A 1,153,433-nucleotide genomic window follows, 5' to 3' on the forward strand; every position below is an offset into this window, starting at 1 on the left:
CTGCCCGCTGGGAGAACTGCCACTCGCCGTTTGTCATGGGTGAGCGGCGATTCTACAGCCCGGATGGGCCGAGCGGCCTGCCCAACATGACAGGTTCCCGCCGGCGCCGTCCAGACCTGGTCACTGCCGGCGGGAACAGCGCGGGAATGCTGGGGGGGGGGGGGGGGGGGCGGCCTGTGGGGGGGGAGGGGGGTTCTTGCACTGGGGGGGTCCTCAAAAGGGGTCTGGCCCGTGATCGGTGCCACCGATCGGCGGGCCGGCCCCTCTGAAAGAGGACCTCCTTTCCTCCGCTGCCCTGCAAGATCCATTCGACATCTTCTTGCGGGGCAGCCGCGGGGAGGACGGCAACCGCGCATGTGTGGGTTGGCACCGGCCAACCTGCGCATGCGCGGGCGACGTCATTTACGCGCGCCGTCCGCGTCAGTTACGCGGCGCCGCTTTTATGTGGCGCCAAGGCCCGGCGCGCGTAAATGATGTGGCGCCGCTCTTAGCCCCCCGGGGGCGGGAGAATAGGGGGCTGGGAGCAGCCTCTGACGCCGGAGTGAAACACTCTGGTTTTCACTCCGGCGTCGGAACTTAGGGCGGAATTCTCCGCAGGGGGCCGAATTCGTGAAGGCCGTCGTGAACTCGTTCCAACCCGCGCATGCGCGGATGACTTCATCGCGCAGACGGCACGAACCCCCGCATGCGTGGTGGCCGTCTTTCTCCTCAGCCGCCCGGCAAGACGTGGTGGCTTGATCTTGCCGGGCGGCGGAGGGGAAAGAGTGCGTCCGTTTTGGATGCTGGCCCAATAATCAGTGGGCACCGATCGCGGGCCTGTCCCCTCCCGAGCACAGTCGTGGTGCTCCTGTCCCAATCGGGCCCCTAGATGCCCCAAAAGGGAATCTGGCGCACGTTTCACGAATGCAGCGACCAGGTGTGTTTTCCGCTGTTGTGAAACGGGCGTGAAGGGCCGGCCGCTCGGCCCATCGGGCTCGGACAATCGCCGTTCGCCGTGAAAAACGGCGAGCGGCGATTTTTCTGGGCGGGTGTGGGAGAATCGCAGGGGGCGCCAGGGGGGCGTAAAAAATGTCGGGGGGCCCTCCCGCGATTCTTCCAGGCCGCGTGGGGAGTGGAGAATCGCGCCCTTAGTCTCCCAATGGGAGAATTGCGCCCCTTGTTTTGGAATGTTTAAAAATCAAGATTTAAAAATTTGACAACTCTTGGTTGAAGTTACAGCTGCGGTGAAACCATCGTTGGATCACTCACCATTCTTGGAGTAAGAGACTTCCACTTCATCTGCATCAAAGTTCAGAAAGCAACCAATCACATCAATCTCCCCAAACGTTTTGCAGCCAGCTTTTAACAATGCCGGCTGCGAACGGCCTTCAAAAACACTGGGACCAGATTTTAGAAAACTCTGCGCATGCGTACCGATGAGTGGGCATGTGCAGTGCGGCCACATTTTAAAAATATGTTCATGTCCATTTTGAAGGCCGCTTGCAGCCGGCTGCTGCCCGCGGATTTGTGTGATCAGGAGCGCCGCTACGGATAGCTCCGAGACTCTCCCGAACCTGCCCGCGACCTACCCGCGGGTCGTGCCCCCGACTTTAACAACGCCTGGCACAAATGTTACATCAATTTCTACATGTTGTTAAGTGCATACGTAATGTGGTGATATGATTTGCATGGCTGTCTGCCATTGGTGCAGAACACCAGCTTACCATTGGCCCTGGTCGGTCATGTGCCTCTCGACCGATTGGTTGATACCAGTCATGTGACAGCTCTCCGATTGGTCGAGAGGCTGAGTTAAAAACACCTCCTTACCGAGGTATAAATAGTCAAAGCGCCCGGCGGTCGTCCATTTTATTGTAGACAACCGCAGGGCTAAGTTCTAGCTTATTAAAGCCTAACTTTTGTATAGCAACTCGTCTCTCGTGCAATTGATGGCTCATCAATTTAATAAGCTATATTTTTGAAGATGGAGTTCCGGATCAAGCCCGAATGCCTCCGCATCAGCCTGCAAACTCCGAACTCTGCAGAACTTTTTCAACATTGACTGGCATGTCTCGAAGGATACCTGGAATCTGCAACCAGCCCCCCCACCATGGCACAGAAGCTTCACATCCTCCACTCCAGCGTGGGTATAGCAGCCTACGTGATAATCAAGGAGGAGAAAGATTATGAGGCCGCCATGCTAAAGCTGAATGGACAATTCCTTAAACCAGTCAACAGAGTATTCGCCCGACATCTGTTGGCCACCAGACAACAGCTCCCCGGTGAGTCATTAGACCAATTTTACCAGGCCCTCGTCATCCTGGGGAGGAACTGCTCCTGCCTCCCAGTTTCAGCTACGGAGCACATGGAACTGCTGATCAGAGACGCTTACATGGCTGGGATGCAGTCCCCCGCTATCCACCAGCGGATGCTGGAGAAAGAAGACCTCAGCTTAACTGAGGCACGGACTCTCTCCACCTCCCTGGAGGTCGCCGATCTAAACGCCCGCGCCTATGTCCCCAGCCGCGCTGCACCATCCTGGGCCTCCTGGCACGCTTCCCCATCGCCATCCACCGCTCCCAACCTCCCTCAGGGCTGTGCCGCGGGACGCCCCGACAAGTCCATGGGGCCCCGCTGCTACTTTTGCGGGTTCGCGAAACACCCTCGCCCGCACTGCCCAGCCCGCTCCGCCCTCTGTAAGAGCTGCGGGAAGAAGGGCCATTTCTCCACTGTCTGCCAGGCCAAAATGGTCGCTGCGGTTCTGTGCAGCGACCAGGGATCCCCACCTCCGGGCCCTTGCTGGCCCCTCCTGGACGCCGCGCAACACTCTCCCCCGCGCCCCCGGCGCCCGGCCTGCGCGCCTCTCTCTCTCCTCCGGGCCCTCCCGGTCCCCTCCTAGACGCCGCGCAACTCACTCCCCCCCGCCCCCGGGCCCCCTCGCCTGGCCTGCGCTCCTCTCTCTCTCCTCCGGGGCCCCTCCAGTGCACCGCGCTACTCTCAGCTCGCCGCCCCCGGGCCCCCACGCCTGGCCTGTGCGCCTCTCTGCCTACGCTCCCAGCCGCTCCGATCGGCCCGCCGGCACCGCTAACCTTTCCCCCAGCAACCACGAGGGCCCCACGGGCGCCGCCATCTTGGGGCGCCAACTCCACGTACAGGCCCTGGACGTCGCCATCTTGGGGCGCCGACCCCACATGCGGATCCTGGGCGCTGCCATCTTGGGGCCCTGACTCCACGTGCGGGTCCTGGGCGCCGCCATCTTGGGGCACCGACTCCACGTGCGGGTCTTGGGCGCCGCCATCTTGGGGCCCGACTCCACGTGCGGATCCTGGGCACCACCTTCCGGGACTGGCACGCAAGGTTCTTCCAGCATCTACTCGGACGACGACGACGAATACGGATTTTCTCCACGGCTCGCGTCCATTCAGCTCGACCAGTCATGTCCACGCACGCTCGCCAAAACGACAACTCTCATCTACCTAAACGGCCATGAGATGGGCTGCCTGCTGGACTCCGGGAGCACGGAAAGCTTCGTTCACCCTGCCACGGTAAGACGCTGCGTGCTCCCTGTCCATCCTGTAAAACAAAATCGGGTTAGCCTCAGGTTCGCACTCCGTCCGCATCACCGGGTGCTGCATCGCGGACCTCACGGTCCAAGGGAAGGTTTTTAAAAATTATAAACTCCTTGCCCTCCCTGACCTTTGCGCACCGGCACTCTTAGGACTGGACTTCCAGTGCAACCTGCAGAGCTTGACCTTCCAATTCGGCGGCCCTATAACCCCCCTCACTGTCTGCAGCCTCACGTCCCTCAAAGTGGACCCCCCCTCCTTGTTTGCTAATCTCACCCCCGATTGCAAACCCGTCGTGACACGGAGCAGACGGTACAGCGCCCAGGACCGGTCCTTCATCAGGTCCGAGGTCCAGAGGTTGCTGACGGAAGGGGTCATCGAGGGCAGCAACAGTCCCTGGCGAGCCCAAGTGCTGGTGGTCCGGACTGGGGAGAAAAACCGGATGGTCATCGACTATAGCCAGACCATCAACCGGTTTACGCAACTGGACGCGTATCCTCTCCCCCGTATTTCCGCCATGATAAACGATATCGCGAAATACAAGGTCTTCTCCACTGTGGACCTTAAGTCCGCTTACCACCAGCTCCCCCTCCGCGTGAGTGACCGCAAATACACCGCGTTTGAGGCAGATGGGCGCCTCTACCACTTCCTTAGGGTTCCATTTGGTGTCACAAATGGGGTCTCGGTCTTCCAACGGGAGACGGACCGAATGGTCGACATCTGCGGCCACGATCAGCAGGACCATGACGCCATCCTCCAGAAATTCCTCCAAACCGCAAAACTCCTTAACCTCACATACAATAAGGATAAATGCGTGTTTAACACCGACCGTCTAGCCATCCTTGGCTATGTAGTGCGTAAAGGAGTGATAGGCCCCGACCCAGAACGCATGCGCCCCCTGATGGAACTCCCTCTCCCCAATACCCTCAAATCCCTCAAACGCTGCCTGGGTTTCTTCGCTTACTACGCCCAATGGGTTCCCAACTATGCTGACAAGGCCCATCCCCTCATACAAACCACGACCTTCCCGCCGTCGACAGAAGCCTGCCAGGCCTTTAGCCGCATCAAAGCGGACATCGCAAAGGCCACAATGCGCGCCATTGACGAAACCCTCCCCTTCCAGGTCGAGAGCGACGCATCAGAAGTTGCTCTGGTGGCCACCCTGAACCAAGCGGGCAGATCCGTGGCCTTCTTCTCCAGAACTCTCCAGGCTTCCGAACGCCGCCACCCCTCTGTGGAAAAGGAAGCCCAGGCCATAGTCGAAGCGTTGCGACATTGGAGGCACTATTTGGCCGGCAGGAGGTTTACCCTCCTCACAGACCAACGGTCAGTAGCCTTCATGTTTGATAATGCACAAAGGGGCAAGATCAAGAATGACAAGATCTTACGGTGGCGGATCGAGTTGTCCACGTACAACTATGAGACCTTGTATCGTCCTGGGAAGCTCAATGAGCCTCCTGATGCCCTGTCCCGCGGTACCTGCGCCAGCGCGCAGATAGACCGCCTCCACTCCCTCCACGTGGACCCCTGCCATCCAGGGGTGACCCGTCTCTACCATTTCATTAAGGCCCGCAACCTGCCTTTCTCCATCGCGTAAGTCAGGACAGTAACCCGTGACTGCCACATCTGCGCCGAGTGCAAACCGCACTTCTACCGCCCCGAGCGCGCACACCTGATCAAAGCATCCCGCCCCTTCGAACGTCTCAGCATTGACTTCAGGGGCCCCTTCCCTCTAACAACTGCAACATTTACTTCCTGGCGGTAATTGACAAATTCTCCCGCTTTGCCTTCGCCATTCCCTGCCCCAACATGACCACATCGAACGTCATTAAGGCTCTCCTCTCCATCTTCTCCCTGTTCGGCTACCCCGCGTACATACACAGCGATCGGGGGTCCTCCTTTATGAGCGAAGAGCTGCGTCAATTCCTGCTCAACAGGGGCATTGCCTCTAGCAGGACGACCAGCTATAACCCCCGGGGTAACGGACAGGTTGAGTGGGAGAATGGTACCATCTGGAAGACCATGGGCGAAATTCTCCGCGGACCGACGTGACGCCCATTTCCGGCGGGAAAAAGCGGTGTGCATGACTCCGGCGTCCGGGCCGGTCAACAAAGATGTAAGGATAAAGCCAAAATGGAAGAGAAACACAGTCACAAAATATGACAGCAATAAAAGGCAGGAAGACAAAGAAGAATATGATAAGCTCAGGGAAGTGGTTTGCATGGTAATTAAGAAGGCAAAGAGGATTAAGCTGGCAATCTCCATTCCCGGAAGGGCCAGCAGCGGACTGACGCGATAGGCGTCAGTTTCTCCAGCTGCGGAAGTGGCGAGTCCCGGCGTTTGTGTGGTGGGGAGAGAGAGAGACCCAGTGGGGTGGGGGGAGAAGAGCGACCCGGCATGGGGGGGGGGGGGGGGGGGGGAGAAGAGCGACCCGGCATTGGGGGGAGGGGAGAAGAGTGTCCCGGCATTGGGGGGGGGGGGGGAGAAGAGCGACCCGGCATTGGGGGGGGGGAGAAAAGCGACCCGGCATCGGGGGGGGGGGGGGGGTTGCGGCATCGGGGGGGGGGGGGGGTTGGGGGCCAGCGGCGTGCAGAGAGGGGGGGCGACGGATGCCCGGGGCCAACGCACCGTCGCCCCCCCCCCTCTGTACGCCGCTACCCCCTACCCCAACCACCCCCCCCTCACCACCCCTACCTCCCTCCAACGCCCCTACCCCCCTCCCCACCACCCCTACCCCCCTCCAACGCCGCCCCCCCCTACCCCCCTCCAACACCGCCCCCCCTACCCCCATCCAACGCCGCCCCCCCATCTCTCGCAACGCCGCAACCCCCCTTCTCAACGCCGGGTCCCCCCCCTCAACGCCGGTACCCACACCCCGTCCCCCTCCCTCTGAAGGCCGGTACCCACACCCCCCTCCCTCTGAAGGCCGGTACCCACACCCCCCCCCCCCCTCCTTCCTCCTCCCCCCTTCCTTCTCCTCCCCCCCTTCCTTCCTCATTAGTGGGGGGGGGGTGCGGCGTTAGTGGGGGGTGGGGGGGTGCGGCGTTGGAGGGGGGTAGGGGTGGTGAAGGGGGGGGTTGGGGTAGGGGCAGCGGCGTGCAGAGAGGGGGGGCGACGGATGCCCGGGGCCAATGCACCTTCGCCCCCCCTCTGCACGCCGCTGCCCCTACCCCAACCCCCTCCCCTCACCACCCCTACCCCCTTCACCACCCCTACCCCACTCCAACGCCGCACCCCCCCCACTAACGGAGGAAGGAAGGGGGGGAGGAGGAAGGAAGGGGGGAGGAGGAAGGAGGGGGGGGGAGGAAGGAAGGGGGGAGGAGGAGAGAGGGGGGGTGTGTGGGTACCGGCATTGAGGGGGGGGGACCCGGCGATGAGGGGGGGTTGCGGCGTTGAGGGTGGGGGGTTGCGGCGTTGTGAGAGATGGGGGGGCGGCGTTGGAGGGGGGATGGGGGGGCGGCGTTGGAGGGGGGTAGAGGTGGTGGGGAGGGGGGTAGGGGTGGTGGGGAGGGAGGTAGGGGTGGTGGGGAGGGGGGTAGGGGTGGTGGGGAGGGGGGTAGGGGCGTTGGAGGGAGGTAGGGGTGGTGAGGGGGGGTGGTTGGGGTAGGGGCAGCGGCGTACAGAGGGGGGGGCGACGGTGCGTTGGCCCTGGGCATCCGTCGCCCCCCCTCTCTGCACTCCGCTACCCCCAAACCCCCCCCGATGCCGCAACCCACCCCCCCGATGCCGCAACCCCCCCCGATGCCGCAAACCCCCCCCCCCCAATGCCACAACCCTCCCCGATGCCGCAACCCCCCTCCGATGCCGCAACCCACCCCCCCCGTGCCGCAAACCCCCCCCCCCGGTGCCGCAACCCCCCCCCGATGCCGCAACCCCCCCCATGCCGCAACCCCCCCCGATACCGCAACCCACCCCCCCCCGATGCCGCAACCCACCCCCCTCCGATGCCGCAACCCACCCCCCCCCCCCGATGCCGCAACCCAGCCCCCCCGACACTGAACGGCGTCAACCATCATCAATGGTTGACGACGTTTTAAAGCAACTGTGATTTTCGCCGACATGACCCGTGGCCACGTCGGCGGGACTTCGGCCCATTCGGGCCGGAGATTTGTGGAAACTAAAAATATAATGACATCCCGCCGGCGCCAGCTGTTTTCAGAGGCTGCCGGCGGGATTTGCACAACGCCGGTTTTTGGCCGGTCAGAGATTTAAAAACCCTGCGGGAGCGGGAATAACGCCGCTGCCGGCCGATTCTCCGACCCTGCGTGGGGTCGGAGAATCCCGCCCCCTACTACTGGCCCTCCGGTCCAGGGATCTCCCTATTTCCCGATGGCAAGAGGTTATCCCTGATGCCCTACATTCTATCCGCTCACTCCTCTGTACCGCAACAAATCAGACACCTCATGAACGTCTTCTTGTCTTCCCCAGGAAGTCGTCCTCCGGATCCCCTCTCCCGACGTGGCTGGTCACCCCCGGACCCATCTTGCTCCAGAAGCATGTGCGGGTGCACAAGTCCGACCCGTTGGTGGAACAAGTCCAGTTACTCCACGCTAACCCGCAGTATGCGTATGTGGAGTACCCCGACGGTCGGCAGTACACGGTCTCGCTCCGGGACCTGGCACCCGCCGGCGTGCGTCCTTCCTCCCCGTCACCACAGACCCCCCCTGTTTTTTTCCCCCCATTGCCCCACTCAGGTCACCCCTTCCCCATCCATGTCGTCTCCACAGCCAGCTCGGGTGACGGAGACTATTCAAGGACCATCGCTCTCGGACTCCAGGACGTCAGCGGAACCATCACCATCGGCTGAACCGACGTCACCTACTCCACTGCAGCGGTCTGCCAGAACGTCACGGGCCACGAAAAGACTGATCGAATCGATCTAAATTTCAACAGCTCCATGGACTTTGTTGGGACTTTGTGTAATATTGCTAATTGTCTGGGCCAGTGGGAAGCCCAAAATGGAATAAAAGAAAGGAGAGAAAATTTTTGTCCTCCCGGCTGCTACTCATATCACCAGTTCTCTCCCCCCCCCCCCCCTCCCGCCCCCGGCTCTTGTTGATACCCCACCCCACCCCCCCGGCTTCTTTCTCCGCAAGGGGTGAATGTGGTGATATGATTTTCATAGCTGTCTGCCATTGGTGCAGAACACCAGCTTACCATTGGCCCTGGTCGGTCATGTGCCTCTCGACCGATTGGTTGAGACCAGTCATGTGACAGCTCTCCGATTGGTCAAGAGGCTGAGTTAACCGCGCCTCCTTACCGAGGTATAAATAGTCAAAGCGCCCGGCAGTCTTCCATTTTATTGTAGACAACCGCAGGGCTAAGTTCTAGCTTATTAAAGCCTAACTTTTGTATAGCAACTCGTCTCTTGTGCAATTGATGGCTCATCACGTGCAGTATTAGAATCCAGAGGGATTATTTGATTCATTTGCCGTTCTATTTATAATGGGTCCTGTTTAAAGTTTTCATGGTGGGAAATTGAATGCTGGTCTTTCTGAGCATTAGCTATTGGGTGGTAGATTGCACTAAGCCCAGAGCTATTTGCTCAACTCACAAAATGAATATTTATTTTCATTAGAGGATAATGGTGATGTTTCACTCATCTTGAAATATAATCAGTTTCCCATGAAATCATTTTACCAGTTGAATTTGTCAAATGCACTCGATAAAACTCGGTTGTGACTGGAAAAAATAACTGCATTTAAATAGTTACGTCATACTGTAACTGAGTTTGATTGTACGCTGACCGCTGCCAGAATAGATAAAATGCTGGTACACAAGCAATGAAACATGAAATAAACAGAACATCTTGGAAATATTCAACAGGTCAGACAGTATCTGTGCAGAAAGAAAAGGTCATCAACTTGAAATGTTGGCTGGGATTTTCCAGTCCTGTCCAAGGCAGGGATCGGCACAGCTTGTACCAGGAAATGAGGAGAGCGCCAAACATCCATTGACTTTGGGTGGGAATTTGGAACCAGCAAATCCGACCAGTTAACTCTGTTTCTCTCTCCACAGCTGCTGCCTAATCTGCTGTATATTTCCAGCATTTTCTGTCATTGCTGCAATACTTTGTACTTCCAGTCATATCTACGCTTTATAGAGTTTTACAAATTTAACTGGAAACTGAATATCTGCTTATATTTTAGATAAAGTACTAAGCTATATGTCCATCCAACTACAATAAAGGCAAAACCCTTTGCACTCTGACATCATAACCCAATCTTAGTCACTTTTCTTGTATGCTTTGATATTTTCCTTGTTTTCCAATCTCTTTTCTCCCTGTGTGTCTTTTGGCATACACTTAGATGCAGATATGTTAAGAGACTCTTGGAGATAATGGAACTATTTCTGTGGTTTTCTTCCAGTATTCCCATTGCTAAATGTAGATGCATATTTAGATTACAGTTAATCTTTATTGGCAGATTTTCTTCTGCGTCTGATGATTGTTTTGACCTTGAGGTAGACCAATAACTTTTAAAATGAAATTTGAACTCCCAGCTGTTAATTAAAAGAACACGCCAGAAGATTTCATATTTCAAGCAAAAACATTTACCAAACAAAGCAAGTACTATTAACCTAACGCTATATATTTCATAAACACTTTTGAACACAACAATCTTAACAGACCTGTTTTTAATTCCACCAAAGTGTTCCCCTATACATTACAGGATCTTGAGGGTTCCTTCACTTCTCCTGCGAGCAAACCAGGATGTGCCACAGTTTCCAGGAATTCACTTTGTTTCCTTTGTGGCCCTACTAATCTCCACATTACCAAATTTCTTGGGGTCATCCAATAGCATTTGGTTTGACAACGCCTAACTCTCCTTAAGCACCTCAGATTTGTAGACATGAAAACTGAAGTATGGGCTTTACTTCCTTCTTGTTGAGAAGTCTAGAGCTGCAGGCAGATTTATCACTGTGACTGTTTCCATATTGTTCCAGTTCCAGACTTAAATTGGGGCTGGATTCTCCATCCCGCCGTGCCAGATTTCTGGTTCAGCACGGCGGTGGGATGCTTCATTTCGCCAGCTGATCAATGGGGTTTCCCATTGTGGGGCAGCCCCACGCCGTCAGGAAACCCCTGGGCTGCTGGCAAAATGGAGCATTCCGACGGCGGAGAATCCAGTTTCAAAGCTGCTCCCAAACTGATTAGCAGGTTCTGTGAGAAAAGCACACAGGCAGACCCAAAATAATAGGGAACTGCCTCCCTGCTATTCTATTTATATAGCAGCACGGCGTACCTGGAACGCTTAAGAGAGAAATTTAAACCAATTACCTACAACATTAAACCTGTCTTTGATGTAAAAAGTCTGTGGATACTGACCAATGATATAAGGTCTGTCCCGTAGCAAAGACACTTTGCGGGTAGCAAGAACAAGGCAAGAGGGGAACATTCACCTCTCACTGGGAGGAAGTCTCATCCTCGGGAGTTTCCCACCAATATGATTGCAGCTCTTGCAGTCCCAGCAGCATTAGAGCTCAGTAATGAACACTGCCAACTCTGCAAGCGGGCCCAGGATGAAGACCTCAATGGTTCCCTGACTCATAAATCAGAGGTATTAGATAGGACACCTTTGGGAGGTGGGGGGACGGGGACGGTGGGGCTGATGGAGGTGGGTTTTGCCGGAGGAAGGAAGAGGGGGACTATATTCACTGGGTGCCTAGGATGAGCAAAATACACCCTGATGGAAGATGGTAACCCTCTTCTTCCTGTCCTTTTAAAAGCTTTATTGAAAGAACGGACTGGCCACTTCTGCCAGGGGGCGGATGGTGTGAGCGTGCTGGCAGCTGACAGACACGAGTCATTCTTTGGCACAGACTGAGGAGGACCAGAGCTCACTTCACTGCAGGTTATTTTCACTCTCCTGCCTTGTATATTGACCTGCTTACAGTGCCAACTGTGGGCCATCACCCTGGACTGATGTTGCACATACCCTGGGAGGGTGGAACAGGATGGGATGGGGTGGTGGGGGGGGGGGGGGGGGGTGAGGGTCGGTGAATGAGGAGGGGGATAGGTTGGGCTCATGTGGGTGCGGGTATTGGATGGTCAGTGATGGGTGCGGGTAATGGAGGGATGTGGGAGGGGTGCAGTATAGGCGGGTCCAGGGATGGGGTGAGGGGTGCAATGATGGACGAAGCCCCGTCCTATGAGAAGCTTGCAAGACTGAGGGCCTCCCCCACAGTCTGGGCATGCCGGACCCTTGCCATCGTCATTGCCACCTGTCCTCCCTCCCCGTCGTCCTCCATCCCTTCCTGCTCATCCTCATGAGGCTGCATGCCCGTCCTTCTCCTTCCCCTCCAACGCGTCGCCCCGCTGTGTGCCAGGTTGTGAAGGGCACAGCAGACCACCACAAAGTGGGAGACCCTCTGTGGGGTGTATGGCAGTGCACACCAGAGCGGTCTTGGCATCAGAACCGCATTTTGAGCAGTCCGATGCCCCATTCAATCACAGCACAGATGGCAGTGTAGGACTCCTTATGTCAGGTTTCCGCATCAGTTTCCGACCTCCGTGCTGGCATCATTAGCCAGGATCTCAGCAGGTATCCCTTGTCCCCCAAGTCCCAACTGGTCATCCTGGGGTGTCCTTCTTCCCCAGGATGTAGCTGTTGTGCACACGTACTGGGAAATGTGCACACACGTGCATGATCTTGAGCTGGTAGTCATACACAAGTTGGACATTCAGGGAGTGGAACCCCTTCCTGGTAATGTAGGGTGCTCCCTATTGTCCCTGTGTGCGCAAGGAGGCATGCCTGCCATCTCTTGCCCCCTGGACATGGGGCATCCTGGTGATGGTGCAAAATCCTGCTGCCAGGGAATCTTGTTGGGCCTGATCAAGGTCAAAGTTTATATAGTCAGCTGCCTGGGCATACAGGGCATCTGTGACTTCACTGATGTACTTGTAGGCTGTGGCTTTGGAAATACTGCACAAGTCCCACTCAAGTCCTGGAATGAGGCCGAAGCAGAAAGGTTCAGGATTGCAATGACCTTCAAGGTTACCAGGAGCGAGTGTCCCACTTCTCCATGTGGTGCCAAGTACGGTAGCACAGTGGTTAGCACAGTTGCTTCACAGCTCCAGGGTCCCAGGTTCGATTCCGGCTTGGGTCACTGTCTGTGCGGAGTCTGCACGTTCTCCCCGTGTCTGCGTGGGTTTCCTCCGGGGGCTCCGGTTTCCTCCCGCAGTCCAAAGTTGTGCAGGTTAGGTGGTTTGGCGATGCTAAATTGCCCTTCGTGTCCAAAAAAAGTTAGGTAGTGTTGCTGGGTTAAGGGAATGGGGTGGAGGTGTGGGCTTTGTAAGGGTGCTCTTTCCAAGGGCCGGTGCAGACTCGATGGGCCAAATGGCCTCCTTCTGCACTGTAAATTCTATGGTAATTTTATGGTTTGCAAGGACATTGCAGAGGTGCCGCACCGTCTCCTTGTTGAGGTGGCAACATCTGTTCATCATCTGTTCAAAGGACCCCAATGGCTGTACACATTGGGTTGTGGCTGGCATCCTCCTCTGCGTTTCCCCCTGACCTGATGGGCACTGGACTGCTGGGTGTGGAGTGGGCCCCTGCACATGGGCTGCCTCCATGAGCCTGTGTTGATGATGCTGCCGCCTTCTTCGCTGTCTGGCCATCTGGGCTTCCACCAGGATCATGAGGGCAGCTACTGTGGGGTCGATAGCTCCATCCATCGTGGTATCTTTGTGGAATTGGAGAAGGGGAGAGACCACTGGACCCTCAACACCCTGTGCCCCTCTCCTCAGCACCCCTCCACCGAGCCAGTTTTGCTGGGGGGCCCTGTTCTGCATTTCCGTCTTCGACACACCAGGGCCCCCTAGCCTTCGACCCCTGCTGGGAACATTAGATTGCAGCAGCCGTAATTGCCCGGTGATGGGGGTGCACATTTCTGGGGGGGGGGGGGGGAACCCTTGGGACCTGAAAGTACTGAGCCCCCCTCCCAGCCCAGGAGTGGCACCCGCCGGTGCTGACCTGCCCCTCCACCAGCCCTGTACCCCTGGGAGCTCCTCCTCCCCCCTGACCACTCAGGCAACAGCTCCAGTGCCCCTGGTCGCATGCCTGAACGCGGGAGATGGCTACTCACCTCCTCTGATCCCCTCTGCAGCCACTGCGCTAGCTTCATATTTGTGAAAAGGAGCACCAATTGTTGCTCTCATGACCTCTGGCTGGCCAGCCAGTTCAGTCCCAGGAGGCAGTTGGATATGGCGACCATCTCATTAATGAGATTGGGCCTAAGTGGTGATTAGTGGGTCCCCGCCATGTCTAGGCGAGTTCCAGAATTCACCAACAAGAGACAGCCTGTTCGATTGCAAATCGCTTGGCGCCTGGCAGAGTTCCCCATTTAGGGAGAAATGCTATGGGCCAGGTGAAAGAAAATTGGATTTTGAGATATTCTTGTCATCGTCTGCTACGCTAAAAAGTCAAATTAATTGCTTTCAGAAAGCATTTTTACCCCTTTCTTTGGAGGAATACGCACCTGAGAAGGCTATTGGTCTGCCTGATTAACCAGTAGCTCTGCTGCCTCAGCAGCGCGTCAGTGGTGGCCACTGTTGCGACTACAGCCAGTCCCCAACGTTGAGTGAGGGGCCCAGGTAATCCAGGGTTTGGGGGGGGTCAGGGGCGGTCTCTGTAAGGGCTGTGGGTTCAAGAAGACAGACTGGAGGATGTGGAACGACCTTGGGTGGTGTGCCTCCGATGGGTCCGACCCAGGGTATTCCTCATAACACCCCCCTCCCCCCCAACCTTGCCTGAAACCAGCATGTGAAGCTAAAGCTTCCAGGCGTCCATCATGGTGTGGGTGTCCCACTACCGTGTATAAAATATTGGCACCGGCGAGATAAGGACCAAAGATGGGTAGGTGGTCCTCCCAATGCCTTTGCCGCCTCATGTAAAATTTCAGACAGGTCGGCGGGTAGATGAGTGGACAGCGGGGCAGCATCTTGCTGGATTTTACGTGCAGCCTCACCTTCAAACCTGCCAGCTGGGGAACATAAACTTCTGCCCACAAACACAAATCAAAGAACCACAGGACTCCATAGTTAGAGGAACAGACAGGAGGTTCTGTGGGAACGAAAGAGACTCACGGTTGGTGTGTTGCCTCCCAGGTGCCAGGGTTCATGATGTTTCTGATCGTGTTTTTGGGATCCTTAAGGGGGAGGGGGAGCAGCCCCAAGTCGTGGTCCACATAGGTACCAACGACATAGGTAGGAAGAGAGATGGGGATTTGAGACAGAAATTCAGGGAGCTAGGGTGGAAGCTGAGAGCTAGAACAAACAGTTGTTATCTGGGTTGTTACCCGTGCCACGTGCTAGCGAAGTGAGAAATAAGGAGAGAGAGGAGTTGAAAACGTGGCTACAGGGATGGTGCAGGAGGGAGGGTTTTGGTTTCCTGGATAATTGGGGCTCATTCTGGGGTAGGTGGGACCTCTACAAACAGGATAGTCTTCACCTGAACCAGAGGGGTACCAATATCCTGGGGGGAAGATTTGCTAGTGCTCTTCGGGGGGGTTTAAACTAATTCAGCAGGGGGGTGGGAACCTAAATTGTAGTCCCAGTGTACAGGATGTTGAGAGTAGTGAGGTCAGGGATAGGGTTAAAAGTTCGAAAGAGGGCATTGGCAAGCAAGACGCTGGTTTGAAGTGTGTCTACTTCAACGGCAGGAGCATCCGGAATAAGGTGGGTGAACTTGCAGCATGGGTTGGTACATGGGATCTCGATGTTGTGGCGATTTCGGAGACATGGGTAGAGCAGGGACAGGAATGGTTGTTGCAGGTTCCAGGATTTAGATGTTTCTGTAAGAACAGAGAAGATGGTAAAAGAGGGGGGGGGTGTGGCATTGTTAATCAAGGAAAGTATTACGGCGGTAGAAAGGATGTTTGAGGACTTGTCTACTGAGGTAGTATGGGCCGAGGTTAGGAACAGGAGAGGAGAGGTCACCCTGTTGGGAGTTGTCTATAGACCTCCGAATAGTTCCAGAGATGTAGAGGAAAGGATTGCAAAGATGATTCTCGACAGGAGCGAGAGTAACAGGGTAGTTGTTATGGGGGACTTTAACTTTCCAAATATTGACTGGAAATACTATAGTTCGAGTACTATAGATGGGTCAGTTTTTGTGGAGTGTGTGCAGGAGGGTTTTCTGACACAGTATGTAGACAGGCCAACAAGGGGCGAGGCCACATTGGATTTGGTACTGGGTAATGAACCCGGCCAGATGTTAGATTTAGATGTAGGTGAGCACTTTGTTGATAGTGATCACAATTCGGTTATGTTTACTTTAGCAATGGGCAGGGATAGGTATATACCGCAACGCAAGAATTATAGCTGGGGGAAAGGCAATTATGATGCTATTCGGCAAGATTTAGGATGTATAGGATGGGGAAGGAAACTGCAGGGGATGGGTACAATCGAAATGTGGAGCTTTTTCAAGGAACAGCTACTGCGTGTCCTTGATAAGTATGTACCTGTCAGGCAGGGAAGAAGTTGTCGAGCAAGGGAACCGTGGTTTACTAAGGAAGTTGAAGCACTTGTCAAGAGGAAGAAGAAGGCTTATGTTAGGATGAGACATGAAGGCTCAGTTAGGGCACTTGAGAGTTACAAGTTAGCCAGGAAGGACCTAAAGGGAGAGTTAAGAAGAGCAAGGAGAGAACACGAAAAGTCGTTGGCGGATAGGATCAAGGAAAACCCTAAGGCTTTCTATAGGTATATCAGGAACAAAAGAAAGACTAGAGTAAGATTAGGGCCAATCAAGGATAGTAGTGGAAAGTTGTGTGTGGAATCAGAGGAGATAGGGGAAGCGTTAAATGGATATTTTTCGTCAGTGTTTACACTGGAGAAAGACAATGTTGTCGAGGAGAATACTCAGCTTCAGTCGACCAGGCTAGATGGAATTGAGGTTCACAAGGAGGAGGTGTCAGCAATTTTGGAAAATGTAAAAATAGATAAGTCCCCTGGGCCAGATGGGATTTATCCTAGGATTCTCTGGGAAGCCAGGGAGGAGATTGCAGAGCCTTTGTCCTTGATCTTTATGTCGTCTTTGTCGACAGGAATAGTGCCGGAAGACTGGAGGATAGCAAATGTTGTCCCCTTGTTAAAGAAGGGAAGTAGAGACAACCCTGGTAATTATAGACCTGTGAGCCTTACTTCGGTTGTGGGTAAAATGTTGGAAAAGGTTATAAGAAATACGGTTCATAAACATCTTGAAAAGAACAAGTTGATTAGCGATAGTCAACACGGTTTTGTGAAGGGTAGGTCATGCCTCACAAACCTTATTGAGTTTTTTGAGAAGGTGACCAAACAGGTGGATGAGGGTAAAGCGGTTGATGTGGTGTATATGGATTTCAGTAAGGCGTTTGATAAGGTTCCACACGGCAGGCTATTGCAGAAAATAAGGAAGTATGGGATTGAAGGTGATTTAGCGGTTTGGATCAGTAATTGGCTAGCTGAAAGAAGACAGAGGGTGGTGGTTGATGGCAAATGTTCATCCTGGAGTTCAGTTACTAGTGGTGTACAGCAAGGATCTGTTTTGGGCCCACTGCTGTTTGTCATTTTTATAAATGACCTGGAAGAGGGTGTAGAAGGATGGGTTAGTAAATTTGCAGATGACACGAAGGTCGGTGGAGTTGTGGATAGTGCTGAAGGATGTTATAGGATACAGAGGGACATAGATAAGCTGCAGAGCTGGGCTGAGAGGTGGCAGATGGAGTTTAATGCGGAAATGTGTGAGGTGGTTCACTTTGGAATGAGTAACAGGAATGCAGAGTACTGGGCTAATGGCAAGATTCCTGGCAGTGTAGATGAACAGAAAGATCTCGGCATCCAGGTACATAAATCCCTGATAGGGCTGTTAAGAAAGCATATGGTGTGCTAGCCTTTATCAGTAGGGGGATTGAGTTTCGGAGCCACAAGGTCATGCTGCAGCTGTACATAACTCTGGTGCGGCCGCTCCTGGAGTACTGTGTGCAGTTCTGGTCACCACATTATAGGAAGGATGTGGAAGCTTTGGAAAGGGTTCAGAGGAGATTTACTAGGATGTTGCCTGGTATGGAGGGAAGGTCTTACGAGGAAAGGCTCAGGGACTTGAGGTTGTTTTCGTTAGAGAGGAGAAGGCTGAGAGGTGACTTAATAGAGACATATAAGATAGTCAGAGGGTTAGATAGGGTGGACAGTGAGAGTCTTTTTCCTTGGATGGTGATGACCAACACGAGGGGACATAGCTTTAAATTGATGGGTGGTAGATATAGGACAGATGTCAAAGGCAGTTTCTTTACTCAGAGAGTAGTAGGGGTGTGGAACGCCCTGCCTGCAACAGTAGTAGACTCGCCAACTTTAAGGGCATTTAAGTGGTCACTGGATAGACATATGGATGAAAATGGAATAGTGTAGGTCAGATAGGCTTCAGATGGTTTCACAGGTCGGCGCAACATCGAGGGCCGAAGGGCCCGTACTGCGCTGTAATGTTCTATGTTCTATGTTCTATAAAAGGATGTCCGGTGTGCCACTATGCACTAGATGTTGAAAGTGCAGGTCACAGAGCCACTTTCAGCATCCCAATAGGAAAAAACAGTTCACACCATGGTTCTTATTTCCCTGTTTCCACTGGTGTTCCATTTTAAGGTATACATGACCAGTTTGGAACAGTTATTCTTATTTTTCCACTTTGACTTTAAAAATAAAATTAGCAGTAACTCCAACGAAGGACAGGTATATAGTTATAAAGGATAGAAAATACCTTTATGAGGGGAGGAGAGACAATTGGCAATGGAAGTCAGGGGATAGAAAGAAAGAAAAGACCTAATATGCATGTTCATCATGAAACTATAACTAAATGAAAAGATAGCAGGTCAACCACAAGAGTGCACTGTTACATTACAGTATAAATTATTTTTGGCTCTATCTAGCTCCATCTGGTAGAAGCGACAGGAATTACAACCATTTTTATCATAAACAACCTTCCGGTTCTTATCACTATTAATGGCAATCTATGCTTCTTTTTTTGAAACACCATTCACATTTACGCAAAAGGTATTTTTAACTGTTGCCATAACTTGAATGGTCCAATAATTACTGTGACACAAAGTAGTTAAAAGTCCATGGCCTGAATTTTTAAGATGGTGGGGGCTCGACTCTCGCCATCAGAAGAGTCAGCAATGTATGACCGACTGGTAGATAGGGACGACACCGTACTGGACGCAACAAGAAGGAAATGGGAGGACGACCTGGGGATGGAGATAGGGTGGGGACTCTGGAGCGAAGCACTGCATAGGGTCAACTCCACCTCCACGTGCGCAAGGCTCAGCCTGACGCAACTAAAAGTGGTACATAGAGCCCACTTAACGAGAAACCGTATGAGTAGGTTCTTCCCGGAGGTGGAGGACAAATGTGAGCGGTGCCAGAGAGGCCCGGCCAACCACGCCCACATGTTCTGGTCTTGCCCCAGACTTGTGGAGTACTGGACAGCCTTCTTCGAGGCTATGTCCAAAGTGGTGGGGGTGAGGGTGGAGCCATGCCCGATAGTGGCGGTCTTCGGGGTTTCAGACCAGCCAGATCTATTCCTGGGGAGGAGGGCGGACGCCCTTGCCTTTGCCTCCCTGATTGCCCGCCGTGTGGCCCATCAACGAGGTCTACGCGTGCCCCGCGGAGTCGCTGGAAGACTTTCTGCGTGATTTAAAAGCCCTAGCTCGGGACTGCAATTATCAGGCTGTAACAGCCGCCCAACATATGGAACTCGCTGTCCGTGATGTATACGTGGCAGGGCTCAGGTCCACTATGTGCGCCAGCGATTACTTGAGATAGGGGCCCAGAACTTGGAGAACACTGTAGAGTTAGCTACAACCATGGAGGTCTCGTTCCGTAGCCTCACCTCGTTCCCCGCGGACCAAGCGACCCCATCATGGGCCCCTGACCAGCGACTGCCCCAGGCCTGCGCCACGTGGCCACCCACCCACTATGCAGCACCAGCGTGCCATTTTTGTGGGCAGCCCCAACACCCACGGCAGCACTGCCCAGCCCGCACCGCGACCTGCAGCAACTGCAGTCGCAAAGGACACTATGCCCGTGTATGCCTGGCGAAGAAAACTCCAAACTCTCCCGCAGCCCAGAGCTATTGCATCCCAAACTCACAGGCCCGCAGGTCCCGTAATGCTGCAGCCTGTACGCCGACTCCGCCCCCACCCGACTCGTGCGACTCATGGGGGCCGCCATCTTGGATGTCATCTTCCTCGCCGCCCGCCAGGTGCGATCCACGGGGGCGGCCATCTTGGGCTCCATCCTCTTCAACCTCTGAAACTCATCTCAAGACTACGACCTCAGCGGACAGTCATCACAGGGCCACTCCAGCACAGCTGATCGAGTCGCCGACTACCCGCAACTCAGCGCGGTCACGTTGGACCAGTCGTGTCCGAAACTCCTCCGGAACTCTATGATGACCGTTAAAATCAACAGGTACAGGACACCGGGAGCACCGAGAACTTTGCACACCCAGAACTGGTAAGATGCTGTTCGCTCCCTATCTTCCCTGCACGGCAAACTATCTCCCTCGCCTCGGGCTCACACTCTGTTCACATCCAAGAGTGCACCGTCGCGACCCTAACGATTCAGGGCGCCAGCTACTCGAACTTCCAGCTGTACCTACTCCTCGACCTCTGCGCCCCACTCTTACTGGGACTCGACTTCGAGTGTAACCTCAAAAGCCTCACACTCAGCTTCGGCGGACCCTTACCTCCACTCACTATCTGCAGTCTAGCGACGCTAAAAATCGACCCCCCTCCACTCTTTGCTAACCTCAATCCGGACTGCAAACCCGTAGCCACTCGCAGCAGGTGGTATAGCCCGCAGGACAGGGTGTTTATCAGAACCGAGGTCCAGAGGCTCCTACGTGAGGGGGTCATAGAGGCCAGTAACAGCCCCTGGAGAGCACAGGTGGTGGCTGTTAAGACCGGGGATAAATTCCGAATGGTAGTGGACTATAGCCAAACCATTAAACGGTTCACGCTCCTCGATGCAGACCCCCTCCCCAGGATTGCAGACATAGTGAATCAGATCGCCCAGTACCACATCTTCACAACGGGGGATCTGAAGTCTGCATACCACCAGCTCCCAATCCGCCCGGAGGACCGCCACTACACGGCATTCGAGGCAGATGGTCGCCTCTTCCATTTCCTCCGGGTGCCCTTTGGCGTCACAAATGGGGTCTCGGTGTTCCAACGAGCAATGGACCGAATGGTGGACCAGTACGGGCTGCGGGCCACGTTTCCATACTTGGACAACGTCACCATCTGCGGCCCTGATCAGCAGGACCACGACGCTAACCTCCAAACTGCCCAGAAACTTAACCTCACGTATAACATGGAGAAATGTGTTTTCCGCACGATCAGGCTAGCCATCCTTGGCTATGTCGTAGAAAACGGAGTCCTGGGCCCCGACCCGGACCTTTCCCCCCCCCCCCGCTCTTACAACTCCCTCTCCCTCATTGTCCCAGGGCCCTCAAAAGGTGCCTGGGATTCTTCTCGTATTATGCCCAGTGGGTCCCTCAGTATGCGGACAAAGCCCGCCCACTATTTAAGGCCACACTCTTTCCTCTGTCAGTTGAGGCTCGCCAGGCCTTCACCTGCATCAAGGAGGACATCGCCAAAGCGGCCATGCGGGCGGTGGATGAATCCGTCCCCTCCCAGGTGGAGAGCAACGCCTCAGAGGTCGCTCTTGCAGCCACACTAAATCAGGCAGGGAGACCAGTCGCCTTTTTCTCCCGAACCCTCTCTGCTTCCGGACTTCGACACTCCTTGGTCGAAAAGGAAGCACATGCCTTCGTGGAAGCTATACGACACTGGAGGCATTACCTCGCAGGTAGGAGGTTCACCCTCATCACCGACCAAAGATCGCTTGCCTTCATGTTTGACAACTCACAAAGGGGCAAAATTAAAAATGATGAAATCCTGCGATGGAGGATCGAACTCTCCACCTACAATTATGATATTATGTATCGACCGGGGAAGCTCAACGAACCCCCAGATGCCCTGTCCCGCGGCATGTCCACATTCCAACCTAACCGTTTACCTCCCCCACCTTACCTACTTACCCACTTACACCACCCAGCCTCTCCATTCATTCATTTATCGACTTACCCATTCATTGACATTCGCACTGGACTTTCCATACAGCAGCTAATGTTGTTAAAAGAAAGGGTGAAAGGGGGGCTAGTCTTCCTCACAATGCAGTGTTGAGATTAAGTTCTCTGAAGAATGCTGTACTCTGCATTGTTGGGAAAGCCAGACTCCAGAGATTTGGAAAGAAATATGGAGCAGCATTGAGACTTGGAAAAGTTTGAGCGAAGTGGTGATCCGATGATGGTTGCCGCTCTGCTGCAGATCTAGGCCTTTATTTCTGAAGCATCCAATACTCTAGAGAACTTTTTTTTAAATCAGTGACCTCCTTGCGACATATTATTTTCCAACAGTCATTATGGGAAGTTAAATTGTTGCAGAACAATTTCAAAAGAAAATGCAGAAACATCTTCCAGCACAAAAGAGATTACATATTAGGTGCTTCTTTTTGGTCGTGGCATAGAAACATTTGTTACTGCTCTTCAAGAAGGACAGGGTGACATTTCTCTGATGGTGTGTGCAATGGAAGGACAAGAGGTAGCTTCCCGTGAGATCTTTGCCTCATCCAATCATCTTCTGCAAGTGTGTTGATTAGGAAAATGCAGTCAGTCTTTTGATAGAAAAGGAAGGAAAACTAAAGGGCAAATCCATGTGAATTAGTCTCCTGCCTATCTTCCCAGTCGCTTAAAGGCACCTTGTCAGAGAATAAAATTGGCACCGGTGATAAAGATATGCTTTTGCATTACTGCTGGCACTAATCTAGTTCCACTCAAACTGAGTTGGTGCAACCACCCTTTTCACGGTTTATCTGAAACTTCAACTTCATCGTTACCCCCCCCCCCCCCTTCCTCCCCCCCAACAGCGCCCCCTCCCCCACCTCTTCCATCCAACACAAGTCAAAACATTAAGCTTTAGTAGCTTTTAATTGAATTGCTTCTTAGGACAGCCTTGCAAGAATTAATCATCCTTAGAAAACACTCCCAGTTGGCTACTTTAATTATGGTTTTGTTTAAGTATATTACATTTTAATTACCATTTTGGCTGTCCCAAACATGTCCTGTTGGCAAAGGTAGGAAGGTGGATACTTTTTATGTCTGGCAGATATTTATATATATTTCCACATTCATTTGGCTACAAAGCAGGATCCTTAAACAAAAAACCGTATTTGTGTTCAACAACAAAAAACACATTCCTCAGCAGATGCCCCTAATTATTCAGACTTCCACATTCTGTGTTCACTTTGCAACATGAATTATTCACTGTTCCATTACAGAATTGATTCTCTTCCAAACAAGCGTTTGCCTATTTTCACTACTAAAGCAGGCGCAGATTTTAGGGTCTCCAGGAAACTAGAGAAGCAGGAATGAAAGATGGTGTTGCCAGCTGGAATAATCAATGATATCTCAGTTGATTGATTGATTTTATTCTCTGAAGTACAATTTGTTATATTGCTTCTAGTTAAGTAAATTGTTTTACTTTAGAATTTCAGACTCTCGGTACCTTGGTTTTTCTTTCAGGACCAGCAGATGCTTGTCATCTTTCACCTGTAATTCCCGTTGCCTGCCTATACACACTGTCAAAGCTGTAAACCCATCAAATTCTTGCAGCCCAATAGCAGTGGGGCATTTTTCTTCCCTGTCACTTATCGCTGCTCTCACTTGCTTCAGGTGCAAGAAAGGTGTGCATGTGGATAGAACCTATTCTTCAAACCTGTCATATCCTGTGGAGCAAAGATAAGAATCATTCAAAAGCAATTTTCCACACTCTTCTCAATTGTAGCAAGGAGTCAGGTGTACAACAGACTGCTGGGAAAAACTGAGGAGTGCGACAATGGGATTTAATATCTTCATGACATTTTTCCTTCGGCTTGTTTTTTGTTTGTGAAGCTGGCTTTGCTGTGGCTGTTTACCTCAGCCATCCCACTGACAGAGCGCAGATGGAATGATGCCCCATGTCCGTCAATGGAAGGAATTCTATGGGACCCTGCCCTGACTGGGGTCAGAATGATTACATTCTCCAGAGGTTGTAAAGGCTTTGGAAAGCAGCAGATGTGAGAAGTTTTCCTCTCAGTTCTCTGACTTCTCACTGGAGGTCCTGCTGCAGGCTGTGAGGGCCAGGACAGAAGTGTTGTTTTCTGCAGACAGGAGGAAGAGGCCTCTCAAACCCAGCTGGAAGTAGCTGAGGCCGTGAGCAGCAGGAGTTGCCCCCTGGAACCTGGATTCAATGCATCAAGAGGCTTAATGACCACTGGCAGGGGTTGGGGGGGAGATGTTGGGGGAGGGGAGTGCCGGTGGGCGTATGTGGTAGGAAAGCTGTGTGGCATATCATTTTCAGTTGCAATCCCCCATGTACTGACTCCGTCAGCATTCTCCTACATGCACTCCTCACACTAAAACTCCTTGCAGCTCCACTCATTCCTCCCTCTCCATACCCATCTGGATCACCACAATATTCACTCTCATCTTATTGCCTCACAGTTATCCTTCACAAATGTTGTTATTCTATCCTTTCTGGATATTTCATCCTTTTTCTTATTCTTTCTTAGAATGTGTGTGTTGGTGGCAAGGATTTGGGGAGAGATCTACCGGCTGTGTTGCACTCGACCGGGAGTGCAATTGTAGCAAGGAGTCAGATGTACAACAGACTGCTGGGAAAAACTGAGGAGTGCGACAATGGGATTTAATATCTTCATGACATTTTTCCTTCGGCTTGTTTTTTGTTTGTGAAGCTGGCTTTGCTGTGGCTGTTTACCTCAGCCATCCCACTGACAGAGCGCAGATGGAATGATGCCCCATGTCCGTCAATGGAAGGAATTCTATGGGAATTCCATCCTGGTAGATGTTGGGTTAAGTCTCCTGCAAGCTTCTCGGCAGCCAGTACGCCTTTACCCAGATCGCGCGAGGAATCGAGATCAGGGTACCACCCACAATGGGCGTGACCAAACCACACTGGCTTAGGTTGGTCTCAAACCTACTTAGGCGTACTCACTCCGCAGGGAGTCCCCAGTTGGGCGCCGTTCAGTACTGGTCCACACAAATGGGGACCAGATGGAATGGCAACTGGGGGAGTCTCCCAGGCCATCAGAGGCCCCTGGGTGGTCAGCAATAGGACAGAGTGGCTTCTTGCCTCTCCCCCTTGAACATGGGCACCTTGGCACTGCCACCTTGGCCCCCAACACTCATGTCAGGCAACCCCAACTCCATCGCACGTGCAACAAAATGCCAGCTTGGCAGTGCCAGCCTGGCACCCTGGCAGTGCCCATGCCAGCTGGAAGTGCCATCTGGGCACCTTGGCAGTGCCAGGGTGCCAGGCTGGCACTGTCAGGGTACTCAGGTGGCTCCAGTAGTACCAGGTTACCACACTGCCCAAAGGGCATGCAGCAGGGGGGGTGGGTGCTTCTGATCCCCTGAGATACCTCCATGAGTGCCATTCCATCTGGTCCCCATTTGTGGGGACCAAGGCTGAATGGCGCTCGCCTGAGGTCTCTGAGGCAAAGGGATTGAATCCCAAAGCCTCAGGTACCTTGGGAATCTGCACATTAGGGTGAGGCTTACTGCCTCGCTCTAACATGCAGATTTGTCAAAAAGTGACCCTGCCCATTGTGGGCGGGCTTCACATTGCATTTAATATCGTGATACATTGCTAGCTGGGTAGATCCCGGGAGCAGGGTTCTTCCGGCTTTCAACGGCCACGCTGTGGCGCGTTCCCTTTCGGGTGTAGCATGGCCATTGGATCGCATCCAAAGTGTGGGCTAAATCGGTGAGCAACTCCCCAGGGCCCCCAAAAAATGACCACGTGTAGTTAGACGGCAGTGGGGAACTCGCCGGCAGAACCGGCAGGAAACTCCCAGCAAAACCCGCCACAAATGACACGAAGAAAAATTTCCGTTAGATTGCGTCCTTAATGTCCATTCCTCATTGCCCTTGACTTGAGTAGCCTGTTCAGCCATTTCAGAGGGCAGATAAGAGTCAACCACATGTAGGCCAAACCAGGTAAAGACACCAGATTGCCTTCCTTGAAGGGCATTAAAGAACCAAATGATTTTCAGAACAATCAAATAGTTTCATGATTATTATTAATGAGACTAGCATTTTATTCCAGATCCAATTAATTACATTTGAATTTAATCTCAAACCTCACCATGGTGAGAATTGAACTCACGTCCCCAGAGCATTAGTCTGGGCCTCTGGATTACTATTTCTGTAGTCTAACCAGTATGCACTGATTCACACTTGCTCCCTCTACTTGTGGGGGAGCGGCTATCCAGGGTTAGGCACTCTGAACTCTGACCGCTGTGGAGGAGGTGGCCTTGGATATTGCAGGGTGGCAAAGTACATGTCCATTGGGGATGGAGAGATAGGGGTTTTCCACATTCCTGCTGACAAAACTGGTATCACACGGACAAATGGCACATAACAATCATAGTTACAGTTACATAGAATTTACAGTGCAGAAGGAGGCCATTCAGCCCACACTAATGTTGATTTCCTGTCACGTATAACTGAAATGTGATCATTTGCAAAGGGGGATTTTTAAATTTATCCTCCCCATGCAATTTCTAATTCATGGATTTCATCTCCCACGGACCCACAAGTGACACAATAGCTGGAGCGGGATGTGGCAAAGGAGTCCTCAGAAGAAGAGGACATGCAATCACAGGAAACAGTCACATGATTCTTGCGCACCCTTTACCAGTTTAGATACACGCATCTCTGTGAGGGCTCCAAGGAGTTGTCTCATGTTGAGGTGAATGTCACAAGTGAGCAGGACAGTTGTTGGAGGCAGGGACAGTGATGGAGAATCCCTGTTGGACAGCATAGGACACTCAAGTTCTACCCAGCTGGGCTCAGATGCTCAGCTTTGGAGGTCATCTGCAAAGGGAACTATTCTGGAGCAGTGACAGAAAATGTAAGTGACTGTTTCTGCATTCCCACAGGCTAGTTGCACCCTTGAACTGAGGGTGGAGGAGTTCACCTTAAACATGAGCGTCATGATTCCTCAGACTTTTGCATTGATGTCCACCTCCTTGGAAAGAGAGACCACTTGCAAGGAGAATCAGAAGTGGCAGGTAACTGAGTGCATACTTGCCTTGAATAATAGCCTGCACACTAAATTTGTCACTTTAGGTGGGAGGGAGGAAAGCCTCGTCCCTGAAGTGCAGCAATTTTACTCCAGCTATTGGCCAGCAGGGAAGTATGGATGAGCCATGAGAGGGAAGATGGAGAAAGGTCACAAAGAAGTGAGGATTCTGCTAAAGGCAGATCATATCCTTGACTCCATTTCCCTCCAGTTCGGTCAGAGTCCCAGATACTGGCTCCTGCCCTGATGTTTGAGTCTGCCTCTGCACACATCCAGGTGGTGCAGCCATTGGTGTGGCTCTCACTAGCTCCAAAACCCAGAGGACATTGGTCATAAGTACCTCAGCTGTCAGAGCAAAGAGAAAGCAGCCAGCCTCTAATTCTGCTGAAGCTACATGTTTTGTGCCATGTAAAAGAAATTGGAAAAGGAAAAAAAAAGACTTATTTTTAGTTGTAATTATATTGTGGACAGTATGTGAATCATACACATTATTTTAAGTTTCCGTTGCCCGTTCATCTCTATTTTTGCCTCCTGCCCTCCAAATGGACATTAGCCGTGGGGATCAGAGTGGAGTATAAGCTTTCAGGTTATCTGAACCATGTGTGGAGACATCTATTAGTTAGCTGAGTGACACAGGCATCCCAGTGACACCAGGCTCCTTCAGATCCTCCACTGACCCCTCCTCTAAGGATGCAGAGTGGTCCTCACATTGCTCCTCCTGCAGCTCCATTCCTGTCTACAGTGCAAGGCACAGCACTTCACCACCAAGTTCCAGGATATCTTACACAGATGTACATGAAAACTTACTGATCACAAATGAGTTCAATACTCACGGAGTGAAAAGAAGATTTAAGAATTTTTCATATTTGGAAGTTTGGTTCATAAGACATTATTCTGGTTCGGAAGACTGTGATTTTAAATGTGGGATAGATGAAAGAAAGCTCAGATATCTTATCAGATAGGACAAGAGTTACAGTTCAAAGGGGAAGTCTTACTGTGTTGCTAGGATGGTGACAAGAGATATTCACACCAAGGATTATTGTGGTCTCTCTGAATTTCTCCTGAGATGTCTGGAAGAGGATTTGAAATTAAGATAGAAACTGGGGTTGGTGGGGGGTGGGGACACTTAAAATATTCATGGCATTTTTTCAGATCAAAGGAAGATTGGAAGGCACCATATAAACCAAACGAAGATTTATTTTAAATTATCCTTATAATTTTCAGATCAAAGCATAGGGTTAAAGTTCAAGATAATTAATTTTAATTTCTATCTGTGAACAGGCCATATGTGTCACTCGACAAGCAGACAGGCTCTGGCGATTAGGAAGTGATTTTTTTGTTTTGGTACACCTCAACTGTGTGCATCAATCTGCGTTTGGAGAAGCTCGGAGAAGGAAAATAGAGAATCTTCCAACAGTACAGAAAAGGAGCAGAATGTCATCAGGAACTGGGGCGTTTTTGATTTGGAGTCATCTGAGAGTACCTTTAAGAAATGGGTGTTTATAAATGGATATGTATATAAGTATCTGTAGTGCGAGTACCTTCAAGAAATGGGTGTTTATTACTGCAGTGATGTCAGAGAGTGGGTGGAGCTGGGCTGTCTGTCAGCTATTTACTTTCGTTTTAGGCTGTTTGCTGCAGGGTGTGTTTTAGTTTTGTTTTCAGAGCTGGATAGCTGCAGACACAGCCAGGAGGTGTATCAGAGTCTCTCTCTGTAATCTAAAGAATGTAAATCGATCCTTTGGTGATTTAAAACTAATAACTGCTCTTAGTAGTGACTTTAACCTGATGTGCTTCTGCTGAAAGGTTTTTTTAAAAGTCTTCTGGATGTTAAAAGGACAGTTTAAGAATTACTTAGTGTTGAATTCTTTGGGGGTTGTATTTGAATTAATGGTTGCTAAGATGTTCACTGTATGTTTTAAAAAAGGTTAACTTGAGTTCATAGAATAAACATTGTCTTGCTCAAAAAAATACTTTTACATTTCTGCCGTACCACACCTGTAGAGTGGGCCATGTGCTCCCCATACCACAATTTAGTAAAAGTTGTGGGTCAGGTGAACTCCATGGCACACTTTGGGGTTTTCTAAACCCTGGCCCATAACAAACTGGGGGCTCGAGGGGGATAAAAGTCTATCTATTGACTTGGCTTAGTGAATTTAAAGACAGTGAGGGGTGAGCATATTGTGGGTGCTTTTCAGGTGTGGTATTTTAGTTTAAGTAGGGAGTGTGTTGTGGACAATGGCTCTTTCAGAGGCTCTGAAGTTTTTAGGGGTGGAGACGGTCACACGCAGTACCTTATGGACAGAGATTAAAAACAGACTGTTAAATTTGGCAAAAACATTGCAGTTAACATTACCTGACAAAATGCGAAAAGATGTGGTCATTATGGCGGTGGTTAAGCATTTAAAGTTCCCTGAGATACAGTTTGATTCATTGGAAATGGCAAAAATTCAGTTACAAATCAAACAAATGGAACATGAGAAGGAATTAAAGCAGCTTGAATATGAAAGAGGGAGAGAGGTAAAAGAAAGAGAAAGCGAGAGAGAGGAATAAGAGAGAGAAGAAAGGAAAACAGAAAGAATAGCCCGAGCAGAACAAAAAGAAAGAGAAAGGGAGATACAGATCAGGGAAAAAGATAAAGAGAGAGAGTTTGAACTTCAGAAAATTGCCATGAAACATGACTATCAGTTAAAATTTACAGACGTAAAGAGAAACGTACAGTTGGAGGGTAGTGATCAGGATAGTGAGAAAGAGCGTCATAGTCAAAGGCTTCGTGGGGATCTATTTAAATATGTCCAAGCATTGCCAAGGTTTGATGAGAAGGAGGTGGAAGCCTTTTTCATTTAATTTGAGAAGGTAGCTAAACAAATGAAATGGCCACAGGACATGAGGGTATTACTGATTCAAACAAAGCTCATATGTAGGGCTAGTGAAGAGGAGGTATATGGGACATATGAGGAGGTGAAAAAATCCATCTCAGGTGCATATGAACTAGTGCCTGAAGCTTACAGACAAAGGTTTAGGAATTTAAGGAAAGAATTTGGTCAAACATACATGGAGTTTGAAAGGATCAAACAGAGTAATTTTGATAGGTGGATAAGGGCTTTGAAAATAGACCAAACGTATAAAGTTTTCAGAGAAATTATACTTTTGGAGGAGTTTAAAAATTAAATTCCTGATGTAGTGAGAACTCATGTGGAAGAGCAGATGGTTAAAACTGCCAGGTTTGCAGCAGAAATGACAGATGATTATGAATTAGTTCACAAATCAAAGCTTGGTTTCCAACATCAGTTTCAGCCTGTGAGGGACAGAAACTGGGGACATGAGAAATACTCAAGTGGTAAAGGTAAAGGTGATCTGATGGGAGATAATAAGGAGAGTGTACCTCAGATTAAAAAAGAAATCCAGGAGGGTGGAAAAGAAATGAAAAATTTCAAATGTTTTCACTGTCATAAACTAGGCCATGTAAAGCCACAGTGTGCTCTCACCTTATTGATCTTGGCAATTTTCATTCAGCTTGAGAAACCTGTTTACTGGCTGCTAAAACCAGAATTCTGTGCTCAAAGCTGAATTAGTTGGCTCTTAATATATTTAAATTGCAGAACTCTCATTTCCATGAATGTTCCCACCTGCCTCATAGCGCTTCCTGGTAAAAGCTGGGAGTTCGTGGGATAATGTTTTTTGGTGATTTAATTCCTGCCTACTCCTGAACCCACCTTCTGGCCACTTAAAATTCTGTCTGAACTTTAATTTTCATTCCGGGTTTATTTAAAACAATTAAAATTGTTCATTCTGAGAAGCAGTATGATAAACATCTCTTGCCGAATGCGTTTAAAAAAATCTCTGGTGCCTGATAGGTAGGCAGATGAAAAGTTCACAGTCAAATTCCTCAAAAGGCAGGAGTGATTTAATTGGCATGACAGACCCAAGGGAAATGCCTTCTACATCTTCGTTAAGTAAGATTATTCTGATCTGAATCATGCGTAGGATCTTGATTACGCTATTTAGCACTTATCAAAATTTATTTGTTAACTGTCTTTCAAATAAATGGCATTCAGAAGCTGAATGAATATGAAACTCATTGTCAGGACTTTCATTTATGATACCAGCTGAAAGGCAGCAGAAAATGACACATGTTGGCAGTGAGGGCTATGACTGGCTCACTTCCCACATCATATTTCTGCTGACCACAACATAAAAATGGTCCTAGAGCAGGGTTGAGCCCCAGTCTTTCACCTTATAGGGTTGCTGAGTTTAAGGTGCCATCGAAACACCATGAAGTGGTCCTCATCTCTTTCAATGCCGGGAAAGGGCCTTGTTGCATCCTTCTCTCACTCCAATCTGACTCCAGTGACCTAACATTTGTTACGTCACCCTGGGCAAATGCACGGTAAATTCCAACCCCACCGATCCCGGAGTCCCCAAATAAGTGAATTAACCAATAATTCACATTTTCCGAAGATCTTTAACCCTTGACTGCTCAAATGAGTTACAGACATCAGGGGCGGGATTCTCTGACCCCCCGCCGGGTCAGAGAATCGCCGGGGAGCGGTGTGAAACCCGCCCCGCCGCTCCGACGCCTGCTGCCGAATTCTCCGGCGCTGGTTTTTGGGCGGGGGCGGGTATCGCGCCGCGCCGGTTGGGGGCCGTTGGCAGTGCCACCCCTGGCAATTCTCCGGTCCCCGATGGGCCAAGCGGCCGCCCGTTTCCGGACAGTCCCGCCGGCGTGAAATGAACATGGGCCATACTGGTGAGATCTGGCTTGTCGGCAGTCTAGCGGGGTCCTCGGAGTGGCGCAGGGGGATCCGGCCCCGGGGAGGGGGACCCACGGTGGCCTGGCCCGCGATCGGGGCCCACCGATCTGCGGGCGGGCCTGTGCCATGGGGGCATTCTTTTCCTCCTCGCCAGCCTCTGTAAGGCTCCGCCATGGCCGGCCCGGAGAAGAAACCCCCTGCGCATGTGTAGGAAACACACTGGCGGTTCTGTGCATGCGCTAGAACACGACGGCAGTCCTGCACATGCGCCAACTCACGCTGGCTGCAGCAGCCCTTCGGTGATGGTTGGCGCGGCGCCAATCCCTCCAGCGCCGGCCTAGCCCCCGGAAGTGCGGAGGATTCCGCAACTTCCGGACGACCCGATGACGGAATGGTTCGAATCCCGCCCCAGATTTATAAGTAAAGCATTAACAAATTGTTTATTAATAAAAAGAGGAAAAGGTGAATATATATAAAGAAATAACACAACAATGGTCTATCAGTTTACTTAATCCCAGACACACACAAGGCAGACACAAGGTAAGGGTTGGTAAGGAAAAAATAAATGGGGATTAAAGGGTAGGATGAGATGAGTCTTCATTGCTGTGGTTGTGGCCTCTGGGAAATATATTTACTCAAGTGGTTCAGGTTGGCGCAATTCCGACCTTTGACCACCTTCTCCAGCCGTATCCGCAGGTAAAGCCAGGGGCTTTAAGCTGCATGCCTGCTAGACCTCCACCAGACAGAGGATCAGTTTTTTATCCAACAGCTCCAGGTTGGTGCAAATCTACCTTTCTGCCACCAGATGGTGTGAGGTACAGGGTGTTCAGATCAATGCAATTCTCGTTGCCGGCCATCAGATGGTGCTGGACACAGGATGCTCAGATTGGGGCAGTTTTGCTTTTCTGTCACCATATGGAGCTTTCGCCTCCCTGTAGGATTAATGCAGCTTTGACCCTGGAATTAGCAGTTTTTACTGGCCTGAATCCTGTACAAGACGCTGGTTGTTTTATCACAAATGATCACACCAAAAGCTTCAATTTTGAGCTCTTCCCAGCCCTTCAGAAACCCAGTTAAAAGGTTACAGACCTGGTGAATGACTGCTTGTTTTCTTACTCCAGAAGCCTTCCACAAACGTAGGTGCTGTCTACCTCCTACCTATTAGAGCCTTCGCAAAACTGGCTTGGAGGTTTTAAATATCAGGCCGAGAGAAAAAGTGCCACAGAGAGAAAGAAGGGGCGAGTGATTTCTGAAGGTCTCTACTAGCAGAATCTACACAAGACCCGCCTTCTTTCCTGAAAGTTTCCTGCTGGCTTCACCAACCATAAGCAACAACAGAAGCTGGCTGAAAATTCTACATCCATCGAATTGCCAAGTCTATCAAACAACATCACAGGTTCTGCCACAGAACCTAGAGGGGACGTTATGCCCTGGCCCAATGGGACAGAGGTGTTCCAGCTTTGCCTAATCTGTAGTTTAACAGAAATCTCAAAGGGTGCAGTAATGTTGTTGCAGCTAACCAGAAGACTGTAGATCAAAGTAGGAAGCAGGATGGGGATCAAAAAAAAAGAACACAGGGCAGAAAAAAGGTTTTACAACAACATCCTAACACAGTATGGGCGCTGGTATCTGGAAGAGTAATTCTTCTTTAACTCTGTCGTCTCATCTTTGGGTGACCTAGTAGTGACTCTGCTACATGATCAGCAAACCTCCTTTGGAGTCAATGGCAGGTAACATCCTGGTGGTGAGCATGCCACACGAAGTCCATCATGTATATCCGATGAATACAAATCCAAAGAGATGGGTTGGAGTTAGAGTGGAATCAGAGGCATGAATGGAAGTCCTGACCCACTAGAGCAGGGGTGGGCAAACTACGGCCCGCGGGCCGCATGCGGCCCGCCAAAGATCTTTATGCGGACCACCAAGATCAAGTCATTAAAAAAAAAACATTTAAAAAAAAAAAAATTTTTTTTTAATTTAAAAAAAACATTTTTAAAAAAAATAAGGTTAATTGGGGGGGGAGGGGCTGTTGGGTTACTGGTATAGGGTGGATACGTTTACTTGAGTAGGGTGATCATTGCTCGGCACAACATCGAGGGCCGAAGGGCCTGTTCTGTGCTGTACTGTTCTATGTTCTATATGAGGCGCCCAGAATCATAACCGGGTGAAGCGGCATTTTTGAAAAGTAGAGAAAAAGAGGGCTAAAGGCAGGATGCCGCCGGGGGAAGCGCTGAGGTATATGCCGCACGCTAATTGGTTACAACCGGGACTATTAATTAAAATACTATGCGGCCCTTTAAAATTGTGAATTACTGAATGTGGCCCTTGCATGGAAAAGTTTGCCCACCCCTGCACTAGAGGTTCATCTTTCAGTATAGTATGTTGACCTTTAGTTTTCGAAGAGCCATTATTCTTGATTCCTGGCTACTCAATAGAAATTCACCGTACCAACAGAGATAAATAAGTGAAAGGATTGAGAGCATTAAATTGTCTACATACAAAAAGATTTTCTGTGCTGATCTATACCAGTGTTGGCATTTTTAAGGAACAGGCACACACAAAATAATGCTAATTGGGAAAAATTTAGGTATGAGGAAATTCATCTGACATATCACATTATTCAAGTCACTTCAAGTTATGAACTGGATTGACTCATAGTTCCACTAAATAATCTTTAAGAATGTCCAAAATATTATTATTATAACAGTTTCCTACTATTAAAATATTGGTTGTTATGGTAATTTTCACTCTAAGACACATTTATTGTGCAAATTTAAAAAAATGTTTATTAAGCTTTACTGGTTTACTAAAGCAGTTGAAACACTTGTCAAGAGGAAGAAGGAGGCTTATGTAAAGATGAGACGTGATGGTTCAGTTAGGGCGCTTGAGAGTTACAAGTTAGCTAGGAAGGCTCTAAAGAGAGAGCTAAGAAGAGCCAAGCGAGGACATGAGAAGTCTTTGGCAGGTAGGATCAAGGATAACCCTAAAGCTTTCTATAGATATGTCAGGAATAAAAGAATGACTAAGGTAAGAGTAGGGCCAGTCAAGGACAGTAGTGGGAACTTGTGCATGGAGTCTGAGGAGGTAGGAGAGGTGCTAAATGAGTATTTTTCGTCAGTATTCACACAGGAAAAAGACAAAGTTGTCGAGGAGAATACTGAGATACAGGCTACTAGACTAGAAGGGATTGAGGTTCACAAGGAGGAGGTGTTAGCGATTCTGGAAAGTGTGAAAATAGATAAGTCCCCTGGGCCGGATGGGATTTATCCTAGGATTCTCTGGGAAGCTAGGGAGGAGATTGCTGAGCCTTTGGCTTTGATCTTTAAATCATCTTTGTCTACAGGACTAGTGCCAGAAGACTGGAGGATAGCAAATGTTGTCCCCTTGTTCAAGAGGGGGAGTAGAGATAACCCTGGTAACAATAGACCAGTGAGCCTTACTTCTGTTGTGGGCAAAGTATTGGAAAGGTTTATAAGAGATAGGATGTATAATCATCTGGAAAGGAATAATTTGATAGAGACAGTCAACATGGTTTTGTGAAGGGTAGGTCATGCCTCACAAACCTCATTGAGTTCTTCGAGAAGGTGACCCAACAGGTGGATGAGGGTAAAGCAGTTGATGTGGTGTATATGGATTTCAGTAAAGCGTTTGATAAGGTTCCCATGGTAGGCTATTGCAGAAAATACAGAGGCATGGGATTCAGGGTGATTTAGCAGTTTGGATCAGAAATTGGCTAGTTGATAGAAGACAAAGGGTGGTGGTTGATGGGAAATGTTCAGACTGGTGTCCAGTTACTAGTGGTATACCACAAGGATCTGTTTTGGGGCTGCTGCCGTTTGTCAATTTTTATAAATAGAACGATACAGCGCAGTACAGGCCCTTCGGCCCACTATGTTGCACCGACATGGGAAGTCAAAAACTAAAGGCCATCTAACCTACACTATGCCATTATCATCCATATGCTTATCCAATAAACTTTTAAATGCCCTCAATGTTGGCGAGTTCACTTCTGTTGCAGGTAGGGCATTCCACGGCCTCACCACTCTTTGCGTAAAAAACCTACCTCTGACGTCTGTCCTATATCTATTACCCTCAATTTAAGGCTATGTCCCCTCGTGCTAGCCACCTCCATCCGCGGGAGAAGGCTCTCACTGTCCACCCTATCTAACCCTCTGATCATTTTGTATGCCTCTATTAAGTCACCTCTTAACCTTCTTCTCTCTAACGAAAACAACCTCAAGTCCATCAGCCTTTCCTCATAAGATTTTCCCTCCATACCAGGCAACATCCTGGTAAATCTCCTCTGCACCCGTTCCAAAGCTTCCACGTCCTTCCTATAATGAGGCGACCAGAACTGTACGCAATACTCCAAATGCGGCCGTACCAGAGTTTTGTACAGCTGCAACATGACCTCATGGCTCCGGAACTCAATCCCTCTACCAATAAAGGCCAACACACCATAGGCCTTCTTCACAACCCTATCAACCTGGGTGACAACTTTCAGGGATCTATGTACATGGACACCGAGATCCCTCTGCTCATCCACACTGCTAAGAATTTTACCATTAGCCAAATATTCCGTATTCCTGTTATTCTTTCCAAAGTGAATCACCTCACACTTCTCTACATTAAACTCCATTTGCCACCTCTCAGCCCAGCTCTGCAGCTTATCTATGTCCCTCTGTAACCTGCAACATCCTTCCACACTGTTTACAACTCCACCGACTTTAGTGTCGTCTGCAAATTTACTCACCCAACCTTCTGTGCCCTCCTCTAGGTCATTTATAAAAATGACAAACAGCAACGGCCCCAGAACAGATCCTTGTGGTACGCCACTTGTAACTGAACTCCATTCTGAACATTTCCCATCAACCACCACCCTCTGTCTTCTTTCAACTAGCCAATTTCTGATCCACATCTCTAAATCACCCTCAATCCCCAGCCTCCGTATTTTCTGCAATAGACGACCGTGGGGAACCTTATCAAACGCTTTACTGAAATCCATATACACCACATCAACTGCTCTACCCTCGTCTACCTGTTCAGTCACCTTCTCAAAGAACTCGATAAGGTTTGTGAGGCATGACCTACCCTTCACAAAACCATGCTGACTATCCCTAATCATATTATTCCTATCTAGATGATTATAAATCGTATCTCTTATAATCCTCTCCAAGACTTTACCCACAACAGACGTGAGGCTCACCGGCCTATAGTTACCGGGGTTATCTCTACTCCCCTTCTTGAACAAAGGGACCACATTTGCTATCCTCCAGTCCTCTGGCACTATTCCTGTAGCCAATGATGACATACAAATCAAAGCCAAAGGCTCAGCAATCTCTTCCCTGGCTTCCCAGAGAATCCTAGGATAAATCCCATCAAGCCCCGGGGACTTATCTATTTTCACCTTGTCCAGAATTGCCAACACTTCTTCCCTACGCACATCAATGCCATCTATTCTAATAGCCTGGGTCTCAGCATTCTCCTCCACAACATTATCTTTTTCCTGAGTGAATACTGACGAAAAGTATTCATTTAGTATCTCGCTTATCTCCTCAGCCTCCACACACAACTTCCCACCACTGTCCTTGACTGGCCCTACTCTTACCCTAGTCATTCTTTTATTCCTGACATACCTATAGAAAGCTTTTGGGTTTTCCTTGATCCTACCTGCCAAAGACTTCTCATGTCCCCTCCTTGCTCGTCTTAGCTCTCTCTTTAGATCCTTCCTCGCTTCCTTGTAACTATCAAGCGCCCCAACTGAAACTTCACGCCTCATCTTCACATAGGCCTCCTTCTTTCTCTTAACAAGAGATTCCACTTCTTTGGTAAACCACGGTTCCCTCGCTCGACCCCTTCCTCCCTGCCTGACTGGTACGTACTTATCAAGAACATGCAATAGCTGTTCCTTGAACAAGTTCCACATATCCAGTGTGCCCAACCCTTGCAGCCTACTTCTCCAACCTACACATCCTAAGTCATGTCTAATGGCATCATAATTGCCCTTCCCCCAGCTATAATTCTTGCCCTGCGGGGTATACTTATCCCTTTCCATCACTAACGTAAAGGTCACCAAATTGTGGTCACTGTTTCCAAAGTGCTCACCTACCTCCAGATCTAACACCTGGCCTGGTTCATTACCCAAAACCAAATCCAATGTGGCCTCGCCTCTTGTTGGCCTGTCAACATATTGTGTCAGGAAACCCTCCTGCACACATTGTACAAAGAACGACCCACCTAATGTACTCGAACTATATCTTTTCCAGTCAATATTTGGAAAGTTAAAGTCTCCCATAACAACTACCCTGTTACTTTCGCTCTTTTCCAGAATCATCTTCGCCATCCTTTCCTCTACATCCCTAGAACTATTAGGTGGCCTATAGAAAACTCCCAACAGGGTGACCTCTCCTTTCCTGTTTCTAACCTCAGCCCATACTACCTTGGAAGAAGAGTCCCCATCTAGCATCCTTTCTGCCACCGTAATACTGTCCTTGACTAGCAGCGCCACACTTACCCCTCTTTTGCCCCCTTCTCTGAGCTTACTAAAACACCTAAACCCTGGAACCTGCAACAACCATTCCTGTCCCTGATCTATCCATGTCTCTGAAATGGCCACAACATCGAAGTCCCAGGTACCAACCCATGCTGCCAGTTCCCCTACCATATTTCGTATACTCCTGGCATTGAAGTAGACACACTTCAAACCACCTACCTGAACACTGGCACCCTCCTGCGAAGTCAAACCTGTGCTCCTGACCTGGAGGAGGGTGTAAAAGGATGGGTGAGTAAATTTTCAGATGACACTTAAGTCAGTGGAGTTGTGGACAGTGCAGAAGGATGTTACAAGTTACAGAGGGACATAGATAAGCTGCAGAGCTGGGCTGACAGGTGGCAAATGGAGTTTAATGCAGAAAAGTGTGAGGTGATTCATTTTGGAAGGAATAACAGGAAGATAGAGTACTGGGCTAATGGTAAGATTCTTGGTAGTGTGGCCGAGCAGAGAGATCTCGGTGTCCATGTCCATAGATCCCTGAAAGTTGCCACCCAGGTTGAGAGGGTTGTTAAGAAGGCCTACGGTGTGTTAGTTTTTATTGGTAGAGGGATTGAGTTTCGGAGCCATGAGGTCATGTTGCAATTGTACAAAACTCTGGTGCGGCCGCATTTGGAGTATTGTGTGCAGTTCTGGTCGCCGCATTATAGGAAGGATGTGGAAGCATTGGAAAGGGTACAGAGGAGATTTACAGGATGTTGCCTGGTATGGAGGGAAGATCTTATGAGAAAGGGCTGAAGGACTTGAGGCTGTTTTCGTCAGAGAGAAAAAGGTTAAAAGGTGACTTAATTGAGGCATACAAGATGATCAGAGGATTAGATAGGGTGGACATTGAGAGCCTTATTCCTTGGATGGTGATGTCCAGTACGAGGGGACATAGCTTTAAATTGAGGGGAGATAGATATAGGACAGATGTCAGAGGTAGATTCTTTACTCAGAGAGTAGTAAGGGCGTGGAATGCCCTGCCTGCAACAGTAGTGGACTCGCCAACACTAAATGCATTCAAATGGTCATTGGATATAGTATAGAGGGACTTTAGAGGGGTCACAGGACGGCGCAACATTGAGGGCCGAAGGGCCTGTACTGCGCTGTAATGTTCTATGTTCTATGTTTTACATTTTAGAAAATAATGCAACCAAATTACAAAATAATACATCGCCATAAGCAAGGAACAATAAAAAAGGTCAGCATACATGAAAGAGAAACCGGAGAGTAACAACACAACTGGCTGGGTACAATCATTTGACATAACTAGGTATCTATATAGACCCACCAGAGACTGAGGGAGAAATGCTGTGAGGCCATGGGGTGGATTTTCCATTCAACGCCACTCTGATCGGGATTCTCGACGTCAAAATCATTACGATGCTTCGATCCGCGCTGGCAGCTTCAGCGCGCTACCTGCCCCACGCTGCCAGAGGATGCAAAGCAAGTATTTGAATAAATATTAATCTCATTAGCAACTCGAACCCCAAGTCCCCACTCTTCCCCCCGCCCTCCCTCCCATTATGCTCCAATCTCGACAGCGGGAAATCCACTGGGCGGTCTTTGGCGTGAGTTTGCCCAAGCGTGGGGCTGACATGATGGAGCCTGAGGTGGGTAGAATCATAGAATTTACAGTGCAGAAGTAGGCTATTCGGCCCATTGAGTCTACACCGGCCCTTGAAAGAACACCCTACTTAGAACACCCTACATAAGCCATAAACTCCACCTAACCTTTGGACGCTATGGGGTCATTGAGCATAGTCAATCCACCGAACCTGCACATCTTTGGACTGTGTGAGGAAACTGGAGCACCCGAAGGAGACCCACGCAGTCACGGGGAGAAAGTGCAAACTCCACACAGACAGTCACCAAAGGCCGGAATTTAACCCGGAACCCTGGAGCTGTGAGGCAGCAGTGCTGACCACTGTGCCACTGTGCCACTCCAAGGGGGTCAGAGCATAACTGTGGTGCCCGTCAATGTCCATCGGAAAGCATTCCTCCCCGCACAACACAAATCCCCCACTGACAAATAGGGCATCCTCCCCCACACCACAGGAATAACTTGTCACTCTCCCACAGTATGCATGATTGAGGGCTACCTGTCCCCTGCCCCCAGCCCCTCCATTAGACTCGCCCTATTAGAGACCCTATCAGAGACCCCCCCTATTAGAGACCCCTACCCTCACTATCATGGACCCTCATCAGTCCTCCTGACTGAAAGCTGAAGAACATTTCAGGCAATAGAGTGAAAACCATTGCTACTTTATGTACCCTTCCCTAACATCTGCTGCCTCAGACAAAAGCCTTTAAGCAGCAGCTGTTACAAGTGTCAGAGGCTTCCTCAAAAACCAAGGACACTTCAAACGGCTTCAAATCCCTTGACAGCCTTTGAAATACAAATCTTCCATTCAATTTCACAGAACAATACATTTCACTAGTATTATTACTATTCCATGTAATGTCAATAGGACATCTTACAGACCTTTGGAAAAAAAAACCTCATCTTCATATTGAAATGGAAAAGTAGACATATTCTCTCATATTAAAAAATGTGTAACACTCGTATTCCTATTAACTAGTGTCAACAAACTAGAAACCACAGTAAAGGAACAATCTGTTATTCACATTGAGCATACTCTCCATCGTGTTGTGTGGCTCGACCACCGTGCTAAATGGGATAGACTTCGAACGGATCTAGCAGCTCAAAACTCTGCACCCATGAGGCGCCGTGGGCCACCAGCAGCAGCAGAATTGTATTCAACCACAATCTGCAATCTCATGGCCGGCAAATCCCCCACCATACCATTACCACCAAGCCAGGGGATCAACCCTGTGTAAATGAAGAGGGCAGTAGAGCATGCCAGGAGCAACATCACGAATACCTAAAAATGAAATGTCAATCGAGTGAAGCTTCAACACAGGACTACTTGTGTGCCAATCAGCATAAGCAGCAAGTAATGGACAGACCCAAGCGATTCCACAATGAACGCATCAGATCCTGCCTCATCCAGCCATGAACGATGGTGGACAATTAATCAATTCACCGGAGGAGGAGGCTCCACAAATATCCCCCATCCTCTTTTTTAAAAAAAACATTTTATTGAAGGCATTTTTTATATGTACAAAATCACAAAAATATAAAAGTCAAACGCGGAGGCAGGCACCCTCCAAACCCACCAGCCCTGTGTCCACCCCCATCTTCCAAACCCACCCTCCCTGTGTTCCCCCATCCTCCAAACCCACCCTCCCTGCGCCCCCCATCCTCCAACCCCACCAAACCCCCTGCATCCCCCCCACCCTCCAAACCCACCCTCCCTGTGTCCCCCCACCCTCCAAACCCACCCTCCCTGCGTCCCCACACCCTCCAAACCCACCCTCCCTGCACCCCCCCACCGTCCAAACCCACCCTCCCTGTGTTCCCCCATCCTCCAAACCCACCCTCCCTGCGCCCCCCATCCTCCAACCCCACCAAACCCCCTGCATCCCCCCCACCCTCCAAACCCACCCTCCCTGTGTCCCCCCACCCTCCAAACCCACCCTCCCTGCGTCCCCACACCCTCCAAACCCACCCTCCCTGCACCCCCCCACCGTCCAAACCCACCCTCCCTGTGTTCCCCCATCCTCCAACCCCACCCTCCCTGCGTCCCCACACCCTCCAAACCCACCCTCCCTGCACCCCCCCACCGTCCAAACCCACCCTCCCTGTGTTCCCCCATCCTCCAACCCCACCAAACCCCCTGCATCCCCCCCACCCTCCAAACACACCCTCCCTGCGTTCCCCCCATCCTCCAAACCCACCCTTCCTGTGTCCCCCCACCCTCCAAACCCACCCTCCCTGCGTCCCCACACCCTCCAAACCCACCCTCCCTGCGTCCCCACACCCTCCAAACCCACCCTCCCTGCGTCCCCACACCCCCCAAACCCACCCTCCCTGCACCCCCCACCGTCCAAACCCACCCTCCCTGCGTTCCCCCCATCCTCCAAACCCACCCTCCCTGCGTTCCCCCCATCCTCCAAACCCACCCTCCCTGCGTCCCAACATCCTCCAGACCCACCCTCCCTGCGTCCCCACACCCTCCAAACCCACCCTCCCTGCACCCCCCAACCATCCAAACCCACCCTCCCTGCGTCCCCACATCCTCCAAACCCACCCTCCCTGCGTCCCCCCACCCTCCAAACCCATCCTCCCTGCGTCCCCACACCCTCCAAACCCACCCTCCCTGCACCCCCCAACCATCCAAACCCACCCTCCCTGCGTCCCCACATCCTCCAAACCCATCCTCCCTGCGTCCCCCCCCACCCTCCAAACCCACCCTCCCTGTGTCCCCCCCACCCTCCAAACCCATCCTCCCTGCGTCCCCACACCCTCCAAACCCACCCTCCCTGCGTCCCCACACCCTCCAAACCCACCCTCCCTCCACCCCCCCACTGTCCAAACCCACCCTCCCTGTGACCCCCCCACCTTCCAAGCCCACCCTCCCTGTGCCCCCCCATCCTCCAAACCCACCCACCCTGCGTCCCCCCCACCTTCCAAACCCACCAAACCCCCTGCCACCCCAGAACGTGCCTCCCTTTTTCAGCCTATCCTGCCCAAACAAATCAAAACAAAATAAATAACCCACCACCGCTGATGACTCAATACTCCTTAAAGAAGTCAATAAACGCTTCTACCTCAAAGTGAACCCCTCTTCCCCCCGACAAATGGCAAACTTAACTTTTTCCAATGCAGACATTCTGCCAGATCACTCACGCATTCCCTCACCTTAGGTGGGCTCTGAGTCCCACCAACCCAACAGAATCCGTCTCCGGACTATCAGGGAGGCAAAGGCCGAGATGTCAGCCTCCTACTCCTCCTCCCACTTGTGCCGAACCTCCCCCACAGAACCCCCTCCCTCGTCATTAGCTCCCCATTAATATCCACCACTCTACCCTTCCCAATGTCATCCTTGAACAATAACATATCCTATAGCACCGGGGCCGGCAACGGTGAGAAAGGATCAGGTCTCCTTCTTCACAAAGTCCCGAACCTGCAGATAGCTCAACCTGTTCCCATTTGGTAGCTGATACGTCACCTTGAGTTCCTCGAAGCCCGCGAACCTTTCTCCCACAAACAAATCCCTGAGGTACTCTATCCCCAACCACTGACACCCCCAGAGCCTTGCAACCAATCCCGCCGGCGCAAACCTATGATTGTCGTAAATTGGCACCCAGAGTGACATACCTTCCAATCTCTTTTAAAAAAAAAAAAATTTTTATTCAAATTTTCTCCCAACAATAAAATAAACAGAAAAAACACACCCCCCAATACAAAGCAATAAATTAATAACAATACAAAAAGCAAAAACGTAACAGACAAACAGTCGCAAAAACAACCCCCCTTAACAAATCCCTAACCACCCCCCCGGGTTGCTGCTGAAGTTGACCACCCTGTAACGCTCCGCCAGAAAATCGAGAAAGGGTTGCCACCGCCGGAAGAACCCTTGCACCGATCCCCTCAGGGCAAACTTGACCTTCTCCAGTCTGATGAACCCGGCCATGTCGTTGACCCAGGCCTCCGGGCTCGGGAGCTTCGCGTCCCTCCACTGCAAAAGAATCCTACGCCGGGCTACTAGAGACGCAAAGGCCAGAATGCCGGCCTCTCTCGCCTCCTGCACTCCCGGCTCCGATGCTACCCCAAAGATCGCGAGCCCCCAGCCCGGTTCCACTGTGGAACCGACAACCCTGGACAAGGTCCCCGCCACCCCCTTCCAGAACCCCTCCAACGCCGGACACGCCCAGAACATGTGGGTGTGGTTCGCCAGGCCCCCCGAGTACCTCCCACATCTGTCCTCTCCCCCAAAGAACCGGCTCATCCTGGCCCCAGTCATGTGCACCCTATGCAGCACTTTCAGCTGAATCAAGCTGAGTCGTGCGCAAGAAGAGGAGGAATTAACCCTCGCCCACGTCCCCTCGTCGATCTCCTCCCCCAGCTCCACCTCCCACTTCGCTTTCAGTTCTTCCACAGAGGCCTCTTCCTCCTCCTGCATCACTTGATAAATTGCCGAGATCCTACCCTCACCGACCCACGTCCCAGAGAGCACCCTATCCAGTACCCCTCTAGGCGGCAGTAGTGGGAACTCCGCCACCTGCCGCTTAACAAACGCCCTGATTTGCATATATCTAAAATTGTTCCCAGGGGGGAGACCCCGCTTCCCCACCAACTCCTCTAAAGTCGCAAACTTTCCATCGAGGAAAAGGTCCCCCATCCGCCTGATGCCTGCCCTGTGCCAACTCAAAAACCCACCATCCATTCTCCCTGGTGCAAACCGGTGATTGCCCCGTATCGGGGTCCAAACTGAGGCCTTCACCTCCCCCCTGTGCCATCTCCACTGTCCCCAAATTTTGAGGGAAGCCGCCACTACTGGACTCGTAGAATACCTTGCCGGGGGGAGTGGGAGCGGGGCCATCACCAGCGCCTCCAAAGTCGTTCCCACACAGGATGCCGCCTTCACCCTCTTCCATGCGGCACCCTCCCCCTCCATCACCCACCTACGGATCATTGCCACATTTGCAGCCCAGTAATACCCACACAGTTTGGGCAACGCCAACCCGCCTACCTCCCTGCCTCGTTCCAGGAATACCCTCCTCACCCTCGGGGTCTTGCGCGCCCACACGAACCCCAGAATACTCCTGTTAACCCTCCTAAAAAAAGCCTTCGGGATCAATATGGGGAGGCACTGGAAGAGAAACAAGAACCTCGGGAGCACCGTCATGTTAACTGACTGGACTCTCCCCGCCAATGAGAGTGGCAGCGCATCCCACCTCTTAAACTCCTCCTCCATCTGCTCCACTAACCTCGAAAAATTTAGCCTATGCAGGGCCCCCCAGCTCCTAGCTATCTGGACCCCAAGATATCTAAAGTTCCTCTCCGCCCTCTTCAACGGGAGCTCTCCTATCTCCCTCTCCTGACCCCCCGGGTACAGCACGAACAGCTCACTCTTTCCTCACGTTGAGCTTATAGCCCGAAAAATCCCCAAACTCCCTAAGTATCTTCAGCACCTCTGGCATCCCCCCCGCTGGATCCGCAACGTACAGCAGCAAATCATCCGCGTACAGCGACAATCGGTGCTCCTCCCCACCCCCCCCCGCACAATTCCCCTCCAGTTCTTCCAACCCCTCAGCGCCATGGCCAAGGGCTCAATCGCTAACACGAAGTGCAGGGGAGACAAGGGGCACCCCTGCCTCGTCCCCCGGGACAGCCGAAAGTCCTCCGACCTCCTCCCATTCATCAGCACGCTCGCTACCGGGGCACTATACAGCAGCCTCACCCAACTAATGAATCCCTCACCAAACCCAAATCTCCTCAATGCTTCCCACAGGTAGCTCCACTACACTCTATCAAAAGCTTTCTCCGCATCCATCGATGCTACTATATCTGCCTCCCCATCCGCCGACGCCATCATCATAACATTGAGCAGCCGCCGCACATTAACATTCAGCTGTCTCCCCTTCACAAACCCCATTTGGTCCTCGTGTATAACCATCGGGACCACATCTTCCACCCTGCTGGACAGTATCTTGGCCAACAACTTTGCATCCACGTTGAGGAGCGCGATCGGCCTATAAGACCCACATTGGAGGGGGTCCTTGTCCCGCTTCAGGATTAGTGAGATTATTGCTGTAGACATCGTCGGGGGCAAAGCCCCCCCTCCCTTGCCTCATTCAGGGTCCTCACAAGCAGCGGGCCCAGCAGATCTGAGAATTTCTGGTAAAACTCCACCGGGAACCCATCAGGCCCCGGTGCTTTCCCGGTCTGCATGCTCCCCAGCGCCTCTATCAGCTCCTCCACCTCGATTGGGGCCCCCAGACCCTCCACCCGCTCATCCTCCACTCTTGGGAACTCCAGCTTACCCAGAAAGCGGTCCATCCCGCCCACCTCCCTAGGGGGCACCAACCGGTACAGCCCCTCATAAAAGGATCTGAACACCCCATTAATATTCCTACCGCTCCGCACCAGGTTCCCTACTGCATCTGTGGCTCCCCCTATCTCTCTCGCTGCCTCCCGCTTCTGGAGCTGGTGGGCCAACATCCGGCTTGCCTTCTCTCCGTACTCGTACACCGCCCCCTGCGCCCTCCTCCACTGCGCCTCCGCCTTCTGGATGGTCAGTATGTCGAACTCCGCTTGGAGACTGCGACGTTTCCTTAAGAGCCCCTCTTCCGGGACATCCGCATACCTCCTGTCCACCCTTACCATTTCTTCCACAAACCTCTCACTCTCAGCTGTCTCTGCCCTCTCCCAGTGCGCCTGAATAGATATCAGCTCCCCTCTGACCACCGCCTTCAACGCTTCCCAGACCACCCCAACTTGCACCTCCCCGTTGTCATTGGCTTCCAAATACCCCTCTACGCCCACATACTTCCTCCTCTGCCAGCAGCCCCACATCTAACCTCCATAGCGGGCGCTGATCCTTCCCCTTTCCCAACTCCAGGTCCACCGAGTGTGGGGCATGGTCAGATATAGCTATCGCCGAATACTCCGCCCCCATCACTCTCAAGATTAGCACCCTGCTGAGGACAAAAAAGTCAATCCGGGAATAGGCCTTGTGGACATGGGAGAAAAAGGAAAACTCCCGACTCCCCGGCCTCAAAATCCTCCAGGGGTTCCACCCCTCCCATCTGATCCATGAACCCCCTCATCACTGAGGCCGCCGCCGGCCTCTTACCCATCCTTGACCTCGAACGATCCAGGACTGGGTCCAACACGGTGCTAAAATCCCCTCCCAAGATCAACGCCCCCCGTCTCCAGGTCCGGGATCCGGCTCAACATACGCCGCATGAAGGCCGCGTCGTCCCAGTTGGGGGCGTACACATTAACCAGAACCACCCGTTCCCGTTGACGCCTACCACTCACCATTACATATCTCCCTGCTCTGTCCGCCACCACACTCGATGCCACAAACGACAAGCTCTTGCCAACTAAAATCGCCACCCCTCGATTCTTCGCATCTAGCCCCGAGTGAAATACCTGTCCAACCCAGCCTCGTCTCAGTCTCACCTGATCCGGCACCTTAAGGTGCGTCTCCTGGAGCATGGCCACGTCCGCACCCAGCCCCTTCAGATGCGCCAGGACCCGGGACCGCTTCACCGATCCATTCAGCCCCCTCACATTCCACGTGAATAGCCGAATCTGGGGGGTCTTCCCCCTTCCTCTGCACCTGTCAGCCATAGCTCTCCCTCGGCTCACCACGTGCCCGCAGAACTCCCCAGGCCCGTTCCCCACGGTGGCAGACCCCCCTCCCAACCCCCCCCCCCCCATCACCAGCAGTTCCCTTTCAGCCCCTGCAGCAGCGACCCGGTATCCCCCCCCTATTCCCCCCCCCCCAAACCCTCCCACCTCCCCCCAAGCTAGGGCCCCCCTAGCTGCGTAACTCCCTTCATTGTACTTCCGTAAGTCAGCCGACTCCTGCTGACCCCGGCTGCTCCCGCCATCCCAATGACCCCCCCCCGATTCAACATAACCACCACTCCCCCCCACCCAGTGCCGGCCCCGCCTACTGGTCCTCCCGCGCGGGAAGAAAGTCCAAACCCCGACCCAATACGCGGGAAAAGATGGGCACATGACCCCACAGGACCGCGAAACCGCTCCCCAACCCTCCACCCGTGAAACAAGAACAAAAAAGCACCCAAGTAAACCAAAAACAGTCCCAAAAATCGAAAAAGCCAAACAGCAAAAAGGCATCATCAAGTACAATCAATAAAAGCAAAAGGATCATACCTTCCAATCTCAAGTGTTACCTGAACTGGTTCCAAGCTCTCAATTCCGATACCACCACTGGGCTTGTGGAGTGCCGAACCGGCTAGACTGGAAGGGGCGCTAACAACAATGCCCTCAAGCTGGTCCCCCTACACGAGGCCGCCTCCATCTGCCCTCAAACCGACCCCTCCTCCACTGCCCATTTCCTAACCAGTCCGATGTTTGCTGCCCAGTAGTAATTCAACAAGCTCGGCAAAGCCAGCTCCCCCTCTCGCCAATTCCTTTAAAGAAACAACCTCCCCACCCGTGGAGCCTTCCCCGCCCACACAAACCTTGAGATCACTTGGACCGTCCCTGCCAACACCACTGCAGTGTATCCCAAATCTTAAGATCCTCCTTGGCTTCCTCAACCAGCTTCATTAAGTTCCACTAATGGAGCCCTGCCCATTCCCTTGCTACCTGAATCCCCAAATATCTAAACCTATTCTTCGCTACAGTAAATGACATCCCCCCTAAATTTGGCCGCCATCCCTGCTCATTCTTCGCTTTTCCCTACATTCAGTTTATGTCCCAAGAACCCTCCAAACCTGCCCAGTGGGCCCATAATTCTTCCCGAAAAATACAGCAACAGGTCATCAGCATAGAACGACACCCGATACTCCCTCTGTCATGTCATAATCCTCTACCATCCCACCGACCCCCTGAGAGCCATGGCCAATGGCTCGATGGCCAGCGCAAACAGTAACACCGGCAGCGAGCACCCCTACCTCCTATCCCTGTGTAAGTCAAAGCTCCGCAAACTCATATTATTCGTCCTCACAGTCGCCTTTGGTGCCACATACAGCAATTGCATCCATGCCACAAATCTCGGCCCAAACCCAAACCTTCCCAAAACCTCGAACAAGTACTGCCACTCCATCTGATCAAATGCCTTCTCCTCGTCCATGGACACCACCCCCTCTGGTACCAGAGCCCCCGACAGATTTATCACTACATTCTTATATTCCTCGCGATCTGCCTGACCTTTCCGAAGCCTGTTTAATCTTCTGCAGCCACCCCCGGGACACAGTCCTCTATGCACCCTGCCAACAACTTAGCCAATAAATTCACATCCGTATTCAATAGTGATATGGGCCTATACGACCCACATTCCACCGGGTCCTTCCCCTTTTTTGGGTTTGCGTGATTACTACCTGCGTCATTGTCTCTGGCAGCTCTCCCTTCTCCAGCGCTTCAATAAACACCCCCAACAGATGTGATGCTAGGTCCATCGCAAATTCCTCATAAAATTCCGCCGGGTACCCATCCAGCCCTGGGGCCTTCCCCGACTTCATGCCCCGATACTATCCAGCACCTCCCTCAGACCCAGGGGCTCCTCCAACACCCGCCTCCTTGCTTCCTCCACCTGGGAAAATTCCAGCTTGTCCAGAATCCGCCCCCTGTCCCCCTCCTCTACACTCATGTCCACCTCATACAGTCCCTGGTAGTACTCCCTAAATGCCTCGTTTATCTTCCCCGGCTCCGACACCCCCAGCCCTAGTCCTCACCAATCCCTCCGCAGTGGGCACCCTCGAATATTCCCTGTCCACCTCCACTACCTCACTCATTAGACGGTCATGTTCCCCCCCTCCTTTCCCTATCCGCATGAGCCTTAAACAAAATAATTTCCCCCTGGACCACTGCCTTCAGTGCTTCCCAAAAAATGGCTGCCGACACCTCCCCATTCTGATTCAACTCCACATGCTCCTTAATCACTGCCCACACCTTATCACAAAACCTCCATCTACCAACAACCCCAAATCATACCTCCACCCTGGCCTCTGCTCTGGTCCTGATCTAAACCGAATCTCCAGCCAATGAGGTGCATGGTCCGAGATAACTAGCCCACATACTCTGCCCCCTCCACCCCAACCAAAATCTCCGAATTCACTACAATGTAATCAATCCTCAAATACACTTTATAGATGTGTGAAAAGAAGAATACTCCCTTCCCCCTGGGTTCTGAAAGCATGATAGATCTACCATACACATTCTCTCCATAAACCTCCCCAGCTCCCTTGCCATTCGTATCCTACCCGTTGACCTGGGGCTCGATCTAACCACCCTCGACTGTAGGACACAATTGAAATCTCCTCTCATGATCAACTGGTGCGTGGTCAAATCAGGGATCGCTGCCAGCAACCCCCTCATAAAACCCACATCATCCCAATTTGGGGTATGCAGATTTACCAACACCACCAGCTCCCCTTCCAATACCCTACTCACCATCAACCCCATCCCCCTTTTTTCATACCCCATCCCTCCGTACTCCCCATCTCCCCCATACACCCCATCTCCCCAATACTTCCGATCGCTCCCATACTCCCACCCTCTTCTCCCAATTCCAGTTATTAGAACCAATAAATTGATTGAATTGTGTACCAGTGCAACATTGGATAGTAGTAACCTGACAGATGGTGATGCAGATACCATTGAAGACAAATGGACAATTCCAGTGATGCTGAATACAACATTAATCAACTGCAAGCTAGTCACGGGAGTGAGTGCAAATCTCCTCAACCTCTCCGATTTGAACCGCCTGAGATTTCAACCGAGTTTTTGATCAACCGAAATGGCTGATCGCCGACAGTGAGAATGTGATTGAAATGCTCGGGGTTTGTCACCTAGAAGCATGGGTTTCATGACCAGAGTGTGGCTATCACCACTGGGCATGTTGAGTGATTTTTCAGTGGGGATTGGAGCGCAGCCATGGCCAGGGCCTGGAAGGAGGAGCTCCCCGTGCAGGAGCTCTCCACCATTCTCACCCACTTGGCTTCTGGCTCCTTTATCCACCCCTTTACTCTCTCCGCATTTGCTGCTCAGTGGTAATATTGGAAGTTTGGAGGTCTGGGCCCCTCATGGTTCTCGTTATCTCCAAACTCTCCATGTTTGGGTATCCTCGGGTCCCTTCCCCCCCCCCCCCCCCCACCTATTATGTGCCCTATTATGTATTCTCATGTATTTTCTTGAATTCTGTTTAATTCCCTTTTCTTCCCATGTACTGAATGATCTGTTGAGCTGCTTGCAGAAAAATACTTTTCACTGTACCTCGGTACACGTGACAATAAACAAATCCAATCCAATCCAACCCTACACACACACAAACGCCATGATCAGTTTTTTTAATGAGTTGAAGAAGGCCTTGGGGATGTAGATCGGTATGGATATGAACAGGAAGAGGAACCTGGGCAGTACGTTCATCTTGATCGTCTTCACTCTCCTTGCCAGGGAGAGTGGGAGTGTGGCTTACCTATACAAGTCCTTTTTAACTTCCTCCATCTGGCTGGTGAGGTTCCATTTGTGGATCCCTGTCCAGTCATGGGCGATTTGGATCCCCAGGTGGCGGAATTTGTGTCGGGCCTGTTTAAATGGCAGTCCATCCAGCTCTGCCTACCCCTTGCGGGTTCACCGGGAAGACCTCATTTTTACTCAGGTTGAGTTTGTGGCCCGAGAAGGCTCCAAACTCTTTCAAGACTGTTATGATTCCCCCCATGCTGCTTTGCGGATCTGAGATGTGAAGGAGCAGGTCATCCGCATAGATCGAGACTGTGCTCTCTGTCTCCTCTCTAGAGGCAATTCTTTGCCACCCTGAGCCCGATTGCTAGTGGTGCGACCGCTAGGGTAAACAGCAGTGGGACAGTGGGCAACGCTGCCTTGTGTCTGTGTGCAGCTGGAAGTACTTAGAGCTGGGGCTATTTGTCTGTGGGAGTGCTGTCCAGGAGTTTCACACAGGCAGTGAACCCTGCTTCAAGCCCAAACCATTCCACTCAACTCTGTCGAAGGCCTTTTCTGCGTCCAGGGAGATGATCACCTCTGGTGTTCTCTCCCTGGATGGGGTCATTATGATGTTCAGCAGGTGCTTAATATTTGATGTCAGCTGTCAACCTTTGACAAAGCCCGTTTGGTTTTCTGCTCCCACCTCGGATAAGAGGTCCTCCAATCTCCTGGCTAGGATCTTGGCCAGTATTTTCATTTCCATGTTTAGCAGTGAGATGGGTCTGTAGGAACCACATTCTGTTGGGTTTTTTACCTTTTTAGGTATCAGCGAGATTGCGGCTTGTGCTTGTGTAGGCGGCAGAATGCCCCTCGCCAGCGAGTCTGTGCGGGGCCAATGCTGTCGCAAATCTTTGTAGATATCCGCTGGGAATCCATCTGCTCACGGCGCCTTCCCTGCCTGTACTCTCCATGACTACTAATACTCTCCATGACTACACCCAATTCTAATAGTGCTTCCAGCTCCCATGTTCTATCTTCCCTCACGACTGCATGTCCAGTCCATCGAGGAACAGTTTCATCACCAACCCCTGCTGGGGACTCAGAAGTGCAAAGCCCCCGATGACCTTTTCCAGCTCCGCTACAGTTTGCCTTTGTTATCTCTAACCTAAACTATTTCCCTCGAGGCTGCCTGTTAACTCAGCTGGTGAGCCAACAGGCGTCTGGCTTTGACTCTGTGTTTATATAGGGTCCCCCGTGCCTGGTGGAGTTGGTGCACCTCTTTCCTCGTGGAGAGTAGGTCAAAGTCTATTTGTAACTTTTTCCTCTTCACCAGAAGCTCTACGGTTGGGGCCTTGGAGGATCGCTGGTCTACCTCCAGTATGGAGTCGACTAGCTGTTGGCCAGCCACCCTTTCTTCCGTGTCTCTATGTGCCTTGTAGGCAATAATTTCACCCTTGAGCACAGCCTTCAGCGCCTCCCAGAACGTGGAGGGTGAGACCTCCCCATTCTAGTTACTCGTGATATACTTGTCTGTGGCCTGTGATATTATCTCGCAGAAAGCCTTATTGGCCAGGAGATCCGTGTCAACCACCACGTGGGGTACTTTGTATGATCTGACTCCAACCTCACATCCATGCAATATAGAAAGTGGTTGGAGATTATAATCACGGAATATTACTAGCCCTGGAAGCACCGATTTTCCGTCGATCCGTTTATATATATTGTGTACCAGGGAGAAGAAGGAGAACTCCTCCTCTCATGGGTGGGTGAATCGCGATGGGTCGACTGGCCCCATCTGCTCCATGAATATGCTGAATTCTTTTGCCATGTTGAGGGTCTTCCTCATTTTGGGATTCGACCTGTCTCAGTGTATAGAGATAATGTCCCCCCCCCCCCCCCCCCCCCCCACACCATGATAAGTCGGTGCGTGTCGACGTTGGGGATTTCCACCATGATCTTTTGATAAACTGTGTCACTCCAATTGGGAGTGCTCCAGGGCACTGCTGACCACAACGTACCGTCCCCCTAGGTTCATAACCGTCCTCGTCGCAGCAAACATCGTCCTCTTATTTAACAGTATGGCTACCAGCCCCTCCCCCCCGGCTCTCGTCCCGTAGCACAAGTGGTAGCTCTGTCCCCTCCAGCTCTTCCTTACCCGCAGCCAGTCCTTCTCCCTCAGGTGCAGCTCTTGGAGGAAGACTGTGTGAGCTTTTATACTTTCCAGGTGGGCAAAAACACTGAATCTTTTCACTGGGCCGTTAAGTCCCCTGACGTTCCAGGTGACCGGTTTGATGGTTTTTTTCTTCCCCCACTCCTGAGGGATCAACCATCCTTACCTGGTGGATGCGCCCTTGCGCTCTGGAGTTTCCCTTTGTCTAAGGGCCACCAACAAGTCCGCCAATTTTGTGTACGTCATGTGGATGAACCCATGCACTCCAGGGTTTCCCCTATATTCAGGGACCCTCCAAGGTGATTGCTTGAGGAGCCTTTGTGTTCCAAATCGGCAGGTGTGGCTTGTTGCAGCCAGCATAATGCCGTTATTATCCTTGTTCCAATGTTTCCCCTGTGGTACTTTCTCCTCCCTCCTGTCCTCCTATCTCCCCTCCTGTTGCTGTTCACCCCCCATGTTCCCTTTCCTCCGTTACTTCCCCTAGTTGTCCCCTGTTATTATGTGTATCCCCCCCTTTGCTAGGTGCTCACTACCTTGCTCTAGCTTTTCCGCTAGTCTGGTGGCCCCCTTCCCGGTGTTGGTTATGTATCCATCCGTTGCTGCTATCTCTTCTCCTTACCTGCCATTCTCCTTACCCTTTCCTGTGCTCTGCTGCCCTCGCTCTTTCCTTCCTCTGCTTCAACTCCCATTCTGAGAACAAGGCAATGCAGTCCCGCGCATGCAGTCCTTCAAGTAGGGTAAATAAATTAATGAAGTCTCTTTGGGAGCTCTTTTTACCACTATCCCTGCTGCCATTTCTCCAGCCAGTTCTCCAGGACGAATTTGTCCACGCCACAGGGGCTGTGAAGGAATTCTCCCTGCCCTGGAATGTGACCCAGAGTTTGGCCGCGCACAGCAACCCAAATTTTTTTCTAATCAACTCCCTGTTTTACTTTGATTCTTAATTTCTCCCCATTCATAACAGTTGGCAGACTGTACCAACGCAGTAGACAATCTACACTTACGTGAGTCTGAGGTCGGAAACCTGGGGCGGAATTCTCCGACTCCCTGCAGGGTCGGGGAATCGCCCGGGGCCGGCGTAAATCCTGCCCCCACCGTGGCCGGAATTCTCCGCCACCCGGAAATCGGCGGGAGCGGGAATCACGTCCCGCCGGTCGGCGTGCCCCCTGCGGCGATTCTCCGCCCCGCGATGGGCCGAAGTCCCGCCGCTGACAGGCCTCTCCCGCCGGCGGGAATTGGAGCATCTCTGGTGCCGGCAGGATTGGCGGCGCGAGCGGGCCCCCGGGGTCCTGGGGGGGGGGCGCGGGGCGATCGGACCTCGGGGGGTGCCCCCACGGTGGCCTGGCCTGCGATCGGGGCCCACCGATCGGCGGGCGGGCCAGTGCCGGGGGGGGGGGGGGCACTCTTTTTCTTCCGCCGCCGCCACGGCCTCCACCATGGCGGAGGCAGAAGAGACCCCCCCTACCGCGCATGCGCCAGTGGTGACGTCAGCGGCCGCTGACGCACCGACGCATACGTGGACCGGCGAAGGCCTTTCAGCCAGCCCCGACGCCGGAGTGGAGAATTCCGTACCTTTGGGGAGGCCTGACGCCAGAGTGGTTGGCGCCACTCCGCTACACCGGGACCACCCGCCCCGCCGGGTACGGGAGAATCCTGGCCTGGTGCCCCAAGATAGTCCACTGGTGTTTGGCTAAAGGATGACAGGAGGAAAAATGCAGGGAGGTCGATCTGTGGAAAACTCCTTCTCCTCTCAGCGCCTAAAAATCAGTAGGAACACACCATAAAATTACAAGTTACGTCAGTTAATCCAAAAACCCAGATTTGTATTTTAAACAGGCCTGACTCGAGTGGTTATCCCATTAAACCTATAGTAGGAGCAACATTGCCAGAACACAATGATGACAGCAATAGATTATTAGTTGACATCAACCTTTTACCAATCCCCTCCCAATTTCTACCGGTAATGACAATTGACCCTATTGTCTTTAATTGACTTACCTGCAATAAAACTCCAGGATTGTGAACAGCAACAAGCGTTTATTCCTGTCTGGTGCATAAGTAAAACGGGAAAGATGGCCAAACCATGGCTTACAAGAAAAATTAGAGATAGTATTTGATCCAAGGAAGGATATAAATTTTTTTTTAATATAATTTTTATTGGAATTTTTTACAGAAAATATAAAACATAACGACAAACAATGAAATGCAACAAAATAACCCATAATAACTGTAACACCCCCAGACCGTATCGACGCATGTATCACATCCCCCACCCCCCCCAACTCCAATGAACAACAAAAGAACTTCAAAATAAATTTAAATTAAATAAACAAACATAGTCATCGTCCGCCCCCCCCCCACCTTTTCCCTCCCCCTCCCCCCCTCCCCCCCAGGTTGCTGCTGCTGCTGACCCCGTACCCTATCGTTGAGCCAGAAAGTCGAGAAAAGGTTACCACCGTCTAAAGAACCCTTGTACCGACCCTCTCAGGGCGAATTTGACCTTCTCTAGCTTAATGAAACCCGCCATGTCATTGATCCAGGTCTCCACGCTTGGGGGCCTCGCATCCTTCCATTGTTGCAAGATCCTTCGCCGGGCTACTAGGGACGCAAAGGCCAGCACACCGGCCTCTTTCGCCTCCTGCACTCCCGGCTCCACCCCAACCCCAAAAATCGCGAGTCCCCATCCTGGCTTGACCCTGGATCCCACCACCCTCGACACCGTCCTCGCCACCCCCTTCCAGAACTCCTCCAATGCCGGGCATGCCCAGAACATATGGGCATGGTTCGCTGGACTCCCCGAGCACCTGACACACCTGTCTTCACCCCCAAAGAACCTACTCATCCTCGTCCCAGTCATGTGGGCCCGGTGCAGCACCTTGAATTGGATGAGGCTAAGCCACGCACACGAGGAGGAAGAATTAACCCTCTCCAGGGCATCAGCCCATGTCCCGTCTTTGATCTGTTCCCCCAGTTCCCCCTCCCACTTAGCTTTCAGCTCCTCTACTGACGCCTCCTCCGCCTCCTGCATAACCTTGTAGATATCAGATACCTTCCCCTCTCCGACCCAGACCCCCGAAAGCACCCTGTCGCTCACCCCCCTCGTGGGAAGCGAAGGGAATCCCTCCACCTGCCGCCTAGCAAATGCCTTTACCTGCAGATACCTGAACATGTTCCCCAGGGGGAGCCCAAATTTCTCCTCCAACTCCCCCAGGCTCGCAAACTTCCCATCAATAAACAGCTCCCTCAGCTGTCTGATGCCCGCTCTGTGCCAACCCTGAAATCCCCCATCAATGTTTGCTGGGACGAACCTATGGTTCCCCCTTAACGGAGCCTCCATCGAGTCCCCCACTTCTCCCCTATGTCGTCTCCACTGCCCCGAAATCTTGAGGGTAGCTGCCACCACCGGACTCGTGGTATACCTCGTAGGAGGGAGTGGCCACGGCGCCGTTACCAGGGCCCCCAGGCTTGTATCGCCACAAGTCGCCCTCTCCATCCGTTTCCATGCTGCCCCCTCCCTCCATTACCCACTTGCGCACCATCGATACATTGGCCGCCCAATAATACCCCGAGAGATTGGGTAACGCCAGCCCCCCCCCCCATCTCTACCCCGCTCCAAGAAGACCCTCTTCACCCTCGGGGTCCCATGCGCCCAAACAAAGCTCATGATGCTGCTCGTCACCCTTCTAAAAAAGGCCCTAGGGATAAAGATGGGCAAACACTGAAAAAGGAACAAGAACCTCGGGAGAACCGTCATTTTGACAGACTGCACTCTACCCGCCAACGATAGCGGCACCATGTCCCACCTTTTAAATTCCTCCTCCATCTGTTCCACCAGCCTGGTAAAATTAAGCTTATGGAGAGTCCCCCAACTCCTGGCCACCTGCACCCCCAGGTATCTGAAATTCTTCACTGCCCTCTTAAACGGGAGTCTCCCAATTCCCTCCTCCTGATCACCCGGGTGTACTACAAATACCTCACTCTTGCCTAAATTTAACTTATAGCCCGAGAAGCCCCCAAATTCCGCTAACAGCTCCATCACCCCCGGCATTCCCCCTTCTGGATCCGCCACATACAACAGCAGGTCGTCCGCATACAGCGATACACGATGTTCCTCCCCACCCCGCACCAGACCCCTCCATCTCCCTGACTCCCTCAACGCCATAGCCAAAGGTTCAATCGCCAGTGCAAAGAGCAAGGGGGACAGGGGGCACCCCTGCCTGGTCCCACGGTAGAGCCTAAAGTACTCCGATCTCCTTCCATTGGTAACTACACTTGCCATCGGAGCCGCGTAGAGCAGCCTCACCCATTTGATGAATCCCTCCCCGAATCCGAACCGCTCCAGCACCTCCCACAGGTACCCCCACTTAACTCTATCAAATGCTTTCTCTGCATCCAGCGCCACCACTATCTTCGCCTCCCCCTCCACTGCCGGCATCATAATAACATTTGGCAGTCTCCGCACATTCGTGTTGAGCTGCCGTCCCTTGACAAATCCTGTCTGATCCTCGTGTATCACCCCTGGCACACAGTCCTCTATCCTGGTGGCCAGGATCTTCGCCAGCAACTTAGCGTCAACATTGAGGAGCGAGATAGGCCTGTATGATCCACACTGCAAGGGGTCCTTATCCCGCTTCAGGATCAGAGAGATCAGCGCCCGTGACATCGTCGGGGGCAAAGCCCCCCCCCCCTCCCATGCCTCATTGAAGGCTCGCACCAACAGGGGGCCCACCAGATCCGCATACTTTTTATAAAATTCCACCGGGAACCCGTCCGGCCCCGGCGCCTTACCTGACTGCATTTGTCCAATCCCCCTGACTAGCTCCTCCAACTCTATCGGCGGCCCCAGCCCCTCTACCAGCTCCTCTTGAACCCTTGGGAACCATAGCCTGTTCATAAAGCTCTCCATCCCCCCTCTCCCTATCGGAGGTTCTGACCGGTACAGTTCCTCGTAGAAGTCCCTAAAGACCCCATTTACTTCTGTCCCCTTCTGCACTACATTCCCACCCCTATCCGTCACTCCACCAATTTCCCTGGCAGCATTTCGCCTGCGGAGCTGATGCGCCAACATCCTGCTCGCCTTCTCCCCATACTCATATACTGCGCCCTGCGACCTCCTCCACTGTGTCTCCGCCTTTCTGGTGGTCAACAAGTCAAATTTGGCCTGCAAACTACGCCGTTCCCCCAGCAACCCCTCCTCCGGTGCCTCCGCGTATCTCCTGTCCACATCCAGGAGCTCCCCCACCAGTCTCTCCCTCTTCTTCCTCTCCCTCCTTGCCCTATGGGCCCGGATGGAGATCAGCTCCCCCCGGATCACTGCTTTCAGAGCCTCCCAGACCATCCCCACCCGGACCTCCCCCGTGTCGTTGGTATCAAGATACCCCTCAATACTTCCCCGGACCCTCCTACACACCTCCTCATCAACCAGCATCCCCACATCCAGGCGCCAGAGCGGGCGCTGGTCCCGCGCCTCCCCCATCTCCAGATCAACCCAGTGCGGAGCATGGTCTGAAATCGCTATGGCCGAATACTTGGCATCCTGCACCTTCGGGATCAATCCCCTGCTCAGGATGAAAAAATCTATTCGGGAATAGACCCTATGGACATGGGAGAAAAAAGAATACTCCCGTGCTCTCGGCCTCCCAAACCTCCAGGGATCCACCCCTCCCATCTGGTCCATAAACCCCCTCAGCACTTTGGCCGCCGCCGATCTCCTACCCGTCCTTGAACTGGACCGGTCCAGTGGGGGATCCAGCACTGTGTTAAAGTCTCCCCCCATGATCAGGCCCCCTGCCTCCAGGTCCGGAATGCGGCCCAACAAGCGCCTCATGAAGCCGGCATCATCCCAATTCGGGGCATATACATTAACCAGCACCACCTTCTCTCCCTGCAGCCTACCCTTCACCATAATATATCTGCCCTCCTTGTCCGACACCACCTCAGCCGCCTCGAACGCTACCCTCTTACCCACCAGATTCGCCACCCCCCGGTTCTTCGCGTCCAATCCTGAGTGAAAAACCTGCCCCACCCACCCCTTCCTCAGACGAACCTGGTCCGCCACCTTCAAGTGGGTCTCCTGGAGCATAGCCACGTCCGCCTTCAACCCCTTCAGATGAGAAAATACCCTAGTTCTCTTAACCGGCCCATTCAGCCCCCTCACGTTCCAGGTAATCAGCCGGATCAGAGGGCAACCTGCCCCTCTCCCCCGCCGGCTAGCCATAGCTTATCGACTGCTCGTCCCAGGCCAGCTCGCCCCGCCTGACCCGTTCCCCATGGCGATAACGCCTCTCCTCTACCCCCCCAGCCCACACCAGCTCCTTCCTGGCCATTCCAGCAGCAACCCGGTATCCCCCCACCCCCCCAGGCTAGGACCCCTCCTAGCCGTGACGTACCCTCCATGGTACTTCCGTGAGTCAGCTGACTTCTGCTGACCCGGCAGCTCCCGCCAAAACCCATCTCCTCCCGGCATGGGGTCATCCCCCTCTTGCCACACCTCCTTGGCACTGCTTAGCGCGGGAAAGAAAACCAGTAGAGGCCACGCCCCCACCTCCAGCTCCGCCCCCCCGCCCCGCAGCGCGGACAACCAGAGGAAAGCCCGCGCTTTCACACTGCCACATCCCACCCTTCTGACGCAGCTCCTCAAAATCCAGTTTCACCCCAACCCCCAGCCCCGTACAGAAGAGAACATATAAAGCACATACCCCCAACGTTCCCCACATACCCCACACCCATACCCAACAGACAAACCCACCCGGAAACAGAGCAAAAAGAAAACCAGCATAAAAAAAACACGTGTCAAAATTGAAGAACAGCAACAGCGAAAACAGCAACGGACATAGTGTCTCCCCAGACCCTAGTTCGAGTCCAGCTTCTCGCCTGTACAAAGGCCCATGCCTCCTCTGGGGACTCAAAGTAGTGGTGCCGGTCCTTATATGTCACCCACAGACGCGCAGGCTGCAGCATTCCAAATTTGACCTGCCTGGCATGCATCACCGCCTTCGTCCGGTTGAACTCGGCCCGCCGCTTTGCCACCTCCGCACTCCAGTCCTGGTAGATACGGACTACCGAATTCTCCCACTTGCTGCTCCTCTCTTTCTTGGCCCAGCGCAGCACACACTCCCGGTCACTAAATCGATGGAACCGCACCAGCACCGCCCGCGGGGGTTCATTTGCCTTAGGCCTCCTGGCCAGCACTCTGTGAGCTCCCTCAAGCTCCAGGGGCAAATGGAAGGACCCCGCTCCCATCAACGAGCTCAACATCGTGGTCACGTACGATGGGAGATCCGACCCCTCCAGCCCCTCCGCCAGGCCCAGGATCCTCAAATTCTTTCGCCTCGTGCGAATGTCCAGTTCCTCCAAGCGGTCTTGCCACTTTTTGTGAAGTGCCTCATGCAACTCCACTTTCCCCACGAGGACCACGGCCTCCTCCTCCCGCTCAGCGGCCTGCTGCTGCAACTCCCGAATGGACACCTCCTGGGCCGCCTGGGCCCCAAGCAGCTTGTTGTTAGTCGCATTCAGGGAGTCCAGCAACTCAGCCTTCAGCTCCACAAAACAGCGCAGAAGAGAGGCTTGCTGCTCCTGCGCCCACTTCCACCAGTCCTCTGGTGTTCCGCCGGCCGCCATTTTGTCCTTCTTCCCCCGCTTTTCTTGGGGAGCTGCTGCAGCTTTTTCCTTTGTCCCACTCCGGGTGAGCACCATAAATTATGGGGAATGCTCCTCTAGACACCCTCCCCCACCGGGATTCGTCGAGACAGCGCAGTTTGGGGCCCTCAAATCGGCCCGAAAGTCCTTAAGTAGCGGGAGCTGCGGTGCGGCTTAGCTCCGCATAGCTGCAACTGGAAGTCTCCAAAGCCGATTTTCTGACCGCTCCACTCCTAGTCCAGGCCATCCACCGGTGGAGAATCTGAGAAGGAGTGTTCCCACACGGGGAAAAGTCCAAACAGCACCACTACGAGCCCTTAAAAGAGCCCCAAAGTCCGAAAATAGTGGGAGCCACTGAACGTGTGGCTTAGCTCCGCATCACCGCTACTGGAAGTCCGTCTCCGCTTCTTCAATGGCCTTGGTGAGATCTTTTCACAGTTCTTCCCTCTGCTGCTAGAATTCAGCTTTCATAAAGGCCCTCAAGTCAGCTTGAGACCTCTAAGCTGGCCCTTCCCCCGCTTGCATGCTTGCAGAGGCTTTTGTTTGCTGCTGCTTCATAAAAATCTTGCACTGTTTCTGAGGGTCTGATTGATTTGGCCATGTGTGGAGGGTTTGTATAGAGGGAGTGCAGAGAAGTTTACTGTGTGTCCTGGTACACTAGTCATTGACGGTAAGCACGCAGATGCAGCAGGTGGTAAAGAAGGCAAGTGATATGTTGGTCTCCATAACCAGCCTATTTGAGTACAGGAGCAGGGATGTCTTGCTGCAATTATACAGGGTCTTGGTGAGGCCACACCTGTAATATTGTGCACAGTTTTAGTTTCCTTATCTGAGGAAGGATGTTCTTAATATAGAGGGAGTGCAGAGAAGTTTACTATAGAGGGAGTGCAGAGAAGTTTACTATAGAGGGAGTGCAGAGAAGTTTACTAGCCTAATTCCTGTGATGGCAGGACTGACCTATGAGGTGAAATTGAGTCGGTTAGGATTGTATTTGTTGGAGTTCAGAAGAATGAGGGGAGATCTCATAGAAACATGTCAAATTCTAACAAGACATAGATGGAGTAGATGCAAGAAGAATGTTTCCGATAGTGGGGGTGTCCAGAACCAGGGGTCACAATCGGAGGATACGGGTTAGTTTATTTAGGACTGAGATGAGGAGAAATTTCTTCACCCAGAGAGTGGTGAGCCTGTGGAATTCACTGCTGTTGTGTTCGGTGTTGTTGACTAGCAAGGAATCCACAGAACTGCTTGTGACTTGTTCAACCCAAGATTTTTATTAATGCACACGTGGTACGGTAATGATCCGACACAGAGCAAGTTATCATGGAGTTTCTTTACAGTCCCCTGGAACTATCTTTGTGTCCAGCTGTACGTCTTACAACCTTCTCCGGATCACCGGATCCGCCCAGGCTTATAGCTGAGTGCCTTGTCACATGACCACTGCCTTGAGACCACATGGTGGATCTGTACCGCCACCTGCTGGTCGAAGGTCGCACCATTGCACCACCAACTATAAACAATATTATTTAAAGGCATATCACCACAACTACCACAGAAAGCATTTGAGGCCAAAACCTTGCATGTTTTCAAGAAGCAATAAGATTGCTTGAGGCGAAGGGGATCAAAGGGAGGCTATTGAGTTGGATTATCAGCCATGAGCTTACTGAATGGTGGAGCAGACTCGAAGAGCTTAATGGCCTCCTCCTCCTCCTATTTTCTATGTTTCTGTGGTTGATAAGCAGTGGAAAATAGAATAATTATCTTCAACTTAATTTGATAAACTTCAAGTTATATCTTCATGGTTATCTTGAAAAACTCGATCGATCTTTCACAGCCATTTTAACTTGTCATGCCTGATGATAATGGGGCGGTATATTACCTCCCTGTTAACACTAGCTTTCCGCCTTATTGTGGTAGTATGGCTAGAGGGATCATATTACCGGAGAACCAAGTTGCCATTGGTACAGCAGCCTTGCTGCCCATTGGCCCAGGCAAGTCATGTGCCTCTCTGCCAATTGGTTGTGGATGGTCATGTGACTCCCTGCCGATTGGCTGAGAGGTTGGTAGCTCCGCCTACAAGGCAGGGTATAAGAGCTCGTACTGGCTGGCAGTCGGCCTTTCTCTGTATGACCACTGCCGGGCTCACATCTAGCGTATTAAAGCCTGTTGTTTGGAACTTCACTACGACTTGAGTCCAATTGATGGCGCATCAATTTAATACGCTAGACTTTGAAAATGGAACTACGGATTAAGCCAGAATGCCTCCGGATCAGCCCACATGCAGCAAACGCGTCAGCAACTTTTAAACATTGGCTGGCGTGCTTCAACAGCTACCTCACTACTACAGACAATCAACTAACAAAGGAGCAGAAGCTCCACATCCTCCACTAGTGCGTGGGCCGTGCCGCTTACTCGATGATAGAGGACGAACTGGACTATGATGTCGCCTTGGATGTACTAAAAGGACACTTCTTCAGGCGAGTAAACCAGGTCTACGCGCGGCACCTCCTGGCAACAAGGCAACAATTCCCCGGTGAGTCTCTCGATGAATTCTATCGGGCCCTCATTGTCCTGGGGAGAAATTGTGCCTGCCCGCAGTTCACTGCTGCGGAGCACACCGAACTCTTGATCAGGGACGCCTTCGTGGCAGGCATGCAGTCACCCCAAATATGACAGAGACTTTTAGAAAAGGACACTCTCAGCCTCACTGAGGCACGGACCCTTGCATCCTCCTTGGAGGTCGCTGACCGCAATGCGCGCGCATATGCCCCCGGCCGCACGGTAGCCCCGTGGGCAGCGTGGCACACCCCACTCGCCCCCGCCGACTCAGACCCCCAGACCTGTGCTGCAGGATGCCCAGGCAAGCCTGCGGGCCCCCGTTGCTATTTCTGCGGGCAGGCCAAGCACCCCCACCCGCGCTGCCCGGCCCGCACTGCAGTCTGCAAGAGCTGCGACAAAAAGGGCCATTTCATGGCCGTCTGCCTCTCCAAGTCGGTCGCGGCTGTTCCAGACAGCGACCGCGGGGCCCCCCTTGCACTCCTCTAGGGCCCCGTGCGGCCCACAGACCTCGCTGCCTCCACCCCCCGCTGCCACGAGTGATCCCCGGACGCCGCCATCTTGGGCCCCTGATGCCACGTGCGGCCCGCGGGTGCCACCATTTTGGATTGGCACGGAGGAACCCGCAAGCGATTACTCCATATTGGATGACGATTCTGAGTTCCTGCCACGACTCGCCTCGGTGACACTGGTTCAGTCACGGCACCGCACTTTCCATGGCGACCACACAGATCCACCTCAACGGTCGCGAGATGAGCTGCCTACTGGACTCCGGGAGCACAGAGAGCTTCATCCACCCCGTCACGGTAAGACGCTGCGGGCTCCCCGTTCACCCAGTATAGCACAAAATCGCTCTGGCATCTGGTTTGCACTCAGTCCAAATCACCGGGTGCTGTGTGGCGGACCTCACGGTCCAGGGGAGGGTTTTTTAAAAGTATAAATTCCTCATCCTTCCCTGCCTCTGCGCACCGGCACTTCTTGGACTGGACTTTCCGTGCAACCTGCAGAGCTTAACTTTTAAATTCAGCGGCCCTATTCCCCCTCTTACTGTCTGCAGCCTCGTGTCCCTCAAGGTCGACCCCCCTTCCTTGTTTGCAAACCTCACCCCGGATTGCAAACCCGTCGTCACCAGGAGCAGACAGTACAGTGCCCAGTCCCGGACCTTCATCAGGTCCGAGGTCCAAAGGCTTCTGAAGGAGGGGGTCATAGAGGCTAGCAACAGTCCCTGGCGAGCACAAGTGCTGGTGGTTAAGCCTGGGGAGAAAAACCGTATGGTCATCGATTACAGTCAGACCATCAACAGGTTTACGCAACTGGACGCGTATCCTCTCCCCCGTATCTCCGACCTGGTCAACAGGATCGGGCAGTACAAAGTTTTTTCCACGGTAGACCTTAAGTCCGCCTATCACCAGCTCCCCATCCGCACGAGTGACCGAAAGTACACTGCGTTCGAGGCGGATGGGCGACTCTACCTTTTGGTGTCACGAATGGGGTTTCGGTCTTCCAAAGGGAGATGGACCGAATGGTTGACCAATACGATTTGCGAGCCACCTTCCCGTATCTCGACAATGTCACCATCTGCGGCCATGACCAGCAGGACCACGACACCAACCTCTCCAAATTCCTCCGAACCGCAAAACTCCTTAACCTCACGTATAATAAGGATAAGTGTGTGTTTAGCACCGACTGTCTAGCCATCCTCGGCTACGTAGTGCATAAAGGAGTGATAGGCCCCGATCCCGAACGCATGCGCCCCCTGATGGAACTCCCTCTCCCCAACTCCCTCAAATCCCTCAAACGATGTCTGGGCTTCTTTTCTTATTATGCCCAGTGGGTCCCTAACTACGGCGACAAAGCCCGCCCCCTCATCCAATCCAAAATGTTCCCCCTGTCGATGGAGGCCCGCCAGGCCTTTAGCCGCATCAAAACTGACATTGCGAAGGCCACGATGCGCGCTGTCGACGAGTCCCTCCCATTCCAGGTCGAGAGCGACGCGTCCGATGTAGCTTTGGCGGCCACCCTCAACCAAGCGGGCAGACCCGTGGCCTTTTTCTCCCGGACCCTCCACGCTTCCGAAGTCCGCCATTCCTCGGTGGAAAATGAGGCACAGGCAATTGTTGAAGCTGTGCGACATTGGAGGCACTATCTGGCCGGCAGGAGGTTTACCCTCCTCACAGACCAACGGTCAGTAGCCTTCATGTTCGATAATGCACAGAGGGGCAAGATCAAGAATGACAAGAGCTTGTAGTAGCGGATCGAGTTGTCCACGTACAACTACGATATCTTGTGTCGTCCTGGGAATCTCAATGAGCCTCCTGATGCCCTGTCCCGTGGTACCTGTGCCAACGCACAGATGGACCGCCTCCGCTCCCTCCACGCGGACCTCTGCCTTCCAGGGGTTTCCCGTTTTTTTCATTTAACAAGACCCGCAACCTGCCCTACTCCATCGAGGAGGTCAGGACTGTAACCAGGGAATGCCACATTTGCGCGGAGTGCAAGCCGCACTACTACCGCCCCGAGCAGGCGCATCTGATAAAGGCTTCTCACCCTTTCGAACGTCTTAGTATGGACTTCAAGGGTCCCCTCCCCTCCAACAACCGCAACACATATTTCTTTAATGTGATTGACGTGTACTCCCGCTTCCCTTTCACCATCCCCTGCCCCGACATGACCACTTCAACTATCATCAAAGCCCTGCACTCTATCTTCTCCCTGTTCGGTTATCCTGCGTACATCCACAGCAATAGGGGGTCCTCCTTTATGAGTGACAAACTGCGTCAATTCCTGCTCAGCAGGGGCATCGCCTCTAGCAGGACGACCAGTTATAACCCACGGGGTAACGGTCAATTCGAGAGGGAGAACGGTACGGTTTGGAAGACCGTCCTACTGGCCCTGCGGTCCAGGTGTCTCCCAGTCTCCCACTGGCAAGAGGTTCTCCCAGACGCCCTCCACTCAATCCGGTCACTTCTCTGTACCGCCACTAACCAAATGCCTCATGAATGTCTTCATGTTTTCCCCAGGAAGTCTTCCTCTGGGACCCCACTCCCGACCTGGCTGACCCATCCTGCTCCGGAAGCATGTGTGGGTGCACAAGTCCGACCCGTTGGTTGAAAGAGTCCAGTTACTCCACGCGAAACCGCAGTATGCGTCCGTGGAGTATCCCGACGGACGACAGGACACAGTCTCCCTTCGGGACCAGGCACCCGCCGGAGTGCGGCCACACCCCCCAACACCAACACCCTCCCCCCAGTCCCGACCGCCCCCAGCGCCCCGAGTGCCCCCGCAACCCAGCGCACAGGAACCCCTTCCCCCGGCCCGGCTACCACCAACTCTGACCAGGGGTACGGACACAGGTCCACAACCACAGCTCCCGGAGTGACAGACGACCACCGCTCCAACGTCACCGGCGCCGCTGCGCAGGTCCGGCAGAACACCGAAGGCACACATCCGGCTGATCGAGTCAATTTGATGGACCTTATGGACTTTCATGTTCTGCACATGTTCCTTGTCTGTGTGTTTTATTATTATTACTATGGTTATTGTTTTTTTTCTCTTGTACACTGTATATAGCATGGTTTTCTTACACGTTCGTCGCGGGCCAGTGGGCAGCCATAGTTATCTCGGTACTACCCGAGAAGGTCTCTAGTCATACTAACAATTTTATGGGCCATACACCCCCCCCCCCCCCCGCCCGTCTCTCCCGCCACTCCTTCCAACCCCCCCCCGCTTCTTTCTCAACAAGGGGTGAATGTGGTAGTATGGCTAGAGAGATCATATTACCGGAGAACCAAGCTGCCATTGGTACAGCAGCCTCGCTGCCCATTGTCCCAGGAAAGTCATGTGCCTCTCTGCCAATTGGTTGTGGCTGGTCATGTGACTCCCCGCCAATTGGCTGAGAGGTTGGTAGCTCCGCCTACAAGGCGGGGCATAAGAGCTCGTACTGGCTGGCAGTCGGCCTTTCTCTGTATGACCACAGCCGGGCTCACATCTAGCGTATTAAAGCCTGTTGTTTGGAGCTTCACTACGACTCAAGTCCAATTGATCGTGCATCACTTATGTCAATTTAATTCCAGAAGTTTGGAAAATATGTGACATGCTTACTGCAGGCACGTGAGGATGTTGTTCCTTTTCACAAACTGGGGTCAGATATGTCTTCAGGCCCAACATAATTTTAATCACAGGGCCGTGGTGCAAAAAATGCTGGGGTGACATCCAGTAGATGGATCCTGGATCAGAAGGAACTCAGGAAAAGTTCAGCAAATAAATTATTTTTGACTCCTCTGAGAATAATAGTGGCTCCTCCAGACTTCACAGTGAAACATTAGGACTTCCCATGATAGGTTTTCTCCTGCTACCTGACCGTAATTAACTCTTGACACCAACCCCCTCTCAACCCACGCCGACAGCTTACTTTAGTAGAGTGATTGTGTTCCTGATGTCTCTGGTTTGAGATCTGCTGCCTGAAATCCTGGCTGATCATTCCCAGCACGTTTAGGCAGAGTCTTTTCACAATTTGGCTTTGGTGAGACCACATCTGGAGGACTATGCACAGTTTTGGTCTCCTTAATAAGGAAAGATATATGTGCACTGGTCCCAGTACAGCAAAAGTGCACTTGATTGGTTCCTGGAGTGAGAGGGTTGTCATATGATAAGAGGCTGAGGAAATTGGGTCTGTACTTACTGGAGCTCAGAAGAATGAGAGATCATAGAATCATAGAATTTACAGTGCAAAAGGAGGCCACTGGGCCAATCAAGTCAGCACAGGCCCTTGGAAAGAGCACCTCATCCAAGCCCACACCTCAACCCTCTCCCCGGAACCCAGGAACTTCAACCAACCTTTTTTGGACACTAAGGGCAATTTAGCATGGCCAATCCACCTAACCTGCACATCTTTGTACTGTGGGAGGAAACTGGAGCACCCGGGGGAAACCCACGCAGACACGGGGAGAACGTACAGACTCCACACAGATAGTCACCCAAGCCAAGATTTGTACCTGGGGCCCTGGAGCTGTGAAGAAACTGTGGTAACCACTGTGCTATTGTGCTGCCCATGTCATTGACGAATGCATGATTCTGAAGTTGCTTGATAGGATAGATACCAAGCGGGCATCTCCACCGGCTGAGGAATGTAGAACATAGAGACACTGGTCGGAATTCTCCGGTCATTGCGATACACTTTTCCTGCTGGCAGCGCAAGGGTTTCCTGGCAGCATGGGATGGCTTCAATGGGAAATTCCATTGACAAGTAGTGGGAAGCCAGAATCCCTCTGCCAGCGAACGGCACACCGCAGAGGAACACGCACCTGGGGAACCAGAGAATCCAGCCCACTGTCTCAGAATTATGAACTGATCATTTAGGACCAAGATGAGGAAGTATTTCTTCACTTACAGAGTCATGAATCTTTGGAATTCTCTACCCCAGAGAGTTGTGGATGCTCCATCATTTAAGGCTGGGATAGACAGATCTTTGGCCTTTCAGTGAATCGAGGCATATGAGGAATGGGCTGAGAAAGTGGAGTTGAGGTATAAGTTCTGCCATGCTTTTACTGAATGATGTGCAAGCTTGAGGGGCCAAATGACTGACTACTGCATCTTCTTCCTTCTTAAATATATATGAAAAACAGCAATGGTCCTCATACCGACCCCTCAGGAATACCACTATATAGTACCCTCCATTCTGAAAAATAACCATTCACCACCAGTTTTAATTTGAAGAAAAATCTATGCTGTTAATTTGAACATTTTCCCCTGAACAAAGATTCCAATATTTTTCCTCAATAAACAAAGCTACTATCAAAATCTGTAAATACCATTTTCCATTTCAAATTTCCTCTCAAACAATATTTATCCATCTGTCAATGTCAGTTAATAATTGGAAAAGAAAAATAGAATTGAAAATGCTGTCCACCATGGTTATATAATTCATATTTAATACATCAATTGGTTGTGAACTTCTTTCTCAAGTTTAAACATGACAAAATAGATATTGCTCAGTCCGTTGCCCTTCACTGGGTTGGAATTTATACTCCCCTAGCTGGATGTGTTTTTGGTGGGGGAGGGGAGGGGGAGTGTGGGGGGGGGGGGGGGGGGGGGGGGGGGGTTGTGGGCGGGGTGCAAGGATGTAAATTATGATGGGTGGCTCGCATGCTGCCTTCCCGCCCACCCCAAATCCGATCCCCTTAAAAGGTTAGGCAGGCAGGTGACAAAATCGGCAGCCTCCCTGCCACATTTTGGAAAAATAATGAATGGCCAATTAAGCTTGTTAACAAGCCACTTAACACAGCCGACACTGTAATATGGTAAGAGTTGGCACATTGTTTTTTTTAACAAAACTGGTTAAAAGGCAGGAAGGAGCGAGGTTGTATCAGGGCTGCCAGGAGCACATTGGGGGGACCCCCCCCCCCCCCCCCCCCACTCCAAAATGTTACCCTCCTTTGTCACTTCCTGCTTAGATGCCAAAACCTACCCCTTCCTCCCTTGACGCCTCAATCATTTCCTGTCCAATAACCTGGGCTAACCTTTCTTCAGCATCCATTTTGTCTCCAGTGCAGGGTCTACTTGCCCAGTAGTGCCCACGACTGAGTTGTGGTGCTGCTGGGACTGCTAGAGCTGCCAGTCAATCTGACTGGCTGGTAGCTTTTGACACCGGGACATTCTCCCACTGACTGGGCAGAAGTCCCGCTGCGTGTTTCTTTCGGACACCACCAGCATTGTTATCTCTGTGGGGTGGCCTGTTTTAAAGGGGCTTGTATACAAGGCCAGATGCTCCTTCAATAGAATTCCACCCAATATCACAAAAAGGATTATGATTGTTTCAAATTCTCGACCCCAGAAGGCTGTGGTTATTCAATACTGGTGCTTGGATGTGGTGACCCTGGCAACCTACTGCTCCCCAGACCTGGAATACCTGACCGTAAAGTGCCGCCCATACTATCTTCCACGTGAGTTCACTTCAGCCGTTATCACAGCGGTCTACATCCCACCCCAGGCAAAAGTGAGGAAGGCGCTGGATGAACTGTACACAGTCATAAACAACCATGAAACAGAACACCCGGAGGCCCTGTTCATTGTGGCCGGAGACTTCAACAAAGCCAACCTCAAGAGTGTACTGCCAAAATCCCACCAGCACATCTCCTGTACCACCCGGGGCGACAACACTCTTGACCACTGCTACTCAAAAATCAAGGGCGCCTACCGTTCCATCCCCCGACCGCACTTTGGGAAATCAGACCATAAGACTGTGCTCCTTCTCCCGGCTTACAAGCAGAAACTCAAGCGGGAGAATCCAGCTAAGAAGGTTGTGCAGTGCTGGTCTGAGGAGACAGAAGAGCTCTTACGTGACTGCTTGGAGACAGTGGACTGGTCCATATTTAAGAACTCAGCGACTAACTTAAATGAGTATGTCACCACCGTCACAGACTTCATCAGCAAATGTGTGGACGACTGCGTGCCAAAGAAAGCAGTACGTACGTTCCCCAACCGGAAACCATGGCTCAACCGCGAGATTGACTCCCTACTGAAGGACAGAGCTGAAGCGTTCAAGGCAGACGACCCTGTCCTATACAAGAAATCCAGTTACGACCTCCGCAAAGCCATCCGAGATGCCAAGAGAGAATATCAAACTAAGCTAGAGTCACAGACAGACTCTCGGCGGTTGTGGCAAGGACTAAGCAACATAACGGGCTACAAAGCGAAGCCGAGCAGTATCTCTGGCAGCAGTGCACCCCTCCCCGATGAACTTAACGCATTCTATGCTCGGTTTGAGCAGGTAACCAACAACCCGCTATCGAGTGCCCCAGCAACCCATAATTCACCCATACCCACCATCACAGTTTCCGAAGTCAGATCGGCCTTCCTGAAAGTGAACCCACGGAAGGCGATGGGCCCGGACGGGATCCCTGGTCGTGCACTCAGAACCTGCGCGGACCAGCTGGCAGAGGTTTTCACAGACATCTTTAACCTATCCCTACTCCACTCCGAGGTCCCCACCTGCTTCAAGAAGACCACCATCATACCGGTACCAAAGAAGAACCAGGCAACGTGCCTCAATGACTACAGCCCGGTGGCCCTGACGTCAGTTGTAATGAAGTGCTTTGAGAGGCTGATCATGAAGCGCATCACCTCCATACTCCCGGAATGCCTTGACCCACTTCAATTCGCATACCGTCGCAACCGGTCCACATCAGATGCCATTTCCCTGGCCTTACACTCATCCCTAGAGCATCTCGAAAACAAGGACTCCTACATCAGACTGCTATTTATTGACTACAGCTCCGCCTTCAACACCATAATCCCAGCCAAGCTCATATCAAAGCTCCAAAACTTAGGACTTGGCTCTCCACTCTGCAACTGGATCCTTGACTTTCTGACCAACAGACCACAGTCAGTAAGAATGAACACCAACACCTCCTCCACAATAGTCCTCAACACCGGTGCCCCGCAAGGCTGCGTACTTAGCCCCCTACTCTACTCCCTGTACACACACGACTGCATGGCAAAACTTGGTTCCAACTCCATCTACAAGTTTGCTGACGATACGACCATAGTGGGCCGGATCTCGAACAACGACGAGTCTGAATACAGGAGGGAGATAGAGAACCTAGTGGAGTGGTGCAATGACAACAATCTCTCCCTTAATGCCAGCAAAACTAAAGAGCTGGTCATCGACTTCAGGAAGCATAGTACTGTACACACCCCTGTCAGCATCAACGGAGCTGAGGTAGAGATGGTGAGCAGCTTCAAATTCCTTGGGGTGCACATCACCAAAAATCTATCCTGGTCCACTCATGTCGACGCTATCACCAAGAAAGCACAACAGCGCCTTTACTTCCTCAGGAAACTAAGGAAATTTGGCATGTCCACATTAACCCTTACCAACTTTTACAGATGCACTATAGAGAGCATCCTCTCGGGCTGCATCACAGCCTGGTATGGCAACTGCTCGGCCCAGGACCGCAAGGAACTTCAGAGAGTCGTGAATACCGCCCAGTCCATCACACGAACCTGCCTCCCATCCATCGATTCCATCTACACCTCCCGCTGCCGGGGGAAAGCAGGCAGCATAATCAAGGATCCCTCCCACCCGGCTTACTCACTTTTCCAACTTCTTCCATCGGGCAGGAGATTCAGAAGTCTGAGAACACGGACGAACAGACTCAAAAACAGCTTCTTCCCCACTGTCACCAGACTCCTAAACGACCCTTTTATGGACTGTCCTCATTAATACTACACCCTGTCTGCTTCATCCGATGCCAATGCTTATGTAGTTACATTGTATATATTGTGTAGCCCTATTATGTATTCTCATGTACTTTCTTGAATTCTGTTCAATTCCCTTTCTTCCAATGTACTGAATGATCTGTTGAGCTGCTTGCAGAAAAATACTTTTCACTGTACCTCGGTACACGTGACAATAAACAAATCCAATCCAATACTATAAACAGTAGACTTTTGGTTACTAAAGGAATTAAGGGATAGATATTATGGGAATGTGGAGCTGAGGTAGACGATCAACCATGATTTTGTTCAATGGCTGAGTAGCCTTAAGGAGCCAACTCATCTATTCCTCTTCCTATTCCTAAATCCTTATTGATACACCATCAATAATAGACGACAAGTGATAAACGTAATTGAGGCTTTTATACACTAAACAGCAAGCCTCCTGCTTCTGGACCCGAACTGGGTCCGGAGGCGGAGACTTGCCTCTTTTATACAGAAGTCTGAGGGGAGGAGCCACAGGCAGAGCCAGCCTGGACAAGCCCAGGCATGTACAATACAGCACAGTGAATATAATACAATAACAGGGCACAGTGAGGGTCGCGACACAGTACCCCCGGATTTCTACCGCGTGGGATCCTGAAGCCAGGGAGATTTTCTGGGTCGCGGGTCGGATGGGGAGCAGCGCCTTACCTTATCTGGGTGTGCTGTCTGTGCTCCCGGAGTCGAAAAGGCAGGTCGTCTCGTTCCCGTTGATCCAGACGGTCATTGTGGACTTCGTGAGGTGGTGCAACCGGGACTGGTTGAGGTGATGGAGGCGAGTGTCGGAAGGCGGTCGGTAGGCCGACCGGAGGTGGCAGCGGCCAGCGTACGGTCGGGTGAGCAGGACTCCTGGGAGGCCACGTCGCACGTGGCTGGTTAGGTGCAAGATGGTGTCCAAGATGGCGGCACCCGTGGGTCGCACGTGGCGGGTGGGGTGTAAGATGGCGTCCAAGATGGCGGCCCCCTTTGGTCGCACGTGGCAGGTGTGGTGTAAGATGGCATCCAAGATGGCGGCCCTCGTGGGTCGCACGTGTCGGTCAAAATTAAAGATGGTGGCACCTACGGGATGCACATGGCGGGGGACGCGGCAGCTGGGGGTGGCCCCGACAGGCAGCAAGCAGCGCTGCTGGGCTGAGGAGATTTGGGGGGGTGGGGGGGGTCAGACCTGGCAGGCTTTTGCGAAGTGTCCCTTCTTCCCACAGCCGTTACAGGTCGCGTTCTGTGCCGGGCACGTTGTCAGGGGCGATTACTCTGGATGCACTTCAGGCCTCTGGCATTGGCGGGCCGCTGGGCGGCGCAGGCATGCGTCGCAACTGGGTCAGTTGATGGCTGCACCCATGAGGCCCATGAGGGTGCCGCTCGGTTGGAGGTGTAGGCCCCCATGTTCTGGGAGGCCACTTCCAGTGAGTTGGAGAGTTGTACTGTCTCTGGGAGGCCGAGTGTCCCCCCGTCTAATAATCGCTGCCAGATTTAGTTCGAGTGCATGCCCGCGACATAGGCATCCCTGATCATCAGCTCCGCGTGCTGGGTAGCCGATATCACCCGGCAGTCACAGTTCCGACAGAGGATGCACAAGGCGCACAGGAATTTTGTGAGTGATTCCCCAGGGTGTTGGTGTCTTGTGGCGAGGAGGTGCCTAGCATATACCTGGTTAACGGATTTCACGTAATGTCCTTTGAGCAGCGTTATTGCCTCCGCGTACGTGTGGGCGTCCCTGATGAGGTTAAAGACCCTTGGACTCACCCGTGCATGGAGGACCTGCTTCTTCTGGAGGTCTGTGAAGTCTTCGTTGAAAGATGCGAGGTACGCTTCGAAGCAGCTTAGCCAGAGTTCGAACGTCTCTGTAGTGTCGGCTGTTTGTGGGTCCAGTTGCAAGCAATCATGCTTGAGTGAGGAGTTCATCTTGAGTGAAGAGTCCATCTTTAGAAGTTTAGTGTATTAAATTGATACACCATCAATAATAGACGACAAGTGATAAACGTAACTGAGGCTTTAATACATTAAACAGCAAGCCTCCTGCCTCTGGACCCGAACTGGGTCCGGAGGTGGAGACTTGCCACTTTTATACAGAAGCCTGAGGGGAGGAGCCACAGGCAGAGCCAGCCTGGACAAGCCCAGGCATGTACAATACAGCACAGTGAATATAATACAATGACGTGGTTTACCACACTTACGGTCTTAGAAAGTGATGGCCCATAACTTCCTCAGACTAGCAACCTTGGTGGATTGCCACTCTGGAGGGACTTCCCCACTTTGAAATTCCAAAGCCTCTGTCCCACCCAACCTTCCTCTCTCAGGCTGGGTGAGACAGGAGCAATGAGTTGCGGCTCCAGAGTAAGGGAGGCACAGAGAGGACAGACATACTCCCTTTTTAGGACACTAGCTGGGGGATTGTACCAGGAAAGGGAGAGGGTACTTACCGGGAGAGATGGAGGTGGGGGGGGAGGGGGGGGGGTCAGGCCGGCAGAAGGGGAGGCGGGTCGGATTGACTGGGGGGGGGTTGGTATAGCAGAAGCTGGGGGGCGGGGAGGGGTGTGTGGGTGGTTAGTCCAACATTGTGGGGTGGGGGGGGCAGGTTGGAGTTGGCGTGGGAGAAGAGGGGGGGATATGACTGGAGGGGGGGTTGGCATTTGGACCAGAATGGGGGTGGTGGGGGGAGAGGTAAGACTGGCAAGTGGGGGTAGTGAGGGGACGTTGGATTGGGAGAGGAGGGTCGGACTGGGAGAGAGGAGGGTTGTGTTGAACCAGGATGGTTAGATTGGGAGAGAGGGGATTTGGGTCAGGTTGGTAGAGTCGGACCGGTGAACAGGGTGGTTGGGTCGGACCAAGAGAGAGGGTGGACTGTTGGGCTGGGATAGTTGTCTGGGGAGAGGAGGTTGGGTCGGTGTAAAAAGTCCACGGACGCGGAAGTCCCGTCACCAGAATTCCTTTTATTTACAAACCTAACAGCTGAACAAGCATGACCATTCAGTCTGCTGTCTACACTGGGAGAGCAGAGGATCTGACACTCCCTCTTATATACACAGAAAGGGGTTCCCTGATTGGGCCACTAATCAGGGAACTGATATTCTAGTTGGCCAATCTCAAAGGCCTGGCCAAAGTCATTACACCCCTCCTCCCCCAAAGTCCGAGGAGCCCCCATGGTCCCCTGTCTCATGTGTCCCCTGCTTCGTTTTTGCACCGGGTCCCACTCCTCCACTTTGGCCTCCGACGTGGGGGGGGGGGGGGGGGGGGGGGGGGTTGTGTGTGTGTGTGTGTGTGTGTGTGTGTGTGTGTGTGTAACGGTTAGGCGCCCGTCTTTTCCGATGTGAGCACCTAAGAGGCGGTTCTCCCTTTTCCTCCGGCGGCAATGGTACAGCTGCAGCATCATCCAGGGTGTCCATATCCAAGTCCGATGCCCTCACCAGTGGTGTCGGAGGGGCGTGAATAGTTTGTCGGGGAGGACTCTCCACAGTCCTTGGTATGCTGGTCTGAGTCAGCTCCGGGGAAGGAAACAAATCTGAGGCCCGCGCCTGGTCCAGGTGTTTCTTTAATACATCTTTTCCCACACGGATCTCATACGACACAGGTCCTGTCCTGGCCTTGACTGTTTTTTCTACCCATGTGGGGTCATTCGCATAATTTCGGACCCATACATTTTCACCCGTGTTGAACTGCCTTTCTCGCCGAGTGTTGTCGTGGCCCCTCCATTGGGCCTCTTGGTGTCGCTCTATTCTGTCAGTTAAATTCGGGAATAGTAGACTCAGCCAGGTTCAGAGTCATCTACCCATGAGTAGATCCGCCGGTGCTATTCCCGTTGTGGCGTGTGGGGTTGTTCTGTAGTCAAATAGCCAGTGCGACAGTTTGGTGTCCAATGATGCTGCTGACTGTTTCTTCAACCCGACTTTTAAGGTCTGGACAGCTCTCTCCGCCAAACCATTCTATGCCAGGTGGTATGGTGCCGTCCTTATGTGCCGAATGCCATTCAACTTCATAAATTTTGTGAAGTCGTGGCTGGTGAATCCATTATCCAAAACTAACACCTCCAGGAGACCATGAGTTGCGAACGAGGTGCAGAGATTTTCCAATGGTAGTTACTGAATTTGCAGAGTTCATTTTGTAGACGTCCAGCTATTTGGAAAGGGCGTCTACTATTACAAAAAACATTGAACCCATAAACGGGCCTGCAAAATCGACATGAAGTCGCGACCATTGTCTACCTGGCCATTCCCAGGGGTGCAGTGGGGCTCCCGGTTGCTCCTTCTGCCCTTGTTGGCATTCTTGGCACCGACCTACCAATGCCGCTATGCCTGTGTCCAGGCCCGGCTGCCAGACACAGCTTCTGGCCAGCATCTTCATTTTTGAGACTCCAGAGTGCCCATGATGTAGTTCAGCCAGTATAGCTCGACGGCCTTGACTTGGAACTATTACTCGAGCTCCCCCATAGCAATATCCCATTTTCCACAGTGATCTGCTCTCTTCTGCTCCAGTAAGGGTGGAATTCTGCCTGGACTGGTCTTTCTATCTCCCTCATTAGCACCATATGTTTTATTTTTTATAAAACCGGGTCCCTTTGGGTCCATAAACTAATATTTTATGCGGCCACTGGAAGAGTGTCCAGGAGATGTAACGTCATTACCGTTTCCTCTATTTTGGGTACTAATGGCGGGGCGTCCGGTAATGGCAGCCTGCTTAGTGTATCGCCGTTTGCCACCTGGGTTCCTGGTACGCTGCCAGTAGTAGGGCCCAGCGTTGGATCCGGGCCGAAGCTATTGGTGGTATTGCTTTGTCTTCTTTCAACAAACCCAGCAATGGCTTGTGGTCTGTAATTATAGTGAATTTCCGCCCGTACAACTACTGGCGAAATTTCTTCACCGCGAAAATCACAGCCAGTCCTTCCCTTTTCGATTTTGGCGTACTTTCGTTCTGCTGCTGCCAGCGTCCTGGAAGCAAATGCTATGGTCATTCCTGTCCATTTTGCCCTCTGTGTGCCAAAACTGCACCGATGCCATATGGAGACGCATCGCACGTGAGCACCAACTCTTTCCTGGGGTCGTAGTGCGCCAAGACGTTTTCTGAGGAAAGCTGTTCTTTTATCTTCTTGAAAGCCCTTTCTTGGCGGGCGGACCACTCCCAGGCTTGCCCCTTTTTTAGTAATTGGTATAGGGGGTTCAAGATGGAAGCTCTGTTCTGGGTGAACTTTCCTTAATATGTCACCAGTCCTAAAAAAGACTTTAACTCCTGGATTATGGTGCGGGGCATCTTTAATAACCCTCACCCGGTCCTCCAAAGGGTGTAGCCCTAATTTGTTAACCTTGTACCCCAGATAGTTTACTTTTGGTGCTAGGAAAACACATTTCTCCCTCTTTAGGCGCAAGCCTGCTGCTGAAAACCTCCTAAGGACTTTCTCCAGGTTTTGCAGGTGTTCTGCCTTTGTTTTTCCTGTAATGAGGTCGTCGTCCAGGTAAATGGCGACTTGTGGTAGCCCTTGCAATATATTCTCCATTGTACTCTGGAACATCGCACAAGCTGACGATACCCCGAGGGTAATCTTGTATACTGGAAAAGGCCCTTCAGGGTGTTTACCGTTGAGAATTTGGGGGACTCTTAATAATAATAATAATAGTAATAATAATTGCTTATTGTCACAAGTAGGCTTCAATGAAGTTACTGTGAAAAGCTCTTCGTCCAACTTCAGCTGTAGATATGCGTGGCTCATATCCAGCTTTGAGAATAAGAGTCCTCCATCCAGCTTTGCATACAAATCCTCAATCCGGGGAATTGGGTATTTGTCCAGTTGTGAATAACGATTAATCATTTGTTTGAAATCTCTACAAAGGCGGACTGAGCCATCCAGCTTAAGGAGAGGCACTACGGGTGCCATCCACTCTGCAAACTGGACCGGTTTTATTATTCGCTCACTCTCTAATCGTTTTATTTCCATATTGACGTTCTGCCTTAATGCGAAGGGTACTGGTCGGGCCTTGTAGAATTTTGGGACTGCCTCTGGACCTAATTTTCCCTTGCTTCTGCGAGTGGGCCTGGTTAACTTAGTATCCAAGTTGTTCCTGAGGGTGGCTATGCAGTTGCCCATTGCGTTAGTCCATTAACTCAGTTTCACTGGTATGGGCGTCTACCTCCATCGGAGTACCATCGGAGTACCATGTAACTCATGCACACCGTTTGCCGCTTTTTATAAGGACAAATCCAGCTCGGCCTCTGCTAACAGACGTTTCTGTATTGCTAAATTATTTATTCCACATACCAAACGGTCTCGGAGCATCTCATTTAGCATCAGGCCAAATTCGCAAGCCTCTGCTTGTCGCCTTAATCTTGTTTAAAAAGTTTGTAACTGACTCTCCAATGTTTCGGAATGCTGAGTAAAACTGGTGCCTTCCCAGGATCAGAGGTGGTTTGGGGTCATAGCATTCTTTTACTAAGTCCGTCAATTGCTGGAGAGTTTTTGTAATGGTGCCTCCGGAAAAGTGAGACTGTGCATAATGGCAAAGGCAAAGGCCCACACGCAGTCAGCAGAATGACCTGTTGCTTTTCATCCAGAATTATATTGTTTGCTCTAAAGAAGTACTTCATCCGCTCTACATATTGGGCCCAGTCTTCCACTGCAGGGCCAACAGAGTCCAACTTTCCGCATAAAAGCATTTTGCCTGTCAGTGGCTTACCCTCAATATGCGGCGGCTGCTGACGAGCAGGTTTCTTCGAGTCATTCCGTTTTCCTCGTCGCCTCTGTAATAGGTTCACGGAGGCAGAAATCCCATCACCAGAATTCCTTTTATTTACAAACCCAACAGCTGAACAATCAGGTGCATTCAGTCTGCTGTCTACACCGGGATTGCAGAGGATCTGACACTCCCTGTTATATGTATAAAGAAAGGGGTTCCCTGATTGGGACACTAATCAGCGAACTCGTATTCTAATTGGCCAATCTCAAAGGCCTGGCCTCAGTCATTACAGTCGGATCGGTAGAGAGGGCGGGCTCTCGGACAGGGAGGGTCGGACCGGGAGAGAAGAAAGTTGGGTCGAATTGGGAGTGTCGGATCAGGAGAGGTTGGGACTAGGAGTTGGTCAGACAAGAAGGGAGGGGTGGGCCGGAGAGGTCACACTACTGGGGAGGGTGTGTCCAGTGTCACGTCGGGCTGGGGTGTGTGATTGGTTGTGACGGTGTGGGAGTCACCTGGGGAGGTCATGGGTCTGTGGGTTGTCCTGTGCCAGGCCAGTCTATGTTTTTTAAATAGTTACCCTGCAATTGGAAGTGCTTTTATTCATACTACCACTTTCAGGATAAAACTGACAGAACCATCCGAAGTTAATGATTTAAATCGCTTTGTCGGGTGGTTCCGAGCCCAGCGCAATTGTCCTGGAGAAGTTAGTGCTTCTGGACAATTGCCTGGTGATCCCTCATGTGGGAAATTCTGAGAGGGGCTTCCCAGTGCATCACTGGGGTAACCCCCAATTGCGAACCTGGGGAGCCAGGAAGTTATGGGCCAAAGTATGTTTCCCCACAGTAAGCAGAAACAGCCAGGTCAGGAGAAGCTTTGGGTTAGAGACAAAACACCTTACATGGAGGTCTTTAAGATTGTGAAGCGTTTGATAGGGTAGATAAGGAAGATACTTCCAATGTGGGGGAGGCCAGAATGAGGGGCCATCAATATGAGTCAAAGTAAATCCAATAGGGAATTCTGGAGAAGCTTCATTATGCAGAGTATGGTCAGAATTTGGAACTTGTTACCACAGGGAATGCTTGTGGCAAATAGAATTGATGTATTTAAAGGGAATTTGAAAGAGAAAGTGACAGAAGGATATGTTGATAGGGTGAAATAAATAAGGATGGGAGGTGGCTCTTGAACACCATCATTGGCTGGATGGGCTGAATGTCCTATAAACATCTGTAAGGTTGTAAAGAGTCAGTCCTGGACTGGTGATCAGGCCTAAGTCACTAAAGAAATGAAATGAAAATGAAAATTGCTTATTGTCACAAGTAGGCTTCAAATGAAGTTACTGTGAAAAGCCCCTAGTCGCCACATTCCGGCGCCTGTTCGGGGAGGCTGGTACAGGAATTGAACCCTGCTGCTGGCTTGCCTTGGTCTTGGCAGCAGGGTAGCATGGTGGTTAGCATAAATGCTTCACAGCTCCAGGGTCCCAGGTTCAATTCCCGGCTGGGTCACTGTCTGTGTGGAGTCTGCACGTCCTCCCCGTGTGTGCGTGGGTTTCCTCCGGGTGCTCCGGTTTCCTCCCACAGTCCAAAGATGTGCGGGTTAGGTGGATTGGCCATGCTAAATTGCCCGTAGTGTCCTAATAAAAGTAAGGTTAAGGGGGGGATTGTTGGGTTACGGGTATAGGGTGGATACGTGGGTTTGAGTAGGGTGATCATGGCTCGGCACAACATTGAGGGCCGAAGGGCCTGTTCTGTGCTGTACTGTTCTATGTTCTATGTTCTTTCAAAGCCAGCGATTTAGCCCTGTGCTAAAATGGCCTTGGTCTCAGATGGACATGGCCATACATATTTATCACTCACCCTATTCTACCCTAAACCGTCCTGAAATAAAAATGAAAGCTTCAGTGTTTAGCAACGTTTCTCAATTTAATTTGACAGTTTTATGCACTTTTTAGTTTAATTGCCTACTTATATCCCTCTGCTTCCATTTTGGCATGAATGCATTATCCTCTCAAGTATGAAGATAGCTGAGTGTAACACAATGCATTTTCTTACAGTGCATCTCTGCGGTTCAAATATTATAGATGAAACAAAATTGTTGGAAATCCACTTTTCCCAGGGGTATAATGTGTTGTTTGACTGTTTTTTGAGAAAGGTAATCCATGGTGACTATCACCTCCAACTCTGGAGATCAGTATCCCCATGATATGGGACCAGTAAACCATTCCAAGGAGAGTGCCAACTCCGGTCCCAGAGATCAGTATCGTTCTGATCCGGGACCATTAAACAATTCCAAGGAGTGTCACCTCCAGCCCCGGAGATCAGCAACCCCTGATGCGGGTCCTGCAAACCGTTCCCACTGTTGGAAAACATCCAAAATGGCGCTGGAGTGTGATGACTCACTGCGAGCTCTCTCTCACAGATCCTCTTCCAACGTCGCTTATTTTCATTTTTGGAACAATCTGCCTGGACTGTACGCAGAACAATATTTTTCACTGTACCTCGGTACACGTGGCAATAAATCTAAATCTAAATATGAAATGACACACAATTTGTGACTGGTATCATGTTAATCCCTTATCTGGAGAGTTTTGGGCTGAAATGATTGAAACAATGGTGTTTGTTATAACCTGCCTGCTTACCACTGGCTGGAGACTAATGGCAATCCCACAATCCTTCGAGAGTATGAGATTCCCCAATGAGGGGGGCGGAGAAATTATGAGCAGATTCCCTGCATAAATTAAGCTGGCCAGTTTGGAACCAGCCAGAGAGGAGTGAGGAGCAAGGGAGTTGCCGTTGCCGCATATAGATATTTTATTGTGAATAAATGTTATTTCTTTCTATCCTTCAATACGTGCTGGATTCTTCATGGCCCTCAAAAAACTGGCGACGAGGGTTAAAGTGAATAGCTGTCTACACTGCTCAAGCCACCTCCCTGGATTTTTGTTGGATACAGGTTGGAAGTTTTTTTCTGTTACTCCATGCCTCTGTATGGACGTTTGGATGTTTTTGATGCTGTGCTGGAAAGTTGGAACCAGTATGCACAACGGATGCGTTACTATTTCCGGGCAAACAGAATCACTGAAAATGAGCGGCAGGTGGTCATATTGCTCACCGCCTGTGGCCCGCATATTATGGGGTGATTAGGAGCCTTGCGTACCCAGCTGCGCCAGACACCAAGACATTTGATGAACTTGTGAACTTAGTGGGGCAACATTTTAACCTAACCCCGTCCATGGTAGTCCAGAGTTACCAGTTTATTACCGCTGAGAGGACCCCAGGAGATCCCTTGCTGAGTTTCTATCCAGGCTATGCAGGATTGCGGAGTAGTGTGACTATGGTGAGACTTTGTCAGAAATATTACGAGACCTTTTGGTTTATTGGTATTAACAATGCGGCCACCCCGAGAAAGTAGTTAGCTGAGCCAACATTGACTTTTCAACAGGCCATTCAAATCGTATTGTCCCGAGAGCGCAGAATGGGGAGTGCAGGAGCTACAGGGAATGGAGTTGCAAGCCTTGGGGCGCAACCCCTTCCATCGAAAAGCGGCTCCCCGCACCCCTGCGGTACCTTGGGCGGGGTGGGCATCCTGATTGACGCCAGTGGCCGCCGCACGTTCCCCCCCGAAGGGAGCTTTTCCAGAACCAATGAATGAGGAGCCATGTCAGTGTCGGACTTGTAGGCACCGATCCCGTCGCGGACGCCGGTTCTGGGGGCGCCAGAGGAGCCGTTATTCCGACAGTAACTGGGGCCAGCCCAGGGGCTGTACCTTCCATTTGGATGAACCTGCGATGACTACTCCCGAGGATGTGGAGATGGAGTACGACTGCCTGCACCTGCATTGTGTGGCAGCTCCCCGTGTGGCCCCCATTAAAGTGACAGTACGGGTCAATGGTCACCCGCTTGAGATGGAGTTGGACACTGGCGCAGCGGTCTCCGTGATCACCCAGAGGTCATTCGATCGCATCAAGCAGGGTATACAGACCCTTACATTCACTGACACACAGGCCAGGTTGGCCACCTACACGGGGGAACCATTGGACAGTGCAGGAACTACAATGACCCCTGTTGTTTATGGACGCCAGGAGGCGTGTTTCCCACTTATTGTGGTGCGCGGCCATGGACCCAGCCTGTTGGGTTGGGACTGGTTGCGCTATTTGCGGCTGCACATCCTCCAAACAGGTTCTGGAGGGCTGACGGAGGTACTAGGACGGTACCCAGATGTATTCCAGCCCGGTTTGGGGAAAATAAAAGGGGCCTTAGCCCGTATCCAAGTCGAACCAGGAGCTACGCCACGCTATTTCCAGGCACGCCCAGTGCCTTACGCCTTGCTTGAGAAGGTAGAAGGGGAGCTCACTCGTTTGGAGTCCTTGGGTATTATCAGGCCTGTCTGTTTTGCTGATTGGGCAGCACCAATTGTGCCTGTAATGAAGCCAGATGCCACAGTTTGCTTGTGTGGCGACTATAAACTGACAGCGAATACGGCTTCCCGGCTCGACTGATATCCAATGCCTCGCATAGAGGATCTCTACGCGAAGCTTGCAGGCGGACTCTCATTCACGAAATTAGATATGAGTCACGCCTACCTACAGTTGGAGCTGGACCCTGCCTCCCGGCCATATGTAACGATTAATACACACTGGGGCCTGTATGAATACACACAGTTGCCCTTTGGGGGATCCGCTGCCTGCGCTATTTTTCAACCCGTCATGGAGGGCATCCTGAGAGCTTACCGCGTGTCGCTGTCTACTTAGACGACGTTTTGATTACAGGGACGTCGGAGCAGGAACATTTGGAAAATTTGGAGGCTGTCCTTAGAGGCTTTTCAGAGTCTGGAGTCCGTTTATGCCGTACAGAGTGCGTCTTTCAGGCGAAGAAAGTAGTCTACCTGGGTTATCGGGTGGACTGCGAAGGTTTGCACCCCGTCGCAGAGAAGGTGCACGCAATTCAATAGGCCCACGCCCCGACTGACACTTCGCATCTTCTTTCTTTTCTCGGCCTCGTAAACTATTACGGAAAGTTCCCCCCCAATCTGGCAACTACGCTGGCCCCGTTGCACCTTCTGCTAAAGAAGAATCACACCTGGGTTTGTGGTCAGCCGCAGGAAACCGGCTTTCCGGCGGTAAAAACAACAATTGTCGTTGTCTGGGTTACTAACCCACTATGATCCTGGAAAGCCTTTGCTCATCATGTGTGACGCATCCCCAAATGGTACTGGGACCGTCCTGTCCCACAAGATGGAGAACGGGGCCGAGCGGCCGATAGCTTTCGCCTCCCTCACATTGACTGCAGCGGAAAAGAAGTACGCGTAGATCAATAAGGAGGGCCTGGCGATGGTCTTTGCGGGAAAACGCTTCCACCAGTATGTGTATGGCCGCCACTTCACTGTCGTGACTGATCATAAGCCTCTGCTGGGACTTTTCTGAGAGGATAAGCCAATACCGCCCATTGCTTTCGCACGGATCCAGCGCTGGACTTTGTTGCTCGCTGTCTACGAGTATTCTCTGGAGCACAAACCAGGAACCCAGATAGCGAATGCCGATGCACTGAGCCGATTGCCTTTATCGACCGGCCCCATGTCGACCCCCACGACCAGTGAGGTGGTTGAAACCCTAAACGTTATGGACACCTTGCCTGTCACGGCATCACAGATCCGTGAGTGGACCCAGTCTGAGCCTGTCCTGTCAAAGGTTCAGCACATAGTCCTGTATGGTGGACAGCATAGACAGCTCCCAGGCGAGTTGCGGGCATTTTCTTGCAAGCTGTCAGAATTTAGCGTGGAAGATGGCATCCTCTTGTGGGGGATGCATGTGATTGCCCCGGGAAAAAGGATAGGAGCTGATACTGAGAGACTTGCACAATGGGCATCCGGGTGCGACCAAAATGAAAATGTTGGCCCGGAGTTATGTCTGGTGGCCAGGCCTCGACACCGACATTGAGAAGGTGGCCCAAAACTGCTCCATCTGCCAGGAGCATCAGAAGCTTCCGCCGGCCGCGCCCCTACATCACTGGGAATGGCCAGGCAGTCTTGGGCGCGATTGCATACGGATTTCACCAGCCCTTTTCAAGGATACATGTTCCTTCTATTAATCGTGCCCAGTCTAAATGGTTAGAGGTGCATAAGATGGGAGGCACAACGTCCTGCGCAACAATCGAGAAGATGTGTTTGTCTTTCAGTACATATGGCCACCCCGAGGTGCTGGTCACGGACAACGACACTCCGTTCACAGGTGAGGAGTTTGCGAGGTTCATGAAGATGAATGGCATATCCGCACTGCTCCGTACCACCCGGCTTCCAATGGGTTGGCGGAGCGCACACTGCAGACATTCAAACGGGGCCGAAAGAAGCAGTCTTCCGGGTCTATGGACACAAGACTGGCTTGTTTTTGTTTTCATACAGGGCCACTCCAAAGGCTACTAGGGTAGCTCCCGCAGAACTCCTAATGGGCCGGAGACTTCGTACCCGCCTTAGCATGATTTTCCCGGACATTGGCGCAAAAGTATGCCGCACTCAAGAATGACAGGGACATGGTTTTTCTCGCAATCGGCCGATTCAGCAGTTTGTGCCCGGTGACCCAGTGTTCGTTTGAAATTTTGCTGGTGGTGCCCAGTGGGTCCCTGGCGTTATCCTTCGCTGAACGGGCCATATCTCTTACCATACGCAAGCATGTAGACCTCGTTCGGTCCAGAAGACCATCCCTTCCAAAGATTCCCTGCCCACGGAGCTCATTTCTACAGCCACAGAGACCAGACACAGTGGAGAGTGTTCCTCACAATCTTCCTTTGGTGCCGCACTCAGAGCCTGTGCAGGTCGTTGCAGAACCGCGTGGAGATCGAGACGCCGAGAAGACGGAGGCAGCGGACTCCGACTCCGAGATGGAGACACAGGACGCCTCAGAGGGGGAGTCCTCGGGCCCACGGGCTGTGGATGTACAACCGTTACGCCGTTCATCACGGAAGCGCCGTTCTCCGTCTAGTTACATGCCGTCCAATCCAGCGCCTCGTGCAAATGGTGTCCGGCCTGCGACAAAATGAGTCTGACGCCCTCTTCGCCAGGGTCTTCAGTGGATTCCTTGGACTTTGTGGGGAGGGAAGTTATAACCTGTCTGCTTACGACTGGGTGGGGACTAATGGCAATCCCACAATCCTTTGGGAGTATGAGCTTCCCCAATTGGGGGGGGGTGCGGAGAAATCATTAGCAGATACCCTGCATAAATAGAGCTGGCCAGTTTGGAACCAGCCAGAGAGGAGTGAGCAGCAAGGGAGTTGCTGTTGCTGTTGTATATAGATATGTTATTGTGAATAAATGTTATTTCTTTCTATCCTTCAACTTGTGCTGGATTCTTCGTGGCCCTCACAAAAGTGTTCTTCGTAAAATGTGTCACTGTTTGCACTTGGTTAAAAAAACATGGGTCCTCTGTGGTATATTCAGACTTTCAAACATGGACACCCATTTGAAAAGGTTGCAAAGATTGAATAGCATTGGTATTTGGTGATTGACAGGTGAACTGCTTAAACAACATGAAGCTCTCGGGATCAAATTCTACAACATTTTAAATAATTTTGAGGTCTGGATTTTCTCCTCCACGTTCTTTGTGCTTTAGTTAGCTGGAGCGAGTAAATGGTTCTATCTGAGTTTCAATGATTTTTTTGAAAGATGTATTGAGACCTTTTGGCCTCTGGGAAGTTTGGTAAATGAATGTTGCTGGGATAACACTTTAGAGCGATTGATTCATCTTAACCTTTCCTAGATTCTGACTCTTTATCAAATAAGAAGGGAAAAAAATAAAATGACTCTGTGAAAACTCTCACGATGATCACGATGGATTACTCATTGATCTCCTTGTGGGGTTCATTGAGTATGAGATCCCATGCAACAGACGGGACTCGTCCAGCTGGGGCTTATTATCGAGCCTTTTAAATACTGTCCCAGACCTGGACTGGGAGTTACTGTTAGTCCCGCACTGGGACACCAGGGGCAGGATTCTCCCGCAATCGGCGGGGTGGCCCGTACCGGTGCCAAGAGTGGCGTGAACCACTCGGGCATCGGGCCGCCCGGAAGTTGCGGAATCCTCCCGAAGACCTCGTTAACTGCCCTCCAAGCCACGTCCCGCCGGGATGGAACATGTCATTTCACGTCAGCGGGACTGGCCGAAAACAGGTGGCCGCTCGGCCCATCGGGGACCAGAGAATTGCCGGGGGTTGCTGCCATTTGGCCCATTGAGTCTGCAACGGCCCTTGGAAAGAGCACCCCACCCAAACACCCACCTCCACCCAATCCCCGTAACCCAATAACCCCACCACCCTTTTTGGACATGAAGGGCAATTTAGCATGGCTAATCCACCTAACCTGCACATCTTTGGACTGTGGGAAGAAACTGGAGCACCCGGAGGAAACCCAGGCACACATGGGGAGAATGTGCAGACTCCACACAGAGACTGACCCAAGCCCGAAATCGAACTTGGGACCCTGGAGCTGTGAAACAACAGTGCTAACCACTGTGCTGTCATGCCGCCCATCAATTTTAATCTCATTAGTGAGCTGTCCTGCCATCACTTCCGCACTCATTGAATATTCAAACCTTGTCGGCGCCATACTGGTACGGTTTACAACAGCTCTATAAAAATGTGACACTGGTGACCACACCTCCCAAGCGGATATTGGAAGTGAGCGTGCAGGTCATCACTACCTGCCGGGGACTCTAGTAGAGATGGGGCATTGGGGAGGACGTGAAGTAATTCCTGGGGATGGGGGGTTAAATCCTGGCAGTTGTGGGAGAGGGATTGCTGCTGACAGGCCTTTGCGGGCCTCCGTTATTGTGGTGCTCTTGGTCTCCAAGGGGTCTGATGGTTGGGGGGTGGACTTATTGCGGACGTCGCACAACTGAGTGCCTTGCTAGGCCATTTCAGAGGGCATTTAAGAGTCAACCACATTGCTGTGGGTCTGGAATCACTTGCAGGCCTGACTAGGAAAAGATGGCAGATTTCCTTCCCTGAAGGAATTAGTGAATCAGATGGGTTTTGACGACAATTGACAATGCTTTCATGGTTATCATTAGACTTTTAATTCCAGATTTTTAAAATTGAGTTTAAATTTCACCACCTGCCGTGGTGGAATTCGAACCCGGGGCCTCAGATCATTATCCTGCCTCTCTGGATTACCAATCCAGTGACAATACCACTAAGCCACCGCCTCCCCCACAACCCAAAGATGTGCAGTGTAGGTGGATTTGCCATGCTATATTGCCCCTTAATAGGAAAAAATAGAATTGGGTACTCCAAATTTATTTTAAAAAGAGGATCGAAAATGCACCCCAATCTCCGTGGTACCCATCGGGACTCAACGGTGCCCCTCAACTCCGCCTGCTCCCTCTACAGGGACAGCTGGCTGTGAAGGTAACCGTGGTAGATGGGCAGACAATCAGGCAGACGACCCCCTTGGTCGCATGGTGCCTGAACCTGTTGAGGGTGAGTTTGGCTCAATCCAGGAGGTCACGCGGATGTTCTCTTCCTTCCCCGCCTCCCCTTCCTACCAGGGGCCCATTGACCAGGAGCGTGGGACTGAAGTGCCTTGCTAAATTGCAACAAAGGGCGTAATCTAACCGAATTGCAACAGAGCGCGTTTAGCCGGGTGTTTCCTTGTGCTTGCTGAGAAAGACCACACTATCGAATGGGACTTTGTTTCAATCTGGAGCCTCAGCAGGAAACGCTTCGCCAAGGCCGCACTTTGACTCATTTCCTGCACTTAGGAGCTCTGCTTGCCAAAACTCGTCAGTGCAGGAGGAGATCGGGAAGCCAGTGAAAAATGGCAGCCCGATCTCTCGATCACCCCCCACCCCCCCCCCCCCCCCCCCCCCCCCCCCATGCGAATATAGGACACTCCCAAAGCCCCAACTCACCGATAAAGGGTTCCTCGAGATCCCCGTACGCCACCTCACACGGGAAGGGCACACTCCGGCCTAATCTCTGGCACCTTGACACTGCCAGCCTGATGGTGCGCCGCCAGTGCCACCTGGCCCATTGGCAGAGCCAGGCTGGCCTAGATGGGATTCAGTGGGCCGAATTCAGATTGTGACATCTCCCAAGATTCTGTTAGATCTCGCGAGGCATGGAAAGCCATGTAAATCCCAGAAGAGACCTCTCCGGGCATCTATTGGTCATGTTGAGCCCCCGTGACATGGCAGTATAATGTGCCCAGAGGTTCTGTCAGAAACTAAAAAGGGGGAGCATTCTAAAATAATCTATCTAAGCTTGATGCACAGACCGTTCAAGGTCACATAAAGAGCAGGTATCTTTGGTGTTCATAAACTGATGAAATCTACAGTTGTTTGGAACTGTTGCATGCATTTTCCAGCATTTTGCCGATACCCTTGTATGCCTTGGCATTGCAAGTGCACATCCAAAGACTTCATAAATATTATGAGGGTCTCTTTCAGGCAGCGATTTCCAGACTCCCACCACCCTCTGGGTGAAAATGGTTTTCCTCACATCCCCTCTAAACTTCCTGCCTCACTTTAAATCAATGCCTTTTTTTGTTTATCACTGCCTGTCCCATGGTCCTCCTCTCACCCTCTCCTCTAAGTAAACTAAATCAAACAAACTGAGGAACAAATTAAAGGGGAAGCCTCTTAAAGGGATACTGCCCGAAACAGGAACAAATTACAAATGTAAGTTAAAGCATCAAAGTAAACAGATTTTTCAGCTCACCCATGCCTGCCACAGTATGATTTTAATTGAAAGCATCAACTGTGATGGGATGCCAGCCAGGCAACCCAGAGCATTGCTGAGGTTTGTGGATATTAGATTAATGACCCATACCACAAGCTTCACTTCCCTAAAACATCCCTAACCCTTCCTTGATGAGTCAATTGTGCCCATGAAGTCGCTATTGTAATGGATGATTCTGCCACTGATTAGTGGCAGAATCATCGCAAACCCTTTGGGAGCTGAGCCCCCACGCATTCAACTCCATGGCTTACACACCCCTTTCTATAAGAGAGAGGTGACACAGGTTTAGCCCACAATGCAAAGGGCAAAGGTAACAGAGCTAATCAAGCAGCACTGATACAAGTGTTCTGGCTAGGTGGCTCCCATCACCTAGGTTGTCAGCACATAGGTCAAGTCAAGGTACGCATGTGCCCTCAGTCCTCAAACTTGGCAGCGGGGGTTGGGGGAGGGGGGGTTGGGATTCTGCGGGCCACGTAGGCTATCCAAGGTACATGCCCATCTGTCATGTGGAGTTCGGAGAAGCCCGTGTAACACATGGCCATTGTGTGTGAGGGAAAGGGATTGAAGCTCAGTGGAAAGGCACTGGCCGAGGGGAACGTGCACAGGTAGGTGTCACATCTCTTGACATGTTCAGGGCACTGACCGAGCTCCTCATTGCTCACAGGTTGGTCTCCTCCTATTCAGTTCTTAGATGATGGAGCCAGTGGAGTTGCTGTGCTTCTGATTGCCGTGGACCAAGTGAGAGAACTTCAACATGAGGCTGCGCATTGACAGGACCAGCGCCCTGCTGAGGAGGGGGTGGCAGGATCCGCCGAGTTACTGGAGGCAGGGCCACACATTTCAGGTGGCTCAGAGGAGACGATACTGGGCATCGGTGTACTGGAGAATGACATACTTCCAGATGAAGATGAACCAGTGCCGGTGACGACTGCGTTATGGTCCATCTGTGTCAGGTCATGCAGGAGCTGTTGGCACATGGGCTGGTAGGCCACCCATTGTTTGCAACCCTGAATGTAACAGCCATGAATTTATTTTTAAGTGGCTAAGATATGGTGGTTTCCTCACCGACTGGATTCTCTCCAGTTTGCTTGCTAAAACTGACATTTTGAAAAAATATTGGAAGATTTTGCCTCTATATTTATGTAACCTTGTTTTAGACTCACCGATAAGTGAAAACGGTTTTCCCACATTCACCCTATCAAATTCCTCAATAATTTTCAAGACCATATGACCATAAGACATAGGAGCAGAATTAGGCCACTCGGCCCATCGAGTCTGCTCCGCCATTCAATCATGGCTGATATTTTTCTCATCCCCATTCTCCTGCCTTCTCCCCATAACCCCAGATCCCCTTATTAATCAAAAACTTATTTATCTCTGTCTTAAAGACACTCAGTAATTTGGCCTCCACAGCCTTCTGCGGCAAAGTGTTCCACAGATTCACAACCGTCTGGCTGAAGAAATTCCCCCTCATCTCCGTTTTAAAGGATTGTCCCTTTAGTCTGAGATGGTGTCCTCTGGTTCTAGTTTTTCCTACAAGTGGAAACATCCTCTCCACGTCTATTCTATCCAGGCCTCGCAATATCCTGTAAGTTTCAATAAGATCCCCCTCATCCTTCTAAACTCAGAGTTCTCAACTGTTCCTCATACGACAAGCTCTTCATTCCAGGGATCATTCTTGTGAACCTCCTCTGGACCCTTTCCAAGTCCAGCACATCCTTCCTTAGATATGGGGCCCAAAACTGCTCACAATACTCCAAATGAAGTCTGACCAGAGCCTCATACAGCCTCAGATGTACATCCTTGCTCTTGTATTCTAGCCCTCTTGACATGAAGGCTAACATTGCATTTGCCTTCTTAATTGCCGACTGAACCTGCACGTTTATCTTAAGACTCCCAAGTCCCTTTGTGTTTCTGATTTCCTATGTTGTGGAGATGCAGGCGTTGGACTGGGGTAAGCACAATAAAAAGTCTTACAACACCAGGTTAAAGTCCAACAGGTTTGTTTCAAATCACTAGCTTTCGGAACACTGCTCCTTCCTCAGGTGAATGAAGAGGTATGCCTCTTCACACATATCTCTTCATTCACCTGAGGAAGGAGCAGTACTTCAAAAGCTAGTGATTTGAAACAAACCTGTTGGACTTTAACCTGGTGTTGTAAGACTTCTGACTCTGATTTCCTAAGCATTTCCCCATATAGAAAATAGTCTGTACCTAAATTCCTCCTTCCAAAGTGCATAACCTCCCATTTTTCCACATTGTATTTAATTTGCCACTTCATTGCCCACTCTCCTAGCCTGTCCAAATCCTTCTGCAGCCCCCTTGCTTCCTCAATGCTACCTGTCCCTCTATAGATCTTTGTAACATCTGCAAACTTAGCAACAGTGTCTTCAGTTCCTTCTTCCAGATTATGAATGTATATTGTGAAAAGTTGTGGTCCCAGCACAGACCCCTGAGGAACACCACTAGTCACCGGCTGCCATCGTGAAAAAGACCCTTTATCCCAACTCTCTGCCTTCTGTCGATGCCAGGATCTTACACTTAACACCTTGGGCTCTGAACTTAATATGCGGCACCTTGTCCCGTACCAGTCTCCCCGAACAGGTGCTGGATTGTGGTGACTAGGGGCTTTTCACAGTAACTCACTGAAGTCCACTTGTGACAATAAGTGATTATTATTATTATTATTGTCAAAGGCTTTCTGAAAATCTGAATAAATCATATTGAGTGGTTCTCCTTTGCCTAACTTCCTTGTTACCTCTCCTTTGCCTAACTTTCTTATTACCTTCTCAAAGAACTCTAACAGATTTGTCAGACATGACCTCCCTTTGACAAAGCCATGCTGACTTAGTCCTACTTTATCATGTACTTCCAAGTACTCTGCAATCTCATCTTTAATAACGGACTCTAAAAGCTTTCCCGAAGCCAAGACCTTTTTCAAGAACGCATAGACCATATCACTTTTGAAATTCCAGCATGCCTCTTCAAAGCAGCTGACACCACTGTTGTTGGTCAGATGTAACAGGAGCATGATCAAAATTTTCACATCCTAATGGAAGCAGCACGTCGAGAGAGACTTGTGTTCAATAGTCAAAAATACAGCATTAATGTCCAACAGATCAACTTTTTCAGGTCAGTACACTTAGCCACTGACATCTATCCTGATCCATCAACCTGGTGGACATCAGCATAATAGCATTCCCTCATGGTGATTTGTGTATGTATATAAATCAAACTGAATCAAACCAGTTTTCACTTCAATAGCGGACTCCATGCAGTGCGCATTGTTCTTATTCTGCTCAACATTTTGCTCTCTCCTGCTCAGCCAAAATACTTGCCACTGTCAGACATTTTGAGGAAGCTAGAGTAGCACAACAATTCTAAACCATTGGAGCGTGCAGAACGGTTTGGGACAAGGAATCAGTTGCCCAGTGAGGGCATTGGAGAGCTTATCATGACCTTGAATAAGTTGCCCATTCCTTGTCAATTGCAAGTCATTTGCTGAAGTAAATAAACTGCAGCAGAGTAGGCAGAAGTACCCAATAACGACAGTTAGTAGCAGAGGTACAACAAAGCCCCATTATCAGTGCATAGACCAACACTGGGCACAGAATTGTCCATTTGGGAAGGCAGAGTTCTACAGCTGCAACGAGAAGACTCACCTTGCCAAGGCTTTTCAGAAGAAAGTAAAGTGAGGCGACACTGGCTGGAGTAAATGGCAGCCGCTGCATACATTTGTTGAATAGCAGCAGGTCGATGAGAGGTCTTTTGAGATCCTGATGATTTAAAGCACAAGCATTTCGAATGGAAATTTACAGGGCACTGTAGCCCAAGTAGCATTGAGTGAGCTCTGGTAAACCTGGAGGTCAATGTGGTGCATCAGTTAGCGTGATTCCTGAATCACTATAGTGTGAAAAGTTGAGTTAACATCAGCTGGAGAAATCATGAGCAGGAGAGAAAATTCCCATTATTGGAAGTCTGTTGATTCCAGTCACATACAATGAGCAATGTTCAAAATTGCCCATCATTGTGGTGAAGTGTGAAAATCTAGCCTGAGAGGAAGAAACTGGTTAGCAGCACTTAAGTTATATTGAAACAAGCTTTCTCATGTCAAAGTGAGGTTCATAATTCAAAATGATGTGATTGACAAATGCTCTTGGGTGCTTAGTGGAACAAGCAAAACAATTCCGGCATACAAGGCTAATGTAGAGGTTGAGAGTAATGTAAGATCAGTTCATTGCAGGCCTTGCCCAATACCTTAAGCTCTGAGAGAGCAGGTACAGCAAGAATTGAAAAGACGGGTCTGAGACTATTGGGTGGAATTCTCCATTGGCTGAAGCTGAATTCGCGAAATGCGATTGGGTGGAGAATAGGTTCCAATGCCAAAATCACAGCGGGCGCTAAATTGATGTCAAATCACAATTCTCCGTCACCTCGACAGCGGCGTCAATGTGTTCAGGACTGCACGTACAGTAAGCACCGTTTGCATGTCATTAGCGGGCCTAACCTGGTATTCTCCGAGGCCTCTGCAATTCTCCGCCTCCGATGGGTCAACTTCTCAATGGTGTGGTTCACTTGTGCTTTTAAAAAGGTGAAACCAGATCGTGGCTGATGAGGGAGAGAGAGAGGGGGTAAGACATGGAGAGGCGTGACTGTGGGCTGCTGGGCCGGACACTAGCCGGGCTGGCGAGGTGGAGGGGCCCTGCCAGGGCTGGGGGAAGGGGGGTGACAGGGGAATGGGCAGAGTGGCCAGAGTTACCCCCTATGGCACTGGGACGGTGTCCAGTCACGGACCGCCATTACCACGGCCTGCAAGGCAGCCATCTTGCTGCGCACTCCACTGATCATCCATCTTGGCGTCATGTCCAGGACCCTCTGGTGAAGGGCCACAAGTCTGGCGGTCCCCCTCCAGTCTTCTCCCGGCGGTTTTGCGTGGCCTTCTCTGGGTGGGAGCAAATAGAAAATGACGTGTTAAACATTCGGACGCATGTAGCCGAGGGGGTGGGTAGCTGGTTGCCTCAGTGACCAGGGCACCCGGCTATGACTGGCAGTATGGGTGCCGGAATGTGGTGTTGGGTGGGGTTTCTGATGCCATCCGGGTTGGGTGGGGTAGGGTTATGGGTGTGTGGGATGGAGGTTAGTGCCAGGGGCACAGTGCTGCTTACTCACACTGGCCGCCTTGAGGAGATTGTGCAGTTTTTTCCGGCACTGCTGGCTGGTCCGGATGGTGTTGTCCATGGCGCTCATCGCCTCTACACCTGTGCCCGGGCACAGCGAATGGCGGCGGCTGGCAGCCTCCTTCCTATGCCAGGGAACAGCATCATCCGCCTCTCCTGCACTGCATCCAGGAAGGTCTCCAGCTCGGCATCCATAAAGCGTGTGGCTGCACATCTTGCTGCCATCTTTTTGGCTGGGATGGTATGTGTGAGGAGTGAAATGTGTATGTATGGCTGCAGCTTGTCAGCCTCCTGAGTGTCAATCGCGAAACCGGTGAATCCCTCACTGTTTCTCATTGGAATCGATTGTGTTCCATGTGGCCCTGGTGCTAGCCCTTTAGCAGAATCGGTCCAGATGCGGCACCAGTTGTGCTGTCGTGGAATTCCACGAATTCTGCGTTGGCATCAATGCTTAATCTCAGAAATGGAGAATCCAGCCCATTATCTCTAAGGTAGGACAGAATAATTGGGCACCTCCCATCGTGGTAGTACCAAAATTAAATAGTAGATTAAGGACATGTGGTGAATATAAGATATTTGCTAAATGTGGAAGATTCAGTTCACAATGTTGTCAGCAGGCCTGATTTTTTTAAAAGCTAGATCTAACACATGTCTATTTGCAAGTTGAGTTAGATGATGAGTCTAAACTATATTTGACTAATAATACACACATGGCCTATTTTAGTGTCATAGGCAGCCATTTGATGTTTTCTTAAGCACCAGGGGTTTTTTAAGGGATGTTAAAATAAATTGTTCAAGGAATTGTGTGCTATTTAGATGAAATACTTATTTCACCTCCAATCACGCAGACCCATGATGACAGACAAAAGGTGCTCCAACGCTTGAAAAACATGGAGTTCAGGCGGAGGCACACGAATGTGAAATGTTTCAAAACTGTGTCGCGTATTTGGGTAAAAGGGTCGATAAAGATGGGCTACTTCCTACCAAGAGGAAGGTTTGAGCAATAAGAAGTGCACCACGCCCTCAAAATATCTCTGAGCGCAAATCATTTTTGAGTCCAGTGAATTTCCAAGATAAATTCATGCCAAATTTGGCAACCTTCTTTCATCCAAAAGCATTCAAGTTGTGTAAAATCAACTGTAATAGTTGGTACAATTACGATGAATCCAAAGAGGTTGGCTAGCATATGATACCTCTTCATATGGAACAGGTGCTGTGATTGCTTACATGTTGGATAACGACGAGGAGAGACTGACTGTATTTACCTCATGCACATCCAGTGCCAGTGAGCTAAATTATGCTCCGATACAAAGTCTTTGATTTTTTGAAGACTTCATAATTACTTGTTTGGTCATAGTTTCAAAATCGAAAATTGATCATAAACCATTGCAGGCTACTTCAAATCCAAAGTCTCCTGTACCCGGTTTGGTTGTCACCTGAAAGCACAGGTGTGCTTTGGCTTTGCCTATATATGAATAGGACATGAAGTGCAGATCAGAAGATCATTGTAATGCCGATGTGGTGCAAAGATGACCATCCCCATCTGAGGTGGAGGCCATTTGGTGAGATATTTATTGTGGAAAATAAAAGTTCATGGTATCAGGGGTAACATATTGGCATGGACAGAAGATTGGTTAGCCAACAGGAAATGGAGAGTAGGCTGAAATGGGTCATTTCCTGGTCAGCAGGATGAGCTGAGTGATGTGCCACTGGGGTCAGTACTGGAGCCTCAATGTTTTACAGTTTATATTAAATGAATTGGATGAAGGGATGTTTGCCAACTTTTCTGATGACACAAAGAAAGGTAGAAAAGTAAGTTGTGAAGGAGACATAAGGAGGGTATAAAAATATATAGATAGGTTAACTGACTGGGCAAAGAACTGGCCAATGAAGAACAAAAGAGAAGTATATTAATTAAATAGTAAGAGATTGAAGAGTTCTGAGATGCACAGCGATCTGGGTATCTTAGTGCATGAATTGCAAAATGTACAGCAATTAATTAGGAAAGTTAATATAATGTTATAATTTATTGAATTTGAATTGAATTCAAAAGTAGGGAGGTTAAGCTTTATTTCAGTGGTGGCGGCATGTTGGCACAGTGGTGAACACTGCTGCCTCACAGAGCCAGGAACAAAGGTTCGATTCCGACCTTGGGTGACTGTGTGGAGTTTGCACATTCTCCCTGTGTCTGCTTGGGTTTCCTTCGGGTGCTTTGGTTTCCTCCAACAACCCAAGGATGTACAGGTTAGGTGGATTGACCATATTCAATTGCCCCTCAGTGCCTAAAAGGTTAGGTGGGGTTATAGGGTTATGGGGATAGGGTGGGGGCTTGGGCCTAGTTAGAGTGCTCTTTGAGTGGGTCGGTGCAGGCTCGATGGGCTGAATGGCCTTCTTCTGCGTTGTAGTGATAGTGATTGTATGATTTGGGGTACTGTGTACAGTATTACTCACCTTATTTAAGGAAGGATGGAAAGGCATTGGAAGTAGTTCAGAGAAGGTTGACCAGACTAATATCTGGAAAGGGTGGGTTTTCTTATCAGGCAAGGTGGGACAGGTTAAGGTTGTATCCACTGTTGTATAGAAGTTGTATAGAACAGTAGGAGGTGCCTTGACTGAAACATATAAGGTCCTAAGTGGTCTTGACAGGGTGGATGTGGAGAGGATGGGAGAAATTTACTGTTTGGAAGATTATGGGCGGGATTCTTCAGCTGCCCCCATTATCAAACTGTGAACTCAGAGCTAATTATAGGTTGTGGAAAATATCCAATTATTCATACTGACATAATGAAAGCCCTTGAAAGAATGTCAGCAAACAGCTATTATAACTGCTGGAACAGATATTTTCAACTCTCTGCAACTATTTTATAACAAATTTAAAGGGCTGGAAATTTAAATAACTTCACAGTTGAGTAATTTTAATCTTTCATTAGCATAGGCAGAATTTGTTTTAATTTTTAAAAGGTGGGGGGATAACTTCACAGCTTGACAGTTGTATAGATCTTATCCAAGAGCATTTATACCTAATTCAAAATATCATGGGCCGGATTTTCCGTTCCTGAGATTAAGAGCTGGATTCTCTGATTGCCGACGCTGAAATTGTGTTCGGCGATTGGCCGTAAAATCGTTTTTTACGCCGAAATCGGGGGTGGCGCCATTTTAGGATGCTCCGCCCCCTCAAAAACAGCATAATCACTGAGTACGCCGCATGCTGTTGGGACGCCTCAGAATGTCACCTGAGGCCCTCCCCGATGCTCCGCCCCCGATGGGCCGATTTTCCGACAGCGTCGGTCACAGGTGATCACTGTTTTGGGGACCTCGCGTGGGGCTGCGGACTCTGTCCAGCACTGCCACAGTCGGGAGGGGGAAGAGCCTTTCTGCTGGCCTGGGGCTGCCGCCGCAGGTCACTGCCATGCGCATGCGTGGCGATGTACCCGGCAATTCTTCATCCGTATCTGCAAGTAAAGCCAGGGACTTTCCGTGGTGCGTCTGCTGGCCCCCCGCCGGATGGAGCATCGGTGTGGGGGCGCCGCCGACTTTCTGGCTGTAAGACTAGACATATGCTCTGGACATAGCCTCAAAATCGCAGAATTTAGCCCTAATTGTTGATGCTGGGGCAGCATTGGTGGAGTTCTATGACATCAAAACTAGCGCTGCACCTTGACCAACTCACTGACCGTTAGGTGGTAGCACCGGCATCACATGGAACATGATCGATTCCAATGAGAAATGGTGCCAGATACGCAGGGTTCGGGAATGACACTCAAGAGACTGATAAGCTTCAGCTGCTATGCACACTGCACTTCCCACACACACTCGTCCCTGCCAACAAGATGGCAGCAAGACAAGCAGCACCAAAGTCCATGAATGCTGAACTGGAGACCTTTCTGGACGCTGTGGAGGGGAGGTGGGCGACCTTATACTCTGGGTACAGATGGCAGAGGGCGCCAGCTCCGTGGGCAACACTGTCAGGACCAGCCAGCAGTGCAGGAAGAAACTGCACAACCTCCTCAGGGCAGCCAGGGTGAGGAGGTAGCACTATGCACAGCACCAACCCCCGTCATCCCCCCCCTTCCCCCCCCCACCCAAGCTAACCTGGCTTGTGTCAGGATCGACAGCCCAAGGTCGTGCCTCCGCATCTCCTAACTCCTCTTTCCCTCATTAGCCACGCCGCCTGTTTCCCGATTTTTGAAAGCACAAGTGAACATCGCCATCAAGAATTTCCCCCGGTGGTAGTGAAAGATTGCAGAGGCCTTGGCGAATACCGGGTCAGGCCCGCTAATGATATGCAAATGGAGTTTACGGTACGCGGGGAGTGTAATGCATTGATGCCGCTGTCGAAACACCGGTGAATTCTGATTCAGCATGAACCTGGCACCTACCATGATTTCGGTGTCAAGACTGATTCTCTGCCAGATTTTGACGTTGGCGAACGGAGAATCCCGCCCCATAACTCCCATGCTGCGGTTAAGGCCCTTGGTTTTGCAGAAATGGGGTCTGTTTACATTCAGTACTAAGTTCAAATGGCGCTGCTGAGATCACGTTTCTTTCATTGGTGGGGCACACCCCACTCCCTTTCACCTACTAATGAAAATGGGTTCGGTCAGAAATGAGGTTGAGACTTCTGGACCTGTGTCCAGTCCACCATGCTGGAGTATCTGTGGAGTCTCTGTGATTCTGTTGAAAATCTAAATTATTATTTTAAGGTGAAGCACTCAAAGAATTTCTGGAATAAATTTTGCTCTGTGTTGATGAGGTGTTGGTAAAGTGCCCCAGAAAGTTTCCTCAGGTTCATCAGAGGACCTCTTCACATTTATAGCAGTAAATTGACATGACATATTGAGTACCTCTTGAAGTAAAACTTGAAATCTAAATCAGTCACATTTACTCCCAGCAGCTGTTGCTATGACGAGAAACCATTAGAACAAGCATAATCTAAGTGCAATGCAGCCTCGTTAATGAATGCTACTATGGAAGTGGATTGGAAACGTTCCGGCATCTTCATGATGCACGTAGATGATTTTTTTGTGGAGTGGTAGGAGCAAATTTGAAAATAATTTTATTAATAGGCTTAGAACCGATTTCAAGATTGGAAGTCAGGCCTCAGGTGCAATGAAATATATTGGGTTAGAAATTGGGCAGAGTGGTTCACATGTCACTCAACAGCCTTACTTGGAGAATATTAACCCCATAGCAATTATTCGTGGTAGGGCCTCACAAAAGGATACTGCAGCCTTTGAAAGAGGAACTCCGAAGTTTAATTGGGCAACTGAATTGGCAAGCTAGATTTAAAAAATAGACGCCAGTTCTGATGTTTTGGAACGAAGTACTAAAATGCAGGTCCTAAAATTGAAGAAAGTGTTTGAGAAAACAAAATATTGGTGGAATTAAAACTGGAGAATCGTGTTTGGAAATTTCTATCTTTAGGTGATGTTAGACAGCTGAGATTTGATTGTTTATCATGATGCATCTTATACTAATCTCTGTGATGGCTTTTCGAGTGCAGGAGGATTTATCATTTTTCTCCTGGGGGAGAAAGGTAAATGTTGCACTTTGGGAAACTAAATGATACAAAGAGTGATAAAAAAGTACATTGGCAGTGGAGACAATTGGCCTATTGGAGACAGTAGATACGGTATTCTTTACGTCTAGGATTCTCACTAAAATTTTAAGTGGAACAAGGTATTCGGGAACAGGTCAGACTAGCCCCTGAAAAATCTAAACGTACCGAATTGGCCACCAGCAATATGAGGCAGGACTTCCTTCTGGAGACGTACCAAAGTCCTGCCTCATACCAATTAAAGGGCCATTGTCCGAATAATTAAAGCTTGGCAAACCGGCTAAGCAGAGGTAGGCTAACCTCCAACATTTACGCTGGGGTGAAGAAAGCTATCCCCCAGCGTATAATCTAGCCCATAACTTCGGTTCAAAAATAAAACATTTGATTTGCCACTTTATATATGTGTGTGAATAAATTTGTCGAGATATACATTGTTCAAAGGTTATCTACCTGCTCTTCTACCTATGCAGTGACAATGATGTTTCAGGGCAAAATATATTGGGTGGGATTCTCCATTGCTCGGCCCCAATACCATAATCGGTGATTGGGCGGAGAATCCCTACCGACGCCCAAATCGGGGGCGGCGCCGGTTTGACGCCAGTTTTTGAGTCTCCGCCCCCTCTGAAATGGCATCATTGCGTTGCACGCTGCATGCCGTTGAAACGGCATTATCACATCATCAGAAGGCCCTCCCTCAATGCTCCGCCCCTATGGGCCGGGTTCCCAACCGCGCGGTTGACGCGTGGTCTGAGTGGTCTGGAATCTGGCGTGGCGGCCGGGGACTGTGTTTCCGCAAGGGCTGTGGGGATTTGTGGGGGCTGGCCAGGAGGTGGCCAGGGGTTGTCCTGTGAGGCTGTATTTGGCAGGCATGGTCCGCACATGACGGCGCCATGTTGTATGGCGCGACCGCTGCAGGTTGCTGCCCTGTGCATGTGCGGCAATGGATCCGGCAATTCTCCTGCCGATTTTGGTGCGGAATCCAGGAGTCTTACCCAGCGCTGCTGCTGGCGCCTCACCGGTCCCGGAATCAGTGAGCATTCGCCACCAATTTTAGCATCATAAAACATCACAGTTCCCACGCCGGCGTTGACACTTAGCCGCAGAAACGGAGAATCCAGCCCTATATATTTGAACAATATTGGCACTGTTCCATCTCATGTTTTGGAAATGGTATTTTTCAGAATTTTTAGTTGTTCCTGACAAGTGGTGATTAGCTGTCAAGATGGTGGATTATTTTGAAAGCTGGAGCTAAATTGCCCTAGCTGTTTTAAACCCTGCAAAATACAGTGATGCATGTAGAAATTGTTATATTTTATATCTGTTGTCGTCATGTTTTAGTCATGTTTTTAAAAGCCTGGATTATGGTATATATTTGTTGCAGTATTATTATTAAAGAACCTAGGTTAAGGTACCCAAATTGTGTCTGCTAAAGGAGTCATAAACTAGTTCGGTAATTATTGATTTTGACCACTTGGTAACAGATAAATGGCTGTTGGGACTGTGCTTTGATTGCTGGAGATTCCCTGGAGTGTAGATAATTTATGGGAGGAGAGGTGTTTAGTCCTAGCTAAACAGATTAGGGAACAGAGTGGGATACAGATTATGTAATTAATGGGAGGAGTCAGGTCTGTCTGTAGTTTTGTAGTCTGTTATTGGATTTTAAATTGAACAGCAGTTTTGCAAAAGCTGTTAGGTTGAGCAGAAGTGTACTGAATCTTCTCTTGCAAGGGCATCTCTTCAAATGTTTGCACAGTTAAGCAAGTAACCTGTTTTGTTAACTTTAGTTAGAAGTGGGATTTGAACTTTATTGGGTTGTTTGATTGGAATTAGCGGCAGGTGTAGACAGTAAGTTAAAGTTTCTCCTTTTATTTAAGTACTGTTTCACTGATAATTGTAAAGCTATTTCTTTGATGTTAATGTGGTTAATTCTGAGTTTAAATTAAAGTTTGTTTTAACATACCCATTGGTCAGAGTCATCACTCCTGGTGAAGTATCCTTTTCTTACAGTTTTACAAATTAAAAACAATTATTTGGGGTTATCATGGTATCCTAACTATTTCTGTGTGCATGATTTTCTCTTTTAAAAAAATTTATTCATGGGCGTCGTAGGCTGTGTCAGCATTCATTGCCCGTCCCTAATTGCTCTTGCAGTTAAGAGTCAACCACAATGCTCTAGATATGGAGTCACATCTCGGCCAGACAAGGTTGACAGATTTCCTTCCCTAAAGGACATTAATGAACCAGATCATCTTTTACAACAATGGTTTCATGGTCACTATGATACTTTAAATTTTTATTGAATTCATATTTCACCATCTGCAGTGGCGAGATTTGAACCTGGGAACCCAGAGCAGTACTCTGGGTCTGCGGATTACTAGTCCAGTGACAATACCTCTACGCCACCACCTCTTACTGACTTTATGCTACAGTTACTTATTTATTTTGTCATCTGGACCAATGAATGGGCCAGAAAATATATACCTGTAGGGCATAATATAATTATAGTAAGGATACCGAGATAAAAAAAATTGTTCCAATAAATATATGGTGAAATGTTAAACTTGGACAATATATAAATAGTTTGTGTGCGCTGATTCAATAAACGGCCAGAGATTTTTATTTTTAGAAGTATATTTTAAAAAGCTCTTTCCATTACTGTGCTGTAACAAAGAATATCTTCTGTAGAATTATGATTTAATTCCTGTGGTATCTCGAGAAACTTTAGCTCGAGAGGCTTCCAGTAGTAACAAAGGGGTTTATTAACAAAAGGCAAAGGCTGGTATATATAAGGCTAAATCGCTGGCTTTGAAAGCAGACCAAGGCAGGCCAGCAGCACGGTTCAATTCCCGTACCAGCCTCCCTGAACAGGCGCCAGAATGTGGCGACTAGGGGCTTTTCACAGTAACTTCATTTGAAACCTACTTGTGACAATAAGCGATTTTCATTTCATTTCATATATATAGGTACAGAACACAATAAGATGGGTCTTGTCTTTGTCAGATTATTTCAGACTACATCGCGGGACCAGACAGGGATGCCCACTCTCCCCGTTGCTGATTGCGCTGGCCACAGAGCTGACAAAGACAAGACCCATCTTATTGTGTTCTGTACCTATATATATGAAATGAAATCAAAATCGCTTATGGTTGTTGATTATGACAATCGGCATCCATACACACATTGGTGGAATTTCTTCACACCATATATGGCTAAATTCTCTTTCTCGATTTGAGCATAATTCTGCTTCTCTTCTGAAAGGGTTCTTCTCAAGGGGATGCAACCGTGTTGCAACAATGCAAAAACTTTAAAAGTCACTTCTGAGATCTGGAATGTATATTTCCATGCTTAAGGAGGACATCCATCTGCTGAAACCTTCTTGACACTTCTCCAGGCTAGACATGTGTTGCACTAGAGTGCTGAGCTTGTGGCATTTGAGTGCTACAGTGAGAGTTTGGTGACTGAGGGAGTTTAAGGGGTCATTTTTATCTAAAGTCTAGTATTTCTTTTATTTAGTTAATTAACTTAAAAGTTGCTGTTTGGTCTATAAGAAGGTGAATTTTGAATCAGCTTTAAACAAGGTTCTACTTGGACTTACTTGCAGCTGGAGCTTGTTAATTAGTTAATTGCATTAGGCCAGTTTTCAGAAGCTAGAGTCACAGTATAAATAGGAGCTAGTTACAGTGCAGACTTTGTTTGCACTAGAGCGCTGAGCTTGTGGCATTTGAGTGCTACAGTGAGAGTTTGGTGACTGAGGGAGTGCTGAGCTTGTGGCATTTGAGTGCTACAGTGAGAGTTTGGTGACTGAGGGAGTGCTGAGCTTGTGGCATTTGAGTGCTACAGTGAGAGTTTGGTGACTGAGGGAGTGCTGAGCTTGTGGCATTTGAGTGCTACAGTGAGAGTTTGGTGACTGAGGGAGTTAGGTGAGGAGGGAGTAAGGTGCTCCTTACATTTCATTTCCTATATTTATCAAAGAGCGTGAAGGGAGCCAGGAGTTTAGAGTACAGCTGACTGGAAGTAGAGTCGGAGGGCGGAGGTCCAGTTGGTCCAAGGGGCAGCTAATTCTGTAAAGTAAGAGGGGATGGAGGCTAGGGCAGTTGCATGCTCCTCCTGTAGGATGTGGGTGGTGAGGGATACCACTGGTGTCCCCGCTGACTATACCTGCGGGAAGTGCACCCAACTCCAGCTCCTCAGAGACCGTGTTAAGGTACTGGAGCTGGAGCTGGATGAACTTCGGATCATCCGGGAGGCAGAGGGGGTCATAGAGAAGAGTTACAGGGAGGTAGCCACACCAAAGGTACTGGACAAGAGTAGCTGGGTTACAGTCAGGGGAAAGAAAACTAACAGGCAGACAGTGCAGGGATCCCTCGTGGCCGTTCCCCTTCAAAACAAGTATACCGTTTTGGATGCTGTTGGGGGGGATGACCTACCAGGGGAAGGCCCCAGCGGCCAGGTCTCTGGCACTGAGTCTGGATCTGGGGATCAGAAGGGAAGGGGGGAGCATAGAAAAGCAATAGTAATAGGAGATTCAATGGTTAGGGGAATAGATAGGAGATTCTGTGGTCGCGAGCGAGACTCCTGAAAGGTATGTTGCCTCCCGGGTGCCAGGGCCAGGGATGTCTCTGATCGTGTCTTCAGGATCCTGAAGGGGGAGGGTGAGCAGCCAGAAGTCGTGGTGCACATTGGTACCAACGATGTAGGTAGGAAAAAGGGTGTGGAGGTAATAAACAAGTTTAGGGAGTTAGGCTGGAAGTTAAAGGCCAGGACAGACAGAGTTGTCATCTCTGGTTTGTTGCCGGTGCCACGTGATAGCGAGGCTAGGAATAGGGAGAGAGTGCAGTTGAACACGTGGCTGCAGGAATGGTGTAGGAGGGAGGGCTTCAGGTATTTGGATAATTGGAGCACATTCTGGGGAAGGTGGGACCTGTACAAGCAGGACGGGTTGCATCTGAACCAGAGGGGCACCAATATCCTGGGAGGGAGGTTTTCTAGTACTCTTCGGGAGGGTTTAAACTAATTTGGCAGGGGAATGGGAACCGGATCTGTAGTCCAGCAACTAAGGTAGACGATAGTCAGGACGCCAAAGCACGTAGTGATGCAGTGGGGAAGGTAACAATGACAAAGGAGAGTACTTGCAGGCAAGGAGATGGGTTGAAGTGTGTATACTTTAATGCAAGAAGCATCAGGAATAAGGTGGGTGAACTTAAGGCATGGATCTGTACTTGGGACTACGATGTGGTGGCCATCACGGAAACTTGGATAGAAGAGGGGCAGAAATGGTTGTTGGAGGTCCCTGGTTATAGATGTTTCAACAAGATTAGGGAGGATGGTAAAAGAGGTGGGGGGGTGGCATTGTTAATTAGAGATAGTATAACAGCTGCAGAAAGGCAGTTCGAGGGGGATCTGCCTACTGAGGTAATATGGGTTGAAGTTAGAAATAGGAAAGGAGCAGTCACCTTGTTGGGAGTTTTCTATAGGCCCCCCAATAGCAGCAGAGATGTGGAGAAACAGATTGGGAAACAGATTTTGGAAAGGTGCAGAAGTCACAGGGTAGTAGTCATGGGCGACTTCAACTTCCCAAACATTGAGTGGAAACTCTTTAGATCAAATAGTTTGGATGGGGTAGTGTTTGTGCAGTGTGTCCAGGAAGCTTTTCTAACACAGTATGTAGATTGTCCGACCAGAGGGGAGGCCATATTGGATTTAGTACTTGGTAATGAACCAGGGCAGGTGATAGATTTGTTAGTGGGGGAGCATTTTGGAGGTAGTGACCACAATTCTGTGACTTTCACTTTAGTAATGGAGAGGGATAGGTGCGAGCAACAGGGCAAGGTTTATAATTGGGGGAAGGGTAAATACAATGCTGTCAGACAAGAATTGAAGTGCAGAAGTTGGGAACATAGGCTGTCAGGGAAGGACACAAGTGAAATGTGGAACTTGTTCAAGGAACAGGTACTGCGTGTCTTTGATATGTATGTCCCTGTCAGGCAGGGAAGAGATGGTCGAGTGAGGGAACCATGGTTGACAAGAGAGGTTGAATGTCTTGTTAAGAGGAAGAAGGAGACTTATGTAAGGCTGAAGAAACAAGGTTCAGACAGGGCGCTGGAGGGATACAAGATAGCCAGGAGGGAACTGAAGAAAGGGATTAGGAGAGCTAAGAGAGGGCATGAAAAATCTTTGGCGGGTAGGATCAAGGAAAACCCCAAGGCCTTTTACACATATGTGAGAAATATGAGAATGACTAGAGCGAGGGTAGGTCCGATTAAGGACAGTAGCGGGAGATTGTGTATTGAGTCTGAAGAGATAGGAGAGGTCTTGAACAAGTATTTTTCTTCAGTATTTACAAACGAGAGGGGCCATATTGTTGGAGAGGACAGCGTGAAGCAGACTGATAAGCTTGAGGAGATACTTGTCAGGAAGGAAGATGTGTTGCGCGTTTTGAAAAACTTGAGGATAGACAAGTCCCCCGGGCCTGACGGGATATATCCAAGGATTCTATGGGAAGCAAGAAATGAAATTGCAGAGCCGTTGGCAATGATCTTTTCGTCCTCGCTGTCAACAGGGGTGGTACCAGAGGATTGGAGAGTGGGGAATGTCGTGCCCCTGTTCAAAAAAGGGAATAGGGATAACCCTGGGAATTACAGGCCAGTTAGTCTTACTTCGGTGGTAGGCAAAGTAATGGAAAGGGTACTGAGGGATAGGATTTCTGAGCATCTGGAAAGGCATTGCTTGATTAGGGATAGTCAGCACGGATTTGTGAGGGGTAGGTCTTGCCTTACAAGTCTTATTGAATTCTTTGAGGAGGTGACCAAGCATGTGGATGAAGGTAAAGCAGTGGATGTAGTGTACATGGATTTTAGTAAGGCATTTGATAAGGTTCCCCATGGTAGGCTTATGCAGAAAGTAAGGAGGCATGGGATAGTGGGAAATTTGGCCAGTTGGATAACAAACTGGCTAACCGATAGAAAACAGAGAGTGGTGGTAGATGGCAAATATTCAGCCTGGAGCCCAGTTATCAGTGGCGTACCGCAGGGGTCAGTTCTGGGTCCTCTGCTGTTTGTGATTTTCATTAACGACTTGGATGAGGGAGTTGAAGGGTGGGTCAGTAAATTTGCAGATGATACGAAGATTGGTGGAGTTGTGGATAGTGAGGAGGGCTGTTGTCGGCTTCAAAGAGACATAGATAGAATGCAGAGCTGGGCTGAGAAGTGGCAGATGGAGTTTAACCCTGACAAGTGTGAGGTTGTCCATTTTGGAAGTCAAATATGAATGCGGAATACAGGGTTAATGGTAGGGTTCTTGGCAATGTGGAGGAGCAGAGAGATCTTGGGGTCTATGTTCATAGTTCTTTGAAAGTTGCCACTCAAGTGGATAGAGCTGTGAAGAAGGCCTATGGTGTGCTAGCGTTCATTAGCAGAGGGATTGAATTTAAGAGCCGTGAGGTGATGATGCAGCTGTACAAAACCTTGGTCAGGCCACATTTGGAGTACTGTGTGCAGTTCTGGTCACCTCATTTTAGGAAGGATGTGGAAGCTTTGGAAAAGGTGCAAAGGAGATTTACCAGGATGTTGCCTGGAATGGAGAGTAGGTCATACGAGGAAAGGTTGAGGGTGCTAGGCCTTTTCTCATTAGAACGGAGAAGGATGAGGGGCGACTTGATAGAGGTTTATAAGATGATCAGGGGAATAGATAGAGTAGACAGTCAGAGACTTTTTCCCCGGGTGGAACACACCATTACAAGGGGACATAAATTTAAGATAAATGGTGGAAGATATAGAGGGGATGTCAGAGGTAGGTTCTTTACCCAGAGAGTAGTGGGGGCATGGAATGCACTGCCTGTGGTAGTAGTTGAGTCGGAAAAGTTAGGGACCTTCAAGCGGCTATTGGATAGGTACTTGGATTAGGGTAGAATAATGGAGTGTAGGTTAACTTCTTAAGGGCAGCACGGTAGCATTGTGGATAGCACAATTGCTTCACAGCTCCAGGGTCCCAAGTTCGATTTCGACTTGGGTCACTGTCTGTGTGGAGTCTGCACATCCTCCCCGTGACTGCGTGGGTTTCCTCCGGGTACTCCGGTTTCCTCCCACAGTCCAAAGATGTGCAGGTTGGGTGGATTGGCCATGAAAAATTGTCCAAAATTCTATGATTAACCTAGGACAAAAGTTCAGCGCAACATCGTGGGCCGAAGGGCCTGTTCTGTGCTGTATTTCTCTATCTATCTATCAGGAGTGATGCTGGTGACTAAAATGTTGTCAAGTGAGCATCATCTTGAGAATCCCTTGAAGGAGATTTTCCATCATACACTGGAAAATAGTGCAAGCTGACGTTATGCCAAATGGCTGCCTCATATATTGAAATAGGCCCTGATGTGTATTTGTCATGGTAAACCTCTGGGACTCTGTCCAATTTTATGTATGCATGGCTGAGATCTAATTTGGAGTAGATGAAGCTAGATTGGCATAGAAGTCTTCGATCCTGGAGGTGGGGTATCTATCCACCTGGAAGACCTGATTTATGGTAAATTTTTTGTCCACACAGATTCTTATAGAATGATCCGGCTTGAGAATGGGGACTGAGGAGCTGCCCACAATGAAAACAGTCTTATTATGCGCAGCTCTTCTAATCTCTGAGGCTCAGCTTCAACCTTCTGAGGCATAGGGAATTGGTCTAGCTCTGCAGAACATGGGTATCAATACTGGATTGACATAAATTGTGACTTTGACCCAATTTGTTGTGAAAAATCGTCCTCGTACCTTCATTCACCGGAGGAAGGAGCTGCGCTCCAAAAGTTAGTGTTTCGAAACAAACCTGTTGGACTTTAACCTGGTGTTGTACGACTTCCTAATGTGTCAAATTTTAAGGCAAGGCACAATTGGGTGATACTACTGTTTCTGAGGAGAGCAGGAGCTGCCAGGCCTCCTGATTTCCCCCTTCAATTATATAGCAGTGCACCAATGTCCAGGAGTGAATTACCACATGGGGAGGACAACTTCACTCCCAGAATGCTGCGGTAGAACATGGGAAGCCAATCACCTCTTGCGATACTGGTCCTCAGGTTGTACTGAGACAAAAGGCATGTGCAGCTTCCTCAGTGTTAGTAAAGAGTAGTCAGTATTAATTCACTTTCCACATTGAAACAGAATGTGCACCAGTGTCATGCTACGTTATTCATGGGGGTTAGAGCCATACAATCTGACATATTCAAGCAGGAGCTTCTTATTGACTTGATCATGTAGGAGCAAATAGGGCTGTTATTGCTTCCCTTATCGCCCGCCGAAGTTACTGCTCAGTGACTCCTGCTCAGCTGGCGATCAGCAGCGCCACCCAAGGCCGCGGACTGGCTGCTCGACTTGGCAGACTTTCTCATATTGTAAAAAATAAAATACGTCATTTGACGATTGGTTACTACATCACGTGGAGGCTATTCACCAGCCTGTGCCAAAATCAGATTGTGACCAGCAACCAATAAGGAACATTTGTGGGATGGTGGGGGGGGGGGGGGGGGAGGGGGAGGGAGGTAGGGAGGGAAACCAGGGAGAGATGAAAAGGGGGGAGGAGAAAGAGAGGGTAAGAGGATAGTGATGTGACCATCAATTCACAAGACACATGGTTGGAAGTGAACAGTGGTTTTAATAATCTCACAACGGAACCAGCCTGCGATGAAATGAACTGGCAGGTAGGCTCAGACTGCCAAGCTTTATACAACCAGTTGGTGGGAGGAGCCATGGGCGGAGCCAAGGGTGGAGCCCAGTACAAGCTCCCGTACACTCCCAGTACATCTCCCCCTAGGGGCAGAGCCGCCAACTGCTCGTGTGCCGAGCTTACACAGACATAGTACATCATATGTAATAACAGTGTGAATTACGCTACTGTGATTCACCACAGATAGGGAGGGGGATAGAAGTGGGAGGGAGGATGCCAAGACAAAAGCAGGGCAAGCAGGACAGGAGAACCAGAATGGGCAAACGGCGAGGGCACACATGGGGGTGACCACAGCGACCTCAACAATAAAGCCGAACACGCAAGGCCGATGCCAAACATGCCCCTTGGTATGTTCTAGTACCAGGGGGCACAAGGACATAAGAAAAAAGGTAGGGTTGTGGCAACCGATTCCCGGGGACTCACAAACAGAGCTCCCCACACCTGGACATAGATCCCTTTTCTTGAATGTAAGAAGGTTTGTTTGTCCTTCATTATCTCCTTTCGTGTACCCATTTTGTCGATTCCCTTCTTTTCTTCTTTTTCCTTTATTATGTGATATCCATGGCAAGTGTTACTGTAAATAATTGTAAAACCAATAAAAACTTTTTAAAAAGCCTGTTTTGATGCTGAGTGATATAATTGTTGGATTCCGATTGGTTGTTTCGCAAATACCAACATTGCATTGGAGATATCAACTCAATGATATGTTTCAACAATTATAAATATGGTAGATATTTTATGCAGGAAAAGTATTGCTGCATATTAGAACAACAGTGGGTTACGCTGGAGCAGTATTTCTAGGATGGCGGATACTCGAACACATCCCTGATGACTCCAGCAGCTCCAATGCCATATTATGCTCTAATGAGCATTGGTTGGAATAAGGCGAGACTTCCACCCTCACTTAGCTGGAAGTCCCACCTCGGAGGATTTCCAGACAATCAGATTGGCCGGCAGCTCTCCAATCCCTACCAGGCACAGCGCTGGAGTGGCCAGAAGAGGCACACCAGGGAGGTGCCTGGAACCAAATCCCGGGACACAGAGGCCAGGTAAGTGGCAGGGGTCCCAGGGCAGGGAGGATAGGGAACATCTATGGTATGCCAGCGACAATCGGGTCATGGGAAAATGACCAGGGCAGCGGCAGTTAATGAATCTCTGTGTCTATTCAGAACCCTGGATATTTGTTATCCCTTCTCAGTTCCCAAATAACAGGGGTCAAGTCTGTGCTTTTTGGCAAAGTCCACTTGTACTTTGTCAGCTCTGCCACTGGTAACTTTATTTTTGATACAACATTTCGGAAGTACGGACTAGACCTTTAGTAAGCTAGTCAGGTTGATTGTCTTGAGCAAATACAGTAGTTGAGATTTCATTCAATTACAGATCGTGGTAATTCTTCAAATCATTATACACAGGATAACATAACTAAGTGATTTAAGCAAAATAAAAATGGCGATTAACAAAAGCATGCAGGAAAGAAATACGTTTCAGAAATTTAGATAGGGTGATTCCGGAATGAGTTTTTCCATCCCGGTAAGTGATTCTTAAGGAGATTATCATCTTAAGGTCTGGCCTTTTTACTTATGATTGGCTTTAACTAATTTATAATTCACTCAATTTGGCCAAACTGTCTGTGACTTGAGAGATGAACAGACACTTCCAATACTGATGAAGGTTCAACTCAATTTTATTAACTACTTCTAACTAACTAACACACGATGACTGTGGGTCTAAATGATGCTAACTTAAACTAGAGACCTAGGGCGGAATTCTCCGCTCCCCACGCCGGGTGGGAGAATCGCGGGAGGCCCCCCCAACATTTTTCACGCCCCCCTGGTGCCCCCCACGATTCTCCCCCCCATTTTGGAAAATCGGCGCTCGCCGTTTTTCACAGCGAACGGCGATTCTCCGAGCCTGATGGGCCAAGCAGCCGGCCCTTCATGCCCGTTTCAACATGGCAGCAACCACACCTGGTCGCTACATTCATGAAATGGGCGCCAGATGTCCGTTTGGGGCATCTAGGGGCCCGATTGGGACGGGAGCACCACGACTGTGCTCGGGAGGGGACAGGTCCGTGATCGTTGCCCACCGATCGTCGGGCCAGCATCCAAAACGGACGCACTCTTTCCCCTCCACCGCCTGGCAAGATCAAGCTGCCACATCTTGCCGGGCGTCTGAGGAGAAAGACGGCCACCGCGCATGCGCGGGTTCGTGCCGTGTTCGCGATGAAGTCATTCGCGCATGCGCGTGTTGGAACCGGCAACCCGCGCATGCACAGATGACTTCACAAATGCGCCGGACGCGCGTCATTCTCGGCGCGATGAGGTCACTGCCGAGAAAGATGGAGGCCCGCTCCTAGCCCCCCGGGTGGAGGTGAATTAGGTGCGGGGAGCGGGCTCTGAGGCCGTCGTGAACCTCGGCCGAGTTCACGACGGCCTTCACGAATTCGGCCCCCTGCGGAGAATTCCACCCCTAAGCCTTGCCGGAACCAAGTGAGTGGCGAGTGAGCACTTAAAAGCAGTTCCCCATGTTAGCGGCGAGATGCTGAGGTGCAAGTCTGGCGATTTAGATGGCAAGGCAGCCAGTAATGGCGAGAAGCCCATGGGCGCTCATATCCGGTACTAAGTACTGTTAAATACGGGCTGCGATCTCGCCACTGCGGACATCGAGAAATACCCCGTCACTCACGCCCAAAATGACACTTCGAAAGGTTTCCGTTAAATCCCCCCCCCATATCTTTCATATATCAGACCTTCACCAATTCACATTTCTGTATTCAATTGACACAGAAAGACACGCTGTTAGGTGAATTGGACATTCTGAATTCTCCCTCAGTGTCCCCGAACCAGCGCCGGAATGTGGCGACTAGGGGATTTTCAGAGTAACTTCATTGCAGTGTTAATGTAAGCCTACTTGTGACAATAAAGATTATTATTATCAAAGCTTTTAATAAACTCTTCATTCCAAGAGCCTTATCCATTGAAACAGTGATAAAAGATACTACACTGGCTAACTCCTAATTAGAAAATGAACCAGCTACACACTGTGTCTTGAGACATAATGATAGAATTGACAAATGTTTAATACGCATTTCAGAAATAACACGTATGTTCGGAAAACTAAATGGCACAGCAGCTTGCGCACAATGAATATTCCTGATTTTATTTTTAAATACTTTAAAAGAGAAACGTTCAAATGATTGAAGATATTTTGCAGGAGTGCCAAACATAAATCTTGAATCTCCATTGTTAAATTAATTCTGATGCAAGAATGCAGTTGATGAATGAATAGAAATAAGATTACCATACAGTGAACATTCATGTGTAAAATGACATTTCTATTACTGTGCATTGCTTCAATAAAATAGGCTTTTATGCTCTCTCTGGGGAGATGCTTGCTGGTTTCTGACACTACCTGCTGAAAGCTACATTTTCTAATTATATATTTGTGTACATCATTAGAGAAGTCACGTGCTGATTTAAAAAAATTACTGCTGTAATAAAGATTACACCTGCCTGTTAAATCACTTCTGCTTTCCTTGTGTAAGTTTGCAAAGAATAGGAAGTGGCCGAGAAAAATAAATGGTTCTGAGTATGAGTGGATGCAGCATGGGGGAAACATTGCTGGTTTTTGTTTACTAACGGGAAAACTAAAAGACTTTCTTTATAAGATTTGGAGGTGATGCTCATTTCCCGAAAAAAATGAGCTGATGAATTAATCGTCTTCAAAAGGTATATGTAAATACGCCAATAAGAAAAACAGCATCGCTCTTAATGTTTTAAAACTGAGCAATGGTTTGAGAATTATGATAAATGCTAATTATAATAAAAGGGACAATATATTTTCCAAGTGTTTCTTAATTTGCATATGCAGATTAGATTGATTATAAAACAGAGTTTTCACTGTAACTCCTAAGTTTAAGTGTCTCTTGCTCAGATAAATGAGTGGGAGTTTTATTTTTTTCAAGGAGTGATCAACCTATAGGAAAGCATTCTGGAAATAGTAGTGAGAACTGACTCTTGCCTTATTCCTTTAAAAAATCATTAGATTAATTTGTGGAAAATTATTAGATTACAACAGAAGACTGTTTTGAGGAATCAGTGGGTTGGTTTGTGTGGGGGCTTTGGAGAACATTCTTTGATGAGGCTTTCCGAATAGTATGTGGGTCTCTCCCAGGAAGTTGGTTTATTTTCACATAGGAGTGTTTAGGGGATTTAAATGGAATTTCATGAATGGGATTATTTTAATATAGTGAAGGATGTAATAGATATTTCAAACTTGATTCTATTTCTTCTCAGCATAGAACATGAGGTTTGCCCATGATGTACCTGGATGAGTTGATGTGGACGATGCAAGGATCAAAGCTGATGGGTCGGTTGCATGAGTTGGCATTAAGTTGGCATGTGGACCATAAGGCTCCATGTGGGTAGGTAGGTATATGGGTTGGCATGAAGCTCGCATGGGGCATAGAGGAGACATGGGAAGTGGGTGATGAGGTGATGGGTTGTGTGATGAGCGATGGCTAGAGGGCCTAAAGTTTAATGAAATATCCAAGGCAAAGTTCCCGAGAACTGAGGCAGATCTTTTGAAACAGCCCATCTTGGCATTTGGCTGACCCTGTGACCACATCTGATTTGCATCTAAGGGCAATTGGCCCAATGCTATCCTGCATCAGCTCCACACAACCCAACCCCCCCCCCCCCCCCACACCACACCACACACCTGGAATGACGATTCCACCAATTGGCGGAGTTGCATCCGACGCAGGTGAGCGAGCTGGAAAAGCTCCCGACCAGGAACATAAACCTGGGCCATCATCCTCGAATCGAGGGGCAGATGATGACGAATGGCCAGATAATTTTTGTTTTGTGCTGTTGCTTCAGGGGTGAGTATTGGCCAGGACATTGAAAGCAGAAGTGCCATGCAATTTGGAAGTGCAGATGGAGCCTTGGTTGAAAGCCTAATCAAAAGACAGCAGCACCTTGAACCTTTTCTCGGTATTGCTCTGGAATGTCAGCCTCAAATTTGGAGTGGATTTTGAATCCGCAACTTCCTAATGCAGAAGTGAAAAGGATACCATTGAGCCAAGGCCGTTATTGTCAAGTAGATTGTGGATGGTTCCTTATTGTATCAGCTCGTGTAATGTAGGATCAATAAAAAAGGCTAAAAATGCTGATTATACAGAATGGTTATGCTCCAAAGTCAGAGAATTATGTGTTAGATAGCAATGTGAAATTGATTCTCTTCCATGTTTCCAGCCTTGACTCACTGGTTAAATCCTTAGTAGACGGGGCCTGAGGCAAAGTAAATCCCTGTGCACTCATACAATTCAGGCAGACGGCAAGAAGGAGTACAGGTATTTACATCTGTCCAGTTGTGAATTTCATGGGACAATATTAAGTGTTCAGACACCAGAATTTGCTTAGTGCCAAGTCACATAGAACATTGCAGCAGTCCCCTGTGAAGTGATTGCAGAACCTTTATTAAATCCCGAAGCTGAGCTATTAAAGATAAAAGGCCTGTCCAATGCATCATACCATGTTTGAACCAATTCCGTTGTCTATTCATGCAGATGTATTGTTCCTGTGAATGTTATATTCTGTGTCTGCGTGGGTTTCCTCTGGGTGCTCCGGTTTCCTTCCACAAGTCCCAAAAGAAGTGCTAGTTAGGTGAAGTGGAAATTCTAAATTCTCCCTCTGTGTACCTGAACAGATGCTGGAATGTGGCAACTAGAGGCTTTTCACAGTAACTTCATTGTCGTGTTAATGTACGCCTACTTGTGACAATGAAGATTATTAAAGATTATTATTCGGAATGAACCACATGTTAATCCAAGATTTTGATACATTGAGATCTGCATGGATTGTTATATAGGACATAGTGAAAGCAAAATACACCTTCTGCTAACATTTTATTTCATACTTGTATTACTGTTGATTTTCCCCAGAACCATAGAATTAGAATCCTGACAGTGCTGAAGGACGCCATTCGGCCCAGCGAGTCTGCATCGACCCTCTGAAAGAGCACCCTACCTAGGCCAACTCACTCACCATATCTCCGTAACTCGAATAAGCTGACACATCCTTGGATACAGTACTAAGAGGCAATTTAATATGGCCAATCCACACAATGTGCACATCTTTGGGCTGTGGGAGGAAACCGGAGCACCCGGAGGAAACCCACGCAGACACAGGGAGAATGTGTAAACTTCACAGTCACCCAAGTCCATGGTCCCTAGGTCCCTGGCACTGTGAAGCAGCAGTGCTACCCACTGTGCCATTGTGCTACCCCAGAAGCAAGGTGAACTCAAAGAGATGCAGACGGCTTGGTCAGGTCGCAAGAATGTGGCGCAGGCGTGGCTGGTTTAGAGCAAAATCCAGGCTACATGGAAAAAAGGAGCAAAATACTGGAGGTGCTGGAAATCTGAAGTGAAGCAGAGAATGCTGGAAAAACCCAGCAGGTCTGGCAGCCTCTGTGGAGAGTGAAACAGAGTTAACATTTCAGGCTGATGACCTTTATCAGAACTGGGAAGTGTTAGAGAGTTTTAAGCAAATGCAGAGACTGGGAAAGGTGGGAAGAGCGGGGAAAGAAAAAAAAGGATAGTCTGTCTAGAGTGGAAGGCAAGAGAGATTAAATGGCAAAATGGATGATGGGTGCCGGGCAAAAGGAGATGAAAATGAGAAGGAAAAAAATATGGGTCAAGAGAAGGTGTAAATGTGAATAACAGAATCCTCATCAATGGCTGAAGTTCAACAAAATGATCGGAGGCTTTGATCTGAAATGGTAGAACTCAGTGTTGAATCCTGAAGATTGTGAAGTACCTAATCAAGGACAAGGAACTCTTCCTTTTGCCCTTCACCATCATCACTCATTACAGATCTTGGGCAAGATTCTCCATGGGCTGATGCCGAAATCTGGAAAGGTCATTGGGCGGAGAATCGGTTGTGAAGCCAAAATTGTGGCGGGTGCTGGGCACACACCAATTTTCAATGCTCCTGCGCTTCGACAGTAGCATAAATGCATTCTACTCAGCATGTACAGTAAACACCATTTGCATACCGTTAGCAGGCCTGACCTGGTATTCTCCTGGGCCTTCGCGATTATCCGTTACCACCAGGGGGGCATTCCCAATAACGAGTGTCACTATGCTTTCAAAAATTGGGAAACAGGTGCCTTGGTCTATGAGGGAGTGAGAGAGGTAGGACATGCAGAAGCTGTCGGTCCTGCCGCTGGCGGGGCTGATGGTCCTGCCGTGGTGGGTCGCGCTAAGCTTGGGGGGATGGGCCCTGGGGTCGGGGTGACCCCCCCCCTCCCCTCCTCATAGGATCTGGGTATCCAGGAATGGACCCCCATTGCCTCAGCCTGTGAGGCAGCCATCTTGCTGCACACCTCACTGACCGCCCACCGTGGCCCCTGGTCGTGTAGAGTGACAGTGGTCATATGGGTGCCCCCACCCCCGCACCCCAGCTTCCACCACCTTCACCGCCCCACACCAACACCCAGAAACCCCCCCCCAGATTGACCACCACCCACCAGCAGAGCAGCATGCGGCCCACCCAGGTATCCCCTGCAGAAGGGTGCCAGACTGGGGGCCGTTGAGTGTACCTCTGGCATGGGTAGCGCCAGCCATTGGTATCCCTGGCAGCAGGGATGGATGCCAGGGCCAGAGGCCCCCACGAATCCGGGTGCTGACAGAGCCAGGCGTCCAGTGGGCACAGTGCCAGAGGGAACGGTCGGGATTGGGTTTTGCGATGGGGGAGAAGCGGTGGGAGAATGTGGCCCCGGTGGACCTTCTTGCACATGGGGATACGTACCATGCTAATGTGTCTGCCTTACACCCCCTGCAGACAATAGACTTCGGAATACAACCAGGAATGGTGACCTTCATCCTAATCCCTGCTACCCTGTGAGATGCTCAGAGGCTGTACGAGCTAGACTACTCGATGAGGATGCTACAGCAGTGGAGCCTACTCCAGGAGAACAGGAGGCAGACAGTGAGAATGCGGCGGCACAGTAGCACAGTGGTTACCACTAATGCTTCACAGTGCCAGGGTTTGATTCCCGGTTTGGGTCACTTTCTGTGAGGAGTCTGAAGGTTCTCCCTGCGTCTGTGTGGGTTTCTTCCGGGTGCTCCGGTTTCCTCGTACAAGTCCTGAAACACGTGTTTGTTAGGTGAATTGGTCATTAGGCAGCACAGGTGGCTAGCACTGTGGCTTCACAGCGCCAGGGACCCAGGTTCGATTCCCTGCAGGGTCACTGTCTGTGCGGAGTCTGCACGTTCTCCCCGTGTCTGCGTGGGTTTTCTCCGGGTGCTCCGGTTTCCTCCCACAGTCCAAAGATGTGCAGGTTAGGTGGATTGGCCATGTTAAATTGCCCTGCGTGTCCAAAAAGGTTAGGGAGGGTTATTGGGTTACGGGGATTGGGTGGAAGTGAAGGGTAAAGTGGGTCGGTGCAACTCGATGGACCGAATGGCCTCCTTCTGCACTGTATGTTCTATGTTCTATTCTGCCTGAAATCTCACAGAACTCGGTGCCCAGATGCATCCGTGCCATCATGGTGGCCCTATATGCCCGGTTGCCACGATATATCAAATTCAATGTGGACTGCCTACCAGGATCCCGGACATCAGGGTTCTCTGCCATCGCCGAGATGCCCTGGGTCCATGGGATGATGGACGGGATGCATGTCACCCTCCGAGCATCGGCCCATGACAGGTTGGTATGGTGAACGTATGCTATTACAATTCACCACTGTACTGTGTTATATTATGTTGATGCCCTTGTGGGCTCCGCCTGTGGCTCCGCCCCCTCGGGGGTGGTATATAAACCTGTAAGCCTGTAGCGGCACTCAGTACAGAGCAGTCGCAGGCAGGCACAGATCTAGTGTATTAAAACCACTGTTCATTTCTACTAATCATCTCGTGTGAATTGATGGTTGCATCAGCTGGTCTTCACAAACCAAAAAGGGGTTCCACTTGATGAACGTGCAGCTAGTGTGTGACCATGAGCTGCGGATCATGCACGGCTACACCTGATGCACAGGTAGTGTGCACGATGCCTTCATCCTGGCACACTCGATGGTTCCTGACATCTTTGAGGTGCTCCCCCCGGCGTGTTTGGCTCCTGGGCGACAGGGATAATCCGTTGTGGTCGTGGCTGATGGCGCATAAATGGAGACCACAGACCGACGCAGAGACCCGCTACAGCGACGCCCATGCAGCGACCAGGGGTGTGATTGTGCGGTGTTTTGACATCCTGAAGATGTGGTTCAGGTGCCTGGACCACCCTGGAGGGCCCTCCAGTATAGCACTAGGACTGTCTCCCACATTGTGGTGGCCTGCTGCGTCCTCCACAATATCGCGCGGCAGTGGGACGATGTGCTGGTGGAGGAAGATCAATGCCAGTTGTAGTTTTTGCCTCATCACTATTCTTAGAATTCCCCCTATACCAAAAAAGGCTGGTTTATTCTAAATAGTGAGCAGGGATTCTCACTCCCCAACTCCTACGCAGACTTAAGGGGGTGCTATTCAGTTCAAACTAATATTTCAAGTTATCCCCGGTATAACCCCTATCTTCGCAGAAGACTTTTATTTACTTACCACTCAGTAACTTACACACGGGTCCAGTTTGCTAAGAGAAGTAAAGTAAACTTTAAAGAAAATACTAATAACTACTTTTTCAGGTTATAAATTCAACTTAACTTTATTTTCAAACTAAAAGAGAATAACTACTTTTACAGAAAGGTAAAAAGGTCTTTTCCTGTTCGGACCAGTTGCAGACTTTCAAGTCTATCTTGACAATCAGTGTTCTTTAACTTTTGGTCTTCTGTTCGCTTCTCTGGGCTGCTCGGTCTGTAGATGTTGCTCGTCCCATCACTGAGGAAGAATCTGAATTCTCTGCTCATCTCCCCCAATTTTTATAGGAATCACTGCACCTGGCATCCTGTTGCCTGTCTGCTTGACAGTTTGAACATTAAGTTTTAGCGATTCAGAAGCATGGTGCTGCTTTGTGCAGTTATCTCCTCAGCAGCTCGCCTTTCCGGATTGTAACTTTCTCACTTTTCTTGACATGTAATTAATCTGCTTGTGTCTTAGTTAGCATTTCTTTTGGAGTTATGTGTCTTTTAATGAGTTTTCTTAGATTTGACTCGGGTCACTTTTAGGTTAAGCTAATGCCATATTAGGATTATCACTTCCGCCTCTAACTTTATCTGCCTTGTTCATTTTCTACAAGGTTTTAACTTCAAAAATAATGTAAGCTATAGTGTGGCCTTATCACCTTTTAGTTTTCTTAATTTGTAAATCAGTTGTTTCACTTTATTACCGGTATCAGTAACTTTTCGTACTTGGCGGTTCTTCCTTATCTTTACACTTTTTAAATTCTAGCTGTCTTTCTTAATTGCTTAATAAATTCCATTGCTTCAAGATTTGTGAAATACTGTTTCCTTTCATATAACTTGTAAGAGTTTAAGTCAATCCAAGGACTTTTCTAATTTGCAAATTATCATGAAGTTCTTATCTGTTCTCTTCCCTGCTTGTGAAGTTGGCTGCTTTCAAAACGGCTGCTACGGTGAAGTTGTCTGCTTTCAAAAACAGGTTGCTGCTGTTAACCCCTTGTGGGACTTCTGTCTTTGGTTCATATAGCCTCAGGCACTCTTATTGTTACTTTCATGTTTCAAATGTCATATTCTTCTGATTTTTCACAACACAGTTCTTGTCCGATGAGAAGGATGCAGAGGAGGCTGAGGATGGGCAGGACATGGAGCCCGGGAAGGCACGGAGGCCACACAAACTGGGCATCTGGGTCGACGCGCATGCGACGCTCTAATCGTTTCCAGGTTCACCGACTATGGGGACTTGCCAGTGGCACGGGCATCCCATTCCACACACCCCCCATCACATGGTCCTATCGAATCCCTAGGGTGGCAAATGTGAGGATGGTGTGAGGGGGGTTGGGGGGGGGGGGGGGGGGGGGGGGGGGGACTGGGATGGAGGTGGGATACCAAAGCGGTTTGCACTGGCTCAACTGCAGTCACCCACAATGTCCGTCAATCCCTCCAATCTCCCCGCCCCCTGCGGCCAGCCCAGAGCAGCCTATCCCACACATTCTTCTGACCAAACACCGAGGCAGGTTGTAACATTGTGCACACGTGTTTAATGTGAACAAATATATACAGGCTTGTGCCCTAGCCCCTATTGCTATACTGTGCCTGCACCCATGCCAACTTAACTGGTGTCTACTTTTCTGGCCTTATGGGCCCTATGACCTGGGTCTCCTTTGGCGGCAGTCTTCTGGGATGACTGGGCCTTGATGGGCCTGGCTGCTGCTTGGGTGTCCCAGGTGGCATGGGGCCACCCTGTCCTTATTAAGAACAAGGAAGTTATAATGGAGGTGGAAAAAACATTTGTTAGGCCACAACTAGAGTACTGTGTGTAGTTCTGGTCAACACCTATAGGAAGGATGTGATTCCACCAAATAAAAAAGGGTGCAGAGGAGATTCACCGTGATTTTGCCTGGGCTGGAGCATTTCAGCTATGAAGAGAAGCTGGTAAAGCTGGGATTGGTTTCCTTAGAGCAGAGATGGTTGAGATTGAGGTGTACAAAATTATAAGGACATATATCGGGTAGATAGGAAGAAACAGTTCTCGTTAGTAGAGACGTTAATAACCAAGGGGCATAAATTTAAGGGGGCAGGAGATTTAGATAGGGTTTGAGGAAAATCTTTTTCACCCAGAGGGTAGTACGAATCTGAAACTCACTGCCTGAAAGGGTGGTCGAGGTGGGAACCTTCAGAACATTTAAGAAACATTCAGATGAGCAATTGAATATCATATCATACAAGGCAACAAGTGCTGAAAAATAGGATTAGAATAGATGGGTGTTTGATGGCCAGTACAGACACGATGGGCCGAAGAACCTCTTTCTGTGCGGTAGAGCACTATGACTCAATAACTGTAATTTTCCTACCAAAGTAGATAATTTTACACTTCTCCACATTATGTTCCACCTGCCACATTCTTGGCCACTCACTCAACCTGACTGTATCCCTCTCCAGCCTGTTTGAATCCGCCTCACCAATTGCTTTCCTGTTAGGTATGGCTCAGTTAGCAGCACGATTGCTTTTCAGTCAGGTTCTAGTTTCAAGGCCTACTCTAGGGCTTGAACGCTAAAATAAAGTCTGATACTGAGGGAGTGCTGCACTGTTAGAGGTGCTCTCTTTTGGGTGAGATGTCAACCTGAGGCCTCGTCTGACTGCTCTAGCACTCTTTCCCCTTGTTTTCTGTGGCTATAAGCACCCCATTTCCCTGGGTTTCTGTGGCTATGACTCATCTTTCATTCTCACTCCACAGTATAAATATTTCCCACTTTGTCTGTCTTTAACTTTGACAAAGGGTCATCTGGACTCGAAACGTTGGCTCTTTTCTCTCCCAGATCTGCTGAGATTTTCCAGCATTTTCTTTTTGGGTTCAGATTCCGCAATAATTCGCTTTTATCTGATGCTTGGTTAGGTATAAAAATGCCATGGGACTATTTTGAAGAAGAGCAGGGGAGTTATCCCTCCTCTTAACTCCAACATTTATCCCTCAATCAACATCACAAAAAGAAATTATCTGGCTAACTATCATATTGCTGTGAGTTTATTGTGCACAAATTGGTGATCATGTTTTCTACATTATAATAGCAACTGAAGTTCAGAAGTACTTCATTGGCTGTAAAATGCTTTGAGACGGATGGTGATTGTGAAAAGCTGCTATATAACTGCAAGTCTTCCTTTATCATCGGTGAACTTGGATATCTTACATTCGATCCCTTGATTCAATATAGATTGTGAATAGCTGAGGCTGAAGAAGAGATCCTTGTGACACCCCATTACTTGCAGACTGCCAACCTGAAATTACCTATTCATTCCTGCTCTATGTTTTCTGATCGTAAAGCAATTTTCAATCTATGCTGATATCTTCAATCTTGCATGAACTTAAATTTAGCATAATAATCTCTTATGCGGCAATTCATTGAATGCTTTTTGAAAGTCCAAATACATTGGCTCCTTCTTATCCATTTTACCAATAGAATTCTCAAAAAACTCTAACAGGTTTGGTTCGGCCCAAACACATTATGATTTCCTAAGTGCTCTGTTATCACATCCCTAATAATATTTTGAGCACTTTCCCTACTGTTGATGTCAGGCTAAACTGGCCTATGCTACCGTTTTCTCTCTCTCCCTCTTTTCTTGAATAGCAGGGTTATGTTTCCCATCACCAATCCACTGGGACCATTCTAAAATTTAGGAATTCTGGAAGATAAAAACAATGCATCCATTGGGCAGAACTTCATGCTGGCGGGATTTTACGGTCCTGCCAAGGTCAATGGATTTCCAAATGGCTCACTGCATTTTCCGGCCTTGCCTCCAAGGGCACTGGTGTTAAAAGTTGGTGCAGCCACCTTAGAACATAGAACATAGAACAGTACAGCACAGAACAGGCCCTTCGGCCCTCGATGTTGTGCCGAGCAATGATCACCCCACTTAAACCCACATACCCCTAACCCAACAATCCCCCCCATTAACCTTTACACTACGGGCAATTTAGCATGGCCAATCCACCTAACTTGCACATCTTTGGACTGTGGGAGGAAACCGGAGCACCCGGAGGAAACCCACGCACACACGGGGAGGACGTGCAGACTCCACACAGACAGTGACCCAGCTGGGAATCGAACCTGGGACCCTGGAGCTGTGAAGCATTTATGCTAACCACCATGCTACCCTGCTGCCCCCCCTGCTACCCTGCTGCCCTTCTTGAGACTGCTAACCTTTCTTCGCTATGTTGCTGACATCCTGCTTAGTCTGGTAAGCAGGGGCTGGTTTAGCACACTGGGCTAAATCGCTGGCTTTTAAAGCAGACCATGGCAGGCCAACAGCATGGTTCGATTCCCGTACCAGCCTCCCCGGACAGGCGCCGGAATGTGGCGACTAGGGGCTTTTCACAGTAACTTCATTGAAGCCTACTTGTGACAATAAGCGATTTTCTATTTCTATTTCTAAAGACAGGTTGACTGAAGCGATTGATACAAATGTGCTTGACTGGTGTTTAAATGTGGTGCTGGGTCCTTCAAATCCGGCAGCTGACCACAGACGGGCAAATCAGCTGCTGGCACGCCAAAAGATTCGGAAGGGAATGCACCTGTCCAGAATTAAGGAAGTTCCAAGCGACTGACCTAGATAAAGTATCAGCAATTACTAATGCTTTATCTGGTGTATACTTCAGTGTGAAATCGTATCTTCTCAATTTCATCATTAAACGTTGAAGTCTGGGAGTCATGCCATTTAAGTTTTGTTCCATGATGTACTCGTGGAAGATGGTCAGTTTCCACTGTGAATTTGGGCAGACCATATATGTAATCATGGAATTTAGAAATCCCCATGACTAACCCTAGACACTCTTTTTCAATTTGGGCATACCTACACTCAGTGCCAGTTATTGATCTTGACGCATAGGCAATAGGAACTCAATTATCAAAACAGTTTTGTTGCAGTAAAACAGCACCAATGCCATTTTTACACGCATCAGCTAAAACTTTGATTGGTTCTATAGGATCAAAGAATGATAAGCATGGAGCTTGTACCAATTGTTGTTTCAAATCAGTCCATTCTGCAGTATGTTTGTCAGTCCAAATGAATTCTGTGTTCTTTCTGATCAATTGACGTAGCACAGTTGTTCTCACGGATAGATTTGAAATGAACTTTCCCAGAAAGTTGACAAATCCGAGAAAGCGTAAGACAGCCTTCTTATCTTTGGGAATTTGCATTGCCTTGATAGCTTGCACTTTGTTTTGATCTGGTTTAATGCCTTCAGCCATTATGTTGTCACCTAGGAATGTTAAAGATGAGGCAGCAAACATGCACTTGGCCTTGTTTAACTTTAAACCATAGTTGTCAATTCTCTTGAAAACCTCCCAAAGACGCTTGATATGCTCTTCAGGCGTTGTTGACCAGACGAGTATGTCGTCAACATACATCTGAACTCCTTTGTTCTCAATCATCTGTTCCATTGTTCTGTGAAAAATTTCAGAAGCAGATATGATACCAAAAGGCATCCTATTGAAACAGTACCTTCCAAAAGGTGTATTAAAAGTACAAGGAAGTTCACTGGAGTCTTCTAACTGCATCTGCCAAAATACTTGAGATGCATCAAGCTTGGTAAATATTTTAGCATTTGCCATCTCAGCAGAAATGGCTTCTTTCTTTGGTGTTGGATAATGTTCTCTCTTGATACATTTATTGAGATCTTTTGGGTCCATGCAGATTCTTATTTCACCTCTAGGTTTCTTTACACAGACTAGGGAGTTTACCAAGTCAGTAGGTTGAGTAACCTTAGAGATTATTCCTTGAGTTTGAAGTCTAGGGCAGCACGGTGGCGCAGTGGTTAGTGCTGCTGCCTCACGGCGCTGAGGTCCCAGGTTCGATCCTGGCTCTGGGTCACTGTCCGTGTGGAGTTTGCACATTCTCCCCGTGTTTGCGTGGGTTTCACCCTCACAACCCAAAGATGTGCAGGGTAGGTGGATTGGCCACGCTAAATTGCCCTTAATTGGAAAAAAATTAATTGTGTACTCTAAATTTAGAAAAAAAAAAGTTTGAAGTCTTGACAATTCAGCTTTCAGTCGATCTTTAAGTGGAGCAGGACCACGTCTAGGTGGATGGATCACCGATTTGGCATCCTTTTTCAGTTGGATTTTGTACTGAAAAGGTAACCTGCCCATACCTTGAAAAACATTTGGGTATTGCTGTAAGAGTTGCTGAACATCATCATTGCGTGGATTTGATTGACAGGTATTCATGAAGATTCTCTGTATGAGTTGCAAATCTTTGCATGCTTGTGCTTCAAGTAATGATGAATGAGTATCATTGACAATCTTGTTGTTGAATGTCTCTGTGACACTTAGGTAGCAGGATCCATGTGAAAAAATGGGGTTGCCATTGTAATCATGCAATGAGCATTCTGGAGGAATCATTTCATAATGACTCTTGATCTTGGACAGGTCCTTGGAATTCAAAAGATTCACCGAGGCACCGGTATCCAATTTCAAAGTGATTGGAATTGTGTTAACATACACAGTAGTCATCCATTCGTTGCTTACTATGTTGACTTTTTGTTCTTCCGTTGCTTGAAGATTTTTCTCATACTCTCGATGATTTAACTTCATTGTTTTAAGATGATCCTTGCTTGCTTGCAGATCATGCTTGATAGACGAATCAACTACACCAACGAAGAAAGTATTTTCTAATGAGAAAATGTCATCATCTTCTGTGAAATCTTCTTGAGTGTTGATTTCTTCTGTTTTGTCCACAGCTCATATTTTGTGATACTTTTTATGTTTAGGAGGAATGTATGTAGCAGTTGATTGACACTGTGAAGCATAATGGTTGTGTTTCTGACATTTTAAACATTGTTTGCCAAAAGCTAGACAATTCCCCTTTAAGTGGGTGTTACCACATCTGTGACACATAATTACGTTGTCATCATTGTAATTGTGATGTAAACGCATGCACAGACTTCTTCTTGAACGTCTCGCATTTTGGTGCGTAGTACGTATGTGCAGAGCTCGAAAATGCTTGCAGAGGATTGCTTCCGTTCCTTACAGATTTCTGCTTTGCTTGCGACACCATTTGAAGCCTACTCATGACAATAAGCGATTTTCATTTCATTTTCATTTCTGAGCGGCAGCCATCTTGCGCATGTGCAGTCTGACCAGTCTGCACATGCGCACTTCCCTAAAAGATGCAAACGCATGCACAGACTTCTTCTTGAACGCCTCGCATTTTGGTGCGTAGTACGTATGTGCAGAGCTCGAAAATGCTTGCAGAGGATTGCTTCCGTTCCTTACAGATTTCTGCTTTGCTTGCGACACCATTTGATGCCTACTCGTGACAATAAGCGATTTTCATTTCATTTTCATTTCTGAGCGGCAGCCATCTTGTGCATGTGCAGTCTGACCAGTCTGCACATGCGCACTTCCCTAAAAGATGCAAACCAGCAAAATGTGGCTCTGTGCATGCGCAAGAAGCCGCACATGCGCAGTTGAAAAAAGAGCGCACAGTAATGGAAATTCGATTTGCGCATGTGCGATTGATTCCAACGTTTACGCCATGAGCGTCATGACGTCAGAAGACTCAGACCACGCCCACTTAAAGGGGAAATGCCCGAAAATCACAAATAAAACTCTTAAAGGTACAAACCCCACAAATGTAATGTCAAAAGGCCTCAACTTCACCAGCAGTTGAAAATAACTTCTGCAGCACCCTGGAACAAGCAGTTTGCAGCTTCCAAAGTGAAGAGCACATTAACAATTCCAAAACTAAAGAAGATGATTTGATAATTAAAAGTGAAGAGCACAAAAACAAATCCAAAGCCAAGGAAGATGATTTGTTTTTCAAAGAATACTATTCAGACATGGCTGAGTTATTTTCATATGATCATCATAACATCAGCAACACGGTTGCAAAGCCTGCTACGATTCTACTCATGGTCGATGAATCCAATACCATGATGCAATGGCAGATCGTTGATACATTAGATGACAGCAACCTGTCAAACAGCCAAGAAGAAAACAACGCCACACAGAGAATACTGACCGACTCTGTTGAGAGAGCACAGATCGACTCCACAGAGAGAACACTGCATGACTCCACACAGAGAGCGATGAAAGACTTCACAAAGAGAGCGACGCAAGCCTCCACAGGGTGCTCATTGGCAGACTCCAGAATGGAAGCAATTAAAGATTCCAGAGCGACAACCATACATGAAGAAGACTATGAAGGTCTATCCACCTTATTTGAGTAACCAGAAGCAGACTGTGAAAGTCTACACAGCTCATTTGAACAAAAAAAGACGACTATGAAGGTCTATCTACCTTATTTAATGAACAGCAAGAAGACAATGAATGTCTAAACACTGTATGTATGAATAGTGACACAGTGTCACAATCAGCATACACGATGTGCAAGATCACAGCGAGACTGACAGATCTCAGCTCGTCTGTACGGAAGCACACAACAATCAAAGTTAAACTACTCTTGAGTCCAGTGAGACCACGTCAATTAAAACCTCATCTACTCTTGACAGCCTACAAGAAACTGAAATCTTGACGACGCTGACTCCAGAAGAGGAGCACCAAGAGATCAAAGATGAAGCAAATCAATCTGAAATGACACCAGAAGAGGATCACCAAGAGATCAAAGGTGAAGCACATCAACCTGAAATGACTCCAGAAGAGGAGCATCAAGACATCAAAGATAAAGCAAATCAACCTGAAATAACTCCAGAAGAGGAGCACCAAGGAATCAAAGAGGAATCAAATCAACCTGAAATGACTGATGTCATCAAGATCAATGCAACATCAGATCATTCTCACAAACCTCAAGTCGAAACACTCAGTGAAACATCAGAAACCTCAAAGGACACTGATACCAATAACTTTGAGAATGACTCAAATTATCCACAAGGAACAGTCATTGAGCACAACAAGAACAACAAAAGCTACAACACGAAGCACAGCAAAACCAACAACAAGAAGCACAACAAAGACAACAGAAACAAAAAGCACAACAAAAACAACAAGAACAACGAAAACAGCAAAAACAACAACAAGCACAATGAAGACAACAACAGAAACAACACGCACGACAAAAACAACAAGAACAACAACGAAAACAACGAAAACAGGAACAACAAAAACAACAACAATGAAACAACAATCTGTACAACATGGTACAACTCTGCACATGAAGGACAATGTAGCAGCACAGTCCAAAACAATGGCAAGAGTACAAACATAACATGGCATAACAACGAATCTCACTAATTCATAAATGCTCCACAACAACCAAGCAAACCAGTTTTCAAGGCAGGTGACATATAGAATCAATACTGTAAGCACAGGAAAAAGTCCAGGTCAGACAACAAAGCTGACATACAGAATCAATACCACAAACACAGGAAAAATTCCAGGTCAGACAAGGCAGATAACATACAGAATCAATACCGCAAGCACAGGAAAAAGTCCAGGTCAGACAGAAAAAGTGATTTGACCAGTTAAACACCTCATGATGACTTGTTGGTTGTTTAAACACAAGAACACTGATGACATCCACAAAGACATTACAATATCAACATCACCACTTCAACAACAAAAGAATACACTCAACCAACTAAATTTATAACGTTTGAAATGAAATGAAAATGAAAATCGCTTATTGTCATGGGTAGGCTTCAATGAAGTTACTGTGAAAAGCCCCTAGTCACCACATTCCGGCGCCTGTCCGGGGAGGCCGATACAGGAATCGAACCGTGCTGCTGGCCTGCTTGGTCTGCTTTAAAAGCCAGCGATTTAGCCCAGTGAGCTAAATCAGCCCCTATGAGTTTGGACTCATAGAATTTTTTAAAATAATGATTGGACTCATACATATTAATTGGGTTTGTTTTATTATCAATATAATCACAACTTGTACAGATATACATATCATCATTTATCTACCTGTTTTGTACAATTTTCTTTAACACTGTACAGAAAATATGTAAAAAGAAAAAAGGGGGGATGTAGTGATCTGCATATCTGTATGTACACAAGGTGTTAATGTAAATGCACTAAAACTAAGTAATCACTAGAGGGAGCACTAGAGATGTATAAGTAAGCAGATGAAAGCCGGGATCACTCTCTTCACAGGAACAGCAGCTAGTGACAAGGCACAGGCAGACAGCTCAGCACAGGTATCCTTCTTAATCAATCATGTTCATGTAGTGTCTAGTTTAAGCTCTGGAGAGAGAATGAACTTACTCAATAAAACATTTATTTCAACTGGAAGACTACGAGCATTATTCGGGCATAAGAAATAATATATGCACAATGCTCAATTCAAAATAACCTGCTCTCTGGTTGGTTCCTTGGCAAGCTGATCTGGAAAATTATCTTGCACACGTTCCATGAATTTTTCCTTCAGCCAATTGTGGCAAACCTGCTTTACCGAGGCTGCATGGAGAATAAAGTCCCCTATGATTACTGTATAACTATTATTACATACACCTTTAATTTCCTGATGTATACCCTGCTCAACCCCAGAACTATGATAAGGAGCCTATAATCTACTCCCACCATGGATTTCTGCTCCTTGCTATTTCCAACTTCCATCCAAGCTGATTCTACATTTTGATTTTCTGAGTTAAGATGCTTTCTCTTTACTCCCTTGATCTCATCCTTCATCATCAGGTCTAACTTTCACCCTTTTCTATTTTGTTATCTCTTCTGAAAGTTGAGTAACCTATCTTTGTGATTTTGCATTCATCCATACACACAGCAAGACCTCAAAGCATCAGGTAGAGGGAAGGGTGAGGCTTACAGCACCCCAGCTGGAGTCCCCTTACCTGTCCAACTTGCAGTCATACTCTCCTTTCCGTGAAGACCAACCAAACATACATCACTATCTCGATTAAGGTCTGTGATCGTCACTAATGCCCCATATGTCTGTACTTTGGACTCCAGCTCAACAACTCTGAACTGAAGTTCCTTGAGCTGTAGATACTTACCACAGATATGTTTGTCCAAGATGGCAATGCCCTTCATGAATTCTCACGTGCTGGAGTTGATTGGGCAGCATAGTAGCACAGTGGTTAAGCACTGTTGCTTCACAGCGCCAGTGTCCCAGGTTTGATTCCCGGCTTGGGTCAATGTCTGTACAGAGTCTGCACGTTCTCCCTGTGTCTACGTGGGTTTCCTCCGGGTGCTCCGGTTTCCTCCCACAAGTCGTGAAAGGGGTGCTGTTAGGTAATTTGGTCATTCTATATTCTCCCTCAGTGTACCCAAACAGGTGCTGGAATATGGCGACTAGGGACTTTTCTCAGTAACTTCATTGCAGTGTTAATGTAAGCCTACTTATGACAATAAAGTTTATTATTAATTAAGGGCACAGCACCTGCACACATTTCCATCCCTATACAATCTTCTTCTATTTATTTAATTCCTACACCAAGGAGCCCATTCAAAATGGGGTCAATAGAAACATTTCAAAGGCAAGCTCAAAGCCTCCCTGAAACTCTACTCTGTTGACATTAATTCATGGAAAGCCAATGTCCAATTGCAACCAAAATGGCGATCCATCATTCAAAATGGCGTGAAGAACATTCAATCAGCAAGACCAGCTACTAAGAGAGAATGGAAAAAGGTATGGAAAGAGGGAGCAGCCATTCATGCCAACGATGTGCCACCACCTCTACCCATCAACCCACGTTGTCACTGTGGGAGAGTCTGTGAGGCTAAGATAGGGCTCTATCGTAAACCATCCACAAACTTAAAACCGATGCTGTCTCCTCCACCACTTCATACTCAGGGACTGCTCTTTCTCCTCTGTTATTTTACATCCTTACTGCCTCATTCTTTTTCTTGCTTCTGTATTTGCATTAAACCTGTTATATCTCTAACATTTTATAGTTGTAATGAAAGGTCACCAACCATTCTGCTTCTCTCTCTGCAAATTCTGTCTGACCTGCTGAGCATTTCCAACATTTTCTATTTTTAGTTCCGCCTAGATAGATTCAGTTTACTATGTATTATTTGTCAGTGCAGTGTCTCAAGAATATTTTCAGATGTCCTTATTGTCAATGGGCCTCTTTGACTGTTGCTTCCTGTGTTATAGTTGGATTGTGCCTAGATATCATGGATGATTAGGTGGCATGTTATTTACTTAAGAATCTCAAGCAAAGCGCCCACAACTTGGTCCATCACAGAACTCTGAAAGGAACTTAGAAAATTCCTTGAGATGGAGGCCTCCAGCATTGTGTGACAGTAATATTAGTTTTCTTTTCTCAGCTGAATACAAGAATATAACTGATAAATCATATTGCTTAGTTATTACTATGTTGTGAAAGTTACATTCAAAGAAATCATTTATTTTTGAGGTAATGATTACCTTGCTGCTGACAAATAGCAGACTTCTAACTACATGACCTTTAAGAGGTTGTTCTGGGACCAACCAGAGGTTGTTTCTGTGGAAATAAAAAGTACAAACCTACTTATCAACCTATATTGGATTATGAAAAATGGGGCAGATGAAGTAATACTGGAATGCAGTTTACCCCTGGCATTCCAGACTTAGAATTTCATACCAGTCCGCAACATACTTCAGACGTGAATGGCTGATTCCACCAAACAAAATCACCTAAAAAATTGGACAAAACCAATGTGGGAAGAGCAATGTGGAAGACATTTTGGAAAATTCACATAAAGGTAAACATTGTTCCCTTCACTGGATAGTTCATTTGGGTAAAAGAATTTTTATTGTTGTTCAAAATGTTCAAACTGGTATTGCCAGCAATTCTATAAATGGTAGGAAAAGTGAATGGTTCCTTCATGATTACAATAAATATGCACCATTTCCATTACTGTTTCACCATTTGAACTAGATTTCCACGACGAGCATGAGATAGATGTAAAATATCTTCAGGATTCTCTGGAGTAAAATCCGGAAAAAAAAATCACAGTAAATAGTTTAAGCTTTTTAAAGTGTGCTTGGTGTATCAGCATCAAATATCCGGGGCTCAGATATAGTGCCAGTGGAGACAAAGCAACATTATTTCTACCCATTCAGGCTCCATTTCTGGGCCTCCTCTTGTTGCCAGGTGTCCTCGAAGAATTGTGTCCCTTCAATCAGGAGGTTCCTCCAGGTTTTTGAATAAAAATAAATTAGATCTGAGCAAAGAGTGATTTGATAACAGTGGAATGTTTTAGTTAAATGTTTATTTTTGGTCCATTATCTTTTTAGGATCTATTTCCAAACAATATTAGTCAGGGTCCTGTTTTTTTTTACACTTTGAGGTATTATAAAGGACATTAATGTAAAAATCATGCAGCACTCCACTGTTGCACTGTTGAACCCACTTTGGGTGAAAAGTAAAACGGACACTATCAACTGGGCCACCTGTTAAAAATCTCTCCTGGTTTCCATGTGCATTAGAATCGTTGAACAAAAGAGCTTGAGGGGAGTAGAAATGAATGAAGTTGCGGGCCTCAGCTAAGCTCACGGCTAGTGATCTTGACATGTTTTATAGATTTAACAAGAGTGAGACAAACACTGAACAACGAAAATATCAAGCACTTTGGGAGGGAAGTTTCAGCCCTGCCTGCTGCTGGGAACATCCGGTCCCAACAGAAGTCAGTGGACTTTTTTGCTTGCTCCCATTCTAGCCACAGCATGGCTAGAAAATCCTGGACAATATAATACAATGTAAGACTGTTTCAAGGGATTTCTTTGAGGTTGCGATTTTTCCTCACCTCTTTTTTAGAGTTGGGAGAAGAGAATGTCAGCACAGCCACTGTCTTTCAGCAAGCTAGCACTTCACAACATCCAGCATCGCTGTGGCTACCTTTGTAAGCACCAGTCCAGGATTATAGGCAGTGAGCATGTGGTGATAGCAGGAGTGAATTCCTAGTCCACGAGGAAGGAGCAGCACATGGATGAGACAGCAAATGACAGGCAACAGTTTACCAGACGGCGAGCACCGTTTTTTCCGGAGGCCTCATTCCTGAGCGATTCTGTCCTCACAGAGCATGACTAATCGAGCATGATCATTTATAAGAATTATTTATTTAGTTAAAGGCAATATATGAATATAAATTATTCTTTTTACTTTACCAGTGCAGAATAGCCTGCAAGGGATAATCCAAAGGTTATTTATGGAGGAGCTCATTAACAGGTCTGTACAGACATAAATGAATGCATATATGCACTAAGTCTACCTTGGAATCTGTGGCAATGGACGCTCCAGTGCCACATGCATAGTGGTAACATTTGTTTAGAAAGTTCAGCATTCTACAAAGAGTCCTTGGACTCCAATGCTTATAAAGTTAATTTGTCTGGATTCAGCATTGTGCGTCATCAAATAATAGAACCTTATGTCAAGGATAATCAGACCATATTGCTACCCTGAGGTCTATTCCAACACAGATCAGCGAGGGCCCAGAAGTAGGAGCATGGCTTCTTGGATGATGATGACACAACTGCCTATTCAGCGTCTCATGTGCATCTGACAGTAGATCCGTAGGCTGGACTAACCAGCTACAGAAATACATGCATGGAGCTGGATCAGTCTCTCATGAACCTACCCAAGAATACACAAGCCTGAAACAAGGCTAGAGTAGGATATAATGCCTGAAATTAGGAATCAACAAGAAATGCCAATTGGTTCCCACCGGCACCCAGCCAGTCAACCAGAATGCTTTCTCCACCCAGCACAAAATCTCTCAAAAGGCGTTAGTCAGGGATTGAGTGACAGACTGCCACTGTGGAAAAACTCATTGATATCACTCAAGCTTACACTGATTTCTGATTGTGCAGAACAAGGGAACAACACAACCAAAGTGACATTTGAGGAAGTGGAGATGTCTTTTGGCCACTTTATGGAATTCAATAAACAAAGGGCATCATAAAGAATCAGTTCAGGCAATTAGTTAAATGTAACTTGTTTCTTGTTGATTCCGAATTTCAGGAATTATATCCTACTCTAGCCTTGTTTCAGGCTTGGCTTTCTCTAAGGTGAGACTTTTATATGGTGAGGTTCTAGGGCATGGAGCTGTATTTGTTTAATTATCACTTGTACCGAGGGATGGCGAAAAGTATTATTCTGTGTACAGTCCGGACAATCATTCTGTACATGGAAAAAAACATAGGACATACATAAATACACAATGTAAATACATAGGCACAGGCATCGGGTGAAGCATACAGGAGTGTAGTACTACTCAGTGGAGAAGATGTGTGAAGAGATCAGACCATAAGAGGGTAATTCAGGAGTTTGATAACAGCGGCGAAAAAGCTGATATTGAATCTGTTAGTGCATGTTCTCAGACTTTTGTATCTTCTGCCCGATGGAAGATGTTGGAAGAGTTAATAATCCAAGTGGGAGGGGTCTTTGATTATACTGCCTGCTTTCCCCAGGCAGTGGGAGGTGTAGACAGAGTCAATGGATGGGAGGCAGGTTGGTGTGATGGACTGGGCTGTGTTCACGACTTTCTGTAGTTTCTTACGGTCTTGGGCCGAGTAGTTACCATACCAGGATATGATGCAACCAGATAGGATGCTTTCTATGGTGCATCTGCAAAAATTGGTAAGAGTCAATGTGGACATGCCAAATTTCTTTAGTTTCCTGAGAAAGTATAGGCGATGTTGTGCTTTTTGGTCGTAGCGTTGACGTGGGTGGACCATGCCAGATTGTTGGTGATGTGCACACATAGGAATTTGAAGCTGTCAACTAGCTCCACCTCGGAAACATTGATGCAGACAGGGGTGTGTATGATACTTCACTTCCTGAAGTTAATGACCAGCTCTTTAGTTTTGCTGATATTGAGGGAGATATTGTTGTCGTTACACCACTCCTCTAGGTTTTCTATCTCGCTCCTGTATTCTGACTTACCTTTGTTCTATGTCCGACCCATTATGGTCATGTCATCAGCAAACTTGCAGATGGAGTTGGAGCCAAATTTTGTCCCACAGTCATGTGTGTATAGGGAGTATAGTAGGGGGCTAGGTACACAGTCCTGGTATTGAGGACTATCGTGGAGGAGGTGTTATTGTTTATCCTTACTGATTGTGGTCTACGGGTCAGGAAGTCGAGGATCCAGTTGTAGAAGGAGGAGCCAAGACCTAGGTTTTGGAGATTTGATATGAACTTGGCTGTGATTATGGTGTTGAAGGCTGAGCTGTAGTCAATGAATAGGAGTCAGACAGAGGAGTCCTTGCTGTCGAGATGCTCCAGGGATGAGTGTAGGGCCAGGGAGATGATGTCTGTTGTGGCTTGGTTGTGGCAGTAAGCGAATTACAGTGGATCTAGGCATTCCAGGAGTATGGAATTGATATGTCTCATGACTGACCTTTCAAAGAACTTCATAATGATCGATGTCAAGGCAGCCGGATGGTAGTCATTGAGGCATGTTGCCTGGTTCTTCTTTGGCACTGGTATGATGGTGATCTTCTTGAATCAGATGGGAACCTCAGAATGGACTATTGTCCACGAATACATCCACCAGTTGGTCCGCTCCGGATCTGAGTGCATGACCAGGGACCTGGTCAGAACCCATCGCTTTCCGAGTGTTCACTTTCTTTTTTTTTAACAAACATTATTAATGGTTTTATAACAACAAAAGATACTTGGAGCCACCCTCGTTTTTAGTACCGTGCACATGACATCCGCAAATCCCTGCCAGAATCCCCTTAGCTTCGGACATGCCCAAAAATGTGGAAATGATTTACGGGCCCTCCTGCACACCTCACACACCTGTCCTACATCCCAAAAAACCTGCTCATCCGGGCCACCATCATGTGTGCCCGATGAACCACCTTGAATTGTATCAGGCTGAGCCTGGCACATGATGAGGACGTGTTGACTCTACTCCGAGCACCCTCCCACAAATTATGCCACCTCCACCCGAGGGTTCACTTTCAAGAAGGCCGATCTGATTTTGGACGTTGTGATGGTAGGTATAGGTGTGTCTGTGGCTACTGGGGCAAATGCCAACGGTTTGATGGTTTCCTGCTAGAACCGAGTGCATTGAGTTCATCGGGGAGGGGTGCGCTGCTGCCGGAGATTCTACTCTACTTTGCTTTGCAGCCCGTTATGTTGTTTAAGCCTTACGACAACTGACGTGCATCTGTGATGTTGTTCTGTGACTATAGCTTGGTCTGGTATTGTCTCAAGGCATCCCTGATGAGTTTGCGGAAGTCGTACCTGGATTTCATGAATAGGTCAGGGTCATTTGTCTTGAACGTCTCAGACCTGGCCTTCAGTAGGGAGTGAATCTCTCGATTAAACCAAGATTTCCGGTTGGGGAATGTACGTACTACCTTCTTTGGCATGCAGTCTTCTACACACTTGCTGATGAAGTCTGTGACGGTGGTGGCATACTCGTTTAGGTTGGTTGTTGAGTTCTTGAATATGGACCAGTCCACTAACTCCAAGCAGTCACATAGGAACTCTTCTGTGGCCTCGGACAGCATTGCACGACCTTCTTAATCGGATTCTCCTTCCAAAGTTTCTGCTTGTATGCTGGGAGAAGTTGCACCATCTTATGGTCCTATTTTACGAAGTGCGGTCGGGGGATGGATCAGTAGGCACCTTGATTTTTGTGTCACAGTTGTTGAGAATGTTGGCACCCCTAGTGGGACAGGAGAGGTGTTGGTGGAATTTTGGCAGTGCACTCTTGAGCTTGGCCTGGTTGAAGTCCCTGGCCACGATGAAAAAGGCATCCAGGTATTCTGTTTCATTGTTATTTATAGCGGTGTACAATTCGCAAAGCACTTTCTTCACTTCCACGTGGGATGGGATGCCGACTGCCATGATAATGGCAGAAGGGCAGCACGGTGGCGCAGTGGTAGCACTGCAGTTTCACGGCGCCAAGGTCCAAGGTTCAATCCTGGCTCTGGGTCACTGTCCGTGTGGAGTTTGCACATTCTCCCCGTGTTTGCGTGGGTTTCGCCCCCACAACCCAAATATGTGCAAGGTAGGTGGATTGAACATGCTAAATTGCCCCTTAATTGGAAAAATGAATTGGGTATTCTAAATTTATTTAAAAAAAATGATAATGGCAGAAGTGAACTCCCTTTATAGTTAAGTATTCCAGGTCCGGGGAGCAATAGTTAGCCAGGGTCGCCAGTCTGAGCATTAGGAGGAGTTGATGAGGAGGCAAACCCCTCCACCCTTTGATGACACTGTGCTGTATTGTACCGCAATCCCTAATTTGTTCAGACTTCTGAAGTGTTGCATATATTTTCATTTTTCATATTTTCCATGGTATAATCAATAATTATCCGAATAGTTCCATGGACTATATAAGCCTCGCATGACCCATAGAATCTCCACAGTGCAGAAGGAGGCCATTTGGCACAGGGAGTCTGCATCAACCCTCCAAAAGAGTATGCCATCTCGGCCCACTCACCCGCCCTTTCCCCGCAACCTCATAACCCCACCCAACCTGCACCGTTGAACAGTAAGGGGAAATTTAGCATGCCCAATCCACCTGCACATCTTTGGACTGTGGAAGGAAATTAGAGCACCTGGAGGAAACCCACACAGACACGGGGAGAACATGCAAACTTCACACAGGCAATAACCCAAGGCCGGAATCGAACCCAGGTTCCTGGCGCTATGAAGCAGCTTGCTAACCATTATGGGAGAGGCTGAGGTGCTGTTAAATATTTGAACCATAACCTTAATACACTATGCATGCACTCATTGTTATTTTTACAGTGGACATTATGGTGATGTGAAAGGAACCTGCTGTGGTGAAGCAATATGCTTCATTTAGATATTTAAATCAGGTTTCCACAATACAATTGGGAGACCGAGTTGAAATTCATTGCTGCTATTATGTCTTCTGGTTCTCAGAGTTCAAAATAATAACACTTTTAGATGTAAAATGATGGAACTTTCTATAGTGTATTTCTTACAGCTCTCCACATGGCTAGTGGATTATTACACTGTTGTTCAGCACCTGACTGCAGTGCAGCATTAAATGTGGCACCGCGGGTGTATATTCTCATAACAATTAGTTCCTAGCTTTTTATTAATAATATGACAATGTAACACCCATCTTTCTTTAAGAAACTGCTTCCGTATTAATATAACTGTTCCAACCTCAAAACGAAAGATGGTAAACAGTTGACTTTATCATGAAGGGAACTGCTTTAGAGTCTGTTATAGCTTGTTTTCTCAGTAAACATTCACATTATCACTTAGGTGGTCAAATATTGTGCGCCTTCTGAGCTAACGTAACTTGGCCTTTGGCTTGGCAATATGATTCTGCAGCTGGTTTGTCTTCCAATAACTCTACGTGCTTGTCTTCCACTAGTTTTTCAGCTTTCTTCTGTTCTTGCTCTGCTTGGCATCTTTTATTTTATATTTTCTTTTTTAAGCTCTCAACATTTCTCTCAGGAACTTGTGTCAATTAAAGGATGTGTAAAATGTTGTTAACAGTGAAGGTTCCTCGTCAGGCTTTTTATTCCATCTGGCATCAAGTTTGCTGAAAGGTTTTGGTCCTGCCAGTGGAGAGGTGACCTTTTCCCGTTTTGAAATAGGATAGTGATTCCTCTTTATTGCTGCTAAACAGCTGGCTTGTAATGCAGAACAATGCCAGTAGCGCGGGATCAAATCCCGTACCGGCCTCTCCGAACAGGCACCGGAATGTGGCGACTTGGGGCTTTTCACAATAACTTCATTGAAGCATACTTGTGACAATAAGCGATTATTATTATTATTATTATTTTCTCTCTGACCACGATGGATTTACCCAATCTACAAGTTCTGCTACTCTTGAGATCACCCCCTTTCTTTCCATCTCTTGGAGCCCTCCTTCAAGCATTCCTTTTAGGTTTATTTGTGCTTCACGTGGGGGATAACTAGTTTCTTAGGGCGGAATTCTCCAATTCTGGGACTAATTCCCGCGGCGGGGATGGGAATGTGGAGTGTTTCTTCCTGCAGAGGCCGGCTGGAAAACCTGCCAAATCCTCCGGCACTGACCTAATTAATTATGCACCTGGGTGTTATGTATTGCAATCTGTGGCGGGACGGGCCTCATGGCGCGTGGTCTGCCATCCTATTCAGGTGCCATATTGAAAAAGCATCCAACATCATCGACTCACTATTGAAGATGAACTGCCTAAAAATTAACTTAGATCTCCTGGAGTACTCTGAGGCCTGAAGATGGGCCAGGAACATTCTGAGGCTGGAAGGTGGTCCCTTCCAGAACACCTAATCCTAAACGTCCACTTAAAAATCTCCCCTTACCCTTTGCTGTGATGTTCCGAGGTCCAGGGCTGCATGCGGCCTGCATCCTGAATTCTGGAGGCAGCCACACTCATTGTTCAGTTGAGTCCTAACATCTGCACAGCATGTTTTCCCACTGGCATGATGGAGAATGTGATGTGGGTGGTCAGACTTCATTTTCATCCTGTTAGTGGGATGGAAATTAATTTCTTACCGGCCTTCAGCAAGTTTCCCAACCTGCCATGGCGGGCAGCAGCAGAAGTTCCTGCTGGAACTCCTCACTGGTGTTAAACCAAATTTTGTACCGCCTGCTGAATTCTCCCTTGCCATCCGTCACTGAACCTGTCAATGGGGCTTGGGAGAATTCCGGCCCTTTTTGGATCAATAGTGATGTGACATTGGGCGGGATTCTCCGACCCCACGCAGGGTCGGAGAATTGGCGGGAAGCGGCGTGATTTCCGCTCCCGCAGGTCTCCTAATTCTCCCGCCGGTAAAAAACCGGCGTTGTGCAAATCCCGCCGGCAGCCTGTGAAAACAGCTGGCGCCGGCGGGATTTCATTTTTTTAAAACTCACCTTTAAATCTCCGGCCCGGATGGGCCGAAGTCCCGCCGCTGGGAGGCCTTCTCCCGCCGCCGAGGTGTACACCACCTCAGAAACGGCGGACTCAGCGGCGCGAGCGGGCCCCCGGGGTCCTGGGGGGGGCGGGGGGCGATCGGACCCAGGGGGGTGCCCCCACGGAAGCCTGGCCCGCGATCAGGGCCCCCCGCTCACTCCGCGGGGCAGTGCCGTGGGGGCACTCTTTCTCCTTCCGCGCCGCCACGGCCTCCGCCATGGCGGACGCGGAGGAGAACCCCGCATCGCGCATGCGCCGGCAGTGAGGTCAGCGGCCAGCTGCCGCTGACGTCACTGCCGGCGCATGCGCCGACCGCCGAAAGCCTTTCGGCCAGCCCCGCTACCGACTGCGCCGGGTGTTTGCGCCAGTCTACCGGTGCAAACTGCTCCGGCGCGGGGCTGGCCCCCAAAGGTGGGGAGAATTCCCTACCTTTGGAGGAGGCGCGACCCCTGAGTGGTTGGCGCCACTCCCCTACGCCGGCACCCTCCGTCACGCCGGGTAGGGGAGAATCCCGCCCATTGATTTAATACTCAAAATCGTCCAAGCACCCAACTGTCCCATAAAATACTCTGGGTACATTTGTGCTGGATCTTCCGTGTTTCTGGATCAAAGGGTGCTTTTCAGTGGGTGTACTACCTTCACCCTTCAGTGTCACCACCTTCATCTCATGGTTCAATGAAAAATGCTGCAGCACTTGACAACTGTTTAACCCAGGACATCAGGATTATTTGTTTTAGTGACATAGAACATGCAGTTAACATTTTATTCTTGAGTGTCTCTTTGAATTGTTTTGTTCCTAGTTGCTGAATCTCAGTTCCTCCTTATGCCATTAACATGACATTCTTCAATTTCAGAGCATCCTCCATGGGGTACTTTCAAATTTTCAGGTGAGATTTTCTGGTATAGTCTGAGCAACATGATGCATTCCTGTATTCTGATATCAATCTTTAAATTCTGATATCTGTGGGCCTGTTTCTTAAAACTTTCTGATCTGAAAGGTTGTTTGTACCTGTTTTTTCTGGAAACTGCCACATCTTACAGTTGTTTAGTTCCTATGTTGATCGTGTTCTCGAACTTATCGGTGACTGTCAAGGCATAAATGTCTTGGTTCCTTTTCCTTTTCATTTGCTCTGTTACTCTCTCTCGCTGATATTTCATTTAGCACCTTCTTTCTTTAATACACACACCTTGTTTCAGCGCTTGGGCTTTCCACAAGCTCCACAATTTTGTCCAATTGTGGGACACTTCCTTCTGTCTGTGAAATCACCTGGTCATCCACAAATATTTTTCTCTCTGTCTGATGTGTATTTCTGTGCTACTTTTTCACTGCACCAAACCTGCTGCCTTTCTCTTCACTTAACTAAAGGGGAACTATTTGGGTAGTCAGCCTCTTATTTGTCTACTCGTGGCTTCATGTGCTCTGGCAATGTCCACAGCCTGAGATATTGTGAGCTTCTCCTTCCCAATCAAATATTTTCATAATTCAGGATGTGCAGAGCTCTAAATGAGCTAATCTAACATTTTTTCATCTATTTCCTTGAATTTACATTTTCTGGCTGCCCTTTGCAATCTTTCAAAGTAATTGTCAACAGGCTCAGCTGATTCCTGCTTCAGGCTTGAAACGTATTGTTAAAGGATCCAATAATTTTTCGTTGGTTGGAGATTTTTTTTCAGAAACTTTGTCTGGATTTTTATTGTCCTTCTTGCTCATCTCCCGGCTTGAAAAACAAATTTAACTCTTTCTTTCCGGCCCATAAAATAATGTAACCCTTTCCTCTTCACCAGTGCCTTTCAGAAAGCTACTGACTATTAATCTGCACTTCCTAAACTTCCCAAATGCCTCTGCCACCTTACCAGCTTCATCCGTTGGACATCGCATGACAATCACCAGGCAGGAATGTTTCCTTCCAGTCGGGGAACCCTTCAGCGGTCAAGGGCATTCAGCCTCTGATCTTCGGGTAAGCATTCTCCAAAGCGGCCTTCAGGACGCGCGACAATGCAGAATCAGAGAGCATAAACTTATAACCAAGTTCCGCACACATGAGTACGGCCTCAACCGGGACCTTGGATTCATGTCGCATTACATTCACCCCCTTCCCCCCCCCCAACCACCACCACCATCTGGCCTGGGCTTGCAAAGTCCTATCAACTGTCCTGGTTTGAGACAATTCACACCTCTTTTCAGACCTGTGATTATCCTCTCTCCAGTTGCTCAATTTGGACCTGTAAAGGCTTAATTACCTGCAAAGACTCGCATTCAAAGTATTGTGTTGCATCATTGACTTTGTCTATATATGTGTTTCTGGAACCCACCTCTTCATTCACCTGAGGAAGGAGCTGCGCTCCAAAAGCTAGCGAACCGAAACAAATATTTTGGACTTTAATCTGGTGTTGTCAGACGTCTTGTGCCCACTCCAGTCCAATGCCGGCATCTGCACATCATTCCTCATTGTGATCATTGAGCCTCCCTCATTGTGATTACTGACTTTCTCTCATTGTGACCTTCGACTTTCCGTCATTGTGATCATTGACCTTCCCTCATTGTGATCGTTGAGCTACACTCATTGTGAACATTGATCTTCCTCATTGTGATCATCGACATTCCTCATTCTGATCATCGAGCTTTCTTCATTGTGAACATTGATTTTCTTCATTGTGATCATCGACCTTCCCTCATTGTGATCATCGACTTCCCTCATTGTGATTACTGACTCTTCCTCATTGTGATCATTATGTTATTCCTTGTGTCTGAATAAAGCTCGTAGTCTTGCAGTTGAAGTAGATGCATTATTTTGAGTTTGTTCTCTCTCCAGTGTTTATACTATGTACATCTGAGCTGCCTGTCTGTGTCCTGCTCACCAGCTGCCATCCCTGTGAAGTGTGGCTGACTTCCTGTTTGTCTCTATTTATACCCGTGCTCCCTCAAGTGCTTGTTCAGTTGTATTGCATCTACATTGACCCCCTTGCGTAAATACACAAATATACAGATCACTACATCCCCCCTTTTTTCTTTACATATTTTCTGTACAGTGTTAAAGAAAATTGTATAAAACAGTTAGATTACTTATGATATGTATAACTGTACAAGTGGTGATGATATTGGTTATTATACAAAGCCAATTAATATTTATGAGTCCAATCTTAATAAAACATGTATGAGTTCAAACTTTATGAATTTGTTCAGTTGATTTGTTTTCTGTTGTTGACGTGGTGATATTGATATTGTAACTTCTTTGTGAATGTCGTCAGTATTCTTGTGTTTTAAGTAACCAACACGTCATCATGAAGTATTCGAATGGTCGAACCACTGATGTTGACTGACGTGGACTTTTTTCTGTGCTTGTGGTATTGATTTTGTGTGTCATCTGCCTTGAAAGCTGGTGTGCTTGCTTGTTCTGGTGTAGTTGGGAATTTGTGAGATCCGTTGTCATGGCTTGGCATGTTTGTAGTCTTGTCATTGTTTTGCAGTGTGCTGTGGCATTGTCCTTCATGTGCAGAGTTGTACCATGGTGTACAGGACGTTGTTTCACTGTGTTTCTGTCGTTTCTGTCTTTGTTGTTTTCATTGTCGTTCTTGTTGTTGTCATTCTTGTTGTTGTTTTTGTCGTGCTTGTTGTTTCTGTTTTTGTTATTTTCGTCTTTGTTTTTGTTGTGCTTGTTGTTGTCTTTGTTATGCTTCTTGTTCTTTTTGTTGTTGTTCTTGTAGTATTTGTTGTTGTGCTTGTAGTTTTTGTTGTTGCTGTTGTTATTCTAGTTTCTGCTGTGCTTCTTGTGGTTTTTGTTGTTCTTGTTTCACTTCATGTTGTTTTTGTTGTTGCCATTGTTGTTCTTGTTTCTGCTGTGCTTCTTGCGGTCCTTGTTGTGCTCAATGAGTGTTTCGTGTAGATAATTTGAGTAATTGCCTCCGTTATTGGTGTGGGTGTCCTCTGTGGTATCTGCTGTTTCATTGAGCGTTTCTTTTTTAGGATTGTGAGAATAATCTGATGTTGCATTGATGTTGGTGACATCAGTCATTTGTGGTGGATTTGATTCCTCTTCTTTGCTCCCTTGGTGTTCCTCTTCTGGAGTCATTTGTGGTGGATTTTATTCCTCTTCTTTGCTTTCTTGGTGCTCCTCTTCTTAGACATAGAATTAGACATAGAATTTACAGTGCAGAAGGAGGCCATTCGGCCCATCGAGTCTGCACCGGCTCCTGGAAAGAGCACCCTACCCAAGGTTAACACCTCCACCCTATCCCCATAACCCAGTAACCCCACCCAACACTAAGGGCAAATTTGGGACACTAAGGGCAATTTATCATGGCCAATCCACCTAACCTGCACATCTTTGGACTGTGGGAGGAAACCGGAGCACCCGGAGGAAACCCACGCACACACGGGGAGGATGTGCAGACTCCGCACAGACAGTGACCCAAGCCAGAATTGAACCTGGGACCCTGGAGCTGTGAAGCGATTGTGCTATCCACAATGCTACCGTGCTGCCCTCTTCTGGAGACATTTCCGGTACAGTTAAATCATCTGTGATATCTTTGTGCTCCTCTTCTGGAGTTATTTCTGGTTCATTTGAATCACCTTTGGTTTTTTGGTGCTCCTCTTCTGGAGTCAAAATCTTCACGATTCCATTTTCTTGTGGATCTTGTGGATCTTGGTGCTCCTCTTCTGGAGTCAAAATCTTCAAGATTTCATTTTGTTGTAGGTCTTGGTGCTCCTCTTCTGGAGTCATAATCTTCAAGATTTCATTTTGTTGTGGTTTGTGGTGCTCTTCTTCTGGAGTCAAAATCGTCACGATTTCATTTTGTCGTGGGTCGTGGTGCTCCTCTTCTGGAGTCAAAATCTTCACAATTTCATTTTCTGTGGGTCGTAGTGCTCCTCTTCTGGAGTCAAAATCTTCACAATTTCATTTTCTTGTGGGTAGTTTAGAGTGGATGAGGTTTCAATTGGCGTGGCCTCTCTGGACTCATGAGTAGCCTTACTCTGTGATTCTGTACAGACAAGCTGAGATCTGTCAGTCTCGCTGTGATCCTGCACATCCTGTATGTCGATTGTGATCACATTGTCACTGTTTTCACATACAGTGAGTAGACTTACATTGTCTTCTTCTGGTTGCTGAGATACGGTGGGTAGACCTTCATGGTCTTGATCATGCATGGCATTCGCTATGGTGTGTTTGCTTGCTTCCATTTTGAAATCTGTCAACGAGCTGTCTGTGGAGGCTTGCGCCACTCTCTCTGTGGGGTCTTTCATCGCTCTCTCTGTGGAGTCATGCAGTGTTCTTTCTGTGGAGTCGATCTGTGCTCTCCCAATGGAATTGTTCTGTGCTCTCTGTGTGGCGTCATCTTCTTCTTGGGTATTTGACAGGTTGCTGTCATCCAATGTATTGATGATCTGCCATGTCATCACAGTATTAGATTAATCTACCATGAGTAGAGTCGTGTTGAGCTTTGCAACCGTGTTGCTGATGCTGTGATCAGCATATCTGAATAACTCAGCCATGTCTGAGTAGTATTTTGTGTATTGTTTGATAGACAAATCATCTCTTTTTGTTTCAGAGTTGTTATCGTTCTCTTCACTTTGGGTGGTGCAAACTGCTTGTTCCAGGGTTTTGTGGCAGTTATTTTTAACTGCTGGTATAAGTTCAGGCATTGTTCTGTCTTTTGAGGTAAGAAAATTGGGTTTTGCAGCTTTAAAATTATTTTTTTTGATTTTTGGGCATTTCCCTTTTAAGTGGGCGTGGTCCAGGTCTTCTGACGTCATGACGCTCATGACATAAAGTGTAGGAATCGATTGCGCATGTGCAATTCGATTTTCCTTTACTGTGCGCTTTTTTTTCATGCGCATGCATGGAACCATCTTCGAATGGTGTGCTCTTTTTGTTCAACTGCACATGCGTGGCTTCTGTTTCCTGCGCATGCACAGATGCAGAATTTCGTCTTTTGTTCCCCGGAGACAGTAAAATGTACTCAGACGCCATTTAAAAGTGTATTTCAGCATTTTATCTTCGTAAAAAGTTAAACCTACTTTTTACTTTTGATCTGGACTTTTAAATCGCTATTTCTAGAGTTAACCCTTTCTGTTCTGGTAATGATTGTTTGAGTTTTGCAGCACTCATTCCATGTGCAATTTGGTCTCCAAGCATTGAATGTTTTAAAGCAGCATTATTACTTGTGTTACAGTACTGTTATTTTTTTTTAGTATTACTTCAAATTTGGTGCTGTCTTCACCTTTCAAGTATCTAAAGCAATTAGACATTTCTCCAGCTTCATGACCCGCTGTTGTGAGTAGCAGCGCTATTTTCGTTGTGTCAGAGACTGCGTTCAAATCATTTGCTCCGATACATATTTGGAACATCTGTTCAAACCTTTTCCAGTTGTTACTTAAATTACCGATTGTTTTCAACTGCGCTGGGTTTCCAACCAATTTCATTGAATTAGCGAAGTCTTCCTACGTCAGATGTCCAGTGCGAGTTTTCTTGCCATTTTGGTCTTTCTTTGTCTGCATCTTGTGTAATCTTATTGTAAGCGTTCTGAAGTGTCCTGGTACCATGTGTTATCCCTTGTGTCTGAATAATGCTCGTAGTCTTGCAGTTGAAGATAGATGTTTATTTTGACTTTGTTCTCTCTCCAGCGCTTATACTATGTTACATCTGAGCTGCATGTCTGTGCCCTGCTCACCAGCTGCCATCCCTGTGGAGTGTGGCTGACTTCCTGTTTGTCTCTATTTATACCTCTCCCGTGCTCCCTCTAGTGCTTGCTGAGTTGTATTGCATCTACATTGACCCCTTGTGTAAATACACAGATATATAGTCATCGACCTTTACTTATTGTGGTCATAATATAATAATAATCTTTATTATTGTCACAGGTAGGCTTACATTAGCACTGCAATGAAGTTACTGTGAAAATCTCCTAGTCACCACATTCCTGCGCCTGTTCCGGTACACTGAGGGAGAATTCAGAATGTCCAATTAATCTAACAGCACATTTTTCGGGACTTGTGGGAAGAAACCGGAGCACCCAGAGGAAACCAACACAGACATGGGGAGAATGTGCAACTCCGCACAGACAGTGACCTAAGTCGGGAATCGAACCTGGGACCCTGATGCTGTGAAACAACAGTGCTAACCACTGCCATCGACATTCCTCATTGTGATCATCGATCTTTACTCATTGTGGTCATCGAATTTCCTCATTTTAATCATCGACCTTCCTCATTGTGATCATCACCACCCTCATTGTGATCATTGCGATTTACTCATTGTGGTTGGATTCTCCTTCCTAGGAGATTATTCGGCAATAGCTATTTTAGACCATGCTTTGCATTTTGTGACATGGTGTTGGGGCTGGGACTTGCTCAGTGCCCCCCGAGGAGGCTGGATATGATGTTTCTAGCGGACAAGGGTTTCAGTAAGAGGGTATCCTTTGACATTGGGAAGTACATTGATTTTAAAAGGAGTGAGACAATCTCACCTTTTACATTGTGGAACGCTCTGAAGGCAATCATTAGCGGGGAGATAATCTCCAAAAAGGCAGATAAAGTGAAGAGTGAAAGGGTGGAGAGAAAGAGGTTGGTGGATTCCATCCTGGAGATGGACCACCAGTACTCGCTTACCCCAACCCCGGAGTTGTTGCTGAGCAGGAAGAAATTATGGATGGAGTTTCGGCTGCACCAGCTGCGACGTTTGAGGGGGGCATTTTATGAATATGGGGAGAAGGCCAGCCACCTGTTAGCACACCAGCTGAGCGACAGGCTGCCTCACGGGAACTAGTGCAGGTGAACTCCCTGGGGAGTGGTGCTGATTTGTGGCTGTTGCCTTTTCGCTTGTCCAGAGCTCACTTTTGTTATCTGGGAATCCAGGTAGCCCATGTCTGGGCCTCGCTGAATAAACTTAATTTTACTAGATATACTGAATGGGGTTAAGCCCAACTTGAAGAAGTGAAACAACCCCACTCTGACCTTAGCAAGCAGGGTCCAGACAGTAAAAATGAACGTCCTTCCTAGGGTTTTGTTTTTGTTTCAGTGTCTCCCAGTTTTCCTTTCTAAATCTTTCTTTGTGAAGGTGAATAAATTTGATTTCTTCCTTTATTTGGGTGGGCAAGACTTCACGGATTCGTAGGATGTTTCTGCGGAGGGGGAAGCAGTCAGGGACTGGGCACTGCCTAAACTGTTATTTTATTATTGGGCTGAGAACATTGAGAAAGTAGGGGGATGGCTTAAAGACTCTGATTCCATAAGGGGGCAGATTGAGGCGAGCTCTTGTAGGGGTATTAGTTTGAGGTCCTTGGTTATGGCTCTGTTTGTGTTTCCACCGCAAAGATTATTTCAAACCCGGTGATGGTGGCCACTCTGCAGATATGGAGCCAATTCATGCAACATTTTAAGTGGGTGCCAATTCAATGTTAGCCCAAATGTGCAGAAATCATCACTTTGTTCTGGCGGTTTTACATTCATCATTCGGGTCATGGGGGAGGGAGGGGTTGGACCAGTTTGGGGACATGTTTATACAGGAGAAGTTCACCATTTTTGAAAATTTGTTGGGTAAATTCCAACTTCTGAAGTTTAATCTATTTAGCTTTTTGCAGGCGCGTGGTGTTTTGTGAAAAGTGACTCCTTCCTTCCCCTTGGTACCCTCACCCTCTCTGTTGGACAGGGTCCTTTCACTGGCTGAACTGGGGGCGGCAAAGATATCGGATATTTATGGTCGGATTTTGTCAGTAGTGCAAGTTCCATTAGATGAGGTAAAAAGGAAGTGGGAGAGGGAGCTGGATCTGGTATTTAATGAGGTTATGCAGAGTGAGGCTCTTCACAGGGTCAATTCCACCTCCTCATGTGCAAGGTTCAGCTCAATTCAGTTTATGGTGGTACATAGGGTACATCTGACCAGGGCACGGATGATTGTTTTTTCTTCTGGTAGTGGAAGATAAGTATGCACGCTGTTCTTGGAGGCCAACAAATCAGACACATTGTGTGCTTTTGGTTCTCCTTCTTCAACATCATATCAGGGATTTTTGGGACTAAGCTCGAGCCTTGCCCGGTGGTGGCTTTTTTTGGGGTCTCGGACTTGCTGGAGCAGCAAACAGGAGCAAAGGTGAATGCTATTGCCTTTGCCTCATTAATAGACTGGAGCCGATTTCTGCTTGGGTGGAGGATTCCAGTTCTGTCAAGTGCTTTGTCCTGGTGGCAGAGGGGAGGGAGGGTAAGTTTGAGATTGTATTTGTTTTGTGTTTCTGCACAGCTGCAGAAGGCTGTGGAGGCCAAATCACTGTGTGCCTTTCAGACAGGGATATTAATTTTTGGTTAATAAGGGGATCAGGGATTGTGGGGAAAAGGCAGGAGAATGGGGATGAGAAACATATCAGCCATGATTGAATGGTGGAGCAGACGTGATTGGCCAAATGGCCTAATTCTGTTGCAATGTCTTCTGGTCACATGCTCTTATAATGAAAGATTTTCTCAATTAAAAATATTTAAAGACAAATCTTTGTCTGCCCTAGGTGGGCACTATGTAACTCTTGAAGATGGGACCCCTGACAAAATGCGGGACGACCACTCGTGACCATCTTCAGATGTCAACTCATCTTGACCACTGAAGTAGGGCCTCAGTTGTTCAGACTTCTTGTAATGCCAGACAGAGTGTATCATTCATTTGATCTTTAAAATAATAGTGTCTTTTAGGGTCCAGCTTCGTATGTGCCCCGAGGACACTGGCAGAGTGCCAAGGACTTTTAGGGCGAGAATTATCTCCTCGGGTATCTGTGGTGATGGAATATTCTTGGATAGGGGTAGGTGACTTAATGCATCTGTGTTAGCAATTTGCACCTCAGGCCAGTACTGAAAAGAATAGTTGTAAGATGCCAAGAGCAAGGCCCAATGTTGCACCCTCGATTCCTTTGACAGGCCCAGTAATGGCTTGTGGTCAATCACTATGTCTAACAGTCGACCGTACACATACAAGTGAAATTTCTTCACGCCAAATTTAACCACTAAACCCTCCTACTTAATCTGTGTGTGGTTTCATTTTGTTTCAGAAAGGGTCTTTGAGGCAAAGGCAATAGGGTGTTCCGAATCATCCACCATTTTGTGGGATAAAATGGCCTCATAACATAAGGGAATGCATCACATGTCAGCATGATTAATTAAATAAATAAATTAAATTAATCTAGAATAAAAAGCTGGTATCAGTGATGATTGGGATTGAAATGTTAAAAACTCAGCAGCGTCACTAATGTCCTTTTGTGATGGAAATTTGCTATCCTTACTTGGTATGACCTGTGTGTGAATCCAGACCCACAGCAATGTGGTTGACTCCAAACTGCCCTCTAAAATGGGCTAGGAGAACCATTTGGTTCTGTTCAAAAAGATAGCTCACTACCACCTTCTTAAGGGTGTCTTACTGTGTCTTACAATACTGTCTTACTGGTGATGCCCACATGGTAGAATCAAATAGAAAAAAACATTCATGAACATTGGACTAAGGTGGAAGAGTCAAACAAAAAGCAATATTCAAATTGTTATTGTGTCTTATCCAAAAACTAATGCAACAAAGAGAGAAAAGAACAAAGTTGATTGAGTTAGCAGGAGCACAAAGGATTGTTTTCTCTTACTACTTATAAGCACATAAAGCAATGTCATAATTCACATCTTCAGGATAATATTTTATTGATTGATTTATTTATTTTTAAATAAATGTCGAGTACCCAATTAATTTTTTCCAATGAAGGAGCAATTTAGCATGTCCAATCCACCTATCCTGCACACCTTTGGGTTGTGGGGGTGAAACCCACGCAAACACAAGGAGAATGTGCAAACTCCACATGGACAGTGACCCAGGGCCATGATCGAACCTGGGACCTTGGTGCTGTGATTTTTGAGAAGTTGCACAATATCCAGAATTAATTAGCATGTTGTTGCTTAGATAGGAAAGCGGACATTCTCTCAGATTCCATTAAAAAAGATTAAATAGGCACCCCGCATTAAATGTTTTTTTCTATGTTCTGTCGGTAAAAGGGAAAATGTACATGTTGGACTGGATTTGCCCATCCCCCAGCCATGTGTTTTTCCACTCGCGCTGTTTGTCAATGGGATTTCCCATTGAAGCCATCCCACACCGCCGGGAAATGCTGCCAGAACCAGAGAGGGAACAACGAATCCCAATGGCCGGAAAATTCCCGCCATTAATAAAATCTAAAGTTATTAACAGTAATTTCAAGCCTTTTGGTTTTTCTGACTTGAAATTATTTCTAATTTTCAGCAGCATTTTTTGCATAATTCAACTTATTCCAATATTTATGTATCCTTTATATAACCAGCTAAGTCAATTGTGAACCAATTCTCGCTTGCAATAACGATCTGGCCAAGAGGCTAAAGTTGCAGCAACAGAAATTACACAATAATGTAATTCATTCAAACACTCAAAACACTGAAATACAAATTTGTAGAGAAAGAGAACTGACTGTTTAGCAAGTATCAGTCAACAGACCTTAACCTTCCAGCAAATAGCATCCACGGTAATAAAGTTAGTTAACTTCAGTTTTCATTGTACCTCGTTCCAATCCATATGTGTAATAGCAAGATGAAAGGTGGAGGCTTAAACACAGCAGAAGGATTATACTAAAGCCCTTCTCTGAGGAACAAAACTCATCTTTAATATTGCCAATTCTTGATCTGATCATGAGTGTTTCGACGAAAGCCATATCTGAAATCCGATTACTAATTCCAGAAAGAGATAATGGCTACAGTTATTTTAAGCCATCGGATTTTAAATTCTATGAAAATATGCTGTTGTTAATAGATTAATTCTTTGATGTAAGTTTTATTCCTGCATTGATCTTTTGAAACCAATTGTCAGCCAGTTTTGTTGTTAAAACAGCTTTAATCACTTTACTGGTGGGGCAAAAGGGAAGTAAATTACAAACACTTTGCGTTAATACTGAAGGCTTGGAGATCTCAGCAAGCAACGTGAGAAGAAACCCCAAAAATTAGCCATTTGTAAAACAGTGAGGAAAGGATACTTCACCCAGGAGTGATTCCACTGACAAATAGGTATCTTTTAGGTTAAAAAAAACTTAATTTTTAATACAGTATTAACCACATAAACATCGCAGAAATAGCTCTAGAATTAACAGGTGAACAATTTTTAAATAAAAGGGCTGCACGGTGGCACAGTGGTTAGCATTGTTACCTCACAGCATCAGCGGCCCAGGTTTAATTCCAGCTTTAGGTCACTGTTTGCGTGGAGTTTGCACTTTTTCCCTCTGTCTGCGTGGGTTTCCTACGGGTGCTCCGGTTTCCTCCCACAGCCCAAAGATGTGCAGCATAGGTGGATTGGCGATGATAAATTGCCCCTTGTTACCCAGGAATGTGTAGGTTAGGTTATGGGGTTACAAGGATATGGCAGAGTGGAGAAGGGAGTGGATATGATAGGGTGCTCAATGGGCTAAGTGGCCTCCTTCTGCACTTTAGGAATTCTATGATTCTATGAAAGGAAAAACTTTAACCTATGCCCTACAGCTTCACTATAAATATTCCAACCAAGCAACCCCAATACAGTTCAAATCTCACTTATAAATAAAGTTACTAAAACAGGTTTACTTGAGGTCTGTACAGAGGCTTTTGGAGAGAGACCCTTTCAAGGCCCTTCTGCTCAACCTAACAGCAATTGGCAAAACTGCAAACAATAGACATAACTGGCTCCTCGCATCATCTGTATCCCACTAAGGTATCCCATGACCTGCTTAGCTCGCACTAAATATAATCCCTGAAATTATTTATTCCTCAGGGAACCATCCAAAATATGAACACTATTCCATTAGCCGTTATCTGTGACCAAGTAAGTGGTTGGAATGGATGATTACCTCACTCTTACGACACCTTACTTAGAGCTTTAGCAGGCACACAGTCTGGTACTTTAACCTAGGGTCTTTAATAATATTTCTGCAACCAATATATACCTTAATCTAGGCTTTTAATAACATTACTAAAATACACTATATAATAATTTTTTACATTAATCACACTTATTACATACACTCCAAATGCAAATTATATATGAAACTATTTTTAATGGAATTAACAGCCTCATGACAAACCAAAGTTTAAATGAAAATATAATTATATCTGTGGTAGCTCAAGCCAATATACTGTAGATTTCCAGTGACAACATGTGGTGGTATGATTAGCATAGCTGCCTGCCATTGGTGCAGAACACCGGCTTACCATTGGCCCTAGTCGGTCATGTGCCTCTCGACAGTTTGGTTGAGACCAGTCATGTGACGGCTCCCCGATTGGTCGAGTGGCTGAGTTAACCCCGCCTCCAGGGCGGGGTATAAATACCCAGTACTCCCGGCGGTCGTCCTTCTACTGTAATCGACCGCAGGGCTTAACATCTAGTATATTAAAGCCATACTTTTGTTCAGCAACTCGTCTCGCGTTCAATTGATGGTACATCAATTTAATATACTAGAAATTTGAAGGTGGAGCTCCGGATCAAGCCCGACTGCCTCCGCATCAGCCCGCAAACTCCGAACGCATCGGCAATCTTCAAGCATTGGCTGGCGTGTTTCGATAGCTATCTGGCAACTGCAAGCAGCCCCCCCACCATGGCACAGAAACTTCATATTCTCCATTCCAGCGTGGGCATGGCGGCCTACGCGATGATAGAGGAAGAAAAGGAATATGACGCGGCCATGGATACGCTAAAAGGACAATTTCTTAAGCCGGTAAACCGAGTGTACGCCCGACATCTGCTGGCTACCAGACAACAGTTCCCCGGTGAGTCCTTAGATGATTTTTACCGGGCCCTCACTGTCCTGGGGAGGAATTGTGCCTGCCTCCAAGTTTCAGCCACTGAGCACATGGAACTTTTAATCAGAGATGCTTACCTGGCTGGGATGCAGTCTGCCGCTGTCCGCCAGCTTAAAGGTCGGCGACTTAAACGCCCGTGCCTATGTCCCCAGCCGCGCTGCAGCACCTTGGGCCTCCTGGCATGCTTCCCCACCGCCATCTGCCGCTCCCGACCCCCCTCAGGCCTGCGTCGCGGGACCCCCCGACAAGTCCACGGGGCCCCGCTGCTATTTCTGTCGGCTTGCCAAACACCCCCGCCCATGCTGCCCGGCCCGCTCTGCCCTTTGTAAGAGCTGCGGGAAGAAAGGCCATTTTTCGACGGTCTGCCAGGCCAAATCGGTCGCTGCTGTGCCGCACAGCGACCGGGGATCTCCTCCTCCGGGCCCTTTCGGGCCCTTCCAGCGCACCGCGTCAATCTCCCCCCCCCCCCGCCCCCGGGCCCCTGCGTCTGGTGCAATAGCCAGTCTGATTGCTTTCTCATAGCATTTTTAAATGTCTGTTTGGTCTTTTGCACCAACCCATTGGATGCATGATGACATGGGACCGTCCTGGTATGCTGGATTCCATTCGTCTGAATGAAGTGTTGGAAATTGTCCCAGGTAAAAGGGGTGCCGCTATCAGCAGAATAGTTTCTGGTAGGCTGTATACGGCGAATGGCCTGCATAATAATAATAATCTTTATTATTGTCATAAGTACGCTTTAATGAACACTGCAATGAAGTTTTTGTGAAAATACCAAAGTCGCCATACTCTGGTGCCTGTTCGGGTACACAGAGGGAGAATTCAGCATGTCCAATTCACCTAACAGCACGTCTTTCATGACTTGTGGGAGGAAACCAGAGCACCTGGAGGAAACCCATGCTGACATGGGAAGAATGTGTAGTCTCCGCACAGACAGTGACCCAAGCGGGAATTGAACCTGGGACCCTGGCGCTGTGAAGCAACAGTGCTACCCACTGTGCTGCAGTGCCGCCCGCAGTACCTGCCACAGTAACTGCTGAGGTCATAGCCGCCATTATTTGTTTGGATAGCCACTTGGAATGAGTGTCTACCAACACAAGAAACATACTGTCCAGGAAAGGGCCTGCATAGTCGACTTGTACTCTGCCTTATTGGCAACCCAGCCACTCCCAGGAATGGTGATTGGCCGAAGGAGGTAATAATTCTTAAGTCTAGCAGTGAATGCATTTCCCCACCACTTCCTCAATAGCTTTATTGATTCCCAGCCACCAGATATAACTGCGAGCCAGCATCTTCACCTTTGCTTGGCCATGATGGGTGCTGTGTAATTCTTGTAAGAGAGGTTTCTTTGGTAGGGGTGAAACGATGACTCGAGACCCCATCCTCGCAGGTTAGTTCATCCCTGCCGGTTAAGTAGGGCCTCAACTGTTTGCATATCTTGTGGTACCATCTTGTTCATAGATATTTTGTGGTACCATCCTGTTTGTATCATCCATTTCACCTTGGATAATACCGGATTTCAGTGCAGTACAATTTTGTATATGTCCGAACAATACCAGCAAGGTGTATAAGAAGTTCAGCGCCAAGATGATTTCTTGGGGTACTGGCAGTGGCACCACATGCTTTGGTAAGGGGAGTTAGCTCAATGCATCCACATTAGAGATTTGGATGCCTGGCCTCTGTGGAAGATGTAGCTGCAGACGCCTAACAGCAAGGACCAATGTTGCACCTTGGCGGAGGTAATTGCGGATATTGGCTTTTCCTCTTGCAAAAGACCGAATAACGGTTTATGGTTGGTTATTATGATGAATCGTCGTCATAAACATATTGGTGGAACTTTGCAACACCACAGATGAAGGCTAGTCCCCCCCTTTTCAATTTGGACATAATTACACTCTGCTTCTGAGGGTCTTGAGGCAAAGGCAATTAGCCATTCTGATCCGTCCTTCATCTTATGGGATAGAATGGCCCAATATGGTGCTGCATTGCATGTGAGAACAATTGGCTTCCCCAGTCAAAATGAACAAAATGGTTTGAAGACCACAGAGCGTGTTTTACCAAGAAAAAATGGGCAGCACGGTAGCACAAGTGATTAGCACTGTGGCTTCACAGCGCCAGGGTCCTAGGTTCGAGTCCCCGCTGGGTCACTGTCTGTGCGGAGTCTGCACGTTCTCCCCGTGTCTGTGTGGGTTTCCTCCGGGTGCTCAAGGTTTCTTCCCACAGTCCAAAGACGTGCAGGTTAGGTGGATTGACCATGCTAAATTGCCCTTAGTATCCAAAAAAGGTTAGGAGGGGTTATTGGGTTATGGGGATGAGGCTTAAGAGGGTCATGCAGGCTCGATGGGCCGAATGGCCTCCTTCAGCACTGTATGTTCTGAAAGCTTCCTTTTGCTGCTACTTCCATTGCCAACATTATTGTTTCCTTAGCAACTGATGCAGTGGCGCCAATGTCGTGGCAGGTTTGAAATGAACGTGCCATAATATCTTTCTTTCACTTTCTGTGCATTTTAAACATCTTTTAATCACTCTCACAAAAGATTAGCCCACCTAAAAAATCCTCTCCGATATGTCTCTTGCCTCTGCTTGCTACAGCTGGAAATTAGGGCTGTCCCATTAATTTCCATTCAGCTGCTTCAGCGCAGTACTTCCATAACAACATTTTAAAAAAGATAGATGGGGAGTTTGAACGTGGCGCGTTTTCAGACTGCATGTCCGTGCATCAGGACATCCACATAGTCCCGAAACGGATGCGCGGTGTACGATCTTTGCATGCCAGATTAAGTTAGGGAAGTTATGGATATTGCTTAAAACTAACATTGTTCGTCATCAGCTGTGTATTATCAGTCTTTTTCACTCATTTACTCTTAGTGCAGTCACCTGAACTCATTTCAGAGGTAACATTCCCAAAAGATTTACATCATGAATGTGAAGCGCTCCTCCCCCTTCAAAGAATTGGTTAACTAAATTCCCAAACTTCAAAGGGAAACATGTGCAAAATAGTATGACAAATGCAAAATCCTAGAAGGAAAGTCACACATTTCGCTGAAGAAGAGGATCTGATCACAATGAAACTATCTTTGGACTTTATGATCGGTTAACTTTTATGTTTCAGTTTACGTCGGTCAGAGCGAAATTCAAGAATCTGGTAAAAATTTCAAATCAAACAAAGGTCTCTTGCCATGCCAGTAATTGCATCACTGGGCATGTTTAGCACAGGGCTGGTTTAGCACAGTGGGCTAAACAGCCGGCTTGCAAAGCAGAACAAAGCCAGCAGCGCGGGTTAATTCCCGTACCAGCCTCCCCGAACAGGCGCCGGAATGTGGCGACTCGGGGCTTTTCACAGTAACTTCATTTGAAGGCTACTTGTGACAATAAGCAATTTACATTTTCATTCATGTTCTCAAATTTATCAGGCTGAGGCCAGGTTTCAGAGATGAGCGGATTCAATGTCTTGATTTATTTTTGTTGAAGATTGATTTTCAGAGAATAAAGAAATCTGACTGCTGAAAAATATGGTAAAGATCTTTAACACATATTTATAGTCTCCTCCCAGATGCCAAGAGACAAGTTTTAATTACGAGGATTGAATCATTGATCATAAAGTGATTAAATGCAGTGATATACGAACAGATTTATGGTTAGAGTTAAAGGGAAAAGTTCTATTATGTGTGTAGCATTCCTCCTCTTAGGGCTTTCTTCTGCTGGGTCCATGTCTTGAGATCCTTAAAATTGACCATGTTAAATTAGCCATGATGTGGAGATGCCGGCGTTGGACTGGGGTGAGCACAGTAAGAAGTCTTACAACACCAGGTTAAAGTCCAACAGGTTTGTTTCAAAAACGAGCTTTCGGAGCACTGCTCCTTCCTCAGGTGAATGAAGAGGTATGTTCCAGAAACATACTATGTTAAATTAGGATCATATAATCCTTTCTTGTACTACCACTGTCACACATTGTACTGCATCAAAATTTCCATGGCAACCAATGGCACCTTCTAGCATTGTTTCTGCTTTGCTACAGACAGTTGGATCTCTCTCTCTCTCTCTCTCTCTCTCTCTCTCTCTTATATATGTCAGTTCTGATTTGCCAAATAAAGTGATGCAGAATTTAAGGCACATCGGATGGAATTAGTATGTGATTTGCCCATTTTCTAAAATTAAAAGGGCACAATGATTACCAATTTCTGGGTGTTAAGTTCTGTGCCAGCAGTACGGCCAGTATTGCCAAAGAACTGTCAAGCTCTCTAAGAACTGTCAAAGCTGTCAAAGAACCCCCGAAACTCGTTAGAAATATAAAAGCTGTCAAGGGATATAACTCTGTTGACCTTTTTTAAAATATCTGTGTAGTTTTAAAAAATCATTTCTTGCTACTACACTCTGTCCACTGACATGAGCCAGGTTGTCATTATAGTATTTGTGCTTCTTGACTGATTTTACAACATGACATTATTACAGTAGAGCACCTGCTAAACGAGCAGTTTGACTGACAGCTCTAAGTGGTTTTGGAACAGAAATGTTTGTTTTCAGAAGAGCTAACTGAGGGAATTTGAATGTACTGAATGTTTTTTCATCAATGTGACTGTATTTTAAAATAATAATATCATCAATAGGTACATAACTTTATTTTCGGTCAGCATAGCTCCTGAGGTTTGACCATTGTGGATACTAGATGAGTTGGCATGGAGGGGATAAGGATAAATAGTGTTGGGTCTGGATTGGCATTTAGACACTGAGTTGGCATAGGGCTGTAATGGGTGGTGAGTGAGAGAAATAGGTAGGCACAGGAGTTAAGGGAGCCATTGGGGGTGGGGGTAGATTGGCATAGAGTGGCAAAGAGGATATGAGGAGCCATGAGATAGGTAGAACGGCATTGAATAGTACAGAGGGAATGAGGGACCACGAGGTCTCCAAAGAGAGGAATAGGGTGGCGTGAGAATATGAGGAGATACGGCTGTGGAGGGGGGAATAGAAGGGATAAGATGTATGAGGGGCCATAAATGACGAGTGGAGGCATGATTTGACATATGTTGGCAAGGATGGAAGTGTGTGAGAGGTGAGGAGGTGTGAGGGATGAGGGCTGAAGAGTTGTCTTTTGTTTTATTAATTGTTAAAAACTGTCACAACAAAGTGCTGGGACAGCTTCTGCACTCGTTCCAGGGGTAGTGACCCTGACATTTAATCCAGCAACCCCCCCTCCAAGGATGAAAATCCAACCTTCCAGGCCTCATTTTAGCCAGTCGTGATTGCAGGCCCGGGAAGTATCCCAACTCTGCGCACCTGACCTGGGAGCTCTCCGCTCAATATCTATACTCAGATTTGTGCATAGTATCAGGAATGCTGAAAATCACTATACCTTTCTTTTTATTGTTAAATGAAAAAATGGAATCCTATTTAGAAATAGACTGGATTTAAGCATCTAAAATAAAGTTGACAAGTCTAATATCTGTTAAATGAAACAGTACAGCAAGTCCATACATGTGGGTACCGGCTTCTAAAGATGTAGTTCGTTATACAAAATTATAATAACAAGGACAATCTGAAGTCAATAGAATGCAGTAAAATCACTAGGGTTCTTCACAGAATTATAGAAACCTTTGAATAATAGACATGTACAGAATTGAAGGTGACTGTACAGCTCATTGTGTCAGGAGTGGCTGATAGGATGGAGGTGTGGGCTTAAGTGGGGTACTCTTTCCAAAGGCTGGTGCAGACTCCATGGGCAAAATGGTCTCCTGCACTGGAAATTCTATGATTCTATGATTCTACTAATGCAAATGGCCATTGACTTCAACTGTGTTGGAAGATCCCACTGGCAGCCAATGGCAAGCCACCTCCTTCACTTGAAAACGCACTGTGGGAAGGCAGGAAATCTTAGCTGTAACCTTCAATTGTGTCTTCCCTCAGCTTCCTCTGTTGTTAGAAAAACACACTAGTCTATCCAATCTTTCCTCATTGTTATAACCCTACATGGGACTCACCCAGCTGGGATAGTTGTTCTCTACTGCTTATTGGGTTGTGAGTTAACCAGCACCACTATAACAGGTCAGCTGGGCAGCAAGGTGGAACAGTGGTTAGCACTGCTGCCTACGGCGCTAAGGACTCGGGTTCGATCCCAACCCTAGGTCACTGGTCGTGTGGAGTTTGCACGTTTTCCCCGTGTCTGTGACGGCTTCACACCCACAACCCAAAGATGCGCAAGATAGCTGGATTAGCCACGCTAAATTGCCCCTTAATTGGAAAAAAAATATTGGGTACTCTAAATTTATTCAAAAAAATAAATAAATAACAGGTCAGCTGCTGTAGTAGCTAGCACCAAGGAGTGATGACCTGGAGATGTATAACTGGGTCCTGTGGAAATACTGCTGTTATGCTGAATAAACGTCTTTCTTAGGAACTCTTGGGGCTCCCATTTGCCGTTTATTTCACTCATAATCATTACTAAAATTCTCCAGTCCAGGCAACATTCTCATAAACCATCTTACAAATGGCACAAAATGATTCATTTAAAAGGGGGAAAAAAAAAACTTCAGTACTATTAATTGTAGCAATGGAAATCTTGTTCCATATTACCTGTAGGACTGTTGTGAAATGTGTGCGAGGTCAGTTCCACCCACAATGTCTCATCTAGTCATTTGCACATGGTTGGATGTTGACTTCAAATCTGCAATTAATATAAATTGACCCTTAACAACCCAAATTACACCTTCCGCGGAATATGCACGAATCTTCCTGTCAATGTTTCCGTCTTTTAATAATAAACCTAGTGGTTGAAAAATTGATCAGGATCTGCGCTGAGTGTAACCATATAGCAGAGATTCTCTTATGCTCAATCTCCTGGAGGTACTGGCAAGTTGTGCGACATTCCTGAGGCAAATGTGTCTTCACATTTATCTTCCAATATTACTTTAGTTACGGGGTTGCTGATTTTGTTGCTCTGCAGTGCACTTAAGTTCAAAATTAACTTTGAACTTGCAGATTGTATCATTCTCCGAGGACTTTGTTTAAAGTGTGAAGGTTGCAATCATAAATAAACTCGACAGTAATATATCTCAGCAAAGCTTCTGATAAAGAGGTGTATGGTATATAGGGTATGGTCATATCGGTGATGGTGAAGGACACCATGATTAACAGTGAAACAAAATATATCAATATCAAAGGTTATTAAAATTAGGGCAAGTTAAACAGAAAAGATTAGAAAAATTGTTTCTTCACAGATAGAGAAGGGAATTTATAAATGTTGGGCGGGATTCACAGTTACCCGACATCGATATCGTAATCGGGAGGAGAATCCCTTCCGACGCCCAAATCAGGAACAGCGCTGGTTTGACACTGGCTTTCTATCCTCCGCCCCATCCGAAATGGCATAATTGCATCGTGCACCGCAAGCATTTGGAACGCCGTTAACGCATCACCTGAAGGCCCTCCCCCGATGTTCTGTCCCCAATGGGCCGAGTTCCCGATCACGCGGTTGATGTGTGGTCTCAGCGGTCGGTAATATCACAATATACATCCATGTATATAATGGAGTGCAGACAGGCAGTGATTGACACACAGGAGCCAATCACCACAGAACACAGCAGCCAATCACCAGACAGGACACGACCACTATAAAGCCAGTTTTCCCGCTCTCTCGGGATCCAGCCTCTGAGACAGTCAGAGCTCGTGAGCATAGCCAGTGCAAACACCATGTGGTAGTCAGTTAGTCTGGTCAGGCTAGCCTCAGGTCTCCAGTCAAGTCAGCATAGTGTCAACCCACAGTTGAACATGTAAAATAATTAGATGTTAAATAAAATTGTGTTGCATCTCATCAAGTGTTGGAAGTCTGTCTCTCGCTACACTGCATCAAACGCAGTCCACATAGACCCAGCCTGCCCAACACATCATGGTACCAGGTTTGGATGCTGAAAATTCACGGACCTACTCTGAGTGAATCAGCGTTGACCATCAAACCGGCATCCGGTGACATGGACAACGTCCGCCCTCCTCCGCAGTTCCGCATTGCCGGCACCCTCGGTGCAAATTGGAAGATCTTCAAACAGAAGTTCCAACTCTATCTCAAAGCCACTGAACACGAGGCCGCATCGGAAGATCGCACTGTTCCTCTCCACAGCCGGGGACCACGCCATGCACATCTACAACTCCTTCACATTCGCTGAAGGCGAAGACAAGACGAAATTTAAAACAGTCCTGCTGAAGTTCGACAGCCACTGCGACATTGAGGTGAATGAGAGCTTTGAATGGTGCATTTTCCAGCAGAGGCTTCAGGGTAAGGATGAACTTTTTCAATCCTTTTTGACCCATCTCCGCATCCTCGCGCAATCATGTAACTATGACTCGACAACTGATTGCATGATTCGGGATCAGATCATTTTCGGGGTCCACTCCGATTCCCTTTGCCAGCTGCTCCTGAAAGTCAAGCAGCTCACCCTCACCATTGCCATCGAAACGTGCGTTCTCCACGAGCATGCTAACAATCGGTACTCCCACATCAGGGTGGCAGAAACGGCAAAGCTAACCCCCCAAGAGGCAGAACGGGTGCAGGCCATCGCACAAATGCAGGGCCTGAGTCTTGATGAGAGTGGCCATTTCACGCGCTTTCCCTGGGCTCCAGTGCATGCGCGACACGACCAAGGGGACGGCGAGACTGACGACCAGCCTGCGCAGGTGCATACGTCATTCGACCGCACTGCACATGCGCGTTGGCGCACGGAACGTTGGCGTCATGACGTGTCCGACTTGTGGCTCCGCCCATTGAAAGCAGCAATGTCCAGCAAAATCACGACGGTGTCTGCAGTGTGGCAAGCTTGGCCACTACACAGACCTTTGCAGATCTGCTCCACTGCCCAGCATCCAGCGATCCCAGCCACGGCGCAGAAGCGTCCATTTGATACAGCAGGCCGTGCCAGACTCCGACCCCGACAGCCCAACAGATCCTGACGCCGAGTGCCACAAATCCCCATTCCAGATGGGCATCATTACTAAGCATGCGCTGCCTTTCTCAAAGGTGGTGAAACACCTCCCAATCCTAAGCGTGGATCCTGACGATGAGTGGTGTGCTGTCCTCACAATTAACAAGGCTTGCATCCGTTTCAAGCTGGACACCAGCGCATCAGCGAACCTCATTTCGAAATCCGATCTCGACACCATCCGCTTCAGACTAAGCATTCTTCCACCAGCCTGCCAGCTCCTTGACTATAATGGCAATGCCATTGCTGCCAGTGGCTCATGCCAACTTGGGGTATCCAATAGGTCACTTAAAGCGACGCTGCGATTTGAGATCGTAGGACCTGACAGAGCTTCCCTGCTCGGTGCTCGGGCCTGCAAACTCCTGAACCTGGTTCAGCGAATCCACACCATGTCATCCTCACAGGCGTAGGCCTCACCTGATGAAAACTTCCAGGCTCAAATTGATGACATCATAGCGTAATACCATAGCATGTTCGAAGGTATGGGCACACTCCCATACCGATACAAAATCCTGCTGAAACCAAACGCTACCCCTGTGGTTCCCGCACCGCGTCGTGTGCTGGCACCCCTCAAGGACCGCCTCAAGCAGCAGTTGCAAGACCTCCAGGATCAGGGCGTCATATCGAAGGTCACAGAACCCACGGACTGGGTTAGCTCCATGGTCTGCGTGAAGAAGCTGTCAGGGGAGCTTCAAATCTGTATCGACCCCAAAGTTTTAAACTGCAACATCATGAGGGAACATTACCCGATACCAAAACGAGAAGAGTGTGGTAGTATGACTAGAGGTACTATGGTACCTGGGAGTGTGAGCTACCATTGGTGGAGAAGGCTCGCTGCTCATTGGCCCAAGTGTTTGCATTTCATTGGTCGGAATGTAAGGTAGCTCCGCCCAGTCAGGCGGAGTATAAGAACCCGTGTTTCCCAGCAGCCAGCCTCTTTCTGTACTCGAGCTGCTGGGGAAACATCATGTTGATTATAGCCTTCAATTCGGATTACATCCTCGTTTCAGTAGTTATTGATTGCGCATCAAAGAGTTAACCAGCGAGATGGCTCATGCCAAATTCTTTACAAAGCTGGACGCCTCCAAGGGGTTCTGGCAAATACAGCTGGACGCATGCAGTCGCAAGTTGTGCACATTCAATACCCCGTTCGGTCGCTACTGCTATAACAGAATGCCTTTTGGCATCATCTCTGCCTCAGAGTTATTTCACCGCATAATGGAACAAATGATGGAGGGCATCGAGGTGGTGTGAGTGTACGTTGACGATGTCATAATCTGGTCCACAACTCCTCAAGAACACATCGATCTCCTCAAGCGGGTATTCCACAGGATCTACGAGCATGGCCTCCGACTCAACGGGGCCAAATGCTCATTCGGTCAATCAGAAATCAAATTCCTTGGCGACCACATCTCGCAGCAAGTCGTGCAGCCAGATGCTGAAAAGGTTTCGGCGATCAACGCCTTGAAGACCCCAGAGGACAAGAAGGCGGTCCTCCGTTTTCTAGGGATGGTCAACTTCCTTGGGAAGTTCATTCCCAACATGGCGTCCCACACCACAGCCCTCCGCCATCTCATCAGAAAGTTGACGGAATTCCAGTAGCTGCCCGCTCATGAGAAAGAATGGCGTGAGCTGAGGGCCCAACTCACCAAAGCCCCAGTGCTAGCGTTTTTCGACCCCACCAAGGAGACAAAAATATCCACTGACGCGAGCCAGGATGGCATTGGGGTGGTGCTCCTCCAATGGGATGACTATTCCTCCTGGGCCCCAGTTGCGTATGCCTCCAGAGCCATGAGGCCCACTGAGCAACAGTACACTCAGATTGAGAAGGAATGGCTGGGCCTCCTGACGGGAATCGACAAGTTCCATGACTATGTACATGGCCTCCCTAAATTCACGGTTGAGACGGACCACAGGCCATTGGTCCACATCAACCAAAAAGACCTCAATGACATGACGCCAAGGTTACAATGCATCATTCTCAAGCTACACGGCTACGATTTTGAACTGGTCTACACCCCAGGCAAAGAACTAATTGTTGCAGATGCCCTTTCCAGGTCTATCACCACATCGTGTGAGCAGACCGACATTGTCTGTCAAATCGAGGCACAGGTGCAATTCTGTGCCTCCAACTTTCCGGCCTCTGATGAGAGGGTCATTCAAAGTCGTGAAGAAACGGCCAGGGATCCTCTACTCGAGCGGGTGATGCAGCACCTCACGAATGGCTGGCAGAAGGGCCAGTGTCCCCAGTTTTACAACATCAAGGACGATCTGACGGTGGTAGACGGCATGCTCATGAAGCTTGACAGAATCGTGATCCCACAGAGCATGCAAGCTATGGTACTTGGCCAAATCCACGAGAGTCACCTGGGGGTCGAGAAATGTCGCCGTCGAGCTCGAGAGGCAGTCTACTGGCCGGGCATCAGCCAGGATGTTGCCAACATGGTCCTCAACTGCACTACATGTCAAAAAATTTCAGCCAGCTCAACCTAAAGAAACTCTGCAACAACATGAGATAACGACCTCCCCATGGTCCAAAATCGGTGTCGACCTTTTCCACACCAAAGAGCGTGACTATGTCCTCCTGGTCAACTACTTTTCCAATTACCCCAAAGTGGTGAGACTGCCCAACCTCATGTCGGCGGCGGTGATTAAGACATGCAAACAAACATTTGCCAGACATGGGATACCACTCACGGTGATGAGTGACAACGGCCCCTGTTTTTACAGCCAGGAGTGGTCTGATTTTGAAAAGAATGAAAATCGCTTATTATAACAAGTAGTCTTCAATGAAGTTACTGTGAAAAGCCCCTAGTCGCCACATTCTGGCGCCTGTTCAGGGAGGCTGTTACGGGAATCGAACTGTGCTGCTGGCCTGCCTTGGTCTGCTTTAAAAGCCAGCGATTTAGCTCTGTGCTAAACAGCCCCTATTTTCCCGACTATACAACTTTCGTCACGTCATATCCAGCCCCCACTACCCGCAGTCAAATGGGAAGGCAGAAAAAGGGGTCCACATCATCAAAAGATTACTATGTAAGGCTGCAGAATCAGGCTCCAACTTCAACCTGGCGCTGTTGGCATACAGAGCGACCCTGCTGTCCACTGGGTTGTCTCCAGCGCAGATGCTCATGAACCGCACTCGGCGAACAACTCTTCCAGCCATCCACATTCCAGACAACTTCCCGGTCATACAGAAGATGCAGCAGTCTCGGGCCCAAAAGAAATCAGCATACGACGCTCATGCCACAGATCTCCCCGAGCTGGTCCCATCTGATCGAGTTTGTGTTCAGCTGCCTGACGGTGGCTGGTCCGCCACAGCTGTGGTGGTCAAGCAAGTGGCCCTGACATCGTTCCTCATTCGCATGGATGATGGCTCTTTCCTCTGACACAACAGGTGGGCGCTGCGCTGACTTCCACGCACGCCACCCAACCCACCTCACATACTGCTTCCTCCAGACGCGACCTGCCACAAGGCCACCGATCTACCAGCAATCCTGCCGACCTCTGTGACCACCGCATTGGCGGCAATCCCGCCTATCCAAGTGCAGGCGTCCCCTGATCCACCCTTGAGGCGGTCAACCAGAAATTGTCGCCCGCCACAGAGACTAAATGTATAGACTGAATGTTTGCACAACTTTGTTACCTCATCGTTTTGACATCTGTAAATATCGTTTTTTTTACTATTTCATCTGCCCCATATCTGCACTAGGGTCATCTTCCTATATATATAAGTCAATTTTAGCATATTCTGTATATAGTCACGTACATATACTCATCTTCACACACATGCACCTTAATATTTATTATCTGAACACAAACTTCAAAGAAAAAGGGGGGGGGAGATGTCATAATATACATCCATGTATATAATGGAGAGCAGACAGGCAGTAATTGACACACAGGCTGACCATTAAGCACACAGAACACAGCAGCCAATCACCAGACAGGACATGACCACTCTAATGCCAGAGGGCACCAGTTTTCCCGCTCTCTCGGGATCCAGCCTCTGAGACAGTCAGAGCTCATGAGCATTAGCCAGTGCAAACACCATGTGGTAGTCAGTTAGTCTGGTCAGGCTAGCCTCAGGTCTCCAGTCAAGTCAGCATAATGTCAACCCACAGTTGACCATGTAAAATAGTTAGATGTTAAATAAAATCGTGTTAGAGCAGCACGGTTGCCTAGTGGTTCGCACTGCTGCCACACGGCACTGAGGTCCCAGGTTTGATCCCGGCTCTGGGTCACCATCCGTGTGGAGTTTGCACATTCTCCCCGTGTCTGCGTGGGTTTCGCCCCCACAACCCAAAAATGCAGAGTCGGTGGATTGGCCACGCTAAATTGCCCCTTAATTGGAAAAAATAATTGGGTAATCTAAATTTATTTTAAAAAATAAAATCGTGTTGCATCTCATCAAGTGTTGGAAGTCTGTTACTCGACTCGCTACACTGCATCAAACGCAGTCCACATAGACCCAGCCTGCCCAACACATCAGGTAACCCGGCGTGGCGGCTGGGGACCGGGGCCAGCACATATACAGTAAGCCGGGAGCCATTCTGCTGGCTGGACCGGGGGATGGGGGTGGGGGGAGGCGGGGGGGGTGGGCTTCCGCTCGGGTTGGGGGACTGGTGGGTGTGGCCTGCGGGTGGCCAGAAGGGCAGTATTTGGCAGGACGGGTCCACGCACGGCCGGTGCCATGTTTTATGGCGCGACCGCTGCAGGTCATCGCCGTGCACATGCGTTGCTGTGGACCCGCCCGTTCCCCAGCCGTTTGTGTCGTGGGAGACCGGAGTGTTACCAAGCACGGCTGCTAGCCCCTCACCGGTCACAGGAGGGTTCGGCGCTGATTCTGCCGTCGTAAAACACCACAGTTCCCACGCCAGCATCGGCACTTAGCCTCCAAATCGGTGAATCCAGCCTATTGAGTTTAAAACAGAACATGTAATTTTGAACTTCTCACAGCAACTTTGAGTAAAATCCTGGAATAAAGTTTGTGTAAGGATGCTCAAGGTGTAGCTAAATTATACAAAAACTGAAGTCTGAACTATCTGGTAAACTCTATTAGTATATATTCAGTGCACTGAATGATCAACCGGTTTAAAAAGAGGAATCAATCATTTCAGTAAATAGATTTCAACCAGCTATTTTGGGTAGACCATGAAGTGAGCGGGTGGGATAAACACACTTTCAAGCCTGAAATTAAGCACTGTGTTATCCGTGCCCTGGTCAATTGTCTATCTGAAGTAAGTGGAAAGTGGCATTGGGCTCATTTGTAACCAACTAAGTTGCTGAGAGGATGGAGCGAGGAGTGCAAGGGGATGCAGGTTTGTGTGCTGAAGACTTCCGGTGACGGGGATATGCTGACGACCAACGATTTGAATGACGACCCGGACAACAGACTCTCCCCACCTGGAGAGGGATGGAAGGCATTCCTAACCAAGGAGATGACTGCAATGAAGGAAGAGATCAAAGTGGAGATCCAGCTGGTGGTTAGGTGGTGGTGGCAGAGGCACTGGTCACCATGCAGACAGCGCTCAATGGGATGGGGAAGAAGTTTGAGGCTCAGGGAAGAACAATCCAAGAGCTCGAAAAGGCATCGAACGACCAGAGAAACAGGATCATTGCCCTGGAACAGGGATTAAAAAGTTGGTGGTGACCCAAGGGAGCCTGAAGGGGAAGGTCGAGGACCAGGAGAACTGGTCGGGACAACAGAATATTTCAATAGTGAGCCTGCCAGAGGGGCTCAAGGGCAGAGACCCGACTGGCTATGTGGCACAGATGCTGGACAAATTGATTGGAAGGGACAGCCTCCCCAAGCCACCAGAGATTGACAGGGTCCACAGATCACTCTGACCGAAGCCCAAGGTCGGGGAGTAGTCAGGGGCGATAATCGATAGTCGGGAGCGGATCCTGCCTTGGGTTCGGCAGACCAAAGCGAGCAGTCGGGAAAGACACAGAATAAGGGTGTTTCAGGACATTGAGGCAGACCTGGCCAAGTGCAGAGTTTAACCACGCGAAGTCGGCCCTATAAAAAAACAATGTAGAATTTGGGATGTTATTTCCAGCTAGGCTCTGGGTGACCAGAATGTGGGGAAAGATACGGGGGCAAATAGGGAGGAGGCACAGGGGGGAGGAAGGGTAGGGGGGTAGATAGGGGAGTCAGTAAAATGGGGGGAGCATAATGATCAGGAAAGGAATGGTTTTAGACTGGCTTCAGCAGGTCAGGTATGGGATGATGGAACAAGATGGCACCATAAGAAGTCACTTTGGAGCTCCCGAAACATAGGGAAACCTCAGAGTGCAGGGGTTCACCCACATGGCATACACACAGTTGGTGGCCATGTTGGGTGCCCCCTGGATAAAGGGAAACCCCGCATCCACCAAGTAAGTATGGTTGATCCCGCAAGAAAGGGGGGGGGGGGGGAACAGAAGCCCCTCACCAGAATAATTACCTGGAATAGTAAACGGTGAAAAGATCCAGAGTCTCCGTCCACCTGAGAAGTTTGACAGCCGACATAGTCTTCCTCCAAGAGACGCACCTGAGGGAGAAAGACCAACTGTGGGTAAGGAAGGGCTGAGTGGAACAGACCTACCATTCCTACTATGGGACGAGGGATAGGGGGCTAGCCATACTGATAAGTAAGAGGTCGGTGTTTACGGCAACAAAGATGGTTTGTCATGGTCCCCAAGGGGGATGGTATGTCATGGTCAGCGGTGTCCTGGACGGGGCACTGATAGTCCTGAAAAAACATGTACTCGCCCAACTGGGACGGCATGGAGATTGTAAAAGAAAACCCACGGCGGAACTCCCCAAAATAGATACACCCTGACTGATCATGGAAGGGGGTGGGAGGGGTAGGGGGAGAGACTTTAAACTGTGTGAAGCATCCAGTGATGGATAGATCAAACTCCAGAATCAGGAAAACGACAGGCATGACTCGGGAACTGGGAACTTTCATGGAGCAGATATGGGACCCATGGCGGTCCTGCATCCAGCAATTCAAATTCTTCTTACCAATACATAATGTCCACACCCACATCTTCTTCTTTATCGTGGGGAAATCAGTGCTTCCAGAAATAGTAAGGGTAAATTCTCCGCGATCGTAATCTCCGACTACGGTCCACATTAAATGTGAGGCTGGGACTGACATATAAGGAGAGATTGACTAAGTTAAGATCACTGGAGTTCATAAGAATAAGGGGGGATCTCATAGAGACTTATAAAATTCTAACAGGACTAGACAGAGTAGATGCAGAGAATTGTCCTGCACCAGAGTAGATGCAGAGAATTGTCCTGCACCACTGGCATGTCCAGTTTGTTGAGGAACTGTTTCATCCCCAACTCCTTGTCGGGGGCACAGAGGTCTGCAGTCCCTGGTAGAAGGCCTTGAATGCTTCACTGACCTTTTTTGGTTCGGCTGCCAGTCTGCCTCTGCCAGAGGCAGACTGGCACCTGGGCTATTTCCCTCATGGCTGCCTGCTTTCTCAGTTGGTGAGCCAGCTGGCAGCTAGCCTTCACTCCGTGTTCATAAAAAGGTCCCCTGTGCCTAACGGAGTTGGTGCACTGCTTTCGTGGTGGATAGCAGTGAGACTGGGACTGACATATAAGGAATAATTGACGGGTGTGTCCAGAACCAGGGGTCACAGTCTGAGGATTCAGGGTAAACCATTTCGGACAGATCTAAGGAGACATTACTTCACATACAGAGAGGTGAGCCTGTAGAATTAATTACCACAGGAAGTAGTTGATGCTAAAACATTGAATATATTCAAGAGGTGGCTAGATATAAGAGGTGGGGGTGAATGGGATCAAAGGTTATGGGGAGAAAGCAGGATTGGTCTATTGAGTAGGATGATCGTGATGAATGGCAGAGGAGGCTCGAAGGGCCAAAAGGCCTCCTCCTGTTAATATCTTCTATGTATCTATGTATTTATAAGACCGGCCATGCCCAACGCCCACAAGGAGGTTGGACACAACCCTCTTGGCCATCAAGGTCTTCTGCCAGAAAACATCACAGGCCATAGGCGAGTACGTTACTAAGAACCAGAATGGGAAATCACATCTTCCACGTTCTGGGAGGCACTGAAGGCAGTGATTAGGGGAGAAATAGTAGGCTACAAGACTTGTAGATAGGGAGGAGACGTCATTTAGGCGACAACTAATTGACTCCATTCTGGAGGTAGACAGAAAGTACTCCGAGGCCCCGACTGTAGAGTTTCTGGCAGAGAGGAAAAAGCTACAAAGGGACTTTAACCTGCTATCCACCACGAAAGCAGTGCACCAACTTCGTTAGGCACAGGGGACCTTTTATGAACACGGAGTGAAGGCTAGCTGCCAGCTGGCTCACCAACTGAGAAAGCAGGCAGCCATGAGGGAAATAGCCCAGCTGAACCAAAAAAGGTCAGTGAAGCATTCAAGGCCTTCTACCAGGGACTGCAGACCTCTGTGCCCCCGACAAGGAGTTGGGGATGAAACAGTTCCTCAACAAACTGGACATGCCAGTGGTGCAGGACAATAGACGGAGGGAGCTGGAAGCACCAATAGAACTGGGAACTGGGCAGCACGGTAGCACAGCGGTTAGCACACTTGCTTCACAGCTCCAGGGTCCTAGCTTTGATTCCCGGCTTGGGTCACTATCTGTGTGGAGTCTGCACGTTCTCCCTGTGTCTGCGTGGGTTTCTTCCGGGTGTTCCGGTTTCCTCCCACAGTCCAAAGATGTGCAGGTTAGGTCGATTGGCCATACTAAATTTCCCTTAGTGACCAAAAAAAGGTTAGGTGGGGTTATTGGTTAACGAGGATAGGTTGGAAGTGTGGGTTAAGTGAGGTGCTCTTTTCAAGGGCCGGTGCAGACTCAATGGGCTGAATGGCCTCTTTCTGCACTTTACATTCTCTGATTCTATGAGGTCATGGAGAACATCAACTCCATGCAGGCGGAGAAGGTGCCGGGACTCGATGCTAACACAGGCCACCATATTGCAGATACCCAAAAAAGACAAAGACCTGACAGAATGTGGATCATACAGTCCCATTTCACTGCTCAATCTGGATGTGAAAATACTCACAAAAGGCCTGGCCAGGAGACTCCAGAACTGCGTACCAGAGGTGGTCGCAGAGGATCAGACCGGCTTTGTTGAGGGTAAACAGCTAACTGTGAACATCAGACAGTTCCTGAATGTGATACTGACCTCATCTGGGGAGAGAACACCTGAGGTGATCGTCTCCCTGGATGCAGAAAAAGCCTTCGACAGAGTCGAGTGGAAGTACCTCATTGAGGTACTGGAGTGGTTTGGGCTAGGGACTGGGTTCACCTCATGGGTGAAACTTCTGTACGACACCCTGGCAATTCAACCTGTGCCTATGAAATGCTAGAGGCAGTAAGGGAATCCAAAGAGGAGGCAGAGAGCACAGAGTCTCCCTCTGTGCAGATGATCTGCTCCTCCAAATCTCGGACCTGCAAAATGGCAAGAATGAAATCCTGAAGCTTCTGGAATAGTTCAGAGCCTTACGGGGTACAAGCCTAATCTGGGAAAAAGTGAGGTTTTCCCAGTGAGCCCGAGAGGGGGAGGAGCAGTGCTGGAAGGTCTCCCATTTAAATTGAGGAGTCAGCACATTCACTTGGCTGTTGAAAACATTTGTTAAACATTGCTCACTCATTAAGTACTTAAATTAAAATACATGTGAAATGACATTAAAAAATTGTCAAATTTTGCCGAGGATTCATTGAACCCTTGTCTAGCTATTTATTGTCAGCTATTGTACCTACTGAATAAAGCAGTGTTTTAAACAGTTCAGCTTCTGCCTTTTTAGCTCGACTTGAAGCAATCATGTATCTGAGGAATCTTGGGCGCGATTCTCCGACCCCCACGCCGTTGGGAGAATCGTGGGAGTGCTGGGCGATTCCCGCCACGCCGCCCTGGCACCCGCACGCGATTCTCCCACCCCCCCCCAAAACTGCGTGCCGCATTTCACGACAGGCCTTATGGAGAATCGCTGCTCGCCGTTTCTAACAGGCGAGCAGCGATTCTCCGGCCCAGATGGGCCGATCGGGTTCACGCCAGCACCAACCACACCTGGTCGCTGCCGGCGTGAACAACGCGCGAACGCTGCGTATGCGGCCTGTGGATTGGGGGGGAGGGAGGATCGAGCACCAGGGGGGTGCTCAGTAGGGGGTCTGGCCTGCGATCGGTGCCCACCGATCGGCGAGCCGGCGTCTCTAAAGGAGAGTCGTGAAAGCTGCCGTGAAACCGCCGTGTTTCCCGGCAGCCTCCGCGCCCCCTCCCGGGACCCGATTCTGCTCCCCGGTCGGGGCTAGCAGCGGGGCCCCGTGAACCACGGCATCGCAGGCTTAGCGAAATTCACTAAGCCCGCGCGCCAAAGTTAACGGCGGCTGACGCGCACAATGACGTCAGCCGCGTATGTGCGGATTGGACGGCTCCAACCCGCGCATGCGCGGATGATGTCATCACGCATATTCGTGAAACCCGCGCATGCACGGGCCGGTATGCCCCTCAGCCGCCCCGCGGACTGATCCAGCGGGGCGGCGGAGGAACAAAGAGTGCGCGGGGTTCGGACCCGCTGCCCGCGATCGGTGCCCACCGATCGCGGGCCCATGGCACCCTTGGCACGGCCGTGGTGTGGCCGTGCCAATCGGTGCCATGGTTACCCAGAACGGCACTTTGCGGCCGTTTTCACAAACGGTGAGAGCAGGTGTGTTGTCGTTCGTGAAAACGGCCGTTAAGGCCTGGGAAATCGGCCCATCGGCTAAGGGAGAATTGCTGCTCGGCGTAAAAAAACGGCGAGCAGCGATTCATGTCGGGGGGCGGGCATGGGGGGGGGGGGGGGGAGAATAGCGGGAGGTCGGGAAAAATGTCGGGAAGGCCCTCCCATTATTCTTCGACCCGTAGTGGGGGGCGGAGAATCGCGCCCTTAGTCTCCCGTTGGGAGAATTGTGCCCCTTATTCCCCCAAAGTACCTAACTTTGTGACTTGTCTAGTAAGGTCAATTTTTGACCCATGGTTGTAACGCTTTAAAAGTAGTAAGGAAATCCAAGATGGAGCTGCAGTACACTTCTTCTCAATGCAGTTTTTCACACTGGTTGGCTCTGGCAAGCTCCTAAAGCAATGGCGTTCATGATTTCTGTGATTTAAACTTTTCTGCAGTGACTCCCTGGATCAGCCTTTCTGTGTCTTCCTCACAGTATCTAAGTATTTTCGGGCCATGAAACCTTTGATTCTTGGATTTTGCTGGATCTGTGATTGTAACTGATGATTATTTGTTATTTATTTATTTGTTCAATTGTAGTGAACTCGGCCACAGCATGGTCAGGCACCAACTGGGCTGTTCACAAGTTTTTTAAAATACTCATTCTAACTAAAAACCTTTTTTAGTTCACCCTTCTAGGTCTTCTGACTGCATTCTGAGGATTGAAGCTGGACGTCCAAGAGAATCAATGGAGTCTTCAGTGTGGAGTTTTATTTCTGCCTTCTGCTACAAAATCCTGCTTTGGATCTTTTCTCAGATAATCGACTTCTTCTTTTCGTCAGGTCAAAATGCTTCACTTTCTTTTCAATTTTCCAAGCTTTAAGTTTCTTCTCCAGTTTCTGTGAGGTCCTGAGCTATTCCGGTTGCTGCCACCATGTTGCAAGGTGTTGTGTACAGTTAGGTAGGTCTCTCAAAGAGGTTTATGTCGTGTATTGTTTTATGATAGCGGTTTATTAACCACTCTAAACTATGTGCAAATATACAGTATAACGTCTAAGACAAGAGCTGGCCCCATGGTTGCCTTTACACACAACTCTGGCTAGGCCAAGGCAGCTCTCTAAACTCGGGTCATGTGTTACTTTACATCACAGTGTGCGGTATTGTAGTTTGTCAATTCTGTGCCAGATTCCTAGACTACAGATACCACTCCTTGAATTCCCGTACCAGCCTCCCCGGACAGGCGCCGGAATGTGGCGACTAGGGGTTTTCACAGTAACTTCATTGAAGCCTACTCGTGACAATAAGCGATTTTTATTTCATTTCATTTTCATTTGCAGATCACTTGCAACCACAAAAAGAGCATTATATGCTTGGTTTCCTGAGAATAGTCATGATTCATTCATCCCACCCCAACCCTCTATGTCACCTTTATTCTAACCAGGCCATCAGGTCACACATTAGCTACAGGGCCATGGTTTGTTTACTTAACATGGAAATTTGACCTTCATGTGCTGTTTATGTGGACTTTCTGTCCTAAAGCTACTCTATGGCTATGTAGTTAATGTGCAGCAAGTGGAAATTGAAATGCTAAACAACAATAGTATAAAATGAGTGCGATAAAATTCTAGCTTTTATCTATGTTCAATTTTTATCTTGCCTTTTGTATTGTTGGAAACTGTATGCAAGTAGTAAACTTCCAATCACAGGCTATTGTCAAAGATTACTGATATTGTTCCATAGAGGTACTTTGAAACACCATGCTGTTTAAGATGCCATTTTATTCAATTCACCCAGCATGATACAGAGGCAGTCAGGCTACAAAAAGTATCTTTCTTCACTAATATATTCCTAATAATTGAGAACCGGTTAAAGACTGCTGATCTAAGAAACATTGTTATTTACTGCTTTCTTCACAAGTCAGCCAGTCTCAGTGAAGTCTCGGATCAAACAAGGCTGTGACATTGCACCAATTCTCTTCTCCATTTCCCTCACTGCAACTCTGCAGCTCACCCCCAGCAAATTGCCCACAGGAGTGGACATAATCTAGAGAATAGATGGTAAATGGTTCAACCTACACTGCCTTTGGTCCAAAACCAAAACCACTCAGTCACTAAGCTCCAGTATGCAGTTGACTCACCTAGAAACTCAGTTCCACGTCATTATCAATTCTTTGCCCAAATCATTTATGAAAATGGGCCTTTCAGAATTCACAGGTCCCCATCCAACCAATTCCAACTACACAATGCTTACCCCAATCAGATCAACGGCAAGATCCTGGAAACAAGGCCCATTTTCCATCTCATTAGATCTTTCTCCTGATGAAGGCAGACATGAAATACAAAATTCAGCATCACCTCCAGTGTTCCACCTCAATTTTTGGCCAATTGAGAAGAGTATTTAAGGATCAGGATCTTAAACCAGAGACTAAGGTCATGGCTTACCAGGCAGCAGTGATCACCATGCTCCTGCAGGAGTAATGCCGGGGCCCTCTGGCACCCATAAGGAGGATATGCGTCAGGTGGACACCCCGAGGCCCTCAACTCAGGACACGCCAAGGGTGTGCAGCCAATTACGGTCCCCCTGCCCCGCACCAACGCCACAAGCACAAACCACCAAGGGTGCTTCTGCCACTGAGTAGAAGACCCTTATGAGGCCAGCCACTCCTGGGTCTTCCAAGGTCACCACAGGTATCAGGATGTAGCAGTTATCAGGCCGCCTCGACCCCTGCTCCAGAGATCGGGGCTGTACCAGGGCATAATGATGGGGTTAGGTAAGTTATAAGTTTTGATGTCATCTCAGGGTCACGGGTGTTCGATCACTGTGAATAAATTGGACTTTTTGAAAACCATTCCATAGTTATGTGAATGCAATGGTCAGATGAACGTATTTTGGTACGGGTCTTTGAAATCCTCTTATTCTGAAGCTCAGTATTTCTCACACTCAAGAGTGTCACCTTTTGATATTAACATTTATATGATGTCAACCCCAGTGCAACTTCTTACCAGACCCATTGTGTGTTGCCAGGAAGATGTGTGTAATTCTTTATTAGGAGTGTACGATTAGTGAGTTCTTGTAATAGGTTCACGGAGGCAGAAATCCCTTCACCAGAATTCCTTTTATTTACAAAACCAACAGCCGAACAATCAGGTGCATTCAGCTTGCTGTCTACACAGGGAGTGCAGACGATCTGACACTCCCTGTTATATACAGAGAAAGGGGCTTCCTGATTGGGCCACTAATCAGGGAACTCATATTCTAATTGGCCAGTCTCAAAGGCCTGGCCAAAGTCATTACTCTCCACCCCCCAAAGTCCGAGGAACCCCTGTGGTCCTCGTAACCCACGGGTCTCCTGCTTCGTTTCTGCGCCAGGTCCGGATCCTCCACTTCGGCCTCCAACGTACGGGGGGTATAACGGCTTTTCCGATGTAAGCGCCTGAGGGGCGGTTCACCCTTTCCTCCAGCGGCAGGGGGACAGCTGCAGCATCATCCACGGTGTCCATATCTGGGTCCGCTGTCCTCACCAGATAGCCAGCGCGACAGTTTGGTGTCTAATGATGCGGCTGACTGTTTGTTCAACCTGACCTTTAGGTCTGGACAGCTCTCTCCGCCGACCCATTTGATGCCGGGTGGTATGGTGCCATCCTTATGTGCCGAATGTCATTTGACTTCATGAATTTTGTGAAGTCCTGGCTGGTAAAAACCAATCCACTATCCAAAACTAACACATCCGGGATACCATGTGTTGCAAATGACGTGCAAAGTTTTTCAATGATAGCTGTTGAATTTGCAGAGTTCATTTTGTAGACATCCAGCCATTTGGAATGGGCGTCTACTATTGTGGTGAATTATAAACACTACTAATCCACACTGTATTGTACAACATGCGTTGAGCCTGTACCTTGTACTAGATCATGTGTAGGTGCGCGGCTCTACCCATAGGGGGAGATGAGGAGCTTGTACTGGGCTCCACCCTTGGCTTCGCCCGTGGCTCCGCCCATGGCTCCTCCCCCTAACCGGAAGTATAAAGGTACTGTTGTGAGCCTCCCTGCAGTTCACCTAGAGTTCATCTCGTCACAGGCAGGCTCTGTTGTAAGACGATTAAAACCACTGTTCACTTCTAACCAGTGCCGCGTGAATTGATGGTCTCATCAACTATTACAAAAAACATTGAACCCATAAACAGGCCTGCAAAATCGACATGAAGTCGCGACCATGGTCTACCTGGCGATTCCCATAGGTGCAGTGGGGCTGCCGATGGCACCTTCTGCCCTTGGTGGCATTCTTGGCACCGACCTACCAATGCCACTATGTCTGTGTCCAGGCCCGGCTGCCAGACAAAGCTTCTGGCCAGCATCTTCATTTTTGTATGCTCGACGGCCTTGACTTGGAACTATTTCTCGAGCCCCCCCCCATAGCAATATCTCATCTTCCACAGTGATCTGATCTCTTGTGCTCCAGTAAGGGTGGAATTCTGCCTGGACTGGTCTTTCCGTCTCCCCCGTAAGCACCATATGTTTTATTTTTGATAAAACCGGGTCCCTTTGAATCCACAAATGAATGTTTTGTGTGGCCACTGGAAGGATGTCCAGGAAATGTAATGTCATTACCGTTTCCTCTATTTTGGGTACAAATGGCGGGGTGTCCGGTAATGGCAGCCTGCTTAGTGCATTGACGTTTGCCACCCGGGTTCCCGGCCAATGCTCCTGTTGATACTGGTACGCCGCCAGTAGTCGGGCCCAGCGTTGGGTCCGGGCCGAAGCTATTGGTGGCACCGCTTTGTCTTCTTTCAGCAAACCCAGCAATGGTCTGTGGTTATAGTGAATTTGCACCCGTACAAATACTGGTGAAATTTCTTCACCGCGAAGATCACAGCCAGTCCTTCCTTTCAATTTGGGCGTACTTTCGTTCTGCTGCTGCTAACACCCTGGAAGCAAATGCTGTAGGCCATTCCTGTCCGTTTTGCCCTCTGTATGCCAGAACTGCACCAACGCCATATGGAGACGCGTCGCACGAGAGCACCAACTCTTTCCTGGGGTTGTAGTGTGCCAAGACGTTTTCTGAGGAGAACTGTTCTTTGATCTTCTTGAAAGCCCTGTCTTGGTGGGTGGACCACTCCCAGGCTTTCCTCTTTTTCAGTAATTAGTGTTGGGAGTCCAGGATGGAAGCCCTGTTCTGGGTGAACTTTCCATAGTATGTCACCAGTCCTAAAAAAGATCTTAACTCCTGGAATATGGTGAGGGCCGGGACATCTTTAATCACCCTCACCTGATCCTCCAAAGGGTGTAACCATGTCTTGTCAATCTTGTACCCCAGATAAGTTACTTGAGGTGCTAGAAAAACACATTTCTCCCTCGATATGCATGCCTGCTGATAAAAACCTCTTAAAGACTTCCTCCAGGTTTTGCAGGTGTTCTGCCTTTGTTTCTCCCGTAATGAGGGCGTTGTCCAGGTAAATGGTGACCTGTGGTATATTCTCCATTGTTCTCTGGAATATTGCACAGGCTGACGATACCCCAAAGGGCAATCTTGTATACTGAAAAAGGCCCTTCAGCGTATTTGTCGTTGAGAATTTTTGCGACTCTTCGTCCAGCTTCAGCTGTAGATATGCGTGGCTCATATCCAGCTTTGAGAATAAGAGTCCTCCAGCCAGCTTTGCGCCCAAATCCTCAATCCGGGGAATTGGGTTTTTGGCCAGTTGTGAGTAACGATTAATCGTTTGTTTGAAATCTCCACAAAGGCGGACCGAGCTTAAGGATAGGCACCATGGGTGCCGCCCATTCTGCAAACTGGGCCGGTTTTATTATTCCCTCACGCTCTAATCTTTTGATTTCCGTATCGACTTTCTGCCTTAACGCGAAGGGCCTTGAAGAATTTTGGGACTGCCTTTGGATCTACATGTAATGTTGCTTTTGCTCCCTTTATTGTTCCGAGACCTTCTCGGAAAACCTCTTGGTATCTACATAGGAGTTCGCTCAGGCAACTATTTTCCAGGTGGAAAATGTTTACCCAATCCAGCTGGATCTCTTTTAGTCAGCTTCATCCCAATAAGCCAGGTCCCGCACCTTTCACTACCATTAAAGTCAGTGTAACCAGTTGCTCTCCATAAGCCACAGTTACATGTGTTGTTCCCAACACTCTCAGTGGTTCCCCTGTGTATGTCCTCAGTTTTGACGAGGTCCTGGTTAGGGATAAGGGTTGGAGTCCAGTGCAAATTTTTAAAATACTGTTTCCCCTATCACTGATACGGCTGCTCCCATGTCGACTTCCATTAGTGTGGGACGTCCATTCAACCTGGTGGATAATTTAATGGGTTTTGATTTAACCATGGTTACACAGTTTAGTTGTTCCTTGTTGGAGGTAGGTGGGACTTCTACAGTATGCATTCTCCTGTACCCCGGCTTACGTGTCCTTCTCCAAGATGTTGGTTTTGGGCTTCTGTTTCTCCTCTCTGGCTCCGATCTCTGGCAACAACTGCAATATTTTGCTGGGCGAAAAGCTGCAGGGGCTGCTGTCTGTCTGGACCTAATTTTCCCTTGCTTGGGAGCGGTTCTGCGAGTGCGCTTGGGTAACTTAGTATCTGAGTCGTTCCTTAGGTGGCTATGCAGTTGCCTACCCCCCAGCGGTAGTCTCTTAACTCAGTTTCACTGGTGTGGGCGTCTACCTCCATCGGACTATCCTGTAACTCGTGCTCCGCTTGCCGCTTTTTCTAAGGACAAAGCCAGCTGCAATGCTTGTTTGCAATCCAGCTTGGCCTCTGCCAACAGATGTTTCTGGATTGCTATATTGTTTATTCTGCATACCAACCGGTCTTGGAGCATCTCATTTAGCATCAGGCCAAATTCGCAAGCCTCTGCTAATTGCCTTAATCTTGGTTAAAAGTTTGTAACTGACTCCCTAGTGTCTCAGAATGCAGAGTAAAACCTTCCCAGGATCAGAGGTGGTTTGGGGTCATAGTACTCTTCTGCTAAGTCTGTCAATTGCTGGAAAGTTTTCGTGCCTCCGGAAAAGTGAGACTGTGCATAATGGCAAAGGCAAAGGCCCACAAGCGGTCAGCAGAATGACCCGTTGCTTTTCATCCAGAATTATATTGTTTGCTCTAAAGAAGTACTTCATCCGCTCTACATATTGGGCCCAGTCTTCCACTGCAGGACCAAAAGAGTCCAACTTTCCGCATAAAAGCATTTTGCCTGTCAGTGGCTTACCCTCAATGTGCAGCAATTAGCAGCTGCTATTGAGCAGGTTTCTTTGGGTCACTCCGTTTCCTCGTCGCCACTATAATAAGCTCACGGAGGCAGAAGTCCCTTCACCAGAATTTCTTTTATTTACAAAACCAACAGCCGAGCAACCAGGTGCATTCAGCTTGCTGTCTACACCAGGACTGCAGAGGATCTGACACTCCCTGTTATATACACTGAAAAGGGGCTCCCTGATTGGACCACTAATCAGGGAACTCATATTCTAATTGGCCAATCTCAAAGGCCTGGCCAAATCATTACAGTTCTCTACCCTTCGTCCTCAAAGGATAGTAATGGTTGAAGAGGGATCATCAGATATGTGACTCTCTGCACACCTGTGTTTCCGATCTGATAGTGTCCCAAACCAAGACATACACTTTAGGATGAGAGCTCTTTGCTGGCCTGCATTTCCTTCCTGGCTGTGGTTGCCTCCTAACATGGCATAGGACACATCTAGCATTGACTCATATCACTGTTCTTCCGTGATGGGACTTTAAGTTGAGAGACTAAGTGCATTAGCAGGACACCAATGACCAGCTAAGGTCTGATCCAAGTAAGTTGTGATCTCTTAAGGCCCAGGTTTCCTGTCCAATCAGCAATTTTTCATATTTTCATAGATGTTTACAGGTCATTCAACCCATTGTCTCCACACTAGATCTGAGCACACTAATTCCTACTTTCAGCACTTGGCCCATAGCCCTGGAGGATAAGGTAGCATGAGTATCTAAATACTTCTTGGACATCTGGTGACGGTGATGTGCTGAGTAGCCGCACATCAGGTGCCTCTCCTCCAGAATACAATCAAATAGGCACTTTTAAATGAAATTAACCTGAAATTTGACATTTTTCACCCACAAGAAAGAAAGGGCGAGACTAGGTACAACATGCCAGCGAATGGGAGATCGTGAGGTCACAGAGAAGGCAGAAGAGTAGGAAAAGGTCACGGGTAGCGGGTGAGCTAGTCAGCTGACCCACGAGGCGAGGGGATGCCGGCCACCCTGGAGAGAGGCAGACCGACGATCCAAACAATGGCCTCCCCCCACGGCCCCACCTGGAGATGGATGGAAGAAGTTCCTAACAAAGGAATTGATGGTGATGAGGGAGACGATAAAAGTGTAAATCCAGGTGGCGGTCAAGGTGGCAGTGACGGAGGCATTGGTCACCATGCAGACGGTGATAGACGGAATGGGAAAGAAACTGGAGGCTCAGGGGAAGACGATCCTACAGCTGGAAAAGGCGTCGACTGACCAGAGCGACAGGTTGATGGTGACCCAGGAGTCTGAAGGGGAAGGTCGAGGATCAGGAGAATCGTTTTCGGCGCCAAAATATCCGAATTGCGGGCCTGCCAGAGGGGATCGAGGACAGGGACCTGATGGATTATGTGGCCCAGATGATGGGAATCCTGGTCGGGATGGACAGCTTCCTCAATCTGCCAGATGTCGATAGAGCACACAGATCGTTCCGACCGAAGCCCAAGGCGGGGGAACAGCCAAGGGCAATAATTGCCAAATTACATAGTTTCCAGGATTGGGAGAATATCCTGAAGTGGGCAAGGCAGATGTTGCTGATCAGCTGGCAAGGACATAGAATACGAGTGTGCCAGGACATTGGGGCAGAACTGGCAAAGCGCATTGTCAAGTTCACCAGGCAAAATATGCCCTGTACAAAAGTGGAGCAAAATTTGGAATGCTGTTCCCAGCCAGGCTGTGGGTTACATCCAAACAAGGAACATTATTTCAACACTCAGGTTCCACACTTCCCCCCTTTTGTCCATCAAGAACAACTCAGATTCTTACTCGAGATCTATCTCCCCTAAGCGCTGGGTTCCTTGTCCATAAGGGTGTGATCATTGAGAAGGAGCTGGACTGCAGTATTGTTGGCTGGGGCTTTAAGAGTCCTTAACCTGCAGCCAGAGCGAATGCAACAAAGGAGGAGCTGTATGACTATGTACAGTACGATAAGTAGGGCAAGACCTACCATGAGATAGTTGAGGAGGGTCTTAAGGAATCCTCCAAACCAACCTCCTTTGACGTTGTGAACCGCGCCATTGTGAACTCGGCCCGTCGGGGGCAGAGTATCAGTGAGAGCCTTCAGGTAACTTCCTGAAGCCGTCCCAACGGCGTGTGGCGTACTACCCGATGACGCCGTTTTGGAGGGGGCGGAGTATCCGAAAACAGGCGCCGTCCCCGATTTGGTCGTAAAAAGGGATTCTACGCCCGATCACTGATTATGAAATCAGCGTCAGCAAGCGGAGAAGCCCTCCCTTTACGTTTATCACAAATACCCTGAGAACCATTGTAAACATAACTGTTGAAAAGAAAGATTTGTTAATTATATTTCAGTTAATACTGGGGTGGGTAAGTTACCATTAAGTTCTTGTGCCTACCTTGCTGATTATAATTATCGGGAAGGCCGATTCCGCTTCTGCAACCAGTCAGGCCCAATGACATCCTTTGGGAATGCAAAGGGAATGAGTCGACATGCCTACCCCAGGCCCCTTTCTCCAAGACTAGTCTCACATACTAACCAGGTTGGGTGTGACTGTCAGCGGGCATATAATCAGACCCTGGGCAATTCCGAAATTTCAGTTTGTTAGCTGTTTGACTCAAACCACTTAAACTGTGATTGTAAAATCACAATATCATATGACACACAAATATCACCATACTCACAAACAAAGGAACCTAGCACTTCAGTGCTTCGACCAAAATTAATTAGGTAAACATCCTTGTGGTTCCTGTTCTAAACTTGAAAATTATAAACTCAAGGTTACTTCCCAGAAGATAAACCTTTGAACATCCACATAAAACAAACGAAACACACAGATTCTAACAGCTCGCAAATATCACAGTTAACTGTTAGCCTTCTCTCACAGCTACAGATTCTTAAAGAGACAGTAACTTCATAATCACTTGATTAAAATACTAAACAAGATCTTCCATTCACCTTCATCATAAAGCTTTTATTTATTTTATTCCATTTCAGTCAATTTCCAATGATTGATTTTATGGGCATTAGCTATTCTTCGTGGATTAAAAACCATTCCTGCATTTGTACTAATTGCCTTTTTGATTTGATTTATTATTGTCACATGTATTATTAAACAGTGAAAAATATTGTTTCTTGCATGCTGTACAAACAATGCATACCGTACATAAGGAAGGAAGGAGAGACTGCAGAATATAATATTACAGTCATAGCTAGGTTGTAGAGAAAAGATCAACTTAATACGAGGTAGGTCCAGTCAAAAGTCTGATGGCAGCAGGGAAGAAGCTGTTCTTGAGATGACATTTAAAATTTCCGCATTAACTGGTCTTGTTGAGCTCCCATAAACTCATAATTAAACCGACATAAATGAATCATAATCCTGTACTTAATCATAGAGATGAACTTTTTGGGGGGCAATTTAGAACAAGTCAACTGTCTGCTGAAATCACTAATTTTCCTACAAAACAAAAAGGGGCGGAGAGTGGGCGGACAAACTTGGAATGCCATTGCGTCCCTTCGCATATTCTAAAAACATATTGTTCTATTACTTTTATTCTGCTTGAGTTTCTTTCTTTTAAAATCATTTCAATTTCCGATGTTTCATTGCTTGAGAGAAAGGACAATAATTCTAGCCAATTCTAGAAAACAGGGCAAACGGACCAATAGAAAAATGAGCACTTCAATCTTTTGTATGCATAATTATATCCCCTGATGCCCTAGCAAACGTCCTGGCCAAGAGACTGGAGAACTGCATACTAGAGGTGGTCGTGGAGGACCAGTCGGGCTTCGTCAAGGGTAGACAGCTAACTGCGAACATCAGATGACTGCTGAATGTGATAATGACCCCCTCCGGGGAGAGAACACCAGAGGTGATTGTCTCCTTTGTCGCAAAAAAGGCCTTCGACAAAGTTGAATGGAAGTACCTCATTGAGGTATTGGACTGGTTTGGGCTGGGGACGGGGTTTACCTCATAGGTGAAACTCCTGTACAACGCCCCCAAGGCGAGTGTTTGAACTAACACCACCAGCTCTGAATACTTCCAGCTACACAGAGGCACAAGGCAGAGATGCATCGACTGGTTAGGATAGGCATATGTCTTTAGTTTAATCTAACATAGCGTCAACGCACAGTGAAAGTATGTTCAACAGTTTCTAGCTTAATAAAATAATGTTGTACTATTTTAAGTGTTGGTAGCCTGTATGTGTTACTGCTGAGGTAAACGCAGTCTCCATGGATCCAGAGTACCTGACACATCATGGATGACCTGCTCCTCTACAACTCGGACCTACAGAATGGCTTGAAGGAAATCATGAAGCCCCTGGAAGAGTTCGGGCCTTCTCGGGCTACAAACTCAACCTGGGAAAAAGTGAGATTTTCTCAGTGAACCCGAATGGAGGAGGAGCAGAGCCGAGGGTCTACTATTTAATCTAGCCCAAAACAAATTCCCCTGCCTGGATTCAGATAGCCCATGACTGTACACGGATTCACAAGTGGAATCTGACCAGTCTGGTGGAGGAAGTTAAAAAAGACCTACAGAGATGGGATGCACTCCCAGTTTCCCCGGCAGGGAGGGTGCTGACGATCAAGATGAACACACTGCCTAGGTTCTTCTTCCTGTTCAGATCCATACTGATATTCACCCCCAAGGCCTTTTCCCAAAGAATAGATAAAATGATTATGGCATTTGTATGGGGGTGAGGGGTGGGTTAGAATCCAAGAATCCCTCAGACAACACTGCAGAGGAGTAGAAGTATGGGCATGCGCGGCTGAAGGCATGACGGCTGACGGCTCAAACCCGCGCATGCACGGTGGCCGTCTTCCCCTCCGCTGCCCCGCAAGACGTGGCAGCTTGATCTTGCGGGCGGCAGAGGGGAAAGAGTGCGTTGCTTTGAGACGCTGGCCTGACGATCGGTGGGCACCGATTCCGGGCCAGTCCCCCCCCCCCCCCCCGAGCATGGCTGTGGTACTCACTCCCCTCTCCGCCCCCACAAGCTTCAAACAGGCCTTTGCCGCCCATGTTCACGACGGCAGTGACCAGGTGTGGTTGCCGCCGTCGTGAAACGGACATGAACGTCAGGCCGCTCGGCCCATCCGGGTCAGAGAATCGCCGGTCGCCGTGAAAAACGGCGAGCGCCGATTCTTCCGTGCGGGGGGTGGGAGAATCGCGGGGGGCGCAAGGGGGGCATGAAATGAGTCGCCCGGCCCTCCCGCGATTCTCCCACCCAGCATGGGGAGCGGAGAATTGCGCCCTAGATGTCTCACTATCAGATGGTATGAGAAGGACTCCAATTCTTTCTGAGAGAGTGTGTTTCAGGAAAGTGAGCAGACAAGACATAGAATGGCTAGAGAGAGGGAATTTGTAAGTTATTTCATTATTACATTGTATAGTTAGTTAGTTATGTTTATCGTATTTTATTTATTTTACCAGTTGAGTATTAAGCACAAAGGACTCACAAATATTATTTATATTACTCAATAAATTAGTGCATCTTTACAAGAAGACTATTGTTCACTTAATCAACTTGGCTGGTTCAACGAGTAATATATATATTACGTAAGGTATTATAACACTGCCCATTTCTCATCTTTCTGAATATGTCAAGGTTTTCACTTTCTCATTGATACATTATTTCTAAGGTATACACTCAGATTTTATTTTTGTCTAGGCTTTCTGGTACAACTGTTTCATCTCTGAATCCTTCTGTTGTAACTCTACCAACTTCCTTGAACTAAAGATATCAGTTTCATACTCCACCTGCTCTTGTTCCTTATCAACACACTGGCCAAAGATTGTATCTGATAACTGACCCTTATCTTCCCTGTCTTTATTTTTTGATTTCTCCTCTTCCTGTCTTAACCTGTGGTTTTGTGATCTTGTTACCTCACACTCTGGAAGCACCCCAGGATATGCTTCCTGGAACACCTCAGTTATTTGTCTTTCCATTGGCTTTTCCACCACAGTAGGCATCACTGCTACCTGTGATCCAGCTATATCATTGCTCAGGGTAAACTGTATCCCTGAAAATGGTAATTTCACTATTATTCCTAACAGCACTTCATCACTTTTCACCGGGCTTTATAACATTACTTTACATAATGGAATACTACTCACTTCACCATTAATTCCACATATTACCTTTTTTGGCTATATTTCTTCTGAACTACATATCTCCTTATCTATCAGCGTTAAAGATTGACTTGCTCCTGGATCTCTTAAGATTTTAACCTCCTTACCTCACAAATAAAATCCTTAAAAAGATAATACCTGTTTATCAACCAACCTCTGAACACCTGTACACACTTTTGTACCTCCCCAGTTGCAACCATAGTTTCTTTTGCCGCTTTAATAAACTCCATTAGCTTATCTTGTTTGAAAGAGTCTATATACTCAGAACTTTTCTTAAACCAACACTGTGGGCGCGATTCTCCGCTCCCCACGCCGGGTGGGAGAATCGCGGGAGGGCCGGGCGACTCACTGGCGCCCCCCGCGATTCTCCCACCCCCCGCTTGGAAGAATCGCCGCTTGCCGTTTTTCACGGCGACCGGCGATTCTCTGGCCCGGATGGGCGGCCTGCCATTCGCGACCGGTTCACAACGGCGGCAACCACACCTGGTCGCTGCCGTCATGAACATGGGCTCCAAATGCTCGTTTGAAGCTTGTGGGGGGCGGAGAGGGGAGTGAGCACCACGGCCGTGCTTGGGAGGGGACTTGCCCGCGATTGGTGCCCACCGATCGATGGGCCGGCGTCTCAAAGCGATGCACCCTTTCCCCTCTGCCGCCCGCAAGATCAAGCCGCCACGTCTTGCGGGGAAGCAGAGGGGAAGACGGCAACCACGCATGCGCGGGTTTGAACCGTCAGCCATCGTGACATCAGCCGCGCATGCGCGGGTTGGAGCCGGCCAACCTGCGCATGCACGGCTGACGTCACTTAGGCGCCGCCGTTGCGTCATTCTCGGCGCGCCGCCTTAGGCCTGGCGGCCGAGAGTTACAGAGCGCCGCTCCTAGCCCCCCGGGTGGGGGTGAATAAGGTGAGAGGAGCGGCCTCCGAGGCCGTCGTGAAACTCGGCTGAGTTCACGATGGCCTTCCCGATTTTTCGCCGGAGCGGAGAATTCCGCCCTGTGACTTTGTGTGTCCAACTTTTTTACCATTAAAATATCCGAGTTTTCGTATCTCTCTTTTGTTCTCATAAGTTTCATTTTTAACCTGAGGCAAAATCTCTGTAATATCGCCAACTACACCTGTTTTTCCTTGACCAACTGTGGAGTTTTCATTTCCCCAGCTTCTATCCTTCACAGACTGAAAATGATGTTGAAAACCAAACCTTGATTTTTGAACTATTTCAAAAGCAAGTGCCATTTCTGCTGCCTCTCTAGCAGTTTTATCCCTTTGCTCTTCCACATGAGTTCTCACTACTGCATGAAGTGAATCTTTAAATTCCTCCAGAATGATCATGTCTCCAAGAGCTTCATTGATCCAATCTATTTTTGATGCTCTTCTCCACATATCAAAATTATTTTGTTTGATTCTTTCAAATTCTATATATGTCTGACCTGGTTCTTTCCTCATAATTCTAAACTTCTGTCTATAGACTTTTGGTGCCAGTTCATATTTACTTAACATGGTTTTTCTCACCTCATCATAATCCCCATATATCTCCTCTGAGAGTGATGAAAACACTTCACTAGCTTATTAATTTTGATTGAACAAGCAATACCCACATTGCTTTTCGCTAATTCGATTATTTAGCTACTTTCTCAAAATTGATTTAAAAAAACACTTCCATGTTCTTCTTGTTACACCTTGGCAGTGCTTCAACATATTTGAACATATCCACAATAGGATTCGGACTGGGAAAGGTTACTCCTTCCTCTTGACTTTCCTCAACTTCTGCCTTTAACTCCAACCTTTTAATTTGATATTTTCTCTCTCCCTCCCCCCCTTTTCCTGTTCTTCCCTCGCTAATATTTCCATTTTTACATTAGGTTTCCTCATTTCAATTTCCTATCGAAAAGCTCTTTCTCTTTGCTGCATTTCTAATTAATAATAATAATAATAATTGCTTATTGTCACAAATAGGCTTCAATAAAGTTACTGTGAAAAGCCCCTAATTGTTTCCTTTGTAATTCAATTTTAGCTAATTCCATTGATTCTTGCCACAATCCAGGCTGTGTTTTTGGCATCCCTTCCAAATTTAAATGCTGAGCGATCAATTCAATTATCTCCATCTTCCTCGTCCTTTCAGGTAAACTTAACTGCAGCTTAATTGCCAATCAATTCCAAAAGTTTTGTTTAACCATCTTTTATAAACCACCTGGAGTTATTTCTTCAACACGCAGGAAACTCGTAGCCTTTGAAAGAGACATTTTAGAAGTCACTCCCTACTGAAAGCAACAGCTCCTCACATTCACTGTCTTTAATTTCAATAATCCCAAACCAAACAAGGAATTATAATTTTTAAATCCTGCCAAAGAACTCCCAATTATCATAGGTCTTGGCCAGAACCCCAATTTTGGTTAGGATCCCGGATGAGCCCCTCATTGTTATCGGTCCGGACCAGAACCCCATTTAATAATAATAATCTTTATTGTCACAAGTATGCTTACATTAACACTGCAATGAAGTTTCTGGGAAAATCCCCTAGTCGCCACACTCCGGCGCCTGTTCAGGTAAACTGAGGGAGAATTCAGAATGTCCAAATTACCTAACAGCACATCTTTTGAGACTTGTGGGTGGAAACTGGAGTACCGGAGGAAACCCATGCAGACACGGGGAGAACGTGCAGACTCCTCACAGACAGTGACCCAATTCAGGAATCGAACCTGGGACCCTGGCGCTGTGAAGCAACAGTGTTAACCGCTGTGCTACCATGTCTGGATTTTAACCAAAGTGGGGTTCTGGACCAGACCCAAAACACCATCTGTACAAACTTTCTACCCCTCAAAGATCCTAGGCACCTGGGAGTGACCTAGGATGTAGGAGTTGTGACAACTCCCAGGGAACCGTGCACAAACATGCATTATCAGCTTTCGCTGGTCGCACACCAACTGCATGTTGATGGAATGGAAGCCCTTGCGGTTACTGAATATCAAGGGCTGCTGCCGGGGAGCCCATTTACCACATGGGTGCAGTCTATTGCTCGCTGCGCTTCTGAATGCCACACAGGTCCCCTGATGCTTCCTGGAAAGGTCCAGAGGCAAAGAAATGAATGCTGCCGCCACCTTCAGAGCCACTGGCAGGGGAGAGGTTCCAAACCCAAATGGCAACAGGTCTTTTCGGAGTATGTAGCATACATGGCAGACCAGATGCCTGCACAATTGGAGCCTAGATTGCTCGTGGACAATGGACCCTTGGTGTTTCCAATCGTCTCCACTGTCTGGGTCTCTGCTCCTCAACCTCATTTTGATGCTTAGTCTCCTCCTGGCCATGTCCCCCATGAGTGCCTCCTGCTTGAGCTTTATGAATAAACACCTTGCCCTCCTTCACATCTTGCCTCAAATAATAATTCATGGAAAATCTCCCTGGGCCATTGGATTCATAATTACTTTTGGCTCCTTTCTAAATAGAGATATTGAAGACCAGAATTGTTAAAGGCTGCTGAGTACAAGGGTGTGAAGGATAGATTGATGGGGGAAATTAGGCAGCTAAGTTTTGGCAGCTTAGAACAAAGAACAAAAGAACAAAGAAAATTACAGCACAGGAACAGGCCCTTCGGCCCTCCCAGCCTGCGCCGATCTAGATCCTTTATCTAAACCTGTTGCCTATTTTCCAAGGTCTACTTCTCTCTGTTCCCCACCCGTTCATATATCTGTCCAGATGCATCTTAAATGATGCTATCATGCCCGCCTCTACCACCTCTGCTGGCACACATCACCCTCTGCGTAAAAACCTTTCCACGCACATCTCCCCTAAACTTTTCCCCTCTGACCTTGAAATCGTGACCCCTTGTAATTGACACCCCCACTCTTGGAAAAAGCTTGTTGCTATCCACCCTGTCCATACCTCTCATAATTTTGTAGACCTCAATCAGGTCTCCCCTCAACCTTCGTCTTTCCAATGAAAACAATCCTAATCTACTCAACCTTTCTTCACAGCTAGCACCCTCCATACCAGGCAACATCCTGGTGAACCTCCTCTGCACCCTCTCTAAAGCATCCACATCCTTCTGGTAATGTGGCGACCAGAACTGCACGCAGTATTCCAAATGTGGCCTAACCAAAGTCCAATACAACTGTAACATGACCTGCCGACTCTTTTACGCAATACCCCATCCGATGAAGGCAAGCATGCTGTATGCCTTCTTGACCACTCTATCGACCTGCATTGCCACCTTCAAGGTACAATGGACCTGAACTCCCAGATCTCTCTGTACATCAATTTTCCCCAGGACTCTTCCATTGACCATATAGTCTGCTCTTGAGTTAGATCTTCCAAAATGCATCACCTCGCATTTGGCTGGATTGAACTCCATCTGCCATTTCTCAGCCCAACTCTCCAATCTATCTATATTTTGCTGTATTCTCTGACAGTCCGCCTCGCTATCTGCAACTCCACCAATAGAACATAGAACATAGAACGATACAGCGCAGTACAGGCCCTTCGGCCCTCGATGTTGCACCGACATGGAAAAAATCTAAAGGCCATCTAACCTACACTATGCCCTTATCATCCATATGCTTATCCAATAAATTTTTAAATGCCCTCAATGTTGGCATGTTCACTACTGTTGCAGGTAGGGCATTCCACGGCCTCACCACTCTTTGCGTAAAAAACCCACCTCTGACCTCTGTCCTATATCTATTACCCCTCAATTTAAGGCTATGTCCCCTCGTGCTAGCCACCTCCATCCGCGGGAGAAGGCTCTCGCTGTCCACCCTATCTAACCCTCTGATCATTTTGTATGCCTCTATTAAGTCACCTCTTAACCTTCTTCTCTCTAACGAAAACAACCTCAAGTCCATCAGCCTTTCCTCATAAGATTTTCCCTCCATACCAGGCAACATCCTGGTAAATCTCCTCTGCAACCCGTTCCAAAGCTTCCACGTCCTTCCTATAATGAGGCGACCAGAACTGTACGCAATACTCCAAATGCGGCCGTACTAGAGTTTTGTACAACTGCAACATGACCTCATGGCTCCGGAACTCAATCCCTCTACCAATAAAGGCCAACACACCATAGGCCTTCTTCACAACCCTATCAACCTGGGTGGCAACTTTCAGGGATCTATGTACATGGACACCGAGATCCCTCTGCTCATCCACACTACCAAGAATTTTACCATTAGCCAAATATTCCGCATTTCTGTTATTCTTTCCAAAGTGAATCACCTCACACTTCTCCACATTAAACTCCATTTGCCACCTCTCAGCCCAGCTCTGCAGCCTATCTATGTCCCTCTGTAACCTGCAACATCCTTCCGCACTGTCTACAACTCCACCGACTTTAGTGTCGTCTGCAAATTTACTCACCCATCCTTCTGCGCCCTCCTCTAGGTCATTTATAAAATGACAAACAGCAACGGCCCCAGAACAGATCCTTGTGGTACGCCACTCGTAACTGAACTCCATTCTGAACATTTCCCATCAACTACCACTCTCTGTCTTCTTTCAACTAGCCAATTTCTGATCCACATCTCTAAATCACCCTCAATCCCCAGCCTCCGTATTTTCTGCAATAGACGACCGTGGGGAACCTTATCAAACGCTTTACTGAAATCCATATACACCACATCAACTGCTCTACCCTCGTCTACCTGTTCAGTCACCTTCTCAAAGAACTCGATAAGGTTTGTGAGGCATGACCTACCCTTCACAAAACCATGCTGACTGTCCCTAATCATATTATTCCTATCTAGATGATTATAAATCGTATCTTTTATAATCCTCTCCAAGACTTTACCCACCACAGACGTTAGGCTCACCGGCCTATAGTTACCGGGGTTATCTCTACTCCCCTTCTTGAACAAAGGGACCACATTTGCTATCCTCCAGTCCTCTGGCACTATTCCTGTAGCCAATGATGACCTAAAAATCAAAGCCAAAGGCTCAGCAATCTCTTCCCTGGCTTCCCAGAGAATCCTAGGATAAATCCCATCCGGCCCCGGGGACTTATCTATTTTCACCTTGTCCAGAATTGCCAACACTTCTTCCCTACGCACCTCAATGCCATCTATTCTATTAGCCTGGGTCTCAGCATTCTCCTCCACAATATTATCTTTTTCTTGAGTGAATACTGACGAAAAGTATTCATTTAGTATCTCGCTTATCTCCTCAGCCTCCACACACAACTTCCCACCACTGTCCTTGACTGGCCCTACTCTTACCCTAGTCATTCTTTTATTCCTGACATACCTATAGAAAGCTTTTGGGTTTTCCTTGATCCTACCTGCCAAAGACTTCTCATGTCCCCTCCTTGCTCGTCTCAGCTCTCTCTTTAGATCCTTCCTCGCTTCCTTGTAAATATCAAGCGCCCCAACTGAAACTTCACGCCTCATCTTTACATAGGCCTCCTTCTTCCTCTTAACAAGAGATTCCAGTTCTTTGGTAAACCACGGTTCCCTCGCTCGACCCCTTCCTCCCTGCCTGACTGGTACGTACTTATCAAGAACATGCAATAGCTGTTCCTTGAACAAACTCCACATATCCAGTGTGCCCAACCCTTGCAGCCTACTTCTCCAACCAACACATCCTAAGTCATGTCTAATGGCATCATAATTGCCCTTCCCCCAGCTATAACTCTTGCCCTGCGGGGTATACTTATCCCTTTCCATCACTAACGTAAAGGTCACCGAATTGTGGTCACTGTTTCCAAAGTGCTCACCTACCTCCAGATCTAACACCTGGCCTGGTTCATTACCCAAAACCAAATCCAATGTGGCCTCGCCTCTTGTTGGCCTGTCAACATATTGTGTCAGGAAACCCTCCTGCACACATTGTACAAAGAATGACCCATCTAATGTACTCGAACTATATCTTTTCCAGTCAATATTTGGAAAGTTAAAGTCTCCCATAACAACTACCCTGTTACTTTCGCTCTTTTCCAGAATCATCTTCGCCATCCTTTCCTCTACATCCCTAGAACTATTAGGTGGCCTATAGAAAACTCCCAACAGGGTGACCTCTCCTTTCCTGTTTCTAACCTCAGCCCATACTACCTCAGAAGAAGAGTCCCCATCTAGCATCCTTTCCGCCACCGTAATACTGTCCTTGACTAGCAGCGCCACACCTCCCCCTCTTTTGCCCCCTTCTCTGAACTTACTAAAACACCTAAACCCCGGAACCTGCAACAACCATTCCTGTCCCTGCTCTATCCATGTCTCTGAAATGGCCACAACATCGAAGTCCCAGGTACCAACCCATGCTGCCAGTTCCCCTACCTTATTTCGTATACTCCTGGCATTGAAGTAGACACACTTCAAACCACCTACCTGAACACTGGCACCCTCCTGCGAAGTCAAATCTGTGCTCCTGACCTCTATACTCTCAATCTCCCGTACCCTAAAACTACAATCCAGGTTCCCATGCCCCTGCTGAATTAGTTTAAACCCCCCCAAAGAGCACTAACAAATCTCCCCCCCAGGATATTGGTGCCCCTCAGGTTCAGATGTAGACCATCCTGTCTATAGAGGTCCCACCTTCCCCAGAAAGAGCCCCAGTTATCCAGAAATCTGAATCCCTCCCGCCTGCACCATCCCTGTAGCCACGTGTTTAATTGCTCTCTCTCCCTATTCCTCATCTCACTATCACGTGGCACGGGCAACAACCCAGAGATAACAACTCTGTTTGTTCTCGCTCTGAGCTTCCATCCTAGCTCCCTAAAGGCCTGCCTGACATCCTTGTCCCCTTTCCTACCTATGTCGTTAGTGCCAATGTGGACTACGAGTTGGGGCTGCTCCCCCTCCCCCTTAAGGACCCGGAAAACACGATCCGAGACATCACGTACCCTTGCACCTGGGAGGCAACATACCAAACGTGAGTCTCTGTCGCTCCCACAAAATCTCCTATCTGTGCCCCTGACTATTGAGTCCCCAATTACTAATGTTCTACTCCTTTCCCCCCTTCCCTTCTGAGCAACAGGGACAGACACCGTGCCAGAGGCCCGTACCCCATGGCTTACCCCTGGTAAGTCGTCCCCCCCACAAGTATCCAAAACGGTATACTTGTTACTCAGGGGAACGACCGCAGGGGGTCCCTGCACTGACTGCTTCTTCCCAGTCCCTCTTACAGTTACCCATCTATCTCCAGTCTCTGGTGTAACTATTTCCCTGAAGCTCCTATCTATGACCCCCTCTGCCTCCCGAATGATCCGAAGTTCATCCAGCTCAAGCTCCAGGTCCCTAACACGGTTTTTGAGGAGCTGGAGTTGGGTGCACTTCCCACAGATGAAATCAGCAGGGACACTGACGGCGTCCCTCACCTCAAACATTCTGCAGGAGGAGCATTGTACTGCCTTCCCTGACATCACCTCTAGATTTAAAAAATAACAAGAAAAAGAAAAAGAAAGGAAGAGCTTACCTGATATTAACTGTCACTTGCCAACAGCCTCTCCACAAACCACCTTCAACTTAGGCTGACCGCACTGCACGTATGCAAATTTCCCCAGAACAGCTGATCAGTAGCTCTGCTCTGCTGCCCTCTGCTGGATCTTAGTATCATCTGCAAACTTGCTCATCAGACCACTTATACCTTCGTCCAGATCATTTATGTATATCACAAACAACAATGGTCCGAGCACGGATCCCTGTGGAACACCACTAGTCACCTTTCTCCACTTTGAGACACTCCCTTCCACCTCTGCTCTCTGTCTCCTGTTGCCCAGCCAGTTCTTTATCCATCTAGCTAGTACATCCTGAACCCCATACGACTTCACTTTCTCCATCAACCTGCCATGGGAAACTTTATCAAATGCTTTACTGAAGTCCATGTATATGACATCTACAGCCCTTCCATCATCAATTAACTTTGTCACTTCCTCAAAGAATTCTATTAGGTTTGTAAGACATGACCTTCCCTGCACAAAACCATGCTGCCTATCACTGATAAGTCTATTTTCTTCCAAATGTGAATAGATCCCATCCCTCAGTATCTTCTCCAACAGTTTGCCTACCACTGACGTCAAGGTCACAGGTCTATAATTCCCTGGATTATCCCTGCTACCCTTAGGTTTCATTGTTCCTCAGGCCACCTTATCCCTGGGGCTTTAGCACACATGTACAGATGAGCAGCATTCCATTCCATAGGTGTTACATTAGGAGCCCTGTTGGAGTAAGAACGTGTGAATTACATCATTGAACCAATGTGGCTCTGAACTCCACTCAATAACATCGCTTCACACTTATCCAGATTGAATTTCATTTGCCACTGGGCAACCCATCTGATGAGCCCAACTATATCCTCCTGCAACCTAAGGCTACCCTCCTCACTATTTACTACCCCACCCATTTTTGTATCATCCACAAACTTACTGATCAACCATCCTACATTCATTTTTAAATCATTTATACAAAGCACAAATAGCAAGGGCCCCAACACTGATCCCTTTAGAACCCCACTGGACACAGGCTTCCTGTCAGAAAATCACATGTCAACAATCACCCTCTGCTTCCTGCCACTCAGCCAACTCTGGATCCTTTTGCCAAATTTCCTTGGATCCCATGAGCTCTTAACTTCGCTGTCAATCTCCCATGTGGGACCTTATCAAAAGCCTTGCTGAAATCCAAGGAGACTACTCAAATGCATTGCCCTCATCTACACACTTGGTAAACTTGCCATTAACAGGTCCAGGCAGCGGACGACCGAGGGGGGTCATCCGACCGGACTGTCTGCCCCTCTTCCGCGGCTTCATTTGTGGGTAGGTGTCCCTGGAGAGGGAGCATGCAGTGTCCACGGGCATACCAGAGGCCTTCCGTGCTCGATGAGTACCGCAGGGCTTGGATTATTTTATCGACCCTGCTTTGCACATTTTAATTGATGCTTTCAAGTTTCCATTTCTCTTTTGTTATTTTTGGGTTATGCTCCAAATAGGAGCGGCCCCTTTTAATTTGTCCCTCGTTGAGTTCTGTTAATCTATTCAGTTGTGCAACCCTGAAACATTCTATGCACCTGGTCACCTCTTTAAAAACTTCAATCAAATTGGTCAGACATGACCTCCCCTAAACAAAACCATGCTGACTATTCTTGATTGATCCCTGCGTCTCCAAATGCAGATTAATTCTGTCTCTCAGAATTGCTTCCTGACCACTGAGGTTAGACTGACTTGCCTGCAGTATCCTGATTCATCTCTTCCTCCTTTCTTGAACTTGTACCTAGACTGTCGATCATCTGTGACTCCTTTCCATTTCGCAGCAGGAATGTCTGCACTCTCTAACTCCTGTCTGCCAGCCACTGAATTTAAACGGGAACCTTCAATATTCAGATATTAATGATACTTGGATATGAGCAACAACTAGATGATGTCTTCTGGATGTAGGCAAGTGTGGAGTTTAGATTTCAGTTATCTCTTTGAATTGATCTCAGATGAGCTCACAATTATCAGAGCAGCTGGTTATGCAGTCTCCCTAATGCTTCTCTATGTCTTGGAATATTGTATTGAATCTGCAAGAATTTTGAGTGAAGCCAAATGATATGTCTGAGGTTTGTTTTGGGATCGGTCGGACAGTCGGATGATTAACTTAAATTGTCTTCAAAGCTGGTAGAAGCGGAGATTATGAATGCTTAAAAGAGGAAATTGTATTCCAATACATCTTTTAAATATGTCTCAAATATTCAGATTTAATAATAACTACAATGCTAAAAGAGCCACTTTGGTCAGAGCTTCCAATTTTAACCTGTCCCAGTTCAGGTTAGCTTCTTCAAGGAAAGCATAAACAGACATAAGTCCATAAGACATAGGAACAGAATTAGGCCATTCGGCCCATCACGTCTGCTCCACCATTCAATCATGACTTATGTTTCTCATCTCATAGTCAATGTGAAGTTTAGCACACTGGGCTAAAAATCTAGCTTGTAATGCAGAACAAGGCAGCAGCGCAAGTTCAATTCCCGTACCTGCCTTCCATAACAGGCGCCGGAATGTGGCGACTAGGGGCTTTTCACAGTAACTTCATTGAAGCCTACTTGTGACAATAAGCGATTATTATAAGGGCAGCATAGTGGTTAGCACAATTGCATCACAGCTCCAGGGCCCCAGGTTCAATTCCCAGCTTGGCTCACTATCTGTGCAGAGTCTGCACGTTCTCCCCGTGTGTGCGTGGGTTTCCTCCGGGTGCTCCGGTTTCCTCCCACAGTCCAAAAGATGTGCCGGTTAGGTGGATTGGCCATGCTAAATTGCCGTCAGTGTCCAAAATTGCCCTTTATGTTGGGTGGGGTTACTGGGTTGTGGGGATAGGATGAAGGTGTGGGCTTGGGTAGGGTGCTCTTTCCAAGAGCCGGGGCAGACTCGATGGGCTGAATGGCCTCCTTCTGCACTGTAAATTCTATGATTCTATGACCCCATTGTCCTGCTTTCTCCCCATAACCCTTGATTCCCTTTTAATCAAGAACCTATCTATCTTTGTCTTAAAGACACTCAGTGACTTGGCCTCCACAGCCTTCAGCGGCAAAGAGTTCCACAGATTCACCACACGCTGACTGAAGAAATTCCTCCTCATCTCTGTTTTAAAGGGTCGTCCCTTCAGTCTGAGACTGCCTTCAGGTTCTAGTTTCTCCTATTTGTGAGAACGCCCTCTCCACATTCACTATCTAGGCCTCTCAGTTAAACTAGTTAAACCGGCTGAAAAATGGGTGTGAAATGTGTTCTGGTTGGTCTCTGGTTGGTTTCTGGTTGTTTGGGTTGATCCCAGGTACTTGCTGGTTATTCCGGTTAGGATCTGACCTGGATACAATGGTTTTTTCCTTCTGGAAATTCACAAGTTCCCATTTTAAAATAGGACGACGGACAACAATATCCTTCACAAAGTACTGCAACCTCACCCTCTTTGGTGTTGATATGAACCATCCCTAAAGTGCCACACTAACAGACACCAACTCTGCAGTCTATGTGCATCCCCTTCCATTAATACATGTGTTATCCCTTCAACCCCCTTGTTTTCCTGTGTGCCATGCAGCCTTGTCGGGATCCAGCTCAACTGTTCATTCTCTCCATCCACCTTCTTGCCCCTCTGCCTGCCAACGTGAGCCGTCGGCCTTTCCCAATCCCCTCCTCCTTCACCCCTCCTTCCTAATTGCCCCCTCGTGTTTATCCTTCCCCCAACCCCCTCCTTGCACAGCTCTCCTTCCACATTTTGCCCTCCTCTTTGTCAGCCCACCCCAGCCTCGCCTCGCACTCCATCCCTGGTCGTACTTCGGACCGTTGTTGCGGTGGCTGCAGGAGTCTCCTAGCACAGTGCCGTTGAGATAGATATTTGTGTGTGACATCAGGGGAAGGAGACTCCTGGTGTGGAATTCTCCCCCCCCCCCCCATGCAGGATGGGAGAATCGCCGGGGTGCCACGCGAGTCCCGCCACGCCGCCCTGGCACCTGCACGTGATTATCCCACCCCCCCCCCCCCCCAAATCTAGCGCGGCGAGATTCATGGCTGGCCACTGGGGGAATCGGCGCTCGCCATTTATAACAAGCGAGCGCCGATTCTCCGGCCCGGATGGGCTGAGCAGCGTGCCCAACACGACAGGTTCCCGCTGGCGCCGTCCACACCTGGTTGCTGCCAGCAGGAACAGCGCGGGAACGCTGGGGGGAGGCCTGTGTGGGGGAGAGGGGGGTTCTTGCATCGGGGGGGTCCTCAAAGGGGGTCTGGCCCGCGATGAGTGCCCACCAATCGGCGGGCTGGCCTCTCTGAAGGAGGACCTCCTTTCCTCCACCGCCCCGCAAGGTCCATCCAACATCTTCTTGTGGGGCGGCTGCGGGGAGGACGGCAAACGCGCATGCGCCGGTCGGTGCCGGCCAACCTGCTCATGCACGGGTGACGTCATTTACGCGGCGCCGTGTAAATGATGCGGCGCTACTCCTAGCCCTCCGGGGTTGGGAGAATAGGGGGCTGGGAGCAGCCTACGACGCCGGAGTGAAACACTCCGGTTATCACTCCGGTGTCAGGAATTAGTCTCCCGATGGGAGAAATGCGCCCCTGTACTCCCCAACTCCAGGCACTGTACTGGTCCAAGTGGGTGACACAGGAGGGTCCATGGCTCGAGCAGCATGGTGCTGTCTATGAAGACCAGCTTGGAATGGAGAAGGGGGACAGGAACTGGTCTGCCCTGCCAGAGTGGTGAAAGGTACATCAGGGGCAGCCCAACACTAAGGCAGATAGGCTTTGTTGCACTCACCTCGAAGTCTCTTGTGAATTGAGGACTTCCTTGTGCCACCACTCTTTATCAATCAGCTTTCAGACGGTGCAATTTCACACTGGCGTGATGTCAGGTTGGAAGGCCTGATGGGATTTGAAAGGCAACTGTTTTAATGAGCATTCATGCGATACAAATGGTGCCTTCCAGAATCTGGCACAGCAGTGGGGAGAAATCCCGAATGAGGATGAGAAGGCAGAGCACATGCAGCCTCATCTGAGGAGGAGGAGTAGGCGGACTAGGAGGGGCTGGAGGATAAGTGCGAGGAGGAGCCGGAGGATGCAGGATAGGCTGCTGCGAGGGTCCGTCATGCCATAAGGCAAGGAAGTCCTTTGTCATCTCCAGATTCTCCTAGGATGAGACTGTGTCCATCAGCTCAGCAGCCCCCTTCCCCCCCCCCCTCAATCAAAACGCCCCCGACCCAACAACCCTGTTCCCTCCTCCGAGTGTCTGTGTAACATCACTCCAGGGTGATGGGCCTTTATTGGCAATATCAGCTGCTCACTATACAAGACAGGAGAGTGATGATTACTCACTGTGAGGAAAGATCTGGTGCTCCTCACGATCTGAAAGTCCGACTCCTGTCTTTCTGCTAACAGTTATCTCACATCCATCCTCAGGATGGACTCTGCAAAGGAGGCTTTTGATCTTGGACCACTGTGCGGGCGGTGGGGAGGGGGTTGAGTGGGTGGTTGGTATTAGTTGCAGAGGTGCAGCCTGGCCAACTGTGAAGATTAACATGACAGAGGTTTTGCATGTATCATGTGTGACATGTTTTAATAGTGAACATTTTAATATTAGAGTTCGAATCCCCCGAGCTACAGATACTGACCTCACCAGTGCCCACTCAGTGCTCCTCACTCTTCTTCTGTGATCTACTGCTAAGTCTAGGTGTTCTGAGGATACTCATAGAGGGGGAGGCCACCTGCTGTTTTCCACACCCTGTGGCCTTTGATGCCCATGGCGAATGTCCTCTGGTGTCACAGTATTACCCTGTTCTGCCCGCTGCCCTCGAGATGCGCTGGTGTCAGGAGGGGTAGATTCAGAAGAACTGGAGACCACCGTAATCTCCTTGGTGACAGGCCCCTGATTGGGTTCAAGCTCTTCCTCTTCCCAGAGGGTACCTGTAGGGCCCTGGGTGACTCCATGGGATGGAGGGGCAGCAAGAGTGAGCTCCAGAGCCCTCTGAGTCATCTGGCTCTGCCAGTCCCGGAGGATCCCCATTGTCTGTACCATGGTGCCAACGTCCTCAGCAATGGTCCTCAGTGACTGGGCCATGCTCTGGAATGACTCAGTAATATCCACCTTCATCTGGGACATGTCCGTCACTGACTGGGGCATAATGTCGAGGCCCTCAGCCATGGTGGTCACAGAATGAGCCAAGCCATGGACATCACCACTCAAGGCATGGATGTCGTGCTCCAGGTTTTCTGTTGCGTTTGCCACCCTAGCAGTGGTGTCCTGGGTTTCACACATAGCTGGAACCATCTCTTGTGCCTGAAGGCTTTGAGATTTATTCCATCGGCCTGCAGTCGATGGAATGTCGCTGACACCCCGCTCCTTAATCTCATGGTTTTAACCTACCATCTGCACCAGGTGGCATTGTTGACCCTGCTGCTGGTTTTCTGACACCCTTTGGGAACAGGAGGCCCCATCTCTCATTCACAGCATCGAGAAGCCTGGCCAGGTCGACATCCCTAATTTGAGGAGTAGGCCTGCGTCTTGTCATGCTTATGTGTTGACTGTGAGTGAGTGGGGAGGGAGCATTTAAAAGCAGCTCCCCCTTGTTCGCAGTAAGCAGCTGAGTCGGGTGAATCAGACAGTGAGGGAGCCAGGCATGTCAAGATTCATGTGGAGACTCATTTTTGGGACCAAGTGTGGTTGAATATAGGCTGCAATCTCGCCAATGTGTTCGATGCGAAACACCCCACCAAACTCACCCAAAATTACTCTTTGAAATATTTCAGCCGAATTGCGGGCAAGGTTTTTTTTCTCAGTCCGCACCCCCTTCAGGCATGAACCTTGCTCGGATGTCCGGTTTTCTTGGGCAGCAGCACAGCCTGGACTTTGGGCAAGGCCCCTCCTAGCAGCTTTCATAGAATCCACACACTGCAGAAGGAGGCCATTCAGCCCATCGAGTCTGCACCTTTGGAAAGAGCACCCTACCTGGACCCATGCTCCCACCCTATCCGGACCCACGCTCTCATCCTATCCATGTAACCCAATAACCCCACCTAACCTGGACACTGGACCCGTACCAGCCTCCCCGGACAGGCGCCGGAATGTGGCGACTCGGGGCTTTTCACAGTAACTTCATTGAAGCCTACTCGTGACAATAAGCGATTTTCATTTTCAATTTCGCATGGCTAGTCCACCTAGCCTACACATTTTTGGACTGTGGGAATAAACCGGAGCACCCGGATGAAACCCACTCAGACACGGGGAGAAAGTGCAAACTTCACACCTGAGGCCAGAATTGAACCTGGGCCCCTAGCGCTGTGAGGCTAACCACTATGCTGCCGTGCCACCCTTGCACCTTGTTGAGCACCTCGTTGTTGTGGATGGCAAGCTGCAGGTAGTGGGGGTTGATACGGGTTTTCTTGTTGGCCCAGGCCCGATTACCTGCCATCTTGAGGATCTCATGGTCAGGTACTTGTCTAACACTATGCTGAAGACAGAACTAAAGTGCTTCCACAATGGCCCATGATAAAATTCAATTACAGCAAATTAAAGCCGGACATATAACAAAAGACCTCTTTGATTAGAACTGGTCACCAGTGAAAGCAGAAATGGAGATCACCGGATGCTTACAAGGAACATTGTTCAATCTTTGTTTTTATAGTTTCAAATATAGACATATTAGATAGCCCAATTGAAAGGTGCAGTGCCTTGCTCTAATGATCACTTGTCTATTCTATCAATGTGCCTTGAGAGTGCTCTCATTTGAAGAGAGAGTCGTTGTATTCCACTTAAGAATCAGTTATGGAGAAGTTTAATTAATTCCTTTCTTTCCATCTCTGTTGATTGAACGAATATTCTAAATTGTACAATAAGTGCTGATTACATCATTGGGGAACCGGCTGAACCTGACTGTAATGAGTTCAGTCAAAATGATAAGACTACTGAAGCATTTTGGATTTAATTGTTTTCTCTGTTAATCCATTTCCTTAAAACTGTACGCCGACATAATGCATTCCTGCCATTTTACAGTGACAATTTGTGGTTATGTAGAGGTGCCCAGAAAATAAATCTCTTAGGCTGCTTCGCAAAGAGGAGAATTGGCCATTGAAAGGGGACCAGAGGAATATGAGGCTGGAACAGGCAGCATGGTCGTAGAAATAAAAGCAATTCAAAGCTTTAACTAAGAGTCATCCAAGCTCGAAACGTTAGCTCCCTTCTCTCTCCACAGATTCTGCCTGACCTGCTGAATATTTCCAGAATATTCTATTTTTATATCAGATTGCCAACTTCTGCAGCATTCTGCTTTTCCAGCAGGTACAATAAATCAGTTTCAAAGGTGGGAAGGAAGGCAGTAGGCTAAGGCTGCCATTGTACCACCTCACCCACTGCCACTCTACCCATTTTCCAACCTACTAATGGCCACCTCACCTTCCAATAGGGTTGGATTCTTTGGCCGCGCCTGCCCGCCGCAAGGTCACCACGGGCGGAGGGGATGCAGACCATGTAAAGGTCCACTGACGTCGGGTCGGAATTTCTGGTTGGCGTGGCTGAAGAATTCCGCTCATAGTGTTGCGCCTTCAAAGGTTTGTGTGTGAATTTCTGCGCTGAGGGGGTTTTGAAGGCAGCATGGTGGGACATTGGTTAGCACTGTTGCTTCACAGTGTCAGGGACCCAGGTTTGATTCCCGGTGTCTGTGTGGCAGAATCTGTGGAGAGAGATGGGAGCTAACGTTTCGAGCTTGGATGACTCTTTGTCAAAGCTTTGAATTGCTTTTATTTCTAGGACCATGCTGCTTGTTCCAGCCCCATATTCCTCTGGGTCCTCCGATTCCCTCCAAGTCCCGGAAGACATGGGGCGGGATTCTCCACAGCCCGACGCCAAAATCATGTTTGCCGATCGGGCGGAGAATAGATTTTTGTGAAGAAATCAGGGCCCACGCTGGTTTGACGCCAGTCTGCCATGCTCCGCCCCCTCCAAAACAAGGTCATCACGACACGCGCCGTGCATTGTTTCAACGGCGTTGGCGCGTCATCGGCCAGCTCACCCACAATGTTCCGCCCCCAATGGGCGCTGGACACGTGCGGTCCCAGTGGACGGGAACCCGGTGTGCTGGCTGCGGACTGCGTCCAGCACCACCACACTTGGCCGGGATTCATGCCATTGGCCGGGGGGGGGGCTTCTGCTAGTAGAAGACTGGTGGGTGGTAGCCAGGGGGTGGGTTGTGGGGTCGCGGATGGTGGGTTGGGTTTGCACATGTCCGGCGCCATGTTGTATGGTCAACTGCCGCAGGCCATCAACTGTGCGCATGCGCGGCCTGGGACCCGCCCGTTCTCCAGCCATTTACGGCGCGGGAGGCGGGAGTTTCAGTTGGTGCCTCGGCTAACCCCTCATCTGTACCAGAATCTTTGAGGTTTCACGCTGAGTTTTTGGTCGTGAAAGACCACACATTAGCACTTAGTCTCAGAAACGGAGAATCCAGCCCAGGCTTGTTAGGCGAATTGGACATTCTGAATTCTCCCTCCATGTACCCAAACAGGCGCCAGAGTGAGGCGACTAGGGGATTTTCCCAGGAATTCAATGTAGTGTTTTTATTTTTAAATTTTAGAATACCCAATTATTTTTTCCAATTAAGGGGCAATTTAGCGTGGCCAATCCACCTACCCTGCACATCATTTGGGTTGTGGGGGTGAAACCCATGCAGGCACGGGGAGAATGTGCAAACTCCACACGGACAATGGACCAGGGCTGGGATTCGAACCCGGGTCTTTGTAGGTGACAATGCTAACCACTGTGCCACCGTGCTGCCCTAATTCACTGTAGTGTTAATGTAAGCCTACTTGTGACACTAATAAAGATTATTATTATTATTTCTGCAATGTGGACCAGAAATCTGACTTTTTTTAACATGACCAAGTGAGTGGATAGTTTTCAGTCTGATCACCATCAGACACAAAGGGCGCAATTCTCCGGCTGCGTTGCGCTCGGCTAACCTCCCACTATTCTCGGGTGTTGATCTGATAGTCATGCTGCCGATCCGCGACACTTGAAGTGATTTGGTTCATGCCTTCGCTGAGACTTAAAACTAATTTAAATGTGCACAGCCCGTTCAAGACCGGAGGCCATTGGAGCCCCGAAGCAGTGCAAACATGGCAGTGCCAATAAAGCACCCTGGCAGTGTGAACCTGGCACCCAGGTAGTGTGAACCTGGCATCTGGGTAGTCCCCTGGTAGTGCCAAACTGCTACCCAGGCAGTGCCAACCTGCTAAGGGCAGGCCTGAGGGGAGTCATGACCATGAATGGAGGTTGAAGGGGGTATGGAGGGGGTGCATAAAGGGATGGCCTGAAGGGAGGAGCCCTGAAGGGGCGTAAGTAAGGTGGGGGTTTGACGAGGGGTTATGAGGGGAGTATGAAGGGTGCGGGTTATGAATGTTGAGAGGATATATCGGGGGATGAGTGAATGGGGTTTGAAGGGTGAGGTCTGAAGCGGGCGCATGGGTCAGGGCCTGAAAGGGGTGTCGCGGCTGAAAGGGGGTGGCCTAAAATATGTGGAGGGCCCTCTGCGACAGTGGCGAGGGGCTGGCGGGGACAATGTCTCGATGCCAACGAGGATAGATAGGGGTGGGGCCACTTCACCTCAATGCCTGGGTGTTGTGGAGGGGTTGCACGAACACTTAGTGATGAGGGGTGGGTGCGGAAGGTTTGCCCCTCCGGGGTCGAGTGCGAGGGGTGCTGCCCATGTCTGCGGGGGTCTCAAAATCCATGGGTGAAGGAATGAGGGAACCTTTAACTTAACTTTAACATCTGGGCACCCTTTTCAAAGGGTGCTATGATCTCTGAGGAACTGGGCTTGTAGGCATCTTTAGTTTCCCACACCTGGAAAAATAATAAGCGTGGGATATTTCAGTGAGAATCTCTCCAAACTCCATAACTAAGTGTGGGTCTATAAACGCAGTGGAATTCATCCCGCAATTCCCACCCAAAATGACACTTAGGGCGATTCTCCGGAAAGGTTTCTCCCGAAAATGTGGGAGCGAGCAGGAACTGCCGCGAGCTTCCCGGCGCTCAACCTGGTGAGGCCGGCAATGCTATACATCGTTCATTGATCCACTTAATGAGACGTCACGAGCATCATGCCGCAAAGTAAGGCTCGCCAACTGCTTTTCCGGGACCGCGCTCGCCAGCGCCCCCCCCCCCCGCTAACAAGGTCGAGCAGCACTTAAACAGTACTTTCACAACCCCATTCAGCTCACAACAATGGTGCCGTGGTGACCGGCCACAAGGTTTGGAGCCTGGGGAGGCTCCTAGATGTGGTGGAGGCAAGGAGGGACGTCCTGTTTCCCCGAGGGTCCCAGAGGGTGAGCCACAGAGCAGCCACTTCCGCCTGAGATGAAGTGCCTGCGGTCTTTAGCTCGGGAAGCGTAACCAGGAGGACTGGCCTCCAGTGCCGCGGGGAGGTCAACGATCTACACCGGGCAGCACATGTGAGTTGACACCAACCCCCTCGTCCCTGAGACTTTGCCATCCCCTAAAGGGACCACGGCCCCAACCTTCCATCTGCCCCCCCCCCAAACCACCCTTCCTCACCCCTTCATCCCAACCATGCATTTACCACACCCCCTCCCCCACCAATGTGAACCACAAGTGTGGCTAACGATGCGATCTCCACCAGCGCAGATACACACACCTTGGTGGGCAACGTTAGTGGACAGGCGTCTGGGGCACAATCTGGTGAGGATCACACAGTCGCTGATGCACATCAGGTGGAGGCAGGAATATCCAGGCGAGACATCAGTCAGAGGGCTGCTGGATCCCAGGACCAAGCTGAGTCCCAGTCAGATGCTGAACCTCTGGAACAGGTTTACCCAGAGCTGATGGAGACGTAAGGGAGTGGTCGGGAAATACAGCGGGAGATGTCAGCAATACTCCAGCATGTCTATTGGATAATTGGAGGAGTCCCAGAGACTATGGCCGCAGGAGATACAGGCAGCAATGTGTGCGTGGCACTGAGGCCAACACTGCAAGGGTGGCGATCGCAGTAGCGAGCCTGGTGCACAAAGTCAGCAGCATGAGTGAAGGTGTCCAAGGTGTCTCACAGTCGATGACGGCCATGACTGAGGGACTCGGCAGAATATCCGACTCTCTGGGGGGGTGTGACCCAGTACCAGGCTGACCTTGATGAGGTGTTGCGGGACATGTCCATGTTCGGATGTGCATGACCAGGGCGCTCTGAAGTTTGTCCCAGTCACAGGTGGGCATTGCCGAGTCACTGCAGAGCATGGCCCAGTCACTGAGGAGCATCGCTGAGCATCGACACCATGGTGCAAATATTGGGGAGCTACCAGGGCTGGCAGAGCCAGATGATACAGGGGCATCCGGGGCTTGAACCAGCTGCAAAGCACATTGAGGATCACCTGAGGGCACAAGGGGAGGTGAAAGTGGGGAATTATTAACCATAATAAATACCCTTGTGCACAACCAGAATGATGCCTCTGTTACTTCCTTCCATAATCCAGGCTGACCTCTAAACCTTTGGCCTATCTCTACAGGCACCCCCCTCCCCTCCCCCCCCCCCCCCCCCCCCCCCCCCAATGGCATTCATCCATCCTCCAGCTGTGGATACGTCCCCGGAGCTGCATCCCATCCTCTGGCTGTTCGGATGTTGGCTGCTGCGTGTGTGGTGTTGCCTCCCGCAGTGTCCAAGCACAGTGTCCAGGCATCGTGGTCTGATTAGGATGCTAGGCAATGACTCCCACATGCTACATGGCAAACCCACCCATGGGAATCCAGCTGGGTGTGTGGAGTGCTCATTTAACCATGATTGCCAATTCCCTATTAGCAATAGCCTACAGCCACAAGGTCAGAGGCCACGGCAGTCGGTGGGTGTTATGGGTGATCGGTGGGGCAGATGGGCAGGGATAAGGGTTGCAGCTGTAATGGGCACACATGATCTAGGGATTGGTACGGTGGTGCCGCGAGCAGTTGTTACCCCCGGTTGCCCCCAGAGCCACCCTCCCATAGTGGCCCACCCCTGCGGAATGTTCCCCATCCCCTACCGAGCACAGAGGCAGCAAGCCGAGTGCCCCCTGGGCTCTTTGTCTGTGAGCACAGATGGCTACTCACCTCCATGGCTCCCCACAGAAGCCCTTCCGCCAAGTTCACGTTTCTCAAAAGTAGTACTAATCAGCACCAGCGTGAACACTTGCTAGGGAAGCTGCTGAATGACAAGAGACCGTTGGATATGGGGTGGCTCTTGTTAATTGTATGGAAATAGGGCTTCAGTGGTGATAACAAGTTTCTGGGCATGCTGTGGCGATTTCCTGATTTCTCCTACTGGAGCGGGCCGGTTGCGTCACAAACTGTTTGGCACTTGGCGCGGTTCTCGTTTTTGACGTCCATCGCTATTCACCTACCTCATTCTGCTCGAGCGAGAGCACAACGAGGATGGAAAATCACACCACTAGTTCAAGTTCCACCAGATCTACTCAGCTCCTGACCTAATTGCAGCCTCAATTCAAACACGGACAAAGAGCTAAACTCCAGAGATGAGACGAGAGTCGTTGCCCTTAATGTCAAAGCCACATTTGACCGAGTATGGCATCAAGGAGCCCTAGCAAAACTGGCATCAATCAGAATCTGAGGGGGAAATCTCCTCTGGTTGAAGTCGTACTTGACATAAAGGAAAATGTTGTGGTTATTGTAGGTTAGCCATCTCAGCTCCAGGACATCACTGCAAGAATTCCACAAGGGAGTGTCCGAGGCCTAACCATCTTCAGCTGCTTCCTTCCATCATAAGGTTAGAAGTAGGAATGTTCACTGATGATTACACTATGTTCAGCATCATTCATTACTCCTCAGATATTGAAGCAGTGCCTTGCCAAATGCAACAAAACCTGGACAATATCCAAGCTTGAGCTGGCAAATAGCAAGTAACATTTGCACCACATGAGAGCCAGGCAATGACCATCTGTAACAAGACAAAATCTAATCATCGCCCCTTGACATTCATTGGCATTTACCAAACCCCCCTTGGGGGGTTTCCATTGACCAGAAACTGAACTGGACAAGCTATATAAATACACTGGCTACCAGAGCAGGTAGAGGCTAGGAATCCTGTGGTGAGTAATTCGCCTCCTGACTCCCCAAAGCCTATCCACTATGGAATATTCTCCAATGCCTGAATGAGTACAGCTCCAAAAACGCTCAAGAACCTCAACATCATCCAGTACAAAGCTGCCTGCCTGATTGGCACCCCTTCCACAAACATTCTCTTCTTAAGAGGGAACAAAATTCCCGAGCGAGCGCGTTTAGTTGCGTGCCTAACAGTACTCGCAGTGCCGCAAAACACATGGCTATTCAAATGGCTATTTAAATGGTGTACCAATTTCTGTACAAAAATCCCCAACCTCCCCCCAGCCTTAACAAAACATGGTAGGTTCCTCCAGCCCCCCACAGTGAAGTGGGAAAAGATTCAAGGTAAATCCCAGTATTCTATGGAGCCGGACAAAGGAGGACTCTCATATTTGTCAGGCTCTCACTCACTTTGGGTGGAGCAAGCCTGTAAGGAGAAACAAAATTATCCACCAGTTACTGGCTGCTTGAAACATTACGCAGCAGGAAAAAAACAATTCGGATCAGTATTTTTATTTCCCTGCTTTATTGTTTTTTTCTATGTAGTCATTGAACAGAATCAGGAATTGGTGTTTAAGGTGGCCTTTAAGGATGAAAGACTTGAGGGTTGTTCATTTAACTATTTGTTGTGTTTGGTTACAGCGCATTTTTGTGAGGTTTGACCTTCAGAATATATCTGCAGTCCAAATTACCCTTCTCCTGTCAGTGAAAACCATCTGGTGTAATTCATGGGTAGTGCCACCAGGAGAGACATCAGGAGAATTAGGGAGAACACAAATAAGAATCAGACTCTCTTGGATACATTTATTTCATTTTGAAAAACTACCAAACCACAGAATCGGAGAACAAGTAGGCACCCTTCGAATTTGGATGTTGACCAGGCATAAAACCTCATGTGGTGGAGCTTGACATTCTCAGCCAGAATAAAATTGATTAATAATAATCTGACAGGTCAAGTTATTGCTCAGTAATAAGATCCCAAACCTGGTGAGGAACTGTGTTGGGAAAAAAAATGCTCTATTATAATCGTATGCCTATCTTATGAGGGAAAAGAGAGGACTGTGCCAATTAACAATATCGGGACACTAGGGAGAGTAGATAAAGGAGACCCAAAACAGAGACAAGACTGGAACTGAGTTAACTACTTCTGGATCTTGTATGTCTTGTAGGAATCTAACATTCAATTCCAGAATCAGGTTGCATCCCAGGCTCTGAATACCCGAGTATTCCAAACTTGAGATGGAAGCTTGTAGCAAAGTCCATAAAAGGCAACCTTTTACCAACAAAAAATATGTCAGCAGATGAACAATGAACACCTGTAAACAAAAGGCATGAGGGACCAGTGCTGAAGTAAAATGATGGAATATATCTATAATAAGTTGTTATAAAGATTGTACTTTGTGTGAGATATTTATGTTTTGGAAATATCCCTTCAAATCCAAAGTGAAAGAAAATTCCGGGTAAACACCTCAGTTTGTGAACTGACCATATGACTCAGGTTGTCATGGGGATGGTAGCTGAGAAGGGCTAGAAACTGAAATAAAAATCCATTGAGGTGTTGAGTTGCAGTTTACAGCACCTCACACAGTAGCTTACAGAACAAAGGAAAAACTGCTCGTGAAAAGCAAGAGAATTGGCACTCTCCCAGCTACAAGTTTTCTCTGTTCTGTTAGAAATGATGAGGGAATCTGTTAGGGAATAGAAGTAAAACTCTCGATGGGGAAAAACTGTTTTACCAGAGCAGACTAAACAGTTTTAAGGGGTTGTCAGGTTTATCATGGTCTGAAAGAGAGGAAAATTCATTGAAGTGTGCCTTGATTAGCACAGTGGGCTAAACAGCTGGCTTGTAATGCAGAACAAGGCCATCAGCGTGGGTTCAATTCCCATACCGGCCTCCCCGAACTGGCGCTGGAATGTGGCGACTAGGGGCCTTTCACAGTAACTTCATTGAAGCCTACTTGTGACAATAAGCGATTATAATAATTATTATTAATCATATCTGGGAATATCGGGTGGAGTGGAATGGTTATTGAAGGGCATTGGAAGGGTCACCCTGGCACAGTGGAGTGTGGTGAACCTCTACTTGAGAGCAAGGAATGACCTTGAAACTGCAGGTCCGTGGCACAGAGTAAAACCATCATAAGACACATTGACATTGTATTAATTAGATAATGCAAAATGTACCTTTTTCTTTAGTTTGATGCTTAAGCTGCCTGATTGGACTACGGTTTAAATTTTACAGTAAAAAAATGTAAAAGTGGAAACTTCTCCATCAGTTCCTTTCTGTTGGCATTGTGAGGATTATTTTCTTTTGAAATGTTATCGGCCTCTGCAGGGATCGTAACAAAGCCCAAACTGAACATATTACAGCAAAAACCACTGACACAAGGAGTATTTATATGGTCATTATTTGTCTGTTCCGGCAGTAGTTTGGCACTATCTTGTTGCATTCGACATTGCAAGTAAACAGCAATTTAAATTATTCTTTATTGACAGAACCACCCACAATCCTATCCAAAGAAATACTGATTCCTGTGGCATCATTGTGATATTACAGACAATAAAATGTTGGTGAATGTTTTCCCCTTGTTATATTAACCATGCATTAAATATAACCATTTTAGTTCAACTGGGAAACATTCACTTTAAATCCTATCTTGTTGCTCTGGAGAATTGGCCACATGGCAAAGTCCATTTAACCCATCAAAAACAATTCATGTTTGTAAGTATGTGCTTCTCATACCCATATAATAGGCACATTGTTTTTTTTCAGTTCTCAAAAAACATGGTCCAGCATTTTATTTTGTTGCACAACATAGAATTATTTATTTCTGCCTTTTCAGCTCAAGCATCTATAATTTCAAATATGTTCGAAATACAAAGTAATGATGTACCATGAATTTATCTGTGACATTCGCAGAGAGCTGCTGTGTCCATATCTGGGCTAAATTTAAATTCAGCTCTCCTGGGAAGATATGCTGACCACAGCACCATTTATCCCAACCCTAATACCTATTGCACAAATTAACCATATAAAGAGCTGAGCTCTGTGAAGGCTTAATATGTTGTAAAGTAGCTTTCTTTCCATGTCACTGGTGATAGAAAATTGCAGTCAGCAATATACTGAACAAAATTCTCGCTTCGCTACTTCAGTGGAGACACAAGTCTTTTACTTTAAGTAGGTTAATACCTCTGCTCAAATAGCACATTGGGAAATTTGATATGAAGGCTTACAATAACACCGCACAGTAATTTTGAGGCATGTATTCCCAATTAAATTGATCCACTTGGACCTTTGCTGGTAACTTTTTATATGCTACATATCTTTACTTTCCAAAACCGTTCTTCTCGATTATGGTTTAATATTGTTACAGTGAAGAGATAGAACAAAAGTGGCCTTTGTTACATTCCTTTGCAAAGTATTTGAGGCAGTGAGCTAATTCGTGTTTCTTCACTTTCATAAGAAAAAACAAATGTATAATAATGTTACTGAATAACCACTATTAGACCATGTTCCACACTGGCATTCTTACAGCAACGTTTAAATATACAGCTCAAATATAATGAGAAAATCACTTTCCATACATAAAAATGCATTTACAGAAAGGTCATGAAGCCGAAAATACAATTTCACTCCCAGCTAAAGGCGGTGTGCAGTTACATGCAGCTAATTTCATTCACAGCTTATAACTCAGCAACTTTAATCACTTTTCAAATAATATAAAAATATAATTATCAACTTAATTTTAATGCTTAATGCTATACAAAGAATGCAGTGAAGATCAGAAGGGAAATTTGGTTAATAAGTAGAATACTTTTGGAATTTAAAAAGTTGAACTTTAAAATTTTTGAATTATTTACATTAGGTATAGTTAGCTATATTCAATCTTACTTATTTTTAGATTGTTTGACGACAGAGATATTTGGTAAGTTGAACTTGTCAAAATTGGAAGCCACCACATTTATCATTTTGATTTGCACGACACAAATTAAGCTCTGGCCCTCAGATCAATGATCGTTGCATTAATTGGTGAGAACTTGTGAAGGCCCTACTGCAATGTCTGCAGAGTCGAACCGTGTGATATTAAATTGGCCTGATGGCTATGATTGAGTACTGTGCTGGTACTTCTCCCTGTCCCTGTTAGTCACGCATTACCTGCAAGCATATCCATCATTGCACTGCATCCCACAATTTCTCTGCTAATGGGACCCACTATGGCATCAGGATTGGGAAATGAGACTTCTAACAAGGCCAGTCAATAAGTTTAGTAAGCTCACTTCCAGGACTGCACACACCACAAGAAGCATAGAGCACTTATTTGATTAATCACTTGAGAACAAAAAGGAAAGGAAAAGCAGCAATGAACAGTAATAGAGCTAAAAAAAACCCTTCAGAAAATCAAAAGTTCAGCAAAGCTTAATAATGTACAACCACATGTTTCATGTGACAGATGGACCATGTTACACCTATACAGGTTCCCCACTGTCTCTTGTCACACACTTGGCTGAGCCAGCCCTGCCTCATTTATAAGGGATGGTGTGCTCTGTGGAGACTTTGGGACCTGGTCCTTTTCACTGAATAACTGAACAGTCTAATTAACAGCTACTGCTTGATTGATTTACATTTGTGGAAACATCTGGCTACTTTTAAAAAAGTACATCAAAGTACACTTTGCTGCAGGTCCGGTGCACAGAAGATTACAGGCTGCAGAAACGGGCCACATGTGAGAAGTTTGGCAGTGTGTGCAGCTAATTTTCAAATTGTGCCAACTTTTTAAACTCTAGAGGGAGCCAAAGTTGAAAAGCAATCTGACGGTTCTGCTCCTGTGCACAGAAACATGCTGACAATTCGAGCACAATTCACTGAATTGATTTAGGAGCTGACGTCTCATGCAGATTCAGTTTTCCAGTGCAATGCCACCAATACAACACAAACTAAATCATATTAGCAGAATGCAGAGCAATAACCACACCAATGAAATATTCAAATCAGAGGACAGGCTACCGATTTAATCTCCTCACCTCTTTGAGTCACGTTTTGGCCACAGCTCCTGATAGCTCCTTCTTTGTGTACACATCAATTTTGTTTGATTGTTCTGTAGGTTGGGATGATTTTCTGTGCTAAAGGTGCTATATAAATGCAAGTTGTTATTTCTTCAGTTTCCCACCTCACCAGTAGATGGGGTAATCAGCTTAAAGAAAGAAAGGCATGCATTTATATAGTGGGAGGGATTCTCTCAAAACGGGGCTATGTCCCCACGCTGGTGGAAAAAACGGTGCCAACGACTCCAGCGTCAACGGTCCCCAAATGTGAGGAACTTTCACCTTTCTAGGTTGCCGCCGGAGTGGTTCCCACAGCTCCAGTGCGCCAAAGGGCCGCGCAAGTTCACGCATGCGTAGAACGGCCGGTGTGACCTCACGCACGCGCGGACTGGCTGGCGTATTTCCGCGCATGTGCGGGGGTTCCCTTCTCCGTGTGGGTCCCGGGCAATATGGCGGAGCCCTACAGGAGTCTGGCATGGAGGAAAGAAGGCCCCCACGGAACCAGCCCGCCTGCAGATCGGTAGGCCCCGAGCACGGGCCAGGCCATCGTGGGGGCCCCCGGGGTCGAATCTCCCCCCTACCCAGGACAACCCCCGCACACTTACCTGGCAGGTCTCGCCATGTGTGAGGTGAGTAATTCACGCATGCGGGACTGGGCAAAACTTGACAGCCACTCGGCCCATCGGGGCCCGGAAAACCGCCGGATGTCAACGGCCCAAGACCGACATGGCGGGAATCCCACTGGCCCCCGAAAAACGGTGCTGGAGAATAGGGAAGCCAGGCTGAACCCTGGATCCTTTGCCAATCTCTCCAGGCATCCCCCTCCCCTCCCCTTGGCACTCACCCACCCTCTGGCTGTGTCCCATTCCCTGGGTGTTTGGATGTTGCGTGTGTGGTTCTGCCTCCCCCATTGTTCAAGCAGTGTCCTGGCATCAAGGTTTGATTAGGATGCTGGGCAATGACTCCCACATGCTACATGGCCTGCCCACCCACGGGAATCCACTTGGCATGTGTGAAGTGCTCACTTAACCATGATCGCCAATTCCCTATCAGCAATAGCCTTCTGCCGCGCAGCCAGAGGCCTCAGCAGTTGGTGGGGGTTATGGGTAATCGTCGGGGTGGCTAGGCAGGGACAAGGGTTGCCCCCAGAATGGGAACACACGATCCAGGGTTGGCATGATGGTGCGCTGAGTGCATGCCCCTTCAGTGCCGCCCCCACCCCTCCATGGTGACCCACCCCTGCAGAAGGTCCCCCAGCCGAGGGTCCTCTACCCTCCGCTGAGCAGTGGGGCGGCAAGCCCCGTGCCTCCAGGCTCTTTACCTGTGAGCAAAGTTTGCTACTCACCTCTTCAGCTCCCCATAGAAGCCATTCCGTTAGGTTCACGTTTTTCCAAAAGAACTACTAATGGGTGCCAGTGTGAGCAATTGTTGGGGATGCCGCAGAATGATGGGAGGCCGTTGGATATGTGGTCGCTCTCGTTAGTTGTATGGAAATGGGGCTTGAGTGGTGATAATTGGTTTCTCACCACGCTACGGCAAGAATTCACCTACGGGAGCGGGCCGGATGCATCTCAAACTGTTTGGCGCCTGCCGCGGTTCCCATTTTTGTCCTCTCTCGCTATTCATCGACCTTATGCACCTGGGCAGCAGGGTAGCATGGTGGTTAGCATAAATGCTTCACAGCTCCAGGGTCCCAGGTTCGATTCCCGGCTGGGTCACTGTCTGTGTGGAGTCTGCACGTCCTCCCCCTGTGTGCGTGGGTTTCCTCCGGGTGCTCCGGTTTCCTCCCACAGTCCAAAGATGTGCGGGTTAGGTGGATTGGCCATGCTAAATTGCCCGTAGTGTTCGAATAAAAGTAAGGTTAAGGGGGGGTTGTTGGGTTACGGTTTATAGGGTGGATACGTGGGTTTGAGTAGGGTGATCATGGGTCGGCACAACATTGAGGGCCGAAGGGCCTGTTCTGTGCTGTACTGTTCTATGTCCTATGTTCTATTACACTTGCGCATGAGTGTAACAAAGCTGGAATATCGAGCCCTTAGAATTTGTTTTAGCACTGGGGAAATGAACTCCGAGATTGGGCCCCGACCTCTCTGAGTTTGTGGGTCCCCCACACCCCCACCCATGGGCAATGTCGCCCCTCACACACATGGACACTACCCCACACCCCTCTAGGTGAGGACACCCTGCTATGGGGTCCCTAGGTGCTCCCTCTTCAGGCCCCTTTACAGGCCCCCTTACACCACCCCCTCCCTTCCAGGAATCGTTCCCGTCATCCCCCCAACCTCACAGACGCCCCTAGGCACAGATGCCTTGCACACCCCTGTGGTGTTCTTTGTGCTGTTAAATTCAGGATGGTTGGCACAGTGTTCACAAAGGCCACAAAATAGCTTTGACTTGGACAAAGCTATAAATTTATTAACACTGCTAATTTGGATTTGACGCGTACTCCTAAATAATACACAGTTGATAATTAACATATAATCTGCACTCACCTACAACTAATCTCGACACTTTTATAAACTATGATCTGCTCTTAGTCACACTATCTTTTCTTCAGTTTGTACTCCAGGTAACTCCTTCACTTCTCTCCCCCACTAGGCTTTGCATCAATGTCTTATATAATTGTAACTCTAGCTCCCTCTTGTGGCTGATTTTGACATTTTCTTGATGCTTGCAGTTCTTATTTTTATGATAATACCACAACACCCACCCTTCAAACTCTCCCTCCACCCTCCCTTTCATGGGCATGGCCCCCCATGCTCCTGGCCCTTGGCAATGCCATCCTGGCACCCAGGCAGTGCTCCAGCCAGTTTGGCAGTGCAATCCAGGCATCTTGGCAGTGATAGGGTGACAGTGGCAAGGTGGCAGCTGTGCCAAGGTGCCCATATTCCAGGGGGAGGCCCAGGGGGGCACCCTGCACTGACCCTGACCACCCAGGGGTCTCTGCAGCCTGGGTGACCCGCCTGGGTGCGGTTCTGCCTGGCCCACGTTTGTGTGGGCCAGTACTGAACGGCGCCCGACTGCGTCTCACTGCAAAGGCCGGAGAATCGAGGGTGGCCAGTGGATATCAAGTAAGTTTGCCAAAGCCAGTTTAAAGCCTTTTGGTCTCTCGGCATTCACCGGCCGCACCGCCCTCAAGGGAGAGCACAATGCGGCTGATGGATCATGCCCTTAGAATTTATTTAATCACTGGGGAGCAGAACTCAGAGATCGGGCTGCCATTTTGAAAGGGTGCCTCAATCTCTAAATGAATGTCTGGGTCCCCCACCAATAGGCAATTTAACTCCCGGCACACAGGGCATTACCCCGCACCCCCCGCTAAGGGGTCCCTGGGGGCCCTCCCTCTTCAGCCCCCCCCCCCCCCCCCCTCCACCCGCTTACAGGCCCTCTCCTTCCAGGATTCACACCCCTCAATCTCCCAGAGGCCCCTTCTTATCTGCCCTGCACCCTTCACCCTCTATATCCGCCCCCCCCCCCCCCCATCCTCCTTTCATGACCCTTGGCACTGCCACCCTGGCACCTGGGCACCCTTGTACCACTGCCATAGTACCCTGGCAGTGCTCCTGTCATCTTGGCAGTGCCATCCTCCAGGTCAGGAGTCCGAGTGGACCAATAGCTCCATGACAATGAGGAGCGGAGAAACACCTTCTTCCCCAGGGTGGGCCGCAGACTCAAGCGGCTCTCCTGAACACTGCGTGGGGCGTGGTGGCAGAGACAGTCAGTGCTGCCAGTCTCACCAGGAAGAGACAGTTGGTGATCCGGAGTGTGATGAGTCCTCTGTCCTGAAAGGAGCAGCGAACCAGAGAGTGTTCCAAAGGCTCCGGTGCAGGTGTCCTTTGGTGGGGATGAGCTCTACTGATCTCCAGCTTCCCTTGCAATGGGGCAATGCTTCTGAAGAGTGCCAACACATGGTGGGCTCCTGATTGAGCTTGGCCGTTGATGTTACAGCAGGGTATGAGGGTGTCTAAAGGGGCGGCCTGGGTGGACTCACAAATGACCAGAGGCCTTTGGAGCATTTAAGGGACAGAGGCAGCACTCAGCAATGTGAGCAGCCAGGAGCCTGTCAGTAGCAACAAAGAGGTGCATTTAAAAGAAAGACTGCAGCAATGGTGGTTTGAGCCAGGCCACCCTGAACACTAAGGGGACATCCCAGTCCGTGGACCTGGTACCAAGTCACTACCCTCCGGGCAGCCAACCCCCAGCAAGACAGCAGTTTGCAACGGTTTTTCCGTGTTTTTTTTAGCCTCTCACTCTCATGAGGAGAGGTTGGATAAACTCGGTTTGCTCTCACTGGAACGACGGAGGTGAAAGGCGACCTGATAGAGGTCTACAAAATTTTGAGGTGCATTAACAGAGTGGATAGTCAGAGGCTTTTTCTCAGGTAGAGGGGTCAATTACTGGGGGACATAGGTTTAAGGTGTGAGGGGCAAGGTTTAGAGGAGATGTACGAGGCAAGTTTTTTACACAGAGAGTAGTGGGTGCCTGGAACTCGCTGCCGGAGGAGGTGGTGGAAACAGGGACAATAGTGACATTTAAGGGGCGTCTTGACAAATACATGAATAGGATGGGAATAGAGGGATATGGACCCCGGAAGTGTAGAAGATTTTAGTTTAGATGGACAGCATGGTCGGCGCAGGCTTGGAGGGGCCGAAGGGCCTGTTCCTGTGCTGTACTTTTCTTTGTTCTTTGTTCTTTGTTCTCTCCCTCTGCAACCATGGTGCCCAGTCCACGTTTGTAAACACTTGTAGTATTTCACACTCGTGAGACTTCATCCTGAGAGGAGTGGAACATTGCAGAAGTGCGGAGCATACTGAATCCAACCTTCTAATCACATTTAAACACGTGAAAATGACAGTGTTGCATGTCACCACAAACATCGTTATTGCCAGCAGGGAAGGGCCGGTTGCGGACCTCGATTTTGGCTGGACTCCCAATTCTCCGCCCAATTGCGGTTTGCATTTATGGCATCGTGTGATGGAGAATTTTGGCCGTAATTTGAAAATCGAAGATGGGAAGACAACACACTACTCTTTGGCCAAAGCTCAAAACACCTGTTTTTGGATTACATATTATGCCAGCTATGAGCAAGTAAAAATTCACTCTAATATTTGACATTTCCATGAAGAAATTTATGGACCAATGTTTTCATGAACTTTAGAAGCAAAATTTTGCAGGTTACAGGATTGTGCCCAGATCAAATTGTTTTGGCTTTGTTAGGATAGTAATGATGAGCTGTGGGTGTCAGTCGTGGCCCCAGGGGAGCTTGCGCTTCGCAGGGGAGGGGATAAAATTGCCTAGGACCAATTTTGAGGCAGCTGCGATGGTGACACTACGGAGCCTGAGCCACTATTTGTTCAGGCATTTTCCCATGTTGCTGATGGATAGCAGTTTGGTCTCTTAAATTGGATTTGTTTGCACAGCTGCAAAATGGGCTCAACAGGGTCCCACCCCCTCCCCCCTCCACCATGGCAAATTGTCACTCAATCTACCATCATCAACATTCATTCCCTCCATTACAAGTGGACAGTGGCAATAGAATGTACCATTTACGAGATGCACTGCAGCAATTGACAAAGACTTCTTCAACAGTGCCTTCCAAACCTGTGACCTCAACCATCTGGAAGGACAAGGGAAGCAAATACATGGGAACACCACCACCTCCAAGTCACTCACCATTGTGGCTTGGAAATGTATGGCTGATCCCTTACTGAATCACAATTTCAGAACTCACTCCCTCACAGCACCATGCCTGTACCTGCACCACAAAGACTGCAGCAACAGGGTGTGGTTAGCTCAGTTGGCTGGACGGTTGGTTTGTGATGCGGAGTAACACTAACCGTGTGCCTTGTGATGTTATTCATAAAGACCCCATCTTCTCAACCTTGCCTCTCACCTGAGCTGTGGTGACCCTCGGGTTAAATCACCTCCCAAAGGGGAGAGCAGCATATGGTCCTCTGGGACTGGCGACTTTTACATTTTGGGCTGCAGCAGCTCAAGATAAATTAGTGGTGGGCAAAAATGCTGGCCTTTCCAGTGACACCCACTTCCCAAGAAGACATTTAAAAAACTAATGGCAAGTTCAAATTTTTGTTACAATATCAATAAAAACGTCATGCCTTTATAATGTCTTCCCCACACAATTAAAATTCTACCTGGTCATAAAAAGGATTGTTCCCATTAATCAGTACCGGGATATACTGCAATGGTGAAAGCAGATGCAGGCTTGAATGCCTAAATGTCAGGCTACAAATTGATGGAATTAATGTATTTGACAATTCAAATTTCCCTTAATCTAGTTACAGATTTTCTTTAGAATAGTACTTATGTCCAACACCCTTGTTGACACTACTGCAACATTTTAATTATTTATTAAAATCTGATTCTATATATATTTCGCAGGGAACCTTTCAGAGGTATCTTCTGCATCTTTTAAATTAACAAACACTAAGTTTTCAGTTCAACAAATTATACCATATGTCATCATTATAAAGGAAAAAGGATTGTGTATTCTTCCACAATCATTGTGGAGACCCCTTGACTCTGCTAACAAAGTGTTCAATAATAGGATTCACACTGGAAATTGGTTTACCCTGAGGGGTATTGAACCTGCTGTATTCATAATTGCCAGGGCTCCCCTATGGTTATTCAATGATTACTCTTAACAAAATTAGCATTTTCTAGAGTTTATCTCTTTTGATGCCAAGTGTGCCTTACCATTCTTTGGTAATATTTCACACATGCATCCACTCTCTCAATGTGCATACTTTTTTGCTGCTGCACCGTCATCACTTGCTGTTTGTTGATCGTCCTTGCCTCTCTAATCTCCGACCCCCTGCTGTGAATATTTCGGCTGAAATGTATGGTAAAAAGATAGTTCACCCAACATACTCATCGAGCACTCAATTTGGGAACTATGTTTTCAGGACAACAGACCTTAAGTGAAAGGAATCAAATATAATCAGTTATTTTTAATGATATTTTGCTTCACTCTACATGCAACATCAACACACTTGCAATAATATATTTTTTCAGAAGTAATTTCCCTTGTTCACTTTTATGAATAAGTGAGTATTCAATCTGGCTGCCATAATACCTTCAGTTATAAATAAACTCAAATTGCAGCTCCACTTTGTCATCACTCAGGGCACAGTAAGCAAATACAGACCAATTGCAATTCTATTCAAGGATTATACTAGATTTAATGGACTCAAAAGTCAAGAGTATTGACAAGACATTCCCCACAATGTAGTAATATTGGCATATTGTGTGTGACCTATAAAGTCAGGTGCATTCAGCAAGCATCTAGGTTGAGTGCAGTAAATTGAAACTGTTGAATTTTGATGTCCAATTTTAACTTGGAGCGGGAGTGCAGTGTGAGGAGAAGATGGGGGGGGGGGGGGGGAGAATGAAGGTCACATGGCCGCAGCCATATGAGAACTATTTTAACCCTGAACCATTTCAAGGACTGACGCAGTGTGGGGTTAAAATCAGGGCTTTGGTGATTTGTTTTGAACAGCTGCTATGTTATTTTTTTGACAGTGATTTGCAATTTGTCTTTATTTTGGATTTGGAATTGGGTTTATTGTCATGTGTACTGAGGTACAGTGAAAAATATTGTTCTGCCTACAGTCCAGGCAGATTGTTCCATACATGAAAAACATAGGACATACAATAAATATACAAAGTAAATACATAGACATCGGGTGAAAAGACCATTGTTAGAGATTATTTTAGTTTTAGAATTGATGGCAAGGAGGCTATGGCAGGTGAGGATCTAAAAACAATCATTATCACTAAGGAGAGGGTGTTGGGCAAGCTAATGGGGCTAAAGGTAGACAGGTCTCCTGGCCCTGATGGAATGCATCCCAGGGTACTAAAAGAGATGATGGGGAAATAGGAAATGCATTTGTGGCAATTTACCAAAATTCACTGGGCGGTTCCGGCAGATTGGAAACAGCAAATGTGAAGCCAATGTTTTAAAAGGAGGTAGACAAAAGTTGGGTAACTATAGGCCAGTTAGCTTAACTTATGTTCTGGGGAAAATGCTTGAATCTACCATCAAAGAAGAAATAGCGAAACATCTGGATAGAAACTATCCCATTGGGCAGACGCAACATGGGTACATGAGAAACAGGTCATGTTTAACTAATTTATTGGAATTCTTTCCCAGGTTCAAACCAGACCCTGTGTCACTGTCCATGTGGAGTTTGCACATTTTCCCCGTGTCTGCGTGGGTCTCACTCCCACAACCCAAAGATGTGCAGTGTAGGTGGATTGGCCACACTAAAATTGCCCCTCAATTGGACAAAAATAATTGGGTACTCCAAATTTAAAAAAAGATTTATTGGAATTCTTTGTGGACATTACAAGCGTGGTGGACAATGGGGAACCAGGGGATGTAGCATATAGGATTTCCAGAAGGCATTCGACAAAGTGCCGCAAAAAAGGCTGTTGCATAACATAAGAGTTGTCTATAGACCTCCGAATAGTTCCAGAGATGTAGAGGAAAGGATTGCAAAGATGATTCTTGACAGGAGCGAGAGTAACAGGGTAGTTGTTATGGGGGACTTTAACTTTCCAAATATTGACTGGAAATACTATAGTTCGAGTACTATAGATGGGTCAGTTTTTGTGCACTGTGTGCAGGAGGGTTTTCTGACACAGTATGTAGACAGGCCAACAAGGGGCAAGGCCACATTGGATTTGGTACTGGGTAATGAACCCGGCCAGGTGTTAGATTTAGATGTAGGTGAGCACTTTGGTGATAGTGATCACAACTCGGTTATGTTTACTTTAGCAATGGGCAGGATAGGTATGTACTGCAAGGCAAGAATTATAGCTGGGGGAAAGGCAATTATGATGCTATTCGGCAAGATTTAGGATGTATAGGATGGGGAAGGAAACTGCAGGGGATGGGTACAATCGAAATGTGGAGCTTTTTCAAGGAACAGCTACTGCGTGTCCTTGATAAGTATGTACCTGTCAGGCAGGGAGGAAGTTGTCGAGCAAGGGAACCGTGGTTTACTAAGGAAGTTGAAGCACTTGTCAAGAGGAAGAAGAAGGCTTATGTTAGGATGAGACATGAAGGCTCAGTTAGGGCACTTGAGAGTTACAAGTTAGCCAGGAAGGACCTAAAGGGAGAGTTAAGAAGAGCGAGGAGAGGACACGAAAAGTCGTTGGCGGATAGGATCAAGGAAAACCCTAAGGCTTTCTATAGGTATATCAGGAACAAAAGAATGACTAGAGTAAGATTAGGGCCAATCAAGGATAGTAGTGGAAAGTTGTGTGTGGAATCAGAGGAGATAGGGGAAGCGTTAAATGGATATTTTTCGTCAGTGTTTACACTGGAGAAAGACAATGTTGTTGAGGAAAACACTCAGGTTCAGTCGACCAGGCTAGATGGAATTGAGGTTCAAAAGGAGGAGGTGTTAGCAATTTTAGAAAATGTCAAAATAGATAAGTCCCCTGGGCCAGATGGGATTTATCCTAGGATTCTCTGGGAAGCCAGGGAGGAGATTGCAGAGCCTTTGTCCTTGATCTTTATGTCGTCTTTGTCGACAGGAATTGTGCCGGAAGACTGGAGGATAGCAAATGTTGTCCCCTTGTTCAAGAAGGGGAGTAGAGACAACCCTGGTAATTATAGACCTGTGAGCCTTACTTCGGTTGTGGGTAAAATGTTGGAAAAGGTTATAAGAGATAGGGTTTATAATCATCTTGAAAAGTACAAGTTGATTAGCGATACTCAACACGGTTTTGTGAAGGGTAGGTCATGTCTCACAAACCTTATTGAGTTTTTTGAGAAGGTGACCAAACAGGTGGATCAGGGTAAAGCTGTTGATGTGGTGTATATGGATTTCAGTAAGGCGTTTGATAAGGTTCCCCACGGTAGGCTATTGCAGAAAATAAGGAAGTATGGGATTGAAGGTGATTTAGCGGTTTGGATCAGTAATTGGCTAGCTGAAAGAAGACAGAGGGTGGTGGTTGATGGCAAATGTTCATCCTGGAGTTCAGTTACTAGTGGTGTACTGCAAGGATCTGTTTTGGGGCCACTGCTGTTTGTCATTTTTATAAATGACCTGGAAGAGTGTGTAGAAGGATGGGTTAGTAAATTTGCAGATGACACGAAGGTCGGTGGAGTTGTGGATAGTGCTGAAGGATGTTATAGGATACAGAGGGACATAGATAAGCTGCAGAGCTGGGCTGAGAGGTGGCAGATGGAGTTTAATGCGGAAAAGTGTGAGGTGGTTCACTTTGGAAGGAGTAACAGGAATGCAGAGTACTGGGCTAATGGCAAGATTCTTGGTAGTGTAGATGAACAGAGAGATCTCGGCATCCAGGTACATAAATCCCTGAAAGTTGCCACCCAGGTTAATAGGGCTGTTAAGAAGGCATATGGTGTGCTAGCCTTTATAAGCAGGGGGATTGAGTTTCGGAACCACAAGGTCATGCTGCAGCTGTACATAACTCTGGTGCGGCCGCACCTGGAGTACTGCGTGCAGTTCTGGTCACCACATTATAGGAAGGATGTGGAAGCTTTGGAAAGGGTTCAGAGGAGATTTACTAGGATGTTGCCTGGTATGGAGGGAAGGTCTTCCGAGGAAAGGCTCAGGGAATTGAGGTTGTTTTCGTTAGAGAGGAGAAGGCTGAGAGGTGACTTAATAGAGACATATATAAGATATTCAGAGGGTTAGATAGGGTGGACAGTGAGAGTCTTTTTCCTCGGATGGTGTGATAGATATAGGACAGATGTCAGAGGCAGTTTCTTTACTCAGAGAGTAGTAGGGGTGTGGAACGCCCTGCCTGCAATAGTAGTAAACTCGCCAACTTTAAGGGCATTTAAGTGGTCACTGGATAGACATATGGATGAAAATGGAATAGTGTAGGTCAGATAGGCTTCAGATGGTTTCACAGGTCGGCGCAACATCGACGGCCGAAGGGCCCGTACTGCGCTGTAGTGTTCTATGTTCTATGTTCTAAGAGCGCACGACATTACGGGTAATGGATTTGCATGGATAGAGGATTGGTTGAGTGACAGAAAGCAAAGAATGGAGATAAATGGATGTTTTTCTGGTTGACGATCAGCAGCTAGTGGTGTGCCTCAGGGATAAGTTTGGCACCCCAGTTGTTTACAATTTACATAGGTAATTTGGAGTTGGAGACCAAGTGTAATGTGTCAAAGTTCGCAGATGAAGCTCTCAGAGCGAAATGTGCAGAGGACTCTGAAAGTTTGCAGCGGAATATGCGTGAATATTAATAGTTTAATATTAATAGTTCAAATGAGTGGGCAAGGGTCTGGCAGATGGAGTACAATGTTGGTAAATGTGAGGTCATCCATTTTGGTAGGAATAACAGCAAAATGGACTATTATTTAAATGGTAGAAATTGCAGCATGCTGCTGTGCAGAGGAACTTGGGCATCCTTGTGCATGAACTGAGTAGTAGTACTACACTCTTGTATGCTTCATCCGATGCCTGTATCTATGTATTTACATTGTGTATTTATGTTTGCACTATTACGTATTTTCTTTCCATGTATGGAATGATCTGTTTGAGCTCCACGCAGAACAATACTTTTCACGGTACACGTGAGAATAAACCACACCAAACCAACCCAAAAGATTTGTTTGCAGGTGCAGCAGGTAATTAAGAAGGCAAATTGAATTTTGTCCATCATTGCTAGAGGGATGGAATTTAAAAACAGGGAGATGATGTTGCAGCTGTATAGGCCACACTTGGAGTTGTGTGACAGTGTTGGCCTCTTTCCTTGAGAAAAAATGTACTGGCACTGGAGAATGTGCAGAGGTGATTCACTAGATTGATTCCGAAGTTGAGAGGATTGGCTTATGAGGAGAGACTGAGTAGACTGGGACTATACTCATTGGAATTTAGAAGAGTGAGGGGGGAATCTTCTAAAAACATAACATTATGAAGGGAATAGATAAGATCAAATCAGGTTGTTTCCACTGGTGGGAGAAACTAGAACTAGGGAGCATAAAAAGGGGAGCAAATTTGAGACTGATTTGAGGAGGAACTTCTTCACTCAAAGGGTTGTAAATCTGTGGAATTCCCTGCACAGTGATGCAGTTGAAGCTACCTCGTTGAATGTTTTTAAGGCAAAGATAGATTTTTGAACAGTAAAGGAATTAAGGGTTATGGTGAGCGGGTGGGCAAGTGGAGCTGAGTCCACAAAAAGATCAGCCATGATCTTATTCAATGACAAAGCAGGCTCGAGGAGCCAGCTTGCCTACTCCTGCTCTTATGCTCTTATGTAAAAGGTTAGTACTGTTATAAAAGATGTAGGAAGAGGATCTATGGGGGAGAGCTAGCAAAGAGTTGCCATGCTCTGGCGCCACCTTGCTTGGGGTTATTGCAGTTATACGCCTGTTATCCAATGTAACCAGAGTACTCATTTTGTAATGCAGAATAGGTTGTGCTATCACATGAACCCGGGACACTTGGATTCTGATTTCTGCAACATTTTTGCATGCAAAATGGTGCAATTTGTTTTGTATACCACACAATTTGTCAATGTGAATGCTGTGGGATAAGTCAAAGAAGTTCAATTTAGGGTGCTTGAGCTCAGCATTGTAATTTACATCCATCCAATATCATTGAATATTTTTTAATAAACCACCTTTTGGGAAACCACCTTTTGAGAGATGGACATTCTCCTAATGCTGAATGCTGTGGCTAACATCATTTTCTTGTCTGAAACTTTCAGTAATTGCAGTGGGACTATTTATTGTTGCTTATAGTTTTCCAACGTGTGATAATCTGACAGTACTGATCCTGACTGCTGGTCTAATTGACAGCCATATAAAACTTTAAAGAATGGATGTTGTGGAGGTAAACATGTCACCCATTGCAATATTTATGATGGTTTTTAGACCAAAACTAAACAGTGCCATCTCACAGTGATGCATAAAAGGGATCATAAGCCAATTATAGTATTCCCATAGACAGCTAGCACTGCTGTAGAAGTTGGGAACAGGCAGCAGTATTCCCCCATTTTTACTTTCACAGAGGTTGCATGAATTGTCCACCTTCCCTCCCACAGAAAGACATGCTTGAGGCATTTCTCAGGAGACAAGTCCTGACTGACCTATGTCATCACTTGCAGAACAACGTTGAAGTTCACGTTTTGATTCTTCGATACCACCCAAAGTGACTATAGCTGTCAATGTTTATGTTCGTGGCTCATGGTTGGCACCTTCAGGCATTTAGGCAGGTGTCAGCTTGTCTTGAAATGAATGCAGCAGGACATGGAAACATTGATAACACAGCACCGCAGGCCACACAGCTCTCTGAATCTCAGCAGCAGAGATGCCTAGCAACAGGATCGCATGCACAGAGACCTCCACCATTACAGCTCAGTTAATAGGGCAAAGCAATTAGGGACTAGATGGATTTTGCTAACAAATTATTTATTAGAGACAAAATAATCTAGGCTTATGTAAAAACATAAAATGCTGGAATTGCTCAGAGGGTCAGGCAGCAGCTTTGGAGGGAAAAACAAAAAAATTATGTTTCAAGTCAATGATCTTTCCTCAATACAATTGAAGATAATTGAAGTCGAAAAGAATTGAAAGGCAAGACTCAAGATTTCAAAAATGTCAATTATTTTGGCACTTGATAATAAAAGAAACAATATTTGATGACGTGCAGTTAAATAAACAGCCTTCCTTGTCAGTGCGTGTTCAGTCGGGTGAACAGGCTTATCCCATACAGCTACACAATCTTTGTCTTTTTCATTTTCAAGTAGCTATGATAATTTGTAATTAGAGTCTCGTTCAATATCCTGATAATCAGCTTGGCAATCCTTCCACCACTTCCCCACTTTTCCCCAAAGTGTAAAATAACACAGCACACGTGTGTGAAGATATGCCACGAACTAGGGATGCGATTTAATTACCGCGTTGTGCCAGGTGCGGATCGGCGAGTGCCAGGTAAATAGCGGGAAAGGCTAAAATCAAGATTCGCACTCGACACAATTCAGTTTGCCATCTAACCGGTCCGCTCCCAATGGTGAGTTCTGGATCTCACCAAAAATAGCAAGCACATCATAAACCCTCATTTGCATTCATTTCCACCTCATTATTGAGGTTGGAGTCGAATATAACAGCCTCCCAGGAATTAACCGACTTCCCAGCGAGAAATCACGCGAGCGTCGTTTAGTAATCCTTTTAAAGCTGGTGCAATGGCTGCTGAGGAGAACTGAGGAGGTGAGTAGCCATTTCCATTTTCAGCCATGTAGCTCAAGGGCACCGATGTTGCTGCCCCAGTGCTCGGGAGTGGGCATCATTCAGGAGGGTTGACCTCAGTCAGGGGGCTGAAACATTCCAAGTCAGGGGTTGCCCCTGGGCTGGGGGGGGGGGGGGGGGGGGGTGGTTTTAGGGGCTTTCCGTCTGTGAGGCCTTCAAGCTATCTTTCAATATTGCAGAGACCCTTAATAGGGGCAACTACAGCTGCTGGCTGTCTGTCTTACTGAACGCTTCCAGGACAGAGCCCTGTTCTTCGTTATATTCTGCCGCTCACTTTAACTCTCCTTGACCGTGAGAAGCCTCTTACTTCAGAGATGAAGGCCAATGTTAATAAGGAACTGGCATTGTTAGTTGTGAGAACAGCAGGTTGTGTTTGCTGCTTGCTCCTGCTGGTGGCTGCAGATGCCTCGAAGCTACGGTTCCTTCCTTGTCTAAAGCCAGAAAGAAGGACAACTTTTTCTGGGTCCTGGAATACCGAGCACCGGGGGACATTAGAGTCCAGCAGGCAATCTGGTTTGAAGCAAGAAGATGCTGTGGGACTAGGTGCGTGACAATGATCCAAATGGGCCACCTGATGACTTTGTTGAAGAAATGCTTTCGCAGATTGCTGATGCTTTTGTTGCTGGTGTGGGGCTGCATGTAACTGGCATATTACCGTGGGTTAAATACGCTGGAAGTCAAGGATGTCCCGCTGAGATTGGACCGGGTGGGAGAGCCTGCACAGCTTGGCTCCTGGATGGAAAATGGCATTGATAAGTGGAACAAGTAACACATTGATGGACAGATTGTTTCTACGACAAAGCTCGGAACATGATAACACATTCTCAGGCTTATCCTTGGTTTCTGTGAGGAACCTGCGATGGGTGCTACTGTGTTTTCTTTCGTGAAAATGAGCTGGTTTGGCTTTGTTACATTACCAATATGGATCGGTGACCTTTCCTTGTTGTTTAATGGTTAGTGTGATATGTGGAATGTTACATAGTTGATTTTCAAATCTTTGTTACTGTTGACCATTTAATAAACAAAATATTCTCAAGTGGTGCTGAAGGTTGTGTTTGCTGATTGCTCCTGCTGGTAGCTGCAAATGCCTGACAGCCGTCTGTTTGTTTACTGCCACCTCTTTTGCTTCTGTGGCCTGGAGTAAGGAAAGGGAGGATGTAAGATGACCTGCTGCCAGTACGGAGAAGGGGAAGGGGTGCTCTTTCTCTCTTCTGGCATATTCTGCGTGATGTGATATTCTATTGAGTCTCCTGCTGAGAGCTATGGGAGGGGGGTAGAGAGGCAGACCAAGAGGGTGGTGGGTGCCTGGAATGCTTTACCAGCGGAGGTGATAGAGGCAGGCACGATAGCATAATTTAAGATACATCTAGACCAGGGGTGGGCAAACTTTTCCGTGCAAGGGCCACATTCAGAAATTCACAATTCACAAAGGGCCGCATAGTATATTAAGTAAAATAATTACTTCACCCGGTTATGATTCTGGGCGCCTCATATAGAACAGTACAGCACAGAACAGGCCCTTCGGCCCTCGACGTTGTGCCGAGCAATGATCACCCTACTCAAGCCAACGTATCCACCCTATACCAGTAAGTAACCCAACAGCCCCCCCATTAACGTTAAAAAAAATTAAAAAAAAAAAAAAAAAAATTAAAAAAAAAAAAGCCGCAGAAATACCTTTGGCGGGCCGCATGCGGCCCGCGGGCCGTAGTTTGCCCACCCCTGATCTAGACAGATATATGAACGGGCGGGGAACAGAGGGAAGTTGATCCTTGGAAAATAGGAGACAGATTTAGATAAAGTATCTGGATCAGCGCAGGCTGCGAGGGCCGAAGGGCCTGTTCCTGTGCTGTAATTTTCTTTGTTCTTTGTAATTCCACTGAGCAACTTGATTAAGGTGTTGCAGAAATGCTTTTGTAGGTCGCTGGTGACTTTATTACACTGTTGGTTGTTTAATGTTTAATGCCTGGAGGATGTAAGTTTTCTTACTGCTGGGGCCTGGAATACAGAAAGGGAGAGTATAAGATAACCTGCTGCCAGTGCTGTAGAAGGGAGAGGGAGCTCCATCGCTCTTGTGGTGTGCTCTGCATCAGTGTGACTTTCCAGTGATAGTTATGTGACCCCCGAGCGACTTTACACTGTTGAGAATTGATGTGACCATCAATTCACTAGACACACGATTGGAAGTAAACTGTGGTTTTAATAGTCTTGCAACTAAGCCAGCCTGCGACCAGAGGAACTAAGAACAGGCTTACGGCTGCAGTACTTTATACTTCCGGTTAGTGGGAGGAGCCATGGGCGGAGCCAAGGGTGGATCCCAGTACAAACTCCTCATCTCCCCCTATGGGTAGAGCCGCGCAACGACTCACATACAGAGTCCACAAGTACACAATACATGCAAGGCAATACAGTGTGAATTACGAGGCATATAATTCACCACATTCACCCCCTGTAAAAAAATCAAGTCCGGCGGGGGTGACGGGTCTACAAATTGAGCTGGTCCAGTGGTCGAGTCATCCTTTGGGATCGGCGGAGCACCGGGGTTGCAGCCTCTTCGGGGGGCTGGGCTTTGGCGGTCGGTGAGGGTACGATGGTGGACTCTGGGGGTGATTCGGTCCGAGCTTCATACCTGACCGGTGCGACGGGCGACGGGGAGCACAGGAAACCTATAGACACTGGGGCACGGAGCATGGGCAGTGAACCTATAGGTGCGGGGACGCAGGGCGTGGAGGGTTGGGTGGGGTGTAGCGTGGGGGGTACCTCGGCGGTAGCGGTGGTGGAGTTGGATCCTGCAGGCGCCAGGTCCCGGAGGGAAACAGTGTCCTGATGGCCATCGGGGTATTCAATGAAAGCGTATTGGGGGTTCGAGTGGAGTAGGAGCACTCTTTCTACGAGTGGATCAGTTTTGTGTGCCTGGATGTGCTTCCGGAGGAGAACCGGGCCCAGTGTCGTCAACCAGGCTGGGTGCGAAATCCCCGTGGTAGTGCCCCTAGAAAAAAAAAATAATCGTTCGTGAGGGGTCTGGTTGGTGGCGGTGCATAGGAGGGACCTAATAGCATGGAGCGTGTCGGGGAGGACCTCCTGCCAGTGGGAGGTAGGGAGATTCCTGGACCGGAGGGTCAGTAGGACTGGCTTCCAGACCATCGCGTTCTCCCTCTTCACCTGCCCGTTCCCCCTGGGGTTTAGCTGGTAGTCCTGCTTGAGGCGATGCCTTTGTCGAGCAGGTACTGATGCAGCTCATCGCTCATGAAGAACGAACCCCTGTCGCTGTGTACATAGCTGGGGAACCCGAACAGGGTGAAGATACTGTGCAGGGCTCTGATGACTGTGTGTCATATCAGGGCACGGGATGGCAAACGGGAAGTGGGAAGCGGGAGAACTCATCGATGACGTTCAGAAAGTACACATTTTGGTTGACTGCACTCCGCGCAGATCGCGCAATCCCTGGTGATGGCTTTTACCTCCTCGGTGGAGAAAGGCAGATTTCGGGCTTTGGCGTAGTGGGCGTGCCGGGTGACCCCCGGGTGGCAGAGGTAATTGTGGATAGCTTTCAGGCGGTCGTCCTGCGCGCTGGCGCACGTGCCGCGGGACAGGGCATCTGGGGGGTCGTTGAGCTTCCCTGGTCGATACATAATATCACAATTGTAGGTGGAGAGTTCGATCCTCCACCGCAGGATTTTATCATTTTAAATTTTGCCCCTTTGTGAGTTGTCAAACATGAAGGCAACCGATCTTTGGTCGGTGATGAGGATAAACCTCCTACCTGCGAGGTAGTGCCTCCAGTGTCGTATGGCTTCCACGATGGCTTGGGCTTCTTTTCCGACCGACGAGTGTCGAAGTTCCAAAGCGCAGAGGGCTCGGGAGAAGAAGGCGACTGGTCTCCCTGCCTGATTTAGTGTGGCTGCAAGAGAAACCGCTGAGACGTCGCTTTCCACCTGGAAGGGGACGGATTCATCTACCGCCCGCATGGCCGCTTTGGCGATGTCCTCCTTGATGCAGTTGAAGGCCTGGCGGGCCTCAGCTGACAGATGAAAGAGTGTGGCCTTAAATAGTGGACGGGCTTTGGCTGCAAACTGGGGGATCCCACTGGGCATAATAAGAGAAAAATCCCAGGCACTTGAGGGCCCTGGGACAATGAGGGAGAGGGAGTTGTAAGAGGATACGCATACGGTCCGGGTCGGGGCCCAGGACTCCGTTTCCCACGACATAGCCGAGGATGGCAATGGTTATAAGTGAGGTTAAGTTTCTGGGCAGTTTGGAGAAATCAGTGGAGGTTGGCGTCGTGGTCCTGCTGATCATGGCCGCAGATGGTGACGTTATCCAAGTACGGAAATGTGGTCCGCAGCCCGTACTGGTCCACCATTCGGTCCATCGCCCATTGGAATACAGAGGCCCCATTCGTGACGCCAAACGGAACCCGGAGGAAATGGAAGAGGTGGCCTTCTGCCTCGAACGCCGTGTAATGGCGGTCCTCCAGGCGGATTGGGAGCTGGTGGTATGCAGACTTCAGATCCACCGTGATGACTGTCCGCTGAGGTCGTAGTCTTCGAGATGAGGTTCGGAGACTGGAGAGGATGGAGCCCAAGATGGCCGCCCCTGTGGATCGCACGTGGCGGGCGGCGAGGAAGATGGCATCCAAGATGGCCACCCCCATGAGTCGCACGTTGCCGGCCGCGTGGAGGAGGGTTGCCAAGATAGCGGCCCCCATGAGTAGCACATGTTGGGTGGGGGCGGAGTCGGCATACACGCTGTAGCATTACGGGGCCTGCAGGCCTGTGAGTTTGGGAGGCGAGTGCTCTGGACTGCGGGGGAGTTTGGAGTTTTCAACTTTGCTAGGCATACCTGGGCATAGTGTCCTTTGCGACCGCAGCTGCTGCAGGTCGCGTTGCGGGCCGGGCAGTGCTGCCGTGGGTGTTGGGGCTGCCCACAAAAATGGCACTCTGGTGCTGCATAGTGAGTGGGTGGTCGCGCGGCACAGGCCTGGGGAAGTCGCTGGTCGAGGGCCCATGATAGGGTCGCTTGGTCCGCGGGGAACGAGGTCAGACTGCGGAACGAGACCTCCATGGTTGTAGCTAACTCTACAGTGTCCTCCAAGTTCTGGGCCCCTTTCTCAAGCAATCGCTGGCGCACATAATTGGACCTGAGCCCTGCCATGTATACATCACGGACAGCAAGTTCCATATGTTGGGAGGCTGTTACAGCCTGATAATTGCAGTCCCGAGCAAGGGCTTTTAAATCGCGCAGAAAGTCTTCCAGAGACTCCGCGGGGCGCTGGCGGCGGGTCGTGAAAATGTGCCGCGCGTAGACCTCGTTGATGGGCCGCACGTACATTCGGTCGAGCATGGCCAGGGCCTCTGTATATGAGGTGGTACAATTAAGTTGCGTAGAGATACGATGGCTCACCCTTGCGTGCAGTAGGCTGAGTTTCTGCTCCTCTGTAGTTTCGGAAGTGCTTGATTCAGCCAGGTAGGCCTTGAAACATCTGAGCCAGTGTAGAAAGATTTCCTTCGCCTCTGCAGCCTGCGGGTTGAGTTCTAGTCGATCAGGTTTGAGGGCTGATTCCATAGTAGTTTTCTTCAAGGTTTTTAAGACTATTAAATTGATGTAACCATCAATTCACTAGACACACGATTGGAAGTAAACTGTGGTTTTAATAGTCTTACAACTAAGCCAGCCTGCGACCAGAGGAACTGAGAGCAGGCTTACGGCTGCAGTACTTTATACTTCTGGTTAGTGGGAGGAGCCATGGGCGGAGCCATGGGTGGAGCCCAGTACAAACTCCTCATCTCCCCCTATGGGCAGAGCCGTGCAACGGCTCACATACAGAGCCCACAAGGACACAATACATGCAAGGCAATACAGTGTGAATTATGAGGCATATAATTCACCACAAGAATCTATTGCATTGTGCACCTAGAGGGGGAGAGAGAGGCGGATTGATCTGAATATACTATGCTGTTGATTGTTTAATGTTCAATGTCTGAAGGATGTGCGTTTGTTTGCTGCCGCCCCTTTGCTTTTGTGGCCTGGAATAAGGAAAGGGAGGATGTCAGATGACCTGCTGCTAGTGGAAGGGAAGGGGGATCTCTTTCTCTCTTATGGCGTGCTCTGCATCGGTGTGACTTTCCAGTGTTAGTTACGCACCCCCAACCGACTTTCCACTGTAGAGAGTCTACTGCTAGCAACGGAAAGAGGGGGAGAGAGAGGCGGATTTTTCCGAATTAGTAATTTAATAAAGGTGTTGAAGAAATGATTTTCCAGATTACTGGTGACTATTGTACTCTGAACTGCTTAATGTCTGGAGGATGGGTGTTTCCTTACTGCCACCCCTTTGCTTTTGTGGCCTGGAGTAAGGAAAGGGAAGATGTAAGATAACCTGCTGCCAGTGCTGGAGAAGGGGGAGGGGAGCTCTTTCTCTTTTGTGGTGTGCTCTGCATTGGTGTGTTAATTATGCAGCCCCAAGCGACTATCCACTGTTGACAGTCTACTGCTAGGAGCTGCGGGAGGGGGTAATTGTAAGGGAGAGGATGGAGGGAGAGGTAAATTGATCTAAAAGAGCAACTTGATGGAGGTATTGAAGAAATACTTTTGCAGATTGCTGGTGACTCTACTGTACTGTTGATTGTTTAATGTTCATATGAACTGCTGTACCTTTATGTTTGTTCTGATATTCTGTAGGAAAAAGGTGTTTGCGTGTATGGCACATGCCGTTTCCCTGTTGGTTAATGGTTAGTGTGATGTATGGACTATTAAGTAGTTTGTTTTCATCTTTTTGTCTGAAGATAATTTGACCATTTAATAAACAACTAATCTCGTGGGCACATGTGCCATGTCGCAGACAGTGATTATTGCATCATATTTCAATCAAACTTTGAAACCTGAACTCTTCGCCTGACATCGCGAAGCATCAGCACCATATAGGCAGCAGCCAACAACCAAAAATTCCCATTACCATTTCCCTCCTTCATTCCCCTATTCCTCTCCTTCTTCCACCCCCTCCCCCCCCCCACAACTACACTGTTCCTCCCTCCCAGGATCTGTGTAATGTCAGCGGGACACTTTACAAGACAGGAGATTGTTGCTAACTCGCTCGGAGGTTAACTCTGTTGTTCCTCAGTTTATATCAAAATCTGACTCCTATCTGTTGACATCACGCTCACACCCTTCCTCTGAATGGGGGCTGTATCTGGAGCATTTGATCTTGGACCACTTTGCCCGGGGGGGGGGGGGGAAGGGAGATCAAAGGTCAACATTGTGTGGGGGGTGCAGGCAAGCCTGCTGTGAAGATTTATGTGGCAGAGGCTTCACGTGTATTAAGTAAAACATGTTTTAATTTTGAACATTTGACATTTCCATTCCCTCTAGCTACAGATAGTGACCCCCCCACAATTCCATCCTCCTACTCCTGTGTCCAATGATCCTTACTCTTCTTGATCATTCGTGATCTTTTGCTACATCTAGGTCTGTCCCCAGGATGCACGTCAGAGGTGCAGATAGCCTGCTGCTTTTCACACGCTAAGGTCTTTGATGCACGGCGGTGTCTTCTGGAGAGCCTGGAATCGGCGGGCGCTGCCTGACTTACCAGTGTCATTGGCGTCCCATGCCACCCTTTCTGCCTGTTTCCCCTGAGATGCGCCGGTGTCAGGAGCGAAGGTTTCAAAAGAACTGGAGACTACTGTCGTCTCCTTGGTGGCAGGCCACAAGTTGGCCACCAGCGATTCTTCCTTCTGTATGGTGCCACTCGGAACCTGGAGATCTCCACGGGAAGGAGAGTCAGCTGGAGTGAGCTCCAGAGGCCTCTGCATCAAATGACTCTGCTTGTCCTGCTGCCTCCCCACCTTCTGCACCATGGTGTTGATTCCCTCAGCGATGGTCCTCAATGACTGGGCCATGCTCTGGAGTGCCTTTGCAATGTCCACCTGTGTCTGGGATATGTCCCTCAGTGACTGGGACATGATGTTGAGGTCCTCAGCCATGGTTGTCATGGACTGAGCCATCCATGCCTTGAACATGACCACTCAAGGTCTGGACCTTGTGTTCCACACTTTCCACTGCGGCCGCCACCCTAGCAGTGTTGGCCTCGGTGCCTTGCATTGTCGGCATCATCTCCTGCGCTTGTAGCCTTTGGGACTCCTCCAATTGGCTATGCACTCGCTGGAATGTGCTGACATCCCCTCCTGAATCTCATGGCCATGTCCCAGCATCTGCATCAGCTCTGGGAGAATCTCGTTCAGAGGCTCGGCATCTGACCTGGACTGAGTCCTGAGATCCAGCAGACCTCTGACTGCTGACTGCCTTTGACGTTCCTGCCTCCACCTGATGTGCATCAGCAACTGTGTGGTGCCCACCAGATTGTGCCCCAGAAGCTTGTCCATTACTGTCACGCACCTAGGTGTGTGTCTCTGTGCTGGGGGAAGATGTAGGTGATACCTGCGATGCCTTGATGGTGGCCTCCTTAGAGCTCTCCTCTGAGGTGGTCTGTTGGTTGGCAGGAGGCGGGGGAGGAGCGGGGATAACTCCCAGTGGCCCGGCTCCATCAGATGGAAATCTTGTGCGAGAATGGGCATGTGGTCAGTTTGAGGGAAAGATCATTTTGTCTGGCATGAACAACTCATTTGAGACAGGTCATCTGGGTGAAGGGGCAATGGATCCCCATCTTTGCAGTGCAGACCAGCTCACTGTCAGTTACTGTTCTCTCCTCAGTCAACCCCGCAATCTCCAGAGCCTGTTCCTCATAGAGGGTGAGGACTCAGATCAAGAGTCAAAAGGGTGATGGAGAGATTGTCGGGGATGATGTTTGGCAGGTCAAGGGTGATGGGGCGGACAGCTCAATAGTGACCGTGGGGGTGGGGGGGGGGGGGGGGGGGTGGGGGTGGGGGGAGGTGGGGGGAGGTGGGTGAGTGGTGTTGCATGAGGATGCAGCTTAAAGTGAGGGCAGCTAAATGGTGATGGGAGAAGCTCTCGGTAGACAGGTGATTGATCAATGGTGATGCTGAGTGACCCTAGAGTCACTGTAGGCAGGGCAAGAGTGATGGAGGGAGGTTTGAGGGAGATGGAGGGAAGGTCAAAGGTGATGGAAGGCGGGTACAGGTTGATGCGTTGTAATTCCAGTGTCCAGAGACATAGCTATGATGAAAGGAAGAAGTTCTTTAGATAGGTTCAAGGAGGGAGATGGCTATAGTGGGATGGGTGGAGACCAGAGGGATCAGTGTCACATTCAAGTTTGAGTCCGTCACCCTTGAAATTCCAAACATCACTGTGTGCCTTTCCTCTGTTACTCTCAAACCTCCCATATCTCCCTTGACCGTGTGACAGTGATGGTCGACATGCTATCTCTCCAACTTGACTCGACCACCCCTGATCCTATACAGTCCTCCCATCAAGCTTGACATATTGAGCTGGATTCTCCGGTCCCACAGCCATGTGTCTCTCGGTGGCGTGCCGTTTTCTGGCAGTAGGATTATGCCCCTTGTCATATTGGGGTTTCCCATTGAAGTCACCCTACGTTGCCAGGAAACCCGCGATCAGGGGTGTGCTGCTGGCAAGAAAAGTGAATCGCAATGGCCGGAGACGTCCAGCCATTGTTACAGATAAGGTGAACTCCCTGTTTCCTTCCCAATGGCTCACAATCAGTCAACATTTGAGAGGAAGGCGTGTGTATTTTTAAAAAACTGATTGCTCTGTCCTTGGCCACTATCAAGGGGCGAAATTCTCCGACGCCCAGCAGGGTCGGAGAATCGCCTGGGGCCGCCGAATATCCCGCCCCCACCGTGGCAGAGATTCTCCGCCACCCGGGAAGTGGCGGCGGCGGGAATCACGCCACTCCGATCGGCGAAAGCCTTTCGGCCAGCCCCGCTGCGGGGGGCGCCGGTTTTTTGCGCCAGTCTTCTGGTGCCAACCGCTCCGGCGCGGGGCTAGCCCCCAATGGTGCGGAGAATTCCCCATCTTTGGGGAGGCCCGACCCTGGAGTGGTTGGCGCCACTCCCCTACGCCGGGAACCCCCGTCACGCCGGGTAGGGGAGAATCCCGCCCAAGATACCAGGCCCATCATATTGGACAATTCTTTGTCACAACCCAACTCAGTCACCTTCCTTGAAGCCCTCTGGTACCGAAAGAAGGATGCCCCTGACTTAGCGCCCTCTCACCCTCGATTCGCCTTTGTCCATCTGACTCCCCCACCCAAGAGCCCTGCTTCCCTCCCAAGTGCCACAGATTTTCACAAAACCAACTACTCACCTCAGATCAAAATGGACAATTTGTCTCGTACATCATATTTAAATGACAGTGAAACAGGAGTCATGTGTTTTCCAAATGTAACTGACTTAATCATGAAGGTAGGACTTAATTGAGAAGTTTGAAGATAATGAATATTCATGGTCTGGAAGTGCATTTCAAATAGGAACTCATTACCTGCCCAGCGTGAAGTCCGATCTACCAATTTGCATCTCAACCTTCGGGAAACCGAGATTTTGGTGCCTGCCTAATTAAGACCCTTTGTCATATTCCTTTCCTTATAGGCTCCATTGCATACCAGCCCATGTGTACCCTAAATATTAAAATCCCATTCGGAAGTGTGGGCCTGCAAATTTTAAATTACCGTGCAAGATGTATCCATGAAACCCACAGAGGGAAATGTTTAGGGTACTAGACAAAGGAAGCATTAATGGCAGTGTTAAGGACTAAAGTGCTGATCATGTCATTCTGTTAGCTTACCTTTATGTCACTCAGTCCCACACATTAACCCTTTCAACCCTACACCCTAATACTACGTACTCAGAAATCGGAGGAGCTGTTTGTTTTTCATAATGAATGACGGATGCAATTGATAAAAGGTGTGATTTCAAAATGTGCAATGGTGATTAATTGTGAATTCATTAACTAGTGCTTCTAAAATCACTAAAAGAGATCTATTAACCTAGCCTCAGTTTTGTCTTTTTGAATAACAACATAAAAACTTTGAGTTGCAGGAAAGGTGGTTAATCTGAATTAAACTCATTAAATCCCACCCTTGGTCTCTGGATTTCTCCGTGTAGTTTTCTCCAAAAGTGCTCCAGAAAGCTCCTCAGCAAGGAGGCAGAAACATTTTCTGTTCAAGTTAGTAAGGGCTTCACGTGAAAAATCCTGATCCAGCAGTTGGGTTAGAAAATGTAGCGATAAGTGAGAAACCTCTGAAAAAGGGTCACAACAGGCAGGCAGCATGAGGCAATTTCCATTTTTGTGGTTTTGATAAACCTGCAGTCTGGTTCAGTGGTCAGTGCCACACTACATGTGGCAACCGCAAAATAGCAATCAAAAAAAAAATCTGTTGCTTAAATACGATTCCCCAGCGGGAGGAAAACAGGAAACCGAACTTAACGGTAGCCCCCAGCAATTAGTTTAAAAAACTGTGAAGTTCAAGAACGAATACCACAAAGGGTCAGCAACTACAGTAGGTATCAGTGAAAAGCTGGTCAGCGCAGGAGAATCACATTACTGCAAGAGGCGTTTTCAATGAAAATGAAAATCACTTATTGTCACAAGTAGGCTTCAAATGAAGTTACTGTGAAAAGCCCCAACTCGCCATATTCCGGCGCCTGTTCGGGGAGGCTGGTACGGGAATTGAACCCGCGCTGCTGGCCTGCCTTGGCCTGCTTTAAAAGCCAGCTATTTAGCCCTGTGCTAAACCAGCCCCTGTCAAATTAAGACAATCCTGTTCAAGGGAATGGATTCCAAATTCGCAGTACCGGAGATATTTGGGCCTATGGAAGGGCCAAATCAAACACAGAACTGGACACTATGGAGGGAAAGATATTTAAAATTCTGAATTGCTTGAGGATTGGATAATAGATTTCAGGCTGAACAAGTCAACACATTGCTGGACTCTATTGGAGCAATTGCCGATGCTGTTACAGCAAAACAAGGCATTAATGGAACATCTGACGAATTCAAAGACGTCTTAAAGGTCTTTGATAATTATTTCACTTGACGAAGTAACAAGATTTTAGGAAGGGCCAAGTCGAGTCAAGAAGGCAGGTAAACTAATAGTTTCCTTTATCAATGACCCGTATATACTGGCTGCAAGTTTTCAATGTGGTGATCTTAAACCATTGCATTATACTTGGTATTACTGTTGACATCTAACCTACTGGGAACTGTTTGAGCCTGTGAGGCTTTTGGGCACCACAGTGCTGGCATGGTTTGATATTCCATTGATGTCTTCTTCCCTGGAGTATTTTTGCCATTCTTTTATTTAATAAACTGTACTGCCACTGTGGATTTCCTGAGCCAAGGTTTTTCTTCACCTCTGTGTATGGTTTTTTTCTGTACACAGGCATCTGTTTGTCTCACCGACAATAATGTCTTCTCCTAGGTAAAGTCTTTTTTCGATTTCAGTTGTGATCATTACAGAATGCTTTAGTAAAAGATTTGAACACTTCGGGAAGATGTGTGAAAGTAAAACCTCTAGATTTATAGAAGGTAACGAGAGAATCTCCACACACAAGATCATTAATGAAATTGAGGAATCTCAACAAGAAGAGGAACAAAACAGTTTCTTGGGTGAGATTAAAGACTTCAGGTTCTGGAATGCAGATATCTGTGTCAATGGACTTATCACCAATTTGAAATTGGATACAGGAACACGTGCAACAGTTTTACCACACAAAGTACTATAGCTAGCTAGTAACATAATGCCTGAAGCCAACTACAACCTAGTTGTCGGGAGGGATCAACCTCCAGTTTAGGGAACATTGCACGCAATGCTGCAAAGAAGGGAAAACAGATACTGAAAACATTACGGGCTGGATTCTCCAACTCTGACACTGTGTTGACGCCGGCGCAGGACTTTCACAACAGCACAACTGCGCTGAACCTGGACCGATTCAGCGACTGTGGAGGGGCTAGCACTGGCATGGAACACAATCGATTCTAATGAAAACGATGCAGGATTCGCTGGGTCTATGATTGACACTCAGGAGGCTGCAGCACGGTAGCATTGTGGATGGCACAATTGCTTCACAGCTCCAGGGTCCCAGGTTCGATTTCGGCTTGGGTCACTGTCTGTGTGGAGTCTGCACATCCTCCCCGTGTGTGCGTGGGTTTCCATCGGGTACTCCGGTTTCCTCCCACAATCCATAGATGTGCAGGTTGGGTGGATTGGCCATGATAAATTGCCCTTAGTGTCCAAAATTCTATGATCTATGATTAACCTAGGACAAAAGTTCGGCACAACATCGTGGGCCGAAAGGCCTGTTCTGTGCTGTATTTCTCTCTGGGTATCATCTCCTCCTTCACTAAGCTGGCAAAGTGGTGCTCCATAATGATTCCAATTCCGAAACCAAACGGTTCTCTTTGTACTTGTGTGGACTTAACTTTTAGAGACTGCGACAAGGAAAATTTACTCAATGTCCTCAGTGGATGACAGATTATCCACTATGGACTATGTCCATAAGACTATGCTATAAGAGCATAATGTTCTCAAAACGGGATGCCAATAGCATCTTTTGGCAAGTGCACTTTGATTAAAAATCTAAATTATTAATGGCCTCTATTACTCTATTTAGCAGATTTTACTTTAATCATTATGCGTTTGAAATAACCTTGGTGCTCAAACATTTGTCAGTGAACAATGTCTACCATCTTGCAGAGCCTTATGGCATAATCTCTCACATGGATTACATCCTTGTCGATAGAGCAACCACTGAAGAGCATGACCTGAGAGTGAAAGCAGTTTTGGACTGTCTGCCGGAAGAAGGCCAGTTGCTTTCTGACAAGTGTGAGTTCTCCAAAACACCCATTCAATTTATAGGCCATATTGTAAGCAGTATGGATGTCATGACACAACCATAGAGAACAAGGGTCATCAGTGAATTTCAAACCCCAGCATCCATTCTGGATCTTCAACGATTCCTTGGTATGGTTAATCAGCTGTCGAACTAGCAGAAGTTTGGGCGGCACATGACACAGTGGTTAGCACTGGGACTACGGCACTGAGGACTCGGGTTCGAATCCCGGCCCCGGGTCCTGTCCATGTGGAGTTTGCACATTCTCCCTTTGTCTGCATGGGTTTCACCCCCACAACCCAAAGATGTGCTGGTTAGGTGGATTGGCCACGTTAAATTGTCCCTTAATTGGAAAAGGAAAAAATAATTGGGCACTCTAAATTTAAAAAAAAGAAATAGTGCAAGCTACTGAGCCCTTGTGACAACTACTGAATTTTGGACAAGCATGGTGCTGGGACACTCTTTAAGAGCAAGCATTCCCCCAGATTGAAGACGTGCTGCTGTAACCACAAACCTTAGCTCATTCCAACCCATCCCTCTGTTCACAATTACAGCTGACAGATTATCTGTATGTTTTAGAACATAGGACATAGGCCCTCGATGTTGCGCTGTCCTGTGAAACCACTCTAAAGCCCATCTGCACTATTCCCTTATCATCCATATGTTTATCCAATGACCATTTGAATGCCCTTAGTGTTGGCGAGTCCACTACTGTTGCAGGCAGGGCATTCCACGCCCTTACTACTCCCTGAGTAAAGAACCTACCTCTGACATCTGTCCTATATCTACCTCCCCTCAATTTAAAGCTATATCCCCTCGTGCTAGACATCACCATCTGAGGAAAAAGGCTCTCACTGTCCACCCTATCTAATCCTCTGATCATCTTGTATGCCTCAATTAAGTCACCTCTTGACCTTCTTCTCTCTAACGAAAACAGCCTCAAGTCCCTCAGCCTTCCCTCATAAGATCTTCCCTCCATACCAGGCAACATCCTGGTAAATCTCCTCTGCACCCTTTCCAATGCTTCCACATCCTTCCTATAATGCGGCGACCAGAATTGCACGCAGTACTCCAAATGCGGCCGCACCAGAGTTTTGTACAGCTGCAACATGACCTCATGGCTCCTAAACTCAATCCCTCTACCAATAAAAGCTAACACACCGTACGCCTTCTTAACAACCCTCTCAACCTGGGTGGCAACTTTTAGGAATCTATGTAGATGGACACCGAGATCTCTCTGCTCATCCACACTACCAAGAATCTTACCATTAGCCCAGTACTCTGTCTTCCTGTTATTCTTTCCAAAATGAATCACCTCACATTTTTCTGCATTAAACTCCATTTGCCACCTGTCAGCCCAGCTCTGCAGCTTATCTATGTCCCTCTGTAACTTGTAACATCCTTCCGCACTGTCCACAATTCCATCGACTTTAGTGTCATCTGCAAATTTACTCACCCATCCTTCTACGCCCTCCTCCAGGTCATTTGTAAAAATGACAAACAGCAGTGGCCCCAAAACATATCCTTGTGGTACACCACTAGTAACTGGACACCAGGCTGAACATTTCCCATCAACCACCACCTTTTGTCTTCTTCCAGCTAGCCAATTTCTGAACCAAACTGCTAAATCACCCTGAATCCCATGCCTCCGTATATTCTGCAATAGCCTACCGTGGGGAACCTTATCAAACGCTTTACTGAAATCCATATACACCACATCAACTGCTTTACCCTCATCCACCTGTTTGGTCACCTTCTCAAAGAACTCAATAAAGTTTGTGAGGCACGACCTACCCTTCACAAAACCGTGTTAACTATCTCTAATCAAATTATTCCTTTCCGACCCCCACGTCGGGTGGGAGAATCACGGGAGTGCCGGGCGATTCACACCACGGCACCCTGGCACCTGCACGCGATTCTCCCACCCCTCCCAAAACGGCGTGTCGCGTTTTGCGACAGGCCGCTCAGAGAATCGCCGCTCCAGTCGAGCGGTAATTCTCCGACCCGGATGGGCCAAGGGGCCTGCCTAATCCGACCGGTTCACGCTGGCGCTAACCACACCTGGTCGCTGCCAGCGTGAACACCGCACGACCGCTGCGTGTGGGGACTGTGGGGGGTGGGAGGGAAGGATCGAGCACCAGGGGGGTGCTCAGGAGGGGTCCGGCCCACGATCGGTGCCCACCGATCGTCGGGCCGGCATCTCTGAAAGACGCACTCTTTTCCCTCTGCCGCCCCGCAAGATCACTCCTCCATGTCTTGCGGGGCAGCGGAGGGGAGGACGGCAACCGCGCATGTGCATGGGAAATTCTTCCTTATAGAACATACAGTGCAGAAGGAGGCCATTCAGCCCATCGAGTGTGCACCGACCCACTTAAGCCCTCACTTCCACCCTATCCTCCCCAACCCAATAACCCCTCCTAACCTTTTTTTTTGGACACAAAGGGCTATTTAAGCATGTCCAACCCACCTAACGTCCACGTCTTTGGACTGAGGGAGGAAACCGGAGCACCCTGAAGAACTCACGCAGACACGGGGAGAACGTGCAGACTCTGCACAGGTAGCGACCCAGCAGGGAAATGAACCTGGAACCCTGGCGCTGTAAAGCCACAGTGCTAACCACTATGCTAGCGTGCTGCCCATGATGGTATACTTCTAAGGTTGATTATGGTGAAACATTGATGTGCTACAACCACTGAATCGCTTATTTGGGTTTTGAAAAAAGTCTTCACAACACATGGAATTACGGACCAGGGGTGTCCGATATTGGCCCACAATTCACCAACGCCTACTTCAACCATTTCGCTGAAAATTATAGATCATACATCTCACCAGTTCCCCGTGGTATCCCCAATCCAATGGCAGAAAGGGCATTCACACTATTAAAACCCTCTGAAAGAAGAGCGAGGCTTTTCCAATGGTACTACTAACCTTAAGTCTTCTCCACTGTCGTGAGGTTTGGCACCGTCGGAACTGCTGACGGGCAGAATAATTGAACAGAGCTTCCCAAATTAATCTTTGGACTAGGTGTCTGAGTGTGTCAGAGAGTTCAGGACCGAGAGCAGCCCCACAGAAAATAACAGGTTTGCAACTACAACTGGATGTACCAATCCAGGAACCTGTTCAGGCTGAAGGAAGGAGGCAAGATATGAATAAGACAGAAGGGTACATTGTCCAAAGGGATGACAATCAACCGAGATCCGAATTCATACACAGTGCAGAAGGCAATATAGAAAGGAACAGGAAAAATCTTATCCTCATTCTTCAAAGAGAATCATCTGTCATACATTTGGAAGAACCAGATGTGGAGTTATAAAGTGGCAAGGCAATAGATACTACAACTCTCGCCAAAGACAATCCAAGTCAAAGAACAATCCAAAAAGAGATAACAGATCTTCCAAATCAGACACTAACACGGTCAGGAAGAGTCATGAAACTTCCTGAATGATTGGGAAGCTGTGAAGACAGAAAACTGGTGGAGATCATAGAATCCCTACACTCCAGAAGGAAGCCAGTTGGCCCATCGAGTCTGCATTGACCCTCCGAAAGAGCACTTTACCTCGGCCCACTCACCCGCACTATCCCCATAACCCTGTGCATTGATCATGGTCAATCCACCTAAATGGTTTGGAGATGGGATAGTGTCATGTGAGAGTATCTTTAAGAAATGGGTGTTTTTTTTTATAGAATAACTGTAGTGGATATACCTTTAAGAAATGACTTTTTGTTTCAATTTGAGAAAAGCTTGGGTGTGTCTGTGTTTTTTTGGTATCATTTCAGTGTTGGAGCTGCAGTCAGCCACAGAAGGTGCAATGTTGGTCTCAATGCCATGTAAAGACTTTCTCTTGATCATTTGGTGAATTCAGAGTGATAACTGTTCTCAGTAGTGAATTTAAACCTGATGTGCTTCTGTTGAAAGGTTTTCTTTAAGTCTTATGGATGTTAAAAGGAAAGTTTAAGGATTACTTAGTGTTGTATTCTTTGGGAGTTGTATTTGAATTGATGGTTGCTAAGATGTTCACTGTATGTTTTTAAAAAGGTTAACTTGAGTTCATAGAATAAACATTGTTTTGCTTAAAAAATACTTTTCGATTTCTGCTGTACCACACCTGTAGAGTGGGCCGTGTGCTCCCAATACCACAATCTAGTAAAAGACGTGGGTCAGGTGAACTCCATGATACACTTTGGGGTTCTCTAAACCCTGGCACATAACAAATTGGGAGCTCTTCCAGGAAAAAAGTCTATCTATTGGATTGGCTTAGTGAACTTAAAGACAGTGAGGGGTGAGCATATTGTGGTTGCTTTTCAGGTGTAGTATTCTGGGTTAAGTAGGGAGTGTGTTGTGGACAATGGCTCTTTCAGGGTCTCAGAAGTTTTTGGGGGTGGAGACAGTCACACGCAGTACCTTACGGACAGAGACTAAAAGCAGACTGTTAGATTTGGCAAAAACTTTGCAGTTAACATTAACTGACAAAATGCGAAAAGGTGAGGTAATTATGGTGATGGCTAAGCATTCAAAGTTGCCTGAGATACTGTTTGACTCATTGAGAATGGCAAAAATTCAGTTACAACTTAAACAAATGAAACATGAGAAAGAATTAAAGCAGCTTGAATATGAAAGAAAGAGAGAGAGAGGAAAAAGAAAGAGAGAGAGAGGAAAAGAAAGAGAGAGAGAGGAAAAAGAAAGAGAGAGGCAGGAAAAAGAAAGAGAGAGCATTTGAACTTTGGAAAATGGCCATGAAACACGACTGTCAGTTACAATTGGCGGATTTGAAGGGAAATGTACAGTTTGAGGATAGTGATGAGGATAGTGAGAAAGAGTGTCAAAGTCGAAGGCTTGGTGGGGATTTCTTTAAATATGTCCAAGCATTGCCAAGGTTTGATGAGAAGGAGGTAGAAGCCTTTTTCATTTCATTTGAGAAGGTGGCTAAGCAAATGAAATGGCCACAGGACATGTGGGTATCACTGATTCAAACAAAGCTGGTAGGTGGGGCGAGTGAAGTGTTTGCATCACTATCGGAGGAGGTAACTGGGATGTATGAGGAGGTAAAAAAATCCATCTTGGGTGCAGATTAATTAGTGCCTGAAGCTTACAGACAAAGGTTTAGAAATTTAAGTAAAGAATTTAGTCAAACATACATGGAGTTTGAAAGGATCAAACAAAGTAATTTTGAAAGGTGGATAAGGGCTTTTGAAATAGACCAAACGTATGAAGCTCTCAGAGAGATTATACTTTTGGAGGAGTTTAAAAATTCAGTTCCTGATGTAGTGAGAACCCATGTGGAAGAGCAGAGGGTTAAAACTGCGAGGTTAGCAGCAGAAATAGCAGATGATTATGAATTAGTTCATAAATCAAAGCTTGGTTTCCAAAATCAGTTTCAGTGAGGGATAGAAACTGGGGACATGAGAAATACTCAAGTGGTAGAGGCAAAGGTGATCAGATGGGAGATAATAAGGAGAGTATACATCAGATTAAAAAATAAATCCAGGAGGGTGGAAAAAATGAAAAGTTTCAAATGTTTTCACTGTAATAAACTAGGCCATGTAAAGTCACTGTGTTGGTGGTTGAAGAAAAGCACTGGGAAGGCTGATGTGGGTAAAACAGGATAAGACAGTGGGGTTTGTTAAAGTGGTAAAGGAAAGCCCAAGTGAAGCGAAGGAGGTGCAAAAGATTGTACAGCCTGATCAAGAGGTGATAGATAAGAAGGTGCCAGATGTATTTAAAGAATTTACTTGTGTGGGTGAAGTTTACTCATGTGTATCAGGAGGAGTAGGTACAGAAGTCACAATTTTAAGAGACATGGGAGCAAGTCAATCTTTAAAGGTAAGAGATGAGGAGTTATGTAGTTGGGGAAGAATATTGCCAGAAAATATGGTAAGAGATGAGGAGTTATGTAGTTTGGGAAGAATATTGCCAGAAAAGGTGGTAATATATGGTATTCAGGGTGAGAAGAGTAGTGTTCCATTATATAAGGTAAGGTTGGAAAGTTCAGTGAAAAGTGGTGAAGTGGTACTAGGAATAAATCTTGAAACTAGAAACTATCTTGTCCAGGAATACAGTTTATCTTGGGTAATGATATAGCTGAATCGCAGGTGGGAGTGATGCCTACTGTGGCTCATAAGCCAGTGGAAAATCAGACAACTAAAGTGAAGGATGAATATCCTGGGATCTTTCCAGAGTGTGTAGTAACAAGGTCGCAAAGTCACAGGTTAAGACAACAGGAGAAATCAAAGAGTGAAGATGAAGTGGAAGTTCAATTACCAGAAACTATTTTGATCAGATGGTTGAAAAAGAACATGAACAGGTGGAGGATGAGGCGGAAATTTTTAGTTCATGAAAATTGGTGAAGTTACAACAGAAAGATGTAGAAATAAAACGGATGTATCAGAAAGCATACAAGGAAGAGGAATCTGAGTGTACACCAGAGTGTTATTACCATAAAAGTGATGTATTGAGCCCTTTACATATGCAGGTGGATGAAAAGTGGGCAGAAGTTCATCAAGTAGTATTGCTGGTAGGGTATAGAAAGGAGGTGTTGCGAGTTATCATAGAATTATCATAGAATTTACAGTGCAGAAGGAGGCCATTCGGCCCATCGAGTCTGCACCGGCTCTTGGAAAGAGCACCCTACCCAAGGTCAACACCTCCACCTTATCCCCATAACCCAGTAACCCCACCCAACACTGAGGGCAATTTTGGACACTAAGGGCAATTTATCATGGCCAATCCACCTAGCCTGCACATCTTTGGACTGTGGGAGGAAACCGGAGCACCCGGAGGAAACCCACGCACACACGGGGAGGATGTGCAGACTCCACACAGAAAGTGACCCAAGCCGGAATCGAACCTGGGACCCTGGAGCTGTGAAGCAATTGTGCTATCCACAAGGCTACCGTGCTGCACATGAGGTACCAGTGGGAGGTCTTTTGGGAATAAGGAAAACTCAAGCTAAAATCCAAAAACATTTTTATTGGCCTGGACTACATAACGATGTAGTTAAATTTTGTCAATCATGTCGCACATGTCAAATGATAGGGAAACCTCAAGAAGTGATAAAGCCAGCTCCTTTAATACCCATTCCAGCATTTGAAGAACCTTTTACAAGGGTCTTAATTGATTGCGTAGGACCGCTTCCTAAAACAAAAAGTGGGAATCAATATCTTTTGACGATAATGGATGTGTCTAGTAGGTTTACGGAGGCCATTCCAGTACGTAATATTACAGCGAAAATGATTGTGGAGGAGTTACTTTCATTCTTTACTAGATATGGACTACCCACAGGAATACACTTGGATCAAGGATCGAATTTTACCTCAAAGTTATTCAAAGAAGTTATGGATAGCTTAGGAATAAAACAGTTTAAATCAACTGTGTATCATCCAGAATCACAGGGAGCGTTAGAAAGGTGGTATCAGACATTAAAGGCAATGTTGAGGGCTTATTGTCAAGATTATCCAGAGGATTGGGATAAAGGAATTCCATTCGTACTGTTTGCAATTAGGAATGCGCCCAATGAGTCAACCAAATTATGTCCTTTCGAACTAAGTTTTGGTCATGAGGTAAGAGGACCACTTAAATTGTGTGAGGAAAAATTGGTGAATGAAAAATTGGAAGTTACATTATTGGATTCTGTGTCAAATTTTAGGGAATGATTTAAATAGAACAGGTAAATTGGCAAGACAATATTTAAAAGTTGCACAAAATGTGATGAAGTGGGTAGCGGACAAGAAATCGAAAGTTCATAGTTTTGTCAGTGGAGATAAAGTTTTAGTATTGTAACCAGTGGTAGGTGAACCTTTAAAAGCAAGGTTTTGTGGACCTTATCAGATTGAAAGGAAATTAAGTGAGGTGAATTATGTGGTTAAAAACCCCAGATAGAAGGAAAACTCACCGCTTAAAAGATACTTTGAAAGGGGAGGAGAGGAAAAGGAGGAGGTTTTAATGATTCTAACTCAAAGTAATGAACCAAATCCAGATGACTGTGAATTTGACATACCTCAAATTAAATTGGAAAGGAGGATGTTCTTAAAAATTGGGATAAATTTTTGAGTTACCTTCCAGAGGAAAAACGGACTGACCTGAAAGAGTTATTGATATCACATGGGCAAGTTTGTAGAGATAAATTGGGAAGTACTAAAATGGTTATACATGATGTAGATGTGGGAAACGCTGTTCCAATCAAACATCATCCATATAGACTTAACCCTTTAAAATTGGCACAGGTTAACAAAGAGATTGAGAGTATGCTTAAAAATTGCATAATTGAAGTGGGTTGCAGCCAATGGAGCTCACCCATAGTGAGGGTACCCAACGTTGTGTGTGGACTATAAAAAGGTTAATGCAGTTACAAGGGCGGACTCTTATCCTACCCCACGTTTGGAGGATTGCATTGAGAAAGTCAGACAATCAGTTTTTATTTCCAAACTGGATTTACTTAACGGTTACTGGCAGGTACCTTTATATGACAGGGCAAAGGAGATTTCAGGTTTTGTGACTCCAGACGGTATATACCGATTCAAAGTTATGCCATTTGGCATGAAAAATGCTCCAGCCACATTTCAACGGTTAACTAACAAAGTTGTTTCAGGATTACCCAATTGTGCGGAATACATCGACGATCTGGTAATATTCAGCCAGACATGGAAAGAACATTTGAAACATCTGAGGGAGTTATTCGATCGACTTCAGGAGGCGGGTTTGGTGATAAACCTAGCCAAAAGTGAATTTGGAAAAGCCCAAATCACTTTCCTTGGCCATACAATTGGACAGGGCTGAATGGTCACACGGGATGTGCAAACAAATGTTATTGGGGAGTTTCCGATACTATCAACACGAAGGGAAATAATGCGATTTCTTGGGATAAGTGGATTTGATCGAACATTTGTGCCAAGTTTTTGTAGCGTGGTTGCTCTACTGATGGACTTGCTGAAGAAACGTCAAACATTTCAGTAGACAGCGGAGTTTCAACTGCCTGAAAGCTGTGATAACCAATGCTCCTGTGTTGGAGAATTACAAGGAACTCTGTGATCAGATTGAATTAAAGTATCTGACTTTAAAGAGACATGCTGAGGCATAGAGAAATGGATGGATCGTGCAGAGACCTTCTTGTTCAAAGAGTCAATCAAGAGGAATTCCAGTTGGAGGAAGAAGAACATTAAAAAATGGACTATATTATTATACCTGTTTGCGTGTGTTGTTTTTTGAACGAAAAATAATATTTACCATGTGTATTTCTTAAAGGATAGTGCAAATGTGAAAAAATGAAACCATCTTGAAGTTGATGGGGTTTTTTTTTCTTGGGGGAAGGTGTCATGTGAGAGTACCTTTAAGAAATGGGTGTTTATTACTGCAGTGATGTCAGAGTGTGGGTGGACCTAGACTGTCTGTCAGCTTTTCGTTTCAATTTGAGAAAAGCTTGGGTGTGTGTTTTTTTGGTATCGTTTCAGTGTTGGAGCTGCAGTCAGCCACAGAACGTGCAATGTTGGTCTCTCTGCCATGTAAAGACTATCTCTTGATCATTTGGTGAATTCAGAGTGACAACTGTTCTCAGTAGTGAATTTAAACCTGATGTGCTTCTGTTGAAAGGTTTTCTTTAAGTCTTATGGATGTTAAAAGGAAAGTTTAAGGATTACTTAGTGTTGTATTCTTTGGGAGTTGTATTTGAATTGATGGTTGCTAAGATGTTCACTGTATGTTTTTAAAAAGGTTAACTTGAGTTCATAGAATAAACATTGTTTTGCTTAAAAAATACTTTTCGATTTCTGCTGTACCACACCTGTAGAGTGGGCCGTGTGCTCCCAATACCACAATCTAGTAAAAGTCGTGGGTCAGGTGAACTCCATGATACACTTTGGGGTTCTCTAAACCCTGAACAATAACAATTGTATGTAAATATAAATATATATGAACAAAGACTTGGGGGAGAAGGGTTAATGTGTAGGACTGAAGAAATAATACCTTCCGCATGGTGATGTAAGACACCAAGAATCGAGGGGGAAGAATGCTCATGTCTTAGACTGAGTCATGTATATCCCTTTATAGTTAAACCAATTATAGTTCAGCCATCCCCATGTCTCCATAATTGTCCCTTAGCTGATCACACCCAACATGTAATAGATTAAAAGTGAGATTTTGTCCTTCCCTCTGATTATTTGTCAGAATATTCCCTTTTTATCAATTAACATTCAACAATCTAACTAAATTTTTCTCGTATTTCTGTGACCAAAATGATTCCAACCAGGTTCATTCTTCAAATTAAATTACGCCTTAGAAAGTGGATATGAACTTGCCCTGATAGAGTGCTGAGCAAATAAGGATGCTGGTCAATATTCCTGAGACCAGCAACGGCATTAAAGGGATTTCCCCCTGGGACAATGGGGCACACTTGTGGAACAAGGTGAGCCCCTGCAGTGAGAAGGTCTGCATATTTGTTCACTGTTAAACTGTTATGCAAATTTCTTCTGATCTAAAAATCTTTAGAAGCGTTACCTTGGCCCTCTAGGATTATTTACTGAGAAAATGTTGATGTAGGTTAAACTCTCTGCAGTGCACCCCAAATGATTGCTGTAAGGCATGTGGAATTTCAATTGCCCAGAAAATTAACACAGTTGTAATCAGTGGTAATTCTGATACACTGGGACATTCTAATAGAATGTTACTCACCAAGGATACCACAAGCATCAAGCATTCTCAGGATGAAGCATTGTAGGGAGGGGGGGGGGGGGGGGGGGGGGTGAAAGCAGGCCTAATTATTGCCACTTGTTAAAGCTTCTTCCCATTCACATTATACTGATGGATGAAATCATTATGATGACAATCCAGTTTTAATTTAGTTGTTCTGTTGAGTAAGTCTTTGAGATTCATTTTATTTTATCATGTAATTGAATTTCTCTCACATTTTGAGCATATAAAGCAGCTTAAATCTTCCATTTATCATTCTGCCATAGTTCTTCATGGAAGTGATGAATTCATAGGTACAGCCTTTGTACACAGCAAACCACGCTACAGAGCAGGACTGCAAAATGCTCTCTCAAACCAATTAAGGGCCTTTTTGATGTCTCCTTTTCAATCCATGCTTGAAGGCACTGGTGGCATTTTGGTTGAGCTCGAGATTTAACATCCTGTGCTTTTCAGACCCCTTCCTTTAATTTAAGTTGACGGATGTGTGCCCAGGATTTATCTCACAGTCAGGTTCAAAATAACTGTGCCAGAATGCTTATTTTCTGCTATAGTTCGAGGACGAAAATATGCACCCTCAAGCACAGCACTGAAGTAACACACTGATAACACAAGTACAGCACAGGGCTGCACAGAAAAAAACTACTTTAGTGCTGTTATGTTTTCTGATGAATACAAAAAGGTCTGGTTTATTCTTGTGTGTCACGGGTTGTTGCCTGTTAATAGACTATCAGTTCTGGTATTAAATTTCCATCCAAAATGCACCATAGGTATACAAGTCAATTCATTTTCAACAAATATCCCAATTAGTATGAGGTGCTATTTGCTTAACAAGAATTCAGAAAGAAATTATAATAGCATTTGTTCATTGCATTATTCACTCAGTATTTTTAGGTTTTAATGAAAAATCTTAATCGGCAGCCGATTACCTGGATATGGGTGTAAAACTGATCTAGACACGGAGAGGAGGACAGGAGAGGGAGGAGGGCAGGGCAAAGGCACAGAATTTCAGCCTTTGAGATTGGTATCATATTGCTGACATGAAGAAAAAGCCTTAAACATCTTACTGATTCTAAAAGGTACAGATTTCAGAAATTCGGTACTTGTTATGCTTGAGATGTAAGCAATAAAATCATTCTCCTGAAATATTTGATCCCATTATTTAAATTCTAAAATGTTTACTTTTTTTGTACTATAGATTTGCAAGTCCTTTCTTTGTATTTGTTTGTTCTCACCATCTCCTACCCAAAGCTTCCTGTTTGAAATTTACTTCTCCGATTGCAAAGCAATATTTTGTTTCTGCGATTTTCCAGAACATGTATAGTAGCTTTTGTTGAAACTGCTACCCTGTATTGATATTACACTGCCAGGGAATAGAAAATGGATGGAAAATGTTTTTCACTTGTGCAGGAAGTGATGATTCTTTGCAGAAGAGAGATTAGCTCTGCTCCTGTCTGGGCTGGAGAACATGTTGTACAAAATGTAGATACAACACACGGTCAATATAAATTTCTGGACTGACTTAATCATCTAAGGGGGTTGAAGAAAAAATTTCCAGATTGTTTCCGGAAAATTGGCCTTTGGTTTTTTTATCAGTATTTTCATGTTCATGAGCTAGATGGACATTGCTGTAACTGTGAAGCATAAAGCACTGTATTGGCCAACAAGAGTGAGCGGGTTCTTCCCAGAGGTGTGAACGGTCCCAGGGTTTGAGACCACGTGCCGGGCTGTGGCGATGAGGGTGGAGTCTTTCCCGTTAGTGGTGGTCTTTGGAGTATCAGAACAGCCAGAGATCTTCATGGAGAGAGGGGCAGACGCCCTATCCTTTGCATCCCTGATCACTTGCTGGAGACCCCTGCCCGGCTGGAGGTCGGCAACGCCACCCAAAGCTGGCTTTCCGACCTGGCATAATTCCTCAAACTAGAGAAAATAAAATACCCATCAAAGGATTGGAGGAGCAGGTGGTGGTTGTTCATTGACATGTTCTAAAGCAGCAATCAATAAGCTAAGGGGGGGGGGGGGTGCCAGAACAGACCACGAAACAAAGGGAGGAAAGTAGGGCGGGGGGGGGGGGGGTGGAGTAGGAAGGGGGGAGGAGTGGGGAAGGCAGACAGGAAGCCGGGAAGGGTGGACAGGTCAGGAGGACAGGAAGGGAGGAGGGTGGAATACACCGAGGGAAACGCAGGGCAAATAGAGGGAACGATCTGGAAGGGACAAAGGACAGTAAGTGAAAGCAACCATAGCGGCGAGCACACCCAGTGGACAGCTCCCCCCCCCCCCCCCCCCCCCCCCCCCGCCCCTGGCATGGTTCAGCATCAGAAGCAGCCACCCAAGATGGGGGGGGGGGGGCGCAAGGCCGCACAGGGTAACCACCAGGGGTTTTCAGGCAGGGCCTCGCCCATAACAGCGCAAAAAGCCCTCTCTCAGGGAACAGAGGCACCTAACAGCTCCACACAAACTAGTGGGCTTACCTTGGACCCCTCTCTGACCCACATAGCCTTCAGCTGTCTTTCTTTCTGTATTTTGTCTTTTTGCATCTTTTCTCGGCTTCCTTTTGGCCTTAACAGGTGCAAGCTCCACATGCCAAGACTGTGTACTCTGCATATGATAATTGAAACTACGGATGGTGTTGTAATATCTTGATACATGTATTTAGTTTGCCTTTGTATTGTTCTGTAACTGATGATATAAAATGCCAAAAGTCCAAGAAAAATACTTTAAAAAAACACTGTATTGACTGGGCTAAATGCATCTTTTTTTTTCCTGATGTTTTCAGATGTCCATAGCTTTCCACATTGTCAAGTGTCCAATGACAAGCATTGGAATTGATGATTTTTTACTATTATTTAATTCAAGGTTTTTCAAAGTGCATGTCATGGAGTGATTGGTTGAAGTGTTCCTTTGGTGGTCCCGATTGCGGGAAAAGCACCCAACAACTATTACTGGCTACTAAAATGAGAATGGCAGCCACTGGCGCCTTTTAAATGAAAATAAATTAGGCTGTCTGCAGTCTTCCGGCCAGAAGCAGCAGCAGAACACATCATGCACCCTGCACGTACACTTGACATCAAGTGCCCTGTACATGCTTTTCGCACAAAATTACAGAGCAGAGCTCCATGTTCTACCTTCCAGCAAGAGCACTGTGAAGATAGATCATAAAAGTAAGAGATGGCATTGATTCAAATAGGCAGTGTACCTCCTGGACATGATCTTACAACAGATTCTGCTGGAGGGAGCTGCTACGGAGAGTCTAGAGCAGGTCAGGGCAGTGCTAGTGTTAGCCATGTACAGAGCTCCTGGGCCTCTGGGTAACAGTTTACAAAGATAAAATTTAATTCGGGTGCAAAGTAGTCTAAAAATGATTTCCTGAGGTATGGTTTTGTCAATAGTGCCAATGCAAATAAGGATGCAAAGCAGATGTATGTTATATGCAGGGGAGTACTGTAAAATTAGAGAAGTTTCAGATTTTGAGGAGAAGTGGGGGGGGGGGGTGGAAAACCCTTTTTGAGATTGAGACCCCAGAGTCAGTTATTAATTTACAATTGAATCCAAATTAAAAGACTACACTGCTTTAGCTGACCTGTAATACCACATCAAAAACACAACAAAATCCATGAGGCTGTCAGCATTTCGGAGTAACATCTCCCAGGAATATCTAATGCTGAGTAAAATAAGCATTTTGTTGCTATTGCCCTTCACAACAACCTTCACGTGTGAGGTTGGACGTTCCGTTTTCATAAAGGTGAATACAGCACAAAGGAACTGGATGAAGTCTGCACCTGATATGTGCATTGCCCTCAACTCCTTTCAACCTGATTCAAGTAGATCATAAGGACCAAGCAGGCTACTGTTTCGCATTAAAGGTAAGCGAACGTGGCTTGTGTCATGATAGTCAGCTGGCATGGGTTGCAAAGGTCAGCTGGCTTGGGTGCCGAAAGTCGGCAAAAGTGGGATGGGGGAAAAAAGGTTGAAAAACATTGGTTTCGTGAGTTCCACCCTGACCAGAAATTTAAAAAATAAATTTAGAGTACCCAATTCATTTTTTTCAATTAAGGGGCAATTTAATGTGGTCAATTCACCTACCCTGCACATCTTTGCGTGTGCGGGTGAAATCCATGCAAACATGGGGAGAATGTACAAACTCCACAGTGACCCAGAGCCGGGATTGAACCGGGGACATTGGCGCTGTGAGGCAGCAGTGCTAACCACTGTCAAACGTGCTGCCCCCCCCCCCTTGACCAGAAACGTAACACTATATGATTACAAGAGCAGGTCAAAGGTTGAAAATTCTATGACAAGTGACTTTCCTGACATCCGACAGCTTTAATACAATTTATAAAACTCTGAACTCTCTTAGATGAGTGCAGCTCCGACACTTTAAAAAAATGTATTCCTTTATCAGAGTTCCAAAGCCAATGCGCAGAGTGGACAAGGCAAGCCCTTAATCCATTTCCTTGCTTGCTCGAAAAACCAATTCAAATTTAAATTGAATCCAATTCATGGTGCCCACAAAGTGGTCATACTAGATCCAAGCTGACAAGAACAGGCATTACACCTGATCTTGGGCTTGATCTACGTTTGATCTTAGCCCAAAGGCTGGGAAACTATAACACTTAAGAAACCAAGCACCAACCAAAACAAAGCAACCCACTGGCTCAGCATTCCATCCACCATCTTAAATATCCACTCCCTTCGCCACTGGTGCCGCCTGCCTGTGGTGTGCACCACTCTCAAGGTCACACCACATCACCTTACCAAGGTTTATTTGATAGCACCGCAACCTGGAAAGATATTAATGTTCTTTTGTCGTCACTGGGTTAAAATCCTGGAACTCTGCCTAACAGTGTTTGAAGGAAATCAACTATTTCTGTTAGGTAAAATGCTATTTTAATGTAAATATTAAAGCCCAGTCTTTAATACCCATTTTAAAATAAGGATTTCAGTATTCATAAGCTTAGGTCATGACAGAACAGATAACTTAAGTCATATACATGGACTTCAGTAAGGCATTTGATAAGGTTCCCCATGGTAGGCTGATGGAGAAAGTGAAGTCTCATGGGGTCCAGGGTGTACTAGCTAGATGGATAAAGAACTGGCTGGGTAACAGGAGACAGAGAGTAGTCGTGGAAGGGAGTTTCTCAAAATGGAGAACTGTGACCAGTGGTGTTCCAAAGGGATTCGTGCTGGGACCACTGTTGTTTGTGATATACATAAATGATCTGGAGGAAGGTATAGGTGGTCTGATTAGCAAGTTTGCAGGTGACACTAAGATTGGTGGAGTAGCAGATAATGAAGGGGACTGTCTGAGAATACAGCAGAATATAGATAGATTGGAGAGTTGGGCGGAGAAATGGCAGATTGAGTTCAATCCGGGCAAATGCGAGGTGATGCATTTTGGAAGATCCAATTTAAGAGCGAACTATATGTTAAATGAAAATGGAAAAGGGAAAATTGATGTACAGAGAGATCTGGGTGTTCAGGTTATTGATACCCTGAAGGTGGCTGCGCCTGCTTTCCTTCATTGGACGAGGTATTGAGTACAAGAGTTGGCAGGTCATGACACAGTTGTATAAGACTTTGGTTTGGCCACATTTGGAATACTGCGTACAGTTCTGGTCGCCACATTTCCAAAAGGATGTGGATGCTTTGGAGAGGGTGCAGAGGAGGTTCACCAGGATGTTGCCTGGTATGGAGGGTGCTAGCTATGAAGAGAGGTTGAGTAGATTAGGATTATTTTCATTAGAAAGACGGAGGTTGTGGGGGGGCCTCACTGAGGCCTACAAAATCATGAGAGGTATAGACAGGGTAGATAACAAGAAGCTTTTTCCCAGAATGGGGGACTCAATTACTAGGGGTCACGAGTTCAAGGCGAGAGGGGAAAAGTTTAAGGGAGATATGCGTGGAAAGTTCTTTACGCAGATACATGAATGGGCAGGGAGGGGGTGGTTTAGCTCATTCGGCGAAATGGCTGGCTTTTAAAGCAGACCAAGCAGGCCAGCAGCACGGTTCGATTCCCGTACCAGCCTCCCCGGACAGGCGGCGGAATGTGGCGACTAGAGGCTTTTCACAGTAACTTTATTGAAGCCTACTCGTGACAATAAGTGATTTTCATTTCATTTTCAAAATAGGCGACAGTTTTAGATAGAGGATCTGGATCGGTGCAGGCTTGGAGGGCCGAAGGGCCTGTTCCTGTGCTGTAATTTTTCTTTGTTCTTTGTTCTTAAACAGAGGTACAAAGCCTGACACATCTACAAACTAATTGGAGATAAAAACAAAATTTTTACTGACAATATGCACAGACTATTGTTCTAATGAACAGATTTCAAAGTTAGTTTCATATTAAGTTTCATATTAAGAAATGAGCTGTACCAGTAATCAAGATCAAGGTCGAAATAAGCACCATTGCAATATGAAGCCACTATTGTTCAGAATATGGATAAAGTGAAGTCAGCAGAAAACCAGTAAAAACCAGGCTTCATTACAGCACAAAATCACATTCCATAGCACACACAAACATTTAAAACTTATGTTGCATATTGACAATTGACAGTTAACCATCAAATCAAATGTATTTGAAACTCACCCAAACTAATTCGGACAACATAGAGGTATAGACAGATGGCTTCAGACTGATAACATTCTCTTTAAACATGAGGGTCCGCACAGACATTTTCTACCCAGGATTACTCTATACTTTGATCTAACTACTTGCTATCCTTATTTTCGTGTTTTCACTTTTCCACTCTAAATCTTGAAGTTCGCGCAAGCTGTTTTGCTTTAAGCAAGAAACCATTTCTGTATTATTTTGAGTTAAATTGTTTGATAAATTACTTCTCTTTAAGTCTTTTGCTAGCAAGACTTTATTGAGAATAGATTTAAGTTTCTCTCAATTGTAATCAGTAGAGACAATAAAAGATTCTTATTTGTATCCGAGAAATGTAACTCAAATTTCTACTGAGTTCAATAGTGTTGCGAGACTTTACTTGAACCACATGGTAGATCTCTACAGTGTTGTACAGCTTTCGAGGCACTGCTTCTTCCTGAGATTTCACCTGAGGAAGGAACAGTGCCCCGAAAGCTAGGGATTTGAAACAAACCTCTTGGACTTTAACCTGGTGTTATAGGACTTTTTACTGTGCACACCCCAGTTCAACGGCGGCATCTCCACAACAGTGTTGTGCGAGCATATTCACCTTACACGGTACGGCAGTTAAAGAACACAGCTCACCACCACCTTTTTCGAGGCAAGTGGAAATGGGCAATGAATATGAGCCTTGCCAGCGATACCCAGATCCCATGAATGTATTTTTTTAAAGTTTAAAGACGGCATTGAAATACTTCATAAACATCATTTGTGGGCCCTGTCCAAATATTACTTGCCTTCGTACAAAACATACCACATTAAGAAGCCAATTACTATTATTTCTTCTATGAAGGAGAATGGTGGTTAAAGATGGATGTGATTAAATTAGTTAAGCTATTTGATTGGTCAACTTTGCAGTTATTTCTAGCTTGTGAATGGTAACCTTGAAAAAAAAGGAGCAATTTGATTTCTTAGCTTTTAGCTAGTCCCCCTTTGTCTGATTGATTTGTTCTCATTTGGACAATTAGTTGATTTGATTTGTATTGTAACAGATAGTGTGTTATTTAAGCCAATTGTTTGTTCTACCAATGTGAGGTATGATGCCTTGAAGAATGAATCTCTAAGGCCACAGGCAATTATAAGAAAGAAAATGTGAGCAGCAGACTGTATATTAAAACATAATAGACTGAAACATATAAGAAATTGTAAGATTCCCAGAGGTCGTAAGGAACAAACTGAAGAGAAGGAAAACAGAACCAAGGGGTTTTACCCAAGGGAAGAGGGGGGGAGCAGCTGTCAGCGACAGACCAACAGCAATATCAAGGTAAAGTGTGAGAGGCATGTATGGACATATAGAAAGAGCAATAGACAAGACATGCTGTCGCACATTTGCTGCAAGAGATAAAATTAAAGGCAAAATCTCCCTCAGTAACATGACAAGTTTTTAATAATTCCAGTGTCATTTGTAAGGAAAATATCAAAATGTTTGCTGTGGTTGTCAATTTTAGGAGCACATTAATAACAGCAAATGTGCAATCTGTGATGCAGACAGTCAATCAGAACTTGCAAGGCTCATAAAATGCGTGCGCTGTACATCAGAATTCTGCTTGGCAGAAATTCAGTCCACTATGTAGGTTGTTATAACTGACACAGAGCTGCATTGCAGTCTTTGTGCAGCTTCTTGCTGCTCACCTTAGCTCACTTGAATCATCTGACCTCAACCTCTTGTGACTAAAAATATCTTCTCCTCACCTCAATAAATTCAGCTCCACTCTATTATTCTCCTAACCTTGATAACTCCCCAGAACACTTCAACTTTTTGTCAAAACAATTAAAATTTGTCACCACGCCACATATCCTGTTCAGACCACCTTCGTTATTCACCATCAGTCGGGGCTTCACTTCTTTTCCGCAATTCTGATTGGCACAAATGCTACGTCCTTTAATATCTTAATTGATCTTTCTAATTTCTTCAGGAGTCCTGAAAAAGTTACACAAACAAACATTTAGCTGGTAAACAAAAGAAAAGGCCTCAATGCGGCATAAAACATAAGCTGGGCCAAATGATCAGACTGGCCCCAATCCAGGCCGGTTTTTAAATCCAAGATTCACAAGCCCCAGTTGCTAGGCCGCCACTCCTCAGTGGGGGAGCTCTTATTCTATGGGCCCCACAGGATGATCAATTGGATCATTCCCGTGGGATTTGTGAGGGCTATTACACCCATCCTCCCCAAGGTCTGTACGTCCCTCTGTCATTGGAGGCAGAGGAGGTCTTCTTCGTCGCTTTGCCTGTGGCTGTTTTCCAACAGTTGTCAGGTTGGGTCATGGTGTGTTTAATGTGTTGGGGAGTATCACCTTTGCGCTGATTGTTTGTGGGATCCTGTCGGCAGTCTCCCCCTGACGAAACTATCATCTGAGATTATAGCAGATTCAGGGCGTGATCTAACCAAAATAAAAGAGCGCCGCTCTGGATGGGTCGTTCCCAGTACTTGTAGTGCCAGGAGTGACCACGCATTCTATCGGCACTCTATTTGTTTTCATGCCCTGGCAGGAACGCCGCAGTTAGCCCCATTCGCTACAGAGGAGCTCCGACGTGCGGATATCCTCAGTGCACGAAGGAGTCAGTACACCATTTTTAAATGGTGCTCCGATCTCATGACCCTCCGACCCCTGACCCCCCCCCCCCCCCCCCCACGCCCCACCCGACGCAACGCCTATATCTCCCCAATGCCCCAAATCACCTGTCAGGGGATACTGGGACCCCAGGTACCGTTCCGCCTGGTCCTCATTTGTGGGGCAAAGTACTGAACAATGCCCAGCTGGGTAGATGCCAGGTGACCATTCAATCCTGCGAAGATGGAGGTAAGTCAGCTTCTAGGCTGACTTCACTCTGCAGGACTGGATCCTGCCCAAATCATGACGTCTCGTGAGATCTGGTTAAATCTCACGAGGGGTAACAGCTGCCTGGAAGCCCAGGGGAGGCCTCTCCTGGCACCTACCGGCCATGTCAGACCCTGTTCAGACGCAAGGAGCCGGTAGATCACAACCTCTGTCTCCATGTCTGACTCAGAGTCCTCCATCTCACACATATCTGTGTTCTGCCCTTGAGGAGTATTGCTCCCTGGCTTATTGATGATGGGCAAGAGGTATGAAGGACTAATTTATCTGGCAACGCTGTTCTGTTGCAGGTTTCCTGTCATTAAGATGGTCCACGTGTTTGCATACTGTCTGCTCCTTGGGTTTGACCATATAAGAGACTAGTCCAGTCTTCTCTACTGCAGTCCCCAGTATCCATGAGGCACCATCCGCAAAATTCCAGATGTACACAGTGTCCCCTGGCTTGCACCCTGCATCTGGTGTTCATGGTACTTTTTCTGGAGATTTTCTATCTTTTCCATCTTCCCACCAAGGTTGGCAAACGTTAGGCTTCGACGGGTTTGTATTCTTTAGTCCATCATTAATTCTGCCGGTGCTACCCCTGTCATCATATGTGGTGTGGTCCGACAATTGAACAGGAAACGTGCCAGTTTTGTCTCAGTTGCCCCTGTGGATTGTTTCCTTGTGCCCCTTTTAAAGGTCTCTGCACCTGCTCAGCCAAGCCATTTGAAGAAGGGCGGTACAGGGCAGTCCGAACGAGTTTCACTTCATTCTCCTGCATGAACTTTGAGAATTCCTTGCTGAACAAAGCAGTTCCATTATCACCTCCTGGATTCCATGGACACTGAATGACTGGCTTGGATTCTCTACGGTGACCCGTGAAGTCGGGGACAGCATCTGATAAACATCCATGCATTTTGAGAGTGTTGATGAGCAGTAGCAACATTGACCGTAAGAAAGGCCCGGCGAAATGGGCATGTAACTGCACCTAGGGCCAGCCTGGCCACTATCAGAGGTGAAGTGAAACTGATGCTCTTGTCATGCCTTACACTGCTGCACCAACCTCTCGATGTCACCATCGAGCCGCAGCTACCACATGTACCTCCTGGCGAGCATCTTAATTTTGGACAGCCCCAGATGTCCATTGTGCAGGGCCTGCAGGATGGCTTTCTTGCCTTGCCTCTAGACTAACACATGGGCTCCACACAGGAGAATGCCGTCTTCAATGCTATGCTCATGTCGCTTGGTTGTGAAATTCTCTTCAGGCAGTTTCCCCTGTAGTCCCCCATTGAGGAAGATATGACGCAAACTTGCCAACGTAGGGTCCTTTTACGTCCACACACGAATCAGACAATGGGTCCATAAAATTTAGTGTAAGCACGACTTCATCCGCTACTGGCAAAGGGCGGAATTCTCCTCTCCCGGGAAAAATCGGGAGGGCCGTCGTGAGGCCTCGGAGGCCACTCCTCGCCTCCTATTCTCCCCTCCCGGCGGGGCTAGGAGCGGCGCTCTGTAACTCTCGGCCGCCAGGCGGGGGACCAAGAGTGACACGATGGTGGCTCCTATGTGACGTCAGCCGCGCATGCGCATGTTGGCCGTCTCCAACCCGCGCATGCGCGGCTGACATCACGACGGCTGACAGCTCGAACCCACGCATGCGCGGTGGCTGTCTTACCCCTCAGCCGCCCCGCAAGACGTGGCGGCTTGATCTTGCGGAGCGGTGGAGGGGAAATAGTGCGTCCGATTGAGATGCCGGCCCGACGATCGGTGGGCACCGATCGCGGGCCTGTCCCCTCCCGAGCACAGTCATGGTGCTCATTCCCCACCAGGCCCCCGACAAGCCCCAAAACGGGCATCTCACGGCGATTTCACGATGGCAGCGACCAGGTGTGGTTGCCGCCATCGTGAAACGGTTACGAACAGCAGGCCGCTCGGCGCCCCCGGGGGGTGGGAGAATCGCTAGGGGGCGCCAGGGGGTCGTGAAATTAGTCGGGGGGCCCTCCCGCGATTCTCCCACCCGGCGTGGGGAGCAGAGAATCGCGCCCAGGGCATGGCAGAAATGGGAGTTCAGGGTATCTGTGAACGCAATCTGCCACCCGTACTTGAAGGCATACTGAGATGCTACCAACAATAGTTCCCATCAATGGATCCTGGCTGATGCTATCAATGGTAGCATCTTGTCTTCTTTAAAGAGGCCGAGTGATGGTTTGTGGTCCATGATGGTTGAGAAGTACCACCCATAAACATATTGATGGGACCTTTTGACTGCAAAGATCACGGCCAGTCCTTCGTTTTAAATCTGAGCGTACCTGTGCTCTGTGTCAGCCAAGGATTTTGGCGCATAGGCTATTGGCCTCTCCGTCCCGTCGGCCATTCAATGGGACAACACTGTCCCAATGCTCTATGGGGAGGCATCACACGTGATTAGGAGGGGTCTGGAAGGGACGTAATGCATTAGCAGCTCAGAGGACAACAGTTGGCATTTTACTTTTGCAAATGCCTCCTCTTGTGGTGCCCTCCATACCATTTCTGATGTTTCTTTAAGAGTGCACATAATACTGCCAGATTTGGAATGAACTTTCCATAATAATTTATGAGCCCCAGGAATGACCGTAGTTCCATTGTATTTTCTGGCGTGGGACCTGCTTGATAGCTGAAAACTTCTCCTCCTCCCTGGGTGTAAACCATCCTTGTCCACCTGGTACCCCAGTATATGACCTCTTTCAGCTGGAAGGTGCACTTGCTCCTTTTCAGGCGGACTCCTGCCTCTGAGAAATAGTGGAGTACTTCTTCAGAATTATCTAGATGTACCTTCTCGGTGGCTCCAGTGATCAATATGTCATCCAGGTAAACTTCCACCCTTGGGAGCCATTGAAGGATGCTCTTCATATCCCGCTGGAAGATCACACAGGCGGATGATACTCCAAACGTGAGCCTGGCGTATCCTTATAGTCGCCTGTGGGTATTGGTGGAGACTGGATCCAACTCCAACTGAAGGTATGTGTGGCTCATGTCTAAATTGGAGACAGAATAACCCCCCCCCCCCAGTCAACTTCACATAAAGGTCCTCCACACACTGCATTGGGTACCCGTCCAACCAGGAGGCCTTGTTCACCGTCATTTTACAATTGCTGCACATGCGGACAGTTTTAACAATGGGACCACTGATGCTGCCCACTCCACGAACTGTACTGGACGTATAATCCCCAAGTTCTCCAGTAGCTGAGCTCATCCACTTTCGACAGTAGGGCTTATGGAACTGGGCGGTCCCTAAAATACTTGGGTTGGGCTTCTGAGTCCATGTAAACTTTGGTCATGGCTCCCTTTATTTTCCCCAACCCATCTTGGGAAATGTTTGGGTATTTTCCCAGGACCTTGTTTCACCCTTGTGTACCCATTTAAAAACATTTGCTGCCAGTCCAGACGGAACCTCTCTGACCTGTCACGACCCAACAGACTGGGTCCGCACCGTTGAACCATTATCAGTGGCAGGCGAACTTGCTTCCTGTAGGCAACCGGAGTTGTTGTTATACTAATGATAGACAATGCTCTCCTGTTTAGGTCACCAATCGTGCCTTAGTATCTTTTAGGCGCAGATGTTGGATTCCTGAACAGACTTTCTGGTATGTTTTTTGTCCAATGACCAAGATAGCAGCTCGTGTGTCTATTTCAATCTCTGGGTGGTCATTAACCTGGATAGTGGGGGCTACTTTTGGTGCTGTCATGTAATTTAGTTGAATGCAATCAAATTTATTGGGTTGTGCTAAGTGAAAACCCTGGCTCTGGGTAGATGTGTCACTTGACCAGGGCGACATGCGTGCTGACGGTTCTGACATTTCCGGCTCTTACGATTCGTCCGACCAGAGATGCAGCACGCCTGTAAGTCTTCCTCCTGGAGCTCAGGACAGATGTCTCGTTGAGCTGCACTGGCTCTTGGCCAATGGGTCTGACCAAGACATTGCTCGGGTGGTGACTGGGTCCCATAGGCTCTGCTTTTGGGGGGCATTACTCACCGGAATGGTGGGTGTCCATATTCATGGAGCCCTGGAATCCCTGGACTCCATATCTATGTTTTCACATGAGAGGGATAATTCTATGGCCCTTTTTAAGTCCAAAGAAGGTTCTGCCAACAACTTAGGATGGGTCACCACACACGAGGCAGTCCCGCAGCATCTCTTGAAAGGATAGCCCACAGTGACAATGCTCGACCAGCTTGCATCGGCGTGTCAGGATTTCTGTGACCAAATCCCCTGGGTTTGCCCGGCCATGTTGCATCTGTACTCCTGTACTATCGCCAAAGGTTTGGGGTTGTAATGGCCTGTTACAAGTGCTACCAGCTCATCAAAGGTCTTGGAATCTGGGGCTGCCAGGTAAGTACTGCTTTCAATCACACTAAAGGTTGGGGCTCCGCAGGCAATCAGGAGTATTACCTTTTGTTGGTCATCTCCTGTAATTGCATTTGCCTGAAAGAAATACCGCATCCATTCACCATCCTGGGCCCAATCTTCTACCCCTGCATTGAAAGCCTCAAGTCTGCCAAAAAGCGGCATTTTAAAACTTGCTCTGACCTGCTCTTGTACTGAGGAATTCAAACGCGATCTGGATGTCCAGAAGCGCAGCTGCAGTTTTTCCACATTGCCAGTATAATATCTTCAGGAGTTCCGAGAAGGTTACACAAATGAAAGTTTATTTGGCAAACAAAAGAAAAGGCATACAACACGGCATACAGCACGTAAGTCCCAGTCAGAACTACCGATCATCCAACATCACAATCTGGGGCGGCTTTTAAGTCCAAGATTCACCAACCCCAGTTGGTAGGCCTCCACCCCTCAGTGACGGGAGCTGGGATACCTCGAGCCCCATGGGGAGATCAATTGGGTAATCCCTGTGGGTCACGTGAGGGTTATCCTGAACAATTAATCAGTTTACCCATGCCTGACACGTCAGTTAATCTCCTGGACTTTTTCCTCATCTCCAGATCCCTTACACTTTCAATGAGCTGAATCACAACTGCTAAAATAAGGATAGGCTGGGGTCAGGCCAGAGGGTAACATTTTAAACATTCTAAAACAGGAACCCTGTCCACCTAACACACTCGCTTCCATTTTAACAGAGGTGGAACAAAAAAGTGGGTGACGCATCCACTCACAGAAGGTTGGTTGGTCATTGAGTAATATTATGAGGCAGCATATGCCTCCATGTTAACAGTCATTCAAATTTTAATTCAGATTGGCAGAGTTTTCTAGACCTTAGGAAACACATCAAGTGAAAAGAGTCCATGGGAGATGCCCCTTCACAGGACTGATAATGGGACAGATGGGGTACCATCCCCATGACCCCTTTGCTGTCCCCGTAGCCACCATTGGACTGGCCCCAAACAGCATGCACCATCTTCAGATCAGCATCAAACATTCCCACATGATTGGAGACCCCTGGTGGCGTGGTGGCGCAGTGGTCAGCACTGCTGCTTAACAGCGCTGAGGTCCCAGGTTCGATCACGGCCCCCAGATCACTGTGCATGTGGAGTTTGCACACTCTCCCCGTGTTTGCGTGGGTCTCACTCCCACAACCCAAAAGATGTGCAGGCTAGGTGGATTGGCCACGTTAAATTGCCCCTTAGTTGGGAAAAATTATTGGGTACTTTAAATTTATTTAAAAAAATCAACGATTGGAGTCCCCCGTCACAGATGGAATGGTCCACGTGATCAGACCCCTCCCCAGCCTATGATTGGACCTCATCCCCCCACCCCATGTAGGAACCCATGATTCACGGTTTTCCTGTCTGTCTCTGATGTTAGTGATCAGTTTACCACCCAGAGGCCCCTAACAACAGGACCTTTGGGTGGGGGACAAGAGCCAGACAGTGGTGGACACAGCAGCCAAAGGATTGACCGGGGTGTGGAGCCGAATGGGGGTGGGGGTGTAATTAATTAGAGATAGGAGGTGTTCAGCCCGGTTTAGGGGAGGGGGCATTCAATCAGGGCGAGGAATCCATTGTTGAGAAGTTGATTATAGGGATCGGTGATAAGGTTGGGGGTTGGTGTTGGAAGAGGGTCAACTGGAGAGGGGGGGTTGATTGGGTGGGCTGTCGGTCCCATAAGGAGATCGGGGTTTCATGGTGGAGGGATTAGAATCCTGGCAGGAGGAAAATTGGGTCCTGGTGTTGGTGGAGCAACTGAGGCCGAGGGTGGATGAATATGAAAGGCTGTGTTTGTATATTGTGGTTAGAAATAAAAAGTTTCACCCATGTTCAACCTGGTGACTGGGTTTGTAACATAGACGTCATTAATAAAAATTTGATGAACAATAGAACCCAGCGAAAATAATTTCAAAATTGTAGAGTAATGTTAAATGATGAATTTGTAGATTTTTAAAAAGTTTTAAAAAACTTTTTTAAAATAGTTTTTAAAAAAATGTTTTAGCTTCTCCCTTTAGCCCATAATATAAGTATATCACAATGCCTAATTGATATAAATTTTCAGAAGTGATTTTAATTGAGTGCTTTTGTTTCCTGCTTGGGTGCCTATCTTCTTTCGTATGGCTGGGTATTGAGCAAGGTGGTCAAGTCAAGCTATTACATCAGGCGTGGTGGTGTATATCACTGTAATACCTCCTGGGTGAGCGACAAGAGCCAGTAAGTGATGGCTGGTTTGTGATGCACAGTGAGGCCACCAGTGTGGGTTCAATTCCCGGACCTGCTGAGGTCATTCATGAAGGCCCCCCAAACAAGCCCCTCACCTGAGGTGTGGTGATCCTCGGGTTAAATCACCACCAGTCAGCTCTCCCTCTCAAAGAGGAAAGCAGCTTATGGTCATCTGGGACTACGGCAAATTTACCTTTTACCTCCTTTATATTTATGAGTTGGACATTGCGTTATTTGTTCTGGATGACCACAGTTGTGCACAGGAGAGTTTTTAATTTTTATTAATCACATTTGTACATCAGGTATCCGTATCTGTCAGGGTTTGTATGGATGTGGCTCAGGAATATTTATGAGGTTCATGGAAGGTCAAAACCAGGGACCTTCTGTGTTTGGTCTTTCTCAAGATGTTTATTTGTGACTTCTTGAGAAAATTATTCATTTTTACAAGCTTCTTCAGGGTTGAAGGGGAGTTGGGGTTGCTGGGGGTGATGCGTTGATGTGTGCCAGCATGGGTACCAGGTTGTTGGGGTCAATTTGAGGGTTCCAGTGATGCACCTCATTGCAGTGTTGAGTTGAATATCAGCAGGTCTAGTGTGGCTACCTCTGGTTCATACCAGTGCACAGAACATGATACACAGAGGGCATTGCTGCAATCCATAGTACTGGTGCTGAGGCTCCCCTTTTCCAGTTTCTGGATCAAGTTGACTCTTGACTTCATCTTAGTGGGACCTTGTCCAGGTAGTCCAGCATGTGGTCCAACTCCATTCTTGTGGTAAGTCAGACCAGGGTCATGTGGTACAAGGTTGCTGAAGAAGGTCACATTCAGGATAAGTTTGGCATTCCTGTTCTCAAGATGAAATGCAGTAACTGTCGTTTTGTGGAGGTTTAGTTGGAAGTATTCAGATATGGGGTGAGATTCTCTGTCCATTCACGACAGCAGGATTTTCTGGTCCCACTACAGTGAATGGAAGATTTGGCTGAATGCCAGATTCTCCATCCTCGCTATCAGCGGTAGCAGGGCTGACTCATAATGAAGAATCCCGGCCATGATGTTGAAATCCCTGTTTAAAGTGTGCTCAATGTCGTTGACGTTGGCTGCTTGCAAAGCCAGAACACGATTGTCCGCAAGTGCAAACTTACATGAGTTTGTTGGTGGCATGTTGCTCTTGTGGGCATTGAAAAATGTCAGTGCCAGTGCTGATCCTTGTGGCAGTCCTTTGTTGAGGGATAACGGTGAGCTAACTTTAGCACCGAGGTGGGCATGTGGCTTTCTATTGCCCAAAGCAGGCAGGGTGTTTTGGAGCAGGGGATGATCCTACCGAGTTTCAGCACCAGGCCTTTAATCCAGGCCCTGTCATAGACAGGTCTACAAGGGCTGCACTGGAAACCAGCCTCAACGTGCGTTGTGAGAGCAAAAGCTTGGTTGCAGCAACTACGATGTCTGTGAAAATCCTTCAATATAATTAGCAGCTTGGATAACTTTGTGACATCGCTGCAGTTCCATGCTGTGAATGCCTGGCAAAGAACACGACAATCTGTTAGAGTGTCACTGCACAGTGCTAGAGGTGGAATACTCAGCAAAGAGATTGTTCAATCTCTCAGAGAGACTTACTTCATGGTCAGCGGTGAGCACCCTTGCTTTTCTGCTGACTACAAAATTCAGACTGTTAACTATGTTTATCTCTTCACAGATGCTGTGAGAAAGATATCAAAGGCATACTGTAGTTGCAGGATATTCAGGAAACCCAACTTCCCTCTCCTTTGCCTGGAAAGCCTCTGGACTATAATCTAGGCTGTTGCCTCAGTTTTTAAAAAAGCTTGCATTGACCACTACTTCATATCTGTGACAATCACACTGAAAATGAGAACTGCCTCATTTTGCACTATAAGCCAGACACTTGGGGTGAAATACTCTGTTCCGGAATCTAAGAGCGCGGACGGGATTCTCCCCTACCCAGTGGGGCGTGGGGTCTCCGCACCTTTAGGGGCTAGGCCCTCGCTGGAGTGGTTGGCGCCACGCCGACTGGCGCCAGAACTGGCGCCAACGGCCTTTGACGCCCGCCGCCCAGCGTCGGGGCTGGCCGAAAGACCTTCGCCGGTTAGCGCATGCGCTGGTGTGTCAGCGGCCGCTGACGTCACCACCGGCGCATGCGCGGTAGGGGGGTTCTCTTCCGCCTCTGCCATGATGGAGGCCGTAGCGGCGGCGGAAGAAATAGAGTGGCCCCACGGCACTGGCCGGCCGGCCAATCGGTGGGTCCCGATCGCGGGCCAGGCCACCGTGGGGGCACCCCCTGGGGTCCTATCGGCCCACACCACCCCTAGGACCCCGGGGGCCCGCACGCGCCGCCAATCCCGCCGCCACCAGAGGTGGTTGAAACAACGTCGGTGCGATTGGCCTCTCAGCGGCGGGACTTTGGCCCATTGCGCAGCGCGATTCCCGCCCCTGCCAATTCCCGGGTGGCGGAGAATTCTGGCCACGGCGGGGGGTGGATTTACGCCGGCCTCGGGCGGGGGGTGGGAGAATTTCGGCCCTCATGCCAGCATGGAAACCAGAGTGATCCTGGGGTTGTTGATGTGCCATTCAATGGTACTTATCACAGAATCAGAATAAAAATGCAGTGCACAAAAGGACCTTCGGCCCATCGAGTTTACACCAGCGCATGGCAACTGTACTTGGAAAATGATTTGGTGAAATTGCCTTTTCTGTGCCATTTAATGGGCCACTGTTGGAACTGAGAGAGCCAGAACCTAATCTCTTGGACAGGTCCTGCGCCTTTGAAATTGGAGCGCCGTTTTTAAAAGGCGCTCTGATCTCAATTAGCTGCTGCAGCCACCCCCCACAGCAGATCACAGACAGTGCATCACCCCACCCTAATCACTAGCAAGCCCCCGCCACCTCTAAACTCCCCTTCAGCCCCGCCTTCCCCCATTCAGCCTCCTTCCCCCCTCAGCATCCTTCATTCCACAATTTCACCTCTCAGGCCCCCCCTTCAGCCACCGCTATTCCCCAACATCACCCTCCCAGATCCCCCTTTTGTTGCCCACCACATGGCAGTTCAAACCTTGCGTTTTTTAATGAGTCTGCCTCTTTGTCCTCAAGGAAAAGAATAGCTGTAGGGGCTGCCCCTTCATTTTCCATGAATCCCTTGAGAACAAAGAGGTAGACTCATAAAAAAAATTATGTTTAGAGAAAGACCTGCTACCCTGATTTCAAAGATTCATCACTTTCAAGTTCCAGCGAGCTGTCAATCACGAGGTGTTTAGCCGGCAATTGAGTGTGAATTTCAATGTAAACACTCCAGTTCAAAGCATTCAGACTCCTAGCCATACACCTGCCTTCAGTACTTTGAAAGGCAATGAAATTGACTGAGTGAAAACCACTTCAAAGGTTCCCATTACTTTAAAGGCATAACTTTCGCCATCATCTCACAGGCGTTTAACCTTGACAGACTTTTTAAGAGGTTTAGAGGTGCATATGAGAACATTTTCATTTTATTATTAGGGCTGTGTGTTTATGAGATAATGTGTGGCCGCCTAAATGGTATAGGGTCACAGATGAGCACATTTGCACTTTATTATGAAAAGCTATTACTGTTGCATACTGACCAACTGCTTAATGAGTTTAAAGGCTGCAGATGGGAAGAGAAGCCAAAGGGAAGCCTCATCCAAGGGAATACCCCTGATCTGAGCCCCTACAGCCCAGCACAAGCCCCCCCCCCCCCCCCCCCCCCCCCCCCCCCACTGATCCTCACCTCACAGTAAGAACCCCTCTCGGCACCCTGGAGACTATTGTTGGGATTGCACTTACTTGCCTTGCCACCCCTCGGACTGCAGCCACCAGGTCCACACTCTTCACTGCTTGCACCAATTCAGGTCAATGGGACTCTCAGCTGGAGGGGAGGTGGAGGGGGACGGTGGGCGGGGAGCATCCCACCGGCTTGCGAATGGTGCGTCCTGCCCACCAATGACATGCAAAATAGCTCTAATGAGTTATTTGCTTGGTCCCACTGATGTAATTTGATTTGATTTGTTTTCACATGTACCGAAGTACCGTGAAAAGTATTTTTCTGCGGCCGAGGGAATGTACACAGTATGTACATAGTAGACAAAAAAGAATAATTGACAGAGTACATTGACAAATGGTACATCGACAAACAGTGATTTGAACAAGGGGCCAAAAAAAGCAAACACATGAGCAAAAGTAGCATAGGGCGTTGTGAATAGTGTCCTTACAGGGAACAGATCAGTCCGAGGGGAAGTCGTTAAGGAGTAGCTGTGGGGAAGAAGCTGTTCCTATATCTGGATGTGTGCGGGTCTTCAGACTTCTGTACCTTCTGCCTGATGGAAGGGTCTAGAAGAAGGTAATGCCTGGGTGGGAGGGGTCTCTGATAATGCTGTCTGCCTTCCTGAGGCAGCAGGAGGTGTGTACAGAATCAATGTGAAGGTGGCAAGCTTGTGTGATGCGTTGGGCTGAGTTCCCTTCACTCTGCAATTTCTTATGATCTTGGGCCGAGCAGTTGCTGTACCAAGGGGTGATGCAACCGGACCTGTGTCATGTTACACTTACTGAAGTCGATGATCAGTTCCTTGGTCTTTCCGATATTTAGAGAGAGGCATTTAGATTTGGGGCGGAAAACCGGCTATGGTTGGCAGGGTGGCCATGGAGACCCTCAACCCGTTTGTAGCCTGCCACAAATCACGATTTTGCCCCACCACAGGATTTCCGACCAGATTGGGATTCCTGGGGCGGGATTTTCTCACCCCGGGGCCAGGTCGGAGAATCACCGGGACAGGCGTGAATCGCGCCACGCCGCCGTGACGCCGGTCTGCCAATTCTTTTGAGAGCGGAGAATTGGCGCCATTGCCACCGACGCGTTCAGCACGGCACCAGTCGGGGGCCGCTCTATGGGGCCCCGCCCGGGATGGGCCGAGCGGCCACGCAAAAACAACCGAGTCCTGCTGCCGCTGTTCACACCTGCTCTTACCCGGCGGGACTTCGGCGTGGATGCATCCGGGGGCGGCCTGGTGCGGGGGAGGGGGGTCCGACCGCTGGGGTGGCCTCCGCTATGGCCTGGCCCACGATCGGGCCCTACCGATCGATGGACCGGCCTCTCAGGCTGGGGGCCTCTTTTGTTCTGTGCTGGCCCCTGTGGCCCTACGCCATGTTGAAATGAGATGAAATGAAAATCGCTTATTGTCACAAGTAGGCTTCAATGAAGCTACTGTGAAAAGAACCTAGTCGCCACATTCCGGCGCTTATTCGGGGAGGCTGGTACGGGAATCGAACCGTGCTGCTGGCCTGCTTGGTATGCTTTAAAAGTCATCGATTTAGCTCAGTGAGCTAAACCAGCCCCATGTTGTGTCGGAGCCAGCGTGGAGAAGGGAGCCATTGCGCATGCGCGCATTGGCGCCTGTCCCATTGCGCATGCACAGATCTGCGGTGCCCATCTGGCGCCGGGGATCGGCAGCTGGAGCGGCGTGGGTCACTCCAGTGCCATTCTGGCCCTCTGTCGGGGTCAGAATTGCTGTTCCTGAGGCGATGTTGACGCCATCGAGAAACACAACAGCGCTTACGACAGTGTCGACACTTAGCCTCAGGATCAGAGAATCCTGCCTCCGATCTTAGCTGCAGGATAGGGAGAATCCAGGCCTTGGGCTGGTCTTAGCTGATTTCCCTCCGTGCAGCTGCAAATTGTATTGTTCCAGTTGCTCTGGCTGAAGTATAATGAGGTAACTTTAGCTGGCATTGAAGATATCATACCTTATGCTTCACCTTTCATCCCTGTCCCTGACTATGCCTGAGGCCAAAACCAACTGTCTCCAACTTTAATGTCACGTTTGACCTCAAGCGAAGCTTCTGGAATACAAATCGACTTTGACGCCAAGACAGCCTACCTCTGCAAAACAGCCTTCTTTAGCTCATCTGCTGTTGAATCTTTATCAATGTCTTTGTCACCTCTAGGCCTGATATTCCAACACAATCCTGGCCAGCCATCCATCTTGCAAGTTGTTGTTGTTGTCCAATTTCTCATGAACCCCTGTCATGCCTAACACTGTGTACACTCTGAAGAACCCTGGCCGATATTATTTTTGCTCATACTGTCATATATTTAGTACGGGAGCTGCTAAGTACAACCTCAATTAAATCAAGGCATTCATGCCTGTTTTTCTTCTCTGCTGCAGCCACCACAAGTTGGATTTTCTAGTGCCTTTATCCTAGGAAAATGTTACAAGCTGCTTCACAGGTAATTTGACAGAATTTTTTACCCAGCCACAAAATACATTCTCAGTACAGGTAATGCACAGCTTGGTTAAAAGATCCATTTTTAAGAAGCAACTGTTCCTTCTGATTCTTTACTCTGGCTTGCCTCTTGACATGTTGATTTTTTTCTTCCTATCTTCTATGTTAGCAGTAAAGCTGTTCTGATCAGAAATCGAACCCAAAAGTGTTCACTTACTCCTCCAACTCCAATCCAGATGACCTTGACAAAGACTTTTATTCTAGTCTATTCTATTTAGTACAGCTACTTGTTTCTCTGTACAATAATTTAAGGCTTTATGGTCGATAAAACCAAAGGCCTTCTCAAAATCACCAAATGCTGTAAAACATGGTCTGCTGTACTCTGGTTGTTGTTCCGCCAGTATTTGACTATAAATGTAAGGCCGTTGGTATAGCTCTACACAATGCCGAATTGTTGTTGGTGCCAGAGGAATCAGAGGTGATATATTTTGTTACTGATCAAAACTGTGTTGAAAGTTCAATTTCTATTTGTATAAAAAATATTTGCTTATTGCATACCTGAATTGGTATGTATTGTCCTTTGCAGAGATAGCATTGTTACCATTTTAAAATAATTCTGAATAGTTTTTTTTTAGAACAGTACAGCACAGAACAGGCCCTTCGGCCCTCGATGTTGTGCCGAGCAATGATCACCCTACTCAAACCCACTTATCCACCCTATACGCGTAACCCAACAACCCCCCCTTTAACCTTACTTTTTAGGACACTACGGGCAATTTAGCATGGCCAATCCACCTAACCCGCACATCTTTGGACTGTGGGAGGAAACCGGAGCACCCGGAGGAAACCCACGCACACACGGGGAGGACGTGCAGACTCCGCACAGACAGTGACCCAGCCTGGAATCGAACCTGGGACCCTGGAGCTGTGAAGCATTTATGCTAACCACCATGCTACCGTGCTGCCCCGAGTGGATCTTTTACAGTGGATCCAAAACATATACTAAACATTGTAACTGATACATTTGTAAATGTTTTTTGACAAATTGTATCCAGATGTTTGTAGATCTCAACCGCAAGACCCTAATCACACATGAAAATAATTGTAAATAATTGACCACAGAGGTACCTTGTTGCAGAACAGGTCAATACTTTGTAACAATGCTTCAGTAGAGACCACTTTTAGTGTCTGTGCGAAGAATGCTATTTTTTTTCTGACTCGTTCTTGGGATGTGGGCATCGCTGGCTTGGCCAGCATTTGTTATCCACCCCTAATTGCCCTTGAACTGAGTGGCTTGCTCGGCCATTTCAGACGGGGGCATTTAAGAGTCAACCACATCACTGTTTGGGTCTGGAGTCACATGTAAGCCAGGCCGGGTAAGGATGGCAGATGTCCTTCCCCGAAGGACATTAGCGAAGCAGATGGCTTTTTATGACAAGGGTCATCATTATACTTTTAATTACAGATTCATGTTGAATTCAAATGTTGCCATCTGCTGTGTTGTGATTCAAACCCAGGACCCCAGAGCATTACCTTGGGTCTCTAGCTGACTAGTCTAATGATAATAGAACTATACCGCCGCCCACCATTTTTGTAACTTTATTCAGAATCACCTACTTTGTTTCTCATTAATTCTCAGTGTGTTATCACAACACTATGAGATGCAATCATTAGACTTTAATGTATTGCTGGCATAAATCAGCTTTTGCACAATTTGAATGTTGTGGAAAAATGCTGTTCGACCTCATATTCCTGAAGACCTCATTGACAGTAAAGAGCCAATGTTCATATGGTTGCATATAACATTTTAATGGAAAATTCTTTGAGTGTCTGAAAATCTGTGTGATTAACAAGAAAAACTCACATTCCCTTATAAATTGCTCAAAGAAAGAAAAGCTGGATCTCAATGCTGCCCCAGCTTGTCCATGTAAACTGAGTCCCTGACCACACTCAGAAGTGTATCTTTAGCCAAGCTGTTATTATTAATTGAATGTTGAATTCTAGTTGTCTTGGTAATATGCATTTCTCAGCTGAAAATATTGCATACTTTAGTTCCCTCTTTGTTCAGCTACATTTCTCACCGTAGTACAATTTGCAGCTAACAAGATGGATGGATGAGAATCTCTTTACATGTTCATGTAGCAGAGCATGAATTAGATAAGGGGCGGTGATTCATGGACTACAACATCTTCGGGTCCAATAACATCCCGAATGGTATGTTTGTCCCCGTCAAATGTAAAATCTCATTTTTATAAGTCATACCATTCTTGGTTCAATGTCATCAGTTAGTTTTGTAGGACTTGACTAAACCCTTGCATACATTTATAATGTAACTTGTGAATGCAATTGTAACATCCCACTTTGACCTAGACCCCAAATGTCTGTTTTCCGCAAATTAATCTCTTCAATCTCTCTCACAGCAGACCACGTTATCATTAGGTGAGGTGAAATTTGATTTAAGCTGCTTTATTCCTCAGAAGCTGATGCATATAGAATAACAGCTCTGCTCAGTCTCACTTAGTTTAATTGGTACAGGGTGCATTTGCATCTTGATGCAAAATACTGTGAAGAACATACAATTCTACCTCCAAGTGAGTGGTTCATACAGCTTGACTTAAGCAGAGCAACCCAATTCTGCATTATGCCCTCCAGCCCAATGCAGATTTCTGTGATTCATTCTAACAGCCTGCAATATCAGCATTTTCTCAAAACTGACAACTTCACAACTCAAAATCAAACTTTCCCAGCTTAACTTTGCAGTGATCCCTGCTGAGTTCAAATAAATAGCACTGTCACAGCAGAAATTAGTCGCTGAACTATCATATTATCTTTCATTGTACCCATTGAAACCCATTCCAGCCATGCTGTCCAATGAATTGAATTGGAAATTCTGCTGTTTCCTCAATTTGCATCAACTGTTGCAGGATAGCCATGATGGACACAGAGGATGTTGCCAAAACTTTTTGTTTCTGCATCATTCTCATTTGAAAGCTTTTCCGGAATACCAATCCTCTGCCTGTACAGTTGATCTGTAGTATGTACGTAAAGCTTGGTCAAATGTTTCTTCTTCCACTCCATTCACTTCCACTTGTTACTCCCCTTCAAATCCACTGACTATAAGTGCCAGGGTGCTAATGAGTATGTTGGTACATAGGATATGTTTCTGCAACTCGGTGTAAAGTGCATACGTCAGTGGTACCTCTTCCTTTAGTCATTGCCAGACAACAGCCGGAATCTTCCAGGCCCGTTTGCAGCTGAAAGTTTGGCTGGCAGGGGAAATTAATTTGGCATGAATTCAAAAATCAATTTACTGAAAGCGGTATTGACTTTTGCAATTGAGCTCTTAGGTGGCTTTAACTTGCCAATGGACAGTGTCAGGACACTCTTTTGCATGCATTGGCATGTCATGCATGTTCATTGAAACAAACAGCTCACCAGAATCAAGTGTCCCATCCAAATGAAGTTCTTCGCAGTGAGAAATTAGGACAATCACATTTAAGATTGCACCAAAGTGGCATGCAATGAATGAAGTAAGCTTCTTTCTGGAAATTGCAGTGAGTAGCTGCTGCTTCAGCATTTTTGGGAATCACTCAGATGTATCAGCCTCTAGATTGAGAATGGGTGCTGCAGACCAAGATGCAGAAAGGCTGGACAGGGGAGGCAGGGCCAGGAGGAAGGGAGGGTGGAGCAAGTAGACTAAACAAGGAAGGAAGGGTGGAGAAAAGGCTGGATAGTGGAGGCAGACTAAACAAGGAAGGCTGGCTGGGTAGGAGGGTGTCCGGAGAAGAGAGACTGACGGACCGGGACTTATTTACTAGGGTGTGTGACCAGTTTAGGTAATCCGTATCCAAAGGAACTATCTTACTAACCTGGGCCGGGATTCTCCCCTACCCGGCGGGGCGAGGTCCTGGCGTAGCGGAGTGGCGCCAACCACTCCGGCGTTGGGACTCCCCAAAGGTGCGGAATTCTCCGCAACTTTAGGGGCTAGGCCCGCGGCGGAGTGGTTGGCGCCACGCTGACTGGCGCCAAAACCGGAGCCAATGGCCTTTGATGCCTGGCGCCCGGTGTCGGGGCTGGCCTTCGCCGGTTCGTGCATGCACCGGTGCATCAGCGGCCGCTGACATCACCACCGGCGCATGTGCGGTAGGGGGGGGTCTCTTCCGCCTCCGCCATGGTGAAGGCTGTGGCGGCAGCGAAAGAAAAAGAGTGCCCCCACGGCACTGGCCGGCTGCCGATCGGGGGCCCTGATCGCAGGCCAGGCCACTGTGGGGGCACCCCCTGGGGTCCGATCGCCCTGCGCCCCCCACAGGACCCCGGGAGCCCGCTCCCGCCGCCAATCCCACCGGCACCATAGGTGCTCCAATTCCCACCGGCGGGAAAGGCCTGTCAGCGGCGGGACTTCGGCCCATCGCGGGCTGGAGAATCGCCACGGGGGCCCCGCTGATCAGCGCGGCGTGATTCCCGCTCCTGCCAATTCCCGGGTGCAGAGTTAAAAATATAAATTGATTAACAGTCCTTTGTTACCTGTTAAAAGTATAAATCAATTAACAATCCTTGATTATCTGCTAACAAACTAACTTCTGTAAGAGAAGGATATCTAAACATGGAAGATCCTAAAGTATCTCATATCAATTTCTAATACATTTTTAAGAGGTTTACTAGAAACATACTTACAAAAACCATGATGGTCTTTGTTAGATGAAGCAGGCGGAAGAACACTCTTAGCAGGAGAGAGTGAGTACCAGTTCTGCAAAACTATTTAGTGAAAGGCTTTTCCTGTATCTTATGTTTGATAAAGGGCAATTTCCTATAGCCAAATGGTCAGCTTTGAGGCTTATCAACAATATGTGATTTAATCATCTTAGTGTCTGCTTGAATGTCAGGTGTCTAAGATATATGGTCGGACAGGGAGTTGTTTAAGACACATTTTTACTTCTGTCTATTTTCAATGTGTCAAGTTTCTTAGATATATAGATGTTCAGATAGCCACTATTCCAAATGGTGTTATCTTATGTGTCAAAAGTTATATAGCTAAGAAAGAAGTTTGTTAATTTATTCTAATTTCTATCTTCTAGTATACCTTCCTGCGGTCATGTTTCTGGTTATAATTGCAGGAAGGTAATTTAAAGAATTTATGGGCTGTCAATTCAAGGATCTTCCTTGTCCCACATTTGTCTGGGATGACTTAATGATCCTAGAGGTCAGCTAAAGTTTTTGCAACTGATGGTGACTTTTGAAAGACCCTTCTGCTGAAGTTGTTTTATTCCACTTTAAATTAAAACACTTGATGTATTGATTTCTGCTGCTTATACATTTCCTTATTTTAAACCGAATTCTGCGGACAGTGTGATCTCCATCACTGGTGCCCGGGGCACAAAGCCGGCCTGCCTGGAGTTGTGTTTAAGAGGGTGTCTAGGGAATAAAACCAGAATGTACAGGGCTTCTTTAGAATGGTAAGCATGTCATGCATGTCTTGGAGCCATTGTAGAGTGGCCTCTCTGGGTGAGAGTGAGTGTTAAAGAAATTGGTCTAAATGGAATGGTCTTTGAGATCAGAAATTTGGTCATTACGGTTAGAATTAATGTTTTAGGAGGTTGAGCATGTAGCATAAGGGTCTAATATAGATGGCAGTGATGGACAATTTGATGCCTGTGGGCCAAATAAGGCCCATTCAGGTTCTGAGTGTGGCCTGTGAGTCATTTTATTGAGAGAGTGAGAGCAAAATCTGCATAACTGAGCTGGGAGATAAATGAACATGGAAAAGTGCAAATCTGAAAGTGGAGACTGGAAATATAAGTGCACGAGAAAAAGTGAGACCACGATCGGAGCGATTAGTTGGTGAGTATTTTATTTGTTATCTCCATTTATCTTTAAATACTTTTACAATGGATCAGTAGCTGTTAAGTTTTCTTCGTAATAAAGTTTTTATAACAGCAGTAATAAAGTTCACTGGGAGCAGTAAGGTGTATTAATTAGAATAAATAAAGGTAAGCAAATATGAATGAATATCTTCAGCACATTTCAGTGTAATTAATGTTTAACTTCTGCTTGTAGCTGGTTTTAGCTTTGATAAGCTGAATAAATTGTTATGTACGTAAAGTATGCACAGATATTTATTTTGTTCTTTCCAATTGAAATTGATAGTTCTGTTAAAATATGAATGATTTAGCATTTTCTGCAACTCAGTGATAAATATTCAGTGTCTTAAATATATTTACTTTTGAATGGGTCCTCGTTAGTGTATATGCCGGATTTCAAACTTGCGGCCTACTAAGTTAAAGGAGGATCACTCGTGTGGCCCACTTATTAGCAGAGGTTGCCCACCACCGATATGTAGGATTGGTGTCGGACATTACTGCACACACAGTGATGTAAGGTCAGTGTAGAGTTGGGTAGAGTCGTGTGAATATCTAAGTATGGAGTCTGATCCTAGCTTGTAGCCTTTAGGGTATATTTGTAAATAGTTCCAGTAGATAATAAATACAGTTAACCTGCTAAAGACTATGAAGAGTTCAACAAACCTACTGAACTGGAACAATATCCGAGAACATGGTGGCAGCTTTTGGAAAAACCCAAAACCTCACCAAAAATGCTTTGAAGGCTGAGAAAAATTCAGCAAAGCAGTCCAACCTTAAACAAAGTTTAAGAAGCAGAGGTGAAAAGGAAAGATTGGAAAAAGCGCCGAAGAAAAGCTTGGAAATTGAAGATGGATATTTAAAATTTCTTACTGCAGCAGAAGACTTAATTTCAGTTCCTCTGGAAGTCTGAGAAACTATGTCAAAGAGACATAGATAGGATGCAGAGCTGGGATGAGAAGTGGCAGATGGGGTTTAACCCTGAAAAGTGTGAGGTTGTCCATTTTGGAAGGACAAATATAAATGCGGAATACAGGGTTAACGGTAGGATTCTTGGCAATATGGAGGAGCAGAGAGATCTTGGGGTCTATGTTCATAGATCTGTGAAGAAGGCCTATGGTGTGCTAGCGTTCATTAGCCGAGGGATTGAATTTAAGAGCCGTGAGGTGATGATGCAGCTGTACAAAACCTTGGTAAGGCCACATTTGGAGTACTGTGTGCAGTTCTGGTCACCTCATTTTAGGAAGGATGTGGAAACTTTGGAAGAGGTGCAAAGGAGATTTACCAGGATGTTGCCCGGAATGGAGAGTAGGTTTACGGGGCAGCACGGTAGCATGGTGGTTAGCATAAATGCTTCACAGCTCCAGGGTCCCAGGTTCGATTCCAGGCTGGGTCACTGTCTGTGCGGAGTCTGCACGTCCTCTCCGTGTGTGCGTGGGTTTCCTCCGGGTGCTCCGGTTTCCTCCCAGAGTCCAAAGATGTGCGGGTTAGGTGGATTGGCCATGCTAAATTGCCCGTAGTGTAAGGTTAATGGGGGGATTGTTGGGTTACGGGTATAGGGTGGATACGTGGGTTTGAGTAGGGTGATCATTGCTCGGCACAACATCGAGGGCCGAAGGGCCTGTTCTGTGCTGTACTGTTCTATGTTCTATGAATGGTTGAGGGTGTTCGGCCGTTTCTCATTAGAATGGAGAAGGATGAGGGGCGACTTGATAGAGTAGACAGTCAGAGACTTTTTCCCCGGGTGGAACAACCATTACAAGGGGACATAAATTTAAGATGAATGGTGGAAGATATAGAGGGGATGTCAGAGGTAGGTTCTTTACCCAGAGAGTAGTGGGGGCATGGGATGCACTGCCTGTGGAAGTAGTTGAGTCGGAAACATTAGGGACCTTCAAGCGGCTATTGGATAGGTACATGGATTACGGTAGAATTATGGGGTGTGGATTAATTTATTCTTAATCTAGGACAAAAGTTCGGCACAACATTGTGGACCGAAGGGCCTGTTCTGTGCTGTATTTTTCTATGTTCTATGTTCTGATTTTAAATCTGAGGGTGCAGAGGGGCAGCACGGTAGCATTGTGGTTAGCACAATTGCTTCACAGCTCCAGGGTCCCAGGTTCGATTCCGGCTTGGGTCACTGTCTGTGCGGAGTCTGCACATCCTCCCCGTGTGTGTGTGGGTTTCCTCCGGGTGCTACGGTTTCCTCCCACAATCCAAAGATGTGCAGGTTAGGTGGATTGGCCATGATAAATTGCCCTTAGTGTCCAAAATTGCCCTTAATGTTGGGTGGGGTTACTGGGTTATGGGGATAGGGTGGAGGTGTTGACCTTGGATAGGGTGCTCTTTCCAAGAGCCGGTGCAGACTCGATGGGCTGAATGGCCTCCTTCTACACTGTAAATTCTATGATTCTATGATTCAACAGGGTGAGCTAAAGCTTTCAAAATTTCAGGATGCAGCAAATCCTTAATGTAATTTGGTGTTAGGATTGCTGTTTGAAAGAAAGCCATCGCTAAAACCCAACCCCCTCCCCGTTCCAGCTTGAAAAACTCATGTGGAAAAGAAAGCGAATTAATTAAATACTTCGGGAACATGGCAGCTGTACAACACAGACAAAAGTAACATAAACTTGAATTCAATGGACTTGTTCGTCAAAAAATAAAATAAAGTGCTGAACAAGAGAAGTCTACAGGCAGCCAATGTTAAAATATTTTTCAAAACTCAGACAGCTCTTAAAACTGAATATACACTTTTAAAATTAGGTCATGGATCAAAAATTCAAACTTCCAAGTTAATTTGGACTCATCCACGGACCAGGTCAATCACAAAATTTCTGGACTTTGGAGGAAAAGATTCTTCAGATACAGCCATCACTTTAGGCTTAAATAAAAAGTCAGAAATTGAACTGGTGAACATGCTGTTATACTCAATAGGCCTGATGTGAGACAACATTATTGCAAGGCAGGCAGCAAATGAATCATCTGCAAAATTTAAAGAGATACTAAATTCATTCAACATTTATTTTACTCGAAGAAGTAATAAAATATTCAAAAGAGCCAAATTCAATAAGTGTGCCCAACAGCCAGGAGAACCTATTGATTCATTCATCAATGATCTGTACAGGATGGGAGAAGGTTGCCAATGTGGAGACTTCAAATTGGATTTCACCAGATACGGAATAATGTTAGGAGTAGTGGATGATCCACTCTCTCTGATCTCCTGGAAGCAAAGGAAGATCTATCCCTGGAAAAGGAAGTCTACCTTTCATACCTTTTGTTCTCTCTGGGGACTGCCATTAGCACTCTTTCCCTTGGTTTCTGTGGCTATGACTCATCTTTCATTCTCTCACTCCAAAGTATAAATATTTTCCACTTTCTATGTCCTTTAGCTTTGACACAGGGTCTCCCTATAGATACTGCCAGACCTGCTGAGATTTTTCAGCATTTTCTCTTTGGTTTCAGATTCCAGCGTCTGCAGTAATTTGCTTTTATTCAAAAGGAAATATAGACAGCTAGACAGTCAGAACTCCATGAGCAGCACAGGACCTTTTTAAGGGGCATTGTCCAACCCACATTTCAGCCATGTAAGCAACAAAGATATGGGGACACTCCAGACTAGGGAAAGCAGTACCCAAACTCACCAGCAGAGGGACAATGCCAAAGCTGTGCAGCACAACATTCGTACACCACTGCAAGGAATGAGATAGAGTAGCAGCAACCAGCGACAAACAGAAGAGTTCAACTGTTCAAATGTGGCTCAACATGAAGGAATGGAAGAAAAGGATGAACAGGTACCCAGATGGCAGCTCAAACTAACAGAAAGAAGTAGCACCAACAGGCCTGCAACCTTCCAACAGCAGTGTGAATGAGATAGGAAAGGGCTATAAAGCATCTAGGCTACCTGAGTCTTCAAAATCAAGGATTTGAAGGTAATACTAATAATACAGTATTAACAATGTAAGAGATGAAGTAAGCCAGTATAACATTAAATACATTGGATGAAGATTTGGGTGAGGTGCAACATAAGGGTCTGGCATCTTTAGGGTCAATATGGGACTGAGTATAGTACTACCTACTCATGACCCTCACCTAAGGGAATATGGTTGCTCACGTTTACCTACTTCTCCATGAAGACCTTCGTCCACATAAACTTGAAGACAATCCCAAGCCAATGGGACAATCCCAAGCCAATGAGAGCCAATCCACTGGAACCTCACTAGCAGGGATGAGTTTGATAGAAAGGAGGTTGGCAAAATTAGCTTCCAGTGGGGCATGTTATCTGGGTGAGACAACTGAGGTTGCTACTTGAGGAGGCAGCGATGAGTGTCTCAATACACCCTTTGCCCGATGCCAAAATAGGCTATAAGATTAGCAAAGAGGCAGTTAAGCCTAAAATGGGAGCAGGAGAGCAACAAGTTTGCAGAGTACTAAAGAGTCAGTATAAGGACAAGGAAACTTGGAGTATCGAAGAGGGAAAAAATAAAAGGAGAGGGATAATGAACGCCCAGGAGAGGTAAAGAGAAAGGAGTTAATAATGGGGATTGTAGTACATAGGTTTAACATGAGAAACATACATCATGCTGACACTATCCACTTTGGCGGGAAAAGGAGAATGACAGCCTATTATTTAAATGGTGATAGATTGAGAAACCTTGATGAAGAAAGGTGTTCTTGTATACAAGTCACTGAAAGCAAGCATGCAGGTGCAGCAAACAGTTAGGAAGGCAAATGGTATGTTGGCCTCCATTGCAAGAGAATTTTAGCACTGGAGCAAAGATATCTCGCCACGGCTGTACAGGGCCTTGGTGACATCACACCTGGAATGCATGCAGTTTTGAACTCTTTTTTAAAAATTTATTTTTTTAAAAGAATTTAGACTGACCAATTCTTTTTTTCAACAAAGGGACATTGAGTGTGACCAATCCATCTACCATGACCATCTTTCGGTTGTGGTGGCTCAGACCCACGCAGACATGGGGAGAATGCGCTAATTCCACACGGACAGTGACCTGGGGCCGGGATCGAACCCGGGTCCTCAGCACTGTGAGGCAGCAGTGCTAACCACTGTGCCACCATGTCGCCCAGGCATTTTTGAACTCCTCACCTAAGAAAGGATACTTGTCATAGAGGGATTGCAGCGAAGGTTCATCAGACTGATTCCTGGGTTGGCAGGATTGTCCTTTGAGGAGGGATTCTGTTGACTAGCCCTGTGTTCACTGGAGTTTAGAAGAATGAGAGGGAACCTTGTTGAAACGCATACAGTTCTGACAGGGCTGGACAGACTGGATGCAGGGATGGTGTTCCCTCAGGCTTGGGGATCAAGGACAAGAGGTCGCAGTCTCAGAATACCGAGGGGGCCATTCAGGACTGAGGTGAGGAGTAATTTCTTCTCTCAGCGGGTAGTGAACCTGTGGGAATCTCTACAACAGAAGTCTGTGGACGACAAGTCACTGAATATATTTAAGAAGGAAATAGATGAATTTCTAGATACTAAAGGCCTCAAGGGACATGGAAAGAAAGTAAGAGTATGGTGTTGAGATAGAGGATCAGCCATCATCATATTGCTAGACGGAGCAAGCTCGAGGGCCAAATGGCCTACTCCTGCTCCTATCGTTTTTGTTTCTTGGTAATAATGATGTCAAATCACATGACTGAGAAGTCAGAGAAATCTGGAAGGAGAACTCCAACCTTGTGTAAAGATCCAATTGTGTAAATATTTGTTATAAATAAAGAGTAATGGTTTTGAAAAACTACAGACATGAACAACATGCTTTGGCCAGATGACACACCATGACAATGCAGCAATCTTTCTGCATTGCACTGATCTGTCAGCCAAAATCATGGGCGACATTTAACGGAAAAAAAAGAGTCCAGTTGTGGGTGCCTCTAGTAAGGTGTTTCTGGACGCGTGCAGCGCCAAGAAGACCCCGCTATTAAATGGGGAGAGGTGAGGGGTGGCATGGTAGCACAGTCATTAGCACTGTTGCTTCACATTTCTAGGGTCCCAGGTTCAATTCCTGGCTTGGGTCACTGTCTGTGCGGAGTTTGCATGTTCTCCCCGTGTCCTCCGGGTACTCCGGTTTCCTCCCACAGTCCAAAGATGTGCAGGTTAGGTGGATTGGGTGGATGCTAAATTGTCCTCAGTGTCCAAAAAGGTTAGTTAGGGTTACGGGGATAGGGTGAAGGTGTGGACATAAGTAGGGTGCTCTTTCTAAGGGCTGGTCAGGCTCGATAGGCAAAATGGCATCCTTCTGCACTGTAAATTCTATGATTCTATGAGATGATGCAGGGGCAGCCAGGCTGGAACCAGCTGCCCCTCCATTCAAAGGTGAACCCCAGAGCCCTAACGGCACCAATCAGGAGGAGGGGGTGCTGAGTGCCAACCCGGACCCGCCCCATGGAGTGGCGACGGTGGCCTCTAGCTCCCCCGAGTTCCACCCCTCTGATGAGGCCATGCCTCAAGGTCAGCACATGGCACAAGGCGACACTGTGCTGGCAACAAGTGAGTTGGGGCCCTCTGGCCCCAGAGGACGCTGCCAGGGGCCTTGACGGCCATGGGATGAGTTAGGCAGCTTGCAGCCTCCACCTCTGATGTGCATCCTGGGAAATTCCAAGATGTGGTGGGAGAGCTAAGGGAGCCAGGCACATTGAGGATTGCTGCGGGCACAGGGGGAGGGGGGTGGGGTGGAGTGTGATGGGTAGGGGGTGGGGAGGACGTTGGGGATTGGATGGTTGGGGTGGGGCACTACCGGGATTGGGGTATTGTACAGCATGTTAAACACCTTTTTGCGCAACCATTATCTTGCCTCTGTAACTTTTGCAATGCACACCGACCAATGGATCAGTTGCCCATCTCTTGGGGCATCCTCCTCCCAATGGCGCTCACCCACCTCCGGCCATGCACATGGCCCCAGAGCTGTGTCCGATCACCTGGGTGTTCGGATATTGCTGCGTCTGCAGTGCTCAAGCACAGTGTCCAGGCATCAACGTTTGATTGGGATGCTCGGCAATGACTCCCACATGCTACATGGACCTCCCACCCACAGGAATCCACCTGGCAATTGTGAAGTACTCACTTAATCACGGTTGCCAATTCCCTACCAGAGGCCTCGGCAGTCGGTGGGGGGGTTTGGGTGATTGGCGGGGCAGACGGTCAGGGACAAGGATTGCCCCTGGAACAGTTGCGCCCCACTCCCAGCATACCCCCCCCCCCCCCCCAACATGGCCACCCACCCCTGCGGAGGCTCTCCCACCAGCCGAGCTTCATCCGCCCCGCCGAGCACTGGGGTGGCAAGCCCTGTGGGTAGGGGGTGGGGAGGACGTTGGGGATTGGATTGTTGCCAGGTTCATGTTTTTCAAAAGGAGTACCAATTGGCGCCGGAGTGTGCACTTGCAAGGCAGGCCGCTGACTGACGGGAGGCCGTTGGATTTCGGGTGGCTCCCTTTAATTGTATGGAAACGGGACTTAAGTGGTGACAACTGGTTTCTCACTATGTTATGGCGTGATCCCGATTTCGCCTACGGGACTGGGCTGGTTGTATCGCAAACTGTTTGGCGCCCGACACGGATCTCGTTTTTGGCCTCTCCCGCTATTCACCGATCTCGTTGCGCTTGAGCTCACTTACCTGCCACTGAAGAATCTTCTTTGCTTTCAATTTTTCAGCCTGCGGGGTAATCAGGGACATGGCAAACAGCCTGGCAGCATCTTGTGCTTGGGTTCCTGGTAGGCTGCAAAAAGGGGAGTACCACCTTTGAGGACTCCCTAGTGCCCATCAGGATCACCCACCATGACCTTTGTCCCACCCACCCTTGGCCTCTTTAACCTGAGACCCCACTCCGCCCCCTCCCTCACTGAGTTCTCCCAAGCGTGTGCACCCGTAATCTCTGGACTTACCTGAAATCGAGGAGGTGTCTTCTCTTCTTCCTCGGGACTGTTCATAGTCTCAACAGTGGCCACCTCTGTAATCTGGCAGAATTGCTGACCAATCAGTTTAGCCAGCAGCTTCCTCAGGTGGATATTCCTGTGACTGTGGGGCGTACGTCTGACATAGACATAACCAATTAAGGGTGACCCCAGCATATTATCGCTGTGAGGTGGCCAGATTCTACATAGATGAGACGTCGACCAAGCTTTATCTCGGATAAGGGTGGGTAATCCGTCCCCATCCCCTGATAAAATCCATCCTATTTGGCAGAAATGGAGGCCCATGGTGTCTATGCCAGCCACCAAAGAGCCTTTCAGCCAACTTCCACTTCCCAGCTCTTGTTCCCTGGCCCCTAGGCGACATCAAGCTCGAGGATGATATTGGCATAGTGGTAATGTCACTGGACTAGTAATCCAGAGGCCCAGAATAATGCTCTGGCAGAATTTTAATTCAATTCAAAAACTCCAGACACAAAACAATGTAGTTGGTTGACTCTTAAATGCCCTCTCAAATGGCCCAGCAACATATTCAGTCCAAGGGCAATTAGGGATAGGCAACAAATACTGGCCTTGCCAATGACACCCACATCCCATGAAACAATGAAAAAAAATGTCCTTTTGAAATATAATGCTTATTTCTGCCATTATCATCTTAACCGGCAGTGAGTTTCAGGCTCCTGTCAGCCGCCCTCCGAGTGAAAAAAATTCTCCTCGGCTCCCCTCTTATCCTAAAATTCTAATCGACAGCTGGCGCATCTGAAAGGAAAGGATGAAGAAAAAATAAAGTGTGATTGCTTTTAAAGGACCACAGCTCAAAATTAAGATGGGAAATCATTAAGCACTGACACCATATCAAAGATTCGACTTACTGGAAGGGCTTTAAATGATAGGAAGCAAATTACAGTTTTAGTAACGTGCATCACACAGCATCTGTTATAGATCCTTGTCGAGGTTTTAGTTCCTTTTATATTTAGCACATTGTGCATTAGAGAGATTGTTTCAGGACAAGATCTGACTCTGCAGAATGAAAAAAAAAAGCATACATTTTGCTGATTTCAATCATACATTGAAGTTATCTGGTTAGATTATAGCCAGTGCTATACTGCTTCTGCAATTTCATTCTTGAGATGTTGATAGCGCTGCCGTGAAATACTGCACTAATTGCAGGCGAGACATGATTAGACAATGGACCATAACGTCTTTGTAAACATTCATGTAAATTATTCTGGTTATTTGCGACTGATCTTCACCGTAGAAGCACAAAACAACATTTTCAACGGACTGAATTAATATAAATTCATTTGCTTCACGTTTCCATTTTAATACATAATTTCTTTCCACCCATGGAATGTCATCTCCAGGATGAACGGCACTTATATTTAGGGATTTCCATTACCTGTAATGAAATATTAAAGTCGGATTGGTGGCTTACTATAATTAAAAATGGCAACAGAAATGTCGCTGCTCATTTGAATTTGTAATGAGAATGCTTTTGAATGAATAAATAAATGCTTTTATGTAATAGTGAAGTCTTTCAGATGTGCATATCTTCTGATGAGCTGCACTCACTTGAAATGTTAACCTGTCCTTCTTTCAGTTACTGCAGGATCTGTTGCATATTTCTGACATTTCCAAAAGCATTCTTTTCATGAAAATCACAATAGAGACACATTACTATTGCTGGCAATCTGAATAGCTCTTTGGAAATAGAACTTCGAAGCTCGAAATTCAGATGTACCTTACAACAGCAGATAAATACCCACAAGTAATAGACAGACAAGGGAAATGATTGTGATAAAAGAATGTTCACACTATGGTCTGATGGAAGACTGTTGCATTTCTTAGGTATTTTCTAACCTTTTTACCATAGATTATTTTGGCTCCTATATCTTAAATTGGAGAATAGATGGCCTGTGGGCCAAATTTAGCATCTGAATTTCTTTCATCTGACCATTGCTTCTACTCATGTTAAGTGCATGAAGCATGATTCAAGTGTAGCGAGCTCGTTCCTAGGTTTAATTCTTCCAAGTCAAATCATGATCTGGTCGATATCGACCAATCAGGCTTCAAACTCTGAAGTTTAAAGGCTTGAGCCTAAAGCTAAGTTTTCAAGTTTCAGAAGAATGGAAGGATTGTGAAGGGGCATGAAAAACATGCAGATGTGGCAGGAGTGGGGACGGATTAGATTGGAGACAATGGGGCACTTGAATATTTTGTGTTCAGTGCATTGGAACTTTGGTTTAGGGATCTTGGTTTTTGTTCAGAGAGGTTATTTGTGTCTTTGCAAATCTTGATTTTTATGTGTTCATAGAATAGAATTTACAGTGCAGAAGGAGGCCATTCGGCCCATCAAGTCTGCATCGGCCCCTGGAAAGAGCACCCCAGTTAAGCCCACACCTCCACCCTATCCCTGTAATCCAGTATCACCATCTAACTTTTTTGGACACTACAGATTATTTAGCATAGCCAACCCACCTAACCTTTGGACTATGGGAGAAACCAGAGCACCCGGAGGAAACCCACGCAGACATGGGGACAACATGTAGACTCTGCACAGACAGTGACCCAAGTCGGGAATCCAACTGGGAACCCTGGCGCTGTGAAGCAACTGTGCTAACTACTGTGCTACCATACCGCCTGTGTTCAAGGAATCACTTTTTGATGTACTTTTGAGCATTGGGCTTAAATGTTTGTGTGTGGGTTTGCTTTAATTCAATGTTTACGCTTCTTAAAATTATGTGACACACTTTCTGGTTTTGAAAGAAGCCATTTGTCCCATCCAACTCCAGAAAGTTCGGCATCACAATCTTAGACCATTCCCATAGATGAGTCCCAAAGCCCTTGACCTTTGAACCCATAGAGTTGTTTTGGTTTGCAGTCAAAGTATAGTAAGTACACGCAACAATGCCCCTTCAATGACCACTGGAGTGGTCTGGGGAGGAAATTTGAATTGGCAGATTACCACTGAGGTCAGATTTTTTTTTCAAGTTAAGGAGTATCTTTAATAAATATATAACCCATGTTGATTCTCATTATATATTTGAGTGTATGAACTACTGTTGCTTTTGCTTCTTCCACCAAATCTCTCCTCTCTATTGCTTAACAGCCCTTTTGCCTTCCAAGTTTTCTCCATAAGCTATTCTGTTTATCTCTCTCTGTCTCCCATGTCTTTGCTTTTAGTGTTCATTTTTATAGAATAAGGGTGCTCAGCTTAGCAAGGGTTAATGTCAGTTGACAGGAGACAGAGTTGGATGGAGATAATCAAGGAGAGGTCAGCATAAAGTTAGCTCCCAGTTCGGCTAATGTTTGTACATATGTAAATAATTATTTGTTACCAATAAATACCATCGCTCAACCTCTGAACCTCTTTGTGAGACCAACTGAACAAACTCTTATAACATGAAAGCAACTCATGAACAAATCCCAAACTGGAGAAGGTGGTATGGAGTCCTCAAAACTAAAGGGTCAACATCCTGACCTGACCAAGTGCACCTGAACCCAAGAAGCAGCTGGAGACCGGCTGGGCAGAAGAAAAATACAGTATCCGACTGAAGGACTCCAAAAGAACAAATGGAGGTCCATTGTGAATCCCCATTGGTTGCAGGTCAAAGGATCCAGCATGGGTAAGCAAACATTCAGTTCTAAGACTGAACTAGCCTTTTAAAGGCCTTCTGGCCAGCAAGCAGCCAGACCAATCCGCTTTGTTAATCACCGTAGCCAGCTAGGGTTCAGAGTCCATACTATACCATGTGACAGATCAGCTTTATAAAATATGAACTTTTAAAGACTTAGTCAAATCCGGGAATTGCCTTTAAATCGCCTTAAACATGTGTTGAAAACATTCTAAAAGGCCAAATCTTTGCTTAAAAAATTTACTGCAAGATATTGATCCCTCTGTGTTCACGTTTGCAGCGGCCGTGAGAGTTCGTCGAAACCTGACAAGAACGGGAAGAAACGTTGAAAAGACTCTTACTGTAGCGACAAGTTTGAAAGTGAAACAGCTTTTCAAACTGTGCAATTAAAACAAATTACTGCGGATGCTGGAATCTGAACCAAAAATGGAAGATGCTGGACAATCTCAATGACAGCATCTCTGGAGAGAGAACAGAGCTAATGTTTTCAGTCTGAATTACTCTTTGTCAAAGATTTACTCTCCTGAGCTGAAAAGCAGCCGTGGGTAACAAATAAATCCTACCAAATCAATTTGGGCTGATAAAAGGACCAGATCAGGTGCCGAAGTGGGGATATGAAAAAGATTTTTAAGTACATGGTAGCTTGAGGATCAGAAGAGAAGACAGAGGCTAAACAAATGAATACACTGCTGTACTCGATAGGTCCAATAGTTGATGGTATAATTGCAATGCAATGAATAAATGAATCTTCAGATAAGTTTGAAGACTTTTTGAAATCCTTTGCTATCTACTTTAATTTAAGAGTGGGAGTCCATCAAGTGAGTCCAACAGCCTGGAGAACCCATGTACTCTTTCACAAATCATATAGATTACTGAAGCCTGTGACTAAGGTGACCTCATGCCAGAGTTCATACAAGACTGATTTGTAGTTGGAGTGGCCCTTTTAGATATGCCATAGGCAAAAGAAGCTCTAACTCTAGAAAAGGCAATCCAAATATTCAGGCAGTCTGAAATTCGCCAACAACACTGGTCCATTTTAAAAAGCAAGGTTAATCTATGGTATAGAGCAGGCGTTCCCAAACTAGGGCCCGTGGGAGCCTCCTGGGGGCCATGGCAAGGCAGGCATATTTATAAAATTTGAAAAATACTGTAGAGCTGCTTGGCCCATCACAGTGGAGTGATGGGACGAGACTGCCTCAAAATGGAAGTCGTAGCGCATGCGCTGGAGCATGGATAGATGCCCGGTGGCATGGGGGGGGGGGGCAGGGTGTGGGGGTTAAGCGTGGGGAGTGGGGGTGATTCAGAGCAAGCCTCGGAATGGAGTGTTGGAGTGCGCCTCAGAGCAAGGGGATGGAAGGGATACCCGTCTGCACATCAGAGTGGGTGCCAGAGAGGGTCTCAGAGCGGGCCTTGAAACAGGGACCCAGAACAGGCCCAGAGTGTGTGAGAGAAGGGTGAGTGTGTGAGAGAGGGAGTGAATGTGTGAGATATGGGGTGAGTGTATGTTGGAATGAGGTTGAGTGTGTGAGAGAGGGGGTGATTGTGTGTGAGAGGGGGGAGATTGTATGAGAGAGGGGGTGAGTTTGAGTGAGGAGAGTAGAGTGTATAAGAGAGGAGTATACAGTGTGTGTGCGTATGTGAGAGAGGGTATGTGTGTGTGTGAGAGATGGGGTGAGAGGAGGGTAAGTGTGTGAGAGAGGAGGGTGAACATGTGAGAGAGGGAGGTGAGTGTGTGAGGGGATGATTGTATGTGGTGGTGAGTGTGTATGTGTTTGGGAGAGGGGGAACTGTCTGTGTGAGAGAGATGTGTGTGTGTACGTGTGTGTGAGAGAGAGAGAGAGGGAGATGTGTGTGTGGGAGTGAGAGAGAGTGGGGGATGTGTGTGTGTGGGAGGTAGAGAGTGGGTTGTGTCTCAAAAATGCTTTTCACCTTTCAACCATCACTTTTCCCATTAAAAATGACAAAAGGCTTGACTTAAATTTCTTTCAAATAAGAAAACATTTTAGATTACCCACTCCTAAAGTGGGTACTACTTCCAGCAGTTAATGTAAGAGATGCCATGTAACTAGCGAATGTATTTGTGACTGTGTGTCTCTTCCTAATTCCTAACGTTTGCATTGATATAGCTCATTAAATTGCCCGCTAATTAAAAAAAATCCCAGATTCTCGATTTGGAACACTGACCTCTCTGTAAACAGTCACCTAACCAATTTGAAATCAGACATGGGAGCCAGTGTTACCATCATCTCGGATAAGGAACTTATGGTTGAAAGGTCTCTGGTTATGGACGACTCTACGTCCCTGGATAAATCTGACTCTGGTCATAGGCACCAACCTCAAACAACTCTGGCATGGTGACAAGCAAATCTTCGAAACTTTACACATAATTCAAAACCACTTCTTTTCTCATGAATCAGGGATGCTTGTGTTGTCCTTAACCTCCTCAAAAAGACAGAAGATGCCAAAACAATCTCTGACATCACCTACATGGAACTACAAGTTCCCGAGACATTTGCCAGTGAGGGGAATCTCGAATTCAGCGCTGAATTGTCTTTGCTGTTTGCAGAGCCAGTTTGTCCAACTTTCTTGCAGGCAATAGAAGCTCCTGCTTTGTCTGGCCAGCCAAACCGTCAGATAATTACCACCATACTTCGAGGGGAAGACACACATCAGAATGACCAGCAATCAGAATGATGAGCCTCAATTTCAGGTTTCAAATGTTGCTGTCACAAAATCTGGTTATACTGTGGCAACAAAATGTAATCTCCAACAGAAGCGCATAGCTGCAAGGCGATGTGGCAGCAAGAGAGCAGCCACAGTGAGGTACAAGAGTGCAGGAAAGAACACAGTGTGGCAATGAAACCAAAGCTGCAGGTCGAACCTATGGATGAGGAACATTCAAAAGGAATGCAGATACCCATCAACTCCCAGAGCCTTGTGGGCTCTGTCTGTGAGCCGTTGCGCGGCTCTGCCCGCAGGGGGAGATGAGGAGCTTGTACAGGGCTTCACCCTTGGCTCCGCCCATGGCTCTGCCAATTGCCCCTCCCACTACCGGAAGTATAAAGTGCTGCAGCCTTGTGAGCCTTCCCTCAGTTCTTCTGGTCGCAGGCAGGCTCAGTTGTAAGTCTATTAAAACCACAGTTTACTTCCTATCGTGTCTCGAGTGAATTGATGGTCACATCAATTTAATAGACTTAAGAAAACTACTATGGAATCAGCCCTCAAACCTGATCGACTAGAAATCGACCCACAGGCTGCAGAGGCGAAGGAAATCTTTCTGCACTGGCTTCGGTGTTTCAAGGCCTACCTGGCTGCATCACATCACTCTGCACAGACAATGACCCAAGCCTGGAATCAAACCCGGATTACTGGCACTGTGAAGCAACAGTGCTACCACTGTGCTACCGTGCCGCCCATCTGTGATGCTGGAGATCTCTGGAAGCGACTGAGATAGATCATTCACTTGGCACTTCTGGCTGAAGATTGTTACGAATGCCTCAAGCCTCATCTTTTTCAGGCAGCACGGTGGCGCAGTGGTTAGCATTGCTGCCTCACGGCGCCGAGGTCCCAGGTTCGATCCCGACTCTGGGTCACTGTCCGTGTGGAGTTTGCTCATTCTCCCCATGTTTGCATGGGTTTTGCCCCCACAACCCAAAGATGTGCAGGGTAGGTGGATTGGCCATGCTAAATTGCCTCTTAATTCGAAAAAATTACTTAGGTACTCTAAATGAAAAGAAAAAGCCTTATTTTTTTCACATATGTGCTAGGCTCCTCCATCATTGAGGATGGGGATATTTGTGGAACCGCCTCCTCCAGTGAGTTGTTTAACTGTCCACCACTCTTCACGGCTGGATGTGGCAGGACTACAGATCTGATGCGTTTGTTTTGGAATCGCTTGGCTCTGTCTACTAGCTGCTATTTCTGATGTTCGGCACACAAGTAGTCCTGTGTTGTAGCTTCACCAGGTTGACACCGAATTTTCCGGTATGCATGATGTTGCTCCTGGCATGCTCTACTGCACTCTTCATTGAACCAGGGTTGATCCCCTGGCTTGGTGGTAACAGTAGAGAGGGGAATATGCCAGGCCATGAGATTACAGATTGTGGCTGAATACAATTCTGCTGCTGCTGATGGCCCGCAGCGCATCATGGATGCCTAGTCTTGAATTGCTCGATTTGTTCGAAGTCAATCCTATTTAGCTCGGTAGTCGTGCCACACAACACGATGGAGGGTATTCTCAATGTGAAGACGGTGTCAACGAACAAAGAACAGTACAGCACAGGAACAGGTCCTTTGGCCCTCCAAGCCTGCGCCGATCATGATACCTGTCTAAAGCCACGTTTCATGAACAAATGTTAAGAAATAATTCTCCCCGTGTCTGCGGGGGTCTCATCCCCACAACCCAAAGATGTTGCAAGGTAGGTGGATTGGCCACCCTAAACTGCTCCTTAATTGGTACAATTTACAAAAAAATGTATTTTGTGAATAAACAATACCAATAAAATTAATTAACCAAGGAAATTAAAATATTCATTGGGGAATCCATTGCCATATATTAGTTTTTTCAATGATATTTACCTCGGATTATTTAAGACTATTTTAAAATGTGTCTAGTCTGGCTGAAAAATGTCTTTCTGCGTTGTTTCTTTCTGCAGACAAACAGGAAGGAAAATCCTTTCAGCAAATCAGATGACCCACCATCTAGTGGCCAAAATCAATAACTGCAGTGCTCAATGCAAAGATACCTGTAGTCAGGTATATGCTTACATAGACGCTGGTGTCGTACTTTGAACAAAACAGTTACTCTTTAAGGCTTTCTTTTTAATACAGGATAAACAGCTAATGTTTAAGATGCGTGGGCTGTACTTATTTGTAACTGATTGGTGATTGATATCCTTCCATATGCGAGGGATGATGGCAAAGCAGCCTCCGAATATTGTTGAGGTCAATCTGCCACAAGTGTTGCACATGAAGCTGCCCCCTTGCTAGTGGTGTGGGATGATCCCTGTTGACACCTTGATTGCAGGACTGGCACCTGTTTTGGAGCTTCTGAAATGTCATGGCAGTGTGGTGATGAATTCCTGACCACGGCTGGTGTTACCATTTTCATTGGTGGTCAGTCAGAGTTTCCCACTTGTTGTAATTGATTTTGCGAGTGGTTCTGTCCCTTTGGGCAACCTGTTTGGATCGGAGCTTTGGTCTCTTGGCACATGCTACCACCCCTTTTATTAGCATATCTTTGGGGATTTCGTTTTCTTGGTCCATGAGACATGGGCATTGCAGGCTGTGCCAGTATTTATTGTCCATTCCTAATACCCTCAAGGGGGCAGTTAAGAGTAAACCACATTGCTGTGGATCTGGAGTCACATGTAGGCCAGACCAGGTAAGGATGGCAGATTTCCTTCCCTAAAGGGCAAACGTGAACCAGATGGTTTTTTCCGACAATCGACAATGGTTTCATGGTCATCATTAGACTTTTTAATTCCAGACATTTTACTGAATTTAAATTCCATCACCTGCCATGGTGGGATTCGCACCTGGGTCCTCAGATCATTATCTTGAGTCACAGGATTAGTAGTCCAGCGACAATACCTCCATGCCATCGCTTCCCCGGTGTGGACATCTTCCATCCTGTGCATATGCCGCAAAGTTTTCTTTGCTTGATTAAAGCAAACAAGCTTGGCATATTTGCTCTAGAAAGGACTGCCTTCTTGGTGACTTTGGCCGATATTTTCACTCCTGAGTCAGGTGTGCAGAGTCAAGACATTTCCCAATTCCCCTGCTGGAGTCAGGCCCAACACCCCCAGAAACAGCGGGGAGCCAGCCACAGGGGCTGCCAAATGCTGAGGCAGGCTATTTAAATTGCCCACCTCTCTAGGTGCCCACCACTCTAGGACTTGGTGTCAGTTGTAATGAAAGTAGTTAGGCTCTCTAGCCAACAAGCCTCCCACCCCATCACTTCCACACACTCCCCATGCCCACATCATACCAACACATACTCCATGCTCCCACCCACCTCCATGCCTTCACATACCCTTACTGCCAACCTATGAACCCTAACTACCCATAGTTCCTCATCCTTATATGCCAGCCGGTGCCACTGTACTCACCTTCTATTCCCCACGCTCTTGAGCCAACGTATGACCCTCTACCCACCCTCCATGACCCCTTACAATTCTGTGCTAATTTAATGCTAGCTCAAACTAACCCGCATCACCACTCATCCCTGTGGCCCCATTTAACCTTTATGCCAATTTAGTAATAACTCACCATGCCTCCACCACTGCCCTTTAACCCTTACATCCACCATGGGTAGACCTCAGGACTCATCCTGAGATGAAATGGAGTAAACTTTGAAATATCTTTTACAGATTTCACAATTAAGTGTAATAAAAACACTCATGAAAGGACAGTCAATACATTCAAAAACCTTCAAGTACGTAATTGCACACAAAAACAAACATTTATTCATAATCCAACATTAGAGAGCTAATCCCTTGATAAACCCTCTGAGTTGTCAAAGTGTGAATTTATAGACTCCATTATATTAATGCTAATTTGTGGAAGCTGTCAAGCAGTATTCTCCTAATACTGAAGATAGTCCTCAAACTTATGTCAAGAAACAAACTTTTGATTTGTTTTTCACCTGAGCGACACAGCAGGCTGTTTCTCATCTGACAATTTAAAGACCAGGAGATTTAAATAACTTAACTGCTTGACAGTTCCACAGGCCTTATCCACCTTTTCACACTCATTAATGCCTATTCTTAAAAGTCCCAAAGGAGTACCTGACCTCTGCAAAGAACTGCAGTAGGATAACTCATGAAGACAGCTTTCTTGACACTGATGTTGAAGTGAGACATGGCACAGGCAGAGGACAGATAATCCACAAGACTTTGGAACAGGTGTTCTGTCTGGACAGCTCGTGCAGCATCATCAGCATGCAGTAGTTCCTTGATCAGGACATGCTGCACTTTTAGTCTTGGCTTTCACTCCTTTTTTTTTTTTTTTTTTTTCTTTTTTTTTATAAATTTAGAGTACCCAATTATTTTTTCCAATTAAGGGGCAATTTAGAATGGTCAATCCACCTATCCTGCACATCTTTTGGGTTGTGGGGGTGAAACCCACGCAGACACGGGGATTGGCTTTCACTCCTGATAGTTGGAGAGTTACCCCTCAAACTATCAGTGAAGTTACACTCCTTCCATGTCCGCAGGGAAAACATGGGTTAGGAGGGCAGAGAAAAAGATACAAAACAAAGTTGGGTTTTGTATTTTTTGCCTTGGAGATGTGCAGAGATGGTACACTCCAGCTTATATATGTGCAGCAGGACTGCTTTTAAAATGTCTGTTCTCATGCTGACAGCAACAAGCCTCATTTCCCTCTTTCTCTCTCTCATCGTGCACTTGCATAATCCTACTCAGGTTTACATAACCAAACACAGTGAACAGTGAACAGACACACATAATCAAACAGCAAAAGACTGAACAATTGAACAGTTAAGTAATGAGCTGAGCACCATTTTAAGTTACCTGCAATAAAAGGGGAGGTGCTTTCTAGCTGAAGCAGGCGCTGGATGGCGTTCATGGTTATTAGCTATCATTTAAATAGATAAATAATTGCTTTATTGAAAAATCATCATGTTGGTAGGTGCCAAACTGAGTTGACAATGCATACACAACTGGTAATCATAATTCATAACATCATTATAGACAATTGTTAAAATAAACAGAAAATATAAAATAACAAAAAATTGCACATTATGAACATTTAATCATATAAATAATTAAAATGTGTTGCAAAATGCAGATGTCCTTAATTTACAGAATAAAAATGCAATGTTTACTGCAGTCTATATTTGATATTAAAGTCCAATGATCAGAGATTGTCTGGTCCGGTTCATTAAGTTATCAACCATTTGCAATTCATGAGTTTTATAAAGTAAGGGATCGGGCTGTGTTTTAGTTATTCGTTCTATAGCTTATTTACCTTTGTGTAGCTTTGGCAAGAGGTAGTGGTAATGGGAGGTGGGATTCCAGGGTTTTCTAATGAAGTCCAGACAGAGCTTTTTCTGCTTTTCAACAAGGGAACACATATTCAGTTGTTCGTGTCAGAGTGACTTTGGTATTCATTACCTTGGATCAGTTTCAATGCTTGTTTCTGAACACTTTCAAGCTTGTTCCTATTCTCTTTGGTAAACATAGCTTTCCAAACTGGCACTGAGTATTCATCAAGCAAATCTTACATAACTACTAAACACAGTGAATAGATTAGTTTGAGATATGATGTGACGTTTGACCAGGCGCAACATGTGGAGTCTTCAATTTGCTCTCTTAAGCATTTTACGTACATCATAATGCCATGAGGACCACAGGGACCAATGAAGGAGATGGTGTACGAGCTCCCCAGGTAGGGGGTGGAGGCCTATCACCTAGGGCTCATTATGAGCAAAGATTAAAAGCAGACCCAAATCAGGGCCTGGTGAGATATACCCTCCTAGCGAGGATTGCATTGGGACTGCAATGCTGCGCGAAGCAGACCATTATAAATATTTGTAAATAAACCTGTTTTACATTTACCGTCAGCCTCCTCTGCGATGAGGATTCTGGACTCACCCATCAGTTCGTCTAGCCGCTGGAGGTTCATTGTGCTGAACGTCTCGTCAAACTGAATGAAATGCCATTATTCAGGAAATTGGAGGCTTTCGATCCAGATCTGGAGGATTGGAATCAGTATGTGGAAAGCATCAGGTACTTCTTCCAGGCAAATGGAATATTGGCCGAAGACTGGCAGAAAGTTTTCCTCCTGACTGCCTACGGGGCCCAGATGTTTGGGATCAGGAAGAGTTTGATGCACCTGGCTGCACTGGACTCCAGGTCTTTTGGTAGCTATGGTTTCTAACCACTATGACTTCCATAATTATGCTAAGGTATCAATTTAACATGGCAATATTCTTTCCTGGTGAATCAGAGTGAGGTTGGCAACCTATATGGGGGAGAGCCATTGAAGATCATGGGGACCACTGTGACTCCAGTGACGTACGACAGCAGTCGGTCTGCCTTCCTTTCATGTTGATGCAAAGACAGGCGGAATTCTCCGCAAGGCCCAACGCCGTCGTGAAACCTGGAGAGATTCACGACGGCGTCGGAAGCCTCTCCCGGCCCCCTATTCTCCCCTACCTGGGAGGATAGGCGGGTCGTACCGGGAAACTCGGCGGCCGGGCCTTGTCCCTGGCTTCAAGGCCCGGCGCGCCAAGAATGACGCCGCGGCGGTGCCTAATGACGTCAGCCGCGCATGCGCGGGTTGGATAGCTCAAACCGGCGCATGCGCGGTTGCCATCTTTCCCCTCAGCCGCCCCGCAAGATGTGGCGGCTTGATCTTGTGGGGCGGCGGAGGGGAAAGAGCGCGTCCCCTTGAGGCGCTGGCCCGACGATCGGTGGGCACCGATCGCGGGCCAGTCCCCTCCCGAGCACGGTCGTGGTGCTCGATCCCCGATCCGCCCCACCTAGGCCCCACACTTACCTGGCGCGCCATGTTCACGACGTCTGTGACCAGGTGTGGTTGCCGCCGTTGTGAACAGGTCGGGAACGGCAGGCCGCTCGCCCCATCCGGGTCGGAGAATCGCGGGCCGCCGTGAAAAACGGCGGCCTGCGTTTCTCTGAGCGGCGTGTCGGAAATCCGGACACGCCATTTTGGAGTGGGGGGGTGGGAGAATAGCGGGAGGTGCGGGAGCGGACCTCCCGCTATTCTTCCACCCATCGTGGTTGCGGAGAATCGCGGCCCAAGTCCAAACTTGTTAGGTGGAGAGTGACTGAATGTCCTCGCGTTCGACTGGCAAAGGGTCTTTCAAATGGACACCGGGAATCTCGGTGGTGTGCTGGGTAAATATCCTGAGGTGTTCCAGGAGGATTCTTTACAGAAAAAAGGCTGTCAGCATCCATATCTATGTGAATCCTGCTGATCTGCCCCGTTACTTCAGGGTGAGGCCTGTCCCTCACCCACTGCTCCCGAAAGTCAATGTAGATGTGCGACGCCTGCAGGATCTGAGGGTTATCTGCCCTGTTCTATTTGCAAAATGGGCTGCGCCTGTGGTGCTGGTGCTAAAGTCCAAGAAAACCGTCCAGATTTGTGGGGATTTTAAGTTTACCTTCAACAGTGCCTCGGGTCTGGACCAGTACCTGATGCCCTGGGAACGAAGCAAGTTTGACTGGAGGATGCTCCTTCACGAAGCTGGACATGAGCCACGTTTACTTGCGGGTGGAGCTCGACCAGGAGTCCAGAAAGCATGCCACAATCAATAAACATCAGGGATTGTTTGAATACGGTCGCCTTCCATTTGGGGTTTTCATCGGCCCCCACAATTATTCAGCGAGAAAACATCTTCAGGGCTTGCCGAAAGTGGTCGTCTATTTGGACAATGTACTGGTCACTGGGTCCACAGAGCAGGAGCATATGTGGAATCTTCAGAAAGTGCTCCGGCATTCTTCCCATGTGTGCGCCAGACTGAAGTGCAATAAGGGTGTTTTCTGGGCTAAACTAGGTGGACAGTGATGGTCTGCACCCGGTAGACGATAAGGTTCATGCCATAAAGGCTCAGGTCCTTTTTGGGCCTAGTCAATTATTGCAGGATGTTTATCGTCACCTTGGTCACTAGCTCCACTCTATGTGTTGTTGAGGTAGGGCAGGCACTTTTCAGGACAAGGCATTCGTTGCCATTAAGTGGCGACTCTCTTCACAAAAACCTGTTACACACTAAGATCCGACTAGACCTCTCATTTTAATATGTGATGCTTCCTCTTATGACATTGGGTCGGTGATGACCCATGAATGGGACGATGGCACGGAACACAACATTGCATTTGCTTTGAGGACCCTGGCGGACGGCGAGCGCCATTGTGCACAGATCAAGAGGGAGGGTTTGGGTGGGATTTTCGGCGTTAAAAGGTTCCATCAGTATGTGTACGGGCGACATTTCTTCACCATAATGGACCATAAGCTGTTTCTTGGCCTCTTCAGGAAGGATAAGATCACTCTGCCAATTGCATCGACCAGGATCCAGCATTGGGCATTTCTCCTGGTTGCATACGAATACTCTTTTCAACACCGCCCGAGAACCAAGATTCCCCATGCCAACACCCTCTGAGGCCATGAGCACGCCATCCCCGTCTGTGGCGGATGAACTGATTGTGATGCTCAATTTTAGAGTCACCTTGCAGGTGACGGCTGCTCGGGTGCGTGCATAGACCCAGCGAGACCCGGAGTTGGCAAAGCTTCGGTGCAGGCTAATGAGTGGAGGTAGAAAGGAGGCCCTCCCAGTGACTCATTAGCCTTTCAGTCAGAAATTCTCTGAGCTCAGTTTGGAGGATGGAATTATAATAATAATAATCTTAATTCATGTCACAAGTAGACTTACATTAACACTGCGCAAAGTTACTGTGAAAATCCCCTAGTCGCCACATTCCGTCTGTTTGGGTACAAGAGGTAGAATTCAGAATATCCAATTCACCTAATAAGCACGTCTTTCGGGACTTGTGGGAGGAAACCGAAGCACCCGGAGGAAACCTACGCAGACACAGGGAGAACGTGTAGGCTCCGCACAGACAGTGACTCAAGCCGGGGTCGACCCGGGACCGTGGCACTGTGAAGCCACAGTGCTAACCGCTGTGCTACCATGTCACTCACAAAAATGTGGGGCACTCAGGTAGTCATCGCTCTGCAGGGTCGGGAGCCCTGCTTCTGGACCTACATAATAGCCATCAATAGTTGTCAAAAATGAAGGTCCTGGATTACTGTTCGTGGGATGCTCCATTTTGCCAGCAGCCCGGGGATTTCCTGACAGCGTGGGGCTGCCCCACAATAGGAAACCCCATTGACTAGCTGGCGTAACGGAGCATCCCGCCGGCGGGGTAAAACAAAAATATGGCGCGGTGGGGCGTGTCATAATATCCATTCATGTATATAATGAGATGCAGACAGGCAGTGATTGACACACAGGATAACCAATGAACACACAACACTGAACAACCAATCACCAGACAGGACACCGCCACTATAAAGCCCACAGGGCATTCAGACTCCCGCTCTTTCAGGACCCAGATACTGAGACAGTCAGAGTGCACAAGATAGTGGGCACTATTGCCATGTGGTAGCTAGTAAGTCTGGTCGAACCAGTAAGAGGTCATCAGTAGGATTAGTAGAGTGTCAACCCTGAGCTGAACATGTACAGCAGTTCATAGTTAAATAAAACAGTGTTGGATCATCTCCGGTGTCAGACGTTTGTTTCTAGCTTCCCTGCATCCAGTTGCAGTCGACGTCGAACCAACAATTCTGGGTGGAAAAACCAGCTCCAGATGTTTGGTGGCCGGGTATTGCTGGGGGCCTCTAGAGAGTGGTGAAATGCTGTCAGGCATGCCGGGACCTTCAGAAACCCCCACAGGCGGCCGGCCCCCCCTGCACCCATGATCGGGCCATCCATCTTTGCCTCCAAGCGGACCTTGTGGAACTGTTTATGTGATCCATATTTCTGGTGCTCGCGAATTTCCACTCCAAATGTCTGGAGGTGTGCAGGCTGACCTCCATGACATCCAGGGCCACAATGGAGAATCTAAGGGGGATTTTCAGTACCCATGTCCTGGTGTCCTGGTGATAGACAATGGCATGTCTTTCACCAATGAGAAGTTCATTGTCTTTATGCAGCGGAACAGCATTTGGCATGTTCGGACCACTCCATACCATCCTTCGTCCAATGGATTTGCAGAGAGGGCAGTCCAGACTTTTAAATGGAGATTGAAGAAGCAGTCGGCACGGTTCATGGGCACACAACAGATACATTTCCTGTTCGCTTATCATGTGACCTTGCATGTGACAACTGGGAGCACACCTGCAGAGCTCTTGATGGGTTGAAGACTCCTGACTCGGATGAGTCTGCCTTTTCCGCATCTTGGTACCAAGGTCGAGCAGTAACAGGAGTCACAGAAGAGCCACCATCATTTGAGGGCGCGGAATGGGCGATTTCTGCCGGCGACATCATATACGCTTGAAACTTTGCCGATGGTGCTTCATAGCTTCGGGGGGGGTGGTCCTGGAACAGATGGGCTCAGTTTCTTACAACGTCTGAGTTCAAGGAAAGGTGCTCAAGAAACACTTGGACCACTTAACCAGGTGTGAGCCTGCCAGTCAGGATGCCTGAACGACTGTGGTCCCATCTTCGCCGCACCAGGAGCCAGTCCTCGGATTGAGGGCCAGGCCGTCCGAGGCACTGCACCCGGTCCAGCATGAGGATGAAGGCTCGGGCTCCAACGTTTTAAAAATAATTTTAGAGTACTCAATTAATTTTTTCCAATTAAGGGGCAATTTAGTGTGGCCAATCCACCTACCCTGCACATCTTTGGGTTGTGGGGGTGAAACCCACGCAAAGAGGGGAGCATGAAAAGTCCACATGGATAGTGACCCAGAGCCGGGATCAAATCTGGGACCTTGGCGCTGTGAGGCAGCAGTGCTAACCACTGCACCACCATGCTGCCCACTCGGGTTCCAACATTGACACAGATGTGTTGCCGCTGGTGGGGGACAGTGTGGCTGGCGTTGAGGTCCCAGCTGTTGCCCTTCGGCGATAGACCAGGAAGCGGCTCTCGGCGACTCGATACATTCCACCCAATATAGAGCCACATAGGTGAAGATGAAGCCATGGGCGAAGTGGCACTGGAAGCCCGCTCCATTGGCGGATGAACGGGAACTTTCGGATTTTGGGGGAGGGGTGTCATAATCCCCATGAAGACCATGAAGAAACCTTTATTGATCTACCTGTGGGACTCATGGAGTATGAGCTCCCCAGATAGGGGATGGAGACCTACCAAATGGTGCTTTTTATGAGCAAAGGTTGAAAGCATGCCCAGATCAGAGCCTGGTGAGATATGTCCTCCCAGCTAAGATTGCACTGGGCGTGAGATGCTGCGTATGTAGACCCTTGTAAATACTTGTAAATAAATCTATTTTACTTTTACCGTCAGCCTCCTCTGGGTCATGTACTTGGTAATCCCATTGGAATTCACTTTGAATGTTGACTCTTAATAGTTATGACAATCTCAGCATTGTCACAGTTGATGAGGAGAGTGAGAAGGGTTGTGCAGGAAACGCAATTCCATTGCGTTGAACTTTTGGGGGTTCAGTCTCATGTGATTCACTGTTGTTCATTCACTCAATAAAGTGATTGCCCCTTGAAGTGAGATTCGCCTTGACCCTCTCTGAGAGGGTCAGATCATCCAATTATTTATAGCAATAACTAGGTATGGTGACTAGGTTATGTTTATGATGACTAAAAATACAATAGTGCCTGTTAAATTAGCGTATGTTAAAGTTAGCATGCTCTCTGCATTGAAGGCAATGGACTTGGGTTAACTGAACATTACTAACTTGTTCCCACTTTCCTGGGTTACTGAACTTTGTTCCTCAATAAGTGTTAGGTCACTATGCCCTAAATGCTGAATTTTAAAAAGAGTGATGCATCAACATGAAGCTGAGCTATGCACTTTCCATTTCATTATGTATATAAAATGAACAATCCTTCATTAGAAATTTCTACTTAGAGTTACAAAGTGGTGAGGGGAGGGGGGGGGGGGGGGTTCAACCCTAAAAACAATTTGGTAGTGTTCGGTGGATAGTTAAAGTAAGTTTTTGTTAGATCACGATTGCAACTTGGTTCCAAGGTGCTTGCCATAATATCCACTCATGTATATAATGAGGTGCAGACAGGCAGTGATTGATACACAGGATGACCAGTAAGCACACAGCACAGAGCAGCCAATCACCAGACAGGACACTACCACTATAAAGCCAGAGGGCACTCGGTTTCCCGCTCTCTCTGGACCCAGCCACTGAGACAGTCAGAGTCCACGAGCTAGCAAGTGCAAACACCATGCGGTTGCCAGTAAGTCTGGTCAGGCTACTACTAGGTCTCCAGTAAGTTCAGTATAGTGTCGACCCACAGCTGAATATGTTTATCAGTTTTATCGTTGAATAAAACTGTTTGATCTTCTCCCGTGTTAGACGTCTGTTTCTAGCTTCCCTGCATCGAGTGCAGTCCACATCGAACCAACCTGTCTAACACATCAGTGCTGACCTCCAGGTTTAATGGAGGCAGGTTTGGATGCCTGCAAGAAATCTACTTGCTGACGTCAGGAACTTAATTAGTGCAGCCGCACGGGTACTTATTGCAGCAATTAACATCCTTAGGAGATGTTAATTAGATCTTTTCAAATTGAATTTGACTGACCTTTAAATTTAACGTCTGCAGCACACGGATCGTGAATCATGTTACTGAAATGGAGGTGAGATTGAGCCTCAGCTCATGTGGGTATTTAAAGTTGTGATTGCTCCATTTGAATAAATACTCAGATTTTACAGCTGGTATCTCACTTGTCTCCAGCAAACACTAGCCAGAGAGTTGCTTCTGTTGAATATTTCCAAAACGTTGGAGCCTTTCGCTGTGACCAAGATCAGGACATGCTTGACAGCACTTCAGAATAGGAAGACCATCAATGGCAATGACAGGGGCACAGGAGAGGGGCTGAGGTCGCAGTGGGCCCCACATACGTAACACGTATAAGCAAGACGTCTGGAGTACTGCTAGGTTGCTCTACTATTTTATTCAGCATAATTCACCGAAATAGAACCCAATCAAGCCAGCACAAAAGACCGGAATTTTAAACACACCCAATGCAAATCGAATCTTTGCGATCTTTTGTGGTATTTAAAAAGACACTGCATTAGAATCAGAGCCAGCCAGAAAACTGGTCAAATCCATGATTGAATTAATCAGGTGCCAAGTTTCTGCTAATTAAACCTAATTGCGGACCTTCAATTAGGCTTTAAAAATGAATTGATTTGTTTCAGGCATGAAAACAAGTTTTAAATTAAATGAAAATCGTTTATTGTCACGAGTAGGCTTCAATGAAGTTACTGTGAAAAGTCCCTAGTCGCCACATTCCGGCGCCTATCCAGGGAGGCTGGTACGGGAATCGAACCGTGCTGCTGCCCTGCTTTAAAAGCCAGCGATTTAGCCCATTGAGCTAAATCAGCCCCTGACTAATGCATGCCAATTTAACTCATAAATTATTCCGTGTAATTTTCTAAAGTCATTTTTCAGAAATTTAAAATCAGGTTACTCATTGATAGTTGAATAAACACTGACTAAAATATGGTAATTCCATATTTAGCTGTATTAATCAAACTGCACTGGGTTACCATGTGTGACGATTTGTGGTTATTGTCCCTTTAAGGGCAAGACAGCAGAGTAAGGGTCACCTGGTGTGGCAGGCCAATTTGGAATGAATGTCTGTGATCACTCCCGAAGTGGAGTCCTTTCTGAGGCAGAAGACATGTAGAGAACTAAGGACAGCCATGTGGCTGCTGTACTGCTGTACAGTTTTTCGTATTAAAAAATACTTTTTATGTTTCTAATGACGTCTGTGAATATGCATCATTACATCTGGCAATGAGAATAAAATTATCATGCCACTGCTTGTGCCCAACACCTGTGAGTAACCTGTTCAAAGTCTGAAGAAAATTACTCACCCGAGTGCTTTTCATTGAGTGAATAGACCCATTTGAGATATTGCCAGGCCCTGCGAGACAGCTGGAGAAGAAACCTGAATTGGCCGGCAGAGTCAAAAAGTTTAGAAATGTACAGAGAAAGGAAAGCAAGAGAAAATAACCCTGTGATGCACGATCAATCACTACTGTAGTGAGATTGTAGTCCAATTGAAGGCTTTAATGAACAAGTATTTACCCCAGCAGCTCCGGCACAGAATGACTGCTGTGGGTGAAACAGAGACTCTTATGCTCCGCCTGCTGGGCAGAACCAGCAGGCAGGTTCTACCACTCATACTACAGGATAAGGTACATCCCACCTAGGTACCGCGATACCTTTAATATAGCCTACCACATTCACCCCCTGTTTAAAAAAAGAGTCCGGCGGGGGTGTTGGCCATGCTTTTACAGTGGTAGAGGTTATAGCGGTACCCTTCGGTGCCTTTACAAGATAATGAAACTTACAAGATAATGAATGGCTTGGATAGGATGGACGTAGGGAAGTTGTTTCCATTAGGAGACTAGGATGCGGGGGCACAGCCTTAGAATAAAAGAGAGTCATTTTAGAACAGAGATGAGGAGAAATTTCTTCAGCCAGAGAGTGGTAGGTCTGTGGAATTCATTGCCACAGAGGGCGGTGGAGGCCGGGACATTGAGTGCCTTTAAGACAGAAATTGATAAATTCTTGATTTCTCGAGGAATTAAGGGCTATGGGGAGAGAGCGGGTAAATGGAGTTGAAATCAACCATGATTGAATGGTGGAGTGGACTCGATGGGCCGAATGGCCTTACTTCCGCTCCTATGTCTTATGGTCTTATGGTCTTTACATGCAATACACATATTTACAGACAATTATTTACAAGTTCATTTTACAATGAAACTATCAGCCGGTAGGGGGCCCTGGTCGTCCTCTGCGATCGTCGCAGTCCCAGCAGTGATGCCGGCGTCAGCTCGGGCATCCGTGGCTCTGGGAGCGTGTCGTCTTCAGCTTCATCGCATCCGGATGGGGCCAGTGGGAGGACGGATCCTCCTGGGAAGGAGGCTGTTGTGTGCGTCGGTGAAAAAATGGTTCGGGGGGGGGGGGGGGGGGGATCCAGCAGGGGCCAGATCCCAGAGGGAGACCATCTCTTGTCAGCCGTCGGGGTGCGCCACAGAGGCGTACTGGGGGTTAGCATGGAGGAGATGTACCCTCTTGACCAGTGGGTCCGACTTGTGGGCCCGTATGTGTTTGCGGAGTAGGACGGTCCGGGGGCTACCAGCCATGTTGGGAGCGAGGTCCCTGAGGAGGATTTCCTAGGGAAGGCAAGGAGACGTTCATGAGGTGTTTCGTTGGCAGCACTGCACAGTAGTGATCGGATGGAATGAAGTGCATTGGGGAGGACCTCCTGCCATCGGGACACTGGGAGATTCTTGGACCGTAGGGGCAGTAGGAGTCTGTGTTTGCCTACCACACCCTGTAAAGCTAGAGCTGTGACTTTAAGTTTAAAAAAAACTTATGTTAAAAAAAGTTGCTGCAAAGGTTTTTTATATCAAAATAGAACGCAGAAAGCAGTGCTTTAAGCAAACAAAATTCTAAAGTGAATCTCAGCAAGGTCTTCAGAAGCATGAGAAATCAAGAGGCTGAAATGGATAAGCTCCTGATTTTGGAGGAGAGCTTGCGGGGTTCAGTGACAGCAATTGCTGCACTGATGGGCTTTTGGAAAGTCCTCAACTTGTTTACAAAAAGTTAAAAAGTTGTAAAAATAAAAGCCCTTTGGACCTCGAGAGAGCTGGGTTTCCCAGTGACATTGACAAAAAAAACGGTACATCAAAAAGAAAAAAAGGACTCTCTGAATGACCAGAAAAAACTCCACAAATCTCTAAAAGGGCATTCTTTCACGAAAAGTAGAAGCTTTAAAAAGTAAGAAAAAAGAGCAGCCAAGTTTGTGCCAAAATTTCAAAAGCACAGGAAAAACACAGAGAGAATGTTGCTGCTGACAGGTCAATGAAAAAATGATGACAGTCTTAAAGTGGTAATGCATTTAAAGAGGTAACACATTTAAAGCGGCAACCACAAGAAGAAACAAATGGCGATGGAGAGGAAAATCCAAGAGGACTTCAGAGGAGGCAATGGAGACCTCAAGAAAGTGGCAACGGAAGACCTCAGAGGAGGCAATTCAAGTCTTCAAGGGAGAAGCAATGGAAGACCTCAGAGCAGGCAATAAAGACCTCAGAGAGGGCAAAAGGAGAGCTCAGAAAAGAGGCAATAGAAGATGCTAGAAAGTGGGCAAAAGAAGACCCTAGGAGGGCAATGAAAGACTCCAGAAGGAGGGCTATGAAAGACCCCAGAAAGAGGGCACGGTAAAGCCTCGGACGAAGGGCAATGAAAGACCTCACAAGAAGGGCAATGAGAAAATTGCAGAATGGAAAAAAGTTAAGACTTCATCAGAGACAGACCTGACCAAGGGCTGTACGATGGCACAGTGGTTAGCACTGCTGCTTACACCGCTGAGGACCCGGGTTCGATCCCGGCTCTGGGTCACTGCCTGGTTGCAGTTTGCACATTCTCCCCATGTCTGCGTGGGTTTCATCCCCACAACCCAAAGATGTGCAGGTTAGGTGGATTGGCCACGCTAAATTACCCCTTAATTGGAAAAGAATAATTGCGTACTCTAAACTTATTAAAAAAAAAGACCTGACCAACAGTGAAGCCAAAAGGCTTGAAGTTAAGATAAGTGGAAATGAAGGTTCCATTTGTGAAATGTATATGCCCAGTAAGAACATGATGGATTCCTTTTGGAAGAAACGCAAAAATTAACAACTTCAAAAGAAGCTGGGAACTATTGAACATAAAGAGGAATCAGCAAAAAGAATTAACGCTCTCGAGAAGAAATTAAAGCAGCAAGATTGTGTCGGAAAATCCGACGGCTGACAAGAGACGGTCTCTCTCTGGGATCTGGCCCCTGCTGGATCCCCCCCCCCCCCCAACCATAAAGAATTCAATTGCATTTCAAAGTGCTAACTGCGTTGGTTCACAATATGGTGGCAAATAACCCGAGGATTAGCAATCACTGTTAGATTGCCACTCCACTCCTATTTTCGATACTAAGGTGGAGTCCTGCATTTCTGGCCAGGACTTCTGAACTGGGTCACTTTAGAAATGCGACACTTACCTGTTCTGAGAATTGTCATTTTTCCTAGTGCAGGATTATTGGGGGAGCACAAGCCACAACACCTTCTTCCAACACTAGCTGCTATATTCCAGTCAATCTTCATTCATTAATGTAGTGAAAAGCTTTGGGACATTTATATAGCTTTTCAGTGTGTGAGTGAATGAGCGTGACTGAGGTAAGTGGTAACGGTGGCACGGTGGTGAGATGGTAGGTGCCATTGTATAATTACCCAGGAGTTAGACTTTTTTTTGAGTCTAATATTTCCTCGGAACGGAGGTTTTACTCAACGCCTCCCCTCCCAGACAATCATCAGGCCCCCCCCACCCTGAATAATAATCGGGGGGTCCTTCCAACAATGCTGGACAACCTTCGGGTTCTCCGCCAAGACAATCAATGGGGGCTTCCCCCCCTCACTGCCAGGGAAGTATCGGCAGAGTTCCCCCCGTGCCATTAAGTTCTCCCTCATTGCCCCCTCTCCCCCTGCCACGCGCCCCCCCCCCCCCCCCCCCACACCCACCCCACCACCACATGGAAATTACCACTCACAGTAAGGCTCACACAAGGGTCCACTTCTGGCCATGCCAACCTGCCAGTGCCAACTGGTGCCAGGGACAGTGCAGGGCCATTATCAGGGCACTGCTCGGGCATGTCCCTCTGGCCCCTGGGGCTCTTCTTACCTTTGCGGCCCCAGAGGGATCTCTTCAACTGTTTCTCATTTTAAAAAAGCTGTTGCAAACCACATTGGCGATTTATGAATATGAAATGAAAATGAAATGAAAATCGCTTATTGTCACGAGTAGGCTTCAATGAAGTTACTGTGAAAAGCCCCTAGTCGCCACATTCCGGCGCCTGTCCGGGGAGGCTGGTACGGGAATCGAACCGTGCTGCTGGCCTGCTTGGTCTGCTTTAAAAGCCAGCGATTTAGCGAGTGGTGGGAAAAATTTCCCCAGAGATCTCTCCTTGGTTTGCCGATTCTCTCCAGATTTTCCACCTGTGTCGTTGCTCTCTCTGACGGTGATTGTGGGCTCAAAATCACCCCCATTATCTTTTCAGGAGGTATAATGCCAAATCATAATCCCCAACATGCTGTGTTAAAACAAAATGTTTCCTCTTGTCTGGTTATTGACCATTTCTGTTACTGGAAACAGATTCACCGTTTTACTCTATTAAAAAAAATATTCATGCTGTTGAATATCTTTATCAAATTTCCTTTCAACTTTCTCTATTCTAAGGAGAAGAACCTTGGGCTGGATTTCACAAGGCTCTGTCGTCCCTGGCGATAAAGTTAGCGAGGAACCTTTCAGTGCTTGGGACAGCTGTCCCACATCAATTAAATAGCTGGTTGGTCATTAGGTAAATTCAAAGGGTACCTCTATGCCTCTGGAACAGCCTTAGTGAGCTGCTGGCCGATCAGAGGCAAGCCCCTCTCGAGTAGTGACAGCACTACCAGGAGTGATGGCCACTGCCGGTATTGCAACCGAGGCATCAGGAAGCATTCAATGCTGGATCAGGGCTTGGTAACTTTTGGCAGTTATGGTAAGGTGGGGTGAGGGGTTTGAGAGACTGGGTAGGAGGAACCTGAGGCTGGGAAATGTTGCACGTTTTACTTGAGTGTAATACGCGTTTATTGGAGTGTATTAACATGCCTCCGTTTAAAGGCCGTGTGCTTAACACTACTACAGCTCTGTGTATGTAATTTCAGCTCGGAGTCGCCAGGTGCCGTATTTAGACACCTCACAAGTATGTCAAGGTCAGGTTCAAAGTAATAAAACTATACACCGATTAGTAAGTTCAAACGATTGATATTTATTATACAAATATAATAAATACGCATGCATACGCTAAAGACTAATACCTATTTCTACTATTTAAAACGACTAAATACTTATCTAAGTAGGAACCAGCAAGGTCAGGGGACAAGGCCTTTGTTCCTTTCCGGACTGCACCTTCTGTTCTCTAATAGTCGGCTAGAGTATAGGTAATGCCGGGGTCACGTAGCGAGCGTCGTTTGGCACTTACTGAACGATGGCTGGTGCTCAACGGCCGGTGATGAAAGACAGGATCTGGAGGCTGGAGTCGGAGTCAAAACAGCAGTCCAAGCCGGAGCACAAAAACAGCAACGGAGCCGGAGCACAACAGACAGAACCATGTGCGGGGTCTACCTTTATAGGTCCCCCAATGTCCGTGCCTCTTCGGGGCGGGCCTCTACCTGCAATGTATCGATTGGGTCATTTCCCAATCGATATCTTACAAATCCCCCAATCTGAGGGTCTCTTCTCGATGGGTGGGGCGGTCTCTAGGGTTTTTTGTGATGGGTACTTCTGGTGCCGTTTCGTCTGGGCGTCCACTCAAAGTATCCATTCAAACTCAAATGTTGCTATTGTGTGGGCCCAGATCTGGATCGCCTCATTACTATGCAAAGCGTTTTGCTATTTACACCTTTGGTTGAGATCTTGCACCTGGCCATAAACTGGTTTCGATACGTGCAGAATGCTAATTAGCCTTTGCAAACTGCTTGTCCTGGCTAAGACTGTTTTCTCCCTACAGCCTTAGCAGTTCTCCATTTTCTTAGCCCAGTGCCCATCTTAGGTGGCTACAGAAACACTTGGTAGGGAATGAGCTCAGGGATATCCCAACACCCATCATTACTTGGCCACTTAAGGATGGGCGGGACACCTGGCACCTTTGCTGCCCCTCGTAAAATGGGAGACAGGACAAGGGAGGGTGGATAGACAGTGGGCAGCCTGTGTACTGCATTTTATAAGCATCACTACCTTTATACCCGCTGACAGGGGTTTGTAAGATTCTGCTCCATATCTCTGGACACTGCACAGGCCTCTGGATTACTAATTCAGTAACATTACAACTTTCCTACCACCAAGCCGTATCCCCTTATGTTTTCCCCCATGTCTATTTGAACTCTACGGTCGTTGCCTGACTCCAGGGTAAGTGTAACACACTCCAAGGAATCCAAACCAATAGGACTGACCTCATTAACATCAAAGACTTATTTTGATCTTTTGTCTCCATCTATTACTTTTGCTGTCTGTCTGTGTGCAGATGTTTCTTTTCCATGGCATCATACTGTAAAAGGGTTGCTCGTTCCACACTTGTTGAACATTTTCCCAAAGGCTGATCAAAGCTCTCTTATGTAGGACCCGCATTTGTTCCCACAGTTCCGAACAGCCATTGGGGATTCTTGGAGAATCGCTGCAGTGCAGAAGGAGACCATTCAGCTCATCAAATCTGCACCGACCTTTGAAGAACATTGTGCAGTCATCCGCAAACATCCCCAATCCTGACCTTATGATGGAAGGGAGGTCATTGATGAACCAGCTGAAGATAATTGGGCCTGAAGTCTACCCTGAAGAGCTCCTGTGATGTCCTAGAGTTGAGATGATTTACCTCAAACTACCGCAACCACCCTCCTTCATGCCAGGTATGACTCCAAACAGAGGAAGGTTCTCATTGAACGCAATTTTGCTCAGGTTCAATCTTCATACCAACTGGGGTTATTCATGAAGACATCACCTTCTCAACCTTGCTGCTTGCCTGAGGTGTGGTGATCCTCAGGTTAAACCACTACCCGTCAGCTCTCCCCCTCAAAGGAGAAATAAGCCAATGGTGGTCTAGGACTATGGCGCCATTACTGACTTTATTTTTATGTACTTACTTTATTGCTGAGAAAGTATTGCTTGATAGTACTGTTGATAACCCCTTCCATCACTTTACTGATGACTGAGAGTAGACTTATGTGGACTAATTGGCTGGGTTGGATTGGCCTGTTTCTTGTGTACATGACATACCTCTATGTTCCACATTGCTGGGTAGATGCCAGTGTTGTAGTTGTACTGGAACAGCTGGGCTAGGGGCGCGGCAGGTTTTGGAGTACAAATTGTGAGTACTATTGCCGGGATATTGTCAGGGCCCAAAGCCTTTGCAGTATCCAGTGTGGTTTAAAGTGGATACCTTGGGCGGGATACTCCGTTTCAGCAACTAAGTGTTGATGTCAACGGAGGATCCATGCACTTTCACGACAGGAAAACCGACGCCACACCTGCACCGATTTCGCAGCCAGCATCACGACTGTTGACGAAGTATGGCAGTGCTGGGGACTATCTGTATGCCCTCTCTCTCTCATCAGTCACCACGCCAGGTTCACAATATTTTAGAGCATACGTGGACCACGCTGTCGGGAACTCAGCCCATCGGAGGCAGAGCATCGCGGGTGAGCCCAGTAATAAAATGCAAACAGTGTTTAAAGTACATGTGGCAGGCATCGCATTGACTCCATTTTTGAGGTGACGGAGTATCATGATTTTGCATCAAACTGGCGCCTGCTGCGATTTTGGCGTCGGAAGCTATTCTCTGCCCGATTGCACACCCCGATTTTGGTGTTGGTTAATGGCCCTTGTCTTTGAAGAGCCAGTAGTAAATTCACTCACAGATGTGACGCTATTAAAGAGGGTGCACTGCGGTAGGATGAAATCAGCATTGTCCAGTCATCTTGCACACTCTTGATTGCACATTGGCTGTACATGGAGCGGAGGCTGTAGGGCTCACAAACACTCCTGCGAGCGTTTTCTTTTAATAAACAATTTTATTGAGGTAGGTTTTGGCTTTGTAAACAGTTACAGACATCAACAGAAAGAAAGCAAAAAAGGCAAAAATGTGCAAACATCCATGTACTTTCAATACTTCAATCGTAACATACTGCACAAGCCCGCTCCACTCCCACCGGTACTACCCGCCATTTTATCCCTCCTACTCTCCTACTCTACTCTATTCAACCCCCCCCCCCCCCCTCCCCCCCACCCTCTGCTGATGCTCACTCTCCCGCAAATAAGTCAATAAATGGTTGCCACCTCCGGGCGAACCCCTGTACAGATCCCCTCAAGGCGAACTTAATTTTTTCCATACCCAGGAAACTCGACATTTCCGCAAGCCACAACTCAGTCTTCGGGGGCTTTGAGTCCCTCCACGCCAATAGTATTCGTCGCCGGGCTATCAGGGAAGCAAAGGCCAAAACATCGGCCTCTTTCTCCCCCTGGACTCCCGGGTCTTCCGAAACCCCAAAACTTGCCACCCCTGGACCTATCGCCACCCTTGTTTTTAGCACCCGGGACATGACGTCCGCAAATCCCTCCCAGTACCCCCTCAGCTTAGGGCATGCCAAAACATGTGAACGTGGTTCGCTGGTCCTCCCGCGCACCTAGCGCATTTGTCCTCTATCCCAAAGAATTTGCTCATCCGAGCCACCGTCATATGGGCCCGGTGAATGACCTTGAATTGAATCAGCCCGAGCCTGGCACATGTCTCGGTCGAATTTACCCTAATCAGGGCCTCTGCCCACAGCCCGTCCTCCATTTCCCCGCCTAGCTCCTCCTCCCATTTAAGTTTCAGTTCCTCCGTTTGGGACCCTTCCTCCCTCATGAGCACCTTATAAATACCAGAGACTCTACCCTCCCCTTCTTCCCCCCCTAGAGACTATTCTGTCTAGGATCCCCATTGGCGGGAGGCGTGGGAAAAATGGGACCTGTCTACGAACAAAGTCCCGCAACTGTAGGTACCTAAAATAATTTCCCTTTACCAGCCCAAATTTCTCCTCCAAGCTCCTCAAACTCGCAAAGCTCCCTTCCAGGAACATATCGCCCACCCTTCCCACCCCCGCCCGCCGCCATACTCGAAACCCGCCATCCATACTCCCGGGGGCAAACCGATGGTTGTCGCAGATTGGCGCCCAAACCGACGCCCCCGTCTCCCCTACATGCCTCCTCCACTGGCCCAATATCCGCAGGGTCGCCACCACTACCGGGCTGGTGGAGTACTTGGCCGGCGGCAGCGGTAGAGGAGCCGTGACCAGGGCTGCCAAGCTGGAGCCCCTGCACAAAGCCGCCTCCACCCGCTCCCAGATAGACCCCGTACCCACCATCCATTTCATTATCATAGTGATTTTGGCCGCCCAGTAATAATTAATCAGACTCGGCAAAGCCAGCCCTCCCTCGCTGCGGTTCCTCTCCAACATCGCCTTCTTCACCCGCGGGGATTTTCCCGCCCAGACAAAGCTCATGATCATCCTGTTAACTCTTTTGAAGAAGGACTGTGGAACAAAGATCGGGATGCACTGAAAAACAAACAGAAATCTAGGGAGGATTGTCATCTTTACAGTCTGCACCCTCCCTGCCAGCGACAGCGGGAGTGCATCCCATCTCCGAAACTCTCCCTTCATTTGCTCCACCACCCTGGCCAAATTTAACTTGTGCAGCCTGCCCCAGTCTCGTGCCACCTGGATTCCCAAATACCGGAAATTTTCCTCAACCAGCCTAAACGGTAGCCCTCTCAATCTGTTCTCCTGGCCCCTTGCCTGTACCACAAACATTTCACTCTTGGCCGTATTTAATTTGTATCCTGAAAACTGGCCGAACTTCCTCAACATTCCCAGTATACTTCTCATCCCGGCCACTGGGTCCAACACGTACAGGAGCAGGTCGTCTGCATAAAGAGAGACCCTATGTTCTACCCCGCCCCTCACCATCCCCTTCCAACCCTCTGCGGCTCTCAGCGCAATCGCCAGCAGCTCTATGGCCAGCGCAAACAGCAGCGGGGAGAGCGGGCAGCCCTGTCTGGTCCCTCGGTACAACCTAAAGTACTCCGACACTTCTCTGTTAGTCCTGACGCTGGCCCTCGGGGCCTGATATAATAATTTGATCCAATCCACCAATCCCTCCCCGAACCCAAACCGTCCGAGCACCTCCCATAGATAGTCCCACTCCACCCGGTCAAAGGCCTTCTCGGCGTCCATCGCCACCACTACCTCCACCTCCCTGCCCGCCGGGGCCATCATTATCACATTAAGTAATCTTCTCAGGTTGGCCGCCAGCTGCCTACCTTTCATGAACCCAGTTTGGTCGTCCCCAATCACCTCCGGTACGCAGTCCTCCATTCTAACCGCCAGTACCTTTGCCAGGAGCTTGCCGTCAACATTAATCCGGAAGATTGGCCTGTAGGACCCGCACGCCTCCAGGTCTTTACCCCGCTTCAATATCAGTGATATAGTGGCTTGCGACATTGTCGGCAGCAGGGTCCCTCTGTCCCTTGCCTCATTGAAAACCCTCGCCAAGACCGGGCCCACCAGCTCAGAAAACTTACTATAGAACTCTACTGGGTATCCATCCGGCCCCGGGGACTTCCCCGACTGCATGGCCTTTAGGCCCCCAATACCTCCTCCACTCTAATCGGGGCCCCCAGCTCATCCACTCGCCCCCCCCCCCCCCCCCCCCCCCCCCCCCACCTACTGTTGGGAAGGTTAACCCGTCCAGAAACGTTTTCATCTCCTCCGGTTCTTCCGGCGGCTCCGAAGTATACAGCTTGCGATAGAAGTCCCGGAATACCTTATTCAATCCTGCCGGGTCCTCCACTTTGCACCCCTCCCCATCCCTCACTCTACCTATTTCCCTGGCCGCCTCCCTCCTCCTGAGTTGCTGCTCTAACAGTCTGCTAGCCTTTTCCCCATGCTCGTACACCACTCCCCTCGCCTTCCTAAGCTGTTCCACGGCCCTGCTCGTGGATAGTGCCCCCAGTTCCGCCTGTAGCCTCTGCCTCTCCCTGAGTAAAACCTCCCCCGGGGACTCCGCGTGCTCTTCATCTATCCAACCCATTTCCCTGGCCAATCTATCCATCTCTGCCCTGTCTGCCTTGGCTCTGTGGGCCCCAATTGAAATCAGCTCCCCCTGCACTACTGCCTTTAGCGCCTCCCACAGGGTCGCCGCTGAGACCTCCCCCGTGTCATTCACCTGCAAATAATTTTGCATACACCTCCGAAGCCTCTCACAGATCCCCTCCTCTGACAGCAGTCCCACGCCTAGCCTCCATTGCGGGCGTTGGAAGCTCGCTCCCCCGATCTGCAGGTCTACCCAGTGCGGGGCATGGTCTGAGATAGTAATGGCTGAATATTCAGTGTTCTTTACCTCCCCTATACAATCCCTGCTTAGTACGAAGAAATCTATCCTAGAATATACTTTATGGACGTGCGAGTAAAATGAATAGCCCCTTCCTGTCGGCTGTCTATCTCTCCAGGGGTCCACTGCCCCCATTTGCTCCATAAACCCTTTCAGCTCCCTTGCCATTGCTGGGAGTCTACCCGTTCTGGGACACGACCGATCCAAAGCCGGGTCAAGGACCATGTTAAAGTCCCCCCCCCATTATTAGGGTCCAGGTCCGGGATCTTCCCCAGCACTCTTTTAATGAAGTTCACGTCATCCCAGTTCGGGGCATATATATTCACCAGCACCACTCTTCTCCCCTCCAGTCTGCCCCGTACCATCAGGTATCTGCCCCCCCTGTCTGCGGCTATGCCCTCTGCCTCAAATTGTACCCGCTTGTTGATCATGATTGCCACCCCCCTGGACTTCGAGTCCAAGTCCGAGTGGAAGACCTAGCTAATCCAGCTCTTCCTTAGCCTGGTCTGGTCAGACATTTTCAGATGTGTCTCCTGCAACATAATTACGTCCGCCCTCAGAGCCCGCAAGTGCGCGAACACCCGCGCCCTCTTAACCGGCCCATTCAGTCCCCTGATGTTCCAGGTGATCAGCCTGGTCGGGGGGCACAACCCACCCCCCCCACCACGCCGGTCAGCCATAGCCTTTCTCGGGCCGGCTCCTGGCCCGTGCGTCGCGCCATTCCTGGCCCGCCCGTTGGCTGCCTCCACCCTCGACCTCCTTTCCAGTGCCTATTTTAAGTCCCTCCCACGTCAGCAGAACAACCCCCCCCCCCCCCAACCACATCCCCCGATACCCCCACCCCTGCCATCCACTGGCTGTGATCTCCCCCCCCACCTGACTCCCTTGACTAGCCAATCTACTAGCCGGTGACTCAACACTCCGGCACCTTCCTGTCTCATTCCCATTGTTTCCCCGTCCTCCTGCACACTCCCCGGTGCCCCATCCCCCTCTCCAACCCACTGGAGCAACCTCACTGGCACAGGAAGGCATGGACATCAACAAAACAAAAAAAACAAAACACAAACCAAAAAAAAACCCCCCCAACCCACGTCCTTGGCCCCCCCTTGCTGACCGGCCCCACTTCGTTACCGTGCCGGCTCCAGTGTCCTCCGTGAGCTGCACAAAAAGTACAAATCCGCCCAAAAAGGAAAAAAGAGGAAAAACCAAAAACATGAGAAAAAAACCCAAAAAAAAACAAAAACCCCAAACCAATGTCCATGAACAAAGGAAAGAGTCCCAAATGTTCCGCTTGGCACCTTTGACCCAGCTAACCGTTGAACAGCAGTCCAGGCCCATTCGGCGTACCTTCCCACGGTAATCCTCGGGCCTTAATTCGCGTCCGTGGGGCCTCTTTTCGGGACCAGCCCCTGACCCCTTGCAAAATCCATCGCTTCTTCAGGCTCGAAGAAGTAGTGGTGTTGACCCTGGTGCGTGACCCATAGGCGAGCCGGGAACAGCAGACCAAACTTCACGTGCTTCTTGAACAGCACCTCCTTGACATTCTTAAAGGCCGCTCGCCGCCGAGCCACACCCTGGCTTAGGTCCTGGTAAATGCGGAGAACACTGTTGTTCCACGTGCTGCTCCTGGCGCTCTTTGCCCACCGCAGCACCCGCTCCTTGTCCACGAACCTGTGGAACCTAATTCCTGCGAGCGTTTTAAATAGCAAGTGTTGTGTTATGCTTCTTCATGTAGCATAAGCTGCTTCCTTGATGTATGCTCTGACAAAGGAAGGTTCAGACTTGTAGATAGGTTTAATACATTTATTGAACAGTTAACAATTCTCCTACTTGAGTTCGACCCTCCTGCTAATCTTGCTATTGTAACTCAGTCTAATAAGAACATAAGAATTAGGAGCAGGAGTAGGCCATCTGGCCCCTTGTGCCTGCTGGGCCACTCAATGAGATATAGGCTGATCTTTTGTGGACTCAGCTCCACTTTCCGACCCGAACACCATAATCCCTTTATTCTTCAAAAAACTATCTATCTTTACCTTAAAAACATTTAATGAAGGGGCTCAACTGCTTCATTGGGCAAGGAATTCCATAGATTCACAGCCCTTTGGGTGAAGAAGTTCCTCCTAAACTCAGTCCTAAATCTACTTCCCCTTATTTTGAGGCTAGGCCCCCTAGTTCTGCTTTCACCCACCAGTGGAAACAACCTGCCCACATCTATCCTATCTATTCCCTTCATAATTTTATATGTATCTATAAGATCCCCCCTCATCCTTCTAAATTCCAACGAGTACAGTCCCAGTCAACTCAACCTCTCCTCGTAATCCAACCCCTTCAGCTCTGGGATTAACCTCGTGAATCTCCTCTGCACACCCTCCAGCGCTAGTACGTCCTTTCTCAGGTAAGGAGACCAAAACTGAACACAATACTCCAGGTGTGGCCTCACTAACACCTTATACAATTGCAGCATAACCTCCTTAGTCTTAGATTCCATCCCTCAATCAATGAAGGACAAAAAATTCCATTTGCCTTCTTAATCACCTGTTGCACCTGTAAACCAACATTTTGCGACTCATGCACTAGCACACCCAGGTCTCTCTGCACAGCAGCATGTTTTTAATATTTTGCCTTTTAAATAATAATCACTTTTGCTGTTAAATGGATAACCTCACATTTGTCGACATTGTATTCCATCTGCCAGACCCTAGCCCATTCACTTAACCTATCCAAATCCCTCTGCCGACTTCCAGTATCCTCTGCACTTTTTGCTTTACCATTCTTCTTAGTGTCGTCTGCAAACTTGGACACATTGCCCTTGGTCCCCAACTCCAAATCATCTATGTAAATTGTGAACAATTGTGGGCCCAACACTGATCCCTGAGGGACACCACTAGCTACTGATTGCCAACCAGAGCAACACCCATTAATCCCACTCTTTGCTTTCTATTAATTAACCAATCCTCCATCCATGCTACTACTTTACCCTTAATGCCATGCTCCTTTATCTTATGCAGCAACCTTTTGTGTGTCACCTTGTCAAAGGCTTTCTGGAAATCCATATATACCACATCCATTGGCTCCCAGTTATCTACCGCACTGGTAATGTCCTCAAAAAATTCCACTAAATTAGTTAGGCACAACCAGCCCTTTATGAACCCATGCTGCATCTGCCCAATAGGACAATTTCCATCCAGATGCCTCACTATTTGAAAAATGAAATGAAATGAAATGAAATTAGATGAAATGAAAAGAAAATCACTTATTGTCACGAGTAGGCTTCAATGAAGTTACTGTGAAAAGCCCCTAGTCGCCACATTCCGGCGACTGTCCAGGGAGGCTGGTATGGGAATTGAACCGTGCTGCTGGCCTGCTTGGTCTGCTTTAAAAGCCAGCGATTTAGCCAAATGAGCTAAACCAGCCCCTATTTCTTCCTTGATGATAGATTACAGCATCTTCCCTACTACCGAAGTTAAGCTCACTGGCCTATAATTACCCGCTTTCTGCCTACCTCCTTTTTTAAACAGTGGTGTCACGTTTGCTAATTTGCAATCTGCCGGGACCACCACAGAGTCTCGTGAATTTTGGTAAATTATCACTAGTGCATTTGCAATTTCACTAGCCATCTCTTTTAGCACTCTTCCATCAGGGCCAGGAGACTTGTCTACCTTTAGCCCCGTTAGCTTGCCCATCACTACCTCCTTAGTGATAACAATCATTTCAAGTTCCTCACCTGTCATAGCCTCATTTCTATCAGTCACTAGTGTGTTATTTTTGTCTAACTAACCAGTCTGCTCTAAGGTGGGTGTGATGCTTCTGATCTGCCCCTGTCCTTACTCTTGAAGTTTCGCCGGTGGAAAGAGAAAGAGCATGTGTGCCCTGTCCTTTTATATGGGTTGCTCCCTTGAGGTAATGTCACCTCTGGGTGTCTTGACTGCCCATTGGCCGTGTCCAATTCTGTGTGTTCATTAGCGGTGTGTCTGCATGTCATGATGTCTCTGGTGCTCCCTCTAGTGTTTACTTAATTGTAGTGTATTTACATTAACCCCTTGTGAATTTACAGTGATGCATATCACCATAGCAAGTGCATGCAAGCAATGACATCCTGAATCTGTGACAAGCCGATCTGAGCTATAAACCTGACTATTTGTTCAATCTGACTGGCAAAGTTGTTATATTGTGTCCCTCCCTCCCCGCCGTCAAACATGGCACCATTCACCTGTGTAATGTATTTGTGGGTGGCTGACTGTGCCATTCTGTAAATATTGCCAGCAGATTCCTGGATGGTACCTGAGGCAACAAAATTGATGGCAATGGTGACTTTGACAGCAACCACTAATAAGGCATGGCCACCAGGCCCAATTGGCAGCAGCCCTTGTTGCAACAGACTGCAAATGTCTGCCCCCATTATGAGGGGAGTCTGATGAGTTTCTTAAAAGTCTTTTTATTCAGCAACATTACCTACACCTCACTGGGTCCTCTCCCCTTTCTAATGGGCTCTACCATGGCCAAGCCTTTATACCAGTGTTGGGTAAGCTACCCCACCCACAGCAGGGGAGCTCACAGTATCACTGCACACGGGGAAGCAATGGTCCCCAGCTGGATGAGTCCCGTGCAGTTTATTACACCCACTTCACGCGAGATCCTGAGACTCTTGAGAGCACTGGTGTTCTAACATGGCCAGGAAGTTGATCCTCTACCTACATACTCCATGCTGTGGGCATTACCTTCTGTGAACTTAGTCCCTCTAGTCATCCACACTCCAGTGTTGCTGCAGGCTTCTGACCAAAAGGCTGCTCCTGGCAGTCAGCGACTGCTAATCTTCCTGCTGATGCCAGAACTGTTGGTCCCAGCTACAGCAGGAAAAGAGGCATGACATTGATCTGACCCACACACCCACAAAGTGGCAAAAATAACCTTGCAGAACAAATAAAATGAGGAAAAGCATCCTGCACAATTATAGGCAAGAAAAAAGATGTGAGGTTCCAGTGAAAAATGGAATTTCTGCCTGCCGTTGCTACAGCCACCTCAACTGTCACCTTGCTTTCAGTGGTGAATTCTAGGAAGCTGGGAAACTGGTCAGCCCAAAGTTAGTTCCCAAACCCCTGGTAATATCACTCTTAATCAACGATTAACATCTTGAAATTGCCAACCGGCTTCCTCTGGTGTGGTTGTCCCCATACAGACCAACGTTCTGCAGTTAAATACGAAAGTTGATGGGTTGGAGTTAACTTCCCGATATGCTGTCAATTTCTCTATGGCATCCATGTGCAGATGTTCAGTTCAAATTTATTTGATAATGTATTAATAAAGTTGTAGAAATGTCACAGTGGGGTCTGAGCTATTATTCAAATCACAGGAATAACAGTGTAATAATGTTTGAATTGTTGTCTCATTTAATTAAAAGATCAGTCAGTGTCTTTTGATGAAATAACCACCTGCTTCAGTCCCAACCTCAGTCCATCTGCCACTAAAGCCCTCATCTACTCATTAGTGATGAGTAATGAACTATAATTAGTTAACAATCTGACAGGGGAGGAATATCTTGGGAATAGTGACCATTATATCATTGCATTTGAAATTAGATTTGAAAGGGAGAAGGGAGAGTCATAAGCCAAGGTTTTAAATTTAAATAATGCAATATTCAAAGTAATGTGAAATGATTTGACAACAGTAAACTAGGCGGAACTACACGTAGATAAACTGACAAATGGTCTACAATAAAATGGAGTATCTGTCAGTAGCCCGAAAAGACCAAGGTTCCATTTGGACAGTCAAGAAAATGTGATAACACATGATGTGCAAAGGTGCCAAACTAAAAGAACAGTCTGGAATGTGAGAATAGTCTATTCTGTTCCCGATCCAAGAGCATTGTGGCTAATTGTACCGCAGCCTCTGCTGAGATCAGTTAACTCAGCTGACATCTGCGATCACACCTGATCAAACTAACTCAAAAATGATTTATACACAATTCATGTGATTTTCAATCATAAGCATTATGTGGAATTTCAACACCCAGTCAATTACAATGGATTTTTAAGTTAAATAAAATATAATATCCTGCTCTGTTCTGGCATGCTTCTATTTTTGTTAACTGCCACCAGGCTGCTGCTAATGGTCAGCTACTGCTGTTATGGAAACTGTTGAGGTACCTTGGTCCACAGTGGTCCCAGCTGAAAAAGCAAAAGAGGCATCATGCTGATCTGACCCACAAAGCTCCAGTGGTGAAAATAACCTCACAGAACAAACAGACTGGGGAAAAGAACTTTGCATAATTATAGGCAAGAAAGAAGATGCGAGGTTCCAGTGCGAATGGGAATTTTTGCCTGCCATTTCTTGTTCTTTTATTGACGATGATCCAGACTTTTAGCCTGGGCTGATCGCTCTGATTTCTCCCCGAATATTTCACAAAATGATCTTATTCAAAACGGAAATTTAAAGATTTATCAAGATATCACCTTCAGTGTGCAACACCATTAATCATGCACCAATGTCTCTAAATCAAACTCCTCAAGCTCGATGTGCCAAACTCATTTTCTTTGTGATGTGGAGGTGCCGACGTTGGACTGGGTGCTGAAGTGTTTCCCGACTGGAAGGGAACATTCCTGCCTGGTGATTGTCACGCGATGTCCGTTCATTCGTTGTCGCAGTGTCTGCATGGTCTCGCCAATGTACCATGCTTCGGGACATCCTTTCCTGCAGTGTATGAGGTAGACAACGTTGGCCGAGTCGCACGAGTATGTACCGCGTACCCGGTGGGGGGTGTTCTCACGTGTAATGGTGGTGTCCATGTCGATGATCTGGCACGTCTTGCAGAGATTGCCATGGCAGGGTTGCGTGGTGTCGTGGTCGCTGTTCTGAAGGCTGGGTAGTTTGCTGCAAACAATGGTTTGTTTGAGGTTGCGCGGTTGTTTTCTTTTTCTTTGTGTTGATATTTTGCGATTTCAGGGAAATATTAAACAAATGAGAGGTTTGAAATATTGTTTAGGCAGGTATTTTATCAATCCAGATCCCTTTAAACATCATTTTGTGCAGCCACTGTTAAATTGCTGTTCATGACACAGGCTGGCTTTATTCTGCTTATTCCTAGTTTTCAATTGAGTTATGCCTTCTTTATTAGGAGGATAAACATTTTCTGCAGTGTCAGCATATGTGTGTGTACATGCTATTATAAAAGATAATAAACTTCCCTCAAGTTTTTGAGATGGGGCGCACGATGAGGTCACAACTGCAAATATTAGTGCCTTATATGAAGCAATCTTGTAATTAAATCATACAATCCCGTAAGCCCTTCGCAGCTGTGATAGCAGGTTTGAAGGAAACAGACTTCATGGTGTAAAAACCCAATAAAACTCAGCTCAAATAAAATATTTTGCCATTGTATGTATACTTTAGTTGATACTGCGGGAGCTCACGATGCACTATTTTGACAGAAAGCCTTTCTGCTTTAGCCTTGCCCTTGATAGAACATAGAACATACAGTGCAGAAGGAGGCATTCAGCCCATCGGATCTGCACCGACCCACTTAAGCCCTCAGTTCCACCCTATCCCGTAACCCAATAACCCATCTTAACCTTTTTTTGGTCACTCAGGGCAATTTATAATGGTCAATCCATCTAACCTGCTCATCTTTGTACCGTGGGAGGAAACCGGAGTACCCGGAGGAAACCCACTCAGACACGGGAAGAACATGCAGACTCCGCACAGACAGTGACCCAGCAGGGAATCGAACCTGGGACCCTGGCGCTGTGAAGGCACAGTGCTATCCACTTGTGCTACTGTGCTCCCCTAATCTGGAAAAAAATCCCAAAACAATTACCTTTAATGCCTTTGATAAAGAGTCATCGGACTCGAAACGTTCGCTCTTTTCGCTCCCTACAGATGCTGCCAGACTTGCTGAGATTTTCCAGCATTTTTTCTTTCGTACCTTTAATGTCATTCATTTAATATATAAAACATGGAATGATGAATGCAAACATAATCGCTTCAAAGTATAAATTAAATATATCTATTTTTAATTACACGTGAAATGTTAGATGTTTACAGGATAATTTTAGGCATCGTGCACAGAAAATAATTTCCTCCTGAGGAAATGATTGCAATGCTGATGAACATTTGCCGTATTTGAAGGATTTTTACCCATGCATGTGACAGCTGCTTCAATTCTGGATCTCTGCCTCTCTGAATGCCTCCTGTAAAATTTTTATTTTGTAAAATGCCTTGTATTCATATATTCCATCCAGATTTACAAATACTCTGTCAGAGAAACTGGAACTCAGGGCATGGAGTACAGCAAGGGTTGTGACTAATGAAGCAAAGATCAAAATACAGCGAAACATCGACTTCAATTAAACTAACTTCATCAGTTAATGTTGCATATTGCATATATTGGACAACTGAAGGGCAATGTCAGCTCACAGTACTGACAATGCTAGGGCGTTTCAACAGATGAGTGCCTGAAGGGAAAAGGTTCAAAATGCACAGGAGACTTCTTGTGCCTGACTCACAAGGGTCCTGGTAAAGATCCTTCCCTCCTGCACATGTATGATTCTGGGATACATATACCCAGCAAAGGGTGTCTCCCTAAAGTGGAGGGAATGAGGGGTGTGACAAACAGGTTTAAAGATTATGGGCAGGATTCTCCGATGCTGAAATGGTGTTTGGCGATCGGCCGGAGAATCCACGTTGGCGCCAAAATTGGGGGTGGCGCTGCTTTTGTAATATTCCGCACCGTCCAAAATGGCATACTCTAAAGCACGGCGTGTGGATAGTCTCTGGACATTACCTGAGGCCCTCCCCACAATGCTCCATCCCCGACCGACTACCTTCCCTACAGCGTGGGTCTCTCATGCTTTTGTTTATTGGGAACGTGGCGTGGCGGTTGCGGACTGAGTCCAGCACTGCCACATTTGGGGGACAGACGATCTGCAGCAGGGGGGGCTTTGGTGGGGTCTGGGGACAGTGGTGGGGGGTGGTCCAGGGATGGAGAACCTGACCAGAGCTGTGCACTATTTGGCAGGCCGGGTCAGCGCATGGCCGGTGCCATGTTGAATGGCACAGCCGCTGCAGGCCGTCGCAGTGTGTATGTTTGGCCACGGACTCGGCAATTCTCCGACCGTATCCGCAGCTAGAGCCGGGGGCTGTACGCTCCGTGCCCGCTAGCCCCCCCCCCGCCCCCCCTCCAGACAGAGGATCGGTGGCTGGTTTGTTCCGATTTTTCGATTGTAAAATGCCACCGAACCCATGCCGGTATCAGGACACAGTCTCAAAATCGGAGAATCCAGCCCTTTGAGTTGCATTAAGCCACATCATGGCATAGTTTAATGGGAGGCAGTGGTGCAGTGGTGTTGTCGCTGGCCTAATCATCCAGAGACCCAGGATAATGCTCAGTGGACCTGGGTTTGAATCACAGCAGATGTTGAAATTTGAGTTTAAAAAAATCTGGAATTAAAAGTCTAATGATGACCATGAAACCATTTTCAATTGTTGTAAAAACCCATCTGGTTCACGAATGTCCTTTGGGGAAGAAATTTGCTGCCCTTACATGGTCTGGCCTACATGTGACTACATGTGGTCTACTTTTAACTGCCCTCTGTAATGACATAGTAAGCCATTTAATTCAACAGCAGTTAAGGATGACAATAAATGCTGGCCCAGACAATAATGGCCACATCCACTGAATGAATATTTTTAAAAACCTGACCTCAGGAAGGTTCAAGAATCATCCAAATGCAAATGCACTAAGACCTGAACAATAGCCAAGCTTGGACTGACAAGTGGTAAGTTACATTCACCTCAAGAAGTGCAATGACCACCTCCAATAAGAGAGAATCAAACCATTGTTCCTTGACATTCAATGGCATTACCATCACTGAATGCTCCACTAAAGCATCCTGGGGATTACCGTTGACCAGAAACTGAACTGGAAACCATATTAATACTGTGGCTACAACAGCAGGTCAGAAGCTAGGAATCCTGCAGCGGGCTACTCACCTCATGACTCCCCAATGCTTGTCCACCACCTGCAAGGCACAAGTCAGGAGTGTAATGGAACACTTCCCACTTACCTTGGATGAGTGCAGCTCCAATAACGCTCAAGAATCTCGAAACCATTCAGGACAAAGCAACCTTCTTGATTGGTACCCCTTCCACAAACATTCACTCCCCCAACACCGATACACAGTAGCAGCAGTGTGTACCATCTACAAGATGTACCGCAGGAACTTCACCAAGGTTCCTTAGGTAGCACCTTCCAAACCCACGACCACTCCCATCTGGCAGGACAAATCGTCAGCTGAAGTCCTTAGCAGAAATGTAGCATTGAATGATGAAAGAAGAGAGGTCATGACGACCAAGTAGGCTCAGCTGTCGCATTAAAGATAAGCAATAATGGTATGCCACGAAGGTCAGCTACCGAGGGTCGCTAACGTCGGCCAGCATGGGTCTCGAATATCAGCCGCCGTGGGTCCCGAAGGTCTGCATGTTGGTAAAAGTGGGTCTCGGGGGGGAAAAAAAGTTTGAAAAATACTGCTGTAGATCAATAAAGTCACCTCTCATTCTTTTAAACTCCATTGAGTACAGGCCCAGCCTACTCAACCTCTCCTCAGAAGAAAATCCCTCCATACTCGGGAGCATCCTAGTGAACCTGCTCTGGACTGCCCCCAATGCCTTAGATAAGAGGATCAAAACTGTTCACAGCATTCCAGGTGTGGTCTAACTCGTGCCTCGTATTGTTTTAGCAAGACTTTTTTTGTACTCCATTCCTTTTGAAATAAAGGTCAACATTCCGTTTCATCCCTGCAAATCCCTCTGTGCTGCACTTTTCTGCAGTCTTTATCCATTTAAATAATATTCAGCTCGTTTATTCTTCCTACCAAAGTACATAATTTCTCATTTTCCTACATTATATTCCGTCTGTCAAGTTTTTGTCCATTCACCTAACCTGTCTCTATTCCTCTGTAGAGTCGTGCCATCCTCACCACTTGCTTTCCCACCTATTTTTACATTACTTGGCAATAGTACATTCACTTCACTTGTCCAAGTAATAAATAATATTGTAAATAATTGTGGGCCCAGCACCGAACACTGTGGCCACTCCACCAGTTATAAGTTGCCATCCTGAAAAAGTCCCTCTTTTCGCAATTCTCTCTCATCCAATCCTCTCTCCATTCTAATATACTACCCTCAACACCATGGCTCTTATCCTATGAAGTAGCCTTTTGTGTGGTACCTTATTGAATGCTTTTTAAAAATTCAAAATTATCTACCCTGTGAAGTAGAGGCCATAAGGACAGTTATCCTTTGGCATGCCAAGCTATGTGTTTTTGCGGGATGTCTATCACTGATCCAATTTGATCCACCTTGCATCGCGATTTCATCCTCTGCTTCATCTTATAAATGATGTCAAGGGGATTCTTCGGACCGCCAGCCGTGTTTTCCAGCGCAGGACACCCCTGCCGGCAGCGGGACTCTCCTTTCCTGCAGCCAGCCAATGGGGTTTCCCATTGTGGCTACCTCACGCCATCGGGAAAACTGTAGATATGCTGCCGGAGGAGCGGAGGATCCTGCTGACTGAGAATTCCGCAACAGAAATTTCCATTGGGAGTTCTTTCCTTCAAAATTATCATTCTATCAACTATAAATTACAATAACAATCAGGACAAAAGAAATGGTGTTGATTTTTTTGGTAAATGTTGCACACCCACTTTAAATGTTGATTTGCCATCAGTCCAGACAGATACACTCTGGCTGCATGTTTTCTGTGAGTGAACTCAATATGTAGCGCATTCCCATTTGAATGACATGGCTAATAAATATTCGAAGTCATTATATTAATAAATAACACTCCACTCATGTAGATGAATGTAAATATCCCTTGACACTATTCCAAAAAGTACATCTGTCCAGGTTTTGTGTGGTAGCAGAGCTTTCATACACATGTTATGTTTTCATTGATAACACGCAGACTCAGGAGCCAGGTGGTCAGTGGATAGCCCTTATTGCCTAAGAGCCACATTTTAGCTTGACATGTTGGCTCAACTGTTGATGATACAGCAGACTGCATCAGAATGACGGTAATATTACTGTTGCCAGGATACTGAAACTCGACCTGCATAATGCGCTGAGTATGAAATGATATCCCTTGGGGTTGTAGTGTAGCTCAGAAATTATGGGCGGAATTCTCCGCTCCTGCGAAAAATCGGGGAGGCCGTCGTGACCTCGGCCAAGTTTCATGACGGCCTTGGAGGCCGCTCCTCTCACCTTATTCACCCCCACCCGGGGGCTAGGAGCGGCGCTCCGTTATTCTCGGCTGCCGGGCCTTGACGCCGGCGCGCCGAGAGTGACGCGACGGTGGCGCCTAAGTGATGTCAGCCGCGCATGCGCAGGTTGGCTGGCTCCAACCTGCGCATGCGCGGCTGACGTCACGACGGCTGATGGCTCAAACCCACGCATGCACGGTTGCCGTCTTCCCCTCCGCTGCCCCGCAAGACGTGATGGCTTGATCTTGCGGGGCGGCGGAGGGGAAAGAGTGCGTCCCTTTGAGACGCCGGCCCAACGATCGGTGGGCACCGATCGCGGGCCAGTCCCCTCCCGAGCACGGCCGTGGTGCTCACTCCCCTCACCGCCCCCACAAGCTTCAATCCAGCTTTTGGCGCCATGTTCACGACGGCAGCGACCAGGTTGCCGCCGTTGTGAACCGGTCGCGAACGGCAGGCCGCTCGGCCCGTCCGGGTCGGAGAATCGCCGGTTTCCGTGAAAAATGACGAGCGGCGATTCTTCCGAGCAGTGGGTGGGAGAATCGCGGGTGGCGCCAGGGGGGGCGTGTCGTTAGTCGCCCGGCCCTCCCGCGATTCTCCCACCCGGCGTGGGGAGTGGAGAATCGAGCCCTATGTGCTCCACCCACTAAGTGACAAAAGTGCAGCTGATAGCATCCTGCACCATAGGAAACTTGGAATCTTTACAAACCAATGTGCTCACTCGCCTGCTGTCTTTTGTTGCATTGGGAGATCTCCTTCTCTAGCCTAGACGGAGTTGGCACAGAAAGATTAATTGACATGGCCGCCTTCATAGTCACTAGTGATGCTGTCCTTGCCTTGGGGTTGCAGTTTAGGTGGAAACAGGTGGAAGATTTCAGTGAGGAACTCCTGAGTGAAGCTGTGATGTCTGACACACTGTGAGGGATTCTCCCTTCTGACGGCAGAGTGGTGAGTCGTCGTAAAAACTGGAGAATTTAGCGACGGCGTCATCGGACCGCTAAGCGAAATGATCCTCTGCCCTAGAGGAGGCCAGCATGGTAGTGGAGCGGCCATGCCACTCCAGCTGCTGATACCAGCATCAAATAGGCGCCGTGGGTTTGCACATGCATGCTGCGACTGGCATGAATGCACGCATGCACAGCAGTTTCATTCTCCGCACCGGCCCCAACGCAACATGGCGTCGGGCTACAGGGACCGGCGCGGAGTAAAAGATGCCCCCACAAGGGGCGGCCAGCCCGGCGATCGATAGGCCCCGATCGTGGGCCAGGCCACGGTGGAGGCCCCCCCCCCCCCGATGTCGGACCCCCTCTCCCCCCACCAGGCCACGCCTGACAGGATGGACGCTGAGGTCCCACCGGGTAAGACCAGATGTGAATGGCGGCGGTGGGGCTCGAGCTTTTTTGGCGACCACTCGGCCCATCCTGGGCGGAGAATCGCCGGGGAGGCCGCATAGAGCTGCCCTCGCGTAGAGTGGTCACCGGAGAATCGATGGACCGCCGTTGGGGGCGGAGTCGCGCGAATTACACCCGGTCCGGTGATTCTCCGAACCGGAGTGGGCTGAGAGAATCCCGCCCACTGTTCCTCACTTAGGTTCAGGTAGAATGATTGAAGACCTTGGGAGGATGTAGTCTCTTGTTGAGAACTTTTGTGCCCTTTTCGAGCAGCATGCCCTGTGCAAATTCACCTGTGCTCATTCTCCCTGTCATGCTGCATCCCTGAAGGGGATGAAAATGACCACACACAAGCCTGGGAGCAAGAATTTTGTTCAGAGCCCTTGAAATCTGAAGCAAAACCTTCAGCAACTGCAATGCACTCCCTGTAGCTTTCAGCAACGTGAAATAACCCACAAATTTCTAAACACTGCTCCAACCATTAGAAAGCAATGGTAAATATTTTTATTTCTATACTACCTTAAATGTGATAAAATATCCCAATATTTTATCCCAGTGTTTCACTGGAGCATTACAGAACAAAATATGAGGCCAAGCCACGTAAAGGTCAGGTGACAAGGTGCTTGGTCAAGGAAGTAAGTTATAGGAATGAATGTGAGGCAGAAAGAGACAGCAAGGTAAAGGGAATATTAGAGCTTAGGGCCTTGTGGTGAATGTAACTTAGTAATTCACACTGTATTTACCAATACCATTGTAAGCGCAGTAGCGTTATCCGACCACTAGGGGGAGTAGCTCTGGGAATGCTCAGGAGTTTGTACGGGGCTCCACCCATGGCTCTGCCCACGACTCCTCCCCCTGGACTTGCTGTATAAATACCCTTGTCCAGAGCCAGCCTGCAGTTCATCGAGAGTTCAACGGGTAACAGGCTGGCTCTAGTAAGTAGATTAAAACCACTGTTCATATATTAAAGCACGTGTCTAGTGAATTGATGGTTCCATCAGGCCTATAGGAAACTGAAGGCACGGCCACCAGTGATGGAGTAATTAAAATTGTGGATGCTCAAAGAGGACAGAATTAGAAAAGTGCAGATATCTTGGAGAGTTGTGGGGCTGGAGGTGATTACAAAGATCGGGAAACTATAGAGGGATCTGAAAACAAGGTTGCGAGCTTTAAAGTCAAGCAGCTGGATTCTCTGTTCCTGAGAGCATTGAAGCCGGGGCAGGAATCATGGACTTCCACGGTCGCAAAATTGCCACCGCACCGGGACCGATTGAGCATCCGTTGAGAGGTTAGCACCGGCGTGACATGGAACACAATCAATTCCAATGAGAAACAGTGCAGGAATCGCCAGATTTGCATTTGACACTAAGGAGGCTAACAATCTGCAGCCTCATATCCACACGATACTCCCCACATGCACTCATCCAAGCCAACAAAATGGCACTGGTTGCATTGGAGCACGTCAATCCTGCTGATGGGCTGACTGGGGGCAGAGGGTACCCAGTGGGGTGCCCTGGGGGGAAAAGCATACGACCTGTGGCCCTAAGTTCACAGTGGGCAGTCAGCGGTGTCAACAGCTGCATGGGTAATGATGTATCATGCCCATCCACCCAAACCCCACAGCCCATCTCCTGGCTACCCCCCCTTCCCCCCCCCCCCCCCCCCCCCCCCCGCTACTCCCCCCAGCCATGGCAGAAACCCTCCAGCGAGCCGCACGACCGTCAGCAAACTATGACGATGTTGGACACCTTCCATACCCCTCTCTTCCTCATAGCAGCCACGGAGCCTGTTTCACAATTTTTAAAGGTAGAAGTAAACCTTGCCGTCTTGGACACAGCAAGTTAGAGTGGAGATGGAGATTCAAGGAGGCTCCGGAGAATCCCGGGTCGATGGTATGCCAACGGCGTTTACTGTACGTGAATTCTGGAATGCATTGACGCCGCTGTCGAGGCAATGGAGAATTGAGGATTTGGCATCAAATCAGCGCCCGCCACGATTTCGACCTCGGAATCGATTCGCCGCCCAATTGCGTTTCCCGATTCCGGCGTCAGCCAGCGGAGGATTCCGCCAAAGGGATTTAAAAACGAGGATGAGGATTTTAAAGTTGAGACATTGCTTGACCAGGAGCAAATGCAGATCATTGAGGATAGGGTTGTTTGGTAGCAGAGACTTGGAATGAGTAAGGGCTAAGGCAATAGTGTTTTAGTTGACTCCAACTTTACATCGGGTAAAATGGGGGGAAAGCCAGCCAGGAGTGCATTGCAATAGTCTGATCTAGAGGTAACAAAGGAATGAATGTGGGTTTCAGCAGCAGAGAAATTGAGGTAGCGGTGGAATCAGTTGATGTTTACAGAGGTGAAAACAGGAGGTCTTAGTTATGGTATGGATATGTGGTTGGTAGCTCACCTCAGGAGAATTTCTGACATGGAGTTTGTGGACACTCTAGATTAGCATCAGATAGTAACCAGGGAGAGGGTTGGAATTGGTGGGGAAGGAGCTTTTAGTGCAGACCAAAAACTATGTGGGAAAATATTGTTGAGGTGTTTGGGATGGATGGGTGGGAAAAAAGGATGGCAGGCCAGTATCTCAACATCTTGCCGCCTCCTTCCATTTTCCCAGGAGTTTTGTTGGCATCCTATGTGGCAGCAGCAGGGAGCCGATTGAAGTAATTAAGGAACCAATTAAGAATAATTTTCCCATGGCAATGCCTCTTCACCAACAGCACTCAGATTAATGCGTAGCATCTGGGACACAGTAAGTTGGAGGAGGCAAGTGCGCAGTGATAAGTCATTGAGGCCCGAAGCTGACAAGCTCTCAGAACTAAGAGTGGAGAAAGCAGCTAGAGGCAGACTCTTGTCATTACAGCAGTAGCTCATTGAGACTGCTGTTACTGAGAGTGTTTTGGGAAAAAAAAACAGTTGAAGCCTTCTTTCGCAACATTTGATGCCTCAACAGGGCTACATACCACTTAGCCTGAAGCTGATCACTGAGAAGGAGCTGCAGCATAATTTAACTGAGCAGCCCACAAAGGGAGGGCTAGTCACAGGAAAAGGAGTAGCAGCTGCAGCATTCAATGTACCCATATTCAGCTGGATGCAGCAGAGTGGTTGGGTAAAAGCCAGGAGATAGAAGAAGGCTCAGGGTTTCCAGGCAAAAACTCAGCTTCTTTATCTCTTGGAGAAGCAGAAAATGTGAAGGCTGCAACTCACACAGCAGATCACCGTGAACCTCTGCAGTCAATAGAGGGGGATCTGAGGCCGAAAGGAAGCACTGACATCCATTCCTCAAGGCAAAGTGACCATGCCAATGGATTTCACTCTGCATCATTCAGGTGACAGGTACCTTGCATGGGAGAATATTACAATACATCAAGTTCAAATGGGTCCGCTCTGCCTCCATGAGAATTTGGTTAGGTCTGAAGACCTGTGAGAGACTGCACCCATGGAGCCATCAAGACTCCGTCATGCCAGCCAGATATATTTGTAAATGATAAGGATTCCACTCCTCTCATGTACAGCTGGAATGTGACCATCACAAAAGGATCCTGCAAATCTGTGGAAAGTTCTGCTGTGACAAATGCAGGATTTTAGATTTGACTCGGGGTGTCCCTGGGGAGTTAATTTGTTTTTCATCTTGGTGCGATGATGTCATTGCTGGGCGGAGCTAAGGTATTCAGACATTTTGAGAAAACTTTTAAATTGAATTCTGCTCTGGCTGACACTGAGTCCACAAGTGAGGTATTTTTCTCTCACAGTGGAATAGTTAAAAAAAGATCAGTCATATTTAAAGCAGTGCCAACTTGTCTGAGGACAAATTGGGAAACTGAAACAAAACAGATCAAACAGCTTTTTGAAGACACCCAGGCCAGAATCTGCAGGGTTTCTAACAGAAGCCAAATCTGTTCTGGAAAGCAAATATTACTCTGTACCTTTGGGATGTAGGATTGATTGAGAGCTATATGTTGTTTTTCTTGTTTAATTGGGAATTGAGTAGTATTGTCTAAGGAGTAATTGGAAGCTATTTCCGGGTGTGTTGATAAAGAGTTTAACATTGTATTAATAATAGTTTTATTTTCAAGTACCAAATCCCTATTTCTTTGTGCAATCACTCCAGGAGCAAAGTATTCTTTCTGCATAGTCTTACAAAATGAATTCAAATATTGAGGTTTTGGTCCAGCATCCGAGCCACTTTTGTGGTCTGGTCTGGAATTGTAATACTGCTAAGGCACATTTTCACTCAGGTGACCACAACTCTTTTCCCACCGCCCTGCCTCCATGTCTAAGATTATTGGTGATAGGTGTTATCCATGAGAGGCATGGCTGATAGCACCAGTGTGCAAACCCACCACAATACATAACAGCTATTTGATGATCAGGACAACCATAGAGTAGGCCATTGGTTTACTGAAAATGCAGATCTGTTGGCTTAACCAGGCTAGGGGCATCCTCCGATGCAGACCTTCAAGGGTATGAGTATACATGGTACTGTGCTGACATCTGAACAATCTTGTGCTACACAGAGGAGTGGAACTGGATCCTTGGAAGGATCCTATGCCAGTGGGTATGCATGCCAGGGAAGCCCCCAATGCTCTCATCCAAGCAGAATTCAACTGAATGCGGTGCATATAACACTTAAATTTTGACACCTATGCCCCTGTGGCTGCAGCTATGGGCACAGTCAAAACCCCACCACAACATATAGATTTCATTGCCTCACCAAAATTCAAGAAGTTACCCTTCCGCTCTAAAACTGACTCACTGAGCTCACATCCGCTAATTGCAGGGCACTCAGCATGCCAGCCCTCAAGAGGGCACTGAAGTGGCTCTTGCTAATTGACCTAATGGTCATTGTGCAATGGGGAACTATGAACTACAAGAGACTAATCTGATCAGAAGGCAAAGAGGAACAGCTTCATTATTCACTGTGTCGTTGACATTAATGAAGGTATGCAGGTGAATCCCATTGTGCGACTAAGAGTGCCCCTACATGATGCTAACTCTGTGGCTGGAGCAGATGTGGGGGTAGCTGCATGTTTCTCTGCTTCAGCAAATGTGATGTCCTTGGCACATGTCTGGATGACTGTACCCGTGAAGACCCCAGAATAGATTGCATAATATGTAGGCTGCCTATGTGCTTCCCAATCTACTCGTTTCCTTGCTGCATATGACAGTCCATGGGGGTAGCCACTATTTCAAAGGAGGATGTCTGAGTCATTGCAACACTCATGGCATGGGTGAACCCCTCCATTCTCTGCAAAAGTGACAGAGACCAACACACCTCCCATTGCTTCTCCACAAACACCCACTGCATTGAAGACCCTCGGGGCTCAGCAGCTGTGTGGAGCTGAGCTCAGCTAGTGCTGTCCTCAGCTCACCAGTGGAGACTACCCACAGCTGTCACTGCCTTCATTGACTGCTCCTGTTCACATATGACAGCTTCCCTACCTTGTGCCAGCCGCTTGCCCTTGACTGAGGCCCCACTGAGGCTAGTGGATCTGCATTGGTGGAGGATGTGACTTGTGGCAGTGTTCCCTCAGAAGCTGATCTACCTTTGACGTCTGCCCTGCCCCCACAAGTGGCTCCTGCTTTGGCTCCAGCATCCCTCTGTGGATGAGATAAGACTTCAGGTAGTGAATCTTGTTGGTGATTGTGGTCTCACATGCTCACTCCCTGCTGAGCATGAAATGATTACTTCAGGATACAAAGCCCAACTGGAGAAGCTGTTCAAATCCATTTCCATGATGACAACATAATGCTTTCACTCACGCTCTGCCACCCCCACACCTCTCCTTATCGACAGCCTGGCCTGCTGGCACAACTGGGTCTTCCTCCTCCATTGATGCCAGGTTTGCCAATAATGGGACTTTGACACCTCTCCTGATGAGAAAAATACTGTTAGAGATATGAGGGAGATAAGATGCAAAAGGTCATTGCTTTGTGGTTGGGTGTGAGTGCTGTCTGTGTATATGAAGGGGGCTGAGTGAACCTTGTGAATCATTCAACTGTGTTGCTGAAAATAGTGAACCTTGTTGCTTTCCCATGAAAGGGACTGCTAAGGATGTGAGATGGCTACCAACTGAGAGTTGCAGGGCACTCAGCGTGCCAGCCCTCAAGAGGGCACTGAAGTGGCTCTTGCATTGTGTCCAGGTCCTGTTCATGACATTGTGACTACTGAACAGCTCTACAACCTCCAGTGATACCTGTTTGGCTTTACTGCCTGTGCCGCGTCTTCCCTCCGCCAGAAAAATCACTTGCTTCAGCAGGCTCATCACTTCCAGCATACCCTCCAGGGAGATGGCAGTGAAACATGGTGCAACCCTTTCCTGGCTTAGTTCCACATCCTGTGGAATTTTCTTCTCCAATTTAACTCAGCATTTGTCTCAGTGCAGCCAATGTGAGAACTGTGGGCGGCCCTCTCAATCTTGTGCGCTCACTGGCATTCCTGACGCTTCGTGCCACCTGCCACACCCCATTGGATGGCAACCCGAGAAGGAGGTCCCTAATTGGACACCTGCCACTGGATCACACTGAAAATCCTGAAAATCATGTCAATGGCATGTACGAGTTACTGAACTGGAAATAACCCACCACCCATGAACAAAATAGGTTGACAAGATTCAAGCCAATGGCTTCAGTCTTCCTAATATTAATTTGAGGAAATTTCAGTTCTCTGGTACAGGATGTCAGAAAAGCCATCTAATAGTATAGCGACCGTGGAGTCAAGAGAAGTGGTGTTCAGAGATTTGCACGCACAGTGCAGATGCCCCTTTGGAACAAGAATGGGACCAAACAAAATGGGTTTTACACAACAAATATTGAAGCACTTGGACGGGATTTACCGTTTGGGAGACTATGGGTTGGATTCTCCGATTCTGCGGCTAAGTGCCGAAGCTGGCATGGGAACAATGGCGCCGAACCGTCACCAATTCCGGGACCGGCGAGGGGCTAGCAGTGGCGCCGGGTACAATTCTTGAATCCCCCTTTCCCCAAGTATGGGGGTGTCGCGACCCACCATAAGACATAGGAGCCGAATTAGGCCACTCGGCCCATCGAGTCTGCCCCGCCATTCAATCATGGCTGATAGTTTTGCATCCCCATTCTCCTGCCTTCTCCCCATACCCCCTATCCCCTTATAAATCAAGAACCTATCTATCTCTGTCTTAAAGACACTCAGTGATTTGGTCTCCACAGCCTTCTGCGGCAAAGAGTTCCACAGATTCACCACCCTCTGGCTGAAGGAATTCTCCTCATCTCTGTTTTAAAGGATCGTCCCTTTTGCCTGAGATGGTGTCCTCTGGTTCTAGGTTTTCCTACAAGTGGAAACATCCTCTCCACATCCACTCTATCCAGGCCTCGCAGTATCCTGTAAGTTTCAATAAGATCCCCCCTCATCCTTCTAAACTCCAACGAGACAGACCATCAACTGTTCTTCATACGACAAGATCTTCATTCCGGGGATCATTCTTGTGAACCTCCACTGGACCCTTTCCAAGACCAGCACATCTTTTCTTAGATACGGGGCCCAAAACCGCTCTTAATGCTCCAAATGGGGTCTGACCAGAGCCTTATACAGCCTCAGAAGTATATCCATGGTCTTGTATTACAGCCCTCTTGACATGAATGCTAACATTGCATTTGCCTTCTTGCCGACTGAACAAACACTTTAACCTTAAGCGAATTGTGAAAAAGGACTCCCAAGTCCCTTTGCGCTTCTGATTTCCGAAGCATTTCCCCATTTAGAAAATAGTCTACGCCTAAATTCCTCCTTCCAAAGTGCATAACCTCACACTTTTCCATATTGTATTTCATTTGCCACTTCTTTTCCCACTCTCCTAGCTTGTCCAAATCCTTCTGCAGCCCCCTTGCTTCCTCAATACGATCTGTCCCTCTACAGATCTTTGTATCATCTGCAAACATAGCAACAGTGCCTTCAGTTCCTTCCTCCAGATCATTAATGTATATTGTGAAAAGTTGTGGTCCCAGCACCGACCCCTGAGGCGCACCACTAGTCACCGGCTGCCATCCTGAAAAAGACCCCGTTAACCCCCCACTCTCTGCCTTCTGCCAGTCAGCCAATTCTCTATCCATGCCAGGATCTTACCCTGAACACCATGGGCTCTTAGCTTATTTAACAGACTCCTATGCGGCACCTTGTCAAAGGCCTTCTGGAAATCTAAATAAATCATGTCCACTGGTTCTCCTTTGTCTAACTTCCTTGTTACTTCTTCAAAGAACTCTAACAGATTTGACAGACATGACCTGCCTTTGACAAAGCCGTGTTGACTCAGTCCTATTTTACCATGCACTTCCAAGTACTTTGCGATCTTGTCTTTAATAATGGACTCTAAAATCTTACAATTCAGGCTAACCGGCCTCTAATTTCCCGTCTTCTGCCTCCCTCCCTACTCCCCAGGAGATCCTAAATACGGGGACACCCCCCAGAGACCCTTTGAATAGGAGGACCCCCCCAGAGACCCCCTGAATGGGAGGACCCTCAAAGAGTCCCCAAAAAAGACACCCTATCTGGAAGCCTGAGAGGAGTCCAGACAGGGAACAAGTGAAACAAATTACTATTGCAACATTCACCTGGGCATACAGCTGCTGGCTCAGACAGAGGAAGCACCACGGGTCAGTTCCTGGAAGGAGTAAACCAGGAACCTGTTTTTAAACCCCTCAGATACTTGATCTGCAAGCCATTCATTCATTTCCCTTCGTGGACTGTGATTGACAGCTTCCACAAACACAACTGTCAGCCTTCCATCATTCATCTTTCTCATGGTTCAGCAACGCTGAAGTGCTCTGACTACAATGTTTACAAACAAAGTGTCTTGTGGAGCAGCAGGAGCTTCTCCTGTGTTCACACAAGGATACCTTGGACAAGGCTCTGTCAAACTTGGGAGTGCGACCCGCGGATGCGTCGTGGGCGGGTGTCGGGAGGGTCGCAGAGCCGTCCGTCATGGCGTTGCTGATCGCACAAATCCGCGCGCAACAGCCGCAGCAGTCTTAAGTCCGGCACCCCGCTGGCAGTCTGGGCCCTCTCTCGGTGATTGTAGGGGAGCTTTTCCTGCAGTGACATTGTTAGCCACGTGCATGGTTCACAGTGGTGGGAGGAGGTGTGTGAGGGGAGAGGGGGCTGAAGGGAGGTTTGGGGGTCGCATGGAGAGTTGAGGGGGTGGATGCTCACATGGTAGCGGAAAGGTCCTGGGGGGAGGGGGTGGGGGAGGGGGGACGGGGGGGTGCGGCATTGGTGTCTACTCACTTGTGCTGCCCGGTGTAGGTCATTGACCTTTTTTTGGTACAGGAGGTCAGTCCTCCTGGACACACACCCGGAGCTTACAGCTGCCACCACCTAATTCCAGACAGCACCAGTGTGTCTGGAATGATGTCCTGTTCCTCGGGGAACAGGACATCTCTCCTGGCCTCTACTGTGTCTCGGACCCTCCCCAGGTATGCATCCCCAAATCTTGGGGCCGGTTTCCTGGGCGCTATTTTTGCGAGCTGACTGGGGTTTGCTAAGTAGGTGCTGTCCAAGCCCTGCTCGATCTTGTTTGGGGGGGGGGGGGGGGGGGGGGAGGGCTGGTGCGTGCGGTGTTGGCGAATTGGCTGGCGAGCCTTCTATTGCGGCGAGAAGCCCGTGAAGCCTCGTTTACTGGACCAATTAACGTTGAATTAACATTGCCAGCCTCAGTTTGCCGAGTGCCGGGAAGCTGGCGGCAGTTCCCGCTCACTACCACACGCAGAAATCTTTCCGGAGAATCGCGCCCTTTGTATCTAAACTCTGAAACTTTGGGTACGATTTCAGCCTTCATTGTGCCCGCCGCACCTCCCACTATCCCCGGAGAATGGAAGAGCCCCTAAATGGGGTTTGTGCCGAGCAGCGAAGGGAGCGTGATGCACCCGAACCACTGCACCCAACACAGTTTGCTTCACGCCCTCGCTGGATGTGAACCAGCTGAGCATGTCCAAATCAGTCTTTGAACTCATTTAAATATGATCAGCCATTTCTAGGCAGAGTCTCTCAGTCCCTGGAATTCTCTGCCCCTGCTGCTGTAGCCTGAGATCGATATGAATCACCATTGCTCTCCATCAACAGAGACAAGTGATGATCACACTGCAGGCAGGGGTACTCGGAGACCATTGGAGCCCCCCGGGTGATCGGGACATGCAGCACTACCCTCTGGCCTCCTGGCAGTAGAAATATGACATATTGGCACTGCCATTGTACCAGGGACATTGCCAGGGTGAAAGGCTGACACAGCCAGGTTGCCAGGGGGCAATGCCAGCATGACAGGTTGGTACTGCGTGCGGGTCAAGGGTGCTCCCAATGTGCCAGTTTGGCTCTGCCCAGGTGCCAATAGGCATTTCCAGGGTGCCAAGGGGTATTGCCAAGGGGCGAGGCCTGAGAGGGGCATGGCCATGATGGGAAGGAGAGTGGACGGAGGAGGGCTGAAGGGGAGCATGAAGGCGGGTCATGGAGAGAGGGGGACTGAAAGGGTGGGGATGCTGACAGGTGGGGGGGTGCCTAAAATGAACGAGGGCCTTTAAGGAACTGGGGGCATTCAGTGACCCCATAGCAGTGTGTTGGTCAATTGGGGGGGAAAATACCAGTGATGAGGAGAAGGTCTGATGCGTGTGTAAGTGGGTGGCCTCAGCTGGTGAGGGTTGCCTGGAGATCGCGATGCCCTTTCAAAAGGGCACCCTGATCTCCAAACAGACGGGGTTGGATTCTCTGCAGCCCCGCATCGAAATTGCGTTCGGCGCGGGGGCGGAGAATCCAGTTTCACGCCAAAATCGGGCCCTGTGCTGGTCCAGCGATTCTGCGGGACCCGAGAATCAGTGTTATCGCGGAGTGCTCTGCGCGGTTGGGGGCCCATTGACAGCGGCCTTCCCAGAGATCCTCCGCTTCCGACCGGCCGAGTTCTAACCACCTATTGCTGTTCGGGATGCTCGTGTGGCGGCTGCGGTTTCAGTCCGCTGCCGCCCTGGTGGGGGGGCGGGAGGATCGGACACCAGGGGGAGCCTTTTCGGCTGCCGGGGGACAGATCCACACAGCAGATGCTCAGGCGCGCGGCTGATCGGGGGGTCTATTTTTTATGTGTGGCTGTGCGGTCCGAGTCCGCCATGGCGCTCGGCACGGCCGCAGGAGGCCACCGCCATGCGCATGCGCGGACTCCAAACCGGAAGTGCAGGGGCCCTTATCCGCAGCTAAAGCTGCGTGAATTACTCAGGGTTCCTGCTAGCTCCCTGCAGGTCATTGAATCAGCTCATCTTTTCTGCTGTAATCTCCAAAGTATAACTCCAGTGTTTTTACGCCAGCGTGGGGACATAGTCCCATTTTGGGAGAATCCAGCCCACGGCCTTGCCGGCATCTTTAGGTCCCCACGCCAAAGAACATTCGAAGTATAGGAGAATTCCGTAAGAATTCGCTTCAGCTTTAGAAAATTGACTGGGGGATTCTCTGCTGCCGCCGCTGATTGTGGAGTTCCTGTTGAGGCGGAGAATCCCATGTGAGGGGAAAAAAATGGGATTGGCGCACCAGCAACAATCCATTTGCAATGCTCTGCTCCCCCGCTGGCAGCTGCATCGAGGTTTGCACCCCATGCCGGCAAGAGGATGCAAATGTTTCAAAATGACCCATTCGCATCCCATTAACAGGCTAGACACTGGATTCTCTGCCCCTCCGTGATGCTCTGGCCCTCTCTCCCGTAATTCATGTGGGCGTGGATTAGTGCAAGTATTTGCCACCTAATGTGATGGATATCGCAGTGGGCCAAGGGGGTAAGCTATGTGCCCCCCAAGTACATCAGAGGCCCCTACACTGCAAATCCTGCCCAAACCCCTACTCCCTCTACCAGAGAGCCCAATCAGAGATCCCCATCAGAAACCCGCCATATCACATAGCTCCCCCCCTATATCAGGGAACCCCAAAACAGTGAACTCCTCCCTCAAAACAAATAACTCCCCATAGCAGAACCCCCCCCCCCACTCCCCCTGATGCCAGTCACCCCCTATGGAAGCTACAGAGCAGTCCCGGCAGAAACAGTGAAAGAAAACATTGCTTTTTCATTCACCAGTGTCTTACAGCTGCTGCCTCAGACAGATATTTAGAAAGCAGCAGCTGTAATTGAAGGCCTAAAACACATCATAAGGCTTTGAACCCATTCAGGTCCTTTGATTTGCAAGGCTGCTTTTCATCTCAAAGAGAGATAGCTTTTAGTATCCTCTAATTGACAGCTTGTTTGTTTTCATCTCCCTTCATGCTTGAATGCATCTCAAGTAGCCTGCCTTAAACCTAACTGCAATGTTTACATACATCTAGGAGTTAAGTGCTTTCATTTACTCTTTTTCTTAGCAGAAAGCACTGAACTTATTTTATTTGGTGATGATCTGTCAATCAGAGGGGGTGTTCTCTGCTTTGGTGGGTTCTCTGATATGGTTGCGATCTCTGGTGGGGGTTTCTGTTGAGGCATCTCATGGAGGTCTCTGGTTGGGAGGGTTATGATGGGGGTCTCAGGTGGGGGGGTCTGATGGGGGTCTCTGTTGTTGTCTCTGGTGGAGGGTTGGTGGGTGGGTCGGGTCACCCACATGCGTGTGTTCTGTGGTGGGGAAGGGGTTGACCCAGCAATTCCTGTGGTGGGGGGTGCTCCTACGTGTAAGTGGGGAAGGGCAGGATTTTAAATTCGGGGGAGGAGGGGGCTAGTTATGGACATCGCTATCGAGCCCTATAGCGTGATTTGTGATGGATGTCTTGCAATCCCTGCCATGCATAAATTTGCAAGGCTGGAGAGAATGAATCGGTTGTGAGCGCTGAACCCAGCGCCAGCATGAACCAGAATTGATTCAGCTCTGATGGGAGAGCATAGGACGGGAGTCTCCATTCCTGAGACTAGGGGCTGGATTCTCTGATTTTGAGGCTATGTCCTGACACCGGCGTGGGAATGGCGGCATTTTTTGACCGAAAATTCAGTGCAAAATGGCCACCGATCCTGTGTTTGGCTTGGGGCCAGCATGAAGACAGCATAGTGCACCCGGCTCTAGCTGCCAAAACAGCCTGGAGAATTGCCTGCAGCGGCTGCACCCTGCAACATGGTGCCAGCTGTGCGCGGGCCCAGCCTGCAAAATAGTGCCCCCCCTAGGTTGGCTCGCGAGCCCCGGGCCATCTCCCAACAGTGCCCCCAGCCCCCGCCAAAGTCCCCCCTGCCCGTGGATCAGCTCTCCCCCCGACTGTGGTGGTGTTGGACTGAGTCCAGCTTCAGCAATGGACCATACACTATGGATGAGCCCAGTGCAGAAATAATCTACTGTCTTCATTAACAGCTTAATGGAAGTAAATCATATATATTTATAATGGAATTGTAATTAGTATTGAGATAATTACATAAGGGGTGAGAGCCATTCACTATTGATAAATGATAGGGAATGGGTACCATAACCATGTCCTGGAGTATTACATGATGAGAGATTGTCTAACTTGGACTAGGAAACTGGAACCATCAGACGAGTTCAACTGGTAATAACTTGGGTAATATCTGATTTGTGATCTTGGGTAAGGTCTACTGTTTTTTTCTGGTAACAGATGTGTTATGCTCCCAAGAGATAGAAAAACAGAGGATTGCCTTGTCCTGGCTTTTATGTTCATTGCCCAGAATATGATCAAGATCTTTGCCTTCTACATTTTTCCTGTGAATGATTCCTCCCTCCGGCCATTCAAGTGCAGGAGCTAAATCATTGACTAATAAATTCAAAAATGGAAATCACAATTTACATACATGTGGCCTAGCAACATAGGCATGTGTTTGTGATTAACAAATCATTTGGTTCCTGTGTTGTATGAGGAGGTCTTGTGGTGCAGTGGTAGTACCCCCACCTTTGGGCCAGATGTCGCAGGTTCAAGTCCCAATTAAGAACTTTATGCCCATGGAAGATGCATTCATGCAATGCCAAAGAGATTGATTATCAGCATGTAAATCCTTCCAGGATACCTGTTGACAGATGATAAGAATTGGAGACTTTCTTGGTCAACCCTGCTGCAGAAGGCAACAGCAAACCACGATAGTACTTTGCCATGAGTAACCATGGACCAATCCAATGGAAGTTTATGCTTCTCAATGCCCTCTTAAGGCACATAGGCCATTGTGACTGAGTGAGCTCTACCTGACTGGCTAATCAAAAGTATAGTGACCTGTTTAAACAATGCCTTTTTTTAAAAAGGCACTGACTGAAGATGGCTGCTACAAGTCACCTGATATATGGAATTGTACGTGGACTACTTCTGAATTGTTACTATTTAAATTATACTGCAGATATGCCCTGACATGATGCTCATGTAATTTCACACCTTGGGATGTCAAGATCCACTTCAAAAGGACTATTGAAAGGAATGGGCATGTCATTTGTATCTTTATCAGTTTACCTCTCCAGCAGAGAACAAGAGTCCATCAAGACAATGGAGAACAGCTAGCCAGCCAGGATGTACAACCAATAGACACTCAACCACCCTGTGGAGAATGAAAAACTCCATCTCATGTTGGTTTCTACTTTCTTGATGCGTGTCCAAGGTTTCTGGGATGAACTATCAAAATGTGATTACTTGTTCTGCAACAATGGCTACAGTACATATGGTAATTGAATTCCTTTGGAATACACAGTGAGTCGGTCTTTAAGAATTATGTTTTGCCAAACAGAATCTAAGGAGCAGCTGCTAATGGAGCAGGAAGGAATGTTTCTCTCTCTTAAGTAAAGCCCTATCTCGACATGTTAAAATCTAGCCCAAGAGATAGTGAATGACAATCAGAAAGAACATCAGGAGAAATTCAGCGATTTCTGTCAAACGGATTACATATTTAAGAAAAGGAAATAATCTCCAGAAAATACAGTTATTATGGGCTGGATTGGGCAGCACGGTGGCGCAGTGGGTTAGCCCTGCAGCCTCACGGCGCCGAGGTCCCAGGTTCGATCCCGGCTCTGGGTCACTGTCCGTGTGGAGTTTGCACATTCTCCCTATGTTTGCGTGGGTTTCACCCCCACAACCCAATGATGTGCAGGTTAGGTGGATTGGCCACGCTAAATTGTCCCTTAATTGGAAAAAATTAATTGGGTACACCAAATTTATAAAAATAAATAAAAAAATTATGGGCTGGATTTTCCGCACCACCGCGCCGGGTCGGAGAATCCAATTTCACGCCGACATTGGGCCCGGCGCTGGTCCGACGCTTCTCCGGGACCTGAGAATCAGCGTGTTCAAGGAATACTCCACACGGCTGGGGGCCCATTGCCAAAGGCTCGCCCAGAGATCCTGCGCTCCCGTCCGGTCGAGTTCCCGACGGCGTGATTCTAGCCATCTATCGTGTTCGGGAAGCTCGCGTGGCGGCTGCGGTCTCAGTCCGCAGCCGCTTTGGTGGGGGGCAGGGGGACACCGGGGTGGGACGGGGGGTCACCTTATAGGCGACCGGGGGAAAGATCCAGGCGGTTGGATCCTCGGGCGCGCTGCCGATTGGGTGGTGTCTACATCTGAATCTCTGTGTCCATCCCAATTGGCCTGCCCAGTTTGTCAGCTTCATTGAAGCTCTTCTTGCCGTGCACGCACCTCCATGATTCCTGACCCCAAGCTGACAGCTTGTGAAAAAGTGCCCTGTCCATTTAATCCGGAATTATGTGTTCAACATTGTTTAATTTTTTAAATTTAGTTTAAATGCTTTCCCGACAGATCCAAACGGTTTTCCCATCCATTTAGGAAGCCACCCCAGTGAAACCTGGGAGAGGGCAGGGGAATGTCAGGATTCTGACTCGTTGCCAGTTTTCGGGATCTTAACTCCATGCACATACACCCAAACCCACCTTCCCTTGTCTGACAACATCCCACTCATACAAATTGTATTTTTTGGCTCTTTGCTAAACCTCTGAAAAAACTATATTGACAAACTTTTCAACATTTATGCTGGCTAAATGGTTTGAGAAGTATTAAAATGGCCCTCAGTGTGGAAAGCAAGGGTGTTGGTTTGTCAATTTTACAGTTGTTCTACTTTTTGGATCAGGCACATTTCAGACATTTGAAGAGGCATTGGGCTTCTGTTGAGTGGCCTAACACCTGCTTAGAACCCTCTGAAAAAATGGCTGACCCTGAGCTGAGCTCACTCTAAATCTGCTCTGTTCATGTTTTCCTGGTGCCAGTACAGTAGCTCAGGAACTAGTACAACTGAAAAGTTAATTAAAACAAAAGACTCAATGTAAAGTCAGGAAGTAACGGAATGAGGCCCTCCTCCCAGCTCCACAGGTACTCAGCAGGCCGTGACCTGCCCTTCTTTCTGCTGTTGCCACCGACAGCTCTTCTGGGATTGTGGGAGCCGGCACACACAGTCATAATCCATCTTCTAAAATAGGCTAGCTATCTTTAGAGTTTCATTGGCCAGTACGGGGATCAAACCCACAACCTTGGTGTGATTAGCACCACATCTAATCATCCGAGCTAACCGGTGAATGGCTCCTTTGGAGACTGGACAGGCCCTCACAGCTCATCTAAATGACTGAAATGAGGGCCAGGGCTCAACTTTAGACCAGCCTTGGGGAACATGCTGATCGGACCAAGACACATTTCTGCCCCCATTATTAAAATGATCTGACATTGCTTCATTCCATGGATTGTATTCTCCATGCTTGCATGTTTTAAAACTGTGCCATCTTGTAATTTTGAGAATGGCTCATTGCAATGTAAATCTGCTAATTATCCCTGTTTTTCTTGTGAAAAGAGAGTAATACAGGGCACTGAACATTTAACATAACCTACTTATGAACCTCTACTATAATAGTAGTATGCTTTGGAATGAAATGTCCCTTGGTAATTAGGTTAATGCCTAAAGGTTGAAGAATCATTTGGTTCTCAGCTGGGATTTGATTTCAAGTGGTAGCTTTTCTGTTTCCCACATGAAAGGCACTTTTATCACCTTAGGAGATATGAAAAATATCTTAAAAGTATCCAATGGAGAAAGTCGCTATTTTGTGCATCTGTCTGACACCAAATTGCCTTTAAAATAAGTCCCAGCTTCATAAATGTTTTAGACATGTACTTGATTTCCTTATGCTGTACATCATTCATTGACAATAACATAGACCTATGATCTGTCGTCAAGTTATTAACAAAAAGCTAGTGTTGCTAATAAAAATTAATCTAATCTAACCTGGCAAAATTTGCAAAAAAGCAAAAAAAATCTAAATTATTCTAAATTGTACTCAGATTCACAAAGACTCAGTCTCATTCCCAGAATATAATCCATTATATAGCATTTACCTAAAAAGCTACATCACGATTCATCGATGCGCTTGGATCTACTGGGATTAATGGAAACACATGTCCACTAAGGCCACAGTAGGAACTAAGAAAAACTCACTGAATTAATTGGGATGTAAAGAATAGCGACAAAATAAATTACCAAAACAATGCAAACAGGAAATTGTTTGAAATAGCACTACCTTGAATGCTGCTACAGAGGCCAAACATCATAAGGCCAGGGCAGAATGGACTTCTGGCTGCTTTCTGCATGGCCTGTTTGTTGGAGGTGTCACCAACCTGCATCGGACTACCTCAAACTCATCTATCCTGACATTACAGAGCCCAACTGGCTGATGTAATTCCAGGATTCCAAATTTGGGCAGAACATGTGCAGGTTGACTGTTCATTGTTCACTTTGCCATGTTATCCAGCGATATCAGATGCCATGGAATGTGTCACTTCTGCATCCATGGTCTAGAGCACCGTGTCCTTGAGCGGATTTGGGGATGGGGGTCATGCAGACCTCCTTTCCGCTCTTTGGCTCTCCCTCTCTGGCATGGCCTCCTCTGGCAACAGCCTGTCAGTGATTGTGTGGCATCAAGCATGGGTGATGTGCCTGCTGTGGTTGAATAGCTACAGGCCTGTGGAGGCAGCAAGCGATAGGTTTGGGGCTGGCAGCATTGGATGTTGTGTGACAGTAAGATGTAAATGTTCGGCATTGCTAGACTTGCCTTGGTCAGTGATGGGGTGTGGTGCATTGAACAGAGTGAAAGGTTGGTGGTGCGGTAGGCATCAGATATAACATGTGGCTGAGTTCACTTGCCTTGAACAGCCACGTGGGGACATTGTACTTTGTCTGATACTGCAGCCATATCCTGCGGGACCAGATTCTGGACATCGGTTACAGTGTTCCCGCTGCCCTCCTCAGGCTAGCATGTGAGGGATTCCTCCACACCTGGGCAAACAAAGTCTCTCTTCTGGACTCCAGTTCAACTGCTAGTGTGTCCAGAGAAGTGTCAGTAAACCTGTGCGGGCACTGCATTGTATGCTCAACCAACCTGTTTCCTGAAATTTTCCAAGTTAATTTTCACTTTACTTCAGTTGTACGATCTTCCTTTATTAGGGAGTCTGTGTTTAAGAAGCGCATGCTGGCTGAACCATGAAGGTTTGCTAACAATGCAGCCCAGCTTCCTACAGAGTGTGGAGGCTGCAGGCTGCGCTTTGAAGACAATGTCACATAATAGACTGATGCACTATCAATTACTACGAAGACGAGAGTAGTGAATAATCGAGGCTTTATTGAGTAAAGATGTGTGGCCTCCTGTAGCTGCTACCAGAATGGGAGCAGCATCGGCGAGCACCACATTTTTACGCCGCCTACTGGGCGGAGCCAGCAGGCAGGGATTTACCCATGTACCTCTAGTACAGGAGTCTTACCGTACTACATCTAATATACATCTAATACAGTTAGTGGTGACTACCACATAGACTTGCCAGAAAAGTTGAACCCCTGGAATAAAAGTGAAGGTGGCTGCATGGATATGAAGTTGGTTGAGTAACAGGCAACAGAGTAGTGGCGAATAGCTGTTTTCTGAACTGGAGGAAGGTATATAGGAGGGTTTCTCCAGGAGTCAGTTTTTGGCCACTGCGTCTCTTGATCTGCTTGTATTTGGATGTCAGAGCTGTAATGCTCAATTATGTGTTTGATTGTGAGTCTGTTTACTATTGATGCTACCTGTACTTGATTGGTTAAGCCTGGGTGTGGACTCCAAGAAAAATAAACAACTGTAGAAACTGTTCATTGTTCACTTTGCCATGTCATCCAGTGATATCAGATGCCATGGAATGTGTCACTTCTGCATCCATGGTCTCGAGCACCATGTCCTTGAGCGGATTCGGGGATGGGGGTCATGCAGACCTCCTTTCCGCTAGATCTAGAAGCATGGAATAAAGAGTTTAAAGCCATTGTGAATAAAACCTATTACACACTCTGCATAAATCCAAGATATAAAGTGTACAACAATTGCATGCAAGGATTTGGACTCTAAACTGAACCCCAGAGTGTGAAAATTCTTGTCAAGGAATAATCATATTGTCAAAATTGCAACCACAAATTTAGAACTAAAACTAAAATCACAGTGGGTGTACCTACACCTCAAGGACTGCAGCGGTTCAAGAAGGCAACTCACCATCACCTTGTGAAGGGCAACTAGGGATGGACAATAACCAGCGATGCCCACATCCCGTAAATGAATTTAAAAAAGAAAGTTTGGTACTTACCATTTCATCAGTCACTGTGGTGGCATAGTGGCACAGTGGTTAGCACTGCTGCCTCACAGCACCGAGGTCCCGGGTTCGATCCCGGCCCCAGGTCACTGTCCATGTGGAGTTTGCACATTCTCCCCTCGGTTGCGTGGGTTTCGCCGCCACAACCCAAAGATACGCAGGCTAGGTGGATTGGCCACTCTTGTGAGGTCCATCAACAAAACAGAAGAAAGGAAACAAACTTAGGGACAAAGCAAAAAAGGGCCGCTGCCGTTAGGGGCACTACCCGCACAGAACAAAGATCAACGGAAACTTAAAAACGTCAAATAAGAGCGCAATTAAAAGGGTCAATAAAGCACCCCAACCCCTGTGGTGCCACACTAAATTGCCTTTAATTGGAAAAGTAATTAGGTACCCTAAATTTATCTGAAAAAAACATTTCATCGGGCAGCACGGTGGTGCAGCGAATTACCCCTGCGGCCTCCCAGGTTCGATCCCAACTCTGGGTCACTGTCCGTGTGGAGTTTGCACATTCTCCCCGTGTTTGCGTGGGTTTCGCCCCCACAACCCAAAGATGTGCAGTGTAGGTGGATTAGCCACACTAAACTTGCCCCTTAATTGGATAATGTATAACATTTTATAAAACAAAATTCATTAAACAAAATATTTCATCAATCGAGGCATGGAATGATATGCACATTTTTTGCATGTTGGACTGTTTATCCCATGGATCCTGGAATGTCTGGGGACTTCTCTTCATGATTCCTTCAACGTGCTCTCATGACTCACACTGTCCTCGAGATTTCAGCTTAGCCAATTTAACTCTAACATTCATGCAAATCCTATTGCAGCTTTCGGATTTACATCTCGTGAACACTTTTCCAATCCATACTTTTCAGCTGTCTGCTGAGGGTTTTTTTTCTCTCTCTCTCTCGCTGGTAGAAACAACTTCCTTACAAAAACTGCAGCCTTCCCAAAATGACTAAGACTGTCGTATACTACTGATTCCTCCAAGCTCGACTTTAAATGACAGCTAAGTGGTTATACATTTTCTATTCACTCCCTCTGAAAGCAATTACTTTAGTCCTGGCAATCCTGTCTACACTGGACCCACTGATCCCGAATACGAGAGGTTCTTCTGGCAATCCTCAGCCCTGTGACAGTTAATCTATTAGTAACAAAGTCTAATGCTGGCAATCCATCAGCCCATGACAAATATCCATCATCCAATGTCTGAGGCAAAATGTTAACTTCTGAGCAAGTGCCTTACTTTTGGCAAGTGCTTGCCCAGCAAATGCCCTCCAGTGAGCGTACCGTGACAAATGCTAGCCCTTGGCAAGTCAAAGATCTCAATAATACATCCCATTTTTATACTGAAATGTACGTTTAAAAAAGAACACATGGGTGCTTTAAGAGTGAACTGAAGTTATAACTGGGACATAGCAGACGTGATGGGACAAATGGCCTAATTCTGCTCCTATCTCTTATTGTCTTATGGTCTAAAATGTAATTGCCGGCCACAGCAATGAAAACATCGATCCAGCCAATGATGATTTGGGAAATGGATGGTACTGTTGTGGCATTTGAGAAACTTCAACAAAATTGTGGACAGACATTTGGTGGCTTTTAAAAAGTCATGAATGAAGAGGCAAGGATCAGCTACATCTTTTTCCAAGCAGGAGAGATACGGTTAGTTGAGTGAAGACAACAACATAAGACTAGACATGATTTGGGAAAATTAAGCACACACATCCAACCGAAAATCTAATTGATATCAATTTCAAGGCCTGAAGCAGGAACCACTTGAGCCTGTTGACAATTTCTGCACAAGGTTCAATTCCAGCCTTGGGTAGCTGTCTGTGTGGAGTTTGCATATTCTCCCTGTGTCTGCGTGGGTTTCCTCCGGGTGCTCCGGTTTCCTCCCATGGTCCAAAGATGTGCTAGCTGGGTGGATTGGTCATGATAAAAATTGCTCCTTATTGTCCAGGGAGATGCAGGTTGGGTGGGGTTCCGGAGATATGGCAGGGGATTGGGTTAAAGTAGGATGCTCCTTCAGAGGGTCGGTGCAGACCCTATGGGCTGAATGGCTTCCTTCTGCTCTGTAGGGATTCTGGGTGGGATTCACTCAGCCTACGCCGGGTCGGAGAATTGCCGAGCCGGGTGCGAATCGCGCGCCGCCGCCCCGATGTTGGACCACTGATTCTCCGGTGAGCGGAGTATTACATAGAACGATACAGCGCAGTACAGGCCCTTCGGCCCTCGATGTTGCACCGACATGGAAAAAAAAAAACTAAAGGCCATCTAACCTACACTATGCCCTTATCATCCATATGCTTGTCCAATAAATTTTTAAATGCCCTCAATGTTGGCGAGTTCACTACTGTTGCAGGTAGGGCATTCCACGGCCTCACCACTCTTTGCGTAAAAAACCCACCTCTGACCTCTGTCCTATATCTATTACCCCTCAATTTAAGGCTATGTCCCCTCGTGCTAGCCACCTCCATCCGCGGGAGAAGGCTCTCGCTGTCCACCCTATCTAACCCTCTGATCATTTTGTATGCCTCTATTAAGTCACCTCTTAACCTTCTTCTCTCTAACGAAAACAACCTCAAGTCCATCAGCCTTTCCTCATAAGATTTTCCCTCCATACCAGGCAACATCCTGGTAAATCTCCTCTGCACCCGTTCCAAAGCTTCCACGTCCTTCCTATAATGAGGCGACCAGAACTGTACGCAATACTCCAAATGCGGCCGTACCAGAGTTTGGTACAGCTGCATCATGACCTCATGGCTCCGGAACTCAATCCCTCTACCAATAAAGGCCAACACACCATAGGCCTTCTTCACAACCCTATCAACCTGGGTGGCAACTTTCAGGGATCTATGTACATGGACACCGAGATCCCTCTGCTCATCCACACTACCAAGAATTTTACCATTAGCCAAATATTCCGCATTCCTGTTATTCTTTCCAAAGTGAATCACCTCACACTTCTCCACATTAAACTCCATTTGCCACCTCTCAGCCCAGCTCTGCAGCTTATCTATGTCCCTCTGTAACCTGCAACATCCTTCCGCACTGTCTACAACTCCACCGACTTTAGTGTCGTCTGCAAATTTACTCACCCATCCTTCTGCGCCCTCCTCTAGGTCATTTATAAAAATGACAAACAGCAACGGCCCCAGAACAGATCCTTGTGGTACGCCACTCGTAACTGCACTCCATTCTGAACATTTCCCATCAACTACCACTCTCTGTCTTCTTTCAACTAGCCAATTTCTGATCCACATCTCTAAATCACCCTCAATCCCCAGCCTCCGTATTTTCTGCAATAGCCTTATTGGCGCCATTGGTGCCGGCGCGGTCGGCGTGGTGCCGGTCGGGGGTCGCTCTACGCGGCCCACCCAGTGATTCTCCGCCCGGGATGGACCGAGTGGCCGCAAAAAATCCGAGTCCCGCCGGCGCTGTCCACTTGTGGTCTTACCCGGTGGGACCTCGGCGTGCATCCTTTCAGGGGCGGCCTGGTGAGGCTGGAGGGGGGGGCCTCCACTGTGGCCTGGCCCGTGATCGGGGCCTACTGACCGGCGGGCCTGCCTCTTTGGCTGGGGGCCTCTTGTGCTCCGCGCTGGCTCCTGTAGCCCTACGCCATATTGCGTCGGGGCCGGCATGGAGAAGGAAGCCACTGCGCATGCGCGCAATCCCGCCAATCGCAGCACGCATGCGCAGACCCGCGGCGTGCATTTGAGGCTTGTATTGGCAGCTTGAGCGGCGTCGGTCGCTCCAGTGCCATGGTGGACTCCTGTAGGGTCAGAATCGCTGCTCCTGGGGGCCCGTTGACGGCATCGTAAAACGCGATGGTGTTTACGACGGCATCAAGACTTAACCTCAGGGTCAGAGAATCCCACCCTATTCTATGAAAAGGGCTGATGAGTAGCAAAAATAACTAAAACTTCCATACCCTGGAAGATGACGATGAATTTGTGGACAAAGTTGGCACCATACAACTGCATGAAATGTTGGGGTGTGACAGCTTTCAAAGAAAAGAAATTCACAAAACCATTCAGAGACCAGGAAGAGGGTGAGAAATATGGGCAAAATTATGGACAGGATTCTCCGTTGGCTGACGCCAAAATTGGGAAATGTGATTGGGCGGAGAATAGTCTCCGATGCCAAAACCGCGGCGTGCGCTGATTCACACCAGATCGCAATTCTTCATCACCTCAACAGGGGCGCCAATGTGTTCCGGAATGCAAATACAGTTATTCTCTGGGGCGTCTGCAATTCTCCGCCTCCGATAGGCCAAGTCTCTGATGGCGCAGTGAAACACGCTGTGAACATAGGGCCATGGATCGTATAGGTGTCCCCCAGGGTACTGCCCTAGGTGCCCTCTGGCTCCAGCTGACCCATCAGCGGGATGGGTGTGCTCCAGCGCAACCAGTGCCACCTTGTTGCCTGGGATGAGTGTGTGTGTGGATTGTAATGTAGATATGTGGCTGCAGCTTGTAAGCCTCCTAAGTGTCAATCACAGACCCGGCAAATTCCACACGTTTTCATTGGAATCGATTGTACTCCACGCGGTGCTGGTGCAAGCCTCTCCACAATTGCTGAATTGGTCCTGGTCTGGCACCAGTTTTGTTGTCGTGAAAGTACATGAATCGTGCCCCAGTGTCAACACTTTGGGTGGGATTCTCCGATTTCCAATGCCGAAATCGTGTTTGGCAATCGGCCGGAGAACCCATTTATATGGCAAAATCGGGGGCCATGCTGTTTTTCGGATGCTCCGCCCCCTCAAAACAGAGTTATCGCTGAGTACGCCGCACGCCGTTGGGCTGGCCTCTGGTCATCACCTGAGGCCCTCCCCCGATGCTCCGCCCTCGATGGGCTGACTTCCTGATGGCGTTGGTAGCGTGTCCTCTCAGTTTTCAGCAACCTCGCGTGGTGGCTGCAGACTGCATCCAGTGCCGCCACAGCCTGGGGGTGGGGGGGGGGAGCTGCTCCACTGGCAGGGGGGGGCTTCGGCAGGGTATTTGGGGATTTGTGGGGGCGTCAAGGGGTGTTAGAGGGGGGCACTATCTGGCAGGCCCGGTCCGCACGCGGCCGGCGCCTTGTTGTCCGGCGCGGCCGCCCTCGTGCGCCTGCGTGGCCACGGACCCAGCCATTGTCCATCTGTATTTGCAGGTAAAGCCACTTTACGTGGTGTAGCTGCTAGCCCCCCCCCCCCAATGGGCGGAGCATCGGTGGGGGGAGCGCCGCCGACATTTTGGTTGTAAGACCAGATGCTTCCTCCGGACACAGCCACAAAATCGGAGAATCCAGCCCCAGAAATCTGAAGTAAAAGTTTGATTCTGGAGCACAGAGTAACATCATCCTGCTCAGATTATACTAGAAAATCTTTCCTGAAAATTTGAAAGTAAATGGGTACTTAAGCAATGGCACTGGGAAGCTGAGCAATGTCATGTTAGCGACATATGGAGGAACTGAGATTTGACAGCTAGGAACGATCCAAATCAGAGGAACACACAAAGGCGAAGCTATTAACTGCATGTTCCACGTCACTAGAACAGATGGTCCTGCTATTGGGGTTGAGCAGTTGTGAAGAGCTGCAGCTTATCTCAGTAAACCATGAGGTGAAGGAGACGGCGCTGAAGGTATAACATCCATTCAAAAGTAACCTCTGATCAAAAGCAAGGAAGACCAGGTGCAAATATACCCAGAGTATTTTGATAGGGCAGTTGAATTTTTGAAGATTTTTAATATCACGTCACTTGTGACCCAGAGATGAAACTAATGAATCATCCCCCAAGTAAAGTAACAATAAATTTCAAAGGAAACCTTGAAAGAGAGCTCCTTGAAATGGAAGAAGGAGATCGCTACAGTCATAGAGCCTACAGGCTGGGTAAGTTCCATCTTGGTGAGAGAGAAGACTCAAAAGCTACAAATTTGCCTGGATCCCAAAGATCTTAATTATGTCACAAAGAGGAATCACTATCCTGTTCCAACACTGGATGAGATCACGTCTGCACTGATAGCAGCAAAGGATTTCAGCAAGCTTGATACCAGAAATAACTACTGGAACATGAAGCTTAATGAGAAATCTTCGCTATTGACAATATTCAACACATTCTTTGGATGGTACAAATTCCTGTGTCAACCTTTTGATCTTAAAGTGAGCCAGGATGTCTTCCAGCAGAAAGTAGGGGAGACTCCCCGATGATGTACAGGAGGAGCAGTTGGCACAGTTGATGACATCCAGATCTAAGGTGTGGATGAAAAAGAACATGACCACCGACAACATGAAGCCACAAGAAGAACCAGGGAAGCTGGAATCAAATTAAATGCAGAGAGATGCATTGTGACAGTGACAGAATGGCAGCTCTTCAGGATTGTGTCCACATCAGAAGGAGTTGAACAGAGTCCAGAGAAAGTCACACCATTCTCTGAGATGGAAGCTCCGAGAGGTATGAAAGAGCTGAGGGGTTCATTTGGTTACATCCAGTACATAGGTTCTTTCATTCCTCACATGCCAGAACACACAGCAAAACTACAGGAGCTGAGTGCCCATGGTCAGAGTCACATAAAAGGTGTTTCATAAAATGCAAGGAAGTAGTCCGCAAGGAGACAAATCTGTCACACTACAATGGAGAGAAACCCATCACTCTGCAAGTAGATGCTTCCACAATAAATTGGGAACAGCCCTCATACAAGATGGAAAGCCAATAGCATTCACGCCCAAAGCTCTAACATCAGTTGAGACTAGATATACTAACATAGAAAGAGAGCTATTGGTAGTTGTGTACAAATGTAAAAATTCCAAGGGCAGGAACTCCCAGGGGCATGTATCTCGGCAGAGCGCCGTTCACTGGCAGCGGGACCCTCTCCTCCCACCGCTGCAGTGGGATTTCCCGTTGAAGCCGCTTCTGGTCCATATTTAAGAACTCCCCAACCAACTTAAATGAGCATGCCACCACCGTCACAGACTTCATCAGCAAATGTGTGGATGACTGCGTGCCAAAGAAAGCAGGACATACGTTCCCCAACCGGAAACAATGGTTCAAGCGCGATGTTGACTCCCGACTGAAGGACAGGTCTGAGGCGTTCAGGTCAGACGACCCTGACCTATGCAAGAAATCCAGATCCGACCTCCGCAAAGCCATCCGAGAGGCCAAGAGAGAATATCAAACTAAGCTAGAGTCACAGACAGATTCTCGGCGGTTGAGGCAAGGACTAAACAACATAATGGGCTACAAAGCAAAGCCGAGCAGTATCTCTGGCAGCGGCGTACCCCTCCCCGATGAACTCAATGCATTCTATGCTCGGTTCAAGCAGGTAACCAACAATCCGCTGTCAAGTGCCCCAGCAGCCCATTGCTCACTCACACCCACCAACACAGCTTCCGAAGTCAGGGTCTTCCTGAAAGTGAACCCTTGGAGGGCGACGGGCCCGGACGGGATCCCTGGTCGTGCACTCAGAGCCTGCGCCGACCAGGTGGCAGAGGTGTTTGCAGACATCTTTAACCTATGCCTACTCCACTCCAAGGTCCCCACCTGCTTCAAGAAGACCACCACCATACCAGTGCCAAAGAAGAACCAGGCAACGTGCCTCAATTACGTCAGTCGTAATGAAGTGCTTCGAGAGGTTGGTTATGAAGAGCATCACCTCCATACTCCCAGAACGCCTTGATCCACTGCAATTCGCATACCGCCGCAACCGGTCTACAGCAGACGCTATTTCCCTGGCCCTACACCCTTCGCTGGAGCATCGCGACAACAAGGACTCCTAAATTAGGCTCCTATTTATTGACTACAGCTCCGCCTTCAACACTATAATCTCAGCCAAGCTCATATCAAAGCTCCAAAACCTAGGACTTGACTCTCCACTCTGCGACTGGATCCTCGACTTTCTGACCCACAGACCATAATCAGTAAGAATAAACAACAACACCTTCTCCACAATAGTCCTCAATACCGGGGCCCGCAAGGCCGAGTACTTAGTCCCCTAAACTACTTCCTGTACACACACGACTGCGTGGCAAAATTTGGTTCCAACTCCATCTACACATTTGCTGACGATACAACCATAGTGGGCCGCATCTCGAATAACGACGAGTCTGAATACAGAAGGGAGATAGAGAACCTAGTGGAGTGGTGCAGCGACAACAATCTCTCCCTCAATGCTAACAAAACTAAAGAGCTGGTCATCGACTTCAGGAAGCAAAGTACTGTACACACCCCTGTCAGCATCAACGGGGCCTAGGTGGAGATGGTTAGCAGTTTCAAATTCCTAGGAGTGCACATCTCCAAAAATCTGTCCTGGTCCACCAACGTCGACGCTATCACCAAGAAAGACAACAGCGCCTATACTTCTTCAGGAAACTAAGGAAATTTGGCATGTCCACATTAACTCTTATCACCTTTTACAGATGCACCACAGAAAGCATCTTATCTGGCAGCGTCACAACCTGGTATGGCAACTGCTCGGCCCAGGACCGCAAGAAACTTCAGAGAGTCGTGAACATAGCCCAGTCCATCACACAAACCTGCCTCCCATCCATTGACTCCATCTACACCTCCCGCTGCCTGGGGAAAGCGGGCAGCATAATCAAAGATCCCTCCCACCCGGCTTACTCACGCTTCCAACTTCTTCCATCGGGCAGGAGATACAGAAGTCTGACAACACGCATGAACAGACTCAAAAACAGCTTCTTCCCCGCTGTTACCAGACTGCTAAATGACCCTCTTATGGACTGACCTCATTAACACTACACCCCTGCATGCTTCATCCGATGCTGGTGCTTATGTAGTTACATTGTGTACCTTGTGTTGCCCTATTATGTATTTTCTTTTATTCCCTTTTCTTCCAATGTACTTAATGATCTGTTGAGCTGCTCGCAGAAAAATACTTTTCGCTGTACCTCGGTACACATGACAATAAACAAATCCAATCCTCTAGCCACAGGGAAACTAGCAGGACCGAAGAATCCCACCACCGGCAAATGGCCTGAGAATTCCAGCCCATACGTATCTTTATGGGAAAAAGTTCATCGTGGAGAGTGATTATTGCCCACTGCAGCAGATCTACTAAAAGAAAATCTCTCTCCAGCTCCAGGAAGCCTACAGCGGTTACTCTTGGAGGCTTCAGAGTTACCATTTCACTCTAAAATACAAAACAGAAACCAAACTGATGCCGGTAGAAGCCTTATCTCAGTTGTCAGCACAGGCGAAACATGAGATAAACAATCTTGTTGTAAAGATCCACCTCGAGTGAATCTAACATCCCAAAACTATGTCAGATTAGAGGTGAAACAAGCAAAGATGAAGTTACAGATATCCTTTCAGTGAGTAATCCATGAATGTCCTGATATGATGCAGCAATGCAATTAGCAATATGGCAGTATTGGTCTATTGGAGATCAGGGGCTGGATTCTCAGGTCGCTGACGCCAAAATCGCATTCGTCAATCGGCCGGAGAATCAAAGTTGCCGACCAAATCACAGGTGGTGTCGCTTTTGCGATGCTCCGTCTCCTCCAAAGCGGCGTAATCTGCAAGTCCCACACCACGTATCAATGGCCTCAGGACATTGCCTCAGGCCCACTATGGTTGTGTCATTGGCAAACTTGTAGATGGAGTTGGAGCCACATTTTGCCACAAAGTCGTCAGGAGTATAGTGGGGGGGCTAAGTATGCAGCGTTGTGGGGTCCGGTATTGAACACTATTGTGGAGGAGGTGTTATTTATCCTTACTGATTGTGGCCAATGGGTCAGAAAGTCGAGGATCCAGTTGCAGTGTGAGGGAGCCAAGTCCTAGGTTGTGGAGCTTTCACAGAATCTGATTATAGAATTTACAGCGCAGAAGGAGGACATTCGGCCCATCGGGTCTGCACAGGCCCTTGGAAAGAGCACGCCATGCTTGCACCCTATCCCCAAAACTCAGTATCCCCACCTCACCTTTCGGACACCAAGGAGCAATTTAGCATGGCCAATCCACCTAACCTACATATCATGGGACTGTGGAAGGATACCGGAGCGCCCGGAGGGAACCCACGCAAACACGGGAAGAAAATGAAACTCCACACACTCACCCAAGGTCGGAATTGAACCTGGGAACATGGAACTGTGAGGCATCAGTGCTAACCACTGTGCCACCATGCCGCCTCGGCTAGGACTACAATCAACGAGAGTCCGTGACGTTAGTCTGTGACTCTCGCTTGGTCCGAATTTTGTCTCTTGGCATCTCTGATGACTTTGCGGAGGTTGTACCTGGATTTCTTGAATAGGTCAGGGTTGCCTGTCTTGAACACCTCAAACCTGGCCTTCAGAAGGGAGTCAATCTCCCGATTCAGCCACGGTTTTTGGTTGGGGAATGTATGTACTACTTTCTTTGGCTCGCAGTCTTCTAAACACTCGCTGATAAAACCTGTGACGGTGGTGGCATACTCGTTTAGGTTGGTCGCTGAGTTCTTAAGTATGGACCAGTCCACTGACTCGAAGCAGTCACGTAGGAGCTCTTCTGTTGCCTCAGACTAGCATTGTACAATCCTCTTAATGGGATTCTCCCGCTTAAGATTCTACTTATATGCCGGGAGAAGGAGCATCGTCTTATTGTCCAATTGTCCAAAGCGTGGTCAGGGAATGGATCGGTAGGCACCCTTGATTTTTGTGTAGCAGTGGATAAACCAGGGGCTGGTTTAGCTCACCAGGCTAAATCGCTGGCTTTTAAAGCAGACCAAGCAGGCCAGCAGTACTGTTCAATTCCCATACCAGCCTCCCCGGACAGGCACCGGAATGTGGCAACTAGGGGCTTTTCACAGTAACTTCATTGAAGCCTACTTGTGACAATAAGCGATTTTCATTTCATTTAATTTTTCATGTGAGTATTGGCTCCCCTGGTGGGACAGGAGATGTGTTCGTGAAATTTTGGCAGTACACTCTTGGGATTGGCCTTGTTGAAGTCCTGGCCAGGATGAGCAAGGCCTCCGGGTCTCCGGGTGTTCTGTTTTGTTGTTATTTATAACTGTGTTAAACCCGTCCAGTACCTTCTTCACTTCTACCAGGGATGGGATGTACATATCACATGGGATGTGATAACAGCTGAAGGGTGACCTGTGTGCCCTGTCGATCTCCGGCAGCTTGCGGAAGCTGTCCCTTCCAACCAAATTGCCCAACATCTGGGCCGCATAGTCAGTTGGGTCTCTGCTCTTGATTCCCTCTGGCAGGCCCACTATTTGATTATTATGTCACCTGGGCTGATTCTCCCAATCCTCATCCTTTCCCTTCAGGCTCTCTTGGGTCACCACCAATCTCTTTACCTCTGCCTCCAGGGCAATGATCCTGTTGTTCTGGTCGGTCGATGCCTTTTTGAGCTCCTGGATTATTCTTCCCTGAGCCACCAGCTTCTTTCCCATCCCTTTGAGTGCCATCTGCATAGCGGCCAGCTTCTCTGCTGCCGCCGCCATGATCGCCACCTGAATCTCCATATTTACCTCATCCTTCATCGCGGTCAGCTTCTTAGTCAGGAATTTCTTCCATCCCCCTCCAGTTGGGGGGAGCCCGTCATCTGGGTCGGCAGTCTCCCTCACTCGGGGGTGGCCGGTCCCCTCGCCTTGTGTGTCCGCTGCTCTTGCCTTTTTTTTAACCATTTCTGGCTTTCCTGCAGTCTCTCAAGCTATTGTTTGCTGGCATTCTATTCTTTTTCTTTGCCTTTTTAATTGAGGAGCTGAATGAGTCCGTATTTTGGGGCTAAATTCAGCCAAAAGTGCCTATTTTGTTGTGCTATGGAGGAGAGCCACCTGATGTGCGACTACTCAGCACATCCCCGTCACCGGAAGCCTATTTTCTCTGGATTTTTAAGTCAGCCATCATATAGGCCTGACGTGTTCAATCAATAGAGGCCGTCATTGCCTATAACAATTTAAGTTGTTATTGCTTGTTTATCTAGTTCAGAAATGTTGAGGTCCAGAAAACAGCCTGACATATTGTTGGAAGAAATCAAATTAAAATAGGAGATCCATTGTTCACTGTTGGAAATTTTGTGGTGATCATTTAGCATTCAGCGGGATATTTACTGGGCAGGATTCTCCGGTCTCTGATGGCGAAATCGCGTTTGCCAATCGTCCAGAGAATCCCCGCTGGCGTCGAAATTGGGGACGGTGCCGCTTTTGCGATGCTCCGCCCCCTCCAAAACGGCAAACTCTTGGATGTGCCGCACGCCGTATGGACGGCCTCAGGACCTTACCTGAGGCCCTCCCCGCGATGCACCACTCCCAATAGGCCGGGCTCCCCACAGCGTGAGTCTCCCATGCTATTTTTTCTCCAGCTTTTTCTTTTAGTTCTTCCAGTTAATTTAGCTATGAGTTACAGTACTTTTAGAGATTGCTCCCTTAGCTGGTCATAGGTAACTGCTTGATTGCAATAGTGGTGTTGTTGAGTTCATTCTGATTTTTACCAGATTGACTTTAAGCTCTGCTCACAAAGCTGTAATTTAGGTGGGAAAATGGCTGCAGGAATTCAAATGTAAAAAAACAATGGAAAAAATATTTTTTGTAGGCTTCTTTTTGCTTTTAGGAGCTATTATTGGATATTTTGCAGGTTTCAGTGCTTTTAAGGGGCTGGTTTAGCACAGGGCTAAATCGCTGGCTTTGAAAGCAGACCAGCAGCACCCTTCAATTCCCGTACCAGCCTCCCCGAACAGGCGCCGGAATGTGGCGACTAGGGGCTTTTCACAGTTACTTCATTTGAAGCCTACTTGTGACAATAAGCGATTTTCATTTCATTTTAGTTATTGGTTGTGCTTAGTTTTGTGGGCATCTGGTGTTTCTTGGTGTTTTGCGGTATTTGGTGATTTGGGATCTGGTGCGTTTAGTTATTTTGGGGGATTTGGTAGCTTTCAGTTTGTATGCGTTGTGAATATGTTTCGGTTTGTATGGTCATTTAGAAGGATTTGTTCAAGCAAGAAATAAACCAGAATAATCTGGAAAATCATATTTAATTTTCTACATCATATTTCACTTGTCATGCCATCAAACATAGCACTGGATGGTTTGAGTCTAAGAATTGTACACTAGTATGACTATTACCCTTGTGGCTAGTGTTCATATTTATCACAAAAGTGCTTGGCTCGATTAAACAGGTCTTCCCTTTCTCATTTTATAGAAGTCACTTGTCAGATTTATTTTATATTTATTGCTAATAAATTAGTTTGTTTAGATTTCTCTTTAGTCAAACCATGCTTTATTTTTCATTATATCCACAATTTTTCTTATTATATTCCTCCACCAGCATTCTTGTGAGCATTTGTCTCATTAATAGGGTGCAGGTTCAAAAGCTACAATCCTCCTTTGGTACCTGGCCAAGCTGTCATTTTTAAGTGTGAACCATGGCAATAAATGTCAGTCAGCTATTTGATTTCAGAGGAATCACAGTCAAGTCTGACTCTTGCCTCATTCAATACAGTATCTACTTCAACACTTTCAAACATGGGCCCCAGAATAACTATCAGGCTAGATTTAGAGTCCCTGGCTAGAAGTCCCTGAGTGGGACGGCACTCCACCCAGGGCAGTAAGGTCTGCTCTGCAGCTATTTTTTGTCCCATTAGCTGTTCATGGAATGAAAGTGCACATCTACCCCTCAGGAATGGTATGTATTGCCTCAAGTCAAACAGAAGCCATCATAAGCGGCGGCAACTGACGGTATTACACTGAGGCCTTCACCAGCGATCGGGCTGGATTTATCATGCACTTGTGCCTTCAAACCCTGTAAAGATGCACTTGCACAGACTTCATTAAAGAGCACAAAAGGTATTTATTAATAAGAACTGTTCAGTAGCTGCAGATAGCTCCCTACATGTCTCCTGCCTAAGACAGCTCCATCCTCTGGTGCGGTTCCCACTCTGTGCCCCAATTGGTGACCCAAGCCAGGTGACCTTTTTCCACTGTGTTACCCTCAGAGGGACAATCACCAAGTCCCCCCCCCCCCCCCTTTTAATTCCTTTGTACAACTCATGAGAAGGGGGTCCTCAGGTCCCCCCCACAACCCCCTGCAAATGCACAGGGTACCCCTGGGCCCGATGTGTAGCATGGGGAAAATGCCAGCTTGGCATCTTGGCACTGCCAGTCTGGCACCATGGCAGTGCCCCTGCCATCTTCCAGTGCCTCCTTGTCAGTGCCAGGCTGGCACCCAGGTGGCACTGCCAGGATCCAGGCTGACAGTATCAAAATTGCTGGCTTTTAAAGCAGACCAAGGCAGCCAGAAGCACGGTTCAATTCCCGTATCAGCCTCCCCGAACAGGCGCCAGAATGTGGTGACTAGGGGCTTTGCACAGTAACTTCTTTGAAGCCTACTCATGACAATAAGCGATTTTCATTTCATTTCATTTCAAGTTGCCAAGCTGGCACATTCCAGGGTGCCACCCTGCCCACATGGCAAGCACCTGGGGGCCTCTGAACCCCTGGAAGACACCATGAGTGCCTTTTCGTCTGGTCCCCATTTGTGGAGACCAGCACGGAACGGTGTTTGCCCAGGGTCTTCATTGCTTCCTCTGAGGTCTTTCATTGTCTTTTCCTGAGGTCTTCATTGCCTCCTCTGATGTCTTCCATTGCCTCTTCCTTGAGATCTTCATTGCCTTCTCTGAGGTCGTCCATTGTCTCTTTCTTTGGTCTTCATTGCCTCCTCTGAGGTCTTCCATTGCCTCTTCCTTGAGATCTTCATTGCCTCCTCTGAGGTCTTCTGTTTGATGTGTTGGGTAAGCTGGGTCTACGAGGACTGTGTTTACTGCAGTGGTGAGATAGACAGGCTTCTAACACTTGAAGAAATGCAACTCGATTTTATTGAACACTTAACTATAATACACGCTTTAACTGTGGGTTGACACTATGCTGACTTGACTGGAGACTTGAGGCTAACCCGACCAGACTATCTTACTACCACATGGTGTTTGTTCTAGTTGTTGCTCACGAGCTCTGACTGTCTCAGAGGCTGGATCCCAAGAGAGCGGGACAAATAGTGCCCTCTAGCTTTATAGTTTGTTAAAAAATGTATTCAGGTCAATAAATAGTGAGTGTGTGTGTACAGGAGCCTTACTGTATGCAAAATATGTTAACGTATTTACATGGGAAGGTGTCTAGTGCAGATAGAGGGCAGATAACACATGAGAAAAAAACAATATGTACAGATGTGTAAACGATGAGATAACAAGGCAATGCAACATTCAGTCTATAAATTCAGTCTCTGTGGCGGGCGACGAATTCTGGTTGATCGCCTCAAGGGTGGGTCAGTGGCCGCCTGCACTTGAATGGGCGGAACTGCCTCCAATGCAGAGGTCGGTAGAATAACTGGCAGATCGGTGGCCTCGTGGAAGGGCGCGTCCTGAGGAACCAGCGTGCGAGGCGGGACATCACGGTGAGGTGGCGGGTGCGGAGGTCGACGCAGTGCCCGCCTATTACGCTGAAGAAAGGAGCCATCAGGCAGGCGAACGAGGAACGATCGCGGGGCCACTTGCTTGACCACCACAGCTGTGGCAGACCAGCCACCGTCAGGTAGCTGAACACAAACTAGGTCTGCAGGGACCAGGTCAGGGAGATCTGTGGCATGGGCGTCGTACGCCAACTTGCATCCTCTGTAGGACCGGCTATGTGGATAGCCGGCACCGTCGTTCGCAGTGTGCGGTTCATTAGGAGCTGCACTGGGGACAGGTCAGTGGACAAAGGAGTCGCCCTGTAGGCTAACAGCGCCAGGTTGAAATCCGAACCTGAGTCAGCAGCTTTGCACAACAGTCTTTTAATGATGTGGACCCCCTTTTCAGCCTTCCCATTCGACTGGGGGTAGTGGGGGCTTGATGTGACGTGCCGAAAATTGTACAGCCGGGCAAAATCTGTCCACTCCTGGCTGAAGAAGCAGGGGCCGTTGTCACTCATAACTGTGAGTGGGATGCCATGCTGGGCAAATGTCTCCTTGCATGCCTTGATTATTGTTGCTGAGGTGAGGTCAGTCAGTTTGACCACCTCTGGGTAGTTGGAAAAGTAGTCCACTAGGAGGACAAAGAGGCACGGAACAGGTCAACACCAACTTTGGACCATAGGGAGGTCACCATTTCATGCGGCTGTAGAGTCTCTTTAGGCTGAGCCGGCTGGAACTTTTGATACATTGGGCAATTGAGGACCGTGTTGGTGATATCTTGGCTGATGCCTGGTCAATATATTGCCTCTCGGGCTCGACGGCGTCACTTTACGACTCCCAGGTGACCCTCATGGGTTTGGCCGAGGACCAACTCTTGCATGCTCTGTGGGATCACAATTCTGTCCAGCTTCATTAGTCTGCTGTCTACCACCGCTAGATCGCCCTTTACATTATAAAACTGGGGGCACTGCCCCTTTTGCCAACCATCCATGAGATGTCGCATGACCCGCTGGAGTAGAGGATCCCTGGCCATCTCCTGATGAATTTGCACGACCCTTTCATCAGTGGCCGGAAAGTTGGAGGCACAGAATTGCACCTGCGCGTCTATTTGACAAACAAAGTCAGTCTGCTCACATGGTGTGGTGATAGATCTAGAGAGTGTATCAGCCACAATGAGCTCTTTGCCCGGGGTGTACACCAGGTCGAAATCATAACGGCGGAGTTTGAGGAGGATACGTTGTAGCTGTGGCGTCATGTCACTGAGGTCTTTTTGGATGATGTGAACCAATGGCCTGTGGTCCGTCACAACCGTGAATTTTGGGAGGCCATACACATAATCATGGAACTTGTCGATCCCTGTGAGGAGGCCTGATGTGTTGGGTGCTCTAGATCTGTGAAACACATACAGGCCACCAGCACTTAAAATAGTATGACACTATTTCATTAAACTATAAACTGCTGAACATACTATTACTGTGGGTTACACGATGTTAGATGAACTAAAAACCTGTGCCTGTCCTAACCAGTCTAGTCACTCAGCACGTGGTGAGAATCTGTGCTTTAAACTATAAGCTCTTGTGCTTCTGAAGGGCTGCATCTCGAATGAGCGGGAAAAGTGATGCCCTCTGTCTTTATAGTGAGTGTGCTCTAACTGGTGATTGGCTGCGGTGTTTGTGCATGTTGATTGGTCCTATGTATGTCCATCAGTGTGTGTGTCTGCACCATGATATACTGGTGTATATTATGACAAGGCCCAGGCATTCATTTTCAATCTGAGCGTATCGTTGCTCAGTGGGTGTCATGGCTCTAGAGGCATATGCGATTGGGGCCCAGGAGGAGGAGGAGTCATCCCGCTGGAGAAGCACTGCCCCAATGCCAGCCTGGCTCGCATCGGTGGATATTTTTGCCTCCTTGTCGGGGTCGAAAAATGCCAGCCTTGGTGAGTTTCGCCCTGAGCTCACGCCACTCTTGCTCATGAGTGGGTAGCCACTGAAAGTCCGTAGTTTTTTTAACGCAATGATGGAGAGCTGTGGTGTGTGATGCAAGGTTGGGGATAAACTTCCCAAGGAAGTTGACCATCCCTAGGAAGCGGAGGACTGCCTTCTTGTCCTCCGAGGTCTTCATGAAAATGAAATGAAATGAAAATTGCTTATTGTCACGAGTAGGCTTCAAATGAAGTTACTGTGAAAAGCCCCTAGTCGCCACATTCTGTCGCCTGTTCGGGGAGGCTGTTACGGGAATCGAACCGTACTGCTGGCCTGCTTAGTCTGCCAACGATTTAGCCCTGTGCTAAACAGCCCCAGAGCTAAACGGCGTTGATCGCCGACACCTTGTCTGCATCTGGCTGCACGCCGAACTGTGAAACATGGTCGCCAAGGAGTTTGATTTCTGATTGACCAAACGAGAATTTGGCTCTGTTGAGTCGGAGGCCATGCTCATGGATCCTGTGGAACACCTTCTTGAGGTGATCGATGTGCTCCTGAGGAGCTGTGGACCAGATAATGATATCATCAACGTACAATTGCTCCCCCTCGATGCCCTCCATCATTTGTTCCATTATGCGGTGGAACACCTCTGAGGCGGAGATGATGCCAAAGGGCATTCGGTTGTAACAGTAGCGGCCGAATGGGGTGTTAAATGTGCACAGCTTTTGACTGGATGCGTCCAGCTGTATTTGCCAAAACCCCTTGGAGGCATCCAGCTTCATGAAGAACTTGGCATGAGGCATCTCGCTGGTTAGCTCTTCTCGTTTAGGTATTGGGTAGTGTTCCCTCATGATGTTACGGTTCAAATCTTTGGGGTCGATACAGATTCAAAGTTCCCCTGACGGCTTTTGGACACAAACCATGGAGATAACCCAGTCTGTGGGTTCCGTGACCTTAGAAATGACGCCCTGGTCCTGAAGGTCTTGAAGCTGCTGCTTGAGGCGGTCCTTAAGGGGTGCCGGCACCCGACGCGGTGCGTGGACCACAGGGGTGGCATTTGGCTTCAACAGGATTTTGTAACGGTAAGGGAGTGTGCCCATACCTTCGAACACGCTATGGTATTGCGCTATGATGTCATCAAGTTGGGCTTGGAAGTTAACATCTGGCGAGGCCGTTGCCTTTGCGGACAACATGGCGTGAACCTGCTGCACAAGTTCAGGAGTTTGCAGGCCCCTGAGCAGGGAAGCTTTGTTGGTTCCTACAATTTCAAAACACAGCGTTGCTTTTGAAGAAAACCAAGAGAACACCGCAAGCTGGCATGAGCCACTGGCAGCAATGGCATTGCCATTATAGTCGAGGAGCTGGCAGACCAATGGAAGATGCTTGGCTTGACACGGATGGTGTCAAGGTCAGACTTTGAAATGAGGTTTGCTGAAGCGCCGATGTCCAGCTTGAAGCGTATGCGAGCCTTGTGGACCATAAGGGTGGCACACCACTCGTCGTCCGGATCAATGCTCATTATTTGGAGTTGTTTCACCATCATTGATAAAGGCAGCTTGGTGATGATGCCCACCCGGAATGGGGATGTGAGGCCCTCAGTGTCGGGATCTGGAAGAATGGCGGGGTCGGAATCTGTGATGGGTTGTTGTGCTGACCGGACGCTCCTGCGCTGTGGCTGGGATCGCTGTGTGTTGGGCAGTGGAGCAGTTCTGCAAAGGGCTGTGTAGTGGCCAAGCTTGCCACACTAGAGACAGCATCAAGATTTTGCGGGACATTGCCGCTTTAAATGGGTGGAGCCACAGTTGGTGCACGTCGTGGTGACGCCGTCAGGACATTCTGTGCGCCACCGCGCATGCGCAGTGCGGTCAAACGACAAGCGCACTTGCGCGGTTCCGTCGTCGGCCTCGCCGTCCCCTTGGTCGTGGCGTGCATGCGCAGGAACCCGGGAAAAGCCCACAAAATGGCCGCCCTCATCCAGACTCAGGCCCTGCATTTGTTTGATGGCCTGTACCCGTTCCGCATCGTTGGGGTTTTGCCGTGCTGTTTCTGCCGCCTTGATATGGTAGTTCCGGTTGTCAGTGTTCTCGTTGAGGACGCAGGTTTTGATGGTGATGGTAAGGGTGAGCTGTTTAACTTTTAGAAGCTGCTGGCGAAGGGGATCGGAGTGGAGCCCAGAAAACGATCTGATCCCGGATCATGGAATCGGAAGTGGAGCCATAGTTGCAGGACTGCGCGAGGATGCGAGATGGGTTAAAAAGGACTGAAAAGGTTCATCCTTACCCTGAAGCCTCTGCTGGAACACATAGCATTGAAAGCTCTCATTGACTTCGATGTCACAGTGGCTGTCGAACTTCAGCAGGACTGTTTTAAACTTCGTCTTGTCCTCGCCTTCAGCAAAGGTGAGGGAGTTGAAGATGTGGATAGCGTGGTCCCCGGCTGTAGAAAGGAAGAGAGCAATCTTCCTGGCATCCGATGTGGCTTCGAAGTTGGTGGCTTCAAGATATAGCTGGAACTTCTGCTTGAAAATCTTCCAGTTTTCACCGAGGTAGCCGGCGATGCGGAGCTGCGGGGGAGGGAGGACGCTGTCCACGTTATCGGATGACTGATCGCTGGGCAAAGGCAGATTATCTCAAGGTATGTCCGTCAAACCCAAGCATAACTCACTGGTACCATGATGTGTGGGATAAGCTGGGTCTACGAGGACTGCGTTTACTGCAGTAGTGAGAGAGACAGGCTTCCAACGCTTGAAGAAATGCAACTTGATTTTATTGAACACTCAACTATAATACATGCTTTAACTGTGGGTTGACACTATGCTGACTTGACTGGTGACCTGAGGCTAATCTGACCAGACTATCTTACTACCACATGGTGTTTGTTGTACTTGCTGCTCACGAGCTCTGACTGTCTCAGAGGCTGGATCCCAAGAGAGCGGGAAAACCTGTGCCCTCTGGCTTTATAGTGGTCGTGTCCTGTCTGGTGATTGGCTGCTGTGTTCTGTGTGTTCACTGGTCATCCTGAGTGTCAATCACTGCCTGTCTGCACACCATTATATACCTAGATGTATATTATGAAACCCTTATCTCTTCCTTCGGTCTTCATTGCCTCCTTTGAAGTTTTCTGTTACCTCTTCTTAAAGGTCTTCATTACTGATGGGCCTTTTTTGTGAGTTGCCCTCTTCTCTAATTATCCTCCATAGCCATTTGTTCTTTCGTGTGGTTGCCACATTAATTGCCCTGTGATTCTAAATGTATTACCTCTTTTAGAGTATTACTTCTTCAAGATTTACTTTGTTTACACTCAGACGTCAGCAGCTGTCGGGTTTCTTTTGGAGTTTTTGCTTTCAGAGTTTGGCATGAATGTGGCTGCTCTTTTTCGAATTTTAAAAACTTCCATTTTTATTACTGGAAGGTCACTTCAGTGATCTCTGGAGTGTTTTCTTCTTTAGGTCAGTTGGAGAGTCCATGGGCTGGATTCTTCCTTGGTGAGACTATGTGCTGATGCATGCCTGGGAAGTGGCGTTTTATGCCCGAAGAAACAAGGCAACAGCTGCACCAATCCTCCATCTGGTGGGTGGCTAGCAGGCACACAGTGTAGAGCCCTTGGCTTTAGCTGCAGATACAACCATAGAATTGCCGTGTCCATGGCCATGAATGCGCACGGCAGTGGCCTACATCAGCTACGCAATGCAACATGGCGCTGACTGCGCGTGGACCTGAACTGCCACATAATGTTGCTCTTTCTGGTGAGTGTGCTTTACACTTAATTGGCTCTGTTTTATTCCTTAGCTCTAGAGTCGCCAGGTATCTTTATGATACCGCCACGAGGTTCAAGTTCAAGTTCAGATCAATGACTCAATGCACCAGTTAGTAAGGTTCAATCAAACACATTTATTATTTACACAGTAAATCGATACTCATGCAACTAATACTAACGGACTAAACTATTCCTACCACTATAAGCCAATACTTATCTTCGATAAGGGAACACACTGGATCAGGGAACAATGGCCTCTGGTTCTGTCCTGAGACTGCAGGCTTCCCAGTGGGTACGGGCTAAGGGTTCAGGAGTGTCTATTCTTGTAGCGAGCATTGGTTAGAAACTTACTTGTCGGTGTAGCTGTTGGCCAGGCCTGTCCTTTTCTTTTTTCCTTCTCACGTTCAAGTTCTTAGAGAGCTGCTGCAAAGGTGTTCTGCTGGGAGGGCCGGCTAAGAGAGCGAACTATACTTGGGACCTGACTTTTATAGGTCACAGGGGCTTCGCGCCCATCTGGGCAGTCCCTATACCTGCTTGCAATCGATTGGACCTCATACCAATCAATTGGTTTGAATTCCCCAATACTGGGGCTGTTTCACGATCGCTGGGCGGTTCTTGGCGCCGAAGAGTCTGGCTTGACCTTTGTCATTCTCGATTGTGTCCATTGTGCCCGGGAATCACCGGGAATCGCTCAATTAATATGCGCAACTGTTAGTTTCAGTGCTGTCTGGTTTCTTTGCAGACAGAATACACAGGTAGATTCTGCAGCCTGCCTGTTTTCCTTACATTGTCCTGTTTTTCCTGCATGCATTTCAATTCTCCATTTTGTGTCGGGCAGTGGCCAACTTCGGTGGCTACAATAATGCTCCCCTTGGACCAGGCTAGCCTAGCCCCCTGACCAACCCCCACTAGTGCCCCCAGCCCCACCAAAGCCCCTCCTGCCCACGGAACGGCTCCCACCTGACTGGCGCAGCTGGACTCAGTCCGCAGCCGCCACACATTCCTGGAAAAAATAGGTCACGTGTCCCACGCCGGCGAGAACTCGGCCCTTCGGGGGCGGACCATTGGGGGAGAGCTTCAAGTAACGTCCTGAGGCTGCCCTGATGGCGTGCGCCGTACTTTGCCAGTGTGCCATTTTGTAGAGGGCGGAGCATCGCAAAGGGGGCGCCCTTCCCCGATTTCGGCGCAAACGGGGTTTCTCTGTCCGATCGGCGAATGCAATTTCGGCGTCGGAGACTGGAGAATCCCGCCCCATTTCATTCCTTTGTTTATTTTTCTTTGATGTGCTGATTTTTTCTTCTTCACTTGGAGACCCAACGCTTTAATGGTCTGACTGGGCCTTTCTATTTAAAAACTTGTTAACTTTCCTTTTTTTAAAAAGAATTAGATATCTGCTTGATTAAAAGTTAACCAGTGCAGGGATTACTGACCCCACAGGCTCTCCTCTAATCCTGCACATTGGAAGCCTGTCACTTAGCTTCAGCTTCTTGATTTTTCCATGCTTCAGGACACATCACTGCAGCTCACTTGGGGTTTTATTTTTTTAATTTGAAGCACTGCTTCCTGTGTACTCTTTCTTTATTTTTAAAAATAAATTTAGAGTACCCAATTCATTTTTTTAAATTAAGGGGTAGTTCAGCGTGGCCAATTGACCTAGCCTGCACATCTTTGGGCTGTGGGGGCAAAACCCACACAAACACGGGAAGAATGTGCAAACTCCAGACGGACAGTGACCCAGAGTCGGGATCGAACCTGGGACCTCGGCGCTGTGAGGCAGCAATGCTAACCACTGTGCCATGTGCTGCCCCCTTGTACTCTTTCAGAAAAAAACTTTGCCGCAACTCTACTTTTATTTAACAAAATTATTTTTTTTTAAACCTAGAGCCACAGCTCTAGCTTCACAAGGTAACTTTGCTTTCTAAACTTTTGACTCTGCCAGCAAATTCAGGTTTCTCCTGCACCTGTCCCTCAGCCTCTCCAATGCAGCAAGCCTCCCAGACCACCTATTAATCTACAATATAAGTAGAGGTATGTTTCTGTATTTCTTGTTTGTTCTGACTCAAGGATCTTGCTATGTTTTCTTCATTGCTCACCCACCTTGTAGCTGTCCAACATTCTAATTCTACATTACTCAGGGTTTGCCAAAGTGCCTATTCGCCCAAAAAGATGCACTTTCACAGACTTCATTAATGAACACGAAATATATTTATTATTAACAATTGTTCAGCAGCTGCAGCTTTCTCCCTACATGTCTCCTGCCTCAGAGAGCTCCACCCCCTGGTGTGAGCCCCAATTGGTCATCCAAGCCAAGTGACCTTTTTCTGCCGTGTTGTCCTTAAAGTGACAATCACCACAAACTTGCTGCGGGAGGGAACATCCAGACCCAGGAGTAGGAACCTGAGTTCATTCACCCTGAGGTCATGGTGCTGAGGCCAATTACAGCTTTCCTGAAATGAACTGAGTAAAAACAATCTGAAGATCAAACTGCAATTTTACTGGTTCGTATGGTCCAACTACTCAATGGATAGTCTTATCAGACCATCAGGAGACTCTTTCATTTGTTGCATTTCAGCTCATGGCACAGTATCAAATGTATTTCCAGTTTAAAATAATCGAAAAGTACAACAGTTTCTCAGGTCTCTTAAATTAAGAAACAAAGAGAACATTTTGTTGACATTATTGTGCCAAATACTATCTATGTGACCTTTATGTCTCCAGTTGCCTTGGATAAGGTTATTCTGTGTGTAAAAAAAATTACCCTGGACACAAAGGTTCAGGGTTATCAGTAATTATATTGTATCTTGGTCTCCTGTGGCCATGGTAACCAATGGCAATTTATATTGATGTCGCAGGATTAGTATGTTTTTACCAATGCTGGAATGAGAGCTATTTTTCAAGTCATGAACCTCTCTGGAAAAAACTCCTGATCAGTTTTAGTTAATTAACAAGTCCTGTTCAGAGGGCCTTCATTTTGGAGTTCTCCGGGTTGAGGATGATAAGCACAGCTCTTTAATTCATACTTTGCATTTAAAAAAGATGTACTTACTTTGGCTTAAAAAACAAAAAAATCTCCATTGATGTTTCTTCTATCCCCCAGGGCTGGATTTTCAATCACCCATGAGGGTGAAGTTGGGTGTGGTCATACTCTGAAAATCATGCACATGGATGGCGTTCCAGTCCATCACGCGAACCCGCTTTCCATCCATTGACTCTGTCTACACCTCCCGCTGCCTTGGGAAAGCGGGCAACATAATCCAAGACCCCTCCCACCCGGGTTATTCTCTCTTCCAACCTCTTCCATTGGGAAGAAGATGCAAAAGTCTGAGAACGGCCACTAACAGATTCAAAAACAGTTTGTACCCCGCTGTTACCAGATGCCTGAATGGCCTTCTTATGGCTGAACTCATCTCTCTGCGCATCTTGTCTACTGAATAGCACTACACTCCTGTATGCTTTACCCGATGCCTGTGACTATGTATTTACATTGTGCATTTATCATATGTCCAATGTTTTTCATGTATGGAACGATCTGCCTGGACTGTACGCAGAACAATATTTTTCACTGTAAACTCGGTACACAAGACAATAAATCTCAGTCTAGATCTAAAATCTAAATCTAAATCTTCAGGTTCCTCTGTTATATGCTGGATTTTTAAAGGGACGGGGGCAACAGAGGACCCAGCAAGCTGCACAGTTCCAATGAGTTATTGCTCAGTTCATTGATGAGCTTGTTAATTGGCTGCAAAGGGACAGAACCAGATTTTCCATGTTAACAACAGGAATGGCGGGGCATCATGGTGGCACAGTGGTTAGCACTGTCACGGCGCTGATGACCTGGTTTGATCCCGGCTCTGGATCACTGTCCACGTGGAGTTTGGACATTCTCCCCATGTCTGCATGGGTCTCAGCCCACAGCCCAAAGATGTGCAGGCTAGGTGGATTGGCCACGCTAAATTGCCCTTTAATTAGAAAAATAAAAAAAATAATAACGGGAATGATGATCGGTCTGGGGTACATGAGTGCAAAGTTTTCAGGAGCATGGATGGAGTCATTATTGATTGTGGCTGCTGATGAAGTACCTTGGGCTGGATTCTCCGATTCTGGGGTTATGCCCCACGCCGACGTGGGAACGGTGGTGTTTTATGCCAGACGAAATGGCGCAAAATGGCCACCGATTCCCCGTTTGCTGGGGGCTAGCAGGACGGCAGCATAGAGCATTCGGCTCTAGCTGCTGATACGCCCCAGCGAATTGCCGATCGATGACCATGCATGCACATGGCAGCAGCCTGCAATGGCCGCACTGTGGTACATGGCGCCGGCCGCTCGCGGACCCGGTCAGTGAAACAGCCTCCCCCTTCGGACGGCTCGCACGTCCCAGACCACCCCCCCACAGTGCCCCCAGCCCCGAATAATGTCCCCCCCCCCCTGCCAGCGGATCGGCCCTACTGTGGAGGCGCTGGACTGAGTTTGCAGCCGTCACACAGAGTTCCTGAGGGGTGAGACCATGAGTGACCCACGCCGTCGGGAACTCTGCCGGTCGGGGGTGGAGCATCGGGGGGCCGTCCTGAGGCCGTCGATACAGGGCGCAGCATACTCCTGTAGCTGAGCCGCCCCCGATTTGGTTGGGAGCTTGGATTCCCCGGCCGGTCGCGATTTTGCCATCGGCGACTGGAGAATCCAACCCCTTGTACTCAATAGGATAGTCAAACTGAGGTGCCCATGAAGTACCATAATGTGGTCATCGCTTGAACAGAGCTGCGTGAGTACCAGAGGAGTGAGCTCTGGGGTACTTTGGTGCACCCCATACTGCCCCCACCCAGATGACCCTGTCAACCCCCCAGCACAAGACTGCCCCTGTGTACCAGAATACCCTGGCACCCACCAGTACACCCTACCCATTACCAGCAGAGGTGTCCATGCCTGTCTCCACCATAGCTCTCTCTCTGCCCCTACCATGCTGCATTAAGCATGTGGCTCGCAATGCTCTCCCTTTGTCCTGCAGGAGAAGTGGGCCCATAACAGATGGGAAAGGGCCCAGACAGGTAGAGTGGTGCCGGACATCACAGTTCTCACCTACAAGAGGAATGTGCTCTGGAGGTCATGTGGGTGGCCGAGGACACAGACATTGGCCTGCACCACAGCAGTGAGTATCCACCAGTTCCCACACAAATGACCTGTCACACATGTGTTGTTCATGCCAGACACAATGATTCTTCCCTCTCACTGACAATAATAATAATCTATATTCGTATCACAAGTAGGCTTACATTAACGCTGCAATGAAGTTACTGTAAAAAATCTCTAGTCGCCTCACTCTGGCATCTGTTCGGGTGCACTGAGGGAGAATTCAGAATGTCCAATTCACCCAACAAGCACACCTTTCAGGACTTGTGGGAGGAAACCGGAGCATCCAGAGGAAACCCACGCAGAGTCGGGGAGAACGTGCAGACTCCACACAGAGAGTAACCCAAGCCGAGAATCGATCCCGGGTCCCTGGCGCTGTGAAGCAACTGTGGTAATCATAGTGCTACGGTGCCGCCCGCCCACGTCCATTCTCCTGCAGGATCTCCATCTGATGGCTCCCCATTGCCACACTTCCAATAGATCACCTTAGAGGAGAGCTCCGAGGCTGCCACCATCATTGCGTCACAGCTGTCATCTCCACCCTCCACCAGCACAGAGACACACACCTCGGTGGGCGAAAGTAGTGGTCAGGCTTCTGAAGCTCAAGCTGGTGAACACCACACAGTTGCTGCTGCACATCCATGGAGGCGAGAACATCCAGGGGATCAGCAGTCGGAGGTCTGCCGCATCCCTGGACCAAGGTGGGACCCTTTCAGGTTCCTAGGCTCGGGACCAGGCTATCCCAGAGCTGATGCATATGATAGGGTGCGGCCATAAGGTTCAGAGGGGGATGTCAGTGACCCTCCAGCAGGTCCATAGCCAATTGGAGGAGTCTCAAAGCATATGGGTGCAGGAGATAGCACCGGCAATGCATAACACCGAGGCCAACACTGCTGGGGTGGCAAACTCAGTGGAGAGCCTGGAGCATGACTTCAGCAGCATGAGTGGGATGTCCAAAGCATTGCTCAGTCAGTGATAACCATGGCTGAGCGCCTCAACAGCATGTCTCGGTTGCTGGGGGTCTTCCCTTGATGCAGATTGTGGTCGTCACCACTGTTTGTATATATTACGTATATGAGAAGTAATACGGTAAGGCTCCTTTACTACAGGTACGGGGGTAGATCCCTGCCTGCAGGCTCCGCCCTGTAAGCGGAGTATAAATGTGTGGGCTCACCGAGCTGCAGCCATTTCGGCAACAGCTGCAGGAGGCTACACATCTCTGCTTAATAAAGCCTCGATTACTCTCTACTCTCGTCTTGTCGTAATTGATAGTGTATCAATTTATTAAGCTGAGATGTTACAGCGATGGACCTCCGCTTCAAGCCAGATCGCCTGCAGCTGTACCCTCAAGCAAACAATGCCACGTCGGCCTTTGCCCACTGGCTAGCTTGTTTTGAAGCCTGTATCGGATCAGCGACAGAATAACCCTCCGAAGCACAGAAACACCAGATCCTGTACATACGGTTGAGCTCCAATATTTTCCCCCTTATCTAGGACGCACCCACCTACGCTGCGGCCATGGTGCTTCTGAAAGAGAACTACACCCGGCCGATCAACAAACTCTACACCAAGGCACCTCCTGTCCACACGACAACAACTCCCCGGTGAGTCATTGGAAGATTTCTGGCGTGCCCTGCATGCCCTGGCGAGGAACTGTGATTGCCGGGCAGTTTCGGCCGTTGAACATTCTGAACTCCTAATCAGGGGCGCTTTCGTTACGGGCATAGGGTCGGCGTACATCCACCAGCGCCTCTTAAAAGGTGGTACGCTCGACCTTGTGGCGACCACGAAACTCGCGTTCTCACTAACGGTAGCCTCCCATAATGTACAAGCGTACCCCCCGACCGCATGGCGTCCCCCTCCTGGACATTGTGAACCCTACCAGTGACCGCCCCCAGCCAACCCCAAGCCTGTGCTGCGCGGCAGCCAGCCAACCACAGGTGGCCCAGGCGCTATTTCTGCAGGCAGCCAAAGCATCCCCGGCAGCGCTGCCGGGCGCGGAGCGCACTCTGCAAGGCCTGCGGGAAGAAGGGACATTTCGCTGCTGTGTGCCAGGCCCGGGATCACAACTGTAAACAGGCCCGTAGTTCCTGCACCCCCCATGTGTGACCCGTGGGCGCCGCCATTTGTGTCCACGCAATCCACTTGCGGCGCATGGGTGCCTCCATATTCCTCGCATCAGAACACGTGCGGCCCGTGGGCGCTGCCATCTTCCTCGCATCAGAACACGTGCGGCCCGTGGGCGCTGCCAGCTTCCTCGCATCAGAACACGTGCGGCCCGTGGGCGCTGCTATCTTCCCCCCCATCAGACCTCGTGCAGCCCGTGGGCGCTGCCACCTTTAACGCTGCCTGCCACGTGCACCCCATGGGCTCGTCGGGCACCTCATCGGGCCACTCATCGCCTGTAACCACCGCCGACCAGCCCGGGGCCCACCAACACCAGCCGCAGCTCACCTCCATCACGCTCGACCAGTCCCGGCCACACAACCTTGCAACCGCGACAACGGCGGTGAAAGTCAATGGCCAAAAGACACCTTGCCTTCTCGACTCCGGAAGCATGGAGAGCTTCATTCACCCCGATATGGTAAGGCGCTGCTCCCTCGCGGTACACCCCATTACCCAACGAATCTCCCTGGCCTCCGGATCCCACTCCGTGGAGATCCGGGGGTACTGCACCGCCACCCTCACCGCCCAGGGCGTAGAGTTCAGCAACTTCCGGCTCTACATCCTCCCCAACCTCTGCGCTGCCTTGCTACTCGGCCTGGACTTCCAGTGCAACCTCCAAAGTCTAACACTGAAATTCGGCAGGTCCTTACCACCCCTTACTGTATGCGGCCTCACGACCCTTAAGGTCGACCCACCTTCCTTGTTTCAAACCTCACCCCAGATTGCAAACCCGTCGCCACCAGGAGCAGACAGTACAGTACCCAGGACAGGGCCTTCATCAGGTCTGAGGTCCACCGGCTACTGCGGGAAGGCATCATTGAGGCCAGCAATAGCCCCTGGAGAGCCCAAGTGGTAGCTGTAAAGACTGGGGAGAAACACAGGATGGTCATTGCCTACAGTCAGACCATCAATATGTACACGCAGCTCGACGCATACCCCCTCCCATGCATATCTGATATGGTCAATCAGATTGCACAGTACCGGGTCTTCTCTACAGTGGACCTGAAATCTGCCTACCACCAGCTCCCCATCCGCAAGGCGGACCGCCAATGCACTGCGTTCGAAGCTGACGGCGGCCTTTACTACTTCCTTAGGGTTCCCTTCGGCGTCACTAACAGGGTCTGGAGATGGACCAAATGGTTGACCGGTACGGACTGTGGGCCACCTTCCCATACCTGGATAATGTCACCATCTGCGGCCATGACCAGCAGGATCATGACGCTAACCTTTCCAAATTTCTCCACACCGCCAAACTCCTGAACCCAACGTATAACAAAGAGAAATGCGTGTTCAGCACCAACCGCTTAGCCATCCTTGGCTATGTGGTGCAAAATGGAGTTCTAGGGCCCGACACCAACCGCATGCGCCCCCTCATGGAACTTCCCCTCCCCCACTGCCCCAAGGCCCTCAAACAATGCCCAAGGTTCTTCTCATAGTATGCCCAGTGGGTCCCTAACTATGTGGACAAGGCCCGTCCACTCATTCACTCCACCGTTTTCCCCCTGATGGCCGAAGCTCACCAGGTCAAGTTGTCAGAAGGAAGAGGGAAGTTTTAGGTATTCTAAAAGACATTAAGGTGAACAAGTCCCCAGGACCGGATGGGATCTATCCCAGGTTTTGAGGGAAGCGAGGGTCGAAATAGCTGGGGCCTTAACAGATATCTTTGCAGCATCCTTGAGCATGGGTGAGGTCCCGGAGGACTGGAGAATTGCTAATGTTGTCCCTTTGTTTAAGAAGGGTAGCAGGGATAATCCAGGGAATTATAGACCTGTGAGCTTGACGTCAGTGGTAGGCAAACTGTTGGAGAAGATACTGAGGGATAGGATCTATTCACATCTGGAAGAAAATAGACTTATCAGTGATAGGCAGCATGGTTTTGTGCAGGGAAGGTCATGTCTTACAAACCTAATAGAATTCTTTGAGGAAGTGACAAAGTTAATTGATGAGGGAAGGGCTGTAGATGTCATATACATGGACTTTAGTAAGGTGTTTGATAAAGTTTCCCATGGCAGGTTGATGGAAAAAGTGAAATTGTATGGGGTTCAGGGTGTACTAGCAAGATGGATAAAGAACTGACTGGGCAACAGGAGACAGAGAGTAGTGGTGGAAGAGAGTGTCTCAAAATGGAGAAGGATGACTAGTGGTGTTCCACAGGGATCCGTGCTCGGACCACTGTTGTTTGTGATCTACATAAATGACCTGGAGGAAGGTACAGGTGGTCTGATTAGCACGTTTGCAGATGATACTAAGATTGGTGGAGTTGCAGATAGCGAGGAGGACTGTCAGAGAATACAGCAAAATATAGATAGATTGGAGAGTTGGGCTGAGAAATGGCAGATGGAGTTCAATCCAGGCAAATGCGAGGTGATGCATTTTGGAAGATCAAATTCAAGAGCGGTCTATATGGTCAATGGAAGAGTCCTGGGGAAAATTGATGTACAGAGAGATCTGGGAGTTCAGGTCCATTGTACCCTAAAGGTGGCAACGCAGGTTGATAGAGTGGTCAAGAAGGCATACAGCATGCTTGCCTTCATCGGACGGGGTATTGAGTACAAGAGTTGGCAGGTCATGTTACAGTTGTATAGGACTTTGGTTAGGTCACATTTGGAATACTGCGTGCAGTTCTGGTCGCCACATTACCAGAAGGATGTGGATGCTTTAGAGAGGGTGTAGAGGAGGTTCACCAGGATATTGCCTGGTATGGAGGGTGCTAGCTATGAAGAAAGGTTGAGTAGATTAGGATTGTTTTCGTTGGGAAGACAGAGGTTGAGGGGAGACCTGATTGAGGTCTACAAAATTATGAGAGGTATGGACAGGGTGGATAGCAACAAGCTTTTTCCAAGATTGGGGGTGTCAATTACAAGGGGTCACGATTTCAAGGTGAGAGGGGGAAAGTTTAAAGGAGATGTGCGTGGAAAGTTCTTTACGTAGAGGGTGGCGGGTGCCTGGAATGCTTTGTCAGCGGAGGTGGTAGAGGCGGGCATGATAGCATAATTTAAGATGCATTGAGACAGATTTATGGACGGGCAGGGAACAGAGGGAAGTAGACCTTGGAAAATAGGAGACAGGTTTAGATAAAGGGGGCGGGATTCTCCGCAGACCGTCGTAACGCCGATTTCCGGCGAGAAAAATCGGTGTACATGACTCCGGCGTCGGGGCCTTCTTTTAGGCCGCTATTCTCCGTTCCCAGAGGGGCCAGCAGCTGACTGACGCGATACGCGTCAGTTTCACCAGCTGCGGAAGTGGTGAGACCCGGCGTTTTTTGGAGGAGGAGGAGGAAGAGACAGACCCGGCATTTGGGGGGGGGGGGGGGGGGGGTGGGGGGGGGGTTCCGGCATTTGGGGGGGGTTCCGGCATTTGGGGGGGGGGGTTCCGGCATTTGGGGGGGGGGGGGTTTCCGGCATTTGGGGGGGGGTTGCGGCATGGGGGGGGGGGTTCCGGCATTGGGGGGGGGGGGGTTCCGGCATTTGGGGGGGGGTTGCGCATCGGGGGGGGGGGTTGCGGGCAGCGGCGTGCAGAGAGAGGGGGGCGACGGATGCCCGGGGGCCAACGCACCATCGCCCCCCCCCTCTGTACGCCGCTGCCCGCAACCCCCCCCCCCCCCGATGCCGCAAACCCCCCCGATGCCGCAACCCCCCCCCAAATGCCGGAACCACCCCCCCCCATGCCGCAACCCCCCTCCCAAATGCCGGAACCCCAACCCCCCCCCCCCTCACCACCCCTACCTCCCTCCCCACCACTCCTACTCCCCTCCCCACCACCCCTACCTCCCTCCCCACCACACCTACCCCCCTCCAACGCCGCCCCCCATCTCTCGCAACGCCGCAACCCCCCCCCCCTCAACGCCGGGTCCCCCCCCTCAACGCCGGTACCCACACCCCGTCCCCCTCCCTCTGAAGGCCGATACCCACACCCCCCCCTCTCTCCTCCTCCCCCCTTCCTTCCTCCTCCCCCCCCTTCCTTCCTCCGCCCCCCCCTTCTTCCTCCTCCCCCCCTTCCTTCCTCCGTCCCCCCCTTCCTCCGTCCCCCCCTTCCTTCCTCCCCCCCTTCCTTCCTCCCCCCCTTCCTTCCTCCCCCCCTTCCTTCCTCCCCCCCCTTCCTTCCTCCCCCCCTTCCTTCCTCCCCCCTTCCTTCCTCCCCCCCTTCCTTCCTCCCCCCCCTTCCTTCCTCCCCCCCCTTCCTTCCTCCCCCCCTTCCTTCCTCCCCCCTTCCTTCCTCCGTCCCCCCCCTTCCTTCCTCCCCCACCTTCCTTCCTCCCCCCCTTCCTTCCTCCCCCCCTTCCTTCCTCCCCCCCCTTCCTTCCTCCCCCCCCTTCCTTCCTCCCCCCCCTTCCTTCCTCCCCCCCTTCCTTTCTCCGTTAGTGGGGGGGGGGGTGCGGCGTTGGAGGGGGGTAGGGGTGGTGAAGGGGGTGGGGTGGTGAGGGGGGGTTGGGGTAGGGGCAGCGGCGTGCAGAGGAGGGGGGCGACTGATGCCCGGGGCCAACGCACCGTCGCCCCCCCTCTGCACGCAGCTGCCCCTACCCCAACCCCCTTCCCTCACCACCCCTACCCCCTTCACCACCCCTACCCCCCTCCAACGCCGCACCCCCCCCACCCCCCACTAACGCCGCACCCCCCCCCCACTAACAGAGGAAGGAAGGGGGGGAGGAGGAAGAAGGGGGGAGGAGGAAGGAAGGGGGGAGGAGGAAGGAAGGGGGGAGGAGGAAGGAGGGGGGGAGGAGGAAGGAAGGGGGGAGGAGGAAGGAAGGGGGGAGGAGGAAGGAAGGGGGGAGGAGGATGGAGGGGGGAGGAGGAAGGAGGGGGGAGGAGGAAGGAGGGGGGAGGAGGAAGGAGGGGGGAGGAGGAAGGAAGGGGGGAGGAGGAAGGAGGGGGGAGGAGGAAGGAGTGGGGGAGGAGGAAGGAAGGGGGGGAGGAGGAGAGAGGGGGGGGGTGTGTGGGTACCGGCCTTCAGAGGGAGGGGGATGGGGTGTGGGTACCGGCGTTGAGGGGGGGGACCCGGCGTTGAGAGGGGGGGGTTGCGGCGATGAGTGGGGGTTGCGGCGTTGAGGGTGGGGGGTTGCGGCGTTGCGAGAGATGGGGGGCGGCGTTGGAGGGGGGTAGGGGTGGTGAGGGGGGGTGGTTGGGGTAGGGGGCAGCGCGTACAGAGGGGGGGGCGATGGTGCGTTGGCCCAGGGCATCCGTAGCCCCCCCTCTCTGCACGCCGCTGCCCCCAAACCCCCCCCCCCCCGATGCCGCAACCCCCCCCGGATGCCGCAACCCCCCCCGGATGCCGCAACCCCCCCCGGATGCCGCAACCCCCCGGATGCCGCAACCCACCCCCCGATGCCGCAACCCACCCCCCGATGCCGCAACCCACCCCCCGATGCCGCAACCCCCCAGATGCCGCAACCCCCCGGATTCCGCAACCCACCCCCCGATGCCGCAACCCACCCCCCGATGCCGCAACCCACCCCCCGATGCCGCAACCCCCCGGATGCCGCAATCCCCCCCCGGATGCCGCAACCCCCCCGGATGCTGCGACCCCCCGATGCCGCAACCCACCCCCCGATGCCGCAACCCCCCGGATGCCGCAACCCACCCCCCGATGCCGCAACCCACCCCCCGATGCTGCAACCCCCCGGATGCCGCAACCCACCCCCCGATGCCGCAACCCACCCCCCGATGCCGCAACCCACCCCCCGATGCCGCAACCCACCCCCCGATGCCACAACCCCCCAGATGCCGCAACCCACCCCTCGATGCCGCAACCCACCCCCCCCCGATGCCGCAACCCACCCCCCCCCGATGCCGCAACCCACCCCCCCCCCGATGCCGCAACCCCCCCCCCCCCACCCCCCGACACTGAACGGCGTCAACCATCATCAATGGTTGACGCCGTTTTAAAGCAACTGTGATTTTCGCCGACGTGACCCGTGGCCACGTTGGCGGGACTTCGGCCCATCCGGGCCGGAGATTTGTGGAATCTAAAAATATAATGACATCCCGCCGGTGCCAGCTGTTTTCAGAGGCTGCCGGCGGGATTTGCACAACGCCGGTTTTTGGCCGGTCTGAGATTTTAAAACCCTGCGGGAGCGGGATTAACGCCACTGCCGGCCGATTCTCCGACCCTGCGTGGGGTCGGAGAATCCCGCCCAGGATCTGGATCGGCGCAGGCTGGGAGGGCCGAAGGGCCTGTTAGTGTGCTGTAATTATCTTTGTTCTTTGTTCTCTCGGCCTTCAACCGTATCAAGGCCGACATCGCCAAGGCCGCTATGCATGTGGTCAACGAGACCCTCCGCTTTCAAGTCGAGAGCGATGCATCAGACATTACTCTGGCCGCCACCCTCAACCAGGCCGGCAGACCCGTGGCATTCTTTTCCCTCATCCCCCATGCCTCCGAAATTTGGCACTCCTCTGTCGAAAAGGAGGCCCAGGCTATCGTAGAAGCCGTGCTGCATTGGAGGCATTACCTGGCCGGCAGGAGATTCACCCTCCTCACTGACCAACGGTCAGTTGCCTTCATGTTCAATAACACACAGCTGGGCAAGGTCAAAAATGATAACATCTTGAGGTGGAGGATCGAGCTCTCCACCTACAATTACGAGATTTTGTATCGCCCCGGTAAGCTCAACGAGCCCCCCCGATGCCCTATCCCGAGGTACATGTGCCAGTGCACAAGTGGACCTACTCCGGGCCCTACACGATGGTCTCTGTTACCCAGGGGTCACCTGGTTCTTTAACTTGGTAAAGGCCCGCAACCTACCCTACACCATTGCAGAAATCAGGGTGGTCACCAAAGACTGCCAGGTCTGCGCGACGTGTAAACCGCACTTCTACCAGCCAGACCGAGCGCACCTGGTGAAGGCCTCCCGTCCCTTAGCACCTCAGCATGGATTTCAGAGGGCCCCTCCCCTCCTCCGACCGAAACACGTACTTCCTTAACGTGGTCGATGAATACTCCAGTTTCCCCTTCGCTATCCCATGCCCCGATATGACATCTGCCACAGTCATCAAAGCCCTCAATAGCATCTTCACTCTCTTCGGTTTCCCCACTTACGTCCACAGAGACCGGGGATCCGCCTTTATGAGCGATGAGCTGCGTCAATTCCTGCTCACCAAGGGCATTTCCTCGAGCAGGATGACCAGCTACAACCACCGGGGAAACGGGCAGGTGGAGAGTGAGAACGGGACGGTCTGGAAGCCGTCCTGCTGGCCCTACGGTCTAAAGATCTCCCGGTCTCCCACTGGGAGGAGGTCCTCCCCGATGCCCTCCACTCCACCCAATCGCTATTTGCACTGCGACTAATGCAACCCTCCATGAACGTCTCCTTGCCTTCCCCAGGAAGGCCACCTCCGGGGTTTCGCTCCCAACGTGGCTGGCAGCTCCATGACCCATTCTCCTCCACAAGCACGTGCGGCTCCACAAAGTTGGTCGAGAGGGTACAGCTACTCCATGCTAACCTGCAGTACGCCTATGCGGCGTACCCCGACGGCCGCCAAGATAGTCTCCCTCAGGGACCTGGCACCAGCTGGGTCCTCACACCCCGCTCTCTGCCCCGGTGCCATCCTTCCTCCCCCCCAGTGCACTTCACCACAGCCCCCACTCCAGGGCGATCCGTCCTCCCCTTGGTCCCACTCGGAGATGAAGATGAGGACTACACGCTCCCGGAGTTACCAGCAACCAAGCCGGCATCTGCATCGCCACCGGGATTGCAGCGCTCACAACGGAGGATCAAGGCACCCGATCGGCTGAATTTGTGAACTTTCCCCAAACTGTACAATTTAAAAATGCTCACATACATGTCAATTGTTTTTCCACAACCCCCGCTGGACTCTTTTTTAACAGGGGGTGAAGGTGGTCGTCACCACTGTTTGTATATATTACGTAAATGAGATGTAATACGGTAAGGCTCCTGTACTACAGGAGTCAGCCCTGCCTGCTGACTCCACCCAGTAGGCGGAGTATAAATGTGTGTGCTCACCGAGCTGCAGCCATTTCGGCAGCAGCTGCAGGAGGCAACACATCTCTGCTTAATAAAGCCTCGATTACTCTCTACTCTCGTCTCGTCGTAATTGGTAGTGCATTACAGGTGTGCATTGCCAAGACTCTGCGGAGCAGCTCCCAGTCTCAGGAGGGCATTGGTGAGGCACTACAGAGCATGGCCCAGTCACAGATGGGCATAGCTGAGTGCATCAACACCATGGTGGAGACAACGGGGAGTCATCAGGCCTGTCAGAGCCAGATGATGCAGGGGCCTCTGGAGTTCACTCCAGTCACAATTCCACCCCAAGATAACCCCCAGGGCCCTTTGGGCACTGACCAGGGAAGCACTGGAGGCTACCTTGCAGCCTTCTTACATGGAGACGGCAGTGGTCACCTGCTCTCCTGGATCCCCAACTCTTCCAACGGCGATCGGGGTCAGCGGGCAGAACAGATTGACATGGTGAGGCATGTGCCACTGGCATGTTGACCCAGGGCTCTCTGGGTCCAAACCCTCCACAGGAAACCCACCAGGGGTAACAGAGACCACAGGGCAAGGAACACAGCAGGCAGCCTCCAATCTGAGCCTCAAGCCTTGGTGTTATGCATTGCCGGTGCTATCTTGTGTGCCCGTAGACTTTGGGACTCCTCCAATCGGCTGTGGACCTGCTGGAGGGTCACTGACATCCTCCTCTGAATCTTATGGCTGCACCCTACCGTATACATCAGCTCTGGGATAACCTGGTCCCAAATCTCGGCACCTGAAAGGGACCCAATCTGGGAACACACCCAGACATAGCAGCAGAGCCTGGAGGGCTAAGCAGTTACAGGATCATTGAGGGGTGGGGGGGGGGGGGGGGGGTGGGGGCGTGGGGGGGGGGGGGGGGAGGGGTTGATGTGTTGGGTGCTCCGGATCCGTGGAACACATACAGGCCACCAACACTCAAAATAGTACAACATTATTTTATTAAACTATAAACTGTTGAACATACTTTTACTGTGGGTTAACACGATGTTAGATTAAACTAAAGACCTATGCCTATCCTAACCAGTCTATTCACTCAGCACATGGTGAGGATCTGAGCTGTAAGGTATAAACTCTGTACTTCTGAAAGGCTGCATCCCGAATGAGCGGGAAAACTGATGCCCTCTGTCTTTCTAGTGAGTGTGCTCTAACTGGTGATTGGCTGCGGTGTTGTGCATGTTGATTGGTCCTACTGTATGTCCATCAGTGTGTGTGTCTGCACCATGATATACTGGTGTATATTATGATATCCTCCCTTTTTAAAAAAAAAATGTATGTGTGTGGTAATAAATAATGTGTGGTGATAATGTTCCTAACTACGTGTGGGGTCGAAGACATATTTACAGGACTATGTACATAAGAAATAAGCTATTTACATGGGAAAGTGTCTGGTGCAGATAAACAGTATGCAACAAGAGTAACGAGAGCAACATTATATACAAACCAGGAAAACAATCAAACAAAGCAAAAAAACAATTCAGAGAGTTCATAAATTTGAAAAGTTCATAAATTTAGTCTCTGAGGTGGACAGCGAATTCTGGTTGACTACCTCAAGGGTGGGTCGAGAGCCGCCGGTTCAGGAGCGGACTGGACTGCCTCAGAGTTGGGGGTGGCAGAGCGACAGGGAGCTCTGCATAGTCCGTGGCAGGGTCAGCAGGAGGGTGAGGCAACACCGGAGGATCACGTGGCGAGCGCGGAACGAGGCAAAGGGCGTGTTGATTGCGGCACAGAATAGAGCCATCTGGAAGCCGAACCAGGAACGAGCGGGGGGCCACTTGCCTAAGGGCAACAGCGGTTGCAGACCAGCCACCATCCGGGAGATGGACGCGACCATTGTCATCTGGAGCAAGAGCGGGGAGATCAGCAGCGCGGGAGTCATGAGCCGCCTTGTGCTGCGCACGAGACAGCTGCATCCGGCGAAGAGCCGGAACGTGGTCGAGGTCTGGGACATGGATGGACAGCACCGTCGTTCTCAGGGTGCGATTCATGAGTATTTGGGCTGGCGACAGGCCAGTGGACAGTGGGGCGGAGCGATAGGCCAGCAAGGCAAGGTAGAAGTCAGACCCAGCATCGGCAGCCTTGCATAGGAGCCTCTTGACGATGTGTACTCCCTTCTCCGCTTTGACGTTGGATTGGGGGTACAGGGGACTGGATGTCACATGGGCAAAATTGTACCGCCTGACAAAGCTGGACCATTCCTGGCTGGTGAAGCAGGGGCCATTGTCTGACATTACCGTGAGCGGGATGCCGTGTCGAGCAAAGATTTCTTTACATGCACGAATGACTGCGGACAAAGTGAGGTCGGGCAACAGTATCACCTCCGGATAATTTGAAAAGTAGTCCACGATCAGGACATAGTCTCCACCCAGCGCATGGAACAGATTGATGCCCACCTTTTTCCAAGGTGACATGACCAACTCATGGGGCTGCAGGGTCTCTCGTGGTTGGGCCGGCTGGAAGCGCTGACAAGGGGGGCAGTTGAGGACTGTGTTGGCTATGTCCTCATTAATGCCGGGCCAGTACACTGCCTCTCGGGCCCATCGGCAGCACTTTCCACGCCCAGGTGGCCCTCGTGTAATTGTTCCAGGACAAGCTGGCGCATGCTATGCAGGATGAAAATGCTGTTCAATTTTAGAAGAACCCCGTCTACCATCCCAGATCGTCTCTGACATTATAGAATTGAGGGCATTGGCCCTTGAGCCACGCGTCCATCAAGTGGCGCATGACATGCTGTAGCAGGGGGTCAGTCGCCGTTTTGCGGCGAATTTGGACAAGGTGTTCATCCGAGGTAGGTAGATTGGAGGCCGCAAATGGCACATGGGTGTCAACCTGGCAGACAAATCCCACTGGGTCACATGGATTGGTGACTGACCTGGAGAGAGCGTCAGCAAAGATGAGGTCCTTGCCTGGGGTGTACACCACCTGGAATTCGTATCGCCAGAGCTTGAGAATAATACGCTGAAGGCGAGGTGTCATGTCGTTCAAGTCTTTCTGTATTATATTGACCAGCGGGCGATGGTCAGTCTCGACGGTGAATTGAGGAAGCCCGCAGACATGATCGTGAAATTTAACAACACTGGTCAGAAGGCCCAGGCGCTCCTTTTCTATCTGCGCGTAGCGCTGCTCCGTGGGGGTCATCGCACGCGACGCGTATGCAACGGGGGCCCATGATGAGGCCTCATCACGGTGAAGGAGCACTGCTCCAATGCCGGATTGACTGGCATCTGTCGAAATTTTGGTCTCCTTTGCTGGATCAAAGAAAGCTAAGACCGGGGCCGTCGTTAGTTTAGCCTTGAGTTCCCTCCATTCACGCTCGTTGGCAGGGAGCCATTGGAAGTCTGTCGTCTTCCTGACCAGGTTCCTGAGAGCCGTGTTATGACAGGCAAGGTTAGGGATGAATTTCCCTAAAAAATGTACCATACCCAAAAATCGGAGGACCGCCTTCTTGTCCTCCGTTGTCTTCTGGTGTTCTCATAGCTGTGATGGCAGCTACCTTGTCCGCATCCGGTTGCACACCCAATTGGGAGATGTGGTCGCCGAGGAACTTGATATCTGTCTGACCAAAAGAGCACTTGGCCTTGTTGAGGCGGAGTCCATGCTCATGTATACGTCTGAATACGTGCTGGAGGCGATTAACATGCTCCTGCGGGGTGGTGGACCAGATGATTATGTCATCGATATAGACGCAAACACCTTCAATCCCTTCCATCATTTGTTCCATGATTCTATGGAACATTTCTGACGCAGACATGATTTCAAACGGCATCCTGTTGTAGCAATATCTTCCAAAGGGGGTATTGAATGTGCAGAGTTTCCTGCTAGATTCATCAAGCTGGATTTGCCAGAATCATTTTGAGGCGTCAAGTTTGGTAAAGAGCTTGGCGTGAGCCATCTCACATGTGAGCTCTTCGCGCTTGGGAATTGGATAGTGCTCTCTCATAATATTGCAAATGAGATCCTTGGGATCAATGCAAATTCTCAATTCGCCAGAAGGCTTTTTTACACTTACCATGGAACTGACCCAGTCGATTGGTTCTGTGACCCTGGAAATCACTCCTTGGTCCTGGAGGTCTTGCAGCTGCTGCTTGAGGTGGTCCTTAAAGGGTGCTGGGACCCTGCGAGGTGCATGCACCACAGGCGTGGCATTCAGCTTTAATAAAATCTTGTAGGTGTACGGGAGTGTGCCCATGCCCTCGAAGATGTCAAGGTACTGGTTGATAATGGCGTTGAGATGCGCCCTGAAGTCAGTGTCCGGAAAGGCAGACGCGTCAGCAGGAGAGAAAGAGTGAACTCTCTGAACTAGGTTCAACAGCTTGCATGCCTGCGCGCCAAGCAAGGAAGCTTTCGAGGAGCCCATGATTTCAAACAGCAAGATGGCTTTGCATGACCGGTGCGTCACTTCAAGCTGGCATGAGCCGCTGGCAGCAATGGTATTGCCATTGTAATCTAATAGTTGGCTGATGGCAGGATGGCTGGTTTGACACGAAGGCTTTGGAGGTCAGACCGCGCAATGAGATTGGCGGAGGCACCAGTGTCCAGGCGGAATCGTATTTGGGACCGGCTGACCGTAAGGGTGGCACACCACTCATCGTCTGGATCGATGCTGTGTACCGGTAGAGGCTGGATTCTGTGCTTCGGGGACACCCTGTTTTTTGTTATGATGCCGACTCGAAAAGGCACCTTTGGGTCCTCGAGGCAATATCAGGTAACAGGTCTGAGTCGGGCTCGGTGACCATGGGTTAAATGGCCCGGACATTCCTGCGAGGCTGGCTGGAGCAACAAAAGTTGGCAGGTTGAGCTGATCTGCATAAGGCAGCATAGTGGCCAAGTTTGCCACATTGCAGGCATCGTCGGGATTTGGCAGGACATTGCCATTTTAAATGGGCAGAGACACAGTTGCCACATGTTGTAGCGTCAGTTCGCTCGCTGCACCACCGCGCATGCGCGGTGCGATCGTACATGGTGCGCGCCTGCGCAGGACGTTCGTCGACATCGCCGTCCCCTCGTTCGGTGCGCCCAAGCGCGGAAGTCCGCGAAAAGCACGCAAAATGGCCACCCTCATCCAGGCTGAGGCCCTGGAGTTGTTTGATTGCTTGGACCCGTTCTGCCTCGTGGGGACCTTGCCGCGCCGTTTCAGTCACTTGGATGTGGGAATGCCAACTAGTGGCGTGTTCATGTACCACACAGGCCTTGATGGCAATCGCTAGGGTGAGCTGCTTTACCTTGAGGAGCTGCTGGCGTAGGGGGTCCGACTGAACACCGAAAACGATCTGGTCGCGTATCATGGAGTCGGAGGTGGACCCGTAATTACAGGACTGCGCAAGTATGCGGAGGTGGGTGAGAAAGGATTGGAAAGGTTCATCCTTACCCTGCAAGCGCTGTTGGAAGACATAGCGCTCGAAACTTTCATTCACCTCGATGTCGCAGTGACTGTCAAACTTGAGGAGGACCGTCTTGAATTTTGATTTATCTTCACCATCAGCAAAGGTGAGAGAATTGAAGATGTGGATGGCGTGGTCCCCAGCCGTGGAGAGGAAGAGAGCAATCTCCCTGGCGTCTGAAGCAGCTTCCAGGTCTGTGGCTTCAAGGTAGAGCTGGAAGCGTTGTTTGAAGATCTTCCAGTTGGACCCTAGGTTACCGGTGATGCGGAGCGGCGACGGCAGGCGGACACTGTCCATGTTGCAGGATGGCTGTATGCTGGTGGAAGGCAGATCACTTGCAGGCAGGTCTAAGAAATTCTGACATCCCTCAACTACTGGTACTATGATGTGTTGGGTGCTCTGGATCCGTGGAACACATACAGGCCACCAACACTCAAAATAGTACAACAATATTTTATTAAACTATAAACTGTTGAACATACTTTTACTGTGGGTTAACACGATGTTAGATTAAACTAAAGACCTGTGCCTATCCTAACCAGTCTATTCACTCAGCACATGGTGAGGATCTGTGCTGTAAGCTAAAAACTCCGTACTTCTGAAAGGCTGCATCCCGAATCAACGGGAAAACTGATGCCCTCTGTCTTTCTAGTGAGTGTGCTCTAACTGGTGATTGGCTGCGGTGTTATGCATGTTGATTAGTCTTGCTGTATGTCAATCAGTGTGTGTGTGTCTGCACCATGATATACTGGTGTATATTATGACAGGGGCACCGACACAATCGCTAGCTCGGGACAGTTAGGGTCACCGTTGTGTACCATTAAAACACATTACTTCCGAGACGTTTGAAGCCTCTGTCACATTATTCCGCACTGCGGGCAGGCCTGCACCCCAATCCTCCAGTTGCTCTTCGCCTTTCCCCAGTCCCAGCCCCTTGGACACGGTGGCCCTAAATCTGGGGGCCCAGCCCCCCCCCCCCCACAAGGCATACCACGTGCATGTGACGGGTAATGAACATGCTGTCAGCCAACAGACAGGAGTCAGACTATGGCATAGATTGAGGAGCAGGAGAGCTCCGCCCACATTGGATTATCATCACCCACCTGCCTTGTATATTGACCCGCTGACAGTGCTGACACAGGCCCATCACCATGGAGTGATGTAACACAGACACTGGGAGGGTGTAACAGGATGACTGGGGAGGTTGGGTAGGAAATGGGTGGGTGGGGGAATGGTTGGGGGGAGGGAGAGGCAGATAGGGTCAGGGGCGGGACGTTGAGTAGGAAGGGGGGACTGGTTGAGATGACGAACAAAGCTACATCCTATGTGGTGGACAAGGATGAGGGTCTTCCTTGGCCTCCGGGCATGCCAGATCCTCACCACCGTCACCTGTCCTTCATCCTCTGGCTGTCCCCCAAGGCTCACCTTCCAGCCCCTCCTGGTTCAGCTCCTCCTCAGCCTCTTCCTCTGGTTAGGCCGCATGTTACTCGTTCTCCACCTCCAATACATCGCCCCGCTGCTGTGCCATGTTGTGGAGCGCACAGCAGACCACCAAAAAGTGGGTGACCCTCAGTGGGTGTACTGCAGTGTACCACCAGAGCGGTCGAGACATCAGGACCACATTTTGAGCACTCCGAGGCATCGCTCAATGACAGCCCAGGTGGTCACATGAGATCATAAGACATAAGAGCAGAATTAGGCCATTCAGCCCATCGAGTCTGCACCACCATTCAATCACGGCTGAGATGTTTCTCATTTTCATTCTCCTGCCTTCTCCCCATAATCCCTGATCCCCTTATTAATCAAAAACCTATCTTTCTCTGTCTTAAAGACACTCAGTGACTTGGCCTCCACAGCCTTCAGCGGCAAAGAGTTCCACAAATTCACCAACCACTGGCTGAAGAAATTTCTCCTCATGTCTGTGTTTGGGGCTGGTTTAGCACAGGGCGAAATAGCTGGCTTTTAAAGCAGATGAAGGCAGGCCAGCAGCACGGTTCAATTCCCGTACCAGCCCCCCACCGAATAGGCGCCAGAATGTATCGATTAGGGGCTTTTCACAGAAACTTCATTTGAAGCCTACTTGTGACAATAAGCGATTTTCATTTCATTTCATTTCATAAAGGCTTGTCCCTTCAGTCTGAGGCTGTGCCCTCGGGTTCTAGTTTCTCCGACTGGTAGAAACACCCTCTCCACGTTCACTCTATCCAGGATGTGGAGATGCCGGCGTTGGACTGGGGTGAGCACAGTAAGAAGTCTTACAACACCAGGTTAAAGTCCAACAGGTTTGTTTCAAACACGAGCTTTCGGAGCACGGCTCCTTCTTCAGGTGAATGGAAAGGCTTGTTCCAGAAATGTTTATATAGACACAGTCAGAGATGCCCCGGAATGCGAGCACCTGCAGGCAATCAAATCATCAAAGATGCACTATCCCAGTGCTCTATCCAGGACACTCACTTACCTGTATGTTTCAATCAGATCCCCCCTCATCCTTCTAAGCTCTATTGAGTGTAGACCCAGAGTCCTCAGCCCTGCTCATATGATAAGTCATTCATTCCAGGGATCATTCTTGTGAACCTCCTCTTGACCCTTTCCAAGGCCAGCATATCCTTCCTTAGATGTGGGATACAAAACTGCTCACAATATTCCAAATGGGGTCTGACCAGAGCCTTCTACAGCCTCAAAAGTATATCTCTGCTCTTCTATTCTAGCCCTCTTCACATGAATGCTAACATTGCATTTGCCTTCCTAACTGCCAAATGAACCTACATGTGAACCTTAAGAGAATCCTGAACAAGGGTTCCTAAGTCCCTTTGTGCTTCTGATTTCCGAAGCCTTTTCCCATTTAGAAAATATGCCTCTATTCTTCCAACCTAAGGGCACAACCTCACACTTTTCCACATTGTATTCCATCTGCCACTTCTTTGTCTGCTCACCTAACCTGTCCAGGACCTTCTGCAGCCTCTCTACTTCCTCAACACAACCTCTCTCTCTACATATCTTTGTGTCATCGCAAATCTAGTAACAATGTATATTGTGAATATCTGTGGTCCCAACACTGACCCCTGTGGAATGTCACTAGTCACTGGCTGCCATCCCGAAAAGGGCCCCTTTATCCCCACTCTTTGTCTTCTGCCAATCAGCCAATCCTCTATCCATGACAGTACCTTTCCCCTAACACCATGGACTCTTAATTATTCAGCAGCCTCCCGTATGGCACCTTGTCAAATGCCTCTGGAAATCCAAATAGATCACATCCGGGCAACAGTAAGGGATGACATCGGTGCTATGGAGGATAAGGTTGAATCCATTTGGGTGGAAATCAGGAATAGTAAGGCGAAAAAGTCACTGATAGGAGTAGTCTATCAGCCACCAAATAGTAACGAGATAATGGGGCAGGCAATAAACAAAGAAATAACTGATGCATGTAGAAATGGTACAGCAGTTATCATGGGGGATTTTAATCTACATGTTGATTGGTTTAACCAGGTCGGTCAAGGCAACCGTGAGGAGGAGTTTATAGAATGTATCCGCGATAGTTTCCTAGAACAGTATGTAATGGAACCTACGAGGGAACAAGCGGTCCTAGATCTTGTCCTGTGTAATGAGACAGGATTGATTCATGATCTCATAGTTAGGGATCCTCTCGGAAGGAGCGATCACAATATGGTGGAATTTAAAATACAGATGGAGGGTGAGAAAGTGAAATCAAATACTAGTGTTTTGTGTTTAAACAAAGGAGATTACAAGGGGATGAGAGAAGAACTAGCTAAGGTAGACTGGGAGCTAAGACTTTATGGTGGAACAGTTGAGGAACAGTGGAGAACCTTCCAAGCGATTTTTCACAGTGCTCAGCAAAGGTTTATACCAACAAAAAGGAAGGACGGAAGAAAGAGGGAAAATCGACCGTGGATATCTAAGGAAATAAGGGAGAGTATCAAATTGAAGGAAAAAGCATATAAAGTGGCAAAGAGTGCTGGGAGATTAGAGGACTGGGAAATCTTTAGGGGGCAACAGAAAGCTACTAAAAAAGCTATAAAGAAGAGTAAGATAGAGTATGAGAGTAAACTTGCTCAGAATATAAAAACAGACAGTAAAAGTTTTTACAAATATATAAGACAAAAAAGAGTGGCTAAGGTAAATATTGGTCCTTTAGAGGATGAGAAGGGAGTTTTAATAATGGGAGATGAGGAAATGGCTGAGGAACTGAACAGGTTTTTTGGGTCGGTCTTCACAGTGGAAGACACAAATAACATGCCAGCGACTGATAGAAATGAGGCTATGACAGGTGAGGACCTTGAGAGGATTGTTATCACTAAGGAGGGAGTGATGGGCAAGCTAATGGGGCTAAAGGTAGACAAGTCTCCTGGCCCTGATGGAATGCATCCCAGAGTGCTAAAAGAGATGGCTAGGGAAATTGCAGATGCACTAGTGATAATTTACCGAAATTCACTAGACTCTGGGGTGGTCCCGGTGGATTGGAAATTAGCAAACGTGACGCCACTGTTTAAAAAAGGAGGTAGGCAGAAAGCAGGAAATTATAGGCCAGTGAGTTTAACTTCGGTAATAGGGAAGATGCTGGAATCTATCATCAAGGGAGAAATTGCAAGGCATCTGGATAGAAATTGTCCCATTGGGCAGACGCAGCATGGGTTTGTTAAAGGCAGGTCATGCCTAACTAATTTAGTGGAATTTTTTGAGGACATTACCAGTGCAGTAGATAACGGGGAGCCGATGGATGTGGTATATCTGGATTTCCAGAAAGCCTTTGACAAGGTGCCACACAAAAGGTTGCTGCATAAGATAAAGATGCATGGCATTAAGGGTAAAGTAGTAGCATGGATAGAGGATTGGTTAATTAATAGAAAGCAAAGAGTTGGGATAAATGGGTGTTTCTCTGGTTGGCAATCAGTAGCTAGTGGTGTCCCTCAGGGATCCGTGTTGGGCCCACAATTGTTCACAATTTACATAGATGATTTGGAGTTGGGGACCAAGGGCAATGTGTCCAAGTTTGCAGATGACACTAAGATGAGTGGTAAAGCGAAAAGTGCAGAGGATACTGGAAGTCTGCAGAGGGATTTGGATAGGTTAAGTGAATGGGCTCGGGTCTGGCAGATGGAATACAATGTTGACAAATGTGAGGTTATCCATTTTGGTAGGAATAACAGCAAACGGGATTATTATTTAAACGATAAAATATTAAAGCATGCCGCTGTTCAGAGAGACTTGGGTGTGCTAGTGCATGAGTCACAGAAGGTTGGTTTACAAGTGCAACAGGTGATTAAGAAGGCAAATGGAATTTTGTCCTTCATTGCTAGAGGGATGGAGTTTAAGACTAGGGAGGTTATGTTGTAATTGTATAAGGTGTTAGTGCGGCCACACCTGGAGTATTGTGTTCAGTTTTGGTCTCCTTACTTGAGAAAGGACGTACTGGCACTGGAGGGTGTGCAGAGGAGATTCACTAGGTTAATCCCAGAGCTGAAGGGGTTGGATTATGAGGAGAGGTTGAGTAGACTGGGACTGCACTCGTTGGAATTTAGAAGGATGAGGGGGGATCTTATAGAAACATTTAAAATTATGAAGGGAATAGATAGGATAGATGCGGGCAGGTTGTTTCCACTGGCGGGTGACAGCAGAACTAGGGGGCATAGCCTCAAAATAAGGGGAAGTAGATTTAGGACTGAGTTTAGGAGGAACTTCTTCACCCAAAGGGTTGTGAATCTATGGAATTCCTTGCCCAGTGAAGCAGTTGAGGCTCCTTCATTACATGTTTTTAAGGTAAAGATAGATAGTTTTTTGAAGAATAAAGGGATTAAGGGTTATGGTGTTCGGGACGGAAAGTGGAGCTGAGTCCACAAAAGATCAGCCATGATCTAATTGAATGGCGGAGCAGGCTCGAGGGGCCAGATGGCCTACTCCTGCTCCTAGTTCTTATGTTCTTATGTTCTTACATCCACAGGTTCTCCTTTGTCTAACTTCCTCATTACCTCCTCAAAGAATTCTAACAGATTTGTTAGGTATGACCTCCCCTTGACGAAGACATGCTGACTCAGTCCTATTTTACCATGTACTTCTAAGTATCCTCAATCCTGTCCTTAGTGATAGACTCTAATAATAGACGTGGGCCTCATTATATTGGGCCTCCTCATCAGTTTCCGGCCTCTGCACTGGCATCATTAGCCAGGGCCTCAGCGGGCACCCCTTAACCCCCAAGAGCTAATCAGTCATCCTGGGGTCTCTCGGATATGTCAAGCATCTCCAACTGCCCCAGGATGTAGCTGTTGTGCACGCTCTCTGGGAAATGTACGCACATGTGCATGATCTTGAGGTTGTGGTCGCACATAAATTGGACATTCAGGGAGTAGAACCCCACCTTGTTAATGAAGGGGGCTCCCGGAGTGCACACCTGGACTGCCACTGTCACTGCAAGAGAAGCTGTTGTGGGGTCCACAATGTCATCCATCGTATCATATCTGTAAGGAGTTGGAAAGGATGAGAGTCTGACATTCAGTTGTGGCTTCCACCCTGGGATGCTCAAGACCCCCTTGTCGCCCAGCCTTATGTTTCCTGCCTTCTCTCAGTGTGCTATCCAACGAGCCGGTTGTGCTGGTGACACCACCCTCCCCTGAGCAGGGGCCCCTGGTCACCAGACCCCGTCTCCTGTTGGGAGCATTACTTGGAGCAGGTGCAGGTCCCCTCCCCGATCCACACACCCACCCTCTGGTCGCAGGCATGTCCCAGTGCTGAGGCTTTGCCCAGCTCTTGGATTTTTGATTGTTGGCTGCTGCCTCTGTGGTGTTGATGCCTCCAGTGTTCAGGCCTCACAGTCTGATTGGGATGCCAGGCAGTAACACCCACCTGCGACATGACACGTTTACCCACGGGAATCCACTTGAGAATATTTTTATTGGCAAAAACAATCAACAGTAGCAAAGATTTTAAAATCAACCACGTAACATTCCACATATCACACTAAGCAGTAAACATCAAGGAAACATCATTCCATATTGGTACTAATACAAAGCAATATCATCTCATTTTCACAAAAAAAAACACGGTATCATGTTACTTAACAGAAACAAAGGATAAGCCTGAGAATGTGTTATTAGGTCCAGAACTTTGTCGTAGAAATCATCTGTCCCTCAATTTGTTACTTGTTCTATGTATCAGTGTCATTCTCCATCCAGGAGCCGCAGCTGTGCAGGCCCTCCCACACGGCCCAATCTCATCGGATCAATATCTTGGCATCCACATATTCCATTGGCGCTCAAGGTGCAGTTGAACATCCTTGACTTCCAGCATGTTTAACCCCCAGTGACGTGCCTGTTACATGCAACACCCACCACATCAGCAGCAAAAGCATCAGCAATCTGTGAAAGCATTTCTTCAATGTCTGCAGCAGATTACTTGTATCAATGTCGCACACCAGCACCCGAAGCACCTTCTTGCTTCAAACCGGATTGCCTTCTGGACTCATATGTCCTCCGGAGTCCAGTGTTCCAGGATTCGGAAAAAAAATTGTCCTTCTTTCCGGCTACAGAAAAAGAAGGAAACAGCAACAGCTGCCTCCAGGCACTTGCAGCCACAAGCAGGAGCAAGCAGTAAACACAACCTGCAGCTGTGAAATGCCCATATAACTAACATTACCAATTCCCTATTAGCGATAACCTTCATTTAGCTATGCATCCAAAGACCACCATAGTTAGAGGGAATTAAATTGACCATCACCATATTATCACGGGCAGATCTCTGTCCTGGAGTGTTTGGTGGGACAGACAGGCAGCCCTGATGTGGGTATGCACGGTCCATGAGGTGGCATGTTGGACTCGAAGATGCTGAGACCCTCACCCCCCCAGCCCAGGGGCGGCCCCCCACCGATGACGGTCGACTCCCCCGTCCAGGCCCCCACCCACCCCGAGTACTGGGGCAACAGTCCCAATGCCCCCTGGCTGATTGCTTGATTTTGAAGATGGCCACTCGCCTCCTCCGATCTCCTCAGCGACCATTGCGCTAGCTTCACATTTTTAAATTGGTGTGCTAAAGGGCGGCCGCATGACCACTCGCTGGGGAGGCAGTTAGATCACGGAAGACTTTACGACACAGGATGTTGATGAGATAGAGATTGGCCTTAATTGGTGATTATTTGTTTCTTCCCACATCGTGGCGGGATCTGGATCTCGCAAACGGGGGCGGGTCACTTAGATCAGAAACCCACCGACGTCCAGCGCAGGTCCCGATTTTGGCCTCTCCTGCAATCTATCAGGTTTGGGCGCTACGTCACCCTTAGATCGCACCGGTGGAAAAATAAAATTACACTTTCAGTTTATTTATAAGTAACCTGAATCTGGCTCGGTTTGAAAAAACGTATATTTGTTTGAAACAAAGGGTGGGATTCTCCGGCCACATTCGCCCGGCAATCAGAAAATCTCGCCCGAGGTCAATGGATTTTTCTATTGTCGGCGTCTCATCCATGGCGTTCTTGCGGCGCGCGGAACGGAAGAATCCAACCCAAAGGTAATCGACATTCTTAAAGAATAGCTTACCTGACTGGTCATGTAGACAGGCAATATTGTAATGGCCAATAATCACATGCAAAGGAATCAATCATATGTATGAACAATGTCATTCATTTACATGTCTTGCCAAAATCTTCCATCATCATTACATCTCAAGTGAATGGTCTAGCACAATGTTACATTCACTGTGGTTTTAAGAAGGGGATTCATAATTTGAGGGAAACTTATGAATGTTAAAGTTTGTTGAAATTTTATTTTGACTTTGCAAATACTTAAACGTCTTCGCCTGTAAAGTTAAAATGAGATCCCTCATCGGAAGCGATTTTATGTACCTAACTTTTATTTCTAGTGAGGCATTAAACAGGAATTTTTCACTGTGGTTTTAGAACAGACAGCGCGTGATTGGCAACACATACACATATTATTCACAATTTTTAATATTGAGTGGATGGCATCACTTCAGCAGCTATTTCCAAACAAATTGCTTCTCTCTACTGTTATCCGAGGCAAGCCATGAATAAAATGTATTCCCTTAGAAAATGTGATTACTGCATTCTCTGTCACCAGTTTCAGTTCAATAGTGTAATGCAGGCACATAATCAACTTGGTATCCATATATTTGATGCTCCACTAGAGATGGTGAAAGAAGCCATGTTAAATTGTTGAGTTTGCACTGCAAGGTTGTTGAAGTGTGAAAACAACTCTCACTTTTGCTCATGGGCTAGTAGTCACCCATGTTCTGTCCTCCTGTATTTTCATTATTTTGGACAAGTCAAAGGTTGGTTGATTTTCATGGTTCAATTAATCAAACTCAATTTCAAGAGCATTTGTGCTTAAAAAAAAACCTCCAAGAATAAAAATATCTTGGTATTACTTCTCCATAAAATTTGAATGGCACGGATATTCCCCCTTGGACTGTTCATTATACACCGGTTTAACTTTAACACTTCATCAAATGGCTTAACTGAAAAAAGTCCCATTGAGTCTCAACAGTGCAGAAGGAGGCCATTTGGCCCATGGAGTCTGCACCGAACTCTCGGAAGGAGAACCCTACCTCGGGCTGTTCCCCCTCTCCCTATCCCCGTAATCCCAACTAAGCTGCACATCTTTGGACACTAAGGTGTAATTTAGCATGGCCAATTCATCTAATATGCACATCTTTGGATTGTGGGAGGAAACCGGAGCACCTGGAGGAAAAACACACAGATACAGGGAGAATGTACAAACTCTACACAGACAATCACCCAAGGCCAGTAGCGACCCCAGGTCCCTGACACTGTGAGGCAGCAGTGCTACCATTGTGCCACCGTGCCATGCCAAGTATCTGACGAGATTTAGAAAAACCCATCAAGAAACAACATCAGCCCTCAACTGATGCCCATTTCTTTCCTCACTAAAGTATATGGAATAATTTTGTGGCACAATGCCACATTTCAGAAAATTAGAAAAATTAACACAAAAATCCTGCCAATGAACTAGATTTTAGATTAGTGGATTTTGTCCCAGCCCCCACATATGAAAATGGAGTGGTTGGGGCATTGGTTGGGGGGGGGGGGGGGGAGGGGGTACACGCGTTGTGCGAGGGGAGGCAGGTGGCAGGCTCACCATGCAGACATTTAATGGCCAATTGGCTGTTACTCTGCTTGAGGGAGGCCTTTTACCCCTTGGCAACATGACGTCCTGCCTCAGAGAGCTGCCAATCAGAAGCCGGCAGCAGCACGAGCAGCGCCACCAGGAGCTGTGGCCACTACTGATACTACAGAGAGACTTGCAGGAAGGCATGCGGCACTGAGGCTGGGACCAGGCTGGACGATCCAAGTGTTGGGGGTAAGGGGGTTAAAGGGAATGGGAAAGGCAGGACAGGCGTGTGTGAAGGGAGGGAACTGAGGTGAGGCGGAAAGACCTAGAAGCCTTTCAATGGGGCCAGGGTTCCCAGAAAGGAGGCAACACCTGTGCCTCGTACTTAAATCAGATTGAGGCAGGTGAGCCACTCATCAGCTCTGGTAAAGCTGCAGTGGCAGTGGGAGCAGGTGGGAAGGCAGCAGGCAAGGTGCTCATAGCATTTTACAGCCCCCTGCCTGCCCACCCGCCACCAGAAGGGCTGTGATTGTAACCCGATATTGGGGGGGGGGTTTCCACCCTCATTTTTGGCAGACTGGAATTACGGCAGGGGCAGAGAATTGAGAGGGAACCCCAAAGCACGGTTCACATCGGTGGCATTTCCCACTTGATAGTCCCCGACCCTCCACAAATGACATGATGGGTCCCACCATGAAAGGTTAGGAACCCCATTATTATAAATTATACACTTAATATTATTAGCAGGCTCCCCGCTGTTTTATCCCCACGTTACGATTTCTCACCTTCCCCTCTATCCCGCCAAGTGTAGCATGCTCTATGGTGCATGGAGTCGAAAATCTCTCCATATCTTTCATATTAAATTCCTTCTATTGATTGTCTTCACATTCTGCCAGCGTATCTGTCCTATTGGAGCCAATTATGTTCTTATAAGATAGATAGTTTTTTGAAGAATAAAGGGATTAAGGGTTATGGTTATGGTGTTCAGGCCGGAAAGTGGAGCTGAGTCCACAAAAGATCAGCCATGATCTCATTGAATGGCGGAGCAGGCTCGAGGGGCCAGATGGCCTACTCCTGCTCCTAGTTCTTATATTCTTATATTCTTATCCTCACTTAAGACACTCCTAAGTGTGGGATCATCGACAAACTTCGACATTTTATTCTGTATTCCAATATTCATGCCATTTACATATATAATATACATAGATATAAAGCAGTTGTCCTAACAATGAACCTTCCTGTCTACCATCCTCCAATCTAAAAACACCCATTTATCATGACTCACTGTTTTCTATCTCAAGCTAATTTTTTATCCAAGCCATCACTGATCCTCCTACTCCATGAGAAGTATGAAGTGATACGTTTTGGCAACTGGGAATAGGGAGAAGCAATATAGACTTTAGTGGCACAGTCCTAAAGAGTGTGCAGGGATAGAGGGACCTGGAGGTTCATTTGGGTATATCTTTGAAGGTGACTGGATATATTGGTCTGTCAAATTTTCCAGTTCCGTCCGCGATGATTCCTGCTGCAGGTGGTGCTGGAATATTTACCCCATTGACTGCAAAAGCATGAAAGTTGTGCAAAATCTTTTCAAAGCTCTGCTTAGGCCACAAGAAGAGTATTGCGTCCAGTTCGGGTCAAACTTTAAGAAGAATGTGAGAGTCCTTAAAATAGTTCAACGGAGATTTACTAGAATAGGATTGGGGTTTCAGCGACAAGGTTATTTGGAGAAGCTGGGGTTTTTCTCTTCAGAACAAAGGAGATTGAGGGGAGATTTCATAGAGGTGAACAAGATTACGGCAGGTTTCGATAAAGGGAACAAAATAAAGTTGTTTCCATTAGCTGATGGTCGACAAATTAGGCGGCACATGTTGAAGGTTTAGAGGAAAAGAGGTAGAGAGTTATGAGGAAAAGCTTTTCTACATAATGAGGTATAATGACCTGGATCTCATTGCCTATGAGGGTGGTGCGAGCAGAGAAGATGGATGATTGCAATAGCAAATTGGATGGACACTTGAGGGAAATAAATAGTCCGCACCCACCACATTGGGTTCCTGCACATCCGAGACCACAAGTGAACCACACCGTCGGGAACTCGGCTCATCTGGGCCGGAGCATCGAGGGAGGGCCTTCAGGTGATCCGCTGAGTCAATGGCGTGCGGCGTGTGCTGACCGATGCACGTTTGCGCTGCGATTCAGCCGTTTTGGAGGGGGTGGAGCATACAAAGCCTGGTCAAACAGGTGCCGTCCCCAATTACAACATCAAAAGGGATTCTCGCCCAATCGTCAATTACGAAATCGCCATCGGGGAACGGAAAATCCCGCCCAGGAGCTTTCCAGTTTGAGAATAGTTGACAGTGAATCCTGACACAGTTTGCATGGTCGAGTGAAATCACTTATATTTTATGAGGACTTGATCAACTTAGCAAGTACTATTTAGGGATTTAGTGACAATGGTTTAACTGTCTGACCAATTTTGGGCCAGATGGGTGCAGTGAAATTCTCCTTTTTCTCTCTTGCTTCTTCATTCTCCTTGTTAGTTTTACTGAACGGTTCCAAAGCACTACATAATGGGCATTGTTCCAGGTCACTTAACAGCTAATCAATTGAAACAAATTATCACTAAAGTGGCCAGTTAGAGATACCAACAGATTAGCTCATTTTGCAACTCGGCACACTGAAGATATTCATCTAAATTGTGGGTTTAAACATGTCGTTGGGGAAAAATACAGGGGGCGCGATTCTTCGCACTCACGCCGGCTCGGAGAATAGCGGGCCGCGATATTTTCACGGCGACTCCGGTCCGACGCCCTCCCGCTATTCTCCGAATCCCACACAAACTACACGTCGGCATTCCCGGCAAAGGCCTCGAAAGACCCCCCGACACGACCAGAAGCCCGCCTTATTGGCCCCCCGCTATTCTCCGGCCCGGATGGGCCGAAGTCCCGACGTCATCACGCAATGTTTTCACGCTGGCCAACACACCTGCTTTTTAAGTTCGTCAACCAGTCGTGCTGGCTGACGAGAGCTTCGAGTAGGTGAGCGCACCGCTCAGCGCACTGCTGGAGTCTGGCCACAACGGGGAAGGCATCCCCGAGAACGGGAGGGGGGTCCAGAGTGGGGGGGGGGAGTGGGGGAGACTGAGGGGGGAGAGGGGGAGACTGAGGGGGGGAGTGGGGGAGACTGAGGGAGGGAGTGGGGGAGACTGAGGGGGGAGTGGGGGAGACTGAGGGGGGGAGTGGGGGAGACTGAGGGGGAAGTGGGGGAGGCTGAGGGGGGAGACTGAGGGGGGGAGTGGGGGAGACAGAGGGGTGAGTGGGGAGACGGAGGGGGGAGTGGGGGAGACGGAGGGGGGGAGTGGGGGTGACGGAGGGGGGCGTGGGGGAGACTGAGGGGGGAGTGGGGGAGACGGAGGGGGGAGTGGGGGGAGACTGAGGGGGGAGTGGGGGAGACGGAGGGGGGAGTGGGGGAGACGGAGGGGGGAGTGGGGGAGACGGAGGGGGGAGTGGGGGAGACGGAGGGGGGAGTGGGGGAGACGGAGGGGGGAGACTGAGGGGGGAGTGGGGGAGACTGAGGGGGGAGTGGGGGAGACTGAGGGGGGAGTGGGGGAGACTGAGGGGGGAGTGGGGGAGATGGAGGGGGGAGTGGGGGAGATGGAGGGGGGGGAGTGGGGGAGACGGAGGGGGGAGTGGGGGCGACGGAGGGGGGAGTGGGGGAGATGGAGTGTGGGAGATGGAGGGGGGAGTGGGGGAGATGGAGGGGGGGAGTGGGGGAGACGGAGGGGGGAGTGGGGGAGATGGAAGGGGGAGTGGGGGAGACGGGGGAGTGGGAGTGGGGGAGACTGAGGGGGGAGTGGGGGAGACGGAGGGGGGAGTAGGGGAGGGGGGAGACGGAGGGGGAGTGGGGGAGACGGAGGGGGGGAGTGGAGGAGACGGAGGGGGAGTGGGGGAGTTGGAGGGGGGAGTGGGGGAGACGGGGGGGGAGTGGGAGTGGGGGAGACTGAGGGTGGGAGTGGGGGAGACAGAGGGGGGAGTGGGGGAGACGGAGGGGGGAGTGCGGGAGACTGAGGGGGGAGTGGGAGTGGGGGGGTAGGGAGAGAGTGAGCGAGTGACTCGTCCAACCCCAGTTACAAAATGTCTGCCACCATGCCATGGCGTGCCGGTCACGAGGACACGGCCGCTGGTTCCCCTGTGGCTTACGGCCACAGGCCACTGACGCACCGGTGAGGAGGACGTAGTTAACTGCCCGTTGGATGCAGAAAGTGACCAGGGGTTAGGCTGCCCGCGTGTCAGCAGCGCGACCAGGCCACTGGGACACACAGGTATCCCGTGGCAGGCGGCTGCCGAGGTATCGACTAACCTCCGTCTAACATGTCCCGTTTCTCTGCCCCCCACCACCCTTCTGTAGGTTAGCACAATGTCTGTGAACAGAACGGCTATGTTCTGCGCAGTGGTTGGGGCCGCTGCACTGCATTTGGCGATGCAGCAGCATCCACAGCCACAACCTGCAGTGGATGCAGGGCCAGCTGCAGCAGCAGAGGGAAGGGCCGAGGAGTTGCCAGTCGTCGAGCAGCATGGAGAGGAGGAGGAGGAAGAGGAGAGAGTGAGGGTGCAGCCACGGCGCCAGAGGAGATGACCGAGGCCGAGGGTGTACCGTGTCCGGGTCTCTTTCCTAACAATGACGGACATCACCTGCAGGAGGAGACTCCGGCTGAGTAGGCGGACGGTGATACATATCTGTCACCTCGTGGCGCACCTCGCCCCACGTGGAATGGGGGAGGACACGCGATCCCGGTTGCCATCAAGGTGACGGTCGCTCTTAACTTCTATGCGACCGGCTCCTTCCAGTCTCCGAGCGGGGACCTCTCCGGGATCTCCCAGTCATCGGTCCACAGGTGTATCCGGGATGCGACCGACGCCCTCTATGCCATCGCCGATCGCTACATCACCTTTCCCGAGGACCGAGCAACTCAAGACTCACAAGCTCGTGGATTTGCTAGCATGGCCGGGATACCGATGGTGCAGGGGGCAATCGATTGTGTTCACGTCCCCATGCGCCTGCCTGCAAGGGACAGGGAGGTGTTCACAAACAGGAGGGGGACATACTCCATGAATATCCAGGTGGTATGCGACCCCTACATGACGTTCATGAACGTCTGTGCAAGGTTCCCAGGGAGTGTGCATGACTCCTACATACTGGCGCAGTCGTACATCCCTGCGATGTTTGAGGGACGTCCCCCCCCCCCCAGCTGAGGGGCTGGTTGCTAGGCGGCAGGGGTTATCCGCTGAGGTCTTGGTTGATGACACCTATACGGAGGCCTCAGACCAATGCGGAAACCCGATACAACGAGGCCCATGCAGCAACCAGGGGTGTGGTGGAGCGCTGCCTTGGCCTCCTGAAGATGAGATTCAGGTGCCTGGATCGCTCCGGAGGGGCCCTGCAGTACCAGCCTGACAGGGTCGCTCACATTGTTGTGGTCTGTTGTGCGCTGCACTACATTGTGATGCAGAGGGGAGGTGACCTGCTGCAGGAGGCGGAGGGAGACCCAGTGGCAGTGGTGCCAGCACAGAGGAGGAGGAGGAGGAGGAGAGGGATGTGGAGGAGGAGGAGGAGGCTGGCGGAGTGGCGGGCGCAGCACGCAGACACGACCCAGGTGCTGGTGATGTCCAGGAGGCGGCACGACGGACCCGGCGAGGACGGCGGGCACGCGACGCCTTGGTGGCAGCACGGTTCACGCGTCGTATGCGACGTCCCCGCTGAACACCAAACCACCACCTGCATCGCTAGTCGTGCAGAGGGTCAACACACAACTGCCACCACCACAGACCGCCCCCCCCCCCCCCCCCCCCCCTCTCAGTGTACACTGCTCCACTTCGACATCGCCCTTACCACTGGGTCCAGACGGTATGGCACAACATCGATGGCTGTGTCAGCGGGTATGATCAGAGGGGCAGCACGGTAGCATTGTGGATAGCACAATCGCTTAACAGCTCCAGGGTCCCAGGTTCGATTCCGGCTTGGGTCACTGTCTGTTCGGAGTCTGCACATCCTCCCCGTGTGTGCGTGGGTTTCCTCCGGGTGCTCCGGTTTCCTCCCACAGTCCAAAGATGTGCGGGTTAGGTGGATTGGCCATGATAAATTGCCCTTAGTGTCCAAAACTGCCCTTAGTGTTGGGTGGGGTTACTGGGTTATAGGGGATAGGGTGGAGGTGTTAACCTTGGGTACGGTGCTCTTTCCAAGAGCCGGTGCAGACTCGATGGGCCGAATGGCCTTCTTCTGCACTGTAAATTTTATGATCTATGATCTATGTGGAATGATGACAGCCCGCTCTGCGAAGACCTGTGAGCTCAGAATCGTTAGAGAGAGTCTGACCCATGGCAATAGCTGAACCATCCACCTTGGTGGCCGCTGAGATCGCCACGGACACTCCATCACGTGCCCGTGTGGGCTAGCTGTGGGAGGGGGTGGGGGGGGAAGGGACTGCCACCCGGCATTTAAGTTTCACCGCTCGGCAACCCCAGCGTCACTCGGTCACCATCACGATTCCTGTGGCTGTGGAACAATCACACGGTTTTACAAGTAAGGTGGAACAGTGCGTTTAATTTTAACAATAATGTACAGGTGCCCTGGCCCCTACAACTAAACTGTGCCCTTCACCCGTGCCAACTTACTCAGTGTCTCTCTTTGTTGCCTTACGGGCCCTACCACTACGTCTAAGTGATTCCCCAGATGATACAGCAGGAGTGGAGGAGGATTTCTGCGAATCGCCCCCTTCGACTCGTTTCTCCTTCGGCAAGCGTTTCCTGGGGTGACCCGGCCTTGATGGGCCAGGCTGCTCTGCGGGCGTCTCGGGTGACGTTGTGCCACCCTGCTCTGCCTGCTGCCCACCCGATGCACCAGGGATGGGATGGGGGGAGGCCGAGAATTCCGGGACGTCCCTTGATGGAGTTAATGGGACGGGCCCCGAAACCTCCTCCTCCCTCAGGGAGCCCGGTGGCCCCCGGGCCTCACTTTGGGACAGAGGTGCGAGCGGGGAGGTGCCCCGTCGCGCCACCAACACCTGGCTATGCCAGTCCTGGAGGCCTGCAACGGTATCCACCAGGATCCGAAGGTTTGCAGAGACAGAGTCCAGGGAGTTAGACATTCCCGCCAGGGACTGTGTGATCTCAACCTGTGAGTGCACGACGCCATCCAGCACATGTGTCAGGCGGTTGATGCTCTCCGCGACTGACTGCTGGGACTGTGCCAGCGACTTCTGTGATTGTGCCATGGCGTGCTGCGACTGGGCCATGACCTGCTGAGACTCGGGCAAGGCCCGCAGCGCACCGGCAATGTCGTGTTGGCTCTGGCGCATTGCTGCCTGTGAGAGGGCAACCCTGTCCAGGGCCGAGGATGACGCGTGCACATTAAGCCCAACGCCTTGCATAACCTGACCCATTGCCTCCACCGCGGATGCCACCCGTGCGGTGTCGGCCTGGGTTGCTGCCATGAGCGGCACCACTCCTTGCTCCTGGACGCGGTTCAACTCCTCTAACAGCGTCTGCAGAGTCTGGAAGACAGCCCTCATTCCCGTCATTGTTACCCTGGGTTTCTTGAGGCATCGGCTGTGCGGGTGGGTTGAGAAAGCCCATGAACTCGGAAAACGTCTGGGAGCCAGCTGCATGCTGGGCCTGGCCTGGCCTCCGCCAGTCCGGGCCCTCGGCTGCTCCGACCTCCACCTGCTGTACCTGCTCAGCTGTGATGTGCGACCTAGACTGTGACCCAGGAGCATCATCACTAAATAGGCCAACCAGGGAGTGTCTCTGGGATGGTGGATGATGTGGGAGATAGCTGTGCCGCAAGCTCGAGGTCGTCTTGGGTTGACGCCTCCTCTATGTCATCGGCCCGCTGAGAGGCCGCAGGGCGTTCGCGGGCCATTTCTCTCTCTTGCTCTGTTGCCGCCCCCTGGGCGTCCTGCTCCACAGATTCGGTTGGGGAGGATGGGAGTCCCCGCTGAGTGACGCGGAGAATCGCTATAACGATGCCCATGGAGCGACAAGGGGTGTGAAAGAGAGGTGCTTTGGGCTGCTGAAGATGCATTTCAGGTGCCTCACCCACCCAACACCAACACCCTAACCCCCCCCTCACCCACCCAGCACCAACACCCTAATCCCCCCCACTCACCACCAACCACCCCCATCCCACCGGCATGCACACCACCCCTCCATTGCGCATCCACCTGCGGCACAACGTCGCCTGTGGAAGCATGTATATTGCAGGCCATGGAGGATGATGACGGCCCGCTCTGCGATGAGCTCCTGGCTCCACATCGTTGGACAATGTCTGACCCATGGCCACAGTACCACCATCCACCCGGACCATCCCTGCATGCGGCCGTGACACTGCAGCGCACGGTCCCACCCTCTGCCTGGGGGATGGAGAGGGCGGCCGAGGTGGAGGGGGGGAACACCCACCTGGGGCCGACGTAAGACCACCCCTCACACACTCACACAGGCGCTCAATGTACATGACACCCCCGCATGCTTCCAACAGAGCACAAAGACAGCTTCTGTAGGTGTGAAAGTGATTTTAATTTCAAACTGCCCATACACGTGCCCTAGGCCCTAAAACTCATCTGTGTCCTGCACACGTGCCCACTTACTCAGTGCCTGATTGTTTGGTCTTACGGGCCCTTTGACTACGCCTATGTGGTTCCCCAGACGGTACAGCAGAACTGGAGGTGGACTCCTGTGATTCTTGCCCTGTGACTCGGGATCCCTTTGGCGTCCGTTTCCTTGGGCGGCCCGGCCTAGATGGGCCAGGCTGCGGTTCGGGTGACTGGGATGGCGAGCTGCCAGCCTGTCCTGCCCGCTGCCCACCAGATGCACCTGGGACGGAAGGGGGGGGGGGGGGGAGTCCGAGGTGCCGCGGTGTTCCGGGGCCTCCCCTACAGGGGGACCCGGGACGGGCCCCAGAACCTCCTTCTCCCTTGGGTGCCCGATGGCTCCCGGGCCTCTACATGGGTTGGGGGTGCGAACGGACTGGCTATCCGATGCCCCTCTGGCACCTGGCGCTGCCAGTCCTGGAGGCCCGTGCTGGTATCGACAAAGGTCTGCAGGTTTGCAGCCATGGTGCTCAGAGAGTTGACCATCCCTGTCTGTGTCTGGCCGATGCCAGTCAGCACCTGGGCAATGGCGCCGATGCCCTCTGCCATGGCCTGCAGAGACTGGGCCATGGCCTGCAGAGACTGGGCCATTGCCTGCTGAGACTGGGCCATGGCGTGCTGGGACTGGGCCATGGCCTGCTGAGACTGGGCCATTGCCTGCTGGGACTGCGCCATGGCCTGCTGAGACAGGGCCATTGCCTGCTGAGACTGGGCCATTGCCTGCTGGGACTGGGCCATGGCCTGCTGAGACTGGGCTATTGCCTGCTGAGACTGGGCCATTGCCTGCTGGGACTGCGCCATGGTCTGCTGAGACTGGGCCATGGCATGCAGAGACTGGGCCATTGCCTGCTGAGACTGGGCCATTGCCTGCTGGGACTGGGCCATGGCCTGCTGAGACTGGGCCATTGTCTGCTGGGACTGCGCCATGACCTGCTGAGACTAGGCCATGGCCGGCTGAGACTGGGCCATGTCCTGCTGAGACTGGGCCATTGTCTGCTGGGACTGCGCCATGGCCTGCTGAGACTAGGCCATGGCCGGCTGAGACTGCGCCATGGCCTGTTGAGACTGGGCCACGGTGTTGAGCGCCTCTGCCATCTGCCGCTGGCTCTGGCTCATGGCTTCCTGTGAGAGGGAAGCCATGTCCTCGGCCACACACGCCGCCCTCACGGAACGCCCTGCTCCCCATTTCTGACACCGTCGCACCCATTGCCTCCACCGTGGACGCCACCCCTGCGGTTTCGGCCTGGGTGGCACACATGACTGGCACCACTCCCAGATCCTGGATGCGGGTGGACTCCTCCACCTGCGTCTGCAGCTGCTGCAAGCCAGCCATCATCCTCTTCCTTCGTCCCAGGTTTGGTGGCTGCATCGGGTCTATGGGTCGGTGTGGTAACTTCAGGAAACCGGGACCTGTCTGGACGGCAGGTGTTTGCTTGCACCAGGATGCCCTCCGACCTCCCGGCCCCTCTGCTGCTCCTGCCTCCACCTGCTGTACCGGTACGGCAGTGTTGTGCGCACCAGTGAGTGCACCAGATACCTCATTGCTAAAGTGCCCAACCGAGGTGAGTGTCTCTGCGATGGTGAAGGGTGTAGGAGACAGCAGTGGCGTTGTGGCGTGCACATCATCAGACTCCGAGTCCACGGTCCCCTGGGGTGGCGCCTCGTCTCCACCCGTCCGCTGTGTGTCACTGTCCTGTCGTCCAGTGTCATGTGGGTCAGTGTCCTGGGTAGGAGTTTCCTGGGTAGGGCTGTCCTGGGTGGGGCTGTCCTGGGTAGGGCTCTCCTGGGTAGGGCTGTCCTGGGTAGGGCTGTCCTGGGTAGGGCTGTCCTGGGTAGGGCTGTCCTGGGTAGGGCTGTCCTGGGTAGGGCTCTCCTGGGTAGGAGTGTCCTGGGTGGGGCTGTCCTGGGTAGGGCTGTCCTGGGTAGGGCTCTCCTGGGTAGGGCTCTCCTGGGTAGGAGTGTCCTGGGTAGGGCTGTCCTGGGTGGGGCTGTCCTAGGTAGGAGTGTCCTGGGTAGGGCTGTCCTGGGTAGGAGTGTCCTGGGTAGGGCTGTCCTGGGTAGGAGTGTCCTGCGTAGTAATGTCCTGGGTATGGCTGTCCTGGGTAGGTCTGTCCTGGGTAGGGGTGTCCTGGGTAGGGGTGTCCTGGGTAGGAGTGTCCTGGGTATGGCTGTCCTGGGTAGGTCTGTCCTGGGTAGGGGTGTCCTGGGTAGGGCTGTCCTGGGTAGGGCTGTCCTGGGCAGGGCTGTCCTGGGTAGAGCTGTCCTGGGTAGAGGTGTCCTGGGCAGGGCTGTCCTGGGTAGAGCTGTCCTGGGTAGAGGTGTCCTGGGTAGGAGTGTCCTGGGTAGGAGTGTCCTGGGTAGGGCTGTCCTGGCTCGGCTGCGACGGGGGCCTGTTGCTGCTCCCCTCGACGCTGGGTGTCACAAGCCCGCGTCGCCGCACCCGCACGAGACAAGGGCATCGTCTCCGTGTTGCTCCAGGTCTCTCCCTCTCTCGTGGCCGCCCTGAGGGGGCCTGCGGGCATCGCACGCCAGAGGGGCCGGGTCTCTACCTCGCTTGTGGTCACGCTGAGGGGGCCTGGGGGCATCGCACGCCAGAGGGGCCGGGTCTCTCCTTCGCTTGTGGTCACCCTGGGGCATCCTGCAGGCGTCGCATGCCACAGCGGCCGGATCTCTCCCTCTCTCGTGGCCGCCCTGAGGGGGCCTGGGGGTGTCGCACGCCAGAGGGGCCGGGTCTCTCCCTCTCTCGTGTCCGCTCTGGGGCATCCTGCGGGCGGTCGGCATCCGCGGGGACGGGTGCCTCGACGTTTGGTCCTGCAATACACAATACAGCAGCATGGTTAGACACACGGGCGGTGATCGGGGGATATGGGGGATATGGGGGAGGGGGAGGGGGGATATGGGGGATATGGGGGAGGGAGGATATGGGGATATGGGGAGGGGGATATGGGGGAGGGGGTATATGAGGGATATGGGGCAGGGGGATATGGGGGATATGGAGGAGGGGCGATATGGGAGGAATATGGGGGATATGGGGAGGGGGGCTATGGGAGGGGAGATATGGGGAGAGGAATATGGGGGATATGGGGGAGGGGGTATATGGGGGAGGGGGGATATGGGGGAATATGGGGGAAGGGGGATATGGGGAGGGGGATATGGGGAGGGAGGCTATGGGGATATGATGGATATGGGGGAGGGGGGATATGGGGAGGGGAGATATGGGGAGGGGGATATGGGGGATATGGTGGAGGGGGATATGGAGGAGGGGGATATGGGGATATGGGGGAGGGGGATATAGGGGAGGGGGATATGGGGATATGGGGGAGGGGATATATGGAGAGGGGGATATGGGGGATATGGAGGGGGGATATGGGGGAAGTGGATATGGGGGATATGGGGGAGGGGGGACATGGGGAAGTGGATATGGGGGATATGGGGGAGGGGGGTTATGGGGAGGGGGTATATGGGGGAAGGGGATATGGGGATATGGGGGAGGGGGGATATGGGGAGGGGGTATATGGGGGAGGGAGAATATGGGGATACAGGGGAGGGGGATATGGGTGATATGGGGGAGGGGGGATACGGGGATATGGGGGAGGGGGATATAGGGGAGGGGGATATGGGGGAGGGGGGATATGGGGGAGGGGGAAGGGCCGTGGGTGGCTCACTTTCTGGCGGGCCCCCGACCTCTGCATCGGCAACCTCCCAGTCCTCAGGTCCACCTGCCGGTTCCAGGGCCCTTTCCTCATGGTCGGTGAGTGGTCTCTCATCAGCTGGGCCCCCTCCAGTCCTCTGACGCTCCCTGTTGTTGTGTGAACGCTTCTCCTGTGGGTTGGCAAGGGTAAAGGGCAACAGTGTTAGACAGGTATATGACTGCACGACAGCGGTTGCGCGTATATTGGCAGACGTGCGCAGCACATTAGGGTTAGGGTTGGGTTAACGTTAGGGTTGGTTGCACCTGGGGGTGTGCCGCACATCGGCGGGGGGGCCCCCCGGACTCACCCTGGCTGCCCTGATGAGGTCGTTGACCTTCTTGTGGCACTGGGTGCCTGTCCTCGGTGTCACAGTCACAGCGTTGACGGCCTCTGTCACCTCTCTCCACAGGCGCCAGTTGAGGCGTGGGGCAACCCTGCGGCCGTGTCCGGGGTACAGGGCCTCCCGCCTCTCCTGTACTGCATCCAGGAGTGCCTCGATGTCGTGTTTATGGAACCTCGGGGCTACGTGGCGGCCGGCCATCTTTGCGGGTCTTCCGGGGGGAGTGGGGGGGACTGTCTTTTGTGCAGCGTTGATTACGCCGCGCGGCATCAAATGACGGGGTGTGTCCACGGCGGGTGACGCCGTCGCGAATGGCGTCATGCCGCTGCTAGCCCATTCGGGCCCGGAGACTTTGTGACCTTTGAGGGGGCCCGACATCGGAGTGATCCGCGCCGCTTTTGGCGCCGGGTCCCTGCCATCGCGCCGGTTTTCGGAGAATCCCGCCACAGGAGTTTTTGGATGAATTGTAGTTGCAAAGCTTCATTTCCAGATGAATCTCTCATAATTACAACCCTATCTTGTAACTGAATGAGGGCAATTTTAACTTCCACCGAAGGTTTAAAGGGGCACTCGCAAAGTTTCTGCCGCAGTCAATACTCGTTTCCACAGAAGTCAATGGAAGGGAAATGAGTGAGCTATTGCAATCTCACCCATTTCAAACTATTCTCGAAAGGAAACGCCGGAATTCTCCGGTCGTTGGCATTCTCTGTTCCCACCGGCAGCGCATTACCCACCCTTTGGTTTCCTGGTCGTGTGGGGTGGCTTCAATGGGAAATGCCAGTGAAAAGTGGTGGGATTATAGAATCCCACTGCGCCGCTGAGAAACATGTGGCTGGGAAACCGGAGAATTCAACCCACAATTTCCTCCAATTAATTAACATCTCATTGCAGAAAGTAATTGACATTGTCAATATGAAATGCGGTTGTGTTCCTTAGTGTTACCCAGGGTGTTTGTGTGCAAAACCTTTTTTACCCCAGACGTGATTTTGGAAAAAAACTTGATGAAATTCCCCAATAAAGTACTTTCAGTTTTTTGTGATGTTAAAAGGAATGAAACCTGTAGTGAGGTTGAAAGACCTTGAAATAGCGCTGTTCTTCATATTTTCTTTAATTGCTTGTACAGCTACTTCATGTCTCTCTGTTTTGCCAGCAGGAATACTTTTCTGGATTTGTGGTCCTTGTTAAATTATCATCGGTTGCCATGTACTGTTAAGCTACTTAAGAACATGTGATCATGTACAACTCTTGTGTGGAAGCCAATTGCCCATTGCTAATCTCTGAAGATTCTGGTACAGGATTTGCCATTTCCTCATGATGTGATGGAATAGTAAAACTGCCTAAGAACAAAATAATTTCTGTGGTACCTTAAAATGGGCAGAGATTGTTGTTTTCTCATAATACAACATTTTGCTAAACTTAGTCAAAGTCATTAAAGCCTCTTGCAAAGCAGTTTCTTTGAAATATCTCATTTGCATTTATGTTCAATGGTAGTCTGGATGACCAAAGTGGATGAACCCAGGGGCAAGATTTTACGCTCCCCCACCTGTGGGTCTGCAGATAGGGTGTGAGCAGAAAATTCCTTAGATGGACTTCTCGTTTGGTTCCTGCTGGTCCTGGCCTCTGTGCAATTTTACACTGAGGAAAGTGAGGCCTTGATTGGCCCATTTACCCTTTCCCCAATTGAGGCCCTTAAGTGGCCAATTATTGACCACTGAAGAGCCATTTCCCACCCAGTCTCAATTTTACGCCTGGTTGGAGGGGTTCTGGTGTATAGGGAAGCCAAAAATAAATCGAGTTCAGGCCTTTAGTGGGGAGTGGCAGGAGGCATCTCCATCAGCAATGCTCTTTTCACCTTGGATGCTCCACAGTTAAGGTCTCATAACCGCAGGATCTCCCTTCCCCACCCACCGGACCTCAATCTCCATTGACAAGATGGTCCTCCTCTGTCCGCTATCCCAGGTTTCCCCTACCCTCCCCAACCTGAGATCCCCAAAGCATACCTGGATCGGAAATCCCCTGACTTCAATCCCAGCTCTTGCCACTACAGCTGCAGATGCTGCAGGGATTAAAGAGCTGACGGCCAATCAGACTGACCAGCAGCTCTCTGAGGTAGAACTGCCTCCTGAGTGAGAGCAGTGGTCCTGGCTCCAGCCAATAAACACTCTTTGGGGTGTGAAATCGCGGCAAGGCAGGCAATGTTGGCGGAGGTGAGTGAAACCTGGCCATCTTCAAAATCCTGGCCCAGAGCCTCCAGATAATTAGGCTGCCATTAATTTTGTAGGGAAGGTAAAGATGTTGGGTTGGCAGCTGAAATTTTGCTACCTCTTGGCACTTACTGTTACGTTTTTAGAGATGTACGAGGCAAGTTTTTTACACAGAGGGTAGTGGGCGCCTGGAACTCGCTGCCGGAGGAGGTAGTGGAAGCAGGGACGACAGTGACATTTAAGGGGCATCTTGACAAATACATGAATAGGATGCGAATAGAGGGATACGGACCCAGGAAGTGTAGAAGATTTTAGTTTTAAACAAGCAGCATGGTTGGCACAGGCTTGGAGGGCTGAAGGGCCTGTTCCTGTGCTTTACTTTTCTTTATTAATAATAATAATAATAATAATAATGTTCTTTGTTCTTTTTTTAAATCTCTGTAGGAGATAATGGATTCTCTGCTGCTCAATACCGGCAATGAGAATCACGAAGGGGAGGAGAATATCTGGCCAAGGAAAAATTGGAATTTGCGCCTGGTGCCGATTCTGACGTGATGCAGTGGTCCCCCACTAGCAGCGGCAGTACGGCTCACGCCCTTCAGGAAGCCCTCAGACCCTCGCAGTATCATTAAGGGGATGGGCGTGACCATGCTCAATCTCCAACCAGTCACAATATACACACAAGTATATGATGGTGCATAGACAGGCACTGACTGACACACTGAATGACCAGTGAACACACAGAACACAGCAGCCAATCACCAGACAGGACACAGCCACTATAAAGCCAGAGGGCACTAGTTTTCCCGCTCTATTGGGATGCAGCCTCTGAGACAGCCAGAGCCATGATCAGCAACATGAACATCTACCATGTGCTGGCAGTATAGTCTGGTCAGGTTAGCCTCAGGTCTCCAGTCAACTTAACATAGTGTCAACCCACAGTAAGTATGTTTAACAGCTCATAGTTAAATAAAATAGAGCTGTACTTCTACAAGTGTTGGTTGCCTGTCTCTCTCACTGCTATGGTAAACGCAATCCTTGCAGACCCAGCATACCCAACACATCACAGCCCACCAGGGGTTGGCACTCCTCAGAAGCCAGCCCCACAGCAGAGGCTGCAGGGGATTAGCAGAGCTCACCCCAAGCAATGGACACATACACCCCTTTGAGGGTGGCTGTTGGCACCCTCCCTGGCACACAGCAACTCTCAGAGCAGAAACTTCATTGGTGACTCTATCAGCTAGCCCATCCCTCAGGACCACAAACTTTCTCCAAGCACTGCCTGCCCCCAGTGTTCCTGCCCCCATCCATTCTGCCCACCCCCGGCCACGAAACCTGACTAGCTCTCTGTCACAAATTGTGTGTTACACCCCGGCCGCACATCATGCACCAGCTCAGATCCCAGCAAATGGACACTTGCCTCGCTCACCCTCAACTGTAGGACCTGTCCACACACAAGCCTCTAAGCATGGAGGCAGCTTATATTCACTGTCCCCACCACAAATAGAACATAGAGCATAGAACATACAGTGCAGAAGGAGGCCACTTGGACCATCGAGTCTGCACCGACCCACTTAAGCCCTCACTTCCACCCTATCCTCGGAACTCAATAACCCCTCCTAACCTTCTTGGACACGAAAGGGCAATTTATCATGGCTAATCCACCTAACCTGCACGTCTTTGGAATGTGGGAGGAAACCGGAGCATCCGGAGGAAACCCACGCAGACACGGGGAGAACGTGCAGACTCCGCACAGACAGTGACCCAGCGGGGAATCGAACCTGGGACCCTGGCGCTGTGAAGCCACAGTGCTAACGATTGTGCTACCGTGCTGCCCCTTCCCTCCAGTTGTTACCCTGCTGGTGGGATAGCAGATGGCCCACCCAATGAGGACACCCACAATAGAACCAATGGGGGAAACAGAACAGGGGCCACAGAGCCTATCGTTGACACGGGTTGCGGCAGCTACCGGTATCCCCGATGACAGGGATAGGTGATGAAGATGGAGCACCCTCCCTGGCACACAGCAACTCTCAGAGCAGAAGCTTCATTGGTGACACTATCAGCTAGCCCACCCCTCAGGACCACAAACTTTCTCCAGGCCAACCAGAATGCTTAGCCTAAGGAGGTTATTTACCTTCTTTTGGCATTTCGAGCTGGTCCTCTTGGTGATGCTGGAAGCATTAATTGCCTCTGCCACCTCCTCCCAGCCACTATTCAGGAGGGCGGGTTTGAGTCTCCGACCCACCTGGGGAAGAGGGTTTTCATCCTCTCCTCAATGGCATCAAGTCCACTTCAGACTCCCTAAATCGGGGACCAAGTCTTCTCTGAGTCATCTCCTTGGCTGGAATGAGAGTTTGTTGTGAGTGGAGCGCTTATAAGCAGCTCCTGCTTGTCAGGCTCTTCGACGCAAATTCTGGCCTCAGTGAATCCGAAGCCAGTGGGTTTGGAAGTCTGCAGAGCTGGTCCATTTGCATCTCCTGAATGTTGTCATACATTGCCCCCGTGCAGAAATGTGAATTGCACACGATTCAGTTCTGGTGGGAGTACTTCATCCACCAAACGGAGAATGCAGTCCAACATTATGTATTAGCCTAGCTATGTTGTTAGATGATGAGGAACAAAGGGTAAATGATAGTATTTATAGTGACTCAGGCAAATTAATTAAATAACCTGAAAAGTGGCAGATGGAATTTGAAGTGGAAAAATCTTTGATAATGTTCATAGGGGCAGGAAAAATGAAATGACGGACTGATGCAATTTTTGGCTTGCGTTATCTGAGCAGTGGCAATGATAGTTGGATTGCCACTGAGCTCAAACATTTCCCTGACTTGACGCTGTTATGCATTTCTTCTTGGACCTTCTGGTTCCACAGAAATGTGCAGTGCCGTGTCAATCAGGCAACTCCATGGGAAAGGTGTAGAGTCAGGGGAAGGTAGGATGTGCACCCTTTCTTATGAAACTGGCTGCCACATGGTATTTTGTAAGGTCCAATCTGAATATTGGAGAATCAGTAGGTGAGTGGGTGGATGGGTGAGGCGGATAGAAGATAGAACATAAAACCTACAGTGCAGAAGGAGGCCATTCGGCCCATCAGGTCTGCACCAACCAATTTAAGACCTCATTCCCTATACCCATAACCCAATAACCCCTCCTAACCTGTTTGTACACTGAGGGCAATTTAGCAAGGCCAATCTACCTAACCTGCACATTATTGGACTATGGGAGGAAACCGGAGCACCCGGAAGAAACCCACACAGACACGGGGACAACATGCAGACTCCGCACAGACAGTGACCCAGCAGGGAATCAAACCTGGGACCTTGGCGTTGTGAAGCCTCAGTGCTAACCACTATGCTACTGTGCTGCCCTCTAGTCCACTAGGTCGCCTGTTTGAGTACACTGAAGGAGAACTTAGAATGTCCAATTCACCTAACAAGCACGTCTTTCGGGACTTGTGGGAGGAAACCGGAGCTCCTGGAGGAAACACACGCAGACACGAGGAGAACGTGCAGACTCCGCACAGATAGTGACCCAAGCCATGAATCGAATGCGGGTCCCTGGTGCTGTGAAGCAACAGTGTGAACCATTGTGCTCTAATTAAGGATGATGTGGAGATGCTGGTGTTGGATTGGGGTGAGCACAGTAAGAAGTCTTACAGCACCAGGTTAAAGTCCAACAGGTTTGTTTCAAACACTAGCGTTCGGAGCACTGCTCCTTCCTCAGGTGAATGAAGAGGTAGGTTCCAGAAACATATATAGAGACAAATTCAAAGATGCTAGACAATGCTTAGAATGCGAGCATTTGCAGGTAATCAAGTCTTTACAGATCCAGAGATAGGGGTAACCCCAGGTTAAAGAGGTGTGAATTGTCTCTAGCCAGGACAGTTGGTAGGATTTTGCAAGCCCAGGCCAGATGGTGGGGGGGTGGATGTAATGCGACATGAATCCCAGGTCCCGGTTGAGGCCGCACTCATGTGTGCAGAACTTGGCTATAAGTTTCTGCTCGGCAATTCTGCGTTGTCGCGCGTCCTGAAGGCCGCCTTGGAGGACGCTTACCCGGAGATCAGAGGCTGTTGTAAGACTTCTTACTAATTAATGGATAGCATGGTTGAAACACCTTAAACATTTTCCACTGCTCAGAGAAATGATTGACAAAACCGATTCAATCTTTAAGGAAGTGACTAAAGAAGTGGACACGGGAATGGTCTAAGGACGTGATTTATTGTATTTCCAGAAGATATTTGACAGGTGGGTGAATGGGTAAGTGGATAGGTTCTGAGGGTGGTAGTAGGTGAGTGAGGTGGTCGGCGGGTCTCCAACAATCCGTTGACCAGAAGATTTGGCCCATTGTGATTGGCCAGTGATGGATGAGTAAACCCTAACATTTTATATACATTCTCTGGGGCCTTCAGCAATAACTTATACTTATGTAGCACCTTTAATGTAATGAAACACCCGAAAGTGTTTCACGGGAAAATTAGAAAACTAAGGTCTGGATTTTCCCGCCCCACCCGCCGCAAGAACACCAAAGGTGAGACGCCGACAATGGAAAAACCCATTGGCCTCGGGCGGGATTCTCTGGTGGCCGGGGAACGTGGCCAGAGAATCCTAACCTAAGTTTTATACTGAGCCACATGAGAAGAATTAGGTCAGATGTCCAAAAGCTTGGTCTAGAAACCCACGGAGATACGGCGACAATGTTCAGACTCCGTACAGACAGTGACCCAAGCCAGAAATTGAACCTGGGACCCTGGAGCTGTGAAGCAACAGTGCTAACCACTGTGCTACCGTGCCGCCCAATCGGCAGCTTACCACTCAAAGGACTGGGTTCAGACAATCATCTCACCTCACTGTACGGCAGCGTCTTCACACTGGGGAGAGGCCATTCACCCGCTCCCAGTGTGGGAGGGGATTCACTCAGATTCCAACCTACTGATGCACCAGTAAGTTCACAAGTAACTTCAGTGATTGGATTGTTTTGGGAATCACAGCCTGGACTGAACCATATGCATTGGGGTCTGCTTCTCCCACAAGTCCCAAGGGACGTGCTTGTTAGGTGAATTGGACATTCTGAATTCTCCCTCTGTATACCCGAACAGGGGCTGGAATGTGGCGACGAGTAGATTTTCACAGTAACTTCATTGCAGTGTTAATATAAGCCTACTTGTGACAATAATAAAGATTATTATTATTATGATGTTCATAAACTCCAACCCTGTTGTAAGAAATTAAATTCTGAATAAAAATCAAGTCAAATCAAAAAAAAAAAAGCTTGGTCTAAGAGGTAGGTGAAGTATTTTGAAGGAGAAAAATGAGGGAGAGAAGAAGAGAGATCTAAGGACGGTATTCCTGAGCTTGGGGCCTCGGCAACTGAGGGCACAGCCACCAATGGTAGAATGATGAAAATTGGGGACGTACAAGAGGCCAAGATTAGTGGAGCACAATTATGTCGGAGGGCAGTAAACGCATTACCAGATATTCAGAATGGGATTGACATGAGCACAAAATAAACAAAAATAACTAAAATGAAAATAACATTACAGTGAGAGGTAATCAAACTATAAGTTATTTGCAGTGGCCACAGATCATGGACGATATATAGTAACCTGGCAAATATGATGAATAGTGCCCATGGCAAACGAGAAATGACGTGCATGCAATGAATGAGCATTTATTGAATTTATTCTGTCACATCTAGATTATTGTCATACAGTAAATCCGGTCCTGGAATATGTCTCAAGGACGATCAACTATAAGTCAAGGCAATTGATATTAACCTCGTATAATTTATCACTAAGGCAATATTTGAAATCTGTGAACAGTTTGGGTATTTTATCTTTAAATGAATATTGGTGCATTGAAGAGGATTTTGAGAAAAATTAGAAAGGCGATCCCAGCTTTCAAACTATTAACTTTTGAAGATAAGCTAATAAATTTATTCCTGCTCAAAGGGAAAATTTGGAGAGAAAATGTTCCAGGTTTTTATACATAGTAGAAGCTGGGATAATGCGGATACAACAAGATTATTTAACATACTACAGCACTAGAGGGCATAAATACTGTCATAGTAATTGACATGCATCAACTATATATAGACTTTTGATTTTTTTGTCAATTAATAGTTACATCAATGGATCTTTCTTTCTACATCCTATAGATAAGTAAAATGGCATGCCATGACTGCAAAAATACATAGATACCTTTTCAATTAGGAGAAAGAGCGACAAGAAGAGAAATGGAGGCTCTTTAAAAGCTGACATTGGTGATATTGTGAATGGAAATAAGGAAATTAATTAAATCGTAATTTGTTATGGCAGATCTTGATATTGATGAAAAAAGATACATGCTGTCAAAACGTTTTGTCTTGTACTCCTCAGTTTGGAAGAATACCATTAATAAGGGGAACAACAATTAAAACGGCATTAGAAGAGAGTTCTGGTTGGTCAGCAAGTGGACTCTGATTGACTAGGTGTTGCCATAGAGAATTCAACAGGAATCGGTTAACTGCCATGTTTTTGCTCAAATTCTAATTAAGTACGCTAACTCTGATTGGTCAAGGCATTGCTATGGGGAATGAACAGGCTTTTTTCTTTCAGCAATACATTTTAATTATTTATGTTACATCAGATTTTTCTGTAGAAGAAGAAGATTGCTGATCAGGGGCGAAATTCTCCGACCCCCAGCAGGGTCGGAGAATCGCCTGGGGCCGCCAAAAATCCGGCCCCCGCCGTGGCAGAGGTTCTTCGCCACCCGGGAAGTGGCGGTGGCGGGAATCTCGCCACTCCGATCGGCGAGGCCCCTACGGCGATTCTCTGGCCCACGATGGGCCAAAGTCCCGCCGCTGGGAGGCCTCTCCCGCCGCCGAGGTTTGAACCACCTCTGGTGGCGGCGGGATCGGCGGCGCGAGCGCGCCCCCGGGGTCCTGGAGGGGGCGGGGGGCGATCGGACCCCAGGGGGTGCCCCCACAGTGGCCTGGCCCGCGATCGGGGCCCCCTGCTCAGATTCCGGGCCAGTGCCCTGGGTGCACTATTTCTCTTCTGCGGCCGCCACAGCCTCCGCCATGGCGGAAGCGGAAGAGAAACCCACATCGCGCGTGCGCCGACCAGCGAAAGCCTTTCGGCCAGCCCCGCTGCTGGAGGCGCCAGTTTTTTGCGCCAGTCTTCTGGTGCCAAACGCTCCGGCTCGGGGCTAGCCCCCAAAGATGCATAGAATTCCCCACCTTTTTGTGGAGGCCCGACCCCGGAGTGGGTGGCGCCACTCCCCTACATCGGGACCCCCCGTCACGCCGGGTAGGGGAGAATCCCGCCCCTGATAACTCAAGGAAACTGATTTAGAATTAAGATTGGGGATTCATCACAAATCATGTAAGCAATGAAGATAATAATGGCACTAAAGAATGATCAACTTCCAGAACCAGATGGTTTCCATCCCAACAGTCTGAAGAAAGTAGGTGAGAAAATTGCAGCTACCCTAACTAGAATCATGTAACATTTCCTCAGTTCAGGTACTATTCCTCGAGATTGGAAAATTACATGTTATTATTTTAAAAAGGTGAGAGATGGAAAACAGGGCCTTATAAATCAATTAGTCTAACATCTGTTGTCAGAAAATTACTACTACTAATAATAATCTTTATTAGTGTCACAAGAGGCTTACATTAACACTGCAATGAAGTTACTGTGACCATCCTCTATTTGCCTGTTTGGGTACGCTGAAGGAGAATTCAGAATGTTCAATTCACCTAACAAGCACGTCTTTCGGGACTTGTGGGAGGAAACCGGAGCACCCAGAGGAAACACATGCAGCCACAGGGAGAACGCGCAGACTCCGAAAAGACAGTGACCCAAACCGGGAATTGAACCCGGGTCCCTGGCGCTGTAAAGCAACAGAGCTAACCACTGTGCTCTAATTAAGGATAGCCTGGCTGAAACAACTTAAACATTTTCCACTGCTCAGAGAAATGCTTGACAAAATTGATTCAATCTTTCACGAAGTGACTGAAGAAGTGGACACGGGAATGTCTAAGGACGTTGTTTATAATCTTTCCAGAAGATATTTGATAAGGTCCTTCATAATTATTTACCAAGTTGGAAACAAGCTGAGTGGCAGGAGAGTAAGGATGTTGGGTAGGTTATGAGTACTGATGTCCCACAAAGATCTGTTTGGGAGCCTAAGTTATTCACCATATTTTTGAATGCCTTAGATGATGGGATAGAAAGCCACATATTTTAAGTTTTCTAATAACATAAAGAAAGATGACACAATGAATAGTTTTGATGGAAGCATAAAATGACAGAGGTATTAATAGACTAATTGAAAAGGCGAGGCTGTGGCAAGTGCATTTCAAAGTAGGCAAGTGTAGGTAGCAACTTTCGACCCTTAAAAAAAAGAGCACTTTATAATTGGTGAAATGCTATAAATAGTGGAGGCCCAAAGAGACTTACAGGTCTGATAATTAAAATGTCATGAGCACTAACAGAAGATAATCCAAAAAGATTAATAGAATTCGGGCTTTTAAGGAATAGAATAGAAAGAAAATCGAAGCCCCAGCAAAGTTATACAAAGGCCTAGTGAGGCCTGGAACCCGTTGCCTCAGACGGCCGTGGTAACAGGATATTTTTAAGGCAGAGGTAGAGCGATTCTTGTTGGGCAAGTGAATCAAAGAGGAGTAGATGGGGAATGTGGAGCTCAGTACCTTCAGTACAACAATGATTTTATTAAATGGCAGAGCAGGCTTGAGGGATCAAATAGCATACTTCTTTATGGCTCCTATTTTGTATGTTTGTATGACCAAGACTGGAAAAATGTGTTCAGTTCTGGGCACCACACCTGAGGAAGGAGACATTGGCCTTGCAGGAAGTGCTGTGTTGATTTATTGGAATGGCCCGTAAACTCAAAGGGTTAAATTATGGTTGTGTTCCTTGGAATTTAGAAGAGTAAGGGGTGATTTTATCTACATGTTCAGGATATTAAGGGGAATTAATAGGGTGGTGATAAACTAATTCCACTCATTGGGAATCTAGGGGACAATTCCTTAAAACTAAAGCTAGACTTTCCAGGTTTAATGTCAAGAAATGCTTCTCCACACTTGGTAGAAATGGCAATTTATATTAGTCCAATTGTTAATTTTAAAATTAAGATTGGCAGACTTTTGTCAATCAAAGGTGCATAGTGATATGGGGAACAGGTGGGTGTCTGAAAGGGCCTCGTGCTTTGATGTTCCTTTAGAAACCAGTTATGCAAGAAAGGGATCGGAAATCGTAGACCCAGGGAAAGTTTACCAAATAGCTTAAGGAATAACTGGTATACATATTTATAGTGTCAGGCATAAAGATATTCCAAGCAATTCTCTGGCAGGGACTATATATGTCATCAATGACTTGCTACTTTGCATGTTCTGATTTATTACATTTAATTTGCTGTCAGCATTTGAGATTCAACAGGAATCAAGTTAAAATTATTTTGTATGTCCCAGTTTAATAAGTATAATTGAGACTGTTTACTTTGCACATAAATGTGACTTGTCCTTTCTCTTTAGTAAATAAAATAAATTGGTGGCAAAGCAAGCAGAGGCATTGCCCAGTCCAGTGATGTCCAGCATTATTTCCTCTACATGGGGTTAAAACATGTAGGCCCATTTGTCCCCCTCCAGCTCTTTCATGCTGTTACATTCCTGAAAGAGGGAAATGAGTCACTGATTGTCATGTGATATGGTTGGATGATCTGGTTGTCATGTTTGAATAGCTGCCATGGTGTGTGAGCTATGAGCTGGGCAGCATGGCTTGCAACAATGTTAAGTGTGAGGGTGAGGTGAAATATATGAATTTTAAGGATGACTACTCATTGATGGAGGTTTTGTGTTGCAGCGGGTAGTATTGAAGTCTCTGAACCACTCGGACATGATGGCCAAGGAAGGTGCATTCATAATGGAACCAAGCAGGTTGAGTAGCATCCGCCAAATACTCTCAACATATGCCAATGGAAGACGATAAGAGCAGGAGAGATTGCTGGCCAGCCATGTAATGCAAGAAAATTGGATCCTCTACTAGCTCTGGACTGCGACATGCATTTAAAAGCATATATTGCCTCAGCAACTCAGTCTCATAGAATCTACATTGTAGAAGGAGGCCATTCAGCCCATCAAGTCTGCACCGGCCCTTGGAAAGAGCACCCCACCCAAGCCCACGTCTCCACCCTGTGCCCGTCACCCAGTAACCCCATCTGACCTATTTGGACCCAAGGGCAATTTATTATGGCCAATCTACCTAACCTGCACATCTTTGGACTGTGGGAGAAAACCAGAGCACCCGGAGGAAACCCATGCAGACATGTGGAGAACGTGCAGACTCCGCACAGACACTGACCCAAGCCGGCAATCGTACCTGGGACCCTGGAGCTGTGAAGCAAATGTACTAACCACTGTGTTACCGTGCTGCCCATGGAGGGATGGTGTGGATCAGGTTGGTGGCAACAGCATGGCGATCAGCCCCTGTTCCTGCTGGATAGATTTGGGACCTGCTTCTACACCTGATCTATGGTGGAGATCACGACATTGAGGGTCGGACCTACCTTTGAACAGAGAACTGAAGAAGAAGATGAATTATTGATAGGGATTTTTGGTAGCTTGGTGACAGGAATTTAGAGAATTGCAAAGCAACTGTGAGTATGCCATATGGAGATAAGGGCCAGAATTCTTTGTCAGTTCTGATTCACTTTTCCTGCCGGCAGCGCACCCCTGCCCTACGTTTTTCCGGGGGTATCGGGTGGCTTCAATGGGAAATTCCATTGACAATGGGAATAGAGAATCCTGTCACCAGGAATGGCGCGCCACTGAGAAATACCCAGCTGGGGGACCAGAGAATCCATATAAAGCTCTTTAATGTTGGCAACTTGTATCAGATTATTGAATTTCTCCCTGGCAGCAGCCACACAACTTGTTCCCACTGACTCCTGAGCATATATTTGATGGACCTCTGCTCCCCACTGTGGATATAGGGTGTTGCTCCTTCATTCCATCATTTCCACCAAAATCTCCAGTGCATTGGCTGAGAAACCTTGGCGCTCTGTTCCTTGCATTATGGGAAATATAAGAACCCAGACTGTCTTTGGAAATCACAATGCATCTTCTCTTTAAGAAATACAAACTGCAACTATTAGCATTAGCCCTTGATGATGTCAGACACCCTGCTGACAATGTACAGATAGTGACCAGCACAGGTACAGCTGCTGCATGCAAAAGTCATTTGAAAGAAAAGACAGCATGAATTAAATTCTATACTGCAATCCCCATACCCCATTTTTGGGGGATATCAAAGTTCTTCACAGTGTGAGGCTCAATGGCATAATTCAGTCATTTGAATTTAATTTGGCTTTGGCACAATATGCTTAAAATTAAAGGAAGGATTAGTTATCATCATGTCTCAGTTCTATTAAATGGATAGTTTTGACATGGTTTCAAACTTTGCGCTATATCAAGAGTTCAAAAATGCAAACACGATTTTTATTTGATTTGATTTATTGTCACATGTACTGAAGTATAGTGAAATATATTTTTATGCGGCCGAGGGACTGTACCCAATATATACATAGTAGACAAAAGAATAATCAACAGAGAACATTGTCAAATGGTATATCGACAAACAGTGATTGGTTACAGTGCGGAACAAGGAGCCAAACAAAGCAAATACATGAGCAAGAGCAGCATAGGGCATTGTGAATAGTGTTCCTACAAGGAACAGATCAGTTTGAGGAGGAGTTGTTGAGAAGTCTTGCAGCTGTGGGGAAGAAGCTGCTCCTATGTCTGGATGTGCGAGTCTTCAGACTTCTGTACCTTCTGTCTGATGGAAGGGTCTGGAACGAGGAAATGCCTGGATGGGAGGGGTCTCTGATAATGCTGTCTGCTTTCCTGAGGCAGCGGGAGGTGTACAATGTGGAGGTGGCAAGCTTGCATGATGTGTTGGGCTGAGTTCACCACACTCTGCAGTTTCTTGCGATCTTGGGCCGAGCAGTTGCCATACCAGGCTGTGATGCAGCTGGATAGGATGCTCTCCTATAGGATGCTCTCTATCGCACTTCTGTAGAAGTTTGTGAGAGTTGATGCAGACATGCCAAATTTCTTTAGCTTCCATAGGAAGGAGAGACGATGTTGGGCATTCTTGACTGTTGCATCAACGTGAGTGGTCCAGGACAGACTGTTGGTGATGGTGACCCCCTGGAACTTAAAGCTATCGACCACCTCTACTTCAGAGCCATTGATGCAGAGAGGAGTGTATGTCATGCTACGCTTCGTGAAGTCGATGATCAGTTCCTTGATCTTTCCAACATTTACAGAGAGGACTGAGCACACATCCTTGTGGGGCCCCGGTGTTGAGGACTATCGTGGAGGAGGTGCTGTTGCCTATCCTGACACATTGCGGTCTGTTGGTGAGGAAGTCGAGGATCCAGCTGGACAGGGAGGGGTCAAGTCCAAGATTGCGGAGTTTGGTCATTAGTCTTGTTGGGATAATGGTGTTGAAGGCGGAACTGTCGTCTATGAATAGCAGTCTTCCATAGGTGTCCTTGTTGTCAAGGTGCTCGAGTGTTGGTTGTCGAGCCAGGGAGATAGCATCTGCTATGAACCAGTTGATAGGCAAACTGCAGTGGATCGAGACAGTCTGGGAGGCTGGCAGTGATCTGTCTCATAATTAGCCGCTTGAAGCATTTCATGACAACAGACGTCAGGGCCACCGGTCGGTAGTCGTTGAGTTTGGCAACCTTGTTCTTCTTTGGTACTGGTATTATGGTGGTCTTCTTGAAGGAGATGGGGACCTCAGAGCAGAGGAGTGAGGTGTTGAAGATGTCTGCAAATACACTCGCCAGCTGGTCTGCGCAGGCTCTGAGTGCTCGCTCAGAAACTCCGTTGAGGCCCCTCGCTTTCCACGGATTCACTTTCAAGACGGCAGCTCTTACCTCTGAGGCTGTAATAGTGGGTATGGGTGTGTCCAGGGCTGTTGGAGTGGGTGGCACTGATACATTGTCTGACTGCTCAAAGCGGGCATAGAACTTGTTCAGATCATCGGGAAAGACATTAATTTATGTAAAGTGAGAGATCTGTGCTCTAATCTGAACTGGAAAACTTTTACTATTTCCAGCATTCTAGTCAGGCTATTCTACTGCGTTTACTGTTTTACCTATTAATAATAGGGCCAGCTAGGTAAAGATAGTTATACATGGCTACACTGTTCATCAAATACATGCACCATGAATGATTATTGCACTGAAATATTTCACTTTCTATACAGACAGACAGCTCAACAACAACAGAAAAAATGAAATTGGGTTTGCTGTCACTGGTTGAAAATTGCAATGGAAAAGTTACCAAGGGAGATGTAATTACTTTTTGTAAATTGCTATGACTGCAGTAGGCAGGAACTGAATTCACCTGATGGCTATAAATTTATTTTTTAATGGATTAAAGGCAAATAATTTCAATGCACTATAAAGCCTCCTGATATCAGTAATTGGTAAGATTGTAATGGTAGTAGATAATTAATTCTGGTGCTCCTTAATATTTTAGCTTTTTTCTGTTATTGCAGCCCCATTAGATAATCTATTCCAATAAAAAAAAAACAGTGATTAATTTCATGTTTTAATCACTCCTTGGGAATATTATGCTTTCTATTATGTAACATGAATTACTTCATGTTTACCTTAATTTTCTCATTTTACAAACACATCTTTTAGTTGTAATTTTTGTGTCCATTAGTATAAATAGAAAACATTGTGAGGAGTGAAAGGATGAGACACTAATTCAATGGGTGAATCTGACCTATTGACAGGTGATATTGTTGGGTTTATTCAGTTGTGACCTGGTAGCTGAATATGTATTCATTGCCAATGGTGTTTTGAGGCATCTGCAACTGAATTTAGATCTAATAGTGTGATGTGTATCTGTCAACCTAACTGAAATCTTTGAGGAAATGATTAAGGTAGTAGACACGGGTATATTTGGAATGTAGTTTACATGGACTTTCAGAAGGCATTTGGTGAGATTCCACATAAGAGAGTGTTAGCTAAAATTATAGAGTACGCTCTAATCAAATTGGAACAGAGTCCCCTGACAAGCACGTTTAGCCGGGTGTTTCCTGGTGCCTGTGGCATTAAGAAACACCACACGATCTATCGGGACTCTGTTTTTATTCGGGGCTTCTGCAGGGAATTCCCTGCCGAGGCTGCACTTAGTTGTTTCCTGGTACTGAGGAGCTCCACTCGCCTGATGGCATCCTGAAATCTCGACGCCCCCCGACGCGACCCCCCAAACCCCCATCTTACCTATAAGGGGGCCCTCGGGTCCCCACTGCACCCCACCTCACACAGACAGGGCACCCCAGAGCCTGATCCCCGCTGTGGAAAAAATGACAGCCTGGCATCTTGGCATTGCCATCCTGGCAATGGGCGGGAATCAGATTGCGACATCTCACGAGATCACATTAGATCTCGTGAGGCATGGTGAGCCGGGTAATCCCAGAAGAGGGATCTCCCAGCATCTAGCTGCCCTGCCAGCTTTCGGGCGCATCGAGGCCGGTAGATCGTGCCCAAAGATTGTGAAATTGAAGGCAATTTATTGACCTGGCTATGAGATTGGTTAAGTGGTAAATGAGAGAGTGTAGGGGATATCCTCAAATTGGAAGGAAATGACCAGTGGCATCCCATAAGGATTTGCTCTTGGGCTTCAACTGTTCACACTATGTATTGATGAAAGTAGAGAGCCATGAATGCAATTTTGGGGATTATTTAAAGATTGGTGACATAGGAGTAATCTATAGGGCATATAAAATTACAAAGAGATATTGTTAAATTAAGTGAGTGGGCAAAGAAAGGATGATTGACAATATGTGTATTGTAAGCATAATGAAGGGTTAACAATTTACTGTGGCTACATCCAACCACTAGATGGCGATCAAACGCATACACGTGGATCACATGATACACTTGATTCTGGAGGTAGATTGTTCGCCAAGATAGTGAATAGTCGTGTGATCAGGACCTCTGCAGTTAGAATCATGGTTTTAGTTAATCTGTAATCTTTTATATTTTACCAAGCAAGTCAACTCTATTTAGTTGTAGTGTAAGTAAATTTGCTTTGTTCAAACATGGATTAATGTTCTTTGTGAGACACTACACTTCGAAGCCATCCTCATTGAGAAATCAAAGAACATCATACTGATGAGGCACCAGAGCATAGCATTCTGTCTGGCGCTCGGCATCAGCCACAATTTTCGCCTCAAGCATGATTCTCCGCACAATCGTGTTTCCCAATTCCGACATCGGCCGACAGAGAATCCCACCCCTCATCTCTGCACCATACTCACTCTGTGTATGTAAATTGGTTGTTATTTATAGTAATTCATTGGCAGCAAAGTGTTTTGAAGATGTACAAAATTAGGTACTTTCTTTTCTTCATTCTTCAACCTTCCCTTAAATGATACAGTAGCCTCTTGTCAACCATCTCTGTTGCAAACATTTCATGCTTCAAAAGCTCTCTGTCTGAAGACATTTTTCCTAAGCTTTCGTGTCACTGTTGTCAGGAAGTTTATAATGACTCTTCATTACTGACTTACTGCTCAATCTATCAAACTCTTCTCATTTTAAAACCTCTGGTAAATCTTTTTTGATCCAGTGAAAATATTCCTAGTATCCCAATTCTCCACTCATAATTGTACTTTTTGATTTTTGGTGTCATCCCAGTGAATCTAGACTGTATGTTCTATATGGCTTTAATACCCTTTCTATGACACTCAAACTAACTAATAATAATAATCTTTATTGTCACAAGTAGGTTCACATTAGCACTGCAATGAAGTTACTGTGAAAATCCCCTAGTCGCCACATTCTGGCACCTGTTCGGGTACACAGAGGGAGGATTCAGAATGACCAATTCACCCAACAAGTACGTCTTTCAGGACTTGTGGGAGGAAACCAGAGCACCCGGAGGAAAGTCACGCAGATACGGAAATATGACTCCGATCAGACAGTGACCCAAGCGGGGAATCAAACCCAGGTCCCTGGCATTGTGAAGCAACAGTGCTAACCACTGTGCTATGTACTATAGTACTATGTCCTATATACTAGGGGCGATTCTCCAAAATAGAGTCCAAGTGTTCGCGCCGTCGTGAACGCCGTTGTTTTTCACAAAGGCGCGAAACGGGCACGGGGACGACCGATTCTGGCCCCCACAGGGGGCCAGCACGGCGCTAGAGCGGTTCACGCCGCTCCAGCCCTCCGTCCCGGCACAAAATGGGCGCCGCGCATGCGCAGTTGGGCCGCGCCAACCTGCACATGCGCAGGGGACTTCTTTAGCGTGCCGGCCCCGACTCAACATGGCGTCGGTGTTCAGGGGCCGGCCCGCAGGAAAGTAGGCCCGGGGGGAGAAAAGGCCAGCCCGCCGATCGGTGGGCCCCGATCACGGGCCAGACCCCATTGGAGCACACCCCACCCCCCCCACCCCAGGGAAGGAGCCCTCTTCCCCCCCCCAAAGGCTTCCCCCCGACCGTTCACGCAGAGTTCCCGCCGGCAGTGACCAGGGGTGAAACGGCACCGGCGGGACTCTGTCGTATCCGCGCGGCTGCTCGGTCGGAGAATTGATTCCAGTTGCCCGCGGCCGACGCTGCGTCAACTGTGCCGGTGCAAATGGCGACAATTCTCAGCACCTCGGAGAATCGCGCACCGCGTCAGGGCGTCGTGGCGCGGTTGCGGCGATTCTCCGGCCCGGCGCGGGGCTCGAAGAATCATAAGAACATAAGAACATAAGAATTAGGAGCAGGAGTAGGCCATCTGGCCCCTCGAGCGTGCTCCGCCATTCAATTAGATCATGGCTGATCTTTTGTGGACTCAGCTCCACTTTCCGGCCCGAACACCATAACCCTTAATCCCTTTATTCTTCAAAAAACTATCTATCTCTCCCTTAAAAACATTTAATGAAGGAGCCTCAACTGCTTCACTGGGCAAGGAATTCCATAGATTCACAACCCTTTGAGTGAAGAAGTTCTTCCTAAACTCAGTCCTAAATCTACTTCCCCTTATTTTGAGGCTATGCCCCCTAGTTCTGCTTTCACCCACCAGTGGAAACAACCTGCCCGCATCTATCCTATCTATTCCCTTCATAATTTTAAATGTTTCTATAAGATCCCCTCTCATCCTTCTAAATTCCAACGAGTACAGTCCCAGTCTACTCAACCTCTCCTCATAATCCAACCCCTTCAGCTCTGGGATTAACCTAGTGAATATCCTCTGCACACCCTCCAGTGCCAGTATGTCCTTTCTCAAGTAAGGAGACCAAAACTGAGCACAATACTCCAGGCGTGGCCTCACTAATAACTTACACAATTGCAGCATAACCTCCATAGTCTTAAACTCCATCCCTCTAGCAATGAAGGACAAAATTCCATTTGCCTTCTTAATCACCTGTTGCACCTGTAAACCAACTTTCTGTGACTCATGCACTAGCACACCCAAGTCTCTCTGAACAGCGGCATGCTTTAATATTTTATTGTTTAAATAATAATCCCGTTTCCTGTTATTCCTACCAAAATGGATAACCTCACATTTGTCAACATTGTATTCCATCTGCCAGATCCTAGCCCATTCACTTAACCTGTCCAAATCCCTCTGGAGACTTCCAGTATCCTCTGCACTTTTCGCTTTACCACTCATCTTAGTGTCATCTGCAAACTTGGACACATTGCCCTTGGTCCCCAACTCCGAATCATCTATGTAAATTGTGAACAATTGTGGGCCCAACACGGATCCCTGAGGGACACCACTAGCTACTGATTGCCAACCAGAGAAACAACCATTAATCCCCACTCTTTGCTTTCTATTAAGTAACCAATCCTCTATCCATGCTACTACTTTACCCTTAATGCCATGCATCTTTATCTTATGCAGCAACCTTTTGTGTGGCACCTTGTCAAAGACTTTCTGGAAATCCAGATATATCACATTCATTGGCTCCCCGTTATCTACCGCACTGGTAATGTCCTCAAAAAATTCCACTAAATTAGTTAGGCATGACCTGACCTTTATGAACCCATGCTGCGTCTGCCCAATGGGACAGTTTCTATCCAGATGCCTCGCTATTTCTTCCTTGATGATAGATTCCAGCATCTTCCCTATTACCGAAGTTAAGCTCACTGGCCTATAATTTCCTGCTCTCTGTCTACCTCCTTTTTTAAACAGTGGTGTCACGTTTGCTAATTTCCAATCCACTGGGACCACCCCAGAGTCTAGTGAATTTTGGTAAATCATCATTAGTGAATCTGCAATTTCCCTAGCCATCTCTTTTAGCACTCTGGGATGCATTCCATCAGGGCCAGGAGACTTGTCTACCTTTAGCCCCATTAGCTTGCCCATCATTACCTCCTTAGTGATAACAATCCTCTCAAGATCCTCACCTGTCATAGCCTCATTTCTATCAGTCGCTGGCATGTTATTTGTGTCTTCCACTGTGAAGACTGACCCAAAAAACCTGTTCAGTTCCTCAGCCATTTCCTCATCTCCCATTATTAAAACTCCCTTCTCATCCTCTAAAGGACCAATATTTACCTTAGCCACTCTTTTTTGTCTTATATATTTGTAAAAACTTTTACTGTCTGTTTTTATATTCTGAGCATACTCTATCTTACTCTTCTTTATAGCTTTTTTAGTAGCTTTCTGTTGCCCCCTAAAGATTTCCCAGTCCTCTAGTCTCCCACCAATCTTTGCCACTTTATATGCTTTTTCCTTCAATTTGATACTCTCCCTTATTTCCTTAGATATCCACGGTCGATTTTCTCTCTTTCTACCGTTCTTCCTTTTTGTTGGCGTAAACCTTTGCTGAGCACTGTGAAAAATCGCTTGGAAGGTTCTCCACTGTTCCTCAACTGTTCCACCATAAAGTCTTTGCTCCTAGTCTACCTTAGCTAGTTCTTCTCTCATTCCATTGTAATCTCCTTTGTTTAAACACAAAACACTAGTATTTGATTTTACTTTCTCACCCTCCATCTGTATTTTAAATTCCACCATATTGTGATTGCTCCTTCCGAGAGGATCCCTAACTATGAGATCATGAATCAATCCTGTCTCATTACACAGGACAAGATCTAGGACCGCTTGTTCCCTCGTAGGTTCCATTACATACTGTTCTAGGAAACTATCGCGGTTACATTCTATAAACTCCTCCTCAAGGTTGCCTTGACCGACCTGGTTAAACCAATCGACATGTAGATTAAAATCCCCCATGATAACTGCTGTACCATTTCTACATGCATCAGTTATTTCTTTGTTTATTGCCTGCCCCACCATAACGTTACTATTTGGTGGCTGATAGACTACTCCTATCAGTGACTTTTTCACCTTACTATTCCTGATTTCCACCCAAATGGATTCAACCTTATCCTCCATAGCACCGATGTCATCCCTTACTATTGCCCGGGTGCCATCCTTAAATAACAGAGCAACACCACCTCCCTTACCATCCACTCTGTCCTTCCGAATAGTTTGATACCCTCGGATATTTAGCTCCCAGTCGTGACCATCCTTTAACCATGTTTCAGTAATGGCCACTAAATCATAGTCATTCACGATGATTTATGCCATCAACTCATTTACTTTATTCCGAATACTATGAGCATTCTGGTAAAGTACATTTATGTTGTTTTTTTTACCTCTGTTTTGAATCTTAACATCACCAGTTTAATTCCTTTTAATATTACTGGGCCTATTCACTTAGCTCCCCTCAGTCACTGTACCTTGTACTGTCGCCCTTTTTGATTTTTGACTATGTCTTCTCTGCCTTGCACTTTTCCCCTTACTTCCTTTTGCTTCCGTCCCTGTTTTACTACCTTCCAACTTCCTGCATCGGTTCCCATCCCCCTGCCACATTAGTTTAAACCCTCCCCAACAGCTCTAGAAAACACCCCTCCTATGAAATCGGTTCCAGTCCTGCCCAGGTGCAGACCGTATGGTTTGTACTGGTCCCACCTCCCCCAGAACCGGTCCCAATGCCCCAGGAATTTGAATCCCTCCGTCTTGCACCATCTCTCGAGCCACGCATTCATCCTATCTATCCTGACATTCCTACTCTGACTAGCTCGTGGCACTGGTAGCAATCCTAAGATTACTACCTTTGCGGTCCAACTTTTTAGTTTAACTCATAACTCCCTGAATTCCGCTTGTAGGACCTCATCCCGTTTTTTACCTATATCGTTGGTGCCTATGTGCACCACGACAGCTGGCTTTTCACCCTCCCCCCACAGAATGTCCGGCAGCTGCTCCGAGATATCCTTGACCCTTGCACCAGGGAGGCAACATACCATCCTGGAGTCTCAATTGCGTCCACAGAACCGCCTGTCTATTCCCCTTACGATCGAGTCCCCTATCACTATAGCCCTGCCATTTTTCTTCCTGCCCTGCTGTGCAACAGAGCCAGCCACGGTGCCATGAACCTTGCTGCTGCCTTCCCCTGGTGAGCCATCTCCCCCAACAGTATCCAAAGCGGTATATCTGTTTTGCAGGGAGATGACCGCAGGGACACCTGTACTGCCTTCCTACTCTTGCTCTGTCTTTTGGTCACCCATTTGCTATCTCCCTCAGTAACTTTGACCTGCGGTGTGACCAACTCGCTAAACGTGCTATCCGCGACCTCCTCAGCATCGCGGATGCTCCAAAGTGAGTCCATCCGCAGCTCCAGAGCCGTCAAGCAGTCTAACAGGAGCTGCAACTGAACACACTTCTTGCACGTGAAGGAGCCAGGGACAGTGGACGTGTCCCTGAGCTCCCACATCGCACACGAGGAGCATGACACGGGTCTGGGATCTCCTGCCATGTCTTAAACCCTAGGTAACTTATACAACTACAACTTCAAAATAAAAATGAATAAATTAGACAATGAAAAGAAAAACTACTTACCAGTCACTTATCAGGGTTAAAAAACGCCCCCACTATGTGTGTGGCAGCATGGTAGCATCTCACCAGCAGGTTCAAACCCTTCAGAAAGCAAACTATATCTTTCAAGTTACCAAAACAGCAGGTAGCTATAATCAATTTCTTTTTACTGGAACAGATATTTAAAATGTAAATAGAGAGGCAGGACAAAACACTTCTTCTTCCTTGAGTCCACAGCAGCGAAATGTGAAAGCGAAACCAAAAAATAGCTCATTGAGCCACAGCCCAACTCCACCCACACTGAAGCCATGTGATCAGACAAAAAATCTTCTTAAAGGGACATACGCATGACAGCAGGAGTCAAAATTTTAATTTCCCGATGTTGGGTTGAGCTCTTGAAATAAAGTCAGCGACAGAGGGGGGAATTACCATTCTTGTTAAATGAGATATTTTCAGAATTAAGTCCCACCGTCTAGTTTAAGTTAGCAACGCAGTGGGAAACCATGTTTCCTGTTTCCCAACAGCTTAAAGGTGGCAGGCAACAGGTGAGGTTGTTCAATTTTTGAATCTGAGGTGATGTTTTCTTAGTCTAACTCAGTGACAGAGAGAAAGAGAGCAGGCGAAGCTGAATGGTCCAGCAATGGCAAAGCCATCTTGGGGAAGGGTACAGAGTGATGGTGGTCGGTGTCTTGAACGACAGTGCAGCAATGCACATGCAGGTTTAGTGTCAGTGGGGTGGAGGAGGTGTCCAAAAGGAGCCATGTTCTGGCCTATATTGCGGACCTGTCTTTGTTAAGCTGTTCCTGTGAGCCTCAGAGGGCCATCTGAGCGACACATGGCAGCTCAACAGCGAAGAGAAGAAAGATCAACCTTGACCGAGGGTCTGTGCAGCTGGAGGAAAGGTAGGTCAAAGATTTCTGAGGGAAGGTTGAGGGATATCGAGGGCAGGTCAAGGATGATGGAAGGAGATTTCATGATTACAGCAGGGAGGTTGAGGTTGAGGATTGAAGGGAGAGGGTGAGAAATAGATAGCCGAGGGTCCCTGACACTGGGCCAAGGATGACAGTTGGAAGCTTGAGGATGATGGAGAGAGGGCACAGGGTAATGTTAGGAGGGCAAAGAGTGAGGGGAGGAAGCTCAAGGGTACAGAGGGAGGGTGGAGGTGGATAACTTGCAGCTGCAGAGTTCCACTGTGCATTTCCATTGACAGGGCTGCTTACATAGTTTGAACTGGTGGATGAAATTCTTCTGATTGGAAGCCACTGTGGGATGGGAGGAGTTATGTGGCCCATGGGAGGGTCATGCATTCTCATTGACAAATTTCAGCTGCTCTAGCGATGAATGCCATGCACACAGATCTTTACCCAACCTTTTCACACAGTTCATTTTGTGATTTTCCAATGGGTCTCTTAACCCTATTTTCATATAACCTTGGGTGGTGGAGGAGAGGATTTCCCAGAGGAATACCATGGTGGCACCACAAGAACATAGGCACAAGACCATCAGCTGGTACCAGCAGATGGGGAGGTCAGAAGTTGTCTTCATTGCTGAAGAGTATTGACATGTCAACTAATGTTCAGAATATGCACCAATCCTCCAAATGTTTGAGAGGCAATGTCAGAGGCTAAGGCTTTCTTGGGACCTGGTTACTGTCTTGTGTGCAATCCTAAAGGACCTGTTGCCCTTTGGCTTTGGATGAATCCCAATGCCAGTCACCCTCAATGTGAATGTGGTGCTGAGTTCCTATCCAACAGATCATTGCAGGGGTCCACGGGGGACATGTGTGACATATTCCAGGCTGCGGTACATGGATGCATTAGAGAGGTGACTAAGTCTCTGGTTAGAAAGGTCAACAAATTCATTCAGTTCACAGATGATGAAATAGCTAGGCCACAAGAACAGTGGAATTCAGGGACATTGCATGGTTCCCATAAGCACAGGAGGTAATTGACTGCACTCGTGTGGCCATTAGAGCTCCCTAGGAACAGCCAGCTGCATTTGTCAATCAAAAGGGGATTCACTCCCTTAATGGACAACTAGTCGGCGACCATACAAAACAAATTATGAAGGTATGTGCTTGTTTTCCTCTCAAGGCTCAGACATTTTATGTAAGTCCCAGCTGCCACGGCTATTTGAGACTCATATCCAAGTGCAAAGTTAGATTTAGGGTGACAAAGGCTGGATATGGCTCATGATACCAGTGCGTCAGCCCCACAACTCAGGGAGGAATGTTACAATACAGTCCATGGATCGATCAGGACAATCATAGAGCTTGCTGGAAATGCCTTTCATTGCTTTCACTGGTCCGCTTGAATATTACAACACTGACCAAGAGGGTATCCAGGCTTGTTGTGACCTGCTGCACATTGCACAATGTGGCATTGCAAATGGGAAAGGATTTTCTATATGAGGATACTGAGAAACTGCTCAACTCCTCAGAATACAATGACAGAGAGGCATATGGGGGAGAGGCCAGAGGAATTGAGGTACCTTTCCAAGATGCCAGGGTCATGGAAGATGTACCAGAGCTATCAGGGACAACCTCAACTTTAATGGTTTGCAACTGGTATGTGAGAATACACAATGTATTCTGCAGTTCAATGTCCAGTCTTCTGGCAGCAGTCATGATGCCTCCATTGTTCCATCTGCATTTGAGCATCCAGGCCAAATCAAATGGATGCTTCTAGGTGGTAAGGGATATCCAATGATAATGTGGCTGATAATAAAGCCATGCTGCCACACAAAACGTGATAGAGCAGACAATTGTGTTGCTTTACAAACACTTCCACTGCTTGGACCACTCTGGAGGAGATGGTCTGCTGTCCACCACATGGCCTTGAGATGGTGAGGGCATACTTACCACCAGCTACACAGTGATCAGCTGAGGAGGTGGAGGAGGGAGGAAGGAGACAATTATTATGGTCCCTTTCTGGCTAGACTGTCTGTGACTGACTTAATTGACTGTGATATCAGTAACCACATCCCCAATGCTCCATTCACCATCAATCCAAAACACATGGGGTGAGATTCTACATTGGCTGATGCCAAAATCATGATTTGCGATTGGGCAGAGAATCGGTTCCAGTGCCAGATGTGTTTGGGAGGCAAGGGGGAGTGGGAAGGGTGCCGATTTGAAGCCAAAGTGCAATTCTTGACAGCGGCATCAATGCGGTTCAGAACGCACGTACAGCAAACACCACTTGCATGTCATTAGAGGACCTGACCCGATATTCTACAGGGCCTCCGCGATTCTCATCCTCCAATGGGCCGAGTTCCTAATTGCACGGTTCACTTGTGCTTTTAAAAATCGTGGTTGATGAGGGAGAGAGATTACGTAGGACATGGAGAGCCCTGACTGTGGGCTGCCGTGGTCACTGGCCAGGCTGGCGGGGGGGGGGGGGGGGGGGGGGGGGGTGGTGGTGGGGGGGGGGGGGGGGGGGGGGGGGGGGGGGGGGGGGGGGGGCCTGCCAGAGCCGGTTGAGGGGGGGCGGTGACAGGGGAACAGCTCGAGTCACCGGGGTGACTCACCCCCCCATGGGACCGGAGCGGTGTCCAATTACGGGCCGCCATTACCGCGGCCTGCAAGATCTTGCTGCACATTCTACTGACCACCTATCTTAGCCCCTGGCTCTGCAAAGTGACATCTGCCATATCAGTGCCCCCACCCCTCCCACCACTGCACCCTACCCTCTGCCAGACTCCCCCACCTGGCCTCCACCCTCCAGCGGCCCACCCAGGACAACAGCCCTAATGGGGGTGCCGGACGTGTGCCACGGAGCATACCACAGGCAAAGGCAGTGCGAGCTGACGGTACCCATACATTCAGGGATTGGCGGTAGGCCCAGAAGCCCCCACAGTGCCGGGCATCGACGGGGCTAGGTTGCGGGGATGGGGGAGGGGGGGTGGGGGCAGGAGACATGCTGGGTTAGAGGCCGCAGTTCCAATCATGGCCAACTGTAGCCCAGAGGACCTGGTTGGACCCGGGGATACGCACCATGCTAACATGTCAGCCTTTCACCCCCTACAGGCAATGGATGCTGGAATTCAAGCAGCAATCGTAGCTTTCCTCCTAGTCACCGCAGCTCTGGGGGATGCCCAGCGGTTTTTCAAGCGCAAGCTGCTCAAGGAGGATGAAGCTGCAGCAGCGGAGTGTGCCACAGAGGGACAGGTGACAGCGATGGAGAGCCGGCTGCCCAACAAGCCAAGGAGGAGAGGAGCTGCAAAGGAGGCGCCGCATGAGGCCTCTTGTGTACCGGCAACACCTGTCATTCGAGGACCTGCTGGACTAGGCATGCCATCGAAGACTCCAGCTAAGTTAAGAGACAGTCCAACATATCTGCCAAATGATGGCACACCTGGCAATTCGGGGGTATGGGGGAGGTCACCAGCTCCTGGTGACAGTCAAGGTGACAGTAGCCCTGAACCTTTGCGCCATGGGGTCCTTCCAGGCACCACATGGGGATCTGTCTGGGATCTAACAGAGCTCTGTTCTCAGGTACATCGTGCCATCATGGTGGTACTACATGCCCAGGCAGCTCAATACATCCACTTCAATGTGGACTGAGCCCACTAGAGTATCTGGGCACGGGGGTTTCACCGCCATCGACTGGATGCCCCTGGTCCAGGGGATGATCGACGGGATACATATCCCCCTATGAGCACCCGCAGATGACAAGCCGCTCTGCACAAACTGAAAAGGGTACCACTGAATGAATGCACAGCTGATAGAACATAGAACATAGAACATAGAACAGTACAGCACAGAACAGGCCCTTCGGCCCTCGATGTTGTGCCGAGCCATGATCACCCTACTCAAACCCACGTATCCACCCTATACCCGTAACCCAACAACCCCCCCTTAACCTTACTTTTTTTAGGACACTACGGGCAATTTAGCATGGCCAATCCACCTAACCTGCACGTCTTTGGACTGTGGGAGGAAACCGGAGCACCCGGAGGAAACCCACGCACACAGGGGGAGGACGTGCAGACTCCACACAGACAGTGACCCAACCGGGAATCGAACCTGGGACCCTGGAGCTGTGAAGCATTGATGCTAACCACCATGCTACCCTGCTGCACATCAACTGCACATCACACATGTCTGCACCCGATACCCAGGAAGTGTGCACATCACTTTCATCCTGGTACACTCAATGATTTCTGACATGTTCGATACTTGCCCCCCCTCCCCGGGCTGGGCCTTTGGCTCCTGAGTAACAGGGGTTATTCACTGCAGTCATAGCCGATCCAGAGATCTGTGGTGATATGATTTGCATACCTGTCTGCCATTGGGGCAGAACACCGGCTTACCATTGGCCCTGGTCGGTCATGTGTCTCTCGACCGATTGGTCGAGAGGCTGAGTTAACCTCCTTGCCGAGGTATAAATAGTCAAACGCCCGGCGGTCGTCCATTTTATTGTAGACGACCGCAGGGCTACGTTCTATTTTATTAAAGCCTGACTTTTGTAAAGCAACTTGTCTCTCGTACAATTGATGGCACATCAAGGTCACAGATAGACGCGGAGACCCACTACAACAACGTCCATACAGCAACCAGGGTGTGATCGAACGGTGCTTCGGCCTCCTGAAGTTGTGGTTCAGGTGCCTGGACCACTCTGGAGGGGCCTTCCAGTACGATGCTGAGAGGGTCGCCCGAATCGTGGCGGCCTGCTGCATCCTCTACAACGTCAGGCCCGAACGCTACATCTGGGTGGGTCCCCAGACGGTACAGCAGGAGTGGAGGTGGCAACTGTGATTCTTGCCCTGTGACCTGGGTTCCCGATGGCGGGGGTCTTCTGGGTTGACCGGGCCTCGATGTGCCCGGCTGCTGGTCAGGTGTCCCAGGTGGCGAGGTGCCGCCATGATCCGCCTGCTGCCCTCCAGATGTACCAGGAACGGGGGGGTGTCCAAGATGCTGCGGTGTTCTGGCACCTCCCTTGCTGGAGTCACCAGCACGTGCCCCATCAACACCTCCTCCCTCAGGGTGCCTGATGTCCCATGGGCTACTCCATGGAATGAGGGTACAAGCAGAGCTACCCCCTGAGGCTCCCCCGCCACCTGGCACTTCCAGTCCTGGAGGCCCACTCTGGCTCGACCAGGATCCACGCGCTCACGGCCGTGGAGCACAGAGAGTGGACCATCTTCGTTTGGGACTGCGCCACATCACCCATTGACTGTGCCATCACCTTTTGGGTTGTGTCACATCAGCCAGTGACTGCACCATCTCCCTCTGGGACTGGACCACCTGCCTCTGTGTCTGTGCCACGACAGGCAGCGCTTGGGCAATGCCGCCAATATTCACAGCCATGACCTGTTGTGATTGGACCACGCTCAGAAGTGCCACTGCGATGTCCAGGTGGCTCTGGCACATGGTTGCCTGCGAGGCGGCAACACTGTCCTGGGCCTCAGTCAGCACCCACCCAGAATGCCCCAGGCCTTGGACATGCTGATCCATAGACAAAACCGGCCCCCCCCAATGTCTCCACCGCGGATGCCACACATGCGATGTTGGCCTGGGTGGCAGGCATTGTTGGCATCACCTCTTGCTGCATGCGGTTGGACTCCAACTATCGACAACCCCTCATGTATTCCTGGCTCTGTGACAGCAGCACCATGATTGATGGGACTGTCTGTTCCAGAAGGTCTCAACCTGTTCGGACGGCAGCTAGTTCCTGGGGTCGGCCTGCCCTCTGACCGTCCGGCCCCTCAGGTGTTCCTACCTCTACCTGCTGTACCAGATCAGCTGTGTGGTGCGCAACAGAGAGAGTGTCCCAGGAGCCTCTTCACTAAAGTGCCCAACCGAGGTGATTGTCTCTGGGATGGTGAGGGTGTTGGAGATAGCTGTAACGGGAAATCAGTGTCATCCTCCAACTCGGGCTCAGGGGTCTCCTAAGCCTCGGTGGAGGGATGCTATCCGAGCTAATCTCGTCGCTGCTCGGCTCATAGAGGAGAGCTCCGGCGGTGGCACTGGCTGGGGGCGGGGGACGGCAGATGGACCCGTCGCATCCCCTGTAGCTCCTGCATGACACAAGACAAGACGCATGATTAGACTGTGGGCCGGGGGGGGGGGGGGGGGGGGGGGGGGTGCTGAGGGTGGTGGGGGTGAGCCTGAGGGTGGGGGGTAGTGAGGGTCGGGGTGATGTAGGGTCAGGGGTTGGGGGTGGTGTAAGGTGAGGGTGGTGCGGGGTGGTGTGGGGGTGAAGGTGGTATGGGGGTGATGTTGGGAGGGGGGGGTTTGACATATACGTGTCACGGGAAACCGTAACTAAGCGGGGTCTCATTTCCTCGTCTGCAGCGAAGATCCACCTCAGGGACTTCTCTTTCCTTCGGGCCGCCGACCACATCCAGGATCATCTACTCTGCCATGGTTAGGGGTCGCAGGCCTAGTGGTTCCCCTCCTGTCTTCTCCCGCTCCCATCAGTTGTGGGAGGCCTTTCCTTTGGGGGGGGGGGGGGAGAACAGGAAACGTGGTGCAGGGAGGGGATTCTGCCATCTACCGGGTGGGGGAGGGGTGTCGGGTTATGGGTGTGTGCCAGGGGCTGCTCAACCTGGCCGCCCTGAGGAGATTGTGCAGTTTTTTCGGCACTGCTGGCCGCTTCGGACAGTGTTGCCCACGGCGCTGACCACCTCTGCCACCTGTGCCCAGGCACAATGAATGGCAGCGACTGGCATCCTCCTTCCTTGGTCGGGGTACAATGTCATCTGCCTCTCCTCCATGTCCAGGAGGGTCTCCAGCTTGGCATCTGTGAAGCGTGGGGCCGCACATCTTGCTGCCATCTTGTTGGCTGGGATGTTGTGCATGGGGAGTGTGGTGTGTATATGTGACTGCAGCTTGGCAGCCTCCTGAGTGTCAATTGCGAAACCAGCGAATCTGGCACCGTTTCTCATTGGAATCGATTGTGTTCCATGTGGTGTTCGTGCCAGCCCCTTTACAGTAGCAAAATTGGTCCAGGTGCGGTGCCAGTTTTGCTGTCATGGAACTCTGAATTCTGCATTGGCGTCAACACTTAGGGCTGGATTCTCCGATTGCCGACATTGAAATCATGCCCGCTGATTGTCCGGAGAATGTGTTTTTACACCCCCTCAAAAATGGCGTCATTGCTGAGTACACCGCATGCCGTTAGGACGGCCTCAGGACGTTACCTGAGTCCCTCCCCCGATGCTCTGCCCCCCGATGAGCCGACTTCCTGATGGCGTGCGGCGCGTGCGCTCTGGGTTTTCGGGGACCTCGCGTGGCGGCTGCGGACTGTGTCCACCGCCACCACAGCTGGAGGGGAGCCATTCCACTGGCCGGGCGGGGGGGGGGAGAGGAGTGGCTTCGGCGGGGGCTGGGGAGACTGGTGGAGGGTGGTCCGAGGGTGGTGAGGGGGCTTACAGAGAACGCTATCTGACAGTCCGGGTCTGTCTGTGGCCGGCGCCATGTTGTACAGCGCAGCCATGCAGGTCACCGCCGTGCGCATGTGCGGCCACGGACCCGGCCATTCTGCATCCATATCTGCAGGTTACGTGGCACGGCTGCTAGCCCCAGACCGGGCGGAGCATCTGTGTGGGGGCAGCGCCGACTTTTTGGTCGTAAGACCAGACACTTCCTCTGGACATAGCCGCAAAATCAGAGAATCCAGCCCCAGGTCTCAGAAACGGAGAATCCCGCCCCTCACCTTTCTCTGTTACTGACTAGCTCAATCTTTGCACGGTCACTGCACAAAAATAATAACACCACAGGATAAACATCCCAAACCAAATGTATGAATGAAGTCATGCCATTACGAGTGACAACTAATCACCCCTGTGCTTTCCCTTAGTTCCTATCTTCTGTGTACGTTTGCCTGGCCTAGTGCTCCTGCATACTGGTGATGGCAGCATGTTTGTGTGTGAGAATGAGGTGAAACTAAGCACGTTGGGTGTGAGTTGTGAGTGATAGCGATTGTTCGTCGGTGTGCAATGAAGATGTTGTGCATTGAGCAGTGTGTGAGCTTATCAAGTGACTTGGTGAGATGTGGCATTTGAAGTTTGATGCACGGATCTTGGCCACTCATGTGAGGTAATTAAAGCTTTTGCAGCCAGGTCCTTGGGACTACACTGCTGCTATTAATGGCCCAAACTACCTGAAGCGCTCCTGGCATAGCATAAGCGGCTTCCTTGATGTGCACTTGACAAAGGAAGGTTCAGACGTGGAGATAACTTCAACACGTTTATTAAACTATTTACACTTCTCCTACTCTGATTCGCCACTATTGTTAATATTTCTATAGCTACTCAGACTGACGAACCAGTCTGCTACAATCCACGTGGTGGGTGTGATATTGAATCAACCCTGTGTCTGAACTCACTGAGTGTCTCCACTGGAAAGAGGCAGATCATGTGTGCTGTGTCCTTTATATATGGGTTGGTGTAATGCCCTCCTGTGGTAGTGTCACCTCTGTGTGTATCGTGAATGCCCATTGGTCATGTCCTATCTAACTGATCTATTGGTTGAGTGTCTGTGTGTCATATCTCTGGTGCTCCCTCTAGTGTCAAGCTAGTCTACATGTATTTACATTAACCCCTTGTGTATTTACAGTGATGCATATCACCACAAGCTTATCAATTGACTTGGTGAGATGTGGCATTTGAAGTTTGATGCACGGATTTTGACCACTCATGTAAGGTAATTAAAGCTTTTGCAGCCAGGCCCTTGGGACTACACTGCTGCTATTAATGGCCAAAACTACCTGGAGCAAATGTCTTTGCATAGTTTGTCTTGGGAGATTTTTAGAAAATGTATTTATTCACTGTATTTCGGTGTTGCCGGCTCGGCCGGTATTTATTGTCCATTACTGAGAAGACGATGGTGAGCTACCATCTTGAACTCTGCCAATCCATGTGGTGTAGGTACACCCACAGTGCTATTTTGAAGGGATTTCCAGGATTTGGCCCAGTGACAGTGAAGGAACAATGTTATAACTCCAAGTTAGGATGGGGTGTGGCTAGGAGGAGAACTTGCAGATGTTGGTGTTTCCATGTATCTGCTGCCTTTGCCCTTCTCGGTGGTAGGGGTCGAGGCTTTGGAAGATGCCTTTGAAAGAGTCTGTGTGAGTTACTGCAGTGCATTCATGTAGATGGTGCAGATGCCTGCCCCTGTGCATCTGTGGTGGAGAGAGTGAATATTGAAGGTGATGGGTCAGATTCAAATCATGTGGCTGCTTTGTTCTCAATAGTGTTGAATTTCCTGAATGTTGTTGGAGCTGCACTCAACCAACCAAGGAGAGCATTCCATGACTCCTGACTTGTGCCTCGTAGATGGTGGAAAAGCTTTGGGGATACAGTGGGTGTGTTACCTGCCACAGGATTTCCAGCCTTTGACCTCTCTTGTAGCCACACTATTTATATAACTAACTTGTCCGGTTTTGTTTCTAGTCAATGGTAACCGCCAGGGTGTTGATGGTGGGAGATTCAGTGATGGTAATGCCAATGAATATCAAGAGGCAATGGTTAGATTCTATTTTGTTGGGAAAGATCATTTTCTGACACTTACATAGCACAAATGTTACTTATTGCATGGCAGCCCAAGCCTAGATATTGTCCAGATCTTTCTCTATATGGGCATGGACTGCTTCAGTACCTGGAGTCACGAATGGTGCTGAACATTGTGCAGTCATCAGTGAACATTTGTGCAATCATCAGCGAATATCCCCAGTTCTTTCCTCATGATAGGAGAAAGTTCGTTAATGAACAGTTGAAAATGGTTGGACCAGGACACTACCCTGAGGAGCTCCTCAGGACCCAGGCGATTGACCTCCAATAACCACAACCATCTTCCCTTGTGCTCGATATGATTCCAAGCAGCGGAGACTATTCTCCCTGATTTCCATTGACTTCAGTTTTTCTAGGGCTCCTGGATGCCACATCCAGTCAAGTGTGGCCTTGATGTCAGGGATGTCACTCACACCTCACTTCTGGGATGTTCAGCTCGTTTGTCCATGTTTGGGCCAATGCTGTGATGAGGTTAGAAACTGACTGGCTCTGATGGAACCCAAACTGAGCATCTGTGAGTAGCTTATTGCTGTGTAAATTCTGCTTGATTGCACTGCTCATAACTCCTTCTATCACTTTGCTGAAGATCAAAAGTAGACAGATGGGACGATAATTGGCTGGGTTGGATTTGTCCTCCTTTTTGTGGGCAGGACATACCTGGGCAATTTTCCACATTGTGTTGTAGCTGTACCGGAACAGCTTGGCTGCGGCACGACACGTTCTGAAGCACAAGCCTTCGGTACTATTGCTAGAATGTTGTCGAGGACCACAGCCTTTGCAGCATCCAGTGCCTTCAACCATTTCTCGATATCAAGTGGAGTGAATTGAATTGGCTGAAGACTGGCACCTGTGATGTTTGGAACCTCAGAGGGAGGTTGAGATGGATGATTCACTCAGCACATCTGGCTGAAGATGGCTGCAAATGCTTCAGCATGGTCCTTTGCATTGATGTGCTGGGTTCCTCCATTATTGAGGGTGCACATATTTGTGGAGCTTCCTCCTCCAGTTAGATGTTGTCTGCCACCTTTCACGGCTGAATGTGGTAGGATTTCAGAGTTTTCATTTCATCCATTGGTTTGATCCATTTGATCTGTTTATCGCATACTGCTTCTGTTGTGTGGCACGTAAATAGTCCTGGTTGTTGTAGCTTCATCAGGTTGACACCTAACTTTTAATGATGCCTAGTGCTGTTCCTGGCATGCCCTCCTGCATTGTTCATACAATTGGGCTGATTTCCTGGTTTGATATTAGTGGTAGAGTGAGGTGTATGCCAGGCCATGAGGTTACAGATGGTTGGATGCAATCCTGCTGCTGATAGTCCAAAACGCCTCATGGATTCCTAGTTTGAGTTTCTCGATATTTTTGAAATCTATCCCATTTAGCACGGTAGTAGTGCCACACAACACAATGGAGAATATCCTCAATGTGAAGATGGGATTTTGCCTTCTTTGCAACACAGATCAAATAAGAAATTCACATTATTGTAACTACTCCTAAATTGCTGAGGTTAGTTACAAAGCACATTTAAGCTCCAGGTAAATAGTGTCCTTTTATTCATGGATTATTTTGTACATGTAGTATGCACAATATAATTTACATCACATTCAGGTATAATTCACTTCTTATTCAAGGGAAAGAATGATTGTTTTAACTAAGAATGTTTATTACAAAGTATTTCAGTAATTAAACTGAAGTAAATTATTATTTCAACAAATAGTAAGACTATGTCGTAAATAGGGCTTGTGCCTTTGTTTTATAATGGGGTAATTACTAACTGAACTAAAGTCATCAGCCAAAACTCTGTTTTCATCTCTCCACAGGCCTGACCTGCTGAGTAACTCCTACATTTCTTTTTATTGCAGCTATCCAGCATCTGCCTTATTTTGCTTTTGTGCTTTATTTTAAAAGAAGTTATTGTAAAACTGGGCAGAATATATTCCGTATCAAAATTGGACTGAATATTGTAATCCAACATTTTGCTATTGTGTTGAACAGTTTGGTTTGCGAGCATTTCCCACATACATCATCTGCCTTGGCCCTGGTCTCTGAAACACAAATTTAATAAATGTGAATGACTGCTGGATTAGGGGCTTATGCCAATAATGATTTTATTGGAATGTTCCAGATCATACAATAGTTGTTATGGTGACTCACATATTGGACTTTGTAAGAAGCACGTACAGTAATCCTTCAATAAATTTGCAAGCATGTCATTATATTAACTGACGTATAAATTGAATTTGTACCGTATGTTTTTTGTTGTGCACCAGAGGTTAAATAAATGGATGGAGTGAACAAAACTAACACATTAAATACAAAGTAGCACACAATGAATTTGATGGGTTTTGATTAAAGCATTTGGGTCTTTCTGAGAAACAGCTTCTGCTTATCACAGAGAGGTGCGAGCCTTGAGGCTGAATTTAATTAATAATGAAACGTTGATAGCACACAGATTGCACATGATACACATGACCTAATTTTATTTTGTTGCTTGAACCTGTCGATGGAGAAGGCGAATGGTTGTCTTCCCTTGTAAAGGAGCAGTTATGATTTTCAAAATTGCAGCATCAAGATATATGATCGTAAATTTTCCTGAGCAGCTTGTATATTTGAGTGTTTTAAAGTGTGGGTGTGTTTGGACCTCATTATCTCATCGCAGACTGCTAACATTAAATGGATTTGAATTTGAATCAAACCTAATAATGTTTATTGTGTACTTTCAGGGCTTGTAAAAGGACGTTTGATTCAGACAGAACTGATTATTTCAGAGGGATGCAGTGACTTTCTAATGAACCACTCCAGTTCATAAATCCCAGATGCGGTAACATTCTCTAGCAGCTAGATTTGAAACCTGAAAATGCCTGTACAGCACTTACATTATTCAAGCTCAGAAGCAGATTCATTTCTGCCTGCTTCTGAGGAATGTCACTTGCAGGGTGCACATGACCATCATTATAAGTTTCACAGTGGCTACAGGAACCTGCATGTGACATTGTCGATATTGAAAAAGAATAACTGGTGGGGTTGCAGCAGATATTCATCAAATTATGACATTCGCTTGCCAGTCAATGTGGAATACCAATGCAAAATGCAACTTTTTACTACTGAAACCCACATTGATAGCGAGCTGAACTTGCAACATTATATTGCCTAAGCACAGATCTCACATTTAAAAAATAAACATTCCAATTAACTTCTGAATTGAAATGACTAATGGGGAATCGTGTTATTGGTGAGGACCTGAGGACAAGCTGGTCATATTTTCAGTTTCAATTTAAATTCCCTACAGCTAATCAAAACTTTAGAGTATAACAATATTTTCCCTTTAAATATTCGTAACCATTAAAAAAAGTTACAATGAAGAAAGAGTAGCTTGTGTGGTGATATGCCAATGGGCTATATCGTAGTTGGAAGGTGTGCAACCGCCTACCCGCAGGTGGCGGTACAGACACGGGCAGCATGGTAGCACTGATGCTTCACAGCTCTAGGGTCCCAGGTTCAATTCCCGGCTTGGGTAACTGTCTGTGCAGAGTCTGCACATTCTCCCCGTGTCTGCGTGGGTTTCCTCCGGATGCTCCAGTTTCCTCCCACGAGGCCCGAAAGACATGGGGTGCGATTCTCCGCTGCCCACGACGGGTCAGAGAATAGCGGGAGGGCCTTCCCGACAATTTTCACGGCCTCCCGCTATTCTCCCCCCCCTCCAGCCGCCCCCCGACACGAATCGCTGCTCGCCGTTTTTTGCGGCGAACAGCGATTCTCCGCAAGCCAATGGGCCGAATACCGCAGAGTTTACGGCCGTTTTCACGGCCGCGATCACACCTGCTTTCAGCGTTCGTGAAAACGGCCGCAAAGTGCCCATCCCGGACAACCATGGCACCGATTGGCACGGCCGCCAAGGGTGGCATGGGCCTGCGATCGGTGGGCACCGATCGCGGGCAGCGGGTCCGATACCCGCGCACTACTTGTTCTTCCGCTGCCCCGCAGGATCAGTCCACGGGGCAGCTGAGGGGCATGACGGCCCACGCATGCGTGTGTTTGACGTATCTGCGTGATGACGTCATCCGCGCATGCGCGGGTTGGAGCCGTCCAACCCGCGCATGCGCGGCTGACGTCATCGTGCGCGTCAGCCACCGTGACTCTTGGTGGGCGGAGTTAGCGACGTTCGCTAACTCCGCATCGCCGTGATTCCCCGGGCCCCGATACTAGCCCCGCCCGGGGGGGGAGAATCGGGTCCCGGATGGAGCTCCGAGGCTGGCATGAAACACGGCCAGTTTCACGCCAGCCTTCACGGCACGCCGGATTTGCGGAGAATCGCGCCCACGCTGTTAGGTAATTTGGACATTCTGAATTCTCCTTCTGTGTACCCAAACAGGCGCCAGAATGTGGCGACTAGGAGATTTTCACACTATCTTCATTGCAGTGTTAATGTAAGCCTACTTGTGACAATAAAGATTACTACTACTTAGACACACCATGCGCTCTCTAGACTAAGATCACTTGACCTGTGACTCAGATATAAAGGGAGACACATCCAGCCATCTTCAGAAGAAGATTGAGAGAGTAATAAGGCATACATGTGAATGGTCAGTGTTAGGTGCAAGTTTCAGAGGAGTAGTTGTTGACTCCATGATAAGGTGCTCTGTATCAGATTGGTATCTTACCACACGAGATTCCATAAAATATTCTGGCTTGGACAAGTCAAAGTGTTTGGTGAATTCCTTTGTGAAGTATAAAGGACCAAACATAACAGCTTGTACTTTATGAAATGCCTCATTAAAAATATTGCCGCAAAGGTGGCAGTGGTTAGCACTGCTGCTTCATGGTGTCGAGGATCCGGGTTCGATCCGAGTCCTGGGTCACTGGACATGTGGAGTTTGCACATTCTTCCCGTGTTTGCGTGGGTCTTACCACCATAATCCAAAGATGTGCCGAGTAAGTGATTGGCCACGCTAAATTACCCCTCAATTGGAAAACAAATGAATTGGGTACTCTACATTACAAAAATACATTGAAAATGTTTTTTTTTAAATACAGCCGCAACATTTGGTTCTACAAGTGGCATGGTGACATAGTAGTTAGTACTGCTGTCTCACAGCTCCAGGGTACCAGGTTCATTCCTACCTTGTGTGACTGTCTGTGTGGAGTTTGCACTTTCTCCCCGTGTCTGCATGGGTTTCCTCCGGGTGCTCCATTTCCCTCCCACAGTCCAAAACATGTGCAGGTTAGGTGGATTGTCCAAAAGGTTTGGTCAGGTTACTGGGTTATGGGGATAGGGTGGAGGCACGGGCTTATGTAGGGTGCTCTTTCCAGGGGCCGTTGCAGACTCGATGGGTCAAATGGCCTCCTTCTGCATTGTAAATTCTATGATTCTATGATAATGTCCCATATTATTGCCGCTTATAGGTGCTATTTCGGGTTAAAAATGATATCCGCATCACGCATGTACAACTTTGGTGTGGGCTCCATTTTGAATGGGTTGCTAGTTTGGGTGCAGGGACCGTGAGTCGGTAGAGTGCACACTTCAGAAGAGTAGGAAGATTGTTAATCAGTCTGCGTACAACGCTGATTTGACTCCAGTGGTGCCATGTTTTGACCTCAAACTCTCAGTTAACAACCTTTCTTAACCTGACACAGCAAGAAAGATTCTCCCAGCAAAGCTATTTAAAGAGATGATCAACCACCTTCAGATTAACTGCACATTGATATCTACTGGCTGTTTCTGAGTTAGCCGACTAACTATTAGGGACTGCAGAGATTCAAGAACATGGCTATCTCCAAGCGGAGTCTTCAGGGAACAATTCTCTTACCAAAGCCAAAGGAGGCAGAGAGTGCCTGGTGTCCCTGTTTTATTAAGGAAGTGTTCACTGAATTATGCAACTCATTACACACTGACCTACAGTTCCAGAGGAGGGTGAGGATGGATTAGTGGCTGAAAAAGTGATTATAGCTTTTGATTTCTTCAGGTTGGGCTCCTTCCACTATGGACAGCTGACATCTCCAACATCTCGCAGTACGCCAGCCACTGTTGTATAAGTGGCCAGATCTTACATGGCAACCAGCTAAGCTTGCATGGCTGTAGTCAAAGCTTCCATTGCAGTACTCATGCATTGTGAAGCTTCTATTCGTAGTGCAATGGAAATTGCAACATTGACCATCATTGGGTCCACAAGTATTTCCATGAAGTTCACCATGATTTATCAAAGTTGATGTCTGCCAGGACTGCCAGTATTTGCACTGTTCCTATTGGCCAATTTCCTATTGGCCACCGCATTGACTCCTCGTCTGTATTCTCTGAGGCAGAACAGTGTATAACTTCGCCCTCTGGTGAGCTGATACCTATGCGAGTTTTTCCCCTGCCCTGGGTGCAGGTCACTCATGCCATGTGTGGAACCCACTCACTTTTAAGCTACCCTCTAAATTAAGCACAGTGTCAGCATGTGGTGATATGATTTGCATAGCTGTCTGCCATTGGTGCAGAACACCGGCTTACCATTGGCCCTGGTCGGTCATGTTGCCTCTCGACCGATTGGTTGAGACCAGTCATGTGACAGCTCTCCGATTGGTCGAGAGGCTGAGTTAACCACGCCTCCATACCGAGGTATAAATAGTCGGAACGCCAGGCGGTCGTTCATTTTATTGTAGACAACCGCAGGGCTAAGTTCTAGCTTATTAAAGCCTAACTTTTGTACAGCAACTCGTCTCTCATGCAATTGATGGCTCATCAATTTAATAAGCTAGATTTTTGAAGATGGAGTTCCGGATCAAGCCCGAATACTTCCGCATCAGCCTGCAAACTCCGAACTCTGCAGAACTTTTTCAACATTGGCTGGCATGTCTCGAAGGATACCTGGAGTCTGCAACCAGCCCCCCCACCATGGCACAGAAGCTTCACGTCCTCCACTCCAGCGTGGGTATAGCAGCCTACGTGATAATCAAGGGGGAAAAAGATTACGATGCCGCCATGCTGAAGCTGAATGGACAATTCCTTAAACGAGTCAACAAAGTATTCGCCTGACATCTGCTAGCCACCAGACAACAGCTCCCCGGTGAGTCATTAGACCAATTTTACCAGGCCCTCGTCATCCTGGGGAGGAACTGCTCCTGCCTCGCGTCCCTCAAAGTGGACCCCCCCTCCTTGTTTGCTAATCTCACCCCCGATTGCAAACCCGTCGCGACACGGAGCAGACGGTACAGCGCCCTGGACCGGTCCTTCATCAGGTCCGAGGTCCAGAGGCTGCTGACGGAAGGGGTCATCGAGGGCAGCAACAGTCCCTGGCGAGCCCAAGTGCTGGTGGTCCGGACTGGGGAGAAAAACCGGATGGTCATCGACTATAGCCAGACCACCAACCGGTTTACGCAACTGGACGCATATCCTCTCCCCCGTATTTCCGCCATGGTAAACGATATCGCGAAATACAAAGTCTTCTCCATTGTGGACCTTAAGTCCGCTTACCACCAGCTTCCCCTCCGCGCGAGTGACCGCAAATACACCGTGTTTGAGGCAGATGGGCGCCTCTACCACTTCCTTAGGGTTCCATTTGGTGTCACAAATGGGGTCTCGGTCTTCCAACGTGAGATGGACCGAATGGTCGACAAGTATGGATTACGGGCTACCTTCCCGTATCTTGATAATGTCACCATCTGCGGCCACGATCAGCAGGACCATGACGCCAACCTCCAGAAATTCCTCCAAACTGCAAAACTCCTTAACCTCACGTACAATAAGGATAAGTGCGTGTTCAGCACCGACCGCCTAGCCATCCTCGGCTACGTAGTGCGTAACGGAGTGATAGGCCCCGATCCCGAACGCATGCGCCTCCTGATGGAACTCCCTCTCCCCAATACCCTCAAATCCCTCAAACGCTGCATGGGTTTCTTCATGTACTACGCCCAAAGGGTTCCCAACTACGCTGACAAGGGCCGTCCCCTCATTCAAACCACGACCTTCCCGCCGTCGACAGAGGCCTGCCAGGCCTTTAGCCGCATCAAAGCGGACATCGCAAAGGCCACGATGCTCGCCATCGACGAGTCCCTCCCCTTCCAGGTCGAGAGTGACGCATCAGAAGTAGCTCTGGCGGCCACCCTGAACCAAGCGGGCAGACCCGTGGCCTTCTTCTCCAGAACTCCCCAGGCTTCCGAACTCCGCCACCCCTCTGTGGAAAAGGAAGCCCAGGCCATAGTCGAAGCAGTGCGACATTGGAGGCACTATTTGGCCGGCAGGAGGTTTACCCTCCTCACAGACCAGTACGGTCAGTAGCCTTCATGTTTGATAATGCACAAAGGGGCAAGATTAAGAACGACAAGATCTTACGGTGGCGGATCGCGTTGTCCACGTACAACTATGAGATCTTGTATCGTCCTGGGAAGCTCAATGAGCCTCCTGATGCCCTGTCCCGCGGTACCTGCGCCATCGCGCAGATAGACCGCCTCCGCTCCCTCCACGCAGACCTCTGCCATCCAGGGGTGACCCGTCTCTACCATTTCATTAAGGACCGCAACCTGCCTTTCTCCATCGCAGAAGTCAGGACAGTAACCCGTGACTGCCACATCTGCGCAGAGTGCAAACCGCACTTCTACCGCCCCTAGCGCGCACACCTGATCAAAGCACCCGCCCCTTCGAACGTCCCAGCATTGACTTCAAGGGGCCCCCCTTCCCTCTAACAACCGCAACATTTACTTCCTGGCGGTAATCGACGAATTCTCCCGCTTCCCCTTCGCCATTCCCTGCGCCGACATGACCACATCGACCGTCATTAAGGCCCTCCTCTCCATCTTCTCCCTATTCGGCTACCCCAAGTACATACACAGCGATCGGGGGTCCTCATTTATGGGCGACGAGCTGCGTCAATTCCTGCTCGACAGGGGCATCGCTTCTAGCAGGACGACCAGCTATAACCCCCAGGGTAACGGACAGGTCGAGCGGGAGAATGGTACCATCTGGAAGACCATACTACTGGCCCTCCGGTCCAGAGATCTCCCTATTTCCCGATGGCAAGAGGTTATCCCCGATGCCCTACATTCTATCCGCTCCCTCCTCTGTACCGCAACAAATCAAACACCTCATGAACGTCTTCTTGTTTTCCCAAGGAAGTCGTCCTCCGGATCCCCTCTCCCGACGTGGCTGGCCACCCCCGGACCCATCTTGCTCCGGAAGCATGTGCGGGTGCACAAGTCCGACCCGTTGGTGGAACAAGTCCAGTTACTCCACGTTAACCCGCAGTATGCGTATGTGGAGTACCCCGACGGTCGGCAGGACACGGTCACCCTCCGGGACCTGGCACCCGCCGGCGTGCGGCCTTCCCCCCCTTCACCACAGACCCCCCCCCCCTGTTTTTTTCCCCCCAGCGCCCCACTCAGGTCACCCCTTCCCCATCCATGGCGCCTCCACAGCCAGCTCGGGTGATGGAGACTATTCAAGGACCATCGCTCCCGGACTCCAGGGCGTCAGCGGAACCACCACCATCGGCTGAACCGACGTTACCTACTCCACTGCGGCGGTCTGCCAGAACGTCACGGGCCACGAAAAGACTGATCGAATCGATCTAAATTTCAACAGCTCCATGGACTTTGTTGGGACCTTGTGTAATATTGCTAATTATGTGGGCCAGTGGGAAGCCAAAAATGTAATAAAAGAAAAGGAGAGAACATTTTTGTTCTCCCGGCTGCTACTCATCTCACCAGTTCTCTCCCCCCCTCCCCCCCCCCCCCCGCCCCCGGCTCTCGTTGATACCACCCCCCCCCCCCCCCCCCCCCCCCGGCTTCTTTCTCCGCAAGGGGTGAATGTAGTGATATGATTTGCATAGCTGTCTGGCATTGGTGCAGAACACCGGCTTATCATTGGCCCTGGTCGGTCATGTGCCTCTCGACCGATTGGTTGAGACCAGCCATGTGACATCTCTCCGATTGGTCGAGAGGCTGAGTTAACCACGCCTCCATACCGAGGAATAAATAGTCGGAACGCCAGGCGGTCGTCCTTTTTATTGTAGACAACCGCAGGGCTAAGTTCTAGCTTATTAAAGCCTAACTTTTGTATAGCAACTCGTCTCTCGTGCAATTGAGGGCTCATCACAGCATCTGAGATAGTTGTTGGAATTATCAAAGTGAGTGACAGTGGGCGCGATTCTCCGGACTCACGACGGTTCGGAGAATAGCGGGCGTCGGACATTTTTACGGCGACGCTGTTCCGACGCCCTCCCGCTATTCTCCGAACCCCGCAAATTGTCGGAGTTGCGTTTCCCGACAAACGCCTCCTTCCCGCCCCTGACACGACCAGAATCGCCACTGAGAGCCCCCCCGCTATTCACCGGCCCGGATGGGCCGAAGTCCCGACGTCATGGCGCCCTGTTTGGACGTCGTGAAACACACCTGCTTTTTAAATTCGTCAACCAGTCGGCCTGGCTGACGACTGCTTGGAGGAGGTCAGGGCACCACTCAGCGCACCGCTCAGCGCACCGTTCAGCGCACCGCTCGAGACTGGCCACAACGGGGAAGGCATCCCTGGGAACGGGAGGGGGTCCAGAACGGGGGCAGTGGGGGGGACGGAGGGGGCAGTGGGGGGGACGGAGGGGGCAGTGGGGGGGGACGGAGGGGGCAGTGGGGGAGACGGAGGGGGCAGTGGGGGGCGACGGAGGGGGCAGTGGGAGAGACGGAGGGGGCAGTGGGGGAGACGGAGGGGGCAGTGGGGGGCGACGGAGGGGGGGGGCGGTTAGATAGAGAGTGAGCCGTCCAACCCCGTAACAATATGTCTGCCAGCATGCCATGGTGTGCAGGTGACGAGGACACGGCCGCTGGTTCCCCTGTGGCTTCCGGCCACAGGCCACTGACGCACCCGTGAGGAGGCCATAGTTTACTGGCCGTTGGATGCAGAAAGTGACCAGGGGTTAGGCTGACCGCGTGTCAGCAGCGCGACCAGGCCACCGGGACACACTGGTATCCCATGGCTGGCGGCTGCCGAGGTGTCGACTAACGTCCGTCTAACATGTTCCGTTTCTCTGCCTCCCACCACCCTTCTGTAGGTTAGCACAATGTCTGTGAACAGAACGCCTATGTTCTGCGCAGTGGTTGGGGCCGCTCTACTGGATTTGGAGATGCAGCAGCATCCACACCCACAACCCGCAGTGGCTGCAGGGCCAGCTGCAGCAGCAGAGGGAAGGGTCGAGGAGTTGCCAGTCGTCCAGCAGCATGGGGAGGAGGAGGAGGGGGAGGAGGAGGAGGAGGAAGAGGAAGAGGAGAGAGTGAGGGTGCAGCCACGGCGTCAGAGGCGACGACCAAAGCCGAGGGTGTACCGTGTCCGGGTCTCTTTCCTAACAATGCCGGACATCACCTGCAGGAGAAGACTCCGGCTGAGTAGGCAGACGGTGATACATATCTGCGAACTCCTGTCGCACCTCGCCCCACGTGGAACGGGGGGAGGACACGCGATCCCGGTTGCCATCAAGGTGACGGTCGCTCTGAACTTCTATGCTACCGGCTCCTTCCAGTCTCTGAGCGGGGACATCTCTGGGATCTCCCAGTCATCGGTGCACAGGTGCATCCGGGATGTGACCGACGCCCTCTATGCCATCGCGGACCGCTACATCACCTTTCCCGAGGACCAAGCAAGTCAAGACTCACAAGCCCGTGGATTTGCCAGTGTGGCCGGGATACCGAGGGTTCAGGGGTCAATCGACTGTGTTCACGTCCCCATGCGCCCGCCTGCTGTGGACAAGGAAGTGTTCACAAACAGGAGGGGGACATACTCCATTAATGTCCAGGCGGTATGCGACCCCCACATGAGTTTCATGAACGTCTGTGCAAGGTTCCCAGGGAGTGTGCATGACTCCTACATACTAGCGCAGTTGTTCATCCCTGCGATGTTTGAGGGACGTCCCCCCGGCTGAGGGCTGGTTGCTAGGTGACAGGGGCTATCCGCTGAGGTCTTGGCTGATGACGCCTATACGGAGGCCTCAGACCAATGCGGAAACACGATACAACGAGGCCCATGCAGCAACCAGGGGTGTGGTGGAGGGCTGCCTTGGCCTCCTGAAGATGAGATTCAGGTGCCTGGACCGCTCCGGAGGGGCCCTGCAGTACCAGGCCGACAGGGTCGCTCGCATTGTAGTGGTCTGCTGTGCGCTGCACAACATCGCGATGCAGAGGGGAGATGACCTGTTGCAGGAGGCGGAGGGAGAAGCTCGTGGCAGTGGTGCCAGCACAGAGGAGGAGGAGGAGGAGGAGGAGGAGGAGGAGGAGGAGGAGGAGGAGGAGAAGGAGGAGGAGGACGCTGGCGGAGTGGCGGGCGCAGCACGCAGACACGACCCAGGTGCTGGTGATGTCCAGGAGGCGGCACGACGGACCCGGCAAGGACGGCGGGCACGCGACGCCCCTGGTGGCAGCACGGTTCACGCATCGCATGTGACGTCCCCGATGAACACCAAACCACCACCTGCATCGCTAGTCATGCAGAGGGTCACCACACAACTGCCACCACCACAACCCCCCCCCCCCCCCCCCTCCCCCCCCCCCCCCCCCTCAGTGTACACTGCTCCACTTCGACATGACGCTTATCACTGGGTACATACGGAATGGCACAACAGTGATGGCTGTGTCAGCGGGTGTGATCAGTGCCATGTGGAATGATGACAGCCCGCTCTGCGAAGAGCTGTGAGCTCAGAATCGTTAGAGAGAGTCTGACCCATGGCAATAGCTGAACCATCCACCTTGGTGGCCGCTGAGTTCGTCACTGACACTCCATCACGTGCCCGCGTGGGCTAGCTGTGGGAGGGGGGGTAGGGGCAGGGACTGCACACCCGGCACCGAGGTTTCACCACCCGTCACCCCAGCGACACTCGGTCACCATCACGATTCCTGTGCCTGTGGAACAATCACACGGTATTACAAGTAAGGTGGAACAGTGCGTTTAATATTAACAATTATTTACAGGTGCCCTAGCCCCTACAACTAAACTGTGCCCTTCACCCGTGCCAACGTACTCAGTGTCTATCTTAGTTGCCTTACGGCCCTACCACTACGTCTAAGTGAATCCCCAGATGATACAGCAGGAGTGGAGGAGGTTTGCTGCGAATCGCCCCCCTCGACTCGTTTCTCCTTGGCTATGCGTTTCCTGAGGCGACCCGGCCTGGATGGGCCAGGCTGCTCTGCGGGCGTCTCGGGTGACATTGTGCCACCCTGCTCTGCCTGCTGCCCACCCGATGCACCAGGGATGGGACGGGGGAGGCCGAGAATTCCGGGACGTCCCGTGATGGAGTTAATGGGACGGACCCCGAAACCTCCTCCTCCCTCGGGGAGCCCGGTGGCCCCCGGGCCTCACTTTGGGACAGAGGTGCGAGCGGGGAGGTTCCCCGTCGCACCACCGACACCTGGCGCTGCCAGTCCTGGAGGCCTGCAACGGTATCCACCAGGATCCGAAGGTTTGCAGAGACGGAGTCCAGGGAGTTAGACATTCCCGCCAGGGACTGTGCGATCTCAACCTGTGTGTGCACGACGCCATCCAGCACATGTGTCAGGCGGTTGATGGTCTCCGCGACCGACTGCTGGGACTGTGCTATCAACTGCTGGGACTGTGCCATGGCGTGCTGCGACTGGCCAATGACCTGCTGAGACTCGGCCATGGCCCGCAGGGCGCCGGCAATGTCGTTTTGGCTCTGGCACATTGCTGCCTGTGAGAGGGCCACCCTGTCTAGGGCCGAGGATGACGCGTGCACATTAACCCCAATATCTTGCATAACCTGACCCATTGCCTCCACCGCGGATGCCACCCGTGCGGTGTCGGACTGGGTCTCTGCCATGAGCGGCACCACTCCCTGCTCTTGGACGCGGTTCGACTCCTCTAACAGCGTCTGCAGTCTGGAAGGAAGCCCTCATCCCGTCATTGTTTCCCTGGGTTTCCTGAGGCATCGGCTGTGCGGGTGGGTTGATAAACTCCAGGAACTCAGAAAACGTCTGGGAGCCAGCTGCATCCTGGGCCTGGTCTGGCCTCCGCGAGTCCGGGCCCTCTGTTGCTCCGACCTCCACCTGCTGTACCTGCTCAGCTGTGATGTGCCAACCAGACTGTGCCCCAGGAGACTCATCACTAAATAGGCCCGCCGGGTGTGTGTCTCTGGGATGATGGATGTGGTGGGAAGAAAGCAGTGCCGCAAGCCCGACGTTCTCAATGCTTAGGGCCTCGTCCATGGTGTGGGGCTGCTCAGCGACAGGAGGGTTGTCCCTGGCCATTTCTGGTGGTGGTGGTGGACTTCGAACCCTCTGTGCGTCCTGGTCCGCAGATTGGGTTGGGGCGGATAGGGCTGCCCGCTGATCGGGCACCCTCTGTTGTGAGGCCCCGGGTGAGGTGGCGGCAGATTCCTGTCTCCGTCTGGAGGCAGACGGCCCTGGTCGTTCGGCATCACGTCCTAGGGAAGAGAATGAGACGGGTTATTTCGATTTGCTCGGCAGGCCGCTGGACGGTCCCAGTGGGCAGGGTTTGTGAAGGGACAGAGGATGGGGGAGGTGTCCCAGTGGGCAGGGTTTGTGAAGGGACAGAGGATGGGGGAGGTGTCCCAGTGGGCAGGGTTTGTGAAGGGACAGAGGATGGGGGAGGTGTCCCAGTGGGCAGGGTTTGTGAAGGGACAGAGGATGGGGGAGGGGGGGGGGGGTGTTTGTCAGGGAGGGTTGTCTCACTTGCTGCAGTTCCGCCAACCTCGCATTGTGCGATATCGCGGGAGGCAGACCCCCCAACAAGGTCCAGTGCCCTCTGTTCAAAGGTGCTGAGGGGGTGCATGTTGGGCGAACCCCCTCCAGTCTTGTGCCGCTCACGGTGGTTATGACCGGCCTTGGCCTGTTGGGGGAGGGAACATAGGTAGATCATTACAAAACGGTAGGTATCAGCAGTCCGTTCAGATACTGGGCACAGTTTGGGGGGGCAAGTTGTCGTCAGACGATTGCATCTCTCCTCGGGGCCAGAGCGCAGGGTCTGTGACAACTTTGTGAACCACCCTCAAATAACTCTGCCCCAATCCCTCTCCCCCCCCCCCGGGCAGTTAAGGGGGAGGGATGGTTGTGACTAGGGGGCACCCTCATGGCACTTACCCTGGCAGACCTGGTGAGGTCCGTGTAGCTTCTTCCGACATTGCTCTGCTGAGCGAGGGGTCTGCCCCACAGCACTGACGGCAGCAGCCACGTCAACGCCAGGCCTGGCGTACCGTGCTGGCAGGTTGGCGATGCCCTCTCCGCGGGCGGATGATGCCCCTCCTCTGCTCCACGGCATCGAGCAGCGCCTCGACGTCTGCATCTGCAAAGCGAGGAGCAGCTCTCCTCGGCTCCGACATCCTGCCCGACAGATTCTGTGGTCGCCCGCGCCTTTTTACGGCGTCGGGCGGCGTCACATGGGCGGGTTCGTGTCGTCGTCGCGTTCCGTCGTCATCCCGCACGTAATTGACGCGGCCGCGCTACTAGCCCATTTCCAGGAAGTGAATCCGTCGGGAAATGAAGCCTTCGCGACCGTCGTAAAACGGTCCCGATTTTTTACGATGGTTTGCCGACTTTCCGCGGGTGCGGAGAATTTCGCCCCACTGTTTCTTCTTTATCATAGAATTTCTACAGAAGGAGGCCATTTAGCCTATCGAGTCTGTACCAATCCTCTGAAAGAGCACCCTAATTTGGTCTACTCTCCTTCCCTATCCCAAAAACCCTACCTAACCTGCACACCTTTGGTCTGTGAGAGGAAACCAGAGAACCTGGAGGAAACCCAAGCAGACATGGGGAGAAGATGCTAACTCCACACAGTCACCCAAGGCCACAATTGAACCTTCCTCCCTGGTGCTGTCAGGCAGCAGTGCTGTCCACTTTCCCACTGTGCTGCTGTCTTCTTCCCCTTCCAATTCTTGCTCCTGCCATGTTTCTTGAAGCAATGGCAGGTCTTGATTATCTGAATGGAGAAAGACACAAGGCTAGTAGTGTTGCAGTGACAAGAGACTGCGGGGGGAGGGAACCAAATGTAAATCAGAAGACATTGTGGTGTGAGGGGGAAGTGGGACATGAGAAGCAGGATTAGACATCAATATCCTTTCACCTTTGATGATTTCAGTCCCATTGTTGGCCACATCCTCAGTCATGATTGCTGAACAGTAAGAAGTCTTACAACACCAGGTTAAAGTCCAACAGGTTTGTTTCAAACACGAGCTTTCGGAGCACGGCTCCTTCTTCAGGTGAATGGAAAGGCTTGTTCCAGAAATGTTATATAGACACAGTCAGAGATGCCCCGGAATGCGAGCACCTGCAGGCAATCAAATCATCAAAGATGCAGAGAGAGAGGTTAACTCCAGGTTAAAGAGGTGTGAATTGTCCCAAGCCAGTTCAGTCGGTAGGCCTCTGCAAGTCCAGGCTTGTTGGTGGGGGCCGAATGTAATGCGACATGAATCCCAGATCCCGGTTGAGTCCGCATTCATGCGTGCGGAACTTAGCTATAAGTTTTTGCTCAGCAATTTGCGTTGTCGCGTCTCCTGAAGGCCTCCTTGTAGAATGCTGACCCGGAGATCAGAGGCTGAATGTCCTTGACTGCTGAAGTGTTCCCCAACTGGAAGGGAACAGTCCTGCCTGTGATAGTCGCACGATGCCCGTTTATTCGTTGTCGCAGTGTCTGCATGGTCTCGCCAATGTACCACGCTTCGGGACATCCTTTCCTGCAGCGTATGAGGTAGACTACATTGGTCGAGTCGCACGAGTATGCGCTGCGTACCTGGTGGGTGGTGTTTCCACGTGTAATGGTGGTGTCCATGTCGATGATCTGGCATGTCTTGCAGAGATTACCCTGGCAGGGTTTTGTGGTGTTGTGGTTGCTGTTCTGAAGGCTGGGTATTTGCTGCAAACAATGGTTTGTTTGAGGTTGCGCGGTTGTTTGAAGGCCAGTAGTGGGGGTGTGGGGATGACCTTGGCAAGATGTCCATCCTCGCTGATGATGTGTTGGAGGCTGCGAAGAAGATGTCGTAGTTTCTCCGCCCCAGGAAAGTACTGGACGACGAAGGGTACTCTGTCAGTGGTGTCCCGTGTTTGTCTTCTGAGGAGGTCGGTGCGGTTTTTTGCTGTGGCGCGGTGGAACTGTCGATCAATGAGTCGAGCGCCATATCCCGTTCGTACGAGGGTACGAGAACACATCATCAGCGAGGATGGACATCTTGCCAAGGTCATCCCCACACCCCACTACTGGCCTTCAAACAACCGCGCAACCTCAAACAAACCATTGTTTGCAGCAAATTACCCAGCCTTCAGAACAGCAACCACAACACCACAAAACCCTGCCAGGGTAATCTCTGCAAGACATGCCAGATCATCGACATGGACACCACCATTACACGTGGAAACACCACCCACCAGGTACGCGGCGCATACTCGTGCGACTCGACCAATGTAGTCTACCTCATACGCTGCAGGAAAGGATGTCCCGAAGCGTGGTACATTGGCGAGACCATGCAGACACTGCGACAACGAATAACGGGCATCGTGCGACTATCAACAGGCAGGACTGTTCCCTTCCAGTTGGGGAACACTTCAGCAGTCAAGGACATTCAGCCTCTGATCTCCGGGTCAGCATTCTACAAGGAGGCCTTCAGGAGACGCGACAACGCAAAATTGCTGAGCAAAAACTTATAGCTAAGTTCCGCACGCATGAATGCGGACTCAACCGGGATCTGGGATTCATGTCGCATTACATTCGGCCCCCACCAACAAGCCTGGACTTGCAGAGGCCTACCGACTGAACTGGCTTGGGACAATTCACACCTCTTTAACCTGGAGTTACCTCTCTCTCTGCATCTTTGATGATCTGATTGCCTGCAGGTGCTCGCATTCCGGGGCATCTCTGACTGTGTCTATATAAACATTTCTGGAACAAGCCTTTCCATTCACCTGAAGAAGGAGCCGTGCTCCGAAAGCTCGTGTTTGAAACAAACCTGTTGGACTTTAACCTGGTGTTGTAAGACTTCTTACTGTGCTCACCCCAGTCCAACGCCGGCATCTCCACATCATGATTGCTGAAGTGGATGGTGCTCAGTAGCTCCACAATCGAGGTGAAGTCACGCAGCCAAGCTTGGCCCTGCCCATTCGCTGCTACTGCCTGTGGCTCTGTGCCACTTTGCCTTGCATGAAAAAAGGAAGTGTAGGGTGCAATGTGATGTGTGTCTCGTGTTGAATAGCTGGCAGTGCTTGAAAGTTCTAAGGTATCGAGGCGTGTTGCGGTGCTAAGAAAGTGAGGGTTGTAAGTTACAGCAATTCATCAGCGGAACAAAATGAACTGGACAAAGTTGGAAAGGATATATTCTATTTTAAAAGTACATGTGGTACAGGAAAACAAAATCCATGTCTACAAGCAGACAGCAGAATATACATCCCAAAGACTCATCTCAGACCAACAGAAAATTATGCGGGAAGATTAAATGGCCCAAACTCACTCCAAGAGAAACAATGCAATGTAAATCCGTTGTTGCCCTGGACAGACAAAATCACATTACACTAATGGGAAAATAATCAAAGTTGTCCCCAGCACCCACCTTTTTCAAGAGATCAGCAGTCTCCGGAGACATTATGGAACCTTTTGTGGGGACACTGATCAAATAAATTTCATCCTGTCAGCAATTAGTAGGCCTTTGTCCTGGAACTTGCCTGTGGGAGGGGTCAGGTAGCTCCATTCAGGATTTTGCCCTTAAAACTACGAGACTAAGGGACCCTTGCTCTGCCCTGCTTGGCGCACTCTTCACTTGCTGCGAGCAGACCATGAAGAACGGAGGGACACCAGGCTCACAGCCCAGCAGCCACACGGACCAGTCAGTTTTGAGGAAAAGCCAGGGAGATCCGTGTCAGTTTAACTATTCTTCCTGAGAACGGTGAGTCTACTCCCTCAGCCCACAGAAACTTCCAATTGGTGTAGATTGTTGAGGTTGGGATGGGTATATATGTTTGCGGGCGTTTAAGTAAATTTGTGTAAAAGTTAGAATTTTCGATATGCCATTTAGTCTCTTGCTTTACACGTAGTATTTTTAGACGTAGTATACACATAGTAACTGGTGCGGCATAAGAACAATCTCACTGGTCAGGCATAAACAGTGAGACTTGTTCCCTCTCCCTTGCGAAGCTCTCCCAGTGCAACACTTCTGGGTTGTGGTTTCAACACCTGCAGGAGAGAAACACCCACAGTTATGTGTGACACCCAATACCAGCCTGTTGTGGAGTAAAGGAAACCCTTTGGTTTACAGGGTCCTTCACAGTGCCTAAGTCCCAGGTTCGATTCTCAGCTTGGGTAACTGTGTGGAGTTTGCATGTTCTCCCCGTGTCTGTGTGGGTGTCTTCCAGGTGCTCCAGTTTCCTCCCACAAGTCCCACATGTACCCAAACAGGCGCCGGAGTGTGGCGACTGGGGGCTTTTCACAGTAACTTCATTGCAATGTTAATGTAAACCTACTTGTGACAATAAAGATTATTATTTTTATATATTGTATAAGGAGGCAAAGCAGCAAAGCTAAGGATGTCAAATATGACTCATGGCTGATAAAAATCTTTGTGTGAGATCATTAAACCTTGAGGTCTCTTTATCCAGTCATCGGATCCTACACTGCTGGCTTCAAATGAGATCGCCATGTCTCCCTGGAGTGCGTTCTAGCTCACTGTGCATAGATTTCTCGCCTCCTGTCCATTTCTTTCGTCAAGGCTTCCAGTGCTGTGTTGGAGAACCTTGGAGCCCACTCACTGTAAGGTTGCACCATTCTCGTCTTTAACAGGTCAAACTTATGGTTAGAATGACCTCCAACACTTGCTCCAGTTGAAATGCACCTTGTTTCCAAGCAATGCAGGCTGGCTTTAGGTAGCGCAAGCTCATTTGACTTTATGCTCTCTTCACAGAATTTTGCTTCCCTGGTCAGGCATGCAGTCATTCAATAGTGGCCTGTGGTGAATCACAGTAACGTAATTCACACTGTATTACACATGTTGTACTATGTCTCTGTAAGCTTGGCACATGAGCAGTTGTACTGGGCTCCACTCCTGGCTCCACCCACGACTCCTCCCCCTAACCTGAAGTATAAAGGTTGATGCTGAGAGCCTGCCTACCAGTTCATCTGGAGTTCATCGTGTCACAGGCAGGCTCTGTTGTAAGACGATTAAAACCACTGTTCACTTCTAACCACGTGTCGCGTAAATTGATGGTCTCATCATGGCCTTAGTGTTATCTGCATGCTCCATTAATTGATATGAGCATTCAGCATAAAGTCTGTGTGCTACCTACATTGGAATGAGCAGGAATGGGTTAATCACGCATCGCATTCCTTGCACCCATTTTCGGTCGCTCCACTTTTTTGTCCTCTCCCCCCATGTTTTTACTTTACCCTTGCTTTCCCTTCATTGTTCAGTAATCCATTTTTGTGGAATGGAATTAGAATTGTGCACATCAAAGAGTAAATGCCAATGATGAGGATGGGCCATTTTTCCTTTTATTCCCAACTTCCAGTATCAAGATCTTTTCAACTGGTTAAATTACTTCGACACAACCCATTTACTTTTATCTCCAGCTCTTGAACAATATAATATACTGATCACGAGTATAATTGTGCAGTGGCTATATTGCTAGAGTTGTAAAACCGAGTCCAACTTCTCGCAGAGTGAGTTAAAATCCCCCAAAGGCAGTTGAAAAATTCGAATTCAGTTCAAAAATCTGACATCAGTAAACTTGACAATGAAGCTGTTGGGTTGTCATGTGACTCCAACGTGTTCATTAATGACTGTAGCCAGGTCGTTGTCAGGGACTACCAATTCCTAAAAAACATTTTTTTCAAAAACTGTATCTGTTTGTCGAAATAATTCTTATAGTCTTGCTGATGGAATCTGTGCAGATACAATGGGGCCAAAATTGGTTGGCCCCCAAAATGGGCAAGGGAATCGCGATACATGATTAACACACACCTGTTACTTTGGATGCAAGCAACATGCAAACTGCATGCTGCTTGCTAACTTAAATGACTGTATTGTGCAGCTCAGCACTGCTGTTGGGTTCGGTGGCTGCATACCTCAGCAGGCATCCCAGGTTTGTGTGTGACAAACATCCCTCAAAACTTGGCTGCACGACTTAAAGCTGTCTCTACAGGGGGAGGTGCATGGAGTCGATGTTGGAGATGGCTGGGGAAATGGATTTGACCAGAACAAAGACAAATTAATGCTTCAGAGTTTTCAGATGCTGCTTTGGAGATCCTTGTGTAGAAGGTGCAGAGGAGGAGGGAGGCCCTCTACTCACAGGTGACCCACAGATGCCCCCAGAAAGACATTGTGAAGGTTATAATAACAATAATAATCACTTATTGTCACAAGTAGGCTTCAATGAAGTTACTGTGAAAAGCCCCTAGTCGCCACATTCCGACGCCTGTTCGGGGAGGCTGGTACGGGAATTGAATCCACGCTGCTTGCATTGTTCTGCATTGCAAGCCAGCTATTTAGCTCACTGTGCTAAACCAGCCAGTTGTGAGACGAGATAGCCATTGCAGCTAATGCCATTGGTCTAGCCCCAGGAAGCTGCTTGTAATGCTGAAAGAAATCCAATGATCACACATGAGTGGTCAAGGTCAGTGAATGCCAAATCCTATCAACTGTACACCTGTGGACCTCCATCATTCACCTTCCAACAACTCCACAATCATGACTCATAGCTCATAAATGTGGCTTCACCTCACCCTCACACACTCAGCACTGCTTTAAGGCTGATAGCCACATCTCACAGCTTTCAAAAACAGTTAACTATTCAACCTCTACAAGCATATCAACCAAATACCCTCATTGACACACCTCCCTTTCATTTTCAGGACAAGGGGTTACTATCCGTGTGGAGTTTGCATGTTCTCACCGTGTCTGCATTGGTTTCACCCCCACAACCCAAAGATGTGCAGGGTAGGTGGATTGGCCATGCTCAATTGCCCCTTAATTGGAAAAAAATAATTGGGTACTCTGCATTTATAAAAAAAATGTTTGCTATCATTGGAGCGACAGACACCATGACCAAATTAAAGGTGATAGTGAGTGCAAGGTGGAGAATTAGAATGTCAGGGACAATGAAAGGTCGTTGACCTGAAATGTTGGGCGTGATTTACTGGCCTCGTCGCGCTTGTTGATGCGATCTGGTTCTCACCTCTGCTGGGCAAGATCCAGAATGACATATTTAAATGAGTCGTGCAGATCATTTAAATATGAATGTGTTGGATTCACTCGGCACCTGGGAACTAACTAACTAGCAAGGGCTGGTCCAGGCACCAATTAGTATTGGTTCACACAAACGTAAACCAGGCCTAATGGCACCTGGGGGTTTCCTAAGCCATTGGAGACTCCTGAGTGGCCAGGGACTGGGCAGGATGATCCCGTGGCTCTCCCTCTGGTGCCCGAGCACCTTGACACTGCCATCCTGAAACGTTGGCACTGCCACACTGGCATTGGCAAAGTGCCTGGGATTTCATAATGTTTTGGGGAGTTAAGGGTGGGGGTTTTGAAAATCTTGAAAGTGGGGGGTCTTAAAGGGGAAGAGGGAAGGCCTGCAAAAGGGGGGCCATCAGCGACCCCATAGTGGTTTGTTCTCACTTGTCTATGGTTGGAGGGTGTGGGGGACCCTCAAGCTCACTTAGTGACAAAGGTATCCTTTTAAAATGGTGGCCCAATCTCTGAGGAGCCGGTCTCGCCGGTGGGTTCAGCTCCCCAGTGGTGAAAACATTTCTAACCGTGGGCTTGACGTGGAAGAAACTCCCCAAGACTCAAAAAATGACTACGGGCGGAATTTACCGGCTGTTCATGCCATTGGGGCTTTCCGGTCCCACCAGCGGTGCATCCTCGTCTCGGGTTTCATGGCGACGAGGGATGAATTCAGCAGGAAATCCTGTTGACAATGGCGGGACCAGAAAATGCCGCTGGTGGGCCGCCTCTGCTGCCAAAAAACACGTGGCTGGTTGCTCGGTAAATCTCGGCCTTTGTGTGATTGAATACCAGTGCAAATCTCACCCAAAATGTCGGCGAGAGACATCCCACCAAACCTGCCCAAAATTACATTTAGATTTATGGTTGAGTCACACCCTTAATTCTGTTCTGCTGGGAATTGGAATCTGAAGTGCGATTAGAAAATGCTGGATGGGCGGCACGGTGGTGCAGTGGTTAGCACTGTTGCCTCATGCCGCCGAGTACCCGGGTTTGACCCCAGCCCCGGGTCACTGTCCGTGTGGAGTTTGCACATTCTCCCCGTGTCAGCCTGGGTCTCACCCCCACAACCCAAAGATGTGCAGGGTAGGTGGATTGGTCACGCTAAATGCCCCTTAATTGGGAAAAAATAATTGGGTACTCTAAATTTATATAAAAGAAAGAAAATGCTGGAAATACACAACTGCATCTGTAGAGAGAGGAACAGAATTAATGTTTCAGGTCGATGATCTTTAATCATAAATGGGAAAAGTTATGGGATAATAACTTGTTTTTTTGCTTGGGCAGCACGGTAGCCTTGTGGATAGCACAATTGCTTCACAGCTCCAGGGTTCAGGTTTGATTCCAGCTTGGGTCACTATCTGTGCGGAGTCTGCACATCCTCCCCGTGTGTGCGTGGGTTTCCTCCGGGTGCTCCGGTTTCCTCCCACTGTCCGAAGATGTGCAGGTTAGGTGGATTGGCCATGCTAAATTGCCCTTAGTATCCACAATTGCCCTTAGTGTTGGGTGGAGTTACTGGGTTATGGGGATAGGGTGGAGGTGTTGACCTTGGGTAGGGTGCTCTTTCCAAGAGCCGGTGCAGACTTGATGGGCCGAAAGGCCTTCTTCTGCAAGTAAATTCTATGATAATCTATGATTTTCAGCAAGTAAAAGAGGGAAGGGGGAAAATAAAAACAAAATGGAAGGCTGTGATAGATCGGAAGCTAGGACAGTTTAAATGACAAAAACGTTGGTGGTGGGGGACAAAGGGAGTAATAATAGTGTGGTGAATTCTAATCCTAGTAATTCACACTGTGTTGTATTATATGTATTGTGTCTTTGTGAGCTCTGTATACGTGCAGTTGCGCGGCTCTGCCCATAGGGGGAGATGAGGAGTTTTTACTGGGCTCCAACCTTGGCTCCGCCCATGGCTCCTCCCACTAACCGGAAGTATAAAGATCTGCAGTTGTGAATCTGCTGCCAGTTCATCTCGTCGCAGGCAGGCTCAGTTGTAAGACTATTAAAACCACTGTTCACTTCCAATCTCGTGTTTTGTGAATTGATAGTCACATCAATTTAATAGTCTTCGGAAACTTGAAGAAAACGACTATGGAATCAGCCCTCAAACCTGATCAACTAGAACTCGACCCGCAGGCTGCAGAGGCAAAATAAATCTTTCTACACTGGCTTAGATGTTTCAAGGCCTACCTGGCTGAATCAAGAACATCAGAACCTACAGAGGAGCAGAAACTCAGCCTACTCCACGCAAGGGTGAGCCACCGTATCTCTACTCAACTTAACAGTACTACCACGTATACGGAGGCCCTAGCCATGCTAGATCGAATGTACGTGAGGCCCACCAACGAGGTTTACGCGTGCCACATTTTTACGACCCGCCGCCAGCACCCGCGGAGTCGTTGGATGAATTCCGGCGCGATTTAAAAGCCTTAGCTCGGGACTGTAATTATCAAGCTGTATCAGCCGAACAGCACATGGAGCTCGCTGTCTGAGATGTGTACGTGGCAGGGCTCAGGTCAAACTATGTGCGCCAGCGGTTACTTGAAAAAGGGGACCAGAACTTGGAGGACAATGTAGAATTGGTTACCACCATGGAGGTCTCCTTCTGCAGCCTCACCTCGTTCCCTGCGGACTAAGCGACCCCATGCTGGCCCCCGACCAGCGACTGCCCCAGGCCTGCGCCGCACGGCCACCCACCCACTACACAGCTCCAGTGTGCCACTTTTGTGGGCAGCCCCAAAACCCATGGCAGCACTGCCCGGCTCGCAACGCGACCTGCAGCAGTTGCGGTCGCAAAGGACACTATGCCCGGGTCTGCCTGATGAAGAAATCCCCCTCTCCAAACTCTCCCGCAGCCCAGAGCACTCGCTTCCAAAACTCACAGGCCCGCATGCCCCGAAATGCTGCAGCCTGTATGCCGACTCCGCCCCCACCTGACATGTGTGACTCATGGGGGCCGCCATCTTGACAATCCTCCTCCATGCGGCCGGCCATGTGCGACTCATGGGGGCGGCCATCTTGGCAATCCTCCTCCATGCGGCCGGCCATGTGCGACTCATGGGGGTGGCCATCTTGGAAATCCTCATCCATGCGGCTGGCCATGTGCGACTCATGGGGCGGCCATCTTGGCAATCCTCCTCCATGTGGCTGGCCATGTGCGACTCATGGGGGCGGCCATCTTGGGTTCCATCCTCTTCAACCTCTAATACTCACCTCGAAGACTACGACCTCAGCGGACAGTCATCACGGGGCCACTCCAGCATAGCTGATCGAGCCGCCGACTACCCGCAACTCAACGCAGTCACGTTGGATCAGTCGCGTCCGAAGCGCGGACAGTCATCACGGGGCTACTCCAGCACAGCTGATCGAGCCACCGGCTACCCGCAACTCAACGCAGTCACGTTGGACCAGTCGTGCCCCAAGCACCTCCAGAGTTCGATGATGTCCATTAAAATCAATGGGTACAGTACACCGTGTCTCTTCGACTCCGGGAGCACCGAGAGCTTCATACTTCCTGATCTGGTAAGACGCTGTTCGCTCCCTATCTTCCCTGCACGGCAAACTGTCTCCCTTGCCTAGGCCTCACACTTAGTTTCGGTGGACCCCTACCTCCACTCCTTACTCACCTCACTTGGCGTCCCCTCCCGCTCTCTCGGGCCCGCTCCCTCGCACTCGCGCCCTCGCTCGCTCGGACCCGCGCTCTCGGACACCCGCTCTCTTGGACCCGCTCCCTCTCGCCCTCGGTGTCGCCCTCTTTTGCCCTTGGTGACGCCTTCTCTCGCCCTCGGTGCTCTCCCACACTCGCTCTCCTGCACTCGTTCTCTCGCACTCTCTCTCTCGCCCTTGGTATCGCTCTCTCGCCCCCGTTGTCGCTCTCTCGCCTTCGGTGTTGCCCTCTCGCGCCCTCGGTGTCACTCTCTCGCCCTCGGTGTCGCCCTCTCTCGCCCTCGGTGTCGCCCCCTCTCGCCCTCGGTGTCGCCCCCTCTCGCCCTCGGTGTCGCCCTCTCTCGCCTTCGGTGTCGCCCCTCTCGCCCTCGGTGTCGCCCTCTCTCGCCTTCGGTGTCGCCCCTCTCTCGCCCTCGGTGTCGCCCTCTCTCGCCCTCGGTGTCGCCCTCTCTCGCCCTCGGTGTCGCCCCCTCTCGCCCTCGGTGTCGCTCCCTCTCGCCCTCGGTGTCGCCACCTCTCGCCCTCTGTGTCGCCCTCTCTCGCCCTTGGTGGCTCCCTCCCTCGCCCTCGGCGTCGCCCTCTCTCGCCCTCGGCCCTCACCCTCTTTCGCCCTAATCTGTTTTGCCCTTGTGGGCTCTGTATCCGGGCACTCATAACTGACCCGCTCGTGGAAAGAGTGCGACTATTCCATTCGAACCTCCAATACGCTTTCATCGAATACCCTGACGGCCGTCAGGACACTGTTTCCCTCCGGGACCCAGCGCCTGCAGGATCCAACTACCTCCACTACTGCCGAGGTACCCCTCACACTACACCCCACCCAACCCTCCGCACCCTGTGCCCCCGCACCCACAGGTTCACTGCCCGTGCCCTGCGCACCCGCGCCTATGGGCTCCCGGCGCTCCCCGTCGCCAGTGAACCAGTCGGGTATAAAGCTAGGACCGTATCACCCCTAGAGTCCGCCATCGTACCCTCACCGTCCGCCACCACCCAGCCACCAGAAGAGGCTGCAAACCTGGTGCTTTGCCGATCCCAGAGGACGACTCGGCCGCCGGACTGGCTCAATTTGTAGACCCATCACCCACGCCGGACTTGATTTTTTTACAGGGGGGTGAATGTGATGAATTTTAATCCTAGTAATTCACACTGTGTTGTATTATGTGTATTGTGCCTTTGTGAGCTCTGTATACGTGCAGTTGCGTGGCTCTGCCCATAGGGGGAGATGTGGAGTTTGTACTGGGCTCCACCCTTGGCTCCGCCCATGGCTCCTCCCACTAACCAGAAGTATAAAGATCTGCAGTTGTGAACCTGCTGACAGTTCATCTCGTCGCAGGCAGGCTCAGTTGTAAGACTATTAAAACCACTGTTCACTTCCAATCTCGTGTCTTGTAAATTGATGGTCACATCAAATAGGACAAGTGAAGAAACAAAGAAAAGATACGTCTCGTGGAGGTGTGAGCAGCAGAATGATGAACAACTGCCATTCCAAAGCAAAAACAAGATTGAGACCAAAACACGCAATAAAATGGAACCAAAATTGTGGTAGAGTTTACAGTCTAAAATCATTGAAATCAGTGTTGATTCTGGAAGGCAATGAAGCGCCAGATTCTCCATCCAGCGACGCCGGAATAGCGGAATGCGATTGGGTGGAGAATCGCACGTGAGCCGAAAATCGTGGGCGGCGCCAGGCAGCCGATGGAATGCCTCAACAGCGGCGTCAATGCATTCAATGCACCAACAGGGCCAGGGGTGCGGTGCGGAGTACAGAATGCCAGGGGAATGGCCGGGGGTGGGTATAGGGATGGGGGGAGAGGAGGGCAACACAAGACCATGAGACATACAAGCAGAATTTGGCCACTCAGCCCATTGGGTCTGCTCCGCCATTCAATCATGGCTCATCCTCATTCCCCTGCCTTTTCCCCATAACCCCTGATCCCCTTATTATGTCTCTGTCTTAAATACACTCAGTGATTTGGCTTCCATAGCCTTCTGCAGCAAAGAGTTCCAAAGATTCACCACCCACAGGCTGAAGAAATTCCTCCTCATCTCTGTTTTAAAGGATTGTCACTTTAGTCTGAGATTGTGCCCTTTGGTTCTATTTTTATCTACTAGTAGGAACATCCTCTCCAATTCCACTCTATCCAGGTCTCGCAGTATCCTGTAAGTTTCAATAAGATCCCCACTCATCCTTCTAAACTCCAACGAGTCCAGACCCAGTGTCCTCAACCATCCCTCATGCGACAAGTTCTTCATTCCAGGGATCATTCTTGTGAATCTCCTCTGGACCCTTTCCAAGGCCAGCACATCCTTCCTTAGATATGGGGCCCAAAACTGCTCACAATACTCCAAATGGGGTCTGACCAGAGCCTTATACAGCCTCAGAAGTACATCCCTGGTCTTCTATTCTAGCCCTCTCAACATGAATGCTAACATTGCATTTGCTTTCCTAACTGCCGACTGAACCTCCACGTTAACCTGAAGAGAATCGTGAACAAGGACTCCCAAGTCCCTTTGTGCTTCTGATTTCCTAAGCATTGTCCCATTTAGGAAATAGTCTATGCCTCCATTTCTCCTTCCAAAATGCATAACCTCACACTTTTCCACATTGTATTCCATTTGCCACTTCTTTGCCCACTCTCCTAGCCTGTCCATGTCCTTCTGCAGCCCGCCTGCTTCCTCAATACTACCTGCCCCTCTACAGATCTTTGTATCATCTGCAAACTTAGCAACAGTGCCTTCAGTTCCTTCCTCCAGATCATTAATGTATATTCTGAAAAGTTGTGGTCCCAGCACCGACCCCTGAGGTGCACTACTGGCTGGCATCCTGAAAAAGATCCCTTTATCCCCAATCTCTGTCTTGTGCCAGTTAGCCAATCCTCTATCCATGCCATGATCTTATCCTTAACACCATGGGCTCTTAACTTATTTAACAGTCTCCGATGCTGCATCTTGTCAAAGGCCTTCTGGAAATCTAAATAAATCACATCCACTGGTTCTCCTTTGTCTAACTTTCTTGTTACTTCCTCAAAGAACTCTAACAGATTTGTCAGACATGACCTCCCCTTGACGAAGCCGTGTTGACTCAGTCCTATTTTCTCATGCACTTCCAAGTACTCCGTGATCCAATCTTTAATAATGGACTTACCAATGATCGAAGTCAGGCTAACCGGTCGATAATTTCCCGTCTTTTGCCTCCCTCCTTTGTTAAACAGGCAGAGGCATGGGCTGCAGTGCAGGCCGTAGCCACCGTATAGTCCGTTGGACCTGGTTAGACCCGGGGGTACACACCATACTAACATGTCTCCCTTTCACCCCCACCCCTCAGAATCCAACCAGGAATGGTGGCCTTCACCCGAGCCGTGCTGCCCTGGGGGATGCAGAGGCTGTATGAGCAGGGGTTTCTCAGGGAGGATGCTGCAGCGGCAGAGTCTGCCCTAGAAGAACGGGAAGAGATTGGAGAACTGCCCGCCCAACAGGCTGAGGAGGAGGGTGGGAAGGAGGCACTGCATCAGGTCTCGAGAGTACCAGCATCGCCTGTCATTCAAGGACCTGCCGGACCGGGCCTGCCATCAAAGACATCAGCTGAGCAGGGGGACAGTGCAACATATCTGCTGGATCATGGTGCACCTGGCACTGTGAGGGTATGGGGGAGGATACCGCGGGGGTATGGGGGAGGACACCCTCCCCCGGTGGCCATCAAGGTGACGGTTGCCCTGAAAGTTTATACCATGGGGTCCTTCCAGGTGCCAAGTGGGGACCTCTTGGGCATCTCACAGGTCTCACTGCACATGTACATCCGTGCCATCACCGAGACCCAATATGCGCACTTTGCACAATATATCAACGTCAATGTGGACCGCGCCTACCAGGATGCCTGGGCAGCGGGGTTCGGCACTATCTCCGGAATGCTGCAGGTCCAGGAGATGATCAATGGAATACATGTTCCCCTATGAGCACTGGCCTATGATGGGCTGGTCTTCACAAACCGAAAGGGGTTCCACTCGATGAACGTGCAGCTGGTGTGTGACAATGAGATGCACATCATGCACGTCTGCACCTGATAACCAGGCAGTGTGCATGATGCCTTAATCCTGGCACACCCAATGGTTCCTGACACCTTCGAGGTGAGGGGTTGACTTTTGGGATCCAGGGGTTATCTGCTGCATTCATGGCTGATGGCACCTATCTGGAGGCTGGCCAGGATGGGCAGGACATGGGGCCCAGGCAGGCAAAGGAGGCCGTACAATGTCCACGCCAGGGCTGGCATGCACAGGACACTCTAATCATCTCCAGGTTCATTGACTACAGGGCCAGGCCAATGGCACCATACTACCCTAACACCCCCATCCCCTCGCAAACCAACCCCTCCCATGACCACTCTCCCTGCAACACCCCACCCCCGTCCCCTGCAACCCCCTCCGTGATTCCTACCTGCCTCACTACAGGGTGTGAGCCCGGGGTTGGCAGTAACATTGGATCTGGTCCAAGGGATGGAGGATGGTGACCACCCACTCTGCGATGAGCTCTGATGCTCCACATCGGTTGACGGTGTGCACTCAATGGGCCGTTAGCCTCCTTCTTATTCTTGGGGTGTGGGTACAACTGTCAAGCCTGCACATACACTGGGCGGGATCCTCCCCACACCCCCCGCAATGTATTTTCCACTGGAGGCGGCCCACGTTTGATCAACGGGGGGTCTTCCAGTATCACCGATATCGATGGGGTTTTATGTGTCCCTCACCCTCTGTCACCAGGGAATGCACTGCTGGTGGGAGTCACCATTAGCGAGACCAGAAGATCCCGCTGGCGGAAAGGGCCTGAAAATGTCACCATTATTTCTATATTAATAATCAACCAATGCTTTCCACTTATCATTGTTCAACAATAAAATATTATGAGGGATGAATTATTTTGGCTGCTGTGCAACAAATGCATTTACAGATAGAAACCTGAGCTATTTCTCCTCATTTTATATTCTCATTGCAAGTATGAAAAGTTCAAAAATGTATTTTTGCAGGATTCTTTTCAATTGATAATATATTCTATAAAAAGAATAGTTAATTTATTATGCTCCTATTAAAGCAGGACTGCCAAATGTTTTGTATTAAAATATACTATCTCCACATTCTCCCCGTGTCTGCGTGGGTTTCGCCCCCACAACCCAAAAATGTGCAGAGTAGGTGGATTGGCCACGCTAAATTTCCCCTTAATTTGGAAAAAGTAATTGGGTAACCTAAATTTAAAAAAAAAAAATATATACTATCTCTAGATTATTAGTGGTTTTACCTATATGCTCAAAGTCTCAAAGATAACTTTGATCAGTTTTCAGGTAATAGGGTAATCGCTTTTAGCATTAATCTTTTGTGTATGAAAATTAGATCTAATTAACACATTGAATACGTTCTTTATTTCCTATACCATGATGATTATACTATCCAATATTCATAAAGATGAGAAGTACATTTATGACTAATTGTCATGATTCCAAATTCAATCATCCCAAATAACCTAATGATCAATTCTACCTAAGGTCTGTGGGACGGAACTTTTGCATTTCAGCTTGTAAAAAATGTATTTTTCCTATGGCATTGACCAGCTAAAATAAGAAAAGGGTTCAACCCTCATTAGGAGATTATATTTCTTTCCATGCAGATTACAGACAGTTTTAATTTCTGACTCTCTGAATGATGGAGTTGGTATGGTGAGATCACACTCAGGAGCATGAGCTATTGCAGATTTTGTCTCTTCCCTGGCCTGCATTCATTTGGTTATTGAAATTCATAGAGCCTGTAACGGTTTCCGAGGTTGTCTCAGAATCTGTTCTGTATCACAATCTCCTAGGTGTATTAATAAAATCCCAGCTTCATTTGCTACTCGAGCTAATCAACTACACAGCCTAGAAATAGGAGTGTATCAAGCTCCTTTGAGCTACAGTTATAGTGCTTATACATTAGAGGGCAATAGGCCATTGGACCCAGTAGATATTTGATTTTTTTTTACCCATTTCCTGAAAGCTGCACAGCTCTATTTTTATGTAATGGACAATAGTGTAGATTGTTTAATATTGTGCATGTAATATTATTTTAGAAAGGTGTGTTTCTAATATAGTTGGAGCAATAAATTCATCTATATTCATGTAAAACATGCAATAGTATAAGTATGATATTAAATATCATTACATTCTTTATTATCTTGCATTAGAAACAATTGATTACATTACCAAAGGGATCAATACAAATTCAATGCCTCTGGCTGACAAAAGCTGTCGGCCAGGAATTCAGTTTCCAATGTTATTCTAATATATGCATTCATACTTACTTGAATTCTCTGGAGAATGACAGTAGATTGTGCACAGTTCACTGAGTATTTATTGAATGGAATTATGCTCTCCAATTTGTTTATATTACTTTTTTTAGACAGGCCTTTATGATTTGAGATTATGATAATTTGCAGAACTTTACTCTGCCTTTCAAAACCTTGAGTGAACCATTAAAATAACAAAATAGTTTTACTGTCTGTCATTTTTTAATGTGCCATTCCTTGATGTAAATCATTATGATCCGGACCCTTGAAAGTGCTGACAAGGCAACACAGTTGAAAAGTCACTTGGTATGTTTGTGCAGTGCCATTAAACTGTCTCATTATTATGGAAATAAATGCTAAGGAATTGTACAGATGTGATATATTTTGCTGAAGCATGTCAAAGATGCGCATTTAAATTTATGCATTGTTCAATCGATGATGTAGATGTGAGCCATGAGCACTGAACCGGACGAGGTAAGTTTAAAATCAGCAAAACGTAAATGTGACTCAGTTAGTTCCCTCTTGAGCCAATAAAAGTGTTCCAGTAAGCAAAACACTGAAGCTTGGATAATTTGCACTTCAAAAGGAGTTGGGTACATATGTAGATGATGAGAAATAGAATGATGTCCCCAGTTACAAGGCAGGAAATGTGCAGGATGGATGGTTCATCATTATAATCCATTCCCAATTCACGGTAGGGGCAGCACGGTAGCATGGTGGTTAGCATAAATGCTTCACAGTTCCAGGGTCCCAGGTTCGATTCCCGGCTGGGTCACTGTCTGTGCGGAGTCTGCATGTCCTCCCCGTGTGTGCGTGGGTTTCCTCCGGGTGCTCCGGTTTCCTCCCACAGTCCAAAGATGTGCGGGTTAGGTGGATTGGCCATGCTAAATTGCCCGTAGTGTCCTAAAAAGTAAGGTTAAGGGGGGGGTTGTTGGGGGTATAGGGTGGATACGTGGGTTTGAGTAGGGTGATCATGGCTCGGCACAACATCGAGGGCCGAAGGGCCTGTTCTGTGCTGTACTGTTCTATGTTCTATACCTCTTTTAACCACCATAAGGATTCCCCCAGGAATTCCAGACAATTCATCCTGACTCACATTCTTATGATTCAACTTTGGTCTTCTGTGCTTCAGGTAAGAATCCCAAGAGGTTAAAGAGAAGGTCTTGAGCCCATAATACGGCATACTACAGAGGTCTCTCATCAGTTGTGGCAATGCTTAAACAATATAATGGGCTACAAAGCAAAGCCGAGTAGAATCTCCGGCAACAGAGCACCCTCCCCGATGAACTCAATGCATTCTATGTTCGTTTTGAGCAGGAAACCAACAACCGTTGTCAACTGCCCCACTAACAAACCGTTGTCAACTGCCCCAAAAGCCTCGGACACACTCATAAACGCCATCACAGCCTCCAAAGTCAGTTTGACCTTCTTGAAAGAGAACTCTCAGAAAGCAACGGGTCCTGACAAAGTCGCTGGCCGTGCGTTCAGATCCTGCACGGATCAACAGGCGGGTGTGTTCATGGACATCTTCAACCTCTCCCTACTCCGTTCCCAGGTTCCCACCTGCTTCAAGACGACCACCACCATACCAGTGACAAAGAAGAACCAGGCACCGTGCCTCAATGACTACCGTCCAGTGGCCTTGACATCTATCATTACGAAGTGCTTCAACTCTATACTCCCAGAATGCCTTAATCCACTACAATTCGCATACTGCCAAAACCGATCCACAGCAGATGCTATCTCCCTGGCCCTACATTCATCCCTGAAGCACCTCAACATAATGACTCCTATGTCAGACTCCTATTCATTGACTACAGCTCTGCCTTCAAAACCTAGGACTTAGCTCCTCCCTCTGTGACTGGATCCTCGACGTCCTCACCCATAAAGACCACAATCAGTAAGGAAAAACAACAACACCTCCACCATGATAGTCCTCAATACCGAGGCCCCGCAGGGATGCTTACGTAGCCCCCTACTATATTCCCTAAACACATACGACTGTGTGGCATAATTCAGCTCCAACTCCATCTACAAGCTTGTTGATGACAATTTATTTTTTAAATTTAGAGTACCCAATTATTTTTTCCAATTAAAGGGCAATTTAGCGTGGCCAATCCACCTATCCTGCACATCTTTGGGTTGTGGGGGTGAAACTAAAGCAAACACGGGAGAACGTGCAAACTCCACACGGACAGTGACCCAGGGCCGGGATTCGAACCCGGGTCCTCAGCGCCATAGGCAGCAATGCTAACCACTATGCCACCGTGATGCCCCTAATGACATAACCATAGTGGGTCGGATCTCGAACAATTACGAGTCAGTGTACAGGAGGGAGATAGAGAACCTAGTTTCAATGTCAGCAAAACTAAAGAGCTGGTCATTGACTTCAGGAAGCAAAGGATCGTACACACCTCTCTCTGCATTAATGGTGCTGAGGTGGAGATGGTTGACAGCTTCAAATTCCTAGGTGTACACATCACCAACAATCTCTCCTGGTCCACCCATGTCAACTCTACGACCAAGTAAGCATAACAGTACCTGGAACTAAGGAAATTCAGCGTGGCGATATTGACTCTTACTAATTTTACAGATGCACCATAGAAAACATCCCACCTGGCTGTATTACAGCTTGGTATGGCCCAAGACCGTAAGAAACTACAGAGAGTCATGAACACAGCCCAGCCCTTCACGCGAACCTGCCTCCCATCCATTGACTCTGTCTACACCTCCTGCTGCTTTGGAAAAGCGGGCAGCATAATCAAAGACTCCTCCCACCAAGGTTATTCTCTCTTTCAATCTCTTCTATTGGGCAGAAGGTACAAAAGTCTGAGAACACGCACGGACAGATTCAAAAACAGCTTCTTCCCTGCTGTTACCAGACTCCTGAATGACCCTCTTATGGACAGAACTGATCTCTCCACGCATCTGCTCTACTGTGTAGCCCTGCACTCTGTATGCTTTACCCGATGTCCATGCATTTACATTGTGTATTTATCATATGTCCTATGTTTTTCATGTATGGAACGATCTGCCTGGACTGTCCGCAGAACAATACTTTTCACTTTACCTGGGCACACGTGACAATAAATCTAAATCTAAATCTCATTAGGTGAGAGTGACTACCCTTGACATCAAGGTGGCATTTGACCAAGTATGGCGTCAAGGAGCCCGAGCAAAACTGGAGTCAATGGGAATCAGCGGGAAATACATCATTGGTTAAAATCAGATAGTTGTGGTGGTTGGAGGTCAATAATTTCAGCTCCAGGATATCACTGCAGGAATTCCTCAGGATAGTGTCCTAGACACTACCATCATCAGCTGCTTCATCAATGACCTTCCTTCCATCATAAGGTCAGAAGTGGGGATGTTTGCAGATGACTGCACAATGTTCAGCACCATTCACGGCTCCTCAGATAATGAAGCCATCAATGTCCAAATGCAACAAGACCTGGCCAATATTCAGGCTTGGGGTGAGAAATGGCAAGTTACATTCACGCCACACAAGTGCCTAGCAAACACCACCACCAATAGGAGAAAATCTAACCATCGCCCCTTGAAATCCAATGGCATTACCATCACTGAATCCCCTGTTATCAACATCCTGGGGGTTACCATTGGTCAGAAATTGAAGTGAACTAGTCATAAATGCTGTAGCTACCAGGGCAAATCAGAGGCTAGGATCCAGTCGCAAGTAACTCACCTCCTGACCCCCTAAAGTCTGTCCATTGTCTACAAGGCACAAGTGAGGAGTTTAATGGAATATTCTTCACATGCCTGGATGAGTGCAGCTCCAACAACACTTAAGAAGTTCACCGCCATCCAGAACAAAGCAGTCTGCTTGACTGCTACCCCTTCCACAAACATTCAATCCCCCCACCACCGATGAACAGAGGTAGCTGTGTATACCACCTACAAGATGCATTGCAGGAACTCATTAAGGTGCCTTCGGCAACGCCTTCCAAACCACGATCATCTAGAAGGAAGAGAGCAGCAGATATCTGGGAATACCACTACCTGGAGGTTACCCTCCAACTCACTCACCAACCTGACTTGGAAAAATCGCCGTTTTTTTCACTGTCGCCACGCCAGAATCCTGAAATTCCCTCCATAACAGCACAGTGGCTGCACCCAAAGCTCAAGGATGCAGCGATTCAAGAAGGTAACTCACCACCACCTTCTGAAGCGCAACTAGGGGTGGGCACGAAATGCAGGCCTAGTCAGCGATGGCCACATCCCATAAAATTAATTTTAAAAAAGAGCAGCTGGCTTTTGTTTACTGATGCGTCCTGATGTTTTAAAAACACATGATTCATTAAAAGTTTTAAAAATCTGCACACAAACCTTCCAAATTTAAATTTAAATTAAACAAAATGGTGGTTTAACTTAGCACATGTTATGAAACAAACTCAGAGAATCATTATTGAATTTGATGTTAATTGCATGCTTTTTTGGGGGGATGATTGTACAAGAGAAACTTTGGTAGCAATTCTCTGGCTGTTCACACCAGTCTGATTATCTCGTTCACTTGTGGATTTCCCGGCAGCGTGGGGTGGCTTCAATGGCAATACCCACTGACAGCAGCTGGAAGGTCGGAGTCCAGTGGCGTGCAGAGGTCTGGTGATGCCCGGGGCAAATCTTGATTGTATGCCCCAAAGACTCAAGTATAAGGCCTAATATACTGAGAAATATTATGAGAAAGGAAAACATTTTGAATATATAAACACAGATGAAACATGAAATAAACGCTTTATTCGATTTTAATATAAATCAATCAAATTTATTAAGTTATTTTCCCCAAATGATACCTCCTGTCACAAAACACCTGAACTACTTCACTTTTTACATCAGCTGTGAGAAATTCTTTTTCAATGCTTATTAAAGTCAGTTTGGTCAGTCGCCCCTGTGACATAGAAGACCTCAGATATGTTTTTAATAATTTCAGTTTTGAAAATGACCTTTCACAGCTTGCGACTGAAAATGCGATTGTAAGCAGTAATCTGTATGAAACACACAGCGTCGGAAAGACATCCCTCCCATACTGCAGTAAAGACTCCAGAGCATCTTTAGGATCAGGGGGAACTCTATTCCCTCCAGCTCGAAGGTGCATCACAAATCAATAATTTTGTCATATAACTGAATTGCAACCACATCATTGTCATAATAATTTGCAAAGTCTGAACATTCCTTTTTTAATTTCTCTCTTTCTTGTTCATCTTCAATCACTACTGAATTCAAGTTCAGAAGAAAAGAAAATCGGTCACTGAGTCTTTGAAGACGGACACTGCGGTCTTCAATTTCAGTTTTTAATCTGTTCACAATCTCTACCATTACTCTATTCATTTCTTCTTGTGCCGTCAGTCCACTATCTCTTGCTGACTCTCCAGGCATTATTCTTCTTCTCCTTGTTCATGCAATTGGTATTCCCCAATTTTCACAATATTCATTGGCTAAATATATTGCATTGTGGATAATTTCGTCATTCTTCAAATTCAAGATATGAATAAGTCCTCTCAGATCACAAGAAGCTTCATGGAACCCCATTTTCGGATCCTGCAAACGTTTTGAGACTTTCTCCACTGATGATAAAACTGAGTACCAAAAATTTAATAAAGCTATAAACGGGAACTGTTGAATAGAGTTCAGTAGCGATCCTGCATCAGATTTAGTTTCCCTTGAAAATTCTCCTTCCAGCAGGTGTTGAAGGCTTGCAATAACGTTGTCACACTCTTCGTGGATTACTTGCACAGCATCATGGCTGGAACTCCATCTTGTGTCACACTGTCTTTTCACAGTCCGAGTGACAAATGATTTTAACACTTCCCAACGAGAAGTAGATGAAAAAAAAGTAAAGAGTTTTTCTAGAATGCCAAAAAATGTAACAACAACAGGTTGCGCCTCACTTGCATGGACACAGGCCAAATTGAGGCTGTGGTTCTCGCAGTTCACAAACACAGCTTTTGGGTTAACTTCAAGAATTTTTTGTTGAACACCTCCTCTCACTCCAGCCATAACTGCTGCGTTATCATTTGCTTGACCACGACAGTCATTCATGGAAATTTTGTCTTCTTCCAAATTTTCCTGAATTTTATTTACCAGGCTGACTGCATCTTTCTTGTTGACTTGAAAAAATCCCAGAAATGTCTCCTTTATTTCTACTTTTCTGTTTTCATCAATATGAACGTAACGCAGAATTTCAGAAACCTGATCTTCATGGGCAATATCTGGAGTTGAATCCAGCATTATGCTAAAATATTTTGCGTCCTTAATTTCGGAAATTATATTTTTCTTGACAGTTTCACCAAGAAGATTGATTATTTCGTTTTGAATTCTGTTGGACAAGTAGGTGACACTTTTTGGTTTCTCTTTCCCTCTCTGCAAGTGTTTTGATAAGATGTCATCATATTTGGCCAAAAGTCTGATTGTTGCTAGAAAGTTTCCTGTATTTTCACTGACTGTCTCCCCTGGCTCTGATAACCCAGATATTCCTTCTCCTCGATGTCCACGATAGGCCAGATTCTGTTTTGCCAGAAAGGATATAACCTCGACAATCCGTCAGTTATAGCTTTCCATCTTTTCTTTTCAGCAGACATTTGCTGTTGAAGTTCAGCATCTATCGTAGTTGAATGATGGAGTCGAACTACGAGGTTCAGGTATTCCCTCATGTGAGCTCTATGAGAAGGGCTTTTCTCATGGTCAGGTATTCTTGGATTTAATTTTCTCCAAGTGGAGAAACCGTCTTCCTTTCCAAAGTTTGACACAGACGACAAATGCTCCTTTGAAAACAAAAAGCAAACAAAACAGTAGCATGCTTTCCGATATGGAGAGTATAACAACCATTTTCTCTCCACAATTTCTCCGTTTTTGTAAACTTTATCAAACCACTGTTTGGAAAATGATCTCCCATCCTTCTCAGCAAATGGACCACTTTTATTCTGATATCTTTCAGGGCCATGTTGTAATATTGTCATCTTCAAATGATCTGGAATCGGTTTCTTCAAACAGCCAAAATCGCTTCTTTGCAAAAATATGCTAAAATCTTCTTTATTTTCTTCACATGGATCATCATCCTGACAACGAGACTGAGGAGAGAGAGTATTATGTTCTGACCGAGCTGAATCCGTATCAGAAAAATCCTTCTCTGCACCCACATCATCTTTTACTTCTCCAGGTTCTCCTACTTCTTCATTCTTCTTTTTATCCATGCATCTAATGCCCCTCTTTGATGGGACTCTTCTTCGACTCTGGCCCTCTTTTTTTTCCTGTTCTGTGCTCCACTCGGTTGTACACGAAATACTCGTAACATTTCATTTTCTATCTCAAAACCGTAAGACGCATGAGAAAATGGGAAGAAAATGGTAAACAATCGGTCAGTTGCAGACGGATAAACCATATTTCATTTCTTTGTTCCTTCGTATCAAATTATTTCACACTGATTCTCCACTGATAATTTTGTGCAATTTATATCATAGACTTGCAAATTAGTGGTATCTGTATTCGAATATTAGCATGTTAAGGAATAAATGTCTCCTATTCCGAGATTAAATGCCACAGCAGTCCTCTGATCATCCAGGCTTCACTCTTACTACATCCCACGTAAATATTTCATTAAATATCACCAAAAAACCTATAAAAAACGTAGTTGCACCCGTTCTAGAGCTATTCACTGACCTGAGTAGGTAAAAGAACTAATCTAGGTGCACAAAAAGCTGAAGAAAAGACGAGTTATGACTCGAGGAAACGCAGGAACGAACAGCCACGTCTGCTTGTTGCTTTTGATGGTTGCACCACGTACATCATGCGCATGCGTGTGAGGGGATGGGGAGAAGCACCATTTTCTCTAGACAGAAAGGGTACACCATGTTAAAGGAATAAAGGGCTAACAACTGCCTCTGCAGTGCGGTGAGCCTCCAAAAATTGATTTATCACCGCTGAAATTTTAAAATTACTATCTTATTTCCTTCTCTGGGGCAGCACGGTGGCCTAGTGGTTAGCACAACCGCCTCACGGAAATGAGGTCCCAGGTTCGATCCCGGCTCTGGGTCACTGTCCGTGTGGAGTTTGCACATTCTCCCCGTGTCTGCGTGGGTTTCGCCCCCACAACCCAAAAAATGTGCAGAGTAGGTGGATTGGCCACGCTAAATTGCCCCTTAATTGAAAAAAATAATTGGATAATCTAAATAAAAATAAAAAATAAATAAAATTATTTCCTTCTCTGATTGAATGCCCCCATCTAATGGATGCCCGGGGCCAATGCACCACCCCCCTCCCCCCCCCCCCCCCCCCCCCCCCCCCCCCCCCCTCCCTCTGCACGCCACTGGCCGGAGAATCCCGCCCTTCTCAGCTAAAAGCTCATAGGTTCAAGTCACTTAGACCTGATTTCTTCATTGGATGATTCCCATTGATTCTTAGCCAGAACATATTTCTGTGGGATAAGCACTCAAGAATTTGATCATAAACAGCATCTGCTGTCAGAGATGCTTTACGTTTCAGTGGCAAATGGCTGTTTAAATCAAAATAAATTAATCTTGGACTTTGCTTGCATGTGTTGTGTGTTATATCAGAGCTGCGTGGGAGAAATTAGTTCGATCAAATTGATTTATTGACAAAGGTATAAAAGATAATTTTGATGAGCTCTCTTTTTCTCCCTTGACACAAAGCACCTTGACTTGCTTGCATGGAGATTTTGCTGCATCTTTAACTTACAATTATGTTTGTCTTATCTATAAAAAAGTTTGCATCTTGGCTAAGATATAGGAAAGCTGTTCCCCATTGGCATTAATTAACACCTTTTCTTATTTTTCAAATATTGCGCTGGACCTCACATTTATATGCCGTTATTCAGATGCTGGTGTACCTTTACCTGGTTTTGTCTCCAATTAATATGCCCTAGAGAAACTGATTTTCTTGGAAATGAAATTAACGAGATATTTGGTTTTCTTCCGACAGCTGAAACATGTGCAGATATTTAAAACAGTCTATGAGCATTAGAAATTGGAATTGCGATCAATAAGAGATTGCCGTTCACTAACATGAAGTTTAGTTCTTTTGGATTATTAGCTGGAATACTTCCATTAATTTTTTAAAAATTCATTATGCTATCAAACATTGTTCTCTATTACTATTAGACCAGTGAGCCTTACTTCTGTTGTGGGCAAAGTCTTGGAAAGGATTATAAGAGATAGGATTTATAATCATCCAGAAAGGAATAATTTGATTAGGGATAGTCAACACGGTTTTGTGAAGGGTAGGTCGTGCCTCACAAACCTTATTGAGTTCTTTGAGAAGGTGACCAAACAGGTGGACGAGGGTAAAGCAGTTGATGTGGTGTATATGGATTTCAGTAAAGTGTTTGATAAGATTCCCCATGGTAGGCTATTGCAGAAAATGCGGAGGCATGGGATTGAGGGTGATTTAGCGGTTTGGATCAGAACTTGGCTAGCTGTAAGAAGACAGAGGGTGGTCGTTGATGGGAAATGTTCAGCCTGGAGTTCAGTTACTAGTGGTGTACCACAACGATCAGTTTTGGGACAACTGCTGTTTGCTATTTTTATAAATGACCTGGAGGAGGGCATAGAAAGATGGGTGAGTAAATTTGCAGATGACACTAAAGTCGGTGGAGTTGTGGACAGTGCAGAAGGATGTTGCAGGTTACAGAGGAACATCGATAAGCTGCAGAGCTGGGCTGAGAAGTGGCAAATGGAGTTTAATGCAGAAAAGTGTGAGGTGATTCATTTTGGAAGGAGTAACAGGAATACAGAGTACTGGGCTAATGGTAAGAGTCTTGGTAGTATGGATGAGCAGAGAGATCTCGGTGTCCATGTACATAGATATGATGTCAGAGGTAGGTTCTTTACTGAGAGAGTAATAGGGGCGTGGAATGCCCTGCCTGCAACAGTAGTGGACTCGCCAACATTAAGGGCACTTAAATGGTTATTGGACAAACATATGGATGATAATGGAAGAGTGTAGACGGGCTTTAGATTGGTTTCACAGGTCGGCGCAACATCGAGGGCCGAAGGGCCTGTACTGCGCTGTAATGTTCTATTGTCTATTGTCTGGTTAATTTTTGCTGACCATTTAATTTACTATACAACACTATGGCTTAAAATACACAGTTACCAAAACCGTACTTAATGCTTTACGCAACAGATGCTTGTAATTGAACATGAAACTCCATGTACAAGGTACCAACATGGCATGTATTCACACTTTAATCATTTGGGTGTGATTGCATCATTTCCTGCAACAGATTTTGTCCTTTGGTTGGTGAAGCTGAAAGTATTTTAGAAGTTACAACTTGAAGAACCGGAGGCTGTTTTAAAAAATAAATCTCACTTCAAGTTTACTTTTCCATCTGTCAAAATGTTACATGAACTTTAGACAAAGAAAATGAGTCCTAAAAAAAAGGAATAAAAATGCATAGGCCTAAAGTCAATCAGTCAGGATAATTGGAGCAAGCCACACAGTAAACAAACAGAAAAGGAGACCATGAGGTGGGATGATGAACAGACCAATGTTTCTTGCATCCTGAGGGACAAGGCTTTGTTTATCATCTGTCCAGAGCTGGCAAGTAACTCATTCCACCCCCCAACCCCCCTCCCCGGCATATCTCGCTCATTGCTGTCTCCTATTCTGCTCACTTGCAATAGTGGAGCAACGGAAATTATTCACAGATTCTGTCAACACTGATTGGCAGGCAGTATGGTTCAGGAGGGACAAATGATATTTCTTCCCCTTCTGCAGCCCAGCAGAGAACTGAGAAAACTCACTAAACTGAAGATGGTAGGTTTGAGTGAGAGTAGGTCATGCAACTAAAAGCTGAACCTGTTTGGGTGGGAAAGCTTCTAAGGTACACAGCCCTCAAACCCAAATATATTCACAATAAAAAAAAATTCAGTTTCTTTCAACCTGTGTATGTTTTTCTTGTTTTTTTCTCCTGTCTTCCTGAAAACTGCCCATTGACATTAATGGTTTTGTCTTCAGTTGGGAAGGGGCAGTTTGACCGAGCAATATCTGACTATTAATTAACAATCAAAGAAAACCAAATGAACTGAGGGACAAATTAAAGGGACAGTCTCTTAAAGGGAAACTGCCTTAAACAAAAAGCGAATCACAAATGAGATGTCGAACATTAAACCAAAACATGAATAACAAGATCAAAAAGGTACCCTACCCCTGTGGTGCCCAATGGTCGTGGAAGGTCTCAAGGGTGCCAATGGACACCATATTCTCCCTCTCCAGGGACAACCAGCTGCGAATGTAGCTACAGTAGAGGGGCAAATAGTCGGGTCAGACAACCCCCTCGATTGCCTGCTGCCTGGATCTGTTGATGGCACGTTTGGCCAAGACCAGGAGCAGGTCCCGTAACTACACCTACTTCAGTCAATCAATCATGTGGTGTGCTGTTGTAAGATGGGAGTGGTTTACCCAGCTGTTCCTTCCTCTCCTGCTGCTCCAATCAACCGGTGTCGCCGGTGATGTCGCTCAGATTAATGAGTCTCTGAGGTCATAGTGGGGTGGGCGAATCAGAGGCCGCCCCTGCAGCGATAGGATTTTTTTTGCACTAAGCGTCGCAGAAAACAGTGGGCAAATCAATTCTGCTTTCGCCGTTCAGCATCAGAAATTGTCGATATTCGAGTTCCATCCTGAACCTTTTGCCAGCAAGCATTCAGAAATTGCTGGGTCACATTTGCTAACACATCCGTCTGACTTTGGAAGGTGCATGGGGAGATAGCAAGTTGAAAAAGTGAAATGAATACATGCAATGCCAAGAAAGTCTCTTCGGAAGTAATGTTCTAGTGCATGGGCAATGATTGAGTCAGTGCACCAAAGAACATCTAGTTCTAGACCAGTCAAATTTATTATTGCGTAACAAGCTATGGGTTGGAAACTAATACTCATAAACTGGAACAATCACAACCACAACTAACCATAACGACTTCTTCTACAGAGGTCCCTGAGGTTGCAGTGTCACATGGTATAACTTGCCTGCCACCTAATGGTCAGAGGTCAAACATATTTACCTGTACAATTGCTTATGCATATGGCTACATAAAACAGAATTATTCTAGTTTGTGTGTACATACATGTCAGGAAAGTAAAATGTGACGATGAAATTTTCTGGACTTTCCAGCAAACTCTTAATGTAAATTCAGCCTGGGAGTCAGGACATGACCTTGAAGACTGAGATTGCGGGATAATTGTTTTCAACATTTGAAGTTTTCTTGTGATGTCAATAGATTCTGGAGTCACTCCCAGCAATTTTCTGCCAGCTCGGTAGCTGACCTCCACTGGTTTATTCCAGCATGTTTGGCCTATAGTGAGTCGAAGGGATGGAGGGAGGATTGCTGACAGAGCCCAATGCAGAGGTGCTTCCAAACTGCCACAGACCTGTACCTGGAGGCTCCTCTTTCCATCTTGTTGTAGCTCATGCAAAGTTCCTTTGTGCACATTTCCCCAGTGTAATTTATAGGATTGTAATGGTGTGAAATTTCACAGGCTCCATGTTTTACCCGAACTCTAAAAGCACGTAATTGGGTTTTATAAAACACACAAGGAATATGATAGCTCAACTTTAAATGTATTTCAAAAATAGACTGTGTTTGGAAGATTGGTTTGACTGCACAACATTCAGGATTAATGTGCGAGGAGGAAAGTTGATAGAGTCTGAACAGTTGTCTGTGACAGTAGAGCATGCAAACATTGAGAAATGTGGAAGCCAAGTGTCTGCACAAAGAAAGGAAGATTAACTTCCCTATAATTCCTATCATTAACTTAATACCAGATTAGAGTTGGATGCAGTATAGCTAAATGTGTTAATCCCAACTCTGGAAGACTGTGATGTTCCAATGTAACTTTCACTCCCACCTCTTCAATCCGTTGAGTAGAACTGTTTTATCAATCCAGCCTCTTCACAAATTTTTTTTAGTTCCAGTCTAACGCTCAAATGCACACTTTAATATTAATGCTTCTGAAGCTAGAACTATGTGAACAAAAGCCTGGTGTAAATGTAAATGAGTCGCATTATGAGCTCAACTGATGATCTCAAATTGGTTATTTGTGTAGTTATTGGCGCACTCAGAATTGTTCATCAAGTGCTGTCCAATCGCAGAATCACATCTAACTGTTGATGTTACGTTTACAAGCATAGACTCATAGAATTATAGAATTTACAGTGCAGAAGGAGGCCATTTGGCCCATCGTGTCTGCACCGGCTTTTGGAAAGAGCACCCACTTAAACCCAAACCTCCACCCCATCCCCATAACCCAGTAACCCCACCTAACTAACTGTAATTTAGCATGGCCAATCCACCTCACCTGCACATCTTTGGACGTGGGAGGAATCCGGAGCACCCAGAGGAAACCCACGCAGACATGGGGAGAATGTGCAGACTCCGCACAGACAGTGCCTCAAGCCAGGAATCGAACCTGGGACCCTGGAGCTGTGCAGCAACTGTGCTAACCAGTGTGATACCGAATCGCCCTTTACTGGTTCAGTGTAGTCCATTCTCTGTTTATTATAAAGGAACATGCTGTGTGATTCGATCAGTAAATCGCTGGGAAGGATGGTCTATGTACCTGACATTACACTGGCTCTGAAATTCATATACAACATTCCTCAAATGCAGACTACCATTTGGACTGCTGGCAGCATCTGTTCGTGGAAACTACCACTAATGTAGAAGCAGGTGAAACAAGCTATTTCCCGCTGCTACTACGCAATGGATTTGCGGGTGGTCATGTAGAAGCAGGTGGAACAAGCCATTTAATGCTGCTGCTATGCAATGGATTTGCGAGTGGTATTTAAATACACTCAACGATGGAGTAATCACATCCCTCGGGGGGGGTGGGGGGAGAATTCCAAAGATTCACAGCCCTCTGAGTGCGGAAATTTCTACTCATCTCAGGCTTAAATGATCGATGCCTTATGGGGGTTGCACGTTAGCACAGTGGTTAGCACAGGTGTTTCACAGCTCCAACGTCCCAGGTTCGATTCCGGCTTGGGTCTTGTCAATGCGGAGTCCGCACGTTCTCCCCATGTCTGCGTGGGTTTCTTCCGGGTGCTCCCGTTTCCTCCCAAAGTCCAAAAGTTCAAAGATATGCAGGTTAGATGGATTGGCCAAGCTAAATTGCCCTTAGTGTCCAAAAAAAGTTAGGTGGGGTTACGGGGATTGGGTGAAGGTGTGCGGAAAGGATGGAGGCAGGGAATAGGGTGGAGGTCTGGGCTTAGGTGGGGTGCTCTATCCAAGGGGCCAGTGCAGACTCGATGGGCCGACTGGCCTTCCTCTGCATGGTAAATTCTATTATTCTATGATCCTGAGGCTCTGCCCTCATTTTCTAGATTCCCCAGCCAGGGAAATAGCTCCCAGCGTCTACCCTGTCAAGACCCTTCACAATCTGTATTTTCAAAAGAAAATACCTCTCATTCTTTTAAACTACAGAGAACATGGGCCAATTTACATCATTAGGACAAATCTTTCATCCCATGGACCAATCTAGTGAACCTTGACTGTATTACCTCCAAAGCAAATATACCCTTCAGGCAGAAGCAACATGGTTTTGTGAAAGGGAAATTATGCTCAACCAAGGGGATGTACTGTACTTAGATTTCCAGAAAACATTTCATAAAGTGTCACATCAAAGGTTATTGTGTAAAGTAAAAGTGTATGGTATGGCAGGTATAGCATGGATAGAAGATTAGCTGGCTAACAGGAAGTAGAGAGAAGGTATAAAAGGATCTTTTACATTGGCAAGATATAATGATTGGTGCGCCTCACCACATGGAGCAGTGCTGGGGACTCAACTGTTTACAATTTATATTAACAACTTGAAGGAAGTGATTGAAGGGATGTGTGCCAAATATGCTGATGATGCAAAGTTGGTGGTAAATTAAGGTGCGAAGAGGACATAAGGAGACTACAAAAAGATGTAGGGCACAATTCTCCCAAAAAATGACGAAGGTGCAATTAGGCGGATTTCAAATTAAGGCCGGTCCTGGCCACATTTGATCAGGCATTTCTCGACGGCTGCAATGCCGAGATTTACCCTGCTATTCACCAGCATATTGCCAGTTTTTGGACCTCGTGGAGTTTCTCCCCATCGAGGCCATACTTTTGTTGATTTCCTGCTGCCGAGCTCAGTTTGCCAACAGGAACGGTTTGTCGCAGATCGAGGCGCCATTTTGACAGGCAGTACCCCCCCTGTTTTCAGACCCACCCCTTTTTTCCCTAACTTTCTTGAGGCCTCTGGAACCCCTGCCTCACTCCTCTCTCGAAAGGGCAAGGCTTCCGAGGCCCCACCCTGGTAGTGCCAACCTGGCACCTTGGCATTGCCAGACTGGAACCCTGGCAACCGGGCAGGTGCCTGGGAGACACCGCCAGGGAGTCATACTGATAGTCCAAGATACCCAGTTGCACTTATTAGGACCCCTAAAAATTTGACCTGCCGTTGGCCTTGATGAACTCTAGCGGGCGGGATCACATATCCCCACGAATGGAGACGGATGAGCAGGTAAACGGTGTCACGCTGGTTAGCGATGAAATCAGGGCTGGCAAGGAGTAAGTCATCAACATATTGGATGATGGTGGAGCCACCAAGAGGTGCTAATGTCGCTAACTGGGAGTGCAATGCCTGTGAGAAAAGGGTTGGAGAATGAATGAAGCCCTGTGGGAGCCTAGTCCAAGTGTATTGGTTGCCCTTAAATGTAAAGGCAAACAAATATTGCGATTCAGGGGCAAGGGGTATGGCAAAAAAGGCATGTTGTAAATCAGCAAGGGTGAAAATGGTCATTTCCGGTGGGACATTACTAAGGATTGTCGCCGGGTTTGGGACAATAGGATGTAAGGGTTCCACTATCTGATTAATACGCCGGAGGTCTTGGACTAAACGCCATTTGGATGGTCTTCCTATCTTAGGAACTGGAAGAATCGGGGTATTACAGGGCGATTGGCATGGTATCAAAATTCCCTGCTGAAGGAACGATTGAATCATGACCGAGACTCCTTCTTCAGCCTCGGGGTGCAAAGGGTACTGTGAAATCGAGGGCAAGGGCATGTGAGGTTTAACTTTAATAACAACGGGAGGGACATTAGTGAGACCAACTTTGTGTTTGGAAGCTGCCCATAAATCTGTGGGTAGTTCAGAAGTCGTAGATTGGACTGAACGATGGTGGTGCAGTGTGCCAATGAGGACAAATGGGCGTTGAAAATATTCTAAAGTGCCTGCGGGTAGGATTTGACTTCCATTAAGGAAAGGATCAGCTTGTCCTTGTAGTGCAGCTGCCAGAAATCCCAAGGACTTGGCACTGTAGCCTTCGTTGACAGAAAGGGTCACGTGGGGTGACCCAAGTCTCGACTGACGCCAGAGGCCGTGGGGTAAATCAACAAGAAAGGCAGACCCTTCTTTTCCCTTAGCGAGGCCAACAAAGGAAACGGATTATAGAGAACCGAGGGCGTCTTGGTAAATGCTCACCAAATCAGGCGAGCATCCTGTATGATCGCAGCAAAGAGTAACATGTGGACCGGGAATATCTAAGGGAGGTGAAAAGTGTGAGGGATCAAAATCAATCGACCACCACTGTGGAGTAGTGAATAGGGGGAAGTTCAGAAGCTGGGCTTGTGGGATAGGTGATATAGTAATGCCATTATCAAGGCAAACAATTTCCACCTGTAAAGGACACAGCAAATCACGTCCGTGCAGGTTGACACCGAGGACGCGGGTAACCGTGTCAATCAAAAAGGAGATGGGCACGCCTTCTATGTAAATCGTAGCTGTGGGCTCGTCAGAGTGGTCTGTTGAGAGGACCGGAAAGTTCGATTGGGCTAGTCAGTAGGGGTTAGAGGGAGTGAAGGGTGTCTGCCGATGGGTTGAAATCTACCTTGTCGTCGGGTTGCTGGACAATCCCTTGCGTAGTGGCCTATACGTTGACAGTTGAAGCAAGTGACATTGTATTTATAAATTGTATGCGTGCTCATCCCCATGAGCATACCAAGCTGTGCGATGGGTCACTATATTCTCTCATCTGGACTCTATCAGGTGTTTTAATAGCTGTGCCCAAGGATCATTAATCTTTTGTTAGACTTCCTGCAGTTTTTAGATTTTTTTTTAACAGTGGTACTCTAAGGGTTAACGTTCAGCTGCCAGCATAGAACAGAGACGCAGAGCGATCGGGCGCAGGCTCAGAAGTTATTAAATTTTGCAGCTGGTGACCTCGTATCTGAAACAGTTCTATAAACATTCCATTATCAATGCGATGTATTACCGCTCCTAATTTGCAGAGTGTCTGTCTGCCTAATAGGGTCAGGTGTCGCTAGTTGCGGTACATCCTTCCTGGGAGGGGGCTATGAATAGCACACATTTTAAGTCAATTTCCAATGATTGATTTTATAGGCATTGGCTATTCTTAGAGACGTATATTTTTTCTTTGTCAATTCAGAAAAGGTCAACTGTCTGCTGAAATGGTTAATATTTCCTGCAGAATCTAAGGGGCGGAGAACTTGGCATGATGCCATTTACGTCTTTTCACGTAATCTAAAAACTTATTCATATTCAATTACTTTTATTCATAAAGGCACTGTGGAAGGCACTTTCTTTTAAACTGATATAGTGGGAACTAAACAACTTTGAAGAGATAAAGCTTGGGAACATTCGCATGAGGAAATATGAATGTTTTACCCTTGGTTCAAAAACAATTCGAGTATGCATTTTGTTGTCCTTCAGAAGAACCGCTTATTATAATAAGGCCAGTACAACATACCAAGCAGTATTTAGTTTACATTATCTGACCTACTAAATTTCACTCAAAAGCAGTGTTAAAATATAGTCAATATTCCCAGCATGCTTTTAAATTGGTAACTCATTAAATTCCCTTCCACAATTCCCTTCTTGTGGATCTTTTGATCAACACCTTTTAGTAAATTATCATGTCCTCCATAGAGAAGGGTGGGTTATAATGTATGGAGAACGGGCGTATGACAGTTCCCTGTGTGTTATGAGCTTGGCAGCAAGGAGGCAAGGTCAAGGTGGATAGGGCTGTTCCCCCGTGTCAGTATAACATCCCAAGGTGGAGGCTGGACTTGGGGCGGTTGCACTAACAGAGCGGGGAGTGCAGGACATAGGGGAGGTCTAGGGGTCAACTTCTCCTCTTCCTCAGTGTCGCCTGAAAAGGGAAACATCGGCATGCCAGAGCAACTGGGAGGATCCTCCTTTCATTTAATCTTATGGGCTAGCCCTACGTGCCTGCTGATAGGAGGTTTCTTATTGCCAAATTGCTTTTTATCGTTTTGATATTTCCTATCCCAAAGCTCACATTCCAATTTTAAAGTTTCCCAATCTTTTACTTTACCGTCCACGCTATCATTAATCCCTTTTCTGTGGACGTTACCTCTCCAACTCATTAATAGTGATTGTTCGTTGCGTTAAGTGCACTGTTTTTTCCACTGTGAAATTAAAGATTTCCATTTGAAGCCGGCGTTTCTCTGCCAAATTGTTTTTTCTGCAGCAATGCAGTTGTCAAAGTTCCAAGTTCCCCCTCGTAGCCAAATGTCGTTACCCAATTTATTGTTCAGCGCTGCAGATAATCTCCGGAAATTACGTTCTTGAGAAGGGTTTTCGGAACACATGAAAAATAGAGGGGAATTGCCCCCGGTTTTGTCTAAACTCTGTCCCATAATGCCAGTTAAATGTGACCCTGGCAAAAAATGTTCAAAAAAAAATCCCTGGTACCAAATCAAATTGCAGGGTCCCTGACCCAAACTTAATCACAGGGTCCCTGAACCAAACTTAATCACAGGGTCCCTGACCCAAAGTTAATTACAGGGTCCCTGAGCCAAAGTTAATCACAGGGTCCCTGAGCCAAACTTAAGCCTGTATAAACCTGATCCAGGTTAAAAACGAGAGCAAGAGGTCCCTGACCTGAGGCTAATCACAATCGGGTCCCTGACCCTAAACACTCTACTCACAGTCAAATTTAGATTCGAGCACCGTCACCTGTTTAGTTACTTCCGTCAGGGATGAGGGGTCGAGCCACCAATCCGAGAGAGAGACCAAGGTTAATCTTACCTTGTGCCGGCATCTGTCTCCTCCCTCCGGTCGTGGTTCGAGCACTTCTTCAGTCCCCCACGGAATTCACTCAAGGTATTGGTTTTTACTCGCAGCGCCAAATGTCGAAGTCAATGTTTTTCCCGCTTCTGGACTGTGATAGAAATATTCAACAACGCTAGTTAAGAAAACAAAACAAAGCTTTATTTACGAATTACAGCTGAATGCAGAAATGGCTGAAACTTGAAGTCAGGGAGCAGTCAACAAGACTGCTATTTCCTTCTCAAGTTTTGTGCTTTCACAGTGAATCAGCTCAGCATTTATACATTATCAGAATCAAGATTACGTAACTACAGCTTGGTCAGGAATTCGATCAGAAGGACAAACATAAACAATATCATAAAACAGGCGTCACCTTGCTGACCCTTCAGGACGCTGGGCCTCATATCATTATCTTGTCTTTTGATCACATGTTTAAGAATCGGTGGAGACTTGTCCTGGCCCTATCTTGTCGCATTTAGACTGCTTTGGGTTATGACGAGTTAGTCTTATCAGAATTTACAGAGCCCAGGCACTTCGGAACAACTTGACCTTCTCTGATTGTATTTGTGCTTTAGGTCATGCGAAGTCAGTTTTTATTTCATTGTACCCAGTAATTGACCAGTTTTCCCATCATGCCATTATTTACTTCGTACAACATCACAGGGGGAGTGCCAGGATATTACCCTGTTGTGTCCCCGACCTCTGGGGGTTTCTAATAGCCTGCGAGATCCCCCGAGGTGTCGTCATGCCTGGTCCACATTTGTGGAAACCGGTGCTAAATGACGCCCTGTCGAGGTCTCACTAGTGCAGTCGTTGACTCCTGGGTGCCAGGTGAAAGCGGCGTCCGCGTTTTTAAATGAGCATGTTTAGCCTCATGTTTCCCGGCGCTCGCAGTGCCGAGAAACGCAGCGCTATCGAAAGGCACTCTTGTTCGATAGGCGATCCCTATGGGGAATGCGCTGCCAAGGCCATACATAGCCCTGTTTTTTGCAGTGAGGAACTCCAATCGCTGGAACTCCTCAGTGTAGCTAGAAATCAGGCCGCCAGTTTTAAATGGCATCCCGATCTCTGGAGCCCCCGACATGACCTCTCGACCCGCCCCAAGCCCCAACTCACCTTGGCAGGGCAACCTGGTAACCTAGCAGTGGCCCTGCCAGGTATCAGTGCCACCTGGGCACCTTGGCAGTGGAAGGCTGACATCCAGGTGGCACAGCCAGTCTGCCAGGCTGGCACTACCAAGGTGTCAGTCTGACAATGCCAGGGTGTCCAGGTGGCATCAGCAGTGCCAGGGTACCACCCTTCCCAAAGAGCATGCACCTGGGCGCCTCCGATCCCCTGGGAGACTCCCATGAGTGCCGTTCCCTCTAGCCCCCATTTGTGGAGACCAGTGCTAAATAGCACTCGCCTGTGTTCTCCAAGGTGAAGGGTATATATCCCAATGACTCAGTTGCCTCGGTAAACTATATATTAGAGTGAGGCTATCTGACTCGCTCTAATATGCAGCTTTACCAAAAGGTGATCCCACCTACAGGGGCTGGTTTAGCTCACCAGGCTAAATCGCTGGCTTTTAAAGCAGACCAAGCAGGCCAGCAGCACGGTTCAATTCCCGTACCAGCCTCCCCGGACAGGCGCCGGAATGTGGCGACTAGGGGCTTTTCACAGTAACTTCATTGAAGCCTACTCGTGACAATAAGCGATTTTCATTTCATACAAGGAGGTGAATGTACTTCTCTTCAAGGGTTTGGAACTCTCTTTCTCCAAAGTTGGAAGCAGAGTCTTTGAATATTTGTAAAGGAGGTGGATAAATTCTAGGTAAGCACAGGGGTGATAGGTTATCAGGGGAGGCAGGATGCAGATTTGAGGTTCCTATCAGATCCGCCATGATCTTAGTGAATGACAGTGCAGATTCATGGGGTTGGATGACCTATTTCTGCTCCTTGTTTATATGTTCCTCAAACAAGGAGACCGAAATTGTGCACTGTACTGCAGATGTGACCTCACCACAGCCCCGTAGAATTGTAGCAAGGCTTCATTGTTCATCCTATCCCCTTGCAATAAAGGCCAGCATGCCTCTGAATTACTAGCTGTACTTTCTTGCTAATTTTGGGCACAATTCAACGACCTTATCGTGCCCAACTTGGTCGTAGAATCTCACGGGAGGCATCATTATCTGGATCTGGCTCTCGCTGGGCGAGATCCATTACGCTCATTTAAATATATGAAATGAAATGAAATGAAATGAAAATCGCTTATTGTCACGAGTAGACTTCAATGAAGTTACTGTGAAAAGCCCCTAGTCGCCACATTCCGGCGCCTGTTCGGGGAGGCTGTTACGGGATTCACCGGATTCACCCGGGGCCCGGGAGCCACCAGACCCACCTGGAAGATCTCGCCAGGGCGCCATTAGTACCGCTCCACACAAACATGGACCAGTCGTTTTGGCACCTGAGGGGTGGTCTCCCCCTGGTGGTTGAGCTTGCCAGTGGAGGAAATAACTCAAGTTCGGCCTCGACGCTGAATTCCTTGCCGAATAGTGGGGTCTTTCTCAGTGCTGCAGCCATTAAGAAACACTCTGCTCAATGCGCATGAAAGCGCACACAGAAATGTATTGGTTGAATCGCGACCTAAATGTTCCTTGTACAAATACATCCAAGCCTCTCTGACCAGCAACATTTAAAAGTTTCACGCCTTTTTAAGAACATTCTTATTTTCTATTATTGCTTTCATCATGATTTACCCCACACTTCCCGCACATTGTACTTCGTCTAGAATAATAATAATCATCATCTTTATTGTCACAAGTATGCTCACATTAACACTGCAGTGAAGTTACTGTGAAAAGCCCCTCGTCGCCACATTCCGGCACCTGTACGGGTACACAGAGGGAAAATTCAGAATGTCCAATTCACCTAACATTGGCACTCATTTTAAATGTCTGCCTCTCTTTGAAGCCGCATTGTATCCTCCTCACATGTAAACTACTGTTAAGGCGCCTATAAATTACTCCCGCCAGTGTTCTCTGACCCTTTTTATTTATACCCTCCACTCATACTTATTCTATTTCCAGCTTGCCTGAGCCAGGATCTTTTATTTATTCCATCCTTTATTAGTGGGCTCTTCCTCCTCTTCTATTCTGCCTAGCTTTCTGAAATGTCAAGTAAACTGGAATATTTATTTGCCAACCTCTATGATTTTGCAACCACAGGCTGAATTTTTCCAGTGCCGGGGTGGGAGGCTTGTAGATGGGTGTGTCAGGAAAACAGAGCAAAGCTATGTCAGGACGGCTGCTGGAGAAAGTGGATCAGTTCCCTGCGCCTTGGAGCAGGGCAGCCAATTAACATACCCGAGATACCAGTGAGGAGTGGTTTTCCAGCCTTGCTGACATTTTTCTGGCAGCAGATCGATCCCTCACCACACGCTTCATGGAGGTGGCCACAGATGCTTGCAGGCAGACCTCATCCAACTGCTTTGGGGCCACGCAGGATTAGAGCAATGAAGTGTTGAGGGACCATGGTAATGCTCCTGCTGAAGGCTCTGGCTGTGATGTAATGGATGGCCATGACACTAGAAATGCCTGAATATGGTAAAGGTTTCTATCGTGTGTCTTGGCACTGTAACAGGAAGGATTTGGGGAACTCTTGCCCCTCCTTTTCCCACTTGTTATGAGAGTCCTGTAGTCTTTCCATCCACACATTCTCCATCATCCCACATGACAACACGATTCCTCCTGCCCTCCCTCAATCTTTTATTGTTCCCTCCATCGCCAGACGCCAGTTACACAGCCACAGTAAGAACATCAGCATAAGGGGATGTGAGATTTGTGTTTATCCACAAAAAGGCCAAACAACATCAATAAATAATAACCTCGCCCATGTGCCCCTCTTTCTGACTAATATGGATATTTGGTAACATGTTCCTAAGTGCTCCAGCACAGTGCCTTCATCTCGCGTGTGAATTCCACAAGACTGATTCTCTTAAACTGTGCATACATGTGAATGCTTCTACTCCCCTCTAAGTACCACAATGAGTTTACAAGCATAGACTTTAACTTTTTTTTATTCGTTTATGGGGCGTCAGCATCACTGGCTGGGCCAGCATTTATTGCCCATCCCTAATTGCCCTTGAGGGGGCAGTTAAGAGTCAACCACATTGCTGTGGGTCATGGTGTCACATGGAGGTCAGACCAGGTAAGGATGGCAGATTTCCTTCCTTAAAGGATATTAGTGAAGCAGATGGGTTTTTGCGACAATCAGTAATGGTTTCTCTGGCATCATTAGACTTTTAATTCCAGAATTTTGCATAATTCGGGATTGGTACTCATAAGGCATATTAGCACTCCACTCCCCACATAGACACATCCCAGCCAACAAGATGGCACTGGTTATACTGGAGCATGGCCATCCTATTTATGACTCGGCTGGGGCCAGAGGATACCTAGATGGGTGGACGAGAGGACACCCATACAACCCATGGCACTAAGTTCACGGTGGGTAGTCAGTGGCAGACTGCGGCAATGGTGTTCCATGCCGGTCCATCCCAACCCCCGGCCCACTGTTTACTGTATGTGCGGAATAGAGCACATTAACGCCACTGTTGAGGCAGCAGAGCGTGGAATTCTGGTGGGCATCCAGCGGCGGTCACGATATTGACTTGACGATCAATTCTCCGCCCAATCGCCTTTCCCTCTTTTGGCGTTGGTCGATGGCGAATCTCGCCTTTGTTCTTTCATATACCCTTTGTTGAAATCACATTCTATAAAGCCGAAACAATTTTCACTCCACCTTACATGAAATGTTACATGGAAATAGCTGCAGGACATGGGCACCTTTCTCATGAAGTGAAATATTTCAAGCCTCAAACACTAAGGGCGAAATTCTCTGACCCCCACGACGGGTCGGAGAATAGCGGGAGGGCCTTCCCGACATTTTTCCCGCCCTCCCGCTATTCTCCCCCCCCCCCCCCCGCCCAACTCCCGACACGAATCGCTGCCGCCGTTTTTTTAGGGCCGGCAGCGATTCACAGCTGTTCGATGGGCCGAAGTCCCAGCCCTTTACGCTGTTTTTACGAACGGCAAACAGACCTGGGGCGCGATTCTCCCAAAACTGGAGAAATCGTAAGGCTGGCGTCAAACCCGGGCGGGTTTGACGCCAGCGCGTCCCTTCCCGACCGGGAACCGATCCTGGTCCCCGGTCGGGGCTAGCAGCCCGACGCCGCAAGCTCTGGCATCACGGGTTTAACGAATTTCGTTAAGCCCGCTTGCCGGAGTTAGCGCCGGCTGACGCGTCATATGACGTCAGCCGCGCATGCGCGGATTGGAAGACTCCAACCCGCGCATGCGCGGATGACGTCACCGCGTATTTGCGCGAAACCCGCGCATGCGCGGGCCGGGATGCCCCTCAGCCGCCCCGCGAATGGATACTGCGGGGCGGCGGAAGGACAAATAGTGCGCGGACATCGGGCCCGCTGCCCGCGATCGGTGCCCACCGATCGCGGGCCCATGGCACCCTTGGCACGGCCGTGGTACTGCCGTGCCAATCGGTGCCATGGTTATAAAAAGCGAGTTGTTCCCGCCGTTTTTACGAACGGCCAGACCAGGTGTGTTTGCCGATCGTAAAAACAGCGTAAAGGGCTGGGACTTCGGCCCATCGAACAGCTGTGAATCGCTGCCGGCCGTAAAAAAAAGGGGGCAGCGATTCGTGTCGGGAGTTGGGCGAGGGGGGGGGGGAGAATAGCGGGAGGGCGGGAAAAATGTCGGGAAGGCCCTCCCGCTATTCTCCGGCCCGTCGTGGGGGTCGGAGAATGTCGCCCCTGGTCTGGCCGTTCGTAAAAACGGCGGGAACAACTCGCTTTTTATAACCATGGTACCGATTGGCACGGCAGTACCACGGCCGTGCCAAGGGTGCCATGGGCCCGCGATCGGTGCCCACCGATCGCGGGCAGCGGGCCCGATGCCCGCACACTATTTGTCCTTCCGCCGCCCCGCAGTATCCATTCGCGGGGCGGCTGAGGGGCATCCCGGCCCGCGCATGCGCGGGTTTCGCGCAAATACGCGATGACTTCATCCGCGCATGCGCGGGTTGGAGTCTTCCAATCCGCGCATGCGCGGCTGACGACATATGACGCGTCAGCCGGCGCTAACTCCGGCAAGCGGGCTTAACGAAATTCGTTAAGCCCGTGATGCCGGAGCTTGCGACGTCGGGCTGCTAGCCCCGACCAGGGACCAGAATCGGTTCCCGGTCGGGAAGGGGCGCGCTGGCGTCAAACCCGCCCGGGTTTGACGCCAGCCTTACGATTTCTCCCGTTTTGGGAGAATCGCGCCCTAAACTTTTCCAAAGTCTGTTTTTGGAGATGTAATTTATGTTAATACAAATCAAAAAATGGAACAATTCAACTTTTTTAAAATAGGGATTGATGAGAGGCATTTATTCGACTGTTACGTTTACACAGGACACCACTTTGTAAGAACATCTCTCAACCATAATAGAAGGTGATGTCACTATTCTCGATATTTCAGTGCTGATAATTACTTTTCAGCTGAGTTTTAAAATCGGAATATTATTCACAAGACACTAGCGTGGCCGTTTTCTGTAAATGCTGCTGCTTTTGTGTTTTGTATGCTGAAACCCAGTTAATGTTCTCAGTTCTTTGTGTCGGAAAATCAATCAAACATTGTTCAGAGCTGGAGCATTTTCTTCTCCTGCTGCCTTCATGTTTCTCGATTTACTCTTGAATAGGGCAGGGATTGATTTGTAAAAGAAAGCACCCACAATGAACTGTCCATCAAATAATCACGGCCACCATTCAGCATTTCACATATAATTAGCTGGAATATGATTTCTACAGCGGTAGAAATTTCAAGGACAACTTTGTGCAGGAGGGATTTAATATACATTCTGTGAAACTAGTACTGTCAAGTTCTAATGACTACAGTGGGTCTGAATGATAGGACACCATTAGTCAACGAAGTAGGTCAAGGTTAGCTGACAATCTGACCCAGCCCTTGGCTACTTGAGATATCCCATGTTATTTATGCTGTGTATCAACAACTAAGTACATTCAAACAAATAACTGTAAGGAGTAGCTAGGCTTAGTTTTAATTAGTTCATAAGATGAATTGTTGGTGATGTCTGATGACATTTTTCTTGGTTCAATTATTTCAAATACAGTTGTTGGAAATAAGGGCCTGGCTCAATTGTCAGAGTTTTAGAAGAATATAAATAATTCAGATGTTCGTTAACCAAAAATAAAATTACACTTCTTATTTACTTAATGAGGTTCAAAGTTTGCTTCTCATTTTCCGGTACGATCTATGCTGCATTTTATCGAAAGCCTCAGCTGAATTAAAAAAAGGTCTGATACATATTGCATTGGGAATGAATGTGGATGACATTTCTTCTTGCCCTGCCCGTAGCTTAGTGATGTATTTTCTGGTTACCCTGTTGAATAAAACATATGTCAGCTGCGCTGTGAGTTAAAGACATTTAATTGACATTCAGTCAGACAGAAATTCTTGAGAAGTATTGCACTTATTGGCTCAGAGTTGTCACTGTATCCAATAGTAAGTAGGTTTTTGCCTCTATTTTACTTGAGTTTATTTTGCTAGGCATAAATCAAACCTGGCAAGTTAAATCTCTTGAGAATTCCCCATTGTTTGCTTTTACCTGCCAAATAGAATTTTTTTGTCAGTTGAAAGTTTTTTTTGAGGGGGGGGGGGGGGGGGAGGGGGGGGGGGGGTGGTGAAGGGTGACAGAGTATACTTGTGTGAGGCAATGTCTGTCATGAAATAATGGCACTTGGATTAACAGATTTGATTCCCTGAATCACAAATTTTCAATTGTGACTGTGACAATGGAGGGAGTGCAGATTGGAAGCTGAATATTTCCTCACAGGGAACAGACTATGGGGATAAAGGTTGAAGTTAGGGTAACCCTGATCATTATGATACACCTGGGGATATTCAATTGTGCACTGGAGGAGTGGCTTGCTCATTGTGTTTTCCTGAACAGGAGATGAGGATGAAGAGAAAGAAAAAGAATAAAATAACTTACTTTGGAAAGAAACTTCTTACTTGGCTGAGTGGGTTACTTTCCAGTGGTACAGTGGGATATTTTGAGGTGCATGAGCTTTAAGACACTATGTTGGCCATAATTCTTTTTATTCGTTCAGGGGATGTGGGCAACACTGGCTGGACCAGCATGTATTGCCCATCCCTAATTGTGCTTGAACAGAGTGCTACACCCTTTCAAACAGCATTTAAGCGTCATTCCTATGGGTTTGAAGTTACATGTTGACCAGACTAGGTGAGGATGGCAGATTATTTCCCTAATTAGGGCATCAGGGTTTTTATGACAAATGGTTTCATGGTCACCTTTAGACTTCTAATTCCAGATTTTTATTGAATTCAAATTTCACCATCTACCATGGTGGGATTTGAACCCGGGTCCACAGGACATAGGTCTCTGGATTACTAGTCCAGTGACAATATCGCTATGCCACTGCCTCCCCTAATTTTTAAATCTACCGTTACATTGGGCATGATCTTCTGGCCAGGCTGCGCTGGAAAAGCAGCTCATCACGGTGCAGCATGAAAGCTGGGAGACCCTGCTCCGAGGATCTACCCAGCTCGCAACGCCTCAGATCTACCCAGCTCGCAACGCCTCAAGATTCAACGTAATCTCGCGAAACGTTGCAAGGGGAATCAGTTTTTGGCAGATCTGCATATTAGAGCGAGCTCAGATTTCCAAGGTACCTGAGGCCTTGGGATTCAATCCCGTCGCCTCAGGGGCCTCGGGCGAGCGCCATTTGGTACTGCGCCCCACAAACGGGCGTCCAATCTCTTGCTACAAAGGGGAGTTCCGGCGAGCGGGATTATATACAGCCTCGGTCCCACGTTCCCCATTTAGGCCCCTTATTCAAAGCGAGTCACGTTGAATAGCCATGTGTTTCTCGGCACTGCACTTGGGGACTTTGTTTTTGGGAAGATTCTGCCCGATGTTTTCTGTTATGTAATGTAGTACATTTTCAGGGTGCTTCAGGCTTTGTTGGGAACAAGAAGGTATTTATTAATAAAGAGTAACTTGATTCAGGAGGGTTGCGACAGTAGGCTGCTTTGAAGGACAACTCCGAGTCCTTACATGCTTAGTAACTAACTGTTGCATGTATTCTGCCCAAGAGAGGACTCAACCCTCTGGAGTGATCTCGGTTACCGTTGGTCCCTAAATTCAGGTGACCCTCTTTTGTTGAACTGTCTTAAAGTGACAATTGCCACAATCACTAAATTCCTCTCCTTTACTCTTTTTATTTACAATCTTCAAAATCAATTTACTCAAACCCACATTCTAAATAAACATTATACACACAACTTAGACAATTGTAAATTGATGTAACGTTTATTCAATTATGAGATTGTGAGGCTTGAAGTTTAACATCGCACTTCTACCAGTAGGCTTCAACTATACACAGTTCCAATAGTCTTGTACAGGCTTCTGATTTCTGAGTCCTGTCCTAGACTCTGCACTGACCAAGGATTACATACTTCACTCTGCACATGGCGTCACCCTCCAATATTTTTTTGACCCTTTTCTCCACCATGCACCTTACTCTATTATGCATGCAGGTACCATCATCACACTACAACGCAACCATATGTCTTGACAGCTCATTCACAAACCCGATCTGTTCCTTGTGAAAGAATGCTCATGGTATTCTGCTCCTGGTACCGAGGTCATATGATAAAGCTCCTTCTCTTACTCGCATTTTTATTCGGCATCTTTTCCATTGACCATGTTAGATTAGTTCTTGAGCTTTTCTATTAGTGTGGCCACTTTAGCAATCTTGTTCTGCCATGTAATCTCAGTTTCCGTCCCTGTGAATTGTTGCTTTGTCTATTTCTCTCCGGCACAACTTCCTTCAAATGGGTGGCTTCATTTACCAATCTCTTCCTTTCGTGTTCTGCATCAACCAATCTTCTGCTTGGACTTGAGCAGTTCTTCATTTAATACATCCGATTCCACCACCGCCTGTATTTTGCACTCAGCCTCCATCAATTGCAATTTGGTCTAAACCAGTTCCAGCGCAATTTACTTTATCTTGATAGTCATCTGAAGTATCCTTGGATGAACTGACAATTTTAAATGGCCCATCTTTGTTAAAAGGGTTCTCTGCAGCGATCACAGTCATCAACCTGTTTCTGAATGTGATCCAACTCAACTTTATTTCCCAACTGCTGCCTTCCTAATCTCTCACTCAATTGAGAGCTGATTTGTTTGTATCCGATGTTTAAAATCCGCATGTTTTAATCTTAGTCCATTTGTCTCCTGTAAACATTGCTCCATCAGCATTCCAACCTTGATTTCCAGCTCTTTGCAAGAAGTTTACAGTGGACTGACATTTTTTGCCAGCTTAACGCTCTGTTATCGATCACATCGGAGTCCTTCCTCAAACCACTGCCGTTTTTCCCTCTGTCAGAATAACTTTCTCTTGTCCAAGAGAATCATAATCATTCTTCAGTCCTTTGCTCTGCTTTTGCAATCCATTCAGTTTATCTGTTTCTGAGTTTCTGTGAATCCATCATTCTCTTCTAACTGTCATGATATGCAGACATGAAGATAATTATATACAGACAGGCACAGACAGGCAGCTAATGAACACAGAGAACAGGACATGACCAATGAGCAGGCAGGACACTCAGGGGTGGTATCTCTCTATAAAGGGCACGAGGCACTCACACTCTGCCTCTTTCCACTGATGAACATCTACAGAGTAAGTCAGGTGTATATACAGTATCACACCTCCAACATGTGGCTAAGAGCTAGTCTGGTTCAGTCAGACAGTAACCACACTTAGGTTAGCAGAGAGTCGAACTCATAGAGGACTGTGCTAACTGTGCTACTGTTCAATAAATCAGATTGAACTAACTTCAAGGTCTGGAGTATCTTTTGGTTAAAGCTGCATCCAGTTGCAACCTGTGTTATCCCACAGTACATAACACAACACTAACAACGTTTGAGAATGATCTCTCTCTCTTATGCATGTTTTCCGAGAACTGACACATTCCTTTTGTTGTAGTTGCAACAAACTCTCCTTCTACATTCATCATTCCTTCCTTTTTCGTATTATATTTATTAGACAATTCTCTTGAATTGCTAACTTGTTCCAACAGTTGTGTTCTCTCTTTGGATTTGTCTATTGTTACATCCTCCTCAGCACCCTCAACCACCAGACAGTTTCTGCCTCTCTGCTGAATGCCAATTTTTCCAGCTCATTTGTATTTTCCACATGACTAGCAGTTTGATTGTTCGATTGGATTGCTAGAAAATTCCCAATAATGGATGGTAAATCATACCTCTGCTCTGGTTTGTACTTCAACAGCACAGTGACCCTTGCAGTAGATGATACAGGATGTCCTATATGAGCGCCATGGATCAAATGTGATGGGTTTCACTCGGAGACTAGTAGTTCTCTTACCCATCACAAAACTGATAGCATCCATTACATGGGAGTTCCATGCTGTTCTTGACTTCTGCTTGTGCTTTATCTCACAACTCTTTTTACATTCTATTCACATCCTCATGCTCTAAATCCAGTTCCTCCACCACTTGCTGGTGAATTGTTTTTACTGACCTTAATAGATTTCCTAGCTACTTGCACCTTTTTCATAGTGCTTTTTTTCTTCTTCTTAGCTTTGAAATTGATGGGCTGCTTCTCATTTAGTTTAGGGTCACAAACTTTTAACTCATTTTCCATTTTCTGTAGTTCTTGGTGAAGTTTATACACTCTTTTTTTCTTCACTCTCACTTCATCTTCTCCTGTGGCTTGTCTAACTTTCTGATTGATTCCAAGTTTATCTCTTGTTTGTAAATTATTGCTAGACATCTCAAGGAATTTCTTATTACAATGCAAAAGGATGGGATGCCACTCAACTTTGCTCCCTTTCAACTCTTCATTTAGTCATGTGAGGTCTTTCTGTGCCCTCCTCTGAGCTCCAAATTTGCCTATTCCTTGAGGTCTTCATTGCTACCCGTGATGAATATGTTGCTTACAGACCCCCTTTTGAGAATTGCCCTCTATCTGGGGCAGCTAAGAAACATTAATAAAGCAGCAGAAATTGCTGACAAAGTCTTCTCGCAGACAAAAAGAGGATTGGCAGTCTAAAAAGAGCACAGAAAGGAGGAGTTAAAGTTTCCTGCCAAATTTCCAAAAGCGCGGGAAAAGCCAGAGAGAGATTGCAGCTGAGGCAGTTATAAATAAGTGGACAGTCTTAAAACGGTTATGCATATAAAATTGCACAACATTTAATACAACAACTTCATAGAATTTACAGTGCAGAAGGAGGCCATTCGGCCCATCGCATCTGCAGCGGCCCTTGGAAAGAGCACCCCACTTAAGACCATGCCTCCACCCTAACCCCACCTAACCTTTTTGGACACTAAGGGCAATTTATCTTGGCCAATCCAACTAACGTGTAAAATGCAAAAGGATGGGATGCCACTCAACTTTGCTCCCTTTCAACGCTTCATTTAGTCATGTGAGGTCTTTCTGTGCCCTCCTCTGAGACTGTGAGAGGAAACCGGAGCACCCGGAGGAAATTCATGCAGACATGGGAAGAACGTGCAGACTTAGCACAGACAGTGACCCAAGCCGGGAATCGAACCTGGGACCATGGAGCTATGATGCAACTGTGCTAACCAATGTGCTTCCGTGCTGCCCACTAAGACAGCAACAAGAAGCAACAGAGGACAAGGGACAGGAAAATCAGGGCAGAGCCCATAAAGAGAACCAATTCTAAAAAGGGGTCTGTAAGTAACGCAAGACATCAAAGGTGCCAATGAAGACCTCAAAAAATGCAATGAAGACCTCAAGGAATAAGCAAAGCTGGAGGTTAGAGGAAGGCACCGATGGGACCTATAAGGAGGATTTGCAGCACAAGGCTGCCATATTCTCCGGCACCGGTTTTCAGGCGGGGTGGTTTAAGCCGCGCTGGTCGGGGGCCATTGACAGTGCCCCCCCCCCCCCCGGCAATTCTCCGAGCCCCGATGGGCTGCGCGGCCGTCATTTCCTGGCCAGTCCTGCCGGTGTGAAATGGACATGGTCCATCACCTGGCTTGGAGGCCGGCTAGGTGAGTCCTCGGGGGGGGGGGGGTGATCCGGCCCCGGGGTGGCCCCCACGGTGGCCTGGCCTGCGTTCGGGGCCCACCGATCTGCGAACGGGCCTGTGCTGTGGGGGCACTCCTTTCTTCCGCGCCGGCCTCTGTAGGGCTGCGCCATGGCTGGCGCAGAGAAGAACCCCCTGTGCATGTGCAGGAAACACGCCGGCCGGTCTGCGCATGCGCGGAACCACGTTGGCGGTTCTGCGCATGCGGCAACTCGTGCCGGCCCTTTGCCGGCAGTTGGCACGGCGCCAACCCCTCCGGCGCCGGCTTAGCCCCCGGACGTGCAGAGGATTCCGCAACTTCCGGTTGGCCCGACGCCGGAGTGGTTTGCGCCATTCCTGCCGCCGGCGTTGGGCCATCCCGCCAATTGTGGGAAAATCCCGCCCGGGGAGTCCATACTGAGTAAAATAAAGAACTTTGATATATTTACAATATGATACATGCACTTCATGGTAGATCCCTTCCAGTGCCTTACTGATCGATCTTTTATACTATGCTAAATGGAGTTCCCCCGCCCATCAGCAGCAGAGCTCAAACTCCGCGAGAACCACGGGGAATATAATCATACCCACCCCGTAAGTCCCATGGGTGATATTACACTTAATACATGGCTGCTGGATGTATTCTGCCCAAAAGAGGTCTTGACCCTCTGGGATGATCACATTCCCATTGGTCCCTCACGTTAGGTGACCCTCTTCTGCTGTACTGTCTTAAAAAGACAGTCACCCCAATCACTACATTTTTCTCTGTGCTAATCATTTGTGGCCTCAAAAATCAGGAAATTAAGCTTTTTTAAAAATAAATTTAGAGTACCCAATTATTTTTTCCAATTAAGGGGCAATTTAGCATGGCCAATCCACCACCCCTGCACATCTTTGGGTTGTGGGGGCGAGACCCACGCAGACACGGGGAGAATGTGCAAACTCCACACAGACAGTGACCCAGGGCCGGGATTCGAACCCGGGTCCTCAGCGCCGTAGGCAGCAATGCTAACCACTGTGCCATGAAATGCTGCCCGAAATTAAGATTTTTAAGTGAAAAATATTAATGCCAGTAGCTGGTGGGCATTTTCTTTTGAACTGTGTGGTATTTTGAATCAGTCGTCTTTAGAGTAGCAACATTTCACAGGTGAAGTATACATATCCAAAATCCAAAATCCTCGGGACAGGTCACGTTTCCGATTTCACATCATTTTGGTTTTCGGATATGGCATGTAGGACTGGACCTACTTGTATTATAATAGCCTACACCTAGACTAGCCTTAGTCCAAAGTCAATAAATGGCTAGAAAAGAAACATGTATCACTCAATAATAAATATTGGCTACCTGTAATATGTTGCCACCTTTAGCATCATCTTTGATTCTGTTTGTAGGAGAGTATTTAGAGGGTTGGTGTATTTGCTGAGAGACAGTCTTAAATAGGTCTTCCAGCTTCATCTGCCTCATCAACATTGTTTTTTATTTCATAGGTTTGTCTTTTATTTCATAGGTTGACATTATTTCTTGCTCACTTAGAAATACATGTTGCTTGAGTGCATTTGTCAACCCATCACATGCAATAATATCATCTGTGGGCATTTTTATTGCCGGATTCTTTGGGCGGGATTTTCCAGTCTTGCACATGCAGAGACCGGAAATTTAAGCAAAATGGATCTTTAGCTGGTCCATCAAGTTGTCTATCCCACGTACGATGATTCTCACGGTTGGTAGGACCAAATATTTACCCCATTATGCTATCATCACTGTGACGAGGGGGGGAGGAGTAACCAGCGAAAACAGTGTTCTTCACCAAGAGTTGGGCAGGGGATGTGCTTAACAATTACCCAGGAGCAACAGGATTTTACATGTTTTTACACTTTTCTTCAAGTCTAGCTACCTGACAATTCTAGCTACCTGACAATGTGCACATGCCTCTGGTACAAAGTGGCTGTGAACTCAAGCAGAAAACATGTCCCTGGTTGGCTCTCTTATTGGTGTAATAGCGAAAAGGTAATATCCGTAAACCTTTGAAGCTCCTGGGACATTTGCTTTTCCCAATTGTAGCCAATTTACATTTGAGTGCCAGCCATTGGCACAACCAAGGACAGTCAACCGCCCCTCAGCATCTAACAGCCGTTGATGCACTGCGCTCACTTGCATGTACTCTCAAGCTCACCTTCCAAGCACTTTCAGATCTCCGGCCATGTCAAGCAGAACACCGCTGCTCCAAAGTCACCAACCTTTGGCTGCCTCCTCAGCACTTCACATCTTGTTTCAAGCGCTCTATGCTTCAAATCTTCTCCCTTTGCAGTTGTGTCTTTAATTTGGAGCTTTTGTTAACTTTACTTCTGGAAAATGTGGGAGCTTCTTCCTGTCCCACTTGCTGTGTCCTACTCAGTGGGCCACCTCCTCTGCTATGGCATTCTTTCTTAGAACACCTGACCTGTAGCTTTGAGCCATTTGGCTGTGGTTTGCACCCTTTAAGGCCTTTTCCTCTGTGCATGAGCACAGGACCATTCCCTGGCTCAAGGAACTATAGAAGGCAAACTGCTCATATGCCATCTGGCTGCCAAATGTACAAAATGCTTCAGAGAGGCTGCAGACAGCCGGGAACTGTAGTGTCATGTAGTTCTACGGTAGCAGCGGCAGCAAGTTCAAAAGGGTCAGGGGGTTTGGGGCTGTTCGGGAGGAACCAGGCCATTTGGGGGTGTCACGGGGCAGTTCAGAGTTGTTGGGGCTGTTCCTGGGGAAGTCACAGGGCTGTTTGGAGGAAGCGAAGGCTGTTAAAGTGGAGCCAGGATATTTGGAAGAAGTCGGGGCTGTCACTGGTTAGAGCAGGTGCCAGAGCAGTGATCTAGTCTATTCTGGCAGTACAATACCACTGTTACTTTCTATGTTCCACTTAATTATCTTTGACAGAGCAGCAACAATATCAATATTAATTTTTGAAAGCCTAAACAAAAATCAGAAATTACTTTAAACTTAATGTAAGTAAAGGCCATAAATTCATATCAAAGGTAGTGGAACTTTATTGAATATCAGAGTATGATGCTTAGAATACATAGAATCCCTACAATTCAGAAGGAGGCCTTTGGGTCCATCGGGTCTTCACAGACCCTCTGAAAGAGCACCCTACTAGACCCACTCCCTGACCACATCCCCAAAACCTAATAACCCCACCTAACCTGCACATCTTTTGGACACTAAGGGGCAATTTAGACTGGCCAATCTATCTAGCCTGCATGTCTTTGGACTGTGGGAGGAAACAGTAGCACCCAGAAGAAACCCATGCAGATACTGGGAGAATGTGCAAACTCCACACAGTCACCCAAGATTGGAATGGAACCTGGGTCCATGGCACTGTGAAGGAGCAGTGCTAACCACTGTGCCACCGCACCATCCATGCTGAGGCAGAGACGTAAAATTCCTCAATTTTTGCAGAGGCATTAAACAAAAAGACTAACACCCCGTTAAAATAAATGTTGGCACAATGTAATTCCAATACGATAAATCATATTTTAATTCTAATGTAATCCTGGCACTTTGCTTGCGATATTCTCCTGCTATTATGCAAATACTGAGTAAGTCACCATTTTCATTGTGCATTAACATAGTTTTCTAGTTGCATATTTTGATTATTTGTAATATTTTGGCCCATTTGAAACCATTATGTTCATAAGTTGATCAGTCTGTAATTTTAAACACAAAGACGACACTGTTGTTTCGCCACACGAATACATAATGCATATATTTGAGAATTTCTGTGCTTTGTGGATGTGGGGAAGCATGCTTTCAACTCTGTTGCCATGGTGAATAATCTTTACAGTATAGGTACCTGTGCCCACAAAGAAGGGAGCTTTTCCTTTCATAAATTGGTATTTTTAACCTGCAATTTCAGCTTCCTAGGTGGATAATGGCGTGTCCTTCCTGGATATATTTGTTCAGAGAAAGAAAACTTTCATTTTTATAGCAATGAGTCAGGTTAAGGATTTTTATCTTTGTGTGGGAGCAGAAGGAGGTGCCTGCCTGTCAGAGAGTACAGCACGCTAACCTTTTCCAGCATTAGGCTCTGAATGTCAGCCTCATTGCTCATTGAATGTTTATCTTTATTCTGTTATCTACTTTACTTTCCAGTCGCCAGAAAGCAGAATGTTACCTGTCCTTTTCCACAAAGTGTCAATAGGAGGTATTCCCTAATATGGGCTTCTTTAAAACTAATGAAGGAGAGATGGGCTGTTGCTGATATCAATGACGGGCAACACAACAGCTACACAGGTGTTGTGGTTCCCGGTGCTTCCTTCCCTCAGGGAATCAATAACTGCCAACAACATGTGAACAAATTTCTCCCCCAGTGACTCCAGTGCTTTTATACCATGATCCTGGGAGATGGTGGCGTATTGTCAGTCGACTAGTAACCCAGCCATCCAGGGTAATGCGCCAGGGTCCCAGGTTGAATCCCACCATGACAGATGGTGAAATTTGAATTCAATGAAAATCTGGAATTAAAAAGTCTAACAATGACCATGAAGCTATTGCCGATTCTCGTAAGAAGCTACAGGGGCGGGATTCTCCGCCCCCCCCCCACCGGGTTGGAGAATCGCCGGGGGCCGGCGTCAATTCCGCCCCCGCCGTGTCCTGAATTCTCCAGCACCGGAGATTTGATAGAGGCGAGAATCGCTCCTGCCCCCCCCCCCCCCCCCCCCCCCCCCCCGGTGATTCTCCGGCCCGCGATGGGCCAAAGTCCCGCTGCTGTCAAGCCTCTCCCGCCGACATGGATCCAACCACCTACCTTACTGGCTGGAACAGGCGGCGCGGGCGAGTTCCAGGGTCCTGGGGGGGGGCGGGGCGATCTGGCCCTGGGGGGGTGCCCCCTCGGTGGCCTGGCCCGCAATCGGGGCCCACCAATCGGCGGGCCAGCCTATGCCGTGGGGGCACTCTTTTCCTTCTGCCTTCGCCAAAGTCTTCACCATGGGGGAGGCGGAAGTGGCCCCCTCCCCTTCGCAAGCGTGGGGATGACGTCGTCGATCCGGCGCATGCGCAGACCTCCGCTGGCCGGCGAAGTCCCTTCGGCCCCGACTGGCGTGGCGCCAAAGGCCATCCACACCAGCCGGCGGAGCGTCAACCACTCCGGTGCGGGCCTAGCCCCTCAATGTTAGGGCTTGGCCCCTAAAGGTGCGGAGACTTCCGCACCTTTGGGGTGGCCCGATGCCGGAGTGGTTCACGCCACTCCATCATGCCGGGACCCCCCGCCCTGCCGGGAATCCCGTCCCAGAGTTGTGAACACAGCCTAGACCATCACGCCAACCCACCTCCCATCCATTGATTCTGTCAGCATGATTCTTATGTATTCTAGAGTCGTCAATAAATTGAAATATTTGTAGGAGTGTAATTGGATGCAGTACAAGTCTGTCCCCTTAGAGGATCGTAACAATTACCATAGAGGGATGTGCATTGAAGGTTCACCAGATTTGTTCCCGGGATGGCGGGACTGTCTTATGAAGAGAGGTTGCGCAAATTTTGCCTGTATTCACTAGTGTTTTGAAGAATGAGAGGTGAGCTCATTGAAACCTACAAAATACTTAAAGTGATAGACAGAGTGAATGCAGGTAAGATGTTTTCCTGGTTGAAGAGTCTAGAACCAGGGGACACAATTTCAAAATAAGGAAGAAGCCATTTAGGACTGAGCCCCATGCTCCACTCCCAGCCGATAAGCAGAAAGGTAGACAACAACAAGTGTGAGTTTCAGGCGTGGCAACTGCAGGCAGGCATGCTCTCTCCTCTATCTCCCCTGCATGCAACTGGCAGCAGCAACAGGCTCCTCTTCCCCTTCATCCAACCGGTCGGAGCACTTGCCGTGGTTCAGGCTTCAAAGTCCGAAAAAAAGGCAGCCAGCATACAGTTCAATACACCAGCTCCGGAAGCAGGGTCCATGAAGCCTCTCCTCACTCACCTGGGGGAGGGGGAGAATGGGCATAGTCATTAGTTACTGCCTCTGTTATCTCCCTCTATGTGTCTATACAGTGCTCACATTGTGCTACCTGTACTATGTGCACAATAAATCCCTTCGATGGGAATGTATTTACGCTGGTTGAATGTGCACTAGATGAAGTGGTGCAGTGTTCTGTGATGCCATTGAATACCATGGGTGCGATCGAACGGCCTCAGTGCATCTGACTTGGGACGTGACGAGGCCGCGCTCGCTAGATTTGCAATGCTCAGGACGTCTTGCGAGATCTTACAAGATCTCGGGAGAACGTCGCAATCTCGATCTCGTCCCCACTGGGCGGGATCAAGATTTCCATATTTAAGTGAGTAGTTAGGCTCACTTAAATATGCCGGCGCCGGATACTCCCAAGGCCCGGGACCGAACGCCCACACCTGGGAGACCTCGCCATGGCGTGGTTTAACACTAGTTCACACAACTGTGGACCAGGCGTAACAGCACCTGGGGGGTCTCCCAGGCCATCGGAGGCCCTTGTATGGTCTGCTCTGGGAAGGGTAGTAGCCAGCACTCCTGCTGGTGCCTGAGCACCTTGGCACTGTCACTTGTGCACCCTGGCAGTGCCACCAGATTGTCATAGCCAGGCCTGGGGGTTCCCTGCCCTTATGAGGTGGGATGAGGGAGGGAGGGTGTGGAGGCCCCTGTAACAGGTAAATTGGGGCATTGGAGGGGTCTAAAGGCCGTGGTGGGGAGTTCGAGGCGGTCCAGAAATCAGAGAGATCACACACTTGAGTGATTGGAATTCACTTTGTGATGGGAATGCACTTACCTCTCCTTGATGCGGTTGATGTTTGTAAATACTGGAGTTTCAGCACCGACAGTCACTCGCCGATGAAAGGAGATGAATGAATCATGGCTGCAGCTGCTTTTTGGAAGCTGTCAATCACAGCCCACGCCCAGAAATGAATGAATGGCTTGCAGCTAATGGATCTGAGGAGTTTAAACACAGGTCACAGCTGTTCTCTTTCCAGGAATAGACACGTGGTGCTTCAAGGAAAGAGTTACACCTGTAATATCTGTCATTGCCCTGCCTGGACTGCTCTCGAGATTCCAGAAAGGGGATTTTTTCTGGGGGATCTGTGGGAGGTCCCTCTCGTTACTGCTGTGGGGGGTTCCTATAGTTAGGAGGTTCCAGTGGGAGGTTCTTATAATTAGGAAGCCTCCGTATTAAGGGTTCCCTGTGGGGGCCCCCTCAAGTTAGAGGGTCCTGGGAGGGTCCCCCTATTATGGGAGTCCCTGTGGGAGGGATCCTTCTAGTTAGGTGCTGGAGAAATGCTTCGTCATTATTTTTTTCTTTCTTTACTTACGTAAGTAGATGAAGGGAATCCCATCCCCAACACTTCCCCCACCTCCCCCCACCCACAGCTTCCTCTCTGCTGCTAAACTGTTCAGTTGGGTCAGTGGCAGATATTGCAAGACCTGTAGATTTTTAAGGCATATTTCAGAGGTGCTATATACAAAGAACAAAGAACAATGCAGCACAGGAACAGGCCCTTCAGCCCTCCAAGCCTGTACCGGTCAAGATACCAATTTTTGCCAAAACCCTCAGCACTTCCTTGGGCCATATCCCTCTATGCCTATCCTATCCATGAGTCAGTGAAAGTTTTAGTCATAGCCGAAAAAGGCCACTTCACAGCCGAAAAGTGGCAGAATTACCATCAAATCTGTTTCCATGTTGTAGGACCTATTTGTTTTTCCAGTGGAAGTTTGATTGAAGTTACCAAATCCTGAGGGATACCATTGGATCCAGCACCTGACTTGTTCCCACCCCCATTTGTCAGGCCAACTGGAATATGCTTTTCACGCTGGGCGGGTCTTAATTGGTGACCTGGCATGAAGCACATTGAGAATGCAATCTAACCCAAGGGCAGATTCCACATCCTTTCCCAGGCCCACCAACTTCACTCACACACTAAGTGTGAAATTCAGGCCATAGTGTAGGGAAATATTGTACACAACCATCACTTTACCCTTTACCACCACTACTACTCTTTACTAGCTTTGACAAAGGGTCATCCAGACTTGAAAGGTCAACCACCCTTTTTTTCCACAGATGCTATCAGACCTGCTGAGATTGTCCAATATTTTCTGTTTTTGCATCTCTTTACTCAGTGTCCATGATTTGCATTCAGCCACAGGCTGCCCTGCTGTAACTGTCTGATCTCCATGGCCTCCTCCTCCATTGGCATCACGTGGCGTTAAAAGGCAATCCACCTTTTGTTTCTCCTGTGAATGTAGGGATTCCAATGTTACTCCTGATTCATGACCCCTCAGCACTGGCCACTCTGAGGCAGGGTAAATGTGCAGCACCACACATCTGGAATGGGATAGGGCGGTGACCATTCAGCCACTTCAATGCAGAATTCACCCATGAAGGAGCATGGGGTTCAGGTGCATGTTGAATGGATATTTCCATGTTGATGCCTGCAGTTGCCTTAATGCTGATGCCTGCTGTCGCCCATGCAATGGGTCTAGCACCTGGCCTCGTATTTCATGGTGCCTTTTAATTCAGTCTGGTTCTCCAGTTTTAAACATTAAATGTCACTCACCTTCCAAGACCACATCAGGTTGTCAAATCTCTTCCTACACTTGATCCAAGGTCTTCCAATGGCCCCTCAGAACCTTATTGTATATGTACCTCCAGAAATGCCTTTTGGGTGAGCCTTGAAAACTCCTCCTGCTGTCTGCAGGAAACTGGACCTTTCTCCTTTCTCTGATACTTCACGGAGGCATTGCTGAATCTTTGAGCGGCCCTTCTTCATTCTGATGCTATTCTTCCGATGCTTCCTTTGCAGTGTAGCCACCGAAGCTGGCCACTTCCCGACATAAAATTGAACATTGAGTTGCATGCAGGGAAAATTGGACAATGATAGAGAGGCAAGCAGGTTGCAGAACCTCTCTGTGGATTCTGTCTGTGAAGAAACCAGACAGCATAGAAACTAACAAGCAGTGCATATTAATCGAGCGATTCCCGGTGATTCCCAGGCACAATGGACACAACAATTAGAAGAGATTGAAACATTCTATAGAAGGTCAGACATCCCGGCGCCAGTGGAGTCTGAAACAAAAGGACACAAATAAGGTGGAAAGAACCGCCCAGTGATCGAGGAACAGCCCCATTATTGGGGAAATTCAAATCAATCGATTGGGAAGAGACCCAAACGATTGCAAGTTTATAGAGGGTCCGCCCAGATGGGCGCGAAACCCAAAACAGTATAAGACAGAGACCACGACCCCAGCTCACTCTCTTAGCCAGCCTCTCTCAGCCAGCACTCCGCTCTCTCAGCCAGCCCTCCCAGCAGAACACCTGTGCAGCAACTCTCCAGGACCGTGAACGTGAGACAGAGAGGCCAGGCCAATTGCTACACAATTGATACAACGCACGCTACGAGAGTAGACACTCCTGACCCCTTTAGTCCACACCAACTGGAAGCCTGCGGATCCAGGCCAAAGCAAGAGGCCATTGTTCCCTGATCCGGCAGTTCCCCTATTTCAGATAAGTATTGGCCTAAGTAGTTGTAGGAACAGTTTAGTCTTAGTTTATATGCATGAGTAGCAAATAACTGTGTAATAATAAACGTGTCTTATTTGAACTTACTAACTGGTGTATTGAGTCATTGATCTGAACTTGAACTTGAATCTTGTGGTGGTATCATAAGGATACCTGGAACTCTAGAGCTAAGGAATAAAACAGAGCCAATTGAGTGTTAAGCACACTCACCCAGAACGAGCAACAGCTGTTAATCCCTTCCTTTCTGCTTCTGTATTCCACCTGCTGGAATGCTTCACATGTTCTTTCACAAAAGGCAGCTGTTCTTAAGCTGCCCATACTAAGCCCCACCAGTCACTGTTGATTAGCTAGTTATTCCTCAATCTGCCTGTTCTTAATTGGCTCTTACTGATAAAATATCGTTGGAATTCCCGCCGTCCACTCACATGTGCACCAACCCATATTTCCACCTCATGCCGGGCCATACACTGACCAGTAAAATTCCAGCTAATGTTTTCGCGTCAATGCAAAGTTGCTGCAAGTTTACCCTCTTTAATACCATATTCACTTTGGGGGTATGGTTCAAAATTAAGTTTAAGTCTTTTTCCAAATTTTTTCTGGAAACAAATGTGAAAACATCCACAAATATGACACCAATCTCTTTGGGTTTTTTGTGGAAAGCCCACAGTCTCCATACTCCAGCAAGGTTCCCAATTCAAATACCTGTAGACTGAACTCGGGAACGTTATCAAAGGACAGTAAGAAGTCTTACAACACCAGGTGAAAGTCCAACAGGCTTGTTTCAAACACTGCTCCTTCTGGAACATGTTTCTGGAACATACCTCTTCATTCACCTGAGGAAGGAGCAGTGCCCTGAAAGCTAGTGTTTGAAACAAACCTGTTGGACTTTAACCTGGTGTTGTAAGACTTCTTACTGTGCTCACCCCAGTCCAACGCCGGCATCTCCACATCATTATCAAAGGAGCAAAGGATGTTCGTTGATGTCGCCTAGCTCAACGTAACTGAATTGTGAACCATGCTGGATGATCACAAAACATCATTACTGCAGAAGTTCAGTGCTCAAGTTGCTTCAAGTTCGTAACCAAAGATGTTCTGAAATAGGAACTATGTGCATAAATGATTCAAAAGTGACTTTCGAGTTACGTGTAGATGCATGTAGATTTTGTCCCACATAGACATAGAACATAGAACAGTACAGCACAGAACAGGCCCTTCGGCCCTCGATGTTGTGCCGAGCAATGATCACCCTACTCAAACCCACGTATCCACCCTGTACCCGTAACCCAACAACCCCCCCTTAACCTTACTTTTTAGGACACTACGGGCAATTTAGCATGGCCAATCCACCTAACCCGCACATCTTTGGACTGTGGGAGGAAACCGGAGCACCCGGAGGAAACCCACGCACACACGGGGAGGATGTGCAGACTCCGCACAGATAGTGACCCAGCCGGGAATCGAACCTGGGACCCTGGAGCTGTGAAGCATTTATGCTAACCACCATGCTACCGTGCTGCCCTTCTGAATATTGTTTGAAAAATGATTGTTCGTTGCAGTAAAGCAAGGAGTCTTAATTAGTGGATCAATGCTTAGCAACTTTAATTTACTTCCTCTGTTCTCTTAAACAGGTTGATGTCTGTGCTAAAACATCAAAGGAATTTAATGCAAAGCATCAAGTGTCCATCTGCCAATCTTAGCAACAGAAATCTCTATGCTTTTGTGTTTATTCTACAGTGCTATTCATAGCCACTCATTTTATATAATGGGTTCTTCATTTTAAGAGTCACGTTTCAAATTGAAAATGAAGAAGTAATTTTAATTATTTGATTGATTTGCAAGTAGGGTTCAAAGTAATTATTTGTGGAGATCTGTCTGTAATTTGCAAGTTTATATTGCCAAAATATATGTATGCATTGGTGTGGAGATGTCCTAGATACAGTATTATATTTTAGATTGACATAATTTACAGACAATGAATTATGCTAATGTGTTAGAAGGTTGTTGTGCTGGTGTGAACAAATGACATCCGTCTTGGGTAGATTTACTATTAATGGAACTGAGATGTAAACGATGGGTGATTGGCACTGATTGTGGCTAAACTTCCTGTTACAATAGTGAATGTGTCTTGTTACGATCATTCAAATGTTGTCACATCATCGCACTAATGTCATGTGGGTGCTGCATAAACCAGAACCATGTAGTTTTATTTGAAAAGGTAGGTCCATATCTGCAGTGTGTTAGGTAGGTGCCTTACAAAGGATTAATGTTGAATCTTTTCCTTAGATAGCCACCTTGCCATGGTGGAGATGCTCAAACATTCTGTTGATTCTGACAGAAATGCTGATGGGAGGCTTAAGTTCCTGATAGGCTCATCCATTTTTTAAAAATTGGATTTATTGGATTTTCACACCTTATTATTTACAATTCATAAGTTATACATTACAAAACCGCGCCCAAAAGGAAGATGAAAAAGAAAAACGAAAAACAAATCAACACATCTTTTTCACAGGCAATTGTCTTTCCTCCCGTTGTGCCCATGACTCCCCTTTAGCCGGCATACTTACGTTACAACCCCCAGTATGGCCAGAGCATGTATTCACAAGTATCTGTTTACAGTTTGGCTTGGGCTTCAGCTTGCCGTCAGTCCAGTCCCCTGAGGCTTTGTCCCTTGAACCTCTCCTTCACGTTGCGTGCCATGACCTGCTCTTCCTCCACTGCCCCCCCACCCCCCGTTTCCCCCCTTCCCTCCCCCACTTTCCTTTTTCTCTTTGTCCTGTGTTTCATTCGGGAGGGTGGGCAGGCATCCCACGTTTCTTTTCCTAGGCAGGATCTTCTTTTGGATTCTCGGGCTCTCCACCACGCCCACCTCCCCCCCCCACACACACATCCCCCACACAAACACCATGATTAATTTGTTGACTGTATTGTAAAAGGCATTGGGGATGGAGATCGGGAGGGATCTAAACAGAGAGGGGAACCTGGGCAGCACGTTCATTTTGATCATTTGCACTCTCCCTGCGAGGGAGCGTGGAAGTGGGCCCCACCTCTGCAGGTCCCCTTTTGACTTCCTCCACCAGACACATCAGGTTCCATTTGTGGATCCATGTCCAGTCGTGAGCTATTTGGATCCACAGGTAGCGAAATTTGGTCTGGGCTTGCTTGAACAGCAGTCCCCCCAGCTCTGTCCCTCTCCCCTGCGGATTCACCGGGAAGATCTTGCTCTTGCTCAGGTTAAGCTTGTACCTCGACCGGGGATGGACCCTGAGCTGGGCAAGAAACACATGGCCATGAAAACATTAAATTTCTTTAATGGTTTGATTTTTTTTCCACGACTTGTTGTTTGATCCGTGGGCCATGTACACAGTGGAAGTCCCCCTCCATGGTGAGTTGTTTTGTGTGTATGTCGGGGATTTCCACCATTGTTTTCTTCTTGAATTCCGCGTTCCCCCAGTTTGGAGCGTAAACGTTTACAAAGATCACTGGTGCCCCTTCCAGGGCCCCACTAACCACTCCTTGGTTCGGAACAGTCCTGTCACTGTAAATGCTATCCTCTTATCAGGCAGTTTGGGCAACGCACCCCCCCCCCCCCCCCCCACCCCTCCCCAAGCATTCATCCCATAGCATGATTGGTAAATTTGCCCAATCCAGCACCTCCACTACCGCCATCTTAATTTCTAGCTTGATGGCATCTCTGAGCACTAGGAGCTCCTGTGTTAGGAGGTCCCTCCGTTCACTGATCGGGGGGGGGGGGATTGGGGTAGGCCTTCATATGTCCTGGCCGCTGATCCCATTTGGGTGTGGCCAAACCCTCGTTGCCTGCGTGTTCGCCTTCACCTCAATCTTCCTCTTCAGTCGTTTGCTGATTCTGCTGTCATTTTGGCTCGTCAGATTGTTGCCTGGCATGCCTCATTTATTGTGGTGGTGTTGGGGGAGGATTTATTTTTTCTCCCGGGTTTAGAGGACTATTTTTCGACTAAAGTGCCGAACTTCAAATTTCCAGGAGGAGAGCCACCTGTCATGCGTCCACTCAGCTCATTCCCCATCACTGAAAATCCTGGATGGGTCACCCATGACAGTAAGGTCTGAGGGAATGAACCAGACAAAGCACAATCCAAAACAAGTCCTCAGTGGTGGAACAGGTGGAAGATACTCATATGGTACCAACAGCTGCGATGGCTGATGAAGGCTGCAGCAGCAGGGAGAGCCCCAATCATCAAAGTTCCCTTGCCACTGGAAATGGGCCTACCCTCTAGTGCTGGGCTACGGCATACCCATGTTAAATGGTGTCTCGTACCAGGCGTCTACCAAGAGAAAATCAGCACACCCACCACACCGAAAAGTCCTTTGGCGATCGGCAAGAGGTGATGGGAACAGGACTGTAAAATCCGGATGTCCCCAGCTTCGAACCGGCGCAAAGGTTGTGGAGTTTAAATCAGTTTTTCTCGCTCTTGGAATAGGAACTGGAGAATATTTTGGCAGCTTTCTCCACAACTAAGCAGCCCTCTTCAGGATACAGTGTGCTCACCCTGCATGGGGAGGGGCACACATTCCAGGTTCCAAAACTCAGTTTTAACTTAGATTTTTTGACTGTAGGAAGAAGAGCTGCTGGATGCGGTTTTGCAGCCAGGTTGGGGACGGAACAGACTATTTTTTAGGATACCTTTTCTGGCCCATTCCTGGATTAATGAGCAAAGCAATCGACTGGAACGGAGAACTGCCCAAATAAAACTGCCCTTGTTGCCCGTGAACCCAGGCACTTCAACATTGAAGCCGCTGCCCTGCAAGAGACCCTAAGATCAGGCGAAGGGCAGCTGGGGAATGATAGTGGGGCGGCACGGTGGTGCAGTGGTTAGCACTGCTACCTCACAGCGCTGAGGTCCCAGGTTTGATCCCGGCCCTGGGTCACTGCCTGTGTGGAGTTTGCACATTCTCCCCGTGTTCGAGTGGGTTTCGTCCCCACAACCCAAAAGATGTGCAGGGTAGGTGCATTGGCCACACTAAATTGCCCCTTAATTGGAAAAAAATTAATTTGGTACTCTAAATTTATACAAAGAGAAAAAAAAGGTTATGTTGGTGGTAGTTACACCTTCTACTGGAGAGGAAAATCCGAGCAACAGCCCAGGGAACGTGTAATTGGATTCGCCATCAAGAACAAACTTGTCAGCCAACACGATCTCTGAAGGCGAGTGCCTCATGACCCTTTGGCTACAACTTGCCAAGAACCAGCAAGCAACAGTCAGGAGTGCCGAGGCCACAACCCTTGATGCCAAGGATGAATCGAGAGAAGGTTGGACATCACTCTGGACACCATACCCTCCTACATTCCTACGAAACATAAGTTCATCCTCCTTGGATTTAACGCCAGGATTGAAAAGGACTCTTAAATCTGGAAAGGAACCATCGGAAAGGAAGGGGCACTCCTGCTCGCCAAATGTGTGGAACACCAGCTTGTCATCACTAATGCACTGTTCCGCCAAAAAGACAAGTTCAAGATTTCTTGGAGTCATCCACGTTCAAAGAGCTGGCACATGATCGACTTTGTCATCATCCAATCCCGAGACCAAAAGGATCTCCTCATCACCAAATTGATGACCAGTACAGATGGCTGCCGGGCAGATAACCGGCTCATCTGCTCCTCTATGTCTATCAAAGTCCATGAAAAGGAGTGGAATCTGAAGAAACAGCTCAGAAAAAAGATCAATGTAATAGTAATAATCTTTATTGTCACAAATACTGCTTACACTGCAATGAAGTTACTGTGAAAAGCTCCTAGTTGCCACATTCTGGTGCCTGTTCGGGTACACGGAGGGAGAACTCGGAATGTCCAAATTACCGAACAAGCACGCCTTTCAGGGCTTGTGGGAGGAAACTGGAGCTCCCGGAGGAAACCCACGCAGTCACTTGGAGAATGCCCAGACTCCAAACAGACAGTGACCCAGCTGGGAATCGAACCTGGGATCCTGGAGCTGTGAAGCAACAGTGCTAACCACTGTGCTACCGTGCTGACCATGTTGAGCGGCTTCAAGAGCCAAGCATGTTAGTGAATTTCCAACTTGTGGTGAATGTGATTCACACGGGATTATAATCTGTATATATATGTGTCTATATTGTAAGTGCAGTTGCACTACCTGACCACCAGGGGAGTAGCTCTGGGAATACTCGAGAGTTGTACTGGGCTTCTCCCTTGGCTCCGCCCAGGACTCCTCTCCCGGGAGCTGCTGTATAAAGATCAGTGCCACAGGGTCAGCCGGCCAGTTCAACGAAAGTTCAACGGCTAACAGGCTGGCTCTGTTGCAAGTATATTAAAACCGCTATTATAATCCTACAAGCACGTGTCCGTAGAATTGTTGGTTCCAACAATTTAATATACTTAGGAAACAGTCGAAGAAAATCATGGAAGCAGCCCTCAAGCCCGGACGCCTAGAACTCGACCCACCGGATGCAGAGGCTAAGGAAATTTTTTCCCACTGGCTGAGATGTTTTAAAGCCTACCTGGCAGAAGCCAGCACCGCCGGAACAACGAAGGAACAAAATCTCAGCCTACTGCACGCGAGGGTAAGCCACAGAATCTCCACACAGCTAAATCCGGCCGGTTCTTACACCGCAGCGCTGCCGATATTGGAGAAAATGTAAGTTAGGCCCATTAACGAGGTTTATGCACGCCACGTGTTTACGACTCGCCGTCAGCGGCCTACAGAAACACTTGCTGAGTTTGTACGGGAACTGAACAATCTTTCCAATGACTGTAATTATCAAGCCGTTACCGCGGCTAAACATAGGGAACTTGCTGTGCAGGATGTTTTTGTAGCAGGCCTTAGATCTAACTATGTGCGCCAAAGACTGCTAGAAAAGGGGGCCCAGGACTTAGACACTACTGTGGAGGCTGCTACCACTATGGAAGTCTCCTTCCGCAGCCTCACCTCGTTTCCCACGGACCCCGCGACCTCATCGTGGGCCCCCGACCAACAATCCCCCCAAGCCTGTGCCGCACGGCCCCCCAGCTACCGCGCTGCCAAAGCCAGTTACTCTGCTGCCCCAGCCAACTACTCAGCTGCCCCAGTCAGCTACTCAGCTGCTCCAGCCTGCCATTTCTGTGGCCAAAGCCAGCACCCGCGGCAGCACTTCCCAGCCCGATCTGCGACCTGCAGCAGCTGCGGGAAGAAAGGCCACTATGCCAGAGTGTGCCTCGCGAAAAGGGCCCCAGTTTTTAACTCCCCTGCAGAGAGAACAAATTGCTCCCAACACCAGCGGGCCCGCGGGGCCCGAAACTCTGCGGCCTACACCCCGACTCCGCCCCCTCCCGCCACGTGCGATCCATGGGGGCTGCCATCTTGGCAAACCCCCACCATGCGGCCGGCCACGTGAGACTCATGGGGGCGCCATCTTTCTCGCCGCTCACCACGTGCGATCCACGGGCCCCATCTGCATCGGCATGCTCAAAAAGCTCAGCTGAAGAATACGACTTCCCCGGGCACTCACCACGCGGCCCGCAACTCAACGCGGTCACCCTAGATCAATCCCGCCCCAAGCACCTACGAAGTTCGATGGCAGAGGTCCAGATCAACGGGTACAGCACACCATGCCTCTTTGACTCCGGGAGCACCGAGAGCTTTATACATCCAGAGCTGGGGCACTACCACGGGAGTCTCACTTCCGGCGTGGCTGAGGACACCAGGCCCTGTCCTCCTGAGGAAGCACGTCAGGGGGCACAAAACTGACCCCCTTGTTGAAAAGGTGCGCCTCCTCCATTCCAACCCCCAGTACGCATTTGTGGAGTTCCCGGACGGTCGCCAGGACACAGTATCCCTTCGCGACTTGGCACCCGCTGGATCCAGCCCCCCCTACCCCCACTGAGAAACCCCTTACCCCATTCCCTATGTTGCCATCCCCTCGTGCCCCCGATTCCGCAAGCTCACCCCACCGGTTCCACGCGCCAGAACCAGCCCGCCCTCAGCGCCCCCAGTCTCCGGTCGAGCCAGAGGCGTATAAAGTTCGGACGAGACCCGCCCCGGAGTCTGCCATCGTACCCCAGCTCTCAACACCCACCCAGCCACCGCAAGAGGCTGCAACCCCGGTGCTCCGCAGATCGAAAAGAACAATTCGTCCACTGGACAGACTAACTCTGTGAGCCACCACCCCCGCTGGACTCGATTTTTTTCACAGGGGGTGAATGTGGTGAATGTGATTCACACGGGATTATAATCTGTATATATATGTGTCTATATTGTAAGTGCAGTTGCACTACCTGACCACCAAGGGGAGTAGCTCTGGGAATACTCGAGAGTTGTACTGGGCTTCTCCCTTGGCTCTGTCCAGGACTCCTCCCCCTGGAGCTGCTGTATAAAGATCAGTGCCACAGGGTCAGCCGGCCAGTTCAACGAAAGTTCAACGACTAACAGGCTGGCTCTGTTGTAAGTATATTAAAACCGCTATTATAATCCTACAAGCACGTGTCCGTAGAATTGTTGGTTTCAACACAACTATGTCTTCCGAAAAATCTCCAGTGTAAATTCGAATGGCGTGGAGGAAAACTGGAAAGAGCTGAAGACAGCCATCATCTCAAACTGTGAAGAAGCCATTGCCAAAAGACCAGGAAATACCAAGACTGGTTTGACAGGAATGACCACATTATCCAAGACCTCATCAACAAGAAAAGGAAGCTCTTCACGCCTGGAAAAACATAACCAGCAAGGCAAAGAGGAGAGCTCAACAATTAGCCAAAGTGAAGGTAACAAAGAAGAACTAGGGAAATCAAGAACCAATGATGGACTGAGAAAGCTAAGGAGCTGCAACTCCCCGCTGACAAGCACGACACCCAGGGGAGAACGTGCAGACTCCGCACAGAGAGTGACCCAGCGGGGCATCGCATTTGGGACCCTGGCGCTGTGAAGCCACAGCGCTAATCACTTGTGCTGCCGTGCTGCCCAATATGAGAGAGAGAAGAAATTCCTTCTGACTCCACGGATGCTGTAATCACCACCATCTTTCAGAAAGGAGATAAAGCGGGTGTGGGAACTACTGCGGAATCTCCTTACTCTCTATCACCAGGAAGATCATCACCTGAATTCCCGCTAATCGCATTCTCCAAGTCTCTGCTGAAATCCTCCCGGAAAGCCACTGTAGCTTCCCACCAAACTGGAACAGTGGACATGATTTTCACTGCTGGACAACTTCAAGAGAAATGCCAGGTGTAACATCAACCACTCTATATGGCCTCTATCGATCTGACCAAGATTTTGACAAAGTAAATCGCTAAGTGCTATGGAAGACCCTGTCAAAGGCTAGGGGTGGGATTCTCCGATTCCCCCCCCCCCCCCCCCCCCCCCCCCCTCGCTGGATCGGAGCAACCCCGGGGACCAGCGCGAATCCCGCACGATGCCGACTGCCATACTCTCCGGCGCCGTTTTGCGAGCGGAATTCATGCCATGCTGGTCGGAGGCCGTTGGCAGTGGCACCCCCTGGCAATTATCCGGGTCTCGATGGGCCGAGTGGAGTCCGTTTTTGGCCAGTCCTGCCGGCATGGGTTATGCATGGTTCCACAAGGTGGGACCTGGCAGGTAAGTTGGCTGAGGTGGTCCTCGGGGGGGACACGGGGGGATCCGACCCCAGGGGAGGCCCCCACAGTGACCTGGCCCGCAATCGGTGCCCACCGATCTGCGGGCGGGCCTGTGCCTTCTGCGCCGGCCCCTGTAGGGCTCCACCATGGCCGGCGCGGGGAAGAGAACCCCCCGCACATGCACCAAAACACGGCAATGTTTCCGCGCATGCATGAGATCACGCCGGCCCTTTGGCGCATGCGCAAATCCATGCAGTCCCTTTGCCACTGACTGGAGCAGCGCCAACCCCTTTGCCGTCCCCCTTGCCTCCGAGACAGGTGAGAATTCCTCACCTTGGAGGCCCGTTGACGCTGGAATGGTTGGCGCCGGTTTTCCCGCCTGCGTGGGGAAAGGAGAATCCCGCTGCAGCTATCCAGAGAAATTAATCAACATCGTCCGACTCCTCCATGACAATGTGTTGGCGATAGTCCTGACTGAAGGAAATAAGACAGAAACCTTCAAGACTGGAGTCAAAGAGGGATGTGTCATCACCCCCACCCTTTCCTCCATCTTTATCAACCCTTCACCTTGTCAAGAACAAGCTTCCCAGTGGACTGGACATCGTCTACAGGATGGACGGAAATCTTTTCAACTGTACCCAGTTGAAGTCCAAGAAGAAAGCAACACTGACATTTCTTGTGCAGCTTGGCAGTCTCCAAGCCATCTTGACATCGTCACAGAAGCATACACAGTTCTTACTGTGCAATACTGACAATTTTCTGATGCCCTTAATATACTTATACAACACCTTTCGGATTTTCCTTTATTTTGCCCACCACTTTTTTCATGCCCCCTCTTTGCTCTCCTAATTTCTTTTTTAAGTACTCCCCTCTACTTTCCCTATACCTCTCGGGCTTCCACTGTCTTGAGCCCTCTGTATCTGCCATAAGCCTCCCTATTTTTCCTTATCCAATCCTGTATATCACTTGACATCCAGACTCGTAATATTTAAGAAGCATTTAGATGGGCACTTGAAATGTCATACCTTTCAAGCCGCTGAACAAGTGCTGGAAAGTGGGTTTAGAATAGATAAGTGCTTGATGGCTGACGCAGACACAATAGGGTGAAGAGCCTCTTTTTGTGCTGTAGACTTATGACTCTAAATTGAGATACAGGGCTGGATTCTCCATTTCAGCGGCTAAGTGTCGGCTGAAACGGAGAACTCACAGGCGTTTTACCATGCCAGAATCGGCACCGAATCCTCACCGATTCCGGGGCCGATGAGGGGGCTAATAGCGGCGCGCGGTGAAACTCCCGCCTCCCGCACTGAAAGTGGCTGGGTCCGTGGCCGCGCATGTGTCGACCTGCAGTGGTTGCTCCATACAACATGGCACCGGCCATGCGCAGACCTGACCCACCATCCGCAAACCCACAGGCACCCCCTGGCCAATCCCCACCAGTCCCCTCAGCCCTCGCGAAAGTCCCTCCGGCCAGCGGCACGGATCCCGGCCGAGTGTGGCGGCGCTGGACATAATCCGCAGCCACCATAAGACCCGAAGACATAGGAGCAGAATTAGGCCACTCAGCCCATCGAGTCTGCTCCGCTATTCAATCATTGCTGATATTTTTCTCATTCCCATTCTCCTGCCTTCTCCCCATATCTCTGATCTCCTTATTAATCAAGAATCTATCTATCTTTGTCTTAAAGACACTCAGTGATTTGACCTCCACAGGTTTCTGCGTCAAAAAGTTCCACAGATTCACGACCCTCTGGCTGAAGAAATTCCTCCTCATCTCTGTTTTAAAGGATCGTCCTTTCAATCTGAGATTGTGTCCTCTGCTTCTAATTTTTCCGATGAGTGGAAATATTCTCTCCATGTCCACTCTATCCAGGCCTTGCAGTATCCTGTAAATTTCAATACGATCCCCCCTCATCCTTCTAAACTCAAAACCAGTACAGACCCAGAGTCCTCAACCGTTCTTCATACGACAAGCTCTTCATTCCAGGGATCATTCTTGTGAACTTCTTCTGGACCCTTTCCCAGGCCAGCACATCCTTCCTTAGATACGAGCTCCAAAACTGGTCACAATACTCTAAATGGGGTCTGACCAGAGCCTTATATCGCCTCAGAAGTACATCCCTGGTCTTGTATTCTAGTCCTCTCGACATGAATGCTAACATTGCATTTGCCTTCGTAACTGCTGACTGAACCTGCACGTTAATCTTAAGAGAATCGTGAACAAGGACACCCAAATCCCTTTGTGCTTCTGATTTCCTAAACATCTCCCCATTTAGAAAATAGTCTGTGCCTCCATTTCTCCTTCCAAAGTGCATAACCGCACACTTTTCCACATTATATTCCATTTGCCACTTCATTGCCCACTATCCTAGCCTGTCCAAATCCTTCTGCAGCCCACCTGCTTCCTCAATACTACCTGCCCCTCTACAGATCTTTGTATCATCTGTAAACTTAGCAACAGTGCCTTCAGTTCCTTCTTCCAGATCATTAATGTATATTGTGAAAAGTTGTGGTCCCAGCATCGACCCCTGAGGCACACCACTAGTCTGCCTTCTTGAAAAAGACCCCTTTATCCCCACTCTCTGCCTTCTGCCAGTCAGCCAATCCTCTATCCATGTCAAGATCTTACCCTTAACACAATGGGCTCTTCACTTATTTAACAGTCTCCTATGCGGCACCTTGTCAAAGGCCTTCTAGAAATCGAAATAAATCATGTCTACTGGTTCCTTGTTAACTTCATTGTTACCTCCTCAAAGAACTCTAACATATTTCTCAGTCATGACCTCCCCTTGACGAAGCCGTGCTGACTCAGTCCTGTTTTACCATGCACTTCCAAGTACTCCACGATCTTATCTTTAATAACGGACTCTAAAATCTTACCAATAACCGAAGTCAGGCTAACCGGCCTATAATTTCCCATCTTCTGCCTTCCTCCCTTCTTAAACAGCGGAGTTACAATAGCCACTTTCCAGGCCTCTGGGACCCTTCCTGTCTCCAGTGATTCCTGAAAGATCACCATCAATACCTCTATAATCTCCTCAGCTATCTCTTTTAGAACCCTGGGGTGTAGTCCATCCGTCCAGGTGATTTATCCACCTTCAGACCTTTCAGTTTCCCCAGAACCTTTTCCTTATTGATGGTCACTACACTCACCTCTGCTCCCTGCTTCTCCTGGAGCTCTGGCATCTGACTGGTGTCTTCCACCATGAAGACTGATGTAAAGTAACTATTCAGTTCCTCTGTTATTTCTTTGTTTCCTATTATTACTTCTCCAGCCACATTTTCCAGTGGTCCAATGTCTATTTTTGCCTCTCTGGGTTCCTGACTGCTCAGACCACACTCAACCTTTTGGTTGAGAACTCAGCCCATCGGGGCAGAGCATCGCGGGAGTACCTTCTGATGACACACCAATGCCGTTGCAACGGTGTACAGCGTGCGATGTGATTACGCCACTTCAAGGGGGTGAAGCATAGCTGACTGGTGTCTAACCGGTGCCAGCCCTTATTTGGGCGCCGGAATGGATTCTGTGCCCGACTGCAGATTATGGTATCTGTGTCGGGCAACGGAGAAGCCGCCCATAACCGGTGCTTTGTGGCTTGCCCTCTGTGAGAATCATTCATTTTGATATGACAGACTGCTCAGCATGTTGGATGATGCCAGTGTTGCTGGATGCCACGCATCCCCTTTGGATGACGGCAGATTAAAAGTTGCCATGAAATGAAGGTCAATCTTCTCGAACCCGCTGTATCTTTGAGGCCAGCTTTTCTATAGGTCAACGACGAGTACCATTCCTTCACCACTAGCTGCCAAGTATGAGGCATTATATTCCAGTTTACGTGAACAGTTAACCGACAGCAATAGCACTCACAATATAGCCTTGAGAACATTTGTGCCTTGATTCCTTGAAATCAGTAGCTTTCCACCTTCTTGCTGCTACTCCCTGTATCTCTAGCTCTTCAGGTCAGTGAAGTAACATCCTTTTGGCAATGACCTGACCCATTATGGTTTTGAACATGATTTTGAGAATCTGGAATTGTTCTGAAAGAAAAGAAAATAAAGTGGAGATTCGATGGAGATGTTGAAAATCCTGAGGGGTCGGGGCAGAGTATTGCACTACTTTCCCAATTAGGAACAGGATTAACACCAATTTAAGGTGATTGACACAAGAAACAATAGCAACACGAGGCTCTCCATTCACAGCCTCCGAGGAAACAGGATGTTACTCAGCTGGTGTTCAGTCATTCTCCCTTTTTATTCCTGAGCAAAAGAAGGCAATGGAATGTTATTAGGGAGTCAGGGGTATCCCCAGCAACCATCCATTATAGAAAAGGTCCTGTTAAAATAGATCACTTTAATGGAACAATAGTTTGTTTTTCTCTTTCTGTGGTGAGGCAGGCGACTTTCCACAGTGGTATGATTTAAATTAGGAGGTCACCTTTGTGTGGGGAATGTAATCCTTCACTCTATAGCTCAGAATGTTGCAGTGTTCTGGGAAAAAATTACCCTCTGAGCAAGGCATCAATTGGCTTTGTGGTTTCGAAAAAAGTTAGTGAGCAATATTACTTTACTTCCAACCTCCCTGCACACTGAAATCATACCTATTAGAAATATGTTCAACAAAATAAATTGGATTTATATAGCACATTTAGATTGGAACCTGCACCAAGCAGCCTGTCAGAGGAGATGTAAAAACATGGACTCGACAAGGAGACATCAGCTATGAGGAGAGCAATATGAAGGATCAGAGATTGCAGATGAAATTTAATGCAGAGAAGTGTGAAGCAATTCATTTTCGTAGGAATAACAAGGTGAGACAATATGAAATGCACCCTACAATTCTAAAGAGGGTGCAGGAGCAAAGGCAACTTGGAGTGTATGTACAGGCTGGGTGGCCAGGGTGACCCCCCCCCCCCCCCCCCACCCCACAGGACTGGGGCGGTGTCCAGTCACAGACCGCCACTACTGGGGCCTGCAAGGCAGCCATCTTGCTGTGCACCCACTGACCACCCACCGTGGCCATTGGTTCAGCAGAGTGACACTAGCCGTATGGGTGTCCCCACCGTCCCACCCCACCCACCGGCGGCCCTCCCAGGGCAATGCCCACATTAACCCCTATGTGGGCACAGGGCAGGGGCCGTAGAGTGAACCGCTGGCAAGGGCAGTGCCAGCCAATGGCACCGCTGGCATCAAGGGAAGGCGCCAGGACCAGAGGCCCCCATGGTGCCGGACAGCAACCAACCCCCAGACACGCCCCCCTCACCTCCCCGCCTGCATGTCTCTCCGTGATAAACCTGCCGTACTATGTGGCATGGACCCTGTGTTGGCAGTATCAGTGGGATGGAGGATTATGACAACCCGCTCTGCGATGAGCTTTGGTGCTCCACATCATATGCCAACGGCACCACCAACGTCCGCCCATTCCTCCCCACCCCCTCTCTGGCCAGCCCAGACCAGCCCACCCCTCACAACTATCTGACAGAGCACCGAGGCAGGATGTAACAGTGGTAAGAGGTGTTTAATGTAAACAAATATATACACATACGTGCCCAAGCCCCTATAACTAAACTGTGCCCTGCACCCGTGCCACCTTAACTGGTGTCTAACTTTCTGGCCTTACAGGCCCTAATGCTATGTCTCGGTGGTTACCCAGACGGTACAGCAGGAGTGGGGGGTTGCCTCCTGTGATTCCTGCCCTGTGATCTGGGTCCCCGTTGGCAGTCATCATATGGGGCGACCTGGCCTGGATGGGCCTGGTGCTGCTCGTGCATCCCTGGTGGCGTGGTGCTGCACTGTTGAATCCACTACCCACCAGATGCACCAGTGACAGGACTGGGGGGGGGGGGGGGGCAGTCCAAGGTGCTGGGGTTTTCCAGCACCTCCCCTGCAGGAGTCACAGGCAAGGGCTCCATCACCTGCTCCTTCCTCAGGGTGCCCAATGGCACCCAGGCTACTCTATGGTACAGGAGTGAGCCCAGATCTATCCACTGAGGCTACCCCGCCTCCTTGCGCTGTCAGTTCTGGAGTCCCGATCTTGTCTCGACCAGGATCCACACGCTCGTGGCCACGGAGCACCTCCATCTGGGACTGCACCACATCACCCATTGACTGTGCCACCACCTTCTGGTTCTATGTCACATCAGCCAGTGACTGCGCCATCTCCCTCTGGGACTGGGTCACCTCCCTCTGTGACTGATCCATGTCAGCCAGCACGTGGGTAATGTCGCCAATGTTGCCAGCCATGGCCTACTGTGACTGGGCCACGCTCAGAAGCTCTGGCACATGGTTGTCTGTGACGCGGCAACCCTGCCCTGGGCCACGGTCAGTTCCTTCGCAGAATGCCCCAGGCCTTGGACATGCTGATCCATAGCCAAAACCATCGCTCCCAATGCCTCCACCGTGGACGCCACCCATATGGTTTTGGCCTGGGTAGCACGCATTGTCAGCACCACCTTCTGCTGCTGCACACAGTTGGACTCCTCCACCTGCACCTGCAAGTAATGGATGCTCGCCGACAACCCCTCATGTAGTCCTTGGCTCTGCGACTGCATCTCCACAAACAATGGGAGTGTCCTTTCCAGAAGCCCAAAACCTGCCTTGACGGCAGCTAATACCTGGGGTCAGCCTGCTCCCCTGACTGTCTGCCGCCTCTCATGTTCCTACCTCCACCTGCTGCACCAGATCAGCTGTGTGGTGCGCACCAGAGAGCATCCCAGGAGCCTCGTCACTGAAGTGCCCAACCGAGGTGAGTGTCTCTGGAATGGTGGAGGGTGTTGGAGACAGCTGTGATGGAAAATCACTGTCATCCTCGGACCCAAGCTCAGGGGTCTCTTTGAGTCTCGGGCAAGGGCTGCCATTCAGCTGCTCTCGCGCTGCTCTGCTCACGGGGTCTCCGGCTGTGGCACTGGCTGGGGGTGGGGGACGCCAGATGGGCCCGTCCTGTCTCCAACTATTCGTGTAAGACACAAGGCAATATGCCCGATTAGACCGCGGGCTGGGAGGGTGGGTGTGAGCATGTGGAGGTGGTGTGGGGGTGAGGGTGTTGTGGGGGTGAGGTTGGGGTGAGGGTGGTGTGAGAGTGGTGTGAGAGTGAGGGAGGTGTGGGGTGAGGGTGGTGTGGGGGTGAGGGTGGTATGGGGGTGAGGATGAGGCTGGTGTGGGGGTGGTGTTGGAGGGGTGATGTTCACATACGTGTCATGGGGAACCACAACTAAGTGGCGTCTCACTACCTCGCTCGCGTTAGAACTCCACTTTGGCGACCTCCCTTTCCTCCGGACCGCCAACCACAACCAGGGCCCTTTGCTCTGCAATGGTGAGGGGCTGCAGGTCTGGCGGTCCCCTTCCTGTCTTCCCTTGTTCCCAGCGCTGTGTGTGGCCTTCTCTTTGGGGGGGGGGGGGGGGGGGGGGGGAACAGAAAACGGCAGTGTTTGACAGTCCGATGCATGCCCAGGGGGTGAGTAGCTGGTGGCCTCAGTGGCCAGGTCAACGGCCATGATGGCCGGTATGGGTGCCGGTATGTATTGCAGGGTGGGGGTTCGCCCGCCCTCCAGGTGGGGCAGGGGTGTTAGGGTTACGGTGTGTGGAAGGGGGGTTGGTACCAGGTGCACAGTGTTCTCTACTCACTCTGGTCACCCTCGGGAGGTTGTGGAGTATTTTACAGCACTGCTGGCCGGTCCAGACGATGTTGCCCATGGCACTGACCACCTCTGCCACTTGCGCCCAGGCATGGCCAAGCCTCCTTCCCGGGTTGGGGTGCAGAGTCATCCGCATCTCCTCCACCATGTCCAGCCGGGTCTCCAAGCGGTATCCGTCAATCTTGGGTCCACTCTCCTTGCTGCCATCTTGTTGGCTGGCATGGGTGTGTGGGGAGTGAAGTGTGTATATGCAACTGCAGCTTGTCAGCCTCCCGAGTGTCAATCGCGAAACTGGCTAATCCGGCGAATCTGGCACATCCGGCACCTTTTCTCTTTAGAATTGATTGTGTTCCACATGGCCCCGGTTCTAGCCCCTTCACAGAAGTGGAATAGATCCAGGTACGGTGCCAGTTTTGCTGTCGTGGAACTGCATGAATCCTGCCCCGACGTCAACACTTAGGGCTGGATTCACCATTTTGTAGCCTGTGTGTCGAATAAATTTGCAAACTACAACCCAGACCAGCACAGTCAACAAACATAGGGCGGGATTCTCCATTAGCAGATGCCGAAATCGGGAAATGCGATTGTATGGCGAATAGCTTCCTACGCCAAAATCACGGGAGGTGCCAATTTGACGCCAAATCGCAATTCTTTGTCACCTCATAAACAGCTTCAATGCATTAGTCACCGTTTGCATTTAATTAGCAGGCCTGACCCGATACTCTCCAGGGCCTACGCGATTCTCTGCCTCCAATGAGCCGCGTTCCCAACGGCGTGGTTTACTTGAGCTTTTAAAAATTGTGAAACGGGTGTGACGGCTGCTGAGGGAGAGAGAAGGGGTACGGAAGGTGTCCAACCTCGCCCTAGTGTGCTGACAGTTGTGCCACGGGCTGAGGACTTCTGCCAGGGCTGGGGGGAGTAGTGGGGGCTGGCCAGAAGGTGGGCTGTGGGGTGTGAGGTTGGGGTGAACGGGCACAGAGCTCCATTGATGCAGCCGGCAAGGCAGCCAGTCAACTGCGCACATCGCTAACAGCCCACTTTGAACTTGGTGTCACGGGTCGCATAGGTGTCCCCCCAGTGCCGTCTGGCCCCAAACGACCCATCAGCTGTACGGGCCGCTCCAGCACAACCAGTGCCATCTTTTTGGCTGGGATAAATGTCTGTAGGGAATGTAATGTGTATGTGCAGCTGCAGCTTGTCAGCCTCCCGAGTGTCGATCACAGACCCGGCGAATCCCGCACCGATTTTCATTGGCATCAATTGTGTTCCACATGGCACCGATGCTTGGCCCTCAATGGTAGCATAATCGGTCCAGGTACGGCAGCAGTTTTTCTGTCATAAAAGTCTACAGATTCTCCGTTGGCATCAACACCTAGGGCGGGATTCTCTGATTGCCGACACTGAAATCGCATTCGGCAATTGGCCAGAGAATCCCTTTGACGCCCAAATCGGGGGCGGGGCCTGTTTTCAGTTGCTCCGTCCCCTCCAAAACAGCGTAATTGCTGAGTATGCCGCACGCCGTTGGGACGGCCTCAGGAAGTCACCTGAAGGTGCTCCCCCAATGCTATGCCCTCAATGGGCCGACTGCCTAGACGGCGTGGATCACATATGGCCTGAGGTTTCGTCAACCTCGCGTGGTGGCTGCGGACTGTGTTCAGCGCCACCACAGTCGGGGGGGGGAGCTGCTCCGTTGGCCAGGGGGGCTTCGGCGGGGACTGAGGGGACTGATGGTGGGGTGGTCAGCGGCCAGTGGCCAGTGCCATGTTGTACGGGGCGAACGCTCCAGGTTGCCACCATGCACATGCGCGATAACGGACCCGGCAATTCTCCGTCGTATCTGCAGGGAAAGCTGGGGGTTTTACATGGCTCGGCTTCTAGGCCCCAATGGTAGAGTATCGGTGTGGGGGCGCCGCCTACTTTTTGGTTGTAATACTAGACACATGCTCCAGACATACCTCAGAATCGGAAAATCCAGCCCTCAGTCTCAGAAACTGTGATTCCCACCCAACGACTCTGATTCCACTTTCGCTATTTGGTTTGTTTTTTGGAAAAATAATTTTCCTTTTGATATATTATTTATTGCTGCTGAGAATATTTTAATTGTCAAGAAAAGTAATTGCTTTCTGAATGGCAAGATAGTGGTTTGTTTTCAATAAAATCAAGCAAACCCTTTAGATGGAAAAAAAAAGGATACAATGCCCATGATTGTTGTAGACGCCAAAATATTGGGAAAATATCATAAAGTGTCAAAATTAAGTATCTCTGGAAAAGAGTGTTTTGAGATTTCCCTTGAAAATGAATTATATGTTTGAAGACTTCAGACTTTCATGTCCTTATATTTTTGTTCAATACAAGCGAAGGAACACTTAAAACATATGTGTCTGTGTCTCACTGCACCTTTAGTATAAATGCTTGTTTTGAGTTTTCAAGATTGATAAGTCCGCTTGTATCTGGAGCACGAATGCAACATTCATTCTTGAATGACAATCAATCAACTGGGAAGATTTTCTTTTAATAATATTGAACCATCGTTTACTGATTCCTGTGTGCTGTATAACATCTGAATGCTGTGAGATTTATCAAGGCTAGATATTAAATGGGGAATCTGGATTGAGTGGAGACTGCAGGTTGTGCCTTTTTTTTAGAATACATCCTGCTGGGTTATGCATGACAGAGGTATGAATTTCCTGACAGAGGTATGAATTTCCATCATTGCCTCCTGCCTCAAACCTAATGAAAAAGCACAGAGATCATAAGCTTGGTCATGTTTGCTTTTGCTGCTTATCAAAGGTAGATTGGTTTTCATCGCCATATTTCAAGGGGCAACCATTTCTAATTAATTTTAAATGTCAGCGTCTTTCCATAATGTCACAATGCTCTGATATTTAACCACAAAAGTAAAGTTACATTATTTCTACTGTTGTGAATCAAACACGAGAAAGTGATAGTGCTTTTCTGACCAAGGAAATCAAGCAGGGTTTTAGTTTCATGCACTTTAATTATCCAGCAATCAGAAAATTACATCTGATTTTTAATTATACTTACTGTTACATTCATTAATCCATTCTCTTTTAAGACGGACAGTCAATATTCATATTTTTAAATTTGTAATTTTAAATTCTAATAATTGCAACTGAAAGTTACAATGTGGTGTGAAGTATTAAGAACAAGATTTCCTGACCTCCCACTCCACTGGTTGATGTATGGTCAGACGGGACTTTTAATAATCCACGGCAACACACACTGACCCCATCACGAAGTAGCTTAATTGAACATCAGTGGGTGGAACACAAACTGAGAGTCCCGCCAGCAATCACAGAATGGTTACAGACAAAGTAGGCCATTTGGCCCATCAAGTCTATCTTGGTTCTCTGCAAGTGCAATACATCTGTTTCTCCAGTAGCCCTGTTGCTCTTTAAAATCGCCAATATGATGTTGCCAAGAATGTGATGAGGCTCTATTTATGATATGATGTTATGTTCCAACAATGTTGCCAATACTGTGGGTGTTTCTGTTTCTCTTACTGAACCACAAGGCTTTCCCGTATATCGGTCAAATGACAACACAACCAGTAAGTCAGTTCAAGTTCAAAGATGGTTTATTTACACATAAGGGTTACTTCGACATGCAAGCACAATATACTACAAGTTAAACTACACCTATCAGCTACATTAACCTATACTTAACTTCAGGGCGACTGGTGCTGTGCAGATTGATAAGGCCTTTATCTTGATCCCACGTGGCTGGTTTGAAGAAGTGGCTCTGTCTCTGCTGGGGTCATCCGTCAGGTAGCGATCGTTGGTCTTGAACATGGCTGTCTGGTCATTATGCTGCAGTTGGGCTGGCACAGGCCGGATCCAAAAAAGGCTGGCACAGGCCGGGTCCAAAAGAGGCTGAACACATGGCTGTGTCTTTTTTTATCCCTCTAGGGTTTCATGCTCTTTGGGGCGGTCCTTAATCTTGGACCCAGTAATTCGACAGGCTTTGATGACTGCCTTCGATTTCGGCTAATAAAGGGGCGGGTGCCTTGGTGGCTGGGTGGGTCCTTAGCGGTCATTGACCTTGGCAGTTGGGCTCTCTGAGTAAAGGGAGTGGCACTGATCAGTCTGTGGCTGTACCGGTTTCTTGATTAGACTCCTATTGTTCTGGGGAAATGGGCCATTAGAATGCAAACGAGCGGGGGATCCCTCTCTCTGGATCTGTAATGATTTGATTACCTGCAAATGCTCGCATTCCAAGCATTGTCCGGCATCGCTGACTTTGTCTATCTAAATGTTTCTGGATCATACCTCTCCAGTCACCTGAAGAAGGAGCTGCGCTCGGAAAGCTCGTGTTTGAAACAAACCTGTTGGACTTTAACCTGGTGTTGTAAGACTTCTTACTGTATATATCAGGGACCGGGAGGCTTTTGCTCACCATTTACGGAGTCCAAGTGTTTGAATGACACTGCAGATTATTGCAATTACTAGAAGGGCCTCTACTGTGTATGAAAGGGGGTTCCAATTGGCAATGTTTTTGCACCAAGTGGGGGTGTCAGTGTCTATCTCTATGTCTGGTGTAGTGTCCGGGCTAGGGGTGTCATGTTGTGTGGTGGTATTCGGGGTTGGTGCAGTGTGCATTAAAATAGTTTGTTGCGCGCGCAGTTGCAGAAGTCCAGCGATGATAAAAAACATATGTCAGCGGTCCTTGCATCATCTTGTCTTCTTCCGTGTTCCATGTGATCCTATTTCTTGATTAGACTCCTATTGTTCTGGGGAAATGGGCCATTAGAATGCAAACGAGTGGGGGATCCCTCTCTCTGGATCTGCAAGCATAATATCTGTTATTATCTTCGGTTAATATCTCGTTTTACTTGTCTTTCTCTCCTTAATCCACTATCCCATTATGATTGTCACTATGTGTGACTCCCTCATTTTTTTAAAAAATAAAATTTTGAGAGACAAGGGGCGGAATTCTCCGCTCCCCAAGTGGCGTGGGAGAATCGTGGGAGGGCCTCCCGTCATTTTTTACACCCCGCTGGCGCCCCCAGCGATTCTCCCCCCCCCCACTCGAAAAAATTGCCGCTCGCCGTTTTTCACGGCGCGCGATTCTCCGAGCCCGATGGGCCGAACGGCCGGCCCTTCACGCCCGTTTCACCACGGCAGCAACCACACCTGGTTGCTGCATTCGTGAAATGGGTGCCAGATGCCCGTTTGGGGCATCCAAGGGCCTGATTTGGACGGGAGCACCGCGACTGTGCTCAGGAGGGGACAGGCCCACGATCGGTGCCAAAACGGACGCACTCTTTCCCCTCTGCCGCCCGGCAAGATCAAGCCGCCACGTCTTGCCGGGCGGCGGAGGAGAAAGACGGCACCACGCATGCGCGGATTTGTGCCGTCTGCTCGCTGATGTCATCCGCGCATTCGCGGGTTGGAACCGGCAACCCACGTATGCGTGGATGACATCAGAAAAGCGCCGTTTGCGCGTCATTTCCGGCGCGACGAGGTCGCGGCCGGGAACAACGGGGGCCGCTCCTAGCCGCCCGGGTGGGGGTGAATTAGGTGCGGGGAGTGGGCCCCAAGGCCGTCGTGAAGCTCGGCCAATTTCACGACGGCCATCCCAATTTTTTTCGGGAGCGGAGAATACCGCCCAAGGCATTCCAAAAAAAAATTATTTTTAAGTGCAGAGATTCTCACAACTGGTGGTTGATGCGGGGAGTGGGTGGACAATTTCTCTGTCCAGTCTTCTCTTTACTACAACCAGTGGTGGTTGAGGCACATCTTAACTAACCCCGAATTTTAGGGCAGCCAGTTTTATAAAGTTTCTTCGTCCCAGGGACCAGAAGTAGTTCGCGTGTAGCAGCAGATGTGGCAACCAGGTGTGTCAAATGTGTAAATAGCAAGTGAGGAACGACCAGAAGAAAGAGCATGGAAGGGAAAACTAAGACCTGCCAAAGACAGTGAAAAGTGTAAAGAACCATTTCCGAGTACTCGAAGTGACGGGAACATGAGGTGCGTGTAGGCAGCGGCAGGGGAAGAATGGGTGGAATCCCCGGGTAGGGCGGTGATCAGTGCCCACTACCCGAGCTTAACTGACCGGATGCATTTGGGGTCCTCAGGCAGGGTGGGGATTAGTGCCATTACTCCCTACCTGGGTGACCGAAATGAGTGGAAAGAATTTGTAGTCATATGAGATCCAACAATTGTACCTTTAACGGCCATTGGTTAGTAAATTGTGTCTGTGTCTCTGTGAGAAGAGTAACTATGAGCGTATCAAGAAATTGGGTGTCAGGCTGACATCAATTAAAACCATGTGGCAAGAAGAAAAGAAGAAGGAAAAAGGCGGGCAGGCTCCATCAGAAATTAGGACACCTTAATACTTAGACAGTGTCTCTTTCTCATCATCTGGACAACTCAGGGTTCTGTACCAAACAGCGTTGTAAAAGCATTACCGAAACCAGAGTCAGTATCTAAATCATCACCACCTCCCGGTTGCCAGACTCGTGTCTGCCGTTTCTGTGCCATGGCCGCGTGGGCCGTCGTAGGATCTGAATTGTCATGTCTTACCAGTCTACGAGTTGTCGCGTTGCCAAAGGGCTGTTCGTTTGTCATGTGGCGTACGGGCGGTGGCAGTGAAGGGCACGTTACTGTCATCGGGCGGTGGCTGTGGAAGGGGAGGTAGAGGGGCGAAGATATCCTTTTGTGGTTCCAGGGCCTGTGTGACTGGGGGCAGAGAGATCGTACCATTGGTCAGGGATTGCAATCAATTCAGGAAGGCTGTTGCTGTCATCGGCGTCAAGCTCAAGGTGGAAGGTCGCACATGTGGGCGGAGACAAGATCGGGTCTGTGGACGTGGATGTGCTGGCATGGCTGGGGGAGGGCTGGACGAGGTTGTCGATGGGCGGGACAGAATTGTCTCCTATTGCCAGAGGGATGTGGTGGGAGTGGCTACATTGGGTTACATAGACTTTGAGTTGGTTGATGTGGAACCAACCAGTTTTACCATTGGGGTACGTTATCTTGTACACTGAGGGGCTCACTTTGTCCGAGATGGAATAGGGTCCTGCAGATTTGGGGGAGAGGAAAGAACTGAGGTTGTAGAGGGAAACCATTACTTGCTGACCGACTGTATACTCTACGGGGTGGACGGATTTGTCAAAGCAGGCTTTACTGTGCTTCCTTCTGGAGCCCCATCTCACAGCTGCAGCAAGCTGTGCTGCATTAACATTATCTGTGACCCGTTGGACTGCTTTTTCGTCGGTGAGGGCGGTTACTGTGGGGCTTGCCAAATCGAGACCTAATAAATATTCAATTTCCTTCATGGGCCATCCGGTCATGAGAGTTTGGGGGGTGAAACCTGTGGAACTAGAAACGGTGTACCGAATAAACATGAGGGCGAATGGGAGAACTGTGTCCCATGTTGGATTGGATTTGTTTATTGTCACGTGTACCGAGGTACAGTGAAAAGTATTTTTCTGCAAGCAGCTCAACAGATCATTCAGTATATGGGAAGAAAAGGGAATTGAACAGAATTCAAGAAAATACATGAGAATACATAATAGGGCAACACAAGATATACAATGTAACTACATAAGCATTGGCATCGGATGAAGCAGACAGGGTGTAGTGTTAATGAGGACAGTCCATAAAAGGGTCATTTAGGAGTCTGGTGACAGTGGGGAAGAAGCTGTTTTTGAGTCTGTTCGTCCGTGTTCTCAGACTTCTGAATCTCCTGCCCGATGGAAGAAGTTGGAAAAGTGAGTAAGCCGGGTGGGAGGGATCCTTGATTATGCTGCCTGCTTTCCCCCGGCAGCGGGAGGTGTAGATGGAATCAATGGATGGGAGGCAGGTTTGTGTGATGGACTGGGCGGTATTCACGACTCTCTGAAGTTCCTTGCGGTCCTGGGCCGAGCAGTTGCCATACCAGGCTGTGATGCAGCCCGAGAGGATGCTCTCTATAGTGCATCTGTAAAAGTTGGTAAGAGTTAATGTGGACATGCCAAATTTCCTTAGTTTCCTGAGGAAGTAAAGGCGCTGTTGTGCTTTCTTGGTGATAGCGTCGACATGAGTGGACCAGGATAGATTTTTGGTGATGTGCACCCCTAGGAATTTGAAACTGCTCACCATCTCTACCTCGGCTCCGTTGATGCTGACAGGGGTGTGTACAGTACTATGCTTCCTGAAGTCGATGACCAGCTCTTTAGTTTTGCTGGCATTAAGGGAGAGATTGTTGTCGTTGCACCACTCCACTAAGTTCTCTATCTCCCTCCTGTATTCAGACTCGTCGTTGTTCGAGATCCGGCCCACTATGGTCGTATCGTCAGCAAACTTGTAGATGGAGTTGGAACCAAGTTTTGCCATGCAGTCGTGTGTGTACAGGGAGTAGAGTAGGGGGCTAAGTACGCAGCCTTGCGGGGCACCGGTGTTGAGGACTATTGTGGAGGAGGTGTTGGTGTTCATTCTTACTGACTGTGGTCTGTTGGTCAGAAAGTCAAGGATCCAGTTGCAGAGCGGAGAGCCAAGTCCTAGGTTTTGGAGCTTTGATATGAGCTTGGCTGGGATTATGGTGTTGAAGGCGGAGCTGTAGTCAATAAATAAGAGTCTGATGTAGGAGTCCTTGTTTTCGAGATGCTCTAGGGATGAGTGTAGGGCCAGGGAAATGGCGTCTGATGTGGACCGGTTGCGACGGTATGCGAATTGAAGTGGGTCAAGGCGTTCCGGGAGTATGGAGGTGATGCGCTTCATGATCAGCCTCTCAAAGCACTTCATTACAACTGACGTCAGGGCCACCGGGCGGTAGTCATTGAGGCACGTTGCCTGGTTCTTCTTTGGTACCGGTATGATGGTGGTCTTCTTGAAGCAGGTGGGGACCTCGGAGTGGAGTAGGGATAGGTTAAAGATGTCTGTGAAAACCTCTGCCAGCTGGTCCGCGCAGGTTCTGAGTGCACGACCAGGGATCCCGTCCGGGCCCATCGCCTTCCGTGGGTTCACTTTCAGGAAGGCCGATCTGACTTCGGAAACGGTGATGGTGGGTATGGGTGAATTATGGGTTGCTGGGGCACTCGATAGCGGGTTGTTGGTTACCTGCTCAAACCGAGCATAGAATGCGTTAAGTTCATCGGGGAGGGGTGCACTGCTGCCAGAGATACTGCTCGGCTTCGCTTTGTAGCCCGTTATATGTGGTGTTATTGTAGCCATGCTGGCCACGCAAAATGGACACTGAGCCAAACTAAAATGGAAGGCTGCTGAGAAACAGACAGTTCAGCCAGAACAGCAGTCTGCAAAGAGCAGTTTGCATTCTGCAGCAGCAGGAACCAGTTTGGGCTCAGGTGAAAAGACCTTAGCTAGGTGCAAATGGCAAAACGCTTTGCATGCTAATGAGGCCATCAGACTTGAACACCCACACAATAGATACATTTGGTTCTGAATGGACACATTCCAATCAAGACCCAGACATCGAGGCACCAGAAACCTCCAAACAAAAGGACATAAGAAACGCCCCCTCCATCACGGAGACCCCCTCGCATTGGGGAATTAATCCAGTATCGATAAGAAATTGATCCAATAGGTAGAGCCCGCCCGAGAAGAGGGAAGGACAACGGAACCCCTATAAAAGATAGGGACCTCGTGTTGTCCGGTCTGTTAAACCTGTGCTCCGGCCCCGACTGACACCTGGTATCCTGACTCCAGCCGTTGAGCACCAGCCGCCGAAACCGTAAGTTCAACGCTCGCTACGCGATCCAAGCCCACTAGACTCCCAAGTGCCAGAACGCTTGCTGAAGGCTGCAGACAAAACCAGGACGAAGGCCTCGTTCTCTGACCTTGCCTGTTCCTGTTAGATAAGTATTCTGTTTGCTTATGTTTAGTTGTAGCTTAGTCTCTTAGTGTGTGTATGAGTATTTATTATTAACTGTATAATAAATATTGATCGTTTGAACTTGACTAATCGGTGTATCGTCTTTATTACTTTGAATTTGACCTTGGAATACTTGTGACGTTGCCTATACGGCAGCTGGCGACTCCAGAGCTAAATAATTACATAGAACAGAGCCTAGCAGTGTTAAGCACACGTCGAACTCGGAGGCGTGTTAATACACTCCAATAAACGCGTTTTACGCCCATAGTAAAACGTGCAACATTTAGTGGCGACTTCCGCCGGGACCCTGTTGTAAGTGGAAACACCACAGTGTCCAGGACCCTGAAATTTGAATTAGAACTCCAAATTGCAGAGAAAGAAAGAGATCACAAGTATTCAAGGTGTTCAAAATAATAAGCGAAATTCGGAAGTGTGTTTAGTGCATGCGTACTAACAGGGCTGTAAGGTAAAACTGGAAGCTTTTTGTTGCGACAAACTTTCGGTAGTTTTGTAATCGGAAAATAGCGTAAGCCGTACCCTTTTCATGAAACACCACCCCAGCAACCCCCTGTTCCAAATTATAAAAAGAGAGTCAGAGGAAATGGCCATGCAGGCAATGGAACGTCTGATGGACCCAGAAAAGTTTGTGGTCGCAGCGACCAGCAGCAGTAGCAGAGTAGGCCAGTGTCCCACGTGGGAGCTGGAACTCCGCAAATATCTGCAGGGAAAGGGATGGCCCCTTTGGAAAGAGTTTTGTGCAAATGAGGAGACAGGTCCCGGAAGTATAGGTCATACTTGGTGGGAGAACCTCTCTCAGATACACAAAAAGAGTTTAAGTAAAGCACGCAAGCCGATGGCGATTGTGTCCTGCTTGGCACAGTTGCGAGGCGCAGAGGAGGTCATCAGGACGCTCCGGGCAGATTTAGAGGAAAGGAACCGAATGAGTAAGGTCGATGTCAGGGACATCGAGAAAGAAAACCTGGATCTAAAAGGGAAGTTGGCAGAGAAGGGTAGAGAGGTGGATGATGCCAAGAGGGCTCACCAGTCTTGTCTAGCTCATCTGAACAGTTCCGAAACCCAGTATGAGAAAGCCTATCAGGACGTGCAACGTGCCGTTCTGATAAGACAGGAATCGGAAAAGCAGGTGGAGGCATTGCAGAGGCAATGTTCCGATCTCAAAGCAGCTTTGAGAGCACTCCATGCTGCAACAACCGAACAAAGACAAAGCACAGTTGACCACGCGAAATGCAGGAAACAGATTGCGGAACTGCAATCTCTGCTTTCGGTGCAGAATGGCTTCCAAAGCACCTTTGGAGCACAGTTAGATGGGGAAAACGCCCCAGATTGGCAGGAATTAAGCGAGACAGCGCAGCGTTATGTTCAGGGAACATGTGCGCCCGCAGCTCAGCAGAAACGACAGGCACCCCAACCCCCCACAGCTCAGATCATAACCGCACCCATGAATCCCGTAACCACACAGAGGAAAGCCGAATCAGAAGGCGCCCCAGACATAACTTACACCACCCCTTTAACAGTAACCCAGCTAAGGGACGCTTGTGAAAAGATCACTCCGTTCCTCCCCACCGCAGACCCCCACCAGTTCTTTGCAAAAGTAAAACAGCAGGCTACCATGTACGGCCTGGATGAGAGAGAGCAGGTTAAGCTCACCGTGCTGAGCTTAGACCAGAGTGTAGTGGCAGCCCTCCCCGACCCACAGAACGTGGCAGGAGGCAGCCTAGAGGAGATGCACACTGCCATTTTAGATGCCATCGGGTACAATAGAGGTGACCCCGTAGAAGGCTTGAATAAGTGCAGGCAGAAGAGATCCGAACACCCCACAGCATTCGCAGGAAGGCTGTGGATTCACTTCAGCGCAGTTTTCGGACAGCTAGATAGAGCGCATTTAACCCGCGAAAACATGGTTAAGTGGACGCGCACAATTATCTCACACGCAACAGAGGCAGGACAGAGCGCTTGCAATAATTACGACCCCTCAGAAGAGGCCCATAACGAAAAATGGGTCCTCAAAAGATTGTCCCGCGCTTGGGAGCAATCGCTTCAGGCAAAAGGAAAGGTTAGATCCCCAGAAGAGGCTCAGGCTGCTGCAGACATCCAAGCAGTCAGAGAGCACCAGAAGCCCGCATGGGTAAATGAAGGCAAGAGCAGCCCTCAACAGAAAGGACAGGAGTGCTATAACTGTGGACAGTTAGGGCATTGGGCTAAAGAGTGTAATGCACCCCAGCGATCTCAGAGAGGCCAGCAGACAGGCACTCTGAACCGCAACAAGGCAAAACCCATCCACAATGTAGCAGTACAGTCAGGACCCACCAATGTGGACGAGACGAACTGACGGTGTTCGGGCTCCCCCACTTGGGTCTGTGACACACTATGGGACTCATCAGGGAGGCCCGTAGTCACGGCAAAAGTCAAAGGGAAGCCCATAGAGTTACTGTGGGACACAGGAGGATCCCGCACCACCATTAACTCCACAACCACGGCACACGCAGACACGTGGCCGACCACCTCCACCATCACACTTAGCGGGTTCACCGGACACTCGCAGCAGGGACATATCACAGCACCCGTAGCAATTCAGCTAGGGAACATTAGCACAAGGCACCCCGTAGTTTTAGTAAATCTTCCCCGGACAGCAGAGCACATCCTGGGGATAGATTTTATGAACGCTCACAGCTTGTCGTTCGACCCAGTGAACCAGTGTGTCTGGCGAATGGCGAGATCAGACAGAGCCCCAGCCACCCTCACAGTAGGAGACTACGCTAATCGGATTAGCGCAGTGGGAGAGTACTCATTCGACCTGACTACACTCCACACCGACAGACAAATTAAGGCCCTACTAAACAAACACAGGACAGCATTTGCAAGTCACCGTCATGACTGTGGCAGAATGAATGGACAAGTTCATGTTACCGGACAGGACCCCCGACCGCAAAAGCAGTATAGATTTCCCCTCGAGGCAGAGGTGGAAATAGAAAAAGTTATAGGCAGCTTGTTGGACCAAGGTGTACTGAGAACGGTAGCCTCCACCAACAATGCCCCTATTTGGCCAGTGAGGAAGCCCGATGGATCATGGCGTCTGACCATCGATTATCGGGAACTCAACAAAGTAACCCCCGCAGTAGCCCCAACGGTAGCTACTAGTCCCGAGACCATGCTCAAACAGGGTCTCAACGCCAAGTACTTCACGGTATTGGACATCAGTAATGGATTCTGGTCAATACCATTGGCAAAAGCGTGCCAATACAAATTCGCATTCACTTTTAAAACGCAGCAGTACACGTGGACATGCCTCCCACAGGGATTCCACAATTCACCCTCCATTTTCCACCGACAGCTGGCAAGTGGATTAGAAAAATTTTCCCGACCCGAATGTCTGGTACAGTATGTAGACGACCTACTACTGCAGACAGACACAAAGGCAGAGCACATTTCGCTTCTGGCCGAACTCCTGGAACTCTTAACTGAAATTGGCTGTAAAGTTAACCCGAAAAAGGCCCAAATATTGGAAAGTAAAGTGATGTATTTGGGAACAGTCATCACGCACGGCAAACGCGAGATCGAATTCAAAAGAATTGATTCGATCGTCAAATTGCCCCTTCCCCAGAATGTTTCAGCCCTCCGGTCGTTTTTAGGACTGGTTGGCTATTGTCGGAACCACATCGACGGATTCGCGACAAAAGCCGCCCCACTTTCAGACCTCCTTAAGAAAGGAGCCCCCTGGGAATGGCTTCCGCAGCATACAGGCGCTGTGGAAGAGTTGAAACGAGCCCTTAGTGCAGCACCCGCGCTGCTAGTCCCCGACCAACTTTCACCGTACGCAATCGAGGTAGCGAGCACCGATCTGACCCTCTCGGCCGTGTTGCTTCAGGAACGGCACGAGCAGCTAAGACCAGTGGCTTATGCCTCCCGACTGTTAGACCCGGTAGAACAAGGATTTTCAGCCTGTGAGAGGCACCTCCTTGCTGTCTTCTGGGCAGTGCAGTATTTCTCATACATCACCGGACTAAACCCCATCACCATTCTAACCGAACATACACCCACACAGCTACTACTAGACGGTCGACTGAAGGACGGTTCAGTTAGCCAGATTAGGGCAGCTAGGTGGACCCTACTTTTACAAGGACGGGACATTACAGTGAAACGGACACGCACACACACATACTTAGCCGACAACCTCCAATACCCAGGACAGCCCCATGACTGTGAAATTGTAGCTCCCCTGCATAACACAGGACCCTTTTTAGCAAAAACACCCCCCAGGAAGATAGGGAACCCGAAACAAAGCCCCCAGCCCACAGACACGTGTGGACCCTTGAGGATTTATGTAGACGGTTCCTCCACAGTTTTAAATGGTGAGCGTATCACAGGATGCGGCATCTATGTAGAGGACGCGCAGGGGCGCGCTCTCGAAGAGATAGCTCTTAAGTTACCAGGTCACTTAGGCGCGCAGGCAGCAGAGCTAGCAGCCATAGCGTACATAGTGGACCACCCCGATTCTTTCCCCAGCCCAGCAGACATATATTCAGACAGCTTATATGTCTGTAACAGTTTGACCGATTTTCTGCCCCTGTGGAGGACACGAGGTTTTGTCTCCGCAGACGGAAAACCCCTTCCATCAGCCCCTCTACTCCAGCATATTTTAGCAAAAGCGAAGGACAGGACCTTCGGCATAATAAAAGTTCGAAGCCACCATAGGTCATCACCCCCTGGGAATGTAAAGGCCGACGCATTGGCTAAGGCAGGTTCCAGGAGAGGACACTTATGGACCCCCCCAGCTAGCGCACCAGCTAGCGCCCCTGTGAGCGCAGTCCAAGTCTCACAGACTGATATTAAAGATCTCGTGGCAGCGCAAAAAACAGGACGGAGACCTCAGGGAGGTTTTCAAGGGAAACTTTGTGCCTGCTTACGAGCACTTTAAACACGCACTGACCACACATGAGGGTGTGATCATTAAGGACCGACTTTATGTGGTCCCACAGCAGGACAGGAATCAGATGATTGCCTTGTTCCATGACGGACACGGGCATCAGGGAATTGATGCAACAACGAGGCACCTCAGGCAACTCTGTTGGTGGCCTAATCTCAGGAATGATGTAACGCACTACATAGAGAATTGCCTGATTTGTGCTCAGAATAACCCGGAGAGGTATTCTAAGAAGGCACAACTTCGGCATACTCGCCCAGTTAACGGCCCTTGGACAAACCTCCAGATCGACTTTATAGGTCCATTGCCCCCTTGTCGGAATGGCTATAAATACGTTCTGGTGGTGATAGATACCTTTACCAAATGGGTAGAGGCATTTCCCTCACGAACAAACACAGCTAAGACAGCTGCAAAGATCCTGACCCACCACATCTTCACGAGATGGGGTTTACCCCGAAGTATCGATTCGGACCAGGGATCTCACTTTACAGGACGGGTCATGAGGAACGTCCTGACAATATTCGGAATCAAACAGAACTTCCACATTGCGTATCATCCACAGTCCAGCGGGATTGTGGAGCGCATGAATCGGACCCTAAAAACGACCCTTAGGAAAATGGTTCAACAGAACAATTCCACATGGGATTCAGTGCTCCCATTTGCACTCATGTTCATAAGGAACACTGTCTCCACATCTACAGGATACACACCACACACACTCATGACCGGACGCCCTATGAAAGGTACAGAATTCCTTTTAGGACTGGACATGACAAGCCCCGAAGTGACGGCCCTCACACATGAAAAGGCAGTTAAAGATCTAGTTGAGACTGTGAGGTCTGCACAGCTCGCAGCCGCAGTCCAGCTAGGGAAACGCCGACAGCAACGTACTGCCTGTTTCAATAAGACCGTACACACCACAGAATTCCAGGTTGGGCAACAGGTAATGTTATCTGTTTATAACCCCAGCAGTTTTTTGGCTCCAAAATATTCCGGTCCCTACTCAATTTCGGACAAAATTAGCCCCTCCGTTTACAGGATAAAGTATCCTAATGGGAAGACCGCGTGGTTCCATATAAACCAGTTAAAGGCATATGGAACACAGGCCAACCATGCTCACCATGTCCTGCTGGATGCAGCAGAACACTCCACCCAGCCCACCAGAGACACTTTTCCACCATCCCCCTCACAGACCAGTTCATCAACGGACTCGCCCACGACTCCGCCCACAGACCACTACAGACCACGCCCCGACACGCCCACAAGCTGCCACAGCAGAGACAGTAGGACAGACACTGACTCTGAAGACAGCGACAGCACACAGCCATACAGCCCACACTGCACCAACTACGACCCCGACTCCAGTGACCCCATGGAAGTCACTTACCTCAAAAACCCCGAACCACCACCCGACCCCGACTACCCCGACAACACACTCGACGCTACACAATGGCACAGGGACAATTCCTACAGACTTGTCCGCAATGATGAAAGTGACCCCCGGTCACACAACTCCAAAATATCATGCCTGATCCACACAAGGGTGTGGGATCCGGGAGAGCAGGACGACACGGTGTCTGACTCCCGACACGGCAACCCCTTTGTGACCCTGTTCACAGAGGCAGAATCAAAGTGAGGTGTCCAGATGATGTAAGATAGGAATCGTTTGAGGGAAACGATGTCCTTTCTGATGGAACCTGCACGTTTGTTTGTCTTCGTTTTATGTTTGTTTGTCTCAGGATTGTACATTGTTCAGCTGGAGGATGGACATCTTCTTTTCAGCTGAAAAGATTGTGACCACCTCACATACACGTTAGCTTGTCTGCCGAAACTTCTGAGAACTTCGGTTTGATTGGAGATCTTTTCCAAAGTTGTAAGGCCACACGCCAAATAGTTTATCTGCAGATATCTCTGAGAACTTCAGTGATGTCCTCAGTTGGAGCATCTTGGCTCCCTTGGTTTTTTTAGGTGCCCCTCTATTCGGCGAAATAGAGGCTGCAAGTCATGGTAAACACATTCGTACCCGTTTTTCCAGGTTACTCAGGCAGTGGACAAACGGGACTGAGGACCCGCCCTGTCTGAGAACCAACCCTTGGTCAGCCAAGCTCGGGTATGGCACAGCACGCCCTACCCGGGGATCCCATCCAACTCGTACCCGTAGCGGCCCATACGCAACTCATTCGGATGTTTGTTTCCAAGTTTGTTTTCATTTTACGTTAGGTAGCCCTTCGGCCACCATCCCACATGCTATTTACATCCGGGAACATTCGGATGGTAAATCAGCAAAGCCTGCGAGACGGCTCGCAGAAGGAAGGATTGTTAGGTGTATGCTGGTCTTTAAATTCGCTTTTTGAAAAAAAAATGAGGGGAGTCACAGGGTGTGACTTAGCCAGTCATTTTAAAGGGTCAATTGGGTTTTGAAAGACAGATGCACTAACAAGTAAAGGTCTTAAACTGTGTATTGACAGATACTGTGCTTGATCCCAAAGGTTTCAAAGGACGAGACAGGGGTCGAAGCCAGGATTGTCAATACCGGAGGAAGAAGGAAGAGAAAGAAGAAGAACAGCAAAATGATGGAAGCCCACTTATTACTATTTAATGTCATATGTATATGTGTGGAAACAAGACACGTTTCCCCCACAACCCCCACCGTAAATGTTAGTACAACAAACCCCCAGTGCTCAGCTCTGATCAGCGAGGTTCAGACCTGGTGTACTAAATTCATGACGTGGTACTCCATGTCCTACATAATCGAATCACTGTTGGTGATCGCGATCCTCACCATCCTAGTGCAGACCCTCAGGTTGAGGAAATGGAAGAGGAGAGCCTCTCGTTCCAGCACCTCACCCATCTATAGAGTGCAATCCCCCATCTTCGGATTCCACCAAACCCCTCAACCCCTCACTGATTACAACACTCTGTAAATAAAATTCAGCCATGTATTATATTGTTCCATACTCGACTGCCGAGTTGGGAAGTGTGATGTTGTGGTGTGAATGGTTAAGGTTTAGAGTGATTAAATGTTTAAGTTAAGGTTAAGGTTAATAGTGATAGGTAGAGGTTCCCAATGGTAGTAATGCATGTCCCTTTTGACATAGGGCCAAGTAGAGATGTTAGTTAAAATTTTTTTTCTCTTCTTCCCATAGTTTAGAACAGAGTAGAACAGGAACTGGCAAGAGGTCAGAACACAAGGAGGCAAAGCACATAGGTGATCCTTCACAATAGTATGATTGTGAGGATCACAAGGAGGGAATGTAGCCATGCTGGCCACGCAAAATGGACACTGAGCCAAACTAAAATGGAAGGCTGCTGAGAAACAGACAGTTCAGCCAGAACAGCAGTCTGCAAAGAGCAGTTTGCATTCTGCAGCAGCAGGAACCAGTTTGGGCTCAGGTGAAAAGACCTTAGCTAGGTGCAAATGGCAAAACGCTTTGCATGCTAATGAGGCCATCAGACTTGAACACCCACACAATAGATACATTTGGTTCTGAATGGACACATTCCAATCAAGACCCAGACATCGAGGCACCAGAAACCTTCAAACAAAAGGACATAAGAAACGCCCCCTCCATCACGGAGACCCCCTCGCATTGGGGAATTAATCCAGTATCGATAAGAAATTGATCCAATAGGTAGAGCCCGCCCGAGAAGAGGGAAGGACAACGGAACCCCTATAAAAGATAGGGACCTCGTGTTGTCCGGTCTGTTAAACCTGTGCTCCGGCCCCGACTGACACCTGGTATCCTGACTCCAGCCGTTGAGCACCAGCCGCCGAAACCGTAAGTTCAACGCTCGCTACGCGATCCAAGCCCGCTAGACTCCCAAGTGCCAGAACGCTTGCTGAAGGCTGCAGACAAAACCAGGACGAAGGCCTCGTTCTCTGACCTTGCCTGTTCCTGTTAGATAAGTATTCTGTTTGCTTATGTTTAGTTGTAGCTTAGTCTCTTAGTGTGTGTATGAGTATTTATTATTAACTGTATAATAAATATTGATCGTTTGAACTTGACTAATCGGTGTATCGTCTTTATTACTTTGAATTTGACCTTGGAATACTTGTGACGTTGCCTATACGGCAGCTGGCGACTCCAGAGCTAAATAATTACATAGAACAGAGCCTAGCAGTGTTAAGCACACGTCGAACTCGGAGGCGTGTTAATACACTCCAATAAACGCGTTTTACGCCCATAGTAAAACGTGCAACATTATTCTGCTGCACCATCTTTCTCATCGTCGCTTTTAAAGTGCGATTCATTCGTTCAACAATGCCGCTGGATTGGGGGGTGATACGCTGTGTGAAATTTTTGCTTCATTCGAAAAATTATTGGAAAATTTTTCATGACTCTGCCAATGAAGCGGGAACATTAGTCTGACCCCGGAGACCCCAGCGTGTAAATATCTGTTGGGTCAAAATCTTAGCTGTGGCTTTTTCTGTGTTTGTCTGTTAGGAAAGTACTTCTACCCATTTTGTAAAGGTTTCTCTAACAACTAAGACGTATTTGAGACCATTTCTGCAAGGGGGGGGGCAATGTAGTTGAGTTGCATATTTGTCCAAGGTTAACAGGTTGCGTGTGGCATAATTGTCCTTACTTTGTGTACCGTGCGTGATTGTTTTGTGCGCAGATAAGACAATTCTCTACATAATGTGTTACATCGGTTTTTAAATCGGGCCACCAACACAATGGTCTTAAATGGGCAATGGTATTGTCTGTCCCCTGGTGTCCGTCATGAAACTGGTAACTTATCTGGATAATGTCCTGGGTGGGGACCACATAAATTCCATTTTTCAAAACTATGCCGTCCTGTACCGTCAGTTAGTCCTTCCATTTATCATAGGGGGCTGGGAAGTTGCCGTCTAAAATCTGTTTGAGAGTGTCATCTGCCTTTTAGGCCTGGGCTAGATCCCCAATATTGGTCTGGTAAACCTGGACTGCGAGTATCGGTTCACTTTTGGGCAGCAGCCAAAAGTGACCATGGCGTGATCCTGCCTTGGCTAAGGCGTCTGCCGTTACATTAGTGGGTGGGGACGAACGATGTTGGCTTCTCACTTTAATTATACCATATGTGCAGCCTGAGGCTGTCCGAAGAATGTATTTCAACAACAGGAAAGCAGAGGGAAGGGGTTTTCCATCGGCTGAAACAAATCCTCTAGATTCCCACAGGGGCAGGAATTCTGTCAAGCTATTGCATACATATAGACTGTCCGAATGCATGTCTGCGGGGGTTGGGAAAAATTCTGGGTGTTGCATACATATGCTATAGCTGTGAGTTCTGCTGCTTGTCAACCTAGGTGGCCGGGCAATTTTAAAGAGATTTCTTCTAATGCGCGTCCCTGCGCGTCTTCTACATAAATTCCACAACCAGTTATTCTCTTTCCATTTTCTATCGTGAAGGAACCGTCTACATAAATCTTTAAGGTGTTGCCTGTGCTCTGGGAATCCTGTGTTTTACTGCCTGTACGTGGGTGTAATGACTTTGAAATAAAGGGTCCTGTGTGGTGTTGGGCTGCAATGATCTGGCACTCATGTGGGGTCCCTGCATACTGAATATTTCGGCCCGAAATGTGTGGGTCTTGATATGTTTGACAGTGTGGGTCTGGAACTTGCAAAGGGGGGGCTGGTCCTAGGGCGCGTTTTAATTCATCAATGGCGTCTGTGTGCAGCGGAAGCCATTCCCATGTGCGTCCTTTTTAAGAGACTGTGAATGGGACTGCTTTTGTGGCTAAACCATCTATACAGTTCCTACAATATCCTACCAACCCTTGGAATGACCGGAGTGCAATGACATTGTGGGACAGGGGCAATTCAATGATTGATTTAATTAATTTGTGTTCAATTTCTCTCTACCCGTGGGTGATAATGGCGCCTAAATAAAGAACCTTTTCTTTTAAGATCTGGGCTTTTTTGGGGTTGACTTTGCATCCAATGAATTGCAAAAGACCTAGTAATTCCGAAAGAAGCCTTACATGCTCTTCTTTTGTGTCCGTCTGTAGGAGTAAGTCGTCCACATACTGTATAAGGCATTCGGGTCGGGATAATTTAGAAAGTCCGCTGGCCAATTGTCAGTGGAAAATGGATGGGGTGTTGCGGAATCCTTGTGTGAGGCATCTCCATGTGAACTGCTGCCCTTGAAATGTAAACACGAACTTATATTGAGAGGCCTTGTCTAACGGGATGGACCAAAAGCCATTGCTGATATCCAGCACTGTGAAGTACTTTCCCTGTACTCCCTGCTTGAGCATGGTCTTGGGACTCGTGGCAATGGTGGGGGTTGCTAAAGGAGTTACTTCCTCAATTCTTCCTCGCATATGGGGCATTGCTCTGCTCTGTTGGTCGCTGCGAACTCGGGTTCCTGTGGGTTCATTAAACATTCCATCGCTTTTGTGGCCATTGCTTCTAATATCTCTTTTCCTACCTCTAATCTCTCGCTACCTATCATTAATCATTGTTTCCTATCGTTAATTTGGGACAGGGGGATAAGGCGGTGATTTGAACTGCGGGTACAGCCTGAGCTATTTTCTGATTCACAATTCCCTCAAGAGTTTTGACACAACCTAACAAGTTTACCTTATATCCCTGTTAGTATGCATGCAGGTTAGTACACACTTCTGAAATTCTGTTATTTGGTCAATATGGGACATGTACTTGAGGTTCTTTCTCTTTCTCGCAATTGGATTCAAAGTTTGTGGGTTCTCTCGGAGTGACAAAATCACTTCTAAATCGAGTCCCACCAGAGTTGCCAATAACATTTCTCTTTAAAGTCGCCAATATGATGTTGCCAATAATGTGGTGAGGCCCTATTTATGATGTGATGTTATGTCCCAACAGCGTTGCCAATACTGTGGGTGTTTCTATTTCTCTTACTGAACCACAAGGCTTTCCCGTATATCGGTCAAATTACCACACAACCAGTTAGTCAGTTCAAGCTCAAAGACGGTTTATTTACACAGAAGGGTTACTTCGACATGCAAGCACAATATACTGCAAGTTAAACTACACCTATCAGCTACAATAACCTATACTTAACTTCAGGGCAACCGGCACTGTGCAAATGGATAAGGCCTTTATCTTGATCCCACGTGGCTGGTTTGAAGAAGTGGCTCTGTCTCTGCTGGGCTCATCCATCAGGTAGCGATCGTTGGTCTTGAACTCGGCTGTCTGGTCGTTATGCTGCAGTTGGGCTGGCACAGGCCGGATCAAAAAAAAGCTGGCACAGGCCGGGTCCAAAAGAGGCTGAACACATGGCTGTGTCTCTTTTTATACCTCTAGGGTTTTGCATCTTCGGGGGCGGTCCTTAATCTTGGACCCAATAATTCAATCACTGCCTTTGATTTCGGCCAAGAAAGGGGCAGGTGCCTTCGTGGCTGGGTGGGTCCTTAGCGGGCATTGAGCTTGGCAGTTGGGCACTCTGAGTAAAGGGAGTGGCGCCGATCAGTCTGTGGCTGTACTGGTTTCTTGATTGGAGTCCTATTGTTCTGGGAAAATGGGCCATTAGAATGCAAACGAGCGGGGGTTTCGATCAGGTCCAGCTATCTGGGTTGCAAATTCATACGAGGTCTGTATCTGTCTGAGTCCTGGGTTGGCCACAATTCCCATGGTCCTTTGCAGGTGGCCATCTCAGATGGCTACATCCCTATGCTTCTTTCCTCTTCAGGTAATTATCCAATTTCCTAAGGAAAGCCATGATTGAATCTGCCTCCACCACACTCCCAGGCATTGCATATCATAAACACTCACTCTGTAAACTGTTTTTCCTCATGTTTTTGTTACTTCTCCCACCAAAAACATTAATTCAGTGTCCTTTGGTTCTCTACCCATCCACCAGTGTCAATAATTTCTTCCTATCTACACTGTCCAGGCCCTAGGTTTTGAAGACCTCAATAAGATTTCCTCTTAATTTTCACTTTTCTAAGATGTGCAGCTGCGGCTTCTCCGATCCATGCTAACTGAAGTTCCTCGTCATTGAAATTATTCTCATGAATATTTTCTGCACTCTCGCTAATGTCTTCACATCTTTCCTTAATTGTGTTGCCCAGAATTGAACACATTACTCTAATAGGACAACAATGTCCAGGGATTCCTGGCAACATCAGGGATTGGGACAGGGATCACATTTAAAAGTGTGTGGCTCATATGGCAGGGGCTGAAGCTCTGCAAGAAATGCAGAATCATGGCCAAAAAGACACATTGGTATCTCCTCTTGATGGTACAACTGCTTTGGTATCACAGAATTGTTAGGTTGCAGAAAGAGGCCAGTTGGCCCATTGTGTCACAGTGTTTAGAAGTGCTGTCTTACAGCTCCAGGGACCCGGGTTCAATTCTGGCCTCGGGACACTGTCTGTGTGAAGTTTGTACTTTCTCCCCGTGTCTGCGTGGGTTTCCTCCGGGTACTCCAGTTTCCTCCCACAGTCCAAAGATATGTAGATTAGGTGGATTGGCCATGCTAAATTGCCCCTTAGTTTCCAAAAGGCTTGGTAGGGTTACCGAGTTAGAGTGGAGGTGTGGACTTAAGACGGATGTTCTTTCCAAGGTCTGGTGGAGACTCGATGGGCCGAATGGCCTCCTTCTGCATTGTAGGGATCCTATGTGTCTGCACCAGCTCTCCAAACAAACATTATGACCAGGTGCCATTCCCCTACTTTTTCCCAATCCCCCTGCATAACTGGTCCACTGCCATCCCTATCCTCTCTCACCATCTCTGTGTTGTCTGTAGGCAATATACGCTTAGGAAGAAGTCAGCAACTGACTGAATATCTTAAAGGGTTTTGCCCTGCTCATTTCCATTCTATGACAGGCTATTGCAAAGGAACATTCATGCTGTTTCTGCTAGCAGTATTTGTACAAGCTGGATTTTGAATTGTATTGTTGTGTGCCCCATTGCAATTCTGCCCGAGAGCGGCTGTTGCTTGGAAGCATGATGTGAAAGGAGCTGTTTAGCACACTGGGCTAAATCGCTGGCTTTGAAAGCAGACCAAGGCAGGCCAGCAGCATGGTTCGATTCCTGTAACAGCCTCCCTGAACAGGCGCTGGAATGTCACGACTAGGGGCTTTTCACAGTAACTTAATTGAAGCCTACTTGTGACAATAAGTGATTTTTGTTTCATTTCATTTCATTTTCAAATGGGGCAAAAGTTCTCCATGTGCTTACACCTTTTTGCGGTGTGAGGGTGATACCTATGCAGAGACAGGGAGAACTCCACAAGTACAGTGACCTGGGTCCAGGATCAAACCCGGGTCCTCGGTGCCATACGACAGCAGTTCTAACCACTGCACCACTGTGTTGCCCTCTGGTGCCAATTCTCTTGATGCCAACTAAGCAGTTTATGCATTTTCTCCCAGGTATATGTATCTTGAAGATTGCAATCACTTAGCTGTCACCTTCACCCAAACGTCTTGCACCTTTGTGTCAAAATGTGGTTAATCTTTGGTTCCATCGCAAAGCAGATCCATTGTGTTTTGTAGGGAAACTCCTTCGAACTTTCTACTAGGTAAGAGAACCTTTCCAAAACCTTCATCGCTTACTCTTATTGGACACTTTCTCACAGCTAGTACACACCTCCAGAACTGATTAATATGAAGTCCTGGTTTCCTGTTCTTATTCAGCATGCTCAGGGGGTACATCAAAATTAAGAGGAGGGCCCAGCTTGTTGTATTTATGACACCAGTGCTCTGCGCTGTCAGCACATGCATTAACACAGCAAGCAAGCAAAGTCCCAGATTTAGTGTTCCTGCTTGGCCTCAGATAGGTTTCCAATGCACTTTCAGACTCTTGCTGAATATTAAATGAACTGGGTTCAGTTTAATTCTGTCAATCATATTTCTTGACCATAACAGTATTTAATACAGATATCCCAATATGACATTGAAACTCCTGCTGCAAGGTTTGCATGTGTGAGAATTGAATTGAGATCAGTCGTGTTATCATATATATCATATCATATAATTTACAGTGCAGAAGGAGGCTATTAGGGCCTGTGAGTCTGTACCGGCCCTTGGAAAGAGCACCCTACTTAAGCCCACACCTCCACCCTATCCCCGTAATCCCACCTACCCTTGTTGGACACTGACATCAATTTAGCATGGCCAATCCACTTAAGTAGCAAATCTTTGGACCACCTTCATAGTTAAATGGACAGGTTGCTTCAAGTCATTTCTAGGCTCACTCCTCCCAATATCACATCACCATTGTTGGTTACAGAGAAGGTACTCGAGCACTGCTGGCACTTATAAACTGCTTTACAATAAAACGTGGAAAATGGAAGAAAAACTGGAGGGTGGGAGAAGAGGAACTTGTTTGAAGTTATAAAAGTGGCATTGTACATGAGGAGGCTCCGTGCAGCTTCAAACATTTGCACATTTGCAGTTGGTCAGGGATTTGAAAAATAAAAATCTTAGCTCGGCTGTCAAAATCCCAACACTCCTGCTATGGCCACGTGAGTCTAGTTGATATTTTTAAGCAGCATGAGCAAATAGCTATGAAATCCTTGAAGTACATTAAAAGTGACAACAGCCATAATGCTCTCACATCAGGTCACAGCAGGGCCCATCTTCCCAAACAGTGCTGAATTTGAAGAAGACAGCAATTACAAGACTAAAAGTTCAAGTGATTAGTTTAATTGGCAGTAAAAGGACCCCTGGAAACCATATGCGATTTTTCGATTTTTCACTTCAGCAGCTCTTTGGCTGGCTCCCCAATCTCTTGTTTTCCTGTTGCAAGTGAGGAGACAGACATCAGTTACAGGTGTTCAGACTAATCTCACAAGAGGAGGACAGGATTTCACAGTCCCTGGTGAGGTTTAAAAAATCAGCGGAACTTTCAGCATTGAGCTAATAATGTTGTTGCAAGCCCATGTGCATTTTAATAACCCAGCGATGAATGTTGATGAGTTGTGGATCGTAGTCAGTTCACAGCAGTCTCTGTCTGTCATCCTGTCTCAAAGGATGTGAGAGGAGGCACTCCTGGGAGTCTAAGTCACCAAGCTGTAAATTATTATCCTTTATCTCCCACTTAGTAAGCTCATTTCTTGTGGCTAACATTTAATAGGGAGTCTTTATCACAGCCATTACATGAACATTTTAGCAACCATCTGTCATTTACATATTCAGAAACCTAGGTTATAAGAACATGTTATAGGGTGAAAATGCTCGCATTGTTTTTCTTCGCTTGTGAATAGGCATCAAGGTGAAAAATGCTTTCCCATGCCAATAGAATTATTAATGTGTATAGTAATGAATTACACTGCTCTGGCTTCCTTTTGATGTTAAGACTGGATTGCAAAGTTAATTTGAACCATTGTGGAATGTATGATTGAACATGAATCTCTTGAGAAAGCTGATGCCTGAGGTTGATACCTGCCATGCTTGCTTTTCCTTGCTGACTCACTTTTACACTACAAACTTGATCCAATCATTTCTACTTAATTAGAAGATGGCATGGATGTGTCAATGCTATTCAAAGTACACACAGAAGGGAGTGAGTGGAGCCAAGGTTCGTTATGAAAGAACGGTAATTGTGGTGGCTCAAGAAGCACTCTGAAGGCTTCTATTAGTAACAAAGGGGTTTATTAACGAAAGGTAAAGGCTGTTAATTGTTCAGGTATAGGACACAATAGGATGGGTCTTCGCTCTCCGTCTCTGGAGTCCACGCTGCACTAACTTGCAATTGGCGAGAGTTTGCAAGCTCCCACGCAATTGGCCCCGAGCCGGTCACGTGTTCCACCCCCTTAAAAGGGCCGCGCTGCCACAGAATGACATAAGGTTTGCATGAAGATGATTGACAGTTGAAGGCTTACTCATGGGAACGTGTAAATGAAAGCAGGAATTATGTAAGAAAATGCTTTGAATCCCATCAAGCCCATTCCTTGCATGGTTTACAAACGTTTGCCCTTCAGGAAAAAATAACATTTTGGAAGCTTCTTTCTATATACCAGTAACTAAGTATACCAATGATAGTTTTCACTAACGACAAATATGTCTTATTCTTGGGCAGTTCCTCAGGGTCGAGGATGACTTGCTTTCACTCCGGGGAGATGGGTTGTGCGATGGCTTAAATGTCTGATCTGGATCCGCAGACTCTGCCACAGGTTTGGCAGGTGGTGCTTGATGAGGTGGGTGGGTGGAACATTCCGGATTCTGAACTCTCCTTCCACTGTTTACACTTGGCCTCCGTGTGCTCCACCTTACGTTGCTGAAGGTGATTGGCGCCTTCGTGGATGCTTCTTCTCCAGTTTGTGTGCTCTTAGAAAGATTTGGAATCAGGCCGAGGTTCGTAGCGTGGGGACAACTGCTGTACAAGGAGCTGATGGCACTAATAATATGAATTTGCTGTACTTTCCTCTGCATGGAGTATGAGGCAGGGGTGTCCTATGTCCCCCCTACTGTTTGCACTGGCCATTGTGCTAAGGAGCTTGGGGTTGTGGAAAGGTATAGTGGGGAGGGGGTAGAGCATAGGATAACCTTATATGCTGATGATCTGTTACTGTATATTTCAGAACTGAGTACGTGGATGGGGAATATAATGGGGCTGCTCCAGAGATTTGGGTCATTCTCAGGGTATAAATTGAATCTAGGCAAGAGGGAGTAATTTAAGGTCTCCCAGCTGGGAGTGGGTGCGGGGGTAGTGGGGGTTGTCTTTTTGTCTGGCAGCAACCCGCTTTAGGTACTTGGGGGTGCTGGTGGGTGCAGGTTTTGTGTGGACTCCGAAGGTAGAACTCTTGTACTCAATGGCCCAGCTGATGAATGCAAGCATGCCATATGTCTTCTTAATCACCTTGGCCACCTGTGTTGCCACTTTTAAGGAACTGTGGACCTGCACGGCCAGATCTCTCAGTATGTTAATGTTCCTAAGAGTTCTGCCATTTACAATATAATTCATATCTAGATTTGATCCTCCAAAATGCATCACCTCGCATTTGTCTGGATTAAACTCCATCTGCCATTTCTGTGCCCATTTTCCAATCTATCTATACCCTGTTGTATCCTCTGACAATCCTTGGCACTATCAGCTCTGCCAATCTTCGTTTCATTTGCAAACTTACTAATCAGACCATGCACATTTTCCTTCAGATCGTTTCTATATATTACAATCAACAGAGGTCCCAACACTGATCCCTGTGGAACTCCACTAGCTACAGATCCGAAAAACATCCTTCCACCGCGACTCTGTGTCTTTTATAACTAAGCCAGTTCTGTATCCATCTAGCCAGCCCACCCTGAATCCCATGTGATTTTGGTTTTTGTACCAATCTGCCATGTGGGACCTTGTCAAACACCTATCTAAGATCCATGTAAACTACATCCACAGCCCTTCCCTCATCAATTTTATTTGTCACCTCTTCAAAAAACCCAATCAAGTTGGTGAGACATGACCTCCCCGTACAAAACCATGCAGCTTGTCATCAACTGGTCCATTTTCCTCAAATGTGCAGATATCCTGTCCCTCAGTATCTTTTCCATAAGCTTCCCCACCACTGTTGTCAGGATCACTGGCCTATAATTTGCTGGATTGTCCTTGCTTCTACCGCTGCAAGTCATCGCCATGAGCATGGTCCCAGCCATTCTCTGGCCGTTGTTGACATGGGAGCTGGGAGTTTTACCCAGCCCCATTGCTAGCCACTCACCAGTCCTAGAATCGGTGAGGATTGGGCGACAATTTTTGTGTCGTAAAACGCCACAGTTCCCACGCCAGTGTCGGCACTTAGCCGCAAAATGGGAGAATCCAACCCTAAGTGTTGAAACTGATGCAGAATTCTTGGACTTTAACAACAGCAAAACTGGTGACACACTTGGGCCGATTCTGCTACTGTTAAGGAGCTAGCACCGGCACCACGTGAATCACAATTGATTCTAATGGCAAACAGCACCGGATTTGCCGGTTTCGCAACTATCACTCAGGAGGCTGACAAGCTGCAGCCGCATTTACACACTTCACTCCCCACACACACCATCCCAGCCACCATGATGGCAGCCAGGAGAGCGGCATCAAGGTTCCAGGCGGAGAGCTCAAGATCCTCCTGGTGGAGAGGAGAATTACCCTGTACCCTGGCCCAGGAAGGAGGCTGCCAGCCGGCGCCATTCACCATGCCTGGGCAGAGGTGGCAGAGGCAGCCAGCGCCATGGGCAACGTCGTCCAGACCGTCCAGCACTGCCGCAAAAAACTTCACAACCTCCTCAGGGTGGCCAGGGTGAGTAAGCAGCACTGTACCCCTGGCATAACCCCCGTCCCACACACCCATAACCTGACAAGCCCCCCTTCCCTCCCCCCCTCCCAGAGGGGCGGGCGAACCCTACCCTGCAACACCCGTCGGCATGGCCGGGTGCTCTGACCGATGAGGCCACCAGCTGCCCACCTCCTGCACAACAGCCAGTACCAGGAGAAGCTAGGAGGGGGACTGTCGGATCTGTGGTTCTTCACAATGGCTGAGCAGAGAGTCCTGGTCGACGGCCCAGAGGAAAGGGAGGTCACTGATGTGGAATTCGGCCCGGGGTGAGGAACTAAGACGCTGCTGAGTTACGGTTCCCCATGACACGTGTATCCATCCGCCCCAAACACCCCCTCCCCACACCACCCTGACCCTATAACCACCCCCACCCTCACCACCCCCACCCACACACTCACCACCCCCCACCCTAATTAGACCATTAGTCCATTGTCTAATCATATGTCTTGTCTTGTGTCTTGCAGTAGCAGTTAGAGATAGGGTGGGTCCATCTGATGCCCCCTGCCCCCAGCCAGTACCATAGTTGGAGCCCCCGTGAGCCGAGCAGTGATGAGACCAGCTTGCACACCAGCCCTCTACCTGAGACTCAGGAGACCCCGTCGGAGGGTGACATTGATTTCCCGTCACAGCTGTCTCCAACACCCTCCACCACCCCAGAGATAGTCACCTCGGTTGGGCATATTAGTGAAAAGGCTCCTGGGACACTATCTGGTGTACACCATACAGCTGCTCCGGTACAACAGGTGGGGGTAGGACCACTCAAGTGGGCAGACGGTCGGTGCGGATGCTGGCCAAGGCCCAGGACAGGGCTGGCCTCTCGCAGGCAACCATATGCCAGGGCCACCTTGAAATCGCAGCAACACTTCTGAGCGTGGCCCAGTCGCAGCGGGCTATAGTTGGGAACGTTGGTGGCATTGCCCAGGCGCTGGCTGACGTGGCACAGATGCAGAGGGAGGTGGCCCAGTCCCAGAGGGAGATGGCACAGTCACTGCTGATGTCCCACAAACCCAGAAGGTGGTGGCGCAGCCACAAAGGTAGGTGGCCCAGACCCAGAGGGACGTGGTCCAGTCACTGGCTGATGTGGCACAGTGTAATGCCGTGCAGTTCCAGAAGGAGATGGCCCACTCCCTGTGCTCCATGGCCATGAAAATGCGGACCCTGGTCGAGACCAAAGCGGGCCTCCAGGACTGTCAGTGCCAGGTGGCGGGGGAGCCTCAGGGGATGTCTCCGCTTGCACCCCCGTCCCATGGAGTAGACCGGGGGGGGGGGGGGGGGGGGGGGGGGGCGGGTGGCTATCGGACATTCCCAGGGAGGAGAAGGTGATGGGGCCCGTGCCGGTGACTCCCACAGGGGAAGTGCCGAAACACCGCAGAACTCAGAATCTGACCCCCTCCAGTCCCCCGGTGCATCAGGTGGGCAGTGGGTGGCACAGGGCAGCACCACACCAACTGGCACCCAGGCTGCAGGGCGGGAATCACAGCAGGCCGCCTCCACGTCTGATGTACCATCTGGGGAACCACGTAGACATAGCGTTAGAGCCTGTAAGGCCAGAAAGTTAGACAATAGTTAAGTTGGCACAGGTCCAGGGCACAGTTTAGTTGCAGGAGCTAGGGCACATATCTTAAATGTAAATATTTGTTCACATTAAACACCTGTTACCACGTTACAATATGTGTCGGTGCTGTGTCCGATGGGTGTGAGGGATGGGCTGGTCTGGACTGGCCAGAGGAGGGGGTGGGAATGAGCGGACATGGGTGGCCAGGCTCCCCACCCCCCAGGTACCCTGCCACCCCAGGGATTCAATGGGACCATGTGATGGAATGGCCAGCTTGCATATAGGGATCACCCAGGTGGACGGTGGAAAGTACTACCATGGGCAGGAGCCAAACATTGTCAGACAATGTGGGGCACCAGAGCTCATCGTAGAGCGGGTTGTCATCATCCCCCATCCCATTGACCACACCCACTGTTACTGCGGACCCAGAGCCCACATCCCTTAGTGCGGCAGGTATGTATCACGGAGCGAGTTGCAGGCTAGGGGTGGCCGGGTGGGGGGAGTGAGGGGAAGTGGGGGTGGGATGCCGTGTTCATGTGCCTGTCCAGTTCCCCCCCTAGTCGGAGAACCTAGAGGCGATCAAAGCGTCCCGTGTGCTTTGGCCCTGGCGCCTGAATCGTGAGGCTTTCCTTGCCTGCCTGGGCCCCATGTCCTGCCAATCCTCTCCCTCCCCCGCATCTCCTTTGTTGGAGGAGGCCTGTTGTTCATCCTCATCCTCCAGCACATCATCGCTCTGCTGCGCGATGTGGTGGAGATGCAGCAGGCTGCCAGGATGCAGGCCACTCTCTCAGCATCATACTAGAGGGGCCCTCCAGAGAGATCCAGGCACCTGAACTGCATCTTTAGGAGAGGGAAGCACTGCTCGATCGTGCTGCTGCTTGCTGCATTGGCTTTGTTGTAGCGGGTCTCTGCATCGGTCTGTGTCCTCCGGATAGTTGTCATCAGCCACGACTGCACCGGATAATCCCTGTCGCGAAGGAGCCAACCCCTCAGCGTCTTGAACATATTAGGAATCATTGAGTGTGCCAGGATGAAGGCGTTGTGCACACTGCCTGGGTATCGGATGCCCAGCTGATGTTCACATATCAGCTGCTCGTTCATCGAGTTACCCCTTTTGATTTGTGTAGAGCGGCCTGTCATGTGCAGGTGCCCTTCGGGGGACATGCATCCCATCGATCGCCCCCTGGACCCGATATATCCCGTCGATGGCAGGGGGCCCTGCTGCCCGGGCACACTGGTGGGCTCGGTCTACATTGAAGTGGATGTATTGTGCCACCTGGGAATATCGGGACTCTGTGGCGGCATGAATGCACCTGTGCAGCGAGGTCTGTAGTGATTCTGGACAGGTTCCCCACTCGGGCCTGAAAGTGGAGTAAAGGTTCAGGGCGCGTTCACCTTTATGGTCTCTGAAAACGGGTGTCCTTGCCCATACTCCCGCGGTGCCAGGTTTGTCTTAATCTGGCAGATGTGTCGCACTGTCTGCCTGCTCAGCCGGAGTATTCGATGACTATGCCTGATCCGGCAGGTCTTCGAATGACAGGTGGTGCCGGTACACACGATGGCTCATGCGGCATCTCCTTGGCAACTCCTCCTTTTTGGCCTGTTGGGCGGCTGCTTCCTGTTCCCCTGCTGCCCGCTTCACTGCTGCCCGATCCGTTGCTGCAGCTTCCTCGAGTAGCTCCAGCTCGCACCTTCCCTAGGACTGCAGGGCGTAAAAGGCTGACATGTTAGCATGGTGCATACCCCCGTGCCCAACCAGGTCTACTGGGCTATATGGTGGCCCTGGTTGACACTGCAGACTTTGCCCCCACATGACACCGCCCCCCCCCCCCTCCCCCCGTCCCCGCACCCCTGGCCCCGTTAATGGCCAACACCATGGGGGCTTCTGGCCCTGATGCCTGCCGTCTATCCCGAATGCCAGGGGTATCGGCTGGCACTGTCCTTGACAAGGGTATGCTCAATGGCCCCCGCCCGCACCCGTATGTGCCACTGTCACTGCAGAACCAGGCACCAAGGTAGATGGTCAGTGGGTGTGCAGCAAGACGGCCGCCTTGCAGGCCGCAGTAATGGCGGTCCTTGCCCGGACGCCGCCCCAGGCCCACTAGGTCTGTTCCCCCGTCAACCCCCCTCCCGCCACCGCCCCTGCCAGGACCACCCCCACCCCATCCAGCCGGGCCAATGTCCGGTCCGGTAGCCCACAGTTGCTCCTCTCCCTCCTCTCTCTCCCTCATTAGCCACAATGCCGGTTTCATGATTTTTAAAAGCACAAGTGAACCATGCTGCCAGGAACTCAGCCCATTGGAGGAGGAGAATCACAGAGGCCCCAGAGAATACTGGGTCAGGCCCGTTAATGATATACAATTGGTGTTTACTGTACTTGCATTCTGGAACGCTGTCCAGGTGACAGAGAATTGCGATTTGGCATCAAATCAGCGCCAGGCAAACTTTTGGTGTGTGAACCTATTCTCCGCCAATTTGCGTTTCCCGATTCCTGCATCAGCCAATGGAGAATACCACCCCTGGGGTCCACTCTCTGAAATATTAGCCTATTCTTGCACCTTTGTCAGGTCAAAAGCATTTTTACAATGACTTCTAGATACTGCACCAGTCAAAATGCACCTCCACTTTAAGAGGTGCAAGCTGGCTTTATATAAAGCTGGATGGACTGACCTTGTACTGACTGTCGTGTTAAGCACAGTGAGATAACACGGTCTGCAACTGGATGCAGCTATAACTGAAAGATACTCCAGACCTTGAAGTTAGTTCAGTTTGATTTATTGAACCTGTCACACAGTTAGCTCAGTTCTCTGTGAATTCGACTCTCTGCTAACCTAAGTGTGATTACTCTGTTTGACTGAACCAGACTAGCTCTCAGCCACGTGCTGTAGGTGTTATGTGATATATACATCTGACTCACTCTGTTGATGTCCCCAGTGGAAAGAGGCTGAGTGTGAGTGTCTTGTGCATTTTATAGTGGTAAACCACCCCCAAGTGTTATGCCTGCTGATTGGTTATGTCCTGTTCTCTGTGTTCATTAGCTGCCTGTCTGTATCTCATTATGTGCATGTCTGCATATCATGACACTGACCTTTCATGATTTTGCACCCCTACACCCTGCTGGGATGTGTGGGCACTCAACAGTGTGCTTCACGCTGGCTGCATCCCACAATTATTTAAATTAGCAGGCCGCAGAATGTTTGCATTCTGCTTGCTTTGGAAGCAATAGGCATCGGTTAGTTGCACATCACGGTGCCCCTTCCCATATTTGAGAGCTAATTTTGTGGCTAACATTTTTGACAACATAGACTTAAATAGACAATTACACAATTTATTGAGAGTTTAAAAATTTGGTAATGTAGTCAGTTATCTATGTGTCACTTGTTTTTCTTTGTTGAATTCTTTCCTTTCCCCTTGAAATCAGTAACTCATGCAAAGGTTTTATTCTGCTGGCGCTCGTAGCCCTCCAGTGCTTCACCTCTGCGCCCTTTCATTTTTCATTAGTCCGGATAGTGAGTGTGGGCGGTTATTCAACCATAAAGGGACATCACAACAGAAACTCAAATATGTCTTCACCTGCTCTCCATTCACATGACTTTTAATTGGGTTGCTGCCTGATTTAGTTTTCAAATCCTCTTCCATAGCCTTACAATGTCAGAACGAATTACCACTGCCTTGACTAATTTACCACAAACTATGGATCCAATATGGAGGGTGCGATTTAACCAAATTAATTCTAAGTGTGTTAGCGAGCGGGAGTTTCCTGACAGCCAAACCGGCGAGGCCGTCATTGGTATCTAACATTAATTAGGCCACTTAGACCATAAGACATATGAGCAGAATTAGGCCACTCAGCCAATCGAGTCTGCTCCGCTATTCAATCATGGTGATATTTGTGGTGGTATGCAAAACTGTAGATACACAAGGGGTTAATGTAAATACACGTAGACTAGGTAGACACTAGAGGGAGCACCAGAGACATGACACACAGACATTCAACCAATGGGTCAGTAAGATAGGACACGACCAATGGGCATTCACGATAAACACAGAGGTGACACCACCACAGGAGGGCATTACACCAACCCATATAAAAAGGTCACAGCACACATGATCTTCCTCTTTCCAGTGGAGACACTCAGTGAGTACAGACACAGGGTTGATTGAACATCACACCCACCACGTGGATTGTAGCAGGCTGGTTTATTAGTCTGAGTAGCTATAGAAGGATTAACAGTAGAGTCGAATCCAAGTAGGAGCATTGTTAATTGTTTAATAAAAATGTTAAAGCTATCTCCAAGTCTGTACCTTCCTTTGTCAGAGTGCACATCAAGGAAGCAGCTTATGCAATGCCAAGACCATAACAAGACAATATTTTCTCATCCCCATTCTCCTGCCTCCTCCCCATAACCCCTGATCTCCTTATTAATCAAGAACCTATTTATCTCTGTCTTAAAGACACTCAGTGATTTGGCCTCCACAGCCTTCTGCGGTAAAGAGTTCCACAGATTCACCACCCTCTGGCTGAAGAAATTCCTTCTCATTTCACTTAATGGAGCCCCACGGGCTTCACGGCGCAAATGATTATCCAGCTGGCTGATTTTCCGGGACACGCTCGGTAGCTCCCCGCTAATGAGGGGGAGCAACACTTAAACCAATCCCGCACAGCAAACTCCAGACAGCCACAGTGTAGACCTCCGCCAAATTCAGGGATGCCGGCCTGGCCAAGCCGAGTCAAGACGGGACACATGTTCCCCTGAAAGGGCCGAAGGGTCAGCCACAGGTCAGCCAGTGCCACCTGAGCGTCAGTGGCAGGGGCCATCAGCATGGGGAGTGTGACAAGGACCGCCACTCAGTGGCACGAGAAGCTCAACAACGTTCACCGGGCCGCATAGGTAAATTAGCATCGACCCCCTTGCACTGGTGACGCCTCCTACCATGTAACGCCGCCTCCGCCATGGCCGGCGCGGAGAAGAACCACTCTGCGCATGTGCTGGGATGACGCCAGCACACGCTGGTGCTCCCGCGCATGCGTCAACTTGCGCCGGCTGGCAGAGGCCCTTCGGCACCGGTTGGCTTGGCGCCGGCGCCAGCCTAGCCCCTGAAGGTGTGGAGGATTCCGCACCTTCTGGGCGGCCTGACGCCGGAGTGGTTCACGCCACTCCTCAACGCCAGTATGGCCCACCCCGCAGGGTAGGGAAGAATCCTGCCCTCTGTGTCTGTCCCCCCAGCACAATACAATGACATGCCCCAGCACACCCTGGCATCCACCAGCACAATCCACCAATGATCAGCGTCGGTGCCCACTTCTGTCCCCGCCATAGCCCCGCCCGCCTCACTCTCCGTTGCTTCACAGCTCCAGGGTCCCAGGTTCGTTTCCCAGCTTGGGTCACTGTCTGTGTGGAGTCTGCACGTTTTCCCCGTGTCTGCGTGGGTTTCCTCTGGGTGTTCCAGTTTTCTCCCACAAGTCGCGAAAGACATGCTGTTAGGTGAATTGGACATTCTGAATTCTCCCTTTGTTTACCCGAACAGGAGTGTGGCGACTAGCAGATTTTCACAGTAACTTCATTGTAGCGTTAATGTAAGCCTACTTGTGACAATAAAGATTTTAAAAAAGGATTGTACACCATCAAACATATGTTGCACCCGAGACATGTTAAACCTCTCACATTATTCGGTATTGCGGGCCGATCTGCGCCCAATCCCCCATTTGCCCTCCCCCAGCCCCAGTCCCCGGACACTCTGCCATGGGCCCTATCTCACGCCCCCCCCCCCCCCATCCCATCAAAGATTACAAAGTGCAGGTAACGGGTGTGAACGTGCACTCAGCAGACAGACAGAAGTCAGACTATGGCACAGGTTGAGGAGCACGAGAGGTCAGCTCACAGTGGGTTATCGTCACCCTCCTGCCTTGTATAGTGACCCGCTGACAGTGCTAACACAGGCCTATCGCCCTGGTGCTGACGCTCAGGTGGCACTGGCTGCCCTGTGGCTGACCCTTCGGCCCTTTCAGGGAAACATAATGTCCCGTCTTGACTCGACTTGGCCAGGCCAGCATCCCCGAATTTGGCGGAGGTCTACACTGTGGCTGTCTGGAGTTTGCTGTGCGGGATTGGTTTAAGTGTTGCTTCCCCTCATTAGCGGGGAGCTACCGAGCGTGTCCCGGAAAATCACAGAGCTAGGTAGGGTGGAATAGAGTGAATGGGGAGAGGTGGTGAGGAGGATGGGGGAGGGAGATGGATGGTTGGGTGGGGGAATTGCCAGGTGTGGGAGGGGGGATGGGCGGGATGGTGTAAGTTGAGGTGGACAAGTTTGGGGGGGGGTGCTACACAGTGGTGGGAAGGGGAGAGATGATGGACGAAGCCACGTCCTATGTGACTTGGGCGAAGTTGAGTTCCTCCCTGATCCTTTGGGCTTGCCGGCTCTTCTACACCGCTGCCTGTGCTCCAGTCTCCGGCTGGTTACGCGGGTCCTCCCTACGTTCGCCCTCCAACCCTTCCTAGACCGGCTTCTCCTAGGAGGTGGCTGCATGTTCTGTCTCCTCCATTTCTAGCACGTCATTGCACTGCTGTGCCAGATTGTGGAGGGCAGAAGACCACCACAAAGCGGTGACCTCCGGGAGGTTTACCGCAGTGCACCACCACATTCTGAGCAGCCCGGGTGGTCAAATGGGCCTCATTATATCGGTTCTCCGCATCAGTCACCGGCTTCCGTACTGGCGTCACTAGCCAGGACCTAAGCGGGTACCCCTTATCCCCAAGAGCCAACCGGTCACCTATGGTGTCCCTCGAAGATGCTGGGGATCTCCGACTGTGGTTCAGACCTTTTAGTATCTACCTTCAATTAGACCTCGAGAGCTGCAGGAGTTCTTCTGGAGAGTCATTTAATTTGCATGATCCCCACCAGCTTGACACTCAGTCTCACTGGGACAATCTTGGAATCCCCTGCCTAAGAGTTCAAAAGAGGGTTTTCCATCCACTCAACCCCTCAAATGCTAATTTGCTCTTTCTTTAGGCAGTGTTCTAGCTGTGGTATGGAGAGAGGAAGAGAAAAGGGTCTGGTCCTAAGGACCTTTTTTGGGTTCTCAGGAGAGAAATATCAGCCTGGGATTTTCCCAACCTTTCACACAGAGGTTGAACTTTGCACAGGCCTGGTTGGAGGGAATGCTTGCAGCATTTAAATCAGGAGTTAAACCATCACAGACCTAGTTGGAGAGTGTTTTGAAAAAGATGCCAACCTCAGCTGTGCGAACTGGGGCCGGATTCTCCGCCCCGCCGCGCCATATTTCTATTTCACCCCGCCGGTGGGATGTTCCATTACGCCGGCCGGTCAATGGCATTTCCCATTGTAGGGCGCCCCACGCCTTCAGGAAACCTCTGGGCAGCCGGCAAAAGAGAGCATCCTGCCGGGGGAGAATCCAGCCCTCTGTTCTTCTTGGTGTGTAAGTAGCACTGAATTAAAATTGAGTCATACGTCTTCCCAGAAATCTCGGGGGTGCTCCACTAATCGCAGGAGACAGTAGTGTCCCGGTGTAGTAATCCACGGGAGGCAGGAGTTCCGTCACCACACCAATATTTATTTACAATAACGATATTACAGGAGCAGCTACAAACAGTGCTACTAGCAGTCCAGTCAACTTAAGACTGGCTCACAAAGCCTACACAGGTGCTTATATGGGCCCCCTCAATCAGAGCAGAGCTTCTGATTGGCTGTTCCGGGGAGATTGGCATACGTCCAGTACGGTCAGCGTAAGTTGAAGGTGTACCTGCGCAAGTGACCCGAGGAGTTCGAGTGAAGGCAAGCATCCAGCAGAGGGCAGCAGAGCAGAGCTTCTGATTGGCTGTTCTGGGGAGATTTGCATACATGCAGTACGGTCAGCGTAAGTTGAAGGTGTGCCTGCGCAAGTGACCCGAGGAGTTCGAGTGAAGGCAAGCATCCAGCAGAGGGCAGCAGAGCAGAGCTTCTGATTGGCTGTTCCGGGGAGATTGGCATACGTGCAGTACGGTCAGCGTAAGTTGAAGGTGGTTTGTGAAGGGGCTGTTCTCGAGTGACAGCTTTACCCGAAACACTACTTACATAGTGTCTCCCACCCATCCTCCTCCTCTAACCAAAAAAAAGTTCTGTCCGTCGGATTGCTAAACTAACAAATTTTTAAAAAAGTTTTCAGTAGTTGGGAAGTTAGTTCAGTGGGAATGGAGGCTAGGGCAGTTGAATGTTCCTCTTGCAGAATGTGGGAGGAAAGGGTCACCTCGAGTGTCCCTGCTGACTACATCTGCGGGAAGTGCACCCAACTCCAGCTCCTCGAGAACCGCATTAGGGAACTGGAGCTGGAGCTGGATGAACTTCGGATCATTCGGGAGGCGGAGGGGGTTATTGAGAGGAGTTATAGGGAGGTAGTCACACCTCAGGTAAAAGAAGAAGGTTGCCGTCAGGGGAGGGAGAGGGAACCGGCAGGCAGTGCAGGGATCCCCTGTGGTCGTTCCCCTCAATAAAAAGTATACCGTTTTGGATACTGTTGCGGGGAACGACTTACCAGGGGTAAGCAATGGGTCACAGGTCTCTGGCACAGAGTCTGTCCCTGTTGCTCAGAAGGGAAGGGAGAAGAAGAACAGAGCACTTGGCATTGGGGACTCCATAGTTAGAGGAACAGACAGGAGGTTCTGTGGGAACGAAAGAGACTCACGGTTGGTGTGTTGCATCCCAGGTACCAGGGTTCGTGATGTCTCTGATCGTGTTTTTGGGATCCTTAAGGGGGAGGGGGAGCAGCCCCAAGTCGTGGTCCACATAGGTACCAACGACATAGGTAGGAAGAGAGATGGGGATTTGAGACAGAAATTCAGGGAGCTAGGGTGGAAGCTGAGAGCTAGAACAAACAGAGTTGTTATCTCTGGGTTGTTACCCGTGCCACGTGCTAGCGAAGTGAGAAATAAGGAGAGAGAGGATTAGAACACGTGGCTACAGGGATGGTGAAGGAGGGAGGGTTTTTGGTTTCCTGGATAATTGGGGCTCATTCTGGGGTAGGTGGGACCTCTACAAACAGGGTGGTCTTCACCTGAACCAGAGAGGTACCAATATTCTGGGGGGGAGATTTGCTAGTGCTCTTCGGGAGGGTTTAAACTAATTCAGCAGGGGGATGGGAACCTAAATTGTAGTCCCAGTGTACAGGATGTTGAGAGTAGTGAGGTCAGGGATGTGGTTAAAAGTTCGAAAGAGGGCACCGTCAAGCAAGACGCTGGTTTGAAGTGTGTCTACTTCAACGCCAGGAGCATCCGGAATAAGGTGGGTGAGCTTGCAGCATGGGTTGGTACCTGGGATCTCGATGTTGTGGCGATTTCGGAGACATGGGTAGCAGGGACAGGAATGGTTGTTGCAGGTTCCAGGATTTAGATGTTTCTGTAAGAACAGAAAAGATGGTAAAAGAGGAGGGGGGGGGGTGTGGCATTGTTAATCAAGGAAAGTGTTACGGCGGTAGAAAGGACGTTTGAGGACTCGTCTACTGAGGTAGTATGGGCCGAGGTTAGGAACAGGAGAGGAGAGGTCACCCTGTTGGGAGTTGTCTATAGACCTCCGGATAGTTCCAGAGATGTAGAGGAAAGGATTGCAAAGATGATTCTCGACAGGAGCGAGAGTAACAGGGTAGATGTTATGGGGGACTTTAACTTTCCAAATATTGACTGGAAATACTATAGTTCGAGTACTATAGATGGGTCAGTTTTTGTGCAGTGTGTGCAGGAGGGTTTTCTGACACAGTATGTAGATAGGCCAACAAGGGGCGAGGCCACATTGGATTTGGTACTGGGTAATGAATCCGGCCAGGTGTTAGATTTAGATGTAGGTGTGCACTTTGGTGATAGTGATCACAATTCGGTTATGTTTACTTTAGCAATGGGCAGGGATAGGTATATACCGCAAGGTAAGAATTATAGCTGGGGGAAAGGCAATTATGATGCTATTCAGCAAGATTTAGGATGTATAGGATGGGGAAGGAAACTGCAGGGGATGGGTACAATCGAAATGTGGAGCTTTTTCAAGGAACAGCTACTGCGTATCCTTGATAAATATGTACCTGTCAGGCAGGGAGGAAGTTGTCGAGCAAGGGAACCGTGATTTACAAAGGACGTTGAAGCACTTGTCAAGAGGAAGAAGAAGGCTTATGTTAGGATGAGACACGAAGGCTCAGTTAGGGCACTTGAGAGCTACAAGTTAGCCAGGAAGGACCTAAAGGGAGAGTTAAGAAGAGCGAGGAGAGGACACGGAAAGTCGTTGGCGGATAGGATCAAGGAAAACCCTAAGGCTTTCTATAGGTATATCAGGAACAAAAGAATGACTAGAGTAAGATTAGGGCCAATCAAGGATAGTAGTGGAAAGTTGTGTGTGGAATCAGAGGAGATAGGGGAAGCGTTAAATGGATATTTTTCATCAGTGTTTACACTGGAGAAAGACAATGTTGTCGAGGAGAATACTCAGGTTCAGTCGACCAGGCTAGATGGATTTGAGGTTCACAAGGAGGAGGTGTTAGCAATTTTGGAAAATGTAAAAATAGATAAGTCCCCTGGGCCAGATGGGATTTATCCCAGGATTCTCTGGAAAGCCAGGGAGGAGATTGCAGAGCCTTTGTCCTTGATCTTTATGTCGTCTTTGTCGACAGGAATAGTGCCGGAAGACTGGAGGATAGCAAATGTTGTCCCCTTGTTCAAGAAGGGGAGTAGAGACAACCCTGGTAATTATAGACCTGTGAGCCTTACTTCGGTTGTGGGTAAAATGTTGGAAAAGGTTATAAGAGATAGGGTTTATAATCATCTTGAAAAGAACAAGTTGATTAGCGATAGTCAACACGGTTTTGTGAAGGTTAGGTCATGCCTCACAAACCTTATTGAGTTTTTTGAGAAGGTGACCAAACAGGTGGATGAGGGTAAAGCGGTTGATGTGGTGTATATGGATTTCAGTAAGGCGTTTGATAAGGTTCCCCACGGTAGGCTACTGCAGAAAATAAGGAAGTATGGGATTGAAGGTGATTTAGCGGTTTGGATCAGTAATTGGCTAGTTGAAAGAAGACAGAGGGTGGTGGTTGATGGCAAATGTTCATCCTGGAGTTCAGTTACTAGTGGTGTACCGCAAGGATCTGTTTTGGGGCCACTGCTGTGTGTCATTTTTATAAATGACCTGGAAGAGGGTGTAGAAGGATGGGTTAGTAAATTTGCAGATGACACGAAGGTCGGTGGAGTTGTGGATAGTGCTGAAGGATGTTATAGGATACAGAAGGACATAGATAAGCTGCAGAGCTGGGCTGAGAGGTGGCCGATGGAGTTTAATGCGGAAAAGTGTGAGGGGGTTCACTTTGGAAGGAGTAACAGGAATGCAGAGTACTGGGCTAATGGCAAGATTCTTGGTAGTGTAGATGAACAGAGAGATCTCAGCATCCAGGTACATAAATCCCTGAAAGTTGCCACCCAGGTTAACAGGGCTGTTAAGAAGGCATATGGTGTGCTAGCCTTTATCAGTAGGGGGATTGAGTTTCGGAGCCACAATGTCATGCTGCAGCTGTACATAACTCTGGTGCGGTCACTCCTGGAGTACTGCGTGCAGTTCTGGTCACCACATTATAGGAAGGATGTGGAAGCTTTGGAAAGGGTTCAGAGGAGATTTACTAGGATGTTGCCTGGTATGGAGGGAAGGTCTTACGAGGAAAGGCTCAGGGAATTGAGGTTGTTTTCGTTAGAAAGGAGAAGGCTGAGAGGTGACTTAATAGAGACATACAAGATAGTCAGAGGGTTAGATAGGGTGGACAGTGAGAGTCTTTTTCCTCGGATGGTGATGACCAATACAAGGGGACATAGCTTTAAATTGAGGGGTGGTAGATATAGGACAGATGTCAGAGGCAGTTTCTTTACTCAGAGAGTAGTAGGGGTGTGGAACGCCCTGCCTGCAACAGAACTGGACTCGCCAACTTTAAGGGCATATAAGTGGTCACTGGATAGACATATGGATGAAAATGGAATAGTGTAGGTCAGATAGGCTTCAGATGGTTTCACAGGTCGGCGCAACATCGAGGGCCGAAGGGCCCGTACTGCGCTGTAATGTTCTATGTTCTATGTTCTATGTTCTACTCCAATTGGCCAACCAATAAAGCCAATTGGAGTTCATTACACCCGGAATCCCAGAAGAGTTGATTGGCTGCTGGCAATGTCCATCAAAATGACATCACAGGACCCTACCACCTTGCACACTGCCCTCAGGGGACTGCCTGGCCCAGTCGCAATAGCAGCTTGCAGCAGCGGGGCGGAGCTGGTTCAAATCTACAGTCTGTAGTCTAAATCCAAAATCTCCAATGTTCCATCAAACAGCAAGTCAGTAATTAAAAGGGGAACAAGGATCGGACAAGGATTTAAAAGTGGTTCCTTACAAAAGTTAGAATTTGTTTCTATAACGATTCTGGACTAGACTCGAGCGCTTACTCGGGTACTGGGCAGAAAGCCCAATATTTTTTAATTTATAAAGCTCTGAGGAAAGGATATTCACTCCAGGAGTGACTCCACACACAAATAAGGACATGGTATATTAAAACAAACTTTATTATTAACACGGTATTAAACTAATTTCAACAGCATAGAAAATATAGCTTACAATTACCAGTTAAGTAATGCTTAAAAATAAAATGAAACTCCGAACTGCTATCTTCTAACTCCAAACACGCAAAACCCATCACAGGTCAAAACCCACTTTTAAATACAGTTAGCAAATAAAGGAATACTTGATGTACAGCAATGTCTTGGAGAGAGAGAGAGATTGAGAGAGAGAGAGAGCGAGATCCTTCAGGAAACAGCCTATAAATGTTTGTCTGTGTCAAATCACTGTTTACCTTGACAACCCTTTCTAGAAGCTGCTGTTCTGGTCACAGTCAAATCTAAATGGATTGACTCAAAATCTGATTGCTTCAGCCCTGGCTACTCCCATTAAGTATATCATCCTTATTCTACTCAAATCCCATGACCTGATTACTTAATATTTTTGTATGCTCTTGACCGGTTAAAAGTGCCTGGTAAGAAGTTCCTAAGAGAGAGTCACCTTCCATTTGACCACTCAGCTCATGGCCACCACTGGAAGTCATTTTAACCAATGTTTGATAACGTGTTGTCACCAGGTTTCTCAGGTTGAACCAAACTTCAAGTTTAGTTTCCAATTGTTCAAAGAAAAGCAAGGACCTGAATGTCTTCTGAAATTTTATTGGCTGGTATATAATAATAGAATCTCTCTGCATATCATAGAATTTACAGTGCAGAAGGAGGCCACTCGGCCCATCGAGTCTGCACCGGCTCTTGGAAAGAGCACCCTACCCGAGGTCAACACCTCCACCGTATCCTCATAACCCAGTAACCCCACCCAACACTAAGGGCAATTTTGGACACTAAGGGCAATTTAGCATGGCCAATCCACCTAACCTGCACATCTTTGGACTGTGGGAGGAAACCGGAGCACCCGGAGGAAACCCACGCACACACGGGAAGGATGTGCAGACTCCGCACAGATAGTGACCCAAGCTGGAATCGAACCTGAACCCTGGAACTGTGAAGCAATTGTGCGATCCACAATGCTACCGTGCTGCCCTAATGATTTCTAGGATTCTGAGTCTTCCTTAAATGGACCCGTGACTCCAATTGTTCCTGCCATTTTTCAGTGATATCAGACGCTCTCGCAACCTCCCTGATATCAATGGTCTATTTTAAATATGGTGAATAAGCCAATTGCATCAGCTACCAATGCCAGAATTAGTTTGTTTGTCCCCTCTACATTTGTGGCTTACTTGACTACACGTGGTGGGCTCTGCAGCTGAACTCCTTGGGCTGTTGAATATTAACATTGAGGTACATAAGCTTTTCTTTTTTTAAATTTGCCCAAAGACCCAACTGGTCCAATGCCAGGCGTGGGGTGCAATCGCTGACCTGCTATTAATCTGCCTCAACGCCGATTTTCTTTTCACTTCAAATTTTTTTCCCCCGATATGTTTTTCGTCGCCACTTTTCTTTTTTATTATGTTATGCATTGTTCTTGCAGGATAAACGAATGGAAATGTCACATTTCATGGGTTGAAAGCATTAATCGACAGAGGTTTATGAGATGGTTTTTAATTGTACAAAGGATTGGTCTAGACTGACTCACAGCCAGCGAAGTAGCCGTTGTCATCATGAATTATCACGTGACTCAACTCTTAAAGTGACCATGCAGCAGCACAACAGTAACAACACACACATAAAACAAACACGGATTCTGTGATCTCAAAATGCACTGGCTTGTAAAGTATGGCAAACTAAACAAACATGAGTACCAAATACTTCACCCCTTATTGGAAATGTCAATTTAAAAAAAAGTTTTCAGAATTAGGGAGAGTGTAGACTGCCTCAAAAAAACCCCACAGGGGTTTACCTTAGCTATAATTTAGCAGCTTTGAAAGACCATCCACATTGCCATGCAAAATAGATTTTCGATATTTGATGTCTTTCGTTTAAAATATGGAACATTTTATGAATTTGCGTGTCTTCCTTGCATATGGGCCATGCAAATCTTCTCTGTATGATTCTAATTTTAGTATATGTGCTGCTGAAGCGAACACGATATTTGATGTGATATGTGTGAACAGAGAACATCAATGCAATGCCCAATGTTTCATTCTGCTTGTAGCTATAGAGTTGATGCCTGTATGTGAACCGAATATTGAGGTGTGTGGTTGATGATCAGTCGGAAGAGCAAATCTTCACCCAAACTGGTGAAATATCTGGATTATCAAAATGGTCCTTGTGCTTCGTGTTCTATTTGAGAGTCTTGGGTCTCTGTCTTGTTTAAAGTCTGTGAAGCAAATACTATGAGCCTCTCTGCTACTGAGGGTGGTACGTGTGAAACAATGGCCCTCAAATCTAGGAGGCGATACATCACACGTAAGTTGCAGAGGTAAGGAGGGGTCAATGTGTGTCAGTATCTCTTAGTGTTGATTTAGCCTTCTTGAGCGCAGCGTTGCAGGCCTTTGTCCATTTCTAGGTTTTGTTCTGACACAGAGGTTCATGCAGGAGTTTCAGCAGGATTGCCAGCTGTGGAATAGATCTTCTGTAATAATTCAGTAGCCTTAAGAAAGAGCAAAGCTGGCTGATATTCTGAGGAGCTGGAGCATCTACAATAGCCATGACCTTGGAATGTGCTTTGTGAAGCCCAACAGTGTCAATGACATGCGCCAAATGTTCCACAGAGGGCTGAAAAAACTCACATTTGTCTTTATGAACTTATGGACTTTGCTCCTCTAGACTTTGTAGGATGGCTTCCAAGTTCTTGAGATGATCCTCATCAATTTTGCCCAAGATATCATCAAGGTAGCATTGAACTCTAGGTAAGCTACTCAGGATCTGGTCCATGGGCCTTTAAAACAGGGAGGGAGCTGACGTTATTCTAAAAGGCAAGTAGAAATATCTGTACAGTCCCTTGTGTGTTGTAATGGTAAAATAGTCTTGTGACTTCTTAATAAAGTGCATTTGTAAGTAGGCATGTCATATGTCAATTTTACTAAATTTCTTTTTATCAGCCTGGCCAGCAGAAAAGTTCTCAATCCAAGGAAGTGAATATTGCTCAGCACACAACAAGGGTTTAACAGTAATCCTGAACTCCCCAAAGATACATTAGGAGCTGTCTTTGTTGAGCACTAGAATGTTGGATATGCCCATTCACCATGAGGGACAGGTATCTGGACTCCTATCTTGACCAGGCCCTTCAATGTTTGGTCGTAAGGGATAAGGCACGGTTTTGGCCTTCTGGTTGAGAGCTAGCTTTGATATTCAATTTTCTGGTAATTCACTTCATGCTTCCCAAATCTCCTTTGGAAACAACAGTATGTTTTTATATAACAGCTGTCGGACCAGTCTCTTCTGTCACATTCCTGAGTACCTCTGTCCGGTTTAACCAGATCTTCTGAAGTCATGACCATTCAACTAAAGCTGGGTGGTTGCCCTTCACCACTAACAGTGATAACTTAGCAGTCTGTCCACTTTAATTTCTGTCCTGCCCATCATAGGAACAGAAACTGCTGTATATGTTTTCAGAATTACTTTTGCAGGCGTCAAGGGAAGATGTTAAGCTTCTCTTTATTCGCATCATCTGGGACCAGAGAAACTGCTGCCCCTGTATCCAGTTCCATAAGTATTGGTTGGTCCTCCAGCAGCAGTAGCCCAGTGAACCAGCCAATGGTGACAAGATATAGAGGGAGACTTCTTTGAACTTGGTGTCACGGTGGACCTTCCATTCCTGCTGTTTAATATGCAGATTTTTCTTCTCGTTATGCTACACTGCAAATTTCTTTCTCTCTGGTTTGCTTTTCTGAGTTAATACTCCTATTTTGTTTTTGCGTGCATGTTCAGCGTGACTCTTCTTGCTGCATTGATGGTATTCGAGGTCTCAGCACCAGCATTCAGATGGACAGAGACCAGGCTTTCCACAATGATAACATTCTCAGCCGGCTTGTATGATCAGCAGCCGTGTTATGCACTCGTGTTCATGCACTCAGCTGCTATGCTTCTTTTGCCAGCTAGCTCCATGGAGACTGCAATCTCTCTGATGTTCTGCATTTTGTGATACGAAGGCCACAGGCCAACCTGTCACAGAGGATATCTTTCAGTATTTCATTGAATTCACAATGTTTAGTGAACTTTTTAAGTACTGCAACATACTGCAAAATTGTTTCCCTTTCTTCTTGGTTTCTTTTGCGAAACCTAAATCTTTCTGCACTGACAAGTGGCCAAGGGGATATATGCATTCAAGGACTTTTATAATGTTCTCATACAATTATGTGCCAGGTTTGTCAGGCAACCCCATGATTCTTAATAAGCCAAAGGTTTTAGCACCCATCACACCCAAGAACATCACCACTTTTCCATTATCCAGTGGTTAGCACTGCTGCCTCACAGTGCCAGCGACCCGCGTACAATTCAGGCCTTGGGTGACTGTCTGTGTAGAGTTTTATTCAAAATTTTCATAAAATATCAACAACAAAAAGTTACAATTTTTTTTTTTACAAAGAACAGAAAAAAACCCACAATACCCCCCCCCCGCGCATACACAAAGGAAGAGGTAAATTAACACCCGCCATCCGCACAAAACACGCGCCCGCCCCTTCGAAACCCCCCCCCCCCCCCCCCCCCCCACCCCCACGTGTACACATAGAGAAAGAAATAAATCAACGCCCGCCATTAGCATAGAACAACTATGCCAGTCCCTTCGGTCCAAAACAACCCCCCCCCCCCCCCCCCCCCCCCGGGCTGCTGCTGCTGCTGCTACTGGCCTTTTCCTATCGTTCTGCCAGGAAGTCCAGAAATGGCTGCCACCTCCTGAAAAGCCCCTACACTGATCCCCTCTGGGCAAATTTCACCTTCTCTAATTTAAGAAACCCTGCCATATTGTTGACCCAGGCCTCCACGCTTGGGGGCCTCGCATCCTTCCACTGAAGAAGAATCCTCCGCCGGGCTACTAGGGACGCAAAGGCCAGAACACTGGCCTCTTTCGCCTCCTGCACACCCGGCTCCACTGCAACCCCAAAAATTGCGAGCCCCCAGCCCGGATTGACCCTGGATCCTACCACCCTCGACACCATCCTTGCTACGCCCTTCCAAAATTCCCCCAGCGCTGGGCATGCCCAGAACATATGGGCATGATTTGCTTGACTCCCTGAGCACCTGATACACCTGTCCTCACTCCCAAAGAACCGACTCATCCTTGTCCCAGTCATGTGAGGCCTATGCAGCACCTTAAACTGTATGAGGCCAAGCCTCGCACAAGAAGAGGAGGAGTTCACCCTCCCCAGGACATCCGCCCACGTCCCCTCCTCTATCTCCTCACCCAGCTCCTCCTCCCATTTACACTTCAGCTCCTCGACTGAGGCCTCATCCATCTCCTGCATCACCTGGTACGCTGCCGAGATCCTCCCCTCACCAACCCACACCCCCGAGAGCACCCTGTCCTGGATCCCACGCGGCGGCAGCAGAGGAAACTCCGCCACCTGCCGATGAAAAACGCCCTTACCTGCATGTACCTAAAGGAACTCCCCGGGAGGAGCCCGAACTTCCCCTCCAGCGCACCTAGGCTCGCAAACTTCCCTTCTACAAACAGGACCCTCAACCTCCTGATACCTGTCCTGTGCCAACTCAAGAACCCGCCATCAATTCTCCCCGGGACAAACCGGTGGTTTCCCTGTATCGGGGCCCCCATCGAGGCCCCCACCTCCCCCCTGTGCCGTCTCCATTGCCCCCAAATTTTGAGGGTAGCCGCCACCACCGGGCTCGTGGTATACCTCATTGGAGGGAGCGGCAGCGGCGCCGTTACCAGTGCCTCTAGGCTCGTGCCCACACAGGACGCCATCTCCAACCTCTTCCATGCTGCCCCCTCCCCGTCCATCACCCATTTACGCACCATCGCTGCATTGGCAGCACAATAGTACCCACAGAGGTTGGGCATCGCCAGCCCCCCCTATCTCTGCCCCGCTCCAAGAACACGCTTCTCACCCTCGGGGTCCCGTGCGCCCACACAAACCCCGTAATGCTCTTGTTAACCCGCCTGAAAAAGGCCTTCGGGATAAGGATGGGGAGGCACTGGAACTGGAACAGAAACCTCAGGAGCACGGTCATTTTGACTGACTGTACCCTACCCACCAGAGACAGCGGCAACATGTCCCACCTCTTAAACTCGTCCTCCATTTGCTCCACCAGCCTTGTGAGGTTAAGCTTATGCAAGGCCCCCCAGCTCCTGGCCACCTGAACCCCCAAGTACCTGAAGCTCCTCTCCGCCCTTATCAGTGGGAGCCTGCCAATCCCCCCCTCCTGATCCACTGGGTGTACCACAAACAGCTCGCTCTTCCCCAAGTTGATCTTGTATCCTGAGAAATCCCCAAATTCCCGGAGAATCCCCATCACCTCCGGCATTCCCCCCACCGGGTCCGCCACATATAGAGCGACACTCGGTGCTCCTCTCCACCCCGGACCAGCCCCCTCCAACACCCCGACTCCCTCAGCGCCACAGCCAGGGGTTCAATTGCCAGCGCAAAGAGCAGGGGGGACAAGGGACACCCCGGCCTTGTCCCTCGGAATAGCCGAAAATACTCCGACCTCCTCCTATTCGTGGCCACACTCGCCATCGGGGCCTCATACAACAGCCTCACCCAACTAACAAACCCCTCCCCAAACCCGAAACTTTCCAACACCTCCCACAAGTACTCCCACTCAACCCTGTCAAAGGCCTTCTCCGCGTCCAGCGCCACCACAATCTCCGCCTCCCCTTCTACCGCCGGCATCATTATAGCGTTCAAGAGCCTCCTTTTGTTGGTGTTCAGCTGCCTCTCCCTCACAAACCCCGTTTGATTCTCGTGGATAACCTGCGGCACACAGTCCTCTATCCTCACGGCTAAGATCTTTGCCAACAGCTTGGCGTCCACATTCAAAAGTGAGATCGGCCTGTATGACCCACACTGCATCATGGAGATCAGCGCCCGAGACATCGTTGGGGGCAAAGCCCCCCCTTCCCTTGCCTCGTTAAAGGTCCTAACCAACAGGGGACCCAGCAGGTCTGCATACTTCTTGTAAAATTCAGCCGGGAACCCATCCGGCCCCGGCTCTTTCCCCGACTGCATGCTCCCTATCCCTTTGACCAGCTTCTCCAGCTCAACCAACGCCTCCAGTCCCTCCACCTGTCGCTCCTCCACCTGTCCCTCCTCCACCCTTGGGAATCTCAGCCTGTCCAAAAAGTGCCCCATCCCCCCCTCCTCCGCCGGGGGTTCGGACCGATACAGTTTCTCATAAAAGTCCCTGAAGACCTCATTAATGTCTACCCCTCTTCGCACCACATTTCCTCCCCGATCCTTAACTCCACCAATCTCCCTAGCTGCATCCCGCTTACGGAGCTGGTGTGCCAGCATCCTGCTCGCCTTCTCCCCATATTCATACACCGCACCCTGTGCCTTCCTCCACTGAGCTTCCGCCTTTCTGGTGGTCAGCAAGTCGAACTCAGCCTGGAGGCTGCGCCGCTCCCTCAGCAATCCTTCCTCCGGGGCCTCAGCGTATCTCCTGTCCACCCTCACCGTCTCCCTTACCAATCTCTCCCTCTCTCTCTGCTCCCTTCTCTCCCTGTGGGCTCGAATGGAGATCAACTCCCCCCTAACCACCGCCTTCAGCGCCTCCCAGGCCGTCCCCATTCGGACCTCCCCATTGTCATTGGCCTGCCAGCAGCCCCACCTCCAAGCGCCAAAGCGGGCACTGGTCTCTCTCCTCCCTCAGCTCAAGGTCCACCCAGTGCGGGGCATGGTCGGAAATGGCTATCGCCGAATACTCAGCATCCTCCACCCTCGCAATCAGTGCCCTACTCATAACAAAGAAGTCGATCCGGGAATAGGCCTTATGCACATGGGAGAAATATCAAAATTCCCTGGCCCTCGGCCTCGCAAACCTCCATGGATCCACCCCTCCCATCAGGTCCATAAACCCCCTCAACACCTTAGCCACCGCAGGGCTCCTACCCGTCCTGGAACTGGATCGATCCCCCCGCCTCCAAATCTGGAATCCGGCCCAACATGCGCCGCATGAAACCCGCATCGTCCCAATTCGGGGCGTATACATTAACCAGCACCACCCGCTCCCCTTGCAGCTTGCCACTCACCGTCACATACCACCCGCCAGTGTCTGCCACCACATTCAACGCCTCAAACGACACCCTCTTCCCCACCAGAATCGCCACCCGCCAATTTGTTGCATCCAGCCCCGAATGAAACACTTGGCTCACCAATCCCTTCCTCAATCTAACCTGATCCGCCACCTTCAGGTGCGTCTCCTGAAGCATGGCCACATCCGCCTTCAGCCCCTTCAGGTGCGCAAACACTCGGGCCCGTTTGACCGGCCCATTCAGTCCCCTCACATTCCAGGTGATCAGCCGGATCAGGGGACCGCCTACTGTTGCTCGTTCTGGGTGAGTGTGTTTTACACTCAATTTGGCTCTATTTCGTTCCTTAGCTGTGGAGTCGCCAGGTATCGTTAAGATACCGCCACAAGTTTCAAGTTCAAGTTCAAAGCAATAAATCCATACACCAGTTAGTAAGTTCAAACAAGACACGTTTATTATATTACAGTAATCTACTAATCATGCATATAAAACTATAAGACTAGGCTAATCCTACCACTAATAGGCCAAATACTTATCTGGATAAGGGGACTGCCGGATCAGGGAACAACGGCCTTTAGCTTTATCCTGGGTCTGCAGGCTTCCAGTAGTTATGGACTAAAGGGGGTCAGGAGTGTCTACTCTCGTAGCATGCGGTGTGACACTTATTTGTTGGCGGCTACTGTCCAGACCTCTCCTCCTCAAGGTTCTTCTGCTGCAACGGTGTTCTGCTGGGAGGGCTGGCTGGTCAAGGAGAGACTGGGAGAGAGAGAGAGCTGGGGTCGCGGTCTCTGTCTTATACCCCCTCAGGGTCTCGCGCCCACCTGGGCGGACCCTCTATACTCTCGCAATCGATTGGTTCTCTTCCTAATCGATTGATTTGAATTCCCCAATAACGGGGCAGTGCCTCGATCATTGGGGTGGTTGTTGGGACTTCTTTGGCGCCAAGAAGTCTGGCCTTCCATTCAATGTATCGATTTGTGTTTAACTTGTTTCCATTGTATCTGGGGATCACCCGGTATCGCCTCATTAGTATGCTAACTGTTTTTTTTTCATAGTGCTGTCTGGCTTCTGCAGCAGTCAGAACTGGTTTCTGCAGTAGTCAGAATACACAAGCACTTTGCAAGCTGCTTGCTTTTGCAACATGTCCATTTTCCCTGCATTCCTTGCAATCTTCCATTTTGTGTTGGGCAGTGGTCACCCCAGGTGGCTACACTCCCTCCTTGTGATCCTCATGAGAAATCATGAAGGATCACCCAAGGTCGGTGTCTTTGTGTTCCCTGATCTCACTTTCCTCAATTATGACACAAAATCTTTATCTAACAGTCTCTGGTTGGTGCTATGTCAAAGGGGACATGCATTACTAGGGAACCTCTAACTATCCTTTGTAAGCTACACTCCCTTACACATTTAAACATTCTATCTTCCTATCCTTAAAACATTATCATTATATTCTATTTCTGGCTCGGCAGTCGAACTCAGAATATTACAAAACATCAGAAAAGGTCTTTATTTACAACATCAAATCAAAGTGAAATCCTTCATTACACATCAAGGGGTTGAGGGGACTTGTGGAAGCCGATAATAGGGGATTGTATTCTGTATATGGTCGAGGCGCAAGAGCAGGAGGCTCTCCTTCTCCATTTTCTTAACCGAAGTGTCTGCACTACGATGCAGAGAGCTGCTATCACCAAAAGTGATTCAATAACATACGAAAGGGAATACCAATTCATAAATTTTGTGCACCAGGTCTGGTCATCGCTGTTCCTTACTGGGCTTTGAGAAGTCGGTGTGTGGGAACCATTAACAGCGGGGGTCATAGGGGAAAAAGGGTTTGCATCCGCGCGCAAAAATACAAAAACAATAACTGAAAACATATAGTTCTTCATCGCGCTCGTCTTTCTTCTCTTCCTTCTGTCCTTTTGTATTGCTGATCTTGCTCTGATCTCTCCTTCGAACATCCGACAGCTATGGGATCAAGCATAGTATCTGTCAATAATTTGTTTAATACCTGTAATGTTAGTGTATCTGTCCTCACATTCCAATTGTCCCTTAAATGAATGGCCAAGTCACACCCTGTGACTCCCCTCATTTTCTTTTTCAAAAGCGAATTTAGGACCAGTCATACACTTAACAACTTTGCCACTGCGAGCTGTCTCGCAGGTTTTGTGATTTACCATCCCAATGTTCCTGGATGTAAATAGCATAAGGAATGGCAGCCGAAGGGCTACCTTAAACAAAAATGAAACCAAACTTTAGAAATTAGGTATCCAAATGAGTTGCGTATGGGCCGCGATGGGTAAGATTTGAATGGGATCCGCAGGTAGGGCGTGCTGTGCTGTACCCGACCTTAGCTGACCAGAGGGGGGTCCTCAGACAAGGTGGGTCCTCAATGCCGTTTCTCCACTGCCTGAGCGACCTGGAACGAACGGGAATGAATGTGTTCATGTGACTTTGCAGCCTCTATTCCCAGAATAGAGGGGCACCTAAAAAAAAGGGGGGGAGCCAAGATGCTCCTAGTGGGGTGAAGGGTGAAGCCTTAAGTTGGGCTCCAGACATTGCAGCTGAGTCAAGTTCTCAGAATTATCTGCGGACAAACTTAACGTGCATGTGAGGTGGTCACAAGCTTTTCAGCTGAAAACCGAGTGGCCAATCTCCAAATCAAACATTTAACATACAAACAAGCATCATCAACATGCATGAAGGTTCCATCAGAAAGGACACCGTTTATCTCTCAAGCGGTTCCTCTTTTTACATCATCTGGACACCTCACTTCTCTTCATTCTCTGCAAACAGGGTCGCAAAGGGGTTGCCGTGTCGGGAGTCAGACTCAGTGCCATCCTCTTCTCCTGGATCCCATACCCTTGTATGGATCAGACATGCAATTTTAGCGTTGTGTGACCGGGGGTCACTTTCGTCATTTCGGAAAAGTCTCCAAGAATTGTCCCTGTGCCAAATTGTGGGGGTCTAAATTTGAATGAACGTTTTCGGGGTCGTCATAGTTGGGCGGTGGGTTTGGGTGTGGGTCTGGAGTTTTAATGTAAGTGATCTCTAAATCACTGTAGTCAGGGTCGTAGTTGGTGTGTGTGGGGTCTGTGGTATCAGGGCAGTAGAGAGGCGTGCTGTGGCTGTCGTCAAAGTCACAGTCGCTGTCTCTGCTGTGGCAGCTTGTGGGCGTATCGGGGCGTGGTCTGAAGTCTCAGCCTCTGTATACTGTGGAAGCCATTCCCAAGGGGCTCCTTTCTTAAGGAGGTCTGATAGTGGGGCTGCCTTGGTCGCAAAACCATTGATATGGTTCCAACAATACCCAACCAGTCCTAAAAATGACCGGAGGGCTGAAACATTTTGGGGAAGGGGCAATTTGACGATCGGGTCAATTCTTTTGAACTCGATCTCGCATTTGCCGTGCGTGATGACTGTACCCAAATACATCACTTTATTTTCCAATAGTTGGGCCTTTCTGGGGTTAACTTTACATCCGATTGAGTTCAGAAGTTCCAGGAGTTCAGACAGAAGCGTGCTGTGCTCTGCCTTGGTGTCTGTCTGCAGTAATAGGTCGTCCACGTACTGTTCCAGATAGTCGGGTCGGGAAAAGTTTGCTAGTCCATTTGCCAGCTGTCGGTGGAAAATGGAGGGGGAATTGTGGAATCCATGTGGGAGACATATCCACGTGTACTGCTGTACTTTGAATGTGAAGGCAAATTTGTACTGGCACACCTTTGCCAATGGGATTGACCAAAAGCCGTTGCTAATGTCCAATACCGTGAAATATTTGGAGTTGAGACCCTGCTTGAGCATGGTCTCGGGACTTGCTGCTACCGTGGGGGCTACTGCTAGGGTAACTTTGTTGAGTTCCCGATAATCAATGGTCAGACGCCATGATCCGTCGGGCTTCTTCACTGGCCAAATAGGGGCATTATTAGTCGAGGCTACTGTCCTAAGTACACCCTGCTCTAATAAGCTCTCTACAGTAGTCCCCCGTTATACCGCGCTCCGCAATACCGCGGTTCGCGATATACCGCGGGGGGGCTTATGGACCCCAACTGTCAGTTGTGTCAATTTCAGCGGCCGGCTGATTATTTCAGTGAGAGCAGCTTCCCTCTCTGGATCAAAGTGAGCCGGCCGCTGAAATTGACACTGCCGGCTGCTCTCTCCCTCCAATCAGAAACATTAAAACTTAAAAGTTGGATTGGAGGGAGAGAGCAGCGGGCAGTGTCAATTTCAGCGGCCGGCTCACTTTGATCCAGAGAGGGAAGCTGCTCTCTCACTGAAACAATCAGCCGGCCGCTGAAATTGACACTGCCGAGGGGGGGGCGGGTGTTGGGGGGGAGGAGAAGAGGGGGGGCGGGTGTTGGGGGGGGGGGAGAAGAGGGGGGGCCGGTGTTGGGGGGGGGGAGAAGAGGGGGGGCGGGTGTTGGGGGGGGGGGAGAAGAGGGGGGGCGAGTGTTGGGGGGGAGAGGAGGGGGGCGGGTGTTGGGGGGGAGAGGAGGGGGGCGGGTGTTGGGGGTGAGAGGAGGGGGGCGGGTGTTGGGGGGGAGAGGAGGGGGGCGGGTGTGGGGGAGAGGAGGGGGGCGGGGTGTGGGGGAGACCCCCCTGGGGGTGTGGGGGAGAGAGGGTGGACCTGCGGGTGTTGGGGGAGAGAGGAGGGCCCTGCGGGTGTTGGGGGAGAGAGGGGGGCCCTGCGGGTGTTGGGGGAGAGAGGGGGGCCCTGCGGGTGTTGGGGGGGAGAGGAGGGGGGCGGGTGTGGGGGAGAGGAGGGGGGCGGGTGTGGGGGAGAGGAGGGGGCGGGTGTGGGGGAGAGGAGGGGGGCGGGTGTGGGGGAGACCCCCCTGTGGGTGTGGGGGAGACCCCCCTGGGGGTGTGGGGGAGAGAGGGTGGACCTGCGGGTGTTGGGGGAGAGAGGAGGGCCCTGCGGGTGTTGGGGGAGAGAGGGGGGCCCTGCGGGTGTTGGGGGATGGGGGAGGAGAGGGGGGGGGAGGGGGCGAGCCGGAGGGTGTGGGGGGACAGGGGGCGAGCTGGACGCTGTGGGGGAGAGCAGGAGGGTGTGGGGGAGAGGGAGCGAGCCGGAAGGTGTGGGGGGAGAGGGGGCGAGCTGGACGCTGTGGGGAAGAGCAGGAGGGTGTGGGGGAGAGGGGGAGAGGGAGCGAACCGGAGGGTGTGGGGGGAGAGGGGTCTAGTTGGAGGATGTGGGGGGAGAGGGGGCGAACCGGAGGGTGTGGGGGGGAGAGGGGTCTAGTTGGAGGATGTGGGGGGAGAGGGGGCGAGCCGGAGGGTGTGGGGGGGAGAGGGGGCGAGTCGGAGGGTGTGGGGGGAGAGGGGTCTAGTTGGAGGATGTGGGGGGAGAGGGGGCGAGCCGGAGGGTGTTGGGGGGGAGAGGGGGCGAGTCGGAGGGTGTGGGGGGAGAGGGGGCGAGTCGGAGGATGTGGGGGGAGAGGGGGCGAGCCGGAGGAAAAAAAAAGAAATTGACACTGCCGGCTGCTCTCTCCCTCCAATCAGAAACATTAAAACTTAAAAGTTGGATTGGAGGGAGAGAGCAGCGGGCAGTGTCAATTTCAGCGGCCGGCTGATTTCAGTGAGAGCAGCATCCCTCTCCGGATCAAAGTGAGCCGGCCGCTGAAATTTTAATTGGATCCACGATGGGGGTTTTAAATTTATTTAAAAATCTATGCTAGCGCTTCCCATTGTGAGTCTACGGGGGTCTGACCTCTTCCCCCGCCCCCCCGTAGACTCACACTGGGAAGCGCTAGCATAGATTTTTAAATAAATTTAAAACCCCCATCATGGATATCAGCGGCTCGGATACAACGCGGGTGGCTGTCTTGGACCCCAACACCCGCGTTATAAAGGGGGACTACTGTATAACCTTTCCAATTTCTCCCTCTGCTTCTTGATGAAATCTGTACTGTCTCCGTGGTCTCGGGTCAGGTCCTGTAATCTGAACTTGTCCAGTCATTCTGCCGCAGTCGTGCCGGTGACTGGCAAATGCTGTCCTGTGTGTGTTCAAAACTGCCCTAACCTGTTTGTCCGTGCTAAGTGTGGTCGGGTCAAAACAATAGTCGCCTACTGCGCTAATCCTGTTTGCGTACTCGCCTACTGTGAGAGTTGCGGGTGCTCTGTCAGATTTTGCCATTCGCCAGACACACTGATTGACTGGGTCGAACGACAGGCTGTGGGCATTCATAAAGTCAATGCCCAGTATGTGTTCTGCTGTGCGGGGCAGATTAACTAAAACAACGGGGTGTCTGGTGGAGATATTCCCTAGTTGGATTGCTACAGGGGCTGTAATGTGTCCCTGCTGTGAGTAGCCTGTAAAGCTGCTCAGTGTTATTGTGGCTGTAGTGGGCCACGTGTTTGCCTGTGGTGTAGTGGAGGAATTAATGGTCGTGCGGGACCCTCCTGTGTCCCAGAGTAATTCTATGGGCTTTCCCCGAATTTTCGCTGTGACTACCGGTCGTCCGGATTGGTCCCAGAGGGTGTCACAGACCCAAGTGGACGAGCCCGAACACCGTCAGTCCGTTCCGTCCACATTGGTCTGTCCTGACTGCGTCCCTATACTGTGGATAGGCTTAGCTTTGTTCCTGTTCAGATTGCCTGTCTGCTGGCCTCTCTGAGATTTTTGCGGGTGTGGTGAGATAACCACTGTAGTTATGTGTACTGCAGTAGGGGGATGTATGCCTGTACCTGTAATACAGGTTCCTCCGGTCAGCCCCTGCCGGCTAGCTCCGCCCACAGGGAGCTTATGTATAAATGTATGAGAGCTGCTCAGACCCTCAGTCTACAGTTGCGGATGGAGGGACAACATCGTACAGCAATAAAGCCTCTATTGTACTAGTCTCTCGGCTTTGAGTATAATTGTTAGCGCCACAATTTATTGCTGTACGATTTCCCAGTCACCATGGACATCAGAGTCAAGCCTGACCGTCTGCAGCTGGATCCACATTCGCCTCACGCCAGAAAAGACTTTGATCACTGGCTCGCAGTCTTCGAGGCCTACATCTCTTCAGCACACCCTCCCCCGACGGAGGCTCAGAAAAAGCAACTCCTGTACTCCAGACTTAGCTCCAGCGTCTTTCCGCTCATTCGAGATGCGACCGACTACACCGCAGCTATGGAACTGCTCAAGGAGAATTATGCACCATCGACGAACACCCTGTTTGCGAGGCATCAACTTTCTACTCGCATCCAGCAGCCGGGTGAGTCGATTGAGGACTTCTGGAGGGCCCTTATACCTCTGGTACGAGACTGCGACTGCCGGGCCCTCACAGCCGCGGAACATTCGGACTTACTCATGCGCGATGCCTTCGTTACAGGCATTGCATCGGACCCAATCCGGCAACGACTGCTGGAAGGGGTCGCCCCCGACCTCGCGGCCGCAAAGGCCCTGGCGCTCTCCATGACGGCCGCCTCCCGTAGTGCGCACACTTACTCCGCTAGCCACTCGGCCCACCCGTCCTACCCCTCGTGGACCCCGCAAACGGCTCCCCAGGCCCATCCGTCCCACCCCTCGTGGACCCCGCAAACGGCCCCCCCAGCAGCCGCCCCCGCGCACTATGCCTGCGCTGCCCGCCGCACCGCACCCCCTGGGGGTCCCCACTGTTACTTCTGCGGCCAACAGAAGCACCCTCGCCAACGCTGCCCGGCCCGCACAGCGACCTGCAAAGCTTGTGGAAAGAAAGGCCACTTTGCAGCGGTGTGTCAGTCCCGGACGGTCGCCGCTATCGCGCCGCCGGTCCCCACGCCTCAGCCGCTCCCTCAATGGGCCCCGCCGTCCGCTTCCCCCGACCCCACGTGCAATCAGTGGGCGCCGCCATCTTTTGCCGCCCCCGCCACGTGCGCCCCATGGGCGCCGCCATCTTCATCCACCACAGCCATGTGCGTTCCATGGGCACCGCCATTTTGTTCCGACCCCATAACGTGCGCTCCATGGACGCCGCCATTTTACCCACAGGTACTGCGGATGCCGCCATCTCGTCTCCAGGGGCCGCCATCACGGGACACGGGTCGCTACCGCTCCTCGTCGGACTCATCTGACTCAACCGCCGACCAACCACTGCTCGCCTCCGTTACGCTCGACCAGTCCCGTCCTCGCAACCTGGCACCCTCTTCCACATCGGTGCTGGTCAACGGCCATGTGACCTCCTGCCTCATCGACTCCGGGAGCACCGAGAGCTTCGTCCACCCGGACACGGTAAGGCGCTATTCCCTTGCGATCCATCCCGCCGACCGGCAGATCTCCCTTGCCTCCGGTTCCCACTCTGTCCCGATCCGGGGTTTCTGCCTGGTTAAACTCACTGTACAGGGTGTGGAATTCGACCGTTTCCGTCTGTACATTCTCCCCGACCTCTGCACTTCACTCCTAATAGGCCTGGATTTCCAGTGCAATCTCCAGAGCCTCACCCTCAAATTCGGTGGACCCCTACCTCCCCTCACCGTTTGCGGCCTCGCGACCCTCAAGGTCGAGCCCCCCTCCCTCTTTGCCAATCTGACTGTGGATTGCAAGCCCATCGCCACCAGGAGCAGACGGTACAGCACCCAGGACAAGGCCTTCATCAGGTCCGAAGTCCAGCGGCTGCTTCGGGAGGGTATCATCGAGGCCAGCAACAGCCCTTGGAGAGCCCAGGTGGTAGTGGTTAAGACCGGGGAGAAGCACAGGATGGTCGTGGACTACAGCCAGACCATCAACCGGTACACGCAGCTCGACGCGTACCCCCTCCCCCGCATTTCTGATATGGTCAATCAGATTGCACAGTACCGGGTCTTCTCTACTATTGACCTGAAATCCGCCTACCACCAGCTCCCCATCCGTAAATCGGACCGTCCCTACACTGCCTTTGAGGCGGACGGTCGTCTGTACCAATTTCTGAGGGTTCCCTTCGGCGTCACGAATGGGGTCTCGGTCTTTCAGCGAGAAATGGACCGAATGGTTGACCGGTACGAATTGCAGGCCACCTTCCCGTACCTCGACAATGTCACCATCTGCGGCCATGACCAGCAGGACCATGATGCCAACCTTTATAAATTCCTCCACACCGCATCTCTCCTTAATCTCACGTACAACAAGGAGAAATGCGTGTTCCGCACAGACCGCTTAGCCATCCTTGGCTACGTAGTCCAAAACGGACTACTGGGGCCCGATCCCGACCGCATGCACCCCCTCATGGAGCTCCCAATTCCCCACTGCCCCAAGGCCCTCAAACGCTGCCTTGGGTTTTTCTCTTATTACGCCCAGTGGGTCCCGCAATACGCAGACAAGGCCCGGCCACTTATCCAGTCCACACATTTTCCCCTCTCGGCCGAGGCACAACAGGCCTTCGCCTGCATTCGATCTGACATAGCCAGGGCGGGGATGCACGCCATAGACGAGACTCTGCCTTTCCAAGTAGAGAGCGACGCTTCAGATGTCGCCCTTGCCGCCACGCTGAATCAGGCCGGCAGACCCGTGGCATTCTTTTCACGCACCCTCCACGCCTCCGAAATTCGGCATTCCTCTGTCGAAAAGGAAGCCCAGGCAATCGTTGAAGCGGTGCGGCACTGGAGGCATTACCTGGCCGGCAGGAGATTCACTCTCCTCACTGACCAACGGTCGGTAGCCTTCATGTTCAACAACACGCAGCAGGGCAAGATCAAGAATGACAAAATCTTGCGGTGGAGAATCGAGCTCTCCACCTTTAACTACGAGATCTTGTATCGCCCCGGCAAGCTCAACGAGCCCCCAGACGCCCTCTCCCGAGGTACATGCGCCAGTGCACAAGTGAACCAGCTCCGTGCCTTGCACGACAGCCTTTGCCATCCGGGGGTCACCCGCTTGTACCATCTGATCAAAGCCCGCAATCTGCCCTACTCCGTCGAGGAAGTACGGACAGTCACCAGAGACTGCCAGATCTGTGCGGAGTGCAAGCCGCACTTCTACCGGCCAGATCGCGCGCGCCTGGTGAAAGCATCCCGCCCCTTTGAACGCCTCAGCGTGGACTTCAAAGGGCCCCTTCCCTCTACCGACCGCAACACCTACATCCTTAGTGTGGTCGATGAATTTTCTAGGTTCCCCTTTGCCATCCCATGCCCAGATATGACGTCTGCCACCGTCATCAAGGCCCTGGATTCCATTTTCGCCCTGTTCGGTTTCCCCGACTATATCCACAGTGACAGGGGATCCTCATTCATGAGCGATGAGCTGCGTCAGTTCCTGATCAGCAGGGGTATCGCCTCCAGCAGGACGACCAGCTACAACCCCGGGGAAACGGGCAGGTAGAAAGCGAGAACGGGACGGTATGGAGGGCCGTCCAGCTGGCCCTATGGTCCAGGAACCTCCCAGCCGCTCGCTGGCAGCAGGTCCTCCCTGACGCGCTCCATTCCATTCGGTCGCTACTGTGCACCGCAACTAACAGTACACCCCATGAACGTGTTTTTGCCTTCCCTAGGAAGTCCACATCCGGAGTGTCGCTCCCGACTTGGCTCACGACTCCGGGCCCAGTCCTTCTCCGTAGGCATGTACGGCACCACAAGGCGGAACCCCTGGTGGACAAAGTACGCCTTCTCCACGCCAACCCTCAGTATGCCTACGTGGAGTTCCCCGACGGCCGCCAGGACACAGTCTCGCTCCGGGACCTGGCTCCCTCAGGTGCCGATCCCATGCCCACACCCCTTCCTGCGCCAACCCCAGCGCCCCCCTATTCGTCCCCATCAGGTCCATCCCTCATCCCCCTGCCCACCCTGGAGGACATGGAAGATTTCGGCTTGCTCTCGGAGTCATCCCGCCAGCAGCCAGCACCAACACCGCCAGCACCTGCACCATCGTTGCCATCACCGCCTGTGCCGACATCACCACCACAGCTACGCCGATCACAGCGGAACGTCCGACCACCGATTCGGCTCAACCTGTAACCTGCTAACCGGATGACTCTTGATTTTCTTTGTTGGACCCTCTTGTAAATAGCATCCTTTGTATTAGAGTTACATGTCACCCCCGCCGGACTCATTTTTACAGGGGGTGAATGTGGTGAGATAACCACTGTAGTTATGTGTACTGCAGTAGGGGGATGTATGCCTGTACCTGTAATACAGGTTCCTCCGGTCAGCCCCTGCCGGCTAGCTCCGCCCACAGGGAGCTTATGTATAAATGTATGAGAGCTGCTCAGACCCTCAGTCTACAGTTGCGGATGGAGGGACAACATCGTACAGCAAAGCCTCTATTGTACTAGTCTCTCGGCTTTGAGTATAATTGTTAGCGCCACAGCGGGGCGTTGCATTTCCTAGCAAAATGCCCTAACAGTCCGCAGTTAAAACATTCCTGTGACTTCTGTGGGGGGCTGTTCTTTCCCTCATTTACCCATGCGGGGTTTTGGTGCGCTCTCACTGCCTGAATATCTGCTGCAGCCTGAGCTTCTTCGGGGTTCTTTACTGTTACTTTGCCATGTACAGATTTCTCCCAAGCGCGGGACAATCTTTTCAATACCCATTTTTCATTATGGGCCTCTTCTGAGGGGTCATAATTGGAGCAGACATTCTGTCCTGCATCTGTGGCGTGGGAGATGATTGTGCGGGTCCATTTAACCATATTATCTCGGGTTAAATGTGCGCAGTCTAAATCACCAAAAACTGCAGTGAAGTGAATCCACAGCCTTCCTGCGAATGTTGTGGGGTGCTCGGTCCTTTTCTGCCTACACTTATTTAGGCCTTCGACTGGGTCTCCTCCGTTGTACCCTATCGCATCTAAAATTGCTGTATGCATCTCTTCGAGGGTGCCTCCTCCAACGTTCTGTGGGTCGGGGAGGGCTACTACAACTGATGAGTCTAAACTCAAAACTGTGAGCTTAACCTGCTCTCGCTCATCCAGGCCGTACATGGTCACCTGCTGTTTCACTCGTGTGAAGAATTGGTGGGGGTCTGCAGTGGGGAGGAACGGGGTGATTTTCTCACATGCGTCCCTTAGTTGTGACACTGTTAAGGTGGTGTACGTGATCTCGGGTGCGCCTTCTGCGGTTGCTTTTCGTTGGGTGGTGACTGGGTTCATTGGTGCTGGTGCTATCTGATCTGTGGGGGGTTGGGGCGCTTTCCTTTTCTTCTGCGCTGCTGGCGCACATGTTCCCTGAACATAGCGCTGCGTTGTTTCACTTAATTCCTGCCAATCTGGGGCATTTTCTTCTTCTAACTGTGTCCCAAATGTCTTTTGGAAGCCATTTTGCACAGAAAGCAGAGATTGCAGCTGCGCAATCTGCTTCCTACATTTAGCGTGGTCCACTGTGCTTTGCCTTTGCTCAGTGGTGGCAGCATGGAGTGCTCTTAAAGCTGCCTTTAGGTCGCTACACTGCTTCTTCAGTGTCTCTACCTGCTTTTCTGACACTTCTCTTATCAAGACTGCACGCTGCACGTCTTGATAGGCTTTTTCATACTGAACTTGAGAGCTGCTCAGATGGGCTAGACAAGACTGATGTGCCCTCTTGGCATCATCCACCTCTCTATCCTTATCTGCCAGCCGTTGTCTTAATCCTATATTCTCCTTTTCGATGTCCCTGACATCCACTTTGCTCATTCTGTTCTTCTCCTCTAAATCTGCACGGAGCGTCCTGACGACCTCCTCTGTGCCTCGCAATTGTGCCAAGCTTCCATCCTAAGCCCCGCCCTCCGACCAAAACACGTTAAAAGACGGGCACATGACCCCACAGGACCGCGATCCCAGCCCAAACTCTCAACCAGTGAACAAAATACAGACCCCAAACATGACGAAACACCCAAATATACAGATAACAGTCCCAAACAAGCAAAAGAAAAGGGCAGAACAGCAAAAAAAAAAATCATCCAATAGAACCGATAAAGCGAAAGGGTACCAAGGAGGACAAAGCCTCTGGGTTGTATACAACATTCCCCAACCCTCAGTCCTCTGTTCAAGTCCAGCTTCTCTGCTTGAACAAAAATCCAGGCCTCCTCCGGGGAGTCAAAATATAGCTGGCGATCTTTATACGTGACCCACAGGCGTGCCGGCTGTAACAAGCCAAACTTGACCCCCTTCTTGTGGAGCACTGCCTTCGCCCGGTTAAAGCCAGCCCTTCTCTTCGCCAGTCCGCACTCCAGTCCTGGTAGATCCTGACCTTCACTTTCTCCCACTTGCTACTCATCTCCTTCTTCGCCCAACGCAGCGCACACTCGCGGTCGACAAAGCGGTGAAAACGGACCACCACCGCCTGAGGCGGCTCGTTTGGCCTGGGTTTCCTCAGCAGCACCCGATGGGCATCCTCCAACTCTAAGGGTCCCTGGAACGACCTCGCACCCATTAGCGTGTTCAGCATCATGGCCACATAGGCCCCAAAATCCGAACCTTCCAGCCACTCTGGGAGGACCAGGATCCGCAGGTTCTTCCGACGGGCCCGGTTCTCCATCTCCTCCAGCCTCGCTGACCACTTCTTATGGAGCGCCTCGTGCGACTCCACCTTCACTGCCAGGCCCAGGAGCTCGTCCTCGTTCTCCGAGGCCTTTTGCCGAAGCTCTCGGATCTCCGCACCCTGAGCCGTCTGGGTTGCCATGAGCTTGTCCAGGGAGGCCTTAAACAGCTCCAGAATCTCTGTCTTCAGCTCCTTAAAGGAGCGCTGAAGCAGCTCCTGCTGCTCCCGCGCCCACTGCTGCCACGCTGCTGCTTCCCCGCCCGCCGCCATCTTGCTTCTTCTGCCTCGCACCTTTCTCTGCTGCAAAGCCGATTTTTTGACCGCTCCACTCCTAGTCCAGGCCATCCACCGGCGGAGAATCTTAGAGAGAGTGTTCCCACACGGGGAAAAGTCCAACCAGCACCGCTACGGGCCCTTAAAAGAGCCCAAAAGACCGAAAAAAGCGGGAGCTACCAAACGTGCGGCTTAGCTCCGCATCACCGCAACCGGAAGTCCTCGTCTGTGTAGAGTTTGCACGTTCTCCCAGTATCTGCCTGAGACTCCTCCGGGTGCTCTGGTTTCCTTCCCCAATCCGAGGATGTGCAGGTTAGGTGGATTGTCCATGCTAGATTACCCCTTGGTGTCCATGGATGTGCGGATTAAGTATGGTTGCAGGAAAAGTTCGGGAGCCTGGTTAGGGTGCTCTTTCAGAGGGTAGCTGCAGACTCAATGGGCCGAATGGCTTTGTTCTGCACTGTAGTTATTCTATGATTTATAAGAACAAAAATTCAAAGTGTTCAGTCTGGGAACTCCACTGTTCAACACTTCCATTGAAATGTCCCATAGATTGGGTAAGTGCAGTCATTTTCAGCCTTTTTATTTTCTCTTCTTGCAAAGATACTTTCTGTTTGCTGCCATTTTCCATTGTTTTTCCTGGTAATTTCCTTTTGCTAGCTCTTTTCTTTATTTTTCCTGCATCTCCACCCTATTCGCTGTCAAGGAAAATTGCCCGTGCTAAGAATGCATGTGGATTTAAGGACTTGGTGGATGATGAATCTGGGGAAGAGTATGTCGATAGTCTCGGTCACATTGAGATCAAAAAGGAGGAAGTGTGAGGCTTCTTGAAAAACATTAAGGTAGATAAGTCCCCGGGGCCTGATGAGATCTACCCCAGAATACTGAGGGAGGCAAGAGAGGAAATTACTGGGGCCTTGACAGAAATCTTTGTATCTTCACTGGCTACAGGTGAGGTCCCAGAGGACAGGAGAATAGCTATTGTTGTTCCTTTGTTTAAGAAGGGTAGCAAGGATAATCAAGGAAATTATAGGCCGGTGAGCCTTACGTCAGTGGTAGGGAAATTATTGGAGGGGATTCTTTGAGACAGGATTTACTCCCATTTGGAAGCAAGTGGACACATTAGTGAGAGGCAGCACGGTTTTGTGGATAGGAGGTCATGTGTTGTAAGGGAATTTGTACTGGATATTGTATGAGTTAGGTACCAAGTTTAGAATCATAGGTTTTAGTGAAATGATAAAGTAGATTTAGGTGAGTATTGAGATGAGTGTGTAACCCAGGGTAACTTTGTGTGACCTAATGTAATCAAGTATAGCTAATGTAATCAAGTATAGCTAAGGTAATCAAGTATAGCTAATGTAATCAAGTATAGTTAATATGATTAAAGCAGAAGACCCAGAAAAAGAGTATAGCTTTACTTAACATTTAAAATACAACAGTCACTTGGGAAAACAATGAACACGGCTCAGGGCTTAACTAAAATGGTTGGCCATAAATAAGGGCCATAAAAAGACAGGAATGAAGGAAGCCTGTTTTTGTATACATTCGGCCTTGGTCAGCAAAAACCACGACACAAGCAGGAAAGTTTACAGAGACAAGATAAGGACTGACTTATGGCTACCATGGTTGACGAAGCAGAGAGAGAAACGACCAGTCTTGACTGAGACAGATAGAGGCTCACTATAAACAGTGGTGGCCAAAGTAAGGAAAGCAAGATAAGAGGGCTGTAAATTAAGATAAGAGTTTGAATCATGGAGTTAAAATGTATATAAAAGGCGGTAAGCCCTGAAGCTTCTTTAGATTGCTCCGGACAATCTCAGCTCTGTTTTTCTCATGCTAAGAAAAATAAAGTTCACTGCTTGGAAGATCGCTCCTCAGACTCTCTGTGTTTTAATATTTGAATAGGTACAAACAAATTGTCGTCCTGGGGAACCACGACAAAATTGGCGCTGCGAAGCAGGGTTGGTGAGAGATCGCCCAGAAAAGCATCTGGAAGGAGTGGCGGAGGCGAAGGTCCGACCGGGGCTGGACATCCCAAAGCCGGCATTCTGACAGCAAGGTAAGCAGATTTGTATTGCACGTAAATCCTTGTTGTCAGAAAAGGGATCTCGAGGCCCGGCGCACTCAGCTCTTTGCTGGTCTTGAATCTCCCCAACCACAAAGATATCCTGCATAACTAAAACCAAATTGGGTAAAATAGTTTTGAGAGACTGAGTCTGATCTGAAGAGTAGAGTTTTGCATGCAAAGCGCACTGTGAATACTGTATTGTCTGTGAGTGGGTAAAAAGGGAGACGAGAAAAAGGCCGAACGCTAAGGTAATGCAATTAGGTTAAGTCAACCGGTTTGGAGCGGGTTTTTTCCAGGATACGACTTGCCCAGAAGAGAGTAAGTGTGGGAAAAATCTGCCAGTCCAAACCTACCCAGGACCTCGGGTAACGGACGTCAGCCGAGAGGGAGAGAGATCAGTGAGAGATCACTCTCTGACCTAATACGGTAGTCAAAAGCATAGGAGGGGAACCTAACCCCGGAGGGGGGGATTAACAGCTAGAATAGAGAAAGTAAAAGACCAATTTGAACAAACTGGTCTGAGACAGCAGCGTGGAGGACAGAAATAAGAAGGAGAGTCGGAACACAGGTAGGGTAATAACTAACAACGTGGAAAGGTCACACTGACAAAACCGCCTAGCGGAAAGAGTGGTATAATCGATTGGGAAGGAAGATTAGTCAGGGAATTAAGAAAGGAAGATAACAAAAACGGAAGCAACACTGGATTGGGGAGAAATTACACATATAACTAACTTAAAAGAGGTAGAGAACGAGTGGCCGTATGTAAAGTGGGAAAGAATAGCTGATAGGAATTGGATAGACGAAATAAACTTGGAAACTCTAGGGAAATTAATAAAGGAATCTGATCGATATAGGGTTTCTATAGACATAGACAAGCACGTAAAAACCTACTACCCTCTAGCCCGGGAAAGGAAGATAGAGCCGGGACAGGGGACTACGGGGAAGTGGATATCGAGACCCCGGTTAGAATTACAGATATTGTCAAGGGACACCCAAGAGAAAGGTAAACAGGGGACTGAACACGGAAAAACGACACAGCAAGTAATAATCACTGTAACACCCAACTCTGACGGATTAAGTGATAAAAATTGTGACAGTAATCCGAAAAGACAAGTAATGGCACACCAAGTTAAAACACCAGTGGAAACATTAGGGGATAAATTCCCAGCCCTCAGGGGAGACATAAAACACGTTTCTAAAAAATGGGCCAAAAGAACAAGTAAAACTAATACACCGTGGCCGGAGGAAGGCACATGGTGCGTAGAGAGATGTGAGGACCAGAAGGGAATGATAAAGAACTACAAAATAAAAGATAAATCTAAGAAAAGAAAGGAGAAGCGAGAAAAAGAACTAGAGATACTGGCATTGTTTGAAAAGGAAGGGAAAGAAAGGAGAAGGGCATGGAGGGAAATATGGATGCAAATGCCAGTGCAACTTCAGGAAAAAGCAAAATTAGAAGATCCAAATGTAGTCCCGCCCCCATACTCAGAGGAACAGGGTTCCACGGGACTATATCCAGTTATATCAGGCACGATGAATTTTGAGGGAGCATTTGACACAAAACCGATGACGATGGAGGATTGGGAACGAAGGGAGCTAGAAAAGAAAAAAGGTGTAGAGGAAGAGACGAGGAAAACAGAAGAGGAGTTGGATGAGTTAAGCCCGGTGATTCTGAAAGGTGGCAGAGCACAGTATAAGTGATAGGCCACCCTTTCAGAATCAGAGAGGACAGGGACAGGTTAATTATCAAACTCCGAGACAGGGACCACTGCCTGGCCCTCCAGGTGTGTGCTGGGGGTGCGGGGAGACAGGTCACATAAAAAGGAATTGCCTGCGGAATTCCACCAGACAGGGAGAAAACCAGCAACAGGCAGGCCAACAGCTGATCCAAGGGTCGCCGAACAGCGTCCCGATGTTTCAAGGGCCGGGGAACCATCAGAGTTTCGCATAGAGAGGCCCAGAGAACCCCGAAATGGTAGGACAGTACGTACAAATAACAGAAACCGCAGAGCAGGAACCTATAGTTAATGCTAGAGTAGGCGGGATCGAGGTCCCCATGATGATAGACACCGGTGCCACCTGTACGTGCATACAAACGAAATATGCGGATCACCTACCATTGTCAAACCGGTTTGTAAAAACTGTGGGGTTCTCGGGGAAAATAACACTAGCTCAAATGACGATGCCGGTGCCTATTACCATTGGAAATAAAACTACCCATGTACCTATTTTAGTATATGATAAACTCCTTTAAATCTATTGGGAAGGGACGCAATCCTAGGTCTGGGACTGAAATTAGAATGTACCGAACAAGGAATTGATTTGATGGGAATGTATTCACTTGAGGTACCAGGAAAGGAAGGGGTTAATGTATATTGGCTGGGAGATATAGAGGAACAAATTAAAAGACAGATCTGGACAGTCTGGGGAAAACTTATAGACACTTGGGTTCCACAAGCCAAGTGGCCGAGAACAGAATTACACAGTACAATGATATTTGATGAAGGACAGGCACCTGAAATACAAGAGAAATGGGAAAAGGAGGCAGGACGAGAACAGGAAATAAAGTCAGGAAGTATTTTAATTGGACTAGAGGGAGTGGCCCTCGCAATCGTTAGGAATGAATGGATTGACAAATGGTTCTCTGTACCTGGGGCGGAGCCACATGTCACATTGAAAGTTAATCCGGGATATAGATCAAAGGACCTAGGACCCATGGTGTTAAGAGCGCAAGACTTAGAATTTGTACAGACAGACAGTGCGGATATTTGGACGTCCAGCGATGGACAAATGACGAAAATAATTTTGGATGTTAGGATGCTTGGGACACCAAAGCAGATAACAATAGGAGTGCAAAGTGAGAAACAGGAGCGGGAATGGAGAGAGAGCTTAGAGCAGGATTTGAACTCCCTCCCACAGGAGTTGTGGTCCAGACAGGACACGGATGTAGGGAGGGTTAAAAACGCTAATCCAGTTGAAGTCAGATTAAAGACAGGACGCCAGGGGCCCTATAGACCACAATACCCAATCAAGACAGAAGCAATTGAAGGAATTAGAGAAACGATTAAGGGATTGATAGAAGCAGGGGTATTAAAGGAAACCCGGAGTAGGTGTAATACCCCGCTCCTACCAGTAAAGAAGGCGGACGGAGAAAAATGGAGATTGGTGCATGACCTAAGGGCAATTAATGAGGTAGTGGAAGATATGCCCGTAGAAGTTCCAAACCCTTACACCTTGCTGACAAATATACCACCTGAAAGTAGATGGTTTACGGTAATCGACCTATGTTCAGCATTTTTTAGTGTGCCACTAGCTCCAGAAAGTCAGTATCTCTTTGCATTTACGTACGAGGGGAAACAATACACATACAATAGAATGCCCCAAGGATTTAAACATTCCCCACATGTATTCAATCAGGTGTTGAAAGCAGATTTAGAAGGAATACAGTTGGAAGGAACACTGCTACAGTATGTGGATGATTTACTATTATGCACAGAGACACAAGAACAATGCAGGAAGGATAGTTTAAAACTTTTGAAAAGACTAGCAGAGGGGGGTCATAAAGTATCCTGGAAGAAGCTGCAGCTGTGCCAGAGACAGGTAGAATACTTGGGGAGAGAAATATCAGCAGGACAGAAGGGGATAGCTCCACAGCAAATAGAAGCAGTACTGAAAATTCCGAAACCACAGACGGTGGGACAAATGATGACATTTTTGGGAATGACAGGCTTCAGTTCAGACTGGGTGGAAAACTATGCAGAAAAAACGCAGGCACTACGAAAGATAATGAAGGAGAAAGGGTGTGACGAATTAAAAGCCAAACTAAAATGGGACAAAGATGCGCTAGAAGCATTTGAGAATATAAAGAGTGAAATGGCACAGGCACCAGCATTGGCTTTACCGACCTATGACAAGCCCTTTGATTTATTTGTGAGTAACAGAGAAGCAGGATTTGCTACAGCAGTGTTAACACAGGAAAGTTGCAAGGGAAGGCGAAGGCAGACTGTAGCATATTATAGTACCAAGCTAGATGACGTAGCAATGGGATACCCGCCGTGTTATCAAGGCCTGGCAGCAGCTTGGTGGGCGTACGAAAAGGCAGCTACGGTCACAATGGGATATCCGATAAACATACATGTATACCATAAAATAGCTGAATTGATTGAAAAAGGGAAGTTTGTTCTGACGCCGGCTAGAATTCATCATTTTCAAATGCTGACCACATTCCCGGACATTACGATAGTAAAGTGCAATAGGGCCAACCCAGCTGACTATATGCCATTGCCACATGAGGGAGAGGAGCATGAGTGTGTGAGAGAGACAAGAGCGTTTATGAAACTGAGGAAAGATCTGAAGGCAGATAGGTTAAACACAGAAGAAAAGAGAACGTTGTATGTTGACGGCTCGTGCCATAGGGATCATAGGGGAAATCATGCTGGCTATGCAGTAGTTGAACAGAAAGGGAAAACATTTGAGGTAGTGGAGGCAAAAGAATGTGAGCAGCCATGCTCAGCCCAGTTAGCGGAGCTTGAAGCACTGACAAGAGCATGTGAGTTAGCAAACGGGGAAGCAGTGGAAATTTATACTGATTCGGCCTATGCCCACGGGGTTTGTCACCTGTTTGGGGCAATATGGAAGCAAAGGGGATTTATGAAAAGCGGAGGAGGACCAATTCAACACGAAGTTCAAATCAGGGCTTTAATAAGGGCTATGATGGGCCCAAGGGAATTAGCCATAATTAAGTGTCAGGCGCATAAAAAGGGAACAGATAACATCACACAGGGAAATACCAAAGCTGACAAGGCAGCTAAAGAAGCATCAGGGTACATTGAGGCTACGATAGCCCCAGTAGAAATAGCAAGGCCGCACCCAGGGCCAGGTGTGGGGAATATCGAACCTCAAATCACATTAGAAGATGTGGCACAATTACAGGAAGCAGCCCCTGTAGCAGAAAAAACAATGTGGAGAGAGAGAGGAGCATTACAGGGACAACATGACAAAATATGGAGAAATGGGGAAGGATTGATCATAGCACCCACATCGTTACTAACCGTACTAATTAGTGAAGCACATGGGGTGGATCACTGTGCGAGAGGAGAAGTGGCTAGGAAGATTAAGAAAGAAGGATTCTGGTCACCATACCTGCAGAACTCAATTGACTACATACTGGGTCTGTGTGAGGTGTGTGCTCAGAATAATATCAGGAAAGGCATTACTGCCCCAAAAGGGCACATACCCATTCCTGAAGGGCCGTTTAAACATCTATGCATGGACTATGTGGATATGGGAAAGGTGGTAAGAGGAAAAAGATACATGCTAGTGATTATTGATAGATTCAGCAGATGGATAGAAGCAACGCCATCCAAAGATCAAGGATCTGGAACGGTAATTAACTTCCTGTCAAAAGAAATTATCCCAAGATTTGGCATACCCATGCAATTAAGTTCAGACAATGGATCTGCTTTTATAGGGAGGGCACTGAGAGAGACACTCTCAGCACTCCGTATAAAGCAGAGGTTTGGATGTGTGTATCATCCTCAATCCCAAGGAATGGTGGAGAGAGCAAACGGAACCCTCAAGGCGAAAATAAGCAAAATTTGTAGTGAGACAGGAAAAAACTGGATAGATGCTCTGCCATTGGCTTTAATGCAGTACAGGAGTCAGGAAAACAGAATCACACATTTAAGCCCGCATGAGATGATGACAGGAAGAGTAATGCCGGTGCCAAAGATCGGGGGAACAGGGGGCCCCACATTGGAGTGTTTAGATCAGGATGCAAGAGAGTATGTACGACAATTAACTTTTATACATAGAACTATTTTTGAACAGGAAAAGGCCAAGGAGGAGGAGAGCCCTGCCACGGAACACCAGATCACACCGGGAGATCAAGTATACATCAGAAAGTTCCGGAGACGTTGGCATGAACCCAGACGAGAAGGGCCGTTTGAAGTCACCAGAGTATCTCCCACGGCGTTGCAAGTAGAAGGCAGTACACTGTGGTATCACTTGAACCATTGTACCAGAACGGTACCTGGGGTAGGGGAGAGAAGGGAGACTGAAGTTAGAGGTAGGGCGGATAGAAGTAGCAGCGAGGAAGAGATAGAACTACACGAGGAGAATCGTGAGGAGGAGGAGCAGAGCCAAAGTACAGCAGAAATAATAAATGATGATGAGAGTGGTTCTGTGCATGAGCTGGCTGATGATACAAATGCCCAGCCTGAGCCTGTTAGTCACGGTGCCGAGGGAGGTGAGGACGGGGAAAGGGCCTCGTTCCCCACATGGGACTTGGAAACTGTTTCCCTGGGGGACTTCCTTGACCCGTAACAAGGGAAAGCGGGATGCAGATGATATAGGGGTGCGGAATCAGGAAGGTAGAGTATTAAGACAAACAAGACGTAGGCGATCAGTGAGTACGGATACTATTTGGGAGAAAGGAGGGGTCTGTGTTATGTTTGGAGATCAGTGTTGCACATTTATCCCTAACAACACTGATCCAGAGGGGTCATTTACACGGGCCATGAATAAGTTGAAGAATCTTAGGGCAGAAGTGAAAGAAAATGCTGGGTTTGGGCATGAAGCATGGAATTGGTTGGATAGGATGTTTGGAAGATGGGGGGCATGGTTCGCCAAAGCTGGAGCTGTAGCAATCATAATCATAACCGTTATAGGACTCATATTTTGTTGTTTTTTACCCGCCCTGAGATCCTTCCTTACCAGAGTTGCAACACGGCAGATGATGGTTACAAGCAGCTCACGCTCGCGAGGAAAAACAGAGGAACGGGAAAACCTTGAGCTGCCTCCGATGAGCGGATTCACCATGACCCTGGTCGAGATGGAAACTCGTCACTCTGTGAAAGGACTATAATAATGGACGATTGCTTTGTACCAACAACAGCACCTGACTGAAATTCGCAAAAGACTTGGAGAACTTAGTCTGTACACAGGAATCAGTCTTTTTTCCTTCCCTTGACAAGGGTGGGAAGGTTTTTGGCTGATGGCTGTTAGGAGCAAGCAATCTGGGGGAGCGACCCGAGAATTCGAATCTGGATAGATGAATTATGATAAAGAAGAATTAGGGGCGTTGTTCCCTGACCAAAGTATTCGGCTCCTCCACATTGCCTGCAAAAAGTGTTTAAAATAAATTGTAAATGGGATCCAGTAAGGGGATTATTTGAGCTTGGTAATTTGTGTGAGGCTAGGGAATAGCCTCAAAGGGGGGACATGTAAGGGAATTTGTACTGGATATTGTATGAGTTAGGTACCAAGTTTAGAATCATAGGTTTTAGTGAAATGATAAAGTAGATTTAGGTGAGTATTGAGATGAGTGTGTAACCCAGGGTAACTTTGTGTGACCTAATGTAATCAAGTATAGCTAATGTAATCAAGTATAGCTAAGGTAATCAAGTATAGCTAATGTAATCAAGTATAGTTAATATGATTAAAGCAGAAGACCCAGAAAAAGAGTATAGCTTTACTTAACATTTAAAATACAACAGTCACTTGGGAAAACAATGAACACGGCTCAGGGCTTAACTAAAATGGTTGGCCATAAATAAGGGCCATAAAAAGACAGGAATGAAGGAAGCCTGTTTTTGTATACATTCGGCCTTGGTCAGCAAAAACCACGACACAAGCAGGAAAGTTTACAGAGACAAGATAAGGACTGACTTATGGCTACCATGGTTGACGAAGCAGAGAGAGAAACGACCAGTCTTGACTGAGACAGATAGAGGCTCACTATAAACAGTGGTGGCCAAAGTAAGGAAAGCAAGATAAGAGGGCTGTAAATTAAGATAAGAGTTTGAATCATGGAGTTAAAATGTATATAAAAGGCGGTAAGCCCTGAAGCTTCTTTAGATTGCTCCGGACAATCTCAGCTCTGTTTTTCTCATGCTAAGAAAAATAAAGTTCACTGCTTGGAAGATCGCTCCTCAGACTCTCTGTGTTTTAATATTTGAATAGGTACAAACAAATTGTCGTCCTGGGGAACCACGACAGTGTCACTAACTTGATCAAGTTTTTCAAGGATGTGACGAAGATGATTGATGAAGATCGGCAGTGGATGTTGGCTACATGGACTTCAGTAAGGCCTTTGACAAGGTCCCTCATGGCAGACTGGTACAGAAGGTGAAGTCACACAGGATCAGAGGTGAGCTGGCAAGATGGATAGAGAACTGGCTCGGTCATAGAAGGCAGAGGGTAGCAGTGGAAGGGTGCGTTTCTGAATGGAGGCTGTGACTAGGTGTGTTGCGCAGTGATCAGTGGTGGAACCTCTGCTGTTTGTTCTATATATAAATGATTTGGAGGAAAATATAACTGGTCTGAATTGTAAGTTTGTGGATGACACAAATTTGGTGGAATTGTGGATAGCGATGAGGACTGTCAGAGTATGCAGCAGGATCAAGATCAGTAGGAGACTTGGGAAGAGAGACGGCAGATGGAGTTTAATCCAAAAAAATGTGAGGTAATGCATTTTGTAAGGTCTAATACAGGTGGGAAATCTACAGTAAATGGCAGAACCCTTAAGAGTATTGACAGGCAGAGGGATCTGGTTGTACATGTCCACAGGTCACTGAAAATGACACCGCAGGTGTAGAAGGTAGTCAAGAAGGCATACGACATGTTTGGCTTCATTGGCTTGTGCATTGAATATAAAAATGGTGAAGTTCCAGAGGACTGGAGAGTAGCCAATGTTGTTCCATTGTTTAAGGAGGGCAGCAGGGATAATCCAGGAAATTATAGGCCGGTGAGCCTTACATCAGTGGTAGGGAAATTAATGGAAAAGATTATTTGAGTCAAGATTTACTCACATTTGGAAACAAATTGACTTATTAGAGATGGACAGCATGGTTTTTTGAAGGGGAGGTCATGCCTCACTAATTTGATTGAGTTTTTTGAGGAAGTGACAAAGATGATAGATGAGGGAAAGACGGTAGATGTTGTATGGACTTCAATAAAGTCTTTGACAAGTCCACTCATGGTGGACTGATACAAAAAGTGAAGTCACATGGGATCAGAGGAGAGCTGACAAGTTGGATACAGAACTGGCTTGGGCACAGAAGACAGAGGGTAGCAGTAGAAGGGTGCTTTTCTGAATGGAAGGCTGTGACTAGCGTTGTTCCACAGGGATCAATTCTGGGTCCTTTGTTGTTCTGTGGTGAATCACAATCCTAGTAATTAATACTGTGTTATATTGTATGTGTTGTGTCTCTGTAAGCTCAGTATACGAGCAGTTGCGCGGCTCTGCCCACAGGGGGAGATGAGGAGTTTGTACTGGGCTCCACCCTTGGCTCCGCCCATGGTTCCGCCCATGGCTCCTCCCACTAACTGGAAGTATAAAGATCTGCAGTTGTGAGCCTGCTGCCAGTTCATTTCGTCGCAGACAGGCTCAGTTGTCAGACTATTAAAACCACTGTTCACTTCCAACCACGTGTCTTGTGAATTGATGGTCACATCAATTTAATAGTCTTAGGAAACTTGAAGAAAATGACTATGGAATCAGCCCTCAAACCTGATCGACTAGAACACGACCCGCAGGCTGCAGAGGCGAAAGAAATCTTTCAACACTGGCTCCGATGTTTCAAGGCCTACCTGGCTGAATCAAGCACAGCAGAAACTACAGAGGAGCAGAAACTCAGTCTACTGCACGCAAGGATGAGCCACCGTATCTCTACTCAACTTAACAGTATTACCTTGTATATGGAGGCCCTAGCCATGCTAGATTGAATGTACGTGAGGCCCATCAACGAGGTCTACGCGCGCCACATTTTTACGACCCATCGCCAGCGCCCCGCGGAGTCGTTGGATGGATTCCTGCGGGATTTAAAAGCTTTAGCTCGGGACTGTAATTACCAAGCTGTGTCAGCCAAACAGCATATGGAGCTCGCTGTCAGAGATGTGTACGTGGCAGGGCTAAGATCAAACTATGTGCACCAGCCGTTGCTTGAAAAAGGGGCCCAGAACTTGGAGGACACTGTAGAATTGGCTACCACCATGGAGGTCTCGTTCCGCAGCCTCACCTCGTTCCCCGCGGACCAAGCGACCCCATCCTGGGCCCCCGACCAGTGACTGCCCCAGGCCTGCGCCGCGCGGCCACCCACCCACTACGCAGCCCCAGCGTGCCATTTTAGCGGACAGCCCCAGCACCGACGGCAGTACTGCCCGGCCCGCAACGCAACCTGCAGCAGCTGCGGTCGCAAAGGACACTATGCCCGGGTCTGCCTGGCGAGGAAAACGGAGTACTGGGTCCCGACCCGGACCATATGCGCCCTCTCTTACAACTCCCTCTCCCTCATTGTCCCAGGGCCCTCAAAAGGTGCCTGGGGCTTTTCTCATATTATGCCCAGTGGGTCCCTCAGTATGCGGACAAAGCCCGCCCACTATTTAAGGCCACACTCTTTCCTCTATCAGATGAGGCTCGCCAGGCCTTCACCTGCATCGAGGAGGACATCGCCAAAGCTGCCATGCGGACGGTGGATGAATCCGTCCCTTTCCAGGTAGAGAGCGATGCCTCAGAGCTCACCCTCGCAGCCACACTAAATCAGGCATGGAGACCAGTCGCCTTTTTCTCCCGAACCCTCTCCGCTTTGGAACTTCAACACTCCTCGGTCGAAAAGGAAGCACAAGCCATCATGGAAGCTATATGTCGCTGGAGGCACTACCTCGCAGGTAGGAGGTTCACCCTCATTACCGACCAAAGATCGGTTGCCTTTATGTTTGACAACTCACAAAGGGGCAAAATTAAAAACGATAAGATCCTACGGTGGAGGATCGAACTCTCCACCTACAAGTACGATATCATGTACTGACCGGGGAAGCTCAACGGGCCCCCAGATGCCCTGTCCCCGGGCACGTGCGCCAGCGCACAGGACGACCGCCTGAAAGCTATCCACAATGACCTCTGCCACCCGGGGGTCACCCGGCTCGCCCTCTACATCAAAGCCCGAAATCTGCCTTTATCCACCGAGGAGGTAAAAGCCATCACCAGGGATTGCTCGATCTGTGCGGAGTGCAAACCGCACTTCTATAGACAAGACAGAGCCCACCTGGTAAAGACCTCCTGGCCCTTTGAACGCCTGAGTATCGATTTCAAAGGGCCACTCCCCTCGACCAATCGGAATGTGCACTTCCTAAATGTCATAGACGAGTTCTCCCGCTTCCCCTTTGCCATCCGTGCCCCGATATGACCTCCCACACAGTCATCAGAGCCCTACACAGCATCTTCACCCTGTTCGGTTTCCCTAGCTACGTACACAGCGACAGGGGTTCGTCCTTTATGAGCGATGAGCTGCGTCAGTACCTGCTCGACAAGGGCATTTCCTCGAGCAGGACTACCAGCTACAACCCCAGGGGGAACGGGCAGGTGGAGAGGGAGAACGCGATGGTCTGGAAGGCAGTCCTACTGACCCTCCGGTCCAGGAAGCTCCCGACCTCCCATTGGCAGGAGGTCCTCCCTGACGCGCTCCATGCTATTAGGTCCCTCCTATGTACTGCCACCAATCAGACCCCTCACGAGCAGCTATTTGTTTTTCCCAGGGGCACTACCACGGGGGTTTCGCTCCTAGCATGGTTGAAGACACCGGGCCTGGTTCTCCTCTGGAAGCACGTCCGGACCCACAAAACTGATCCACTCGTGGAGAGAGTGCTCCTACTCCACTCGAACCCCCAATACGCGTTCATCGAATACCCTGACAGCCGTCAGGACACTGTTTCCCTCCGGGACCTGGCGCCTGCAGGATCCAACTCCAACACCGCCGAGGTGCCCCTCACACTACACCCCACCCAACCCCCCACGCCCGGCACCCCCACGCCTGCAGGTTCACTGCCCGTGCTCTGCGCCCCCGCGCCTATGGGTTTCCGGCGCTCCCCGCCACCAGTCGAACCAGTCAGGTACGAAGCTCGGACCGAATCACCCCCGGAGTCTGCTATAGTACCCTCGCCGACCGCCACCACCCAGCTACCAGAAGAGGCTGTAACCCTGGTGCTTCGTAGATCTCAGAGGACGACTCGAGCGCCAGACCGACTCAATTTGTAAACCAATCACCCCCGCTGGACTTGATTTTCTTACAGGGGGTGAATGTGGTGAATCACAATCCTAGTAATTCACACTGTGTTATATTGTATGTGTTGTGTCTCTGTAAGCTCAGTATACGAGCAGTTGCGCGGTTCTGCCCATAGGGGGAGATGAGGAGTTTGTACTGGGCTCCACCCTTGGCTCCGCCCATGGTTCCGCACATGGCTCCTCCCACTTACTGGAAGTATAAAGATCTGCAGTTGTAAGCCTGCTGCCAGTTCATCTCGTCGCAGGCAGGCTCAGTTGTAAGACTATTAAAACCACTGTTCACTTCCAACCACGTGTCTTGTGAATTGATGGTCACATCATGTTCTTAGTGTATATAAATGATTTGGAATAAAATATAGCTGGTCTGATTGGTCAGTTCACCGACGACACAAAAACTGGTGGAGAAGCGGATAGTGAAGAGGATTGTCAGAGGATACAGCAAGATGTAAACTGGCTGAAGCCTTAGGCGGAGAAATGGCAGATGGAGTTCAATCCAGACAAGTGTGAGGTAATGGAATTTGGAAGGTCCAGTGCATGTAGGAATTACACAGTAAATGATAGAACTCTTGCGAGTATTGACAGGCAGAGAGATTTGGGTGTGCATGTCCACCAATCACTGAAAGCGGCAATGCATGTGAATAAGGTGGTCAAGAAAGCAAACGGCATTCTGGCCTCGGTCGGGGCATGGAATAATATTATCAATCTTTATTGTCACAAGTAGGCTTACATTAACACTGCAATTAAGTTACTGTGAAAAGCCCCTAATCGCCACATTAAGGCGCCTGTTCAGGTACACAGAGCGAGAATTCAGAATGTCCAAGTTACCTAACAGCACGTCTCTTGGGACTTGTGTGAGGAAACCGGAGACCCGGAGGAAACCCATGCAGACAACGGGAGAACGTGCAGATTCCACACAGACAGTGACCCAAACCAGGAATCGGACCTGGAACCCTGGAGCTGAGAAGCAACAGTGCTACCGTGCTGGTTATGTTGCAGCCATACAGAACCTTAGTTCGGCCTTATTTGGAATATTGTGTACAATTCTGGTCGCCACACTACCAGAAGAATGTAGATGCTTTGGAAAGGGTACAGAAGCAGTTTACTAGGATGTTGCCTGGTATGGAGGACATTAGCTATGAGGAGAGGTTAGATAAACTCGGTCTGTTCTCGCTGGAACGACGGATGTCGAGAAGCGACCTGATAGTGGTCTCCAAGATTATGAGTGGCATGGACAGAATGGATAGTCTGATGCTCTTTCCTAGGGTAGGAGTCAAGTAGTAGGGGGACATACGTTTAAAGTACATGGGGAAAAGTTTAGAACAGATGTGCGAGGCAGGATTTTTACACAGCGGGTGGTAAATATATGGAATGTGCTGCCTGGGGAGGTGGTGGGAGCAGGTACGATAGCGGCATTTAAGGGGCACCTAGACAAATATATGAATAGAGTGGGAATGGAAGGATACAGACTCCGTAAGTGCAAACAGTTTTAATTTAGGCAGGTACTCTAGTCAGCGCAGGCTTGGAAGGCTGAAGGGCCTGTTCCTGTGCGATATTGTTCTTTTCTCTTTGTTCTTTGAAACTGGAGCACCCGGAGGAAACCCACACAGACATGGAGAGAACGTGCAGACTCCGCACAGACAGTGACCCAAGCCAGGAATCAAACTTGGGACTCTGGCACTGTGAACTGACAGTGCTAACCACTGTGCTACCATGCCACTTATATGGTTCATTGTTGGGAAAAAAAAAGTTCTCTTTAGTTTTGCTTTTCGAGGGGCACTACTGCAAAAGTTTATCGTCCTCTTCGCCAATTTGTTATGTTTTAATACTGACACTGTCGATAACCTTTCAAAGATTGGCCAATACACACATGGAGGTGATCTTGATTTGATTTGATTTATTATTGTCACATGTATTAGTATACAGTGAAAGGTATTGTTTCTTGCATGCTGTATAAACAATGCATACTGTACATAAGGAAGGAAGGAGAGACTGCAGAATATAATGTTACAGTTATAGCAAGGTGTAGAGAAAAGATCAACTTAATACGAGGTAGGTCCATTCAAAAGTCTGATGGCAGTAGGGAAGAAGCTGTTCTTGAGTCGGTTGGTACGTGACCTCAAACTTTGGTATCTTTTTCCTGACGGAAGGAGGTGGAAGAGAGCATGTCCGGGGTGCGTGGGGCCCTTAATTATGCTGGCTGCCTTTCTGAGGCAGCGGAAATTATACATTTAACATTGCAACTTCCATTTATTTCACTTCAAGGACTGAACTAACCAACAACGTGGATTCTGCGATCCCATAATGCACCAGCTTGCAAAATAGGGCAAGCTAAACAAGGCATGCAGAACATAACTTGTACAATCCAACTTTCAATGTGTCTCCCAAATTACTTAGGGAGGTGCTCTGTATCTGCATGATAATGTATGCTGTTACATTATGAGAATAGCCCGATTCCTCTGTACAACTGCATTGTGTAGTCTCCATTTTTAAAATCTTTTGCATTTCTTTCCTGCCAAGTTGGATAACCTCACCTTTTTCCAAATTACACTCCATCTGCCAAATTTCTGCCCACTCACTTAACCTATCTATGTCCCTTTGCACACTCTTTGTAACCTCCCGACAACGTGCTCCCCCACTATCTTAATATCGCCAGAAAATTTGGTTACAGTGCACTCAGTATGTGGGGAAAAGTATAAGTGGAAAGATGATTATGTTGCAGCTCTACTCAGTGCACTCAGCCCCTTCATTCAGCTCATAATAGTGGTGGCTAAGAATTGGACCCAGCAATTGTCCCTGTAGCATCTCATTACTTCCAGTTTAACCCATTTATCCTGACTCTCTTGTGTTATGTTCTGTGTTGTGGGCGTGGTGATGATGCACACAGAATATCTCGTTCTTTGATCAGTAATATAGTTTATTAAGTGAGCACGTGGAAAGATAACTGACAAACTATCATACAGACGGTAACAAATAATTGAACTCTCCTGGAACGATTTCTGATGCGACTGTCCTCTAGTACAACTTACTGCCCACTGCCTTATCTCTGGTGCCACATGATGTATCTCTATTGCCACTTGCTGGTCGGAGGTCATATAGATAACTATATACATTAATGTGTATATGCATATCACCACATCTTGAAACTAACTTCTCTCCAGTGTAGATGTGCTTTGACATCCTTTTACTCTTTGCCAAGCTCCCAAATGTCAACATCACTACATCCAGTGAGAGAGATTTAATTCAGGGTAGATATAGAAAACATTTTTCCACTTATATGTGAGGCCAGAACTAGGGGGCATAAAGATGGGCTTGTCTCTAATAAATCCCATTAGGAATTCAGAAACTTCTTTACACAGAGAGTGGTTACAGTTTGAAATTAGTTACCGCAAGGCATAATTGAAGTGAATAGAATGATATATTTGAGGAGAAGCTCGATCAACAGGAGGAAAAGAAGAGAGGCAAGTGGGTGTGGATGAAATCACATGTTACAGAAACAAAAACAGAAAATACTGGACAATCTCAGCAGGTCTGACAGCATCTGAGGAGAGAAAAGGGAGCTAATGTTTTGAGTCTGAATGACTCTTTGTCAAATACATAAACAGTGACATCACTCTGCTGGGTTGAATGGTCTGTTGCTATTCTTTAAATATAATGCAAGACCACAGTGTAAATGTTTTAAATCTTTTCCTACATGTGTCTCTCTTCTGGTGCCTTTTCTTTTTTTTAATATAAATTTAGAGTACTCAATTATTGTTTTTCAATTAAGGGGCAATTTAGCTTGGCCAATCCACTTAACGTGCACATCTTTGGGTTGTGGGGGTGAAACCCATGCAGACATGGGGAGAATGTACAAACTCCACACGGACAATGAGCCAGGGCCGGGATTTGAACCCGGGTCCTCAATGCCGCAGTACCATGCCGGCCTCTGAAGCCTTTTCTAATAAAGCATGCAGCTCCATTTATGCATTTATGTAAAAGGCAGGCTGCAAGACAGTTTAGTTATATTTACTTTGAAAATGTTTCCGAGCTGTTAAACGTCTCAATGCAAAACATACTGCTTATAAACATATTACTTAAGTCCTTTCGTCCTTTAGCCTCACAACTATTATTCATGCAGCATCGCTCGTTCACCCACAAGACTACAGATGTCTCTGGGGATTTTCTTAATATATTGTCGAGCACCTTCAAGCTTGGCTCAAACATTAATAGACACTGAAAGCTGCGTTGACACATGAAATAGGAAATCTGGTCCGTTAATTTGTAAGAGAAATGCATATTTGTTGCAGTTTTTTTTCCAGCTTTCAAACTCACTGTGCATATATAAAACTGTGAACAAAAACAGTTTTTTTAGCCTCCTATTTAAACTACTAAATAATTTATTATGACAAGAAAAGGCAATATAAATACCTTATCAGTTGATGCAATTTCTGTCCTGAGATGTGAAGAAAGAATGAGTGGAATTTAATCAAAGTGACAGGGGTCTTGTCTGCCTACTGGAGAGCTGGGTGAGCCCTATGTTGCCTCCTTCGGGGCAGGTTTGCCATATTAAGCACCATTGCACATAAGTGACCAGTAGCAGGCTTTCCCTGGAATCAAGAACCAGGGGCAGAACTCCACTACCGAGAGCTGCTGACTAGCCAGAGATTGGCAGCTTTTCACTGCAGGCAATGACATCGGGGGAGCAGTGGTAGCTCCCAGCAGCGCACCCACCAGAGACCAGCATCAGTGAGGGGACAAGGACACAGGTGTGTGAGGATGGCGGGGTTGCTGGGTTGGGATCACGGGAAAAGATGGAGGGAGGGTAAAGGCGGTAAGGACAAGGGGTGGCACTGAATGCCCTACAATGATAGGCCAACACTTCCTCCACCCAAGGAGCTGACAACTAAATATGCTCGGCTTTACTTTTTGGGTTCATCAGGTGATGACCTCCTCCCCTGCTGCTGGGGTCCCAATTGTGGTGGGGGGTAGGGGTCTGTGGAAGGCCTTCCTTGCGTCATCCTGCCTTGGACGTCACACACGACTGTGTGGCAAGATTGAACTCTAATTCAGTCTCCAGGTTTGGAGATGATATAACTGTGGTCTGAAACAACGACGAATCAGACTACAGAAGGGAGATAGATCACTTGGTTGATGGTGTACTGAAAAAACCTCTTTCTAATTGTCAGCAAGACCAAGGAACTGATCAGCGACTTCAGGAAGTGTAAAATGACACCTCCCCCCTGTCTACATTAATGGCTCCGAAGTGGAGATGGTCGATAGCTTTTAGTTCTTGGGGGTCACCATCACCAACAGTCTGTCCTGGTCCACTCACGTTGATGCAACAGTCAAGAAAGCCCAACAACGTCTCTACTTCCTACAGAAGCTAAAGAAATTTGGCATGTCTGCATCGACTCTCACAAACCTTTACAGATGTGCGATAGAGAGCATCTTATCTGCCTGCATTACAGCCTGGTATGGCAACTGCTCAGTAGTCCAAGATTGCAAGAAACTCAGCCCAATGCATCACAGAAGCTTGCTACCCTCCCATTGATTCTGTCTACACCTTCCGCTGCCTCAGGAAGGCAGACATTATTGTCGGAGCCCCCCCCCCTCCCCCACCACCAAGGCTTTGCTTTCTTCCAGACCCTTCCATCAGGCAGAAGATGCAGAAATCTCAAGGTCCTCACATCCAGGCATAGGAACAGCTTCTCCCCACGGCTATTAGCCTCCTCAACGACTCCCCCTCGCACTGATCTGTTCCCTGTAAGAACACTATTCACGACGCCCTATGCTGCTCTTGCTCATGTATTTGCTTTGGTTGGTCCTTGTTCTGCACTGTAACCAATCGCTATTTGTTGATGTACTATTTGTCAATGTAGTTTGTCGATTATTCTTTTTTGTCTACTATGTACGCACTGTGTACTTTCTCTTGGCCGCAGAAAAATATTTTTCACTGTACTTCTGTACAGATGACAATAAATCAATCAATCAATCAATCAATCATTGGTGCAAAGGTGGAGAGGCAATCGATTCCTCAGCTGGCATCCTCCCACTTGCTTAAGTACCTCCTCCTGCCACCAAATCTGCCTCAGGATGGCATTAAGTTCCACACAATATTTCTCTCATTGAAAAGTTACAGAAATATAAAAGTTCCAATAGAGGAAGGAAGAATTAACAAAGTTATTTATTGCAGGTCATGCAGAGCGTGTTTGCATATCGCAAATCAAGATCAGACATTGTTTAGCTGTGATTTTCAAACTTTTTACAGTAATTAAGCCATAATATTTGAATTAGTCAACATAGATTGATTTAGTGTGGGATTTGCATGTATAATTATGCATGACATTTTACTATTTAAGAAAGGTGGTAATGTAAATTTTAATTAAGAATCTTTCATTACTTTATTGCAAGCAAAATGTCTGTGGTCCCATTAAATGGTAGATATATTTTGCAGTTTACACAACATAAATGTAATTTCTGACATATTATTACTTGAAAACATGTCACAAAAAGAGCAACCAAAAACAAATTTAGGGAAGGAAAATGAAATGAGATTCAGTATTTGGGCTGGATTTTTGCTCCCGAGGCAAGTAACATGAGTTGGAGAATATTCCAACTTGGAAGACTCAGCTGGGATTAATAGATCCTATTACACCCACTTTTCGCTCGAGGGAAGCGGAACCCAGATAAAATAGGGTCCATCAATCTGGGAGGCACATTGTAAGTGGGTACAGTGACTGGGCGAGCGCCAAGTCAGCTTAGTTAGATAGCCTGCCTTGATTTTCAAGGACTTTGGTCTAGTTGTATAAAAGGTTATTAGGCCCTCGACCTTCACCCCACACACCCCCTGAACTCCCTACCCACTATCCATGTGTTTCTCTGTCAACTCATGCACCCCACTCACTCCACATGCCCACTCATACCTAGCTGTCACCTCAATGTCAGCTCATGCCCCATTCCCTCCATACCACCACATACTACCTTCATAGTCACTCACTGGTATCCAGATAAATTTAATGCAGCTCTTTCTCATGCACACTTGATGCTGAAAAGAAAACTTCTATTCAAGAAACAAATTTAAAGCTTTTAAATCCCCTCAAGTGTTCAATCTGTTATAAAAACAAAGTGAGTGCTCTAATTGACATGTTTAAAGAGCTGAAGATTTTAAAAACATCAGATCTTGACACTCATTAATTTGGGCACTGAAATCTTTGCAGCATTATAGGCTTCTCATATGTAATCAAGGGCAAGGGAGTGAGTTAGTGCTCATCCCTTTCAGCTTGATAATTTTGTGTTAACTCCTTTGCAAACGGCTAAGATGGAAGTTCATTGTACCTGCGGACTTTACATGAAATACTGTCTAGCACGAGTGGTAGAAAGCTTGAATCACAAAGTGATAAATATATTTTTTTCTTTATAACATGGTCCAGGAATGTACATGCTTTGTGCGGGCATGCAGCCAACCCAATAGCAGGTGAAACACATGAGAAGACATCAGTTGTGCGTCCTAACATCGCCGTGCGATTTTTACTTGGCACATACGGAAATGGGAAGTCCACCTGCCGATAATTAAGCAGCCAATTCATCCTATTAAGGATACAATTTTAAATGATTTTACGTTGCGCCTTCAGTTTTATGATTGGCGGGCTGGACAAATAGCCAGGCAGTCTTGTTTCACGTTTTGACTACAACCTTGGTCCAGGGAGGGATGACATGTCGGGGGTGAAAGATAATTTTACAAATGGCTGGGGACTGAGATTTTCTACGTTTTGTGGACAGGATATTAAATGTGCATAGACACAGGTTGCTGCATTTCTTTTTCATCACATTTAATTTCTAAAGGTCTGCAGCTCCCTCAGGCAGCTCCACAGCAGCTGGCCACCTTGAGAGAGCATCAGCCCACATCCCCTCTGTTCACGTGCCCACCCTCTTCCCGCCGCCCCTGGCAGCGGTGTCCCTCTCTGAGCACGTGTTTCACGCTGGCTTCCCGTTAATTGGCCTGCTAGTGTGAAATCATGTTTGGGGGCGATCAAGCACATTTTGCACCCATGTCTGGAACCGCTGATTGTGCAAAATTCAGGACATGATTTTCTTGTAGAATTTTAATAATTACCTGTGCCTGAGTACAATTCTTCTGAGGGTAATTTAGCAAAGTCAAACTAATAAAAGATGAATCATAATACATGGGGTTGGTTTAGCTCACTGGGCTAAATTGCTGGCTTTTAAAGCATACAAAGCAGGCCAGCAGCACGGTTCGATTCCCCTACCAGCCTCCCCGGACAGGTGCTAGAATGTGGCGACTAGGGGCTTTTCACAGTAACTTCATTGAAGCCTACTCATAACAATAAGTGATTTTCATTTTCATTTTTCATTTCATTTCATTTTCAATACACCAAAAATAGAGGGAAATGTTGGTGTTGTGGAAATTCGTTGGATTAGTAATCCAGAGCCGAGGATATGGGTTCAAATCCCACTACAGAAGTGGCAGAATTCAATGAATAAGTTTTAAAAAATCTAAAACTGAAATCTAGGGCTAAATTTTCCATCGCTCTGTGCTGGGATTCTGATCGGGCAGAGAATAATGGCGTCTGATGGAAACTGAGGTTCACGCAGGTGCCAACCGACTGCTCTGCTCCAGTCCCCCGCTGGCGGTGGGATCGGGGTTCAAGCCCACAGGCTAGCAGGAGGCTGCTAGTAGGCCAGGCACCGTATTCTCTGGCCCTGCATGGTTCTCCCAATCCTTTGGACCGGGAATCACTTGGGCGGCATTTACAACAGGTCTCACCAAACATGAGCCTGACATGTGGACTTCATCTTGGGCAAAGGGGGTAACTCCTTAAGAGAATTGCCCCCAAAGTCCATCCAAGTTCCCCCCCCCAAATGCACACCATGCCCACCGTTCACCTACCAGAACCTCCCCACAACTCTCCCCCCCCCCACCCCCACACACACAGAGACTTGGGAGTCCACCCTGAGGGACCTCATTAATAGGGCGACCACTCCCAGGGACCCCCTAACTAGGGAGACACCCCCACATGTCCATTCCTGGAAATAAAACAGGTGAGATCTCTAGTTAAACCCCTCAGATTAATTAGCTGCAAGCCATTCATTCATTTATGCTCCTAGGCTGTGAATGACAGCTTCCACAAATCAGCTGCTAGCCTTTCTTCATTCATCTTCTTCATGGATGGGTATGTTTAAGTGCTGAAACCACAATGTTTACAAACATCTGCCACATCAAAGGGAGTTGAGTGTATTCCAACCACTCCCCTTCATGCCTGAGTGATGTTGAAGTGCTGAGCTGGAAATTGAATGCACTTAAATCTCTTTGGTGTGTTAGGGGGTCTCTGTGTGGGGTTCCTTTGATTAGGGGGTTTCTGTGGGGGTTTTCCTATTAAGAGGGTTCCTGAGGGGTGTCTCCCTATTAAGGGGGTCCCTGGTGGGGTGTCTTCCTATTTAGGGGGTCCTGGTGGGGTTTGCGCGTCGGGTCACCCCCCCCCCCCCCCCACCTGCATTTGGGGAAGGAGGGTCACCCCGAATATCCAGGTGTGGGGGACTCCTTTGTGGTAGGCGTGGGGGGCTGATTTGTGATATGGGGTGGGGGGCGTCTGGCCGCGGGACCTGGCTTTCGGGCCGCCCACTCAAATTGGCATCCCGATAGTGGAATTCCCTCAGGAGTCTCTTTCATTCCTTGCTATGCATAAATTTGGCAAGGGATTAAGAATTGCTTGGTGATTGGGCAGCTCAAATCACATGCAAGTAATCTCTGGCGGGAGAAGATAGGTTTCCCGGAGGTGTGGCGTGGCTTCAATGGGAAATCCCATTGACAAATGACAGGAAGAGAGATCCCGCCGTCAGCGAATGGCGTGCCACCAAGCAACATGCAGCTGGGGGACCAAAGAATCCCGCCCTTTATCATTGCAGTTTAAAAGAAAACAATTCGGCAATCTAACTGGGGAGTGCCATGATTCTTTAGCATACTGGATCCACAAACAAAGAGAACTTACCGATTTCCCCCAAACTCCAACATGCAGTAAGAAGTCTATCGCATCTTATCACTAGTGCTCTTCCCACTGGCTCAAGCTAATTTCGCTCTTCTTGTCTGTGCATACGCTGCATTGAAGACATGTAAGCTTTACAGACACTTAATCACAGTTTCGATCAATTTGTGTTAGATTTTAACTGCTTGTGATTCCAACGTCAATTTGGCTGAAAAAGCTCAAGGCCATTACACAAATATAGCCTGTGGAAATTAACGCCATGTTCAATCAATGTGTGTAGAAATGATGCAGAAATGTTATTGTGTGCATCCAAAGAATTCTCAGGTGCATGTGAGTACATAAAGGAATGAGAGCTAGCCTGTGATAATGAGGCAGTTTGATTTGATTCTGAACCTGAGAGGATTGTATTTAGCCTTGGTTCATGGTTAATGGATAGAAAGGTGTCAGCAGATCAGAATTTATAGCAGCTTGGAAATTTTTGTGTGTAAAACAATACAGCTACTTGAAATGTACCTTTTATATACAAGTGGCACTGATGAAAATTAATATAGGGGTAATTCTGGCTTGGAAAAGTACATATTTTAATGTTGCTTGTCAATCATGAAGCATTGTGTGCAGGAAGAATAGAAGCAAAAAGTGATTTATTAACAGAAAAGCATTTGTTAGCTTTTGAATTGGAATAATTTTAAGTATCTCGACAGCTGGGGTTTGACAGGATTTCTGTCCTTTTGAATGGCTGTGCAATAAAGTTATCCTGGATGGAGTTCCAGCCTTTGGGATTCTCTGCTCCCATCGGCGGTGCACCCCAGTTGTGGGTGTCCCGGTGGTGTGAGACAGCGTCAATGGGAAATCCCATTAACAAGGGGCGGAACAAGAGAATCCTGCTGCCAGTGAACTACAGAATCCAGCCCCATAGCTCTGGAAATTGCATTTTTGTTTCAATATTATTTCATGGGATGCAGCAAGGCCAACATTTGTTGCCCACCCAATTGCCCTTGAACTGACTCAGGGGCTGGTTTTGCACACTGGGCTAAATCGCTGTCTTTGAAAGCAGACCAATGCAGGCCAGCAGTACGGTTTAATTCCCGTACCAGCCTCCCCGAACGGGCGCCGGAATGTGGTGACTCGGGAATTTTCACAGTAACTTCATTTGAAACCTACTTGTGACAATAAGCGATTCTCATTTTCATTTCATCCATTATCCGAGAGCAGTAAAGAGTCAACCACATTGCTGTGGATCTGGAAGCACAGGTAGGCCATCCAGGTAAGGGCAGCAGATTTCCTTCCCTAAAGGACATTAGTGAATCAGATTTTTTTTTATAACAATTGATCATAGTTTCATGGTCACCATTAAGGAGAGTGGTTTACAATTGCAGATTAATTTATTAATCCAGCTGTTGTGATGGTGGGAGTTAAACCCTGTCCCCAGAGCATTAACTTGTGCCTCTGGATTAATAGCCCAGTGACAACACCACTACTCCACCATCTCCCCCAAGTATGAAATTCGTGTACAATTCCATTAGCATAGCTGAGCTCAGTAAATTATGGCTGGGGAACTGATTCTTACTGCAGAGCTGAAAAGCATTTCCTCGATCCAGGAGTAATAAGCCTGCATGGCACAATTTTTCTTCACTTTCTTCAGTAAATGCATTTGTAGAATCTTCATGCTGGACACTGAGGGGATAATTTCCACTTCCACTGCAAGGTCTGAACAGGGGACACGGCTTAACTAAAAGGGAAAAAGGTCCCATAGCGAGCACATTTAGCAGCGTGATTTCTGGTGCTCGCAGTGCCGAGAAACACATGACTATAAAACCCCCCTTGTGTTAGTTAAGGAGCCTCAGCTGGGAACACAGGGCCGATGCCGCACATAGCCCCATTTTGTGCTCTGAGGAGCTCTGCTCGCCGAAACTCCTCAGTATACCGATCAGGGTGCCATTTTTAAATGGCGTTTCAAGCTCCGAGGCCCCCAACGTGACCCCTGACCCTCCCAGCCCCAAAGCACTATGGGAGGGTCCCCGGTCCACAAACTGCCCAAAGGGCATGCATCTGGGTGTCTCCAATCCCCTGGGAAACCCCCATGAATGCCGTTCCGTCTAGTCCTCCTTTCTGAAGACCAGTAGTGAACAGCACTTACCCTAGGTCTCTGAGGCAAAGGAAAATGATCCCACGCCTCGGGTAAACTTGGGAATCTGCACATTAAACTGAGAGTAACTGTCTTGTTTTAATATGGAGATTTGTTAAAAGATTATCCTTCCCACAATGGCGGGATTTACATTGGAACATCTCGCAAGATCGTGTTAGATCCTGGGAGGGGTCCCCTGGCTTCTATTGGTCACGCTACACCACTGCGAGCTGATTTTTGGGTGCAACATGGCCATTCAATCACTCTCATAATTATGATTCGTTGTATGTTACACAGAATGTGCAGAAGATATCGAAAGTACTGAGCCCTACACACCAGAGGAAGTGCTATGTTCAAATTATGATCTGTGCTGACTTTGCCGATCCATGGCAGGCAATGTATCATGGCACACATATAGACACTGGGCTAGTGGAGGCTCCTCTCCCTGATGTTAGAAAATGTACTGTTGTGTGTGCGTTAGGAGAAGCTAATTTCTAATGTGCTGGTGAGTCTCCCCCAGTCAAGCACATTGCAGGTATCCATTGTGTAGGCTCACACATGGAGAATGTCCATTTAGGTGAAATATCAATAGCCTGTAAGTACCTGTACAACTGTATTTCAACATAACTCAGAATCTCAAGGAGGAGGTGGGAGGAGAGCAAAGTGGGAGAAAACTTGGAGAAAAGCATACAATGTGGGTTAATTAAGTTCTACATATGCATTCAAAACTAAACTGTGATAACTATGTTGTGCTGCATCTTTGAAAAACTACAAAAATACATAAAAACAACATGACTGATTATATCACTCTTGCGATTTGACGTAATTAGGGTGTTCATTAAATATTCATTAAACTGCAAACAGTTGAGACAGGTATGAGAACAACTCAATTAGCAAATAGAACATAGAACATAGAACATAGAACAGTACAGCACAGAACAGGCCCTTCGGCCCTCGATGTTGTGCCGAGCAATGATCACCCTACTCAAACCCACGTATCCACCCTATACCGGTAACCCAACAACACCCCCCCCCCCCCCCCCACCTTACTTTTTTTTAGGACACTACGGGCAATTTAGCATGGCCAATCCACCTAACCCGCACATCTTTGGACTGTGGGAGGAAACCGGAGCACCCGGAGGAAACCCACGCACATACGGGGAGGACGTGTAGACTCCGCACAGACAGTGACCCAGCCGGGAATCGAACCTGGGACCCAGGTGATAAATTGCCCTTAGTGTCCAAAATTGCCCTTAGTGTTGGGTGGGGTTACTGGGTTATGGGGATAGGGTGGAGGTGTTGACTTTGGGTAGGGTGCTCTTTCCAAGAGCCGGTGCAGACTCGATGGGTTGAATGGCCTCCTTCTGCACTGTAAATTCTATGAAATCTATGTGTTATGGTTCTAAAAGACAGCAACCTCACCTGTACATGTACCTAAAGCAGCCATACCCAGATTACTGAACACACCTTCAGTATGTCCACTGATTTGCAAGTGAATACCACTCCTAATGGCTGTGAGAGCATTAATGATCAGAGTTTTAATACAACAGACTCTTTCACAGTTGGAATCTGAGTTTGCAGAACACATCAGCTAGATCGGCTTCCAACACGAGGAAGGTCACTTAGATGGTGGGGATGCTAAAACACCTGTGAGCTACAATAAACAATCAGCCCAGCAGTTGTACTTGGATGCTGCTTCGAGAAGCTATGAATCTATTAACACCCATAAAGGATTATATCACTACACAGGCTTGCCTTTTGGCGTTTCAACAGCTTGCGCCATATTTCAAAGAGCCTTGGAAAGATTATTACAGGGCTTTCTGCGCGTCGTTGTGTATTTGGATGATGTATTGATTACTGGTGCAATTGAAGAAGAACACTTGGCTAATGTAGAAAAAGTACTGAGACGATTTTAGGAGGCGTGAGTTTGCTTAAAAAGGGAAAAATGCACTTTTCCAGTTCAGCTGAAGTGGCTGAACCTCGATTACTATGTGAATGTCCAAAGATTGCATCCTACGGAGGACAAAGTAAGGGCAATAAAAGAGACTTCAGCCCTGAAACACCTCGGAGCTTAATTCTTTCCTGGGGATAGTTAATTATTACGGGCATTTCTTTCCAAATCTGTCAACACTATTGGCTCCTTTACACTGTTACTGAAGAAACACCAGAGATGGTTCTGGAAAACACCACAGAGGGAATAAGGTCAAGTAACTATTACATTTATCTTGCCTATTGATACATTTTGACTCATCAAAGGAGTTTGTGCTAACATGTGATGCCTCCCCATATGGTGCTAGGGGAGTTTTATCTCACAGAATGGATGATGGGTCTGAGAGACCTATTGCATACCTGTCAAGAATGCTTTCAGAAATTGAGAAAGGTTATTCATAGACAGAAAAAGAAAGGCTTTCTGGTGTGTACAGAGTGAGAAAATTCCATCAGTATGTCTATGGAAAGCATTTTACTCTTATAACGGATCACAAGCCACTTTTGGGTCTTTTCGAGGAGGACAATTCTGCCAATTGCATCGGCCTGGGTTCAGTACTGGGCATTGACTTTATCAGCCAATGAATGCCTGATTGAACATTGACCAGCCAATGCTGATACCTGTAGTCGCCTTCCACTGCCAGAGACACCACCCCACCCCCTGTACCGCAAGAAATCATGATGGTAATGAATTTCTGAGACACTTTTCTAGTGTCAGCATAGCAAATAAAATTTTGGACCAGTAGAGACCTGCTTTTATCAAAGATAAGTCACAAAATATTGGTTGGTTGGCAAAATAAGATGATTTCCATAGACATGAAACCATGCCACATTAGGCAAGACAAGCGAAGCTGTGAAGCTGGCATCATCCTATGGGGAGTGAGAGTAATCGGGAGGGATTCTCCGTTGCCCGACGCCCGACGCCCGATGTTTGGCGATCAGGCAGAGAAAGGGGTCCAATGCCAGTCAGCCATGCTCCGTTGTGACGCGTGACGCATGCCATTGCCACGACGTTGGCGCGTCATCAGCCGGCTTACCTGCGATGCTCTGCCACTGATGCGCCGAGTTTCTGACAGCACGGACCACGTGTGGTCACACAAATCGTGAACCCCGGAGTGGCGGCTGCGGACTATGTCCAGCATCGCTACACTCGGCCAGGATCCGTGCCACTGGCCTGGATGGTTTCTGTGAGGGCTGGGGAGACTTGTCAAGGCGGGCCAGGTGGTGGGCTGGGGGGCCGCGGATGGCGGGTTGGGTCTGTGAGGGCTGGGGAGACTGGTCAGGGCGGGCCAGGTGGTGGGCTGGGGGGCCGCGGATGGCGGGTTGGGTCTGTGAGGGCTGGGGAGACTGGTCAGGGTGGGCCAGGTGGTGGGCTGGTGGGCCGCGGATGGCGGGTTGGGTCTGTGAGGGCTGGGGAGACTGGTCAGGGCGGGCCAGGTGGTGGGCTGGGGGGCCGCGGATGGCGGGTTGGGTCTGTGCACAGTCAGTGCCATGTTGTATGGTGCAACCGCTACAGGTCATCTGCCATGTGCATGCACGGCCCGGGGCCCGTGCAGGACTGTGCAACCAAAAGAGGAACCAAGATTCGACTAATGATGGGCAGCATGGTGGTGCAGTGGTTAGCAATGCTGAGGACCCGGGTTCGATCCCGGCCCCGAGTCACTGTCTGTGTGGAGTTTGCATATTCTCCCTGTGTCTGCATGAGTCTCACTCCCATAACCCAAAGATGTGCAGGTCAGGTGGATTGGCCACACTAAATTGTCCCTGAATTGGAAAAAAGTAATTGAGCACTCTAAATTTATTTTTTTAAATGATTCGACTAAAAATGCAAGATTGTTCACAGTTTATGTGAGAAATTTCTGGAGTGGCCCAAGCTGGGTTCCATGATATGTTGTGACCAAGACAGGACCATTATTTTATGAAGTGAGTGTACAAGACAGGAATTTGAGGAAACATGTGGACTTCTGCGTGGACAAAAGTCATCCCAAGATTTAGTATTACACCCTGATTTATTGTCATCAGCTGGAAGTGCTGTGGGCTTCTCAAGAAGTGAAATATCCAATCAGCCTGCGACAAATGGGAATATTGTTGCAACTGAGATAGAGGTGGTTGAAGCATCTGTACCAGAAGAGCGACCCAGTGTGACAGTTCTACAGAAAGTACCCCAACAGAAGCACCCCGGTCGGGGAAAGTTGCTTGCTCTATAAGGAAGTGGAAGCCACCAAAGATTGAATTTTTGATAGACTTACTAAAAACGTTCATTGCTGTAAATTATGGCGAACTGTATATGTTAACTATCATTCTGTATCGTAAGGAACTCAGAGGTGGAGGGATGTAGTAGCTAGCCCCTTTTAAGGGGTGATCTACTGAAGGGTCATGTGACATATTCGTCCAGTTGGTAATTAATGAACAGATTTCCCCGAGCAGAGAGCGGGCTTTTGCTCTGTTAGATCCTAGCACCATGACTGAAAGCATTGAAACTGAATTACCCTGTGTCATGGGCCAGGGTTTGGAAAACTCCAAAGTATGTCATGGAGTTTACCTGACCTAAAACTTTTAATAGATTTTGGTTATGAGGAGCCCAAGGGCCTATTTTCCAGGTATTACACTTAAATACCTTAAGCATTGTTAAACAAAACAATGTTAATTCTATGAATTCAGTTAATATTTTATAAACACACAGTAAACATTTTATCAACTACCAACACAAATACCCCCACAGATACAGTACTCTATATGTAACCCTTAATAACTTCCCAGAAAACATCCATAAGCCAATCACCCTTTTTAACACAGCAGTAGGTATAAATTTTTACACAAAACAGTTATTACTTTTAAAGTATCAAGTGATCTGGACACTTTTTAACATACAGAGAGAGACAAAATTAACCTTCCTTGTCTGAATTCAGCTTTCAACTGCCTAAAACGAAAGTAAAACACAAAGCTACAAACAGCTTCTTGCTCAAAACGAAAGTAAAAGCCAGAGACACAACCCAGCTCCACCCACACAATGACATCACTGCAGTTATTTGATAAACACCCATTTCTTAAAGGTACACTCTCATGACACCTGTAAATAGTTGTGTTAATAAACGTTAAACTTTGTTCATAATTGGTAGAACCAAGTTACTACTGTCTCTGATATTTTTCTGTAAGCACTTTTAAGAAACCACCTCTCTTGTATTTTCTGTAACTGGGAAGATGCAATTTTTGAAGAGAGACCCCTTATAATGTCCAAGTCATTATAACCTGGCCTATAAATTATTTTACAGGCTATGTGGAAGAAACTAATATCTCTTCATAGTCTATTTTCTTGGGTGAGGAGGAGTTTATGTTCCCAGATCAAAACTAAGTGTCTTTGGAAAGTGGCTATTTTGAACTCGAGTTTTAATTCAGGTGCCAAGGAGGGCTGGGCAGAGGGTCTGACTCAGCGCCTCACTTTAATGAAAAAGTTAACAAGACAAAAACTAGCCCTTCAACCCTCACCACTCACCCCTCTCCACCCCCACACACTCCCCATACCTCATCCATACCAATCCATGCCGTAACATGTATTCACACCCATCCTCATGGTCTCGCATGCTCCCAATGTCATCCTATGTCCCTCTACCTACCCCTTATAGCTCGGCATACCCCCAATTTTGCCATAAGCCCCTTCATCCAGCCCATCATGGCCTCATTCCTCCAATGTTACCCTATTTCCCCTCTACTCACCTCCATGCTCCCCCCCACACAACTTTATGCCACCATTTCATGCCTCCAGCCAATCCCCATTGCCCTTTATAGCCCCAATGTCAAGTTAGTGCCAACGTATGCCAACCAATGCCCCTACCCACCACCCTTTGCCAATTCCATGCCAACTCACGTAGTATCCACCATGGCTAAACTTCAGAAGCCATGCTGACATCAAATGTGTCAATCATGAAATCATCACTAAATAAAGATAGATTTTTAAAAATTCAACACATTGAAATTCCTACAATTAATCTTCTATGAAAACATCTCTAATCGATAACCACATAGAGCCATCAGTCAAGCTGATAATTTAACAGGTGCACTATTATAATAATGTTAGGTTGTAAAACCTGTCATACAATACAAACCCTATAATGCTAACCCCCTGTCAATGAGTTTATGCACTTTTTCTGCACAATCATGTCTACTTTTAACAATCCCAAAGAATTCCTGACCTCTCCAAAAACTGCCCTTGAGCATAGACAAAGGTAACGAATACTTTACCTCGCCAAAATGGTACCCTGGCTACCCAAACAAATCCACAAGGTTCAGGCCTGTTCCTAGAAGGTATAATCTGCACACTTTGGATTTCATCACCTACCTCATAAAATAACACAAGTGGAGGAAACTGCTGATCCATATGGGTAAGCTGCCTCTGTGAAACATGAATGTGCTATTATGAATGCGTCCCCCAGTACCCACAACATCCTCCGCCCATTGCAAAAATGTTGAAGGCCCAGTCAGAGGTGGGACTTCAGAATACAGGCCCAATTCAGGCCTCTCTGTCCTGAGGAATGGTTTGTGGATCAGGAAGAAGGCAGCAGTTGGTGCTGATGTAGCTCCTGCTGCTGTTGGTTCATGTTCCTCATCAGAGGTTCATGTTGTAGCTGAAGATATTCCCATGTTGCAGTGAAGCAGAGAATCATGGAATCCCTACAGCATTGAAGGAGGCTATTTGGTGCATTGAGTCTGCACGACCCTCAAAAGAGCACCCTACTTAGACCCAATACCTTGCCTTATCCATGTAACCCCACGTTGTCATAATATCCACTCATGTATATTATGAGATGCAGACAGGCAGTGATTGACACACCGGATAACCAATGAACACACACAACGCAGAACAACCAATCACTAGACAGGAGACCACCACTATAAAGCCCACAGGGCATTAAGGCTCAGTCTCTGTCACAGGACACGGCTAGGGAGATAGTCGCAATTCACAGGCCAATGAACATCATCACCATGTGATAGAGAGCTTGTCTGGTCAAGCCAGTAGGAGGTTATCAGTTAGGTTAATAGAGTGTCAACCCACAGCAGATTATGTACAGCAATCAACAGGTTCAATAAAGCAGTGTTGGACCATCTCCTGTGTCAGAAGCCTGTTTCTCGTTTTACTGCATCCAGTTGCAGTGGATGTTAGACCAACACAGATAACACATCACACGTAACCTTAAGGGGCAATTGATGATGGGCAATCCACCTAGCCTGACTATCTTTAGACTGTGGGAGGAAATTGGAGCACCCAGAGGAAATCCACACAGACAGGGTGACAGTATGCAAACTCCACATAAGCATGCACCTGAGGTTGGAATCAATGTGAGGCAGCAGTGCTAACCACTGTGCCACCGTGCCGCTCAGACCAACAGCATGTGGGTAAAGTCCCAGATAGATGAGGTAACTGCCCAAAAGATTCAAATCACTTATAAGCATTGAACCCGCATTCTCATGAGAAATGCTGTGTGTGACAGCTTTTCACAAAGCCAGCCTAGCATCTATGCAGCTTTTCTTTTGAAAGGCTTTCAAGTTTGTCGGAATCGTTGATCAATGGATCCCTTCTTATAAATGCTGGCAAGTTCCGCACAGCTCAGGAAACCTGTGCATTGGCTGTTAAGATTATAATTTAGAGTTAAAGACTCTATCAATTGATTATTTAAATAAACAACTGCTCCATGGGGTTTTCTGCTGGCCTCAGTACATGCTCTGGTAAAAGTGGCAAGTGGGCGAAACAATGTTAGAATCCGAGAATCTTTACAGTGCAGAATGAGACCATTTGGCCTATTGAGACTGCACTGACCCTCAATGCTAGCCTCTACCCAAGTCTACTCCTTGGCCACATTGCCCTATCCCCGTAACTCCACCTAATGCACATGTTTGGACCCTAAGGGCAATTTTAGCATGGCCAATCCACCTAACCTGCACATCTTTGGACTATGGGGGAGGAAACCAGAGCACCCGAAAGAAACCCACACAGACAAGGGGAGAACATACAAACTCCACGCAGACAGTCACCCAAAGCCGGAATTGAACCCAGGTCTCTGGTGCGGCAAGGAAACAGTGCTAACCACTGTGCCATTGTACAGCTCATGTTGGGTTTCCAATCTGCTGCAATCCCAGGGATGTTACCACCCGACTTGACCCAATCACCCCCTCCTCTCCCTATTTTGACCTTCAAAGTTATATCCAATGTCTCTTACTTTATGATCCCACCACCGTGTTGAAGCTTTACAGGAATTCTTCTTGTAGTTTGGATCCATGGCCTCAGTAGCAGAAATTTGAGCATACATTAGGTAGAGTCTTATAGGCCTTAGCATTGCTGTGATTAGGGTTTGGCTACAGTTTATCTTCGGGCACTACTTGTAATGTGGTCCATTAAACATTCATGGACAATTTGTGAGTTGGCAAATGGTCAAAACTTCCTATGAGCCTTGCAAACTCTTAATTAGCAACAAAAACATTGTTACCCAAGCCCCAGCCCTTTCCCTGTGTGGAAGCTGCAAGGTGCAGATCTCTGCACTTAGCAGCTAAGGAAGGACGTTAGCTGTCTATCTGGCCTGTGCTGGTGCTTGCAGTGAATGATGTGTGAGGAGATGGATTCTTGCAGATACTGAAACCGAGGCCTGATTTTCATAGGATGCCATCCCTTCAAATATATAACTCACATGTCAAATGCGTTGTAACATCATAGATCTGTCAGAGTGTCTGCGTGCCAGCTAATGAGTGATTAAGCCAGGGTAAGGAAACATGGGGTGGATGGCATTAGGCCTAAGGCCTAGGCCTAGATGGCATTAGGATGGCATTAGGCCTAGACTTAGATAAGCTTGCAACTTTTTCCTCTTCTCCTTTGATGATCTGAAGTTACATAACCCTCCTCCCCCTTTCCTCAGTCCCACCGTGCAAGCAGAGAAGCAGTATCAAATTTTAGAGAAGCCAGCAGCACATCAAATGAGTACTAATAAAGTCAGCATGCAGCTAGGGTTTGAAGGAAATTCTCTAAACGGTTCCATATGCAGTGAGCTTCTGGCAAAGACACAGCTACAACTTCTGCTACCCTGCAGTGTGAGCTTTGCACAGTAAGCAATCGGAAGCTGCAGTCTGAGTGGGGCGGGGGGAGGGGGGGGGAACTGTGACATATCCCAAAGTACTTAACAACCAAGAAAGTGCTTTTAAAGTGTAGACTTGGCTGTAATGTTGGTTGATATGTGCATAGACATGTCCTATAAGTGAGAAAAAGACTAGGCAATCTGTGTTCCTGATGTTGCTTGAGAAAAAAAGATTGACCTGCACATGGGGGAATTTCTCTGTGCTTCTCAAGACTCTCGGCAAATATGCTATCACAAAGTCAAGGTTGCTCCCTATCAAGCCACAACTCTATAATCCTTCATCGAAGTGATTTTTATATGTGCTAAAAAAGACTAAGGCCTCACTCTTGGAAATCTAGGTATAACTTGACTTTTAATTTTAAACAAGAAATGAACAATTAACAGTGAATAATAGATACTCAAATTCATTAATTCAATTTGTAACAGGTAATCATTGCGCCGGATCCCCAAACCATGCATGATGGTTTTATACACCACAATAAATAGGAAAGCACATTTTGGCAGAATTTGCTGCCACCAGATGGGCCGGGATTCTCCCCTACCCGGCGCTGCAGGGGTTCCCGGCGGGACGGAGTGGCGTGAACCACTCCGGCGTTGGGCCTCCCCAAAGGTGCGGAATTCTCTGCATCTTTAGAGGCTAGGCCCGCGCAGGAGTGGCTCCCGCTCCGCCGGCCGGCGCGAATGGCCTTTGGCGCCCTGCTAGCCGGGACCGAAAGGCCTTCGTCGGCCGGCGTAAGTCCGCGCATGCGCCGGTGCATCAGCGGCTGCTGACGTCATCCCCGCGCATGCGCAGGAGAGGGGGTCTCTTCCGCCCCCGCCATGGTGAAGGTCATGGCGGGGCGGAAGAAAAAGAGTGCACCCACGACACAGGCCCGCTCGCTGATCAGTGGGCCCTGATCACGGGCCAGGCCACCGTGGGGGCATCCCCCAGGGTTAGATGGCCCGTGCCCCACCCCCCAGGACCCCGGAGCCCGCCCGCGCCGCCAATCCCGCCGGTACCAGAGGTGGTTTAAACCACGCCGGCGGGAAAGCCTGTTAGTGGCGGGACTTCGGCCCATCACGGGCCGGAGAATCTCCGCGGGGGTCCCGCCGACCGGCGCGGCACAATTCCCGCCCCCGCCGAATTCCGGGGGTCACAGAATTCCACCCCTGGTCTAGATGATCCCATGGTCAGTAAGAGAGTTCAAATCCTAAATTTGCTCTAAAACATTTTGAAACAAAAATAAATTACTTTTCCTCAATGATAGATTATTTGCTGAAATGAGGAGAAAATGTTTTCAAAATGTCAAGAATATAACTCATTCCCATATGGAGAGTAGATTTTAATAACATTTATTCAGTTATCCTTTTCTGATAAACAGTTATAATTCCCAAGTTCATTGTAGATTCTAAATATTGCAAAGTGCACCAATAAAATATCAAAGGTCAACATTTTCTGCAGACCCAACAGGTGGCAACAGAAGGAGCTCTGTCTGGGTAAATTGCCTGGCCTTCATCAACAGTTAACTACTGAAACGTTGGAACTGGTGCCTTCAGGGCTAATTCAACTCTACGTGTTTTCTCCCCTTGTGGAATTCTCACTTCTGGAAAGACCTGGCACCCTTCAACAATTAACCAACTTACCCTCTGAAGAACCCATCCATTAGATTTTTCATTCTGGACTCATGTAAATCCATAACTTATATTTTTATTGTCGTCTGGTCCTATACCCCTTTCTTTCCCTTACTCTCCCTTTCTCCTCTTTTATTGTATGAGTGCAATAAGGGGCAGATTTTGCAAAACCCCATTCCTATTGTGTGTTATCTCGCGTTTACTGTGAAAGTTAGTCATAGAGAATTGAAACACTCCAAATTTAAAGGTTGTAGAAAATATACCACCAGTTATAAAGGGCGGGGAAATTCAAAAATCAATAAAACACCTTTTTTGTTTACGTCCAGGTGTGAGAGGAGAAATCAGGATTGTTTTAATTAACCCACCTCCTGTTCGCAGCACCCAAAACATTCAAACAGGGTTTCAGTTTAATGAATGATAGCATTAAGAACAATTCACAGCACTCCATTAATACATGACAGAAGCATCAGCAGAGATTATGACCCCTGACCCAGAAGCAATGCCATAGAATCCCAGCAGTGCAGAAGGCTGCCATTTGCACATCGAGTCTGCACCAACTCTCTAAAAGACCACCCTACCTAGGCCCACTCCCCCACCCTAACCTGCACATCTTTGGACTTATGATCTCACTAGTTGGTCATGTTAACTTTACCGACATGGCACAAATGGATTAATATCGTTGTTCAAATGTGCAAAGGAATGTGGTTTGATTGTGTTCTTCAGCATGAAAGCACCATAACCAAAAATTGTGACCCAGTCTGTTAGTTTACATATTGATACGTTATAGTTTGGTTTCTGGGTGACCAAGATCTGAGAGCAAGCTCCTGGTGTATACACTACAAAATATGAATCCTTTACCTCAATGACATTAGAGTCATAGGGGTTTACAGCACAGAAATGGCCATTTGGCCTATCACGTCTGTGCCAGTAAAAAACAACCACCTAACTTTGTTAATCCCATTTTCCAGCACTTGGCCCATTGCCTTCTATATCTTAGCATCGCAAGTGCACATCAAACTACTTCTTAAACATTATGAGGGTCTCTGCCTTCACCAACCTTTCAGGCAGCAGGTTTCAGACTCCCAAAGGATTTTACTCATATTCTCTCTAAACGTCGTGGCCCTTATGTTAAATCTAAGCCCCTCTGGGCATTGATCCCTCCACCAAAGGGAAAAGTTTCTTCATATCTACTCTATCTCTGCCCCTCATAATGTTATACATCTCAATCATGTCACCCCTCAGTCTACTCTGCTCCAAAGAAAACAATCCCGGTCTATCCAATTTTTCTTCATAACAAAACTTGTCCAGTCCAGGCAACATCCTGGTCAATCTCCTCTGCACCCTTTCCAGTGCCATCACATCCCTCCTATAATGTGGGTTCCTGAACTGCACACAATACTTTAGCTATGGCCTAGTCAACGTTTTACACAGTTCCAGCATAACCTCCCTGCTCTTAAGCTCTATGCTCGGCTAACAAAGGCAAGAATACATATGCCTACTTAACAGCTTCATCCACCTGCCCTGCTACCTTATGGGACCTGAATACATGCACATCAAGGTCCCTCTGATCCTCAGTGATTCCCAGGGTCCTGCTGTTCATCATATATTTCCTTGCCTTGTTTGTCTTGCCTAAGTACATCACCTCACACTTCTTGATTGATCCCTGCCTCTCCAAATGAAGATTAATTCTTGCAGACATATTTTTTGATGAGTCATGAGCCTACCGTAGAATAACAGAGCTGGATTCAGCAGTATAAATGAGCGAACTAGTCTCCTGAAAGATGAACTAAAACAATGTATAAAAGTACTTCATGTTAAAGGATCATGATACCTGTAATATGTTAAAAACAAAAATACAGGTAGAGTAACCAGTAGCACCCCAAAAGATTTTTTAAAAATTTGTTTGTGGAAGATGTTTATAATGCAATTGGTGGCACGGTGGCACAGTGGTTAGCACTGCTGCCTCACAGCACCAGGGACACGGGTCCAATTCCAGCCTTGGGTCACTGTCTTTGGGGAGTTTGCACTTTCTCCCAGTGTCTGCGTGGGTTTCCTCCTGGTGCTCCGGTTTCCTCTCACAGTCCAAAGATGTGCAGGTTAGATGGATGGGCCATGCAAACATTGCCCCTTTGTGCCCAAAGGTTAGGTGAGGTTTCGGGTTTGCAGGGGAGCGGACCTAGGTAGGGTGCCCTTTCCAAGAGTTGGTGCAGATTTGATAGGCTGAATGGCCTCTTTCTGCACAGTAGAGATTCCATGAATCTATGATACACTATTTGCTGCTTCTCACAAGGTTTTTACCTGATAAATAGTGAGCAATTGTTGAAAGTTGGCCTTTTTGGCCAGCAGGGCAGCATGGTAGCATGGTGGTTAGCATAAATGCTTCACAGCTCCAGGGTCCCAGGTTCGGTTTCCGGCTGGGTCACTGTCTGTGCGGAGTCTGCACGTTCTCCCCGTGTGTGCGTGGGTTTCCTCCAGGTGCTCCGGTTTCCTCCCACAGTCCAAAGATGTGCGGGTTAGGTGGATTGGCCATGCTAAATTGCCCGTAGTGTCCTAAAAAAAGTAAGGTTAGGGGGCGGGGGTTGTTGGGTTACGGGTATAGGGTGGATACGTGGGTTTGAGTAGGGTGATTGCTCGGCACAACATCGAGGGCTGAAGGGCCTGTTCTGTGCTGTACTGTTCTATGTTCTATGTTCTAATACTAACAGCCACTGCATAAAACTGAAATAAAAAGGCCTTGCCTGATCAGTGAGCATTCATATGCTTCATGAACGACAATTACAATCTAGTATTATCGTTATTAGCTGAGAGCCGGCTCAGACAACCTGGCACCATGAGTGTCTGAGCATTTGGATGAGATTTTGTTTGGGGTTTGGGAGAGGGATACATTTGGCCCTTTATAGTCATCAGTTCTTTTACTCCACCAATGTAACCACATTTTTAGACTAATTGTAAGTATTAAATATTAATAGGAGATTAAAGAAAATCCCTTGACATTTTCTTTAAATAGTTATTCTATGTTTGCTCAATAGGGTTGTTTTCAGTCTCTGTCGCTTTTATCAAATTCAGGAAAAGGGTTCATAATTGAAAGAAACACTCCAATCTGAAAAATGTGGCAGAAAGAATATTTTAGTAGAAACAGCAAGATCATACTTAAAATAAGACACTAAAATTGAACTTGAAAAGAATTTGCGACAGCCCTGGCCCCGCACCTGCGGGAGATGTTCACAGACTCGCTAGCTAGGGGCACACTGCCACCTACGCTAGCACAGGCCTCAATCTTGCTGATACCCAAGAAAGAAAGATCCAATGGAATGTGGATCATACAGACCCATCTCACTGCTGAACGCAGATGCCACAATACTGGCCAGAGTCCTAGCCAAAAGGCGAGAAGACTGCTTACCTGGGGCGGGATTCTCCGACCCCACGCAGGGTCGGAGAATTGGCGGGAAGCGGCGTGATTTCCGCTCCCGCAGGTCTCCTAATTCTCCCGCCGGTAAAAAACCGGCGTTGTGCAAATCCCGCCGGCAGCCTGTGAAAACAGCTGGCGCCGGCGGTATTTCATTTTTTTAAAACTCACCTTTAAATCTCCGGCCCGGATGGGCCGAAGTCCCGCCGCTGGGAGGCCTTCTCCCGCCGCCGAGGTGTACACCACCTCAGAAACGGCGGACTCAGCGGCGCGAGCGGGCCCCCGGGGTCCTGGGGGGGGCGGGGGGCGATCGGACCCGGGGGGGTGCCCCCACGGAAGCCTGGCCCGCGATCGGGGCCCCCCGCTCACTCCGCGGGGCAGTGCCGTGGGGGCACTCTTTCTCCTTCCGCGCCGCCACGGCCTCCGCCATGGCGGACGCGGAGGAGAACCCCGCATCGCGCATGCGCCGGCAGTGAGGTCAGCGGCCAGCTGCCGCTGACGTCACTGCCGGCGCATGCGCCGACCGCCGAAAGCCTTTCGGCCAGCCCCGCTACCGACTGCGCCGGGTGTTTGCGCCAGTCTACCGGTGCAAACTGCTCCGGCGCGGGGCTGGCCCCCAAAGGTGGGGAGAATTCCCCACCTTTGGAGGAGGCGCGACCCCTGAGTGGTTGGCGCCACTCCCCTACGCCGGCACCCTCCGTCACACCGGGTAGGGGACAATCCTGCCCCAGAAGTGGTCACAGAGGACCAGACAGGTTTCCTCAAAGGTAGGCAGTAACCTTGAACATCAGGTGCCTGCTAAACGTGTTAATGACTCCATCTGGGGAGAGAACACCAGAGGTGATTGTCTCCCTAGATGCAGAAAAGGCCTGTGACAGGGTCGAATGGAAATACCTCATAGAGGTACTGGAGCGGTTTGGGCTTGGAACAGGGTTCACCTCCTGTGTAAAATTCCTATACAACGCTCCCATGGCGAGCGTACGGACCAATAATGCCAACTCCCGATACTTCCAGCTGCACAGGGGCACTAGACAAGGATGCCCACTGTCCCCGCTGCTCTTCGCTCTAGCGATCGAACTATTAGCAATTGCTCTCAGAGCAGGAAAAAGCTGGAGGGGGATCCAAAGGGGAGGCAGAGAGCACAGAGTCTCACTCTGTGCAGATGACCTGCTGCTCTACATTTCGGACCCACAAAGCAGCATGGACGGAATCATCGCGCTCCTGAAAGAGTTTGGTGCCTTCTTGGGCTACAATCTCAACATGAGCAAAAGCGAGATCTTCCCTGTACGCCCACAAGGAGGTGGGGGTGAGGGGGGGGGGGGGGGGGGTAGCACTAACGGCACAGCCGTTTAAACAAGCCCGACACAAGTACGCTACCTGGGGATCCAAATAGCCCATGACTGGAAAGAGATCCACAAATGGAACCTCACCAGTCTGACAGAGGAAGTATAAAAGGACCTGCAAAGATGGAACACACTCCCACTCTCTCTCGCGGGGAGAGTCCAGACGATCAAAATGAATGTCCTGCCCAGGTACCTCTTCCTACTAAGATCCATCCTGGCCTACATCCCCAAGGCCTTTTTCAAAGCACTAGACAAACCAATCATGGCGTTCGTATTGGGGGGGGGGGGGAAGAATGGTAGGACCCCAAAGAAGGTCCTACAAAAAACAAAATCCGGGGGGGGGGGGGGGGGGGGGGAGGGGGGGGGGGAGGGGGGGGGGGGGGCTAGCCCTCCCAAACCTACAATTCTATTACTGGGCGGTGACGGCCAAGCAAATAAGGGGATGGATCAAGGAGCCAGAAGCCGAGTGGGTGCGCGCGGAAGAGGCCTCCTGCAAAGGGACCTCGCTCCGGGCCCTCGCCACTTTGGCACTCCCATCCCCACCCAAAAAATCCTCCAGCAGCCCGGTGGTGATAGCCACCCTCCAGTACTGGAACCAACTACGGCAGCAATTTGACCTGACCGAAATGTCGGACAAAGCTCCCATCTGCAACAACCATAGGTTCGCACCAATGCTGGGGCGTGGTCTCTTGAGAGGGGGCAGGGTCTTACAAAAGGAGACAAGGAAGTATCCACAACCGCCACGACAGACACTACTGGAAGAGTTACTGGACGCAAGTATCCTCGATAAAGGGAACTGTAGTGACATGTATGACCGACTGGTAGAAAGGGCCGACACCGTACTGGATGCAACAAGAAAGAAATGGGAGGAGGACCTGGGGATTGAAATAGGGTGGGGACTGTGGAGCGAGGCACTGCATAAGGTCAACTCCACCTCCACATGCGTAAGGCTCAGCCTGATGCAACTAAAAGTTGTATATAGAGCCCACTTAACAAGAACCCGTATGAGTAGGTTCTTCCCGGAGGTGGAGGATAGATGTGAACGGTGCCAAGGAGGCTCGGCCAACCACGCCCACATTACTCCAGACTTGCGGCAATGTCCAAAGTAGTGGGGATGAGGGTGGATCCATGCCCCAAAGTGGCGGGCTTCGGGGACTTGGACCAGCCAGATCTATTCCTGAGGAGGAGAGCGGACGCCCTTGCCTTTGTCACCCTGATCGGCCGCCGTAAAATCCTGTTTGGCTGGCGGTCAGCAGCACCACCAAAAGCTGCAGACTGGCTGTCCGACCTCTCAGAATCTCTCCAAATTGAAAAAATTCGCCATCCGAGGGGTAGACGACGGATTCCACAGAACGTGGGAGCCATTCACCCAATTGTTCCGGGACCTGTTTGTGGCCAACGAACAAGCAGAAGAATAGCCAGGTCGCCGGGGGGGGGGGGGGGGGGGGGGGGGGGGGGGGGGGGGGGGGGGTTAGCAGCTAAACCTAAGAGAAAAGAAAGGTGAACCACAGGAGAAGGGTAGGGGAGGGGCTGGAAGAGAGAGGAGACAGGGAGGTGGGGGGGGAGACAAGGGAATGACAGCCGGAAGGAGGGCACGGGAAACAATAACGCACTTGGCATCTAATGGAGCAGAGGACAAGGAAAATCCGGATTAAAGACAGGACGAATGGCTGAAGCGGAGGTGATCGCGTGACGACAATGGCAGGGAAAACAGTCCGGGAGAAGCAAGCGACAACATCAACACCAGATCCATTCGCTTATTACCCTCTGTAATTGTTCTGTCTCTGTTTCTCTGGCGCCCACATGTATATGTACCCTCCCCCCCCCCCCACAAACAGATGCTTACTTACGTGCTAAAAACAATACTGCCAATTGTACAGAGCTGCTGTTGTTGAGCTAGCACATAATACTCCACCTGTTATTTTATTCTAACTTTTTTTGTTGCTGTTTGTTTTGTTTTATGTGCGTGTTCCCTTCTCTTCTATGTGTATATATATGTATTCGATTTTCTGTACATAACGGTAAATATACTTTATTCAAAAACCCAATAAAAAACATTTATTAAAAAAATTGACACGACGCCGCTCCAAGCCCCCTGGGGGTGGGAGAATAAGGGGCGACGAGCGGCCTCCGATGCCGGAGTGAACCACTGTGGTTTTCACTCCGTTGTCGCCACTTAGAGTGGAATTCTCCGCTCCCCACGCCGGGTGGGAGAATCGCGGGAGGGCTGGGCGACTCACGACATGCCGCCCTGGCACCCCCCACTCGCAGAATCGCCGCTCGCAATTTTTCACGGCGACCGGCGATTCTCCGGCCCGGATGGGCCGAGTGGCCTGACGTTCCCGACCTGTTCATGCCGGCGGCAACCACACCTGGTCGCTGCCGTCGTGAACATGGCGCCAAATCTTCGTTTGTGGCTTGTGGGGGGCGGAGAGGGGAGTGAGCACCACGGCCGTGCTCGGGAGGGGACTGACCCGCGATCGGTGCCCACCAATCATCGGGCCGGCGTCTCCAAGTGACGCACTCTTTCCCCTCCGCCGCCCCACAAGATCAAGCCGCCATGTCTTCCGGGGCAGCGGAGGCAAAGACGGCAACCGCGCATGCGCGGGCTGGAGCTGGCAGCCGTCGTGACGTCAGCCGCGCATGCGCGGGTTAGAGCCGGCCAACCTGCGCATGCAAAAGCGTCAAGGCCCGGCGGCCGAGATTTACGGAGCGCCGCTCCTAGCCCCCTGGGGTGGGGGGGAGGGGTGAATAGGGTGCGAGGAGCGCCCTCCGAGGCCGTCATGAAACTCTGCCGAGTTCACGACGGCCTTCCCGATGCCGCGCGGGAGCCGAGAATTCCGCCCTTATCTCCCTTTGGGAGAATTGCGCCCAAGATGTTAAAACCACACCAAGACTTTTTGCTGTCACTGTCGTTGGAACATCTGATATTTTTTGATGAGTGTTTATAGAGTCACTACAGTGCAGAAGAAAGCGATTTAGCCTGTCAAGTCTGCACCGCCCCCCAGAACAGCACCCTACCCAGGCCCTATCCCGATAACCCCACCTAATCTTTGGACACTATGTAGCAATTTAGCAACGCCAATCCACCTAACCTGCACATCCTTGGTGTATGAGAGGAAACCAAAGCACCCAGAAGAAACAGCGGTGGCGTGATGATACAGTGGTTAGTGTTATACTACATTGTGTCATATCTTGTCACTCATTTGCTTTCTGCCAGAATGGTCATATGCATGATGTTCAATAACACAATAATGGGGCTGTTTAGCACAGAGCTAAATCGCTGGCTTTGAAAGCAGACTAAGGCAGGCTAGCAGCATGGTTCGGTTCCCATAACAGCTTCCCCAAATAGGCGCCGGAATGTGGCGACAAGGGGCTTTTCACAGTAACTTCATTTGAAGCCTACTTGTGACAATAAGCGATTTTCATTTTTTTCATTTCAACACTTGAAGTCTTCAAATAAAGCAAAAACTGTTTATTGAGTGATGGTAATAAAATAACTATGAGTTTGTTCACTCTTTAATAACTAAAACAATAGATTAGATTAACAAGGTTTCAGGGATAGGGAGGGAGAGTGGACCCAGGTAGGGTACACTTTCAGAGGGTCGGTGTACACTTGATGGGCCAAATAGCTTCCTTCTGTACCGTAGGAATTCTATAGTTCTATTCCATAGTTCTAGGAAAACCATGTAGACATAGGAAGAATGTACAAACATCACGAATTGAACACGGATCCCTGATGTTGTGAGGCAGCAGTGTTAATCAGCGTGTCACTGTGCTAAATATGTTTCTGTGTTGTTTACTTCAATTATCTTATTCATGTATTATTATCTCAATCAAATGATGTGTTCTGATGTTTCAATAAGACATTTAAATTTTAATGCAAAACATTTATTGAAGAAAATTTTATAAATACAAATCTTTGAAACCAGTTAACATTTAACTTAATATTTAATTTTATCAGCTGAACAATGACATTAAACTGCCTCAACTTTTACAAGTTTCTTTCAATATAGTATATTTTCTCACTTAAACACAGCGGTCCCGTCTATTTGTAAGTGCGAGAGAGGGAAGAGGGTAGGGAGGGAGGGAAGGGAGTGGGGAGTGGAGAAGAGGGGAGAGGGAAGAGGGGGGTTTTGACAGTTGTTCATTGACAAGCTCAATGTCCGAAAGCAGCAGCTGCTGAAGTGTAGTGTCCTGGCACACATCTCCTCTGATATCATTTCAGGATGTACACTCTTTGGGGTGGATGATTGGTTTGCTGCAATACCTGTCAGAACAAATAGTTCACATTAGCTTTCAGGAGGCTTGCATATATATCAACTAAAGCACTAAACTTTTTTAAAGCTTTTGACGTAATCACTGGGGCTTCTGAGGATGATCAGGGAGACTCGGAAACAACTCAGCTTAAAATACATTGCAAAATTCAAATGCGCTTTAGCTCTCAATCAGCTTGGACCTCCTGACTGAAGGGTCACAATTGTTAGAGAACACCCAACGGCAAGAGGAGGCCCCGAAAGGAGCCTGAGAATGGAATATCAGCAACTTAACGTCCAAGGACCAATTCCACCTTTTGGAAGCTCCTGCAAAGTGAGTGATTGAAGATGTTGATCTAGGATCAAGCTCATCAGCCATGCGAGGACCTACAGAACCCGTGGCCAGTAACACTGAGTACCTTAGTTGGACAATTATATTGTTTCCCAATTATGGGGAAATTTAGTTTGGCCAATTCATCTACCCTGCACATCTTAGGATTGTGGGGGTGAGACCTACGTAGACACAGAGAGAATGTGCAAACTCCACACGGGCAGTGACCTGGGGCCGGGTTCGAACCCAGGTCCTCGGCGCCGTGAGACAGCATTGCTAACCACTGTACCACCTATGATGACAATCATACTCGTTCGCGAGTGGTCACCATATTCAATCCATTATAGTTCCTTTATTGGAATTAGCATCCTCATGACAAACCAAAATTATGAAAAAAATTATTTCACCTTCTGTGACTTCAAACTCATTTTATACAGTTAAGTACCCTTTAAATAGAATTAACAGCCTCATGACAAACCAATGTTATAAAAAATATATATCTTCCTTTCATTTTATTGGCATTTTTAAAATATTTATAAATGCTAGGCACTAATAATATAAAACTTTAACCAAACAAAAAATGGTTTCCTGATGTCTCCAGGGTCTGCTAGACAGAAAATGTTCTGTGTAAGTAAAAGGTGTAAAAACTCATCAAATATCCAGGTAAGTGGCCCAAGTTAGCACTGCAACTGGATTTTTCATTAAGCCATGCAGGGCTTCAAACAGGGGGATCAAAACAGCTGGGAGCTTAAACGGCACATGCTTTTAGCACGCATGTCTGAACGCCCGTACTTCCAGGTCGTCACTCTGCTCGTGTGGAGCACCACTAACTTAAAGTTATGAATCCTGCAGGAAGTTGTGGGCCATCTTTGCTCTTTAGTAAATTAGTATATATAACGAGGAGGGCAGGGAGATGTACATGGTGTCCTTGAGAAAAGTGCCACAAATCTGAATTGGTCAAAAGTACAGTGGATTGTTTTGGTGGAGTTTTGTTGCTTCAGCAATATTCACTCCAATCTTTGCACTTTTCCAGCTGAAACAATGGGCAGAATCTTGTGAAGGCAACAGAGATCTTGGCCGATGGTTGGAAAACTAGCAAGTCACCCGTGTTGCCTTCCTTCAAGAGACCTGTTGCATCGTAATTAATTAATTAATGGATTAATCAAAGAGAAACTCGTATCTGATACATTTGATTGAATTTTTTGAGAAAGTCACAAGAAGGATTGTTGAAGGTGGTCAATTGATGTGGTCTACATGGATTTCAGCAAGGTTTTTATCACGGTCTCACAGGGCAGATTGGTTAAAAAAATAAAGGCCCATGAGATCCAGGGGAACGTAGCAAGTTAGATGCAAAATTGGCTCGGTAGCAGGAAACAAAAGCTAATTGTTGATGGGTGTTCTTATGACTGGTTGGCTGTTTCCAATGGGATTCCACAGGGCTCAGTACCCATCTTTTTATGGTATGTATCAATGCTATGAGCATCAATGTAGGAAGAATGACCAAGTTGTTTGCAGACAACACAAAAATTGGCTGCATGGTTGATAGCGAGGAGGATTGCTGTAGACTGCAGGCTGATATTAATGGATCGGTCAGGTGGGCAGAAAAGTGGCAAATGAATTTCAACTCAGAGAAGTGTGAGTTGATGCATTTGGGGAGATCAAACAAAGCAGAGGATTACACAAAGCAGATGATTACACAGAGGATAAGGAGAGGCTTAGAGTGAATGTCCACCAGTCCCTATTTTGTAATGTTTGATTTATTTGTAAATTTATTTTTGAACTTCATCTTTTTATTCATTCATGGGATATGGGCATCATATTCCACCATCTGCATCGAACCTGGAGGATTCGAACCGAGGTCCCCAGAACATTGACCTGAGTCTCTGGATTACTAGTCCAGTGACAATACCACTATGCCACTATCTCCCCAAAACTGATGTATTAAGCTGACATACTTGACATATTATGAAGAGTACTATCTTGCTTGAAGGGATTCTTACCCAGCTCTTAGTTCAGCCCTTGTTTGTGTTGATATTGTGGATACGATTATGTCAATCTTTTCTGCTTTGTCGTTCTAATATCACCCACCCTTGTTTTTTGCTGGGAATTTGGCTTTTTGCTTTTTATCCATTATGACTTTTTCATGGATGAGCCACATAAAGAGTCAAAATATATATTTGATAATTTTACAATGCTTCAGCTGGCAGGACATGTGGATAAAGTGGTTAAGAAGACAAATAGAATAATTTAATTTATTAGCTGAGGCATAGAATAATTTAATAGTAATCTTTATTAGTGTCACAAGTAGGCTGACATTAACACTGCAATGAAGTTACTATGAAAATCCCCTAGTTGTCACACTATGGGGTTTCTCTGGGTACATTATAACAACAGGGAGGTTTTGCTGGAATTGTATTAAACATTAGTTAAACCATAACTTGTGTACTGTGTGGAGTTCTGGTCAGTTCCTGACAGAAAGAATGTAATTGAACTAGACATGGTAGAGAGGAGGTTTACAAGGATATTACCAGGACAGGAAAAGTGTCGCTATGAGGAAAGATTATTTAGGCTGGGCATGTTCCTCTTGGAACAGAGGAGACTGAGGGAACATTTGATTGAGAAGTATAAAATTGTGAGGGGCCTGGATAGAGAGGATGGGAAGGGCCTTTTTACTTGCAGTGCAGTCAGTGACTTTATAGCCCCTATGAGAATTTAGTGCCAAACCAAGCTTCCCCATCCACCACCTTTTGCCCTTACATCTAACATGCCAAATCACCTAGTATCCACCATGGGCAGACCATAGAACCCAAGCAGAGATTAGAGAAAACAAACTTCCAGAAAATAAATTCTCCGTGTCCATTGCAGACTTCACTATATTGGAAAAAATACACTCATTCATAAAAAAACTCTTTTATTGCATTTACGTACCTTCAAATAAATAAAGCCGAATAACAACAAACATCTCATTCAAGTACAATTATTTGTAACAACAGCCATTGGTATTCATAGTCCCACTTCAAAGAGTCTCTAATCACTTGCAGTTGTCAATCAAACTGAACTGGTAGGCACCCTACTGTGATAATCAATGGTTGTGCAACATTAATCCAGTAATGGAATTCTTCAAGATTATGTGATCAGACAGAGTGAAATAACATTTTTATACACTCTCTACAATTTTTCCAAAGACTTAATGGGAAGAAACCTTGACACTTCCTTTGGTAGGTGCTGTTGACAGATCTTGTAGTCACTTTTGACAGATCTTCTTTACTGCCCCCTTTGACAGGACTTCTTCATAGCTCCTTTTGATAAGCTCTCTTCACACTTTTGACAGGTGCCTTTGAGAGGTCCTCTTGACAAGTACTTTTGACAAGTACTTTTAACAGTTGATTTTGACAGCTCAGTTAACAGTTCTAATGAGGTTGTCTGTAATGGTTTAACATACTTTTTCAACATATGCATGCTTACCTGTAACAATTCTAAATAATTATACATTTTAAACTCGAAATGCATCTGATCTAGCCGAAAGGACACCTGGCCTCCACCAAAGATGTCCTGGTACTAAATCCAAAGGTGTACCTTGCCACTCCAAAGGGGTACTTTGGCTATTCAAAGAATCCACAAAGTTCAGACCTGCTCTTTCCAGGCCAAACCTGCACACGTGGGTTTCACCCTCCAACATTACCAAAATCCCACTCAAGGCAGGCAGCTGATGATTTAAACAGCCAATTCCCTCTGTGAAATACACACGGACAAAACTCACTTAATTCCTGTCCCTCCCCTGTGGAAATAGAAAGTGGTGTGTTTGGGGGAGCTGCAGGACTTGCAATTTTCAGGCACTTCGCCAGAATGAAGGAGCTCTCCATTTTGGTGAAAATCTTGACCTATGTGTGTGTAATGAAACTTCTTTTGTAAGTATGATGGGCTGGATTCCCAGTTCCTGAGTCTAAGTGCTATCGCCAACAGAGGATCCGTGGAGTTCCACATCAGAAAAATTGGTGCTACACCCACACCGATTCGTTTCCGGTGAGGGGCTAGAACCGGTGCTGTATAGAACACCAGCAGAACACATAGAAAATGGTGCAGGGAATTGCCAGATCCATGATGGACACTCTGTGGTAGTATGACTAGAGGTACTATGGTACCTGGGAGTGTGAGCTGCTATTGGTGTAGAAGGCTCGCTGCCCATTGGCCCAATTGTTGTCTTCTCATTGGTCGAGAGGTGGAGTATAAGAACCCGTGTTTCCCAGCAGCCATCATTCTTTCTGTACTCAAGCTGCTGGGCACACGTCTTGTAGATTAAAGCCTTTGATTCGGACTACTCCTTCGTTTCTGTGTTCATTGATCGCGCATCAATTTAATCTATAAGATTTTAAAGGATGGAGCTCCGCATCAAGCCGCAGTATCTACGACTCAGCCCCCACGCAGCGATGGCCACATTTAAGCACTGGCTGGCTTGTTTTTAACAGCTACCTTAGTACGGCGGAAAACATACCGATGAAGGAGCAGAAGCTACACATCCTCCACTCGTGCGTCGGCACCGCCATCTACACACTCATCAAGGACACGACCGACTACGACGCGGCCATGGACCTGCTCAAAGAACACTTCATCCGGCCGGTAAATGAAGTCTACGCTCGGCACTTGCTGGCCACAAGGCAGCAGATCCCTGGTGAATCACTGGACGATTTTTACCGTGCCCTCCTTGTACTGGGGAGGAACTGCGGCTGCCCACAAGTGTCTGCTAATGAGCACACGGAACTCCTCATCCGAGATGCCTTTGTTGCTGGCTTGCAGTGATAGGCCCCGATCCCGAACGCATGCGCCCCCTGATGGAGCTCCCCTCCCCCACTGCCCCAAGGCCCTCAAGCGCTGCCTCTGCTTTTTCTCATATTATGCCCAGTGGGTTCCCAACTACGCCGACAAAGCCCATCCCCTCATCCAAACAGCCATGTTCCCCCTGTCGATGGAGGCCCGCCAGGCCTTCAGCCGCATCAAAGCGTATATCGCAAGGGCCACGATGGGTGCTATCGACGAATCTCTCTCCTTCCAGGTCGAGAGCGAGGCGTCCGATGTAGCTCTGGCAGCCACCCTCAACCAAACGGGCAGACCCGTGGCCTTCTTCTCCTGTACCCTCCATACTTCCGAAATCCGCCACTCCTCGGTCGAGAAGAAAGCACAGGCCATAGTAGAAGCTGTGCGACATTGGAGGCACTATCTGGCCGGCAGGAGGTTCACCCTCCTCACAGACTAACGGTCGGTGGACTTCATGTTTGACAATGCACAGAGAGGCAAGATAAAGAATGACAAGATCTTGCGGTGAAGGATTGAATTGTCCACCTACAACTACGACATCTTTTATCATCCTGGGAAGCTGAACAAGCCTCCCGACGCCCTGTCCTGCGGCACCTGTACCAACGCACAAGTGGACCGCCTTCGAACCCTCCACACGGACCTCTGCCACCCGGGGGTCACCTGCTTCTTTTACTTTGTAAAGACCCGCAACCTGCCCTACTCCATCGAGGAGGTCAGGACAGTCACTAGGAACTGCCACATCTGCGCGGAGTGCAAGCCGCACTTCTACTCCCCTGAAAAAGCACATCTGATAAAGGCGTCCCGTCCCTTTGAACTCCTGAGCATGGACTTCAAGGGTCCCCTCCCCTCTACCAACCGCAACACATTCTTCCTCAACGTGATTGACGAGTACTCACGCTTCCCGTTCGCCATCCCCTGCCCCGACATGACCACACCCACCATCATTAAAGCCCTCCACACCATTTTCTCCCTGTTCGGATTCCCCGCTTACATTCACAGCGATAGGGGGTCCTCCTTTATGAATGACGAACTGCACCAATTCCTGCTCAGCAAGGACATTGCCTCAAGCAGGACGACCAGTTAACCCTAACCCTAACCCTAACCCCCGGGGTAACGGACAGGTCGGGAGTGGAGAACGGAGCGGTCTGGAAGACCGTGCTGCTGGCCCTATGGTCCAGGAATCTCCCAGTCTCCCGCTGGCAAGAGGTCCTCCCGGATGCCCTCCACTCAATCCGGTCACTACTTTGCACATCTACCAACCAAACGCCTCATGAACGCCTTCTTGTCTTCCCCAGGCAGTCTTCATCAGGGACCCCGCTCCCGACCTGGCTGGCTACCCCCGGGACCATCCTGCTCCAGAAACCTGTGCGGGCGCACAAGTCGGACCAGCTGCTCCACGTAAACCCACAATACGCGTGTGTGGAGTACCCCGACGGCCAACAGGACACGGTCTCCCTACGGGACCTGGTGCCCGCCGGATCCTCGCCATCACCCCCGGCACCAGCCCCACCCCCCACCCCAACCGCAACTGCTCCCCGCAGGTGCTCCCCTCCCTGGCCCGCCAACCCCCTCACCCACCTAGAGGACCAGACACTCCCCCCACGGCCCGGCCCTCACCAGCTCCATCTAGGGGTATGGAATCCTCCACGAGGACCGGATCATCGCTCCCGGAGTCATGGACAGCCGCATCTCCAACGTCTCCGATGAAGCTGCGCAGGTCGCAGAGGATGTCCAAGGCCCCCAATTGTCTGATCGAGTCAATATGAACTGTTAATGGACTTCTTTTGTTCTCTCGTTTTCCAACTCTGTAAATAATTACCGTGTGCTAGCACGCCCTGTATATAGTTACGGGCCAGTGGGCAGCCGCCGTTGGAGAGGTATAATCCCATATCACTAGTCATACTACCAGTATCTTGTCCCACCCGCACTGGACGCCCCCCTCCGCCAGCTTCTCAACAAGCACACGCCCCCCCCCCCCCCCCTCCCCCCCCCCGGTTCCTTTCTCAACAAAAGGTGAATGTGGTAGTATGACCAGAGGTACTATGGTACCTGGGAGTGTGAGCTGCTGTTGGTGTAGAAGGCTCGCTGCCCATTGGCCCAAATGTTGTATTCTCATTGGTCGAGAGGAAGGTAGCTCCACCTACGAGGCAGAGTATCGGAGCCCGTGTTTCCCAGCAGCCATCGTTCCTTCTGTACTCAAGCTGCTGGGCACACTTGTAGATTAAAGCCTTCACAGCCCAGAGCACCCGTTTCCAGAATCCACAGGCCTGCAGGCCGCGAAATGCTGTGGCCTGTACTCCGACTCCGCCCCCAAATGACACGTGCGACTCATGGGGCCGCCACCTTGGCAACCCCCCTCCACGCGACCGGCCACATGCGACTCATGGGGGCCGCCATCTTGGACACCATCTTCCTCGCCGCCCGCCACCTGCGATCCAAGGGGGTGGCCATCTTCTTCCAAATCAGAAATTCGACTAGAAGATTACGAACTCAGAGGGCAGTCATCACAGGGCCACTCCAGCACAGCTGATCGAGCCGCTGACAACCCGCAACTCAGCACAGTGACACTGGACCAGTCGCGTCCAAAGCACCTCCGCAACTCCATGATGACCGTTGAAATCGTGCCTCTTCGACTCCGGGAGCACCGAGAGCTTCATACACCCAGAACTGGTAAGACGCTGTTCACTCCCTATTTTCCATGCACGGCAGACGATCACCCTCGCTTTGGGCTCCCACTCGGTTCACCTCCAAGGGCGCACCGTCGCGACCCTAATGATCCAGGGCACTAGCTACTCAAACTTCCAGCTGTACGTGCTCCCTGAACTCTGCGCCCCACTCCTACTGGGACTCGATTTCCAGTGCAACCTCAAAAGCCTCACACTCAGCTTTGGCGGGCCCCTGCCCCCACTCACTATTTGCAGCCTCGCCACCCTAAGAATTGACCCCCCTCCACTCTTTGCAAATCTCACGCTGGACTGCAAACCCGTAGCCACTCGCAGCTTGCGATACAGCCTGCAGGACAGGGTATTTATCAGAACCGAGGTCCATAGGCTCCTACGTGAGGGGATCATAGAGGCCAGTAACAGTCCCTGGAGAGCTCAGGTGGTGGTCGTCAAGACCGGGGAAAAATTCCGAATGGTAGTGGACTATAGCCAGACCATTAATCGGTTCACGCTCCTTGAGGCGTATCCCCTCCCCAGAATTGCAGACATGGTGAATCAGATCGCCCACTATAAAGTCTTTTCCATGGTGGATCTGAAGTCTGCATACCATCAGCTCCCAATCCGCCCGGAGGACCGCCACTTCACGGCGTTTGAGGCCGACGGCCGCCTCTTCCACTTCCTCCGGGTTCCCTTTGGCGTCACTAATGGGGTCTCGGTGTTCCAACGAGCAATGGACCGAATGGTGGACCAGTACGGTCTGCGGGCCACGTTTCCATAGCTGGATAACGTCACCATCTGCGGACACAACCAGCAGGACCACGACGCTAACCTCCATCGATTTCTCCAGACTGCCCAGAAACTCAAACTCACGTATAACATAGAGACATGCGTTTTCCGCACGACCAGGCTAGCCATCCTCGGCTATGTCGTGGAGAACGGAGTCCTGGACCCCGAGCCGGACTGGACCGTCTTAGAACTCCCTCTCCCTCATTGTCCCAGGGCCCTCAAAAGGTGCCTAGGATTCTTCTCGTATTATGCCCAGTGGGTCTCTCAATATGCGGACAAAGCCCGCCCACTATTTAAGGCCACACTCTTCCCTCTATCGGATGAGGCTCGTCAGGCCTTCACTCGTATCAAGGAGGACATCGCCAAAGCGGTCATGCGGGCGGTGGATGAATCCGTCCCTTTCCAGGTAGAGAGCGATGCCTCAGAGGTCGCTCTCGCAGCCACACTAAATCAGGCTGGGAGACCAGTCGCCTTTTTCTCCCAAACCCTCTCCGCTTTGGAACTTCGACACTCCTCGGACGAAAAGGAAGCACAAGCCATCGTGGAAGCTATATGTCGCTGGAGGCACTACCTCGCAGGTAGGAGGTTCACCCTCATCACCGACCAAAGATCGGTTGCCTTTATGTTTGACAACTCACAAAGGGGCAAGATCAAAAATGATTAGATCTTACGGTGGAGGATCGAACTCTCCACCTACAAGTACGATATTATGTACCGACCTGGGAAGCACAACGAGCCCCCAGGTGCCCTGTCCCGCAGCACGTGCGCCAGCGTGCAAGACGACCGCCTGAAAGCTATTCACGATGACCTCTGCCACCCAGGGGTCACCCGGCACGCCCACTACGTCAAAGCCCGAAATCTGCCTTTCTCCACAGAGGAGGTGAAAGCCATCACCAGGGACTGCCCGATCTGTGCGGAGTGCAAACCGCACTTCTATAGACCAGACAGTGCCCACCTGGTCAAGGCTCCTCGGCCCTTTGAATGTCTTGCTATCGATTTCAAAGGGCCACTCCCCTCGACCAATAGGAATGTGTACTTCCTGAACGTCATCGACGAGTTCTCTCATTTTCCCTTTGCTATCCCGTGCCCCGATATGACCTCCCACATAGTCATTACGGCCCTGCATAGTATCTTCACCCTGTTTGGTTTCCCCAGCTACGTACACAGCAACAGGGGTTCGTCCAATATGAGCGACGAGCTGCGTCAGTACCTGCTCGAAAAGGGCATTGCCTCGAGCAGGACTACCAGCTATAACCCCAGGGGGACCGGGCAGGTGGCGAGGGAGAACGCGACGGTCTGGAAGACCGTCCTACTGACCCTCCGGTCCAGGAAGCTCCCGACCTCCCATTGGCAGGAAGTTCTCCCCGACACGCTCCATGCTATTAGGTCCCTCCTATATCCGGCCACCAACCAGACCCCTCACGAGCTATTTGTTATTTCCAGGGGCACTACCACGGGGGTTTCGCTCCCAGCATGGTTAAAGACACCGGGCCCGGTTCTCCTCCAGAAGCACGTCCGGACTCACAAGACTGACCCACTCGTAGAGAGAGTGCTCCTGCTTCATTCAAACACACACTACGCATTTATAGAGTAGAGTACCCTGGCGGCCATCAGGACACTGTTTCCCTCCGGGACCTGGCACCTGCAGGATCCAACTCCGACACCACTGCCGCCGAGGTACCCCTCACACTATACCCCTCCCAACCCCCCCGCGCCCGGCGCCCCCACACCTGCAGTTCTGCTGCCCGTGCTCCGCGCCCCCGCGCCATTGGGTTTACGGCGCTCCCCGTCACCAGTCGAACCAGTCAGGTACGAAGCTCGGACCGAATCACCCCCGGTGTCCACCATGGTTCCCTTGCTCCGCCCACCACCATCCAGCCACCAGAAGAGGCTGCAACCCCAATGCTTCATCGATCCCAGAGGACGACTCGGCCGCCAGATAGACTTAACCTGTAATTTATAATCTGTAAATTATAACTTGTAACTTGTAACTTGTAATTCGCAATTGGGAATTGGTAGACACATCACCCCCGCTGGACTCAATTTTTACAGGGGGTGAATGTGGTGAATCACAGTCCGTGTTATTCACACTGTTATTATATATGATGTACTGTGTCTGTGTAAGCTCGGTATACGAGCAGTCGCGCGGCTCTGCCCCTATGGGGAGCTGAGGAGTTTGTACTGGGCTCCACCCTTGGCTCCGCCCATGGCTCCTCCCACTAACCGGAAGTATAAAGCCTGGCAGTCTGAGCCTGCCTGCCAGTTCATCGCGTCGCAGGCAGGCTCCGTTGTAAGATCATTAAAACCACTGTTCACTTCCAACTACGCGTCGTGTGAATTGATGGTCACATCACCCGGCCAGCGGCATGACTACCTGTAAAGTATGGCGGTGCTGAACATTGTCTGTATGCCCTCTCTCTTTCTCAGCAGCCACCACGCCAGGTTCACGATTGTTGAGAGCACAGTGGACCGTGCTGTTGCGTACAAAGAATAAAGTGAAGTACAGCACAGGAAGAGGCCCTTCGGCCCTCCAAGCATGTGCCAACCATGCTGCCCTTCTAAACTAAAATCATCTACACTTCCAGGGTCCGTATCCCTCTATTCCCATCCTATTCATGTATTTGTCAAGATGGTGAGCACTGAGTGAATACATTGACTGGACCTGAGTGCTTGGCATTTGTAAGCTGTAATCAATAAAATAAAATAAAAGCAACATTTCCAGTATCCGCAGTATTTTTGCTTACTTTAATGTTTAATTTGCTGCCACTTCTCTTCCAAGAATACCTGCCTTGAAGATGTACTTCTATTTTCTTTGATGGGTTTTCCATTTGTCTCTTGTACCATGGTCACCTGCTCCATCTCTTCTTAAATAGTATGAAATCCATCACATATCTTCCTCCTTTAACTCTGAGGAAGAGTCAGACAGACCTGAAACATTTACAGTGTTACTCGCTCCACAGGTGATGCCAGACCCCCTGAGGTTTTCTTGCATTTTATGTTTTTATATCAATTCAGCTGGGAGGGCTAACTGATGTTAGCCAGTGTAGGCCAGCACCAGTTCAGAGGCTTTTAGCTAGAGAGGCGCTGTGTGAGCACCTTTCCCTGCATGAGCACTATCATAATATACACCAGTATATCATGGTGCAGACACACACTGATGGACACACACAGGGACCAATCAACATGTACAAACACCGCAGCCAATCACCAGTTAGAATACACACACTATAAAGGCAGATGGCACCACGGTTCCCGCTCATTCTGGGTGCTGCCTCTCAGTGTAACAAGAACTCATCCAGCCCAGCACAGACTCACACCACGTGCTGAGAGAATCAACTGGTTCGGACAAGGCTTAGGTCTCTAGTTTAAGTTAGCATCATATAGACCCACAGTCATCGTGTATTAGTTAGTTAGAAGTAGTTAATAAAATTGAGTTGAACCTTCATCAGTGTTGGAAGTGTCTGTTCATCTCTCAAGTCTACACTAGCCAACACTTCAAGCACCATGCAGGCCACACCAGAAGTGGCTAGAGGTGCAGTGGGAACCACTAGGAGGGCCTCTGGCCTCTGCCCAGAGACAGCACTAAGAATCTGAATTTGGTTCCCTAATATTTAAAAGGTCCGTGCAGGTTACTGAACTCTACACGATGGATGATCATTCTAAACTGTGGCTTCAGTTTAATTACCATTCTGTGTGGCACTGAGTGATTGCAGTGATGGACAGCTTAATCTGATTAAAAACAAATCACTACAACAGTCCATGATCTGTGACATTTTGTGGAATTGGGAAATTGGATTTCCTGGCATTCAGAAATATTGCAACAAAATGAGTGCTCGATATCTATTAGAGAGTTACAGTTCTAAATTACTATGATGAACATTTTGTAAACCTGTTGGACTCTGCATCAGCATAGCTTAAATGAACTACCTATGATTTGACTTGAAGATCGCATCCCATGCCTACTCAATTCCCATGTGACTGCTGTACACATAGAAACCAACTATTTTTGGATTGTACAAAGCACCTTCTCCAACAGCATTCATCCTGTGTGTTATTCTCAGGGCTGAAAGTGTAATCACATAATACTAGCTTGGATACAGTCAGTTGATTTGCTTTAGAATTAAAAGTGAAGTTTAACACACATTTCCTTGAGAAGTGTATTAACCAATTCAATAGTTTTAGATGGCTGTCGTCTAATAAAATAGAACTTATGGCCAGGAAATGGATAAACCATTTGCTGGGTTTGATCTTTAACTTTGAATTAATTGATAACACAATTATAATTTCTAACAATCGCTCCAGACTGGATCTGGGAACAATAAATGCTTTAGCTGTTTGAGTGTTTTCCATTATGTGTGAAATCAATTATACTCAGCCCCATTTCTTTTGCATAAATCAATTGGTTTAATGTATTCATTACAGCCATCGGATTAGTAAGTAAATGTCAGCACTCATCGTACATGCTTTGTTTTTGAGTTGTAGTTGCCATTTTAATCCGTTGTTGTGATTTGTTTAAAATTTACTAAGTTGGGCTTTGAGGGGGAATTGATGCCTTGACAGTCAGAATAGCTGTCTTGTTTGTTTTACGAAAGCGACGTTGATACATTCAGGTCATGCTCTCTTAAAAATCGTTTCCAATTCTAAAGTGAAATGACTCTCAGCGCACAAATGTTTGTTTCAACAAATTATGGGGTAGAAATTCATTGCATTAACGGATTTAAATATGAGTTGCTGTCTCCAATAGGCAACTGGGCAGTCATTGCCTGTTTGTGCCACTGTGCATGATACATTTCCTCCTTTGCATCACAGCAAGTTTTCATCTGCAAACAATATAGTGCCTTCATATAAAATTTCAATTCTGAAACTTGACCCTGGATACATGAATAAATATAACAGCTACTCGTTTGGCCTTGAGAGCGCGGGTGGCGTTGCGTTGTGCTTGGGCGACATTTGTGGCTGTCTTGTGAATGTGACTGATGAATCTGGCATTGACGCGACTCCTGACGGCTTGAGCATACATGTCGAGTCTAAGCCAGCGGCCTTCCGGAGGGGTCCAATTCGACTATTTCCTCTTCGGTTGCCGCATCGCAGATCTCTTGGAGCCGCATACTGTTGCTACATCAGATAGCAGCAACTGGACAAATGACCAACCAAGACTCCACATGAAGAACACTGAAAGACTCCAGAGAGAGAGAGCAATGAAAGACTCATTGAAATACTCCAGAAACAGAGCATAGAAAGAAGAAGACTACGAAGGTCGATCTAGTTGTGGGGAAGGGGCTCGGCGTCACGCCGAAGGGCCTCTGCGGCCGGCGCGAGTTGGTGCATGCGCGGGAGCGCCAGCGTGCGCTGGCATCATCCCAGTGCATGCGCAGGGGGTATCTTCTTCGCGTCGGCCATTGCAGAGGACCACAGCAACTGCGCGGAGGAATAGAGTGCCCCCACAGCACAGGCCGGCCCGCGGATCAGTGGGTTTCCCATTGTGGGTACCCTACGCCGTCTGGAATTTCGCGGGTGTGAGTGCACTGCCGATGAAACGGATGATCCCACCAACAGAGAATCCAACCCTCTATGTTTCATTCTCTCCACATTATTTCACACTAGCATTATCCTGATGGACTGGTTCCGCTTGTTCAGTTTATGACTTTAAGTTCAGGAATTAAATGAAATAAAAATCGCTTATTATCACAAGTAGGCTTCAAATGAAGTTACTGTGAAAAGTCCCTAGTCGCCACATTCTGGCGCCTGTTCAGGGAGGCTGGTACGGGAATTGAACCGCGCTGCTGGCCTGCCTTGGTTTGCTTTAAAAGCCAACGATTTAGCCCAGTGTGCTAAACCAGCCCCAATGAGCATGATTATAAGAATTCCGTGATATGTAGTAGCTGATTGAGTATTGGGGGATCATAGCTATGTCTCGTTAGTGAGTTCCATTTCTTATACAGAGACTTGCTCAAATTGTGGCCACTTACAGCAACTGCCATTACCCTAGAGATGATTGTACTGCGTAGCAGTCTGTAAATTTATTCTTGTTGATCGGTAACTGGTGTCAATATCAGTGTCTCCACTCTGATAACAAGGGAGAGCAACATCAGTATGCTACAAGCTACAGCTTGTAATATAACTATGTGGCAATTGTTCCCAAAGGTGGAAAACAACCCAATTATTTACAAAGGTTGTTGGTAGGTGCTGCACTAGTAAGAATATAAATAGACCACATGGTCCTGAAATTAAATGAAATTTTGGCAAGTGGCTACAGCATAATTTCTTCTGTTAATGAGGAGAAAATTATGAGAGTGTGAAATAAGTACGAAGACAGAAAAAAGTAGAAAAGTGGGATTAAGTAAATTCACTAATATATCATGACCTTCCATAACATCACTAAAAAAGTTGCATTATCTGGTCATTGATACATTGCTCTTTATGGGACCTTGTTCAACATAGGTTGACTGCCTTGCTCCCTATAACAAAAACAGCAGGTGCGATTTAACGCAAAAAAACCAGAGTCCCGTTTTGGGCCTGCAGCACCGAAAATGACCCCACTATCTAACGGGATTGTGCTGTTTTTTGGCCACAGCAGCCAATGCCCCATCGAGGCCACATTTACTTATTTTCCTACACTGATGAGAAAGAGTATTCACAGATCGGGACACCATTTTTAAATGCTGCCCCAATCTTTTGACCCTCCCCTGCTCCCCCACCGCAGCCTCTGGACCCCCCCTCCCGTCCTCACTGCCCCAAGTAACCTCTTAGAAGGTCCTTGAGCCCCCCTCACCCCACATCTTAAAGGCAGAGCACCCCCAGAAACGATCCCTGGTATGGGCAACCTGGCACCCACTTACCTTGGCACTGCCAGCCTGGCAGAGACCCTGCCTTCATGGCAATGCAACTCAGGCATCCTGGCAGTGCCATGGTGGCACTGCCAGTGTCAGGATGGCAGTGCCAAGGTCCAGGTTGGCAATGCCTAGGTGCCCGGGTACCAGCAGGAGTGCCCGGCAGGTACCACTTGGCCCGAGCCCAACAACCCGAGGGTCTCCAATGACCTGGGGGATCATCCAGGTGCTGTCACACCTGGTCCACGTTTGTGTGGGCGAGTACTAAACGTCACCATGGCGAGGTCTCCCATGTGAGGTCATTAGTGCGCGGGCCTCGTGAGAATATAGCGTAGGCATACTTAAATGTCTTAAATACTTAAATAAAGGGGCTGGTTTAGCTCAACAAGCTAAATTGCTGGCTTTTAAAGCAGACCAAGCAGGCCAGCAGCACGGTTCAATTCCCGTACCAGCCTCCCCGGACAGGCGCCGGAATGTGGCTACTAGGGGCTTTTCACAGTAACTTCATTGAAGCCTACTCGTGACAATAAGCGAATTTCATTTTTTCATTTTCATGTGCCAAATCGCTCATTTAAATATGTTCGTCTATTTCATGCCCAGTGAGGGCGGAATCCAGATTGCAATGTCTCGCATGTATTCGTTAAAACTCGTGAGGCATTCTAAGAGTTGTGACTTCCGCAAGAGGTGTCTCGCGAGATTAAACAACTCAGCCGCATCATCAAGTCGGGCATGACATAGCCACCAAATCATGCCCAACAACACTTCAAATGCAATTACTAGGCTGAAAAGTGCTGTTAGATAGCATGAGGTTGCAAGTCCATTTTTATATATGTACTGAACTTACGTACTGATACTTACATCTGAATCCACATTAAGAAATTAATAATATTTGGGCCTATTCTACACTACTACCAATAATAATAATAATTGCTTATTGTCACAAGTAGGCTTCAATTAAGTTACTGTGAAAAGCTCTTAGTCACCACATTCCGGCGCCCGTTCTGGGAGGCTGGTATGGGACATCAGTTATTTCATAATGGGGAACAAAGAATTTGTACTTTGCTTCTGTCTTCACAAAGGAAGACATGAATAATGTATCAGAAGTTCTGAGTAACACAAGTTTTAGTGAGGATCTGAAGAAAATTAGGATTAGTAGAGAAATTGTTTTGGGGAAATTTATGGGATTGAAGGCGGATAAATCTCCAGGGCCTGATCCTTTTCATCCCAGAGTTTTTAAGGAAGTGGCTCAAGAAATAGTAATCCATTGGTGGACATTTTCCAAAATTCTTTGGATCCTGGAATGGTTCCTTTGGATTGGAGGGTAGCGAGTATAACCACGCTACTGAAAAAGGGAGGTAGAGAGAAAACAGGGAACTATAGAACAGTGAGCCTAACGTCAGTAGTAGGGAAGTTGCTGGGGTCCATTAGCAAGGATTTCATAGCACGGCATTTGGAAATCAGTGGTGTAATCAGACAAAGTCAGCATGCATTTATGAAAGAAAAATCATGCTTGATAAATCTTCCAGAATTCTTTGAAGATGTAACTAGTAGAGTTCACCAGGGAGCACCAGTGGATATGGTTTATTTCGACTTTCACAAGGCTTTCGACAAGGTCTTACATAGCAGATTGATATGTAAAGTTAAATCCCATGGGATTATGGTTAGTGTCTTGAGATGGATAGGAAACTGGTTAGCAGACAGGATGAAAAAAGTTGGAATAAGTATTTTTTTTTCCGATTGAGAGGCATTGACTTGTGGGGTACAGCAGGGAGCTGGGGCGGGATTCTCTGATCCTGAGGCTAAGTGTTGGCGCTGTCGTAAATGCCGTTGCGTTTCCCGACGGCATCAACATGGCGTCAGGAGCAGCAATTCTAACTCCTTTAGAAGGCCAGCATGGCATTGGAGCGATCCACACACCGCTCCAGCTGCCGAATCCAGCATCAGAGGGGCGCCGCAGGTCTGCGCATGCGCAGTAGCCCACGCCAATGTGTGCATGTGCAGTGGGATCAGCGTCATTGCCGCGCATATGCAGTGGCTCCATTCTCCGTGATGGCCCTGACGCAACATGGCGTAGGGCTACAGGTGCCGGCGTGGAACAAAGGAGGCCCCCAGCCCGAGAGGCTGGCCTGCCGATCAGTAGGCCCCGATTGCGGGCCAGGCAACAGCGGAGGTACTCCCCGGGGTCAGACCCCCTCCCCCCCCCCCTCCCCCCAATCAGGCCGCCCCCGGATCCATTCACGCCGGGTAAAACCAGGTGTGAACGGCGCTGGCAGGACTCGGAGTTTTTTTGTACGGCCGCTCAGCCCATCCCGGGCCAAGAATCGGCAGGAGTGCCACGTAGAGTGGCTCCCGACTGGCGCCATGCCGACCGTGCCGGCGCCGATTCTCCGCTCCTCGGAGAATTGTGTCCTGGCGCCGGAGCAGCGTGGCGGGATTCATGCGGCCCCCCGGGGATTCTCCAACCCGGCGTGGGTTCGGAGAATCCCACCCCTGAGCTAGGACCCCAACTGCTTACATTATATATTAATGTTTTGGACAAGAGAACTAAATGTATTATCTCCAAATTTGCAGATGACACAAAGTTGGTTGGGAGGGTGAGCTGTGTGGAGGATGCAGAAATACTTCAGCGAGATTTGGACAGGGTGAGTGAGTGGGCGCATGCATGGCAGATGCAGTATAATGTTGTGAATGTGGGATTATCTGCTTCCGTAGGAAAAATAAGAAGGCATATTATTATTTGAATGGGTGTAAATTGAGAGATGTGATGGATACTCAGCCAGACCTTTGTGTCCTTGTGCATCAATCGCTGAAAGTAAGCACGCAGGTACAACAGGCAATAAAGAAAGCAAATGGTATGTTGGCCCTCATAGCTAGAGGATTTGAGTGTAGGAATAAGGATGTTTTATTGCAATTGTCTAGGGCATTGGTGAGGCCAAACCTGGAGCATTTTGTGCAGTTTTGGTGTCCTTATCTGAGAAAGGATGTTCTTTCTATGGAGGGAGTGCAGCAAAGGTTTACCAGGTTGATTCCTCGGATGGCAGGACTGTTTTATGAAGAAAAACTAAGTCGTTAGGATTATATTCATTGGAGGTTAGAAGAGTGAGAAGGGGTCTCATAAAAAGGAGTAGTCAGGGTAGATTCAGAAAGAATGTTTCCAATGATGGAGGAGTGTGGAACTAGGGGTCATAGTTTGAGGAGAACCTTTTATGATAGAGGTGAGGAGAAATTTCTTCACCCAGAGAGTGGTGAATCTGTGGAATTCACCACCACAAAAAGTAGTTGAGGCCGAAACGTTGTATAATTTCAAGAAGCAGTAAGATGTAGTCCTTGGGACTAAAGGGATCAAGGAATATGAGGGGAAGGCTGGATCAGGGTGTTGAACTTGATGATGAGCCATGATCAGAATGAATGATGGAGCAGGCTCAAAGGGCCAAATGACCTCATCCTGCTTCTATTTGCTATCTATGTTTCTATGTTATACTGGTTAGTGACAGTGCTGCTACCCACAGCTTGGACAAACTACAACATATTCACTGATAGTTAATATCGATGCAATATTTGACATCAGATATTGGATGATGATATAGGGTGCGATTCAGCAGAAAAGTGTTAAATTCCGCTTTCGGGCACGTTTGATGGGGTGTTTCTCGGTGGCTGCAGCGCCAAGAATAACCCTGCTATTCAACAGCACTTTGCTGTTTAATTTAGCCTCAAGGAATTTCTCCACGTCGAGGCCACACTTAGGCAACCATGTTGCACTGGAAGGCTGGCCCGATCTCTAGCCCCCCCCCCCCCCCCACATTCAGCACCACCCCGCCCCACCCCGCCCCCAGTTTTCAGGATCCCCTCAACCTTTCTACAGCTCTTGGAACACCCCCCCCTCCACCCCTCCACGCCCCTCTAATGGACAAGGCACTTCCCAGGCCTGGGCCCTGACAATGCCAACCTGATACCTGGGCAGCATGGCACTGCCAGCCTGGCATCCTGTCAGTGCCCCTGGAACTGTGGCAGTGCCACCAGGAACCACGGTCCAGGTAGCACTGCCAGGGTGCAAAGCTGGCAGTGCCAATATGCCCTGGTTCCAGGGGAACAGCCCGGGAACTACCCTGCCCTGTCCCACACCACCTGGGTGAGTCTCTATTGGCCTTTGGGACACACCAAGGTGTGGTCACGCCTAGTCCATGTTTGTGGAAATGAGTGCTAAACGGCACTCTGACGAGGTCTCGCAGGCGCAGCTGTTAACTCCTTGGTGCTGGGTGAAAGCAGCATCTGGGTATTTAAATTTGCGGCTCTCGATCACACGCAGCGATCCAGATCATGGCGAGCGGAGTTAGTCGGATGACTCGTGATCGGCCCAACACCGACGCGAAGACCGATTTGGGACTCTTGCGGGATTCACCCGTTACATCCATTCCGCGCCGGGAGTATCGCAGCCATTGTATTGACATGCTGTTGAAGGAACATTAAAGATTAAGCAAAAAGACAATTCAAAATTAACAAAATTAACTCAGTGAATTGAATTGACAGTGAATAGGTTTGCAAATATAGTCGCGAGGTGGTACTTAGAGTACTCTTGCTAATGCTATAATTTAGTTAGTGAGGAACAGCATATGTTACTTGTTGGCTGGTTTGTGATGTGGAGCGGTGCCAACAGTGTGGGTTCAATTCCTGCACCTGCTGAGTTTATCCATGATGGCCCTGCCTTCTCAATCTTGCTTGAGATGTGGTGTCCTTCATGACAAATCATCACCAGTCAGCTCTCTGTGAAAAGGGGAGAGCAGCCTCTGGTCCCCGTACTATGGTGACTTTCATTTCATTTTATTTGCTGGAGTTTAACGTGTTACTGGGGATTTTAGAGAGCGTCAGAAGAAACAGGAAAGTGCAGAACCTTTTACTGATGAAGAGTCATTCAGACTCAAACGCTATCTCTGTTCTCTCTCTACAGATGCTGTCATACCTGCTGAGATTTTCTAAAATTTTTTGTTTTTGTTTCGGAATTCCAATATCCGCAGTAATTTGCTTTAGTCTTTTTCTGGTGATTGTTGTGACTTTTACTGGGGACACAGCTTTTCATTGCATCAATGACTTAGATGAAGCAATGCAGAACAGTATATCTAGGTTTGCTGATGACACTAAGTTAATTTGCATAGTGGGCAATGGATAGGAACGGGAATCTACAAAGGGACATTAATATTTGAAGTCATTAGGCAAAGCTAGTAGATGGAGTTCAATGTAGGAAAAGCGTGAGGTCATCCAAAGATGAGGCAGAACATTTTCTAAATGGCGAGGATCTCAGAACTGTGGACAAGCACCAATATTCGGGGGTCCAAATTGAGAAATCACTAAAATCTAGTGGGGAAGAAGAAAACATAATTTAAAAGGTTAAGGAGATGTCGATGTAATGTTTTCTGCCTTACACAAACAGACCAACTGAAGTTGTTGGGGCAGCATGGTAACACAGTGGGTAGCACTGTTGCTTCACAGCTCCAGGTTCCCAGGTTCGATTGCCGGCTGGGTCACTGTCTGTGCGGAGTCTGCACGTTCTCCCCATGTCTGCGTGGGTTTCCTCCAGGTGCTCCGGTTTCCTCCCACAAATCCCGAAAGACGTGCAGTTAGGTAATTTGAACATTCTGAATTCTCCTTCCGTGTACCCGAACAGGCGCCAAAGTGTGGCGACTAGGGGCTTTTCACAGTAAATTCATTGCAGTGTTAATGTAAGCCTACTTGTGACAATAAAGATTTTTTTTTAAAAAATTAATAAAGATTTGCTGTTAACATACTCAAGACTACATAGCCTAATTCATGGTGTCTGAAGCTGGATTCTTCACGAACCAGACAAAGGCGATTGATATCTCAGATGTGTGAGTTCTTTGGGAGGCTAGTTCACATGTCTGGTCTCCAGGAGTGTTCCCATCATCTGCTCGATGATTACATGAGTATATCATGCACACAGTTTTAGATACACCCCTTGAAGCTATACCACAACAATTGAAAGCAGCTATATATCACAGTTTTGCCCCCCTTTGACTGGAGAAAATATTTGTCTTGCTAGTGAGAAAATGAGAGGAAGCATTGCATATATTGTAGTCTGGGAGTATTAACCACTAGATATTTGTTAGTGCTCCTGTTCTCCCATTTAAATCACTCACTAGCTTCAGGCATGACTATGGCAACACCATTCGAGCTACTCATATTCATTTTTTAAAAAAAATTTAGATTACCCAATTATTTTTTCCAATTAAGGGGCAATTTAGCGTGGCCAATCCACCTACTCTGCACATTTTTGGGTTGTGGGGGCGAAACCCACGCAGACACGGGGAGAATGTGCAAACTCCACACGGACAGTGACCCAGAGCCGGGATCGAACCTGGGACCTCAGCGCCGTGAGACGGTTGTGCTAACCACTAGGCCACCATGCTGCCCTACTCATATTAATTTTAACAGAAAGTGCCGAACATACAATACTGACAAATGTACTTCACATGTATATTTACTTAAACATCGAACACTATTCAGTGTGGAACTTTGCAGTCTTTGACTTTCAGCAAAGTTTGGAATTCTTGTTATGAACAGGATTAGAGTAACAATACATTTAGGAAAATATGAGCTGCCCAGGTGGACTCAGCATGCATTTGTAAAGGGCCAATCACGTCAAATTAACCAAGTTGAATTTTTTTGAGGAAACAACAAGCGTGATAGATGAGGGAATACTTTATGGAGGATTTAAACTAGTATGGCAGAGGGTTGGGAACCAGAATAATAATAATAATAATCACTTATTGTCACAAGTAGCTTCGAGGTGTAAATGTGAGCTTAGAAAGTGTAATAACTGAAGAGGAAATACAGAACCAAAATAAAAGAACAACATTCCCCTCAGGCAGAGCGAAAAAAGTGACAAGTGTGAAAAGGGAGGTGGTCAATGTACGATTGAGGGTGTTGTACCTAAATGAGCGCAGTGTATGGAACAAGGTAAATTAGCTTGTTCCGCACGTTGAAAATGGCCGGTACGATGTTGCAGGCATCACAGAGACGTGGCTGCAAGGGGATCAGGGCTGGGATCTAAATATACAAGGATATGTGTCCTATCGAAAGGACAGTCAGATGGGCAAAGGGGACGGGGTTGCATTGTTAGTAAAGAATGAAGTTAAATCGACAGCAAGGAGCGATGTAGGATCAGAAGGTATAGAATCTCTGTGGGTAGAGTTGAGGGATCGCAAAGGTAAAAAGACCCCGATGGGAGTTATGCCGAGCAGTAGTCAGGATGTGGTGCAGAAAATAAATCAGGAGATAGAAAAGGCATGTAAAAAAGGTAATATTACAAGAATAAATAAAAGGCAATATTACAATAATCATGGGGGACTTCAATATGCAGGTGGACTGGGAAAATCAGGTTGGTAGTGGATCCCAAGAAAAGGAATTTGTGGAATGTCTAAGAGATGTTTTTTTGGAGCAGCTTGTGACAGAGCCCACTAGGGAACAGGCAATTCTGGATTTGGTGATGTGTAATGAGGCAGACTTGATTAGGGAATTTAAGGTAAATTAACCCTTAGGGAGCAGTGACCACAATATGATAGAATTTACCCCGCAGATTGAGAGGGAGAAGCTGCAATCAGATGTAACGGTATTACAATTAAATAAGGGTAACTACAAAGACATGAGGGAGGAGCTGGCCAGAGTTGATTGTAAAAGGAGAGGAGCAGGGAAGACAGTGGAACAGCAATGGCAGGAGCTTTTGGGGGTTATTCGGGAGGCAGAACAGAAATTCTTCCCAAGGAGGAGGAAACTTGCTAAGGGGAGGACAAGGTATCCATGGTTGACGAGGGAAGTCAAGGACAGCATAAAAGCTAAAGAAAAAGCATACAAAGTGGCGAGGCTTAGTTGGAAGCCAGAGGACTGGGAAGCCTTTAAAAGCGAGCAGAGGACAACTAAAAAAGCAATAAGGGGGGAGAAGATGAAGTACACGTGCAAGCTAGCTAGTAATATAAAGGAAGATAGGAAGAGTTTTTTTCAATATATAAAAGGTAAGAGAGAGGCAAAAATAGATATTGGACCACTGAAAAATATGGCTGGAGAAAAAATAATAGGAAACAACGAAATGGCAGACAAACTGAATAGTTACTTTGCATCAGTCTTCATGGTGGATGACACCAGTGGGAAACCAGAGCTCCAGGAGAACCAGGGGGCAGAGGTGAGTGCAGTGACCATTACTAGGAGAAGGTTCTGGGGAAACTGAAAGGTCTGAAGGTGGATAAATCACCTAGACCGGATGGACTACACCCCAGGGTTCTAAAATAGATAGCTGAGGAGATTGTGGAGGCATTGGTGATGATCTTTCAGGAATCACTGGAGGCAGGAAGGGTTCCAGAGGCCTGGAAAGTGTCTAATGTAACACCACTGTTTAAGAAGGGAGGGAGGCAGAAGACGGGAAATTATAGGCCGGTTAGCCTGACTTTGGTCATTGGTAAGATTTTAGAGTCCATTATTAAAGATGAGATCGCAGAGTACTTGGAAGTGCATGATAAAATAGGGCTGAGTTAGCACAGCTTCGTCAAGGGGAGGTCATGTCTAACAAATCTGTTAGAGTTCTTTGAGGAAGTAACAAGGAAGTTAGACAAAAGAGAAACAGTGGACGTGATTTATTTAGATTTCCAGAAGGCCTTTGACAAGGTGCCACACAGGAAACTGTTAAATAAGTTAAGAGCCCATGGTGTTCAGGGTAAGATCCTGGCATGGATAGAGGATTGGCGGACTGGCAGAAGGCAGAGAGTGAGGATCAAGGGGTCTTTTTCAGAATGGCAGCCGGTGACTAGTGGTGTACCTCAGGGGTCGGTGCTGGGACCACAACCTTTCACAATATACATTAATGACCTGGAGGAAGGAACTGAAGGCACTGGTGCTAAGTTTGCAGATGATGCAAAGATTTGTAGAGGGGCAGATAGTATTGCGAGAGCAGGCAGGCTTCCGAAGGACTTGGACAGACTAGGAGAGTGGGCAAAGAACTGGCAGATGGAATACAATGTGGAAAAGTGTGAGGTTATACACTATGGAAGGAGAAATGGAGGCATAGACTATTTTCTAAATGGGAAGATGTTTAGGAAATCAGAAGCACAAAGGGACTTGGGAGTCCTTGTTCACGATTCCCTTAAGGTTAACATGCAGGTTCAGTCGGCAGTTCGGAGGCCAGCAATGTCAGCATTCATGTCAAGAGGGCTAGAATACAAGACCAGGGATGTACTTCTGAGGCTGTATAAGGCTCTGGTCAGACCCCATTTGGAGTATTGTGACCGGTTTTGGGCCCCTTATCTAAGGAAGGATGTGCTGGCCTTGGAAAGGGTCCAGAGGAGATTCACAAGAATGATCCCTGGAATGAAGAACTTGTTGTGTGAGGAACGGTTGAGGACTCTGGATCTGTACTCGTTGGAGTTTAAAAGGATGAGGGGGGATTTTATTGAAACTTACAAGATACTGTGTGGCCTGGATAGAGTGGACGTGGAGAGAATGTTTCCACTTATAGGAAGACCTAGAAGCAGAGGACAACATCTCAGAGTAAAGGAACGATCCTTTAAAACAGAGATGAGGAGGAATTTCTTCAGCCAGAGGGTGGAGAATATGTGGAACTCTTTGCCGCAGAAGGCTGCGGAGGCCAAATCACTGAGTGTCTTTAAAAGAGAGATGGATACATTTTTGATCAATACGAGGATCAGGGATTATGGGGAGAAGGCAGGAGAATGGGAATGATAAAAATATCAGCCATGATTTAATGGCAGAGCAGACCCGATGGGCCGAGTGGCCTAATTCAGCTCCTATGTCTTATGGTCTTATTATATTTTTCTGAAGTTTCAGAAGGCACTCACATATTCCACATCAGAGATGTTTAACAAAAATGAGAACACATTTAACTGCAGGCTTGAATAATGATTGGTTAGGAGGTAGGTGAGAAAGAGCAAGGATAATCAGCATGTACATAAATTGATAGGATGCAATGAGTAGTGTCCCCCAGGGATCTTTACTGGGGTCACACCTTTTTGCTGTATCAAAGACTTGAACGAAGCAACAAAGAGACATATTTCTAAGTTTGTTGACGGCAGTAAGTGGCTGTAAGGCTCCTTCCTGTAGATTCCCTCATTTCCCCTTCCTTTATTTTTGCTGTTATCATTTTGATCCATTGATGCTGAATGGACACATTTCTTTAAGTCGAACAAGGGAAATGAGAAAATTGAAAGTTACAACACAGTACACTGCTTGCTTTGGACAGCAGAATTCAGACCTTTCAGCATCTGAGTGATCGGTGGGACTCGGTTTGATTGGTTAGCTTGTGGCCAATGAATTGGCCGAAAGACCGTATTTTGCTTGGTAACAGGGGTGGTTATTGGATCCTGCCTGAGTGGGATGATTTTCAGAAAGTCAGGGAAAGTCAGTTGGAGACCTGGGCACTCAGAGGAAACGATTTGCTCACTCTTTCTCCCTTGTTTTTTCTCCCTTCTAGCAAAGCTGCTGTATTCCTGAAACTGCCGAGACCTGAATGAATCTATGGTGAAAACCATGGCAGACTTGGAAACAGAAATCTCGAGCTGAGAGCCTAGATTGAAGAAATGTGCTGGAAACAACTTCTGAAACAAAGACTCCTATCTTCTTATTTTCATTATTATTTTTACACCTCTCTTCTCCTCTCTGTGTTTGTGTACCTTCTGTGTGTGTAGAGGGTGGGGCCAGTTTAAGTGAAGAGTTAAGAATTAGATAATAGTTAACCTGTTGTATTTTCTGTATATTTCCTGTTCTAAATAAACTTAATCATGTTTAAATTTACAACCTTGGTGCCTGTAGTTATTGGGCAAATAAGGGCCAAAGATTTGGGGTGTTTTTCTAAGAATTATTTATTAATTTCATAGAATTTACAGTGCAGAAGGAAGTCATTTGGCCCATCAAGTCTGCACTGGCTCTTGGAAAGAGCACCCTACCCAAGCCTACACCTCCACCCTATTGTCATAACCCAGTAACCCCACCCAACATGAAGGGAAATTTTGGACACCAAGGGCAACTTATCATAGCCAATCCACCTAACCTGCACATGTGGGAGGAAACCAGAGCACCGGAGGAACCCCACACATACAGTGGGAGAACATGCAAACTCCGCACAGACAGTGACTCAAGCCGGGAATCGAACCTGGGACCCTGGAGCAGTGAAGCAACTGTGTTAACCTCTATGCTACCGAGCTGCCCAGTGTGTTCAATTGTGTTGAAACTCTGAGTCAAGTGGGGCTGGAATTGACTGCACCCAATTTTACCAACCCTCTCACCTCCTTGTTCATCTCTGGAGAGCCGCTAAAAGCCAGCCCAGAGCTCATGTTCCCTGTCAATGGCCTTCCTGTTTCTCTCCCCACATATAATACCTGACCTGGGGAGTATTTCCAACACTTTCTGTTTATAATGTAATGCTGACCATTATCTCTAGGTGGTCAGAGAACAATCGGGTGGAATTTGTGTTCCAGCTGTATCAAAACTAATTTTTAAAGGCTAATGTAAATTTTAAAAAAATATTTTTATTTGTTTTTTAATATTTAATATATAAAACAAAATAACACAATGTAGAAAGGAAATTGAAGAACCCCTTTGCCACACTAATACATATAAGACATGGAAACTAACCCCCCCTTTTACCAGCTGATGGTGACCAACTCTTCAAAGTGCAGAATAAACAGACTCCATCTCTAAGAGAGAACCCCTCAATCGCCCCCCTCAAGGTGAACTTAACCTTCTCAAGATACAGGAACTCCATCAGGTCCCCAGCCACACTGAGACACAGGGCAGAGAAGTTGACCTCCGCCCCAACAGGACCTGCCTGCGAGCAATCAGCGAGGCGAAGGCTAAAACATCTGTCCCCGCCCCTGTGTGCAGCGCTGGCAAGTCCGACACCCCAAATATGGCCACCAGGAGACGGGACTCCAGGTCAAAGTCCAAGATCGCCGACATGGTGAAAAAAGAACCTCAAAACCTCTCCAACTTCGGACAGGACCAGAACATACGCACATGGTTGACCGGGCCCCTCCCACTCCGCTCAAACGTGTCCTCCACCCCTCTCAAACAAACGGCTCAAACTTGACCTCGTCAGGTGCACCTGTTCACCATTGTCAATTGTGTCAGCCCCTGTCTCATGCATGAGGTTGAGGGGTTCACCCTCCACAGTACCTCACACACACAACCCCTCCTCCAGGGCCCCCAGGTCCTCCCCCCCACGTGGCCTTAACCCCCTCCAACGATGCCGTGTTCTATTCCAGAATCCTTCCATAGATTGCCGAAATGACCCCCCTCCCCCAACCCCATCACCAACAACATTCTCTACAACAATGAGAAGGGCGGTGTCACCAAAAACGTCGGGCAAGCCTTCATTGCAAAATCCCGCACCTGCATATACCTCCCTCCATGGAATCGCAAACTTCTCCACCAATTACTCCAAACTCATGCACCACCTCCTAGTCCTGAAATCTAGCATCAAATTAATTATTTTCTCGAATCGACATCAACTTTGACCCTGCCCCTAACCTAAAATGCTGCAGAATTTGTCTCCATATCTTCAGTGTTGTCACCACCACCAGACTACCCAAATATTTCCCTGAGGCAAATGGGAGTGGTGCCGTTGCCAGCGCCTGCAACTCCGATCCCCTGCAAGAACCTGCCTCCATCCTCATCCACATTGCCTCCGGCTCACTACCCCACCCCACAGCAGCTCGGCGTTCACCACCCAATAATAAAGTAATGTCCTTGTCGGATGACCTGATTTATATTCCAAGAACACTTGTAGTAAAGCTATAAAAAAATTATTAACATTAACTGTGGGTCAAATATTTTCAAACAACAGATAGTAAAAGTATACTCATGCACACGCAACCTCTCTCCCTGCTCCCTAGTTAATCTGAGGTCACCTGACTCTTACATTTACTTATATACTAATGAAACTCCTAGTGGTCAGTCGGTGAATTACAACACATCCATTATATCACGACAAATAATACATCAGATTTGGCACATCCAAAGCCCCTGACTGTCGCCTTCTCTGAAGCACCATTTTCCGAATCCTCGCTACCTTTCCTGCCCAGACAAAGGACAAAATCAAACGTTTAATCCCCATAAAAAATGCTTCTGGCAAGTCGACCGGTAAACACTGGAATAAGAATAAAAACCGGGCAAAACGTTCATCTTTATCGGCTGTACCCAGCCCACACTCCACTGGGTCCTTATCTTTTTCAACAAAAGCAAAATAGATGCCTGTCCCATCGCTTCTGGCAGTGCCCCCCTAGCTATCGCATCCTCAACATCTCCACCAACAGCTGTGCCAATTTGTCCGAAAACGTCTTATAAAATTCCACTAGGAACCCATTCGGCCCTGGTGCTTTACCTGTTTGTATTTTCCGTGTCATCGTTTGAACCTCCTCGATTCCACTGGCTCCTCTAATCCTGCCCGATCCTCCTCTTCCACTGTGGGACAATCCAGCCCCTCCAACAACTCCCTCATATCTGACTCATCCCCCAGGGGCTCTGACCTATGCAGCCTCCTCTAAAATTCTTCAAATGACCGATTCAACAGCTTCAGCGTCACCACCAGTCCCCTAACCCTATCCTAGACCTGGACAATCTCCTGGGAGACTGCCTGCCAGCGGAGCTGTCCTGGCAGCAAGCAACTAGCCTTCTCCCCGTACTGGTACACCAAACCCTTCACCCGCTTCAATTTGCCTACCGCTTTCCCTGTGGACAAAAGGTCAAACTGCATCTGATTTTCCTTTCTACTGACCAAATGTCCCGGAGTGAGATCTTCCGCATACTTCCCATCCTTCAAAATGTTGTCTACCAGCTGCTGCTGCTCCTCTCTTGCCTCCCTATCCACTTGAACTTTATAGGAGATGATCTAGCTCCCCTTAGCACCGTCTTTAGCGCCTCCTCATCCACCAATGGTGAGACCTCCCCATTCATATTAAACCCCACATAATCGTCAATCACCTTTGCCACCCTCCCACAAAAACACAAATTCGCGAGCAGACCCACATCCAACCTCCACGCCTTCTCCTGTGCCGGCCCTTTCTCCAACACCACATGCACCAGGTGAGGAGCATGATCCAAAATAACGATCACCAAATACTCCACTTTCCTCACCCCCGACATCAACGACCTCCCCATAATCAGGAAATCAATCTTTGAATATACATTATGCACTTACACACCTCTATTACATCCCCCTGGATGTAAGAACCTCCATGGGTCCGCTCCCCCATCTCCTTCATGAACACTGCCAACACCTTCGCTCCCCAGAAGGGGTCAACGAGTGCGAGTTACATCGATCCATTTTTCGATGAAAGTGTGTTTAAGTCCCCACCTAAATCCCCCCCCCCCCCCAAAAAACACCCTTCTAAACAACCCAAATGTGATAAACACAAAACAAAGGGAAAACCTAACACATGACCCCACTGTCCCCAAACCATCCTCTCCCAACTATAACATGAGAGATAAGATTCCAAGTTCAGTTCATTCCCAACCCTTCAGCCCTCATGAATGCCTCCACCTCTTCCGTTGTTTCAAAGAAATGGTCCTTGGAGGTATACGTAATGTTCACCTTCGCCTGGCAGACCACACCGAACCACTGCGCTGCCTTTGCTCTGTTAAAGGCTGCAACCTCCTTGCCAGCTCCACGTGACATCCTGGTATATACAAATACCACTGCCTTCCCACCTGACCTCCCGATTCTGCTTGGTCCATCTCAAGACCTTCTCCTTCATCTGATAGCTGTGAAAACAGACTATCACAGCTCTTGGTCGATCAATCGTCTTTGGCTGTGGACGGAGCAACCGATGAACCCTATCCGGCTCAAAGAGAGAGGTGTTCTCCTCCTCCCCCAACAACTTGATGAACATCCCCAAAAAGAAGTCCGCGGACCCCGGCCCCTCGAGCCCCTCAGGCAATCCCACAAGCCGAAGATTCTACCACCGTGACCTGTTCACCTGGTGCTCACTTTGGCTCTCAGCCCTTTATTACTGTCCTCCAACTTCAGCAGCTCCTCTTCCAGTGAGACAAGCTGGTCGCTGTGGTGTGACAATGCCTCCCCCACCCCCTTCAACACTTCAGCAGCTCACGCAACAAATCCAATGTCTTTCCAAGAGCCTCCTTCATCGGGGCCCCCCAGTATATCTTCCACCGACTGTTTGAGCAATCCCATCATCTCCTTCCCATGCTGCTCAAACTCAACCTCCATTACCTCAGCCAGCTTATCCACTGTAATGGTGCAGCCCCACCCAGTGAGTATGCTTCTGCAATCATTCCTCCCACAGAACTCTGCACCATGCTTGGGCCCGCTGGTGGACTAGCGCTCAATCTTTTTCATGCTGTATTCTTTCATTGAGTTTTCAGCATCTCAGACCTATAACTTTATTGGAGTTCACATCAAAGTTCTCTCCAAAACTGGATGAAAAGGGCCAAAGAACGTTATTGATCCCTCGACTAATGGAAAAAGTGTCTTCCTATCCACCCTATCTATGCCCCCCATAATCTTACACACCTCTAATAAGTCGCCTCTCAAACTTTGCTGCTGCAATGAAAACAACCCTAGCCTATCTAGCTCAGACCTTCCAGCCCAGGAACCATCCTGGTAAATCTCATCTATCCCCTCTCCAGTGCAATCACATCCTTCCTATAATATTGAACAGAACTGCAAGCAGTACTCCAGTTATGGCCGAACCAACGTTTTATACAATTCCTGCGCTTGTATTGTTTGCCTTGGCTAATAAAGGCACATATCTCATATGCTTTCAGAACCACCTCATCTACCGGCCCTGCCACCTTCAGGGATCTGTGAATATTCACTCCAAGATCCCTCTAATCTTCTATACTTTCCAGGGTCCTACTATTTAAGTGTAATCCCTTGCCTTGTTAGCCCTCCCCAGGTGCATTAACTCACACTTTTCTGGGTTGAATTCCATTTGCCACTATCTTTCCCACCTGACCAGCCCATTGATATCCTCCTGCAGTCTACATCTATCCTCCTCAGTCTTTACCACACTACCAACTTCGGTATCAACTGAAAACGTCTTGATCAAATCCCTTGTATTTATCAACAACTCATTAATGTACACCATAAATACGTCTGGGGTCCTCAGGGGGACACGGGGGGATCAGGCCCTGGGAGGTGCCCCCACAGTGGCCTGGCCCGCAATCGGGGCCCACCAATCCGCAGGCGGGCCTGTGCCGTGGGGGTACTCTATTCTTCCACGTTGGTCGCTGTGGTCCTCCGCCATGGCCGAAGCGGAGATGAACTCCCCTGCACATGCGCTGGGATGACGCCAGCACACGCTGGCGCTCCCGCGCATGCACCAACTTGCACTGGCCGGCTGGGGTCCTTCGGCGGAGGTCCTTCGGCGCCGGTTGGCATGGTGCCAAGCCCCTTTCCCGCCAGCCGGCGCAAACCACTCTGGCGCCAGCCTAGCACCTGAAGGTGCGGAGGATTCCGACGCTGGAGTGGTTCACGGCACTCCTTGGCGCCGGAGTTGCCTGTCCCGCTGATTCCAGCCCCTTATGTGTTAATTCATCCTTAAACAAAGGGATGGGTGAACTGCTTGAAAAGTTGTGACTGTCCATATTTAATTAGATATTCGCTTGAAACTTAGGAGCAAAGTAAGGTCGAGAATTGTATCTTGCGGGTGGTCACAGTCATTGTTGGTGCAATCTGTTGCCAGTTCTTTTGGCCTGCCCCCAAAGAGAAGTAAATGATCTGCAACTTCCTCTTGTGTTCCTAGGGATGATGTTTCTTCAATAAAGACTGGCTCACTGTGCAACGAGTCGACTTCAATTTCTGCTGATGCTGGGAATTCGATTCAAAGGTTACACAAGCATGTCTGTTTACTAAAGAACTTTGCTGATTTGGAAGGACAGAGAGTATATCAATTATTTCTCTTCTATTACAGTGAAGGATTGCCTGCACCAGCCTTCATGCTGTCATTGAGGTACCTCCTGAACCCTGAAGTTGATTAAAGCAAGGTTGCAAAGTTACACTATTCAGCTGTATAACAGAGATACACCAGGACATGTGTCTAGCTTGAATGCAGTCAGATATCAATTTACCTCCAAGTCAGCACTCCAATACTGACTGTCATTATCCCTGATTTCTGTTATTCCTCTAAAGAGAGTGCTTTCCTGGTCATCAAGGTCTTACATTTCTTTCATGGAGATTCTTATAAGAGGTTTCATGTGTTTTTTTTTTTTGCAGATGTAGATTTCTTGGAATTTGCCACCACCATGGCACTGCGCAATTCAGGCGGGGCAGTCTTCCCTCCCATCGATCTTCAAACACCATCGCGGGGTCACTGGAAAATGGTGGTTGGCACTTTTTCAGGGCGTTTCTTTGCCTTGCTCTTCTTTTGGTTTTATAACCCATAAATTGAGCAACTTCATCAGACTGTTCTTGGAAAATTTTGCTCGCATCTCTAACAAAAACCTTATTCTGTATCTGCTTTCTGCATCCAATTTTCAGCCTGTCTGATCAGTTGTACAACTTTGCTTAAATTTGAATCTTCCTGAGAAGTTAGGGAGACTGTCATTTAAAATGCCAATGATTATTATATCTCTGAACATATTGTCTTTTAGTGTTTCATCAAATTTCAGCTGGGCACTACAATTCACTGATGAACGAGTCAATCCCTTCACCATATTTTTTAAAGTACCCAATTCATTTTTCCAAATAAGAGGGCAATTTAGCATGGCCAATCCACCTACCCTGCACATCTTTGGGTTGTGGGGGCGAACACAAACACGGGGAGAATGTGCAAACTCCACACGGACAGGGACCCAGAGCCGGGATCGAACCTGGGACCTCGGTGCCATGGGGCAGCAATTCTAACCACTGCGCCACTGTGCTGCCTCCGTTCATTATATTTTTGACTGCACCAACTGAACATCACCCTCTCAATGACAATGGGCATGATTCAGCAGACTTAAAATGAAGCCCGCTCGCTGTTGGGCGCATTTAACGGGCTGTTTCTCAGTGGCTGTAGTGCCAATAAACATCCCGCTCTCCAGCTGCACCATGTCTTTTTTTTGGCCTTGGTGAGTTTTTCTCTGCTCAGGTTGCACTCAGAGTGATTTCCTGCTGGCGAGCTGAATTCGTAACCTGCAGATTGGGGCAACATTTTGATCAGCAACCCCGATATTCCCTTATCAACTTCCCCCCTCACCCCTCCCACCTTCTCCAGGCCATTGAGAATCCCTCCTCTCTCCCTCTCCAAGAGGCAAACACAGCGGCCCGACCCCTGGCAGTGCGAACCTTCCACCCTGGCACCACCAGCCTGCCACCCTTTTCTGTCTGCGACCGCCCGGGGGTCTCCAATGGCCGGAGAGATTCTTTGAGGTGGTGCTGTTGCGAGAATAGGATGGGGTTGGGGGGGAATTGACCTCGGAAGGGTGCTCTTTCCGAGGGCGGTGTAGACTTGATGGGCCAAGTGACCTCCTTCCCCACTATAGAAATTCTATGATTCTATGAAAAGTAGAAGGATGAGAGGGGATCTTATAGAAACATATAAAATTATGAAGGGAATAGATAGGATAGATGCAGGCAGGTTGTTTCCACTGGCGGGTGAAAGCAGAATTAGGGGGCATAGCCTCAAAATAAGGGGAAGTAGATTTAGGACTGAGTGTAGGAGGAACTTCTTCACCCAAAGGGTTGTGAATCTATGGAATTCCTTGCCCAGTGAAGAAGTTGAGGCTCCTTCATTAAATATTTTTAAGATAAAGATAGATAGTGTTTTGAAGAATAAAGGGATTCAGGGTTATGGTGTTTGGGCCGGAAAGTAGAGCTGAGTCCACAAAAGATCAGCCATGATCCCATTGAATGGCGGAGCAGGCTCGAGCAGCCAGATGGCCTACTCCTGCTCCAAGTTCTTATGTTCTTTTGTTCTTATGGGATGCAGTCGAGGGGATAATCCGGGGCACAGAGTCATGTATAGCCCCTGGAGGGAGGGGAATATGTCTGGGCAGTGACCTGGTGCTGCCCTGGTAGAGGTTGACACTGCCAGATTGGCACAGTGCCAAACTGTCCTCGGGGGCAGTGGCGGGACATGCCCTTGTGGAAGCCCCTTTTGGGGGAATTTCCATTTATGTGTGGTGGGGAGGGGAGAGGGGTAGTGAGGTGTCGGCTCCATCACGCCAGAGTGACAACGTAAACCATGCCCATTCATTTTTTTCTTCTTAGATATGGAGAAGTCGTATTGTGATGCAAGTGATGGGGCAGTGTTGAATCTAAGAAGAACTTTATAGACAGAACAATACAACTTCTACACATGTCTAGTCTCCTCGAATCCCAAGCTTATTCTGACCAACCACAACAGCCAGGTCCATGGCTAAGCACTTGATAGGCTAATATTCACCTGCTCAGTTCCATAGGCTCTGGGCTGGTCACATGGCCTGCGAAGGATCGCCCCTTAAAGAGGCCAGGCTACCACATTCCTCCTCATTTAAGTTCACTTATAGATCCCTGAAATACAAAAATAGAAAAACCCTTGCCTACCCTCATATAAAGACAAAGAGAGTTACAGTCAGAGAGTTTAAAGCAAAGTTCATAGGTCTATCAGGTGACTTCTTAACTCTTGTCGAAAGTCTCAACTTGGCAACTGGCTTTACCAGCCTGGAGTTATCTGAGTCTGAAGGGCAGCACGGTAGCATTGTGGATAGCACAATCGCTTCATTCTAACACCACAGCCTCAGCAAGTGTTGTACTGGTAGCTGGGATTGCCCTTTTGCGAGGACAACAGTTTCTCTCCTTCTCAAATGATCAACATGTTTTCTCACTTCATAGCCCTGTTGGACTACGAGATAGGACACTGTCCCAGTCCTCACAATAACTCTTCCATTCTCTTCCGCACCTAATCTACCAAAATGCTAAGTCTTCTGTTTGAAAGTACCTGTCCATCTTGGCTGTTTCGTGATGTCCTTTCTGTGAGGCTTGTTTAGCCTCCACCCTCCCCGACAAATTTGGAAAAATTAGATCAAATCAGGTCCTGAGGTGGCTGCCCATTAACAACTGAGCACGGTGATCACAATGGTGGTAGGCAGAGTTAAATTGTACGAGAGCAAGATGTCCGCTCAATGAAGCAGTAGTGGCCGATTATTTTCATTGATGCTTTGAAAGTTTAGTCAGATCTTTCGGCCAGCTGTTTGGTGTGGGGTGGTAGCGAGTTGTCCTTATGTGCTGGATGCCAGTCACCTTAACAAAAATTTGAAACCTTTTGGTCTGAGACAATGGGGGAGGTGGTGGCATAGTGGTATTGTCATTGGACTAGTAATCCCGGGTTCAAATCCCACCACTCAATAAAATATCTGGAATTAAAGTCTAATGATGACCGTGAAAACATTGTCAATTGTTGTAAAAGCCTACTGGTTCACTAATGTCCGTTAGGGAAGAAAATCCGCTTTCCTTACCTGGTCTGTCCTACATGCGACTCCAGACCCTCAGCAATGTGATTGACTCTTAAATGCCCTCTTAAATGGCCCAGCAAGCCACTCAGTTGTATTCAACCGCTATGAAAACTCAAATTAGGAATGAAACCGGAGGGATCACCCGGCATTGAACCAGGCACCGGAAACAACAACGGCAAACGCAGCCCTGCCGACCCTACAGAGTCCTCCTCTACTATCATCTGAGTGCTTGTGCCAAAGTTGTCGAACTCACAGAATCATACCTGACAGACAATGGGCGGGATTCTCTGCAAGCCGATGCCAATTTCATAATCGGCGATCGGACTTCTGAGCAACTTCTTCTGAATACTTAATTGTTGATCCCACAGACCAACCAGTTACACAACATGTCACTGAGAGAACCACCAAATTCACAAAGTTTCGAACATTTGCCGAAGTCTGGCTACAAAATTGGATACTGTTTCTCCAGATCTCGAATGGCTGTATGAAATGTATAATGCTGCTAACACTGCAATGAAGTTACTGTGAAAAGCCCCAAGTCACCACATTCCGGCGCCTGTTCAGGTACACAGAGGGAGAATTTAGAACGTCCAAATAGATAATGAATTGGAGAATACTGATGTGAAATTGACCTTATTTGTTTCTGCAAATGCGCTGGTGTGTTCGCAAGTTGGATGAGGTGATGAATCCCTCCCACATTCAGTGCAGGTGAACGTCCTATCCCCAATGTGGACTTGTGGTGTATGCGCTGTGTGGATGACTGAGTAAATCCTTTCCCACAGTCGGTGCAGTTGAAAGGTCTCTCCCCAGTGTGAATTCGCTGGTGTGTCCGCAGTGTGGATGACTGAGTGAATCCCTTGCCGCACACAGAGCAACTGAATGGCCTCCCCCCAGTGGAATTCGCTGGTGTGTCCGCAGTGTGGATGACTGAGTGAATCCCTTGCCGCACACAGAACAAGTGAATGGCCTCTCCCCAGTGTGAATTCGCTGGTTTTCAGTGCGCAGTCCTGATCCCCTAAACGCATTCCCAAAGTGGGAGTATCTGAAAGGTTTCTCATCAGTGTGAACCCATTGATGATGCACCAGTTTTGCAGATATTTTATAGCCTTTCCCACAGTCTGGGCATTTAAATGGTCTCTTGTCAGTGCGAACCCGCTGGTGTTGCAGCAGCCCTGAACATAGAACATACAGTGCAGAAGGAGGCCATTCGGCCCATCACGTCTACACCGACACACTTAAGCCCTCACTTCCACCCTATCACCGTAACCCAATAACCCTTCCTGACCTTTTGGGTCACCTAGGGCAATTTATCATTGCCAATCCACCTAACCTGCACATCTTTGGACTGTGGGATGAAACCGGAGCACCCGGAGGAAACACAGGGAGAATGTGCAGACTTCGCACAGACAGTGACCCAGCGGGGAATCGAACCTGGGACCCTGACGCTGTGAAGCCACAGTGCTAGCTACTTGTGCTACCATGCTGCCCAAGACCAAGTAAGTACCTTCCCGCACTGGGAGCATGTGAACGGCCTCTCCCCAGATTGAATTCGCTGGTGTGTCAACAGCCCAGATGATTGAGTGAATCCCTTCCCACACTTGGGGCAGGTAACCGGCCATTCCCCATTGTGAACTCCCCGATGAGTTTCCAGTTCAGACGGGGATCTGAATCTCTCCTCACAATTCCCACATTTCCACGTTTTCTCCCCTCTGTGAACGGTGTTTTTTCCTTCCATGTTCAATTTAACCAATATTGAGGCTACAATAAAAAAATTTTTTTTTAAATTTTAGAGTATCCAATTATTTTTCCAATTAAGGGGCAATTTAGAGTGGTCAATCTACCTATCCTGCACATCTTTGGGTTGTGGGGGGAAACCCACGCAGACACGGGGAGAATGTGCAAACTCCACACGGACAGTGACCCAGGGCCGGGACTCGAACCCAGGTCCTCAGCGCCATAGGCAGCAATGCTAACCACTGTGCCACCGTGCTGTCCCCGAGGCTACAATAAATTGGGAGATTCCGTCTGATCTTGATGAGCTGTTTGGTTTTTGTTTCCCGACTGAAAATACCCACTGTCTCCAATCAGCGGAGCTCTTCCTGCGGCTCACCCCGTCCGGCCACTGCCAAACTGAAGTAATATTACTGTTTATCTTCTGCCGGGATTTCATTGGCAATGAAAAGTATCTAAGCCCTTCGACATATTGGCTCTAACTTCCAACCGTGCGATCAAATGGGTCAATTTTCCTGAATAGTGGCATAGCTATTCAACTGCTGACGTATGCTTACCTATTCAGGACTCTGAAAGGCCTCCCCCTGCGCATCCCCCCCCCCCCCCCCCCCACCTCCTTTTCAATTTTCAACAAGTTTCCTTTGGCTGTTATCGTAAATGTATTGCGAGGCAAGCAATGAGGTAGTGTTATATCAGAACAGTGATTTATTTAACTGAGAAGAACTTTATGTGCAGAACAGTACAACTACTACACAGGTCTAGTTCCCTCGACTCTCAAGCTGACTCTGACGAAACACTGACCGCCAGGTCCACGCCCAAACAACTGATAGGTTAACATTCACCCACTCCTTCCCCATTGGCTCCAGGCTGGTCACATGGCCTGTGAAGGATCACCTCCGAAAGAGGCCATACTACCACAGGAGGCAAAACTGGTCAGTGCAACTGCAGAGCTACATGTCACTTTTCTGTCTGCAACTGACACTGAAAAATATGGTCAGAGTCGACCCTCTTACTTCCTCTCTCCACAGATGTTGTCAGATGTGCTGAGATCTTCAAGCGCTTCTTTCTGAGAGATGCATTGGGCCCATCCCCACTCTCTACCCAGAGTGTGGTTGAGTGCTGCTTGTATTTGGCCATGTCATTCCCTGTTGGAAAACAAAAACAGAAAATGCTGAACCATCTCAGCAGGTCCGAGAGAACCGAGCTAATGTTTCGAGTCTGGATTGACAAAGAGACATCCAGACTCGAAACGTTAGCTCCGTTCACTCTCCACAGATGCTGGCAGACCTGCTGAGATTGTCCAGCACGCTGTGTTTTTGTCTTGGATTGCAGCACACATCGTCATTTACTTTCATCATTCCCTGTTGGAGTGGCATGCTATTGGGTGAGTTTGCTTTCTTCTGCTGGCCTTGAGTGGTAATTCCAATAGGTGTTGTGGATTATGATCACAGTTCTGTTTTCCAGAAAACACTGCTGCTGTTTCCATGGTGTTGAAATCTGCCATTTTCACCTCGGTAAGCTTCATCACTAAGCTCACTATATTTTAGCTACTTGCACTAATTTTCATAGAAACCTGCTTACACACAGCACAGGGAAATGTTGCTGCTGTTTCCAAGCTGCAGAGGTTTTGTGTATATGTTATGAACCATTTTGTGGATAACCTATACATAGCAACCAAGGAAGTAAAGCACACATGACATTCAAAAAACATTTGACATCTTACTATGTTACCAACAAATGCACACAAGTTTAAAGTACTCAAGGATACGTTACGTGAATATTAGTATTGAGATGATTTGTGCAATGGTGGTATCTATTATATTACCACTTTTGGTTATCTTTTATCTTTTGGTTACTAATCAGGAATGCAATCAGTCAAAATCTGGATTCCCAATCAGCCACAATCATAGAATCTCTACAGTGTAGAAGGAGGCTTTTCAGCCCATCTAGTCTGCGCCAACCCTCTGAAAGAGCACCCTACCTAGGTCCACTACTCTGCCCTATCCCTGTAACCTCACCTTACATTTTGTCACTTGGGGCAATTTAGAATGGCCAATCCACATAACCTGCACATCTTTGGACTGTGGGAGGAAGCCGGAGCACCCGGAGGAAACCCACTCAGACACGGGGAGAACTATACAAATGCCACAAAGTCACCCAAGGTCGTAATCGAATCCGGGTCGCTGGTGCTGTGAGAATTGATGCTAACCACTTTGCCACTGTGCTGTGGCTAATGGCTAACTTGTTGAATAATGCTACTCTAAGCCTGCTTTGTAAATGATTGATAAGATGTACATACTGTGATTATCAATGTACCCCAACCTGCTACTAATGCACAAATACTAATAGGAGAAAAACTTCACGTGATTGTTGTTGGTTTGGTGGAGAAATGTTTTATTTTTGGATTCACTATGTGCAATCTTCCTATCAGTAATCATGTGTACAACAATGCCATAGAATTTCAGTTACCATTATGCAGGTGGTTACATATGACTAGTACTGTTGCTCTGTTACAAGTGTTAATTGTCAAGGCAAGATCAACAAGTATGTGTGCTTAGCAACCTTTTATGCAAAATTAATAGGGGCTTGTCAACTGACATGAACGGCATTGCAGTTCATTGAACCCACGGTATTATCTAAACACATTTTGTATGTGAATTACTACTGTTCTAATTTGTGCATCGGTTGTTAATTTTTTAAAATGATTTAAATCACACTTAAAAATTCTCAGTGAAATATTTATTTACAAACACCAAAAAATGTTTTCCTGCTTAGAGTTAAAATGTATCTAAATGTTGCCAATCTGCCCCAAACAGACTTAAAAGCTTCCAGCAGATAAATATTAGGTTGCCCTAGGTATCCTGACAATGATTATTATGATTCTCCCTCCCTTCAACTGAGGAGGCTGTGGCGTAGTAGTATCGTCACTGGACTGGTGATCCAGAGTCAGATGGTAATGCACTGGGGATCCAGGTTCAAATCCTGCCACAGCAGATATGGAAATTGAATCCCCAAATGAATCCATTTAATATCTGGAATTAAAATTCAAATGATGATCATAAAATGATTGTTGGGAAAAAAAACTCTGGTTCACTAATGTGCTTTAGGGAAGGATATCCTCACCTGGTCTGGCCTACATGTGACTCCAAATCCACAGCAATGTGGTTGACTTTTTATAACCCTCTGAAATGGCCTAGAAAGCCACCTGACATCGACCTAGGGGCGCTGGAAACAACACTGGCAAACACAGCCCTGTCAACCCTGCAAAATCCTCCTTACTAACACCATGGCTTGTGGAAATACTACAGACACACAGGCTGGGAATTCTGCAACGAGTAACTCATCTCCTGACTCCCCAAATCCTGTCCACCACCTACAAAGCAGAAATTAGGAGTGTGATGCAATACTCTCCACTTGCCTGGGTGAGTGCTGCACCAACAACACTCAAGAAGCTCAACCCCATCCAGGACAAAGCAGCCCGCTTGATTGACACCCATTACACAAACATTCACTCCCTCCACCACCGACGCACAGTGGCAGCCACGTGTACCATCTACAAGATGCACAGAAGGGACACACCAAGGTTCCTTAGGCACCACCACTACCATCTAGAAGGACAAGTGCAGCAGATACATGGGAACACCATCACCTGCAATTTCTCCTCCAAGTCGCTCACCATCCTGACTTGGAAATATATTCCTTCATTGTTGCTGGGTCAAAATCCTGGAACTCCTTCCCTCATAGCATGGTGGGTTTACCTGTAGCACATGGACTGTAGTGGTTCAAGAAGGCTGCTCACTGCCACCTTGTCAAGGACAATTAGGAATGGGCATCAACTGCTGGCCGAACCAGAAAAGCCCTTATCCTATAAAAAATGAATTCAAACAAATATCATCTCAGCAAGTGGCAAATTGTTAAAAATTAATTTTGTCGGATGTGGGCGCCACTGGTTAGTCGAGGAGCTTTCCTTTGTTTGGCCCTGGTTGGAATTGCATCATCATAAAAAGCATGAGCTCACAATGAATCTCACAGCCCTGGCAACTTGAATTGCTTCATCTATGCAGAAGTACACATAATGGTGAGCTTATCGAAAGGTGCATTGGCATATCGCATTTTATGAGATTCGACAAAAGTCCCCAGTGGAGCCCTGGAAGGATCTGCAGGCAAAATAGTTCAGTGTGGAGGTACTGGTATTGAAGCCCACCAAGCTTATGTGGCAATGGTTCCTCACGGAGAAAATCTAGCTATGAATGGATGGCAGATCAAAGAATCAATGGCCACATCTATTGCGTTTGGGCTCTACCATACTCCGCACGACCACTACTTCCCAGAAAAACATTCCCTCATTGAAGACCAGGACCAAGAACTGGGTGCCATTCAGAACCCTCCAACTTGATCCCCTCAGTCCAAGGACAGTCTCTTCAATATTTTTCCGACAGCATTGCCCATCCCCAGGACAGTCTCTTCATATGCACCCGACAGAATGGTCTAAGCCCCAGGACAATCTCTTACTCTTCTTTGGACTATATTCAATTCTTATTCCAGGACAGTCTCAGTAATCATTGATCACCCCCGAGTCCTGCCTTTTTCTTCCCATGTTCCAGATCGTTCCCAGTCCTGACTCCAACACAGCCCTCCCCTCCTGTGTTCCACCATCACCACCCCACACGTGTCCCCGCCTCCCACAAGCCCAGCCTCGGACTTCACTTTACCCCTTCACCCCGTCACAGTTCTGCCTTTCCCTTCTCCTCCCATGCTCCACCCCCCCCCCTCCCCCACCCCCTAGTCTATAGATATTCTATAGAACACACAGTGCAGAAGGAGGCCATTCGGCCCATCGAGTCTGCACCGACCCATTTAAGCCCTCACTTCCACCCTATCCCCGTAACCCAATAACCACTCCTAACCTCTTGGACACAGAGGCCAATCCACCTAACCTGCACATCTTTGGACTGTAGGAGGAAACCGGAGCACCCAGAGGAAATCCATGCAGACACGAGGAGAACTCCGCACAGACAGTGACCCAACCTGGGACCCTGGCACTGTGAAGCCACAGTGCTAGCCACTTGTGCTACTGTGCTCCCTTGATTTTTCCTGCCATGATTTTTCCCTCCCTTCCCATGTTCTCCTGCACCCTGGCAGTCATGCCTCCATCTCCCCCCTCCAAGCTGATATTGTCTCCTATGCCCTGTCTTGGCACAGCTTGTGATCCAGGCATGTGAAAACTCACAACAATACTCTCAAAGCTAAGTGAAAGCAGCATTTACACACCTAAAAATCTAGAATACTATGAGGCCATAAGACATAGGAACAGAAGTAGTCCATTTGGCCCATCAAGACATCAATTCATTGTTGAAGTTAAGCTTGCCAGGTGCAAGCCACCTATATACAGTCGGGAAACAGACTGTTCTAATTATCTGATAGTGGAGCACTTAGTTTGGATGGGGAACATGATTCTGCTGAGCTAACCTTTTAATGAAGATCCATGAGATGCAAATGTGGTTCCTGACATAGATTAGCGGGAAACTCAACCACCCTTTACCTGCCATCAAAGTAGGGATAATAAAAATTCCAAAGTTAACCAACACCAGGAAACTGCCATTATGCCAAATTTAGTGCCCCTGGCCATCACGATTGCCGCTGTTGGTAAGAGTGGATAATTCCCCCTGCAGAATCCACAGATTTAAACCAAAGAGAAATTGGATGCGATTTAACCACCACATTTCACCCGGCGTAGATCTGGTCGTTAAATGGCAGGAAAGGCCAATATCAAGATTTGTGCCCAGCGCGATTCAATTTGCCATCTAACTAGTCCACTCCCGATGGCAAATTCCAGATCTCACCCAAATATGGCGAGCATATCATTAACCCCAATTTGCATTAATTTCAATCTCATTACCGAGATTGATGCAAATGTAACGCCCTCCGGGAATTAACTGATTCCTCAGCGAGAAATCACACGAGCACGATTTAGTACTCCTTTTTAAAAATGTGAAACTGGCACAATGGCTGTTGAGGGTGTCATAATATGCAGCCATACACATCATGAGGTAATAGCAGGCAGTGACAGACACCCAGTACAGCCAATCAACACACAGGACAGAATACAACCAATCACCAGACAGAACACTGGAAGGGGGCTTCCAACTGTAAAACACACGAGGCATCAACACTCTGCCTCTTTCCACTGGTGACAACTGTAGTGACAGTCAGAGTGTACAAATCATTCAACACATTCTACACGTGGATCAGAGCTAGCCTGGTCTAGGTAGTTAGAGTTAGTTTACTTAAAGTAGTAGAGAGTCAATCCACAGGCAGCTGTGTGGTTCGTTATTCAATAAATCTTATTGAACCAACCCCTACGTTTGGTGTATGCTTTATCGTTTAACTGCATCGTGTTGCAGTCCGTGTTACCCCAGGGTGAATAACACGACAGAGGGGAACAGAGGAGGTGAGTAGCCACTTTCATTTTCTGGCTTGCATCTCAAGGGCACCGGAGCTGCTGCCCAGTGCTCACGGCGGGAGTTCGGGGTGGGAGACCCCCTCGGGGGAGTTGGGCTTGGTTGGTGGGCTGAAGCGTTCCAGGTCGGGAATCAGACCTGGGCTGGCGGGGTTGGGGGGCTTCGAGAGGCTATTCGCCTGTGAGGCCTTCAAGCCAACTTTAAATACTGTTGATACCTGTAACAGGGGCAACTACAGCTGCTGCCTGTCTGTCCTATCAAACACTTCCAGGAGAGAATTCTGTTCTTGGTTATATGCTGAAGGTCATCTGGGTGAAGGAGCAGTGGATCCTCACCTCTGAGGCACAGGCCAACCTCGCTCTTGGTGACTGCTCCCTCCTTCGACAACTCCGCAATTTCCAGGGCTCATTCCTCATAGTTAAGGACTTGGATCTAAGGAACTCTGCCCCTCATCTTGGCACTTTCCAGCTTACTATGGGCTATGTTCTCCTGCAGGAACAAAGAAAGGGCTTGGTGAGTGTGCAATTCATGGATTAGGAGCTGGCATGTGTGGGCACTGCCACTGGACATGAAGGGGTTGTGCTGGTGGGTGAAGCGGGTGCTGAGGAACAAACATGAAGATTGGATGTGGGGAGGGTGCGAACTGTCAGCCAATGATTTGTGGGGCAGGGGATGGTTGGTAATTTCAGGGGTTGCAGACCAAATTGATGCCAGTAGAGAGGTGCTGGCAAAACGGAGAATCCCGCTCCTCATTACTGAAACCCGAGTATTCTTAAAGGAGAATTCCAAATCAATACCCCTGATAGCAAGAGAAAAGAGAATCTACCAGCCATGACTGCAGACTAATGGCTTCAGTGAAAAACCAGGGCCAGGATTCTCCCCGACCCGGTGGGGCGGGGAGTCCCGGCGTGATGGAGTGGCGTGAACCACTCTGGCGTCGGGCCGCCCTAAAGGTGCGGAATTCTTCACACCTTTAGGGGCCAAGCCCTCACATTGAGGGGCTAGGCCCGCGCCGGAGTGGTTCCCACTCCGCCGACTGGCGTGAACGGCCTTTGGCGCCACGCCAACAGGGGCCGAAAGGACTTCGCCGGCCGGTGTATGCGTCTGTGCATCAGCAGCTGCTGACGTCATACCGGCGCATGCGCAGGGGAGGGGGTCTCTTCTGCCTCCGCCATGGTGTAGGCCACGGCGGGGGTGGAAGAAAAAGTGTGCCCCCACGGCACAGGCCCGCCCGTCGATCGGTGGGCCCCGAGCGCGGGCCAGGCTGCCGTGCGGGCAACCCCCAGGGTCAGATCGCCGCGCGCTCCCCCCCCAGGACCCCGGAGCTCGCCCGTGCCACCAATCCCGCCAGTCAGGTAGGTAGTTTAAACCACGCCGGCGGGAGAGGCCTGTCAGCAACGGGACTTCGGCCCATTGCGGGCCGGAAAATCGCCAGGGGGGGGGCCCGCCGACCGGCGCAGCGCGATTCCCGCCCCCGCCGAATCTCGGGGGCGGAGAATTCAGGACACGGCTGGGGCGGGATTGACGCCGGCCCTGGGAGATTCTCTGGCCCCCTGGGGGGCAGGCGAATTCCGCCCCAAGCACCAGCAGCTACTCAGCAAATGACCCTTTAGTTGTTAAAAAAAGTATCCAGACAACCTGTGACTATCTTTTATCTGACTAATTTTTACTTTGTCTAGTTTTTGTGATCTCATACTCTCCAGAGTTTCATTTCTTTTCAGCAGGCTTGTGACGGTTGAAAGGGTGCTTGTTGCCGGTGTTGCTTTTTGCATTTGTAGTTGACTGCACACTTTAGTTTTATTTATTGTTGGGATGTAGGTGTAACTGGCTAAGCCAGCATTTATTACCCATCCCTAATTGCCCTTGAGGAGGTAGTGGTGGACTACCTTCTTGAACTACTGCAGTCCCTGTGGTGCGGGTAAACCCGCAGTGCTGTTAAGGAGGGAGTTCCAGGATTTTGACCCAGCGGCAGTGAAGGAACAGCAATATATTTCCAAGTCACGGTGAATGGCTTGGAGGGAAACCTCCGGCTAGTGGGGTTCCCAGGTATCTGCTGCTGTTATCCTTCTAGATGGTAGTGGTCGTGGGTTCAGAATGTGCTGCCTAAGGAACCTTGGTGAGTTCCTGCAGTGCATCATGTAGATGGTACACACGGTTGCCATTGTTCGTTGGTGGTGGATGGAGTGAATGTGGATAGGCTGCCAATCAGACAAGTTGCTTTGTCTTGGATGGTATCATGCTTTTTGAGTGTAGTTGAAGCTGCACTCATCCATACAAATGAAGAATATTGAATCAAACTTCTTACTTGTGCCTTGTAAATGATGGACAGACTTTGGGGAGTCAGTCGGTGAGTTACTCACCGCAGGATTCCCAGTCTCTGATCTGCTCTTGTAGCCACTGTAGTTTTATGGCTAGTCCAGGTCACTTTCTGGTCAATGGTAACTCCCAGGATGTTAATAGTGGGAGACTCAGTGATGGTAATGTCATTGAATGTCATGGGGAGATAGTTAGAATCTCTCTTGTTGGAGAAGGTTATGTCTGTGTTATGGGCCAGGGTTTAGCGGACCCCAAAGTGTATCATGGAGTTCATCTGACTCACAACTTTTAATAGATTGTGGTATGGGGAGCACACGGCCCACTCTACAGGTGTGGTACAGCAGAAATGGAAAAGTAATGTTTAAAGCAAAATAATGTTTATTCTATGAACTCAAGTTAACATTTTTGAAACATACAGTGAACATCTTAGAAACCATTAATTTAAATACAACCCCCAAAGAATACCCTTAAGTAACCCTTTAAGCTTTTCTTTTAACATCCATAAGACTTAAAACACCTTTTACCAGAAGCACATCAGGTTAAAGTCACTACTGTTATTAGTTTTAAATCACCAGGATCGATTTACAGTCTTTAGATTACAGAGAGAGACTCTAATACACCTTCTGGCTGTGACTGAAGCTATCCAACTCTGAAACGAAACTAAAACACACCCTGCAGCAAATAGCCTATAACAAAAGTTTAAAAGCTGACAGACAGCCCAGCTCCACCCACACTCTGACATCACTGCAGTAGTAAACACCCATTTCTTAAAGGTACTTTCACTACAGATACCTCCCCCAAGAAAAAAAAAAGAAACCATCAACTTCAAGATGGTTTCATTTTTCAACATTTCACTATCCTTTAAGAAATGCACACAGGAAATATACTTTTTTGTGTCAAAAAAAAATACACACAAACAGGTATAATAATATAGTCCATTTTTGTTCTTCTTCCTCAACTGAAATCCTTCCTGATTGACAGTCTCTTTGAACAAGAACGTCTCTGCACGATCTGTCCATTTCTCAACGCCTCGGCATGTCTCTTTAAAGTCAGATACTATAGTTCAATCTGATCACAGAGTCTCTTGTAATTCTCCAACACAGGAGCAGTGGTTATCACAACTCTCAGGCAGTCAAATGCGTGTTGACACTCCGCTATCCACTGGAATTTGGTACGCTTCTTCAGCAAGTCCATCAGTGGAGCAATCACGCTGCAAAACTTTTGCACAAATGTTCGATCAAATCCACTCATGCCAAGAAACTGCATTATTTCCCTTCGTCCTGAGGGTATGGAAAACTCGTCAATAACTGTTGGTTCCACATCCCATGTGACCATTCGATTGTATGGACAAGGAAAGTGACTTGCGCTTTTCCAAATACACTTTTTGCTAGGTTTATCACAAAACCTGCCTCCTGAAGTCGATGAAATAACTCCATCAGATGTTGTAAATGTTCTGTCCATATCTGGCTGAAAATTACCAGATCGGCAATGTATACCGTACAATTGGGTAATCCTGAAACAAATTTGTTAGTTAACTGTTGAAGTGTGGCTGGGGCATTTTTCATGCCAAATGGCATAACTTTGAATTGGTATTTCCCTCTGGAGTCACAAAAGCTGAAATCTCCTTTGCCCTTTCGGATAAAGGTACCTGCCAGTAACCTTTGAGTAAATTCAGTTTGGAAATAAAAGCTGATTGTACCACTGTCTCAATGCAATCCTCCAAACGTGGGATAGGATAAGAGTCTGTTCTTGTAACTGCATTAACCTTTCTATAGTCCACACACAACCATTAGGTAATGTTTGGTTTTGGTAACATCACTCTGGGTGAGCTCAAATGGCTGCAACCCACTTCAATTATGCCATTTTTAAGCATACTCTCAATCTCTTTGTTAACCTGTGCCAATTTTAAAGGGTTAAGTCTATATGAATGTTGTTTGATTGGAACAGCATTTCCCACATCTACATCATGTATAGCCATTTTAGTATTTTCTAAGTTATCTCTACAAACTTGTCCATGTGATATCAATAACTCTTTCAGGTCAGTTCGTTTTTCCTCTGGAAGGAAACTCAAAAATATATCCCAATATTTAAGAATATCCTCGTTTTCAAATTTAATTTGAGGTGTGTCAAATTTCAAGTCATCTGAATTTGGTTCATCACTTTGAGTTAGAATCATTAAAACCTCCTCCTTTTTCTCTCCTTCCCTTTCAAAGTACCTTTTAAGCATATTCACATGACGCACTCGATAAGTCTTCCTTCTATCTGGTGTTCTTACCACATAATTCACTTCACTTAATTTCATTTCAATTTGATAAGGTCCACAAAACCTTGCGTTTAAAGATTCACCTGCCACTGGTAACAATACTAAAACTTTATCTCCACTGGCAAAACTACGAACTTTGGATTTCTTGTCCGGTACCCGTTTCACCAAATTTTGTATAACTTTCAACTGTTGTCTCGCCTACTCACCTGCTCTATTTAATCGTTCCCTAAATTTGACATGTAATCCAATAATATAATTTCTGATTTCTCACTCACCAATTTTTCCTCAATCAATTTAAGTGGTCCTCTAATCTCATGACCAAAAATTAGTTCAAAAAGACTAAATTAGGTTGACTCATTAGATGCATCCCTAATTGCAAACAGTACGAATGGAATTCTGTTATCCCAATCCTCTGGATAATCATGACAATAAGCCCTCAACATTGTCTTTAATATCTGATGCCACCTTTCTAACGCTACCTGCAATTCTGGATAGCAACAGTTGATTTAAATTGTTTTATTCCTTTTTTTTTTTATAAATTTAGATTAGCCAATTATTTTTTCCAATTAAGGGGCAATTTAGTGTGGCCAATCCACCTACTCTGCACATCTTTGGGTTGTGGGGGCGAAACCCACGCGGACACGGGGAGAATGTGCAAACTCCACACGGACAGTGACCCAGAGCCGGGATCGAACCTGGGACCTCAGCGCCGTGAGGCGGTTGTGCTAACCACTAGGCCACCGTGCTGCCCCAAATTGTTTTATTCCTAAGCTATCCATAACTTTTTTGAATAACCTTCAGGTAAAATTTGATCCTTGATCTGATTGTATTTCTGTGGGTAGTCCATATCTAGTAAAGAATTTGAGTAACTCCTCCACAATCTTTATAGCTGTAATATTATGTACTGGAATGGCCTCTGGAAACCTAGTAGACACATCCATTATCATTAAAAGATATTGATTCCCACTTTTAGTTTTAAGAAGCGGTCCTACGCAATTAATTAGGACCCTTGTAAAAGGTTCCTCAAGTGCTGGAATGGGTATTAATGGCGCTGGTTTCATCACTGCTTGAGGTTTCCTTATCACTTGACATATGTGACGTGATTGACAAAATTTAACTACATCTTTATGTAGCGCAGGCCAATAAAAATGTTTTTTTTAATTTTAGCTTGAGTTTTCCTTATTCCCAAATGGCCTCCCACTAGTACCTCATGTGCAACTTGCAGCACCTCCTTTCTATACCCTACCAGCAATACTACTTGATGAACTTCTGCCCACTTTTCATCCTCCTGCATATGTAAAGGTCTCCATTTTCTCATCAAAACATCGCTTTTATGGTAATAACACTCTGGTATACACTCAGATTCCTCTTCCGCATATGCTTTCCAATACATCAGTTTTATATCTGTATCTTTTTGTTGTAACTTCGCCAATTTTCCTGAACTAAAAATATTCCCTTGATCCGCCACCTGTTCTTTTTCAACCATCTGATCAAAACTCGGTTCTGATAATTGCACTTCAACTTCATCTTCACTCTTTGATTTCTCCTCTTGTCTGAACCTGTGACTTTGCGACCTTGTTACTACACAGTCTGGAAAAATCCCAAGAGATTCGCCCTTCAACACTTCAGTTGTCTGATTTTCCACTGGCTTATCAACTACAGCAGGCATCACTCCCACCTGCGATGCAGCTATATCATTACCCAAGATAAACTGTATTCCTGGACAAGATCGTTTCTCTATTACTCCTACTACCACTTCACCACTCTTCACTGGACTTTCCAACCTTACCTTATATATGGAATACTACTCCTCTCACCCTGAATTCCACATATACCACCTTTTCTGCCAATATTCTTCCCAAACTATATAACTCCTCGGTTCTTACCATTAAAGATTGACTAGCTCCCATATCTCTTAAAATTGTTACTTTACCTGCTCCTCCTCATACACGAGTAAACTTTAGCCACACAAGTAAATTCTTTAAAGAGATCTGACACCTTCTTATCAATCACCACTTGATCGGGCTGTACAATCTTTTACACCTCCTTCGCTTCACTTGGGCTTTCCTTTACCACTTTAACAAACCCCACTGTCTTATCCTGTTTTACCATATCAGCCTTCCCAGTGCTTTTCTTCAACCACCAACACTGTGGCTTTACATGGCCTAGTTTATTACAGTGAAAACATTTTAAACTTTTCATTTCTTTTCCACCTCCTGGATTTCTTTTTTAATCAGAGGTACACTCTCCTTATTATCTCCCATCAGATCACCTTTACCTTTACCGCTTGAGTATTTCTCATGTCCCCAGATTCTATCCCTCACAGGCTGAAACTGATGTTGGAAACCAAGCTTTGATTTGTGAACTAATTCATAATTATCTGCCATTTCCGCTGCTAATCTCACAGTTTTAACCCTCTGCTTTTCCACATGAGTTCTCACTACATCAGGAATTGAATTTTTAAACTCCTCCAAAAGTATAATTTCTCTGAGAGCTTCATACGTTTGGTCTATTTTCAAAGCCCTTAACCACCTATCAAAATTACTCTGTTTGATCCTTTCAAACTCCTTGTATGTTTGACCAGGTTCTTTCCTTAAACTTCTAAACCTTTGTCTGTAAGCTTCAGGCACTAGTTCATATGCACCTAAGATGGATTTTTTCACCTCCTCATATGTGCCAGAAACCTCCTCCGGTAGTAATGCAAACACTTCACTAGCCCTACCTATCAGCTTTGTTTGAATCAGTAATACCCACATGTCCTGTGGCCATTTCATTTGTTTAGCTACCTTCTCAAAGGAAATGAAAAAGGCATCAACTTCCTTCTCATCAAACCTTGGCAATGCTTGGACATATTTAAATAGATCCCCATGAAGCCTTCGACTATGACGCTCTTTCTCAGTATCCTCCAACTGTACATTTCCCTTTATATCTGTCAATTTTAACTGACTTATCTTTTATAGTCATTTTCTGAAGTTCAAACTCTCTCTCTTTTTCCCTTTCCTCTCTATCTCTTTCCTTTTCCTCTCTATCTCTTTCATTGTTTCTTTACTCTCCTTTTCTTTTTCCCTGATCTGATCTCCCTTTCTCTTTCTTTTTCTCTCATTGCATGTTCAAGCTGCTTTAATTCTTTTTCATCTTCAAGTTGCTTAATCTGCAACTGGATCTTTGTCATTTCTTTTGAGTGAAACTGTATCTTAGTCAACTTTAAATGTTTAGCCACCGCCTAAGATGGTGCATAATTACCTCATCTTTTCGCATTTTGTCAGGTTATGTTAACTGCAATGTTTTTCCAAATCTAATAGTCTCTGTCCATAAGGTACTGCGTGTGACTGTCTCCATCCCCAAAAACTTCAAAGCCTCTGAAAGAGCCATTTCCACAACACACTCCCTACTTAACCCAGAATACCACACCTGAAAAGCACCCACAATATGCTCACCCCTCACAATCTTTAAGTTCACTAAGCCAATCCAATAGATAGACTTTTTTCCCGGACGAGCCCTCAATGTGTTATGTGCCAGGGTTTAGAGAACCCCAAAGTGGATCATGGAGATCACCTGACTCACAACTTTTAATAGACTGTGGTATTGGGAGCACATGGCCCACTCTACAGGTGTGGTACAGCAGAAATGGAAAAGTAATATTTAAAGCAAAACAATGTTTATCCTATGAACTCAAGTTAACATTTTTGAAACATACAGTGAACATATTAGAAACCATTAGTTCATATACAACCCCCAAAGAATACAACACTAAGTAATCCTTTAAGCTTTCCTTTTAACATCCATAAGACTTAAAACACCTTTTACCAGAAGCACATCAGGTTAAAGTCACTATTGTTATTAGTTTTAAATCACCAGGATCGATTTACAGTCTTTAGATTACAGAGAGAGACTCTAATACACCTTCTGGCTGTGACTGCAGCTATCCAACTCTGAAACGAAACTAAAACACATCCTGCAGCAAACAGCCTAAAAAAAAGTAAAAAGCTGACAGACAGCCCAGCTCCACCCACACTCTGACATCACTGCAGTAGTAAACACCCATTTCTTAAAGGTACTCTCTCTACAGATATTTATATACACACCCATTTATAAACACCCATTTCTTAAAGGTACTCTGACATAACATCTGGCACCAGTGTTACTTGCCATTTGTCAGCCCAGGCCTGTATATTGTCTAGGTTTTGCTTCAGTATCTGAGAAGTCACAAACAGTGCTAATAATTATAATAATCTTTCTTCGTGTCACAAGTCGGCTTACATTAACATGGCATTAAGTTACTGTGAAAATTCTGCAGTCACCACACTCCAACACCTATTCGGAACCATTGAGAGAGAATTCAGAATGTTCATTTTACCTTCCCATACAATGACATCCACCATTGTTTGTTAAAGTAGCAGCAATGGGATTATATGAACATTGTGCTAGATTTCCTTGATGCCACATATGGCCAAATGTTGCCTTGATGTCAAGCACAGTCACCCTCCACTTACCTCTTGAAGTCAGCTTTAAACCAAATCTGTAAAGACGTCAGCAGCCGAGTGGCCCTCACACACTATTTGTAAATTAATAATTTCTGCATCTGTACCTGAGTGAATTTTGTCAATAAAACTAACTCTTGACTTGTTAACTCAAGTAACCTGGTGGAGTTTGCTCATTCTCCCCGTGTTTGCATAGGTTTCACCCCCACAACCCCATGATATGCAGGGTAGGTGGATTGGCCATGCTAAATAGCCCTTTAATTGGAAAAAATTAATTGAGTACTCTAAATTTTTTAAAAAGTACATATTAACTTGGTCTTATCACCTTTCTTAAAATTAAAATTTCAGGAATGGGACAAAGGGAGGAGTCGGTGCACCCTTCCTAATATGGTCGTAACAACATATTATTGAAAAGTATTTTTCACTCTCTGCTATCCTAACAGCAATCTAAGTTCCCAGTGCTTTAAATAGAAAATGAACATTCAGCTTGCACTGATTCAAGCACAGATGCTTGAGAGAAAGTATTCACTGTGTGAATTATTATGTGACTTTGTTGGTGATAACATCCCTCAGCTCGCTAAAACAATTCATGTGCCTCCCACGCACAAAGCTGTTTCAAAGTTGTTTTGTATTTATCATTCCTATCCCTCTTCCTCAAACTACTAAGAATATTGCCTCTGTTCATTCATGCCAAACCACCAAGCATGCTGAGGGGTGGGGAATGAATTAATCTTTGCCTTTGCGGTTTTTATTTTCCCATTTTCACTTAAGGTCACTGTAATGGGAGGCGTAATTATAATTTTAATGAGATGAAAATGTACCAGGACTGGTTGCTGGGAGGACAGCATATTAAAAAGAAATGTCTTAATTAATCACCCAAGTTCAGTGCTGAATTCTGGAGTGTAATATGTTATCCTGCACCATTCTTCACTGCTGTAATATTCTGACGATCATTGTAAGGAGACTTCAATAGGCCCACACATTTTGATATGTGGAGCAGGTGTTTCGGAAGCGAAATAATAATCCTAGGTGAAAGTGTAATGAGAGAACGGATATTGATAACATTTAGCCTCGCAAGTAATTTTGTGAAACTTTCCTCCAACTTTTCTGAAATAAGATAGAACGGCAGAGAACCAGATTGCCCAGGTGATTTCCACTCTTCACAGCACCCCGGTGATGGCATTAAGAAAGACTTGCTCCATGAACTTACTTTCCTTTGGAAAGGCTGTCACTATCCAACTTAACTCCAGATAATGGCTGTCACTGAACAATGGATTGGATAAGGTTATGGAATATCAAAAAGCATTTACGATGGCATAGAGCCCAGCTGTCAATGTCCAGTTGAACTGTACAGTTTTTGATCTATATAGGTTGCTGCTCCGGATGAATTTTTGTTGAATTTATGGGCAGCACGGTAGCACAACTTGATAGCACTGTGTCTTCACAGTGCCAGGGTCCCAGGTTCGATTCCTCGCTGGGTCACTATCTGTGTGGAGTCTGCACGTTCTCCCATGTGTGCGTGTGTTTCCTTCGGGTGCTCCGGTTTCCTCCCACAATCCAAAGACATGCAGGTTAGGTGGATTGGCCATGCTAAATTGCCCTTAGTGACCAAAAAGGTTAGGAGGAGTTATTGGGTTACGGGGATAGAGTGGAAGTGAGGGCTTAAGTGGGTCGGTGCAGACTCGATGGGCCGAATGGCCTCCTGCACTGTTATTGATATTATCAATAAATTAATCCTTGAGAAATTCTCAAATCAACAGACACTACAAGCATATTGTTTACCACATACCTTAGATTGGTAAGGACATGTTTGCTTTGCTTTTTTACATACAAAGTCTTTCCATTCACTTTTTAACTTCCTTAATTCACTTGTAGCCAAGTCACTGCTGATTATCTTGGTAGGAAGAGAGGAATGGCTCAGCCTCATCGCCAGATGATACGAGGGAGGATGGATTGGATTTTGGGCCCACTGAAAGTCTTTGCAATTGTAGCTGGCAGAAGGAGGACAGCTAAAATGCATTGGGTAAACTACTGGGCTTAATTTCTGGAAGCTTGATTCAAATCCAGCCCAGTCTGGTGGGATGGAAGACTCATCTGCCCATTACTGTAATTGATCCTACAAAATATCAATTGGTGTCGTGTTGACCCTATTTGTAGTCAACAGAGGTTCGCACCGTGTTACATTGACTTCCTACTTTGTTCAAAGTTATTAAAAGGTGCCTTATGTGAGTGTGGAAAATGCACATTGTCACAGTAGAAGTAGCTTAATTCTGTATCTAATGCTGTACCTGTCCTTGGGGTATTAGGTGTTGACCTAGAAAATATTCCATTCTGCAAAGCTTTTTATTCCTCATCAAGTTATAATCCTGCAGATGCATGGAGCATTTTATATTTACTGATATCCTTCACATTAATGAGCACCAAGACAAAAACATCATGCTTTTCTTTAAATGATGTGGAGATGCCGGCGTTGGAATGGGGTGAGCATAATAAGAAGTCTTATAGCACCAGGTTAAAGTCCAACAGGTTTGTTTTAAATCACTAGCTTTCGGAGAACTGCTCCTTCCCCAGGTTAATGAAGAGGTGGGTTCCAGAAATATATATATATATATAGACAAAGTCAAATCTGCATGATGATACTGCGAGTCTTTGCAGGTAATTAAGTCTTTGCAGATCCAGACGGAGCAACTGGAGAGATCGGTAACCCAAGGTTAAAGAGGTGTGAATTGTCTCAAGCCAGGACAGTTGGTAGGATTTCGCAAACCCAGGCCAGATGGTGGGAGGTGAATGTAATGTGACATGAATCCAAGGTTTGAGGCCGTACTCATGTGTGCGGAACTTTATAAGTTTCTGCTTGGCGATTCTGCGTTGTCGCGCGTCCTGAAGGCGGCCTTGGAGAACGCTAACCTGAAGATCAGAGGATGAGTGCCCTTGTCTGCTGAAGTGTTCCCCGACTGGAAGGGAACATTCCTGCCCGAACGGACATTGCATGACAATCACCAGGCAGGAATGCTCCCTTCCAGTCGAGGAACACTTCAGCAGTCAAGGGCATTCAGCATCTAATCTTCAGTTAAGCATTCTCCACAGTTGAATTCTAAACAAAGACTCGTATTCAAAATATTGTCTTGCATCTTTGACTTTGTCCATATATATATGTTTCTGGAACCCACCACTTCATTCACCTGAGGAAGGAGCAGTGCTCCAAAAGCTAGTGATTCGAAACAAACCTGTTGGACTTTAACCTGGTGTTGTGAAACTTCTTACCATTCGTTAAATGAAAATACATTTGCATTTGCACAGCACCTTTCATGACATCAGGATGTTTGAACATAGGTTATTGTTCTTAAGGACTAATGTCAGGAAACAGGTAGTTTTAAATAATCTATATTTATTAGAAACAGGGTAGCTTTAAGTAATTTTAATTTTGTGTTTCTATATTTGAAAGGGTTTATGACTTCAGTTTGGTTTAGATGCATGCATGGTAATGAGGGTTTACAACGTGAAAGCAAACAGGGTTTAAAGGAAAACCAGCCAGTTGCTTAGTAGGGGCCACCTCAGGACAGAAAGAACTTTTGAGTTAGTTGTAAGCTAGTGCAAGGAGAAGCTGGGCAGGACAAGGATGCTGAAGGAAGCAGACTTCCCAAAGAACAAAAGAAAGTCCCCAAAACAGGAAGTGGGGACACAAAAGAAATCAGGAAGACAGTTCAATTATCGAGACAAAGAACAAGAAGTTGAACACGGGCCTGTTCAGAAGAATTCAAGTAAAAAGCAGAGAACGTGCTCTGAGTTAAAGAGACAGCTGCAAGAAACAGATTTAAAGAGACGCCAGTGATCCGAGGTAAATCAATAGTTTGGTGGCATCTTAATCTGTGAAGCAGTAGTTTTCTCTTTTTTTATTGTCCATCCCTAATTGCTCTCGAGGGGGCAGTTAAGAGTCAACCACATTGCTGTGGCTCTGGAGTCACATGTAGGCCAGACCAGGTAAGGATGGCAGCTTTCCTCCCCTAAAGGACATTAGTGAACCAGATTGGTTTTTACACCAATCAACAATGGTTTTATGGTCATTATTAGGCCTTTAGTTCCAGATGTCTATTGAATTGTGGTTGGATTTGAATCTGGGTCCCCAGAGCATTACTCCGGATCTATGGTTTACAAGTCCAGTGACAATATCACTATGCCGCCATCTCCCCAATGGCTACCTGAGAGATTGTGTGGAAGCTTGAATTCATGTGGCATTCCAAGGCAGAGGAATACTGAAAGGAGAGATTGAGGTGGGCTCTTGGTGAAGGCATCCGAACGAAGGCTTTGTTTTGGGGAAGATTCCAAGCATGTTCTTGAAGAGTGGAGTTTGGAAATACTTGTGTGGAAGTCAAAGTTCCAGTGAGACCAGATGGTTCACAGAGTGACAAACATCTCGAGGGATTGGATGAGAAATCCACAGAAGTTGTATTGGGTGACATATGTCAATTGGTGCCAGAGAATGTCTGACCAAATTTGGCCTGCCAGTTAACATGGTCTGTCTACTCACTGAAAACATCAGAGTATAAGATATAGTATGATATCCTTACAATTTGGGTATGTCTGTAAACATAAAGATGGAGCGAATGGTGAATAGGTAGTGTGTTATCGTTAATCTTTACTTGTAATAAAGGTTTTATTAATTTGTTAAAAGTCAATTGGCAGTCCTGCAACTCTGTTCATCCATGCCTCTAAACAGAAAAATAAATGTTACGATCTATCAATCTGCGGTTATGCTCTGGGACTTGACTGCCCAACAGTAATACCAGCTGAGATCGTAACACAGTTGAATTCTAACCAGAGTCACAATGTAGAATTTCACATAGAGAGTTGCACATAGCTACATCCTTCAAAGAACATTGAGATAAATAACCAGATGGTTTTTGTTTTTAGGGATGACCATTGAAGGATGAATATTGGCCAGGATATTAGGATCCCTATTCTTTCAAAAGTGCCTTGGGATCTTTTATGTCGACCTCGGAAGGCAGGTGTTGCCTCAGTTGAATGACTCCTCTGAAGGATGGCAGCTCTGATAGCACGGTATTTCCTTAGGACTTTTCTGAAGTGTCAGCCAAAATAATCATGAAAATTAATTAACACCGACAGGAACTTCACCTTACAAACCAAGTCAAGGATACAGTCTCTTTAGGATTTCAGTGCTGAGTAGCAACTCAACTCTCTGCTCCTGAGTTTTCACACAGCAGTATGAGGGCTCAGAAATGTTCATTCAGTCATTTAAAATTTCACTATTTAGTAAACATGTTAGCCCATTTAATTTTAGTGTGACGATCTCCAATAAAACACCAAAGAAAGCAATCTCAGACATGCTTTTCCATCATTTGTAAAATATTATCCAATTGTACAATTTCATGGCTTATGATGGGGTGACTGAACACCCGCAATAGATTACTGCCTTATAAGCATTCCCAGATACTCCATGCTTATTAAATTACAATACTCTCACAAAGTCTAAAACACAGATTTAACCTCCAAGGTAGGATGTGCTCACACACACTGAATTAAACTTCTTGGCTGACTTATTCATCAGCAGAAATTAATTCTCCCTGCAGCTGTAGACCAGGCCTCTGCTTAGACTGGATGGGAGTAACACTGTGGCTGGGATTTAGACAACCCATTCTCCGTGGGTGGACAGCCCATTTTGACCACTAAATCGTACGATAGAGCCTTAATGGAATTTGGGCTAGTTAGATCTTACTTACTCACCGGACATCATGCCGTAAAGTCCACCCATACCTTATGCTCCAACCCAGTAGGCAAGAGGTTACGCTGGCACGAATCACTACTAGTTTTCGAAAACGAGAACAAGTTGTGATGACAATGCTGGGGACGCAGAGGTGAGTATAGCCCCTGGGCCGTGAGAGACTTTGCTGGGTAGTACCTGTGGAAGGGAAGCAGGCTAGTGCCAGTGAGGGGGCTACAATGCTAGTTAGCAGAGGTACCCCGATTACTGGCCGTAACAGAGTTGAGCCACCTCACTGCTTGTGTGGTATTAAGGGTGGATAGGATTGTGTGTGGTGGTGGGGAGGGGGGATGTAGTGATTGCCCCTCTGCATGTGGGAGTTAGAGGGTGTTCCCCTTGTTCGCTTGGGGGGGAGGGGGGGGGTGATCCTGATCACCTTGGGGGTTTTCCCAATCTCTGTGGTGTGGTGATATGCCATTGGGCTAGATCATGGTTGGGTAGTGTGCGACTTCCAACCAGTAGGTGGCGGTACAGACTCACCATGCAGTCTCCAGACTAAGGTCATGTGACCTGGGACCTGGATATAAAGGCAGACACATCCGGCCATCTTCAGAAGATGATTGAGAGGATAATACGATGTGCATGTAATTGGTCAGTGCTAGGTGTAATTTCCAGAGGAGTAGCAAGATTCCATGGTAACGTGCTGTGTATCAGATTGTCATCCTGCCACACAAGACACAGTAAAGGGATCGAAGCGTTTGGTGAGTTACTTCATAAAGTACAAGAGACCAAACACAACATGTGGGAGGGCCCCGATCTACTTTGGATCCTGATCGCTATTAATGTATCTTTGCAATTGAAAGGGCACCATGATCTCAGATTCCTGGTTTTGCCGGTGTGTTCGGCCACCCCGCCCCCCTCTCCTCCAAAGCTGGCTGTGTTACCCTCACCAGTGCCTTGTGTAATTTCAGAATACTGTTTAATCAGGCACGAAAAGGCATCTGTGAAGACAGCAAGTTTCACACAGCTTTTCTCGCCTGATCCAGCACTCTGTAATTTTTTTTTTTTTTTTAATAAATTTAGATTACCCAATTATTTTTTCCAATTAAGGGGCAATTTAGCATGGCCAATCCACCTACTCTGCACATTTTTGGGTTGTGGGGGCGAAACCCATGCCGACACGGGGAGAATGTGCAAACTCCACACGGACATAGAACATAGAACAGTACAGCACAGAACAGGCCCTTCGGCCCTCGATGCTGTGCCGAGCAACGATCACTCCACTCAAACCCACGTATCCACCCTATACCCGTAATCCAACAACCCCCCCCTAACCTTACTATTACACTACGGGCAATTTAGCATGGCCAATCCACCTAACCCGCACATCTTTGGACTGTGGGAGGAAACCGGAGCACCCGGAGGAAACCCACGCACACACGGGGAGGACGTGCAGACTCAACACAGACAGTGACCCAGCCGGGAATCGAACCTGAGACCCTGGAGCTGTGAAGCATTTATGCTAACCACCATGCTACCGTGCTGCCATTGCTACCGTGCTGCCGTACGGTACCGTGCCGTGCCGTCACTGGGACAGTGACCCAGAGCCGGGATCGAACCTGGGACCTCAACGCCATGAGGCGGTTGTGCTAACCACTAGGCCACCGTGCTGCCCTGCACTCTGTAATTTTGAGCAAACTCTGCCCATTGTACATTTTTCAAAGAGAGAGGAAAAATTGCAAATTTTGGAGTTCAAATGACAGCAAAGAAGATGAGCTTCACTTCGTTTATTGTAATCACTACCATCTATTTTCTGTAAAAGTGCAGATTGATGCATGATTGGGCAGCACGGTAGCATAGTGGTTAGCATAATTGCTTCACAGCTCCAGGGTCCCAGGTTCGATTCCCGGCTTGAGTCACTGTCTGTGCGGAGTCCGCATGTTCTCCCCGTGCGTGCGTGGGTTTCCTCCAGGTGCTCCGGTTTCCTCCCACAGTCCAAAGATGTGCGGGTTAGGTGGATTGACCAAGGTAAATTGCCCCTTAGTGTCCAAAATTGCCCTCAGTGTTGGGTGTGGTTACTGGGTTAGGGGGATAGGGTGGAGGTCTGGGCTTGGGTAGGGTGCTCTTTCCAAGAGCTGGTGCAGACTCGATGGGCCGAATGGCCTCCCTCTGCACTGTAAATTCTATGATAATGCTGTTGCACTTCTCAGGGAATATTGTAGCCATGCTGGCCACGCAAAATGGACACTGAGCCAAAGTAAAATGGAAGACAGAAGGAAAAGCCTGTTTAGTGAGAACAGACAGTCTGCTCTCAACTAATTAGCATTTTGCAAGCAGCAAACCAGTTTCTGGCCAGGTGCAAGATCTCCAAGCCAAAGGTGTTAATGGCAAAGCGCTTAGCATTCTGATGAGGCAGCCCAGATCCAGGCACAAACAATGGCAACATTTCCATCTCAATGTAACACTTAATTGGTTGCGCAGACAGGATGGCACCAGAGTAAAGAATATCGGAACCACCCCCCAACATCGAGGAAAGCCCCCGCATTGGAGGATTTCGAAGGTAACCGTTTGGAAACGCTCCAATCGGTACCGAAAGGTAGAGCCCGCCTAGAAGGGGGCAAGGACATTAGAGAGGGGTATAAAGGCAAATTCCCCACATAGCCCGGTCTGTTAAACCCGTGCTCCGGCCCTGACTGACATCTTGCATCCTGACTCCAGCCGTTGAGCACCAGCCGCCGAAACCGTAAGTTCAACGCTCGCTACGCGATCCAAGCCCACTAGACCCCCAGTACCAGAACGCTTGCTGAAGGCTGCAGTACAAGACCAGGACGAAGGCCTCGTTCTCTGACCTTGCCTGTTCCTGTTAGATAAGTATTCTGTTCACTTAAGTTTAGTTATAGCTTAGTCTCTTAGTGTGTGCATGAGTATTTATTATAACTGTATAATAAATATTGATCGTTTGAACCTTACTAATCGGTGTATCGTCTTTATTACTTTGAACTTGACCTTGGAATACTTGTGACGTTGTCTATACGGCAACTTAATACACTCCAATAAACGCGTTTTACGCCCACAGTAAAACGTGCAACAATATATAAGAGCCTGAAAATCATGCTGAATTTTTACCTATTCCTATTTTAGGAATTTTGGTGAAACATGTTCCAGTGTGCAAAGAGTCAAGACTAAATTAACACACAAGGCACACAGCTACAGTTTTTCTTCTTCTTTATGAGAATTTTTCCTTTCAATCTCTCAAGACTGCTGATATTCTTTGGTGTTAGGAAGCTAACATGGCTGCCACTTTTGACCAAAAAAAATCTTGCATTCCATTTGTTTACTGCACGGTTGATTGATGCTCTCCAGAGTGCTGTGTTTGGCGCGGGAGCTTTGGAAGAACGCTGTTTTGCCAAAACAGGACCAGCATTGACTGACAGGCATTGCAAATTAGTTATGAGATTCCCGCAGGCAGCAAACCTAAATGTCAGTCTTGAGTCTTTATTCATAGTCCTCCAAACACATTAACTGTGAAGGCAAATAAATGACAAATAATCCCAGATGGGAAATGGAGCCCAGGTGTTTGGCAGACTGTGGAATCGAGGAACAAGAACCTGAAATAGAATGGGGCAAATATCAACTTAAACTGCGCTTCAAACATAACAATCCCAAATGAAATAGAATTCTGCCCTAAATGCTTTCTGTTAACAAGTCATGTATCATCTTGGAAGAAGAAGGAGAGGCAGCTCATCGTAGTAAGTAGTTTGTCTTTCAGCACTACATTGCATTAACATTGTTTTCGATCTGGTCGAGCCCCGAAGGCTGAAGGCATTTTTCATCTGAATCCTTCAAGGTCTGGTTAGACACGTTCACATCTCGGTGAGGGAATATGGGTCAGCAGGATCATTAAAAGTCTGAGTCTAAAACAAGGATACAAGATGGTAAACCTGTTCACATATTTGGAGGTGGTATGTGGTACATATTATTGATATTTAGAAATTCCAAATTATGAAGAAGCTCCACATGGCGGCACCATGGCACAGTGATTAGCACTGCTGCCTCAAAGCGCCTGGGACCCGGGTTCAATTCCAGCCTCAGGTGTGGAGTTTGCACTTTCTCCCCATGTCTGCGTGGGTTTCCTCCGAGTGCCCCTGCTTCTTCCCACAGTCGAAAGACGGGCAGGTTAGGTGGATTGGCCACTCCAAAACGTTAGGTCGGGTTACTGGGTTATGGGGATAGGGTGGAGATGTGGGCTTAAGTAGGGTGCTCTTTCCAAGGGTCAGTGCAAACCCGAATGGCCTCCTTCTGCACCTTAGGGATTCTATGATTCACGGTAGCATGGTGGTTAGCATCAATGCTTCACAGCTCCAGGGTCCCAGGTTCAATTCCCGGCTGGGTCACTGTCTGTGTGGAGTCTGCACGTCCTCCCCGTGTGTGCGTGGGTTTCCTCCGGGTGCTCCGGTTTCCTCCCACAGTCCAAAGATGTGCGGGTTAGGTGGATTGGCCATGCTAAATTGCCCGTAGTGTAAGGTTAATGGGGGGATTGTTGGGTTACGGGTATACGGGTTACGTGGGTTTAAGTAGGGTGATCATTGCTCGGCACAACATCGAGGGCCGAAGGGCCTGTTCTGTGCTGTACTGTTCTATGTAAGAAAATGGCATTAGTGCAAGCTTTTTACAATACCCTAATTTCTGGTTTAGCACACTGGGCTAAATCACTGGCTTTTAAAGCAGACCAAGGCAGGCCAGCAGCATGGTTCAATTCCCGTACCAGCCTCCCCGAACAGGCGCCAGAATGTGGCGACTAGGGGCTTTTCACAGTAACTTAATTGAAGCCTACTCGTGACAATAAACGATTTTCATTTCATTTCACGCCTGGCTCCCAAAACCTTTCAAACCAGGATTATTTTCAAACATTTTGCCTTTGACAAAGGCTTTGTCTTTGACAAAGAGTCATTGGACTCGAAACGTTAGCTCTTTTCTTTCCCCACAGATGCTGCCAGACCTGCTGCGATTTTCCAGCATTTTCTCCTTCGTTATTTTAAAACATTACTGCAGCAGTTACAGACACATTAACACAGGTGTTTAACCCTTACTGCACCAAACACCTATGATAATGTCTGAAATTCCTACATTCATCGCACATAGCTGGTTACTTAGACCCACAGATTCTGAAAAATAATCAAACTTTTATTAAAGCCTAAGAAACAAGAAAGCAAAGGTCTGTTGAATATCAATATGATGCATGATAATTAATGGATACATGTTAAAGTGGAAGTGTAATGTTTCCATTTTAATAGTGTTCAAAGGAATCTTTTGCAACTGTGCTGTGTTCATGCGTTGATCTTCATGTGTCATCATTTCAATGCCATTCTAATCATCTGCCAGTTTCCCGTTCCCCAACCCTCTGGAAACTTCAACTGCTTTAAAATGTTGCTGCTCCAGCCTATTCAACACCAAGTTCTGCTCACCCATCACCTTTGCCCTTGCTGACCAGCACCATGAGGTCAGGGGCCTCATTTGGTCTCAATGCTTCAACACCTGAGATTTACAATTCTCACCCTCTTGTTGAAATCTTCATATGTTTCACTGGGACATCTGTGGTGTAGATAGGAAGCTCCTGTCAAAAGCAGATGGGAGAGTTTAGGTATTATGGCCAGGGTTTGCTGGACTGGAGCATACTGCATCTTTCCGATAGAACATTCAAAAGAGTTCAAGTCAGAGATACCTCAGTTTGCTGATTTTGTTTAACTGGATTGAATTTAAGAGAGTTCAAAGACAAGGATATGGTTGAAAACCATGTTTCAAGGATAAAAGGTTGGGTGCAGGGGATTGAGAAGATATATGTCAGCATAATTGCTGCTGGACCACAATACCTGCACAAAGGATCCATTAGCCCTCAAGGTATACACAAATATTCAGTTCATCCTGTCAGGTGATGAAGTGGGACGGGCATCAGATATGTGAGTGCTAGCTGCTGGATAAGGTGTAGGAATGGGTGCTTGCAGGGTTGGGAGGACACAGGGTCTGAAGGTAACCAGATAGGACACCAACCACACTGTTTTTATTTCTCTCTCTGTCTCTCCAGTGGAGCTGAAAATTCTGCTTACAATACTGCTGGAGGAGCATAGACTGCAGCAGCAATGAGTGACCGCACCCAGGGGAAACCCAGCACCATGAGGTCAGGGGCCCGCGGGGCAGGCTCAAAGGCCAGATACAGCACAAGTCAAAAGGGGGCTTGAAGGAAAAGAAGGCCGCGGGTTTACAGGACCAGGTGTCCTTCATGGAGTTGCCGGACAGCATGTGTTGTAGGAGACTCTGCATCAACAGGGAGACAGTGCAGCACCTATGCAACTTTTTTGCCAACTTGGTGCCACGTGGAGCAGGAGAGAGCCCACTGCCTGTGGCCGCAAAAGGTCACGGCAACCTTCAACGTCTATGCCACTGGATCGTCCCAGGGCTCAATGGTTGACCTGTGTGGCATTTCAAAATCATCCACCTACAAATGCATCCGTGAGGTCATGGATTCATTCTATGCCGGAGCATTGGACTACATGACTTTCGAACTGGACCAGGCCTATCAGGACGAGATGGCTGTGGGATTCGTCACCAAAGTTGGCCTGCCACAGGTGCAGGGTGTTGTGTTCTGTGGTTCCACCAATGATGAAGATGCACACAGAACATTTGTGTTCAACCAGAACGATGATTTATTATAAAGCACGTGGAAAGATAACCAACAGTTCTATATACAGATAAAGTTACTCAAACTCCTAGGGAACTACTCTAAATGCGACTGTCCTATTGTATGTTCTACCACCAAACTGCCCGTTGCTTCAGTCATGTGATGTTTGTCTGATGCCACCCGCTGGCCGGAGGTCATACCTATGATAACATGCACTGATATACAACTTTATACATTTATACAACTATATATATTTATGTGTATATGCATATCACCACAGAAGGGGCCATAGATGGCACTCATGTGGCTCTCACACCCCATGGCATTGGGGAGTCCCGTTCATCAACAGGAAGGGATTTATTACAATCCTGGACCAGACCCCGAATAGTGGCTGTAATATTGGACAGAAATCTCAATATTTTATTTTAATTTTGTAAATCTATGAGGAAAGGTTATCTTGCTCCAGGAGTGATTTAATAAACAGCGGGGCTGTTTAGCACAGGGCTAAATCGCTGGCTTTGAAAGCAGACCGAGGCAGGCCAGCAGCACGGTTCGATTCCCGTAACAGCCTTTCCGAACAGGCGCCGGAATGTGGCGACTAGGGGCTTTTCACAGTAATTTCCTTTGAAGCCTACTTGTGACAATAGGAGATTTTCATTTGAAATGAAATGAAATGAAAATCGCTTATTGTCACGAGTAGGCTTCAATGAAGTTACTGTGAAAAGCCCCTAGTCGCCACATTCCGGCGCCTGTCCGGGGAGGCTGGTACGGGAATCGAACCGTGCTGCTGGCCTGCTTGGTCTGCTTTAAAAGCCAGCGGTTTAGCCTGGTGAGCTAAACCAGCCCCTTTCAATACAAAATAGGAATATGGTGTGTTAAAATAAACTTTATTACTAACATAGTCTCAAAATGTCTTCAACACCACACAAGAAAAATAGTTTATAATTACCCCTTAACAATGCTAATCAATACAGCAACACAATAACCCTTAACTGCTATCTTTATTTCCACTCAAAAAACTTTATTTCAAATAGAGCTAGCAAACAAACATATCAGCTGTACCGAGTTGTCTCGATACTCTACTTGGATAAAGAGGAATATTTTGACATCTGTTTTAAAGAGAGAAACCTGACCCTGCCAGAACAATGCAGGATCTCAAACTGAAATCTTCCAAAACTGTCTTTATAGTTGAACTTCCATCTCCAGAAATAAAACTGCCTCTCTGCAAAATGCACGGTCCTCAAACTCCTACTATCAATTTCATCATCGAACCAAGCTGAAACAGAATGTATCTAATTAACTCCACAGGAACCCCCTTAATTTAAACAAAACTCATTAGCCCAAGCTTTTACAATGCCATAATTGCACTCCTGGATCCCCAAAACATAGTTGACTATTAAACCACAATTTTTAAAAACACGACTACAGCAGACACGTACATTTAACCCAGTCTTTTAACCCTTACTGCACATACCTATAATACAATATATCTGAAATCCCCATATTCATCACAGGTTCCACACCCTTAATATCCATGTGGTCTGTAACCATCAGATGAGGATCATGCACATGTGTGCACGTTTTCCAGGGAGTGTGCATGATAACTTCATCCTTGAGGAATCTCAAATCCCTGGGATATTCGAGGGTCACCCCAGGCTGTAGGGTTGACTCGTTGGGACATGGGATAGCCGCAGAGGTCTTGGCTGATGACACCAGTGTGGATGAGGTTACAATGAGGCTCACAGTGCCACCTTGTCTGTGATTGAACAGTGCATTGGGCTGCTTAGGATGTACTTCTGGTGGGGTCCTTCAGTACAGTCCCTAGAGGGTCACCCGGATCCTTGTGATCTGCTGTGTCCTACATAGCATGGCACAGCAGCGGCGCGGCACCCTTGATGATGCCAACCAAGAGGAGTCGTATGTCTCCTCTGATGAAACGGACATCTGAGAGAGAGTGGAGGGAGAAGTTGAAGAGGAGCCGGAGCATGGAGGCCAAGAAGGGAAAGGGTTCACATGGGCTGAAGGACGAGAGTTTTCGTCATCGCTTCCTGCTTTGCATATTAGGTAAATCATGTTGTCTACAGCTCTACAACATTACCCCCCCCCCCCCCAAGAGTACCATAACCCCTCCACAACTGAGGGAGGTGAAGCACATAAAAAGCAGGTCTTCAGGTGCTTGGTCTGGGGGGTCCTTGTGCCTGCTTAGCCTGTCAATTCAGGATGGTGATGACGACTCACAGAGAGGAAAGTCTCTGATGCTCTTCAATTTTTGTTATGTCTGATTCGTGTCTGTCTGCTGCCGACACATGTTCAGGCCTACATCCTGGCTCATGTTCAGGCCCACATCCCTTTGTCTTATAACAAGAGAGGGCGATTAGGGGTGAGGGTTTAGGTTCACTGATTAATGCTTGAGTTCTTCCAGGCTGTATGTTACTCTCGGTTTGAGTGGGCTCAGCCATTTCCCTTACATTGAGGGCCTGTTTGCAAAGCTGTGCGCAGATGGGTTGAAGACCTATCCCAGTGGGAAGAGGGTCAAATAGAGTGAGGCCTAACGTTGTGAATGACAGTAGATTTTAATAAGGTCACAAGTGCAATTGTGATATTTCATTATGACCTCGAACAACCGTGCCTTACTTCGCCCATGCCTATTCTGTGCCTCTACAATCTTTGCCTTGTGAACCCTCACACTCAATCTCGGTGCATTCCCAGGGCTGATTTAGCTCACTGGGCTAAATCGCTGGCTTTTAAAGCAGACCAAGCAGGCGCTTCAATTCCTGTATCAGCCTCCCTTGACAGGCGCCGGAATGTGGCGACAAGGGGCTTTTCACAGTAACTTCATTGAAGCCTACTCGTGACAATAAGCGATTTTCATTTCATTTCATTTCCTATCAGAAGTGGAGGTAGCCTGTTACCTTCCATGCCCTTTTGCCTGAGGTGCCCTTGATGGGCATCCTCTGGAGGACCAGGAACTCAGGTGTCCCAGCCTTCCTTTGGGTGGCAACGATGTTACCACATCACCCTGTTCTGCCCGTTGCCAATGGGATGCACTGGTACCAGGAAGGGGGGGATTCACTCCCAAACTCTCCTCGTGGAAGGTTCTGGGAAGGTGCTCCAGTGCCTCCTCCTCCTTCCAGATGCTCATGGCCCCCTGGGTTACTCGATGGGATGTAGAGGCAGCTGGAGTGAGTTGCAGAAGCCTCAACATCATCTGGTGTTGCCAGTTCTGGAGGCCCGCCAATGTCTGCACAATGGAGTCAAAACCCTCAGCTGTTGTCCTCAGAGACTGAGCCACGCTTTAGAGTTCTCCAGTTATGGCTCTGACATCTTGCTCCAGTGTGGTGCTCACCAGATAGTGACACAGAAACCTGTCTGTTAAGTTCACCCAACAAGCTGCTTGTCTCTATGATGGTGTATGGCGGGGTTAATAGCGGTGAGTCATCATCTCCTCTGGGGTGCTGTCATGGGTAGTGGGGGGGGGCGGGGGGGGGGGGGGGGGCGAGAGGGGGCACTGCTGGTTGGTGGTTGAGGCTCATTTGATGATGTTCCTGCAAGGCAAGGGACATGGCTTTAGTACATTTCCAAATCACGGGTTTGGACAACAGTCACTCGAGACTGGTCATCTGGATGAACGGGCATTGTCTCTCACTATTCTGTTGCAGGCCAACCTCACTCCCTGTGCCAGTCCACTCCTGATCTTCCCCTGTGAGCGCCATGGTCCTCTCCTCAAAAGGAGTCAATATCCTTAGGTCAGGCTTTCAACTGTCCATCTACTCTCTCTCTCTGCGGTTGCGGGCTATCTTCTCCTGCAGGGCTACAAAAGAGGATAATGTGAACCGCACACATCGTGGGTCATGGCCGAGGACAACTGGCATGTGCGGGCGCTGCGCTTAAGCAAACAGGGCTTCTGATGAGGAGTGCCAGGATTGGGATTTTAAGATGATGCTGGGAGATCGGGTGTTAGGAACCTGTGAGGAGCTGGCATGTGGGCATAAGGTGACATTATGGGAGTTGACAAAGGGTGAAGTGCCAAAGGGAGACAGGGAGCATTTACCCTTCCATATCATAGTAGGTAATTCATTTTTTTCCTACATTGAACCCCCGTCCTCTTGGTCAGGCTGCTGGCACTGACCAGCGCTGCCATCATCTCCCAGGTGGGATTGGTGGCCTTGCTGGAAGGCCTCCTGCCAACATGTGGGTAAATTATGGCCTGCCTCTCCCTCACGGCATTCAGCAATCCAGTGAGGGCGTTCTCCAAATGTCTGAGGGTTGGCCTTCTAGCTGCCATCCTCCTGGCTTGAATGAGATCAAGTGCTGTGGAGCCGTAGAAATGCAACGCCCCCTTGATTGAAGTGCTCTGATGATCCCCAGAGTGGGCGTATCCAATGCTTCGTGCCTCAGGCATAGCATTTTTCATATGGGGGAAAGAAAATTTCTATGTGACTAAAGATTGTGATCTGAAACATGCCGTCCAGGACAACGGGATTCACACCCACCTATGCACCTTGTTTTTCGGAGATTTCCGCCCATTAACTCTGTTTCGATCCAGAGATGCTGCCTGACCTGCTGAATATTTCCAGCACTTCTTTATCTTTCATTTTAAATTTTTCCTATTCTGGGCCAGGGAGATTGATTGGCCTGGCATTAACAATTAACATGTCATTAACAATTAAGGTACTTACCTTATTAATTATGAACCTGAAATTTCTTGGTGAGTTTAATAGGAAATTAATGTGCAAATCCATACTTTCTTATAAATAGCAGTGGGTGGAGAGGGGGAGGGGTATTCCAAAGGGAGCTGAAGGTTTTTTTGAAGCAAGTGGTGGAGCAGCATGAATAAACCAGAAAGTTCTCGAATCTGCAATCATTTCATAATTGAAATATGAAATGAAATATGAAAATCGCTTATTGTCACGAGTAGGCTTTAATGAAGTTACTATGAAAAGCCCCTAGTCACCACATTCCAGCGCCTGTTCGGGGAGGCTGGTACGGGAATTGAACCGTGCTGCTGGCCTGCTTTAAAAGCCAGCGATTTAGCCCAGTGTGCAAAACGAGTCCCTCTGATTCCTAATCCTCTGATTTTCATATTGGTAATGGTATGCGTTGTTTAATTTACCATTATTTTTCCAGGAAGATGAGGGCCATTATAACCTATCCCAATGTGCTTCCAATAGATTTCTCAACGTGTGTGTCTTGGCCAAATTTGACTCAAGTGAAGTCTTTGTGAAGTGAGGGGCTGGCATTTTGATCAAAAGATCCACAGTGATAATGCCCAGTTGGATGTGTTCCACAACAAACTAATATTATTAGATTGGAACTAACGAGAGCCAAAAATGTTAAATACCAAGATTGTTGACATTTTGCTCAGACCCTATTCTGAAATGGGCAAGGGAACCACATACATGACAGGCAAAAAGCTGTCTCTGTTTGAAGTTACTGAATTTAGAATGTTACAAAAAAGCAATCAGGGTTATTGTGCAGACCTTAGTGAGTGAAACATTGTTTGCTTAATTGTTAAATATATAGGTCACCAAATCTGCAGGCATAAAATCTGAAGAAAAATGAGTCTGTTCCATGCATCATTGCTTTTAATGCACAATGCAATCAGTTTGTATGTCAGAGGAAGAATAGCTGATATTGGGTTGAAGCCTTTTTGAATGACTTGGATAGCATCAGACCAATTGTTTTTGCTTCAACTACACCTTTGCTTATTGCAAGTTATGCTAATATTCCTGAAAATATAATGGTGTTGTTTTGTTCAGCATTGTTGTGCAGCATGTACTGTAATACAAATTAAATGCGTGTTTTCATTAGACAGTGAACATTTTTTATTCTTGATGTGGGAATCACTGAATAGCTCAGCATTTGTTGCCCATCCCTAATTGCCCTTGAGAAGGTGCTGGTGAGTTACCTTCTTTGGCCATGGCAGCCCATATATTGTAGCTACTATTATGGGCCAGGGTTTGGAGAACACCAAAGTATATCATGGAGTTCACCTGACCCACAACTTTTCATAGATTTTGGTCATGGGGGGCACAAGGGCCCACTTTACAGGTGTGATGCAACAGAGATCTAAAGTATTTTTAAAACAAAAACAATGTTTATTCTATGAACCCGGTTAACATTTTATAAACACACAGTAAACATCTTTTTAGAATTAGAATTAGAATTAGAACTAGAACAGTACAGCACAGAACAGGTCCTTCGGCCCTCAATGTTGTGCCGAGCAATGATCACCCTACTCAAGCCCACGTATCCACCCTATACCAGTAACCCAACAACCCCCATTAACATTATTTTTTAGGACACTAAGGGCAATTTAGCCTGGTCAATCCACCTAACCCGCACATCTTTGGACTGTGGGAGGAAACCGGAGCACCCGGAGGAAACCCACGCACACACGGGGAGGACGTGCAGACTCCGCACAGACAGTGCCCCAGCCGGGAATCGAACCTGGGACCCTGGAGCTGTGAAGCATTTATGCTAACCACCATGCTACCATGCTGCCCGTATCAACTTATCAACTACCAACACTGATACTTCCTCCAAAACGTACAATACTCTATAGGTTCCCTTAGTAACTTTCCCAACAACATCCATAAGTCAAAAACCCTTTTTAACAAAGACAATGTGTTTGCATTCCTTACAGAAACAGGTATCACTTTGAAATCATCAAGTGATCTGGAGACATTCTTTAGCATGCAGAGAGATCCAAAATACACCTCCTTGGTTTGAATGCAGCTCTCCAACTGAAAACGAAACTAAAACTCAGAGCCAAAAACAACTTCCAGCTCAAAACTAAAGTAAAAAGCAGAGCCAGAGCTCAGCTCCACCCACAGACTGCCATCACTGCAGCCACTTGAGAAGACAAACAGTTCTTAAAGTGACATTCCTATGACACTACTCTCATAGAATTGTGAATTGGGAGTTCCAGGATTTAGACCCAGTGAAAGTGAAGGAACGGCGATATAGTTCCAAGTCAGGATGGTGTGTGGCATGGAGGGGAACCTGCAAGTGGTGGTGTTCCCGTGCACCTGCTGCCTTGCCCTTCTAAGTGTTAGGGATGGATGATTTGCAAGGGGCTGTTGAAGAATTCTTCATGAGTTCCTGCAGTGCATCTTGTATATTACACAATACTGCCACCATGTGTCAGTGGTGGAGAGAGTGAATGTTAAGGTTGGTGGATTGAATGTCAATCAAGTGGGTTGCTTTGTCCTGGATGATGTTGAGCTTCTTGAGTGTTGGAGCCACGCTCATCCAGACAAGTGGAGGGTATTCCATTACTTCTGTCTTGTGCCTTCAAGATGATGGATAATCTTTGGGGAGTTAGGAGATGAGTTACTTGCACTAGATTCCCTGCCTGTGACCTGCTATTGTAGCTATAATACTTATTTGGCTGTTCTAGTTATTTCTAGTCAGTGGTAAGATCCCAGGGTGTTGATGGTGAGGAGGTCAGTGATGGTATGTGTGACACAGTGGAGCAGTGGTTAGCACTGCTGCCTCACAGTGCCAGGGACCCAGGTTCAATTCTGGTCTTGGGTCACTGTCTGTGTAGAGTTTGTATATTCTCCCTGTGTCTGCATGGGTTTCCTCCGCATCCTCCAGTTTCTTCCCACAGTCCAAAGATATACAGGTTATGTTGATTGCCTATGCCCCTTAGTGTCCAAAAGATTAGGTAGGGTTACTGGGTTATGGGGATAGAGTGGGGCATGGGCCTAGGTACGATGCTCTTTCAGAGGGTCGGTGCAGACCTGATGGGCCGAATGGCCACCTTCTACACTGTAGTGATTCTGTAATGCTATTCAATGTGAAAGATAGAGCGTTAGATTCTCACTTGTTGGAGATAGTCATTGTCTGGCACTTCTGTATTGCGAATGATACCTGTCATCCCAAGCCTGGACATTGTTCAGGTCTTGTTGCATTTGGACATAGATTGCTTCTGTATCTGAGGAGTTGTAAATGGTGCTGAACATTGTGCAGTTATCAGTGAACATCCCCATAACGCATCTTATGATAGAGGGAAGGTTGTTGAGGAAGCAGTTGAAAATGGCTAGGTCTACAAAACTACCCTGAGGAACTCCTGCAGCAAAGTGGACCGAGATGCTTAACCTTGAACAACCACAATATCTTCATTTGTGCTAGGTATGACTCCAAACGGGGGGCACGGTAGCGCAGTGGTTAGCATTGCTGCCTAATGGCACCGAGGACCTGGGTTTGACCCTGACTCGGGTCACTGTCCATATGAAGTTTGCACATTCTCCCCATGTCTGCATGGGTCTCACCCCCACAACCCAAAGATGTGCAGGGTAGGTGGATTGGCCACACTAAATTGCCCCTTAATTGGAAAAATTTAATAAAAAGGTCTGACTCCAACCAGAGGAGAGTTTTCCTCCTGACTTCCATTAACTCCAGTTTTGTTAAATCTCCTTGATGGCATACTCAGTCAAATTCTGCTTTGATTTCAAGTGCAGTCACTCTTACCTCACTCCTTGGGTTCTGCTCTCTTGTCCATGTTTGGTCCAAGGCTATAATGAGGTCAGAAGCTCAGTGGCCCTGATGGAATCCAAACTGAGCATGAACAAGTCGATTATTGCTGTGCAAGTGCTGCTTGCTAACACCTTTGATGACAACTTCCATTACTTTGCTGACGAGTGAGAGGAGGCTAATGGGGCAGTAATTGGCTGACTAGATTTGTTCTGCTTTTTGTCACCAGGATATAACACATTGTCTGGTAGATGTCAGTGTTATTGCTTTTCAGGAACAGCTTGGCTGGTTGCACTCCTAGTTCTGGAGTACAAATCTTCAATATTATTGCTGGGATGTTGTCAGGGCCTATAGCCTTTGCAGTATCGAGTGCCTTCAGCCATTTCTTTATGCATAGCACAAATAAAATTGGCTGAAGACTGGCACCTGTGAAACTAGGACCTCAGGAGGAGGTTGAGATGAATCACCCAGTCAACACTTCTAGCTGAAGATTCAGTTTTACCTTTTGCACTGATGTGCTCGGCTCCAACATCACTCTGGGTGAGGGGATTTGTGGAGCCTCCTCCTCTTGTTAGCTGTTTAATTATGCACTACCATCCATGACAGGATATGACAGTATTGCAGTACTTTGATCAGAATTGTTGGCTGTGGGGTTGCTTAGCTTTGCTTCAATTGCTTGGCATGCAAGTTTTCCCATAGATCTAATCATAGAATTTACAGTGCAGAAAGAGGCCATTCAGCCCATCGAGTCTGCACCGGCTCCAGGAAAGAGCATCCCACCCATGGTCAACACCTCTACCCTATCCCCATAACCCAGTAAGGGCAATTGTGGACACTAAGGACAATTTATCATGGCCAATCCACCTAACCTGCACATCTTTGGACTGTGGGAGGAAACCGGAGCACCCGGAGGAAACCCATGCACACACGGGGAAGACGTGCAGACTCCGCACAGACAGTGACCCAAGCCGGAATCGAACCTGGGACCCTGGAGCTGTGAAGCAATTGCGCTATCCGCAATGCTACCGTGCTGCCCCTTGTTATTTTTTTTTGCACTTGGGACTTCACAACATTGCTGAATCTCCCTCCCGGCGATTAGTTTTCAAAATATAACGATTCCTGGCAGACCATAGTGTCTGCGCTCGCTTTCTAGAAGGACTATCCAATATGACCCATTTCCCATTTCAATGTCCCTTTTGTAAAGATGGGCCGGGGCAGCACGGTGGCACAGTGGTTAGCACTGCTGCCTCACAGCGCCAGGTTCGATTTCGGTCTTGGGTGACTGTGTGGAGTTTCCTCCCACCTTCCAACGATGTGCAGGTTAGGTGGATTGGCCATGCTAAATTGCCCCTTACTCTTGTTGTAGCTTCATCAGGTATTTAGGTATGCTTAATGCTGATCCTAGCATGCCCTTCTGGACTCTTAATTGAAGCATGGTTGGTCCTCTGGCTTGATGGTAACACAATTCCACTGCTGGTGGTGGCCCACAACATCTCATGGATCCCATTTGAACTGCTAGATCTGTTGCAGTTAGCATTGTAGTCGAGTCACACAACAGGATGCTCACTGTGAAGGTGGGACTTTGTCTTCACAAGGACTGTGCGGTAGTCACTCCTGCCTATACTGCCATGGATAGGTACATTGGTGAGGACCAAATCTAGTATGTTTGTCCTCCTTGTTGGTTCCCTCAGCACCTTCCGCAGGCCCAGTCTGGGCCTTCAGGACTCACTGGCTCTGTCAGTAGTGGTGCTCTCAAGCTATTCTTGTTTATGGACATTGACATTTCCAACTAGAATGCATTCTATGCCCCCATCACCCTCAGTGGTTCCTCCAAGTGGTGGAGGAGTGCTGATTCTTCAGCTGAAGGAAGGAGGTAGGTTGTAATCAACATAAAATTTCCATGTCAATGATGTCATGAGAGCTCATGGGGTCTGGAATCAATGGTGACACCATTTGGGTCAACTTCTTCCCGACTGTTGGGACCACTTCAGCTGGGTCTGACTGGCCATTAGGATGGTGATGCCAGGAACATTAACTGATTCATGTTTCGGTTCAGCAAAAAAGTCAGATAAATTCTGGGCGGGAGTGTTCGCAGCACCAGTAAGTGTGGAGGAGGTTGAGCCGAACCCTTTGGTGGTGATATTTGGGATATCGGAGAAGCCAGAGTGATGGAGGAGAGGAAGGGCGATGCTGTGGTCTTCGTCTCTCTGATTGCCCAGAGTGGCGGTCAGTTTTATTGGAGCGGCGGTCGGCAATGCCACCTGGGTAGCGTCCTGGCTGGGGACTGATATGCCATTCATGTGGCTGGAAAAGATCCAATATGAGTTAAGACGTTCAGCGGAGGGTTTCGAGGCAAGGTGGGGGGATGTTTGTGACTGTGTTTGAAGAGTTGTACATCGCCGGGAGGGGGAAGGGGGTGGCAGAGGGAGGGAGAAAAAGGGAATAATTAGTTCAAACTATATAGTTGTGTGTTGGGAAGATTGTTTCCCGAATTGTTTATATGTTGTAACTTTTCAAATACGTTTGTAGTAAAATACATTTCTTTAAAAATTATTCCACGAGTATGCCGATGTTGGACTGTTGTTTGACTCGTCTCTGGGACAGCTCTCCCAATTTTGACATAACTCCTCAGTTGTTAGTAAAGAGAGTTTAGCAAGGTCAACAGGTCTGGGTTTGCTGTAGTTGTTTCCATTGCCTAAGTTAATGCCAGATGGTCCTTCTGGTTTCATTTCTTTTTTGACCTTTCTGTAGTGACTTGGTACAACTGAGTGGCTTGCCATTTTATTTCTCAAGTCGTCATTGGGTGTGGGAATTACTAGCTAAGTCAGCATTTATTGCCCATCTGTAGTTTCCCTTGAGAAGGCGGTGGTGAGCTGCCTTCTTGAACTGTTGCAATCCATGTGGTGTAGACAAACCCCCAGTGCTGTTAGGGAGGGAGTTCCAGGATTTTGATCAAGTGACAGTGAAGGAACGGCGATATATTTCCAACTCAGGATGGTGAGAGGCTTGGAGGGGAATTTGAAATGAAATGAAATGAAAATCACTTGTTGTCACAAGTCGGCTTCAAATGAAGTTACTGTGAAAAGCCCCTAGTCGCCACATTCCGGCTTGCTGTGTGTCTGCAGTCACGTGTAGTCCAGACCAGGTAAATGCATCAGATTTCCTTCCCAAAAGGACATCAGTGAACTAAATGAGGTTTTTGGCAGTGTGACAATTTCAGTGCTGAATCACAGGTTTTGTTTACAGTACATCTGGAGGCCATGTGTCCTGTCATGTCTGTGCCAGCTCTCCAAATGAGCAATATGCTAGTGGTGCCGCAATGCTTAGCACTGCTGCCTCAAAGAGCCAGGGACTTGGTTCGAATCCAGGATTCTGTGGCTATCTGTGTAGCGTTTGCACGTTCTCCTGTCTGGGTTTTTACCGGGTGCTCTGGTTTCTAGGGGGTGGTTTAGCACGGTGGGCCAAACAGCTGGCTTGTAATGCAGAACAAGGCCAGCAGTGTGGGTTCAATTCCCGTACCGGCCTCCCCGTACAGGAGCCAGAATATGACGACTGGGGCTTTTCACAGTAATTTCATTGAAGCCTACTTGTGACAATAAGTGATTATCATTGGGGACTGGTTTAGCACAGTGGGCTAAACAGCTGGCTTATAATGCAGAACAAGGCCAACAGCGTGGGTTCAATTCCCGTACCGGCCTCCCTGTACAGGCGCCGGAATGTGGCGACTCGGGGCTTTTCACTGTAACTTCATTGAAGCCTACTTATGACAGACAGTAAGCGATTATTATTATTATTCCTCCCACAGTCCAAAGATGGGTGAATTGGCCATGCTAAATTTCCCCTTATTGCCCAAAAATATTCAGGTTAGGTGGAGTCATGGGGATAGGATGGGAGACTGAGTTTAGGTATTGTGCTCTTTTGTAGGGTCAGTGCTGACCCGATGGGCCAAATGGCCTCCTTCTGCACTGTAGTGATTCTATGGATCCTTCTGACATTCCTCGGTCTTCCCTTTGTTATCCTGCATGTTCTTCCTTTTCAGATAATAATCTAATTCCCTCTTAAATGTCTTGATTGAACCTGCCTCCATCACACTTTCAGGCAGTGCATCCCAGATCTGAACCACTCTCTCATGTCTCCACTGCTTCTCTAGTCCATTATGTTAAATATGTATCCTCTCGTTCTCAATTCGTCCACCAATGGGAACAGTTTTTCTCTATCTTTTCTTCCAGATCCCTCATGATTTTCAATACTCATAGCAAGTGTAGCCCTACCTTTTCCAATCTAGCCACAGCATTGATGTTCCTCATCCCGAGACTCGCATTCAATTCCAATTCTTTAATTAACTGATTTAATTTAAATTCTATATGCTACTTTTGTGGGATTTGAACCTGTGTCTCCGAGTCATTCAGATTACTAGTCCAGCGACATTACTGTTATGCCATCTCGTTACAAAACAAAACGATGAGACTATTTTTTGCTTTAAAAAAAAACAATGGAAGTTCAAAGAAAATGGCCTCTCAACATTTGTTGTGATGAAATTGCATCATAATTTATCTAATTTGATTTCTATACACTTTTTAAAAATAGAGGCAGAATTTTCCTGTCGTCGGGATCTCATGACGGGTTTCCCGGTGGCGGGGAGGTGCATGCAATGGGAATATCCCGCCGCTGGCCAATAGCAGGCCACCTTTGCCATTGCGAATCACAGGGCGCAGAAAATCCTACCCAGTCATTCTTGTTGCCTAGTCAACGAGTGGGGATCATTATGGTGGTGGCATCTAATTTATCATTAAGGAGCATGTCCACGCAACTCACGCACAAGTACTGCTATGTACCCCACCTGAAACACACTTGTAATACACCTCACAGGTGCATAATGCCAGAACCGCATGGCAGCTTCCTTTGTGAACAGAGACATGAGTCTCCTTCAGCATGCCCAGAAAAGGTGGTCTAGTCAGAAAATGCTTGTCTCATCTCTTCTAGTCTCTCAGCAAATTTGTATATACATGTGGGTTTCCATTTCAGGAATTGCTTTTCTATCTGTAATTGTAAGATTATCTTTGGAACTCTTAAAAGTATTCCCACCTTGCCCACTTCCATTGCCAGGATCCTAACAGCTGGCCAATGGCTGGAAGAAATAAATTTGGAAACGCAAAAGCCCTGCAATGTCAAAGAATCAGGCCTAAATAGCAAAGCTAAATCGCAAAAGTTCCCGAGCTTTAGATTAGTTTCCCAATCCCATTCTCCTGTAATACTCTATCATATGTAACACAACTCATGTCATGGCCGGGGGGAGGGAGAGGGGGAGCTCATTTTTCGGGTCACCTGTCTCCCTTTCGGGTGTGGCTGAGGACCCCTCGCCTCGTGGGTCTGCTGACCTACTTGCTCGCCGCTCTTGTTCCTTGCCACAGTTTTAAGTGTCTCTGCGGCTTTCTGACATACTTGCTGTGTTTCATGTTGCTAAGGGTGAGGGGATGTTTTAGTTGGATTTTAAAATAATAATAATATAATAATATAATAATCTTTATTGCCATAGTAGGCTTACATTAACACGGCAATGAAGTTACTGTGAAAAGCCCCTAGTCACCACATTCCAGCGCCTGTTCGGGTACGCAGTGGGAGAATTCAGAATTCAGAATAGGTAATTTGGACTAAATTCAGCTAAAAGTACCTATTATTCTGTCTTTTGGAGGAGAGCCACCTGGTGTGTGACTGCTCAGCACACCCCCCTCACCTGAAGTCACTTCATGTCATTTTTTACCTTTTGACTTCCAATTGCTTATAATAATTTGAGCAAAATAGAGCAGCCATTACAGGGTAGATATTCAAAATGTCATTCATGTTACACCCTTTTTTTGAAATGAATGAAATGAAAATCGCTTATTGTCACGGGTAGGCTTCAAATGAAGTTACTGTGAAAAGCCCCTAGTCGCCACATTCCGGCACCTGTTCGGGGAGGCTGGTAGGGGAATACTGAAAGAAACAAAAATGGTGGAAATACAGAAAATCCAACAGCATCTGAAAAAATATCTATTGGCAACAGTTTGTTGACAAAGTTTTCATCAAAATAGTTCCTGACAAGGAACCTTAACAAACTATACTGAAAATGTTATCTGAGCTTTTTTCTTCTTTGCAGATACTGACAGACTTGAAGTTTATTTCCATATTTTCAATTCATTTTAGAGTTTTGTTATTTGCATTTTATTTTTACCTGCATTGTATCTGGAGTTTCAGATAGTTTTGTGGAAAGCACAAAATTGCTTCAATTGTCTTGTGTGCATTATTTTTTTTACCTATTAACCTGTTTGTAATATTTTGGCCTGGATTATGTGGTCAGCAATGACCTGGCTCAATGGCTGCCAGCCATTCATTATAATATACTTGCCCACGGTCTTTCTCTGGGGTTTTATGGAGCTTATTGTAATTAGAATGCATTTTGGCATAGCTCCCTCCACAGACAAGCAACTAGGGGTGGAAATTCCTGAAAAAATGGCTGTGTCAGGTTCTGCCTGAAAACCCAGTGACACAGAGATCCCAACAACCAGCCCCCCCCCCCCCCCCCGCCCCTACACCCAACGGCCATGGATGATGCCCTTCAACAAGCTTAAGGGTGAATACCCCCAAACCGGAAGTATAGGGGAAATCTGCCCCCTCCCTGCATGTTCTGCGGCGTGCACCCATCTCCACCCCCATCTCCACCAATGTGGTTGATCCACATTGCAAACACTGACAAAAGAAGTGCAGAAGCCCGGTGGAGTAAGAAAAATTGTCGATCCACACTGCAGCCATCCAAAAAAGATTAAGAAGATAGAAACATCGCTACACCAAACGTAATAATAGCAGCAATCATCAAGGGGATCAAAATTTAAACATAGCTTTAGGTGAAAGCAGCATCTAAAGGAGCTTGTCACATGCTCTGCCGGGAAAGTTCCGGAACAGTCTCCCTCTACTGTGAGTAGCAAGTAAAGTAACAAATACCCTGCAACAATTAATTGAGAGCTAAGAGATTTTGCAACACCTCTTGCAAAACTCAGAAAGGAACAGACTGAGCTCAGGGTTACCTTGTTTGAAAAAAAAAGTGAAGTAGTGCTAAGAACTTTGTGGCACATTGTGCTTCACATTGAGCCTTCCCATAGTAAAAATGGCAAGATTTTCTGGCACCATGGGACCAAATGATGAAATGTCAACTGAGACCCGGACACAGTCGTGGGTTTGAAATTGCGATTGATGTGCAAAAACAGGGCACACAGCAACTGCCTGCTGGAGAAAAGTTGCAATTATGCAAGAATTGTGGTAAAAAGGGGTACATTGAATTTGCGTGTTGGAGGAAGAAACATCAAGCTTCAACAAGAATCATAAAAGCAAGAATCAAATACATCAAGTGAAAAATTGAATAGAGGGAAGAGTATCCAGCTAACACAAAAAGGGCACGAGAAGTGACCAGAGTCACAGGCAGATAACGAACTTTTGTTGAACCAACTGGCCATTTCGGACCCAGCAAGCTGTTACTTTACTGCTTCTTTACTGCACGAAAAAACACCGGAAAATGGAAGTTGACAATGGCACAGCAGTTTCATTGGTACCAGAAACTGTTTACCAAGAGAAACTGCGATATATCGCCTGGAAAACCTCAAAGATAATATTCAAGACCTATACCGGGGAAATTGTTCAGTTGAGGGGTCACCTCGACATAAATGTGCAGTGAAACGTACAGACTGCAGACTTGTCCCTGCACGTCAAACCGAGTACAATCGCTAATTCCACAAAATTCAACAAAAGCCCGCGAATCACTCTGATGATGTCATTGCGAGCACGTGACATTACACGAGCCAATGGGGTTACTCTGATACATAACAGTTGCTCACCACTTTAATGCCTCAGAATGTGCTCAGAATGTGCTCAGAATTTGGGCAGCACGGTAGCATGGTGGTTAGCATAAATGCTTCACAGCTCCAGGGTCCCAGGTTCGGTTCCCGGCTGGGTCACTGTCTGTGCGGAGTCTGCACGTCCTCCCCGTGTGTGCGTGGGTTTCCTCCGGGTGCTCCGGTTTCCTTCCATAGTCCAAAGATGTGCGGGTTAGGTGGATTGGCCATGATAAATTGCCCGTAGTGTCCTAAAAAGTAGGGTTAAGGGGGGGGCGGTTGTTGGGTTACGGGTATAGGGTGGATACGTGGGTTTGAGTCGGGTGATCATTGCTCGGCACAACATCGAGGGCCGAAGGGCCTGTTCTGTGCTGTACTGTTCTATGTTCTAATGTGTAACCCACCTCCCAGTGGCATGGCACTTCTCTCCATCGGGATACAGTTATTCTCACTGGGTCCCCATACTCGCCAGACGGTTGGGCCCTCTCAGTGCAAATGTTTCAATTGCAGTGATAGGATTCAGGCATGATTCAGTGAACCCTAGACCCTGGCCCCTAATTCTCTTTGAGAGCAAAGGGGCAAAGAAAAGTAGCACAGAACCTCATTCAGACTTTAACCGGGGAGTCTGCATGCTGGCAGCAAATAGATAGGAGTCAGACATAAGTAGTGTTTCTGAGGGGCATCACAAACCATTCCTCACTGCGAGGTGTCATAGAATCATAGAATACCTACAGTGCAGAAGGTGACCATTCAGCCCATCGAGTCTGCACTGACCCTCCAAAAGAGCACTCTACCTAGGCCCTTGCCCTCACCCTCACCCTATTCCTGTAGCCCTACCTAACCTTTGGATACTAAGGAGCAATTTAGGATCGCCAATCCACCTAACCTGCACATCTTTGGATGGTGGGAGGAAACCGGAGCACCCGGCGGAAACCCACGCAGACACAAAGAGGACATGCCAACTCCAGACAGACTCGAGGCTGAAGTTGAACCCGGTCTCTGGTGCTGTGAGGCAGCTGTGTTAACTACTATGCCACCATGCTACCCAATTACATCCCAGCCCTAACACCCCGATGAACCACATATCACCACCTTCATTCCCTGGTTGCAGAGGGATCCTAATGTCCTGGGATGGGATGGATGGGGATGAGGTCATGCTGTTGGACAGTGAGCTTGTCTCATCTGTGAAGTGGGAGGTGATGAGGGTGTCTCTAGCCCTTCTACTCTTGCCCATCCCTGCCTGGCCACCATCCTCAAACTCCTCAGTGACTTCTTCCTCAACGTCCCCATGCTGTTTAGCACACTGGGCTAAATCACTGGTTTTGAAAGCAGGCCAGCAGCACGGTTCAATTCCCATAACAGCCTCCCCGAACAGGCGCCGGAATGTGGCGACTAGGGGCTTTTCACAGTAACTTCATTGAAGTCTACTCGTGACAATAAGCGATTTTCATTTCATTTTCATGCATGTCCTCCTCATCCGAGGACACATTCTGCACTCCAAGTCGACCTCAGTAAGCTCCTCGCCCACTACACGGCAGACCTTAAGAATGTGGGAGATCCTTTGGAGCTGTATTGAAGGGCACCACCGAATCTGTCAAGACATCAGAACCACATCTTTAACAAGCTGACCAAGGCAGGCCAGCAGCACGTTTCAATTCCCGTACCAGCCTCCCCGAACAGGCGCCGGAATGTGGCGACTAGGGGCTTTTCACAGTAACTTCATTTGAAGCCTACTTGTCACAGTAAGCGATTTTCGTTTCATTTCATTTTCAATTCGCGCCAGCGTGATGTCACGGCTGCCGGGAAGATTCCATGAGGGCTGAAGATGCCACGTTAACCCTGCTAAGTAGCTGCGAATGGCTTCAAATTAATTTCAGTCAGGTTCGCTCCCTTCCTGGGCGTGAACCTGATTGCATCATCCGGTAGGGCCCGTACCAGAATCTCGCCGATGCAAATCCCATTTTTGGCCACTCATCATGTTTAGCGTCAAGTACGGAATTTGCACCCGCGACTATCAGACCTGCTAAACCGCACTCCTGAGTCTATTGTGAAATAAAGTTTAGAAATCTTGAATTACATTTAAATAGCTGTGTTCATTGTATTTTGATGAGTTGATATTGGCATTTTTTCACAGTAACTTCATTGCAGTGTTAATGTAAGCCTGCCTACTTGTGGCAATAAAGATTATTATTATTATTATTAATCTGCCCTTTTGTGTCATCATTAAATGCACTTATTTTCATTCAGTGCATTACCTTCACATGCCCTTGAAATCCATTTCTCCACTTGGAGATAAAATATTCATTGTGCCATTACGGTGAGCCAACTTGGTAACTATAAGTGAATGACTTTTATTATGGATGTGCTCCAAACATTGCAGAATGACCACTGAGTCAGCACTTCTTCGGTGGCTTAATGTGTGTAAGCTTATAGACTTCAACCTAAGTTACTTCCAATCTAAGAGGTGTAAGACCAACTGTTGGGCATTTTTATGAAAGTCATTTGCACCATAACGTCATCTGTGTCACACCAAAGGCACTTATTTTATTTTGTGCCTTCTTCTGACCATAGAACGGCGATAATTGCTAGATAGCACTGTCTGCATTCAGAATAACATTAAACTGCTACGCTGAGTGTTTTATCTAATTCTGTGGGGAATTATGTTTGAATACCCAGTTTTTTTTCTTTAACTAGGCTCACAAATATATTGATAGTGGTTAATTGCTTTCATTGTATGTTCATCCTTTCTCAATTTTGTAAATTTGTAAAGATCATGGGTGGCTCTGGTTTGTTTATGGAGATTGATGTTATTTGTGTGGCAATTATATGTATTCTGTAACCCTCGACAACCAGAAAACATTTGTTCAATTTTTTTGCCCAATAATTGACTGTCAGTAGTAATGAAAATATGCTCCCACTTCAATAACTAATTTAATAGGCAAAAATGCCAGAAGTACAATGTGGGATTGACTTTATAGTTTCAGCACGTAACTAATGAGATTCTCTTTCTCTTCACAACCTGCCCTGGCGGTGGTAGAAAAGCAAGAACTGAAAAACCAGGAAGAAAGTGGTGAAAAAGATACACCATCACTCATTCTCGCACTCAGAGTAAACTTCAGAGGATGGCTTTGAGGGAGTGTCTGCAGGTGGCAAGACACTATGTCGGGTGCATAAATGGCTTCTGTTGCAGGGCACTCTGGTAAGAACTTCAAAGGGGCAGGCCATAGTCTGACCCCTGCCTGTCTGCTGACTGCTCGCTCACACCCATCACCTGCATGTGGTGTGTTTGAGGGGCAGTGCTGGAGGAGGCAAGGGGGGGAACGAGGCATCCAGGATCTCCATGTTGGGGAAGCTGGGGCAGGATTGGTGCTCGACCCGCATTGGAGAAGAAAGTGCCAGAGGCGTCATATTGATCGAGGTCAAATTTTTTTCATGCTATACATGTGTCCCCAACTGCACCAATCCCCACTCTCCCAAACCCTCCACCAAAGTACTCTCCCCTTCCAGTGCCCTCTCAATGATCCTCGACCAGCTTAGCTTTCCAGGCACTACCGTTGTGTCTAGATATGTCCCCAGGATGCACATCTGAGGTGGAGTTAGCCTTCTGCCCCGGCAGGCATTCTCATGGGGCCCTGGGGCCAAAAGGCCCCGGCGCACTTGCTGGTGACATATGCCCTGCTGTGCCACCCTGTTCCTGGTGCTGGCTCCAAGCGATGCTGTATTCAGGGGGATGGGTCTCGAAGGAGCTGGTGGGCGCCTTCGGGTAGCACCGGGTTGGCGCCCACCTCAACAAGGAGACCTTGCAGACTTGGCACCATGTGGAGGAGGAGAGGTATCTGCTCCCGGTGGCTGTCAAGGTCACTGCAGCCCTGTACCTCTATGCCTCAGGATCATTCCAGGGCTCAAGCAAGGAGTGTGTGACTTTTCACAAGCTACAGCCCACTAGTACATCCATGCTGTCACGGATGCCAGGTTTGCTTGAGCAGCGAACTATATAAATTTTGACATGGACTAAGTCCAACAAGGTGCCCGAGCTGCAGGATTCCCAACCATCGACGGGATGCCCCAGATTCAGGGACAAAGTGATGGCGCTCATGCTGCCTTGCGCTCACTGGGCTGTCTGAGAATGCCGTACATCAACAGGAAGGCATTCCACTCCCTGAACATCCAGCGCGAGTGCTATAACCACATAAAGATCATGCACATGTGTGCACGCTTCCCAGGGAGTGTGCACGTCAGCTACATCCTGGGGCAGTCAGACATGCCCAGCATCTCGAGGAGCACCCCAGGATGGCCGGTAGGCTCTTGAGGGATAAAGAGTACCTGCTGAGGACCTGTCTAATGATGCCAGTAAGGAGGCTTGTGACTGATGCGGAGCCCCGATATTACGAGGTTCATGCGGCCACCTGACTGTCATTGAGCGGTGCATTGGACTCAAGATGTGGTTCCAATTCCTCAACTGCTCCGGTAGGTCGCCTGCTTTGTGGTTGTCTGCTGTCCTCCACAACCTGGCACAGAAGTGGTTGGACGTGCTGGAGGTGGAGGGGGAGGAACATGTGGCCACCTCTGAGGAGGACAAGGATGTGCTGGACTTGGAGGGGCTAGAGGACATGAGCCGGGAAGACCCATAGGAACAGTCAGTGGATGAACGACAGAAAGCAGTGGCAAAGGACCGGCAAGCCTGGAGGGCCAGGGAGGTCCTTACCCTCACCTATTTCACATGGAACCTGGCCTCGTACATCATTCCTCCCATCCTCACCACCCTCTCCCCATCCCTCAGTCTTCCCCCTCCCCTCTCAGCCCATCCCGTTCCCTAGCCCCCCTTTTCCCTTCCCCACCCAACCCTCGCCCTGTCCCACCCTCACATGGTCTATGCACCGTCACTCCAGGGTGATGGGAATATGTTGGCACTGTCAGCGGGTCATTGTCGAGGATAGGATGGGTAATGATAACCTGCTGGGAGCTGAGCATTGGTGCTCCTCAATCTACACCACATTCATATCCCTACCTGCCTGCTGAGTGCTCACTCAGACCCATCACCTGCACGTGGCGTGCTGGGCGGAGGGTGTGGCGGGGGAGGGGGGTAGGGTGTTTCTGTGGGGGCGGGGGTCGGGCTGGGGGGGCAAGGAAGAAGAGGCATCCAGGACCACCATGTCTGGGGAGCTGGCGAATGAGATTGGTGCTCAGCCTGCATTGCGGAAGAAAGTGCCAGAGGCACCATATTGATCGAGGTCAATTTTTTTAATGCTGTGGCATGTGTCCCCAACTGCCCCAATACCCATATGGTACCACCCCATTCTTCCAACCCCTCCCCCCAACGCACCCTGTCCCACTTACCCCTTACCACCCTACCCCCCATGTGCCCTCCCCCCCCACTCCCACCGTGCCCTCTCAATGACCCTCGACCTGCTTAGCTTCCGTGCTTTACCGCTGTGCCCTAGGTGTGTCCCCAGTATGTACATCAGAGATGTAGGCAGCCTGCTATTCCTGGCAGCCATCCTCAGGGGGCCCTGGAGTCAAAAGGCACTGGCACACTTGCCAGCGACACACGCCCAGCTGTGCCCCCTGTTCTGGATGCTGACTTTGAGATGTGCTATTGTTGTCGTGGGGTGGGTCTTGGAGGAGCTGGTGGATGCTTGGCACTCAGTACCTTTCCTCCTGGTCGATGCTCATAGGGCCCTGGAGTTCACCTCGGGAGGGAAGGGTAGCCGGATCGAACTCCAGCTGCCCCTGCATTGTCTCGCTCTGCCAGCCCTGGCAACTCCCCAATGTCTGCACCAGTATCAATGCCATCGGCGATGCTCCTTAGTGACTGGTACATACTCTGGAGTGCCTCGGCTATGCCCACCTGCCTCTGGGTCATGCCCCACAGCGCCTCATCAAGGTCCACCTGGTACTGGGTCACATTCCCCCAGCGACTAGGACATGCTGTTGATGCACTCAGCTGTGGCCATCACTGACTGAGCCACACCTTGGACACCACCACTCATGATGCCATGTCGTGCAACAGGCTCTCCACTGCAGTCACCACTCTAGCAGTGTTGGTCTCGGTGCCATGCATTTCCTGCGCCCATAGCCTCTGGGGCTGATCCAATTGGCTGTGGATCTGCTTGAGTGTCGCTGACAATCCCATCTGAATTTCTGCATGGACTGACGGAGACCGTATCCTTCCATTCACACCCTATTCATATATTTGTCTCGATGTCCCTCAAATGCCGCTATTGTACCTGCTCCCACCACCTCCCCAGGCATCGCATTCTATATATTTACTACCCTCTGTGTAAAAAACTTGCCTCACACATCAGTTCCAAACTTTTCCCCACGCACTTTAAACTATGCCCCTAGTACCTGACTCTCCTACCCCAGGAAAGACCATCTGACTATCACTCTGTCCATGCCACCCATAATCTTGCAGAACTCTATCAGGTCGCGTTTCTCATTGCAGTGAGAACATACCGAGTTTATCTAACCTCTCCTCATAGCTAATGCTCTCCATACCAGGCAACATCCGAGTAAATCACTTCTGTACCACGTCCTTGTGGTAGTGTGGTGACCAGAATTGTACACAATATTCCAAATGAGGCCTAACTAAGATATTGTACAGCTGCAACATGACTTGCCAATTTTTATATTCAATGGCCCGATTGATGAAAGCCAGCATGCTATATGCCTTCTTGACCACCTTATCCACATGCGTTGCCACTTTCAATGATCGGTGGACATGCACGCCCAGATCTCTCTACCTGTCAGTACTTCTAAGAGTTCTACCATTTATTGTGTAATTCCTGCATGCATTGGACCTTCCAAAGTGCATTACCTCACACTTGTCCAGATTAAACTCCATCTGCCATTTCTCTGCCCAAGACTCCAACCAGTTAATATCCTACTGTATCCTCATCACTACCTGCAACTCCACAAATGTTTGTGTCGTCTGCGAATTTACAAATCAGACCAGCTTCATTTTCTTCCAAATCATTTATATACACCACGAATAACAAAGGCCCCAGAACTTATCCCTGTGGAATGTCGCTATTCACAGCCTTCCATTCAGAAAAACACCCTTTTATTACTACCCTCTGTCTTCTGTGCCCAAGCCAGGTCTGTATTCAATTTGCCATCTCTCCTCTGATCCCATGTGACTTCACCTTTTGTAGCAGTCCACCATGAGGTACCTTGTCAAAGGCTTTACTGAAGTCCATGTGCACAATATCTACTGCCTTTCTCTCATCTCCCATCTTTGTCACTTCCTCAAAAAACTCAATCAAATTAGTGAGGCATGACCTCCCTTTCATAAAACCATGCTGTCCATCTCTAATAAGTTCATTGGGAGTATGGGGATGATGGGAAGTATGGGAGGGGGTGGGGTGTATGGAGGTTGTACAGCATGGGTGACATGGGTAGGCTGGGGCACAGAACGGTGCCAGGCGCATTCTCGGGAAGGGGGTGTCAGGAGTCTGGTGCCAACCCACTCTTGCGGCCCGATTGAGATCCTTGATCTTCTTGCGACATTGGGTGCCAGTCCTCATAGTGAGATTTCCCAAGCTGACTGCCGCTGCCACTTCCTCCCAGGCAGCACTGGCTGCCCTGTGGCTGACCCTTTGAGATCCCTCAAGAGCACGACATTCTGTCTGACCTCTATCATGTCCAACAATATGGCCTGGTCAGCATCCCCAGATCATGGAGCTGGTCTCCTCGGTGGCATGACTGCGAGCTGAGTGGGGTTGACAGTGCAGGAGTGGATTAAGTCCTGCTCTCCTTTGTTAGCAGTGGACTGGCGAGCGCGGTCCCGGCCAATCAGTCGGCGGGACCATCATTTGTGGCGTGAACCCCGTGAGGCTTCATTAAGTGAACCAATTAATGTTTTATAGCGGTGATGGGCTTGCCAGTCTGAGCATCAGGAAGCTTGCGGCAGTTCCCACTTGCTATCGCACTTAGTAATATTTTGGTTAAATCGCGCCCAGAATATCCTTCTTTATCCTGTCAAAATTGTTCATAATTTTGAACATCTCAATAAGATCACCTTGTAATCTTCTCTGCTCCAAGGAGAACAAGTCCAATTTCTCTAATCTTTTCTTCCATCTAAAGTTCTTCATTCCTGGTGTCATTCTAGTAAATCTCCTCTGCACTTTTCCTACTGCTTTAGCATCCTTCCTTAAGTAAGGTGCCCAGTACTGAACACAATATTCCAAATGTGGTCTGACCAATGGTTTGTAGAGGTGTAGCATCACTTACTTGCTTTTATACTCTATGCTCTATTGACAGACCTAATGATTCTATAAACCTTCTTAACAACTGTTTCAAGTTGCCTGGCCATCTTCAGAAACTTATGCACTTGAACCCCGAGGTCCCTCTTCTCCTGTTCTACCATTGAGCCTATATTGTCTCCCCATATTTTTTCTCCCAAAATGCATTACCTCACATCACTGCATTGAAATTCACCTGCCAGATCTCTGCCCGTTTGGCCAACTTGTCAATGTCCCTGTGAAGTCACTCAGCATCATCCTCAGAATTCACTATTCCCCACATCTGAAAATGTGGAGATTTTGCCCTCAACACCAACCTCTAAATCATTTATATAAATCAGAAAAAGCAAGGGTCCCAATACTGAGCACTGGGGGACACCTCTTTCAACTTGTCTCCAGTATTAAAAATGCCCATCTATATCTACCCTCTGTTTCCTATCACTTAGCCAACTTCCAGCCCATGCTGCCAAGGATCCATAAATCCAAAATATTTCTAATTCGCTAATCAACCTGCCATGTGGAACAGTATCAAATGCTTTCTGAAAGTACAAATATACAACATCCACAGCATTACACTCAGGTTTGATTCCCCGCTGGGTCACTGTTTGTGCGGAGTCTGCACGTTGTCCCCGTGTCTGCATGGGTTTCCTCCGGGTGCTCTGGTTTACTCCCACAGTCCAAAGATGTGCAGGTTAAGTGGACTGGCCATGATAAATTGTCCCTTAGTGTCCAAAAGGTTAGGAGGGGTCATTGGGTTATGGGGATAGGGTGGAAGTGAGGGCTTAAGTGGGTCGGTGCAGACTCGATGGGCCGAATGGGCTCCTGCACTGTATGTTCTATTACACTCATCTACTGCCTGTGTCACCTTGTCAAAGAACTCATTCAAATTTGTCAGACATGACCTGCTAGTGTTAACTTTTTTCTCTCTAAGTGTAGATTTATCTCATCCTGTATTATGGCCTCCATTAGTTTCCCCACTGTTGGTGTCAAGCTGACAGGTCTGTGGTTTCCTACATTATTCCTTGGCTCTTTCTTAAAAATGGCATTACATTTGCAATCCTCTAGTCCCCAGGACTGATCCTGTGTTCAGAGAGGCCTAAAACGTTTCTGACAAACAGTTATGCAATTTGCTCCCTGACCTCTCTCGAAAATTTATGATGCCTCCCATCCGGGCCTGGCGACCTCTCTACCTTAAGTGCTCCAACCTTTTTAGCTCCTCTTTTTTATCTATCATTCTACAGATCAATTGCTCAACACCCACATTTTCAACTGGGCTTCGGCACCATCTTCTATTTTGGTAAAGACAGAAGAAAAGTGCTCATTAGTATCTCTGCCATACCTTCCTCTTCAGGGAGCAGCTTACCCTGCTTATCACTTATGGGCCCCACTCAATCCTTCACTAATATTTTACTATTAATATGTTTGAAGAACATTTTGCTATTTGTTTCAGCACAGCCTGCCATCTTTTCCTCATACTCCCTCATAGCCTTCCTTATTCCAGCCTTAGCCTCTCCCCTGTATTTGAGATACTCCTGGGCAAAGTTCTCCCCTACCCGGCGGGGCGGGAGGTCCCGGCAGGACGGAGTGGCGTGAACCGCTCCGGTGTCAGGCCTCCCCAAAGATGCAGAATTCTCCACACCTGTAGGGGCCAAGCCCTCACATTGAGGGGCTAGGCCCACGCCGGAGTGGCTTCCGCTCCGCCGGCCGGTGCGAACGGCCTTTAGCCGAAAGGCCTTCACCGGCCGGCGGAAGTCCCGGTTCGTCAGCGGCTGCTGATGTCATACCAGCGCATGCGCAGGGGCGGGGGTCTCTTCCGCCCCCGCCATGGTGAAGGCCATGGCGGGGCGGCCGAAGAAGTGTGCCCCCATGGCACAGGCCAGCCCGCCGATCGGTGGGCCCCGATCACGGGCAAGGCCATCGTGGGGGCACCACCCAGGGTCAGATCACCCTGCGCACCCCCCCCCCCCCCCCGCCAGGACCCCGGAGCCCGCCCGCACCGCCAATCACACCAGAGGTGGTTTAAACCACGCTGGCGGAAAAGGCCTGTCAGCGGCGGGACTTCGGCCCATCGCGGGCCGGAGAATCGCCGCGGGGGGCCCGCCGACTGGCACGGTGCAATTCCCGCCCCCGCCGAATATCGGGAGGGCGGAGAATTCGGGACACAGCGGGGGCAGGGATTGACGCCGGCCCCGGGGGGTCGGAGAATTCCGCCACTAATTTCTATTGCAATTATTAATCTAACATGAATCATATGCCTCTTTTTTTCTTCCTTATTTTCTCCTCAATAACCTCAGTCATCTAGGGTACTCTTGCTTTGGATATCCCATCTTTTATTTCTCATGGATATGTACCTAGCTTGAAGCCTATTCATCACTCTATCGGTAGCACAGTAGTTAGCACTGTTGCTTCTCAGCTCCAGGATCCCAGATTCGATGCCCAGCTTTGGTGACTGTCTTTGTGGAGTCTGCACATTCTCCCCATGTCTGCGTGGGTTTCCTCTGGGTGCTCCGGTTTCCTCCCACAGTCCAAGATATGCAGATTAGGTGGATTGGCCATACTAAATTGCCCTTAGTGCCCAAAACAAAAAGATTAGGTGGGGTTACCAGGATAGGGTGGAGGTGTGGGTTTGAGTGGTGTGCTCTTTCCAAGAGCCAATGCAGACTCAATGGGCCAAATGGCCTCCCTCTGCACTGTAAATTCTATAATTCTATGATCCTATGAAAGTCTGCCACTTTCCATCCACTGTTTTCTCCAGAAAATTGCATTTCCAATCAACCTGTTGCAGTTCAACTTTTAGACCATTAAAACTGCCCCTTTCCAGTCTGGGATCTCAATCTGTGACTGATTTTTATCCTTTTCCAACTTAAAATTGAACCTTTATATTATGATCAATATTTCCCAACTGCTCCTCCACTCTGTCGTTCTTCACCTGGCCTGCCTCATTTCCTAGGACCAGATCCAGCACAGCTTCCTTCCTCGTAGGACTGGAAATGGACTGTTCCAAAAAGTTCTCCTGCACACAATATAGACATTTCTCCCCTTCCATGCCCCATACTCTACCTTCTCCCAGTCTACCTTAGGGTAATTGAAATCCCCAACTATCACAACCCGACTTATCCTGCAGAGTTCCATAATCTTCCTACAAATTCCCTCTCCTACTTACTCCCTACCTAATCTGCATATCTTGGATAATAAATACCCAACAAGGTAATCTCTGTTTCTCACCTCCAACCAAATAGATTCTAATTCAGGAACTACATCTCGTTCAAGGGCTACAATACTATCTTTGACCAAGACTGCTACAACTCCTCCTTTTCTGCCCACCCTGTTCCAATTAAAAACCTTATAATCCGGGATGTTAAGTATCCAGTCCTGTTCTGGCTTGAGCCACGTTTCTGTCTATGTTGCTATGTTATATCCCCCCGAGAGCAATTTCTGTTTCCAGTTCCCCAATTTTGTTCACCATACTCCGTGCATTTACATGTATACAATTTGACCTTGCCCTTATCTCTTTCTTGCCCTTTGGGCATTTGCAGGATGTGTCACTTGTAAGGTTAGCATTTGTTGTCAATTCCTAATTTCCCTTGGGAAGCTGGTTGTGCACTGCCTCTGAGTGGTTTCATAGCCCATTTCAGACAGCAGTTAAGGATCAACCACATTGCTGTGGGTTTGGTGTCATATGGGCACCAGAACAGATTTTGTTCCTGAAAAAACATTGATGAGCCAGATGAATTTTACAACGGTCAATTATAGTTTCATGGTCCAGATTTTCAGCTAGATACGAGCTTTTCAATGCACATTTATTTCATAAACTGAACTTAAATCCCCCAATTGCCATAATGGGCTTGGATCTCTTTGTACAAATGTTAACCAATTCATAACCCATCCAGATGCACAGGGATAAAGTGTGGCCCCATATTATTAGCCCAGTAACATAACACAATGCTATCCTCCAGAATTCTCCACACCTTTAGGGGCCAAGCCCTCACATTGAGGGGCTAGGCCCACGCCGGAGTGGCTTCCGCTCCGCCGATCGGTGCGAACGGCCTTTAGCCGAAAGGCCTTCACCGGCCGGCGGAAGTCCGCGCATGCACCGGTTCGTCAGCGGCTGCTGATGTCATACAAGCGCATGCGCAGGGACGGGGGTCTCTTCCGCCCCCGCCATGGTGAAGGCCATAGCGGGGCGGCCGAAGAAGTGTGCCCCCACGGCACAGGCCAGCCCGCCGATCGGTGGGCCCCGATCACGGGCCAGGCCACCGTGGGGGCACCATCCAGGGTCAGATCGCCCTGTGCACCCCCCCCCCCCCACCAGGACCCCGGAGCCCGCCCGCACCGCCAATCACACCACAGGTGGTTTAAACCACGCCGGCGGAAAAGGCCTGTCAGCGGCGGGACTTCGGCCCATCGCGGGCCGGAGAATCGCCGCGGGGGGCCCGCCGACTGGCACGGCGCAATTCCCGCCCCCGCCGAATATCGGGGGGGCGGAGAATTCGGGACACAGCGGGGGCGGGATTGACGCCGGCCCCGGGGAGTCGGAGAATTCCGCCCCTGATTTCTATTGCTATTATTAATCTAACATGAATCATATGCCTCTTTTTTTCTTCCTTATTTTCTCCTCAATAACCTCAGTCATCTAGGGTATTCTTGCTTTGGATATCCCATCTTTTATTTCTCATGGATATGTACCTAGCTTGAAGCCTATTCATCTCTCTATCAGTAGCACAGTAGTTAGCACTGTTGCCTCTCAGCTCCAGGATCCCAGATTCGATGCCCAGCTTTGGTGACTGTCTTTGTGGAGTCTGCACATTCTCCCCATGTCTGCGTGGGTTTCCTCTGGGTGCTCCGGTTTCCTCCCACAGTCCAAGATATGCAGATTAGGTGGATTGGCCATGCTAAATTGCCCTTAGTGCCCAAAACAAAAAGATTAGGTGGGGTTACCAGGATAGGGTGCAGGTGTGGGTTTGAGTGGTGTGCTCTTTCCAAGAGCCAATGCAGACACAGCGGGGGCGGGATCCTTTCGATGAGGCATTAGGTTGGGCTCAGTACCTGGGTAAATAAAAAACAGAAAGTGCTGGAAATATGCAGCAGGTCCGGCAGCATCACTTGAATATGTCTGTTCTACAGAAGTGTTGGATGAGATGACGGATGAAATGAAACTGTGGAGCAGGACAGCTTTGAGACAGGGTGTGTCGGTGCTGCTGGAGACAGACAGAGAGAGAGGAGAAGTACACACATGTGGCAACACATGGCAGCAAATGTGGATCTCAGGAGGTGCTGAGAACAGTAGTCCGAGGAATGTTGTATGTCTGGGAAATAACTGTAACTATGTATGGATTCAAAACATAAAGGATGGAACTTCAGTTGGAATTCATAAGACCAGAATTAGGCCACTCAGCCCATCGAGTCTGCTCCGCCATTCAATCATGGTTGATATTTTCTCATCCTCATTCTCCTGCCTTCTCCCCATCACCCCTGATCCCCTCATTGATCAAGAACCTATCTATCCCTGTCTTAAAGACACTCAGTGATTTGGCCTCCACAGCCTTCTGCGGCAAAGAGTGCCACAGATTCACCACCCTCTGGCTGAAAAAATCCCTCCACATCTCTGTTTTAAAGGATCGTCCCTTTAGTCTGAGATGGTGCCCCCGATCTGTTAGAAGCTACCAGAGTGACAGTGTTAACTGCGCCCACTCACTTTTATATCTAAGAGCTCAAGATTCCATGAGAAATCCTGCCAATAAGCCAACAGGATTCAATCTGTTTCTTTCACTGGGACTGACACTTGCCAATTTTTGGTAAGTTCTGCCTATAGAATCTAAAATAGTGCATATCCACATTTTGGTAGTGGTATCAAATAACTTTTTTTTCCCAAAAAGGGAGGAAAATATCAGCCTCAGATTTGTGTTGAACACGAACCATTAAAAGTAAAAACATCCATCATTTTAGGTCAATAGAATTTTACCTGTACTACATCTTAGTCATAGCACCTGCTTAATCACTCCAAGGTGGTAAATATAGCCTGTAATTTGTTATAACTGGGACAAAATTGTACATTTAACATTGGTATATTTTTTCAGCAATGCACAATATATCGTGTTATATAAATCTCAATCTTTCTATGTGAGCTATTTAAACTGTGTCTGAGCTTCCTATTAAATGAGCGGCGTAAATTGACCAGATCTCAAGCTTTCCTATTTTTAATCAATTCTTTGTTCAAAGAATAAAATTCCAGTTTTGAATTTAAAGAGGTAAAGCATCCAAGGCAAATGTGCCCTGGTGAGCATAAGCAAATGAAAGTTAAAATAAATTAGGGAAAGGACAAATGCCAGGAGCAAGATTCAGTTAATAACCAGAAATATTATAGAAAGTACAAGAGAATTGAAAAAATATATAGAAGGCTAAATACACAGGAGATTGTGAAGAAGGTTAACAGGTAACATTGAATTGAATCCAAAATATTTTCAGCAGCTAAGGATATTTGTTCACAGAGCTTGGTCTTAGCAGCATTATGGCGGCCAACTGCTGGCCATTTCCTGTTTCTTGCATAATGTGACTGCAGTAAAAAGGCACATGCAGGTGTGACCCTGCATGTGCTAGAAGACCATGAATGGGTGTTATCCTGGGGCAGGATTCTCTGCCTCGTGCTGCTGGTAGTGGAGTTATCGATGAGGTGGAGAATCAAGCGTCAGAAAGAAAATGGGGTCGGCGCCGGCACTGATCCATTTCCAATGCTTCGACAGCCCCCAGCGTCAGAATCGAGGTTCGCCAGTAGGCAGATGCAAATGGGTCATTAAGACCCATTTACATCCCACTTACCAGACCATATTCTCTGGGCCTGTGTGATTCTCCAGTTCTCTGGGCCGGGAAACACGTGGGTGAGAATTACTACTGGTCCTGACAAACGTGACCCTGACGCAGTGGACCTCGTGGTGGGCCAAGAGTGGAACTCTTTGAGGTAGTTTCCCCCAAAGTGCATCAGAGGGCCATCCTGCCCCACACCAATGCAAGATCTGCCCACCCCACACCCACCAGACCCCCCCTTACTACCTTCCTCCCAACCAGAGACCCCCTAAATAAAGAGAACCACCACAGACCCACTGGAAGAGAGGCCCTTTTCAGGGTAGCCTGAGAAGAGAGACCCCTATCGGAAAGCCTCCCTAGAAGATAAACCTCTTTCTGGAAGCTAGAGAGAAGTCCAGATAGAGGCAATGAAAATAAATCATTGTTTTAGCACTCACCTGGGCAATATGCCTGCTAGCTCAGACACAGGAAGTAGCAGCTGTCAATTCCTGGAAAGAGGAAACCAGTCAGCTGGGTTTAAACCCCCTCGATCTTTGATCTACAAGCCATTCATTCATTTCTCTTTGATATTGATTTTACTAAGCTGCGCTTGACAGTTTCCACACACACCCAGCTGTCAGAATTGTTCTATTTATCTCCCTTCACAATTGAATAACTTTGAAGTGGTCAGCTGAGAAGCTAACTGCAATGTTTATAAACATCAAGATTTGATATACAGCTCCTGGACCATTTAAAACAGAATTAAGTGCTTTCCAATAATCTCCCTTCACGGTTCAGTGACTTGGAAGTGATCAACTTGAAACTGACAACACTTTAACTCTGGAATCCTCAGATGCCTCTGCATTTTGAGCGCCCAATATCAGGCTCCCATCATCACGGTGTGGTTGCAGCACCCTGGACTGATGAGTCAAGAGGCTATAGCAAGGGTATTGGTAGATTGGTAGTAGTAGGAGTCAAATGCCATCATCCATGCGAGAGAGCAGCAGGTTAGTGCAACATGTAGTCACTGCCATTCCCCTGGGGTGGCCCCTCAGTAATCTGTTGGAGGATAGATTGCTGGACTGTTGGGAGATCTGCATGTTCCTTTGTGCACCGAGATTAATACCCTCGAAGGCAGCATTCTGAGTCTGCACTGCAACAAGAAAATATTTACGGGGCGGCACGGTGGCGCAGTGGTTAGTACTGCTGCCTTACGCTGCTGAGGACCCAGTTTCAATCCCAAATCTGGGTCACTGTCCATGTGGAGTTTGCACATTCTCCCGCTGTCTGTGTGAGTCTCACCTCACAAACCAAAGATGTGCAGGGTAGGTAGATTGGCCATGTTAAAATTCCCCTTAATTGGAAAAAATGTAATTTAAAAAAAACAAGCGATTATTTAATGCCTTCTGACTGGGATTCCACTGCAGCACTGTGATGTTGGGGTTGGGGGGGTGGGGTCTGCCAGTGGGACAATGGGAGCTGAGACAGTGGCCATCAGTTATTCCAACATGGGATGGTCTGCCAGTGCTGCCATAGAATTGCCATCTCTTTCATGCTGAACGAATTGGCTTCAAACTCTGCATGATGCCCTCTACCACTGTGGAGCCAGACTCCTCCATGCTCCTAGACAGTGACAGGAGGTTGCCCGACAGGCCTGCTAATGCATCAAGAATATCAGTGTGCATGTTCATCACATTCTCCTGTCAATCATCCTATCAATGTCTTCAACCGAGCCCCCGACAGCAGATGTTGCCTGTAACGCCACCCCCCAGAGAGTTGGCAGATTATCTGCCATTCTGTCCCTGGCTCGATTGTAGCCCATTCACAAGCCCATGGGTTCACTGTGCAGATCCCAATTCCATACTGGTCTCTAAAGGCTTTGTATCTCATTATTATTCAGCTTTTCAACTTTACCTCTGGTTGTCTGGGTTTCTTGAACCTTGAGGGACACAAAGGTTTCTTCCAGGTGAAGACTTGATGGATCCAGGAGGTAAAGGCATTTAACCTGCCCCCTAGGGGGCAAGATTGCACAGTAGTTAGCACTGTTTCTTCACAGCTCCAGGGTACCAGGTTCGATTCCTGGTTTCGGTCACTGTCTGTGCGGAGTCTGTACGTTCTCTCTGGGTCTGCGTCAGTTTCCTCCAGGCTCCGGTTTCCTCCCACAGTCCAAAGACGTGCAGGTTAGGTGGGTTGGCCATGCTAAATTTCCCTTTGTGTCCAAAAAGGATTAGGCGGGGTTACCAGGTTGCGGGGATAGGGTGGAGGTGTGGGCTTAAATAGGGTGCTCTTTCCAAGGGCCAGTGCAGACTCATTGGGCCAAATGGCCTCCTTCTGCACTGTAAATTCTATGATTCGAAATCCAGCATGCTTGCCCTGGCAACTTCTGCAATTCAGCACCTCCCATGCCCAACCTCCTACAATACCTCAGATCCCATTCCCCTCCACAGGCTCTGATCCACCCAATGTCGCTGAACATCTGTCCAAACCCCCTCGTCAGTCCTCGGATTTCCCCTCACCAGGCCTCCCTCCCTCCCAACACCCAGGCCTCCAGCTTCACCAGATGTACAATTCGCCTTTCTCCAAGACTCCCATTCCGCCCCAAAGGTTCCAATCACTACTCCAAAGCTGCCAAGCATCCACCTCTGGCCTCTGATCCCACACTCAGGGCCCTGACTTCACCTCCTTGAGTCGAAGAGTGGCAGGCCAGCCAATCCATCCCTTCCCGCTGTCCCAAATTGACCCCGTCTTCCCTGGATCAGCCTCTAACTCCCACAATCAACCAATTTCACCCCTCATTGGCTGTGGATCAACCCAAGTCCCCTCCCTCATTGGTCCCACTCTCTACCTGCAGGCATGATAACCGTCCACCCCACGCCTGAGCTGTTCCTGCAGCCTTCACTGACCAGCTACTCACCCATAGAACCGGAGAATTCCTACAGTGCAAAGGGAGGCCTTCAGCCCATCAGGTCTGCACCAACCCTTTGAAAGAGCACCCTACATAGGCCCATACTCCACCCCATCCTCGTAACCTCACCTAATCTACACATCTTTTGACACTAAGGGGCAACTTAGCATGGCCAATCCACCTAACCTGCCCATGTTTGGACTGAGGGAGAAAACAGGAACACCAGGAGGAAACCCACGCAGATACGGAGAGAACGGACAAACTCCATACAAACTCCACACAGAAAGTCACCCAAGGCCGGAAATGAACCTGGGCCCTTGGTGCGGTGAGGCAGCAGTGCCAACCACTGTGCCACGGTGCCACCTTGATTGGAAAACAAGCCTGTCAATGTGGTTAGATGTTGGGGTGGTGTGGATTGTTAGCCCAAACTAATCAGTAACTTAATGAAAGTGCTCGGAGAATTAAAATAAAATATGCAGTGGAATCAGGTTCTCCTAGCAACTACAGGCCAGTTAGTGTAATATCAATAGAGGGAAAGATTTTAGAAGAAATAACCAGGAGAAAAGAAACCAACAGTGGAAAAGCTTTAAGTTAATTACGAAAAGCAAGCATGGATTTGTAAAAGGTAGATCGTGTTTAACTCAGCTGATTGAATTTTCTGACAATGAAGTAAAAGCAATGTTTCGACTTGTGGGAGAGAATAGCACTGGGAGGCAGTTTGAGAGTAAGAGGTCCACTATTTACGACGAAGACAAGGAAAATTAGTTTTTACTTCAGAGGGTGGTTAGCATGTGGAATTCTCTTCACCAGGAGTGCAACAGAGGCTGGGTCATTGAATTTATTCAAGGCAGAGTTCGACAGAATTTTGATAAACAATGTAGTCAAGGGTCATGGGGGACAAAAACTTTGACACAGTACCACATAAAAGGTTAGTTTAAAAATTTACGGCTGATGAAAGAGAATGATCAATGTAAATCTGGTTTTAAAAAATGGTTTAAGGACAGAAAATAGTAAGTAGTAGCAAATGATTATTTATCAGACTGTAGAATAGTGGACAGTGATGATCCCAAAAGTCAGTGCTAGGATCGCTACGTTTTGAAAAATGTACAAATTGTAGTGATATCATGGTTGTGTTGTAATTCACTGGCTGACCACAAGGAGTCTCACTAGTGTAATAGTAATAATTAATAATATAAGTGAATATTAGATTTAGGTGACCCCCCAAACTGGCTGGAGGAAGCTGAAGAGAGAGGTTGTTTGTGCTTGATCTTACTGTTATTCATCTGTTGTTTTGTATATAGTTTACCCACAGTTAATGTAAATAAATCATTTATAGATTTAGCTGCAAGTGTTCTTGTAATATAAATCAGGCCATCCGACAAGAACATTACACAAATGACTCACATAGTCACATGTACATAGGTCTTTGAAGGTGACAGGACATATCGAGAGAGTGTTTAGAAAAGCAGATGAGATCTTAGGCTTCATGCATAGTGACTTAGAGTACAAAATAGGGAAGCTGTGCTGAATCTTTGGTTCAACCACAACTAGAATATTATGTCCAATTCCGATCATCATTTTAGGAAGGATGTGAATGACCTTGAAGGGATGCAGAGAAGATTTACTAGAAGTAGTGTTCCAGGAATGGGGGATTTTAGCTTCAAAGTTAGGGTGGAGACGCTGGGGCCACTCTCCTTGGAGCAAAGGAAATTGAGAGGCGACCTGAGAGAGATGTACAAGATTATGACAGGTTTGGATAGGATAAGCAAGGAAAAGCTGTCCTTATTAGCTGTGATAAAAGTTCTAGGGACATAAATGGAATGTTTTAGGAAAGAGATGTGGCAATGAGAGATGTGCCGGCGGGGGAGGGATGTGAGGAAGAACATTTTTGCCCAGCAAATAATAATGACCAAGTAGAACTCACTGCCTACGAGACTGGTGGAAACCGAGATGATCACTGAATTTTAAAAGGAAACTGGATAAGCACTTAGCGAATAAACCTGCAGGGCTATAAAGATACAACAGGGGAATGGGGCTGACTAGATTGCTTCAGGGAGAGCTGGCAAAGGCGTTGATAGACTGACTGACCTCCTTCCTGCCATAAATTCCCCCCTAGTTGTGAGGAGATGTTGGAAAAGTTAGGAGTTTTTTTATGAGAAAGATGACCTAATGGAAATGTTCAAGATGAGAGGGTTTTGATAGAGCAGTTTGAGAAAAACAGTTCCCTCCGACTAGTGCATCAACAAACAGAGGTTATGGATTCAAAATCATTGGTGACATTTCTAGTGGGGATTGAGGAAATATGTTTTTACTCAGAGTTGTTGGGATTTGGAACACTCGACCTGAAAAAGGTGGTAGAATAGATTCATAGGGCTGGATTATCCATTTTGAAGACTAAGTCCCCACGCCGGAGTGAAAATGGTGGTGTTTGATGCCAAGAAAACTGAGTCCGCAGCTGCCACACCGAGTTCATGAATGGTAACCCACGCAATCGAGAACACGGCCGGTCGGGGATGCAGCATCGCGGGAAAGGCCTCAGGCAACGGCCTGAGGCGGTGGATAATCGGCGCGGCGTACTCTTTGAGTACAAGCTTTTCAGGGGGTTGGAGAATTCAAAAACCGCTGGCGACCCCGATTTTGGCGCAAAAATGGATTCCCCCCCCATCACCGAACACGATTTTCGAGTCGGGGAGCAGAGAATCCACCCCCTGAAGACTTTTAAGGGCAGCTGGTATTTACTCCAGAATGAGAAACGTATCAGCACTCCAGGCACAAACCCGAGGTGTGAGAATTCCGGGATGTGAGAATAAGTGTGCTGTTTGAGAGCCAGCAGCGGTACCATAGGTCGAATGGCCCATTTCTGTACTGTAAGTTTCTCTGATACTTTTCAAGTACAAAACTTCACCCGAATGGTTTTCATGTTGATGGTATTGTTGCGAAACAGGTGAAAGGTTTCGGTCTATTTTAAGACATTTCACAATACCTTATGAAAAGTCTCCCAGATCTAGACCCAAAAGCCACAACTGAACAAAATGTTTGCGTGTTCCATTGTGTCTTTTTTTGAAAACAGGTCCAACCTTTGCCAGATAATTTTCTTCTAACCAAAAAAAAGTGACATTCATATGTACTGGATAATTAATCTCAGTGGTACAAATCCTCAACCTGAGCAAGTAAATCAATTTTTCTTTTATTTGACTGGATCAGCAAGGCAATGAATTTGTTAATATTTTAATGAAAGTGTCTTTTTGATCTGTGCTCCCCGAATGGTTCATAAATGTAATAAGGCAGAGGGCAGTAAGCCACATGCATAGGTTTCATACTTCCCAAGGGCATTTTTTTCAAGTGTAGATATAGATCTGTGTCAGTGAAAAGTATGACCTCGGCTTGTTCTCATCGTTACCGGTTTACCAGTCTTTGTTTTTTTTCCTCGACTCTCTGACAATTTGTTGAATATATTATTGGAACAAAATAATCCTGCACCTGTCTATAATGAACTGCATAGGTCTTTTGTTTCTCCTTTTGCCCTTTTTCAGTGGAGACATTAAACTGAGGCTCCCATAGCCTCATGTGGAGGTTGAAGGTCCCGCGGCAGGAGAGGCATCCCAGTGGTCTGGTCAAAAGTTATCCTTCAAGAAACACAAAAGGAAACAAATTATCCCATCTCTTTGCCTCTTGTGGGACTTTGCTGTGCTTAAACTGGATGCCATTATTCCTAAAATCAAACAGTGCACTTATACTTCAGTAGCTGTAAAATGCATTAGTGGAATGTCACATTTCTTCTCTACGATAAGAAAAATCATGGGCGGGATTCTCCTATCCTGAGGCTAAGTGTTGACGCCGTCGTAAACGCCGGAGCGTTTTACGATGGCGTCATCTGGCCCCGAGGATCAGCGATCCTGCGTCGCACAGGGGGCCAACATGGCACTGGAGAGCCTCACGCTGCTCCAGCTGCCGATACGGGCGTCAGCACGGCCAGCGCGAGTTCGTGGATGCGTGCCACAGCCAGCATGTGTTTGCGCATGCGCATGGGTTGCCGTCTCCGAGCCGGCCCCGACTCAACATGGCAGAGACCTACAGGGGCCCGGAGCAGAGGAACATAGGCCCCCACTGGGATAAGCCCGCCGGCCGATCGGTAGGCCCCGATTGCGGGCCAGGCCACCGTGGAGGCCCTGCTGGAGTCGGATCCCCCCTCCCCCCACCAGGTCACCCCCCACAGCATGAACGCTGAAGTCCTGCCGGGTAGGACCACACGAGAACAACGCCAGAGGGACTCAGCCTAACTCGGCAGGCACTCACGCCATTGCGCGGGGAGAATCGCCGGGGGAGCCGCATTGAGCGGCCCCGACCAGCGCCGACCACGCCTGCACCAATGGCGCTGATTCTCCATGTCAGAGCGGCATTGCGTGATTCACGCCTCCCCAGCGATTCTCCGACCCGGCGCGGGGTTGGAGAATCCCGCCGCATAGTTTTAATACTTTTTAAGTTTCTTCATGATACTTCAGCTTATACCGTAATCCTCAGTGTTTGCTCTAACCTTTATTTCATTAAAACCTGAATAATAATCAATGCATTTGACTTTCTGATCAGCTGTCTGTGAGAATGCTTCAATATGATTGGCTGTTTACTCTACTTGGATGACGTCATGAATTATGGATGCCTGGAGATCCCTCTTGACTAGGTGCCACATTCAACCTGACATGGGGAAAGAGGAAATCCATGCCACAGAGATAGATAGATCTTTCTGGGCAGCTTTCTGCAAGGTCAGCATCACTTACATCAGCAGCAGCAGAATTGTGCTCAACCATGGTCTGTAACCACGTAGCCCAACATATTCCCCACACTACCAATACCACCAAGCTAGTGGATAAAACCTGGTTCAATGAAGAGTGCGGGAGGGCATGCCATGAGCAACACCAGGCATAGCTAAAAAAAATGACTTGATGCTTGAAGCTACAACACATGACTACTTCCATGCTAAACAGCAAAAACAGCAAGTAATGAGAGTTAAGCAATTCCACACCCAACAGATCAGACCTAGGTTCTGCAGTTCTGCCACATCCTGCCGTGAATGCTGGTGGACAATTAAACAACTCACTGGAGGAGAAGGCGCCACAAATATCCTCATCCTCAATGATGAAGGAGCCAGCGTATCTGTACAAAAGATAAGGCCCTGCAGATGCAAAGGCTATGGTCCCTGACAATATTCCAGCATTAGTCCTGAAGAACTGTGCTCCAGGACCTGCTGCGCCCATAGCCAAGTTGTTCCAGTACAACTACAACCCTAGCATCTACCTGGCAATGTGAAAAATTGCCCAGGTATATCCTGTACATAGGAAATAGGACAAATCCAACCCATCCAATTACCACGCCATCATTTCTACACTTGATCGTCAGCAAAGTGATGGAAGGGGACATCAACTGCACTATCAAATGGCACTTACTCAGCAATAACCTTCTCACGGATGATCAGTTTGTGTTCTGCCAGCATCGCTCAGCTCTTGACCTCATTACAGCCTTGATTCAAACTTGGACAAAAGAGCTGAAATGCAGAGGTGAGGTGAGAGCAACTGCCCTTGATATCAAGGCAGAATTTGACTGAATATGGCACCAAGGAGTCCTAGCAAAACTGGAGTCCATAGGAATTGGGGGTGGGGGGAAGATTATCCACAGGTTGGAGTCATATCTTGCACAAATGAAGATGGCTGTGGTGGTTGGAGGTCAATCATCTTAGTCCCGAGATATCATTGCAGGAGTTCCTCAGGATAGTGTCCTAGGCCAAACCATCTTCAGCTGCTTCATCAATGACCTCTCTTCCATCATAAGGTCAGAAGTCGGGATGTTTGCAAATGCATGCATAATATCCAACACCATTCACAACTTTCAGATAATGCAGAAGTTCATGTTCAAGTGCAGCAGGACCTGGACAATATCAGGCTTGGGCTGACAAGTGGCAAGTAACATTTGCATCACACAATACCAATGACCATCTCCAAACAAGAGAGAATCTAATCATCACCCCTTAACATTCAATGACATTAACATAGCTGAATCTCTCACTATTGTTGCTCTGTTTACTTGCTACAAATATAGCAATCAATATATCGCCTTTCTTAATCCTAATTATGTGTATACTTTCAGAGTGACCAGGTAGCTCTTGATACCGCCACAAGGTTCAACCCGAATACCGATCAAAGAGCCAATACACCAGTTAGTTAGTTCAAAGTCAATACTATTTATTTACACACAGTAAGATCTACTCATGCACGATAATACTACAAACTAAACTATCTCTATCGCTAACGCCTATACTTAACTTCGGGTGCCCACTTAGTCAGAGGAACAATGACCGTTGTTCGGATCTGAAGCTGTTGGGTTCAAAGAGGTTACAGGAGAACAGCTAAGGTCGTCCGTCTGGTAGCGAACGTTGACCTTGAACTTACTTGCTTCTGGTGATGCTGGTGGATGGGTCTCTCCACTTGAGAACCGAATCCAAGAGACTGAATCTTTGTCGGGGGTTCCTTCTTATACTTGGAGGGGCTTTGCGTGCTTTTAGGCGGGCCTAAACTTGGCCCCAATTAATTGGGCAGATTCTTGATCATTGTCATTGATGTAAACCAATAAAGGGGCCGGTGCCCTGATGGCTGGGCATGTCTTACGTGGCCATTGGCCTTGCTTTGTTTGTGTCTTTTGGTTGGGGTAGTGGCGCCGGGCTGTCTGGAACAGCATCGGCTACCTGAGTATTAGTCCTTTGTTCCCCGGAGATGGGCCAATATGTTAATTGACCCAGAGTTTCGATTCCGTCTGCTGACTGCTTTCCAAATGTACATTCAGGCTCTGTGCCTGCTTGTTGCTTAGTATTGTCCACATTTCCCTAGAATCTCTGTGAGCGTCCATTTTGTATACCAAAAGTGGCCATCCCAGATGGCTACACTATCAACATCCAGGGAGTTGCCATTTAGCAGAAAATGAACTGGACTTGCCACATAAATACTGTGGCTACTAGAGCAGGTCAAAGGTTAGCAAGGCACTGAGTAACTCACCTTCCAACCCCAAAGCCTGTCCACCATCTGCAAATCAGAAGTCAGGAGTATGGTTCTCCACTTGCCTGGATGAGTGCAGCTTAAACAACACTCAAGAAGCTCAAAACTATCCAGAACAAAGTAGCCCACTGAATTGTTACCACTTGCACAAACCTTCAATCCCACCACCACCGATGAACTTTGTAAACTGTGTGTACCATCTGCAGGATGCACTGCAGGAAATCACCAATGTTCCTTCGGCAGTGCCTTCCAAACACACAAATATTACCATCTAGATGGACAAGAGCAGCAGGTACCTGGGAACAACAAGTTCCACTCCAAGCCACTCACCATCCTGACTTGGAAATATATCTCCATTCCTTCATTGTTGCTGGGTCGAAATCCTGGCTTTCCCACATAGCAGCACAGTGGGTGTACCTATACCTCAGTGACGGCAGCGGTTCAAGAAGGCAGCACACCACCACCTTCTGAAGGGCAATTAGGGATGGGCAATGATTGCTGTCCTAGCCAGTGAAGCCCACATCCCGTACATGAATTAAAAATAACAAAAAGCAGCTCAACGTCACTGGAGGGAATCTAGTGCCAGAATGATATTGGGTTAAAAGGGTTAAATGATGAGGACAAGTTGTCTGGTTTGTATTCCATAGAGCTGACAAGGTTGAAGATTGATCCAAGCAAGATGATCAAATGTTAAATGGGGCCGAGATAGAGAATCAATTTCCTCTAGTGGGGCAATCCGAACAAGAGGCTAAATTCTTGTAAATATACTTGGCCAAGACTGAAACAGAAAGTCATTTTTCACAAATGGTTAGTGCAAATATGGAAGTCTCTCCCCAAAATGCTGTTCATGTTGCATCCAATATTTCTGAGACTGAGATCGCTGTATTTTCTTCAGACAGGGTTATCAACGGAAAAGAGCAAAGTCAGATAATTTGTACCTCAAGTTGAATCGTCTTATTGAATGGTGGAACGGGCTCTGGAAGCTGAATGATCAACTTCTGTCCCTGTGGGGTTAATTAGGTGATAGAGTAAAATGGATGGAACTGATGACTTCCATGTAAAGAAAAATCAGACTTTATTGTAAAATGGGCGAGCAATTCACTGTCATCCATTTTACAATATCGCTCCAAGTTAAAATTAATTCCTATGTTCCCTATTTTGCCAAATACATTGCTTGTTGCTTTTTTTTCAAGGACAATCTTGTTACATGTTGCAAAGTGCCTAATGGAATGTATCTGACAGTAGTCTGTCAGGGTGAAGTAATGGTGATGGTTGTAAATTTTGTATGAAGCTGTAGTCTGATGATAAATTATTGCCCATCAGCTGCGATACAATTCTGCCCATCCAATGGTCCCTATTAGCAGCTTATTCAGCAGGTTTATGAAACACTGCAACTCCTGTTTTGCCGGGCTGAGTCAGTGTTGCGAGATTAGCTGAAGGTTCCAGTAACATCTGTGTTTCCAGTATAGATTAAAAATGATGAGTGGGTCCTACCTTTCCATACAAGAATAAGTTGAGATACTGATGGCAGGCTGTGTCAATGGGAAAATTAATTTTAGAAGTGTCAGCATTTACCTGCAGTTAGTTAGACTTGTAAGCAACACTGATGTTCAATTCTAATATTTGGAGACTTGGTCACATAATCTTGGCTCCAAACCCAATTGGAATTGCATTTTCATCTTTTCATCATAGTGTCTGCATAAATCTGAGCATGTATCTCCAATTCATATCCACTGAGTGGCAGTGTGGAATAATGTATTCATGGGAGAAAAAAAATCCACCTTTATGGATCAGCAGCTGGTCAAAACCACTTCGTCCTGAAAAAGAAAGGAAGGACAGACATCAAAGCATCACCTTGGCTCTGATGCTGACTTTATACTTCAGGTATCTGCTACATTCTCCTGAAAAGAAGTTGAGTATTTCCCCAATTTAACAGAACACCAAATTATGAAACAGTAAGTATTTTGACTCATGGTCTGAGACCATTGGTTGTGCACCCATAAAACCACAAGACATAGGATCAGAATTAGGCCACTCGGCCCATCGAGTCTGCTCTGCAATTCAATCATGGCTGATATTTTTCTCATCCCCATTCTCCTGCCTTCTCCCCATAACCCCTGATCCCCTTATTAATCAAGAACCTATCTATCCCTGTCTTAAAGACACTCAGTGATTTCGCCTTCACAGACTTCTGCAGCAAAGAGTTCCACAGATTCACCACTCTCTGGCTGAAAAAATTCCACCTCATCTCTGTTTTAAAGGATCTTTCATTTAGACTGAGTTTGTGTCTTCAGTTTCTAGTTTTTCCGACAAGTGGAAACATCCTCTCCATGTCCACTCTATCCAGGCCTTGCAGTATCCTGTAAGTTTCAATAAGATCACCACGACAAACGCACACCTTTTTTCGCCTCCCTGCCCTGACTTGTTCACGTCCATTTTGGCTAAATACCAAATCAGAAATTGGGAGCAGGTTAAAAGGAAGATTACCTGAGAATGATTCCCCTCCATAGCAACCAAGATTGTGACCTAGGTGCGGGGAGGATGATTGCTCACTGTGCATTGTGACAGTTCTGAGTGGGTGGAAGGTCTTAGCTTCCTTGCCCATGAGAAAACATGTAGGGTGGGGCAAGGAGGAAGGGGAGATGGCAGAGAAGATTCAGCTCACAACACCTGAATCTTTCTCCCTGCCACCACTGAGAATTGAGGAGCTGGAAGGGAGGGAAGGGTAGTTCATAACACTACCATAAATCACCAGACAGAATTGTGGCTCACCCCTCCCAGCTTGTAGAATTCCCTTGCCTTTTAGTACCTCCGCCAACTTTTTATGCTTCCCTTTTTAGTATTAGGGTGTTTGGGACAATAAGGGTTAATATGGGATTGTAAAGAACCATACTACCACATGATGGTGGAGAGAGTCACATGGGAGTAGTAGAGCATAGCAGTGAGTCTGGTAGAAGTCTGCATGAAGATAGCACCTGTATGTATGTATATAGCAAAGTTATTAACACATGGTTATTCAACCATACAAACCAGAACTCTTTGTAAGACAAATACAACTTTACAACATGGTGGAAGCATGAAATGGATCTCCAAATCCCTCAGAATGATGTAAACAAACTACAGTCTGACCGGAGAAGAGTGCACCTAACTTGAAGACCTCGAACACACAGCTGGAGATTGCTAAAGAAATGAAATGAAATGAATGAAAATTGCTTATTGTCACAAGTAGGCTTCAATGAAGTTACTGTGAAAAGCCCCTAGTCGCCACATTCCGGCGTCTGTCCGGGGAGGCTGGTACGGGAATCGAACCGTGCTGCTGGCCTGCTTGGCCTGCTTTAAAAGCCAGCGATTTAGCTCAGTGAGCTAAACCAGCCCCAGAAACTCCATTGTAATCATGGAGGCTGTAAGAAACATAGAAACACCGAAAATAAGTGCAGGAGGAGGCCATTTAGTCCTTCCAGCCTGCATCACCATTCAATATGATCATGGCTGCTGAAGGAATCGGAGGAGGTTAGTAGCCATCTTGGAAATCAGGCAATCTGCCCCAGTGCTTGCGGCGGCAATCCCCAGGGTAGGACAGGCCAGGCGGGGGGTTCGGCCACCATCAACAGGGTTGCCCCTGTGCTGGGTCTGACATGCCACCCTCCAGATCGTGTACACCCATAACGGGGGCAACTTCAGCTGCTGCTTATTCGTCCCACCAGATGCCCGTACTACACGATGGGAATGGGGGTGGCTTACTTCAACTTAGCAACTTGAAGGTCATGAAGAAATGCATTTGAAGATTGTTGGTGGCTTATTGTGTTGGTGACTGTTTACTGTTTCAGCTTTGGAGATCGCTTATGTAATTACTGGTGCATTTTCGTACTGTTGAGTGTTTATGTTTAATGTTCAGAAGCCGTCTGCTTGCTATTGTACTGTTGCTGTTTGCTGTTTAATGCCTGGAGGCTGTGGGCTTGTTCGCTGCAGCTCTCTTTGCTTCTGTAGCCTGGAATCTGGAACCACTGCCAGTGCTGGAGAGGGGGGGGGGGGGGGGGGGGGGGGGGGGGGGGGGGTGTGCTCTCTTGCTCTTCCGCCATGCTCTGTGTTGGTGTGTCTTTTCTGTTGCATTGTTCTGCTCACCCTGGGCAACTTTGTACTGATGCGGGTCTACTGCTGGAGCAGCTGGTGGGGCGGGGGAGGGGAGAGATTTCGTACTGTTGACTGTTTGTTGTTTGATGTCTGGAAGCTGTGTGTGTATATGCTGCTGCCCTCTTTGTCTAAGGTCTAGAATCTGGAAAGGAGTGCTCTCTCGCTCTTCCGCCATGCTCTGTACAGTGTGACTTTCCAGCACATTGTTGCACTACCCCTAAGCGACTTTCCACTGATGCGAGTCTGTTGCTGGGAGCTGCGGGAGGGGGAGAGAGCGTCGGGTTAATTTGGATGCTGGTAACTTCCTCATATTGCTGACTGTTCAATGAAATGTGTGTTTGGTTTTCTTTGTATAAATCCACTGTTGTGGCTTTGTGCTTATACCAATACTATGCAGTGAACAGCTGCCTGTGTCTATAGCACAATGCTTTTCCTTGTCTGTTACTGGTTAATGCACTGTGTGGACTCTTACATAGTTTGTTTTTACCTTTTTTTCAACAAGATATTGTTAACTGTTAATGAACAAAATATTCCCAAGTGGAATCCCATGGGTAGGTGTGTCATGTCGCAGGTGCGTGTTATTGCTTAGTACCCCAATCAGACTGTGAAGCCTGGACACTTTACCTGAACACTGCAGGCTTCAACAGCACAGAGGCAGCAGCCAACAATCAAACACTGAAGAGATGGGCTGCAGCACTGGTGATATCCCCGTGACCAGAGTGTGGTCTATGGATCACGGAGGTGACCTACACCTGTCCAAGTATGCTCTCAGGGTGGGTCTGAGGTCTGAGCTCCAATGTCCAGGGGCCCCTGCTGTGGCTGGGGGTGCATGTGCAGGGCAGGTCCCCCAGCACAACTGGCTAGTAAGATGGCATCGAGAGAGAAGGTGGGAAGCATAAGGGTGGAGGAGGCTTTGGGAATGTGAGTACACCGGGGTGGAAGCATTAACCGATTGTTGGTCTCTCAACCTCACCAATTCCTTACAGATATCACATTATGGATGATATTTTGGATACTTCAGCAGCTTCCCGCAGACCAGGTTGGTTCTTGGGGGATAACAGGTACCCATTTAGGTCCTAGTTAATGACGCCAGTGTGGAGGTCAGTGACTGGTGCAGAGACCCGATATAACGAGGCTCGTATTATTGACTGGTGCACGGACTGCTTAAAATGCAGTTCCATTGCCTTAACCGCTCTGACAGTACACCTTGGACCGTTACCCACTTTGTGGTGGTCTTCTGTACCCTCCGCAACCTGACACAGCAACGGGGCGAAATGCTGGAGGTGGAGGAGGGGAAATATGCGGCCTCGTCAGAGGAGGACAACAAGGAGGAGCAGGACCAGGAGGGGCTGGAGGACAAGCCCAAAATGGACCCGAGGGAGCAGCCGGAGGATGGAGGACTTGCGGGAGGCAACGGTCCTGCATGCCCGGAGGATTTTCATAGAACATGACTTTGTCCGCCATCTCACCCCCTACCCCATTCCACCTACCGTCCCTCCCTTCCCCCACCCAAGCTGCCTTGTGGGGGGCTGGTGCCAGGAGGAGGGCAACTGGGACAGGAGGGTGCTGGACAGCCCAAAGTGCAGAATAACATGACAGAGACTTCAATCATGACCCGAACTGTCCCTAGCTACTTATGGTCCCCCCCTCCCCCAGTGATCGTCAATCTGATGCCGCTATGTCTAGGTATGTATCCAGAATGCACATCAAAGGAGGCAGCCTGCTGCTTACCGTGCCCTGTGGCCTTTGATGCCACTGGTGGGTGTTCGCTGGAGGGCTTGGGGCAGGAGGGCCCTGGCCGACCTGCTGATTGCCTCTGACACGCTGCACCGTGTTCCACCAGCTGACCCTAAGGTGTATCATTGTCGGGGGGGGGGGGGGGGGGGGGGGGGGGGGGGGGGGGAAGACTCGGGAGAGCTGGTGGCCACCACCATCTCCCTGTAGGGAGGCTCTAGGTTGGCCTCAAGTGCTCCCTTCTCTTGGTGGGTGACCATAGGGCCCTGAGGGCCACCTTGGGATGGAGGGGCAGCTGGATTGAGCGGCAGAGGCCATTGCATCTTCTGGCTCTGCCAGCCCTGGTGTCTTTCCATTGTCTGCACCATGGTATTGATGCCGTCAGCAATGCCCCTGAACAACTGGGTCACCCCAATAACCCCCCCCCCCCCCCAAAATCTTTATCCAAATGCATTTACAATGGAACATAGAAAATAGGAACATGAAGAGGCCATTTGACCCGTTAAATCTGCTCCACTATTCATTATGTTCATTGCATATGAAATGAAAATGAAAATCGCTTATTGTCACGAGTAGGCTTCAATGAAGTTACTGTGAAAAGCTCCTAGTTGCCACATTCTGGCGCCTGTTCGGGGTGGCTGGTATGGGAATCGAACCGTGCTGCTGGCCTGCTTGGTCTGCTTTAAAAGCCAGCGATTTAGCCCAGTGAGCTAAACTTATCATCCAACAGGTAACTAGTTCCAGCTTTCCGCCCATATCCTTTGATCCCTTTAGCCCCAAAAGCAGTATCTAACTCCTTTGCACAGTGTTTTGGCTTCAACTGCTTTATTTGTTAGAGAATTCTGCAGAACTCTCTCTTGGCAAAGAGATTTCTCCTCATCTCCGTCCTAAATGGACTACGCTGTATTCTCAGACCGTGAGTCCTGGTTCTGGACTGCCCCACCATCGGGAACATCCTTCCTGCATCTACCCTCTCTCCAACTGTTAGAATTTAGTAGTTTGCTATGAGATTCACTGACATTCTTCTGAACAGCAAATATGATCCTCATGTCAGTCCTGCCATCCCAGGAATCGGTCTGGTAAACCTTCTCTACACTCCTTATATAGCAAGAACAATCTTACAAGGAGGCCAAAAGGACACACAATACTCTAGGTGTGGTCTTACAAGGCCGTATATAATTGCAGCAAGACAACCCTGCTCTTGTACTCAAACCCTCTCGCTATGAAGGCCGACATACCATTTGCCTTCTTTACCACCTGCGACATCTTCATCGACTGGTGTATAAGGACTCACACAGGTCTCGAAGCATATGCCCCTCTCTCAATCCGTAGTCGAAGCCATTCAGATAATCTGCCTTCCTGCTTTTGCTATCAAAATGAATAATCTCATTTATCCACATTATACTGCATCTGACATACGTTTGTCCACTCTAAATCACATTTTAGCATCGCAGCATCATCCTCACAGTTATCCTCCCACCCCGCTTTATGTTATCTGCAAATTTTTCTCCCTCATCTAAATTGTTAGTATACATTGTGAATATCTGGGGTCCCAGCACCACTCTCTGAGGTACCCCATTAGTCACTGCCTGCCATTTAGAAAAAGACCCTTTTATCCTATTGTTTCCTGTCTGCCAACCATCTCAATGTACTACCTCCAATCCCATGTGCTTTAATTTTACATGGGACTTTGTTGAAAGTCTTCTGAATGTCTAAGTAAGCCACACCCACTGGCTCCCCCTCATCAACACTACTAGTTACATCCTCCAAGAATTCCAGTAGATTTGTCAAGCATGATTTCCTTTTTACAAATCCCTGCTGACTCTGACCAATCCTGCCGCTGTTTTCCAAGTGCTCTGCTATTAAATCTTTTAGAATGGACGATAACATTTTTTAAACTATCGATGTCAGGTTGATTGGTCTCTAATTCCCGGTTATCATAGAATTTACAGTGAAGAAGAAGTCATTCGACCCATTGGGTCTGCACCGCTCACTGGAAAGAGCACCCTACCTAAGCCCACACCTCGACCCGATCCCCGTTAACCCCACCTAACCTTTTTGGACACTAAGCATAGTCAATCCACCTAATCTGCACATCTTTGGAATGTGGGAGGAAACCGGAGCACCCGAAGGAAACCCACGCAGACACGGGGAGAACGTGCAGACTCCGCACAAGCAGTGACCCATGCCGGGAATCGAACCTGGGACCCTGGAGCTGTGAAGCAACTGTGCTAACCACTTTGCTACTGTGCTGCCCTCTCTTTTTAAATAGTGGGATTACATCAGTTACTCTCCAATCTGTAGGAACTGTTCCAGAGTCTATAGAATCTTGGAAGATGACCACCAACAGATCCAATATTTCTCGGGCCACTTCCTCATGTACTCTGGGATATTATCAGGCCTTCAATCCCACCAATTTTCCAACATCATTTCCCTCTGAATACAGATTCCTTTTAGTTCTTCCCTCTCACTAAACCATGTTCCCCAACATTTCTGGTGTGTTATTTGTGTTTCCCTTTGTGAAGACAGAACTAAAGTATGTATTTAGTTGGTCAACCATTTCCTTATTCTCCAATACAAATTCCCCTGTTTCTAACTGTAAGGGTGTGGTAGTCTGTGTAGAGGTATTACGGTACCTCGTAATGCTGGAACACCATTGGTAGATAATGTATGCTTTCCATTGGTAGAGCCTGTATGGTAGCTCCGCGTCTGCAAGGCTGGGTATAAGAGCCCGTGCCGCCCCAGCAGTTTAATTTCTGTACCTGAGCTGCTGGGGGAAACATCTAGCTTATTAAAGCCTTCAGTTAGACTACAACCTCACTTTAGTAGTCATTGATCACGCATCAATTTAATAAGCTAGATTTAAAGAATGGAGCTCCGAATCAAGCCGGAGTGTCTGCAACTCAGCCCCCACGCAGTAAACTCGGCGGCGACTTTCAAGCACTGGCTAGCGTGCTTCAACGGCTACCTCAGAACGGCAGAAAACACACCCACAAGGGAACAGAAACTGCAGATTCTGCACTCGAGGGTGAGCCCAGAAGTCTACACCCTCATCGAGGATGCGGACGACTTCGATACCGCGATGGAGTTGCTGAAAGGACAATACATTCGCTCTGTAAATCAGGTCTATGCCCGGCATCTACTAGCGACGAGGCGACAAATTCCTGGTGTGTCACTGGAGAATTCTACCGTGCGCTCCTAGTGTTGGGGAGAAACTGCAGCTGCTCGCAAGTTTCAGCAAACGACCACACTGAACTGTTGATTCGGGACGCTTTCGTTGGGGGTATGCTGTCCTCTCAAGTCCGCCAGCGTTTGCTGGAGAAAGAAACTCTAGGCTTCAGGAGGCACGGGCCCTTGCCGGCTCCCTGGATGTGGCCTCCCAAAACACCCGTGCCTTTGTCCTCAACCGCACGGCAGCCCCCTGGGCAGCGTGGAACCCCTCTGCAGCCGACTCCGAGGCGATGCCCCACACTCCCCCACAAGCTTGCGCTGCAAGATGGCCCGGCAACCCCGGGGGGCCCCGCTGCTATTTTTGCGGGAAGCCAAACACCGCTGCCCAGCCCGTTCGTCCACATGTAAAGCGGCAAAAAGGGCCACTTTGTGGCGGTATGCCAGGCCTGGGCGGTCGCTGCGGTCTCCGGAAGCGAATGCGGACCGCCACTACATCTCTCTCCACGGGCCCCGTGCGGCCAGCGAGTGCCGCCATCTTCCTCCTCCAGGGCCATGTGTGGCCTCCGGGCACCACCATCGTGTCCTGCTGATGCCGCGTGTGATGGATGGGCGCCGCCATTTTGTGCACCCACAGCCATGTGCAACTAGTGGGTGCCGCCATCTTGGATGGACTCCCAGGACCTCGGTGCAGATATGACCACACACTGCCCGACGAGAACACCCAGCTGCTGCCACGATTAGCCTCGGTGACCCTGGACCAGTCTCAGCCTCGAACACTCTCAACTGCTACTAGAACAGCGCTGATCAACGGACACGAGACGTCCTGCTTAATCGACTCTGGGAGCACGGAGAGCTTCATAAACCCCGACATGGTAAGGCGCTGTTCTCGCCCCATTCATCCAGTTAATCAAAAAATCTCCCTGGCCTCCGGTTCTCACTCAGTAGAGATAAAGGGGTTCTGTGTAGCAAACCTCACGTTTGGGAAGAGAGTTCAAAAATTACCGGCTCTACATCCTTCCCCACCTCTGCGCGGCCACACTCCTAGGGTTAGACTTCCAGTGCAACCTCCAAAGTCTAACTTTCAAATCCGGCGGCCCTATACCCCCTCTCACTGTCTGCACCCTCGCGACCCTCAAGGTCGATCCGCCTTCCCTGTTTGTGAACCTCACCCCGGATTGCAAACCCGTTGCCACCAGGAACAGACGGTACTGTGTCCAGGACCGGATCTTTATTAGGCCAGAGGTCCAACGGCTACTGAGGGAAGGAGTCATCGAAGCTAGCATCAGTCCCTGAAGAGCTCAAGTAGTGGTGGTAAAGACCGGGGAGAAGAGTAGGATGGTCATCGACTACAGTCAGACCATCAACAGGTTTACGCACCTGGACGCGTACCCTCTCCCCCACATATCCGACCTGGTAAACAGGATCGTGCAATACAAGGTCTTCTCCACGGTGGACCTTAAGTCCGCCTACCACCAGCTCCCCATCCACACGAGTGACCACAAGTACACTGCGTTCAAGGCAGATGGGCGGCTCTACCACTTTTTAAGGGTTCCCTTTGGTGTCACTAACGGAGTCTCAGTCTTCCAACGAGAGATGGACCGAATGGTTGACCGATACGGTTTACAGGCAACATTCCCGTATCTCGATAACGTCACCATCTGCGGCCACGACCAGCATGACCACGACACCAACCTCCGAAAATTCCTCCAGACCGCAAAAATCTTTAACCTCACGTATAACAAGGATAAATGCGTGTTTAGCATCGACCGCCTAGCCATCCTCGGCTACGTAGTGCGAAATGGAGTTATAGGCCCCGACCCTGAACGCATGCGCCCCCTGATGGAGTTTCCCCCTCCCTCACTGCTCCAAGGCCCTGAAGCGCTGCCTAGGTTTTTTTTCATACTACGCCCAGTGGGTCCCCAACTATGCAGACAAGGCCCGTCCTCTGATCCAATCCACAGCTTATCCCCTGTTGATAGAGGTCTGCCAGGCCTTCAGCCGCATCAAAGCAGACATTGCAAAGGCCACGATGCACGCAATCGACGAGTCCCTCCCCTTCCAGGTCGAGAGCGATGCATCTGACGTAGCTCTGGCGGCCACCCTCTACCAAGCGGGCAGACCCATGGCCTTCTTCTCACGTATCCTCCATGCTTCCGAAATCCGCCACTCCTCAGTCGGAAAGGAGGCCCAGGCCACAGTAGAAGCTGTGCGACATTGGAGGCATTACCTAGCCGGCAGGAGATTCACTCTCCTCACTGACCAACGGTCGGTCGCCTTCATGTTCGATAATGCACAGCGGGGCAAGATAAAAAATGATAAGATCTTGCGATGGAGGATCGAACTCTCCACCTATAACTACGAGATCTTGTATCACCCCGGGAAGCTAAACAAGCCCCCTGGTGCCCTGTCCCGCGGCACATGTGCCAACGCACAAGTGGACCGCCTCCGAGCCCTCCACGAGGACCTCTGCCACCCGGGGGTCACTCGCTTCTTCCATTTTGTCAAGACCCAGAACCTGCCCTACTCCATCGAGGAGGTCAGGACAGGCACCAGGAATTGCCAAATCTGCGTGGAGTGCAAGCCGCACTTCTACCGGCCAGAGAAAGCGCACCTGATAAAGGCGTCCCGTCCCTTTGAACGCCTCAGCATGGACTTCAAAGGTCCCCTCCCATCCACCGACCGCAACACGTACTTCCTGAACGTGATTGACGAGTACTCCCGATTCCCATTCGCCATCCCCTGCCCCGACATGACCGCAACCACTGTCATCAAAGACCTCCATAGCATCTTTACACTGTTCGGGTTCCCCGCTTACATACATAGTGATAGGGGATCCTCCTTTATAAGCGACGAACTACATCAATCCCTGCTCAGCAAGGGCATTGCCTCGAGCAGGACGACCAGTTACAACCCCCAGGATAATGGACAGGTAGTGAGGGAAAACGGAATGGTCTGGAAGACCGTCCTACTGGCCCTAAGGTCCAGAAATCTCCCAGTCTCCCACTGGCAGGAAGTCCTCCCGGATGCCCTCCACTCCATCCGGTCACTGCTTTGCTCCACGACCAATTAAACACCTCACGAATTTCTCCTTGTCTTCCCCAGGATGTCCACCTCTGGGACCTCGCACCCGACCTGGCTGGCAGCTCCCGGACCCATCCTGCTCCGAAAACACGTGCGGGCGCACAAGTCGGACCCGTTGGTCGAGAGGGTCCATCTTCTCCACGCTAACCCCTAGTACGCCTAGGTGGCGTACCCCGATGGCCAACAAGACACGGTCTCCCTACGAGACCTGGCGCCCGCCGGATCCCCACGCACACCCCCGCCACCAGCACACCCCGAAGACGCTCCCTTCCCAGGTCAATCAGCTCCCCCACCAGCGCCGTCTAGGGGTGTTGAAGCTGCCACAGAGATCGAAACCACGCTCCTGGAGTCACAGACGCCCGAACCTCCACCCGCATCACCATCAAAGCTTCAACGATCACAGAGGACGACCAGGGCCCCCGATCGACTGATTGCTTCATTTTAACGTGTATATAGTTAATTGTAAAATTGTAAATAGTTACGATAATAAGGAAAAGCGCTGTACGGTGGCATTACGGTACCTCCATAACCATAACTTCTACCACATTACCATGTTGTAATACCAAGCCACCAACCCCGCCAGACACTTTATTTTAACAGGGGGTGAATGTGGTAGTCTGTGTAGAGGTATTACGGTACCTAGTAATGCTGGAACACCATTGGTAGATAATGTATGCTTTCCATTGGTCGAGCCTGTATGGTAGCTCCGCCGTGCAAGGCGGGGTATAAGAGCCCGTGCCGCCCCAGCAGCTCTCTTTCTCTACCTGAGCTGCTGGGGGGGAAACATCTAGCTTATTAAAGCCTTGGACTACAACCTCACTTTAGTATTCATTGATCGTGCATCAAAGGGATCTACATTTGTCTTCATCAATCTTTTCTTCTTCACATACCTATAAAAGCTTTTACAGTCAGTTTCTATGTTCCCCGCAAACGTATTCATATTTTCTTTTCTCCTTAATCAATCCCTTTGTCCTCCTTTATTGAATTCTAAACTTCTCCCAATCCTCAGGTTTGCTGTTTTTTCTGGCCAATTTGTATGCCTCTTCCTTGGATGTGATACTATCTCTAATTTCCCTTGTAAGCCATGGTTTGGCCACTTTTCCCATTTTACTTTTGCACCAGACAGAAATGAATCATTGTTGCAGTTCCCCCATGTGCTCTTTGAATGTTTTCCATTGCCTATCCACAGTCTTCCCTTCAAGTAACATTTTCAAATCCATCATAGACAACTCATGCCTCAGACCAATTATAGTTTCCTTTATTAATTTTCAGGATCAATTACGTCATTCTCCATTTGATGAAGAATTGTTTTCTTTTTTTTATAAATTTACAGTACCCAATTCATTTTTTCTAATTAAGGGGCAATTTAGTGTGGTCAATCCACCTACCTCGCACATCTTTGGGTTGGGGGGGTAAATCCCACGCAAACACAGGGAGAATGTGCAAACTCCACACGGACAGTGACCCAGGGCCGGGATCGAACCTGTGACCTTGGCGCCATGAGACTGCAGTGCTACCACTGCGCCACCGTGCTGCCCAATGAAGAATCCTATCATGTTCTGGTCGCTCATCTCAAGGGCCATTACATAACTTAGTTGCCAATTATTGTTTTCTCATTTCACAATACTCAGTCTGGGATGGCCTGTTCACTAGTTGGTTCCTCAATGTATGGATCCAGAAAACTATCCAGTATACACACCATCCTCCATGGTATTGTTACCATTTTGATTTGCCCGATCTATATGCAGATTAACGTTGCCCATAATTACAGATGCTCTTTTTATTGCACCTGTCTCTAATTTCCTGTTTAAAGCCATTCCCAACATCACAGTTTGGGGGTCTATATACTACCCCCACTAACGTTTTTTGCCCCTTGGTGTTTCTCAGCATTACCCATACAGATTCAACATCATCGGAGCAAATATCCTTTCTCACTTTTGCTTTAATTTCCTCTTAAACCAGCAATGCAACTCCCACCACCTTTTCCAGTTTGTCTGTCCTTCCTAAATACTGAATACCCCTAGACATTCAGTTCCCATCCCTGGTCACCCTGCAGCCATGTCTCTGTAATCTCAACTATATCATACCCATTTACATTTTTGCCCGATTAATTCATCCACTTTATTGCAAGTGCTTTGCACATTGAGACACAAAGCCCTCAGGCTTGTCTTTTTAACCTTCCTTGTCCCATCCCATTACTTTTCTTTGAGGCCTTGTTTGATTCTGTCCCTTGATTTCTCTGCCTATCATTTTTCTTATTCCCCTTTCTGTCTTTTGTTCTTGTCCTTGATTCCCCTCCTCTGACTCTTGCATAATTTCCAACCCCTGCCATTTTAGTTTAAATCCTCCCCAACCGTTCAAGCAAATACACCTCCTAGGACATCAGTCCCGGTCCTGCCCAGATGTAACCTGTCCAGTTTGTATGGGTTTCACCTCCCCCAGATTTGGTCCCAATGTCCAAGGAATCCCCCTCGCACCCTCTCTTCAGCCTTGTATTCATCTAATATATCATGCCTTTTCCACTTTGAATAGCATGGGGCACTGGTGGTAGTCCTGAGATCACTACCTCTTGAGGTCCCACTTTTCAACTTATGTCATAACTCCCTATATTCTGCTTTTAGGACCTCATCCATTTTTTACCTGTGTCATTTGTACCACCGTGCACCATGACCACTGGCTGTTCACCATCTACTTTCAGATATTTCCGATGTCACTCTGAGACACCCTTGACCCAAGGATGGCAACATACCATCCTGGAATCTCATTTGCAGACACAGAATTGTCTATCTATTCACCTTATAATTGAATCTTCTTTAACTATTGCATTCACACATGTTTTATTCCCGCCCTGTGCAGCAGGGCCAATGAATGGTGCAACAAATTTGGCTGTTGCTGCTGTCTCCTCAGTGACCATTCCCCTCAATAGTATCCAAAGCTGTATATCTGTTTTGCAAGAGAATGGCCACAAGAGATTCCTGAACTGCCTGCCCAGAGCCTGTAAACATCCTGTTTTAAAACTGGCCCAAAACTCAGCTTCTTCCAAACCAAACAGCAAACTTTAGTTAGTACTAAATTTAAAAAAAGATTAGACTCTAGATGGATTTTAATGGTTAATTTCTCAGTCACCCTTTTGTGAGGGCCGTGAAGAATCCAGCACGAATTTGTAGAATCAAAATAAATTACTTTATTTACAATTACATATATACAACAACAGCAGCAGTACTCCACCACTGCTCTCTCCTCTCTAGCTGGTTCAACACAAGCCAGCTCCATTTATGCAGATGACTCTGCTAATGATTTCTTTGCCCTCCCCACTGGGGGAGCTCATACTCACTAAGGACTGTGGGATCGGCAATAGTCTCCAGCCAGTAGTAATCAGGCAGGCTATAACATTCCTACCTCCCAAAGTCCGAGGAATGTACTGAAGAACCTGGCGAAGGAGGGCGTTGGACTCGTTTTGCCGCAGGACGGACACTATTTGCACGAGGAGCTGGATCAGACTGCGTGTAACGGGAAGGAGGACGGCGCTTCCACGATGAACGGCGTAACGGTTGTACATCCATGGGCCATGGGACCGAGCACTCCCCTCAGAGGCGTCCTGAGTCTCCATCTCGGAGACAGAGTCCAAAGCCTCCGTCATCTTGGCATCCCTATCTCCACATGGTTCTGCAATGCCCCACGCAGGTTTTGAGTGCGGCGCCAGAGGAAGATTGTGAGGATGTACCTCCACTGTGTCTGGCCTTTAGGGCTGTTGAAGTGAGCTCCTGGGGTGGGCAATCTTTGGAAGAGGCGGCCTTCTGGACAAAACGTGGTCTAAATGCTTGCGCTGGAGATGACCCCGGGCTTGCACCTGGTTAGCAATCGGACCCGTTTGTCTAAAGATAATGCCAGGTTCCCACTGGGCACCACCAGCAGAATTTTGAACCAACACCTGGTCACCAGGCCCAATCTGCCGAATCGGCCAATGCCGAGAAAGACCATGCCCCTGCCATTTGTGAGTGCGCTGTACCTTTGCGCCAATATTCGGGAAAACCATGCTAAGGCGGGTGTGAAGTCTCCGGCCCATTAGGAGTTCCGTGGGAGTTACCCCAGTCTCCGCATGTGGACTAGTCCTTTACAAAAACAAAAAACCCAAACGACGACAATTGTTTCACCCGCCAGAAAGCGGTTTCTTGTGTTTGATCCCAAACCCAGCTGTGATTCTTCTTCAACAGAAGTTGCAACGGGGCCAGCGTAGTTGCCAAATTGCGGAGGAACTTCCCGTAATAGTTTACAAGGCAGAGAAAAGAACGAAGGTGCAAACATTCGCGGTCCACCCGGTAACCCAGGTAGACCACTTCCTTCGCCTGAAAGACTCATATTGTAGACTCCAGCCTCTGAGAAGTATCTAAGGACAGCTTCCAAATTTTCCAAATGTTCCTGCTCCAACGTCTCTGTAATCAAAACGTCGTCACAGTAAACAGTGACACGCTGTAAACCTCTCAAGGTGCCCTCCATGACGCATTGAAAGATAGTGCAGGCAGATGATACTCCAAAGGGCAACCATGTATTTTTATACAGTGTGTATTAATAGTTATATATGGCCTTCCAGAAACTGTTTCAAGAATGTGCGGCCACTGCAGCCACAAATGGAGCAACAGGTCCCGACCCAACAGGCTGGGCCTAAGGCCGCGCACCACGATAAGCGGGAAACCCCTGGCATTCATAAGCAACAGGGGTCATTGTAGTTCCAGCAATGTCCAATGGTTCCCCCGTTTGGGTGGCCAAGCTGGCCTGTGTATCGGTTAATGTAAGGGTCTGTATACCCTGCTTGCTGTGGTTGAATGTCCTCTGGGCGATCAGGGAGACCGCTGTGCCAGTGTCCAACTCCATCTCAAGCGGGTGATTGTACTGTCACCTTAATGGGGCCACACAGGGAGCAGCCACACAATGCAGTTGTAGGCAGTCATCCTGCGTCTCCACATCCTCGGGAGTAGTCCCTGTAGGTACATCGAAATGGAAGGTATGGACCCTGGGCTGGCCCCAGTTTCTGTTGGAATGAAGGAGCCTCTGGTGCCCCACCCCGGACAAGCGTCTGCGATGGGATCGGCGCTCACAAGTCCAATACTGACATGGTTCTCCATCGATTCTGGAGAAGGCTCCCTTTGGGGAGGAACATCCGGCGGCCACTGGTGTCAATTCAGACGCCGCCCAGCCCAAGATACGGCAGGAGTGAGGGGAGACGCTTTTGTACAGAAAGGGTTGCGCCCCAAGGCATGCACCTCCTTTCCCTGAGCTCTCTCGGGACAACGCTATCTGAACGGCCTGCTGAAAAGTCAATGTTGGCTCGGCTAACAACTTTCTCTGAGTGGCCGCGTTGTTAATACCGCAAACCAAACGGTTGCGTAACATTTCTGACAAAGTCTCATCAGAGTCACAGTACTCCACAATCCTGCGTACCCTGGATAGAAACTCAGCAAGGGATTCTCCTGGGGTCCCTTCTGCAGTATTAAACCAGTAATGCTGGCACCCCATGAAAAAAAAAGAATGAAGTTGCACTCCCCTGCATTGAAGACACCCATGGATGGCCAGTCAACACTGCCAGATCCATTAAGACAAACGAAAGGGCCAGACAAGGTGCAAAGCTGGCCATATGGGAAGAAGATTTTTAAGGCAGAAGATAGCATCAGGCTTGTCCATGAAATTGGAGGCCAAACAAGTGTCTACATTATTATATTCAGCAGATCCAATAGTCAAGAACATAATTCACAGACAAGGAATAAACAACTTTGAAGATGTCGGGATGTCCTGTGACACTTAAGATGCAATAATATTTTGGTGCGACTGAAATTTAACAATACACTCCGAAAACCCAGGGAACCCATAAACTCTTTCATAACTGAGTTATACCGATTGGCTGAAGGCTGTGAATCTAGTGACCTCAATTCTAAGTTCACAAGAGACTGACTACTCGTGGGAATGTCGGATGATACTTTTTCAGATGTACCACAATCTAAAAGAAGATCTGACTTTGGGAAAATAGTCATCCAAATCATCAGATGGTTAAGAGTCCACCAGCAAAACCAATCCATTTTGTGTGGCAAAATAAAAACTGTTCTACAGAGCAACCCCAATAGACAACTCAAAGCAGCAAAAAGGGAAGGAGATCCCAAGCCAAAGAAAACAATAACCAAGAAAAACACAGGATGGTTCCACGTCATTGCTATGCCGCATAAAGACCACACAAGGACGAGCAGTGCCCAACATTCACTGTGAGGTGCTTTCACTGCAGCGACCTGCGCCATTTTGGAAAGATGTGCATGTCCAAAACTTCAAAACATGCAGAGGATCCCAACTTCATGAGGCAGATGAGCCATACCAAGAAGTCTAAGAATTATTCTTGGAAAAAATTCAGGCCTCCAGATTCATATTTTGGAATTCTGACAAGTTAGTGGTCACCTCATGAATATCAAATTCGACACATGAGCCAGTGTGATGGCCCCTTTTGGATAAGGAACTGTGGTTCGTGAAACAATGTCTGAAGCCAGCTACAACATAGTTATTACACATCAAGCTCCACATTGTGGTCAACGCTCCAATATAAAAATTAAAACAAAAAACTAAGCATAATACTGTGCACGCTGGAATCTGAAACAAGATCAGAGAACGTTGGAAAAGCTCAAACAGATCTGGCAGTGTCTGTAGGGAGAGTTAACATTGAGTCCGCCTGATACTTCATCAGAATTAAAGAGACAGTGAAATGTATTGGAGATTAAATTGTAGCTGGGAGAGATTGCAACAAGATGTAGCAACTTTAAGAACAAGAGAAACATGGCCTGATGCGTGTATGTGTGGGTGTGTGTGAGCATGTGTGTGTGTGTGGGGGTGGGGGGGTGGGGTGGGGTGGGGGAGTTGCAGAGAGGATTTGGCTGTGAGACAATAAAAGAGGAGAAAGGTTGCAGTCCTAATTTATTGATTTTCTTTGAGTAGGTGACCATGTATGTAGATGAGGGTAGTGCAGTTGATGTAGTTTACATGTATTTCAGCATCCACTCCTGCTGTACTGTCTGGGGAACCACCTAAGCATAGTGTTAGGGCCCTAAGGCCAGAAGGCTAGACATCATTTAAGTTGGCACGGGTACAGCTACGTTATGGGGGCTCGGGCACAGATCGGTAAATATTTGTTCACAATAAACACCTGTTACAACTTGCCTCGGTGCTCTGTTTGATGGGACTGAGGGGTGGGATGGCCGGGTTGGCCTGGGGTGGGGAAGGAGACTGGTGCAGCCCTGTGGGTGGAATGTGCTCCCCCCACCCCGCGCTCCCTGACCGTTCCCACCCCCCCCCCCCCAGCCCGGAGACCCGGTGCAACCTTGAAATGGAATGGTCAGCTCGCAAGCAGGGACCACCCAAATGGATGGACGGTGGAATATGATGCGGCGCACCAAAGCTCATCACAGAGCAGGTTGTCATCATCCTCCATGCCATGGACCAGACCCGCTGTTACTGTTAGAATTCCTCCTAAACCAAAAAGGGTCGATATTCTAAATGGTGAACAGGGATTCTCACTCCCTGACTTCTGTGCAGGCTTAGGTAGGTGCTATTCAGATCAAACTATGCTTACAAGTTATTCCGTGGTATAACCCATATCTTCGCAGAAGAATTTTACCTACTTACCACTTAGTACCATCGATATCCTGGGTCCTGCGTTTCCACGTAAGTAAAGTAGGCTTTGTAATAACCACTGTTTCAGGTTAAAATGTTTAAGTTATTTTATTATTATATTTTTTCTTTTAAAAGATGCAATCACCGTCTTTACAGAAAAGTAAAAAGATCTTGCTTCTGGATCCTTCTGGTTGGTTGAAGGGACCTTCAGGTCCACTTTGACAATCACTCTTCTTTAAATTCTTTTGGCCTTCCTCAGGTGTATTCGCTGTTCTGCTCAATTGCTATGCTCTATCTTTCCCATGTACCGAGCTGTGAGAGCTGACTCTGAGCTGACTCTTGTTCTTCTCTACTTCTCTGTCTACTGTCCCCTTTCTCAGGGTTTGTATATCTTTCTAACAGTTATTTCATTTTTATGACTTTATTGCAAAGTAACTTTTATTTCACTTGGATTGTAAATTTAATCTAAATTTTCCTAACACAACTAAGTATTCATTTTGAGCATGACCTCAGCTCATAGATCTGATTACATTGTTTCCTTTGTGATGTTCAAAAATGCTTTGATTTCAAAGGTGGTGTGACTTTTGATTCCTGTCATTTCTATAGTTTTATTATTATCAAATTGTGCTCCCAGCAAATAATTTTGGACTTTAATTTGGGTCTAATTTGTATTATCGTAGACACGTTATCTGCAGCTTTCTTTAATTTACCTGTATCAGCAGAACTTCACACCTATAAATTTGTCACCTATTTCAACTGAACCTCATCCATTCTTTTCCAGCTGCTTACTTAACTTCAATGAAGGTGTGAAATATTGCTTTTATCTTTATACTAAAGATTCACTGATTGTGTCTTGAAAGACCTGCTTGGTTTGTTTGCTAAGCCTGCTTGACCAAGGCTATCTGCATTTTACAATCCTCTCCTGGCAGCTGCTGTTAACCCTTCGATTTTTCCCTACATTCTCTCATGTTTCTTAAATCAGGTATTACCAAACTTCCATGTTTCAAATGACATATCTTTCCATATTTTCAATTACACTCCTCATAGCGCTACAGATATCTATAATGGAGAGTGATGCAACCAGGCAGCTTGGCGGGATGGGAAGTGAGGGGGAGTGCGTTTTGGATGTGGTGTCCGTGCCCCTGGCCAGCCCCCCCACCACCCTCTCCCATCTAGTCTGGAGGCACCCAGAGCGTCCCGTGAGCGTTGGCCTTGCCGCACACATGATGCGGCCTTCCATGCCTGCCTGGCCCCATATCCTGCTCGCCCTCCCCCTCCCCCTCATCCTCCTCGTCAGACAAGGCCTGCTCTTCCTCTTCATCCTCCTCCTCCAGCACATCGTACCTCCGCTGCGCAATGTTGTGGAGGATGCAGCAAGCCACCATGATGTGGGTGACCCTCTCAGCCACGTACTGGAGGGCCCCTGAACCGCATCTTCAGGACACCAAAGCACTGGTCAATCACACCCCTGGTCGCTGTATGGGCATCATTGTAGGGAGTCTCTGCATCGGTCTGTGGCCTCCATATGGGCATCATCAGATACGGCCACAGCAGGTAACCCTTGTCACCCAGGGGCCAACTCCTTAGCCGTCGTTGGTGGGGGGTGAGGGGGTTGAACATGTCAGGGATCTCCAAATGTGCCAGGATAAAGGAATCGTGCACACTGCGTGGGTGTTGGGCACAGAGGTGAATGATGCGTAGTTGATGGTCACATGTCAGCTGCACGTTATTTGAGTAGTACAACTTTCGGTTTATGTCGAGCGGCCTGTTATTCGCAGGTGCCTGTAGGGGGACATGCATCCCATCTATCGTCCCCTGGACTCTGTGGTGCCCATGGAGGTTGATGTGGGGGTAGCCCTGGGTAGTCCGCCGGTGGGTTGCGGCCAGTTGGGGGTGTTTGGGGTGGGAGGACGGTGTGGCGGAGGGGTGGGATGTGTGAGTGGGCGCACCCATACGGCCGGTGTCACTATGTAGAACCAGGGGCTGGGGTGGGATGTCAGTGGAGGGCAGCAAGATGGCCACCGTAAAGGCGGTCCATGCCTGGACACCACCCAAGCCCCGTGAAGGGGTCACTCCAGCCACTCGCCTTGTTCTCCCCATTCGCCTCCACCCAGCCAGTACAGCCAATGTCCGGGCCAGCAGCCTGCAGACGCTCCTTTCCCTGCCCTTCCTCTTCTCCCTCTCTCTCAGCAGCCACCACGCCAGGTTCATGATTTATGAAACCACAAGTGAACCGCGCCATCGGGAACTCAGCCCATCGGATGCAGAGAATCGCGGAGGCCCCAGTAAATACTCGGTCAGGACCACTGATGGCGATTAAAAGCGGTGTGATGGATAATCGCGATTTGGCGTCAAACCGGTGTCTACCGCGATTTTGGCGTCGGAGGCTATTCTTCACCCCATCGCGTTTCCCAATTTCGACATCGGCCGATGGAGAATCCCGCCTCAGGTTTTTGAAATAACACAAGTACCAGTTGATTCAGAGACTGAAAGTTATGGAGACTGCCATGATGGAATTGTGTTGTCACTGAGTTTGAATCATTGATGAATATTTTGATGGCTGATTCATTCAACTGTGCAGGTTTAGAGAACAGTTGCACTTCCACAGAGTGTGGGGCGGATTGGCTTAACTGCTACCTGACTCTCTTGATGAAATGGATTGGCGGAAGGTCAAGGACTATGAAAGCTCCACGTGCTTCAGGTTTCGAGATGACAACATGTTAACATCTTCCAAAAGGATAGTCCTCCATTGCAGGTTAGCTGGGATCAGCCATTTCATCAGAGACATTGATCTTCTTTGAAGAAAGCACAGATGAGGCTTGAAATGAAGAATAACAGAGCAATCATGTTCAGGAAGACTGGATCTACATTTAATAGGTCAGGCCATTACATCTACTGTTCAGGGAGTCAGATATTTCTCAAAGAATTGAGGAAGTCTTGTTAGCTTCTGGGAATAAGAATTTGGTGGAGGAAAAGAAGATTATTTGGAAGTTGCATGAACAGTTTGCAGGTCTGGCACCACGAAAACTGAAAGCTTTACAACAAGATACTGGATGAAGAATACAATGATCTTATTAGGCAAGTCACAACTCAGTGTGAAATTTGTATCAAATATCGAAAGACACTACCACATCCTGTTGTGAGTTTGCCACTAACCAGGGAATGTAATGATGCAGTGGATCATTGAAGGACTTAGAAGCGTGGGACAAAGACAGGGATATTCTTCTGCTATGCTTTATAGATGTGGCAACCAGGTTTAGTCTATCCACAGTAATGCATGAAAATGACAAATAGATCATTGTTGATAAGGCCATGGAGAAATAGGTGGGAAAAGATTTAGGAACATCAACAAAATTCCTGAGAGATAATGGAGAATTTTCAATCAAGAATTGAGTTGTGTAAAAAATGTGAACATCATAGTTATGCACACTGCAGCTATGCGAGAGGAACTATGTAGTGATAGATAATGAAAAAATGGAAAGTCCTATACAACATAATAATCAAACTGTTAAGGTTCATTCTTCAAGGCTAATTAGCACAATATTATATACAGGATGAGCAGGAAAGGCCACTGCTAAATATAAACATTGGTAAAATGTGCAGGATTAAATTCATAGGAACATAGGTATTAGAAGCAGAAATAGGCAATTCAGCCCATTGAACTTGCTCACCATTCAATCAGATCATGGCTGATCTTTTCCTGATCTCAAATCCATGTTCCCACATGCTCCCCATATCCCTTTAACCCATTTTTTAAATCAGAAATATATCTATCTCCTTCTTGAAACCATTTAATGACTCAGATTCCACTGCACTATGGGGCAGCGAGTTCCACAAATTCACCACTCTGCGAGAAGTAGTTCCTCCTTATCTCAAGTTCTAAATCTCCTGTCTCTCAACCTATATGAACCCCTAGTCGCTACATTCCAGCGCCTGTTCGGGTATACAGAGGGAGAATTCAGAATGTCTAAATTACCGAACAGCACAACTTTTGGGATTTGTGGGAGGAAATCAGAAACCTGGAGGAAACCCACGCAGACATGGGGAGAACGTGCAGACTCCGCACAGACAGTGACCCAAGCCGAGAATCAAAGCTGGGCACTGGCACTGAGAAGCAACAGTGTAAACCACTGCCGCACTATGGGGTGCGGGCTCTGGGTTGGCAGGAACACCGGGTCTGGTCCAACGAATGGAGGATGATGACAACCCACTCAGCGATGAGCTCTGGTGCTCCTTATCGTCTGACAATGTCTGACTCCTGAGTCAAACCCGCTAATGATATGCCAATGGCGTTTACTGAACGTGCAGAGTGGAGTGCATTATCGCTGCTGTCGAGGCATCAGAGAATTGTGATTTGGCATGAAAACGTTGCCTGCCATGATTTATGCGTTAAGATCAATTCTCCGCCCAGTCTCGTTTTGCAATTCCGGTGTCAGCCGACGGAAAATCCCTCCCATGGTATTTTTCTGTGAGGTCAATGCTGTTGCAAATGGGCTGCTTGCAGTTCAAGGCAAACCCTGTGATGTTGTATTGGTTTGACAAGAAGACACAGCAGAAATCTTTATCTTGCATGTTGCTTTTCTTTGGGGGTTTCTGTTGAATTTGTGCAATGGCTGATCGATAAAATCAATCAAGAGAGAATTGAAGGTTAAAGCCAGTCTTTATGGGCATTTACATACATAGGTTTATACAATAAGCAAAGCAATTCAAGGGTGACATTGAATCAACATTCTTATCTAGAAAATGTTCATTGTGCCCAATAAATCAGCTCAGATATTCAAAAAAAGAGCATCCAGCATCCAAGGAAGAAACTGGTCAACTGAGAAGTTTGATTGGACAGTTGAATTAGTTGTGCACTCATTTTCCAATTCAGGACAATTTAGCATGGCCAATTCACCTACCCTACACATCTTTTTGGGTTGTGGGGATGAGGCCCACGCAGACACCGGGAGAATGTGCACACTCCACACAGACAGTGACCCGCGAAGGGAGATCGAAGATATGATGAATTGACACAAGTCACCAATTATTAGACTGATGAAGAGAAATGCTTACTGAAAGAGATTGCCAACTGCATTGGAAGACGTTTATAATAATGAAATGGAAAATGGAAAATTGCTTTGTAATTATTTATGGAGTAATATAGCAAAGGGAATGTGAGATTTATAATGTCACATTACACGATTTTGGTTCCATTTGTTTGGGTTGAAAAAATGTCTTCTTGAATTTTATTTTCGAAAGCTTCAATTTAAAAGAAGGCGGGGAATCTGTCAATGTAACAGTAATTATATTGTTAAAGACAGGTGATGAGTATAAATGGACATCGCTGGAACAGTTGGGTGCGAGGCACCAGATTAAGGCTGTCACCTTGCTGAGCTGTTCTGAGAGAAAACTTGCTTGAGGTAAAAGACAAGCCTAGACCTGTTCTCCCCTGTCACCACCACCTGCATGTTAAAGATGTTGTTAAAGACAATGCAAACTCAAAACAGATGGCGATACAAGTAGTGCTGTGCTAGTCATTGTTCCTTTACAGGCAGCACCAACCTGCTCCAAATTTACACAAACCACTTTGTGTTGCGGCTTAAAAAATGGAGTGTGGTTCCTAAGAGATTAATCTGCTGTCATCCATGCGTGGGATCCTGAGTTTGCGTTATCCTGAAGAATGTAATGAATGCTTGATGGATAGTAAATACATAAAGCCAGTAATTGTGTTATATTGATTGTGACTTCTTCTAACATTCATAGATCAAAATGGGATTACTGAGTGGGCTAGAGATGTGAATTTTCTGTTCCAGACTCAGGTAAAATAGGCTCCAGCCATTACTCTGCTCCTGCAGTGCATCCTGGAACAGATTAATTGGGTGAAGTGGAGTCCTAGAAGCAGAGTGATCAGTTTGATAACATGTTAGAATCATATTAATAAGAACTGTATTAAATAAGGACATATAATTACAAACCTAACAGTTACCCACAGAGTAATAAATGAATTAACAACAAAGGCTGAGTTGAGAAGTGACACTTTGTGTACCTGTGTATTTTATGCAGCTGGATTCAGCACATGGAAGCTCAGTGCAATTTTTAAATATGTCTCTCTGGGTAGCATGCCAATAAATCACAGGTATATTGCCTGTAATATAGGATGTTGTCATCCATTTTGAGCTGCAGTTTTCCATTCTTGAGGCATGGTTGATAATGTTCCTATAAACTCCTTGGCTGGTAATATATACTGGCTACCTTAAATAACCTTTTCCATAGGAGGCTCTTGTTTATCGTTTATTGAAATTTTTATGTAACCGAGACTATCTATTCTATGTCGCTGTATTGTTTGAAATTATAGCTTGAGGTTACTGAAACATCAGGGGCAGAATTTTTCCGCAGCCCCACGCCGAAATCGCGTTTGGCGCGGGGACGGAGAATCGATGTTTACGCGGGAATCGTGCCAGGCACCGCTCCCGCGATTCTCCGGTCCCCGGAGAATCTCTTGCGTGCGGATTACATGGTGCGGCTGGGGGGCCATAGACAGAGGCCCCCCAGCGATTCTCCGGGCAAAACTGGCCAAGTTCCCACGGCGTTCCCACGTATTGCCGGTCGGGAACCTCGGGTCCGCGGCCGCCCTGGTGGGGGGGGGGGGGGGGGGGGGGGGGGGGGGGGGGAATCGAGCAGGAGGGAAGCCTCATGGACAGCTGGGGCAGTGATTGAGCGGCTCGCATCCGCGGGCGCGTGCCATCTCGGGGGGACGTACATTGTCGATGTCGGTCTGAGTCCACCATGGCGCAATGCGCGATCACTGCAGGCCGCCGCCGTGCGCATGCATGGACTCCCGACCAAAAGTGCAGGGGCTCGTCTCCGCAGCCAGAGCTGCGAGAAGCACTCCGGAGCCCTGTTAGCCCCCTGCAGGTAAGTGAATTGGTCTTGACTTTTTCAGACCCATTTGTGGAGAATCCAACCCCAGGGCTTGATTTGACACCCCCCACATGTTTTTGGCATGGTGTGGGAGTGAGGGTGGGGAGGTCTATATTATGATGCGTGGCTAGCCCCATGCCATGTTACCCACCCGGACCCTGTTCCCATAACACAGGCAGGCATGCAGGTGCCTAAATCATCAGCCTGTCCACCATTTTTAAATAAAGAATAAATAGGCAATTGAGCTTGATAACAAGCCAAATGATCTAAATAAGAGCAGAGCTTTTCTACAGCTTGGGAAGAGGCCCTTCGGTCCATCATGTCTGTGCTGGCCATCAAGCACCTAGCTATTCTAATCCCATTTTCCAGCACTTGGCCCATAGCCCTGTGCGCTATGGCATTTCAAGTCTTCATTTAAATACTACTTAAATGTTGTGAGAGTTCCCACCTCTATCACCCTTTCAGGCAGTGTGTTCCAGATTCCCACCACCTCTTGTGTGTGAACGTTTTTCTTCAAATCCCTTCTAAACCTCCTGCGCCTGACGTTAAATTCATGCCCCTGGTTATTGACTCCTCTGTTCCTTCATATCCACTCTATCTATGCCCCTCATAATTTCCTAACCTCAATCAGGTTCCCCCTCAGCCTTCTCTGCTCCAAGGAAAACAACCCAGCTTATCCAGTCTCTTGTTAGCTGAAATAGCCCAGGCAACATCCTGGTGAATCTCCTCTGCACCATCTCCAGTGCAATCACTGCCTCCCTATAGTGTGGTAACCAGAACTGCACACAGTACTGCAGCTGTGGCCGCACCAACATTTTATACAGCTGCATCATAACCTCGCTGCCATAAAGTGATCGGTATGAGCATGTGGGCCAGATTCAAAAGACTGATTTTTGAACGTCATTGAAAAGAAGGGGAGGAGGGTGGTACATGGTTTTGGGAATTCCCTGTGCATGTCGAGGGTCCCCCAACTCTTTGTTCCTCCCACACCTCCTACATTCTAGTCTTGTGAACTTGAGGCCATCCTCTTGCCGAAAGCTTGACTTGCAGCAAGTCCCACCCCCCAATTGCCCTTAGTAACCTGCATTCTTGGTCAAGCAATGTGCTGATTTTAATATTCTTATCCTTGTTTTCAAATCCCTCCATGAGCTTGCCCCTCCCTTTCTCTGCATCTCCTCCAGCTTCTGAATCCTCCAAAATATCTGCACTCCTCTAATTCTGGCCTCTTGTGCACCCTCACTTTTAGTTGTCCTAACATTGAAGCCTTGCATTCAATTATCTCAGCCCCACATTCTGGAATTCCCATCCTACATCTCCATGCCTCTCTACCTCATTTTTTCCCTTTAAGATACTTCCCTCTTTGACTGTCCTAATATCTCATAAGTGATTCAGTGCCATGCTTTGCTTCCTAGTGATCTTGTGAAGTACCTTTGGACATTTCATTACATTCAAGTTGCGAGATAAATATAGGTTGTAGCTGTTATAGGCACTTATTTGTTTTTGTGGTGAGCCATGTCGTGAAACCACCTAGCGAAATAGCAGATCGGCAACAATAAAGTAGAAACATCATTTTAGGAGGAATTCTATAGTGTTATTGATTTGACAGAAAATGGTAATAGAACATAGAACATAGAACAGTACAGCACAGAACAGGCCCTTCGGCCCTCGATGTTGTGCCGAGCAATGATCACCCTACTTAAACCCACGTAACCCGTATACCCGTAACCCAACAATCCCCCCATTAACCTTACACTACGGGCAATTTAGCATGGCCAATCCACCTAACCCGCACATCTTTGGACTGTGGGAGGAAACCGGAGCACCCGGAGGAAACCCACGCACACACGGGGAGGACGTGCAGACTCCACACAGACAGTGACCCAGCCGGGAATCGAACCTGGGATCCTGGAGATGTGAAGCATTGATGCTAACCACCATGCTACCGTGAGGCCCCAAATGTAATGTTTAATGTTTAAGTTGAAGTCCCAGTCAGCAAACATAACCAGAATGGCTAATCAGGATATTATTTGCTCATCAGAAAATGCATTCAAAGTCAGTTAATTGTGTGTCTGCCAGGTCTCCATCCTTTTGAAGTGTGATGGTGGTGGATAAGTGCCTTAAGTGTAGGCATATCGTGATTGGCATTGATTGTAATGCGGGTGGAACTCCTAATTGTTTTCAGCAAAGGCACTGTCGAACCTGTGCAGATGGTGTGGTATAATTAATGGTGTAAATCATCAACTTCATAATTCCCTCTTTCTTTTGTACCATTCAATTGGCCCACGTGTTCAACATACCACGATACAGTGGCGCAGATGCCTCGAAAAGCAGGCCAATATCGCTCTTTTCTTTTAATGTTTTGCTTTAATTGATTTGTTTTGTTCTAATTTCTTTACTTTTCCACTGTCCCTGCTACCACTAAAGTGTGGGGGGGAACCAGAGAAACTGGGACTATTCTCCTTGGAGCAGAGAAGGTTCATGGGATATTTAATAGAATTGTTCAAAGTTATGAGGGGTTTTGATAGACTACATTGGGAGAAACTGTTTCCCTGGCAGAAGTAGGCAGACTAACCAGTGGACAGCAAGAATTGTTTTATAGCAGTGTGTTTCTTAATCTGGAATTTGCGGCCTGTAAAGGTGGAAGAAGTCAATTTATTGCAACTTTGCGGAGGATCTTTGATACATTCTTGACAAAATTACATTGTTGGAGGCTTTGGGTTAAGGATAGGCCACCAGAACTAATTAAACAGCCTTTTCAGGGCATTGATGATGTTATACAATTAAATAAGGGGAACTACAAAGACATGAGGGAGAAGCTGGCCAGAGTTGATTGGAAAGGGAGCCTAGCAGGGAAGACAGTGGAACAGCAATGGCAGGAGTTTTGGGGGGTTATTCGGGAGGGACAACAGAAATTCATCCCAAGGAAGAGGAAACTTGCTAAGGGGAGGACAAGACATCCATGGCTGACGAGGGAAATCAAGGACAGCATAAAAGCTAAAGAAAAAGCATACAAAATGGCGAGGATTAGTGTGAAGCCAGAGGATTGGGAAGCCTTTAAAAGTGAGCAGAGGACAACTAAAAAAGCAATAAGGGAAGGGGAGAGAAGATGAAGTATGAGTGCAAGCTAGCTAGTAGTATAAACGATGATAGGAAGAGTTTTTTTCAATGTATAACAGGTAAGAGAGAGGCAAAAATAGACATTTGACCACTGAAAAAAGTGACTGAAGAAGTAATAATAGGAAACAAAGAAATGACAGACGAATTGAATAGTTATTTTGCATCAGTCTTCACGGTGGAAGACACAAGTGGGATGCCAGAGCTCCAGGAGAAGCAGGGAGCAGAGGTGAGTGCAGTGACCATTATGAAGGAGAAGGTTTTGGGGAAACTAAAAGGTCTGAAGGTGGATAAATCACCTGGACAGAATGGACCACACCCGAGGGTTCCAAAAGAGATAGCTCAGGGGATTGTGGAGGCATTGGTGATGATCTTTCAGGAAGCACTGGAGGCAGGAAGGATTCCGGACGGCTGCAAGGTGGCTAATGTAACACCACTGTTTAAGAAGGGAAGGGGGCAGAAGACGAGAATTATAGGCCAGTTAGCCTGATTTTAGAGTCTGTTATTAAAGATGAGAAGAAAGAGAAAATGCTGGAAAATCTCAGCAGGTCTGGCAGCATCTGTAGGGAGAGAAAAGAGCCAACGTTTCAAGTCCGATGACTCTTTGTCAAAGCTTTCGGTCTCCTTATCTAAGGAAGAACATAAACACTCTGGAGGGATTGCAACAAAGTTTCACTGGACTGGTTCCTGGAATGAATCTGGGGGGGGGGGGTTTCTATCAGGTGAGTTCAGTGAACTGGACCTATAGGGTGGGATTCTCCGTGAATCGGCACGATGGCCCGAACCCGGCGGCAAAAACGGCGCGAATCACTCCGGCGTCGGACCCCCGAAACGCCGTGGATTCTCTGGCTGGGAACGGGCTAGTAGTGGCATGACGTCATTCGCGATGGCATCACCCATCACGGATGCACGCGCCGTCACTGACGCCGCACGGCGCCACTGAACAAAAGATGCCCCCCCCCCGGAGACCCAGCAAAATGGCCACTCCCCACGCAGCGCCAAATGAGACCCCCCACTGCCTACCTCCATTTCCCCCTTCCCCATCCCCCCTTCCCCATATCCCCCCTTCCCCCATATCCCCCTTCCCCCATATCCCCCTTACCCCATATATGCCCTTCCCCCATATCTCCCTTCCCCATATCTCCTTCCCCATATCCCTCTTATCCCCGTCCCCATATCCCCTTCCCCCATATTCCCCTTCCCCCATATCCCCCTTCCCCCATATCCCCTTCCCCATATCCCAATTCCCCATATCCCCTTCCCCCATATCCCCATATCCCCTTCCCCATATCCCCCCTTCCCCATATCCCCTTTCCCATATCCTCCCTTCCCCCATATCCCCTTCCCCCATATCCCCCTTCCCCCATATCCCCCTTCCCTGATATCCCCCTTCCCTGATATCCCCCTTCCCCCATATCCCCTTCCCCCATATCCCCTTCCCTGACAATCCCCTTCCTCCATATGCCCCTTCCCCCATATGCCCCTTCCCCCACATACCCCCTTCCCCATATCCTCCCTTCCCCATATCCCCCCTTATCCCCTTCACCCATATCCCCCATATTCCCCTTCCCCATATCCCCTTCCCCCATATCCCAATTCCCCATATCCCCTTCCCCCATATCCTCCATATCCCAATTCCCCATATCCCCTTCCCCCATATCCCCCTTCCCCTATATCCCCCTTCCCCCATAACCCCCTTCCTCCTTATCCCCCTTCCCCTATATCCTCCCTTCCCCCATATCCTCCCTTCCCCCATATCCTCCCTTCCCCCATATCCCCCTTCCCCCATAACCCCCTTCCCTGATATCCCCCTTCCCCCATATCCCCATTCCCCCATATCCCCCATATCCTCCTTCCCCCATCGAGGCCGGGCTGCCCCAGGAAACGGCCGCCAAAGGGGTCCCCAATCACAGGGCAGGAATCACAGGAGTCCACTTCCAGTTCTGCTGTACCGTCTGGGGAACCACCTAGACGTAGTCCTAGGACCCGTAAGGGCAAACAATTAGACACCGAGTAAGTTGGCACGGGTGCAGGGCACAGATTAGTTCTGGAGCTTGGGCACATGTATGAACTGTTTGTTATTAAAATCACTTTCACACCTACAGAAGCTGCCTTTGTGCTCTGTCCGATGTGTGCAGGGGTGTAGTGTGAGGTGAGCGCCAGTGTGTGTGTGAGGGGTAATAGAACGTCGGCCTCAGGTGAGTGTGCCCCCCCCCCCTTGGTCACCCTCACCATCCCCCCGGGCAGACGACGGGACCGTGTGCTGCCGTGTCATGGTTGCATGCAGGGATGGTCCAGGTGGAGGGTGGTACTGTGGCCATGGGTCAGACATTGTCCAACGATGTAGAGCCCAGAGCTCATCGCAGAGCGGGTTGTCATCATCCTCCATGGCCTCCAATCGACAAGCTTCCACCAGCGACTGTGTGAGCCCTGCCTGTTGTGCCGCAGCTGGATGTGCAATGGAGGAGTGGTGTGCTTGCGGGTGGGGTGAGGGTGGTTGGTGTTGGGTGGGTGGGGTGAGGGTGGTAGGCTGGTGCCGTAGTGTGCAGTCTGTGCCCATACTCAGTGATTCCCACACCCCACCTAGCCCGTGAACCGGGCGGCTATCAGCCTGTCCTGTTTCCGCTGGCCCTGCCAGTAATGGTGGGCAGCCTCCCGTCAATGTCCACCCCATCTGTCCTGACTATTGCCCCCATACTCTTCTTCTAGGGAGGTCTGCCCCTCGTCTTGCTGCTCCTCCCCTTCCCCCTCCTCTGCCTGCAGCATGTCGCCCCTCTGCTGGGCTATGTTGTGCAGGACGCAGCAGACCACAATGATGTGGCCGACCTTATCTGATACTGGAGGGCCCCTCCAGAGCAGTCCACGTACCTGAAGCACATCTTCAGCAGCCCAAAGCAGCTCTCTATCACACCCCTGGCCACTGCACGAGCATCGTTGTAGCGGTTCTCCACGTCTGTCTGTGGCCTCCGTATAGGCGTCATCAGCCACGGGTAACCCCTGTCGCCCAGCAGCCAGTCCCTCAGCCGGGAGGGGGGGAGAGGGGGGTGGTCCCTCGAACATGGTGGGGATGAAAGATTGCTCCAATACGGATGAGTCATGTACACTGCCCGGGTACCGGGCGCAGACGTGCAGGATCCTCATGCGGTGGTCCCAGACCACCTGCACGTTCATGGAATAGGTCCCCTTCCTATTCGTGAACCCGGCGGGGGGTCGGAGAATCCCGCCCCTCAGGTCTCCCAAACGGATAATCCAGCCCCAGGTGTTTCTCTGCCGTGTATCGTTCGCTGGCGACGGGATTCGATCTTCCCACCACCTGTCAATGGAATTTCCCAATGTCACCACCTCACGCCACTGCAAAACCCATTGGCGGGGCTGCACTGCAGGCGAGGAAATTGAATCGCAACAATCAGACAATTCCAGCCGTGGCCAGAAAATCCAGCCTTGCTCATCAAAGCAGGCAAGTTTAAGCCATTTTTCCTCTATGACACTTTGATAAACCAGTGCTTGTCAATTCGACCTCTCACGCATCTAGTTTGGAACTGACATGGTGGTGGAAATACAGATTCTTTTCACGGCTTTGTTTTCTGAGTGGGATCCTGATGTGCAGACAGGATAGCAAATTATAATCTGGGGTCATTAAAGTCAGAAGGTTCCATTCTTGGCAGAGAATCTGCTCCATGTTCTCAGTCTCGGTGTTCAAAGGACCAAGCTCAGCAAAATGGAAAGTAAAATAATAAGTATTTTGTGAATATAGCAACAATGTTCAAGAAGTAAAAATTTGGATCATTTTGTTGTTTCCAGTTGCTTTAAATAACACATGAAAATATGTCTTTCCGATGGTCTCTTCTGGGGAAAAGGTAATTAACGATGCTGATGATTTCCTGATGGGATTTGAGTTTGGTTAAAGATCAGAGGTTAGCTTTGAACCATCTGGAATGCAATATCTATCTCTGCATCAGTGGACTTTATGGTCAGTCGAATAGCTGTAATAATATCTGAATATGTTTCAGTGAACAAGTACAGGACAATCCAAGGTGGACTAGTTACGCTGAACAAGCTAAATGAGCTTAGGTCACAGCTACATTAAAGTTTGATAATAAAGTTGAGTGGGAAAATTTGATTAGTGCTGTGCTGGGTGAAAGCTCATCATATTCCCTCACCGTGCTGTTCACCCTTTCTTATTCTAATGTCACAAGGCAATAGTATTTCAACAAATGAGTTTAAAAAGATGAGTTGGTGAGGTGAGTTAATTAAGCTGCATGCAGCAGAACAGATTGGTATCAATAGACGCTCTTGAGTTTGAGAACTAAAGGGAAGCGTGCACCCATTCCAAGTCAGTTATCCGTTCTTTTAGTGCCTAGATTCTCCATCTCATTTTATTTTGGAGATTTACCACTATTTACTGCAGCTAATATTCTGTTGAGAGCAGTTGGAGCTATAAGGTTAGCCAACAGTATAGTTTGTCTTCTGCTTAATACCAATTCATTAGCAAATACATGGATCTCAAATGCATCTATTTCAAACAACATGAGTAGTTTATATTTTGGATGTAGATGGGGGCAACATTTATTTTTAAAAAAGACCAAAGAGCTGGATTTTCTGTGGAGTCGGGGAGACTCCGCAGATCCTTAAAAAAATGGCAGCCGAAACCCTCTTCCAGAATTCTCAGCCCCATTCCCGGCATCCTCAATTTTCATCAAGGTGGGATAAGGGAGTGGGCTGGCGTGGGTTGCAAGCCTGTCCTGTCCATAGCTCCATTATGGGAATAGCTCCTGCAATTTTCAAGGTGCTGTGTCAGCTTTTCAATGAGTCATGTCTCTCACCCATTCAGAATTGTCGTGAACTGGAAGAGGGGACCTTTAGGAAGATAAGTTAAAAGTGCAGCATCGTAACGAATGTTGGGGTCTGGTCCGATATTATAACAATGCCCATTCGTGCAGTGGAGCCAACTAGGTCAGCAAAATCATGGGTGCCAGGAATGGGGCTGGGAATTGGGTCCCAGTCACCAGTTTTGAAGCTCTGTTGGAGTCTCCCTGAATCCGCAAAGTCCAGCCCAATGACACACCAGATTCTAAGAATCTGTAAAGTGCCACGAGTATTCAGCACGAACATTCTAGCCTTGATTCTTGTTCACGGTATTTTGCGTAGTACTTGGCAGGCTATTTTATAGCAAGCAACTTGTTTTCAGAACTGAATTGAGGCTAGCTTGTCATGGCCAATTAACAAGCCTGAAGAGGTCTTGTCTGTCCAAATGCATGAGATAACTTGTTTCAAAATGTATCGCTTTACATGACAGAAATTTCCCAGATCAATACAGGAATTCCCAGTGTGAATTCTCATTTGTCAGAATAATGTTTTCCGAGTAGTTTCAAAGCTGAATTTAAAACAGTGCCTTTGCAATGATCTAAAGGAGCGAATCAATATAAAAATCATCAAAATCACAGCAGTTCACCATGAATTCCTGTCAGAGGACGTGGTTGTGGCTCCAGAAATCAACAAGTCAGTGTGGTTCAAATGGGCTGGTACTGACGGGTTGAATCAGTAAATGATATACAAGAACCTGAGAATTGGCAGTGATTTTACCCAAATGGCCAAGGAATACTCATGTTAGATTTGTCTGTGCGGATTTGACAGTTTATTTATTCATTCTGTGTTTGTCTGTTTTTCCAGGGGATTTAATTGGCACCCAGTGGGCCATCTCCATCAGCCACATCGTGGGATAGTCTGGTCTGAGGTGTACTGACATATCTTCACTTCATGATCGCCTGGTGTGAAGTGAAGCAGCCACACTGGTAATCGAACCTTCGAATTTAATACTGGGTGAATATGCAGGAAAGGGGGTGTGTGGGGGCACTTCATAGGGCAGGAGGCAAGCTTCAACTTACTTTGGGATAAACTCACTGAAGTATCCCAGCAGCAGATTGGTGCTGACAGCATATGGCAAGTTGCATATAACAAATCCTGATTAAAGCCAAGATTTTCAAAGTTAAATCGTACCTTTGCAATTATAATGATCTTTATTGTCACAAGTAGGCTTACATTAATATTGCAATGAAGTTACTATAAAAAGCCCCTAGTTGCCACATTCCGGCATCTGTTCGGGTACACAGAGGGAGAATTCGCAATGTCCAAATTACCTAACAGCACGTCTTTCGGGACTTGTGGGAGGAAACCGGAGCACTTGAAGGAAACCCACGCAGACACGGGGAGAACATGCAAATTCCACTTATAGTTAGTGACCCAAACCGGGTATCGAACCTGGGACCCTGGAGCTGTGAAACAACAGTGCTACCCACTGTGCTGCCATGTTGCCCATAGCAAGTGCACAGGAAACAAGGGCCTTCTCTTTCTTCTTTTTTATTTGTATATGGGCGTCACTGGCTGGGCCAGCATTTACTGCCCATCCCTAATTGCCCTTCAGGGGACAGTTATTACTGTGGATCTGGAGTCATATGTAGTCCAGACCAGGTAAGGATGGCAGATTGCCTTCGCTGAAGGACATTTTACAACAATCGGCAATGCTTTCATGGCCATCATTAGACTTTTAATTCCAGATTTTTTTATTGAATTCAAATTTCACCATCTTCAGTGGCAGGATTCGAACCCTGGGTTTCTGATTTACTAATCCAGTGACAATACCAGTACGCCACTTCCTCCCCCTGAACATAGGTTAAAGCTGGCGTGGAGCAAGTCAGTCAGATTTCTAATGGATTTGGAGTGAATTGGAGCTCCTTTCTGTTCATGGAATTCCCACAGTACAGAAAGAGGCCATTCAGCCCATCAAGTCTGCACCGACCCTTAGAAATGCTACCCTATCTAGGCCCACTCCCCCACCCTGTAACCTCACGCTACGAGGCAATTTAGGGGCTGGTTCAGCACAGAGGGGCTGGATTAGCACAGAGGGCTAAACAGCTGGTTTGTAATGCAGAACAAGGCCAGCAGCACGGGTTCAATTCCCATACCGGCCACCCTGAGCAGGTGCCGGAATGTGGCGACTAAGGGCTTTTCACAGTAACTCATTGAAGTCTACTTGTGCAACAAGTGATTATTATTATTATTCTTTGGAATGTCAAATCCACATAATCTGCACATCTTTGGACCGTGGGAGGAAACCACAGCACTCGGAGGAGACCCACGCAGACTTGGGGCGAAAGTGCAAACTCCACACAGACAGTCACCCAAGGTCGGAATTGAACCCGGGTAGCTGGCGCTGTGAGGCAGCCGTGCTAACCACTGTGTCACCATGCTGCCCCAATGGGGAAGTTTTCTGGATAACAGGAGGCTGGGAACCCTTGCCGTGCAGGTCGAGGATGGCAGAGAAGGGGTGGTGCCTGGCAGAAGGAAGGTCAAGGGTGAATCAAGGTAGAATTAAGGGTCACCGCGGGCAGACCATGGGTGATGGATGGCCGGTCAGGGATGATGGAGAAAGGATGGAGAGTAACTAGGGGTAGAAGATGATGGCGCGATTGTTAGGGGACATCACAGCAACATCAGGTTAACATTGGAGGAGGCCAATGTGTGGTGGGAGGACACCTGGCTGTGATCAAAGGAAATTATGAGGATTTCCATTGGTGCTTAGGTACAAGGTATGGAATGAGGACCACATGTACAGTGGTGGATATATCTTTTCCTGCTTTCTGACCACAGTTCACTTTCTGGAGACTTAATTTGTATTGCTGGAATGCCATGGTGCCTCTCTTGGTTACCTGTCAATACTATGACCCTGGGCAGCACGGTGGCACAGTGGTTAGCATTGCTGCCTACGGCGCTGAGGACCTGGGTTCAAATCCTGGCCCTGGGTCACTGTCCGTGTGGAGTTTGCACGTTCTCCCCGTGGCTGCGTGGGTTTCACCCCCACAACCCAAAAAAAAGATGTGCAGGCTAGGCGGATTGGCCACGCTAAATTAACCCTTAATTGGAAAAATAATTGGGTACTCTAAATTTATAAAAAGAAATAAAAAAAATAAAAATACTATGACCCTCATGCCTCTTGCAGTATGATGGCAGTAGCAAGTTACTAGTTACTCATTGCATTCAGGGCTCTTGATGCAACTGCTGCTATTCCTGACAGTTCGTTCGCTAACCTGCCTGCTCACTCTCATCGCTGCAACACATTGGGTGGAATTCTCCAGTTTTGAAATGAAGTGCGGTGGTGGGGGGCTCCAGTGGGACCTTTCCTGCTGGCTAGATGGTGTGTTTCTGCACTTAGGACCTCATTAATTATGCACAGGTAAGTTCCTCTCTGCACCTCCCGGTGAGCCAGCAGCTTATTCATTCACCCACCATCAATTGGCTGGTTCAAAGGTCCCGGTGCCATATTTAAAGAGTGGTCCAGCAGACTCTTCACACTCCCTCCAGCCCACCTGTCTGCTCCAGACCGTGCAGGAAAATGGCGAGCAGCCTCAAGAATGAATCTGTTCCCCGATTCAACCACCCACCCTGAGCCCATGTCTCACTTGGAACCCTACCCACTACATCGGGAGTCTTTTTACATCCCCATCCAATAAATTAATGACATGCCTTGAACCCCCTTGTTTTTGAGCTTTTCATGCAGCCTAGTTGGGTTCCAGCTTCCTTCCCTTAGGTCTTCCCTCTGCCTTCCAGTGTTCATCTTCTTTATCCACCTGCTTGTCCTCTGTCTGCCATCGTGAGCCCTTGCCCTTCCCCAACTCCTTGCCCAATCCTCCTTCCACAGTGTCCCTCTTGTCTTTTTCAGGCCCCCACCTCCCTGACCTCCAACCTTTCACCCCTGCGTGAATTTTGGATCTTTGATGGCTGCATGAGCCCCGCATCACAATGCTGTCCAGATAATCACTGGCATTTAGCATCGGCGGGAGGGAAGGAGACCCCTGTGCTCCCCAATCCCAGGTGCAGTACTGGTCCGAGTGGATGACACAGAATCGTTCATGGGTCCAACAGCACAGTGCTGTTCATGATGACCAACTCAGCATGGAGTTGGAGAATAGGAACTAGTTGGCCCTGTCAGAATGGTGAACAGTGCTTCAGGAGCATTACAGCACTATGGCAGAAAAGCTTTGTTGCACTCATCTCAAAGTGTCTGATGACCATGTTGTGCATACCACACTTTAGCAATTGCGCGTTAGACAGATGTAATTTCCCGTTGGCATGATGCAAGATTTAATGAGCATTTATGCAATGCAAATAGTCTTCACACCATCAGCCAGCAGGAAGACTGAACTGCTATCAACTCACCATTGGGATAATTGCAACGCAATTTTGCACCAGTGGGATTATAACTTTTTGGCTCCCACTAGGTTCTTTGTTCCTACTCACCACCAAACCCGCTGCGGCAGGGATGGGAGAAATCCACCCATTATTTGTTGCCCTCATGGGAATCATATCGATGTTCTGCCGCTGTCATACTTTCCTTATGGTACAAAGCAGGTCATTGACCCTTTTCCCAATTTGCAGTCAGGTGTACCAGTGGACCCCACGGCTGCTAAGCTCTGATGCAATCTCCTTCCAGGCCTCCTTGGTCAAGCAGGAGGATCTCCTGATGCCATCAGCAGGGGAAGCTCACCTCATGCTATTCCAGGACAGCTTGGAGGAAAATCTGAAAGGGGCATCGCTGAACTTTGATGCCAGGCTTTGTGTCCACTGGTTTTTTTGGAGCAGGAAGGGACGGAGAGTTTAAGAAAAATTGTACATCAACAAATAATGACCTTGCCGGGAACGGAAATAAAATTTTGAAATTATAGGCTCTTTATCTGAATGCATGAAACATCTAATAATAATAATTTTATTGTCACAAGTAGGCTTACATTAACACTGCAAAGAAGTTACTGTGAAAATCCCCTAGTTGCCATATTCTGGTGCCTGTTCGGGTACACTGAGGGAGAATTCAGTGTCCAATTCACTTAACAAGCACATCTTTCGGGACTTGTGGGAGGAAACCGGAGCACCCGGAGGAAACCCACGCAGACACGGGGAGAACATGCAGACTTCACACAGACAGTGACCCAAGCTGGGAATCGAACCTAAGACCCTGGCGCTGTGAAGCAACAGTGCTAACCACTGTGCTACCGTGCAGTCCTGCAATTAGATAGATGAACCATTGGTAAATGATAGTTGAACCAGGAGTAAATGATTCAAACTTAATTGCCATTACAGAGACAAAGATGATCAAATATGAGAAATAAATATTCCAGGGTAAACAATATTTCTGAAAGGCAGACAGAATGGCAAAGGAAAAGGGGTGGCCCTGATGGTACTGTATGACATGAGTACATTAGCGAGAATGGGTCTGACCTCAGAAGATCATGAGGTATAATCAGTGCAGATGGAAATTAGGAACAGCAAGAGTTGGAAAACACTGGTGAGAGTAGTTTATAGTCCCCCGATAACTAACAGTAATTATATCATTGGACAATATATCAAATAAGGAATTATTGAAGCTCAAGTCAAAGGAAATGTAATAATTATTGCGGACTTTAATCTACATAGAGACTGGGACAAACAAATTGCCAAGAGTGGTCTGGAAGATTAGTTTATAGAATGTTTCCTGACAGTTTCTTGGAACTAAATGTTGTGGAACTGACAAAGGATAAAGTTATCTTGGATCCAGTACTGTGTAATCATAGAATTCCTACAGTGCAGAAGGAGGCCATTCGTCCCATTGAGTCTGCACCAACCCTCTGAAAGAGCACCCTACATAGGCCCACTCCCCTGCCCTATCCCGTAACCCCACCTAACCTTTGGGCACGAAGGGACAATTTGGCATTGCCAAACCACCTCACCTGCACATCTTTGGGCTGTGGGAGGAAACTTGAGCACCAGGAGGGAACCCACACATACACGGGGAGAATGGGAAACTCCACACAGATAGTCACCCAAGGCCTGAAGCAGCAGTGATAACCACTGTGCCATTGTGCCGCCATGGAACAAGGTTAATTGTTCATGATGTCATAAAAGATACACTGCGAAATAGTGAGCATAATATCATTGAATTCCATGCAAAGTTTAAAGGTGACATACACCAATTGCAAACAAAAATCTTAAAGGTTAACAAAGCCAATGGTATGAGGAAGAACTGGCAAAGGGAACTGGCTAAGAGTAATTAGGTAAATAGACTAAAAGCGTGGAGGTAAAAGAACAATAGGAAACATTTAAAAACAATTCAAAATCCTCATCGAAAATACATTACATTGTACAAATCTCTGAAAGAGTCCTATCTGTGGCTCTCTCAGGATGTTAACTATAGTATAAGATTAAAAGAAGATGCTTACAGGGCGGGATTCTCTGAAAATGGGGCTATGTCCCAGCGCTAGTGGGAAAACCGGCACCAACGGCTCCGGCATCAACGGCACCCCAAGGTGAGTAATCCTCACCTTTCTAGGGGGCTAGGTGGACGGCGGAGGGGTTGGCGACGCTCCAGTCACCCATGCGCGGAACGGCCGGCGTTATCTCATGCATGTGCGGATCGGCCGGCACATTTCTGCGCGTGCGCGGGGGTTCACTTCTCTGTGCCCGCCCCCGGGCTATGTGGCGGAGTCCTACAGCGGCCCGGCATGGAGGAAAGAAGTCCCCCCACGGAACAAGCCTGCCCGCAGATCGGTAGACCCCGATCGTGGGCCAGGCCACCGTGGCCCCCCCCAGGCCAGATCTCCCCCCCCCCCGAGGACCGCCCCTGCACACTCACCCGCCAGGTCCCACCGTGTGTGAGGTGAGTAATTCACGCCGGCAGTACTGGGCAAAACTGGACGGCCACTCGGCCCATCGGGGCCCAGAGAATCGCCAGAGAAATACGGCAGACGGAGAATAAGGCAGCCGGCGGTGTGGCGGGATTCATGCCTCTCCCCGGGGATTCACCAACGCAGTGGGGGATCGGAGAATCCTGGCCACAATGTTACCAAACTGGGGATTGTGAATGTCTTAGAATCCAACAGAGGGCCACTAAAAAGTTAATAAAATAGTGTATGAGAGTAAACTAGCCAAGAATATTAAAAACAGATTGTAAGCTTTCAGAAAGAGGAAGAGAGTTGCTGAAGTAAATGATCGCTCCTTCGAAACAGGAGACAGGAAAAATTATCGTTGGAATGAAGAAATAGCAGAGACATTGAACAAATATTTTGTCTATCTTTACAGTAGATGTTTCACTTCAGAATGGAAACAGTAAGGAAAATAATGGGCGGGATTCTCCGTTTGTCGATGCTGAAATCGCGAAATGTGATTGGGCAGAGAATAGGCCCCGATGGCAAAATCGCGACGAGTGCCAAATTGGTGCCAAATCGCGATTCTCCGTCACCTCAACAGCGGTGCCAATACGTTCCGGGACACACGTACAGTAAACACCATTTGGGATCTGACGAGAACCTTATATAGCCTCAGAAGTACATCCCTGGTCTTGCATTCTAGCCCTTTCAACATGAATGCTAACATTGCATTTGCCTTCCTAACTGCCGACTGAACCTGCACGTTAACCTGAAGAGAATCATGAACAAGGACTCCCAAGTCCCTTTGTGCTTCTTATTTCCTCAGCATCTTCCCATTTAGAAAATAGTCTACGCCTCCATTTCTACTTCCAAAGTGCATGATCTCACACTTTTCCACATTGTATTCCATCTGCCACTTCTTTGCCCACTCTGTCCAAGTCCATCTGAAGCCCACCTGCTTCCTCAATATTACTTGCCCCTCTACAGATTTTTGTATCATCTGCAAACTTAGCAACAGTGCCTTCAGTTCCTTCCTCCAGGTCATTAATGAATATTGTGAAAAGTTGTGATCCCAGCACGACCCCTGAGGTACACCACTAGTCACCGGCTGCCATCCTGAAAAAGACAGCTCATCTGCCTCCCTCCCTTCTTAAACAGCGATGTTACATGAGCCACTTTCCGGTCTTCTGGGACCGTTTCTGCCACCAGTGATTCCCGAAAGATCATCAACAATGCCTCCACAATCTCCTCAGCTATCTCTTTTGGAACCCTGGAGTGTAGTCCAAGTGATTTATCCACCTTCAGACCTTTCAGTTTACCCAGAACCTTCTCCTTAGTAATGGTCACCTCACTCACCACTGCCTCCTGGTTCTCCTGGAGCTCTGGCATCCCACTGGTGTCTTCCACCATGAAGACTGATGCAAAGTAACTATTCAGTTCATCTGCCATTTCTTTGTTTCCTATTATTACTTCTCCAGCCACGTTTTCCAGTGGTCCACTGTCTATTTTTGCCTCTCTCTTACCTGTTATACATTGAAAAAACTCTTCCTATCTTCCTTTATATTATTAGCTAGCTTGCACTTATAATTAATCTTCTCCCCCCCTTATTGCTTGTTTAGTTGTCCTCTTCTCATGTTTAAAGGCTTCCCAATCCTCTGGCTTCCCACTAATCCTTGCCACTTTGTATGCTTTTTCTTTAGCTTTTATGCTGTCCTTGACTTCCCTCGCCAGCCATGGGTGCCTTGTCCTCCACTTAGCACATTTCCTCCTCCTTGGGAAGAATTTCTGTTCTGCCTCCCGAATAACCCCCAAAAACTTCTGCCATTGCTGTTCCACAGTTCCCTGCTAGGCTCCATCATTATGAAGTACTTCAAAAGGTCAGTCATGGTTAGAACTAACTCCAGCCTCCCAGATTGCCTTGATCCACTACAGTTCGCCTCCCGCTGCAACAGGGCACAGCAGACGCCATCTCCCTGGCCCTGCACTCAACCCTGGAACGCCTAGATACCAAAGACACCTATGTCAGACTCCAATTTATTGACTACAGCTCAGCCTTCAACACCATCATTCCTACGAAACTCATCTCCAAACTCGTGGCTTGGGCCATGACTCCTCCCTTTGCAATTAGATCCTGAACTTCCTAACCCACTGGCCACAATCAGTAAAGATAGGCAACAACATCTCCTCCACGATCATCCTCAAGACCTTCCGCACAATGCTGGGCCCTCAGCCGCCGACTATACTCCTTATACACCTATGACTGTGTGGCTAAATTCCCCATCAACTCGATTTTCAAATTTGCTGAGGACATCACCGTAGTGGGCCGGATCTCAAAGAATGATGAGACAGAGTACAGGAATGAGACAGAGAATCTGGTGAGCTAGTGCAACAACAATAATCTCTCCCTCAATGTTAACTAAACAAGGGAGATAGGTATCGACTTCAGGAAGCATAGTGGAGAACATGCCCTGTCTATATCAATGGGAACGAAGTAGAAAGGGTCGAGAGCTTCAAGCTTTTAGGTGTCCAGATCACCAACAACCTGTCCTGGTCCTCCCCATGACGACACTATAGTTACAAAAAGCCCACCAATGACTCTACTTTCTCAGAAGACTAAGGAAATTTGGCATGTCAGTTATGACTCTCAGCAACGTTTACAGGTGCATCATAGAAAGCATCCTTTCTGGTTGTATCACATATTGACATGGTTCCTGCTCTGTCCAAGACCACAAGAAACTACAAAAGTTCATAAATGTAGCCCCATTCATCACGCAAACCAGCCTCCCATCCATTGACTCTGTCTACAATTCCTGCTGCCTCGAAAAGGCAGTCAGCATAATTAAGAACCCCACGCACCCATGACATACTCTCTTCCAGCTTCTTTCATCAGGAAAAGGACACAAAAATTTGAGGTCACATACCAACTGACTCAAGTACAAAATTCAGAATGTTCAAATTACCTAACAGCCGTCTTTCGGGACTTGTGGGAGGAAATCAGAGCACCCGGAGGAAACCCACGCAGACACAGGGAGAACGTGCAGACTCCGCACAGACAGTGACCCAGGCGGGAATTGAACCTGGGACCCTGGAGCTGTGAAGCCACAGTGCAACACTGCCCAATATATAGTATGTATAGCATGCAAGAAACAATACTTTTCAGTGTATATTAATACTTGTGACAATAATAAATCAAATCAAATCTTGTTGGCTGGGATGGTGTGTGTGGGGAGTGAAGTGTGTATATGTGGCTGCAGCTTGTCAGCCTCCTGAGTGTCATTCGCGAATCTGGCGACTCCAGCACCATTTCTCATTAGAATCGATTGTGTTCCACGTGGTGCCCCCTTAACAAATTAATAAGGCGCGAGCCCCTTAACAGTAGTGGGTCCAGGTGCTGCGCCAGTTTTGCTGTCACGGAATTCCATGAATCCTGCGCCAGTGCCAACACTTAGGGCGGCATTCTCCAGCCACGCTCACCTGGTGACCAGAGAATCCCGCCCGAGGTCAATGGACTTTTCCATTGTCTGCGTCTCGCCCGTGGCGATCTTGCGGCAGGCAGGGAGGAAGGATCCAGCCCTCAGTCTCAGGAACGGAGAATCCAGCCCCTGAAGTTTTGATCCACCCACCCCTCAATGTTCAAAATCTCAATCTATCTGAAATGAATTTAACGAGCTGAAAGTAACACTAAACTATTTTAATGATTTTACACGTTTTTAATTCAAACTTCATTTGAATGTTTTCACAACACTGCATGGAAATCTTAAAGTCTGCAAAATGTCACACATTATGAATTAATCATGTTCTGCATGTACAAGGTGTTGTGATGCAATTTACATTATTTGCCCATTATCACCTAATGGTACTAATACTGATTTAAAGTGTTAATAAGCAGGCATGCAGAAACCAATTAATTCTCCTGGTAATTCTCACCCAAGCAGACTTTGTCAGGAATTGCTGCTTAAAAGTTTCACCTTTTAGAGCATGATTTCCATATCAATTATACAAACATATTCTAGGTTGTGAATCATTTCTCTGTGGCATTCTTCTATTTCTCTGTTCCGACTTCCAACATGGTCTTAATTGAGATAATAGATAGTCCAGGGGATCATGTTACATGGTCAGCTCCTTTTGCTTGAAGCACTTTGCAAAAACATTGATGCTGGAAAGATGCTAGTGTTAGCATGGGCTAACCTGCAGCACAGATTATCCCACCTTTCTAAGTGTTGGATGGCAAGGGGATGAGCTGCGCCTGGTGAAAGAAAGAGCTTGTGTGTAAATCACCCCTTCAACAACATCAGAATGATCCAAAGCACTTTGCAGCCAATTTTGAAAATGTCACTGTTGTAATGGAAGAAAACACAGAGGCCAATTTATGCACCGATATATGCTCCCACAAACAGCAAATTAATAAGCAAAGTACCTATTTCAGTGCCGTTATTTAAAGAGTAAATATTGGCCAGGACACCATAAAGCACTATTTTCTTCAAAATGCTGCCAGGGGACATTTTGCAGTGCTCTGCAGATATCCCGTCTCTGACAATGCAATACTTCCTCAGAACTTTACTCGAGTGTTATTGGAAATTTGTGCTCCAGTCTCTGGAGTGTAACCTTCTGATTTAGTGGCGAGTGTCCTACCAACTAAATCATAATTGACACAGCTGAAAGGGAAATGAAGAATAGAAATTAAGTTTAACAAACTGCCATGTAAACTTAAGTATGATTTTAATGAGACACCACGGGCGAGATTCACCGTTTCCCGACACCGATTTTGTAATTGGCGATGGGCGGAAAATCTGTTTGACGTAGATTTTGTACCTTCTGGCCCATGTGAAATGGTGTCACGCGTCGCGTGCCGCACGCCGATGGGGTGGCGTTAGCGTGTCACCTGAAGGCCCTCCCCGATGCTCCGCCCCCGACTGGCCGAGTTCCCGACCACGCAGTTGACGTGTGGTCTCAGCGATCGGGAACCCGGCGTGGCGGCTGCAGACTGTGTCCAGCAGCGCCAACGTTGGGCGGAAGCCATGCTTCTGTCCGGGGTGGGGGGCTTCCACGAGCACTGGGGAGACTGGTAGGGGCTGGCCAGTGGGTGGCCAGGGGGACACTATCTGACAGGTCAGGACCACTCATGGCTGCCGCCATGTTTTATGGCATGGCCCTGCAGGCCACCACCGTGGGCATGCGTGGACATGGACCCTGCCATTATCCAGCCATTTTTATGCTGGGAGCGAGGGGTTTTATGCGGCAAGGCTGCTAGCCCCTCCCTGGTTGCAGGACATGCAAAGCCAACCCCAGCCAGCTCGCAACAATGGCGCCGAGAAGACCACCCCAATATTTGGACCTGGAGAGGACCCTAGACACGGTGGAGGCCAGAAGAGATGTTCTGTTCCCCCCAAGGGTCCCAGAGGGTGAGCCACAGCGCAGCCAGAGCTGCCTGGGATGAGGTGGCGGTGGCAGTGATCGCTGGGAGTGTGACCAGGAGAACTGGCCTCCAGTGCCGGATAAAGGTCAATGACCTACACCGGGTAGCACGAATGAGTAGACACCAACACTAGGCCCCCAGAGACCTTTCCGCCCCACGCAAGGATCCACACCCCATTCTCCATTTGTCTCCCCAACCCTTCGCTCACACTTTCCTTCCCACCACTGTGAACCACACATGCGGCTAATGATGCCCTCTCTGTGTTTCCTCAGGATATGCTATCGCACAACTGTTGGGAGAGGGCCCAGACTGGTTGGACTTAAGAATCCTCACCAGCTTCAAGGAATAGGCCCTGGAGGTGACTGGGATGGCCAAGGACAGAGCAGTCTCCAACGGGGAGGTTGGCGGAAGATGCAGGAATTCCACCCGGAGGACCTGTCAAATGTGAGTTCTCATTGCCTTACTGACTGACCCACCCCTCCCATTGACCACATGTCCATTCTCCCGCAGGTCCTCCAGACGACGGCGCCGGCCCATCCCAGGTGGCCCCTTCTCCAACGTCCCAGGAGACCACCTCAGAGGAGAGCTCCGAGGAAGACATGACCGAGTTGTCACAGCTGCCATTCCCCCCCACCACCCCCCACCACCACCAGCGCCAATACACACACAGTGGGAAATGTTAGTGATCAATCTTCTGCCGCACAATCTGGTGAGCACCACAAAGCTGCTTATGCGCATCAGGTGGAGGCTGGAAGGCCCAGGTGAGGTAGCAGTCGAAGGCTTTGTTGGATCCCAGGACCAGCAGATGCTGAGCCTATGGAAAAGGTATACCCGGAGCTGATGGTGACAATAGGGAGCAATCAGGACAGTCAGAGGGAGGGTCAACAACACTCCAGCAGATCAATAGCCGATTGGAGAAGTCCCAGGGGCTAACCCCCTCCCCTCACCTGTAATACCCTGCCCACGCACATCTGGCTGCAGGAAGCCCCCCTCACTGGATCCAGACCCTACATCCTGGATACCCGCTCATAACATCATCTGGATCGTGTGTTGACCCCTCCCCGTGGCACGCACCACCCTCCAGCCATGGACATGTGCCCGGAGCTGTGACCCATCCCCTGGGAGTTCAGAGGTTGGCTGCTGCACATGTAATGTTGCCTCCTTCCCTGTTCAGGCACAGTTTCAAGGCATCACGGTTTGATTGGGATGCTAGGCAATGACTCTCACATGCTACATGGCCAGCCCACCCATGGGAATCCACGGGTTGTGTGGTGCTCACATAACCACAATTGCCAATTCCCCATCAGCAATAGCCTTCAGCCAGAGGCCTCAGCAGTCGGTGAGGTGATGGGTAGTCGATGAGGCAGATGGGCAGGGACAAGTATTGCCCCGGAACAGATACACACGGTCCAGTTGTTGGCATGGTGGTGTCGCACACAGTTGCCCCAGGTTCCCCCTCAACACCTAACCACACCCTCTCCACAACCCTGCTACTCCCCCCCCCCCGACGGTCCTCCACCCGCTGCCAAACAGTGGGGTGATAAGCACAGCGCCACCGGGCTCCCCACAGAAGTCCTTCCGCCAGCTTCACATTTTTAAAAAGGAGTAAGAATCGGCGCCAGATTGACCCACTTGCTGGGGAGGTCGTTGGATAAGGGGTGGCTCTTGTTAATTGTATGGAAATAGGCCTTAAGTGGTGATAATTGGTTTCTCGCCAGGCTTTGGTGAGATCCCGATTTCGCCGATGGGAGCGGGCCCGTTGCATCACAAACTGTTTGGCGCCTGTTGCTCGTTCTGGGTGAGTATGCTTAACACTCAATTGGCTCTGTTTTATTCCTTTGCTCTGGAGTCGCCAGGTATCTTTAAGATACCGCCACGAGGTTCAAGTTCAAGTTCAGTTCAATGACTCAATACACCAGTTAGTAAGTTCAAACAAGACACGTTTATTATTACACAGTTATTTACTACTCATGCATATAATACTAAGACTAAACTATTCCTACCACTACTAGGCCAATACTTATCTGGAATAAGGGAACTGCCGGATCAGGGAACAATGGCCTCTTGCTCTGTCCTGGATCCGCAGGCTTCCAGTTGGTGTGGGCTAAAGGGGTCAGGAGTGTCTATTCTCGTAGCGTGCATTGTATGACACTTACTTGTCGGTGTAGCAATTGGCCAGGCCTCTCCTTCTCATGTTCAATTTCTTAGAGAGCTGCTGCAACGGTGTTCTGCTGGGAGGGCCGGCTAAGAGAGAGAGCGAACTTGGGATCTGTCCTTTATAGGTCACAGGGGCTTCGCGCCCATCTGGGCAGACCCTATACATGCTTGCAATCGGTTGGACCTCGCGCCAATCGATTGGTTTGAATTCCCCAATACTGGGGCTGTTTCCCGATCGCTGGGCGGTTCTTGGGGCTGTTTGTAACTTATTGTTTCAGACTCCCGTTGGCGCCGGGAAGTCTGACCTTCTATAGAATGTCCCAATTGTAGCTAATCGTTGTATCCATTGTTCCCGGGGATCGCTTCATTAATATGCAAACTTGTTAGTTTCAGTGCTGTCTGGTTTCTCTGCAGATAGAATACACAGAGAGATTCTGCAGCCTGCTTGTCTTTCTGGCATTGTCCAATTTTCCCTGCATGCATTTCAATTCTCAATTTTGTGTCAGGCAGTGGCCAACTTCGGTGGCGACACGCCTGGCGTGGTTCTTGTTTACGATCTCTCCTGCTCTTCACTGACCTCATTTGGCTTGAGCGAGAGCGCAACGAGGCCGGAGAACTGCACCCGTGATGTTCAATTGCTTAAGCTAATTCTTACCATCTCAGTAAGTGTCCACTAAACCATCTTCAGCTGCTACAATAATTAACTTTCCTCCATCATAAGGTCAGAAAGATTCACTGCAGATTGCTCAGTGATCAGCACCATTCACAACTCCTCAGACAATGAAAGTCTGTTCCTGCATGCAAATCGGGCCACGCCGCCCCGACTCCGGGACGCAATGTGGAGAATCGGCGCCATTGGCGCTGGCGTGGTCAGCGCAGCGCTGGTTGGGGCATGCGTTGACTCTCCGGCACGGGCCGGTGCGCCGATTCTCCGGGTTGGATGGGCCGAGCTGCCGTCAATAAAAATACAAGTTCCGCCGCCGCCATTCTAACGTGCTGTGGGCCGGTGGGACATCAGCGTTGAAGGGTCCGGGTGTGGCCTGTGGGGCAGAAGGGGTGTCCGACCCCGGGGAGGGGGGGCCTCCGCAGTGGCCTGGCCCGCGATCGGGGCCCATCGATTGGCGGGCCAGCCTCTCTGCCCCCCGGCCACCTTTCCTCCGCACTGGCTCCTGTAGCCCTGCGCCATCTGCGTTGGGACTGCTCCGGGGAAGAAGGCTACTGCACATGCGCTAGTTGGCACCGACTTAACTGCACATATGCGGACCCCGCGGCGCCGGGTTCAGGCCGGGATTGACAGCGAGGGCAGCGGAGGCCGCTCCAACGCCGTCCTAGCCCCTGTGGGCTGCAGAATGGGGTCCCGGAACAAGCGCTGACGACAGAGTAAAACACTCCCGTTTTTACTCCGGCATCGGCACTTAGCCGCCCGTTGGGCGAATCCCGCCCCTCACTACTTGTGTCCACAAATTAAAGCATGTCAGAGCATGGGAATTCTGCAGCGAGTGACTCACTTGCTGACTGTCCAAAACCTTTCCAAGTCAGTAGGTGTGTTGGAATATTCTCCACTTTGCATGGAGGAGTGCAGCTCCAACAAAACTTAACAAACTATTAAAGACAAGGCAGTCTGTTTGACTGGCGATCCATCTACCACCTTAAACAGTCATTCCTTCAACTCGCAGTCCATAGTGATTAAGATGCTCTGCAGCAACTCACTAAGGAGCCTTTGACATAACCGACATCCAGAAGACCAAGGGTAACTGATGTATAGGGACACGGCCATTTGCAAATTCCACTCCAAGTCACACAACATTCTGATTTAGAAATGTATCACTGTCCCTTTGCATTGCTGGCTGAAAATTCCCCAATAGGACTGATGTCTTACCTACACAGCAGGCACTGTAGCTGTTCAAGAAGGCAGCTCACCACCATATTTTAAGGGCAATTGGGAATAAACAATAAATGCTGGCCTTGCCAGTGACATCCACATCCCATGAATGAAGAATATAAAAAGAGGAATTCCAAAGCATGAGATTAAACTAGTAAAACATAAATCGCAGTCGCTGTTGAGAAATACAAGACAATTAATTTTGTTACTAAAAGCGGATAGCCTAATGGACCTATTCTTAGAATCAGAAAAGACTGATATGCAGTAACTTATAATAGTTGCAACAGTTAATAAAATATTGGGATTGTACAAACTCATTGGAATCCCTTTACCCAAAAGAAAACCTGGGGCTGGATTCTCCAATTCTGGGGCTATGTCCCCACGCCAGCTGTGCTTTATGGCGGAGGCTGCTCGCGAACCCGGCCGCGAAATAGTCTGCCTCTTTGGCTGGCGCCTACCCCCGGGCCGTTCCACCACAGTGTCCCCAGCCCCGAATAATGTCCCCCCCCCCCTTCCGCCTGCAGATCGGGCCTCCACCAACTGTGGCAGCGCTGGACTGAGTCCGCAACCGCCACGCCGGGCTCCTGACAGGTGAGACCACACGCGACCCACGCCATCGGGAACTCGGTCGGTCGGGGGTGGAGCACTGGGGGGCAGGCCTGAGGCCCTCGATATGCGACGCCGGGTACTCTGTGAGTATGCCGCTTTGGAGGGGGCGAAGCATCGCGAGAGCGGCCCGGCCCCTTATTTCATCGGGAATTTGGATTCTCCAGCCGTTCACCGAACGCGATTTCGACGTCGGCAACCGGATAATCCAGCCCCCGATGCTTTGGGAGCAAATAATGAAACTACACATAGAATATGGTTGCATAGACCACAGAAGGATGAAAATGAAGACAACAAAAATACTTTTACATTTTGAGTAAATTCTAAGCAAATTAAATTCATTCTCAGTACAACAAGTTGAGGGATAAAACATAGTATTCTAAAATGATGAAGTATATCAATCAGATAGATGCAAAGAAGACATTTTGTACAAAACAATGTTGGAAGAAGCGGAGTTGGAACTGAAAATTAAGGAACCCAGACAAGATAACTTTGCAAAATGAATACAGTAATATCTTCATATATTGACTGCATTTCAAATGTGACGATTAGTACTAGGGATTCTGAGTCTAATGGAGTATTCAAAGGAAATTGCTGATTATAGAGTGACATGTTGTAATTTCTTATGATCAGGTATCGAAGCTATAATCAAGAAATGAGCAACTTCCCTATTAACACCATATACAAATCGAATAATGTAATTGTGCAGTGATATTTAGCTTGCATCCTCGCCCCTATTTCCTTCTATTTATAGAGCAAAGCAGCAAGCTGAACCCAGTGCCTTAAGTACACTGGAAGTAAATACAATGGCATGACCTCTTACAGCAATCTAGGACTGTCAGGCTATGCTGCCTTTCGGTAGCTTTCATTACAAGTGATGTCAGTCACATAGAGAATAAGGTTTGAATTAGACTCCAGTGTGACAGGCAAAGTATCACTTGCTGTCACGTTCCACTCACCCTGTCACATATATACATTCTGCAAACAGCCTATTTGCTGCTTTCTTTGCACAACACTGAAACAATTTGTCTATGTGAGATAAATTCTCTATTAAAAGTGTGCAACAATTCTGTTTGTTGAAGTTTCAGAAATGGGACTTAGAGACGAGGTATATGTTATATTAATTTTGTGTGTTTATTACTCAGTGATGCTTCATTAATTCTTCTGACCTGCAATGCTGTTGTTCTTTGTATTAACCAGTCTGAGACATTTCATTGCAGTTACAAGTCAGAGTCCTGACACACCGCCATCAATGTTATGCAGCAAGGTGGAAGTGTTGGAAGCATTCAACACGGTTTCAGTTTCAGCTTTCTGCCATTCAGCTAATGAGAACTTGACAGCAATATTTTCCCAATTACTTTCTCCCAATAATTGTATTTAATTCTACAGTTTGAATTAAAATGCTGAGGCAACAGATTTTTGTGCTCAATATCAAGACAAATAAATCCCAAATAAGAAAGCACAGGAAAAAACAAACCAGAATCATGCTATTACAAAAATTAAAATGCTGATGACGTTGGAAACCTGAAATACAAACAAACAAAACTAGAAATACTCGGGTGGTTGGGCAGCATCTGTGGAGAGAAGCAGAGTTAGTGGGCGCATCCCACCAGCCGCGTGACAGGGCCGATAGATGCCGGGAGAGTCCTTCCCCAAGCTTCCCTACAGCCATTAGACCTTGTGAGATCTAATTAGATCTCACGAGCTGTCACAATCTGGGTCCCGCTCACCAATCTCGCAGGGTGAAGCCCGTTTACAAGCTGACTTACCTGTGCTTTCACTGGACCAAAGAGCCCTTCATCTACTGTACTCGCTGAGGAGACCCCAGCACCATTCAGCACTGGTCTCCAGAAACGGGAACCAGGCAGAACGGTACCTGGGGGGGGTAGTCTTTCAGGCGATTGGAACCCCAGGTGGTCGGCCTCCAAGTAGCGTGGCACCCTGGCACTGATGGTGCCACCTGGGCACCTTTGCATTGCCAGCTTGGCACCCTGGCAGTGCCACTTTAAAAAAAATTTGTTCATGTGATGTGGGCTTCGCTGGCTCGGCCAGGGTTTAGTACCCATCCCTAATTTGAAGGGTCAGAGGATATTGATGAATTTCTCTGGACAGCAGGCCTTTGACATGGTCTTCCATAGCACGTCCCAGTTGACTGAGTCACAAGCCTTGCTCAGACCAAAGAAGGCCATATAGAGTGGTTGATGTTGCTCCTGCCATTTCTCTTGAAGTTGTCAAACAGTGAAAATCGTGTCCACTGCTCCACTGCTTTGGTTGGAAGCCACGCTGGCTTTCCAGAAAGATTTCTTCAGAGACTTGGAGAAGGCGGTTAGCAAGGAATCGGGTGATCATCTTCCTGGCGATGGAGAGGGAGATTCCTCGTTAGTTCCCACAGTCTGCTTTGTCTCCTTTCTTGAAGATGGTGGTGATGATGGCATCCCTGAGGTTGGCAGGAATTTCTCCTTTGTCCCAGATTTTCTTGAACAGCTGATAGAGATGATGGGTGATCTCTTCTGAAATGAAATGAAAATGAAAATCGCTTATTGTCACGAGTAGGCTTCAATGAAGTTACTGTGAAAAGCCCCTAGTCGCCACATTCCGGCGCCTGTCCGGGGAGGCTGGTACGGCTCCAAGTTTGAAAATCTTCACTGGAATCCTATTCACAGCTGCAGCTTTTGATTTTTCATCATGTGTTTAACGGAGGTTTGCACTTCGTCCATTCTTGGTGGGTGTCCAAGATCATCTTTGATGAGAAGTTGGGGGATTTCCTCAAACACTTCCTCATCTATGATTGTATTACAATTTAGGAGTTCTTTGACGTGTTCTTTCCATCAAAAACTGATGTTTACTCTGTCTTTCAAGGGAGTTCTTCCAACTCCACACCAGTTTGAGGCCTAGGTTGTTGGGTCCATATATTGTCTTAGTGGCACTGAAGAATCCTCAGGTGTCGTGCTTGTCAGCGAGGAGTTTCAGCTCCTTAGCTTTCTCAATCCACCATTAGTTCTTAATTTTCCTCATTCTTCTTTGTACCTCCATCTTAGCTGATTGTTGAGCTTTCATCTTTGCCCTGCTGGTTACGTTGTTTTGCCAGGTACAGAAAGTGTTTTTTGGATGGTGTGTTCATTCTCGTCGAGCCAGTTTTGGTTTTCTTTTGGTCTTATAGCCAATGGTTTCTTCACAGTTTGAGATGACGGCTGTCTTCAGCTCTTTCCAGTTTTCCTTCACTTCATTAGAATGAACACTTTTGGGATTTGGTGAAGACATTGTTGGAAGTTCACTTGCATGCTTGGCTCTTGAAGCCGCTCAACGTTGATTTTTTTTCTGAGCTGTTTCTTCAGATTCCGCTGCTTTTCGTGGAGTTTGATGGACATGAGGGAGTGGATGAGCTGGTGGTCTGTCCAGCAGTCATCTGCACTGGGAATCGCTTTGGTGATAAGGGCATCCTTATGGTCTCGGAATCGGATGATGATGAAGTCAATCATGTGCCAATTCTTTGATTGTGGATGTCTCCAGGAAGTCTTGAACTTGACTTTTTGGTGGAACAGTGTGTTAGTGATGACAAGCTGGTTTCCGTCCATTTGGTGAGCAACTCCCAACTCCTTCCTTTCCAGTGGTTCTTTTTCACAGTTGGGAGTCCTTTCCGACCCTGACATTGAAGTCCCCAAGGAGGATGATCGTATCTTCCTTAGGCATGTTGGAGAGTATGGTGTCCAGGGTGGAGTAGAAGCCTTCTTTGGACTCATCATTGGCATAAAGGCTTGGGACATAGGCACTCACTAGTTGCCTGCTAGTTCTTGACAAGTTGTGGATGGCCATTCATGAGGTGCCCATTGATGCCGACAGGGAGCTCCGAGAATCAATTGACGAATTTGTTCTTGATGGTGAATTCAATTCCATGTGTGCTGGGCTGAGTCTCTGATTTTCCTCTCCATAAGAAGGTGTAACCACTTCTATCTTCCCTCAGCTGCCCTTTGCCTGCTCTTCGGGTATCTTGCAGGGTGGCGACGTCAGTTTTGAACTGCCTTAGTTTGTGGGTAACAAGGGCAGTTCTCCGTTCCGGTTGATTGTTTTGCTCATTATCCATGAGGGTTAAAACATTCCTAGTTCCAAAATTGAGTTTAACTTGGATTTTCTGACTGTAGGTAGTCGAGCCTGCTGAATACGGTTTTCTAGCCAGGTTGGGAACAGAACTGACTATTTTTATGGCAGCTTTTCAAGCCTTTTCCCCATGCAGGGTGAGCAGAGTGGATCCTGAAGAGGGCTGCTCAGTTGGAAAGAAAGTTGCCAAAATGGCCTCCTGTTTCTCTTCCAAGACTGAGATGACAGAATCAGACTCCACCGCCGATGTGCCGGTCAAAGCTAGGGATTTATAGATCTCACAATCCTGTCCCCATCACCAATCCTCGGAGAGGAGTAGCGAATATAATAGAGAGTCAAAGGTTGTGTCCAGATGAGGTGTAAATGACTATGTAGCACTTATCTGAATGTGAGGCAAATGGATAAAGAAATAAGCAATCCAATATCAAATAAAAAAGAGCACAATTAAGTCAGAGATTATGATCATAATTGTTGAATTCAATGTTGAGTCTGGAAGACTTTAGAATTCAGAGATGAAAGATGAGGTGCTGTTCCTCAAGTTTCAATTGAGCTTCATTGTAACACCATTGCTGGCCAAAGACAGTAAGGTCAGAATAATTTACCTTTGTGCTGTAGGATGTAATTTATTTAATGGAATCAGAGATGTGGGGGGAGATTTAGTGAAAAGAGTTAATATAATAGAGAGCCTAGGTCATCAGTGATGCAAGATCACATGACAACAGTATGTTAAGAGATAATTCTATGTGAAGCCTCATGCCAATCTTATCCTGCATATAGTTAGAAGAATGTTTAATAAAGTCCAAGTTTACTCGCAGCCTTGCCTCCAGCAATTTCCACCGATACTGACCAAGGACAACCTTAGCTAAGATCCACAGAGATGATAACAGATGTACTTCTTTACTACTCCCAGTATGCGTGTGTAAAAGGCCTGTTGGTGGTATTTACATCATTGTTCACCCTTTTGGAAAAAACATGCTGGCAACTTTGTTAAAATAGTGCACAGTGGAATTCCATGGAAGTGTGTGAAATGCACTGAAATATCACCAGGAGAATGCCAACAACAAGAAATAAATCATTACTTATGAATTTATTGAGTTATCTTCCGATCCTATTAGTGAATCTCTATTACCTACTTTTCAAAATACCCAAAATGTCAGCAATAATTTCTTATGATTCCAGGCCGTAACATTCTGAATATCTATGGTAACATCCCATTTCATTCTTATTGCAACAACCAGTGGACATATGCTACCACTTTAATTTCTGACATGTTTAGGATATGTGATCAATTAGGCAATGGTTTAGTTTGTAGCCAATTCAGAGTTTCACATCAAGGTTTTCTTGTGTTCTGATTTATATCAATGGCCTTTCCTCAAAAAATGAAACTCAAATGATTTTCCTCACATTTTATTTTTAAATCAATTTCAAACAACTAGTTATAATCAGCATGGAACAACTGACGTTCCCCATATAAATCAGTATATATTCACAATGCTCTCTTTGGTTCTCTCCATTCCTATCTTGTTCTGTCCCTATTGATTTATTTTGGATACATTTTAATACATTTGTGTAGAATTGCACCTTTCCATTAAAAATGTGCTGTGCCTGCATGATTTTATAAATGATGGAGCTTTGTATGCACTCCAGTCTTAGGTAAATTTATGTGCCCTGACTTAGAATTGTTAGGACAATTGTATTCGATGAAATAGAAAATTAAACCAATTCCTTGAAATGAGGTAAAATGCAGGCTAACATTTAGCTCCCAAAGCACTTCAGTGGCGTTTATGGCTACACAATCTGTAACACCCACTGCAAGGCTACCAAAATTGCATAGCTTTCATACGAATTGCAACGCATGATTATCCCTCACCCATTCATCGTAATGTGTCAACTTCGTGCTGCCTGGCCCATTTAAATGGCTTCACCTATCAGCGAAAGCCAACGCTGCTGTTCATTAACTGCGTGGATTTATCGGAATCAATATTGTGAACTGCTAGCACCACTTAAAGTGATAGCCTCCAACTACAACTAGCCTGAACCATTTAAAGGGGAGATATATTATGGCAGGTGCTGGCAATCGTGAAGAAAGTGAAATAAACAGAAAATGCTGGAAAAACCCAACAGGTCTGGCAGCATCTGCAGAGAGAGAAAGTGTTTAGAGTTAATGGACAGGAATCAGTGGACTTGAGTTGAAGTCCACTGAACAGTGCATTTAGTGGGATGTTTCTCGGAACCTGCAATGCCGAGTAACATCCTGCTATTCAACGGTACTTTGCTGGTTTCCTTTGGCCTGAGGGAGATTCTCTCAATGGTGGCTCGGCCAGGGTGCCAGGCTGGCAGTGCCAATCACCCAATTCTTTTTTTTCCGATTAAGGGGCAATTCAGCATGGACAATTCACCTACCCTGCACATCTTTTGGATTATGGGGGTGCGACCCACCCAGGCGAGGCAGGTTTTCATGCCGGATTTCCGCTTCTCAATTCATGAATTATGCATCAATGAGGAGCTTGTCAAATGTCATGGTGGGACGGACAGTAATTTGTCCGTCCAGTTGTTATCTCATGGGGTTGAAGGTCCTGACACCATGCATAAACAGCACCTGCACAGATATTCACTCACTGCAGGCCAGGAGTGGGCTGAATGACTGCATTACCATGGTGACCAAATGCAACAATCATGGAGCTCAATAAGTCAGCAAAGTTTCCCTGGAAATTCTTCTCCATACTCTCAGGGAATGGTGGGAGGTCCTCTTTCTGACGGATGGGAGTGGGGGAGCGGGGAGTGCTCCCACCTGACCATGCCAGTCTGAGTGGATGTTACCCGGGAGGTAGTGCCACTCAAAAAGCAGTGCAGGAAAAAAATTAATTATCCGATGTGCTCTACCAGGATGAGTGAAACTTCACCTCACTCCAAACTCACATTCTCATACGCTAGCAGGCAGTCATAAAATTACATACATTACCAGAAAATGAAACATTATTGGGAGGATGTTGGTTGAAGAACTCTGGGCGGGATTCTCCGACCCCCCGTCAGGTTGGAGAATCCCCGGGGGGCAGCGCGAATCCAGCCCCGCTGCCCCAACGCAGGCTGCCGTATTCTCCGGTGCCGTTTTTTGGGCAGGGGCATGATTCCCACCACACCGGTCAGGGGCTGTTGGCAGTGGCCCCCCGGCGATTCTCTGGGCCCCGATGGGCCGAGCGTCCGTCCATTTCTGGCCAGTCCCGCCGGCATGAATCACTCAACTCACGCGCCGGCAGGTCATGGCAGGTGAGTCTGCGTCGGAGGTCCTCGGGCGCGGGGGGGGATCTGACGCCGGGGGGGGGGGGGGGGGGGGGGGGGGGTCCCATGGTGGCCTGGCCCGCGATCAGGGCCCACCAATCTGAGGGTGGGCTTGTTCCGTGGGACACTTCTTTTTCCACGCCGGGCCCCTGTAGGGCTCCACCATGGCTGGCAGGGAGAAGAGATCACCCCGCGAATGCACCAAAATACGCTGGCCGGTCTGCGCATGCGTGGAATCACGCCAGCCGTTCTGCACATGCGCGAACCCGCGCCATCCCTTCGGCGCCGGCTGGAGTGGCGCCAACCCCTCCGGCATCCGCCTAGCCCTCTAGACAGGTGAGAATTCCTCACCTTGCGGGGGGCATTGACACCGGAGTCGTTGGCGCCGGTTTTCCGGTTTTACTGACTTAGTCCCCAGGAAGGAGAATCCCTGTAGTCTTCAATAGGTTAACAATAAGTTTTTATCAACTACTAGAAGTGTTTATACAGGTACAGTAAAGGTACAGATGAGTAGCTGCAGAATCATAGAACCCCTAGAGTACAGAAGGAGACCATTCGGCCCTTCTAGTCTGTACCAACTCTTCGAAAGAACACCCTTAGGCCCATGCCCGGTGCTATTCCCTAACCCCACCTAACCTTTTGGAAACTAAGGGAGAATTTAGCATGGCCAATCCACCTAACCTGCACATCTTTGGACTGTGGGAGGATATCAGAGCACCTGGAGGAATCCCATGCAGACATGGGGAGAAAGTGCAAACACACAGTCACCCAAGATTGGAATCGAACCTGCGTCCCTAGTGCAGTGAGGCAACAGTGCTAACGACCACTATCACCCTCTCTTTGTTTATGTTCTTACCTGTCTCTGCTCAACACTAAACTGACCCCTGGGTCTTGGTCATGTGCCTTCTTACAAATACTGTGTGGTTGGTACAGTACTCAGTCCTACATTAATCCTGTATGTGCCAGGTCCTTATACTACAGACATCAGACTGAAAGTCTGCAAACCACTTTAAGATCACCGTCTGATATAAGATACTGCACAAACAACATCGCAATCACTTACCGGGGAGCGCTCAACATATACAATGCATATACATGCTTCCAAAATGCTCATTCACCCATAGTGCTCACAATCAATCCATCTATCTTTATGCAAAGCTAGATGGCCCACAATCGATGGGAGAGAGCCAAGACCGGAGGGATAGTCCAGAGCTCAGGACACTTTCCTCCCAGGAAGACCAAGCAGAGAGCTTGCTGGCGTGGACAGTGATAATTGCTGTGTGGAAGGCGAGATTGGCCTCCCTCAACAAGCCCTTGAGGGTCCATCTTGTATAACTTGACCACAAGCGGACCATGACTGTGGCTCACCTAGTGTGGTGGAACCTGCCGGGTTTATCAATTCCTACAGTGCAGAAGGAGGCCATTTGGCCTATCGAGAGCATTTTACCTTGGACCATTCCCTTGCCCTATCCCCATAACCCCACCTAACCTGCATGCCTTTAGACACTAAGGAGAAATTCAGCATAGCCAATCCACATAACTTGTGAATCTTTGGATTGTGGGAGGAGGCCAGAGCACCTGGAGGAAACCTACACAATCATGGAGAGGGCATGTAAGTCTACATGGTCACCCAAGGCTGGATTGAACCTGGGTCCCTGCTGCTGTGTGAGAGCAGTGCTAACCACTGTGACACCATGCTGCCATAATTATCACTCATTATCATTTTTCTCTATTCCAGCCACCAGCAAGAAAAGGTTAAGGAAGACAACAGGCAAGTGCCTCATCCCCAGCACCCAAAGCACCTCAGATCAGGAGGCAAAGGATTCATCTAATGAAGACCCACCACTGTGTTCACCTGCACCCACCACCAGCGCAGAAAGATGTACTTTGGTGGGTTCTAGTCCTAAAGTAAGTTTGGGTTCGCAGTCATTTCATGGACATGTGTCCACAGCAAGCAGAGATCTCTGTCACTTGGAGAACTGCTGGAGGCCAGGACCATGCAGAGTCTGAGTCCAATGACAAGCCTCTGCCATCGGCCCTGGGTGAAACATTGGGGATACAAAGAAAAGGCAGAGTTGTCAGAGGTTATCAGCAGACTGGAATGAAGGATGCAGGTGTCTGCCCATATTTTGTCTGATGTCATGGTATCACCATGCAAGCACATCAAAGTCTTCATGGGAGAGGTGGCAGCTGTCTTGGAGACCCATGTCCAGCAGTTTCTGTTGGTTGTACTTCATCAGTCCAGGCTTGGGTTCATTCCAGCAGTGGCTCCATAAGGTGGAGGGGGGGGGGGGTCGACTTCCCTCCAGATGCACCTTCTCCTGAAGGGATCAGTAAGGGGCCCTTGGGCACACATAGAATGCCCGAGCTCCAGGGGGCATCCACCCAGGAGAATCTAAGGGCGTCTTGATGCTCCATTTCCCCTCTTCCTGAAGTCACATTAGTTCCAGCATGCACCTGTCACAGAGCAGACACCCCTTAGCAACTGAGAGCCCTCAAGGCCTTGAGCCTCAAGAGGACGGCTGCCAAGGTCATCTCAGACAATAGGGTGTGGCAGTCAGCAGGTTAGCTCTGCCTCTGCTGCAGTTTCAGGGCAACACGAGACATAAAGGTTCAGTTTGGAAAATTAAGACATTTTGAAATGAAATGAAAATCGCTTATTGTCACAAATAGGCTTCAAATGAAGTTACTGTGAAAAGCCCCTAGTCGCCACATTCCAGCGCCTGTTCAGGGAGGCTGGTACGAGAATTGAACCGTGCTGCTGGCCTGCCTTGGTCTGCTTTAAAAGCCAGCGATTTAGCCCAGTGTGCTAAACCAGCCTGAATGCATAATAGCGGCATGGGTGTTCATTCTTCTTTATATAAATTTAAAGTGGCCATTGTTTTTCCATTAAGGGGCAATTTGGTGTGGCCAATCCACCTCCCCTGTACATATTTGGCTTGTACACGGGGAGAATGTGCAAATTCCACACGGACTGGGTGTTCATGCACTGTACATAATCTGTACTATTGTAAATATATTTCACATTTATCCCTCTCCAACTGAATGGCTAATTGATGTGATGCAAGGTTCCATGTTCATTTTGAGGTCACATGAGAACGCTCCTTCAACAACAATTATTTCCCATCTTGTCCATCATTTTCATTCAGTCTTTCTAAATCTCATTACAGTGAAGCACCTTTACTTTCACAATACTGACATAAGCAAAGGCACTTCTTGAATGGAAATTGTGGCTGGACAAGACACACGTAACGCTTGCACCTGGGGCAGACATTATTTGACCTTATGGGAATTGTTCATCACGGTTACTGATTATCCTGACAGTGTCACACTGAAGTCTGTAGTTTGTAATTTCATAAGTACTTGCCACAACTAACTTTCCAGTCTTTTCACCAAAAAGCATTTTGCAATGGCATTTATCTTGTGATCGTAAGGTTTTGGTTAAAGTTGTATCCATCGTCAAGCACCATAGCCTTTAATGTCTCCCTGCAATGTAATTTAATCTCTGCTTTTAAGGCTGAACATTATTCCCTTATTAATCCCCGCTCTACCAATGCATGACTCTAAGCAATGAATGTTGGTTCCATTTGGTGACATTTGAAATGTCAGTGTGACGGGAAAAGTGTGTAATTTCAGTGGTCTGCGCTCATCCTGATGAATCTGTCCACTTATCTGTGAGGATCATGGTTTGCTCCTAAATAGCTACCGAACATTGTTTCATGGAATCCCTCACAGTACACAAATCAATATGTAATTAATGACATGACTGTGCACTCATTGACTAAGGGCTGCTAGTAATTATTGGCCTTCGTGAAATGGGCAATGTTGAGGACTGTAATGATGCAAAAGCAATGCTCAGGCACCTCTCCTGAGGATTCAGCGTAATCTACGAAGACGCTAATTTATCAGTGAATGCTGTGTCAAAACTGATGGTGCCATATCTCTCCCAAATGCCAAGGCAATGCAGTATGTAAACTCGACAGGCTTCTGACAAATTCAGAGTAATATGAATGTTTGCCAATAATCAAATGATTATCCCACTGAGCCACTCTCTACAAGGACACTTAACTCACAGCTTTGGGTGTATGCCTTTGTGTTACTGATCACTGCATCCTGATGTCCAATGGCAGATTGGGACTTGGTATCAAGATGCAGTCTCTACATTAATCATGCATGAGAGCTGGCGATTGTAGATATGATCCTGTCTAAATATCGCTCCATCATGAAACAACTCAGGCACTCACCATTGCCAAATATTTTTCATGTTAGAGCCGCCTTGCTAAGCTGTTGTCACATTGGCATGAGTGTAGTAGTGTGTTAGTCTCTTGAAGAATGCCATGGCCACTGACGTATTGCCACCATGGTTGGAAGGACTGCACCATGTACTTCTGACAGTTTGCAGGCCCCAAACTTTTAATTTGAGGAACTCGTGCCCCAGGAGGCACCCGACTCAAAGACATTTGACCAGATAATGAAATTGGTTAAAGAACATTAAAATCCAAGGCCCTCAATTATTCTTCAATGTTATAAGTTTTACTCTGCAGCGAAGGACCGTGAAGAGTCTGTCTCAGCCGTCATTGCTAAGCTTCGCTAGCTTGCTGAGTACTGTGAGCACGCTTAGTGACATGTTGTGCAACCAGTTAGTTTGTGGGATCCATAACCTCAATATCCAAAAGAAACTTCTGGCAGGGACCACAAACTGCACACAGAGTTCTGACTGAGCTTCAAGGCTTGGCTGAAGGGGAGGTTAACCAAGTATTGGGCGGTATAGCCACGAGGGCTGTGGCGGGGTGAACACGCACAGCTCAGAGCCAGACACGGTCCTCGGGACAGGACTGGAACCCAGTGAATGGGAACAAATTGGGGCATCAAACCAAATCCGAGGTGGACTGCTCTCATTGCAGGATGGACCATCCCCAGGAGACCTGTCACATTCGGGAATTGGTGTGCTTCCGTTGCAACCAAAGTGGGCACAGCCAAGCATGTTGTCGTGCAAGGCAAAATGCGCCAATGCAAGAAGAAACAGTAGCAGCAATTCTCATGCCACTGAACATAGTGGAGGTGAGCTCTGAAGAATAACATGCAATGCATCGGTTGAATGAAGTCCAATTGAATAAGACGGCTTCAATTGAAATCGTCTTAAGTGTATACAATAGACCCTCAAAATGGAAGTTGACACTGGGGCTTTGGTTATTAGAGTGAAACCTTCCAATGCCTGCGTGCAGGAACAAAATCTTTAACTTGAAGGGTAGTGCGGCCAAGCTTTCACCATACACCGGAAAATTTTGAAGTACCTGAAAAGGACTAACAAGATAATAATGTTATGGGCCAGGGTTTAGAGAACCTCAAAGTGTATCATGGAGTTCACTTGACCGACCACTTTTAATAGCTTGTGGTATGGGGAGCACACGGCCATCTCTACAGGTGTGGTACAGCAGAAATCAAAAAGTATTTTTTTAAGCAAAACAATGTTTATTCTACGAACTCAAGTTAACCTTTTTAAAACATACAGTGAACATCTTAGCAACCATTAATTCAAATACAACCCCCAAATAATACAACACTAAGTAATGCTTATTTTCCTGTTACCATCCATAAGACATAAAAATAAATCTTTTAACAGAAGCAAATCAGAATTAAATTCACGACTGAGAACAGTTATCACTTTGAATTTACCAAATGATCAAGAGATAGGGCGGGATTCTCCAGTACCCGGCGGGGCAGGGGTTCCCAGTGGGATGGAGTGGTGTGAACCACTCCGGCGTCGGCCCGCTCCAAATGTACGGAATCCTCTGCTCCTTCAGGGGCAAGGCCGGCGCCGGAGTGGTTTGCGCCCCGCCGGCTGGCGTGAAAGGCCTTTGGCACCACGCCAGCCGGGGCCGAAGGGACTCCGCTGGCCGGCGCAAGTCCGCGCATGCGCGGGAGCGTCAGCAGCTGCTGACGTCATTCCCGCACATGCGCAGGGGATGGGGTTCACCTACGCGTCGGCCATCGCGGAGGCTGACACGGCCGATGCATAGGAAGAGTGCCCCCATGGCACAGGCCCGCCCACGGATCAGTGGGCCCCGATCACGGGCCAGGCCACCTTGGGGGCACCCCTGGGGCCAGATCGCCCCCCCCCCCCCCCCCCCAGGACTCCAGAGCCCGTCTGTGCCGCCAGGTCCCTCCGGTAAGGGACCTAGTCTAATCTACGCCGGCGGGACTGGCAAAAAACCAGCAGGACTTCGGCCCATCGCTGATTCGGAGAATCGCCGGGAGGGCCGCTGTGAGCGGCCGCCGACCAGCACGGCGCAATTCCCGCCTCCGCGTTAAATACCATGACTAATGCACTGGGAACATGGGTTGTTGGTATCATGCTACCTCTGGACAGCAGATGTGGCCATTGATTCTTGGAGCTGCTATCCATTCTGACATGCCTCTGTAAGGATCAGATCCCAATTAACACCACTTAACACCAAATCCCATGCAACAACTAAAGGTAATAGATTCTGAGATGAATGCACACCATTAGTGAAGGATAAAAGCAAATTACTGTGGATGCTGGAATTTGAAAGCAAAAGAGAAAATGCTGGAAAATGTCAGCAGGTCTGGCACAGTAAGAAGTCTTACAACACCAGGTTAAAGTCCAACAGGTTTGTTTCAAACACGAGCTTTCGGAGCACGGCTCCTTCTTCAGGTGAATGGAAAGGCTTGTTCCAGAAATGTTTATATAGACACAGTCAGAGATGCCCCGGAATGCGAGCACCTGCAGGCAATCAAATCATCAAAGATGCAGAGAGAGAGGTAACTCCAGGTTAAAGAGGTGTGAATTGTCCCAAGCCAGTTCAGTCGGTAGGCCTCTGCAAGTCCAGGCTTGTTGGTGGGGGCCGAATGTAATGCGACATGAATCCCAGATCCCGGTTGAGTCCGCATTCATGCGTGCGGAACTTAGCTATAAGTTTTTGCTCAGCAATTTTGCGTTGTCGCGTCTCCTGAAGGCCTCCTTGTAGAATGCTGACCCGGAGATCAGAGGCTGAATGTCCTTGACTGCTGAAGTGTTCCCCAACTGGAAGGGAACAGTCCTGCCTGTTGATAGTCGCACGATGCCCGTTTATTCGTTGTCGCAGTGTCTGCATGGTCTCGCCAATGTACCACGCTTCGGGACATCCTTTCCTGCAGCGTATGAGGTAGACTACATTGGTCGAGTCGCATGAGTATGCGCCGCGTACCTGGTGGGTGGTGTTTCCACGTGTAATGGTGGTGTCCATGTCGATGATCTGGCATGTCTTGCAGAGATTACCCTGGCAGGGTTTTGTGGTGTTGTGGTTGCTGTTCTGAAGGCTGGGTAATTTGCTGCAAACAATGGTTTGTTTGAGGTTGCGCGGTTGTTTGAAGGCCAGTAGTGGGGGTGTGGGGATGACCTTGGCAAGATGTCCATCCTCGCTGATGATGTGTTGGAGGCTGCGAAGAAGATGTCGTAGTTTCTCCGCCCCAGGAAAGTACTGGACGATGAAGGGTACTCTGTCAGTGGTGTCCCGTGTTTGTCTTCTGAGGAGGTCGGTGCGGTTTTTTGCTGTGGCGCGGTGGAACTGTCGATCAATGAGTCGAGCGCCATATCCCGTTCGTACGAGGGCATCTTTCAGCATCTTTAGGACTTTCAACCGATGCTATACACCAGATACATCGATGACATTTTTTTCCTTTGGACCCACGGCGAGACATCACTGAAACGACTACACGATGACATCAATAAGTTCCATCCCACCATCAAACTCACCATGGACTATTCTCCAAATTCAGTTCCATTCTTGGACACACTCGTCTCCATCAAGGACGGTCACCTCAGCACCTCGCTTTACCGCAAGCCCACAGATAATCTCACGATGCTCCACTTCTCCAGCTTTCACCCGAAACACATTAAAGAAGCCATCCCCTATGGACAAGCCCTCCGTATACACAGGATCTGCTCAGACAAGGAGGAGCGCAACAGACACCTACAGATGCTGAAAGATGCCCTCGTACGAACGGGATATGGCGCTCGACTCATTGATCGACAGTTCCACCGCGCCACAGCAAAAAACCGCACCGACCTCCTCAGAAGACAAACACGGGACACCACTGACAGAGTACCCTTCGTCGTCCAGTACTTTCCTGGGGCGGAGAAACTACGACATCTTCTTCGCAGCCTCCAACACATCATCAGCGAGGATGGACATCTTGCCAAGGTCATCCCCACACCCCCACTACTGGCCTTCAAACAACCGCGCAACCTCAAACAAACCATTGTTTGCAGCAAATTACCCAGCCTTCAGAACAGCAACCACAGCACCACAAAACCCTGCCAGGGTAATCTCTGCAAGACATGCCAGATCATCGACATGGACACCACCATTACACGTGGAAACACCACCCACCAGGTACGCGGCGCATACTCGTGCAACTCGACCAATGTAGTCTACCTCATACGCTGCAGGAAAGGATGTCCCGAAGCGTGGTACATTGGCGAGACCATGCAGACACTGCGACAACGAATAAACGGGCATCGTGCGACTATCAACAGGCAGGACTGTTCCCTTCCAGTTGGGGAACACTTCAGCAGTCAAGGACATTCAGCCTCTGATCTCCGGGTCAGCATTCTACAAGGAGGCCTTCAGGAGACGCGACAACGCAAAATTGCTGAGCAAAAACTTATAGCTAAGTTCCGCACGCATGAATGCGGACTCAACCGGGATCTGGGATTCATGTCGCATTACATTCGGCCCCCACCAACAAGCCTGGACTTGCAGAGGCCTACCGACTGAACTGGCTTGGGACAATTCACACCTCTTTAACCTGGAGTTACCTCTCTCTCTGCATCTTTGATGATTTGATTGCCTGCAGGTGCTCGCATTCCGGGGCATCTCTGACTGTGTCTATATAAACATTTCTGGAACAAGCCTTTCCATTCACCTGAAGAAGGAGCCGTGCTCCGAAAGCTCGTGTTTGAAACAAACCTGTTGGACTTTAACCTGGTGTTGTAAGACTTCTTACTGTGCTCACCCCAGTCCAACGCCGGCATCTCCACAGCAGGTCTGGCAGCATCTGTCGGGAGAGAAAAGAGGCAATGTTTCGAGTCCAGATTACCCTTTGTACATTAGTGAAAGAGCTAAGCTGATTCATTGTGCATTAGACACTTAGGGCAAAATTCTCCGACCCCCAGCAGGGTTGGAGAATCGCCTGGGGCCGCCGAAAATCCCGCCCCCGCCGTGGGAGAGATTCTCCGCCACCCGGGAAGTGGCGGTGGCGGGAATCTCGCCACTTCGATCGGTGAGGCCCCTGCGGTGATTCTCCGGCCCGGATGGGCAGAAGTCCCGTCGCTGGGAGGCATCTCCCACCGCCGAGGTTTGAACCACCTTTGGAACGGCGGGATCAGCGGCGCGAGCGGGCCCCGGGGTCCTGGGGGGGGGTGGGGGGCGATCGAACCCCGGGGGGGTGCCCCCACGGTGGCCTGACCCGCGATCGGGGCCCCCCGCTCAGACTCCGGGCCAGTGCCCTGGGTGCACTATTTTCCTCCGCGGCTGCCACGGCCTCCGCCATGGCGGAAGCGGAAGAGAACCCCACATTGCGCATGCGCCGACCGGCGAAAGCCTTTCGGCCAGCCCCGCTGCCGGGGGCGCCGGTTTTTTGCGCCAGTCTTCTGGTGCTAACCGCTCCGGCGCGGGGCTGGCCCCTAAAGGTGGGGAGAATTCCCCACCTTTGGGGAGGCCCGACCCCTGAGTGGCTGGCGCCATTCCCCTACTCCGGGACCCTCCGTCACGCCGGGTAGGGGAGAGTGCCGCCCTTGAATCCAGCACTCAGCTGAGCCATGCTCTCCATGGTTTGAGCAGGACAGTTATAGGGTACCTTCTCAATCGCCAAAATGTGCCGTGCTGAATTCCTCTCACATGGCCTGATGACTCCTCGCCGACCTATTTTTTCCTGGCTCGTTTTTCAAACAGCTTATTTGTAAGGTGAGCTTGAAAATGGTGTTGCTGACCTTTGCCTGGGAGACAATCTCTTCCTGTCACCCACCAAGTCCTTCCCATCTTCCTGCATCCTCACATCCTCTGAATTCCCCTCCTTCCCTAAACTATGCAGCCTCCCCCGTTACCCTTAAACCCATCACAACCCATGAAGATATTCCTGTTCTCCCCCTGAAGCCTTTACTATTGATGTGCCCTTGAACTTTGTTAACCTGACCCCTCTCCTTCTCAAGGTTACATGTGTCCTGACTACCCCCCCCCCCCCCTTCACCCCCCCCCCCCCCCCCAACCGCCATGGGACCATCCAATTACCCCATGATCTTTCACCTCCTGACTTACAGAATGCCGTGCCTCCCATGACCATTGCCGTGCCATCTGCCTCACAGTACCATGACCAAAACCCCCAGGAACAAAATCCTTAGGTGATTGACCACGCTCTGTATTCCATACTCTGCATAACCATCGGAAAGAAGCCATCCCACACCCAAGACCAGGATAGACCTATCAGCACCAAAACAGCCTCTTCAATATGCCCTTGGCACTGTGGCCTCAGTCCCAGGATAGTCATGGACTCTTTCTTGAACCATGTTATAATGCTTACCCCAGGATAGCCTGTCACTACTCCACTCTGTTCCTTTAACACCGCCTAGTCCTGCCTTTGCCATTCTCTTCCCCAGTGTGCTTACTTTGCCCAGCATCGGATCAACTTGTCATACTGGCACCCAAAGTCTTGCAGCAATGCTCCTCAAGGTAGGAGAAAGCTGCCTCTATGGGCCTCAAAGATTGATGAAGCGAAGCTTGCCAGGTCGGGACATGAAATGTCCTAATTACTCGCTGGTTGGGCACTTCAATTGGAGCGGGTACTTAATTCCATTGAGATGGCCAATTAATGAGCATTCATGAGATGCAAATTAATGCAAACGTAGTTTCCCGACATAGCTCAGTGGGAAACCTAACCTGTCTTTAACCCCATATCAAATTTGGAAGAACAGAATCCCAAACTAACATCCTGCTGGCAGGAAATTGACTTTTTCTATTACACCAACTTCCAAAACCCCGCCCACACCATTCCCACTTCTGGCAGGTGCCGAAAATTCCGCCCTTCGACGTGCACACTCACTGAAAAAAAAAATGAAATGTGGAGGCGACAATCATAGAAAGAAGAACTAAAGGTTTATGGTGTAGGTCCAAAGGCGAGCACTGGCAATCGCCAGGAGAAACATTTGCATTGGATTGCGAGCGAGATTTTAGATATGAATTCCCCACAGTTAGCATCAATGCTTCACAGCTCCAGGGTCCCAGGTTTGATTCCCGGCTGGGTCACTGTCTGTGTGGAGTCTGCACGTCCTCCCCGTGTGTGCGTGGGTTTCCTCCGGGTGCTCCGGTTTCCTCCCACAGTCCAAAGATGTGCGGGTTAGGTGGATTGGCCATGCTAAATTGCCCGTAGTGTAAGGTTAATGGGGGGATTGTTGGGATACGGGTTGCGTGGGTTTGAGTGGGGTGATCATTGCTCGGCACAACATCGAGGGCCGAAGGGCCTGTTCTGTGCTGTACTGTTCTAAATTCTAAATTCTAAATTATTTTACAATTCAGTCCTTTAAAAGTTGGCCACAGATTGTAGGGGTGAACATATTGGAATTTAGCAAAAAGGTTCAGCAGAACATTAGGTGACAACCTTCATTTTTTCAGACGTTAGTGAGTACAGTGGAGCTGGTAACCTAGTTCATTGGGCAAGAAATTGGGACGCTGCACAGCTCACATTTATTTGGGCCCTATATAGTTCCGAAATGAGTCCATACCTGCACGCTGGACAGAATGCAAAGTTGGGAAAAGCATTAGTGCAGACACAGTGAACATCCCACTGCCAGCGGGCAGATTGCGATCTCAGCATGCAGTGCTGATTTGGCACCATTGATGCCATTTTGGTATATAATGTTCTAGCTAGTTCCCTGATTTAATCTTGAACAGATGAAGGCACGTTCAGCAGCAGGAAGGACTTCCTGCCAGTGTATTGAAATGAATCATCAACTACTAAAATGTAACTTTCTGTTTGATTCTTTTACTGACATTTTAGTGATGTGACATGGTTTAATCGTTGCGTTCTGTTGCAAAATCTACAAGTGGTGTAACAGATGCTGAAGGACTCTTGATGACTTCAAGATTCCCGCATGAATCAGTTGCTCCCAGACATAAACAGAAAATTCTTGATAATCTCAGCAGGTCTGACAGCACCTGTGGAGAGAAAAGGGAGCTAAACCCCCCCCAACAGTATAAATCTGACCACATTTCCAGTTCTCTTTAGCTTTGACAAAGAGTCATCCAGACTTGAAACATCAGCAAAACGCATGCTCCCAGAGATGCATGAACTGGGATGCATTCCCCTTGGAAAAATATGGTGAAGAGAATGAACAGAGGTCACACAGAGCAGGACAAGCTGCTGGAAGGTCAAGGAGTAGATGGGAGAGAAAACCTCTCAACTGAAAACCATAGATATCCATAGCTATTGAGGGAGCAATTCTCCCATGTGAACCCCGATGAGGAACAATATGAGATGTATTTACTTCAGTAAAGGCATCCTCATTGAAATAAGTCATCCACTACAGCCACAGCTGCAAACTCAGGGAAAGTCCAGTATAATATTGCCAGTAGTTGTCATGGTGACCATGGCAATGAACTTTTATGAATCTGGTTCCAGCTGAGGCTGGAGCTTGAGTTGTTTGCCACTAACTGTTGCAAAAGCGAGCACACTGAGTTTATGCAAAGACAGACAATTTCAATTCATTTTCTCCTGCCAGACACTAGCAGGTGGAACAGAAATGTGGCTTTGTGGGATTGCCAATTTTGCCATGATGCAGGATGTATTGACTGTTGCACATTGCTTTGCAAGTGTCACATATCAATTCTGCCATATACCATCTGAAAATGTGAAACCACTCCTTGAACTCCCACAATGTTTAGATGGTGTGCGACCATAGGCAGTGAATCATGCAGATTAGTACTAGGTATCCTAGCAGCAGTCATGATGTTTTCACTCTTCAACAGTTCTCAGTGCCAGTTGTATTGGAGCCACCATGGCAAACCAGTAAGTGTCTACTGTGCAATAAGAGCTATTGGCTGAAAACTTGGCTCATGGTTCTGGTGAAAACCTCACAGACTCATGGGGAGCAATAAAAGCCATTCTCTCACACAAAATATGATAGAGCAGTTATATGATAGGTATGCTGATACAATGGTTTCCCTACCTGGACAGGTCAAGGATGTGCCCTACAATACTCAATAGAGTAGTTGTCAAGATTCATGGTGGTTTGCAACACAACCTCACCCTCATGAGGAGACAGCTCTTTCCACCAGCCAGAAGACAAATAGCTGAGGAACAACAACATGAGGTGAAGGAGGAAGAGGAGGAACAGGAATGGAGGAGAAAACTAGATAACCCCTTTCTTCCTGAGCTGTCTGTGAAGAATTCATCCAATTGCGATACCACTAGTTCCTAGTTCCCCATTCATCATTGAATGTGTTAAAGATTATACCAGCTAAAAATCACTCAAACCGCTAGCTGCTAAATCCTCAAAGACAGAGAATTTATCATGAGGAAACAGTTGTTTCAGTTCAGACGATCGACAGATAACAGTCAAGGACCAAATTATAGAGGAAACTTTATTTACACAATTCACATACGAGGATTCAATTGAACACTGTGCAGTTGTAGATCATGTGTGTCCACTACAACAAGGAACAATAGGGGAGGGAGTTGACACATCACTGGTCAAAATATATTCTTATCATACCTATGTCTGGAAGTTATTAGACAAATAGTGAAAAATATAATGGTGATATTATAATTAAGTAGTTGTACCCAAATTGCAATTGGATGACTATACTCATATGTTATACATCATGTGATCTGAATTATTAGTTGTGAACGGGCATAGATACTTTTGAAACAAATGTATATCTTTGATTGGTATATGCTAATTTCTTGTAACCGAATCCAAAAGTATAACTGCCTGTTTAATCCTTGGATCAGGGCTCCCTAGCATGCCAGTAGCTGGAGTACTGGAGCACTTGCCCTAGCTCGCAGTAAAACCCTTGTATTAAAACTCCAAGAATCTCCGTCTGGCCATTCGTGAATGAGAGAGTGAAGTGCACTGTAGCCGAATAGCTGTATTTTTCTCCCGTGACAATCATTAGTTCAAAACACCTTTCCTTCCCTTTGTCACAGTATCCACATGACCACAATGCAAAAATAAAAACAACCACAAAAATAAATACTGCAGACCAAATTCATGAATTGAGTCATGGCATTTTGCAGATAAAAGTCAAGTCTTCACCCTCATACATTCCCGTTGTGCCTGTCTTTCTGTGTGCCTTTGCCAGTCCTAGTGTTTCTATGCAGTGTCACCCAGTGGCCAAATCATGACTGGTCAAAGACCAGTCAGTGACTTTCCATGGATGAAGACTGCAACTGGCTATACAGAGTAAACCTCAGTTTCAGACTATGCCACCTCGGCCTGGGCAGTAGAAGTCTTGGCTACCAAGTTGCAAGCAACGGCAAGGGCACTGGCGAAATGGCAGTGATGGAAGGATGAATGTTCTCATCCTGAGACAGGGCAGTTGATTTGAGTTTCCAGTTCCTTTTGCCTCTCCATCAGGGTATCTCCTCTGTAATCCGAAAAATGTGTTGGAGGACAGATTGTTGCACTGCTATGAGGGCCTGCAAGCCCCATTGAACACTGCACTCCACAGCTATGTTGGCTGTGGATTCAGCTTCCATTGTAGCACTGAGTGATTTCTATTTGTGCTATAACCGAAGCTGTGACATTGTTCATTAGATGTTCCATTGTGGCTGGATCCACAAGTGCATGAATGGAGTTGACCACCTCTTCCACACCAGGAAGGATGGGCCCTAAACTCTGGAAAGAGCTCTGCTGAACTATTGCTGGAGTCCTCCATACTTTTTGACATTGCATGCTGACCTTCTGGGAGGCCTGTCAATACACTAAACACTTCAGAGGCTGTACTCCCCAGTGTTCTTCAGGAGGCAGCCCCATCAAAGGGCTCATCTGAAACCTCTGCAACAGGAGAGGTTTCTTTCTCCTTGCCCTCTGACGAGCTGGGGCCTATTCTATCCTTGCTCTCTCTCCTGGTCTCAGGCCACTTGTACATGTTGTCTCACCACATGCTGATGCCACCTCTTGTTACTGCCATGGGACTGTCCTTTTAATAAAGGTTTTGGTCTTATCGCATGGCTTCAGAGATGCCATTTTGTGGGTGAAAGAAGTGGGGCGGAATTCTCCGCTCCCGGGAAAAATCGTGAGGGCCGTTGTGAACTCGGCTGAGTTTCACGACGGCCTCGGAGGCCGCTCCTCGCCCCCTATTCCCCCCTCCCGGCGGGGCTAGAAGCGGCGCTCCGTAACACTCGGCCGCGGGGGCGTCACGCCAAGAATGATGCGGCCAACGCGCTTAATGACGTCAGCCATGCATGCGCAGGTTGGCCGGCTCCAACCCGCGCATGCGCGGCTGACGTCATGACGCTGACGGCACGAACCCGCGCATGCGCGGTGGCCGTCTTGCCCCTCAGCCACCCCGCAAGACGTGGCGGCTTGATCTTGCGGGGCGGCGGGGAAATAGTGCGTCTGATTTGGACGGCGGCCCGACGATCGGTGGGCACCGATCGCGGGCCTGTCCCCTCCCGAGCACAGTCGTGGTACTCTTTCCTTGCTAGGCCACTTACAAGCCCCAAACTGGCTTCTCACTCCCATTTCATGACGGCAGCGACCAGGTGTGTTTGCCGCCGTCGTGAAACGGCCGCGAACGGCAGGCCGCTCAGCCCACCCGGTTCGGAGAATCGCCGTTCAAGCGGCGATTCTTCTGAGCGGGGTGGGGGGGGGGTAGAATCGTGGGGGGGCGCCAGGGGGTGTGAAATTTGTCGGGGGGCCCTCCCGCGATTCTTCCACCTGGCGTGGGGAGCGGAGAATCGTGCCCGTGTTTTTTTTTTCCTTTCTTTCTATGGTTTCATTTTGAAGAGTTGTTCCAGTAATAAGCCTATGGGTCATAGCTCCCTGAATTGGTAACTTAAAATATATAATTTGCTTTCCGGAAGGAGCTTAAACCTTCTGGTGAGACAGGACCAGAATCTCAGGATTCCAGTCTCATTCAAGTGAGAATGCAGAGTGCTGGACCAATCCCTTGAAAAGGGGTTTTTGGTTTATTGGATTTGGTTTTGAATTGGAACAGTTAAGGGGTCATTCATTGGGTGTTATACATAGATTACTGTAGCTGTGTGGTGTCTCTATGTTTATGATTGATAACAATTCTTGCTGTGCGTTTATATATATGTTAACTAAGTTCTTAAGATAACGCTTGTTTTGATTAAAGAGTCTAGGAAGACTGAAGAATCACACCTGAAGGGAAGGTTCTTGTGCTCATCCTCGTCAAATTCAACAGAAAGATTGCAGGTCAGGGGAACTTCATAATATACTTTGGAGTTTCTAAGCCCTGGCCCATAACGTTCTGGTGCTTGGCCGGTAGGAATTATGCACAATAGAAGAGCTAGTTCTTGACTTGTTAAAATGTTTTATTTTAAAATAAATACATGGTTCAAATAACTGAGAAATATATTACAAACTACTAATTATGATAAATTATCCGAGAGCTACTGCAAGTATGATTATCCACTAACACGACTAACTCCCAACTCCTCAAGGTACAGAGGCACGTGGTAGATTTGCACTGCCACCTGCTCATTGGAGGTCGTTTACATCACTATTTAGAAGATTGCTTATGCATGTCACCACACGCCCTTTACTTTGGAAATGTAAAATATTTACATACATGACTTTGTTTTACAATACAATACAGATGATATGCATAATTCTTTATATCATTCAATGATTTGCAGTCCATCACATATTCAATCTATCCAGCTTTCTTCTGTCTTGTCATCCTTCTAAACATTGGTTGAATTTGTGAACGCGTTTCATTTTCATTTGTTGTTACAGATTCTTCTTATTGCTCGTCTTGACTTTGTGCATTTTTACTTTGTTCTGGATCTGTATGTTGAGGTGTCTCTTTTTCAATTGTCATTGAATTGATAACAATGTCCTCTTGTGGTTCCATAACAAAAGGTTGCTGAAACTTCAGCAAAGCTCTCCTGTTTCTCCTTAAGACTGTTCCATCATCAGTATGTTTCAACCACCTGTTCCCATCAAGATCTTCCACCCTGACTGTATCATCCTTTTGCAGTGGTTGTAGCCTTCTTGTGGATTTGTCATAACACCTCTTCTGCCTTCTTTTTCGAAAACTAAATTTCCTCTCTAGTTTTCGATTAACTGGCTCCCTTGGAATACAGGGCAAGGTTGTCCTAAGTTGCGGATTCATCAGTAACTGAGCTGGTGAAAGCTCATTGATTAATGCTGCTACTCGATAACTCAAGCGCGAGGTAAGTGTCTTCTCGGCTCTCCATGGCTTTTCTGAGTAGCTGCTTCACAATGTGAACACCATTTTAATCCTTTCCGTTCGATTGAGGATACATAGGATTCGAACATAGAACATAGAAAATTACAGTACAGAACAGGCCCTTCGGCCCACGATGTTGTGCCGAATATTTGTCCTAGATTAAGAACAAATTAATCTACACCCCATCATTCTACCCTAATCCATGTACCTATCCAATAGCCGCTTGAAGGTCCCTAATGTTTCCGACTCAGCTACTTCCACAGGCAGTGCATTCAATGCCCCCACTACTCTCTGGGTAAAGAACCTTCCTCTGACATTCCCCTATATCTTCCACCGTTCACCTTAAGTTTATGTCCCCTTGTAATGGTTTGTTCTACCCAGGGAAAAAGTCTCTGACTGTCTACTCTATCTATTCCCCTGATCATCTTATAAACCTCTATCAAGTCGCCCCTCATCCTTCTCCATTCTAATGAGAAAAGGCCGAGCACCCTCAACCTTTCCTCGTAAGACCTACTCTCCATTCCAGGCAACATCCTGGTAAATCTCCTTTGCACCTTTCCCAAAACTTCCACACCCTTCCTAAAATGAGGTGACCAGAACTGCACACAGTACTCCAAATGTGGCCTTACCAAGGTTTTGTACAGCTGCATCATCACATCACGGCTCTTAAATTCAATCCCTCTGCTAATGAACGCTAGCACACCATAGGCCTTCTTCCCAGCTCTATCCACTTGAGTGGCCACTTTCAAAGATCTATGAACATAGACCCCAAGATCTCTCTGCTCCTCCACATTGCCAAGAACCCTACCCTTAACCCTGTACTCTGCATTCATATTTGTCCTTCCAAAATGGACAACCTCACACTTTTCAGAGTTAAACTCAATCTGCCACTTCTCAGCCCAGCTCTGCATCCTATCTATGTCTCTTTGCAGCCAACAAGAAGCCCTCGTCACTGTCCACAACTCCACCAATCTTTGTATCGTCTGCAAATTTACTGACCCATCCTTCAACTCCCTCATTCAAGTCATTAATGAAAATCACAAACAGCAGAGGACCCAGAAGTGATCCCTGCAGTACGCCACTGGTAACTGGGCTCCAGGCTGAATATTTGCCATCCACCACCACACTCTGTCTTCTATCGGTTAGCCAGTTCGTTATCCAACTGGCCAAATTTCCCTCTATCCCATGCCTCCTTACTTTCTGCATAAGTCTACCATGGGGAACCTTATCAAATGCCTTACTAAAATACACGTACACCACATCCACTGGTTTACCTTCATCCATGTGCTTGGTCACCTCCTCAGAGAATTCAATAAGACTTGTGAGGCAAGACCTACCCCTCACAAATCCATGCTGACTATCCCTAATCAAGCAGTGTCTTTCCAGATGCTCAGAAATCCTATCCCTCAGTACCCTTCCCATTACTTTGCCTACCCCTGAAGTAAGGCTAACTGGCCTGTAATTCCCAGGGTTATCCATATTCGCTTTTTTGAACAGGGACACGACATTCACCACTCTCCAATCCCCTGGTACCACCCCTGTTGACAGTGAGGACGAAAAGATCATTGCCAACGGCTCTGCAATTTCATCTCTTGCTTCCCATAGAATCCTTGGATATTCCCGCTAGGCCCGGGGGACTTGTCTATCCTCAAGTTTTTCAAAATGCCCAACACATCTTTATTCCTAACAAGTATCTCCTCGAGCTTACCAGTCTGTTTCACACTGTCCTCTCCAACAATATGGCTCCTTTCATTCGTAAATACTGAAGAAAAGTACTCGTTCAAGACCGCTCCTACCTCTTCTGACTCAATACACAATCTCCCGCTACTGTCCTTGATCGGACCCACCCTCGCTCTAGTCATTCTCGTATTTCTCACATATGTGTAAAAGGCCTTGGGGTTTTCCATGATTCTACCTGCCAAAGATTTTTCATGCCCTCTCTTAGCTCTCCTAATCCCTTTCTTCAGTTCCCTCCTGGCTATCTTGTATCCCTCAAGCGCCCTGTCTTGTTTCCTCAGCCTTACATAAGTATCCTTCTTCCTCTTAACAAGACATTCAACCTCTCTTGTCAACCATGGTTCCCTCACTCGACCTGCCTGACAGGGACATACATATCAAGGACACGTAGTATCTGTTCCTTGAACAAGTTCCACATTTCAATTGTGTCCTTCCCTGACAGCCTATGTTCCCACCCAATGCACTTCAGTTCTTGTCTGACAGCACCGTATTTACCCTTCCCCCAATTGTAAACCTTGCCCTGTTGCATGCACCTATCCCTCTCCATTACTAAAGTGAAAGTCACAGAATTGTGGTCGCTAGCTCCAAAATGCTCCCTCACTAACAAATCTATCACTTGCCCTGGTTCAGTACCAAGTACCAAATCCAATATGGCCTCCCCTCTGGTCGGACAATCTACATCCTGTGTTAGAAAAGCTTCCTGGACACACTGCACAAACACCACCCCATCCAAACTATTTGATCTAAAGAGTTTCCACTCAATATTTGGGAAGTTGAAGTCACCCATGACTACTACCCTGTGACTTCTGCACCTTTCCAAAATCTGTTTCCCAATATCTTCCTCCACATCTCTGCTGCTATTGGGTGGTCTATAGAAAACTCCCAACAAGGTGACTGCTCCTTTCCTATTTCTGACTTCAAAGTGATATGTTTGAAATCATACTTATGTGCAAACTTTGTCCATTCATGACTGCGAAAACATGGACCATTGTTACTCATGACAATTTGAGGTGTCCATGGCGCGCAAAAATCTCTTTAGTGTGCTTGATAACACACCTAGCAGAAGAGTTTGCTCGCTGTACGACTTGAGGAAAATTGGAAAAGTAGTCCTTTCCTGCCAAATAAAATAGATCCATTCCCACCTTCTGCCAGGGAGTTGTAATGATTTTGCCGATTTGCATCGGTTCGTTCCTCTGTTTACACTGAAACTTTTGGCAAGTTTCACTGTTATCGACCATTACTTGAATATTGTGGTTGATGCCTCATTAACACACTGTTTCCCTGGCTCTTCGCTTGCACCTTTCTATTCCCAAGTGCTCTTTATTAATTTCTTTCAGAATCATTGATCTTAACAATTGTGGAATTACAATCCTTTGTTGTAGAAGCAAAAAACTATTGGCATCACTCAATTCTGCCCTAACATTATAAGAACTGGAGCAGGATCCTTTGGCCAGGCATTTTCAAAGTGGGGGTCGTGACCCACGGGTGGGTGTTGGAGGGTCGCGGAGCCATCCATCGCGGTGTTCCTGATAATGTGAATTCAGGCTCAACAGCCGCAGCAGCCGGCTTTTAAAAATGACGGTCACAACAGGTTTTAAAAATGCGGGCCGGCTGTGTGACCGCTCATCGGTGTGCATGCCCGGAGCCCAGAGAGAAGCACCGTCTCCTCCTGACGTCAGTGCACTGACCCAGGAGAAAATTTTTTTATAAATTCAATTCAGTCTTCCTGCATCTATCTTGAATATGCTCAATGGCTGAGCCTGTGGAATTCTCTTTGATAGTGAACTTGAGAGATTAAAAAGATTCACAATACTTTGAGTTAAGTAATTTCTCCTCATCTATGTCTAAAATCATCGCATTGTAATTTGCAGACTATATCCCCAGGTTGTAAACCACCCATCTGAAGAAAACTTAAATTCTGCATCTGCTCTGTAGAGTCCTGAGCGAATAATGCCTGTTTCAATGAGGTAATTTCTCATCTTCGCTACTTGAGACTGTGGAATATAAGCCCAGGCTCACCTCTCCCATTAAAGGTAAGAAAAAATGGGAGGTCACGAAGGTCAGCCGGCATGGGATGCTAAGGTCGGCCGGCATGCGTTACAAAGGTTGGTCGGCATGGGTCTCGAAGTTCGGCCGCGTGGGTCCCCGAAGGATGGTTGGTTGGTAAAAATGGGTCCCAGGCAAAAAGTTTGAAAAACACTGCTTTCAGCCATCCCTTGTGGAGATATGTTATCAACTTTTGTAAGATTATATCTTTGGTCGTTTCATCCTTTGTCAGTCTTGATTTGTCATCAGATATTGGAAGGGATTCTGTTACAAGATTCACGTCGACTTGCATATCCTCATCCATCTAGTGTATCTCTTCCATGCCTGTGGCACGAGATAGTGCACCAGCTACTATGAGATGAGGATAAGGCATGTAGGTAAGATCAAAATCATACCATTGTAGCTTCATCATCATGCGCTGTATCCGAGGGGACATCTCTTACAGATTTTTTTAAATTATTGCGACAAGTGGTCTATCGTTTCCACTAAGAATGTTGGTATATGTATACTCCATATATGTAGTCATGGCATTTGGTCAATTCATTAATTAAGCCTAAGCATTCTTTTTCAATTTGAGCATAACTGCACTCTGTGTCCGAAATTGACCTGAAAGCATAGGCATTTGGAATCCAATTTTCATCATTGTCTTGTTGCAATAACACTGCTCCCAACCCATCTTTCAATGCATTTGCCGATATTTTCGTCTCCTTTGTAGGGTCAAAAAATGTCAGCACTGGCGCTGTTGTCAATGCTTCTGTAATGCTTGCCATTCCTGTTCATGTCTCCTGGAAAATAGTGCATTTTTGATGGTTTCTCTTAGGTGTGAAGTTTTTGCTGCAAGATTAGGAATAAATTTTCCAACAAAATTTATCATTACTAACATTCTGAGTACTCCTTTTTTGTCATTGGGACGTGGCATATTCAAGATTGCCTTTATTTTTTCTTGATCAGATTGTTTATGCAGAAAGTTTATTTCCCAAGAATGTGATATTGTCGACAGCAAACTGACATTTGGTTTTATTCAACTTCAAGCCATTCTTTTTGATGCTTTTCAGCACTTTGAGAAGGCTTCTGTTGTGCTCTTCTTGTCTTGAGCCCCAGATTATTATATCGTCAACATATACTCGATACCTGGAATTTCTTCCATGGTGTGTTCCATTACACTATGGAAAATTTCCGCTGCAGAAATTATACTAAATGGCATCCTTAAAAAACAATATTGCCTGAATGGAGTGTTTTAAAACGTGGACAGCTTTGCACTCTTCTCATCCAACCTGAGTTGCCAAAAAGCACTGTGATGCATCTAGTTTGCTAAAACATGTTGCTCCTGACATCTCACACGTGATTTCTTCCCTCTTCGGAATCGGATAATGTTCTCTTTTGATGTTGAGGTTCAGATCTTTGGGGTCCATACAGTTTCTTAGGTCGTTATTTATTTTCTTAACGCAGATGATAGAGTTCACCCAATCTGCTGGTTCTTCAATGCGTTTGATTACTCCCAAAGCCGTCATTCTTTCTCACTCATTTTTCAGTCTGTCTTTCAATGGAGCTGGTAATGTATTGATGCGTGTATGACTGGTTGCACATTCTCTTTTAACTAGATTCGATACGTGAATGGTAAAGTGCCAAAGCCTTGAAATATCCCGGGAAATTCTCTCAGTATGGAATCTACTGATGCATTTTGCCTGGTTACAGCACAGTTTGCACTGTAAACTCGTTTAACTAGCTCAAGTGTTTCACATGCTTCCACTCCCAGTAGAGATTCAGGTTCAGCCTCTGCAATGGAAAATGTCACTGTGTGAACTTTGTTCTTTACATTTAGGTCGAACTCGCATGCTCCTAGCGTAGTAATTTCATTTCCGTTGTAGTCTTTCAGTAATATTGCTTTATTTATCACTTGTGGTTTAATTCTCAGCTCTTTCAAAGATGACAAACTAATATCATTGGCCCTCGCTCCCGTGTCGAGTTTGAAGTTAATTAATGTTTCACTAATCATCAATGGAACTGTCTTTGAGAGTATTCACATTTGCTTCACTGTAGCTGCAAATCGTCATTAAAGCTTTGTCTTCTTGCATGCCTTGACTATCCTTCATGTCTATGAAGAACGTGGCTCCGAGGCGTACTTCATCAACTACGTTGATTGATTTTGTGTGTTCCACTTTTTTTAGTAAAGCATTGTTTAGCAAAATGATTTTTGTCTTTGCATTTGGAGCAAATTTTACCAAACGACGGACATTTTGCACTTGGATGCATCACAACAGTAATGGAATCGGCTTCCTCTCTGTTCTTTGTTCCACAATGCTTGAGATTTAGTTTGCTAATCCGTTGTGCAGCTAGCTCACTCGTACGACAAATTCTAATAGCATCATCGAGCTGAAGCTAATTTTCTCTTAACAGCCTCTTGCGTACCTTGTTGTTACAAATCACATAAATGATTTGATCGTGGATCATCGAGGCTTGTAAGGTAGCAAAATGACATGACTGAGCCCTCAATCGCAAATCGGTCAGAAAGCTATCAAACGATTCACCTGCCTTCTAGGAGCACGTGTGAAAAATTAGCGCACACACGTCTCATTTTTTTCCGGTGTGCAATGCCGATTAAATTGTTTTATAACTTCATCGAGGTTCTTGCTATCCGCCTCACTTTCAAAACAAATAAAGAACAAAGAACAACACAGCACAGGAACAGGCCCTCCAAGCCTGCACCGGTCATAATACCAACCTTTGCAAAAACCCTCAGCACTTCCTTGTGCCATATTCCTCTATACCCATCCTATCCATGTGTTTGTCAAGATGCCTTTTGAACTCCGTTAATGTATCTGCTCCCACAACCTCCCCAGGCAATGCGTTCCAGAAACTCACCACCCTCTGATTTTCCCTTAAAAAACCTGCCTCGCACATCACCTCTAAACTTTTCCCCACGGAGCTTAAACCCTGGTGACTGACCCCTCCACCCTGGGAAAGAGTGCCTGCCCATCCACTCTATCCATGCCTCTCATAATCTTGTAGACCTCTATCAGGTCAGCCCTCACCTCCGTCTTTCTAATAAAAACAGCCAGAGTCTATTCATCCTCTCCACATAGCTAACTCTCCAGACCAGGCAATGTGTTAAATATTTCTATTGCTTGTGAACCTGATACAGTGAGCAGCAACACTATGCACCTCTCATCAGGCTGTTCCTGCAGACTAAGGGGTGCAATGTAGAGTGTAAATTGCTCTTTAAAAACATGACAATTCTTATCTACATTACCAGTGACTCGAAGCTGGTGTGGTGCCTTCAGACCTTCTATCCTGGACTTCGAAGTCTAGCATTACATTGAGTATAAGTTTCCAGTAGTTCACGGGGTTAGTAGAAGAATTTTTCTTTTTTTTTCTTCTCAGGAGTTATCTTTAGATGTTCAGATCTTCAAAGAATCTTGCTTTCTTGTTAGATCTTCAAGCCGGGTACCATGTTATGTCCTGGTGTTTGGCCAGTAGGAATTATGCACAATAAAACATCTAGTTCTTGACTAGTTAAAATGTTTTATTAGAAAACAAATGCATGGTTCAGACTGTGGCTGTGAAATTGAATGATGGTGCTGTATCTTCACCATTATTAGCTTCATGCTGCTTGCTGTCGACTTGTCAGGTTGCAGTTCTCGGGTATTTGAAAGGAGAACAGCACCAGGGTGAGTCAGTCCGGTTGGGAGAAGAGCATAATAGGTGCATGCTTACACAATCTGCGGCTTTTAAAATCAGAAGAGACTGTGGGATGAAGTGGAGGTGGGGTGTGAGAAGGAGAATTAGGTATGAGAACATGGTTGGGTCACTTTCCATGTGGAGTTTGCACATTTTCCCCGTGTTTGCATCGGTCTCACCCCCACAATCCAAAGATGTGCAGGGTACATGGATTGGCCATGCTAAATTGTCCCTTAATTGGAAAAAATTAATTGGGTACTCTAAATTTATTTTAAAAAAGGTATGAGGACACGGTCATCTTTGCTGGCTTCAGTCCTCTGTGGGTCACAGCCTCAGCAATGGTGTTTCCAATAATGGTCAACAGTGTCTCTGCAGGGGTCAGAATATCTGCCAACCTGTCCTGCAAGAGATATTGAAGTATGGTCATGAGTGTGGTACAATGGGCGCGATTCTCCGCAAATGCGGAGAGTCGTGTAGGCTGCCGTGAAACTGGCCGTGTTTCACGGCAGCCTCCGCGCCCCCTCCCGGGACCCGATTCAGCTCCCCGGTCGGGGCTAGCAGCGGGTCCCGTGAACCACGGCATCGCAGGCTTAGCGAACTTCGCTAAGCCCGTACGCCAAGGGTAACGGCGGCTGACGCGCACGATGACGTCAGCCGCGCATGTGCGGATTGGACAGTTCCAACCCGCAAATGCGCGGATGACGTCATCACGCATATGCGTGAAACACGCGCATGCGCGGGCTGTCATGCCCCGCGGACTGATCTAGCGGGGCGGCGGAGGAACAAAGAGTGCGCGGGGTTCGGACCCGCTGCCCGCGATCGGTGCCCACCGATTGTGGGCCCATGCCAATCGGTGCCATGGTTCTCCAGAACGGCACTTTGCGGCCGTTTTCACGAACGGTGAGAGCAGGTGTGTTGGAGTTCGTGAAAACGGCCATAAAGGCCTGGGAAATCGGCCCATCGGCCAGAGGAGAATCGCTGCTCGCCGTAAAAAAACGGCGAGCAGCGATTCGTGTTGTGGGGCGGCCGTGGGGAGGGGAGAATAGAGGGAGGTCGGGAAAAATGTCGGGAAGGCCCTCCCGCTATTCTCCGACCCGGGGCAGCACGGTAGACTTGTGGATAGCACAATCGCTTCACAGCTCCAGGGTCCCAGGTTCGATTCTGGCTTGGGCCACTGTCTGTGCGGAGTCTGCACATCCTCCCCGTGTGTGCGTGGGTTTCCTCCGGGTGCTCCGGTTTCCTCCCACAGTCCAAAGATGTGCGGGTTAAGTGGATTGGCCATGATAAATTGCCCTTAGTATCCAAAATTGCCCTTAGTGTTGGGTGAGGTTACTGGGTAATGGGGATAGGGTGGAGGTGTTGACCTTGGATAGGGGGTAGGGTGCTCTTTCCAAGAGCCGGTGCAGACTCGATGGGCCGAATGGCCTTCTTCTGCACTGTAAATTCTATGTAATCTATGTAATCTATGTCGTGGGGGGGGCGGAGAATCGCACCCAATGTATTTGGTTGATGTAGCTGTCATGGGAGAATAGCTGGCAGCATGTGCAAATTGTGAGTTGCGGATGTGAGGCACACCCATGCCTCAGTGTGCAAAGGAGAGGCAGAGCATTTGAATGTCAGTATGAGTCCTGATTAATAGAGATTCATGGTATGATAGTGGTGGTGATGTGGTAAATTAATCAGTGTTTGAAGCCAGTGGTACAGTGGATAGGATTCTTTGTTGGAAGAAGCATTCACTGACGTGTGAAGTCATAGAACATAAAACATTACAGCGCAGTACAGGCCCTTCGGCCCTCGATGTTGCGCCGACCTGTGAAACCCCTCTAAAGCCCATCTACACTATTCCCTTATCGTCCATATGTCTATCCAATGACCATTTGAATGCGTTTAGTGTTGTCGAGTCCACTACTGTTGCAGGCAGGGCATTCCACGCCCTTACTACTCTCTGAGTAAAGAACCTACCTCTGACATCTGTCCTATATCTATCTACCCTCAATTTAAAGCTATGTCCCCTCGTGCTAGACATCACCATCCGAGGAAAAAGGCTGTCACTAAACACACAATCTAACCCTCTGATCGTCTTGTATGCCTCAATTAAGTCATCTCTTAACCTTCTTCTCTCTAACGAAAACAGCCTCAGTCCCTCAGCCTTTCCTCATAAGATCTTCCCTCCATACCAGGCAACATCCTGGTAAATCTCCTCTGCACCCTTTCCAATGCTTCCATATCCTTCCAACAATGCGGCGACCAGAACTGCACGCAATTCTCCAAATGCGGCCGCACCAGAGTTTTGTACAACTGCAACATGACCTCATGGCTCCGAAACTCAATTCCTCTACCAATAAAAGCTAACACACCGTACGCCTTCTTAACAACCCTCTCAACCTGGGTGGCAACTTTCAGAGATCTATGTACATGGACACCGAGATCTCTCTGCTCATCCATACTACCAAGAATCTTGCCATTAGCCCAGTACTCTGTCTTCCTGTTATTCCTTCCAAATTGAATCACCTCACACTTTTCTGCATTAAACTCCATTTGCCACCTGTCAGCCCAGCTCTGCAGCTTATCTGTGTCCCTTTGTAACTTGTAACATCCTTCTGACTGTCCACAACTCCACCGACTTTAGTGTCATCTTCAAATTTACTCACCCATCCTTCTACGCCCTCCTCCAGGTCATTTATAAAAATGACAAACAGAAGTGGCCCCAAAACAGATCCTTGTGGTACACCATTAGTAACTGGGCTCCAGTCTGAACATTTCCCATCAACGACCACACTTTGTCTTCTTCCAGCAAGCCAATTTCTGATCCAAACTGCTAAATCACCCTGAATCCCATGCCTCCGTATTTTCTGCAATAGCCTACCGTGGGGAACCTTATCAAATGCTTTACTGAAATCCATATACACCACATCAACTGCTTTACCCTCATCCACCTGTTTGGTCACCTTCTCAAAGAACTCAATAAGGTTTGTCAGGCACGACCTACCCTTCACAAAACCATGTTGACTATCTCTAATCAAATTATTTCTTTCCAGATGATTATACATCCTATCTCTTATAAACCTTTCCAATACTTTGCCCACAACAGAAGTAAGGCTCACTGGTCTATAGTTACTGGGGTTGTCTCTACTCCCCTTCTTGAACAAGGGGACAACATTTGCTATCCTCCAGTCTTCTGGCACTATTCCTGCAGACAAAGATGACTTAAAGATCAAAGCCAAAGGCTCAGCAATCTCCTCTCTAGCTTCCCAGAGAATCCTAGGATAAATCCCATCCGGCCCAAGGGATTTATCTATTTTAACACTTTCCAGAATCGCTAACACCTCCTCCTTATGAACCTTAAGCCCTTCTAGTCTAGTAGCCTGTACCTCAGTATTCTTCTCGACAACATTGTCTTTTTCCTGTGTGAATACTGACGAAAAATATTCATTTAGCACCTCTCCTATCTCCTTGGACTCCATGCACAACTTCCCACTACTGTCCTTGACTGGCCCTACTCTTACCCTAGTCATTCTTTTATTCCTGACATATCTATAGAAAGCTTTAGGGTTATCCTTGATCCTACCTGCCAATGACTTCTCATGTCCCCTCCTGGCTCTTCTTAGCTCTCTCTTTAGATCCTTCCTAGCTAACTTGTAACTCTCGAGCGCCCTAACTGAACCTTCACGTCTCATCTTTACATAAGCCTCCTTCTTCCTCTTGACAAGTGTTTCAACTGCTTTAGTAAACCACAGTTCCCTCGCTCGACCACTTCCTCCCTGCCTGACAGGTACATACTTATCAAGGACACGCAGTAGCTGTTCCTTGAACATGCTCCACATTTCCATTGTGCCCATCCCCTGCAGTTTTCCTCTCCATCTGATGCATCCTAAGTCTTGCCTGATCGCATCATATTTGTCTTTCCCCCAGATATAACTCTTGCCCTGCGGTATTTACCTATCCCTTTCCATCACTAAAGTAAACGTAATCGAATTGTGGTCACTATCACCAAAGTGCTCACCTACCTCCAAATCTAACACCTGTCCTGGTTCATTACCCAGTACCAAATCCAATACGGCCTTGCCTCTCGTTGGCCTATCTACATACTGCGTCAGGAAACCCTCCTGCACACGTTGGACAAAAACGGACCCATCTAAAGTACTTGAACTATACTGTTTCCAGTCAATATTTGGAAAGTTAAAATCCCCCATAACAACTACCCTGTTACTTTCGCTCCTATCCAGAATCATTTTTGCAATCCTTTCCTCTACATCTCTGGAACTTTTCGGAGGCCTATAGAAAACCCCTGACAGGGTGACCTCTCCTTTCCTGTTTCTAACCTCAGCCCATACTACCTCATTAGACGAGTCCTCATTAAACGTCCTTTCTGCCACCGTAATACTGTCCTTGACTAACAATGCCACCCCTCTCCCACTCTTACCACCTTCCCTGAGCTTACTGAAATATCTAAACCCCGGCACCTGCAACAACCATTCCTCTCCCTGCTCTATTCAAGTCTCCAAAATGGCCACAACATCGAAGTCCCAGGTACCAATCCATGCTGCAAGTTCACCCACCTTATTACGGATGCTCCTGGCATTGAAGTAGACGCACTTTAAACCACCTTCCTTCCTGCCGGTACACTCCTGCAACTTTGAAACCTTAGTCATGACCTCACTACTCTCAACGTCCTGTGTACTGGAGCTGCAATTCAGGTTCCCAATCCCCTGCTGAACTAGTTTAAACTCTCCTGAAGAGCATTAGCAAATTTCCCCCGCAGGATATTAGTACCCCTCTGGTCCAGGTGTAGACCATCCCGTTTGTAGAGGTCCCACCTACCCCAGAATGAGCCCCAATTATCCAGGAATCTGAAACCCTCCCTCCTGCACCATCCCTGTAGCCACGTGTTCAACTGCCCTCTCTCCCTATTCCTCATCTCGCTAGCACGTGGCACAGGTAACAACCCATAGATAATAACTCTGTTTTTCCTAGATCTAAGTTTCCACCCTCGCTCCCTGAATTCCTGCCTTACATCCCTATCCCTTCTCCTACCTATGTCGTTGGTACCTATGTGGACCACGACTTGGGGCTGCTCCCCTCCCCCTTAAGGATCCCGAAAACACGATCCGAGACATCGCGGACCCTGGCACCTGGGAGGCAACACACCAACTCTCTCATTCCCACAGAATCTCCTATCTATCCCCCTAACTATGGAGTCTCCAATGACTAATGCTCTACTCCTCTCCACCCTTCCCTTCTGAGCAACAGGGACAGACTCTGTGCCAGAGACCTGTACTGTAGCCACCAAAGTTGACCATTCCCTCAATACAAAATGGAGGAACGCAAAGCTTGCAGGTTAAAATGGACAATGTTAACAGCACAAGCAGGCTGCACCAAGCCAATGTGTATTCTGTCTGCTAAGAGAGCAGACAGCACCGAAACAAACATTCCGCATACTAATGAGGCAATATCCGGGATAGTTAACATAGTAATGGAACGATCCCAGGGACAATGGACACAAATGGAGAAGTGATTGCAACAGTGTATGGGAAACCAGACACCCCGGCACCAGCGTGGTCTGAAAACAAAGCACCTGAAAGCCCGCCCAGTAGCCAAGGAACAGCCTCAGTATTGGGGGGATTCAAACATATCGATTGGGAAGAGACTCAATCGATTCCCAGCAGGAAAAGGGTCCGCCCAAAAGGGCACGGATCCCTGGGACCTATAAAAGACAGGTCCCACACTTAGTTTGTTCTTCTGAATGAGCCCTCCTCTCTGGACCAGCCCCTCGACCAGCTTTTGCCAAGAAGACCTTGAACAAGAGAGAGGAGAGGTTTGGGACAGCAGCCGCCAGTAAGTAAGTCTCACAACAATCGCTACCAGAGATAGACACTCCTGACCCTTTTTAACCCGTACCAACCTGAAGTCTGCAGACCAGAGCAGAGCAAGAGGCCTTGTCCCCTGATCCGGCAGTTCCCTTTGAGATAAGTATTGGTTTATTTAGCGGTAGGAATAGTTTAATCCTCTTAGCGTGTGCATGGGTAGTATTATAATTGTGTTATAATAAACTCAGTTGTTTGAACTTACTAATTGGTGTATGGTTTTATTGCTTTGAACTTAACCTTGAAGCTTGTGGCGGTATCTTAACGATACCTGGCGACTCCAGAGCTAAGTAATGAAACAGAGCCAAATTGAGTGTTAAGCACACTCACCCAGAACGAGCAACAGTACCCCATGGCTTACCCCTGGTAAGTCCCCCCCCCCAACAGTATCCAAAGTGGTATACTTGTTACTAAGGTGAATGATCACAGGGGATCCCTGTCCTGACTGCTTCCTCCCAGCCACTCTAACCGTCACCCATCTATCTTTATTCTTCGGAGTAACTACATCCCTGAAGCTTCTATCTATGACCACCTCTGCCTCCCGAATGATCCGAAGTTCATCCAGCTCCAGCTCCATTTCCCTAACACGGTTTTTGGGGAGCTGGAGTTGGGTGCACTTCCCACAGATGAAATCAGCAGGGACACTAACGGCATCCCTCACCTCAAACATTCTGCAGGAGGAACATTGCACTGCCTTCCCTGCCATCCCCTCTAGATAAAACAAGAAAAAGAAAGGAAGAGCTTACCTGATATTCCCTCAACCCCTTAGGTTAGAGAAGGTGCAACCGCCCAACTTCTATACAGGTACTAACAAATCTTCCCAGAAATCCCCACGGCCGACTTCCTGCAGCTCTAAAGGTAAGTTTTTAAAGGTAAACTTACCTTCCCGACAGGCCCCTGGACACTGCTCCCGCCAAAAATCTGGAAGCCACAAGAAGTCATAGGACTTCTTGTGACACTGTATCCAGGTTCTCAGGGCTAAACCCCTGACTTTGACCTCCATGGCTATCTGCATATTTTGGAGGGCCTTCTAGCTGTCCAAGTGTATCTCTTCTCCTGTTCACTTCCTCCACTGAAAAGAATGTGGTCTAACATGTGACATTCTTCAGTGATTCCCAAACCAGATTCACTTCTTCGTCATAAAAACAAAATACTGCAGAAGGTGGAAATCTAAAATAATAACAGAAAATGCTGGACATACTCAGCAGATCTTCTGACGAAGAGTCACACAGGCTCAAAATGTTAAGAGTCATGCAGACTCAAAACATTGGGCGCGATTCAGCGGTCTCATCGGGCCCGACTTGGTGCCGCCCGTCTTGGAGATCGCAACACTCAGAATGTCTCATGAGACTCACTGGACCTGATCACATCTGAATATTTAATTATACGTTCGCCCGATTCACCTGGTGCCTGGAACTCACCGGCCCTGCCTGGGAGACCTTGCCAGGGTACCTTTCAGTACTGGTCCACACAAATGTGGACCAGGTGTGCCGGCACCTGGGATGCACTCCCAGGCCATTCAGAGAACCCCGTTGGTCAGGGACAGAGCAGCATGGCTCCCTGTATAAATCGCCCCTTAATAAAAAAATAATTTCCTCCCACCACCACACATAGTCCCGTGAATGGAAAATTCTACTTTCAATTAAATGAACTCAATGAAGTGGTCCAGTAGACTAGCACAGATGAATTTAGGGAATCAGTTCATAATGGAGAAAGTTATGTAGAAAATGTAAGGTGAAGTAGGCAGCTTGTAAGGAGCAGAAGCACCAGCTTACAAGGACCAGTTGGGCCACGTGACCTGTTGCTGTAAATTAAATAAGTGTGTCATTTAAGGATTTTAATGATTAATTCCTCTCACTGTGAACCAGAAGTAGACCTCTTTTGAAAGACCACAAAATAAACTGCTTTAATGTTTAATAATTGTGTTGGTGCTTTGTTTTGTCTCAATGTCCATTGAAATGTTCTGTTTTCAGTTTACATAATTAGATTTCCCGCTGGCAGTGTGAAACAAGGCTGCCTCCAGGTTTTATTTCATAAATTAATCAATCTTCCTGACTGTGTTTTTTAAATTAATTTGCTTTCGCCTGATTGCACGCAATTGCCGAGAAATTGGTACTTCCATCGCAGAGTATATCTTCCAAAAGTATCTGTTTTATGATTGTTTCACCAGCAGATTTGTTTATTAGCCAGAAATGTCATTTTCTTTTCCTGCCATTGTCCATTTTTAATGTATCTTATTCTTGATGCTACTTTTTTTGTAATTTAATTAATTTTGTTTCTGTTGCCATTGAGAACCTTGGCTGGTTCGATTGAAACAAAGGTTTGAAAAGTTAAATAGGCAGAGGGGGAATGTTTTCTAAATACTTTTAAAAATGTTTCTGAAAGTTTGATTTGGTTCTTCCTTCTTAGCAGAAGTCTATTTTGAGTTTTTCTTAGTTTCAGTAATTCCACTCTCGATTTTGCTGCACCAAAACTATTCAATAACAAAATTGGGAGGCCTTTTGAGAAGGGCTAAAGTTAATTTTCTGATCAATTTTCTGTTTCTTTGAGTCAGGCAGGTGCTCAGTTTCAGAGAAATTTCACAGTAATCATTGTCTCAGCTGCAATGATAAATATTAAACATTCACTACCTCCACCATTAGTACACCTTGGCTTTAAGGTGTATCTTCCATGAGATGCACTCGCTAAGTCTTCTTTGATAGCATCTCCCAAACTGGTGATCCCTACTTCCACAATCTCTCCCAGATGGTGGCACAATAGTTGGCATTGCTGCCTCACAGCGTCAGGGACCCGAGCTCAATTCCGGCATTGGGTGACTGTCTGTGTGGAGTTTGCACATTCCCCCCATGTCTGCGTGGGTTTCCTACAGGTGCTCCAGTTTCCTCCGATTGTCCAAAGGTATGCAAGTTCGGCGGATTGGCCATGCTAAATGACCAATTAGTGTTCAAATGGTTCGGTGAGTTACTGGGTTACAGGGTAGGGTGGGTGCGTGGGCCTAGATAGGGTGCTCTTTCAGAGGATCGGTGCAGACTCGATGGGCCAAATGGCCCCCTTCTGCTCTGTAGAGATTCTATGATTCCAACTCACACATCAAACTGATCCAGAAAGATATTGCCATTCCATCATCAGCATTGGGTCAAAATCCTGAAACTCCCTCACCAACAGCATCGTGGAGGTACTTTCAGGTTGAGAAACTAGCTCATCACGACCTTCTCAAGAGTAATTGAGATGGGCAATTAATGCTGACCCTGCCACTGATGCCCACATCCCATGAATAATTGACATAAATTGAGTGGAATAGAATTTAGCAAAAAAGCATGTAACTTTATGTTTCAAGTCCGTGATACAGTTAATCTAATTACCAAGTTGTTAAAATGTTTTTTCCACTTTGTTACTATCTCTGTATATATGGAGCAAAGTAGGTATTATTTTTAGTCGTTTCATTCTTTAACGGGTCAAAATGATGGACCTAGGTGTTTAACAGCTGAATGATGCAATGTGCTTCAAAAATCACAGTGAGTTCACTTTGCACACTAGTACGAATCCATAAAGATAAACAGCGATCTATGGCAAGGATGAGATGCAGAGTGAATTGCAAATCGTCACACTTTGCTGGACGATAGGCAGCGCACTGCTGTTAGCCTTGCAAAAACTGCAGCTTGCCATCAAACTCTCATGGCTGTCAAGAAAGTCAGGCATTTGTGCTGTAAAAATAACATAAACTCACAGCCGAAAGTTAAGTTGTGATTTCACGGGTGTATGGAGCCTGTTAATGGGGTAATTTATGTTTCCACTGGCCTTCCACTCTGAAACCAGTCAGCAATTAATGATAATCGTTCTGCACATGCCACATAAAGTATGCAATTAGGATGCAAGTTAAACTGGGGAAATTATAGGAAGAAATAAATTCTTCATTGGAGAAAACAACTAAATGATAGAACTGAAAATAAACAGAGCGCAGATTGTGAAGTGCTTTGCTGGGTGTGAATGTTGTTGATTGAGAATAGGCACTGTTAGTAACTTGCTGACAAAGCGAAAAATGTTTCTGACCAGCAGAGAGGAAGATCATCAAATTTGATTTGCTGTGAGTTGCTGTGAAATATCTAACTTCTGCAGGCAGGCGTCAGCTGCTTTTCGTTCCTAAATCTCATGAAGTACAAAAACAGGATGAAGACTTGTTTGTACATTTATATGTCATGTTCTCTTTGCAAAAGCTTAGAACGACACAATTTCCTGGTTGCAATTTTTTTCGATTTTAATAAACGTCATTTAAGTGGACGAAAACACAGTGCGACAGCAGGGAAGCTAAGGTTTGTCAAAAATGCTCAAAGCATTGCACTAAAACCCATGAAGTATTGAATTGTTAATGGGCCATAAGTCCCAACTAGTATTGTAAAGTGATAGCCTGCTCAAATTACAAGAATTTAATGCATGTTTCCCTGCTCCGGGAAATTTTGTTGAAACCTCTGCTGACTGGAGCTACTTGGGACCAGTCACGAAAGAGTCCTCTCAGGCCCCAATGTCGTCCAGCACCGGTGAACCCAGGAGGTCATGTCCCCTTTTTTACTGCAATGGCTGCCAGAAAGCAGGCAAATTTCAAGGGCATAATGAAATTGACAGGCCAGGGAGAAGATAAGAGTCAAAAGTAAGTGGGTGGTATTTGGATAGCTGGGCTGGGGTGGAGGGTGGGTGGGGGTGGGATTTGTGTCAGATCAGGGGTGAGCAAGAGGATTGGGGGTGGGGTTGGGTTGAGTTGGATCGGGTGGGGTAGGAAGCCAGGCGAGGGTCGGACATTGGAGGCAATGGTGATAGTTCAGACATCAGGGGAATGGGGGGTCCACGGTGTGGGGGGAACCATGTGCAGGGCTCGGTCTGGGTGTTTTACTTTTATTTCTTCTAACTCTTTCGGAGTAACTATTAGCCTAACACTGGTTAGTTAGCAATTTAAATTGCTTTGTCGGATGGTTCCGAGCGCAGCGCAATTGTTCAGGACAATACCTGTGTAAAACCTTACCTGGGAACCTCCAGAGGGATTCCCCAGTTCATCATTGCTCTTCTATCATTCTTATATGCCTAAGAGACTGAAGTGATGCTGCAACTTGCAACTTTCTTACAGGGGGTGAAAGTGCTGTTACTGAAACAAAAATACGCATTGTTAAATTCATTAGCTAAAATCTTCATCGCTGGACCCCATAGGCAGCTTGAACTTCCGATAGGTAATTCCTCTGCTCCCGAGGACCGAGAACGAATGTATTCAACTCTGATACAAAGTTGGAGACTTCAGACAGTTCTGTGCAACTTATTTGGATAGTTACCCAGGAAATGTTAGACATATTCAAGCCTAATCCAGCATCTGGGTAACTCCATAACCAACCCCCAATCATCTGCTGACCACACCCCCAACCCTCCCTAATCTCCTCACCTAACCTCCTCATCAGCCCCGATTAGGTAGAACTGAACTATTTACCCAACCACCCAACTATTCCCCGACACAATCTGACCTGACTACCCCCAACCTGACTGCCTCCAACTATCCTCGACTACTCCTGACTAACCTTGACTCAACACCTCCCAACCCAATTACCCGAGGCTGACTATCCCAACTAACCCCAATATGACACAATTTGCCTACTCCCAATATGACCCAACCCAACTACCCCCTACCAAACCCGACCTGACCCAACCTAATTACGCCCACCTGATGACCCCCAATCCTACTACCCCGAACACAACCCAAACCAACTAGACTACCCACGACCTGACTACCGCGACTATCCCTGACACAACTGAAACTAACCAGACTACCCTCCGACTAGACTATCCCTCAACCACCAGACTACCCTCCTGGCCTATCTTGACATGATCTGACCCCTCTCCAACTATGGCTACCACCAGACCTGACTATCCACCTACCACCTCAGCCACCTACAACTACCCGACTGCCACCTCACCTACCTTGCTCACCTCACCCGACTGTCACCTCACCCCGTCACCTCATCTACGTTGAACCTCATTTACACTCCCACTAACCACTTCCCTACCTCACACATTTATCCATTTACTCATTCAGCTCTCCACTCACCATCCATTATCATTCATTCACTAACATAATTATAATAACCTTTATTGTCACAAGAAGGCTTACATTGGAGTTCTGTGCAGAGGAGTCTGCACGTCCTCCCCCTGTGTGCGTGGGTTTCCTCCGGGTGCTCCGGTTTCCTCCCACAGTCCAAAGATGTGCGGGTTAGGTGGATTGGCCTTGCTAAATTGCCCGTAGTGTCCTAATAAATGTAAGGTTAAGGGGGGAGTTGTTGGGTTACGGGTATAGGGTGGATATGTGGGTTTGAGTAGGGTGATCATGGCTCGGCACAACATTGAGGGCCGAAGGGCCTGTTCTGTGCTGTACTGTTCTATGTTCTATGTTCTATTAACACTGCAATGAATCTACTGTGAAAAGCCCCTAGTCGCCACACTCCAGCACCTGTTCGGTACACAGAGGGAGAATTCAGAAAGTCTACATTACCTAACATTCAAAACTGGACCTTTAGCATGACCATATGGCATTTCCTCAGAACAAAGTGTTTAAACATGCTCAATATGCAAAAATATTTATTAAAAATCAGTAAAAGTAGGTTTTGCTTCACCAGCTACAAAAGACAAATGGCTTTGACTTTGCCCGAACATCTGCACCATTTCCTTCCTGTGTCTAAAATCGCAGTATGAATGGAAAGACTGACAGTGTTTTGAAGGATGACTGATTTATAAAGGCAGTATTTGTTGGAACTATTTCCGTTGGGGAGGAAAAGCTGTCAATCATTTTATTTTCAAAGTTTAGAGTCGAGAAAATAGCAACAACCCGTTTTGATACAATTTACCAAAAACTGGTTCCAGGAAAAGTTCCAGTGGTGATGTCGATTTAAATTGCAACCTTTGTTTTGTGTGTTTTACAAAATTCCAATGCAATTCAGCGCTCATTTTCTTCATTGATGTGCCTTAAGAGGGCAGTGTTTCTGACCCAGCCATTCAGCATTGATGACCACACACATAGCATTTAATTATATCTGACAGTAAATACCCAACCTCATCAAATCATTTATCTCTCCAACGCTTATGGAATAATGCGGTGGGAGTCAGAATGATTCATGTTTGAACACTGCAGCTGCTCCATGGTAGCTGAACTAATAAAGTGTCATGACTGTGAGAGAGGTAGTTTTCATTAGCAATTTAAGCAGGCGAATGGGACCAAACCGGGGCCAGATTATGCTATTGTTACCAATTACAGTCTATTGGCAGTGCACATAGGACTTACTTTGAAGTAAACATTTATTAATACTCAACACAGGAGTTGCTGCAGTAGAATAATAATATCACCAGCACAAGAATATTACCAGCAGTAAAATTAAATGCAGAATAATGAAACCCTGTGTTCAAGATAAAATGCTATGTAAAATTGTATTGCTAGCTGATACTTCAGGGCTACAAAAATCCCTCCAATCTAATTCATATAAGAGTCCGATTATTTTTAACGTGTGAATGCAATTTGTTTGGATTGAATAACATCCTGTAAACAATATGATGACACTTAATTTGAATGAAGAATAGAAAATTTTGATCAAAAATTACAGTTAATTTTCAAGTTAATAAATGTAACTGGAGATCAATTAGACTTGCTCTGCTACACACCTGCAAATATAATATAGAAGGAAATAGGCTATATGGTGAAGTATATATTCATTGCTCCAAATAATAGATACAAGCATAAAATCTGATATTCAGGTTAAGGAATTTTAAAACACTGCGTAAAATATGAATTCCAATAAACAACTGCTTTACATTTTAAATTAAGAGGTATGTTTTGGAGTTAACCATGTCCCCCCAACATTTCTGGGATGTATAGAAGACAGTCAAAAGGGGAAGCAGTTCAACATAGGAATACAAAGGAAGAGTTATTGTGAATAATGCTCGGGAGACTTTTACTCTAGTTCTTTACAAATAACCTACCGTTGCAATATCACTGCATGGTGGAATTGTAAATAACATTAAGCTGGCGGAGGGTTTGCAGACTTTGAGAAGGCAGTCAATAACTTCCATGATCAGGGAATGTAGTTGACACATTTCTCTGACAGTGTCAGTTGGGTTTTAATCAAAACTTTGTTGGGATGTTGGGTTATTTTGCATACTCCGAGCATTTATGCCAAAACTCAACAATGCTGAACTCTTGACTTTGGCCTCTTGTTTTCCATTTTGTTTTGTTCAATTCTATTTAGGGACTAACTTGTAGAATCAATTCTCTGCGTTTGCAGTATTTTTGGAATCACTGGCAGTTACCTGATAAGAGCATAGCTGCTGTACTGTATACAGTTCTGGCTATTAAAACATTAATGCAAATTCTAGAAATAATGAGTAGAGGAACAATAGGACTGGCAAGCTATGAGCAGAAAATAGATAATTAAGTGATCTTCGTCCCCAGTTAGAGATATTTCAGAAAGTATATTATAGAAACATTGAAGGTACTTAATGGAGTGGTGACAGCAAACCTAGAACCAATCTTTCCAGTGTGCAAAGGAAACAGGATCCAAGACACAGGTCGAAGAAAAATAGGCATTGGTCAGAGACTAGAAACATTTTTTTACACAGTGAGTAGTCAACAGCTGGAGTAGATTGCAAGGAAGAATGATTGAAAGCAGCATAATGGATTTATTTCGAAAGTAGCTAAATGCTTCAATATTGGTAAATCAATGAGCCCAAGAGCCTTCTTCATCCAAATCTATCTTATGAAAGTAGCTCAACTGCCTTCTTGGTCTGATGTGTTGTCAGTGAGCTGCCTCCTCATCTTGATGTAATTCACTTGCAGCCTTACTGTACCACACATTGTAGAGCAAAGAATAAAAATAAGATGAAATAACAAATACTGGATATCTGAAATCAAAGCCAGCGAAGGCTGAAAAGGCACAATGGCCTAAAAATTCAGCAGAAATACTGGACTCCTAAAGACTGGCGACCCTGACTAACTCATCAGTAGGAGTGCCAAATGCACATTTCTTAACTAAGCCTTTCAAAGTTGCATGTACGTCTGTATCAACTCATCAGATCTTTGGTTTGTAGAGTTAAACACAAGCCTGTCGAGTATTGTATGTTCTTCACTGGCAGGCTAATATTTGAACCTCCTGACAGCTTTGGGATCTACTAGCTTTAGTAAGGTGTAAGCTTATATCTTTTTTGATATGTCTGATAATACAGCACTGCAATATCTATGCCAATCCTTTTCAAACTTGGCCCAGTTGTCTGCAATATTTTCATTGAATACAAGCAGGTCAATGTGGCGAAGTATTTGTGCCATACTGCCAACTCCTGACACCACGTAGAATTGCTGGGTTCCCAAAGACTGGCAACCAAGCACTTAGAACGAACAGTAGTTTATTTACTAGCTGAGTAGCTCCTCCATTTTTGTAATCTGCCTGCAATCTGGGAGAATTCCAATGCGTGACGGTTTAGGTAATTGCATCATCACACCATCCTGTGACCATTTAGTCTACGGGCTCCATTAGTGGAGGTGGGGATTGCAATGAAAGATTAACCACATGCAGTTGAGGTGCTGCAGACATCCTGCAAACTTCATGCTCATCACTATGATTGTGACATGCAACCCAACATTAAGCACACTGCTGACTGGTTGCACACTTTGCAGGGGACTCAATTATGTACATTGGTAGCATGAGTCATAACTAGCCTAAACTTCTTAAAGGCAACTTGCACCTATTAAACTGGAGGCACATTCAAATTACAGCAGATATCGAACTGTTTATTTTGCAGTTTGGTATAATGTGAGGAAAAATGTGAAACCCAATTAGGAAAGTTATAATCATTCAAATAAAAACAAGTTTATTAAACTGTGAAACACACAAAAAAGGAAACAATACAGAATAAAAATTACACTTAATAATAATAATGGTTACACACACAACATACTTAAATTAACCCCGTTCCAAATCTTTCAAACCATCCCAAAAGAACATCCCATAGATTTTAACATATGAGCTAAATCCAATAATAATTACCACATGCACACTGTACCTTTCTCTTGGGAAATGTTTTTTGGTTTAGTGTCGCAAAAATCTATGGTTTGAATAGCAGACTCCATGCAACAGCTTGTTTTGGGAAATAGCTCAGCTTCCAGATAGGTGTGGCTATGATCTTTTTTGCCATCAACTATTCTCCTCACAGGACCAACCCAATCACTGTTCATTCCTTTGACCCTATCTTATCTGAACAACTTGTCTTCGAAGTTCCTTTTGCTAACAATTTTACATGAGCTTTCTCCTTTTCGAGTGTAAGTGCAACATTCATTGTTATTTCTCCTTTTGAATTCCTGCCCTCTGTATCTTTAACTCTTGCAATACTATGCCCGGTCGTTATCCCTTTCACTTCGGTAAACATTTATTCATTCTGTCACTGGACTAATCTGGATATCAAAAGCTCTCCAGTGCAGCCAAATTCTTATCAATTTCCTTTTATCCAATTCTTTAATCTTCATTTATCCCTGCTTCTTGACACAACCAATGGAGCAGAATGATAGAGAGGAGGAATCCCTGGCTATCTGATGCAGCACTCGAAACGAAGTCCAAGAGGTGGACAGGTATGTTTGCATTTCCTGAGACCCTGGGAGGAGACGACTCTGCAAATTATGGTGATCCCTTTCTGGCAATCATGGAAGAAACAAAGATAGTCTGCAGTTTTTTTGATCAGTGCTGTACATAAAGGGATAGATTGAAGTTGAACAGCTTGGCTGGAACTCTCTAGCCATTCACGCCAGTGGTAACCTCCATTCCCACCAATGGTGCACTCCTGCTGTGGCTTCATGGTGGTGAGGGGTGTGCTTAATGCCCGCTAACAACAGCGGGACCAAAAGATTCCCCGTCAGCCAATGACTGGCCACCTCTGCTGCCATAAAACAAGCAGTGGGTTGTGCGGACACTCCCACCAACTTACTTCAAATTTCTATGTGGTACATCCATGGTATACCATGTTGCTTTGGACATGGGTTCCAGGGAGGTTTTCTTTGGATTTTAGGATTCACTTATGAAATTTCTCAAAAATAGTGGAAGTCAGCCTAGAAGCAGCTATGAGACAGGTAGAGAGAAAATCTGCCAGGCATTGTGAAGTAAGTGGAACCAGTAGCAGAAGGTTATCAGAAACCAAGGGTATTTTGATTTGGAATCACTCAACAAAAATGCAGTGAGGTTGATGCTTTAACTGGGAGGTCCACAACTATAAGATGTTGAAGGAGAGTTGGAGGATTTTCCAGGCGGGATGTGAGTGGAAGGACTCCAAGGAATCTCATACCTCAGAGAATAGAAGGAATACTGAATAAATTCAGAGGGAATTCCTGAGAGCTGTGGCATACCTAGTTTTGGCCGCAGGATAAGTGAAGGAACCCCCAAGAATCTGTGAATCATAGGGGAAATATTTGGTAGAAATAAAAAGAACGAGGAGTTCAGTTGAAATGTTCAAGTTTAAAGTATAAATATTTCACAGAATCGTAGAATTTAAAGTGCCATTCGGAGGCCATTCGGCCCATTGAGTCTGCACTGGCTCTTGGAAAGAGCTCACCACTGAAGCACACCTCCACCCTATCTCCGTAAACCAGTAACCCACCTAACTTTTTTTTAAATAAATTTAGATTACCCAATTATTTTTTCCAATTAAGGGGCAATTTAGCGTGGCCAATCCACCTACTCTGCACATTTTTGGGTTGTGGGGGCGAAACCCACGCAGACACGGGGAGAATGTGCAAACTCCACACGGACAGTGACCCAGAGCCGGGATCGAACCTGGTACCTCAGCGCCGTGAGGCGGTTGTGCTAACCACTAGGCCACCGTGCTGCCCCTTAACCCACCTAACCTAAGGGCAATTTAGAAGAGCCAATCCACGTGACCTGCACATCTTTGGACTGTGGGAGGAAACCGGAGCACCGGAGCAGACACGGGAAGATCGTAAAGACTCTGCACAGACAGTGACCCAAGCCAGGAATCGAAGCTGTGAAGCAACTGTGCTAACCACTGTGCTACCATGCTGTCCATACAAAATATAGGGCAGTATTTTATGCTCCCACACCACTGAGTTTGCTGGTGGGGAGGCCTGTAAAATTCCCAAGATAAAGTTCCACCGACGACGCTCCCCATCCACTCCAACCAGCCTGCAACATTATAGTGGAATAGGTGAGGCCTGGGCCAACCGATCTGCCCTTGAGATCCTTTAGTAGACAATCAATGATCATTGAAGGGCTGTTTTCCACCCGGCCTCAATTTTCAGGCTGGCAGGAGGAGTTCAGGAGCGGGGGGAGGACCTGATAATTACTTTGTGCAAGTCTCAGGCAGTAAATGGGGAAATGTGGTGTCCTTAAATGGTTTTCTTTCCACATTGGGCACTCCCGCGCAAACTTTGCTCCCTACGCATGTGTGGTGAATGTAATATATATGATATGATAATTCACACTGTCTTTGTAAGCGCAGTAGCGCTATCCAACCACTAGTGAGTGTAGCTCTGGGAGTACTCAGGAACTTGTACTGGGCTCCACCCTTGGCTCCGCCCACAACTCCTCCCCCTAGTGCTGCTGTATAAATACCCTTGTCCAGAGTCAGCCTGAGTTCCCTAAGAGTTCATCAATGGGTAACAGGCTGGCTCTGAAGTAAGTCAATTAAAGCCTAGATTCATATCGGAAATACATGTCTGGTGAATTGATGGTTCCATCAATTTAATCGACTTAAGAACAGTAAAGATCGATCATGGAATCGGCCCTCAAGCCTGGACGCCTGGAACTCGACCCGCAGGGTGCAGAGGCTAAAGAAATCTTCTCCCACTGGCTGCGGTGCTTCAAGGCCTACCTGGCAGAAGTGAGCACAGCAGAAACGACAGAGGAACAGAAGCTAAGTCTACTGCACGCGAGGGTGAGCCACAGAATCTCAACGCAACTAAACTCGGCCAGTTCATATATTGCAGCGCTAGCAGTTCTCGATAAAATTTATGTAAGGCCTATTAATGAAGTTTACGTTCGCCATGTGTTCACGATTCGCCGCCAGCGGCCTACAGAATCACTCGCCGAATTTCTAAGGGGACTCAATAACTTGTCCAATGACTGTAATTATCAAACGGTTACCGCGGCTGAACACAGGGAACTTGCTGTACGCGATGTTTTTGTAGCGGGCCTCAGGTCTAACTATGTGCGCCAACGACTACTGGAAAAGGGGGCCCAGGACTTAGAAACGACTGTGGAAGCTGCTACCACGATGGAGGTCTCCTTCCTCAGCCTTAATTCGTTCCCCGCGGACACCGCGACCCAATCATGGGCCCCCGACCAGCGACTGCCCCAGGCCTGTTCTACGCGGCCGCCCAGCCACCATACTGCCCCAGCCAGCCACTATACTGCTCCAGCCAGCCACTATGCTGCTCCAGCCTGCCATTTCTGCGGCCAGAACCAGCACCCGTGGCAGCACTGCCCGGCCCGCAACGCGACCCGCAGCAGCTGCGGGCGAAAAGGCCATTACACAAGAATGTGCCTCGCTAAAAGGGCCCCAGCTTCCAACTCCCCAGCGACTCGAAGTAATCGCTCCCCTCACTCGCAGGCCCGCGGGGCCCGAAATGCTGCGGCCTATGCCCCGACTCCGCCCCCTCCAGCCACGTGCGATCCATGGGGGCTGCCATCTTGGAAAACCTCCACCACGCGACCGGCCACGTGCGACTCATGGGGGCCGCCATCTTGGATGGCACCTTCCTCGCCGCCCGCCACGTGCGATCCACGGGCTCGATCGGCATCTCCGCGCTCGGACAACTCAGCGGAAGAATACGACTATGAACTCAGAGGGCAGTCATCACGGGGCCACTCCAGCACAGCTGATCGAGCTGCCGACTACCCGCAACTCAGCGCGGTCATCCTGGACCAATCACGACCAAAGATTCTACGAAACTCGATGGCAGAGGTCCATATCAACGGGTACAGAACGCCATGCCTCTTCGACTCCGGGAGCACTGAGAGCTTCATGTATCCAGACCTGGTAAAACGCTGTTCGATCACCGTTTTCCACGTGCAGCAAACTATCTCGCTCGCTTCAAGCTCCCATTCGGTCCAGATCCAGGGGCGCACCGCCGTGACACTCACAATCCGAGGCGCTAGCTACTCGAAATTCAAACTCTACATTTTGCCCGAACTCTGCGCGCCACTCTTATTAGGCCTAGACTTCCAATATAACCTCAAGAGCCTCACCCTCAGCTTCGGCGGGCCCCTGCCCCCACTCACTATCTGCAGCCTCGCTACGCTGCGCATCCCCCCCCCCTCCTCTCTTCGCCAATCTCACAAAGGACTGTAAACCCGTAGCCACTCGTAGCAGGTGGTATAGCCTGCAGGATAGGGTATTTATCAGAGCAGAGGTCCAAAGGCTACTCAGTGAGGGGGTTATAGAGGCCAGCAATAGTCCCTGGAGAGCTCAGGTGGTGGTCGTTAAGACCGGGGAAAAATTCCATATGGTGGTCGACTATAGTCAGACCATAAATAGATTTACGCTCCTCGACGCGTATCCCCTCCCCATTATTGCAGACATGGTAAACCAGATCGGCCAGTACTGGCTCTTTTCCATGGTGGATCTGAAGTCTGCATACCACCAGCTCCTAATCTGCCTGGAGGACCACCACTACACGGCATTCGAGGCCGATGGCCGCCTCTTCCATTTCCTCCGGGTCCCTTTCAGCGACACTAATGGGGTCTCGGTATTTCAACGAGCAATGGACTGAATGGTGGACCAGTACGGGCTGCGGGCCACGTTTCTGTACTTGGGCAATGTCACCATCTGCGGCCATGATCAGCAGGACCACGACGTCAACCTCCACCGTTTTCTCCAGACGGCACAGAAACTGAATCTCACGTACAACAAGGAGAAATGCGTTTTCCGCACAACCAGACAAGCCATCCTCGGCTATGTCGTGGAAAATGGAGTCCTGGGCCCAGACCCGGACCGTATGCGCCCCCTCTTAGAACTCCCCCTCCCCCATTGCCCCAAGACCCTCAAACGGTGCTTGGGCTTCTTCTCCTACTACGCCCAGTGGGTCCCTTAATATGCGGACAAAGCCTGCCCACTCTTTAGGGCTACACGATTTCCCCTGTCAGCTGAGGCACTCCAGGCCTTCGACGGCATCAAGGAGGACATCGCCAAAGCAGTCATGCGGGCGGTCGATGAATCCACTCCATTTCAGGGAGAGAGTGACGCCTCAGAGGTAGCTCTTGCAGCCACGTTAAATCAGGCAGGGAGACCAGTCGCATTTTTCTCCCGTACCCTCTCCGTTTCAGAACTCCGACACTCCTCAGTCGAGAAAGAAGCACAAGCCATTGTGGAGGCTATCCGTTACTGGAGGCACTACCTCGCAGGTAGGAAGTTCATCCTCAACACCGACCAAAGATCGGTTGCCTTCATGTTCGACAACTCGCAAAGGAGCAAAATTAAAAACGACAAAATTCTGAGGTGGAGGATCGAACTCTCCACCTACAATTACGATATTAAATATCGTCCCGGGAAGCTCAACGAGTCTCCGGATGCCCTATCCCGCGGGACATGCGCCAGCGTGCAGATCGACCGATTAAAAGTCATCCACAATGACCTCTGCCACCCGGGGGTCACACGGCTCGCTCACTACATCAGGGCCCGAAACCTGCCTTTCTCCAACGAGGAGGTAAAAGCGGTCACCAGGGACTGCCCGATCTGTGTGGAGTGCAAACCGCACTTCTATAGACCAGACAGGGCCCACCTGGTCAAGGCTTCTAGGCCCTTTGAACGCCTCGCGATTGATTTCAAAGGGCCACTCCCCTCAACTAACAAGAACGTTTACTTTTTAAACGTTGTAGACGAGGTCTCCCGTGTTCCATTCGCTATCCCGTGCCCCGACATGACCTCCCACACAGTCATTAGGGCCCTGCATAGCATCTTCACCCTGTTTGGTTTCCCCAGCTACGTACACAGCGACCGGTGTTCGTCCTTCATGAGCGACGAGCTGCATCAGTACCTGCTCAACAAGGGCATTGCCTCGAGCAGGACTACCAGCAACAACCCCAGGGGGAACGGTCAGGTGGAGAGGGAGAACGCGACGGTCTGGAAGACCGTCCTACTGACCCTCCGGTCTAGAAAGCACAAGTCTCCCAGTGGCAGGACGTCCTCCCAGACGCGCTCCACACTATTAGGTCCTTTTTGTGCATGGCGACTAATCAGACCCCTCACGAGAGGCTCTTCATTTTTCCCAGGGGCTCTACCACGGGGGTCTCACTTCCGGCATGGCTGAGGACGCCGGGCCCCATACTTCTGAGGAAACACATCAGGGTGCTCAAAACCGACCCCCTTGTTGAAAAGGTGCGCCTGCTCCACTCCAACCCCCAGTACACATTCGCCGAGTTCCCTGACGGCCGTCAGGACACGGTATCCCTCCGGGATCTGGCACCCGCCGGATCCAGCGCCCCCTCTACCCCCATAGAAGGACCTCTCACCCTACACCCTATGCTGCCGCTCCCTTGCGCGCCCGAGCCCACGAGCTTGCTCCACCAGTTCCGCGCGCCCGTGCCGGCCAGCCCCCAGCGCCCGCAGTCCCCGGTCTAAGCAGGAGAGTATGAAGCTCGGATACAACCCTCCCTGGAGTCCGCCATCGTACCCCAGCACACCACACCCATCCAGCCACCGCAAGACGGTGCAACCCCGGTCCTCCGCAGATCACAGCGGACAATTCGACCACCGGACAGACTGACGTTGTAGACCACCACCCCCGCCGGACTTGATTTTTTTTGCAGGAGGTGAATGTGGTGAATGTAATATATATGATATGATAATTCCTCTTCCGCCATCCTCCTTTTCTCTCCCTCAATGCCAGCAAAACTAAAGAGCTGGTCATCGACTTCAGGAAGCAAAGTACTGTACACACCCCTGTCAGCATCAACGGGGCCGAGGTGGAGATGGTTAGCAGTTTCAAATTCCTAGGGGTGCACGTCACCAAAAATCTATCCTGGTCCACGCACGTCGACGCTATCACCAAGAAAGCACAACAGCGACTATACTTCCTCAGGAAACTAACGAAATTCGGCATGTCCACATTAACCCTTACCAACTTTTACAGGTGCACTATAGAGAGCATCCTATTGGGCTGCATCACAGCCTGGTATGGCAACTACTCGGCCCAGGACCGCAAGAAACTTCAGAGTCGTGAATACCGCCCAGTCCATCACACAAACCTGCCTCCCATCCATTGATTCCATCTACACCTCCCGCTGCTGGGGGAAAGCGGGCAGCATAATCAAGGATCCCTCCCACCCGGCTTACTCACTTTTCCAACTTCTTCCATCGGGCAGGAGATTCAGAAGTCTGAGAACACGGACGAACAGACTCAAAAACAGCTTCTTCCCCACTGTCACCAGACTCCTAAATGACTCTCTTATGGACTGACCTCATTAACACTACACCCATGTATGCTTCATCCGATGCCAATGCTTATGTAGTTACACTGTATATGTTGTGTTGCCCTATTATGTATTGTAGCCATCTAAGATGGACACTGGGCTACAAAATGGAGAACTGCTAAGGCTGCAGGGAAAAACAGTCTTAGTGAGGACAAGCAGTTTGCAGAAGACTAATTTGCATTCTGCACGTACAGAAACCAGTTTTTGGCCAGGTGCAGAGTTTCAGCCAAAGGTGCAAATGGAAACAGATCTGCATATTAATGAGGTGACCCAGATCCAGACCCCGCACAATAGAAACATTTAAGTATCAATGGATACTTTTGAGTAGACGCCCAGACAGAATGGCGCCACAGCAACCAACACAAAGAGCCATAGGGACCGCCCCACCCATCGAGGAACGACCCTCAGATTGGGGGGTTTGGAAGATATCGATTGGGAAAGACCCAATCGATACCTGGCAGGTAAAAGAACCGCCCCAAGGGGGCACGGACTTCTAGGAACTATAAGAGTAGACCCCGCACATGGTTCGGTCTGTTGTTGCTCCGGCTCTGTTCTGCTTTGCTGCTACATCGCATCCTGACTCCAGTCTCATCACCAGCCGTTGAGCCATCAGCCATCGAACTGTAAGTGCCAATACAACGATCGCTACGTGATCCAGACCTTTCTAGATCCTGACAACTTTACGATTCAGAGAGTTGCAGACCAAGAACGGGACGAAGGCCTTGCTCCCTGACCTTGCCTGTTCCTGTCTAGATAAGTATTTAGTTGTTTAGTATTAGAAGTAAGTTAGTCTCTTTAGCGTATGCATGTGTATTTATTATATTTGTTATAATAAACACCAATTGTTTGGACTTACTAATCGGTGTACAGATTTATTACTTTGAACCTGACCTTGATATACTTGTGACAGTGTCTCAATACGGCACCTGGCGACTCCGAGCATAATTACATATACAGAGCCATAGTAGTGTTAAGCACACGGCCTTTAAACGGAGGCGTGTTAATCACACTCCAGTAAAACGAGCAACAGTATTCTCATGTATTTTCTTGAATTCTGTTTAATTCCCTTTTCTTCCCATGTACTGGATGATCTGTTGAGCTGCTTGCAGAAAAATACTTTTCACTGTACCTCGGTACACATGACAATAAACAAATCCAATCCAATCCAATTCACACTGTCTTTGTACACGCAGTAGCATTATCCAACCACTAGGGGGAGTAGCTCTGGGAGTACTCAGGAATTTGTACTGGGCTCCACCCTTGGCTCCGCCCACGATTCCTCCCCCTAGTGCTGCTGTATAAATACCCTTGTCCAGAGTCAGCCTGAGTTCACTAAGAGTTCGTCAACGGGTAACAGGCTGGCTCTGAAGTAAGTCGATTAAAGCCTAGATACATATCGGAAACACGTGTCTGGTGAATTAATGGTTCCATCAGCATGCTCCCTTCATGCTCCCCCCCCCCCCCACTTGCTTCTCCATCAAGGTTATTACATCCCTATCCCCACTCCCTCCTGTGAGACCACCTGAATTTACTTAGAAACATAGACATAGAAAATAAGAGCAAGAACAGGCCATTTGACTCATCAGGCTTGCTCTACTATTTGTTATGGCCATGGCTGATTATTCAACTCAGTAACGTGTTCCCATTTATCTCCCATATTTTTGATCCCTTTAACCACAGAAGCTATATCTAACTCCATCTTGAAAACTTCCCAGTAATCAGTCTGGTAAACCTTGACTGAACTCCCTTCATATTCTTCCCCAGATAAGGAGACCAAAACTTCACACAATATTCCAGGTGTGGTCTCACAAAGGCATGTATAACTGCAAGACATCCCTGCTCCTGTACTTCAATCCTCTTGCTACGTCATAAATAAAAGCAAAAATTGCGGATGCTGGAATCTTTGACAAAGGGTCATCTGGACTCGAAATGTTAGCTCTTTTCTCTCCCTACAGATGTTGCCAGACATGCTGAGATTTTTAAGCTCTTGCTACGTCAGCCAATATACCATTTACCTTATTTACTACCTGCATGCTTACTTTCAGAAACTGGTGTACAAGGACACCCAAGCCTCATTCCCCTCTCTCAATTTATATCCATTCAGATAATAATCTGCCTTTCTGTTTTTGCTGCCAAAGTGGAAAAGCTCACATTGATCCACATTATTCTGCATTTGCCATGCATGTGCCCACTCGCTCAACTTGTCCAAATCACGCTGAAGCATCTCTGAATCCTCCTCAAAGCTCACTCTCCTGCCTAGCTTTGCGTCATCTGCAAATTGGGAAATATTACATTTAGTTCCCTCATTTAAATCATTAATATATTTTGGAAAAACCTGGGGTCCTATTACTGATTCCTGCGGTTCTCCATTATTTACTGTATGCCATTTGGAAAAAGCCCCGTTTATTCCTCCTCTTGTTTCCTGTCTGCTAAACAGTTTTCTATTCATCTCCATACACTTCCCTCAATTCTGTGTCCTTTAAGTTTACACACTAATCTCTCAAGTGGGACTTTGTCAGAAGTCATCTAAATAAATCACATCCACTGGCTCCCTCTCATCAACTCTACTAGTTAGATCCTCGAAGAATCCAGGATATTTGTCAAGCATGATTTCCTTTACGTAAATCCATGCTGACTGTCCGATCATGCCAAGTGGTCAACTATTCAATCTTTTATAATTGATTCTAGGATTTTGCCTCCCACAGACGTCAGGCTAACTGGTCTATAATTCCCTGTTTTCTCTCGACCTCCCTTTTTAAATAGTGTGGTTACAACAATGATGTTGTGTCCATTACGGAGAAATGGATTGTACAGGGACAGGAATGGTTGTTAGATGTTCCAGGGTTTAGATGTTTTAAGAAGAGTAAGGAGGGAGGTAAAAGAGGAGGAGGAGTGGCACTCTTAATTAGAGAGTGCATCACAGCTGCAGAAGAGGAGCTAGTTGAGGAGGGGTTGTCTACTGAGTCAGTATTGGTGGAAGTCAGAAACAAGAAAGGAGCAGTCACTTTATTGGGAGTTTTCTATTGACATCCCAGTAGCAGCAGAGATGGAGGAACACATTGGACGGCAGATGTTGGAAAGGTACAGAAGTAACAGCGTTGTTGTCATGGGTGATTTCACCTTCCCTAATATTGACTGGAACCTCCTTAGTGCAAATGGTTTAGATGGAGCAGATTTTGTGAGCTGTGTCCTGGAAGGATTCCTGACTCAAAATGTAGATAGGATGACTAGGGGGCAGGTCATATTGGACTTGGTGCTCGGCAACGAACCAGGCCAGGTGTCAGATGTCTTGGTGGGAGAGCATTTTGGTGATAGTGACCACAACTCCTTGACCGTTATCATAGTCATGGAGAGGGATAGGAACAGACAGTATGGGAAGGTATTTAATTATGGGAGGCAAAATTATACTGCCATTAGACAGGAGCTGAGGAGCATAAATTGGAAACAGTTGTTCTCAGGGAAATGCAGAACAGTGATATGGGGGTTGTTTAAGGAGCACTTGCTGCGAGTGCTGGATAGTTTTATCCCACTGAGACGAGGAAGGAATGGTAAGATGAAGGAGCCTTGGATGACAAGAGAAGTGGGGCTTCTAGTCAAAAGGAAGAAAGAAGCTTACGTAAGGTTGAGGAAGCAAGGATCTGGCATGGCTCTCGAGGGTTATAAGGTAGCAAGGAAGGAACTCAAAAATAGACTTAGCTAGAAGAGGGCATGAAAAAGCCCTGTCAGGAAGGATTAGGGAAAGCCCAAGGCATTCTACACTTCTGCGAGAAAAATATGGATGATCAGAGTGAGAGTAGGGCCGATCAGGGATAGTGGAAGGAACTTGTGCCTAGGGTCTGAGAATGTTGGGGAGGCCCTAAATAAATATTTTCCTTCAGTATTCACGAGAGAGAGGGAACTTGTTGCTCGTGAGAACAGGGTGAACCAGGTTAATAGACTCGAAAAGGTTGATATTGAGAGTGAGCTGGAAATTTTGAAAAGAATCAGGATAGCTAAAGCCCCTGGACCCCCCGGTGGGGGGGTCGGGGAATCCCGCCCAGAGAATCCCAATGACTGGAGAATTCCGGCCCAAACCAGCCACAATCTTACCAAATGGCAGAGCAAACTCAAGTGGCCAACGTCTGCTCTTAATTTGAACGTTTGTATGAAGCCAATAGGAGTGGCATTTGGGATTGTTGGGGTGTGGGCAGGATCTGGGAAGGTAAGTTTAAATTACATGAGAGATAAATAAGAAGGCAGTGGGAGGATATTTGATTTTGGTAGTGAATCAACCAATGAGCAAGGTAAAAGTGGGTCAGATGTTGGGTTCCTGAATTGTATAGTAGCTCAATTTTCATCTGTTCAGAAAGATTGATAAATATTGTTACCTACCTGATTCAAAATATTAATACAGAAAGGTTATTTATTGGTGACAGAGATTGCCTCATTATGAATTATCATATCACAGACATTTCCAATACTCCTATATACTATTTTATTTAGCTGGTGTACATTCAACCGTTAAAAGATAACACCTAATTTTAATAATATTCTATTATTATTGCTGTCTTGGAATGAATGAGGCTATGTTATTGTTGTTTATATTGATGACTAAAATGTCAGCATAAATATATAATGGCTTGAAGCTGCAATAAAATTATTTGATGATTGTTTTGAGTTGAGAATGATTGTTGTTCACTTCAAGTATAGTTGCTGTTTGGAATCTGCAGGTGTTTAATAATATTCAGCTGTAAAATGTTCTTGGGCTACAAATTCAGTCAAGGGCCATGCCTTGGTAGGCATTCAAGGAGTTTAAAAATATTTTATCTTGCAAGCATTTGCACAGATATGAAAGGGAAGCTGGCAAGATAATACTGGTTCAGACCTTGCAGTATTAATGACAGTGAAACTGCCAGAGTTTTCCCTCGTTGCTCTTCTGAATTGGCACATATGCTGTGAATGTGGAAATCCAGAGGTTGTTGCCAGTGATTCCGAACTGCCCAACAGGGTGAGAGCTGTTTAGGATTCCCAGTCTGCAACGCATTGATAATGATTAACGAGAGCTTTGCTGTAAAAACACTGGTAAAGGATTCACCTTTGTTGAATGGGGTTTAACCGGGCATTTAACAGTTTATAACTGAAAAGTTCATAATTACTGCGAGAAACAAACTTTAGCCTTGGAAAACCAATTTTGAAGAATGTCAAATTTCTCCATTTTGATAGAAGATTTTGCATTTTTAAATTTCTGTTTGAAGTTTGTTTATGATAATAATATTTCTACTTTAAACCCATGAGTATGTCCCAATCATTTATTTTGCTCTCTGGAAAATGTAATTGAAAACGACGGCCTTTGGTGCATTTTATTTCCTGGTTTGCTGTTTGTAGGAATACTTGAATGCGAATGGCTGGCTGACATCATTGCTGCCAGACATTTGAAGATTCCCTTAACTTGGTGTCAGATTCAAGCTGACATTGGGAAAGGGAAAACCCACAACACAGAGATCACTAGATCTTTGTGGGCAGCTTTGTTTGAGGTCAGCAATGAGCATTCTCACTTTATAGCTAACTATGAAACCAGGGTTATTGTTTTCAGTATGTGGAACCAATGGATAATTTTCTGTACATCTTATTTCTTATTATTCCCTCTAATTAAGATCAAATCATTTGATCCGCATTGAATGAAAGAATCTTACAAAAGTATGAGAAATTTAGAAAATGAAAAACAAAACGGCCAGATATATGTGGAATTTATCAAAGGGAACAAAATTGTATTTGATGGGTTATATGGACAGAAAGGCTGCACAAGACAAGGAGTGAGGAGGTGAGCGGGCAACATTTTCGGAGGCAGCATGTTGTGGCGTCCATGGTCGGTGCAGGCGAGGGAGGTTTTGGGGAAGGGTGCAGCCATGCCCGGGGGAAGGGGGGGAAGAAGGAGGGGGGAAGGAGGAGGGGGGAAGGAGGAGGGGGGAAGGAGGAGGGTGGGAGAAGGAGGAGGGGGAAGGAGGAGGGGAGGAGGAAGCGGGAGGGGCAGAAGGAGGAGGGGGTGCAGGGAGGGAGGAGGAGGGGGAAGGAGGAGGGCATGAAGGAGGGGGGAGGGTGCAGTCATGTTCGGGGGGGGGGGGTCAGGGCAGGGGGCCTCCATGTTCCAGTGATGGGGGGGGGGTTCCGTGGGAGCGACATGCCAGCCGGCCTGCCATGGCAGGATGGTGGCGAAGCCATGCCTGCAAATTGAGATCATGCTGATTTGCCAAGGCCACTGGGCCGCCATCCCGCGCATCCACAAACCTTGACCTTGGGTGCCCCCCCCCCCCACACACACACACACAGGTGCCGCAACACCCAGCTGACGGAGACCATCTCTGGGAATGGTCAAGGCGACACACATGCCAGCCCCCATGAGGGCATGGCCAACCCACGGTGGCGCAATGAGGAGGGACAGGCAAAATTGGGCGGTGGATGGATACTGTGGGCAGGGGTCAGGGTGCCTGCGTGTCTATAGCAACACCAGCCAACTGGGGCACACATGTATCCCATGGCACCTGTCTGTCGAGGTGTCAATGCGTCATCGTTAAACATGTTGTATCACCCCCTCCCCCCCCCCCCACCCCGCAGATCATAATGTTTGGGCACCAGCCAATGATTTATGCTGCCGTGGCGGGAACTGCTGCCCTGCAGATGGCCCTTTGGCCCTTTGGCAGCGCAACGCAGGCGACTCAGAGCAGCTGCAGCAGCGGTGGCTGCAGCAGAGCGACAGGCTGCAGAGGGCCCCGTGCCATGCGCTCAGGCTGCAGGCCCGCCCGCCCGACAGTGCAGGAGGAGGCAGAGGGGGACGATGACCACCACATCATTGGGGATGCACAGGATGAGGATACCGATCTTCATGGGGCGCAGGGGGAGGAGAGGAGCAGGTGATGGTGCCAAGGCACAGCAGGCACCCCATGAGGCCTCGAGCATACCGTTACTGCATGTTCTTCGAGGACCTGCCGGACAGGGCATGCAGGAGGAGACTCCGGATGAGTAGGGAGACCGTCGCACATATATGCCACCTCATGGCACACCTGGCACCACGTGGAATAGGGGGAGGAAATGCTATCCTGGTGACAGTCAAGATGACGGTTGCCCTCAACGTCTACGCGACGGGGTCATTCCAGGCACCGTGTGGGGACCTGTCCGGTATCACCCAGGCATCGGTGCACTGGTGCATCCGAGCAATCACTGACGCCTTGTATACCATCGCCGACTGGTACATCCAGTTTCCAGAGGATCGCCCACACCAGGATGCCTGGGCAGTGGGATTTACCTCCATGGCCAGGATACCAATGGTCCAGGGGGTTAATGATGGGTGCACATCGCCATGTTTCCAACATCGGAGAATAGGGACGTGTTCATGAACAGAAAGGGTACCTATTCCATGAACATTCAGGTGGTCTGTGATCACCGCATGAAGATCATGCACGTGTGCACCCAGTATCCTGGCAGTGTGCATGATACCTTTATACATGCGCAATCCTTCATCCCTGCCATGTTCGAGGGACATTCCCCCCAACTGAGAAGCTGGTTGCTGGGCGACACGGGTTACCCGTTGCGGTCGTGGCTGATGACGCCTATACGGAGGCCACAGACCAATGCGGAGACCCGCTACAATGAGTCCCATGCAGCAACCTGGGGTGTTGCTTTGGCCTCTTGAAGATGCGCTTCAGGTGCATGGACCATGCTGGAGGGGCCCTCCAGTAGCATTCAGAGAGGGTCGGCCGCATAGTTGGCTGCTGCGTCCTGCACAACATAGCCCAGCAGAGGGGCGATGTCCTGGAGGAGGAAGCACAGGGGGAGCCTGATGAGGGCGATGCATCTGTACATGAGGAGGAGGAGGAGGATGGGGTTGGGAGGGGAAACACACACCCGGCCTCACCGTTGTACCGAACTTCGACCCCAATGCCACATGGTCCCCTTCACGACCCCTCAGGTACCAGACATAGCACAGAGGCATCTAGATTCAGTGCACAGTGACTTTAATCGTGACATTCACATACAAGTGCCCGAGCCCCTGTAACTAAGCTGTGCCCTGCACCCGTGCCAACTTAATACATGTCTAACTTTTTTGCCTTACGTGCCCTACCACTACGCCTTGGTGTTTCCCCAGACGGTACGGCAGGAATGGAGGCGGACTGCTGAGACTCCTGCCCTGCAACTTGGCTCCCTGTTGGCGCGTGTTTCCTGGGGCAGCCAGGGTTGGATGGGCCAGGCTCCTTGGCGGGCGTGCTGGGTGGTGTGGTGCCACCCTGTTCTGTCCAGCCCACCAGATGCACCATGAATGGAACGGGAGGAGTCCGAGTGTTCCTGGACATCCCTTGCATGAGTCACCTCCTCCTCTCTCAGGGAGCCCGGTGGTCCCTGGGCATCACTATGGGATGGTGGCGCAAGCGGAGTCAAGTGCCGAGGCACCACCGACACCTGGCGCTGCCAGTCCTGGAGGCCCGCTGTGGCATCTACCAGGGTCTGAGCGTCCGCAGTGATGGAGCTGAGGGGGTGAGCCATCCCTGTCAGGGATTGTGCAACCTCCCTCTGGGCTTGTGCGACGCCATCCAGCATGTGCGCAAGGCCGCTGATGCTCTCAGCAATGGCCTGCTGAGACTGGGCCATGGCCTGCTGAGACTTGGCATTGTCCAACTGGCTCTGGGACATGGTTGCCTGTGAGAGGGCAGCCCTGTCCTGGGATACAGATGACCCATGCACATGAAGCCCCACTGACTTGCAGATCCTGACACAATAAAGCATGCATCGTTAGACACATGAAGTCGGGTGTGAGGGGGTGGGAGGGGCAGTGTGAGTGGGTGGAGTATGAGCGGGGTGTTAGGGGGTGGAAGGGCAGTGTGAGGTGGTGCAGTGTGAGGGGGGCTTGGGGGTGGAGGGGTCAGTGTGAGTGGGTGGAGTGTGAGGGGGGGGTTACATGGTGGAGGGAGCAGTGGGAGGGGTGCAGTGTGAGGGAGGGAGGGAGGAGGTCAGGGACTGAGGCAGTGTAGCCAGGCAGGGGAGTTTCACTTGCTGCTGTGCCTCCGATCTGGCATGGCGCTACCTCCCGGGTGGCGGCTCCCCCAGTGAGGTCCAGAGCCCTCTGCTCATGGACGGTGAGGGGGTGCAAAACAGGTGATCCCCTCCCTGGTTCTTGCACACTCCTAATGGTAGTGGGTTGTCTTATCCTGCGGGGGTGGGGGAGCATCGAAATTAGGCAGTCAGCAGCAAGACATGCAGAATTTGGCAACATTATGACTGGGGGGGCACTGGGCACCATGCCATGGCAGCTCGCAAGGACGGTGTGGTGCCCATGTGGGTCATGTAGTACATGGTGGGGGCAGGAGGAAGGGGTGGGGTGTGGCTCGGGGAAACTGTCGGGGTACTTACCCCGGCTGCCCTTGTGAGGTCGTGGATCTTCTTGCGGCACTGCTCTCCCGAGTGTGGGGTGTGCCCCACAGCGGTAACGGTGATGCCCACATCACGCCAGCTGCGCCTGACTGTGCTGGCCGGGTGCCGGTGGCCACGCCTTGGGCACAGGATCGCCCTCCGCTCTTCCACTGTGTCCAGCAGTGTCTCCAGGCTATTGTCCCGGAACCTGGGAGCGGCACAGCGGGGCGCAGCCATCTCTCTGTGTCGGGGCCTGTGCGCAGATCGCGCACATAAAATGATGCACCGCAGCGTCATCCGGGTGTCGCTCGACGACGTCGCCACTCTGGCGCCACGCCCACTGCGTTTCTCGCAGCCCCGCTGCTGGCCCCTTTTCGGGGCCTGAATCGATGCTGCCTGCGGCCCGTGAGGGCCGTCATGAAACGCGACGGCATTCACGACGGCGCGGACACTCTGACTCGCCATCGGAGAATTCCGCATATTTTTGGGAGAAAAATCAGAGATCCTCCAGCAGGTGACGTGAATTTATTTCCAAAATGTTGGCTGAATAAAGTATCAGTGTCAGGTATTGATGAAAATTGTATCAGGTTAATTCAATATGTGACCCAATCCTGTTATTGTTGGTGTGATTCCTAATTTGCCTGTTGAAGAGATGGAACTCTTATTCGGAAATGATTTGGCTGGGGATAAGGTATGGGCATCTCCGCTGGTTTTGGGAAGACCCACTGAAGTTGCTGAAACAGGTTTTTCAGGAACCGTTAGGTGGCTCAAAAGAAACAATTTCTCTTTGTGAATCTGTTCTAAAATTGATGTTGTGACTTCAGAAATGTCAAGTTAGAACCTTAGCTCGTTCGTTTAAAAATGCCATTGAAGAGTCAGCCTGTGGAGGAATAATTAATGGCAGTTGGAGAAGATTTTAAAAATCTGAACTGGAAACGCATGTAAAGTATGAACAAGATGTGGCAAGCAGATCACAACAGTATTCAAAGCAATGAAGGAACAGGAAAAAGGTACGATTTGAAGGAAAGTGGAAAAACTGAATCTGCTACAGAGGATGTAAATTAAAACGTCAAATTCAGAAAGCAATAGTTCTTGCCGGGGTTGATTTTGAAAAAGCTCGAGCTTGATGGGATAAGAAAAACAAGAGGATGTTAAGAGAAGTCATGAACATAAAAAAAAGATTATCAAGTCTTCTTGAGCTAAGCAGCAAAATAACCTCAATGAAGTTCTAAAGCAGTTAAAGAGGTTTTTACACAGCACATTATTGGTCTCCAAGGGGATCATTGCAACGTGCCTGACCATTTCTATTTTTATGTCTCCTGAAGCCAGGTACAATTTCTTCTTTATTTTTCACTACAATTTTGAGTTTTGTGTTACCTCCAAATTTTGAAATTATGCCTGTCTACTCCAGTCGAGATTACTGATACATGTCAAAAAAGCAGTAGTCCCAATACCACCTCCTGGGAAGCACAATTGCAGTCTAAGAAACAACCTTTGGCCACTGCTTTCCATTGGCTGCTCCTTATCTAATTTTGTATCTACAATGACATTACCTTTTAATTCCATGGATTTTAGTTTTGTTCACAAGCATTTAGTGCAATGTGTAACTTTGTCAAATTTATTTTGAAAGTCTGTATACAGAACATTAACTGCATTACCCTCAACAACCCTTTCTATTACTTCATCCAAGAACTCAATCAAATTAGTCAAACATGAATTGGCGTTAACAAATTTATGCTGACTTTAATATGTGTCTTTTCAAAATTCAGCTTTTTCAAATGTCAAGTCATTTTGTCACAGATTATTACCCCTAAAAGTTTTTGAAGTTTCTCCACCACTGAAATTAGGCTAACTGTTCTATAGTTAATGGGCTCATCCCTCTCCTTTTTTTTATTAAATAGGGGTGTTTTTCTTTAATTCATTCATGGGATGTGGGCATCGCTGGCTGGGCCAATATTTATTGCCCATCCCTGGCGGCATTAAGAGTCAACCACATTGTTGTGGATCTGGAGTAACATGTAGGCCAGACCAGGTAAGGACAACAGCTTTCCTTCCCTAAAGGACATTCGTAAACCAGATGGGTTTTTACGACAATCGACAATGGTTTCATGGTCATCATTAGACTTTTAATTCCAGATTTTAATTGATTTCAAAGTTTATCTCTGGTGGGATTTGAACCCTGATTCCCAGAGCCTTATTACCCTGGGGTCGGGATTCTCCGAGCCTCCTGTCCCAGGAGTATCGGCGCCAATCCGGCGCACAGTCGACGCGCCGTTGGTCAGGGGCCATTGAAAGAGGCCCCCACAGCGATTCTCCAGGTGCAGCTGGCCTAATTCCCGCCGGCGTGGTTCTCTCATGGTTCCACCCGGCGGGCACTCGCCGTGGCAGCTGCAAACTCAGTCCGCGGCCACACTGGTGCGGGGCGGAGAGGATCATTCATAGGGTGGGGGGGGGGGGGGGACAGGATGGCCAGGCTATTGATCGGGTGTACGATATCTGGAGGGGGTAAATCTTCTTGGTGTCAGTTCGCGGTGTGGGTGGCCATGTCGCACAGGGCAGCCGACACAGGCCACCGCCGTGCGCGTGCGCGGACCCCCGACCGGAAGTGCAGGGCCCAGTAGCGGCAGCCGGAGCTCCGCAAAGCACTCTGGGGCCATGCTAGCCCCCTGCAAATTGTAGAATCACCTTGGACTTACTCCAGGTAAGTCCAGAGTGATTCACGCCCATTTTATCGCAGGCGTGGGTACATAGCCCCATTATTGTAGAATCCCACCCTGGATCTCTGGATTACTTGTCCAACGACAATACCTCTATCTTACTGCCGCCCCAATTGCATTTGCAATCCTCCATTTGTTTGACCTGGATGCATATCTGAGAAGATTTGGAAGATTGTGTTCAGAGCCTCCACAATTTCCAATTCTATAACATAATAATAATGTTTATTGTCACAAATAGGCTTACATTAACACTGCAATGAAGTTACAGTGAAAAGCTCCTCGTCACCACATTCCGGCGCCTGTTTCGGGTACACGGAGGGAGAATTCAGAGTGTCAAATTCACCTAACAGTACGTCTTTTGGGACTTGTGGGGAGGAAACCGGAGCACCCAAAAGAAACCCACGCAGACACAGGGAGAACAGACAGTGACCTAAGCCGGGATTCAAACCTGTGACCCTGGTGCTGTGAAGCAACAGTGCTAACCACTGTGCTACCTTGCCGCCCATTCTACCATTCTAACTTTTCTGAGTATATATACCATTACAGCATCTGATTTTCCTACTCTGAGTACAGCCAACCTTTTATTTATCTGCTCTTTTTTTATTTTTATCCTATCCAATGTCACTATTTCCTTCTCCATTACTGTGTGTTCGCAGCCTGCTCTTCTCCGGTGAAGGCAAATGCAAAGTACCCGTTTCGTACTTAAGCCATGTCCTTTGCAACCACAAGAAGATATCCTTTCTTTTATCCCTAATCTGCCATATAATTCTTCCCTTTTGCTATTATGGGATGGAATTATAATAGGCTTAACCTTGTATGCCCAAGTGGCAGAATAAATGAATTCACAAACAAAAGAATATGTGGTGTATTTGTTACCAATTTACCTAATCTTATAATGAATACATTACTGCAAGGATGAATCATGCTCCCAAGTAATGTATTGTGGCCCAGTTTAATTGTGGTCATCATGCAGGGTATTATTCACCAGATGTACATTAACATGGCTTAACTATTTTAATAAGATTAACTGATGCAGCGGAGTATATTAATGATGGCATATTTTCATATGTTTCTGTTGCTAGCATAAGGATAATGCAATAGCAATGGCAAATGGGAACATTCTGGTTCAGCTGTCCAAAATAATAGATTTGGAAAATAGGAAGCAGTGTACTGCTGTTAGTTAAAGGTGGCAGCATTAGATATTTGACATGAAAATGTGTTTTGGAAGCCTCATTTTCAGATGTATTCACTACATGAAGTGCATCCTCACAGTGATCTAATTCAGTCAAGCAGTGATTCCTGTCCCCTTGGAAAACTAGGTACAGTGCACAAATTAGCTAATTCTTTAATGGAAGAATATTCAGAAATGCAATGTTGACATTACACTGACCTAAAGCTATTATTTCAATAATTTAATAATTCAGATTGGAGCTAGAATGTTGATGCTAATTTTGTTTTTAAACATAGGTAAAATCATCTTGACAATCCAAACCAAAAATTCTGATATAGAATAACCTGGAGGAACTTAGGTTGTGTGATTGTACTCCTTAACAAAGTCGGTGCCAGTTCTCTCAGCCAGTTGAACTTTTTCTCTTGAACCGGAAAGATGCAGGATGAGAAGGCTTGTGGCTTCACCAGGTCAGTGGGATTTTTACAATTCTGTAGTGAGCAGTCGACTGCAGGCTCACCATTACACAGGCCTCATGTATCAATGAGAAGAGGTACAGAAACTGCAAAGGTTACAACTCTATTGATGCACAAGTTGGTGTGTGACCATTCCCAAACTATCATGCCAGATTCCCTGGCAGAAAACCACAATGCCCTCATCCTGAGGAATTCTACCATTTCTGCTGTCTTTGAGTAAATGAAAGAATGAGAGGCTAGCTGTTTGGAAATGAGGGATGCCTCCTGTGCATGTGGCTAAAGACTTTCCTCTGCAACCATACAGACTACTGGGCATAATGAGAAACATGCCACCAGAAACATGGTCGGGCCTAAAGCAACAGCTCAGATGCCTGGACTACTAGGGGAGATCCCAACAGTACACGTTGGAAAATGTCTCTAGGTTTATGGTGGTTTATTACATCCTCTACAACTTTGCCATCATGTGGGCATAGACACTATCACCAGGCATACACAGACCACCTCGAGAGGAAGAGGCATCCAGCACCCTATTGTTTTCTGTAAGCACCTACTGTGACTCCAGCTCCTTTAGGATGTCAACCCTTCACCACAATTGCTCCACAATTCCCTAACTTCCCAGCCATCTGTGATGTCCCACCGCAGTGTCCTCATGGCCAAAATCCTGCAGAATAAGTCACAAAGAAAGAAAATCTGTTGGAACTTTATCTAAAAAGACTCAACAATGTCAATCATCCAGACCCTTTAAAGTATCAATAACAAAACCCTTGAAACAATTTAACTTTGTTTAAAAAAACATTATTAAATTGACCGCACAGATAAGAGGGCTTGAGGTGCAGCTGTTTCAACAAGACTAATGGTTGCCTGGGCTCTCAGCCAAACATACATCATGAGGCTTATTAATACTAATAGCTGCCTGGCAGGCTTGCTAGTATCTCAAAGTGCACATTCACCCATGTTCTTTTGTATGCTGCCCAATCAAAATCCTTGGGTGGGATTTTGCAGCCCTTGCCACTGGTGGGGTAATTTAGTTTCACCAAAGGTGGCCCCTTGTAGAAAGCTCCCCAGTGGCAGGACAGGTAAATCATGAAAAATGCAGTAGACATCAGTGGGGCTAGAATATCCTGCTGCCAACCAATGGCACTATGGAAAACATGTCCCAGTGGGGGCTGGAAAATCCCAGCCCTTGTCTGAGTCCCCTGCAACAGAACCTGCCTGAGACCTTGCCCTCTGGGGAGCGAGCTCACAAACTGCCAAATACATTGGACTCTATCACAGCTGATCCCATGATGTGGAGAACCATTTCCTTCTCTCGGGTTCAAGGAATGCAGGCATGCCTGTTCCCCGCTGGTTTATCTCTGCTCCCTGCTATCAAGCGCTACCTTTTCTTGAAAAAGAGAGAGAGGAGATACCAGTCATTATGTTGCACTGTGTTTGGGTGATATGCCTGCCACAGATGAATAGCTGTCTGTCTGCAGAGGCAATGAGAGGCATTTGCGAGGGTTTCATCATTGGAATGTGTATGAGCATGAGCTGGACTAGTTGATTGTTAGGCCTGAATCCTGACTGCTCGAGCAGGCAGGATTCAGGCCTGACATTCAAACAGTCCATCCTACGCTCATACACATTCCAATGATGAAAGTTTCGCAAAAGCCTCTCTACTGATTGGTGGGGGATGGGGCTGAGGTTAATTTTGGGAGTTGGATATCAAATGTCCTATGAAGATAAATTCACTGTCCTTGACCACTTAGATGAGATCAATGCGTTTGTGGCACTGTTGCTAAGCCCTCAGGCCAGAGTCATGGAATTGACCTCCCTGGCCTCCTTCGTCCATTTATGTCGGAGGGAGCTCCTGGAAGGTCTCCTGCCCGCTCCCAACGGAAACAGATGGCACGATTCAGCAGACAGAAGCACTTTTGGCATGTTTGGCGGGGTGATTCTCGGCGGCTGCAGCGCCATTTGGAATGGGAGCGCCGATCATTCTCTCCTCCCGTTTTCAGGTTCCCCCCCACTTTATTAATTCCCCGCTTCAACCTCCCAGGCTTGTCGAGGCCCCTAGAACCACCTCTCACTCCCTCTCCAATGGGTAAGGACCCCCAGCCCTGACCCCTGGCACCCTGGCCAGGGTGGCACTGCCAGGGTGCCAATGCCAGTTTGCTAGGCTGGCAGTGCCAGGGTGCCCAGGTGCCAGGGGGAGTGCCAGGTTACCACCCTCCCATGTCCCCAACCACCCAGAGGTCTTGAATAACCTGCAAGATCCCCCTCCACAAGGTGCCATCATGCCTGGTACACATTTGTGGAAACCAGTGCTAAACTGCGACTTGGCGAGGGTGCAGCCATTGACTCCCAGCAGCAGATCAAAGATCGCTCCGGGCGGATCAAGTTGGGTGACTCATGATCGGCCTGTGCCTGACATGGAAGCCTATTAGGTGTTCTTCCGGGATCCCCCTGGTGCGCCCGGATCTAAGTTGGGTGCAACATGATCGCTGGTGTGCCCATGGTCTCCTCCTGCCCCTCTCAATAATGTGGGCCAACTGCGCTGCATGTGGGAATTGCTTTAGCTTCTACTTGCAGCCATTTTCCCTGCAGGCAATTAGCAGTGACTTCCTTCTACTATTTCAAGCTCCCCTTTAAGAAGCTGATCCTGTGCCCCATGAGAAGCAGTCAGTCAGCCAGCAGAATGCATCATACTCGGTTGAATGCTGCAATCATGGAAATAAATAGACAACACTGGGATTTGGCATGGGTTGCTCTCAAATCACGCTTCCCACTCCCAAAAGTAGAAGCAGGCCGATTCTTAGCCAGGCAAGTTTTAGTTACATCGCTAAATGATCTTTGCGCAGTGGGTGGGCAGCCTGACACAGTCAGGAATGCGTGTTGCTGACGCACGCATGGCAGCCTATCGGCCTGATCTCTGAATTTTACAGCAACAGCCGACTGAATAGCTGCTGACAGGGCTGCCATTTTGTTCAGGATGGCCACCATCCCCCAAGAGCTGCCAGCAGAATCAGAGGGCAGGCAGCTCAGCAATGTGACCAGGAACAGTGGTCAATGCTGAGGGAGGCAGGGGCCCTGTAGCCTAAAGCAGGTAGGAAAAAAAAATACATTTAAAAAAGTTCCAGGGCTGAGTACTGGAGGAGAAGCCATTCTAGGAATATCATAGAGGCCTGCCCGCCCTAATTAGCCTTTTCCTGTCTGCGAACATAATATTATCCTGCTTGATACAGCAGTGATTAAAATTGCTGCTCCTGTGGAAGATCACCACAGGAGTTATGCCACATCACAAAAACGCAACACTCTGTTGTTACAAGTTACATTTGAAATAATTGACACTTGTGAGTAAATACACCAATATGTTAGTGCTTTAATGAAACTGTTGTTACAAATTACATTTGAAATAATTGACACTTATGAGTAAATACACCAATATGTTTGTGCTTTAATGAAAGTACACTTGTGCATTACTTGACAAAAATATCTTTACAAGTCCACCAGCATGGTAGCATTGTGGATAGCACAATCGCTTCTCAGCTCCAGGGTCCCAGGTTCGATTCCGTCTTGGGTCACTGTCTGTGCGGAGTCTGCACATCCTCCCCGTGTCTGCGTGGGTTTCCTCCGGGTGCTCCGGTTTCCTCCCACAGTCCAAAGATGTGCAGGTTAGGTGGATTGGTCATGATAAATTGCCCTTAGTGTCCCAAATTTGCCCTTAGTATTGGTTGGGGTTACTGGGTTATGGGGTTAGGGTGGAGTTGTTGACCTTGGGTAGTGTGCTCTTTCCAAGAGCCGGTGCAGACTCGATGGGCTGAATGGCCTCCTTCTGCACTGTAAATTCTATGATTCTATAATTCTATGATTCAACTGCTTGCGGTGGCACCCTGTCTTTATCCAGGCCTACAGTTGGTAAAGTTCTCCCATAATTGGGGGGGGGGGGGGGGGACCTGGGGACCTGAAGAGAGGGGGCCCCCAGAGCGGGGTGTCCTCACTTGGTGGGGTGTGGGGTAGTGCCCATATGTGTGGAGGGTGACATTCCCCATGGGTGGGTGGTGTGGGGGACCCACAAGCTCACTTAGAGATTGGGACACCCTTTCAAAATTGTGGCCCGATTTCTGAGGTCAGCTCTCCAGTGCTAAAAGAAATTCTAAGGGCACGATTCTCCGGAAGGATTTCTAAGTCTTGTGGCCAGCAACGCTATTCAACATTAATTGGTTGACTTAACGAGGGCTCACGGGCTTCTCACCACAAATGAGGGCTCGCCAACTGACACGCCGGCACTGTGCTCCCCAGCCCTCCGCTAACAAGGGGCTGGGGCTGTTTTAGCACATGGTTAAAGAGCTGGCTTTTAAAACAGACCAAGGCAGGCCAGCAGCACGATTCAATTCCTGTACCAGCCTCCCCGAACAGGCGCCGGAATATGGCGACTAGGGGCTTTTCACAGTAACTTCATTTGAAGCCTACTTGTGACAATAGCGATTTTCATTTCATTTCATTTTCATTTAATGGGACAACAGGGAGCTGAGCCAGCACAATTCCCTGAGATTCACGTGTTCCCTATGAAAAGGAACAGACTGCATGGAATAATTTCTAGGTTGATCTAGTAGCCCCATTTGACAGACTCATACTTATCCTACTTGCATCTTACGCCTTCAGCACCTCACCCAGCACTCAACAGTCCTGCAAACAATTGTCATTCCTTTCACAGTGAGATACTGCTCAACTTCAAGTCACATTTTAACATTCATCACAAGTGAGGGGGCAAGGCAGCCACCAAACATGAACACATTGGGAAAGTGGTGCAAGCAGATGCTGTTTATATGACTCAAAAAATATTAACCTTGTGTAAAGTACTGTGTGAGACTCTTGCAAATTCTAATCCTTGCTCTTTCTTTACTGCTACATAGTGCAAGTCCTGTTATCTCATCAGAGTTAAAGTCAACCTGTATGGATCCATGTTTTGATGGTCAGAGGCACTTTGTTGATCCTCTCTGGATTTTGAACAATGTGTCAGGCTCAACAAAGGCTCCACCACCTACATCTGTGGAAGGACAGTCAATAAGATATTAGACATTGCACAGAATTAGTAATGAGGGAGCAATGGGTAAGAATTGGAAGTGGCTTGACCTGAAGCCCATCTTCCATTGCCCTTTCTCCATCTTCCCTCACATGATAGTATTACACTTCCCTACAAGAAATGAGATGCAGGACACTTTTCCATACATCAGAAGAATTATGAAAGGCCGAGGTAAGATTTTGATCTTGCACGGTGGTTAGCACTGTTGCTTCACAGGTTCGATTCCCAGCTTGTTTCACTGTCTGTTTGGAGTCTGCACGTTCTCCCCATGTCTGCGTGGGTTTCTTCCGGGTGCTCCGGTTTCCTCTCACAAGTCCTGAAAGACGAGTTATTAGGTAATTTGGACATTCTGAGTTCTCCCTCTGTGTACCTGACAGATGCGACTAGTGGATTTTCACAGTCACTTCATTGCAGTGTTAAAGTAAGCCTACTTGTGACACTAAAGACCATTATTATTGCTGAAAGTTACATTCTGATGGTGCAATCAAGAGGTGCGTGTTTGCAAAGTGCATCTCTGTAAATAACTGCTGATAAAACTGAGTACAGATTCAATCCAATTCTACCCTTCACAGCTTGGGTTTTAGTATATAACAGGAGGGATCTGTCTCAAGCATGTAGCCATCTGGGATGGCCACTTCCAGAACCCAAAATGGACGCTCACAAAGGATATAGGGAACTGTAGACAATGCTAGAAAACAAGCAGACACAGAAGCCTGAATGGATATTTGGGAAACAGCTCCCAGCCCATCTCCAGGAACAAAGGAATGACACTCAAGTAACTCAAGTAACCCCTGGCAGACACCCCAGCGGCAGAAAGACACAAACAAAGCAAGGCCAACGGCCACCTAAGACACGCCCAGCCATCAGGGCACCCACTCCTTTATTGGACAAGATCGATAGCAATGATCGAGAAGCAGCCCAATTAATTGGGACCAAGTTTAAGGCCCGCCTAAAAGCGCGCGAAGCCCCTCCAGGTATAAGAAGGAACCCCCACGAGAGAATCTCTCTCTTGGACATGGCTCTCAAAGCAGAGAGACCTGTCCACCAGCATCACCAGAAGCAAGTAAGTTCAAGGTCAACGCTCCCTACCAGACGGACGACCTTAGCTATTCTCCTGTACCTCTTCGAACCCAACAACCTCAGGTCCGAACAATGGCCAATGTTCCTCTGACTGCGTGGGCACCCAAAGTTAAGTATAGGCGTTAGCGTTAGAGATAGTTTAGTTTGTAGTACTTTGTGCCTGGGTAGATCCTACTGTGTGTGTAAATAAATAGTATTGACTTTGAACTAACCAACTGGCTCTTTGATCAATATTCGGGTTAAACCTTGTGACGGTATCGAGAGATAACTGGCAACTCTAAGTGTAAACATAATTAGGATTAAGGAAGGCAACCATATTGACTGCTATATTTATAGCAAGTAAGCAGAGCAACATTATTGGCGACTCTGTCGGGACTCGACCTAGAAGTGGCTTTGTCACTCTGAGAGAACCCAAATTTGAATTAGAATCGAATTGGAAAAAGAAAAACCACAAGCGGAAGACCAATACTGATCAAGATTCGGAAGGGTGTTACTTGCATGCGTACTAACAGGGATATAAGGTAAACCTGAGAGATTTTGTTGCGTAAAACTGTCGGGTGTTTTGTAGGCCGGAAAATAGCGTAAGCCGTACCCGTGTTTACATCACCACTTAATCACCCCCTGTTCCAAATTCGGTAGAAACCCAGAGATCGCGATAGAAATAGTAATGAAGGCAATGGAACGCCTTATGAATCCCCAGGATTTCGAGGTCGCAGCGACCAGTAGAGTACGACAGTGTCCCGTATAGGAGATATAATAGAATCGAAAATATCTCAAAGGGGAAGGATGGCCTCTTTGGAGTGAATTTTGTGCGAATGATGAAACAGGTCCCGGAAGTATAGGGCATACTTGGTGGGAGAACCTGACAGAGATCCATAAGAAGAGCTTAGAGAGAGCTCGTAAGCCGATGGCAATTGTGCCCTGCTTGGCACAATTGCGAGGCACAGAGGAGGTCGTGAGGACGCTCCGCAGAGAGATTGAAGAGAGAGATAAGAATAGTGAGGGAGACGTGAGTGAGTATGAAAAAGTAAACAGGAAACTGAGAGAGCAGTTGGCGGTGAAGGACAAGGAGATGGAGGATGTCAAACGGGCACACCAATCTTGTTTCACCCATTTAAGCAGCTTTCAGTCGCAATATGATAAGGCTTACCAAGACACGCAATGCGCGGTGTTGGTACGAGAAGAGACAGAATACCAAGTCGAGCAATTAAAAAAACAATGTAATGATTTAAAAGCAACCCTATGAGCACTCCACACTTCCATGACGGAACAAAGGCAGACCTCGGCAGATCATGCAAACTGCCGGAAGTAAATTGCAGACCTGCAATCTCTGCTTTCTGTACAAAATGGATTCCACATCACGTTTGGACCCCAATTAGACCAAGAAAAGGGCCCCGATTGTCAGGAGTTAAATGAGACTGCCCATAGATATGTACACGGCACATGTACGCAGGACAAACCGCAGAAAAAGAAAGCACCCCCACCCCGACTGCACAGGTAGAGCACAATCCGATGAACGCTGTCACTACACAGCGCAGGGCCACAACAGACGGAGACCCAGACTTTCTGTACACCACCCTATTGACCGTCACTCACTTAAGGGACGGGTGTGATAAGATAACACCCTTCCAACCCACAGCGGACCCATACCATTATTTCGCAAGAGTAAAACAACAGCCGACCATGTACGGCCTGGATGAAAGAGAGCAAGTGAAGCCCACAGTTTTGAGCCTCGACCCCTCAGTCGTGGCAGCCCTTCCCAACCCACAAAATGTAGGAGGAGGTACCGATCGCATGCAGTGATCCTAGACGCGATCGGCTACAACAAAGGAGACCCCGTAGAAGGCCTAAACAAATGTAGGCAGAAAAAGACAGAGCATGCCACAGCATTTGCTGGGCGCTTGTGGATTCATTTCACAGCGGTATTTGGAGAGTTAGCCCTCGCCCATTTGAGCCCAGACAATATTGCCAAATAGACTTGAATCCTAGTGTCACGCGACAGAAGCAGGACAGAGAGCTTGCGCAAATTATTTTACCCCTCAGACGAGACCCACAATAAGAATGGGTACTAAAGAGATTGTCACGTGCCTGGGAACAGTCATGCAGGGAAAATCAGCTTACGGTCAAGCAGAGGAAGAGCACGCAGATGCTAACATGCATCCAGTTAGGACACACCAGAACCCCGCATGGGTAAATGAGGGAAGAAACAGCCCACAGCAGCCTAAATCCCAAGAATGTTACAATTGCGGACCATTGGGACACTACGCACGAGAGTGCAATGCACCCCAGAAGCAGCAGCGAAACCAGCAGACAGGCATCCTGAATAAGCATAGGGCCAGCCAATCCATAGTATTTGCGTCCGTTCTGATAACACAGATATGAACGGCACCGATTGACGGTGTTCGGACTCCCTAACTTGGGTCTGTGACACCCTTTGGGACAAGCCTGGGAGACCGGTAGTTGCAGGCACAGTCCATGGACACCCTGTAGAATTTCTTTGGGACACAGGAGGGTCCCGCACCACGCTCAATTCCTCCACAATGTTTCAGCAAGACATATGGCCCACCACAGACACCATTACTCTCAGCAGTTTTACAGGGCATTTGCAGCAGGGACACATCACAGCCCCTGTAGCGATTCAGACAGGGAATATTAAAACCAAACACCCCGTAGTTCTAGTAGATTTACTCCAGACAGCCGAACACATTTTAGGTATAGACTTTATGAGCTCCCACAATCTATCACTCGACCCCGTAAACAAATGTGTGCAGAGAATGCAAAGGCCGCACGAGCCCCTGCCACGCTCACAGTTGGAGACTACAAAAACAGAATCAGCGCAATAGGAGACTTCTGGTTCGACCCTCGAGCCATTAGTCAGGATAGAGACACATTTTTGCAGCGACACATAGCAGGTTTTGCCCAGCACAAGCACGATTGTGGCAAGATCGTTGGCTTAGTGAACATTACAGGTCCCGACCCCAAACCCCAAAAGCAGTATGGTTTTCCCCAACAAGCAGAAGGAGAAATCGTAAAGGTTATCCAGAGTCTACTTGATCAAGGCGTACTCCATTCAATAGCCTCAACGAACAATGCCCCAATTTGGCCCATCTGGAAACCCGATGGATCATGGCGACTGACCATCGATTATGGGGAACTAAACAAAGTAACCCCAGTAGCAGCACCCACAGTAGCCACGAGTACCGAGACAATGCTAAAACAGGGACTCCAGTCAAAAAAGATTTCGGTTTTGGACATTAGCAACAGCATTTGGTCCATTCCATTGGATAAAGCGTGCCAATATAAATTTGCTTTCACCTTCCAGGGACAGCAATACACGTGGACGTGCCTTCCACAAGGCTTCCCCAACTCCCCCTCCATTTTCCACCGACAGCTGGCGAATGGATTATCCAAATTTTCCCGACCCGATTGCCTTGTCCAGTATGTAGATGACTTGCTTCTACAGGCGGGCACTGAGGGAGAGCACATTTCGCTTCTCACCGAACTATTAGGACTCCTTCAACAAATTGGCTGTAAAGTGAACCCTAAAAAAGCCCAGATACTTCAGGAAAAAGTGATTTACTCAGGAACAGTGATCACACATGGCAAACGCGAGATTGTGCAGAAACAAATTGACTCGATTGTCAAATTACCCCTGCCCTATAATGTCACTGCCCTCCGGTCATTTCTAGGACTGGTTGGCTACTGTAGGAATCACATCGACGGTTTTTCCACAAAGGCAGCACCCATCTCCAAACTCCTAAAGAAACAAGCACCATGGGAATGGCTTCCACAGCACACGGATGCCGTGGATGAATTAAAAAGACCCCTCAGCACAGCCACAGCGTTACAGGTCCCAGATCCACTCTCCCCATGTGCAATTGAAGTTGCAAGCACCGACCGAACCCTTTCGGCCGTACTCCTCCAAGAAAGACATGATCGTTTAGGCCCCGTGGCATACGCCTCACGAGTACTTGATCCAGTTGAGCAAGGATTTTCTGCCTGCGAAAGGCACATAGAACATAGAACATAGAACATAGAACAGTACAGCACAGAATAGGCCCTTCGGCCCTCAATGTTGTGCCGAGCCATGATCACCCTACTCAAACCCACGTATCCACCCTATACCCGTAACTCAACAACCCCCCCTTAACCTTACCCTTACCCTTACTTTTTGTAGGACACTACGGGCAATTTAGCATGGCCAATCCACCTAACCCGCACATCTTTGGACTGTGGGAGGAAACCGGAGCACCCGGAGGAAACCCACGCACACAGGGGGAGGACGTGCAGACTCCACACAGACAGTGACCCAGCCGGGAATCGAACCTGGGACCCTGGAGCTGTGAAGCATTTATGCTAACCACCATGCTACCCTGCTGCCCCTGCTGCACCTGCTCGCAGTTTTTTGGGCAGTTCAATACTTCGCCTACATTACAGGACTCAACCCCATCACCATTTTAACTGAGCACACCCCAACACAACTCCTACTTGATGGTAGATTAAAGGACGGCACAGTCAGCCAAATTCACGCTGCCCGATGGACCCTTCTCTTACAGGGACGGGACATTACGGTAAAGAGGACAAAAACACACACTTTCCTCGCCGATAATTTACACTACACAGGCACCCCACATGAATGTGAAATCATCTCCACCAAACACAACACAGGACCCTTTGTACCAAAGTCAGCTCCCCCGAAACCAGGAACAACACCCCAGAGACCCCAGCCCACAGACATAGGCGCACCCCTCAGGATTTATGTGGATGGCTCCTCCACAGTTTTGAATGGAAAAAGGATTACCGGTTGTGATATATATGGAGAGGACGCGCAGGGATGTGCTTTAGAGGAGATACCCTTAAAATTGCCCAGACATTTAGGCTCACAGGCAGCAGAACTAGTAGCCGTAGCGTATATTGTAGAGCACCCCGACTCGTTCCCGACCCCAGCTGACATATATTCCGACAGTCTATATGTCTGTAATAGTTTAACAGAATTCCTACCCCTGTGGGAATCGAGAGGATTTGTTTCCGCGGACGGAAAGCCCCTACCCTCAGCCCCATTACTCCAGCATATCCTAAAGACAGCAAAAGATCGGAAATATGGGATTATTAAAGTTCGTAGCTACCATCGTTCTTCTCCCCCTGGTAACGTTAAGGTAGACGTCCTAGAAAAGGCAGGTTCCAGACACGGTCACTTTTGGAATCCCCCCGAGAGTGCCCCAGTACACGCGGTCCAGGTCTCACAGACTAACATTCAGGATTTAGCACAGGCCCAAAAAGAGGACGCACAGCTCAGGGCGGTTTTAAAAGGCAACTTCCCAGCCCCCTACGATAAACACAAGAACACATTGACAACACATGACGGTGTAATTTTAAAAGAAGGCATTTATGTAGTCCCCACTCAGGACAGAATCCAAATTATTTGCCAATTCCATGACAACCATGGACATCAAGGCATAGAAGCAACTCTCGCCCACCTCAAACCTCTCTGCTGGTGGCCTGATTTAAAAGCCAATGTAACACACTACATTGAAATCTGTTTAATCTGCGCCCAGAACAATCCGGAAAGATACGCAAGGAAAGGTCAGCTTAGTCACACCCGCCCCGTTAATGGCCACTGGACGAACTTGCAGATTGATTATATAGGACCCCTACCCCCCTGCAGGAATGGTTTTAAGTATGTGTTGGTGGTCATCGACACCTTCACAAAATGGGTGGAAGCCTATCCATCCAGAACGAACACGGCTAAAGCGACAGCCAAGATTCTCACCTAGCACATTTTTACAAGATGGGGACTTCCATGCAGCAGAGCGTTAGACCAAGGACGAGTGATGAAAAACATCCTCACAATTTTCGGAATCAGACAAAAATTCCACATTGCATACCACCCCCAATCCAGCGGCATTGCTGAGAGAATGAATAGGACTTAAAAAGCAACCCTCAGGAAAATGGTGTAACAGCACAAATAGCACCTGGGACACAGTTCTCCCCTTTTCACTGATGTTCATAAGAAACATGGTATCCACGTCGACCGGATACACCCCCCACACCCTCATGACCGGATGACCCATGAAAGGGACAGAATATTTGTTAGGACTGGATTTGGCTAGCTCCGCAGTCACCACCCTCACTCATGAGAAAGCAGTTCAGCAGATTATAGAGAATGTAAAAACAGCCCAGCTAGCTGCAGCTGTTAGGCTTGGGACATGAAAGAAGTAAAGTTTGCTTCAACAAGACAGTACACGCCACAGAATTTGTAGTAGGGCAGCAGGTCATGCTAGCCCTATACAACCCCAGTTCATTCCTTTCCTCCAAATTTGCCTGACCGTACTCCATTTCTGATAAAGTCTGCCCTTCCGTATATAAAATCACCTACCCCAATGGCAAGTCTGTGTGGTTCCACATAAACCAGCTTAAGGCTTATGGCTCGCAGAACATCCATTCACTCCACATCTCACTTGCAGCAGCAGATGAACACGACCTGCCCACGAACGACCTATTCCTACCCTCCCCCAACTAGTCCAGCCCATCCTCACACACTACTTCGACTCCACCCCCGGAGGCACAACTCCGCCTCTCCCTTCATTCAACCAGCAGCGACAGCAATAGCGACAGCCCCATGACACTGTCTTGTTATGCTCTTGGCGTAGCATAAGCGGCTTCCTTGATGTGCACTCTGACAAAGGAAGGTTCAGACGTGGAGATAACTTCAACACGTTTATTGAACTATTTACAATGCTCCTACTCGGGTTCGCCACCACTGTTAATCCTTCTATAGCTACTCAGACTGACTAACCAGTCTGCTACAATCCACGTGGTGGGTGTAATCAACCCTGTGTTTGTACTCACTGAGTGTCTCCACTGGAAAGAGGAAGATCATGTGTGCTGTGTCCTTTATATATGAGTTGGTGTAATGCCCCCCTGTGGTAGTGTCACCTCTGTGTGTATCGTGAATGCCCATTGGTCATGTCCTATCTTACTGACCTATTGGTTGAGTGTCTGTGTGTCATGTCTCTTGTGCTCCCTCTAGTGTCTAGTTAGTCTACGTGTACTTACATTAACCCCTTGTATATCTACAGTGATGCATATCACCAAAGACACCACAACACGATTACACCCCTGCACAAGGTCCCACTCCCAGCGACTCCGAACAAGATTCCAGCGACCCCTTCGAGACCACGTACATTAAAGCCCCTAATCCAGACCCACCGCCCGACGATTATGGATTGCCCCCTACCACCTCCAACCTCAACACGAAACATTGGCACTGAGACAATTTGTACAGACTTATCCGGAATGATGAGGTGGACCCCAATTCGCCCCATGCAGCTTTGGCACGACTACTCCAGTCACGAGTATGGCAACCGGGAGAAGATGATGACTTAGAGTCTGACTCCCAGCAGACGAACCCCTTCGCGACTCTGTTCACTATAGAGCAATGAGGTGTCGTGATGATGGTAAAATGGAACCGATGCAGATTTACCGTGTCCTTTCTGATGGAATCTGCACGATTTCTGTTACGTTTGTGTGTTATGTTAAATGTTTGTTATTGTGAATGTTAAATGTTGTTTGTTCACTTAAAGTTTTCACGGCCCCATGCCACCACTCTTTCAACGCCCACTGCCAGTTAATGGAACTAGTTTGTCCGCAGACAACCGATCATAGCTACTCTCCTGATTTGAAGGTAGCCACAAAAAGCAACACCCACGACGATCACAAATTCTTACCATTCTCGCCCGGTCACTCAGGCAGTGGAGTAACAGCACTGGTCCCCGCCCTGCCTGAGGACCCCCATCTAATCAGCAACGCTCGGGTAGAGCACATACGGCACTGGTCACCGTCATACCCCGGAATTCCACCCATTCTTACCTGCCGTGGCCCATACGCACCCCATTCGGAACTTTTGGTTCAAAACTCTTTTGTTTGTTGTAAGGTGACCCTTAGGTTGCTCTCCATATGCTATTTACATCCTCAAACACTGGGATGGTACACTCACTGATTGCACAGGCTGCGAGACTGCTTGCACTGTGACAGTATTTTCTTCTCGGATGTCTTATCCCAAATATTTGGTTGAAAAAAAATGAGGGAGTCATAGATGGTGACCAATTATAATGGGTAATTGATAATAAAGGACAGACAGACATACGAGATCTTAAGCAAGATAATAACAGATATTATGCTTGTGTCCACAGAAATCCAGAACCATAGAAGCCACAGGAAGACCACAGAAGGAAGAAGAGAACATGAAGACAGACATCATGGTCTACATTTGGATCTTCGCAGGATCTCCACAGTTGCGCGTGGAAGCGAGCCCCCTGACCCCTACCCCACAGGCTGTGAATGTTTCCCATCCCTGCCACACACTGTACCCAGAGACAGTAACCGATACACCAACCTGGTGTGACAAGTTCATCACCCGGTATTCCCTGTCCTACGTTGTAGAAGTACTACCAATTATTGTGATATTCTGCAGTGTCATTCAGACACTGAGACTTAGGAAATGGCGGAGGAAAGCCTCCCGCACCCCGGTATATACCTTCAGACCCCCTATTTTCAGACTTCAGCAAACCCCCCACTCTCTTTAAGTGAATTAAAGTGCATCGACTTTTTTTTTGTTTGTCTGTTCTAATTAAAGAGAAGTTGTAAAACTCTGTTCTTGACTGCCAAGCCACAGAGACCTGTATTGCTGCTATTGTATAGTTTTATACTGTTGTGAATTCTTTTGATTGATTAAGGATAGTCTAGATAAGAATAGTTAGAGGTTCCTGTGTTTTTATTTTGTAATGCATGCCTCAATGTCATAGCGCCCCGTAGAATTTTATAATAATGAGTATATAGAAAACAATTTAGGTAAAGTTGCCATCCATAGGACAGAGTAGAGTAGAGCCTGTCCCTGCTTACGGGTGCTTGACTGAGGGAGAAAGCAAAGAAGATGCAGTAATATGATCATTCACGTTTCGCGTTGAGGATCACAAGGAGGGAGTACAACCATCTGGGATGGCCACTTTCGGTATATAAAATGGACACTCAGCGAGAATGTAGGGAAATGTGGACAATGCTAGAAAACAAGCAGGCACAGAAGCCTGAATGTATATTTGGGAAACAGCTCCCAGCCGGTCGATGAGCATATTGACGGCCCATCTCCGGGAACAAAGGAATGACACTCAAGTAACCGATACTATTGCAAACATCCTGGCACCAGAAAGACTCAAGTAACCCCTGGCAGACACCCCAGCACCAGAAAGACACAAACAAAGCAAGGCCAACGGCCACCTAAGACACGCCCAGCCATCAGAGCACCCACTCCTTTATTGGACAAGATCAATAGCAATGATCGAGAAGCAGCCCAATTAATTGGGACCAAGTTTAAGGCCCGCCTAAAAGCGTGAAAAGCCCCTCCAGGTATAAGAAGGAACCCCCACGAGAGAAACGCTCTCTTGGACATGGCTCTCAAAGCAGAGAGACCTGTCCACCAGCATCACCAGAGGCAAGTAAGTTCAAGGTCAACGCCCGCTACCAGACGGACGACCTTAGCTGTTCTTCTGTACCTCTTTGAACCCAACAACCTCAGGTGCGAAAAACAGCCATTGTTCCTCTGACTGAGTGGGCACCCAAAGTTAAGTATAGGCGTTAGCGTTAGAGATAGTTTATTTTGTAGTACTTTGTGCATGTGTAGATCCTACTGTGTGTGTAAATAAATAGTATTGACTTTGAACTAACTAACTGGTGTAATGGCTCTTTGATCAATATTCGGGTTGAACCTTGTGGCGGTATCGAGAGATACCTGGTGACTCTAAGTATAAACATAATTAGGATTAAGGAAGGTGACCATATTGACTGCTATATGTATAGCAAGTAAACAGAGCAACAAGTATTAGGTTTGCATACTCAGAAACCCCTGACTGGTGAGTATCGAAGGTTCTCAAGATTTGTCCAGGTATATGAAGCATAGCTTCAGGGTTTTGATTAGCTGCTTAATTATGCATCTCATCATCACATGGTTTTGATTAGAGTGTTATTGCAATTTCATCAAGGGGCCTGTCAGTAAGTCGTTCTGTAATTTGAACAGCTCGGGGAAGGTGGACTGGCACAGGATGAATGAATCACAGCAGCTCCTGAAAATCTTAACCTGATATTTTTTCCTGGATTTGCACATGAGCTGTACAGTATACCCTGTGGGCAGAATTTTCCCTTCTTTGCACAGGATGTTTGGCTGAGGCGGGAAAACCAGCGTGCAGCTCGCTGGCTGCCCAGACGGCATTTCTCGGCACATCTTGCAGAACTCGTTCAAAATAAAACTGCAGGCATGTCTCACACTGTCACCTGGGCGGGATGGAAAAAGGAATCTCGAGTTCGAGGTGCGTTTTTAGAAAGTGTGCCCCGATGTCTGATAAATAGCAAAGAACAGCTCCCTCCCCCCCCCCCCCCATCCAAATACATGGAGACGCCCTCACATGCACAAGTGGAACACCCCTCCCCTCCCATGCAGACATGGGGAACCCTCCCCCATGGCTAAGGGTTACACCCCCAATGGAGCTCCCTAGAAGGGCCCTCCTGGTACTGCTCTCTTGCAACCTCGGACTGTCTCCAGTACTGCTCCCTGGCACTGACCCTTGGCACTGCCCCCCTCTGTGGGATTTCCCTCCAACATCACATTTGCGTCTGTGGTGAACGTGGGTGCAAAATCCCGTTCTACAACTTTGCAAAGCCTGCCAGAGCATACCATGATGTGGGTGGCACGGTAGCACAGTGGTTAGCACTTTTGCCTCACAGCGTCAGGGCCCCAGGTTCGATTTCCGGCTTGGGTCACTGTGCGGAGTTTGCACGTTTTCCCCGTGTCTGCGTGGGTTTCCTCCGGGTGCTCTGATTTCCTCCAACAAGCTCTGAAAGACGTGCTGTTAGGTGAATTGGACATTCTGAATTTTCCCTCAGTGTCCCCGAACAGGCGCCGGAATGTGGCAACTAGGGGATTTTCACAGTAACTTCATTGCAGTCTTAACCCTACTTGTGACAATAATTAAAACAAGATTAAGATTGTGATGTTATATTGTGTGGTCTGAATAGATAACATAGTTAGAGAGCCCAGAGTGTAACAATTATTGGTGTACCGTGTTCGTGTTTCATTTTGCTCAACTATTGTGTCTTTCGCTCTCTGTCACTATTAAATTGCATTCCTGTAATGATCTACTGTTGTTTTTATCACTCAATGATTTTCCCTATATTTGCTGCTTTATCACCACTGTCATTGGTGATGTATTACTGAGACTGATATCTCACATTGTTGTATTATATTCCAGCTCGACTATTTTGTTGTCTATGTAGATATGCATTGTTAGTTGCATTAACTAATCCTGTATCAAGTATTTGGACAATTAATTATTTACCTCAAATTGTCAGTGCAGCATTCTTCTGTCTCCCTGGCTCCCTTATCATCCCAGTGCCTTACCATGTACTGCCTCCAGGCATTTCAGAAAAAATCTATTAAAGTTGTGAAAGCTAAAGATGTATCAGAAAAATCAAAGAACTTGGAAAAAATAATTTCATGTATTTGAATCTGTTGTAAAAATAACAATGTTTGAATTAGGAGGTGACCCAGTAGTTAAATAACGTTGAAACCTCAGATTGCAAGCAAACAGTTAAAAACAGCTGGAAATGGATTGAAGCTGTCTGAGATAAACTAGCTGGCAGAACCTCGGCAATAAATGACAAAGCAAAGAGCAACCTTACTCAAGACTGATGGAGGAACAAAGGAAGATAACAACAAAACAATAAGGACTTGGATGAAACTCATGCTGGTTTATTATGTAAAATCCTGCACAGTCTTGACAAGGTGGATGTGGAAAGGATGTTTTCTGTTGTGGGTGAGTCTGGAACTAGGGAGCTCTCTTTTAAAGTTAGGAGTCATTCTTTTGTGGCAGAGAAGAGGAGAATAATTTTTTTCTCAGAAGGTTGTGAGACTTTGGAGCTCTTCACCTCAGAAGGCAGTGGAGGCGGGGTCATTGAATATTTTTAAGGCAGAGGTAGATAGATTCTTGTTAGGCAAGGGAATCAAATATTATCGGGGGGCTAATGGGATGTGGAATTACAAACACAAATAGATCAGCCAAGATCTTAATGAATGATAGAGCAGGCTTGAGGTGCTGAGTGGCCTACATCTGTTCTGATTTTACATGTACATATGTTTGTATGATGCTGTGGAACTATGAGGATACATTTGAGTTCTGAAATGTAAATTAAAATTCTCTTGTGAGAGAAGCAGTGAACAAAGTTCATGCTGAGTGGGGAAACGGTTAAAAGAGTTAATTGAATGTCTGGAAAAGAGTATTGGGATTTTTTTTTGACTAACCATTGATATGATCTTAACATGATTCTTAAAGCAGTGAAAGAGAAGCATAATCCTGCATTTAAACAAGAGGAGTGTGTGATTCAGCTGTTTAGCTGGCTGATATTTTTTTATAGACTTAGACTTTTAGAAACCTACAGCCATGAAAGAGAATGGAGTTCAAAAGTTAAAACCCAAACAAGATTTCGAAGACTGTTTAAAATTCAACACCTATTTGACAATATAGGGCGTGATTCTCTTGCCGCATTGCACTCAAGCAAGAGCTCAACATAGCCAGAAAATCCCAGGGAGGGGCAGCACGGTGGTTAGCAGTGCTGCCTCACGGCGCCAGGATCCCAGGTTCAATCCCGACTCTGGGTCACTGTCCGTGTGGAGTTTGCACATTCTCCCTGTGTTACGTGGGTTTCACCCCCACAACACAAAGATGTGCAGGATAGGTAGATGAGCCATGCTAAATTGTCCCTTCATTTGAAAAAATGAATTGGGCACTCTACATTTATTAAGAAAAAGAAAATGCCGGTAGAGGCCTCCAGTGGACCTCCTGACAGCCTCAGCGCCTAGCAGGATTCACCCAAGTCTCGCAAGGCTTCGGAGTCAGAACTCCGCCCAAAAGTGGCAGGTCTAAACAACCCTCATAGAATTAGGTAGTAAATCTACTTATGACCTACCTGCGTGATATCCATCGGCCTCCGTCAATTCTCCGACCTCCCCAGGGAGGTTGGAGCCGGGCACTGTTCAGCACTAGTCCACACAAACAAGGACCAGGCAGAACGGCACCTGGGGGGTCTCCCCGGCCATCAGGGATCCCTGTATGGTCGGGGTAAGTGCATGGTGGCCCCTGGCCCTCCCCCTGGAATGCTATGCCCAGCGGGCATCTTGCCACTGCCACCCTGGCAGTGCCAATGTGCTTGGGTGGCACTGCCAAGCTGGCAGGAGCACTGCCTGGGTGCCCGGTTGGCAGTGCAAGGGTGACCAAGTGACAGGGTGCAACTGCCAAAAGTCAGGGGCCGAGGGGGGCCATGCCCATGAAATGCATGTGGAGGGGGGCTTGAAGGGTGTGGGAATGCAGGGCAGATAAGTAGAGGCCTCCGGGAGCTTGGGGGGTGTGAGGGGGGGAGGGGGGTGGTGACGCGTGAGGATCCTGGAAGGGAGGGTGTGCTGTAAGGGGGCTTGGAGGGGGCCTGAAGAGAGGGGACCCCAGGGACCCCATAGTGGGGTATCCTCACTTGGTGGGGTGTGAGGCAGTGCCCATGTGTGTGGCGAGTGACATACCCCATGGGTGGGTGGTGTGGGGGACCCACAAGCTCACTTAGAGTTTAGGGCACCCTTTAAAAATTGCAGCCCGATTTCTGAGTTCAGTTCCCTTCAGAGTCTTCATCAGAGTCTTCAACACCTTCGAGGAGCGTGCCCTGGAGGTGACTGGTGTGGCCGAGGACAGAGCAGTCACCAACACAGAATCTGGTGGATGCTACAAAGGTGAGGAACCATGGGTCTCACCCGATGGACCTGTCAAATGTGAGTTGTTATTGCCTTACTGATTGACCCATCCCTCACTGACCACATATCCATTCTCCCGCAGGTCCTCCAGCCAACGGCGGCGGCCCATCCCGGGTGATACCCTCTCCAGCCTCCCAGGAGACTACATCAGAGGACGGCTGCCACCAAAATAGTTGCATCACAGCTGTCATCCCCACCCTCCACCAGTGCATACACACATCTCGGTGGGAAACATTAGGGGTCATTGTTTCTCGGCCTTTTGGCTAAAATTGAGCGCGAGGTCAGGTGTAATGCCTCGATCTGGCATGTTTCTCTTGTGGGGACCATAAATTGAATTCAATTTGAATTGTTTTTTGGAGCAGGCAAGGAATTGGATTAGCGGTTTGCCCCTGTACACACTGAGCTCCGGCTTTGTAACTCTGATAAAGGAATACTTATAAAAAAGGGCAATGTTTAGGGGTCAGGCTTCTGGGGCACAATCTGGTGAGCACCACACTGCTGCTGACATACATCTAGCGGAGGCAGGAACCCCCAGGCTAGATCCCTGGACCCAGCTTGGTCGCAGCCTGGTGCTGAGCATTTCAGAGGGTCAGTGACACTCCAGTAGGTCCATAGCCGATTGAGGAGTCCCAGAGGCTACAGAAGCAGGAGCTGTCGCCGGCAATGCATGGCACCGAGACCAGCAGTGCTAGGATGGCAACCGCAGTGGAGAGCCTAGTGCACAACGAGGGCACCATTAGTGAAGGTGTACAAGACGTCGCGCAGTCGGTGACGGCCATGGCTTATGGTCTTGGCAGAATGTCTGACTCGCTGGGGGATGTCACCCAGTACCAGGTTTACCTTGATAAGGTTCTGCGGGACATGTCCTGCTCTCAGTTAGGAATGGACGAGGCACTGCAAAGCATGTCCCAGTCACTGAGGAGCATCGCTTAGGGCGTCGACACAATGGTGAGGACAACGGGGACTCGCCAGGGCTGGCAGATCCAAATGATGCAGTGGCAGCCGGGGCTTAAACAAGCTACCCCTCCGTCCCAAGGTGAATCCCAGGTGACCGGAGAATCCCTCCCTAGATCAATGGACTTTTCCATTATCCTTGTCAGCCCCATGACGATCCTGCGGCGGGCGGGGTGGAAGGATCCAGCCCGAAGTGTGGGCTAAACCGGTGAGAAACTCCCCAGGGCCCAAAAAATCACTAACTGTCATTGAATAGCGGTGGGGAACTCACCGGCAGGAAACTCCCTGACAAAGCCGCCACAAATGAACTTAGAAATTTTTTGGAAAATCGCGCACAGTATCTTGTCCTAAAGAAGATTAAAGGGACATACTGAAGCCATGTGAGGTGAAGAGTTGTGACAGAGGATATCATCTCGATCTACAACCTGCATTTAATGGAATTTTTAAATCTCCAAGATTGTCAGCAATTGACAACATTTAACAACGTTACCAAGACTGAATTAATTGTCATATTTTAATCAAGGACACCAGAAAACTGTACAAACTGCACAAAAGGAGGAGGGTTTCAGTCTCCAACACATAACAATAGGTGAAGCCACGAGCAGTAAAACAAATTTATATGAGAAAGAACTTTGAAGATTCTTACAAGGTGGATTTTAAGTCTTAATTGTCGCATGTGATTGGCGGTAATGAGTTAATCCATGTCAGTGTATTGATGTGGATTATGTAATGCTGAGATGGGACAAAAGGAAAGCAATTGATAAATATACTCTGTGTAACTCTCTGCGTGTTTCATGGCAGAAAAACTAGCCTGCATTGGCCAGTGCCAGGATCTTCTGATCCCGCTATTATCAACATGGTTTCCCGTTGAATGTACCCCTTGCAGCCTGGGATCCCGCGGCAGGAGTGCGCCTTTGGAGGGATTGGAAGATCCCACCTGCATGAACGGCTGAAAAATTCTGCCCCATGTTATGCTCAGAAGTTTGTGACTCTCTTTATAATACCCCAAATATAAAATGGGCATTGGTGAGCAGAAATTATCAGAAGTCATTTGAGTCCAAGAAAAGCATTAAACCCATGTCATTTATAGTCCAAAAATTAAAGTTTCCACTCATTTAAGTATCACGGGGATACATTAGGCACAGCAAGTTTAAAGAAACTTGAAATCAATAAAGCATTTAAACTTTTAATGTGACTTATACTAACGTCAGAAAAATACATCAATAGAAACAAAAAATACAGCATGGATCTTATTGAGCTTTACTTTTAAATGGTCAAAAGGTTGCAACAAACACAAAAGAAATGCTGCCTCTGCACTTGAAAATCTGGTTGTATTTTGAAGAGAGCCTTTGAGCAAAAACAATTACAATGCACTTAGATAAGACTGCAAGTTGAAGATGTTGGTCTATTATTCTGTGCTTGTGTGTGAGACAATTACTCAAGGAGATTTGAGAATATTTCACTTTTTGCCCAATTGACCATTTTATCATTAAACAACAACCTCCTTTTGCTTTCTACATTGTCTACAAAATGGGCATCAGGCCCTCCAGCCCTGTGTCTAAAATAGTGATGTTTGCGATGATCATAAATAGTCGCAGAGCTGGTCGCAGAGGGCCAGACGGCCTTTGACAAAGGTAGGCCGCTAACTTTGAGTATCAGGTGGCTGGTGAGTGTAATAAAGACCCCCACCCCATCCCCCCCTGGGGAGAGAACACCAGAAGTAATCATCTCCCTGGATGCCAAAAAGGCCTTTGACAGAGTTGAATGGAAGTACCTCTTTGAAGTACTGGAGCAGTTTGGGTTAGGAGCAGGGTTCAACTCCTGGGTGAAAATCCTGCACAATGCCCCCAAGGTAAGCGTTCGAACCAACACCACCAGCTCTGAATACTTCCAATTGCACAGAGGCACATGGCAGGGATACCCACTGTCCCCGCTCCTGTTTTCCCTAGTAATTGAATCCCTGGCGATCACACTGTGAGATGCAAAAAACGGGAAGGGCATCCAAAGGGGAGGCATAGAGCACAGAGTTTCACTCTCTGCAGATGACCTGTGGACCTACAAGTGAACGTTAAAAAGGACATACAGAGATGGGACACACTCCCGCTCTCCCTGGCAGGGAGGGTGCAGACGATCAAGATGAACGTACTTCCCGGTTCCTCTTCCTGTTGAGATCTATACCGATCTTCATCCCCAAAGCCTTCTTTCATGGCATAGATAAAATGGTAAGATGTCTTACAACACCAGGTTAAAGTCCAACAGGTTTGTTTCAAATCACTAGCTTTCAGAGCACTGCTCCTTCCTCAGGTGAATGAAGAGGTATGTTCCAGAAACATTTATATAGACAAAGTCAAAGATGCAAGATAATGCTTTGAATGCGAGCATTTGCAGGTAATTAAGTCTTTACAGATCCAGAGAGAAGGGTAACCCCAGGTTAAAGAGGTGTGAAGTGTTTCAAGCCAGGACAATTCGTAGGATTTTGCAAGTCCAGGTCAGATGGTGGGGGATGAATGTAATGTGACATGAATCCAAGGACCCGGTTGAGGCCGTACTCATGTGTGCCGACCTTGGCTGTAAGTTTCTGTTCGGCGAGTCTGCGCTGTCGCGGGTCCTGAAGACTGCCTTGGAGAACGCTTACCCGGAGATCAGAGGCTGAATGCCCTTGACTGCTGAAGTGTTCCCCGACTGGAAAGGAACTTTCATGCCTGGTCATCGTCGCGCAATGTCCGATCATCCATTGTCGCAGCGTCTGCATGGTCTCACCAATGTACCACGCTTTGGGACATCATTTCCTGCAGCATATGAGTTAAGCAACATTTTCCGAGTCGCACGAGTATGTACCGCGTATCTGGTGGGTGGTGTTCTCCCGTGTAATGGTGGTACCCATGTCGATGATCTACATGTCTTGCAGAGATTGTCATGGCAGGGTTGTGTAGTGTCGTGGTCGCTGTTCTGAAGACTGGGTAGCTTTCTGCAAACAATGCTGGCATCTCCACTTCATAGATAAAATAATCATGGCGTTTGTGTGTGTGTGTGTGTGTGGGGGGGGGGGGGGGGGGGGGGGGGGCTGGCTGGGGTGTTAAGATTCCAAGAATCCCCAAATCAACACTGCAGAGGAGAAAAGTCATGGGTGGTCTGTCACTGCCAAATCTACAATACTACCTCTGGGCAGCTTAGGCGGAGAGAGTGACGGGATAGATACGTGAACCCACCGTGCAATGGGTGAAGATGGAGGAGTCTTCCTGCAAGTGAAAGGCCCTCCAGGCCATCGGCACGGTAACGCCTGCATCTCCCCGACGAATACACATCCTGCCCCGTAGTGCTAGCCACACTAAAGACATGGAACCAGATGAGGCAATATTTCGGTCTAACCGAGATGTCCCCCATGTTTCCCCATCTGCGGAAACCACCAATTCCAACCAGCCATACTCACACCACTTTCAAAAAATGGAGACCTGATTGGGGGGACGCTAACAGTCAGGGACTTTTACATGGGGGACAGACTAGCGACACTGAGCGAGCTGACGGAAGATCTGGAACTACTGACAGGACAGGAACTTAGGCAACTTCAGGTAAAGCACTTTCTCCGCAAGAGGACGGGAGGATACCCCAAGGCCCGAGAACCACACTGTCAGAGGACCTAATAAACATGGACAGTAAAGAAGGGGAGAACTGTGGGAAAATCTATGGAGAGCTACTGGACAGGGCGAGACTACCACTGGATGAAGCCAGTCGAAAATGGGGGTCGAACTGGAGATGGAAATGGGCTCGAAACTCTGTAGTGAAGCAATGTCCAATGTTGTGGGGGAGAGGGTGGGGCCATGCTCGAGAGTGGCAATCTTTGAGGTATCAGAACAGCCAAAGCTACACATGGGGAAGAGGGCCGACGCCCTTGCTTTAGCTTCCCTAATCGCACACCGGAGAATCCTGCTTGGCCAGCGATCAGCAGCACCACCCACAGCTGCAGACTGGCTGGCAGACCTGGCAGAATTTCTCCATCTGGAGAAGATAAAGTACACCATTTGAGGGTCGGAGGAAGGCTTTCTCAAAGCATGGGAGCAATTCATCGGCCTGTTCCAAGACCTGGTACGAGGTCAACAGCGACTAGGAAAAGAGGGAAAGAGTGAGAGACTGGGGAGAGCAGACAAAAACACACAACACTAAGAGGTACAAAAAGAGAAGGGAGAAGGAAATGAGGAGGAAATTTAGGGGAACCACAGGAAGAAACATGGAGGAGGGGGGAGAGGGTGCAGGAAGCTTGCCAACCCTCCCTCCCCAAAACACAAGGCCTGCAACAAAAGCCCCAGGAGGTAGGGGGGGGAGAGGGGAGAACAGGAGCTCCGTGATAGAACACCAGAGCAGAAGAGGGGGATACCAAGGCGGGGTCGGGGAATGGGTTGGGGTAGGGAGAGGGGAAGGGGGAAAGAGGCTACATCAAAAAAGATTGTATGTACGTAAGAACTGTATAAACTTTAAATATCAGACCCAAAAGTTTCACTTTGTAAAATTGAAAATGCCAATAAAAATACTCAAAAAAATAAATAGTCGCAGGACAGATCCCTAGGAAGCAGCTCAGATATTTCCAACTACTTTGAGAAAAATACCTTAACTGTAATTTCCTATCACTTTGAACCCATTTTTAATCCAACCTGTTGCTCTGCTGCTAATTTCATAACTCTGAGCCATCTTCAATTAGGTGGCAGCTTGTCAAAGGCATGCCAAAAGTACTGGACCCTACATCCACTGCGTTCCCTCAATTGATCATAACTTCCTCAAAGAGCCCCTATGTGGCGTATAAGGTCAGAAATGGGCCAGGAGTGTGGTACGGAGTTCAAATTGTCATAAAATAAGGATATAAATGGCACTTTGCACGCTTTGAAAATAAGTTCAAGTGAAATGATATCTGAAGCATCTGCAGATTCATGAAGGTGAAATTAGGAGTTGAAGATGCAGACAAATGAAATAATATCTAAAGCCAGAGTGATCTTGGCAGAATGTAAACTGTCTTGTAGTTCCTCACAGTTTCCTGCTGTGCACTGATGCAGATGGATTCTCTTCTCTTTATGATTGGCCTTATTGGAAAATTAATTGTCTCTCATCCTCTTTCTGAGCGCTCTCTGCAGGATCCATCAAATTGGCAGGTGTTACACGATTTTTGCTTGATCTGCACTTTTAATAGTTGGATGTAATTTAATCTTTGGGCACCAGAACTCCAAAACGGTACATAGAATAAACTTTAAAAGGCATTTCAATCATTTTATTTCCACAGGCAAACTTTTACTGTGGGCTGCTGGAACTAGCATTATGAAATGAAATGAAAATCGCTTATTGTCACGAGTAGGCTTCAATGAAGTTACTGTGAAAAGCCCCTAGTCGCCACATTCCGGCGCCTGTCCAGGGAGGCTGGTACGGGAATCGAACCATGCTACTGGCCTGCTTGATCTGCTTTAAAAGCCAGCGATTTAGCTCAGTGAGCTAAACCAGCCCCTGATACTAGTTAGCTGATACTAACATCAGAAACAGAAATGGCAATCCAAAGATATGCAGGTTAGGTGGATTGACCATGCTAAATTACACCTTAGTACCCAAATATGTGCAGCTTAGGTGGGGTCATAGGCAGCATGGTAGCACAGTGGTTAGCACTTTTGCTTCAGGGTCCCAGGTTCGATTCCGCTTGGACCACTGTCTGTGGGGAGTCTGCACGTTCTCCCGGTGTCTGTGTGGGTTTCCTCCGGGTGCTCCGGTTTCCTCCCAGAAGTCCCGAAAGATGGTGCAGCACAGTGGTTGGCGCACGTGCTTTACAGCTCCAGGGTTCCAGGTTCGATTCCCACTTGGGTCACTGTCTGTGCGGAGTCTGCACGTTCTCCCCATGTGTGCGTGGGTTTCCTCCGGGTGCTCCGGTTTCCTCCCACAGTCCAAAGATGTGCAGGTTAGGTGGATTGGCTATGCTAAATTACCCTTAGTGTACAAATGAGATTAGGTAGGGTTACAGGGATAGAGTGCAGGCGTGGGGTTAGGGTGGAGATATGGATTTAGGTGGGTGCTCTTTCCTAGGGCTTGGTACGGACTCGATGGGCCGAATGGACTCCTTGTGCACTGTAAATTCTATGATTCTACGTGCTGTTAGGTAATTTGGACATTCTGAATTCTCCCTCAGTGTAGCTGAACAGGCGGCAAAATGTGGCGACCGGGGAATTTTCACAGTAACTCCTTTGCAGTGTTATTGTAAGCCTACTTGTGACAATAAAGATTATTATTATTATTAGTAGCAGTATAGGATGGGGGAGTGGGCCTTGGTAGGGTGCTCTTTCAGAGACTCAGTAGAGTTGATGGGCCAAATATCTTACTTCTGCACTGCAGGAATAAGACCATAAGGCATATTAGCAGAATTAGGCCACTTAGCCCATCGAGTCTGCTCCGCTATTCAATCATGGCTGATATTTTTCTCATCTCCATTCTCCTGCCTTCTCCCTATAACCCTTGAATGCTATGGTTCTATTCTATGGACATCTTTGAGAATAAAGTTAATATTTTAACGTGCAGTTATGTTCTGAACTGACTCTATGGGAACATATTTCTTGCAGGTTTCGGCGTCAGCGACCAGAGAATCCCGTCCTGTGACTTTAGTAGGAAAAATAAAAAAAGCTGAATACTTTTTAAATGGTGTGACTGGGAAAAGTTGTCTCTGAGGGATCCAGCTGACCTTGCACACACATCACAGAAAGTCAACTTGCCGTTATAGCAAGCAATTAAGAAAGAAAATGCTACATTAGCTTTTATTGCAAAGTGACTGTGGTAGAAGAGCAAAGAAGCATTACTGCTATTATATGGAACCTTGGTAAAACCATAGCCAGGACCAGATTTCCATGCCTCCATTTGGATTGGAAGAGAGGTGCGCATTCAGAAAACATGGCAGTGGGAGTAATTTCAGGATACCTACCCACCATTCCAGTCGATAGCAAATTTTAGCAACTGAGGAGAAGGCTGCGGGAAGTGAGCCTTTGTGCAGTTATCCCTACATTTCCGGCTCCATTGCAGAGGATGGCATCAGAGATTCCACTCAATTTTGGTGGAGTCAGGCTGGCTTCTGATGGTGACATGGTTCACACCTACTCAAAGGTATCATAAATCTTGGTGGAACCTGAGTCTAGAGCTGCCAACATTTTGACATGTAAGTTCAAGTATTGCCAACTAGAGCTGTCATCCAGAAATGTAGTATGGTATGACCTCATTACAACCTTGGTTCAAACATGGACAAAAGAGCTGAATGCCAGGGGTGAGGTGAGGGTGACTGCCCTTGACATCAAGGCAGCATTTGACCGAGTATGGTGATGGAACCATCAATTCACCAGACACGTGCTTTCCGATATGAACAGTGGTTTTAATCTACTTACTACAGAGCCAGCCTGTTACCTGTTGATGAACTCTCGGTGAACTGCAGGCTGACTCTGGACAAGGGTATTTATACAGCAGCACAAGGGGGAGGAGTCATGGGCGGAGCCAAGGGTGGAGCTCCGTACAAAATCCTGAGCATTCCCGGAGCTACTCCCCCTAGTTGTCGGATAGTACTACTGCACTTACAAAGATACAATGTGAATTACCAAATTACATTCACCACATTCACCCCCTGCAAAAAAATCAAGTCCGGCGGGGCTGGTGGTCTACAAAGTCAGTCTATCCGGTGGTCGAACTGTCCGCTGTGATCTGCAGAGCACCGGGGTTGCAGACTCTTGCGGTGGCTGGATGGGTTTTGTGTGCTGTGGTACGATGGGGGACTCCAGGGAGGGTTGTATCCAAGCTTCATACTCTCCAGGTTCGACCGGGGACTGGTGGAGCGAGCTCATGGGCTCGGGAGTGTGAGGGGGCGGCAGCATGGGCTGTAGGGTGAGGGGTCCTTCTGTGGGGGTAAAGGGGGCGCTGGATCCGGCGGGTGCCAGATCCCGGAGGGATACAGTGTCCTGACAGCCGTCAGGGAACTCGACGAATGCGTACTGTGGGTTGGAGTGGAGCAGGCGCATCTTCTCAACAAGGGGGTCGGTTTTGTGTGCCTTGACGTGTTTCCTCAGGAGTACGGGGCACAGTGTCCTCAGCCATGCCGAAAGTGAGACCCCCGTGGTAGTGCCCCTGGAAAAAATGAAGAGCCTCTCGTGGGGGGTTTGATTGGTCGCTGTGCACAAAAGGGACCTAATAGCGTGGAGCGCGTCTGGGAGGACTTCTTGCCACTGGGAGACTTGGAGCTTTCTAGACCAGAGGGTCAGCAGGACGGTCTTCCAGACCGTCGCATTCTCCCTCGCCACCTGCCCGTTCCCCCTGGGGTTGCAGCTGGTAGTCCTGCTCGAGGCAATGCCCTTGTCGAGCAGGCACTGACGCAGCACGTCGCTCATGAAGGACGAACCCCGGTCGCTGTGTACATAGCTGGGGAAACCAAACAGGGTGAAGATGCTATGCAGGGCCCTAATGACTGTGTGGGAGGTCATGTCGGGGCACGGGATAGCAAATGGGAAACGATACAACTCATCTACGACGTTTAGAAAGTAAACGTTCTTGTTAGTTGAGGGGAGTGGCCCTTTGAAATCAATCGCGAGGCGTTCAAAAGGCCTAGAAGCCTTGACCAGGTGGGCCCTGTCTGGTTCATAGAAGTGCGGTTTGCACTCCGCACAGATCGGGAAGTCCCTGGTGACCGCTTTTACATCCTCATTGGAGAAAGGCAGGTTTCAGGCTCTGATGTAGTGGGCGAGCCGGGTTACCCCCGGGTTGCAGAGGTCATTGTGGATGACTTTCAATCGGTCAATCTGCGCGCTGGCGCATGTCCCGCGGGATAGGGCATCCGGAGGCTCGTTGAGCTTCCTGGGTCGATACTTAATATCGTAATTGTAGGTGGAGAGTTCGATCCTCCACCTCAGAATTTTGTCGTTTTTAATTTTGCCCCTTTGCGAGTTGTCAAACATGAAGGCAACCGATCTTTGGTCGGTGATGAGGGTGAACCTCCTACCTGCGAGGTAGTGCCGCCAGTAACGAATAGCCTCCACAATGGCTTGTGCTTCTTTCTCGACTGAGGAGTGTCGGAGTTCTGAAGCGGAGAGGGTACGGGAGGAAAATGCGACTGGTCCTCCCTGCCTGATTTAGTGTGGCTGCTAGAGCTACCTCTGAGGCGTCGCTCTCAACCTGGAATGGAGTGGATTCATCCACCGCCCATATGACCGCTTTGGTCCTTGATGCAGTCGAAGGCCTGGCGTGCCTCAGCTGACAGGGGAAATCGTGTGGCCCTAAAGAGTGGGCAGGCTTTGTCCGCATATTGAGGGACCCACTGGGCGTAGTAGGAGAAGAAGCCCAAGCACCGTTTGAGGGCCTTGGGGCAATGGGGGAGGGGGAGTTCTAAGAGGGGGCGCATACGGTCTGCGTCTGGGCCCAGGACTCCATTTTCCACGACATAGCCGAGGGTGGCATGTCTGGTTGTGCGGAAAACGCATTTCTCCTTGTTATACGTGAGATTCAGTTTCTGTGCCGTCTGGAGAAAACGGTGGAGGTTGGCGTCGTGGTCCTGCTGGTCGTAGCCGCAGATGGTGACATTGTCTAAGTACGGAAACGTGGCCCGCAGCCTGTACTGGTCCACCATTCGGTCCATTGCTCGTTGGAACACCGAGACCCCATTAGTGACGCCGAAATGGACCCGGAGGAAATGGAAGGGGCGGCCATCGGCCTCGAATGCCGTGTAGTGGCGGTCCTCCGGGTGGATTGGGAGCTGGTGGTATGCAGATTTCAGATCCACCGTGGAAAAGAGCCGGTACTGGCTGATCTGGTTTACCATGTCTGCAATCCTTGGGAGGGGATACGTGTCGAGGAGTGTAAATCTATTTATGGTCTGACTATAGTCGACAACCATGCGGAATTTTTCCCCTGTCTTAACGACCACCACCTGAGCTCTCCAGGGAGTATTACCGGCCTCTATAATCCCCTCACTGAGAAGCCTTCGGACCTCTGTTCTGATAAATACCCTATCCTGCAGGCTGTATCGCCTGCTACGAGTGGCTACGGGTTTACAGTCCTTTGTGAGATTGGCGAAGAGAGGCGAAGAGAGGAGGGGGGGGATTCGCAGCGTAGCGATGCTGCAGATAGTGAGTGGGGACAGGGGCCCGCCGAAGCTGAGGGTGAGGCTCTTAAGGTTACATTGAAAGTCTAGGCCTAATAAGAGTGCCGCGCAGAGGTCGGGCAAAACGTAGAGTTGGAATTTTGAGTAGCTAGCGCCTCGGGTTGTGAGTGTCGCGGCGGTGCGCCCCTGGATCTGGACCGAATGGGAGCTTGAAGCGAGCGAGATAGTTTGCCGCACGAGGAAAACGGGGAGCGAACAGCGTCTTACCAGGTTTGGATATATGAAGCTCTCAGTGCTCCTGGAGTTGAAGAGGCATGGCGTTTTGTACCCGTTGATTTGGACCTCTGCCATCGAATTTCGCAGATGCTTCGGACGTGATTGGTCCAGAGTGACTGCGCTGAGTTGCGGGTAGTCAGCGGCTCGATCAGCTGTGCTGGGGTGGCCCCGTGATGACTGCCCTCTGAGTTCGTAGTCGTATTCTTCCGCGGGCCTGCGGGTGTGGGGAGCGATTACTTTGTGCCGCTGGCAAGTTGGAAGCTGCGGCCCTTTTAGCGAGGCACACTCTTGCGTAGTGCCCTTTTCGCCCGCAGCTGCTGCAGGTCGCATTGCGGGCCAGGCAGTGCTGCCGCGGGTGCTGGTTCTGGCCGAAGAAATGGCAGGCTGGAGCAGCATAGTGGCTGGCTGGAGCAGCATAGTGGCTGACTGGGGCAGAATGGTGGCTGGGTGGCCGCGTCGCACAGGCCTGGGGGAGTCGCTGGTCGGGGCCCCATGATGGGTCGCGGGGTCCGCGGGGAACGAGTTAAGGCTGCGGAAGGAGACCTCCATCGTGGTAGCAGCTTCCACAGTGGTTTCTAAGTCTTGAGCCCCCTTTTCCAGAAGTCGTTGGCGCACATAATTAGACCTGAGGCCCGCTACAAAAACATCACGTACAGCAAGTTCTCTGTGTTCAGCCGCGGTAACCGCTTGATGGTTACAGTCATTTGACAAATTATTGAGTTCCCTTAAAAATTCGGTGAGTGATTCTGTAGGCCACTGGCGGTGAGTCGTGAACACATGGCGTGCGTAAACTTCGTTAATGGGCCTTACACATATCTTATTGAGTACCGCTAGCGCTGCAGTATATGAACCGGCCGAGTTTAGTTGTGTTGTGTAGAGATTCTGTGGCTCACCCTCGCGTGCAGTAGACTTAACTTCTGTTCCTCTGTTGTTTCGGCTGTGCTCACTTCTGCCAGGTAGGCCTTAAAGCACCGCAGCCAGTGGGAGAAGATTTATTTTGCCTCTGCATCCTGTGGGTCGAGTTCCAAGCGTCCAGGCTTGAGGGCCGATTCCATGATCGATCTTGACTGTTCTTAAGTAGATTAAATTGATGGAACCATCAATTCACCAGACACGTGCTTTCCGATATGAACAGTAGTTTTAATCTACTTACTACAGAGCCAGCCTGTTACCTGTTGATGAACTCTCGGTGAACTGCAGGCTGACTCTGGACAAGGGTATTTATGCAGCAGCACAAGGGGGAGGAGTCATGGGCGGAGCCAAGGGTGTAACCCAGTACAAACTCCTGAGCATTCCCAGAGCTACTCCCCCTAGTGGTCGGATAGCGCTACTGCGCTTACTAAGATACAGTGTGAATTACCAAGCTACATTCACCACATATGGCATCAAGGAGCCCGAACAAAACTGGAGTCAATGGAATCATGTGGAAACTCTCCACTAGTTGGAGTCATACCTGGCACAAGGAAGATGGTTGTGTTGGTTTGGAGGTCAATCATCTCAACTCCAGGATATCATTGTAGGAGTTCCTCAGGGTAATGTCCGAGGCCCAACCATCTTCAGCTGCTTGCACAATGACTTGCCTTTCATCATTTAGTCAGAAGTAGGGGTGTTTGCGGATGACAGCTCAATGTTCAGCACCATTTGCGACAGATAATGAAGCTGTCCATGTCCAAATGCAGCAAGACGCGGACGATATGCAGGCTTGGGATGACAAGTGGCAAGTTACATTCGTGACACACAAGTGCCAGGCAATGACCATCTCCTACAAGAGAGGATCCAGCTATCGCCCTTGATATTCAATGGCATTACCATCGCTGAATCCCCCACAATCAACATCCTGGGGGGTTACCATTGATCAGAAACTGAACTGGACTAGCCACATTAATACTGTGGCTACCAGGACAGGTCAAAGGCTAGGATTTCTGCATTGATTAACTCTCCTCCTGACCTCCCCCCAAAGCCTGTCCACCATCTACAAGGCAAAATTCAGGAATGTAATGGAATGCTCTCCATCTGCCTGGATGAGTGCAGCTCCAACAACACTCGAGAAGCTTGACACCATCCGGGACAAAGCAGCCCGTTTGATACTCCTCCTTCCACAAACATTCAGGCCCTCCACCACAGTGGCAGCCGTGTCTACCATCTACAAGATGCAATGCTTAGACAGCTCCTTCTAAACCCCCGACCACTACCTTCTAGATTCTAGAAGGACAAGAACAGCAGAAACCTGGGAACGCCACCACCTGGAGGTTCCCTTCCAAGTCACTCATCACCCCAACTTGGGAATATATCGCCGCTCCTTCACTGTCGTTGGATGAAAATCCTGGAGCTCCCTCCCTAATAGCATAGTGGGTGCACCTACACCTGATGGACTGCAGCAGTTCAAGAAGGCAACTCACCACTACCTTCTGAAGGGCAACTATAGATGGGTAATAAATGCTGGTCTAACCAGTGTGTTTTCATGCAGTGATTGATGCAGAGCCTTGTTCTTAACAGGTAAGCAACTATTATATTGACCTGCATTGTGCAAGTGAAAAAGTCTTCAGATGCATATTGGGTAGATTACCCACTTGGTGAAGTGTTCTTCTTGCTTTAAATGGTGTTGAAATTCAGATTTCACTTTGTCATTGTCCCTGTGATTAACCTTTTAATAAATTACAGCTCAGATATCTGCTACCCGTCTTCAAAACTTGGACAGCTGACTGAGATCATTGATTGATAACTTGAAGACATGTATATCCATGATTAAATATTGAAAAGGTAGCTGAGTTCTCTTAATTACGTCAAAGGCTTTAATTTACTCAGCGCTGGATGTTTTGCTGACACAGTTCGCAATGGTAATATCATTATGAACACGTGACTGTGTTCCAAATCCCACTAATAGTTCAGCTCAACAGGAATAGTTGATCTAGTTGTCAATGGAACTCTGAGTTTGTTTAGCTAGAGAATTTCTGATCACTTAATAAGATTAAACATTTTACGCGGGTTTTGAATAATGGTTTTTTACCTTGATTTTTCTATTACAACTTGATAGGGCTATGACTTTTATGAAATTATTTTTGAATGACTGTTTAATTTTACAGTTCTTTGAGCACCTCAAAGACTTCCCAATGATATTATATGGCTTAAGATTTCAGTGCATACAGGATTATGGATGCCAAGGCATAGGAAAAATGGAGCAAGCAAGGGGGCATGAGGCATAGGGGGGGGGGGTGGTTGGGGGGAATGGTGGCATGGAGGTTGAGAGAAGAAATAGGGGTGTGGGGTAGGGTTGAGAAATAGTGGCGGCTTCATATTCAACAACGGAACTGGCCCAATGCTCCAGCGTACAGATGCAAGGCTTTTAAACTGCCATCCTCAGCATCTACCCACCTCTGTTTCCACCTTGAGCCTGCTTCTGGAGGTGACAGCCCTGATTCTAGCCATCCCCACCACTCCATCATGAAAAGGGCGGCAAGGTTGCACCGTAGGTACTCTGTTTCCTCACTGCGTCAGGGACCCAGGTTCAATTGCGACCTCGGGTCATTGTCTGTGTGAAGTTTGCACATTCTCCCCATATCAGCGTGGGTTTCCTCTGGGTTCTCCGGTTTCCTCCCACAGTCCAAGATATGCAGGTTAGGTGGATTGGCCATGCTAAATTGCCCCTTCATGTCTAAAGGTTAGGTGGAGTTGTGGGGAGTAGGATGGGGGTATTGGGCCTAGGTACGGTGTTCTTTCGGAGGGTCGGTGCAGATCGATGGGCCAAATGGCCTCTTTCTGCACTGTAAGGGTTCTATGAAAAGAGCATGGATGGGCACCTCTGGGCTGGAGGTGTGATAGCAAAGTCAGGAAATAGCCTAACTAGCAATTCCCATCTTAAAGATCAAAATCCAGCCTCGAGAGTACTATCATAGAATTTACAGTGCAGAAGGAGGCTATTCAGCCCATCGAGTCTGCACTGGCTCTTGGAAAGAGCACCCTACCCAAGGTCAACACCTCCACCCTATCCCCATAACCTAGTAACCGCACACAACACTGGGGAATTGTGGACACTAAGGGCAATTTATCATGGCCAATCCACCTAACCTGTGCATCTTTGGACTGTGGGAGGAAACTGGAGCACCCGGAGGAAACCACGCGCACAACGGGGAGGATGTGCAGACTCCGCACAGACAGTGACCCAAGCCAGAATCGAACCTGGACCCTGGAGCTGTGAAGCAATTGTGCTATCACAATGCTACCGTGTACAATTTTAGTTTTATTGTATAACGAAGATTATACTTGCCTCAGAGAAGGTGCAATGAAATTTCACTCGTCTGATTCCTGGGATAAGGGATTTTCCTCTGAGGAGAGATTGAGTAAGTAGGCTGATATTCCCTCGTGTTAGAAAAATGAAGAAGTGGTCTCATTGAAACATGGAGAACAATGAAGAGTAGCTGTGACAGGCTAAATGCCGGGAGGATGTTCCTGCTAGCTGAAGAGTCTAGAACAGTGTTGGGCAACCTGCGGCCTGGGTGTCACATGTGGTTCATCAGGGTTCTGAATGCGCCACGTCGACTGCGTGCTCGCGATTGGCAGCGATTCTCCGGTCCCCGCACCATGCGCGATTGCGGCATGGAGGCTCGGAGAATGCCGGCCAAGTGATATGGATGAGTGCAGATGGGTTGATTTGAGGTAGATCAGACATGAATGATGAAAGGGTTGCCACATTCCGCTGATTTCCATCCACATAGTTTTTTTACGACCAGTATGACTGAAGCGACACACACGTAAAGTGAGGGCAAGTGAAGTGAGGTGGGTGCTGATTGCTCACAAAATTGACTGTGAGAGCCGTGCACTCCCTCTGTGTCCAAAATGTGAATATTTATTTTTCTTTGTACCATTTGAAGTTGGTAGTTCTATTAGTACATGAATGATTAAGCATTTTCGATAACTTATTGTGAAATATTTGGCATGTAATATATGTATTTAATCTTATTCATGGGGGCATGAACATGCCTGATTTTAATCATGTGTCCCACTGAGATGAAGCAGGGGCAATCATACGGCCCATTCACTAGCCCAGATTTTCCCATCATTGGTCCAGAACTAGGGTTGAACATTTAGGATGAAGGTGAAGATAAATTTGAAACTCAAAGAGTTGTGAATTTTTGGAACTTTGTCCCCCAAAGAGCTCCGAATGCTCATTTTGAGTATATTCAAGACAAAGATTGACAGAAAATCAAGTGGCGGAATTCTCTGATAATGGGGCTATGTGCCCATGCCCGCCAGAAAATGGGCAAAAATCACTCTGGACTTTGCACTCTGGTGGCCCCTGATTGCGAGCATGGCTGTCCTGGAGGCGCCCACCCCCCCCCCCCCCCCCCCCACCGCCCCCAACCCGGTGACGGATCCCCCCCCCCCCCCCCCCCCACACCAGGTCGGCCATGGACCTGAGTCGCAGTCGCCACTCCGAGCTCCCGCTGGGTGGAACCATGGGTGAACCACGGCGGGGGAACTCGGCCAGAACTCTTTCAATGAACCCCAAGCGGCACCACGTCGACTGCGCGTGCGCGATTGGCGGCAATTCTTCGATCCCCGGAGAATCACGGGAGCTGCGTCAGACCCGATTGCGGGTCTGACACCCATTCTCAGCCCCCGCACCGAGCGCGACAGCGGCACGGAGGCTCGGAGAATGCCGGCCAAGGGATATGGATGAGTGCAGATAGGTTGATTTGAGGTAGATCAGACATGAATGATGAAAGATTCAATTGGCCAAGTTGTTTCCTCTTATCCCTAATAAATGTAATAGGTTTAGAGGAGAGAGCAGGATGGATATTTTTCACACATGGTAGTGAGGCTGCAGGATATGCTATCAGAGTTTGTGATTGAAGCAGAAATTAATGTCAAATAGGAAGTTGAAGGAAAGGGTGTTAAAGGGATATGGTAGGAAACATGGGATGAGGCTACTCTTCATAAAGAGGCTAAACTTGCTGGGAATTACAGCTGTATATGTGTTCTAATTTCTAGGTAAATCTTAGGGCATGGAATTTGAATACATAGTGCAGCTTACTGAGTTGGCTCACTGTGTTTCCATCACAATGTTTGACGGGCATCCCCTGCAAGAGACAGGGGTGTCTGAGCTGGTGCTGTCCTGATATCACTCAGCTCTATCAGCTGCTTTGATGCCTCTATTTGTCAAGTTTAAACACACAGGTCCATTCAATCAGCTTGCTCGTCACTCACCAAAGATCATTCCATTCTGTTGCAAGAGGAATCAACCACAATCACTATTTAAAAGGCAGACACAAAACTTGCACTGTCACTGGGCCCACAGCACAGCGGGGAAATGCAGCAGAGTCCGTGGAGAGGTCAAGCTCTGTGTGATGCCCTCTGCCAAGTTGGAACTGTACTCCTCCATGCTCCTTGTCAGGATGCTGTCTGTCTTGCAGGCCCTTTGGCATTCAACATCTCAGTGTGCATCCTCATCAGTATTCTCCTGTATGCTGCCAAATGAAGGTCCTCAGCGGAGTCCTCGACAGCAGAACCTGTCAGCGATTTCACAATCTGGTTATCTGGAACACAAACTATCTTTCCCCTAGTCTGGCTGCAGGCCACTCATTCCCAGTTGGTTACCATGTTCAGATCCCACTTTATATTTATCACAAAGGTACATGCAATGCCAGTGTCTGTCTCAGGTCAATAATGGGGCCTCTTCACCAGTGTTGTGCTTTAACTCAAACTCTTACTCCTGGGACTACTGTGGGTACGCAGATAGCGCAATATATCTGGGTGTCTGAAGTCACAGATGGGAAGGTTATCCTGGATGGTGTTGAGCTTCTTGAATGATGTTGGAACTAGACTCATCCAGGCAAATGGACAGCACTCCATCACACCACTGACGTGTGCCAAATTGATTGAGGACAGGCTTTGGGGAGTCAGAAGCTGAGTTACTCACCATAGGATTCCTAGCTTCTGGCCTACTCTTGTAGCCATAGTGTTTGTATGGCTAATCCAGTTGAGTTTCTGGTCAATGGTTAGCCCCAGGATGTTGATACTGGGATGTTTAGTGATGTTCACGCCATTGAATGTCATGGGGTGATGGTTACATTGTCTCTTGTTAGAGATGGCTATTGCCTGGCACTTGTGTGGCATGAATGTTACTTGCCACTTGTCAGCCCAAACCTGGACATGAACTGCCTCAGTAACTGAGGAGTCTGTGCTGGGACCCAGCTATTCACAATATATATTAATTATTTGGATGAGGGAACAAAATGTAACATCTCAAACTTTGCAGATGATACCAAATTGGGTGGGAGGTGTGACGAGGATGCAGGGATCTTACAGCATGATCTGGACAGGTTGGGTAAGGGGCAAATCAATGGCAGGTGCAGTGCAATTTAGATAAGTGTGAGGTTATGAAATTTGGAAGCTAAAACAGGAAGGCAGATTACTGCCTAAATGGTTTGAATTGGGAGAGGGGAGTGTGCAGCGGGACCAGGTGGTAAAGAAGGCCAATGGAATGTTGGCCTTCATTGCGAGAGGTTTCGAGTACAGAAGCAGGGATGTGTTGCTGCAATTATACAGGGCGTTGGTGAGGCCACACCTAGAATATCGTGTGCTGTTTTGGTCTCTTTTTCTGAGGAAGGATGTTCTTGCTCTCGAGGGAGTGCAGCAAATGTTTACCAGACTGATTTCAGAGATGGCGGGGCTGTCATATAAGGAGAGATTGACTAGGTCAGGATTATTCTCGCTGGAGCTCAAAAGAATGAGATGGGATCTCATAGAGACTTATAAAATTCTAACAGGACTAGACAGGGCAGATGAGGGAAGCTGTTCACAATGGTGTGTGTGTCCAGAACCAGGGGTCACAGTCTGAGGATTATGGGTAAACCATTACGGACAGAGATGAGTAGACATTTCTTCACCTAAAGAGTGGTGAGCCTGTGGAATTTGTTACCACAGGAAGTAGTTTATGCTAAAACATTGAATATATTACGAGGCAACTAGATATAGCACTTGGGGAGGACGGGGTCAAAGGCTAAGGGGAGAAAGCAGGATTAGGCCATTGAGTTGGATGATCAGCCGTGATCGTGATAAATGGTGGAGCTGGCTCGAAGGGCTAAAAGGTCTCTTCCTGCTGCTATCTTCTATGTATCTGAGGAGTCACAAATGGTGTTGAACGTTGTGCAGTCATCATCCCCACTTCTGCCCTTATGATGGAAGGAAGGTAATTGATGAAGCAGCTGAAGACGTTTAGTCCTAGGACACTCCTGTGACGAACTTCTGCTTACCACAATGGTCATGGCCATCAACAATTCAAGAAGCATGACATCCTGGTCAAAAAATGGTGCAGGGCAAATTTCTAGCCTTATATGTTGAGCTATGTCACTCACTTCCCTTCTCCAAGACTGTGATTGGGCAGTCATATCAGCTTCTCCACACTAACCAACCTAAGAAATGGCAATATAACACTGTGCTTGCACCATCGAGAACACGTCTAGATATGCTAAAGAAAAGTAACAGACCAATTTGTTAATTGTCCAGCAGAGCAGGTTTTTGCCCAATTTCCTATGCATCTAATTTATAGGGTAAGTAATGGAAGATGAATTGATCAAAAAATGTTGATGATTTGGCTCTGGGTCACCATATACATCATCGTCATTGCTAATGGTTCCACTACAGCTCTACAAATCCAAGTAATTTTCTTTATAGTCCAAGTTATATTGTGGAGTTGTAGCTAAGCATTTAAATGGGTTCAATAACACACATGCTTAGTTTTCAGAGAAGTAATTCAAAATTGCTATTGGGCCTAATTTAGGTCTATTCCACCTCATACTTTTGGTTTAATTGCTGATTTCTACTTCACTGATAATGCTTATTGTTTACAATTATTTTGCAGTATGGTGCGTAACTTAATGGTAATAACACCAAAATGCAACTGTCCACTCAGCACTAAAAGCATAAAAATGGGACTGTGGGAATACAAGATGAAAGCCAAATGTAGTCATGTGTAAGTAGCACTGACTAAGATTTATGGTTATAGGCTCATTGTAAATCAGTGAATTATTGACAATGTAGCAAGCAAAGATGTATGTGCTTGTGATATCTTAAATCAAGTGTACTAAAGTGGAGTTTGATCAAACAGGCCCGTGATTGTACATAACTGTGGCTGCGTCTTGCATGATGCCATTTGAATATTGGTAGCACAGCAAGTAGCTGGTTGTGTATAAATGAGGGAATAAACTGCTTTTCTTGTGTATTAAGTAAGTGTTTTATTTGTTCTGAAATATGTCTATCATTTCAGATAAACTAGATTTTAAAAATCATGCACTATGGAGATGATTTTTTTTATAGTCATTCTGTCTAATAATATTTTGAAGCCATGTGGGAAGAATTCTGCATATTTTAATGAAATTGTAAACATATTCTCAGAGACCAGAGACATTTTTACTACTTGATATATATCAAAGCAAACTGTGTAATTAATGATGTGGAGATGCCGAAGAAGGAGCCGTGCTCCGAAAGCTGGTGTTTGAAACAAACCTGTTGGACTTTAACCTGGTGTTGTAAGACTTCTTAGTGTGTAATTAAGGCATTCCCTGGATTGCAGAGAGACCTTGTTAAAACTCTTTGTACTATTGTTTCCAAATCAAGCTATTATTGTTATCTTCCCAGTCAAAATCTATTGTGGTAAAAGATAATGCTAGTCATTTTTTTTTTAATTAGCCAATACAGTAACTGTTATTCACTCTGAGGAACTGGGCCCAAACAGCGCTGGCCCTTGTGGCGTGCTTTTATTTTCTTACAGGAATGTGACAGAAGGACCAGAAATTTAGCTGGACACCAGCCTTCTCTAACTGGTTCCACAGGGCCTTATTAAAGGAAAGCCTCTGGTGCCCCTCCTCCAAAGAGGCCAGAGGCACAAGAGTGATTGTGACCAGGAGAGGCAATTTACAGTCTAGAATATCAGTGGAGCAATGCATGAATAAAGTGAGTGTGGCAGCCTGCCAAACAAGCAAATATAGGGGCCGGTTTGTGAATTAGGCCTTGGATGTGTCCTGGACCCAGAAAAGTATAATCTTTAACACTTTTTCTCCATTAGCTTACAGTTGGGATGGATAGGTACAATGTCAGGATGTCCTTTGTACCCTACTACACACCTTCCCTCTCTCCAAGCACCCGCAGTTGTATCTCATGGTTTCCACATGTGACAGACACCTACAATGTACCCCACTAATGCTGCAGGTGTTGATCCACTCTCTGTAACTGAGGGCGATTTCGCTTGACTTGACAGCTTTGGCTGAGCCAGAGCCAGAAGTTCTCTTTGGGAAAATGCATTACTGGTATTTTTAAAGGATAGGTTTACAGACCGCGAACGTTCAAACAAACAGGAGCTTTATTGGAAAGATGTTTGCTCGCCAGGCTGTTAGGATAGGCCGTCCATATACCCACACAAACAGCCGATGACATTGTCAATACATCACATCGATTGGACTCGTAAAAAGTGACCTTTATCCAAATAGGAACAAACATGAACAATAATTTCCACCAGGATCAAAGACTGGAGATTTTAGACGGATACTCATTTATAATGAAAATAAGAAAATGGCGGAAATGCACAGAAGGTCCAACATTATCTGAAAGCAAAAAATGCATTTTAGCTTAAATAAAAAAGTAAATTCAATGTATGTGAAACATTTTAAGTGAGGAAAATAACTCCAAACTGGAAGGGAAACATTTGGGATGGAAGGAAGGGAACCAATCACTGTTATCAGAGGAGGGGAAAATGAGCAAAGAGAGCCACAAATAATAGTTAGATACAATCAAGGACAAAAAGGAATATTAAACAGAGGAAAATTGATCCATCAAAGCAGATATGATACAAACTAGGAACTTAAGCAAATGAAGAAGGGCGGTCACAGTGGTTAGCACTGCTGCCTGACAGTTCCAGGGACCGGGTTCAATTCAGGCCTTGGGTGGAGTTTGCACTGCCTCCCCGTGTCTGCATGGGTTTCCTCCGGGTGCTCCGGTTTCCTCCTACAGTCCAAAGATGTGCACATTAGGTGGATTGGCCATGATAAATTGCCTCTTAGTGTCCAGAAGGGTAACTGGATTATAGGGGCAGGGTGGAAGCATGAGCTTAAGTAAGGTGCTCATCCAAGGGCTGGTGTAGACTCGATGGGCCGAATGTCCTCCTTCTGCACTGTAAATTCTATGATTATATGTTTCTAAGAAGGGATGAAAGGAAGAACAATCCAAGTGGTTGCAAAACCCCCAGATGGAAGGAGAGAAGTCCAGGAATGGGACAAAAGAATTGGAAATGGAGCCTGTAAATGTGAAGGATGGGAAAAACGGAAAGTGCAGAAATTAAGCAAGAAACACAGTCATCAATGCAATCAAGGAATGAATGAAAGAATAGACGGGAGAGGTGATTGGATCTACTACACTGAATAGTGGGAGAATATTTCAAGCTGTTCCACTGTTAATGGAGCTTAAAAATCCTGGGAGGCAGTCCGTAACTATTCAAAAAGCTTTGGATTTGAAATAGCAATCTAATTTTCTATTGTAGTACTGAACTCTGATAGAACTCCGAAATACTCCCAGCTCTATCTCTATTTTTGCAGGGGAGGATTTTGAATATCAAAAGTGCAATTCTATGTGATTTGACTATGCCCGAAGATTAGATTCTCTAAGATTAGATTCTAGGTAACATCAATAATAATCTTCCTCTGGGAGCGGAGGATATAAATTGTGTATTAGGCTAGCTGCCAAAGAATCTGCACGATTGGGGATAAAGGAGAATTGATGGGTCACTTGCTTGTGGCAGCTTGTCAATGCATTTTAATGAAGTGCCTGGCAGCAAAGCTGCCCAAATGACATCCGTGTTTGAATAACTGATGGCACATATCTGCCATCAAATACATAATGTATACTTTCAATCTCCAAAAAGTTAAATATCAAAGAAGCTGCAATTCTTTTTATTGTAATGGGAATATCTTTTTCTCCTATCAGCTCAGAAAGTGATATTTGTAACAGTTTTCCACATGGTCATAGGCTCCTACTTACAAATAAATAAAATAATAAATAAAGTCACCATAGTCCCTGATGGCCATAGGCTGTTTTCCTCTTTGAGGGGGAGACCTGACTGATGGTGACTTAACCCGAGGGTCACTAATACCTCAGGCAAGGGGCAAGGTTGAGAAGGTGGGTCTTGATGAATAGCCTCAACCGCGACGTGAACTTAAATTGACATGATTGACCATTGGACCTTCCAATGGATTTCCTTGTGAACTTTCAACACCCAGAGAGGCGAAGATTTCCATTGTGATAATTATAATGATATTTTGTCTAGGACAGATGCAAAAGGATTGCAGTTGGAAGAGAGTGGGTGATCAGGGATCCAGGGAAGTGAGTGAGATCATGGGGATAGTGAGACTTTGGAAGATGGTAAGCTGGAGTGACGTCCATGAATATTGGCCGGAGAGTTTATTTGGAGGGAGCAATTTGGAAGGATAGGAGGGAAGTGAATTCAAAGGATGGCTGCACAGAGCTGTGATGGAGATTGAATTCATGAGTGGTTCAGTGTAAAGAGCTGAGGGAGATAAAGTGTAAAATCCTCCCCAAAAATGTCGAGTCCATTCTTCCCGGGAATTACAAACGTTGGGTATGCCCCACCGAGGCCACACTTAGCCACATATCCTGCATTGAGAAGCTCCGACAAGCGGACCACCTGACTTGATTCCCCCCCCCCCCCCCCAAATGCTCAAACTCATCTGTTGGAGGATCTTCGAGCCCCACCACATAGCGACAGGGCATCCCCAGGACCAATCCATGGCACCGGCAAAATGCCAGCTTGGCACCTTGGAACTGTCAGCCTGGCATCCTAACAGTGCCCATGATAGCCTGGCACTGCCACCTGGCACCTTGGCAGTGCAAAGCTGGAAGCAGTGCCAAGGTGCCCGGGTAGCACCAGTAGTGCTGGGGGTGTCATCCTGGCCGGAGGTCAACCATCTGGGGTTCTCCAATTGCCTGGGAGACCGCCCCCCTTCCAGTGCCATTCCACCTGATCCCTATTTGTGCTTGGCTGGGGTCCCCTCAGCGAGGCTGATAGATGCTGGGTGGTCAGTCAATCCAGCGTCAGCACGGCTAACTGGATTCTTAAATTCACTTAATCATGCAAGACTGGGTCCTTCCCATTGTGAGCAGGATCCAGATCGTGACATCGCTGGAGTGGGGAGACGGTGGCAAAGTGGTATTGTTACCAGACGAGTAAACCAGAGACCCAGAGTACTGCTCTGGGACCCAGGTTCAAATCCCGCCACTGCAGATTATAATTTAAATTCAATAAATATCTGGAAATAAAAATCAAATGATGACCATGAAACCATTGTTGATTGTCGTAAAAAAACATCTGGTTCACTAATGTCCTTTAGGGAAGGCAATCTGCCATCCTCACCTGGTCTGGCCTACATGTGACTCCAGGGCCGGGATTCTCTGAGCTTACACTGGGTCGGAGAATCGCTGGGCGTGCGAATCCCGCTATGCCGCTCAGACACCAGCCGCCGATTCTCCAGTGACTGCCGAATCGGCGCTAATCGCGCCGGCACGGTTGCCGTTGCACTGGTCGGGGGCCATTGACAGTGGCCCCCATGGTGATACTGCGTGCTCAATGGGCCGAGTGTCTGCCGAGTACCGCCGGCGTTGTTTGTGTATGGTCCTACCCAGTGGTACCTCGCTGTTCGGGCTGTTGGTGCCATCCTGGTGGGGGGCAGGGGGAGACAACTCCCGGGGGGGGGGGGGGGGTGGGCCTCTATGGGGGCCACGCCCGCAATCAAGGGCGACTGATTGGCGGGCGTGCTAATTCCAGGGGGGTAGCCTATGTTTCTCCACCCCGGGCCCCTGTAGGGCTTCGCCATATTGCCCGGGGGCTCTTGGCATGCATGTGCGGACCCACATCGGCCATGGCGCGCATGCGCGGACCCCCGCCGGCTGTGGCGGGCCATCTTTCGGCGTTGGAGAAGCACACAGCACTCCGGCATCATCCTAGCCCCCGAGGAAGGGGTAAATAACTGTGCCTGTAGGCCTGTTGACGTCGGTGTCGCTCGCGCCGGTTTTGACGCTGGCGTCAACACTTGGCTGGGATTTCTGAGAATCCCGGCCCAGATCTACAACAATATGGTTCACTCTTAACTGCCCCCTCAAGGGCAATCAGGGATGGGTAATAAATGCTGGCACAGTCTGTGATGTCAACATCCCATGAACGAATAAAAAACGAGATCTGGTTAGATGTAGTGAGGCGTCTACTGATATCTACTGGCCATGTCCCCACCCGATTCCAGCGGGATGCAGCTAGTAAATCCCACTGTAAGTGTCATTTTGGGTGGGAATCAGCATGTGCTTGGAGGGATCCAGATCACAATGGACCCACGCTTAATCATTGGCACAATCTTACGGCCTCGTTATGCACTCGCTCAAGCAAAATGAGGCCAAAAACGAGGGGCTGGATTCTCCGGTCACCAACGCCAAAATCACGTTCGTCGATTGGCCTGAGAATCAGAGTTCCCGACCAAATCGGGGGCAGCTTCACTTTTGTGATGCTACGCCACGGACCTGCCGTGATTCCAACGGCGTGGGTCACTCATGGTCTCATCAGTCGGGAACTCGGTGTGGCAGCTGCGGACTCAGTGCAGCGCCGCCTCAGTCAGTGTAGGGCGGTAGGTTGGGTGGGGTGATGGGTGGGTATTCTAGAAGGGAGGGGTACTGTAAGGGGCCTTGTGGGGCCTGAAGAGAGAGAACCCTGAGGTACCCATAGCGGGGTACCCTCATTTGGGATGTGGGGTAGTGCCCATGTTTGTGGGGGAATGAGATTTCTCATGGGTGGGGGGTGTGGGGACCCACAAGCTCACTTCGAGATCAGGGCATCCTTTCAAAATGGCGGCTTGATCGCTGAGTTCAGCTCCCCAGTGCTGAAAGAAATTCTGCGGATTCTCCGCAGCCCCGGGCCAAAATCACGTTTGATGTGGGGGCCGAGAATCAACGTTCCCTACCAGATCGTGACAGGAATGGCACCGGCGATTCTCCAGTCCTACATCATAGTTGGAAGATGTATGACCTCCAATCAGCAGGTGGCAGTACAAACACACCATGCGGTCTCTCGACTAAGATCACGTGACCTGTGACTTTGATATAAGGGGAAACACATCCGGCCATCTTCAGAAGAAGATTAACAAGGTAATGATAATCGCTTATTGTCACGAGTAGGCTTCAAATGAAGTTACTGTGAAAAGCCCCTAGTCACCACATTCCGGCGCCTGTTCGGGGAGGCTGTTACGGGAATTGAACCGTGCTGCTGGCCTGTATAAGACATACATGTGAATAGTCAGTGCTAGGTGCAAATTCCAGAGGAGTAGTTAGCAGACTCCATGATAATGTGCACTGGATGAGATTGCTATCTTACCACACGAGACTCATTAAAAGATTCTGGTTTGGACAAGTCGCAGTGTTTGGTCGATTCCTTCGTGAAGCACAAAGTACTAAACACAGCACTGCTGATTCGCCATTGCGTATTTTGTCTTTTTTGTGACCTCTGTTTTACCACTGTGATTCTGGAAGACTGCTTGAAGAGTTACTATGGACTAGCAATACATGTCCATTGTCAGATTGCCTGACAACAATTATTGGCATTAAAACTTGCTCAGTTACCATGGGTATACTTAAGATAAGTGATTTCTCATTAGGATAAAGGTTGGACTCTGCATTAAAAATACTGAAAATATTTTCAATTACTTTTGAACAGATTTTTCCATATCCACGACAATTTATTTGAAGGTATGTAATTTTCTTCCCTATTTATTCCACATCTGCCTGGAATGGCCGCCATCTTTAAACAGAGTGGTACTTCCTGCCGGATATGCAAACTCTGAAGGGGTGCTCTGCAGCAAAAGTTGGGATATACCCGATATACAGGTTGTCTTGATAGTTTTATGTCCACATTTAAGATTGCTTGGCATGCCCTAAATCCTTATGAACATTTAAAATTGTCGCAATGTACAGGGAAGCTTTGAAAATGAACAGAAAATTATCTTTCTGGAATACATCCAATATTGGTGTAATCCTGCTCCCCCATAGGATAACTCTTCTCTTTGAAATGTGGCACTATTACACCACACAATCCATGTCAAAGCCCTGCAATCCTGCCACATCTAGTTGTGAATGGTGGTGAACTAACCAGAGGAGGCGGGGCAGCAAATAACCCCATCCTCCATGGTGTTGAGGCTCAGTTTTTGCAACCACCTTCAGCCAGAAGTGCTGAGTGGACAATTCATCTCAGATTCCTCTTGAGATCCCAGATGACAGTTTTCAATTAATTTGATTCACTCCACCTGCTATCAGGAACTGGCTGAAAGCACTGGATGTTGCAAAGACTATGAGCCGTGACAACATCTCAACAGTAGCAATGTTGTCCAGATGAGCCCTGCCCATAGCCAAGCTGCTCCAGTACAGCTGCAACACTGCCATCTACCCAGCAAAGTGGAAAATTGGCCAGTTATGTTCTATCCACAGAAAAGCAAAACATATCTAATCCCACCAACTGCTGCCCAATTAGTCTACTCTCAATCATCAACAAGTGATGGAAGGTATAGTCAATGGTGCTATCAAGAGGCATTTACTCAGCAATAGCCTGCTCGTGGACGCTCATTTTAGGTGGGTCACTGAGCTCCTGACCTTGGTCCAAACATGGAGAAAAGAACAACTCCAGAGGTGAAGCATTAGGGCAGTATTTGATTGAGTATGGCATCAAGGAGGCCGAGGGACACTGAAGTCAATGGGTGTCAGGAAGAAAGCTCACCGTTGGTTGGAGCCATACCTAGTGTTCGCGGAAGAAATTGCTAAATGTGTGTCAGAATTGATATAAGAAATAATAAGAGATGTCTCAAGCATTATAACAACACAGGTCAAGGGAAAACATATTAACACTCCATCTAGAAATTCAGGGTATAGGAACAGAATCCAGGAGATTGTAAAGAAGCATTGTATTAGCTGATCGTTTTCCCATTACAGAGACATGCATACTGATCACCTTGTATTGTTCTGACTGAATTGATGATGCCAATGCCTATTTGTAAATCTGAAAGAACCTTAAATATATATGTGTGTAGTTCACTATGATCAGAACAGATTTGTGGGAGCTGGAAACAGCAGCAGCTCCTGTTTCTCCTGTGTGCAAAGAATTCCGAATAAACGCAACTTTTATAACTCCACGGGGTCGAGAACAGACTCTGAGCTTTACTTCCCTACAATACCTAGCACAAAGCAAGAGCATTGTAGTGTTGGAGGTCAATCATCTCAGTTCTAGGATATTACCGCAGGAGTTCCTGAGGGTGGTGTTCTAGGCTCAACCATCTTCAACAGCTTCACCAATGATGTTTGTTCCATCATAAGGTCAGAAGTAAGGATGTTCACTGGTGATAGCACCATTTGCTATTCCTCAGATATAGAAGTGGTCTATGTCCAAATGCAGCAAGATCTTGATGCCATTCAGACATGATTTGATATGAGGCAAGTAACAATTGCCAGGAAATGACCCTCTCCAACAAGAGAGAATTTAAACATCACCCCTTGATATGCTGCAGCATTGCCATCATTGAGTCCCCTAACATCAACATCCTGGGGTTACCATTGACCAGAAGCTTAACTCCATCAACCATATATGTACTGTGACTATGAAACAGGTCAGACACTGGGAATTCTTCAGTGAGTACCTCACTTCCTAACATCCAAAGGACTGCCCACCATCTACAATACCGAAGGCAGGAATGGATAATACTTCTCACTGGCCCGGATCAGGACAGCTCCAACAGCACTCAAGAAGCTTGACACCATCTAGAACTAGGTGATCCACTTGATCAGCGTCCCATCCACCATCTTAAACATCTTAAACATTCGCACTCTCCACCAGCAATGCACAGTGGCAGCAGTGTGTCAATGCACAGTGACCACAGACAGTGACCCAGAGCCGATTTCAAACCTGGGACCTCGGCGCCGTGAGGCTGCCCTAGAAATGCACCATATCTAATATAATGGTAGCAAGTGGGTAGCACTGTTGATTCACAGTGCCAGGGTCCCAGGTTCGATTCCCAGTTTGGGTCCTTGTCTGTGTGGATCCTGCACATTCTCCCAGTGTCTGCGTGGGTTTTCTCTGTGTGCTCCGGTTTCCTCCCACAAGTTCCGAAAGACGTGCTGTTAGGTGAATTGGACATTCTGAATTCTCGCTCTGTGTACTGGAACAGGCGCTGGAATGTGGCGAAGAGGCTTTTCACAGTAACTTAATTGCAGTGTTAATGTCAGCCTCCTTGTGAAAATAAAGATTATTATTATTATTCCATTCATCTTCCTTCACGGTTGTGTAGCTTTGAAGTTGTCAGTTGTGAAACTAATTGCAATATTTATAAACATCAAGATTTGATTATCAGATCCTGGACCAGTTCAAACAGAGTTAAGTGCTGTTATTGTCACAGCTGACCCCTTCAGAGTCACTCAACCATGAAGGGAGATGATCGAAAAGCGCTTAACTCCCAGTGGGAGCTCAAATCAGGTGCAGTTCAGCTCCGTTGGAAGAACATAGAGCTGGATTCTCCACCTCGTGACGCCAGAAACATGAATCCCGGTTGGGCGGAGTATCGGACGTCCGTCCAGATTTAAGGTTCGCACCCGATGTGAATTTGGGAGCCAAGTTCCCAAATCCATTCTTGGTGACAAAATTGAGGTTTGTGTCCCGTGCCGGCAGGGGCGTGAAAAACCAGGGGGCTGAAGGAGGATACTTGCTCCCGGCACCATCAAGGTGATGGTGATCCTGAACCTAATGCGTCTGGGTCTTTCCAGGGGTCAAGAGGAGACCTGTTTGGGATCTCTCAAACATAGCACATGGGTGCATCTGCTCTGTAGTGGATGCATTATGAACCCAGGCAGTGGACTATATATACTCCATATATGGAGCAGGCACACCAGGATACACGGGCAGCAGGAATTGGTGACATTGCTGGAATGCCCCAGACCCAAGGGGCGTTTGATGGCACACATGGTCCCCTACATTCACCGACTCATCAAGGGGTGCCCTTCATCAATCAGAAGGGCTTCTATGCCCTGAATATGTAGTTGTTGTATGACCATCAGCTGCACATCATGCAGGTCTGTACTCAATACCCAGGCAGCGCACACCACACTTACATCCTGACGAACTTGTTGGTTTGTGGCACCTTTGGGACGCTCCTATTAGTGAGCGGTTGGCTCTTGGGTTACAAGGACTACACGTTGCCCACACACAAGCCTCTAAACATGGACGCAGTGATCCTTTCTACCGCACAACCAGGTGCTCCCCCCTCTGGTGGGATAACCCTGGCCCACCCAGTTAAAACACCCACAGTAGACCCCACTGGGGAACCATTATAGGGGCCTCAGAGCCTACACATTGGTGTGAGCGAGGGAAGTTGCGGCTGCTGGGAGCTTAGCTGCAGTTTGATGTGGGTCCTCCACAAGTTGTGAAAACCTGTCCAGGGGCAGGTTGGATGGGAGCAGATGGCTGGGCAAGCTGATGGTGATGTTTCTCTGGAGGCACAAGTGTCATGGCAGTGCACCTTTAAGAAATATTTTTGTCTTATCACATGGCTTCAGTGAGGTCATTGTGTGGGTGGAGCTGGGCTGTGGCTCTGGGAGTTGGTTTTACTTTTGCTTTGGTTTGGGGCTTGTTTGTGGCCCTGAGTTGTTTGCTTTTGTTTTTTCACATGTGGCTGCTGTACTCAGAAAGAGAAGTATCTTGGCCTGTCTCTATCTTCATTTTAAAAGCTGTTTCCAAACTGCTTGATAACTTGAAAATAAATAATTGCTTTCTGGAAAACCTGCTGTTTTGGAAAGGAAACAAGAACATCCATATCAGGTCTTGAGTGCTGTGTGCTGGGCCACACCTTTGAAAAGGGGTTTTTGGTTTATGGGATCTTGTTATTAAATTGGAACAGTTAAAAGGGGGAATTTATCAAGGGTGATGCATAGATTACTGTAGCTGTGTGGGGTTTTTATGTTGGTAGTTGATAAAAATGCTAACTGTGTGTGTTTATAAAAATGTTAACTAAATTTGTAGAATAAAGCTTGATTTTGATTAAAAGTGCTTCAGGACTCTGTTGAATAACACCTGAAAGGCAGGCCCTTGTGCTCATTGAAACCAAAATCAATAAACAGTTATAGATCAGGTGAACTCCATGATATACTTTGGTGTTTTCTAAACCCTGGCCCAGAACACCAGTCTGATGCGAAGAACCATTATAATGATGCCCATGCAGCAAGCAGGCACATCAGTGAGTGGTGCATCGGCGCCCACAAGATTCACTTATGATGCCTGGACCATTTGATCGGATGCTCCGCTATAGCCTCAGGTGAGTCTCTAACATCGTGATCGCCTGCTGTATCTTACACAACATTGCATAGCAGAGCGGGGCATGCTGGAGGAGAAGGAAGAATGTCAGGCCTCGTCTGACGAGGAGAATGACTAGGAAGAACCGGGCATGGAGCCTGGACAAGCGTGACAGACAGCCCAACGTCTGCTCCAGGGCTATCACACATGGGACATCCTCATCCCGATTTTCCAACTAGGAGGCATGGCCACTGGCGGCTCGGCCACACGGACCCACCTCTACATGGAAGTCCCCCTGTGACTGGCCCAGGTCAGTTAGTGTCCGGCCAACGCTCTTGACCCCCTCTGCCATGACCCTTTGTGAATGGAACAAGCTCTGGAGCACCGCAGAAATGTTATGTGAGCCTGGGACATGTCTGCTTGTGACTGGGCTACCCTTTCCTAAGCCTCAGCCATCGACCACACAGATTGATCCAAGCCTTGGACATCTTGACCAATGGCTTCCACCGCGGATGCCCCCCATTCAGTGTTCGCCTTTAACTGCCCTCTGACTGTCCGCTCCCTCCGGAGTTCCAACCTCCACCCGATGTGCTGCAACCTCATCACTAAGATGCCCTCTCCGAGATGGTGGAGGGTGCAGGTGACAGCAGTGATGATAAGTCAATGTCGTCCCTGGACTTGTGCTCCAGGGTGGGCTGGTATCTGGCTGGGAGTGAGGTACCCCGGATAGGCCGGCTTGGTCTGATGGTGATCCTGCAAGACAAACAAGAGACAGTGAAATCTTGGGAAAAAGTGGTCTGGGGGAGGGGTGACTCACTGGCTATAGGGGCATGATTTTGCATTGGGAGCTCATTTGGTTGTCGCATGCCGAGCTTCGCATTTGAGATGGGCCTTTCCTGCACCTCCCCGGCTAACTCCAATGCCCTCAGCTCCACAGCGGTTAGAGCCTTGAGGTCCGGGATGCTCCCTATGGTTTTCTCCTGCTCTCGTCTATGATGGACTGCCTTTTCCTAATGGACACATAGAGGACATGGTGAGATGCATGAAGGCGAATTACACACGGGGGTCTGTAGCTGATGGCATGTGTGTGCAAGGAACCTGGTCAAAGAGGATAATACATATGTTGGGTGCAGGGTTGGATGCGACTCACCCGAGCTGCCCTAAAGAAGTCTTCATCTTCGTCCTACACTGCGTGCTGTTCTGCTTGGTGAGGCTGGCAACACTGACCACCTCGGTCACCTCTTCCCAGGCCCAGTTTTTATCATAGAATTTACAGTGCAGGTGGAGGCCATTCGGCCCATCGAGTCTGCACCGGCTCTTGGAAAGAGCACCCTACCCAAGGTCAACACTTCCAAGCTATCCCCGTAACCCCACCCAACACTAGGGGCAACTTTGGACACTAGGGGCAATTAATCATGGCCAATCCATCTAACCTGCACATCTTTGGACTGTGGGAGGAAACCGGAGCACCCGGAGGAAACCCATGTACACACGGGGAGGATGTGCAGACTCCGCACAGACAGTGACAGTGACCCAAGCCGGAATAAAACCTGGGACCCTGGAGCTGTGAAGCAATTTGTCCTATCCACAATGCTACCGTGCTGTCCACAATAGCCCACAGTTATCAATAGCGGGCTGGCGCCACCTGCCCACCTTGGTGAAGAGGGTGTCCCACCTCTCCTCCAATGCACCCAGCATCCTCTCAAGGTCTAGAGCCAGGAACCAGGGGGCTGGTCTCCTTTCTGCCACCGTCTTGGCTGGAATGAGAGTGTGCATGGAGTGGAGTGCTTATAAGTAGCTCCAGCTTGTCAAGCACCAATTCATGCCCCAGCAAATCAGATGCCAGTGGGAATGAGAATTGCTCTAGCCTCATGTGAGCAGAGTACTGGCCCATTAGCATGTCCTCAGATGAACCACAAATGCAACACATGGACTGTGATCATGCCGCCAGTAGGGCACTGGAGCATGGCCGTCAATTCGATGCCTGGCGCAACAAACTCAATTTTCGGCAGTTAAGCAGGAGAATCCGGTTAAGAAGTTTGTGCAATGCTGGTCCGGGGCAACGGAAGTGCTCCTATGCAACTGATTGGAGTCAGCGGATTGGTCCATATTCAAGAACTCAGTGGCCAACCAAAACACGTATGCCACCACCGTCACAGACTTCTTCAGTAAGTGAGCAGAAGATTGGGTGCCAAAGAAGATAGTACGTCCGTTCCCCAACCCGAAACCATGGTTTAACCGGGAGATTCTCTCCCTACTGAAGGTTAGGTCTGAGGTGTTCAAGACAGGTGACCCTGACCTATTCAAGAAATCCAGGTACGACCTCCGCAAAGCTATCAGGGATGCCAAGAGACAATACCAGTCTAAGCTAGAGTCACAGACTAACGACAAGAACTCTCGTTGGTTGTGACAAGGTTTAAACAACATAACGAGCTACAAAGCAAAGCCCAGTAGAATCTCTAACAACAGCGCACCCCTCCCCAATGAACTCAAAGAATGTTATTCGAGCAGAAAACCAACAAACCATTGTCAACTGCCCCAGCAGCCTCAGACGCACCCATACCTACCGTCACAGCCCCCAAAATCCGATTGGCCTTCTTGAAAGTGAACCCTCGGAAAACCATGGGTCCTGACAGAGACCCCGATCATGCACTCAGATCCTGTACGAAACAATTGGCAGTGTGTACACGAACACCTTCAACCTCTCCCTACTCCATTCTGGCGTTCCCACCTGTTTCAAGAAGACCACTATCATACCGGTGCCAAAGAAGAACCAGGCAACGTGCCTCAACGACTACTGTCCAGTGGCTTTGACATCAATCATTATGAAGTGCTTCGAGAAGTTGGTTATAAGAGACATCAACCCCATTTTCTCTGAATGCCTTGATCCACTGCAATTCGCATACCACCACAACCAGTCCAGCGGTCGCCATCTCCCTTGCCCTACATTCATCCCTGGAGCATCTTGACAGTGAGGACTCTTACATCTGACTCCTATTTATTGACTACAGCTCCGCCTTCAACACCATAATCGCAGCGAAGATCATGTCAAAACTCCAAATCCTAGGGCTTGGCTCCTCCTCTGCAACTGGATCGTTAACTTCCTGACCCACAGACCACAATCAACCACAATCAGGATAAATAACAACACCTCCTCTATGATAGAGCTCAATATTGGGGCCCCGCAGGGCTGCGTACTTAAATCTCTACTATACTCCCTATACACACTGGACTGTGTGGCAGAATGTAGCTCCAACTCTATCTACAAGTTTCCCGATGACACAACGGTAGTGTGTCGGATCTCGAACAATGATGAGTCAGAGTACAGGTGGGAGATAAAGAACCTAGAGGCATGGTGTAACGACAACAATCTCTCCCTCAACATCAGCAAAACTAAAGAGCTAGTCATTGACTTTAGGAAGCAAATTATTCTACGCACCCCTGTCTGCATCAATGGTGCCGAGGTGGAGATGGTTAGCAGCTTCAAATTCCTAGGTGTGCACATTATCAACAGTCTGTCCTGGTCCACCCACATAGACACTACGACCAAGAAAGCACAACAGCGCCTATACTTTCTCAGGAAATTAAGGAAATTCGGCATTCAACATTGACTCTTACCAGTTTTTACAGATGCACCATAGAAAGCATCCTATCTGGCTGGATCACAGCCTGGTATGGCACGGCCCATGACAGTAAGAAACTATAGAGAGTCGTGAACACAGCCTAGTCCATCATGGGGACCTGCCTGCCATCCATTAACTCTCTCAACACCCCCCACTGCCTTGATAAAGCAGGCAGCATAATCAAAGACGCCTCACACAGGTTATCCTCTCTTCCAACCTCCTCCATCGGACAGGAGATACAGAAGTCTGAGAACATGCACCAACAGATTCAAAAACAACTTCTTCTCCCCGTTACCAAATTCCTGAATGATCCTATAATGGACTGAACTGATCTCTCCACGCATCTTCTCTACTGTGTAGCACAGCACTCCGTATACTTCACTCAATTTCGATGTCTATGCATTTACATTGTGTATCTATCGTATGTCCTCTGTTTTTCATGTATGGAGTGATCTGTCTGGGACTGTATGCATAACAATACTTTCCACTGCATCTCGGTAGGCGTGACAATAAACCCAAATCAAATCTTTGCCTGATTGCGATTCACGATTCCAGAGTCACGATGCGGAGAATCCAGCCCTTAGTCTCCCAAACCGAGAATCCTGCCCCAGATATTCTTTCTAAACAAAAGGAAGCCGCCATTGTTAATCCAGGTCCAACAGAGAGAATATCATCTTGTGGAACACTTGATGTAGAGGGTGAATAGTCACAGCAGTACAAAAGAATGAGTTTGCATTTAGTACTTTTCATTTCCTGATGATTTTTCAATGCACTGCACAGCCGATTAATTAGTTTCTAATTGTCGTTACAGATGTAGGGGGAATTCTCCGATCTCCCAGCTGCGTGTTTCTCGCCAGCTCACCGCTCACTGGCTTTAGGATTCTCTCTTCACCCCACTTGTCAATGGGATTTCTCATTGAAGATGCCCCACACTGCCGGTAAACCCGTGGGCACCTGGGTGTGTGTTGCCAGTGGGAAAAGAGAATCTCAATGGCCGGAGAATTCTGACCTTAATGTAGGCGATCAAAGCAACCTTTTTTTGTTCAGTTAGCTCCCTCAAACAATGAATGAGCTTCCTCATCGATCTGTTTTGGTGGGGTTGATTAAGGGACAAAATATTGACCAAGACACTTATTTTTCTTCAAATAATGTCCTGTGATCTTTTATGCTATCTGCATCCGACAAATAGAACATAGAACATAGAACAGTACAGCACAGAACAGGCCCTTCGGCCCTCGATGTTGTGCCGAACAATGATCACCCCACTTAAACCCACGTAACCTGTATACCCGTAACCCAACAATCCCCCCATTATCCTTACACTACGGGCAATTTAGCATGGCCAATCCACCTAACCTGCACATCTTTGGACTGTGGGAGGAAACCGGAGCACCCGGAGGAAACCCACGTGCACACGGGGAGGACGTGCAGACTCCACACAGACAGTGACCCAGCCGGGAATCGAACCTGGGACCCTGGAGCTGTGAAGCATTGATGCTAACATCTCATGCAAAAGACAGCAGGAGGGATTCTCCGTCAACGGGATCCTCTGCTTCACCGGCAGCACACTCACCCGTGTGGATTTCCCGACGGCGTGGGAGTGGCCACAATGGGAAACCCCATTGGCTAGCTGCTGGGACGGAGGATCCTGCTGCCGGTGGGGGCATGGCGGAAAACGGGTCTGGCGGGACTTATTTGTTTGACAATGCAGCACTCCCTCAGTATTACATCAAAGTCCCAGCTGACATTATGTGTAGAATTCGTGGAGAGTGACTTGAATTCACAAAACTGAGGCAGCCAGCAAAATACACATGTAAATTGACATTCAGAAATGTGGCATAGAAAATTGCAGTGCACAAATAGATAATTTGTCCCTTTGTTCATGTGCACCAGCGTTTGATGTGACCTAAAATGCAGGTCAGTGGTTTGAAATTACATTTGACACTCATTTCATTAAAGTCATTAGACCACACTCTCACTCGGATTTATCGAACTGACAGAAAGTAGCCTGAATACATTCACACATGAAGGACATTTGCTTAATTAAATTTAACCTATTGCTCTCCAAAATAAATTTGTTTACAAATCTATTGTTATTCTTGCCATCTTTCAAACACTTTAAACTCATAATAATCTGGATTTATTGTATTCTAATCATTATATGAAATAATTAATTTGAGAAATATATAGAGTCATACAATACAGAAGAGGCCCTTCGGCCCATCGAGTCTACACTGACAAAAAAACCCACTAAACCCACATTAATCATACTTTCCAGCACTTGGTGCCATTTCAAGTGCTTATCCATGTACCTTTTAAAGGTTGTGAGGTTTCTAGCCTCCATTAGCCTCCTAGGCAGTGCATGCCAGACTCCCCCATCCTCAGGTTGAAAAACCTTTTTTCTCAAATCCCCTTTAAATATTCTGACCATCACCTTAATAGCACCTCATTATTGATCCTTTGACAAAGGGGAACAACTGTTTCCTATCCACCTTGTCCACACCCATCATAATCTGATACACTTTATGCAGCAGGGAATGAAAGTCACCATCAAGACCGGCTCCTCGGAGAGCGGGGTATCATTTTTAAAGGATACCCCCCTTTCACCTCCCCCCCTTCCAGCCCCACCCCCTTCAAGCCTCCCTTTCACTCCCACCCTTCATAACCCCCCTCCACCCCCCCTGTAGCCATGCTGGCCACGCAAAATGGACACTGAGCCAAACTAAAATGGAAGGCTGCTGGGAAACAGACAGTTCAGCCAGAACAGCAGTCTGCAAAGAGCAGTTTGCATTCTGCAGCAACAGAAACCAGTTTGGGCTCAGGTGAAAAGACCTTAGCTAGGTGCAAATGGCAAAACGCTTTGCATGCTAATGAGGCCATCAGACTTGAACACCCACACAATAGATACATTTGGTTCTGAATGGACACATTCCAATCAAGACCCAGACATCGAGGCACCAGAAACCTCCAAACAAAAGGACATAAGAAACGCCCCCTCCATCACGGAGACCCCCTCGCATTGGGGAATTAATCCAGTATCGATAAGAAATTGATCCAATAGGTAGAGCCCGCCCGAGAAGAGGGAAGGACAACGGAACCCCTATAAAAGATAGGGACCTCGTGTTGTCCGGTCTGTTAAACCTGTGCTCCGGCCCCGACTGACACCTGGTATCCTGACTCCAGCCGTTGAGCACCAGCCGCCGAAACCGTAAGTTCAACGCTCGCTACGCGATCCAAGCCCGCTAGACTCCCAAGTGCCAGAACGCTTGCTGAAGGCTGCAGACAAAACCAGGACGAAGGCCTCGTTCTCTGACCTTGCCTGTTCCTGTTAGATAAGTATTCTGTTTGCTTATGTTTAGTTGTAGCTTAGTCTCTTAGTGTGTGCATGAGTATTTATTATTAACTGTATAATAAATATTGATCGTTTGAACTTGACTAATTGGTGTATCGTCTTTATTACTTTGAATTTGACCTTGGAATACTTGTGACGTTGCCTATACGGCAGCTGGCGACTCCAGAGCTAAATAATTACATAGAACAGAGCCTAGCAGTGTTAAGCACACGTCGAACTCGGAGGCGTGTTAATACACTCCAATAAACGCGTTTTACGCCCATAGTAAAACGTGCAACACCCCCCCCTCTGCAACCAGGCACTACCCCGCCACCCTGGCAACGCCAACCTATTACCCTGCCAGGTTGGCATTGCCAGAGTGCCAGGGGCACTGCCCTGCTCCATCCCTAACCATCTGGGGTGCTAGAATGGCCTCTGAACCCTCCAGTGTGGCCATCTGTGAAGACCAGTACTAATTTACATTGGCATGAGGCCTGGTCCATGCGGGTGGTGATTACCGGATGCTGGGAGAATGCAGCCTCAAATGAGCAGCACATATTTCAATGAACCGAATGGGTCATTGAAATATGATTATCTGGATCATGTCCAGCAAGTGTGTGATCCAGATCATACTTGGCACAGCGGGACAGGTGTATTGCACTTAGCTAGGTGCCCAGCGTGAAACCCGTTTTGGGCATCTCCTGCAAGGCACCCAATTCAATGGGATTTGCCCCGAGCGCAATGTGATGTCTGCAACACTGCTGTAATATTCCACTGCTTCTGATCCTCTGTTCACCACTCTGCCACGGCAGACCAGTTCCTGCCCTCCATCCCTATGCCGAGCTGGTTGTTATGGACTGACCATCCTGTTTCACCATTTCAGTTCAGTACTGCACCTGGTGTTGGGGAGTACAGGGACCTTCTTCCCCGCTGGTTCCACACACCAGTGTCTATCTGAACAGCACTGTGCGGCAGGACTCATTCAACCAACGCAACAAAGGTCTGAAGCTCGACCGGGGTGGAGTGCGTGGAGAGGAAGGTGGGTTCTGATGACCTGATAAAGACAAGGGGGACAGGCAATGTGGAAGGAGTGCTGTGCAAGGATGAGGGGGGGTAGGACGAGAGCTCAGAGGGAAGACCGAGGGATGGGAAGCTGGACCTCATCAAACCTGCATGAAAAACTCACAAACAAACAATTGTACCATATTATTTATTTATTTTTATTTTCTTTTCTTTTCAGGTACTAAGTGATCTGTTTGATCTGCTCACAGTAAAATACTTTTCACTGTACCTCGGTACACGTGACAATAAATAAATCCAATCCAATGCAATCAATTCCAAGGTAATCCAAAGGCAGTGGGTAGATATCCAAATGGAGCACGGGCGCATCACAGGTGATCGACTCAGGGGGAGATAGTTGAATCAAGGAACAAACTTTTTCTTGAGGCTGCGAGCCTTTCCCCTCAGAGTTGCTAGCATCCTGCATGGTCTGGTGAATATAGGTGGACTGGAAAGAGTGATATAAGTGTGCTGGACATTTAAATACGGTGCCGAGACATTCGGACATGTCAGGCGAGGGTGGACGGTTGAATCAGCTGCCAGGCCGCCAGGAGTGTTGGGGGGGAACTCGCCTGTGCATAACTAATTAAATTCCAAGTGCAGAATCTGGCGGGGGTTCCTCCCCATTCAGGTCAGAGGGGCAGACACTGCCGGAACTGCCCGGCCACTGCACTCCATATCAAATTGAGAGAATTTCACACTAAAAGAAAACAGTGTTACAATTACAGAAAATGGTCTCATTTGCTAATATGATATTAAAAAGATAAACTGCCAGTAAGTTACCAAACACAAAAAATAATACAGCATATAATTATTGGGGCACATGAGTACATGAAATGAACTGTGCCTGGTTTCAGAGAGTAATTTAATGACATTACAAATACTCTGGACTTCCCTGACATAACCAAGTTCAGAAATCTAAGTACCGTATATACTCGCCTATCCTTCGATCTCGTGTATCATGCGACCCCTAAATTTTCGGCCCAAAAACATGCTTTTATAGTATACCTCATGTATCATGCGAGTCACTTTTTTGACATGACAGCTGACACTCAGGTAAGCTTTCCGCCTAAAACTGCCGAATGAGAAACAGCTGTTTTGCTGTTTCTAATCATGGAACTAAACCCGATAATAAACAGTCACAGTACCTAACAGGTGACACAATCGACCCTTAGCAAAAATGGAGAAAAGATCAGCGAAGAAATATACAGCCAAATTGAAACTGCAAGTTGTTGCCGAAGCGGAACAAAGCAACAATGTTAAAGCTGGAAACCTGTTTGGTGTCGGAGAAAGCTGTGTCCGAAACTGGAGAAAGCAAAAAGAACAATTGATGGCAAGTCCTTCCTATAAATGCGCAAATCGCGGGTCGAAATGTCATTGGCCGCAGTTAGAAGCTGAAGTCTCAAAATGGGTGTCCGAAAGTCGGGCAAATGGTTACATAATAACACGATCTAAAATAAGACTTTATGCTTTACGAGAAGCTAGAAACATGGGCATTCGTGAGTTTACTGCAAGTCCCGGATGGTGTACGCGGTTCATGAAAAGACATGACTTTGTGTTAAGAAGAAAAACAAAAATTGCACAGAGACTCCCAAAAGAATTAGAAGAAAAAGTGTTAAGTTTTCATAGATTTGTTATCAAACATCGCAAAGCTAACAGCTATAATTTATCGTGCATTGGAAACATGGATGAGACACCCGTGAATTTTGATATGCCATCAAACTCAACCGTTAATAAAATCGGCGAAAAAAGTATCTTTATCAAAACTACAGGGCATGAAAAGACACATTTTACGGTTGTACTAACGTGTATGGCAGATGGGACGAAACTTCCTCCAATGGTCATCTTCAAACGGAAATTAATGCCCAAGCTAAAATTTCCAAGTGGTATCATTGTCCATGTTCTTGAAAAAGGTTGGATGAACGATAATGGCTGCATGATTTGGCTGAAGAGAGTTTGGGAATCAAGAGCAGGTGGTTTATTACGCCAAAAAAGTTTACTTGTTTGGGATATGTTTAGGTCACATCGAGTGGATGCCGTTGTGAAAGCTGTTCGCGAAGCGAACACCGATATAGCGATCGTTCCAGCTGGCTTGACTAGCGTCGTTCAGCCACTTGACGTATCCATCAATAAGCCATTTAAAGACAATCTAAGGAAGAAATGGAATGACTGGATGATGGAAGGAGAGAAATCATTTACGAAGGGAGGGAATATGAAGGCTCCGGATTTGGCTCTATTGTGTTTGTGGGTAAAAGAGGCATGGGCTGGGATAGATGGCGATTTGATCGTTAAAGCATTTAAAAAATGTGGAATAGCAAATGCTTTGGATGGAAGTGAAGATGATGCTTTATTCGAAGATGTAGGAGAAGAGGATGAAAATATTGAAGACCTGGAAGATGATCAGTATGACGACTGCCTCGATGAAGAAGAATTCCAAGCTTTATTTGAGGATGACGATGACAATGAAAGCAAATTCGAAGGATTTTAGTTCACCTGCATTAGTTTGTTTTAATGATGTTTTTACATTTTAATAAATGTTAAATAACCAATGTTTTCCTGTTTCATATATCATTATGTTCAAAAATAAATACCTGTATAACAGTTTCATTAACTACTGGATGCTATGTGACTTATCTTGGCCAGCATTTCGCATCCGCGATTTTTGTACCTCGCGTATCATGTGACCCCCGAAATTTAGGCTTCAAATTAGGTGCTCAAAAGTTGCATGTTACGCGAGTATATACGGTAATTGGGTGAGACATTTGAGTCTTTCCATTTCTATTTTGGTTTCCACACTCCGTGAGATGACACATACAGTGATACTGAATTATGTTCATCGCTTTTGTTTTGTAGCATTATGATGGTAAAATACTTCCAGAAATAAAGCATCTCGTTGTACTTTTTCTAAAAATATAAAATGTAATCCCTCTTGATATTGCGCATATCAACTCTGGGTCTGGGTTGGCACTCAGCCAGTCGGTGACCATAGGGCACTGTGGTTCACACTGGGACAGAGGTGCTGCTGGTTTGAGCCCCAGTTGCCCCTGCATTATTTGGCCCTGCCAGCCCTGGCGGTTCCCCATGGTCCGCACCATTGGCAACGCCGTTGGTGATGCTCATAGATTTTATAGAATTTACAGTGCAGATAGAGGCCATTTGGCCCATCGAGTCTGCACCAGCCCTTGGAAAAGGCACCCTACCTAAGCCCAAACCTCCACCCTATCCCCATAACCCGGTAACCCTGCTTATCCTTAAGGGCAATTTAGCATGGTCAATCCACCTAACCTGCACATCTTTGGACTGCAGGAGGAAAACAGAGCACCCAAAGGAAACCCACGTAGACACAGGGAGAACATGCAGACTCCGCACAGACAATGAGCCAAGCGGGAATCGAACCTGGACCCTGGCGCTGTGAAATAATAGTGCTAACCACTGTGCTACTGTCCTGCTCCTCAGTGACTGTCCATGCTCTGCAGCACCTCAGCAATGCCTGCCTGCGACTGGGACAAGCTCCACAGCACCTCAGCCATTCCCATCTGAGAGCGAGACATGTCCTGCAGAACCTCATCATGGTCAGCCTGGTACACGTGACATCCCCCAGGAGGCGGAGACCCTCAGCCATGGCTGTGCGATGCCTTGGATACCTTCACTAATGGTGCTGATATCGTGCTCCCAGGCTCTCCACTGCAGTCACCACCTTTTTCAAACATCTTTTCTAGAATGTGAATATATCATCTGGGCTGATATGAAATGAAAATAAAATCGCTTATTGTCACAAGTAGGCTTCAAATGAAGTTACTGTGAAAAGCCCCTAGTCGCCACATTCTGGCACCTGTTCCGGAAGCTGGTACAGGAATTGAACCATTGCTGCTGGCCTGCCTTAATCTGCTTTCAAAGCCAGCAATTTAGCCCTGTGCTAAACCAGCCCCTGCTAATTGGACTAAGGGAGTGTAGCATTGTTAAAGGTGCTCGAGGTTCTGTCTGCCCCGATGTAAAATATCGATTGACACTATTTGAAGAAGGATAGGATATTCTCCTGGCACGTTGGTCAGCATTTATCCTTCAATTAGATTGGGAAAACTAATAAACCAAACATTCATCTCTGTGATGTTTACAGATCTAGTAGCGAACAAATTTGTTTCTGTATTTGCTTGGCAAACATAAGTGACCACTCTTCAAAAGCGATTTGTTAGCTGTAGAGCATTTATCAGCACTCCGACGATGGGAAATGTATAATTGTGAATTCTTTATTTCAACCAATATCCAGTAATAAATATTAGATTTCGTTAAGAAAATATATATAACACGCAGATATTTACATGTCATATTTTGTGACATGGTTTTAATGACACTCCAGTTAATCTTCACTCAATGCCTATTCTATATATGCTGCAGCCAAATAGTATTTTACAACAGTGGAACCATTAATCTTCCATGTCTTTCATTATGGAAAATATTTAACAACATTTGGTAACTGTTTAATTATCAGTCCATCAAGCTAGGCAGGAGTTGCTTTCAGAGATTATTACTTATTTAAATCAGACGAAAGATGTTCTGAACTAACAGACACGTAAAACTTCACCTCCAACATTTCAAGTATTGATTTTTTTTTCATCTCTAAATAATTAAAAAGCATCTTTAAAGCAAAATCCGGGGCCATCTATTCAATGTGCAAGACAAATGGTTTGCAGAGGCAAGCCTCCTGAAAGGGATGAAGTCTCTTGGCCTTCGACAGCTAATTATATTCAATTAAGTCTAACTAGTTGTGAAACTATTTTTCTTCATTAGTGGATGCCATTATTTCTTTCCTGCCTTTTTATTCAGATCAGTTTAATTTTAGGGATATACACTTCCTCTTGTGAACTTGTCCAGTTACCCAATTATTTGAATTGACCTTCAGCTCATGACCTCCACGGCTGAGGGCATGAGCTCCATGGGGCAGAGCATCAACTGTATGGCGCAGGCACTGGTGGGAATCCATGAGTGTCTGCTCCAGAAGAAGGCAGGGTTTCTGGATCTCACTCCAGTGTTCCTTCATCCCATAGAGGAGCTCAGGGCCCCCCAGGCACCCACAGGGAAGTGGATCAGAAGGGGCACAGCCAGGGGGTTTTCACCCAGGAGACCCTGGAGGTGTCCAGCTCAACCGACTCCCCTCTCCCTGTGATTGACACACCTCCAGCCCTGCACACCCAGAAGGGCAGCACTGCAACAGCTATGCTGCCCGAAAGCAGGCCTAGATCCTCAAGGTCCTGTCCTTCTGAGGAACACCCGCCAAGGTCATCTCAGGCAGCAGGGCATGGAAGTCAGCAAGCTGCCTCATCCTCAGCTATGGAACCTGGGAGTAAGATACGTCACGAGTGTTAGAACCAATTAATGTAATAAATGTCATGTTGATCACCCTTAAAGTGCCCTCTGCTCTCATGTCATTCTGGCATGCTTTGGCAACTCCCAACCAATGATGGTGCATCCTCCATCTGCCCTGAGAAGATGGAACCTCAATGGTTCTTCCCCCGCCTACTAGGACAATGCTGTAACACTGAGGTGATGCTTGCACTGCCCCCACCAGCTCCTCATCCCGAGCATTGTTCAGGCCTGTCATATCAACCAGTAATATTTCATCATGAAGAAGCCTTCAGCTGAAATCTCATGAAAATCTGACCAGCTCTTCAGTCAGTGGAGATAAACACCGGGGCCCCTGACCTTGGAGGAGATAGTAACAGCTGAAGTGTGTCATTCAGCATCTCATCATCCCGGTTTCACCCTATTCAGTGGTAGGTTGCGTTAATGTCTGTCAGGTAGGAGTCAGACAATCAAAGAGGATAAGAGGGATATTTCTCTGACCTTACTGCAAGTTATCATCATTCTCCTGCATTATCCGGTCATACAGATCTCGCGCCCTGCCCACAGAGCGAGCATCAAGACGATCATCTCCCACCAACAGAGCTCAAGTGTGATGTCTCAAACCCCATAGGGGTCACCCTAGTCCTGGTCTTCCCCAAAGTGGGAGGCAATCAGGGCACTCTGAGACCTGCGCCCCAAGCAGGTAGTGGCCATTGCTCGAGGTCCTTCCTCCACCGACCAGCAGTTGACCTTCGCTGCCCTCCTTGACTTTTTCCTCATCTGAGGAGATGTGCTGTTCCTCCGTCTCCTCCTAGTCCAGCTACTCACCCTGTTGCAGTGCCAGGTTGCGCAGAACGCAGCACATCACGATGATGCAGGGGCCCTCTGGGGTTGTATTGGAGAGCTCTGCTCGACTGGTCCAGCCACTGGGACGATATCTTTAGCAGGCCTATCCCCTGCTTGACCAGTGCATGTGAAGATGCGTCAGCCTCACTGTATTGAGCCTCAGCAGGTGTTTGGGGCCTCGGCACTGACATTTTCAGCCACCTCCTGAGTGGGACCCTTTGTCGCAAGGAGCCGAACTTCCAGCCGCTGAACCCCCTTGAAAATGGTTGTGAGCTGAGAGATTCAGAGTATGTTGCTATAATGGATGCTCCCAGTGATATGGGTGCACTCCTGCATTATACGCATTAAGTGGCCACACATGTTCTGGATGTTGAGGGTGCTGTATCCCTTGCTGTTCATAAACTGTGCCCTAAGCCTCCATCAAGAGCACAGAGCCACGTGTACCCTGCACTGAGAACATAGAACCTAAAGTGCAGAAGGAGGCCATTCGGCCCATCAGGTCTGCACTGACCCACTTAAGCCCTCACTTCCACCCTATCCCTGTAACCCAATAACCCCTCCTAACCTTTTGGACGCTAAGGGCAATTTAACATGACCAATCCACCTAACCTGCACGTCTTTGGACTGTGGGAGGAAACCGGAGTACCCGGAGGAAACCCACGCAGACATGGGGAGAACGCGCAGAGTTCACACAGACAGTGACCCAGCGGGGAATTGAACCTGGGACCCTGGTGCCGGAAGCCACAGTGCTATCCACTTGTGCTATCGTGCTGCCCCTAAACTTGGGGAAAGACGGCCATACCAGCAAAGCCCGTGTCCCTCGTGTTCTGGATCGCCTGGATAGGTGAGTCCATGAAACAAAACACATCTGTCACCTCCATATGCACACATGTGCAGCAGACTGAAAAATACACACGGGTCTACTGTGTGACCCTGAAACGAGCTATTGGAATAGAAATTCAGCGTGACTGTAACTTCAGGGCCACCGACTATGGGTGACCTCCCAGTCAACGTGGCACCAACACCTGCATCATCTGGCACAGGTAATATCCTGTCCCTCAGGACATACAAAGTCTTCTCCAGCACTGGATATCTTACATCTGGAGCTAAGATGGTCCCTTTTGGTAGCCCCATGGCTGGTTGTGTCTTCTCCGAGCCATCTTCACATGTGGCCCTGTACCCAGTAAATCAGCGGGCCAATCCACCCCCTCCTCTGCAAGGCACTGGCCCTGGCCAAGTACAGCTGCAGGTTAACGCCATTGCAATTACTCTGCAGCAATCAATAGCAATGCCAGCTCAACTGGCTCCATCATCCTCTTGATCCAAAAACTGAAAGGAGACAAACAGAAATGTGAACATCAAGTAGACCTGACGGTGCCCTGACCCAGAGCCCTTTCAGGATTTGGAATGTCCACCCTATGTGGAATGCACATCCCCCTATGTGAGCACCTTTCAATGACCCTCACTCACTCTTGTGTCATACAATGCCCAGTTTCACACACTTGCCTCTCTCAAATAAACTTGACAGGTGCACATCCACCATGGTGAACCTCAGTGTCCTGCATGACCAGTACCACGTCCCCGCCCCACCCTCCAAGGGTGAGGGTTGGAGGCGCATGAATGCATTTACTTAACCTGCGAACTGAGTTCCCTGGGGTACAAAAAGATGCCACCTGTCATATCCTGTGATGGCTAACTGATGAACTCAGTTGCCCTTGCGCCTTACATTAGGGCAACATCTGTGTCACCTCTCTGTTAAGGATAGGTGTGTGTAAGCCATGGAGTTCAATGCTTGGAGGCTCAGCTCCCCAAAGGGTTACCTATTAGGTGCTAATTAGTGGCATAGTCATGCATTGCAATATTGACTCAAGTGGCATAATTTACTCATCGCGGATGTTTCAGGGATCTGTTCAGGGGACTGACTTCCCCCATTGGTAGGCGAGGCGCACCAAACTCATGTCAAGTCACGGTCAACCTCATCCTTAGATTTTAAACTCCTTCTCCCAGCTTTCCCAGGTTGTGGATCAAACAAACCTTCCCACTTGAGCAGTCAGGCGCCCATGATTACATCCCTGACCCTGGTAGCCTGTCCTCCATGACCAGTGGCATTTGAAATCCTCACAGCTCATGCCCTGTGGCAGCCCTCTGCAGCCTGAGAGTGGGGGTAAATTTTGACTTCACTTGCCATCCCGCCTGTGTGAGGGTCTGTTTGCCCTCATGCAACTAATCACCACCCAATGTCAGAGTTCCCCCACACTGCCCATGCAGCCTTACTTCTCACGGGAACCCACCCAGGGACCTCACAGTTGCCCCCTCTGCTGACACTGTGATTTTTACCGTTCCCACCCACTTCCAGCTGCCACTCCAGAAGGGCATTCCCTCTGAGGAAAGATCACTTTCACCCCAGGGGGATCCAAGAAGCGCTAACTCCATGCCAGGTGCCAGATTTCTTGGTGACCTATGTCCAGCAACAGTGAAAGCCCACTAAGGCCTGCCAGCAGACCATGGCGCCTCTCCCCACATAGGGAGACTCAACACCCCCCTGATAATCACTTTGCTGGATCCCCCACATCCTCTCCGGTGCCCCCTCTCCATTAGACACCCTGAAGGGTAATGGGAACTTGAGCGCTCACCTCCGATATCCCCGTCCGGAGATGAGTTCACCAGGTTCTCATTTTTATAGAGTTGTAAATTGTGCCGGTGTAATGTCACGGCAACACGGGAATATTTAGTGAGAACGGAAATCCCACCGGGACAGCCAGCTAATAAGATGTTTATGCATTTAAATTAAGTTTCTGGGTGGGAATCTCATGACATCACGGGCGAGGGGCGTGAAAAAAATCTCGGCAGCAAGAATCTCATTTCCCGACTCTTGCGCGATTTTGCAACCGTGTCGTCAACACGGTCTCAGAATTGCACCCAATGAGCGCCCCCAGAACTATAAACTGCTTCTTTGGCATATAAGCACTCTCACACTTTCAAGATGAATCGTGCCAGTGCCATGTTAGTATGTGCTCAGTGAATGTCCACCGGATATACGAAGCACACATATCAACAATATGGGGCGGGTCTCTCGCAGCTCACGCTGGTCTGGAGAATCGCTGGGCACGAATTGTGCGATGCCGCCCTGACGCTGGTTCATCGATTCTCCGGCGCCGGTCGGGGGCTGCTCTATATGCCCCCGCCCCCGGCAATTCTCCGCCCGGGATGGGCCGAGTGGCCGCATAAAAAATGCGAGTCTCGCTGGCGCCGTCCACGTGTGTTCTTATCCAGCGGGAGCTCGGCGTGCATCCATCCGGGGGAGGCCTGTTGGGGGGGAATGGGGGTCTGACTCTGGGGGGTGCTTCCGCTATGGCATGGCCCGCGATAGGTGCCTATTGATCGGCGGGCCGGCCTCTCAGGCTGGGGGCTTCTTTTGCTCCGTGCCGGCCCCTGTAGCCCTACGCCATGTTGCGTCGGAGCCAGCGCAGAGAAGGGAGCCAACGCACATGCGTGCAATCACGCCGGTCGGATGGCGCATGCGCGCATTGGCGGCGGTCACAGCACACATGCGCAGACCCGCGGCACCCATTTGACACCAGTATCGACAGCTGGAGCGGCATGGGTCACTCCAGTGCCATGCTGGCCCCCAGTAGGGGTCAGTATCGCTGCTCCTGTGGGCATGTTGATGCCGTTGACTTACCCTCAGGATCAGAGAATCCCTCCCATAATGCCAGCAATGCCACTTTGGACCTCAAGTCTGCAGCTGATGCCTTCCGTTAGTCTCACATTGCTAGAAAAGCATTAAGCAGTGTGAGAACCTCCAAACAACACAAGATATAGGGGGATCATTAATTACTAACATGTTAGTTGCTGGTTGGAGAGGAAGATGGCAGCCTTCGTGTGGCCAACTCTGTTAAGTGAGAAATCACGGCCAATGTCATTAATCCAGTGACCAATTGTGAATCCATGATCTCCCAGTCTTCAGAGCAACAACTCAAGCCATCATAATGGCTCTGTTCTGGGCCAAACAACATGCCAGATAAGTGTTGGAACAAAGGTCCTCAATCTCAACATTTAGGGATGTTCCCGGGTGAACTGTAAAATATCTCATGAACATAATATTGGTGTCCTCACACTCCAAGACTCAGACTGATAAGTTCCCTGTAAGAACACTATTCACGACATCCTATGCTGCTCTTGCTCATGTATTTGCTTTGTTCCGCACTGTAACCAATCACTGTTTGTCGATATACCATTTGTCAGTGTACTCTGTTGATTATTCTTTTGTCTACTATGTGTGTACTGTGTATGTTCCCTTGGCCACAGAAAAATACTTTTCACTCTACTCCGGTACTTGTGACAATAAATTAAATCAAATCAAAATCAAGAAAGCCCCGCCTCCAACAGGCCAATTGCTCCTATATCCATGGACACAACCTCATAACCATCCATTATCATTCAAAATATAGGCTGGTCTAAGCTGGAGGAATACCATCACTAATAACTGCAGAAGAAGCCACTTACATCACTGTCATCAAGAAAGGGGAACTATCCATTACCAACATGCACGATGTCACAATTCAAAATGGCTGACCCTGAAGTTTCCAAGTGCGCTGGTCCCAGCTTTTTACAACATTTGTGATTTTTAACTGCCACCACACTTAGGAATTATTGAGTTCTGCAACTGGTACTTATCCCAAACAATGAGCGACTTTCCATTTTGCTTACTGCCAACTCGACTTCAACACTCACCTGACTGCCATTTTGTAGTGATTACACATCCCCCAACATCCCAACAGCCACCATCCCCATAGCCACATCTTCATGATGTAGGATTGAAGTCCCCATTACTTCTTTATCAAATTGAATTCCATGTTGGAACCTGACCAGAGCTGGCTGCTTGCTGCCGTAGGGATGCCATTCAAAAAATTACAACTAAACCTCCACAGCATGGGAATGTTACCATTGATTTGTTGGTGTTCTTACAGGTGCTGTCCTGAAAAATGTTCCCTATACTTCCAGGAAGAATGCATCCTCTGCTGTACAACAGAGGCCAGAGTCAGTTCTGGAGGTTCTGCTAGTTTGCCTTGGAGCTGCTAACCCATTGGAATTTTAGACTTTAAAATTTCAGCCCAATACAATAGTCTTCAAACTGGTGTAGAGCACAAAATGACAACTGAATTAAAATATCAACTTAGAGTATCATAAGCAACAAAAAATGGGCGAGGAACTGAATCACTGCACAAAATCCCACAGCCAATAGCACAGATAAAGTGAAAGAGGATTTAGTAATAATTTATATTGTCACAAGTAGGCTTACATTGCAATGAAGTTACTGTGAAAAGCCCCTAGTTGCCACATCCCGGTGCCTATTCGGTACACTGAGAGAGAATTCTATTTACCTAACAGCACGTCTTTCGGGACTTGTGGGAGGAAACTGGAGCACCCGGAGGAAATCCAAGAAGACACGGGGTGAACGTGCAGACTCCGCACAACAGTGACCCAAGTGGGAATCGAGCCTGCGATCCTGGCAATGTGAAGCAACAGTGCTACCCACTGTGCTAACGTGCTGCCCATTTAATCACAATGCAAGTGGAGCTGATGTCTCCTTCACCAACTTGGTTCCAAGGGGCTGGAAAGCGGAAAATGTACATCGCTACCGTGGAACGTGGGTATATCCCAGAGCCTGGCAGGAGGCAGTAGCCATTGCCATATTCAAACCGATCAAACTGACTGACTACTTTTAGGCCAATATCAGTTTACTGTAATCTGATGCTTAGTACTGTGATCCAGTAAAGAACAGAAGAAGCCACACTCAACTTGTTATGTCCAACAACCCTCTAGTAAGTCTAACAAACTGAGGAAATCAAACATCTCCCCACCCATCAGCACTTCAACAATGTCCCTCAACACCACTTGGAAGTTGCACAAGTCCTTTTGGACTCACACGCTTAATCTTTTGGAATGTGACTTTAGGCACGATGATGTTTTGATAGCAACATATAGTTTGTACAAGGTGAGAAACAAACTTCTCATTAAAGAGAAGATCATAGGCTCCAGTCTTAGCCATGGGCAATCCTAAACTGTAGCCTCACAAATTGTGGCAGGTGCATAGACTTTAATGCACAGATAGTAAATTCTAAACTCTCCGGTGTACAAATGTGGTCACCCAGAACAGACTTAGGAGCATAAAATAATTGATTCACAAATAAGAAGGAATCATAATGATGCACTCTGCTGTTCCTGCTGCAATTATCTGGCCTAACCATCTGAATATAAGATAATAAATGCTTTATATTTATATCAACCATAAAAAAGAGAAGTTGATTTCTTCTGGCTGTTATGATTCAACAAAGATAAAGCGGGGGGGGGGGGGGTTCGGCGACGCTGCAGGGGGTGAGCGATGACATGGTCAAGGGCGAAGAAAGGGGCCATCTGGGATGGGATAGGTACAGAGTGGAATTAAAGGGGCTGGAGTTAAGTGGGGAAGATGACGGACGGTGGAGGGGATTGGAGGCGCAAGCCTCCGGTAAGGTTGGTAATGTGGAACCTCCGGGGACTGAATGGGCCGGTTAAAAGGTTGCGGGTGTTCGCGCACCTCAGGAGCTTGAAAGCGGGGGTTGTCTCTCCGTAGGAGACGCACCTCCATGTGAAGGACTAGGTTAGGTTAAGGAAGGGGTGGTTCGGGCAGGTTTATCACTCGGGATTTGATTTGAAATTGAGGGGATTTTAATGAGACAAAAAATGGGATTCATGAGTGCGAAGGCGGTGAGGGATCCAGGTGGGAGATTAGCGATAGTGAGTGGGGTGTTGGAAGGGGCACCAGTGGTGTAGGTAAATGTGTATGCCCCAAATTGGGATGATGTGGGTTTTATGAGGGGGTTTCTGGCAGGGATCCCAGATTTGGCCACATGCCAGTTGATCATGGGAGGAGATTTTAACTGTGTCCTGGAGCCGAGGGTGGATAGATTGAGCCCCAGGTCGATGGGTAGGGTACGAATGGCAAGGGAGCTGGGGGGGGGGGGGGGTTTATAGAGAGGATGGGTATGCTGGATCCATGGCACTTTCAGAACCCGGGGGAAGGGAATATTCCTTCTTTTCACACGTCTATAAGGTATATTCGAGGATTGATTACTTTGTAGTGAGTCGGGAGATTTTGGTTGGGGAGGAGGGGGCAGAGTATGTGGGGATAGTTATCTCGGACTATGCATCCCACTGGCTGGGGATGTGATGTCAGAGCGAGGGAAGATAAATGAGGCATTTAGAGAGTATTACCAGGGACTTTATGAGGCAGATCCAGGAGGGGAGGTTTCATGTGGTGGTTTCTGGACGACCTGGAATTTCCCCAGGTGGAGGAAGCAAAGAGGCAGGCATTGGAGGAGCCCCTGGGGCTGAGGGAGGTGCTGGATTGTATCAGGGGTATGAAGTCGGGGAAGGCCCCTGGCCGGATGGGTACCCGGCAGAATTTCATAAGGAATTTGCGGCGGACCTGGTACCACATCTGTTGGGGGAGTTTAATGAAGCACTGGAGAAGGGGGAGCTGCCGAAGACGATGAAACAGGCAGTAATCACACTAATCCCCAAAAAAGGGAAGGATCCGGTGGAATGTGGGTCATATAGACCCATATCACTATTGAACACTGATGTGAAAGTATTGGCTAACTTGTTGGTGGGGAGGATGGAGGATTGTGTCCCGGGGGTGGTTGCAGAAGATCAAACAGGGTTTGTGAAGGGCAGGCAGCTCACGACTAATATAAGACGGCTGTTGAATGTGGTGATGAATCTGTCGATAGCTCTGGTACTGGAGGTGGTGGTGTCCATGGACACGGAGAAAGCATTTGATCCGGTGGAGTGGCAGCATTTGTTCGAAGTTTTGGGAAGGTTTGGGTTTGTCCGAGATTTGTGGCATGGGTGCGGTTGCTGTATGTGGCGCCAAGAGCAAGGGTGAGGACAAATGATATCAGCTCACAAAGCTTTGACTTACACAGGGGTATGAGGCAGGGGTGCCCGCTGTCACCGCTGCTGCTTGCGCTGGCCATAGAGCCATTGGCAATGGCTCTCAGTGGGTCAACAGAGTGGCAGGGGATAATGAGGGGACAGAGGGACCATCGGGTGTCGCTCTCTGCCGATGACCTCTTGCCTCATGTTTTGGATCCGTTGGAGAGTATGGGAAGGATTATGGGCCTGTTGGGGAGGTTTGGAGTGTTCTCGGGATACAAGCTGAATGTAGGGAAAAGCAAGGTATTACCGCTGAATGAGCTGGCACAACGGGCTAATTTATGGAGGATGCCATTTACGGTAGCGAGGGATAGGTTTAGGTACTTGGGTATTCAGGTAGCAAGGGAATGAACGGGGCTCCATAAGTGGAACTTAACGAAGCTGGTGGAGGAGGCCAGGGAGGATCTCTTAAGAGGTGGAATACACTGCACTTAACGCTGGCAGGGAGGGTTCAAGTGGTGAAAATGAATATTCTGCCGAGGTTCTTGTTTATCTTTCAGGCTCTCCCGATCTTTATACCAAAATCCTTTTTTCGGAAAGTGGACACAAAAGTGGACTTTGTATGAGCGGGGAAGGTGCCGAGGGTGGGGAGGACCCTGCTACAGAGGCAGAGGCAGAGGCAGCGGGGGAGGATGGCGTTGCCAAACTTGCTTCATTATTATTGGGCGGAGAACGTGGACAAGGTGCGGCGGTGGAGGGAAGGAGAAGGTGTAGAGTAGGTTAGGATGGAGGTGGAATCTTGTAAGGGGTCTAGTTTGAGGGCTACGATGACGGCAGCATTGCCAATGGCTCCGAGTAGGTATTCAGGGAGCCCAGTGGTGCAGTCCACGGGGAAGATATGGAATCAGCTGAGGAGGCATTTTAGGGTGGAAGGGATGTCGGTGCTAACTCCGCTGTACGAGAATCATGGGTTTGAGCTGGGGGGGGGGATGGATAGTGTATACAGAAGGTGGAGGGAAGTGGGGCTGGTCAAGGTGAGGGGTTTGTATTTTGCGGAAGGGTTCGCCAGTCTGGAGAAGTTAAGGGAGGGTGTTGAGCTGCTTAGGGGTAGTGAGTTCAGGTATCTACAGGTTAGGGACTTTGCACGAAAGGTCTGGAAGGGGTTCCTTAGATTGCCGGGATACACCCTGCTGGAGCGACTGCTGCTTCCGGATGTGGAAGGGGAGGGAAGAATTGGGGATATATATATAAGTGGCTGGGGGAGCAGGGAGGCGAGCGGGTGGTGAAGATCAAGGAGAAATTGGAAGCGGAGTTGGGAATAGAGATCAATTGGGGAGTATGGAGTGAGGCACTGCGTAGGGTAAACGGGACCTCCTCTTGTGTAAGCATGAGCCAGATACAGTTTAAGGTGGTGCACAGGATGCATATGACTCGGGCGAGAATGAGTGGGTTCTTTCAGGGGGTAGCAGATGAGTATGAGAGGCGTGGGCAGGGGCCAGCGAATCATGCGCACATGTTTTGGGGTTGTGAAAGATTGGGAAGATTCTGGGTGGGAGTGTTCGCGGTCTTAGCCAGGATAGTGGAGGAGGGAGTGGACCCTTTGGTGGCAATATTTGAGGTTTCAGAGAAGCCGGAGCTCATGGAAAAAGAGGAAGGCCGATGTCTTGGTCTTTGCCTCTCTGACTGCACGGTGACGAATTTTACTGGAGAGGCAGTTGGCATTGCCACTGGGGGTAGCAGCATGGTGGGTAACCTGTATGGCTTCCTGTGGTTAGAGAAGATAAAGTATGAGTTAAGGGGCTCAGCAGGGGAGTTTGAGAAAATATGAGGGATGTTTGTGACCGTGTTTGAGGAGCAGGGGGGTGGGGGGGTGGGGGGTGGGGGTGGGGAGGGGTGGTGGGTGATGGGGAGGGGGGGGTGAAAAAGGAGAAAAATCTGTACAAATTGTATAGTTGATTGTTGGGAAGAATGTTTCCCGGGCTGTTTATTTGCTGTAACCTACTTTGATACAAGTTTGAATAAAATGCATTTAAAAAGAAAATGGTTCGACAAAGATTTATGTCCACGGTTCTTTCAAGTTGCAAGGTCAAGGACTTTTCAATGACATCAAGGCGTCGACACAAAGTAGTTGCTCCCAGATATGGGCTGACTACTGGACATGAACCTTGGAATGCAGCATGAATGGGAGAATGAGCAGAGGACACACAGAGCAGGATGAGCTGCTAGATGAGGGAGAAAGAGGAGAAAGAAGAGGAGGCCACTCAACAAGAGTCCATAACCAACCAGGGTGTTCAGGAAGCAAGTTACCTGCCTGAACCTTTAGAAGGACAGTGCATGAGATGCTTACACTTCAGTCAGGGCAACCTCACTAAAATCTACCACCTACTGTAACCATAAAGTAGACCCAAAACATGGCAAGGATCATAGTGGCAGTGTTGTGAAGGTTACCATGGCCATGAAATTATATGCATCTGGTTCTATCCAGATTGGAGCACTGCAGCATCTTGCGCTTTTCTATCCACTGTTGCATAAAGGAAGTCTCTGTTCAAATAGAGCTAACAACATTTAATTTTCTCTTGCCAGATGCTGATACGTACAGTAAGAAGTCTTACAACATCAGGTTAAAGTCCAACAGGTTTGTTTCAAATCACGAGCTTTCGGAGCACTGCTCCTTCCTCAGGTGAATAAAGAGGTAGGTTCCAGAAACATACATATAGACAAGGTCAAATATGCAAGACGATACTTTGAATGCGACTATTTGCAGGTAATTAAGTCTTTACAGGTCCAGAGAGAACGGTAATCCCAGGTTAAAGAGGTTTAAATTGTCTCAAGCTAGGACAGTTGGTAGGATTTCACAAGCCCAGGCCAGGCCACTTTGGAGAATCCGCGATGCTGAGGACGTCGTGGATAGCAGGTTTAGCGAGTTGGTCACACCGCAGGTGGAAGTTACTGAGGGAGATAGAAAATGGGTGACCAAAAGACAGAGCAAGAGTATGAAGGCAGTGCAGGTGTCCCCTGCGGTCATCTCCCTGCAAAACAGATATACTGCTTTGGATACTGTTGAGAGAGATGGCTCACCAGGGGAAGGCAGCAGCAGCCAGGTTCATGGCATCGTGGCTGGCTCTGCTGCGCAGCAGGGCAGGAAGATGAATAGCAGGGCTATAGTGATAGGGGACTCAATCATAAGGGGAATAGGCAGGCCGTTCTGCGGACACAATCGAGACTCCAGGATGGTATGTTGCCTCCCTGGTGCAAGGGTCAAGGATATCTCAGATTGGCTGCAGGACATTCTGGGGGAGAGGGTGAACAGCGAGCTGTCGTGGTGCACATAGGCAGCAACGATATAGGTAAAAAATGGGACGAGGTCCTACAAGCTGAATTCGGGGAGTTAGGAGTTGAACTAAAAAGTAGGACCTCAAAGGTAGTAATCACAGGATTGCGACCAGTGCCATGAGCTAGTCAGAGTAGGAATGTCAGGATAGATAGGATGAATGCGTGGCTCGAGAGATGGTGCAAGAGGGAGGGATTCAAATTCCTGGGGCATTGGAACCGGTTCTGGGGGAGGTGGGATCAGTACAAACAGGACGGTCTGCACCTGGGAAGGACTGGAACCGATGTCCTCGAGGGGAGGGTTTAAACTAATGTGGCAGGGGATGGGAACCAATGCAGGAAGTCGGAAGGTAGTAAAACAGGGACAAAAACAAAAAGCAGAAAGGGGGAAAGTGAAAGGCAGAGAAGCCATCGTCAAAAATCAAAAAGGGTGACAGTACAAGGTACAGTGACTGAGGGGAGCTCAGTGAATAGGCCCAGTAATACTAAGAGGAATAAAATGGGAAGTAAAAACATAAATGGTAAGCGACGCGGCAGGTTGTTTCATGAAGATATGGGTTCAACAACAAGGAAAATTAGGAGAAAAGTTAAGAGGAAATATAACTTAGGAGAGGTTACTGATCGAGGTGTTAAAATTCAAAACAGAGGTATAAAAGCCAACATAAGTTTATTTTACTTGAATGCGCGTACTATTCGGAATAAGGTAAATGAGTTGATGGCGCAAATCATCGTGAATGACGATGATTTAGTGGCCATTACTGAAACATGGTTAAAGGACGGGCACGACTGGGAGTTAAATATCCAAGTGTATCAAACTATTTGGAAGGACAGAGTGGATGGTAAGGGAGGTGGTGTAGCTCTGTTATTTAAGGATGACATCCGGGCAACAGTAAGATATGACATCGGTGCTATGGAGGCTAAGGTTGAATCCATTTGTGTGGAAATCAGGAATAGTAAGGTGAAATAATTACTGTTAGGAGTAGTCTATAGGCCACCAAATAGTAACATTATGGTGGGCAGGCAATAAACAAAGAAATAACTGATGCATATAGAAATGGTACAGCAGTTACCATGGTGGATTTTAATCTACATGTCGATTGGTTAAACCAGGTCGGCCAAAGCAGCCTTGAGGAGGAGTTTATAGAATGTATCCGTGATAGTTTCCCAGAACAGTATGTAATGGAACCTATGAGGGAACAAGCGGTCCTAGATCTTGTCCTGTGTAATGAGACAGGATTGATTCATGATCTCATAGTTAGGGATCCTGTCGGAAGGAGCGATCACAATATGGTGGAATTTAAAATACAGATAGAGGGTGAGAAGGTAAAATCAAACACTAGTGTTTTGTGCTTAAACAAAGGAGATTACAAATGGATGAGAGAAGAACTAGCTAAGGTAGACTGGGAGCACAGACTTTATGGTGAAACAGGTGAGGAACTAAGGAGAGCTAAGAGAGGGCATGAAAAATCTTTGGCGGGTAGGATCAAGGAAAACCCCAAGGCCTTTTACACATATGTGAGAAATATGAGAATGACTAGAGCGAGGGTAGGTCCGATTAAGGACAGTAGCGGGAGATTGTGTATTGAGTCTGAAGAGATAGGAGAGGTCTTGAACAAGTATTTTTCTTCAGTATTTACAAACGAGAGGGGCCATATTGTTGGAGAGGACAGCGTGAAGCAGACTGATAAGCTTGAGGAGATACTGGTCAGGAAGGAAGATGTGTTGCGCGTTTTGAAAAACTTGAGGATAGACAAGTCCCCCGGGCCTGACGGGATATATCCAAGGATTCTATGGGAAGCAAGAAATGAAATTGCAGAGCCGTTGGCAATGATCTTTTCGTCCTCGCTGTCAACAGGGGTGGTACCAGAGGATTGGAGAGTGGCGAATGTCGTGCCCCTGTTCAAAAAAGGGAATAGGGATAACCCTGGGAATTACAGACCAGTTAGTCTTACTTCGGTGGTAGGCAAAGTAATGGAAAGGGTACTGAGGGATAGGATTTCTGAGCATCTGGAAAGGCATTGCTTGATTAGGGATAGTCAGCACGGATTTGTGAGGGGTAGGTCTTGCCTTACAAGTCTTATTGAATTCTTTGAGGAGGTGACCAAGCATGTGGATGAAGGTAAAGCAGTGGATGTAGTGTACATGGATTTTAGTAAGGCATTTGATAAGTTTCCCCATGGTAGGCTTATGCAGAAAGTAAGGAGGCATGGGATAGTGGGAAATTTGGCCAGTTGGATAACAAACTGGCTAACCGATAGAAAACAGAGAGTGGTGGTGGATGGCAAATATTCAGCCTGGAGCCCAGTTATCAGTGGCGTACCGCAGGGATCAGTCTGGGTCCTCTGCTGTTTGTGATTTTCATTAACAACTTGGATGAGGGAGTTGAAGGGTGGGTCAGTAAATTTGCAGATGATATGAAGATTGGTGGAGTTGTGGATAGTGAGGAGGGCTGTTGTCGGCTTCAAAGAGACATAGATAGAATGCAGAGCTGGGCTGAGAAGTGGCAGATGGAGTTTAACCCTGACAAGTGTGAGGTTGTCCATTTTGGAAGGACAAATATGAATGCGGAATACAGGGTTAATGGTAGGGTTCTTGGCAATGTGGAGGAGCAGAGAGATCTTGGGATCTATGTTCATAGTTCTTTGAAAGTTGCCACTCAAGTGGATAGAGCTGTGAAGAAGGCCTATGGTGTGCTAGCATTCATTAGCAGAGGGATTGAATTTAAGAGCCGTGAGGTGATGATGTAGCTGTACAAAACCTTGGTCAGGCCACATTTGGAGTACTGTGTGCAGTTCTGGTCACCTCATTTTAGGAAGGATGTGGAAGCTTTGGAAAAGGTGCAAAGGAGATTTACCAGGATGTTGCCTGGAATGGAGAGTAGGTCATACGAAGAAAGGTTGAGGGTGCTAGGCCTTTTCTCATTAGAACGGAGAAGGATGAGGGGCGACTTGATAGAGGTTTATAAGATGATCAGGGGAATAGATAGAGTAGACAGTCAGAGACTTTTTCCCCGGGTGGAACACACCATTACAAGGGGACATAAATTTAAGATAAATGGTGGAAGATATAGAGGGGATGTCAGAGGTAGGTTCTTTACCCAGAGAGTAGTGGGGCATGGAATGCACTGCCTGTGGTAGTAGTTGAGTCGGAAAAGTTAGGGACCTTCAAGCGGCTATTGGATAGGTACTTGGATTAGGGTAGAATAATGGAGTGTAGGTTAACTTCTTATGGGCAGCACGGTAGCATTGTGGATAGCACAGTTGCTTCACAGCTCCGGGGTCCCAAGTTCGATTTCGACTTGGGTCGCTGTCTGTGTGGAGTCTGCACATCCTCCCCGTGACTGCGTGGGTTTCCTCCGGGTACTCCGGTTTCCTCCCACAGTCCAAAGATGTGCAGGTTGGGTGGATTGGCCATGAGAAATTGTCCAAAATTCTATTATTAACCTAGGACAAAAGTTCGGCGCAACATCGTGGGCCGAAGGGCTTGTTCTGTGCTGTATTTCTCTATCTATCTAACAGTGGAGAACCTTCCAAGCGATTTTTCACAGTGCTCAGCAAAGGTTTATACCAACAAAAAGGAAGGATGGTAGAAAGAGGAAAATCGACCGTGGCTATCTGAGGAAATAAGGGAGAGTATCAAATTGAAGGAAAAAGCATACAAAGTGGCAAAGATTAGTGGGAGACTAGAGGACTGGGAAGTCTTTAGCTGGCAACAGAAAGCTACTAAAAAAGCTATAAAGAAGAGTAAGATAGATTATGAGAGTGAACTTGCTCAGAATATAAAAACAGACAGTAAAAGTTTCTACAAATATATAAAACAAAAAAGAGTGACTAAGGTAAATATTGGTCTGTTAGAGGATGAGAAGGGAGATTTAATAATGGGAGATGAGGAAATGGCTGAGGAACTGAACAGGTTTTTTGGGTCGGTCTTCACAGTGGAAGACACAAATAACATGCCAGTGACTGACGGAAATGAGGCTATGACAGGTGAGGACCTTGAGATGATTGCTATCACTAAGGAGGTAGTGATGGGCAAGCTAGTGGGGCTAAAAGTAGACATGTCTCCTGGCCCCGATGGAATGCATCCCAGAGTGCTAAAAGAGATGGCTAGGGAAATTGCAAATGCACTAGTGATAATTTACAAACATTCACTAGACTCTGGGGTGGTCCCGGCGGATTGGAAATTAGCAAACGTGACACCACTGTATAAAAAAGGAGGTAGGCAGAAAGCGGGTAATTATAGGCCAGTGAGCTTAACGTCGGTAGTAGGGAAGATGCTGGAATCTATCTCCAAGGTAGAAATAGCGAGGCATCTGGATAGAAATTGTCCCATTGGGCAGACGCAGCATGGGTTCATAAAGGGCAGGTCGTGCCTAACTAATTTAGTGGAAATTTGAGGACATTACCAGTGCGGTAGATAACGGGGAGCCAATGGATGTGGTATATCTGGATTTCGAGAAAGCCTTTGACAAGGTGCAACACAAAAGGTTGCTGCATAAGATAAAGATGCATGGCATTAAGAATAAAGTAGTAGCATGGATAGAGGATTGGTTAATTAATAGAAATCAAAGAGTGGGGATTAATGGGTGTTTCGCTGGTTGGCAATCAGTAGCTAGTGGTGTCCCTCAGGGATCAGTGTTGTGCCCACAATTGTTCACAATTTACATAGATGATTTGGAGTTGGGGACCAAGGGCAATGCGTCCAAGTCTGCAGACGACACTAAGATGAGTGGTAAAGCGAAAAGTGCAGAGGATACTGGAAGTCTGCAGAGGGATTTGGATAGGTTAAGTGAATGGGCTAGGGTCTGGCAGATGGAATACAATGTTGACAAATGTGAGGTTATCCATTTTGGCAGGAATATCGGCAAAAGGGATTATTATTTAAATAATAAAATATCAAAACATGCAGAGCGACCTGGGTGTGCTAGTGCATGAGTCGCAAAAAGTTGGTTTACAGGTGCAACAGGTGATTAAGAAGGCAAATGGAATTTTGTCCTTCATTGCTAGAGGGATGGAGTTCAAGACTCGGGAGGTTATGCTGCAATTGTATAAGGTGTTAGTGAGGCCACACCTGGAGTATTGTGTTCAGTTTTGGTCTCCTTACCTGAGAAAAGACGTACTGGCAATGGAGGGTGTGCAGAGGAGATTCACTAGGTTAATCCCAGAGCTCAAGGGGTTGGATTACGAGGAGAGGTTGAGTAGACTGGGACTGTACTCGTTGGAATTTAGAAGGATGAGGGGGGATCTTATAGAAACATATCAAATTATGAAAGGAATAGATAGGATAGATGGGGGCAGGTTGTTTCCACTGGTGGGTGAAAGCCTAACTAGGGGGCATAGCCTCAAAATAAGGGGAAGTAGATTTAGGACTGAGTTTAGGAGGAACTTCTTCACCCAAAGGGTTATGAATCTATGGAATTCCTTGCCCAGTGAAGCAGTTGAGGTTCTTTCATTAAATGTTTTAAGACAAAGACAGTTTTTTGAAGAATAAAGGGATTAAGGGTTATGGTGTTCGAGCTGGAAAGTGGAGCTGAGTCCACAAAAGATCAGCCATGATCTCATTGAATGGCTGGGTAGGCTCGAGGGGCCAGATATCCTACTCCTGCTCCTAGTTTTTATGTTCTTATGTTCTTATGTAGATGGTTGGGGGGTGAATGTGATGCGACATGAATCCAAGGTCCCGGTTGAGGCCGTACTCATGTGTGCAGAACTTGGCTGTAAGTTTCTGTTCGGCGTGTCTGCGCTGTCGTGCGACCTGAGGCTGCCTTGGAGAACGCTTACCCGGAGATCAGAGGCTGAATGCCTTTAACTGCTGAAGAGTTCCCCGACTGGAAGGAAACATTCCTGCCTGGTGATTGTTGCGCGATGTCCGTTCATCCATTGTCGCAGCGTCTGCATGGTCTCGCCAATGTACCACGCTTCGGGACATCCTTCCCTGCAGCGGATGAGGTAGACAACGTTGGCCGAGTCGCACGAGTATGTACTGCGTACCTGGTCGGTGGTGTTCTCACGTGTAACGGTTGGACCCATGTCGATGATCTGGCACGTCTTGCAGAGACTGCTATGGCAGGGTTGTGTGGTGTCGTGGTCTCTGTTCTGAAGGCTGAGTAGTTTGCTGCAAACAATGGTCTGTTTGACGTTGCTAAGTTGTTTGAAGGCAATAAGTGGGGGTGTGGGGACGACCTGCGACACTGCGACAACGGATGAACGGACATTGCACGATAATCGCCAGGCAGGAATGTTCCCTTCCAGTTGGGGAACATTTCAGCAGTCAAGGGCAAACGCCGTCGGAGAATAGGGAAGCCGGTGTTGGGGCGGCGGGGTGGGATTCGCGCCTCCCCCCAAGGATTCTCCGACCCGGCGCAGGTTTGGTGAATCCCGGCCAAGATATGCAGTGGCAGACAATTGAGAAGATATTTTATAACCCTCAACAAAGATATATTCCTTTGAGAAAGAAATATTCGAGAAGAGTGATAAACCATCACAGAAGGTGTAACACACCTGTCCTTTACCTCTTTCATACTTAACATCCCAGGCCCAAAACACTCATTCCAGGTTAAGCAGCGTTTCACTTGCATCTCTTCCAATTTGGTCTATTGCATTCGCTGCTCCCGATGTGGTCTCCTCTATATTGGAGAGACCAAACGTAGACTGGGTGATCGCTTTGCTGAGCACCGTCGGTCTGTGTGCATTCAGGATCAGGGTCCTGATCTTTCCGTTGCTTGCCATTTTAGCACAAGACCCTGCTCCCATGCCCACCTGTCTGTCTTTGGCCTGCTGCAATGTTCCACTGAAGCTCAACGCAAACTGGAGGAACAGCATCTCATTTTCCTCAACGGTCGTTGAATCACTCCAGGTGCAGCACCAGTTTTGCTGTCCTAGAAATGCACAGATCCTGCCCCAACATCAACACTTAGGGCGGGATTCTCCAGTATCCGGCGGGCGGGCCGCACCAGCGCCAAAGAGTGGCATGAACTACTCCAGCGTCGGGCCGCCTGGAAGGTGCACCTTGACAAATACATGAATCGGATGGGATTAGAGGGATATGGACCCAGGAAGTGTAGAAGATTTTAGTTTAGACAGGCAGCATGGACGGCGCGGGCTTGGAGGGCCGAAGGGCCTGTTCCTGTGCTGTACTGTTCTTTGTTCTTTGTTCTTTGTTCTTTGTTTGGGGTCTAGGCCGGCGCTGTAATGATTGGCGCCGCGCCAACCGGCGCCGAAGGCCTCTGCCGGCCGGCGTGAGTTAGCGTGTGCGCAGGCGCGCCAGTGTGTTCCCAGAACCGCTGCCATGATTCCTGCACATGCGCAGTGGTTATCTTCTCCGTGCAGGCCATGGTGGAGCTTTACAGCGGCCGGCGCGGACGGAAATAGTGCCCCCATGACACAGGCCCGCCCTCAGATTGGTGGGCCCCGAGCGCAGGCCTGGCCATTGTGCCCCCCCCCCCCCCCCCCCCGGTGCCCGATCCCCCTGCGCTTCCCCGAGGACTTTGCAGGTCGCCCGCAGAGCCAGTTCCCGCCGGTAAGAACCTTGTGTAATTTACGCTGGCGGGACAGGCCGAAAACAGGCTGCCGCTCGGCCCATTGCAGAGCGTAGAATCGCCGGGGGGGGGGGGGGGGGGCACTGCCAACGGACCCCGACTGGCGCAACGCGATTCCCGCCCCGCCAAAAAAACGGCGTCTGAGAATTCGACAGCCGGCATTTGTGCGGGATTCACGCCGCTTCCCCGCGATTCTACGTCCCGGCGGGGGGTCGGAGAATCCCGTCCTTCGTCTCAGGAATGGAGAATTCCACCATGAGCTTTCAAGGATTCCGACCCTTCAAGTGTTTCCTCTCTCTTTATGATTGTAGCCCTTTAAGATGGACACCAGTCTACAAAATGGAGAACTGCTAAGACTGCAGGGAAAAACAGCCATAGTAAAGACACACAGCTTGCAGAAGCATTTAGCATTTTGCACGTACAAAACCGGTTTCAAGGCAGGTGCAGAGACTCTGCCAAAGGTGAAAATAGGAAAGCGATCTGCATACTAATGAGATGATACCGGCCCAGTCCCCGATACAATAGAAACATTTTAAGTATTGATTGATACTTTCTATAGCTACCCAGCCAGAATGGCGCCAGAGAACCCAGGTCAATGACCCCTAGGAACCGCCCCCGCCATCAAGGAACGACTCTAGGATAGGGGAATTTGAATGATATCGATTGGGAAAGACCCAATCGATACCTAGCAGGTGAAAGAGCCCGCCCCAAGGGGCACGGACCTCTAGGACCTATAAAAAGAAGGTCAAGCACATGATTCGGTCTGTTGCTCCTAGACTCCGGCCCAGATCTGCTGTTGCTTCCAGATTCCGGCCTAGGCTGTTGCATCCTGACTCCGACCCCAGCCTCCAGATCCTGTCTTTCATCACCGGCCATTGAGCATCAGCCATCTTTCAGTAAGTGCCAAAACAACGATCGCTATGTGACCCAGGCATTGCTTATACTCTTACCGACTATTAGTGAACAGAAGGTGCAGTCCAGAAAGGAACAAAGGCCTTGTCCCCTGACCTTGCTGGTTCCTACTTAGATAAGTATTTAGTCGTTTAATAGTAGAAATAAGTATTAGTCTTTTAGCGTGTGCATGAGTATTTATTATATCTGTTATAATAAACACTAATTGTTTAGACTTACTGATCAGTGTTTAGACTTATTGCTTTGAACTTGACCTTGATAACTTGTGACGGTGTCTCTGACAGCACCTGGCGACTCCTGAGCATAGATACAGATACAGAGCCAAACCAGTGTTAAGCACATGTCCTTTAAATGGAGGCGTGTTAATCACACTAACAGTAGAACGAGCAACATGATCATGTCAATATCTCACAGTGTTCGTCTGACACTACTAAAGTGGTATCATCCATTTCCTCTGTAAATATGGAGGCAAAATATTCATTTAAAACCCTTCCCACACCTGTCCATCTGTGCACAATTTTCCTTTCTCCATCTCTGATAGGTCCTACATTTTCCTTAATGAATCTTTTACCATTAATATATTGGTGAAATATGTTGTGGTTTTTTAAAACTTTACTTGCTAATCTTTTTGCATGCATTCTCTTTGATTTCCTTATTCCTTTTTGACTTAAACCCTGCATTTCCTATCACCGCATCGGCTATCTGCAGTGCCTACCATACACTTTATTTTTCTGTTTGATCTTTCCCTGTATTCTTCCAGACAACCGGGGTGGGGGGGGGGGGGGGGGGGGGGGGGGGGGGGGGGGTGCGTAGATTTGGCAGTACCACTCTTATTCTTGGAGGGAACATGTCTATTTTGCACATTTAGGATATTGCTTTTTAGTGTGTCACATAGGTTTTTTACTGATTTGTCCTCTAGCAGTGCTGGCCAGGCCATGTAGAACTTTGACCTCCTTCCTTGAGAAAGAATACAATGACATTATAAGCAATTCAGAGAAGGGTCACTTAACTGATTCCTGGGACGAAGAGGTTATCCTATGAGGAAAAGATGGACAGGCTCTTCCTGAATCCATTGGAGTTTAGAAGGATGCTGGTTTAGCACATCAGGGGCTGGTTTGGCACACTGGGCTAATTCGCTGGACTTGAAAGCAGACCAAGGCAGGCCAGCAGCACGGTTCAATTCCTGTACCAGCCTCCCCGAACAGGCGCCGGAATGTGGCGACTCGGGGCTTTTCACAGTAACTTCATTTGAAGCCTACTTGTGCCAATAAGCTATTTTCATTTCATTTCATCTTTTTTGTGATTTTGTCAAAACATATAAGAACCTGAGGGGGTTTGTGAAGATGGATGCTAAGAGGATATTTCTCCTTGTGTGAGAGACGAAAATCGGGGGACACAATTTTAAAATTCTAAACGACTTTTCTTCTCTCAGAGGATTTTTAGGCTGCGGAATTCACTTCCCCAGATGGCAGTGGAGACAGGGTCATTGAATATTTTTTAAGTAGCGTTCAATAGACTTGTCATTGACAAAGGAGTCGGAGGTTATTGAGGTCGACAGAAAAGTGGAATAGGGACCACAATCTGATCAGCCACAATATTACCAAATGGCAGTGTCAGCTTGAGAAACCAACGGCTGCGTTCTCCGTTTGGGAGACTATGTGCTGACTATGTGGGAACAGTGTGGAACAGGGTTTACGCCCGAAGAATTGGCGCAACAGCTGCATCGATCCTCCGTCTGGTGGGGGGCCAGCAGGCATGCAGCGTAAAGCCCCAACTCTAGCTGCAGATAAGGCCGGAGAATTGTCGGGTCCAAGGCCGCGCATGCACACAGCAGCGGCCTGCAGCGGCCGCACCGTGCAACATGGCACTGGCCGCGCACGGGCACGGCCTGCCAAATAGTGCCTCCTTTTGGCCATGCTCGCCATCCCTGGGCCGTCCTCCACCAATGCCCCCAACCCCCGCCAAAGCCCACCCTGCCCGTGGATCAGCTCCAACCCCCCGCCCCAACTGTGGTGGCGCTGGACTCAGTCCGCAGCCGCCACACCGGGTTCCCCAAAACAAAAGCGCACGCACCCCACGTCGTCAGGAACTCGCCCATCGGGGGTGGGGCTCAGGTGATGCATAGTTTTGGAGTGGGCGGAACATCGCAAAAGTGGCACCCCTCCCCCCCCCCCCTCCTCCCCCCCCCCCCCCCCCCCCCCCCCCCCCGATTTCGGCACCAACGGGGATTCTCCAGCCGATCGCCGAACGGGATATCGGGGTCGGAGACCGGACAATCCTGCCCATAATGGCCTGCTTCCAATCCTAATTTGTATATTTGAGTTCTAGATTATTGAACTGCTGAGCAAAAATTAAGGGAATACCTGTTCTCAATGGAAAAGGAAAATTAAGGATATCATTGACAATGATCTACATTTTAAAATGATCCTAGATGCCCTTAGAGCATAGCAAAGAACAGAAAATATGGAAAATACAAAGGAAACAGACCTTCTTGCAGAATTAAAATGTTACTCGAATAATAAATAGGTAATATTTCAAATTCAGAAGACACAGTTGTTTCCTTTCATTAGGTGCTAGTAATACGATTAAATTACTGTACTGGAAAAGTGAAATGTAATTGATTCCTCAAAAGAATTGCAACAAGCTAGTTATTATGAATTCCTATTTTTCTGTTGTGTAAAGGCATGGTCGAAACCTTACAAAGCTGAATCCTCAAGTTGAAAACCATTTTCTCCCTTCCAAACATGTATGACTGTAATAAATACTTGACCTGACCCTTGTTGGAGCAATTTGTGGGTGTCTGGATATCATTTCTCATCATGTGTCTATTTGCTGTGGCAAAGACTGTCTGGTTTCAGCTGAAACTCACGCCAGTGAGAATCAGCTCCTCCAAAGGCATCACCTGGGTTGCACAAAACCTTTCAGTCAGACATTCCTGGAAAAAGTCAGGTTCACAGTAATGAAAACATGATGATGCATCATGGTTTATGGTTACCTCTATCAATTTACACATTCTGAATCTTCTTTTTCACCATGGACTCCACTTTAGTCCAACTCTGGCGTGGGTTTCCTCCGGGTGCTCCGGTTTCCTCCCACAGTCCAAAGATGTGCGGGTTAGGTGGATTGGCCATGCTAAATTGCCCGTAGTGTCCTAATAAAAAGTAAGGTTAAGGGGGGGGGGGGGTTGTTGGGTTACGGGTATAGGGTGGATACGTGGGTTTGAGTAGGGTGATCATGGCTCGGCACAACATTGAGGACCGAAGGGCCTGTTCTGTGCTGTACTGTTCTATGTTCTATGTTCTTGACAGGATCGAAAAATGTGCTCGACCATTTGCCATTTACAAAACCTTTTTCACTGACTATGACGCAAGTTATCATTGTTATGGAGAATGTCATTTACATTTAAATTCCTCGTCCTACTTCTCACATCTCGATAAACTGATGATCAAATTGCTGGTGTCTGTAGCATTTTGTATCTGTGAATAACAGTTTCAGTACTTCTAATCACTTGCCAATTATCTCGGTTCACAGACTGCGCAGTTAAATGTGCTAATTAATATACTAGGACGTGTTGATCGGGTTCAATGAAGTAGGATGGGAGGAGGTTCACATGGAGCATAAACGTCAGCATTAAAAAGCTGGCCAGAATGACCCTTTCGACATCATGTTTTGAGTTTTGAAAGAAAGTATTTTCATCTTTTTGCACTGGGAAATATGTTAATATATTAGTGTTCTGTTGGTTTCCCTTGCATCAATTTACTAGGAGTATAATTTCTTGCAGAGGCAATATGAAGGCATTCTTGCCCACAACAGGGTTCAACAATCCATCACCCTTATGCTCGAATGGTTCATATTTTCTTAACTTGATGTTTGGAAGACAAAGTTGACTGTTCTTTTGTTGACAGACAAAAGTATCACTGAACCATTATAACATACATCAGTTTATCAATCTCATGAGCAATATGTTTTGCGACTGAGTTTTACCTGCTTCAACTAATGTTAACTGGATGCGGATTGCTTCGTAGTGGGATTAGTAGATATACAAGACTGTTAGCACCAACAATCAGACTTTTGCCACTTACTCTGGGGCCCCTCCAATCATTGACTGAAGCATTTGCCTCTTTCAGGGTGTAGGCCCCATTCAATGAGTAAAGTGTGATCCTACAATGTGTATTAGACCCTGTTTGTCATTTTAGGATAATGCCTGTTGATGCAGGATGATTGTCAGCACAGGAGGAGCAGGAGTGCTCTTCTGCATCGCACAAAAATAATCAGCCATTCCTCTGTCACTGTCATTATCACGAGAAGTCTTACAACACCAGGTTAAAGTCCAACAGGTTTGTTTCAAACACGAGCTTTCGGAGCACGGCTCCTTCTTCACCTGAAGAAGGAGCCGTGCTCCGAAAGCTCGTGTTTGAAACAAACCTGTTGGACTTTAACCTGGTGTTGTAAGACTTCTTACTGTGCTCACCCCAGTCCAACGCCGGCATCTCCACATCATTATCACGAGAGTTAGCTTGCTTGGTGGTGCCCGGTCACTGAGTAGTCTGCACCATTTGGCATCCATAGCTTCCAGATTCCTTTCAAAATGGCCCTGGGCTCGTCACCCACAGTGTGGAAGTTGCCTTCCAAAATTTTAAATTGAGCCCTTGAACTGAGACTAAAAAGAATCAGGATAGGACAGAGAGGAGGCTGGTATCCTGTTTTTGAGTGTCAGACTTGGATGAGCATCCTGTTCAAAAACAAAATACAACCAAAGTTCCTTCTGTGGCCATTCACATCAAAATATTTCCAAGGCTCCTCTGTTAGATCAGCATATGGTGTGAGACTGAACCATACGGACTAGAAAAGATCCTAGGTTCAAAGCTTAATCTTGGCTTTGACAGCTGGTCTTAAACTATATTCAGCATACATCCTGTGTTCTCAGTGTCGAAAGAGAAAATTATGTCTGGATCCTCGCTCCTTACAAGAAGAGTACTTATACTTGAAATTGTGGTTATATGTATTTTTACAACTAAGCCTTTGAGTAACTCAGTGCTGGCAAAGTGATTTACAAGGCCGATGAAATGTTTCATTGCCAACTAGGATTGATTTAATTTATTTTGTCAGTGAGGAATTTTCTGACAAATTCCATGTTTTTGTCAATTTAAATAGTTTCAAAATTAGCAAATGTTGACATTACCCTGTACTTTATTGAGAATTATTTACTTGATTATATATTGAATAGAGCAAATATAATTATTTTAAAAACTCATAACTATGACAACCCATTTTGTCAATAAAACATTATTCGTTAAAATCCTTGAAATTATATCATGACTATCAACATACAAATGTTTGGCAGCGTTGCGTGAAATTTCTGTTACCTATTTTAACTCAGGTATTAACTTGTTTCTTTTTTAATAAGTAAACGCATTAAAATACTTTGCACAGCACACTTTTATAACTATTATTGCATAAAAATATTAAGCACATTGTGCAATATAACAATTTCAGTTTGAAAGCTGCGGTCAAAGTGAGGGCAGGTCAGAGATGGGGTATCAAAGATATTCAGAAAGACAGGTAGTATTGAGGAAGCAGCGGGGCTGCAGAAGAACTTGGACAGGGTAGGAGAAATGGCAGAGGTAATACAATGTGGAAAAGTGCGAGATTATTCACTTTGGTACGAAGAATCGTGGCATAGGCTATTTTCCAAATGGGAAAAGGGCTGAGGAAATCAGAAGCACAAAGCTGTAGTGATCTGCATATCTGCATATGTACAAGGGGTTACTGTATAGATGTAACAGCCACATTATCACCAGAGGGCAGCACTAGAGGCAGGTATAAATAGTCAGACTCAAGAGAAGATCCACCTCTTCGTAAGTACAGGGCTCGTGACCACAAACATATAAAGACAGCTCAGTGCGGGTAGCTTATCTCTAATATTTCTTATTTAATCTTATTCATGTAACGTCTAGTTAAAGCTTTGGAGAGAGAACAAACTCACAGTTAATTTATCAACATTGCTCAATAAAGCATTTGCTCCAACTGAAAGACTACGAGTATTATTCAGACATAGTAATAATACAAAAGCGACAGAGGAGACCTAGTTCAAAATTCTCCTAAGGTTAATATGCAGGTTCAGCCGGCAGTTAGGAAGGCAAATGCAATGTTGGTATTCATGTCGAGAGGGCTAGAATACAAGACCAGAGATGTACTTCTGAGGCTGTATAAGGCTCTGGTCAGACCCCATTTGGAGTATTGCGAATAGTTATGGGCCCTGCATCTAAGGAAGGATGTGCTGGCCTTGGAAAGGATCGAGAGGAGCTTCACAAGTATGATCCCTGGAATGAAGAGCTTGTCCTGTGAGAAGTGGTTGAGGACTCTAGGTCTGTACTCGTTGGAGTTTAGAAGGATGAGGGGGGATCTTATTGAAACTTACAGGATACTGCGAGGCCTGGATAGAGTGAATGTGGATAGGATGTTTCCACATGTAGGAAAAACAAGAACCTGAGGGCACAGCCTCAGACTGAAGGGAGGATTCTTTAAAACAGAGATGATGAGGAATTTCTTCAGCTAGAGGGTGGTGAATCTGTGGAACCCTTTGCCACAGAAGGCTGTTGAGGCCAAATCACTGAGTGTCTTTAAGACAGAAATATGTATGTTCTTGATTAATAGGGGATCAGGAACTATGGGGAGAAGGCAGGAGAATGTGGATGAGAAAAATATCCGCTATGATTGCATGCAGGGAGAACTCGTGGGCCGAGTGGCCTGACTCTGCTACAACTTGTAGCGTTGACTCTGCAAGCCTTGCTGCTAATGAGTATGACACTTGCTGGAAGCATGGAGTTGCCATTTTCAAAATTCAATCATGGGATATGGCTGTTGCTGTCCAGGCCAGACTTCATTCTCCATCTCTAATTGCCCTTGAGAAGGTAGTGAGCCATCTTGAACTGCTGCCGTCCATGTGTTCAAGAACACCCACAGTGCTGTTAGGAAGGGAGTTTCAGGATTTTGACCGAGTAACAATGAGGGAACGGCGATATAGTTCCGAGTATAACATGGCTCAATTGATCTCCCCATGGCGCTCTTGGAATACAAGCTGCCCCGCTGAGGGCCGGAGGCCCAGCAGCTGGTGCTTGTGAATCAGGGATTTAAAAGCCAGCCAGGATTAGGACCGGGATGATCGCTAGTCCCGCCTGGGACCCATGTACTTAACACTGTAGCTTTTACTTTTGTTTGCCCAAATAAACCTTTTTTGTTTAACCTTCTTAGGACCACTGAGGATATTATACAAGTTAGGATGGTGTGCGTCTATGAGGGACATTGATAGGTGGTTGTGTTCCCAGACATCTGTTACCTTTGTCTTTATATGTGGTAGAGGTCAAGGGTTTAGAAAGTGCTGCCTAAGGAATGTTGGTGAGTTCCTGCAGTGCATCTTGTAGATGGTACACACAGCAGCTACTATGTGTCAATGGTAGAGGGAGTGGGGCAGCACGGTAGCATGGTGGTTAGCATAAATGCTTCACAGCTCCAGGGTCCCAGGTTCGATTCCCGGCTGGGTCACTGTCTGTGCGGAGTCTGCACGTCCTCCCCGTGTGTGCGTGGGTTTCCTCCGGGTGCTCCGGTTTCCTCCCACAGTCCAAAGATGTGCGGGTTAGGTGGATTGGCCATGCTAAATTGCCCGTAGTGTCCTAAAAAGTAAGGTTAGGGGTGGGGTTGTTGGGTTTCGGGTATAGGGTGGATACGTGGGTTTGAGTAGGGTGATCATGGCTCGGCACAACATCGAGGGCCGAAGGGCCTGTTCTGTGCTGTACTGTTCTATGTTCTATGTTCTATGAGTGGATGGGGCACCAATCAAGCTTCTGGGTGTCCTGGATGGTATTGAGCTTATTGAGTGTTGTTGGAGCTGCACTCATTCAGGTGATGGATAGGTATTCCAACACACTCCTGACTTGTGCCTTGTAGATGGTGGATAAGCTTTGGAGAGTTGGCAATTGAGTTACTCTCTGCAGAAGTTCCTGTCTATGACCTGCTCTTGAAGTCACAGGGCTGGATTCTCCTGTACCCGACGGGGCAGGGGGTCGCGGCGGGACAGAGTGGCGTGAACCACCCCGGTGTCAGCCCGCCCCAAAGGTGTGGAATCCTCCGCAACTTCAAGGGCGAGGCCGGCACCGGAGTGGTTTGCACCACACCGGCCGGCATGGAAGGTCTTTGTCACCGTGCCAGCCTGGGCCGAAGGGACTCCGCCGGTCGGCGAGAGTCCGCGCATGCGCTAGTGTGTCAGCGGCTGCTGACGTCATCCCCGCGCATGCGCAGGGCGGGGTTCACCTACGCGTCGACCATCGCGGAGGCTGACACGGCCGACGCATAGTAAAAGAGTGCCCCCAAGGCACAAGCCCGCCCGCCGATCGGTGCCCCACCCCCCGATCGCAGGCCAGGCCCCTGTGGGGGCAACCCCCGGGGCCAGATCGCCCCGCGCCCCCCCAGGAGCCCGGAGCCCGCCCACGCCGCCAGGTCCCATCGGTAAGGGACCTAGTCTGATCCACGCCGGCAGGACCAGCAAAAAAACCAGCGGGACTTCGGCCCATTGAGGGCCGGAGACTTCGGGCAGCCATTGAGGCGCGCCGGTCCCCGCCATTCCCCAGGGCGGGCGGCGTGACTCACGCCTCGCCGACGTTTGAAGGGCTAGAGAATTCGGCGGGCAGCGGGGGCGGGATTCACGCCAACCCCCGGTGATTCTCCGACCCAGCCGGGGGGGGGGGGGGGGAGGGGGGGGGGGGGGGGGGCGTGTTGGAGAATCCATCCCATAGTATATATATATAGTGAACCCAGTTCAGCTACTGGTCAATGCTATCTCCCAGGATGTTGATAGTGGGGGCTCAGAGATAGTAATTGCCATTGAATGTCAACGGGAGAAGGTTCAAATTTGTTTCTCTGGAGATTGTTCACAGCACCATGGTCACGAAATGATGCTGAGCATTGTAATCATCACACCCTTGGCCATCCCATTTCTGATCTTATGGTCAAGAGAAGAGCATTCATGAACAGCTGAAGATGGTTGGGCTTAGGACGTTATCCTGAGGAACTCCTGTAGTCATAACCTGAAGCTGAGATTACTGACTTCCAATAACCATAACTACTTCCCTTTCTGCTCGGGATGACTCGAATCAGTGAAAGTTTTCTCCATGATTCCCAATGATTTCACTTTTGCTAGGGCTCCTTGATGCCACACTCGGGGAAATGTGGCCTTGATGTTGTGGCACGTCAGTCTCACCTCACCAGTAAAGTTCAATTCTTTCATCCATGTTTGGACCAAGGCTGTAATAAGGGCAAGAGCTAAGTGGCCCTGTCAGAATTCAAACTGACCGTCAGTGAACAGGTTGATTGTCGAGTAAGTGCCGCTTGATAGTACTGTCAATGAAACGTTCCATTACTTTGCCAATGATGGAGACTGGACTGATAAGATAATAACTGGCCAGGTTGGATTTGTCTTGTGGGCAATGTTTCACATTACCAGTGATGTAGCTGTACTGGAACAGCTTGGCTCGGGGTGTGGCCATTTTTGGAGCACAAGTTTTCAGTACTATAACCGGAATGTTGTCAGGGCACAAAACGCTTGCAGTATCCAATGTCTTCAGCTGTTTTTTGATATGTCGAGTGAATCAAATTGGCTGAAGACTGACATTTGTGATGCCTCAGGAGGAGACCGAGATCAATCACTTACTCAGCACTTCTGGCTGAAAATGGCAGCAAATATTTCAGCCTTATGTTTTGCACTGATGTGCTGTACTTGTCCATCACAGAAAATGGGGATATTTGTGGAGCCTCCTCCTCCGGTGAGTGGTTTAATTGTCCACCATTCGTCACGACTGGATATGGCAGAATTGCAGAGCTTAGATCTGATCTGTTGGTTGTGGGATCACTTTGCTCTGTCTATCGCATGCTGATTCTGTTAGAACAAAGAACAAAGAACAAAGAAAAGTACAGCACAGGAACAGACCCTTCGGCCCTCCAAGCCCGTGCCGACCATGCTGCCCAACTAAACTACAATCTTCTACACTTCCTGGGTCTGTATCCCTCTATTCCCATCCTATTCATGTATTTGTCAAGATGCCCCTTAAATGTCACTTTCGTCCCTGCTTCCACCACCTCCTCCGGCAGCGAGTTCCAGGCACCCACTACACTCGGTAAAAAACTTGCCTCGTACATCTACTCTATACCTTGCCCCTCGGACCTTAAACCTATGTCCCCTAGTAATTGACCCTTCTACTCTGTGGAAAAGTCTCTGACTATCCACTCTGTCTATGCCCCTCATAATTTTGTAGACCTCTGTCAGGTCGCCCCTCAACATCCGTCGTTCCAGTGAGAACAAACCGAATTTATTCAACCGCTCCTCATAGCTAATGCCCTCCATACCAGGCAACATCCTGGTAAATCTCTTCTGCACCCTCTCTAAAGCCTCCACATCGTTCTGTTAGTGTGACGACCAGAATCGAACACTATACTCCAAGTGTGGCCTAACTAAGGTTCTATACAGCTGCAACATGACTTGCCAATTCTTATACTCAATGCCCCGGCCAATGAAGGCAAGCATGCCGTATGCCTTCTTGACTACCTTCTCCACCTGTGTTGTCCCTTTCAGTGACCTGTGGACCTGTACACCTAGATCTCTCTGACTTTCAATACTCTTGAGGGTTCTACCATTCACTGTATATTCCCTACCTGCATTAAACCTTCCAAAATACATGACCTCACATTTGTCCGGATTATACTCCATCTGCATCTCTCCGCCCAAGTCTCCAAACGATCTAAATCCTGCTGTATCCTCTGACAGTCCTCATCGCTATCCGCAATTCCACCAACCTCTGTGTCGTCTGCAAACTTATTAATCAGACCAGTTACATTTTCCTCCAAATCACTTATATATACTACAAACAGCAAAGGTCTCAGCACTGATCCCTGTGGAACACCACTAGACACAGCCCTCCAATTAGAAAAGCACCCTTCCATTGCTACTCTCTGCCTTCTATGACCTAGCCAGTTATGTATCCACCTTGCCAGCTCACCTCTGATCCTGTGTGACTTCACCTTTTGTACCAGTCTACCATGAGGGACCTTGTCAAAGGCCTTACTGAAGTCCATATAGACAACATCCACTGCCCTACCTGCATCAATCATGTTTGTGACCTCTTCGAAAAACTCTATCAAGTTAGTGAGACACGACCTTCCCTTCACAAAACTATGCTGCCTCTCGCTAATACGTCCATTTGCGTCCAAATGGGAGTAGATTCTGTCTCCAGAATTCTCTCCAATAATTTCCCTACCACTGACTTAAGGCTCAGCGGCCTGTAGTTCCCTGGATTATCCTTGCTACCCTTCTTAAACAAAGGAACAACATTGGCTATTCTCTAGTCCTCCGGGACATCACCTGAAGACAGTGAGGATCCAAAGATTTCTGTCAAGGCCTCAGCAATTTCCTCTCTCACCTCCTTCAGTATTCTGTGGTAGATCCCATCAGGCCCTGGGGACTTATCTACCTTAATATTTTTCAAGACGCCAAACACCTCGTCTTTTTGATCTCAATGTGACCCAGGCTATCTACACACCCTTCTCCAGACTCAACATCCACCAATTCCTTCTCTTTGGTGAATACTGATGCAAAGTATTCATTTAGTACCTCGCCCATTTCCTCTGGCTCCACACATAGATTCCCTTGCCTATCCTTCAGTGGGCCAACCCTTTCCCTGGCTACCCTCTTGCTTTTTATGTATGTGTAAAAAGCCTTGGGATTTTCCTTAACCCTATTTGCCAATGACTTTTTGTGACCCCCTTCTAGCCCTCCTGACTCCTTGCTTAAGTTCCTTCATACTTTCCTTATATTCCACACAGACTTCATCTGTTCCCAGCCTTCTAGCCCTGACAAATGCCTCCTTTTTCTTTTTGACGAGGCCTACAATGTCTCTCGTTATCCAAGGTTTGGTATACAAATAGTTGAGTGCTGTAGCTTCATCAATTTGACGCCTCATTTTTAAGTATGCTTGGTTCTGCTCCTGGCATTTCCTCCTGCACTCTCCCTTGAGCAGAGTTGATCCCGCGGCTTGATGGTAATGATAGAGTGGGAAATGTCGGGTCATGAGGTTCCAGGCATCATTACTGAATGTAGAAACGGCATTTTAGAAGCTTTGATACTTCAGTTCCAAAATTTGTTGGGGGTTCTATAAATCTCCCACCGTAACTTCGGGAAGAGACCTCAAGGAAATTTACATAGAATTTACAGTGCAGAAGGAGGCGATTCGGCCCATCGAGTCAGCACTGGCTCTTGGAAAGAGCACCCCACCCAAGGTCAACACCTCCACCCTATCCCCATAACCCAGTAACCCCACCTAACACTAAGGGCAATTTTGGACACTAAGGGCAATTTTTCATGGCCAATGCACCTAACCTGCACATCTTTGGACTGTGGGAGGAAACCGGAGCACCCGGAGCAAACCCACGCACACACGGGGAGATGTGCAGACTCCGCACAGACAGTGACCCAAGCCGGAATCGAACCTGGGACCCTGGAGCTATGAAGCAATTATGCTATCCACAATGCTACCGTGCTGCCCAGATCTGATAAAGCCCAGGTCTGCCCAGAAATGATACAGATCTGGCTGCTCTGGACCCCGACTGTTCTGTCAGTTACTACATTTCCTTGTGAGGCGACGAATTTCCATCCAGGTTATCGACATGGCAAGGATGTGTTTTGGACCCTGGAAGACGTATTTGTGTTTGTGGATATCAGGAGTAGGTTTTAATGCTGAAGTTTAAGTTTAATTTATATTCTTTATTTGTGAGTAAAAAAATTGAAACCAGGGTCTAGTTTCACTTTAATGTTGTGATTGCAGGTCTGCAGCTGTTCATATACCTGCAATTTTAATAAGGTTTTATGACTCTTGTAGGGAAATTAAAGCAAACACAGGGCATAAAAACTGGGCGGCTGCCTAAGAACAGAGAGGGCACGTGGGGAACAGAAAGCAGTGAGAGATTCGATCGATGATTATGCTTGAAGACAAAGGGAGCAGTTTAAATCTCTCTAACTCGTCATACTTGTTTTACAGAGGAAATTAACTATAAGAATTTTAGTTGAGTTGCTCTAAAGTTAAAGTAATTGTCAATGTTCAGTGAGTTCTGGATCTCAAGGGAGATAACAGTCTATGAGAGAAGGAAGAGGGGGTCATTTAGAACAGTTGCCTAGACGACTGGTTCGTAATGCCAAACAACGGCAACAGCACGGGTTCAATTCCCGTACCAGCTGAAGTTAGCCATGAAGGCTCCGCCTTCTCAACCTTGCCACACCACACTTGAGGTGTGGTGACCCTTAAATCACCAACAGTCAGCTCTGAAAGGGGAGAGCAGCCGATGGTCATCTGGGACTGTGGCGTTGTTTACATTTACTCGGAGAGGTAACTCCAGGGAGCAGGTCCAAAAGGATAAAAGAATGGTCCTCAGGAGACCTTTAAGTTAGGTGAAAGGACAGGGAATCTGGAACACATCCTGTTCAGTGAGGTTAAAGTAAGGAGCAGAGGGAAAGGCTCCAAATTAAAGAGAGAAAACTGCAGGAATCAGACATACTGCAAAATAGGCTTGTTAAAGTAGACAGTCGCTGGTCTGTAAATTTTTACCATGGGTCTGTGAAGCAGTACTGTTCGTTCGGCTGACATGATTGAGTATCCGAGAGGGAGTGTGCGGAAGGCAAAGCTTGAAACCAAATGATGATCCATGGCAAAAGAACGTCGGATGGAGTGATCAAAATTCTGAGCGGATCCTTATTAAGATGTCCAAATGAAAGTCTATTTTGGGAGAGGATTCCAAGGTGTGTTCTTCTATAGTGCCATTCAGGAACTTAACTGAACAGCAATACATCATCCTCAGAATGAAAGGCCCTGGAACTTAAGTCCCACCGGCCTTGAGATGCTGGCCAGCCAGCCAGCCAGAGACTGGTAGCTTTATTGAACCGCAGTGCCACTGACCAGGGAGCCAGTGGCTGCTGCTGGTAAGACAAATAATCAAAACTGGATCCAAGGCCACAGAAGGCGAGAACTCTCACCCCTATGCCCCTCACCGGGATCCCTTGTTAGTTCTCCCTGGATTAGTTGCCTACTTAAGGGCCCCAATTGGTGGTGGTGCTGGGAGGCCTTCCATGGACCTTCCCACCATGGATTTTACCATGGAAGCAGCAGGATGCTCATTCATCTTATTAAATGCAAAACCTTGCCACAGGGGAGGGCATTAAATTCCGCCCAAATTAATTTTACTTGATGTAATAAATAATATTATTATTATCACAAGTAGGTTTACTATAACACTGCAATAAAGTTACTGTGAAAATCCAGTCGTCGCCACACTCCGGTGCCTGTTCGGGGACACTGAGGGAGAATTCAGAATGTCCATTTCACCCAACAAACACGTCTTTTGGGACTTGTGGGAGGAAACTGGAGCACCCGGAGGAAACTCATGCAGACACGGGGAGGATGCCAAAACAGTGACCCCCACTGGGAATCAAATGATAGCACAGTGTTAGTACTGTTGCTTCACAGCTCCAGAGTCCCAGGTTCCATTCCCAGCTTGGGTCACTGTCTGTGCGGAGTCCGCACGTTCTCCTTGTGTCTGCGTGGGTTTCCTCCGGGTGCTCCGATTTCCTCCCGCAGTCCAAAGACGTGCATGTTAGGTGGATTGGTCATGCTAATTTGCCCTTTGTGTCCAAAAATGTTAGCTGGGGTTACTAGATGACGGAGATAGGGTGGAGATGTGGGCTTAAGTACGGTGCTCTTTCCAAGGGCTGGTGAAGACTCAATGGGCCGAATGTCCTCCTTCTGCACTTATGATTCTGTGATTCTATGATCTCTACTGGTGCGAACAATTCCTTTGCCTTATTATGATTAATACATTCATTCAGATAAAGGGCCTTTCGCTTAGTATTTTTAACATTTCTCCGACACTTACATTATTTGCTTGTGCACTGTTATACTTGTATGCCTTCCTGTCACACTCTGGTTTTCATTACAAGCACACTGGGCCCATTGTGGTTCCAGTGAGAGTGGTCCTTTGAGGGTGGTACCAATGGTACAACTCCCTCCTTCCCCAGAACTAGTGTGAATGTTACATGAATTGAAACCCGTTTCTTTCATACCAATCTTTGAGTCACAAGTTCAACTCTGATTTTATTGACTCTATATTAGTTTGCTCATGGCTCAGGGATTATTATGTTGTGAGGACAGAGCAACTGCTGCGTAAGTAGTAAAGATTTATATTGTTTTTCGCGGGCCAATAACAGCTGATTGCTGTTCTCGTGCAGGGCGCAGTGGTTGCTGGTTAAGTGTTTTATTTTTACCTATATTTAAGTTGGGTGGTTCCTAAACCCGAGACAGTACACTTGTAGTGTCCCCCACCCTTCTATCTCCTCTAGCCAAAGGGGTAGAGTGAATAACAGGTAAGCTCTTTCTTTCTTTCTTTCTTTTTCTTGTTTCATCCACAAGCTACCTAGAGGGGATGTCAGGGAAGGCAGTGCAATGTTCCTCCTGCAGAATGTTTGAGGTGAGGGACGCCATCAGTGTCCCTGCTGATTTCACCTGTGGGAAGTGCACCCATCTCCAGCTCCTCAGAAACCATGTTAGGGAACTGGAGCTGGAGCTGGATGAACTTTGGCTCATTCAGGAGGCAGAGGGGGTCATAGATAGTAGCTTCAGGGATGTAGTTACTCCGAAGAATCAAGATAGATGGGTGACGGTGAGAGGGGCTGGGAGGAAGCAGTCAGTGCAGGGATCCTCTGTGGTCGTTCCCCTCAGTTACAAGTATACCGCTTTGGATACTGTTGAGGGGGACGGCCTACCAGGGGTAAGCCACGGTGAATGGATCTCCAGCACTGAGTCCGTCCCTGTGGCTCAGAAGGGAAGAAGGGAGATCAGGAGAGCAATAGTTATTGGGGACTCGATAGTTAGAGGGACAAATAGATGGTTCTGTGGCAATGAAAGAGACTTACGGATGGTATGTTGCCTCCCGGGTGCCAGGGTCCGTGACGTCTCGGACCGTGTTTTCAGAATCATTAAAGGGGAGGGGAACAGTCACAAGTCGGGGTACACATCGGTACCAACGACATAGGTAAGAGAAGGGACGGGATTTAAAACAGGAATTTAGGGAGCTAGAATGGAAGCTGAGAGCCAGGACAAACCATGTTGTCATCTCTGGTTTGTTGCCAGTGCCACGTGCGAGCGAGTTGAGGAACATGGAGAGAGCGCAGAGAAACATGTGGCTGCAGGGATGGTGTAGGAGGGAGGGTTTCAATTACGTGGATAATTGGAGCACATTCTGGGGAAGGTGGGACCTCTACAGACAGGACAGTTTGCATCTGAACCAGAGGGGCACCAATATCCTGGGAGGGAAATTTGCTACGGCTCTTCAGGGGGGTGGGGGGTTTAAACTAATTGTCAGGGGGATGGGAAAACGAGCTGTAGTCAAGAAGCTAGTGCTGAGAGTAGTGAGTTACTGAGGAGGGCATCAAGGTTGCAGGAGTGTACCAGCAGACAGGAAGGTGGGTTGAAGTGTGTCTACTTCAATGCAAGGAGCATCCGGAATAAGGTAGGTGAACTTGGAGCGTGGATTGTTGTTGTGGCCATTAGAGACATGGTTACAGGGGCAGGAATGGTTGTTGGAAGTTCCGGGGTATAGATGTTTCAGTAAGAGTAGGGAAGGTGGTAAAAGAGGTGGAGGAGTTGCATTGTTAATCAAGGATAGTTTAACGGCTGCAGAAAAGCAGTTCAAAGGGGATCTGCCTACTGAGGTAATATGGGCTGAAGTTAGAAATAGAAAAGGAGCGGTTACATTGTTAGGAGTTTTCTGTAGGCCCCCAAATAGTAATAGAGAGATGGAGGAAGAAATTGTAAAACAGATTATGGATAGGTTTGGAGGTCTCGGAGTAGTTGTCATGGGTGACTTTAACTTTCCAAATATTGATTGGACCCTCTGTAGGTCGAACAGTTTTGATGGGGCAGTTTTTGTACAGTGTGTGCAGGAGGGTTTCCTGACACAATTTGTGGATAGGGCGACAAGAGTTGGGGCCACATTGGATTTGGTACTGGGTAATGAACCAGGCCAAGTGTTAGATTTGTTTGTGGTAGAGCATTTTGGAGATAGTGACCACAATTTAGTGTCTTTCACTATTGCAATGGAGAGGGATAGGGTCATACGGCAGGGCAAGGTTTATAATTGGAGGAGGGGCAATTATGATGCGATTTGGCAAGAATTAGGGAGCATAAGATGGGAACAGAAACTGTCAGGGAAAGGCACAAATGAAAAGTGGAGCTTGTTCAAGGAACAAATACTGCGTGTCCTTAATAGGTATGTCCCTGTCAAGCAGGGAGGAAATTGCCGTGTGAGGGAACCATGGTTCACAAAAGAGGTTGAATGTCTTGTCAAGAGGAAAAAGGAAGCGTATGTAAGAATGAGAAAACAAGGTTCAGTTGGGTCACTTGAGAGTTAAAAGGTAGCAAGGAATGAGCTGAAAAAAGTGGTTAGAAGAGCTAGGAGGAGGCATACGAAGTCCTTGGCGGATCGGATCAAGGAAAACCCCAAGGCTTTTAATCTTATGTGAGAAATAAAAGAATGACCAGGGTGAGGTTAGGGCCGGTCAAGGACAGTAGTGGGAACATGTGCATGGAGTCAGAAGAGATAGGAGAGGTGCTGAATGAATACTTTTCTTCAGTGTTTACTAAGGAGAGGGGCCATGTTTTTGAGGATGAGAGTGTGATTTGGACGGGTAGGCTGGAGGAGGTAGATGTTCTGAGGAAGGATGTATTAGCAATTTTGAAAAACCTTCGTGTTGACAAGTCCCCTGGGCCGGATGGGATATATACTAGGATTCTTTGGGAGGCAAGGGATGAGATTGCAGCGCCTTTGGCTTTGATCTTTGGGTCCTAACTGTCCAGGGGGATAGTACCAGAGGACTGGAGAGTGGCGAATGTTGTTCCTCTGTTCAAGAAAGCGAATAGGAATGACCCTGGTAATTATAGGCCGGTTAGTCTTACTTTGGTGGTCGGGAAGTTAATGGAAATGGTCCTGAAGGATAGGATTTATGACCATTTGGAAAGATGCAGCTTAATCCGGGATAGTCAACATGGATTCGTGAAGAGTAAGTCTTGCCTTACAAATTTGATTGAATTCTTTGAGGAGGTAACTAAATGTGAAGATGAAGGTAGAGCAGTTGATGTCACATACATGGATTTTAGTAAGGCATTTGATAAGGTTCCCCGTGGTCGGCTCATGAAGAAAGTAAGGAGGTGTGGGATAGAGGGAAATTTGGCCAATTGGATAAGTAACCGGCTATCACATAAAAGACAGAGGGTGGTGGTGGATGGAAAATTTTCAGACTGGAGACCAGTTACCAGTGGTAACACCAGGAGGTGTTTGCCGGCAATGAATGTCGGGATGGGGAGTACCCTCAAGACACCTGTGATGTAGGGTGTGGGTCATTCGACTGGAATGCTAGTAAGGGCGGCCTTTAAAGATGGCACCCCGATCAGTTGGGAGCCTGTTCCCAGCTCTTAAGATGCTCCGTCCCGCCAGAGTGAATCACAGCCACTCTCTTTCTTTTGACAAAAAGGCTCAAACTTCCGTGAGAACGTTTTGCACCGGTTTTCTCACCAGAACTGACACTTCACCATTTTTGGAGAGATTCCACCCATAATCACACCTTTCTGTTTCCGACCATGGATAAAATCAGATTTAGACTGTTTTTGTCAGACCTATGTTGGAGCAGTAGGGTGCCACTGTTATTACTTTATTTTATTGGGGGAGCAGCCTTGCAAAAATTAGCTTCCTCCACTGGCTGTACAAATGTCTGTGATTTGACATGGGGTCAACAACTTGGACAATCAGCAGACAAAAGTCCCACCTTGTAGCATTTCCAGAGACACAGTCCAAACCCAGCAATTTTAGGCCTGGTGGTGCGGCCAGGGGAACCTTATTTCACACACAATATAGATGCCAATTGGTTAATTCACGAAAGGTCTGTGGAATTGAACATATATCCATAACTCGATATGACCATAGCATCGCAATGTTATGATGCCCCAGTCATGTTCTGCTTTAGATTTTAGAGTTCTGTTTGCTCCTGGCACTGTCACTAAAGAGCTAAAATATGGTGCTCTACTACTGCACTGTACATTTAGAGGACTTTTGAATGATACAGTTAAGGGTGGTTTGGGATCAGCCCGACACCATGTGGGGGGATTCTCCATCACCCACCACTGGTGGCCGAGTTCGCAATGCAGCAGAGAATCCTGTGCTGTGGAAAAAAATGGGATTGCCGACCGGTTTCATATGCTTCAGTCCCCCGATAGCGGTTCGTGCCCTGCGCCAGCGGGGGACTGGATACCAGATTACCCACACATCTGCAATGCTCCGGCAGGGATTTAAGCGGTCATCGATTGGTGCAAGTATTTGCCAGCATGGTCCTGATATGGCGGACCACGCTGTGGACCAAGAGGGTAAGTATTTAAGGTAGGTGCCCTCAAAGTCCATCAGTGGGCTCCCTCCTCAATACAAATCTCGCGCACCCCACCTCTCCATCCCAACCATCAGAGACCCCATTAGAGACCCCCATCAGGCACCACACCAGAGACCCCACACCAGATACCCCCATCAGAGACCCCATCAGACCCCACCATCAGAGATCCCCATCAGGCACCACACCAGAGATCCCCATCAGAAATCCCCATCAGAGACCCCTTCAGACCCTCCATATCAGAGACCATCTCCATAACAGAGAATCACCCCCATAAGATCCTGGAAATCTGAGAATAGTCTAGGCAGAAACAATGAGAAAATATCTGCTTTTTCACTCACCTCTCCCTTACACCTGTTGCCTCAGACAGATGTCAAGAAAGCAGCAGCGGTTCCTTCATAGAAAGCCAAAACCACATAACAAGACTTTAAATCCCCTCAGATTCTTTGATCTATTCACTGCAAAGAGAAATAGCTTTTAGTAGGCTGTGATTGATAGCTTCCAGACAACCAGATATTTGAAATGATTATTTTTATTTCACTTCATGCTTGAATGTATCTCAAGTAGCCTGCTTTGAACCTCACCACAATGTTTTTTTAAAAAATCGAGGAGTTACGTGCTTTCAATTTCTCCTTTTCTCAGCAGAAAGCATTTTACTGCCAGATGTTTATCTCAGTTGTTTGGACAGTTGGTTTGTGATGCAGAGAGAGGGCAACAGCATGGGTTCAATTCTCATATTAGCTAAGGTTATGCATGACGGCCCGCCTTCTCAGCTGTGCTTCTCGTTTGAGGTGTGGTGATCCTCAGGTTAAATCACCACCAGTCAGCTGTTCCCCTCAAAGTGGAAAGCAGTCTATGGTCACCTGGGACTATGGCAAATTTACTTTTCTTCCTTTTGGCAAAATGCAGGACATGATAACTGATGTTGCCAGAATCAGAACAAGGATTGATGTGGCTCACATCTGACCCTGTGCTTGTTGGAATCTAAAGACTTGGAGGGATTGTGCTAGAGCACTAACAGTCTAATTCATGTCTGGCAGAGCTAAGGGAAATGTGTTCCAAGTGAGCATTTTGGATGAAAGCAGAATGCCAAGGTACTGCCTTGGCGAACATCTTCAGTGTCCCTAACAGTGAGCACAGAAACCCGCTTAAGCATTCTTGTATTGCATGTGTTATGATTTTATAGACAATCGGGCTCCGATATCATAAACAGTGGTCTCTGGCAAGGAGAACACCATTATCACCTCCAGAAGCAAGAGTTGAGCTTTCTCTGCAATGGCCATTAACAAGAATGTAATACTCCACCAATTCTGGTAAGAATTGATGTCTGAAGAAAGGGAGAGGTAGTGAATAATGAGGAATAAATTAAGCAATAATATGCAACATAAAATACAGTAATGTATTCCTCCGTCCACAATGAGTGCTGTGCAGGCAGAGTGCACCCTTTCTGGGAGACCCAGATCCAGCCCAAATTCGGTTTCAAACTTCACTAACAATCATTCACACAGGCTACTGGCTAATAAACAGTTTGGGGATTTTATGTAGAAGTTTAAGGCCCGGGTAGAGGTTGTGCATTGAAAGGGCATGGAAGGACTGTAGAGCATGGGAGCACTTCTGCTCCTTCTGGGATGGTTTTATCAATGTTTTTCTTTCAATGATTTTTAGTGAACAGTCAAAGCTTAGCTCAATGCCTGCTCATCACTGCCCACTTTCTGAGTGGAGAAATGTATAATAATAATCTTTACTGTCACAGGTCGGCTTACATTAACACTGCAATGACGTGACAGTGAAAATCCCCGAGCTGCCACACTCCGGCGCCTGTTCAGGTACACTGAGGGAGAATTCAGAATGTCCAATGCACCTAACAAACATGTCTTTCAGGACTTGTGGGAGGAAACTGGAGAATCCAGAAGAAATCCACGCAAACACAGGGAGGATGTGCAGACTCCGCTCAAACAGTGACCCAAACCAGGAATTGAACCTGGGAGTCTGGCGCTGTGAAGCAACAGTGCTAACGAGTGTGCTACCATGGAAATTATACTGTTATTGAGTCCCTCGTTGCTACATGCAAGAGATCTATCTGTTTTAGGTCGCCACCAAAGAAACCTGAGAAATTGCCTGACTTAACTTTAGGTTGGATGTCAGTCAGATATCCTTGAGGTACAGGACATTGTTCCCTGGAATTGGGCCTCATTGCTCCTGTAAAATGGTCACAGAAAAATCCAATTTCTACCCCAATAGTGGACAATATCAGTAATAAATTGGTGATTTTACAATGGATCCCTAATTGGTCGTTTGTTTCTTCTGATGATCTTGTAGGAGGTTGCAGTTATAAGATTTCTCCTCATCACATTATCTTAAATTAACATGAACAGAGCAACCAATTCCTCAAATTAGATTTTGTAAACTTTCAGTGCCTCAGCATTTGAAAACAGTATAATTCTAGAATGCTACATATGGAGAAGTCACAGACTTGCCGTTATTAGCATGTGCTCACAGAAGTGGCCAAGCTTCCTAACTGTTGAAATACATTGTAAGAAGTCTTACAACACCAGGTTAAAGTCCAACAGGTTTGTTTCAAACACAAGCTTTCGGAGCGCAGCTCCTTCCTCAGGTGATTCATCTGAGGAAGGAGCTGCGCTCCGAAAGCTCATGTTTGAAACAAACCTGTTGGACTTTAACCTGGTGTTGTAAGACTTCTTACTGTGCTCACCCCAGTCCAACGCCGGCATCTCCACATCAAAAATACATTGTGAACAACAATTCTACTGACACAATTCATAAAGTGCTGTGTAAAATAGCATCATAAAAAATTGTCTCTGCATCACTGAGCTTTATACCTTAGACAGAATCAGTTCTCTTTCCAACACATGCTGACAAGGGGATCTGAGTGAGTACATTGAAGGGAGCATTGGGGTAACTGCAAGCAACTGATGAAATGTTACCCTAGATTATGGCGATGAGCCATGGTAGAAACGCTAAGCAATTGCTTTGTGCTTCATTTTCTCATCACCATTAATCTAATGCATCATATGCTGAGCAATTTATCATTCTGGAAGAGGGTACGCAGACATTCTTAACCCTTGGAGAGCAAAATGTGATGACATTTTTAGCAGTAGTATTGTCGGAAGTGTGCGTTTCAGTTTGAGCACACTGGCTGTAGATAATTTTGGTAAATCAAATAAGCGAAGGAAAGCACAGTTTGTATTTTGTACAAGTAACAATATTTTGACAGCCACACCCATTAAACATAAATCATCATTTGAACATTTGGGGCCTGCATTACTTGACACGAGGTAGTATGTAACACATATAAAAATATTAATAATTAGCAGGAGCACTGTTTTATGTTGTCTGAGTAAGTCAACCTCTGTTTTTATTGTGTGATAATAGCAGTCTTTAGAATATTCTGGTGGTGAAGCCAGGTTAGGCAGGCTGAATTCAGGACAGGCAGGTAGGGCATGCGGCAGTGCGTAGACTCAATTCAGGGTGGCACCAGCAGGGAGAACTGACAAATTGTGGCAGGCAGAGTGAACTCAAGGTGGCAGTCTAAATGTGGATTGTGCTGGCAGACGAAACACATCAGCAGGTAACAGCTGGGGAATTCAACACCGAATTCTAAAATCTGACCAGGCAGTCGCATTTTGAAAAGATGTTTTCTTGAAAACAGAAAAGCTGACTTTGATAATTGTAATGTTAGTAATTCTTCTTCTTTCATGGTCCCAATAAATGACATTAGAGATTTGCTCATATTTCCATTCAGGTATAGTGACTTCCCATCAGTTTCCACAAAGGATGACTGCAGCCAGAGTCCCATCATATTAGAAAGGAGCCACGCAATCGATTGTCATTTAGAGGTCAGTAAGTAAGTGGTTATGCAGACTTTGAAAAGAATGGTGGGGTGGTACTGGCTCGTAGTGAATCCGCAGTTTGTTACATACTACATCAGTACATTGTTTTAAAATTTTCAATAGAATTGGAAAATAATGCCAATATTTTTAATTTCAAACTAACTAAAAGCGGCAGTGAGTCTGAGGAACCAGGGGTGCGATTCTCCGCTCCCCACGCCGGGTGGGAGAATCGCGGGAGGGCCGGGCGACACACGACACGCCCCCCGCGATTCTCCCACCCCTCCCGCTCGGGAGAATCGCCGCTCGCCGTTTTTCACGGCGACCGGCGATTCTCCTACCCGGATGGGCCGAGCGGCCTGCCGTTCGCAACCGGTTCACGACGGCGGCAACCACACCTGGTCGCTGCCATCGTGAACGTGGCACCAAAAGCTGGTTTGACGCTTGTGGGGGGCGGAGAGGGGAGTGAGCACCATGGCTGTGCTCAGGAGGGGACTGGCCTGCCAGTCGCGATTGACAAGTGCAGATCGCAAGAAAAAGATAAATTTAAGTTTTTAACAAGAATAAACGGTGAAAATGTTCTTTTCCATGGGTCTGAAGAAGTTAAAATGGCGTCTGAGCACATTTTAAACTGCCTGGAGAACAAAGGAAGCAAATCTGGATTTTGAGCATGAGCAGTTTACGAAAAAGGACACAGTAAAGAAAAATCGATTTGTGCATGTGCAATCGATTCCTATGCATTATGTCACAAGTGTCATGATGTCGGACAACTCGGACCACGCCCATTTAAAGTGGAAATGCCCGAAAATCACCAACAAGACTCTTAAAGGCACAAAACCAACAAATTTATCCTCAAAAGACACAACAATGCCTGAACGTCTACCAGCAGTTGAACATAACTTTCGCAGCACCCTAGAACAAGCAGTTTGCACCACCCAAAGTGTAGAGCACAATTACAAATCCAAAACCAAAGGAGATGATTTGTTCATTGAACATGAAGAGGACAATAACAAATCCGAAACAAATAAAGATGATTTGTTTATCAAAAATTACTGCTGAGACATGGCTGAATTATTCGGATATGATGATCATAAATGCATCAGCACCACGGTTGAAAAGCTCAACATGACTCTACTCAAGGTAGATGAATCCAATACCATGATGCAATGGCAGATCGTCGATACATTGGATGACAGCAAACTGTCAAATACCCAAGAAGAAAACGATGCCACACAGCGAGTACTGAACGACTCCGTAGAGAGAGCACAAATCAACTCCACAGACAGAACACTGCACGACTCCACACAGAGAGCGATGAAAGACTCCACAGAGAGAGAGTGGCGCAAGCCTCCACAGAGAGCTTGTTGACAGACTCCAAAATGGAAGCAACTAAAGACTCCAGAGCGAAGTCCATGCATGAACAAGACCAATATGGTCTATCAACCTTATCTGAGCATCCAGCAGCTGACTATGAAAGTCTACCCAGCTCATTTAACCAACAAGAAGACACTGAATGTCTACCCACTGTATGTGAGACAAGTGACGAAGAAATGACAATTCCCATACAAGATGTGCAAGATCACAGCGAGAGTGACAGATCTCAGCTCGTCTGTACAAAAGAACTTGACAATCAAAGCACAACCACTCGTGCGTCCAGTGAGACTATGTCAATTAAAACCTGATCTACTCTTAACTAACCAAATGAAAATGAAATCTTGAAGATTTTGACTCCAGAAGAGGAGCACCAAGAAACCAAAGATGATTCAAATGAACCTGAAATGACTCCAAAAGAGGAGCACCAAGAAATCAACGATGATTCAAGTGAACCTGAAATAACTCCAAAAGAGGAGCACCAAGAAATCAACGATGATTCAAGTGAACCTGAAATAACTCCAAAAGGGGAACACCAAGAAATCAATGATGATTCAAGTGAACCAGAAATGACTCCAGAAGAGGAGCACCAAGGAATCAAAGAGGAATAACATCAACCACAAAGGAGTGATGTCACCAAGATCAATGCAACATCAGATCATTCTCACAATCCTCAAGAAGAAACGCGCAATGAAATATCAGTTACCATAAAGGACACTGACACAAATAACTTTGAGAATGACTCGAATTATCCACACTGAACAGCCTTTGAGCACAACAAGATCAACAAAAACCACAAGAAGCACAACAGAAACAAGAACCACAACAGCAACAACAAAAACAACAAGAAGCACAACAAGAACAGCAAAAACTTCAAGCACAACAAAAACTACAAGCACGACAACATAAACTACAAGAACAACAACAAAAACAACAACAACAAGCATAACAAAGACAACAACAGCAACAACAAGCACGACAAAAACAACAAGAACAGCAACGGAAACAACAAAGACAGAAAAGACAAAAGCAGCAAAAATGAAACAACAACTTGTATGACATGGCACAATTCTGCACATGAAGGACAATGTAACAGCATAGCTCAAAACAATGGCAAGAGGACAAACATACCATGGCATGACAACGAATCTCACAAATTCACATTTGCTCCACTACAAACAAGCAAACCAGCTTTCAAGGCAGATGCCATACAGAATCAATACCGTAAACACAGAAAAAAGTCCAGATCAGACAACAAAGATGACATACAGAATCGCTACCACAAGCATAGAAAAAAAAGTCTAAATCAGACAACAAAGTGGTTCGGCCATTCGAACACCTCATGATTACTTCTTGGTTACTTAAAACACAAGAACAATGTCGATGTTCACAAAGAAATGACAACATCAACATCACCACTACAACAACAGAAGAAGAAAGCAACTCAACCGAACAAATTCATAAAGTTTAAATCCATAATTTGTTTTTATAAGGTTGGACTCATAAATATTAATTGGCTTTGTACAATCATCAATATCATCACAGCTTGTACATATCATTTATCTACCTGTTTTGTACAATTTTCTTTAACAAAGTACAGAAAATATGTAAAAAGAAAAAAAGGAGGGATGTAGCGATATGCATCACTGTATATACACAAGGGGTTAAGGTAAATACACTACAATTGAGTAACCACTAGAGGGAGCACCAGAGATTATTTATACATAGACAAACAGGAAGTTGTCTCTGTTCACAGGAACGGCAGCTGGTGAGCAGGACACAGATAGGCAGCTCAGATGTAACATAGTATAAATGTTGGAGAGAGAATTAACTCATATAAATAAAGCATCTACTTCAACTGTAAGACTATGAATTTTATTCAGACACAAGGAATAATACAAGAGGAACAACAGGTTGTGTGACTCAGAGGTCTGTAATAGAATAGTCACTTTGATAAACTCTGGTGATGGCTGAATAGTATTCTCCACCCTTCGTCTTTTCTTATGCTTGGAGAGGTTGGACCAAATGTCTTGTTTCTGTGCTGTATATTCCAAGCTCTTCTATGTTGATTCCATGTGATTCTGGATAAACCTATTGAGGCAAGACTGAAGCTAGTTCTCTAATCTGCAATGTGTGTCGCATTGCACAAACTCAGGGATTGAAAATAAGCCAGCGCGACAATCCACCCAAAGCCAAGCAAACACCATGTAGATAAGTCTTAAGATGCTTTCCCTAATGTCTTAGTGTGTTACTCCGCTAATCACTGTGCAGTCAGAATGTAAAGTGGTTTCAACAATGTGACTGCATGTGAACACTGGAAATTTTGATATAAGAATACATTTGCATGATCTCATTATTTATATGGCACCCAACGGCTGAAAGACACAAATTTAAACTCTTGTAAAATGAATTATAAAATCACTATCACATTTATTAGGCCCTTGATCCCTTTATGGTTCCCTTTTAGAACTATAAAAAATGTCTTTATCATAATCTCCTCTGTAACATGTGACTACATTATTCTGCAGTTATTAAATCATGGTTACTTCCCTGACAGTTTAATGAATGAAATGTGTGCACTATTTTTAACCTCCATAACCTTTTAGCTGCTGTAAACTCACAGTGCAGCTAGAACAAAGAGCCCCACTCTAACCACTCACAATGTAGCTAGTGCAAACATTTTAACTATAATGACTGTGATAGGAATAAATATGAGAATTGGCTCGCATTGTATATTGACTTGTATCAATTGGACACAAGCTAACATTTTGTGGGAAATGCACAGAATACAATAATGTAATCTCAGGTTTCAGGACATGTTTTTAACCAGTGATGACTATGTCATCTCAACTCTTTGACCCCTTCACTGTCAACTAAATTGCTGCCATCTATAATTCAAGTTCAGAATTCATAACTTGACATTAAATGAGTGGCAGTTTAGTGAAACGTGGAATAACCAAGTACGGTTATTTGTCAAAGGCAAGTTGCATTTAAAACTTATAATAGGAGGCATGTTGTATTCAAATGTAAAAAGACGCACAGTAGTATAGAATGAAAGATGGTTGATGGGAAACAAAGATTTTTGGTAAGGGAAACAAAGAGCACTGCTGTCTCATACCGCCAGAGACCTGGGTTCAATTCCAGCCTCAGGTTACTGTGTGGAGTTAGCACAGGGGTGGGCAAACTATGGCCCGCGGGCCGCATGCGGCCCGCCAAAGGTCTTTATGCGGCCCACCAAGTCATTAAAAAAAAAATAATTAAAAAAATTTTTTTTTTTTTTAAATTTTAAATTTTTTTTTTAAGGTTAATGGGGGGGGGCTGTTGGGTTACTTGCTGGTATAGGGTGGATACGTTGACTTGAGTAGGGTGATCATTGCTCGGCACAACGTCGAGGGCCGAAGGGCCTGTTCTGTGCTGTACTGTTCTATGTTCTATATGAGGTGCCCAGAATCATAACCGGGTGAAGTAATTATTTTACTTAATATACTATGCGGCCCTTTAAAATTGTGAATTTCTGAATATGGCCCTCGCACGGAATAGTTTGCCCACCCCTGAGTTAGCAGATTCTCACTGTGTCTGCGTGGGTTTCCTCTGGGTGCTCCAGTTCTCCTTCCACAGTCCAAAGATGTGCAGGTTAGGTGGATTGGCCATGCTAGATTGCCCATTAATGTCCAAAGGTTAGGTGGAGTTACAGGGTGAGGGAGTGGGCCTAGGTAGAGTGCTCTTTCTGAAGGTCAGTGCAGACTCAATGGGTTAAATGGCCTCCTTCCGCACTGTAGGGATTCTATGATTTAAGATTAATGAATGTTATTCAAATTGAGGTGTTATCCAGGATTATTGTTATGTCTACGTTTGTTTTCTCTCTGGCTGATTGTTTATGGCACCCCACGTTTGAGTTGCCAGGCAGGCAGCTGTAAAATTGGGTGCCATAACAGCAGTGCCAATCTTGATGTCTACTTACCCCCACACACCCCTGCTGAAATTTTACCAGTGGTGCTAAAGGTGTCAGATAACCTGGTTGCCTAGCCAAGGGCTGAAAGAAAAGTGTAGAGTTGGAGGCTACAGTTGAGAGGTGAGGAAATTAGTCGGAGCTCACTTTGCTCACGCTTCTTAATGGGAGCCACTGAAGGCTCCATTATGTGGGGAATGATTTGGAAGTGGGACGGCAACCAGAGAGGTATTCTTAAAGGGAAGACTATCAGGAAGGAACCTTAGGGAGTGGCGATATTGGGGATAAATCACTCAGGTAAGGAGACTCCTCAAATGAGGATGAAAGAGGGAGAAAGGTTGAGAGGAGGGGCAGCGGAAACCTGCTGACCAATCCGTTGGGTGGCATGGTAACGCTGAAAGGCCAGAGGGACACAGAGAGGGCTACAGGCATCACAGCCAAATAGGAAGGGCTTACCCCGAAACAAGAGTGCACAGGAAATCTCAAACTTACCTCCCATGTCTCAGTACCAGTGTCTTAGAGGAGAAGTCACAACTATTTGCAATGTGCTTGAAAGAGCAATAAGCTGCAATTATGTGGGTGGCCACCCGATAATTGTGGCACTGAAATGATGGTGCTTGCTGAAAAACCAGATACCAAACAGGTTTCAAAGGCAAAGGAAGCACAAAAGTAACATCACAAGCACAGCAAGAGACCACATCAGACAACGAAAATGGTTCAACCATTCGAACATTTGATGGCTTGAACTGATGACTTGTTGGTGCTGTAACACACTACCACAGTGAAGACTGAATACATACTCACATTTGTGGACTGTAAAATGTTTAAAGAAAAATTGTTCACTACTACTCAATTGCGTGTAATGAACAGACAATTATGTTGATATATGTTTGTCGAAATCGCCAAACATCTTTGAAAAAAATAGGGATGTAATGATATGTATATTGACTGGGATGTAAAGAGTTAACAAGTTAATGATAATGCTTCTTACCACTAGAGGGAACCAGAGAAGTCATATATAATAATAATTTTAAAAATCGCTTATTGTCACAAGTAGGCTTCACTGAAGTTGCTGTGAAAAGCCCGTAGTCGCCACATTCCGGCACCTTTTCGGGGAGGCTGGAATGGGAATTGAACCCACGCTGCTGGTCTTGTTCTGCATTACCACCCAGCTGTCCAGCCCACTGTGCTAAACTAGCCCCTAATCTATATCATGTGACTTTGGGATGCTGGGAGTTAAGTGTTAGGTGGCAGCTGGAAAAGTGCCAGGCCTAGGAGCAGCTGGGTACTTGAGAAGTCTGCAGCTAGAGATAGCATAGTTTAATATAGAAACCTTCTACTTTCAGAATGTGAATGTCAATGAAACTTAGTTAGTAGTGTAATAAATTTATAAATTTGATCATTAACAAAGCTTTGTGCTCTTTATTCAACACTACACATCTAGCCATCCAGGTAAAGCAAAATAGAGAACACTGACCTTTAACGCCACAGGGTCCTTCCAGGCATCAAGCGGGGACCTCTCCGGGATCTCACAGACCTCGGTGCACAGGTGCATCTGCACTGTCACGGACACCCTATGTGCCCAGCCAGATCAATACATCCACTTCAATCTGGACTGAGCCTATCAACTCGCCTGGGCAGCAGGTTTGCCGCCATGGACAGGATGCCCCGGGTCCGTGGGGTGATCGACGGGATGCATGTCCCCCTATGAGCACCTGCAGATTACAGGCTGCTCGACACAAACCAAATGGGGTTCCACTCGATGAACATGCAGTTAATAAGTGATCATCAGCTGTGCTCGCCCCCCCCCCCCCCCCCCCCCCCCCCGGCTGGAGAGCTGGCTCCTGGGTGCCGGGGGTTACCCACTGCGGATGTGGCTGCTGCCTATCTGGAGGCCACAGACTGACGCAGAGTCCCACTACAACGACGGTCATACAGCGACCGGAGCAGTGATCGAGCGGTACTTCGGTCTCCTGAAGATGTGGTTCAGGTGCCTGGACCGCTCTGGAGGGGTGTTGTAGGGAAGAAATGATCAGAGTCTGTTTGCGACCGCGTGGTGTTGGTAAAACATTGGTTTATTCGAAAAATGGCTGTGTGCACTACAGGAGAACCAGAAGCTGCTGCTGCCTTCAGCTCGCACGAGTCAGTTCCAATTTTTGTACAGGGATTTCATGCATATATATTTTAAGTTCGCTCACGGATACAGATAAGCATTGACGTCATCGATCAATTTCGTACAATACAATCTGATCAATTGGTATCGGTAGAGATGTTTCCTGAGCCCCTTAATGGGAAACTGATTTACTCATACAATGGGTTTTTTACAAGTTACCTGATCATGTTCAGAATGTTCCCCTTAACCTGAAATAATGCCGTTAGTTCTTGATGAGGCGTTAATGGGTTTGTATTCCCTGCTCTGGGTAGAACAATGAATCTCCTGCAGACAAGCTGGGGCCATTGCCTTGTGATGTGGGTGGACCGCATTATTATTATGATGTCCTGTAAAATGATGAAATTATCCTAAGTGCAGGTTTTCTTAAGGTTTCTGGCTGATCCAACAATTTAACCCTCTGCCTATCGGTTTTCCACTCCCCATGTGCTGCTTTTAACTTAGAACATCTTTTTATTAATATATATCTTATTTTCTCGCTAACAGCTCCGCCCTGATGGCTCTTGGTCACACACCCAAGAAAGCCAATAGAGGAAATCTCCTTTTCCCTGTGTGCCTCTTTCGGTTGAAAAACCATAATAATAAAACATACAACTATTTTGTGGATATCATGCCTGGCCCCTCTGGAAGTCTTCCCATCATTTTAATTATTCGTTGAAGACACCAACCATAACTGATCTCATCGGGTGGCCAGCCCTCTGGTTTGAAGGAACGTGTCCTAAACAACATGGCTGTGAATGCCAGCCGCTTCTTTCTCCTCCCCTCCCCCATCACGGACGAATGCCATTGGGATTTGCTGAGCGGCAATTGGATTTTCCTCTTTTTTCCTTTGCTTACAGCACATAACTGTTTCCAGATCAGCATAACGCATGTACCCATGGTCATCACTATGCTCACTATCTCCCATACGGCTGCTAACCGACCCCCTCCAAATATGTCCCACCAATAGTCTGCCCCTTAGACTCCTATCTTAATGGTGGTCTGGAGCGTTATGTTTACCTGGATCCTTTCCCTCCTAGGTTGTTTTGCAGACTGCCTGACATAATCTTAGGCTAATTCTGTTGCTTGCTTCATTTCTTCATTATACTGCCCGGTGTCTTGGCAATGTACAGGGAATCATCCCACCAGGCTCCGAATAAGTACCCTGATGTGCTACCTGGTAGGTGAAATTCTCTCACTGTCAATGAGTCTGTTACTTGCAAACAGAAGCTATGGCTGCTACCACAGAGTAAATCCTCCAAGATGATCTTGGTCTCCGGGCGTTGTGAAGCACCACTGCGTCGGGCAACCTGTATAGCTTTGAAGACTTCCTGTAAAGGTAGAATGTTGACCATCACTTTGCTGGTATTAGGCAGGGGCTCAAGAGCTTTACATGCACACACAATATAATGTATCGACTCTGTAAGCACTAATGTAAGCACTCTGCAGTGCTTACGTATGCCAGACCTTCGCTGTATGCAATGTACCCCCTGGATCCATTTCGATAGACCCAGCCCTCCTGTACAGTCCCCACAGATTTGAACCTGTAACTGTCCTCAAAGGTTCCCTTTGACTGACTCTCCTGAGGGGCCACCATTATCAATCTCATCCCTCCCTCAATTGTTTTGTCGCCTGTCCTGGTGACCACAAGTCCATGCCTGTCTCTATGTATATTTAGGAGATTTATTCTGTGTAGAGAGGCAAACAGATGTTGCGGGTTGGTTCCAAATCGCAAGTCCGTGATGTCAGCTTTGATACCGTCAATTGAATCCCTTGCCAGTGTGTTGCAAGCCCTGCCTTTTGTTTGCGCTTCTGTGGTGTTAATCAGCCCTGCTGATAGCACATCTAAGGCTCGCAGTAACCCTTCTCCTTGCAGGTTTAGGGCAGTCAGTGCATATTCAGTCCCATAGGCCCCGAACTGCAGCCCCTTTCCTACTTTGGTTCCCCAGGAGGCAAAACTATTTGACTCAGCTAGCTGTGCGAATGCATGATTGAATTTGTACTGCCAAACAACCTGCCAATGTCCCTGAGGATACTTTGTTTGCTTTGCCTGCATAACTGTGATGAACGGTATTTACCTTTAATACCTTGCCCCTTTAAGAGGCTTGGAACCCTGGGGGACTCCGCCTCTGGCTATGCCCCCAGGAAACAGTATATAGAATAAGACTCCATGTGGTGAGCACACTTCTCTCGAATGCTGTCCTGTTCTCTGTATATTAAAGCCTTTGATTACCGACCTCCCTCTCGCTTCGTAATTGAGAGTGCCTCAGTAACTTTGATTCTGGGGCTATTCTGCAGGAATAATCGTCTATTGCTTTCTGCAGTCTCTGCCCAAATTATAGCATTAGGGTGATCATAGCATTTGGAGTGCAAAACGTCCAATAACCTTGTAACGTTGTAGGTGATTTCTAGCGACACCATAGTGACATCATGTAGGAGTATTTTTGGCTGCCCAATCCCAACTAACCCATCCGGGGAAAGTTCAACCATATGAGGGCATTTCGTGAGCTTTTGATATCCCAAATGCTGAGATTGTAGCATCTTACATCTTTACATCCTAATCTATCTATCACATGTGTGCAATATTCCTGACAGTACACCCCTCCAAGGCCAGTCTCCCACACACAGGGGGGCAGACTTTGATGTCCCTCTGAATCCAGTTAATTTTTTAGTCCCAAGTCAGAAGGGGTGGTAATCCACCCTTTTCTCGTACGTGTCTTCAGAAAACGCCATCCTGTAGGCTGCTTGATGCTGTCTGTTGCCCAGTCGGCATTGGCCCAGTCGCAGCGTGGATCCTTGATTCTGATAGGCATACCGGGACTTTCAAGAGGCACCAAAACTGTGCGCTCTGCCACCGTCCTTCCCCATACCGGCGTGAAGACTTGGGTTCGGTGGCTGTCCGGAGTGATCCTCACAGAGATCCACGTTTCTTTATTTCTTTATTCATTCCCCCGTTCCTTCGGTGGGGCGCTGCACGTACTGGTCAGAGTGGAAGCACGTGTGGTTGCTGATGAAGACGGTGGGTGCCTCCCAGGCCTCCCCAATGTGGATCCATGGAAGCACAAAAGGTGATATCAACCATTCATTACCGGAGGAAGATAAACATCTTTTGGTTCCTTGTACATCTTAATTTGGGTATAATGCTTCCACTTTGGCGTGCCCTTCATCTTAATTAAGGCACATGTATCACCTGCAACAATCACTCCACGCAGTCCTACCCATCTGGGCTGGAAGCCTGCCCTCTCCGGAAGCACCTTATTCATGGCTCAGTCCCCTGCCTTTGGGGTCCGGCTACGGATGCAATCCCTTTCTTTCACCCAATCTCTCACTCTCTGTATGTCTATCATCTCTCCCTTTAAACTGTGCAGCTGCTCCACTAGGAGCCTGATAAATTTAAACACTCTCCCTTACATTGCAGATCTCTGCGTCCCCTGTTACTACTCTGTGGGAGTGCCAGAGCTCTCCCGGTTATTAGTTCGAATGGTGTCAGTCCTGTCCCCCTCGCTCTTATGGCTCATATTTTCATGAGTATGGCGGGTAAAACCTTTACCCAACCCTGTCCAGTTTTCACTAATGCTTTTGTCAGACTGTTCTTAAGGGTCCGGTTTGTCGTTTCAATCATGGTCTGAACTCTGGGGGTGATAAAGGATGTGAAATTTCTATTTGACTCCTAGTCGGGCAAAGCCTGCTTCATTACTTTGCCTGTGAAATGAGTGCCCTGATCTGAATCTAGCTGCAGTGGGACTCCCCACAGCGGAATGACTTCTGCTAATATCCCAGCCACTGTACCTGTTGTACAATCCCTGCAGGGGAATGCTTCCTCCCACCGGGTGAATCTGTCTATTATCATTAGGCAGTATTTTTTATTCTGTTACTGTGGGTGTGGTCAGGTGAAATCTATCTGCAGTTGCTCCTATGGTCCTTGCGGTCTGGGCTGAAACCTCAGTTTTACCTTTGGGGATTTCCCTGGCTTGCACAGGGCAGACTGGCAGTGTATTGCTATCTCTCTGCCCATCCCTTTCCACCACCAGCACCGCTTGTGGCACTGGCAGGGGGCTGGGGACACCAGATGGACCTGTCGCATTTCCTGCAGGCGGTATACAAGACACGACACATGATTATACCTGAGACCGGGGGTGGGAGGGGGGGTGGGGGCGGTGCTGGTGTAGGGTGAGTGTGTGGGTGAGGGGGTCAGGGTGGTGTTGGAGTTGTCATAATATACACCAGTATATCATGGTGCAGACACACACTGATGGACACACACAGGGACCAAGCAACATGTACAAACACCGCAGCCAATCACCAGTTAGAATACACACACTATAAAGGCAGAGGGCACCACGGTTCCCGCTCATTCTGGGTGCTGCCTCTGAACGTAACAGGAACTTATTCAGCCCAGCACAGACTCACATAACATGCTGAGAGAATCAACTGGTTCGGACAAGGCTTAGGTCTCTAGTTTAAGTTAGCATCATTTAGACCCACAGTCATCGTGTGTTAGTTAGTTAGAAGTAGTTAATAAAATTGGGTTGAACCTTCATCAGTATTGTAAGTGTCTGTTCATCTCTCAAGTCTACACTAGCTAACACTTCAGGTGTGACGGTGATGTGAGGATGGTGTGGAGCTGACGGTGATGTGGAGGTGAGGGTGGTGTGGGGGTGAGGGTGGTGTTGGCGTGACGGTGGTGTGGGGATGAGGATGGTGTGGAGCTGACGGTTATGTGGAGGTGAGAGTGGTGTGGGCCTGGTCTTTGGGGAGGGTTGACACACGTGTCACAGGGAACCGCAACTCAGCAGGGTCTCACTTCCTCGACCAGGCCGAACTCCACCTCTGCGACCTCCCTTTCCTCCGGGCCGCCAACCACGCCCAGGGTCTCTGCTCTGCCACAGTGAGGGTCTGCCGATCCCCCTGCTGTCTTCTCCCGCTGCCGGCGGTGATGGCCTGAGTGGCCAGGGCATCCTTGTCAGTCTTTGGGTGTCAATAGTGAAACCGCCAAATCCGGCAGTGTTTCTCATTGGAATCGATTGTGTCCCATGTGGCGCCAGTGTTAGCCCAGTAACACTAGCGGAATCGGTCACGGTGCAGCTTTTTTCATGAAAGTCCACAAATTCTGCGTCGACGTCAACACTCAGTCTCAGAATGCCATTGGAGAGAATAGCTAAAGTGGCCCTTGGATGCATACCACCAGAGAAGGGAAAACCAGGCAGGCCAAATACAACCAGTGCAGACTGGATGGGCCGAATGGCCTCCTTCTGGACTGTAAATTCTATGATTCTAGTCTATAACCTGGCGTAGAACGGCGATGGCCAAGCTGAGTGAGATTGTAGATATCAAAGGATGAAGCACAAAATGTGGATAAAAATAAAGAAAGGTCGCAGAAGCTCATAGCAGTTTTATTTCCCTCAAGGGCCCCAAGAGGATAAATAATAAAATAATAATTGCCTATTGGAAGCAAATCATCTATTGTCACCCCACCTTTGCAATAATCCCTGCTATAGGAGTCATAAAATCCTTAAATTTACATCCCATCACAAAAAAATGTACCAAAAAGAGAAAATGCTGGAAAATCTCAGCAGGTCTGGCAGCATCTGTAGGGAGAGAAAAGAGCGAACGTTTCGAGTCCAGATGACCCTTTGTCAAGAGCTTTTGGTTTCAGTTTCCAGCGTCCACAGTAATTTGCTTTCATCCGCAAACAAATGTTCATTTCCTTCCAGCTACAGAGAAGCAATAAATAGTCACTTTCTTTTGTCAACATATCTAACCCAAGCTCCACACTAAAGCTTTAACATTAATAGTTAAGACCATCCCTTATCATGATATTAGAGAACAAAGATTTCCACTCTGCTACAGATCAACTAAAGCAGTGCATGCTTTCTTCAAACAGAATGTCATCGTAAGTTCAGGCTGATTTTAGATATTCCTTCAAACTGTTTAAAACCAAACATCTAATGGTATTGTGGCCATTAGGACAGCTTGAGCTCAAGACTCAAAGGAGCTCCATCGTGAGACAAAAATACAATTTGGTTTCTTCACAAACAACTGTTCTCCTGTTCCACAACTACCTTGACTGTTAATTGCCCAACAAAAAGTCAAAACTGAACCATTTAATATTAAACTGGAGTAAAAGAATAAAATCCACAGATATAACAGATTCTAAAAAATAGTAGAATTATGAAAATCTTACAGTGTTGGACCTGGCTCTCCGTGAAAGACACAAATCTCTCAATGGATTAAACCCTGTATTACAAAGAGAGGATAATAGCAGTCTCATGGCTTGGATGGACTCACGCTATTCCTGCCAGGGTGCACATTCCCTCCGAAAGCTCCAACAGATCTTCACTTCTGGTTGGACAGCCAACACCTGTCCTTTTACAGATGACTCCAGAGGTTCGTCATCTGCCTGGCACTCTGTATCTTCCTAGTCTCCCACATTCCTCTGAGAGTCAGAGACCAGGGGCGGGATTATCCCAACTGGCGGCAAAGTGCCGACACTGGAGTAAAAATGGGAGTGTTTTACTCCGGCGTCGGTGACCGTTCCGGGACCCCATTCTGCGGCCCACAGGGGGCTAGGACGGTGCTGGAGCGACCTCCGCCGCCCCAGCTGCCGATCCCGGCCTGAACTTGGAGTCGCGGAGTCCGTGCATGCGCAGTTGAGCCGACGCCAATTAGCGCACGCACAGTGGCCTTCTTCCCCGCAGCGGCCCCGACGCCAAATGGCGCAGGGCTACAGGAGCCAGCGCGGAGGAAAGGAGGCCGGGGGGCAGAGAGGCCAGCCCGCCGATTGGTGGGCCCCGATCGCGGGCCAGGCCACTACCGAGGCCCCCCTGGGGTTGGATCCCCCCCCCCCCCCACAGGCCGCACCCGGACCCTTCAATGCTGAGGTCCCACCGGCTCAGAGGACGTTAGAATGGCGCTGGCGAGACTCGGCTTTTTGCTGACGACCCCTCGGCCCATCCGACCCGGAGAATCGGCACGCCAGCCCGTGCCGGAGAGTCGGTGCATACCCCGACCGGCGCCAATGGTGCCGATTCTCCACATTGTGGCATCAGGCCGGCATGGTGCGATTTGCACGGCGCTGCCCGATTCTCCGACCCAGCGGGGGTCGGAGAATTCTGCCCCGGTCTGTCGCAGCTCCAAAATTTGGTTAAGGTATTGTGTTATGCTGGAATCAGTTGGTGCAACGATTTAGGCCTACACCACATACACACAAAGGTGCAAGTATCTGAGTTGGTGCAGAGCAGGAATGGGACAGTGCGTCCTCTGAGGTTCCTCCTCTTCCTCAGAGGTCAATAATGGCCCCTTGAGGTGATGACTGCTGGGAGCAATTATTGACCTGTTAAAGAGTGCACAAGGAGGAATAAGACACATCATTGCATATTATCACCTTGCAAACATCACTGCATCGCAGAGACAAATTCCAACAGTGAAGAGTGTTCATCTCCAGTCACTGCCACAGCCACACACTCATCTCCGACACACTCCATCCCCATCCCTCAGCCCAAAGAACTGAATAGTTTTTCGAGGATGTTCACCATCGCCTGTACTGTACATAGTCTCTCACTGTCCAACTGATCTTCCCTCTCTTGAGTGGCCAGATACAAGGGGCTGGATTGTCCGTTTCAGGGACTATGTCCCCACGCTATCATGAAAACTGTGGTCTTTTACCACAGGAAAACAGGCGCCAAAAGGCCACAAATTCACTGTCATGCAGGGGGCTAGCAGGCAGCAGTCGTGGAGCTCGCAGCTTCAGCTGCCGATATGGCCCCCGCACTTCCGGGTCAGAGGCCATGCATGCGCACAGTGGCAGCCTCCAGTGGCCACCCCATGTTCCATTGGTGACTTAGCCCACGGACCTGGACCACCAAAATAGTGCCCCCGATCGGCCGCTCGCCCGACCCGGACCGCCTGCACACATAGGTCCCAGTCCCAAATGAGGCCCTCCCTGCCCTCCGATTGGCTCGCCCTCGACTGTGGCGGCCGCGGATTGAGTCCGCAGCCGGTCGCGAGTTTCCCGAATGGCAGGACCACATTAGAAATACGCCATCGGGAATTCAGCCGGTTGGGGACGGAGAATAGCGGGGCGGGCCTCAGGCAATGGCCTGAGGCAGTGGATACTCGGCGTGATGTACTCCCTGGGTACGGCGCTTTTGAGAGGGGGGGGAAACGGAGAATAGCGGAGTCGGCGCTGTTCCCGAATTCATGCGGGAAAACGGATTCTCCGCCCCGTTTCCGAACGCAATTTTGGCGTTGGGGTGCGGGAAATCCAGCCCAAGATGTCTTCTTCCACCTTTGTTAGGACTGCCAGATTTGACCCTCCCCCACCCAGCTCTTAACCTTTTAAAGCACATTGTGGGCCATCTTCTCCTGTGATCATACTGTATTGCATGTATGTAGGGATCAACCCCTAAAGCTGTGGTATGTTTCCATTTTATATTATGTAACTCATTCCATGCTATTTAACCTTTGGAATCCCCAAGTCCCAGTCTGCCAAAGTCTTGCAGGATGCTGTGGATTCTTGAGTTGCCATTGCAAGCAGGTGGGACACACATCCACTCTCCTGGCTAACTTCTCCCAAGCATAATACATACGTACCGTGCTATAGGTGTGAGCAGACTTTGACACTGAGATTGCTCCCTTCCCATTACATCAAGCATTAAAACACCTGAGTAGCAGGGAAAACTGTTCCATTGACAATCCTGGTTCTGTGATCCATGCCATAAATTTCACGCTGATAATTTACACAAGATGAAGAGGTTTCAAGTGCTTGCAGTTTCTGTCATCGATAGTTTAAATGATTTGTATGATTTATACTTTTATTGGACTGTCATTAAAATGATTTTATTTTAAGAAAGTGGAATATTATTGGTCAATGACTTGCTTTTAAAACATTCAGGGTGCAGGTTTGTGAGCCAAACTAGCTCACACTCTTAAAAGGCTCCGTAAAAATTCCGAAACCCAGGAAATGGAGTCTGGAATTGCAGAATCAATTCATCCTGACTCAGCAAAATAACCTGCCCAGAGTTACGGGCGCCTTGTAGACTGCAGGTGAGGAGGGGCAAGGCCATGGAAGAATTTAAACAAGGATATGAAATTAAAATTAGAGGTGTGTGACCAGAAGCAATGCATTTCAGCATAGAGAGGAATGTTGGTGAGTGAGACATTAATGTGGAATAAACTACAGCTGGCAGAGTTTGCTTGAACTGAAGATTATTGAGTTTAGGAAGCATTTAAACTGAATGGGACAAAAGCTTCAATGAGAGTTCCAGCAGTAGATATGCTGATTCAGTTACAGAGGCAAAGACTGGCAAAATTACTGAGATGGGAGGTGATAGTTTTTGTGATAGAGGCGTCATAGACTCTGAAAGCTGAGCTCGTCATTAAATAACCTATCGAAGTTAATGACTCTTACTGTAGCCTGAGACACTACTTGAAGGTGGATTGAATTAATGTCAAGAATACAGAGTTTATGGCATTTACTGAAGGCAAGGGCTTTGAATGTCCCATTGTTTAACTGATTATTTCCTCTTGTTGAGAGCATGCATTCATCAACTAGTAGTTGTCACAAAGGGAGGGGGTAATTTTAACTTCAGTAACAAAACAAAATGGCAAAAGTGAATCAGCAGTCTGATTTATTTCCCTCCTAATTATCTTTATATTGACCTACATCAATGCCAGCTGTTGTCTTTTTACAGGGCAATTAAAGTTAAAATGGCCTCCGAGTGAAGAGTAGTTGAGAAAGATTGCTTTGCTCTGGAGCGTTGTTCATACTAGACAATAGTTGAGGTACGGATCACTGCATCTTATAAAAAGAGAAGTGGATAAAGTTTTGTGGAACAGAAGACACTGGGGCGGGATTCTCCCCTACCCGGCGGGGCGGGGGGTCACGGCATTGCGGAGTGGCGCCAACCACTCTGGCGTCAGGCCTCCCCAAAGGTGTGGAATTCTCCGCACCTTTAGGGGCCAAGCCCTCACATTGAGGGGCTAGGCCCATGCCGGAGCAGTTGGCACGACACCGACTGCCGCCCAAACCGGCTCCAGCGGCCTTTGACGCCTGCCGCCCGGCGCCGGGGCTGGTCGAAAGGCCTTCACCGGTTCGCGCATGCGCCGGTGCGTCAGCTGCCGATGACGTCACCATCAGCAGACGTTGCTGGGGGATTCTCTTCCGCCTCCGCTATGGTGGAGGCCATGGCGGCAGCGGAAGAAAAAGTGTGCCCCCACAGCACTGGCCCGCCCGCTGATCGGTGGGCCCCGATCTCGGGCCTGGCCACCGTGGGGGCACTCCTCGGGGTCCGATCGCCCCGCGCCCAACCAGGACTCTGGGGGCCCGCTCGCGGCGCCGATCCCTCTGCCACCAGAGGTGGTTCAAACCACGACGGCGGGAGAGGCCTCCCAGCGGCGGGACTTCGGCCCACCGCGAGCCGGAGAATCGTCGCAGGGGGCTCGCCGATCGGCGGGTGGTGTTTCCCGCCCCCGCCAATTCCCGCAAAAGCCGATGCCGTCGTGAAACCCGGAGCGTTTCACGACGGCATCGGCTTTTGCGGAGAATTCCGCCCCGGGTCTTCTTTCCAAGGACTGGTGCAGACGTCATTCCCGCGCATGCGCAGGGGGGGGTTCACCTTTGCACTGGCCATCGTGGAGGAACACACGGCCGGCGCGTAGGAAAAGAGTGCCCCCATGGCACAGGCCCCCGGCGATTGCACATTTGAATGTCATGTGAAGGATTCCTCTCCCCTTGTATGGGTAGTTCGTGCTCTGAGCCACATTTCCCATTTAGTATCTTGCTGTATTGTTTTTGTGCTTGTTTATTTACGTTGCTGTTTCTATTCTTTGACATAGAGCACAGTTTACAGTGGACTGGGTAGTGAGAAGGATTAAAAAAGGTCCTTCCCACTTTGATCCTAGAGGCTCCTTCTGTAGTTTTATGACGTAAACTCCCTCGCCAGGCACAAGGTCGTGACCACCTTCTGGGGGGGGGGGGGGGGGGTTCTCCCCACGCGGTCAACACCTGTGGAGAAGCAGATCTAACAGCATTTCTTAAATTTTGGCAATAAGTCAGCAAAGTATCACTCGTTAAATGACAGTCTGCAGCTGTGTGTTTTTGTAATCTATGGTTATGTTTGCAGTCTTACGTTGATATCCATTTTAAAATGGATTTCAAACTGGGCTTTAGTATTTGCATCAAAATGGCTAAATCAATGATCCTTTTACCTGTCAGAAATAGCTGGTTCCAATTACTGTTGAGTTACAAAGGGGGGGGGGGGGGGGGGGGATGGGGAAAAGAGATCAGAGTTGCCCTTGCAGAGAGCCAGCATGTTTCAACAGGCCGAATGACCACTTTCTGTTCTGCAACCAATTCACGGTTTTAGAGGAATGCCAGGGAGGTCAGGAGGAACTGCAGCTTGACTGTGCAAATCCACCATTATGGCACCAGTCATAGCTCAAGTCCTGGTACAACTAACTACCCACTGGTGAATGAGGGGAGCTGTCTTCACAGACTGAGAGCCAGCAGGGAGCCAACTGCAGATTCATACCATCTGCTTAAAGGATACCTGAAGTCAACTTGCATCCTGCCAGGATAGCAATCAAGTGTTGTGTTAGGTACACTGGTCTAACACTGGCTGCAACTGGATGCAGCTTAGATCAGAAAGATACTCCAGACCTTGAAGTTAGTTCAATCAGGTTTATTGAACTAATAGCACAGTTCTCTGTGAGTTTGACTCTCTGCTAACTTAAGTGTGGTTACTCTGTCTGACTGAACCAGACTATCTCTTAGCCACATGGTGGAGGTGTGAGATTGTAACAACACCCTTGATGGACTCTCCAGAATTTCATCAGTGGAAAGAGGCGGAGTGTCCTGCCTGCTCATTGGTCATGTCCTGTCCTGTGTCCATTAGCTGCTTGTCGGTATATCATTATGTGCGTGTCTGCATATCATGACATCAAGGTCACCTCCTTTCTGAGCTTCTCTGTCTCTGTCTCCTTCTCGACTGGAATGTGGATCTTCTACAGTGTTACCCAATGGTTGCCCTAAGATATATCAGGCTGATGATAAATGCATTAGCCAGCATGGTCAGCATTTTAATATCAAGAGCATTTGCAGTACAACATTGCAGTATCTAATATCATGACACTCCTTTCTTTCTCAAAGTACAAGGGGCCATCCAAGGCTCTTCCTCTGTCAAAAACACTTGTTCTTCCTTACAAAGGCACTCGGACTCCCTGACATTACCTGAAGTTTAATACGTTGTTCCTTTGGGTTTTGCTGCTAGTTATTTGTGTATTCCATGAGGTTGCAAAGGATATAACTGAAGCATGGAAGTTGAATGCACCATTCCTGAACTTAGCGAAGACCTGGAACTGTATCTTCCTTCACTCCTTCCAACTTTTGATCTGTAATGATAATCAAGGTGGGTCCTACTATGGAAATCTGGGTGCTGTTATTCCTTTCTCCAGTTTGTTTCAGTCATTTGTTGATAACCTGGCATGCAACCAGAGGAAGTAATCTCAAGGTGAGTACACAATGTACTCAACCCAGGTTCCATCCAGGACAGCTACAACACCAGTATCTACCCGGCAATGTGGAAAATTGCCCAAGTGTGTCCCGTACACAGGACAAATCCAACCCAGCCAATTACCACCCTACTCAGTCTACTCTCCATCATCAGCAAAGTGATGGAAGGAGACATCAACAGTGATATCAAGCGGCACTTACTCAGCAATAACCTGCACACGGAAGCTCAGTTTGGGTTCCGCCAGGGTCATTCAGCTCCTGACCTCATTACAGCCTTGGTTCAAAAATGGACAAAAGAGCTTAATGCCAGAAGTGAGGGAGTGTGTCTGCCCTTGACATCAAAACAGCATTTGACCGAGTATAGCATCAAGGAGCCCTAGCTAAACTGGAGTCAATGGGAATCGGGGAAAACTCTCCACTGGTTGGAGTCATACCTGGCACAATGAAAGATGGCGGTGGTGGTTGGAGGTCAATCATCTCAACTCCAGGGCATCACTGCAGGAGTTCCTCAGGGTAGTGTCCTAGGCCCAACCATCTTCAGCTGTTTCATCAATGCCCTACCTTCCATCATAAGGTCAGAAGTGGGGAAGTTTGCGGAAGACTGCACAATGTTCAGCACCATTCACGACTCTTCAGATAATGAAGCATTCTAAGTCCAAAAACAGCAAGACCTGATCAATATCCATGCTTGAGCTGACAAATGGCAAGTTACATTGGCACCACATGAGTGCCAGCAATGACCATCTCCTAAAGAGAGGATCTACCCATCACCCCTTGACGTTCAATGGCTTTACTATTGCTGAATCACTCACAACCAATATCCTAGGGGTTACCATTGATCAGAAACTGAACTGGACTAGCCAGGGCAGGTCAAAGGCTAGGTATCCTCGGGCAAGTAACTCATCTCCTGACCCCCCAAAGCCTGTCTGCCATCTACAAGGCACAAGTGTAATGGAAGCGCAATAGAATACTCACCACTTGACTGGATGAGCGCAGCTTCAAAACTCAAGAAGCTGGACAACATCCAGGACAAAGCAGCAGATACTGGATTGCTCCTCCTTCCACAAACATTCAAACCTTTCACCACCGTCGAATAGTGGCAGCCGTGTGTACCGTCTAAAAGGTGCACTGCAGGAACTCATGAGGTTCCTTAGACTGCACCTTCCAAACCCATGGCCACTACCATCTAGAAGGACAAGAACCCCACCACCTGAAGGTTCCCCTCCAAGTAACTCACCACTCTGACTTTGAAATATACCACCGATCCTTCACTGTCTCTTAGGCAACATCCTGGAACTCCCTCCCTAACAGCACAGCGGGTGTACCTACACCTCAAGGACTGCAGCAGTTCAAAAAGGCAGCTCACCACCACCTTCTGAAAGGCAGTTAAGGATGGGCAATAAATTCTGGCCTAACCAGTGACACATTCCATAAATGGATAACCCAAAAAGTTGATGATGCATCAATTCAATCAGGTTGTGTTATAACTATGAACCCTGTAAGATATCAGTAAGTATTTCAGTTTCAGTTATAACTTGAATATGTGTCCTGCTGGAGTATTGGATTGCACGACAAGCAGCAAAATGCCTAAAGTTGTCTAGAGAGTTTGGTACAGGCCAAGACTAAATGTGGAATAGATTAACAACCTATGCTTTGTGACATGTGTGGGAGGTTGCTCTAGCTAGAAAATGTTAGCGTTTTGTAAAAATACTGTGGTAGTTTCCTTAAGGTGCATTGTCTTCTTTTGCTTTTGTTCCCAGATTCTCAAGATACTGCACACCATCAGCTATCAATCAGAAGGCTGAATATGCTGCTGTTCACATTCTCCTTCCATCTCCTTTAATTCCCTATCTCCTCCTTCTCTCTTCTCACCCACTCCGTCACCCCTCCCCCAACCCCTCATTTCAACCTACTCAGCCTCTGAAATTACAAATAAAATATTTGCAGTCTTTGGAAACTGAGATGTGTTTGGTGCTCATATGCAGTCACTTACAGTTGCAAGGCTGCCTCCCTTCAATTATTGCCTGCAGGCCTTTAGGTCTTGAGGAAGGCACACCTCCACAAAACCTCTCTCTCTCCCTTGTGGTCACAATAATCCTGATGGTGTCGCTTTCTAGAGTTATTTTTCAACTCAACATCTAGTTCACAGTTTCTTATGGGAAAACAACCAGCTCATTTGTGTCTCTGAGTTATTCACACAGCTTTCCAGGTTTTAGACATTTTTAACCAGCTCGCACATTCAAGAAGAAGAAGAATTGCTGCCTAGAACTTCAGCCTCCTTTTCTGCCAAGCAAAAGAACTCTTGAGAGAAATTTGTTTATTTTCCTCACAAGAATTCAGTGTATTCTTCTTTATGCCATGGTCTGCTTTTGCTTTGTGCCTGTATCTGTATACTGATCTTCTTCATCCTCCTGCTCTTCTATCTTCCTTCCTGTAGTGGCTTCTTTCCCTGTTACATCTGTGTCCAGACCACAGTTTTTTTTTACCTTAACTATCATCCTGTTGGTACTGCAAAGGTCGTTAGGTCATGGGGACCAGTATTTCTTATTATCCATTAAAATTACAATTAATCTAAAAATCCATTTCAAACAATTTTAAATTACAGATCCCTAGACATTTTAAAAAGTTACACTTTTTCCTTACTGCACTGCCTCTGGGTCAAATGTTGTCACAAAATTAAAAAGGTTAATGCCGTCACTAAAATATAAAACAGTTCACATGCTATCTTTCCTGACTGAATTTGTTGCCTCGTCTGTTGGACATAAGTTATTATCTGAAATTCCTCATTGTTAAATTAGCAATGCTGTTTAAAATGAAAGGATTAATATCTCTGCTAAAAAAGAGAAGCCAAGCCTCAATATGCATTTTTGGCTGAGGGCCCAGACATATATTAGACAGCTTAAAGAGCCAAGCCCCAGGCAAAACATTGCTTGATTGACAGCTCTAGATGTCTGATCTCTTCTGTCAATTTCACCATGTTTATTTATAAGATATAGATGTTTGGAATGCTTGCTGGTTCAGCTATTGATACTTCAAAAGGTCTGGCTGTTATTGAGATGTAGTAAAAAGGAGGCTTTTTTAACTTGTAAGTTATCAATTAATTAATTTTCAAAGTTTCTTACACATCCCGTTGTCACTGAAACACCCATTAGTTCTGTACAGTGTATAGTGGGTGAATGGGCATGGAAGTGCCATAGCTTCATATGGGGGCGGTCATAAAAGGGCCATTTGTGGTGGTTGAGGATGCATATCTTGGCATGGGAGCATGAAGGGCTTTAAGGGGTAGGTTGGAGGAGGGGAAATACCTTGGTATGGGCACATAAGGGGGTGGGTGGAGGGGCATGAGGAGGCATAGAGAATGTGTAATGTGCGAGGGATAGAGGACCTTTACAGTGTAACTGGGTTGAAGTTGTACAGCAGTGGGCTTTTCACACAGGCTGCCTCTCACCCAATAGCCTTGTGACTGCCTCAAAAAATTTTCCCAGGTCGGCTGGCCCAGCACCCAAAATAAAAATAATTTTCCTGGCACATTTGCTGAGGTGGACGGGCCGAGCTGAGAATTTCCCTAACTCTTGCTACCCACTTTGAGGATGAAAATACAGCCCAATGAGGTTCGCAATTTAACATGGCCAATCCACCTAACCTGCACAATTTTGGACTGTGGCAGGAAACTGGAGCAGCCAGAGGAAACCCACGCAAACACGGGGAGAAAGTGCAAACTCCACACAGATAGTCACCCAAGGCTGGAATTGAACCTGGGTCCCTGGAGTTGTGAGGCAGCAGTGCTAACCACTGTGCCACTGTGCCGCCCACTCTTGGAGAACTCTGCCAGAGTGCCACGGTTGTGCAGTAGTTAGCACTACTGCCTCACAGTGGCGAGGACCCGGGTTTAATACTGGCCCCAGGTCACTGCTCACATGGAGTTATGCACAAACTCTCCGTGTTTGCATGGGTTTCCTCTGGGTGCTCCCGTTTCCTCCTACAGTCCAAAGATGTGCAGGTTCGGTGGATTGACCATGATAAATTTGCCCTTTAGTTGGAAAGAAAAAGGCACTGGGTTCTTTATTTAAAAAAAAAAGAACTCTGCCAGAACTTCCCCATGTCCTGTTGGACAACAAACATCTGCCACCTGATGCATGACTCCAGAGGCTCATCACCTTCCTTGGACTCAGCATCATCCTCGTCTCCACAAATCCTATGTCTGCCGGTACCCGATAGACTCTCCACTTCTGCTAGCTCCTCAGGACAGTGTGATGTGCCTTTACTACTGAGCACTACTATCTGATCTGAGATGCTATTCCCCACCAACTTACCTGTACCAGCTCTGCTGCAAAGGGAGATTGGGTGCGGGTGCATCTGGCAGATGTTCCTCCCCAGGGGTCAAAGTGGAGGGTGAAGGCATCCTTGGGGTACCTTTGGAGGTGTGATGATGAGGCACCTGAAGGAGGAAGCAAACATATGTTTCGACCTTCATTATGAAGTCTGAGTCCACGCAGTCTACTTTCTCTTTTGAATTGACACCTAGCTGAGCAAATACTTTCAAATGGACAAGCGACGAAAATAAATACATTTCACACGCCAATCTTCCAAACCATCCCCACATCACTGAGACCAAACGCTTCCCTTTCCATTGGAATCTTACACACATCTGACACGCCTGCATCCCGGCACTCAGGACCATTTCCAAACCTGCTCCTTCACATGACTGAGGATGAGTAGGTTTGGTGACCCTTCCTGCTCCAGAGAATTGTGACTCCTGTAAGGGAGGGAGTGCTTCCATTCATCCTCCTCAACATGCTGCCACATTGCAGCCCCCCACTCCCCAAAGAGGGTTACACAGGGACAGTTGTCAGTCGCAGCGTCGCACATCACACCGATATATATATGCCAGCCATGGTCTATCAAGGCACTGATATGCCACATTGTGTTTTTTATGAAACGCCCCAGAACACCAAGAAACGCTGCCACCCACAAAGACCAACCGAGGTTCCAACTGGAATCAGTACTCACCCTGTCAGAGTGCAGAAGCTCATTCGATCTTTTCCGGCACTGGATCCAGGTTCTGAGTACTGTATCATGGACACTGACCATCACATCCATCCAGGCTTTCATTGTGACATGTGGTGGCCTCCTCTTGCTGTCCCTTTGTAGCAGGATGTGACAATGATCATTTACTGCCTCGAGGAAGACCCTTGGGCAATCATCAGAGAAAAAGCGGGGAAACTGGATCCAAGCATTCCTGTTACGCATGGCATGGGATCCACGAACCCCACCTTTCTCACTGGAACAGCACTTCAAATCTGTAATGGAGACCTAATAAATTCCCACTACAAGTAAACCCCATCTGCAGCCTTCCTTAGGGCAGCACGGTCGTACAAGTGACTAGCACTGTGGCTTCACAGCGCCAGGGTCTCAGGTTCGATTCCCTGCTGGGTCACTGTGCGGAGTCTGCACGTTCTTCCCGTGTCTGCGTGGGTTTCCTCTGGGTGCTCCGATTTCCTCCTACAGTCCAAAGACATGCACGTTAGGTGGATTGGTCATGATAAATTGCCCTTTGGTGTCCAAAAAGGTCAGGAGGGGTTATTGGGTTAGGTGGATAGGGTAGAAGTGAGGGCTTAAGTGGGTCAGTGCAGACTCGATGAACCTAATGGCCTCCTTCTGCACTGTATGTTCTATGTTCCCGGCACCCACTCTCTTCCCACCTCCTCTGACAATGATGATCCTCTCTCAGCGCACGTTTCACATGGGCCAGCAGCTCATCGCCAACTAGCATGAAATTGCATTTGACAGCCAATCACAGGTGGGAGGAGGTTCCACATCTGCCACTGGACCCACCCATTGTGCTCACATGCCACACTGAAAATTCAGGCCCATGTATAATTACAAAACAGGCATGATGCCTGCCATGCATATTCAAATTGCATGTTCAAAAGGTTGTTATCATGGTTATCCAACTTGTATTTTTAAGCACTTACATTGCTGTATGGGTGACCTCAGCTGCAGCTGCCAGCATAAATTCTTCATTTTAACTCTTTGAGGCGAAGCGAACACTGAAGCACTAGGCTGCACTGCAGGAGAGCCAAGCTGCAGATTAAACCTGCACACATCTTCCATGGCATTTATTTATCAATAAAATGTTGGGAGCAGCTATTCTGATAGTTTTGCATGAAAGATTCCAGCACAGTACAGCACTCCTTTAATTGTTGACAATCGGCCTGTGGATTATTCAGTGACACATTTACTTTTTGCTTTCTGGAAGAATACAGACTTTCAAATTCTAAATCCAACAATGGAGACCTGAGCATCCGATATATTTACAGGTTGTGATGTAACTTTCAGAATTCTCGGTATTCCCTGTTTATATTTTGAATTATCAGCGTATATGGTACTGTGTATGGATGGAGCTGTGAGCCTGGTGCTAAAGCTCAAAGGCTAGATGTTTCAGCAACAAGCGGAGACTCTGCTCCATGATAAGACTATCTTCTCTTCATTCATGACCTCTGTAATGAACTCCAATTGGCTTTATTGGTTGGCCAATTGGAGTATGAGCTCCCACAATGATAGCTCATTGAGGGGGCCCATATAAGCACCTGTGTAGGCTTTGTGAGCCAGTCTTAAGTTGACTGGATTGCTAGCAGCATTGTTTGTAGCTGCTCATGTAATATCGTTATTGTAAATAAATATTGGTGTGGTGACGGAACTCCTGCCTCCCGTGGATTACTACAACCTCCTTAAATAAAAGAAATCTGCAAGCCCGTTGATTCCTCAGTCTCTCAGAAGTCACCATACGTCTTGCACTAAAGCTGAAGAAAGGCTTTTGTGAACCAATTCAGATTTTTACAAGGTAGTGAATAATAAATGATTTTTATCTGTTGTTTGATCACTGCAAAGGTTTTAAAAGCTTATCTGAGATCTCTGTGAAAGGTTTCTTAGATGTTTTAATGATGCTAAAATAACGAGAAACATTCCCGAACTTGGGGGCCTTTAAATCACACAAAAGGAGTATCTTCAATATCAGATATTTAATGTGCTCAAGCACGCGATGATTGTGACTGACAGAGATTCAGTGTGCGATGAGTGAACCTGCCCCAATTTAGAGATTTGTGTCAGCCGGATTGAATCTATCCAGACCAAATTGTCTGCTTTATTTCATGCTCATACAAATCAATTATTTTGCACACGGCCCAATGTCGAGCACTTAAAAGTGACCACCTGCTGGTAGAAACCTGAGGATCACAGGTGTCGAGTTTGCTAACTGTTGCTGGTGCTGCAGCCAGGGTGATAACTTCGGACTATGGAGGAGAAAATCTAATCGTGACTCCAACTCTTGATTTTGTTACAGACAGGAGAGGATCAGTTCAAGCAGAATGTTCTCCTCTTATTGCCTGTCCGTAAACAGAAGGTGTTTTGAATTAGTTTGTTTTAAAGAATAAACGGTGGCACATTTTTTTTAACCCCCTTACCTTTTGTGTGATCCAATTTTACTAATAGCCCCACAGAAAACTCAAGTTAGGATTAACTCAAAGGGTTAGTTTATTCTCAACATGCAAGCACCATCAAAAAGAAATGTTTGCAACTTCCCCCTTTCATTCACACAGTAAAAGGAGGGACAGAGAAAAGGAGATGAACAATACAAAGACCACAGAAAAACTGAAAATTGGTTCAGGTGAGTTCCAGAATCTCAACGTCAGAACCCAATGAGGAAGATTTTCAGCTAAAGGCAGCACAAGTGGCTCGCACTGTGGCTTTACAGCGCCAGGGTCCCAGGTTCGATTCCACGCTGGGTCACTGTCTGTGTTCTCCCAGTGTCTGCATGGGTTTCCTCCGGGTGCTCCGGTTTCCTCCCACAGTCCAAAGACGTGCAGGTTAGGTGGATTGGCCATGCTAAATTGCTCTTAGTGTCCAAAAAGGTTAGGAGGGGTTATTGGGTTACGGGGATAGGGTAGAAGTGAAGGCTTAAGTGGGTCGGTGCAGGCTTGATGGGCTGAATGGCCTCCTTCTGCACTGTATGTTCTATGTTCTAAGCATTTGATGACCACCTGGCAAACAACCGGTGCTGTTGTCGCAAGATGAAGTAGATTTTCAGAGATGTCACAACCAGATCTGTAGGCAATGATAGAAAATCTTCCAGTAGAGGCCAGTTAAATAGGTCGGTGGTCCAACCTGGAAAAAGCTTAATTCAGTGTGGCCTGTCAGTTAAACCGCAGACTGTGCACAAATCAGAAAGGTAATATTAAACTGCTCAAAAGGCCTTGGGTCATATGACCTGGCTTCTCCACAGTGACATCATAGAAATTAGGAGCAGATGTAGGCAATTCAGCGCTTGAGCCTGCTCCGCCATTCAATCAGGTCATGGCTGATCACTTCCTGGTCTCAAACCCAACTCCCTACCCATATTCCTTTAAACCATTTTTAAAATCAGAAATATATCTGTTTCCATCTTGAAACCATTTAATGACTCAGATTCCACCTCACTATAGAACATAGAACAGTACAGCACAGAACAGGCCCTTCGGCCCTCGATGTTGTGCCGAGCAATGATCACCCTACTCAAACCCACGTATCCACCCTATACCCGTAACCCAACAACCTTACTTTTAGGACACTACGGGCAATTTAGCTTGGCCAATCCACCTAACCCGCACATCTTTGGACTGCGGGAGGAAACCGGAGCACCTGGAGGAAACCCACGCACACACGGGAGGACGTGCAGACTCCGCACAGACAGTGACCCAGCCGGGAACTGAACCTGGGACCCTGGAGCTGTGAAGCATTTATGCTAACCACCATGCTACCATGCTGCCCACTATGGGGCAGCGAGTTCCACAAAGCCACCACTCTCTGCGAGAAGTAGTTCCTCCTCATCGCAGTTCTAAATTTACTGCCTCTCAACCTATATCTGTGGCCTCTCATTCTAGATTGCCCCGCAAGGGGGAACATTTGGTTTACATTTACTTTATCAATCCCTTTTAGTATTTTATATACCTCGATCAGATTCCCTCTCATCCTTCTAAACTCCAGTGAATATAAGCCCAAACTGCTAAATGCCTGCTCATACATCAACCCTTTCATCCCCAGAATCAATCTGGTGAATCTCCTCTGAACTGCCTCCAATGCCACCACATCCTTCCTCCAATAAGGAGACCAAAACTGGACACAAATGTGCTCTCACAAATACCCTATACGATTGCAACACTGTGACCAATGCATTCTCTATCTATACTGCCACATCTCTTCATGCCCTGGAGTGAAGGTCATTAGATTTATCTGCCTTTAATCCCTTTAGTTTATTCAATACTATCTCCCTGTTGATGGTTATTGCACCAAGTTCCTCTGCAGTAACTGTAGTTTTTGGAAAATTTTTATAACTTCTACTGTGAAGACAGAGGCAGAATATTGGTTCAGTTCCTCCACCATCTCTGTGTTCCCCATTATTACCTCACCAGTATTGCCCTCTAATCTTTCAACTCTGCGAGGAGAAAGACTGGACCAATGGGAGCTGCAAGGAGGAATGGCTGCTGGAGGAATTTAAATACAATGAATAAAAATAGTCTCAGAAATAGTAACCATAAAACTACCATTGTTTAAAAAAGAAATCAAATTCACATTTGGGAAGAAAATCTGCCATCCTTATCTGGTCTGGCCTACGCGTGACTCTAGACCCACAGCAATGTGTTTTTTTCTTAACAGCCCTCTGGGATGGTCAACAAATGCCAGCCTTGTCCGTGACACCCACATCCCATGAAGGAATAAATAGAGAACCATTTTGATGCAGTACGCCAGCAGCATGGACATTTCGGCATGAGAGAAACAAACTGGTCATTTAACCGAAATCCGACCTTTTGGAGTCATCACATCATTGTGAGTGAAAACAGCTAATGGTTGCTTTTATTCTGTGGAAGTGAACAGTGTATTTTTTTCTGCTGAGTAGGCTGGTAATTCACATAAGTGAAAAGTAAATGTATGCTAATAAATAGAGTGCAGTCAGTTACAACGCAGTAATTCAATCAAGTCATCTGATGATATCATAAGCCACGAGTCAGCAGAATCCTTTTGAGTGAATTAGAGTCCCACATCAGCTGGCAGCTCGTCATTATTGCAAACAATATAAATGGAATAGCTTATTTTTACCCAATAATATATTTGGTGGCCTATTTTTACCCAATAATGTTTATTTTCTTGTATCTTATCTATCAGGGGCACAGCATTCAAGTTGTACTGCAAAAGGGAGATCAAAACCTGTTGCCCTTTTGCTTCATTCCACCTTACATCTGGCAGGAGTGCAACAGAAGGGTTGAGAATTCAGTAGGGTCTGGGTGCACTGAATCCCGAATTTCCGGATAATGTTCCTGCAGCCTTTATTGATATGGTGTTGCTACATATGCTAGCTAAATTTTCTGCAAAAAAATAAACACTGGGAAGAAAGGTTAAATGCGCATAAGCTACACATGCCTGCAAAGGAACGGTGTGGATTGCTCGATAACATTTCCAAAGAGTTGGTAAGAAAGACAAGGGTGGATTTTAACTTTGTGCAATAAAATAAGATGGGGAAATGACAACAATGGAAATAAAACTCAGGAGAGAATTTTAAAAAGCTGCACACTAACACCCATTTATCCAATGACCTAAAGCCAACTTCCACCTGAATGCATTTAAAATTCTAATATTTAGAGAGCAAATTGTAGCTTGAATGGGGACGTGGGCTAATGCTCCTGTTAATATGGCAAATTGTCAAGGAATAATGAAGGATACCAGAGGTCTGTGCAGAGGAGTACAGGCAGGGTGAAATGTGCTCTCGTAAAGCATGTGATTAACTCTTGAAAATAGTAAACTGCTAACAAGGCAATAAACCCTGAGGATGATTTAAAACTGGATCAGGAAGAATTACAGTCACTGGAAATCTGACGTTATGACATATGAACATACAAATTATGAAAAAGGAGTAGGCCATTTGGCCCCGCTAGTCTGCTCCATCATTAAATAGGATTATGGTTTGTCTGACTGTGGCCTGAACTCCATATTACGCCGACCCATGATAACCTTTAATCCCTTGTTGGACAAGAATTTATCGACCGCTGCCTTAAACGTATTCAAAGATCAAGAGCGGGATCCTCCATTGACTGACACCGAAATCGCGAAACACGATTGGGTGGAGAATCGGTTGCATCGGCAAAATCGTGGCAGGTGCCGGGAATGGGCCATGGCATGGACCGCCAGTGCCGCAGCCAGCATGCAGCCATGTTGCTGCACACCCCACTGACCACACACCTTGGCCCCTGGTTCTGCACAGTGCCCCCCACCTCCCACAATCCTACACTCAATCCTTCGCTATACCCCCCCAACGTGGCTGCCACATGCCGGCGGCTCACCCAGGGCAACGGCCACTGTACCCCTCCAGGGGCTAGGGCTAGGGCTGTGGAGTGTACTGCTGGCAAGGGCAGTGTCAGCCAATGGTACCCCTGGCATCAGGGACAGGCGCCAGGATCAGAGGCCTGATGGAACCAGGGGTGCGGAGATGGGGGTGGGAACATACCGGGGCTGAGCGTGCAGTGCCAACAGAGGCCACCATGTAGTCCATTGGACCTGATTTGGCATGGGCTGTACGCACCATGCTAACCTGTTGGTCATTCATCCCTTCAGACAATGTATATTGTTGAATTCAACCAGCAATGGTGGCCTTCCTGCTACTCGCCATAGCCCTGGGGGATGCCGTGCGGATGAAACGGGGGGGAGGATGGGCAGGACACTGAGCCCAGGCAGGCACTAGAGGCCGCACAATGTGTGTGCCAGGGCCAATGCCCACGGGACCTCTGATTGCCTCCAGGTTCACCAACTTAGGGGTACTTGCCTGGGACACAGACACCGCATCCCAATCCCTCACACCTCCATGCTGCTTGGGCATTGCAGGTGGCATGGTGTCACCTTGTTCTGCCCACTGCCCACCAGATGTGCAAGGGACAGGGGTAGGGGGCCAGCCTGAGATGTTGAGGTGTTCTGGCACCTCCCCTCTGGGAATCACCGTTGTGAGCCCCATCACCTTCTCCTCCCTTGGGGTGCCTAATGGCCCCCGGGCTAATCCATGGGATGGGGGTGTGAACGGAGCCATCCCCTGAGGCTCACCTGCAACCAGGCACTGTCAGTCCTGGAGGCCCACTTTGGTCTTAACCAGGGTCTGCAAGCTTGTGGCCATGGAGCACAGGGAGTGGGCCATCTCCATCTGGGACTGCGCCAACACCTTCTGGGTTTGTGTCACATCAGCCAGTGACCACGCCATCTCCCTCTGGAATTGGGCCACCTCCTTTTGTGTCTGCGCCACATCGATCAGCACTTGGTCAATGCCACCGATGTTCCCAGCCATGGCCTGCTGTAGCTGGGCCATGCTCAGGAGCGACGCTACAATTTTCAGGTGGCTCTGGCACATTGCTGCCTGTGAGACAGCAACTCTATCCTGTGCCTTGGCCAGTGCTTGCACAGAGTACCCCAGGCCTTGGACATGCTGATCCATAGACAAAACCGTCGCACCGAATGCCTCACCACGGATGCCACAGTGTGGTGTTAGCCTGGGTGGCATGCATGGTCGGCACCACCTCCTGCTCCTGCACGTGGTTGGACTCCTCCAACTGCACCTGCAGGTGCTGGATGCTCGCCGACAACGCCTCGTATAGTCCCTGGCTCTGCAACTGTATCTCCACAATCTATAGAACTGTCCGCTCCAGAAGACCAAAACCCATCTAGACAGCAGCTAGTCCCTGGGGTCGGCCTGCCCTCCAACTGTCAGCCCCCTTGGGTGTACTTACTTCCACTTGCTGTACTGGATCAGCTGTGTGGTGCGTACTAGATAGTGTCCCAGGATACTCTTCACTAAAGTGCGCAACCGAGGTGGGTGGCTCTGGGATGGTGGAGCGGGTTGGAGCCAGCTGTGACAGAAATTCATTTCATCCCCTGACTCGAGCTCCGGGGTATCTTTTGTCCCGGCAGAGGGCTGTCATCCGAGCTGCTATCCAAGTTGCTGCTTGGCTCACGGGGGGGAGGGGGGGGGGGCTCCGGCTGAGCACTGGCTGGAGGCAGGGGAAGCCAGATGGACCCGCCCCATCTCCAGCAGCTCCTGCAAGACACAATGATTAGACCATGGGCCAGGAGGTGGTGGGGGTGAGCATGTGAGTGGTGTAGGGTGAAGGGGTGGGGGTGGTGTAGTGTGAGTGTAGTGTGGTGTGGGGGGGTGGGAGTTGACACACGTGTCACGGGGAACCGCGTCTCAGCAGGGTTTTACTTCATCGCCCATGGCTGAGCGCCACCTCGGCGACCTCTCTTTCCTCCAGGCTGCTGACCAGATCCATGGTCCTCAGCTCAGCCACAGTGAGGGGTCGCAGGTCCAGCGGTCCCCCTCCTGTCTTTTCCTTTTCACGGCATTTGTGCGCGGCTTTTTAATGTGGGATGGGGGGCAAAACAGAAAACAACAGTGTTAGACAGTTCGACACATGCAGCCCAGCCAAACCTGTGGTGAACTAATTGAAGGTTGTCTCTCTGGTCAACTACTCCAAAAAGCATTTGAGAAAGACAGAAACTTGTCAGAGCCGATGATGGTGTTAGCTTGATTATGATCACCTTCAGAGTCCAGAGCTACTGAAGTTGACGCTGTCAACAGTAAATTCAACTCGTGTGAACAATGTTCATTGCTCACTTGCGAGGAAAACACCTGCAAAGCTACAACAGCAGTCTCACAAACAGAGTTGCAATATGTTAAAACAATGTGTCTGCTGTGGCAGTATTTAACCGTACCAGACTGAAGGTGGGATTTACTGAAGCAAAGAAACTTTAGTGCTCACTTGGCCTTGGCATTGTTGAGAACGTTGGGGATGTGCGAATCAGATTAGAATATGTGGTTACCAAACCAAATCATACAATGAGGAAGCCACTTCATACTCACAATTGATGATATCTGTGGGGAAATTACTGTCAATGATTACTTTTAATTTAGGTTACACTCAGTATATCAATTGATTAACTTAATATTATAGACATAGAACATAAGGTGCAGAAGGAGGCCATTTGGCCCATCAAGTCTTCACCGACCCATTTAAGCTCTCACTTCCACCCTATCTCCGTAACCCAATAACCCCTCCTAACCTTTTTTGGTCACTCAGGGCAATTTATCATGGCCTATCCACCTAACCTGCATGTCTTTGGACTGTGGGAGGAAACCGGAGCACCCGGAGGAAACCCCCGCAGACATGTGGATAACGTGCAAACTCCGCACAGACAGTGACCCAGCGGGGAATCGAAATTGGGATCCTGGCGCTGTGAAGCCACAGTGCTATCCATTTGTGCTACCCGATTATATTATTCTGTTTAAGCTATAATAATAGAGGACTTCAATATTTAATATCACGTGACTCTGCTTAGTTTCACGTGACACAGTAATGCACCATGGGATTTTAACAGTATAAAGGTGACACACTGATGGGTTCATTACAGAATGACTTCTGGAGAGGCCCCTGTTGGACTTATTTCTATTTCACAGAGCTACGTTTGCAAAAGTTTGCAGCCTTCAAGGTTGATGATCGGGCAGGGTTACATCGAAACCAGGAAAGTTAGAAGGGACTTATTGTATAGAGAGGAGGAAAGAATAGCAACAGCTATTTTCTACATTAAATTCGTTTTCATTTACAGTGTTTTAGAAGAAAATAAATTACATTTGGCTACATGCATTCTTTGTATTAGTGTTAACTTTTGTAACAGTGTGTGACTGGTTTTGTAACTGTTCTTTTAAACTTTTAGCACTCAAATTTATGGGTGGGATTTTCTGCTCAACCTGCCGTGTGTTTCACGGTGGTGGATACAACCCGCCATCGGCCAGTAGCAGGATCTTCTGGTCCTGTCATTGTCAATGGGATTTCCCGTTAAATGCACCCCTCACCATTGAGAAACCTGTGGTGGGGTTCCACTGTTAGCAGGACTGGAAGATCCCACCACCACGAATGACTGGGAAGTTCTGACCTATGTATTACCTGAATGTATAAGAAGACTTTACTACTTCATAAATTAAACATTGATTATTGCCATACACTACGCTTATACATTCGGTCTAGCTTTAAGTACCACCTGCATTGTAATCATTTGTATTCATACTTTATAATCTTCTGTATTAGGTTTACATAGTTTTAACGTTATAAGCAACTTTACCACTCTATCCTGTGGTTTGAAAATAAAGTAACTAATTTCAAATGCCAGCAACCACAGAAAGAAAAACACCACCTAGCAAATAGCCAGTAAAAACGAACAGTCACTGATAGGGGCTTGGTTTAGTGAGGAAATTGCATTAATTAAGCAAAACCTGAGGCAACAAGCTCAAGGTATCGTTTATGAGGTCATATGACAGCATAAGCCCCCTTTCCTGCACAAATAGACAAGGAAACTATCTTAAAACATCCTCTTATCTTCGCAAGAAGGGGATGCCCTTGTGGTTGTGGGATCATTGTGAACCCACCAGTGTGTGAACCCACCAGTAGCTGACACTACAGTCAACAATGTCAGTTAAAATGGCTTCCTCTCCACCAAGGCTAGAAATGTTGTCCAGCAAAGGAGTCCAAACATCGCTCACAGAATGTTTGGAGAAGGAAGACAAGGATCCCTTGCGAACAAAACATTTGCAATTGTCCAGAGACAGACGAATGAGGAGAAGTTGAAAGATGAAAAGGCAATGAGTCTTTTGGCTTATGGAGCATATTACCATGCTCAGAAAGCTGATGAGGTTTTAAAAAAGAATCATGAGGAGATAGAGAATTTAAGAAAGCAATTCCAGCAGAAAGATCTGGTGATAGATGGTTTAAAGAGGCCAGTTTGTGCTTTAATGCAAGGAGCTGAACAGCCAGCTACCATAATTCAACAGCACTGTATGTCTCGTTGACATGCATAATCTGCCTCGGTTGAGACGCAGCAACCCAAGACAGGAGCTCACATAAAGTAACAGGACAGATGAGAGGCTCACACAGGAGATAAGTGACGTCAGAGGAGCTTTAAGTCAAGCAGTTAAGCAGCCTCACAGGGAAACAGATCACTCCTCTGCGTAAGCTTCTGATATTGGAGTTAATAGGGAAATTGGGAAAACAGCAGGCGTTAGCGGCAGCAGTTACAGGAGACAAACTTCCCGTTCAGCAAGATGACACACCAGCTGCTTGCATGACTGACCAAAAAGTAAATCCATCTGTTTCTCTGAATCCCACCAAGTCGTAAAGTAAGGTTAAGACATGAAATGAAATTTGAGCAAAAAGAATGTGGTTAGGAGAAAATAAAAAAGGAAGCATGCAGGCTCACAGTAGAAAAAGAAAACGAGCAATAATGTGTCTAAATAATTATGTTTGCTTGTGTATTTTGTTAAGGTGTAAATCTTTTTTCTTTTCTAATTGTGATTTTCTTGAGTGATTGTAAGTGCCGTTTCCCCCTCACCGAACTGATAGCTTATTAACTCTCTTTTATGTTGTTCCAAGATTTATTTTTTCTTCTCCCAGTCCTTTCATGCATGTATATTCTTTGTCTTATGTTTGATACTTTAAACTGTTTTAAACTTTTTTTCTCTTCCCTGGAACTCATGATCTAGGGATATTTTTTGGCACTTTGACTTTATATCATTGTCGGAGTTCATATTTCTCGGGCTCAATGGAATTATGAAAGTGTGCATGTTATTACTATGTGTGCCTTAATCAATTTAATATCAGGTTTGGTTATGGATTTGTGGAAACCCAATGACCAGTTCAATGTTTCAACATTGGTCTGTATAGCAAGGATTTGGAAAGCACGCTGCACATCAGTAATAACATTCTCATCTAAGTCACACTGAAATTGAACTCAAAATACCTCATGCACAATCCCTTGGTGAATGTAACCTCAGGTTGAATGAAGTGTTACGATAGGCAGATGTTAGCAAATTGGATTTGGAAATGTCATTGAAGATGTAATGGGCAATTTAGGGGCTGACAGACTGAGGATAAAACTGCTAGCACTGCGTAAGAGGTGTACGCCCACACCTGGCCCGAGTTGCATTGTTCCATTCAGACTTAAACTCATTAATGGAAATAAATAAGATACCCCTGTACAACCGGGGTGATTCACTCAAGATCCATTGTCCTCTGGGACACTCTCTGCCAGCCATTAGCCCATTACAGAGTCTTATGGTCTCTTTTGTCCGTAAATTGGAGGTTAATTGCATATTCATAGCATGGCCCTGTTCTTTTGTGTAAATGGGAGTGGGCAATAAAAAGCTCAGATAGCTGATGAGTACACATCTGGACACCCCAGGAGTGGGCAATAAAAATCTCAGATAGCTGAGGAGTTCACATCTGGACACCCCAGGACAGAACCATTGTTTGTGGGATTGGGCAGAGCTCGGGGAGAGAAAATAATCCTGTTCAAACAGATGGAGGGAGAAGGATTTGGAACATGACCGAGAGAGGTCAGGAAAAGCTACCACCAAGACAAGCTTTTGGAAAGAGGTCTAAAAGAGTTTCACTACCAGCAGGAATGTGCTCTGTGACTGCAAACATCAAGTTGCCTGTCTATGTAAGTGGAGCATAGAGCTCTCTGTCATGTTACATATTGTTTAATGGTAAATTGTGTGTTAGTCTTAAAATATACATGTAAACTGTTCTCGTTAGGTTTGAAGATTAAAAGTTTAAATGTTGTTTTTCTTTTGTTTTGAGAAAGTTTTATTTGTAAAAATAACCAAACCCCATTTCTTATGCCAGCAGTCCTGGAGCAAATCAATGTTTCTGCATAGTCTTAAAAGTTTTTTAAAAGTTGCGGCTCTGGTCCATTATTTTTGCCACTTTTGGGATCTGACCAGGCATCCGTAACTAAAGACAAATGCTTGTTTAATGAGTCAAACTCTGTTGAGTGTCAGCCAGGCAAACTCAACCCAGTAGATTAACTTTCATAACATCAGTTGCTGGCAGTCAATCTTCTCAGTTATGAAGAAAAAGGTTGCCAAACAACACCATAACTACTTAAACCGAAATATGGTACCAAAGTCACCAAATCAAGCTGACAGCAAAACAGCAACAAAACAAGATGAGCCATTACAACTATGTATGATGGTTATGAAATCACAAAACTGGAACGGTGTGATTGAGAAAGCATCTGCAAATGAAATTGTTCACATGCTACAAGGTCTTCACAATGTTCTATATAATCCCACCGTTACAACCACATCTGATCCCCCGTTATTCAATAACTGCATCGTCATTCCACAATCATTGAGAGAATCTGTTGTCGATATAACACACAAAGGTCACCAGGGAATTGGCAAAGCCAAACAACTCCTCAGGAAAAAGATATCGTTCCCAGGAATTGATTGCATGGTAGAGCACAAAATCAGTCAGTGTTTGCCATATCAAGCAATCATAATGTCAAATTTTCATGATCTTCTCAAAATGTCTGAATTATCTCCAGGACCAGGGCTGACTTTGTCGATTTGTCCACCTGCTTGGTGTCACTAGGGAATACATGAATTCCCATCTGTCAGCATCAACAAAGTAAGAAGTCTTACAACACCAGGTTAAAGTCCAACAGGTTTGTTTCGAATCACTAGCTTTTGGAGTGCAGCTCCTTCATCGGGTCACCTGGTGTTGTAAGACTTCTTACTGTGCCCACCCCAGTCCAACGCCAGCATTTCCACATCATAGCATCAACAAAAGCAGACATCCCAGAGTCTGATCAGATTTTCATCTTGTTTGACATTCCTCAGATGGTGAGAAATGACAATAGAACACCCTTTACCATTTCAGCAAATTTGCAAACAATCTAGGTTTCAATTATTGAAAAGTCACACCCCATTTGACAAGAGCTAACGGAGAAGTCGAGAGATTACGATTTTTGCATTCCTCGAATAAAGTGATTATGTGCAGCTACAGCTGAGAGTGAGTCATGGAAGCAAGAGTTGGGTCGCTTTCTTCAATCACAGAATGAATCTTCATTCGACTACTGCTATATTAATTTTGCACATCCTAGATGCACATGACTTCCTGAGCTAATGACTAATACGTACGTGAATGCAAGCAAGAACAGAAGGACCAAATGAGAGTAAGCTTAGAGCAAAGCATAACATTTGGAGTTACACCACTAAAGCCAGGAGATTAAAGTGCTTGTGGAATGCAGTGGTCCTATTGGAAAGCCAAGAACTACTTATGACATTCTTGTTGTGACCAACACAAAAGGATCAATGATCACTGCTAAGCGCAGTTTGCAAATCTTCACATGAAACGTGTCATTCTTCAAAACGCTGAGAACACCATTCTGGGTGTTCCAAATTTTTCTTTAAACCTTAACAGTCCCTACTAGAATAGTAGCAGAAACTATAAAACAAGAGTGGAAGAAAATCATCCTTGCTTCCAAGGAATTGCCTAAAAAGAAGGCACAAGATAAAAGCTTGGTGTTAGGAGTAATACAAATAGCAGATTGGCTAAACAGGAAATTGAAAGCCAGGATAAGCGAATCATTTAGGTTGGTCTCAGTGCCTGGTTTAGATTAAGTTCAAAAATGTTATTAAGAACTATTTACAAAGACTACAGGGTAAGCATATGGTATTGAGGATACAAACCATTCTGCCTCTATAATCTTTATTGTTTCTGCCTCGAGCTCTCGTTCACTTATGTCACAGTTATATCGTTCATATTATCATGGTTTAATAACGTTACTGTGAACCCATTACTCTGCAATAACTTGTCTCCCCTCAACTGTCCTTGAACTGACAACTTTCAAGTCATACCCCCCACCCCCAGTAAATATTACACCCTTGCCATTCAACACCTCGAAAGCAGCTATTCAACACTTATAATTAGACAAAGTGCAGGATTCCAGTTACCCCTCCTCTGTTCATGCACACACACCCTCCTCCGCCTCTCCCCATGCTACATATTGTTATTGGCACGAGGATCAACGCCTCAAAATTAACATCTCTCCACTAGTATTTTTGGGGTGGCCTCCCAATCAACTGTCTCCATTTCTGTCTTTGGGATGGGCTAAAATTCAACCCAAAATGTAACTATTGGTGATTTGGAAACTAAAGCTGTCTCATATCACGTATAGACAGCATGAATGTTTTGTCCCCGAATCAACTTAAAAGAAAATTAATTATTCAGTACCTACCAAACAGATATGCCTCTGTGAATTACTGTGGAAACATTCCCAGCCTGCGTACAATTGTGCAGTTCATTTAAAATTTGTCTTTAGATATTAATATTCAGAGGAAAAAGAAGGTATCTCCAGCAATGTGTCCCATTCGCTGTAGGAGTACCTGCTGTAACGCAGTCATGAGTGAATGTATACTGGTTACTCACCTTCACTGTTTAGATCTCCACACACCCTCACTTATGTTCATACAAACAAATCATTCCTTGTTTTTATAATGCCCCTAGATATGGTAGTCAAGGATATTTACTCTGGGTCTTTTCCATTGTGGTGTATGGGAAAAATCGTAGAAGCTGGTAACACAGCCAATCCGGTGCTATTCCACCTGAAACACTGACAACCACACATTAACTAGGAAGCGATTTTCCTCAAGGGTCAGGAAAGCTAAAGGTTAATTAACTAATGAATCCCTTTAAAACAAATGCTCGACTTTTATCATTCTTCAACCAGCTGGAGGTAAATTACCTGGCAATAAACAATGTACAGTACATGATCTACATTCACAGGCCAGTAAGTGAAATATGGGAATTGTACAGTTAGGTCCCAAGTATAATGATTACATTCACAGGAAAGCCTGTGCTTTGGCTGATGCTGCAGAAATTACACTCTTGCCACCAATAAGTGCTATAAATTAACAGACAAGTATATCTGTGTTGTTATGGCAAGAGTAATAATTTTTACATTAGTGTTTGATAAAGCGTGATGCCTCAAGCTGATAAATATTTTTGGGGTCAGTTTAGCTCACATATTTCATTCTGATATCATTCCTGTAGACATTGTTTCAATTCATTATTCCAATTTATGACTGGAATACTAATGGGTATGGTGCTTGGAATGAAGATCATTCAAAATGGTTGTCTCTCCACTGCTGTTAAAAATGAAAATGCCTTTCTGGTTATTTTTTGACACTAGAGGTGTTAATTATCTTCTGTAACACTGTTTTCCAGAGAGAGCCAGAGCCAGTTCCTCTTCTTTCAAGTGACTAAGTAATATAGGCAATATATTTAATTACAAGTTCATTTTAATTTTGTTTTAAAATCATGAAATATTCAAGCACACTGTCCAACAGGATTTACGGTCATTTTTTTCATTGAGTGGTTCAAATAATTTAATGTAAGAAGTGAAATTTTGAATGTGCAGTGGCATAAGGATGAGGCCATTGTTCTGCTCTGGTAAAATGCCAAAACCACCCTAATAGCTACTGTCATTATTAATTCTGGGCAGCCGCTGTTGATGCAGTGGAACAAAGCTGCATTAATTGGCCTCATGATGTAGCGATTTTAATTCTATTTGATCACTAGGATACTAAAACAGCTGTTTATGAATAACTGCTGATATAATTACTGAAACACATTGGCCTTGTAGAACAAAACAAGTGTTTTCTGCATTATGAATGACAAGATAAAGTAATGTTTTGAAAATGTTTGACGTGTTTTTTGTCAAAATTCAATTTTTATTCTTTTGAGAGCGTTGGTCCTTTCCGTGAAATGGTTCAGAATGTGGAATTGCCGGTGTAATGAGGATCATGCTCCACAATTTGTCTTGGTTTATACTATGGCCATCTTTACAACTATTAGTTAATACAGTTCTATAAATTACCGACTGGCTCTGGACATGAACAAATCTTTTGTTTGGTATTTCTTACCTGTGGAGAACTGCACAAGATTGGGCGGCATGGTAGCACAGTGGGTAGCACTGTTGCTTCACAGCGCCTGGGTCCCAGGTTCGATTCCGACTTGGATCACTGTCTGTGCAGAGTCTGCATGTTCTCCTTTTGCCTGCGTGGGTTTCCTCCAGGTGCTCCAGTTTCCTCCCACAAGTTCCTAAAGATGTGCTGTTAGGTAATCTGGACATTCTGAACAGGTGGCGGAATGTGGCGACTAGGGGATTTTCACAGCAACTTCATTGTGTTAATGTAAGCCTACTTGTGACAATAAAGACTATTATTAAGTGCTTTAAATGCCAAAGTCAATGAGTTAGCTAATGCCATCAGGTTTGTGAGTGGCCAGTTTTAGTGCAAAGCTCTTGTGGAACCTAATCTGTGAAGTTGGGATGAGAAATCATTGCTACAATACGTTGATGACAACAGTTCTCCAAAAAAATTAAAATAAAAAGAGGAACTCACTGAAATAATTGTCAGGTGGAAAATAAGTACCATAAAAAACATTTTTGGAATTAACCTCAAAAACAATAAATATATTAATATTTGAGTTTGTCGTGATAAGATGCTATTCTTTTCTAACTTATTTGGATTAAAACTTAATGCTTGTAATAGATTTCTGAAAATCTACTGGTAAAAACCATAAAGCAAAATCTATAAATACAAAAGAATGTTATCCCCTTGTGTGTGTTGCCTTTGCTAAAGCAGATTTCATGACAGGAAAGAAATTACATGTCTTGAAATTGACACAGTAAGAAGTCTTACAACACCAGGTTAAAGTCCAACAGGTTTGTTTCAAACACGAGCTTTCGGAGCACGGCTCCTTCTTCAGGTGAATGGAAAGGCTTGTTCCAGAAATGTTTATATAGACACAGTCAGAGATGCCCCGGAATGCGAGCACCTGCAGGCAATCAAATCATCAAAGATGCAGATGCATCTTTGATGATTTGATTGCCTGCAGGTGCTCGCATTCCGGGGCATCTCTGACTGTGTCTATATAAACATTTCTGGAACAAGCCTTTCCATTCACCTGAAGAAGGAGCCGTGCTCCGAAAGCTCGTGTTTGAAACAAACCTGTTGGACTTTAACCTGGTGTTGTAAGACTTCTTACTGTGCTCACCCCAGTCCAACGCCGGCATCTCCACATCTTGAAATTGACAGTTCAGCAGCTGATTTATCCTATTACGCTAACAAGGAAAAAGCAATACAATAACAGTCCCAGCGACTAAACTTTCCATTTTTCCACCATTGGTGTTTGCCATCTACTTGCTGCCACCACTTAGACATCAATAGGCATATTTTTACGCGGGTTAAAAAGAACAGAGACATGCATTTATATGCTGCCTATCACATTTCTGAATTGTCTCAAAGCATACAATAGCATTCTTTTAAGCCCAGTGACTGTTGTTATGTCGGCAAGCACAGCAGACAACTTCTGAAAAGTCCCATTGACATAATTCATTGGCTGAATGCTAAGTTAATGTGTGTCTGGTGGCTTTATTTGAGGACATATTTCAATCCTTGTTCTTCTTTGGGTGGTGCTAAAGGATCTTATGCCAAAGAAGAATAATGCAGGCAATAAGATATTTGTGGATTAGAACATAAGAATATAACAAGTAGGAGCAGGAGTAGACATATATGCCCGCGAACCAGTTCTGCCATTCAATATGATCACAACTGATCTTCTACCTTAACTCCACTTTTTCACCAGTTCCTTAAATTGCTTGATTCCCCGAAAGACCAAAACGCCAGCTATCTTAGCCAAACTTAACTAGGGCACAATTCTCCGGAAAGACTTTGAAGTGTGGTAGTGAATGGAATCTGCCACGAGCTTCCCGACACTCGGCCCAGCAAGGCCAGCAACGCTGTCCAACATTAATTGGTCCATTTAATGAGGCCCCGTGGGCTTCTCGCCATAAATGATGTCTCGCCAGCCGATTCGCCGGGACCATGTATAAGAGGTTGAGCTTTTTTTCCTTTTCTATGTTTATCTTCTTATCTATGTTTGCACACAATCTGTGAAAAGGATGCCAAAGTATTACTTTGACACAGAGTTAATTCCATATGCTGTTTTGTGCAAGTGTACTTTGAATAGTGTATGCAGGCTAAAAGGAAATATGCCGTCAAAAGCTGCTTTGATGCGGCGACATCTGAATAATCCAAAGAGATGTACAAAGACATGCCAGTCCCTCAGAATCGCGAGCAGAAAACAGAAATGTCAGAGAGTCTTCCTGTGCTGAGGTGGAAGTTGTACAGTATTTCATTTCAGACTACATGTTCAGTATGAAAATGGTTCACTGAAGCTGTCTAATAGAACGAAAGAATGCCATTTACATTATGTCACTCTTTTCACATCCTCAGACAGCCCGAATCATGTCATTGACAGTGAAGTGTAGTCCCTGCTGTCATCAAGGGAAGCACATCAGTCAAATTGTGCATAGCAAGATCCCACAAAGGGCAATGAGACCAATCTGTTTTGGTGGGGTATGTTCCGGGTTAAAAGGTTGCCATACATTTGAGAATTCCCCCAGTTTTGTTCTAAGAGGGCCAAGGTATTTTTATGTCCAACTGCGAGGACAGAAGGGATGTCAACTTTAGGTCTCATCAGAGGACGGCACGGTGGTACAGTAGTGAGCACTGCTGCCTCATGGCGCCGAGGACCCGGGTTCGATCCGGCCCTGGGTCACTGTCCGTGTGGAGTTTGCACATTCTCCCCGTGTCTGTGTGGGTCTCACCCCCACAGCCTAAAGATGTGCAGGGTAGGTGGATTGGCCACACTAAATTGTCCCTTAATTGGAAAATTAAATTGAATACTCTAAATTAATTTTAAAAAACTTCAAGTCTCATCTGAAACATGGCACCTCCAGTTACACAGCTCTCCCTCAGTACTGCTGTGGATTGTCAACCAAGTACTTATATATCTGGACTAGGGTCTAAACCTATGGCCTGCTGACCTGGAGATCCCGAACAAATTCTAAAATAGCCTTAATTTACAGTTCCCTTTTTTAAACAACAGGCAGTCAGCCAAAAATCGAAGTCGGTGCCAGGTGCCCATCAGCACCCCATACTCTTGTGCCACGATGGGGCATGAACGCATTCCACACTCCGTGCCAGCGTGGGCATACAAAACATACAGTAGCAGTCGTTAACTTATCGTTAATGGGTCTGACCCTTAGTCTCCAGCCTCCCGCGATGCTCCACCTCTAGCAGGCGGAAGTGATGCCAGCGTGGTTCACTTGCATTTAAAAATGGGAACCGAGCGCCATGGCTGCTGAGGGAGTGAGGAGAGGTGAGAAAAGTTTCCAAAGACGCAACTGTGGGCTGACAGTTATGCCGCCGGCTGGGGGGGGGTGGTCACCTGCCCGGGCCAGGGAGAGTACCAAGGGCTGACCAGGAGATGGGCCATGGGGCTGGGGTGCCCACCCCCTCCCCCCGGGACTGGAGTGTCTGGGTATGGGCTGCAATTGCCGCAGTCCAGAAGGCTGTCATTTAGCTGTACGCTCTGCCAACTGCCCATGGTGTCCCGCAAATGTGCAGAGTGCCAGTGGCCATATGGGCACCCCTCCCCCAGGGATGGACATGGTCCAGTGCAGCCGTTGGCACACCGGCTGTTGACACTCCTCAGTGCATTCATTCAAGGCGCTGCCCCACGGCAGGGGGAGCAGGGAATGAGCAGAGCGCACCACAAACAACAATCACACGCATCCACCATGGCAGACTGACCTTCTAAGGGCAGATGCCCCACTAGTGGTGCTAGTGGCACTATCAGCTAGCCCATCCCGCAGGACCACCATCTGACTCCAAGCCCCACCTGCTTACTGCTCCTCTATCACCCCCTTCCCCCATCCATCCTGTCCCCAGACATGTAAGCACAATCAGTGCGTCACACACAGGACCCACAGAACACCACAGCTATGGTCCCATCAGGTGCCCACCCCCCTCGCTCAGCCTCATCATGGGCCGGCCCTGCCCGCATGCATGCCACCAAGCATGGCACCGGTTGGTGATGCAAGTGGCCCCCGCCGCCCCACAACCAGGTGCCACCCTGCTGGCGAGGTATTACATGCTCCACCCAAAGAGGACACCCACAGTAGACCTCATAGGAGGGTGCAGGAAAGGGGCAGCAGAGCATATCATTGGTATGGGTAGCATCAGACACTTTCCCTGCTGGCAGTGATGAGTGGCAGGGTCAGAGGCCGCCCCGGTGCCAGGCACCAGTGAGGCCAGGACTACGGTGCAGAATGTAAAGTGGGGATGAGGATGGGATTGGGAGGGGGGAATGGGGCATTCAGGGCCAGGGGCTGTAGTGCAAGCCAGGGCCACCGTGTAGCCTGTTGGACCTGGATGGGCACAGGAGTACTCACCATACTAATGTGTCCGACCTTAACTCCCTGCAGACAATGATTTTCAGAGTCCAGCCAGGATTGGTTGGCATCTGCCTGCCCACGGCAACCCTTGTGGACATGCTGAGGCAGGAGCTGCTCGGGGAGGACCTTGCTCCAGAGGAGCAGGGCCAGCCAGTGAGGATGGTGGGCCGGCCATCCTACAGGCCGAGGAGGAGGTGGCAAGGAGGCATCGCATCAGGCCCTGTGTATATCGGCAGCACTTGGTATTCGAGGACCTGCCGGACCGAGCGTCTTGCCGACGAGTGCAGCAGAAAGGGAGACTGTACAAGATCTCTAACGAATTATGGCGCACCAGGAACCGCGGGGGTAATGGGAGGGACACCCACTCCTGGTGATGGTCATCCTGAACATTTACGCCACGGGACCCTTTCAGGCACCTATTGGGGACCTGTCCGGGATCTCACAGACCTCTGTACACAGGTGCATCTGTGCCTTCATGAATGCCCTATATTCACGTGCTATGCACTGTGTCAACTTAAGTGTGGACCGAGCTCACCAGGTAGCCCAAGCAGTGGGATTCACCAGGAGGTGATTGAAGGGACACATGTGCCTGTATGGGCACCAGCATTGAAGGCATGCCATTCATCAATTGGAAGGGCTACCACTACATGAACGTGCAGTTAGTGTGCGACCATTGGCTGCACACCTCGAATGTCTGCAGCCAATATGCAAGCAGCATGCATGACGCCTTCATCCTGGTGCAATCGATGGTGCCTGCACCTTCGAGATGCTCCCTTGGGTGATGTGTGGTTCTTGGGCGATGGATTATATGCTGCGGTCGTGATTAATGAAGCCTGTCTGGAAGCCCCAGACTGACGCGGAGAACTGCTATAACAATGTCCATGCAGCAACCAGGAGCGCTATTGAGTGGTGCATTGGAGACCTGAAGATGTGGTTCAGTTGCCTGGACTGATCTGGTGGGGATCTCCAATATAGCCATAGGAAGGTCTCCCACATCATGGTGGCCTGCTGCGTCCTCCACAACATCGTGCAGCGGAAGGGTGACATGCTGGAGAAGGAGGAACGCCAGGCCTCGTCCAATGAGTAGGATGTGGAGGAGGCCCAGGATGGGCAGGGCATGGGGGCCGGCCAGGCACAGGAGGCCCCAAGGCGTGTGCGCCTGGCCAGCACGAATGGGACAGACTAATCGCTTCCAGATTAGCAGACTAGGTGGCCTGGCCACCGGCAGTCCCCTCCCACCCCACATACCGCTCCCTGCCACCCAGGGCCACATATTGCTCCCATGTCCCCCCTTCCTGCACTCCATTCCCCCCACTCCAGCACCTCGGCCTCCCACTGAGCTTCCAACCAGCATCACCACAGGGTGGGGGCCTGGATGGGCAGTATCAAAGGGTGTGATTGTTATGTTCTAGTACAGTGACAATGATTGAGCCGGCATTCCAAAAAACGTCTAGTTCCAGACTAGTCGAATTTAATATTGTGTTACAAACTGTGAGTTGGAAACCAATACTAACAAACTGGAAGAATCACAAACACAACAAACTACAATAAATTCTCGTACAGACTCCCCCAAGGTTACAGTGTCACATGGAACTACTTGCCTTCCAACTAGTGATCAGAGGTCAAACATGTACATGTACATGTACAATTGCTTATGCATATCATTACTTCCCCTTTCCTTGAGATTTTGAACAACACATATTATACATCATTTCAATACATTTTGAATATGATATGCATAACACAGTAATTTACGTCATCTACAGTTATATTGTCCAATTACAAATTCAATCTTTCAGGTTTCTTTCTATGCCTTGTTGATCTTCTTAACTTCGGTAGATCTGATGGATTTTTTGACAGTCTTGCATTTCTGTAGAAGCAACTGGTATGATGACATCGCTGTTCAGAACTTCAGACTGTACAACGATATTTGATGCATCCTCTGGTTGTGTTGGTTTTAGAATGCAAGTTTTCACGGACATCGTCCGCTTGCAGTTGAGTAACAGGTTGTTTAACTTTTAGGAGTGCTCGCCCATTTGTCCTTAGCACTATCCTTGCTCCTCGATTACAGTGTAGGATCTTGGACCTATTTTTTTTAACACTTTTGCACATTTTGCCCAGCCACCAGAGTCCTCCACTCTCACTACATCATTCCGATTTAACGGTTTCAGAGCCCTGATTGACATGTCATAGCACCTTTTCTGCTTCTTCTTTTAAGGTTGCAATTGATCCCTTATTTTCTTATTTGCTTGTTGTTTGGTAAAGCATGGCAGACAAATTCTCCTCCAGACTCCCCCCCCAGTTAACAATGTGATACTTACCTGCCACCTAGTGGTCGGAGGTCAAACATACTTACATGCACAATTGCTTATTCATATCTATATGAGCCATGGGTTGGAGGATGATGATGGGCCACAGTGTGATGAGCTCTGGTGCTCCACATCATTTGACTCATGCCCCAGTGTCACATTCCAATGTTCACCCCGGTGATCCCTGCATGCATTACATGGGCCCACAGACTTTCAGGGGGAGTAGGCGTGGGGATGGGATCTGGGGTGGCATGGGGGCATTCCTAAGGGTGGTGAGCACTGATGGGTCACTCACCAGGTAAGCCCTACCACATAGCACCTCCATATCTCTGGCCTAGACCCCTGCCACCCCAGAGGCATCCCTGGGATGAACCTCCAACTGTCCCGGGGGCCCTGGCCTGTGCTGTCTTCCAACATCCGTAATCCACATCATTGGTCTCCCACAAACCCCATCCATGCCTCAGTGGAGCCCCTCCCCCAACACCCATACCCGGCACACCCTCTGCATACAGGCCAGCCCATCCTTCACACCCTGCAGATAGAGGACCAAGGCAGTTTGGAACGTTGGTGCATGTTGTTGTGCCCGAGCCCCTAATGCTAACCTGTGTGCTTCACCAATGCCAACTCAACTGGTGTCTACCTTTCTAATCATACATGTCCTGATGCTCTGCCTAGGTGGGTCCCCAGGCGGTACATCAGGTATGGAGGTGGATTTCTGCATATCCCACCATGGGACCTGCGTCCCCTTTGGCAGTCGTCCTCTGGAGCGACCGACCGGGCCTGAATGGGCCCAGCAATCTTCCAGATGCCACAGGTGGTGTGGTGCCAAACAGTTCTGCCCGCTGCTCGTTGCCTGCGCCTGAGACAGGTGGGGGGGTTTCAGAGGCACTGTGGTGTCCCGGCACCTCCCCTGCCAGAATCACGGGCACAGTCTGCATCGCCTCCTCATCCCTCGGCATGCCCGATGGCACCCAGACTATTCCTTGGAACGGGGGCGCAGGTGAAGCGAGCTCCGGGGGTTCCGCTGTCACCTGGCGCTGCCAGTCCTGGAGGCTCGCTCTAGTATCGACCAGGGCCTCAATGCTCATGTGCATGGATCAAAGGGACTGTGTCATGTCCTTCTGGGACCTTGCCACATCACTCTTGGACTGTGCAACATCTCTCAGTCACCGTGCCAGGTCCCTCTGTGATTGGCTCAGGCCAGCCAGTTCCAGGCCAATGCTCTTGATGCCTGGGGCCCATTGTAACTGTGCCACGCTCTGGAGCGCCGCGGCACTGTCCATGTGCCCCTAGTACATGGCTGCTTAAGGCATGGCTGCCCTGTCCTGTGCCTCAGCCACTGACAGCATCTCATCATGCTGTCTCATCACAGTGTGTCCCAAGCCTTGGATGCCCTGACCGAAGGCCGTGACCGTCGCACCCAAGGCTTCCGACATGGACACCACCAATTCGGTGTTGGCCTAGGTGGCACCCATTGTCAGCACTGCCTCCTACTCCTGCAGGTGTTTGAACTCCAACTACACCTGTAGGTGCTGGATGTTTGCTGACACCAGATGGTCCCGCTTCGTCAGGGGGGTGACCCTGCAGACACAAGACAAGATACATGATGAGATTGTGGTTAGGCATTGTGTGGGAGGGGGGTTATGCATATGCCATAGCGACATCGCAATGCATTGGGGGCTCACTTGGTTGACCCATTCCAACCTCCGCCACTGCGACTGCCGACTCTCCCACCCGACTTAACTCATCCATTAACCACTGCTCCACAACAGTAAGAGTCCACAACAGGGCCCTTCCGGTCTTCGCCCGTTCCCGGCAGATATGGGCCGACATCTCCTTGAAGGACAGAAAATGCACCGTGTGAGACACCTGGACATGGACAGCGCAGGGGGTATGCAGCTGGTTGCTTGTGTGTGCAGGGCACACGGCCATGGTGAGCGATTTGGGTGTTGGCATATGATGCAGGGTGGGGTGCGAGCTGACTGTCAGGGGGTGGGGTCCGATCACCCTCCAAGAGGGCGGGAAGTGTGTTATGGGCATGTGTGATGGGGTGATGCCAGGGGCGCGGTGATGGTGTCTCACCCTGGCTGGTCTGGAGGGTTGCCCATCCTCACCCAGCACTGCCTACTGGTCATCCTGGTGGGGGCCCTATGGGGTGTTGGGAGGGTGATGGGTGTGGGGTTGGGGTGTGTGGGATTGGGCTAGTTCCAAATACATGGAGATGGAGACTCTTCCAAGTCGACCTGAGGAGGTTTTGCAGCATCACACGGCACAGCTGTCCGCTCCTCACGATAGGGCCCAAAGCGCTCACGGCCTCTGCCACCGTCGCTCAGGCCCGTTTGACATCAGTAGTTGGCAGCTTCCTTCCCACCCCGGGGAACAGGGTGTCCCACCTTTCACCCGCAACATCCAGCAATATCTCCAGTTGCGCATCACGAACCTCAGAGCCACTCTCTGGGGTGCCGTTGTCTTAGCTGGAATGACAGTGTGTGGGGAGTGAAATGCTTGTGTGCAGGTACAGCTTGTCAGGCTCTCCAGTGCCAATCCCAAATGTTGCGACTCACACGCTGGCGTGCGTTGGAATTGAACTAGTTCCATGTGGCACGGGTGCTGGCTCCTTTGCATTTCCTGAATGGTTCCGGCAGTTACCCCCATCGGGACCATGGAACACCCCTCCATTCAGTCCTGGCGTCAGCACTTCGTCTCTCAAACAGAGAATCCACCCCTGTATGTTTGGATCTGAAAAGAGGGATATTCAACAATTTAATGACTCTCTCAATAGCTCTAACTCTTGTGACATAGAATCATAGAATCCCTACAGTGCAGAAGGAGGACGTTCGGCACATCGAGGCTGCACCAACATCTAAAAACGGACCCCACATGGGCCCACTTCCTCACCGCACCCTCGTAACCTAATTTACACATCTTTGGATGTGAAGGCCGAATTTAGCATGGCCAATCTACCGAACCTGCACATCTGTGGATTGAGGGAGGAAACTGGAGCATATGGAGGAAACCCACGCAGACACTACGAAAAGGTGCAAACTCCACACAGTCACCCCAGGCTAGAATTGAACCGGCTCCCTGGCACTGTGAGGCAGCAATGCTAACCACCCTGCCACCACATTTTAAAAAAAATCTTTGTTGACCCAAGTAGGCTTACATTAACACTGCAATGAAGTTACTGTGAAGATCCCCTAGTCGCCACACTCCGGCACCTGTTCGGGTACATGGAGGGAAAATTCAGAATGTCCAAGTTACCTAATAGCATGTCTTTTGGAACTTGTGGGAGGAAACAGGAGCACCCGGAGGAAACCCAGGCAGACACAGGGAGAACGTGCAGACTCCCCATAGATAGTGACCCAAGCCGGGAATTGAACCTGGGATCCTGGCGCTGTGAAGCAACATTGCTATCCACTGTGCTACCATGCTGCCCAGTGCATTTGTCACATTCCCATTTAACCATGGTTTAATAGTATTTGGAGCCTCCGGACAACCGTTGGAAATAGGACCCAGGTGTTCACAGCCAATGAAATGTTTGTAAATTTAACTTGACACTGGAATAGGATGAGAATACCATGGTAAGCAGGGTACCAAATGATAGAGAGGTGATCACAGATTACATAATGATGTAATTAAAAATATATCCAACTATGATTGTTGAGAATTGAGAAAGAAAAGGCTGGATTGCAATGTGTCTGCAAATGGATTCTGTTCAGCTCACGTACAATATTTCAAAAAACGTATATTCTGTCGAAAGATCTTCTGGGAGTTGAAGCTGAAGCATTTCATGGAAAATATCATTAAACAGACAAAATTACTATTTTAAGTAATTTACTGAATGAGAACATTTGAATTTAGATATTTTTTAAAACACAAGCTACATTAAACCCAAACCAAATTGAAATGAGATATTCACAGAATATAGATCTGGAAAAATTGTTTTTCACAAGCGGTGATGCTGTCATGTTGCATTGGGGGCTGGTTTAGCACAGGGCTAAATCGCTGGCTTTGAAAGCAGACCAAGATAGGCCAGCAGCACGGTTCAATTCCCGCACCAGCCTCCCCGAACAGGCGCCGGAATGTGGTAACTAGGGACTTTTCACAGTAACTTCCTTTGAAGCCTACTTCTGACAATAAGCAATTTTCATTTTCATTTTTCATTGTACAATTTCTGCCATCATCCTTCAATGATTTTAGAAAATTACTTTATTAAGTTTCTGACAAAATTAATTGAAGGGATAATGTTTGTTGCCGCATGAAATTGGGCAGCCTTGTGATAGTAGATGAAGTTGTCAGATACACACACTAAGAGAAACGCAGTCGGTGGTAATTTTTGTCAGCCGATGATGGAATTGGGAAACGCAATCGGACGGAGCTCCCGATGGAATCTCATGCTCCGATGCCTCAACAATGCCACGAGTGTATTCTACGCCACATGTATGTCATTGGCACATCATTAACTGGTCGGCCCAGTATTCTCCGGGGCTCCTGCGATGCTCCGCCTCCGCCATGAGGAATTACCGATGGCGACGTTCACTTGTGTTTTAAAAATCAGGAAACAGTTCAGTGGCTGCCGAGGGAGAGAGTGGAGCTGGGTCATGTTCCCGAAGCTGCAACCGTAGGCTGCCGGTCCTGCCACTGGCATGGCTGGGATGAATAGCCGGGAGGAATGGCGGAGGGTGACCAGTGAATGGGTCGTGGTGTCGGGATGACCCCTGGAACTGGGGTGACCACGCATGGGCCGCCATTGCTGTGACCTGCAAGGTAGCCACTATGGCACGTGGTTACGTAGAGCGACACCAGGTGTATGGGTGCATCACCCATGCCCCCACCCCAAACCTTACCCCACCTCCACAACACCATCCCTTACACCCCAACCCCTCCCTTCATCCCATCAACCTCCCCATCCCCCCCCCCCCAACAACTGGACACCACCCACCAGTCGATCATCACGCCCTTACAGGAGGGTGCCAGATGGTGGCAGCAGGCCACTGGCATGAGTAGCACCAGCCATCGGTACCCCTGCCAACAGGGATGGGTGCCGGTGCCAGAGGCCCCCAGGGTCAGGGGTGCAGTCAGAAGGACTGAGTACTGTAGCGGTGCCCTTCAGTGCGTGTGGGGATGGGAGAGGAGGAAGGGGGGAGCGGGACATGTGGGGGTAGGAACTGCAGTGCAGGCCAGGACCACCATGTCGTTGGGAATGGGGGTATGCACCATGCTAACGTGTCTGCCTTGCACCCCATGCTGACAATGGATTTTGGAATCAAACCAGGATGGCTGCCAGCACCTTAGCCGCTGTAGTCCTGTGGGATGCACTAAGGTTGTACAATCGGGGGTTGCTCGGGGTGAACCCTGAAGCAGGGGAACTTTGCCCAAAGGAACAGGAGCCAACCTGTGGGGATGGAGGACCAGCCGCCCAAACAGGCCGAGGAGGACGTGGCACGGAGATGCCACATTAGGCTTTGTGAGTACTGGCAGCACCTGTCATTCACCGAATGCGGGGGTATGGGGGAGGTACACCCGCTCCTGGTAGCCGTCAAGGTGATGGTCGCCCTGAACCTTTAAGCCATGGTTGTAGAACGGCACCAATTCAGTCCCGGCTTCAGCCCTTAGTCTCTTGAAACGGAGAATCCGGCCAATATTCATGAAATTACAGAGGTCAAAGCAGTCTGGAAGTTTAGATTAATTAGGAATGACCGGGATTTAACCATTGTACCTCTGAGCTGCTGGCTAACATTCGGCATAACTCTGGCTTTGCCAGGCTTGCTTGCTTTGTTTTGAAGTGACTAGATATTTGATTGTGACCTTGGGCTCTGAATGTAGCAAACTATTCCATGAAGTGACAATGTAGGTCAACACCTGAAGCTGACGAGTGGATTTCTCTTTGTCACAGAACTGAATAGCAAAGCACATGATGGCACTTCAAAGGTACAAATTATAGAACTTTAGGAGAGAAAAGAAAGCATCCAGAATTCTATCTTTCTAAAGCAGATATAAGGTCTCAACCGGCACTCTCTCGTGAACTAGCCCATATAGCAGAATACACACGGAACTGCATGTTTGTGAGTATGTATGCGTGGAACATTCTTAGCGATTGATAAAACGTTCACCAACACTGTCCAATTGAAGTGATAACATATTTGTTCCACAAATTCAAGAATAGTTTGGAGGTATACATTATTGGAAGTTTTAAAATGTAATTTAATTGTAAAAAGGTTGACTAGTAACGCTAGAATTATTATTGTTGGTGGTCAGTGGGACAGGTCACAAGCACCTTTTCTTGGGATTTTGAGTTATTTTGAGATAGGAGCAATGGCGAGGTTCAAGAAGCCACCGCTATTGAGGATTAAACCAGACAGCATCTTCTGGCGTCCACACGTGCACAGTTGAATGCGGAAATTAGCAGGTTTCTGTCTCATTATCCACGCTCCTTCATCAGCTTCACTACACTATTACCTCGCTGAAATATTTGACATTACCATTAATGCAGGTCCCGTACTTACCAATTAGATACTCACCAAACATGTAAGATAAAGTTAGGGCTGGTGCATTCAAGTGTAAGTGACAATTTGCATTTCTATAATGCCATTGACACTTTCAGACATCTGTAGGTGTGTTACAGGAGGAATATCAAACAACTTTTGACACTAGCAATGCAAGGACATATTAGAGCAGGTGACCTAAAGCTTCTCAAGAAGTGAGTTTGAAGGGAAATCTTAAAGGAAGAAAGAGTGGGAGGAAGGCAGAATGATTTAGGGAGAGAATGTGCTGGGCTCCTCCATCATTGAGGATGGGGATATTTGTGGAGCCTCCTCCTCCAGTGAGTTATTTAATTGTCCATCACCATTCACGGCTGGTATGGCAGGACTGTAGACCTTAGATCTGATCCACTGGTCCATTGCTTAGCCCTACCTATTGTTATGGGCCAGGGCTTAGAAACTCAAAAGTGTATTCTGAAGCTCACCTGACCTATAACTTTGTGTTGAGTTTGTCTAGGATGAGCACACAAGCCTTCACTTCAGGTACGATTCATCAGACTTCCGAGGTGCTTTTATTAAAACAAAGTTTATTATAATAATGTAATTAACATACATAAAGCGCTTATCAAGAATTTGATATCAATTGCAAACATGAAAAAATACACAAAAGCTACAGTAATCTATGTATATAACTCTTTTAAAAAATAAACTTAGAATACCCAATTCATTTCTTCCAATTAAGGGGCAATTTAGCGTGGCCAGTCCGCCTACTTTGCACATCTTTGGGTCGTGGGGGCGAAACCCACGCAAACACGGGAAGAATGCGCAAACATGGACGGTGACCCAGAGCCGGGATCGAACCTGGGACCTCGGCGCCCTGAGGCAGCAGTGCTATCCACTGCGCCACCGTGCTGCCCTGTATATAACTCTGAATGAAATACCCCTTAGTAGCTGTTCCAATTCAATACAAAACCCAATAAACCAAAACCCCTTTCAAGGGTGTGGCCCAGCACACTGTAATCTCACTTGAATGGGACTGGTCCTTTCCTTGAGATCCAGCCTCCAACCAGCAGATTCAAACTCCTTCTGGAAAGGAGCTCTATCATTAAAGTTACCAATGCAGTTTGCCACACCCAATGTGCTTTCAATTCACTGGAACAGCTTTTAACTAAAAACAGAGAAAACGGAAACACTGCTTCTCTTCTGCAGTCCAAACCAACAAACTGAAACAAAACCCAAACACTAAACCCCGTCTCATCAGACAGCCATAGCCCAGCTCCACCCACAAATGACATCACTGAAGCTGTGCTACAAGCCATGTGGTAAGACCAAACCTTTCTTAAAGGGACACTCACATGGCACCATTACTTGCTGCTTCACCAGGTTGACACCTTGTTTTAGCTAAGCCAGGTGCTGCTCCTGGCATGCCCTCCTGCACGCTTCATTGTGCCAGGGTTGATTCCCTGTCTTGGTAGTAATGGTAGAGTTGAGATGTGCCAGACCATAGGATTAGAGATTGTGGTTGTGTACATTTTGGCTGTTGCTCATGGCCCTCAGCTCCTCATGGATGCCCAGTCTTTCGTTGCCAGATCTGTTTGACGTCTATCCCATTTAGCCACACAACATAAGGACAGTGTGGTGGTCACTCCCACTGACACTATCATGGATAGGCGTACCTGCAGCAGACAGGTTGGTGAGGATGAGGTCAAGTTTGATTTTCTCATTGTTGGTTGCCTCACCACCTGCCTGAGACCCAGTCTAACTGCTTGGTCTGTGGTGGTCCAACTAAGCCACTATTGGTGGTGGACATTGAAATCCCCCATCCAGAGTACATTCCATGTCCTTTAATCCTCAATGTTTCCTTCAAGTGATGTTCAACATGGAGGAATACTGCTTCATCAGCTGAGGTGGAAAAGTACGTTGTAATCAGCAGGAAACGTCCTTGCCTGAGTTGGACCTAGTGCATTGAGCTTTCAGGGGATTTGGGGTCAATGTTGAGGACACCCAGGGCAATTCCCTCCTGACTGTATACCACTGTGCTGGTACCTCTGCTGCATCTGTCCTGCCAGTGTGACAGGGCATACCTAGGAATGGTGCTGGTGGTATCTGGGACATTATCTGTCAGGTATGATTCTTGAGTATGACTATGTCAGGCTGCTGCTTGACTGATCTGTGAGACAGCTCTCCCAATTTTGGCACAAGCCCCCAGGTGTTAGTAAGGAGAACTTTGCAGGGTTGCCTGAACTAGGCTTGGGCATTGCCATTTCATAGGGTGTCATGATGTCACACGGAGGTTCTCCTCCCTAAAGGACACTAGCGAATCATTTGTTTTTCACAACAATCGACATTTAATTTTCTATTGAATTTAAATTCCTTCTGCCAAGGTGGGATTTGAAGCCAGATCCTCAGAGCATTACCCTGGGTCTCTGGATTATTAGTCCAGCGACAATACCACTTCACCATCGCCTCCAACCTGCCTGGCCGGCAAAGCATCCATTGCATAATGAGCAGAAATATAATAAAGCCTTGGGATTTATCAGGCTGCTTAATTGGGCCGTGGGTCTCACTGAACTACACCTCAGTTCTTAAACTCAGGCTGTACTATCTATTTATTTAGCGCTGCTGACAGGGACTCGGGTTCAATTCTGACCTTGGGTCACTGTCTGAGTGGAGGTTGCAAATTTCCCCGTGACTGCGTGGGTTCCCTTCCAGTGCTCCGGTTTCCTCCCACAGTCCAAAGATGAGCAGGTTAGGTTGGGTTACAGGGATAGGTTGGAGGAATGGGCCAAGGTGGGGTTCTGTTTCAGAGGGTTACTGCAGACTTGGCCTCCTGATGCACTGTAGGGATTCTATGGATTGCCTTGGAAAAGTATCTATTCCCTTTAAAAAGCTCAGTAAAGGTTGATTGGCACATGAATTCATGAATCATGCATACCCCTGAGGGACTGAGTGTTAACATACAGTTTCAAATCAAGGTTGTCATATCTAATGCACATGAGGGAAACACATGAGGCCAGATTCTGCATTTCTGAGAGTGTTGACACCGGGTCAGGATTAGTCAAGTTCTACAACAGCAATACTGGCACCGCACCTGGACTGATTCAACGACCATTAAGAGACTAGCACCGGTGCCACGTGGAACACAATCGATTCCAATGAGAAACGCTGCCAGATTCACCAAGACTGGGATTGGTACTCAGGAGGCTGACAAGCTGCAGCCGCATACACACACTTCACTCCCCACACACTTCACTCCCCACACACTTCACTCCCCACACACTTCACGCCCCACACACTTCACTCCCCACACACTTCACTCCCCACACACTTCACTCCCCACACACTTCACTCCCCACACACTTCACTCCCACACACTTCACTCTCCACACACTTCACGCCCCACACACTTTACGCCCACACACTTCACTCCCCACACACTTTACGCCCCACACACTTTACGCCCCACACACTTCACGCCCACACACTTTACGCCCCACACACTTCACTCCCCACACACTTCACGCCCCACACACTTCACGCCCCACTCACTTCACTCCCACACACTTCACTCTCCACACACTTCATGCCCCACAACACTTCATGCCCCCACACACTTCACTCTCCACACACTTCACTCCCCACACACTTGCACTCTCCACACACTCACGCCCCACACTTCACTCCCCCACACACTTCACACCCCACACACTTCAGTGCCCCACACACTTCATGCCCCACTCACTTCACTCCCCACTCACTTCACTCTCCACAACTTCATGCCCCACACACTTCATGCCCCACACACTTCACGCCCCCACCACTTCACTCCCCACACACTTCACTCCCCACACATTTCACTCCCCCACACACTTCACGCCCCACACACTTCACGCCCCACACACTTCACTCCCCACACACTTCACTCCCCACACACTTCACTCTAACACACTTCATCCACCACACACTACATGCCCCACACACTTCACGCCCCACACACTTCGCTCCCCACACACTTCACTCCCCACACACTTCACTCCCCACACACATCACGGCCCACACACTTCACTCCCCACACACTCACTCCCCACACACTTCACTCCTCACACACTTCATGCCCCACACACTTCATGCCCCACACACTTCACGCCCCACACACTTCACTCCCCACACACTTCACTCCCCACACACTTCACTCCCCACACACTTCACTCCCCACACACACCACGCCCCACACACTTCACTCCCCACACACTTCACTCCCCACACACTTTACTCTCCACACACTTCACTCTCCACACACTTCACGGCCCACACACTTCACTCCCACACACATCACTCTCCACACACTTCACGGCCCACACACTTCACTCCCCACACACTTCACTCCCCACACACTTAAATCCCACACACTTCACTCTCCACACACTTCATGCCCCACACACTTCACGCCCACTCACTTCACTCCCACACACTTCACTCTCCACACACTTCACGCCCCACACACTTCATGCCCCACACACTTCACGCCCCACACACTGTCACTCCCCACACACTTCACTCCCCACACACTTCACTCCCCACACACTTCACGCCCCACACACTTCACTCCCCACACACTTCACTCCCCACACACTTCACTCCTCACACACTTCATCCACCACACACTACATGCCCCACACACTTCACGCCACACACACTTCACTCCCCACACACTTCACTCCCCACACACTTCACTCCCCACACACATCACGGCCCACACACTTCACTCCCCACACACTTCACTCCCCACCACACTTCACTCCTCCACACTTCATGCCCCACACAGTTCATGCCCCACACACTTCACGCCCCACACACTTCACTCCCCCACACACTTCACTCCCCACCCACTTCACTCCCACACACTTCACTCCCCACACACTTCACGCCCCACACATTTCACTCCCCACACACTTCACTCCCCACACACTTCACTCCCCACACACTTCACTCCTCACACACTCATGCCCCACACACATCATGCCCCACACACTTCACGCCCCCAACACTTCACTCCCCACACACTTCACTCCCCACACACTTCACTCCTCACACACTTCATGCCCCACACACTTCACTCCCCACAAACTTCACTCCCTACACACTTCACTCCCCACACACTTTATTCTCCACACACTTCACTCTCCACACACTTCACGCCCCACACACTTCACTCCCCACACACTTCACTCTCCACACACTTCACGGCCCACACACTTCACTCCCCACACACTTCACTCCCCACCACACTTAAATCCCTACACACTTCACTCTCCACACACTTCACTCTCCACACTTCACTCTCCACACACTTCACTCCCCACACACTTCACTCTCACACACTTCACTACCCACACACTTCACTCCCCACACACTTCACTCCCCACACACTTCACTCCCCACACACTTCACTCTCCACACACTTCATGCCCACACCACATTACTCTCACACACTTCACTCCCCACACACTTCACTCCCCACACACTTCACTCCCACACACTTCACTCCCCACACACTTTATGCCCCACACACTTCACTCCCCACACACTTCACTCCCCACACATTTTATGCCCCACACACTTCACTCTCCACACACTTCACGCCCCACACACTTCACGCCCCACACACCTTCACTCCCCACACACTTCACTCCCACACACCTCACACCCCACACACTTCACGCCCCATACACTTCACGCCCCACACACTTCACTCCCCACACACTTCACTCTCCACACACTTCACTCTCCACACACTTCACTCTCCACACACTTCACTCCCCACACACTTCACTCTCCACACACTTCACTCCCCACACACTTCACTCCCCACACACTTCACTCCCCACACACTTCATGCCCCCACACACTTCACGCCCCACACACTTCACGCCCCACACACTTCACTCCCCACACACTTCACGCCCCACACACTTCACTCCCCACACACTTCACTCCCCACACACTTCACTCCCCACACACTTCACGCCCCACACACTTCACTCCCCACACACTTCACTCCCCACACACTTCACTCCCCACACACTTCACGCCCCACACACTTCACTGCCCACACACTTCACTCCCCACACACTTTACTCCCCACACACTTCACTCTCCACACACTTCACTCTCCACACACTTCACTCCCCACACACTTCACTCTCCACACACTTCACTCCCCACACACTTCACTCCCCACACACTTCACTCCCCACACACTTCACTCTCCACACACTTCATGCCCCACACACTTCACTCTCCACACACTTCACTCCCCACACACTTCACTCTCCACACACTTCACTCCCCACACACTTCACTCCCCCCACACTTCACTCCCCCACACACTTAATCCCCACACACTTCACTCTCCACACACTTCATGCCCCACACACTTCACTCTCCACACACTTCACTCCCCCACACACTTCACTCCCCACACACTTTATGCCCCACACACCTCACTCCCCACACACTTCACTCCCCACACACTTCACTCCCCACACACTTCACTCTCCACACACTTCACGCCCCATACACTTCACGCCCCACACACTTCACTCCCCACACACTCACTCTCCACACACTTCACTCTCCACACACTTCACTCTCCACACACTTCACTCCCCACACACTTCACTCTCCACACACTTCACTCCCCACACACTTCACTCCCCACACACTTCACTGCCCACACACTTCACTCTCCACACACTTTCGATCCCCACACATTTCACTCCCCCACACACTTCACTCCCCACACACTTCACTCTCCACACACTTCACTCCTCACATACTTCATGCCCCACACACATCATGCCCCACACACTTCACGCCCCCCCACACTTCACTCCCCACACACTTCACTCCCCACACAATTCACTCCCCACACACTTCACTCCCCACACACTTCACTCCCCACACACTTCACTCCCCACACACTTCACTCCCCACACACTTCACTCTCCACACACTTCACTCTCCACACACTTCACGCCCCACACACTTCACTCCCCACACACTTCACTCTCCACACACTTCACGCCCCACACACTTCGCTATCACACACTTCACACCCCACACACTTCACTCCCCACACACTTCACTCCCCACACACTTCACTCCCCACACACTTCACTCCCCACACACTTCACTCCCCACACATTTCACTGCCCACACACTTCACTCCCCACACACTTCACTCTCCACACACTTCACGCCCCACACACTTCACTCCCCACACACTTCACTCCCCACACACTTCACTCTCCACACACTTCGCTCCCCACACACTTCACTCCCCACATACTTCACTCCCCACACACTTCACTCTCCACACACTTCATGCCCCACACACTTCACGCCCCACACACTTCACTCTCCACACACTTCACGCCCCACACACTTCACGCCCCACACACTTCACGCCCCACACACTTCACTCCCCACACACTTCACTCCCCACACACTTCACTCCCCACACACTTCACGCCCCACACACTTCACTCCCCACACACTTCACTCCCCACACACTTCACTCCCCACACACTTCATCCACCACACACTACATGCCCCACACACTTCACGCCACACACACTTCGCTCCCCACACACTTCACTCCCCACACACTTCACTCCCCACACACATCACGGCCCACACACTTCACTCCCCACACACTTCACTCCCCACACACTTCACTCCTCACACACTTCACGCCCCACACAGTTCATGCCCCCACACACTTCACGCCCCACACACTTCACTCCCCACACACTTCACTCCCCACACACTTCACTCCCCACACACTTCACTCCCCACGCACATCACGCCCCACACACTTCACTCCCCACACACTTCACTCCCCACACACTTCACTCCCCACACACTTCACTCCTCCCCACTCAGCCACACACATCATGCCCCACACACTTCACGCCCCACACACTTCACTCCCCACACACTTCACTCCCCACACACTTCACTCCCCACACACTTCACCCCCACACACTCACTCCCCACAAACTTCACTCCCTACACACTTCACTCCCCACACACTTTATTCTCCACACACTCACTCTCCACACACTTCACACCCCACACACTTCACTCCCCACACAATTCACTCTCCACACACTTCACGGCCCACACACTTCACTCCCACACACTTCACTCCCCACACACTTAAATCCCTACACACTTCACTCTCCACACACTTCACGCCCCACACACTTCACTCTCCACACACTTTCACTCCCCACACACTTCACTCCCCACACACTTCACTCTCCACACACTTCATGCCCCACACACATTACTCTCCACACACTTCACTCCCCACACACTTCATTCTCCACACACTTCACTCCCCACACACTTCACTCCCCACACACTTATGCCCCACACACTTCACTCCCCACACACTTCACTCCCCACACACTTCACGCCCCACACACTTCACTCTCCACACACTTCACGCCCCACACACTTCACGCCCCACACACTTCACTCCCCACACACTTCACTCCCCACACACTTCACACCCCACACACTTCACGCCCATACACTTCACGCCCCACACACTTCACTCCCCACACACTTCACTCTCCACACACTTCACTCTCCACACACTTCACTCTCCACACACTTCACTCCCCACACACTTCACTCTCCACACACTTCACTCCCCACACACTTCACTCCCCACACACTTCACTCCCCACACACTTCACGCCCCACACACTTCACGCCCCACACACTTCACGCCCCACACACTTCACTCCCCACACACTTCACGCCCCACACACTTCACTCCCCACACACTTCACTCCCCACACACTTCACTCCCCACACACTTCACGCCCCACACACTTCACTCCCCACACACTTCACTCCCCACACACTTCACTCCCCACACACTTCACTCCCCACACACTTCACTGCCCACACACTTCACTCCCCACACACTTTACTCCCCACACACTTCACTCTCCACACACTTCACTCTCCACACACTTCACGCCCCACACACTTCACTCCCCACACACTTCACTCTCCACACACTTCACGCCCCACACACTTCACTCCCCACACACTTCACTCCCCACACACTTCACTCCCCACACACTTCACTCTCCACACACTTCACGCCCCACACACTTCACTCTCCACACACTTCACTCCCCACACACTTCACTCTCCACACACTTCACTCCCCACACACTTCACTCCCCCCACACCTCACTCCCCACACACTTAAATCCCCACACACTTCACTCTCCACACACTTCATGCCCCACACACTTCACTCTCCACACACTTCACTCCCCACACACTTCACTCCCCACACACTTCACGCCCCACACACTTCACTCCCCACACACTTCACTCCCCACACACTTCACTCCCCACACACTTCACTCTCCACACACTTCACGCCCCACACACTTCACGCCCCACACACTTCACTCCCCACACACTTCACTCTCCACACACTTCACTCTCCACACACTTCACTCTCCACACACTTCACTCCCCACACACTTCACTCTCCACACACTTCACTCCCCACACACTTCACTCCCCACACACTTCACTGCCCACACACTTCACTCTCCACACACTTCGTTCCCCACACACTTCACTCCCCACACACTTCACTCCCACACACTTCACTCTCCACACACTTCACTCCCCACACACTTCACGCCCCACACACTTCATGCCCCACACACTTCACGCCCCACACACTTCACTCCCCACACACTTCACTCCCCACACACTTCACTCCCCACACACTTCATGCCCCACACACTTCACTCCCCACACACTTCACTCCCCACACACTTCACTCCCCACACACTTCACTCTCCACACACTTCACTCTCCACACACTTCACGGCCCAAACACTTCACTCCCCACACACTTCACTCTCCACACACTTCACGGCCCACACACTTCGCTATCACACACTTCACTCCCCACACACTTCACTCTCCACACACTTCACTCCCCACGCACCTTTATGCCCCACACACTTCACTCCCCACACCTCACTCCCACACGGCACTTCATCGCCCACACATTCACTGCCCCACACACTTCACTCCCCAAACACTTCACTCTCCACACACTCTTCACTGCCCCACACTTCGCTCCCCACACACTTCACGTCCCCACACACTTCACTCTCCCCACACTTCACTCCCCACACACTTCACTCCCCACACACTTCACTCCCCACACACTTCACTCCCCACACACGTTCATGCCCCACACAGTTTCACTCCCCACACATTCCTCCCCACACACTTCACTCTCCACACACTCACGCCCCATACACTTCACCTCTCACACACATTCACGCCCCCATACACTTCACGCCCCACACAACTTCACTTCCCCACACCACTTCACTCTCCACACACCTTCCCTCTCCACACACTTCACTCTCCACACACTTCGTTCCTCACAACACTTCACTCCCCACACACTTCACTCCCACACACTTCACTCTCCCACCACTTCACTCCCCACACACTTTATCCCCACACACTTCACGCCCCACACATTTCACGCCCCAACACACTTCACTCCCCACACTTCACTGCCACACACACTTTACGCCCCACACAGTTCACCGCCCACACACCTTCACTCCCACACACTTCACTCCCCACACACTTCACTGCCCCACACACTTTACTCCACACACACTTCACTCTCCACACACGTCACGGCCCACACACTTCACGTCCCACACACTTCACTCCCCACACACTTCACCTCTCCCACACACTTCACTCCCCACACACTTCACTCCCCACACACTTCACTCCCCACACACTTCACTCTCCATACACTTCACGCCCCACACATTTCACGCCCCACACACTTCACTCCCCACACATTTCACTGCCCACACACTTTACGCCCCACACACTTCACTCCCCACACACTTCACTCCCCACACACTTCACTCTCCACACACTTCACGCCCCACACACTTCACTCTCCACACACTTCACGCCCCACACACTTCACGCCCCACACACTTCACTCCCCACACACTTCACTCTCCACACACTTCACTCTCCACACACTTCACTCCCCACACACTTCACTCCCCACACACTTCACTCCCCACACACTTCACTCCCCACACACTTCACTCCCCACATGTGATGATATGCAGACATGTAAGCAATGGGTCATCAGAACAAGACACAACCAATGGGTAATCAGAACACGCAGCGGTGGCATCACCACAAGAGGGCACCACACGACCACTATAAAAAGGACAAGGCACACAAGCCCTGCCCCTTCCCCCGGCAGAAACCTTGAGAGCAAGACGTGTGTGGTTAGCAGCACCGTCACACCATAGCATGTGCTCTAGAGCAAGTTCACATAGTTGGTAGAGTAAACTGTGTTACTAGAGTCAGATTAGTAAAGCGTACAACTCATTTAGGAGCATTGATAATGGCTCAATAAATACATTCAACTTATCACAAGGACTGGAGTATCCTTCAGCAATGTTTCCACCAAGTAGCGGCTTATGTTACTCAAAGTAACATAACAACACACCACACACTTCACTCCCCACACACTTCACTCCCCGCACACTTCACTCCCCGCACACTTCACTCCCCTCACACTTCCCTCCCTGCACACTTCACTCCCCGCACACTTCACTCCCCGCACACTTCCCTCCCCGCACACTTCCCTCCCCTCACACTTCACTCCCCGCACACTTCCCTCCCCGCACACTTCACGCCCCGCACACTTCCCTCCCCGCACACTTCACTCCCCGCACACTTCACTCCCCACACACTTCCCTCCCCGCACACTTCACTCCCCACACACTTCCCTCCCCGCACACTTCACTCCCCGCACACTTCACTCCCCGCACACTTCACTCCCCGCACACTTCACTCCCCACACACTTCACTCCCCACACACTTCCCTCCCCGCACACTTCCCTCCCCTCACACTTCACGCCCCGCACACTTCCCTCCCCGCACACTTCACTCCCTGCACACTTCCCTCCGCGCACACTTCACCCCCCGCACACTTCACGCCCCGCGCACTTCACTCTCCGCACACTTCACCCCCCGCACACTTCACTCCGCGCACACTTCACCCCCCGCACACTTCACTCCCCGCACACTTCACTCCGCGCACACTTCACTCCTCGCACACTTCACTCCCCACACACTTGACTCCCCACACACTTTCCTCCCCGCACACTTCCCTCCCCTCACACTTCACGCCCCGCACACTTCACTCCCCACACACTTCACTCCCCGCACACTTCACTCCCCGCACACTTCCCTCCGCGCACACTTCACTCCCGCACACTTCACTCCCCGCACACTTTACTCCCCGCACACTTCACTCCGCGCACACTTCACTCCCCGCACACTTCACTCCCCCCACACTTCCCTCCCCGCACACTTCACTCCCCGCACACTTCACTCCCCGCACACCTCACACCCCGCACACTTCACTCCCCACACTTCACTCCCCACACACTTCACGCCCCACACACTTCACGCCCCACACACTTCACTCCCCACACACTTCACTCCCCACACATTTCACTGCCCACACACTTCACTCCCCACACATTTCACTCCCCACACACTTCACTCTCCACACACTTCACGCCCCATACACTTCACTCTCCACACACTTCACGCCCCACACACTTCACTCCCCACACACTTCACTCTCCACACACTTCACTCTCCACACACTTCACTCTCCACACACTTCGTTCCTCACACACTTCACTCCCCACACACTTCACTCCCACACACTTCACTCACCACATGTGATGATATGCAGACATGTAAGCAATGGGTCATCAGAACAAGACACAACCAATGGGTAATCAGAACACGCAGCGGTGGCATCACCACAAGAGGGCACCACACGACCACTATAAAAAGGACAAGGCACACAAGCCCTGCCCCTTCCACTGGCAGAAACCTTGAGAGCAAGACGTGTGTGGTAAGCAGCACCGTCACACCATATCATGTGCTCTAGAGCAAGTTCACATAGTTGGTAGAGTAAACTGTGTTACTAGAGTCAGATTAGTAAAGCGTACAACTCATTTAGGAGCATTGTTAATGGCCCAATAAATACATTCAACTTATCTCAAGGTCTGGAGTATCCGTCAGCAATGTCTCCACCAAGTAGCAGCATATGTTACTCAAAGTAACATAACAACACACCACACACTTCACTCCCCACACACTTCACTCCCCACACACTTCACTCTCCTCACACTTCACTCCCCACACACTTCACTCCCTGCACACTTCACTCCCCTCACACTTCACTCCCCGCACACTTCCCTCCCCGCACACTTCCCTCCCCTCACACTTCACTCCCCGTACACTTCCCTCCCGCACACTTCACGCCTCGCACACTTCCCTCCCCGCACAATTCACTCCCCGCACACTTCCCTCCCCTCACACTTCCCTCCCCCGCACACTTCACTCCCCACACACTTCCCTCCCCGCACACTTCACTCCCCGCACACTTCACTCCCCGCACACTTCACTCCCCGCACACTTCACTCCCCACACACTTCACTCCCCACACACTTCACTCCCCACACACTTCACTCCCCCACACACTTCACTCCCCGCACACTTCACTCCCTGCACACTTCACTCCCTGCACACTTCACTCCCCACACACTTCCCTCCCCGCACACTTCCCTCCCCTCACACTTCACGCCCCGCACACTTCCCTCCCCGCACACTTCACTCCCCCGCACACTTCCCTCCGCGCACACTTCACCCCCCGCACACTTCACGCCCCGCGCACTTCACTCTCCGCCACACTTCACCCCCCGCACACTTCACTCCGTGCACACTTCACCCCCCGCACACTTCACTCCCCCGCACACTTCACGCCCCACACACTTCACTCCTCGCACACTTCACTCCCCACACACTTGACTCCCCACACACTTTCCTCCCCGCACACTTCCCTCCCTCACACTTCATGCCCCGCACACTTCCGTCCCCACACACTTCACTCTCCGCACACTTCACTCCCCGCACACTTCCCTCCGCGCACACTTCACTCCCGCACACTTCACTTCCCGCACACTTCACTCCCCGCACACTTCACTCCGTGCACACTTCACTCCCCACACACTTCACTCCCCCCACACTTCCCTCCCCGCACACTTCACTCCCCGCACACTTCACTCCCCGCACACTTCACACCCCGCACACTTCACTCCCCGCACACTTCCCTCCGCGCACACTTCACTCCCGCACACTTCACTCCCGCACACTTCACTCCCCCACATACTTCACTCCCCCCACACTTCCCTCCCCGCACACGTCACTCCCCGCACACTTCACTCGCCGCACACTTCACACCCCGCACACTTCTCTCCCCGCACACTTCACTCCCCACACACTTCACTCCCCGCACACTTCACTCCCCGCACACTTCACTCCCTGCACACTTCACTCCCCCCACACTTCCCTCCCCGCACACTTCACTCCCCGCACACTTCACTCCCCGCACACCTCACACCCCGCACACTTCACTCCCCGCACACTTCCCTCCGCGCACACTTCACTCCCGCACACTTCACTCCCGCACACTTCACTCCCCACACACTTCACTCCCCCCACACTTCCCTCCCCGCACACGTCACTCCCCGCACACTTCACACCCCGCACACTTCTCTCCCCGCACACTTCACTCCCCACACACTTCACTCCCTGCACACTTCCCTCCCCACACACTTCCCTCCCCGCACACTTCATGCCCCGCACACTTCACTCCCTGCACACTTCACTCCCCACACACTTGACTCCCCACACACTTGACTCCCCACACACTTCCCTCCCCGCACACTTCCCTCCCCTCACACTTCATGCCCCGCACACTTCACTCCCCACACACTTCACTCTCCACACACTTCACTCCCCGCACACTTCCCTCCGAGCACACTTCACTCCCGCACACTTCACTCCCGCACACTTCACTCCCGTACACTTCACTCCGTGCACACTTCACTCCCTGCACACTTCACTCCCCCCACACTTCCTCCCCGCATACTTCACTCCCCGCACACTTCACTCCCTGCACACCTCACACCCCGCACACTTCACTCCCCGCACACTTCCCTCCGCGCACACTTCACTCCCGCACATTTCACTCCCGCACACTTCACTCCCCACATACTTCACTCCCCCACACTTCCCTCCCTGCACACTTCACTCCCCGCACACTTCACTCCCCGCACACTTTCACTCCCGCACACTTCACTCCCCGCACACTTCACTCCCCGCACACTTCACTCCCTACACACTTCCCTCCCCACACACCTCCCTCCCCGCACACTTCATGCCCCGCACACTTCACTGCCTGCACACTTCACTCCCCACTCACTTGACTCCCCACACACTTTCCTCCTACACACTTCCCTCCCCACACACACCATCCCAGCCAACATGATGGCATCAAGGAGAGCGGCCTTTAGATTCATCAATGCAGAACTGGAGACCCTGCCAGATGCCATGGAGGAGAGGCCGGCCCACACACACCATCCCAGCCAACATGATGGCATCAAGGAGAGCGGCCTTTAGATTCATCAATGCAGAACTGGAGACCCTGCCAGATGCCATGGAGGAGAGGCCGGCGACCCTGTACCCTGGGGTGGGAAGGTAGCTGCCAGCCGCCGCCGTTCGCTGGGCCTTGGACGCAGATGGCAGAAATGGTCAGTGCTGTGGGCAACACCGTCTGGACCGGCCAGCAGTGCCAGAATAAACTGTACGACCTCCTCAAGGCAGCTAGGGTAAGTGGGCATCACTGTGCCCCTAGCACCAAACCCATTGCCACGCACCCCCCCAGAGGGCAGCTGAACCCCCACCCTGCATTACATTCCAGCACCCATACTGGCCCCTGGCCACTGAAGCCGCCAGCTACTCACCCCCTGGGCTGCATGTGTCTAACCATCTAACACTGTGCATTTTCTGTGTGTGTGTCCCCCGCACACCAGGTGAAGGCTGCTCATAACCGCTGGGAGTGAGAGAAGACTGGAGGGGGACTGCCACATCTGTGGCCCCTCACCGCAGCACAGCAGAGGGCATGGTCAGCAGACCCGAAGAAAGGGCTGTCGCCGGGGTGAAGGTTGGACTCGGGTGAGGAAGTGAGACCCTGCTGAGTTGAGGTTCCCCATGGCACATGTGTTGCCCCACCCAATCCTCCACATCCACCCTCACCCCCACATGTTCCCTCATCCTCCCACCACCCTCACACCATCCCCACCCCCTCGCCCAACCAACCCCCTCCCCCACTCCGCCACCACCACCACCATCCCTACACCTCCCTCTCCCCTCCCCAACACACCCCATTCACCCCCAGCCTGCGATGCAACCATACATTTTGTCTTGTGTCTTTCAGGAGCTGCTGGTGATGAGGGGGGCCTTCTGGTGCCCCCGACCCCAGACACAGCCAGAACTCCAGGTGCCGGGCAGCAATGAGGATGACACTGACATGGACTGGAGCCCTCGACCCCGCATCCCTGGCACCCTGGAGCTCGAGTCCTGGGATGGCACAGAATTCCATCATAGCTGTCTCCACCATTCCGGAGACACTTGTCTCGCGTGAGCACCTTAGTGAACAGGCTCATGGGGCAACGTTTGGTGCTCACCACACACATCTTCTGACACATCAGGTGGGGGTAGGACCTCCCGAGGTGGGGAAGACAGTCAGAGGGAGGGCCAACCCAAGGACTATCTCCCTTCCAGACAGATTTTGGGCTTCTCAAACAGACAGTCCCATCGATTGTGGAAATGCAGTCACAGAGGCAGGGACTACATGAGTGGTTGTCGGCGAGCATCCAGTATCTGCTGGTGCATTGGACGAGGAGGTGGTGCCGACCATACATGCCTCGCAGACCAAAACCGCACGGGTGGCATCCATGGTAGAGGCCTTGGGAGCAAAGGTTTCGGTCATGGATCAACCTGTCCAAGGCCTGGGGCGGTCTGTGCTGGAGGTGGCCGAGGCCCAGAACAGGTCTGCCCTGTCACAAGCAACCATGGGCCTACGCAGGGCCCCCACCCCATAATGCGGCAAGTATGTATCACGGAGGGGAATGCAGGTGGGAAGATGGCTGGGGACAAGTGGGGATTGGTTGCGATGTCTGTACTTCTGGCCAGTCCCCCCACCCCCCCAGTCAGTAAATCTGGAGGTAATCAGAGCATCCTTTGCATGTTGTCCCTGGCACACATGTTGCGTGGCCTCCCTTGCCTGCCCAGGCCCATATCCTGTCGATCCTCGCCCTCCCCCACTTCCTCCTCATTGGATGAGGACTGATGTTTATTCTCTTCCTCCAGAATGTCGCCCTTCTGCTGTGCGATGCTGTGGAGGACACAGCACGTCACCACAATGTGGGCCACCCTCCCGATGCTATACTGGAGGACCCCTCCAGAGTGGTCCAGGCACCTGAGGCTCATCTTCAGGAGGCCGAAGCACCGCCCGAGCACGTCCCTGGTCGTTGTATTGCCATCGTTGTAGGGGGTCTCTGCATCGGTTTGCACCCTCCGGATAGGTATCATCAGCCATGACTGCAGTGGATAACCACTGTCGTCCATGAGCCAACCCCCTTAGGGTGTGCCTCGAGAAGGCCAGGAACCATCGAGTGTACCAGGATGAAGGCATCGTGCACACTGCCTGGGTATCAGGCGGAGACGTGTATGATGCGCAGCTGATGATCACGCACCGATAGGAACCCCTTTTGGTTGATGTAGAGTGGCCTGTCATCTGCTGATACTCCTCAGGTGACATGCATCCTGTTGATCATGCCCTGATCTCGCCGATGGCGGCGAACCTACCCGGGCATCCTAGTGGGCTCGGTCCACATTGAAATGCTGTATTGTGCCAATTGGGCATATCCGATACCCGTGACTGCATAAATGCACCTGTGCACCGTGTTCTGTGAGATTACGGACAGGTCCCCACTCGGCGCCTGGAAGGGCCCTGCAGCATATAAGTTCAGGGTGACCATCACCTTGACGGCCACCGAGAGCGAGTTTCGTTCCCTATACCCCCGTGATACCAGGTGCACCATGATCCGGCAGATATGTCTCACCGTTGCCTTGCTCAGCCGCAGTCTTTGACGGCATGCCTGGTCCGGAACGTCCTTGAATGACAGGCATTTCCGGTACACATGAGTCCTCATGCAGTGTCTCCTCTGCATCTCCTCCTCCTCGGCCTGTTGGGCCACTGGCTCTCCATTCTTACCATCTTCCTCCTGTTCCTCTCGGGCAGGCTCTGCTGCTGCATGGTCCTCCTCGAGCAGCTTCAGCTCGTACAGTCTCAGTGCATCCCCCAGGGCTGCGGCGACTGGGAGGAAGGCGACCATTGCTGGCCTCGGTTGGCACTGCAGACCCATCCCCCACATATCCCCCCCCCATTCCCGTTGGTGCCCGGTCCCCTGGATGCCCCTGGTTCTGGTGCCCGTCCTTGTTTCCAGGGGTACCGTCGGCTGGTGCTACCCTTGGCAGCAATATGCTCTGAGGTCCCCATCTGGGGGCCCCGTGTAGGGACTACTGCGGTGTTGCCATTGGGTGGGCTGCACGAGGCCCCCATCGGTGGGTGGCGGCTGGTTGGGGGAAGGGTGGTATGGCAGAGGGTGCATCCAGGAGTGGGGTACGGGTGCGGGGGTGGTGGGATGGATGGTGGGAGCTGGGGTGCCGGGGTGTTGGAGTGGGGGCACCTGTAGTGTAGGACAGGGGTCAAAGGGGGTGGTCAGTGGGGTGTGCAAGATAGCTGCATTGCATGCCACCGCAATAGCAGTCTGTGCCTGGACACCACCCCGGTCCAGTGGGGGGGTCACTCTGTCTGCACGGCCCGTCACCTGGTCACCATGCCTCACCCCATGGTACCAGCAGTACCCCGCCCACCCCAGCCAGCCAGGCCAGTGTCTGGACCGTCAGCCCACAGTCACGTCGCTTCGTGTGCTACCTCCTCTCTCTCCCTCATCAGCCACGGCGCTTGTGTCCCAATTTTTAATAGCACAAGTGAACCTCGCTGCCGGGAATTCCCCCTAGTGGAGGTGGAGAATCGTGGAGCCCCAGAGAATACCGGGTCAGCCCGCTAATGATATGCAAACACCATTTACTGTACGTGCGGAGTAGAATGCATTGACGCCGCTGTTGAGGCACTGGAGAATTGCGATTTGGCGTGAACCCGGCAACCGCCACAAATTTGGCGTCAAAACCGATTCCCCGCTCAATCACCTTTCCTGATTTAATTTTCAGCAGTTGGAGAATCCCACCCAACATCTTTTTTATATATGGCATGGCTGAAATGTGCCTCATTGGCATGGGCTGAACTTATGTCAGGGTTCGCAGGCACACTTCAGGTGCACGAATGGATATACATAGATTATTTTTGGAGGAATTCTGATTTTTCTCTGCGTTCCTGACCTCATGCCATTTTCCTCTGGCCTTTCTGCAAGTTGGGAATGCATCGTGTGTAAAATGCACATCTGCCCCCCTGAGGCCGGATTCTCCATTTTAAATGGAGGCCTAAAATTTGACTTCCTCTCGAACACTATTTTCATCTGGTGCCTCAGGGGTTTGGAAGCCCATTAAAGCACATGAGGTTTGTGGAAGAAAATGTAAAGCTTGTCTGGAGATAGGAGCATTCGGCCATGTATGCGTAAAATGTTTTCACACCAATAAACGTTACGAGTAACTCTTGCATTGTGATATAGATCTGTTTTTAAATCAGTGATTTAACATAGAAATCTGTCATATATAGGAAATCGAACTTTAAAGTCTAAGTTCACACTGACATTGCTCATGTATTTGTTTACATGCATTTCCATTGGAAAAAGCACTGTAATGCAGTGAATAATGCATCAAATTATCCTGTCAGACTGTGTTGTCATACTTACTACTGTGATTTAAATGGTACCGGCTGATTTTAAAAGCTTAGTTTGACACTAAACTAACTATCTCCTTCTCTACATTGATTACAGGCACTCTCCTTTAAAATTAAAATGCAGAGTTCTTTCCTTCCCATAAGGCAATCCAGAGTTACTGTTATAGTATTAAAGTATAATTGAATGCACAAAATGCCTGTTAGTCAGAAATCTGGGATGATACCACGGTGTCAGTCTAAATGATGCCAATGTGAATAATAAGACTTTGCGAGTGCAGTCATTTAACAACAGAATATTTCAGAATCCCAGCTCACCAGAGGATATTCTCAAATTTTAACATACTCGCCCTGCTCTTCATGTTAGAGTTTTGATCTGTTTTGTGGAAATGCCCTAAAATTCTGATTTTATATAATGAATTTGTATGTAGCATTAGTCAACAGTCCATTATCCCATCATGTGTCACTTGGGATTGAAGTTCAAATGAAAACAGCTGAGGTAACTTTCACTTGTTGATGGAGTTTATTCTTGAAAAACGTGTCATGTTTCTGACAACTTACATTTAGGGATAACTATAGAACATCTATCTGCACCTATCACAGATATTTACATATTTGGGGCGAGCTTTTCACAGAATTTTGGAGATCCCACATATCTTTAACAATGGGGAATAGGACCCGGATCTGCACCCATTTCCGGCAGATCCCATTTTTGCCAGGAGAGGGAAGGGGAATTGCGGTGTAAAATCAGCAGGGGCATGTAAACTCAGTGTACAGGACAGCAGCTCTGACTTTCATTCCATGAATGCTTCAATTCACAATGTGTGTTCCATGACTTTACGGCGGAGATATAAACATTTGTGAAGGACAGATAAGGGCCGGGATTCTCTGAGCCCGTGCCAGCTGTGTAGGACCGGGCTTCAGCGCCGGAGCAGTGCACAGCACTCCGGTGCCATTCTAGCCCCCGAAGAAGAGGAGAATTACTGGGCCTGGACGCCCGTTGAAGCCGGCGTCACTTGCACCGGTTTTAACGCCGGCATCAACACTTGGCCGCGATATCGGTGAATCCCGGCCAAGGTATGTAGACCTGTCAAGCTACCAAGTTATTTGAATCCACAGGGCTTAAAATTTTGGGTAAAACTGCCTTCCTGCATCTGTGAGCATAAATACAAATCAGTTGTAGAAATTTCCAGCAATGTTTTTTGATATAAACCTAAGAGGTCCCATTAAGGCATTATTGCTGCATGATTGGTTCCACAGACTCTCATTGCCACAGACGGGACTATAAGTTCACAGTTTTATTAACAGCTTCAAGATGTTACAAAAGGATTAGAATGCCTCTGATGTGAAGTTATAAATACAATTTGTTTTCTAATGGTTTAAGTACTTGAAGATATTTAAACATGTTGAATAAGTATTAATGGATGAGAGAGGTTTTTATATGGTGAAGTTTGTAACAGTACTTAGAACTTTAATACCGTTTTTTTTGTCTGACTATTTCTTCACAACTAAACCTTCCAAAGGTTTCAAAGACATCCTCAGTCGATTAGCAAGCTTGGGCTGAATTTTACGAGGTGGGTGGGAATACAGTCTGCTCACCCTCCCAGAAGGCAAGGCAGCCAGAAACAGGCACAGACTGAACCTTTTACTTTACAAAGTCTAACAACAGGCTGCCTGCCAATTTTGGCACCTGCCAACCTAGAATACCATGGCGACCTGATCGAGGCTGGGCAGGAAAGTTAAGGTGTATTCGCCTGACCCCCGCTGAAAACATGTCTTGTGCAGGTGGTGTGGTGTCATGAAATACCTAGTAAGAAGTCTTACAACACCAGTTTAAAGTCCAACAGGATTCACCTGAAGAAGGAGCCGTGCTCCGAAAGCTCGTGTTTGAAACAAACCTGTTGGACTTTAAACTGGTGTTGTAAGACTTCTTACTGTGCTCACCCCAGTCCAACGCCGGCATCTCCACATCATGAAATACCTAACCAGTGAATGATGGTAAAAAGTCTTACAGCCCAAACTGTAAATCTAGATGATACTGTGGAAATAAATTTAGCATTTCTAATTAAAAGGAGAATTAAATTTACAATTAGCATTTTTAAGGAACCAGGCACTGGCACAAATTTTCCCCAATGGGGCTATAGAGGAAAATTAGAAATTTTAAAACATCTTTGGGAGGCAGTCTCACATTGCATTATGTCATGTACTATGTGGGAGAGGCACATTCCCACCACTATGTCACATCTGTATATTTACATACTTTTATACACCTGTGTGTGACAAGGTTAGTTTAACACCAAGTTAAGTTAGAAATAGATTGGATTTTCTGCTGAGTATGAATATCCACAGTAAGTTTATGGACAGCAAGGGCTCCACCTAGTACTGAACGAATTTCAGGAGAAAATGTAGCAAATTGCAATTATCGCTTATATTCTAGCAAATGTCTAAGGGAATAGTACGAAGTATTACAACACCAGGTTAAAGTCCAACATGTTTGACTTTAACTTGGTGTTGTAAGACTTCTTACTGTGCTCACACCAGTCCAATGCCGGCATCTTCACATTAAGGGAATAGTGGCATGTGAGGTGAATGTGGACAGAAGAGGTTGGTAAACTTGGCTCCTGTGGGAATATTGGACATGAGGGTTAGTGAGGAAAAGGTTGGGAAATTTGGTTTGCTATTTGGAAAGAGTCATGGATAGGTGCCTTTACAGGCCATGTGGCGAAACCTGAGAGTCTTGGAGTGTAGCCGTGACTTACTCAAGGCAACAGGAGAGTAGAAAGGCAGAATAGTAATGGATTGTCAATGGGTTAGGTGTACATGTGAAAGGCCGGATTACTGGGTGGCAGAAATAGAGGAAAGAGGAGAAAAGAAGTTGAGTTGAAAAAAAGGAAAGTCAACGTCAAGATCTGTCAGCCTAAAATGGTAACCAAAATGGAAATGCAAATTGGCACAAAGAGAACTCTGGTTACATAAAAATTAGGAGAGGTTTCTCTGTCATAAACAAACTACAGAGAGGAAGATGCTTCGCACACTCGGCTAAATAGCTGGCTTTTAAAGCAGACCAAGGCAGGCCAGCAGCACGGTTCAAATCCCGTGCCAGCCTCCCCGAACAAGCGGCGGAATGTGGCGGTTAGGGGCTTTTCACAGTAACTTCATTTGAAGCCTGCTTGTGACAATAAGCAAGTATTATTATTATTATTATAGATTTGTTTTGCCTCCACTAAAATTAACTAACTTGAAATCCATCACATGTTTTGAATTCCCTTTTCCTATTTTTCTATTTAAAATGAACATATTTAGATCATGGTCCATATATTGCAAATGTGACCTTACTAAGATTCTATACAGCTGCAACATGACTTGCTAATTTTTACACTCAATGCCCCGGCCAATGAAGGCAAGCATGCCGTATGCCTTCTTGACGAACTTCTCCACCTTGTTGCCCCTTTCAGTGACCTGTGGACCTGTACACCTAGATCTCTCTGACTGTCAATACTTTTGAGGCTTCTACCATTCACTGTATATGCCCTACCTGTATTCGACATTCCAAAATGCATAACCTCACATTTGTCCAGATTAAACTCCATCTGCCATAACTCCGCCCAAGTCTCCAAATGATCTAAATCCTGCTGTATCCTCTGACAGTCTTCATCGCTGTCTGCAATTCCACCAACCTTTGTGTCGTTCGCAAACTTACTAATCAGATCAGTTACATTTTTCTCCAAATAATTTTTATTTATACTACGAACAGCAAAAGTCCCAGCACTGATCCCTGCGGAACACCACTAGTCACAGCCCTCCAATCAGAAAACCACCCTTCCATTGCTACCCTCTGCCTTCTATGACCGAGCCAGTTCTGTATCCATCTTGCTAGCTCACCTCTGATTCCATGTAACTTCACCTATTGTACCAGTCTGCCATGAGGGACCTTGTTAAAGGCCTTACTGAAGTCCATATAGACAACATCCACTGCCCTACCTGCATCAATCATCTTTGTGACCTCAAAAAACTCTATCAAGTTAGTGAGACACGACCTCCCCTTCACAAAACCGTGCTGCCTCTCGCTAATACGTCCACTTGCTTCCAAATGGGAGTAGATCCTATCTCGAACAATTCTCTCCAGTAATTTCCCTACCACTGATGTAAGGCTCACCGGCCTGTAGTTCTCTGGATTATCCTTGCTAGCCTTCTTAAACAAAGGAACAACATTAGCTATTCTCCAGTCCTCTGGGACCTCACCTGAAGACAGTGAGGATCCAAAGATTTCTGTCAAAGCCTCAGCAATTTCCTCTCTTGCCTCCTTCAGTATTCTGGGGTAGATCCCATCAGGTCTGGGGACTTATCCACCTCAATATTTTTCAAGATCCCCAACACCTCATCTTTTTGGATCTCAATGTGACCCAGGATATCTACACACCCTTCTCCAGACTCAACATCCACCAATTCCTTCTCTTTGGTGAATACTGATGCAAAGTATTAATTTCCTCTGGCTCCACACATAGATTCACTTCCCTGTCTTTCAGTGATGTGGAGATGCCGGCGTTGGACTGGGGTGAGCACAGTAAGAAGTCTTACAACACCAGGTTAAAGTCCAACATGTTTGTTTCAAACACTAGCTTTCGGAGCACTGCTCCTTCCTCAGGTGAATGAATGATTCATTCATTCAGTCATTCATTCATTCATTCATTCATTCAGTCATTCATTCATTCAGTCATTCATTCACCTGAGGAAGGAGCAGTGCTCCGAAAGCTAGTGTTTGAAACAAATATGTTGGACTTTAACCTGGTGTTGTAAGACTTCTTACTGTCTTTCAGTTGGCCAACCCTTTCCCTGGCTACCCTCTTGCTTTTCATGTACATGTAAAAAGCCTTGGGATTTTCCTTAATCTTATTTGCCAATGACTTTTCGTGGCCTCTTTTAGCCCTCCTGACACCTTGCTTAAGTTGCTTCCTACTTTCCTTATATTCCACACAGGCTTCTTCTCTTCCCAGCCTTCTAGCACTGACAAATGCTTCATTTTTTCTTTTTGACGAGTCCTACAATATCTCTCGTTATCCAAGTTTCCCGAAATTTGCCATATTTATCCTTCTTCCTCACAGGAACATGCCGGTCCTGAATTCCTTTCAACTGACATTTGAAAGCCTCCCACATGACAGATGTTGATTTACCCTCAAACATTCGCCCCCAATCTAGGTTCTTCAATTCCCGCCTAATATTGTTATAATTAGCCTTCCCCAATGGAGCACATTCACCCTAGGTCCACTCTTATCCTTGTCCACCAACACTTTAAAACTTACTGAATTGTGGTCACTGCTCCTGAAATGCTCCTCTACTGGCACTTCTACCACCTGGCCGGGCTCATTCCCCAATACCAGGTCCAGTATAGCTCCTTCCCTAGTTGGACTATCTACATATTGTTTCAAGAAGCCCTCCTGGATGCTCCTTACAAACTCTGCCCCGTCTAAGCCCCTAGCACTAAGTGAGTCCCAGTCAATATTGGGGAAATTAAAGTCTCCCATCACAACAACCCTGTTGCTTTTACTCCTTTCCAAAATCTCCCTAACTATCTGCTCCCCTATCTCCTGCTGGCTGTTGGAAGGCCTGAGGTAAACCCCCAACATTGTGAAGCCTGTGGTAAACCCCCAACAAAAAAAGAAGGAAGGAAGGAAGTTTACATAACACCACGACTGTTCTAAATCTATTCCAAGGCTTATGAAATCTGCTACCTTCTTGGCCTGAGCCAGTCTGTTTAACCCATTCTATGTGAAAGGTACAATTCCCCCATTAAAGCAACTCTGCCTTTGCTACCTGCTTGTCTAATCTCTGCATTTATACAATCTACCACTTCACAGCTACTACCAGGAGATCTGTACGGATTTCTGGCTAACAGTCTTAATTATGTTTCTATTTCTTAGTTCTGCCTATAAAGTCTCAACACCCTTTCCTATTTATTTTTTCCAGTTCTGATCTTCACTATTCTTTGGGCGACCTGTTGTGCATCTCTTTATAACCCCTCTCCTTTGTGGCATTATTTAGGACAGTTTTTTCCTTGCCTTTGACCATTTCCCCATATATATTCAAGGATATATCGTTCTCAATTCACTATTTATCAAGTAGTACAAAGTAGAACATAAAAGGGACATGATTAACATATTTTCTTCCCGACCTGAATTCTTTCGAAGTCACATTGCAGCAGACAAGAATTGATTCCAGAAAACAAATCTCTGAAACATTTCAGGAGTATGTTGAGTGTTTTTCATGTTCTCCTGATGAATTACTGTTTAAATACAATATGAGGTATTAGATCATTTTGATATGGAAGGCATGGAAGGGGTTGTTCCCCATCCTGTTCTATATGAGCTGATATCAACCAGAATGATAATAAGGGTACTACCATAGGCAACAGAACACCTTTGGCGAGGAAGGAGAAAAGAAACAAGATTCATGATCTTTATCAATGTCTTGATCCATTCCAAAATGGTGGGTCTTACTGCCAGGATTGAATAGCTTGGCCGTGTTCCTTTCAAGAACCCCCACTGAAACAAAATCCACTTGGACGAAAATCCAGAAGGAGGCCAATGTCCTGGAACATATGCCCGAGTAATATATTCAAAAATCTACCTTCAGATAGAGATATGATTGAAGTTCTTCAAACATTCTTCATATATCGGATAAAAAACATTGCATATAAAACTTCAGCTGGGAAAGCTTTGCATTTGGAACACTTCCCGGTGTAATTTCTTTGATGCCTTCCCAAGCCTTCTGTATCAAAGTAGGAAGATGGAGGAGTTACCATTCACGCAGCGAGGCACTTCATTTTATGCTTTCACAGTGATTAGAATGGAGATCAGAAGAAAGCAACTTCTCATGAAAATCATTGAAAGCTTATAAGCCTTTGAAAGGTACAAGGAAGCAACTTGGCTCTTGTATGAATAACTAGTATGTCCTATCAGTTTATTTTTAGGTCCCAAGTCAGCAATCTATTGGGTTCACAGCATTTTAGCCAAGAAAAGACAAACATTTAGTTACCAATTGATCTAATCCTGTTGTGATTCCAATCACCAATGTTGTTTATGTACAACCCTAAATATGCTATGCTAGCTAACTATTTTATGTCCTCATTTTAACGCACACACATGTTTCTTTTGCAATTATAAATCTCTATCAACTATACCAAATGCAGAAGGACTAACAGGAGGAGCAAAACAGCTGTCCCTAGGCCTGGCAATGACAATGTGAGCAATATCTTGAAAACTCCTTAATGAGATATGCTAAAAGATGTATTTGTGTGGTCATCAATTGAGAAAAGAATTGGTTGTAGTGATGGTTTCTCACAGGTCAGTATACATCTTTAATGTTTCCACTTGAAGAATGATCAGTTGGACCATTACTTTGGCTGGGAGGAGAAGTACTCTGGTCATTATGCTTAGTCAAAACATAACTCCATTCAAATTGAACATGTTTTCCACGTCACTAATTTGGTGATTAACAAGCTCTTGAAAGTTAGTGAAATGCAATTGTGGAAGAGGCAGGGCCTGGATATATTCTCTCCCAAACTATGTTGGGTATCCTTACCAGGCATTTAAAGGGGCAAAGACTCTGTCCAGATTTTACCAGCATAGTGACATGGGAAGAGTTGGTGGTTTGGTTGAGAGTCCGATGATAAGTAGGAACCTCCTTTGGAGGAAGTCTTTGCAATCTTGGTTGAGGTTGAGGTATCTTCAAAGTCCACTCTGTCTTGGTATTTTTAACGTAGTTAAATTTCTCAGGGCATTCCAGAAGAGAGTATTGGATACTTGGCAAGTGTTAGGTGAAGAGTTAGGTCAATTGTTCAAAGGCCTGATCGAATAGGAAGCTTTTTGAAGGTAAGTTGAGGTATAACAAGGTCGAGTAGTTTGTCAGAACATTTCAGAGTGCAGCTGAAAGGTCTATCAGTAACAATGGACTGGAAATAAGACATACGCAAATCAGTCAGTTGAACCAATTTATATTGTGACTTTGGATGTCAAACTGGAGGAGTTTATGGAAATAGAGGAGGAAAATATTTTAAATTTCTATAGCTGTACACAGGAAGCCACTGGAGGTCAGTGTAAATGGATGATAGATGAGCAGAAACAATTATAGGATGGAATGCTGTTCGGAAAACAAAGGAGCTTTACATTTGTATTGGGCAACATTAGAAATAGGATATAGTTTGAAGTGTCTTTGATTTACTGTTTATGTGCCTGGAAGGGTAAAAACTAGTTAGAGTCATGTTGGACAAAGGTATTTGTATATGTTGGTTTCAATTTCAACGGTGATTCTATTGTGTTTAAAGAGGGTTATAGGGTGAAGAATAAATAAAATGTATAAGCACATGTGTATTGCTTAGCAACTGGAGGCCCTTTTAAGGTGGGAGGTATTTTAAATTGTAGTTTTAATTGGATATATAGCATTTGGAGACAGGACATAGGGAGTGAAAATCCCTCAACTCTGTCAGAATGGATGGGATGGGAGCTGCAAATAGGCAGGCTTCTTAAAGTACAAGTTATAGTCCAGATAACCAGGGAATTGGGACAGAAAGAATGTATTAAGATGACTGCAGCTAAGCAAATAGAGACCAAGCTGCTGTTCAGAAGAATTCAAGGGGAAGTAAACAAAGTTTTCTACATTAAAGAGACAATTGCAATAACCAGATTTAGAGTGCAAAAGAGGACTTCAGTGGTAAATTAAAAGGTTTATGCCATTGTAATATAGTCTGTAAATTTAGAGTAAAAGCAATTGTGAACAGTTTGTACAGCAGTCAAGAGAAAGAAATCCTCAAGGGGGTGGCGTAAAATCTGGTTTGTATTCCCTGTTAAAAGTAGACTAGACACGTTGTTTAAAATTGGAATTTGTAAAACCTGGACTGTTTTTCAGAATGCATGCTGCTAAAGGAAAGCACTACTGTGAGAGTAGTTTTTGAGAATTTTCTCATGGTTTTCTAACCCCCATTATTGTTTAAAAATAAACATTTAACTAGTCATGAACTATATGTTCTCTGGTGCACTTATTCCATCCAGCCAAGCATCAGAACCTAACATGGAATTAGGACTCATTTTGAAGATCTAACAAGATACCAGGATTGGTTCTGAAGATCTAAAAATACAGAGATAACAGAGAAGAAAGAAAAGGAATTTCACCTAACCATGTAGAGTACTGACGGATGTCACTCGATGCACTACTAGGCATCAAAGTCAATGATGGAAGGTCTGGAGACACCACACCAGCTTTGAGTCACTGGTAATGGAGATGCAAATTGGCGCACTTTTAAACAGCATTTCACATTCTATGTGGCAGCTCTAGGTTTTCAGCATAGCCTGATGAACGGGGAATGGTGTTGCTGCTCACCGTAGCAGGTCCACAGGTGATAGAAATCTTAAAAACCTTTGCATTCGATAGTGAAGCTGATAAAAATAACTGATGAAGTCGTGAAAAAATTTGATCGCCACTGCACACTGGAAAAAAACGAAACGTTTGAGTGATATGTTTTTTTCATACGTACACAGCAGACAGGTGAGTTGTTCGACAAGCTTCTTAACACACTTGAGGTTAAATGCTCAGATATGTAACTTTGCAAGCATCAATGATCCACATTCAAATCGTGCTCGGGGTTAGCCATGACAAAGTTCGGGAGAGATTATTGAGTGCGGATACATTCCAGCTCGACGATGTCATTAAGATTTGCCATGCCAGTGAACTAGCTGCGCCGCAGAATAGCACTCCAAACATAAAGAATTTTGGCGCGAAGATCAGAGAAGTAGCTAACGCCATTAATGTTGTAACACGCCCTAAGATAAAACGTGGTCCCAGCAGCGGTGGCCATTTTAAATGAGTGATCAATACCACCATTTTGTGCAAGCAATGCAGCAACAAACATTTGCACATGCAATGTCCAACATTTAGAAAAGTCTGTTCTAAATGCAAAAGCAAGAATCACTTTGCAAAATAATGTTTCTCACTTAAAAAATTGGAAGAACCAATATCAATCTCGAAGAGACATTTTTTATAGATAAGGGCTGGGATTCTCTGAAATCCCGGCCAAGTGTTGACGCCAGCGTCAAAACCGATGTGGCTGCGGGGGCCGTCCTGGTGGGGTGGGCGGTGGGAGCCCACTCCGGGGATGGCCTCCACGGTGGAAAGGCCCGCGATTGGGGGGCAGCCGATCGGTGGACATGCTAATTCCGGGGTGGCCTATGTTCCTCCCCGCCAGGCCCCTGTAGGGGCTATGTTGCCCGGGGGCCGGCGTGGAGACGGCCCTGGTGCGCATGTGTGGACCCGCGCCAGCCGTGGCACACATGCGCACATCACTCCGGCGCAGTTCTAGCCCCCGAGGAAGGGGAGAATGACTGGGCCTGGAGGCCCTTTGACACCGGCGTTACTCGCGCCGGTTTCGATGCTGGTGAGAGCACTTGGCCGGAATTTTGGAGAATCCCAGCCCTGATATCTAGTGAAGATAAGCATTGTAATGGCATGCAAGCAGCAAAGGCTTCAAAGCAAATTCGCAGTAATAGCAATGCAAATACAAGTATTCAAAGAGATAACTGGACAGTTCTATATACTATTGGGAATAGTCTAAAGGGACTTTAGAGGGGTTTCACAGGACGGCGCAACAACGAGGGCCGAAGGGCCTGTACTGCGCTGTAATGTTCTATATACTATCTATAGTTCCTGTGTCAATTAATAAAACATTCACCAATGTTAAGCTCGACATGGGAGTCAGGGACAATCTTATAGGTTTATCGGACATGTAAAATATGAAAATTAAACCCCATGTTTTAAATAAACGGTACTTTTGAAGGATTACAAAGGCAAAAGAATTAATACGCTGGGATTATGCGAACTGGAGGTTAGTTTAACAAATAAGGTGCAGAAATTAATTTTCCATTGCAGAGGCTGAGCGTGAATTGCTACCAGGAGTGGAAGCTTGTGAAGCAATCAAATTAGTAAAAAGAGTATGCAATACTGACTGTGCTGTAACCACATAAAGTGCATCAGTGGATTCAATCCTGAAAGTATTTCCAGAAATATTTTAAGGATTCGGAGTTTTGTTGTTTACTTATCGAATCCAGTTAAAAGAGAATCTGCAACTAGTCATGCATGCACCAAGCAAGTACCAGCTCCATTAAAGGAACAACTATAAAATGAGCTAGAGAGAAGGACAAATCTGGGGGTGATAAAACGAATTGAAGGACCAACGGATTGGTAAACTCCAAGGTCTGCTGGAAGAAAATAAATAATGACCTGAGAATCTGCACGGATTCCAAGGATCTCAATTTAAACATAAAGAGAAAGCATTATTCTATTCCGAAAAGAGAAGAAATTACGTGTGTGATGTCAGTTTGAGTAAACTAGGTGCATCACAGGGTTTTTGGCAACTCAGGTTGGATGACAAAAGGACAACCATGTGCATCCTTAACACTCCATTCGGGCGATACTATTTTCTCAGAATACCATTTGGTTTTATTTCAGCATCTGAAATTTTCCAAAGGCAAGGGAACACATTATAGAACATAGAACATAGAACGATACAGCGCAGTACAGGCCCTTCGGCCCACGATGTTGCACCGACATGGGAAGTCAAAAACTAAAGGCCATCTAACCTACACTATGCCATTATCATCCATATGCTTATCCAATAAACTTTTAAATGCCCTCAATGTTGGCGAGTTCACTACTGTTGCAGGTAGGGCATTCCACGGCCTCACCACTCTTTGCGTAAAAAACCTACCTCTGACGTCTGTCCTATATCTATTACCCCTCAATTTAAGGCTATGTCCCCTCGTGCTAGCCACCTCCATCCGCGGGAGAAGGCTCTCACTGTCCACCCTATCTAACCCTCTGATCATTTTGTATGCCTCTATTAAGTCACCTCTTAACCTTCTTCTCTCTAACGAGAACAACCTCAAGTCCATCAGCCTTTCCTCATAAGATTTTCCCTCCATACCAGGCAACATCCTGGTAAATCTCCTCTGCACCCGTTCCAAAGCTTCCACGTCCTTCCTATAATGAGGGGACCAGAACTGTACGCAATACTCCAAATGCGGCCGTACCAGAGTTTTGTACAGCTGCAACATGACCTCATGGCTCCGGAACTCAATCCCTCTACCAATAAAGGCCAACACACCATAGGCCTTCTTCACAACCCTATCAACCTGGGTGGCAACTTTCAGGGATCTATGTACATGGACACCGAGATCCCTCTGCTCATCCACACTGCTAAGAATTTTACCATTAGCCAAATATTCCGCATTCCTGTTATTCTTTCCAAAGTGAATCACCTCACACTTCTCTACATTAAACTCCATTTGCCACCTCTCAGCCCAGCTCTGCAGCTTATCTATGTCCCTCTGTAACCTGCAACATCCTTCCACACTGTCTACAACTCCACCGACTTTAGTGTCGTCTGCAAATTTACTCACCAACCTTCTGTGCCCTCCTCTAGGTCATTTATAAAAATGACAAACAGCAACGGCCCCAGAACAGATCCTTGTGGTACGCCACTCGAAACTGAACTCCATTCTGAACATTTGCCATCAACCACCACCCTCTGTCTTCTTTCAACTAGCCAATTTCTGGTCCACATCTCTAAATCACCCTCAATACCCAGCCTCCGTATTTTCTGCAATAGCCGACCGTGGGGAACCTTATCAAACGCTTTACTGAAATCCATATACACCACATCAACTGCTCTACCCTCGTCTACCTGTTCAGTCACCTTCTCAAAGAACTCGATAAGGTTTGTGAGGCATGACCTACCCTTCACAAAACCATGCTGACTATCCCTAATCATATTATTCCTATCTAGATGATTATAAATCGTATCTCTTATAATCCTCTCCAAGACTTTACCCACAACAGACGTGAGGCTCACCGGCCTATAGTTACCGGGGTTATCTCTACTCCCCTTCTTGAACAAAGGGACCACATTTGCTACCCTCCAGTCCTCTGGCACTATTCCTGTAGCCAATGATGACATAAAAATCAAAGCCAAAGGCTCAGCAATCTCTTCGCTGGCTTCCCAGAGAATCCTAGGATAAATCCCATCAGGCCCCAGGGACTTATCTATTTTCACCTTGTCCAGAATTGCCAACACTTCTTCCCTACGCACCTCAATGCCATCTATTCTAATAGCCTGGGTCTCAGCATTCTCCTCCACCACATTATCTTTTTCCTGAGTGAATACTGACGAAAAGTATTCATTTAGTATCTCGCTTATGTCCTCAGCCTCCACACACAACTTTCCACCACTGTCCTTGACTGGCCCTACTCTTACCCTAGTCATTCTTTTATTCCTGACATACCTATAGAAAGCTTTTGGGTTTTTTTTCATAGAATTCATAGAATTTACAATGCAGAAAGAGGCCATTTGGCCCATCGAGTCTGCACCGGCTCTTGGAAAGAGAACCCTACCCAAGGTCAACACCTCCACCCTATCCCCATAACCCAGTAACCCCACCCAACACTAAGGGCAATTTTGGACACTAAGGGTAATTTATCATGGCCAATCTACCTAACCTGCTCATCTTTGGACTGTGGGAGGAAACCGGAGCACCCGGAGGAAACCCACGCACACACGGGGAGGATGTGCAGACTCCGCACAGGCAGTGACCCAAGCCGGAATCGAACCTGGGACCCTGGAGCTGTGAAGCGATTGTGCTATCCACAATGCTACCGTGCTGCCCCGTGCTGCCGTACTTTCCTTGATCCTACCTGCCAAAGACTTCTCATGTCCCCTCCTTGCTCATCTTAGCTCTCTCTTTAGATCCTTCCTCGCTTCCTTGTAACTATCAAGCGCCCCAACTGAAACTTCACGTCTCATCTTCACATAGGCCTCCTTCTTCCTCTTAACAAGAGATTCACTTCTTTGGTAAACCACGATTCCCTCGCTCTACCCCTTCCTCCCTGCCTGACTGGTACGTACTTATCAAGAACACGCAATAGCTGTTCCTTGAACAAGCTCCACATATCCAGTGTGCCCAACCCTTGAAGCCTACTTCGCCAACCTACACATCCTAAGTCATGTCTAATGGCATCATAATTGCCCTTCCCCAGCTATAACTCTTGCCCTGCGGGGTATACTTATCCCTTTCCATCACTAACGTAAAGGTCACCAAATTGTGGTCACTGTTTCCAAAGTGCTCACCTACCTCCAGATCTAACACCTGGCCTGGTTCATTACCCAAAACCAAATCCAATGTGGCCTCACCTCTTGTTGGCCTGTCAACATATTGTGTCAGGAAACCCTCCTGCACACATTGTACAAAGAACGACCCATCTAATGTACTCAAAATATATCTTTTCCAGTCAATATTTGGAAAGTTAAAGTCTCCCATAACAACTACCCTGTTACTTTCGCTCTTTTCCAGAATCATCTTCGCCATCCTTTCCTCTACATCTCTAGAACTATTAGGTGGCCTATAGAAAACTCCCAACAGGGTGACCTCTCCTTTCCTGTTTCTAACCTCAGCCCATACTACCTCGGAAGAAGAGTCTCCATCTAACATCCTTTCCGCCACCGTAATACTATCCTTGACTGGCAGCGCCACACCTCCCCCTCTTTTGCCCCCTTCTCTGACCTTACTAAAACACCTAAACCCCGGAACCTGCAACAACTATTCCTGTCCCTGCTCTATCCATGTCTCTGAAATGGCCACAACATCGAAGTCCCAGGTACCAACCCATGCTGCCAGTTCCCCTACCATATTTCGTATACTCCTGGCATTGAAGAAGACACACTTCAAACCACCTACCTGAACACTGGCACCCTCCTGCGAAGTCAAATCTGTGCTCCTGACCTCTATACTCTCAATCTCCCGTACCCCAAAACTACAATCCAGGTTCCCATGCCCCTGCTGAATTAGTTTAAACCCCCCCCAAAGAGCACTAACAAATCTCCCCCCCAGGATATTGGTGCCCCTCAGGTTCAGATGTAGACCATCCTGTCTATAGAGGTCCCACCTTCCCCAGAAAGAGCCCCAGTTATTCAGAAATCTGAATCCCTCCCGCCTGCACCATCCCTGTAGCCACGTGTTTAATTGCTCTCTCTCCCTATTCCTTGTCTCACTATCAGTTGGCACGGGCAACAACCCAGAGATAACAACTCTGTTTGTTCTCGCTCTGAGCTTCCATCCTAGCTCCCTAAAGGCCTGCCTGACATCCTTGTCCCCTTTCCTACCTATGTTGTTAGTGCCAATGTGGACTACGACTTGGAGCTGCTCCCCCTCCCCCTTAAGGACTCGGAAAACACGATCTGAGACATCACATACCCTTGCACCTGAGAGGCAACATACCAAACGTGAGTCTCTCTCGCTGCCACAAAATCTCCTATCTGTGCCCCTGACTATTGAGTCCCCAATTACTAATGCTCTGCTCCTCTCCCCTCTTCCCTTCTGAGCAACAGGGACAGACTCCGTGCCAGAGGCTCGTACCCCATGGCTTACCCCTGGTAAGTCCCCCCCCCCCCCCTCCCCCCCACAAGTATCCAAAACGGTATACTTGTTACTCAGGGGAACGACCGCAGAGGGTCCCTGCACTGACTGCTTCTTCCCAGTCCCTCTTACAGTTACCCATCTATCTCCAGTCTTTGGTGTAACTACTTCCCTGAAGCTCCTATCTATGACCCCCTCTGCCTCCCAAATGATCCGAAGTTCATCCAGCTCAAGCTCCAGGTCCCTAACACGGTTTTTGAGGAGCTGGAGTTGGGTGCACTTCCCACAGATGAAATCAGCAGGGACACTGACGGCGTCCCTCACCTCAAACATTCTGCAGGAGGAGCATTGTACTGCCTTCCCTGACATCACCTCTAGATTTAAAAAAAAACAAGAAAAATAAAAGAAAGGAAGAGCTTACCTGATATTCCCTCAAACCCTGCTCGCGCTGAAAGGTAAGCAAATTTAAAGGCACTCACTCACCTTCACGACAAGCCCCTCCACAAACCACCTTCAAATTAGGCTAACCGCACTGCACGTATGCAAATTTCCCCAGGACAGCTGATCAGTAGCTCTGCTCTGCTGCCCTCTGCTGGAGGGCATTATAGAAGGAATTGTAGCGATCAGAATATACATCAACGATATTATTGTTTGGGGCTCAGCAAGAGAAGAGCACGACGAAAGGCTTATTAAAGTGTTGAGAAGCATCACAAAGCCTGGTCTGAAGTTAAATAAAGCCAAATGCCAGTTTGGTATCGGAAAAATCATATTCTTGGGAGACAAACTATCTGCTCGAGGGGTCCAACAAGACCAGGAAAAGATAAAGGTGATAGTAAACATGCCACGTCCAACAGACAAAAAAGGAGTTCTCAGGATGCTAGATACGAAAAAGTTTGGAGGAAAATTTATTCCTAATCTATCAACAAAAATGACATGCTTGAGGGAAATAATCAAAAAGGATTCTGTTTTCCAATGGTCCAAAGGACATGAGCTAGAGTGGCGGATGCTAAAGGAAGCATTGAATACCGCATCTGTGCTGACATTTTTTGACCCTGCAAGGAAGACAAAAATATTGACAGATGCATCGAAAGATGGTTAGGAGCAGTCTTATTGCAGCAAGACAATGATGACAATTGGCTTCCAATTGCCTATGCTTCAAGGTCAATGACTGACGCAGAGCGTAGCTTTGCTCAAATAGAAAAACAATGCTTGGGCTTGATAAATGGATGAAACAAATTCAATGATTACGTTTATGGCCTACTGACACTCTCAGTTGAAACTGATCATAGACCACTCGTAGGTCATAAGAAAAAATCTGAATGAGATATCACCAAGAATATAACGTATGATGATTAAGTTACAAAGACACAACTTCAATCTCATTTATACGCCAAGAAAACATCTCGTAGTAGCATGTACTCTTTCTGGCTACGGACATGAAAGAAGAACAACGTATGGATGAGGATGTATAAGCACATGTGAATCTTGTGACAGAATCCCTTCCAATCTCAGATGTGAAGTCAAAACTAATCAGAGACGAAACCAAAAAAGATGAAATGTTGCAGAAGATAATAAAATATCTCACTGAGGGATAGCCAAACGATCATGTTCCAAATGTTATAACATTACAGAAGAGCTAAGTACAGCCAATGGGTTTTTGCTCAGGCAAAACAGGATTGTCATCCCACAGTCTTTACAATCCATGATTCTAAATAAGATTCATGAGGGGCACTTAGACATCGAAAATTGCAAATGAAGAGCCAGAGAAACGGTATGCTGGCCTGGCATCAATCAAGACATTCAGATCAGGATAGAAAACTGTGTCAGAAATTTCATTACAAACAACGAAAAGAACCAATGAAAATGGGTGAAATAATTATGATTCCATGGCAGAAAGTGGGAATGGATCTGTTCTATCTGGCAGGAAAAGAATACCTGTTAGTGATCGACTATCTCTCTAACGTTCCACAAGTAGTACAACTAGCAAACTCATCAGTTAGGTGTGTCATCAAACATATCAAAGACATATTTGCTCCACATGCATTACCTCAAATTGCCATGAGCGACAAGACCCATGTCATGAATGGACAGAGTTTGCACAGAGCTATGATTTTCAACATATTTCTTCTAGTCCTCTTTATCCACAATCCAATGGGAAGTCTGAAAAAGGTGTTCACATTGTGAAGCAGCTACTCAAAAAAGCTATGGACAGCCAGGAAGATCTATATCCCGCTTTACTTAGCTATAGAGCAGCACCATTGATTAATGGATTATCACCGCCACAATTGTTGATGAATCGACAGCTCAGAACAACCCTACCATACATTCCATAGGAACCAACGAATCAAAAGCTTGTGATGAAGCTCACATTTTAAGAAAGTAGGCAGAATAAATATTATGACAAATCCACAAGATGTCTGCACCATTAGCAAAGAATGAGGCAGTCAGGGCAGAAGATCCTGATGGAAATTAATGGTTTAAGAGTGCAAAGGAGGGCAGCACGGTGGCGCAGTGGGTTAGTACTGCTGCCTCACGACGCTGAGGTCCCAGGTTTCACCCCCACAACCTAAAGATGTGCAGGGTAGTTGGATTGGCCACGCTAAATTGCCCCTTAATTGGAAGAAATTAATTGGGTACTCTAAATTTATTTTTAAAAAGAGTGCAAAAGTAATACAATCATCAGGTCCGCAGTCATACATCGATAATGGGCACGTTCTACGAAGAAATAGAAGAGTCTTGCCGAAGGTTCAGCAACCCCTCGTTTCAGAACCACAGGATGATGTTGAAAGCAATCAAAGGACAACTGAACAAATGCTACCCAGCACACAGAAACAGAACAAGCTGAAAATGTTCAAAACACAGATACACAGCATGAACCATGTTCAACAACAGTTGAAAATCAAGAAAACTCACAAGTTCAACCAATGCTTAAAAGGTCGACAAGACACAGAAAAAGCCAGACAGATTGAATAAGTGATGGACTGTAAACATGTAAATAATCAAATGCATATCATATATATTTTATGTTAAATTCAAATGCTGCATGTAAATATTATGCATTTATCCAAATATTATCCAAAGGAAAGGGGATGTGATGATACGCATAAGCAATCATGTAAATAATAATATATATGACCTCCAACCAGCAGGTGGCATTAGAGAACAACCACATGACACTGTTACCTCACGGAGTCTGGAGATAGTCATCAGAGTGGATCATCACATTTGCAGTAGCTCTTAGATAATTTATAATAGTTAGTAGATTTTGATCATTTTCTTATGGTTATTTAGCCCACGTTATTGTTTCCCAATAAACATTTAACTAGTCACGAACTAGACATTCTCTAGTGCCCTTATTCCATCCAGCCAAGCAGCAGAACGTTAAAAGAGGTGTCAGTCAGTGGATTGGCGGGGGGGAGGATTTTGGAATTTGAGGGGTGGCAGGCAGAACTGATGCCAGGAGAGAGGTGGTAACTTACTCTTGCAGCTCGTTGGAGGTCGTTGGTCGTTGGAATGCATCCCAGGATACTAAAAGAGATGGTGTGGTAAGTTACCAAAATGCGCTGGACTCTGGGGCAGTTCCAGCAGATTGGAAAACAGCAAATGTGATGGCACTGTTTAAAAAATGGAGGCAGGCAAAGGTCGGGTAACTATAGGCTGGTTAACATAACTTCTGTAGTGAGGAAAATACTTGAATTGAACAACGGGGAAGAATTAGCATTATATCTGAATACAAATTGTCCTATTGTGCAGATGCAGAATGGGTTCATGAAAGGCAGTTCATGTTTACCTAATTTACTGGAATGCTTTGAGGACATTATGCGCGGTGTACGATGGAAAACTGGTGGATGGGGCGTATCTGGATTTCCCGAAGGCATTTGAAAAGGTGCCGCACAAAAGGCTGCTGCATAAGATAAAGGTACATAGCATTACAGATAATATATTAGCATAGATAGAGGATTGGTTAACTAATAGAAAGCAAAGTGTGGGGATAAATGGTGTTTTTCTGGTTGGCGATCAGTGGCTAGTGGTGTGACTCAGGGATGCGTGTTGGGCCCGCAATTATTTACAATTTGCATAGATTATTTGGAGTTGGGGACCAAGTGTAATGTGTCAAAGTTTGCAGCTGACACTAAAATGAATAGTAGAGCAAAGTGTGCAGAGGACACTGTAAGTTTACAGATGGATATAGATAGTTTAAGTGAGTAGGCAAGGGTCTGACAGATGGAGTACAATGTTGGTAAATGTGAGGTCATCCATTTTGATCGGAATAACAGCAAAATGGACTATTATTTCAATAGTAAAAAATTGTAGCATGCTGCTGTGCAGAGGGACCTGAGTGTTCTCGAGCATGAATCACAAAAAATTGGTTTTCAGGTGCAATAGGTGATTAAGAAAGCAAATGGAATTTTATCCTTCATTGCTAGAGGGATGGAGTTTAAAAGCAGGGAGGTTATGTTGCAGCTGCATAGGGTGCTGGTGAAGCAGTTTTAGTATCCTTACTTGAGAAAGGAGGCACTGGCACTGGAGGGGGTGCAGAGGAGATCCACTCAGTTGATTCCGGAATTAAGAGGATTGGCTTATGAGGAAAGACTGCAAAGACTGAGATTATACCATTGGAAATTTGAAGGATGCGGGGGAGATCTTGTGGAAACATATAAAATTCTGAAGAGAATAGGTAGGATAGAAGCAGGGAGGTTGTTTCCACTGATGGGTGAAACTAGAACTGGGGGGGGGCATAGCCTCAAAATAAGGGGGAGCAGATTTAGGACTGAGTTGAGGAGGAACTTCTTTACCCAAAGAGTTGTGAATCTGTGGAATTCCCTGCCCAGTGAAGCAGTTGAGGCTACCTCATTGAAGGTTTTTAAGGCAGAGATAGATAGATTTTTGAACAGTAATGGAATTAAGGGTTATGGTGAGCGGGTGGGTAAATGGAGCTGAGTCCACAAAATGATAAGCCATGATTTTATTAAATGGTGGAGCAGACCCGAGAGGCCAGGTGGTCTATTCCTGCTTCAAGTTCTTATGTTCTTATGTTCTCTTGTTCGTACTATAAATTAATAGAGTTCCTGCAATGCAGAAGGAAGCCATTTGGCCAATCAGTCTTCAGTGTCCTCTTAAACAGCACTCCACCTAGGCCCATTGCCCTGTCCGATCTTCGTTACACCGCCGCATTGATCATGGCCAATTAACATAACCTGTACATCTTTTGACACAAAAGGGCAATTTAGCATGGCCAATCCACCTTACCGGCACATCTTTCAACTGTGGAAGGAAACCAGAGCACCGGGAAAAAAGCCACGCAGATATGGGGAGAACATACAAACTACACATACAGTCACCAGGGCAGGAATCGGACCTGGATCCTTGGCACTGTATGGCAGCAGCGCTTTCCATTGTCCCACCATGTCATGCTAGCAATTCTAGTTCTTCGACTTTTGGCCTGTTGGTGTATGGTATGGTCCTAGCCTTGAGACATTTAGGTGTCTGTTTTGCTTCATTTTTAGGTATATCTACCTCATATAACTGAGCGAATCCTCGAACGCCTTTTCGTTCTTCATCAGATTCTGTTGCAAGTTTCTTTTTGAATCCACTAGTTGATTTTTGGGGCGGGATTCTCTCAGCCCGGGGCTGGGCCGGAGAATCCCCGCGACCTGACCACGCCGCCCCGACGCCTTTCATGCAAAGCGGAGAATCGGCACCATTGGTGCCAGCGTGTTTGGCGCGGCGCTGGTCGCGGGCCGCTCTATGCAGCCGGTCCGCCAATTCGCGGCCCGGGATGGGCCAAGCAGCCACAGTTAAAGTCTGAGTCCCACTGGCGCCGTCCACACATGCTCGCAGCCGGTGGGTACACTGCGTGCAAGGGTCGGTTGGCGGCCTGTGGGGGGGAGGGGGGCTCCGACCCTGGGGGGAGCCTCCGATGCGGCCTGGCCCACGATTGGGGCCCACTGATCGATGGACCGGCCTCTATGTCCCCCGGCCTCTTTTCCTACGTGCCGGCCCCTATACTCATGCGCCATGTTGCGTCAGGGGCGGCGTGTTGAAGGAGGCCACCATGCATGTGCGCATTGGCGCCGGTGCCACTGCGCATGCGCGGATCCCGCAGCGCTCAGTTCATGTCGGGATCGGCAGCTGGAACCGCTCCAGCGCCATGCTCGCCCCCTATAGGGGCTAGAATTAATCCTGGCAGTGGCCCATTCACGCCGTCATAAAACGGGACGGTGTTTACGATGACGTGGGCACTCTGCTGCGGGGTGGGAGAATCCCACCCATTGTTTTTCAGTTAAGCCTAATCTTAGCCAACCATACTCTGCCAAATAGAGCAGGAAGATTTTCATGGACAACGTGAAAAGGTAACTTTGCCACCAGTCCATTCGCTTTTAATTTCACCATAATGCGTCATTTTAATGGTACAATCTCTTCAGTGTATGTCCTTCCGATCACATTTGCGGTTTTAAGGGCAGATGCTTCAGCTTTTAAGGATAAATTGTCTCAGATATTAGCGATACTGTTGTTCCTGTATCCACTTACATTTTGATTTCGGATTAATTTTGGATATGCCCAAAAACATTGTTGATCGCCCTGCATTGATAAGATGCCTAGCTTCAGCTCTTGTAGTAGCTGTACTCTTCTGAGCGATCTTGAGCTTCATCCACTCATTCATAGACATGACTAGTTTTTTAGCTGTGTTTTTTCTGGCACATTCTTGCAGTTGGAGAAGTTTTCTAATCCCAACATGCCTTGGAAATGTAGCCCTTCTTGCCACAGTTCTTGCATGTATTGGTTTTACTCCAGCATTCCACCCCCACCACCCCACTGCTGAGTGTCCAAAATGTGTACATCGGTGACATGGCTGCATCCTTGCAACCTTGTTCCAAAATGGTATCCATTTTGTGGATCTTTGCTCTCGCCCCGATCTGTGAAGCTTCCCTTGTTGCTAGTTCCAGAAATGTGGCAACTTTCAAAGCTTTTAGAGATAAATCACTTACATTAAACAGCTTCCTCTGAATAGCTTCACTGTGAAATCCACAAACCAGTCACCTTGAAGAGCATCATCCTGTTTTGTACCAAATTCACAATATTTTGCTAACCTTCTTCAAGTCACTACAAACTGTAAAATGCTTCCACCTTCTCCCTGACTACGGAGGTGGAACCAAAACCTTTCTGCAATCATTAACAGTCCAGGGAAGAAATACCCCTCTAAGTTTTTCCTTAATTCAATATCGGACTTACCAACTGATTTTGCTGGGTGAACTACATTTTGTAGCAGCATAAAAGTTTTATGCCCTACTGAGCTGAGAAATGTTGTGAACTTCTAAGTCTGATTTTCTATGAGACAGAACTGGAATCTTTTCTCATCTGAGTTCCAATTCCAACAGTTATCATCAAATGCATCCACGGCACCCATTATTCCGACCATTTTTTGATGCCAGCTCCTCGTTGCTATACTCAACAAACTTCCACCTTTCTGATTTTTATGGGACAAGGGGCACAATGATCCCCTCTATTACAAGCAACTAGAATTTTTCTCTGCTTTGCCTGATTGTAGTTCAGCTTTTTCAATGAGTAGTGGCACAGCAGAGTTGGCAGACTTCGAAATCCCCATTTGTTGCAGCCCATGTATTCTCGCCACCAGTGGCGGACAGGGTCTAAAAATATTGGTTGCCAGGAGACAAAGGGGGCCCACCCACAACTACAATGCTATCATTTAATTTTCATAACGAATAAATAAAATTTTCAAAAAATACATATGGAAAAAAGGGTACAATTAAAATTTTTGTGGGAAAAAATGTGTATTTCTTAGTAATTACAGTGTATATGTACTGTACATATTACTGGCAGTAGATACCAAATGTAAATACAGAATGTTATAATTGAATTTTTAATTTTTTTTTAATTTTAAGTAATTGGTTGATATTTTTAAATAGTTTACTGCACAATTTACACATTAACAGATAGTTCAAAAGCACAATAGAGCATTGCATGCAATCCACTATACTAAGAGCAATCGTTTGTGTTCGCTAGATGATTGTGCGAATCTGCCAATAATTGCTTCTGCATCCAATTCATCAAACAATTCCTTTTCAAAGGTAGCAACATGTATGATTCCAAATTCTCCTCAGACAGCGAATTTCTTAACCTTGTCTTTATGATCTTTAGCTTTGAAAATGTCCTCTCACATTGGACCTGAGTAACTGACAGTGTGCAGATGACTTTATAAAGTTCATAAAGGTTATCAAATGCCTTGTCATGAAGTCTGTTGGATGCCAGAATTTTTAGTACACACGATGGGCAAGTGCTGCAAATTTTACAATTGTTGCAACTGGAATCCATATTCTCACCATCATTAAGCAATAGCTTTAATACATCAAGGATTGAAGCAAAAGAAAACAATTCCAATATTACTTGATCTTTGCTGATTTGTGGAAACAGCTTAATAACACCTTCCAATGCTTTATCTTCAAGGCCCTTCTCTGCAATAGTTTTAAACTTTGCTGTGTCTAAGCAGGACAAATCTTTATACAACTGTTTGTGTTGTACAAAGCGTGATTCTAGTGACTGGACAATGCGATCCATTATTAGGTTAAACACATTTACTCGAAAATCAGCTAGAGAATCTGAGGAATTTCTTTCATCATCAATAAGCTCATCTGCCATTCTTTTCTTCTTCCTCTGCCTCTTAACTGGCAATGCTGTTTCCAAGGCATCAATTTCTAATGTTTGATTTTCATCCATATTCATCTGTGAAATCCTGTCATTACATTTATTTACAAATTCCAAAGCCTTGCTGTTAACGTTATCAAATGTTCTTGTCTGTTCCTTTAACTTTTTTGCAGCTGAATCTACCAAACTCCATGCAGTAAACATATCTAAACCACTTGTCTGTAGATAACTTGATAACGGGGTTGTAGTTTCAAATATATACAAGTAAGTAAATGCTGTCAATATGGTTTCAAACTTTAGAAGACTTTGAAGTAAAACATTTGCTTCATGTTTTGTTTTTGCATCAAACTTTTCTGAATCTTGTATCATTGATAAGTATGTCAATAGATTTACGAAAGTACTGGCAGCGGCATCATCAAAACGTCCAAATATAGTTGTTGCTGCATTGGATTTTCCTGACCATCAGGTCTCACCAATTAGCTTTAATCTTTTCATTTTTTCTTGTCCTAGATGTTTTCCAACAACTTCTATCCATACAGCCATTCTCTTGTATGATACTTTCACAAAAGTTGCTATATTCTGGAGCAAATTGAAAAAAGAAACTGCAGGCACACAACATTTTGTTGTTTCAGTTATCACCAAATTCAAGACATGGGCATAGCACCATATATGAACATGTTGATCAGCCACATCAGCAATTTTACTTTGTAAACCATTACACTGGCCATGGCAGCTGGCAGCACCATCTGTGCTATCAGATAAACATTTTTGGGGGTCAATTTTGAGATGCTGTAATGTTTCAATCAATAGATCAAAAGTCCCTGTCCTGTACCATCATTACTTGGCACAACTGGAAGTAGTCGCTGACAGATAATACCTTTAAGCACATACCGAATAATAATGCTAAACTGATCGATGATGAATTATCTTGTGTTGAATCAACCTGAATAGAATAATATTTTGCTTGAGAAACTTGATGACTAATTCTTTCTTGTATCATAGTCTTCATAATTTTGATTAACATGTTTATAGTTGTTTTACTCAGGTATGTAACAAGTCCACCACTGCCTTTACTTTGAGCCTTTCCTTGTGGCTCTTATCGTTTGATTCTTTGTTTAGACTTGTTTTGCACTGCAGAAACGTGAGCTGCCATAATGGGGTCATATTTTGCCATCAACTGCACTGTAGCTAAAACATTGCCATGGTTCAGAACCTCATTATCTAGAGTATAGGTCAATTCATTTCTGTGACCTCGAAAAGGAAGTGCTTGCTTGCCTAACATCTTTATGATGTCTATAATCCTCATGACAATACTCCTCTGCTTCAATACTTCTTCTTTCCTTTTAATTAGTGATGCTGCAAAAAATGTATCTAAGGTGCCATCATTAACCACACTGATATATTGCTGAGCATTTCTGACATGTGTTGTTGTCGATTCATGTAAAGTCAAGCTCTGGCTAATACGCCTGTAGTCACTAAAGCCACGTACAAAGGGTGATGGATTACAAGTGTTGGGAAACTCAAAGGCTAAGCAGTATGAACAATATAAGCATCTATTTTCTTTGTTATATGTTAGCCATTTTCTTGGGACTGAGTCATTCATAATCTTCCTCTCATACAAACGAGCATAAAATGGCAGATTGTCAAGTGGCTGAAGTGGATGTTCAGCAAAAAACTGTTTTAGCTTTGCTCGTGATGGATATTGGATGATTCCAGTAATTGATCTTTCATTTTCTTGCGTAGGTTCATTTACAGAATGTGCTTCAGAAACCAAGTCATTTATGCTTGAAGGAATATTTGATTCCCTGTCACTAGTTGAAGCTATGTGTTCAGATGTTGCAACTACAGGCAGTACAGATACCGGAACAAGGAAGCCAGAAGAAATATTGGGCCTGGGTTGATTAGTAATGGATGCACTTGTATTTGTCTCTACATTCAAAGTAGCTCTTTTCTGTTCTTGTAACTCGCATGTCATTGCATCATCACCATGAACATTGTTTCTTGCTTCTTGATTATTTGTTGCAGAACTGGATATTGATGTGGATTGTGCTTGTGGTATTATAAACTCTGTAATAGGCCTGCATCGCTTGGTTGATTCCTTCCTTTCTGCTTCTTTTTTTTCTTTGCGTTTTAGTGACCCAGATTTATGCTTTTTCTTTTCCATGCTGGTAGGGGGTAATATTCCTGAAATAAAAACTTAATTAAAAATAGCCCACATTGGGAAAAATGAATATTGATGATTGCAAGAATAACTTGAAGGAACACCAGATAAACCCCTACTTGATAAAAAATATAAAATAATTTACTTACACTTCAATAGGCTATGTTCATTAGTCAATACTACTGTGGCCTATGCAGCTTCAGAAGAGGAGACAATCCACTGTCCAGTGTTCACACCAGCAAGCAACTGAGACAACTGTTGAAACTTAGAAGTTTGGTCCGACTATAGTAAGACATTAAGAATGGTCCCACGACCAAAGTTAACATGTCCAGTTTGATACCAGTGTAGTGTTACAAGTCGCAACCCTTTGAGTTTACCGATCATGGCTTATCACTTCAATATCTTTGACCTCATGATTCACGGTCAAAAGTACCGCTTCTCCTTTTCGGTGACCTCACGACCCTATGTATTGCTTGATATCCTTTCAAGTTGCCGACCATCTCAAATCACGAACTGTAACATTATCTTAAAATTCACACACTCTTGCTGAAAACGTGGATTTCCAACTATGTCCGACCCAGGTGAACCAGCACCCCCCCCCCCCCCACTCCGTTTCACATCCGTTTAACACTGCTTCGTTCCTTCATACACTGAGTGAGTATTTGTTTATTTCTTTATTGCATTTTGATTTGGTATTGCTCTTTTTAAAAACAATTATATTTTATTAAGTTAGAATACAAATCTCAGGAAAGAAGTTGGAGATTTATTTATCTAATTAATTATAATTTTTAAGGGCCCTTCAGAGATTCACGGACCCCTTCTTGGCTCTCCGGGCCCCGGACCGATGTACCGGCTGAACCAAGACTACTGCTTCATATCCTTTGAAGTTGCCGACCATCTCAAATCACAAATTTTAACTTTATCTTTAAATTCACACACTCTTGCTGAAAACATGGAATTTCCTTAATTATGCCCGACCCGGCCCCCTATTCCACATCCTTCCACTACTTCCCCGCTTCGTTCCTTTTCATGTACTGTTTATTTGTGTCCTGTGCTCTTTTTTTTCTTATTCCTTTTTATTACTAAAACAGTTGTCTGTGTTTGTTTCTTTATTGCATTTTTATTTGATATGGGGGCCCACTTCATCAGGGGCCCACTTGCCATCGGGCAAGCTGACACCCTGGCCAGTCCGCCACTGCTTGCCACGTGCACAATCTCTGCAGCCTAGACCCCACTAACTTCAATGCAAGTAGGTTTCCCCTATTACTCATGGTTGCAGCCAAAAATAATGTTAACCTTCAGTTTTGGCAGCGGTGTGTTGTGTGTCGTGTGTGATGTGTGTGGTAGTTGGTGTGTGTGGTGTGTGCGTGTCCCGAGAATCTTGCATCTTCCATTGTTCCCGATACCGTCTCCACCCAACCAATTACATGTTGAGGTACAAGATAACTTTTTTTTAGTTGCTTCTTTTATTATTTTATAATTTAAGTAGACAGGATTTCCACTGTAAAGACACGCACATGTGGATTAATTTTTTTGTGTTCAATTGTTACCTATTTAATGTTTCAGTTAGTGTACTCTTAAAATTAAATCATTTAATATTTTGTACTTGGATCGAGGTTTGATCAGGGCCGAGGCATGGGGCCTGTGAGTTGTAAAACAAAGAATTAATAGATTTGTCACGGATGGATGAACACAAGTTTTATGTCGTTGACATGGCAAGGGAGTTGGGACTTGCTTTGGAGACTGAATTCAGATGCAAGAGTGGAAAAATCCCCAGTAAAGAAGCTTATGGAAAGAACTAAAAACATAACAATTACCTCGGGCCATATGGCGTATTTTCTGTAATGATCAAACACACAGATGTATATTTTACCATTTATTTTTATAATGCAAAATTGCTGAAGTTTAAATCAAGTTGCTGGCATTAAGACGTTCTTACACAGTAATCCCAAATATCCTTGTTAATTCTGGGCAGTTTCCAACCTCCTTTGAAGAGAAAATTGAGATTAGATGAATGTGTCTTGAATAGGACCTAAGAGATTACCTGACAGGTGTGACAATATTCCTGCCGTTAGAAATTGCCTACACATGTCGTGAATTGAATCCCTTGCGATTGTAGAAATGACTAAATTTGGTGAAGATTCACTCAATGCTACATATTTTTAATACAGAGGATCCATGACCCATGGAAAATTACTTGTCTCAGTATCCTTGCCTTTGTTCTTTCTAATGCCAAGTTTAGTGAAATATAAAATTATATATTATCTTTCTGAATGTAATGTCCTGCCTAACAAGCTGATTGCCGGTGGTCTAGCTATGCTGTTGAGATAAATCTTTAATAAAGACAGTAATTTACACTGGTTTTGAAGGTAGGCAAAATATATCCAAAGTAATCTTTGCATCTCTAACTACAGATTCAAATGGATTTTAAATGCCACAGATGTTATTTCTCTGGGTTGAACAAGTTCAGGGAAATTAAATTAAGCACAAATATATTTCTGTAATAAGTACATTTGGTAAAACATATTCATACAGAATGCCACTGGTGAAGTAGCACACCCCACTTTTGTTTACCCTTGAGGCAGTGGGAGTATCTGAAATGTTTTGTTGTCCTTTATATTCAATAATGTAAATACAGTTAATGCAGTGCTTTCCAAAGCAGATTTTTCTGAGATAAGTTTTAGATTATTATAAATCCATTCATAAATTAGCGCAGGGTTTTGCAAATATTGCTCTGCTCCCAATAACCATCATCTTTATTTTTGGTGAGACTTCTACCTCGACTACATTTGTGTCTGTATATACCATGTTATTAGAGCATTTAACATTTAAATTCATAAATGAGACATTGAGGTAAGGTTCCAGCTCTGTAAAGTGCATCCAAAATGTGCATGAAATTATGCTGGTTGGGTTACAGTTCAAATTTCTGTCAAAATTTATTTGCATAATCACAAAATGTAAAATCTTTCACGAACCAATCCAATCGGACAGTATAATAAACCATAATTGTTTCTTTTCATTAAACTGTTTCCTTTGCTGTAATTAAGTGTAATAACCTGTTGTTACGTCACTACAGCTGAGATTGAGTTTATCAGGAAAAACTAGCCGATTTCTAAGGGATCCAGCAATGTTCCCTTGAAGCTACGCAATCTCGAACTTCCTGACACACATGACAGCCCCTTGATGTTGCGCGTGGTATGAAAGATTTAAAGGACAAATGCACTGAGTGGGCTCTGTGCAGCAAATGGAAGAATTAGAGGGAATGTTGAAAATGCTCTGCAATACAAAGGACATGGGGTCAGCTCCTGGAAAGGATAGGGCTGTGGGAGATGAAAGACTCACTTGAGATAGGAATCTGGATAAAGCTGCATTGGACTCTATTTCCTCGGCCAATGCCAAACTTTATGTCAACCTCCCTGTGAGTTCCGTGGCCTGTTCTTTAAAGGGCGTGAGGGGGTGAGCTCTGGCATGCCCCTGCCCATCTTTTGACTCTCCCGTCGATGTCCTACTTTACCCTTGAGGACACAGAAATGACATTGTGAGATGCTGGCACACTAGTTTGGGAGGGTGGGGGGGGAGGGGGGGGGGCGCGGTGTTTCCAGCTGGTGGTGTATGTGGCAAGGAGTCTGGTCAAAGAGGTTTGGGGTTTAGTTAAGGAATATACATTAATGATCTGGAAGAAGGAACTGAAGGCACTGTTCCTAAGTTTGCAGATGATACAAAGGTTTGTAGAGGGACAGGTAGTATTGAGGAATCGAGGGGGCTGCAGGACTTGGACAGGCTAGGAGAGTGGCAGATGGAATACAATGTGGAAAGGTGTGAGGTTATGCACTTTGGAAGGAGAAATGGAAGCATAGACTATTTACTAAAAGGGGAAATGCTTAGGAAATCAGAAGTACAAAGGGACTTGGGAGTCCTTGTTCATGATTCTCTTAAGGTTAACGGCACATTCAGTTGGCAGTTAGGAAGCCATTGCATTGTTAACATTCATGTCGAGAGGACTGGAATACAAGACCAGGATGTACTTCTGAGGCTGTGTAAGGCTCTGGTCAGACACCATTTGGAGTATTGTGAGCAGTTTTGTGCCTATATCTAAGGAAGGAAGTGCTGGCCTTATAAAGGGCCCAGAAGAGGTTCACAAGAATGATCCCTGGAATGAAGAGCTTGTCATATGAGGAACTGTTGAGGATCTAGGTCTGTACTCGTTGGAGTTTAGAAGGATGAGGGGGGGATCTTATTGAAACTTACAGGATACTGCAAGGCCTGGATAGAGTGAACGTGGAGAGGATGTTTCCACTTGTAGAAAAATTAGAACCAGAGGACACAGTATCAGACTAAAGGGACGATTCTTTAAAACAGAGATGAGGAGGATTTTCTTCAGCCAGAGGGTGGTGAATCTGTGGAACTCTTTGCCGCAGAAGGCTGTGGAGGTCAAATCACTTAGTATCTTTAAGACAGAGACAGGTAGGTTCTTGATTAATAAGGGGTCAGGGGTTATGGGGAGAAGGCAGGAGAATGGGGATGAGAAAAATATCAGCCAGATTGAATAGCGGAGGAGACTTGAAGGGCCGAGTGGCCTAATTCTGCTCCTATGTCTTATGATCTTATGGTCTTATGGATTCCTGGAAGGTGGGCTTAGAGGGACATGCTGGAGTGTTACAGGCATATAAGTGTCTTGGGGAAGATGGCTGGGGTCAGGGATGGGAGTGATTTGGGTGGCACGGTGGCGCAGAATTAGCTCTGCTTTCTCACAGTGTCAGGGACTGGGGTTTGATTCTGATCTTGGTTGACTGTCTGTGTGAAGTTGGTACATTCTGCAGTGTCTGCCTGAGTTTCATCTGGGTGCTCTGGTTTCTTCCCACAGTCCAAAGATGGGCAGGTCAGGTGGATTGGCCATGCCGAATTGCCCGTTAATGTTCAAAGGTTAGGTGGGGTTACAGGGATAGGGTGGGGACTGGCCCGAGGGAGGATTCTTTTTCAGAGGGTCGGTGTGGACTCGATGGGCCGAATTCTGAACTTCAGGGATTTTATGATTCTATGATGCTCGGGACACACAGGTGATTATTCACTCCAGCAGCTTCTTGCTACACTGCATGACGGTCCTCCTGGTAAGGCTGCCAGCACTCACTGCATCCGTCACTTCATCCCAGCCATGTTTCATGATTGCTCGCTGGTGTCTTCGCACCACCCTGGAAAGAGATGCCCTTCCTCTCCTCAACGGCTTCCGCAAACTACCCTGAGGGGGTAGTGTCCTAGGCCCAACCAGCTTCAGCTGCTTCCATTATAAGGTCAGAAGTGAGGATCTTCTCAGTTGACTGCACAATGTTCAGCACCATTCGCGACTCCTTGGATAATGAAGCAGTCCATGCCCAAATCAGGACAATACCTAGGCTTGGGCTGACAAGTGGCAAGTTACGTTTGTGCCATACAAGTGCCAGGCAATGACCATCTCCTACAAGAGAGGATCTAACTATTGCCCCATGGCATTCAACGGTATTACCACCGCTGAATCCCCCACAACCAACATCCTGGGGGTGACCATTGATCAGAAACTGAACTGCATTAGCAATATTAATACTATGGCTACCAGGGCAGGTCAAAGGCTAGGAATCCTAGGGCGAGTAACTCACCTCCTGACGCCCCCACCCTCACCCCCCCCCCCCCCCCCCCCCCCCCCCCCCCACCGCCGCCCCACCCCAAAGCCTGTCCATCATCTACAAAGCACAAGTCAGGAGTCCAACAACACTCAAGAGGCTCGACAACATCCAGGACAAAGCAGCTCACTTGATTGCAACCCTTTCTTGGAGTTGGTCTTCTTGCAGCTACCTTCTTGGCTAGAATGACAGTCTGGGTTGAGTAGAGTGTTTAAAAGCTGCTCGAGCTTGTCACGCTAATAGCATGATTCCCGACTCCAGCAAATTAGTCACCTGAATCTGGCGAGATTCACGTAGGCAAAATGCTGGCCCATTTGCATGCATGGAACTTCAAATCTCCAGTGCTCCTAGCACCAGCAGGAACCACTTTGGTTCTTGCCCATTTCTCCAAATATAAAAACTTGTTCATGTTTCCTATTTTTCCTATATTTTCGTGTGAATAATATTTAATATGCTTTCTCGTTTACTCATGGAACGAACCCCTGTAAGATGCAAATGTTTCTTGTCAGCTCTGTACTCCCTTTTGAAATTCAACAGCTGAGAAAACAATTCCTCCACTTATCTCACAATGCATATTTTAGATCCACCCCATTTACTTGTAACTCCAAATGCCCATAACTTCTCATTACAAATGCCCAAATCTAACCCTTAACCCTTCATCATTTATATCTCATAGACAACCTCTGTCTGGTAACCCTTCCCATGTCCAATTAATCCTGGCCACACAAACATACAATTTTCTTTAACTATAAAGAAAACAAAATCACAAAAATAATAAAAAATATATATCTCTCATCGCACACTGTATAGTCAGACTGTTCTGATATTGTCATCCAAATTAACACTGGGAATACGAAAGCCACTATTATAGGCCTCAACCACTGACTCCATCGTCTTCCCTAACCACTGCCTCCGACTGAACCTCGGCCTTGGTATCTGAATTGACTCTGAGCTGCCTCCCCAACCCCAGATCTCCACCATCACAACGGCAACCTTCTTCCACCTCTGTAACATTGTCTGTCCCTGCCCTGCCTCAACTCATCCACTGCTTAAGTCTTTACCAATGCTTTTGTTACCTTTGGCCTGGACTATTACGATGCTGTCCTTCGCTGACCTGTCACTTTTCACCTGTCAAAACCTTGAGTTTACATTTACTTCAAAGAGTTTTTTTCTTCAGGTTCCTATCGCTCCATGACCTCAGCGCCCTCTCTCTGTAACCTCCTTCACCTTTACATCCTTCTTAGAAACTTGGCATTCCTCCAACCCGGGTCTCATTCATCCTTGCTCCCTTTGCTCACCATTGCTGGCCTTGCTTTGAGCACCCTAAAACCCTGAAATTCCCTCCCTAAAGGTCTCCGTCTTTCCAGCTCCCTCTCTCCTCCTTGAAGACACTCCCTTAAACATACCACATTGGCCAAGCTTTAAGTCACTTGTCCTAATTTTTAGCTATAACTCAATTTTTACCTGCATACAAAGTGAGTTTTGCTACATTAAAAACTATATTTAAAGGTAAGTTTTATTGTCAACCATATGTAGCAAAGAATAAGTCTAATCAGAGTAGAAAGGGAATTGACATCATTTCAAGTTGAGAGGACACCGGAGATCCCAATCATTCTATTTTAACAGCATTGGTAAGTGGCTATCTCAGTGACAAAGAAATGATTGGACAGCTTGCAGCAATTGGACAGCTCTTTCCCAGACAAGATGGGCCAAACTCGTCTCTAATCTTTTTCTTTCATTAACACCCTCTGCATGTATTCAACAGTTTTTTTTCTTTTGTCAAGTCCCTGAACTCTCAGCTCACCCTCAACATTTGGTGTATTCTTTGGACTGTGAAATGGTGCTGACTGCTAACCACAATCAACTATAGAATGGATTCTGAGAGTCAGCACTTTCCTTGTTAAACACGACACTGAGCACAGCAGGTTCACTGGAGGAAACTAATCTCCTGTAATTTCCCAGGACAAGCAGTTTCCCACTTAAATTGCCAACATGTCACCTTCATAGCTCAGTGTAACAGAAGGTATAATTGTATGGCCACTAAACTTCTGCCAGACTGCTTGTTGAAAATAAACTGGCAGCCTTTCTTGAGCTTATTCTTAATTTCCTGTGAGGAAAAAAACACAAAAAGCTATAGAGATGAAATATTGAATTTTGTACAGAAAAGCATTCATTATCCCAAAGTGAGCAATGTCCAATACATGAGTTGGAAAGTCATGAGTGAGTTATGAAAGGGAAAAATGTAATGGGACATTAAAATATTTTCATCAATTATTATCTTCAAACCACACAGTAACTTAAATATTTTTGTGCATGATTATCTTTTTTGAGAGTTTACCAATACAAACTGCTTAATATTTCCAATAGATAGCACCCTCAACCTTATCTCTCGATAATTTTGATACAAGTGATTATTGAAGAGGCTTTTGAGAGGGAGGGACAACATGGCTGTCTTTTTAACAATAAATATATACTCATTAATATTTTTCTTTATTTCTTACTTTGGTTTTCACACTGATCTTTTCTCCTGTTTTCTGCCTAGCTTATTTGCTTATTTCTCCATCACACTTTTCACCCATTCTTATTTCTGATCACACTCTTTAAAGCTGCTTTCTATTCTCATATGATCATTCATATTGTATGTCTCTCACGTATGCTCATATTTTCGCTCCCATGACTGGTGAGCAGAGATGAAAGAATTCCCAGTTGTGAGAAACCAACCTTTAAAAAATGGTCTGCCTTTTTCCTCAACCAAGGATTCCCCCCCATTGTGATTGACAGGGCACTAAACCGTGTCCGACCCATCCCCACACCACTGCCCTCACCCATTCTCCTCCCTCCCAGAACCATGACAGGGTCCTTCTTGTCCTCACTTTTCGTCCTACCAGCCTCCCCCTTCAAGGATCATCCTCAACTTGGTCTACTGTATTCACTGCTCCTAATGTGGTGTCCTCTACACTGGAGAGACTAAATGCAGATTGGGTGACTGCATTATGGAACACTAAGATAAAGGCAAATTACTGCAGATTCTGTAACCTGAAACAAAACAGAAAATTCTGGACAATCTCAACAGGTCTGACAGAATCTATGAAGAGGGAACCGAGTTAACGTTTCGAGTCTGGATGGCCCTTCTTCAGACCGGCTGAGATTGTCTGATATTTTCTGTTTTTGCATTGTAGAACGCCTTCACTCCGCTGCAAACATGATCCCATCCTTCTGATAGATTGCCATTTCAATTCAGCATCTTGCCCACATGTGCATCCCAGCACGGGATGACCACGGAAATTGTGATGATTCGGAAATGCCCAAGCAACTGCTAGGAAATACAGGAAAGATTGAAAAGCGAGCCCTCTAAATATCCATTTGAGAAGCCGGTCGTTAATGGCAAAATCTCTCTGCCTCTGAGGATGTCAGGTGATTTCAAAGCTTTAATTGTTATCTAACTGTTCGCTGACCCTAGAACATATGACCCATCATGGGCTTTCCCGATGGGGAATTGTCATTATTGCTGCCTAATCAAACTGTTCTCCACTATTAGCATGGAGTGGATTCTCAAGACACAGTCATGGAGATGCATCATCGTGTCACCACTACCTGCTATTAAGCAATCATATTGATCAAGGCTCCGTGGATGAATGATTAACATATCATGCTCATTACCCGATCCAATTGCTCTCTTGTCACCCATCTATCAGGAAACACCCATGCTGTTGAGCCTTGACCACGTCCCTCACAGCTGCATGCTTCATGGCATAACAGTGTGACTAAGAAAGAAGGAAGCCAGAATGGTTGTCAGCGGTTACAGATTACGGCAAACTTTGGAATCAAAGTTGCAACATACATGACACATGCCATTTTCTTCACTAACCTTCCAAGTAAGCATTGAAATGGTGAATATGGTCTGCACATTGTCAGGGTCCTTCCTGCTGATTCCTTTCTTTCCCCTTTCCTTATTTTTGCCTTTATCATTTTTCATCCATGGATGCTTAATGGGCATATATCTTTAAGTCAAGCAGCAGAGGATGAGGAATTCAGGAATTTGCAACATAGTAGATGGTGCTGGTCTTTCAAACAGGAGAACTCAGACCCCGAGAGATGGGGTGGGACTTGTTTTGATTCATTGGCTGGTGTCCAATGAATTGTCCAAAAGGCTGCATTCTGCCTAGTAACAGTTGTGATTGGGTCCTACTCGAGTGGAATGATTTTCAAAGACACAAGGAGGCAGTTTGAATCCTGGAGAGAAAAGGACCATCTCTTTCCCTCTCTCTCTATTTCTCTCCAGAAAGGCTGTGAGTTGATGTATTTCTGAAACTGCAGAGACCTGGATGAATCTATAATGTAAATCTTGAACTGAAAGCCTACGTTAAAGGAAGAAATAATTGCATAGGTGTGCACAAAATCTGCATAAATCTACAGAGAAAACCTCAAACTGAAAGCTTGAATTGAAGCAAAGGTGCTAGAAGCAACCATTTGAAATAAAGACTCTTGGGTGGATATGTCCATAGCCCGACACCGAAATCGGTATCGGCGATTGGGCGAAGGATGGCTTCTGACGCCAATTTGTGATGCTCCCCCCCCCCGCCCTCTCCAAATCAGCATAATTGGGACGCATGCCGCGAGCAGTCGCAAGGTGGTTGGCATGTCATCAGCCGGCCCACCCACGATGCTTCGTCCCCAATGGGCCAAATTCCCGACGGTGCAGTCCATGTGTGTCGAGCACCATCACACTCGTCTGGGATCCGTGCCGTTGGCCGGGAACTGCTGCTAGGGCTGGGGGGATTGCTGAGGGATGGCCAGAGGGTGGGCGGGTTAGGGTTCCAGCTAGGCCGGTGCCATGTTTTCCGGCGTGACGGGTGCAGCTCATCAGCCCTGTGCATGCGCGGCCCGGGACAGTGGGATAAGTTTAAGTGGGGGACTAGGAATTAGATAATAGTTAACCAATTGTATTTGCTACATATTTTATTATACTTCCTGTTATAAATAAAAAGTAATTGTCTTTAAATTTACAAATCTGGCGCTGGATTCTCCCATACCTGGCGGGGCTAGGGGTCCCGGCGGGATGGAGTGGTGTGAACCACTCCGGCATCGGGCCTCCCCAAAGGCACGGATTTCTCCACACCTTTAGGGGCCAAGCCCTCACCTTGAGGGGCTAGGCCTGCGCCGGAGCGGTTTCCGTCCCACCGGCTGGCGTGGAAGGCATTTGGTGCCACGCCAGCCGGGGCCGAAGGAACTTCGCCGGCCGCGCGGAAATCCGCGCATGCGTCGGTGCGTCAGCGACTGCTGATGTCATCCCCGCGCATGCGCAGGGGACGGGGTCACTTCCGCATCGGCCATCACGGGCCAGGCCACCGTGGGGGAACCCCCTGGGGCCAGATCGCCCAGCGTCCACCCCCCCCCCCCCCAGGACCCCGGAGCCGGCCCGCGGCACCAGTCCCACCGGTAAGGGAGGTGGTTTGATTCACGCCGGTGGGAGAGGCATTACAGCAGCGGGACTTTGGCCCATCGCGGGCCGGAGTTTCGCCGAGGGGGCCCGCCGACCGGCGCAGCACGATTCCCACCCCCGCCGAATATCCGGTGTCGGAGAATTCGGTGGCCGGCAGGGGCGGGATTCACGCCGCCCCCCGGTGATTCTCTGACCCGACGGGGGGTCGGAGAATCCAGCCCCTGGTGACGGTAATTATTGGGCAGCCAAGGTCTAAAGACTTCATGTATTTTTCTCAGAATTATTGGTTAGTTCAATTGTGTTGTGACTCCAGGTCAAGGGGGACTGGAATTGACTGCACCCTAGCCCAGGGTATTGTAACAACATATAAGCACACAGAAGTGAATGAGATATGAGATAATTGAAATCGGAATGGTTCATGATCCCCTTAACCTTACATTTTTATTCATAGCATGTCACATCAGGGAGCCAGTGGCGTAGTGGTATTGCTGATGACAGAGAACAAGGTGGGAATGTTAAGGGTACGGTAAGTGATTTTGACAAGTTAAGTGAGTGGGCAAATACACAACAGATGCACTATAAGTGGATATGTGTGAAGCTATCCACTTCGGATGGAGAAAAAGAAAGGCAAAGGAATATTTAAATGGTGATAGATTGGGAAGTATTGATGTAGAAAGGGACCTGGGTGTCCTTGTCCACCAATCACTGTCAGTAAGCATGTAGGTGCAACAAGCAGTTAGGAAGGTGAATGGTATGTTTGCCTTCATTGCAAGAGGACCCCTTGAAGTCTGCATTGGTGCCTGAAATAGCTGAGGCAGTTGGGAACTTTTTAGTGTGAAGGAGTCGTAGTGGCTGGCAGTGAATCTAGCACACCCATAAAGGAAGACCTGTTGTGGACAAAAACCACATGTGCCTTGAGCAGAAGGACCTCTGGTTGACATGTTGGGTGTCCACATGGTGAGTTGGTGTCTTTAAAGAGGTTGAGTACATCCTGCACCTGAAATGCAGGGCAGCACAATAGCACAGTGGTTAGCACTGTTGCTTCACAGCCCTCGGGTACCAGTTTGTTTCCCGGCTTGGGTCACTGTCTGTGCGGAGTCTGCACATTCTCCCCATGTCTGCGTGGTGGGTTTCCTCCAGGTGCTCTGGTTTCCTCCCACAGTCCAAAGATGTGCAGGTTAGGTGGATTGGCCATGCTAAATTGCTCTTAGTGTCCAAAAAGGTTAGGTGGGGTTACTGGGTTACGGGGATAGGATGGAAGTGTGAGATTAAGTAGGGTACTCTTTCCTAGGGCCAGTCCAGACTCGATGGGCCGAATGGCCTCCTTCTGCACTGTAAATTCTATGATTCTATGATAAGTAAGCCTGCTAAATGTGATTCTCTGTGTCTGAGATGACAAATCCACAGGGAAATTAATATGACCACCACACAAATGAACAGGGCATTAGTTACAACCTTAAAGAGACTGTGCTGCTGACTAGGATATGTAAGATGGGTCTCCTGATGAACCCTGGAAAGATCCTGAGGCATTGAAATTGAGAGCAGCTGTTATGGCAGGGCTTGGGGGGGGGGGGGGGGGGGTGGTCAATGGAATGTCAATTGAGTTTCTCCTGAACCTTGTGACAAAAGTCTATCACCACCTCATGGTGTAGCCTCAGTTGCCTTCTGACATTGGTTCTCCGTAATGTTGATGTAGGATGTCTGAGGTCTGTAAGCCCTTTCCACACGGTGGTACCTGCTTGTCCCACCTCTCCCCTTCCCCCCCCCCCCCCCCCCCACTCCTTCCTGGTGAACTGGAAGTAGTTCCCCCTCTGACCTCCAGCAGCTCGTGGTGAATGGTTTCTATGGTCTCTATATGTGCGAGGATGCCATTCCCATCTTCTGGATTCCTTTGAATGATGCGCTATGCATCCTTCCCCATCACAAAGTTCTTCCTGTCACCTAGGCCCACAAGTCAGTAAGGACAAAAAATAATTGTCCTGTGATGCCATGAGCCACCATCCTCCTACTCTCTTGGGTTCAGGGAAACAGTTGGGATTTGTTTTATGCCATTTCAGGGGCTGTGAATAGATTTTTGAAGCAAACTCCAGTGGGGCAGCCTAACTTTCCAAAGGGGTAGCCAAAGAATCAGCTGCTTTTATCGAGTCTACTTTTCCTCACTCCGAGCCACCAAAATTCAACCAGAGTAGAGGCAGCTGCTAATTTAAATGGCCAGCTGCCTTTATAAAACACACGTGTGGAAAACTTCCCCCCACCCCCCCTCCCCCCGGCTGCAGAAATGGGAACTGCCATCTCCTGGGAGATAGAATGTTCAGCTGCTTCCATTGTTTTTCCCATGAGAGATAGGTTTTCTGTTCTGGTGAAAATATGGGCAATATTGTTGATATCCCTGCATCCTTTCTATCAATTTACATCTTCACATTTACTTTCTGTGTGACTCCCGCACATAGGGTGCGATTCTCCGCAAAGGTTTCGAAGTGTGGTAGTGAGCGGGAACTGCCGCGAGCTTCCCAGCACTCTGCCCAGCGAGGCCGAGACTGCTTTTCAACATTAATTGGTCCTCTTAACGAGGTCCCACGGGCTCCTCGCTCCAAATGAAGGCTCGCCAGCACTGTGTTCGCCAGCCTCCTGCCAACAAGGTTGAGCATCACTTCAACAGCACTTGCTCAGCCAACCCCAGCCACCTCGCAACAATGGCACCGAAAAGACCGACCCCAAGATTTGGGTATGCTGACCTGCAAGGCTCCTAGATGAAGTGGAGGCCGGGCAGGATGTCCTGGTCCCCTGAGAGTCCCGGAGGGTGGGTCACAGGGCAGCTAGCGCTGCCTGAGTTGAAGTAGAGGCGGTTGTAAGCTCCAGGAGTGTGACCAAGGGGACTGGCCTCTAGTGCTAGAAAAACGCCAACGACTTACACCAGGCAGCATGAGTGAGTAGTCACAAATGCCTCCTCCCCCCAGAGACCAAGAGAGCACCCTCTCCAATTTTCCATGCGGCTCCCAACACTCCGTTCACCACTCTCTCCCTTCAAACCCCCCAAATCTTTCGTTCACACATCCCCTCCCATCACTGTGAACCACGCGTGTGGCTAACGATGCCGTCTCTGTGTCTCCTCAGGAACAGCTCTCCCACAACCGTCGGGAGAGGGCCAAGACTGGCGGCGGAGTGCCGGACGTAAGAATCCTCACCTCCTTCGAGGAGCAGACTCTGGAGGTGACGGGGTGGCTGAGGACAGATCAGTCACCCACGCGGAGGTTGGCGGACGCTGCAGCGATGAGGGACCACACGGCCCCACCCAGAGGACCTGTCAAACGTGAGTTGTGATTGCTTTACTGAGTGACCCATTTTTGCCACTGACCACATGTCCATTCTCTCGCAGGTCCTTCAGCCTACGGCGCCGGATCATCCCAGGTGCCACCCTTTCCAGCCTTCCAGACGACGACCTTGGAGTGGAACTCCGAAAAAGACACGGTCGAGGCGTCACTGCTGTCATCCCCATCGTCCACCAGCACAGAGACACTCACCTTGGTGGGAACCATTCGTGGTCAGGCTTCGGGGCACAAGCTGGTGAGCACCTAAAAGCACATGATGCGGATCAGGTGGAGGTAGGAACACCCAGGCGAGACAGCAGTCAGAGTTCTGCTGGATCCCAGTACCCAGCTGGGTCCCAGCCTGATGCTGAGCCTGTGATACAGGGTTCCCCGGGGCTGATGGAGTGGTTAGGGTGCGGTCAGAACATTCAGAGGGAGATGTCAGCGACACTCAAGTAGGTCCATTGGGAGAGTGGGGAATTGTACTACACATTAAACACAGTTGAGCACAACCGCCTCTGAAATTTTGTTCAGCAATGCGGGCCGACCGTGAACCTTTGGCCCATCTCTCCAGACATCTCGCCCTCCCCACCAAGGCACACTGTGTGCAGGTTATGCATGTGAGCGAACACTCAGGATGCAGGGGTCAGACTATGGCATAGATTGAGGAGCACTGACATTCAGCTCTCTGCAGTTATCATCACCCCCCCTGCCCTCGATAATGGCCTGCTGACAGTGCTGACACAGTTCCAGCACCCTGGAGTGGTGTGACACATACCCTGGGAGGGTGGGAAATGTGGGGTAAAAAAGTAATGATGGGCCAGACCAGTGAATTGGGCCAGTATGAGGGGCTCCCTAGCCCTCCGGGCTTGCTGGACCATCGCTACTGCCACCTGCCCTGCAGCCTCCAGCTGGTCCTCCGGTTCCTCCCTGGGCTCGTCCTCCAGTCCCTGCTGGTCCGGTGCTGCCTCATCATCCTCGTCCTCCTTGGAGGTGGCCACATGTTCGTCAACACCAACCTCCATCTCGTCACCCTACTCTGCAAGGTTGTGAAGGACACAGCAGACCATCACAAAGTGGCCGATCCTCCAGCCGGTGTACTGGAGTTCATCACTGGATTGGTCGAGGCATCGGAACTGCATCTTGAGGAGTCTAATGCACCGCTCAAACACATCTCGGGTGGCTGCATGGGCCGCGTTGTAGTGGATCTCGACTTCGGTCTTCAGGCTCCGGAATGGTGTCATTAGCCAGGTCTTCAGCGGGTACCCTTTATCCCTCATGAGTAGCGACCCATCCTGGATGCTCCTCAAAGAGGCCAGGAGGGGCAGCACGGTGGCCTAGTGGTTAGCACAGCTGCCTCACGGCACTGAGGTCCCAGGTTCGATCCCGGCTCTGGATCACTGTCCGTGTGGAGTTTGCACATTCTCCCCGTGTCTGTGTGGGTTTCGCCCTGTAGCCACCGAAGTTGGCCATTCCCTAAATACAAAATGGAGGAACGCAAAGCATACAGGTTAAAATGGACAATGTTTGCAGCACCAGCAGGCTGCACCAAGCAAATGTGGATTCTGTCTGCTAAGAGAGCAGACAGCACCGAAACGAACATTCCGCATACTAATGAGGCAAACGCCGGGATAGTTAACATAGTAATGGAACGATCCCAGGGACAATAGACACAAATGGGGAAGTAACTGCAACAGTGTATGGGAAATCAGACACCCCAGCGGGGTCCAAAAACAAAGCACCTGAAAGCCCGCCCAGTAGCCAAGGAACAGCCTCAGTATTGGTGGGATTCAAACATATCGATTGGGAAGAGACCCAATCGATTCCGAGCAGGTAAAGGGGTCCACCCAAAGGGGCGCGGATCCCTGGAACCTATAAAAGACAGGTCCCACACTTAGTTCATTCTTCTGAACCAGCCCTCCTCTCCTTGACCAGCCCTCCTCTCTGGACCAGCATTTCGACCAGCTTTTGCCAAGAAGACCTTGAACGAGAGAGAGGAGAGGTTTGGGACAGCAGCCGCCAGCAAGTAAGTGTCTCACAACGATCGCTACCAGAGATAGACACTCCTGACCCCTTTTTAACCCGTACCAACCTGAAGTCTGCAGACCAGAGCAGAGCAAGAGGCCTTGTCCCCTGATCCGGCAGTTCCTTCGAGATAAGTATTTGTTTATTTAGCGGTAGGAATAGTTTAATCCTCTTAGTGTGTGCATGGGTAGGATTATAATTGTATTATAATAAACTCAGTTGTTTGAACTTACTAATTGGTGTATGGTTTTATTTCTTTGAACTTAACCTTTAAACTTGTGGCGGTATCTTAACGATACCTGGCGACTCCAGAGCTAAGTAATGAAACAGAGCCAAATTGAGTGTTAAGCACACTCACCCAGAACAAGCAACAGCCCCCACAACCCAAAAATGTGCAGAGTAGGTGGATTGGCCACACTAAATTGCCCCTTAATTGGAAAAAATAATTGGGTAATCTAAATTTATAAAAAAATAAAAATAAAAAGAGATGACTGACTGCCCCAGGATGTCACTGTCGTGGACACTCCCCAGGAAGCATGCGCACACATGCATGATCGTGAGGTGGTCACACATGAGCTGTATGTTCAGGGAGTGAACCTCTTTCTGTTACTGTAGGGCACTCCCAGATGGCCCGGTGAGCGCAGGGCAACGTGCATGCCATCCACTACCCCCTGGACCTAGGGCATCCTGCTGATGGCTGAGAAACCTGCAGCTTGGGCATCCTGTTGGGCTCAATCCATGTCAACATTGATGTAGTTTTCCAGCGGGCAAACTGGGCATCCGTGACCTGTCAGATGCACCTGTGAGCTTGGTCTGCAAGATGCCACACAGGTGCCCGCTCGAGCCCTGGAAGGATCCTAAGATGTAAACGTTCAAGTCTGCAGTGACCTGAACACCCACAGAGAGTAGTTGTTCTCCTCCTCCACGTGGTGCCAAGTGCGCGAAGACATGGCACAGGTGCCGCACCGTCTCCTTGTTGAGGCGGAGCCTCCTGCGGCACAGGCTGTCCGTCGACTGTTCGAATGACCAGCGAGAGCACAACAAGCCGGAGAATTGCGCCCATGACATCTTTTTCATGCTAAAGTCTCTTTAAAATGTCTACTTCTGTGCATCTCTGTCTCATATTGTCTGACTGTGTATGCACCTCTTATTGCCTTTCTCCATGCGTTTATGTGTCTCTCTCATTTTCCTTTACTTTCTTGATGCTGTCTGGTATATTTCCTTCATACAGTTAAGCGTGGTGTATCTTTCTTGCATTGTATTTCTCTGAATTTCTCTCACACATCGGCATATTTCTACCTACTATTCTCGTTATCTTTCTCTTTTAGCATCTATCTTCGTATTGGTTCATTTCTGCTGACTTGTCTTTCCAACCGTGACCCTACTTAGCCCTGTAATTTGTCTGTCTGATTTCTATCTCTGTGTCTACTACCAAACGATCTCCAATTGTAAATGTGCAAAAAAGGACTTCACTTTGTTTCATGCTATTGAACCCTTCCAAGACCTTTGAAAACATGACTTTTGTTCTAAGTCATGGGACTTTGTAAAAAGAAAGGAAATACTGATTATTTGAAGCATCAAGCTTTGATCTTATAGTGGAAGCATTTGTAATCATTGATCTATGCAGTTTAAAAAATCAGATAACGGAAGCTCTCTGAGGAATCTCCAAAGTGAAAAAAGCCGCAGAAAGATCATTTAAGAAGCGATGGAATTGGACACACGAGTGAGATTAACAGGGGTGAGAGTGAAGTCTATAATAACATGACAGGAAGAAGGAGTAATACGGTGCTCAAAATAAAGGGAAAACTCAGGGTTGTATTCTCCAGCCCCTCTCACAGGTCCCGCCGAAGTTGACCCCTTGTGGGGGAGAGCCACACAACACCCATTGACTTCAATGGGACCAGAAGATCCATCCGGCGGCAAATAGCTCGCCACATCTACCGTGGGAAAACCTGCCGTGGATTGGGGGGAATCCCAGTGGGGAGGTGCTGCATTTGATTGAAAGTAATGAGCTGCGATGCTATAAAAAATAGCAATGCTTATTTGAAGTAAACTATTGTCAGTTATTTGAAATAAAATGATGCACAAATCAGGCTTATCTTTAGTTAATAGGAAGCGCAAACATGAACTGCTCCTGCTGCCAAAGAGAAAACATAAACTTGATGCTGGCAAACATCTGTTCTATGAAATGCTATATTTTTCTCTCTCTGTAATGAAGTAGTTGGTGTTATTTTCGCATCTCTTGGGGTCCCCTCACTTGTGGCATGAATTTCTCATTGAGAATAGGTGAGCAATCTGTTCTCTTGTGTCTGCCAATGCCACTCAGAAGCTAGCAGAAGGTGTATGTGTGTGAGAACAAATAGGGGCAACTTATTTATCATTTTCTGCCTTCAGGGAAGCTTTACACATCCACATTCTACCTCCCAGATGTTCTGGCAAAGATTGGAAACTCACTGAGACTTGTAATTGCAAGCCGTAATTGCATCGTAACTGTATGCTACTGTTCCATGCAGTCTATTGTTAGAGTAATATGTGGACATCAAGGCATCTTGGATCCATATTTGGGACAAATTGCTAATAAATTAGCCAACTGGTTACTTTTTATACTTTTTATACCTTGCCTCCTTTAATCATTTATTGGGTAATTCAACCTATGATAATAGACAGCACTCTTCAAAAGCTGTACCTTACCTAAAAATGCTGAGACTTCTATAATCCATTGCTATCCCTCATTGAAGATTGACAGGGGATTGAGTGTGCTTTGTGTGCTAAGGCAGAAGTCTTGGCTTGTTGGGGAAATTTTCATTAGATTTTGGTCGAGGTGAGAGATGATTTATTAAAAGGGCATTTATAAAATGTCACAAATGGGGGTGATAAGAATAGGTTAGGACCATTATGCTGTTATACCATAACATTTTCAAATAGGCTGCCAACTGAGGCATTAAAATGACTTAGTTGCTGTCTAAAAGCACTAAAAAATGTTATGTGAAAGGGAGTGTTCTTCTGGGGCTGTGGCTGACACATTTAACTAAGGATTTCTTTAAAACAACAAGGCCTTCATTTGATTATAATGAAGAGCTTATGCTTGAATCATTATTCAAAAATGTCAACATCCAGCATAATGTTTACTGGCTCTGTTGGTATCTTTAAACTGAGAATAATAATAAAGTAATGCAAATCTGTTGCGATTAGGAAAGCTTAAAGGAAGAGTTACCGTGTCCGGGTTTAGAATACAAAATATGGCAAGAATCTCCTGACGAATAAAGAGATCTCCAAATGGAATGGTTATAAACCAAACTTAATTTTTTCAATTGGAAGAAGGATCTGCTAATTATGAATTAAAATTGCTACAGGAAATGAAGGGATGCCAGAATCTTTTTCAAGTGTTGATTTGAAGTTGAAATATTGGGGGCATAAAAAAGTATTCTATCAGTCTGATGGTTGGAACTCTGAGAATTAAAATGTTATTAAAAATATTCACATTCCTTTTCTGTTTGTGTTGGATCATTAGCTACAGTCAAGTGTGAAATATTACAGTATTACTGTTAATTATTTTAAACCGACTAAATTGCAGAAGTATTTCTTTATTAGCTTTCTAAAATATCCCCTAATACACTGATTTAGTCATCACACTTAAGCTATCGAAACTGGAAAGAACAGACCACACAATATAGGGGATATAGAGTAAAATATAATTGCACTTTTGTTTCTGGTTTTTAGACACAATCAGACTGGCAGTTATCTCGGGAGTCTTTGAGGCAGCAGATGGGCTGTCTGCAATTCCCATCACTGCAAAACATGAGGACAATAATTTTCACATTCATCGCTGAGATTATGACAAAACAGCTAATATTAAATTCTTTACGAATTTAGTGCTCATATTTGACAGCATTTATGTAGGACTGCAAGAACTCAGTAAGAGTAACTGTTCCAGCAATCTCAAAAGGCAAGATTAGATTAATTTAGTAACGAATATATTTAAAATGTACATACAGGGGCAGCACGGTGGCACAGTGGTTAGCACTGCGGCCTCATGGTGCCGAGGTCCCAGGTTCGATTCCGGCTCTGGGTCACTGTCAATGTGGAGTTTGCACATTCTCCCTGTGTTTGCGTGGGTTTCACCCCACAACCCAAAAGATGAGCAGGTTAGGTGGATTGGCCATACTAAATTACCCCTTAATTGGAAAAAATGAATTGGGTACTCTAAATTTAAAAAAAAAAGAAAACAAAATTTACGTACAGTGTGTTTGGTCTGTGCTGAAAGTTTCTGAAGAAGCATTAAGATAGATAGACTACAGTTGGTTCCAACAGCCTTGAACTAAAGATAGGGGAAATTTGCTCCTGGTAAATATTATTTAGCCGAAGTATCCAGATGTGGATACTGCATGATGACAGGAATATTCTCAATTACAATAACCTGGATGCAAGTTGCAAACTGGGTTCGGTGGAGAATGGGGATAGATGTTTTGAGGTTGCGGAAACCAGAAGAAAAGGTTTAATAAATAATCTACAATTAGCTCCAGGGCTCCTTAAAAATAATCTGTCCAGACTGTCAAGAGGCCTGTCAGACAAGAAAAATTGTAGTATGAGGCTGCAATTCAGCAAATCAGGCAGGCGCAGTGGGAGAGATTGAGGTGGGAGAGGTTCCCGGTTGCAATGCTACCTACTGGTTATGGGGGAAGAGGAGCGCAGGGTCTGATGATGCTTGGGGACTCCCGGTACAATGAAGTCGGTAGGACTCAGTTTGTGGGGGTGGGTGTGGAGATGAGGACCAGTGATTGTTAGGGTAGGGGATGAATGATGGTTGAGGCGTTTCCCAGTTATGGGGAAGTGTAGGCTGCAATGTTTTTCGGTGTGTCGGAAGGGGGCAGATGGTTTTTGAGGGGTTTGCTGGCTGGGTATGATGTAGATGGTGAGGGTGAGGAGAGATTTTTAGACCTGGAACAAACACGCCTGCTCCCCCTGGCCTACAAGTAGTGTGGTAAAGGCATTAACCACATGGATGCATCTGTTTTCAGCTTCTTTCAGCTGCCAGGTTTCCCAAGGCCTTGGAACCTTGAACAATATAGCTGAAAACTGTTAAAATGAAAGGCAGGCAACCTTCAAAATATTTCAAAGACTAACATCTCACCCCGAGGGTATTGGTTATCAGTCCCTTATCCCTTATGCAGGAGAAAATAATTCAGGAAGCCAAGGGGAGAGAGAGAACTAGAGGTGAAACACCAGAGATGATGTACCTGACATCTTCAGAGGAGGAATCACTAGAGCGTACTTGACTGTTGGAGATAGGAAGATGGAGAGCACTCAGCTACCTGGAGTGACAGATACATTAAAGCCACTACATGTCACGTTGACATTGTTTCATGCAAGGAGGGAAAGGAGAGACATATTGGTAAATGCAATAGAAGCGTACATCCAATGGATGAGGTTCATTTGGTGAGGGTCAAATCCACACTGTTTCTCGTTCGAATTGGTTGTATTCCATGTGACGCCGGTGCTAACCCCTGAACAGCATCTGAATCGATCCAGGAGCAGCGCCAGCTTTGCTGTTGCAGAACTCCACGATTACTGCGTCACCGTACTCCCAGGAATGGAGAACCCACTGTGTGTTCTCCTGCCAGAGCAGAATTGCAACCGATTTACATTTCTCCTGGTACCACAAATCCGGAAGCAATTTTGTATCCCTTGCCATGCAAATTTATGCATGGCCAGGAATATGAGGGATTGTCGAGGGAATCCTGCTCTCAGGCTGCCAATTTGTGCGAGTGGTCTGATAGTGAACTCCCGTGGCCCTTTATAAAGGGGAGAACCCCCAGGGACCCACTGAATAGGAGACCCCCTGGGGCCCCATAAATAGGGAGACACGCCCTGGGACCCACTAACTAAAGGAACCTCTACAGAGACCCCCAAACGAGAGGGACCCCCACAGAGACTCCCAAACTAAGGGATCCCCCACAGAGACCCCCGAACTAAAGTGCATTACAATCACTGAGCGCATTCCAAACACTCAAGCTTGTGATTGCAGTGCACGTACCGCTCTTTGATGTGGTTGATGGTTGTAAACATTCAGGTTTAAGTACTTACAGCCACTCTTTCATGAAGGGAGATGAATGAATTGAGGTTGAAGCTGTTTTGTGGAAGTTGTCAATCACAGCGCACTACTAGAAATGAATGAATGGTTTGCAGCTAGTGGATCGGAGGGATTTATACACGGGTTGCAACTGTTCTCCTTCCAAGAATGGACATGTGGACCTTCCAGGTAAGTGTTACAACTGTATTTTTCTTTGCTGCCCCTGTCTGGACTGCTCTCTAGCTTCCAGACAGGGGTCTCTTTTCTTGGGGCTGAGTCTGTGGGGGAGGTCCTTTTAGTCAGGGGACCCTATAAGGGTCCCTTTAGTTAGGCGGTCTCTGTGGGGGAGGGGGGGTGGGGGCGGTCTCTTTAGTAAGGGGGTTTCTGTGGGTGTTCCTCTAGTTAGGGGATCCCTGTGGGGGTCCCTTTAGTTAGGAGGTCTCTATGGGGGTTTGATAATTTAGGGGGTATTTGTGGGTGTTCATCTAGTTAAGGAGTCCCTTTAGTTCAGGGATCACTTTAATTAGAGGATCTCTGTTGCGGGTCCCTCTAGTTCGGGGTCGCTGTGGTGGGGTCCTCTAGTTCGGGAGTTCCTGGGGGGTCTGCCTATTAAGGGGGTCACTGGGGGGGTCTCCCTAATAAGGGGGTATCTTGGGCAGGTCTCCCTATGAAGGGAGTCTCTTGGGGATGTCCTGTTTTGGGGGTCCCTGGGGGATAGCGTGGGAGGGCCTGGTAGAGGAGTGGTGGGCGGGTAGTGCATTGTGGCTGGAGACGTTGGCCCTTGCATTGTCTTTGGGGGAAACTCCCTAAAGGAATTACCCCCTAGGCCCATCGCAAGGACTACCACATCAAGCTCATGTTTGGTGAGACCTGTAGTAATCCCCGCCCACATGATTCCCAGTCCTGGAGAACAGAGGACCACTGAGGGCCGGAGACTAGGGTGCCGGGCCAGTTAAATGGATGCAAATGGGTCATTAAGACACATTTGCATTAATTCACATCTTCCCACTGATGCGAGGGCACGAAATTCCCTGCCAACAGCGGGGGGGGGGGGGGGGGGGCTGTTGAAGTATCAGAAACAGATCGGCGTCCACTGACCCCCAGCCCTGATCCCGATTTATGATTCTCTGTCCCATCGGGAAATGTGCTTCAGGAGTCCTGGGATGGACAATTCTCCCCAATATTTGATAACATTGGATATAATACAAACTATGAAGGCCTACCACTAATCGTTTCAGCATTTTACATTCATCCTTAACTCTCTTAGTTAATCACAGATGGTGCATCCTTCTAGTAGAGCATTTTTTCCCTATATCTTTGTTGAAAGTAATAAAGTAGCTCCTGAAATGTTAGCCTCTGATGCAGTACAATTGAGAAGGCAGGATGAAGAGGACATAAGTGGATGCGCCACTGTACTCACCTTCCCTGATCTGCTTCTGTCATTATGTCACTTCCTGCACTGAATCTAGGAGTGTGGCACACAGACCTGGTGCTAACTACATATGTTTTGTCTCAGCAGGAAACCATAAGACTGTAAGACACAGGAGCAGAATTAGGCCATTCGGCCCATCGAGTCTGCTCCACCATTCAATCATGGCCAATATGTTTCTCATCCCCATTCTCCTGCCTTCTCCCCATATCCCCTGATCCCCCTATTAATCAAGAACCTATCTATCGCTGTCTTAAAGTAGGTTTTGTCCTCCTGTTGTAAGTGAAATGTATTTCCGTTTGCCTGTCTTGAGGCTACTGCAACACTTTCAGTTCTCTGATAGCCAACTCTGGCAACTTCAGCAAATGAAATATCATCATGATAATTTACAACAGATTCTTACCTTGCCAAGAGTAATTGCTGTTTTTTTATCTCCCACAGATCTTTCACAGATGCAGCAGAATCTGGTTGCCGTAGCAGATGCTGACTCCTCAGCAGAGTTGAGTCCTTCTTGTACCTGGCAGATGGCAGAAGAAGGCCTCCCAACAAAACCAAACATTCCTGGCTGAAGATAGCAATGCATATTAGCAGCTGCTGTGTCAACAGGAGGCCCTGGGTGAAATGCTGCAAGAGGTTGAATGACTTTCTTTCTTTGACAAGGTGAATGCAATGTGAGACCGCGATGATAGGTATCCAGATCTGCAGCGACCAGCAGATACACCAGCTGAGCAGACTGGGAACACACCCTGTTCGAATGGAAGGAATGTGTACCCAGGAAAATTACTGACACAATAGCAAAGCTCATGGTGCGCTTCAGCGATCTGACCCACTGATAAAAGCAGCATTGAATTTACAAGAATTAGTGAAAGGGGCCAATTCTCTCTCTCTCTCTCTTTGGGCTTGCAGGAGAAGAGGCTGCACAATGCCTGGGAGAGGACTCGCACAGTCGGCACAACAGCTTGCTATCCTGACTCCAATGGAGGAGGCCACACTAGACATCACCAAGGTGGTGCTGCATGAGGAAGTGCACGATGGAGAAATGGAAATACCTGCAGGAGAGAGTGAAAAGATATTTTGAATTCTGAAGCTGAAAGGGACGGAGTTTGACACTAATAAACAGGAGGAGGTGAGAGGAGCAGAGGAAGTGGAGGACTGTCTCTCTTGGCACATGGAGGATAGACGTAGCCATGTTTAGCTTAGTAGAGCTGCAGATCTGCCAGAGTCACAGGGAAGGAGGCTATAGTTTGACCAGCAACGTGAGATGTGCACCCATGTGGGGTGGGGCTGGTTTAGCTCACTGGGCTAAATCGCTGGCTTTTAAAGCAGACCAAGCAGGCCAGCAGCACGGTTCGATTCCCGTACCAGCCTCCCCGGACAGGCGCCGGAATGTGGTACTAGGGGCTTTTCACAGTAACTTCATTGAAGCCTACTCGTGACAATAGGCGATTTTCATTTCATTTCATGTATCAACATTCCTTGAGGCAGTGTGGAGTCATGGGCTGAGAACGGAGAAATTCATTCTGATCAGATGTACCACCACAGCACAGTGTTTTAAAGACATGGCCTCCCCCATTGAAACAGTGGCAAGTTGCATGGAGAGTCATATGGGACAACAGAATGTACATAGATACATACATTGAAGATAGGAGCAGGGGGAGGCCTTTTGGCCCTTCAAGCCTGCTCCGCCATTCATCATGATCATGGCTGATCATTCCACTCAATAGCCTCATCCTGCTTTCTCCTCATAGCCTATGATCCCATTCTCCCCAAGTGCTATATCCAGCCGCCTCTTGAATATATTCAAAGCTTTAGCATCAACTACTTCCTGTGGTAATGAATTCCACAGCCTCACCACTCGTTTTGTCAAGAAATGTCTCTTTATCTCTGTCCGAAATGGTTTACCCTAAATCCTCAGGCTGTTGCCCCTGTTATTGGACACACTCGTCATTGGTAACATCTTCCCTGCATCTACCCTGTCTAGTCCTGTTAGAATTTTATAAGTCTCTATGAGATCCCCCCTCATTCTTCTGAACTCCAGCGAGAACATCCCAACCTAGTCAATCTCTCCTCATATGACAGTCCCGCCATCCCTGGAATCAGTCTGGTAAACCTTTGCTGCACTCCCTCGAGAGCAAGAACATCCTTCCTCAGAGAAGGAGACCAAAACTGCACACAATACTCCCAATGTGGCCTCACCAAGGCCCTGTACAATTGTAGCAACACATCCCTGCTTCTATACTCAAAACCTCTTGCAATGGAGGCCAACATACCATTAGCCTTCTTTAACGCCCTCTACACCTGCATGCTTACCTTCAGCGAATGGTGCACAAGGATACCCAGGTCCCGCTGCACACTCCCCTCTCCCAATTTACAACCATTCAGGTAATCTGCCTTCCTGATTTTGCTTCCAAAATGAATAACCTCACACTTATCCAAATTATACTGCATCTGCCATTGTCCCAACCTGTCCAGATCTTGCTGTAGGATCCCTGCATCCTCGTCACGATTCATCCTCCCACCTAATTTGGTATCATCTGCAAACTTTGAGATGTTACATTTTGTTCCCTCACCCAAATCATTAGTATATATTGTGAATAGCTGGGGTCCCAGCACCGATCTCAGTGGTACCCCACTGGTTACTGCCTGCCAGTTTGAAAAGGACCCATTAATCCCTACTCTTTGTTTCCTCTCCGCCAACCAGTTTTCTATCCACCTCAATACATTTCCCCCAATCCCATGTGCTTTAATTTTGCACAATAATCACTTATGCGAGACTTTGTCAAACGCTTTCTGAAAATCCAAATATACCACATCGACTAGCTCCCCCTTGTCGACTGTACTGGTTACCTTTTCAAAGAATTCCAACAGATTTGTCAAGCATAATTTTCCCTTCATAAATCCATGCTGACGCTGACTGATCGTGCCACTGCTTTCTAAATGTTCCGTTATAAAGTCCTTGATAATGGATTCAAGCATTTTCCCCACTACTGATGTTAGGCTTACTGGTCTGTAATTCCCTGCTTTCTCTCTACCTCTGTGTGCAATGTTCTGTAGCCTTGACCTGTCAGTGACACTGATGGCATGGAGTGGATGTTAATTGCACCCCACATGATGGGTACCTCCAGGGCAGCACAGTGGGGCAGGTATCAGCAGTCCGTTCAAATACTGGCACAGTTTGGGGGTCAAGTTGTAATAAGACAATTGCATCTCTCCACGGGGGCCAGAGCACTGAGTCTGTGACTACTTAGTGAACCACCCTCAACTCACTCTGCCCCAATCCCCCTCCACCCCCCGTGCGGGGGCGGGGGGGGGGGGAGGTGGGTGATTAAGTAAAGGGGGGAGGGATGGTTGTGACCCCGGGGCACCCTCTTGGCACTTACCCTGGCAGCCCTGGTGAGGTCGTGCATCTTTTTCCGACATTGCTCTGCAGAGCGAGGGGTCTGCCCCACAGCACTGACGGCAGCAGCCACCTCACACCAGGCCTGGCGCACTGCGCTGGCAGGGTGGTGAAGCCCTCTACACGGGCAGATGATGCCCTTCCTCTGCTCGATTGATTCGAGCAGCGTCTCCATGTCAGCCTCCACGAATCGCGGGGCTGCTCTCCTGAGCTCTGACATCCTGGCCTACAGTTTCTGTGCTCGCCCGTGCCTTTTTACGGCGTCGGCCGGCGTCACGTGGGCGTGTTCCTGTCGGCGTCGCGTTCCGGCGTCATCGCGCACGTGATTGACGTGGCCCCGTTTCTAGCCCATTTCCCGGACGTGAATACGTCTGGAACTGGGCCGTGTCGGGCCGTCGCAAAAGTCGGCCGTTTTCACGGCCGACTTCGTGATTTTCCGCGAGTGCGGAGAATCGCGCCCAGTGTTTGTTTCCCATCCCTATGATTCTGCCTTGGGGTCATGTAGTGAGAGAGTAAACACCGCTTCAAGGGACATGTCCCCTCGTATCCATCCAAGAGCTTTATCAGGTAACGTAAGAGCTGCAGCACAGTGGATTTCCGAAGGATGAAAGCACCATTGCAGCTGCCAGGAGAGCAAGCGCACAAATGCCTAACGCACTAGTGATTACATGCCACATGGATGTTGAGAAAATTGAATCTCTTCCTGTTGAAGAATCTCCGACTGTTGATTTGGCACCTTGATGGTCACATAGGAGCAAGTTATACTGACCTGCAGCTGTGGTAATCTAGTGATATAGCGGAATTCCACTGTCCTTTGTCTCTGCAATTCCTATCTGTTTGGAATTGTATTAACTACCCAATTTGTTCTTTCCTCCACTGCTCTCTCCACTGCTGCTCTCTCTGCCACGGCCCTCTCCCCTGCTGCCCTCTGAACCCCTGACCTCTCCATCGCTACCTTTCCATCGCTGTCCGCTCCACCGCTGCTCTCTCTGCCTTTGCTGTCTTCCCCGTTGCCCTCTCCACAACTTCCTTCTCTGCCATTGCCTTCTCTGCACTGCCCTCTCCATCGTTGCTCTCTCCGCCGCTGCTGTCTTCCCCGTTGCCCTCTTCACCGCTTCCCTCTCTGACATTGCCCTCTCCGCACTGCCCTGTCCCCTGCTGCACTCTGACCTTGTCATGTCTATGAGTGTAGGCTGGTGGGGCTGCTGTTGCTCATCATCTTAGTTTCATCGGAGGTCCAATCATTGTAGCCTAAGTGGCTGACGGAACAAACTTTATAGTTTAGTCAGCAATCTCTCAGGTGCAAAACAAAAGTTGGAAAAACAGTGAGTACAAACCCATTCCCACAACCGGGTTAGAAAATTATGTGTCCTGAGTAATTGTTAGCATAGTTCCCTGATATTGCTGAACCTCCACCTCAATTCTTGTTGTGTACTTACCTTGCCTTCACTGGATGTTTTCAGGAAACCCAAGATTTGTGAAACCAATGTTAAAGTATGCGTTAGTATGGTTCTAAATGAGCAATTAACATATTAATCGGTAACGTACCTCTCGCAAGAGGATTGGACTCCCACATCCTCATGCATGTGAGTTAAGGGAGATGGTTGCATCGTGGTATTGTCGCTAGTAATCCAGAGACCCAGGATAATGATCTGGGGACTTGGGTTTGAATACCAACACAGCAGGTGATGGGATTTAAACGCAATAAAATATCTGGAATACAAAATGGTGACTATGAAACCATTATCGTAAAAACCCACCTTATTCACTAATGCCCTTCAGGGAAGGAAATCTGCCACCCTTGCCTCGCCTACATGTAACTTCAGACACAACTCTGTAATGGCCTGGCAAGCCACTCAGTTATATTCAACTGTTCAGAAAATAGAGAAAAGGAATGAAATCGGAAAGAGCGGAAATGACAACAGCAAAGCCAGCCCTGTCGACCCTGCAAGATGCTCCTCACTAACATCTGGGGGCTTGTGCCAAAGTTGGGAGAGCTGTAAATCCTGGAACTCCCTCCCGAACAGCACTGTGGGTGTACCTACACCTCAGGGACTGTAACAGTTCAAGAAGGCAGCTCACCACCATCTTCTCAGGGCAATATAATAATAAAGGCCGGCTGAACCAGTAATGCCTACATCCCATAAATGAGTAATTTTAAAAATGTGCAAGTCAGCAGGTTCGAACCAGCTTCCTGAAACACTTTCCCGAGTTTTAAACCACATCTTCCCACATCCAAATCCTATTCACTCTACCCAATGTCTAAGCCGAGGAAATTCTAGTTCTTTCAGGATGAGGTATCAGACAAATAACATTGTCATAATATACATCCATGCATGTGATGGAGTGCAGAGAGGCAGTGATTGACACACAGGGTGACCAGTGAGCACACAGAATACAGCAGCCAATCCCCAGACAGGACACGACCACTATAAAGCCAGAGGGCACCAGTTTTCCCGCTCTCTCGGGATCCATCTGAGACAGTCAGAGCTTGTGAGCAGCAGCCAGTGCAAACACCATGTGGTAGTCAGTAAGTCTGGTCAGGCTAGCCTCAGGTCTCCAGTCAAGTCAGTGTAGTGTCAACCCACAGTTAAGGATGTAATATAGTTAGATGTTAAATAAAATTGTGTTGCATCTCATCAAGTGTTGGAGGTCTGTCTCTCTCTACACTGCATCAAATGCAGTCCACATAGACCCAGCCTGCCCAACACATCAAACATGAGATAACAAAGACCACAGGAAGGTCCAGATCGGCTGTGCTGCTTCTAATCATTGTACACATGGAAACTCATGTCATGTCTTGGGTTAGTGTACCTGAGGAGTAGCATGTAAATAAGAAATGGGAAGAGACCAAGAACAGATCCTGGAGGATGACAGAGTTAATGGTGATGGAGCAGGAAGAAAACCCACTGGAGGAAATTCTGTGGATATCTTGAGAAGGGGAAGAATAGAATCTGGCAAGGGCAGTCCCACTCATCTGTACAGTAAAGGAAAGGTGTTGGAGGAGGATGGTATGGTTAACATTGACGACAGCCCAAAGGGTGAGGAGGAATAATGCACCACAGTCTCACTTTGCAGGTAAAGGAATATCTATGGAATTTTAATTAAAATGATATGTTTTTACAGCATTGTAATAGAAATGTGCTGATGGGTAACTTTGTGAGCACAATGTTGTGCCATCTGATGTTACATGGCAATCAATCAATTTTGACGGAAGTTGTTTATGCTTAAGCACACAGCAGTAAATAAATATTTCCACTTGGTGGCATGCACTGCATGAACACACAACATGTAAATGTAAGTAAGTGAAAAGTAAAACGCACCCACTGCAGAGTTAATATGGCAAGTTGACAAATACGTGAAGGGAAAATAATATTGAACGCACCAGCAGAACCGGCACAGAACAGTGGAAATATCGGACTAGAAATGTAGAGGGGCTGAAGAAACAGAAATGCAGGACAACGGCACTGGGTTTCACCAGGAAGAGTCTTTACATTCTTCAGAGAAGTTAAAAATCAGGATCACATTTTCGACAGCTGCAAACCCTCCCAATCCATTAAGCATCTTTTAAACATCTGGGGCGGGATTCTCCGTTGGCCGATGCTGGAATCAGGAAATGCGATTGAGTGGAGAATCGATTCCGACGCCAAAATCGTGGCGGGCGCCGGTTTCACGCTAAATCGCAATTCTCCATTGCCTCAACAGCGGCGTCAATGCCTTCCAGAATGCTGTACAGTCAACCCCCTTGGCATATCACTACCAGGCCTGACCCGGTATTCTCCGGGGCCACCACGATTTTCCGCCTCCAAACAGGCACCGTGGCTGCTGAGGGAAAGAGAGGGATTATGCAAAGTGCACAACATCGCCATAGTTTGCCAACAATCATGCTGCTGGCTGGTGGGCTTCTGCCAAGCCTGTGGGGTGTAACTGGGGGTGGCCAGGAGGTGGGCTGTGGGATCAGGTGGAAGGGTGCGGAACACCATTGCCGTGGCCTGCAAGTCAGTCAATGAGCTGTGCACGCCGCTGACTGCCACTGTGAACTGAGGGCCACAGGTCATATGGGTGTCCCTCCAGGCCACCCCCCTTGGTGCCTTCTGGCCCCCCATCAGCGGGATGGGCGCCTTCCAGTACAATCAGAGCCATCTTGTTGGCTTTGGTGAGTGTGTGGGGAGTGAAGTGTGTATGTGCGGCTGCAGCACGTCAGCCTCCCGAGTGTTAATCACAGGCCTGGCGAATCGCACACCATTTCTCATTGGAATTGATTATGTTCCACATGGCATTGATGCTAACCCCTTAACAGTCTGTTGGAGGGAAGTAAAACTCAGAGTCTGTTCTTGACCGCGTGGCGTTGTAAAAGTTGCGTTTATTCAGAATTGCTGTGTGCAAACAGGAGAGGCAAGTTCTGATGTTAGCCTTAGCTCTGAAAAATCAGCTCTGATCATAGCCAGAAGTACACGTGTATATATTTAAGGTTCTTTCAGATTTACAAGTAGGCATTGATGTCATCAATTCAGTTGGAACAATACAAGGTGATCAGTGTTCATATTTTCTGGTCCCTTTAATGGGAAAACGATCAGCTAATAGAATGCTTCTTTACAATCTCCTGGATTCTGTTCAACATATTTCCTTCACCCTGAACTTCTGGATGGGGTGTTAATGTGTTTTTATCCCCTGTACTGGGCTGGACTATGAATCTCCTACAGACAGGCTGGAGCCATGATTTCTATGATGTGGGCCTCCTTTCTTATCCTGATGCCCTGTGAGTTGATTGAATTATTTCCAGTGCAGGTGACTTTTCTTTAAGGTCCAACATTTTAACCCCCTTGCCTGCTGGTTTTTCCCTTGACCTGTGCTGTTATAATACTTGAGGCATCTTTATTAATACTTATATCAATTCTGACACACATATAGCAATTTCTTCTGCTAACACTGTTGCTGAATTGATCCAGGTGTGGTGTAAGTTTTGCTGTCGTGGAAGTCTACAAATCCTGCCCCGGCGTCAACACTTAGTCTCAGGAATGAAGAATTCCGCCACTAGCCTGTTCCCTCCTCACTGAGCTCTTCTGAACTGGGCCTTGACCACTCACTGGACAACTTCAGAACTGGCCCCTTGAGCCCTGACTGAGCAACATCTGATTTGGCCTCTTGATTCCTCACTGAGCCACCTCCGAACTGACCTCTTTACCCCTCAACAACTGCTGAATTGGCCCCTTTACCCCCTCACTGAGCAAATTCTGAAATGACCTCTTGACCCCCACTGAGCAACCTCTGAACTGGCATTTTGACTCCTCTGAGAAACTGCTCAACTCGCCGCTTGACCCCTCACTGAGCAAATTCTGAATTGACCCCTTGACCCCGCACAGAGCAATTGACCCCCTGACGGCTCAGTGAGAAGATCTTTGACAACTGGCCCCTGTTGAACAGCCTTTCAATACCGGCAAACGCACCCGTCCCTGTTGTCAGGAGTACCGTCGGCTGGTGTTGCCCTTGCCAGCAGTACGCTTCACAGCTCCTGTCTGGCGCCCCTCCGTTGGGGTTACTGTGGCTGTTGCCCTTGAGCGGGCCACGTGATGCCCCAACGGTGGGTAGGGCCCATTTGGGGGGTATGGTATGACTGAGGGTAGGGTGTGGGGGTGAGTGCTGGGATGTGGGGATGGTGGGGTGGAGAGTGGGGTGTGGCCTATGGAGATGGTGGGGTTGGGGGCATTCACACGGCTGGTGGCACTCTACAGAACCAGAGGTCACGGTTGGTGGCCAGTGGGGTGCGCAGCACGATGACTGCCTTGCAGGCTGTGGCAATGATGGTCCATGCCTGGACACTGCCCAGTCCCGTGGGGGGTCACCCTAGCGCCACAGCCCATTCCTTGTCACCGCCCACCCACCCCCTGGCCTTGGCAGGGCCCCCCCTCAGCCCGGCCAGTGTCAAGACTGGCAGCCCATGATCGCGCCTCTGTGTTTCCTACCTCCTCTCTCTCCCTCATCAACCATGGTGTCTGTTTCCATATTTTTAAAAGCACAATTGAACCTCACTGTTGGGAATTACCTCTGGTGGAGGCGGAGCATTGTGGTGATCCTGGGGAATACAGGGTCAGGCCCACTAATGATATGCAAAAGGCATTTACTGTACGGGCCGAGACAAACGCATTGACGCCACTGTCGAGGCAGCAGAGAATTCTGATTTGGCGTGAACCCGGTGCCCGTCATGATTTTGTCATCAAAACCAATCTCCATTCAATCGCCTTTCCCAATTTAGGTATCGGCCGATGGAGAATCCCACCCCTTGCTTTTCTCTCTCCTCACTTCTTTTCCCTGATCGTCGATCAACTGCTACCCAACTCTCTCTCTCTCTCTCTCTCTCTCTCTTTTTCTCTCTCTCTCTCTCTCTCTCTCTCTCTCTCTCCCCCCCCCCCCCCACCCCCCCACCCCCACCCCTTACCCCAGTCTTCCATCTGCCTCCATTCTTCTTCACCAGTTTTGTTCTAATTCAGATTTTCCTTGACAATTTAACAGCATGGTCTGAATAATGCCCTTTGTCTTGATTCCTGGTAAGCAAAGGAATAAGGGGTTGGAAAAGACATGAAGGTAGAATAAAGATGAGTCATTTATGTTTTTGCTGAACATAGCCATTTGTGCTTTGAACTGCACAATAATGAAAGTCCTCGATACCCCATGATACCTCAGTGTCGACACTACCAAGTCAACTTGTCCAGCATCAAAGCACTAATCACTCAAACCCAGCTTTGCTGGGTGGGATATCTGTATGTCTGACACCAGACCCCCAAAGAAATTGCTCTATTTAATATTTCTTTCTATCAAAGCTTTTCATCCTCATGGCTCACTGGGTCCATGTATGTATTGGCTGCCCAACAGAAGTAAGATCCCTTTATGCCCGATCTTATCTGCACAACATAAATTGGCCAAATGGTTCAGGGGGTTGCTACAACCAAGTCCAAGCAAGTTCTCCCATACATGATGAAGATTCCTTCACCTTTTCAAAGGCCATAAAGTACTTTCATATGGATAAAAATGTTGTGTCCTTCTGCTCATTTGACATCGCTGCTTATTCACCAATGTACTGCTGAAGGAAGCTATGGATTTATAATTACATTTGTTCATAGAATGTGGGCTTTGCTGGCTGGGCCAGCATTTATTGCCCATCCCTGAGGGCATTTAAAAGTCAACCATATTGCTGTGGATCTGGAGTCACATATAGGCCAGAATGGATAAAGACAACAGATTTCTTTCCCTAAAGGACATTATTGAACCAGATGGGTTTTTAAGACAATCGACAATGGTTTCATGGTCACCATTAGACTTTAAATTCCTGATTTTTATTGAAATCAAACTTCATCATCTGCCATGGTGGGATTCCAACTCAGATCTACAGGGTCTCTGGATTAATAATCCAGTGAAAAACCACTACCCCACCACATCCACATATATTTGCAGCAAATCACGATTTGATGGCAATCTAGATGCACTCGCAAAATCTCAATCTGTATCCATTGAACTTATGAACTCAACAACTCGCGCAGTTAGGTTCAGTTTTAATGACACCATGCATGCCCAAATTAATGATGTTGCCATGATCTCCTCAAGGATCAGCTCTCGACGCATCTTCGATGGAATGACACTTAACCTCCTATCCCTTCCATATTTCTGATATGCAGATGATGCATTTGCTATATTTGAATCCGCAGCTGTGTATAAGAACATCATTACACTCCTCAATGGGCTTCGTCCTGCACTCAAATTTACCTTTGTAATGGAGCAGTCAAACAAACTCACTTCTCTGTGCTAGTTGAGAAAATTTCCATGCGGTTCTCTACCACTGTCTAACTTAGGGCAACCTTCACTGGTCAGTATGCATGTTGGTATTCCTACAGTTCCATGAGCCACAAGATTGGCCTTATCAACAATCTTGTAAATAGGGCCTGATCCACTTTCTCACTGTGCAAGCTTGATGCTGAAATAGAATGCATCAAAAGCATCCTGCAAGATAATGGCGATAAGATCATCGCTCACGTTACATTGTCTGAACTCATGAATGGGCCTCAGGCTCTCAGTCCTGAAAAGTGTCCATTCTGCCTCAGATAACCCCGAAAAAGAAAGGTGTATCAAAAATGTTGAGTAACAAGTGAAGCTAACTGTTTAACACTGCTATCATGCAGTGGCATGATGAGTAGTATTCACCACTAACAGGGTGCTGCCAACAGGGCAGAAAGATGTTCTGCCCATCAAACAAATGGGCCAAGCTGTTAAAGTTCAGTATTAATACTGGCAACTACCTGGCAATGTGGAAAATTTTCCAGGTATGGTCTGTCCACAAGAAGAAGGGCAAATCCCACCTGCTCAATGACCGCCCTATCAGTCTATTCTTGATCATTAGTAAAGCGATGGAAAGGGTCATCAGCAGTGCTCTCAAGTGGCAATTGCTTAGCAATAAATTACTTAATGACGCTCTGTTTGGGTTCCACCAGGGTCACTCAGCTCCTGACCTCATCACAGCCTTGGTTCAAACATAGACAAAACAGCTGAACCCCAGAGGTGAAGTGAGAGTGACTGACCTTGACAACAAGGCAGCATTTGATAGAGCATGGCATCAAGGAGCCCTAGAAAAACTGGAGTCAATGGGAATTAAGGGGAAAACCATCCGCTGGTTAGAGTCATACTTGGCACAAAGGAAGATGGTCGTGATGGTTGGAGATCAATCATCTCCATTCGAGGACATCTCTGCAGGAGTTCCTCAGGGTGGTGTCCTCGGCCCAACCATCTTCAGCTGCTTCATCAATGACCTTCCTTTCATCATAAGATCAGAATGGGGATGATCGCTGATGATTGCACAATGTTCAGCACCATTCATGATTCCTCACACACTGAAGCAGTCCATGTGCATGTTCAGCAAGACCTGAACAATATTCAGACTTAGTCTGACAAGTGGCAAGTAACATTTGTGCCACACAAGTGCCAGACAAGAGAGAATCTAACCATTGCTTCTTGACACTCAATAGGATTACCATGGTTGAATCCCCCACTATCAATATCTTGGCGGTTGCCATTGACCAGAAACTTGTAGCCATATAAATACTGTGACTACAAGAGCAGGGTAGAGGCTAGTAATCCTGTGATGAGTAACCCATCCCGTAACTCCCCAAGCCTTTCCACTACCGACAAGGCACAAGTCAGGCAGCTCACTACCAGCTTCTCCAAAGCAATTAGAATGGGCAATGAATGATGGCTTAGCCAGCAGTTCCCACATCCTATAAATTAATTTTAAAAATGAATTTCAGTTTTGATGTGATGCTAGATGTGACAACACAGCCCATTTAAAGGGTCAGGCCTGGAGGGCCATGTGAGCGGCTCAGGGCCAATCGTGTGGGAGCATGCGAAATCCAGCCAATGGCGAGTGAGCGCAAGGCCCTGGGAGCAGAAGCTCAGACAGTGTGGAACTTGAAGCCGGAGAGATAAGACCAATCCTATTGTGTTCTGTGCCTAATATACCAGTCTTTGCTGTTTGTTAATAAACCCCACTGTTACTACTGGAAGCCTCCAAATATTATCTCAAGTCACACTGGTGACGAGGTAAAAGCGTTCGATCGCAGCCTGCAGTACTTCATGATTTGAAGGGGGGGGAGGAAGGAAAATGGAAAAAAGAAAGAGCAACAGGAGTTAGGAAACATGAAAATATGAGTGAAAATACCTTTCATCACTAACGCAAACCATTTGACAAAGGGGGTGAAGGTTGGAGCCAATACATCGAACAGCTCCATTATTTCTTCACAAGATCACAGAGGAAGACAAGCAGAAGTGATACTTCTGACAGTTTGTGAACTCCAAACGTATAATTTAATAAGAAACGTAACATCTTAGGAGACACTCAACTCAAAGACCTCTGACCAGATAGTCAAGTTTGTCAAAGAACATTTTAACCCCACACTATCATCCTCCGATGGTATAAATTAAATTCCGCTGTCAGGGATCCAGAAAAGGCTATCTCAGCCTTCATAGGCAGACTTCACAGCTCACTAAGCACTGTGAGTTTGGGTCAATTAGCTGAACATTTAAAAAATTTCTGACGGTGTCCTTCAAGATATTGTGCAAAGATACGAGGATGTCTTTCACAGTGAGCTAGGCTGGATCAAAAGCGTGAAAGCCAAAATCTATGTCAATCCAGATTCGATACCCATGTTTTTTAGAATCAAGCCAGTTTCCTATGCCCTGCATCAGAAGGTCGAAGCTGAGTTTAAGAGATTCGAAGAATTAGGCACAATCAGACCGGTTCTGTTCTCCAAATAAATAGTCCCCATAGTCCCCGTTCTCTAACCGTATCCTTCTTTAAGAATGTGTGGGGACTGCAAGTTAATCATCAATCAGGCTGCCTAGGTGGATAGGTACCTGATTCCAAGGATTGAAGACCACCATGGCAAGCTGGCAGGAGGTCTAATCTTCTCTAAATTAGATCTCAATCATGCACACCTACACTTAGAATTGGACAGAGCCTCAGAAGTTCACTACGATAAATACACAAAAGGGTTTATTTCCTTACATGAGGTAGTCATTTGGCATAGCATCAGACTGTGCTCTTTTCCAATGTACGATGGAAAATCTCCATCAACGGATTCCCAAGGTGATGGTTCACGGCAATGATGTTTTAGTCGCCGGTACCACTCCTGAAGAGCACATGTCTTGTCTGGAGGAGATGCTAAAAAGATCCGGGATGCAGGTTTGCCTCAAAACATGAAAAATATACATTCCAGGTGTGATGTGATGATGATGGGATGATGGGAAAACTGGTCAACTACTTGGTACAATGTAAGAAAAGCTGACCTAGCCATTCCAATATGCCAGACCCCTGTAAGACCTGATAAGGCTGACTCCGCATAACTTAAAGCATGAATAAGATCAGAAAAGGTCAAGCTATTCCAAAATGCCTGACCTCTAAATTTTGATAAGGTTAACTCCTCATGACCCAGGGCTGTATGAGTAAGACAAGATAAGGTCAGGGATGAAAGAGTCACCGACCTTTTAATGTTCTATCAAAGGACAAGATAATGGTATTAGTGATGAGACAAAGAGTCCTAGGAGGTCAACAGGTTGTGCCTGTTTTAGGACATTGCTTATGTTTCTACCTCTGATCGTATTCCTGACTAAGCCGTAGTCACACAATCCTGATAATGATAATGTGTAAATACTGAACTGATTTTCTGTGTAAGCGCGGACTTGAGGATAAATTAGCAGTGGGTAACAACTGCTCTCTGAACTCAAGTTGCAGCCAATACTGCATGCAGTCTTTTTGTAAATAAAGACTACTTATTTTGTCAGAACTAACTTTGTTGAGTCTTTCTACCAAAGTCAAGAAGCAGGAAAAATATTGACTTCTACACATGTCTCAGAAGTGACATATTTAGGATTTTGTGCAGATGCAACAGGTTTTGGGTCCTGCATTAACTTGAAAATATTTTCTCCCATAGAACCACTCCTATGTCCACACATTGTGGAGCAAGAGAGATGTCATTCAGTGTGTACTGATTTCTGACCTGCTGGATAATTTTCTTAATTTATTTTTCTATGCAATGAAGTAAATTGCTGAAAAATATATCGAGAGCATAATAAACTTTACCTGAAGCAGGATGGATGTCGCAAACAACCTGGGTAACAACTGCTCTCTGAACTCAAGTTGCAGCCAATACCGCATGCAGTCTTTTTGTAAATAAAGACTACTTATTTTGTCAGAACTAACTTTGTTGAGTCTTTCTACCACAGTCAAGAAGCAGGAAAAATATTCACTTCTACACAGGTCTCAGAAGTGACATATTTAGGATTTTGTGCAGATGCAACAGGCCTACATCCCCTAGAGAAGAAAATCAAAGCTACCATGAGGACCCAGCACAAAAGCAGGCAATTGAGCTCCAATTGTTCTTTCGCAAAGGTGAATTATTATGGCAGGCTCATTCCAAATTTAGCCACAACATTGATATCATTACACCAGCTACTAAAGAAACATCAAGGGTGGCAATGAAGGGAGCCACAAAGAAAAAGCTTTTCGCTTAGTGAAGCAAGCTCTGCAATCCTCAAACCTTTTAGTTCTCTTTGATCCCAGCAAACCGATTGTTCTCACAGGTGATGTGTCCCCTTACAGGATAGGGGCAGTACTATTCCACAAGAGAGAGATGGTTCCAAGCAGCCCATTGCTTTTTCTTTGAGGACCCTTTCGGAAGCGGATTGGAACAAGACTCAAATCGAGAAAGAAGGATTAGCAGTCATATATGGTGTGAAGCGATTCCACCAATATGTTATAGACGGCCAATCGTTATAACAACCAACCATAAGCCACTATTAGGCCTTTTGAGAGAGTACAAACCAATACCACCAATAACCTCTGCAAGGGTGCAATGTTGAGACTTGCTGTTGGCGGCCTACATGTTGGCACAGTGGTTAGCACAGCTGTCTCACTGCACCAGGGACCTGAGTTCAATTCCAGACTTGGGTGACTGCCTTTGTGGTGGTTGCGCTTTCTCCCAAAGTCTGCATGGGTTTCCACTTGATGCTCCGGTATCCTCCCATAGTCCAAAGATGTGCAGTTTAGGTGAGGTTATGGGGTTACAGGGATGGAGCGGTAGGGTGTTCTTTCAGAGGGCCGGTGCACTCGATGGGCTGAATAGCCTCCTTCTGCACTTTAGGAATTCTATGCCTTTCAGCACAGACCGGCACGCAGATTGCCAATGCAGATGTACTGAACCGAATCCCCCCCCACACTGAAAAGCATGCCAACTCCACCAGCATCCCAGGATATCGTGGACGGAATTTTCTGATAATGGGGCTATGTCCCCACCCCCACGAGAAAACAGGCGCAAATCATTCTGGACTTTTTTACAGAATTGTCCAGAGTGATTCTCCATTTTGAAGGGGGCTAGTGGGCACCGGAGTAGTCCACGCATCTCTGGCTGCCCATACGGGGCCCTGCACTTGCGGCCGCGGGTCCCACACAGAGGGCAGGCCCCGACAATATAGGCCCCTCCCAGATCGCGTGCCCGCCAATCGGTGGCCCCCGATCTTGAACCTGCCCATCCCGGAGCACCCCCCCTGGTGACGGATACCCCAACCCCCACCAGTGCATCAGACTGGGCCTGCAGCCGCCACTCCAAGTGCCCGTCGGGTGGAACCATGAGTGAACCAAGGGCGCCGGGAATTCGGTCACTTGCCGGCGGAGAATTGTCGCGGGGCCTCTTTCAATGGCTCCCGACCTGCGCTGCGTCAACCGGGCCCGCGCGAGCGATTGCCGGCGATTCCTGGAGAATCGCGGGAAGGCGTCGGACCCGAATGTGGGTCTGACGTCCCATTCTGCTTTTAAATTATTAGACACTTTGTCAGTGCCAGCTGACCACATTCAGAACTGGTCCAGTGGGACCCGATATTGTCTAAAATAAAAGGGATGTTACAGACTGGGTGGCACGGTGAGAGATTTGATGGTATAACCCCACTTGCTGCCAAGTTGTAAATATGCCTCTCTCAATAGGAAAATGTTTAGTTGTTCCTTGATGGATGGCATGATTTTATGCACCAGCTGTTATTGTGCTCTGTTATTTTTGTTTACTCATATAATCATAGATGACCATTAGGCATAAGTTGAGATAATACTCATTTATTTTCTGTGGGAATGTATTCAGTCAGTGAACAATTGCTTCAGTTTATGTTTTGGATTATTTTCTACCCATCCCTTGTGGCTAATACATTCTGTCAAGGTGGTTTTGGGTCCTGCATTAACTTGAAAATATTTTCTCCCATAGAACCACTCCTATGTCCACACATTGTGGAGCAAGAGAGATGTCATTCAGTGTGTACTGATTTCTGACCTGCTGGATAATTTTCTTAATTTATTTTTCTATGCAATGAAGTTGCTGAAAAATATATCGAGAGCATAATAAACTTTACCTGAAGCAGGATGTACGTCGCAAACAGCCTGAAATATTACAAGCTACATCAACAAAGGGGAGCCTCAGAATCATAGAATTTACAGTGCAGAAGGAGGCTATTCGGCCCATCGAGTCTCCACCGGCAGCTGAAAGAGCACTTTACCTAAGCCCACACCTCCACCCTATCCCTGTAATCCAGCAACCTCACCTAATATTTGGGCACTAAGGGACAATTTAGCGTGACTAATACACCTAACCTGTTTATCTTTGGACTGTGGGAGGAAACCCGATCACCCAAAGGAAACCACACAGACACGGGGAGAACGCGCAAACCCCACACAGACAGTGACCCAAGCTGCGAATCGAACCAGGGTCCCTGGCGTTGTGAAGCAACAGTGCTAACCACTGTGCTAGCAGAAAACAATACCACTGCATTGTTTTCATGCAATATCCTAAATGCTCATATAGCTTCCCTCGATATTACCTTCAATCCACATTTTTGGAGGACACTGACAGCCGATAAATGGAGAATTCCACAAGAAGTGAAAATACGTTCAGCTCAAGATGGTCAGTTCTGATTTTGGTGATATCGTACCCACTCCCACCTTCACCCACCATCACCTCCCCCCACCTCCGCACAACATCCCAATGTGCCCCACCTCCCTATTCTCTAACAGATGGCCACACATTGGAATTCCCCTGTTAGTTTGATGTGCGCATCTGTTTTTCTTCCAGGCTGCGAAGTAGAGTACTAGATTATGGTGTGATTTCTCGGGTGAAAAACTGGCAACGTCAGTGGGCCTCACAGTAAATGAATTTTCTCCCTGCCAAACGCAGAGATGCAGGAGCAGAACTCCGGGGGAAGTCTCTTCTGTCTTTGTCACTTCATGCAGATGTTTGGTAAATATATGTGTAAATGTAATCAAGCAAAACCCAAAACGGTAAAGAAAATCAGGTGAGATTATTAGTGCTCAACTTTGATTGAGGAAGAAACCATTTTATAACAGACCCCTTATAATTTAATATTTGTACCACAACCTTTTTTGTTCAGCTCTAAGAATGGAATGAAAGAGTAAATATGGTTTTACATTCAATTTTATTCCTTGCAGAAACACGAACCAGGGTGCAATATGAATCTAGATTAGCAGAATGCCCATGACACACGGAAATAAACAGAATTGGCTTTGCTCAATGTTATACATTCGTTTTGCAATGAACAACACCAGTTCATATCACAAAGTATTTGAGCATAGGGTACAATTTTTGCTGACTGTTCTTCCTGAACCACCATTTCATTTCAAAGTCAAACAGTGAAAGCAAAACCATCTGCGGCGTGTCACTCATTTCTGGCTCAAGCTGTTGATCAGTGACCCAATCTGGTGAAACAACACCAACTCACTTTTTTATGGGTTGTCACCCATTAATAGAAGAATTGATTTGCACCTTTTACATTTAAAACATTTCATTCAGTAAAGATTTGGCCAGCCATGTTTCTTGGCCTGACCACAGGGGTACATTACTAATAATTGTACTCCGTGATGGAACATATAAAAATATGGTGAGCTGCCAGCAATATGGACTGACCTCGTGTACTTTCATCCTTTATGCTCCGAGATCACTGCTGAAATCTGCACCGGGAACCTTGTAATGATTTGAACTATGACAAACTTATAGGGGAACCGCCTTCACACGAATATATTTGGCAACTTTGTTTTGGTTTACAAGCACACAATATAATTATGTAATTCATTCAGAAAACTTAAGTAAATAACTTCTCAAACAAAGACCCTTTAATGCTGCAAAACAGGGATTCAGCCAGAGTTCTTGATAGGTTATTTAAAGCTCTTCTCAAATCCCAATAAAGCTGTCATGAACAATCCATCAGGCTTTATAATGTAATAGAGAAACGCAGGAAAAAAATGAAATATGTGAGCAGGTCATGGGTGCCCATTTAGACAATAAATGAATGTGCCTTTGTGAGCATTTTTGGGAGTTTTGCAAAACTCACTAAAACCAACAGCAACCCGATTAAAGCAAACCTTGATCTCTACCAATAAATCTTTTAAAAGTAAAATGTTAAAAACTGTTTAAATCTCGTAAGTAAGGGGCAGCATGGTGGCACAGTGGTTAGCATTGTTGCCTACGGCGCTGAGAACCCGGGTTCGAATCCCGGCCCTGGGTCACTGTCCGTGTGGAGTTTGCACATTCTCCCCGTCTCTGCGAGGGGTTTGTCCGCACAACCCAAAAGATGTGCAGGCTAGGTGGACTGGCCATGCTAAATTGCCCCTGAATTGGAAAAAGTAATTGGGTACTCTAAATCTCGTAAGTAATAAGAACGTCAGGATGGATTAGAGATATAAAATGAAAACGATTTCAAAGAAATATTGTAATGTGTTTAATATAATACTTTCACACCACCAGCAAGTGGAACTTTTATGCAACACTTAATGTAGAGAGGGTGGAATCAATCATGAACCCAATAACACCAATGATTTGTACATAGTGCCTTATCGAATTTTGGAATCACTGAATCATAGAATTTACAGTGCAGAAGGAGGCCATTCGGCCCATCAAGTCTGCAACGGCGCTTGGAAAGAGCACCTTACTTAAGCCCGCACCTGCATCCCATCCCCCACCCCAGTAACCCCACCTAACCATTTGGATACTAAGCAGCAATTTAGCATGGCCAATCCACCTAACCCGCACATCTTTGGACTTTAAAAAGTCACAAGGTGCTTCATAAGAACTATATAACATAAAGATATATTTCAATGAAATGGTACAAAAGAGCAGTGGGTGGATATCTTGGATAAAATAAGCTTGGCAATATGAAAGAGCATATAATGAGAATTCTCCCAACGGAGACTGAGCCGTAGTAGGGACAGGGAGCCTTTCCCGCTATGGAGGTCGCTGGTAGGGCAGCACGGTGGTACAGTGGTTAGCACCGCTGGCTCACGGCACCGAGGTCCCAGGTTCAATCCCGGCTCTGGGTCACTGTCCATGTGGAGTTTGCACATTCTCCCCGTGTTTGCGTGGGTTTCACCCCCACAACCCAATGATGTGTAGGGTAGGCGGATTGGCCTCGCTAAATTGCCCATTAATTGGAAAAAATTAATTGTGTACTCTAAATTTATAAAACAAAAGGTCAGCATTTGTTGCCCATCCCAAAGTGCCCTTGTGAAGATGGTGGTGAGCTGCATTCTTGAACAGCTACAGTCTATATGGTGTAAGTACATCCACTGTGCTATTAGAGGGGGAGGGGGGGGAGGGGAGGGGAGGGGGGGAGGGAGGGGAGGGGAGGGGGGGGGAGGGAGGGGAGGGGGGGGGGAGGGGAGGGGGGGGGGAGGGGGGGGAGGGGGGAGGGGGAGGGGGGGGGGAGGGGGGGGAGGGGGGGGGGGAGGGGGGGGGAGGGGGGGGGAGGGGGGGGAGGGGGGGGGAGGGGGGGGGAGGGGGGGGGAGGGGGGGGGGAGGGGGGGGGAGGGGGGGGAGGGGGGGGGAGGGGGGGGAGGGGGGGGGGGAGGGGGGGGAGGGGGGGGGGGGAGGGGGGGGAGGGGGGGAGGGGGGGGGGGAGGGGGGGGGAGGGGGGGGAGGGGAGTTCCAGGATTTTGATCCAGTGACAGTGAATGAACAGCGATATATTTCCAAGTCAGGATGGTGAGTGATTTGGAGAGGAACTTCCAGGCGGTAGTATTCCCATGTATCTACTGCTCTTTTCCTTCTAGATGGTAGTGCTTGTGAGTTGGGAAGGTGCTGCCTAATGGGCCTTGGTGAGTTCCTGCAATGCATCTTGTAGATGGTACACACAGCTGCCACTGTTCATCGGTGGTGGAGGGATTTAATGTTCGTGGAAGGACTGTCAATCAAGTGGGCTGCTTTCTCCTGGATGGTGTCAAGCTTCTTGAGTGTTGTTGGAGCTGCACTCATTCAAGCAAGTGGTAAATTTTCCATCACACTCCTGACTTGTGTCTTCTAGATGGTTAACAGGCTTGGGGAATCAGGAGGTGAGTTACTCACCGCAGGATTCTTAGCCCCTGACCTGCTCTTGTATTTAAAGGGCCAGTCCACTTCATTTGCTGGTCAGTCGTAATCTCTGGGATGTTGAAAGTGGGGCATTCAGCAGTGATAATGCCATTGAATGTGATGGTTTGATTCTCTTTTATTGGAGATGGTCATTGCCTGGCACTTGTGTGGTGCAAATGTTACTTGTCACTTGTCAGCCCAAGCCTGAATCCTGGCCAGATCTTGGTGCATTTTCACGTGCATTGATTCAGTGTCTGAGGAGTCACGATTGAATCTGAACATTGTGTAATCATCAGTGAACGTTCCCACATCTGACCTTATTTTGAAAGGACAGTTATTGATGAAGCATCTGAAGTTGGTGGCACAGTGATGCCTCACAGCACCAGGGACTTGGGTTCAATTCCGACATTGGGTGATTGTCTGTATGGAGTTTACACTTTCTCCCTGTGTCAAAGAGCAAAGAACAAAGAACAATGAACAATACAGCACAGGAACAGGCCCTTAGGCCCTCCAAGCCTGTACCGGTCATGATACCAACCTTTGCCAAAACCCTCAGCACTTCCTTGTGCCGTATCCCTCTACACCCATCCTATCCATGTATTTGTCAAAATGCCCTTTGAATGCCATTAATGTATCTGCTTCCATAACCTACCCTGGCAACGTGTTCCAGGCACTCACCACCTACTGTGTAAAAAGCCTGCACCGCACATCTCCTCTAAACTTTACCCCATAGACCTTAAACCTATGCCCTCTGGTGACTGACCCCTCCACCTTGCGAAATAGTGCCTGCCGATCCACTCTATCCATGCCCCTCATAATCTTGTGGACCTCTATCAGGTCACCCCTCAACCTCCGTCTTTCTAATGAAAACAGACCGAGTCTATTCAGCCTCTCCACATAGCTAACACCCTCCAGACCAGGAAACATCCTCATAAACCTCCTCTGCACCCTCTCTAAAGCCTCCACATCCTTCAGGTAGTGTGGCGACCAGAATTGTGCGCAATATTCCACGTGCGGCCTTACCAAGGTTCTATACAACAGTAGCATGACTTGCCAGTTTTTATTCTCGATGCCCCGTTCAATGAAGGCAAGCATTCCGTATGATTTCTTGACTACCTTGTCGAATTGTGTTGCCACCTTCAAAGATCTGTGAACATTGACGTCCAGATATCTCTGACTTTCTATATTTCTAAGAGTTTTGCCATTTACGGTATATTTCCCCTCTATGTTAGACCTACCAAAATGCATCACCTCACATTTGTCCAGATTAAATTCCATTTGTCATTTCTCTGCCCAAGTACCCAACCTATCTATGTCCTGTTGTATCCTCTGACAATCCTCAACACTATCTGCCACTCCACCAACCTTGGTGTCATCCACGAACTTACTAATCAGACTGGCTACATTTACATCCAAATCGTTTATGTATACTACAAACAACAGAGGCCCCAGCACAGATCCCTGTGGAACACCACTAGTCACAACCCTCCATTCAGAAAAACACCCTTCTTCTGCTACCCTTTGCCTTCTGTGACCGAGCCAGTTCTGTATCCATCTTGCCACCTCACCTCTGATCCCGTGTGACTTCACCTTTTGTACCAGTCTGCCATGAGGCACCTGGTCAAAGGCTTTACTGAAGTCCATGTGAACAAATCCACCACCCTCCCCTCATCAATCATTTTTCTCACCTCCTCAAAAAACTCGATCAAGTTAGTGAGGCACGACCTCCCCTTCACAAAACCATGCTGTCTGTCGCTTATGAGTCCATTTGTTTCCAAATGGGTATAAATCCTGTCCCTGAGAATTCTCTCCAATAAATTACCTGCAACCGACGTGAGGCTCACTGGCCTATAGTTTCCAGGATTATCCCTGCTACCTCTCTTAAACAGCGGTACCACATTAACTATTCTCCAGTGATCTGGGATTATGTCTGTAGCCAATGAGGATACAAATATGACAGTCAAGGCCCTAGAAATTTCCTCTCTTGCTTCCCTCAGTATTCTGAGGTAAATCCCATCTGGCCCAGGAGACTTATCTATCTTAATATCTTTTAAAAGACCCAATATCTCCTCCTTTTCGATGTTAACATGATCCAGACTGTCCACAAACCCTACCCAAGAATCATAGAATATAGAAAATAGAGCCCAGAACAGGCCCTTCGGCCCACGATGTTGTGCCAAACTTTTATCCCAGACGAGGAACAAATCTACACCCATCATTCTACCGTAATCCATGTACCTATCCAATAGCCTCTTGAAGGTTCCTAATGTTTCCGACTCAACTACTTCCACAGGCAGTGCATTCCATGCCCCCACTATTCTCTGGGTAAAGAACCTACCTCTGACATCCCCCCTATATCGTCCACCATTCACCTTAAATATATGTCCCTTTGTAATGGTTTGTTCTACCCGGGGAAAAAGGTTCTCTGACTGTCTACTCTATCTATTCCCCTGATCATCTTATAAACCTCCATCAAGTCTCCCCTCATCCTTCTCCGTTCTCATGAGAAAAGGCCTACCACCCTCAAACTTTCCTCGTAAGACCTACTCTCCATTCCAGGCAACATCCTGGTAACTCTCCTTTGCACCTTTTCCAAAGCTCCCGTAACAGCCTCCCCGAATAGGCGCCGGAATGTGGCGACTAGGGGCTTTTCACAGTAACTTCATTTGAAGCCTACTCGTGACAATAAGCGATTTTCATTTCATTTTCATTTTCAGCTTCCACATCCTTCCTAAAATGAGGTGACCAGAACTGCACACAGTACTCCAAATGTGGTCTTACCAAGGTTTTGGACAGTTGCATCATCACCTCATGGCTCTTAAATTAAATCCCTCTGCTAATGAACGCCAGCACACCATAGGCCTTCTTCACAGCTCTATACACTTGAGTGGCAACTTTCAAAGATCTATGAACATAGATTCCAAGATCTCTCTGCTCCTCCACATTGCCAAGAACCCTACCGTTAACCCTGAATTCCGCATTCATATTTGTCCTTCCAAAATGGACAACCTCACACTTTTCAGGATTAAACTCCATCTGCCACTTCCCAGCCCAGCTCTGCATCCTATCTATGTCTCTTTGCAGCCGACAACAGCCTTCCTCACTATCCACAACTCCACCAATCTTCGTATCATCTGCAAATTTACTGATCCACCCTTCAACTCCCTCATCCAAGTCATTAATGAAAATCACAAACAGCAGAGGACCCAGAACTGATCCCTGCAGTACCCCACTGGTAACTGGGCTCCAGGCTGAATATTTGCCATCCACCACCATTCTCTGACTTCTATCCATTAGCCAGTTCGTTATCCAACTGGCCAAATTTCCCACTATCCCATGCCTCCTTACTTTCTTCATAAGCCTACCATGGGGAATCTTATCAAATGCCTTACGAAAATCCATGTACACTACATCCACTGCTTTACCTTCATCCACGTGCTTGGTCACCTCCTCAAAGAATTCAATAAGACTTGGTGAGGCAAGATCTACCCCTCACAAATCCATGCTGACTATCCTCAATCAAGCAGTGTCTTTCCAGATGCTCAGAAATACTATCCCTCAGTACCCTTTCCATTACTTTGCCAACCACCGAAGTAAGACTAACTGGCCTGTAACTCCCAGGGTTATCCCTATTTCCTTTTTGAACAGGGGCACGAAATTCGCCACTCTCCGATTCTCTGGTACCACCCCTGTTGACAGTTAGGATGAAAAGATTATTGCCAATGGCTCTGCAATTTCATCTCTTGCTTCCCATAGAATCCTTGGATATATTCTGTCAGGTCCGGGGGACTTGTCTATCCTCAAGTTTTTCAAAATGCCCAACACATTTTCCTTCCTAACAAGTATCTCCTCGAGCTTATCAGTCTGATCAGTCTGTTTCACACTGTCCTCTCCAACAATATGGCCCCTCTCATTCGTAAATACTGAAGAAAAGTACTCGTTCAAGACCTCTCCTATCTCTTCAGACACAATCTCCCGCTACTGTCCTTGATCGGACCTACCCTCGCTCTAGTCATTCTCATATTTCTCACATATGTGTAAAAGGCCTTGGAGTTTTCCTTGATCCTACCCGCCAAAAGTTTTTCTTGCCCTCTTAGCTCTCCTAATCTCTTTCTTCAGTTCCCTCCTGGCTATCTTGTATCCCTCCAGCGCCCTGTCTGAACCTTGTTTCCTCAGCCTTACATAAATCTCCTTCTTCCTATTAACAAGACATTCAACCTCTCTTGTCAACCATGGTTTCCTCACTCAACCATCTCTTCCCTGCCTGACAGTGACATACATATCAAAAACACGTAGTATCTGTTCCTTGAACAAGTTCCATATTTCAATTATGTCCTTCCCTGACAGCCTATGTTCCCAACTTATGCACTTCAGTTCTTGCCTGACATCATATTTACCCTTCCCCCAATTTTAAACCTTACCCTGTTGCATGTACCTATCCCTCTCTATTACTGAAGTGAAAGTCACAGAATTGTGGTCACTATCTCCAAAATGCTCCCCCACTAACAAATCAATCACTTGTTCTGGTTCATTACCAAGTACCAAATCTAATATGGCCTCCCCTCTGGTTGGACAATCTACATACTGTGTTAAAAAAGCTTCCTGGACACACTGCACAAACACTACCCCATCCAAACTATTTGATCTAAAGAGTTTCCACTCAATATTTGGGAAGTTGAAGTCACCCATGACTACTACCCTGTGACTTCTGCATCTTTCCAAAATCTGTTTCCCAATCTGTTCCACATCTCTGCTGCTATTCGGGGGGCCTATAGAAAACTCCCAACAAGGCAACTGCTCCTTTCCTATTTCTGACTTCAACCCATACTACCTCAGTAGGCAAATCCTCCTCAAATTGCCTTTCTGCAGCTGTTATACTATCTCTAATTAACAATGCCACCCCCCCCCCCCCCACCCCCCACCCTCCCTCATCTTACCACCCTCCCTCATCTTATTGAAACATCTATAACCAGGAACCTCCAACAACCATTTCTGCCCCTCTTCTATCCAAGTTTCCGTGGTGGCCACAACATCATAGTCCCAAGTACTGATCAAGCCTTAGGTTCACCCACCTTATTCCTGATGCTTCTTGCATTGAAGTATACACACTTCAACCCATCTCTGTGCCTGCACGTACTCTCCTTTGTCATTGTTACCTTCCCCACTGCCTCACTACACGCTTTGACATCCTGAACATCGGCTACCTTAGTTGCTGGACTGCAAATCCGGTTCCCATTCCCCTGTCAAATTAGTTTAAACCCTCCCGAAGTGTACTAGAAAACCTCCCTCCCAGGATATTGGTGCCCCTCTGGTTCAGATGCACCCCATCCTGCTTGTACAGGTCCCACCTTCTCCAGAATGCGCTCCAATTATCCAAATACCTGAAGCCCTCCCTCCAACACCATTCCTGCAGCCACGTGTTCAACTGCACTCTCTCCTTATTCCTAGCTTCGCTACCTCGTGGCACCGGCAACAAACCAGAGATGGCAACTCTGTCTGCCCTGGCGTTTAACTTCCAGCCTAACTGCCTGAACTCATTTATTACATCCACATCCCTTTTCCTACCTATGTCGTTGGTACCAATATGCACCACGACTTCTGGCTGCTCACTCTCCCCTTTAAGGATCCTGAAGACATGATCCAAGACGTCATGGACCCTGGCACCCAGGAGGCAACAAACCATCCGAGAGTCCCGCCTGTCTGTACCTCTAACTATTGAGTCCCCTATAACTAGTGCTCTCCTAATCTCCCCCCTTCTCTTCTGAGCCCCAGAGCTGGACCTCGTGCCAGAGACCTGGTCACTGCAGCCTACCCCTGCTTGGTAATCCCCCCAACAGTATCCAAAGCGGGATACTTACTGTTGAGAGGAACGACCATAGGGGATGTCTGCACTGACTGCTTCCTCCTCTTCCCACCTCTAACTGTTACCCAGCTACCTTTGTTCTCAGGTGGAACTATGTCCCTGCAGCTTCTATCTATCACCCCCTCAGCTTCCCGAATGATCCTCAGTTCATCCAGATCCAACTCCAGATCCCTAACACAGGAACTTTTGTTCTACAAAGTCCCTTCCTTTGGTGAACACTGATGCAAAGTACTCATTTAGTACTTTGCCCATTTCCTCTGGCACAACACATACATTCTCCCCACTGTCCTTCAGTGGTCCAATCCTTTCCCTGACCACGCTCTTGCTTTTTACGTATCAATAAAAAGCTGCGTGGGTTTCCTCTGGGTGCTCTGGTTTCCTTCCACAGTTCAAAGACATGCAGGTTAGGTTGATTGGCCACGCTAATATTGCCCAGAAGGTTAGATTGGGTTACGGGGATAGGGGCGGGGAATTGGGCTGAGGTAGGATGCTCTATCGGAGCAAGTCCGGTGCAGACCCGATGGGCCAAATGACCTCCCTCTGCATTGTAGGGATTCTATGGTTGGGCATAGGGCACTACCTCTAGGAACTCCTGCAGTGATGTCCCGGGAATGAGATGTCTGACCCCCAACAACCAAAACCATCTGCCTTTGTGCCAAGTATGACTCCAACCAGTGGAGAGTTTCCCTCCTGATTCCCATTAACTCCAGTTTTGCTAGGGCTCCTTTCATAGAATTTACAGTGCAGAAGGAGGCCATTTGGCCCATCGAGTCTGCACCAGCCCTTGGAAAGAGCACTCCACTCAAGCGCATGCCTCCTCCACCCCATCCCCTTAACCCAGTAACCCCAATTAACCTTTTTTTTGGACACTAAGGGCAATTTAGCACAGCCAATCCACCTAACTTGCACATCTTTGGACTGTGGGAAGAAATCGGAGCACCCGGAGGAAACCCACGCACACACGGGGAGAACATGCAGACTCCACACAGACAGTGACCGAAGCCGGGAATCGAACCTGGGACCCTGGAGCTGTGAAGCAACTGTGCAAACCACTATGCTACCGTGCTACCCCCATGATGCCATACTCAATCAAATGCTGCCTTGCTGTCACGAGCAGTACTCTCACCTCTGGAGTTGAGCTCTCTTGTCCATGCTTAAACCAAGGCTGTAATGAGGTCATGTGTTGAGTGACACTGGTGGGACCCACACTGAGTGCCAGACAGCAAGTTATTGCTCTGTAAGTGCTGTTTGTTAGCACTGTTGATGACCCCTTCCATCCCTTCACTAATGATTGAGAGTAGATTGATAGGCCGATAATTGGTCGTGACAAACCTCACTCTGCACTCTCACCGCCAGACAGATCATGAGCCACTAGATGCCAGACCTCTACCAGCAGCATTAGGGAGACTGTGCTCAGCTACTCTCCGCTCATTCAGACACTTACCCTTTGGCTGCGAGAGGATCCACAGTGATGAAGACCTGCTCTTTAGTGCTTGATTGTTGCCAGCTGCCTCTATAATGCTGACACTCCTCGAGTTCAGGAACACTCTTCAGGCATCAAAGAATGCATGACATCCATCCACTCTAATCATCCTCTCAGACATGACACCTGTTCCTTTGAGGAGGCACTTGAGAGTTCAGGAGCGTGGAGTGCTCTCACAACTAACAAGGCTAATTCCTCATTTGAAATATCCTTCAGCTGTGAAGTTAGAGGCTGTTCACATCAAAAGGGGATGAAATTGATTTTCATGAGGAAAGCCGCAGCTGGGTGAGCTTTGTAGGACAGACAGGCAATAGCTGTGGTTGCCCCTGTTATGGATCTCCATAATATTTAAAGGTGGCTTGAAGGCCTCACAGGTACAAAACTCCTCACCATCCTTTGTCCCAAGGGTGACCCCTGACAAGGACCCCTCCAGCCCCGCGAATAACCCCAATCCCCTGAAGGGCCCCCCCCATCCCCCTACTGAGCACTCGGGCAGCAGCTCCGGTACCATTGGGCTGCATGCCGGTAAATGGAAAGGGCTACGCACCTGCTCACTTCCCCTCGCTAGCCATTGTGCCAGCTTCACGTTTTTGAAAAGAAGTACTGAACGACACCCACTCGACTTCTCATGGGGGAGTCAGGTAATTCCCAGGAGGCCGCTGCATTCAACTTCAATCTCGCTAATAGATTGAAGTGAATGCAAATTGGGCTTAATGACCTTCTTGCCATTTTTAGGTGAGATCCAGACTCGCCATCGGGAGTGGACAGGGTGAATTACAAAATAGTTTGTGCCCAGCACAAATCTCAATTTGGGCCCCTTCCTGATTCACCCAACACGCTCAGATCAGCGCTGGGCACAGTGCAATGGGATAATCGTGCCCTGAGTTTTTATTTATTTTCTGTTTTGCTTGAGTATGTAACGACCTTTAAATAAATGTTCAGTTTCTTGGTATTTGGACAACGGTGTGAGCTATTGAACTATGTGAAATCCCCCCTGCCTGTCAGGGTCGCCAGCTCCAAGCGGCATCACAATAATCAATGCTGATGATGAAAATGTGAGTTCTGTTGCCCTCCCACGTTTCATTTCATTTTGAACTCAGTCAGAAAATAGCTGTGTTGTGGTGACAAGTTCCACTTCAAAGCTTGAGCAGCTGCTTCATGCTTCGAACTAGTGCTGAACATGATTACAGCTACTGTTTCATTAGCTGCCCAATCTTTATAACTCATGCCATCTCACACAAGATAAAAATAAGTATAATTGGAGGCCAATGGGTATGCGGCATAACGGTTCTCAGTTAATTCTTGATTACTATCAAGGAATCATTTCCAGCTTTGCACCATTTGTGATTAGAAAGGAGCAAAATTGGAGGTTGGTATAAATTTATAGACGCTAAGGCCTTGCCAAGAATTTGCTTCTGCAACACTGCTATTGCCCAGAACCAGAGAAGTTTTATTTCACACCTTTTCACTGGGAACTGTACCAATTGAAATAGTCTGTCCAAATACATTGTGCCCAAACACTCCATAATGTTTAAAACCTCTATTAAATCTCTTAGCCTGCTTCATTCCCTGAAGAAATTAAAAAAGGAAAGCAATTAATGTTACTGACAAGCTGAAATTCAGATTGGATAGCCTGCAGTGATTAATTCCCATTTCATTTGGATTGAATTTGAGATTCTCGAAGAATTACTAGGAAAGTTCAGAAAAAAGGCAACAGCAGAATTAACAGAAAGATTGAATAACTTTGGGAAAATGTTCGATGTGAGTGACTATTGTGGAGAGTCAGTAAGTTCTCTTAGGTTAGATCTCTTTTGAATAAACACCAGGGCCCTGCTTGGTCTTAACCCTAGAGAGAAGGGTTTTCTCATGAACAATTCATAAAGATATTATAATTCTGTTTGGTACCAAGATACTGATGACATAACATTAAGTGAAATTTAATGTTCGCATTGGAGAGCTGGTGGCAATCCTGCTGAAGTCATTTCCAGGAGCCCTGAAGGGATTTAATTCCAACCAGAAAGTGTGCTGACTGCCACTGGGGTTCCCAGCTCCTTCAGGAAGAATTTGCTGCAGGCCAACAGGAGAAATGGCCAATGATGGTACTGCAGTAGGGCCTCATGGGAAGACGTTGCTTAAGCCCAGGAACGCAGGTAATTGGAGTGGAATCACTGGAGCCAGTCAGGGAGGCCGCGGTGAGGCGAGAGGATGGTCAGTGTAAAGGCCAAGGATTTGTATTCCTGCGGGCCCTTCCTTGCTGCTGGGGGGTCCTATTTTGGGCACAGGGTGCCTGAGAATAATAATAATCATCATTATTGTCACAAGTCAGCTTACATTAACACTGCAATGAAGTTACTGTGAAAATCCCCTAGTCGCCACATTCTGGCGCTTGTTCGGGTACACTGAGGGAGAATTCAGAATGTCCAAATTACCTAATAGCACATCTTTCGGGACTTGTGGGAGTAAACCGGAGCACCCGGAGGAAACCCACGCAGACACAGGGAGAACGTGCAGACTCCACACAGACAGTTACCTAAGCCGAAAATCGAACCTGGGACCCTGGTGCTCTGAAACCATAGTGCTAACCACTATGCTACTATGCTGCCCAAGAAGGAGGGTTGCCCCCCCCCCACCCCCTCCACACCCATCCCCCTCCAGGTTCAATGGCAGGCAAAGAAAAAAGAACAAAGAACAATTGAGCCTAATCTAAAACCTTCTGCACCTACGGAGTTCATACCCTTCCATTCCCACCCTATTCATATACTTGTCCAGATGTCCCTTAAATGCGACTATCGTACCTGCTCCCAACATCTCCCCTCTCCCCAGGCAGTGCGTTCCATATATTACCACCCTCTGTGTAAAAAACGTGCCTCGCACATCTGTTCTAAACTTTTCCCCACGCACTTTAAACCTTTGACCCCTAGTACTTGGCTCTCCTGGTTGGCCTTGCATTTTACACCCTTCAAAAACATGAACTTCATTGACTTCATCAACTTTAGAGGGCCAGTTGTAGTTCAGTTGGTAGCGCACTTGCCCCTGAATTCCAAGGTTCTGTGTTCAAGTACTCCAATATAGAGGAGTTATCCCCAACACCCTGACAAGTATTTATCTCTTCATCATCACATTGCTGTTTGTGGGAGTTTGCTGGTTGTAAAAACCCATCTGATTCACCGATGTCTTTCGAGACAGAAATCTGCCATCCCTACTTGTTCTGACTTGCAAGTCACTCCAGACCAACATCAATGTGGTTGACTATTAATTGCCTTCCTCAATGGCCTAGCAAGCCGCTCAGTTCAAGGGCTATTAGGCATGGGCAGCAATCCTCATATTCCATGAAAGAACATTAAAAAAAAAAGTTGGCAGACTGTGACTAGTGGGGTGCCTGAGGCCTGAGCTATTGACCTTTTTGTTAATCTAGTGTACCCAATTCTTTTTTCCCAATTGAGGGGCAATTTAACGTGGCTAATTCATCTACCCTGCACATCTTTAGGTTGTGGGGGGTGAGACCCACGCAGACAAAGGGAGAATTTGCAAACTCCACACGAACAGTGACTCGAGGCAGGGATCGAACCTGGTTCCTCGGCATCGTGAGGCAGCAGAGCTAGCCACTCTCAGCTATTTACAATCGATATTGATGACCTCGATGAAGTGACAGAGAGTAATGTATAGATGTTTGCTGATGATACAAAGCTAGGTGGAAAGGTAAGTTGTGGTGTGGACGCATAGAGGCTGCATGGGGATTTAGACCGTTAAGTGAGTGGGCAACAAGATAGATGGTAAAGTGTAATGTTGGGAAGTGTGAAGTTATTCATTTCCATCCTAAAATTGAAAAACGGAATATTTTTTTAATGTTGTGAAACTTATAAATATTTTTATAAATAAACGGAGACGTGGGTGTGCTGAGAGAAGGAGCATAAACAGCTGGCTTGTAATGTAGAACAAGGCAGCAGCATGGGTTCAATTCCTGTACCGGCCTCCCCGAACAGGGGCCGGAATTATTATTAGAAAGTTAGAAGGCAGGTACAGACACAATTAAGAACGCAAGTGATTTGTTGGTCTTTATTGCAAGGAATAAAGAAATCTTGCTACAATTGAACAATGCATTTTGTGAAATCATACAGGAATACCGTGTGCAGTTTTGTCTCCATATTTAAATAACATACTTGCATTGGAGGCAGTACAGCAAAGGTTCACTATAAGATCACTGGGATGAGAATGTTGACCTATGGAAAGAGGCTGGGTAAATTGGGCCTACATTCTCTGAAGTTGAACGTGGATTCATTGAAACATGCAGCCTCTGAAAGGACTTAACAGGGTCAACACTGAGGGTGGGATTTTCCACCTCTGTTCGTGTTGAGCAGGGTCAGCAGTCAGGACCACAAAATATCGTGAGATGTCTAAAATTGTGCTTCACGTTGATTTAAAACCATGCTGTGATTATTCCCTCCCCTGTCAGTGCCGGCTGTATTTTTCGCTGTTTAACGCCAGGAACCTCATTGGAACACATTTGAATCTAATTACCTGGCTCATACGCTGGAATCATAACCCTCCATCAAAAGATCCTTCCATGGCAGCATGATGTAAGATAGACATGAAGCAACACTGGCTTCAAAGGGTGTGCACCTGGTTAACAGATCTCTGAGGGGAGCTTACAGGTGAGGGCAGTGCTCACATCTTCAGGTGGGAGAAGGGGTGCAGGTTTTGACAATGGGGAAACCTGGCTTGAACCGGGGGCGGTGGGGGTCTGACTCAGGGAACACCAGGCCTGAGCCGGGGTGCATGGGGTTTAACTTTACGGCACCAAGACTCAAGCGTATCCAGCTTAGACTCGAGGATAGCAGCGTTAGACTTGGGGTATCGGGGTGGACTCGAGGGGAGACCAGGAGGCATTGGCTCAGGGGAGAATGAGGGGTTCACATTCAAGTGTGAAAAGCAACATTCTTGAGGATGCCTTCAGCTGCTGGGCCATGGACTTCTTAGTAGGGCCTGACAGAGGGAAGGAAAACCTTTGCCAATACTGGAGAAAGTCCAACCTGAGAGATTGTTTCTGCTGGTTGGGGAATCTGAAAAATGGGGACACAGACATTCTCAGGGTAGCAGGTCAATTATTTAGGACTGAGATGAAGACAACTTTCTTCATCAAAGGGTTGTGAATCTTTCGAATTTTCTACCCCAGAGGACTGTGGATACTCAATCATTGTTTGTATTTAACGCTGAATAGACAGATGTTTCGTCTCTCAGGAAGTGAGGGATATGAGATGTGGGCAAGAAAGTGGAGTTGATGCCAAAAATTAGCCATGATCCTTTTGATTGGTGGAGCAGATTCAACGGGACATGTGGTCAGTGTTTGCTCCTGTCTCTTGTGTTCTTGTGTTCTTATCTGCTTGTGACCTACACTGGTTCCCAGCAGGAACTGGACAATATCCAGACCTGGGCTGATATGTGGCAAAGAACATTTGGGCCACGCAAGTGCAAGGCAATGACTATCTCCAATGAGAGAGATTCTAACCATCACCCTTGATATTCAATGGCATTATCATCATTGAATCCCCCACTATCAACATTCTGTAGAGTTACCATTGACCAGAAACTGAACTAGGCTGGTTGTATAAATACTGTGGGTACAAAAGCAGGTCTGAGGCTAGGAACACTGCGGCGAGTAACTCACTTCATGACACCCCAAAGCATGTCCACCATCTAAAAGGCACAAGAGTGGAATGTGATGGAGTACTCTCCACTTGTCTGGATGAGTGCAACTCAAAGAACACTCAAGGACACATCATCCAGAAATATTCAGCCCACTAGATTGGCACCTTTCGCAAACATTCACTGTTATGGTCTCTTAAGTTCTGCTGCCACCATTTATGTTGAGAGTCTCAATGTAGATCTCAAGGGATCTTTCTCTATGCTGTTTATGCTGAGGGGATATTGGAAATTACAAGAGTTCTGGATGAATGCATTTACATGAAGTTTATTTCTGGCAACTATAACAGCTCTGCACAGGCCTTGATCTAGCCTGGGGTTCTTACAATTTCATAGGCTGATTACTTTGTTACATGCCTGAATCTTAAGAAAAAGGCGAAGTCTTACTGTTACAGAATCACAGACGGTAGTGAACATCTGTACTGGGGATCACAGGCACTAGTGAACATCTAACATAGAAGCTCCATCTTTTATCCTTCAGCCTTGCACATGGCGATCTCACAGTGATGTCACTGCAGATTCTTAAAGGTGCATATCATTGACTATTGGAAAAAAATGTTTCCTTCCTCCACCACTGAAGAACAGTGGAAGCCATGTGCACCACCTCCAAGATGTACTTCGGAAACTCAACAAGGCTCCTTAGGTAGCATCTTCCACCCAGAAGGACAAGGGCAGCAGACACATGGGAACACCATCACCTGGAAGCTCCTTCTCAGAATCCCAAGTGTGCAGAAGGAGGTCATTTGGCCCATCAGGTCTGCACCAACACTCCAAAAGAGCATCCTACCTAGCACTGCCCCCCCGCCACCCTCCACCCCCATCCCTGTACCCCCACCTAACCTGCACATCTTTGGACTTTGGGAGGAAACTGGGCACCCAGAGGAAACCCATGTAGACACGGGGAGAAAGTGAAAACTCCACACAGATAGTCACCCAAATCTGGAATCTATCCCGGATCACTGTTGCTGTGTGGCAGTAGTGCTAATCACCATGCCATCATGCCGCCCATCATGTCCTCGCCAAGCCGCTCATTAAATTAATATATGAAAATTAATAAAAGTTAAAAACCAGTTGAAATTATGCCACCGCCATCCTTCTTTGAAACAATATCGCTATTCCTTGACTGTTTCTGGGTCAAAATTCCTATCACAAACCATCCTGATGTCAAAAAAAAAGGTTGGGTGGGGTTATAGGGATAGGGTGGGAGTGTGGGCTTAGGTAGGGTGCTCTTTCCAAAAGGGCCGGTGCTGACTTGATGGGCTGAATGGACTCCTTCTGCACTGTAAATTCTATGATTCTGTGATATCACCTGTGAAGGTGTCCCAACTTGGATCACTGGTTCGTCGGGGTAAATAACTTTGTTTTTTTGGAATGGTGTGAGGAGTCAAGGGAAACCCAAATGAGAATAACAAGCCCAGTCATTGTGTAAAAATCATCAAAGACTTCATTAAATTAAGGAAAAAAATACACATGAACAGGATTAAAATACTCTAAGACCATTAAATATATGAATCACTGAATACACACACAGTTTATGTAGAACATCCCACTTGTTCCAAAATATATCTATGATCCTTGAACTCCTTAAGACTTTCCCAACAACATCCACATTAAATAAATCTATAAGTCAAATCCAGTTATAGCCACCATGCAATAAAATGCAGATAATCAAGTCTAGGAAACATCTTTTCCTAGTCCAGCAAAGATATTTAAACTGCGTTTATGAAGGTTTCTGCATGACCTTGGCTCTGAGACTTAGATGCTAGCCTAAGCTCTGCGTCTTAGATTCGAGACTGGCATCATGAAAAATGAAGTCCTTGGCTGTTAGGTCTAAACTGCATCTTTGTTTCGAAGGGTGCTGCCAACTATATATCATTTGTCCAGACACTGCATCTTGTTCCTTTTAAAATCACATCTCATTATGTCTTTTAAATGCTGTCTACTGCTGTCTCCAGGCAAATTTCTACCTATTGCTGGGCTGACCCATGACACCTGTTGCTAGGCATATTGCATCCCATCATGCCTTGTTACATACATGTTACTGCTGTTACCAGCCAGATTTCTACTTGTTGCTGGGCAAACCTATTGCTGGGTAGAATCATAACACACCCTAACAGCACTGTAGGTGCACCTACACAATATGGACTGCAGTAGTTCAAGACAGCAGGACAGCACTACATTTTCAAGGACAATTTGGGATTGGAAATAAATGCTGGCCCAGCCAGCTAATCCCATATCCTATGAATGAATTGAAAGAGTCTGGTACACCTCAATTTTAAAATTCTCAATCTTGTCTTCCAATCCTCTATGGCCTAACTTCTCCTCATCTGTAGGGAATTCTCCAGCCTTACAGTCCTTCAAGATCTCTTTGGTCCAATAATTCTGGCCTCTTGCACATTCTGAATTTTAATTTCTCCACCACGGCCAGCTAAGCCTTCAGCCAGGGGCGGATCTACTATGAAACTAATGAAGCTTAAGCTTCCGGGCCCCTAATCCCAGAAGGGCCCCAGAAGCGACTTTAGTCCACATTGCTTCAACATTTTGGGTCTACTGTATGAGAAGGGGTTTTAAAAAAATAATAATATTAATAATATAGTGTAATTCAATACAAAATAATAGTTAAAATAAAAATTAAAAGGTTTTTAAAGTATCATGCAGGCTTGCCGTAAACGAAAAAATGTTCAAATTAAGGATGTTTCATTCTAAATATATTTAATATAAAATAATTATAAATAATTGAAAACACTATTAACAATTATGACAG

The 1,153,433-nt window shown here is 47.9% G+C and overlaps 1 long non-coding RNA gene and 1 other non-coding gene across 2 annotated transcripts; one reads left to right on the plus strand and one right to left on the minus strand.

Annotated features, from left to right (window-relative positions):
• Window positions 1-588,740: 588,740 nt before the first annotated feature.
• LOC119962507 lies at window positions 588,741-588,847 on the minus strand. Its single transcript, XR_005459887.1, has one exon. It is a non-coding gene; the product is annotated as a U6 spliceosomal RNA (small nuclear RNA).
• Window positions 588,848-882,124: 293,277 nt separating this feature from the next.
• LOC119962435 lies at window positions 882,125-897,564 on the plus strand. The gene is made up of 2 exons (XR_005459872.1): window positions 882,125-882,201; window positions 896,545-897,564. It is a non-coding gene; the product is annotated as an uncharacterized LOC119962435 (long non-coding RNA).
• The last annotated feature ends 255,869 nt before the right edge of the window (window positions 897,565-1,153,433 follow it).

Source organism: Scyliorhinus canicula, chromosome 2 (assembly GCF_902713615.1).
Source record: "Scyliorhinus canicula chromosome 2, sScyCan1.1, whole genome shotgun sequence".
Taxonomy (NCBI): domain Eukaryota; kingdom Metazoa; phylum Chordata; class Chondrichthyes; order Carcharhiniformes; family Scyliorhinidae; genus Scyliorhinus; species Scyliorhinus canicula.